A 1,102,500-nucleotide genomic window follows, 5' to 3' on the forward strand; every position below is an offset into this window, starting at 1 on the left:
TGTCCAAAAGTAATTCAGCAACCATAGCATCAGTTTTCAGGCCCTTGTCCTCCTTCAATTGTCGCCATCGTTCAAAAGATGTTTCGATGCAGATTTTTGTCTTTCCTCTCGCTAAATCCAAAGACCTCTTTTTTGCAGATTTTTCTAAAAACGTCTTTCTTTTCTTGCCCTTCTTAGCAGGGCAAGACGTTACCAGTAAACGTGGAATAGGTGCTTTCTCTGCCATTCTGTTGTCTACTTCCGGGCTTCCTCTAACAATGGTGACGCGCTTTTAATGTACGCTCGTGCACGCACGGGGCCGTGAACGAGCAGGAAGACCAGGAGACGTGATTGGTTGAAAAAAAACGAACCGTGAAAATCCCATTGGTCGCAGTTATTGCAGATTTACAGACGCTACAGTTGACAGATTTTCTTCGTTCCTTTTTCAGAATACATAAGATCTTCACATCTGTCCGGACATGATGAACATTTCTACCAAAAACTTGAAAAGTGTATCTGGAGATAGTTACCATCCCTACCTTTAAAGACAGTGGCATTTAAAAAAAAAAAAAATAGCTTGAGACTTTGTAAGTCATCCATTTGTGCTTTGTGCTAGCCTTAGCATCGTAGTTTCTTGGAGCTTGTATTCCTTTGGTATCAAGGCTGATCGAGCGAAAGATTACTTACTACTTACTAAACTTTTATTCAACACAGTGCCGTGACTCCCCCAGGTGGTGATGTAGATGGTAAAAAAGGTGTAGCGTGGAAAAAAGGTCTTCGTTGAAACTGACTTGCAAAATAATACAGTTTATTAAAACAAGCAAAAAAAAAACAGGACAACTGGTGACAGAGGCCCCTGTGAGAGCATCGGGGGTCAAATCATACTCTGAGGAAAAAAAGGAGAGAAGCCCATGTATCTTTCACAGGGTTTTCAGACACCATATGTTAACTGAATTAGCCTTAGCTTGGACTCAAAGAGAGGAAGCAACAAATGTTTATTGTGGTCTAAAAGGTGGTAAAACTCCTATATGTCAAAAAACTGGAGCCGGAGTCTGACTCTTTTATACAGCTGCGGTTGGTGGAAGGACTAGTCTGAGACCAAGGAACTTTCCTGGTTCCCGGGTCATTATAACACTATCAACTGTGCTTCTGTGGTGGCTAGGTTTAATTGTGAAAACATCTGTTCAAGCATGAAAAGTCCAAGACTCAGATTTAGGTGAAAAAGTATTTTGCATAAAATGAATATCATATGAAGCAGTCAATACACCTCAACAGTATTTCCAGGTTTATCTGCGAATAACCTTTTTAAATCTAAAAAAGTTGTTTTTTTGGGTTTTTTTTTAAACTCCTGCTTGAATCAGACAGTAGGTATGTTATCTTTTTTTGTGATCTAATACCAAATAGTTGTTATCTGCTCAAACTCACTGCTCCCATCTCACATCCCACTGTCAGTCATTTATTGTTGATTCGTGTGCTGAACTTATCCTGGCTAGAGCTCGAGAGGAAAAAGGTCAGAATCTATCATTGGAAAAAGAAAGATCTTTCAGCTCGTTTCCAGACACACTGCAAACGTAATCATAATCTCATTTTTGCACGATCAGATTATTAAATCAGTTGTGTAAAGAGGACTATCACATATCCTTCATCAGATAAAGGCAGCAATCTAATTGTAAGGAACCAGATCATCAACATAATGAAATACTGATATCTCTGGGTTCGTACGACCACTGTGGAACTGTTAAGTTTTACTGTGCTTTTATTCATATTTTTTTACACCTGTCAACATTTAAAAAAGACAATGCTTCATAATGAAACATTTACCATGACAATCTGTTTAATTTCCTTTTAAAATACTGCATTAAAGCTGTAGATGGTGAGAAAATTTATAAAATATGTCTTTTTGACTCCTTTTTCCATTCATAGATTTTTATTGAGTGTTTTAAAGCACCAAAACACTTTTGATGATGACATAGTTTAATAGGAGTGCGTCTGCAGCATGCAGCAGGTAAACCAAGCCTGCCGTTTCAATCTGGTTGGGAGCAGGTTTGCAGCACATACTGTGTTTCCATAGCAACTAAGGTGTTTTATCTGGGATGAAACAGCCGTTCCAGTTAGAACTAGAGTTGTCACGATACCAAAATGAATAACACAATACTATACAAGACAAAGTATCACGGTTCCGGGTAATTGAACTGAAGCCTTTTTTGATAATAAATAAATAATTAATAAATAAATAATTCAGTTTCTTTTGCACATCAATTTATTTTAACTAATATAAATAATCAACTTAGGATAACAAATCCACTCTTTTTGAAAAAAAAAAAAAATAAACGATTTGACAATAATGCTTCTTCTCCAACATAATAAACCATAGAGGGTAAAATTCAATAAACAGGAACTGATTCCCTGAGAAAACTATATTTGTATACATTTTCTAGGTGACGTCACTGGTGTTTTATGAGATTGGATTTGATCCCTCCTTTGTATGTATATAATTTGTAAATATTTTTTTACATTGTAAATATACTGTATATCTGTAAATAAATAAATACATTAAGATAAAAAAAGATTGTTCTGAGTCTGTGCGGAAAAAACAAACAAAAAAAGTTTTCCCTCCTTTAGCTCCTATAGCTGGTGACAGCGCCTGCACAGTGGATCTCCACTTGCTTTGCCGTCTCTGCCTCATTTAAAGCCAAATAGTTCCAAATGGGACTTTTGGAGTTTGGTTTTTTGAACAAAATTAGTGATGCCACTGACGACACCGCCGCGGCGGCAGACTCGCCGCTCAGGCCCGGTACTTCTGCCATGTGTTGTCTCGTGTTTGTGACTGTAAATCGTGGACGCGTCCAGGCGAGACAGGACTTTAGCTTGTTGTTTGTTTTGAAGCGAATTTCTATCGAAGCGGAGATGTCTTCAGTTCCTTCATGCCGGCAGAAACAGCCAATCAGCTACAGACGGGCGGAACCAGCGAGCGGAAACAGCCCATCATAGACCTGTAACAGGCAAACACCCAATCATTCAGCAGCTGTGGAGTTCGGTTGCCATGTTGGTTTGTTTTCAAGTAAGTAGCGTGCAGTGAGCTTAGAACTGTGCAGTGAGAAAGCAACCGCTATGTAGCGGAAACTGGCACCGGTAGTATCGTAATCCAGGGTAGTACCGTCGTGTAGAGTTTCTAGTATAGTAGGAACCGTTACAATTTGGCACCGAGGGGTACCGTGGGTATCGTGCAACTATGGTTAGAACCTGGTTTAACTAAGCTTGAATCTCAGGTTTAACCTGGAAAAAATCCTAAGGTGGGCTGGATGAAATCTCCCCCGTTCTCTCTTCCCTTGATTTTCTGGTCATCTTTCACACCCTGTTCAATATGTTCAGTTTATTTTTCACATTTGTCATTTATTGAACATTGTACATTTTTCAAGGGCAAATCAATGACATACCATTAACTACTGGAATCTTGCGCCTTGAAACACGTGATAGCTTCTACTTTGTTAGAATTGCATGTAAATACATCATAGATGATTGATACCAGTTACTATATATATATATATATATATATATATATATATATATATATATATATAATATTAAAATGTGACAAGATATATTGTCGAGGGTACTAAAAGGTTATTTCTGTATTGCTAGGGGTGGGGGTAAGACAAAAAAAAAAAACAGAAATCTTTGTCCTATCATTATCTCAAGCTCGTTTTTGTTTCTCGTATCATCAACTCCATCTCAGCCCTAATGCTGTATTTTCAAGGTTTTATTGGTAAACCTTTGGACAGAAAAACAAAAGACATATTTTTGCTCAGTTTTCAGTCAATTCAAGCCTTTTTTTTTTAATCAACAAGCTTCACTCATTAAACTCAGCTTACTGATGCCTGAGTGGCTTAGCATGCTAAGGCTACTTATTGCTTTCATAGCTGTGGTAGTATTTGCTTTGATGTATTACTATAACTTTGAATAGTACATGTGAGTTTTCTACACATAGGGTTTAAAACTATCTCAAATGGCAGCTGTTAGTCTGAAAACAATTTTGTTGTTTGACATTCTTCCCTATCAGAGGTGAGTCGTAATGGACAAAGGAGTTTTTTTTTTTTTTTCTTACTTAATTAAACCAAGCAAGACAAACTTCCATTTTTTTTTTTTTTTTTTATATTGCACGTTATTGGAAGTACTGCTCTTTCCAGAGCTGAAGCTTGCACTTGTTTAATTTACTATTTGGCATCCTGAACTGCTTGACACTTCTACTTCCCTGCTGCTGATGACATTACCATATTAAGTGAAGAACTTAACATTAGATAATTCTTCAGGCAACTGGCCCAGGATTCTCACATAATTAATAGCAGGCTCATAAAGCAACATCAGGCCCCCTTCCAAAGAACGCCACATGTGTTTTTCATTTTCTCACTTCCTAATCGACATTAATTTGTGATCAAAAGTGCAAGAGTGCGGTTCATTAATGCTGATGTATGGCTTTTTACCAGAAATTTTCTATATTGAATTCAAACTCGTCTGTTTGGTAAAAAGTAACTGAAATGATTCACTGGAGACCAAATAAGTGAACATTAAGTGTGCTGCAGTTTCATGAGACTAGCATCAATGCACACAATTTGATGTTTTTTTTTTTGCTCAAGGGCACTAAGACTAAATTATCTTTGGAACATAACCCCAGACTCCGATCGAATGGGCAGAAAAACCAGCTAAGAAATTATGGTAAGAATGAAGTTAAACCAAACCTTGCCTGCAAGATTGATTCTGGTGTTCACAAACACCAGAATCCATCTTGTGCTGTTCCCGCCTTTGCCTTTCGAACCTGAACCGAAGCGGTTCGAACCAATCATGAGGCAGTGTTGTAGTTTAGGGTGGGATATCCGGGTGTGACGAAGGCAGAAGCGCCGAAGCAAAACTGGCGCATGCGCATTTGCGGGGAGAGAGGAACTAGCTGGGCTACCGCTATTAGCTTAGCTCTGAATCAAAATAGAAAGATGTCGACTCGACGAATGTGTGGAAGCTGCTATAAACTCAGATTTTGAAGAATCCAGCATTCTTTTTTGAAAGAGTAACAGCGAGAGGCGCTTTGTGCATTTTTGGACGGTTGTAGCAGCGTCTCTGCGGCGCATGCCGATGACGACATCATCATTTGGTACCGTGCGATTGGCTAAAACTAATCATGGTGGACAGGCACTTCGCCCAGTCAGCTTCAAGCATTCTGTTCATGTCCCCCCCTTGGTTCCATAGCAACTGCTCCAAAATCTGTTTTCATCCAGATAGTTTTTTTCTTCAGTATTGCGCTCTAAACTTTAGTTTGGTTGATTTTCACATTTGACCAAATGTTCTGGGAAACAAAGCCTAAAGCGCTTTGCAAGCAGAACGTTAGCAAGCAGAACAATAGCAAACAGGAACCGCTTTAGGATTTGCCCAAGGATATCTGATATTAAACTGCTAACCTCTGATTTAAAAGACAACCACCTAAGTATCTGCTTCCTCCATTATAGAAATACAGAAAAAGGTGGTTTCATCTGGATGCTATATATGCTAATTAGGCCTTTCACTTTTGCCAAGCGTTCCTCCATTTTGGCTTTTTCTCTTTCTGAGCTTCTGGAAGAAAAATCCTGCACAATACAGAAATACCTCATGTTGCTGGAAAGGAATTTCACAAAAATGTGTGACGTTTTGCCATCACAGAGCTGAGTTTTTCTTTTAACGTTTTCAGGTGGGACGGCAAAACGTATGAAATACTGCCTACTAGAAATATTAATACCTTTGCAAATCCAACCATTTAGTTACTTACAAATCCAATAAAGAAAAAAGCAAAAAATCTCATTATTCAGAGTCAGTCCTTGAAACTCATTAATATATGCACATAAACGAGAAAACACCCAAACACCTCGCTCCAATTTGATGACGCGTTCCCATTTTGATGACAAATTTGACGCGGCACTGAGCTGGAGAAGCCGCGCCTCCAGGAAGCTCTCTGCTGTGATTGACATGTAAACAGACATGCCCACAAAAGTGTGCAGTTCAGCACCCTTTGCGCAGTGCTATGTATGTATTTCTACAGTCTATGTATGTACCGGTGAACGCCCCACCCCCACGCTCTGTCTCGGGTTTATAAAGCAGCATGAGCTCGGCTGCAGAGTGGGTGAGAGGAGGGCGGGCCGTCCTCTGGCCCTACGTTACCGTGCGGGGAGGAGGAAGTCAGTGTCTCCTCTATAGACACGCCCACTCATGAATATGCATAAGTAGGCCACAAATCAGCCTGTTTGTGTAGAGTTGATCAGAAAGTGACTTTTCAGAAGCTAAAAATCTGAAAAATAAACCTAAAATACTATGTTTTGGGGTTCTAGAACAAATGGAGATGGGTGAAAATAGCTGAAATGGGACCTTTAAGGTGGGTTCTTCTTTTGTTCTGCAATTCTAACTCACAATTTAAAATGGTGACGCAACACTGCGCCCAGCAGTTCATGTATGGTACTGCATATCATGAATTTACAACATTAAATGACTACAACATTAATGTGTTACAATACATTTCTGCATTATTGTATATTATTATTATTATTATTATTATTATATGATTATTATTATTATTATTATTATTATTATTATATATGTTACACACATTTTGGTTGGTGTGAATCTCGAGACGTTCTATATATTCAATTCTATTTTTTTTTTTTTTTAAATTGCCTCCCAGATGGTGCATACCTAAAGTAGAGGAAAGTTCATAATTGAAGTTTCAGTGCCTCAAGATTATGATTAAGGGATCAAGATTAAGGATTGTTCAGAATAAAACATTCTCACTTCATACAGATGCTTAAACAAAATGAAAATAACAAAGGAAGTCTCATGTATACAAACTAGATTCACATGAGTATCACACCAACAGTGGTTACATTATCACTTGTCTTTGAAGAACCCTACTTTTTCTTCTCCAGCTCATTTCAGTTTGTCCTGTTCTGTACTTTTTAGCCTATGAGGAACCGTCTGCAGCACTAGCATAAGAGGTGGCATTTGAAAGAACACAAGCCTGTGATTAGCATCAGATATTCTTTGTGTCTTGGTTGGGTATGCGAGACCAAACAGTCATCTACTACGATATTATACACCTGCCAGACACCCGCGACGATGACTGAGGACAGTGAATCAGAACACAGATTGCAAATATGAGAGCGAGCTAAAAAACTTCTCGTCTAATTCCGTCCTATGAAATTGATTGTTTCCAAGGAGGACCGTTGACTAAAAGCGACAATTTCCTTCCTATTATTTTATCCTTATTTCTGCATCCAATTAGATTAACTAAAGTGGAGTTTGTGAACGAACGCCGGCTAATAATTCTCAGAGACAGAGATACATGTTGGAAAGAAAAAATCTGACATGAAGAAACAAGAGACTCGCGCAAGAAAAGGGAATGCAGACTTTATTCTTAATGTCATTACTGTTTTTCATAGTTTCAGTCTATTGCACAAAATCTGAATTTATCTCACAATTTAGCCTACCATCCTTTCAAAAGTCCTTTATTTCTCTCCCTCCTCTATTGCCTGCACAGTTCTTCCAGCGCTCTTCAAAATACTGTCGATCAAAGTAATAGCATAAAGGATTAAATTACCACGAAGCATGCGCTCTTCAAATGTGACCTGCAGCAACATTGAAAGGTGGAGGTGCAGAAAGAATCTAAGAAAGATTTAATGCCTGAGGCTACAAAAGCGCATGTTCCCCCCCAACGCACGCTGTCAGGGGTGGCAACGTAGGCTCTGAACACCTTGTAGACATTAAATTACTTAGAAGTCAAGTAAGTGATTAGGATTAGAGTCGGATATACATGGACACTGGACAAATCTGACATTTGAAATGCCCTTCTGTGGGTGTGAAAGTTCACGACTAATTCACCATACCTGTCACGTCCTGTTTTAATTGAGCTAATATGCTTTCAGTAAAACTGGAGATTCATATGTAAGTTCATCAGAGCTATATATTAAATAGTGGCCATGTATTCGGCATTGTGCCCATTCTGGTATTTTAAATGACTGTCTATTGGTGCAGTCTCATGGTGGATGCTCAATTGTCCTTTTTTAAAAAAATCTATATTTTTATTTATTTTATCAAATGAATATAATGATAAAATGAATGAGTATGAATAAATAACCATATCTTCATTTATTTTACGGGGAAATAAAGTGAGTGAACCGCTGTAGGGTCTGCGTTGCCAGGTTGGGTTTTAAAGTTTATGAAGGAGGTGGTTTCTGTCTTCTATTTATTTACATTTTTCATTCCACAGAGAAGACAGAAGCTGTTCATTTTGAATTTATTAAATAGTTATTTAAGTTTAGCTCTTTTGGTCAGATTAAAGTGTTTGAAATACTAAAGGAGCCTGTTTTATTAGCTGTGATCTAATAGTAATGTGTGCTAGTGTATGAAAATGTTACTTTAATTGGTTCCCTGCCTTAAATCAGCTGTTAGTTTATTTGTGGTGTTTTAAAACAACTGTTTTAAAAGTGAACAGTATTAAATACTGAAACCAACAGTTTACATTTTGTGGATAAATAGTTTTTAGCAAAGCGGAAATCATTTTCTGTATTTTGTATTTTTTTTTTTTTGTCGAGGCCTAAATATGGTCCTCATTTGTGTGTGTCATGGATATGGCTACCATAGTACTGTGTCCTTCATTACAAATATTAGTTTCTATTATGTGAATACTAGAATCCACTCTTTAGAGTACTCAACTTTATATTTCAACAGCAAAACTTGTAGTACTTCTACTAGTACCTAGTGAAGTAGTTTGAAAACAGAGGTACATGTGGTTCTCTATTCAAGTATATGTTTAATTTAATAAACACATTTTTGTTCTTAAGTATTAAATCAAATTGATATATTTGCCAGTTCAGGCTTGTTGAACACATACCATCCACATTAATGACTAAGAAAATGTAAAAAAAAAAATAATAAAAAAAAAAATTAAAAAAAAGATTGATTACTATTACCATATTGTAATATAATAGATTCAGTTTTTATTTGTCAAGCACTAAAATATGTATCAAAGCTTTTATGGAGTTGCATAATGTTTATCAGGCTCTAATCAAACTGTTTCTTCAACAATAGCCTAAACCAAAATGCTTGTGTAATGCCACAGATGGCCCTTTCCATATTCAAGACTTACTTTGTCCACTTGTACAAAAGATGTACATTCAAAGACTTGATAGACCATTTGTTATAGCCCAACAAGCGCCTGATGTAGAAAGAAGACTCATCATGGCTACAAAGAACTTTGGCCTCCTGTAAATGGACTACGTAGGCAGCAAATTACAGGCCATTCATTACAGGATTACAATCAGCGCTCAGATCGATACTTACAGTGGTGGCTGGCTGTACAGAGATAAGCCAAGAAGGTGGACTAGTGGTAAGAACAATGTTACTCTATTTCAGTCTGAACAAGTGAAAACTATAATTGCTTTCACAAATTGACAGTGTAGATAGTCAAAGAGTACGGCTCGGTGAATGAGAGAGCAGGTATAAGGAAACGCTGCTAGCTGTGACCAGAATGGTTTTCCTACATTTTTTTGGCCTAATAATGTCAGAAATGCAAAAGTTATGTATTATACCGTCAGCAGTTTTCAGAAAAATGTATATCTCAGATGGAATACTATTTCGCTAATGATATGGTTCTACTTTCTATAGTCCCATTGGTGTGTGAATATGAGTGTGAATGGGTGAATGAGCTGATATGGGCTATATGCACGCTTCACTTTCGCGTTTGAGTCAAAACCGTGAAAGAACTTCCGGTTCTTAACCCTACTGTATTATGATAAATGACTATAGTTTTCAAATTAATCTCACGCAACTCAACAACAGCAGGAAATAGCAGCGGACATCTTATACATTTGTATAAGCTACTGGCCTTTCTCTGACAAACTGCTTTTCCCGTTTATTCAGAGTTGCTCCTCTTCTTTTATGTTTAGCTGGGCAGTAATGCTACTTTAATACAGTAGCTACAGCTATGTTTTGATAGCATTTCTTAACTTGTATAAAAACTAATGTCCTCGTCTGAAGCAGCAAACCATTCCAAGCCAAACTTGTTGCTGATGGCCATATTCTCCTTCCGTCTCCGCCCGGACCTTCTCTATAACACTGAGGGCCAAGTCTAATGCACCCGGCGCAGCAGACGAGCAGTAGTCGTGGTCAGGACATGGTACATCCATTTCCTCCACGGGGTCCTCAGAGGGATAATCTAGTCACTCTCTTCGCTCCCAACCCCCGGGACGAGGGACAGAAAGGGAGTCATTATTCCATTCAAAAAGGAACGAGGACAGCTCCACCGACGCCCTTGTGCATTTGATCGCTCCTTCATGTCAGGGTTAGGATTTATCTCTCCGGATGTTGATGATCCACTTTTTTTTGCATCTCATCTTCTTGTGGGAATGTAAAAAACTCAAAGCAGAATTACATCTAGCTGAAGCTGTACACCTCGGAACGCAACAGTGGTATCTTGATGTGCTATCTCCTTGTTTGGAAGGTAAACTTCCTTCTTTTGGATGTCATTGTGTAAAAACACAACCACACAAACTGGCACAATAAAACAAAACTGTAAAAAACAGGTTTCAAAAGTGTGACGGCTCACTTCTCATACGTCAAGTCTCACTGTCCATATAGCCCATTGTGAAGCGCTTTGGAACTACCTCAGTGCTATAAAGTGATATATAAATCAAGTCCATTTATCATTTGCTTTATTAGATTCATCCATACATCTATTTTCAGACCCACTTTGTCCTATTTCAGGATTGCGGGGGTCTGCCAGTGCCTATCTCCTGCGCTAGGTGGGGGTACACCCTGGACAGGGCACCAGTCCAACCCAGGGCAACACACAGACAGACAAACAACCACTCACACTTACAATTACTCCTTTGGGTCATTTAGAGACTCCAGTCAATATAAAAGTCATGTTTTTGGATTATGGGACGAAGTCGGAGAACCCGGAGGAAACCCACGCAGAAAGAACCCGTGTCCACCCCGGGGTTTGAACACAGGAGCTTCTTGCTCTGAGGTAGACATGTTTACCACTAAGCCACCGTTCACCTGACTTTATGAGATATATGAAATATGAAGAAGTACATTCCTATGCAATAAAGGTGATCCAAATGAACTACAGCCAAGTGTCTAGCAGTATTGTCAAGATAAGCTACACAACAATTTCTCTGAATTATTATTGAAGTTATTTTGTTTTAATCAAGTGAACATTTACCTTTTAAAACATACTTGTACTTTCTGTATTACTATAGCCTTCTATAGTGGACATACAGGTAGTGTCTTGCCAAGGCAAGAACATTCAACAGGGATCTTATATTTCTACTTCTTCAAAGTTCTTTTCTTTTGCAAAATCAAACTGTACCGTAGAAACAATTTTGACCCGTCAGTTCAGTTCAGTTTTTTAGCCATTTGCAGCATTTGATTGATACTTGTGAGTTAATTTCATACAAGACTAAAAGTTTGGCTTTCCCAAGTGCGGTTGTTTACCAGGATAACCACCAAGATCTCAAAGACTGCTAATGTAACAATTGTTGACCACATGCTCGTACAATGTTTTCTCAATCTCAGGAGTTTTTTGAGAGACTGGCATTCTCTAGATGCATCACTATGCTGAGTAACCTGAGTTTATACCTTACATCTTTGGTTCAGAACAGCTGCAAGCTCCTTAGAGTTGTGTCTGAGATAAAGCAGGTAAAATCCATGAAACTTCAAACAAGTAGAAGCTGCAGTGATCCAAACATTTGATCAATCAGATATTGACACTTGAGGGATCTACCGAAGGGTGTTATCAGTGCTAAAGAGAAGTTTGCTTACACTCTTGAAATGGTCCTTTTGCCTTTGAGATGAAGTTTGGTCTTTAAAAAAATGGCTTTATCTTTAACTAGCAAACAAACCTCAAAGCCAGCATGGCAGACTAGCCACTGTCTGAGGGGACCCAGCAGGCCTTTTTGATTTATGAAGCTGCATCAAAGCTGTTACACGCTTCCTACATTTCCCACTGCCCTTTCTCATCCTGCTTTTGAATTGTTTTGCAAAACTGTCTGCAGTTCTCTCTGTGGGGTGAATCACTAACACTGAAAGCTAACAGTGGGTGACGGATATGCCCATATGTGCAAATGTCTAGGTTTCCTGTTTTAGGAACAGAAAGGTAATGTGGCGTTACAGGCTTTTTTATCATGTGGTCATCTAGATCATTCATGTGCTCATGAACACACTCGGTAATATCTTATTACACGTTTAACTATTCCGGAATGCTGTGTATGCTCATGTTCATTATCACTGATGCAGACACTAGTTTGGATGGAGCTATTCATGCAGCTCATCTCATTAAACCTGCTCTCTCTCACTTCTTCTGTCTGAGCTGAAGCCAATTTATTAACACATGCTGCACTGCACTGTTACTATAGTAATATCTAACACATATTGAGCCAAAAGCAGCAATTAAAGGGGCATCTCGCATTGTGTTGTTTCGTCATATCTTTCTATCCCTGCCTGTGATGACCTGATAACCTCCAGCAGAGGAAACCAGGATACAGTATAGAAGTTGGCATCATACACAAGGATGAAGTCTTCTAAGTTAGGGAATATAGAAAAAACAGCAAAAAGAGATAGTAACAGTGGTAGGAAAGACTTCAACGAGAAGTTTCAGCAGAGTCATTTCAATCAGAGGCCTGTCCACCATTGATGTAACTTTAAAGAGGAACTGAACTGTGGTATAGGCTGATGTACGTCTATGTCTTGATTATGGGCGGGGCTCTAAGACATTCCTAGTCTACACTATAAAATCTCCAAAGAACAATATATGCCATGCTAATACCTACTCAATACCTCTCTATTCACAGTGGTAGGTTGTGACAAAAGCTGCCTCCTAAACATCATTGCTATTAGCTGAAATGGATGCCAAAGTTTGATCAAAATAGCTGGGTTTCGACCCATAGAGGGCAGTCACTCAAATTGAAATCGTGGACATTTTTGTCAATCAACAACACCATTTTGTACCAAATAAATTTGTTTTTAGCAAAAAAGTGGTTTTTGAGGTTTAGTTACTCTTTTTCGGCAGTATCAGTCATGGGTTATGGACTGACTTTCTAGTATTACCGAACACAATGTGCACAAATTGAGCTCTTAGTCTGATAATAGTAGGTCTTCAGGCATTTCGGTATTCATATTTTTGCATATTCTGCACTCATCTTTTTAGCTTACCACAAGAAATTTGAAAATACACCATTGTCTGAGTTCTTGCCCTTCTTGACTACACCTGTAAATACATTTAGTTGACAAAAATCATCACTTCTTGTTATGTCTTCTAACTGATAGTAATCATCCTGCCACCAGAGGTCTATCTCCCAAAGTCCATGTTTAACTACACACATATTGTTTCTGATTGGTTAGATGAACTACATGCCCCGTCCTTTCAAACTAACCTGCTTGAAAACTAGTACCAGATTGGACAAAATCAACTCATATTTTAGTCATTCAGATCACATTAGATGGTTATTCTATGATATGGTGATGATAAAGTGTTGGTGGTATTAAATCCACAATCAAAATTGATTTTTGCCTGAGCCTGAATGGAGTCTGAGTACAGATAAGATAAGGCCTATTGATTCTGTCTATTGAATCTATCGATCACTGCAGATGGATGCAAAGATACTCCAGGACTGATGAGCTTTCCTCTGATCTGTTGTTTTTTTTTTGGCCTTGTTTCAGATGTTTCACTCTATATTTACTTTGTGTGGAATTTGGTTCTTGAAGCATTATATTACCTCTGCTTACTCATGAAATTACTGATTCCGTTGCACAGACAATAGGAGAAATGTTCTGACCCTTGGTAAATACCCAGCACTGCTGGTCTGTTGCACAAAGACTATGAAACGGTACATCTGAGGAACTCAATTAATAATACAGACACAATTACAGTGACTACATTTCAAAGGAGTCCTTTCAGTAATAGAGTCAGGGTGTTTTGGGAGGTTAATTGAGACCTTGATAGCACTTTGCATGCTTCAGTGCCTGATCTTTCTATGAATCCAAGCTCTTGGGTATGATACAAGGCCATGTGAGTTGAGTATAGATAGAAGCCATGCATATATCAAAGGTGCACCAAAAAGAAGAAGTCGTTCTTCACTTTAAGTTGTAGAGTCTTGTAACTTGTAGGACATAGTTGTTTTTTTTTTGCTCTGCAGCTTTATGGAGGATCACCTGGGTCTCTTAGAGAATGCAGTGAAAGAACCTGCCCAGCTCACAGTATGTGTAAATGTGTTTATATAATGTGAATTATTTCCTCTGTTTTCCCCTCCAGCTTTATTGTCTCTTCCAAGCCTTCTGTTCATTAAACAGAGGCATAAACAAAGGGAAGTTTTTTTTTTTTTTTTTTTTTGTTGGTTTGTTTGTGATTTGCGTCTCGCTGAGCTCATGGAAGCAATCACAAGCTGTTTGTTGCTTAATGCTAGCAGCCCGTACAGCGGGAGGGGTTTTAACTTAGTGCGTAATTGAAAATGTTTGCTGTGGTCCATTTGCTGCGCTTTTTTGTTCTCCCTACATCAGCAGCGCAGAAAGTGCCAGAAGGCTCCTGAGGGATTTGCTTTTGGCTGTGATTTTGTTCCCCTCATCTCTTCTGTCGTTGTCCTTCCCTTCCTTGTTATTTGGATAATTCGCACCATTGTAGAAATCTCTCATAGTTTAATTCTCAGCCAAAAACCACTCTCGAGGGAATCAGATTTAATTTTGACTTCGTGGTAGTCTTTTGACTAAAATGCTATTTACTTTTAGTTGAAATGTTGTCATTTTTTGCAAAATTTGCTAGTTGAAGTCACAGAGAAAGCATTCTGTGTGACATTTTTCATCTCAAATTGCTGCAAGAACTCTACATTTTTCCAAAGTGTGGCAAATTTTCCTCAAATTCTTCCACAAAATTTCCCAATCCCCATCTATCCATTACACAGCATTTATTAACCATTTACAAAGTATTATAAACATCTGTTCCAACTTTACATTAACCATCCAGATAATTAACAGACGGTTCATAAACCAATTATTAACATTTAGTAAAGTATTAATTATCTATCTAAAACATGTTTTTATATGCTTTATAAAGCATTAGTAAGGGATTATAATCTTCAATTCTAACTTTATAATAACCATCCAAATAATGATAGATGATTCATAAAACATTTAAAAACCAATATCTGATCCATATGTCTCTAATGTTCATAGATGTTTCATAAACCATCATCAAGGTTTACTAATCCTTTGTTAATCATTAACAAACACTTCAAACAGTTTATAAAATGTTATAATGTCTGTGTCAATAAACTGTTCATATAACATCAATTATAGCATTACAAATCATTGAAAAACATTAGCTTTGTTAACGGTAAATAACTATTAAATAAAGGTTAATGAACTATATACCAATATTTACCCTTTATAGATGAAGGTTATTAAAAAGTGTTACCTCATTTTTTGACCCGCTTGCTCCTTTTCTCAGTGGCGCGAGGGTCTGCTGCTGCCTATCTCCAGCTCTTGTTGGTTGTTAGGCGGGGGTACACCCTGGACAAGGTGCCAGTCCTAGTGCAAACCAGGGCATGCTAATGTTGAGATAGCTCTTTTTCAAACCTCAAATATGTTGCCCACTTAAAGCCGATATCCGGAGTTTCTGAGAAATCTATGTTTGTGAATGAATCTTTTGAAATGCGAAAAAAAAACCTTTTACTATGGTCTACTGCTGGTGGTCATTCATATACATTAATGTATATAAGTCCCGCCTTTGTCCTTTAGACCCCTATACAAATGGAAACGATCGCCGAGCCAATAGGCTTCGACTTCCTGTTTTTGAGACTGTCAATTAAAGTGAATGCGGAACTGTGCACGGAAAACAAGGCCGCGCATCACAACAGCAAACATAAATATGATTTTGGCTTTTACCTCACCCATAGATCTATATCAATGTGACCTCGTTATGTTCCGTGATGCCCATAAAGAAAAAGTAGAGGCGTGGCTTCTGGTAGATTGGCAGAGGCAGTGGATGAAGTAGAGGCAGTTTAGGGCGGGACATCGCAACGTTTCTCAGAAATTCCGCATAGCAGCTTTAAGGTCAAACTGGTCCGTATTTGGCCCCTGACCTAAAATGAGTTTGACACTTCTGTACTAAACTCATCAGGAGACTAAAATTAAATATTGACCCAAGAGTGAATAAAACCAGATTGTGGTAAAGACGCTAACAGGTAATAGTAGCGTACATCCATCGGTGTCTGCTCTTGAGGTGTCACTGCTGGGAAAACTCACTCTTAATACTGCCTCTCTTATTCTGACAGCTCCAGGTGTTTGTTCACTTCCTGACAATGTCATCCCCCCGCTACCGTTTGACATGTGTCCTTTCTAGAAACTGTCTGTTTTTTTTTTTTTTTTTTTTGCTGGCTGTGTGAACAAAGCTCTTAGCGCGTCCTTCCAGCGCTCCTTTAGTTTTATGCTAATGGTACATTGCATATTTGCAGGATTTCTCTTCCAGCATTGATAAGAGCCTTTGAACCACAGAGTTATCTTATACGCTCTTGATGCATATTTATAGCTTGATGATCAGTCTCTTGCTTCCTTGTTGATTACCCAGTCCTTGCCCTGGATGTCAAATTCTTTCCCAACTCTAGTTCTTGATTTTACTTGGCAATGGGTTCCTCTGCTTCTCACTTGCGCAAGCTGCATTGATTTTAATTAAATGTTGAAATTGAGTCTTCATTCAGCTGACTTTGTTCTTCACCCACACACTTACATTGTTTCTCTTCCACTATTAACACTCCTACGGTTCACTTTGAAACTTCCACTCCTGAATGTATTTCATACCATTCCAAGATCTTGTAAATTGCATGTTTAAACTCGTGAATTACTGCCTGAAATATAGACTTCTATCCACTTGAATGATTTTGCACAAATATCGAATCAGAAAACTAAACAAACGAACATCTCATTTGCAATCAGCAGTTCTAAACTGTATTGATAATTGTCGTGATTTTTATTCAAGGTGTGTGTGCGCAGGGGTTCTCAATGATGGGGTCATGAGATACTGGGAGGGGGGTCGCTAGATGCCTTTAAGAACTTTTTGAGTCAATTTTCCTTTTAATACATGTTTGCTACGTCACTCCCATTTCTGCCACTGCTACATCAAATTCCAATGCATTTTTTCCCACTTTCAAGACATTGAAGGGGCGAAAATGTAGGGTAAAAAGGAAACAAAGTAGTGTTCATTGGGCAAAAGTTAGCTTATTTGGATGAAAAGTGGCCAACGAAATTAAAGAAAAGACAAAAATTGGATAAAAGTGTCAAAAAGAACTCGCAAAAATGGACAAAACATTATTATTTATTAGGGGAAAAAAAATGAAAAACGGTGAAAATGGGCCAAGGAAGTTGCAAATTGGCCAATGTAAATAGGTAAAAAGGGTTTTCTGGGGCAATAATAATTCAAATTAAGACATGGCGAGCCACAAGTTGAGAATCACTGACTTTATAACAGTTTCTATCGTGTGTCGCTGATAATGTAGTGGGCTGGTCTGGATACAAAATGCCAGGGATGAACTTTTGTCCCAGTCCACCCCTGGTAGTGAATATTATTCAGATAAATAAATAAATGAATAAATGTGGTTATCACAGATTCATAGAACAATGGACCATCATTTTGCTGACTTTATGGATGCACCCCAAAAAGCTCTCCTTTTTATTCTCCCTCATAGATGGCTCTGTCTCCACATGACTGTTCTTCAATGTTTATGTCTGTGTTCAACCACCTTCAGCTACAGTGGGGGTCCCTGGTCTCTGGAACCTTTATTTTGGGGATTGAGAACCAATGTGTTAAAGAATACTTGCATTACCTAGTGCTTATTTTGAGGTAGAGATCTGACAACCCTCTCCACCTTTTCTCTTCCAGCTAAGGAGGAGTCCGTGGCCACCTTCAAGGGCAACGAGTTCTTCTGCTACGACCTTTCCCTGACGCCCATCCAGAGCAGCACAGACGAGATCACGCTCTCCTTCCGGACACTGCAGCGGAACGGCCTCATGCTGCACACCGGCAAGTCGGCCGATTACGTCAATCTCTCCCTGAAGAGCGGCGCTGTATGGCTGGTCATCAACCTCGGCTCGGGGGCCTTTGAGGCCCTGGTGGAGCCGGTGAACAGCAAGTTTAATGACAACACCTGGCACGATGTGCGCGTCACCCGCAACCTGCGCCAGGTAAAACACCACTAGGGACAGCACTAAATATTGTTCTTTCTCCAAAGGTAAGGACAACAAGAAATGCCTTTTTGGTCCTTTTTTATTTCCAGGATAAACTCCAAGAGAAGACATTAATTTTAATCTTTCTCTATTTCAGGATTCATCTCATTTTCATACTCTGCTCCTGGCTATTCACATATGAATTTTCAAAACTCATTTTCCCAAAGAGCAAATGTGTTTTCAGGCCTTATGAAGTGTTGGAACATCTCTTTTTTTAAAAGTAGGTTTCTCAATACTTAAGAAAATTGTCAGGAAAATGAAGATCACAAAAAAGACAAAATATGCTAGTAGTTTGCTGGGTCAAATAGTTTACTAGCTTCAAATGTCCAGGTACTTAAAAGTGTTTTGAGTCTAGAAGATAGCATCTAAACTGTATATTGATGAATTAGATATTACTTAAAATGTCCTCGGTGACATCAGTTGGCATGTTTGTGGAGTCTTTGTAGAAATAGTAGGTCAACCTTTAGCATTCTCTGACACTACAACAGCTCTTGCTTCAAACGCTAGCTAGCTAATGATTGCTTAACTTACGATATGATCCTAAATGTTCGAGGCGAAAGCGATGTTCCCATATTATATTTACAAAATGCTTCAAAAAAGTATGGTTATTGTAGCTAGCGATTTACTAAAACATTATGTAGGGATCATGAGATAGTGATAGTGAGGTAGAGATAGGGTGAGAAGCTCAGTCATTCGGGAGGTGCTCAAAGTAGAGTCGCTGCTCCTCCGCATCAAGAAGAGCCAGATGAGGTGGCTCGGGCACCTAATTAGGATGCCCCCTGGACGCCTCCCTAGTGAGGCGTTCAGGGCACGTCCCTCCGGAAGGAGGCCCCAGGGAAGACCCAGGACACGCTGGAGAGACTATGTCTCTCGGCTGGCCTGGGAACGTCTCGGGGTCCCCCTGGAAGAGCTGGAGGAAGTGGCCGGGGAGAGGGAAGTCTGTACACATATTGTTCTTAGCCCCAATTGTGTAAAATACAAATTCCAAAAGAGCTGGAAAAGCTGAATGCTCATTAAATTTGCAATTAATTAGAAATTTCAATTGCTTTTTTGTTCTGTTTAAATTGCATTTATTGTCATTACATAGTAAAAAAAAAAAAATAAATAAATAAAAAATAACAGAAAAATAAATAAATTAAAAAAAAAATATATCTTTTTGTCTGGCAGTTTTCTCTGTAGCGCAATTAAAGTAGATATATAAATAAGAATAGAATACATTACTTGAAAATATATAAATAGCAATACAAAAATATTTTTTTCTACAGTTTGTTTGCATTTGTTGTAATGAAATAATAAGTAAACTTACATGGTACAATAACCAATTCACCGCATTGAAAAATTACATTTTAAAAAACTGGAGGAAAGATGAAATATTTATTGAGTGCAGTATCAATAGCTGAAAAACACAAGAACATATGATGTACCTTACTATACACTACCTATATAAAATACATCTTTACCAACCTTCATTTTGAAAACCAAAGTACACCAGTTGCCTTTCTCTCGCTATCCATTTTAAAGTCGGTGCCTGAGCCTTCCACCATATATAATCAACACTAACCAGACTAAAGATGCTCTGCGTTGTCAACAACCAAGTGCACGTACACGATCAATTCCACTTCCATGTGCCGTGCTTAGCTCCTCACATTTTTAGGGTAAATGTAATTGGAATGAATGGCTTGTCAGAGCCATTTAATGGCCATTGCAAAGAGCCTGAACGCACAGACGCCTAATGTGAATGCATTAACACAAAGATGGTGCATCAGCATCTTTAAGTGACTGCACAAACATTCTCAGTCACTTTAGAGCAAGTGCGCAAATACTATCAGATCTTCGTTACTTGTTGATGACGGAGCACATTTCACCAAAACAAACAAATAGATCCTATAGATGGAATGCATAAATGCTTGGCTAATGCTCCAACTTCTTGTTTTAGTAGCATCTGTTGCCGTGCGTTACGATAGGGACGGACGGTCACACGCACAGCAAAGGATACACACAGAAACACACTTTCAGGTTCAAATATACAGTGTAATGGTGGACAACTAATGTAACCATCATTAGACAAATTTCTAATTTACACGTCTCACACAGGGACATTAGACTAAAGCCCATCACTATAGTTCTGTGTGTTTATTTGCAATCCCACATATTTAACTTTTTTACACATTTTGGTTCCAATACAGTTCTCTGAATATTAGGAATGTAACGATTCACTAAACTCCCAATACGATTCGATTCATGATACTGGGTTCATGATACGATTTTCTCATGATTTATTTTACAAAATGGGAATGTTGACAAACGACTGAAAAATATTCCTGTATTTTTTTGGGGGAAAATACTATACTATTTCCTTTTATTTTTCATTGTTAAAAGAATCCCTTGATGAACTATGCAAATTGATGCAATTTAACTAAAAAGAAATCTTGAATGAAATACATTAAGGAATAATACAAATGAAGAAGAAACCTAATAATTTAAATTCTGGTTCTATAGTAAACAATTCAAAACTGCATAATAGTTCTTTTTCTTTTTAAAAGTGCAACTGAAAATGGATTTTGTGCCTTAACAATTGGACTTCAAAAAAAAAAGTCATTTTACTGTATTTACGTCAGATATTTGTTTAGACCAGCAGAGGGCGCTGGAAACCCAGTGGTCGGTTGGCATGCAGTTATTCCACCAGTGAAGAAGAGAAGCTATGCTAGCAGACAGAGCTAATAGAAAAGCGTGACTTTTACAGATATTCGCGTAATATTACAGATATTCTTTCAGTGCTAAAGGGGTAAGGAATCATTTATGAACATGTTTAACAGTAAATGGCGGCCAGAAAGAAAATAATAGCAGATTCCGCCCGTCACGTCCGCTTCTGGAAGGAATAATATATAGCGCCCTCTGCTGTTTTAAAAAAGTACTGCGATTCAATTTTCAGAGCATCGATGTGAACCGTGGTATCTATGAATCGATTTTTAACTGCCTTACGATTAATCGTTACATCCCTACTGAATATTATATAATTAATGTAGCACTGATGGAAATTAAAACTACTTACAGTTAAACAAGAACATTAATTCTTTACGATTTAATGGGATTTATTAACCCTCTTAATATCCTTGGGGTCAATTTGACCCCATTCAATGTTTGTCATTCAAAAAACAATAGTTAACTTTACATTTTTTTGCTTTGTATTTTATGACTTTCCTAATTTGATGGGTATAACTAATGAAGCATAACGTTATCATGATGATATTTTTGTCAATGTGCTCAACACAAATTGCACACCCAAGCTGTTTTACTACAACCAATAGGGTTCATACTCTTGTGGTCACTCTGGGGCCTAAGGCGTTTGATTTTATCTTTATATTTCATATCAGGAAATCCACAAACCTTGCCTTGTTTGGTCTAATTTTTTTTCAGGAGAACCTCACAAATGTGTCTTTGAAGTATGTTCTTTAATATGGCATACTGTATTAATACAGTGGATCTAAAACCACTATAAAAACTCAAATTCAAGTGGGAAAAAGTTAGACTTTTTGTTTACTATAAAAGTCACAAACATTTTTAACGAATCATTTTTATTGGTTGTATAGCAAATCTAAATTATATATTTCAATATATATATATATATACACAAATGAATGAAAAAACAGTTATCTATAGCTATTTACAGTGAAATCGAAGCAATGTCGATTTTCTAACTATTTACAAAAAAAGTATGAATCACAAATACAGGGGAATTATTTGTGCCTCTTTGTGTTGATATAAAACAAAAAAACAAATATACTAGGCACTACACTATTCTCCCGCGCTACACACTAAACAGTCAAATCACAGTAATAATTGCTATTATCTCAACTCACTCTCACTTTCTCCGTCTCTGTTTGCCTGGCAACAAAATGGTCACTATACTATATGTGAAATTTTGATTGGACGATGGGCTTCTTCTTCTCAACCAATAGGACGAAGCTATAGTGTCACGTTTCAACGTGTTTTTTTTTTTTTTTTCTCCCCACAGCACTTTCGCCTCGTTTTAGAAGCGCTCCTCACCGGCCATCATGCACGGAGCGTGCACTGAATGCGTAAGAAAATGTCACAGAAAAACACGCACATTTTCCCTCGTATGACCCAAGGATGCTGCACTTTGCCGCTATTGGCTCTTTTAAACAATCATGAGATCATGACGTGTCAGTAAATTTGAGATTTTGATAAAAACTATTGGAAATAAATTAAATCTAATTTTAAAGTATGGCCTGACGGTGGCGCTAGAGAAAAGGTCAAGGTTTCATTATCAAAGCATTATTAATGTATTCAACAAATCCACAAAGTCCCTTACACAAATACTTCAATATTTTTTCTGAAAATCCTTTTCTGAAGGCAAATATCCCTAAAGTCAGATTAACCCCAAGTGTAAAATGTGTTAATATTATTAGAGGATAATAGGGTTAAGTGGTTTGGATTAGGCTTTTCAGAGGGAGAACAGAGTCTTGTTTCATTGCCTGTAAACCCTTTAATAACTGTAAAAGTAAGGCTAGAATTAGCATTAACTCTTTGAAGTGATAGGAAAACCGACCCATCATTGAAGCTTTATAATATATTTTATCTGCCAAGGAGGTTATTTCATTTATTTATGCATTTGTCTGTAAACATTATAACAAATAAAATGTGCTACATTAGTTGCAAGTTCCCTTTTGGGAATAAAAAAAAAAAAAAAGCTCATTGTTAGCGGTGAGCATTGCTATTATTACTGAGTATTACATCGAGTCACATGATTATCACCTGTCTAGTATCAGGTGACCACATTGTAGTACAATAACTACTCTTCGTGTGACTGAAACAATAGTTATTGTATTCATTATTATAAGATCTCAAAAAGATCAATAACATTGGCTAAAGACTCCAAACTGCACCTCTGCTCCAAACCGTAACCCAGAAAAACGAATAAATACATTATCATTTATAATTGGGTGAAGATTATAAAATGGTGAATGTATTACACTCTATCTTCTCTTCGGTGCGTATAGGAATTAGGAATTGGTCTGCTCCAAACTAATTTCATTCCATTTTTTTAATACACTCTAAACTATGTACATAAATCAGCATTTCTTAATGGCAGAGCACTTAATATTGACCGCTGCATAATGAATTCTGCAATACATTTCATTTTTGATGAGTTTCATCTCATTTGACCTATTTTCTGCCTATCAAGGGTTTCTCCCTCATTTTTCCACAGAAGAAGACCAGCTTTATCTTTCACTTTTGCATTCTGTGTAATATTAGAGAAAATGGACAAATATCAAAGATTGTTCCCTCTGACCCTACCACCGTCATCACACGGTTAAGGCGCACTCTGTTAGCTCACGTAACAGCTTGAATTCCCACTGGATCTTCATAACTGACTTAACAGGCAGCTCTGGTGTTAAAGACCTCTCTAAGCTTACACTATGGGGAAACACCAGGAGGAAGGTATCAGTGGCATTGACCAACCCCTGACCCTGTGTTAACTGATGGTTAGCAAATCAATGGTGGCTTACCTCTTGTAGAACACCTATTCATTGGCACTATACAGACGTGTAATGGTTCTCTTCTATGTGCAAGAGGTTAAAGCGGAACAAGTCAGAGTGCCAATGTATGCTGTGCAGAGCAGATGAAGTATCTTCAACAAGAAGTGACTCATGAGGGCACGTGTCAAACTCAAGGCCCAAGCGTTGAATTTGGTCTTTCCAAGCTTCCGAGAAAGTAAAAATGACAGAGAAAATCATTAGCTGTGGTTCCATTACAGTTTTTCGCAAAAATAAAACCAACAATTTTTAGAAGTTCAAAGTAAAATTGCGCTTTGAACATGTGTCAACTGAAGGTTATTTTGGTAACTCTCGTGAAATTTTATCCCGCGAAACTTAGCTGCAGGAAGATGGATCTTCCAAACACTCATACTGTTGTCCAAATATAACACTCAGAAATGTCTCGATCTCCTCTTCTTTGCGCCATGTACGTCATGTCATGAAAACGTAAAATATTTTTGGTGATATTTGAATTTTTCAGGCGTTGGCGTTACCAGTTTTTATTGCGCTATTTCAATTTTGTGCATTTTCAAGGGTAATGGAAACGCTAATCTGGCAAAAGCCAGATTAATGTGTAGCCCTCCCTCTAACTCGAGCTCTCTACATCGATCTGGGTCTGTGTCTGGTGAATTCTTTGGGAACCAGGGAGGGACATGAACAGAATGCTTGAAGTTGATTGGGCGAAGTGCCTGTCCACCATGATTTGTTTTAGCCAATCACACGGTAACAAATTATGTCATCATTGGCATGCGCCGCAGAGACGCTGCTACAACAACAACAACAAGAAGGCTCTGCTGGTGAAAACTTTCTTTTGGCATAGTAATGCTGCGGTCATTATGTCGTTGAGTGACTTTTGCCATTTTTGCAACAGGAGTATGCAAATTAAGGGCACTTTAACCAAACTCCTGCGTCGACATCTTTCTATTTTGATATCTTTGAATAGCGGTAGCCCAGCTACCTCCTCTCCCCGCAACTGCTCATGCCCCAGTTTTGCTTCGGCGAATCTGCCTTCATCACACCTGGATATCCCGCCCTAAACCACAACACTGCCTCATGATTGGTTTTAAACAATTTGGTTTGGAAATACAAAAGCGGAAACAGCACAAGATGGATTCTGGTGTTGTGAACACCAGGAGAATCCATCTTGCAGGCAAGATTATGGAAACGCAGCTCAAGAGATAAAGAAAAAAACGGGTTTCCAAACACAAATGCAATCACGGAAAATGGACGGCTCTAGATAGGAAACTGTATATACAGAGCAGCACAGGCAAAAGGAGTTCACGTTTTTGCACTTCTGACCCATTTGAAAAATAATGTCAACCTCATAAGCACAACCTATGCAAAGATGAGTCTTTGAAACTCCATAATCACATCTGATTCAACAACACATTTTAGCCTGTAGTAAATTCTGAACTACACAAATTCAATGAAACTCCTCACTGTTTGCAGGGCTCACGGTTTTCTCATGGTTATATCACGACAGTCATTTTTCTATCTCAAATTGTTGAAATAACTCAATTTCTAGAATTATTGCACAAATGTTCAGCAATCTAAATCAAAATTGGTCCCAAAACTATGAACATTTACAGATGCTGCATGGACTGATATGTCACTTATTGCTTGGATATTTTTGGTGCCATAGTGCTTGTTTTCACTATTAAAAATCAGTGACCCACTTGTGATCAAACTGATTCAAAGTTGGCTTTTTAACTAAAGTGAATTTGACACCCCTTCATTAAGGGAGTCGCCACAACCTATTTGTCTTTTGGAAACTCACTAGATGTTTAGAAGCCTGAAGAAAGGTGACCAATCAAATTTGTTACAACTGAATCAGGTTCATGACAAAATGCAAGAGATTTATTTATTTAATGCAAACCAAACCTATAAAAACACAAGAAAAAGGGAACAAGTGGCTACAGTCTCAAGCCAGGAATGGCAACTAATGAGCTGATGGTCTTCACCAGATTTATAGAGGTAGCTCCGCCCCCTCACACCTGAGAGCAATGCTCAATCAGGCCCTGCAGGGAGAAGACGCACAAGACACCAGAGACAAACACAAACAACCTATTTAAGGTTGTCACAGAAACATATTCATAAACAGGACATGTATTTATTGAAATAAATCACATTTTTGTTCTCATGAATTCAGCAACTGTAATCATGGACACTGTGATCTGATATATATTAGCTTATATTCGAGTTAATAGAAAATGTAATTATTCTGACTCAGTGACAGCTGGCCAATAGAGGGTGCTAGGGCGCCGCCCCACCACTCAGCACGTTATTTTGAGTAAAAGATAATTATTATATATATTTTTTATTAATAATGAATTAAAAACGCTACAAAACATAGTTATATCTGTATTTAAATAATCAGAATAAATATTACATGGATAATGATGATGTGTAAAGTTGTTTCATTTATCTGTGTCTGATTGATGATGTGTTTCCTCCTTGGGGCGCAGTAATCTTTACCGTCAACTCTCATTAAAAGTTGTGCATGCGCAGTAAACTCCTCGTCAATACGAGTCAATGGAGTGGGACATTAGAAGGAGAAGCAAAATAAAGAAAGGTAATTTAAATAGTTCTGTTTTCCCTGCCTACCTGCTGACTCAGCATGGTCAAAAACAGGTAGGACCCATTTAAAGCACTTTTTAGAGAAGGCAAAGAAACATGAACAAACTCGGATGATTCAAAATCTTGAATATGTCTTATTTTGAAAACTTGGTCTTAAATTATATTTTGTCAGGTTTTAAATTATGCATATTTGTTTACCACTTCCTTTGTCACCCTCGTTTGTATTTAATTACTTGTTAAAATAACTAAAACTAAAAGAAAAAGGTAAAATCTGAAAAACAAAATTAAAAAAAAATACAAAACAAAACAAACTAAATTTCAAGAAGTACTGTATAATAACCCTGACACACACTCACTCACTCTATTGTGTATACCAGAATTTCTCAGATTAATAGAAATAAACCTATTCATGAGGCACTAAATACCGTTTCTTTCCACTTATTTACAAAATGAGATTCTGATTAAAATGTGTGTCATCATTCATTCATTCCATCATTATGATCTATAATTGTTTTTTTTTTACAGTATTCTGAGCAAAATATTGTAGTTGGACTTAAGGGGGTACTTAGATTCAGAAATGAGAGAAAAGCCAAAAAAATCGTTGATAACCACTGGTATAAACTACATTTGTTCTTGCTTGTTTATGGGTTTTGTGGAAATAAATGGTGGTTTGTTTGAACGTACTTCTGAAACTGCAATTTTCCTTATTTATTTGTTCAAAGCTACACAAACCCTGTTTTTGGTGTATATCTTTTTTGGAGTTGTAGCCCCCCCCCCCGGAGAAATGTACCAGCCGCCACTGGTCTGTCTATGGGAAAAAAGGAAAACGTAAACACTAAATTGTGATTGTCTCAGATTCAGTCAACATAGAGGTTCTGAACTCATTTGGTAAATAATCATGTCAAGGGACAAGGTTTTGTGGTTTTACATTTCTAATAATTGATAAAAAAAAAATGTATTTTATACTTGAATATACAGTATGAATTATATAGTCTGTAGTTTAAAGCCGCCTAAACACTATTAGACACTAAAACTAAAAGAATAGATTTCCATTTATTCAAAACGTAAAATATCCAATGTGCATTATGAAATTAATTTGTTGCCTTGAGCTCATTAAACCAGACAGGAACACAAACGAAAGAAAATTAAATAAAGAAAATGTATACAGAAAGTTGGCACCATAAAAATCTATTACAGGGAAATGTTTCAGGCAGAATCTATGTATTAATATTTCATAGTTTAAAGGACGGAGGTGATCTTCATTGGTCTTAACGACCAATTATGAAAAAAAATTAAAAAAAAGAAATCCTGAAACTGCAATGCAAAACATTATCCAGAGCTCTGAAGTCCATCCATCCCAGCAGTGTTAGATCACACAGTTAATGTGTACACCCAGTGTCCATCAGTAGAAACCCAATCACAGAAGCTTCTCCAATATCAAAGCCTGTATCTTCAAGTTAAGAGACTACATTACGACACTAAAGCTATACGTACAAACAGCCACGTCACACGTCATTGACTGCAAATCAAGTTATTGTTGTTTTCAGAAGACAAAAGAGAAATTGTTGGCTGCTCCTGAATCACATCTTTAAAGAATTGACGCCACGTCAGCTAGTTTGTGCTACTGCCACCTACTGACACGTCATGTACATTTCAATTAGTCTACATCAGGGGTTCTCAACCTTGGGGTCGTCCGATGCCTTCTAGAAATAGTATTTTCTGAACAATTTGAGGCCATATTTGTTTATTTTTACCCCTTTTCTGCAACTACACTGAACTTGCCATATCTGAACCTGTTTTCATGTTTTTTTCTTGTCATACTTTTGCTCCTTTTAATGCAATTTGGCTTCATTACTCTCATTTCTGCCACTTCTCCATTAAATTTCAATGCCTTTTCAGCACATTTGACCCACTTTCAAAACATTTTCAGCACTTTCCACCACTTTTCCCACCTATGTTGCCATACAGTAAGACATATTGTCAGATTATAACTGACATAAAACAGACACTCTGTGGTTCAAGAAAAAGGGATAGCATTATTTTGGGCTAGTGTTTTGTAGTCAGTGTTAAGCAGCGTAATAGGTTTCCAATTTTCGATTAGTAGTGAATCTTTGCCTGGTTTTGGAATGAAACATGACACCTTGTTTCACGCGAGCAGACAATTCTTCCTTGATTATACAATTGTTGAACAGATTAAATAAGGGCTCTTCCAACCATTTCCCAAAAATGCAGATAGAATTTTGTTGTAAGTCCATCGCAGCCTAGAAACCAGTTTTTTTTTTTTTTGCATAGATTTAATTACCGCTACCATTTCTAATCTTGTAATTACTTTCTCACAGTTTTGTTTGTATTGTTCTGAGATCTTAGTAATAATGCCTTGGATGGAATTAAAAAAAAAAAAAAAAAAGGATTCACAATGAATAGACTTGTTTGTTGATTTCTATATGTAAGAATAAAAATTATAGACATAACTGGAGATATCTTTTTGATTGGAGTTAAGATTGTCCTCAATCTTAAGGGTAGATACATTGTTTGTTTTTTTTGCGCCTATGTTTCTCTAAAGCAAGCTGTAAAAAAAATGCATCCAAAACTGCAATGTAAAAAAAAATCCACGAAACACAGTGGCCGCGAAAGGTGAACCACTGTACTCCCATTTTTGCGTTGCTCCCACACCTCACTGTTGGAAAACAAAAAACCAAAAAAAAAACAAATAAACTGCGGAAATGCACATTATTCAATAAAGAGCAAACATTTTTTTTTAATCTAAGACAGATTAAGCTTTAATATTCAAAGGTAAAGCAAGTAACACACAATATCTACAGTTCTACTTATAGAAGGTAAACAATTGCAACTCTAAAACTTTTGCCAAAATCTGTTACGTTAACTTACTGAAAGAACTAACTTACAAAACTCTAACTTCACTTCAAACTTAAACTATACCAAACCTAAGTAGCTAAAAAAAACAATTAACTATTAAAAAAAAAAACACATTTACTACACACATCACATTTGAAAGTCTTTGGACTCTTGTGGACCTTCAGTTCAGACTTATGTGCATTCTCACATGTGACTGCCAGTAAGCCTCACAGGTAAAACATTTACTACAAACATCACATTGAAATGGTTTCTCTCCTTTGTGCATTCTCACCTGTGACTGCAGGTGAGTATTATGGGTAAACATTTCATACAGACATCACATTGAAATGGTTTCTCTCCTGTGTGGATTCTCATGTGTTTAGTAAGATCAGACTTTTGATTAAAACATTTCATACAAACATCACATTTAAATGGTTTCACTCCTGTGTGACTGCAGGTGAAACTGTCGAGTAAAACATTTACTACAAACATCACATTTAGATGGATTCAGTTTTGAAGCTGCACTGAGTGATACTTTCTCACCACCCACACATTCAGATGTTATTTTTACCTGAACCTTCGTTTTTGAACAAATCTGTTGAAATGAATTAATTCATGTTTTAGAGGCTTTACGTCCCATTTCAGCATTTTTTCTTGAGTCAGACATCTTTCTCTTTTTCCTGGTGGAGTCAAAGTCAGCTTCAGCTACAGTTTCAGACTCTGACAGAGGTTTCTGCCAACAATCTTCATAATCATCATCATCATCCTCGTTATTATCTTCAGTCTGAGACGAGTCTGTTTCCGTTCCATCAGCACTTTGTAGTACTAAACTGCTTGGATCTGGGTTCTGGGCTGCTTCTGGTCCTTTGTTGTTAATTTCCATAGTTTGCTTTTTCATGAATTCATCTGAAGTGCAGGTTGAAGGTTCCTCCTTCATGTTGATTTCTGTTTGTGGTCTCCAGTGTAGCTGGGAGGCCTGAGGCTTCTCCTCTTCATCTTCACATTTAACAGGACAAGCAGCACTGTTTGTCTCCTGCTGCACACAGAGCTGGTTTTCCTCCTGACCTTCACTGATCATCTCTGCATCCTCCTTTATGTGGAGATGCTGCTCCACATTCTTCTTCTCAATGAAAACACATTCCGTGACTGACGGCTGCTGAAGCTGTAATCTGTACAGCTGAACTTTGGGCATAAAGGCAGCCAGCACATGTTTTTCTGTTTCATCTGTATTTGGAACACATTGGGAACCTAATCATCTCCTGGTGTTATGATGGAGACTGTTGTCAGGAAGGATGATTTTCGTTTTGTCATCCACTGGAACTTCTTGCACCCCGTGTTCAGTTTTTTCCTCCTCTGTTGCTCTGCATATTTCTATTGCTCTGTTTAACGTTAGACGTCTTTCCCATATGATTTTTAGTAGGGATGTAACAATTAATCGTAAGGCAGTTAAAAATCGATTCATAGGTATCACGGTTGATCTCGATTTTCGGAAAATTTAATCACAGTACTTTTTTAAACAGCAGAGGGCGCTATATATTTATCCTTCTCTTGTCCAAATGCTGAGGTGGCGGGCGGAATCTGCTACTACTTTCTTTCTGGCCGCCTTCTACTCTTAAAACATGTTCAGAAGTGATTCCTTACCCCTTTAGCACCAAAGGAATATCTGTAATATTACGTGAAATATCTTTAAAAGTCACTTTTTTCTATTAGCTCTGTCGGCTAGCATAGCATCTCTTCTTTACTGCACAGATTAGCTGCATGCCAACCGACCACTGGGTTACCAGCGCCCCCTGCTGGTCCAAACAAATATCTGAAGTAAATACAATGTAGACTGTTTTTTTTTTTTTTTTTCTTTTAAGTCCAATTGTTAAGGCACAAAAACATTTTCAGTTGCACTTTTAAAAAGAAAAATAACTATTATGCAGTTTTGCATTGTTTACTATAGAACCAGAATTTAAATTAATAGGCTTCTTCTTCATTTGTATTATTCCTTTATTTATTTCATTCAAGATGTATTTTTAGTTAAATTTAGTTTATCAAGAGATTCTTTTGAAAATTAAAAATAAAAGGAAAATAGTAAATGGTTTTCATCTTGAGCAACTGACTGCGCATGCGCAAACACATAAAACACGCTATGGGAACAGAGGCAGAGCAGCAATGTGCTTTTGGGAGGGGGTGTGGCCTCCTCCTGCCTTACAGCGGAGTGAGACTGTGCAGCGTCTCTGCCGTACCAGGAAATAGCCGTGTTTAGTTATTTGGGCTATGAAAAGCACAAAATGCTGACACTTTCAAACTTATAGGGACTGTAGGCTATCGGAAATGGAAAAATAAATTATAATTTATTATAATTAAAACAAATAATCATAATATCAATTCACCCTTAGTTAGGCACTGGCGACCTTGCCTACCCTGACTGCACATCACTGTTTGACAAATTGCTTTTTTCACCATATTTCATGCTTATTTTAGCCTATTTGTCACATTCATTATTTGTTCCTACTTTTTAAATTACATTCCCCCAACCACCATTTCTGTCACTTTTAAGTCAATGTTGACCCTTTTATTTTATTTTTACACTTTTTCTGTCTGTTTTTGGCCACTCTAATATGTGACTTTTAACCAATTTCTGTGGTTTTTAAAACCCCATTTCACCACCTTTTCCCATCATTTTTGGTCACTTTAAACCCATTTTATTTCTATTTAAAACAAGGATTTACATATTTTAGATGACTATATACAATGGAGAAAATAATAATACACTTCCTGGATAATGGTGGATATACTGTAGTTCAGATTAAAAAAAAAAAAATGGCTATAGATAGATCTATCATTTTGTTGACTTTATGTATGGACCCCAAAAATCTCTCCCCTTTATTCCCCCTTATAGATGGCCCTGTCTACACATGACTGTTCTTCAATGTTCATGTCTGTGTTCAACCATCTTCAGGTAGAGTGGGGTTCCCCGGTCTCTGGCACCTTTATTTTAGGGGTCGCGTTGAGAACCACTGGTCTACACACCACAACGGAAAAAATCCCAGATTTTTTGGATTTAATAAATGTGTGTGTTGGTTCAAACCTTCTGGGCAAAAAGCACGTAAAAACCATTCCGAAACAAACACTGCCTTTATCAGACTTCCAGTTGGTGTTTGGTGTTGAGCCATGCTAATAAGTACCTTCAGTTTTGAGAGTCTCAATTTCATACAATCTAGACAAAAGACACTAAAATCAGTAAAGCTACCTCAATCTACTCTCCCTCACTCTCTTTCTCTGCATGTTTTCTGTCACTCCACAAAAAAAAAAAAAAAAAAAAAAAAACCTGAGTTTGGCGGCTTTGTGTGGGGATAAAATGAAGCAGACAGAATTAGGTGAATTGACAGAAGCTCTGTCGACTGGATGGAAGAAATGACGCGAGGGGAGGGGGGAATTAAAAAAAAAAGAGGAGATTGATCACAGATGTAGAGCTCCCCTCTGTGGCTGCTAGGAGAACTACCGTGATGGATTAGCAACGCGAGACATGTGTGAGGAGTTGAGGCTAAGCCCCGTGGTGCACATTTGACAGGCAGGAAAACGCACTCGTCTTGACCTTTCATCAAGCGCAACTCCCCCCGACCCATCTATCCTTCACCATTTGTTGAGTGCACTCCTTTGCATCCATCTTGTATTGCTTCTCCCCCCGCCCCCCACCCCCCAAACGACACAATCATCTGCCATCACGGGCATGGTGTAAGGCTTCAGAGCTTGCGATGATTCCGTCCTGTGAGAGTAAACACACTCTCCTCACACACTGCAGAATAAAGAAGGCCAAGGGCTAAGACAAGAAGACTTGTCAAGCTGAAGTGATGGATATACTGTACACCACAGGAAAATAAATATATAGAAATGTAATAACAGCATTAATCTGTTGAAGTCTGTCTTTAAATGTAAAAACAATGTGCTTAGGAAAAGAAAACCACTGCTGTCTAGTGAGCTATGTGTTGAGTCTCTATTGATTTACCATCTATGCTCTCATTTTTTTTTTTTTTTTTAATATATCCTCATGTCACTCAGAAAGTCTTCTGAATTGCTATCATTAAGAACAACCCAGTGTGTTGTTTCCTGCTGTGTCTTTCTTCAAGAGTTCGTTTGATTCATGTTGCAATGGTGGATAAATACAGTAGATGTCAGTTAAACACCAAGACCCTGTACTACGGAACTAGATCATTATATCCTGGATTTATCACCGTTAGCGGGCTTCACCTAACCAAACATTCTCAGATGGACAGAAGCTGTCCTACGAATCTGGATTACAACACGCTAAGTTAAGCGAGTTGATTTCAGCCTGGCTACGTGCGCGCTCTTGTGACAGAGATGGAGAGATTACAGCGTCAGACCAATCACAATCATGGAGAAACTGGAGAGCAACTTACGCCACAATTGAGAAGTAATTCTTTAAAAATATGAAGAATTAAAATCAATAATTCAGACCAAAAACAACAACGCTGCTGCAAAAGGTGGATAATGTTTATATTTTATTTTATCTTACAGGACTGAGGCACTCAGCGTCACCAAAAATACATGAATGAATAAATTAATTATTTAATTTATCGGTCTGAAAGCGTCCGATGCATGCAGGTTTCATCAGCTGACTAATGTAGGTCAGTCCATCAGATAAAAATATATATGGGATGTCATTGGGTAAATGAAAAGATAAATATTCTCTCTCCTGTGAGCGTCACAACAGATTCACACAGAAACGTGTTCACAATGATCCTGCTTCCATAGGACAGGTCGTTTTCTAAGATAATTGATTGGTCAGGAGGCGGGACCTTAATACTCGCTCAGATCCTAGCCAGAACAAAACCTGGTCCCGACCAGGTAAGGCGTTCAGCCCAAGTTACCATGGTGATTTTGAGCTTTGTAGTACACACTGATTAAATCCTGGAAGTGACCCCGAAAAGAGCAAATCCAGCTTCGTAGTACAGGCCCCAAGGGTTTTTCTCCAAGCTTTCTGCCTCATTACTTGTCGTTAGACTAGAAATTTTATCCGATGGCCATGATGATCAATAATGTAGGTCAGACAGGAGCAACTGGTGGACCTTGGTTATTTAAAAAAAAAAAACTGCAGCCACCTACATGAGCGTATAAAATGTTAAATGTATTGTTCAACAGCAATAACACACAAAACAAGAACACACAGGGTGCAAATCTCGACCAAAATAAGCAGAAATAACAGAAAAATTTACAAAATGCACAAAAACAACTACAAAAACCAAATAACTACCAGAAAACATACAAAACAATGACTAAAATAAACAAAAATAACAGGGAAAATATACACAAAGACAAAAGCACACACAAACATATATTAAATGACTAAAAAAAAACACAAAGCAACAGAAATACTGACCAAACTTTTTTGTTCTCTCCTGTATTCATTCTCAGATCGGTTGTTATTCTTGAATTTATTATTATGAATGATGATAATGTGGCCCTCGGGTCAGACAATCACATTTTTGTGGCCCCGTTGTGATAAAAGTTGTCCACCGCTAATGCAGGTGTTCAGGAACATTCCTTGATACAGTGCTAGACTGACATTGGTGCACGTGGCACCACTTTACTGTCAAAGCACCAAGCTATTAATGGGTGCATAGATAACCAGAGGCTAACCACACATTTCCTACCAAAACTCCCCAACTAAACATCTATCTGAATATGTCTATAGCCAGAGAAAGCACCCAATTCTATGCAGAAATGCAGTATTATTGTTATCAATAAACGCAACTGCATCAAAGCACAATTAACCAATCGATTGCTGCTATTGCTAATGATGAAATCATTGTTTAAAGTCAATATTACTAATGTAAGGCAGATGTTTTTAACTCCACCAACAAAAAAAAACAAATAATGTATATGAATGTATGAACATTCATAATTGAATGTTTTAATAGCTTTAAAATGCATGCACTTATAGTAGAAACTTGTGATCAAAATATGAAACAAACAAAAAATGTAAATGAAAAGGTTTAGTAAATTTGACGTGAAGTATTTAACATCTTGATATTAAAAGGTTTATACTCTTGAACTAAGGTTAACAGTTTTTAATACATCACAGCGAAGAGCTTAGGACATAATAAAATACAATAACATTGAAGCTTTGGCCAAATAAAGCAGAAAAGAGACAATGTTACAAACTAATGCATGACATCATAATGTTTAAAGTTCTGCATCAGCCGGACTATTTCACGGATTACATTTTATGCAATATACTTTTTCACCTAAATTTGAGTTGTTGACCTTTTTCATGCTTGAACACATGTTTTCACAACTAAACCTAGCCACCACAGAAGCACAGATGTTGGAGTGTTATATTGACACGTGAGCCTTGAAAGTTCCTTATTCTCAGATTAGTCCTTCCTCCAACCGCAGCTGTATGTCATTAAAGAGTCAGACTCTGGCTCCAGTTCTTTGACATATAGGAGTTTTATCACCTTTAGACCACAATAAACATTTGTTGCTTCCTCTCTTTGTGTCCAAGCTCAGGCTAAATTAGTTAACATATGGTGTCTGAAAACCCTGTGAAAGATATATGCGCTTCTCTCCTGATTTGACCCCCGATGCTCTCACAGGGGCCTCTGTCTCTGGTTGTCATGTTTTTTTTTTTATTCTGCTGGTTTTAATACACTTTGTGTTATTCAAGTCATTTTCAACGAAGACCATTTTTTCCACACTACACCAACTTGGCGTTGGTCGGCAATATTTTGGATCACAACTTGTTGTCAAAGCTGTTGTAGTTGTTGTTTTTCTTCTTCGTTGCTCACCTTCAGCATCATTATCATTGGCTTCCTCTTTGTTTCACTTTTCCCTGATGTTTCTGAAGTCGCTCACACGCAAATATCTCTCAATCCACCGCTCGACTGACACAGCTATAGGATTAATGGACGGATCAAACACACTTTTTCCTCGTTCCTTTTGAGCTGACTGTGCAGTCTTGATGGTTAAGCTCAGATGAAGGTCAGATTTGAGTTCAGCACGGGTTAAGCACAGAATTACAATTCCATCCTGAGGGGACCAAAACCAAACAGAACAGAATCGACTTTACAAAGGTTGGTGTTCGAGGACACCGCATTGATAGCTTCAGAAGGGTTTTTTTTTTTTTTTTTTTTTTTTTTTTAAAGTTGTTTTGTTAGATTCCCATATTCTCCTTTTTATCTCAGTGTGTAATATTTTATGGAGCGAAAAAGTGCTACTTGCAGTTATGCGGCTCACTATGGGAGCCCATTAGAGTAACATTACTGTGCATGGGGAGCATTATCTATGATTATAGGATCAAGCACAGCCTCATTCTCAATGATAAGGACACCAGTTTACAAGCCCACACTCCTTAGCACACACATAAAACGGAACCAAGGCTTCGAACTGACTTATTTTACTCATAATGAACCACATGAAACCTTTATTAGAGTATTTCTTCTTCCTACAAACTAATGAGGAAGTTTTGAGGAAACTATGACGTTTAGGCTGAATATACATATAGATAATACTGTTTTATGCAAATTATAAATACTATCACTGAAATTAAAACATTGCAATAGTATAAATTAATGTTAATGCAATATACAATATAAAATAAAATAAAATGAATAAATAAAATGTTTAACCTGGCCCCACTCATACATTTAATAATATAGACCCTTTGATTGTTTGTAAACATTGTGACATATTTTGTTGGGCGGGGCTTAGCCTGGAGGCTTGTTTTTTTCTGAGCACGAGTGTCCGCTGGAATCCTATAAAACAGAGATTCTCAACTGGTGGGTCGGGACCCAAAAGTGGGTTGCGGACCTGTACTGGGTGGGTCGCCGGACAGCTGGTCAAAGATGAATAAATACCTAATATCTGTCTCTCATGTTGGACTTGCCTTTTATTTTGAAAGAAACTTTTCTTTTGACAGACATGCTGTGAAATACATGTTACACAGGAAATATATATAGATTTATGTTTAAAAAAAAAAGATTATGTATGTGTGTTTTCAACAGCTATTTTTGAAAAACAACATTTGGTTGGTTGAATTAAAGTGGGTCGAGATTTAATGAGATTTAAGCCAATTCTTATCTCAACGTTACAAGTCAACTACTGTCTGCATACACAATCAAAAGACAAGGGAGGCTGGCCTGACTGACTATTTGTTGATTTTTGCGACAGTGCTGCAGTGCTTGTGGCCACTAGGGGCAGTTGATGTGAAAGTTAAAGGTCTAGCGCCCCTAGTGGCCAAAAGTTACACCGTGTGCCTTTAAGTGGTTGTATTTTTTGGTGTATTTTGGAATCGTTTTTTTGTGTTTTTGTTGTTGCTTCATGTATTTTTTGTTGACATTCTTTCTGTTTCTTGAATTACAATTTTTGGTGGGTTTGTCTTGGGGGGCTACACAGAATTAGACCGAGGGTCGCATGTGGCCTCCGGGCCACCAGCTGCCTTACACCATGAAAGACAGATCAAGCCTCACAAATATTTGTATTAGCCACATTTCGATTTAGTCATCTTAAGGGTTATTTACTATTTCATCTATGCTTATTTCATCTTAGGCATCCAGGCGGTAAACTGTACAACCACAAATTATATTTATGTCCACATTGGAAAGACGATTGTTTTCTACATTTGTTCCATGTAAAATGTCATTCCTCGGATCGATATCAGATTGCCTTATAGTCTTTTTGCTTCGACTGTTCAGAGCATTTTTCATCTATTTTTGTGCGACGTGATCAGCTGCATTTACACCCCTCCGTTTCCTCCTCTTCCTCCTCTTCCTCCATGCGTTCCAAGCTTTCAGCAGCCAGTATTCCTAAGAGAGAGCCAATCGTTTCCTCTCACGCACATCTTCTCCTTCTTCTCTTTCATTTTTGCTCCCTCTCGTTCTTTCATTCCAACCAGCAGTTTGTCACTTAGACGATTGTTAGATAAAAATTAGAGCTTTTACAGTATATTTTATAACTATCTACTTGACTTAACATCGGTTTACTATTACAAGTCACTTGTAATTTTAATAATTACTTCCTAGTTTCATTTAGAAAGCTCTAGAACAGTGGTTCCCACCTTTTTTTTTTTTTTTGGATCGTGTCTCCATTTTGATATCAAGAATTTCTGGCATCTCCGAATCGAATTTTTTCTAGATTTAGTTTTTGATCTTGTTTGAGCTCAGATAAAACATTTTTTTACTGCATTTTTGTTGAACTAGATTAACAAAGTTCAAATATTGAAATAACTCCTGGCTTGACCGTGTCATTAACTGATAGCATAGATTTTAATGCATTGTTATTATTTTTGGCACAAGGACAGTTAAAAAAAAATACACTTGTACACTTTGTATATTTTGTAAGATAAGAAATCCAGGCCTTCACTGAAATTTCCCTAAAACTTTATGCTTTATCTCCAGTTGGTAAGGGGGTCATTACACCTAAAACATATTTCCCTTTATTTTGAAGGGAGAGGCTTTGATCTATTAGGTATTATTGAAAAAGTTTTACGATATGTCATGATTACAGTATATGAAAAATATGTGGTTACAATGGGAGTCAGTGGGGCAAATTTGGTCAAGTGTCAGTATGATGCACATCTCATTTTCTATACACTTCCAAAACACAGGACTTTGGAATTGAGCAAATAAAAACGTAAAAACAATAGTGGCAAAATTTCATACAGCTAGCTTTAAAAATGACCGGAATATTGAGAGCGGAACAAATAAAAACATCCAAAATGTCACTTTTGGTCACATAGATGCTCCGAGGGTTAAGTACCGCCTGTAGTGCCAAGGAGTACACGTACCCCCATTTGAGAAACACTGATCTAGAATACTGCTAAAAAAAAATAAAACATTTCAGATTAGCCTTAGCGATTAGACTCACTGTGGAAATGCTATATTAAATAAAGACCAAAAAAATAACATCTTACTGTATGTATTGGATACTCTAGCAGTTTGAAACTACTGTGGCTAATGTAAACTAATGTAAACCCACAGAATGAGCTTTTACATGTCAGCATCTCAATAAGGTTGGCTTAATGTGTTTTAGCATAATGACAGATTGAGGCTCTTCGCGCCAAATCAAGAATGATATTTAGAGAGCTCAGCTGTGCCAACACGATGCTCACACTGTGATTATACGACTTGCCGTTGAGGGAAAGCACAGGATGTGGATTTGTTTGGTGTATAATGACATGCTAACACCCCTGTAATCTTTTCTCCATTTTCTCTCAATGACATTCTAAGTATCCCTAATGCGATCCAGCCATACTCTGACAGACTGGGGGGAACAGTTGTTTCATGTTTGTATAGGAGGATGTGCATTAAGGAACATTTTATACATCTCTAGACTCAAAATGCCACGTTTGTTGTTGTTGTTGTTGTTGTTGTTGTTGTTGTTGTTGTTGTTGTTGTTGTTGTTGTTGTTGTTGTTGTTGTTGTTGTTGTTGTTGTTGTTGTTGTTGTTGTTGTTGTTGTTGTTGTTGTTGTTGTTGTTGTTGTTGTTGTTGTTGTTGTTGTTGTTGTTCCTCTCCCTGAAGGCCCCATTTTTCAAGTGACTACTCCTCCGTTTGTTCTTGTTAGATTGGAATGCAGTTTGGTATACATACTCTATGAATGAGTATTATTAGACACTCACGCTTTTTTTTTTTTTTTTTGTTAAATGGGGCCCGGAGGCCCAACTCCCATTTCAGGTAATTTCCACATTTATGGGAACATTTTTGTGTGATATATTGTTTCAAAGGTAATTCAACGTAGATTACAATTATGCCTTGCACAATTTGATTAGGGGCCCGAGGGGCCCACCCCCCTTTTTTCGGCAATTTCGTTCATTAAAGTTGCTTCATCAATTATTTTTGAGTCAAATATTGTGACAGTTAGTGGTACCGAATCATTGACACATGCCAATATATGAATGGGGGCCATTACTTCGTATGTCTCACCGGTGGGCCAGGGGGTCCCCCAGGGCCCCATTTTTCAAATGACTTCCCCTCTGTTAATGCTTGTTGAATCTGGCTGTAATTCGACATGGATATTCTATGAGCGGATGTCAAGAGCCTCTCGAAGACCCTTTTTTATTCTGTGGAACCGAGTCATTTGACTGAATTCTCGGGAATGTGGGACGTGCTATTCGGCATGGAGACGTTCCACGGACCCAGCCGTAGTTCGTCCGAACTTATTAAATGCTATCATCATTGCCAATCAGAGTTTGGTACCTCAAACACAGCTTTAGAACAATATTCTGTTTATGTTTATCTGGCCTAAAACAACCATTAAATCTAATCAAAACTGATATCAGCTGAAACAGGTCTTTACCCATGTTGGGTTTAGAAGCAGCTAAATTGTGGAAAACTGATAAATTTGGCAACATTCATTTCAGTTTATTTCACTTTCAGTTATTTTTAAACACAATTTAAAAATATATAAAAAGACTGAAACAGGCAGAAGAGAAAATGCTTATGTTCCCAACATAAATAATAACATTCAAGTTACTTTTGTCAATAAATACACACAAAATAAATTATATGTATACATATATACTTTCTTTTATATACAACATTTAACAAAAAAACACTTCATACTCCTACAAACATTTATTCTGCTTCACATAACTCCCTAAAATATATTGTGAAATTTTCATTTTAAAAATAGTGTGTCACTCATTTTTATTTCTTTATCAACATCATTCCACAATTTAACCCCTAAAACAGACAAACATCTTTGTTTGTCTTCTAATCTTTCTTTTGGTAAAATAAACAAATTGATCTCTTAGGCTGTATTTGCTGCTCTGTAGATAGAAGTAGCTTTGAACATTATCTGTGTTCATTTATAATAAATCTCATACGTTTTGACACTAAACATTGAGTTAAATATTGTTAGCATGACTATTAAGAGTATAATTTCTCTTTACCACACACATCGAGCTTTAAATAACAACTCTGTTATTACCAATAAGTGGAAACTGGTGAAAATGTTAATGAGTCAGAAATGGTTAATAACAAATACACATTTGTGGATTTGTTTTGATGACTTGAGTAATGGCAAATCACATGCAACTATATATATATATATATATAATGTTATAGTTGTAATTAATTATCAGATACAAGTATAATTGACCCCAACCCTGGTGAAGAGTAAGGAAAAACATAATATTGCTTGAGTCCTATTTTGTTATTTCATTTCAACATAACATTTTCAATCTAACATGAGATCAAAGTCTAATAGTAGACACAAAATAAAAGAGAAACACTTTTATCCTCAGGCAATTTTCCTCTCTCTCAGTCTCACACAGGTGTACAAAACCCCACACACCCTCGAGTTGTTTGTTTTTCCGACTTCTCTCTATTGTAATTGCAGTGACATTTATATTTGCGCTTGCAGCATGTCTGCCACTTTCTATTACTCGGAGCCAGACTTCGAGAGAAAACTGCACTGAATGCCAGCTGATTGGAATGAACGCCAAAGCAAGTGCACCTAAAACAGCTATTTTGATTGGTTGGCTGGATGCATGCAGTGTGGCAGGGTCACCCACAGTGTTCGAGATAATCACCTGATAATACACATCTATAAACAGCTATCCTACACATTGGTACATGATAATAGGGATAGTCCTTTCCTTTGTCAATTGATCAGTTTTTGAATTTTCCACTCATACACAGCTTTTTCTTCCCCTGACTGTAAAATATGATATTTTTCTCTTTTTATTAAAATGTTGTGAGTGAGAGCCTCAGTCTGTGTGTGTAACCTTGGTATATCAATCTAGACTGAGAAAACTGGCTCCACCACAGTGTCCCATTGATCATTTTTTACAAGTTCGTCATTAAATATTTACTCCGCCTATTCCCCAGTGGCCATACTTCAGTAACGACTGCAGTGATAAAGATGAGCAAACGCAACTAAACATCGTTTTGCTTCACTCTCATCTCTGGCCCATGTCCAACAGAGAAACTGTGGTTAAAGTGATGCTCAAAGCTACCAGAGTTAACATTACTCCTTCCTCTACTTTCATTCTTCAGTTTATGACACATGGGGGGGGTTTAGCGGCCCAGGGGGCCTATTGGGACTGTTGCAGCATGCAGTGTTTTGCCTAAGCCTATGGATGTTTACATGACTAGAAGGTTCACCCCCCCTGTCAGCAAACATCAAGCTTGGTTTTCCCACGTGGGTCAATTACAGAAGCGTCACAGTAGGGGCTGCGCACACAGAAGGTTTGAGTTTGGTATACAGAGAATAGAGTTCACTTCATGAGAATAAGATTTGCATGATTTTTTTCCGTCCGCCACTTTCTCAGCTGAGTTTCATTCTTTCTTCATCCAACTCAAACGTACGATTGACGTACGGACTATTGGTACATTTACCGAACTACACGTACGTGGCGTCTTAGGGTTAGGTTTAGGTTATAACCCAATATCGCAACAATTTTAGGGTTAGGGTGAGGTTTACGGTTAGGTTTAGTCTTAGTCACGTGATGGCCAATGAGGGGCACTGCGTACATATAGAATGTCGGATGACCACCGCCAAATTTTAACGCGTGGTAAAATGAGGAAATTGTGACGGGAACCTTTTAAGCCAACTAGGTGTCAGACCATGATTGTCTGCTGTTGATCGAAGAACAAAAGTTTTATTTTCTGCACGATTGATCTCAACAGAAGAGTTTGGATTCTGCAGTGCTTCAGGTTTTCCAGCCGTGGGTAAAACATCTGAGTCATACAATGCTTTTAACTGGACACACACGCATCAGTTCCAGCTGCTTCACTCTATACTTTTGTTCTTTTTGTTTAAAAGAGTCTCTTATTGACTTAGTCTTCTCCATTATGGCCTTGAAACTTCAATGAGAATCAAAGATACTGATGTAGAGTCCCTGTAAAATGATCCGAAATCGTCTTTAATCAAGTCAAATGTATTTTTGTGACAGTTCTTAAGACTCAGTAAATGAGTTCTAGTCCCTTTTGTAAGGTAAGCTCTTCTTCTGCATATTTTTTTCAAGAAATTCCCATCTTCATTGTGTCAGAAGATGTTTTGCAATGGCTTCTACCAGAATTTGCAGACCCAGAATTGCTCATAAAGTTTTTTTCCTGCATTGTTCTTTGCTAACATGAAGGAGAGTAAATACCTATGCTCTAGTGAATAACAGTATTTCAACAACATCCAACTTTATGCAAACTTTAGCAGCTGAGGATTTTACCGTCACTTTTTTTTTACCTCTACTCTGAGTTTAAGAGTTATGTGCGTTGGCGGAACTGTCTTCTTGCAACTGAGAAAATTACCATTAATTTCTGCAACATTATGTTGTTTTGGCTTTGCAACAAGCTGCTGTTGAGCTGAGTCAACCAAAAAGTGGAAGAGAAATGTCATTGGGTTATTTTATTGGTTTAAAGGTGCAGTCCGTGAATCTCAGATCCCTCTCTCCCCCTCCCTCTCTCTCAATGTGCACACACCTCAGTAAAAGCAGCAACAACACAGTGCAATCACTTACAGCTGCCCAAACGGAGGCTGCTGCGCGCACACGAACAACACATGCACGACAGAGTTCTAGTGTAACAATTACAAATCAAACATAATGTAAATCAAGCAGTAGAAAAGTCACTAATTCCATCGTCTACTCCTCCAGACCATACGCTGTAAAAAAGACGGCACTCCAGCCTGGGAAAGGGGCGGTGCCTGTGAGCAACAACTGTCAGACAGTCCATCAAACACAATCCTGGCTCTGATTGGTTCTTTTTGCTCGGTTGCGGTACATTCTGGCAATCTGCCAAAGGCTGCAGGAGCAGCAGGGAAGACTCAATTTTTTTTTCACACAAACTACTAGTTTGATGTAAAACTGTCCTTACATAGTGACAGCTTTAGCAATTATGACAAAAAGTCTCTTTTATAAGAGTTGCAGACTGCACCTTTAAAGTATGTTGTTATGATAAGAATAAAAACAATGCACTGATCAACCTTTCAGAACAATAATTACCAAGGAAAAATAACCCATTTTACATAAAAAAAACTATTTTAACATTAGCTTGTTTTTGTACGGAGTACATTTCTTAGAAATAAAATGTTTCTCACGTGGTACTTCCCTAACCATTGAAAATAGAATTATATATATTCTTTTTTTTTTTTTAATAGAATTTTATTATCATTCAAAATGTGGATTTCATCCAACAACAATGTTCAATCCAATGACTAAACGTGTTCTACAATTCAAACGTTGAGTCATTTCTTCTGTTGGTGAATTTCCAATCAGTTTGAGGCACCAATCCAGACAAAAACAAAAGCCTGGACCCCAGGTGGGAGGAAAAAAAAAAAAAAACCTAAAAGAAAACCTCAAGCCTTGCCAACCTCAAGAACCTCCGAATTTCAATTTCCACATCAAGGTGCAAGTCGGTCTCTGGATGGCCGATCTTTCCCGAGGGACAAAGGTCAATTTGATCAATAGATTTCAGAGGAAAGTTTGTCGCCCACAACATAAAACATGAATGAGACTTTACTTTAGAAAGTACCAGCCAGGCGTGAAATAACACAAACACAACCAAAAAAAAAAAAAAAAAGAAGAGACACAAACTTTCAGTTTGCTAAAAAATAACTGATTCCAATCATTCACCTCACGTTCTTCCATCTTTCCCTCCTCAGGGGACCTCCTTCCATCTTTCTTTGTCTCCTCTGTGAAAATGACTAAACATTTCTTTTTGTTTACAGGTTCCTGCAGATAAAGACTGTTCTTTTGCACTTCTCCGAGGAGCATGTCGAGTTGATAGTTTTTCCTGAATGCCCTTGACAAAGTCACATGACTATAATAACAGTGAAAAATCACTGCAACTCCTTGTTGTTTCCTCTTGCATGCAAGTGGCTACTAAACAACGGATGCCATCTTCAATTGATTGGCCATAGACAAATATTCTGACACCAACAAGACACCACAGACACCATTATTTCTGCCGTTTTCCCTTCCCCTGAAAACAAGCCCCTCCCTAACAGCTGTCCCACCCCCTTTTATGGACGTTGATTTGCTAACTTTTTGTCTCTTTTACTAACAAGCTTCCAAAGTCTTCCAATTTGATTCTGATCATTGGTGACTTTCCTTTATCCTTGACCTTTTTTATGATTTTTAACAACTAACACTGTGTCATTCACGGAATGTGACCCATCTGTTTTGTTTTTTTTAACTTACTACTACTTGCATACTAACAAATGTACCGTTTATCCCTTTTTACCTTTTATTTTTACTTTTTTTTTTTCTTTATTATTATGAACCTCAAAAGTTGTTTTAAATATTTGCATCTTATTTTAATGCATTACTATTACAAATTAGGAGAATGCAGATCTTTAATTTGATAGTGAAATATTTTAGACAATCTTTTTCACATTTCCCCCCCTTCTTTGGGGCTAAGGTGTGCTTTCTTAAGTTTTTAAGGTTTACCGTTATTATATATTTTTTCTTTCTCCTCCCCCTGTTTCCTCCTGAAGCACGCAGGCATTGGACACGCTATGGTAAACAAACTGCATTATATGGTAGCTATCATTCTAACTGTCTTACACATTGGTTTGCCCTGGGTTTTCCGTTACCTCTTTATATTCAGTTTGCTTTACTTAAAGTACTGTCCTTCATCAATTCCAAGGTAGATGAAAAACTCCACCTTTCTGTTTTTCTTCTGGCCCTCTTTCTGTATATTTATATATGTTACCTCTTTATATCATCATCCAGATTTAATTTACTTAAGACTTTAAATTGACATCCAAAGAGGTCTGCCCCAACAAATAAAACTCTTTATGTATCATTTATTTTCTTTTTTTATACGACCCGTATGAGGAAATAAAAAAAGTATATATTTTTTCAAGCCTTAGAAGTGTTATAATTAATACCCCTCCAATTTCGAATCCTCAGTTTTGTCTGTTTCTCTCTGAATTCAGCACACACAGCAGACTTTCCATTCCAAAAAAGTGGCTTATCCAGTCAATGACAGTCCAATCCATTTGTTAGTTGTATCATTTTTCTCGCTAATGAGACTGATGACCCTAATGAGAATCTGCCGGAGCTGTTCAGCCTGTTAGGGAATGACTTGTTAACATCACGGCTGACCATTCTGTGCTTTATAGAGTCTTTAACAACTCTTGATTTAGTGGTCAAAGCCCTAGCTGTAAAGTAGGGCCTCAATGAGTGCATGATCCCATTAGTGACACAAGGCTTGATTCATGAGCATGATAGGAGAGTTCTTCAATCTGCAAATGAGAGCTGAGAAACAAGTTTCGGAAACAGTTCTGAGATATACTGTTGATGTTTATACAGGAATGTGATGAGAAACCGGATGTTTCTGGCAGTCCTAGCATTTCCTACCAAGTGTCCATCTAGGGCAGCCAGGAGTTAAAGAAACAATGCCATTTTTTGTCAGACATGCTCACTGCCTTGTTGTGGGTCAAAATCAAAGGAAGAGTTGGAACACACTCTGTGACCCGACTAGATGGTGATTCCGGTCGCTTCCGTCAAGCCAGGATCAACTGGCTGATGGCGGCTAACACAAGGTGGCCGAAGCTTAAGAGTAAACGTGGAATTCAGCCATCAGAACAATCAGAAACATCGTGTTAGGTCATAGAATTTGTCAAACTCCCACTACGGTGGTAGTGGGAGTAACACCAGTTACTGAAAAAAAGTAACTAATTACCATTATCTCAGTTACTATTTTGATTACTTACACCAAAAAGTAATACTTTACTGGAAAGAGTAACTTTTAAATTACTTAGAATTAAATAATGTATTATTTTTTTGGTCATTTGTGTCTGTACAACTTCATTTCAGTGCTGTATCAGAAAATTCTCTACTGTTGAGCAACTCTGTGGTGGAGGAATAGTGGTTAAGAAAGCTGGCTTGTAATCAGAGGGTCAGTGGTTTGAATCCCTCCTACCCCTACTGCTCCTGTATTAACATTGCTTTGGCTAAAAGCCTCTGCTAAATGAAATTGTATTGTACCCATTCCTACAGTTTCTAATCATTTACATTCACAGTACTAAACTCTGCTCAGTATTAGTCTTTACAAACACCAATCCAACTGAAAAACAAAGTATTTTTTCAATGCCAGTTTATTTACCTGAAACCGGCAGAAACTGAAAATGTTACATGGAATTCTGAAATAAATAACACATAAAAACCTGAATATTATTCAGAGTCAAAGATAAAAAATTAAAGTGGCTTCAGCATTATAAAAATGGCTGTGTTTAGCCCTTATAATGTTCCCCTATGTACAAAAACAAGCAACAATGTACAACATAAACAAAAAACGCCTTCTAAAATAAATAAATTAAAGCAATCTGAATTAAGTCACATAATGGACAAACGCAATATTTTGTGACGGTAACTGCCTTTATTTCTTATAAAGATATTGCGTTAGAGTACGGTGGCGCGGTAACACGTTATCGCCGAACACATTGGTGGTACCGGGCATTCCGATTACTTTAGTCTGCTTTTACTCTTAAACTTCAGTCGCACTGCATTGCTACGGTCAGCCTTAATCAGCTACTGAAGCTGGCCCTTGATGGTGGCTAAGCGGAAGCGCCCGGAATCACCATGTAGTTGGGTCACGACTTGTGTCACAGCTCCTCCTTTGACTCCCATGTCTGACCAAACGCAGATTTCAATAATCCCTGACGGGACTATCAAAGAAAATTACACAACAAAACCTGTAATCTAGTATGACAAATGATCTTTTATACAGAGCTTGCAATTGAAAATGTACTACAGGTACCTTGTTAAAAGGTTAAAGGTCAATGAAGCCAGTAGTTCTGTCTTGTAATGTACAGCACCAATGCAGATCCTATACAAACACTTCATCTTTGTAGCATTAGTCCAGCCCTGTATGGATAATCGGATGTAGAGCGAGAGGCTTTCACTGGATTGCCAATCAATAATTGATTTTGTCTGCCCATTGATGCAGACTGTGGAAAGAACTGCCATAGAAACCTCACTGTGTGCATTCAGACCCTAATTAACACTAGTTTAAAACTACTTTACTGGCCTCATCTTTTGCATGACTAGTTTCTTGGTGTATTTTTGTTAATCTAAAGGTTGCATTGAGCATATATGCAAATGTATATATCACGGCCAACATATATACATACATATATCAATTACCTTAATATATTCAATGTTTTATATATCTTTTTATTTTATTTCTTTTTTCTAAATTTCCCTCTTTTTAAGTTTTTTTTTTTGTTTGTTTGTTTGTTTGTTTTAATTAACCTACTAAAATAAATAAGGACCTCACAACTTATTCTCATAACACCAAAAAAATATGGGAAAAAAGAAGGGACAGATTTTCATGTTCTGGTGAACAGAGGATTGACAAGTAGCCATTTTACTCAGCTTTGGCTCAAATTCTACTTACATAATAAATTCATTCTTTACAGAAAGTTGAAGAATAACATGAGATATCCATATTATACATACGGTATATAGTGTAGTTTGCTACAACTCAAAGAGTTGAGACTGTTATTCCAGGACATTCTCCTTTTTGAGATCCTATTCGCCAGAATTTTGATGTCTTCTCTCTCTCTTGACTTTCCCCATTCTTTAAAAAAAACCCTCTCATTCCCATCATCTGTGATTGCTGACACAAATATCATCACATTACCAAGTACCAACTTCAAACTGACAGTATCCAGTGATGCATCCTGCATGCATGTTTTTGGCTAGAACGTCCTTCCATCAACTGGTACATGAGGTGGAAATGCTGCTCTAGCCTAGCACGTATTGATCCGTTGCACCTGTGTCTCAAAAGCTTTTTATGTTGCTTTCAAACCCTCAACTTTTAACAGCTTAAGCTTGTGTCTGTCTTACCCATTTGTCTGGTGCTTTGTAATATCTTCCTCATTTTGCCACATCTTACCACATTTCTTTTAATAGCCTATCCATATGTGTTTTGTCTAATGCTGCTTTCCAACTCACTAACGTCCATGGTGTCATTATCTGTTTTCTTAAAAGCATGGCTTGTGTGTCAACCCGTGAGCTTGAATGGATTCATTTTGTTTCTTCTTAACCAAAACAAACCCTTGTCATATGAAATCTCATATTCTGGATCTGGTTTGAGCAATCAAATTCCAGAGGACTTTTAAAGAATCCTCACATTCCTCTTACCATTTTGACTAAATTGACTAAATTGATGTTACTAATCTATTGTTTTAACCAAACCTTTGTTGTAACTGTACTAACAACCATTTTTGTGTCTGACTTCCCCTTACTTACAAAAGTACTAACCGATTCCGTTCACCCTCCAACCCCTGCGACTCTTTTCGGCATACAACTAAAGACTCACTCCCTTCTCTGCTTTTTAACTTTAAAAGCAGCTTACTTTCCAAGAGGCTTGATTTGAGTCTAAAAGGAAATTCATCATCTGGTGCAATTTGTGCACTATTTTGACATGTTGCCAGACACCCACAGAAGTCCAACCAGAAATGTATTCCCCTTCCTTCCTTTTGATTCCTGGTTGTCGAGGGTAGAAAGCCTGGGGTTTCCAACAATTGGTAAGTGGTTCGATTTGGGTCAAAGCTCAAATTATAAAGAGGGGAAATTGAAGATAAAAGAAAAACAGGTATTGGTATCATCGCCCAATCCACATGCATAACATTCAGCTTGTAGTGGAAACACAATGTAGCCAAATTAATCTGTGAATGCATTTATCTGAATATATAAACCATATGATTAGTAAAAAAAAAACAATGATTATTTGAACTAATTACCAATACAACCAAAAATGTTTCCTTTCTAGAACACCACTGTAGAAGTATTTGTATTAATTCTTAAAAGGCAGCATTAGGTTAGCTCTAATAATGGTAAACGTATGCCTCATCAAAAAAAAAAAAAAAAAAAAAAGTAGAAAAATATCACATGCTATGCATATGTTTAACCACATGATTCAGCCCAAATTTTGCTAGTTCCATGTTGTTTCACAACATTGCAAGCTAGTTGTTGGTGGCTAGGCTAACAAGTCCAGATGGAGGTTTGCTACTAGATTTAAAGCAATGAAATATTTTGTTTACTTTACATTCACTTCAACAGTGTTTGTGGGAAATAGAAGTTACGTATAGCAATTTTGGTTCTTAGCAAGAACTTGTACTTGTAATTCATCATACACAGCCAACCTCCATCTTTGTTCTATTTCTATTATTATAATCATTATCAAGCAATCACAGTATCAGTTGGCATTTATTTCACTGACCACAATCGAAGTTCAGCAGACATGCGTTTAACTTGTAGGCTATTATCATCTATGAGCACAGAATAATAATGAAGAAAGCCAAGGCTCTATGTTTAGTTGTTACTTTGGTCTAAGTAAAACTGAAACTTTATTAATCACCAGAGGACAATGTAGTGTTGTCTGACAATCAAGCAATTACAAGTAGCAACAAGTAAACAGTCAAAAGGACACTTTAGACACGTTTTCATTTGAGAAGTAAAGCCTCTGGATTAATAACTAAGATTAAGCACCGTCAACATAAATGCCCAAGACTTTTTTAGTCTCGACCAAAACTCATGACCTTGTAGATATGGGTTTGCAACCCTATAATATATTTTTAGCTACCAAGAAAACTATTGAACCTTTTTCGGAACATATGCAGAGATGTTTCTATTTCAACGCATTTTATTCTAATTGTGCAACTGTGATATTGTCGTAAATAGAAAAGAGGAAAGTATATTAGAATGCAGTATCATTTTATTCCATCTGAAGGTTAAAGTGATAAAACTGCAACATTTTGGTTTAAGTATGGGTAGATGTCTTGGTTTGAAAAATTTGCATTCCTTCTTTCAAGCGATCAAGTAACCTCTGATATCAGCGCTTTCTTTTCTCCGGCCAATGATGCAAGTAATTGTAATTTTCCTATTGCAATGCAGAGTCGTGTGGGTGCTGTTGTGAATAATTATATCAATCAGTGAGCACAGAATTGTTTGTTTTCTTTGTCTCGATTTTGCCCAGTAATTGTTCTTGGTCTTATGTCGACACATTGTCTCGAGGGAATTTTGCTGCTGCTTAGTTCGAACCTTTTGATCCCAGAATAGAAAACTGAGTGAAAAGTATTGTCTGAGGCTTGTTGATTTTTCTTTTTTTCATCACAGCTTGAGTACAAAAAGGCATTTAAGAAGAAGAAATACATGGTCTTTGCTTGGAAATTTATGGGTGTCTGGCAACTGGCCCAATGCTAGTCCCTCAGTACTTCATCAGTACATTAAATTCATAAGATGATCCATCAACAGCCTCACATAAACTGTTCCTAGAAGCTCCCTGTAGTGTACTTTCCCTCCAAACAAACCTGTTTTCTTAAGCAGGGAAGCTTTATCACTGGTGTCTACTCTAAAAAGGTGAGACTACTGGTAGATCCAACCAAGGACATACTAATCCCATGGGTGGGTCCGCTCTGAACAAATGACTATAGCTCCTGCTGAAAGTCCCAACAGACATCTCCAAAGGCATCCCAATACAAACCAGCATAAAAAAAGATCCATCTGGCTCACCAAGCACCAACAGCAGACATAAAAATGAGTTGCCCTTTTGAGAAGGGAAGTACGGTCAAGAATTGATAACAGAAACACTATCCAAAAGGAAGTGAAGATGCAAACTCAGTTTGGGTGATAGATCTGTGGAGTGCAGTTGCTAAAAAGCCTCTTTTTTGTTGACTTCTCATTTAAACTGATTTTTTGATTGAGAATGAATGAGACTTTCACAAGTTCATATGGTTACAAATCAACCAACATGAGTTTTTGATCTGTTATCACAAAGTTAATGGTAGAGTAAGAATACTTCTATTTATTAAATGTCATACATTAACAAAAGTCAAAGCAGTTCCCCAATGAAATCAGAGTATTTGGTAATCAAAAGCATATGCTCTTCAGTAAACCCAGTCACTGTTTCATTGCTGACATATTTTGTATATTTAGCTCACTTTCCTCACATGTTGCTAATTTTTCTTTCATTTGACATAGCAATGTATATAAAAAAACATGTTATATATAATTGTAAAAAAAAAATGTATACACATGAAGAAAAAATCTAAATATAAATGTTCAATTTAAATGTTAATTCTAAACCTAAATGTTGAATCTTAAAATGAATCTTAAATCTAAATGTAAATGTTAACGCTAAATATAAAAGTGGAACCTAAATGTAAATGTTAAATCCAAATGTTAAGTATAAATGAAAATGGTCAATCTAAACCTAAATGTTAAATCAAAATGTAAATGTAAAAAACACTTTATATTTTAAGCTAATGCTTCAATTAATGGTAGTGGTAATATTAAATCTAAATTGAAATGGTAAATCTAAATGTTAAATCTAGATCTAAGTGATGCCAATCCTTGCACTGGGACAAGTTAAATGTAAAGACAAGTGTTTTAGGTCAAGATATTACTGAATTATCTTTTGGTTAGTTATGAATCATTTACTATTATTATTTTTTAGTATTCAAATGTTCTTTGGACTGAAATATTAAAGGATGAATTAGGTTTTATTTTATTTAGCACTGTTTATCTGGCTTCTATAAAAATTCAGAAGCTAATAATTATTACTTACATTAGTTGAAGCATTAGCTTAAATTATACAGTGCCTTTCTAGACACCTTAAGAGATGCTAATAAAAATGTCCATTCATAATGATTGATGTTTACTTAGACAATATAACACAACCTTATTTGTCAATCTGTCTATTTTAAATTTGTTTATCATATAGCTTTCCAATCTATTGTTTTAACTGGGCTAACAAAAACAAAACTAAAACAATTAAAATCCCCACCTGTTAATAGCATAGCGATATATGGCATCCTATCATTATTTTTTAAAGTGGTTACGTTGGTGTTAGCAATAATGCTATTAGCCTAAACAACTTAAATTTTTTGTGTATAGTTAATTACCACGTTCACCAAAGGTTTTGTTTCTACGCATTTATCAAAAATCAAAAACACATCCAAGGCATTTTAGCATCATCTAGGCCATCATACCAATACGTTTCTGTTGTGAGTAAACACTTATCAGGATCCACAAAACAGGTTTTTTTACGAGTAAAGACAAATACTGTATGTTGCTATAAAGCAAATATAATGTAACCATAGAAGCCAATGGTAGTTAATTATCTATCAGTTTCCATTTAGCAACTGCACTCTGGAGTGAATTCCCCAGTCTGACTCGCTTCAAAAGTAACCAACCAAACGATAGCGCTAAAGGAAATCCGCTTGCCCGTCGCTTGTGTTTAATTCTATCTCTTCCCTCTCTTTCCTTCCATTTCATCTAATTTCTCTCCTATCTTATTATCTCTTCCTGTCTGCTCCACTATCCTTCCTTTTCTTTTTATTTTTATATCTTTCACTCTCGGGCCATGCCTGTAACAGGTGACCATCTCAGTTGATGGTATTTTGACCACCACTGGTTACACCCAGGAGGATTACACCATGTTGGGCTCTGATGACTTCTTCTATATTGGAGGGAGCCCGAACACGGCAGACCTGCCTGGATCGCCCGTCAGCAACAACTTTATGGGCTGCCTCAAAGATGTAAGTAAATCCATGTCAGTGGTTCATATAAATATTAAACAGATTTGGTAGGATTTTAGCTTATTATATAGTTGCTCCGTGGTATAATGTTAGCATTCTCTTCTCCCAATGCATAGTATGGATACAAATCCCCACTTTGTCAGGCTGTCAATAGCATATAGTGATATGTTGGCATTCTATGATTTTATGTTGTTGTTAGCAATAATGCAATTAGCTTAAAGCAAGTTTAGCACACACAACAGACATGATAAACATAAATGGTTTTCCTCCACAGTCCAAAATATTACTGTTATGTAAGCATGTATACTAGGGGTGGGGTAAAAAAAAATCGATTCATTTAAGAATCGCAATTCTGAATCGATTCATAAACTTAAAAAATCTTTTATTTTTTTTCAAGAAAAACTCCACTTAGATTCTTTACTCAAGAAACACTGTAGACTGAACATACAAGTGTTCTCATAAATAGAAAATACCATAAAAAAGGGTGCTAGCTTCATGCTAACGTCTATGGGAAAACCCATGTGTATCCTCATGCTAACATTTAGCACAATCGGCGGGGATTTATATAACACTTCGTTTATGCTTAACTTTCACAAACACAGTCTTAGGAGTGCTATCAAACAATGCACTTAAACATACTCACAAGCATGTGTTTTCTCAAGCCGAAAATACAAGAACTTAGTAGAGACTAGTAGGCCATGGGCTTTCAAGATGGCGACTTCCGACTACTACGACAACAGTGTTGGGCCAAAACACACAAACTCACCCATACCTTTACAGTCTATGACACAATCTCACCAGGAAACATCGACCCCAACTTACAATGCATTACATAGACAGCACAAGGAGTCAGTTTATTTAAAATTATCTTATACAAACTATTGATTTGATGCCATGATTTGCCTTAACACAAAATGCATTGTATACATTTTTAAATCGAGAATCGTTTGAATCAAGAATCAGTTTTGAATGGAATTGTGACTCCAAGAATCGAATCGACTCGTGAGACACCGAAACATTCACATCCCTAATGTACACTAGAGGTGTCCCAATCCGATGCAACGGATTTTATCGGACTGCATCTAAAATCACCGATATAAGCTCTCCGATAAAATGTTCCGCTCCAGCACTTCTATCCATAGGTGACTGTGGTTCACACCCCAACAAAGTAACCTACTGTTGCTGACTATTGTTCTGTGTTTGAGTAACATCACTTAATCAAACCTTTTCTTACATTCCACACTACAAAATAAGTAATAAAAGTATGTATGATTTGTGCTGATATTGTATCGGACCAATATCGGTATTGGCCGATACACAAGGCTGCAATATCGGTATCGTATTGGAAGTGAAAAAGTTGTATTGGGACCAGTGTTGGGAACGTTACTTTAAAAAAGTAATTAGTTATAGTTACTCACTACTTGTTCCAAAAAGTAACTGCGTTAGTAACTAAATTACTCTATAATAAAAGTAACTAATTACCAAGGAAAGTAACTATTTGCGTTACTGTTTAAAAAAAAAAAAAAAAAAAAAGTTGCTATATGTCAAATAATTCATTTTTTTTAGATGCCTGTGTCGTGAGGTGCTTCATTAAATTTGAGTTGCTTACAACGGATGTCGACAAAGTCATCACTCCTGGATATAATGTACACTTCACATACACGTTCTTGCCTTTGTGTGTGTGTCGCGTGTGCTGGCACGTCGCCTGAGCCAATCATAATCGCTCACCTTGTTTTTGACCCACCTCCTCACAACAGCTGAGTAAGAAGCCAGGGATGTTTTCGGATAAAAGTTTATTCAGTCAATACATGTAACGCACCGCATTTAACGTTCAGTAACGATAACGGCGTTGTAGCGGCGTAAAAAGTAATTCGTTAGATTACCCCGTTACTGAAAAACAAACGCCGTTACCATACGCCATTATTTTATTCCAAACACTAATCGGGACATCCCTAATGTACACTATGATAGCCTAGCATCATGTTTTTGAACATGAACACAAACCCATGCACACTAATTGAAAATATGCACAAAGAACTACTTGTGGTTGAAAATGGTTGGTTGTTTTTATGTTTGGTGTAGATTTGCAGCCTACTATTTCCAGGATGTTACCCTATTTACCTGTGACCATTATGTTTGACATTAGCTTTTTTCCAATATCCGATATTTTCCTAATTTCAGCAAGTTCATTTTGTCTTCTTTTTGTATCGTGCTACCTATGTCAGATACTGTCCAATGAACAAAATAGTACATAATTTCATGCTTGTGAATTTCTAAATAGGGAACAGTTATTTCCTTGTACTTTTATTTCATTTTGCAAATTTCAAGAAGATATTATTGCTTATAGTGTATGTTATGCACTGAGTTTGAATGTAATTTACAAAAAACATTCTGATTCTGATTACAGTTCAATTTTACCTTTCATTGAAACATTTAGTTATTTTAAAAGCTTTCGATTATACCTTAGTTCATTCCATATGTTTCAACAATTCAATAGCGAGAAAAAACGAGATTTGTTGCTATCAGGTGTTTTTTTTTTTCCAATTTATACATGTTTTGGTTGTGGTTTTTGGCTGATCTCTCTTTTACTACTAAACACAATGGATTTGAACAGGAAATGTGTAAATTCTGTGATTTTCACCATAAAAAATGTTGAAATCATGCAGAAAACTATATTATAAAGCAGTATAGACAGATTCATTTTCTCTTACTCTGACTGCACGTCACTGGTTCATTTGGAGCATTATCCTCACATTTGGCCATTTGTTGACTGCATGTTTCTCTGGGTGAGAAAGCTTCCATATGTGAGCGTGGGAGGTATCAGACAGTTTCCTGAATCCTTTTCAAGTGTTTCCTTCCTCTTTATCTCACAGTTCTGCAGACCAAACATATTCAGCGAGATGTGTGAAGTAACTATTTGGGGTCGGAAGGACTCGTTTATTTACTAATGTAGGAATAACAGTGTATAGTTACAGGACAGTGCGTTCTGCTAACTACTATGGGTGCTGTAATTCATGGCTAAACAAGCTGTCAACAGGACAGACACCTATTAAGTATTACGCTCTTGTAAATGTAATGAATTGTATAGAGGAAAAGCAACATGGTGCCATCGCATATCCTCATAAAATTCGCGTTGAGTGAATAAGCAATTACTTTTACCATCACTTTTAATGGATCACAATGTAATCACACTATATCTGACTTAATTATGCCTGTAGAATTACATTTTCATTATTTGGATTGCTAACGGAAGGATCCCTTGTGTGTCGTTTCTTCACACTTATCAAGACAAGGCTGGATATAGGTAATGTACAGTCAGAGGAGAGAGGGGTGGGAATGATGGGATAACTGTGAGATTCTAGCAGGATCTAACAGCTTTAAATTAGATAGAAGTGAAAAATAGACGAGAACAAAGTAGTTGTAAAATTAGCAGATGGTTTCAAAGTAGATTATGTGCTGGTAAATGAGTGTAGCATTTTCACAAAAGAAATATACAGTATGTTTGGGAAAGTATTGAAATAAAACCAAAATAAATAATCCCCCACATCAAAGACAACATTTGAAGAAAATACATTGTTGCTCTAGGAGTCGCCATTGTGCCTAGCAACGTACAAAGTTAAAATCTGAACTGATTACCAAAATAATCTATTTAATGATCAACATAGACAGACTGGGTTGGAGAAACATGAAAATAAAGAACTTTTTGCATTACAGCACTGCTTTTAGATAGTGGGGGAGGTAATCAGGAAGATAGGACATACCTTTTTTTTTTTTTTTTGTTATTGCAATAAAATACATTGATTTATTTTATTGCTTGATTGTGACCATCACCAGCCCTCCCTAAGGAAGGGTAAGAAATCTTTTATTATAGGGAGGATATAAAAAGGGAGAGCAGTGTTACACCTAAGTGGAGGGGGAGGGGGAAGGGGAGGGGAAAGGGAGCAGGGAGGAGAGACTCAAGGTAGGAAATAGAAAAGGTGGGGAAGAATAGACTGTTTTGCAGTGAGGGTGAGATGTGAGGTTGTAGAGTATATTGTGCTTATTATATTGTGTAATCCAGCCAGTATGGTGACAAGTGTGAAGCTTAGCTATAATGGTGGTGGCTGTGAACAGAGGGAATGAGTGAATGGTAGTACCTAAAGCAGGTATTTGGGATTAACGTGTCTAAGGTTCAGCCCAGTATGAGTTTTATCCCACATCCCAAGGCGTGCCAGTGCATCGTATACCAGTATATGTGCAAAAAAAAAACTGGGCCCGCAGATGCAACCAGACCAGCAGAAAGAGTGGAGGCCAGGGAGCCCCAGGCAACCCCCCCGTGGCCGAGCAACCCCCCAGATGCCCCCAAGATCCCAGGCCGAGAGGCAGCCACCGCCCCCCACACACACATCCGAGGAAGCCCCAAGCAGCCGAGCACCCAATGCATCCCCCCCACCGACCCCAACCCCAAGGCCCCCCGCCCGCATCCAGACTCCCCCACCCACCCACACCCAAGCACCCAACCCCCTGAGGGCAGGGCCCAGAGAGCCCCCCGCCCGAGACCCCAGCAGAGGAGCCAAGGCCCCTGCCCAGCAGATGGCCAGAGCCGCGCGGAACGGGCAGCCGACAACCACGCCCATAGTTGCCGAGGGCACCAAGGGGATGCTGCAAGCCGCCCCGCCGGCCCCCAGGCGCACCAACCAGGCACCCCAGAGCGCGCCAGATCGCCTTTCCTTGATGCCGCCCCGGACCCACACGCCGCGAGATAGGACACACCTGAAAGTAAACAGAAGGGAAAAAAAAGCAATCGACTCAGTCATACAACACAGTGGTAGAGTGAGTTGTCCAATAACCAAAGGGTTGGGGGTTTGAATTCTGCTCTAGCCAAGTCATTGTCGTTGTGTCCTTGGGCAAGGCACTTTACCCACATTGCCTTGTATGAATGTGGCGTATGAGTGAGTGTTGGCTGGAGGGACCGATGGTCCACTATGGCAGCCACGCTTCTGTCAATCTGTCGATCATGAGGCCCCGCCCACACCACTGACTGTGGCTCAGTGAGTGAGGAGATGGGAAGAGACAGCGACCTGCCCACTTCGTATAATTTCGAAATATTTAGCATTACACTTGGTGACCGATTTAACATTTAGATTTAACATTTAGATTCATATTTAACATTTAGATTCATATTTAACATTTACAGTAGATGTCTTTTTCATGCGTACACTTTTTTAACAATGATATAGAACAGTGTTGCCCAACCTTTTCTGTCTCATGTACCCCCCGACTCCTCTTCAGATTAGGAGAACACCCTTCGTCACTCGATTTTATTAACCTTTCTTGTTTTATTTACATGTTAACATGTTGGCCTCTGAAGTCTCCTACAGCTTGAAAATTTCAACCTGTACGTTTAACGCACACTAAATATCAATTTTGTGTATTACAATTATTGATCAGAGAATATATTGACCTCAATTTTAGTAATGTGCATAACATGCTCGGAACAATTTAGTAGGATATTAAGGCCACAATATTGTTTATTCCATTAATGCTGTTTATTGTGAACGGGCGGAAAAGATGCTGGATGAACATGTACAGTGTCTGAAATAGGCTTAAAAATGACTCAGCATGTTGGAAATAAATTCATCAATGTTTTAAAGTACCCCTGCAATGTGTTCAAGTACCCCTAGGGGTACACGTACCCCAGGTTGGGAACCACTGATATGGAACATGCTGTTTTACATGAATTTCTGAAGGAAATTGAGCTAAATGTGAGGAAAGTGACCTAAATGTTTAAAATATGTCGGCTATGAAACAGTGAGAGTTTTTACATTTGGCACCCCATATAACCACACCTTAATTACTCTATTTTTTTGTTTTTTTAGCTGAAGTTAAAATGTTGAAATCTGAAATTGTGTAGTGCAGTTGACTGTAATGATTTAATCTGTTGAAAAGGCAAAAACTTTTCCACACTGAAAGGCATTGAGGGTTCACTGAGCGTATGTGGAAGCAGCATGTAAGCCAGAAGAAGGTGAAAGCCACAAGTAGAGCGAGTGTACTGAGCAGTGTCCTACATCATGTGCTGGTTTCTGTGGCGCTGCGTGGATGATCAACAGTGCTCTGGTCCAATGCCAGGCTTTCATGCCATCACCGTGGTCTAATACACTTTGATTGGCTTGGCCAGCACCCTCCAGGCAGTGGAGATCCAAAGGAAGAGCGTAGCAGAGAAGGAGTAAAGAGGCACCTGAGGAGACACTGAAACTTCATGAACTTTTAATTTACTCGAAGTGTGCGAAGTGTGTTCAAAGCCTCCCACATGCTAAGATCATACCTTGTGTGATGATGTAAGCGTTCTAGGCACCCAGTCAGAGAGCTGGAGTGTGAAATCAGGTTTTTCTCTTCTTCACCATCTGAGTCTCCTTTTCCAGCAATTCCTCTTCAGCGTGTCACCATCTGTCCACTCCGTCACTTCATTTCTCCCCCAGACAGTGACCTTGCAACCATCCATTTCACGCCACCCTCCTCCCACTTTCTCGCTCGTCTTTGTCACCCTCATCTCTCCTCCCCATCTCACTATTTGAGTCTGTCTCTCATCTTCCCTTTCTCACAGGCAGTTTTGTGTAATTAACTTCACTGTAGCGCTGTTGGTGCACCAGCTTTGCCATCCTGACGGCCAAATTAAAAATTGATTTCTTCGACTGATTCCATGCTTTGGATGAATGCCCCTGCCCTCCTTCTTGCCTCTCTTCTTCCCTTCCAACTTTTTATTGATGGTCTGTTGCTTGGGCTGTAGCTTCCCCTTAACTCTAACCGTTGTTGTGCTATAAAATGTGATGTCATGCATTGCTTTGATGAGTATGCTATCAGAGGTGCATGCGTAGGCTGAGTTTGAGATTCTGGCCGGGTATCATGAGCTGAATATCATGGCCAATTTCCTGAATCGATTTGGATCGATTGATCATGATTCGATTTGGATTAAGTATTGAGCTTGGGTTGGCTTTAGGGCTGTACATTGCCATGCATTTAACGATACGATATGTCCCAATATAATATATCACAATATCAATAATTGTGACATTATTTTTTATTTTTTTTTAAACTTGTGAGAACAAGTAAATAGTAACTAAATGTAATTTGAGTATTAATAGTAAAAAAAAGTGGCATGTTTATCAAAGTGTCAAATTAAAAAAGTTCAACTTTTTCTTCTACAAAAGATTCTGATTCTATTATTGTAGAAATTATTTTTTAATAAAAAACTAACCACATACATCTATCAAAGCGTCCAGTATGTTTTATGAAAATAAAGCTAAAGTGCATTGTCGACATGTAGAGACTGGGTGATTACGTACTACGCTAATGTTACCAAAATTTTTTGGATCAATATGATATTCGAGCGGTGAAATATCGCAGTATATCACAATTTTTTTCTTTCACCCCTAGGCAGTGACGTGCCGTGACCACTAGGGTTGGGTAGGCACGTTGCAAATCGAGACCACCAATGACGATTTCATATGTTTCTGCTGGCAAGTGTTAATTCAATTCAAATCAATTTTATTTGTATAAAGCAATTTCTAACAAAGTCACCTCAATGCGCTTATCAAAATATAAAATTCATAATAAGATATATCTCATGACACGGCAGCGCATCCGGAGAAAATACAGAGAAAAAGACAACAACAACAACTAAGAACAGCCTCAGTGAGGAGCATCCACAAAGACGATCCTTCCTTTTGTTCCATTCACTGTGAAAAACATTTTTTGACCTTACCTTTGCTGAAGCTCTGGTAGCTCAGGTGTTGGTCTCCTATCTTTTGAAAGCTGTCGTTTTTCCTCAAAACAAAGTTTCTCTATCATCTCTCGTGCTGTCATCCTGCCTGTAGTGTTATCCCACCCACTAGCTAGAGAACGTAGCAGCAGCGGTCATATGGCATCAATTCATTAATGTACTGTGAACTTAAGTATAGCATTTAGCATAGCGCGGTTACGTCCAAAGGCTGCTCTCTACGCTGCCTTTGGACATAAATGGTTGTCATCTTGGGGTAAAAACACGCTATGGGAACAGAGGCAGAGGAGCAACGTGCCTTTGGGAGGGGGCGCGCCTGCCCCTCAAACTCCGCGTATGGGTGCATGTTAAAACTATATATGGAATATACATTACTGCACTAAGTGGTGACTCGTCTGTTTCTTACCTGTCAACCACTCATTTATCGGTGTTGCATAAAAGCTCATTATTGTAGGTAAGACTTCTTCAAAGTGTTTGTTTGATGCACATCTTGTTAATTTGTGACGTTTAAATTAGAACAGAGAGGATGGAGCTCTTTATTCCAACTCAGATTTGATGGGTTTTTTTTAAAGCTCTTTTTCATTTTTTTTTTTTTTTTTTTTTTTTTTTTTTTTTTTTTTTTTTTTTTTTTTTTTTTTTTTTTTTTTTTGTGACCATCACCAGCCCTCCCTAGGGAAGGGTAAGAAATACTTTATTAAAGGGAGGATGTAAAAAAAGAGAGGGCAGTGTTTACACCAAGGTGAGGGGTTGGAGGGGGGTGGGGAAGTTAACAGGGAAGAGGGATACAAGATAGGATATGGAATGAGTGGGGAATAGTTGTTAGGTTCCAAGTGATGCGATGTGAAATTGTGGTTGTGTATATTGTGCAGTTTGGTGACCAGTGTGCGGTTTAGGAATAATAGTGGTGGCTGTGAACAGAGGAAGAGGTGAGTGGAAATTCCATAAAACAGGTATTTGGGAACAAGGTGTCTAAGGTTGAGCCCAGTATGAGTGTTATCCCACAGCCCAAGGCCAGTGCATACATGACAAATGTATTTCCAAGAACCGCCACTGCAAAACCCACGAGCCGCCCCCGGGCCCGAAGAAGCAGTCAGGCCAGCAGCGAGAGCGGGCAGCCTAAGGGCCCCCGGCGACCACCCCACGGCCAAGCAGCCCCCCGCACGCCCCCAAGGTCCCAAGCCGAGAGGCAGCCATTGCCCCCCCCATACACACCCGAGAAAGCCCCAAGGAGCCAAGGACCCAGCGCACCACGCCACCGATCCCACCCCCAACCCCCAGACCCCCCACCCCCCCCCCCCCCCCCCCCCCCACACACACCCCCGCGCCCAACCCCCCGAGGGGAGGGCCCAGAGAACTCCCTGCCCGAGGCCCCAGCGGAGGAACCGAAGCCCACGCCCAGCAGACGACCAGAGCCGCGCCGAACGGGCAGCCGGCGGGCACCCGCCGGCGAGCCCAGAGCCAGCAGGGGCCCGACCCCAGGCCAGAAGGACCCGGAATGGATGCAGCACCAGGAGCAGCCCGCCCAGGGAGGACGACCACACCCCAAGCCGCATAAGGCACCAGGGGGCCGCTGGGAGTCCCCCCGCCGGCCCCCAGGCACCCCAACCTAGCCCCCCATGGCGCCCCAGATCACCCCCTGCTGATGCCGCCCGCGCCACGAGCTTCAGTTTTTTTAAAGCCAGGGCCCCCCCCAAGGGCCAAGCCAGACCGCCCCGCCGGGATGTGGCCCCCTGTTCGGGCCCCGACACCCTGCCTCACGGGGCACTGCCCAAGCAGGGGCCGTACCAGTAGGTACGCAAGGGCGCGGCACGCGCCACCCGCCCCGAAAGACCCCCGCCACGACCGGCCCGGCCAGCAGGCCAAGCACCCCGGGCCCCAGGAGCACCCCCCGGGACCAGGACCCCCCAAGGGCAAGCCCCCGGGCCAAGCCCCCCGGGACGCGCCCCCCACCCCGGCCCAGGACCCGGCCACAGCCCAGCAGAACCGCACAGCCCCAGACGGCACAAGGCCAGCAGCCCAGGGCCCGCCGTCCCCCGGACGGCGCAAGCCACGGGGCAGCGCCCCCCGCCGGCCCGCGAGCAACCGGCGACCCCCACCGCGGGGACGGAGGCACCCCAACGGCACACATCAAGTAAGGGACAGCAGCCCCCAGCCAAAGATGCCCCGGACCCACCCACCAGTCCGCAGATGGCAGGACGTACCCACCAGGCGGCCGAAAGCAACCTCAACCACCGGAACAGCTAGCGCCGCCCCCCCAGTAAACAGCATCATCCCGAGGCGCCAAACAACCCCGCCCCAACCCCGGTGAGGACACCAGCACCCCCCCAGCACACCCACCCCCCAAACCGGCGAGGCAGGCCGCCCCGGGCCCGCACACCGCGGGGCCCGCCCCCAAGGCCACCAGGAGACGAAACAAGCACCAAGCCACACCCAAGGGGGAGAGGCACCCCCGCGCCCCACCAGGCCGACACCGCCCGGAAAGACCCCGCAAGGAGAGACCCCGGCAAAGCCCCTCCGAGACCCACCGCCACGCCCGACCGCACCATCGTGATGTATTTTTACTCTATGCAGTGGCCCAGCCACCAACAGAGGGGCCAGGCCCCCACCGGAGAGGCCCAAATGTGTGTACCAACCCACCACCCTGTTATGGTGCCTCTCCATTCCCCAATGGAGAGGCACTTCCCGATCCCCTGTGTGAATGTGTGTGTTTGGTGAATGTATGGGGTGTGATTAAAAGAAGGGGGATGGAGGGGAGCGGTGCTCCCCATCCAGCCTCTGTGGATTTATGTGTATGTGGTGTAATAGGCCGGAGGGTGTAAGTGATAATACACCCTCCGGGGGGTGGCATGTTGAGATGTGATTAAAATTGGAGGGATTAGTAGGGCAACTAGGGTGGGAGTGCCGCCCCCACGCCACTACATAGTAACACAGGTGGCGGCCCCCTCCACCCCCAGCCCCACCATCCAGCCCCCCAAGGGTTGGGTATGGGTGTGTGGTGCATTTTGTGAGTGAGCCAGACCAGCTGGGAGTGTGGTGAAGTGAACATGTAGGAGGCCTGTCCGGTGTGAGCCGGGCCCGTCCGCATGGCGGGCCACGCGAGAGGGTAGATGGCGCAGACGGGCAAGTGGCACTGTGGGCCCCGGAGCAGCACAGCCAGAGACCCCCCCCCACGGCACCCCCCAGACCGCGCCGGCCCCGCGGAGCACGGCGACAACCCCCACCCCCGGGCACAGCCAGGCACCAACCCCATCCCCCGGCGCCCCAGGGGGCGACCCCCGCCGCACGCCGGCCCGGAGCAACGCCACCCCGCCGCCAAGGGGAGCGGCCGAGCAGGGGGGAGGCCCGCGCCCGCACCAGGGCCAGCACAGGCCCACCCGGCGCCACGATACAACACTCTCCACCGGGAGGCGGCCCCGGCCCCCCCGACTAGAGAGGACGCCATCCACCGCCAAGCAGGGCCATCCCGCCAGCCACGGACCGGCAAGCCGGAGTACCGAAGCACCCCCAGCCCGGAACCGCCCCCCCACACCAACGGCGCCAATGGGGCCCCCCCCCCCCCCCACGGAGGCGATCCCCGACGACCCACGCACCGGCACGAGACACCCCCCCGACGCCAGCCCACCCCGGACGACAGCGGGCCCGAGGCCACCAGCCCCGCCCCGCCCAAGGCTGCGCAGCGCCGCCACGAGCCGCGGCCGGTCCCCGGGCAGATGGCAGGAGAGCACTCCCCCGGAAACGTAGACCAAGGATCCGCCCCCGGGGCACCCCCGCCCCGGAATCGCGCCCACGGCGCCCGGTGCACCCAGCCAGCAGACCAGCCAATCCCGACAAGGATCCACCAGGCCAAGAACCACGCGCCGCGCCCCCGCACACCCACCCAATACGACCCCCGGGGAGACCCCATAGCACCCCCCACCCCACCCCTCTAGCCGTAACGGCCACACCCCGGCCATTGCGGTCAAACAAAAAGCCCCGGAGGGGGCCCCGCCTGGCTCGCCGCGCAAGCGACATCCCTGGCAAAGGCGCGCCCCAGGGAGCCAAGCCTAGGACCCGCAAGGGCCGACGGAGCAACCCACAGCCACACCCCGCCACCCAGCGACCCAGGAGGCAATCGCCGACCCCGGGCAGCAGCCACCCCCAAAGCCACCCCCACCCCAGATCCCCCCGGACCGGAGCCAAGGACCCCACCACCCCAGGCCCCCCAACGAGACCACCCCCCAGCCAACCCACCCGGCACGGCACCGCCCGTCCCCCAGGCGGGAGCCACAGCCCCCCCACCAGCGCCCCAGGCCAACGGGAGCCCCCCAAACCCAACCCAACAGGATGGCGGGCGCAAGAGCAAAGGAGGAGGGGGGGGGAGGACGAGACAGGGGGACAGGGAGCAAGGGGAAGGAGCGGCAGGGGAGCACGCAGGGCCCCAGCCCCAGAGACCAACCAGATGTGCACGCGAGGGGCAACAGCGCCAAATCAAACAGCCCCGGGACCTCGTGAACACCCAGAAGGAATGCACACCCGTGTCGAGGCAACAAGAGACCCCGGCAACCCACCCCAGCCACCCCGGCCAAGACCACCCCAGAGGCCCAAGGTGGCCCAAGCTTACAGTTGGGCTAGTGCGTTAGTAAAGAGTGGTGCTGGCAGTCGCTTGCAGGCTAGATCATCAGGGTTTTAAAAATTTAGATTTAATGCAATTAAAAAAGGAGTCCAACGCTCCTCAAAGCACGTTATTTTTTTTTGTTTTCTGAGAGCAGACATCTTTTCCATGGAAATAAATTCTGTGAGGAGATTTTGCCATTGGTTTATGTTTAAGGATTTTTTGTCTTTCCAATTTAGTAATATTGTTTTTTTTGCTATGGCTAGTGCCGCAAGGATTGATTGTGATTGGTTTGCTGGAAGTTGAAGCATTGTCAGGTCTCCAATCAAACAAAGATTTGGAGATAAAGGAATCCTGCAGTCCAAAATGGAGGACAGTTTTTCAGTGATTAGAATCCAAAAGTGTTGAACTGGGGAGCAAAGCCATAAGGCATGTAGATAGGAATCCGCTGTATTCTGGGTGCACTGAGAGCAGATGTCTGTTGCTAAGAAGCCCATTTTATGCATTTTCTGTTGGGTAGTGTGGGATCTGTGGAGGACCTTGTATTGAATTAGCTGAAGGTTTGTGTTTTTTGTCATCTTAAAAGTATTACAACAAATTTCTGTCCAGAAATCAGTGCTCGGGGTGATTGAGAGTTCGGCCTCCCACTTCGCGATTGGTAAGTAATTACAGTTAGTGTTCGAGAGCGCTCTGTATATTTTTGAGAGTTTTTTTGATTTTGTTGAGATTTTTTTCATATATATAGCCAGTTCTGGAGGTTGTAAAGTAGTTAAGTCTAGTGGAGTATTTTTCTTTATTGTCTCTGTTACTTGTAAGTACTGTAGAAAGTTACTTTTATTTATATCGAATGCTTGGGTTAGATTGTTATATGGCCTGATCTTGTCATTTTCAAAAAGGTCTTGGAGATGAGTGATTCCACTCTCTTCCCATGTTTTCAGATAGAGTGGTGTTTTTTTATTTTTAAAGTCAGGGTTGTGCCAGATTGGAGACAGTATACTAATTTTTAATTGGACATTTGTGATGTCCAGGGCTTTCCACCATGCAGTCAGTGTGGAGGCAATTAGTGGGTTTTTAAAGCAGTTGTGATGTTTGAGGGTCGCAGTGATAAAAGGGAGATCAGAGAGTTTAATGTGTTTGCAGTCTAACTGTTCTATTTCTAGCCAGGTGTTGTAGTATTCTTTTGGTTTTAGCCACTCTGTTAAATATAATATTTGGTTTGCTAAGTAATAATGCATGAAATTAGGGGCTTCTAAACCACCCTCGTCTTTGTTTTTTTGAAGGGTTGAAAGGCTTATTTTAGGTTTTTTATTTCTAGTATAGAATTTTGTAGTTGCAGAATCTAATCTTTGAAACCATTGTTTTGGTGGTTTCAGTGGTATCATTGAGAACAGGTAGTTTATTTTAGGTAAGATTTTCATTTTAACTGAAGCTATCCTGCCAAGTAGTGAGATGGGGAGATTGTTCCATCTCCGCAGATCTTCTGTGACTTTGTCCAACATCGGATCATGATTTAGTTTAATTAATTCATTTAAGTTTGGTGATATATTTAAGCCTAGATATTTAATTGTATTTGTGGTGGAGGGGTGTTGTGGATTTTGGTTTGCAGGATTCCATGAGTTTTTTGTCAAAGGGAGGATTGATGATTTTGTCCAGTTAATGGAATAGTCTGATAATTTAGAGAAGCTGTTTATTAGATTAAATACTTCCTCTAAAGAGGATTGCGGTTCTTCCAAATAGAGTAAGATGTCATCCGCGTAAAGATTAATTTTGTGTTCTGAGATGGATGAGTGGATTCCTTTAATAACAGAGTTCTGACGTACAGCTGCTGCGAGAGGTTCAACGAATATTGCAAAAAGCAAAGGTGAGAGTGGGCAGCCTTGTCTGGTTCCCCTCTGCAGTGTGAAGCTTTGGGATGTTATTTGGTTTGTGGTTACTGAGGCCTTAGGTTTATTGTACAGGGTGGAGATCCATTGTATGAATGATTCTCCGAAGCCAAATTTGCCAAGGACAGTTAGGAGGAATGACCAGTTTACTCTATCAAATGCTTTTTCTGCATCGAGTGATAAGATTATTTTTTTCTTTTTAGAGTTCTGTGCCATGTTGATCACATTAAACAGTCTTCTCACATTGTCTGTGGAGTGTCTATTTTTAATAAATCCTGTCTGGTCTTGGTGTATAATTGACTGTACTACTTTCTCTAACCTGGATGTGAGTGCTTTGGAAATAATTTTTAAGTCTGTGTTAATAAGTGAGATGGGACGATAGCTTGAGGGTAACATGGGGTTCTTGTCTGGTTTAAGTAACAATTTAATGTTCGCTGTATTCATGTGACCTCCTACATAACCTTTATTTTTAATCTCTGTTACTACTCTGAAAAATAGTGGAGCCAGCATTGACCAGAAATGTTTTAGGAATTCAGCAGGGAACCCATCTGGACCTGGTGCTTTGCCTGTTGACATGCTGTCTAAAGCATTTTGTAATTCTTGTAAGGTTAATGGTGAGTCTAAGGTGGTTTTCTGATCTATAGTGAGCTGTGGTAGGTTTAGTTTATTAAGAAAGGTTTTAATATCTTCAGTGTCAGGGTTTAAATTTGATGAGTATAAGTTTTGATAATAATCACGAAAAATGTTATTAATGTCCTGAGGTAAGTTTAAAGTTTGACCTGAGTTATTAGAAATTGCTGCTATAAAGGAATTTTCTTTATTGTGTTTAAGCTGATTTGCTAAGTATTTGCCTGATTTATTATTGTAATCAAAGTTTTTGTATCGTAATTGTTGCAAAATGAAGTCGGTTTTTTTAGATAAGATGATATCCAGATTAAGTTTTGTATTTTGAAGTTTTTCCCATAAAAGTTCAGATGGGTTAGCTGCGTATTCTTCCGTAAGTTTCTTAATTTTTTCTTCAAGTGTTTTTTCTGCTATCTGTTCCTGTTTTTTCTTAAAAGAAGAGTATGATATAATCTTCCCTCTAATGACAGCCTTGCCAGTTTCCCAGAGTAAGGACGGTGATATTTCCGGGGAGTCGTTTGTCAATAGAAAGTCCTCCCATTCTTTTCTTATTATTTTTTCAAATTCACTGTCATTAAGTAATGAGGTGTTAAAGCGCCATAGAGAGGATACTTTCTGATTAGAGTCACACTGCAGGGTGAGGGATATTGGGGCATGATCGCTAATAATTATAGGATGTATTTTAGAGGACATCTTATGTATGATGGAATTATTTGAAAGAAAAAAGTCGATTCGGGAGAAGGATTTATGCGCGGGGGAGAAGAAGGTATATTCTTTTTTAGTTGGGTTATTCAGTCTCCATACATCTCCTATTCCAAGATCTTCCATGTAATCAATTAATACTTTAGCAGATCGAGATGGTTTTGTATTTGAGCACTTACTAGATCTGTCCAATGATGTGTTGAGCGCCAAATTGAAGTCACCTCCGATGATTAAAGATGAGTCTGCAGAAAGGTCTGAGAGCTCTGAGAAAATTCTATGGAAGAAATCAGGGTCATCATTGTTGGGGGCATAGAGGTTTAGAATTGTGAAACATTTATTATAGATTACTACTTTGATAATAATATATCTACCCTCTGGGTCTATGACGGAGCTGATTATGTTAACAGGTAACCTTTTGTTGAGAAGAACCGAGACTCCTCTTTGTCTGGAATTGAAACATGAGTTATATATTTTATTAAAATTTGAATCTGTCAGGGATTTTTCTTCTGATTTAAGTAAGTGAGTTTCTTGAAAGAAGACAATGTCTGCATTTAATCTTTTTCAAACACTGAACTGAATCAGTGAGCCTCCCTGTGGTGCCTGGTTTGGCACGTTTAAGTGGGCCTGTTAATGGATAGCTCTCCAAGAAAGAGGAAGGGTGTATTTAAGATGAACAAATTAGGTATTTTCAAAGAAAAAAGCTCTAACTAACTCCTGGGAAGTGGGGTAGACATATTGTTTTTAAAAGAAGATACACAATAGAATGGCATAGGATTATAACCTCTGCCAACGAGGTAATATTTTCACAGACAAATATTTATTTTCGTTAGCAGGATTATGACAAAACTACTAGATTCCCATTAAACTTTGGAAGGGTCCTGGATCAATATGTTAATTCTGGATCAGTTTCAAAACTAGAAAGATCTCCATTTCTCATCATTGGTGTCATTTCAAAAATTCACATTTCAGTTCGTAATTGACCGATCTCAGTTATGTCGGGTTGGTTTCTTTATTACAGAAAAGACAATAAAAAAGGAGCACCCTCTAAGTACTGAAGTCCTTATGGTGCCTTGAGACAAAGGTAAACTTCCCGATATATGACGCGCCACTTTTTTTATTCAGGCTATCATGAGGCACAAATACAGGAAGTATACGGGTCATGTAACTTCATAATAAAACATCTTGGGCTACCTTGTAGATCTTTACCATGTAGCAGTACCTTGTAGAAAGATCGATGTAGGTTAAAATTGCTGTTACAATAACAATAGAAGAAAAAAAAAAAATAGAAAATAAGAAAAAAGAAGTATTTCTGCAAGTGCTAGAAGGTACCAGGTCCAGACTACCCAGTGAGATTGTATATATAACAAATCATGGTTTCTTTGTTACCCCACTAAATTGAATCTGGATTAAATCCAGATTGCGCATTGCATCACGATTTTTTGAAAAAAAAAACTGTGGGTGCTCAAACCATCGGACCTATTACTAACAATAATACGAATACATTTTACTTATTTTTTTATTTGAAAAAAACCTCAATGTGATACAGAAGAAAATAAAAAATAAAACTGAAAACAAACAACAAAAAAACAATACATTTGACTTCAAAGACAGTTTTTTTTCATTTCTAAAAATTTTGTATCAATTATTGTCTATTGTATTGTAGTGTGAACTCAGTTTATCGTCCCACCCCTATTTCTATTTAAAACAGTTTTCCACTGATGAAAATCTCTTGTGAATGAGAATATGGAATGGGGGATTCCATGCAGTAAACATGATCTGCTCAATGGGAAAAGTCTCTGTAGACTAGGAGCTGGATGATGACGTGGTGGCCTTGCTGTTTGTGCATGAAAAGCTGTAAATAGAGAAAAACTACGGCTCCGTTGGTGGTTAGTTACTGTGGATGGGACAGGATGTGAGACGAAAGGAAGAGTAACTGTACGCCTGGAAACGTCAAATTTCTAGCTCGTCACTTTTTTTCTTATAATGGCTAGCAATAGTAGCTAGAGGAGGTCATAAATATCTGTTGTGGCAGTTTTGAATGAATGAGACGGAGTGAAGATTTAGGGTTGCTGGCCAGATGCGGACACGGTTTATTTGGTCAAAAGGATTTGGGGAACAGACCTGGTCTGCGATTCGAATGTAAACAGGCTTTCAATGTGTGTGCCTAAGTGAATCAGATGTTGTTCCGTGCCCTCAAGGTAGTGTATGCTGCTGATAGCGGTAGTCATAACAATAGCTGGCAGAAACTTTGGTGAATGCTATCAGTGTATGATGGTATCTGGCCTGCTTAGGGCAGTTTAACCAGAACTGACCAGGAGAGATTCTGTAAACAATTATCAACCCCTCCTTTCTTGAAAACAAGCTATTCTTTTAACACAAATACATATATATATATATATATAAAAATTACAGAATCACCAAAGATGGACACCGAACACCTTGACTTACTGACACAAACCTATTACCAGTATCTATGGTCTGTTCAATTTCCTATTTTATTTTATATTTCTACTACCCTTTATAGTCAAACACTGTCTTCTTGAGACATATGTTAGAAAAACAGTAAAAAACCTACAAAGAACAGCTAAAACTTCCACTGGACACTAAACAAGGGGCCCAAAAGACTTGTAATTGCCAAGCTAAACCAGTACATTACAGGCAATACAAGTTCCAGCTTCCAGTTTCCACCATCATTGTAAAACCTGATAAAACCTATGAAATGATCTTTTCTCCTTCAGACCCAATTCAAAATATTGTGCAGAAACCTTAAATTAAAAGGATTAAGTGATGATTAGTTTTGTTATTAAATTAGTCACCACTCAAATGAAGTTTTCATCAAAATAAGGTCAAAAACCCAAGGGAAACATCTCAAACATGCTACTCTGAACAAATTTCATTGGTTGGTAGGTTGCCATTTCTATTGTTGTGATGTGGTTACAAATTACAAATGTTTGCCAGGCAAAAGCAAACACCTTCTGTACCTGGGTGAGATCCTAGCTTCCAATTTGATTGATGATATCCTGGATTACTAATGATCCTCATGAGAGACTTCAGGATTTAGTGATAACTAAACCTATATCAACGTATTGGCATCCAGTTTTGTTGCTGACGCTGTCTGCTCCGACTGTGCTCCATTATCTCTGGCTAACAAATCTCACAAGAAGCCAGATTTTCCAAGGACGAAGAATAAAACTAATTGGATCCACTCAGCAGAAACAAACTGTTCTGCACATAAACTGGTGCAGCATGTGTCTGGTTTTATTTCCCTGCTTCATCGCTACCCAACGTGTGCGCTTCTTCCTAAAAAGCATAACCCGCGGCTGCTCTTTTCACTGACGGCAGAGCAAACAGGAGTGAAATGAACAAACAAAACCTCTGGAAATAAATAGAACAAGATGGCCCGCCCCTTTTCCCTCTCCATCACGTAACACGTTCTTCTAACACCTTAAGCCAGGCAAGTTCACGCCTCATTAGCTGCCAGTTTTAGCGTTATCATGGCTAATTACCAGGACTAATCTCTGCTAATGACGACATTATGAGGTGTGCGGTACATGCAGCTGCACAGACAACGTCTGAAGATAACCAAAGAAGGCTTAAGTTCAAGAATAACCCAGCGTATCAGGGTTTTTGATGAGCATTCAGCACTTTTACGTTGGCGTTATTTTTAACACCAAGCCAGAGAGAGAGAATGAGAGCAGAGTTAAAGAGAATGTGCCTGATTTGGAGTGGGGGAAAAATGGCCAGATTGTGTGTGTGAAAGATAATTTAGAATGACATCAGCAGTCTGGATGAATTAAGTCATCAACCAATGTAGTGATTCATATGACACACAAGGGATAACTTCAAATTAGCAATAGCCATGAATGGCCAGCAGTTTATTACACAAACCAACATTTTAACCGTAAAACAAATTGTTACGGCCAAAGATTTGACCAATTTGGAGGCTACAAAGGACACTGTACATCCAAAAAATGGATTTTCAAATGTTTTATTTTAGAGAAAAACAACAACAAAGCTATACTAAAATTATAGAAAAAGAAAATGTGAAACTGTGGCCAAACTGAACCAATGTACGCAATAGGCAGAGGTGTAAAGAGTACTGATATAACCTACTCAAGTAGAAGTACTGTTACTTAATTAAAATTGTACAAGTAAGTAAGTCATTCATAAAATACTCAAGTACAAGTATGTTTATTTTTGGCAATAAATGTATAAACTTAAAAAGGAACAGACTAAATCTTGCACAATTTTTTAGACACAAAGGCATCTGTGTAAAATAAGGCAGTGGCTATCTGTACGTTTGTCGTACCAATATACCGACATTTTAACCATACGCAGTGCCCCTATTTGACCAGTTTAGGTCATGTGATAGGTCAGTCATTGGCCAGCTTAGGTCACGTGACTAAAACTAACCCTAAAAATTGTTGCGATATTGGGTTATAACCTAACCCAAAACCAAACCTTAAGACACTACGTTATTGTACTTCGGTAACCGTACAAATAGCACCAGGGGCTGTCCGTACGGCAACTGTACAAATAGACAGTTTCATAAAATCAAAATGTCAAAATGTACAATTATTTTTCAAATAAAACACCAAGAAATTCAATGCTCATGTTTTAAGTGTAGCTAAATGTATGAACTCTAAAACAGTGCCATGCAAAATGTGCCATGCGGGGTGACAAGATAATAGGTAAAAAACGACAACCTGAACCCAAGAAAGTGGCTGGACGTTGATCAGAAATTACACGACTAAGAATAAACGGATTATGTTCAATGTGCTACTTTAAGAGGCCATGAAACAGGAAAAAAAAAAAAAAAAACAAGAGCTAATAATTTGCTCTGTAACTGTTGGGTGTAGACATGTAATTCATGAATTTACTTCTTTTAAGACATTCTTGAGTACAAGTAAAATACTGATTTAGAAATGTACGAGTACCTATGAAAGCAACTAAATGACAGTAACGTTAGTACCGTTAACGTTACTTTCACCTCTGACAATGGGCCTAATGGCAGGCATCCAAACACTAAATTAGATAAAATACAAAAACTCTACATTAATCATAATCCATTAAAACCAGGACTACCAGCAAGTCCTAGCCATAACCAACATAGCAAACTAAATAATGGATTTAATGCACTTCCTCTTCCCTTTCTACCTGATTGCTGATTTGAATCAAGTGTTACCCTGAGGAGGAAGTACCAGCTCTACAACTGATTCCTAAAGCTTTGGTTTAGTTTAATGATTATTTTCACACAAGGTTGATTTTAGTTTTTCCCACAGTTGTTAGTGTGGGAAAATGCCTAAGCAAAAACTACTAATGATTTTTTTTTTTTAGTTTTGAAAGGGAAGTTAATGCATCAGATGTTTCCTCTTCTTACACTTTTAACAATGTGTATTTGTCTTTTTTAGTTTTTACCAACTTTATCACTAATAGTTAATGAATTCACTCTTTATTAGCAATCTTAGTTGAATTCATTTTAAGGTTCTGGATGAAAACTGTTGATAGTTCTTCCTACATAGCAAGCATTGATTCAATTCAACTTTATTTGTATACCACAAATTACAACAAAGTCATCTCATTGGGCATACACTTTAAATAGCTTCCTTGAAGTGACCCTTTGACACAAATCTCAATTCTTTCGCATTGTTTATTGCACTATTTTGGATAAGACATTCTGTGGTTTGACCACCTGGAGTAAAATTAGACACAATGCGTGTTCTCAGAGGAACCCATAGACCTGGAGTCACTTCACCATTAGGCAATCTTGAGACTTAACGGTAAATTACTGTGACATGCACATTTTCGGATGGTGGAAGGAAACCAAAGAAAACCCAGACAAGCAGAAGAATATATAAACAATGTACACATAGCAGATAGCTTAAACCAAAGACCTGTTAACTGTGGGGCAGATGTGCCAAAAGTGTAACATTGTTTGACAAAACCAACATATGGTGTTTTTTTTTTAATGACATGTTAAATATGTCACTTTTTTTATTGATAAAGTCAAATTAGTTTTATTTATTCATTCAATACATCCAATGGGGCATATCACATTTCATGTGTTATTTCCATGGAGATATATATATAATGTGACGAAAAATGTGGTTGAGGGAGGAGGAGATATATATATATATATATATATATATATATATATATATATATATAGTAGCGTTCCACAGAACGCTGGATAGGACGACAACCTTCTTGCTTGTTAGCCGCTTTATTTCCGTACAGAACTGCGGTTACTGTCGGCCGTAACCACACCAAAAACAACAAAAAGGGTCAAAGCTTACCAGGCTCCTCTCATTCATCTACCTCCCAGCTCTCACTCTCACACCCAGGGGCTCACCTCCTCCCTCTGACCCGCCCCCTCGTCCACTCAGCCACTCACATCCCAGCTCCCCCAAAGGTGCATTCAAAGAACAAGCGATAATTGGAACCATCAACATTAACATTAGAACGACAACACTACAACTATAAAACCTGCAGGGATGTTACAATATGTACATATTGATAATATCAGAAATTAAATGTTGGATTTCAGTATCAATGATCAAATGAGAATTCAAATAGTGTCATTTATGAAATATTATATTTTTAGTAGAATCTTTAACTCATTTTAGTTTAGGGGCCAAATATGGAGCAGTTCTTCTTAAGTGGGCTGCAGATTTTATGGGGGAAAATTAGTAATTTAATCATTATTGTGCTCTAGTTTGCAATTCCACTTATAAATAGATTATAAAATATGTACAGCACAAATAATATCAAAGCAATAAGCAATAAGTCCCTGCAGGATCTTCACTTTCAATATTTTTTTGGGAATTTTATGGCCCATTTTTATGCAATTCGGGGAGATTTTTTGGAATAATTTGAGGAAAATTGCATGATTTTGGAAAAATTGAGTTATTTTCACAATACAAGATTAAAAATGTGATATAAGCATATGGAATTGTGAGTCCTGCTAATATTATGGAGTTTCATGAAATTTGTGTATTATTTTGATTCATGATTTCTCTGTGTTTTTGTTTTTTTTTTGCTTTCTCCTGCGGGCCGCATTAATGGGTTAAAAGTCAGGATTTGGGCCCCGGGCCTTGACTTAGACACGTGTGATTTAGATGCTTAGTAAGCGATAATGGACCAAAAATCAGTCTATGCACCCTGTTAACCCATAAACATAGATCTATATTCCTAGAATCAGGGACTGTTACAACTAGCTCAGAGTCACAACACAATTAGTGACCCAAAAAACAGATTGGACACTAATACAAATATTATTTATTAATTGGGAGCAAAACAATAAGTGGAATGTGGCGTTGTGGAGCTGTGACAGCGAGTGAATGGCAGAAAAGGAGCCACCTATATAGGCCCCGCCCACAGGCTCACACAGGCGTGGACAATCAATCAATCAGCACAGAGGTCTGGATAACAGGAGAAGCTGTCAGTGCCCAATCCTTTCACCGGCCTGATCCTTTCAGATCCTTTCAACCCCTGCATGAAACGCGTCCACATCCGGTCGGCCTATTTTACGGCAGTTTGTGTACTATTTAAAAGGTTGAAAACCTGCACTTCTAATGTGCATGTGTTGTAGATGCTTTTCAAAACATAATAAACTCTGTCGTAAAGTTTGCGAGTGAAGGAGGTGACGTAGTCTACTCCGCTCATGCCGAAAGGATCCGGCCAGTGAAAGGATTGGGCACTGACACAGTGGTAGATAACAGACACACTATACATAACAGCAACTTTTGACACATACTGTACATATCTACAATGGCCACATTAACATGGGAGCTTTAATTCCTCTTTAAAGTGGAATAAAAGTTAATTCCTCTTTAACCTGACCTTGTAAACACTAAATTCCTAATGCTAATTTAATTCCGAATTAAACATAAATCCGAATTAAGTGGCTGGTTTATTCCGTTTTTAATTTTGAATTAAATAATTCCTCTTTCTTGTAAACAGTTAACGACACTTAATTCCGCTTTAAGTTCATTCTATTCGTTTTGCGCATGTGCGACTTGCGGCGATGACGCACTGGGTGACGACATGATCCAACATGGCGGCCCGGAATAGAGCCAAAACTATTTAATAAGAGCCTTAAAAGACATGGATATAATGAAAAAAGGGAATAGACGGAGGTATAAACATGCAGACATTAACACGGACACATTAACTTATTAAACACACATAGAGATCAGCAAACGGAACAGGCTTTATCGGACGGGTGAAGCCAGTTAACCTAGAGACGGAGTAAATGCGTCCCCATACTGCTGCACAGGCTGTAATATCACCAAGTTTACCATTGTCACGCTTTTTAGAGCTACTATCTTTACCAGGGAGCAACTGTTTATTCCTGGTTATTGTTTTACGGTGTTTTCCTGGGCTTTATTAAAAGGTGATTAGTTCATACCTCTCTTGCACTACGTGGACCAAAGTGCATTATTGTCGAGCTGCTGCTTCAAAACTACAATCAAAACAAAGGTGAAAACAGTTCTCACGTGTGGTGTTCTGTGTTACAGCCGACAATAAAAGGTTTGTTGTGTGTTTTTACGTGATACGTCATGTTCGCCCCCTGTCCAATCATTCCAACCCCCAGACCTAAAGCGGAATTAACTAAAGCCGAATAAACCGGTTATCCATGTAAACCTCAATTCGGGAATTACTATTACTATGTAAACACAAAGCAGAACACTTTCATTCCAAATGATTTATTTTAATTAAAAAAATTAAAAAAAAATCATGTAACCGTGGCCAATGTGTTAAAAATGCCTAATGTGTGAATGCTTCCTCTGACCAGTGCTAGTTTGTAGTTTAACCTCGGTGCAAACAGGAAAAACTCACTGTAATTCGGACAGTTTAGAAGTAAAATGTAGAATTAAAATGAAATTGGCCATGTAAGTATTTTTAAGTTGAATTTGCTTTAACATTATTTCTAAACTAAACATTTTCAATCTTTTGCCAATGTACACAAACTACCAATTCACTGAGCGTAGTGAGAATCTGGTTCATCCACACCCAAATGTAAAATCAATGAAAGCAAGCCCTTAACAGTCAGGCCTCAAGTGTTTTCCTTTTTCAATTTTTCTGTGTGAAGGATTCCGTTTTGTCAGCAGATCGCAGCTGAAATGCAAATGCAGCTTCTGTTCAGCTAATGATGCCTTTTCATCGCAGTTCAAGGCATGTAATTCAATACTGGTAATGGGATTCTCCCAACAGCTGCTGAACTTATGATTGAAAGTCATTTGAGCAATAAACTTGCATTTAATAAATTACAATGTTGTGGTTTGAATTCTTTGTTGCACTTGCGTAAGCTTTAGGGAACTTCATTTACACTGTTTAGGTTTTAGCATGATATTAGCGATAATACAATACATCTGCCATCCATTGTATTATTGGTGAAACATCCTGTGTACAAACACAATAGAATTTGCATACTAACGTACTACTCATACTAAGGCTGACATCAAAATGAGTATGTAGTGCAAGGGTAGGCAACTGGAGTCCTTGAGGGCCGGATTCCTGAGTCTTTTATGTGTCACTGCTTCAACACACCTGAATCAAATGACTCGTTATCATGCTTCTGCAGAACTTGATGACAATACATTTGTTTCAACCAAGTGTGTTGGAGCAGGGACACCTCTAAAAGTGTCAGGAATCTGGCCCTCGAGGACTGGAGTGGCCTACCCCTGATGTAGTGGGTTCACTTTGGATAGTATGAAAATATTGAGTACCCGGATGTATAGTACACTGGGACATTTTTTAAGTATGCATGGTGGGCACACTATTCATACTCAACCGCCCCATGATGCATTGCGTGCAGATCGTGAAATTGTACTGGGATCAAACTTCCCCTTTTCAAAATAAAAGCATCTCTTTTTGTCTTCCATTACTTTTTAACACTTTTGTAAATAGGGCTCTTGTTTTGACATTAACCAGAAGTTTTGTCAGTAGCACAATGGAGGGTCTCCGAAAATCTCCGAAAATTTGGCATGAAATGAGTTTCTGTGAGTTTCATGGATCAAATGACAGATTGGAGCTTTTTATCATTTAGTGCTTGTTGTATGTCAGAATTTTTATTTCACTTATCAAAAACATCTTCTCGGTCAAAGTAAAAGCTTGATTTTGCTTTGTTTCAACAATTACAGACAATTTCCCTTTTAGTCTGTTATGGACTAAACCGCCCCATGATGCATTGCAAGTGGAATGTAAAATCAGCAATTTTTTTAAAGAAACAGCATCTCTTCTTGTCTTCCAAACACTTTTGTAAATAGGTCTCTTGTTTTGAAGTTAACCGGAAATATTAGTCAGTAGCGCAATTGCTGATCTCCGAAAATCTCTGAAATGTGTTTCCGCTAGTTTTATGGATTAAATGACCACATGTTGATATTCTACTTGGTCACTTTCTCGCTTAAAATGTTTTGAGAACTTTAAAAAGTGGCGAATCAACAGTTATTTAGCCTCAGTGTGCTTCAGGTTTTTGTCATTGTAGGTTTGAAATGCACCTTTGAAAACTTGAAGCTATACTTCAGTGGGAACGCTCACATTATTTTAATAGTATATAGTAGACACTACAGTATATACTCATTGACTTTTTGTGCATAGTACAGAGTATGCCCTTTCGAACACAGCCTTAAATTGGTTAAATAGTTGCAGGTGCCAAACACACAAAAAAATTACTTTTTTCAAATATCAGGGTGCTCAAGCAGGGCCGGCTCTTGGCCTAGGCGAACCAGGCGGTCACCTGGGGCGCCATGTTCTGGAGGGGCCCAAAAATTGAATTCTCAAAAGGAAATTAAAGATGAATAAATAAAAGATACAAATTATCAATTTCAACCCATCCTTCAAATTTACTTGACATATTTTTTTTAAACAAATAATAAAAAGAATAGAAAAGCTCAATATGAAAAATCTATGCGCTGAACCACCAAAGTCTACTCCCGCCTGGAGCACCATATTACCCTGTGCTTCAGTTATCTTTATCTTAACTTAGCATGTTAGCTTCATTGTAACTCCCTGAAATATTTCTGTTTGTGGATTTAGCATTGATATAAGTTTGATATAGAAATTGATATTCCACAATAAGAATGTGTTTGCAAAGTATGAAAAAGTTCAATAAAACCATTGTTTTTCCAGATTTTTCGACTTGTCAATCGCGACCACATCAAACTAATTACTCTTCTCTCTGGTTACCAGGTGGTGTACAAAAACAACGACTTCAAACTGGAGCTGTCTCGGCTAGCCAGTGAGCGTGACTCAAAGATCACCCTGAATGGCGATCTGGTGTTCCGTTGTGAGGACGTAGAAGCTTTTGATCCCGTAACCTTCGATACCCCAGAGTCCTTCATTTCCCTGCCTAAGTGGAACACCAAGAAGACCGGCTCCATCTCCTTTGACTTCCGCACAACCGAGCCAAGCGGCATTCTGCTTTTCAGCCATGGGCGCCCTCAGGGTCCTAAGGAGCAGAAGCCTGTCCGGGAACTGAAGACGGATTACTTTGCCATGGAGCTTTTGGATGGATACTTGTATCTTCTGATTGATATGGGTTCAGGAAAAACAAAGCTTAAGGCTAGCAACAAGAAGGTCAACGATGGGGAATGGTGCCATGTGGACTTCCAGAGGGAAGGGAGGAAAGGTGAGGAAATATTTCCAGTTTTTCCTTTGCACAACACAGCTTAACATATTACTTTTTGGTTTGGATCGAGATTGGTGGGGGTGAGGGGATTCCCAAAGCTCAGATTCGTGACAGTGGAAGATTGTGCTGATTCTATTTTCCTCGCATCCCAACACAAATTTCTCTTGTCATTTTCGTGACAGTTTCCCAATCCCCGTGAGACGGGGCTTCACTCCCAGGCTAATAATTAACTCTAGATTTGATTGGCCTGGGCAATATATCGAGATTCAAGATATATCAAGATTTCTATTTTGGCGATATAGAAAATTACAATGACACCTATATTGATATGTTACTTATTTTGTATTAAAATACTATATTTTATGAATCACTGCTTTCACTACTTCTCCGAACAGTATGGAAAGCTCAGTTAAATGGATCAATGAGTGCATACTAACCCAGGCCTTCCCCTAAACAAGCCAAACTACAGAACTCACTCACACGTGCTGTCCCTTATAGAAAATAAAGCCAAAAGTGGCACATATTATGCAGATGTTTGTTAATAAATGTGTCTGTGTGGCATTTGGATCATCAAATTTAACCCAGAATTTTATTTCTGGTCAGACATAATTTGAATTAAAATGATCGAGCTGTTTTGAGAAAAAAAATCGAGATACGAGTTTTTGTCCATATCGCCCAGCACTATGTCAGATAGGCAACAAATTCCCTTTACCCAGAGTATAGAAGTACTGTTAGATGGGTCTCTGTTGCAAGTGTCGTAAGTCATAGCCAATGACCTCCATATTAGCAGAATCCATTCAGCATTGAAGCAGATTACCCATCCAACATAGCAGATGTTTATTCGTACATATGTACCAGCAACAGTAAACAGATTACTTTGAAAATGAAGCAAACCCAAACCAACAAGATTGTTTCCACATATATTAGGTGGTATTTGTTAATTCAAAGAAGTTATTCCTCACCACTCATGGAACAAAGCAGAGCATCTGTGCACTGATTCTGACGAATGATCAGTAGGTGGGCAATCACCTTGGACACCGTATCTACCCCTAATGGTGTCTTATGATGTGTGTGTGTGTGTGTGTGTGTGTGTGTGTGTGTGTGTGTGTGTGTGTGTGTGAGAGAGTGTGTGAGAGAGAGAGCTTGCTGCCTCTCCTGCTGTAATTGGCTTTTAATAGAAAATTAAGATGGAGTCGTTAATCACCAGAAGAGAGGGGGTCTTTTGTCTCACCCACTCCCTGCTGCATTCTGCTTCCCTTCTCCTCCATTTAGCCTATTATAGACACATTAGACACACACACACATGCTGAGAATCGCACACACTGCAGCCATCCATCCCTCACCCTGTTTCTTCTACATCCTTCTGTCTCACATCCATGTTCGTGAACTTAATGCCTACACATTTCTCCAACTGGATTAGTATTTTGAGTCCATTTAAGCTGTTATCAAGCAAATATGATAGAAACATACACCAAAGGATTTACAAGCTTCAGAATTCAGTGTTTAACTTTGTGCTTTTTGTTCTTCTTCCTGTTCGGTAGGATCCATCTCTGTCAACAGCCGCAGTATGCCCTTCGCCTCCCCAGAGGGCAGTGAAATCCTGGACCTGGAGGGCGACATGTTCCTGGGTGGCCTACCTGAGACCAAGTCCGACCTCATCTTACCCCCCGAGGTCTGGACCGCGCTACTCAACTACGGCTATGTGGGCTGCGTCCGTGACCTCTTCATCGACGGCAAGAGCTGTGACATCCGGCGCCTCGCGGAGATCCAGAGCGCCATGGGCGTCAGCAGCTTCTGCACAAGAGAGCTGCAGAAGCGATGCAGCAGCGCCCCTTGTGGCAATGGAGGACTGTGCAAAGAGGGATGGAACCGCTACATCTGCGACTGCATGGGCACCGGATATCTGGGTACCAATTGTGAGATCGGTAAGGAAGAAGATGGTGACTGGTTAACCCTGTAAAACCTCAATCATTACATAGTAATTGACAGAAAATTCCAATGTTTTGAAACTACAGTTTTTATTCATCCATATGAAATAATATTAAAATAATAATTCCAATATCCAATTTATGAGTTTTAATTTGTATCATATTTGATACATCCGGTCTCAGTGTCAAGTCACTTCATGTACACACGATAAAATTACATTTAAAAATGGGGAAAAATGCAATGCAGTTTATCGGGGTTTGTAGTAGTCTATGGTCTCCTGGGGATACAGTTATGTAAATGTGTGTGTCGTCTGCATATTGTAGTTATAATAGATTATTCCATTATTTTTTTAGTGTCTGAATCAATGGGTACATGTAAATGTTGGAGTATGCAAATGCTCAAACATTGTTTTGTTTTTTTTTTTACCAAAAAAAAAAAACAAAACATAATATAACATTTTTAGTGTGATTTTCATACAGCAATGAGATATCCACCAATTGACCTTGCAAAGTGAAGTCTATAACTTGACATTTCACATATTTTTCCTCATTTTGTGGATCATTTTCTTTAGTAAAAAATTGAATGTTTTTCTTACCTTAATCTTTTCAAAATGGGAAAAGTTCTTCCATAACCATAACCGAATCTTCCCTCATAAATGGCAGTCTTGTTGCAGTGGAAAAGCCTCTGCTGAACTAATTACTGCCTCATGGAGGATTATCCTTGTATTGCATGTATATATTCGTATACAGGAGGTTTTTCAAGAAGAAAAACGTGACACTTACCATGTAGAGAGTTCCAAATCTCATGTATCGTATATGATGCGTTTGGCATTATCGGCGTTTAACAACTGAAAAAAAAAGTTGTTACGTTGTTATTTCTGCACACAAAACATGCATGTCGCCTGCTAGCTGACACAATCAGGCAGATGCTGTGGAATTGAGCTCCGCTGGGAACAACAATGTCACCTGAAGCCCAGTGGATTGTGGAATGAAAAGAGTGGAGCGGGTGGTGAAGGATGGTTGGGTGGCCAGGCCTACAGATGCCATCTGTGCCAGTTACACACAAACACACACAGCGACCTCCCAAACAGCATAACGGCACTTTAATTTGTCCCAATTAGGTTGCAGGAAGCTCAGTGTGAAGCCAAGAGGTACGGCACTAAAGGTGGAAAGGGAAAGATTCAATACTTGTGTCCTAGACTAAGGATCAAATGCTTTGCCTTGCTTTCTCTGAGTAGATAATGTGGTTTCTGTGATGTTTTTCTGCCACCTAGTGAAATCTTTTGGTACTGACTGCTTGTGTAAATTGAGGAAAATGAAGCAAAGAATGTGGAAAATGTGAGCTGTTTCTACCAAATCATTTCTATATATCTTATTTTTTGGCTTTTGGTCTTTAAATCTCAACTTTCTATTCACTGACGACCCAAGTTTAATACTACAGTGACTCATTTTAGCCCATGGTGACAGATATTGACCCACATTGAAAGATTAGAGCTGTTCCCAGGGAAACCATCATGCGTGTCCTATTTGCAGTATATGGCACAATTCAGCATGTAGGAACCACAGACTGAATAGGGACGTTTGGTAATCCATCATTTCTTCAGCTAAAAGATTGTTTGATTCCAGATTTATTGTGGGTCTTTTTTGTAGTTTCCTTTTAGCCAATCCCTTTACACATGCTTCACACATTGTACCACCAAACGCCGAGAGTAATTAAACTGAGAAGCATTTACCAGGACTTGAAATCAGTATTTCAAGTATCCAACAATCTAATTTGCTGCCGAAACGTTGTTTCTAACGGTTGGAAGGCCTTGTTCTTCTTGAAGTAGTTAATGAGGTAACATCACACCTTGTCACACATGTTTACAGAAAATTCAATATCAAAACCGTTTATGTTTATATTCAAAGGTATGCATTATTTTGTCTTAGGCTTTTTTTATCAGATGAAGACATTGTGTAGGCCTCATCGATCAACAACTCAAAGATAATTTCCTTGAATTAAAAAATAAGGTTCAATTCAAAAGTTTAACTCTCTTGTTGACATTTTGGAAACGTTTGGTGTATTGCATTGTGGGATGTGGAGTCCTGTAGACAAATGCATAGAAGTGTTTTTCCTCAATTCCATCCATTATTTTTTGTTTCTTCACTTGACACCATTTTTGTTGTAGTTTGTTCTCAGTACTCCCCATTATATCCAGACATCCCAATTAGGCAAGATCGGGTTCTTTCTGTCTAAGCCCCAAAGTAAACATCTGTTGTTATTTTACAGTAACTTACAGTCTGTGAATAGACCAGAAATGTGTTGGGATGTCACTTTGGCAGAGTTTTTTTTTTGTGGGCAAACACAAGAAATCGCAATTAGAAGAAAACAATAACACCTCTATGCATCCATCCCCACATCCCACAATGCAATGAGCAAAACTTTTCAGAAAATGTCAATAAACAGAGTGATCATAGTGGAGATCAAAACAAATCTCCAATCAGCAATTTCAACCTTTGACATTTTTTTATTTTGAGCAAATGATCTTCAATGTATTGGTTAATAAGGCATAGTCTTTATCTAATGAAAAGTGTTTTGTCCCCAGCAGCTTTAAAGTGCTGTTACATGAGATTTGTATGACAAAAACATTCAGTTGTGCACATAGGCATTATTATTAATGATTAGTCGAAAAATATTAATCAATAATCACAACTTTGAAACACTGTTTTGCAGCATTATAATACACATGTTTAACCCTAACACTTACATGTACTGTTACTTATGGGGGAGGATTTTGTTAACATTTATTATTTTTTGTCTATGTTAGTGGTAAAATTACAAAAACACAACTTATTATGTAAACCACCGTAAAGCTTAGTTTCAGATATCTGTCCCTCCAAATTTGCCAAAATGAATGACACTTGCTCATGTATACGAGGACTTGTGATGTCTCTCTGCTCATAGTTACATGATTGCAGTCGTTTTCAATCGTAAATTTATTGCCAGAACTCTTGTTTTATTTTTAGAACACTAGAATTTCATCCAAATAATTGCTTGTAACAGCTGGCTCAGGTTCATGACAAAATGCAAGAGGGGAATTGTCGGGAAACACCTGGAGACGTCAACGCGCGTGGAGTCGGACAGGCTTATACATGCTTCACTCTTTCAAAATATCCTATTTTTTTATTAGACTTATAAAGTATAATTAACACCTGTGTTAGTCCTTTCTGATTAACCATGGAGGAATGTGTTTCTCCACACCGGTGAAAGTGTGCTGCGGTATCTGCTGCAGATATTCACTTAAAATCTGCAAACAACAGTGTGTAGCATGTTGACAGTAAACGGGAATGAGGGACATTGTTGAAACAAGAAAATGTCTGTCTGTGCAGCGCCTGTTACATATTTCTCCTGAACGCAGTCGTTTCTATGGGTGACGTATAGGGTTTGTGTTTGACCATCTACGGTTGCAGGACCGGTGTTATGTTATAGGTGGGGACCATTTTAACTAGTGACCAACGAGTCTCACAAGAGGTTCATCTAATTGCCTAATCAAACCAACAAATATATACATAGTTTTGTAATTTTCTCCTTTACAGATTTGCAATAATTGTAATTATTATTATTATTATTATTTAACAAATAATCAGATAAATTTTCATCAAATGTGGCCAAACTATCATTGTATTTATTGATTTAACTATTATCCATTTAAATAAAACATCTTTTGCTAAATAATAATAAAGGACAAGTAGTTTGGCATAGGTGAAAACTAACTTTGTTCAGTCACTGTGTGTTATGGCACTTAAAAAGTATGTTTATTATGTACATTATTTCAATTTAATTTGGTAAAACTTTATGACAACTTTTGACCACTTGGGGGGGGGAGGGGGCAATGCTCCCTCCCTTCAAACTCTGCATATGTATCTGATTATAGGTGACTCGTGATTCTGATTATAGGTGACTGGTGATTTACAACTAGATTATTCAGGGTGAATTATAAATATACTTTCCAAAGTCCAAAAGTGTTGAAATTGCTTTTTTACCTCTTGAAATTGTGCTTTTTCTCATCTGGCCAACTTGAGATCAAACATGTCTATAGTATATAGCTAGTGAAGTAAAGATGCTGTTCTCACTCCGTGCTGTTCTCTTTGCAGAGGCCACGGTGCTCAGCTACGACGGCAGCATGTACCTAAAGATCATCATGCCCATGGCTATGCACACGGAGGCCGAGGACGTGGCGTTGCGCTTCATGTCCCAGCGGGCGTACGGCCTGCTCATGGCCACCACCTCCAAGGAGTCGGCGGACACCCTGCGACTGGAGCTGGACGGAGGCCGCGTCAAGCTCACGGTCAACCTGGGTAGGCCAGAGATGAGTGGTGAACGTCCATGCTAATGTCCTCCCCCGACCCCCTGCCTCATGCCCTCATAACCCAACGCTGTACTCCACACTTTGTGTCTCATCTTCCTCTTTCCTACTTTTGGTTTGTCGAGGGAAAGTTTCTGGTTCTACACTCAGTTACAAGTTTCAATTTTGCAATCCAACAAATTTGGTATTAGAGGGATTTTGATCCATTTTTCTCATCTATAGATTTCCAAGGATTACGATAGAACTTTAGACCAAAGACAGAACCTTTTTCTCCGCAAACTCCTCCATCCTGAATGAGAATATTGGCAAAATACTCATTCAGATTGCAGGTGCTAACATTTACCGACTCCTCATCCAGCTACAAGTTATTAACAAAACCCCGCCCAACCCTGTGAATAAACTCTTTTAACCGTCTCTACAACCCCCAAGATGGTTTTACCCAGTCGAGCTTCTTGGTTTGAAGAATATCAGATAAGAATCTTATGTTTAGGATCTCACTTACTAGAAAATATACAGTATATATTAGTGTTGTGTTAGTCGAGACCGGTCTTGGTCTCGAGACCAAATTTTAAAGGTCTCGGTCTCTGAAGCATTTTGACTCGGTTTTGTCTCGGACTCGGGCTGCCCGGACTCGGGATTTTCTCTCAAGACCGTTCGAGACCAGGACTAATTCCTGCTATTTACTAATGTGATAATAATGTGATAATAACACGAAGAAGAACGGGATAAAACAATCCTTTATTCATTATTTAATCCACCCCGTATAATGACCACAACCTTCCTTAATGTGACTGAGTGACTTGTGTGACACATTCGTGTGTGTGTGTGTGTGTGTGTGTGTGTGTGTGTGTGTGTGTGTGTGTGTGTGTGTGTGTGTGTGTGTGTGTGTGTGTGTGTGTGTGTGTGTGTGTGTGTGTGTGTGTGTGTGTGTGTGTGTGTGTGTGTGTGTGTGTGTGTGTGTCTGGCTACGGTTTCAGTTTGGACTGTGGAGCAGAAGGAGATATGAACTATTCACCGGTAAAAATCCCAGTAAAACTTCAGAAAACAATCACCATGAATAAATATTATCTCCCTGGTAAAGACAGTAGCTCTAACAACTGGTAAAATGATAAACTGATGATATTACAGCCTGTGCAGCAGTATGGGGGACGCACTTACTCCGCCTCCGGGTCCTCGCGCCTGCCGACCGGTGAAGCCTGTTCCGTTTACCGAGGTCCGTGTGTGTTTAATAAGTCTGTGTGTGTCCGTGTGAAAGTCTGCATGTTTATGCCTCTGTCCATCCACTCTTTTCATTATATCCATGTCTCTCAAGGCTTTTATTACATAGTATCGGCTATAGTCCGGGCCGCCGCCATCTTGGATTATGTCGTCACCAGCACGTCATCGCCTGGACTCAAATAACTGTAACGAGGTCTTATATTCGTCTATTTTCTTTTTAAAGTGGTTTTTTTGTGGCTTTAGACTCCAATTACATTTATTATGTATATAATATGTTCCCAACAATATAAACAGGTTCACAATACAATTATTTTTTTTTTATAGTTTCTGTTTCCACTGTATCCAGAATAATAATTCTCAACAAGAACTATTGATTAATTTGTCCCACAAATGTTCCAGGGTTTGAGTTTATTTTATTTAGTTTCACATCTACCTGTAGCTCTATGTTTTTTACACTGATGACAACTTGTTTGTAGTTTTATTTCAGAAAGTTTCACTTTTACAGTTACAGTTGGAAACCTTTTTTAATTGAATATCCTAGTTACATTACAGCAACCAAATTAAACTATATCAACTAAGTGAATTCATAAAAATAACCTGTGTAAAGGCTTTTTCAAACTAAAAATTAATCATGTGAAATTTGTGACCTGTTGACCTGTAGAACTCAAAGAATCAGAATCTAGAATCATTATTTCTTGGTAGAAATGCTTTTAAACACTTGCTGTACATTCAGCTGACATAAAAATCTTGTTTTCAATAATGTAGAATAATTGTGAATTTATCAGTAACAGTAGTCGTTTTAATATTTTAGTTAATCTTTTGCAGGCACCTTTTTGTCCGTCAAATGTATTTAAAATAAACTAAAATTAAAGAGAGAATGTTATTTAACTGTCAAACCTTGTCATAATTTTATTTATTTACATATTTTTTTAAAATGGAAAAAAAAAAAAAATGTTTATGGTCTTGGTCTCGGCTTCTCTCGGTCTTGACTCGGTCTCGGGTCCCGAAAGTCTTGGTCTTGTCTTGGTCTCGGTGCATTCTGGTCTCGGGCAAGTCTTGGTCTCGGATAGTGTGGTCTTGAACACAACACTAGTATATATATATCAGTTCTCACAAGTAGACATGTTGGTGTCACTCCAACATTGGAGAGCTGTACTTAAGTGGAAGCAGAGACTGAAAGAAGATTACTGTGTCAAGCTAGAGCTCGAGGTTATTAGCGGGAAGTAAGAGGCCGAGGGGTGTACCAGAGCTGGTTTCTGACCATCCAACCCCCTCCCACCCCACTCTCTTTTGTACATTTGTCATTCCGCTTACTTTCTCCATTACATTTAAGCTCCTCTGCCTGGCTACGGCAAGGTAGATGGATCTTTTCATCCCTTCAATGGCCTGGATGTCTGCGGCCCTTGGATCAAACAGTCAGTGCAACCGGCCCACACATGTAGCCGTCAAGATTAGGATTTACCTTTCACACAAATCAGTCTAATCATACTGCTATATTGTATGTTGCTTGATTTCTTTGCCAAAAACTGTTTTCAATGACTTTGTAGTTGTACAAATACATAGCATAACTTTTACTTAATTCCAATGCTGCCAGTACCTAATGAAGACATAGTGAAAATAATAAATGTAGCAAAGATCTAACAGTTTGAAATTGATTGCTTGAAAGTTGGTTTTGAACTCAATTGTGAACGCCTCGTTTGTTGACATTGTCAGAAAAGTTTTGCGCATAGCATTGTGGGATGTGGAGTCTCGCAGACGGATGCATAGAAGTGTTTTTACTTTATTTTTACTTGTGTTTGCCCCCAAAAAAACTCAGACAAAGTGACTTTGCAACACATTTTTAGTGTTTTCACAAGGTGAAAATTACGGCAATACAATGGCAGATGTTTAGTTTGGGGTTTGCATGGAGAGATCGAAACCTGGCCGAAGTGTGGTGATATCACAAGGAATACAAACGAGAACAATAAATGGTGTCAAGCCAATCCCTGTCCACCTTGTCTGCTGAAGAAACACAAAAAATCACAATAAGAATGAAGTATAAGCACTTGTATGCATCCGTTTACGAGACCACATATACCATGGTAATGTCACGATGCAATGAGTAAAACTTTTCTGACAATGTCAATAAACCAAGTGTTTACAATGGAAATCAAAACAAACTAGCAAACTGCCCTTTCAACCTTTTATATCTTTTTTCTTCAAGCAACAGATCTTTTATTTATTGATATATGAGGCCTACACTGTGTCTTTACGTCTTTATCCGATAAAAAATATAGAAAATATTGTCCTGAGGCAGCTGTAATAGAAGCATAGTCTGAAATATGCCTTAAACTTCTTCATTATAGGATTTGGGATGTAATTCTACATTATATAACCTTAAATATTACCTGTAAATAGTGGTAGAATTCAAATGGTGATAGTTTGCAATTTACGAAAAGGGAAACTGAAACCAAATTCCACCAACAAACCCAATGGAATTGAATACGCTTTAGTCCACCTTATTCATTTTTCTCTATTTCCCCAAACTACAAACCCCCATAGTCTACACTGTAGATGTAAAAACTGTATTATAAACCATTCTCTATAAATGGCGCCGGTTCCTGGCTGTTTGTGTCCACTATTCTGTAGCGGTTGACAGCTCGAGACCACAACCCAGCCACGCTGTTACATGCACGCCGAGATTACATCTCACCAAGGAGCAACACAGGCTTGAATTAACCTTATCAAATGAATACATAATGGAGAACACCATCTTTATTTCCTTCCAAAACAAAAACAGCTTTTTATTCCAACATGTCGATAGTTTTGCAGATAAATAACACACGGTTGGTGCAGCAGGCATGAAGTGGCTGGGATGTGCAGATCACCCTTTCTTGTCATTTACACTGTTGGGTTTTTCACAGTCTGAGTGCTGCAGAAGGCAAGAGTGGAATTTGTTCAAGAAAAAGGGGGCCATCTGCTGTGGTGACAGCAGAACGGATGAGGGAATAAGATTGCACCGTAAGCACGTTTGCACCAACTTGTCTTATCCAGTTGAACTGATTTGAGGTCAGCCGTTTTATTTCATTTTATTTTGTATTTCTCCCTCATTTTAATCTTAATGAAAAAAAAAAAATGTATTCTAAAGGGAATATCTTGCCTTCTGCTGTGCTTTGGGAAGTCTTGGGATGGGTGATAGGATTGATGGAGGAAAAGGGTGATCCTGACTCGGAGCCTGTCCCCGGATGGTGGCCCCAGAGCAATGCTTGGATGTCTGCAGAATGTACCTTGAAGGATGTGACATGTCTTCTTTCTTGCTCTCTTGTCTTTCTTTTCCTCTTTCTTTTCTTTAATTTGATCTCACCATCTCGCTCTTTCTCCCGCCAGATTGTATCAGGATAGACTGTAGCCTCAGTAAGTGGTTCTATCCATTTTTTTTTTCCTAACTCTAATGTATCTGTTGTGTGTCTCTTCCTAATTCTGTGCCATGGTGCTATTTTCCGCTCTCTCTTTCTCTCTCTCTTTCTCTCTCTCTCTCTCTCTCTCTCCCCTCAGCTTCATCAGTTCTTCTTAGCCATACACTCTCACGTCTTATTACTTATTCTCTCACATTTGTCTGCATCTGTGTATTTCTTCTGGGATCAATCAAATCTTAATAATGTCCAAACACATTGATTTCCACACTCCTGTCGCATTCAAACACACTTAAATGTGCATTTTCTTTCTTTGCCTTTCGAACGCGGCTGTAAAACATTGCAATTTCCTTTCTATTTTCCTGTCAGCCAAGAAAAAAAAAAAAAGAAAAAAACAGCCATTTCAATAAAGGTCTGTTGATGCTCGGCTCCGCGCTGCTGCACACACAGGTGTCGCTTATTTTTTTCTGTGGGAGAAAAAAGGCAAGTTTCGGTCCTCGGGACGCTAATTGCTTTTCCACTGAGAGACACCTTGCTGTGTGCTTGTTATTTTTTTGGAGCGAGCAAATGTTATTTGAGCCTCATGCTGAGAGAATAACAGCAAAGTGTTAGTACTATCTTTGTCACAGGTAAGTGCCACCAGCCATGGTGACCTATGTGGAGAAAACCTCATGTTTGTGTGGCCGTGAGAGTTTTTTTTAAGTAGGAAAAAAATGTCCAATAACATAGTTTTTGCCTATTCATACATCAACCCTGCTTTTATCCTCAAATATTACTAACACACCTCATTGGTTGTGGTGATTATATGACTTGCGTATCTTGAAAATCTTTCAGCCAAATCTTTTCTAATTCAGGGTGCACATTCATGACTCACAATGAACCATATTAATTGATGTTGGTCACCCCCCCACCCTTTTCCTTTCATAACCATATCATCTACTTATTTTTATCTCCCTTTTTTGTAACATATTTGGGGTTTTTCACTCTAAAGTCCTTTGTTTTAGACACATTCTCCTTTATGTCACTTTTACTGTGAAAGAGCTGTTCCAAAACCTCATTGACAGACACACATGGCTGAAGTTTTACACAGCTAAAACAGCTTGGGGTCAAACTGACTGCCAGAGGAACACCAATGCGTGCAATATGTGTTCAGCATATTGGGAAAATGTCATTACGATAATTTTATGTTCAACAAAAAATTCAATAAAGTGAACTATTATTTTTTGAACGATAAACATTGAATGGGGTCAAATGGACCTCAGGGATAATAGGAGGGTTAAGTGTGGTTGCAAGCTGTTTTAATCCAAATATAAATATTTAAAAACAATTACTGTATACTGAAAATGCACAATTGCTTCAATCAGTGTAGTTCCATCAATTCTCATCTCAGATAAGGTTCACATATCTTTTCTCACCAAGAGATCCATAAACAAAACCATCAAAAATCATGGAAAGTTTGTGCTACGACACTTTTTTCCCTATTTTTCAAAGAAAGGAGCTGAATGCAAATCTAAAACTAGGTTCCATGATAACTGATAACTTTCCATGATGACTGCAAATCATCTGCTGGATCAGAATAGACACCTGATTGGCCAAAGCCTGCAGCTTTTATCCATGATTTGGTCTCATCAGCTCGCTATTGATAGAGACTCGTCTCTCTGGGTCTATTTTTACTTTTTCTGTTATATTTTAAAAAAAAAAACAAAAACCTTTATTTGAATTCGTCGGAGCGGGTTCCACCTCAGCTGTTCCAAAGGAAGCAACGATAGGTGTTTGATACTAGCTTTTTGCCAATATCTGATATCCTGATATTGTCCGGCACTACATTTCCAATATTACCCAATACCGATATATACATAGACCACTTCTCCCTAATAGCTTAAGCCTATTTTTAATCTGATGCACCACTGAATTGATGTTTACTGTGCAACTGTAACAATACAGAATAAACTAGTCTTTCAATAACGACCAACAAACATTAAACATAACAATTCTTGTTTCCAGTTTGTACATGAGATGCAAGTTGTTAAACATGGATAGTGAGTTAGCATCGTTAGCCTTGAGCTAGTTAAACAAGTAGGAAACAAGGAACAGCGATATACAGTATATTACCGTGTAAAATGACTGAAACACATCATAAACACTGTCTAACAACTGAAAACACTTATAGACATTATTTTTAGCTCAAAGAACGGAGGTCAACGAGACATTTCTAGTAGGTCCTGTCAAAGTATGTTGACCCAGTTCACAGAATAAATGCAATCCTCAAAAAAGGTATAACTATTACAAATATTTGCAGTATTTATAAACTTGGTAATACAAAATATAACAATAGGATGGGTAATAAAGAGAGTTTACTCTAATATTAGATTAAACTCTAAGAAGTGGATGCTTGCAAAGACCCGTCTCAATGAGCAGCCCTTAAGACCAAAAACTAAATAAAACAATGCATGCAGCAGTTTTCAAGTGCAATTAAAACACTAATGAAAGGATTATATTAGAGCCCGATATGTAACAACGACTCGAAATGTAACAATACCCGAATTGTTGTTAAAAAAAAAATGTAATAAAACCTGAAACGTTACACCGGTAACGAGATACTGAGCCCAAAACTTAACTACACTTGACATTGAAACAATAAGCCCTTTAATCCACAAATCATTCAGTGGGTTTCCATTACAATTTCTTGCAAAATAAAAGCAATATGTCTAAATGTCGACAAAGTGCTATTGCGCTATGAATTAGTTTCCTTTAAAGGTTGTTTTGAAGCCTTGTAACTCATGTGAAATCTCATCCAGCGAGACTTCGTTGCAGAAAGATGAAGCTCTAAACCTCCTTATAGCACTCTTTATTCCTTTGTTGACGTATAATGCTAAGAAATGTCCCGGTCTCCTTTTCTGTTTACTGCGCCATGCTTTCTCGGATAATTGGTCATGTGACACACTTCAGTATCGAAATGTCTTAAATTCCTCCTCACGGAAGCGTAAACACTTTTATTGCGATATTTGTTTCCATTAACAGATTTTATTGCACAGTTTAGATTTTGCGCATTTCCAAGGGTAATGGAAACACAGCTATTGACTCACTCTATGATGTAATACAATTATTACACTATTCGGGGAAACATATTTTGCCTGTCCCATAATGTAACAACGAACCCAAAAAGTTTTTACGTTTTTGGTTCAGAATCTTGTTACATGACCAGTTGTAACATTTTGGGCTTAGCACTTTTCTTACATTATTGACCAGCTATTACATTTCAGGTTTTACTACATTTTTTTAAAATTTTTATAACAATTTGGGAATTGTTACATTTTGGGTCGTTGTTGCATATCGGGCTCTGACAGAAAATCAGAGAGCTTCCAGTCCAGTTAGCTGTTATGTAGGTTAAACAGTCGATTTGTGCTACCCTATGTTACAAATATCAATTGATGCTAAAGTAGGCTACTTTATAAAATGCACTTTGAAACAAAAAAAGAGCATATCCTTTGTTTTTCCTTATTTTTTTTTTACCCCGTTAATGCCTGTGAACCATTAATAGACTGTCTGCGACCAATTTTTGAGTCCCGACCCATGCGTTGAGAATCTGTCCTTTAGCCTAACTGGGGTACCTTTGATGTAAAGATGTTAACACAGACTCATACAGTTAGGTTTGAACTCCTTAGGAACAATTCCCCAGAGGTGTAAAGAGTACTGATACATCCTACTCAATCAAAAGTACTGTTACTTGATTGAAATGTAACAAAGTACTTTAGTTTTTTTCCAAAACTTATTTACAAGTAAATGTTAAATTACTGATTTAGAAATATACTCCAAAAAGTACAAATACCCACAAAAGCAAGTCAAATACAGTAAGGTAAGTACTTGTATTCTGTTACTTTTACCTCTGCATTTCCTATAGAATAAGATTTTAACACCAATTGAGGAAAAAAAAGCCAATGAAATAAAAGTTGCTGATCCTCAAAATGGTGAAGTTTTTTCTTTGATCTGGTTGGTTGTATCATATGTAATGTGATGCAGTGCAGCAGATGTAAGTACCAATGTTAAACCACTAGATGTCAGAATAGCACTGGTAGAAAAACAAATAAGGGGAAGCCTCCCCTGCTGCTGGGAGGGTTCACTCAACACACTTTGCTCACGCCAATAGATTTCTGTTTTGATCTGATTGTTCAAGTGAAAATAAACCTAATCCCATCAGGTTTTCGTCCATATTTGACATGTTTTACAGGGACACAGCTGCTGCAGTGGAAACGACGACTTTATATTTAAATATTGATGGGGTGTCTCAGGGACACGGAGCTCCGGTTTTGTGTGGTTTTTGTGTGGAATGTTGTATTTAACCTGGATTTTTGGTTGACTGGGCATCTTGTGTGTTTGTACGAGGACAGAATGTGAGAAAGAGGAAAAAAGAAAGGCAAGAAAAGTCAAGTCAAGTCTTCATTCAGTGCCGTGGCAAGGGGTCGATACTTGCTCTCCAAAAGTAACTAAAGCCTTTTGAGAGAGTTTGAGTTTTGTAACGTAAGTGAATGAATAGAATCCCTGCTGGCTGATCTGTAAACCCACACACTGGCCTCAGGCTGACCATCATCCAACTTATTTGGTTATTTTTTAGTGGCTGAAGGAAACATTTTTACTTGCGCCTTTGATAATCTTACATCATCCTGTAATTTCTCTCAGACGGGCGAGATCAAAGCGTTTCTACCTCCAGACAACACTGATGAAAACATGAAAAATATCTTTTGGAAGCTTTAACTCGAATTAAATAGTTTATTTGCCTGAAAAGCTTCAACGGGATTATTTTTATATATTCTGTTGTAAATATAGTTTTGTCGGGTTGCAAGTGGCTACTTGAAGATTGTGTAGATTCCAATGGTCAACAACAGTCTTTTCAAACCCAATTTGTAAGTATTTCTTTCACATCTGAAGCTCGTTTGATCTTAATTCTTGATCTGTTTTACAATTCAAGCATTTTAGAACATCACCATTAGGTCTTTGTCACACTGACCTTCACAGTCTAACAGGCTAAGGTCTAAACTCTATTTAATTTCCATTGGTAATAGAAAAGACAATTTAAAACCCTCCACCTCCGAGGTTCCCAAAGTGGGGTACGCAAATTATCATGGGGGTACTAGTACTAATGCTTGGCTAAAGTTAAGCTAATTCTATCTAATACTAATATTAGGCTAATGTTAAACTAATGCTAGAAAATACTAATGATAGGCTAATGCTATGTTGATGCTAATGCTTGGTTAATGCTAGAAAATGCTAATGATAGGCTAATGCTATGTTGATGCTAATGCTTGGCTAATGCTAGAAAATGCTAATGATAGGCTAATGCTAGAAAATGCTAATGCTAACAAATGCTAATGCTAATGTTAATGCGAAGCTAATGCTAGTTAATGCCAATGCTAGCTAATGCTAATAGTAATGCTTGGCTAATGCTATGTTGATGCTAATCCTTGGCTAATGCTATGTTAATGTCAATGCTAGCTAATGCAAATCGTAATGCTAATGCTAATGTTAATGCTAAGCTACCAGTTCAATAATATAAGCAGAAGTCCAAAAAAAAAAAAAAAAAAAACATTTACAAATTGAATTAGATGGCACTCATCATGATCATCATATAAAAGCTGCTGAGAATGATAAGTAACTTTTTGTTTTAATTAAAGATAAAGACGTAGCATAGGCCTCACAGAATAATAAAGGTAATTTTCCCCCAAAAACAAGGGTTTAAATTGCCGCTTTCAAGATTGTTTACGACTCAACCGCAAACATGGCTTTTGTTGCAAAATGACCATGTGACTTAAACTACAGAATGGTTTTCCGCATTGCATTGTGGGAATGGGAATTCCGTAGAAGAATGCAAAGATGTTGGAAGCTAGATTTCTGTTATATAGGACAATAATAATATATACCGGTACTGTATAATGTTTAAACTGTGCTTTCTCTGGATTATTAATGGTAGAATAGTCACTTAGATTGCAGCAGTACGAGATAAATTGAGCTAACATCGCTTTTTGTCTTCCCTCTGCCAATCCCAAGTTTCAAAAATTAAGAAAATAAGACTTTTCAATTAGGGAAATTATACATTCTTCTTTTTAAACACGTCAATTTTGAAATATAAAGGGTTGCAAACCAGCTTATATCAGTCCACAGAAAGGTCAGTCATTTTTATCATCACAAAAACACCCTAAACCAGAGAAATGGGCAACTTTTATCACAGCGGGGACCACAAAATTGTGTTTGCCTGATTTGAGGGTCACAATATCAACATTCATGTCAGCATTTAGAATAATGACCTATTGGTTTATAACATAGGAAAGACAGTAATTTGGAGTAATTTTGTGTCCCATTGGTTTGTCAATGTGAGTATGAATGAGCTGATATTGTAAAAAAAAAAGAAAAAAACCCACTATGTGAATTAAATCTATTTACCACTTAGTGTGTTGTCCTATATTTTGTTACCTGTGTTTTTGTTGTAATGTTGTGTTTTCATTTTGTCGTTTTTATGTATCTTGTTGTAATTTGTGTGTGTTTTACTCTATTTTTGTTGTCATTTTTCACATCTTTAATGTTGTAGGTTTATGTGTTTTCGGAGTCATTTTGTACTTTTTTAGTTTCCCACATCTTCCCTAAACACTCAACATACCGAGACTTACAGTTTTTTTTTTTCCAAACTCCAAACGGTTTGTTCTTATAGACCTGGGATTATTTTGTGAGGAGAAGGAGGTGAAGGATCTGTGTGGTGTGACCCAGGTCGCCCAACTTAATGCAAGCAGCTATGATATCAGCCCCCGAAGCTCCTGTTGGGTCATGATGTCAGACTGGTGACATCTGTCTTTTCTATTGTGATCTCAGCCATTGGCAGTGCCTTTTTCTTGAAGCGAGAGGAGATGAGATCCAGCATGACATATGGTTGGCATGTGGTTGCTAATGTCGTATCCTTTGGTCTCCATAGGAGGAGTTTTATAGTGAAACAGCCAGCAATGAAATCACTTCTTTTCAACCCTTTTTTGACAGGGGTGGAGCAGTGATTTTAAAAGTGAGGGTGTTCTAAGGTTGGGCTACTGTGGAATCCCAATTTAGTTTATTAAATTTATGATGAAGCTGTTATTAAGACAGTGACACTCAACATCAAACTTTAAAGTGGCAACTTTTTAACCCCTTTTTACCATTTTCTTTGGCCATTTTGCAACTTTCTTTGTCCCATTTTTGCCCCTTTTCCCAAAAAAATTTTTTTTTTTCTTCCAGATTTTAGCTTTTTTTCAATTTTTCCTCATTTTTGTCCATTTTGCTATGCTATGTTTTTATCTTTCATTAAAAAAAAAAAAAGTTACTTATCATTCCCGGCAGCTTTAAGATAATAATAATAATAATAATAATAATAATAATAATAATAATAATAATAATAATAATAATAATAATAATGCATTAGTTTTATATAGCGCTTTATCATAGACACTCAAAGTCGCTTTACAGAATTAAGGCATTATTCTTTCACTCCACACTTAGTGGTGGTAAGCTACTATTGTAGCCACAGCTGCCCTGGGGCAGACTGACGGAAGCGAGGCTGCCATAGTGCGCCATCGGCCCCTCCGACCACCACCGACACTCACTCACACACTACATTCATACTAGGCAATGTAGGTGAAGTGCCTTGCCCAAGGGCACAATGACAGATACCACTGGGTGACTGCCACCCCACAAGATGATAATCATTATACGAAAGAATATAGTTAGTATAACAAGAAAAAGTGTGCTTAAGAAGGTGCCATCTAATTCAATTTGTAAATTTTTTCACAGATACTTGCTGTTTTAAATCTCTTAAACTCAAACCTGAAAACACCTGTTATACAGTATATCCTCTAATTTTTCTTCAATCTTAAGTTTATCTAACAATCAGTTTGATAGAAATTATAACCATTCATAATTAGGTAGATCAGTGGTTCCCGAACCTTCCACAGTCGCGTACCCCTTCAGACATTTAACCTGAAGCCATGTACCCCCTACTGCTGCACAGTTAAATAAACATAATAATGTGATATCATATACAATGTTGCCCTATAATGAAAATTGGCTCTGAATTTGACCTATCATGTTGAGGAATAATAAATAAATAGAATATTTGCATTTCTTGAAGAAAATGCGAGTGAGGATGCAGGTGCAGATTTTAGCTTCCTTTTCACTTACAGTATTCCTCATTTTTGTGTATTTTTGCAAGTTTTCATCCAAATAAACTTCCTTTTTCCCAATAAATAACACTCATTTCCTTAATTTTTCCCCACATTTTGACTCATTATGTTCCACATTTTTGCTCCTTTTCACTATTGTTTGCCACATTTTGCTCATTTACTTTACCTTTTGCCATTATATACTGTACATACTTTCCTCTTTGTTGTCATATTTTTGCAACTCTTGACTGCTTTTGGCTCATTTTTGTCACCTTTCACTGTTTTCTTGCCACGTTTTTTTGTCACCTTTGGACCATTTTTTGCCACCCGTTACTCATTCTTTAGTCACTAGCTGGGATTCCATTACAGATTTTCGCAAAATAAAAGCGACAAAGTATAAATGCGCTTTGAACGTGTTTCTATTGATTTGTGCAGGAGTCTCGTAACTCCTGTGAAATCTCATCCCGCAATACTTCGCTGCAGAAAGACGGACGCTCAGAACCTTCTTATAACTCTTCGCATTCCTTTGTTGTTTAATGTGGCACTAATCATTTGAAAGTATAACGCTAAGAAATGTCCCGGTGTCCTTTTCTGTTTACATGTACCGCGCCATGTTTTTTCGAAAAGCAGTGGTCATGTGACCAGCTACGTCACTTTCTGTGACGTGTATTTGCGTAATTTATTTGACGTATATTTTGTTCAGCGCTTTGAGATGACTTTGTTGTAAATTCACGCTATATAAATAAAGTTGAATTGAATAAGTGTTTCCATGGTGCTTTTGCAACATATTTCAATGTCAAAACGTCCGAAATTCCTCCTCATGAAAGCGTCAAAGCTTCTTAGCGATATTTGAGTGTTTTTTCGCAATTCAGGTGCCTCCGTTACCAGTTTTTACTGCGCTATTTAGATTTTGCGCATTTCCAAGGGTAATGGAAACGCAGCTGTTAACTCTGTTTACTTTCTCGGAACGTCGGCTTTGTCAAATGTTCTGGCTGTGATTGGCTTGATCACAATGAATCCCTTCTGTAAAAAGTGAGGGGGGAATTTTATTTGATGTCGCGTCCCCCACTGGTGAGACGCGCCTACTTTTTGATAAAATATAATTCAGGTGACATTTCTGTGTGTTTTGTTGCACGTGAACACACACTCTCACACAAATCAAATTAAATCGTATCAATTATATTTACCTCACAGTCTTCGTTGACATTCAGCTTTGGAAGCAGACGTTAATTCAAAAACAGAAGTCACTTGATATGAAAGTTATGTTCCCAGCTCCGGTTGTGCAACAATCCGAGTGTTATGTTAATATTCTCCGCTTAATGGCTCGTTGCATCAGATTTGGCCTGCAGTTTTCATTCTTTTCATTTTTTTTTTTTTTTGTCTTTTCTGGATTAAATGAACATCAAATAACAAAGACACACCCTCCACTGGAGCGGTAAATTGCCTTAAAACTCACATCCTGATCTATGTACGCGTTGAATTGTTTCACGTGCTCAAACTTTGCAAAGTGCGAGTGGCTGTAAGCTAGGCACAATGGAAGGGGCCAAATAGAAATCTGTCTAGTTGGATCCCAGTGGACATGATGGCTCTTAATTTATGCGCAGGACTGGAACCTCGATCAAATTCAATCTTCATGAATCATTGGGAAAGTAATGAAAGCCATCTGCTAGGAGCCAAATCAGAAAGAAAGAGGGAGGCAAATAGGAAGCCAATTCGATGCAAATGAGGGCAAACAAAACAAGCATTTGAGCTTTAAATGGCAGAGACACCTGCTGATTGTACACAGATCTGACCTGCAGGGGAAATGATGGCATGGCTTTGGTTCGCTCTGATACACCCACTCAGAACCCAAGTCCAATTACAGCTGTTAGGTTTCAGGTTGGAGTTATACAATAATAACATATAATCATACTTACATAGAAATTGAAGTTTCTTAACCGGAGAGTTGGCTCATATGTATTTACAGCAGGTAGAGGGGCTAAGAAAAGATACAATAGATTTAAAATGTAAGATATCTCAGACATTTTGTAAGCATAGGTAATAAGAAACTTTAAACCTGAGCATTCAAAGTAATAAAATAGATGAAGTACTTCATGTTCAAAGTTATAGAAAATATTCTACTAACCTAATTGTATTAAGTTCTTTTTTTTGAGGTACTTTAACTAATATATATATATATATATATATATACTTTATTGCATTAATTAAGAAGCAAAATGTCAATTTCACAGACAACTGATATCAAAAGTACACTAACTTTTTTTTTTTGTATATATAACACAAAACAGACAAAAACAGAGAAGCAATAAACAAATAAATAAAAAAGTGCCTTTTTGTCACACATCTTTTAATGAAACTAAGTAATTGTGAAGTCTACTTAGCCTATTTTACTAAATTTTATTCATGTTTTGCAAGTTATCTCTAATTGTTATTGTTATTTTTTTTCATCATCTAAAGTTTTCGTTCTAAACCAAATATTTATTTTGGGTGAGATTTGTTGTTTCCATGTCCTTGTCACCTGCTTCATAACTGCAAAACTTTTATATCTGTGTATATATATATATATTGTATATATACTTTATTGCATTATTAACAAGCAAAATGTCAATTTCACAGACAACCGTCATCAAAAGTACACTGCATTTCTTTTGTTTATAATAATAATAAAAAAAAATAACCTAGGTTGATCTGTATACATGTCTTTTCATTTTTTTTATTGCATGGGAGATATGCCCCCCCCCCCCAAAAAAAGCAACTTTTTACTTTTACTCGAGTAGGTTTTTACACCAGTAACTTGACTTTTACTTTAAGTATTATGTAACCAAAGTACTTTTACTTTTTTCAATAACCGTGTAACAGTTCAAACAACGTCGTTTGTTTGTTTGTTTGTAAGTTTGTTTGTTTGTTTGTTTGTTAGCCAGCTAGCTCACCACCATATTGCCCTGTTTTATAATGTCATTTCAATTCCTCATCTGTTATATTATCCTCAGGGTTCAACAAAGGACAACAGCACACACAGACAGTTAAAATCATCTACCGTTTATTTGTAGAAATATCATCCAGCAGCACTTCCTGGTTTCAGGAAACCAGAGGGACTAAACCAAGTCATATAAATAGGGGTGTTTGGTGGGCTGGTGTTGGAACAAACAATCTGTACAGGGGGGTTTGTATAATTTATGTTTGTTATGGATTTAAAAAAAACATTGGAGGTGAATTGATTTATATTAATTCATTATGAATGCTTGGATATTTCATGTGTTGTTGTTTTGTATGTTGTTTATGGGAATTTATTTGGTTATTGAGTTAATTGATTTTGGATTGTGTTTGGTTTGTCTGAGGGAGGGGCTTCAGGTTCAGGCTACCTATAAAGCAGGCCCAGCCTCAGTCGGAAAGTGTTTGCTCAGTTTTTGGTTTACAGTTTAAGGGATTCACTGTTAATATATTGCACCAACCAAAGAAGAAAACTAAATAGAAAAAAAAGTTTAAATTGGATTCTGCTCTGAAGTCTGGTTATAGTAAAAAAAAAAAAAAAAATGACCATAAAAAGCTTTAAATGGACCGATGTGCAAACGTGGAGCAGTAATGAGGTGAGTTCATGTCGATGGGAACTCACCACGTGAATCTATAATATACCAATATATCTAACTAAAGTACTGAAGTAGAAATACCATTACTTGATTGAGATTGTACTCAAGCACAAGTGAGTCATACATAAAATACTCAAGTACAAGTAAAAAGTAGCTCAATTAAATAGTACTCAAAGTAAAAGTTACCAGTTACTTTCACCCCCCACCTTTATTTTGGCAATAAATATTGCCACGGTTCCCTTGAATACAGTAAACATCTCATGTTTAAATTTCAAAAGTAAGAGACCAAATCTTGCGTAATTGGAACTTAATTTTTTTTCTTCCACAAAGGCATCTTTACAAAATAAAAGGTTTGTCAAAATGTTTTTTTTTTTGTTTTTAATAAAAATACAATAAATTAATTTATGAACTACAAAACAGATGTTCTAGAGTTTTGTCTGTTTTGGCGTGGTGCATTACGTTTAATCGGATTGGTCGGCTATGATGTGATGCATTTGAAATGTCATTTACGTTACGAATCATACCTGTCAAGTTTTGGATTTGAAAATAAGGGAATTTTTCTGGCGTCCACTACCAGCCGTCCCACCCGCCCAACCAAGCTCCAGTATTCCTTATATTATAAGATAGGTGTACAAGAAATCTAAAATAGCAACTTGTCAACCACTTACTAAATACAATTATGTGATTAGAATCTGGTTGGTCGACATTTATTAACAAACAGCTGCACAATATGTTTTCTATATCGCCAAAATAGAAAACTCGATACATCTTGAATCTCGATATATCGCCCAGCCCTAATTCCTAAATTATAAAACAGCCTAAATAGCAAACTAATTGGGTATATGAGGCACATGTGTTCATTCAATATACTTACAGTTCATATACAAGTCAACACATTGTATATTTACTGTTAAATTCACGTTGCTTGTCTTTAAGTTAAAGATTAACATTTTATTTTCATTACATATTTTCATTTAGTTTCTCATGCTCACTCATGTGGTTCTCTGGTATTCACTAATGACTTATTAGACACATTTATTACAGACTTTACATACTTTAACACTTTTTGTAAGCAGTGTATATTTGTGGAGCTTGTGATTGGCTGATTTTTCATGGTGACTTACTTCCTTCCCCCGTGGTAGACGCTAAAAAATCAGTTATTAATTTAACAGAACGTGTAACTGTGTCCCATCCTGCTGCTCTTTCGGAAGATAAACTCTCTGTCACATTTCACAATGTATTTACACGAATTCTTTGTTTTTTTTGCCGGAACGTCTTCATTCATTCATCTCTATTCTGAGTTGTTTCCGGGTTTGTTGCCGCTGTCTGCACTAATCTCGTGAGAACTGCCACTCAGGCCATTTCAGGTGGCAGTTCTCGTGAGGCTATTCTTATTACATTCAAATACGGGATATTTACGGGAAAATAATAATACGGGAAGATGGCGGTAAAGAGGGGTAAAATACGGGAGTTTCCCGGCCAAAACGGGATCCTTGACAGGTGTGTTAATAATCTCTTTAAGCTCCTAAAACTCACAATGAGTATCTTAAGTGGTGTTTAAATTCAACTAGTGCCTCATTTTGAACTTGTTTTTAGGCTACATTGTGCCATTTAGTACTTTTTGATGATGTTGTGCAACGGGATTCCTTTGATGTAAAAAAAAAAAAAAAAAGGTTGAAAAACCCTTGCTGGTCTTGTGAATACTTGATTATTAATTTTTGTTATACCAACCTTTGGTAACTATTTGAAATCTGGGTCTAATATTATTACCTCAGGGCATTTCTTCTTTAAAGATGACGCCTTTCATTTTTAAGTTTTTAATCTCCAAAAAGGAAGTAGCTTTGAAACAAGTAATGGAAATGTTATTGTAATGACACAAAGGTTTGAATCCAAGCATTTCCCTTTCTTGGGACTCTTCTTTCTCGACCTACCTATGCAATTATGTTGGGTTAACGTCTCTTTTCTTTGAAACAAAGAGACTTTAGAAGGCTTGTGTGTACACTGGTGACAGTTTCAAAGAAGTCATTTAAAACATCTCTTCCTTTAATCTGTAAAGCAGCCAAGTATCTCCATGATTTTGGAAACCGTCTTTATTTTATTGGTCACGGAGCTTAATGACTTCAGAGACCTCATAAATGTGAATATTGTAGCCTCTCTGGAGTCTCAACTTTGGCAGTCAAGTGCTTCTGGCCATCTTTACCATTTACTAGTTGTGATTCACATATGCCCAATCCAGCTGTTATCTATTTAGTGGCCTCTTAGTTTTAAATCTCGAGCAGTTTCATGTGATTCGCTCTGGGATAAACCATCAGATTAGCTTTCTCTGCTGCCGCATGTATCGAGCGTGACAGTAGCTAACTCATAGCTTGCCAACATGGCATTATACTCAATAGGGGACTTTTTTTTAAGTGTTATTAAAGCAGGTCAGAAAATAAAGAGTGTAATCTGTACATTAATAGACTTTGAAGGATGAAATGTGAGTTATTTGAAGTTGTTTTCCCTGGCTAGTAGTAGTACAGTAGTACAGTACAAGTGTTCTGAATTACGGAGAAAGGAAAGTTGTTTTTTTTGTTTGTTTTTTTTCATTAGGGATGTCCCGATTTTTTTTGCCTCCGAGTCCTTTGATTTTGAGAATTGGTCGATACCGAGCCCCGACCGATACTTCTACAATCCATTAAAAAGATAAAGAACAGCAAAAAAACAGATCCAGGATGTCCCTTATTTATTTTATTCACCTTATTTTAACATTCAACCCTAAACAGAGCACTTCTGTGACGTGGCTTGATCAATCAAGCAACAAATTAAAAGAAAATTCACATTAGACTTTAGTGCAAGATTAAATAACCTTAAAAATGTCTAATATAAAAATTAATTGTGCTACATCTTAAAATACCCAACAGATTAGTTTCACAGATTAAAATGTAGGTTTTTCTTGATGAAAAGTATGACAATTGAATTTTGTTGGCATTGTAGGTGCAGATCATGTAAAGTATTAGCGTCATTCTTTCAGCACAAACCAGCACTAATGCAGCACGAACGACTGAGATCATTTTTGTTCAATTTGGACGTTGTGGGGGGCTGAGTGATGTCATCACCTTATGATAAACTTGTTATATCTAAAAAATCGAAAGCATATCAAACAATCTTTTCAGCACAAACTAGCACTAACTCAGCACAAACGATTGAGATCATTTTCACAGAGTTTTGCGTGAGGTGGGGGGGCCAGCTCCACCGCGGTAGGATGGTCTATTCTCACACACACGAAAATCGGTCTCGATTTAAGATCACGTAATCGGATCGGCACATCCTTCATTTTTTTTTTACAATATTTTTAGTATCCCTCTAAAGAAAACATATATAGATTAAATGTTTTTGAGTTTAAATCAGACTCAAAGTCCATGAGTGACAGCTTTCAACACTTAAATACCGGAAATCCAATCTTGAGCGCGTAAAATGTTTTACGTGCGCGCTTATGAAGCTGCATGCTCTGCTCGTAAGGAGTTAATCATGTCAGAGGATCTAGTAAAGCTTTATTTCAGCCTTAGGGTTAAGGTTAACAATGACCTTTACTTGCTCGCTTACGCACTACTAGTATCAAGTGCCCGCGTATAACTTTTACGTGAGCGCGCAACGAAAAAAATAAAAAAATACCCTTTAGGGGCTTTAGGGAGACAATTGAAAGACACGAGAAATCTACGAAAAATATTTCAAACCGAGGCTGTGACGTGAAGCTTAGTATGTGATATTGTATGAAACAAATGTGACTGTTGCTTGACCCTTCCAATGCCTCACAAGTCAAGAACATGTTTTGTTTGAGGGACAAAAGAACTATATTTATCTATACCCCCAAGACCTTGAAGAGTCACAAAGTCTGCTAGAGCTTAGTTTTGTCAATAAACTTACGTTTTCTTTCAACAGTCCAAACTTAAGGTCTATTCGCACGGGATTAGTTTTACCTAGGGACCACATCATAAATAAATGACCCCCCCAACTTCTGCTTTTCATGTGGCGCATTCGCACGGGATAACCAACAGCTGAGATTTTGCTGAAATTGACGGACATCTGAAAACGTGAAAACAATGTGAGTTGATGCTAAAACAACTTTGCAGGCCTTTGACCACAACTCGGTGCTGTGTTACTGCTAGCGCTAGCGCACAGTGCAAAGCACGACGTGATCCATCATTTGCGTCTGATATTGCTCCTTCTCTTTTTGTTGCCGTAGGTTACAGACTGATAAGGTTTTGCTGGCCCGGGACCCAAAAGGTTTTCTAAACACTCCAATGCTGCCTCCATTCTTTGCCAAAAGTAAATAAACATGCGTACTGGTGTCACGGTCTGTGCGCTTGCGCATATATGCTCATAATCGATTTCAGTACGAGATAAACTCAAACAAGACACCGGAAACAAAATAATGCATAATCACGCATCAGATCCCGCCCATTTCTGTCCAAATCACAGAGATGCCTATTCGCATTGGATTAGTATTATCACAGGACCTCGGAGTTCAGCAAAATATAGTAGGTCATTTGCGGGGAATGGTCGATTCGCACGGGATTAACATCACAGATATTCTCGGCGTGTGAGAGGAAGAGTGTAAAATACAAGGTGGGATGACATATACAGTATATCTACAAAAAGATGTCACAATATTAAAATGTCACAAGATGTATCGTGAACGGTTCGAGTATTATTGTAAAGGGGAAGAGGGGCAGATTTAAGAATACACACCAAGCGAGTATGCAAGTACTGTAAATCCAGAGTGAAAGTCAAATTAAAGCATGGATATTTTATCTTCTATCGTGTCGTGAACTCAGTGTATCGTCCCACCCCTAGTGATTATTCATTTCTGTGTTGGCCCAGTGATTTTGATTCTGTCTAGAATGGGCCATTTATTGCCTTCCTTTGTGTGGACAGAAAATATATTTTGCTACAACCCTTCTTGTTGAAAGTAACCAAGTACAATGATTTAAGGTATTTCATGGACTCATTTTTCATCCCACAAATAAGTAAAAATACATTCTAATGGTGTCTGAGCTATGGCTGGTTTACAACCTGGACTGGTAACGTTTGTCCAGCCTGCCTTTTTGTCCATCTCTGCTTTGCACTATCAACAGGATGGATGCAGTCTCATTAGGGAACCTATAAGAGGAGAACTGGGAACAGCCTGGAGCTGTTGAAACCCATACTGCCCTGTAGGACTGATGACTGTGCCACGGGGCCATATTCTGCTCCAGTGGCAAGCTGGGAAACTCAGTTAAAGTCATAAATCAGCTTCCATACTCATATCTTTATCTGGAATGTGAGAGTGGGGGATATGTGAGAAGTGGAAGTGATAAAAAAAAATAAAATGAGAAAAACTGATCATGAGAAGGTGGTGGAGGGTGAAAATGAGGAAGAGGATGCGGCAGCCTCACTCGTCTTTGAAGCTCTGGAGAGGACAGATAAAATGCAACATTCATTTCCTGTTTCGAAGAATCAATCCGGTGCGCCCGAACGTCTAACTGACTCAAACGTGCCACCCTGCAGTGACCATGTCCGACTGTGGCAGCTATCGGCAGCGGTTATCTTGTCATGCTAAAAGCACAAGAGACCCCTCCACACTCTTGCACAGTGGATGAAAGGAATGTGTGTGGCCTTAGATAGCAACCGATGAATACAAATAGGGTGTGTGCAGGCGAGCATCACACATACACACACGTGTGTAGACCTCTTATCTCTGTAATAGGCACAGTGGGGTCAGAGCAGCAGGCGTTGATAATCATAGCTGGGGGGTCATCTTCTGTTTACCGCTCCTTTTTTTTTTTCTGTCGTATTCCTCATACGCCGACCGCCCCTCCCTCACGCTCGGCCACCTCCGATGCATCTGTTCTGCCCGTTTGGCATATAGCTCAGGCGTTTTGGATTTGACCAAAGAGCTTTTTAAGCCGAGTCCCACCCTGACTGTTGAAAAACATCCACACTTTTAATGAAAATGGTTTTTCTTCTCAGAGTTTACACAAAAAAGAATGGAGCAGAGGTCTAAAGTAAAGGACTAGACGTTTAAATGTTCACATTAGGAGGATCAGTGCAAATGTATTCAGGCACGACGTGGAAAAACCTAAAGTGGAAAGACAGACAGACGTGCATGGTAATACAGTTGTCTTCCTCTATTACTATCATTGTTATCTTTCATTTCCATCACAACGTCTATGTAGATATCTGCCATTTAGATTGCATCCACCAAGAATCTAGATCATCTTTCTTACTGATAGGCTTGAACTCCTTTGAGTTGGAGATTATATCTCACAATAGGGGCCTAATGGCATTATCTTCAAAAGACTCCTTATCCTGATAACTCTAAAGATTAATCCTAGTCTTATGTAAGACGATTTTCATCACGTTCTTTTCACAGCCGATTGCTTACTTGTCTCCATCAAAGAACCATACACCCTTTTTTAAACTTAAACCCACAATGGCAGACGTTGGTTAACCCTCACATTTTACCCTTGGGGTCAATCTGACCCAAAGTGATATTTGCCTCCAGAAAATTATTTTTAGAAAAAGTTTGTTTATTTGTTAAATACATAAATAACCCCTTGATAATGAAACCATGATTGGTTCTCGAGCCCCACCATCAGGCCAAACTTTTAAATTAGAATTAATTTATCTTGAATAGTTTTAATCCAAATCTTCTCAAACCCGATTGGTTGTGGTGATGATATTACCTTTCCTGCAGCGCCACCACCAGGTCAAACTTTCAGTTTTAGAGTTAGTGGATCATGCAATTTTTCATCCAAATATTTTCTAATTCGGGGTGCACATTCATGACTTTCACAGACTGGAGCATATTGATTGATGTTGGTGACCCCTCCTTTTCTCTAATAAACATTTATTTAATTGTTTTTTATCTCTTTTTTTGTAACATATTTGGTGTTATTCACTACAAAGTCATCTGTCTCGGACACATTCTCCTCTACATCACTTTCACTGTGAAAGAGCTGTTCCAAAACCTCATTAGCTGGGTTTCCATGAAAGATTTTCGCATAATAAAAGCAATTTTTCTAAATGTCGACAAAGTGTAATTGCGCTTTGAACGTGTTTCCATTAAACGTTGTTTTGGGCTGAAACCTCGTAACTCCCGTTAAATCTCATCCCGCGAGACTTTGGCGCAGAAAGACGGACGCGTAGTTCTTTGTTGTTTGCTGTCTAATGTGGCAGTAATATTTTTTTAAGTATAACGCTAAGAAATGTCCCGGTCTTCTCTTCTGTCCACACATACCGCGTCACGTTTACTCAGAGAGAAGTGGTCATGTGATCAGGTACGTCACGTGCTGTGACGTGTATTTACGGAAAAAGTATTTCCATGGTGTTTTTGCGAGAGAGAGTGCAGATTGCAATACACACAGGATGTAAGGTCTCACATGGGTCTCACACAGTTTCACACAGCTTAAACAGTTTGGGGTCAAATTGACCCCAGAGGAACCCCCAATGAAAAAAATATAATGACAATTTTATACTTAATTAATTTTACCCATCAAATTGAATAGGGTCAAATTCACTCCAAGGATAATAGGAGGGTTAAACGATGGTGAGCGAGTGCCTGTATACTGACGTGAACAAAGAGTGAAAGTGATTGGGGGAACTCCAATGAAACCTGTATGCATAGTGTATACTGTATTTGACTAATCGGCCTCCCACTCCAGCTGTCACCAGCTTATTTTTTTTATATATATATACAGTATATATATATATATATAAAAAGAGGACACCTCTACATCTGAAAGTCAATGAAGGGAGAAACGGGGTCTCGAGTCATGAATAATAAAATATCACTCATGGGGCTGTGAGTGAAGTATCATCATCTGCATAGTCTTATCTCTGTAAATCCACTTTTAGCTACGGCTGTGTAAGAGGTCTTCAGAACGGTTGGGAGAATTTTTTACGGTAAAACCTTTTTGATTGATTTGTACTAGGGCATAAAGCATTTTTTATAAAATAAAAAAGAAAAATAATCATAAAAAATCTGAAACGCTTGAGTCAAGTCTGCTTTACATCTGGGTAACTTTATTCTTAAAGATAGACATGTTCAAATAGATAAGGCATAATCCAATTGGGCAACAAAAATATATTAAAATCCATTTATTGAACCAGTCATCATGAGTGTAGACTTTTTTCTCAAGTAGCCCCTTTCTCCTATTTCTGAATCCAAGTACCCCCCTTTGTCCGACTACAACATTTTACTCAGAATACAATGAAAAAACAACTATAGAGCATAATGATGGAATCAATGAGCGAAACCAGACATTTTTAAAGAATCTCATTTAGTAAATGAGTTGTATGAAACAGTATTTAGTGCCTCATGAATAGATTTATTTCTATAGTTTTTATCATTTCCCACCTGATGTGGGACCAAGAATGACCTTTGTATTTTCAGCTTATGTTCTAATCAAGATCATTTCCATCATCATTATTATGATTATCATTTTCAACTAAAAAATACATTCTAAAACCCTATATTTTAATGCTTATATTTGTTAATTTCCCCACTCTCTCTCTCAAGTACCCCCTGTAGTGCCATCACGGACCCCCATTTGAGAAACACTGTTCTAGTAGATTACTGCAGGAAAACCTAAGCCAGTATTATTAGTTACACAGACAATGGTTTACTCTATTGTACTGGTTGTCCTGAAGAGAACATCTGATACATTTTAGCATTGACCAGATCTTAAAACTAAGATATTTTAGATTTACCAAAGATTTTGGTTGAGGGGGTTAGCTGAAGTTAGCGCTATGGTACATTAGCGAGATGTGATACACATACCTGATGTGAACTGATGGAAACTAACCAGTTAGTCCAAAAATGTGTTATTACTACTATCCTTTCTCTGGCACTAGGCAGAAAAATAAACCAGGTTTTTAGTGTAAGTTATTGGTTTTGCTTTTGTGAAGAAAAATTGTAGCTGACCTAGAAGACCTGGTATTCGCTGGACTATCAATACAAACAGCAGCGTTAATGTGAGCACTACATTTTTATGTATTTCCTAGGTCTTTTCCCTTTTGCACACTTGACAATTACTTATCCTGATTTAACTCATGTATTCAATTAGTTAAGTCTCTCACATCCCCTTGATTATCATCATTCGATTAGAACGGAGATGGGAACCTTTCGTCAAACAAAGAGTTTTCTGTGCTTTTCTTCTGTAATGTATGTTTCTCGTAATCATTTTGTGGATTTTCATACTAGTTTTACTATTACAGTAATTGTGCGTGTTTTTGTTGCCTTATGTACTTTGTGTTTTGTGGTTTTGTCTGTTTTCGTTTCCATTTTCTTTTTTTGAAGTCATTTTGTGCATTTTTGATTTGATCTATTTTAAGATATTATTTGTTCATTTACATTGGGTGTTGCACAAAATTGGATCGAGGGCAGCATTTGGCCCCCGGGCGCATGTCTGAATTTTAGCGTATTCACTGTAGTAATTAAAAAAAAAAAAAAAAAATATATATATATATATATATATATATATATATATAGATTATTACCTCTACTTTCTTGATTTTGCAGCTCTAGGCTTTCTTTAAAGGTCCCTTGTGCAAATCTATTGATTTTATTTATTTATTTTTTAATCTAAATTAATTAGAGTTTAAATAATATATAAATATCTTATTAAAGTAGCCATTATTACAGCTGATTTATGATTTGGCGCAATGGTTGGCGATGGGACCGTGTACAGGTGCGCACTCTTTAATCAATCCTCTGTATAACTCACATTAAGGGCTCAGACACAACATTGAAAGTGGTTGTTATTTCCCATGGGGCTTCTTTTTCATTTCTACCAACCCAACACAGCTGTTCACCTCCACAAGTACAATTTGTATTCAGCAAACCCCCGAATTCTGCACAACTAAATACCACAACAAACACCCCGTGACTAAAGATCAGCCTTTTTTGCATTCAGTTTGAATATGCTGCAATAAACTTGTGCAACAGTGAACAAACGCAGATTAAATAGGTTATGTTTATTTTGGAAATAACTTTTTGACTGATGGCTGCCCTTATCCCAGACTATGGTTCCTACCATCATGTCCTCAGTCGTGCATTAGCATTTCTAATGAAAGATGAATGCACATTAAAGTGTGGGGAAGGTGGGGGGGGAGCTTCAGTGTCCTGGAGATGTTCCTTTGCCGTCCAGACATCAGCTGACTTGAGTAATCAAGTGTGAAGGTTGTGAGGAGCATACAGCCATTAACCTCCCAAACACAGGCCATCAACAGCGTCTGCAGAGAATGTGTGCGTGTGCGTGCGTGCGTGTGTGTTTTATTGCAGTCTAATTAATTAAGTCAAATGGAAGTCATTGTGAGTTTTTCTTTTGTGACTGAAACTAAAATGTGAGTGCACATTCGTGTCCTGAACGCTGCTCAGGTGCATTTTCACAGTAATTCATGACATACGTCACACGGCGTCTCATTAACTCTCCTGTAGGATTTCAGAGCGCGTCAATCCAATACGAACGTATCATACTCACCTGTCTGACAAGCTATGCTACAAAAAAGAAGGTTGTGAAAATATGCTAAGTAGTAAGTACCATTGTTTTCGGTGTATAGACTACTATTTTTTTTTTTTTTTTTTCATTTGAAGTAGAGAATTCAGCCAATACAGCAGAATTCACTGTGTGGTTTTTTTTTTTTTCCAGCAAGTCGGCACATTTGTTGAGTGAAAGTAGCGGTCGGGAGACAGAACGGCCCCCTCATCAGCCAATCAAGCGGCCAATACAGCTCTATAGCCTAACGCAGAAAATACGATACCGTGCCACCAACTGTCGCCATATTTAACTCACAAATAAGAGAAAACGACTTTAATGGAAATTGCCTAAAAAAGGGGGGCAAGCCCCAGAGCCCCTATTCAAATTGTACGAGGCATAATCGTAATCTACGATGAATTACCTTTGAAACAATATATCACACGACTATGTTCCCATAAATTTGGAAATTACCGGGAATGGGGGTGGGCCCCAAGGCCTCATTTAAAAAAAAAAAAAAAAAAAGGGCTCTGAGCATCTCATCATATTCATTCATGGAGTATTCATACCAAACTGCATTCTGAACTAATGAAGGAGGAGTCATTTGAAGAATGGGGCCCCCGAGGTCACACTGGCGCTTTCGTGACGCGTATGGGGTAATGGGCCCCATTTATATATTGGTATGGGCCAATGATTCGGTACCACCAACCATCGTAACATTTGACTCGCAAATAAATGAAAAAGCAACTTTTGTTTTCGTTTTTTTTGTTTTCGGGCGCCCCAAATCAAAAATCGGGGTCTGAGCGTCGATGCGTAGACACTCGTAGATTGTACCTGCCAATTTTCAGCCCCAATACATTCAGGAATCACAAAAAAGTAGTAATTTTAACTAGTGTACACAACAACAAGAAGAACAAAGTGAGAGGCGTTTTGAGTCTGGTAGCCCGGCCTAATAAATGAAAAAGTCACATGAAGAGAAATAGTTTTATATCCCAAGAAACAGTCACATACAGTTATGGGCCAATGAAAATAATATAAAAAAATAAAAAAAATATTTTTTCAGATTTCAAGAGACTGTCACCCAAGAACCAATGCATATACATAGTGACTAATTATTAGTGATGTGAACAGTCTATGTATATAGCTGAAAGAGCTGGATTTGGCCCACGCGCCTAGAGTTTAATGGTGTAAATGATGCAGCATTGACTGTTTAAATAATACATTAATTGCAAAACGGCATTTTTTTGATAGGCATTTAATCAAACATTCAACTTTTATACCTGACATGATGAGTTTAACACCAGTGTCATCCAGAGAGAGACCAAACTTTTGTTCTCCTATCGCCATGGAGACATTAACAGAGAGAACCATGGGAGCCTTGAAATGATCTAACCACAGTGTTGTGTTTTGTTGAAAGGGGATGATGGTAAATGGGTTATGTAAACCTTGCTCTTACTTTTAATTTGTTATTAACGTAATTTTTCAGATTATAGCTAAAACAAATATCAATTATTCCTGTTATATACAGCTGTGTTTGTTTGGAATTTGATTAATGGCATTGGAAAACATCTGGCATAGACATAGCTCTTACACCTTTATATAAATTTGTTTTCAAAACCAACAGTTATCACACACATCCACATCTGCAGTCAGAATAGAAACTAATGTAAATATTCAGATTTGGGAACTCAAAGACCAAATCAGGGACTATGAACTTGAAGGGAAAACATGCAAACTCCACATATAGAGTTTAGGACCAGAAGAGCTTGTATTGATCTGTCTTGCAGAAAACAGTAAAGTCTTAAAATTAGCAAATGTTTCAGTCTACAATATTGGAATTTGCATTACTTATTCATAAAACATGAATCCAAAAAGCTCTCCATTCCAATAGTGTCATGGTATTTGATTAATTTGGTTTTACTATCATGAGATAAAAGGTTCTTCACGGTTTTCCTCTCGTGAACGTGTTGTTTTCTGCTTTCTTCTGCTATTAATGGCTGGAGGAGTGTTTTCAGTGGGTGGGATGTGGGTCGTGGGCTTATGCAAGAAAGAAAGAGACAAACATGCCTTTCATAACTGTCAGCATTTAAAACCATGCAACATTATTTAAAACCATGCAACATTATTCTGGCTATAAACAACACTGAGAGCTTCGATCCCATTTTTAGAGCTTGGTATTTTACGGTTTGAATGAGACACACAAGTGATTCAGGCTTTAGATATGATCAGATGTGTGTGGATGTGTTTTATGACTGGCTGGGGTTTAAATGTGAACATATACACCTGTGAGCTCAGCCTGAGTTGTTGGGAATGGTTAGAGAATGTTGTTAATTGCGAGGGAAAGATGCATTCAACTGTTTGTAAAGAAATCAAATAGTAGAGATTCAGAGGAGGAGGAGTTCACGAGGGTGTTTTTAAAAAGCACTTGTACCTGGAGAGAAGTGTGTCTGTGTGGGAAAGTCAACACATCAGATCTGTTGGTGGGTTAAATGGAATATATACAGTGTATATATATATATATATATATATATGAAAAAAGGTGGGAAAATAGTGCTAGTGTGTGTGTTTCAGAAAGAGAAGGTTAGGGGGCGTTCCTCTTCATTACTGTCACTAAAGAGCCGTGCCAGGAGCACAGATGGCAAAGGAGAGAGAGAAGACACACACACACGCGCATACACAGAGCTGTGGTGAGTAACACTGTAACTTCTAGTAACCAAGAGCACTGAGATTGCAAATCTTCACCAAGTGCCAAATATCGTCTTTGCCAGATATAGTCAGTCATCTGGATCCTGGTACCATGATCAATCACACTTTAAGACATTTTTATCCCAATTCATAACAATACAGTAGGTCAAAAATGTATGGTCGGCCATATTTTTAAAGAAAAATCGAGATGAAATGCACAATCTGAATGAAATGCTATAGAATAATTGAGGAACTGACCCAACATAACCGAGTCAAGTTTCATAAAGATCAGTCAATTACAGATATATTAATTTCTGAAATTCCACCGATGAGAAGAGACAGGGATTTTTACATTTTTTAAACCAATCCAGAATCAGTGTATTGGTTCGGATCCCCTTCCAAAATTTTCAGTTTTAGAGTTAGTGTAACTTGAAAATCTTTAATCCAAATCTTTTGTAATACTCATGACTCCCCTTTCCTGCCATAACCATATTTATTTACTTATTTTTATCTCCTTTTTTGTAGGTTATTCAATATAAAGTTCTCTGTCTCAGACACATTCTCCTATACGTCACTTTTACTGTGAAAGAGCTGTTCCAAAACCTCATTAACAGTTAACCTTGTCTGTGGGTATGTAAGGACACACATGGTTCACACACAGGCACATTTTGCACAGCTAAAACTATAATGGAGGCACAGTAGGTAAATACATTCTCTTGTAAACACAACAAAGTGCTATCTATAGATAATGTCTGTTTTCTCTATGCCTGTGTCTTGACCAGGGATGCCAGAGTAATTACTCCACTTTTCTATTATTTTCTGGTCAACGCATGTGTTTGAAGTACTGACAGACAAATATGTAATAAAATAACAAAAAAAACATACACACACTGCCTCCCTTTCATCCTCTTTAACCTCCTCACCTGCGCTAGCTTTCTATCTAAAACAATGTTGTAACAGCAGCTTTTTGGAACACACAGACGTTTTTTTTTCTTTAGATCACAGGATTTCCTTTGACGAATTACCTGAATGTTAAAAATTGGACCACAAAATTACATAAAGCTATGCTGATGGCCCAAAGATAAAATCTGTATGATATCAAACAAATATCGATATTGAGTTTCCTGCATATAATTAACAACTGATAACATAACACCAGGTTATAAAAACCATGGTGTGACCAAGACGTGGTTTGTAAGGTAAAGAATCTGGCATATATCATATAAGTTGATATTAGAATCGGAAATTATGCGTTGGACAGTATCGGCTTATCAGATATCGGCAAAAGTGCTTATAACAGACGTGTCACTTCTGATAAAGTCACTGACATATTCATCATACGACAAAGTTATAAAGTGCATATAGTCAGTTGCAATTTTGTTGTGTTTAAAGTTGTTTGCTTTAGTTTTAAATAGATCAGACTATTTGATGTGGATTTACATTATGTGTTTTCGTATATAGTATGACATTTAGCAGAAATAAATTGTCTTGTTGAGTAAAAAACAAAACATTAACAAGTCAAAAGTGAGTAATTAATATTAGTTAAATTGTGAAACAACATTGTTCTTCTTCAAACGTTGTTTAATGCTGCCTAACCACACAAATTACATTTTTTAAACTGTACCTGTATTTCATCCAAAAGTTGTGCTGATGTCGGTATGAACCCAAAACACTGTCAAAGTGACATTTCTGCTGTGTTCACGAATTTAAACGCTGAAACAATCACGGATGTTGATATTGTGGCTTCCCACAGAAACTCCTGAACATGGCCGAAATCAGTGTGACGTCATATCATTGGGAACAGCAAAACAAAAATAATATGTCAAGTGAGAAAGAAACATTAAAGAAATCATGGTAAGAATGAAGTAAAAACACTTCCTAAAGATCATTGGTGCCGTTTTTGCGTTTTTTTTACAGGAAAAGTTTTCTCAAGTTCAAGTCACAAGATAATTTGCCAACAAACTGTTTATTGATGATAGCATTAGAAACTCACTTTGGAGTGGCAATTTCTACCTTTGACATTTGTTTGCAAGTAAATCCCTATCTATTTATGAGAACAATTTTTGGATGACAGATGTGTTCATTTTTAAAAATGTGAGTTTTGTGATAAAGAATCTTTAAGCTGTAATATTGGTTTTGAAACAGTGTATAGTAACCTAATGCTGCGATCACACCGAATGCGTCTTCTGCCGCACAAAACGTTTCGCAGGAGCAAAAATTTCCCTATTCGCGTTTGAAGTGACACATCCAACTCTGTGAGTTTCACTGCCTGCTGAAGCGAGGAGCTGCGCTCCTTTTTCACCTCTCAAACATAAACCACCAGTGAAAAAAGCCGGTCTGATTGGCGGCTAATGCTATCCTAGCTCAGTGCCGACTTTCAAAGATGAAAACTACAGAGAGAACTTTTACCTGCTACTAACACCTCCTCACTGATTCTCCTCCACTCCAAATCCTTCGTAGTCCAGTTCTGGTTATAAAATCCATGTCATACAGCTCCAGGTGGTCACACACAGCTTTTACTCCATGATTGAATGGGCGAACAGACCGGTGTCCGTGTTGACGGCCTGACGTCATCGTCAACAAAGACTCTGATTGGCTTTCGTCATGGGAAACAGTTGCAAGAGTTCAATATTTTCAACTCTTGCCGGTGTGCGGATATGCGTAAAATCGGGAGCGAGCTTGCACGGCCAACGCTCTTGACCTGCGGATCGGACCGCACTGCAGCACAGGAAAGATTTCGCATCGAGGCCGCGTCTGTCATCCGAGTTTCTATGTAATCTGGACATATGGACATTTTGTGACCTCTAGTTCAGATTAAAAACAAAATACTCTTGTTGCGTCACCAGAAGAGAAGCATGCTTGCAGCAATTTATACATTTGTGCATGGAGATGCCAACGATGATAGCCACTGCTACTGTTTTAAATGGCACCTATAGTGAGTTTTAAGCTCTATGAAAATATCATGCATAACAGTAGAGGTTTAGTCAGGTAATTTTCTGCCACCAGATCGATCAAAACCACCATATTGTTGGGTCACAGAATCTGTCACAACACGTGTCTGTAGAGTTGTGGTGGCTGGTGTTGTGATAATTTGGTTGAACGTTTACTTGCATTAATTGTTGCAATCGCAAGATTGCAAATTTCTGAAGGGATTGTAATGCTCTTTAGAAGAGAATTACCCCATGTCAGTTATCACTTTAGTATAAACACCACCTCACTAGACAAAAGGAGTAGGAGTCACAGCTTTTCAAAACAAACTTCAGACTTCGGTTCTGGGTTTGCCGTTTTTAGAGAAAACCAATGAATGACCAGTTGAGTTTTGGCCTGAGATTTAAAGAGAGAGTAAGTCAGAGTTGCAGAGTAAAGGTGAGTGAATTCATCGGCATCCATAGCTGCTAAGATGGACTGTGAATATGCTGTATAGCAGGTGTATTGGTGCACAAATGTACCAAATGTAATGCAACTCCAACAACCACAAAAACTGGTCTATTCGTCACAGATAAAAAAAAAAAACTTTAAAGTATTTAATTAATGTTTTGGTTCCCTGTCTTAGCTGAACACCTGATTCAGATCAGCAATTAGGTTTAGAGGGTAAAAGAGCAAAAGTCGTGACAAGAGGGGAAATCAGATTACCATAGGAACCATTCTTTGTGGACACCTTGCCCCTGGTATCGAGTCTGATGGCTGGATAGATTAATTGAGAGTCAGTTTATCTGACTTTAAAGTCAAATGATAAGGGCCACCCAACTGAAATACTATGCTCTGTAAGCTTTACAAGTAGGAACGGTTTTATGCTGTAACTGGCATCCAAATGCTTTGCCAGTTGGCTTTCTCAAACTTTTCTTTGTCAGTACGCCAACGATTTTGTCCCCATACAGTTCCTGATCTTATTCGAAATAATGTCATAACATCCAAGGAACTAGATGACATGTCACTAAGCACTAAAACATGATAATGAAATGCTATTTCACCAGAGATTTTCTATGGGGCACAGTAGGCCTGACGTGATGTCAATATCTTATGCAAACGCTGATTGATTGAAATCTCCACATGTAGAGGGATAGTGTGTTTGTTTGAAGACTAAACGTTAATATAAGTGATTAAAATAATATTTCAGACACAAGTTACTAACAACCTTTTATTATCCAGCTTTAGAACTATGATCTCAAGCAGGTACACACAACAATTTTGTTATTCTAAATACTTTTTTATTTGTTACAGACCCCACATGAAGATAAAAATTCAGAGAGATTGTACTGTAAGCCAGAAATCTCGCTTGTTCATACAAGATCTGACAACATGATCTAATGCTGCGTCTCAAGGAACTTGATTTTTCCGACTTTCTACTTGAAAAAGTGGCTTGGAACGCTACTCAAAGTGCTGTTGAACTCGGTTGAACTTGGAGATCGGAATTTTCAACTTGGAAATGCCAAGTTACGAGTTGTCTTGAAGATGAAACTCAGTTAGCTCGCTTCTTGAGAGGCTACATTCCATTCTACGTCACAAATCACAGAGTCATGAGTCACGAGTTACAAAGTTTTGGGTCCGACTATTGAACACATGACATTTGGCCGGTGGTGACACTGGCCAAACGTCCTGTTTGAATCTAAACTGGGCCATCACCATGGGACGTTGAGCAAGTCCCTTAACCAGAACCGTCATGTTGTAAGTCCCTTTGGATAAAAGCATCTGCTAAATGAAATTGTAATTGTAATCCTGTAATATTTACGATTATCAGAACAGATTAGCACACCTCAAACCACAGGATAATCTTATGAAATGTAAAATAATCTGGTGTTTTTTTTACCTTGGTCGAGAAGGACAAAAACAACCTGATTGTCTTAATGCGTGTACTCCACTTCAAGTGCATTTGTGTTGAGTTGTGCATCACTTTAAGCTGGAAATGTCAACTTTTGGGGTGAAATTTATTTTCCGTTTTTCACAGGAATCCTCCTGTTTACTGACGACGATATGCTTTGGCTCAATCATACCTCCTACTGCTTTTCCAAATACTTTTGAGTGACGACATTATGAACATCCGGGGGGAAATCACATGGCAACGGCACATGGGAAAACACCTATTTATTAGCAGTTGTGTTTTCAGATTGACAGAACAAAGTCTGCATCCTCACTGCGATTGCTCAAAGTTGCCTGCTTCGTTCATACCTAAGTGGGAGTGTTGATAGGGCACTAACTCGGCACACAACGGGTTTCCCCAGATGGGTGCACAACAGGAGGGTTTGCCTGAGGTGCATCACCTGCTAGTAAATAAACAAGTCCTATACTTGCTGCATGCACACAAACACATTTGAATATTGCAGCTGTCTGTCATGCTCAGCGGGGGTTGGTATAAGATAAGTACATTTTTTCACAGTTATTTTCCTTTCGTTATAAATCCACACAAGCCAAGTAGTACAATTACCCCTGGTCAGCATTCACTCTCATGGGCAGTGTTTTCTTGCTGCTCGGCTGCACTGCATGAAAAATCCATTTCAGCAATCTGGTCTCCACCATCATCTCTGCATTCTTCTGTGCACTCAGTGTCCTCTATGTTCTCCTCTGAGTGGGGCTGCTGAGCCAAGAAAGAACATGGATTGTTCTCCAGTTTTTTTTTTTTTTTTTTTTTAATTGGACTGCATCCCACCCATGCTTTATCTTTTTCTCCTGTAGCTGAGCACACAGGCATGTAGGACTGGGTAGTTGTGCAGATGCTTGTTATAAACACTGGATTTGTATTATTCCTAGTCACTGAGCTTGTTGCTGCTATTGCTGCTGTTAAAATGCACCAAAAACGAATGGGTCTTTTTCTTTTTGATATGTTCGAAAAACAACAATTATAAGAACGAAAGGATAATTTATGCTCTATTTTAAACAGATATAGATGACTGGGAGGAAGGTAAGCCCCATCTATAGCAAAGCTAAAAGAAGCATAGGTGTCATTTGGTCTAACCACCAGCATTTATGCAAGTATTGACCAATACAGGCAGGGTTTTCTGCCCAACATTGATGAAAGAATAGACAATCAATAATATATATATATATATATGCCATTTTCTTATTGTATATTATCCAACAGTTAATTTTCTATTTTCATATTAACAGATATATTGATAGAGCCCCTCTTCCTACCTAATTTTAGGTCACATTATGTGTGATATATCTCTAAGGAGCTTAAGTCTAATTAATGTGATGCTTCACATAGAACATACAACATTTTTACAAGTGATAATTATTCTATTTTTTTCCCAACAAAGATTTACCAATAGCATTTATTCCAAGAAATGCTGTTGTCGTATGGTCAGCATTTCCTGTTAAACATTTCACATGATTTCCAGAGCGTCAAAACGTAGGACAGTGAAGTTATTGATTTTATTGTCGCACGTTGTATGTAGACGGTCCCTGTCCACTACGCTCTCTAGTATATTCTCTTTTTCAGTTGTGCCTTTCCAAGATTATTGGCTGCATTTGTTATGTGGAATGCAGCCGTACATTGTAGATTTTTATCCGACCAAAACATAGTGTAGCCAAGGTTTCGTGCATTGCATTGTTGGTTTCGGATTCCCATAGACGTCTCATCACTTTCTATTATTACCGTGATTTTTTTTTTGTTTGCCCACCAAAACTAGGCCAAAGTGACTCCCCAACATATTTCTGTACTGAAACTTGCAGCAATACAATGGCGGATGTTTATTTTGTGGCTTACATGGAAAAATACCTTCTCCAGCAGCTTTAAGTTGTAGAACCGGTAAGAAAGCATGTTTTGTTTGGCGGTTGAAACTCGGAGAAATCACACCTCATTGTCATTTTGGGAGAAATCTGATACCATCTACTAAACGATAATCTACTTCACCTCTTTGTGTGATTTTGATCAGGGATTTTGCAGAAAAAACAATCTTATACAGTACACAAACAGTAAAACACTCAACCTGAATCATAACCAATGACATTTATTTGCAGTGGTTAAAGGCACATGCCTGATTGATCTGATAACATAAATCAAGGTCATTTACTCAGAAAACTCAGCACTAAAGCTGATAATCAAACCTTGCACAGCCAACACCTCTTAACTTACATTGACTTTGCTCACAGAGTTAATAATCCTGCCATTCTATCGATTTCTACAACGTTAAAGAAATGTACTTGAGATTTTTCTTGTGTGTCTGTTAAAGACTTCCACTCGGAATAGTCTAAACTTCTGTTTGTGTGATTCTATCTCCTCTTTGGCCGCGTGATCTTGAAGACAAAGTGAGAGGGCCCTCGTGGCAGGATAAGAATTAATTACTTTTTAATCATGGCTGGTTCTTTCATTAGCAAGCCTTCCAATACTTCAATACTCCTTGTTTGTTCTTTGAGAAGTACTTCACATTTTGTGTTTCAGTTTCTTTTCAAACAGTAGACTACAATTTTTGTGTTCAAGCAAACAAACAGAACACCACGATGGGTTTTATTGTCAGACTTGTTTCCTTTTAAATATCTTGGTCAATAGGTTTTAGTAAAGTAAAGCAAGGGCCCGCCTTGCCAGGGGGGTTATGGGTATGTTGAGCAGCCATTAAGGGGACAACTTGATCTATTTTCTTGCAACCTTCAAAGTAAATTAAAATACGACTTGCCAAGTTTACAGGTGGGCCTTGCTTATGAAACCAACCTATATGGTTAGAATTTGCATTTTGACTCCAATTGTATGAATGTTTTACAAACAAGCCCCCAAAAGATGAAAAAAAACTATTGTTATAGGAAAGTAAAATATAGAAAAAAAAATATATAAAAGACCTTGATGCAATGGTTCCCTGTATAACATTTCGGGCTTACACATTGTAGACGTAATGAGCAAAACCAACCTTGCACCAACATTTTAAGGAGCATCTATTTATTATAACTTTGAACTGAGGTTTAAGGTTACACAAACAACAGCCCATAAAATATTAAATATGGGTCTCGTAAAATTTTAAGGCAGAATTCTTAGCCTGCTACATTACTTCAGCGTGAATTACAGGGAATGAAGGCCTTGTAGAAACGAGCCCAAGGGTGGAGGAATGTTGAAAGTTTACAACAAGAACAGTGTATTATTTATTTATCCGTTATCTATATAAGGTGTATATGATGTGTTTAGTATTCTATTTTTTTATCAATGTGTTGTTAGCTGATGGTTAAAACAGTGACAAAAAAGTGTTTTTTTTCCCTTTCTTTCAAACATTATACAACTGGTCCCACGATGACAGTTCTGCCTAAAGCTCTTTGTTTTCAGTAGCCACGTTATTGCCAAATGGGTCTTTCTAAGTGGGCACCAGCGCCCCCTTTGCCCTGGGGCATCCTTCTGAAATTCTAATTACAAGGGATCTATAATAAAATGAAGCCAATTTTTTTTATTTGTGCCACAATGGGATGCTCAAACTTTTACGATCTTATGTTTTCTTGAAAGAGAGCCAGCTATGTTGCAACTATCGTGTACTTGGTTTTATCGGGGGTCCTACGAAATTTGCGTTGGCAAGCACAAAAACAGAAGGATTCCCTTTTTTGTGACCATGACACATTTCCCCCATGAGATTGTATTGGATATACACTTGAAACAAATTTTTCCTATATATTAAAATAGCATTAGGATATTTATCTTGGTTACTGTTGAACAAATATGTCTTTGCACACTACCGTGGGTGACCGTGTCTCAGGTGGTAGAGGGGATCGTCTTCTGATCGAGATGCTGGGCGTTCGATCTCGGTCTATACCAGTCTATGCTTCGAAATGTCCTTGGGCAAGACACTGAACCCTAAGTTGCTCCCAGTGGTTGAACAGCGCCTTGCATGGCAGCTCAGACCCATTGTGTGTGAATCTAACCTGGCAAGAGCCAGATTGATGTGTAGCACCTCTAACTCGAGTTCTCCATATCGATCTTGGTCTGCGTCTGACGAATCCTTTCGGAACCAGGGAGGGACATGAACAGAATGCTTGAAGCTGTTTGGGTGAAGCGCCTGTCCACCATGGTTTGTTTTAGCCAATCACACAAAAAACGCAGAGGCGCCGCTATAAACAACAACAAGACTCCGCTGGTGAAAACATTTTTCTGGGATAGTAATGCTGCGGTCATTATATCGTTGAGTTACTTTCGCCGTTTCTGCAACACGAGTATGCGATTTAAGGGCACGTTAATCATCCTCCTGCGTCGACATCTTTCTATTTTGATTAGGATCTATGCTAATAGCGGTAGCCCAGCTAGTTCTTCTCCCCACTACTGCGAATGCGCAAATTTTGCTTCGGCGCTTCTGCCTACGTCACACCCGGATATCCCGCCCTAAACTACAACACTGCGTCATGATTGGTTCGAACCGCTGCGGTTCTGATTGGAAAGGCAAAGGCGGGAACAGCACAAGATGGATTCTGGTGTTTTTGAACACCAAGAGAATTGCGGGCAACGTTAGTGTGAATGAGTTGATAATGTAAAGTGCTTTGGGACTACTTCAATGTACATAAAGCACTATATAAATCAAATCCATTTACTAATAATACTTCCCTCTTTTGTGTTGTGTTCTCCATAAACTCTTTTTGCCTTTTCATTTCCCTTCACTCAAGTTTTGCACTCCCATCTTTGATTACATATCTTCTCATAAAGTTTATCATATCCTGCATTAGTGAGGTCATGGCCACAGAAAGATAATTTTTAACAGCACGAAAAATCATGTATACAGTATATCTTCTGCACAAGTCACATTATAAGTACTGTCAACCTCAGATGACAAATGGGAAATTTAAAGTTCATTGCAGCATTTTTTTTTTTTTTTGTTGCAACACATTGTTTCAAAATGTGAACATATTTGACAGAAGAAAAGTATTAAAAATAAATAGATAAAAAAAAAAAAAAAACTGTCATACTCAATGCTAAGTAGCTTAAGTAGCTAATTCCCATTTAAATATGTGAATACAAAAAGCAAACAAAATAGGAAAATGTTTTCAGTAGAATTGTAGATTCTTTTTGTCGATATTTTATGTTGTCCTTGATTTAAAAATCAGAATCAACTTTATTGACCAAGTAATGTATTGAATACACTCGAGGAATTTGTCTTGGTGAACTACCAGCTTCATATACTTTTAATGTTGCATAGCCAACCTTACTGATATCAAGCAAAATTACTAAACACTCCAATTACAATCATGCTTCTGGGTTTGTTTTTGTTTTGTTTTTTTAAGTTAGATCCTTGACCATTCCTTTAAAGACTGTAAAGCAAATTCTGAAATTTTCTTCTAAACACATTAAATAGGTCATAAATGTATTCCTTAAAACATGTACAAAGCCATTCGACCATTTATAATTGAATTGTGGAGATAGGTTTCAAAAACTGTTTTCAATTTCCGAGTTCAGGATTTAATGGGTGGGTTAGAAATCATGGCCGTGTCACGTAACGAAGCCATCATTAGAATAAACGCTTCCCTGCTGTTGAAGCACGCCAAACTTCCGTTGCCTCCAACGGGCGCAATTCGGCCCATAGCCAAAAACAAACCACATTTTCAGACTCTGGAATATACGTGTCCGCTGGTGCCACATTTTCTGAGAAATTAGCACTTTTATACATCGCAATTTTATTTTTACCTTTAGCGAGCACAGTTTTGACTCTACCTGTGAGGGATGCACATATATTTGGATTTTTCCTAAGTTTTTTGGTCTTTCACACTTCTCTCTCCCATAGGGTTAGGGTTAATACACGGAGGCGGTGCCTTCTTTCCCACATGTGTGCGTGGTTCTCGTGCCGCTAACTGACACGCCCCCAGCGTTTCAGAGCAGAGTGAAGTTCTTGTTCTTCCATGACTTTGAGACCTAATTTTATATACTTAGCAATTTTTTTCATCTTTCAAATTTGACTCAGTTTTCAATGACATGTTTCTGTGGTGTGACGAATTCATAACATTTATTCGTGCTGTACATGCATTTTAAAGCTTTCGAGTGAATCATTAAACAAAGCGTGGTGCATGAGTCATTGATGGATTTGTGACTCGACGTGCCAATCAAAAACCACTCTATTTTACCAAGCTTTATCAGACAAGACAATAGTATGTTCCAGAGCAATACTGGTTGGATATTAAAAGTGCTGTCAAGTCATGCATTTACTAGCAAGCATGTTTCAAACTGCTATATGCTGCCATTTCAATACTTAAAGATAAGAATACAGAAGGTGCAGAGGAGGAAATAGTAGGGAAGATGAGAGGCTAAGCCCAACATTTTGTGCATTAATGGCATGTGTTAGGACAGTTATCAGTCGACTGAACTGAAACATAAAATGCATTAAAACCTCAACTTATCATACTATTCAATAGGAAGACAAAATGAATCTCGCTGGAACTATTGCATGGAAGTCAAAGTGAAACTTCAAAGGCGATCAGCAGAACTCCTCTGACAAAGAGTGGCAGTTGACAGTCGAAACATGTCGGAAGATAAACATTTCCTGAAAAACCTTGTCTGAATAAATACAACCTCAGCTGAACATGCTATTAAAAAAGAAGACATAATGAATCTCGCAGGAACTATTGCATGGAAGTCAAAGTGAAACTTCAAAGGTACCATCAAAGGCGATCAGCAGAACTCCTCTGACAAAGACTGGCAGTTGACAGTCGAAACATGTCGGAAGATAAACGTTGTCTGAATAAATACAACCTCAGCTGAACATACTATTAAGAAATAAGACTAAATGAATATCACTGGAACTAAGCAGTAAACCTATTTGGCTCAATTCCATTCTCTGATTTCTGAATCAAAGTACCCCCTTTATCCAGATACAACATCTTGCTCAAAATGATATAAACACATTTTAAAGAATACCTCCTGTATAGATTTATTTCTACAGTTTTTAGTTCCGATCATCAAGACTGACCCATTTTCATCACATTATTATGATTATACTTTTTTAGCCAAAAACACATTTTAAAATCCCCACATTTTTAATGCTTTTTATTTGTTAATTTTCCACTCACCCCCTGCTGTGCTAACGCATTCCCCCATTTGAGAAACACTGGACTAAAGTAACTCAGTACAGTAATTCACTTCCTCTTCTAATCTAATTGTTGAGGCAACTCTCTGCTATTGTCTTGATATTTTGCTTAGATTGTATTTTACTGCCCATCAGCTTGGATTTCTGCTCTCTTTTATATCAGCGTGGAAACTAGATGCATGGTGTGTTTTGCAAACATGAAGGTTTTCTCCCTTTACTCTTTGGGGATTTTGTTAATGTGCGGGGGGAGTGGGGGGGTTGCTCACGTTGACTCATTTCAAGTGGTGCTGATTTGAACTCCTCTTGCTGCAGGTAAAGGGCCTGAGACGCTGTTCGCAGGGCAGAAGCTGAACGACAATGAGTGGCACACAGTGAAGGTGGTGCGGAGAGGCAAAAGCCTCCAGCTGTCTGTCGACAATGTCACAGTGGAAGGTGGGTGGTTTCCCCTTTCCTACAGGGAGAAATGTTACTAAGGTGTGGTGTTCACCCAGTCAAAAAGAAGGGAATATGTGCATGAATGATTTAACTTAATTTCAAACATGTAAATAAATAAATACAGACAAATATCAACAAATCAGCCACAAGTTTGAAAAAAGAGCAAGGCAAAATACGCACTTCTTATTAACTCTATCCTTTTTTACCTTCATCACTTTTTATTTCATTGGTAATAATATATACACAAATATCCATATAAATATATGTTTACAATATATGGACATTTATGTACAATGTCTATTAATACAGTACTTAAATGTCCATATAAATATGATTAATTTGTATACTACCAGATAGCCACATTTTCTACATAATGTTAGATTCACTAAACAAATATCCAAAAATATAATGCAACAATTTTCATTCTTAAATCTAAATTCTTTCTCACTTCTCACACTCCCAGTTATTACACTTCCTGTAACATATACCATTTTAGAAATAACTTTTTTGTATTTGTTTTAAACAGATTTATGATTGTTCTTTAAATCTATCCAAAATATTCCATAAACTCATACATATGATAGGGGCCAAACTATCATTTATTATCTTTTGTCAATAATATTATACCTAAAAAAAAAAAAAAAAAAATTAAAACAGCTGTTTAAAATTTAATGAAAAGTGAAAATGATATTAACTACAACTGTGTAAAAAAAATGTGTTTTATTGTAACACATAAAATTGTGTCAATTTAGAGAGATGATAAGACTGCCTCAGAATGTATTAGACGTTCAATAAAAACAACCACATATTATTGAAGATGATTTACTGATAAGATTTGATTTGATTTATTTAATTAATTTCAAACGTGTAGTTGAAAACATACAAAATAATGATACAGATTATACAGAAAAAAGAGAGAGAGAAAAAAAAAAAAGTGTGTTTAAAATGTTTGAAAAGGAGTGGGAAGAGCTAAATACTTAATCCTACCCCTAAATAAGTTTGTAGAATCATCTCAAAAAAAAAAAAAGATAAATAAACTTTAAGCTCAAAATACACATTGAATGTAAAAGCTTGTGTACAATATTGTAAACTGCATTTACAGTACATTTTATTTTATTTTCATTTAGTTTTAATGCTAAATTGCCAAAGTGATGTGAGCAGAAACATAGACACAAATAAAGGCAAAATACTTTCCACAAAGTAATTTACTCCAATGGGCAATTTTAAGGAGGAGGAAGCTGGAGTACCAGGCAAAAGCTAATGTTAGTATGAAAAAGAAACTTGTAAACTTCACACAGAAAGGTCCAAGCAAGACTCCCCGGCCTGGGAATCGAAATGTGTGTTTTCTGAAAACTAAAAACCAGTTTGTTAGATGTTCCAGTCTTGCCACTGTTTTCCATTATTCAGTAAATAGTAACCCAGTGTGTTGACTTACAGCATGAGCTATGACTCATTTATGAAAGGCAGACAAGCTGGCAACCCCAGTGAAATTTAGCGGGCATAGGGAGAGAAATGAAAGGTTAAAACGTGGTCCAAACATAATATAGTATATTTGATTGTTTTTCTTTTTTTGTGGGCTGGAACAGGTTTTTTAAATCCAATGCGAAGGAGAAAAGGTGAAGTCGAGGTGGGGGTTTTGGCACTTGGTATTGTTGCCTTGGCTAAAACCCAAAGGCTGAAGGTCAAAGAGAGACAAAGGTGTGAGTCTGAGACCAGTAGGATGAGATGACCCTGTCATATCTGGATTTATCCCAAAGAAACATTGGGAAAATCCTTGGTAGTTGTTCAGATTATGGTTATTCTTCCACAACTACCTACAGATGATAATGTGCTGTTAAACCTCACTCCACTGCCTCATTCATCCCTTCCAGGCCAGATGACCGGCGCCCACACACGTCTCGAGTTCCACAACATCGAGACTGGCATCATGACAGAGCGCCGCTTCATCTCTGTGGTACCTTCGAACTTCATCGGTCACCTCCAGGGCCTGAGCTTCAACAGCATCCCGTACCTCGACCAGTGCAAAAACGGGGACATCTCCTACTGCGAGCTCAATGCCCGATTCGGCATGCGTCACATCATCGCCGACCCGGTGACATTCAGAATGAAAGGCAGCTACTTGGCGTTGGCTACTTTGCAGGCATACGCCTCCATGCACCTGTTCTTTCAGTTCAAAACCACCACGCCCGATGGCCTCATGCTCTTCAACTCTGGAGACGGGAGCGACTTTATTGTAGTGGAACTGGTGAAGGGGTGAGTTTTGTTTGCCTTCAGTTAGTCTGATAGGACTGTATAACCTATACATCCCCTCAAAATTGATTTGAAGAGTAACTGAACCCCAAAACCATTTGTTTCTGCTGAAAACAAATGTATTTGGATATGAAGTAATACTGTTGATTGTTTCTTGTCCAACTCTTGACATTTCAATCAAAGTCTTTCTAATTTACGATATTTAGTTGTAAAAAAATGTAAGAGTGACTGCCTTCTTGGTTGAGAATGGCGATTGTGACGTTTTGGTGGCTTCTTATGTCATGATTCGAACCAGCACTGTTGGTTCCGTCCCTCCTATAAAAACTAGCGTCTTTGGACTCTGCAATATGTGCTTAGTCAGTAGGTTGGATTGACAGAATTGTGTGGTGTGAATTTATTTTTCCGCACCACACACAATGAACAGTGTGTCCCCTCCGCAAGCAACAGGAAAATCAACACAAGCTCCCATTTACAGCCCCTAAATAGACAATGAACTAACCCATTAGTCCATGGGTGGGTGAGTTCCACATTTAGCCCATTTCAACACCCGCAATAAATATTTACAAATTCAACAAAGCACATTTCCAAAAATAGGTGTTTGTTTATTTATCATTAGTATTTCCAATTATGTATTATTGATACTGTAACATTTTAATTTATGCTTTCTACTCCTGAAACTCCCCTTCCTCTGGGCCACATGGTTCTGTCCGATTGGGCCGATTGTCTGCACCTGGCTTGCACTTCCATGCAAGTGTCAATGGCCTGAAGCAAAAAGAAGTCAAAGTGCACAAATAAAACCTATCAATAAACATATTTCAAACAATTAATAAGATCAAAATATGACAATACCTAATTATATGTATAAATGTAGGTGAGGTGGAGTGCATAAATGTGTACAGTGAGGTATAGCGAGTAATGAGTAGGTAGTTGGCATAGCATTGATTTTTATACTCCAGGAGCCCCTCCCATAATCAAGGCTGTTGTTTTTTTTTATTATTATTTTTTAATTTCCAGCCTACATGTACGTCAGCAAAAACCTTGGGTTTAAGTTACCCTTTTAAAATATTTTAAACATTTGCTATTAGGGATGTAACGATTCACTCAACTCCCGATACGATTCGATTCACGATACTGGATTCACGATACGATTCTCTCACAATTTATTTTACAAGATGAGACTGTAGACAATTTTTTTTTTTTTTGGGAAAAAAACTAGAAAATACTGTACTATTTTCCTTTTATTTTTCATTGTCAAAAGAATTCCTTGATAAACTATTAAAAACAATGCAATTTAACTAAAAATAAATCTTGAATGAAATAAATAAAGGAATAATACAAATGAAAATGAAGCCTATTAATTTAAATTCTGGTTCTATAATAAAAAATGCAAAACTGCATAATAGTTCTTTTTCTTTTAAAAGTGCAACTGTAAATGTATTTTGTGCCTTAACAATTGGACTTTAAAAAAAAAAAAAAAAGGTAATTGCACTGATTTACGTCATATTTGTTTGGACCAGCAGATGGCGCTGGTAACACAGTGGTCGGTTGGCATGCAGATATCTTGCAGTGAAGAAGAGAAGCTATGCTAGCAGACAGAGCTAATAGAAAAACATGACTTTTACAGATATTCAAGTAATATTACAGATATTCTTCCGGCGCTAAAGGGGTAATGAATCATTTATTAACATATTTAAGAGTAGAAGGCGGCCAGAAAGAAAGTATTAGCAGACTCCGCCCGCCGCCTACACTTGTGGATAGCGCCCTCTGCTGGTTAAAAAAAGTACTGCGATTCAATTTTCAGAAAATCGATATCAACCGTGATACCTATGAATCGATTTTTAACTGCCTTACGATTAATCGTTACATCCCTATTTGCTATTCATTCAGTGGTCCCAGACAATTCAAAGAAGAGTCATTGTTTTAATTCCATAAAAATAACTTTATACCACAGAGAATCTCGACATTTGTTGTGAATCACTTGGAACCTCTCAAAAGTCACTAAATATAGTTACAATTACGCTAGGATGCCAACACTGACACTCTAAAACAAGTTGAATAGGGTTAAACAGGATTTTAGATGACTGTGCTACTTTGTTGTTATAAAGTGCTGAGTCGCTCTGAGGCTACAGGAACAAGCTCATCATTCTAACCTGGCCTGCCCTGCCCTTTGGCTCAGTAGAGAAACACCCAGCAACCACCTTTGGCCCCTCTAGGTTTCTTGCCAACGAGCTAACTAATAAACTTCAAACTACGTCAGTTTAGAATGGACTGTAGTCAAAATTCCAAGGCATTTGTGAAGTAATTATTATTTTATTTATTTTAGTTCATTAACACACAAATGGTTTAAGGAAAGTGAATAGCTATTCTGAATTTGGAGAATAGGACAGGAGTTGGAATTTAGCAATAGCTATAGACTCTTTGTACAAAACATTTAAATTATGGCATTATTTCCTAACTAAACCCCAACCCTTACCAAAAGTATGGGTGTGTAGATTTACTGACAGATAGTGGGAAACCTTGAAATGAAACATATTTTAATCATTCTTAACTCTATATGCCATAGAACTGTAACACGATTCCCCAATTTTACGCTTAAATACATTGTAATCCACATTTTTAATAGAATTTCCATGCCAACTACAATTACAGTCAATCATCGGAACAAAATATTTTTTCCAATTACCCCAGCCTTGGTTCCAGGAAACCTGCCCATAATCAAGGCATTTTTTGAATTTTTCAGCCTAGACACATTTTAATTACTCCAAGAAGAATATATAGATAATTGCGATTGCCTCTTGAAGCTTCTACAAAAAGATTGTCTGCTAACTTTTCAAGTGAATCCACCTAATATGGTTATTGCATTCAATTGTACGTGTTAAACCCTAACAAAACCAGCCAAAGCCAAATTTCTATTCCTTTCCAGCTTCGTCTTTGTCAAAGTGCAAGATTACTCAGTTGCACAGTGGGATATGCAGTGTTGAAAATATTGGCTAATTTTTTTCATTATGACTTGAAAAGGCCAGGGCAAACTTTTGAATTGCATCTCCTTGAAAGCTTCACATAATTAGAGTATCAAAAGAAGGCCTTTGCCTTTGTATCTAACGCAGCTATGAGACAAAAGCCAGAAGAAATTGGAATTGAGGTTAAAAAAAAAAAAAGAAAGAAGAAGAAGAAACACACCTCAGATAAATAAGTCACAATAGCTGTACCTCAGAAGAGAAACAGAAAGATTGTTCCACTGTCTGTGCAAATGGGCAAACATGTAGTATTACACGTAAACTGTGTGTACTGTGTGTTAGTCATAACAGTCTCAGCTGTCATTAGAAGGAAACTGAAAGGGCAAAACTCCCGATTGTCCTTTAATAGTTTGTAACAATCCAAAGTAAAGGAATTAAATCAAACATGATTCAATAACTTCATTGTGGCAAATAGAAAAATACGTGGTGTTGGGTGAGACCTCCCATCAGTGTGTGTCTTTGAACAAAAACATGTCGGAATGGAAATTGACACTCCAGATTCTTAGAAAAAATGTGTCAATCTGTCACCGTTTTTTTCAGTGATGACAGCTGCCAAATTAGATGTAATCAGACTCTTTACCCGTGATGTCTGTTTACAGATTCGTCCACTACGTCTTTGATCTTGGCAATGGGCCGTCGCTGATGAAGGGGAACTCAGACAAACCTCTTAATGACAACCAGTGGCACAATGTGGTGGTATCCCGGGACGCTAACAATGTACATACGCTTAAGATCGACTCACGCACCGTGACTCAGCACTCCAATGGAGCACGCAACCTGGATCTCAAAGGTAAAAGACGCCAAGCGAGTTTTCTAGAAACTACAGCATAACAGAAGTATTTATGGCTTGATCGTCAAATGTTTGCAGAGAAGCTGTAAAGGAAATATTTGCAAATGATTGTCTTTGCTAAATTGTCAGCTCCTATGTCTTTTTGTTAGGACAATCAAAGGCTAGGTTTTGTGTTATACGCTGTTCAGAATGCTTTGAAACCTTTGGTATGAAACTAGTTAGTTTGAAATTGCAGCTTGGAACGTTTTATCTTCCACACAAATCTGGGCTTATATATTCAAGAAGTCCGGACTCATGGGAGATCATAAATATGAGTCTATTGTTGTGTGCGTGAAAAGACGATTTTGTCATTTTTTGTGCTGTTCGGAAAGAATTTCAAACTGATGTATTTATATTGGAAGTTATTTCCTTAACCATAACCCTTCCACAACCTCAGTGTTTTTACATTCTGTAAGTTTTACCAACAGTGATTTGTTGAGGATGTCTTTATGTATTTGGGAAAACAGGCCTATCATGAAATTTTTGCAGATTTTAAATCTATTTAAATTATTATTTCCAAATACTTGTAGAATCTTCGATTATTTATCTATGGTCACTTGGTCAATGGTTATAATTTATTCATCCTAAACCTTTATTTTTACCCCTAGCCAACCCTCTTTCCCCTGAATCCCTTTCCCCATTATCAGATATGAACTTACTGTATATCCCAACTTTCAAAGCACATACCATTTAGTGGATAATGCGTTTTTCAAACTTTTAGTTTCTACTAAAGATTCCTGGGGCACATTCAAAATATCAAGTGAAATGGTCATTCAAAGTGAGGGGTCATGTCCTGTTGCTTGTGCTTTTTTATTGAGTAGTCCCTTACACTAACCCTGAACTGTAACCCCTGACCCTAAATCTTTACCATTTCCCCAGTTCTAATCCTAATAAAACCCCTATCATTAGCTGTAACACATCATTTTCTATAACTTGAGTTAGCACAGTTATCAAGGCCCATTCAAAGAGGTTCGATTCCCCGCATGGGTTCTTTTCATCTGAAGGTAATTTTTGTCCCAAGAAGCATGAAAAAAAAAAGTAGGAAATTATGTCGGCACGCATGAAACATTAGATTAATTAAAGTGAGAGTTTCATGACACCCTGTGAGATTGGGTTCGTGCAAGATCTGCAGTAGGAAACATGGAGGTGGTATTAATCCATTGCAGGCACCATACAGCCAACATACAGACACAAAACCACTGACTATTGGCAACTCATTCACCTACTGTATACGTTTAGTATACAAACTTCCATTGATCTAATTTGGATGAATTATTGGTTTCTTAATCAGGGTAAAGTAATACATGTGACCAAACTCTTTTTTATTATCCTTTCTTATTCCATGGTATATCACTCTAACACTAAATATTATCAGATAGTTGCCAAATGACACCATTTATTTATTTGGTGACAAGTAAGATTTTAGGGTATTATTCAAAGGTAGATGCACAATTTTATCAATTGCTTTTTCAGTTGTATTTGGAGTTCCATCTTAGGCTGTGTCAGACTCTTTAGCAACAGGTCTTAGTTCCTGAGATCCAAACAAGATTTCCTACCTATTCTTTACTGAAAAAAAGATAATTCTGCACTGGTTGTTTGCCTTGCTTGGTTTTCAAAGGGAACTGTTTTCCCCACTGTGCACATTTCAGAGAAATCCCTGATGATTGTATTCCCATTGTCCACTGGAAGCTCATCTTCTTTACGTTGATAGAAGACTCTTCTTTTGAGTAGGAGGTGACTTAGCAGGCGAAAGGCACTCAGAGTCCAATATCGCCCGTCTGCATGTCCCAGAATGACCTTATACCAACATCAAAGCTGAATAACAAAACACGGTAAAGGACAAACTTTTGTAAGAGTTTCAGAAATAATGTCCAAGATTGCAAAACACCTGAAGGCAGATCGTCTGAGCAAGTGTTCTACAGTGAATATGTGATATAACCCCAGGCTGAAACCTCCATAACTCCAGGTTTCTAATTGGTTTTCTGAATGTTTTCGAAGGGTTGTTTGAGAAGCAATGACATGACCACACATCTCTCTTGCGATATCTTTGAAGACTGACTGTTGCGGATAGAGAAGGAATAGTCCTTCAGGTGCCTTTGATTACAAATGCTAGGACGCAAAAGAATTGATGAATCACACAGAATTCCTTCCATCATTATTCAAAAGTCAAGACTGTTCTTCAGTGTCTTCATCTTTAAGATATATTAGAAGGTAGGGTCAACCTTTGAGAATCCTTAAAGGAGCATAGGGCAGAAACAAATATTAAAGTCTTTTAATGCTAAGTGGTTTTGAGCGCTTCATCACCAAAGAGAATGAGCCACACACATTCTCCCTATTGCCTTGAACAGATTGTGTGATACATTTTGTCAAATGACGCTGGCCATGACGGTGACGTCAAATGAAGCTGACGGTGATGTCGAATGAAGCTGACGGTGATGTCGAATGAAGTTGACGTCAAATGACGCTGGTGCGTGTTCTCGACAGCTTGGAGCAGAGTCTACTCTGCCGGAAATAAAAAAAAAAAGGCTTGGAGACAAAAAAAAGAAACACGGTGGACAAAACTACTGTTTGGTTCCACAGATCCATGCAAATGCAGGTGCACGTCTTGCAGTAAACAGTCACACGAGCGGCGAGTACCGTGTCACAGTTTGAGTGCGGATCAGGCCGCATTTTGTCACCCGAGTCCGACCCAACAGTAAAAACCTCTTTTTTTTTTCTTAAAGAAATGGCATATTTACGTTTGTTTTAGTCGTAAGCACTGATTTTATTAACAAACAGTTAACGTCAACATCAGATCCACACATAGGTAACAACCGAATGTCAAACAAAAAGGTGCGCAATGCACGCAAAAGACCCAGCGCGTCTATTTACATAATCCATGTATCAAAGATAAGGCTAAGAAGGATAATAAAAAGGAATGTTTCAACGGTGTATTCTTAAATGTCCTACTTTGCTCCATTCTCCCAGCCTCTAAAACACCTGCGTTTCTATTCCTACTCAAACTATGAACTGTTTTAAATTAAGTGAAATGTATTGCTTTTGCTCCACTGGGCATGCATATTTAGGCTGTGGATATTGACTTGTGAAATTACAATAAAGGAAACAACTAAACAGGGTTTCCTCCCACCCACACAGTAATCACGATGAGCTTGTAGGATGTACTCAGTTGCTTATTTCTTAATAATTCACAACAGCCATAGTCATCCAGTGTTCAAATGTCCATGTTAAACATTAGGACAATATTTCTTAACCGATCTGTTCGTCCCTCCTATAAAACAAACCATGACCCAAACTTACAATGATTGTCAAAACAAGGCCAATGGAAGTTTTGAATACTATATAATTGCCAATTACTATCATAATAAGAGGTTTGCATTCCACTGGAAAACATGTTCCTGGCATTTGGATTGCAACCCTTAAGATGAGAACGTATGCACTAGAACACACTGTAAAACTCAATGTAAAAACAAAAAAAACAAAACATAAAACAATTGGCATTGACATGACACAGAAAACAAGACAAAATTATGTTCAGAGGTTTAGTCAAGCTATTTTCTTTAAAAGTCCTTATAGGACAGCCAGGAAGAGAAAAAAACCTTGAATTTTGCTCAGCTCCCTTTGTGAATTGCATAAGCATTTATGTTGTGAAGGAAAGCCGAGATGTCATTAAACTTTACGTTCAGGTTTTTCGTCTTTTTTGAACTACTAGTAGTACTACTAACCTTTGTGATCTGATCATCCGAGCAAGGCGTCGATAGAATCTGATACTTAAGTTCTTGGCGTAGCTGGGCTGCGTAAGTCATTAGGGCAGTATGCTAAATAGGCGGGGCGTGTTTCTAGGGCTCCTCCCACCAGACCCTACTGCGCAGACTCTGGCTCCAAATTACGTGAAATTTGCAAGATGGCAGCGGCCTTAAGCGCTGCATTTTGGCTTCAAGAACATTGAGTGAGAACAGCTACAGTGCACGCCCACTGCTTCAGAGCCACCAAAGCCGGCAGAGGTGGCCAAGACCCGTCACCATTTTGTCGAGTGACATATTTTTTCACACCTGCTACGAATGGTGGCCAATGTTTCTTGCGAACAGTACCCATCAAAGTTGGTTTTCCTTACTTCGATGGGTACCTTTTATTCATCAGTCCTAAAGCATGATGTACCACATGTTGGAAATTGGAAAAGGATAGCGTAGGCACATCCAAGACAAGAAAATATATATTTATAGCAAGCCTTAGGCTATTCTTGATGTACAACTGAAAAATAATAATGCACACAACTCTAACTACTAGATCCTCTCCCTACTGTGATTATTATTTTTTGGTACACAACAGAAATGTGTTTGTGTGCTCTAGATGATTTTTCAATGGACTGCACATTGAAGGAATTATGTATTTTTGTTATCAAGTGCAACAATCCAGTCCAATCCACGCTGAAAAGATAGCTTGGAAGGAGCCCCCCATCTTTTTTTATAATATGTGAGGCACAATATTCAAAACCTAGCCATTTTCAGAGCTGTATTTTCCTTTATCTCAACAACTCGCCTGCAGGGGATGGAGATTGTGGCAGCTCGGTGCTACTGGGAAGAATAATAGTTGTAAATCTTGCTTCAGAAGACTCTCAGAGGGAGAGGTGGATGCCTTTATCCTCAATTCCCTTGTCTAATTGGGCATTCAGAACTTTTCTCTGTGGCTTCTCTGTTACAATTCCCACTGCTTGGATATCAGACGTGCCTCAGACACTGTAAACAAAGGAGCAAAGCATCTTCTCTCAACATGCGTGTAGGTTGAAAACCCTTATTTGTGTGTGCATATAAGCACACACACATAACCATACTTGAGGAAGATAATTTTTTACCTTTTTTCATCCCATTTGTGCAATGTATTTTAAAACTATTCAATGTATAATTTATAGGAGGGGTGGAGCCAACAGTGAAAGATGATGATGCAGCGGAATCTAAGGAATCTGTTTCAGCCAATAGCAAAATTCACTTGTGATAGCTGGCGTTTAACCCTTAGTGGCCAATAACTCTGACATTTTACAACTAAATACGCAAAATTAAATAACTTTTACTAAAATCTTACAAGTTGAACTAGGATCAATCAACAGCACTTCTTAAAGGCACACCGCAGACTTTGTGACCTAAAGAGTTGACCCATATGAATTATTTTAAATGATTCCTCAGGCTAATATACAGCGCTTGACAGTATCAATGTCCGAGCGGGGCTTCCCTTTTGAAATAGCGCCCATGTAATTTTGGAGAGACGGACCGTCTTTGGCCAGGTCATGTGACCTGGAGAATGCTTGGAGAACGTATCACTTTTACGGCAGTCACATGACCACAGGTTCAGATATACTCATTGGGGGCTAAGGCTTTTGTTAGTATTTTTCCACCTGTTCGACTCCTGGTCATGGCCAAGGCAAGCAAAAAGTTTAAAACTGCTTCTGAGGAGGCTTAAAAAGACGCCGCTGTCCACCCCGACTCTAGCCGCCGCGCCGACCCCAGGCGAAGAGGGCCGACGAAGACTGCAAGGCCAGGGAGTGGGGCCAGCCGTTAGAGCCAATCCTTATCCCGAAGTTACAGGTCAATTACTGTCTGCATACATAATCAGAAGACAAGGGAGGCTGGCCCGAATGACAGTTTTTTGCAACAGTGCTACAGCGCTTGTGGCCACTAGGGGCGCTTGACATGAAAGTTACAGGTCTAGCGCTCCTAGTGGCCAAAAGTTACACAGCGTGCCTTTAATACCCAAATACTTATGTATTTAGCAGAAAAAGGTGGGTTTGGGGTTTAGTTACTCTTTTGTGTCATTATATTGCAATTATCTTTGGACTAAATGTACACTAGTACAGAAATATTGGATGTCCCTTTTCTAGTTTTGGATAGTCGTCAACCCTAGTCATCACCTACCTACCCGTCAGTGAGTTAAAATGACTTTATTTAAGGACCCCACCCTCTAAGTTACTCATAGTCGCGAGCTAACATGTAGCATGAGGATATGTGGAACTCAACAGTTGTCAGGTTTTCTGTAAGATGAATTGATTTGCATTGTTCCAACTTTGTTTTTGCGTTATCCTGCAAAAACAAAACCATTTCCTCATGGTAGTAACCAGCAACCTACTGGAAAGCAAATGAGAGCAATGAATTGCAACTGTTTTAATCAAAGCTAGCAGGAGGGAGGACGTATCATTACTAGCAATTAGCTAACAGCTTGGGTGGACCTAAGCTAATTTAGCTTCAGTTTATGCTAATCATTTGAGGTTCATTGGCCATTATTTTGTCATTACTGCACATAGGTTTGTAAACCGAAGATATTTTGGGTTAATTAGCAAATGGAGGTAATTCATATAATTAGGGTTAGGGTTTTAAATAGCATAGACATTAGCAACAAATTAAGAAGCCAGTGAAAGATCAAATCTAGCATTTAAAATGTTTAGTAACTGTAAAATATGTATTTTAATGAGATAAATACACTTTTTATTTAAGAATTCTTCTATTAGCTTGTTCAAATTAATATAATTTTTTATTAAAATACCAAAAAAATCCATTATTTGGGGAAACAATGCTATGGTTTTGTTGTGTCCTTTGCCTTCTTTAAAGCCTAATTTAAAGTAGAGGTCATAGAAATAAAAAAAATAAAATGAAGAATAAATCACACAGCCATTACCCAGAGAGAGAAACAAGACTCTAAGAACAGCCCAATGCTAAAGATATTAATGTCATTATTAAATACAGTAATGGCAAATGAAGAACCTCAGCAGCAGTGAAATGAATCTAATGAAGACATTTTCAGGTCTAAGCCATGCAGGGAGAAAGTCATTTGACATTCCACACTCAGACAGTGCCTGTCCTCCTTTTTCTGAAGATTCCTGCTAATGAGGCGGGCTTGTGTGGAATTGTAAGGAGGTGGCAGTGTTATATTCCACAACAAACGCGGAACCGATTGGAACACAATATAGAGGATACACACACATAATAAATGCTGCTCTTGCCAGCAGGAAAATAGAGATTAGCCATTTAATCATCCCAAAGCTGCTACTGCAGCTCCTGTTTCCTCCTCCTATTTGGTAGTAAAGATACACACGTTAAACAATTTGTTGTTTACTCGATTTCTATGTTGGCCCAACATTGAATTAGTTCTATTTATATCACATTATTATGATAGAATAGACTGTAGTTTTACGTAAATAGTCCTAATATATCCTATTCATGTAGAAGTACTGCCACTTGATTGAAATTGTACTCAAGTATAAGTAAAAGTAAGTCATGCATAAAATACTGACGTACAAGTGAAAACTAGCTCAATCAAATAGTACTCAAATTAAAACATTTATTTTTTGTAATAAATGTTGTCACGGTTCCCTTGCATACAGTAAACATCTCATGAAAAGACCAAATCTTGGACAGTTGGAACTGAGCTGTTTTGGCGCTGTGCATTACGTTTTTTCTGATTGGTCCGCTATGATGTGATGCATTTCATTGTTGTCTGGTCATTTCATTTTTTTTGTTGTTTTACAATGTCCGTTGATGATTTAAAAAAAAAAAAAAAATGCCCCAGTAATGGTTGAGTAGATAAATGTAACTAATCACTTCTTTTAAAACGTACCTAAGTACAAGTGAATCTACTGATTTAGGAATACAGTAGTCCAGGGGTCACCAACCTTTCTGAAACTGTGAGCTACTTCTTAGGTACTGTATAGTCCAAAGGGCTACCAGTTAGAAAAGCATGTCTTTAATACTATATTTTGTCCCTTTATTAGAGGGTAAGATAATAAGGAAGGCCAGCAGTAACTTAAAAATGTAAGAAATCTTAATGTATGCAATCGTTTCATTTTAATGACATTTTGTAGAAAACAAACAACTTTTACCTATTCGTATAACGTAACATTTGTAAAATGTAACAATTGTCATATTTTACGAATATCCACCTTGCATTTTTTTTAAATAATCTTATATATATATCTTATTATATATAACAACACATACACCAAATCTGCAACATGTAAAAGCATTTGTGATGATGTTCCAGTTAAAATAAACATTTAAAGATGGTTTATTTAACACTAAAACTTTATAAATGTTTATTATATTTAGTAGTATTTAACTCTACTTAGTAATAACTACATCTCTTATATGTATTTATCTTTGTGAGTTTGAATCTTGGAAAGTAAATCAGATTTTAGATGGAGCTCATTGGTAACTAGAGCTCTTGAGGGCCCCTCACATGGTCCGTGAGGGCTACCTGGTGCCCGCGGGCACCGTGTTGGTGACCCCTGCAGTAGTCCCTCGTTTATTGCGGGGGTTACGTTCTAAAAATAACCCGCAGTAGGCTAAATCCACAAAGTAGTCATCTTTATTTTTTTACATTTACATTACTGTACATGTTTTAAGGCTGTAAAACCCCTCACCACACACTTATACACTTTTCTCAGACAGGAATTAACATTTATCTCTTGTCTAAACACTCTCAAAGTTCAAACCTTTGTAGATTTTAAAACATAGACCTGTTTTCAAACATACAGGACTTCAGAGTCGCACTGCTAGCAAGAAGCTGTGTGTGACCACATGGAGCTGTATGACATGGCCTTTATGTAGCAGGTAAAAGTTTTCTGTAGCAGTGTGCTAGGATAGCATTAGCCGCTAATCACACCAGCCTTTTTCACTTGTGGTTTATGTTTATGAGAGGAGAAAAAGGAGCACAGCTCCTCGCTTCAGCAGGCAGTGAAACTCACCGACTTTGATGTGTCACTGGTGGGTGAACGCAGCATTAGCCAATCAGGAAGCAGAACACAAAATCCACGAAACACAGAGGCCGCGAAAGGTGGATATATCAAGGGTTACTCTATACTCAATTATAGCAACTCAATTAGATCTATTCTTTATCTTCTCACTAAACAAGGTAGTCCTATGGCTAAAATAGCTTTTTGTATGGTAATCTCTTTTACGCAGAAAACTCAAGTCTTTGGATAATTTTGATAACTTTTTTAGTCATTCCGGTGTCACTTAGGAAAGTGACTTCTGTTTTTCTCTTTTTAAAGTAGGCCTATTCTCATAATATATGTCTGTACCAATTCCTTTTGCTTTATGAAGCTATGAAATTGACCAATCGGTACTAATGTCAGGCAAAGATAATCTACAACATTCATACATATAGATAGATAGTGCATACAATTAGGCTTGTTACGCCCTCAAACTGAAAGAAGCCAAGAAATGTCTTGTTCTTGGCTTTTCTTAGCAACAGTTTAGAAGCCGCTCAAAACTTCCTCTTAAGAAAAGTTGCAATATGTTAAAGTTAATCAGCTGTGGGAGTAATCTCAATAGGACACATGGGTTGTTTGTTGCGTTCTCTTTAAGGCTCATTTTTTGGAGATAGTTTGGTTTTGCATAATGAGAAATGATCCAGCCTTGTAGAAGATCTCACGAGACTTGTTAACGGAAATTGTGGTGAGCTGGAACAATACAAAGAGTGTGACAAGAAGGTTCAGGGATCTGTTGATGCTGGCTAGAGAAACATAGATGGTACATATTGTGTTTTTTTTTTTTTATTCCTGTTATGGCTTTGCCTTTCCTTACATTATTAAGTGGCAAAGAAGTGGAAAACTGACTAAACCTTTTCACAGCACTTCAAAATGTGTTCATTTTTTGCAGAAAAATAAGAAGTATATCTTAATGCACGTTCTTGTGTATATTTTTTTAGACAGTGGCTATCAGTACAGTTGCCGTATCAATATACCGACATTCTATCCGTATGCAGCGCCCCTATTTGGCCAGTTTAGGTCATATGATAAGTCAGTCATTGGCCAGTTTAGGTCACGTGACTAAGATTAAACCTAACCCAAAAAATTGTTGCGATATTAGGTTTTAACCCTAACCCTAAGACACTACTTAGTTGTACTTCGGTAACCGTACCAATTGCACCGTACAAAGACACTTTGTAGTTCTTATTTTATTTATTTTTAAAGCTACTTTTGGTTGTTTGATGACAAAATTGGGTAACACTTTACTTTAGGTTTTATACATAAAGGCTGACAGCTGTCATTATTATGACGCGACACCCGTCATTAGCATGAATAAGGTGTCATGAAGTTACACCTCAAGTTACCCAAACCCCTAACCCTAACCTTAACCCAAACCCAAAAAAAATCATAATAATAATCATAATAATGACAGCGCAATGTCAGCCTTGTGTATAAAACTTCAAATAAAGTATGACCCAAAAAATTGTCATATTTTAATAGTTAGATGAAATTCAAGTTCCATGGCTCAGGACTTTATAGCAACAGCAATTTAATTAAATACATTAAAATACGTCTTTTTATTTATCAACATATATTAGCTATATCTTACCTCATTAAAAGATCAATTTAAAAAAAAAAAAAAAAAACTACCTCTAGTTATTGCAATATTACGATATTAATCAAATAAAATGAACTGATATGTATATACTTTGTGTTTTTTTTTCTTTTAAATGAAAAGGATATGTTTTATATTTTATAAATGCACTTAATTAAGTGAAATATATTATGTTTCATTAAATGACACAATATTGTTCAAAGGTCAAAACAGGCACACAAAGTATATTGTGAAATACAAGAAAATGAGTTTTTTGTTGTGCAGACATTGAATGGAAAAATAGCTCCCCTGCCTCTACACTCGTGTGTTTATTATTCAAGCCTAATAAAGGAAGCTCATTTCACCTGCCAGCTTAACTTAACAGTTTCTTAAAAACACAAAAAAAAATCGATTCCAAACACTGAAAAATATCCTTTTAGTCTATACAACAACAGTTTGGGGTTTGAAGATGAATAGTTCACATGTAGGACTTAATTGAGAATAGCTTTAAAAACCTTAAAACAAAGGGTCTGCACATTGCAGCCTCATTTAAATTACACACGCCTTTAAACTGTCAGCGCTCCTTGTGTTTAATGACTGTAATAATTTCACTGATAGTGGCTATAATTGTGGCATGTTTAGACATAAGTGTGTTGTTGAGATGTTTGGAGTTTGGCGTTTCCTTCACAATAAGTGTAATAAATCCCTGAGGTCTCATTGGCTGGCATGGACCCAGCTGGCAGATAAGGCTGTCCGTGATGAATGCAGTATTGTCATGGGTGGGTTTGTTTTTCCACCCCAACAACAAAAAACGTCTCATTTTGTGACGCTGAAAGACGACAGAAAGATAAGGATTTGTGATTCTGAAATTTGAATTTATTTGGAATCATTTTTGAGGGAGTTTTCTTTTCTTTTTTTTCATGATTAAGAGTGATATGATTAAATACAGGCAATACACTGTTTGGTGCATTTAAGCACAAGCATAGGGTTTATTAGAAAGTATTTAAATATTTATGTAGTTAGCAAATAGGTATTTTTCATAACACATTTATAACAGTTGTTCTTTATTAGAAATTCTATGTGCCCACATATATAGACATTTGTGTTTTTGGTCCTGTTTAAACTTTATTGTAACAACACATTTTAGAAACAGGACAAAGTATTACCAAACTAAAAACAAGGAAAGTTAAATCCTGTGGTGTTTCTTGTTTTATTTAAAAACAATTTTAAAGGTATAAAATAGAATATTGTAATGAGGCTACATTTATTTTGAGTTCCAAGGTCAGTAAATAACAGCTATACTCATGCTTCACAGTATTAAGCATTTGTGTGAGATTTTTTTTTTTTTTTTAACAATTCAAACTAGATAAAAGGCAGGCAGGAGTAACCAAGACTATTTATTAAAACTAAAAATCCAAAAGTGTATTCTAAGAAAAACAAGTCCTGAAACTCAAAACTAGGGGTGTGTATATTTGTATCTCGATACATAGGTTGCGATAAGATACAATATATCCGGCGATTATTGTGATTTTTTTTTTTTTTTTTTTTTTTTGTTAATATGACTTAAGAAACAACTGATCTGTAAATGTGTACACCTTCATGAGAACACTATGTATGAAACATATTTTATTGGTATATTCTACACTCAAAACATTGGCTTTATATATACAGATCTCATTACATTATATACAGGATGATTTGACTGATAAGTGATCCTTCTACAAAGACAAAAGATAGCTTTACTTTCATATATGGCTGCAACAAATAACTAAAAGAACAAAATAATGATGGGATTAAATGGAAAGAAGTGTCTAACAGCTGCTGTTAATCAATCAACGCGTTAATAGGAAAGCATGAGCTTCAACTTTGTTGCTCCTTTGAATACTTGTGTTACATAATGAGGATGTTTCACAAGTTCTCATAGGATTCCTGATAGTAATGGCCTGTTTTCTTTTTCTGCCAGGAGCACCAAAACATCAAAAATGGTGGATATTTTTTTTCACATATATAAATGCAACACTGTCCAATGGGAGCTTTCAGTAGCTCGTGGCAATTTTCTTGCTGACCTTGCATTTTGGACAGCCCGCGTCAACTCATCCTCAATCCAGAACTTTCATACAGATTACCGGTCTGGTCATGCATTTTATTTTATTACGTCTATAATCTCACGTGTTATGTTCACTCATGTCTTATTGAAAGGTAGGAGAGATTAAACAGACAAACATTAACTGTAACAAATCTCTTTAACACTAAAATATAGGGATGTAACGATTAATCGTAAGGCAGTTAAAAATCGATTCATAGGTATCACGGTTGATATCGATTTTAACTATCCACAAGTGTAGGCGGTGGGCGGAGTCTGCTAATAGTTTCTTTCTGGCCGCCTTCTACTCTTAAATATGTTAATAAATGAGTCATTACCCATTTAGCACCGAAAGAATATCTGTAATATTACTTGAATATCTGTAAAAGTCACGTTTTTCTATTAGCTCTGTCTGCTAGCATAGCTTCTCATCTTCACTGCAAGATATCTGCATGCCAACCGACCACTGTGTTACCAGCGCCCTCTGCTGGTCCAAAAAAATGACGTAAATCAGTGCAATCACGTTTTTTTTTTTTTTTTTTTAAAGTCCAATTGTTAAGGCACAAAATACATTTTCAGTTGCACTTTTAAAAAGAAAAAGAACTATTATGCAGTTTTGCATTGTTTATTATAGAACCAGAATTTAAATTAATAGGCTTCATTTTCATTTGTATTATTCCTTTATTTATTTCATTCAAGACTTATTTTTAGTTAAATTGCATTGTTTTGAATAGTTTATCAAGGAATTATTTTGACAATGAAAAATAAAAGGAAAATAGTACCGTATTCTATTTTTTTTCCCCAAAAAAAAATTGTCTACAGTCCCATTTTGTAAAATAAATCGTGAGAGAATCGTATCATGAACCCAGTATCGTGAATCAAATCGTATCGGGAGTTGAGTGAATCGTTACATCCCTCTTAAAATATAATCTTTTCAAGTCTGAATTCCAGCTACAATTTACAGTAGTGGTACCAACCTAGACAACATGGTCGATTAATTCCGCTGTCTAGTGCCAGCTGCTCACATTCATCCAGGGTTACTTTTGACAAATTGATCCCAAGCTAAACCATCACAAAACCAGCCTGAACAACTGACCTATACTGGCTTTTATGCCAGCTTTCATTCAAGCTGGAAAGAGACAGAAAAAGAACATAATGAAAGAGAAGCAGAGGATATTGTGAGCTCAAAAAGCCAGAAAAAAAGAAAAAAAAAAAATGACAGGTCTGGGAGATGAAGACAAATCGGTGAAAAATGGAGTAAAAGATGGTGACCAAGCGGAAAAAGAGAAACTCAAATGTAGACGGCGTGCCCAGACGAGGCGAAGCAAAAGGACACTGAATGCAGAGTGACATTTCTTGGAGGGTGAATAGAAGCATGAAAGTGAATAATAAAGCCCGTCTGTGTCATTGTGGAGTGACAAAGACAGTTTGAAATGATGATTGGTTTTTATATTAGCAAACTTCTGTTATTTGAACTTCTGAAGTGGATTTATTTTATGCCAGAACAGACATGACCATTTATCAACCATCAAACTAACCAGTGTTGACAACTTAGCGACGTTACTGCTACATTTAGTGATTCTTCAGTCTTCATAGTTACTAGTTCAAAAGACCGACATATAGCAACAAATCTAGACTTTTTTTATTGTATAGTTATTCCTCTATACAACCCTCAACCTGTTTCCATTACTCAGTGGTGTGGGTCTCAACCTTTTCCAGGCCGTAACCCCCAAAATAAAGGTGCCAGAGACCGTCGTGAGACAGGTTAGTTTTACCCTACTAATGATGTGTTGTTGCAATAGTAATCTTGCTACACTGTACCTGAAGGTGGCTGAAAATGAACATTATAGAACAGCAGGGGCGGAGCTTTAGGGGGTGCTGGGAGGGCGGCACGCCCCCATGGCCCGGATAGGAGGTAGGACTTAAGGGAGCAGGGCCTCTACCAAGGTTCAGGGGAGCTGGAGAAGGCGGGCTCTCCCATGACTTGTGCCCAGAGGCGCACAGAGTATAGGCAGTCACCCATCATGCAGATTTATACAAAGGTTATATAGACCCATTTCATGTGACGTATGCATACTAAATTAGGTGCATGTGTGCGCAGGCTCGGTGCAAAACAACCGGAGCACTGCTGAGGCGATGGTGCATGGGAGCAGACGGAGCGCTATCTCAGTCTGGATCCAGTAAAAAGTGACCATAAAAAGCTGTAAATGGACTGATATGCAGACGTGGGGCAGTGAGGAGGAGACTTTATGTAGAGATGGAAACTCATCCAGTGAAAATGATCAGAATATGCAGAAAGACACGGAAACCTTCATTAATAGGAGTATAGCAGCCCACCTATCTGCCCGTTTATAAAAAGTATTTATAAGCATCTAGAGACTAAATGCTTTTAGGTTTTTTTTTGTTTATACACTGGGTTTTTCTATCAGATATGTATAAATGTCTGGTCATTGAACATCGGGCCAGGAGAGCACAACGGATGACCACTCCACGAATGCTGCATGTGTCCCACAATTGTTCACCTGTACTTTTGAGTTTCCTTAAAGCGGCCGCGTCCTCAGGTGACAAACTTTCTACATACTACATACTATTTATGAGCCTTAACAGCGGTTCATTCATTACCATTTTTCAAGCGTCACATATGTAAACACATTTTCTGCACACAGAATATGTGTTTACATATGTGACACAGAGTATGCTCAGACACGTCAGTCAAGTGTCCCGCTTATTCTCCATGTTAAAACTCGTTAAAAACCAGTTGAGGAGCACAGTGGGACAGGAGAGACTGAGTAGACTTGCCATGATGTCCATAGAGAATGAGAGAGCAAAGAAAATGGACATTAGGAGCATCGTGGACGAGTTCACAGAGCGCAAGGTTTGTCGTTTGCCCTTCAAACAGGTCTATAGTACTTCATATTGAAATAGTGTTTGTGAACATATGGGCTGTTGTGCCAGTTTTACAAAACTTTATAGCTACTGATACAGGCTCTGAGGTGAAATACTGTAATTAAAGTGGGTGTCAAAATAAAGCGGTCGCTATCCATGATTGTTAAAATCATTTGAATTTGTCCATCCATCCATTTTCAGACCCACTTATTCCTGTTTGTCAGGGTCGTGGGGGTCTGCCAGTGCCCATCTCTGGCTCTCATTGGGCGCTGCGCGGGGGTACACCCTAGACAGGGTGCCAGTCCATCACAGGGCAATACAGACAGACAACCACTCACTTAGAGATTTCAATCAACCTGTTTTTGGATTGTGGGATATCTGGCCCTCCGGAGTACCCGGAGGAAACCCACGCAGCACTGTGAGAACATGCAAACTCCACACAGAAAGGACCCAGGTGTCCACCCTAGTGCTTGAACCCAGAACCTTCTTGCTGTGAGGCGGACGTGCTAACCACTAAGCCACCGTGCGCCCTTGAATTTGTGTTCAAAATGACAGTCACTTTCCGTGGCGTTGAAGCCTGTTAGCTCCGCTGTTGCGGACATGTGTATGTTGGGTTTAAAGGGCCCGGTCATTTGCCATGGCTCCCGGCCCCACGGCTCCCGGCCCGGCTCTTATTTGTTCCGCTAGTGTAGAACAGTGATGTGGAGACAGGGCCATCTAGGAGGGGGAATACAGGAGAGAGCTTTTTGGGGCCCATCCATAAAGTCAGCAAAATGATGGTCCATGGTTCTATGAATCTGTGATAACCACATTTATTTATAATGTAGTATAGTATATAGTCATCAAAAAAATTTAAATCCTTGTTTTAATCAGAAATAAACGGGGTTAAAAGTCACCAAAAATGGTGGAAAACGTGGTGAAAAAGGATTTTAAAAACCACAGAACTTGCAAATTATGGGTCAAAAGACAGAAAAAGTGGTAAAAAGGGTTCAAAGTGTCAATATTGGCTTAAAAGTGCCATACAAAAGTTGGAACAATTAGTTTGAACTGGCAAATAATAGGTGTGACAAATGATGAATGTGGTTAAGTTCGCAAAAATAAGCATAAAATATGGTGAAAAGAGGTTAAAAGTCAAATGAATGGGTCAACATATGCGACATTAGGTGGGAAAAGTGGTGGAAAGGGTTTATACGTGCTGAAAATGTCTTGATAGTGGAAAACAATGTGCAGAAAAGGCATTGGAATTGAATGTACACGTGGCAGAAATGGGAGTAAATGTAGCAAGAATGCATTAAAAGGAGCAAAAAACACCAAAAATGGGCTCAAATCATTCAAAAAAAACATTCCTAGTTTATTGAAGGCATCTGGCGACCCCTTCCCAGTGTCTTGCAACCCCAAATGGGGTCCTGACCCCAAGGTTAATAAACTCTACTCTATACAACTCTCAACAGGTTACCACAACCACTAGCGGCACCATATCTGCCTACTTCTATCTCCGTCAACAACCACCAGCTAGCATTAGCTTCATCTAGTGACTTTCTTCTCCTGCTGAGGAGTTAGCATAACTGCTACAATCCGACAAATATATTTAGATGCGAGTCAGCCAGTTTAATCACTCATTTATTTATTTCATTAGCTTTAATGAATTTAATAAAACCCCTTATAATTCATAGGATTTATCTGCATTCTTTGTGTTCAATCACAAGGACACTGATCGTTATTTAGCATTAGCAGTTAGCTCAATCAGCGTAGCCTCTGCATCAGTCATCTTCGTAGATTGGGGTGTAATTAGCAATCAGCGTTTTTTTTTTTACATTTCATTTTCCTGCCGGCTATTTCTGTCCTCGCAAACCCAACCACACACACGCACTTCCTAAAATATGTTGGTGTGTTTTCCCATTTGCAGAAATGTAATCTTTTGAAAATTAGAGCCAGCTTGGAGGCAGACATTCCCAATATTATCGTCTAATGAGAGGAAACAGTCGTCTTTGTGTATCAAGAAGCTGCTTGTTTATAGTCCCACAGTTATAGCTCACAGCTAACTTGCACACGTAACACTCCAGTCACACAACCATTTGTGTAATACTGGCCCGAGGATGCAAGTAAAGATCAATCTTCCCATAAGTAGGCCATCTTGCCAAGAAAACTGACACAATTCCCCTCAAATTAACCATGTGAAATTTTAACGTAAAAATACTGCATGTTTTGTGTCTTTTTGTAATCAATACAGGCTTTCCAGGTATGATATCCAAACACAACACTTGTCTATGTTTCATAGCTCTTGATATATTGCCTACCAATATCCCAACACATTCTGAAACCAGTGCTTAGTTTGTAAATCATCTTGTTCCAGCAGTAAGAGAGAGACAAAAAAAAAAAAAAAATTCTAATTTTTTTTAAAGCGCCTTTTGCTAACTGAATGGGCCAATAATAAAAAAAAACACAAACAACCAAATAACCTGAATGTTTAACAAAAGGATGATGAATTGACGTTAAAGAAGCACGGACAATTGCTCGTGGAGCGCATCCGTCCCTCACGCTGAGTGACAGCTGTCAAAATCTGCCATGTTTCAGCACCAAGGACAGCGTAAAATCACTGCTAATTTACCCACAAAGGTGACTCTACTTTCAGAATACAAAAACACACAAATACAAAATATTTACAAACTTTTAGCTCCTCTACTGAATCAGCAGCCCTGCAGAGAATGAAAATGTGCGTACCTTTTATTTGTACATATTTCACAGCCGAGGCTTGCCTTAATAATTATAACAATTTTATGTCGCGCTTTTTTGGACACTCAAAGTCGCTTTACAGAATGAAGGGATTATTCTTTCATGCCACACTTAGTGGTGGTAAGCTACTATTGTAGCCACAGCTGCCCTGGGGCAGACTGACAGAAGTGAGGCTGTCTACACTACATTCATACTAGGCAATGTGGGTGAAGTGTCTTGCCCAATGACACAATGACAGGCTACAGGTGCTGCTACTCGCTACGCTAACTGCTGCTGTGCTTAGCTTCACTTATTGGCATTAAAAACTGCCTTTTTCTACCGTTTTCCAAGCTGACAGAGAAACTATTCTTGCACAAAATCACACCTCAGACATAGCGTGGGCGTGGCTTGACTTTCCCCTCTCTTCCTCACTCGCACTGAGTTTTTTCATTTAATTTTGTGTGTACAATGAAATTTCCAGTGATTTTAACTCAATGAAAGACCTAAAAGCAAATGATGTGCTGGAATTATTATTATTCTTTTTTTAATGAGGTGCTGGATCCAATCAAATAAGTGCCAGTCAAAAAGTGGGAGGTGCCGAATCTTGCTTGGGCAGGATTTGGCCTAAATTAAACTCTGTCTGAGACCTAATGTTTGTCAAAGTTCTTCGTCATCCAGGTCATGTTGATTCTGGTTTCTTAGTTGAGGCAATCGAAGTCGAAGTTTTGCTTTCAGGTGTTTCCTTTTTTGGCTTCTTCAGTTTTATAACTGACTAGTCGGTAGGCTGGGATTTATACAGTGGAGCTGATTAGCTTTGATTCATCTATTGTGTGACTAAATACTAAAGGGTTGCTGGTGTTTGTTCCATCAGGGTGACCATACGTCCGGATTTACCCGGACATGTCATTTTTTCACGTCGTGTCCGGGTTTCCTGGGAAACTTGAATGCATCTCTGGGGCCGTTCATTTCAATGATCGTAACTCTGCTAATATTTGCTCGATCGGAGAAATTCCACCAGTTTCTGAAAGCTAAGAAGTTGCTCTTTACAGCGACACAAGGAAAAGAGAAAGTCCAAGATAAAGAGACATTAAAAGAGAGAAAATAGAGGTGGATTGATTTTAATTGATTGACTTCTCTGTAAGCCTTATAGGCAATATTTCTCATATTGTTTTAATGAGAGATTTTAAGAAGGTATATATGAGATTTTTGAAAGACAGATTGTTAAAATGCATAACAAAGGTGATTGATTTGAGTCACCACTGATTGCAGATCTTATTTTTTTTAAGTCCTTGTTATAAAAAGAGAAAGAAATGTTTAAAACTTATGGACATAGACAACTTGTTGATCTGCTATATTGTATTTTGCCATAGCAAGGTAGATTCAAGAACTTGTAGAGTAATTTGAGTATGAAGAGGGTCCTTTTTTGTGGAAATCCAAATATGGTAACCCTAGTTACATTGCTGTCCCAAACTGTCTGACCCCTGTTATTCCTACTGTTACAGTAGTGATAGGTGTGTGTTGTGCGTGTGCCACCTTTTGATGGTGAGATATCATTGAAAGGAAATTAAATCTGTGAAGATCTTCTAACGTAACATAAATTAGAGTTTATTGAACTACTTGTCTTGAAAAATCAGCCATCAAGTCTTTTCATTTTCCATAGAAACCCCCAAAGTAACAAATTAATAAGAAATATTCCTTATATAACACCCTCACAAAGAAAGAAAAAAAAAAAAAAAAACACAACGGCATGGAAGAAACTGTCAGTGACAATAAACCAGCAGCCATTCGGTGTCCAAACCCTCAGCTAAATAGTGAGGGAGGCTTGATTGGGAATGCAGCACACCTGAGTGTCAAACAGGAGGGAGCTAATCACTCAACAGCACAAAAACACACCAAGAGACTAATAGTGGAGACTAGAGTATTCTTTATTCATCCCGCAGTGGGGAAATTTACTGACTCCTAGTGCAGACACAAGCAAAAAAGTGTATATATATATATATATATATATGAGAGAGAGAGAACATCTCAAGTTTAACTTCACAAATAAGGAATCCATTTATTATTACTATTTCTCATTTCTGTAACATAAGTTTTGAAAACTGTATTATGGACCCGTCACATTAATACAAAATGCTTGAAATATTCAGTATCCCCTGTAACTTAAAGACAAAGAGAGTAAAGTTGCTCAAAATAAGCAGTGTTATTTATTATTAAATTAAGTTAAACAACAGGTCGGAGAGAATCAAAGAATCCGTATCGATTAAAAGCATTTAAAAGTCCAACAACATAGATTATGGCATTAAAAGTCTCTAACAGGGTTACTCCGCTGTCCGCATTCGCCGGATGTGCTTCAGCAGCCGTTGGATGCCGATTTTGTCGCGGGGACATTATCACAACACTGCTCGAATCCACCGCTTTATATCGCGCAGGGTTTGCTCGCTCTCTATTCCAGCCCGCTGGTTTTCTCAGTGCTTCACTACAAACAACAGACGAGTGAGTCTACGGAGCAACCGCGGTGTCATCCATGTTGTAAACAAAGCACTCAGCTGCTACGGGAAGCAGGAAGGTGAAATATCATTGGCTGCTGGTCTTTTAAAACTTTTATTACTTGCTTTTATTTTGTGAACCTTTGAATTTTATATTGCTGGTTTTATTATTTCCTAGTCACTATGTTTTATGGCACTTAAAACATTTGTATATTGTGTAAGTTATATTAAAAATTGGGTAAACCTTTGACCACCTGCCCTCCGTAAACTCCACGTATGACAAGAGTTACCAAGACACAAACTAGTAACATAAAGGACACAAATATAAATAAGCAACAACTGACTGAAAAATTTACAATAGAGGGCCCACACAGGGCTTTAAAACAATTAGAGATCCTTCGGAATTTAACCGCTTTCTCTATAAACTGCACTTTTAGATTCTTTTGTTTTTAATTTCGGGATTAAAAAAATTTCCCTTCCAAAAAATGTCATTGTGTTTTGTTGGTCATCATACATTTCCAAATTGTGATTGCACAGTGTAATGAACTTTTGATTTATTTGTATAGCACATTTTACAGTCATGGCTATTCAATGAGCTTTACACGATTAAAAAGTGCAGCAGAAAACATTGAACAGCAACAACAAAAACATTAAAAAAAATTTTAAAAAAAACAACGATAACATTTCAAACAATCAATCAGCATTACATTTATAATAATATCTACCAACACTGTATTTTTGAATTGCAGTTAAAATATATTCTTGAGGTCACATGGCAGAACATGTACAGTATGATTAACATCTGAACTTATTGAAAAACACATAAAAGAAACAACACACACGTTGCTATATCGGTATGTCATAATGTTTTTTGATCACTGGTGCTGTTTCTTAAGTTCACAAAACAACAAAACATGCCACGTTCAGATGCGCTACAACAATGTATAATGAGTTTCATTGTTATTTTGATATTTTTGTGATTTACTTCATTGGTAATTTACGTTCATTTTCATTAAACAACATTTTTTTTAGTTTAGCTACCACATAGCGGTATGAAATTGTGCTAAAGGCCTGTCAATATGTGACACATTTAATTTAATGTCTATTAAAAGACAAAAAAGTAAATTCGGTATTTTTTAGGTTGTAACCTTTAAGTTGATAATTTGTGTAAAAACCCAGTCTTCCACCATACTCTTCCCACTGGATATCGAAAGGTTTAATTCCACTCAAGACAAATGGCCATTACATGGTGTTTAGTTTTAAACCTGGAAAATAAGCTCATAAGTCTGGTTCAAATGTAAAGTCAGTGTGTTTATCCAGCCAGTGCTGTCAGACACTCTCCTGGGCTCCATATCCAAGCCTCCCCCATCTCTCATTGGCCCCTGAGAGGTCATTATAGTCATTGTAGAGATGTGGGGGTGGCATTCTCTGGGGGTGTCCTGGAGGCTGTAATTGGTCGCGTCTTGTGAATCTTTCAAGGCTCTTCAGCAGCAATGGCAGCATTCATCACTGCATGGTACTTATAGACAATATGGTCTTTAAGTGAGGGGGGGGTGGGGGGGGGGGGGGGGGGGGGGGGGGTTCTACTTCATAACAACAGTATCTTTTCATTTATATTTGAAAAAAGTTTGATAGCGTCTTTGTTTATTTAACACCATCGGTTCAAGATTGGACATCATAGATATGTCATGGATAGAGAAACGAGAAAAACAAAATGCAGCAGCACACTCCAATACCATCCAATCAGCAGCAAAAAGGGGCGTTTCGGTTTGTAATCGGGTACACCCCCTGCAAAGGCAGAAACACCCCCTTCTTCGTATTTGCTTCCGGTCTTGAACGGTATTTCAAAATAAGATATATATATATATATATATATATATATATATAAAAGTTCTAATCATACATTTAAGCTTCCTATAAACATATGAACACAATAATAATTATATTAATAAAATGTGTTATTTGTCTTTTTGTTTAAAGTTGCTTATGTTTTTACTGTCTTTTATTTCATCTATTAAACTATTCTATCATTTAATGCCTGTGGTTGATACACGCGTACTTCCCAATGTTGTTCTAACCCTAAGCCTTTAAACCTGCTCTTTTACATAAACATTATTTATAGCTTTTTTTTTCTTTTTTTTTTGATGGCATGGTAAAGCACATAAGCTCTCATTTAAGAGGTATAAAACTCACCGTTTATCTAGCCTAGCATGACTCTGCATGTTCTTCTATATCATGCTACCATGGCAACAGCTATTTATAGTCGTTATTCTTGAAATCATTTTATAAATAATCTGCCTGAACATGTCAGCTTTTAGACAGGGTAAAAACCTTTCATAAACCTTCCCTTTTTAAGTTGTTCATTTTTTTTTTTTTTTAAAAATTCAATAATTCTGAATTAAAGTGTTGTGCTTTGTGTTCAAATGGAAATAATAAATCTGAATTGAGGTTTACATGGAAAACAAGTTTATTCGGCTTTATTGGAATCCGCTTTAGGTCTGGGGTTTGGGAAGGCTCTGATTGGACAGGGGGCGACCGTGACGTATCGCGTCTATCGGGAAAAAAAAAATGCACAACCAACCTTTTATTTTCGGCAACAACACAGAAAAATAAAAGTCCAGTAAATATAATAATAACCATGAATAAATATTTGCTCCCTGGTAAAGATAATAGCTCTAACAACCGGTACAATGATAAACTGGGACACATTTACTCCGTCTCCGGGTCTTGTCCGGCGACCGTGGCTCAGGTGGTAGTGGGTCGTCTTCTGATCGAGAGGTTGGGTGTTCGATCCCAGTACCTGACTATGTGTCGAAGTGTCCTTGGGCAAGACACTGAACCCTAACTTGCTCCCAGTGGTGGACTAGCGCCTTGCATGGCAGTCCTGTCCCACTGGTGTGTGAATGTGAGAGTGATTGGGTGAATGAGCTGATATGTAAAGCGCTTTGAGACTGCTTCAGTGTGGTGATAAAGCGCTATATAAAATCAAGTCCATTTACCATTTGTCCGATCAACCCTGTTCCATTCCCCAATGTCCGTGTGACTGTCCGCACGTGTATGCTTCCGTCCACTCTTTTCATTATATTCATGCCTTCCAAGGCTCTCATTAAATAAACAATATCTGCTTTAGTCCAGGTGGCCAATATATCATCCCCAGCGCGTCATTGCGGCAAGTCGAGCATGCACACAACGACTGAAATTAAGTGGAATTAAGTGTTTACAATATAGAGGAATTATTTCATTCTGAAATAAAGCGGAATTAAAGCTCCCATGTAAACATGGCCATGATATCATTATGCAATGTGAAATATAATCCCCAGTGCTGAATGGAAGTGACTAAACTTTACCTAGAAGAAGAAAAAGGTCCTTACAATGACTACCCAGTTCTCCGAGTGGGTGTGAGAGTTGTGTGCTGCATATTTATCTTCCTTCTGCAGTCTTTTGCTCAACTGAAAGAAAAACAAAACTTGCATGACTAATTCTTACAGTACATCTGGTGCAGCCCGCCCTCGTCTCCCTCCTCTCGCTACGTACCGAGCCTTCAAATCCACGACGAGACAAACAACACGGAGCAGTAGACTCGTGCAGAACTGCACTGTTTGCTCTTTTGAGATGAACTCCACACCAATCATTTCATATTTACTAAATGGTTATCGCTGCCTTGATTTCAGAACATCATTCAGCCGGACATTGAATTAAATCACTGTATTGATTTTGGCTGGGAAGTATGAAGTGTCAAGTACTCATTAATTCCAGGGAGGAGTCAGCAAACATCATTGATTTATTCTATTACAGAAAGTCCACATGTAATTGGCCTTGTGGCTCATTTCTTCCTATTAGAGATTCTGTTTCTGAGCAGTAGAAAAGAGGGGAGTATGTTTATTTAAAAGTTCTTTTTGAGGTTTATTTTATTACTGCAGTGGGATCTCGTGCTGTGCAAAAAGCTTTTGCTTCTTCTTAATTTCTTTGCCAGCTTAAAGACAAAGTAGAGGCTCCGATAAAAGGCCCAAAACGTTGTGTTTATGCATATTGTGCTTACATCAAAGAATTTCTTTGGTGTGGGTTTTTTTTTTTTTTTTTTATTTTTAATAATAATTATTTTACTTGCCATTTTCTTTTAAATTCCACCAACTGCGAAATAATTGGGTTTAAAGCAGATAGATAGTTGCTTTTATGTGCTTACATAAAGACTCTTCAATTGTACTTGCAAACAGTCATTTCCCTTAAACTTGGCTTTATCCGCTTCTCTGCACACAATGGACACACACACACGGGATGAAAACGTCAGACGTCACTTCCCAATACTCCAGCCTCGATTCACCGCAAGCTGTCGGGTTGTAAGCTACAGTACTTTGAATCGTGTAATCACCACAACATGTTCATGCCGCCTCAGTAATGACGAGCTTTTTTTTTTTTTTTTGGTCAGGGGTTGTCTCAGAGGGAAAACGCATCCCAGCTGTAATACTTGCATGGCTTTAAAATGTCAATCCCCTGTCTTGTGGTGACAAATAGTTGCTGTCTGTTATCTACGCTGAGCGAGCGTCTCACCTACATGCTCAAGGCAACAACCCCCATGTTCACAAAGGTCGCTCGTAGCCATAAAAAGATTAACCGACTTATCTCAAAGCGGCAGCGACGAACAGAACGCTTCATATTGAGCAAATTAGTGAACACTGATAGTATTCTGTGCTTTGTGTGTGTGTGTGTGATATCTATGCAATATGTCAATTAAGAGTTCCAGTCTATCCTCTGACCCCTTCACTTTTTTTCTCTATCAGTTGTGTGACGTAAAGGTTGTGTTTTTTTTTTTTTTTTCTTTTTTTGCATGGTAATTAACATTTTGATATGACATTCCTATAAACCAATGTTTTTCAAATAGGGGTATGCGTACCCCTAGGGGTACTTGATGGTACTACAGGGGGTACTTGAGAGAGAGAGAGAGAGAGAGAGAGCGAGTGAAAAATTAACAAATAAAGCGTCAGTCTTGGTCCCACACCAGGCGTGATATGTCCACAAATGAATGAAAAAAAAAAAAAAAAAAAAAAACTATATAAAAAAATCTATTTAGGAGTCCTAAAAAGTGTTTTTCAACCTTGGGGTCGGGACCCCATGTGAGGTCACCTGGTGTTTAAATTGGGTCAGCTAAAATTTCTGAAAAATGTAAATATATTTTTGAAATTTTCAAAATTCTTTAAAAGAATGAAAAAGTAAAACACAATCTTAAAAAAAACTATATTGCTATACTTTCATATAATTCGAGTTCAACTAAAATGCATTAAAACAAAAAAAAAAAAATCATATCTGAACTCACAAACTAATTCTAGAGAAAAAATGTCTTTGGGGTTGCCAAAAATTCTTGATATCAAAATGAGGTCACGATCCAAAAAAAAAGTTACAAACCACTGCACTAAAAAATGTTTGCCATTTTTGCATTGACTTCAATTGTTAAAAGGAGAGCAAAATTCAAAAAGTTGCTCTTGGAGTAATACAACTACAATTACCCCAAAGTTTTTGCATGTTTTTTAATGAGCAGTGAACATGTATTTAGTTAGACTTTGGCTCTAATACACATCATTTCAAACATGTTGATGCACTGTAGGCTCAGTTTTTGATTAATCATACAATCGTGTGGGTTGTTTGTGTAGGACAGTCTGAAGATTCTCTGTAGCAAGTTTGGTGTCAATTGAGCAAAAATAGTGGGAAGAGACAAAAAAAAACAGGGTAATAGACTTAATTTGTAATAGGTTTAAATAATATGCAAAAGCATTTTCAGTTATTGTGGCTAAATTTTGGTTAATGTTGCAAATTTAATGCACATATGGTTGATTTTTTGAAAATTTTCTTAATGTTGACATTCAGAGACTTCCTGTAGTACAACATTTAGGACGATTGGCCTGTTTTTGTAGCTGAGGTAATCTGGCGTGGGACTGGGTCTTTGTGCTAAATTCGTGGATTGTTGTCGCTTGGGAAGTGGGATTTTCTTGGAACGAAAAGAACAATAAATGATACAAATATGCAGGATAACAACAGCAGTTGTCCTACTTGGTCATTGTGTGTGTTAAGTGTTGCAATACTATGATGCAAACACAACCTGTGCCATGAACCCAAAATGATCCCACTTTGCTACATCTTTACACAACAGAAGACTTGAGACAGAATGACCCTAATGCAGATCATAATCCATAATGTGCGGTACTCTTTTGTCTTATGTATACTAGCTTTATCTATACCGACTTGTTGGATAATGAAATATTGAGAAAAATGTTTGTGTTTTCTTAATTTTCTTAAGCACAAGGAAGAGATTGGCAAGGGGTCCGACTTCTTAGAACTTTTAAAATTGCCAACCGTAAATCTGCACAATGTCTAGAACAACTGGCTTTTGTAAGCTGGAATGCTTAATCAAATGTATTTCTGGCAAATAAAGTGTTTCATATCTTTAATTTGTGCTGTTTTCCCTCTACAGGAGAGCTGTACATTGGTGGCGTGGCAAAGAACATGTACAACAATCTGCCCAAACTAATTGCATCCCGGGATGGGTACCAGGGGTGTCTGGCCTCTGTGGACCTGAACGGGAGACTCCCTGACCTGATCGCGGATGCCCTCCACAGGGTGGGCCAGGTGGAAAGAGGCTGCGATGGTGAGTAGGAACAGGAAGAGACGGTCATGACGACAGCATGGAAGCCATTTATTACTTGTCATTCTCTTGAAGAGGGGAAGAATAGGCTCCCTTCCAGAACAAATGTATTTAATATAAAGTAAAGTTATTCCTTTTTTTGTTTGTTTTTCAAAGTCGCTGTCTGACATCCTGAACTAACGTCATTGTAGAGCGTAAAACCTCCGCCAAGCACCGAATATCCTCTGAGCCAGATATCGGCAGTTATCTAGATCAGTGATCTTCACCATAGTACCATGAACATTCACACTTTAAAAGACTTGGAAGAAATTCCCATCCTCGTTAATAACAATACAGTAGGTCCAAATGTATGGACTCAACCATTTTTTTAAGAGACATTATGTTCAAATACACAATCCGGATCCAATCAAGATGAAACTTGGCGGTGTGATTGACGAACCAAGAAATACATTTACGTCTAAATTTAGCCAATGATGAGCGATAGTGACACATTTTTTTTGATTTTTCAAACTGATCCAGAATCAGTAGATTGATCCGGATCCCCCTCCAAAATTCAATGTAATCATCCCGGGCATAAAATCTATCTTAGGTTAGAATGTTGTCAAAATCCATGAGTACGTTTTCCATATTCCTGTTAACAGACAAATAAATAAATAAACACAGGTGAAAGTATGACCTCCGTGGCAGAGGTAATAACCTGTACAACACGATAACTTCACAAAGGTCTTCAACAGCCATCGAGCACTTTTCTTTTCTTTTACTTTTTTGCACTCGCTTTGAATCAAGGCTGAATATCGATGGTAACGTCCAGACTCCACAGCAACTTTTCTTTGATTGCCACAGGAATAAAATCTGTGTCATAAGGGTACCATGAATTACCTTTATGGATTGGAAGATATTGGCTTCCAGACAAGACCAGATCCTACTTAAGATACCTCTGTGAGTGCAACATCAGTAACTGTCCGCTTCTGGCCTTCCTTACATCCGCATTTGGCTTGTAAAGCCTCGCTGAATTATTTTCCTCCAGCCATGTTATTGTTACTGTGGCAAACCACTGCACCTCCCAAATCTATTGTTTCTTTCTCGTCCCTCATTATGCATTTGACACATTTTCACCCGCGTTTAGCCGACAGTTTTGGTGGTGTGGAAGTTAATCCAGAGTTAAACAATGGATTTTGGCAATAGCATTTTTTTTTCATTTCACACACGCTACACCTCTAACACCCCCTTTCCGCCACGTCTCAACAGCACACTGATCGTCAGAGAGCACAGGCTTGATTTCCCAGAGGGCTACACTGGCCCACTCCAAGCAGCACTGATCCAGCTTTTGCTTATTCTCTTTTTTCTATCGTATCGTCGTTATTACCTGCCTCCAGTTATATATGCCACAATGGACTCTACGCACGCAGGAACATGGCGATCACTGAATGCTACTACTGTGCTATATGCTAGCAACCTCACCGCTCGGTATAGTCAATATTTGCCTTTAATTATCACATATTTTAGTTGTTGTTGTATTGTTTTACTATTTGTGTCTCCCCTTACGTGTAATACAACATGTAAGCGAACGAAGCGCTGTCTTCATAGAGGACAGCAGTTCAAGCCGCCATTGCTGTGTGCCGCTCTGCACCTCCTGTTGTGTCCCTCGTAACTTTACATTCAAGCTGAAAATAATATTAAATTCAATTCAACTTTATTTATGTAGCACAAAAGACAACAACATAATCTCAAAGCGCTGAACAAAATATAAAGTCCATAGTAAGAAAGAAAGAACCCAACAAGATCCACATGAGCAAGCATTTAACGACCGTGGTAAGACAAAACTCCCTCTTTCTTATAGGAAGAAATCTCCAGCAGAACCAGGTTCAGAGGTGGCAGCCATCCGCTTTGACTGGTTGGGGTTAGTGGACAGAAGGGCAAGCAGAATAGCATAGAAGAATAGTCCATCCGAGTGTCCCAGAATAGTTGAGCCGCGAACCATCCATCAGGAACCTCCAGCTCCACCATCAAGATACCTGAAACAGAAATATATATATAATACGGAAGTGTATAATGCACCCCATAATCATGTTTAGCCAACTGTTAAATTTACCATTTGGTGTCTTTCAATAGGTTTATATTTTTTAAATTTCCAGGTTTTTTGTGAGCAGCAGAAGTGGGTCACCAGTTGACATTGACGAGGAATAATGCTTCGTTCGGTTAAAATAAATACACATATATATATACACATATCTTGTAGCGTGTGTTTTGATGAATACAATACATACTTGTTCTGTGAATAAACCTGTGATGGGATAGCTGAATTTATAAAGTGTTGGACACTCGTGGAACACATAATAGTAGGTCAATGAAAGTGCGCAGCATAGATTTCTATGTGCAAGACAGGTTCAAGTGTGTTTGCGTCATTTTACTTGTGTAACTTTTTACCACCGACACATTCAAGTCGATGTACAACGAAATCACATCTCATAACTATCTTTGCTTCCTTACGCCAAACGCGGAAATGATGCGTGCATATAGCCCATTGCTACACCAAAACACAGTTTCAAACTACATTACGCTATCATTCTGACTCCTCGAGGCATTTGAAATGGATGCTAATGTTAGTTAATGATTGGATGTGCAAGAGACTTGAACACTCTAATTGACCAGTTTAGAAGGGTTGGACCTGTTGGATGGATATTAGTAAGCCTTGTCCTGCAGCTGTGAAAAAATTGTGAAAATTACCCGCAGATGACATCAAAATCTATTTAGATGAATGCTTTGTTTCAATGTTTATCAAACTCAGAATAACCTACTATCATTACAGAAAAGCTATAAACACAATTTCCTTATACCATTATTGTGTGTGGCTTGAAATTAGGACTACAGTCAAGGTCTAAACTAAAGGTTTTTAGGAAGTTTGTTGCCAAGAAACCTAGAGGGGCCAAAGGTGGTTGCTGGTTGTTTCTCTACTCAGCCAAAGGGCAAGCAAAGGTTACAATGATGAGCAATTGTTCCTGTAGCCCCAGAGCGACTCAGCACTTTACAACAACAAAGAAGCACAAAAGTAGAAATAAACAAAGGGAGTTGAATAAATGGTGAATAGTGTCATCTACAATCCTGTTTATTCCTGTGTTTCCATTAGCCTTGGAAAAGCGCACAATCTAAATAGTGCCATAAAAACTGGTAATGGAAACACCTGAATTCTGAAAAAACATTCAAGCCAAATTTCAACATTATTCTCATATTCCTCATATAACCAATGATATATAAAGGGCATGGTTATATGGTTTGTAAAGCACTGAGAGATATAACCAATGACAGATATCAGTCCCTGCAAGATCTGTAATTGTAATTTTTTTGATTTTGCGACAAATTCTTGGGTAAGTTAGGGCAATTTTAAAGGATTGTTTACATCTCAATCCTTCCAACTGAATTATTTGGTAAATTAAACAACAAGTGTTTACATTTGTGATCTAGGGCATCTCCACTTTTGCCTTAAAAAAATATATATATATATTCCTTGCATTTCAGATTGTTTTTAATGTAAATATGAAATGTGCAATGTATTTTTTTATGGCTAATTTGAGAAAATTTAGCAGTATTGTAAAAAAAAAAAAAAAAGAGAGAATCAAATTATTCAATTAAAGTTTAATGGATTGGGCTGTCTAGACAAGCAGTTTTCCCACTGCTTGTAAATGTCATTGAAATTCGGGAAAATGATAAAGTTCACTTTTAATTTGAAACGCCTTACATGATAAACAATGTAACCGGTTGATTTGATCAGATCATTGATCAGATTATTGCAGTGTGACTGAGAATCGGTCGCATTCTTCTGTCCGAGACACAGTTAAAATCTCTCTGAGGAAAGTAACGTGGCCGCAGAGCGTCCTGCTTTAATACAGAGGGATGTTTGCAGTGAAACACAACTATTGGCTTCCATAATACACAGTTTTAAATATAAATTATTTAAAGCAACCTGAGCCAGGCCTCATTAAAATATGTGTGGGAACAGTTTCTGGTCCATTCTCATCTGCATTTGACAGCTTGTTTCACTCTGTAGTGGATCAAACTGTGACTTTATGTTGGACATAGTATGAAAACAGTTGAATCACTATGACTAACGTGGACAGAAGTCTGCGTCTGTCAGAGTTTTAATAAATCACGCAGCAGCAGCTGAGTGATCACAGTTGCTGCTGCACAACGCACAAGTCCGTGTGGCTTCAAATGTAACTAAGTCCATATTTCTAGTGCAATATAATGTTTCACCTTATCGGGGGGCTGCACTTATTCCAGGGTTAGAAGTGCATAAGAAGAAAAGGACTTACGCACACCGGAGAATGCGCGTAAAGCCAGATTTGAATGGGAACACCCACATTTCAGGGCTGCTCCACCCACAGTGCGTAACTGGGATGAAGGTGCACAGTGACTGACTTAAGTACAGGGGGAGAATAGCACGCAGCCAAAAACAGCGCCGCTGCGCGGCTTTTTGGACTTGTGCGCATGGTAGAATAGAGCCCTAAATGTGTGCGTCTCACTGAGCTCTCAACGCTCTCACAGATGTTCCAGCTGTAACCAAGCTGTCAGTTGAGACAGCAGTGGGAGAACAGAGATGTGTGCTCACGGGTTTTATTCTGGTATCGGGCTCGCTTCCTTTCATCTGACGTTTTGGAGTTTGCGCAACATTCGGGAGCAGATGGAGCGCGCCACGCTCCGAGAAACCCGACGCACTTAATAACAGCTCTGCAGGCACACATGCACAGGTAATATTTCCCAATCAATAGTTTCAAAGAAGACTGAGAAAGTGATTAAAAGACACAGTTATTCATTATGACTGCAACAGTAATGAGCTCCTCAAGGGAGCTTTTTTAATAGTAATTACTGGTGCAATTAGCAAAGGAGCTAACAGACAACGGACAATCTGGGACAGAATGTGGAAAAACAGCTGTCACTTTATGTATTTGTGCTTTAATTAATTTTTGTTTTAAAGATAGTTTCATTACAATTCTGTGTTTCAGTAAGTTGTGTTAACTGTGCAGAAACAAACTACGCTACAGTTGAATCACGATTCTTGAATAAAACATTATCTTGGTTGATTCCAATTTTAATGAGAGCGGCAGCCACCAACACACACATGAACACACACACACACACATATATATATTTTCATAGTGATTTCAATGCATCAGATTCGATCTGCATCCTTATCTTCAATCTCAACATACTGTTTTTTCATAAAACATAAGTTTTTTTTTCTTAAAATGAGCAATATTTATATCAGAAAACCAATTAAGTTTCTCAGTTTTTAATCAGTTGTATTAGCTTCTAATAAAAATATTGGATCAACACTTGTCAATCTCGTCTGTTGCGTAAAAAAATGAATAAATAAATAAATGACTACGGTGATGTTAATTGTAAAATTGATACTACAGCTTCACTAAAAGAGCATGAATTTAAATGTCACCGATACAAACACAGGCATGGTTTTACAGTATTCTCATTTGTAAATCTTCCATCCAGATCTGGGGTAGTCAAACAACTTAAGGCCTGTGGCCCCAAATCTGACCACCAGAGCATCTAGTTTGGCCCACAGGAGATCTTGTTCATAGTAAAAATAAAAATAAAAAAAGAAATGAAAATACAGTGAAAACAAGAATCATGATGTCATTCAACATATCAGTTTTACGTATTTTAATCCCTTAAATTTTACAAATTCAGGAAATTTTAGAGCAAAAAAAAAAATGATGTAAACCTCCTTTGCTGCGTTGAGCAGCAGGATTCTGCAACCAGGATCCTGGTTGCTTTTGTTGTCATGCACAGAGCTCTTCTTCTCTCCTTAATGGCGTCTACGAAACAGCAGAGTGGGAACTGTTGCCCCCTGTGGCCACATATTTTCGGGTCACGGTTTCATTTTATCATCTCTCAGTAAACAAAAGAAGTTTACATTACCTTTTTTTTTCACTTTTCAATTTTACTGATTTTTAGAGTAATCCAAAGCAACACAAGTCCTCATTTAGAAAGAATCCTGAATGCTTCACCTCCTATAGAACCCAATGACGTCATTTCAACATGGCGGCACATAGGGTAAAGTAGTCCCTGTTTTAAAAGTCAATGAAATTAATATGGTGCATAGATCTTCTAATAAGGACATTTCAAAGGTTTTAGGTCACATTTGTCAAAGGCCGTGGCTATTGATACGGAAACGTATAAATAAACTGCGAATCTATTCATACGCGGCACCCGTCATTGACCAGTTGAGGTCACGTTAGGTGCACCACGTGACTTAAAGTTCCGTCAGTTTTATTTTAGGCACACCGCTAACCCTTTTATTTTAACCCTAACCCAGGAAATACCCTAAAATGTTTATTTTTGTATGTGTTTTTAAAGTTGGAATTTGTCGTGTTAAATATGTTAAAATGAAAAAAATGTAGATTACAAAAGCAGGATTCAAACTCACGCCAGCGGAAGGAAGAATTCTTGAGTCAGGCGATACACTTCCGTATCAATAGACGCTTCTTTCTGTAAAAACAGTGGAGGATCCCTTCAAGCTCATATACTTCAGAATAAAAACTATTTCACAACAATATTTCCCATTACAGTACATAACTCTCATGGGCCCAGTAAGAGGGAAATTGAACACAACCCTGATGTTGTTGCTGAAAACCATTCCACTGACACTCGTTTTGTTTCATCTAATTATTTTTTTTTAAATCCGATTTGCTGTTGTTTTCAGGACCAAGTACCACCTGTACGGAGGAGTCCTGCTACCATCAGGGAGTCTGTCTCCAACAGTGGGAGGGCTTCACCTGCGACTGCACCATGACGTCCTATGGTGGCTCGTTTTGCAACGACCGTAAGCGCACTTTTTTTTTTTTACACGTTTCGAGCGAACTTGGTTTGAGTGAATGGTGTAGTGCAGTGTTTTAGCTAATGCTGTTGTGACTCGCTGGGGTCAAGCAGAAGCTCCACAGGCAACTTTGCTATAGCTTGCTGTTGCAGTCTGTCTCTCGGGTTCCGGAAGTTTTTTTTTTTTTTTTTTTTTTTTATTATATTCAGTTTGTAACAGTGGTAAAAACCCTATAAATCTGCTGAAAAATAATTCATTCATTGATATATTACTGTAAAGAATGGCCATAAGTCTAAAGAGTACTTATATATCCTACTCAAGTAGAAGTACTGTTACTTGATTCAAATTGTACTCAAGTACAAGTAAGTCATACATACTGTAAAATATTCAAATGTAAGTAATAAGTGGCTCAATTAAAGTGCTCAAAGTAAAAAAGTTAGTTGTTACTTTCACCCCCCACATTTCTTTTTGGTAATACATCTTGCCATGGTTCCCTTGCATACAGTACAGTAAACATCTCACGCACAATTGGAATTTAATTTATTTTCCACAAAAGCATCTGCACAAAATAAAAGATTTGTCAAAATGTACAGTTTTTTTTAAAATAAAACAACAATAAATTCCATTCAAAATAAATAAATGAAAAACAAAATTCTCAGGCTCCGAGCATAGTTACATGTATGAACTCTAAATAAGTGCCTTGCCAAATATGGCATGTGGGCAACAACATAATAGGTAGAGACCACAACATGAACTGAAGAAATTGGCTGAGGTCAACAGTTTATAAAAAAAAAAAAACATTAAACGGAAGTAAAAAAAAAATAATTAGCACAAAAAATAATTGACTCAGTAACGGTTGGGTGTAGAAATGTAACACATTACTTTACTTCTTTTAAGATGTACTTAAGTACAAGTACAATTACTGATTGAGAAATGTACTTCAATGTAGAATAGTGCAAGTACCCATAAAAGCAACTCAATTACAGTAACATGAGTGCTCGTAATCCATTACTTTCACCTCTGGGAATAGCTCATAGTTATTGCCTAGCCAGAGCCAATGTAAATTACCCTGTACTCTCATTCTTCCTGAAACATTGTATTAGCCACTCATTATTCACGCTAAACTTTGTTTACCCTGAGATTGGTTCCTTGACTCCCGAGACGCTGCTGCCACATGCTGTGAAGAGAAACAGCGATTTAGGGCCTGCGTGCCTGCCATGTGGTCACCCACTGAGTAGCTGGCAGGCACGGCGTGGAAAAAAGAGGCTTTGACGAAAGTGTGGAACACACTTGTCACAAACGTACTGTTTATTTGAGCGTTTCCAATGCTTCCCTTTGAGCCCGACAGTGTGTTGTTATCAAAATATGATTGCGGCTAATTCTTTTACCGAGGGGCCTCTAAGTTAAATTGATATCACAAACATTTGCATAGATATTGCTAAGGTAGCTTCATTGCAATTCATCTTTTTTTTTTTTTTTTTTTCGTAACGTTTAATAAAGATTGGAAACCTGACTTCTTGTTCGTGACGCTGTAAATAATCTTTTAAAAGAGAAGTATTTATTATCGTATGAGGAATTAGACACTAATTTAATTGTATATTTTTAGCTAACAAAAAAAATAAAAAAAATAAACGGAGCTAGCATAAGCTACAATTGTCGATTAGCTCTCTTCTGTCTGTTAGCCCTGCTGACAGGCTAATAATAGCGTTGTTTTATCAGCTTCACCTCCATCTTCACCCCGTTTCATTTACAATAATATTGACTGCCATGTGCTATCGCTGTTGTTTTGTCACCTGCCATGTTTGCTTGACTGAATGTGGCGCTGAGCTAGCTTAGATGATAGCTGCTCAGCGAAAGCGACAGCCACGCCCTGATGAGCAGAGGTAAAAAAATATTGTCTTTTGTTGTTGCCTGTGGGAGAGTTAGTGTGCTTTTTTTTTTTTTTTTTTTTTTTTTTTAGAGCTCTAGAATAGAATCGTGTGGAACCAAGATGTGTTAATGTACTATTAGAGACGTGTGACTGTTTTGCGAGTGTGTAGACCAGAGGGAGGGATTTCACTACCAGCCTGAGCAAATATAATTTACAACTTCCAGCCAAAAAGGAAGCATTCAAGTGGAACAACTATCAGTCTACTCCACACATTTCCCTTTGTTAAACAGTCAGCTCCACAATTCACGCACAAAGCATAACCTCGCACACACACACACACACACACACGGAGACAGTCTTCCTTCTTTTCCATCAAAAAACACTATTGTGTTTTTGTTATGGGTCACTTGGCTGCTGGTTCAATCTCTTTCACTTCCATTTTGAGTTTCATTTGAACTTGTGCAATAAATTTTGTAAGAGGTTGTCATACTACAGTATACACACCGCCGAGAAGAGACCACTGAGCATTTCAAGCATGTGTGCCTCATTTTATTATGTTTTTTTTGTTTTAAAAATCATTATTATTTTTAATTTCAAACAGGGTTGGGTGATTTGGCAATTTTAGATCACATTTTACCCCCTGCAAGTTCTTCTTCCTCTTTCGAGCAAAAATATACTCAATTACCTAGCGTAATTTAGACTCGATTTTGCATTTTCTTATATTTGGCTTTTAAACATTTAAGGTAGTTTAAAACAAAATAATTCCATCTGTCAACTGATTTTTTCATGCAAATATATGAGGTTGATGAAAATACTGCAAAGCTTCACACCATGGTTTTTTTTTTTTTTATTTACCTACATTTTTGATAAAGGTAAGCTACATCCATAGCCATAGAAGCCTGAGGAAGTATGGAGCTGCTGTCATATATTTCATCAACAACCTTCCTCCTGACTAATACTTAATGCATTCAAAGATTAACTGTTTTTATTAATATCTAAATAGGCTAAAGTGGACGCTTTATCTTGCATTAGGACACAATAGCAATGTTTGGGATACAGTGAAGATCAAGCTAGCTGGATAAACAATGGGAAAAAAGGTAAATAATTTGGACTATTCTTTGAAACTCATGAAAGACATGTTTTTGAACAATAAACAATAATGATTTTTCAGCAAGGCCGTACCCCCCCCACCCCGATGACGTCACACCACCCAGAGGGTGTGCCCCCCATTTTTGTAACCACCGCTATTGAGTATAATTTGTAAATTAAACATAAAAGTATATAATGTGATGACTGAGAGTAAATATATATCATTAACTTCAAATCTGAAATGTGATTGTGGTTTTATGGATGAAATCCGACTATTTAAGAAGCTCATGTAAACTTGCATTGTACATTAAGAAATGTCACTAGGGCTGCAGCTATCGATTCTTTTTGGAATTGATTAATCCAGCACTTTATCGATCGATTAATCTGATTTTCTTTTAAAAAATTTTTTTGCATCTTTAAGCAACCAAAACAAATAATGCATAACGATATTGACACGGCTGCGAAATGATCAAACATTTGGTTCCAAAACTAATCTAATTTATTGCAGTCTAACCATGCAGTGTTTATACAGTTAAGTCAATTAACTACTTACAAATAATATATCATTTCTGGGGTGAGCCTATTTGCTATGGTAACCTAGAAACCTATGTGTATGTGTTTGACAAACAATGGAATGATGTTTTTAGCAGCGGAGAAAAATAATTTATCACAGACTTAATAAAGTATTTCTATTCTATCTCAAAATATTGTGCTGCAGACATTATTAGAATTGTCACAGTGATGATCAGAGACAGTGAGCTACAATTTCTCAAATGTAGTGCCCTTTTTCTCAAATTTGATGCTTTAAAGGCCTAAAATGACGATATAAATTTTAATACATTACTTTTTTAAGGATTTGAGATTTTGAGTTAATCGAGTAACTACATGAATTGTTTCAGACCTAAATGTCACAGAGCAGAATATACAAATAGGCTTTTATGAAAGCACTATTTCACATTTAATAATTTCCTACATTTTCCTAACAAAAAGTTATTTGTTATTTGGAAGGCTTAAAACCTTTAATGGCCATATGGTTTTTGGGGTCCTATTATTTAATTAAAACATTAAAGTCATTGATATACAAAAATAAATAGATGGAAACAATCTTCTGGTAGTTATTGCAGAGAAAGATTTGTACAATAGATGGTGAAACACTAAATCAAAAGCACTTTAAAGTCTCCAAACCTGAGGATGTCCACTCTCCCTCCCACTTGTACTTTAACTTATGGACTCAATATTTTTCATCAAATGTAGCTTGAGTGCACTTTATTTGGGATGTTGCTATTGTGGCTAGATTTTCTAAATTAACACAAATCAAGACTGAGAGGCTTTTAAGGTCTTAGCGACGCTGGTCATTCTTGGTTTTTGTTATTCTGCCGATTATCGTCATTAAAATTGGACTTTAGTCTGAATCAGAAATACTGCTCATGCCTATTGCCAGATCACCCACAGATAAATACCTGAATATATCAATTATCCTAACACTTGAGATGTCTTGATGAGTCTATTCCAGATGTGCTGTACAGTGGTATGCCAGCCTCGCTGCTGTGTGTATGTATCTGTCGTGTTCTCTCCTGACAAACAGCTGCACATTCTACGACCTGCCGTTTCGTCAACGTACCTTCCAACTTCGACACGTTGCAATCTCTTGACCTTGAAGTCCCATCAGTCGTCTAACCTTTGGCTTCCTTCTTTGCCTCAGTCGTTCTTTTCTTCTCCTTCGTCACATCCCATTGGCTTGTGTGTCCTTGTGTTGAACCAAGTCTTTCCTAAACATGCAAGTCTTCAGGGACTCTTTTCTCTTGAGCTGCTTCTGAAAACCAAGGTAGGAGTTATCAAATTGTGTTGTGCTATTCGTATTCGAAATGCATTTTGTAATGGTTTCATGTCTATTGACAGGTTTTGTGAGTCTCACCTTATGACCTCGATTTGTTGTCTGCATATCCGAGATTGATTGCATTGTAAAGGTTAAAGTCCTTTGTCGCGTTGTCTGTATTACAGCTTGGATTCTGCTGCTGTCTGCATGATTACAAGAGTGACAGTGGTGGAGGCAGGTAGACAGATTGCGGTGCTTTGTAGCTTTATGAAAGGTAAAGCAGAATAGCATCAAAGGTAGGGCTATATATAGCTCCGATTTTTATGAATCTCAAAGAACCGGCCAAACACCCCGTCACACTGTGAAAAAGACACTGCACAATACTCGGATATTGGCATACTCACAAAAAGATCATAAATCTGTCTTATATTAATTTATAATCTATTAGATAAAGAAAACAAAACAGAAGCTATGCATGTTTCTACCACTTTAGTAGAAACCCCTTCCTGAGAAATGGTATTAAGACTGAGCGACTTTCTTTTGAAACAGTGTGATATAGAAGTTTCATCTCCAAACAAGCTCCAGGTTTGAGTGTCTGATATTTGGCTCCCAGGATGAGAAAAAAAAAGATCCTACAAATGTATGTAATAATGGTACGATGCTAAAGAGTAATTAAATCATGCATGAGGGATATTAAAATGTGTTTGTGGTGTCATTAAAGATCCGGCATTGTCGCACACTAATGTGGTCGTTTTATTGTCATTGTCAGCTTAATAGCCTTTTCATGGCTATTTTCTTGTTTGTAACCTTTTTAATCTTTAATCTTTTTTGTAAGAAAATGCAAAACTTTTATTTGGACTGAACATTTTTTTTTACTTTTCACATCTCTCATTCAACTTTTGCTAAGGTTGATTTTCAGGGTTTGAGCTTTGGTCTTAAAGTTTGAACAATTTTTTTACCCTTTCCTGTTCATTATGTATTTATTATGATTATTATGTTTAGCAGTTGGATCCATACAACCGTGGAAAGTCATAAGCTGGTATTCTCACCTTGATCCAGATAAAAACCTTCAAGATGATAAATTAGCAACAACGCTCCTAGCTACATCCACTTGTTTAAAATCCATGTATGTTCCTTTAGGATGGCAAAAGTAGCCTCATATTTAGAATGTAATTACAAGATTAATCAGTAATTTAATTGATGAATTAAAAAAATACATGCACAAACTGAAAAAGTTATTTGAGTGTGACAAAATTAATGGTGCACATATTCATAACATAGCGTTTTGGTAAGGGAAAGGTACGGTAGAGATGATTACCGAGTGGTTATTAAAGGACATTAATCTTTACAGTCAACAACTGTAAATAATGAGTTTTCAAAGGACTGGAATTGTTTCTACCTCACGCATTTCAGACTGTCAGACACAGCCAATTATTAGCCATGTTGCTGCTAACCGAGCTGTATCACTGAGAAACAACCCACGGACAGTGAAAGAACAGAGACTAACATAGTTACAACTCTAGATGTAAGTGTCAACCAACTTTGGTTGGCATACCTATTTGATAATACTATTCAAAGTTGTTATTGTTATATTTCTACATGCATATTTGCACTTGTATTTAGTCCTTGATTGGCATTACATCCTTATTCTTGATTTGTGTTTATATAATCATTGTCTTAGTCTTAGTGTTTATACTTTACTTGAAGTTTTATGCATAAGGCTGACATTACGCTGACATTATTACGACATGACACTTGTCATTAGCATGGATATGGTGTCATGAAGGCTGCCATTAAGTGTTGTTTGTTACCCTAACCCTACCAAACCCCCCTAGATCTCTCCACCCAACCCAAAAAATGCCAACATAGCTCCAAAGGTGTCATACATTAGCGAATGACACCTTATTCATGCTAATGATAAAAATTACATAAGACTGGCGTTACGCTATCATTCTCTGATTCTACTTTGGTCACAGACCTGAGCGTTGGGTGGCCGCTGTTGATCCCGTGTTTGTAAAGCTGTTAAAATGTTATTGTGACTCATGATATTTACACTTTTCATCATAAACCACATTTACATTTTTATGGAAAAACAAAACATCAAAAACCGGAGCACGAAGAGGACCAAGATATTTGCGTACTGTTACACCCCTTCCTGTCGTACAATCATTTCAATCTTCTTTCCTAATCTAAATGAGACGCATTTTATGGAGTCCTCTGCAGGCTTGTGGGAAAAGTTTCTCTTAATTTTCTCAAACTGCAGCTCCATCGACTTTTAATTTGCTCGAAACGTTTAACTTCAAGAAGCCAATTTCTGCAATTCCAATGCCAGCCTCTTTCTTTCTATTCCGGGTAACAGCCCTAACATCTATGGGATCGAGGTCATGACGATGACAAGCACACAAGAAGGGATTGTTGTCCAAACTGTACAGTGTTTATGCACACTGGCACATTTATAGAGCAGCAGATAGAGAGGAAGCTCTCCTATACACCACACACCAGAGCATTTGTTATTCAGCAGCAACCTGCAGTGATTGACTGGTCTATTTGTCTCTGCGCAGCGTATAAGTGGGCCACTTGGTATTCTGCCTTATTCATCTGGAACCGACTCAGGCAGAGATGCTGTGTGAGTGCGTGTGGTTTGAGGGCTTTGTTTCCTTCGCTCCCTTTCATTCTCTGATTGTTCGAGCCGTGGAGGGAAAGCACGACGGAGGGGTATGGAGAGGGAGGTCCTGGGAGGAAAGGATGTGTCCTTGCAACACTTTGTTGAACTGCACACTCATGCTGGGCATTAGTAACAATGCGTACAGCTGCCAGTACACAGTGCTGCCAGGCATATTAATCCTACGCAGAGTGCCAGTGCATAGCTGGGATTGCTGGTCAACGTCTGGCCCTGTGTCTTGATTTATCCCTTTAATTTCTTATTGACCTCTTCGTCAAGTCAGTTGTGTCAATGTGTATTATGATATTGTTTATGGAAATGTAACTGACCATACAACAGATGCCTAATACCCTACTACTGTTGTTATCCGTAAACTTTATTATGATGGTTATTCAGCTTCTGTCCACCACCTACTAATCCCACAATTTTAAAATGATTTCAACAAGTTTGGTGTCAAAACCTTCAGATCATTTCTGGAAATTTATGCAATGCTTTAACACATTTTGAACTTTTCAAACCATTCAACTTTTTGATTTTTAATTGTCCCATTCATTGTGCTATCAACATCTTAAATTTTCAACTTTGAACTTCAGCTGTTCAGCCATTGTACAACCAATTTCAACCTTTAACATGTTCAGCTCTCTGTTCACTTCAAGTGAACAACATATTTAAACCTCTTGAACCTTATTCAAACTTTTTAAACTCATTTCAACCTTTTCAACATTTTTAGACTTTCTTCAGCATTACTTTCTTCATTAATATTAATGCTAGGTTGATCCTGATGCTAAGTTAATGCTAGGCTAAAGCTAATGCTAGGTCAATGTCTCTAGATTGCCCAGTAGGAGTGAATGGGAGTGAGTGGCGCCCTGTCCAGGGTGGACCCATGTAACCCTGAAAAGGGAAAAGTGGGTTGAAAAATGGAAGGATGGATCTTCTCAATTCCGTCATGCAGCGTACTTCTAGTTATTATAAAATGTAATAAAATAATGGATATGGTTTCTTTCTTGCTGTTTTCAGAAAGTCAGGCAGCTGTTAAATGGATATATATCAATGTCTTCATTCAATCAAAGGCCCTTGAATTAAATCCAATCAAAATTTAACTTTAATGACAAATATTGTGCCGTTGTCCAAAGACTCAATATCATATTGTCAAGAAACTGGTGATGTAAACCCCTTGTCTTGCCAATGTGTAAGTATAGAAATAAAGCACAAGTTGAACTTCTTGTCTTTCCCTCCCTTCCTGTTCTCTCACAGGTGAAGCCTATCTACCAAATTACCCATCACTACCTAAGCAGTGTTGTTTGACGGTACATTGTTTTGAATGCCCTGTCCTTCCAGTCTGCCAGTGTTCTTTTGCTGTTGGATATTTGTCAGTCTTGGAGCTTTTTATGTACTTTACTCATCTTGGGTTTTTCTGTCTTTTAATTCACTAGATGTTTGGTTAAGAGTTTCACCTGATTGGCCACCTTCTTAACTTTGCAATTAGGCCCAAACCTTAACCCACCTGCCATGACACAAGTAGATCTTGTTGAAGACAAAGCACCCAGCCTCCTTGCCAATAGGACTATTAAACAATTGGAATGTATTACATCTGCAGTTAATGATCCATCATCTTGTAATTATTATTAATCACAATTATTTCAATGCAATCTGTCATTTTTGTTACTGGCCTTTTTGACTCATATAAAGTAGATGTTATTTAGCATAATTTCTTAACACTGACACTGTACAATATTGGGAATTTTATGAATCTAGCATTCATTTTAAAACATTATGGCAACTTGTTTTCATGCTGGAAAATGCTTGACAGTTATTTCGAAGAAATATATGTAAGTTAATGCAAAGTGGCAACTTGCATGTGCATTTACTTTAAAGCAGCAAAAATCTTTTTTTTTGAGTGCATTCAGTCATGTTCTTATCATTTATTGAGTGATTTATATCTTGTGCGTTTGATTATATTACAATTCTAAAGGAGCGAGAACATCAGTAATTCGAGTCCCATATGCCTTCCTCTTGCTAGCATGCTGTTAATGCCTGATAGGCTTGATATGTTTTCAGCAGGCACTGGTCATGCAGGGTCCTCCTATCCATTTCTCCTCACTAGACTTTAATGAAACCAGATGACTGAAATGCATTGCTCTAATCAAATCCAATGGCTCTACAGGTGAGCGTGAACATGCCACATTCCTAGCAAAACAGCAATCTAACTCGAGGTCCCCATACAGATTTTTGAAAATTAAAAGCGATATGTATAAATGTCGACAAAGTATATTTGCGCTATGAACGTGTTTCCATTGAACGTTGTTTTGGGCAGGAGTCTCGCAACTCCCATGAAATCTCGTCCCGCGAGACTTCACTGCAGGAAGATGGACACTCACAACCTCCTTATAACTTTCCGTATTCCTTTGTTGTTTCACGTCTAATGTGGCACTAATAATTTTAAAGTACAAGGCTAACAAATGTCCCGGTGTCCTCTTCTGTTTACATGTACCGCGTCATGTTTTCTCTGAGAAATTCAGATGTTCTTATTACCAGTTTTTATTGCGCTATTTAGATTTTCCGCATTTCCAAGGGTAATGGAAATGCAGCTAAAGAGGGCTTCTGGTTTCCAAAGCTAAATAAACCTCTGCCTCTGTGTGTGTTACACAGTTCAGGCTTAACATCTATTGTCAGGCAACTTGTTGAGATGAAGGTCACAACATGATTCTACACAGTGTGCGTCAGAACAGAGTTACAGGCAGTAAAGCAAAGCTGTAACTTTGTGAAGAAGACATATTTCTCGAGTTGGAGAAATCATTTTTGTGCGAGAAGCTGACAAGGCAAGGTGGGTCTCAATCAAATTGTAATCAAAAGAAGGTGAATTAGACTCAGACATGGCCTCCTACCCTGGCATTCTCATTGAAGTTCATTCCTCCCACATAGTATTTAGTGTCCACCTTTTCACAGTTCTGTTTTGCCAGTCTGACCCAGTATGCTGCTGTCCAGACCTAGCAATTAACCGCCACCTCATTAGACTAGAAACACAGTGTGGGTCCTAAATAATGACTTGGTTTGCCTGATGCCAAGCCCAAATATATACTCGCACACATAGAACAAGCTTCCCTCCATTTTTCCTGCATTTCAGTCGTAGGCTGCCCTAGAAATGAGATGGAGATGAGCCAGAAAGGTTGAAGCTATCTCCCTGTTTGCAGACACTAGAACTGGAAGCATGGAAAGCCAAGTGGAAAGTGAGTTATGAAACTGTTTTTTTTTAAGCATGCAAAAGCAATTTTGGCCTCCTCAAAAGGAGGGCATAGCTAAGCCCCTTTGGACTTTAGAAGTCACCGTGTCAAGAGCTTGAAAGGAATTGGTTGAGGGTGGATGGCGACAGTCGGGGGCCCATGGAGGGAGCAGTGGGTGTAAGTAATAGCTTGGCACAACATTCTGTTTAGGTGGAAATAATAGGTTTTCTATAGTCAACTTGCTGTAACACTGGCAGATAAATGAAAAGTCCATTAAATGTGACAAAATTCTGGGCTTCCTGATACCTCCAACTTTGGTAAGTGAAGATGGTTTTTGCCAAAAAAAAAAAATTATAATAATAATTAGGTGAAAATGCAATATAGCATTCAGAATTTTTATTTGTACCGAAGTCGAGCCAATTTTCCCCTGCTTGCTTAGCTTTAATTACCAATTGCACAGACTTTTAAATGACATTGTGCTTCAAAGGACAATTAATTGGGCTTTGTAATTGCATCCAAATGAGCCCAGTCACTTGCACGCCATATCAAAAGCCTTCTGTAGATGGAATAGTTCACTTAGTTTAAAAGCTTGAATGAAAAGTAGACATACATTTAAAGATGTACCACTAAGTGGGGCTAAGAGACATTAATCTAGTCAACTGTCATCCTCACACTTTATTAGTAGCCAGAAACCTATTGTTATGAATGTTCTTTTCTTCATCTTTTTCAGAGGAAATTCTATTTCCCATGTGCAAACAATCATCAAATTTGTCAAAAAGCTCCACTCCCATGCCTGATAGCCTCAGCTGCAGAAACAGGCCCATAGTCCCAATAGTGGTGCTACAACAAGCATCTAAAGTACATTACTCTTTAAAATATCTCCTCACAAGTTTTGCTCAATTGACACCAAACTTGCTACAGTACATGAGACTGTCCTACACAAAACATCCACACAGATTTTTGATTAATTAAAAACTGAGCCTAAAGTGCATAAGAAAAAAGTTTAACTGTAAAAGCTATTATAAACTAATACTTGCGAACAAGTTTTGCCTACAATTGTCTGGCCTAGACCATAGCTTCACAGAAGCTATAATCTAATCAGCTTCTTGTGTTAACATACTCTTCTCAATGATAGTTAAGCTTAAGACAAAAGTTGTTCAACGGACTGGAAAATTGTTGTGTTACAGAATTTTTGGAAATACACAAAGAGCTGAAAGATAAAGAATAAAGGGTTGTCTGGACAGATGCACTCAAAGATATTTCTTGATCAGCTGGTGCAACTGACTGGAAATCGAAAGGTTTCGCCAGTGTCTTGAGGTTTACCCATACGTCTGACTCTGCCAAGCTGTCTTGGAAGTCTATAGGTCTGACAGAAACTGATTTAGTCTGAACAAAGTTTCAGACACTTGTCAAAGTGGCCTTGATTCTCACAGACTAGCAGTATAGCTGCAGGTGTAAAGTCTGGGAATGTGAGTGATCATCTTTGAGAATGGTGTTGTTAGGGACTCCAAAAGTAAGGAGAGCTGAAGAGCTTGTCTTTTTCAAGATTTCGCAGCAGTATGACGCACATGTTTAATTGGAAATTGGATTACTTCCTCAAAAACTACGGTCTGGTTCTTCCTCTATGAAGAAATTGTAGATATGTATTCCTAGCCCAGATGTCAAAATTCTTCTGTTCCATATCTGGCTTAGTGGGCCCACAGCTGGCCTGTTCATCCGGCCCACATGCCACATGGAATGATGGCACTTGGTTGGTCCGCCAAAAAATGGCCAAAACCAAGTCATCGCAATGCCAGATGTCAGGCAAGAACAGACCAAACAAATGTGGTACCTTATACATGGGCCACTTTTTGCTCACATCCAGATTAGTAAATGCTGACTTGCCATAATTTGGCTAAAACTGGCCAGATATGTTTTAAGATAACTAGCCCACATTTGCAGCATCATATGTGGGCCAGTTCTGGCTCAAATCTATTTTGTACGGGCCAGAAGAATGCCAAAAGTGCCAACTCGTTGCAAGATCTGGCTTTCTGGGAGTTGTTATTGTGGTTGATAAAACACATGAAGAGGTTTTCACATGGAGAAATTCAGTAATTCAGAATGACTTCTAGGTTTGGTTCTATTTGTATTGTTACAGTAGATGTACAACTGGAAATGTGGTTTATCTTAACAACAAAGTATGACTATTATTAATGTGAATGACAGGTCCAATTTAAGGAAATGTAAGTTTAGTATTGATTTTGCTGACTACCTGAAATAATAGCAGTGCTGTAGAAATAACTGCACTCTCAGGATATAATAAATATTTAATTATATTGATAAATATAACACCAGGGGATTGAGGAAATGCTGCTAAGTAAGTAAGGCAGTCAGACTCCCACATGGTCGCTGTCTTGTTCTCTTGTGCTTGATTGCCTTTTATCTCTCACACACAAATTTGGACATTGGGCAAAGGATGCAAACACAAAGGAAACCAGGGATGTCAACATTTCCTTAGGGCCTCAGCCCTCAGAGACCTTCACTCAGGTTGACGTGCTGGATCATCAGGGCCGACACACACACAGAGAGGCGTGCGCACACACAAATGCTCAGCTTCTTTGTGTTTAACCCCACAGGGCTTAGGCTGTCAATAAGCTGATCTGACAGGCTCCCTTCTTCACCTTCTGTTTGCACCGCGTCTCAGCCTCTTTCCTAACAACTCCACCCTCCACTCCTAATTTCCTCTCCAACTCACAGTTCTCTTTTTTCCTTTGTTGCTTCCTGTAGGCTGAAAGTGTTTATTGATGTAGTAAGAGTTGTAATTTTGTCTTTAACCTATCTCCCTCTTTCTCATATATATACTGTATATATGGAATTTAGGTAATTTTGTTTTAGAAAATGCATTTATAGTTAGTCTGTATTATGTATCTATTTATTCATATAAGGGTCTATTTTACTGTCTGGACTTAAGCGCTTTTTTGCACGCCTGCAGTTAAGCACTTTTCTCATACACATATTCTCCGGGCCAGGCTCCTAACACGCTCACCGCGCGTAAGTAGAGCAAAACTGCATATGTGTGAATGAAGGTGGGCTGAAGGAAAGGAGGCGGTGATGTCCTTTTTTTAGGGCTGTCTAGAAATCACGGAACCTGGAGTTTTCCCAACGCTTGCGAATGTCAGTGACATCCATGAAAATTATAAAATTCACTTTCAATTTGAAACGCCTTCGTTGACAAACAATGTAACATGTTGATTTTGATCAGATCATTGATCAGATTATTGCGGTGTGACTGAGGATCGGCCGCATTCTTCTGTCCGAGTCTCAGTTAAAATCTCTCTCTATCATCATCATCATCATTGCTGTAAAGCGTGACCGAGTTAGATGCTGGAGATATGAGGAAATGACCAGTCCTGCTTTAATACAGAGGGATGTTTAAAGCAACCTGAGTTGAGTCGCATTAAAAGATGTGTGGGAACAGTTTGTGGTCCATCCTCATCTGCATATGACAGCTTTCACTCTGTAGTGGATCAAACTGTGACTTTACGTTGGACAGTATGAAAACAGTTGAATCACTGTGACCAACGTGGACACAAGTCTGCGTCTGTCAGAGTTTGAATTAACAGCAGCAGCTGAGTGATCACAAGTCCGTGTGGCTTCAAATATTACTGAGTCCATATTTCTAGTGCAATACAATGTTTCACCTTATCGGGGGGGCTGCACTTATTCCAGGGTTAGAAGTGCGTAAGAAGAAAAGGACTGAGAATGCGCGTAAAGCCAGATTTGAATGGGAACACCCACATTTCAGGGCTGCTCCACCCACAGTGCGTAACTGGGAGGAAGGCGCGCAGCGACTGAATTAAGTATAGGCAGAAATAGTGTGTAGCCTAAAACAGCGCCGCTGCGCAGATTTTTGGACACGTGGGAAAATAGAGCCCAAATTATTTGAAAATATGTTTTTTTTCCCAATAATAGTGTACAACAGGGGTGTCAAACTCATTTTAGTTCTGGGGCCAAATACGGACCACTTTAATCTTAAATGGGCCACAGATTATAAGTAGTAAAACGAGCAATTGTTTTATTCTTTTTCCCTAGTTTTCACTTCCACGTATGATAGTATTTAAAAAATGTAACACACCGACAATATCAGAGCAATAATTTCTTAAATTTCCATGTTTGGTGAAAATTTTTTATTTAATTTAATGAGGTTAAAAATGACGTCCGTCATGTGATATAGGCATGGAAAATCTAATCCCTGGATAAAGAATTGCAAAGTTGCATTAAATTTGTGTATTTGGAGGTACTGAGATGTCTACATTTAAATCAGTTGATGATTTACACAATGAGTCATGTTTTTGCAGTCATTTTTACTTTCTCCTGCGGGCCACATTGGGAGCTTTAAAGGGCTGAATTTGGGCCCCCCGGCTTTAAGTTTGACACATGTAGCATACAACTAATACTATTCATTATTCTATTTATTTTATTATTTTTCCTCCATCCCTTTTCTCCAAACACTTACAAAAGCACTTAGTATTGTAATGTGTAGAATTTGTAAACCTCTAAGAACTTGTCACTCTATCGTACTACCTTTTATAATTAAAGGTTTTAAAACTGCAACCGCTACGAAACGATTAAAATTCTCCTTGACAGATGTATCGATCAGTGACTGCCTGGTTTCATAATGTCCTTGAGCCTTAACCCTTCATTTGTAAAAAAAAAAAAAAAAAAAAACCTTTGCAGGTAAAAATTGATTATATGTTAGCAAGATGCTAAATAATGCACCTCTGTCAAAGTCAAGAGTCAGGCCCTCAGAATCTGCTTCCTCCAATAGATCGAGGAAATAATAGTGAATGAGAAATCTATTACAGGGTGCAAAAAATAGTCAAGAAATGTCAAGAAATGTCAAGCAACTGTAGCTACTTGAACAGCTAATCTGTCAAATGTCCAATGTGTAATGCCTAATATTAAAGTAATTTTAAGACTTTTAGTAATGTAAGTTTCCACTTAAAAACAGGGAACTTTAAGGCAGAATAAAAAAATAAAAAATCCATTGACTAAATTACTGCAAGTTTTCCTGCCGAGCTCGTCAAAATTCTTAATGCTTCAGTATACCACGGTATTTTGTAGTGTTATTTTTCCAATTATGTGGGAATAATTTGATATTATTCCAGCATGACTGTGCCCCAGTACACAATATTAACACGTCAAAGTCCAACAATATCACACGAGAGGAACTGCTGTTGTGCTGAAATTTGATCCTTTTGCCCAAATGCGATTTGTATCCAATATGTTAAAAACAGTCTGAACGGCACAATTCCGATTTTTTTTTCCCAATCCGACCCAGGTGACTTTCATGTGTGATTTTTTGCATTGCAACTGCAGTCTAGACGGCCGAGGTGCTTTCAATCTATGTCATTGCATCCAAACACTCCTCTGTAAAGATGTAGCGGCCATCAAACTGCAAACGGCTAGAGCGATAAACCTGGCTCTCTTCTTTTTCACTCCCCTTATAGTTATGAAGTGTTGACTTCTTGTTGGAAAGAACATTTCTCAGCGTGATACACAGTCCTACGCTGGACGCCTCCATTGTTACTTCCGTGAACACCGTACGTGCCTCTTCTGTGCATGTGTCACTTCAGGGTCGTACTCTGTCTAGGGGTTGAACGACTTCATCATTTTTAAGGGCGAATTCATGTGAATAATAGTCAAGTCGACATTGACTAGTTGATGATGTCACCAAGAGCCGAAGCCAAGCCGAGTTGCAGTCGAGTGCCGGTGTTGTGCCATAATCTGTGACCCGAAAAAATCTCTGACCACAGGTGGCGACAGTTTCAATCCCTGCAGCTTCTCGGTGGACATTTACACCCTCTTAAACACGTTTGTAATTCTTCTCCAGTCTGCATTTACTTCACCTACCAGAGCATCATGTTTAAAGGGGTGTAAATAGCTCTTTAATAGCTACGGAGAGGTTTACGCAGTTGACGTAGCACTCTTCTTCTATACCGCCGAGAAGCCGCAGCGGTCACAAATTTTTTTGGGTCACAGACCTGAGCATGTATATTAGCCGTAGTATCTGTCTACCAGCTGCTGTTTGAACACAAACCAGGAAGGAGCGAGAAACACTTGATGTTGTGCTGCCTTGCCGTGCGGGGGTACTAGGACCCTCGTTTGCTGCGTTGCACCGCCATCTTCGGCAAAAGTCAGGTACTGCGACTAGTCGACGTTACGTGGACAGAGTTGGGAAACAACACTAAAGTCGACTAGTCTGTTCAACCCCTAAGTCCATAATCCAAATTAATTGATAACAATCACGCAAGATCTGCAGTGTGAACGTAGTGACAGTGTACTGTGGTATGGAGCCCGGGATGTAACCCTATTTAACGGTATATAAATCAGCTGTACAGCAGAGTAATATGATCCGTAAGAAGTCCCGGTGCTGTTGTTACTCTATATCAGCACTCTTAAAATGTCTGTCATCCAATCAAATCACTTGGTCGGAACTAACTGTTGTATAATGTTGTATAAAGTGCTATATTGCTGAAGTCTATTTGCCATTCGCATGCAACTGTAGGAACACAAACACTCAAATCCGACATATTTTATAATAACATAAACAGGAAGCAGCATTCAGAGAAGCATTAAACTCTACTTAGAAAAACCTAGAAAATAAAAGAATCAAAGCTGTGTTTTTGCACAGACACATCAGCTTTTGAGAATACTTTAGCAAACATTAACACTGTCAAATGTCGTTTTCTACACTTGAAATTATATCAAAAAATGCTTGGCAGTAGGCTTGTTTCAAAATTGAGGATGATTTTAAATTTAAATTGCATATTTTTTGGGGTCCGGTGTGGGCGTGCCACGGTAGGTAAGCCCTCTCATTTTCATGAGGCTATTGAAAGGTTTCTTCAACCTCATTATGTGTGAAGCAAGTGGGGCGTTTAGAAAGGCACATCACAATTGACTGCAGCGGCTTCCATTCGTCACATCATTGACACAATCTGCACTCAAACATTGCCAAGCATGTCGACCTCCACGAGCGTAAGTTTAACGTGCTTTTTATTACATGTGCAGCTTCTAAAGGCACAAAGAACAATTTTAACATCATTGCACCCTAGTTTTCGAATTGGATACTCTAAAGGGGTGGATTTTCTTGATTTTAACACGTTTTTTTTGGGTGTAGAAATGTAATGAATTACTTGACTTGTTTTAAAATGTACTTAAAGCTGAAATTTTCTGAGAAATCTATGTTTATGTATGATTCTTTTAAAATTCATAAAAATACCTAACTAGCCTTTTACTATGGTCTACTGCTGGTGGTCATTCAAGTCCCGCCATCATCCTATCGACCCCTATACAAATGGAAACGATTGCCGAGTGCACCCAGCCAATAGGCTTCAACTTCTTGTTTTTGAGATTGTCAATCAAAGTGAATGCGGAACTGTGCACGGAAACAAGGCCGTGCGTCACAACAGAAAACTATTATTAAAATAGGATTTTGGCTCTCATCTGACCCAAAGACCTATATCAATGTGGCCCAATGCAACCTTGTTAAGTTCCGCGATGCCAGTTAGGAAAAAGTAGAGGCGTGGCTTCTGGTTGATGGCAAAAGCAGGGGGAGGAACTGGAGCTGATGAGGGCTGGACATAGAGACGTCCTCTGAGAAACTCCGGATATCAGCTTTATTTACAAGTAAAACTAATTATAATTGAATTAATAATTTAGAAATATACTCAATTAAGTAAATAATAAGTTATTGTGCTCTTTGTGTGTAGGTGTTGTTTTTAGTGTTTATTGTTTTTTTACTGTCAGTGAAGAAAGGCATTTAAAGGGTGAGCACACCCCTGCCTTCTGCTGAGCTGCCACTAGGAGGGAAGTTAGAAAAAAGCCTTACTTTCAGTCACCGCCCCCTCCCCTCCATTCCCGCACACACAGAATCAAAACACATCACAACTGCTTGCTAATGAGCTAAACATGAGCGAGTTCGACTGTGCGGACACTTTTGCCATTTGAGGTGGAGGACTTTTCGACCCCAGAGTCTCCTCAGGCGGGGCCAACAGTTAAAGTGATGACACAGTTTCAGATCTTCAAGCTCCCTTTTAGGGTTTTCAAGATAATCTTGCATATCATTTATAGCTTGATCTTCACAAATGTTGAATCGCTTGCAAAGGCGTTTCACATGTGACTCACCATGGCATACTGGAGGGGTTGGGGGCCAGTTTTTATTGTCCAGATTGCCTAGATCCTGAAGCATTTCATTTGGCATTGACTGGTTTAAGCTTTCCATTTGCCTCATTGTGAACTGATCCAAAATGGGCTGAAGCTTGTGCCGTCATTGCGTCCACTGACTTCTCTCCTGGGGATTCTTTGAATGAAGTCCATTGTCCGTTTAATGAGGTGTTCTGCACTCATAAGTGTAACTGAATGTGCTTGGAGTTGTTCAGATAAATTGGCAAGTTCAGACAGAACATCATACATTAATACAAGGTCACTGATAAACTATTTCCTTCGTAAGCATATTCCAAGACATCTGTAGGTCTGCCTCTCTTTAGGATTTCTTGTTTGGTCTCCTGCAGCACTTTCAAAATTGTTTGTTGAGGGCCTTATATGATCTCCAGATAGCCTTTACTGAACAAAAACTACTTGCCACCCATCTGGTATTGAAAACTCTTCTTATTTTCTACTTTCTGAGCCGCATCCAAGAGCTCCAATGCATTTTTTGTATAAGTTGTGAATCTTCTCCATAAATTATTTAAAATGATTAACTGACACAATCTCACCAACAGTATCAGACACAGCTAGCTCTAAATGACGATTCATGCAATGCCATGTAAAAAGCTTTCGGTATCTGATAGTCAGGCGAGTCGCTACACCAGAGTTCTTGCCAAGCATTACACTTGCTCTATCAGAAACAAATGCCATCCAGTTGTTTTGAAGCCATTCATCCTTGAACTCTGCATTGTTTAAACGGGTCAATAAAGGATTCTCAATGCTCTCTGCTCCTTGACTCTCCACAAGCTCCAAAAACATGAACTCAGGAGCAGATCCTTTTATATTTACAATAATTGCAGATTTGTGGCTTACTGAAGTTGCCTCATCAATGAGAATGGCCAGTTTGTTTGAAGAGGCAATGATACTTTGGACAATTTTTGTGCAACTGCACCTTGAGTGAAGATTCGTGCACATGTTGACTCTACTTTTTGGCTGAAGATCAATCAATCAAGCCATCATGATCAGTAAATGGTCTGTTCATGTTTTGCAACTAAATATGCTGTTCTAAATGCATAATCGGTTTTAGCAAGATCAGTTTCTGACGCAGTTCTCATCAGGTTAAAACCAATCATATCTCCCCCCCTGGATATCTCATCTCGCCTGATCTTGTTCCTGATGCTGGTCAAGGCAGTTTCCCTGTTTTCATTTGATGATTAGATTTTGAATGAAACCCACTCATTTTTGTGTCAAGACAGCAGTTGCTTTGACGGCCCTGCACACTCCACAACCTGAATGTACATTAAAACATGGTTCAAATTGTATAACATTAGTTTTTTTTAAAGTAAATTCACACTATTTGCACTAGCAAGCAAAGCTACAACTTAAATGCCACATTTTTGGAAGTTATTATTAGACTTTCTCTAAACATCTACATCAATTAATTAACAAACATATGCTACACTTTTATTAACACATCTGACAGGATTCATTGTTTTGCATGTTGACTGGTTTTTACCTAACTTTCTGTCCTTCCATTCTAACCAAGGATGCCTGTTTTTAGATTCCCTTGCCTGACTTGTGGTCCACAGGGCTGGCGTGAAGTTCGCATCTAGAAAGAAATAAATTGTTAAGAATTGTATATATCTACATTCTTACTCTCTGTGTGACAGTGTTGTGTTCATTGAGTATCATTGCGCGTGTTCTCCCCCTTGATGGTGCTCGAGTATTGTATAGTGTTCTACACCTCCGTGAGAGGACGTTGATGATTCGACCTGGTCAAGTATCGTTCATATGCAAGCAGTAAGGACTTATTTATGCTCAAACGCCTTAACAGAAATAATACAGATACTGTAGCAAAAGCATTTCTAATTTTATTATATCCACATGCACAAACGTGGCTTTATTGGCTTCACAGAAATGTAAACATTACACGCAATTCATGAGTTAGCTTGACAGACAGCTTGATGCAAAACCAGCTAGCAATGGAAGGCTACTTACTAGAAATGCAAGCGGCGTCAGCCTCATCTTTTTCGCTAGAAGTTCTAGAATCTTCATCGGTAGCCTCAGAGGCCGACGGGCGCTTTTGAAAACATTCAATATTTCATTTTCTCTGCCGAAAACCAACACTTTTCTTTGCCATGAGGCGTCCTTCGCATCACCTGTAGGCCACTTGTCGCTTGCTTTCTTGTTTCTCCCTCCTCCCACTTTCCAGAATCACCCAATCAAAATACACTAATCTGTGGGAACTCTGGAAGGCTAGGACAACACATACACAAACACACAAGCAGATGCAGTGTGCACATCTATGGCAGTGGTGGCTGGCTGCTGTCCGCTTTTGAAAAAATGGGGGAAATTAGCGAGCGCTCGGTTTATTTACACTGTTGCGTATCACAGGGATATTTGTAGTGAGTATACGGAAATTCTGCGGCTTTCTTAGTGTTTATACAATGTATACCTGTGTATCATGTAGACTACACCACTGAGTGGAAGGTTTGTCTTGATATCCAAAGCCATTAACTCCATCATCTTCCTCGTAGTAGCTGTTTTCTTTTCACTGATAAACACTCTCAGCAGACCTCTAGCTTTTTGCTCCACTAGCTTTAGCTTGATTGCTAGCTTCAAATGCTGCATAGTCAGTGGTGTGGTGGTATCTTAATTAGTGAATGAGGTAACGTTTTGTTTGCAGCTGCACCAAAACTTATTTCCCCATTACAGGAATTACAAATTGCTCTCCTTTTGTGTGTAATATGCTAAGCTAACCGGGTGTTGTTGTTTACTTGCATATGTTCGTGCACGCACACGCATATGACCTAGTGAACGGGTCTTTCAGTCATCTCACAGCAGAAGCGGACAGTGGCTGACTTTATGACCAACTTTAAGACTTTTGTGGAGGTGGAAAAGATCGGCAGAAAAGATCATTTTCAAATGCAAGGATCGGCACTGATCGATCGGTCAGCCGTTCAATCGGTGCATCCATATGACTGACATGAGAGGACATAAATATTACTAGACTACTCCGCGGGATGCTTTGATGCTAATTCTCTGCCTGAAAATACTTATAATTGAATATACAGTAACTTGTGTGGATGAACAAACAATAAAAAATCATAAGGTATGACACGGCTGGGTACGCTGGGATAATGACATTACTTCGGCTTGCTGTGGACACATCTGTACATTTACATTGTATCATATGTTCATATTGCCAGGTTCTTTAGTGCTAGTAAGATTGAACAGAATGAAATCAATACTTCAACGTGAAAAAATTACTTCATTTTTTTTTTTTTTTTTAAAAAGCACTACAGCATGCAAACTTCCACAAAGCATCAAATCTCCTCTTTGCCAGATTATGGCCGATATCTGGATCAGTAATTTTAAGGCTTGGAAGAACTTTGCATCATACTGTATAATAAAAATAAAATGGGTCCAAATTAATTTGCACAACTTTTTTGTTGAAAAAAATCACGATGAAATGGACAATCAAGATTTGATTCGGATGAAACTAGATGGGATAATTGAAGAACCAACTCCACATAACTGAGTAAAAATTCAGAAAGATCAGTCAATTACAAATCGAAATATTAACTTTTGAAATTTGAAATTGGCGTATGGTTCATCTTTGTTAAGTATGTTAATTTGAAAAAATCCAAAGCTACATAGCCCTGTGTGAAAAAGTGTTTGCCCCCCAGCGCCTGTTGATACATAACTGTGGTTGATCACACCTGAGTTCGATTCCTGTAGCCACAGCCAGGCCTGATTACTGCACACCTGTTCTCAATCTCGAAATCACTTAAATAGGACCTACCTGACAAAGTGAAGTAGACCAAAAGATCCTCAAAACACATGCCGAGACAAAATGAGAAAAAAAAGTAATTGAACTCTATCAGTCTGGAAAATGTTATAAAGCCATTTCTAAAGCTTTGGGAGAGCCATTATTCACAAATGTCAAAAACACGGAACTTTGGTGAAGACCCTACAACATCATCTAAAGAACTGCAGGCATCACTTGACTCTCGGCAAAAATATCCTGCATGGCAGAGTTCCAAGACCAAAAGCCACTGCTAAGCAAAAGAACATTAAGGCTCGTCTCATTTTTGCCATAAAACATCTTAATGATTCCCAAGACTTTTGGGAAAATATTCTGTGGACAGACGAGACAAAAGTTGAACTTTTTGGAAGGTCTGTGTCCCATTACATCTGGCGAAAAAGTAACACCGCATTTCAGAAAAAAGAACATCATACCAGAAGTAAAATATGGTGGTGGAAGTGTGATGATCTGAAGTTTTGCTGCTTCAGGACCTGGAAGACTTGCTGTGATAAATGGAAGCATGAATTCTGCCATATACCAAAAAAATCCTGAATGAGAATGTCCGACCATCTGATCGTGTCCTCAAGCTGAAGCAAGGACAATGACTCAAAACACAGCAGTAAGTCCACCTCTGAATGGCTGAAAAAAACAAAATGAAGACTTTGGAGTGGCCTAGTCAAAGTCCTGACCTCAATCCAATTGAGATGCTGTGGCATAACCCTAAAAAGGCGGTTCATGCTCGAAAACCCTCCATTGTTACTGAATTACAACAATTCTCCAAAGATGAGTGGGTCAAAATTCCTCTACAGCGTTGTAAAAGACTCATTGCAAGTTATCGCAAACGCTTGATTGCAGTAGTTGCTGCTCAGTGTGGCCCAACCAGTTATTAGGTTTAGGGGGCAAACACTTTTTCACACAGGGCCGTGTAGCTTTGGATTTTTTTCGTCCTCATTAATAAAACCCTTCATTTAAAAACTGAATTTTGTGTTTACTTGTGTTATCTTGGACTAATGTTTACATTTGTTTGATGATCTGAAACATTTAAGTGTGGAAAACATGCAAAAAAAAAAGTAAGAAATTACACCTCTGTATGTGCTCCATTTGTAACCAAATAATTCCACATAATGCCCTGTAATTTGCCTCATTTATAGCACCAATGGACAATTTGTTGACACCTTTTGTGTTGCTGTTGTTAAGAAGCTTGGAAAGTTCCTACTTCTTTCTTCATTCATCTTACCAATTAAGATGGGGGAAAATAAATCGTGTTTTTGTTTTTCAGTGGACTAAAAACCAACCATTAAAGGATCAGCAGAAAGGGAGAGAAAATGTCATTCACATAAGTCAACTGTTAGATTGCCCTTCACCTTCATGTTTCATCAAGGAGCAGCAGAAGATTGTTAATGATCCACCCACTGAGCGCTGAGGCGTACACATGGATTTCTATGATTAGTGTGTATTTTTAAATCTGACAGCTGGTGAAAGACATCAATGGAGATTCCCTTCTTTCTTTGTTCGGGTACCACCACCGTACATGACCACTACCACTCAGTACTGATGAGAACCTATTAATACAAATACAGCTGCTATGATTCTATAGAAAATAGGCCATTTTGGGTTGTTTTTGGTGATTTATTCTCGATAAACGTCGTTGTCACTGCTATGAAAACACACTCAGATTATTATTAATCTGGCTACACTGTGTTTCCTCAACAACCTGTATGTTACAGATATGGAACATGAGGATATTTGTATGAATGTGGTTTAAGAGTGCGACAGCACTCCTTGGTGTTAGACTCAATATCAATACCTGAATTATTATCCCTAGCGTCCCAAACTGTGACAATATATATATATGTATACATGTATATATAAATGCCTTTATCATTTTGTTCCTATCAAAGCCAACATATTTCAGTGCTTTCCTGGACCAAGATTAACTTGATGTATGAATGGTGAAGCAATACTCTGGTAATCAAGGTCAACTAAATAAAGTCAGTCTATCTAAAAACTAGACTGACTTCTTTTTTTTTTTTCAAAACAACTTCTATATCAAAATCTATATCAAAATACAGTATATTCATATTTCCATTGACTAATAAAAACTAAACTATAATTTTGTCACATGATCATGTGGTCTTACACATTGATTTGCATGTCACAATGTGATGTATCCCAATAGTAAACGACATGATATATCACAATATCAAATATTACAAATTTTACCTTTACCAGTACAAAATATTATAAAATGTAATTTATTTCATTTTCTAAAAAAACTTGCGAGAACAAGTAAATGGTAAACTGTAATTCAAGTAATATCAAAAACAAGTAGTGTTTTTTAAACTGTCAAATTACACTTTTCAATTAAGTTCAACTTTTGATTGTACAACAGATTCGAATTCTATTACATTCTTATATATTGTCAAAAAAAAAAAAAAGTAACCACATATATCTATCCAAGTGCCCAGTATGCATTGAGGAGTGAGGTAGTTTAACAAGGTCTGATGTGGTTCACTGACATCTAGTGACGGGGCGTTTACGTGCTATACATATGTTAGGACAAATACATGTTTTTTTTGTTAAAAAACATAATTAAAAAAATCAATTTGAATGTTTTTTGGATCCATACTATAATTGTGCAATGAAATGTACACCCTTAATATCACAATCAATGCTAATTGAATCTTTAAAAAAAAAAAAAAAATGAAAGAAAATATGCTTTATATTTAAGTGGACTATATCTGGAACACATTTATTCAACAAACATATCGATGTTTAGTTGACTAAAACTAGACTATTACTGAAATAGTCCTGATCACTACATTTTGACTAAATTTAAGTTGCATTTTAGTCAAAAAACTATGATTTGCTGTCAAAAATAACACTGCGTAAACAAATGTATTCTTGTTGAGGATTGACCCCAAGCTGTTTTAGCTGTGTCAAACCTGTCTGTGTGTGTAACCCATGTGTGACCTTACATCCCTGATGGTGGCGCTGCAGTAAAGGTCAAATAATCACCACAACCAATAGGATTTATACTCTTGTGGTCATTAATGTTGTCAGTAAATTTGAAAAGATCTGGCCAAAAACTATTCAAGATAAATTCATTTCAATTTGAAAGTTTGGCTTGATGGTGGCGCTAGAGAACGGGTCATGGTTTTTATTATCAAGCGGTTATTTATGTATTCAACACATAAACAAGGTGCCTGACACAAAAACTTGGTCAAAAGAAAATCATTTTCAGGTTGCAAATATCCCTGGGGTCATATTGACCCCAAGTGCACAATGTGTTAACAATATTTGAGGATAATAGGAGGGTTCAAACAAACCAAGTAATTGATCCAGGAGACAACGTTTTTATTTGGCAAAAAACAAGGAGCGCTACATGTCTCCTTTGCAAAATGTTGTTTAGTCATTCCGGTGGGGGGGGGGATAAACCACAAAATAATCTTGTTACTCAACAAGAAGCATGTGTGTTTTCTTTTCCTAATTTACTGTGAGTATGACTGTCCAATAGAACTGCTTAGAGACGTATAAATTGGCCAATGTTCTCGACTCCCCACAGATGGAGCATGCATGAGTAGTCGGCATGCAGACATTAAGTGTGTTTCGATCTGAAAGCCCATCAGCTTACCCTGCCTTCCCTCAGTGTGGGACCAGCTCACACGCACACACAGCCTAATAAATATTGCCTCCCTATTTTGTGTCATCCCGCTCCCCGGAGAGAGGCTGGTATTGACAGGCTGCACAGCTTTACCTGATCAATAGTCTCTTTCTCTGGTGTTTCTTTCTCCTGCTCCCCCTCACACATTTCTCAGCTCCTTGTTTCAGCTGAATTACTGCATCGCACAGAAACAAAAACAGACAGTCGCATCATCTTCTTTTCTTCGCATTTTTACCCCAAAACTCTGAGAAAACGACTTGGTGTCGTCTCACCCTCAGTTTGCTCAGGTTCTGCTGTGACTGTGTTGCTCGGTGAAGGCTTGCACATAAGTGACTGAAGTTACTGTGCTCTGCAGCTTGGCCTCTTATGAATACTGCATAAAGCTCCGATCCCCTTCAGGCACAGACGCATACACTTGCATGAGCACATAATACATCGGCTTTTTGAAAGATTAGATGCTCAGCTCGCTGTATAAATGTTTAAAAAACAATGTGTTTGTCTAATCTCGTGAGTCATATCATAGCACCCTGGTATTAAACAGCCTTCAAAGGTCTGAGACTCTTATTTTTAACCCTCCTATTATCCTCAAATATCACTAACACATTCTACCCTTGGGGTCAATCTGACACCAGGGATTTTTGCCTCCAGAAAAGGATTTTCAGAAAATTGATGACCAAGTTTTTGTGTCAGGCCCTTTGTTTATTTGTTGAATACATAAATAACCGCTTGACAATAAAAACCATGTTCTCCAGCGCCACCATCAGGCCAAACTTTTAAGTTTTTATGTCAGCCACTCGTCAATGCATAAATAACCCTAACCTTAACCCACTATCAGACAGGGTTGGGGCCATTTATAACTGTAATTACATAATTGATAATTAATTACTAGATTATATAGTAGCAAAAATAATATAACTACAATATTTGCATTTCCTGAAAAAAATGCAATTGAGGATGCAGGTACACTGCAGTAGCTTAGCATTAGCCTATCATTAACATTAACTTAGCATTAACATTAGCCTAGTATTAGTATTAGTCAAGCATTGGTATTAGCCTAAAGTTAGCAATAGCATTAGCCTAGCATTATCAATAACATTAATCTAATGTTAGCATTAGCTTAATGTTTCATTATCCTATCATTAGCAATAGCCTCGCAATAATATTAACCTAACAATGGTTAGCTAATGTTAGCAATAGCATTAGCTTAATGTTAGCAATAGCATTAGCTTAATGTTAGCACTAGCATTAGCCTAGCATTATCAAAAACATTAACCTAACGTACTGTAAACATTAGCTTAATGATTCATTAGCTTATCATTAGCAATTGCCTAGCAATAACATTAGCCTAGCATTAACATTAGCATTAACCTAGCATTAACACTAACCTATCATTAGCTGAACATTAACAATAAGGTTGAAATGGGTTGAAAAAGGTTTAAATGGTTTGAAAAAGTTGAAAAAAAGATTTTGAAATGATGTATGATTATGACATAATTATCTGTATTTGTAAATGGGGACAAAATATTACTGTTGTATTTTTAATGTAATTTTAATTGAGTTTGGGTTATTGACTTTGTAGTGTAATTATCATGGAAATTCTATAAAAAACTACATTCTAATTTAACACACCTGTGGAACCATGATACAGTTCTATGGCTTAGACAATCAACTCTTATTTTTTGAATGATAAACATTGAATGGGGTCAAATTGACCCCAAGGATAATAAGAGGGTTAAACTAAAACTAAATGATTTGTGGTTGGAATTTAATCCTTGTGGATTTCCATCAATTACAGAACCACTGATTAATATGTTTTTGTTATATATATATATGCATTTATTATGACCTGCTAATACAGTTATTACTTTTTATCAATAGTCAAGCCTTGTGCCAATTAATGACATAAACACGCAATGAAATTGTTCATTTTGGCAAAACATTTTTATTTAAATTTAGTCTAAGTCTTTTGACTAAAGTGCAACTCAGTTTTAGTCAAAATATATTCGTTTTTAATTTTAAACTGCATTAGTTAAAGAAAATATCAATATATATTTTTATTTAGTTTTCCCTCATGTCAATTTCATAGTCTCTGTCACTTTTAAAATGTAGTTAATGAAAACTATGACAACAATTCTCAGTCAACATTCAGTTGATTAGTCAGTTGATGCAACTGGAAATGAAAATCGTAATAAAGAAATACAAAAATAAAAAATAAAAAAAATAAAAAATGAAGAAGAGGACATAGAGGTTTGCCTCCTGGGTCGTAGCCACAGGCTGATTTAAACACAAAAGAGCAGTACTGTGAGTCGGAGTGAGGGAAAATGGCTCATTTGAAATGCTAAAACCACTAAAACAGATTCTCCACACATACGTTTTTGGTTTTTCAAGTCCCAGCACATAGTTTGTCTTTGAATTAGAATATGGATAAAGTTCCACGAGCTGACCACAATAACATTTCTGGTATAACTTTTAAAATGAGGGGCTTTGACAGCAAGATATGAACAAAAACACTAAGAAGTTTTTGCTTGTGTTTGCTTTAGGACATACCAGTTGTAAAACAATGTAGCTAAAGCCCAGAGCATATGTAAAAACCTCAGCACATACAGTAGGTGACCATTTCAGGCTAAAACGAGTTATTAGCTATTAGCATATTATCGTAAGTGGCACCTAAATGTTTTTGTACGAATACGGGACGTAGTTAAAACACTTTTACTAGACTAGACTCCTACTCTATGGCAGTGTTACCACTCAATACTCCAGAAGCTAAAGTCTTCTACAGCAGTGTTTTTCAACCACTGTGCCGCGGCACACTAGTGTGCCGCGAGAGATCGTCAGGTGTGCCGTGGGAAATTATCCAATTTCACCTAATTGGTCTAAAAAAAAATTTTGAAAACATATTAATTATTATCTGCAAATAATATACCATTGTCGAGTGTCCGTGCTGCAGTAGTGAATAAAGGTGCGTGCACACCGAACGCGACGGAAGCGATGCCGTTGCCTTAAATCGTCCCTGATCGGTAGTTTGCACATAGTGGTGCTTTTTTGTCAGTCCATCATTTCATCGCTCCAGCGACGCGATCACTAGGGAGCTGTGTGTGTGTGTGTGTGTGTGTGTGTGTGTGTGTGTGTGTGTGTGTGTGTGTGTGTGTGTGTGTGTGTGTGTGTGTGTGTGTGTGTGTGTGTGTGTGTGTGTGTGTGTGTGTGTGTGTGTGTGTGTGTGTGTGGCCCCGGTAACAGGGTAGACACAGAGAGAGAGAGAGTGTTGATGACGTCTTTTTTTATCCTTCTTGCTCCGCTTCTACGGTTAAATGATCAACTTAACGGAGATATTAAAGGATGACTTCACTCAGAATGTGTTTGATCAGTAGTTACTGTGGTTTTAAAGAAATTTACCGCTTCAATTTTGAACCTGATACTTTGAGGAAGTAGAACAGCCTCCGCTGCAGCCGTCAGCACTGAAGCGGGAGCGGGAGGGAGGGGCTGCTGCCTCCGCTCTACAGACAGTGGAGGACGGGAGATATCGCTTCACGTCGCTTAAAAAGTTAAAATTTTTCAACTTTGATCATGCAAGTCGCGTCGCTGAGGGGGGGATAAATTGACGTTGCGTCATTTACATTGATTTTTAATGTAATCGCATCGCTTCAGTCACTTCAGTCGCGTTCGGTGTGAACCCACCTTGAGAGCGTAATCCCAAATATTATTGCTTCTGTCATAATAAGCACGATATTTCTGTGTTCCTGGTAATTAATAATTTTGGACAGAATTAGAGTTTGCAAAACACTTTGACGTTTTCTACTACCTTTAAGACCACATTGTTGTTTCATTTGTTATGTTCAAGCTGTATTTTTGAAGTGGACATGTTAAGTGCACTTTTTATTTGAAAGAAGAAATACAAACTAGATAGCGCAGATGCGTTTCGAGGGCGAAACGCCATTTTTGACCTTTGACCCAAGATGGCTGACTTCCTGTTTGGTTTTGGGCGGGGTCACAATGTAACTTTTTGCTCATTCTGGGACGAAGACTACATGTGGCGATTTTCGTGCAAATCGGTCAGACCTGGCGGTCGTGTGGTTTCATCGTTTGTTTTGGCGGCGAAAACGCACGCATAGCGTGCGTTTTCTGTCCGTTTTTTTTCACGCCACCAAATTATCAAATTTTTCGCCAGGCCTGAGGTGCGTGCAAATTTCGGTGAGTTTTCGGGCATTTTTAGGGGGTCGAATTAGCGATCAAAGGCGGGCGGGGTATAATAATAATAATAATAGGAAATAAAAGCGAAAACAATAGGTTCCTCTGTCCCATTCTGGGACATCGGAACCTAATGATGATAAAGTCCTTTATTCTTTGTGTTTATTTGATTCCTATTCAAGACACTTTGATGAGAATGGCTATATTGTTAATATAGGCTACAGAGTATCATTTTTTAACATGTTGGTGTGCCTCGTGATTTTTTCAATGAAAAAAATGTGCCTTGGCTCAAAAAAGGTTGAAAAACACTGTTCTACAGACAATTAGAATTTTATTAGCATCTAGGTAAGCTCAGTTGTTAGCATATTATCGTAGGATTGCGATTTTTCAAGGGCAGGGTATTTTAATACTTAGTAAAGGTGAATCACTTGTGTCACCTCTTGTTTCAGATTATTTTCAGACTTTGTTATGAATAGAAAAATGAAATTCAAAACCTCGAGGTTAACTTTCTTTTCCGAAATGTCAAGTACTACTTATATATGCCGCCGTCGGGGCGAGTGTCCTTTTTAAAAAAAAAAAAATGTAAATATCATCAAGTGTATTAAAAACTGGGACTAGCGACTGGATGTTCTGTGTTTTTTGTCAAAGATAGATGTGAATTTACCCATGTGTCCTAAATGGACATTGTGAGTGGTGGGTGTCAGTTAGCATTAGCTTGTATGTTAGCCATCTGTGGACAAGTGGCTGCAAACATTCTTTTTATAGCCTCATATTCAATGATACAACTGTACTTTGAAACAAGCCAGCAGTGACAGAAGCATATACATTAATCATTTTAAAATGACTTGGTCACAGCTGCCGTGTTGTGCAGAGGAGATCTCATTGCCAGATAATGCCACCTTTCCGTGAGTAACGTTGCTTTAGTATGTCACCCTCCACCCACTCTCATCGATGTTGGCGTTTACGGCTATCCGAGAGCAAAAGAAGAAGAAAAACACGATTCTAATGCTTTGTGGAGCTGCAGCGATGAAATATTAAAGTGCTTTTGAGCTCACATTGCCGTCCCCATGCCTCATATAGGCTATTCTCCTTCAAATTAAAGGTTGACCCCACCCCGTTGTTGCTACTATACCATAATCTCGCCATTTCTCATCAATTACTCTCCTTCTGCCAGACTTATTTAGCTTGTAATTCGCACGCTTATTTGTACTTTTTGTCATTGTTTGAGTGTCTGAGCATATTTCTGAACACTTCTCTTAGTAGTAACTAGTTGGTATAAGCCTCTTATTGACATTATCGGAAAACTTTCTCATATTTTATTGTGGGATTTGGAGTCTTGTAAATGGATGCATAGAAGTGTTATACTTCATTCTTACTGTGATTTCCTGTGTTTGCCTCCCAAAATTCTGCCAAATTAATTTCCCAACAACTTTCAGTTTTTTTTTTCCCTGGACTGAAAGTTGTGGCAAAACAATGGTGGATGTTTATTTTGGGGCTTACTGGCTGAAATGGAATGTCTGGCTGTGTAAGGTGATATCATGGGAGATACTGGAAAGAAACTGGAACAAAAATGGTGCCACTGTCCTCCTTGTCTTGCCAAGAAACATAAGAAATCACAGTAAGAATAAACTTGTATGCTCTCTCTACTGGACTCCACATCCCACAATGCAATGCATGAGACTCTTCCCGACAATGTCAATCAGAGACTTTTTATAGTGAAGATGAAAACAAAGTTTCAAGCAGCAGTTTCAAAGGATTCGGAGGATTTAGGTATTGTTTACCAGTGGTGTTTTATGGGATACGAGAGGTCAATCAACAATGACTGAACACCTTGTGATGACTCATCTTGCATGTGGCATCTTCATTTAAAATCCATTGTTCTCTCCATGTCTAAATCCATGTTTGAGACAATCCCTCTGACATCAGTCGGTCTGTGACGTTATACTGCAGCAAAACCTTTGTCCCTTTCACTTATTTGAGTCTGCTGTTTAAAATTCCAACTGATGTCGGCACAGAAGAGTTCTCATAGCTCTTCCTCTGTTACCGCTGAACTCTGCACTGTCTGACTGGCAGCAGCTCACACCAAGAATACTGAACCATTGACGGAACTTTACATAAGCGTCTCTATGCCCATGATAACTGATCCCTCTAACTTGATGTTTGACCCTGGTACAATAGCTTTCATGTAAAGGCCAGTTACCATCAAGTAATACACTAGCCACACTAAAAATAATGTAGTTAAAGGGAATTAATTTCAATGTGGAGATCAAGAAGCCAGATCTCTTCATACAGGTCAACACTTTGCAAAAACAAGTCTCTGGCCATACTTTCGGTTCCTACGGGATTTTCTTATTATTTAATGCTTCTTAGATGTTTTTTTTTTATGGTTCATTGAATGAAAATATGCTTCAGACAGAAAAGACTGACAATAAGAATTAAAAGCCTGACGGGCTTGACCACTGTACTCAAGTTAGGGTAAAGGTTCAGGGTTCGGGCTAGGATTAGGGAAATAACTTCAAATTTAAATAAAAATAATAAGGAAAACTTGTTGGCACGCGCAAACAATAGATTCATTTATTGATGTCACAGTTTCACGATGCCCGTGCGACTGGGTTGTGTTGAAACAGAAAGTGCCCGATGTTGAGAAAACTCGTTATTCTAAGATACTGGTTTAATGTCTAGAAAGGATCTTCTGAACAATAGGGAGTTATTTTTAAAGATCCACAGATCTCTGCAAAGATCCCAGGTTTGATTAGCAATGCTGTCTGGATGGAAACAGCCCTGGTGAGTAGATAGAATGGATATGGTTCTTGAGGTTTTGTAAATTAGCGACCTGTTGATCCTTTTGTCTTCCACGATACCAGCTGTAGCTGTGCATGTGTTTCATTGTTATTATTCATTGTCATTCAAGTATTTCTGATTCTGATTGTTATTATTGGTAATGAATGCTGATCAGTCCACACCATTGATCTTTCCACCATCTCGAACGAGTCATATGCAAGAATTTCTTGTCGACGATACATTTTATTATTTGTGCTGGCGTTTATTTGTTTGTTTGCAGGATTACGTCAAAAGTACTTTAATTTAAACCTGACAGACCTTACGCCATGGAAGATTACAGTAAAGTGGAACCGGATCAATATACTTATTTTAAACTTTTTTTAAAAATTTAAATATCCCTCTCTCGCATCATTGGCAAAATTTCAAAAATGCATACATAGGCTTGGCATTGACTGATCTTTATGAAATTTGTCTCAGTTATGTCGAGTTGGTTTGTTATTTACCTCATCGAGTTTCATCCAGACCTCATCCGGATTATACATTTTCTCCCATTTCTCACTCATTTTGGTTCAGGGACCGAATTCGGACAAGTTTGATCTTAAGTGGGACGAAGATTACAGGCGGGAAAAATAGCAATTTCATCAATACTGTTTTTCCCGTTTTCACCTACGTATAAATGATGTGTAAAATATGTAAGGCACTGACAATATCCTTAATAAACTTAAATTCTCCTTTATTTTTTGACAATATTTTTATTTAATTTGGTGATATTTTGTAGATATTTGCAGCATTTTTTTGGGGAAAAAATGGGAGTTCTTTTATCAATTTGAGATTAAAAAAAATGACTGCCATCATGGGATATAATCATGAGAAAACTCTAAGCCCTGAAAATAATGTGAAATTTGGGTGTTTGGAGGAGCAGAGATACCTATAACAGTATTAGTTGGTTATTTACACAATAATTCATTTTTTCTCTGTCATTGTTACTTTTCTTTGTGCGGGCCAAAGTGGATGCTTTAAAGGGCTGGATTTGGCCCCCGGGCCTTGAGTTTGACATTTTTGCTTTAAAGTGTGAATGATAATTGTACCATGATCAGGATCGCTTGATCCAGATAACTGCCAATGTATGGCAAAGAAGAGACGGAGGTTTAAATATTTGTTCTTGTTGTTGATAGGGAATATCAGAATTGGTTGCATTTAGAAGTAAAGGAATAATTCTATGAAGAAAAAAAACTCGATGGGAAATTTTAAGCATTTTTTTCATTTGCAGTCGATTTAACAAGGTTTATTTAAAAACACGAGTTTTAACCCACAGTAGAAGTTTGAAGAAACCCATTACGTCCATGTTATCTAACCGCAATTATTGATATTCTGAAACTCGCTTGTGTTGTCCAAAAGCTATTTAGTTGATCATTTATATTGGCTGATTACCAATTCTATCAAAAGAAGCCAGGCCAGATAAACTCACTGCACTAAGACCACGTTATTAACCTGCTCCTTTTATTTACAGATGCATGCTCCCATGCTTTCAGCCCCTTAATACTTCCAAGTCAACTTTATTTGTGGACAGCAATCAGCCCTTCAGGCATTTAGTGGAAGGGGTGCTGTGCAAACAGGCGGTCAATTATTAATAATGGGCCTAATGAAACTTTTAGCCATTGGCTGAAAGCACTGGTTCGTGTAAGTGTTTGTTTGTGTGCTTTTATGGCGTTGGATAATTTTTTAAAAGGAAAGAAATTGGAGTAACGACAAAAAATGGAAAGAGAAAGGGGATAAGGGAGCATTGTGGGGAGAATTGGCATACAGACTGCCTGTTAGATGAATGAATTGGAGATGAATTGCATAATTAAAAAAGGAGCTAGTGCATATTGATTGCCGCAGATCCTGAGATAGAGTTGTGGAGGAATGGCTTGGGAGCGCAGCTGTCCCCGAGGCTAGCATGCGAGATAGCAAAGGCAAGGGCCAGCGATAATGAGCCTCTATAAAATGGAAAATACTGAGAATTTAGCACAGCCTTATCTTTGTGCGTGTATAGAGGCTCAGGAGCATTAAAGGACACACACTGTATCTATCCACCAATTCAGAGATGCATGCTGGTTCACAAACATCAATGTAAGCTCACACGCAACGACGTATATATATATATATATATGTCCAACTTTGCACAGAATTTCTGACGCTTTGCCTTTTATTATTTTCCACTCCGTCTTTCAATTTTGTAGAGAGAAAAAAAAAAAGAAACCCTACAGGGAAAGCAAAGTCGCTCTAGTGTTCAAATGTTACTCAAGTTCAGAGGAAGAGTTTACTTTTACAAATGTAACAAAGCAATACAAGCTGCAGTCGGGTGTTTAAAGGTTTTCTCTGACTTTTGTTTTGAAGAAAAGGTCAAACTTTAACTCTTAAATGTATGGATTCACTTGCTGTTGGAGTCACTTCATGATCATTAGCTCAGCTCGTGCAGAGCACTAGATTTACCTATACCTTTTTGTCAAACTTGCACAAACTAGAGCACGTGTCAAACTCAAGGCACGGGGGCCAAATACGGCCCTTTAGAGCATCCAATTTGGATCTCCAGAAGAAAACACGAATTATTGTGTAAATGACCAAATAATCCAGTTGTAGGTATCTGAAATTTACCAATTTATTTAAACTACGATGTCTTCCTTTGTTTATATCACATGAATGCAGTCATTTTTAATAGCAAATTGTGGCGAGAGCAGTCAATTTTTCGACCAATCTTGCAATTTCTCCCATACAATTCCACAGAATTCCTCAAAATTCCACAAAAACTTGTTACAAAAATCAGAAATTTCACAATTGATGTGAAAAAATTTTCTTTTTCTTCCTAAATATCTGCAGCCCACTTGAGATCAAAGTGGTCCATATTTGGCCCCTGAACTAAAATGAGTTTGACACCCCTGAACTACAGCATAAAAACTCCAACTAATCCAAGTTCATTTATGGTGTCGTTGGTTTTCACGCCATCACATAAAGGCCCATTTTAACAAAGATTCAATATTTAAAAATATGTTTTTTTTAATAAATTATAATAATTCTAATAATATTTATTTATAATATATTTTTTCATTCAGATGTTGCGCGGTAGTTATATATAGTCCCTGTGTGCTTCTGAAGATGCTATAAATGTATACATTTTAACCTTAATGGCCACAAAGTTGCTAATTGTGACCAGTTTTGATATTTTGATAAATATATTTATAGCCAGTATAAGAATGTGTCCACCATAATCAGCCCACTCTCTTAGGGATGGTGAATCGGTCGCAAAAATGTCGTCATGTGCCGATAATTTTTTGTGCATGGCAACGCGTTCGTTCTCGTGCTGCTCGGAATGAACTGTTTTCGTGCCGAATTTGCTCGGAACACATTTTTTGCATGTCAGTGGAATTTATCACCTTGATTATAAAAGTGAATAAAATGTTGTAATAAGATGTAAATGCACAAAATTGATTAATACCAATCAAAAAAAATAATTGGTGTCCTCACGCATGAAAGGAACTTATTTTGGTGACAATATCACGTTTCCTCAAGCCTTACAAATCATCAGTAGGGTAAAACTAACAGACGCCTTGTTAATTCTGCCTCACTGCCATTATAAAGTGACGTTGCTAAAAAAAAAAATGCTTGGCTGCCAAAAGCCAGTCAGCTCAGAAGTGTTTTTACGACTTTAGCCAGAAAAACTCAAACACGATTAGCTACATATTATCAACTGACAGCCCGTAAGTCACCTATTGCCTGCTAAACTTCCCTCATCTGAATATAATGGGGAAGATTTTTGCCCCCGAACTAAACTGCGCAAAAAAAATACATAAAGCAACAGCAAAGTTACATAAATTTGCTGAAAAAATAACTACAAATATTCAAATTATCACTCAAAATATGCAAAACTACACCAAAACCTCGCAAAATAACTCATAAAACACACACAATTACTGCAAAAACACAAAATGACAACAAAACACACAAAATGTCTCCTGAAACACAGAAAATATGCTGAAATTATATATATTTGTTAAATGACGACAACAAAATGACAGAAAATGACAACAAAAACACAGAAACTAACAGCAAACAAAGTGACTCCAAAATCAGACAAAATTGCAGAAATTGCAAAAAAGCACACACAAAAAAAAAATAAATAAATAAATAATATTATCCAAAAACACACACTAAATACAAGTATACACAAAAATGCTTTAAAAAAACGACATGAAAAATGACAGACATTTGACAAAGGGACAATTCACAAAAAAAAAATATCCTCCAAAAACGCTCAAAAATGACTTTATTAACAAATAAATAACCACTAAAAGTGAAAAATTGCTCAAAATACACAATCACCAAAAAAAAAAAAAAAAAAAAAAGACGGCAAAATCTTCATCATTCTAAATGCTGCCCCGCTATGACAAAAGTCCCCCTTCTTTGATATGTAACTGAAATAAAACAGGAAACCTAAAATAACATTATCCTACCTTACCTACATTGGCTGGCAGCATTGTCACTCGAATAAGGTTAAATGTGGCTCTTTGGCCAAATGTAGTTGAAAACCTCTGTCATACAGGGACAAAAAGAACAAAACTACGTGAGACATCTGTGCAGTTCAGGTTCATAACTTTGGGAATGACTGCAATTCCTCTCCGTATCATGTGGTGGGGACAGAATACTGAACTGGACAACTGTAATGTCAGGGAAGTGATTCTTTTAAAAGATTCATGAAGCATGAAGAAAACGCAATTTTCATCATTAGTAGCAGACGGCCTGAGGTAAACATGGGTAAAATGTAATCACCCAGTCCAGTAGACATCACTTCCCAAGTTTCTCACCATTTTGACAATATTTTCCCACTTCATCAGACACTTTTTTGGAGATTGCATTACCCTAGAGCTACATTTAGCTCAAACTTTCCTACTTAAAACAAATGGTTAGATGTCTCTTCTTTTTGTCAATTTAAATAAAACAAAAATCTACATTAATGCATTTGCGGAGGGCAAGGGGAACATTACATTTTCATTCATCAAAAAAATACAATTCTCAATATAATGTACATAATATACAAATATAAGTGCCATAAAACACAGCGACTGTACAAAATTGTGGTAGTATAAGTTTTCAGTGAATTGGAGACTTTAGGTTGGTTTTTCTTCTGTTGGGGAATTCTTCTTCACAATGTAAATGGTGAGGCAATACTGCGGCCATTTTATTTTGAATTTACTTCCATGTCCTCACACAGAGTCTCAGCCTGTTCTGATTGAGTGATTCAGTGTAATCCTTCCGTCTGCATTTTCTAATGAGAAATGGGAATGCTACGCTATAGAGTGGATAAAAAGAAAGAAGAAGAAAAAAAGATATGCAGCTGAAAAGTATCAGTTAGGAGACCTGACTTTAAAATGCATGGGTGCCCTTGCCAGTTCTGATAAATCTCACAATACAACAGCATCAGATCTCATCAAATAGTCATCAGATGGTGTATAAAAGTCGGAAATCTATTACTGTGATGTCCAGGGAGCTGCGAGTGAGAAACTGTGTGTGTGTGTGTGTGTGTGAGACCTTCCTCAGGATCATCCATGTCCTTGTGTTTGGTGCCGTCACCTTTTGGCCGGCTCGAATTGTGTAAAGCACAAGCGCTGATGGCTAACACACACACCTGACATGCTCGCTCTCATGCTGAATCCCACAAGGTCAATCTGCAACAAGCTGTGTTTCTTTTCCTCTGCTTTGATCACTGCCTCGTGTCATGAAGGGATTTCAAACTACTCCTTTACGCCTCGTTTTAACGCCCGCTGTGGATTTGTGAAATTCAGCCGGGGTCATTACACCAGTGTCTCCCCCACAAGGTCAAACACATTTCAACTGCAGGCGCCCCTCTGTGCTTTTGATTTACCCGACCCTTAGGGATGGTTGCAAATATAAAAAGACAAAGTACTGTATGCATGTCAAAAAGAGACATTTGATATTACCTTAGCTTATTGCCTAAAATCCATTTCTGATTTCCAATATTAACCAATACAAATACCTACATAAACCCCCTCCAACCAATATGACTGTAGGTAGAATATAATAGAATTGTATTTAAAAACGATACAATCACACATAGTTCCAAAACAATGAACGCAGCTAATGTAATGCAATGGTTAAAAGATGTTGCTGATTTCCAGCTAATGTCCCTAGTTTGGCTTTGACATAAAAATCACATTATATATCGCTAAAGCAGGGGTTCTCAACCTTGGGGTCGGGACTTCATTTGGGGTCGCCAGATGCCTTTAAGAAACAGAATATTTTCTGAACAGTTAAAACCCATTTTTGCTTATTTTTTACGCTTTTTCTGCAACTGCACCAAACTTGCCATTTTAACCTATTTTCATCACTTTTTCTTGCCATATTTTTGCTCCTTTTAATGTATTTGTGCTACATTACTCCCATTTCTGCCACTTCTGCATCAAATTTCAATACCTTTTCTGCACATTTTTTTTTTCCACTTTCAAGCCCTTTTCGGCACTTATGAACTCTTTCCACTACCTTTCCCACCTAATGTCACATGTGTTAACCCATTATTGTCAGTTTTAACCTCTTCACCATATTTCATGTTTATTCATGTTTATTTTTGCCAATTTGTTTGTTCCTACTTTTATGCCAAAATTGACATGAACACTTTTTACCACTTTTTCTTTCCGTTTTTGGCCACTCTGCAACTTTCAACCAATTTCTGTGGTTTTTAAAATCCCATTTTGCCACCATTTTTTGTCACTTTTAACCAATTTTATTGGATTTACATCTTTAAGATGACCATAAACTATTAAGCAAATAAAAATAAAGTTCCTGGATAACAGTGGGTATTATTCAGATCAATAAATAAATATGGTTATAACAAATTCATAGAACAATGGACCATCATTTTGCTGATTTTATGGATGTGCCCCAAAAAGCTCTCCCCTTTTTCATGGTCCTATCTCCACATGACTGTTCTTTATTGTGCATGTCTGTGTTCAACCACCTTCAGGCACAGTGGGGGTCCCCAGACTCTGGAACCTTTAGTTTGGAGGTCGTGGGCTGAAAATATTGAGAACCACTGCTCTAAAGCACATTGAATAGCCTTATGTATGAAATATGCTATGCAAATACATTTGCCTTGCCTTGCCTCTATGGGAATTACAGGTTAATCCTTTTTTTAATGCAATATATTCTACAAATAAACATCATCTGTTCAAAATAGGTAAACGTATTCAACTTCCGTATCGCAAAAAGTGCCATATTTGTTTTTAAAATTCTAAACAACAGCTGTGTCGCCCAGACTAAATATCCAAACAGTTGTAAGAACTCCACAACAAATAAAGTTTACTGTGAAACTGTAACGGTACAAAATAAACTAACCTTTCTACTATATATTGGGCAACAAACAATACCCTAGACATGTACGTTTTGGTAATATAGTTTGTACAGGTGCAGATCGATTTAGATAGCTGGGGAGTTAGCGTTAGCTTAGTGGTTAGCCGTAAGCTAGCTAAGCATGTGTGAAACAGGGCACAACAATCTATATTACCATGCAAAATGACTGTACTTTGGTAGACAGTGTTTATGTGTTTCAGACAATGGAGGTTAGCTTTCCGGGACCCATATTTAAAAGTCATGACAGGAAACCCAAATATTATTCTTTTCCACCACTAGATGTCACTGTAATACCATAAACAAAGTATACTCAGTAACAATGCTTGAGGCAGAACAACAGCATATATTGATTTTTCAGTATTTATGAAGAAACCAATACCGATGTTGAGCAATATTACATTTTATGGCAAATATTGGCCGATTACATCACCTATCTCTAATGTCAAACACAGCCATGACAGGTGAATTCAGAATAATTGGTGTGCTTTCTTTACGTCGCCCTGGATATCAACTACAACATACTGTCAGTCATAGTACCCTTTCAAAATAAAAAAAAAGAAATCTGCTTTTTAAAATGAAGTACCAGTTGTAGGGGTTTAGCTTCTGTAATGTGTTTGGTTCAGTAATGTAATCTCAGCGGAGATGAAGTAAATGCCATGTATAGCCTGTAAATAGGAGCCATGGACAAGCGTCGATACATGCCTGGGGTGGCAACAGTCAATCTCTGGCTTTACCATTCATTAAAGATTCCAATAGTTATAGACGCGATTGAGTAAGTGTGTGAGGCCGTAGAGAAATCGACTGAAAATTGTAAATGATGCCTGAAGCTATAAAGACATGAGAAATGGGAGACATTTGAAATCTTGTGTTTTTCTAAGGAAATGCTCTAGATTTAATGAGTGCAGTCTCTGCTCGCATTTATGCAGCTCATGTCCTGCTGTTTTTTTTTTTTTTTTGTTGTTGATACTAATTTATTGGCAACAAAATTGTCATGCAACACTCACAATCCACTAGTAGACCCTTTGCACACGCATTTGTGGGAATATCCTGATGACTGTTTGCCAATTGTTTCTCTTTTATTTTCTAGCCCACAGTGGTTTGATGCCACCAATTGGACGTCGATCGTGCATTGGGTGTTGATCACAACTCCATTTTGTGAAAGTACTGTCTGCAAAAGAGGAGCTTTAAGAGCTAATCCATTCCTGACTGGTGTAAATGGACTTTTGTAACTCCATACATCCTACTGACACGGCTCACTGGCCACGATTACTGTACATGATGTTTTTCAATTCGGAATTTGTTATTCCGTATTAAATCATTCGGAATTAGAGCGTTCTGCTTCGTGTTGACATGGAAATAGTAATTCCCAAATTGAGGTTTACATGGAAAACCTGTTTATTTGGCTTTATTTAATTCCGCTTTAGGTTGGAGGTTGGGAAGGGTTCTGATTGGACAGATGATGTGTCACGTCTATTGGGAAAAACACACAACAAACCATTTATTGTCGGCTGTAACACAAAAGACCAGATGAGAACTATTTTCACCTTTATTTTGATTGTAGTTTTGAAGCAGCAGCTCAACAATAACATACGGTTTCAGTTTGGACCGCGGAGCGGAAGGGAGATAGGAGCTAATCACCGGTAAATAAAGCCCAGTAAAACAATTACTAGGAATAAATAGTTGCTCAAAGATAGCGGCGCTAACAACAGGTAAAACAATAAACTTGGTGATATTACAGCTTGTCCATGCAGTACTGGGCTGCATTTACTCCGTCTCCAAGTGCCAGCCTACCGGTGAAGCCTGTTCCGTTTACCGAGATCCGTGTGTGTTTAATAAGTCTGTGTGTGTGAAAGTCTGCATGTTTATACACTCTTTTCATTATATCCATGTATTCTAAGGCTTTTAGAAATAAAAAGTCTCAGCTCAAGTCCGGACGGCCATCTTGGATTATGTCATCATCACGGTAAATCGCGCAACATGCAGAATGATCCAAATTAACTTAAAGCAGCATTAAGCAAGTTAAGTGTTTACAAGAAAGAGGAACTATCTAATTAAGAATTAAAATCGGAATAAACCAGCCACTTAATCAGAGTTGAGTTTAATTCGGAATTAAATTAGCATTAGGAATAAAGTGTTTACATGGTCAGTTTTAAAGAGGAATTCACTTTTAGTCCACTTTAAAAAGGACTTAAAGCTCCCATGTAAACCTGGCCATTGATAATGCTGACAATCACAATGACCTACAGTATCTCTTGAAAAAGTAGCTTGTGAGCAAAAAAAAAGTGATGACAGGGTTAACTTTTAAAAATCAAAGACTTTATTAACTAAATTTTAATTGTAATGCTACTTCTTATTAAACTCTTCCAAAAATAGTCCACCTCCGTATAAAACAAAATCTCCAGGGTATAATCCAAGTATTAGGTCCGAGTGTCCGAGGAAACAAAAAGATCAGATATTCCTACCGCGATGCAGCGATGGTTGGGTGGTAGCTCGCCATCTAGTGGTTGCGAGTGCTAGGTGATCCATAACTAACAAAAAACCTGACCGATGAGTGGAGAGATGTAGGGGTTATAGGAGAACAAATCAGTCAAGTTATTTTTTTATGGATGGTTTGTTTAACCGATTATTTTTAATCAGAAAGCCAACCATGCCGACACCACAGCGAGAGCAGCCATAGCAGCAGCAGCGAAGCAAAAAAGAGTGAGTGGAAGGAGCAAAGGATCTTAAAGGCGTAGAGTGGGCCCATCACAATAAAACTATGACAGTTACAGTTAGGATGATGACCATTCCCACTGAAGTATACTTCAAAGTTTCCCATGGTGCATTTGAAACCTACGACGACAAAAACCTGAAGCCCACTGAGGCAACATATCGAGAAAGTGAACAAGTAGAAAAATAAAGAAAACAAGTTGAAGCCCAAAATTTGAAAGTCTTGTAATTCAGAGTTGTCACAGACACCTGACACCGAAAAGTATTCACGTCAAAGAAAACAACGTCTTTTCAGAAAGAAGTATGGTTGTAAAAATAACAACATAAACAGGGGAAACTTGACACGGCGAGGCAAAGGTCGGTCACATATCACACCATGTAGAGGCCAGTGCTCGGCTAGTGACATTTTAGCTTGGTAAATAAGAGCAATAATTAGCTGGCTTTCTGTCTGTTGCCCTTTCAATGGCACCCAAGCAGCCATCAAGGCAGAAACGAGTTCAGCTGAGCAAAAAATACCAGCGCAAGAGGTAGAGAAAGAAAGCAGGTTACACTGTGCCTTACCACACGGATGATTGATGTTGGACATTGTTCAGTGGCTTTTAGTCACTGGCTTGTAATTGGTTTTTGATATTGTTACAAATGAGAAATCACTCAGTCTATTACTGACATGGGAGATAAATAATGGGACAAATGGTTCTCAAATTATGGGGTGTACCACCTGGTAATGGTGGTGGGGGGTGACATGGTCTTGCTGTTTTTGTCTTATTTTATTATTGTTACTTTTGTTATAAAATATGTGATTGCACATTTTATGTTGTTTTTATGAGTTTCGAAGAAACCATTTTTTTACTTTTTTCAGTTAAGGTTGCATTTTTGACCCATTTTGTTGGGGTGGGGGTGACATTTTCGGAAACACTTTACTTGAAGTTTTATAAAGAAAGGCTGACATAGCGCTGTCCTTAGTATGACATGACACCTGTCATTAGCATGGGTTAGGTGTCATGAAGGCTGTGATTAGGTGTCGTTCTTCACCCTAACCTGACCTAACCCCACTGGATCTCTCCACCTAACCCAAAAAATGCCAACATAGCTCCAAAAGTGGAATAATTTAGCGAAAATCACTTAAAGCTGCTATCCGGTTTTCTGAGAAACGTTTCGATGCCCCGCCCTGAACAGCTTCACATCCTCCCACTGTCTCTGCAATCTACCAGAGGCCACACCTCTACTTTTCTGCACGCGCATCGCGGAATATAATGAGTTTGCACCGGGTCGCCTTGATATACAGTAGGTCTATAGGTCAGGTAAGAGCCAAAATCATATTTATCTGTTTGCTGTTGTGATGCGCGGCCTTGTTTCTGTGCACAGTTCCACATTCACTTTGACTGGCGATCGTTTCCATTTGTATATTGGTCTATAAGACGAAGGAGGGACTTATATACATTATTGTATATGAATGACCACCGGCACTAGACCATAGTAAAAGACTCCATGTATCAGCTTTAAAGGGGACATATCATGCTAAATCCACTTTTTTAGTCCTTAAATGCATTTTGTTGTATATTTAGAGTGCTTAGAAGTACAGAAAAAATCAAATTAGTCTCTTCAGGTGCTCCGCAGATATCTTTATATTCTGTTTTGCTCATATTTTTCAATCTGTTTCGATTTTTCTATTCTCTATTACGTTTTTTGAACTATTACATCACAGTATTTGCAGCGGAACTGCCAAATTAGTACATCAACTCCAGGTCCAACACTTCGAGCAATCCCCCGTTTTTATTTCTCACTTTTATTTTGTAGTCCAAGCTCAAGGATGCAGAAGTTACGAGAGGATAAGTCAAAATGTTTGGTTGTTGGATGTAGTAACCCACAGGCTTCATTACACCGTCTCCCAGCATCAGAACCTTTTCAAAGTGCCTGGTTGAGTTTTATTTTTCACGGAAATGTACCCACATCTGTAGGTAAGGTCATTTTTGTGTGCGCGCAGCACTTCAAGGATGACTGCTTCTGCAACCTCCACCAGTATAAAGAAGGATTTGCCGAAAGGCTTTGTCTGATTGAGGGTTAAATTCCTTCTATCTTTAGAGACGACGAACAGAGCACTTCGGTAAGCTGTAAATAACGCTAAAAAGTGTGATAAGACGTCCCTGTCATTGTTTTGTTAGCATTAGCAGTTGCACCGTCTTCATATGTTAGCGCTGTGTGCTCGTTTTAGATCCTTGATGATATGGTCTACGTGATTTAATTTAAGTCTAAAGTTTTCATTAGTCATTTCATTTTGCCGTTTTTGTCTTTGAAAAGACTGTATTAAAATGCATTTCGTGACGTTAGCTTGGCGCTAGCGTTAGCTCGGTGCTTGTGTTAGCTCACTTGTTAGGGTTCTGCAGGTTCATCATCTTCATTTTCATCTCGCTCTGCCGGGTCAGACTCTGGCTCTAACATGTAAGGCTGGATGGACAAGTCTTCTGTTGTTGACATTTTGTAAATAACCTCTGAATAAAAAGTTTATGTGCCGCTACATAGCCGTATCTCTTCTATCAAACTACAAAAATGGCCGAGCAGGGTGGAGTTGAACCGAGTGTCACCTGGAGAGGGGGCGGGGTATGAAGTGTCTCATTTGCATTTAAAGAGACCGCACCAAAACGAGTTGCTCTCAGAAGCACATCAGAAAAGGGGTAGAAAAGGGGCCTGTGGAGCTATAATAATGAGGAATTCAGACCCAAGCATTGCAGTTCCACTTTATATAGACCACAACTGTATGATTTATATGTAAAAAGGAAGGATTTAAAACCATGATATGTCTCCTTTAAGAGTTATCAAATTTTCTTATTCAGAAACATAAAAAGTTGGACAACCACTGTGTTCAATGAAGTCTTTAAACTGTAGGAGTGATGGGCCACGTCAGATGATGAATTAAAGAATACATGACCATTATTGGCAAGATTCCTGAAAAAATAAATACATTGAAAATATAATTAGGAACACATTTCTCTATAAACGTGGATACAAGAAGACTCATGATGGCCATTGGGCATCTTTGACTGAGAGCTGGTAAATTAGACCAAGTGACTCCACATGCGTACGGTAATTTCAGCTGCCTTTGCAAACACCCTCAAGGAATTAAATTAATCGCCCCCGTCTCGTCATTTGTCGGACCTTGCACAAGCAATGTTGTGGAACATCACTCACAGCTCCTTCCTGTCCCCTAACAAGACTCCCACCGCCCTCCAATCATTCTCAGAGCCACCGCCAGGAAGCAATGCTAATCACTCATCCCTTATCTATCGGTGCTAAGGGTTTGCCACTCTGATGAGCGACTGATGAAACCGGGGGGTGGATGCGGTCAGGTGATAGGTGTTATATTAGTGCTTGCTTGGCAGCGACGGAGATCCATCAATGTGGGTGCATATACAATCTTAATCCCTGTGAACATAATCATTAATCTTGTTTTTACTAGTCACATGTTATGTCAAACCATTTCATTTAATCACATAATGCAAAATGACAGATAATTTGATGTTGGCATTAGTAATACTATTCCAGTGGGTTTATTTCCAATAAACAAAGCCCTATTTTAAAAATGACCATATATAATTACTGATTTACTAATTAAATGACTATGGTATATAATATTTAAATATTATATACCATAGTGTTAGTCACATTTATTTATTGATCCACTGTTAGGAAGTTTAGTATTATTTGCGCCATAGTATATAGTCAATTTAAGGATGTAGATCCTTGTTTTATTCAGAAAAAAATTGGTTTAAAGTGACCAAAAATGGTGGAAAAGGTGGTGAAATGGAATTTTAAAAACCACAGAAATTGGTTAAAAGTGTCAATTAGAGTGAAAAAAAATGGACATAAAAGGGGGTCAAAGGGTCAATATTGACTTTAAAGTGGCAGAAAAGTATGATAAATGTGTTTAAACTGGCCAATAATGTGCATGACAAATTATGAATGTGGTTAGATTGGCAAAAATAACCATGAAATATGGTGAAAAATGGTTCAAAGTGACAATAATGGGTCAACATATGCAATATCATGTGTCAAAAGTGGTGGAAAGCATTTATAAATGACAAAAATGTCTTGAAAGTGGAATAAAGTGTGCAGAAAGGGCACTGAAATTTGATGAAGTGGCAAAAATGCGAGTAATGTAACAAGAATGTATGTATCAAAAAAAAGCAAAAATTTGGCAAGAAAGAGTGACAAAAATAAGTTCAATATGGCAAGTTTGGTGTAGATGCAGAAAAAGGGTAAGAAGAAGCAAAAATGGGTTCAAAATATAATCTTAGTTTCTTAAAGGCATCTGGCGACCCCTTCCCAGTGCTCGCAACCCCAAGGTTGAGAATTCCTGTTCGAGACCAAGACCTGCCCGAGAAGAAAGCGAGGATCGTAGACCAAGACAAGACCAAGACCATAAAAATCAATGTTAAAAACCTGGATGAGGTTTCTTTTAAATACATTTGACAGACAAAAACAAGATGTCTGCAACTCTTTCATAATACAACATACAAAGATTTCAAATCTTGAGGAACCTGTAGGAAAAAGGAATACAAATAAATATGTAAAAGTAAGAGGTTTATTTGTCATGTAAATGAGGCCTAAAGTAATTGTTCAGAGATATTTCTGAATAGAAATGAGAAAGTTTTTTCCGCTGTCTGACACATGAGACACTGGAAAAGATTTCCAAGGAGGCAGAACAAGCAGTGAGCTAACGCTAAATGTTTGAAGACAACATTCATGCATCAGGAAGAGTTGAAAGCACTTTTACTTATTTTTACATGAATTAAGTTGAAGAATAGCAGATCAGTGCTCATCTTGACTGGTTTTAATGGAAAATCTTGAGTCTGGCCTCTCCAAGACCGAGTAAAAATCTTCTCATGTTCTTGACAAGACCAACACCTTGATAACAAGACCAAGTCCAATCTGGAGTACCTCAATACTAGCTTACACAGACAAACCCTTATGGCCTATCAACATAACATACATATACTTTGGATTGTAAGAAAGAAAGGTCCCAGTAAGGCTTCCCGCTCATGAGTCAAACCAAAGTCTTCTTGCTGTGAGGCAGAAAAAACCAATAACTTTACTACCCTGATTTCCAAATATCCCTTTCACTATTCATGGCTACACTAAATTAGGGATGTCAAACTCATTTTAGTTCAGGGGCCAAATACAGAGCAGTTTAATCTCAAGTGGGCCACAGATTTTATGCCGCAAACGAGTCATTTCAACATTATTTATTGTGTCCTATAGTATACATAAAATACAAAAGAAACAGACCATAACCAAGCAGTCCCAACAGGATCTTCACTTTAAATTTCCTAGATTTTGTGACCAATTTCTCTTTAATTAAAGGAAACATTATGTCATCATTTGAGGAAAATTGAAAGATTTAGTAAGATTTGAGTTTTTTTTCAACTGTTTAACATTAAATATGACCACCGGCAAAAAATGTCAGCCCCTGCAAAAATTGTTAACTTTTATTTACAAATTACAATATTCATGTTTTCTCTGTCATTTTGACTTTCCCCTGCGGCCCCTATTGGATGCTCCAAAGGGCTGGATTTGACCCCTGCACCATGAGTTTTACACATGTGCACTAAATACTCAAATGCTTACTCCAAATCACTTTCCAGACCCAGCCAATAAGTGATGTTTTGTCATTGTCTGTACATATAAGTATGTAAAGTATGTACATGTATGTATGTACATGTATGTATGGGGCTTTACTAACCAACTCCAACAGCCATTTAAGCAAATGAACACTTATGCTTCCCATTAGGTCCATAAATTATTCTTCTTTAAATTTATTTTTACACCATATGTCAGCTAAGCTTCTTTAGAAAATAAACCATTTCTTTCGTCTTAAAACACACCCCCCCCCACCCAAAAAAACCAAATGAACAAGTTGTTTTCTTAATGAGTGTAGCGTAATCATGATAAAAGTCTGAAGGCTTTGTTCCCGGCTGATAATATTGCATTCCAAAATAATTTAATGAGCTTTAACCTATTCCGTGTCGTGCACTCGGCTCATTTCCAGCTCAATTTTTAATTGGCGATGATAATAATTCGTTGTTTTTTGTTTGTTTTTTTTTTTTTTTTTTTTTTTTTTTTTTATATTGTGCCATGTGTTGAAGCCACCAATGTTTGGTTTGCAAGCAGTTTTTCTTCTGCCTGTAATCACAGTCTTGGTTTGTTCAGTGATGGGCTGCTTTGTTTCAAGCAGCTAAAAGATGTGACAAAACTTGTTTACGAGTTTGGTTTGGGGGAGAAAAAAAAATAACAAAGCGGCTCCCAAAGGGGAAGCAAAGATCCCAGCAGAATAACTGCTCGCTATCGTGATGGAGATAAGCATGCGTGCAATGAGTCCCCATATTCCAATGTGTATTACAAGCTTCCCATATGATTCCCACTCTGGCCTGTGTGCATGGAAAACAACTCCCTTAATTGATAGGGACATGCCATGTGACGCTGCCGTGGAAACTGTGTTTTGCTGCCTGAGGGTGTGCCTTTCCACGGAGGCCATCTTGGTTGGCATGTTCAGGGCTAGGCTAGGCATCTGATTGCATGTCAATTAGCTGATCAGAGAGTAAACAGGAACACGTATAGTTACACAAGAGGGATGTGGAAGAAAAAAAGTTAAAAAAGAAAAAAAAAAAACTTAGGAATTATGTAAATAAAGTGATTTAGTGACTGAATTTGTGTCAAAGTTACTTAGATGGTAGTTAAAAAGTAGAGATGTCACTGCCAGGTCAAATAGCCCGGCAAGATAACAAGGCAAAAGTGAATTTTCATGTCTTTGTTGAAGGTACACACCATGTGTTTTGAGTGCATGTGTGTGAGTCATGCATTTTTAACTGGAATGACATCTGAATAGTACGCTTTGTGTACCTAAGCATTGTCAGCTTTGAAGGTTTACCTTTGTTTTGTGTAACAGTAGAAAGTCAAAGGTCAAAAGAGAGAAAAAAGAACAGAAGTCAAATCAACAATGTTTATGAGAACGTATACTCTCGAGGAGCATTTCTCTTTTATACATGGCAACAAATTATGTAACACGAAAACTCAAAGTGAAATAAGTCTGTATTAATTGCAGAGAATGCCAATCATTTGGGTATTTAACGCAGGAAACTGATCAGTGGGAAAATACATGAAGCAAAACTGCTTCAACATTAATATCAAAACATATACCATAGATGTTTACATCTTCTATAAGGAGATTTTCATTCATTCATTGCCTTTTTTATTAATTGTATTTACATTTTTGTTCAACACTTGTTTTTTTTTACCCCTTTAATAAAATAGAAGCATCAATATTATGATGTTTTTGAACAAGAACTAGAATTACCCACAGTATTTATTAGCTAACTGCTAGTTTTTGCTACAATGTATGAAGGTACAACAACTATTTGTATATTGATTAATGACATGTGGGTTAAAAAGATTATCACACATACAGACAATTATGTTACGATGTATCATAAACAGAATTTCTGGACAACAAATCAGCGGGAGCTCACAAAAACTAACTAAACTATAAATCAAAGTGAAACTAGAGAAAAAAAAAAAAAAGAGGAAATAGTAAATGTCCTAAAAAAACAAGCATTTGTCCCCTGTGTCCCTAAGGGTACATTGTTTCAGTCTTGATCCACCTGAGGTCTTTGTGTTTTTATTCTGAAAAGAGCTGCTGAAGTGTGCTGGGAGGGAAGCTGTCCATGGTGCTGAAACCAGCTCCAATAAAAAAAAAAAAAAAACTACGCGCTGCCGTTGCTCACAACAAAAGATTTGGAAGAAAACTGGAAGATGATGTTGGGAGTGAGGATGGCAGCGCTGCATTATTCAGGATAGAAGGGAAGCACAGGGTGTTGTTTAGAGGAAGCATCAGACTGCAAAACTCAAGGGAGTGAAGGAGGAACATGATGAGGGAGCAGGAGACGGGAGGAGTGTGTGTGTTTGTTTGTAGTAACAGTTGAGCCAGCGAGTCTGTGACCTCTGCAACAGTGAAGGCAGCGTCAAGGGACCGCAGCAGATGGAGTGCTAGCTGGTGTCTCAGCTCCTCTCCAGTCAACTCCTGGCATTCTTTGTCCGTTTGTCAGCACTTGGAGTTGGAGGAAGAGCAAGTGGTGGGGGGCAGGTACAGGAAAAGCCACACTATACAGACGAGCAACAGGGTTATAATCACATGCAGAGTAAACTTATTTTCCTCCATTGGTCACCTGGGACGTTCAATCTAATGAACAAGCTATTTGTTTGTTTTTAAATATGATGGAGTGCCAAAATAATCAGGACTTTTAGGTCATTTTCTTCAATAGCTTCAGATAGTATACTACTATAAGTGGTATAAAAGCAATAAGTGCACTAAAATACTTTAGTCAATCACAAGTGTGTCAACAGTGTAACCAAACAGGAAAGCAATCTTGCACTGGTGTCGCCTTGTGTCAACTTGGCAAGCTTCAGGCTTGGCTGACCTTTCCTCACGATATCTAGCTAGCTTCTTGTGAAAATGGCATACAAAGCATTTCTGCGACCAAATTACAGATCAACCGTTCGTACATTCAGGTCTGAGAGTACGACGTGCATTTGACCAAATTCACGCAAGCGTGAAGTGAGCGTACGCTACGATCAGATCTCACGTCAGGTCTGACCTCGTGTACGCAAATCCGAGTGTGCAGATTTGTGGAGCGGCACAGCAAAATCGGACTGAATCTCAAAGTATTAAACAAGCCTCACCATAAGCAGACACATTCAGAACAGATTAGAACGGATTATTAAAATTGCTACTGGGCAGAAGCGCATAGGTTCTACAGCGCGTATTTATCAACACCTGATAATTTGTACGCTAGGATTGGTCCAATACGAATGTGTCATCCCATGTTGGTCCTGTCAACAACCAACCAATGTGCGCTCAAATTTGCACCCGTTTTGACGCAAGGTTGATAAATGAGAGCCTTTGTGTCAAAAAGAAAGCAGCTTCAGCTCTTCACGGAGAGGCCACGAGTCACCAGTGCATATCCAATCAAAAGACGTGAATCAACGTTGTACACAGCACCAGCATTGAAACGGAGTTTGCGGTTTCGCCAACTCGAAATCTGATTGGTTAGCGCGTGTCGTTGCGGTTGAAACTGGTCTTTAGACCACATTTTGGCAGTCTTGGTCTTGTCTCTGTCTCAAATCCCAAAGGTCTTGGTCTTGTCTTGGACTCTGACTGGCCAGACTCTAGATTTTCCATCAAGACCAGTCAAGACTTATCTTGACTCAAGATTTTTGCATGTTGTGCTTTGAAAAAGTTGCCTGTCAAATGTATTTAAAAGACTACTAAACTACTGAAGAGAGATTGTTTTTTAACCGTTAAAATAGATTTTCATGGTCTCGTTTCAGTCTTCACTTGGTTCGGTCTTGGTCTTGTTGCATTCTGGTCTCAGGCTTGGTCTACTGTGGTTTTGAGCACAACACTACGGTTAACGCCATGTTCACGCTTCCATTCACTTAAAGCTATAGACACATTGATGAATTACAATTATGGTGCAATTACAATTATTTTTTTAAAATGTTGCTGTTGTAATCATAATTAAATTGTAATTGAGTTTAGATACTTCACTTTTTAATTGTAATTGCCATGGAAATTCTATAAAAATCGTCAATTATACTTTAATGCAAAACTGGGGAACCATGTTACAGTTCTATGTACAGTTATACACATACTGTATGCAGTCAACAATTATTAAAATATGTTTCATATCAATCTTTCCCACAAATTACCATTTAAAAAAAAAAAAAAAAAAAAAACAATGAAAATCAAGGGGTATACTGACACAAAAAAGGCTCATATGTCCACACCAAATCATTTCAAAATCTATATATTTTCATTGATTAGGAAGCCGAACAAGGTAACCAAAAAATAGGAAAGAAATTAGATTATAAATATTTGTTTTTTGTGCATTTTACAGTTGATTTATGACCAGTTATAAAATATTAAGAGGAAGGTTAACTTTTATTAGGTTATTTATTTTAGGCTTAGTAATCGTGATTAATTGTAATTGAGAATGTAATTGTAATTGACTTTCTGAGGATAAAAATAATAAAAAAAATAGTAATGTAATTGTATTTGGGAAAAAAATGCTGGTCACTGTAATCATAATTGAATTGTAATGTAACATGGATAGTTGAAAACACAATTGCATTATAATGGATCATATAATTGACCCCAACCCTGACAGGCACCACTTTGTTGACTCTAACGGCAGATTTCTTGGACCCTGGCAGCCCGTGACGGCTGAAATATGATTGGATAAAAGCTTCTAACAGAAAGGCCAGCCCCCTAGAAACCCAAGCTGAGGCTGGAAACATTGCAACAAGAAAAGCTATAAAATGAAGAGAATACAACAGGATTAGCACGTATTTATGGAGTTCTGATGATGTTTAGACCATCAGAGAAGGCCTCAGCGTTGTCTCTTAACGACAACTAATGAGTTTGAATATTTGCCTGTTGTAAAGCTTTGCTACCCACTGTGCACTATTACACTCACTAAGTGTACTCCATCTCTGAGCTGCCACACTTCTATATATGGGTGATGACCTTGCACAATGTTTGCTTTGTGCTTGTTTGCACTCAGATGATGCTGTGTGGAGTTTTTACCTTAAAGGTGTGTCTGAAGGACCTCCTCTGAGGATCAACCATAGCTGACCAGTAGAGAGCACTGTGGTGTATTGTAGTCCCAGTCACCCAATATACTGTAAATTACATTTTCTGATGATTTCCATTGTCTTAAAAATCATTCTCCAAAAATCATGTTCATATACAAACTCAATCACTTGGACTTCCATGAACTACAGTGTGGATTATAAGTCAGAAGCACCATTCATCCTCAGGCACACATGGGCAACCCCAAAGTAAATGCACAAAATAATAAAACAATATACTGTATATCCAAAAAAAAGGACAAAAAATGAACACAAGTAACTCCAGAAACCCTAAATACACAAACATAACTCCAAAACTCAAAAGACACATTAGATGACAGATTAATACACAAACGGACATAAAAAAAAAAAAAAAAAAAAAAAAAAAAAATTCAAAAACACATAAAATAACAATAAAAACACATAAAGGGAGAAGAATATATACAAAATAACAAAAACACACAAACCCTTTGTTATTTCCTGTATTAATGCTTGATCGTTATTCTAAATGTTAACATGAATGTTGACAATGTGGCCCTCAGATCAGACAATCATATGTTGTGGCCCCTGATGTGATACAAGTTGCCGTTTTCTGATGTAGAGCTAGCACTTGGCGACACACAACTTTGTTTTTTCTTAGAGAATTAAATGAACTTAATGATCAAACTCAGAAAGCCCATAATAGAAAACTGGGGCCAAGGGAAGTAGCGGTGACGGCAATTGTTTGGGTGTTTAAATTCAACAGTATTACCCTAAATAACACTGTGATATGCTATTGTACTAACAATCTTACCATTTGATTGTTTTTTTTAAGTGTAGTTTCTTTACTTTTAGTTTCTTCCCATACTGAGTATCTCTGCCTTTCTCCCATTTCTATTGTGGATCAATGCTTTCAACCAGTCAAACCCTTCCTATTGATATTTTAGGTTTCTATGAGTAACAACACTTTTGAAGAAAAGCCCCGCCCTCCAATCCGAACGCAGCATATAAATAGAGTTGTCACGCTGACGTGTCATGTGGCTGTTATGGTTACGTTCTCTTGCTTGCACCCTTACATTACTATGATTAGTAAATTGCCTGTCACAGTTACTTGATTTCTTGCAGCTTATTTAAAGATAAGCTGTTTTTTTTCCAGCTCTCCAGGGCTGTTGGGACTAATCAATGTTCAGCATGTTGATTATTTTCAGCTCATTTCAATGGCTTTACATTTTGCACGATCAGCGTTTTATGGCAATGAAGGAGTCGTAGCTCAATTCTTATTACGGGAAACATCAAAGGAAAGTGGCTTTTGAATAAGATTTTCGGTCATTTTGAAGCTTTATTTCTGTTGTTTAAAAGATTAATTTGGCTATTTGTCTTTGGAACTTTGCAGGAAAATAAGATTTCCAACCAACTTGTTTGGGCTTTGGATCTTTTTTCTTGAAACTTCTTCGACAGCAACCCCACGCACACAATTCAACGCACAAACGTATATAAAGTATTTTGACAAGTTTTTTGTGTTTGAGCCTGACGCCGCAGGTGTTGAGTGAGTGAAGGCAGTTGGAGAAAAATGACAGGCTTTGGTGATAAAGGCTCAATAACTGCAGTACACAGGGTGAGGAGACTCTGACAACATGATTGCCACCCACACATTTCAGACCGAGACCAGCAGCCCAGCGCTAATCTGCTGCAAGGCTTGTCCAGCGTTGCCTTCATCTTTATAAGATGAAAATGTCTTAGGGTATAGAGGCTACTTCGATGGGTCAACCTAGAAACAATAAAAAAAATAAAAAAAGTGTTATGATGAAACTTGCATCAGAAAAAAGTTTACTACGAAAGTTGTTTTCTGTTGATCAGGAGCAATGTTTCCTTTTTTTCAGGAAGTTTTCTTTCTGCAGGATTATTTTAGACTCCAGAACTCGATGGTCACTGATTTGGCTTTTGGCTCATGTACAGCCCTTTGTGTCCCTCCAATTATACACTCCAGTGGTAAGCCTCTGCGCTTTATTTTGGATGGTAAAACCAGAGTCCCTTCTTGCCAAAAAGCTACAGTTCTTGCTATTTCCTGAATGACTGGTTATCTTCTGAAAAGCCCCGTAAAATCCAACACGGGACATCAGCATTGAGCTTTATCTACGTGTGTGGATGAACTTGGATATTTCTCTTTTATCGGACTGATCTGATAATACCAATGAAAATGTTTTTTGTGCTCTGATCATGAGGAAGTTGTTTGTCAGACTTGTGTGTGTTACAAGATCGGAAAACCCAAGGTTGACAATGCCGTTTGAGACGTATCCTCCTGTGAATTATTCCTATTATTTGCATTTTGCTTACTCTAAAGCAGTCTCAGGTTTACACAGTAACATATTGCCTGGGAACTCCATTAGACATTCAACAGCCTGTCACAGTCCAACAAGCTTATGGCTTTCTGCCTTACCCTTGTTCCTTTGTCACTGATATGCACAAATACAAATTACTGGGTCTGTGCTACATTCACCGGGGCCCACCTCAATCTGCTTCCTCACGGCTTCATTTAATGACTTCATCCCTCATCTGAAAGACTTTTTTTTTTTTCCCCTTTTCTCAGTCATTTCAAAGGCTTGGGTCTGTGACTGTTCAGACTTGCTTGGGTAAACAGTGAATCATGGAAAGGGTCTTGGGAGGTATCGAGAACCTAAGCTCTAAGTTATCCTCTTTGCTCCAGGAGCAATGTAGGCTGAGCTGGCTGGACTTTAACCCAGATTGTTCCCTTTACATGAAGGACTCACATTCCTTCAGCTGCTAACCCTTTATTAGCAGCCAGGCAGCCTCAGCTATAGTTATCATGCATAGTCTTCTTTCTTTCCTTCCCTTCCTCTTCTTCTTCTGAGTTAGAAAAAACTATCACCAAAATTTGACCAGATTGCCTCTACTGCAAAAACAGACCAATAGACCTACAGCAAACCTCTAAAGTTCAATATTTAAAAAAATTCACAACAAATCAACCGTATGCACTACAGATTTGCAAGATTCACCAAAATGTAGCTCCAACACTGAAGACGCCTTTGTGCATTCAAACATATTGCAAATTATGAAGTCCATTACTTTGTTTTATTTATTTTTTTTATCAAAAAGTGTGAAATGTTAATTGACACCAAACTTGCTACAGCTCACACCGTCATACATAAACCATCCATACAGATTTTTTGATTCATCAAAACTTGAGCCTACAGGGCATCAAAATGTTTGAGTGTAGACATCTTCATGTTGAAAAAAAAAAAAAAAAGACAACACTTTGGAGTCATTGTCGAGGATGTTTGGAAAATAGCAGAAATGTATCTCAAAAACTGAATTCATTTTGAATTTCTCTCTCATGCTAACAATTGGACTTAATGAAAAATTGGCGTTTTTTTAAAAAAAAAAAAAAAACCCATTAGTTTTTCACTTCAGTCGATAAATCCTTGCTGTCTTGATTCACTTTGCGTATTTTTTGAGTTTTGTCTTAAGTTAATTTTTGATATCTGCCTTTAAATGCTGACAGCTGCTGTATTGTTTTACCGGAAATTGCCTGGCCTTGACTATAATTCAAGATGGCTTCCTGGCAGATCATCATCTCTGTCATTGACATGAATCAGTAACTCTCTGATCTTTTGTCTTCTTTACCTTGTAGTGACATTAGGTTTTCAAGAACATCTTCCCAAAGTAAAAGGGGTGAATAGTTAGAAAAATCAAAGAAACCTTTACAGTCATAACTACTTTCTCTAGCAATCAAAAATCGTGCATTTGAATGCTCTACAAATGAAAATCACTCAAATTAGTCACTTTATCTTATCTTTCAAACCCTGGATTTAATGCTTCACAGGCATGCTCTCCGTGTTGAGCGATTTGTCAATAATGTAACTTCCCCCCTACTGCCCAATAAATGACAGCCATTGACTAAGGCTGACCTCTGCAAGGACGAAGGGGATATCGTAAAAGAAGGAGAGGAATTCCAATATAGTTATGGAGAGCTAAGCCATCCTAAATCCTCCTCTGTCTCTAAAAGCTTCCCCTTGAGAAACTTGTCTGAAGTTAACTAGGACACTTGTGGAATTACGTCTATGTAGCTGCGAGGGGATAAAGGGAGTTTGCGACTGTATATACTACCTCCCAGTGGACTTGAAACTAGCAGAGCTTCCTTTTTCTTCGCAGACAGCTTCTGAACGCCATAAATCTTGCATGGAAGCTCAAAAAAAAAACAGAGGCAAAGGAGGTCTGTTTGCTTGAATGATATTTTTGGGGCCCTTGAAAGTCAAAGCTTTTTGGCTCAGCAGACAAAAGTTTACACAGAGAGCGTTTAGGTGCACACCTAAATAAAGAACCTTCTCTTTGCACCGGAGCCATCTTTCCTTTCCCATTGCCTGCCTCATCCCATGCTTTATCTCTCTTTCACGTCGTCTTTGAGATGAGCCAACACATCTTGCAACCTACGTTTTCCGTCTCCTGCCTCAGTTCTAGAGATAGTGAAATATTTCCGTACAGTTGCAGGGAATTTCACAACACAATCGCTGCATTGTCGAGCTGCCAGTTGGATTCAGATTAGTTGGAGTCACTGATGGTATTCCTCTGGATAACAAGTGTTCAGATTTACAGCAGAAACATGCATCATTGAGTGTGCTCTGCATCATGTAACAATTCATCCGAACCTCAAATAACCTCCCAATTTGCTACCAAATAATGAATTTATCTGGTGCTAGTCGCTCTCCTCTCGCTGGCCAGCGACAACACTTTTTACAAGATTGTCTTTAACGTGTTCTTCACTGCAATCTGTGACCTCTCGGAGATAATTGTAAAGCCATTACGAGGAATCATTTTCATTACGCAGGCTGCCATGACATGAGTTTTGTGCATTGTGTGTTTTATTTTTTTTAACATAATAGGCTGGGATCATTGCTTTGGATTACGCGCACTGAAACAATAAACTTAATGGGACACAAACATAATTTAATGGTATTAAAGTAAACCGGAATATACAAAACATGACATCTAGATGCAATTGTTTTCATCACGTTAATGACAATTGTGTTATGATGATGATAATTCCATTTTTAATTGAGGTTATTACAAAGGTGAGAAATGGCCACCACAAATGGCGACCATGTTGAATTAAATTAAATTAGTTTTTTGTTTTTTTTATTGGGACATTGCAAGTTAAATAGTTCCAGAGACTGAGAGAAAGCTTTTGCTAGTTTTCAACTTTTGTCTCTGGAGTTAAAGGAATTTCCTTTAGTTTAGTAGTTGGTTTGTTTTATTGGTTTGCTTCATTGTAGTTGTGATTATTCCACTCTCAGCAGCCCGACACATTTTATATTACAATGCCTAACTATTGTTTTCATTTACACTTAAGTCTAAGGTCAGAAGTAAATGGTAGTGTTAACTTCTCCAACAGAGCAATTAGAACAGGAAAACTAAGGCCATGTTCACAGCAGCTCTTTGGATTTTTTTGGGAAATAAATTAAATTTTTTCATGTGCACAATAAATGTGATTTCTATCATTTCAAACCAGTGGTTCTCAAACTTCTTTTGGCTCAAGTACCCCCTTTTCTTTTACTTTTGAATCCAAGTACCCCCCCTTATCTGTTAACACATCTACAGAATACTTGTCTTTGTTTCTAGCTTTTCATACTTAGCATCAATATATGTTATGTATGTGTGTACATATGTATGTGTTCATGTATATACTGTATGTATATAGAGGTGTTAACTTTGTCTGTCATATTTGTGATGTAGTGTTACACTATGAAATGCACTGTTATATATATGCAGTATGTTTCACCAGTGGTTCTCAAACAGCTCACACAAGGAACCCCCTCTTAAAACGCTTGACCTTTGAAGCACCTTCATGCTGTGCCCAAGATTCAAAATGTAACTTAAAAACTGTATAAAATGTGTCTAAAATTATCTTGTCATTTTTTGTGTTGTTGTTGGTATTATTTATTCTAGTTTTTGGTGTTGTTTGGTTGTTTCTTATGTTGTTTTGTATGTTTCTCTGTTTTTATTGTGTATTTTGTAGTAATCTCGTGTGTTTTTCTCTCATTTAGTGTGTATGTGTTGTCGTTTCTTGTTTTGCTGGTAATAGTAGGTATTTTTCTCTGTGTGTGTGTTTTTAGTGTCATTTTGTGTATTTTGTTGTTGTTCTTTTTGTTATTCAGCATATTTTTCTCTTATTTGGTGTGCTTTTGTTGTTATTTTGTGAGTTGCTGGTAATATTTAGTATGGTTATCATTTTTAGCTAAAAATAAATATCATAAACCCCCATATTTTTATGCTTTAATTTGTTAATCTCCCTCTCTCAAGTACCCTTGTAGTGCCATTGCACACCCCTAGGGGTGTGCAACACTGTTTGCATAATAGTTTTTTTTTTTTTTTAAAAGTGCAACTGAAAATGTATTTTGTGCCTTAACAATTGGACTTTAAAAAAAAAAAAAAAACGTCATTGCACTGATTTACGTCATATTTGTTTGGACCAGCAGAGGGCGCTGGTAACACAGTGGTCGGTTGGCATGCAGATATCTTGCAGTGAAGAAGAGAAGCTATGCTAGCAGACAGAGCTAATAGAAAAACGAGACTTTTACAGATATTCAAGTAATATTACAGATATTCTTTCGGCGCTAAAGGGGTAATGAATCATTTATTAACATATTTAAGAGTAGAAGGGAGCCAGAAAGAAAGTATTAGCAGACTCCGCCCGCCGCCTACACTTGTGGATAGCGCCCTCTGCTGGTTAAAAAAAGTACTGCGATTCAATTTTCAGAAAAATCGATAACCGTGATACTTATGAATCGATTTTTAACTGCCTTACGATTAATCGTTACATCCCTAATAGCAATGCATTTCTTCAGTGAATGCAATACGCTTTCGTAGGATACAAATATTTTATTGTGTTTACACATTTTTTGTGCTTGAAAAATCCCAAAACAGGCAATGTGTGTGCGGAATGAAGGAACACCATGACTTTTTGCATTTACTCATTCATGTTGATTATGAACTGCGAGCTTTTAGCTGTGAATGAGAAGTCGATGAGCTGTTTTCACTGTGGTTTATCACACGAGGTGGGATCATCGCCTACGAGGAAGAGAAATGTCAAAACTAAATCAATGAGTCCTAAAAATAAGCAGCCGCTTGAAAAAACTGTTACAGCTCATTCATGGAGCGATAACAGAGTTAGCATTGGCGGAGCAGATGGCTCAGGAGTCAGTGAAGAGGCTGCATTATGTTTATAGTAGATACATGGGTGGATTTACTGACTCAGCATTCACGTGTAATGAGCAGATCCTGGTTAAACATTCAATAAAATAAAATAAGAGAGACTGTTATGCCTCAGTCCAAAACACAGGGGATGAAAGGAAAACAAACCTTTCATGAGGAAGTAACTTTGGATACAAAATTTTATTTTTAATTGACAGTCAATTCTTTCCAAACAAACAGTTTTTTGGGGGCAAAAAAAAAAGGAGCACATTGGCTTCTGTCTGGCTTTATAGCCTGCCGGGCAATCAGAGCAACTGGTCACAGGTGGAGTCCTCACCTGCGACTCATAATGAAATCAGCACCAAAACAAACAAATGAAACATTGAGCTGATGAACAGAGCCAGTGGCTGCTGATGCATTTTTTTTCTCCGTTTGTGCAGCTTTGAACAAATAAGAAAGGGAAATTGCTTTAAAACTAACCAGATGTATTGCCACAGAACACATAAACAAGCAAGAACAAATGTAGTATATACAATGGAGTGAGTGAGCGTGTGTCAGTTATTGTACTTTTTTTTAAATTAAATTTGTTTTTTCTTATAAGTTTTGTGTGTCAGATTTTTTTTTAGTAAGTAATTAAATAGAAAAAAAGGGGTGAAAAGGGAAGTGGTAAATAAACATACATAATTTAGGACCTGACCAAATATAATTTAGGACCTAGTTCACAAAATTTGGACACATTATCATAAATTTAAGTTTGTTCATGTTGGGGTGTGATCCTGACGTTTGAAAAAGGAAGAAGGGAAAGCAGAATTATTTTTTCAATTTCTCTTTCTACATTTTACTCTTTTTTTCTATCGTCTCCGACACCCACGGCTTCACCTGTCAATCAGTGACTTTATGACAGACGGATGTGACATCAGCCCCTCCCATGACAGTGGGAGGTGTTGTTTAAATGATCTGGCCGCAGGTAAGCTGCGCCCCAAGACAGTCAATTGGCTTACATTGAACAGGAGTTACTGCGCATGTACAACTTTCAACGAGAGTCTATGGTCAAAGATTACTGAATCTGTTTTTTGGTATTTTTATTTCATTATTCATTTTTATTATTTGTCTTAAGCTAACGTGGTGAGTGGTGGGGCGGCGCCCTCGCGCCCTCTATTGGCTTGCCGCCATTGAACAGAACTACCCCCGGTGCCATTGGTACGTTTACCGAAGTACAAGTACGTAGCATTTTAGGGTTAAGGTTAGGTTCACGGTTTGGTTTCGTCTTAGTCACATGACCTGAACAGGCCAATGAGGGGCTCTGCATACGGATAGAATCTTTGTATACTGATACGGCAACCGTACGGATAGCCACTGCCTTTGAAATATCATAAGTCAGTGTTGCATGCGTTGACTGAGTCCATACTTCTAGTTTAATATCATGTTTCACCTTATCGGGGTGCTGCATTTATTCCGAGTTCAGAAGCACATAAAAGAAAAATAACTTTAGCCACCAGGATAATGCGAGTAAAGCCAGATTGGAATGGGAAGGCCCACATTTCAGGGCTGCACCACCCAAAGTGTGTAACTGGGATCAATGCGTGCAGTAACTGACTTAAGGACGGGGATAATAGTGAGTAGCCAAAAACAGTGCCACTGCGCTGCTTTTCTGACTTACAGTACGTGTGTGGGAGAATGGAGGCCTCAACGCTGTTGGTAAAGCAATACTTTCTCTACTCTATACTGTACATCTCCATCGGTGCACAAAGGTCTTTTTCAGGTCTGTGGAGTATCAGCTGATGAAGCAGTTTGTTTTCCAATCTTTAGGTTTATTATTCGATTCCACCCTTCGACCCCGTGTCAGGCTAGCAATGTGGATGCCACTTCTGTCCTCATCGATGTGTGAACATGGGGGATGTGACTAATAGTGTAAAGTGAAGTGAATGAGTGAAGTCTATTAACCACGTGGTTGCCCACATTTATTGCCACAAAGGAGTCATGTCATCTTCTTTTGAAGGACAAGGGTTGATTCTACAGTGTATTCACAAAGTCAACAGTAGGGTTATTACAGCATTGAAATGAATTTGAATTTTTGTATTTAATTTTGTAATTTGGATGAGCTAACAATACTTGTGGGGAGTGTGATTTAAAATAAACTGTGTAATGGGTTCATTTATTGGGTTATAATTTCTGATGGTGCTGTTTTTTTTACATCAGCAGTGTATTCTGGTCACTTTTTAATCATAGATATATTGCACTGATATTATTCTGATATAGATTACAATGATATATTGGTTGTTTTCGTTGAAAATTCACATTGTACAAGCATAAAAAGTGTCTGCTCCTCCGCACTGCTCCACGTTTGCGTACCAGTTGATCTACAGCTATTCATTGAACAACTTTACTTTAGTATTTTGGTTTAAATGGCAACTTTTTTTTTTTTTTTTTTTACCTGGGTTTTTTCACGTCTGCATTTAGCATTATAGGTTAACGCCAAGTGCAATCTTTTCATGACAATGACACACATGTTTTTCAGTGCAAAAACAATAATAGTAACGGAATTATAGTGCATAATTGTGATCATCACCAGCTTTCCCTAATGAAGGGTATACTAGGCTTTATAAGGGAAAACGATGTAAAAAAAAAAAAAAAAAAGAGGGCAGCGATATACCAAGTATGGGGGGAGGGGGGAACACAAAGGTGAAGGAGTTAGGGAGGACCTGGTATAATGTAATGCTACTTTTGATATAGAGGAGTGAAATCTGCTGTGCTAGTGTAGAGACATATTTAAAGAGATTGTCCCACTGCTCAGATACTATAGCGATATGGGTGAACACAAGGAGTAGATGTGCGCTTACAAGTGTGACACAGCCACTAATTCAATGAACAGTTGTTTTTTATCAGAAAAATTAAACATGACTATAAAGACCTATAAAACAAACCCCAGTTGTTTTTAGCTTGCTTTGCAAACAAGCCATTAATGAGTCAAGGTAAATAGTGCAATTACAACTTGACACAATTCAATTTTCCTTGACAGTTACGTTACATTAGAGATGATATATATTTTTGTAGAGGAAGAATGAACCACTGTAAAGTTCTAATCCATCCCCAGCTCGCAGGTAGGTCTTTGCCTTGTCTTCATTCATCACCAGGAAAAAAAGGAAGTAAAGGTGAGAAAAACGTTGACGCTAAATCTTCAAAACGTGGAAAGGTCATAGAGGTGCTGTCAGTGGGCACAAATGTCAGAGGCACAGTTCAGCAGGTGTTACAAGGCAAAGGGTGGATGAATCCATCCTGAGTAGACAGCAGTGTGTTTGTGAGGAATAGACTTCACCCCACCACCCCCACCCCCACCCCCACCCCACCCTTGTCCATTTTGTGAAAACAAAGGCAGGCGTTAGCTGAACTAGCTCGAACTACATCATTTTCTCTGCGCTGTTCTTTGGCATGGGGTTTAATTATACCACTGACATGTTTACGTACCACACAAAAGATTCCAGAGAAATGCGGCTTGTGTGATATATCTGCGTGTTGTTAATTTCACTCACTTTGTCACGCTAGCATCGGCAATTTTCTTCCCAAACAAAACATCCATAGAAAAACTTTAATCTGGCGCGTCATTATTACTGCGTACATTTGTTTTAAAAGACAGGGCTGAGATATGGAATTAAAATCTTTTCATAGTTTTCTTTATTTTTGTACAATACATGGTTCCCATGGTGCTATTGGTTGTTTAAAACACTTTTCTGTATCAGAAACCTTTCACAGTCCCGTACCCCTTCTGACATTTAACCTGAAGTAATGTACCCCTTATAAAACATAATAATGTAATGTCATATGAAATGTAGCCCTTGCCTATTGAGGAATAATATATAATAATAATAATAATAATAATAATAATAATAATAATAATAATAATAATAATAATAACTATAAATTTGCATTTCTTAAAGAAAATGCAAGTGAGGATGCAGGTGCTGGCTCGTGTCGTACCGCATTAGCTTATCATTGGCATTAGCAATAGCATTATCTAGCATTAGCATTAGCCGGGATTTGCAATAACCAAGCATCAGCATTAACCTTGCATTAACATTAACAGTTGCATTGTATTAGAATTAGCTTTAACAAAACATTATCATTAGCCTAGCAATAACATTAGCATTGACCGAGCAATAACCGGGCATTGACATAGCATTAACATTAACATAGCAATATAATTATTCTAGCATTAGCCTAACATTAACATCATTAGCCGAGCAATAGCATTAGCCTAGCAATAGCCTAGCAATAACAATAATTTAGCATTAGCCTAACACTAGTAGCATTAACCTAGCATTAGCCTATCATTAGCATTAGCCTAGCAATAACAATAATTTAGCATTAGTATTAGTTTTAGCCTAGCAATAGCATTAACATTAACTGCTCTATTTATATTGTAGTTTCCAATGTTGTCAGTGTTTTTGATTTTCATTCACGTACGCCCTATTAAAATTCGCGTACCCCTGGGGGTACCCGTACCCCACTTTGGTAACCCAGGGTGTATACAATTAGGATACCGTTGATCATTTATGACTATTATACAGTGTAAAATGCTTGTTCTGTGTCTTATATAAAAATTACAGTGTATATACATTCAACTGGTGTATCGTTCCACCCACTACTGCTTATTAAATGCAAGCCGTGAAATGCAAAATCAATGAAATCTGTTTGTTTCCTTGAACGTTTTAAATGAAAGATAATTGTAGTCTGAAATTAAAAAAAAAAAAAAATTAAAAAAAATTGTCCTTTGAATGTACTATCTTTATATTAAGAGAAAAAACATGCATCTTGTCGACACAATAAAGATAGCAGTTTGATTGCAGTTACTTACAACAAAAGTGAAACAAATGAAATAAAAAGATAAAAATAAACAAAATATTTTGTATTTTTATTACCTATTAAAGGGTCTTTATATTTTTGGCACTTTAGATGATGGAAAAAACACATAAGAACATTTCCCCCCCTTTTAAACAAACACACACACACATATATATATATATATATATATATAAAATATATATTGTTTAGTTTTAGTCATTGTTTTAGTTTTGTTTTTGTCCACTAAATGGCACTAACATTTTAGCCGAATAAATCTATTACAGATATAGTCGATTAAAATATAAAGCAGAGGAGGTTACGCATTTTCTAAAGATTCAATTACCATGTATCAACCTGATATGGGATGGTATTAATGGTTATAAAGATTTGAGGTGATCAATGCGTAAGAGCCAAACAAAATCAGCTTATTTCCTATTGGATCTGTTAATGGCTTGTCCCGCCTTCTACACAACATAAGCAATTTTAATTGGATACCTTCCAAATCTGATTGGGTTTCGTCCCACGTGGACATGACAGTTTCATTTTTATTAGTTAACAAAAATATCTATTTTCATATACAGTAGTTTTTATTTACATTTTTTTTTTTTATTTTTTTTTTATTAGTCAGTCTCAGTTTTGTCGCTCAAAAAAAACAACAATTTTGTTTTCGTCAACAAAACGAACACTGCCTGACGCTCCAGTTGAAAGCCTTTGCTATACAGTAATATATACTACAGTGGTACAGTACTCGGTGTTCCTCGACGACAGAGGTTCCAAACCTTTTTAGGTCCTGACCCCATTTTGATCACAAATCCAATTTTTTTCCCCCTAGAATTCATTTTCGATCATGTTTATTAAAGTGTTTTACAAATATAGAGTAGTAAAGTGACAAGAGACAAGATGCATCACCAGAGTTTAAGTCTAGAAAACAGTCGTTTGATATTTATTGTGTGATGTGTTCATTTGGAAAAATAATAACTCAAAAAAATGTACAAATGTAATTCTAAGCAGTTTTTTTATACCATAGTTTTTTTTTTTTTTTTTTTTTTACCAAATTACTAGGCATTTCAGGCAACCCCACATGTTGTCCACACCCCATGGTTGAAAAACACTCTTCTACTAACTTTTTTTTATTCTATTTATTTATTTATTTTTAAATAAATAACTTTCTTTCAATTCAGTAGGTGTAACAAAAGTGGTCGAAAAAATAAATAAGATAAAAACAATTGTTGCAGTACAACATTGTTGCAAAGATGAGCTATTCCTGTAAAAAAAGAAGAAAAAAATGTGGCTCTAGTTGAATTTAATTGACAATCTACTTTTAATATATTGAACAGTATGCTTTATTTTGTTAATAAAGATAAAATGACTTTTTATCGTATATGAAAACGGAAATAAAACGCTTCCACGCCTCCTCATGTCCTTGTCAAAATATACAATAAAAAAGTGTAAATATTTCAGAACTTTACTGTTTACTGCCACCTACCAGACAGGAGGCTGTTGCAGAAGATCATAAACAAAATAATAACTTGTATAGATATGTACAAACACATTTTTAATCATACTGTTTTATTGGCATAGATAATTCCTTCATATGAAAATTTCAAAATAAAATGAATGCACAACATGTTTTGAAGCCCTGAGAACACTGTTACACTCGCGCCACACCTGTCAGCTGTCATAACCTATATTACATATCATTTAATGACCTTTCTTTATTCGTCTACTTCTTGCTTGTGCTTCTGCCATTCGGATGCTCATCCATCTTGCTTCACGCTGTGATTTCACAAGTACACTGTAATCTGTTTCGAAAAGTGAATTATGACGGAACAAACACGCGCTTGGCACGAGTACAAAAAGGTAGCGCAGAAGGACACGGTGTTTATTTCGCTGACACGAACCTGATTGCTTCTCCGGCGTGTCCTATCTGTCGTTGCGCGGATAGCAGCTGCAGCAGAGAAAGAGGGAGGCGTTTTCACCCCGCGCTGTTCTGTCAATGTCATGCGTGTGTGCGCATGGGGAATGTAACATAAGTTTACACTGTAGAGTCTCTTTAATCAATGTCAGCACTATTTCTGTCATGTGAGAGTGACAATGCAATCACTAGCACAGTGGACACTCTCGCCCCAAGATGGATTACAGGGGACGAGCTGGGATGGTTCTCCGTTAACCTCATATTTTTTTTTAATGAATACGTTATTTATAAATGGGGTTTTTTTTTTTTTTCCAAGTTCCTGATCATATACAGTATTATTTTTCCCATCATGTATTGATATATATGCGCTAATGTCATAGCTACTGTATATTCAGCTTGACAAATATAAACACATTTCATGGTTCAAATTTCAAAATAGTTTCTAGCTTTCATATTTGACAGCAGAGTAAACTAAAATATAGTGTTTGGAAAACAAATTGTCTAAAGTTAGCTTATTTGGATGAAATGGTAAAGTTTAAAAAAAAAAAGTGATTAAACAAAAGGGAAAGAAACAGCTTTTGCTAATGCCATAACGTTCATTTTTACATCAAAGTGATTAATCCACTGAAATCCCTGGTTGAGAATCCATATACTCCTATAACTTATTTAACTCCTAAATGAGGGGAAAAGAACTAAGGATTCTTCTAAAACGTCAAAGTGGCGAGGACATTTTTGCTAAAGCTCATCTGTCTATGAAGATGCAAAGGCGCTACAAAAAAAAAAAAAAAAGGCTCCTCTAAACCAATGTGTTTGTTTTAATCCACCATACATATGTTTAGCTTCGTCACTTCTTTAGTGCTTATCATCTGTCATGTAAAGGAGAAAAATAAAGCAATTGGTCTTTCTTCTTAAAGCTGCAGTATGTACATTTTTTTTTTTTTTTTTTTTTTTGCTTTAATTGCTCAAAAATCCACAATCACCTTTGAGCATCTTGTAATTCATAATGTTCTTAATGGAAACTGGAACTCTTCTCCTTCTCTTGGCTTTGTATTTATGCTTTAGAATATTTCCGCCAATCAGAGATCTTTCTACAAACAGAGTGCTCCACGAGCTGTTTTGGGCGTTACTATTGACTGTTCGACTGAAGTCAGTGAGCGTTCACGTACCATTGATAGTAAAAGCGCAATGGCGGACGCACGCGTTCATGAAGATGTCGGTAAAAAACGATAGGTTTCGAAACAGGAAGGGGAGGGTAGACCGTGGTTGTTTCTATACAAGTCTCACGGTTCTACATACTGCAGCTTTAAGGCTTAAAGATGCTTTAATAATGACGTGTTTGTATGCAGATCTGGTAGTCTATTCCCTAAATGCAATCATGCCAGCAACCTTTTCTAGTTTTTTTCCCCCCTAATCTTTAAAGAAAATTTGATTACTACAGTAGTTTTGAAAAAGAAAAAAAAAAAAAAAAGAGTAATCATGCCTTAAAATAAGCTATTTATCATGAATTGTGTTGATTATTTAATTTATATGCTTCCTTTTTATCTTTGTTCCTGTTATCATTATTTTTCTCATCCTTACTTTGCCTTGTGAACGTGTTAAATCGCCATGGCATCCTGTGTGTGCTGCAAAAAGCAATAGATCACTACGGCACAGTTTAGTTTAGAGGGACAAACCCTCCTGCTAGCAGTAATTCACTGATGGATCTTATATGGGAGTCTGTGTTCGCTCCAGAGACATCTGGTCAGCCTCGGGGTGGCATCAGAAAGAATCTGCTTCACTTTGAGAGAATGGCTAAGTAATAGTTCCAGCTGCTGCTGATTTGCAGTTTCCTACTTGTTGCTTTAGTTTAAGACTTTTTAAACTGGGTGGGGGGGTGGGGGGGACAGGAACCCCCTGGGAATTTGCAGGTTTTACACTGCGTTTTCAACTAGCCATTAAACCTAATTTAAAAATGAAATTAGTGGTTTTATATATTTCAAGCTAAAAAGCAAGCGTAAAATTGACATTTAAATACAAAACCTCTATTTTGGCTGACCTTTTTAAAACACACCCAGTTATGGGATAATTATAGGAGTTAACATCATTACCCCATTTATCATCTCGGTGCTGAGCTATTATGAGGATAAAATATACATGACATTTAATATTTGTTCCATCAACATACATTTTTGCCTAGAACTACAGAAGACAGACACACCTTAACACAAATGGCACCTCAGAATAATTTTGTGCGTCCCCCAAAGTAAACGCACAACACTCACAAAAACACACAAAATGACACTGATCTACTAATAAAAGCAAGAAAGGTCTGTGTGTGCGTGCGTGCGTGCGTGCGAATATCTCCCTGACGCGATGCCTGTTTGACCTGAAACTTTGTCAACGGCTTCCAAATACCCCGAGTTTATGCATCCGTTATTTTTGAGTAATTTGCTAATTTCCAATTGTTTATTTTAGTTAAATTTCGGCTGAACGGCACATTCAAGTTTGCCCAGAAGTGATATACTGGCAAAGCTCTCAAGTCTCACTGATTGGGCCTGATGTGATGTGCGTGCATGTGCGTGGCTGTGAGCCACGGAGTAGCGAGTCATACACACACTAAACAATAAAATTATGAAAAATGACACTAAATACACAAAACTAAATATTTATACAAAAACTACACAAAATGACAACAGAAATGCACAAAACTACACTAAAAGAGATACAAAAATACACAAAATGTCTCCAAAAAACATACATTACAGAAAAGTACACCAAACGACAACAAAAATATGAAAATGACTCAAAATACACAAAGCTAAATATTTATACAAAAAATACACAAAATGACTCCAGAATCACACTACAATGGCAGCAAAAACAATAATTATACAAAAAATGCACAAGACAACTGAAAGATACAAAAATACACATGACGTAAAAAAAAAAAAAAAACTAAACAATATTTATACAAAAAGTACACAAAAGGACAACAGAAATGCACAAAAGTATACAAAAAGGCTCCAAAAATATACAGAATGACTCCAGAATCACACTACAATGGCAGCAAAAAACCCAATAACTATACAAAAAATGCACAAAAAGAAAACATATAAAAATACACATGACTCCAAAAAACATACATTTGAGAAAAATACACTGAACAAAAAAAATATAAAAATGAGTAAAAAAAAAAAAAAATAACTACTAAATTGATAACATTTACAAAAAAAAAAAGAAAAAAAACTAAATGGGAAGAAAAAACACACAAAATGCACAAGATGAAAACAAAAATTCACAAAACAACACCAAAAACACACAAAATGTCAGAAAAAGAGAGAAAATTGCTTTGAACACTCCAGAAGCACACAACGCAACTCTGAAAACACAAAAATGACTCCAAAAAACACAAAACAACAAAAATACAAAATCTCAGAAAATATGCAACTGACCCTTACAAAGAAAACAAGAAGAAAAACACACAAAACAATTTAAATATACAGTATATATATATATATATATATATATATATATATATATATATATATATATATATATGTATGTAATGACAACAAAAAACACACACAAACCTTTGTTCTTTCCTGTGTGTTAATGCTCAGATTGTTCATTATTCTAAATGCTGACATAAATGTTGATAATGTGGCTCTCGGATTAGATACAATTATATTTGTGGCCCTGCGTAGAAGTGATTATAAATGCAAAATATTCCTACAGAGGTGAAAATTATACATGGCAGTGATTATGGCCCAGTTGTTCAAAAGATGTAATCTGGATCCAAATGAACAGTACCAAAATTATGTAATTTATGAGGTAGTTTGAATCGGTTGAAAAAATATAAATGAATTAATGTATATCTACTGCATGCACATATGTTGTTTATTTGAGCTGTTAGAATTCCATCTCATCTCGTTTCTGGAATACACCCTTTATCCACCAATCTACTGGGATCAGAATAATCTTGATTTTTGTTTTATTTCATTTCTTGGGAGGGTTAGATTTATCCCAATACTACTAAAATGTTTTGAACAACACAAACTGAAGGTTTGATCTATCTTAAAACTGAGATTGAATTACATGATTTCATCTGATCTCAGAATACGTTTTTGGTTTTGAACAACCCATTTTTCAAGAATTGATCCAACCCATTATCTAAAATTGGATCAGATTACCTTCCAACAAATTTTCTACTCTGTAAAAGGTTCTTGCCGCAAAAATGTTTAAAAGCAACATTTTACCACAAAGTAGTCCGATTACAATTGAAATCTTTGTATATGCAAAGCTTCCTCAAGGCCATTGCATAGACACTTGTGGTTCTTAAGCAGTTTATTAAAGATTGTGATCAAAGTTGTTATCAAAGTTGTTAAGAACTGCCAACGCACAAAACACAGGTTATGTAATTCAATATACTTTACACCTTTACTCAGAATGAACACTTGATCATTCAGAGCTCCGTACACAGCCTTGGTTATGAGAGAACTGTATTGTATTTTGTCTTTTAATTTGGTTTTTCCTTTAAACACAAAATAACAAGATGTCTTTCACCTTGATTTCACTCATGGTAACTTTACACAACCCTGTAACCATCTCCTTTACTTTTGTGTCCTAGACATTATTCTTGTCTTTCTTCTACCTTCCAATTTCTTTCCACTCTTCTCTCCATCCTTCAACTCTATCCTAAGGGAGTCAGGGCGCTAATGGCTTTGTACTCGGTCCTGGCCATTAATCAAGAGCCCATTAGTCAAGCCCAAACCAAACCATGAACTAATTGATACAGAGAAGCAAATACATGACAAACAGAAGAGAAAGAGTCAGGGTGGCGAACTTAGAGTTGCCTTTACTCTTGTCACCTGGAGGTTCTGTGTTATTGGGATCTTAAATTTTGAATTTTCCACCTATCATGAAAGCACAAGGATTTTACTGAGTAGCCATCAAGAACATCATGGCTCTTTGGGGTAATGATTCTGTGGGCTAGCTTTCTGCTTTGCTGATACTCCCTCTGTTAAAGTATTCAAAGGGTTTTTAACATGACTTAAAGGATAACTAGTGTTAATACTGGACACTTCTAAAAGAAACTGTATCTTCAAGAACATGTTGTTTTCCCCAGATAAATTGTACACCATAATTTGCATTGTCGATTGTGGTTAAACTACAGTACATTAGTTCTTAGATGTAAAGCAATTTAACAACATTACAGTCTTGGTAAGTGTAAAACGGGGCGGAATGTCTGAGAACATTTAATTAGTGCATCTTTATTGTAATGTTCTGTCTGGTTTTGTCTCAGGTGTTTTTTTCTGTGTCTAGATTTTCTGTTGACTTTTAGTCAAGGGCTACTGCAAACCTATTCTAATCCTTTCCTTCTTTGTTTTTTTTCTTCTTTTTCTTCTTCTTTTGTGGAATCTATCCATGAACAATCACCAAATGTTGCCAGTCCCATGTCAGATATCCTCAGCTGCAAAAACAGGCCAATAGTCCTCAAGGTGGCCCTACAGCAAGTCACTAAAATTCAAGATTGTAAAAATGTACAACAAATCAACTTTATGTGCTACAGATTTGCATAATTCAACAAAATGTAGCCCCAATACTGAATAAGCTTTACTTTGTTTTAACCTATTACAAGTTAATAGGTTTATCAAATTTCTTTTCACCTCGAAAACTGATGAAATCTATCTCATCCCACAATTTTTCACTCAATTGACACTAAACTTGTTTAAGCACATCTTCACACTGTCCTACACAAACGGTTCACACATATTTTTGATATATCAAAAATTGAGCATATGGCTCATCAAAATGTTTGACTCAACAGTTTTGTTGAGAAAATATCAGAATTTTATCTCTAAAAACATAATTTTTTAACTTTATTTTGAATTTCACTCTCATGCAAACAATTGGTCTCAATGCAAAAATGGCATTTTTAAACACAGGTTTTCCCACTTATGAAGCAAATACAGTAAATAATTGTTCAAAACATGTTTCCAACATCTCCATGGTGTCAAGATGCAGTATGGGTTTTTTTCAGATTTTTGTCTTAATACTTATAATTTTTGACAGCTGCTTGGAGAGGCTAAAAGCTTTGGTCTTGTTTTGCCTAAAATTGCCTGACCCCGATCATTACTGAGTTGTGTTTTGAATGCTAATCAAATGTGAGAGAGTCATTAAATTACTACACCGTTTTACTGTGCCTTTGAGACTGGGTGCAGGAAACACTGTTTAAAAAAAAAAAAGGGCCACCATCACCTTTACAGCAATATGTCTGAATCTTACCAGTCTCTAATCTGGTGAGGGCACCTCTGTGTTTCCTGAACATTAGTGGAAGTCTGCACGGATCCTTTGATTAGCTCTGGTTCTCTGTGCTGCTGTTTATTTCTCCATGCCTCACACTGCCTCCACATCCATCCGACACAGACACACGTGCACCAGCACACAGCACTCTCCTCATTATAACTCAGAGCAATCCGCTGAGTTGGGAGAATCTAGACAGCAATTATCTGAGCCGAGGAGTCAGCAAGCAGCGCTAGAGAAGAGCGAGGATTGGGACAACATTCAGAGTTAGATAGTTCTCATCAGACTGGCCTGGCTTTGGTTACAGTGCAGGAGAAGAGGGGGAAACACTAACAGGGTGAGTTTAATAAGTTGCAAAACAAGAGTGTTGGTGGAACCGAACGGTATTCTAGGTCACTGGAATGTGATGTGTCATACAGTTAGTAGTTATGACACAGCTGGGTGTTGTAATGAGGGGACTTTTTCTGACCTGTGAAGGTATCAGTGAGGGGAAAATATCCCTACTTTAAATATTAAAGTAACCGGTGACTGGAATCATAAAATAACAAGTGGATGAGTTAATTAGAGGACAAAATAACCCAAGCTTCAACCCCTAACCCTAATGCTGCGTTCACACCGGATGCATCACGAAATGTCCATACGTCCAGATTACATACAAAGTCAATGGATAAATGCGTCCCAGATGCAAAATCTTTCCTGCACAGCGGTGCGGTCTGATCCGCATGTCAAGTGCGTTGGCCGTGCGAGCACGCTCCTTATGTTACGCATATCCGCACATTCGTAAGAGTTGAAAATATTGAACTCCTGCGACTGTTTCGCATGACGAAAGCCAATCAGAGCCTTTGCTGACAATTACGTCAGGCCGTCAACACGGACACCGGTCTGTTCACCCATTCAACCATGGAGTAGAAGCTGTGCGTGACCACCTGGAGCTGTATGACACAGCCTTTATAACCGGGACCGGACTAGGAAGGGTTTAGCGTGGAGGAGAATCAGCGAGGAGGTGGTAGCAGCAGGTAAAAGTTCTCTCTGTAGATTTCATCTTTGAAAGTCGTCATTAAGCTAGGATAGCATTAGCTGCTAATCACCCCGTTTTTTTTCACTGGTGGTTTATGTTTATGAGAGGAGAAAAAGAAGCGCAGCTCCTCGCTTCAGCAGGCAGTGAAACTCACCGAGTTGGATGCGTTGCTGGTGGGTGGTGCTTTGCTTCAGACGTGCGTATTTATTCCAATGTGATTCTCAAGACATCCATTAAATCCAGATCCAAGTTCATTTGTAGGACTTGCCATGCATGATGGTATCTTTGGAATAAGTTGTTTCAAAAGAAGATCAGAAACAGAGTAACTAAACCACAAATGTATTTGGGTATGAAGTAGTGTAGTGCAGGGGTTCCCAAACTTTTCAGACCCCGACCTCCAAACTAAGGGGGGCAGAGACTGCTGACTCCCACTATCCCAGGTGGTGACTGAAAACGAAAGAAGTGTCTAAGCATTTTTACGGAAATTAAACTCTTGTGTGCACGAACCCCTTTGCAGTCCTCTCCTCCACCTTCTCCCCCCACGTCTGAAGTTGAGGGCATCTCACACGGGGCATGGAAGGGAGGGGGATGCGAGTAAAGAAGGACCGGTGCTGGACCTCGGGGAGCAGCGGGGAGGAGTGCCCACAGTCCCGAGGCCAGACAAACCGATGGCTCCTGCTGCATACACGGGGCTAGCGCCGGACGGGGCAACACCGCCATGCCCATTGGCGCGGAGTGCTGTTTTGGTTACTAGCGAGGGAGGGCAATCGAGCTGAAGCCTGGCCAAGGGCGTTGACTGTGCACCCCTATGGATGCCGGTATATCCCCCACTAGCTCGCCCGCGGCAAGTCGGTCATAGCCATCGGAGTGAGCAGCGAGATGCGTCACTTGACTGGGAAGGCTGCGTGACTGTGGGGCACTGAGTGGCCACAGTGGGGGAGCGAAGCAGTCTGCGGGGGAAAGAATGTGAAACCCGGAAGTGCGGAAGGGGTGGGACCAGGGTTGTTTTTTTGCAGCAGTATTTCTCCACTCTTATCTGTTGGCCCTCTCCACTGGCTTTTCTGTTGTATCCTTTGTCGGGACTCGGTATTAACTAATGCTTCATTTTTGCAATTTTTTCCCAAGCTTAATGAAGTGTTTTAATTTGAGCTAACTACTGCCTCACCCACCCGTACGTGTCTGTGGTGCAGTAGAGTGACACGCAAAAGTGAGCGCCGTGAATCTGTCATTATTGCCTCGAGAAGCATTCTTAAAATCGTCCACTCGGCGGCTAGTAACCCCCCAGGGCGTCTGGACCCCTGAATTGGGAACCACTGGTGTAGTGGGTAGGTTAAAACCCGGCTAATACAATTTAATTTTGCTATTGGCTGTAAATATGCAGTCCTTTGTCTTATAGTTCATCCATTTGGTCCAGCGTTTCTATAAAAATGTCTCAACTAAGTTCTTAGGTAATGGGTCCATAATTCCATTGAATATATTTGATCTAATATATGCATCCATTGAGACAGTGTTGGTGGGTCAACTTTCAACCATTTATTTGTAATTCTCTTTTTTTATTTTTATTTTTTGCTGCAATTGTCATTATTTGAAAAAGATAAGCATAAACATTTGGAGATGACATCCACCGGTACAAGACCATGGTAAACAATCATAAGATCTACAGGAATTTTACAACACAGAACATCACAGGTTTGGATTTTTGGACATAACCAGGTGATTAGTGATGATTTAGTGACTTCTTACATCACAAACCACCACTGTTGGCCCCGCCCCTTCTATAAAAACTAGCACCTGTGGACTCTTCAATCTGTGGTGAGTAGGTTGGATTGAGAGAATTGTGAATATAGGTGTAGTGAGTATTGATTAGGTAGTTAGAGGTAATGTAGTATAGATTGGGCTCGTCTTAACTTCTCCAGGAACTAGCATTTTGTGAATTTCCAGCCTCGACACTTGTCAGCTAAAACCTCAGGGTTTGGTCACTTTTTAAACTAAGTTGTTTCAGGGGGAGATCAGAAACATCAGGGTAACCATGATGCGGCGATCCATTGCTTGAGTTTCCTTGGTTGATTCCAATTTATCATGATTGTATTTCATATAATATCAAGAACAAAATCCAATGTCATATTGAACATCACTGTTTTAACTGAAAAGTGCTCACATGGTTCATTGTTTAATGGGATAAATTGGCAGTATTCATGTTTGGACTATGCTGGGCACAAGCATAGACATAAATCAGTTATGACCACAGCATTCAGTAATCGGTCATTTAAATTAATTTTCCAGCACAAAAGCTAAGCTACATTTACCACCTTTGTGATGTGGCACATACTGTAAGTGTGTCTGGGAGGGTGGCAGGACAAAAAGCCCAACCCCATTATTTGAAAGATGGTACCAGTTTCATGTGTTGCTATAAAATGATGACAAGAGTTATCACTTTTAAAATTTAAAATTACAATTAGGGTTATGGTTATGGTTGGTTGGTGGCATTTGATACATTAATTAAAACCTAGGGTTAAGACTTGGTTAGGTACTGTGTTTACATGCTGTTGTTTTTATTTGCAATTTAAGGCCCAGCTGACATCTCACTGACTTACAAAGGCCAACACTAACTTGACTTTCTACTTGAACCGAAGCGTAAGGTGCCTGTTTGCCTGCACCTATAAGTAGTTACGCTCCACTGCTGCAGGCTTTTTTTTTTATGTCTTGCATGACAGAGCCTCTGCCAAAGGTCTGAAATATACATGAGGGAGGGCGCAGGAATGGCACGCCATCTCAGGACCTCCCATTATGACTGCGAATCACAGCATTCTCCATGGTGCTGAATAATTCATGCAGAGAAAGTATCTGCTTAGTCAGATTTCTTCTCTACCTGATGTGGGGAATGGATAAAAGAAGTCAGCACTTGTCTTTGAGTAGCCTGGGAACAAGGTAACCACTGCGATCAAGTTCAAGTCGAGGAACTTGAAAAGGGAAAATACAATCTTTAATCTTTGCAAATAATAGATGTTGAAAAAAACGAAGATTGTCCTTGAAGAAATTCAATTTATCGGAAAGTCGTATTAGGATTCTGGGGCGAGAGTCTTGATTCCTTTGCCAGGTTGCGGTGTTAGAAATGCAACAAGGGGAGAAAGACAGAGGTGAGGATGGAGGGAATTGTTCGGGGGCAGAAACGGTTGTATTGGTCGTCCCCCCTCTTTTTTTATTCATTCCAGGCATTCTCAGTGTCCTATTACTCACACAGCAGGCTAAGAGCTCTTACTCATTGAAACCCTGTTAAAAGTCTCTGTCAGCAGCAGAAACAGACTGAGAGAGGAGGAGGAGGAGAGGGCAACAGACAAAACAGAGGTGAGACAAAACACTCGCGTTGCCTCTCGACCCGCATTTCTCCTCTGTCAGGGGTTGCTATCCAAACCTCCATTAGCTTCCATTAATAATGAAAGGGAACAATGAGTGTGTTAGCATTCAGCTATTTCCCTCTTGCTTTGCTGAGATCTACACTCATGGATAGGGATAGAGAGATGGGAATGCAGATATATGGGATACAGTTCTTTTCCAGGTCTTTTTCAACTTGTTCCAAAAGCAAAAAATTATCAGTTTCACTTCCTGCAGGACAAACACATGACAATCATATCATATATGATGCATGAGTTTTGGAACTCTCTACATGATCAGTGTGATGTTTTACACATGCAATAAAATAGTAATCCACCATGTAGTTAGTTTAGCAGAGGCCTTGTCATTTTATTGCATTTCATGCATTTTACATACAGTATATTCAGGCAAAAAAATAAATAAATAATAATTCAAGTAAACTAAATAAAAATTTGAATCGCATAATTGGGTAGCCAACATGGGAAACTGTTTTCAGGCCAAGGTTTATCGCCATGCAAAATAAAATGTTTGTGAACCACAAAATGAGGAAAAATAAGTGAAATGCTATGTGTTAAAGACTTAACTGTGCCAATTTCATTGGTGGATATGTCATTGTTGCATGAAAATGTCACTAGTGCAATCTAATGTTTCACCTTATTGGGGCGCTGCACTTATTCCAGGGGTAGAAGCGGAAGAGGAAAAGGACTCACGCACACCGGTGCACCAGAATTGAATGGGAACGCCCACATTTCATGGCCGCTCCACCCACAGTGCGTAACTGGGATGAAGGCGCGCAGTGACTGACTTAAGTACAGGGGGAGAATAGCGCACAAACAAAAACAGCACCGCTTCTTGGACTTACGGGCATGGGAGGATAGAGACCTTAGTTTTTTTTAATAGAGATTGTGTTGACTATATGCTCAGGATTATCAACTTTATTGTTTCTAGACTAGGGGTGTCAAATTCACTTTAGTTCAAGGGCCACATACAACCCAGTTTGACCTCAAGTGGGCCGAACCAGAAAAATCCATGTTTTCATGAAGGAAAAAAGCACCATAACATTAAGCAATCGGTGAAAACTAATTTTCTCAAAATTTGCAATGTAATTTGCCAGAATTCTGTGGGATAACTTGCAAGAATTTCCCAGCATTTTAACCACATATATACATATGCACTTAATAATTGAATCTATAATTTATAATGTAATCCAATAGAAATCTCTCATTTTGTTACAGGTCCAAATGCTCTGTGGTACATTTTCCTGAGCGAGATTGTCACAATCTTTCCTTGTTGTTAGGTTTTGACACAGCCTTAATAAGACAGCAACAGCTGGTATCCCCCAAAGCAGAAGGTGATTGAGGCAATGGGAGGAAACAAACACCAATCTAAATGTGAAACGGCTAAAACAAGCAAAGTAGCAAATGCCGAGCTGAGGCTGTAAAAATGTTTATTACAATGCTTGCTCTCACTCCAGTGACGCGAGTTCTCTCCCTCCTGTCTCTCTGATGGGAAGTCAATTACTTTTGACAAGTCAGAGAGTGGCATCACCTGTCAAGGGCCTGCAGGTTTGGAGTTTAAAGCATTGTCATAATCCATCACAAAATACAAATGGAAACTGCCATTTTTGTTTTTATAGATATAGTCTATTAATCAGAGATGTTTAATATTGGCATAATGCCGAAATATAGAACAATACAGAATAAGATAACCTTTCTACAAATTTTACACATATAACATTTGTTATATAATATTAGGGTTGCCACCTTTCAGAAAAGAAAATAAGGGACACCCAAGGGACCGTGAATACAATGCTCAAAAATAGAAACATTTTGACATAGAACAGTGTTTTGCAAAAAAAGTTATTGCCCCATGTACCCCTGAGCTCAGGGATTCTCAACTGTTCTCACCCTGGGACCCACAATCGCGACCCACTTTCTTTTTAGGATTCAATCAACCAAATTCATTTTTTCAAAAATAGCTGTTGTAAACACACATATGTAATCTTTTTTAAACATAAATCTATATATTTTCATGTGCAACATGCATTTCACAGCATGCCTGTTAAAAGAACAAGTCCAACATGAGAGATGTTAAGAATTTATTTATTTTTTACCAGCTGTCCGCGACATACCCAGTACAGGTCCGCGACCCACTTTTGGGTCCCGACCCACCAGTTGAGAATCACTGCCTTAGCTCATGTTATACATGATCTATTTGTGTCTGCAGGGTCGTCTAAACTCTTTCCTGTGTCTCGTCCAACATTACCCTTGAATTTAGGCCTTTTTATTTATTTATTTCTGATTTTTTTTTTTGCTCATTTTAGAATTTGACCTTCATCTTGTGGTGCATTTTAAAGAGTTGTGCCACAAATTATGATTGATGGATCCAAAAAAAAGTCCGTGCGCGTGTAAAAAAAAAAGGAGCCGAAAAAAAGTACCTTCTCGATGAAGATAATTTGTGTATACAATTCTATACGTAGTGATAATTGTCATATAATATTATTAATTATATATATATATATATATATATATATATATATATATATATATATATATATATATACACACATACAGTATATATATACATTTTTTTTTTTTTTTTATTAAGTTGATGTATTTGTCGTGCTACAAAAAAATAACTTGAATTAGATAACACATGATCATGTTGGTCAACACATACTAATTACTTGCAACATATCAAGGATGCTTATTAATCCAGCACGTTGGCAGTTAATTAAATATTTCCCCACATCTTACCAGAGATGGTAAGATGTGGGGTGCAAAGAACATGTATAGTTGATTAAAGCTAGTGCACAATGCGATTCATTTTTAGGTTGACAAATTGTTATATCATGATTTTATTTGGTGTCAATGTCATTTATCATTAATGCCCTCTGTAAGAAATTATTTTAACATTGTCTTATAGCTATAGGGAGCCATTGCAAAAGAGTCAAAGACCCACATGAGGCTCCAGAGCCACAGGTTGCAAACCCCTGTCCTAGGGGTATTCGTACCCCAGTTTGGGAACCACTAGAATATACAGAAATCTCTACAAACATGTTTAACCTAGGGAGTATATATATAATGTAAAATAAAATATTCATGTACTTATTTAATGAATGTTAACCTATCAGTATGATTTTTGTTAAAAGGCCATACCTAATATGCCTATTTATATTGCCTGATACTACTGTAATAAAAAATAAATGATCTTTCATTCGACTTTTCAGCCTCCACATCCTAAACATTAAATCAAATCCCAGTAGTTTATTAAATAAATCCAAGCTTACAAGCTTACAATCCAACCATGATGTGCCTTACTGTATCAGCTTGGAGATGATGGATGTATGAAGAACTTCTCAGATTGTTCATATCTACAGTGTTGTTGTCCTGGGTCTGTTTCATGTCAGACAGACCACCGTGTGACACCGAAAACTCTCTAAAATTGGACATGTTTAGGGTTTAAGCAGCGCAGGTGTGTGTGTTGTCTTTCTCTCTCTCCAACAGTCCGTGAAAGCACCACACTCTCACAGCCTGGTAAACGGGACACACCACACAGAGTGGGGGTCCTAGGCGATCCAAGGAGAACCCCTCCTGCGTTTTATTTGGTGTGTGACGGTCTGACGGACATGTCTAGTGTTCTGGCCATTTATGCAAATACGGGACACACAGCGTTCCGTTTTGGCTCAGTACGGGACGCACCGTTTAATGGCCACATAAGGAACGATTCAGTAATTTAAGGGACGGGTGGCAACCCTATATAGTATGTAAATGTGGTGCAAGTTGGTCAACTAACAAATTAGCGGTTAGCCAGTGAGCCAGTTAAACAAAGAACAAAGATCTATATTACCGTGTAAAATGACTGAAAGACATTATTTACACTGTCTCCCAACTGAAAACACTTAGACTTTGCTTTAGCAAACAATAGGAGGTTACCAAGACATCTCAACTAGGTGCTAGTGCACCGCTGATTTACGTTTTGACAGGAAATGACCCAAAAGTCAAGGCGAAAAACCCAAATGGTATTTTTTTTTTCAATCACTAACTAGCACTAGCAAGTTTTACTTACTTTTTCGGTCATTGCCTTCGGTATTTATAAGCCGAATAGTTTGATGCTCCTTTATGCCAGCAGGTGGTAGTAGGCTGCGTTGCCATTCTTGGTTAGCATTATGCAGAACTTTTGTCATTGCATGTGGTGTAAAGTTGCTCACAAAATGCAGACAACTATTGCATTAGAGGACTTTGAATCCTTTATGTAATGGTTTTAGAGCTTCATCTAAACGTCAAACAAGCAAACTCAAAGGTCTGTAATCTACGAAGTGCGGGAATTGTTAAGAATATCTTATCTGATATTAATGTTATCTCAAAAAGGTGCCAAGTTTTACTGTAGAATAGACAAACAGTCTATCCATCTCTATTTACCATAGGATGACCATAGGTGTGGTTTTACCTGGACATGTCCTCTTTTCACGTCTTTTACATATTAATGAACAACGTATCTCATGTAACACGTTAATATAAAAGACTGTAACTCTGAAAGTTGATCTTTACAGCCAACATGGTGTTGCTATGGTAATTTTACTCGCACATGACACAATCATTAAAGATGCCGCTTTGTTTTGACAAAATCGTCACACACGAGGAAAAGAGACCAAATAACAGTGGATTTAAATGAAAAGGTCATTTATTCGAGCGATTATTTAAGGAATATTTACTGTTCTGTAAGCCTTAAGTTTTTTTAGTTATAGTTTTAATGTCAAGGAGGCAATGTTTCTCATTGTTTCAATGATTGAGAGATTTTAAGGTTTACTGTATATGATATTTTTCAAAGACAGATTGTTAAAATGCATAATAAAGGTGATTGACTAGTCTCCACTGATTTCAGATTTATTTATTTATTTATTTTAAGTTTGTTAGAAAAAAATACATTATTGTTTAAACCTTATTGACAGTAACAACTTATTTATTTACACTATATTGAATTTTGCCATTACAAGGTAGATTTAAGAAAACGTTGAGCACTTTGATTATGTCAAGGTTGACCTACAGTAAGTGTCCTGTCTTTGGAAATCAAAATATTGTTTACCAAATACAGTATCTATGCAATCCATCAGTAAACATCCTCCTTTATCAAATTGTGTGTTATATTCTGATTAGATTTACATTGGGCAGATGTAAATGAGCAGTTTTGCTATAATCTGGCACATTTACACTTTGTGTACAACTTGTATATGATTGTTCATTGGTGTGTGTTTTCCCGGTCAAATAAATAAAGAAATAAGTAGTGCATGGTGGCGGCAAATCACCATGGCAACAATAATCAATCCCAGTCACCTGCAGAGGTCCCTAACTCCCACTTGGTTAGTTCTGGTGCATCTATTTCTAGAATGGGTCGAGATTTTCTTCTTTGCCACCGGCTTTCACTCAGATACAAGGTTGTGTGCCCGTGCCAATTTCCCTGCTACCTCATTCAACTGCAAAACATATAAATCACAGCAACACCTACGCAAGACTAAGGCCGGACTTTTCCCAGCTTTAAGATGGATCATGATGAGAAAATGGTCTGAAGAGCATCAATCTCCTGGATTAACCTAGCTTGATATTCAGGCACCTCAGTGAACCCACTAGCATATTTCACCCAAATTACATTTAGAAACCCAGTTTGTCTTCCCTGCAAACATTTTTTTTTAATTTATTTTCCAAACCAAAAGATCATCCAAAGTCCAAAATACTGCTTGCAATGCCATCTTCCTTCCTTGAATGGTCGGTATGCAGACATTCCTTTTATGACCACTGGGACGCTGAACCAATACAAGCATGAATTGGCAAGAGTGGCAAAATGAGATATTGAAGCTGATGTTGTAAACAACAAATATAGTGAAACGGAAGAGAAAATAATGAAACTTGTATTCTTGCCGTGTGTTACTTTAGCATTAAGTAGTGCAGTATTCTAGCAGATGAAAGAGTAAAGTACATCTAAAATAGGGTTTATCAGGTAGCTTCTCTCACCCCGGCCCTCTCCCTCGGTCTCACCTTGCTCTGTAATTCTCGGTCAAAGTGATGGTTAAAATCCCCGGTTAGATGTCAGGCACAGCACTCAATTGTTCATCCCTCACGTTACCCAGTGTAGAGCTGCACAGATTTCATGCTTGGCCACGCGTGTTCTCTTTTAATCCATCCTCCCACTTTCTTCCTGCCTCCCTTTCCTTCACGCTCTTCCTCACCTATTCATTAAGGTCTCTGGGGAGGACAAATGCAGGTGGTAGATTTTGACTGTTGCTCTGTCTAATGTGTGTTTTTAATTTAATTTCTTTTTTTTTTCCATCTTATTGCTTACTCATAATGCAATTATCGATTTTCCATTCATATTTTGTCAAACCTAGTAAAGCCAAAATGTTAACCACTACACGAACACATTCTAATCCTTGGTAACATGTACAAAACAAACTGTAGGACACACTAGCTGTGTTTCCATTACCTTTGGAAATTACCCATATATTGCTAAAATGTTTTTACGCTTCCACGAGGAGGAATTGCAGACGTTATTGAAATGTGTCGCATAAGTGCTATGGGACCACTTTTTCCGCAAATACACATCACAGAACGTGACGTACCTCGTCACATGACCACTTCTCTCGGTGAAAACATGACACGGTACGTGAAGACAGAAGAGGAGACGGGACATTTCTTAGCATTAAACTTGAAAATTAGAATGTGTCTATTTGTACGATTGCCGTACGGACAACCCCCGGTGCTATTGGTATGGTTACCGAAGTACAAGTCTGTAGGGTCATAGGGTTAGGGTTTGATTATAACCCAATATCGCAACAATTTTTAGGGTTAGGTTTAGGGTAAGATTTAGTCTTAGTCACCCGACCTAAACTGGCCAATGACTGATCTATCACGTGACCTGAACTGGCCAAATAGGGGCGCTGCGTATGGATAGAATGCCGGTTAATTGGTACGGAAAGGAGGGTTGGAGCATCCGTCTTCCTGCGGCAAAGTCTCGCGAAATTAGATTTCACGGGGGTTACAAGACAAACAAAGTTCAATAGAAACATGTTCAAGGCTAAATATACGTAATTTCAAATCCAAACACTCGTTGCCATTGATGTATATGTACGTCAATTGTGTTTTTCAATAGGGGCTTCTCGGAGACAGTGTGATGGAGCTCTTCTATGATGTAGTGACCAACTGGTGCCACATAGGTGGCAGTAGTGCACCTTTGGATGACAGATTAGCCATGATTAACACCATAAGCCATGATTATCACCATCGCTGGGGAGGGAGAAGCCAGGGACGAGGCAGAAAATGGCGCTACAAGGGAAGATTGTGAAGCTCAAAGCAGCTCACACTTGAGCAGAGCATGTGTGGACCTAAGTTGACTATTGAGAGTGTTGCAATCGTGAGAGAAAACAATCAACAAACCAGGGCAAGCGGTGAGAGCATGTCCGGGAGTTTTGTGTATAGAGACGGACAGGGGGGAGAGACTTGGAGGGAGGCCAACGGTAAGGGAACCATACAACTCTGACCCAGATGGCAAAATAATAATAATTTAGCCATCAAAAGCCCAGTCAAAGTTTGTCTTTGTAGTTTTATAGAAGGAAACTAGTGTTGAGGTGTCACAAAAGCAAAAAATAGTCTCAAAGTCACTGACAGGATTTTTCAGTAATAGGCTCTTTTCTCAGCTTTTTGCTCAGAAACTGGCATTTTGTGTAAAACTACCTATATTCAACTGCTGATTATTGTTTCTAGTGAAAGTAGAAAGTCTTTGGTTTTAGATTTTAGATTGCCATAGCACAAAATATTTTGTAGATCTTTAAAAATCAGTCAAAATGTTCTAAAATAGCTTGCAGTGAAGGGGGTAGCCTTTCTGAAAATGGCTGGCAGTGAATGAGTTAAATTGCTCATTAATAATACAAATTATACAAGCTTCTAGTTTGTTGATTTGTTTTTACTTCGGATGCCAAACTGAGGCGAGATGACAAGAAATACAAGACTTTTTAATTGTCCCTTTGAATTTGATTCTTGGAAATATCTTTGTGTGTTTCAATTATTTCTGAACTAAAGATGATTGGTTCGGATGAGAATTTGACATAATTTTACTTTCAACAACAAAAAGCTCTTTGCAGAGTATCCAACACAACAGTTTTTTTTTTTTTTTTTTTCCTGTCTGCCTGCTTTATTACACATATTGTTTACCGGATAAAGAATCTGTCTTTGAAACATTACAATCTTTCCTCCGTTTGTTTTCCCCATGACTCTGTCTCGGTCTGTCCACGGGTCCTCTGCGTTGCTGACTTAGATCTTCAAAGGTAGTGGCAGGCCTTAAAGAACCCCCCTTCGGTTTGATTGCCGAGGGGTCAGTGATGATTGCTACAGGTTTGAGTTCCTCAGAGAGACTGACAGAAGAAAGGCACACCGAGCGTCCTTGTGTGAAAGCTGGGCTTAACAAAAAGTGTGAAGGCGCGTGCATGAGGGAGCGCTGTTGCATGTGCTCTGTAGTAGAAAGAATATTTGGAAAAGGAGGCAGCTGTGATATAACTTGCTCAGAAGTAAAACTAGACTCGTGTTTGCTAAAGTGATGTGAAAGACCCAGAGGAAAAGTTGTAGCAAAGACAAGTTAGAAAAACATTCTGGAACTATACTACTTCAATCTGTGTATCCTTTGTTGTTGGTTATTCCGTTTTAAAACCAAATCAAAATAACAAATAAACAGTGTGGTTATTTTGTTCTACTGACTGAAAACCAAAACAGCAAAACAGAAAAATCAAAAACCAGACTGTTTGTGTGATATTTGGATATTTACGGGAAAACTATGGATGAGAGCTTGATGTTTTAAGCTCACCAAACAGACTTTTACTCTGCTGCGTTTGATTAAATGATCGTGTAGCATGTTGTCCACCTCACACCAATGGTAAAGCGGCGTAATTTGTCTGTCAATGACGTTTTGTTAAAGAGTTTTTGATGCTGGATGTCCGAATCTGTGAATATCTAGCCAACTTTACCAAACAGTGTTACGGTCCAAATAGTATGCAGAAGCTCTAACACAGATGTTAGGACTTCTACGATTTGACACTTTTGCAAAAACTATTTTTTTAAGGGCAGTAAATATATATTTTGCATGTTATAATACCGCTAGCCACCAACAGCAGCCGTCAACACAGACAAAAGTGGATCACAAGAAACGAGGAGCACCAGTAGATTAATTACACCACCTCTGGTTCCTTTAATCACATATCATGTGCATGTTTTACGTAACATCCTTTTAAAAATACAAAGCAAAAGTATTAATAACATTTAAATTCACCAGTTTAAAAGTAATGTGTTTGTGTTTTGGTTTTAAATCAGTAAAACAAAATAACCGCGCTATTATTTTGATTTGGTTTGAAAAGGAATGACCAAAGAACGAAGAGTACACAAATCCGTGTATCATTCGTTCATTTGTTTTTCATTATGTAACAAAAACATGAAAAATTAAAAAAAAAACATATATTTGTTTCCAAAACCAAAATGAAAAAACGTAAAACTCCTTGATTTTCAAATTCAAGCTCTTTAGCTTCGGTACAGAAAACGAAAAACGGAAATCTAACACCTTTATTCGTTTTCTCCATTACCGATTTGCCAAAGTACATAACCCGGAAGTGAAGCGTTACACATTCCGATATATCTTTAGCTGTGCGACACTTAGGAGTCTCTAAATCCTCCGAAATGTCCGTGAGGAGATTCTGTGCCCAACACCAGCTAAAGCGAAAAGGACACGTTTCGGATGCACAGTTGGAAGCGGCGATCTTGTCATGCCGAACTGCCGTTAGCATAGCCGTTAGCGTCGAATGAAAGTACACTTCCGAGTACGTAATGAAGAAAACGAATAAAGGCGTTTGTTTTCTGTATGGAAGCAAAAGAGCTTGAATTTGAAAAACAAGGCATTTTCCGAATGAACGAATGATACACAGATTAACACATATTAAAGAAGTAGTTCCAGCCTTTTTTCTCACTTGTCTTTGCTACCACTCTTCGTCTGGGTCTTTCACAACACTTTAGCAAACACAGATTTTCTTTAATGCCAAAAACTGTTTAAATGAATCAGGAAAGACTTGCTAATATTTATTTTCAGACATCAAACGGCTAAATAGTCATTTTGGTGAAAAAGGTCAAAGGACATTTGAAAATCCTCCCATTAATAAAAAAACCTAGAGCCGTCAACTTAAAGGTTTCATTTACAGCGGTTCTATTCAGTCTCCAGGAGCTTGCAGACGTGGTGAAGTTTTCTCTCGGACAAAGAGGAAAGACAGATTAGAGGTCTCATGAGTGGGCAAATCGATCATTGGAAGAAGTGTTCGTGATTCCTGAGACACATTAGAGATAGTGAAATATCAAGCCCAAAAAGCAAAGTGACAGAGAAAAATTTCTCTCTTTTTTGTCCTTTCTTTGATTATAAAAGCTAATCGGCCTTGTGTCATGGAAGACCCTTGTCGCCAGTGGTTGCCGTACCATTTCAACACCACTAAGCAAGCTTTGCTGACAGGAGTAAAGTGGAAACAAAGAGATTACCTCTTCGTCCTGATGTTTAATCAGTCGTCCTCCTTGCTTTAGATAACTTTTGACCCCTGCTTGATGGGAAATAAAACAATTTTTCTGGTAATAGTGATTTCAAGAAGTAGTTTCCTGAAGGACGTTCCGGTCCTTAATTGCATTCCAAGCAGTTTCCTATTACAGGTTCAGCACCAATGGCCTTGTTTAGTCAAAAAACAGAGGATGAATGATTGAATTACTGGCATCTGGTTGATCTGGTCGCCTCTGATTTCATCATCACCGACAAAGCCACATCATGGGAGAAATGTAGCACTTTTCTGTAACTGTGACTTTTTGGTTTTGTTTTCAACTCATTTTACTGCACTTGTGTAGTGCTTTCAGTAGATGTTGGTTAGATTAGCCGAAAAGATTTCAATATTTTTCTCATACACATCGTCACAGTATGTTTGCAGGAAATCACTGGGGTTGAGAAATGGTCTTCGGTTTAGCTCAGGGGTCTGCAACCTGCGGCTCTGGAGCCACATGTGGCTCTTTGACTTATTTGCAATGGCTCTAGATAGCTTTCAAAAACTTAATAAAATAATTAATTATTATTTCTTACAGAGGGTATTGATGAATAATGACATTAACTTCAAATAAAATTAGGATAAAAACAATTTGTTAACCTAAAAGTAAATCACATTGTGCAATAACTTGCACCTGTGGCTAACCTTAAGTTGTAATGAAATCCCTGGTAAGATAACAAAACTAACAAAAAGACTATTCTGGAAGAAAATAGATTGCTTGATGAAATTAAATTCATTAACTCATAAAATTATTTGATATTATTTCAACTTTATAGAATATTGTTTGCATTGAGAAGGTTTTTTTTTTTTTTTTTGGCTCCAGAAGGACTTTAATCCTGGTGAGATTGGGCAAAATGGCTCCTTTGAGAGTAAAGGTTGCTGACCCCTGGTTTAGCTACACGGGGACATTTATTGATTGGATTGAATTACATGCAAATTAAATGATTAGATAGAAGAGAAGGTTAAAAAGGAAATCTGGTTCATTCACTGGATTAATTCTATAGACATGTTAGCTAGTTCCTAATTTGCAGTAGCTGTACTGAGATAGGTTTTACCCTTTTAAACAAATTTCCAAATATTTCAGAGTTGGTGCATGTTGTTTTCTTGCATTCAGCCATCCTGATTTTCTATTTGAAATGATAATAAAATGAAACAACACTTCAAGATATTAGATAACAATCAAACTAGGATAGTGGGAAAGACACTTATTAGATTGTGCAAATACAGCTCCCACTGAAGTCATTCTAATTTCAACTAGATTGGCTCAATATAATCTTAAAGATGTGGTTTCGTAACGCAGATTTAACCAATTTACAGTTAGAATTGGATATTCAGGGCTTAGTTAACCCAAGCTATGTACGGGCATTGAATTGCTCTACAACACACCTCTCTGGTTAGCATTCAGTCCTTGCCTTTCTTAGTGCCAACGTCTAGACAGTTATTTCATGAATAAATAGAACATATATCCCCTCTATCTATGCATGATTGATCTATAAGCCTTGTATTGATATTATAAATACAATGGTAAAGCGTGCTGCTGTGCATTTATGTGACTTGAGAAGATACATTGCAGGACATGCCTGTGTGTGTGCATCATAACTATGTAACGCAGTGACTGTCGTAAATGAACATTAGCACACAAACTGCTTACATATACACTATTAAAAGTGATGCCGGTAATAAATTCAGGTCATACAAACTCAAAATGAGGCATTGAATATGACTTATAGTAGTCGTGATCCTAGAATGTAAATATGTTGACTCAGCAAGCCTTAACTCCTCCATCCCTAAATTCACCATGACTGACAAGAGATAGTTTTTGTGCGACGGAGTATGATGTTAGAGATCATGCAGAACAAAACAAAAGAACAGATTTCAGCAAATGTCTCATGTAAATGTCAACTTTTACATGTTTATCTGCGTTTTTTGAAAACAGTATGGCATGTGACTGAAGCTCAGGTAAGAGTTCACACAGACAGGTGCTCAGCTCTTATGGCAGAGGCTTGATTAGTTAGTTCAACACACCTGAACCAATCCAAGCTGACAACTTTGTAGCCCTGACCTACCACTGAACATAAATATAAACGCACAAAGTAATGTTCATATATATATAACATGTCTAACAATTTAAACCGGTGGTTCTCAATCTTTTTTGGCTCAAGTACTACAAGATTTTGCTCAAAATACTATGTAAAAAGCACTATAGTGCATAATGATGGAATGAACGAGTGATAACATTTTAAAGAATCTCATTTTGTAAATATGTGGTATTGTTACAGTATATAGGCTTCCTGAATAGATTTATTTCTATAGTTTTTTTTAAATCATTTACGGTCATCTTCTTCCGCATGTGTCATTTTGTGTGTTTTTGATTTATTTTGTTGTTGTTTGTCTGCTCGTTTTATTGTTCAGTATATTTTTTCTCTTATTTTGTGTGTTTTTGTTGTGTCTTTTGTGTGTTGTTGGTATTATTGAAATAATTCTATCTCAGTGTGCATTTTTGGTGACATTTGGTTGTTTCTTATGTCGTTTTGCATGTTTTTCCCTGAGATCGATTATGAGCATTTATGCATATATGCGCATGCAACCCTAACTTAATCCAATAAACTAATAAAACACGTCTGTTCACGTTGAAAACAAAATTAAACAAAACTGAATTATTGTTTTTTTTTTAGCAAAAAATCATTTTCAGGTAGTACGCATGCGCGCGCATGCACACATATCGTCATAATCACTCATATGATTGTATATGAGCGATTATATCGACGATCTCGAAAATGAGATTGAGTTTAGGTAAACTCAGACCGTGACACTGAAAACAAAACAATGCATAATCACGCATCAGGTCCCGCCCATTTCTGTCCAAATCACAGAGATGCTTATTTGCATTGGATTAGTATTATCACAGGACCTTGGAGTTGTGCAAAATATAGTAGGTAATTTGCGGGGGAATTTTTACTTTACAAATTGCTGACATGGCCGATTCGCACGGGATTAACATCACAGACATTTTCCGCAATTATAACAAATCGTATGTGGTCTCTAGGTAAAACTAATCCAGTGCGAATAGGGCTTTAGTTTGTGTGTTTTTGTTGTCGTTTTGTGAGTTGCTGGTTCAATCTGTGCGATTATCATTTTTAACGAAAAATAAACCCCATATATTCATTAAATGAGCAAAGCAAATTATCCAGTGCACCAATAAAACACTATTTTTGAGCATAGTTTACTATAGATCAATTTAACTCAGCATTTTTGGTTTTTGCGTTTTTATTTTTGCATAGGCTACACATTACCAATTGATTCTCTCTCCCTGCAAACCAACACACCACAGTGATCTAAATGAACGTCATTTGAATGCGATCCAATTCTTATCCTGTACTCAGATATTAACATAAATCCCTGCCTAATAAGAAACCAACTAATAACTGTTTTGTATACATTGTAATTGCTGATCAATGTTGTGAAGCATGTATTATACGAGTCATATTACATTTGTAAGATTATAAGTAGCAAAGGTATTTTCCAAACCTGGACTCCAATTTTCAAGAATGCAACCATGTGTTAGACATTTTGCAATTAAAAAGACACTTTTACCCAGTCTGCCATGTTATAGTGTCCTTAAGGCTTTTTGGATTGCCTGAAAATCTATTTGTGTAGTCATTATGACTATAAAATAGAACTGCAGGTTTTCCTACTTTTTTTTTTTTTTGTTAAGGAAATAATGTTCGCAAGAGAAACAAGGCTTTTGACAAATATTAAATAACATTTAAAAGACACCAAGTTGGATGAAACAAATGACTGCAGTAGATAAAGCCAGAGCAATCATTTGATTAGATCAAAGGTGGACAATCTTTTTCAAAGAAAAAAAAAAATGTAATAGTTGTTTCTAAAAGCCACATTATTATTATTCATGTCAGTATTTAGAATAATGACCAATCTATGCATTGATGCAGGAAAGAGCAAATAATTTGTGTACTTTTTCCGTTATTGTTGTACTTTTTTGTTCTGTGAACTTTTGGAGTCCTTTTGTGTAAATGTGGAGTAAATATGTGTGTTTTTCTGTCATTTTCTCTCATTTTGTGTGTTTGAGTCATTTTGTGTGTAGGTTTTTTGTTGTTTTTATACTTTTGGGGTAAATGTGTACATTTTTCATGTCATTTTGTGCGTTTTTAAATTTACGCCACCCATTTACTGGTTGCCATGTCTGCACTGGATAAATGTATGGTATGTGTGCATTTGTGTGCACGTAATCTTAAAAAGACTACATAACACTATGCTAATCCTTGGTGCACACACTATACATTTACATGTTATCCCTCAGCCCTCAAAGGAGTGTTTACATTTTCTTTGCATTAAGTGGCTAGGGGGCGTGTGCTTCAGTAATGTAACCTAATAATCCCTTAAATAATGCTTACGCTCTTAAAAGGTGGTTCATTGATTACATTGCAACAATGACGATGCACTAAGCCACGTAATATCAACAAATACACAAGTACTATTGAAATTAACTGACAACATTTGTAATTTTGATTATTATATATATGTAGGTGGAAAATTAAAGATTTTTTTTTCCAAACCGTAATGAGCAATAGCCATTGCAGTCCTTTTCACATTCAGTCTCGAACATTTATGGCTTAACGTGCCACACACAAAATTCTGTGTTCTCATTGTTACCCTCCCAACTGTATCTTCTGCACATACTAGATCTCCTGTTGTTATATATCACACTGAGACTGGAGGATAGAGAAAACATCATCAGCAAGCTCTGAGGTATGTGAGTATTGCAGTGTGGAAATGGACTGGAAAATTCAGAACCGTCTTGAACTATAATGACCATTTTTTGTAAAACAAGATGCTGTAGAAGCCTCTTAGCATGAGGCAAGGAGAGTAGTTGCGTCTTTAGACTGCAAGGATTAGTTGGACTAATGGCTACAGAGGCAAGAAGCAAAAGCGGGTGAGTGAAAGAACACGGACGGTCAAGACACGGTTCTCCGCGAACATGAAAGATTCATGAGGAGGAAAGTGCAAGTTTCAGTTCATTGTGTTAGCAAACAACAGTTGTCTCTTAAGAAACAATCTCTAAAGGAGATACGTGAGAAGAAAAGGTAACCAAAAGATACATTGTGTGACAAGATATCGCAGTATTAAAACATCACAAGATGTATCGTCAAGAGTCCGACGTATCGTCAAGAGTCCGACGTATCGTCAAGAGTCCGACGAATCGTCAAGAGTCCGACGAATCGTCAAGAGTCCGACCTATCGTCAAGAGTCCGACGTATCGTCAAATGTCCAATGTATCGTCAAGAGTTTGACACACCAGTTTGTTATGGTTTGTCTTTACATTACATAATTCTATTGAGGTGAAAAGGTCATACCCAGAGTAAGTATGTTCAGAGTTAAACAAGCAAAAACATGGCTATTTTTTTAACTGCAAATTTTGTCTTTTTCCCTTTCCAAAAATCTTGTTTCTGCTAGCCCATTATCTCCCATCATATCGTGTTGTAAACTCAGTGTATCGCCCCACCCCTAATGGAAACTGATAGATGACAAAACCAAATATTGTCCTTTTTTTACTCGCAAACATTGCCAAAACTTAAAGTTTTAGGTATTATATCTTCAACACTAGCCGAAGCAAGAATCAAGTCAATAAGTTGGTACTATTTATCTTCAAGTACTTCACTTGTCTTTCTGCATGGTCCTTTCTTATCAGTGAACCCTTTGCCTTAGCATCCTGACATTTAAAAATCTAATGATCTTTTTAAATTCCCATACTTTTGGGATTATTGATCATTTTACAGAGAGTCTAATTATTGTACAAAACAACATTCAGTTATTAAACACCTAGCAACAAGAAGTCAAATTATTTGTATGACTTTAATCAGTGTTGAGTGGATGACCATAGCTACAATTACTTGCCGGCAATTACTTTTGAAAGAAAAAAAGCAAAAAAAAAAAAAAACAGTTTGCTCTCGATTTATATTGTTATACAGATTAATCAGATTGAGAGCTTGCTGTGCTGTGGGTGTGTATGTGTGAATATAAGCACTCACCTAAACTGTCTGGCACATGATAACAAGTCTCAATCAGTGCATCTTGTTCCAGTCAAACCCCTGCAGCTCTCGTGAGCTCATCTGATCGTATGTGAATGCCAATGTAGAATGGCAAGACGCAGACACCATCTGTGGGGCCATGTGTGAAGAGGCCAGAGCCTCAGAGGTGGGTTCCAGACTTAGGGGGTCATAGGAAACGGACCACAAAGAGGACAGCGGGATGGAGAGGTAAATTTCAAACTGATAGGCCTCCACCTGTCTAATATTTATTGCTAATTGGCCATCAGGCTGTTGATGCTGAGCCAAGTCTGTAGCAGCTTGCCAAGCCACCATCTGACTGTCGTATTGTCTCCCTCTGTTTACTTGCTGTGCTTCTATGGACTGTCACAGCTTTACAAAACATAATGCATGAACATAAGTAAAAATCTGGACTGATAACGCTCCTTATATTTCTGGATTCTATCGCGCTTCCAAGGTGTGCATGCTCATTCTTAGTAATACAATTAACATTGTTCGATATTAGTTTTTTGACCGATATCAGATATGTTAATATTGTTTAAAACTGGATTTTAATTTTTTTGTACAACATTAATCGACACTGATTTATACACTGATCCACTCCACATGAATCTAATTTTGGGTCACATAATCAGAGGTATAGAGCGTACTGATATATCCTACTCAAATAGAAGTACTGTTACTTGATTGAGATTGTACTCAAGTACAAGTACAAGTAAATCATACAAACAATACTCAAGAACAAGTAAAAAGTATCTCAATTAAATAGTACTCAAAGTCAGAGTTACTAGCTACTTTAACGTTTGTTTTTGGTAATGCATCTTTCCACGGTTCCCTTGCATACAGGAAACATCTCATGTATAAAGACCAAATATTACACAATTAGAACTTATCTTGTTTTTCACAAAGGCATCTGTATAAAATACAAGGTTTGTGAAAATTTTCAAATAAAATAAGGGAATTAAATTCAAAATAATAAAATGATCAGGCTCTAAGTATAGCTACACATATGAACTCTAATATGTTGTTTCTAAAAACAATATTAATATAGGTGGGCCGATACTATCATCCATGTATTGTCAACATTTACTTTTGCTCCTCTGAATAAATATCTTAAGGCTCATCTTTGTGTTATAATTTACAAGTTACTACCACATTGATTATTATCCTGAAGCTATTAAAAGCTTTACATGATTGGAAATGGTTTGTACAAAGTAATTGGATTATTAGCGTAGGTCAATAAAGTAAGTGCTGTGAAACCACAACCATCTTTGTGGGTTGATGGATAGTATTATTACCTCCACCAAGAATTTGAAAGTTTCGCTGGCGTAAATGTTTTGGGTTGTTTTATTTTAGAAGGATTTTGACAATGACCATACAGGATTACAAAAGATTTTGGAGAGGATCTCGATCAACTGATCCTGCTCATTTAACCCTCTTAACCCCTTTATTTGTTTGCCTCTCAATATTCCGGTCATTTCTAAAGCTAGCTGTATGACATTTTGCCACAATTGTTTCTACAATTTTATTTGCTCAATTCGAAAGTCATTTGTATTGGAAGTGTATGCATCATCCTGACCAAATTTGCCCCATTGACTCCATTTGTGACCACATATTATTCATATACTGTAATCATGCTTTTTCAAATAATACCTAATAGATAAAAGCCTCTACCTTCAAAATAAATGGAAAATACGTTTTAGGTGTAATGACCCCATACCAACCAGAAACCACTGCATAATGTTTTAGGGAAATTTCAGTGAAGGAGTTCTTATCTTGCAAAATATACAAGGTGTACAAGTGTATTTTTACCTTCAAAATTGTCTGCTAAAAATAATTATGCATTCAGTTTGATTTTGCTATCAACTATTGAAATGGTCAAGGCTGTTATATTTTCTTAAGAAATATTTCACTGTTGCCCTCATTTTTGGAAATATTGCATATTTAGTGTTTTTCCTGCAGAAAAAAAAATCAGGTTCTCATGATTAAAAAGTCCATGCAAACATAAAAAAAGGTTTGAAAGTTATAATACATGTTATATCTATGAATTAGGGGTTGAACAACTTCATAAGTTTAAAAGTTGACTTCATGTGCATATTAGTTGAGTCGACGTCGACTAGTCAAAAAATAGCCCAAAGTCCAAACGGCTCTGAGGAAGCCTCGGGGCTTAACAGTTACCATAGACTCACGTTAGGCAACGCAGCAATGGACTTACTGGTTTACTTAGCTTCAATAGCATGTCCAGTGTCCCAGGGGCTGGCGGTCATCCGTCCTGCACTGCTGATGTTTTCCAGATCTGCTAACGTTAGCATGTATATCAGCCGTAGTATCTGCCTACAAGTTGCAGTGTTAGTTTAGGTATAAGAGGCTGACGATCACCACTGTTTGTCAGTGTTGAGCGGTACTTAAACAAGGAATCATTATGGGTTTGTCATTAAGGCCAAGAAAAAGTAATTAAACATTAAGAATAATGCAAATTGCACACCTACCAATTAGAGAATCAAAGATGTGCGCAGGTCCAGTAGAGGGCAACAGGAGTGCACAAGCCAGGTAGTGGGAGGAGCACAAACCAGGAAGGAGCAAGAAACGCTTGATGTTGTGCTAGGACCCTCGTTCGTCATGTTGCTGTGTTGTGCCGCCATCTTGGGCATAAGTCAGGCACTGCGACTCATCGATGTCACGTGGACAAAGTCGCGAGACAACACTAAAGTCAACGAGCCAACTAGTCGACTCGTTTGTTCAACCCCTAGTATGGGTCTGAAGTTGTTGAAAAGATCTGATGAGGTGGAAGTAAAAGATTATAATAATGGAGGACATTTTTACTGCACTTTTATGAGACGGGCCGTTTGTGTACAGAAAGTGAACAAGTGTATGTACATTTAAAGGCGTGCACAAGAGTCAAGTCATGGTATGTCATCGTTTCACTGTGCATGTACCAGGATTCAAATTATTCAAAATCAACCCCAACAATATGCTTATACTTTGTAAGAAGCTCGGATTTGTTGAGGAATTCTTGTAGCCATTGGTTGGAATGCAGCCCCAATTCAAGAAGCTGTTGTTCTTTGCGTATTTTGTTAGTTTCTATCTATATTTTTGTTCTCTCAAGGCAGGAAAAACATTTTTCATGTACTTTACCATCTTAACTTTTGAGTCTTCTGACACATACACCATTGCGATCTTTATAAAAAAGATAATTATATGTGAATCGCAGAGCCTGGGTTTACATACCAGTAGCCTTATAAATATGCAGTTTTGTCACAATAAGAAACCAGCTGGAAGTCTTCATATCAATGTAAGTGACAGCGTTTGTGTTCACTTTGATATCAGGCGATCACTTTGTACATTAAAAGTAGCCCATTAAATGGATTGTTTCCTTGGCAACAGGTGGTTGTGTAACATATAAGAGACCTTACATGTGGCGTTACAAAAGCCTTTCCTGAAAACATGTTAAAGTGGCTCAAATTAGAAACTTGTGCTGCCATTTAAACACCAATTGATGACAAATGGGTTGAGGTAGCCATTAATAGTTATTAGAGTATTCGAGTTATGGGTGAAGTGTCGCTTTTATCATGCTTGCATAGCCCAGCAAAGTGATTTGTCTTCAACAAAGCAGCATGCATTCAGAAGGAAATGAAGGGTAACATTTGCCGACAAGGAGTTGGTGCATTGCGTCAAAAAGCAGTCAAAAGTAGGAAAAGAATAATTACATAGCCGGGCATAGAAGAGTGAATAACTTAAACATACGGACTGTAATCATTGGCCAAAAGATAAAAAGCAAAAGGTGACAGAGAGAGAAAAACTGTGGTAACGCTTTACTTGAAGTTTTATACATAAAGGCTGTCATTATTATAACACAACACCAGTCATTAGTATTAATAAGGAGTCATGAAGGCTGACATTAAGTGTCGTTCATTACCCAATCCCTAACCCTACCTAACACCACTAAATTCCTCCATCTAACCCAAAAAAAGCCAACATAGCTCCAAAGGTGTCATAATTTAGCAAATGACACTCAATGACAGTGTAACGACAGCCTTCATGACACCATATTCATGCTAATGACAGCGTATTGTCAGCCTTATGTATAAAACTTCAAGACATGGTGTTATTTCCACTTATTCAGATTCCCTGGCCACTTTGAAAGGAAGGTCTAAGCCTGTTAGCTTTAACAGAACCTGCTACAAAGCATTAGCAGCTATAGCTTTTGAATGCTGGAACAAGTCATACGTTAGCTAACCTACCATTAGAGGTGAATAATTACAGTAGGAACCACTTGCTTTCCTGATTCAATCTCGACTAAGTTGTTCTGTACACCATTAATCCTTTACATGACTTTTAATAATTCAGCTTCAGCTCTAGTTCCAATCATCTCATATTAAAGATCCTTCATTACATCTCCCATTTCCATAAGCATTCATCCTCTTGTGTTACATGCTAGCAGTGGAGCGTCGAACAATAGGACACCCCGGCTGGTTTTCTATTATTAGTTCGCAAGCCTAATGACTTTATCAGACACTGTCACGTAGTGATTCCTGTAAACCCCTGCAGTGCATAAGCGGGACAAAACACGGGGCCCAGTTGAATAAAGAGTGTACAGGCCTTTAATTAAATCTGTCATCTTGGCATTTGATAAGCACAGCAGGGCATTATGGTTGCCAGCTATAGAGCATGATGGTGAAGAGGGGACTGAAACCAACTGTCCCCGTTTATTTTCCACCACTGCAGAGGAAAGGAAACACGGGCATTTACTGTAATGTGTCGTTTTCTCAATCAACAATTCAAATTTTGATTTGAATAGGTTAGCCTGGGTGTTGCAATTCAAAGGGATTTCTGATCTTTCACAGTTTTATTTAAGTTATGATAACGTGTACTGATATCCGTGAGAACCATTTAGGCTGTATTCACTTCTGCAACGGATTTATATTGTTACACCAACAGATGGAGAATGGGGTAATATGTGTAAAACGCAGTATTCCATATGGTTAACTTCTCTATCCAGTATTGTGAGATTTCCTTTTATAGATATTTATCCATCAAGTATTCAACAATTTTACTTCTGTATAACATTTTGGCATACATTTGTGTCATGCTTTGTCTTAAAATTTGTCGTTTGCTACAACTCAACCCCCCTAAAAAGATGTTTCAGCCTTTTAGATTCCATAAATCTTAATTCAAACTAGATATGTTTTGTCTTAATGTATATGTATATGTTTGTTTATATACCAAAATGTAAAGGTGCATTGCCACCGGCATGGCTCGCCCAGAATAAAAGCTGGATCAGTGAAGGTTGCAGATGGCCCCTTGAAAAGGCTGTGCTCAGAAAGCCAAATAGATAATCATTTCAGAATAAAAGCTGTTTCTGTGAAGTTATTTATTTATTTCCCAAAACAGACAAATTTATTCCCACCAGCAAGACTCGAACTCGCCATCTTTGCACTTTCAGTCAGCATGTTTAATCATCACCTAGAGTGGGTCTGAGATGCAGCGTTCATTGTTTCACAAGTCTTACAACATGCATTTATCATCTCCACACTTTAAATATTTAACCCTGAGAGATAAATACTGTACATGCATGCAGTTGTCCTGTGAATGCATTCTTCTTGTTATAGATGTGAGCGAAAAGAGGGAAATAGGGGTTGAAACATTGTCCAGGTTTTTTCCATTCACTATTTTACTTTCACATTTACCATTTTATTTGATTTCCGATGGTTATGGTCATGACTGACAGATGCTCTAAGTCAAGTCGTCGTTTGTAATTGGGTCAGGCACATAGTTGAGCCTGGATAGTGATGAAGAGCAGAATCGGTCTTGAAAAAGCATCACTTGTGCAACATGGCGGAAACTGGAATGAGACAAATTGTCTTTTGTACAGTGAAGGACAATCAATTAGAGAACCAATGTATGCACTTAAAATCAATGTAGTTATACTTGATTCAGTGTGTTAAGTTAATAGACGTACAGTACGTAGTTTATTGTTGGGATGGTTACTTTTTTAAGCTACATGGAGAACATTTACCATTACTGGATATATGCCAAGAAGCAAATATTGTCAAGTAATGTAATGATAAAAATGTACATAATGGCACAAATGTGGAGGATGAATTGTTGTGGAGAACCCAATTCCTACAAAGTGCAAAACAGCACCAGAAAAGTACTAACACAACAAATCCAACAGAATACAGATTGAAAATAAATAGGAGTTCTGCCTCAATGCAAACTCAAAGATTACCAAATGAAAAGGAGAAACAGCACTTTTTAAGTAGTCGAGGGAGAAAGTCAGGGAATTATGCACAACTGTGTGGAGACAAGAGGGAGAAAAGGGAATCTGCTTGTACACACTGACAACAAAAGTAAAGAGACAATGCAAAATGACTAATTACATACATACTGACAAAAACAAATATGACTAGAATGGGACTAACCCAAGCAAATTAAAGTCCAACAGAAAAATACTCTTATTGGGGTTTGAACTAAAAACCTTTAGAACACAAGCCTCAAAGCTAACATGGTACACTACCAAACAAACTAAACAGAATTAGGTCAAATAAACCCCAAACCCCAAAATCATGACATACATACATGAACAACACACTCATTGTATACAGTATAAAGCCCGCCATTGTGGAAATTTAACCTGCAATCAATTTCTGATTTTACACAAGCAAACTTTTTACTTTTAAATATGTGTTGGAACGGTTAGCACACACACTTCCATTCCACTTACAAATGCATCAGAGACTCTGTTTGAGGTCCTTTGAATTTATTTTGCTAGACTCGAAGATATCTGCTGCCTTTGCAACAAAAAAACCTCAATAACTTCTTTAAAGTTGATCATATTACAGCAAACACGTGAAGAATCCAACTCGGCATTTATCCTGGACTTTTGATCCTGTTTAATAGAGTATAGAGGCCAGAGTGGTGGAGAAGTTAATATTTTTGCCCCTCTTTTTAAGAGGTAACTTTGCCCAATTCTGTAGAAAACAGAAGATAGTTGACTGATGTATGCATCAGTTTAGCATCTATTGTAAAGAAATAGCATCAGAAAATTCTTTGCCCACACCTGACGTGTGAGAGCAAAGATGGATGGCTTCAACTTGCCCAATCTTCAAATATGGATTGCACCTCGAAAGTGCCCACACAGCCCTCTTTTGGTCTAAATTATTGAGTGCATACATGTGATGTTGTTTACTTGGCTTGTGTCCACATGAATAAGTAATGCTGTGTCATACACACAACATGCAAAGAGAAATAAAAGCCAAAGGTTTCTACCCAGCTGTTGGGAGAGAGGGAATGCTTGGAGTCTCAACGCTTGTTGGTTTGCCTCTCGTAATTGGAACAGAAAACGCTCGGAATTCAAGGTTAGCTTTGGCTGGTTATGAGTAGAAATACTACAACTACAGTCTAGAGACTAGCTGCCTTTATTTTTCTTCTCAGGAGTCATGTTTAGCCTGATGGTACATTTTACGTTTCTATGTAACTCAATGCATCCTCCCATAAATGACTGATTGATTTATGAAAAGTGTATTACAAGTTTGTCACGTGATCTCGATGACCCAAGCCTGGCGTTGTGCAAACAGAGTGCGGCGACTCCTAGAGCTTGATTTTAGGTTTAGGTCTTTTTGATACATAAAGGAAGTAAAAATACTAAGCCTAGCCCCTGAGATTCTCCCAAAACCCAGGGTTGTGTCCTTACCCCTTCTTTCCTCGATCAACACCCAATGCCTGGTCAATCGCTGTTGACGAATTGGGTGACCTTAATCTAACTGGACTATTTTTTTTGCTCTACTGGATTATAGGACTTATTGGCAAACATTATTTAGATCCATTGAAAGACAGCCTGAGGTTTTTCACGCCTAAATATGTGTATGTGCAGTTTATGAGGCAATGTGTTCAAGTTTTATCTGTCTATCTATCTATCTATCTATCTATCTATCTATCTATCTATCTATCTATCCTGAGAGTTTATGTATCACAAGACATAATAAAATTTACTATAACAGAGAGAATCATGTAAAGCAGTGGTTCCCAAACTTTTCACAGTCCCGTACCCCTTCAGACATTCAACCTGAAGTAATGTAACCCTTATAAAACATAATAATGTAATGTTATATACATTGTAGCCCCACAGTGAGTTTTACCTAGCCTGTGGAGGAAAAATATATAATAATAATAACTAGAATTTTTGTATTTCCTAAAGAAAATGCAAGTGAGGATGCAGGTGCTGGCTCGTGTCGTACTGCATTAGCTTATCATTGGCATTATGATTATCTAGCATTAGCATTAGCCTAGCAATAGCAATGACCAAGCGTCAGCATTAACCTCGCATCAATATTAACAATAGCATTGTATTAAAATTAGCTTAAACATAGCATTATCATTAGCCTAGCAATAGCATTGACCTAGCATTAGCATTAACATAGCAATATAATTATCATTAGCCTCGCATTGGCCTGGCAATAGCATAACATTAACTGCTCTATTCATATTCTCGTTGTCAGTGTTTTGGATTTTCATTCACGTACCCCTGTGACAATTTGCGTACCCCACTTTGGGAACCAAGGATATAAAGCATTAGTTCGTTTCTAGCTAGGTTTAGGTTAGGCTAGCTTGGTTTGTCCACCTATTAAACCAAAGAAAATAATTATTTTCATATGGTTTCCAAAGATTTTCACCTGTAATGTACTTTCTCAAGTTTTTATTGAACAAATATCTCAGTATTCTCAAATAACACACAACATCTAATAAAATTAACTTGGAATGTATGTATTGTTAACAATAGTATTGTGATGGTTCATCACCTCACACCAGTTGTTGTTTATTAGCTGGTTTAACATCCCCCTTGATATTTTTGCGACTGACCGATTTCCTTGAATGGCTGCTGTCATGTTTTTCTCCTGCACCTGATTTTACATCCCAGTAGACTAAATGTCAAGCTGCTCAGTTTCTTGTAAGTTGCAAACATGCCCGTCAGGATGTTTTTTATTCCCCTTTCTCTTGAGGCTTCCCCTTCACTGTTACAGTCATTTCAATCTCAAGCTTACTGTATTTTTCCTTGTATCTTTAATGTTTAATTCAAAGATGCAACACCACTATGTTGATTCCACTAGTCTCTCGAAACACTTATGTATTCATTGTACTGACCTTGTAATGTACATGCTGGAAATGTGCAAGCTGTTTCTTTACCTCATTTCCTATTAGCTTTACCTTGAGCTCTCTTTTTAACTTAGCTGAAGGCAACATTAGTTATTTATGCTGATGGACCTCAGATTTGTTACCTCTCCAATTAAAGGAGTTCTGATGGAAATTAAATTGTGTGGGAACACATGGAATGCCATGGTGTAGCCGTAGCTAATGATGGCTTTCCATGATGTTTCACCTAGATGCTCCCTCCCCGACGGTGGTTTGAAATGACTTCATTTAAAAACCACCAACACATCCGATGCAAGTCATTAACTCTGCAGGAGAAGAAAGCGAAGGCTAACATCCAATTACCATGTTGGCGATGACATCTCATGCACCTTCACATGCTAGATGTGGTCAAGGAAAGGCTGTAGAAATGCTAGGCACTGCAATGCTGACAGTTAATGTTTAATGACTGTTGAAGGTATTTTCCCAAACACTTCTGGAACGAGATGAAATCTTGAAATATTTGCTTTTCTGTCCTTCCTGATAAGCTTTAGGAGACGATCATTTGACCGTGACCATGAAGGTGAGCATTTCAGAGTCCTTCGTGCGGTGCTATGTATGTATTATCTACAGTCTATGTGTGTACCGGCGAACGCCCCGCCCGCACGCTCTGTCTAGTGTTTATAAAGCAGCATGAGCTCGACTACGGAGTGGGTGGGAGGAGGGCGAGCCGTCCTCTAGTCCTACGTCACCGTGCGGGGAGAGGAAGTCAGTGTTCCCTCTATAGACACGCCCACTCATGAATTTGCATAATTAGACCGCAAATCAGCCTGTTTGTGTAGAGTTGCTCAGAAAGTGACTTTTGAGAGGCTAAAATTCTGGAAAACAAGCGAGTTTGGAAAAATAAACCTCAAATACTATGTTTTTGGGGTTCTTAGAACAAATGTAGATGGGTGAAAAATAGCATGACATGGGACCTTTAAAAAAAAAAAAAAAAAAACTTTCTTTTTAGTATGCGCGACAAAGTCTGCTGTGAAGCTTGGTTTGCTACGTACAAGAGTTTTGAAGGGAGGTTTTTGACACTGTTTTAAGGGATTATATTAATTAGTTTGACTTGGCCCTTCGACAATTTTGTACAGTCTGAGCTTAGGTTAAAATATTAAGGCTGCTGGGTATGATGATTAATCATTTTGAGCTGTACCTGTCTTTCATCCAGAAGTTGTTCTCATCCACTACTGATGCCAGTGTGACCCAAAAAGCACTGTCAAAGTGACATTTTTGATGTTTTCACGGGTTGAAGCTTTGCCAAAAAAAAAAATGGTGGATGTTGCTATTGTGGCGTCTACGTAATTACCTGAATATGGCCAAACTCTAATGTCTGACGGCATGACCTCATATCACACCATAAACAAACCAGAGCAATAATGGATTGAAGCGTGTCAAAATCTTCCTTCTCTGGCAAAGAAACACAAGAAATCACGGTCGGAATTAAGTAAAAGCACTTATTAACGACAATGTTCCCCAATGCAACGCGTGAAACTTTGCCGAAGTTCAAGTCACATGACTATTTGTCAACAAACTCAATATTTGTGATGGAGTAAAAAACAATCTTGCGAGTGTCAAATTTCAACCTTCAACATTTGTTTGCGAGTGAAGTCAACTACTCTATGTGGGTTCTTTAGTGGACTTATTGATCTGGGATTGTAGGCATAGGAAGACTGTAATTTGTGTGTCTTTTCATATATTAGATTAATGTATTTTATGCACACAATACAAAAAAAGAATCCCAATAGTTTTTTTTTAATACCATTACGTTTAACAAAAAACTAGCAAATAACTGTGAATTAAGATTAGTTACGCTAGGATTTCTTTCAATTACGGTACGCTATCTACTATCTTAGAATGCTCCTTAGTTATCCGTTCTTAAATACGATGTTTATAATGCTTACGTGCCTCCCGCCCAAGTCGTCACTGTAAATGAGAGTTGGTTCTCAACTGACCTTTCCTGGTAAAATAAAGGTAAAAAAAAAAGAAAAAGAAAAAAACAAAAACATGTTCCATATCCATGTTTTGTGAATCGTTTGTACCTTTCTCTTTTCTCGCTAGAAATAGAAATAAAACCTTACAGACGAACCAGTTTTTACCTTTGTTTTCTACAATCGGTGTTGTTAGCACCCTGTGAACGTTTTTAAATCTAATTTAAATTCAGTCTATTTCTCGACTGCGTATGATTGACATTTTTAATCATATTATTGTTGATTTAATGTTATTACTTGAGATTTTTATGTTCTTATTGATTTTTAAACTGGTAAATGTTTTATGTTGCAAGTTTGTAATCATATAAAACACATTTACTGTAATTGCCTTGTGTATAAGAATGTGCTATACAAATAAATTCACCTTGCCGTGAGCTGTAAAGTTTGTATATGTTTAACACTGATGCACAGGTTGTAACAGTTCCTGTCCTTGCCTATTTATTTAATTTGATTTATTTATTCAGTTTATTTCCGACATGGTTACATTCACTTTGTTTTTGTTTTTTTACATTTTTTTTTTTTTTTTTTTTTTTTGTTCATGCCGAAAAAGGAGACGAGATAAGCAGTTTGCTTATCTGGGTCCCGTCCCCTGTTTTACCATCGCAAATTTACATGAGTTTACATGTCTTTACATGGGTTTACATGTCTTAATTTCAATTGGATCCGCTTTATTTGCCCTGTTTTGACGACATGTGCATCATAGCTTTTTGGCTTTGGTTTGTAGAGCGTGTAACAGAGGCTGACACATTAAAGAGGCAGTCGTCACCCTGTCCATTAACTCTGAAATCCTGATTTCTGCTGCAGCAGAGGCTTTGCACTCTGCACAAACATGCATGGTTCATGTCAAAAAAAAAAAGGTGAAGACACGAGTAAAACGTGCATAATATACGTGCGTTATAAATACAATTTGACTCTTATTTTTTGAAAAGTGAATGTCAGAACAGTGAAAGGGAATGGAACATTTGTGCACAACAGGAAATTCAGTGTAAAGTGTTGATTTCAAAGGGTGTCCTCCCTCCCCCCTGAGATAAGAGATGACACAAGAGGGAGCAAACAGCAGAAAGGGGGGGATTATGAACAAACTGCCGCCCAAAAGGAAGAAATTGATAAAGACTGGTGTGTAATGGAAGTGTAAGTTGTGAACTGGTGTGTGGGTGTGTGGGTGTGTGTGTGTGTGTGTGTGTGTTGGGGGGATTAAAATGAGCGGGGGGTATTGGGACATCTGCAGGAATGGACACTCAGTGCTAAGAAGCTGTGGTAACTGATACCACTGCACACAGGAAGCTATGATTACTGTCAGTAGTACATTAACGTCGACTCTAATCTTTACTTAAGCCTGATCCCAAAAAAAAACAACTCCTTTAGCAAGCAGCTAAAATGTTATTTCCTAAAAGTTTTTTTTTTTTTTTTTTGTCATAGTTTTCGTGAGCTTATTTTTTTTAAAGTAGTAATAACTAGACTATGACTTATTTTTTTTATAAATACATGTGAAGGAAAACTAAATGAAGACATATTGTAATTTGTGTCGATCAATTAAAACTAAACTATACATTTTCACAGGTGACAAAATCCAATCACCCAATGTTCCTTTTTCGGCAGGTATCCAATCAAAACTACTTTTGTTACGTTGAAGGCGGGGCAAGCCTTAATACCGTCCCATATCAGGTTGATAAATGGTAATGGAATCTTTGAAAAATGCGTAAACTCTTATGTTTTATATTTTAGCTGAAAATATCTGTTACAGATGGGTAGACGAGGAGTGTTAAGAATTATAATATTAATTATTCTTAATATTACAGAAATTTAAGTTTTCTTATGGAGCGCGCAAGCTTAGTTAAAGCTGATATCTGGAGTTTCTGAGTAATATATGATTGTGTGATTCTTTTGAAATGCAAAAAAAAAAAAATGGTCTACTGCTGGTGGTCATTCATATACATTAATGTATATAAGTCCCGCCTTCATCCTATAGACCCCTATACAAATGGAAACGACTGCCTAATGCGTCCAGCCAATAGGCTTTGACTGCCTGTTTTTGAGACTGTCAATCAAAGTGAATGTGGAACTGTGCACGGAAACGAGGCCGTGCGTCACAACAGCAAACAGGTAAATATGATTTTGGCTCTTACCTGACCCAAAGACCTATATCAATGCGACCTGATGCGACCTTGTCATGTTTGCAATGCGTGTGCAGAAAAGTAGAGACGTGGCTTCTGGTAGATTGGCAGAGGCAGTGGGAGGAAGTGAGGCAGTTTAGGGCGGGACATCGAGACGTCCTCTCAGAAACCCCGGATATCAGCTTTAAAGTCTAAAAAAATAAAACACAGTGAGGTTACAAAGAATATAAAAGTACATTGCGACAAGGTGACTCAGCGATCCAAAGATTTGAATTTTGCGCTTGGTCTCATCATGGTGATGACATACTGTATCTGGGTTTAAGCGTTCCTATTGGTCGGTTTTTGCGGAAACCAATCAGCTTGTTTTTGGGTGATGGAAAAAGAAATGTGAAAATAACTCATCATGTATTTCTGGTCATTTGAACACTTAACATGATATACTGCTTGCAATGTTAATGAGAGATATTCATTACAAATATTTTAAACTAGGGATGTAACGATTAATCGTAAGGCAGTTAAAAATCGATTCATAGGTATCACGGTTGATATCGATTTTCTGAAAATTGAATTGCAGTACTTTTTTTAAACAGCGGCATATTTATCCTTCTCTTGTCCAAATGCTGAGGCGGCGGGAGGAATCTGCTACTACTTCTACTCTTAAATATGTTCATAAATGATTCCTTACCCCTTTAGCACCGAAAGAATGTCTGTAATATTACGTGAATATCTGTAAAAGTCACATTTTTCTATTAGCTCTGTCTGCTAGCACATAGCATCTCTTCTTCACTGCACAGAATATCTGCATCCCAACCGACCACTGGGTTACCAGCGCCCTTTGCTGGTCCAAACAAATATCTGACGTAAATACAGGACAATGACTGTTTTTTTTTTTAAAGTCCAATTGTTAAGGAAAAAAAAAATACATTTTCAGTTGCACTGTCAAAAAAAAAAAAAAAAAAAAAAAAAAAAAAAAAGAACTATCATGCAGTTTTGCATTGTTTACTATAGAACCAGAATTTAAATTATTAGGCTTCTTCTTCATTTGTCTTTTATTTATTTCATTCAAGATTTATTTTTAGTTAAATTGCATTGTTTTGAATAATTTATCAAGGGATTCTTATGACAATGAAAAATAAAAGGAAAATAGTACAGTACTTTCTCAAAAAAATAAAGGAATATTTTCCAATCATCATTTGTCTACAGTCCCATTTTGTAAAATAAATCATGAGAGAATCGTATCGTGAACCCAATATCTTGAATTGAATCGTTTCGGGAGTTGAGTGAATCGTTACATCACTATTTTAAACTGTAACTCTACTGTATGTAACCGTATTCTAAGGATTTCCTGTGCAGAAAATTGTTAATGACGGTGTAGAAAAATGCATTTCAAAATTGTATGAAAATTCTGTCAACTTTCAATCATTGCTAATTCTTGGAGAGAAGCAGAATGCCTACGCCTTAGTTCTTGGCACAAAGAGGGGGAAGGCACACAGTCGTAAATTACAGCAGGCCCTTCTGTTCTCAGCGTGTGAGAGAGAGAGGACGGGGGAAGGCAAATGGTTCATTTCACTGTTCCTGTGGTTAAAAAGTGAGCTGTGGTACAGTTTCTGTGATTGGTCACAGGCATGCTCTCCTACAAGTGTAATGTTCGCCCAATTCTTAACACTTCAGCAAAGAAATGAAGCTTAGGAAAGTATATTAGAATCTAGCAGAGTTAATACTTCCTAAAACCCTTAGATTCAAACCATGTCTGAGTGGAGTATACTTCAAATGAACCAGTGCTTGATTGTTTTGTGTCCTACATATGACAGAAGTCCTTCTCATTGGGTCCAGAGATTCAACTCAATTTGTAACTCATGCCATATAAGCACATTGTCATTCAAGCATGATTCATTGTTTTAATTATCAAACTCTGTATTACTTTGGCTGTCAAACCAAAGCATTAAGTGGAACAAACTACATTTTATCATTAGGTCAAACTTATTCCAAGGTAATGTGGGGGAAGCTAATTTTGCCCATGGACACAACTGCAATAACTTTGATGGGACAGGTTTCTAACGACCAACCCATCATACTGTACGTGTCTCTGTTAAGAACTTTTTAACAAAAGACAATATATATTTCAGTTTGAAAAGGTTATACCGTAATTTCAAGTGTGTGTATGTATTATTTTGGTTTGCTTTAGTGGTAGCACCTCTGTCTTTGCTAGACCATTAAAGGATGCCAACTTATTTTTTGTATTGATTTCATGCATACGTATACATCTATTTAAGAAAAAAAAATATATAACAAAACCCTAAAGATATCGGCTGAAGGTTTTGGCTTATGTGCATCTAGGCTGGAAGTTCAAAATACTTGACATGCCGAGTCTATACCATGAAAATCTCCCAAGAAAAATCTATGCTATTCTAATTTTTTATCAGAGGGGCGAGGCCAACAGTGGTGGTTCATGATGTAAAAAGCCACCAAAACGTTAAAAACCACATTCTCAACCAATAAGCGAAATTCAATAATAATAGCCTGGTTTCAACACTTAGAGGACAATGACTCTTACATTTTTACAACAAAATAAGTTGAGAGTTGGACAAGAATCAATCAAAAATTCTACTTCATACATAAATACATTTGGTAGCAGAAAAACAATGGTTTTGGGGTTTAGTTGGGTAAGTTTACGCAGTGTAAGTATGTTTATAAACCATTAGGAAGTATCCTAAACACCCAATGAAACTAAAAGAAGGAAAACTTATGCCAATTTTGTTATTTTTTTTATTTTAATTCCTTTAAAAGATTCCATAAAACAACTCTTGTTTGTCACCATTTTATGTTGATTTATTGGTTTTGGGTACTTCTCTTTGATTCTGTAGAATTCTACAAAAGAACTGCGTGTGTCCTTCTACAGGCATTCAGTAAACACTTTTCCTGGCCTACGTGCGCGTCAACATTAGTGGGGTGCGTTTCAAACGACGCGGGACACAATCGGTAACAGATGAAATGGCAGCTTATAGCCTATCTTTTCTCCCCCTGTAGGATAAAAGCAATAGATTTCCTCCAGTCTGTTCCCTGCAGGATTTACATTGTTGTTGCGTGTTAATCTCAGCGACGACTCGGCGCTTTCCATCTGGAGTTTGAATCGATAGGCACTTCCCTTTATCAAACTTTGACAACAGCGGAGGATCAAACACAGCCTATGTCTTAGATAAGCCTTTGTACAGTGCTCTTTGTTGGTGTCTTTTTTTCACTTTTAACTGTATGCCTTCCTTCATGTAGGCTTTGGATAAAGCAGCTGTAATTCTGCAGGCGTTTGAAACTCAGGGGTGCATTATACCCTTGAGCTGTGCAATCTGGCTCCCCAGCAAGATGATGACACTGTCTTTTACCAACACACCCCTCTCTCTGTAATTTCCCCTCTTCAACAACACTTGGTTGCTCCCACTTCTCCCCTTGCACGCTATTGTTTGCTCTTTATCGTTTATGGAAATGGTGTCTAAAGTCCTTAAATCCCAAATTTCTCCCTGTGTGCAAGAGATTACTGTGAGCCTGTATTATTCCAGAATAGCTGTAGCAGGCACTCTCCCTCCCCAACAACTTTTCAGCCCGTACCCTGACTTTTTCCATCACAATAGGCATGTGAAAAGGTATTATTTAAAGTCATGGAGAAGCTGTAAACCATGACGTGAGTTTTTTTTTTTTTTTTTTTTTTTTTTTTGGCAAGGCTACAAATGTGTTTCAGCTCAGAGTTTTTCCTCAACCCCTTTTGGTGTTCACCTAGATTTCTTTTGTCACTATATTTCTGGGTCAATAAAAGCTGTGGCCCAGTTGTCCTCTGAGTTATGCCCCTATTTGGACATTACAGTGCAGGCAGAGTGAGGTGCCCATCAGCCCATCTGGGCCCAACAGCTGGAGGGACAGTGACAGATGACGCTGACTCATGGATGGATGGATCAGTAATGGAGATGTGACGTGCTTTGATTGACTTATACACGCTTATGCAAATTGGAACCATTAATGTATACAATGTTACATACTTAACATTGGTAATAAATGCGTATATGCCTACATTCAACGTCTGGAAACCCAACTTATATTACTTATTAGGATTGACAGGAACCGTTTGGCTTGACGATACGTCGACTTCACATCTGAAGCCAATGTTGGAGACAAAACACTCAGTGTTGGATCAAAGCTTTGTTTTAAATAGGCTGGAAAAGGATGCATTGATGCCAAATCCAAGTTGGATTAACAATTGTTGAAGGTTATTTTTTTCCTTCTTCTGTTGCGTGTGCATGCTTTTGTGCAGATGTGGGCAACTAGCGACCAAGTGTGGACTACAGTTCATCCATATGTGGACCTCGGTCTAAGTTTGTGTGGCCCCCGAAAAACATCACACAAAATGACTCTATGAACACACAAAATGACAGAGAAATACTCAAAAGGACAACAAATAACCTAAAAAAAACTCTAAATGACTACAAATGTGGACCAAAACCACAATTGTACAATATGACAGAAAACATACTCAGATTGACTCGCAACGCGAGAAAGAACAACAAAAATACACAAAATATATAACAAGGCAATACAATATACAAAATGACTCTAAAAGGCTACAAAAATTACCCCAAAAACACAGAAAATGGCTAAAAAAGTGCCACAGAATAACAGAAAAACACATAAAATGACTCCAAAAAGCAACAAGAAAATCAGTCTAAACCCTTTGTTGATAAGGTTGCCATTGGATTAATCAATCACCTTTGTGTGGCCTCTGCTGTGATGAAAGGTATCCATCTTTGCCTTACTATATGTTACACATTGGACCTATTAAATACCCAAATGCTTTGTCCAAAAATTTACAACATGAAAACAGTGTAAATAAAAATTATAAACACATAATTCCACGCTGTCCATACGAAATTTGTCACCAAAATGCTACGATACACTGTGATACAACAGGCAGAAACCAACATTCATTGCTCCGACACTCCTTAAGAAGTGAGGGTAATCAGGAGGATGGATTTCACCAGTGAGAAAACAGGCAGCACGAGGAGTTCTACATAAATTCTCTTCACCCAAGCTTTTGTTCACATACAGACACAGAGAGAGTGAGAAAACCAAATAAATTAACCATTCAAGAAAAGACAAAATAAACAAAATCAATGCAAGCTGGAACCGCACCAAGGTTTGAACCCATGACTCTTTTTATCAAAAACTGAATGTGTCACACAAGCTCAGCAATGAAAAATGATGTCCATTTTTAACTGGTTAAAAAAAAAAATGGGTATAGTGGTATTTGCTAACATGCCGTACATGGGGCTAATTCAGGTTTCATATCGCTGGATTATGGGGCGGTGATTGTAAAGTTGCACATGCTAAGATAAACAGCAACTTTTTGCAACTTTTAGAAACAAACCACATTTAAAAAAAAACGTGTGTGAATTGTTTGTTGCTTTTGACCAGATTTACAGCAATATTTTTGAATTTTTTGACATTTTTTTCTTGTAAAAAATCTGTAAATTAATCTAAACGTTAAATACAATTTAGCAAAATGAATAATTAGCTAATATGCAAATTCACCAATTTGATTTAGTATTTAACATTTAGAATTGACATTTAGATTTTTGTTCTTGTAAAAAATATTTAAATGAATCTAAATGTTAAATCTAAATGCCAAATGTTAAATCTAAATGTTATATCTAAATCTAAATGCTAAATGTTAAATTTATATGTAAATGTTATATCTAAATCTAAACGTTAAATCTAAACGTTAAATCTAACTGTTAAATCTAAATGTTAAATCTAACTGTTGAATCTAAATGTTAAATAATATTTAGCTAAATAAATAATTAGCTAATATGCAAATTCACCATTTAGACTGAGTATTTAACATTTAGAATTGACATTTATATTTACCATTTAGATTTAACATTTATACTCATCTGTAAATCTGGTCAAAAAGAAAGAAAAAAAAATCACACGTTTTGTAAACGTAGTTTTGCTGCTAAATGTTGCAAAAAGTTGCTGTTTATTTTACAATCAGCGCCCCATACTGCATCACCCACTCTGTAAATCATCATGACAGTGAGGATAAAAAAGAAGCTGACAAAGCTGATGAGATGCTGTTAAAGCACTCGACAGCTGAGCTTTACCTGGAGTGCAAACACTCAGTTAGCTATAAAAGAGCTAGCGTCACATTGGCTAACGAAGGCCTTCCAGACATTTAATTAATATTATTGAAAATAGCATTCGGAAAAAAGGCTTTTTTTTTTTGCAAATAGAGTGGTAATAATTCATTGTTGGTCTCCCCTTTGAGGGATTTCATATCACATGATGAAGGTGTGTTCTCTATCCAGGATAAACAGGATTCCAGCTCTCTTCAGCTATAATTATCTCTCCTGTCATCCACCTAGCTGCTGCGGCTTCCTTTAATCCCTCCCTTCTCATTATCAAACGCAGCCCTCTTGCTTTTTTTTATGTCTCTCTTTCATCCCGACTTCTACATGGAACCCCATCTTCTTCCCTCGCTCTCCTTCTCGTATTGATGACTGTGTGTTAATGCCTTTTCATTATTCCTCCACACTTCCTGTTAGTCTGATACAACACCACTGAGAGCCTTTTAACTACAGATTAGCCGCAATGTCTCAAATGGGTTTCTTTCTCAATTATTCTGCACACTAATGTGTCCATCAACTTTGTATATTGATGGTTTAATATTTTTTGCTTAAATCTTCATGGCACACATTTTTTATTTTTTTTTAATGTGGAGTACTATGAAGGCATTATCGGACAAACACATGCATCTGATTGCCAGCTAGATAATGGATGCTGGGTTGGTGGAAAACCAATAGATTTTAATTAAAAAACCCTCCCTGAGAGCAACATATTAAAGCAAGTGAATAAACAGAGTGAGTCACATTGTAAGCTGCACTCTGGCTGCAGGCCCAAGTTTATTGCTGTTGCTGTTGTTAGGACGGAGGCTGTCAGAGGTGATGGGCCAACCGGAGTGGACGAGGCCAAACACGACTTGGGGGGAGCAACAGAACAGTCTGCAGATTGAATTAAATAAGCTATGAAGTAATGGAAACAAACAGCTCTGTATGTTGTTTAATTGCATGGCGCAGTAGCTGCCTATTGCTCTCAGAATCAAGTAGAAGTGCCTGAAAGACAGAAAACTACAATATCACAACTTATAAAGCATGAATAACATTCAGTTTTTAATGAAATGAATCAAAATATTAGTATTTTTAGTGTGGTTGTTATATTGTAACAGTTCCCACTCCGCGGTTTCGTAGTAAACAATGAAGCAGAGAGGAAGAGCTCTCCCAAAGGGCATTTACTTTGGCACACAAACCCTGAGAATAGAAGTCCTTTTGGGTGGGAATCCTTCAACGGTCCGTGATTTACTCGCTAACTTTAGCCACCAGAGCGTCAGCCGTGCACTGTTTAAGTGGGAGTAAAGGTCTCTTAGGAGAGCTCTTCTTCTCTACTTTGTTGTCTACTTCCAAATCGCAGAGTTGGAACTATCACCCCCTGTGGTCATTGATTATTTTTTTGGGTCACAACTTTTTTTTTCATCCTCTTTTGATAAACAAAAAAAAGAGTTAAATATCTACATAATCAACTTTTCCTGATTATTCTGAGCAACCAAAAGCAGCACAAATTGGCATTTTGACCAAAAAAGCTGCAAAATTATCTAAAAAGCAGGGTGAATTATTAACTCCAATTGAAAACAATGGGATGTGCAAAACAAAAAATATGTATATAGACGGTCCAGAGATTTGCGCCAAAATATAAATATGTGTAACACATACAACAATGCAAAAATGAGTAGTAACGTAATTGATAATGTTGCCATGTCTTACGGAGTCCATATAGTCCATAAAGAGTTGTCTCAAAATCTTCCTAAGACATTGAAAAATCCAATGAATCCCAGCATTTAGTCCAAAACACAGTAAAACTACTGTAAAAAAAAAATGTAACATCCTATCTACAAGAAGAAAGCAGCCCACTGTGATTTCTTCTCAATTTTTTTTACCTCTGTGAGGGTGACTGTGTCATTAAAAATCCTCATTTTTAGAGTCACGTAAATTCATGATGAAATCAGGCCGCTTTCTGCCTCATTTTTTTGCTGCAGTACCGTACATGAACTGCTGGGTGCAGTGTCGCTTCACCATTTACATTGTGAAGAAGAATTGTGCAACAGAAGAAGAACCAAGTCAAGCACCAACATTTTTTTTTTTTTTTAAAAAAAGAACAACAAAATAATTAATAGACATTTTGTACTGTCAATGTATTTTATGGCATTTAGAATATTTGTATATTATGTACACAATATTAAGAATTGTATTTTTTCAAATGAATTTGGAAAAGCTGTACTGAAAACTTCTGACCACTGGGTGGGGGACGGGGGGGGGGGCAATGCCCCCTCCCCGCAAACTTTGTCTATGCAAGGCAGTGGAATAGTTTGAAGAGTAATTGTAAAAAGAGGCACTCACAAAATAATGATAATAACCGCATTTTTGCGTATTGAATTGGACACTGTTTGCATATTTAATCTTGCTTTGCAGACGTGTGTAGTTGTAGATAAAAATGTATTCTCTGGAGAGCAGAAGAACTCTGTGATATGATTATCAAGCATTGCTTTGAATGATTTTAAATTCCATTCAAACATTAGGCTCAAAAAATCAAATCAAATAAGAATGAAATACAATCAAACCCAACCAGTTATTTTTTATTAATGATATTAGAATCAAAACTGCTTCAAAATAAAAAGAGATGTTTCATAAAAAGAAGACTCTTAAGAATTCCTTTTGTGTTTTGGTTAAATAGGATTGTTGAGTAGGATTTCAGGTCCCCACTCATTTGTCTTAGGGGATTGTCAAGCATGTAATCAGAAAATTATGCTCTGCTTCGTCAATTTTGATATACTTTCATGGGTATTATACTTAGTTTGACAACATACTGTATATTTACGCCAAAAGAGGGGAGAAAAAAAAAAAAAAAAAAGTTGCATTTCTTGGAATTGTTATCTGGTGATCAAGGAAGGCTTCTGCACATTAATCTCACATTGTGTTTTCTTTATTGTTATTATCTGGTGCACTAAGTGAAAGCCGCACTGTCAACAAGCTCGTTTCCCTGTCTGAAGCATCCTGCAGCTGGAGGACGTTTCCCAGCAGTGCACTTACATAACCGGCTGTAGCGTTGGGCTTCTTTTGTGCACAGAGAAATCCACTGAGCAGCACTAGCAGAAGATTGGGGTTAAAAATTGATGACTTGCTTTTTGTGTTTAGCTGTTCGCCTTTGCGCACGGAGAGAGATTTATTTTGTCCCATTTTAAAAGCGCCTTTATTTTCTTGCTCTTCTGGTGTCGCCGCTCCCTGCACCGTGAATAGATCAATACTACACCCCAGCATCACCTGCACAACCGCGTCAACCCCTGCCTTTTTATTTATTTATTTATTTTTGTATTTTACTTTTCTCTGAGTGAAATTCCATTTTCCCATCTGCTTGTGTCATCTGCACTTCTTAAGATGAGAGATGTTCGAGGTCTAATTAAGTGGATGTATAATGGGAAGAACGTTTCCTCAGGATTAGAGCAAAGAGGAGAGGCTTTGATCCCACGTCTGTCAGGAAACTAAGCCCACTCCTTCCATCTCTGACCTCACTCTCCCTCAGGGGATTTGGGGGGGTTTGTCGATTCAGTGTGTGTGTGTGTGTGTGTGTGTGTGAGTGCGATTAGCATTCACGCAAGCACTTTCACCTGTGTGTTTGTTTGCTTTTTTTTTTTTTTGTTGTATTTTTTGTGTGCGCCTGAGGGGTGTTGAGCAGCAGGTGTTGGTGGTCCTTGGTGTTTTTCCATCGTAATGAGTTCCCAGTCTACATGCTGTCCTCTGAGGGACATCCCCCAATGATTGGCTGCAAAAAGCCTATTTTCCATACGCTTGTTTACAAGAGTAGACTCATAAATACAGTAGTACATGCTTCACCACAATGATTCAGTCAGTCCAGGGTTCCTACAGCTTCAGTCAATTTAGGTTCAAGACTATTTCACGTCATTTGAAATTCAATTTGAGATATCACAGTAAAAAGAATTGAGGAAAAAAAACCCCATCAATTTCATAGGGTTAGGGTATTTTTATTTTTTTTTTCCAGTGTCTAGTGCAGACGTACATCTGGCGGCCTCCAAAAGAGAAAACACACAAAAATACACAAAATGACTAAAATAATGAAAATCACACAAGACGACTCCAAAAAATAGCCAGACTTCTATGAAACAACAACAAATATCTAAAAATCAAAAGCATAAAGAAAAGCCATTAAGAAAAATCTACGTTGGAAGGCCAATTTTTGTTTAATTTACATTTCCCCACGTTGTTGAAAGAGTCCCTCTGCAACCGCGTCACTGTTTTGCAGTTTGTCCCGCTGTCATGATTGCACGATTCTATGGTAAATTATATACATGTTTTTTCAAACTAATGTTACCATCCCCCGCGACCCTGAAAAACAGGAACAAGCGGGTCTGAAAATGAATAGATGGATGGACGTTACCATTTATTTTGTCATGTGAAACTAATTACAATCATAAAATCATACTTTTGTGTTCAAATTTAAGACTCTGAAAACATTGATTTTAGACATTTTAATGTCAATTAAGGCCTTATTTTTAGATTTGTGAATGTCATGCCTTTAAAGGCTTTTTAAGCATCCGCAGGAACCCTGCAGTCCAAGGAGAGATATGCGTAATATGTAATTGATCTTTTCAGTCTATTATTCTTATTGGTTGAAAAGTCACACTAAACTATTAAACTACTCTGAGCGAATAGGCTTAGACAGTTTTTGAAGGAATGGATTCAGGGAGGGACGATACACTAAGTTCACGATATGATAGACCAGGGGTATCAAACTACTTTTGGTTCAGGGGCCAAATACGGAGCAGTTTGATCTCAAGTGGGCCACAGATTTTATGAGGGAAAACAAGTAATTCCAACATTTTCGTGCCCTAGTAAAGTGATAGTCTCAACAGGATTTTCACTCTAAATTTCCCACATTTTGTGACCAAATTCAATTTAATTAAGGGGAATATTTTTACTTTATTTGAGACTTTATCTCCATATAAACCATACAAACTAAAAAAAAAAACACAATGTAATAATTTTTTCAACAGTTTGACTGTAATCATGCGATATAAGCATCGGGAAAACTGTGCGCACCTGCAAATATTGATATTATATTACACAATGATTCATGTTTTCTCAGTCATTTTTACTTTCGCCTGGGTGCGAATTGGATGCTCCAAAGGGCCAAATTTGCCCCCCCCGAAATATTGGTTTTACGGGCCATGAGTTTGGGAACCCTCGTGGTAGAGTGGGTCGTCCATTAACCGAAGGGTTGGGTGTCCGAATCCCACTCTATTCAAGTCATTGTCGTTGTGTCCTTGAGCAAGGCACTTTACACTTTGCCTTGTATGAATGGGTTTAATTGTGCATAAATGTTGGTGGTGGTCAGAGGGGCCACAGGCGCAAAATGGCAGCTGTGGCTACAATGTAGCTTACCATCACCAGTATGATTGGTGTGCATGAATTATGGTTTCTGTAACGTGCTTTGAGTCTCCTTGAAAAAATAGCTATATGAATCCAATCAATATGAATACTAGTGCAGTGCCTGTAAGAAGTATGTCATACTATAGAGAAGTGGGGGTTAAGTAGCTTTTTCATGGGTGGTTTACATGGGAGGTTTAATTCCTCCTCAATTCAGAATAAAAGTGAAATCATCTTTAAACTGACCTTGTAAACACTCAATTCCTAATGTAAATGTAATTCTGAATTGAACACGCCTTTTTTAATTTTATTATTAATATTATTACTCATCATAGTTACAAACGTTGCTCATTGAGGACACCTGCTGGTCACTATTTTTTTTTTCTAGGATATTAGACACACTGTCGTCATTTTTAAAAGCCCTTTGTGCAGTCACTACTGTAGATTCAACTTATCCTGAGTTACCATGACTACCTGTTAACAGTGAGCTGTTCTGCAGAGTGTGGAGATGCGGCGTTCAAACAAACCTGACGTTGCACACCCTTTAACCATGCAGCAGCCATGTTGAAAGTCTCAGCTCTTTCTGTCCCTGAACGGCAGAGATACTTGAGCCACAGTCACACACATAGACACACAAACGGAGATTCCTTCAATAGAGAGATATTATTATGAATACGTATTTTAGCAGTCTCTTCTTCCGACTCTGGACAGTTCGGACAAGATCCATTGGAATCGTTTGGGATAGTCTACTCATATGGCTTTTGAGGTAGTTTTTCACCACACCAACAGTCAATTGTGGAAGAATTGCGTGGATGTGGGAGTTGAGGAATTCCAGTTGTATTTCTTGACGTTCCTGTAATCCTTCGTTGAGAGTTCAGTTCATTGGTTAAACGTACAAATGTAGTCTTCCATCTCAGTCACCAAGTTGAAATGCCACTATTTTAAAGTCACTGACGGCATCAACAGGATCTGCCAACTCCCCTGGGATGCTCCAACCTGACCGAGGGGCTTAAGTGTGTGTGTGTGTGTGTGTGTGTGTGAGTAATACTTCAGACTCTATTTGCTCTATCAGTGTAGACCTGCGCTGTTTTTTTCTCTGTTTTGGCCATTTTTCTTGCTTCTTGTCTCCAACACTGAGCTCCTGTCCCAACTAGCATCTCTATCAGCTGTGATTTATCTTACACACTTCCTACTTTCATTTCTCTCTTACCTGCTCATCCTCTACTCATGTTTCTCTATCTTATTGTATCTAATATGTTCTTTCCTTCGTAGCCCATACTTTAAAACTCTTTTTTTTTTTTACAATGACCGCACATTTTTTCTAAATATCATATTGAACCAGATGTTCCCAATTCTTTGTGTTCCCACTTTTTTTTTTTTACTTTTTGCAATTAGGAGGGAGGGAAGTACATGTAGTCCAGTTACAAACACAAGATTCGTAGAGGAATAGATTATTTTTTTAAATGTCATCAGTACAAAAGAAACGTAACCAATGTTTTTTTTTTTTTTTGCTACAATTTATTCAAAAATGAGTTTTATTTACTGGGTCTTCTCATCAAAGTAGGAACAGACTAGACCTAAACTAAAGGATTAGCTTTTATAATGGTCTCTGAGTTACATTAAATGTGTTATTTTTTTTTTCAAAAAAATAAACTGCTGTTTTAAAAAAATGGGTGATGATTTATATTTATTCTCGAGATTGATTTTTGTTTTTTTTATTTTGATTCAGGGGTTTGGGTTTGTGTCGGTTGGATTCACACGCTGCTCTTTGCACAGATTTAATTCAAATGTCACACTGTTCTCATTGGGCACTCTTTTATAGAGATATCGGCCGACTCTGTGTGTTAGCCTTGTGATCGACTGGTCTCGTGTATGAGAGAAATAAAAAAAAAAAAAGACATTTTACACAAGAGAATAAAGGGAGAGACATTTGAACTAGTTTGAAATCATTTCAAAGACTAAATGAACAAAATGTTACAAGATGTGGAGAATAGTAATACAGAAGCTAAATTGTAATCCAAGGTCAATAGAATGAAAAAAAAAAGGCATTGAGATTAGATGAGTTGAAGCTTTAAAATGCAATAACTGTATTTGAGCCATTGTTAAAGATTATGGAAGACTGAATTGGGTACATTGAGGTAGTGATGAAGTTGAGACTTAACCACTTTATGGTAATATGAACTGGTATTCTTAGGTCCATGCTGCATTTGGGAACTACTGCTCGATTACAATTCAACCCAAAAATAAGATACATACAGCACAGAATGTTGGAAAATATTAAGGTACTTCTCTTAAAAAGCCTTTGATGAAAGGACACAACCCTCTACGGTGGTTCTAGTCCCAAGAGACATGTCTCGGCTTAAAAAATGCTTTGTTAGATCGAGTTTAAGCCGACAGTTCTACATTTATTTCAAAATGTGAACAAACAAATGAAGCAGCACTATACTGTTCTGTTATAGGAGTAAAGATGTGTTTAAATGTCTTCTGTAATCAGATATTGTTTGTGTACGTGCCTGTGCGAGCGTGTATTAAAGCAATCTGCATGTGTGTGTCCTATTCTTCCTGAAAGCACCTTCGACTCTCCTCCCTCACTCCCCTCCCACTCCTCCTCCTTTCTCTCTCTCTCTCCTCTCTCTCTCTCTCTCTCTCTCTCTCTCTCTCTCTCTCTCTCTCTCTCTCTCTCTCTCTCTCTCTCTCTCTCTCTCTCTCTCTCTCTCTCTCTCTCTCTCTCTCTCTCTCTCTCTCTCTCTCTCTCTCTCTCTCTCTCTCTCTCTCTCTCTCTCTCACAGTCTTCACTCAGCTTCTGTATCAGAGTCCCCGACCGTGCATTCAAAGGATCCTACTGTGTCCACCTTTTCCTCCTTGTCGGTTTTGTTTCTGCCCCGCAAGTCTTTTTCTTTTTCTTTTTCTTTTTGCACTGCCCTGTACGGAGCTGTACGCTGCCTGTAAGGAGGAAGGGTGGGGAGGGGGAGCAACCGGCTGAGTCGATCCAAGGAAAAGAAGAAGAGATGCGCGGGCAGGAAGGATGCGCTCGTTGCTGCAGCTTCTGATTCAATTAGCATGTATTTCACAGCATCGTCAGACTTTCTGAGCGAGCCAGCAGCAGCACCCTGTGTCGGAGAAGCTCCACTCAGAGGAGCACAGGCTGCTCCTCGTTTGGAAAGGAGCGTCTGAAAGAGGGGACGAAGAAGACGGAATTCTATACTCGCAGGGCTTTGGGAACAGTCGCAAGTAGGACAAGGCTTTGGTTACAAGTCCTCGGATTGGGAAGGTGCCTGTGTTGGACTAATCGTCAGCCACCCAATGGTTTAATCCTGTTGGGGTGTCTTCTTGGTGCTGCTCTGCACTGAATGATCCATATTGATCTGTTTTGTCAGAAAAGAGCGCTTTCAGCATTGCTGTACTTGGAAATAACCAAGCGAATGGTCCTGCGTTCACAATATCTGTTTTTGTCCTGTCCTTGATTCTCTTTTTCCTAGCCTTAGTTTTTGCTGTCAGATGCAGATTGCGGCTTCCAGTTGGAATTTGTCGCCCTGAAAACATCACCGTACCTACATTTTTTTTTTTAAACTGAATGTCTGAAGACCTTTTTTTGATGATGGAGGCTTGTATTATGGGTGCAAAACCCCACTAAACAATACTCCCACAGCAGTGCACAATATATATGTCTACAAGCCTGGATGGAGTCTGTAGTTTGCTAAATCTCTGCTGTAATTACTTCTTTTGGCTTTGAAATAAGAGTTGAGGTTGTGCACAAAGTGGGAAAAGGAGCAGTTGTTTTGGTACGCAAGGATCAAGCTTTTGGATTTCAATCAATCAGACTACTGGAAAATCTTCGGTGGGGGGGTCTCTTGATTCTGGAAGGATTTTGTCGATTTTTTCTACAATATTTTTTGTTTTTATTTCTTCTCCTTTTGGGATTTTTGTAATTCAAGGATCTCTTCTGTTCTTGGCTTATATTTTCCTGCTTTTTCTTTTTTTTTTTTTTTTCCTCCCTGGGCTGGAAGGCAAGGGAACATGGGCCCTGGATTCATTTGAGATGTTGGCTTCCTGTTTGTGTCGTGTGAGGAGGAGGGGCCTTTCCTTCTTCTCAGGCCCCGCCTCCATGGAGCACGAAGTGGAAGTGGAGGTGGACGAGGGGTTGCTATTGGAAGCCAGGCCAGCTGTTGCCTCGCCTGTGGTGTGGGCCAGCCCGGCCTTCCTGTTCAGGCTGGTGCTCTCTCTAGCCCTGTTGGTGTTCCCATGTCCAGCCGTGGCCGCCCGCGTCTCCTCTTCCCTCAGTACCACCCACCACGTCCACCACTTCCACAACAAGCATGGCACTGTACCCATTGCTATCAACCGGATGCCCTTTCTTACACGTGGGGGCCATGGTAAGATGTTTTTTTTATTTTCCGCTTTTTAAACTGAAAATAGAGTCTATAGAGTAGAGTTAATTTTCTTGTTTTATTTTGGCAATGGCCGCTAATTTGACTACAAAAATCCTGGCAATTGGCTTGTTTGTGTATTGATCTCTGTTGACTGTGGAAAGCGGACCAGAGCCAGGCCTGGGAGACCAGTCTCATTATCTATACTCTCTAAAGGCCAGTGTCTTGATTTATGTCTCTGCGTTGGCAGATGATGTTTCTGGAAGCTGCTGCCTTCTGGGCCTTTTTGCACCACATCCTCAGCCATCTGTGTTGTTGCTACATGCCTTTCAAGTTGGGCAGCCATCTTGAATCTATTGATGTATTGAACTGTGACCAATTTACATTCATGTAATCACCACCCGAAGTGTAATAGTCGATGCGTGATGGCAGCCCATGAATTCGATTGGCTTTGACTACTTAGAGAGTCTTCCGTGGTGTGTGTCATGGTACATTGTACATCCAGGGAAATCCATTGATAATTGGTTGAGCATGGCTTTGTTGGTCCGACTTTCCACCGAATATATCTTCGACTGAGTGCTTCCTTGGTGCTGCATCCGTTCTTGAACTGTTCTTATCCTAAACTGTCAGGGACAAGCCAAGGATTTCACCCAGATGACTCCTTTGATGTTCCCCAACTCAAGCTTTCTTACTGCTTTTTCTTTTTTTTTTCTCCTTTCCTTTGAAATTCCTTCCCCCCCGTTGCTTTTCAACACCCTGTATATACATTACTTTGATGTGGAATGCTAATAGCATTTATTGATTCCTCTGCATATCCATGCTCCTGTTGTTCTTTATGTAATTGTGCAGCAAATCTTTCGGTTTCTAATGTCTGCCAATATTAAAATGATCAAATGAATTTCATATATAGTGAGACATCAGAGAAATTTCTGGTATCCCTTAGTTGTTTGGTTAAGACTCGGTTCTTTGCACCGCATTGCATTTTCACCAGATAACACACGGCTGCATGCACACATGCCCTCACAGTCGGAGTGTGACTGAGCACACATATGAGGACTGATTTGTGTAATGAAGGTGAGAAAAAAGGAATAGCAAATTAATGAGCTAAAGCTAACAGGCCAGGGTTAGGGCTCAGAGGAGGCTTTATTTAATGTCAATAAGGTCCTGCAAATGGCTCAGAGTAAAGATCTTCTATCAGAAGTGATGTCTGTGTACCAAATTACACAAAAGAAATTATTTTGTTTGTTTTTATTGTGTTTGTTCTTCAGATTAAACATGCCACTGAAAACAAAAAGCATTAATAATGGAAATGCACACATATTAAATGTTAAGATCCATGTGCTAGGGTTAGGCTATGTACCATTAATAACAAATGTACACACAATACGCAATAGCAAGGATCAGGGGTGGACTGGGACAAAACATTTTTTTTTTTTGTCCTTTTTCACTATTGTTTGCCACATTTTGACCATTAAATCTGGCCATTACATTTTACCTAGTTCTTTTTTATTTGCCCATTTTTTGGCCACTCTTGACTCTTGCTTTTGTCCCATTTTAGACACTTTCAACTCTTTTCTTGCCACGTTTTTGTCACTTTTGGATCATTTTTGGCCACCTGTTACCATGGTTAAAAAAAAAAAAAAACAAACAAAAAATCGTAGCGGACCGTACCGGCCCGCTTTGGGTCAGCGGCCCACTGAGATGATTCCAGGTATGCCAGATGGCCAGTCCACCCCTGGCAAAAATGTTAGTGTTTGTACAATAACCACCCTCTTGGAACCACATTTTTCTCTTGAGTTTGACTACTATTTTGCCCTATAATAATAATCATAATAATAATAATAATAATGACTTGTTTTTCAAATGTTTTAAAATGACGTAAAAATCTGAAACCTCGCAAGAAATGTAAATGTTCAACAAAGCTAAGAGAAATTCCCCCAAATACATGGATTATTAATTACACTATTTGGATCAAATAAACAAACATTTTTAATGATTTCCAATTTGGTAGTACATAATTTAGGGCAATGATTGAAAAAAAAAAACCTAAGCCAGTTTGATAACTGTCATTTGGGATGAAGGACATGGAGACATTGTCAACAACAAGCATTATTTTGGTTTCTGCTTTTAAAATCACCATTCCCTTCCAATCATCACCTTTCGATGCGACAAATTTAATTCCTGCTTCATTTGAGGGTACAAAAAACACACATGAAGCACAATCACACTAACACGGAAGCTCCAGCTAGCATTTTGTCTCTATTTTCATCCCTTTCTTTGCCTGTAGCTGGGATAATTGGATTGCACCTCTCACATGTAGAGTTGCTAAGCTATTTAAATGAGCTTAATTAACATAATATTGTCCTCTCTGACTCATTTTCTCTCTCTCTCTCCATGGACTTAAAGCTGTCACAAGACATTGGCCTGTGAGAGTATAGGACTGTTTGCTCTGTAACGGTACAATTCTTAAGCCAACTTCTCCTAATAGTTAAAGCTAGTTGATCTGTTTGACGTTAGCTTTGACGGCAAAAATAAATTTGATAAAACAGTAATTATGAAATAATCAAAGGATAGACCTTTTTGGACAAATACACAATCCCCCACCCAAGTACTTACTTTACTGTAATTGAGTTGCTTTTATAAGAACTTTCTTAGTATATTTCTAAATCAGTAATTTTACTTGGACTTTAAGTACCTGTTAAAATAAGTAAAGTACTTTGTTATATTTCTACACAATGAAATGACCAGACATCAGATTAAACTTGATAAACCACGGCAAAACAGCATTAAATGCTAATTATTATTATTATTATTATTATGAGTGCTTGAATTTAGCTATACTTAAAACCTGAGAGTATTTTTTTTTTTTTATTTGGAATTGAATTTATTGTTTTTTTATTTTATACAGATGCCTTTGTAGAAGTTCCAATTCTGCAAGATCTTGTCTTTTCTTTTTTTTTTTTAAGTTTATACATGAGATGTTTACTGTATGCAAGGGAACCGTGGCAAGATTTGTTACCAAAAATAAACGGTGGGGTTAAAGTACCGAGTGACTTGTACTTCGAGTACTATTTAATTGAGCAACTTTTTATTTGTACATGAGTATTTCATGTGTAACTTACTTGTACGTTCTGACACAACTCTTCTGTGCGATTGAAGTTGAAATATTTATTTTTGTCTGAATTTCCAACTCTCGAGGTATTGTCACCCGAGTGCTAAAGCTTAGCCCTAATACCCCACTCTGTGATAAAAGCCCACTTGCTGCTGAACATTTTCATAAAAAGGTGTCATTGTCAAGCCGCTGTGGAGAAACCTTCTGTTGTTGTTGGTTTTTTTTTACAGTCTCACACTTCTCTATCACCAGACACTTACCAGCAACCTGGTCAGGTCTTGTGTTAGCTACAAAAATCCTCCTGGAGTGCTCCCATTTACCTTCCCAGTGCAAGGCAAGGACTAGAGATTCTAATTCATTAAGCTGTCACAGCGGCTCTGAACCCACCCCTGGGTTTTAGCAAATCAGGTCCATGAGACTTAAGGCTCGGGTCTTATCTGCTGATGTCGTCCCGCATAGTCATTATTATGCTACATCTGTCTGAATGTGCTCCTCTGGGGCCACACTGTGCTCCCTCACTGGCACTCGCCCACTATGTATTACATATACATACATAGCAGAAATGTCATTCAAAAAAATGGAGAAAAGAGGGGAAGCGCGTGAGTTATGCACATCATATGCTCCAATAAAAGCTAACTGTAGTTGCATTTTTCATTAAGTACATTATTTTCTTATTATACTAGGGATGCACAATGATTTTTTCGGTCATATTGACCAAACTCACTTGGTCTATAACGATACAGATATTTCGGTAACACTTTACTTGAGGTTTTATACATAAGGCTAACATTAGCATGAATAAGGTGTCATGAAGGCTGTCATTAAGTGTCGTTCGCTAAATTATGACACCTTCGGAGCTATGTTGGCATTTTTTGGTTTAGGTAGAGGGATATAGTGGGGTTAGGGTTTATTAGAATTGTAATCACGTAATTGATAGTTAATGAAACTGTGACATAATTCTAACAGTGATTGGAAATGTAATTTAATTGTGTTTGGCATGGGAATTCTATAATTCATTCATTTGTAATTTAAACGCCAACCTGTGGAACCATGTTACCGTTCTATACGTACTTAATTATTAAAATGTGTTTTATAAAAATTTTTTTTACACTATTGGGGATCATTTAATTATTTAAAAAAATAATAATAATAAAATAAAGGGATATATTCACAGAAAAAAGGCTCAGACGCCCCCACACCAAAAATATTAATCCTAATATTTTCATAGGTAGGGAAGCCTAACAAGGTAACCATGACAGATAATAATTTAGTGTATTTTACAGCTGAGCTAAGACATTATCATAAGAGATGCTAACAGATAACTCTTATGGGGTTATTTATTTCACGCTCAGTAACTGTGATTTTTTAGTAATTTATAACTAAATTGTAATTGACTTTCAGGGGAAAAATATCAATTGTAATTGGAACAAATGACGGTCGTCGTAATTGTAATTGAGTTGTAATTGAACATGGATAATTAAAGATGTAATTGTAATTCAAAAATGTATTTGCCCCCACCCTGGTTAGGGTTAAGGTTAGTGTTAGGCGAACAAACAAACACTTAATGACAGCCTCCATGACACCATATTCATGCTAATGACAGTTCTCCTGTCATAATAACGACAGCGTAATGTCAGCCTTATCTATAACACCTCAAGTAAAGTGTTTTCTACATTTTTTCCTCTCAATCCTAATTGCAGACATCATCTAGTTCCTGTAGTGGAATTAAACTAGAGAATTTTTCTGCATACTCTTTATCATGCTAGCCCACGGGCAAATGCAGACACGAGACAAAGCTGAAAATAATGTAACATCAGTAATCATTCCTTGTGCAAAATGGGAAACACACTTCAACTTACGTTCTGTAAAACATGAGATATTTAATATATTTATTCCTGACAAGTGTTCAACAAAACAATGAAGATTCTTGCAGCCTGTCCTACTTACAACAATTAATACCTAATTACTTACTTAACCTTCCTATTATCCTCAAATATTGAAAAAATCCAACCGTTTGGAAATCGGTAAATTCAGTGAATAAATGTACTTTGAGATTGTTGAGCGTCTCCAACCATTTTTATACAAGCACTCCTGAAGTCTGCTCCCCACACACAAGATGGGCATATTATGGTCACGCATGTCAACGGGCGATGAGACGTCTACATATATGATGTCTATGTGTTGATCAAAGAAGCAACGAATGTTATTTTATCGGCTAATTATATCGGTAGAATGGCAGATGTCCGATAGTTAATTTTAAAGCCAATATCGGCCGATAATGACCCGACAATATCACTATTTTCAACGCATAATGAAGAACCTTTTGGAAGTTGATCTTTCTTTTACTTGTTGTGTTCTTAGTAAATAAGTCAGCATTATATTATAATGAAAAAAGAGGTATAATATCCAACTATGTAGTTGTTTAATTGTAGGTGGTTGTAGAATTTGCATGTTCACTCACACAAATTAGGTATGAAAGTTTAGTTTCTAAATTGGCGTAGGAGTTAAAGTGTCCTAGATATAGTGAGTATTGAGTTTTCCGATAAACCCCTTTTTTTATTATCCCGATGCCGATACCCAGTAGCATAGTATCTACCGACACTGATACATGCCGATACTGCGACGTTTAAAAAAAGATATGACCTGTTTTTTGCCGAAAATTAGGTCCTCGAAGTTGCCGACATTTTCTCTCGTGCGTAGCTACGTTCATCGTTTTTCGGCCCCGCGATTGGTTCAGAGCGGCAGCTCCGGGCCAATAGCGATAGCTTGCCGCGTCTTTCACTGAACACGTAACCATACGTGTTTCTGTGTTCAGGAGTCAGGGTAGGAGTGAGAGTCAAGATAGAGAAAAACAAACACAAGGCGCTGCGTTTGAAGAAGCGTTTGATGCTGTAAATGGCATTGGCGTGTTAATTGACGGTACTTGCCGATACCGATGCCAGCCTTTTATTGCCGTAATGTGGCTCCTCCCCGTACTAGTATTGGTATCGGCATAACATTAGTAAGTAGCATAGCATAGATTTTATAGCGTAGACTCGACGTGTCTATACTGCTCCAGGAGCCCCGCCCATAATCAAGGCATTTTTGGCGCACGTCAACCAAAACCTGGGATTGAGTTCCTCTTTAAATCTGATATCCGGAGTTTCTGAGAAATCTATGTTTATGTTTGATTATTTTGAAATGCGAAAAAATACCTAACTAGTCTTTTACTACGGTCTACTCCCGGTGGTCATTTATATACATAAGTCCCTCCTACGTCCTATAGACCCCTATACAAATGGAAACGATTGCCGAGTGCGCCCAGCCAATAGGCTTTAACTTCCTGTTTTTGAGATTGTCAATCAAAGTGAATGCGGAACTGTGCACGGAAACAAAGCCGCGCGTCACAACAGCAAACAGGTAAATATGATTTTGGCTCTTATCTGACCCATAGACCTATATCAGTGCAATCTTGTTCTGTTCCGTGATGCACATGCAGAAAAGTAGAGGCGTGGCTTCTTGTAGATTGCAGAGGCAGGGGGAAGAAGAGAGGAGCTTTTTAGGGTGGGACATCGAAACGTCCTCTCAGAAAATCCGGATAGCAGCTTTAAGGAATGCAGCCGTATCAAACACAACAAAGTCTATGAGACAATGTTTTGAGAACCACGCTTTTAGTGCCTGTGATTAGAATAATGTAGAAACTACTAGAAAATCTGCCTCTTCCACAGGGGATAAGCTCAATCTTGTGCACACACTTGCTTCATTATCACTGGGCTTTGAACTCATTAGCAATCAAAATCTCCGCTCAGACAGATGGAAGATTCCATTGTCAATGAAAGTCTGCATTGATATCATCATCTACCGAGATGAATGAGGAAATGTGTGATTTACAAAGCTCTTCCTGTCCGTCCAAAGCAGCACCCGAGTGTAACTTTCTATATGCGTAACTATTTATTCACGTGCCGCAATAAGGCTGATCCACATAGCTGTGATTACAGCTAATTGAAGAGCCTTGACTACTGAACTATAACAATTTTACAGGCCTGTCTGCCTGATAAGTGACCTCTTACACACTGAGACGGGACTACTTCTCACTGTATGTTCTCCTCTCTCGCTGTAAGTCACTGCTCATGTAATTGTTTGTTTTTGCGATATGCAATTTGCAGCACTTTGTAAACTTCATAAATGCGTTACTTTTTAGCGTGCGTACCTTCAATGATAATTTCTTTTTCAGTTCATGTGTGATTACTGTAGTTCAGAGGAGAGCAACCTTTACCACAGCAGGGCCACAAAAATGTTGTTTGGTCATTAATTGTTTTGTTTTTTGTGGTCTTTTTGTGTATTTCTTTTCTCATTTTGCACTTTTTATTGCTGTTTTATGTGTTATGAGTCAATTTGTGTATTTTTGTAGACATTTTGTGTATTCATTTCCTAGGTTTTTGTTGTTTATAATCTTTCCATAATTTTGTTTTGTGGCCATTTTGTGTGTTTTTGAAGTCATTTTGTGTATTTTCCTCTCGTTTTTAAAAACATTTTTGTCGTTTAGTGTGTTATGAGTCAATTTGTGTATTTTTGTTGTCCTCTTGTAGACATTTTTTGTCTGTTTTTGTTGTCCTCTTGTAGACATTTTTTGTGTATTCATTTTCTACGTTTTTGTTGTCATTTTGTAATCTTTCTATAATTTTGTGTTTATTGTTTTGTTTTGTTTTTTTGTTTTTTGTTGCCGCTTTGTGAGTTTCTGGAGTCATTTTGGGTGTTGATGTTGTCTGGTGTATATTTCTAAAATGTTCTATGTTTTTGAAGTCATTTAGTGCGTTTACTTTATCGGGGCAGCTCAAAATTAGAGCGAGGGTCGCATGTGGCCCCCTGGCCACCAGTTGCCCATGTCTGCTGTAGTTGGACTTAATCAATGCACAATTTACAATTATTTATTCTGATATAAACCAACATCAAACAACATCAGTTTCCAAGCCCTGGTTTTATATATAAACTATCATTACTTGGAAAAGAACAGAGTCAATTTGTGCTTAAATGCTCCAATTTGTTGTTCCAAAAGGATTGAAAAGCTAATCAGGATTTCTTGATTCAGGCTGTAGTTTGATGGAAAAGGTTGCAGAGATTTTAACAAGAAGTAGATTTGCTTTGTCCTCAGCAGTGGGTTGGAATTATTCAGTAGGTGGTGGGTTCATGGTATACTCTATGTGCAGAACCTACAGAAAAAGGCTTGCTTAAAAAATATAGTGGTTAAAGGTCAAACTCATAAATGTTTTAACGACAATTTGCTAATGATAATGATGCTCGTCACCTTGGAAACCACGGTCAAATCTAGCACAGGACTTGTTCATGGAAAATAAAACACCATTTTATGGGCTAGTTTTATGAATTTCACCTTTGTTGCGGTTTCTTCCACAAAGTGAGGAGATTGTTGAGCGTCGGTGAAGATGTTTTTTTTACATGGTTAGCTCACAGAGCCGGTGATGACAAAGATGGTACTGTATAGATCAGAGATGGATAACTTTATCACACTGAGGGCCATAAAAATGTGATTGTCTGATCCGAGGGCCACATTATCGACATCATTTTAGAATAATGACCAAACTGAACCATAATAAAAAATAAATAAAATAAAAAAACGGGTTTTTTGTAGTCATTATGCTTTTTTTTTACTCTTTCATTTTTGTATTTTCTTGTTTTGTGTGATTTTAGTCATTGTGTGTATTTTTATTCATAGTTTTGTGTTTTATTGGAAGTCATTTTGCACGGTGGCTTAGTGGTTAGCACGTCCGCCTCACAGCAAGAAGGTCCTGGGTTCAAGCCGCAAAAAGTTAGATCGAGGGCCGCATGTGGCCCCCGGGCTGCCATTTACCCATGTCTGTGGTAGATGATGATAAATGTACTGGATTAAAATTGTGATTTAATTCCAATTAGAGCAATTTAGTGTCGTGTCTTCTCCAAAGACTCTTGAGGTTCAGTGTCTTGCTCAAGGACATGTAGGCACCTGGGACTGAACTTTCGACCTTTGGTTTAGGGCAAGCCAATTGACTCTACCACTGGAGCCACTGCCTCTCCCATTAACAGTGGCTAATATCTACAAAATGTAATAGGGATGATGATGATGATGGGTATTAGCCTCTGTACTATACATTTTCAGAAATATTTAATCATATATATGGCAGTATGAGTGTCAGATTAAAAAAGTTTAGAAAACACTGACACTGAATAAAAAAAAAAACACAGTATGTCAGATAAACTTCTGCATTATGACTCCGTTCTCTCAGTCAAAACCAGAAAGTTTAGGCTAGTTAACATATGTTAGTGTGTGTATGGTTCCATGTGTGTGAGCTAGTTTGTGACCTGTATTGTATAATATCTGGTCATATTGTTTGGTCTAGAACAGGGATGTCAAACTCATTTTAGTTCAAGGGCCAAATATGAACCAGTTCGTTTTGAAAGTGGGAAAACAATTTCAACTTTCTTGTGCCCCAGTTTGCACTTCTACGTATGAATGATATGTAAATTATATAATGAGGAAAATGGTAGGATGTTGGAAAGATTGAGAACAATTTCAAATTTAAAAAAATGACTGATATTCAATGTAAGCACTGGGAAATAAATTCATTAGTTGTAAATTACACAATGATTCATGTTTTCTCATTTCTCAGATTTTCTAAAGTGTCAGATTTGGCCCCCAGGCCTTGAGTTTGACACGTGGTCTAGGACAGTGGTTGAGCCTGTGACCCCCAAAATAAAGGTTCCAGAGACCGGGGACCCCCACTGTACCTGAAGGTGGTTGAACATTGAACAACAGTCATGTGGAGACAGGGCCATCTATAAGGAGAGAATAAAGGGGGGAACTTTGTGGGGGGCATCCAGAAAGTCAACAAAATGATGGTCCATTGTTCTATGAATCTGTTATGATTTATTTATTCATCTGAATAATATCCACTACCGGGAAGTTTATTATTAGCGCCATAGTATATAGTCATCTTAAAGATATAAATATAATAATGGGTCAACATATGCAACATTAGGTGGGAAAGTGGTGGAAAGGGTTTATATGTGCCAAAATGTGCAGAAGAAACTTGGAGAAATGACATTAATTGGAGTAATGTAACAAAAATGCATTAAAAGACGCAAAAATATGGCAAGAAAAAGTGATGAAAACTGGGTTTAAAATATCAAGTTTTGTGCAGTTGTCATAAATTTGGTTAAAATAAGCAAAAATGGGCTCAAGTGGTAAAAAAAAAAGAAAATTCTTAGTTTCTTAAGGGTATCTGGCAACCACTTCCTAGTGTCTTGCGACCCCAAGGTGTAGAACCCCTGGTCTAGAGAACGGATGAATGTATGGTTCATCATTGTCCCTGAAGGAAAGTCTTGTAAACAAATACCAATTTTTTACAGTTTGTATAAACTGAATCCAAATAATGACCTATGCAAACCAGCAGCCCAGTAGCTAAATTTAACAGCTAATAATAGATTAGAATGATATTTTCAGTCATTTTATATAATATCCTTATTTAGCTGTTTTTAATTGCAAGGTTGCTGTTAAATGCACCATTGAGTTTCTTCTGGTCCTTGGTAATAATGGAAACCCACCTAGCAGTGCCCTTGAAGTGATTTCTGAGCTCCTCTGGACTCCCGCAGTTAAACCCAGCTATGAATTCCATTTCCCATTGTCAGCTTGGAGAGATTTCTTTAATACCACAACCGTTGTTGTGGTATTAAACTATTCTTGGATTTTTTTTTTGGTGCGGTAATACCTTTTCTTTCAAAATGGAAATTTCTACACCCCAAGCTTCCTCTTGGGAACAGTCCCTGTTTGTAGTCCTCTATGTGATGTTTGTTTGTCTTTGACCGTACATTGCATATCGATGAGGTCAGCTGCTGCCTTCACCAACTCATCCGCTTCCTCCTGGCATGAGGTCCCTGCACCACCTCTGCCGGATGCTGCCCGTTGTGGCCCTCTCCACTCAAGCCCCGTCCTTGTCTTTCACAGATGACCTATATCACTGATTATCGTGCTAATGACAAGCTATGTTTGATAATCACCTCTTTATCTCTGGGCTGCAAGGGGAGGTCAGGTGCGTTGCGCTAGTGTGTGTGTGTGTGTGCACACGCTCATCTGGGTGTGTGGCTATGTCGAATGCTGGGGAGTTGTCGAGCGCTCTCCTTTGAGAGTCAAGTCACAACCCTTCTCTTTCAGAGAACACCATTAGTATTCATGATTCTCCCTCCACGCCAAATCCTAGGCGCGCAACCACATGCACGGGCACACGCATCGTGATGAGAAACAGAAAGGACGCCTCAGGTGTTCTGGCCAGTTAGATAAGCGTGCTGGTTTTTACATTTTCTCCTCTGGTCCAACTCATCTATCCATCCATCCACTCGTTTTCCTACGCCTGAGCATTTGCACCACCATCAACTGAAACACCTACTGTATATCGCCCAATTGGCCAAGGTTCTGCTTTTCCAAAAAGCTGCTAAAAATGTACATTACTTTAATGTAAACTGCAGCACAGCGTGAGTTGCTTTAATAGGTTCTCTGGCAATTACCTCCACAGTTTTTCACTTTGTTTTTCACTCTTGACACTTAATGTCATGCATTGCTGAGCTGACAGGCAGATGCTTCAAACCGTTTGAATCTGCGCTGCAGTTGTCTTTACAATGTTACACTTAGTTATCCTCCCATTGGATGATGTAGGTAGGTCGCCTGCAGCAATACAGATTTCAGGTGGCCTACTCCACATGAGTATTGTAATTGTCTGACAGCTCGAGACGTAAGCGGTCTCCCTTTTATTATACAAAGGAATTACGTGTATATTTGTGAAATATGTGAGGAGCATACCACAGGAAGCACAACAAGGGAGGCAAAGGAGACAGAGTAGACTTTTTTTTTTCAATTTTTCTACCTTGTTTCCTGAGAATTTGCTGCCTTGGTAAAGGTCTAGCTTTTAAACACTAAAAGTACAATCCACTGTTCTGTCTGAAATCAAAATATACGTGTCAATGCCACCACCAAACAGAAGATGGGATCAACCCAGGAAGTTGTGAGATGAAATCTCAATGTTTGGTGGCAACCACCACTTTTTTGGCCCTTAATTTTTGGAACTCTCGTGCATAAAATGTTCCAACTAAATACTTCCTTTGATCGAGAAAATTAGTTTGGAGTAAATCTCTTGTTTCTCTTTTTTGATTTGTGAGATCTAATGAAGTACATTTGTGAGGTCTAATAAACTACATTTAAAGCTTTTTAAAGATTCAGCTTGGCAATTGGTTTGGAATTGCTCAAGTTTAATATAAATCAATGACTTTCTTGATTAGTTTCGGCCTAAATGCTATAAAGAGTGTTTTTTTTTTTTTTTTCAGTTGCGTGGGTTGTTGTTTATTTGCTAGGGTAATGGCAGGGATGTGAAGCAGTAAGCAGGAGTTACGTTGATAATACTCAACAGTTTTATTCTTGAATACAAAGTCACAAATAAAGAGCAAGAGCACTCCGAGAGCACAAACCTCCGCCAAGTGCCAAATATCCTCCTTGCCAAATATGCAGTATTTATCTGGATCAGTGATCTTCCTCATGGTATAATTATTCACACTTTTTGGCTGAGAGAGTCATGAAACCCAAATATTTAAAAATGTTTTTCCATGAGAGCCATATCATAATAATAACGTCGTTATACTGAAGTGAGCCAATAATAAACCAAAAATAATTCTTACCTTTAATGAGACTTCTGGTGCTGCATGGTTTTGCTGATGGCTTTGGAGATAATAATGGATTTTCAAACTGGTCCAGAAAATGATCTGGATAACCTCCAAAATGTAATGGAGTCTTTCATGGAAGAAGACTGTCTATCTTTAGTTAAAACCTTTTCAAAATTGGTTTAAGTTCTTTGACACATCTTGTTAACAGACCAAAAAACAAGAAACACCAATAAAAGTTATACCTCCTTGGAGGAGGCAATAACGCCAATGATAGAAAACCTAACATAAAGAACTGAAGAAGGGAAAGAGGCTGTGTCTCAACATTCAGCTAAATAGAGAGGGAGACCAATCAGGAAATGCAGCACACCTGGGTGCCAAACAGGAGGAAACCTAAACACCTAATGGCACAAACAACCTGACGAGACTGGAGTGAAGACACTGGCAGGGAATTCCTATGATCACAAAAGATACAAGAGTTATTAACAACCAACACAAGACTTAAAACCTCTAAGGGCTTATGTTACAAAGCAAGATTACCTCCTATACATGCTAACTTCCATGATTTAATCATTGTGTGCTGGACTACGAAGCTCGCTAACTTCTTACGGAGCTAAAACACCATGGTAACTTAGGCTGAACGACTCAGCCTGGTCGGGTAGCAGGTTTTTGCGCTGGCTAGGATCTGAGCGAGTGCGAAAGTCCCGTCTCCTGACCAATCGTTTTCTTAGAAAGCGAGCTGTCCAATAAAAAGTGATGTGTGAACACGTCACTGTGAGGATCTGATCTGACTACAGAATATTTTAGACATTGATGCAATCCTTTCATTTACCGATGACATCTTAGGAAAGATATAGATTAATTAGCTAGCTAATGAAGACTGTGTCTTTGTATGCGCGGACGGGTTGAAGTCAATAATGAAATAATTTATACATACGCTATTGAGGCTGACCCGCATCAGCAGGGAATACTATAGACTGTGATAAATAGGTTATTTGAATAGAAAATAATAAAGCAAAATTGAGCGCTGTCCGTTTATCATCCCATTCAATGGATTAATATCATAAATAATCTCACGCTTTTACGCATTAACAGTATCAGCAGCTTCCTGCCTGGGTTCTTTCATTCCTGCCTTTTCTGTAATAAGTTGTTTTTTATCTGAATAATGGATATTAATTATCATAATTTTAAACCTTAAGCAACATCTAACCTGATCAAGACCGAGTTACGAAGTGGATCAGAGCTGAGCGAGTATATAAGCTCCGCCCTCCTGGTGCGCTGCACTAACACTCTTACTCTTCTCTGTCATCATGGATTTTAATTCATTAGAGTTGTTTAAGATCATAAGCTGTACTCCATTGTAAAGACGGTCGCTCTGCCATGTTTTCCATTGATTGGTCGGACGCTGCTGCAATCTCCACCCCTTTTTATGTGAATTGAAAATAAAGTTGTATTGCCACATGGATTCTGAACAAACTATAAACCAGCATATGCGTCCCTTATGCCCAGATCATGATGCCCCATTGGGTGCTTGAATGTTTGAAGAGTAACTAAACCCCTGCTTTCTGCTGACCTGCCACTAGGAGGGAAATTCATAAAACTGCCTTGATTATGAGCGTTACTCCTGACACGGCAAGCCACGCCCACTCAGTGCACCAGTAACATCTGTGATCAATACTACAATCACACACACAGACATCACTGGCGTTCCAGCCCTGTTCATGGCTGGAACGCTGCTTACACACACACAGGAAGACGCACACGGAGAGACAGACGGGAATACACACATGATGTGTCTGTAAATACACAGACAGCTTGATGAACCCTCTGATTAGTGCAGAAGTTGAAGCACAGAGTGAAAACTTCACCGCTGAAAAGAGCAGTTCTTCATTAGAACTGTCAATCAATGCTCACTGTGGGCTGTGATTTGGAGGAATCTTCCCTCTTTCCTCCTCAGTTTATAAGAGGGGCCGGGGCCAACAGTAAAATAGTTTGTTGGATGCAGGGTAATCTAATAGAATCGTTTCAGTCAATAGCAAAATTAAACTTGGGAATAGCCGGGTGTTCAACCCTTAGAGGCCATTAACTCTGACATTTTACAACTAAATATGCAAAATTTAAATAATAAGAGAGGGACGACAATTATTAAACAGCACTACTTAAGACTCAAATACATATGTATTCAGCAGAAAAAAATACATTTAATCAGTAAATTCAAGATTTAGTTAAAAAATACAACCATGAACACCAAGACAAATATGGGTGCATAAGCTGAACCCTTAATGATTGTGGTTGAATGATTTTTCTAGTTGTTGTTGTTTTTTGTTTGGTTTTTTTTTGCATTAAAAACATGTCCCAAATGTTATACATTTGGTCTTCTCCTGGTTCACAGCCATATGTACTGTCACGTTAGATCGAGATAGGGAACTGCTTCTATTGTCTGCAAGCGTCCAGAAAGCCCAACTGTCAGTAAAAATGATTTGCCCTGCCTTGCTGTGCAATGTTTGGGCATCAACACAAAATAAGGTGTCACACGCGCCTGTGGGAAGCAGATGAATGCATTGGGCTTGACACAGCTATTCATACCTTTTCTATTAAAATGGAAGAAGTGTGTGGTGAGAAGATAGCACTTAGTGTGGATGGGGTCCTCTTCTTTTCTTTCATTGGGTTTGATTAATGCCCCCAAAAGCAAAAGAAGCCATTCATGTGTCACATTGAAAAAAATTGTATTGTTCATATTTGTGTAGTTTTAGCCATAAACACAAGCCTGGAGCTCCTATTGATGATCTGCGTAAAAAATGCTTCCTCATGAAAACGTAATTGGTTTTCATGAATATTGCTGTCTCTTCTTCTATTTTCTCCCTTAACTTCGTTAATGTGCAACAGAAGCCGATGCAGCCATGTTTTGCGCTCCCAAGGGTTTAAAAAAACCTAAATAAGTTTCCTTCTTGTGATGCTCGTCTTCAAATAATTTCCCAAAATTGGTCTTTGAGCTTAGGATTAGCGACATTATTACTCTGTAGAGCATCACAGGAACTCCCACTTACATTTCACATGAAAGTAAGACGCGTATATCGGTGTTGGTCTTCAAAGGGTTTTGGCAATGCCTTTGTAGACAACACAGACATGGATGGAGGCCATGTCTCCAGGAGGAAAGCTCACCATCAATAAACAACGTGGCTTGTATTATGCATGACGGATGCTTTGAAAAACCGCCATTTCTTTCACTCTTCCCGACCCCAAGGATTTTTGGGTAGCCAAGGAAAACCCTTTCATGAGCTTTGCAATTATACAAATGCAGTGCTTCCCTCCTCCGAACATTCTCTACCTCCCATCAAGTTTTTCAAGCCATCTTGGAACTACGTTTGCACAAAAACAATGTGTCTACGTTATGTGCGGTTCACAAAACATGATGTAAGTTTGGGCGTTGAGTTTCATGCTTGCCTTAAATCACGAGGTGTGATTTTCCATTCATCCTTTTTCAACTGGTGGCCCAGGGGCCACATGCAGCCAACCAAAGTAAAACATGACTTACAGGAAAATACATTAGACAAAAAAACACAGAATGGTACCAAAAAACACAGAATGGTACCAAAAAACACAAAATTAGGCCAATATACAAGATGACAGAAATGTACGAAATGACAACAAAAATACACACAAATTTGTAGAAAAAAAGAAAAGAAAAAAAACATACACAAAAGTGACTCCAAAAACACAAAATGACTAACATCACACGAAACGACGACAAAAAATACGCAAATTTGCCACAAAAAACAACTCTAAAACCATTTTTTGCTGCTGAAATCAAATGTATTTAAATATGAAGTATTGATGTCTCAACTCTTGACATTTTAGTAAAAGTATTTCCAGGTGTAAAGAGTACTGATTTATCCTACTCAAGCAGTTTTTGACGTTTGCTAGCCTGGCCACATACTTGTTTATTATCCCCCGCCACAAAATGTGGAAGGAAGATATTGGTTTGAGCTCCGTCCGTCCGTCCAAGTTAAAAGGGACAACTTTTCTCAGAAACCATTTCAGATAGGATAACAAAATTCGTTGTGTGGCTTCAGGGTATCAATACCTTGATTGCGTTCGAAAATGAGAAGTGCGCAATTATTTTTTTCGGAGTTACTGCCCTTGTTTTGTTTTTTTTATTCTGTTTGAGGTATCTTCAAAGGAAACAGCTTTTCTCAGAAACTGTTTTAAATAGGATAACCAAATCCGGTGTGTGGCTTCAGGGTATCAATACCTTGATGGAGTTTGAAAATGAGAAGTGCACAATAATTCTGACATTTCAGGACATTTAGGAAAAGGTTAGGAGTTACAATGAGAACCAATCTGGCAGGGGGATGTTGATGACTGTCTTCTTGTTCTATAATGGAATTCCATAACTGCATCAATGGAATTTCCATTGATGCAGTTTATCTTCAAAGAGTGAAAAAGTTGCATTTTGGACACGTACAGTGTCTGAAATAATCTCATAAAGTAACTCATTATCGTGGAAATAAATCCACAAATGTTTCCCAGTGCCCCTGGTTGGGAACACTGCTCCTAGAGGGCTTTGGTTGACTTTGAGTAACTTCACTACAGCTAAAGTGAACATGGTAGAGGTCATGTATAATGTATCTACTGAGCTAGTCGCAGTCATTGCTGCCTCATTTCCTCCTGCATATCATTGTGCTATAAATTGCTATTGTTGCTTTGCCTTCAAATATTTAAATAGACTCGGTGAGAGTGCTCGAAGCGAACAGGATGAGCCTCTTTTCTTTTTTTTTTTGCTTCCCATCTGCTTGACAGAGGAAGCATCCCAGAGGAATGGCCAGTATACCGTCCTCAATTATTTTATTCATGATAACACACTTTCATTGGAAAAACCAATTCCGTCTTTGATTGTTTGTTTGTATGTTGTTTATGTCAATTTAAAATGTCAGAGGTGAGCGTTTTCACTGCTTCGCCTTCAAAAAACAGGCTTATGATAATAACTTGACATGGAGAAACGACCTGCTGCTTGTCTTCATATACAATCTTTTTGCCCAACTCCACACGAGAACTTCTACACAAATAATTCTCTAGAAAGTTTCTTTGTCAAAGGAACTTTGAAGATGCCAGTCTCGCACATCTACATATATCAAGGCCATGATGAGTGACAGACGCAACATCCATCACACTCACAGCCTACTTTCATTATTATTAATATGCCTACGAGTCAACTTGCCATGTAACTTCCATATCCATGGAGAAGGAGGAAGATGGGGTATCTGGAGGAAACCAAGCAGAATGCTGGGAGGGAGTTGAGATTAATAGAGGAAGGAAAAGAAGATGAGCTTGCGCGGTTGGGGAAGCAGGAGAGAGGGAGCTACGGTAGGATAGAGTCTTGGTATGGTTTCTTTGAAGCCCTAACTCATCCTCTCAGACACAGATCCTTGACACACTTAAGTCTTCTCCCTAGGGTTCTTGCAGAGATGAACCTAGACACCACTGGAGCTGAAACCCAGACAGGCAAAGTCCCACTACTTTCCTTATCCAAGCCGATTCCAAGTCATTTTATTGAGGAAATGTGTTCACTGCTAAGTGAGTGCAGGTGGTTGACCTTTGCGGAGAAAACCAAGGACAAACTGAGCTGGACTGTTCAGTCCCAATGGGCTATAATGCTGAGCTCCACTCAGTCCAGAGTATGCTTGGTAAAATCAGATGTGACCGACCAGTTATGGATTCAACGATGTGAAACTACACAAAATGTGACCCCAAAAACAGAAAATGGCAACAAAAACACAGAAAATGACTCCAAAAACATGCGGAATGACTACAAAATTACACAAACTGACAGATTTTTTTTTTTTAAATGACAGAAAGATAAACAAAACGGCAGAAAGACAAATTAAGAGAAAAAATACATAAAATGACAATGAAAATGCACAAGATCACTTCCAAAAAAAGTGGCAACAAAAGCAAACAGTGACTCCAAAACCAAACAAAATGACTCCTAAAATACACAAAATGGCAACAAAAACACACAAAATGACAAAACACATACAAAGTGACAATAAAAAAGTATCCAAAATGACAATAGAAATCACTAAATGTCTTTCAAAATGACCAAAAAACACACCAAATAGCAACAGAATCATAAAAAAGACCTAAAAAACACAGAAAATTGTGATAAAAGTACACAAAAGCAAGCAAAAGGGCAACTAAAATGTGCAAAATGAAATACTGTATAAAAAAAGTAGCTGCAAAACACAAAATGACAGAAAAATACACAAAATGGCCATATAAATGCACCAAAAGACTTCCAAAAACACACAAAATAGCAAAAAAAAATACTACAATAACATACAAAATTGAAGTAAAATTATACAAAATCACCCCAAATACACATACAATGACTCCAATGACACACAAAACTAAAATAGAAAATACACAAAATGACCACAAACCACACAAAAGCCTTTCCTGTATTAATGCTTTATTAATGCTCAGATAGGTCATTAATCTAAATGCTGACATGAATGTTGATAATGTGGCCCTCAGATCACATTAATGTGGCCCCTATTGTGACAAATGTTGCCATTTTCTGTTATAGAGCAATTAATTAAAAAGCTAGTCTTGGTACCCAACACTGGTTTGCGTGGCATTAGGGTAAATGTATCAAAGGCAGTGGCTATCCGTATTGTTGCCGTATCAATATGTCGACATTCTATCCGTACGCAGCATCCCTATTTGGCCAGTTTAGGTCACGTGATAGGTCAGTCATTGGCCAGTTTAGGTCACATGACTAAGACTAAACCTAACCCTGACCCAAAAAATTGATGCGATATTGGGTGATATTGCGTTATAACTTAACCCTAACCTTAAACCTAAACCTAACCCTAAGACGCTACGTACGTGTACTTCGTTAAAAGTACCGATACCACCAGGAGTTGTCCGTATGAATAGACATGTTCTTTATTAAAAGCAAGAGAAAACCATGAAAAATATATCCATTACATGAAATGATAGGTTTGCACATATCTGATGGGAAGTTATAGCACAGAGATCAGGTGGGTGATTCTAGCCTCCTGGGATGGAGTAACAGTGGAGGTCAATATCTACTCAGAGAGAGTCAAGTGAAAGCAGTAACTCCAATTGGCTGTAAATCTGATTTATTGCAGTGGAGAACAGTGCAAGTGGAGCCTTATAATGGTAGCGTAGTATGGGCCTATTTAACACCATCCTGTACTAAGAGAGAAAGAAGAGTCTATAATCTGTCTGTGATGATAACTGTAATGTGGTGCCTTTATCTGCCAAGGGGAAACCAGGAGGCTTATCTCATGGTCTGGATGTACAGCAAATCACTCAGTCGTCCTTCTTCGACAAGCGTCACCCTATCCGCCTCCCTTCCTCTTCATCTACTTCTCCTTCGTCTACTTCCCAGCTCATGTTTCCTCATTGGACAGATTATTGACCACCAGTGGCAGGACACGTGGGTGGCCTGAGAGGCTCGGTCTATGGCAGCAAATAGGGAAATGTATCGCTGCTTTTTGTTCTGTGTATCCACCAAAAGCTGCACCAGCAATGAAGTACAACCTTTAGTCTGCTTGTCAGCTGATCACTCCTACTTTAAATAAAGAAACAATAGCACACAATGCTTCACCTGAGTATTGAGAATTCATACTTTGATATTTTCAATTAATAACTATCATCAATAGGTGTTTCATTTATCACATGTTGGACCCCAACTGCATCAATCTTCATTTTGTCGAAAATTTGGCATCGTTTTCGTCGACTACATTTTCTTAAAGTGACAGTAACTAGACCATGACTAATTAACAAAAACAATATTAGAATATATTTATATTTCCGTGGACTGATGAATACTAAGCTATAATTTTGTCAATCAGAACTCATCAAACATGTCTGTGTGTATTTACAAACCCGAATACCATCATTTGCATTTTATTATGTTTGTTACAGATTTGGTCGACTAAAATCTTAATGTCATTTAGTTGACTAAAACCAGACTATAACTGAATAAGTCATGATGACAAATGTATGACTAAAACTACATTGTATTTCAGTTAAAACTATGAAATAAATCAAAATTTAGATTGAATCTGTCTACTTTTTATTATATTATTTGATTATTCATATATATATTATGTGTTACGTTTATTTCTAGATATAAGTCATCTATTAATCCCCCCCCCCCCCCCCTTTATGTCTGCATATGTTGCCATGTATGCAATCTCTTTCCGACACCTTTGCATGTTTTATTTTAGCAAAAAAAAAGGAGCGAATACATGCTGCGTTCAATGTGACTCAGAACTCTTGTTTAATCGACCAGGGAGCACCACCTGGAGTTGGAGCTCCTACAGAGAGTCACACTTTCTCTAAACTCATTTTTTTGACATCCCACAACAACGACGGCACCCGTGCAGAACCACATGTCGGCGGTAAAACAGTGATTTTTTTTTTCATTTAAAATGCTTCTTTACTTGAGCTCTGTGTCATGTTATTAAAGCCTTATGTGAATCAGTAATATTGTCTTGCTTTGTTGGGCCAGTAAAAAATGCCATTCAGAATAATCAGAGCTTTAAAAAAAATTTCTGAAATTTCAACTGAGAAACCCATAGTTTATAATGTCAGTGTCACAGAAAAGCACTAGAATGGAGATGAAGGAAAACTAGTTTTTATTTATTCATTTATTTTGTAATATTAACTATTAATAACTGGCCCATCTAGTTTTTTGGGGGGCCCACCCACAACTAAAACCCTAGCGGGTGAGCTAAACTTTATTAGAGTTGAGTGCAGTGTCACACCCAAGTGAAGGGGGATAAAAACAAGGGATAGGGAGTTAGGGTGTCACGCCTTGGAGATGTGGTGGTGGAGGATCTAAAAGCAGGAAGAGATTGAGGCAGCAGGCAGGCATAGCATTTGTAAAACGTAACATAAAAATTAAAAAATTCCATATTTAATGCAGAAACGAACAAAAACCAAATCCAAACAGGCCCACAGAAAACCCACCTGGGTGCCAAACAGGAGGGAGCTTTTTTTTTGACATCACTGGGAGGTGGAGACACAAGCATGAATACCTGGGAAGCACAAAAGGACAAGAGTTAAGAAAACCTGAAACTACACGAAACAATAGACCCTGAATTAAAGCAGACCACAAGGGCTAAACACAAACAAAACTTAACAGGAAAGATGAGAGCGAAGCTACTGGTTGTGCTTTATATCTATACTATAAAAGCAAAGAAGGTCTGCGTGCGTGCATGCATGGAGCGAATATCTCCCTGACGCGGTGCCCATTCGACCTGAAACTTTGTCAACAGCTTCCAAATACCCAGACTTTGTGCGTCTGTTATTTTGGAGAAATTTGGTCATTTCCAAATATTTATTTAATTTTATTTCACCGAGACGGCACATTCAAGTTTGCCCAGAAGTGAAACCTATTCAGCTTTTGACCTCAGTGTGTGAGGGGGCGCTAGTGCAAGCTCCTCACAGTGGCGAGCTAGAGTCACGTGTGCGGCCAGAGCCAATCGATGTGCACTTGGCCAAGCAGACATGGACTGCAGGCACACGAGTAAGAGAGAGGAAGATGTTTCAAAACATTTATTTTTCTTGTTTGTTTGACCGTTCGTTTTTTAGACCGGATGGACGGGACCCGGAAGTTATTGACGGGCAATGGCCACAGCTGTGTTGAAAGCTTACAGCAAAAAAAAGCTAATTTCTCCATGGATACGCCACTATAAACGCTGATATTTTCACTTTGCGCTATATAACCAAATGTGCACCTTGAATGTGCATGCTGAACGCACACAGAGCCATTTCAGAGTATGTGCATGTGCGTCTGATGCCATGTGCGTGTGTGAGTGAGAACTAACGGAGGAGATAGAGTCCCACACGGCAACCAGGTAGAGAGAGAGACACACACACACACGGTATTTATAATAAAAATATACTAAATGAGTAAAATAAAATAAAAACTAAACGACAACAGAAATGCACAAAAAAAAAATACAAAACGACTCAAAAAAAACATATATTACAAAAAATACACCAAACGATAAAATGATGACTCAAAATACAGAAAACTAAATATTTATACAAAAACATACACAAAATGACAACAGAAATGCACAAAACTACCCCAAAAAAGATACAAAAATACACAAAATGAGTCCAGAATCACACTACAATGGCAACAAAAAACAAAAATTAAACAAAAAGAAAACGAAAAGATACAAAAATACACATAATGACTCCAAAAAACATACATTACAGAAAAATACACCAAAAGAAAAAAAATATTTATAAAAATGAGTAAAAAAAACAACAAACACATTTATCATGCGCATGTCTCATAGAATTAGACCAGGGAAATTGCACACGCTATTTTACTTTGCACCCGCAAATATACCTTTTATTAACAGTACAGAGTATGTACACCTCTTTGTACATCCAACCTTCGAACCCATAATAATTTGGCCATAACTGACAACTCTACTTAAGCTCCTCCCACTATATAAATACATACTTCAAACGGGCACTGTACTAGTGTTTATAATGTGATGTTACTATTGTGCCAGTCTCATGACAAAATAAATTTTGTGTGTCTTAATTATGTAATTGGCATTGGCTCTGACATGTTTAAATTCATATTGAAGCGTGTCAAATTTCAATATAGATTGTTGTCTTTATTTTGTGGTATTTCACGTTGTTTCCTTTCCAATGGGCAGCCTGTGATAGAATCACGTCAAAGATGACAGCTTTATATGCTGTACCACCTTTACTTAGTTAACGATGTCAGTGACTTTAAAAGATCAAATATAATTCACACCATATTCTGTCAACTGGATGTTACTCATTCCATCTGTGCAAGTGTAAACCGAGCAAACCAGACACTCCAACGTGCACGCGCATCAAGCACTTTGGTAACCAATCTTACAAAGAGCTTTGGAAATACATTTTAATTACAGGCCTTTCCGTGTAAATGTTAAATGTTTTTAATTGTTTAGTTTTTTTTTTGTTGTTGTTCTTTTAACCGACGTGTTGCTTAAACGGATTCTCACTAATCAAATTAATTATGTGTTGTTCTCATAAACTGCAAAAATCCATTTGCTCCTCAGAGTCAAAGCTCAAGAGCAATTACAGCCCAACTACAGCATTCATGTGGACTCCCACACATTTCTATTTGCTTTCATATAGTAATCATGGAGGACGCCATCTGAATCCTGACCATGAGAGTCCATTTGTGGTAAAAAAAAAAAGAAAGAAAAAAAAAGCAAAGACAGCGATGAGAGCACACTGCAGCTGCGTGTGTGTGTGTGTGAGGCTGGACTGATGGAGCGACGGGAGCACAGAGGGGATTGATGGATGCAGGCACAGTGGGCGATATGGTGGAAGACTGAGGGTGATATTTTTCTCTCTTTTCTTTTCTCTCTGCTTTGAGAGGTGACCTCTACATGTGCCATATAAAGAAACAGCCTTTTTTTTAAAAAAAGGGTACCTGTTGTGAAAATGTATTTAACAAAAATTGTGTGTAATGTGTTCCAAAAAAACTAAATATGTGCACTTTTTTATGAGAAAAGAAAAAAAAAAAAAAAATGCATAAAAGGACTTTTTAGAACAATTGTATATATCTGGGGAACTATGGAGTGTTACTATTTTGGTCAGGATATGATGCACATTCGTTGATTCCCCTAGCTGTTGCTAGGCATTTGTGTTCCATTGGTCTACAGTTTCTTGTACAATGGCGAAGAGTAAAGCTAATGGTTGCTATAACAACAAGAGAAAAACCCCACAAAAACATTTATTTTGCGACTCACCAAATAATGAAACTAAGTCAGAGCTAGCCAGACTTTGCATGGCTCCATAATATTGGTCTGGGATACACACGTAAAACATTTCCGTTGGGATGAAATTCGGTGATATGAGAGGACCGCTTCAAGCCGAGCTGCTATGAGAGGGATCTGCGGGCTAAGCTAATGGGCTAAGCTAATGGGCACAAAGCCAAAGTTACGTCTGAAATCGAACTCGGTCGCGACAGAAATTCTTCACAGAAAGTCTCTAGCACTGCTAGGTTTGTGGTTACAGCTGTTATGGCACTAACCGCACCCCCACCAGATTGTTCCCTCTTATTTCCGTGTGGCTAAATGATGAGTGGTCAGAAGAACTAACCTGTTTGTTAGGTTGCCGTCAGGGGCTGATCCCCTGAGGTAGTGGCGCATCATCCCGTCAATGAACAGATGTCCTTTCATTTGCATTTCCAACACCAAATTACACAGCCATGGCCCGTTTCTGCTGCTAACAACAGCTCTGTCCTTTTGGCTAATTCTGCATGCTAAGTCGGCGCAGGAAGGCAAAGAAGCCGGTAGTCCTGAGAATTATGATAATAAGAAAACTACACTTCCCACAAGTAAACAGGCCTGTTACGCTCTCTCTACCTCCCACAATGCACCATGCCGATCAACGAAAGTGGGATAAAGGTATAAAGGTTAGATTTTTTGTTTATTGTTTATTTGTTTTTATACTTTTTCACTACAGGTACCCTTTAACTTAAGTGAAATTAGCATTTTTTATTAATTTTTTTGCAAACTACAAAAATGAATTCATTTACAGAAGGACAGCTGTGAAGATAAGGTTTCTTTCTTCGTGTCTCTCCTCTGATGTGTCGCATATCCTAATCAGAGCTTTTACGCCATCACAGCCTCCAGGGATTCCTCCCTCAGGATACCATAGGGAACCTTTCTCTTTGGTTCAGTGACCTCTTTGTGAAGCGAGAGCTGTTTCGTTTCCCAAATGTGCTGAGTATTCTTTAGACAATGTAAAACCACGGCTCCTTTTCACACTGCAGAGGTCAAGCGCTAGCAGACACAACCTGAATACCAAATACCAGAACTGATGTGTTTCAAAGGCACGGATAGAACACTGACATCAATATATATTTTTAAAAAAACTTTATTATGGGCGGGGCTTCTGGTGCAGTTAAGACACATGCAGTACATACTATAACACATCCAAATAATATCTATGTTATGCTAACTAGCTACTAGGATGAGCGAGTACAGCATTATCTGTATCTGTATCTATTAACCATATTAATTAATTTGTATCTGTATTTGTACTCGGAAGTGGGCGGGGCCTAACCTGGAAGTGGGTGGGATTAAACCCCAAGTGAGTCTTGTTGTCTTGAAATGGGTGGGGCTTTAACCGGTATGTTATTTTCAGCTTGCAATTGATATGGGTTGATCAAAAATTGTTATATTTATTGCTGATTAGAGAACTAGTGGTGATTAATTTGTCTTATTATTTATACCACTACTACCTTTATTTTTTTTATGAAATACAGCAAGAAAGTGTCAGACACTCAGTGCATGAAGTCAAAAAAAGAAGAAACTGAAGTAAAAAACAAACTGAAGCTGAAGAAACCCTAAACGTTAACGGAAAAGACCCGCAAACCTGAGTGAGTGAACAAAATTAATTTATATTTTAGTGTACCATGTGTGCTTGTCATCTATAGGCTTGTTGTGATATGTGTGTGTGTGTGTGTGTGTGTGTGTGTGTGTTTCAGCCGAGTATCCGGCTCAACCCTACTAGCTACTCAGTACTCACTATACCCCTCTATTCACAATTTTTTTTTTCAATTCTCCAACTAACATGTGCTTTTTATAGGAGGGGCAGGGCCAACAGTGGTGTTTGGTGATATAGCACCATTCTCAACCAATAGCAAAATGTGATTGTAATAGCTGGGTTTCAACCCATAAAGGGCAGTCATTATTACATTTTTTCAAAAAAATACACCAAATTGAAATATTTTAACTAAAATGTCAAAAGTTGACTAGGATCAATCACCAATGCTACTTTACACCAAATAAAAAAAGTTTGTGGTTTTGTAGTTCAGTTACTCTTTAAAAAGTTTAGTAATACATTTGTTTAAAAATCTACTAGATGATTGAAATCTCAAAAGGACCCAGAAGTATGCTTTTTGAAACAACGTAGCACATGTTAACCCCTGGAGGTCATACATCAGATGCAAACAAGAAATAGGCATAGCAATATTAAAATTAATCATCAACAATGGCCCGATTTGTTATTAGGACAAACTAATGCAAATAGAAAATTTTAATCAATATTTAAACGCATTTTAAACAATAGAATTTCTAAATAAAATGCACTGCATTGAGTGCCTATTATTGAGACCTCAATACCCATCATGTGTTTCTGTGAAGTAAAATCAGATGATCAATTTATAGCTGAATATTTTATATATATATTCTTTGGTAGTTTTTAAATAAGTATCTATTTCCTTAAATCCCTTGTTCTAAAGGCATTACTGCATTGCAGTGGTTCGGAGACAATGTAGAAAGGTCATTGAAACTCCCATTTGAATAAGTCTTGTGTTTATTGGTAGCAATACCAACATTTCCAAGAAAAAAATGCCAATATGCTTAAACTTGTATAACTGAAGGGTTATTCCAAGCCTGCAACACTAGCTTGAAGATGATACCACATGATTTACTACAAATGATAAATGGATTTCTAGTGACACATTACTGTTTGTTTATTCAAGAAAAAAAAAAAAAAAAAAATAGTCGTTGGCTTTTCACACTGTTTAATGCTTCTCTTCTAATGTAAAGTCCCTTTGGCAGTGAGTGTAAGAACCAGGTGTTGGAGCTTTTTCTGCCTGCCTGTAAATTAAGGTTGAAAGGCATGTACTGAACTATAGATTGCGCTCTACACAAGGTGTATTTTTATACTTTCGATGAAGACAAAAGTTGCGTATATATATGTCAAGCAATAGAAGATAAATAAATAACAAAAAAAAAAAAAATCCCCTGGCCATTGTAGATACAATATATATTATGTTTGTGTTTTAAAGTATTTAACCAAGGCTTTTCAATAACATTTGATGAGCAGAAAACTGACAAGAAGGTTGCCGACTGGAGAGTTGGGCTCGTACATGTACTTATGTATAATGCATGTGGTGGTTGTGTACGTGTGTGGGCTGTACGTGTGTGGGTAGCTGGATATCTGACATCTTACTATCTGGGGGATGGGGGGTTCATTGTAAACAAACAGTTGGAGTTGATTGGCAGGCAGAAAATTCCTTCCACTCTGCTTTTTGTTGCTATTTCTTGGGGAATTGAAATCTGTTTGTGAGATTCACCAAGTTACAGGTGTTACAAATAATTTAGTTTTCTATTCTGAATTTAAGAATAAATTATGATATTAATAATAAGAAGAATAATAACTGGCACCCTGTCCAGGGTGTACCCCGCCTAATGGCCAATGAGAGATGAAGTTAGGCACCAGCCGACCGCCGTGACCCTGAAAAAATGAGCAAGCGGGTTAGAAAATGGTCGGATGGATGGATGATAATAATAATACTAATAATACTAATAATAATAATAATAATAATAATAATAATAATAATAATAAGGTTTATTTAGAATTTGTCTCCAGGTTGAGTTAATTTCCCTGATTGTCTTTCCTCGCTATTTAAAGAGTTACTAAACTTGAGTTTTTGGCTAGGACTCCTGGAGCATCTATGCTATGCTAACTACCTACTCAATACTCACTATAGCTCTTTCATTGTGTTGCTGGGTAACTACATTCCCTGTGCTATATGGTCGGTATCTTTTCGTTCTTTTGGTTTGATGAACCTTTCTTTATTTCTGTACTTTGTTTTGAATTTCAAGGTGGTTTGAATTGACTTGAAGTACACTATTCTTGCCTCCTCATCCCTTTGTAATTCAGTCCCCAACCACTACACCGACAGGATTGTTTTTTCAAGAATAAATCTAAATGTGGACACTGTTGAACGTTTACACACAGCGATATGCCTGCATGGCAGTATGTCCCCGTGGTATGACACAGGGCATTTTTCATCCTACTGCCAACCACGACTGACTGCCAGTGTGAGGGAATTTAAGGCAGTTGTCATTCACACGCTGGACACGGTTGTCAGAGTGCACCAGAAAACAGCCTATGTAAGCATGAAGAAGAAAAGATTGTTACACTATGTTTCCCCTACCCTTAAGTCATATGTGGATCACATAATGAGAGCAAATAGTGTCAAAAGCAAAGTGTTTTTCATTAGTTTGTATTGCAGCGTCAGAAGATTCTTTGCAGAGGTTGTTTCAGGCAAACACTTCAGGGATGGGAAGGCATTTGTTTTCTTTCTTTAATCTTTCCTTAAATAGAGTAAAAGGAAAACCTAAAATGTGCGTAATCACCTCACAACCAACCCTGCTGGTGATGTGCATCATCAGTGTTATTTCGGCAGCCCCAATTAAAACGCTGCCTTGTTTCAGACACACTATTGAGCTCACCATACATCAAAACACACCAGTGCTTACTCATACTTTCCTAGCTTCAGAGCTTAAACCATATCATGTATTAGTTGGCCCTCTGAGACAAGCAGAGGAATACAATGTTATTGTCACGTAGATTATGTTTTTACAAGGGTTTCAAGGACACAATCAAGAGACATAAATTGCATCAAAATGCATGAAGGGACAGAACAATATCGATGAAGAGTAGATTTTATTGGCATTGTTTTGGAAGACTTGCCTTCAAAGTCCATTTTCTTTTTTAGTCATTTAAAGACAAGCAGGTAGAAAGATAAACTACCCAAAGAGTTTTCCTTCAACCGTCATAAAGGTGTAACATCTTTCCCAACCTGCCCTATAATAAAGCATTCTTTTCCAACACTGCAATCTCCTGATGCTTTCTGGCTGGCTGCTGTCCCTATTGATCCAGTTCTCCTGCATTTCCCCATCAGTGATGAGAAGCTGGGAGGCTTCAGGGCCACGGTCAGAGCAGCTGTCAGCAGTACCTTGGACCCTCTTAATTGGCTCCCTTGGGGCAATCATCTTTCTGGAGCAGAGCAGGGCACTAACAGTGGAGACGTAGCCGGAAAGAGGCAAAGTCTAGCAGGCCAGGTCGAAAATGCCATCTAACAGTCTGTAAGTTGCTCAATCGATTTAAAAAAAAAAAAACATACATCCTTTAAAATCAATATCAGTGGAATAACTGATACTGATGTATACCATGCTTACTTTTTAAAGCAAATATCGGCCAATAATATCACACATCCCTGATATTCAGACATCTGGCTAGCATGATGGGGTAATGGTTAGCATTTATCCCTCACATGATTAGGAAAGTGCTGTTCCTCCCCAACCTTGCATTGCTTTTCTCTAGGTCAACAAATCCCTTCCGCAGCAGACCCATATCCATTGGAAATTGGGGGTAAATGTGGGTTAGATGTAGGCACCAGCAGACCCCTATGACCCTATGTACACAAAGAAGGTATAGATAATGGATGGACCAATTTCTAAATTAGAGCAATTCCTTAAGATAGGTCATTGTAGTTTGAAATAAGAAGGGGACCCACTTTGGACTTATTCAACCTGCCATTCAAAGGGGTTTTCATTCTAAATTTCATGTTCACTTTCACAAATCCTTTTGGGTTCACATATCTAAATGATGACACACTGTTCTTGTCAATATCATAAATTAAAATGCCTCAATCAGATTCTTGCTCTGCATTTTCACTGCTCGGCGCCAGAACAGAAGGATGAGTCGCTAATACCACCTACTACTTCACCTTCATCCCACGCCCTCATCTTTATTCGTCTGCTGTGCCACCCGGTCTGCCCCCACCTTCACCACATGTCCCTGACGGACTCAAAGCCCCACCCCTAAAACCGACTCATCTCCCTTGCTTGTCTCTGCTTCCAACTCTTACCTTAGCATCCTTTCACAGATTTATTTCTCTTTTATCTTCTGATACTGGTCTCATTACAGCTATGTTATTGCACCACTTGTTTTTCCTCTCTGCTTCTCATCCCCTGCAGTCGCGCCTAGACTAATTCGGCAGATTTTATGTAGAGCACTAGAACAAACAGAATTGTGATTCACCCTCTCCTGTGAATAATTGAGGTGTGGGTTGAGAGAGAATTAGTTAGAAAGGGATCTCTTTACAATCACAGAGCAATACCCTATTACCAGATAACTTCCTGGTTTGTTTAAGAATCCGATGGTGAATTGGCAGTTTGGGCTCTTCAAGCAGCTGTAGAATGTCCGCTTTATTGACCTCTCTGTGTTTTTTGTCTGAGTGGCTTGTTGTGATATCTAGACTTGGAAGGATACTCATAAACTATCCCAGTTCCAAACAACAAAGTAAAGGTCTATTAGCCCATGATTACCATCGTTCACTGGTCTATTAAGTGAAAACCAATTAGAACTGATAAACACTGGAGAAACGACTTTGCTGACATATTTTGGTGGCCTCCTGTTCCATGGCATTTGCAACTGATTTGTAATTAAATGAGGTGGGGTGGGCAGACATGTGTTTGACCCTTTTAGCTCATTTGTTTCCAGGCTGCTGCTTCCTTTGGGGGTATAGTTCTCTGTTTTAGTCACATATGAGCTAGCCTTTGAATAAGTCTGTACTATTGGTGGCCTTTCAGCTTGCCCTTCCTCTATCACATTTTTAAATAAGTTATTATTGTGTGGCATCCTTATATGTTGTGGCCACTCAAGCCTTTGACAAATTCCTAAAGGGGGAAGTAACATATTTTGGGGCTTGTCCGGGATTGTCCTGTAACAGCAGGATGGCCTTGTCAGTGGTAACAGTTAGGTAGCCTACAGACTGAAGGATGTAGTTGTTGGGCATGGTGGTTGAACTGAACTCTACACAAAATGAACACACACACACGTTTAGGCCACAAAAATTCATTATTCAGTTATTGTTTGGAAATACTCTTGATCCTGCTGCATAAGACGTGACAGGTAGCAGTGGAATACAACACATGCAGAACACTGTATGCATATATATGAGTTGGAGCTAAAGGTCCAACGGTGACATTTTCAGAAAGAAATATGCTCTTTTGAATTCCTGCAGTCAATAGCAATAACTGCTAGACTGAATGAAACATGATTTTTCTCTGTTGAGACAGTGATGTATTTAACTTACCACCTTTGACTTCCTCTTCTTGATACTTTTATTTATAGTGGCGCCATTATATAAAAAATATTATTTTTTTTTTAATATTACATACCGTATTTGGTGTCATTTATTGCTCTATTACTGCTACTGCGGGCTAGGTAAAGGGGAAACACAATCTGCCGGCATTCATTATTTGTGTAGATTTTCCTAAAACTCCCAGTTACAGTTTTAGTTATTATTATTGTTCATTGAGATAAGTGCAGTAATGTCAATAATTTCATTTCAATATCTAATTTTGGGAATAGACTAGCAGCATGTTGGATCATGCATGTGGTGCAGTATAACAAACATAGACATTCATTTTTACCCACATAGTTACTTGACAAATTTAATGTGTTGATTACTTTAAAGTAGATGTAAAGAGTACTGATATCTCCGACTCAAGTAGAAGTGGTGTTACTTGATTGAAATTGTACTCAAGTACAATTACTGTAGTAAGTCATACACAAAATACTTAAGTACAAGTAGAAGGTAGCTAAATTAAACAGTACTCAAAGTAAAAGTTACTTGTTACATTCACCCCCACATGTTTATTTTGGTAATTAATCTTGCCACGTTTCCCTTGCATACAGTAAACTTCTCATGTATAAACCCAAAAAGGAAGAGACCAAATCTTGCACAATTGGAAGTTGATTTATTTTCCACAAAGGAATCTGTATAAAATAAAAGGTTTGTCAAAATGTACAATTATTTATTTATTTTTTTAAAATAAAAAACCACCAATAAATTCAATTCAAAATAAAATAATAAAAAAATAAAAATCTCAGGCTCTTAGTATGGCTACATTATGAGCTCTAAAACAAATGTGCCATGTGGGTAACAACATAATAGGTAGAAACCTCAACCTGAACTGAATAAAGTGACGTTGATCAGAAATGGCACAACTGCGTGCATATATAGATTACGCTCAATGTACCATGAAACGTAAATAAAAAAGAAAAATCATCACAAAAAAATAATAATTTACTCGGTAAAAGTTGTGTGTAGAAATGCAACTGTAAAAAAATAAAATAAATAAATACTCATAAAAGCAACTGAAATACAGTAACGTGAGTACCTGTAATCCATTACTTTCACCTCTGGAATTAGCACAACACAATTTAGAGCAGCTGTAGCATCAGCTCACTGCATTAGCAATAACTGCATTTTTGCCAGTGAAGTTAACCCTGGAATTGTAAAGCCAGCAGCAAAAAAAGGGAATTCTACCTCAGAGCAGACAACTTGCAGACAACAGACAGTCTAAGGAATACAATTGAAAGTAACAATACTGAGCAGAAACAAGTGTAACACGAGTTCTGGTACAAAAATCACTTTGTTAGTTTGCTAAGACCCCTCTCACGGTGCTGCTTCAGACTGAAATGATAAGTGATGGTGGGCAGAGAATGACGAAACGGTAACCACTGAGATTGATTAAAGATGCCATAGGAGACGGATTGGGCTCTGATGGGAAGGGACACGTCAGAGGGAATGGTGGGGAAAAAAAGGTCAAAGTTTTAGGGGCAACATAAAAGAGAATTCCTACTCTGTACGTTGTGGTCAGAGAAATGAAAGGAGCTTTGAAGTGGTGCCTTATGGGTGAGGAAGGCTTTTTACTGTGACAATAGCATGTATAGGTAGACCCAGAAAGCTTTTAGCAATGCCTTTCAATTGCATAGGAATAGATTTCAATATATAGATGGAGACTCCCAAAAGTAAGATTTTTTTTCACACAATCTCTCATGTCTTGGAATCATCCAAATGCTGCATTTGGTTTTAATCCACGAGTTACCATGACACTAAAAACCAGCACTTTTCCATTCCGACTCATACATCACAACCAATTGGACGTTTATGAGGAAAAAATATATATATAAAATAATCGTCAGTGAAACCACCCAAATGAGTGTGCTGTGTTGTCTTAAAAATCTCTGCAATGGGATCATTGTGATTTAAATGAGCCTTTAAATCTTTGATGTACAACCATTAAAAATTCATCAATAAAACTGTAATTGCATGCCGAGCTCATTTCCTTCCTATATATATGGTCCATGCCTCTACACTCATACACACATTACGCATTTAAAACAAGGGGCAACCCATGGCATCCATTTTTCTAAATGTGGCCTCATAAATAAACTGCATCATTGGAAAGAAGGAACTATATGTCCCCAGTCATTAAAAAGATATGAGAAAGAAAGAGAATGAGTGCATTGTCCATCTGCCTGTTACAAGTGGCAAATAAGAGCATATATAATATTCGGCAGCATTTTCTACCACAATGGCAATAGGGGGTTGAAAGAAGCCTTTGCAATAAGCAGATAATCTCACCAAAGGGAAAACCAAGATATTGATACAAAGTCACTAACACGTCTTTGTAGCAAAGAAAGCTGTAAGATTGAGGTAAAAAATGTGATTACATGCTATTACAATACATCTAAATGTTGTGGTGGGAAACTGTTCTCCAGATTTATTCATACAACTTCTGGGTGCAATCCTTTGTAGTTGTTGGAAATGTAACCAAGGAAACCCAAAACCAACAAAGTACAAAATACCGATAAAAGTACAAAAAAACCTACCTAACTAATCAAATGACTGTTCTATGGACTGTCACCAGGATGTAGATTGACCAGGTAAGGAAAAACATTCCAGTCACAATGCAACCGCACTTACTCAATGTTCAAACACTTCAGTAGTGAGGTAATCAAGGAATTAAGCACACCTAGTGAAAACAGTAGGTGAAAGAGGGCTACTCCATCTTTTAACACATATACATATATATATATATATATATATATATATATATATATATATATATATATATATATATATATATATATATATATATATATATATATATATATATATATATAACAGACATCCTAAACTCAAAGAAAGAAACAGGTGACTTAAACCAGATATTATTACTTGTGAACTAAACTGGGAACTAAAACAAAGGACCTCAAACCAAAACCAAACTGAAATAGAGCCAAATGTGGACTTAAAGCTATACCTATCAGAAAAAAACATAACTATGGACTAACAAGCCCTGTTTATAGTACAGTCACTGTTATAAAACTATGTCCAGCATCTGACCAAATTTGAATTTGTCAATTTAGCCATAGTCGGCCAATTTTCTTTTCTTTTTTTTGTTTTTTTAGTGAACAAACAGTGAAAGCTAAAATTCTAACCATAAAAACTGTCCAGACTTGTGCAAATGGTCAATGAGGACCTTTTTTTTGTCCTGGCTAGAATTCAGGATCCTAAGCAGACAAAAGTTTTTGGGAATTTATCAAACTCAGTACAACAGTTTTAACAATAACCAATAAAAAATTAAAAATAAATAAATTTAAAACTAGTGATTCTTAAACATTTTGTCAACAGTTGTTAGTTTCATTAACATTAAAAAGAACTTTTTTTGCAATAGATTCAATTGCCAAGTGTTTTGTATAATCCATCATTTATATCGAAAGAGCGGAATTGCTCCCAACGTTCTTTCACGTTCTTTCACATCCCATCAATACAAATTGAGCTCCGAATGACATTATCTAATATTTACATGGAAATTCTAGCATGGTTTTGTCGTTGCACATATGTTCAGTCACCTGAAGCACATGAGTGCCCCTGAGAGAAAGATGGATCATCTCTGTCGAGACCTAAGACGTTTTATTCATGCCACCCCTCCGTATGAGAGCTAATGGCTTCTCCCTGCAGCACATCTTCATTGTCTAATGCACAATGATGTCGGGTTCTTTATGAGCTCGACCTAGCAAACAGACAGAGAAGAAAGTAATGCCAAAGCTGATCGATGGCTAGGTAGTTGATGGATATAACCATATGGAAGAGGAAGGTTGATGGAGGAAATGGAGAAAACAGAGCGATGGTGCAGAAAGCTACATTAGATGCCTAATGCTGTTCTGCAGGGGGACATTTGGGTGTAATGTATTGTATAAGAATTCTTGAATCTGGCCCGTGTTGAATTTTAAATATGGATTGTGGGATTGGCTAGAATACATTTATAGATCTGAACAGAAAAGGCATGGGAGATGGTGGCAAAATCAGCTTCGGAAGCAGAGCATGCTTCTTTATTGTCTTTGTTGCTGTTTTAATCAAAATCTTGCATTGTTTTCTCCATCCAAATATGATATATACAGTACAGTAGTTCCTCGCTATATCGCGGTTCAACTTTCGCGGCCTCTGTGCTTCGCGGATTTTCTTTACAGTGCAATTTTGGATGCAATTTTTTTTTACAACGCATGAACGTGCATTGTGTTCTGCGTCCTGATTGGCTAATGTTGTGTTCACCCACACATCCAACTCGGTGAGTTTCACTGCCTGCTGAAGCGAGGAGCTGCGCTCCTTTTTCTCCTCTCATAAACATAAACCACCAGTGAAAAAAGCCGGTGTGATTAGCGGCTAATGCTATCCTAGCTCAGTGCTACAGAGAGAACTTTTACTTGCTACTACCACCTCCTCTCTGATTCTCCTCCACGCCAAATCCATCCCGGTTATAAAGCAGGCTGTGTCATACAGCTCCAGGTGGTCACACAGCTTCTACTCCATGGTTGAATGGGTGAACAGACCGGTGTCCGTGTTGACGGCCTGACGTCATCGTCGACACAGATTCTGATTGCGTTCGGCATCAACATCTGATCGCTAGCAGTGCTGTGTGCTTGAAAACAGGTTTACGTTTTAAAATCTACGAAGGTTTGAACAATCTGAGAAAAGTGTATAAAGTGCCTGGTGAGGGGTTTTACAGCCTTAAAACATGTATAATAATTGTAAAAAAAAAGGTGACTACTTCACAGATTTTGCCTATGGTGGGTTATTTTTAGAACGTAACCCCCGCGATACACGAGGGACTACTGTATTCAAGTCCTAGCTGCTTAATCTTTTATCAAACATACCCTTACTGCACGAGGTAATTGTTGTTTTTCTGACACCTGAGCAAGCATCTTCCCACAAAGAACTGAAAGTAATGATAGCTTCTCATATCATTCAACTGAAAAGTGCAACTTTAGTACGACCTGAAAAATTCATTGTATGCAGTCATTTTTTCTTTTTTTTTTTTTTTTATAGCAGGAGAGCTTTGAGAAAAAGTTTAGCAAGAAGGGATGGCTCAGCGTTTCCATTGGAGTGAATCTGTACCTGTCTCTTTTATGCCTGTAATGCTTGGCTGCACTAAGCAGCCATCTGTATATGAGGTGGACAACCTGCACAAAGCATAAAGTACATGGTCACACTCAAATGCCACATGTAACGGGTACAAGTCATGCAAAAAGCACCCAAAATAGACTCTCACTTTGTTATTATATTCCTAGAAACTATTGTTTTTTTTCCCACCTCAGCATCAAATACCAGGGAGACACATTCACATCTCTGCTTTTTCCCTTTCTATCATACTTTTGTGAAGCTGACAAAGGTGTAAAGCGTACAGTTATATCCTTCTGAAGTAGAAGTACTGTTGCTTGATTGAAATTGTACTCAAGTACAAGTAAGTCATACATAAAATACTCAAGTAGAAGTAAAAAGTAGCTCAATTAAACAGTACTCAAAGTAAAAGTTACTAGTTACTTTCACCCCCCGTGTTTGTTTTTGGTAATAAATCTTGCCATGGTTCCCTTGCACACAGTAAACGTCTCATGTATAAACTTAAGAAGGAAGTGAACTTAATTTTATTTTCCACAAAGGCATCTGTACAAAATAAAAGGTTTGTAAAAATGTGTTTTTTGAAATAAAATAACACCAATAAATTCAATAAATAAAAAATTTCAAGCTTTAATTACTACATTTATGAACTGAAAAACTGATGCTGTTTAATCTGATTGGTCAGCTATGATGTGATGCATTTGATTATTGTCTGTTTTATTTTGTAGGTTCACAATGTCCGTTGATCATTTCAAAACAAAAAAAAAAATCATTTACTCAGTAACGGTTGGGTGTGGAAATGTAATAAATCACTTTACTTTTTTAAAACGTACTTAAGTACAAGTAAAATTACTGATTAAGATACATACTCAAAAAAGTACCCATTAAAGCATCTCAAATACAGTAATGTGGAAAATAACATGTAAGAAATACCCATAAAAGGATTATTTGTGTATAGAAAATAATCAGGAATACAATCGACTAACAACTGTAGGATGTCACCATTGTTACCAAAGAAGCACAATATGATTTGATTTGTCAAAGCCAAAGCTGAGCGATGTCTAGGGATATTGTAAATCTCAATTTCATACATTTTGTATCAAACGTTTCAACAGAATGACACGATGTAATAATTTGGTTTAAAAGCCAACCACAAGTTTGTTGTTTTTTTTAATACAAAATGCACAAATTATTTATATGAATATATGGCATTGAGAATGTTGACTACAATTTCCACACAATTTACAATTTCACATGTTATAACATCATAAAGTGAAAATGTATTACCTGATATTGAATTATTACAAATGTAGGATTTAGTACATAATGGCTGGATGTATTGTTTACAAAAACTTAAATTTAAATTTGTTTGGAAATTTGACAAATAAGCATAGATATTATTTTTTTTTTTTTAAACGTAATAGATTACACAAATACTGTATTTGCAGAAAACGATCCAATAACCAAGCATTCTTGGTGGCATTATGTTGGTAAATGTGACCATACCATCAAAAAATAAAAGAAATTAATATCCGAACAGATTGATGATTGCTTTCCCCCTTCTCATCCATACATGGGTTCTCTTGTTCATTGACGTCGCCAAAGATTAAATATTTTCTGGTGAAAAAACGTGATGCCAAGAGAACATTTCGTTACCGCCAAGATCATTCTTTCCCTACAGATAACAGCAACGCATGTTGGTAAGATTAGACCTAATGGCATCTGTGCCTTTTTTAATGAACTATGTTCGACTTAAAAAGACAACCTCATTTTCCCCCCATTTCCATATTTTCGCTTTACAGTCCGACATTGGTGAAAATGGATGTGGCTACGTTGTCAGAAACGGTGAGATTTAAAGGTGATTCACACATCATTGCTTTGCTATGCCAGAGGACAGAATAAAGAAAAAGGCCCCTGATGAGAACACAGCAAGCTGTTGTAAAAAAGACAGAAAGCAATATCCTTAGACTAGGGATAGATCAAGGTAAGGACATTGCCTGTGGATACAGTGAGTTTTACTCAGCATGCTTCCTAGCTGATGTCTCTACTGCTGAGTTGGATAGAAGGCTTTACACAATCATTAAACCTCGTCCAGGTGCTTCCCATAGCTACCTAGTTCTACTGACTTGGTCCACTTGAAGACTTCATCTTAGTGTTTCCAGCTTTCAAACGCCTTGGTCTTCAGTTGGCCAATCCTCTTAGCTCTCAGAAGAAGAGCTCCCTCTGACATTACGCTGACGTTCGCAGCATGAGACCTGTCAGATGTGTGCGAGGTGACTATGAAGCTCAGTTCCTTTTTTATACATAAAAGAATGAGTTTCAAAGAGAAGGTGATAGTTTATCTTGAACAGTCGGTAACACTTTGGTGTAATTGGATTTCTAGTATTTTGGCTTATGCTCCTATTTTGATTGGATTTCCTGGGGAAAGAGGGGAGGGGGCAATGGAAATACATATTACTAAACATGAAATATGGGTTATGGCTTTCCATAACCATGAATGAACCTTGTCTATCCTGGCTGGAGGTAAAACACTTCATATTTAAGATACCTATGACTGGTGTAGAGTCCATCATAAGTTTAAAAGTTGATGAAAAGGCTGTTTAGTTACAACTGGTAACATGTTTTATGATGTTAAACAGTGAGTTAATAAAGGTTTTTGCTGTAGGTAGGGAATACTTGCTGTATAGGATTTTTTATATCACTGCAAAAATGGAAATCTTAATGATATAAAATATCTGCCTGATAAGAGATTTCTTCATCAGGTTTTGTGTGAGAGTATTTTGCTTTCATCAAGAACCTTTTACTTGTCTTAAAACATCTTGGGAAGCCAAATATTCATGTTTTCTTGGAAGAGAATTTTGCATATTTGAAGTAACATCCCTGATGTTAACTAAAATAAGCAACATCATTGGCCAACAGAGCACGAAGATTTGGCTTATACTGACATTTTCTTTTTAAAGAACCAGTAAAAAGATATTGAAGTAAGTAAAATACTCTCACAAAAACTAACCAATAAGAAGAAATATCTTGACTTATTAGGCAATGAAAAGCGTATATTGCCTTACAGCTGCTGGACACAAACTTTTTTTTCATGGAATAGGCCTCATTTTGCAATAAATCAAAGAACATTTACTTGGAAAAAAAGAATTTGGTGCTCAAAAGTTTGGTTTCATCACCACCAGTTTCATCTAAGTAAAAACGCTTCAATACATATGTTTACGGGACTCCACATCCCACAATGCAATGCGCAAAACTGCTGAAAATATCAATATGTGAGTGTTTACAGTAGCGATTGCAATTCCGACCTTTTTTTTTCCTCGTATATAATGTTCTATTTATGAATATATGAGATATAAACTATGATTGTATTTTTGTTGTATAGTAAGTAATTTAATATATTTCATCTCATTAAGGCCTTTTTGCAGTAGTGGTCCTTTCCAAAAACATTGGGGTCAAGTAAAACAGTCCCCAAAGATTCACGTGTTTGTGCTTAAATAGTGACAATGTTGCTTTGATGGTGTTGAATTTAGATCCTGAACAATAGAATTTATTCAGAACAAGATCATTTAATCTCAGATTTATCTTCTGATGTGATTTGCAACGTAAAACCTAATACGGTAATTTCAACTTGCTTTGGAAGAAACATTTTATATTGTTGCTTCGTGCTCTGACCCAATTGTTGAGGTAGCAATACATAGAATCAACAATATACACATTCTAAACAGAAACTGTAGTGATGTGATTAAATGTTTGGTAGAAAAATAAATACAATCTGTACCAGTCATATCTAACACAACAGTCCTATTAGATTTGCTGATTCAGTCAAAGATTGACCAAAAATGAGCTGTTTGCAGACCTCATAATCCCACCCCAACATTTTGCCATCACTTTGGTGACATTGTTAACACTGATAACCTCAAGTGAGAAGGGTTTATTTTCATTTACGCCCTTGACGGTCACAAATCAACAAATACACTTCAACTTCAAAATTGGCAAAATGCTCATTTTCACTGCACGAGATGCCCTAAAAAAAGGATAATCTGTTTGTGGGTGTATCTTTATCTGAACACATTTGATGGATTTAAGTGCCAGCTCTTATGATTTAATACCAGCAATTATTACTTTGAATGGAGGGAGAGGGGAATGGGCCGTTTATCAGTTTCAGGATAGCTTGAACAGAGCGCTCTGTGTTTGTGTTACCGCTATCTCTTCGCCACACGCATGACGTATTTTAGGGGGATTGTCACGGGTGGTTCCGGTGAGGAAGCGAGGTGTGCGTGTGTATGACAAGAAGATGGTTTGCTGTACACCTCAGATGCTTATTTTGGGCTCATTTGTTTCAGCGGATTGTTTTATAAGCTGTTGAGAATGAAGGGGAAAATAGGTAGAAAGAAGATATGCAAAGGTTAGAAAACAGTGAGAAATGAATCAAATGCAGCTTTGAGGAGTAAGTGGAGGTTGTAGCAAGGAAATTAAGTGAGAGTGGGTATAGAAAGGAGTATAGAAATCAAATTTCCTTTAATAAATGAAAGAAAAATGGTCTCGGCTTGGCAGCATGGGTTTAGAAAGACTGAACACAGAGGAGGCAAGGAAGAAATCTTCATTTACATTGTTTTGAAAAATGTGGATCATTTACAGGCTTAAGTCAGAATTTTAAAGTATGTTAGTCAGAATTAACCTGCTTGAAAAGTTCTATTTTTTTTTTTTTTTTTTACATTTAAAGCTACATAACCTGGATTTGCACCATTTATTTCTCAATGGAAAACAAATAAATGAACTCCTAATGACATGCATTGTTATTGTACAGTACATAATCAAACATTGGAAAAAAATTAATAATATGTTATTATAATGTATATAATAGTTTAAATCAGGGTTGATGTAAATACTTAAAGGTATAGAGGAGGATTTTCCCGAAGTTTAGAAAAAAAAAACGCCCACTCCACTTTTTGAAAAAAGGCACAAGCGCAACACCTTTTAAACGTGTGCGAGAGAGCGTACACGAGCCCAGTTTTCCTCGTGCACAGCTCTGTTTACAAGATGGTGTCGGCATTGCTCATACAAGCTTACGTTCCAAAAGAAAATTTGCACTTTTCCCACTATGTCAGACTTGCCACCGGCAAATGAAAAGTGCGCATGCGCAACAAGCAAAAACTAGCGAGGGACGAGCACGTACAACGGCCTTACGTAACATATCACCAAAATGATTGACACTGAGGAGGACCAACAGTCTTGATGATCCACCTGGAATTTCAAGCCAAAATAACATCCTCCACAATACCTTTAAGTACAACAGACATTTTACGACTTGCAAATAAAGGGTTGGTACAGCTTTGAGTTTAAATATGCAACTGTGTCCATACTCTGCGTTCATGCTGTGAAGTGAAATAGATTTTACATGCTATTAATTATTCTCATTTGTCTGTGTCTAGCAAAGCAGGCTTTCTTTGTTTCCCAGTCTCAATTAGTTCTTTAGCGGGTGTCTTTTGATCATCACGGAAATTTAAATGATGCCATATTCTCCTTTCAGTCGCTGTTGGACTTGTCAATGCAATTAAAATGGATATGCACTGTGATGTCTGGCACCTGAAATTTAGCAGATTTTTTTTCCATTTGAATAATAATAAGAATAACAATGTATTAGCATTTTAACATCCATTATGGCTCCATATTTATGGTAGTCATGATCTGTTTTTAGATTCCTATTCTCAGTCATTTATGTGATGGTGTTTTAGGATATTGAATCCAATAGAGTTTAACCCTTGACAATGGTTATGAGTCTAGCAGAAATAGGTAAGGTTTGGAAGGGGTCTGCTCCATTCCGGTCATTGGCATTGTGCAATACATTTTACCCAAGTTGCTCTTGTGTGTTAGGTAGTTGTAGTGGTGGAGGGTCTTAATACAGAAAGATGAGTATATTGCGTAAAAAATGGTGTTCAAAGCCTATTAAAGGAAAAAAACAATTAATCAATTAAACTATGTTCCAAACAAGTACATGTACAAATTTACAAAACAAATCTATAAAAACACTTACTTGGAATAGAAAGAAGAACCAGAAGAATTGAAAAAAACTAACCGCAAGGCAACAGTTGACTTCAAACACTCTTTACATAGTAATGCTGCGTTCACACCGAATGCGTCTTCTGCAGCACCGTTCTGCATGTGTCTGAAGCGATGGGAAGCACCGCCCACCAGCGACACATCCAACTAGTTGAGTTTCACTGCCTGCTGAAACGAGGAGCTGCGCTCCTTTTTCTCTTCTCATAAACATAAACCACCAGTGAAAAAAGCCGGTGTGATTAGCGGCTAATGCTATCCTAGCTCAGTACTGACTTTCATAGATGAAAACTACAAAGATAACTTTTATCTGCTGCTACCACCTCCTCGCTGATTCTCCTCCACGCCAAATAATTCCTAGTCTGGTCCCGGTTATAAAGGTTGTGTCATACAGCTCCAGGTGGTCACACACTGCTTCTACTCCATGGTTGAATGGGTGAACAGACCAGTGTCCGTGTTGATAGCCTGATGTTATCGTCAACAAAGACTCCGATTGGCTTTCGTCATGCGAAACAGTCGCGCGAGTTCAATATTTTCAACTCTTGCGGATGTGAGGATATGCGTAAAAATGGAAGCGCGCGCACACGGTTAATGCTCTTGATGTGCGGAACGGACCGTACCGCCGCACAGGAAAGATTTCGCATCTGGGCCGCGTCTATCTATTGACTTTGTATGTAATCTGGACGCACAAACATTTCGTGACACATCCGGTGTGAACGCAGCATGAGGGTAATCAGGGAGATGGGCGTCACCTGTGAGAGAACAGAGGTAGATCTATTATGCTCTCTGTACTTACACATAGACAATACAGGGTGGGGGGGGGGGGAGCAATGCACAAGAATAAACAACAACAAATTAGGAACCAGAAGAAAAAATGATCAGAAACAAAACAAAACAGAACCTCAATGGTCAAAAGAGCCCCACTGGGACTTGAACCAACAACCATCAGTTTAATTAGTGTCTTTGTTTTATTCATTTGTCAGCTTTGGGTGTAAATCAATATGCATTTCTCTAATGATTGCTATTTCTCTTAAACCTATCATTTTCTCTGGTGGTGCGAATGGACCAGCTTGGTTTTCTTCAGATGTTGGTGAACCTGAGCATCCATCTTTTATTCTTCTTTGCGTAGTTTGTGCGTAGTGTCGTTTAGTCTCTTAGAAGTCTGTGGATTTCTCCTGAACTGTATGAATGAATCCGTTTGGGTTTTGTCCAGTCATTCTGTCCTGAGGGGTTTTCTGTCTCAGTGTGTTAAAAGCTCAGACGTACACAAAAGTTTAAAAGTTTCTATAAATGCTCTGAGCTCTTTCGGGATACCTGCAATATGTTAAATCTGAATTTCATATCAACCTCCATTTTAAAAAAAGACTTTTTGTGAGTTTCCTATTTTAAAACATGCACTCCGTCTCGCCAACACATTGATACATTTACACCCACCCTCGTTTCAATCTAACATTCACACCATTGATAACAGCCATCCAACCCCCCTGAGCCACACGAGTGCATATAGTGTGGAGGGGGCCGCTGCATTGCTCAGGGGCCATTAATTTCCAAGCTGTGCTTAATGCTCTTGGTGCTCCTCCAGGAAAATGGCATGTATATGTAACAGCTCTTCGGTCGCCAGGAACGACGCTAGTATAGAGAAATGGAAGCATATACAGTAACTAAAAAAAAAAAAAAAGGTGAAAGAAGGGGGAGGGAGCAGAGAAGCCGAGGTTCCTCCAGAAGGTCTTGTGTCGAAATGGAAAATAATATTAGGAATGAGCGGCAATTTAGAAGCATGGCTCAGAAAGGGAAAGTTGATTTCAAGGTCACATACGAATGCAACATGCACTGAGAATTTTAAGTCAGTTCAACTTCAACAAATGCAAATTTTGATACGCGCAATGTGGAATGGCAGCTCTGAAGTGTGAATGTGATGACTTCAAATCCTCCGTCTTTGCTGTTAACCCTCATTCAGCCTCTTTATTGATGACACAACCTGACATATTTTACTCGTAAGTACTCAACTATAGATTTTTTTTTTCGGTTCAAGACCATTTGAACAACGACATAATTACTACACACAAAACTACTTTGAAATAACTAATTGACTACTCACAAACTTAAGTTCGTATTAAGGTCGGAGGCAAAGTGTGACTTTATTTCACTGAGAAACCATCACCAGAATAGCATGAGCACACAGAAACATCTTTAATAACATTAGCGTGAGCTTCTTTTTTTTTTTTTTCAGGCCGAGGTTAGACCTTTCTTTTTATGTCCTATTTCAAAGCGTTTTTTGCAACATAATAGCCAGTCGCCACATATGCACCACAAGGCCGATGAGTTGAATAGATAGAAATATTTCTGCATTATCGAGCCCCCCCTGGACGACTCTCTTAGTGTTATTTATGTTGTGAGTCGAATTTTCCGCACTCTCAGTTTGTAAGCAAAATCAAATAAACACATATTTGCCAGAATTCACAGTAAAGTTTTACTTGTTGTTTGCGTTATGAAGCTAATTAAAGATCTGGCAACATGAATTCACAGAATCAGTAAAAATCACAACAATGTGCTTGACTTAATACACTGCCAAATTATTTGCACACGATCCTATTTCTTCAATAGGAGAAATTGTCTTCCAAAGAAAGAAGTGTAGATGGATATTACTTTTGAATAAAATAGTTCATTATAAAGAAGTTGCATTCTCAAACACTTTGGGTTGGTACTATACATAATACTAAAGGTTATTTTCTTAAAAATCGTTGTAGAGCAGCCAGTTGAAGGCAAACCAGATCGTTATGCCCCGAGCTGTACACCTGTGTTGTGACAAAATACGTGACCCGACAAAATGGTGACTGGTTGTTGAAATCCACGCATATTTGTGGATAATGGCCGACGCAGTCTCTCACGGATGGCCTGGTTTTAATCTTCCTGGCTGCTCTAGAAGTAAGAAAATGATCAACTGAGGCCTTGTTTACACAAGAACGTTTTCACGTGAAAACACTAACGTTTTGTTGCGTTTGGTGAACCTCTCGTAATGTCGTATTATGTATGGTCTTTTGATAGAGCTCGCAAGTAAAATTAACTGCAGGTACCATTTAAGATGAGATGTTCAGTTATATAAGCCTTGAAGGGGCACTGTGTAACCTTTGGCCATAAGGGACGCTAGACCGATAACTTTAACGCAACCGCCCCAAGTGGTTTTAAGGCCGCAGCACTGTGACAAAAATCAACTAACAGTCGGGTCAGCCTCCCTTGTTTTTTGATTGACAAGGCAGACAGCAGTTGACACGTAACTGCGAGATAAGGATAGGTTCTAAGGGCTGGGTTGGTCGGGCTGGGGTGCGAACGGCCTGACGTTATTGTCAACAAAGACTCTGATTGGCTTTCGTCATGTGAAACAGTCGCAGGAGTTCAGTATTTTTAACTTTTGCGAATGTGCAGATATGCGTAAAATTGGGAGCGCGCTCGCATGACCAACGCACTTGATGTGCGGATTGCACCGCATTGCCGCACAGGAAAGATTTCGCATCTGGGCCACGTCTATCTATTGACTTTGTATGTAATCTGGACGCACGGACATTTCATGACGCAGCTGGTGTGAACGCAGCATAACAACAATAAGTTAGAAACCCAAGCCCTTCTTGACAAGCTGCCCTTGAAAGTTTTTCCAGAGGTCAAAGATTGAGCGTTTATTTTACGGTTTCAAATACAGTTTAGTTTATTTCAATAGGGAACAGTGCAATTTAATAAAACACGTGATTAAACATGAGTAAAAAAGTCAGAAATAGCCAAATAGGCTATTTTTCATCTATAGTTCCTTGGCCATGATGTTAAAAAAGCAAATTAAATACATTAACATGACAAACATATATGACAACAGTAACAAGAAGTTGACACATTAAGAAAAAACAAAAAAAAAAACACGATTTACAGGATAAACAAAGCATACAAACATGACGACTCATCGTTAATGACGGTAATTTGTTGTTTATCGGGAGGTTGAATAGTCTGGTTTTTTTGCAGCTTCACCTGAGTATACCTTTACCACAGAGACGGACAGAAAAAAAAAAAAAAAAATTGTAAATCCACACATATCAGTCCTAAAAAGTGTCGGGAGGCCTGCTGAGCCGTCTGTAGCTCTACTTTGTGATTCTCGCTCTCATCTCATCTTCAAACCTAATCAGAATCCTCAGTGGATGTTAAATAGGAGGCAGAACTGAGAGTAAAAAACATCTAAAGTTATCCAAACTTGGATTCTCTCACATGTATTCCAGTATTTTGCAAAGTTACCTTTCGGCACCCGTCTGCCTCTCTTCTCGCTGCCATAGCTGCACAATGGGCTCCCTTTTTTTTTATCATCATCATCATCATCATCATCATCATCATCAAAGTATCTGAAACCAGGCTGGGGTCAATCCGTGCTCCATTCTAAGGCTGTTACTGTTCATCCTACACATTGGCACGGGTCGTTCCACGCGAGAAACACAACTTTTTTAAAGAATGATCCAAATGAACTGTGACAAGGATCAAATAAAGCTACTTTATCGTTTTACAGCTTTGCTCGATTATCCAAATCTTTGTGTAATGCAGTAAATTTATCTTTTTGTTTTTTATTTCACGCCCTGATTGTCAGTCATTATTCTTATAATAAGCTAGTATAATTCAGGGCACTCAACAAAGCTCATTTTATGAATATTACAATGAAATAATTTAAAAATTTGCATGCACCAAATTCATGCAGACCCCCAAAGGACATTGGGATTTCAAGCAGAAATGGTTTGGTTCTGTTTGGAATAAAACATTGTAATGTGATTCAGAAACTCAACATTTTACAAACCACTTTACAATGCTATACTTTACTGTAAATGTTTGTGCAAGTGCATTTTCTTTTTAGCTTAACGTAATTTGACTAATGAATGCGCGGGCTAAACGTTTTGTAAGTAGTAAAGTAAGATTCCTTCATCACAGCTAGTAACTTTATATTTATACCCATTAATTACCTTATTAATCTTACTTAAATTATTATTAGTTTGTTGACTAGAGGGCCTCGTCATTCTTTTAGATTCATTTTTCCTGCAAAGAGTTTCTAATTTGGCATTTTGAAATTGTTTTGCTAATTTGATAAAAGTTGATGAACAATCAAAACGTTATGATATTAAAGAAAGTTTTACGGTATATTTAAATATCTTTAAGATTGTTCCTCGTATTTAATTTTCCATGTTTTTTTGCGAAGAAAATAAAAGAATCAATGTCATTTAATGTATTAATAATAAACAAAAATTAAAAAAAAAAAAAAAAAACAACAACACTAGGCTTAATTTTGTCCATTTGCCACTTTGTCATATATCAAAAACGACCACCTCCACATTCATTTAACAGTTCGACATCCAACTTTTTGACTTTATTCACATTTTTTTTCAGAATACCCCATACAGTTCTATTTTAAAAAGTATACATTTACTCTACTCTTCAGCAGAGCCGTAGTTCTCACTGCTAAGAACTACCGTCTACCATCATGTAGTACCAACAAGGCCTTGGGGTGATTGCATCATCTAGCAACTTTCAGGAGATCCAATAGCAACATTTGCCACTGGGGAGTTGGCAACATTGGTTCGTTGCCCTGTTGGCCTGTACACTGGTGTTAGAAAGCAGGATAACTAATGGTGGTGGTCTTCATACACCAGACCAGAAAGTGCTTTCTGGGGACAAAGATACTCCCACAGATGCTGTTTCTGGCCCATTAGCTACCCAATCACCACAAATCTAGCAGGACTTCTGCATGGTTACATCGATGTAATGTGAAAATGAACAACCCTGTGTGTGTGCAAAGGAAGGTGTTTAACCTTTAAATTTTTTATATATATATATATATATATATATATATATATATATTTTGTCGCATTTAATCAATCCCATGCTTTCCCATATTTTAATTGCATTTTCCTACAGTGTTTATGGACCAGTTTACTCTTGTGCAAATCTAGCTGTTGCATCCAGACTTTGAGCATAATTTATGACCCTTCCATCACAATTTTTCAATGTAAAATGTTTGTGTTAAGAAAAAATGCATTTAATTTATCCAGGCAAATATTTGGATGAGTCCTCAATTGAAATTAGCTCCTAAATGGAATAAACAAACAAAGATACCAACTGTTTATCATCCAGACTTATAAGCATAAAATTACAAATATAGTTGCATCAGATTAGCAATTAGTATTTTACCTCCCATGTCGCACAGCAGATCCTCATCAGCATATTTTTAATTAAAGCATGCCGACGATAGCTGATGATATCCATACATACACACACACTGGATGACGTTAAAATGTAGATCAAATAGACGGCTGCAGAGACATCTAAAAGGTGAGCAAATTAAGCTTTAACATGTGCTTCTTCATATGCCTCAGGGTATTACTCATAGTCACCATAGTGCAACCATGTTCTTTAAAAACATAATAAAATGACCAGTGACTTCATTATTTTTTGCCTTGGAAGCAAGCGATTGGAAAAAAAAAACATGTTTTTTTTTTTTTTTTTTTGTGTGTTTTTTTTTCTTAGTCATGTTTTGTATACAAAAAAATATAAATACTGCAATGCATTTTTTATTTTTTTTGAGTGGATAGTAAGAAGTTAAAAGAAGCTATATTTAATGTTATCAAGTGATTTAGTAACCGTGTGCAAGGTGCTATTATTTGACCATTATGTTAATAACGATTATCGATGACATGCCATTTTAATACATTAACACAGACATAGGCAACCTGGCAAGGGCCAAATGTGACCCTTGGTCTAATCCCAAAAAAATGAAATATTTAGCCCAACATAATACACAAAGTATGAATTTTATTTTTTGATGAGCGCATTGAGATGGCTTTGTTGTAAATTGTGCTATACAAATAAAGTTCAATTGAATTGAAAATAGCTCGCAAAACACACAAACCGACAGCAAATTTACAGAAAATGACAACAAAGACATGCACAACATCCACTTAAACAAACAAAACGACTACAAAAACACACAAAACAACAACACGCTACAAAATAGCTCTCAGGACACGCAATCTGTCAACAAAATTGCACAAAATGACAGGAAAGTACAGAAATCGACAACAAAAATGCAGAAAATGACAGAAAACTACACATAATTACACAATAACACAAACAATAACAAAGACCAGACCAAAACAAAACCCTTTTCCCCCTGTATTAATGCTCAGATCAATCGTTATTCTAATGCTGACATGAATGTTGATCATGTGGCCCTCGGATCAGATACAATCACAATTTTTGTGGCCCCTACTGTAATAGAGTTACCCATCCCTGCGTTAACAGAATACATCTCTGGTGAGATTACTTCTGTTGCCCATTTAAACATTGAAAATGATTTCATGATCAGCGAGAAAAGCGGCGACATACTGAGGTGTTTCAGGAATTCACGAGTCATGCGAGCTGTGCTTAATTAGCTAAGAGCTAGCTCAGACGAATGTGGTTAGCGCCCACCATCGAGCCAAAAGTCGCTGCTCATTACACAGTGTGTGCAATGTGACTTCAGAAATATGTGAAATCATTCATTTGTGATAAAGTAAACTTTTCTCTTCCTCCCGATGTACAGCGTTTTATATAGGCTACCACCAGCCTGTAGGCGCTAAGCTACATTCAGTCAGCTTTGACATTTTAGCTATTATAAGTCTGTGCTTAGAGACTTGATATTTATGGCATTTATATCCTATTACACCTTTTACTTCATTTAGTATTCTCCCCATTGACTATAAAATATAATTAATGATGAGACAAATGTAGGTGATGAAACGCAGGTCAAGTATACAAGGATAACCGACATAACAATAGATTAAGTTATTACCATGCATTCATTAACATAACACAACAAAAGGACTCAGAAATTGAGTCGTAAAACACAATAATTAATGTATTAGGAGAAATGAAGATGGTGTAATGGAGTTTGTTTTTAGCAAGTGGTAAGATGCGAGCCTAAATTGTGGATTCATGCAACGTGAGGCTGTTTTCTTTCCAGGTAATTCGGTTTTCTGCTGCTTGTCCGAGAACAAATATGCTCGGCGGGTTAATTGGATTCTCTTTTTTGAACACGGAAGTCTGGAGAAAATAATAGCAATGACCGCTAAGCTAATGGACTGATTGCTCTCACATATTAGCATGTACGGTACTCTCTAGCTCATTTTATGGCTGTTATCGGCTTCCTTAAAACAGTTAACCATCAGTGGCTTGAAGTAAATGCACAATCATTCGCCTTCAGGCCAGAAAGAAACTACTTTTCTTACTTTAAATACTTAGCATTTTCAGTAGCAAAACCGCCCATATTTCATCAAAGCCAACTTTTCTTGTTTATTTTAATACATGTTCTTCATCAGGCATGCCAAAATATGATGCAATGTTGGGAAACGCTCCTCTTTTTCTTCATTTCTGACTCATACATAGCGGTAGATGCTAATCTGTGTCCCTTCGCAGCTCATAAAGCATTAGCCTACTTTTGGAATATTTGTTTTAATTGAATTCACATTTGATTATTTACTTTACAGCCAAGGTAGAACATCTATCAAACAGATAGAAAGTGATATTTTAGCCATTAATGCTGTTATTTTGTGTAGTTACCCAGATGCACACTGGTAGGGACAGTTAGATACATACATACAGTATGAGCAAGGGTTAAAGCTACTGTTGATTTACAAAAATATGTGCTTTTATTCCACCTACATTCGAGTCAATTTCCTTCATAAGGGATAGGAAATGAGCTATGGTTTGAAAGGAGGTAATGATAGCATTAGCTCTGTTTCCCAAACCCACTTGTTTTTGTAGTGATTCAGTGATGACAGTGGTTATTTCACTCCCCAGGCACAGGTGCTCTGCTAAAGGCAACTGAATAACACAGTGTGCGGAGGTATGTAAGTACAAATGGATTCCCTTTTTTTTTTTTTAGCTTTGCATTTAAATAGCCCAGAATATTTGGAAAGATACACTTTTTTCTCTTTGACTCTGCTTTTTCTATTCTATTTGCAGTAATGCACATAAGTATAGGTTAGTGCTTCCAATGCTTTTGGGAAAAATAGCAGTGTGTGTGAATGTGTGTACGAGTCATATTTCAAACACAGTCCCCGGCCTCTGCCAGATGCCAGCCAGCTCCAGTTCATCTCGCATCAGCAGTTCTCGCTTGTCAAATGTTTTTCTTTTGTTAAAAAAAGAAAAAAAAGTTTGTTTTAGGTGAAAAAAAGTTCAGCTAAAACAAAAGCAGTGAAATGAAGAAATTGTCTCTCGCTGTGTTGAGCACAATTCTAGCTGTCAGTACTTTTTCTTTGCCTATTGTATTTTCTCTAAGAGCTCTCACCTGCCATTCAACAGTTTTACAAGGCTAAAAAATGTCTCTATCGGGGTCAATATTATAATTATTAAACTTGTGTTATTTTCTCAAAATAACAAGACTTGCTGAAGGCTTTTGTCATAATATTTGAGTCTCTAATGATACATTTTCATCAAACAAACAAGATGTTAGACGTCCATGTTGAATTGATTGACATGGCAAACTCAAAGGCTGCCTTGTGTAGTCTGAATACGATTGATCTGATTATTGACTCAAACTCCTAAAGGATGCTTGTTCTGATAGCAATGTGTCAATATATAACTACTTTCAATTGACAAAACACATGTAGAAATTTAAAAAGAAGTTTGTTAAATTGTTAACCTTACTGGTTAGGGACCCTAACACTATTATTGCTATTCAAGGCAGAAAACTTGCTCAGACAAGCTAACAACTGTTGCATCTTGTGGTGCGAATGGTGATGACAAAAAAGGTGGTGTAGAAGAAATCTTCGGGACAACTGACTTGCAAATATTATGACATTTATTGTACAATCAGAGTCCAAAAACAGGGTGTCAAAACCTGCTGAGAGCTGCTGGCCAGATCATTGCAAACACGGCAATCTCTGCAAACTCTGAAACATTTTCCAGCAAGCTTGTGCCTATATAGACAAGAGAAAGGTCATCCAACAGGGTCATATCTCTAACCTTAGCCCATCACCATATATGGAATTGCATTGCTCTAGAAATAGTTGGAGAAGAAGACAACCTATAAATCAGTGAAACAGGGAGCTTGTTGTTTGACCCCCAAGTTTAAACATATCTGAATGGTACACTGACTCAAAAAATGGAGGCCTCTAAGCTCTTTGCTATGATGTATTGAAAACAGTTAATCTTAGCTGAAAAGAGTATAAACCCTATGATATCAAGATGTTAAATACTTTGATACACTAAACAGCAATAAAGGTTGTTTGCTAATGTTGAGTTTTGCTAGGCTGTTGAGTTATCGTAAATGCTCTAATTCTAGGTAATAACTTGGTTATTTGAGAAAATGTTTCAAGAAAAGTAAAGTTAAGACTTTTTTTTTTTTTTATCAACACCCAGCTATTATAGTAGTCATAAAAGTTATTGGCATACCTGTAATTAGTTTGATAATTACTCTTAGGTACAGCCAGTTTGTATTCACAGTTACAGAATTGGAAGAGTGCATAAGTAAACACTTTTAGATACATTTTAGAATCTTACACTTCCATAATTTAAGATTCATACTGTATGTTCTGAAAAACAATATATGCAATTTGGTTTAAGTATGGAAACTCAGTTCTTTGACATTTAACGTAGCATTACCGCTGAATGGAAAGGCCAGAGAGGTTTTTAGCCTTTTAATGTCTTCTGCTAATATACTCTTACAACCCCTATGCTTCTCTATGTTTTATTCAGTCTTCAGTCTTCTTGTCTCCCCTGAGGGTTTGCATTCCCTTGTGGCCACCATACAATCAATACAAAAGAACCAAGTTTCGATTGCTTTACCTCCTCTTCTATTCCGGTTTCCATCAAAGACAATTGTTGCACATACTTTCCCAATGCTGCACCCTTTTTTCTCTCCACTTTGTTTCATTTAACACCCTCCCTCTCTTGTTCACACGCTCACCCCAAGGTTTGCTGTCAAACCTCTGCAAGCCGGCGAAGCACAAAGACTAATGTTTCCCATCGAAATGAGAATTGATTTTCCCAGAGGCCCCTGTAATCAGTGGTTCGTACATTTTCATTTCGATAAAAAAGGTGAGGGGCAATCTAGCAGTCATGGCAGTGTCTGTGGGGAGCTACAGTCCACCTAGGGAAATGAATCTTTGTTGAAACTATTGTTGGTGCTATTCTAATGCCGCAGATTGTCCAAAAACATGTAAGGAACAAAAGAAACTAGTTTCCGAAACCGTCATGAGGCGCAAGCTGGAAATAGTAAGATAAGGTGGTAAGTGAGTGACGGTTTTAGTAGTAGATGGAGCAAAGTTGATCTTGAGGGCACAAATTGGAGCCAAATTTAATGGCCTGTGCCGTGACAAGAAGCGAGCTACTGTAAATCGAGCTGTAAATCCATGTGCTGATGTGCCAGGCCAAGAGTTGTTGGAACATTCACCAGCAAGTACTTTCTATCTCTGGCTTTTAGAATTCCCAAACTCACCTCTGTACCATCCTCAACGTAGAGTCAGTTGGCCGACTTTCCATTAGTTTGGCAATCTCTGGTTGTGTATTTTGTTTTAATATTAATAAAACAAAATGAAAAAAAAAAAAAAAAACATAATTTTATTCATTTATAAGAAATTGCCTTATTACCCCCGTCTTGGCTTCTGCATATTTACTCCCTCCAGTCAAAGAGGAAAAACAAAAACATCCTTTAAACTTTATGCATGCAATATCATTACATGTACATCATAAATCAAGCACACCGGACAGTTTTATGACACCACAATGCAGCTAATTTACTTTAAAGTGCCATCTATATGCTTGTGGCAAACCTACATCTCTTACACACAACCCTTAGTTTCCTCAAGGGTGGAGAGCAGTCACCGTAGATTTTGTTGAAATGTCATCACTTTGGGTGGAAACAGACTGATGCCAGGCCATGTAGCGCCTGGGCCAACACTTTTTTCTTTGTGTTCATTCAAAAGGCATTTTTGTTTTTTATCTTGGTTTCAGGGTTTGTTATGAGATGCTACAGTTCTTCCCCTCGAATGAGATGATTGAGAAATTTATAGAAAGCTTTATTAGCACCTTGCCCTAAGATACAATAGCCATATTCAAGAACCTCAGACAAGGGATTCTGTATGATTTCTAAGTGGACTTGTACTCTTCGACAAAATCTAGCCTTGGTTTGCTACCCTGTCTTTGATTACGGGTGAGGATGGATGGATCAACTCCTAAAGTAAAAGTATATTTCTTCTAAGCGTTAACCGTGATTTTTCCCAAATTCCCTCCACTGCCAAGAAATTTCAGCTTGAACTTTAGTTTCTCTGATGAGAAACTGGAGTGACAGTGATGATATTTGTGCTTGAACAACTTGGAAATGTGCTGGTAATAAACAAACTTCTCCTGGTATGCTGTCAGGATGCTGCACCCACGTGCCATTGTGCTGCAGTGGCAGTGATTTGCGGCACATCTTCTTCCTAAGACTTGTCTGAGTATCACAGTGGGACTTTGGGAACACGGTGTGACCCTGAAGGAGGAAAATATGGCGTAAACCAATGAACACTTTTGACCTACCGTTTCTTTCAGCCTCACTGGGTCGGTTCTTAGTTGTTGTTTTTTCTTTTCATCTCTTCCTCGGGTCACAAACAACACGAACTGTCACGGAAATGTTTGATTTGACTTGCAATGTGTGCAGCGTAGCGTTAAAGTGAATGTTCAACATGGACTTAAAATCCGATCAAGTTCCTTTTGCCAACATCATCACTAATCTACATTATTCTATATAGTCAGCTTTTAGGAATGCAGTAGTTTTTAAGAAATCGCTTTATAATCCTCCATTCAAAGCAAATAAATAAACAGTAAATTCAAGAACTGACAACTAGGGACTTCTGTAATGAAACTGATGAAAAAAAGCTAAATTCTTGTTGTTCTCTCTCTTTATTTAAAATCAAGCCCTCATATGACCGGGTAACGTCTTAAATCCACGTTTTTTGGGACAATATCACACATTTATTCCTGGAAAACAGGTGACTGAATGGCTGGCAAGTGTAATAAAAATAGACTTGCACTACGTAATCACAAAGCTGTGCTAGATTTTGCCCAAAATTAAATGGAAATAGCTATAGGATGCAGACTAAAACCTCACTTACATGTTTTGAGACCTAAAAACTCATTTTCATGGTATTTTTTTCCATAAAACGTGCAGCCGGATGTCTAGCAAATGGACGTCAAATTTCTCGAGTGTTTTCAGCGCAACCCTCTGCACTTCCGTAAGTCATCTGAAGCATTTACATTTAAAAGTAATACATTTAAAAGTAATAACAGTAGTTGACACAATTAAGCCTATTTAGTATGACTTTGGGAAGTTTAATCGCCAGTAAAGTCTTTTAAACTGAAAAAAAACTATAAAATAAAACACAACGGAAATGACATCGGTAAACTCTGACCCTACACAGGTGTGGAATGTTCTCTCTTAGCCTGAAGTATTTCCCCTGCTACTTGTATTTCTCATTTTGTTTTTGCCTTCAATTAAATCTACCCAAAAGAAAGAATGATTTTGTTGAATTATTTTTTGCAAGATTACAAAGTTCTTTGAGAAACATCCCTGTAGGCTCACTCGTGCAGTTTACTAGGCTTCTTGGACCAAGTGAACCACCCGCATGGTTTTTGGATAACAAGCTATTCCCAACAACATGGGACGAATAATGCTATTGCTTTTGAAAATAAGAAACGGAACATTTTCAGTAAATGCATTTGTATCACTGGGGAGCTAATGGAGAGGAATCTATTTTACAAAGAGAAAAAAGTAACTTATGTATATATCTAATTCTTCCACAAAGGGGATTTCAATTAAATTAGCAAGAGTACAATATGTTTTGCCAAAAAGGTAATACATTCCAGATTCAGCACCTTCCTTTTAAATATATTTGTTATTTACATTTTATCTAACAAAGCAGTTTCTCGTTTTACAACACAGACATCACTAAACAACCAGTGTCATGTACTGAGTTTACCTCCGTACTGAGATTATAACCCTAATCCTAACCCCGTCCAATAAACAAATAAAACATGTGTCAGTTCACTTTGAAAACAAAAATAAACAAAAATGAATTCTTGTTTTTTTTTTAGCAAAAATTAATTTTCCGGTAGTGCGCAAATACAATCTTGGTACAATGCGAACTCAGTACATGACATCGGAATCACCACCCGTACCCAATGGTGATAACGTTTATTGGATCGGTGTTTGTTTTGTTTTTTAAAAAACAACATTCTATCGCTTTAAACACCTAGCAACCTGTTGTTTTGATAAATATTGCATTTTCGGCATAAAGTTGACAATTTCCAAGTGCTGTTCTACTTCAACCTGTGGAAAACTTGTAGTCTCTGTACTTTAACCAACACTATAATAGCAAACCCTTTTCTAAACATTCAAGTTTTGTTTGGCTTCAATATTTGTCCGTTTGAAGTATGTTTCCTGGTTGCTAAGTGCCACTTCACAGATTATTGCGGTAAAGCACTGAAGAAGAAAAAAAACCATGAAAACACAATATTTACCTTTGTCAAATGACTGTATCCTCTCTCCAGCTTGCCACTGAGTCGTGTTGTTGTAAATAGCCTGTCAGTGAAAGACTGAAAGCTGTCATTCATATTTGACTGAAGCTGACATTTTGTTAGCGTTCCACTTGCTGTTTTCTTTTGATACATTGAATTAGCTGGGCAGACAGTTTCCATTAGCAGGGGCGGTTGGGTGTATTGGAATGACTCCCTGATGGAATATGGTGTTGTGAGGCTGACAGTCTGAAATGGCAGCTGTCATAGTGACTCGTCGATTTCCTTTCCTTCACATTCATCATTCCCATGCTGATTAAAAGCCTTGATTTATGTCCACGCAGCACGAGTTCATCTTAGAGTAATCACCTGAAACCTGAAGCACACTGAGGGCTGTGTATCTGTGTATTTACTGATTGTGTGTCAAATTGCATGTACGTAGGTGTTTGAGTCTGTATTGGTATTCGCTTTATCTTTCCAGCTGTCACACAGAGTCAGAAGATCAAGATGCAGATAACTTGGCAGCGTAAGACTAAGGAAGTATGGAATCTTGCGCCAATAATGAACTGTTGACATGTACAAAGAAAATGTATTTTATACTGATATGCAGTAGCAACTAATTAATCACATTGCTGGATGATAAGGCTAACAATATCCTGAGCCATACTGTGCTGCGTACTGCCACCTACTGCCGTGGAGGACTGTGGGTAATTTGTGGGTGTTTATTTTAAAGGTTATGTTGCCGTGCATTCAGTATTGCTCTACTATTGGAATGCAGAATTTAATGAAAATGAAATAGTGGGAATCTTATTGTTGAAGTTTTGTTTCAGCTCCTGATTTAATTTGGGAGAAAAACAATGCATAGTGTCTCTTGTGATTGGCACCCCTTACACCAGAGATGGGCTACTTTTATCACTGTGGGGGCCACAAAAATTGTATTGTTTTACCTGAGGGCCATGTTATCAACATTCATGCGAGTATTCAGACTATATGGGTGTCAAAGTCATTTCAGTTCAGGGGCCAAATATGGAGCAGCTTGATCTTAAGTGGGCCACAGATTTTTTGTGGGGAAATGAGTAGTTTCAACAATATTGTGCCGCAGTTTGCACTTCTATACATAAAATACTAAATATGTAAGAAACCAACAATATCCAAGCAATAAGTGATAGATACCAGTCCCAACAGCTTAATTTTAAATTTTCTAGATTTTGTGACCAATTTCTATTTAATTAAAGGAAATATTATGTCATACTTTGAGGAAAATTTCATAATTTTGTAAGAATTTTGAGTTTTTTTTTTTTTTTTGTTTTTTCAGCAGTTTCACGTTAAAAATGACTGCAGTCATGTTATATAAGCACCAGAAAAGCTGTGAGCCCATGTAAATATTGTTTCATTCACATGTTTTGTCTATCATTTTTACTTCCTCCTGTGGTCCAAATTGGATGCCTCAAAGGGCCGGATTTGGCCTCCTGGCCATGAGTTTGAAACATAATTTAGGCAAAGGGTTTTGTCTGTATTTCTGTTGTTTTGTGTGTTTTTGGAGTAGTTTTGCAAACTTTTTGCTCATTTTATGTGTTTTTTGTTGTTGCTTTGTATATTTTGCAGTACCTTTAGTCATTTTTGCTAGTTAGTAGTATTTTTTTTCTCTACTTCATTTTTGTAGTCGCTTTGTGTATTTTTTCTAGCCTCTGATGTGTTTTTTTTAATGAAATTGTGTTTGTCAGGTAGTCATTTCAGCCTATTTCTGTTGTCATTTTGTATATACTGTTTTTGTCATTTTGTGTGTTTTCGGCGTGATTATGTGTGGATTACCCTCGTATTATCACCACACAGGTGAAGCTCATTATCCTGATTGCCTTCACTCACTGATTAAAGAGTGTTTGCTGGTGGTTTGTCATTAATGTCTACACTGCTCCTTGTCTTTCCAGATTGTTTACTTTTGCATTTTTCTATTGCATTGAAAATGTTGCTTTTTGCATTTGATTATTTTGCACCTCCACTGCTCCTCTCTTACACTAATCTGACAGGAAGAGTATTTAATCAAGCAGTCAAAGTACTAATGACAAAAAGTTGCAAAAATAAATGCGTGACCAGTGATAGTAACTGTGTATTAGAGTTTGAAATTAATGTGTTGTTGTTTGACTTGGTTTTCTTAAAGTTCAAACCATTTTGATATCTTTGTCAAAAACAGCATTTTGTATTTTTGGGAAAATGTGGTAGATATCTGTCTGACAGCTCTTGAAGAGAATATATCTCTCTATGTTTATGCACATTTGTATCGCCGACACTTTCATCACAGCCCGTCATGGACTTTCACACGTCCCAAAATGATATATGTCATAATTTCCCTTTTATATTTAACTCACTGTCGGAAGCCGACAGCGTTGGCAGCGAGGCGCTACATCTACAGCAGTAACCGAGTCACTGAGGTGTGACGTGTTGATGTCTATCACAGTTGGTATTTGGTCCAGCCGACTGTTCACTGCAGTTTTGCAGGAATCTGATATACATTTTCTTACAGAGCCCACCTCATGTTGAGTTGTATCTGATACAAGACAAGAACATGTTTGCATCAAGTTTGCATGTTGATGCAAAAGATATTGCTGAGGTTCACGAGTTCAACGGTAAAAAAAGAAAAAAGATTGTCATCTTGAATCTTATGGCTTGTATTTTCCAGTCAGTTTGCATACACGGCATTAATGGGTTGTCAGAGGTGAACAAATGAAAAAAGAAAAAAAAAAACTGAAGAACAAATGCATAAAAATGACCCGAACTGTTTGAGCATGGAAATAAATTCATTTTTAAGCAATTCAGTTTGAGTGACAGGCCTTTCAAGAGGCCTTGATTTCCCCACAGCTATGTCACTCTGTCTTTAAGATAGCCTCATGCATAAACGGTCACCAATTAGGAGTTAGTCAGGGCTGCTCACCGTGTTGGATTATGATTCCATTACTGAGCGTGCTGGAGGTCACTGCTTTTACTCTGTCTTCAGAAGGGGGATTTTATTTGGAAATAGCCTTGCCAACAGAAGGTGATGGCTTGCTAATAGCTGCCACCTCCCAGCAAAATTGCCTGTCAATGAAGGTAATTGGGCACATAAGCCATTTTTTTTGTACTGTCACTTTATCCACGTTTGCACTCCGAGGCAAAGCGACAAGTAGGAAAAATCTCTGATATATCATCGGGCAGCTGAAGCACAGATGACACTGGTTGATTCAACAATTCAAACTCTTATTTAAGCTGTTTTATATATTTCTCTCTACATCTGTATTAGTATCAAACTATTTATCAGGTAACCACATCATGCACAGAGCTCTTCTGGTTTAGTCAGGTAGAACTAGCGGATATCTTTTCTTGGAAGGACTGGGTTTGATTCCAACTATTTCCATCACAGGATAACACATGCCTTATCCAGGTATGTATTTAGAGCTCAAAAAGAGCCCCCAGCTGTTGTGGCGGTTAGAATGAATGAGACGGAGTCTAGCTTTAGGGTTGTTGCTTCAGATGTGGACACAGGGTTTATTTGGTCAAAGGGTTTTGGAAAACAAACCGGTCTGGGATTCGAAGGAAAACAAGATTTCAGCGTGTTCACGTGCTGTTGTTCAGTGCTCTCAGGGTTATGTATGTTGCTGATAGCGGTAGTCATAACATAGCAGAGCATCCTCAGGCAGAGAACTTGGTGAGTGTTATCGGTGCACGATGTGAAAGTATTATTTATCCAATGCTACCCTCTCATTCCACCCTTTTCTACTTAACGCTCAAGGCCCAATATTTGTAACTTGCCTATAGGAAGACCTGGAGGCTGCTAGCCTGGAGAAGCCGCACCCTCTTACGTTTTGTAAGAAAGTGGGTCTGGTAATACCGCCGTTTCTGCTCACTTCCTCAATCCAGAGTACATCGAGCCAATAAGAGCCGAACAGGAAAAAACGTCATATCCCTTTGCGCCAAGCAGTATCAAAACAAACATGGCGGCCGGCAGAGAGAAGATGTTAGAAACTGCGCTCTGCTCTGTTTTAAAAGGCCTGGATATATTGTTGAAACCACAACAAGAAGAGGCTTTAAAACCGTAAGTCTGTACCGTACTACACGCTCCGTTTAGGGAAAAAAGAACTACGCTTGTTGCGCTATTGTCAGGTCCGCTCATTGTCCACTCAAACGCCTGGTGAGCACTTCCAGACTAATCGCCTTAATGAATATTACGAGGAGATTAGGATGGATTCCAGACTAGGAGGCTGCTGTTTGAGAGTAGCAAAGATAACCTCATCATCTGCAAAAAGTAGATACAAGATCTTCTCCCTTCACTCGTTTCTCACAAGATAATATCTCCATATAAAGAGCAACCTAAACTCACATTTTGTGGATGCTATTTGGAACCAATTTATGCCTTGAAAAAAACAAATACAGGAATCAAAACTTTACTTCTCATGTGAAAGACGGAGCCCTTGACCACAACAATAACAAGCATCATAGAGAACAATGTGGTACAGCAAATTATAATGGTTTGGTATGGATTAGAACTAGGGGTAAGGGTTCAGTTTTAGACTTATGGTGAGAGACATAACTTTCATTTTAAATATGTCTGTTTGAAATTATTTATTAGCAGCACAAAAAACACATCTTGCCATTATAACTTACCCAATAATTGAAAGGTGTATCGTTTCTGTTTATTTTAGTTCTTTATGCATGCTTTTAATCACATTATAAGTCTGTTCCAGAGCCCTTATGATTGTAGTTAACCTGTCATGCCATTTGGGTTAGATCTGGTAATCACAGCGCAAGCTTTTTGAATGGAATAGATAAATCAATATGCAGGCATTGTATAGGTAATGCAATTAAACTTTGCTAATTACCAACCTTAGCATTGCAGTTGCAGCAGACATAGCTCGGTGATTAGTACTAAAGTGCAGCTCTGCTGTGATGAAGTTTGAAGTCAAGGCAGAATCAGTTTAATTATCATGTATTTACATTCCTACTGGATGAGAGGGACAGTTACTCACATGATAATATCCATTTATGGAGAATGCTGTTGTCATCCCTTAATGTCCACCAGCTCAAAGTGTATTTACCTCATCGTCCTCTCTTCCTGCTCTTATAATCCTCAATAATACTTCCTCGTCCATGTTGGCTATTTACAAGGTATCAGTTATTGCCATACTGCAACCCTGTTGAATGTTACCACCTAAATAAAGCTATCAATTATTTAGCTAAATGCAACAAAGTTTAATCCAGTCTTTCCTTTATATCCTGCCACTGACTCAACACTGAGGCTGGTGCTGAATAATTCACAAGTCCACCTCCAACCCCCCTTTGGCTACAGATCCACAGAGCTGCTCCCTGTTCGGACTTGATTAGTTTTTCAGTCTTGGGTGGCAAATAAAGCTGCGAGCTAATGCATGCACCATTGCGAGTTCATTCTGGTTTAATTCCCAGTTGGGATTTATGGTGCTGTCATTAGCCAGACCAAGCTAGGATGAAGGATAATCGTATAGCTTTAAAATGATTTACACTGGGGTGCAAGGAAGGAGAATTAAGCGCAGTTACCAGGCGGTCATATGTTAGAACTAGAAAGCCTGCTCAGTCGATGGAAAAGCAAAACTAACTTTATAACATCCAGTATATGATGTGAGGCAACATGATATTAATAGGGAAGAGGGTAAAGGGCAAACATCAAATGATGTTTAATAGAAGTATTGAGGCCTAAGAATGGAATAACCTTTGGGGTTGAATTATCTTGGCTGGCGATAAAATGATTTGCAACCCTTCAAACTTCATACAGCTGTCGGTTTTGTATTTCAATGTGAAGTTACCTACTGTAATTTCATCTGTTCTCATCTCAGCAAAGCAAATACTTCATGCTCTCAAATGTTTACTGTAGCTAAACAGCAATATTGGTTGTAGACTTCTGTTCCATCCAAGCCAGTGAGGTTTACTGTAAATCTGTGTCGGATAAAAGATGTACATGAAAAAGTTCAACTCATCATCAAGCTTTGCAGAAGCCTGATAACGATTCTGGCCATTTCAATCAGGTGTGTTGGAAGAGGGAAACATCTAAAACATGCTAGATAGGGGCCCTTGGACACCCCTGGTATAGATCAATGAGAACACTTTTTAAGCAATTGTGTTTATCCCAGGAAATGGCATCTGGGAAATTGCAAGCACCAGTGTTTTGTCACAGGTCTTTCTTTCATACTTGCAAAACACATCTTACCATCGTTAAATCTGGTAAAGATATCTATGTATGGGTGAGCAATGAAGGTTGTGGTAACGTACAACAAAGGCTAGAAATCATCTAAGTAGACTGATAAACAATTTATATGACGTTTCTAATTGATTCGATTCTCTTTGATTTCAAGGATTTCATGGCAGTCTCAACCAGGCTATGTTCATCACTAGTATTGACCAGGTTATGAGCTCTCCCTGACTGAAGCCATGGCAGGGTAAATTATTATTGGATTGCTTGATTAGCATGTTGGTTGTATTGACATTCTATCGCAGCAAAAATGAAGGGTGGGGAGTTCAGAAATGCATTGATGAGCTGAAACACAAAAGGCTAGCATACGTATTTTGTGCTGGACCAGGCATAGGTTTGTCCCAAAGGCATTGTTGTTTTGGGCTCTACTTGGATCTTATGTCCACACCCTATGGAAAGACAAAAGGCATCATCCAACAAAATAACAGCCCTTCAGTGATTTTTGAGGTCCAAGCAAGGAATGACAAATACACATTTGCAATCACCTCTACTACTTGATCTTTCAAAACCAGCCAAACTAATGTAGCTTTCCCGTTAAACTGGTACTCCAAGGGCGAGAACAAAAACAAGACAGATTCCCTCAAACAGAGTTTTAGATACATTATTGAGGTGAATGCGTAACCTGATAGTTGCCGGAATGAAAAATAAGGTCTCCCTGGTCCTTCCAACAGTGTAACATCTGAGAAAATTCTGACTTTCCTTGTCCTTAAAGACAAGTTGTGTATCAAAACGTATGCCTCTAAATGAATTTACTGTGACGTATTTGGTCATAAAAAGCACATATTTAGCTCTCCATCCTTGTTTTTTTCCTCCTTTAAAGACTGTCTCCCCTTTAGTTACAAGGACGCCCTGGTTCCCCCCAGGCATGAACCTCCATGTCTGTCAGTGCGTTAAATGGGAGAAGAGACAAAGCGTCAGTACTTTGAGATAAGGTTAAGGACATTCTACTGTTGTGTACAGTGCCAGGTACTTAGCAGATGGCCTCGGTCCTCAGGTGAAATTAGTAAAGTACTTGTCCTTGGTGGCCCGAGCTGTCTTTGACTTAATCAGGTGTTTGTTTTTAACATATTGTTAGATGGTAGATAGGAGACGGATGGTTAGCTGGACCTTTTTAAATATGAACAGATATTCAATTTAATAGCCTTTTTATTATCCAAGTGCTTTCTCTTTATTTATTTTCTTTTTTTTAATAGTGCTTTCTCTTTAGAATATTGAAAGTGTTGCACTGTATTTGTGTCTTTAAAAAGCTTGTAGAAAAGTCTATGCGCTTGATTGGCATCCATCCATTTTCAGAGAACCGGGCATCTGCTTGTGCCTATCTCTGGCTTTTTCCAGTTGTTAGGTGGCGGTACACCCTGGACAGGGCACCAGTTTTTCTCAGGTTTAATTGGCAATTAGTAATAAATGTAACCTGTATTTTTTTTTTTTTTTTTTCTAATTACTAACTAAATAACTAAAGCAGCTATTGTTAGGACAACAACAGCATTACAGTCCTTGGTAATGCACCTTGATAATTGTCTTGAGTCTCCAAACCACCGAACGTGTTCAGGTATTAGTCTGTGGACAATTTGGTACAGAGCCACTTGTTCCGGTCATTTATACTTGACTGCGTTGGATTAAATGTTGCCTCATTGCGTTCTTACCTCACACCTCAATGAGAGTCACGCACCAACTACTTTGCGCCAGTCTGCATTAGGAGTCTGCATTAGTTGGGGGATTTGTTCAGTCAATGACGGATATAACCAAGTAGGACAATGAAAAATCCAATTTGCCCAATTGAAATGAAAGATAAATCTCAAAATCTCGTATTTATAAACCTGTTGAGATCCTTAAGTGTATGCAACATAATCACGTTTCCTTGTTTTATCGTTGACCATAAAAAACAAATAATTTTGCTTCTTACATCAAGGGTTAATGTGCAACATTCCACAGGCTCTAATTGGAGTTGCATTGCTATAGTAATTACAGTAGCAAAGTATGTGGCTACAAGAAAACTAATTTGCTACTAAATTATTCATGGGAAAATTGCTCTTGCTGTAAACAGTTCTTTGTTTTATCCTGTTGGAGCATTTGCGCTAACTTCCCCTTTAAGTGGTTGAATGGCATCATGACAGAAGCGTTGTACTTTTGGTTATAAGAAATGCCAGCCATTATCCAACCTCTCTGGAGGTCATTTGAAGAGAAAGTGATTGGAAATACACAACCATATTTGAAGGGATTAACAGCCACACACCTTTTATGCGACAAAAGAAAACAAACACTTTAAAGTGTGATTATAGCTCACTTATCTAGCTCGAAAACAAAACATATTTTATCATATTTGTGATGGCCTTGCATATTCGCTGCAACCTCACCCTACGGTTTTCCGAGGCTCTCTGCCCACTCCATATCCTCCACTGTGTCCTTCAGGCAAGGCAGAGGCATTGAAAGCAGAAATAGCCTCTCTTGCATCACTATGGTCACTAAGCTTTGTTTGTTATGCCATTCTTCCCATTTGGTATTTTAAACAAAGGGCTGGAGAGTTAGAGGTTAGATTACCACTCACCCACCACTACCACCTGTTAGTACATGCTATTTACGCTTAATGCCAAAATGTTTTAAAAGCAGGTGTACTAAATCCAGGGAAATGACAAGATGAATTCTCTCTGAATTCTTGGATTTCCTTTTGCCTCCTTGCTTTTGCTTGTGGTTATGTGGCCAGTCTTCTACTCATTGGTTTGCACATGTTCTTTGTCCATCAAAGTTTTAATTGTACTTTCCACAATATTTTTTGATCTGTTCCAAAGCCTTTGCTTGACTAGTTTTGTAGTTAATGCTATTGCTTCATGGCCTAGCCAACCTACACAGATTATGGCCGTAGTTATAGTTGTACCTGGTTACCATTGATTGTGGAAACTTGTGCTTTTAAATTATTCTTAAAAACAGCTTTACCTAATGAGATATCTCACGACTGAACATCTTCCATCACTTCTGTACAAATAATGTCTTACTTGTCCTTTTGGCTGTTGCATAGAAACAGTTTGTACATCCATTCTTCTATCCATCCATCCATTTTTGATGCCTAAATCTTCCTGTGCCCAGGTTTCACAGCGCTCAGGTTTTATGTTAAGATTAATCAAAGTCATTGTTTGCAGATTGGGGTTTGCGGCCAAAAAAACCCCGATGCAAACTCAACACAAAAAGGACCCAAGTCTACACCAATGACCATGATCACTTTGTAAACCTTGCTATTGCAAAACCATTAACCTTTAGTTTATCAAGGCCTTGGTTGTAATCCAACTATGTTTTTTTGGCGATAACTGTATCCGTCCTTTTAAAGCGTATCTTCAAAAAGTAAAAGCATGAATAAAGTTTTCATGCCAAATGAATAAGTGTGTGATACATCCTTGACTTTTTTTCAGTCACAGTTTATTAGTCACTGCTTGCCCTGTGCTCCTGCTGTCACGCTCACTTCTCTCCATTGGTAATTACAGTGCACGTGGTTGTGGGAGAAGGAGACTTACCATTAAAAGTAATTTTGTATGAAGACAAATGTCACAACAAATCCTTGATGTGCATTATGTTCTTTGATTTGCTTAGTGGAAAAAGACACATATTAGTCTAAAGCCAGCTTTTGTTTTCTAGTGGGATAATTAGAAGTCTGGTGCTGTGTTGCACTTCATGGTGACGGGAAAAGTTAACAAGTGAATAAAAAAAACCCCAACAATTCTGAGGATGCTTTAAAATCTGGATGTTTTTTTTATGTTATCCAATTACACAAAGAACACCACTGACGGTAAAAACTCATGCCTATGTGACTAGTGTTGTTTTACAATTTAAAGGATTGCATTTTCACTGTCACAGTTTATGTGATACACACACTCGTCCCCAATCATTATTTTGTATTGTTGACTTTATACTGTATCGGAACAGTGTGAACAATGCACTTTTACAGTTTTGTTTTACAAAACTATCACTGTAACTAAATAACCTCACTTGAATATTTCTAAATATCAGTGTTGTCGTACTCAAGACCGGTCTTCATTAATGTGATAATAAGGAGAAGCACTCAGAACTGCTATGATTAATTCAATGTTGTAATTTGACTTCAAACATTTAGCGTTAGTTCACTGACTGTTCTGCCTCTTTGGTAATCTTTTCCAGTGTCTTATGTGTCAGACATCAGTCCATCTTATTTCCAGTCTTAAACACCTCTGAATGACGAAAATGCTCTTTAACTCATTCAGTGCCAGCCATTTTCAGATTTTCTACCCCCCTCAGTGCAGCCGTTTTTGAGCATTTTTACTGATTTTAAAGACCCACAGAATATTTTCTACTATGACTATCTGAAATCTGACACCAGATTCTGAAAGATTGAAGCCTCTACTTTCATCAAAAAAAAAAAAAAACATTTGTTTCTGGCTCGTTTAATTCTTTTATAATCGGCCGTTGAATAGAGCAAGTTTTACACAGTTTCAGAGCAAAAAGCTGAGAAAAAAAGTGACTTTGAAGCTATTTTTTTTTTTTTGGTTTAGTGACAACTCTAACATCTGAACATTGTTTCTTTATATATATATATATTAAAAAAAATTAAAAAAAAACAGACAGGGTTTTTGATGGCAAAATTATTAATATTTTGCTATCTGTCAGAGTTGAATAGATTTCTTACTGTATTTTGGCATTCCTCCAACTTTCTCTCCCATCAGTCTGCACACACGCAACTTCCTCTTCCTCCCGGACATACAGAGTGTCACTACGTTCCCCGTTTTTTTTTAATTGTTTTATCTCACCATCACCACATTATCCATGACTTCCACACATGCTCTAGTCCAGTGTGCGCTGCTGGGAACGTCAACCCTGTACGTAGTGCCATTTTCTGTCTCATAAACTCCTCTCCCTCTAGGCTCTGCTGAGCATGGATGATCTCATCCAAAGGTGCGCTGCTACCTCCTTCATGTCACCTATTATTTTGCTATCTGGCTCACAGACTGGTGGTATTTTGTACCCCCCCTCCTCCCGACACGCAGGGATGACCCGTTTGGCCCGGTTAGTTGATGGTTTTATCTCACGATCAAAACATTATCTATAATCCACTCAGGTCCACACATGTTCTGTGTTAGTATGTGGAGCTGTGAGCTGCTGGATACGTCACAATATCACTCTGTAGCGCCATAATCTCCCTTTTTCCTGCTTCTTCCTGCTTTGCTGGGTAGCATCAGTGGCTAATCTCTCATCTAAAGGTGTACTGCTGCCATCTTCAGGGCTCAGTTGTTCACTACAACACCCCACAGCTTAGATATTGATGAGGGATCTCCGCCAGGGTGTTTTCTAGTAATCCCCGTGAAAAAACGCAAATGACGAGTTATCTCGTCAATGGCACTGAGCGTTTGGATTTGAAATGATGAGTTATCTCATCAATGGCACAGAGTGAGTTAACTATTCAACCTTATAGAGTCTAAAACTGATTTTTATGGTCTTAGTCTTGTCTTGGTCTCGGTACATTCTGGTCCTGGGCAAGTCTTGGTTTTGAATAGTGTCGTCTTGAGTACAACATTACTAAATATTACAGCCAGTGTTCCAGTTTTCTATTAGAAAGGCAGCAAAGAGTTGTGCTATGAGGCGACATTAGGAGCCAACAGTGAAATATCAAAAAGCTGTAAACGCGTGGCTGCAACACAAGTTCCCTCCTACTGGGGGAGATATTAAAACCTGAAAACATCCAGAAACATTTCAGAGACTTAGGCGACAGGAGACAGAGTAAATTATTCCCCGTACTGCATGCACATGCTGTAATATCAAGAAGTATATCATTGTACCGGTTGTGAGAGCTACTATCTTTACCAGGGAGCAAATATGTATTCCTGGTTATTGTTTTCCGGAGTTTAATAGGGTTTTATTTACCGGCGAGGAGTTCCTACTGCATATTTGCAAGTTTAAACATTTAATTTTAATATTGTGCAATGTTCCAGTTATGAACATATACGAAGGCCACATCTGAATAAGTTAACCTTTTAAATAATAATAAATGAATAATAAAAAATACAACTGGGTTCCAAGTGTTTCAAAGCAATAGGAACTACTTGCCGGTAAATAAAGCCCCAAAAAACTGTAAAACAATAACCAAAAAAAAGTAGAAAATGTCTATTGGTACGGTTGCCGTACAGACAACCCCCAGTGCTATTGGTACGTTTACCAAAGTACACGTACGTAGAGTTTTAGGGTTAGGGCTAGGTTATAACCATACCTGTATATCGCAACAATTTTTAGGGTTAGGGTTAGGTTTACGGTTTGGTTTAGTTGTAGTCACGTGATCTAAACTGGCCAATGAGGGGCACTGCGTACGGATAGAATGTCGGTATATTTATACGGCAACTGCACGGATAGCCACTGCCTAATAAATATTTGCTTCCTGTTAAAGATAGTAGCTCTAACAACTCATACAGTGATAAACTTAGTGATATTATAGCCTGTGCATGCAATACGGTACAGAATTGACTGTCTCCGGTATGTCTCTGAAATGTTTCCGGGGTTTTAGTATCTCCTTCCTACTGGCCTCTGTGCTGTGCTGTGTCTTTACAAGCAACTGTAGAGTTCCTGCCATTGAGATTGATCAGGTGCTGCATCGTAGCCAACAGGACTCTGATTAAAGACCGTAATGATCACGTGCGTCAGGAGTGCCGTGAAGATTCCCATTTACATTCCTATTAATGGGTTAGAGTCAAAAATAAAAAAAAAGGTGACTTTACTTCTCGTCACACGGCTTGGGAGTGTTAACATCAGAAACACACTTCCAGTTCTCAAAGAGGAATCTCACACACACTCCTCTGGCGGATTAAAGGCTGTGTGTGCAGTGAGTGTGGGAAGGATGAAGACTGAGTGCGAGATTTAAATGACCCATGAATAAAATATTGGGATGGTAGTGAAATGGCTCCCCCTCTGTTCTTTTCTTTGAGGTCTCATCCCACAAGCTGGAAATGTGCCTACATTGAGCGATGAGGATCTTATACCAATACAGTTTGAAAGTTTATTGTTATTTTTTTGCCTTTCGAAGTTACAAATCATTGTAATGTCAGAATGTGGAAACTGGATGCAATTTGCAATCAAACTGTAATATACTTGTAACCACAGGAGTACAAAGACTGGAAAGCAGGTAAATGACTATTTGTGATGAAAGTGAATGTTTTGAAAATTTTAAATACACTTATTTATAGCAACTCCTAAACAAATTAAACGAGTGCTTTCATATTTTCTTCACAGTTTAGCTGCTTTAACAGAAACTAAACATGGCATCGTTTGTCTTAATATAATGACTCAGAATGAGAGTTGGACGATATTATGTGCCGATATTGGATATAAAATGTTGGCATCAGTATTCCGGGTTTTTTCACCAATATTAAAAACCGATATGTGCTGTCATTTGAGTCAACATATTCAAAAACAATACGGCACCTTTTTCAATAACTAAAGTGCATGTGGGCATCACACTAAAAGCAGCTTGATTCTGTTACTTCCATGGAGATTTCCATCAAGTGACATTAGTTTGGTTGGTGGGGACGGATCTATGTATACATATATCGGTACCGGTTAATATCTGAGTTTGGAAATGTAGTGTTTGACTTCGCAAAATTAGATTTTGGCATAAAAGCAACTACTCAGTATACTGCCAGTTTACACAAGCACAGCTAAGTTCCACTCACACTAGCAAAATAATTTGGACTTTAGGTGACAAATGTGCTTGGCTAGCTTCCATTGTGTAAATAGGCTATTAAGCCCAAATTCCACATACGCTACGCTAAGCTATTCTAAGATATGCTAAGTTCCACTATACTTCCATTTTAATCGGCAGCGGCTATCGGTGCCCATTAGATATGTTTGATAAATAGTAAGAAACACCAAACCAATGCATTCATGTTTCGTAACTCCCTTGCACTGATTAATGTAGTGGTTCTCAAATTGGGGGGGCATGCCCCCTCGGGGGTTTGTGTCAGCTTTGCTTCACTTTGAGCATGACAAATACATTTAAAAAAATGGTTTTCTCTCAAATAACTTTATAACTACTGTTCGAAAATGTGTGATTGCACATTTTATTTTATTTTATTTTTATGAGTTTTGAAAAACAAGTCAGAATTTTTACCTGAAATGATGGTTACATTTCTTACCATTTTTCAAAGGGGGGGATGCAACTGAAAAAGTTTGGAAACCACTGCAACAATCTCTCCTGCTTTATGATCTTTTTACAGTTAGACCCACAATTAGAGAATGCAGCAGTCAGCCAAGCAAATATCCGACTATCACTTGTAAGCTTGAGAAACGTACAAGTTTTACTGATTTTCCCTTTTTTTTATTTTACAGCTCACCCTTGTTTAACAGAAGGGCCGTACGGACTGCTTGCTCAGCGATAACGATATACTTTGTAATCTCTGGGTGTTATGACATGCTATCCTTAAACATCTTTTTATTGCTGCTATATTTTTTCTGACTGTGCTTTGGCTTATGTGTTGTGCATGGATAGTCTCCAAGTCCAGTCCCAGAAGCAGCCACAATAACAACCCAGTTTTAATAATGATTCCTAATAGGGAGCAGTAATTGGAAATAGCAACTTCATTAGTGAGTGACAGCAGCAGGTGATAAGGCAGGGGAATACGGTGTAGTCAGTGATGCTAGAAACTCATTATCTGCAATGCATGCTCCTATTCTTAATTATTTGAGAGGTTCCTCCCTGCTCTCTCGTTGGCTTTGGATTTTTAAGTAGTTTCTCCAAAAGAGATATTTTGGGTGCCACCGTTATCAGCGTTTGCGAGGTGGATGGCCTTGGGATGAAAGTGATGAAACGGAAGAGGGGCTGTAATGAGAATCTCGGCTCTTTGGCCTTTGATGCAAAGCAGATGCGGCTACATTTCATTTTTCCTTCTTCTTCTTTTTTTTTTTTTTTTTTTTTTTTTTGTATTTTGTGGGTTACAACAGACGGCTGCAGTTGTTTGATTTTTAATATACCCAACATTACTTCCAAACTGTTTTCATCAGCAACTTATTATCGCTGCCCAAATACAGTGAGTCACCAGCATTGCACAAGTTTGGCTTCAGTACACAGCCATAAGTGTTTACTCATATTCCCCCTGAAAGCGTTGGTCAGGAAAATAAGTAGTGTTTGTGGAGCCACAGAGCTAACACCAAGGCGTCGATGATTTATAATGTACACAAGTTTAAAACAGCGTCCCAGACAGTGCAAAGGGTGAAGATATTTTGTCTATGTTTTACATTTTCCCTGTAATTGCTCATTAGTTATTTCTTTTTTTTTTTTTTACCAAGTGTTTTTCTAGCTTTTGTGAACCACAGTACAAAAAAAGAGTCTTGTTTATTGCCTTGTTGTGAAACAGTTAAAGTGGTAATGTGTTATTCATTCTGCATGAAAATAACAACATTTATCCCTTAATCCACAAATTGATTATTTGAATATTGTTATTTAATTAAAAAAAAACAAAAAAAACAAAAAACAGTTAATTAGGAGGTTTTCACTTTAGGGCCACCGTGGCTCAGGTGGTAGAGGGTTGTCTTCTGATCGAGAGGTTGGGGGTTTGATCACAGTCTATACCTGTCTATGTGTCGAAGTGTCCTTGGGCAAGACACTGAACCTTAAGTTGCTCCCAGTGTTTGACTAGCACCTTGCATGGCAGCTCAGACCCATTGGTGTGTGAATGGGTGAATGAGCTGATAATGTGAAGTGCTTTGAGACTACTTCAGTGTGGGGATAAAACACTATATAAATCGAGTCCATTTACCTTAAATGTAGATTTCTATTTCAAATACATATATATATATTTTTTTTTTTTTTTTTTTTTTTTTAATTGTTTTTGTACCCTTGTCTTTAAAAAAAAAAAAAGCTACTAAAATAGTTACCAAAATCTAACTTGATGTTTGGTTGTATGCTCATTGGACTAGCATTAGCAATATTATCAGCATGCCGATGTTTGGTAGGTCAACATCGGTATGGGTCTTTCCCCCAAAAACTATATGAGCTGTTTAAGAGAAAACCTAGAACTCCATATCCATTACTTAAGTTCAAGTTTATTTGCTTACATTGCCCCGACTACCAGTCGGGCATCACAATAAATGTAGGCCCAAACAGTTTTTTTTTTTTTTATTGGTACATATATGATATGATATTAAATTAGGTAGAGATTGTCTGTTTTTTTTTACCAGTATCGGTTATTGTTGGAAATATAGTGTTGAACATCATCGGCATATCGGCTAGCCTATCGTCCAAAAGCTAATCTTGAACATCTCTCATTACTGAATTCTGAACCAATCTTGGACACTATAACACTATAGAATTTGGACTCCAATGATCAAAAAGTTGTTTGTATGAATGAGAGTAAATGCATTAGTAATTTTCTGACTACGACAGTGTCAGCTCTTTTGCTGTGAAAGATAGAAGTGGATTATTGCTGCATTTCCATGCCTTATGTATAATTTGCAGTGACACAAAATGTTGCTCATTAGTTTGTATTTTTTGTCCAGTTTAGACACGGACAAACAGTGAGTTCATTTGTGTTGTGTTTGTGTTGTAGCTTTGCCTATTTGAGAGTCAGATTACCAAAGAAGAGTTGGGCTCTCGTCCTCCATCAGCCACCAGTGGGAGGATCAAAGTGAGACAGAGGAGTTGGCAAAGTGTTAGAAACAGAGAGGGTCCTTGAACCCTTGAGTGGCGTTGTTGATGCTAATGTGGCGCTCAGAGAAAAGGAAAATTGAAATAGTAAAAGTGATTGGATGAAACAAAAGAATCTGGCAGCATAATGGCATGGAATAGAGCACATCACAGTGATGGAGAGAAAAGATAAGATTATCTCTTCCTTCTTATCATCAGTGCTTGCAATGACATGAAAGGGACAAAACAATGGAGAAGCTCACTTGTCGAAGGACTAGTGAGCACAAGGAAAAGACTCCTCGACATACAATCTTTGACTAAACATGATGCAATAATACAATGGGTCACATCGGTTTGACTATTAGGTCAAACATGTTAAATCTGCTTCAAAGAGCACATGCAATTGGACATATTTGACCAAGACATAGTATAGGCCTCTTAGAACAATAAGTTGGAGATAATTTGGACAAAAACAACTCGAAATTTGTTTTGACCTCCTCTGTCAGCATTCGTGGACAAGGTTCGTGCATTGCATTTTGGGATGTGGAGTCCCATTCACGGATGTGTAGAAGTCCTTTTACAATTCCTAGGCCTCATTTATAAAGCTTGCTTACGCAAAAGTGGCGTCCACAGAATCGCATTGGTGCAGCTCGTTTAGATTCAAAAACCACTCATGAGCTCCTTTGCATTGACCATTTATGGTTTAATGTGGGCGTGTCTAGGGCGGGATATGAAGTGAAGTCACTTCTAAGGAACTTCTAGCTGGTCTGTGATTTATGAAGGGAAAAGTGCCTGCTGGTGAGCTACGCACGGCTTTCATAAATCTGAATGTTTTTGGGCCGAGTGTATTTTCAGATTTTTGACATACATTGACTTTGTCTGTAACTTTTACAATTTTTGATAAATGAGCCCCCTGATGTTTTATTGACTAAAGGTTGCGACAAAACAATGGCGGATCTTTATTTTGGGGTTTACACAAATTGATCCGTATTCAAAATGAGACGATTATACGGCGAATACACGGAAAAAACTACAACAAAACTGGAGTCAAGCCAATCACTGTCCTTCCTATCTGGTGAAGAAACACAAGAACTCATGATAAGAATGAAGAATGAAAGAAAGAACTCCACATCCCACAATGCAATGCATGGAACTTTTCCAAGAATGTCAACAAACTGACAATCAATCCTATTTCCTTTCCTGTCCACTTTTCCTTGAACCCCGTGGATGACGTCACAGGGTTAAGGAAAGGTGCTAGGAGACTTCCTAATAGAGTTAGGGAAAGGCCATCACGTTGTTTGGACAGAAGCACTTTCACTAGGTGACATGATAATCTGACGGCGGTGAAAGTTAGTGACGTCTGCCGAGTTGAAAAAACAAATAATTTTATAGCGTATTTATAGCACTTTTCCCTAAACGCTGATATAATCTCAAATTTCACATGGTTTGAATGTAAATCAAAGGAAAATAAGCTACCAGGCAATGAGGAACAAAAGTCAAACTAAAAGATTGTCACATTGAGAATGGTTGCTCACACTCACCTTCCACTCAGAAATCAACATTTATCCAAATAAGTATGATTTTATGAAACTGTTTCATTTATGCAAGATATAGGTCTACATGACATTGTCGGAATACAAATGGACAACTGCACAAAGCATTCCTAGGTGAATGAAATAAGTTCAATAAAACATAATGTGGCTAAAAATGACTCTGATCCCTTTTTGTTGATTGACATAGTGATCTGTTTTCAGTCATTGTGAGTTTCCGTGAACGCTCGGATAAGCGGACCCCTTTAAATGTTGTCGCCGCAAGGATTGTTTAGTAGCATTATCTGGTCTCTTTTGGTAAAGGATGCATCAGTTTTTCCTTGGCTAAAGGAGGCTATAAAGGAAGCATTGAGCTTCCTTTCCTTAGCCTGCAGACAATTGGAATGCTCCTTATCATGGCCGCCAGAGATAAGAGGGACTATTTGGACGGACCCTGAGTGTTTACGATTTTTAATGAGTTTGTGTTTGCTTTGTGGCATATTTATCCAACATGCCTGCAGGGTGTCCAGGGGTTCTAAAGTCAGCTAATGAGCAATCTGTAGATAACCCAGTTGATTTAGCCACATTGTTTCAAGATTATTGACTTACTTTCGAGAAGAAACAGCTAAAAGAAATCATCTACACGGTGGTATTGAATAGCCCAGCACGACAGAATTCCCATAGTGATCAGAAGGCGTTTTCAGAAGGAGGTTCCAGCATCTTGTGGCCATCTGCTGTCGTGAAAAGACTGACAATGGCGTGTTTACTGCCTATGGGACAAGCCCAAACATCAGCGCTGCTGCAGCAGCCACAGATCTGTCGCAGCGCCCCTGATTGGAATTCAAATGGATCGCTCTCTCTCCCTCTATGGGATCAATACTGCATTATAATGATGGTGACATTTGGAGGGGGAAATTGTGCGTGTTTGCAAACATACACTCTACGTCCTAGTTCTCGTCATGTTCTTGTTGCTTTAACTCGTGTTTACCTACTTATTTTGATTAAATCACCCAAATTGGCCTTTTGCATCTGCTTTTCTGAAAACACTGATGAGTTAAACTTTTCTGTTGTTTGCCATGAGGGGAAAACAGGAAACTGTACAAACTTAAAGCACAATCCGCAGCTGCTCATTCCACCAAGAACAAGATGTTCTCCCCATTTCGTCTCATTCATGAAAGAACACAGTGAAAATCTAATCATGCCATGGCATTGGGTTTTAGATGGAGGAAGTCAGTATATCATCATTTTTGTTGTTTCTGGGAAAAGCAGTGATATCGCTGTAATACATTCCTATATCATTTTTCTCAGCTCTGTATTGGCTGTGGGGCTCCAAGACAAAACAAAAGGCTGCTGTGTCCTTGAAAAGCTTTCCATTATGAAGCTAAAATGGCTTTGCTTTCAGTTCTCCAACATTGTCTTTGATCAAGAGAGTCCGACAGTAGCTATTCAGCCAGTTTGGAAATACAATCCTTTTGTTTTGTTTTTTTTACATGCCCCTGGGATGTAATTATGTGATATTTTAAGTCAATACGTGATACAATGGTGCAAGAACGTTGCTTAAGGTTACATCATGTCACTAACATGGATTATAGATTTAAATCTGGAGTTAGTCTTTGGATGGATTCACTATAGAAGAGATTGGCAACAGAGTTCGATATTTAACTCGATTTAATGTTTTACAAATGTTTCACTTTTATTTATTTAAGGGACATTGAATTGGTTCATGTATGAAATGCACCATACAAATAAATTAGCATTGCCTTGCCTAGCGCTGATCAATTTTAAAATTGGTATAATATGAGGTGACTTATGAAGATTTTTGTAATTGGTCTTCCTAATTGATGTTTTTCCTCTTATTTTGGTTTGTTTTAATATATATATATATATATATATATATTTTTTTTTTTTTTTTATTATTATTATTATTATTATTATTTTTTTTTTCCATTAACTTTCATAACTGAGTTAAACAAGTTGTGTGCTTATAATTGTTTTTTTTTTTTTTTTTTACTTAATAAGTACATAAAATAAGCACAGCAGATTGCTTTTCGTAGGTACAGTTTTGCTAAGTAACCATTTGATAAAATATATTCACTTAAAATTCAATTCAGCTTCATTTATATAGTGCTAAATACAACAAAAGTCATCTTAAAGCGCTATCAAAATATAAAACGTGTAATAAAAAGGAAAAAAATACAAAAAAAAGCAAAATATTGACTTTCAGAATTAATACAGATTTTCTTAAATTATTGTGAAACTATAGACGAACTGCACTTTCTAAGGAAAATGCAAATGTAATGCATAAGCTGAACCCCTCAGAGTCAGTATAACCCTGACTAACAGCAGGGGCCCTGTGGGGCTGATATAAACTGTAATATTAATGAATAATGAATTTAATCTAATTTAGCAAATTAATCAATGTCAACATTTGGTGAATTTGGGGGAAGGGTTAGTGGAGAAAAACCTGCTCTATAATAAAGTACACAGAAAACAATAGTGAGGATGCTATACATCACATGTGTCAAACTCCAAGGCCCGGGGGCCAAATCCGGCCCTTTAGATTATTCAATCTGGCCTGCAAGAGAAAGTAAAAATCATAGAGAAAACATGAATGATTGTGTAAATGACCAAATAATCCAGTTGTAGATATTAGGGATGTAACGATTCACTCAACTCCAGATACGATTCGATTCACGATACTGGGTTCACGATACGATTCTCTCACAATTTATGTTACAAAATGAGACTGTAGACAAATGACTGAAAAATATATATATATAAAAAAAAAAATAGAAATACTATACAATTTTCTTTTATCTTTCATTGTCAAAAGATTCCCTTGCTAAACTAAGCAAAACAATGCAATTTAATTAAAAATAAATCCCGAGTTAAATAAATAGAGAAATAGTACAAATGAAGAAGAAGCTTATTCATTTAAATATGGCTCTACAGTAAACTATGCAAAACTGCATAATAGTTCCTTGTCTTTTTAAAAGTGCAACTGAAAATGTATTTTGTGCTTTAACAATTGGACTTTAAAACAAATCTCATATCAAAGAAATAATATAAATAAACAAACTATGGCTTTAATTTTCTCTCTCTTGTTTCTCTTTTTGCCTCTTACCTTGGATTTCACATGTTCTTTCTTTCTCACTTCTTTCGTTTTGTCTTGGGGAAGCCAAAATGCTTCCACACTTCTGATTTAAAACACGGTGGTGCGATCTGAATTTCAAATTCTAAATTAATAGTGCCCTTTGCTGTTAAGAAAAATGAAAAATAAACAAAATAAAGTACTGCTATTCAATTTCAGAGTATCAATCCCTAGTAGATATCCTAAAGTCACCAAGATTTTTTCCTTTGTTGATACATGAATGCAGTCATTTTTTTCACAAATTGTGGAAATAACTCAATTTTGACACAAATCTTGCAATTTCTCACTAACAATTTCACAAACTCACTCTAAATCACACAAAAACTGTCAACAAAATCGAGACTTTTTGAACTGAATTGAACATGATTTTGAAAACTAAGGCATAATGATGTTAAAATTGTTCCTTTTTTCCCCCACCTAAAATCTGCTGCTTACTTGAGATCAAACTGGTCCATAATTGGCCCCTGAACTAAAATCAGTTTGACACCCCTGCTATACATCCTCACTAATGATGTAAAACGATTCTGTTAATGCTAAAATATAAAAAACACAGATTTGTTTCACATTTATTTTGCTGTGCACCATATGCAAACACAAAATGTGTCCCACTCTGAACTTATTTTGACCATGAAATTGCTGTTTTTTTTTTTTCCATAGAGGGAGTCTGGTTTGTGCTGTTGGCTTTATGAGCAGCATCTGCAATCTATCAAAGAAGTTGAGGACAGCCTTTAGTGGCATTGATCCCTCCTCTCTGCAGAATGTGCATATATCCCCTCTATACATCACTGGATGATGCTTTATCAAGAGATGGATGAAACACAGAGGGAGGCTTGGTGGGCATTAGAGAGACTAAATATTTCGGAGGGTGCTTGCCCTGCTGATGAATGGCTTCATAAAATGTCCGCAGATACCCCTCATCTGTGTGCACCTTTTCAGTCATAGGAGCAATATGGATCCTCTTCCAGCTTTGAAGTAGTTGAACCTGACAAGGATTTTTGTACGTTCTATGCAGTACATCGAAAATTACCATCTGCATAGTTTCCTGTCTTTATTGGTCATTATCATAGTAAATTATTTTTGTTCATTCTTTGTCATCCCTTGCTCAGTGATCCAGTGTTTGCAGCACATTCTGTCTGCCAAGATCCTTTGACAATGTAGCGATGTGAAACACTGTGAATCACCTCGTCAGCCCTCAACATTTGGTAGTGACGAGTTTTAGGCTCGCCATAGGCTCTATGACGAAGTGAGCAGGCATTGATGCTAAATGACAAAGTTAGACAAACTTGACTTTCCCGGTCAATGGTACATTCATACAAGCAGAATGTGTTTGTTTAAAAGAATGTTTAGACATTCTATTGTGTCATGAATGAATGGAAGTTCATTTCTGAGATGCATTGCAGGTCATGCAAATCAAAAGTTTGAAAACAGTGTAGCATGTAGGCTATCGTACATTTATCTACGGTTTTGCTACAAACAGCGATACAATTATTATTATTTGGGCTGGACTCAGAAGACTAGATTTAACTCAAGGAGTGGAGAGTAAGACACTGAACACTGTTCTGATTTTTGATAATGTGATAATGAAATTAAAACCAACCAACATTTAGACATTTACAACAATAGACATGATACAAATGGCCATGGGCATTCAATGAGTCCATAAATGCCCAACCAGAGTTCTAGGTTTCCTGTAATGGCACGGCCCTATCCACAATTTAACGGCCCAACCATTGACTGTCCATAGAAGGAGGGGAATGTATGTGATAAGTGTGTGGGCCGTTATTGGGTTGAGAAGAGGGGAAAAAAACAAGAAAAAGAGCAGCTTTACAGAGGAACCTTATACCAGCCCGACCAGAGACGTCGAGGGTCAGTTTGTTCGGTCCAGGCAGAATATTCAGCTTTGTGCCCAGACTAGGCCCTAGCTCACCATCAACTGTCCAATTCTATGGTTCAGTCAGCAAATGGTTCTTTTTTCCGACAACCAATGGCTCCCGTATTTGGCTCCTGCCGCAAACATCTCCGTCGCTTGACCCTCACACTCAGCATTCAGCCACAGCTGTGTTTACAATACAGTGATTTGGACGCGCTCTCACATGACGGTGCAACGTGACGGCGTGACGTAACGCCGTAACGTGATGACGTAACACATATATATGCAGCATTTTATATACAGCACATACAAAATGAGTATGAAGAAGCTTGATTATCTGCTGATTATCAGTTTACAGTTCACATAAAAAAAAAATTATATAGTTGTACATGAAAAACAAAAAACAATATGTGTACATCCCCATTAATTGTCAACACCCTTCTTCCTCCCCGTACTGAGTGTAAAACTTTAAAACCGACTTGTGCTTGGATTGTTGCTGTGTCAAAAACTACAACAAAGTGCCAGATGAAAAGAACTACCAAATGACACATGAAGACACATACAGTATGTATGTATTTTTATAGATCGAGATCTGAAGGGAGTAGAAGATGCGTTAGTTGTCTTTTTTTTTTATTTTGTTTTTATTCAATATTAATTTAATTTTTTTATGTTATATGAACAACATTACAACAAAACAAAATATAGGGGTGGGGTGCTCCTTGTAGATATTAAGTCCTTTATCTTATAGTCCATGCATTTGGTCCAGTGTTTGTCTCAACTGGGTTCTCAGCTGAGTTGGGAGGGTTACTTTAAAAAAAAAAAAAAAAAAAAAAAAAAAAAAAGTAATCCGGTACAATTCCAAGTTACCTGGTATATAATGGAATCAGTAACTTACTATCACTATATTAAAGTAATGTACCAGATTACTTTTGGTTACTTTTGTATTACTTCAATACCAAACATGCAAATAAAGACACAAAAGGATAGAATGTGTGTAACCTGCTCACCGTATTATTTTAGACAAACATAAAATCACCTTTTACAGTCACACTAAATTCACACTACATTAAAAAAGTAAATTGAAAAAGTTTCCAAAAAAGCACCAACTGAAAGTAAAATGTCAGATTTTAACAAGTTATATAGTTATAGCTACAAATGTTACAGACACAACATAGAAACAATCATCATTTATATCAGAAAAAGTGCCACCTGAAGTAGTTGTTTCAGGTATTAACATACTCCAAATGTTCACTATAAGTAATTCCCCTACATTGGTGATAGCATTGTGTTTCATGTGTCATGTAATGTACAGGTGCTGACTTTAATTCAATACGTGCCAAATACTATTTGCTAAAAAACGATTTCCTGTACTAACAAATGCAGATAACCTGCTGCCTTCCGGCACAAATATTTATATTTTAATAAAACGTGATTTATTTTGTTAAACATCCTTAAGAAGAGCTTTTAAAAGACTGGATGGTTATAACTTACAGCACAGTGTAGATCAAATAATTTACAGCAAAAACATAGAAGCCGTTATGTTACTGCACACTTTATTCAGAGTTAGCTGTTTCCATAATACAGTAGGTTTATATTGTATCAGTTTGTTGTAGATGTTCCTCATTCCTACAGTTTTGGCAGTCAGTGAAGGCAACAGAAGGGTGCAGGGGACTGAGAGGAGGGGCGGAGGTGTGTGTGTTAGAGCTCAGAAGTTAACTTTAGATTCATCCTCGTTATTCCACCATCTGTGTATTATTTGACGTGATCACGGCCGACAGTGACCAGATGATAACTGCGCGAGCTTGTGTTTATGAATCGGTCCAGTTTTTTTTTTTTTACAAAGTTCGTACAGATGTTACGATATAAATTGGGGTGATTATGTTTTTTTGTGGACTCCAGCACAGAGAGTCCATTCATTCCTGATACTAGTTAGGTCGTACTGTTTTAAGCAGTAAGTAGAAGTGGAATCCATAGATGATGACAACATTTTCATAGTACTGAGATTTTTTTTCTGATTTCAACGGAAAAGGACGCAGGAGGTTTTCATACAGTAAAAGCTCCAGGTTCAAGATGATAAACAGGCAGCACGTTGGTTTCACGTGTTCATTTGTTGTGGTGAAGTGACGTGAATTGTTGCGGTTCGGCATATACTGTATTCCGCTTACTTTTAAAATGTAATCCCACTAAGTAATCCCCATTTTGATAAACAAAATACCAGTAATCTGATTACATGTTTTTAAATATATAATTTTTGTATCCAGATTACGTAACGCCATTACTTGTAATCCATTACTCTCCATGCCTGGTTCTCAGGTAATGGGTACATTTTTATATTAAATATATTTCCTTCAATATGTTCATCCATTGAGACACACATGGTGGGTCAACTTTCAACCACTCATTTTTAATGCTCTTTTTTTGCTGCGATTGTCATTATTTTAAAAAAAGGTAAACATCACTTTTGGAGACGACATCCATAGGTACAAGACCACATTAAACAATCATATGATCTACAGGAATTTTATAGCACAGAACATCTTCGATGACCTCCCTTCAAAAGGATTGGATTTTTGGACATAGCCAGAAGATGTTGTTTTTTTTATGATCAGTGGTGTTGTGAAGAAACAAATCGGGTTCTTCCATCCAAATCCCCGTGTTAGTTGTCTTTTAGGATATTTGTTTGCAGTCTGTTGGCAGTATCTTCATTCTCCAAATCAAAATTCAACAAAATGTAAAGATTTTTTTTTTTTTCTCCCCCAAAACTTCAACCAGATGAATTAGAAAGTATTAATGAGAATTCACATGTACTAGTCATCACAGTCAGTTCAGACACCAGCACTAGTTCCAGTCACTCACTGGAATAAAAGGAGAGAAGGGTAATCAGCCACCTTACTACACCTGCAACTAATTACCCATGTGAGATACATTACCTAATCAGCCCTCCCCTGTCCATCTCTTTATCAAAGCTAACCCACACCCCAAAGTGCTTTACATTTAGCACTATCACTATCTCATACTGGAGAAAACATTTTTATATCTTAAGTAATCTGATTACTCACATTTCCTCATTTGTGGTTTGATGGAGATAAAAAAAAAAAAAAAAAACATTGAATGGTAGATGTTTAGCACTAAAAAGAATATACAACATTTATGACATTTTAACCTTTGCTGCATTGGTATTTCCTGCACTATTCTGTGATTTCTAGTCTGATGTTGGCTTTCAGATTCATTGCACTTTTAGTGCTTTGTTGTTTGTGTCAAACCTGAGTTGCAATGTGTGCTGAGAGCCTAAAAATGACTCGTAACATAACTGAACTTAGCTGTACTGCTTTCTCAGAGCGAGATGGAGATCTGCTGCTGTTTACTTTTGACACCCCGCTACCTCACCTAATGGAAAAGCTGTGTTGTCTTACAGCTGGCTACATTCACACATAAAGGACTTAGTAAGAATGTGTCTCAGCCCAACACTCGTGGAGGTGGACGAGCCTGTGTAGTGTTGCATATACCAGCCGAGACTTGTGTTTGCCCTGGCGAGTGTGAACAAGCATGAGAGCTGTCCTTGGTGCTGAAACAAAAGATTTCATCCGTCTACTGTCTCGCAGGCAGACATATATTTTCCATCAGCTTTGACAAAGACACAAAAGTGGCACAAAACATATGTATACTCTTATAGACTCCAAACGCTATCAAATTACTGAAAATACTTTATTTTTTCTAATTACCTCAACCGAACAGACAGTAATTTTTTCAATGTAGTCTTCATTTATTAAAAGTTTTCATGCATGATTGACATGTCCTCTTAACATTTTACATGATTTATGATTTCCAACATCCTACAGACCAGTAATATTATTGATTTTTATTGTTGAAATGTCCTTTCGGTGTTGCGCTTTTTAGACGGTCCCTTCCTACTTGTCAACGAGCTGTGGATCAAGAGCTGTCAACGTAACTTTCAACAGCTCCATGGTTTGTTCTTTCTTTTTACACAGAGTACAGAGAGGTGTAAATTGTGCTTCTACCACCTTTTGATAGTAAGAAGGTAGATAGAAGAAGGAAGAAGAAGATAGTAAAAAGGAAGACAAAGCACAGCCCACATTGTTTTTGGTTCTCTAGCGACTCCAGAACTAGACGTTTACAAGAGATGGCCAAAGAATGATAAAAATTTATTAGAGGAAGCATTTAACTTTAAAGACTCTGTGTTCAGGGCCAAACATACTCTTCTACTCATCTACTGTACTTCTTGAGGTGGCATCTCAGGTGTCCAATCAGGTTCCAGAGTGGTCTAGTGTTACACTGGCTATAACCACCAGGGTTAGCTTTGAAAGGAAAGAGGTGTGATTGAATTATGAAGAAACTGATATATAAAGTTAGAGTAAGAAGAAGATCAAGGTTCAGCTTGGTGTTCAAAATGTGAAATCATGTTGGAAAAAATAATAAGGTGAAATTTGCTCAAATTCAAGGGAAATATAAAGTTTATGCTGGGATTCATATGCAGAGTTTACAGGGGGAGCATCCACCACAACAACTTTAGGTTGGTTTTTCTTGTGTTGCCCAATTCATCTTCACAATGTAAATGGTGAAACGACACTGCACCCGGCAGTTCATGTATGGTACTGCAGCAAAAAGGAAGCATAAAGCTGCCGCCGGCCTGATTTTATCAGTAATTTACAACTTTAAACAATGTGTCAACGCTAATTTTTGTGGTCACTATTATTAATTAGGTTACTAATCATTTTTGCATTATTGTACCTGTATATGTTACACATATGTGGTTGAAGTGAATCTTGAGACAGTCTATATATTTAATTACATTTTTTTTTTTGCCCCCCAATGGCAAGAATCTCAAATTCCACCTATACTGGGATTACAAATAAATAGTGAATAAATAAATAAATAGTGAAAAGTCTAGGTTAAGTTTGTGTTTAAAAAAAAGCCAATGATAACTCAAAAATGAAAGCCAAGGTGAAGATTGTAATAGAAGGTTCAGGCTAGGTCACGATCTAAATGTAGAAGAAAGACTTCCTCTTTAGTGAACCTTGATGGTCATGGATGTTCTGGAGTCGGGACGTTGTATCACAATTTTCCTGAAGCTCTTGTGATTTCCTGTGATTGTCATGTTAGAGCAGCCTGAGCCTTTACGGTGGTTAAAGGAGTGAACTCGTAAGGATCTGTTAAGCTCAATCCTGCAATGAAGAGAGTGTGATGTATCTGTGGTACCTCTATCCTGGGGAAAGTGCTGAGAAGTGTGAAAGAAATGAAGAAAAGACAGAAGGAAAGAGTGAACAGAGCCCTGGGAAATCTCTCCTCCCCATCTCAGTGGCGCTTCTGCTTCCCTGTTCCTCTCACTCACCTCACTGATTTTTAATCGCTGGAGCCAATTTACTGGGAGAGAAACCTCACGCTGGCAAGAAATGAAACTACCTCAACTCTTTGACGCACACCTAGCCCACAGCAGCATCCCTCTCCACCTCCCTGTCATCCCCTCATCTATTCTCCAGTCTTCGGTCTCCCAACACATCAAAGGCCTGGAAGAGAAACATGAAGACTGGCTTGGTCGCCTCTATAACTCCTCTCCCTTCATTTTGTGCCGAGGCATCTCTTCTCCATGTTCATTACTCAGTTTCTATCTTGTATCATTTCCAAGAGAGTCAGTGAATAGAAGAAAAATAATGTAGGAAAAAATGTTCACACCAACACAAATGCAAATCATCATCATCGTCATAGTAGTTGGGGAGAAAAGATAGACTTAGTTTATGATACGTTACAATGGACGATAATGGGCTTGATTTGATACTTTTGGAAAAGAAAAAAAAACTAAAAAGGGTTGCACTTGGATAAATAGCCATGCTTTTATTTGAGTTTAAAGCATAACTAAACCCCAAAATCACTATTTCTGGGGGGTTTGTTGATTGATTTTTTTATATTTTAGTCAAAGCATTTCAATTTGGCGTAATTTGTTGTAGAAATGTAAGAATGACTGCCCTCTACAGGATGATAACCAGCTATTGCAATCAAATTTTGCTGTTGGCTGAGAATTGTGGTTTGTGACGTTTTAGTAGTGAGTTTGGATTGAGAGAATGAATCAAAAAAATACAATCCTTAATATAATGTAAATGATATACAATTTAAGTGCCATAAATCACAGTTGTTAGTTGTACTTGAGGTATGTAGTATAAGTTTTCAGTGAAAAGGTCCATAAACTTTTGAGACTTTAGGTTGGTTCTTTTTCTGTCGTGCAATTCTTCTTCACAATGTAAATGGTGAAGCGACAGCAGTTCATGCATGGTACTGCAGCAAAAAATGAAGCAGAAAACTGTCCAATCAGGTTCCAGAGGGGTCTAGTATTACACTGGCTAACCACCAGGGTTAGGCTTTAGTTACACTACCACTCTGTAGATAATGAAAGAAAAGAGGTGTGACTGAGTCATGAAAAAAACTGATGCATGAAGTTAGAGTAAGAAGAAGTTAGAAAAGGTACGAAGGTCAAATTTGCTCAAATTGAGGGAGAAAAGATAGAGTTTAAGCTGGGATTCATACAACAGTTTGCAGGGGGGGCATCACCCATCAACGACTTTAGGTTGTTTTTTTTTCTTCCGTTGTGCAATATTTTTATTCATTATAGGGCCAGCGCCTATTAATATACATTTCTGTAAAATATGTCAAAATTAGTCTAAGGGCTATTTTTCATCCGTCGTCCTGAATTCTTCTTCGCAATCTAAATGGTGAAGCGACACTTCCCTTTCTCTCATACTCATGCTTTTACCTTAATCTCCCTTTAACTCTCAGTTTCTGTGATCGGTTTAATTGTTACTTTCACCCAACTGACACAGATGGAAAAAAATACAGCTTTCTAACCATTTGGGATAAAATAGCGTTCACTAAAATGAAGCCAACACATTCTGAAGTGTCTTTCCGAAACATTTGTGTCAGTATTTTGGAATGTCCGCCATATCGAGGGGAAGGGAAAAGCAACCCAAGCAAGACGAGGGTAAAAATGACATGAGGGTTGTTTGCCTGGGGCTCTCCACACCGCAGTAGTGACAGTGTCAGAGCTTTAAGACTGTGAAAAATTCAGCATCTCACTGCACACACACACACACACACACACACACTACACACTTAAGCTTTCTACCTTGTAGTTGTACACACATTTATCTCCAACCACTATGTCTCTCTCTCCCTCTCACACGCCCCAACAATGGCCATTTTGGTGTCATCACTACACGAGTGCCGGCCACATTACTTTTTCATTCCTTTTGTTTGTATAGTTTGGGGTTGACATGAGACGGAGGAGAAAGGTATGATGGAGGCCAAAGTTGACTCCGGGGTCAAGAACTTTCGGGAACACTTTACTCGAAGTGACATTACGCTGTCATTATTATGGATAAGGTGTCATTAAGGCTGTCATTAAGTGTTGTTCCTTACCCTAACCCCTAACCCCTACTGATACACCTTCACAAACTCTTTGATGAATGGTGTATGGTACAAAGACACCTGCCTTTGACTCGCTATTCCAAACTCAACGGTCCAGAACCATTCAGGGGGTGTCATTGAGAAAAAAATAATCAATGCACCGAACCCCTAACCCTAAACTTGACCACTAACCCTAACCCTACGTAACCCCACTAGATCCCCCCACCTAACCCAAAAATTTCCAATATAGATCTAAAGTGTCATAATTTAGCAAAAGGTGTCATAATATAGAGAACAAAACTTAATGACAGCCTTATTGACACCATTTGCATGCTAATGACAGATAATGACAGCGTAATGTCAGCCTTACCAAACTTTCTCACACGTTTTTTTGAATACATGAATGAAAAGGCCACTCAAGGCTCATCCAATCAAAGCTACCCCTGAACAAAGCTTCACAATAGCACCTGATTATCTCTGTTTGTCATTATCGGCCCAGAGTTTCATTGCCTTTTTTAAATACCCAGAGGGAGTAGCGTGTGTTGTTTTTACTGCTGTATTGTCATGGCTATATACTTTTCAGTTATTGGCATGAAAACATCATTACTCCCCGGAAGGCGCCTCCTGACATTTAGCGCGGAACTCAGCGAGTGTGTGTTAGAGAGGTGAGTGAAAATGAATGGAGACGTTTAGGGATAGGGGTAATGGAAGCTGTAAAACGGGGATATTCATGGATCAGCATGCAAAATGTCAGACTTGAGCTGTAAAGCGTGCTAAGAAGTGAATGTCATATGGGTGGGGGGGGAGATGGATGGACAGCTGCCGGCCAGTTCACCGGTCATTAGTGAGATACCAGTAATTCAGGGACACACGGGTGACACCAGTTGTCTCACAGAGAGCAATAGCCATGGGCTAATGAAAAGTACTGTTGATAAACACACAAACACACCGCTAACATGCACATGCTAACCAGGGTGTCGATTAGAAAAGCGCTAGCATCATGTCTTCATGCTACGCTTGTTGTGGCTTGGAAATGTCACAGAAATGGCAAGTGCTTGAAAGCTCGCCTGAAACACTAAGATGAACGCTGATGCATTAAAGGTCGAGTATTAAAGAGTAGAAGGTTTTAATCATCCCTCCTGTTGAGACATGGCATATCCATTGCTCATAATTGTAGCATATTTGGGAACATTGTATTTTAAGTTTGAAACGTAAGGCAGACATTACGCTGTCATTATTATGACATGACACCTGTCATGAGCATGGATAAGATGTCATGAAGGCTGTCATTAAGTGTCATGTGTTACCCTAACCCAAAAAATGCCAACATAGCTCCAAAGGTGTCATAATTTAGAGAATGACACTTAATTACAGCCTTCAAGGTTAAATACATTTTTATTTGACACTGCTTTTAATGAAACAGTCACAGGATTTAATTTGATATTGTCCTGATTTATTGAATAATATTGTTTTGGATTTTTCCTAAATTTTAAATGTAATTTTATGGTGTGCTCGCGCTATATCAGCCTTATGTACCCCTTCAAATTTAGTGTGACCAAATATTTGAAGTTTTAGGTGTAGATTCGTCCTCCTAGGAACGCCCTCGCCTCCTGGAAACGCCTCTGGCCTTTCGTCACCGCCCACCGCTCCACAGCAGAGCGCCCCTCCTCCGCGTCTCGAGCAGGCAGCAGCACAGCGTTTTATTGCAAAAACATACCTTCATAATGATGTATGCAGTTTCATAGCAACATGTAGCTTCATAATGTAACATAACTGTCCTTAGCCAAACATCCGGCTCCAAAAACTATTTATGTTGCGTTTAACATAAAAATAAATGATTAATCAAAGGTTTAGCTGTTGCCTTTCATGATAAAACAGGTTGTGCATTGTATGTTATATTTATGATTTCATTGCAACAGTTTCATTATATATTACTGAATTGCAAAATGTAGCTTCAAAATTATTTATATTTATTTATTTATGACAAGAAGGTTGGATATGACCAAGCAGACATGTCTTGTAAGAGCCTCTGAACTCTCTCAGGTTCGTCTTCAAAGTCACTTTCCGGGTCAGACGCAGGATCGAATTCGCACGGAGGCACAATATCCTGCGTGGCCATTGTTCACAAAGTGTAGCTCCTTTCCAACAGTCAAATTAAAATGCACCGAAGATTGATAGTAGTTTCAATGCGTGTGGAGGAGATGCAGTAGTGCTGTGATGACGCCACAGACAGCGTGCTGAAGTGGCGTGTCGGAATGGGTAGGAGCTTCTTAAAGAGACAGAGGCCTATTTCAAGGCGTTTGATACAGCCATGATGCGAGAGCAAATTCATTCAAGGTAGTTATTTTGTTTACTGTGTTTACAGACCATCATAAGGTTGCTTCATCATTGTAGTGTGTTATAGAATGCTACTATGTGATTGAAAAAAGCACAATTACTCCTACCTCATTGGCAGAGGTAGTTAATGATCTTTCTTTTATAGCAACAGGCAACTTTGCTGCAGTTTTAGTTGCTGTATCTGCTCTATGGTTCATAATGAAATAAGGCCAGTCCCTTTGGTGTGTGCTTCCACACATCTACCTTTTCATTTAGTTAGTTAGATAGTATCCAGTAGGTTTATTATGGGATCCTTATGATTGATTGGTGTCTCTGTGGAGGTGATCATACCTCGATTTTTTTTTTTTCCACTGCAGAGCAAAAATATGAACTTTTGAAAATGCATGTTGGCTGTCGGTGTAAATGTTAACAACCTTACCTTTTGCTAATTTACAAGCTTCAGTTAAAGCTGAAAATTTAGCAGCCTAATAATGTTTTAGACGTGGTTTTGTCAATACTGTTACCTTTTTGGCACAATTTCAGTTCTTCTTTGATGAAAAACTCAAATGAAGGAATAAATGAGTTTATTGTGAATGAAAAAATGAAGTGAAAACATCAAACTAAATGTAGAAATAAACAGACATCGAACCACAATGCAAGCTTGTTTAGTTTCACTATCATAAATGTGACTTTTTGTGTCTCATTCATTCCAATATTATCAAATTATTGGATATATTATTAACTTTTTAAGTTGAGGAATTCATTATTTAGTATTTAGAATAAATGTACCTATATTTTGAGGAAATTGGGTATATGTTTAGTGCATTTCAAAATAAAATATTATATGAATATGTATTTTTATTGTCAATAACAGATTTTAGAGCATCCAATGTGGCCCACATGTAGGCGAAAGTAACAATTAGAGAAACTGTTTAAATTACCAAATAATTCAGTTATAGAATATAACTGAATTATTATTTTATAATATAGATCTCAGTCCCTTTAAATACACAAATTTAATAAAACTCCACAATATTTGCAGCTCTCGGTTTTCTTGTGCTTTTATTACATGACATTTTTTTTTGGAAATTGTGGAAATAACTACAATATTTTTTTATTCTATCCTGCAATTAATCAAATAATCACACAGAATTCCTTTGAATTACTCAAAAATTGGTCACAACATCAGATAATTTAGAAGTTATGATCCTTCAGGGACTGATACCTGTCATTTATTGCTTAGATATTGTCGGTGCCTGTAATTTACATATAGATCATTTACATGACGAAGTGCAAACTAGGGCACAGTAATGTCAAAATGACTTCTTTCCCCTATACCTGAATTTTCCGGCCCACTCGAGATCAAACTGCTCCATATTTGGCTTAAAAAGTGACACTATTTCATTTCTCATGCATGAGTAAGAAGATCAGCAGCCAACACAGCATCAACGAACACTCGGGTACTAATAATTTACATTCAGGCAGAGGTTTACAGACTTTTCTCTTCCCCTTTGATTCTATTCAAAATGGCTGTAAACAGTCTCTGCCGCTCTCCCAACGTCCATTATTGTGTCGTATTCCCTCCTGGCGAGACACAGATGGAGAGAGCCGTGGCCCCTACTGGTACCACTTTGTTTGCTGGGGTTTCTCGCTGTGATTTCTGAAGCCCGTGGGTGCTGGCGTGGCCACAGAGGGCTCGCTCTCTCTCTCTGATTCATATCATCTCTGCAGAATGACATTGGCAAAAGGAAGGGAACATCAAGCCAGGAGAGAAGTGGTTTTTTTTCCTCTTTTTTTTTTCTGTAGAGTGTTGATGTGCATTATAATGTCAATATTGGATAGAATTATCCAGGCGAACAGACCATGTCACATGGTTCACTATCTCCCACCTTAATGGCTTTTTGTGGCCCATCCATAAAGTAAGCAAAACATTGTTCTATGAATCAGTGATAGCCACATTTATTTCTTTATTTATCTGAATAATATCCACTATTATTCTTTGCTCCATAGTGCATAGTCGTCTTAAAGATGTAAATACTTGTTTTAATCAGAAATAAAAATGGGTTAAAAGTGACCAAAATTGGTGGCAAAAGTGGTGAATTGGGATTTTAACCCTTTAACACCTGTAATATTAACATCTCTTATGACACTTTAGACTTCTAATATTTTTGCTGGGTTATTTTTTAAATTTATTTATTTGTTTATTTATCACATTTCCCACCTCTGCATCTGTAATATCAGTTTAAAATGAAGAAAAACACAAATACAAAATATATTTATTGAGATGTATTAGGTAGAAAACAATGAAAGCTCACACGAATGACAGATTTTTAAACAAATACATCAAATTTAGAATGTATTAAACTATTTCCAATAAAAAAAAAGTTAAAAAAGCTGAAGCGAGGCTTTCTACAAAAGAGGGAACGTAATTACCATAATGTTTGTAGGTTGTCAGGAAAGCGCAACATCTTAGCGTTCAGAAACAGTTGGAGTAGTGCCAATAGAGCGAGTTTTAACAGAGTTATGGTCATTTTAATGTGCGCATACCAGGATGTGTCGCCGGCAACGCGGTAGATGTTAAATGGTTAAAAGAAAACCACCAAAAGTTGTTCAAAGTTGCAAATTAGAGTGACTAAAAACAGAGATAAAAAGTGGTAAAAAGGATTTAAAGTGTCAACGTTGGCTTAAAAGTGGCAGAAAAAAAAAAGTAGGAACTATTATTTTAAACTGGCAAATAATGGGCATGACAAATTGTGAATGTGGTTAAATTGGCAAAAATAAGCATGAAATATGGTGAGAAATGACAATAATGGGTCAACATTTGCAATATTAAGTAGGAAAAATGGTGGAAAGGGTTTATTTGTGCTGAAAATGTCTTGAAAGTAGAAAAAAAATGTGCAGAAAAGGCATTGAAATTTGATGGAGAAGTGGCAGAAATTGGAGCAATGGAGCAAAAAGGCATTAAAAGGAGATTAAAAAAAATATGGCAAGAAAAGTGATGAAATTAGGTAAAAATATGGCAAGTTTGCTGTAGTTGCGGAAAAAGGGCAATTCAACTTTATTTATATAATGAAATTACAACAAAGTCATCTCAAAGTGCTTAACAGAATATTCACAGTAAGAAGAAAAGAACCCAACAAGATCCACATGAACAAGCATTTAGCGACAGTGGGAAGAAAAAACTCCCTCTTTTTTTATAGAAAGAAATCTCCAAAAATAAGCAAAAAAAAAATGTCTCAAATTGTTCAAAAATGATTCTTAGATTATTAACTGTCCATAAACGTATGGTCTGGTCACAGTACAGTGACCACAGCAACTAATATACTGATTACATCTATGGCTGTTACCTTTAAACAAGTCTTTCTTCGTCCCACTCTCTTTTGAGCAGACATATCATTACAATTATAAGGGTACTTGGATACTACGATTATATTTTTTTGAACATCTCTGTTTTTTTTTTCTCTGTTAAATAGACAAAATTAATAAAATAACCTGGCGACCCCCTCCCAGTGTCTCGCGACCCCAAGGTTGAAAACCCCTGAGCTAAGGGAAGGGCTTATCTGCTGGTCCTGCATACTGAAGAGGACACACTCCATCTCATCTTCCTCCCAGCTTTACGCCAGTGTGTTACTAATCAGGGCTCACCGAGCCAGACGGTTTGTTTGCAATCCGATAAGAAGGACGGACGTTGGAAGCGATGGAGGATGGTAGGAAGTGGCTGAATAAAGATTGTGGAAATCTCACAGCAAATTGGATTAAGCAGAAGAAAATAGATATTTGATAGCACACTGAGCTGGTTCTATGAATGCAGGTGTGTGTGTGTGTGTGTGTGCGTGCGCGCGGTGGCGTGTATAATTAAGGGGGCGTAAAAGAGTTGTTCCACATTACTCCGTCACTGTGGCTGCCTAGCAACACCTCAGCATCCCCTTGTTTGCCTTATCGTCCTCGCATTTCCAGGCTTCGGCCACAATGCCACACGTTTAAACGTGTAAGACTTTCTTGTCTCTGGAATATGCCAACGTACATCCGTGCACTTAATTTCACACCTTTCTTTTCCCAGCCTCCCCATTTCCATCTCCTACCTTCCTTTCAATAGCTTCCACTAAACTGACCTAGATAGGAAAAAGACGAGATAGAAAAATCTGACTTAAGTAGAATCAAAATACTTTACAGCAGCCTCGCAGACCAACCCTTTGTTGTGCAGTCGAACAGGCCCATGCACATTCTTCCTCTCCCAGATGGCCGTATTTAGAGTGGAGATATCTGCACCTGTGAACAGGTCTCTTCTTCACATTTTGTACCTGATTTGTATTTTTATTTCGGATTCTTGTCAACTCTGCACAAACCTGGCACTCCCTGACTTCCATTTGTGCTTAGGAAATAGGCAACTGCCACACGATTCACTATTCTCTTATCCTTCATTGTCGATGTCATTCCAAAACCTTTGTGCACCAATGCCGCCGCTCAGCTCTACATCAACACATAGAGGCTACAACTATTAATAGAACATGAAGAGAGGAAGTAGTGTGAAGCCTATGACGTTAAAGTCATGCCAAAAACCTCACCAAAACACTAAACATGTTTTACTCACGTCCCCTACGATTCACAAACACACATAAGAAGCATACCAATCAGACAAATGCAGCATCTTTTGCACATACATAGAAACAAAATATAACTACAAAATATACTTTAAGTACATCACTAAAATTATTCAACTACAATCTGCAAGATGGAAAATTATTCCCAAAAGCCACGTGGCAGTTTTTTGTATTAGTGGAATTCGTTTTTTTTTTTTTTTTCACTTAAAGGACATTTATTGTACTTCTTTGTATGTTTAAAACATGCTGTATTTGTCTGATAGGTGTGTTTCTTATTTGTAAAACTAAATGCATACGTTGGTGAACAATATTTTTGTATTTTCAAACCACACATAGTTTGTGAATCATTGGGCGCTGATTATACACTACACTACTGTTATGTTTTAAAATTTGATGCGTTTCGAGGCCATGACTTTAGCTTATTGATTTAAAAACAAACAGAAAAACCACAACCTGAACTTGAATCGCACCTAAAAGTTTGGATCTTCAAGTTGCTCCAACATAAATTACAAAAAGTCTTGAGAAAGAGTTGGATTTCACAGTTTTTGTCTAAAAAGCTCATTGGAGGTTAATGCAGAGATGGAACTTGCAGATGATATGTTTCTGACAGCCTGGGCTGTATTAATAAGTTGAAAAGTCAAATATATCATCACCTTTGTGTTCTACATAGTTTTGTGACTTCAACATGCATTAAAATATGTCGATTAGATATTTAGGAGGCTTTATTTAGGTCAGACCTTGTGTTTAGGGTTTGTTTAGTAAATAGGTTTGGACCAGCTTTCAGACCCTCCAACAACAGCAACTATTAATGCAAATTCAGTCATTCCCCGCAATTTCTCCGCGGCCCAGCAATTCTGTCCAATAACCTCAAATTTCCGCAATTTTAACAGATGTGACTAAAGATTCTGATCGATTCGGCGGCACAACGTGGCTGAAGTCCACCCGCCTTGTGTAAGCCACGTCAACTTTCAATGCCGGCAGACACCATCAGCCACCTTTAGTCCCCCGGTGCGACCGGCATCACCATTTAGCCTGGTTACAGACTTTATCACAACAGCCAAACTGACTCTTTTGAGCAAAATAGCAGCAAACGTGTCTCATGAACACAAGTGTTTAATGATCTCCTGCTGCTCTAGAAGGACTTCTTTAGAAATGAACCTGATTAAACCTCTACTATTACACAATATTTAGTAGAGCTTCATTGCAGGAAGTGTCAAAAATGGCAGCAGTGGCAATCATCATTAGTGCTTGCGCCCCCCGTTGGTATCTCCACGTACAAATTTACTAATTGCTGAACACAAGAGACTCTTCTGCAACAGAAGTGTTTGTTGAAAAAAATTGTGAGTGCATTGATGAGATTCTAAAAAAAAAAACAAAAAAAAAAAAAAACATTTATTATTTATTTATTGATTCTCTGTTTTATAATCTCTGCACTGGAAACCTTTAACATGTGATGGAAATAATCTAACCTGGCAAGAGCCAGATTGATGTCTAGCCCCTCCCTCTAACTCCAATTCAATCTGGGTCTGTGTCTGGCGAATCCTTTCGTAACCAGGGAGGGACATGAACAAAGTGCTTGAAGCTGATTGGGCAAAGCACCTGTTTAGTGTCCATCGTGATTTGTTTTAGCCAATCACACGGTAACAAATGATGATGTCGTCATCGGCATGCGCCGCAGAGACGCTGCTACAACAACAACAACAACAACAACAACAACAACAAGGCTCTGCTTTGCCGTCTTTACCGTTCAAAAATGCACAAAGAGCCTCTCGCTGTTGCTCTCTCAAAAAGAAAATGCTAGATTCTTCTAAAACTGAGTTTATAGCAGCTCCCACACGTTCATCCTCCTGCGTCGACATCTTTCTGTTTTGATTCGGAGTTATGCTAATAGCGGGAGCCCAGCTACTTCCTCTCCCCGGAACTGCGCATGAGCCAGTTTTGCTTCGGAGCTTCTGGCTTTGTCACAACCAAATATCCTGCCCTAAACCACAACACTGCCTCATGATTGGCTCAAATCGGTTTGGTTCGGTTTCGAAAGGGAACAGCACAAGATGGACTCTGCTGTTTGTGAACACTAGGAGAATTCATCTTGCAGGCAAGGTTAGAAATAATCCATATCTTGTTAAATTATTGTGAATCTGAGCTCTTTTCTGTATTTCTATGAAATAATTCGAAGGCAGTAGTTGTTTATTTTTTTTTTGGCAAATTGACCAGTTTAGGGAAAGTTATGGAAAATAATAAATCCTCAAAATGCTGCAACTTTTGCCGCAGGTTTTATTAAAAAAGCTGTCGCAAAAATCAGGCATTTTAGACCACAGAAATTGGCCGCGAAATCCTGGAGGGACTGAGCTTTGAAACAGTAAAAAAAAAAGGTGACTACTAGCAACTTGTTATTTAACATTAGCATCATTATGTGGTCTTGAGGGGCAAATAAATATAGAAAGTGTCTCTTTCTATTGTTGCCGTACGGACAAGCCTTGGTGCTATTGGTACGATTACCGAAGTACAAGTACGTAGAGTGTTAGGGCTGGGTTTAGGATAAGGTTTGGGGTTAGGCTTAGGTTATAACCCAATATCACAACAATTTTTAGGGTATGGTTTAGTCTTAGTCACACAACCTAAACTGGTCAATGACTGACCTATCACTGGTCAATGACTGACCTATCACTGGCCAATGACTGACCTATCACTGGTCAATGACTGACCTATCACTGGTCAATGACTGACCTATCACTGGCCAATCACGTGACCTAAACTGGCCAAATAGGGGTGCTGCATATGAATAGATTGTTGGTATATTGATATGGTAACCGTATGGATAGCCACTGCCTTAAATATAATAAGGTTTCTTCCTTTATCTATTTTTTTATTTTTATTTTTTTGTCTGAACAGGCTTGTATTTAGCTTTTTCTTTAAAAAACAAAGATAAAATGGGAATCTTTCACCTTACCTGCTACTTCTTGAGTCTCAGATTCTTCCTCTGGACTCAGTCGACCATTCTTGATCTTTGCCTCCACTCTCCCCTTTTGTCCTGGATGAACGACTTTGTACAAAGGACGACATTTATTACATCCTCTAAAGAAACGCAGCGCCTAAGTATGATAAATGAGTGATGAATTTATCAGCGTGTGATTAATGTACAAACTCGTGATGGTACATTTTAACTAACCAGTGCCTTTGTCTCTTTCTCTCTCTCCTTTTTTTTTTTTGTTCCTTTCTGCCTCCTGCTCTCTGCTGGTGATTTTAAAAACAACCAAACAGGTAAGTGGCACAGTCGCTCTCTTTTTTTTTTTGCACATTAACACGTCAGACTGAGTCATTTTATTCATTTTCATTTTGCTATAGAAGTCAGAGTACAGCACGAATGTAGAATGGACACATAAAGGATTCCTCTGTAGTGAGGTATCGCTTCTATCTGATGCTGTTAAATGGGATTTTGTGCTTTTGAATGAGAACAAAAATGGTTTGGCTGCTCTATCAGGGCACCTGTAAAGGTCTGAAAAAAAAAAAAAGAAAAAGAAAAGAAGAACAAGCATCGCAGCTTGGTTCTTCAGTAATACAACATTTTGCAGTTGATTTTTGTGGTTTTGATCAGACTCAAATCAGCCTTTTAGTCCTCGGAATGTGTGGAAATTATTATAGGTTTGATTGAAATTCAGTCTTTTGCACTATCTATAGATCAGTGGTTCTCAAACTATGTTGGCTATAGTACCCCCTTTTTCTTACTTTTGAATCCAAGTACCCCCTTTGTCTGACTACAACAATTTGCACAGAAAACTATGAAACAACAATAAAGCATAATGATGAAATGGATGCGTTATCACACACATTTTAAAGAATCTTATTTTGTAAATAAGTGGAATTAAACAGTATTTAGGCTTCCTGAATAAACTATCATTTCCAGTCATCTCCCTCTTGACCTTTGTATTTTAAGTATCTAAAATAACATCATTTTGTGTGTTTTTTTTTGTGTCATTTTGTGTATTTTCTTGTTGTCTGTTCTTTTTCAGTATATTTTTCTTTGGTGTGTTTTTGTTGTCGTTTTTGTGTTTTGTTGGTATTATTGAAATGATTCTGTCTCTGCATGTGTGTTTTTGATGCCATTTAGTTGTTTCTCTGTTATTTTTGTGTATTTTGTCATGATCTTATGTGTTTTTCTCTCATTTAGTGTGTCTGTGTTGTCTTTTTTTGGGTTGCTGTTAATATACAGTAGTAAGTATTTCTCTGTCTGTGTGTGTGTGTTTTCAGTGTCATTTTGTGTCATTTGTTGTTGTTTGGTCGTTCTTTTTTTATCTTTCACTATATTTTTGTCTTATTTTGTGTGAGTTGCTGGTAATATTTAGTATGAATATCGTTTTTAGGGAAGATATAAAAAGTGCAAAACAATGGACGAGAGGGCCTTTGAAGGCGCTGTTCCCACGCTCTGTGGAACACCCTCCCAGACCACCTCAGGGCCCTGCAAACGGTGGACATTTTTAAGAAAAGACTTAAAACTCACCTTTTTACTCAAGCTAATATTAACTGTTAATGCCTCTTTTTAGTCCTGTCTTTTTTAACAGCAAAATGCTTGTTTTTAGTCCTGTCTTTTAATATATGTTGCGTTGTATTGTTTTAATCCTGTAGCACTTTGAGATTTGGTATCAAATGTAACGTGCATTACAAATAAAATGTATTTTTATTATTATTATTATTATTATTATTATTATTATTATTATTATTATTATTATTATTATTATTATTATTATTATTAAAAACCCCATATTTTTTTATCAAATCAAATGTATTCCTCCATGTAATCCTGTTCACAATATTAGCATTATAATTCACAGTCAGTACTTTTCACAAGTCAGAATACATTATAACAGGTACAACGTTATTAAATTAATTACGTTTGTTACAAAAAAAACAATTTTGTTTGTTACAGATGTCAATAATTTAACATTTGTCTGTAGTTTTCAACCAACAACATTTTATATCTACGTTTAATTTGAACAATAGTATGACATGTTTTTAAATTGTCATCCAATGAGTTCCACAACCTGATCCCAGCGACAACAAAACCTCTCAGTTTGAGTTAAATGCTTTAATTTTTTTTAATTTCCCCCTCTTTGTCTCTCTCAAGTACCCCCTGTAGTGCAATTGTGTACCCCTAGGGGTACACGTACCTTTATTTGAGAAAAAAACAAAAAAATTTCCATGGATTGTAACAGTTTGAAGGTCATAAAAAAGGGAGAAAAAGGCCAATATTTTCCTGGAACATTAGCTCAGAAGTGTTGGACGTGAGGGCAGCTTAAGTTGCCGCCTCAGTGCTGTTGATGGGCCGATTTACACCAAACCAAACCCTGCACTGGTTGCTTTTTAACAATGTATCATCGGGGTTGCTCATTAGAGCTCCGAGCATCAAATACGACTTCATCCTTCATTGATTTGCCGGCAGCTCTTCCTTATGTGCTTCTTGCCACCTCATTTCTTTCTTCTTGTTTTCCTCCACCAGCTTTCTGGAAAGTTACTTGTCTGTTTTGTTTTTTTCTTCTTCTTCCATTCATTTGTTTATTGTTGTCTTTTCATTATCCCTCCTCATTCCCTTGTCCTTTTATAGAAATGAAACCATCGCCTCTGTCGTCCGCCACATAGGGTGCCTATTACGGCAGTCACGTCTTGTGCTGTTTTTCCGCTCACTGCTCATAAAGTCGCGGGGGGAAAAAAGGGGGCGCCGAGATGGCGTCCTCGTCCCCCTTAACGGAGCTTTTGTGCTTCAATTTAATTTTCTCATTTTGCTCTTGTTAAATGAATGTCTTTGGAATACATGAGCCTGTTTAAATTCATGAGGTCAGGCCGAGTGCTCCTGGTAATTGGAGTCATTTACACACATTCTTCAGGATGGCACCATAGCACGGCGGTGATAAGGGTGTGTGACCTGTGTGCACGGGTGAGGATGCACGCAGAGATCATTGTCAGACTCCATTTTTTCTTAATGAATCAATTATTAGTTTCAATTAGTTAAAAATTTGAAGGGGAATCATAGCGTTTTTACATTTATTTGTAGCGTTTAAAGGGAGATTTCAAAGGTAATAAGAAAAAAACACTTCACTTGAAGTTTTATACATAAGGCTGACATTACGTTGTCATCATCTGGAATAAAGTGTCATTAAGTGTTGTCCACTATATTATGACACCTTTGGAGCTATGTTGGCATTTTTTGGGTTGGGTAGGGGGCAGTTGTTCTCAAACTTTTCAGACCTTTAGCCTCGTACCCCAAACTCCTGCAAACTTAAAAAAAAAAAAAAAAAAAAAAAATCTAATGCAGCGTTTTTCAACCTTGGGGTAGCCTGGAATTCAAATGAGGTCCTCTGAAATGTCTAGTCATTTATAATAATGAAAAAAAAAAAAAATACTGATCAAAAATGTGTTTTTTAAAACGTTTTATTTATTATTATTTTTCAAATTATAACACCACACACAAGGCAATCTTAAAAAAAAACTGTATTCTATACTTGCACTTTCCTAAATATAAATCTAGTTCAAATAAAATGCATCTTGTCACGTTGTGCACTAATCCTGGCAACAGCAAACATTATCAAAAGCTAAAAGTCTCTGGAGACGCCAAACATTTGTGATATCAAAATTGGGTCACGACCCAAAAAAAGGTTGGGAAGCACTGATGCAATGCCACACACAATGTAGCCCTACAGTTAAATGTGTATCCTGTTGAGGAATAAAGTATAATAATACAAAAAAAAAAGAATAATAATCTGTAAGGAATTTAAATCGATAAAGCAATGTAGCTCTCGTCATATTTGCGCTTTTTTGATGAGATTGTTTTTCAGTAACCATGGGTAGTCTTACATCGGCTTATGTGTAATTTGTGGCAATGAATGGAGGCTCCTGACTGCTGTTCGATTAATATTCTAGTTTCATATTTTTATTTCTTATTCATGTACCCCCTATGACAATTTGCGTAGCCCACTTTTTGAACCTAGGGGTTAGGGTAACAAACAACACTTAATGACAGCCTTCATGACACCTTTTTCATGCTAATGGCAGGTGTCATTTGCTTTTGACAATGATTTATTGGCTTCATAAGTGAAAAACAAATATTAAAAAAAACGTCAGTATCGGGGTTACATTTGCACTTTTGGCTGATTTGTTCTGAATTTTCAGATGTTTGAGCTTTACAGGTTTAATGTTGCACCACACCTTTAGCACAATTGGTCTGTTTTTGCAATCTGGCATAGGGCTGGACCATTTTTGACACATAGGAAGTCATATTTCCTTGAAAGAAGTAGAAAAAGAATAACACGTAGGATAACAAATTAAAACCAAACAAGTCTACAGTGCATGTTCTCTAGATGTTCATAGAAAGTTATTTTCTGGCTTTATCAGGTTTAAAGTTACATGCATTCATAAACGCTATTGTACTTGGAGCCAAAAGCAATCGTTTTTTTTAAACTTTGCTTAAAGGGGAAAAGATGATGAATATATTACCTTGATTTATCTTGCTTTCTGGGGAATTGAACCCTGCTGCTGTTAAATCCAGCAAAGAATGTGCCCTTCGTTTATCGATAATGATCACTGTTTTACAAGTTATACTGTATGCATTAATATACTACAAAGTTTCATAATCAACATTTCAGTTTAGTTCGCTCCAGTTGGCCTCAGTTAGCTCAATTCATGCGTCTGCGGCTGCAGGAGTGGTGGCCAGTTTGCTTGTTGTTTGATTCCTAGAAGATATAAAACAGGCTGCCAGCCATTTTCAGAACAGACACCCCCCTCACTGCCAGCCGTTTTAGAGCATTTTGACTCATCTTTTAAGACCCATGGAATATTTTGTATTATGACCATGTAAAATCTGAAACCAGATTCTGAAAGAATAGACTTTGTACTTTCATTAGCAGTTGAATATAGGTAGGTTTCACACAAAACGTCAGTTTCTGACCAAAAATCTGAGAAAACAGGCTTTTTGTGAAGAAATAAATAAAAACCTGTCAAGCAGAACATTGACTTTGAGGCTAATATTTTTTTTTTTTTTTTTTGCTTTAGTGACACCTCAAACTTCTTAACATTGGTTTCCTTCTATAATGAAACAAAAACAACACTTTTGATGGCAAAATCAATATTATTTTACACATACATAACAATGTACAATTCAAATTTTTACATTTGACAAAAATATATGAACTTATTTACAGGTATGTACAGTATGTGTATCGTGTGTGTGTATCGTGTGTGTGTTTGCCCCTGCACTGGATGGTTTAGCTTGCTGTGGTGTGCTGTAGAGCCCTCTCCTGTGTGCGGGGGGGCAAGTCCCTGGGGACTTGCGGCATCGTGGGGCACGCCGGGTCTCGCCACTTGGCCCGGGTCGCTGATCTTCCTCTCTCACAATCGCGACGCTCTCGGTGGTCGAATTGGGTCGACACGTGCTTTGCTCGGGTGTGAGCTCCCTGGGCTTCACCATCCTCTCTCGCTGCACCACTTCCCTCATCAACTGCTCCTGTTCTTTTCAGCTACATTTGCCCATCGTGGCTAATCTCTCATCCAAAGCTGCAGTGCTGCCAACTACAGGGCACCAGTTGGTCACTACATCACAGTACGTCTGGTATCCATGTACGTCAATGGCAGTCAATGAGTTAATCACAATGAACTACAGCTTCGATTAATCACCAGGAATCCCTCCGTGAATCACCTCTGCCCCCCTGACCCTCTCTGTTTGCTACCCATGCACTTATCACATGTCTAAATACCATTTGCATTGAAGTAGAATCAAGATTGTTTTAAATTGTATATGTCAAAAATCTTACAACTTCAATATGAAAAATATAAATAATGAAGTAAAAGATATAGGTCATCATCGTTATTTAAAATGTGCATGCCACACTAGCATTTGCATGTTCCACTTTCCCATTGGAAAGACCCATTTGATTAGTTAAAGTGTCTGTAGGAGTATATTTGAGTGTGGCTGTTATTGTCCGTGACAACAGCAGATTGAATCAGAAGCATGGCATGATGATAATGCAGTTAGAGACACTAATAGTAAAATGTAATTAGCATACAGATGTCAGGCAACTGCAGAGACATTCAACTTTTTACTTTGACACATTGCTTAAAAGGTGGAAAAGTCTCAGCAATGTATTTTTTTATTTATTTTTTTTTGTACCATGAACGCAACTTTAAAGTGTGAAGGCAATTGAGGCGTGTACTCTTAGAAAAAAGCCCGTGTTTTAGAAAAGGTGTTAAGTGTTTTGGTGAAGTAAAAAAGTGTTGTTTTCGTCTAAAATCACATACCTTTGAACATTTCATCCAAGGACCTTTAACCCTGTGCTTTCAAAATAATGGTATAAGTGTGGTTGAGAATAGCTAGCAAGAACAAGGCTTGATGAGGGGAAAATTACTGGAATACGAGCTGCTGCATTGTGTTGACTGGTTGAGCAAAGTACAGCAAAACAAAACATATAAAACAGCTCTTACGCCCATCAGGGCACGCTACAAAAACACAAAATATTCTTATTATTCCTTGATTCTTGTATCACCTTGATCATGTTGAAAAAAATAGAGTAATAATAATAGTAATAAGGTGTTCTTACACCTGCTGAATGAATGAAAAAAAAATCCTGCAACATTATTGTTGATAAAGCAACTGTTAATATTAAAGCAATCAATACATATTGAAACCTTTGACATAAGCATTTAAAATGTAAAAACGCCTTAAAAATGTATAATTAATGCACAAAAAAGTCTGTTTTTGGAGGAAAAAATAAAAAAGGTAATTATTATTGTCTCCTACTGTCAGAAGTGGGACTAAATGACCACATTTTGGGTCCCTACTCATTACTTGAAAACCTCTGGTCACGAGGAGTTATAGCTATAAGAGGTGGAGCCATTCCTTTATTTTTTTGTATAACTGACATTTTGGGATCTTTAGAGAATCAGAGAAACATTTATTGTTAGGTTGTGTAAAAACTGGTGAGAAGTTAGTCTAAAAAGGAACAAAGAACATAACATAGGCATATACTGGCCTACACTAAATTCAGTGTGTACTCATTTGTTGGGTATTGGCATTCAGGTTCAGTTCATTTTACTGCTTTGGGCTTTTAGTCTTATTCTGCATATTCCTACAAAATTAACCTTGGTTATATTTGGTTTGGCTGTAATTTCTTGTGTTTCTCTGCCCGAAACCATTATTGTTCTCGTCTGTTTTGAGTATTCTTCGTGATATCACCTCACTCTGTGGTACATTCAGTTTTAGTTGGATTCTGACCTTTCCGTGTCAGCCCCAAAACAAACTTCCGCTATTGTTTTGCTGCAACTTTCAGTCTGTGAAATCACCAGAAATGTGTTTTTGGTGGCTAACACAAGAAATCATGGTTAAAAAAAAAAAAAAAAAAAAAAACACTTCTACGCATCCGTCTAGACCATATCCCACAATGCAATACGTGAAACGTAACTTCTAGCATGTCAACAAATCAAGTGTTTACAATGGAGATGTGAGTAATGTGAGTAATTTATTTCTCTATGAGGTCTACTCTACGTCTTTATTTGTTTAAAAAAAAAAAAAAAAAAATCACCTCCAGCAGCGTTAGGGAGATTGTAGCAAATACTGAAAACCAGAATTACTCTTTGCCAGATTTGACTTGTCAGCGTGACTAAACATTGAAAAGAACATTCAGGAGGGCTTCTGCTGTGTCCAGCCTGACAGTGTTGATACACTAGATATGTAATAAACTCCATGATAAAGCCCCTGCTGCTAGGGCAGCGTTACGAAAAACATTAATTTCATTTTTTTTTTTTACCATATCCGCTCCCATCATCCTATTTCAGCAGACTTATGGCTACGCTTGTGTGTGTTTCTTTCTTTCAATAACATGTTTCTAGCAGCCCTCCAGACTCCCACGAAATGATCCCTACTGCTGGTTTTCTGATGTTATTGAAATCACTCAGGAGTTCATACGAAACTCTCCTCTGCTATGAAAATACATGTCTTTGCAGCAAAGTCAAAACAATTTATAAGCCTTGCTGATTTTCTAAAGATTCAAACTGAAAAAGCAGCTGTTGGTGGGGTGGTGGACAGAAAAACAGCCATGTCATGTTCTTTAACGGCTCATGTTTGAGAGCAAAATTAATTCTGTGAAGATGCATTGACTACAATGTAAGTTTTTTTTTTTTTTTTTTTTTTTTTATTTAAGCATGTTTAGAAAATGTGTTGAGTGAATGAAGGGAGAATAAGAGGAAGCAGGCAGCTGTAAACGGAGGTTTGTGATGATACTGTGGACCGACGATGTAAAGCACTGGTTTCAGTGGTTCTTTAATTGACTTTGCTATCTCCTTTGCATTAAACATCCTGCACCACACTAAGCCCAAAGCCTCACCCTCTGCAATCCGCTTACCCTCACATAGCTCTAAAATAGCAGCCGTTTTTTTTTCACTTTTGCTACTGTAAGGCCAGAGGCAAGGCTAGTGTTTTTATTTAATTCAACATAAAGGCTTCATACTGCCCGCAGAGAACGTGGTTTTTAATGAGTTTTACCTTTAGGGTGGTCCTTACTACGAAACATCTGATTAGATCGGACAGTTTGAGAAGACTGTGCCGGTGGGTCACCCAAAGATCTCTGCTAATGCTGTGAGGACCTCACCATCAGAGGAATCCCTTAATGTGACATTGAGAACAAACATATGTTAATATATGATGGGAATCAAAGCTAAAATTAGCACCAGAGGCTAATTTGATTTTTGTATTTAACATGTAGTTATGACTCCTGAGAATATGTGTCAAACTCAAGGCCCGGGGGCCGAATCTGGCCCTTTAGAGCATTGGTTCCCAACCTTTCTTGTCTTGTGCACCCCTTGAGCCTTTTTGTCATACCATGAGTACCCCCGCACTCATACGTGTTCATGATTCTCCAAAAGTAGCACAACTGAATATTCAACGCAAGTCATTTTATTTCATCTTCTTAAATTGAACAATTAATATTCAGGCTTTATCTTCTTATTTAACTCAAATTAAACATACAATTATGTTGCCTTCAAGGCAAAAGAAATGATAAATATAAGAATGAAATTATAGTTTGTATTATTAATACATTATGATCTTATTGTTATTAAAGAAAAAATAAAAAGAATAAATAAAAAAGATAATATAAATGAATAAATACAAAACAAATAATTAACCTGCCTGCGTTATGTATAAAGGAGCTTCTTTGAAAATTTCCCTTTTAAATAGGCATTTAAATTTTAAAAACAAGTCATAGCGCACACGTACCATTTTATTGACAGACTTGTGAAATGACAGAACATTTTTTATTATCTTGGAAATAAATTCGTAATTTTTCCAAGTACCCCCTGCAATGTGCTCACGTACCCCTAGGGGTACGCGTACCCCTGGTTGGGAATCACTGCTTTAGAGCATCCAATCTGGCAGAGAAAACATGAATTATTGTGTAAATTACCAAATAATCCAATTGTAGATATCGCAATTTCACCAAAACCACATTATTTTTAGGGGCATTTTTCTTTGTTTATATCACATGAATGTAGTCAGTTTTAATTGCAAATTGTGCAAACCAATATTAAAAACTAGGGCACAATAATGCTAAAGATGTTCTTTTTTCCCCCACCTAATATCTACGACCCATTGAGGCCAAACTGGTCCATATTTGGCCCCTGAACTAAAATGAGTTTGACACCCCTCGCCTGAGAGGAACAATCCTTCTTTGTGTTGTCTTATTTATCATTGCAGACATCCGTCCACATAATAGTTGGATGAATCCAATAATATTAGTTTACGTTCAAAACACTTTCTATGCTTCAGAAGTGTAGGATGAATCTAGAATCAAACTTGGCAATTTTCTGCATTCGGAACCCAAGCAGTCACGCAATATTTCATAGCGCGAGTTATTGCAGCGTCTTTTTATCTATTCCAAACACTTGTTAATAAGTTTAATAAGGAATTATGTTGAAAACCTATGATATCCTCCTAGCCCATATAGCCGTTTCAATCTCGAGAAGTTATTTTTTGCGATTTCCATTCACAAAATCCAAAGCACAAAATCATCCAGATTGTAAACTATATATGAATATAGCCTTTTGTAACCTGTTCCAGTGCCAAAAGTACAAAAAAAGGCATTCACACAGCTTGAATATTGAACTAAATATTATCATTGTTTAATTTAAATGCATAAGCAGAAGCCACTCCACCTCAGGAGACTTGGGGCTAGGCAGCATGGTTTCTAGACTTTCCAATTGATTACGTAAAAAATATACACGTGCTTCTATAATCTGAACTCTATTGTTTCATTATTATTATACGTTTTTTGGCAAGAGGAACAAGACATACCCAAGATGCAATGTGACAAAATGCTAATCTGTTGGATTCGTCAAAAATCAAGTCGGAAAACAAACTCGCTACTGTAGGATTTTAATCATCTGCGTGTTCAGTTCAAATCAAAGCGCTGATGTTTTGTGTCTCGTGTTTTTCTGACATTCAATGACCCTCAGCGCATATTGGTCATCTGGGTACACAATAGCTCAGCCAGACAAGTGGACAAATGAACATCTGAATGCTGATGAGTTTCAGTGCAATGGTACATTAAGTCTTCCATCTGCTGGGATTACAATTGCAGGTATTTAACCTGACAGCGAGTCATTAGTGCTTCATTATAGTGTGTGACACCGTCAAGCCTCTTCCTTCAATGACAATGACCTGCATGAGGAAAGATTAGATGAGAGTGCTGATTGGAAGAATGACGAAGCAAAACTATAACTGCACTGAATGGATGAAAAACCTCAAGAAAGTTATTAATCAAGCATTAAAAAAAAAATGACAATAGACTCTGATAAAGAAGAGTCCAAGAAGGATTTCAAAGTACAAATATGTCATCCAATCATCAAGAAGTACGAGATCCCCCTGGAGAGGCCTTCATTTGAATTTAATTGCCCATTAATATCCTTAATAATTAAGAAAATGCTCCAAAAGGAGCAGTAAAAGGGATAAACTGCTCCTTAAGAGCACTAAACAAGTCCTTTACCCAAAGACACACCATTAGATCCTCAGCTTCATGTCCCATTGGTGTACTTCAAAGAAGGAAGGCATTGGAATTCAAGTGTGTCAATAATTTAGATCACTTTGATTTTCATTTTCCATCTGGTTTCAACAGGTCGCCTCTTTCCCCGTGCCTGTTTAAAATTTGATGTATCCCTCCAAAAATGTGAGCAATCAGCAAAGTCAAAGAGCCGTTAATGTATATTACCATTTACTGTTGATGTCCCCTGTGGGTATCTATACATAAATCTACTGCTACCCAGCAGGAGAAGATGTTGAATCTTCTTCTCCTCCCCCCAATGAGGCACATGACTGTCATTTGAAATTCCCTATTATGTTAGTTTTGACATGTTATGTTTTATTGCTATCCTATTGCACAAAAAATTGGCAAATATCTGGTACAATGGGTGGTTTTCCAGCAATTGACAATTGCACTTCCAATCCTCAGATGGCCTAAAAGGTGGGAGATTTGTCAAATGTTGTGTTATGATGGACATAATAATGAAAAATACTTGGCAGAAGTATTTTCATTTATAAACATGTAAAAGCTTTACATACCTGGGGACTTTAAACGTGGCGGAGTTTTGATGCAGGTTGATGATTCCAAGTGTCATTTGAAATATCAGCAATAGTATGCGGGAATAATGGTATCAGTTACCAGTAGCTAGCATAGCATAGCTATGCTAAAAGCAAACAATTACACCTGATTTTTTTTTTTTTTTTTTTTTTTTCCAGCTATGTTGTTCTTTTAAAGTCCAACCACTTGCTGGTAAAACAAAGTTTTTGTTAGTGTTTAGTCTAAAAAAACAGCAATACATACATTTGACAACCACTGGGTTAAAGAGGGATAAAGTGCCATTTGTGAAAATGTGATGTTTGACTTCAACCTGATAAATATGAGATAAAAGTAGCGAGCATTTAGCTGAACAAAGCTTAGCATGTCTCTGAGTGACAGTCATTGGATTTGTGATTGGTGTGTTACAATCTCCTCAGACGTTGCTTGAAAGCACTTCTGTGACTGCTGCAGTAACAGAATTGAGAGTGAGGAAGAGTTGACCGAGGTCAAGGCGTTGATTACAGCCTGCAGTATCTACAGTAAATGGATTGTTATCTGTCCACTGGACTTTGGGAAGATTTACAACCAGCTAGCTTTAGCAGAAGCAGAGAACATAAGAACACCTGCTGTTTAACATGCCGCTGGAAGCCCGATTTAGCAACAAACTTGCGTCAACGTGGAAAAAGTGATCTAACAGCGATGGCATCTGACAGCTGTGATTTAACAGCTCAGCCGGCACCACACCTTGTATATGATCCTGCATCTTCCATCTATGACTGCTTTGTTAGCTTTCAGCACAGACGGCGCTACGTCAGATGTTGAGCGCTTATAGAGCCGATTCAAAGTGACAGTTTTTGAAATGGAGTTGTTGTTTGATCTGCACACGCTGGTTGCTCTTTTTCCCAGGCAGTGTTCCTGTGTTTCTTTCACGTGGTGCGATAAGGTAGACAGTTGTCGGCTGCAGTTTCCTGCAATGTCGATTTCATCAACAGTGTCTCATTCAGTCGTGTGTGCACTGTTGTTTTCCCACAATTCAATGCAATTCAACTTTATTTTTGTAGCATAAATTACAACAAAGTAATCTCAAAGCGCTATCAAAACAGAAAAATCATAATAAGAACATTTAGCGACAGTGGGAAGAAACAACTCCATTTTAACAGGAAGAAATCTCCAGCAGAACCAGGTTCAGAGGTGGCAGCCATCTGCTTTGACTAGTTGGGGTTAGTGGACAGAAGTAGGAACAGAACAGGATAGAGATGGAACATCAGAGTGTTGAATGTAGTGTTGGTGTTCCACTATATAACCTTTTTAGTTCCTATTTTTAGGTTTTGGGCTTTGTTCCTATTGGTTAGGTTAACACCATTATACGGTATATGCTTTAGCAAATAAGTAGGTTTTGAGTTTATTTTTAAAGGTGGAGAGAGTAGCAGCCTCTGGGCGACCGTGGCTCAGGTGGTAGAGGGTCGTCTTCTGATCGAGAGGTTGGTGGTTCGATCCCAGTACCTGACTATGTGTCGAACTGTCCTTGGGCAAGACACTGAACCCTAAGTTGCTCCCAGTGGTCGACTAGCGCCTTGCATGGCAGTCCTGTCCCACTGGTGTGTGAATGTGAGAGTGAATGGGTGAATGAGCTGATATGTAAAAGCGCTTTGAGACTGCTTCAGTGTGGTGATAAAGCGCTATATAAAAATCAAGTCCAAGTCCAAGCCTTCTGTACTAAGCCTGGGAGCTGGTTCCAAAGGCAAGGAGCCTGATAGCTAAACGCTCTGCCTCCTGTTCTACTTCTAGACACTTTAGGAAGTTCCAGAAAATCAGTAAACTAAGAGCAGATTATTCTGCCCGGACAATAGGGCACTAACAGTTCTTCAAGATATACAGGAGCTTGATCATGTAGAGCTTTATAGGCTAACAAGAGGATTTTAAACTCTAGTCTAGAGTTTACAGGAAGCCAATGAAGGGAAGCCAATACTGGATAAATATGCTCTCTACTGTTAGTACCTGTTAGTATTCTGGCTGCAGCATTCTGAATTAACTGGAGACTTTTTAGTGAGTTACTGGGACATCCTGGCAGTAAAAAGTTACAATAATCTAGTCTAGATGTAACAAATGCATAGTTTAGTTTTTCAGCATCACTCTGGGCCAAGATATTCCTGATTTTAGGGATATTACGGAGGTGGAAGAAGGCTGTCCTTGTGATTTGTTTAATATGAGAGTTAAAAGATAAGTCCGTATCAAAGATAATGCTTAAGTTCTTTTACTACGGTGGTGGGTGACAGAGTAGTGCCATCCAGAGGAGAAAGTTACAACTAATCCAGGATGTGATGTCTTTAAGACAAGCCTGGAGTTTTAATAACTGATTAGTTTCGTCAGATTTCATTGAGAGATAAAGCTGTGTATCATCTGCATAGCACTGGAAATTCTATTATGATCTCTGATAATGTTACTTGGTGGAAGCATGTATAATGTAAAGAGTATTGGTCCCAAAACTGAACCTTGTGGAACTCCATGATTAACTCTGGCGTGCGCTGAGGAGAAATTATGATATATCTGTCTGATAGGTAGGATTTAATCCAACCCAGCGCTGTATCTTTGATCCCAAAAACACTTTCCAGTCTCTGCAGCAATAGATGATGATCCAATGTATCGAAGGCTCTCTGTGCTGTGATGGACTCTAAGCCAGACTGAAAGCTCTCGTATAAATTGTTCCTATGTAGGTGATCACGTAGTTGACCTACAATGTCGTTTTCAAGAATTTTAGAAACAAAAGAGAGATTGGATATTGGTCTATGAGTCACTTGGATCAAGGGTAGGTTTTTTAAGGAGAGGTTTGATTACAGTGGTTTTAAAGGCCTGTGGTACATAAATACTAGAGATGTATTAATCCAGTTCACCATATCAGTGCTGATTAGTGGAAAAACAACTTTAGATAGTGGAGTTGGGATTGGATCTAAAAGACAGGTTGTTGGTTTAGAAGCACTGACTATTGTGGTCAGTTCAGATAGACCAATTGGAGTGAAACTCAAAGATGCATGTTGGGGATATTTCATTGTTTAAGAATTATTGAGCACTCCTGCAGGGGGGACATTTTCTTTGTTTCTAATTGTTAGAATTTTATCAGTAAAGTAGTTGACATGAATAGAGGGTTTAACAGAGCGGTGGCTTTTGTTGAGCCTGGCTATGGTGTTGAATAGACACAGGATTGTTCTTGTTTTCCTCTAATTAAGTTGAGTATTATGAAGTTTTTGCTTAAAATGTTAGCGTTAGACTAGCTTTGCAATGGTGATTTTGGCCTGACTTTAGCTCAAGCAGGCTTTTTAATCAGGAGTTGGTCTTTGTTGAATACCAAAGGAATAAATTGGCCCGGGAAGGACGAAGTGAACAATGAAATGAACTGTCGTCAAAGCCAGTGCTCTGCTGAGCAGACAACTGCAAGAGGGAGATGATTTATGGTCGCACCAGGAACAGGGGCTCTGTTTTGTGTACTTATTGCGCATGTTTGAAACTAATTTTAGCCCCATCTCACACAAATAGGATGCATTTTTCCTTTTTTTTTACTCAACTCGTCATTTGACTGAATTCTCAGGAACGTGGTAAGCGCTATTCTGTGCGGAGACGATCCGCGGGCTCGGCCATTGTTCATCCAACCTTGTTATGTAATTGGAGGTAATTTTATAGAATCATTTGAAGAAAATTGCAGTATTTTGGAAAAATGTAAATTTTTTTAATAATTTGAAATGAAAATAACTGCCAATTTGTGATATCAGTATGGGGAAAATGTGAGCCTTGTTAATATTATGGATATTAATTCAATGTGCATATTAATTTGGAGATATCTATAACTGAATTAGTAGGTAAATTTACACAATGATTCATTACTTCTCTGTCTTTTTTGCTTAGCTACCCTAGCTTCTTAGCCACATGCTACATTCGAGTCATTCACATACATCATGCCAATTCAGCAAAACATGTCTAGCAGTAGAACACAACCTGGTTTCTTGCCGGTGATTTTGTTCAATATTTTATGCTAAGAGCTTTAGCATAGCGGTTTAGTTTCATGTAGCAGAGGTCATTATGCTAACAAGGTTCAGGGCAAGGTCAACCAAGAATTAACTCATCACACAATGATTTAATCATGGAGGCTCCCTTATTTCAATTTCAGCTTTAACATTTGTGTGAATTATCCTCTAGTAATAAATAAATAGTAATGATTTAATGTTGAATCATTATATATGACCTTTGTATTTTCTTTTGTCATTGATGCTACAACAGAGAAGCAGCCTAATGGGCGGCTTATACCCCCAAGGTTGGTATTATTAGACTTACGCTAAGTGAGTTAGCTCTTCGTGATACTTTGTTCATTACTTTGACCTTAGTAATAAATAGACTTTAGCAATGACTTCACTATGTCTTGACATATTTTTTTTTCATCGAGATCTTGCAGTGACAAGTTTATGCAGACTGTCCTTCAAAGAAGAGATATATTTTCTCATTGGCAAGTGCTAATTTTTTGTAAAGGTCAGATGAAGTTCTTGGAGCCTTTTTAAAGTAGATGACTCCAACTTCCAACATTTCTCTTCCCCGTCTCTGCTTACGGCACAGTGTGGATGCACCAAAAACCCTGGTGTCCTGCTATTAAAGCCAATTTCCATCACTCTGTCTTCCTTTCTGTCACCAATGCGCTTACACAGGGGAAAGCATGAGTTTTAATGGACGGCGGTTGATCAGCACGACTCTAATGATGAGTGGAGCGGTGACACAAGTTGTGGAATCAAGCTGATATATATAGGCAGGAGCACAGAAACAAGAGTAGGGATATCGGAAGAGTTTGTGACTGAGTGATCTTATTTGACAGCTGAGGTTTCACTTCCATCACTCACATGTTCTTTATATAGATCCAGCTAATGTACAATCATGAGGTTCTTTACAGTTAGCCCCTATTTGTTCGAACAATCTTTTCAGAAATGAAACTTATGATGGTAAACATGTGATTTTCTGGCAAAAAGATAGATGAAGAGATTAAATGTCTTCAAAGCAGTGATTTTTAATTTAGAAAAGACAAAGGTTCAGCCAAGGGTGTTACTTGATCAAAATTGTACTCAAGCACAAGTACAAGTAAGTCACTGATGAAATATTCAAGTACAAATAACAAATATCTCAAATAGTAATCAAAGAAAAAGTTATTAGTTACTTTCACCCCTCGCTTTTATTTTTGCTAATAAATCCTGCCATGGTTCCCTTGCATACAGTAAACATCCCATGTATAAACCTAAAAAGGAAGAGACCAAATCTTGCACAATTGGAACTTAATTTAGTTTCCACAAAGGCATCTGTATAAAATGTTATGTTTGTCAAAATGTGCAATTCTTTTTTTAAATAAAATAGAAAGTGTCTATTTGTACGGTTGCCGTACGAGCAACCCCTGGTGCTATTGGTACGGATACCAAAGTACACGTACAAAGCATGTTAGGGTTAGGGTTAGGTTATAGCCCAATATTGCAACAATTTTTAGGGTTAGTGTTAGGTTTAGTCTTAGTCACGTGACCTACACTGACCAATGACTGACCCATCAAGTGACCTAAACTGGCCACATAGGGGCGCTGTGTATGGATAGATGGCAACCGTACAGATAGCCACTGCCAATAAAATAACACCAACGAATTAAATTAAAAAAAAATAAAAGAAATGGTCAGGCTCTAAGTATGATTACATTTATGAACTCTACAACAGTGTCAAGCCATATGTGCCATGTTGGTAACATAATAGGTAGAAATCCCAACCTGAACCATAGAAAGTGGCTGGACTTTGATCAGAAATGACACAAATAAGAACATATTGATTGTGTTCAATGTGCCTTCATAAACTGCTTAAATCAGTTAAATCTGAAATCTTACTACAACTCACTGATGTACTTTCACAATGTCTGTTGATCATTTTAAAAAAACAAATCAGAATCTACTCAGTAACAGATGGGTGTAGAAATGTAACTAATTTTTTTCAAACATACTTAAGTACAAGTCGAATTACTGATTTAGAAATATACCCATAAAAGCATCTCAATTACAGTAAAGTCAGTACTTGTATTCCATTACGTTCACCTCTGGCATTAAGTCCAGTAAGTGGATGAGTTTAGATATTAGATTATTTTTCATGGGATGAAGGTGGAAACATCAAGCTCATATTTAAAAAAATAAATAAATAACTCACTGTATATACATTTATACAAAAACTGCATTTTAGAAAAAACTCCTGCACTTACAGTACCATTTAAGTATTTGCTAGCATACAGTTTACATTATTGTATACCAACATTAGTTCTACTTTTCAGTAAAGAGCTGTTCTGCTAAGCTGTCTGTGCTAGAACGACGGAACAATTAGCAATTTGTTGCGTTAGTGTTCTTTTTGGGAAATACCCATGGGAAGCACCCAGGCTACACCTAATAATCCTTAGATTGCCTTTCTTTTCATCCATATTGAAAATTACCTTGATCATATTTAGTATATTTTATAATATGTACTATGATAAATGACTCAGAGGAAGAACTGCTCGCTGCTGAACAAGCTAATTAGGTTCCAAAATCAATAATTCCAAAGAATCCCAGCAGCTATTTTACCTATGATATCTTATATAATAGGAGTCTGGTCACAAATCGACCAGCTTCTGGCTGTTTCAACAACCTAATGGAAATGAGAGACTGAGCTGTGATACATTTATTAAAGATGTGTCTCATTCCCAATCTGAGGTAGGTCACTGTGAATCTCTGCACCACTGCAAATCCCTCCGCCTGATTTCTCCATTATAACTCTTCCACATCACAAACTGACATCCACACCAAGCTAACAAAATATTCCCTTCACGTCTGGTGTCGGACAAGTCAAGGGCAAAGATCTATGATTGCATTACCAGGCAAGATTTATCACAAGAAACTGAAAGTGAGAATAGAATAGAGGTTTGGTGCAACAAAAAAAAAAGAGCCACAAATCAATTTGTATGTGTCCATGTAACAGCTGGTTTTGTTTCGTTACTGTTTCTGCCTTAGGAAGCCTTTGCACTCTAACTCCCCCTGTGGCCAACTTGTGTAAGAACATCATAAGAAAGTTTGGTTTTGTGTGTCTCTCCCTCAGGCAGAGATGTTAAAGAGATGGATCAGCCACCACGGCATGTGCTGGGAGTACAACTTTTGAAGGCTCCAGATGCACCATGAGCTAATAAAGGGGACTTTCAAACCTACATTTGCCTGCCAGCCACAACATCACTTTAGCAGTGATCCCACTGGGCTGCGCAGCAGTTGTCCAAATCTTACCGAGTTAAAAAAAAAAGGAAGTGATTTCATTGCAAACACAAATTATAAATCTACTGATTTGATAATCTAAAAAAATCTCATGGGACTTTTCCAAGCTTTCTGCAATGGTTTTGACCATTTAAAAGGGTTTTTTTCCCACCTGGGGATGGTTGTACACTCTTACGCTAACTTTTAATTGCTATGCTACAACATTTTGCTTTACTGTTGTTAAGGGACACAGTCCATAGACCAAAGTTTCAAAGTGTCTGCGTCATGGGGGGGAATTCACGGGCCGTGCCCCCCACCCCCCACCCCACTCTTCCCATGCTACAGTGGGAGCATTTTATTAGTCAAAGTCAAGAGATCTGATTGGCTATCGCAGGTGACTACACACACTGAGAGCGCGGGCGGAACCTGCTCTGTTGATTCACGTGACGTCACTCACATTGCTGCATCGCGAGAGCCAGAGTCAGGTGCTAGTCATTGCAGAGCGTTCTTGTGCCCCCCGCACTTAATGCCCCCTCCATTTAATGCTGGCTGGCGCCAACTTTGTTTCACCATAAAATAAAAGAAGGGGAAACTACTCGTTTGTTAGATTAGTATGTCGGCCATTGTGCAAAATACATAATCACCTTTGCTAAGGAGGATTTCACTGGTGTTGACTTTTGACGTAATCCTGCTGACAGACGAACAAATATATAAACTAAATTGTAACGAAAAACACACTTTGCGGAATTGAAGAATACATTTAAATTACATTTTGGAGGGGAACTGGATCAATATACTGATTCTGGATCAGTTTCAAAACTGTTTCTCTTACATTATTGGCGATATTTCAAAAAAAAAAAAAAAACATCTGGGTTTGTTACTGACAAAAATTTGACTAGGCTATGTTTGGTTGGTTCCTCAATTATCCAACCAAGTTTCATCCGGATTGTGCATTTCATCACAAGTTTTTAAAAAAACTTGTGGTAAGGTGGTAAAAGGGTCGTCTTTTAATCAGAGGTTGGGGGTTCGATCTCAGTGCTGTACGTGTCCTTGGGCAAGACACTGAACCCTAAATTACTCCAAATGGTTGACTAGCCCCTTGCATGGCAACTACTTTGGTAGAAATAATGCGCTATATAAATAAAGTCCATTTACCATTTAAAAGGGGGTTGCCCATATATTTTGACCTACTGGATGGTTATTAATGAGGATAGACATTCCTGCCAAGCCTTTAAAGTGTGAATGATCATAGTACCACGATCACTGATTCTACACTTTGTATAACAATGCTCTTGATGTATAAATACAACAGGCGAACTCCCTAAATGTTTAACTTGACTTGTACATTATGACACAGATTCCTGGTTTATAGAGGTTTTACAGGAGCTACAAAGCTGTTATTAAATTTCAAAGAAATACATTCTTCAGGTATTTGTCCAGAAGCTAGAATTATTGCTGTAATATGAATCATCCGCTATTTCACAGACTAAGTATTTGGTTTAAGAGTTTAGTTTTCTTAGCGCAATTACTTATTGCCCTACAGTCATACTGCGTACTTGAGAACCCTCCCAGAGCTGGTACACATTTTTAGATCTTTAAGGAGAAATATGACATGATTTTGCATTTACGTGGCACACCTTGGGACTAAAGTGAGTTCTGTTTCTTCTTTTGTTCCTTATTTCATTAAGAGAATAAAATGTGTTTTAGCCTTACCAAGATTATATTAAAACATCCTATTCTCCACAGGCCTCATCCTCTCTCACATTCTTGTCTTTTCCATCATTCAGTTCCTCCATCCTTCCCTTTTATACCTCTGGCTGATTCTGTATTGCTGTTCCAGAAGGCAAGGGGAATTGCAAATCAAATGTCACAGTGGATGTCTCATTAGTAACAGCAAGGCCTTTTCCACATACCTGCCAGATGAGCTAGTGCCATTGCTAAAAGACAGCAAGAAAAACCAGGCCAGGGACTAAAAGCTATTGAAGGTAGACACACTAAGGTGAGAATCTCAGCAGTAGTTCAAAGGTTGGGGAATAGAACTAACAGGAATAGGTAAAAGGGACGTTTTCTACCTTATATTCCGTTCTACAGCCACTTATCTGTGATTCCTTCCTTGAACACATTCGTGTCATTCTGCCTGCTTGTGGGAACTGGATAGGATGGTGAGTAAGATATCACCTTAAAGAGAAACTAGACTCCAAAGTCATTTATTTCTACTGGAAAGACATGTATTTGGGTATGAAGTAGTGCTGTTGATTGACTAAATGTCAAGATTTGGACAAGGATCAACGTATTTCAATTTGGCATATTTGGTGTAAAAATGTTAGTGACTGCCCTCTCTGGGTTTAAACCCAGCGACTACAATTGTATTCTGGCAATTGGCTGAGATTCTTAGACTGAGCCTCAAAATAGAACAGTATTTTTCCTAATACTAAAGATCCACTCAATGATACACAAAAATGCAGATCAGACGCAGGACAAAGACTAAGTTTACTGACATCAATGTGATGGATTTGTCAAACCTACATCTAACTACGCTATGAGTTTGAAATACAGATTTTACATCTGTTAGTATTCTGTCTCAAATAACTGGAGACTTTCTAAAGAGTTAATATGCTTGCAGTTTCTGGAGATGAATGTGTTAGAACTACATGCATCAGTAAGTAAACTAAATTAGTTTTGTCAAGAATACTTTATGCACTCTGTAATTACCTGGGAGATGTTTCAATGATATTTGACCACTCCAGGGCAAATGGGATTGAGGATATAACACTTGTAGAATCAGAATTAAACTTATAATTCATATTGGGGAGCATTGCTCATATCCATAGTTTTCACAGAAACTGCATTTTCAAGCATATCTGAGGCCTTAATGTAGTTAGTGAATGCTTTTTAAATTGCATTCAATGTGGTTAGTTGTTACAGCAAGGTTAACAAACATCTGTGTCTTATGATCAAATGCAAGCGAGAGGCATCCCACTAAATGTCTTGCTTTATGGCATTTAGGGGTTAAAAAAGAGGAATGACACATGAGGAGGAGTTCGATCATTGTATAAGAGGCTAAAGCATCTTGACAGTCCGTGAAACGCCTTTTTAATCTGCTGGCTGAAAGATGGTGATAGGGAGGGAGAGGAAATCTAGGACGGGAGTGTTCAGTTCCAGAGTGAAAATTACTCTACTCACACGTTTTTAACCAAGTTTTGTTTTATAATGTAAAGCTATCGCTTCATTTTGTGCAAAACTCTTTCATAGTATAGAACTTAGTTCAGTTATCTTAAACCTACAAGTCAAGATATTCTAGAAATCTGTCATCAGAATAATTACAGGAAAAATGACCAATTATACGAAGTATAGATTAGTCATTTTCTGTGTTTATTTACTGCAGCTACAGTAAAACGTGACCTAAGTTTATTGCAGACCTACCGCTCCTTGAGACACATAACACCACACTTCTTCCAGTTTTTTACTGAAAATTATTCCGTTTATTGCGTCATTGCACTCTGAAATGAAAGCATAGAACAAATAAGCAGTTTGAGTTGAAAAAGAAATGATGGAATGTTTGAACAATACTGTTCAGCTGATGCTCATGAGGATCTGGTACCATAGTGTGTTCCAACACTGCTTTTTTGCCAACAAAGGGGGGTTGGAAGTCACCAAGAAAAGTTGGAACACCTGTAGTAATTAGTAGCACCAGCTTTCAAGGCTGATTCAACGTGCATTGCTGCAGAACAGCTTTAAATTGTTAACGCATATTTGTATAATTCTAAAATGTACATTATTTTTCAGTTTTGGGTAACCAAACCTGTTTTTTTTAACCTCTTGCTGTTCAGTACTTACCTTTGTACCATTTCAAGATATTCATTGGACTTGCACAACTAGAATTGCAATGAATAACCGGAAAAATTAGGGTGTTCTAAAACTTTCAACCGGTAGTGTATGTGGTTATAATTTTGGTTTTAAAAAGTAAGAAACTCCACTAATGAACTAAGTATATCGAGAAAATATCGAGGGAGAGATTATCACACTAAATATTAGCCAGAATGACAACGCCTGTTATGCCAAGACATACATGGGCAACTGGTGGCCCGGGGGCTACAGCCGCCCTTGGTCTTGTTTTGTGTAACCCCTCTGAAGAAATCCCTCTAACACTAAAAAGTCATATGGAACCCAAAACAAAAAAAACAATAAAAATTTACAAAAAAGCTACAAAAACATACAAAAATTTTCCATATTATTCCATAAAATATGATAATAAATACAGAGAATCAAAAATACAATGAAATTACAGAAATAATACATAAATAAAATTAGAAAAGCACCAAAAAACACACAAAACAACAACAAAAATAGACACAAGCCCCCTTTCATTATTCTAACCACTGACATGAATGTTTATAATGTGGCCCTTGGATCAGAGAAACACAGCTTTGTGTCTAGCAGTAGAAGTTATTCTCTTATGTTTCCTCAGTGATCGGTGTTGACTCCAATTCATGCTGAACTGTGGTGATTTGTCTAATTCCACTCATTAGCAATCCCTAATATGCTAAGCATGAGCTCAGTAAATGAGTTTGGGTCGTCCGGGGTTCTTCAAAGTTATCGTGCTGGCAGTTATGGCGTTGGAGTGTGCGGACACTGGAATGGCTGCCTGGTTGCATCAAATCACATTTTTTTCTTTGTGTTTGGGGCAAGTGCGCCCTTATCTGCTCGCCGTTGTTAATAAGACGAGATGAAATAAGAGTCTGGCTTTATTTGCCTTGCGGTATTTCTTTCAGCCATCTTGGCTCCAATTTATTCCTGTAACGTGTCATTGTTCACTTGGAGAAAACTGACTTTTCTTTGTTACTTTAAAAACCTTGAAAGATTACTTGTATATTGTTCCCCTTTCCACAAATCTCTCCAATATGTCATTTTTAAAACAGTAAATTACTTTATAGCAGCCTCACACAGCCACATATTGTCCAAACGTTATATCAACAAGCTTTAAAATAGCCTGGAGTCAAACATTTTCTTGTTTTTTTTCACCAAATGTTCCCATCATGAAAATAAAGCGTCTTTGTGTTTATGGGCACTATTTAGGTTCCAACATGCCTCGGGGTAGCACACAAAAGAAATTACATGTGAACGTTGCAATTTGAAGGTTGGATTGCCTCAAGCATGTTAAGAGAATTCTGCAGGAATCCATTAAAAACAAAACAGTTTATCCCTGTGGACAAATATAGAAGAACAACAGGCATGCTATTGTTTTTAGACAAGCCGACTCCAACAGAAATGAACTGTTGATTAAAAATAAGACTAAATCACGTGTGGCCATCTCAAGAACTGTTTTATAACCTTTGGTGCTGTTTTCATTTGCCAAATCCATATTTGCTTTGTCAATGTCTGTCTCTGTGTAGAAGAAGTCAAAACCTACAGCGATTTGTTCCCCCTCTCTTTCCCAAAAGTTGGCAAATTGTTTCAAATTGAAGAAATAGTTATCATCAACTTGGCATTAAAGTTTGTGGATGTGTTTTCTGTTTGATTTCCATGTCAGTATTTGTGTGATTCTGTAGCGTAAATAGGTTAGACTTCAGTATAATCTTATGAAGGTTGTGGGTTCCAGCCCTGGTGAGAGCTCCGATTTGTGAAACATGATTTATTCTAGTTCCTCTGTTGGCGTTTCTCCTTTTCTTTGGCTATGTTAGAAATCGCAAACTAAAGTACTACTCATACTAAGTCGGACGTCAAAATGAGTATGCAGTGCGATCACATTACATAGCATGAAAAGATTGAGTACGTGAGAAATACCAGGATACTATATCGAGACATTTTTCAGGTGTGCACGGTGGGAACACTAGTCATACTCAACCGCCCCATGATGCATTGCGAGCGGAACGTAAAATCGTCCTGGGACCAACTTCGAGCTAAAAATCAAACAACCCCTTTTCAAAACAAAAGCATCTCTTCTTGTCTTCCATTAGTTTTCAAACACTTTTGTCATTAACACAATGGAGGATCTCCGAAAATCTCCAAAATGTGGGCAAGAAATGTGTTTCCCGCGAGTTGCATGGATCAAATGACCACATGTTGATATTTTTTTCTCACTGTCTCAAAGGTGGAGAGTTAACGGAGATATTTAGCCTCGGTGTGCTTCTGGTTTTTGTCGTTGTAGGTTCGAAATGCATCTTGGGAAACTTGGAAGTATAGTATACACGGAATGTGCCATTTCGAACACAACCTTTGTGTCTCTTTCTCCCTTTGTTTTCACACAGGTGAAGGCCATCTTTCCGATTATCCCCTCACTGTTTAAGGTGTGCCTGAGCACTGAGTGGCCTTAATTTGTCACATCTTGTGTTACTAAGTATTTTCTAAACCACGATCTAGTCAACTTTACAACATTTACAACTTTTGGGTTTTTCTTCAACCCATTTTTCTTTCCAAACTGATTCTGTCCTCAACATTTTACGAAGGATTTATAAGTCACATGAATAGGCGACCTCCCTCTCACTAACCTTGAAGGGTCATTTTAATACACAAAATGATTTAGTCTAATACTAGACTTTAGCTAAAGCCGATATTTTGTGGACAGCACTGAACCAGAGGAATAATTTCCATCGAACAGCAACAAAAGACACATTAGAAATTGTAGATGTTAAGAATTGAACATATAGAAGTAGCCCAAATAACTGATTTAGCTAGAAAATTAGCTTTGCAGTGCTGCTTATTTATGTTTCCCAGGTTTAGAGGATTAAGGGACCAACTGTTGTCCCATTCTGTTTGTCTAGTAAAGTGAAAAAAAAAAAAAAAAAAGGGTAAAAGTGTTCAAGTAAAAACAAATGTGTGTTCTCATTAACAAGAAGAATAGATTTTCTAACCTCACCACAGGGAGTCCCTGCAAAGCCAAGATCTGCTGTGTCACTTACATTAGTCAAGTTTACAAAGAGGATGAATATCGTTTTGGTCGTAAAGCTTTTGTAATCCGAGCATTAAAAATAAACCTAGTTTGGCTTGATTGTGAGATTAAACCAAAGATCAGTGTTTCTTCTTGTAACTTCGATTCAAACATCACTCGCATTTTTAGCATTTGTCAGTGGGTTTATTTACAACGTGACATTTATTTTCTTGTTATGAATGTCAGGGACTTTAGCAGAACGTTAATTCCGGCAGATTGCAGAGGAGTCCGTTTGGCTTTTCAGGTCATGTGACTCACCAGCGAAGACGAGCACAAGACGTTGACTGGCGACCCTGATATTTGTTTTCCATCTGGTTACAGTCTGTGTTTGTTTGTTTTGTTTGAGTACGCCAGCATCTGTGAATTCCTATTTCCCTTCCTTGTTAGGGCGCCTTATTTGCTGCTCAGGCTCTGGCCACCAAGCAAGTCCCTCAGCACCAGCCAACAAATGGATTGTTATGTAACGGCCACAGTCTGTGATTTGTGATTGCCAAAATAAAAGTGATGTAGAGGCAGGGACAAAAGACGGTTCAAGATGAAAAAAGAGGAAGAGTAAGTTGTATATCTTTGGCCAAATGTGGTATCAGGCAAGGCCATGCTAATCCTCTTCCCCTAGTTCTCCCTCTGTTATGTTTTGGCAAACTATAGCTCACAGCACCAAGAGCCTCTGATTTTGTGGTTAAAAATTTCAAAAATTCCGTTTAAGTGTTTACCTATTTGCACGTTACTTTACACTTTTCCGTTTCCTTTCTGTGTCATCATCTTTCCCTATTTAGATGTATTTACTGGCTATTAATGATTAAATGAGTCCACTACTGTTATTAGTTTTACATTTAATAGAATTTCTGAAAACCGGATGGTTCCGCTGAAATCACGCAAGACATTAACCACTCTGCTAGTCCCTTAGCCACCCGTTTAATCTGGAAAAAAATACCATGCAAATGTGTCAATTTGTCCCAAAACCTTTAATTACCACCAATCTGCAAATCATCTTCACGTTTTGCATGAAACCCTGTACCCTTTTACTGTGAAATATCACCAGGCAAAATGATAACCAGTTCAACTAATACACCATCTTTTCAGATTTGAATGCAGTCATAATAAAAAACAGTCTGAAATGCTTGTTCATCACAACATCAGAGGAAGCCTAGCATTTGTTTTAAATCACAGTATTCAACGTATTCCTCCATTTGTCACCTTTTCTAGACATCCAATCACCTGTTTTACAGTAAAATAAATGCGTAATAATGTCCCAAAACATGCATGTGATGCAATTCCGTGTCACGTTGGGGCTTGATTTTAAATAGAGGGGGAGAGAGAGACAAAAACCAGGTCAAATAGATGGAATTCACATTCTGAAATGGAAAAACATCCATTTTTCACCATCATGGAAAAATGGAGGCCCGGAGCACCTCACACCCTCATATTCCACTACACGTAATACTATGTACTGTCATCTGTGACACATAAATGGTCACCCCAATCCAACAACCTTGCTTCTCTTTGTCTTTTAAGTGATACAATTTTCAGTTATACTCATACTTACAGGGAAATTCAGCATCATTTGTTTTAGAAAAAGAAAAAGCAATAACAAAAAAAAAAAAGAAAGAAAAAAACAAAAAATACAAAAAGACACACAGGGCCTTTCAAAAACAAAGCTTCTCTTAGAATTTAGGATGTAGACGTAACTACATATTGAACATAACTGTAAGAGATCCAAAAACTAGTTAAACAGTCAGAAACATTGAAGTTCTTAATAAAGTCAATAAAGGTAAGCTAGACAAGATTTGCTTTATCCATTGGGGATGCACTCAGTCCTTTCATATTTTTTTTGCTATCAATGAAGTTTATGCTTTAATAAATTTATGTTAATCTGGATAAAGAGTCATTAGGAATAATTTGGCATTCAACGTAATATGTTTTAGAATATTATTTTCAATTCCGTGTCTACAATCTACCCAAAACGTTTTCATTTGACTGCATTCCCACATACAACGTATTAACGTACAATTTAAGCCACATTTCATACATACGTCTGGTGTGTTTCTATTGCACTTAGTCAAATTACCTGGTGTTGTATACTGTACATACGCATTAGCCATTTGTATTGTAATATTCTTAGGCGACTCCTGTTAACTGATATTGGCAGATAGATCTTTGTTCCAAATTATTACTTTCTTTGTTGAATTTTCTGATGTATTACATAGCAGCAAATTAAAAGTCTGAAATAATTTTACCCCTCAAAGTGTTCTTTACAAACTGTTTTTCAGTTGTGTATAGGGAATCTTGTTGAGGCCACCTCATTTATCTTTTTAGTTCAAAACTTGCCAAAAAAGCATGTGGCCCCTTTCAGTCTTCAAAGTACAACTTAAATGTCTCCTATTTTTCTCCTCTGAGGCTAATCTTTATGGGTGCAAGCTCACAATGGCAGAGTGAATAGATATTACAGTTTCAGTGTGGGCAGAAATGGATACGCAGTCATGCGGCGTTGTGTCCCACTCAGCAGCTTTCATGTGTCAACAACACTGAAAGCTTCCCCAGATGGCCGAACCCTGTGTGGACTGACCCGCCGCAGCTCGTCAGAGACGCATGTTAGAACGCGTTCAGCGCACACGCGGGCAATATTTAATGCATGCACCTCACACATCGACTACAGACTATGTCGTTCTTTCATCTCCTCTCTTCATCCGCCTCCGCCTTTGATGTGGGATACCCTGGAGTCTAAGGAAGACAGTCCCAGGGAATGAAACAGAGTAGATCAGTGCTCTCGCTCCCAGGAAACTGCTTCCTATTGATCCCCTATTTTCTAAATCTCCCTGCTGCTCTCCTTCAGCATTCTCATTTTATTGCTTTTCCACAGCTCTCCAACATCTCCCACTTCCAGGATGATGATTATTATTCCATTAGCCTACACACATCCTTCTTTCATCCAGTGCTTTATCCATAGTGCAGCAATAACAAGCTATCCAAGCGCACTTAGCTCATTTCATTAAAGAACCATTTAGAATGTTGCTCCAACCTCTGGTCAAGTGTTCAGTTTCATGGAAGGCTCTGACTTATTGAAGTGGGAGATACTGTTTTGGTTCGGACCAATGGTGCAACGGCGTTGACTTGCTCACTCGATTTCTGACAAGTAGTGTTTCAGAGGGTTCATTATGTGCATGCAACAAGCTGAGAGGTGAGGCTAGTTTTACTAAGACTAGTGCAGTGCCCGTGGGAAGTATGTATTGCTATAGAAAAGTGGTGGAGGTTAAGTAGCTTTTTCATGGATGTGAAAATGAGGTTGTGTTTGAAGGTGGGACGTTCATTTTGCTTTTTTAGCCCTTGGGAAAAAGCAAAAACAGAAATGCAACAGCATGATATTTGAAAGTGTTTTGAAGGCTAAATCTGATTAGATTTCTGTTATGAGGATAATTAAAGCGTATTTATGGTCGAATATTGTAATAAGTATTAATTTGTTATCCATCATGATTATGCTGTTGCATTGGTGTTAAACACAAACTCTTAGTGTGTTTAAACAAACATGTTAAGTTATTAATAATTTGTTTTAAGACACAGATTGGTAGATAGAGCATAGTGATGATTTTATTAGAATGATAAATTGTTCAGTAATGGTGAGGGTTTGTGTTCGTGAGGGTCATTTAAAGGGCGGTGTTTCCTCCGGGCTGCAGCCTCATGCTTATTCCTTTGCCTGCCCATGAGGCCGTACACCCGCCCCGCCGCCCCCTACGGTGGCGCAGAGAGAGACCCCGTGCCGCACGGTGAGACCGAGAAGGCCCGTCTGACCCAGTCGTCCTCTGCACGGGCCCTGTGGGTCTGCCTCAACCCTCCTCTAGCTCCACGCCATTGGGCGGCCGTGAAGCACCATTTCTCGAGCCCCCTTGTCTCAGCTCTGCACCTACACTCGCTTGACGCGCACACACAAACACACACAGCGGAGCAAAGTGAAACAGTGTGCTATTGTCGAGCAAGCAGTAGCTCTCTCCCCTGCTTCGCTCAAAACCAGGAGGTGGGTGTGGGCTCTCCAGTGATTGGCTCTGGCGCGCACGCAACTCTAGTGGCTCCGCTCCGGTGGTGTTGGACAATTTTATGAAGTAGTTCTTTAACGGTGTCATTACAGTCCAAACAAATCCGACGTAGCACACCATTGGACCAAGCTGCAACCATGTTGAAACTCTCAGGTCAGTCTGATACAGATCTGCAGAGATATTTGAGGAACACACACAGACAGACAGAGATACCTTGCTTTTATAGATAGATATGCACTTCACTTGGTTTACAATGGGGATGGGCGACTATCACAGCGGGGGCCACAAAAATGTGATTGTATCTGATCTGGGGGCCACATGATCAACATTCATGTCAGCATTTAGAATAATGACCAATCTAAGCATTAATACAGGGGGACTTTTTTTTATTATTTTTTTTTGTCTTCGTGGTTTTGATGTTTTCATTTTGTGTGTTTTTGAAGTCATGTGTTTTTGTTTTTTGTTTTATTTTTCTGTCATTTTCATTATTGATTTGTGCATTTTTGGGGTCACTTTTTGTATTTTGTTGTTTTTTCCTGGCATTCTGTGTGACTTTGTTAATGGTTTGTGTGCCTTTGGAACTATTCTGTAATGTGTTGTTGTTTTGTGTGTGTTTGTAGTCATTTTGTTTGCTTAAATGGTTGTTGTGTCTGTCTATGTTTCATATTCCTTCCAACTTCTTGAATTACAAGGGAATTTGTTTTGGGGGGCCACAAAATATGGACTTAGGGCCATATGTCGCCCCCGGGCCGCCAGTTGCCCATGTCTGGTTTACGATATTGCTTCAGTGTAGGAAGCTTGTGAGTTTGTGGCCTAGTTTTTATCTGTGGAGTTTGCATGTTTTTACTTACCGTATAAGCTTTTCTTCATCTAGTATAGTTAATAAGTTTAAACTTTCAACACAAACTACACAAAAGATAACCCCTTACTCATAAGTTCTCAAGACAAAACACACCACACAGGCCCAATAATCTCCCCTTTGTACACCCAGTCACTTCATCTGTAACCTACTCCAACTACTAGTGCTATAGCTCTTAGCCACAAGTGCAATTCCCCTACCATTTTCCTTTTAAAGGTTTTGTTTAAAGTTCCTGTCATTTATTCATGGGGGTTTAGCCCAGGCTATTAAGTTTTTATCTATAAATTAGGCAATTTAGTGATGAAAAAGGAATGCCACCAGTTTTGCAATGACGTTCTGATTATTCAGAATTTCTAACTTTTTTTTTTTTCTTTGTAAAGTATATAAATCTGATTATTATCATTAAATATGTTTATTATCCAGAGGAAACCAGGGCAACCCTCAGCCTTATTTTGTGCGGTCCCCAAAGTTAATGCATAAAATGATTCCAAAAAACACAAAAAAACCACAGAAAAATACACAAGAATTTCTCCAAAAACACACAAAATGACTTAAAACGCACAAAAAAACAAAAATATACAGTATTATAGAATAATGTAGAAAACGACAACAAAAATTGACCACAAAAACAACAACAACACACAAACCCTTTGTTGTTTCCAGTATTAATTCTAATGTTCGCCATTATTCCAAATGCTGACATTGATTGTTGATATTGTGACTCACAGATAAAAAAAAAATAAATAAAATTTTTGTGGCCCCCGCTGTGATAAAAGTTGTCCATTTTTGATCTAGAGAGTCATAGCAGCTGTTTTGGCATCAATAGGTACTTGTATGAGTACTTGGCATCTCTGTATACTCAAATCTCAGTATTTTATCAGGACTTACCTCATTATTATTGTCACAACATGACTCAGAGGAAGGACAAACAATGGGGACCATGCTCGACTCTTTAAAGTACAGTAATTTATTGAAGAAATTAATGTAAATATGCAATAATTTCATCAGTAGTGTGTGTGTAGTGTGTGGATAGGTGTCCATGTAGGTATGTACAACAAATAAGCTAACAAAACCTAAGCAAACCAGACAACCAAAGGAACAGAGAAAATGATTGAGCACCCATATTTATAGGTGAGCAGTGACTCCAGGTGTCAAGGATCAAGTCTAACGAGCCACTTTCTGAATCCTAGCAAACAAAACAAACAGGAAACGGCTCCTGAGTCCTAGGAGCAGTCACATTATAAAAAAAATACTGCATTTATTTGGATTAAGTGTAACTTAACTAAGAAGTTTTGGCTGATGTGCACAAGGCTGGAAATTCATAAATGATTATGGGCGTTGGTTCCGGAGCAGTTAAGACACGCCCAGTCACTCTCTAACAGGAGCCCCCGATGTAATCAACAAACAGGACACAGATGCGCTCAGCTAGGTTGTGCACAAGTGCTTGCACACACAGAGACAGACAGGGAAACACACACAATGTGGCTGTACACACACACGCGCACGCACATAACTTGATTAAGTCTCTGATTAGACCAGAATCTGCTCTTTATAGAATCACAGAGCAACAACACATCACAACAGCTGAACGCAGTCCACGATGAAGCTGATCAATCAATGCTCATTGACAGGTGAGATTAAGTCCCTCCTACCAGTATTTTATTGTGGTGTGGGGCCAACAGTGCTGGTTTGTAACACAAAGCAAAATTAAAGGAGCCAGGTTTCACCCTGTAGAGGGCAGTCACTCTCACCCCCAATTTCCACTGGATACGGGTCCACTGCCGTACGTCTCTGCCACGCCAGCGGAGCTGATAGGTTTCACTTCAGTCTGTGTGTTTGTTGGTTTTTGCCTTTTTTTTTTACCTCTTCTTTTTACCCATTGTTTCATATTTCTCATCTATGAATTGGAGCGCTGCTCCCCAGTACTCCCGTACCTGTCCCCCATGAGATTTGTTATTGTCTTTTTCTTGGTCGGAATGTAACTGAAACTGAATTGCCCCTCGAGGACAAATAAAGTTTTCTGAATCTGGGGCAACTTTGAAAATATCAGGCATTGAGTACATACAAAATTCGGTCAAAGGAGGAGATAAATTGAAATTACTCTTACAAAGAGAGTCTTTCTGGACATATACATTGAAAGCGACACAATTTCCATGTCTGAATAGGGAACTGGACTTCTCTTCTTTTTTGTAGCTTTATTAAGGTTTAATTTAATACTTGTCTAGAAGTCAATCCAGTGTAAAGTCATTTTTCATGTATTTAAACATCATTGAATGGACTGTTCTACAGTTTAATTATGTAACCTTCGCTTTATCATGTGACTACTAATCATGTGACCTTTAAAGGAAGCAGCTTGGCAGCCATTTTGTTACTGCCCTGATGAAGGCCTGTTTGACTGATTATGATTCTGTAGCCCTCGTGGAATAAACCCGCGAAACATCCGATGTCCACAGACCTCCAGATCACGTCCATATCGCGTTGGTTGGTCCGGACCACATCTGTACCTGTATACGACGTCCGAAATAGGTTGGCTTTTGAACGTCACGACCGCGACCTTGATATGATGTTCAACATTTGAAGCAATTTCTGCTCATTAGTCACATTAAATTTAAACAGCCTTGCAAACCCGTACGCAGACACATAGCATGTGTGCGATGTGCTTCTGTTTATTACAAATCATTATTCAGTGTTATCTACATTCACTAAGCATATATCCAGTTGTATTTCAGTAGCATTTATATTTTATGCTTTTCGATCTTTTTAAGAAATAATGTAAATGTCGAGCCTTAATTCCCACTGAGCAGCCGACGTTGAAACAACGTTGAGAAGACATCTTTCTCAGACGTCGTCTGGTCAGGTTAATTCAATGAACGAACGCACACACCACAACAAGAATGTATAATTGCATACACACATTACAATACTCCCAAAATGTATGGTAATGTACGTTCTCACAGTGGAAAACAGTATTTTGTCATAGTATTTCAGACAATTAATTGCAACGGGTAAGGAAGCGCGCTTGAAAGCATAGGGTCAGGGGTTTGATTCCGACTTGGGTCATCTTTCTTATGCCGTCTTCTTGGGATATCTAGAAGACGTCCAAAAACGACATTATAAAAACTTTCACTCTGCACCTGCAAGAGACGCCTTCTCAACTTTGGGCCATCACATAATTTTAACGTTGTTTCAAAGTGGCTTTGCTCAGTGGGAAGGCTTTTAATCAACAGTCCTCCTGAGTGCCTTAGATCTTCTCAAAACACTTGGGCGGACACTTAGGTCCTTTCTGTGTGGAGTCTGCATGTTCTCCCTGTGCCGCTTGGGTTATCTCCGGGTATTCCGGTTTCTTCCCACAATCCAAAAACATGACTGTTAAGTTGATTGGATTCTCTAGATTGGCAGTGAATGTGTGACTGGTTGTGTGTCTGTCTGTTGCCCATTGAGAGGTGTAGATAAAACTGGCTGACCCCCGTGACCTTGAAAACAGGATGGTGTTTTTGACATGTCGCTATAAATCCCAAGCCTTTTTCATGTCACACTCTTTCTACCATCCTTAGGTTTCCCCAGGTCACCACTCCATAGATGAAACGATTAGCAGCAGCTTCAGTCTGTGCTTGTTTACGCACTGTGAAGGCCGCTCCTGCCTAATTAGAAGGATGTTTACACTAATTGGGCTCGCAGCTATTAAACATTATCAAGAAAGTGAGCACGGTTGCTTGCACATTTTCACCTCCACCTTCACATGAAGCCACAAAAACACACACCTTGAATGCTAACAAGCAAGCAACACGAGACGTTGACCTTTTCAGAGCGTGACAACTTCATTATGGAAGTAAAGATGCACGCTTTATGGGAGTGTTTGACAGTGTCAGTATTTCTGTTCATTTCACAGTTTTATTTTACTAGATTTGGTATATTTTTTTGTGCTACATTTTCCTCAAATCTTGTTGTTTTCTCTGTGCTTCTGCATCTGTTTTCAAAATACTTTTACACCATTGGTGTCTGGGGTTATTTGTGGGTTAGGGCTAGGGTTGGGGTCAGTCTACCCTCCAAACATGGTTAATAATTGAGCAATGGAGTCCCAGTGCTAATCTCTGATGCATTCCCACATTTCTGCCTTCATAGGGTTAAACATGCATCTGTGCTGTGAGTTAGTGATGTGTAAGCTGTTCATTTGTGAGTGTGACAAGCTGATATAAAGGTGTCAGAGTAACGAACACAATCACGAGGATTCATCCAACCAGAATAATTGGCACATCAATACGCCTTGTGTGTGTTCAGTCCTTAGAGAATAAACACCATCATATTGCCCTCAAAACTGGCTTCAGGCTTGATGTATAATGTTTTTTTTTTTTTTGTTGTTGTTGTTTTTTTTATCTTTTACTTTGGGGGCCAATTATACTACAATACTTAAGCGATACACATTGTGAATACAGATTTTATGAAATATGAGCTTGAAAGTTTTCTGTTTTTCTCTCAGTATATAGATATCAGAAACATTGTATTCCGCTAATGACTGTTTACTGAAGGAAAAACGGCACAATTAGCACCAAACAAAATGACTTTCTGTTGCTCCGCCTCTGCATGTCTTCTTGGCAACATTAAACTAGACATCCCAGTTACACTACAGCACAGTAATTGACATATGTAACTTGTTTGGTCCCAAAACATGAGCCTGGAAAAGTTAAATTACGCACTTTAATTTAGTAGGAAACAAAGCTATGACTTAAGTTATATCTTAAACTGCCTTGTTCCCCTGGTTAAAAACCCAATCTGGCATTCTGGTGGCAAGATCTAATTTTAGCTGAAGTACTGTCATGTTGCAAATTTTTTCCTAGTTTGTCATTTACCAACTTTACCTACCAGTGGCTATACGGACTTGAAGTAACCATGTCAAACTCACTTAAAGCTGCTGGGGACGATAACTAACTTTACATTTTGAAACTGAACCTGTATTTCATACAAAAGTTATTCTCATCAACTAATCATGCCAGTGTGACCCCTGAAAACACTGTTGAATTGACATTTCTGGTGTTTTCACTGATTGAGGCCCAAATGCGATCGAAAGCGTAGTGACATCACTAACATAAATAAAGCAAAACAAAAATGGTGTCAAGCGAATCACTTTCTTCCTTGTGTGGCAAAAAAAACCCACACACACAAAAAAATAAATAAATGAGGGTTTAATTTGAAAAAACTTTTTAAATAAACTTTTCTCTTGATGCCATCTTTGGCATTTTACCTGAACTTTTCTAAGGTTCAAGTCACATGACCATTTGACGATACTAGCGTATTTTCACACTGAATATTTGCAAACCAAACAAGTCAAAAAAGAAAGATTTCCCACCACCAATACATTGTCCAAGTAAAATCAAGATACTCTACGAAGAAAAACCTTGTGAATCCAATGTTAGATGTTAGATTTAGAGGATTAGTAATTATGGTATGGGTTAAGGTTACTAAATATTGTCATATAATTTAATGGTAGGCAATTGTCCTTTTTTCAAATTTTGGGGTTGGACAGTTCGGTGGAATTTTGTAGGGTGGGATCCCAACAATCCCATTTAACAACAAACCTGTTCTTATTGGTGGAGACAAAAAACAAAGTGGCAATTTCAACCTTTGTGAGTAAATTCTCCCACTTTTCGGAAGAAATACCTTAGATTTATTGTCTAAAGTTAGTTCCCAGCAGCTTTGAATACTGTGTATTTTCTTGCAAAAGCTGATACATTAGAACTGATGTTGTACCTTAGAGGACAAGGCATTTGCTTGTGTCTTTATATCTGCTTTTTAAACATTACCCCCCTACTGCCTCTCTGCCTACTCCCCCTGGTGCCCTTCTTTGCAAGATGTTTGAGTTTGCGCCTGTGTTGAAATGGTGGAATGCTGTAAAAAAAAAATCTCTCTCTGATAGTAGCATCCCCTTCGTGAAGATAACAACCGTTTTGAAACATTTCAAACAACCTTTGCAAGTGTGTTGTCGGTGCTGAAAACGAATAAGGAGAAACAAAGGAAGTTGTAAAAGGTTTAGCTGTGTATCAAGTCCCCACTGGCGGCAATTACGGTATGGAGCAATCATCAGATGTCTTGAGCTGTCAGAGAGGATTCCTGAACAGTTTCAAGTGCCTGTGAAGTAGATATGAGCTGCTAATGGTGCAGCTGATGCTACAATGTCAATTTCTTTACTTTTTAAAAAACTTTAAAAAACCTCACAAACCTTTCATTTTTAATTATCTTCCCTAGTGCTTTGATCTTCAGGTAAGGCAAAGGAAAATGTGATTTTCATCAAGCACATTCAGCCACGTAACAATCTGCCACGAAAATCAGCTCTTATTTGTCAGTAACCTATCATTTGTTTCAGAGGAACAGGGCTGTGCTGTTATTCCTCTGTTAACAGTGTCATCTTAAAACGACTGCCTTCGATCGAGTTGTACAACTCATTCTCAGGATAGTACAGAGCTAGGGCACATTTAGATGACATAAATTAAGGATCGATATTAGAAAAATGTATGTGGTTACGGTGGTTTAAATGTCTAAACACTCACATCAAGTGTTCTGTAATAAGCAGTGTTGGGAACGTTACTTTAAAAAAGTAATTAGTTATAGTTACTCAGTACTTGTTCAAAAAAGTAACTGCGTTAGTAACTAAATTACTCTATAATAAAAGTAACTCATTACCAAGGAAAGTATCTATTTGCGCTACTATTTAAAAAAAAAAAAAAAAAAAAAATCCCTCACCACACACTTTTCTCAGACAGGAATTAACATTTGTTGTTTAAACACTCAAAGTTCAAACTATTGTAGATTTTAAAACATAAACCCTTTTTCAAACATACAGCGCTTTCAGAGTCACACTGCTTGTGATCAGACATTGATGCCGAATGCATTCAGAGTCTTTGACAATGACATCAGGCTGTCAACACGGACATCGTTTTTTTTCACCCATTCAACCATGGAGTAGAAGCTGTGTGTGACCACCAAGAGCTGTATGACACGGACTTTATAACCGGGACCGGACTAGGAAGGATTTGGCGTGGAGGAGAATCAGCGAGGTAGCGGCAGGTAAAAGTTCGGCACTGAGCTAGCATAGCATTGGCCGCTAATCACACCGGCTTTTTTCACTGGTGGTTTATGTTTGTGAGAGGAGAAAAAGGAGCGCAGCTCCTCGCTTCAGCAGGCAGTGTAACTCACTGGTGGGTGAATGCAGCATTAGCCAATCAGGACGCAGAACACAATGCGCGTTCATACGCTGTAAAAAAAAAAAAAAATTCATCCAGAATTGCACTGTAAAACAAATTTGCAAAATAGCAAGGAACTACTGTACTCAGCTTTAGTCATCAACATCAAAATATCTGAAACACTTCCACTTTTGCTCATAGTTTCCATTTTCTTTGGAGAATTGTCTTTAGAGCCATAGAAAGTTTGCTAATGTTTGAGCATGGAAGTGACTGTAAAATAGAACTTGCTAGATTTATATGGAGTATGAAATAACCCACACAGGAAAGACCAACGTGTTCTTCCCAGAACTTGAACCTAATACCTTTTTGCTATGAGACATGCTAACCACTACACCACTGTGCTGCATCTTAGGCCAGTTGCAAATCACTTTTTTAAAAAAAGAGTTGCTAGAGGGTATGAAAAGTCGCTAAATTATTAGCAATGCAAAGTAAGAACTGTATGCAGCAAATCACCACCAAGTGGCAGAAGAAAATACACATGACAACCTTTGTATTGTGACATCAACAAAATGTTGAGTGGCAACTGTTCCATTCCATCTCAATATACCACTCAGACTACAAAACAAAACAGCAAAGTTTCTTTAATAAACAGCAAAGTTTCTACAAAGTATCACCCTCATATCCACAAAAACGAGTCACATTTACTACATTCGCATTTAGCTTTCAGTACTCTGGGCTGTGCCCATGGCTAAGTCCTGAATATCAAAGACTACATTATATTTCAAGGTTGGGAAAACATGGCAGAAAGATGTAGTCACTCAGTGCCCAAAGCCGTTTTCTGCAGACTGTCTGTTTATGGGCCCTGGATGGTTTTAATATAAGGAAAATATCTAATACGTTTTTAAAGTTCATCTCTGGACTAAAAACATTGATCGGGGTTTGGTTAAATCTCTTGCGCTGCTTGTCCACGCGTCCTTGGGCTTTGCCTGGGAGAATTGAACTAACAGTGGGAAGAACTTTGAGACTACTCCTGTGGTGGTAAAGCATTATGTAAGCGAATATCCTTTACTTTTTAGCACATAAGTTACAATGCAAATGAAAACAAAATAGTGGCCCTTTTTTTTCCTGCAAGGTAAAAAAAAAAAAAAACTGTAATTGAATTCCTTCAGTATAATTAGAGTTTTGTCAGGTGTAATGGTGCAGGTTGTTACTGAGCAGCTGTGTCCTGAAATAGCTTTTAAATAGGTTATGTCTATAGAGTATCTCATTAGTTCTTTTGCCTTAATCCTTTTGTAGAGTTTTTGAGAAATCCATGCATCTGGGGAAAAAAAAAACTGTTAATATTGCATGACTTCTACTTGTCTGAAAACTTTAAGATTGCTGCCATCAGGTCTTTCACCTTGTGTAACAAAAAGGTTCCTTTCATACTTTGAAGCAATCTTGCAGAAAATGGAGATAGAGCAAGAATGTTATCACATAAGAGCCGAATGTCTATCTCCTCTCTAGATGTAGCCAATCTCTTGGATGTTATTTCTACATTTCGCACACCATCTCAGGGAAATAGCCATCCGACCAAGGGTGCCAATGTTGACAAGGATGATAGGATTATAAAAAAAAATAAAAAGAAGTGTTTGACTCTGCCTGTGCATGCCAACACATAAGAAGGAAGAAAAGATGGTAAAAACTTTTAATATCTAAAAAGTGTCTTCCCAGGCAAGCCAACACCATGTATATGTGCTTGTAACCAAGCCCTAAAAGATCAACATGTCTTAAGCTGTCTAAAAACTCTTAGTGAATGTCTTTTTTTTCTGCTTTTTTCCTCCAGTCTGCATATATCTTTGGTAATTGTTTTAGAAATATACGCTGTGTCCAAAAAAAAAAAAAAAAGGAGCAAAAGTTGGTTCAAGCTTCTCATTTAAAAGGAATCGATGGTTCAGTCTCGCTCCCTAACAGCTTCAAAGTATCAGTCTGGACTGATGCAATAATGTACAAACTTTGGAGGAACCAACTATGTGCTATTGAGCTGTTGTTTGAGAGTCTGTCTGGAAGGTTAAAATGGGAAATATGTATGAATTTACATTAGAGAAGATTGCTAGTGTGCTTTGAAGTTGAGTCAAGTATTGACTTCACCGTCAGTTGTTTTTCATCCTGGTGGAAGTTTCATTTAAATGTTGGCCTATCATGCTGCTACGCTGTCAGATCAAATCTAAGCCCCCCCCGAGGATTCACACCTGCTGTTGGACATTGACCAGGGGCTCGGATGAAAAATTACATCCGCTGCTTTAGCTGAGGAGAATTTGCTATCGCAAATCAATGACCTCTTACAAAGAAAGCATCCTGAATGATAAACTCAGTTCTGAATTCGCTTGATGAGACGGAAAGGGTAAGGCGAGAAAAAGAGAAGCGTTGAAAAAAAATCGGAATCGATAGATTTTTCATTACAACTTTGATTCATGACTCTTTTGTGATTATTTTTTTCCCCCAGTGTTTGTTGACTTCCATAAACCACATTACCAGCCAAGCACCAAAGAATAGAAATAACAATAAAGAGACATTCAATGACGGTTTGATTCTTCTTTTTTTGTTTCCGTTCCCCTTCATAGCAGCAGGTGGGAATGATTGGTTTGATCGATTGGGGGACTATGCTAATTCAACTAAAGTAATGCATATTTAGCCTCAATTTCTGGTCATGTTAATATTTGGGGGTTAATCGGGAAAGTGTAATAGAGCATTACCGTCGTCATTGTTATTCTATTTGAAGCAGGCGAGCAGATTGTTTGATTAAATTGTATTTGAACCGGAGGTCAGAGGAATCCATACCCAGCCAGGTTTTTGTTTGTTGACAACTCCCAAAGCAGCGCGACTTTTATTTCAGTTTGTTTTGTAGAATGCTAATAGTCGTCGTTACAGCAAAAGTTCAGATTCTCTCATTAAAAGTGTCAGACCAACACTCAGAAAAACATGCGTGTACAATTGTACATATTTTAATCTCGTATACGATCACAAAGTGAACAGAACTCTCTAGCTCTCGCTATAGCGTTAGCTTAATATTAGCTAGGATTAGCATTAGGAATTAAACAAAACAAGTGTTTTCTTTTGAAAACAAAACAGAGGAAACACTACAGAACAGAAATATTACTTCTACACAGATGAGCCATAACATTACAACCGCCTTTCAAAAGTTCTGCACGGGTCTCCAATTGTGTTACTAAAAAAAACCAGGCCTGTGTGGAAGTAAGGCACAAAAGTTGAACAGAATTTATTTGATTTTAAGTTTAAAGGAGAAAGATTCAATTACTCATTTCATGGCACACATTATGAATAGTCTAAAACGTTTTAATGAAAAAAATCCAAGCGTTTCCAAATGAGCAAGAGTACATTTTTCAGTTAGAATTACATTTTCAATTACCCATATTTGATTACAATTCAATTATGATTACAGTGACCAGCATTTTTTTTTTTCAATTGTGATTAAATACAATGTTTTTTCATCCTCAAAGTCAATTGCATTTACATTCTCAATTATTGCATTTACATTCTCAATTACTAAAGTTCAATTACAATTAATCACAATTACTGAGCCTGTAACAAATAACCTAATAGAAGTTAACCTTCCTCTTGTGTTGGCTTTCTGTTCTCAATTAACTGTAAAATACACTAAAAACAAATATCATTTAATTTCTCTCCTATCTTTTAATTACCTTGTTAGGCTTCCTAATCAATAAAAATATAGGTTTTAATATTTTTGATGAGGGCGTGTGAGCTTTTTTGTGTCAGTATAGTTTTTTTTTAATAATAAAATGTGGGAAAGCTTGATATGAAACATATTTTAATAACTGTTAACTACATATGTGTAGAACTGAACATAGAACTATAACTCGGTTCCCCAGTTTTGCGTTCAATTATAATTGGCAATTTTTTACAAACTTTTTATGGCAATTACAATTACAAAGTCAATTATCTAAACTCACTTACAATTTAATTATGACAGCAACAGATTTTTTTTAAAATTACAATTATAATTACGCCATAACTGTAATGAATTATCAATTAGGCGATTACAATCATAATTGAGCCCAGCCCTGGTGTCAGCGACGATGGAGAGAGAAAAACTCAATTTGAGCAGGAAACTAAATTAAACTTCACAGAAATTATCTGACCAGAAATTGAACTCTCAACCTATAACATTCCTTCTGCCCCAGACTGTGGTTGCCTAAACAATTAATCCAAAATTATGACATGTATATGTGAGGACGACTAAATTAATTCATATTTACAGCTTTTAGCAAAAGCTACTGGTGTGAAAATCAGGGTTGGGGTCACTTATAATTGTCATCGCGTAGTTGATAATTAATTATAATTATGGCGTAACTATAATTATAATTGTAATTTTAAAAATCTGTTGCCGTCGTAATTTTAATTAAGTTGTAATCGAGTTCAGATAATTGACTTTGACCATTTTTATATAATTTTCATGGCAATTACAATTATAGTATTATATACTAGTGCGCATGTGCCACCGTGCATGCTGCCTGTTGTAGCCGCTTCTTTTTTTCTTTTTAACTTATTTTAAGTCATTTTTCTTCAGTTACTTTCTTATTTTGACTTGTTTACCTACCTTTTCTGATAGTTTTGGTTGAATATTATTATTATTTTTTTTTAGCCTCTGTGACGCAGATAAATTCCCCCTCGGGATAAATAAAGTAATTCTGATTCTGAATTGTAATTTCAGGCAAAACTGAGGAGCCATGTTACAATTTTTAAAATATGTTTCAACGTAATTGTAATGACTTTCTGAGGCTAAAAAAAGATAACTGTAATTTCATTGTAATTTGAAAAATTGCTGATCACTGTAATTGTCATTGAACATGGATAATTGAAAATGTAATTGACCCCGACCCTGGTGAAAACACCTTCAAAATAAAATATAACATCAAATTGGTGATGCTTGGGCCAGCATTTTAATACTTGCAGGGTTAAATCTACCATCTCACCCCCCCCCAGCCAATATAATATATATATATGTATATATATATATATTTTTTTTTAATTTCCTCTTGTCTCTACTGCCTGTGCATTACGTGTGTTTCACACTGCAGCATTCAGCTGGATTCCATCTCCTCCACAGCAGCAGGTGTTTGCTGGAAGAAGCGGTGACACACGGATGCACCCAGTCAGACTACTCATTAGAGTCTGTGTGCTTCCTTTGTTTCCTCATTGAGTGCATATACCCACAGACGTACACAAAGGCAAAGGCAGCAGCATGCGGCTTCCATTAGCAGGGCAAATCAGAGCAGGCAGTCAACAGCCGCCTGGATTATGGAGGGCAAGAAAGCAAGCATTTCCAAGCACCACTTAAGTTTAGATGCTACTGTGTATTCTTTTTCACTGTGTGCGAGGGAATTGAAAATGACGATATTTGACGCACGGTTAAAAAAAAGAAAAAGAAAAAAAGTGATCAGAGCGATGTCAGGTGTGGGAAACACACCGGGGAGGTGGAAGCATATGGCTCACGTTTCGTCTGAGATGGGTGCTAATTGATAAGAATTGCTTCACTAAGTACTTCGTAAGATATGCTGCGATGACTGCAACAGCGTTTTCTAATTTGAGCTGCACTCTACATGAGATGTCGCCTAATAACCAATTCACGTGTAAGTATGTTACAGCAATGTTGCTGGCCCTCGCATCTGAGTAATTACTTCATCTGGCATCCACATTTTATCTTAGCCAGAGCTTCTCAAATTGAAGTTTGTGGATCACAAGCATTTACCTGCCATTATTATTTGTTTTTATTTCAATGTGTTGTGTTTTTTTATAGCAAAATATTCACACTTAATTAAAAAAAAAAAAAGGAACAAATGTTTAGTACATTTAAATCACAAATGTCAAACTCAAGGCCCGGGGGCCAAATCCGGTGTCATGGTCTGAGTTTACTTCCGTTCTGAGATTGTATATGCACATGTGCACTACCGAAAAATGAAAAAAAATAATTCATTTTTGTTTATTTTAGTTTTCAAAGTGAACGGACATGTTTCATTTGTTTATTGGATTATGTGAGGGTTAGGGTTATAATCTCAGTACAGAAGTAAACTCAGACCGTGACAACGGCCCTTTAGAGCAGTTTCTCAAATGGGGGTACGCGATGGCACTACAAAGGGTACTTGAGAGAGGAAAATGAAGAATTGAAAGCATTGAAAACATGAAGGTTTTATTATGTTTATTTTTAGTTAAAAATCATACAAAATATTACCAGCAACTCACAAAACGACAATAAAAAACACTCAAAATAAGAGAAAAATATATAGAATAATAAAAAGGACAGACAAACCACAACAAAATGAGGGGTGTCACTTTATAGCATTAATTGCAATTAATTAATTTCAAAAAAACTTTATTTTTTTGCACCAAAAACAGCGCAGAGCCTTTCTCATTGCACGCGTTCCCGGTATACCAATGAACACTGATGTACTGGCTACAACGGTAGAAGCTGAGGAGTCTTTGAGCGTTAATTTTAGTTTAAAAAAAACAGAAAAAACACACCGGATGGAAAACTAAAGCCCAGTTGTGTGCAAATTGTGCACACAATGCTAACTATGTAGCAGCTAGCACGTACAGCGGTCCTTCAGACGGTACTCTAGATGGAGTAATTAGGACACACTAGAAATGAACAAAGTGAGTGAATAAAGTTATTACTTGATGTTATTACAATACTTTTGAGATGAACAATGTTATTTTTAATGTGCTAATTTACAGCACTGTGATTAATAGGTCTGTTTTTTTTATTTTATAGTATCTGAAGAAGAGAAAAAGCAACAAGTTTGGTGTTCAATAATTGTATTGATCATAAAATGGCCTATAGCACTACATATGAACCTGATGTTTTATTTCATTTCTGTTTCATATTATTGGGAGATTGACAGAAGTACACATCAATATTCCCATGATGGTCTAAACTACAGGTGTCAGCAGCCCTTTAAAGTTTCACATACAGAGGAATGGAAAGGATTCAAGTCTGTTAAAAACAATAAAGGACTTTATAAAGTCGCTTCGTTATATATTAATGTTTTGATCTGCCACAATAATTTAATTTATATGAAATAAAGTTGAGGGCATTTCTCAGCAATTTTTAGGTGAGATTAAAAAAGAGATTAATTAAATTAATTAATCAGAGCACAATTAATTAATCAAACATAATTTTTAATCTGTTGACAGCACTAAACAAAATTGATTAGAACATGAACTGAAAATGCAATGGTATACATACAGTACATTCCACACCAGGAGGGAAATGATAAAAAATGATAGTATTTTATGCCTTCTGAATAGATTTAGTTTTGTTTCATTCTACTTATTTACAAAATTAGATTCTCTAAAATGTGTGTTATCACTCATTCATTCCATCAATATGCTCTATAGATGTTGTTTTTTCACAGTCTGCTGAGCAAAATGTGGTAGCTGGACAAAGGGAGTACTTGCATTCGAAAGTAAGAGAAAGGAGGTACTTGAGCCAAAAAAAAGTTTAAGAACCACTGCTTTAGAGGATCTAACTTTGCCCGCAGAAAAAAGTACAAATTAAAGAGAAAACATGACCCAGTGTGTAAATTACCAGTTAATACAGTTATAGATATCTCAGCCTGTGCAATTGCACACATTCAGCGATACTCAACAATATTTGAAGAGATCACAGTTTTCCCACACACATATCACATGATGGCAGTCATTTTTAATCTCACATTTTTGAAAGAAATTTAAATTTTTCTAAATTCCTCTTCTGTTACTTGGTCGCATTTTTGTCTGCTCCCACTCTCCACCCGATCTGCCCTCGCTGCTTTTTTTTGTCTTCTGTGTTGTGGATCTAATAGGAGACACTCTCTGCATTCATCCAAAAACCGAAATTATGGAATTAGTCAGCTGGTCTCTTAATGCTATCAACCACATTTATTCAATGAGAGGACCTAGGCAGGGGTGAGCCTGAGTGTCCGGACGGGACGTTTGCAGCCGGATACATGATGGATTCTTGGAACAAATGGAACGTCATGTGTCTGTCTTTACTTTCTGTGGAGGACGTCGAGGATATATACTGTACATGGTTGGAATCATGGTAGCAGGGATGCTGTTGATTGGAGCTGGCAGCTTTACTTTGATTTCCGGACATGTTTTGACTGCTAACTGTCAGTCTTCCTCAGAGGCATTTCCTGATCGCTTTTGTGAGTTTTTTCTGGGCGTGGCCAAATTCAGGGTTCTCTCAGGCTGGCCTGAGAGGACATTGCGTTGTATCGCAACATATTGCGTCATTGCGTTGCCCCATGATTGAAACGATGCAATTTTTATACAACCCTCTCAGGTGTTGTATAAAAAGTTGTCTGGGGTTTTTTTCTCATCCATTTCCATTTAGCTGTAGCTCACTGTTGCTAACTTCATCTGTTATCTTTCTCTGTTTTTGCATCTCTTCCACCACAACATGGCTCCCCTCCTTCTCAGTGTGGCGGCCATCTTAAAAGAAGCCTTTTCCTGTTTTCCCTCTTGATTCTAAGCCGCCATGCTGCACTATTAATAAATACTGGAAAGAAAAGGAGGGGGGGGATATGCCAACTTTGTCACACTGCCATCCTCAATTTGCACTCTCCCATCCTTTTTCCCCTCTTGCTTCCATAACTCTGTGGCCTCACTACATCCTCACCCTTGATTTTTTTTTTTTTTTTTTTTTTCTACCCCTTCCTCAGGCACACTACCTCTTTATAGCCCTCCTTGCTATGCTGTGATAATTAGTCTAAAATAATACAGCCTCAAGAAAACCAGAGCTGAGCAAAGGGCTTAGCTCTGCTGGGAGGGAGGATAGGGGAAAAGAGGGATGAGTTGTGTGTGTGTGTGTGTCAACCAAATTCAAACAGCTACCAGCCGACTGTGAGATAATGAAAGTGTCAGGTAGCTGTGTGTGGGTGCATGTGTGAGAGAATCCCTCCTATCTTTGTTGTTTTTTATATAAGGCAGACTTTCTTATTCCTATTTAGGACTACGACTTTGCTCTTCTCAGGCTGTGGTTTCACAATGCCGCATCCTAATTCTTCTGACCTAAACACAATGTTAATGAGTACAAAAAATGCAAACTGTCTATATGTAAGCTATGATGCATTTTAGAATTGTTCTACAAAGAGAGTTGTTCTGGTACAGTATGTACAAAATCATTAGGTTTGAATAGAGTCGTGGCTTCATAAGTGCTATAATTAAATATTTAGCAATATTGAAACGTGCCAAAATCTAATGTCAGTGGTGCGAGTGTTATTTTTATATCTCTTGAACTGCAACAGACAGTCATTGTCCAAAGGTTTCAGTTGTTGCCTGAAAATATAGACATGCTAATATTGTTGAAAATTAACATGTACATATCTTAAATCTGGCCTGGGTTCTAGTTTAATGTAAAAAAATATATATATACTTGTTATGCAAAACTCCTGCACAGATTGAATATTTTTGAAGATTGTCAAGATGATAGGGATTTAATCTTAAACTGGCATGAATTGGTAGTCTCTGTTTTTGTGCTCTATTTACTGTTTTGTGTTATTGTTTATTTTATTTATATTCCTATTGAGTTGAAAAGGTCATACCCACAGTAAGTATGTCCAGAGCTGAAGTCAAATAGATGGCTATTTTTCTCCAACTACGCCACCCTAACTAGCTACACAATACTCACTATAGCGCTCTTATCTAATTTCACTCAATCAACCTACTCACTACAGATTGTAGAGTCCACAGGTGTTAGTATTTATAGGAGGGGCGGAGCCAACAGTGGTGGTTTGGGATGTAAGAAGCCACCAAAATGTCACCAATAGCAACATTTGATTGTTAAAGCTGGCTTTCAACCCATACATGAGTCACAAAATACACCAAATTCAAATACATTGACTGAAATGTCAACTGTTGGACAACAATCAATGAAGAACACAACTTAACACCCATTAGAGTTGCACTCTGTTCGCCTTTGATATTTATCAGGATCTGGAAACCTAGTTTTTCACAGATTTGACGATATTAGAATACCCGAAGACAAACACAATGCAGGAATAATCAGACCAAGATAACCTGAGAAGTAGGGGCCTAAATGGAGAATAACTTAAGCAAGAACTTCAAACACTCCTTGTCAAGGCCCGTGTAGTCCAGGGCTTGTCTTCTGATTGAGAGGTTGGGGGTTCAAGTCCATGTGTTGAGGAAGGCTAGACATTAAACCCTAAGTTGCTCCCTATTGTAGATGATTGCCTTGCATGATAGCTCTGTCACCTTGAGTGGGTGAAAGGGTTTACATTTGGAACTATGCATCAAGTCCATTTGCAGTATCTCCCTATACATGTTTGAGTTTCTGACTAAGCGATAGTAGTCGAATGGAATATAATCCATCAAGTCAACACTTTATATCCAGTGCAAGGCTGTGCTAAATGAACTAGACTACATTTAAGGGGATTAGTGTTTTGGTGCCACATTTTTGCGCTGTCATCTGTGAAAGCTTACACTCCCAACGGTTGAAGATCAGGCATGATTGAGCACATGTATATCAACTTCAATGGTTAAACAAACCACAGAAAATCTGGTTATTTGTTGGATTCTGTTTGTGTACTTGATATTAAGTCAAACATGAAATTCATTCTGGAAGTGTAAATAATTCCTTTGTGTTTGTGATGAAAATGTTTTGTTTATAATGTGACAGGTATGTGGTCCATTTACAGACAAAGATCTATACTGAGACCACCAGATTGTGTGGATTTAAGATCAATGGAGGACAGAGTCCATGGGTTAACAACAGTTTACCGTCTCTTCACTTTATTTATTTACAACGGCCGACATCGGAGCCACACCAAATCGTTACTCGTCTGTAGCGCTACAAACCTGAAATCACTCAGTTTAAAGGCGGGTAGAGTTTTTTTCTTCAGGCTTAAACCCAAAGTAGTAATGCAACAAAGTTTGTTTGACATAAAGATATGAGGAATTCTGTTGATCTTGAGAGGTGGCAGTTGCACTGACAGCAAAGCCAACACAAACTTTGTCAGTTCGCCCTAGTTTTAACACGACGCAACTGCAGGCAACTAAAAGCTCTCGTCAAATTACCATTTCAAGGGAAAGCAAGTGTGAAAATGATATTGTGGCAGTAGTCATCGTGCAAGCATGAGTATATGACCAAGTTTTGCCCTTTCCGCACCAAACATTGAGTTTGTAAATCAGTACAAGAGTTTTCTTTTATCCTCCAATAATTGATTATAATCCAGGAAAATCAAGCTAAGGTTTGACGGCTTTATCTTAAGTATATAGATAATCCCATGTAGCTTACCTGCCTTGTAATTAAATATGTGCATCCGATATAAACGTTTCTTCACTTTTTTTGTGCAGCTGGGACAACTTACATCTTCGGGAAAGGCGGAGCCCTCATCACATATACCTGGCCACCCAATGACCGGCCGAGCACACGGGCAGACCGGCTGGCAGTGGGCTTCAGCACGCAGCTGAAGGAAGCCATTCTGGTCAGGGTGGAGAGCGCGAAGGGACTTGGTGACTACCTGGAGCTGCACATAGTAAGATACACTTGTTTTTTTTTTGTTTTGTCTTGTTTTTTTTAATGGTGCCAGATGAGAAAAATAGAAGTGAAAAAAAAAGTGCTTTTGAATCAATGATTCACTGAAAGGAAGACAAACGATGGCAGGGGGTTGCTAGATGATGCGCAGATTAGGAGTCACTGATGCAGTTTTGATGAAGTCTAAATGATTTTGTGTTCATTTGTGGAGAAACTAGGATGTTGAAACGGAAGATCAATGATTTCGGATGCAACCATTGAAGAATTAGTGTTGGGAATTGCCCTATTAAATGCCATTGCGATGGTGTGTTTCTTAAGGGTCGCTGAGAAGATTACTAGCCTCATTTTTGCTTTAATTACTGTAAAATGTTAAGCTTTAAGGTCATCCAAAGCAATCTTGAAGGATGAATTCAAAAGGCGATAAAAGAACAGCAGGCGTTTGGAAACACATTTATACGGGCTGTAATTGTATAGTTCACCCTTGTTTCTCCTACTGAGTATCACATAGTCATGTTAATGGTTGGGTTTGTGTTAATTACCAAGCACGACAAATAAAACTAAGTGTTATGTTGGCGGTGTAGTTCTTTTCTTTTTTTTTTAACTGTACCACAGAGACTTCCTGGAGTTCCTGTGCACTCACTTAATGTACCCAGTGATAAGACACTATCACAGATATCTCCACTTATCTACTCTTAGCCATCTGCGCTTTTGTGTGTGTGTGCGGATGTGAGATCACACCGTTCCAACATCCCCGTGACCCCAATTTGTTTGGGCCACCCATGCCTGAAAGCGACAGGCGCATAGTTGACCCTTGGGTCGCTTCTCATTCAGTGCTGCGTAAACCGGCAGCGACAGAGAGCGGGAGGCGTGATGAGGAAGACGAGAGGAGGCGGGCAGGTGGATGGATCAGAAGGGTCAAGGTCAATATAAAGGCTACCAACATCAACGATAAATAATGGGAGGACTGTTATGACACATTTGGGTATGAATAAAGTGAGTACTTTTGCTACCACAGTTAAGTTTAATATTCACAATAACAAAAACAGCAAGCCTCACAACGAAGTTAAGTGATGTTTGTTGATTAAAATGAAAACTTTTCCTTACAAACCAATTATACAGACATCTAGTTTGGAGAGATCTGAGGCACTCAGAGTGACTGATATAAAAAAATGTTTATTTCACGAGGGCTATAAAATCATAAAAACGTGCGGTAAAGCTATACTTGAAGTTTTATACATAAAGGCTGACATTACGGTTTCATTATTATGACATGAGACCTGTCATTAGCATGAATAAAGTGTCATTTATGACCTTAACTCCTAACCGTACCTAATGCTGTGTTCACACTGGATGCATCACGAAATGATCATGCAACCAGATTACATACAAAGTCAATGGATAGATGCGTCCCAGATGCAAAATTTTTCCTGTGTTGCGATGCGATCCGATCCGTGCGTCAAGAGCGTTGGCCGTGCGAGCGCACTACCGATTTTTTGTGATGTTCGCACATTCGAAAGAGTTGAAAATATTGAACTCGTGCGACTGTTTTGCATGACGAAAGCCAATCAGAGTCTTTGTTGATGATGAGGTCAGGCCGTCAACATGAACACCGATCAACCATGGAGTAGAAGCTGTGTGTGACACAAATTTTATAACCGGGACCGGACTCGGAAGGATTTGGTGTGGAGGAGAATCAGCGAGGAGGTGGTAGTAGCAGATAAAAGTTATCTCTGTAGTTTTCATCTTTGAAAGTCGGCACTGAGCTAGGATAGCATTAGTCGCTAATCACACCGGCTTTTTTCACTGGTGGTTTATGTTTATGAGAGGAGAAAAAGGAGCGCAGCTCCTCGCTTCAGCAGGCAGTGAAACTCACCGAGTTGGATGTGTCGCTGGTGGGCGGTGCTTCGCTTCAAACGCGCATATGAAGCTAATGGGGACATTTTCTGATCCTGCAAAACCTGTGGAACGTTTCGTGCGGCAGATGAGTCCGGTGCCGTAGAAGACGCATTCGGTGTGAACGCAGCACAACACCACTAAATTCTTCCACCTGACCCTAAAAATGCCAACATAGCTCCAAAGGTGTCAAAATTTAGCAAACAACACTTAATGACAGCCTTCATGACACCATATTTATGCTAATGACAGCATAATGTCAGCCTTATGTGTAAAACTTAAAGTGTTTCCGAACGTACCAACATGTTTCAGCCTTACAGGTTTTCATTAGGGCAAAAATGGCTTTCTTTAAATGTTCTCAACATGTCACATGATTGCTAGTAGTCACACGATAAAGTCAAAGGGTGAACAATAAAATATATAAAGCAGTCCGTTAAATGATATCTATGTACCTTAAACATCTTTAACACATAGAAATGTTAATTCTAGCAGGTAATAGATTAAATAAGAGCCAGAGAGCCCCCCCCCCCCCCCCCCCTCATTACATTTGTGTCACAAGCATTGTTGATGATCATTTATTTTTCAAAACCAACAAAGTACAAGCTGAAGATGATAACAAGCACAAACCAAAAAGGACTGAGTTCTCGACAAGGAAAAAAAGCAGAACACTGACAGAGACTGACGGTGAAGACAATGCAACAGTGCTCACTTAGGGTTCAAAAAGTCCCCAAGTAGTAGAAAGAGTCAATCCAGGGAATAAGGAGCACCTGAGTGGAGAGAAGACAACACTAACATTTCCTGACCAGGCAGAGTGTGTCGAAACAACCACTTATCCACAATCCACTACAGGCAGCGACAGTAAATGAACTGAACAAAGCAACAAACCCAATATAATAACCAATGACTATTGAAAAAAAACAAATCATCCAACTCAACATCAGCGTAAAAACTAACGTAAAAACAACCACAGATCGTGACAATCAGCAACTGTTGGTGGTTAGGGACCCTGCCTGAAGACAATTGTGGGAAAACGATTCATTGCTATTTATTTGTGATACAGTTTTTTTTTTTGTTTTTTTTTTACCCTCAAGAAATGGTCTCAAACTCACCAGGGATGAAAAACAGTGAGGAAAGCAAAGCTGCAAGCAAGCTAGAGAGATTTTTTTCTATACAGAATAATTATGTCTAATATAATGTATCGTAACAGCTGAGCAATGCAAATATGTGCTCTGTCCTGGATAACGTGTTTAATTTATAAGAAACTTTATAAAAAATATTCATCCCCGACTGCGACATTGAACTTTTTAAGCTTACTTTTCCTAAGAAATTTCGTTTGCAATGTAAATGAATGAAAATTAACAATTTATTTATTTGTTAATCTTCAAATGAGGTGGAATTGGAAAAGATGCTATTTTTACTTTTTATCATCACCAATGGGAGTAAGAAATTGAGTTTTTTACTTTCTCTTCATTTCAGTTCTTCAGTTCTTTTTAGAAGTTGTATTAATCCAACCTTAAGGAGAGGCTCCTCTCTGTTTATCGCAGCCCTGTCACTCATGATCCCTCATCAGTCATTCTCTCACTTCATCTTCTCTCTGGTGCACATTCCTAAACTTCAGTGTCTTTCATTTACTTGCTTATTCCCTCCTGCCCAAACCGTAACTTCATTCTTTCCACGCACACATCAGTGCCTCCGACACACCAGCTTGGATCCTCGTCTTCCATTGCAATCACATTTCATTTCCCGACGTTCCTCCTGAGTCACCCCCCTAAATGTCTCCGTTCAGCCCCGTGGTGGGAGTTTAAGTCCTGTTAATTTTATCGGTCTCTCTTTTAGAGTGGAGCGGTACGTGCAAATTAGAGTTGAGAACCTGTAAGCTATGGCCTCGTACCATCTCACCTGATGGCAACTTCTCATATACAATAACATTCAAATGCAGATGGCAGCAATAATATCTATTACTTTGGTATTTTTGTTAACATTAGCCTAGGCTTGTAGTCGGGCATGGTTAACCCCCAATTTCCACTGGATGCGGCTGCGTTACATCTCCGCCGCGCCACCGGAGCTGATAGGTTTCCATTTTAGTCTATGTGTTAATTTCCACCGGGTCCACTGCGGTGCGTGTCTGCTCCTTCCCAGATGCGGTAGTCCGGTGCCCTCCGCCAGATTTACGCAGGGCTTCTATTTCTGGTGGACACCGGTGCACTACGCATCAATCAGCACAGAGCAAATGAAGCTAAACAGGAAATTAAGCACGTACTCCGCAATAAAATATCCGGTTACTTTTCAAAATAAAACACTTCAGATTATATTTCAAGTCAATACATCACCAAAACGTCATAATGTGTAAAAACAAAATCACATTCACTATACTATATTGATTCCTCTCATACTGTAACTGCACTGTAAACTGCAGCAATTTTGATTTAGTTCATGTTTTACTGGTGCAGTTTAATCTCTTCTCTGTTGGCTGTTGATAAAAAATGTGGCTATGACAAAACCAGAGTCCAACCTTCTTGTACTCCTTCGTTAGGAACACTGACCTGTTTATCTGTTTATTGTTGCGTTTATAACACACACATTTAACTGTGTTCTCGCGCAATTACATAAATATCGTGAGAACTCCTCTGTCTTGTGATGTCACAGTCGTCCGGAGTGCACCGTGGCGCACTCAAAACGCAACAGATGGGGATTACCGGAAGGCGGACAGCGGAGCAAAACCGGATCGGTGCCGTGGCGCAGCGGAGACGTATCCAGTGGAAACCCCCAGTACCTGTTTTTTTGGCGCTATAGTGAGGTGCAGACCCTAAGTGGCAAAGTCTTCTAAAACTGCATTATGTTGTTGCATTTGCAACGATTTGACGTTTTGCGAGTAAGAATCGATCATTACCTCAATGGCCAATTAAATAGCAGTAATGTATTTTCAGGGTCTTTTCCGAGCCCATCAAACTAGTGGCCTAAAGTCTCATCTCAAGTCTTGTCATAGCAGGAAATGACATTACCGGGATTGATGCCGTCTCTGCCTGTCTCACTAGAAACAGCAGCTTTGGTGGGCAGGGCTGATAACAGCATGTCATCAGAACATGATAGAACATTATTCCTTATCTCACGCCAACTACCCACCACTTTATGGAGCCTTTATCCCTGAGCAGGCTAAACTCACTTTCACGCCATTGCTTGTTTCCTTTTCTGTCCATTACCCTGGCAGAGGACTGGACATCACTCACAGCATCTGACATGTTGTCATCGCGACCTATCAGGGCCGAGGACAGCATGTGTAAAGAAAATAAATTCTCACTTGGGCAAACTCTGTCCTCGCCAGACTTGTTTTATACACATTGCTAATTAATTACAATGGATGTGTCCATGAGTGTCAAACTTTCTGCTTGACATTTTGAGAGTATTTGGAAATCCATTGGGTGGAAAATGCCATACAAATTTCAAATTTGGCTGGAAAATTGTGATAGGGGATATGACTGTTGTGAAGGAAATCGGGTCATGAAAACTCAATCACAAAATGGTTAATAACAAAAAAAAAACAGTATTCATCACAAATTTAAACCAAAAAATGTCTGAGAAACAAACTGTCATGAGCAAGATCACAAGGAGCAGAAACAACACTCAGGTGTTTAAGGTCACTGTAAAAATTACAGTAACTAAACCCTAAAACCACTTTTTTTTTTACTGAAACCAAAGTCGTGTTCAGTGAGAGTATTTCAATCTGAAGTGTTTTGTTGTAAAATTGTAGTAGTTACTACCCTTTATGGGTTGAAACCCAGGTATTACAATCCAATTTTGCTATTGGCTCAGATGGATGCCAATAACATTTTGGAGACCGCTTTCTACACAAACCACCACTATTTTCCCCACCCCTTTGCTAAAAACTAGCAGCTGTAGACTCTGCAAGCTGTGGCGAGTAGGTTTGATTGAGAGAATTGTGAATAGAGAGGCATAGTGAGTAGTTAGCTCATAGGTTCACTCGTAGTGAGTTACTGGGCGTGTCTTAAGTGCTTCAGGAGCCTCGCCCATCATCAATGCATTTTTTTCTCAGCTTTTACACACATTAGCCAAGTCCTTAAAGTTTAGTTACTCTTTAAATAGTGCAGAGAAGGTAATCTGGAAGCTATGTACAACTGATTGGACACAGGAAGGCGGAGTCAACACTCCATCTCTCTCTTTCACACACATATACACACCATAGACTGTCATAAGAATGGATGGGACAAGCGCCCTGGTGGAGTGAAGCTTTTGTTTTAAGAGCTCCCCCTGCTGACTGGTTGCAGTATAGGTCACAAACCCCACCTCCTCAATGATAACAGAAGGGATGTTGGTCAAACTGTAAAGTTAAAATACTCGACACATATTTTTTTGACTGCTGTGATAATTCGTTATCACCCTACATTATGTTCAAGTGCTCACTTTTATGTGAAGTTTGTTTTAAATAACCCGCCGTTACAACCTTACAAGCAGTGGACAGAAATGCTTGTGTTAATGCTATAGAAGCATTAATGCTTACTTAAGCCACACCTCTTTCCTTTTTAAGACCTAATAGGCACTAATTAGTGCTGTGCTGTTATAAAATACAGTACAGGCTCAAGTTACTCTTCTGTTTTAAGACTATAAAAATGTGCTGTCTTTAATATTTACATTTATACAGACCAGCAAAGTGGGGTTCCTTGTTCAAGAGCCATTAATGAGGAAAGGAGCAAACATCGAAGACACTGTTTTTCATGAGCTACCCATAAACTTTCTAAATGGGCCAACAGATGGTAAAGTAGTAGCATATCACATGCCTCTTCCAAACTAGTCTTTTTGCACTGTTTTATTCTTTTGTTTTCTGCTAGCATTTATCACCATTCTAATAGCACAGCCATTACGTTTACAGCCACAGTAGTTGCACTAACTGCTGAGATAGAAGTGTCCAGTCTGCAGTTACAGACCAGTGGACAGCACAATGCGGGCCTTCCATCACTGGTTGTCTTGTCTTAGATCAGTGGTAAATAAGAAGCTGACGCTGATTACCAAGGAAGCCATTTCTCATCAAGAGTGTCCGCTTTGAGCATGGGTAGAATATACTGTACACAGAAGTCTATCGAACATTGTTTTCTAATCGGACCTTATCATTATTAATTTTATTTAGATTTAAATGTAGTCACCAGGACTATTTCAGTTATAGTTTATTTTAGTCAACTAAATGACATTAGGTAACAGATAATTGACTAAAATATATAGCTTAATGCTGCTTTCACACCGGATGCGTCACGAAATGTCCGTACTTCCAGAGCACATACAAAGTCAATGGATAGATGCATCCCAGATGCAAAATCTTTCCTGTGTGGTAGTATGGTCCGATCCGCACGTCAAGAGTGTTGGCCATGCGAGCGCCCTCCCGATTTTACACATATCCGCACATTCGCAACAGTTGTAAATATTGAACTCTTGCGACTGTTTCGCATGACGAAAGCCAATCAGAGTCTTTGTTGACAATGACGTCAGGCCGTCAGCACGGACACCGGTCTGTTCGCCCATTCAGTCATGGAGTAGATGCTGTGTGTGACCACCTGGAGCTGTATGACACGGCCTTTAAAACCAGGACCGGACTAGGAAGGATTTGGCGTGAAGGAGAATCAGCGAGGAGGTGGTAGTAGCAGGTAAAAGTTCTCTCTGTAGTTTTCATCTTTGAAAGTCGGCACTGAGCTAGGATGGGTTAAGCCGCTAATCACACCGGCTTTTTTCACAGGTGGTTTATGTTTATGAGAGGAGAAAAAGAAGTGCAGCTCCTCGCTTCAGCAGGCAGTGAAACTGAGTTTGATGTGTCAAGGGTGCGCGATGCTTCGCTTCAAACGCGCATATGAAGCGAATGGGAACATTTTTTGATCCTGTGAAACCTGCGGTACGTTTCGTGCTGCAGAAGACGCATTCGGTGTGAACGCAGCAAAAGAGCTCATTTTCAGATTCAGTTGCTATTGTCAATATGACTTCTGAATATTTTATTTTTAATTCGTTGACACAAATATCAATACATTTTGATATAGCTTTCGTTCACATGGATATTTTTTCAACAAAACTACCCACCATATCTGCAGGTAAAAAGGAATGTAGCGAAAGTATTTCTGTCCTATTTTCAGTCTGATAAGAGCAAAACTATGTTCTAGGGATAACATTTTTTAATTATCAGTTGAAAATTGCAATCTCACAGCAGACAGCAGCCTGGGATATGATGAGTAGCGAGGAGAATGTTGTGGATGGAAGTCGCATGGGGAGTTGAGAGATGCTGGCGTCAGATAAAGGCAGATGGTGAAGCAGATAAAACTGTCAAGAAGAGGCAGATGCTTTTATCCTCTGCACCACACCCAGTAGCACACACATTTACATACATACAGGCCCACAATGCAAGCAACCATTTACTAGTTTGGTATGTGACAAGTTCAGTCACTTATCAGGTTTCTGAAAACAACATTTGCAAAGACACCTTGAGGTTGACCTACTAAACACGTGTGATGACGCTTAGAACGAATGTCTACACACCCCCAAAGCCCCGTGTGTTGTAATTTCTTTATTTATAACTCCCAAGCCTCCCCCATCTCTCCCTTTCTTAAATGCAGAAATGAAGCGTGGAGAACAGTTGCATCACGAAAGCGTTGATGAATGTAGCTGCCTCACAAAGGGGAGCGTGGGCCGCGGTCAGTAATGAGATCGAGTCCTGGTGGGTTTGGCAGGGTCTCTGCTGTCAGTTGGCGGGAACCTGACAGCCTATCGATTAATCCTTCCCTTTCCCATCACTAATTAATAGTTTCTGTAGTGGAAAGAGGGAGAGTCCCTACAAAAGTCTGTTATGGGGGGGCTACATTAGGATTTGCACAAAGATGTTGGGTTCCGCCACTCAGAATAGTTCCATTGGACAGGGACTCACTTTTTGGTGTCACTTGTCAAAACAGCAAATAAATAGAGGTGCTGATGAATCATCGTCTCGCTTATTCCACTTCCTGCTTTGGGCTTATGTTATTGTATTATTTCCTTCCACTTTTATTTGGAGCATCACCAAATATGGTCACTATTTAAGTATTTCCTGCATATATGCAGTTATAAGCCAAACTTTCTCTTTGATAGCATATGTAGTCGTTAGCAATGCAAAGTGTTTGTTAGCTAACTTCTGGTGTTTCTATGATATCCATTAATTTAAGCAAGGCCTCTAACAAACACTGGACTAAAAATGGACTCTCAAGGCCTATACTAAGAAGCTAGAAGGTTAGTCGTTCAGCATAAGTTACCATGGTGATTTAGCTCTGTAAGACGTTAGCCAGCTTCATAGGACAGCACACACTGATTAAATCCCGGAAGCTAACGCGATAAGAGGAAATCTAGAACTCTGTCCGAATAGTCTCTCCTATCTCCTTTACTATCCACTGTTCCTTCACCCACGGAAGTGTTTAAGTGGTGGCCATGATAAAGAGCGTCCGAGTTTCCTTTAAGCTCAGGAAAAGAGGCTCAATGTTTTCTTTTTGACCTCCTTTAGCCTAGGAAACACTGATGCATCCTTTACCAAAGGAGACGAGATAATGTTGACCCACAATTCCTTGCGGCGACAACATTTAAAGGGACACGCACACCCGAGCGCTTAAGTAACAGAGATCATGTAAGTTACCAATGCAATAATATGCCTTGAACAACTTTAGATAAATAATCAAAAACACATATATGTAAGACATATTATCAGATTATAACTGACATAAAACAGACACTCAGTGGTGCAAGAAAAAGGGATCAGACACGTTTTTAGCCACATTTATTCAACATAATTCATATTTCTGAGTGTAAGGTGAGTGTGAGTAACCATTCTCAATGTGACGTTCTTTTAGTTTCACTTTTGTCCCTCGTAGCCGCTTTTCCTTTGATATACATTTAAACCTTGTGATATTTGAGATTATATCAGTGGAAAGTGTTATAGATGTACTTTTAGTCCATTTTCGGAAATGTGTAGTTTTTCACCGCGGCAGACATCACAAACCTTTGTGGCCGTCAGATTATTACGTCACCAAGTTAAAGTGCGTCTGATTGTTAAAACAACCGAGATGGCCTTTTCCTTACTCTTCTCCCAACATCTTTTCTTAACCCTGTGATGCCATCCATGGGGTTGTGAAAAAGTGGATAGGAAAGGAGGTAGGAGGGACTATTCGGACGCATCCTAGCTTTGTAGTATAGGCCCTTATTGTTACTGAATTTTATCCAAAGTGGCTTTACTGATGACATATGAAGAACAAACACCTATGCTGACAACACAGACTGATGGATGGCTGCAGGTGTAATGGTGATGGATGACAACTATTTATTCACATGCGGACAAGTATACAATTTTTGCTTTCAGCTCCTGCTAATGCATCTTATTAGGATGATGTAAACCTTAGTGTGCAAAAAATGGAGCTCATCCTCTATACAGGAATGAGCAACTTTGTAATTGTGTCTGTTTTTTGACACTTTCTCTGTATTTAGGCTGTTTTGTGAGTTTTTGGAGTCGTTTTGTAAATTTACTGTGTGGGCCACACAAAATTAAACCACGGTCTGCATGTGGCCCCCGGACCATCTATTGCTCATGTCCGATCTATACCCATGTAATCCTGTCATAGTTAAGGTCAACTTATTCAGAATACAAGGTGGGGTCTACCTTGGATGAAATTCACAAAGCTTGCACAATCTAACCTCAAAAGTCCAAGCAAAGTGGCAGAACTGCTACCAATTACCCATTTGAAGGCATAACACAAGAAATGTTCATGCCTTGTCCAGGGTCTAGGGATTGTTCAAAACTCATGAATACTGTAATAAGACCGACTTTTTCAGGGAAGCATGAAGCAAGGCAGCTTATCCTTCAGTGAGTGGGTGATTAGGGTTCAAATCCCTGTTGCAGCAGTAGTAGTAGATTTTGTTGTGTTAGGTTTTGTGTTAGGGTTTGTAACCCTGAATAATGTAACCCATAGTCTCCTCTTATGGTAATCAAAATATTTTCAGCAATGTCTATGAATCTTACATTTCTAAACTTTGTCCATTCAAATGTAAAGTTTTAATAAAAGTAGCTCAATCAGCCATCTGGTGTCTTTACTACCTACAGGTCTTTTGCACTTTAGTAGTTTATACAAGCTGTGGATCCAGTGATAAAAACCAAGTGAAAGGTTTTTCAGGATCAATAGGCTATTATAGTGCAAGAGCAGGTTGGTCCCTATGGTTTGAACCTGTAAACCACACCGTTTCTATCTGGCACTAGCTTTCACTCCCAAGACTATTATTGGCTGGTGAAGAGACATGCACAGTGAGGCACTCCCATTCATCCTGAGGAGTGCTGCTTATCACACAGCATGAGAAAAGTGTTCATTCTAATGTGATGCATGTGTTCCGATTTTCATAATTTTCTTTCCCAAATGATGCCATCAGCAAGATGTATTAGGTCGGCATAGTTATTGTTTTCAGTTTTATTGTGCCAAATTTAAATTTTGAAAATTAGTATTCAAGTCGTGTCGTGATGGTTTAGACTTGGCTCACATGGATCAAGTAAAAATTGAAAAGGATCACAGGTGCTGTTCATTGGGTTTGGGTTTACTAAGGAAGGTAGAGGGAGAAAGAGGGATGACAAACAAGAAGAGAACGGGGGAAAAAAGGAAGTGCACTTATCTACTCTACTTTGTTTTTTAGTAAGGTGGCCTGAGGAGAGCAGTGATGCTCATGCTCTGCAAATGTCACTAGATCCCTTAGTTCCCTCGACATGCACTGAGCCAGACAAGCTGGCCTATTTTTATACAATCTAAAAGTCAACAATCTGCATCAGAAAATGATAAGTTGCATCTAGAAATTCATTTCTGGTTTAACCTTTTTTTTTTGTCAACTGACTCAAAACTCAAAGAGAGAACTTTCAACAATTTTATATTTACATCTGGTTGCATTGCATTTACCCAATCAGACATTGTGAATTTTCTTACCAAAATGTGACATGCAATAGAGTTCGCTGGCAACAATGACGACATTAAGACAATAGCAGACTGTTGAGTTTTTATTGATGAAGGAAAAAAAAGTTGTTGCTTTTTGCAGGACAGTGTTGCCTTGAGAAAAAAAAAGAACCAAATATTTATTCTGATTCAGTCAGTCATTATTTTAATGCACTGCTTAATGTCAAAGCTTAACACTTCCATGTAACCACAGTTTCAACACATCTCTTTAGTTTCCTCTCGTGTCCAGAAGTCTAAACCACTTTTCCTTCCAAATACCATCTCCGCTATACTCAACATTCTAAGAGTTACCGAACAAAGAATCATCTTCGCCAAAAAAAAAAAAAAGTCTCCATTGAATTCTCTCCATCATTTGTGAATGTTTCTCACACTTATCTGAGTGCTTGTCGTCCACCTAGGGGATGTTTTTTACCTTCACTTCATGGAAGAAAGCTGCACAGGAGAGAATGAATTGTAAAGAGTGAAATGGGTTTGCTGGCTGAGGGAAAGGAAAGAAAAACTGAAATTTACCGAGGTAGAGCTCAGAGGCTGTTTACATCGGCTCATCCATGCAAAGAACATCTGTCTGCGTTTGCAAGCCCTCAGTGATGTACTCAAGGCACAAATGAATGTGATGAATGTGTCTTTATTCCATTGCCTCTCTTAGATTGGCGAGGCCCTTGCTTATTTTGTTATTGACAGAGCAGGAAGGGAACACTTTATTTATTATTGCTCTGTTGTTCTGAAAATTAGCCTTAATAAGAATAAATGTTACACGTACGTCAGCGTAAATTTAGTAAAAATGAAGGGGAAGGCTTTTTAAAAAAATAATGGTGCGGAGCAAAGATAAGAAGCAGATTTTCTCTAAATGTGATTCCTTTTTTTAGGAATAAGAGTGTATTTAATAAAGCTGATGTTCTGCAGTGATTCAAACTGCACACAGTATCCCCTTTGAGGAGGAAAACAAGCTGCAAACATGACAGTGAGTGCTATAAAGCTACACCTTCAGGTCACCGGGGTTAATATCTTTGTAAACCTAACAAGCGCAGGCAACCGGGGTTTGAATGGCAGGTGAGCTTACAGGTAGATGAACTTAAGTAATTCAGTTTCCAAGAGAGGGATGACTGAGGTGAAATAGAGAGAGAAGAAAAATCAGGCCAAATACTTTGTTGCAGGCAGGGAAGATCATAATCCGGCTTCGTCAACGTGGCACAATGTCTGTTGACGTTTACGGCTTTCTTAAGTCTTCGGTCTGGTTGCATTTGGACCAGGCTCCAAAGACTTTAATCTGATTTTACTTTAACAGTATGAACTGGGCATGTCTTAACTCATTGAGTGCAATTCACGTCTATAGACGAGAATTGGTTTAGTAACGTGGAGTGCCATTCCCATCTATAGACGTGAATTGTGTTTTTCAGCTGGGGTTGCTAGGAGACAGTGTGACAAAGCTCTTCTGTGAATATCTAACTTGTACAATGATGTCGTGACCAACTGGTGACCTGTAGGTGGCAGCAGCGCACCTTTGGATGAGAGATCACCCGTGATGAGCAGAGCTCAGAGGGAGAGGAAAGGAGTTTACAAGACAGAAAATGGCGCAACGAGAGTTGATGCTGAAGTTCCTAGCAGCTCACACTACTGTAAGTGGACTATTGAGAGCGTTGCGATGAAAACGATCAAAAAAACAGGGGCAAGCGCTGACACTCGGCATGTTCGAGAGTAGGAGGAAGTTGCATGTGTGGAGAATGACGGGGGGAGAGACTTGGAGGACGGCCAAAATACAGTAACCAAACCATTCAACTCTGACATAGATAACACAATAATATAATGTCCAGTCCAGTCTCAGTGTAGTTTTTTTGTAGTTTTATAGAAGGAAACCAATGTTGAGGTGTCCCTAAAGCAAAAAAATAAATAAATACTTCAAAGTCACGAATAGGTTTTTTCAGAAAAAGCCGTTTTTCTCAGTTTTTTGTCACAAACTGGCGATTTGTGTGAAACTTGCCTCTGGAAGAATGGAGGAACGAAACAAGCAAGAAACAAAATAATTTTTTTCCTGACGAAAGTAGAGAGTCTAATCTTTCAGGTGTCAGATTGTCATAGTACAAAATATTCTGTGGTTCGTTAAAAATTTGTCAAAATGCTCTAAAACGGCTGCCACTGAGTGGGTAGAAATTTTGAAAATGACTGGAACTGAATGAGTTAACAGCTCCATGAGCCCAGCCCATAACCAAGGCTTTTTTTTTTAATTCCCAGTTTAGATGCTCATCAAACAAAGCCTCGAAGTGTGGTTACTCTTTGAAGGCTTAAACATACTCCGCACACAGTGGACTCAGAACTCGCATACTCGGGCGCACCACCACGTAGTAGTTTCCATTAAAATTCTACATGTCCCACAACTCTTAGTGCTTCTCTGTAGTCCTCATTCTCTTGCTGGGATGTGTTTTAAAGGTGTCGGTACTTTCGTAGCTCGTCTACCAGTCTCTCCTCTATGCTCGTCTCCTGCTCTGTTTCACCGGGCAGTGAAATGTAGGTCGGTGTTACATTTAATGTGGGTTGATACAATGCCAAGTAGTGTTTTGTGTGAAACCAAGTACACGGACAACTCCACACAGTAGTAAAACCTGAGCTTCGCAGTTAATTGGCCTGGCAGACTCCACTTTGCAGATGTACGCTTGAGTATGTTTGACCCTAAAAGTTAATAGAAGTTGTATCATTAGCAGAAGAACAACATCGGATTAATCTGTAAGTGTACACTGATTTATCCATAATCTCAGAATCAAAGAAAAAGTGTTATGTCTGACTATCATAAAAGCGCTGTCACGATACAGAGATGTGGTGGTGGAGGACCCAAGTGCAGGAAGAGCATGTTCATAATAATTGTCCATGTCTAATGATCAAAAATCCAAAAAGGCACAAGAAAAACAGGGAGTAGGGGACAACACACCACAGCAAACAAGGAGGGTAACATTGACAATGATCCAGCCACCATTCAGTGTCCAAACACTCTGGGAGGTAGAGACATGAGCAGGAATACCTGAAAAGCACAAAAACAGGAGTTAATACATGAAACTAGAATAAACAGAGACTTAGAAAAAGGACCACAAGGGCCAAAGAACCCGACAAGGACCATTTGGGTACAGATGATGAATGGGTGAGATTCTTGAGGACTCTACATGTGCCATTCTCTCCTCGACTCTAGGTAACTCCTTTCATTTTTTTTATTTATTTTTTGTCAAACTGGTGAATTGAGCTTCTGATTTCGGTGTCATCTTCAATAGTTTACCTCACAGATCGATTTAGGAAAACCAAGGAATTTGCTTTAGAGAGTAACATAACAAGCTCCTATCTCATCACCTTCTTCCTCTTCATTTTCTTTCTCTGCATGGTCCATAGAGTAGATCCCCAGTAATCCATCCTCACTTAGATGTCTATCTGAGGTCTTACCTCACTGAGCTGCGAGAACCAGCCTGTCTTCTCCCTCGCGCTTTCTTCTAAGAGATGAAGTCCTGTTGTCAGCCCTACGATAAGTGAAGCATGATGGACCCCGAGGTCTGTGCAAACCTGTCGCAGAGACCGTTGACCGACTGCTGAATTTTTCATATGCTATCACTCGCCTGATAAGGTGCAAATAAGATTTGCTCTCTGCAGCTGCTCTATTGCTTTGGTAAATCTCCCACGAAGCGTGCCCGTGCTTTGATTTGAATGAAAAGGTTTGGTTGTGTAGGAGACCCATTTTAAAGAGGGAACAAAGAGTGAATAGCTGTTTGAAATAAAATAAGTAATGCGTAGAGGTCTTTTTTGTTGGCCGGTACTTCAGATCAGTAATACATAGATAAAAGAGAACGCTTTTTTTTTGTCCCTGTACAATGTAATGTACAGAGACTGTAGAGCAGCTTGAATAAACACATCTATCCTTCATTCAGCTTGAAAGCATCAGCTTGAAATCCACATGTTGCACATATAAGGTCAAAATACACTGAATAAACATTCTTTACACACATTAGGCATAGTAAAAAGGTCGGTTGTAGGAATTGTGAGCTGAGTATTGTTACGTATGTGAGAAAGGAGACTCATTTTTGTGTCTTTGTTTGTCAGAGACAAAGTGAGTTTCTTGAAATGACAAAAGCAATTCATCCACTCTATCGAAAAACATCTAAATAAGAATCCCATCTTCATTCAAATGTGTGCCACAATTATTAGCCTTAGTTTCCATGACGTAAAAAAACAAGTCTCCCAAACATTAACGATACAAGAACTGCATGCCCCCCAAAAAATAATGTAAAAAATAATTATACACAAACAAACCAGAAAACATCTGCCCCCTTGACAGAAGCAGTCTTCTACTAACGGCACAAGTAATTTAAAATCTTGTCTGTCATGGAATGACGGAAGACTTGCCACTTTAACAATGCATCAAAGGTAATGTTATACCCGACATTATTCTGCAGGGCCAGACTAAGACGTCTGAATGGGCAGGTGCTCAATGTCAGCTTATGCTGTTTTGTTGCTGTTATCATTATAAATGTAGCTACACCAGTATTATTTTACCTGTCTTGGTAAAACTCATTTTCCAAGACTGAAAATGTTTTAAACATGTGGTTTGAGTACTTGTGTTTTATTGTCCAACAACTTTTACCTTTATTGACTAACTGATGTTGGGGTCTAGAGTTGTCTGGGTGGGTTTTGTGCATTCGCAAAACGCTCTATAGGTTAGGAAATGTTCCATGTACATGTTAACTAAACAAATAGAAATTAATCTGTGTTCACACATTATAGCTTCCAGGTAAAGGTGGCTAATATGAAATGTGTGTTTCAAATCCGGACAAGTCATGATTGTTAGAAAGAATTTCAGTTTTCTGTATTAATATTTCTATTATTTAAAAGTATTTGTACCATATACTGTATTGCCACTTGCTAAACATTTGTCAGGTCTCCCAATAGCGATCTGTCTGCCTGTCTGTTTGACAGACGGTATGCATTTAATGACAATATTCTCTTTTGTGTTGGAGTGAAACTTGGCACAGGAATTGATCAGGAATGGAAGGAAACTGCACAAAAGGAACATACATTGCTTTTTCAATCCAATTGCAAATTATTTCAAAAATACACATTTTCTGTTCTTCATGCTTGCGTTTGAAAAACATTGATAGAGATGTAAAGAGAGGGAGATTGATTCTCTGTCTGATGTGGACCAGAAAAAAAAAAAAGAAAAAAAAAAAACTGGAGGCCATATTTGCTCACTGCAAAGAAGCCAAAGCCTCTTGCATTATTTTGTTTGTCTATAATGTTTCATCAATAACCACATTGGAGGATTAATATTGATAGTGATGGAATCTCTGTAGTGAATCGGGACTCACAAATCCCTTTTCTCTCTAAAAAAAAAAAAAAGTTATAAAAAGAACAAATGTTATCTGCATCAAATGACTGATCAATTAACTTAAAGTGTTCTGTCTATCTTAAAATACCAGTATTGTACTCATAAAGTAGAACATCTTAAGTAACAGAAACTTTTAAACAGCCATACATTTATCATGCTCTGATTGTATTTTGCCTTTGTGTGTAGATTTTATGTTTTGAGTTGATTTTTCTATTTAGCTATGTTCAGTTTATCATGTGTTACGACAATTTTGTGTTTAGTCTTGGTATGTTAAAGATCTTTGGTTCAAACCCCACCTGGGTTCCATTTCTAGTTGTTTTCAGCTGTAAGAGAGTGATTTGGCACCCTCCTGTTTTCACTCAGGTGTTCCTCGTCTCCTGATTTCACTTCCTTACTATTAAAGAAGTGCTGACACTGCCTTCTCTCGTCAACTCCTCCTGGTCCCGTCGATGTTCTGCTAGTTTTTGCCAGTTAGTCAGTGCGCTAGTTTTTGGTCCAAATTTGTATCTTCCTTAACCTGTACTTTGTTGTCCGAAATTGATCTTTGTGTTGATTTGGTTTTCACCATGTTTGCCTTTTTTAGTTCTCGTTTTTCATCATGGTTTTCTTTGCAATTTTGGATCGTGGACTATTTTTATATTAAATTGACTTTGTCAGGTTAGAGGAGAAGCACTCAGACAAAGTGTGATACGTTTGTAATTGGTGTTTGAGTTATTCCATTGTGTTCCCTACTTTTCAAACCCTCTTGTAATCTAACAGTCATTACATGCTTGATTTGATTATGGGCACAACTTCCTGTGCAATAGAAGTGGTAGTAGCTAGCAAGGCGGCAATCAATAATGACAGCAGGTCTATCCATTCGGTTTGTGATTACACTCACCTTGTTACAAGTAATTTTCATAACAGTAAACAACAGTGACATCAATGTAATCACATTAAGCTGAGAGAAGGAAATCATCAAAAAGAAGAAAATAGAATAAGAAGATTGAATGAAATAGAATAATGAAGGGAAAAAAAGATCTACCTTGATATTAAAATAAGGGAGATTGCTGTTTGTTGATTTTTTTTTTTTTTTATTCTTTTTTTAGTTTGGTTTTCCCTTGTTTTCTTCTCAAACTGGGAAACGGTAAATATGAAAAGTCTCAGAGGTGTGTTATGAAAAGAGATGAGAATGAGTTTAAACCAGGGTTATGTCATTAATATCAGGGAGGTTATGCGTTGGAGTGCATGGATCATTGTCGCACCTTAAGTCAAAGTACTCACAAAAAAAAGGAAAAAAAAAAACTAAAGTACACCAAGACACACTCCTTCAGAAAATGTGACGGCAGACTCAAGGAGAAAACTGGGAAAGCGAGGACTGATGATCTAAGACAATATGCCAGTAAACACATAAAAGTTCAAGCACTCCTTAGATAGTGAGAGTAAGATGGGGTTCACCTGTGCGAAAACAGGCACAGACGAGACAGGGGGTGCTAAACACAAGAAGGGACTAGAACCCATAAACATGAAAATAACACCAAAAACTATTCATAGACCTTGATCGTGGCAATTCAGATTACATTATGTCATAGACTGCACTTTAAAAGCCATATTTGGTGGAAATAAGAATAAAAGGTCCAAAAAGATGTTTTAAGGGAGAAAAAAAAAAGAACTTCATGTACTGGTGAGCATTCTTTTTTTACCTTCATAAAAAAAAAAAAAAAAAAAAAAAGTTCACCAGCTTTGAGGATTATTCTTTGCACTCTGATAGTCCTAATCTCTCCCTTCCCACTAATGCTGGAGTATCAGCCATCAAGCTGCTCATCTTGGAGGCAAGTCGGAGAGAAAAAAAGAATGCTCAGTAGTTGGATGTCTTCCCAGAGCAATTAGCTGAACCCGCAGGCCTGTTTGATTAATACACAGAAGAAAATTAGCTTCTCCCAGCCATTTCTGCAGAGCCGAGAGCCTTCCTCTGTCACCACATTGGAAGTCTACTCGGGTCTTTTGCTACTGTTGACTAATATGCAGACTTTGCACAAGGTATAACCCTTGGAAATAGACACTTAAAATTTGTATTACTGCTTGTGCATGATGAACGGACACAGAGGCAGACTCTAGTCATTTCTGTTGACAAATGAAGCTTCTCCTTGCCGCTCAAGTTTACACTGCAATGCAATCTTCACTCAGTCAAGTAGGTCACAATCTATATACATGTGACGAATGGGGTCGGGTTAGCAAAGCTGGCAGTCATAATAATTAGAAAAAAGGCAATAGTCAAGGCCGAGGAGGCCATTTTCATGATGGATTAACAGCAATTGGTTACAGTTAAGTCCCTGAGCTGTTTACGCTGGTCATCATAAAGCAGACGTATTGAGCATCAATAATGCCCCTCTCTACAACCACTTCATCAAAAGCAATTGGTTTGCTGCTTAACACATGTAACGGTATAGAGCGGTCGGCTTTCAAAAGCAACACATTCCATGAAGTTTTATACATAAGGCTGACATTACGCTGCCATTAGCATGAATAAGGTGTCATGATGGCAGTCATTGAAGCTGCTATCCGCAGTTTCTGAGAGAACGTCTCGATGTCCCGCCCTCAACAGCTCGACCTCCTCCCCTGCCTCGGCCAATCTACCAGTTTACCAGAAGCTACGCAAAACATAACAAAAACTACACATTTATTGTTAGAGAGCCATAACTTTTGATTAAAACATGTTTATTGCCTGTTCATGAGAAATGTCGCCAAACCCCGGTCCGTTCGGAATCCTTTTAAAAGACAACTAGTTCGTCTTCCTTTGAAAAGCAGCTCTGAGATAAATCCTGTTGCGGTCACAAAGACGTGTTTCCACAAGCTTTGTACCCAGACTTTTCTTTTCTTTTTTAGTAGAAGCTTTATACATTGGCAATCGTAGGATTGTTAACTGGAGCTGCTCATACCTGGTTGCTGTTGTGACGGTGCATGCGCATTCACTTTGATTGACAGAGGCCCGCTCCAGGAAGTCAAAGCCTATTGGCTAGGCAAAGTCGGCACTATCTTGCATTTGTATAGGGGTCTACAGGACAAAGGCGGGACTTATATACATTAATGTATATGAATGACCACCGGCAGTAGACCGTAGTAAAAGACTGGTTAGGTATTGTTTCGCATTTCAAAAGAATGATACATGAACATAGATTTCTCAGAAACTCCCATGATAAGCTTTAAGTGTTGTTTGCGAAATTATGACACCTTTCACTAAATTATGACACCTTTGGAGCTATGTCGGCATTTTTTGAGTTAGGTGGGGGGGATCTAGCAGGGTTAGGTGCGGTTAGGGTAATGAAGGGTTAGGATAAAGAACAACACTTGATGACAGCCTTCATGACACTTTTTTTCATGCTAATGACAGTTGTCATGTCATAATAATCTCACCCTTTATGTATAAAACTTTATGGAAAGTGTTACCGAAAACTCTCAGAATGCATTATGACAACTCGAGTTTGCTTCATTAACATGGACCAGATCTTTGCACAAACAAATCCAGGAAGATGACCCAACCGTGCACTGAAAAGTGATTAAAATCCATACACTTCACACTGGGATCAATGTTGACAGAGGCTTCCCCGAAGTTTGAATAATTTTAGGAGAGACATGAAGTAAAAGTTTTTACACCCAAAGTGCCATGATCACACACAAACATGCACTCAGACACATGCTTCATAATTCTCCCCATGCTGGAGGCTGTCATGGTTCGGCGTTGGGATGCCACGCTTGCCTCGACAATTAGTTGCACATCTGGCCTGATGATTGAGAGAGTTGACGAGACAGCTGGTACAGCACAGCCAGGGTTTAATGTGTAAATCTGGAGGGTCCGTCAGCCTCAGTGCAGTCAGAAAGGGCTGCAAGGTAGACACCACATCTGATCACACATGAAAAGTGTTAACTTTCCTGTGCGTGTTGATGACGCAGGCTTTCTTTCCTCTAAAAGTCAGTTTCTTGGCAGCACCATAAGGAATGGAAGGCCCAACAAAAGTGATATCAGGGAGCAAAGAAGAATACATCTGAAGGATACAACCTTCCCTATCATTTGACAATGAAAATGTGTCACTTTTTAAGGCACCAGATCATAGAAAAACCTACCACCTCACATAGCTTTAGATGGTTTATAAAATAAATAAATAAATTTAAAAAAAACTTGAAATATCTCACTACTAAATGAGTTATATCATATACGAACATACATAGTTTTAACTCGGAAGATGTCTGGAGTTGTCAAAATACATAATTAATGAAAAAAATCATGGGCATACTAATATACAATAAATTGGCTTTAAAACCTGAAAAAATTGTAATTGTCACATTCTTTTTAAAGGGGACATATCATGCTAAATCCACTTTTTTAGCCCTTAAATGCATTTTGTTGTATATTTAGATTGTTTAGAAGTACAGAAAAGTTCAAATTAATCTCTTCAGGTGCTCCGTTGATATTTTTATATTCTGTTTTGGTCATATTTTTTAATCTGTTTCGATTTTTCTCTTCTCTATTTTTATTATGTTATATTATATATATTATTATTTTTGAACAACAACGTCACAGTATTTGCAGCGGAACTGCCAAATTAGTACATCGACTCCAGGCCCAACACTTCGAGCGATCTGCCATTTTTATTTCTCGCTTTTATTTTGTAGTCCAAGCTCAAGGATGCCGAAGTTACGAGAGGATAAGTCAAAATGTTGGGTTGCTGGATGTAGTAACCCACACGCTTCATTACACCGTCTCCCAGCATCAGAACCTTTTCAAAGTGCCTGGTTGAGTTTTATTTTTCGCGGAAACGTACCCACATCTGTGGGTAAGGTCATTTTTGTGTGCACGAAGCACTTCAAGGATGACTGCTTCTGCAACCTCCGCCAGTATAAAGAAGGATTTGCCGAAAGGGTTCAATTCCTTCTATCTTTGGAGATGACGAACAGAGCACTTCGGTAAGCTGTAAATAACGCTAAAAAGTGTGATGATGAGACGTCCCTGTCATTGTTTTGTTAGCATTAGCAGTTGCACCGTCTTCATATGTGTGCTAGCTTCATTTTCATCTCGCTCCGCCGGGTCAGACTCTGGCTCGAACATGTAAGGCTAGATGGACAAGTCTTCTGTTGTTGACATTTTGTAAATAACATGTGAATAAACATTTTCTGCTACATAATCTTATCTCTTCTATCAAACTACAAAAATGGCCGAACAGGGTGGAGTTGAACCGAGTGTCACCTCTGCAACCTGGAGAGGGGGCGGGATGAAGTGTCTCATTTGCATTTAAAGAGACCGCACCAAAACGAGTTGCTCTCAGAAGCACATTAGAAAAGAGGTAGAAAAGGGGCCTGTGGAGCTATAATAATGAGGAATTCAGACCCAAGCATTGCAGTTCCGCTTTATATAGACCACAACTGTATGATTTACTGTATATGTACAAAGGAAGGATTTAAAACCATGATATGTCTCCTTTAAAAAACTTCATTTTTTGAGGAAAATACAATTTTTTGAGAAACATTACAATGTTTTATTGACTAAGCAGCATTCTTATGGTTCATAACTTCAGAAACACACCTTTAGCTGACAAAACCACATTAGCATGCATCTCCCTAGCAGGAATGCTTGTTTTGCTAATGCTGCTTCAGCTACAATTACAGAACTTAATTCACTTTGTCTAAAGAGGCTACATCTGATTTGCTCATTTAGCAACATTTTCTTTCTTTTATAAAACTTTTCCCAACCTGTAAACCAACAAAATGTAGTTATTTTTAAATACATCTTTGAAAAATTGTCTCAATTTTAACATTTATCATAATATATTGTACAGTATATGTCTGGATCCTTATCCAACAGAGCCCCGTAGTGTACTCCTAAAGGCTTAGATGGGTCCTTTTTTTTTCTGAGTCTCCAAACTAAGACTGCTAATGTGCAACAGGAAGAAGAGTTTGTAGTTTGACATATCTACAGTATCATCAGTACCAGAAAAGTCATAGCCCTCAAAAGTGGTGATGATATGGTGCTGTGTTCTTTGCAATCGGACCATTTTGCCAAATACAGTTAGACTGCTGAGCTATCCGGGGTTTGCCCGTCTTAAAGGCCTAAAGACACCAGAACAAAGCTAAGATAATTGGAAATGAATAGGAATGATTCTGTACCAGTTATTGTCTAATGTCAACACATGAGTTTCAATTATAAGTGCAAAGGACATTCAAACAATAATCAGAATCAGAAGTACTTTATTTATTTCAAGGGGAAATTACTTGCGTTACAAGAAGGTTAAGAGGGTGAAAATTCCTAAAATGTTGATAAGGTTAGGGTTAGACATAGTGTACCAGAGACCACACTATCCAAGACCAAGACTTACCCGCAACCAGAATGCACCAAGACAAAAACAAGAAATTTGGGTGTCAGGACTGAGACAAGACCATGAAAATAAATTTTAAAAACCATGACATGGTTGAACAATTATTGAACAACTAAAAATTAATTATATTCCGACCTTCAAATTAGGGTTTCGAGACAAGATTGGTTGAATGCTACAACACAAATAATAAACACAAAAAAAAATTATGAAATGGCAAAATGAAGAAAATCATAGGAACCATTAATGTGATAGGTAAAAAGCACAAAACGTGCAAAAAAAAAAATGTAATCTGAAGATATATTTATAATTTTTCTTTACCGTCCTTACCCAAAACATCCCTGTGTCTTCAGTTTTTATAGCTATGCTAAACAACAACAAAAATTAGCAAAGAATAAGAGATGTTTTCTTCATGTACTCCTCTTGCCTCAGTGAGGTTGTAGTTACTTGGTATTCAGAGCGCATCTAGCTTCTTCATCATTTTGACAGGTTGTATAATACGCACATCAACCCAACGGAATGCAGTGCAGTCTTGCCAGTGTTTTTAAATGTATGAAATGTGAAATATGCACACATTTTACAAAGAAAAAGCAAAGTCATTGAACAAGGTTTGTAGGTTGCCAATCAGTGGTTAAAATATGTCAGCTCTATTTGTCCGATCTATGGTGTGAATGTCCCGTTTGACTGCATCCCAAAATTACTACAGGAATGGGATTTGGTGACCGTGGAGGCCATGGGAATACAGCCAAAGAAAATATTACCCACCGTGACACCACCAGGCACAACATGAATCATTAATACAAGGCAGGATGGTGGATGGGTGCTTTCATTATATTTACATCAAATTCAGAGACTGCCAGCAGATATACGGCCTTGGGCCAGGCAACATTTCTTCACTTTTTGATGGTTCAGTTTTGTTGAGCCTCAATTTGTGGTTCTGAGCTTACAGGGGAGTCAGTGGGTGTGGTTTTCTGCAGTGTTACACAAACAGAGATATGCATAACTTGATAGCCTAGATTCATAGAGGGCTCTCATCAGACTTACTGACCAGCCTTTTTTTTCCAGTTTAGCCATCCTTACCAAACCTGTACCATTGTCCTAAAGACATGATAAAGGGAGAATAGCAGAAAAAAATATCCTTATGGTCTCCATTGCTCAACAACCTAAATGTCAGTTTGACACTGTTTTCAATGCTGACAGAACTGTAGCACCCACGACTCACCCTTCCACTGCTGACCCTGTCTCACCCAGAACTCCCAATTATCTTCTTGAATGATGAAAATCAAAGAGAAATAGTAAAGATGGAGCCACAGGCGTGACGACTGCTGGCTCAGTTAGCAAAGCGTTCAAAAAATGAGATTCCCTTTTACTCGGTCAGGAGCATTATTAAAAAATCTAATCTCTATCAGCAGAGACAAAGCGAGGTAAGGTCAACCCTAATCTATGGTGATATCCACAAAGGGAAGGGCATGGTCGCACAAGTAGCAACACTTTAACCAGTCATGTCCTTCCGTTGTCAATCATATTTTTTTTTTTTTCTATGAAAGTCTTTACAATTCTCCTCCATATAAGTTTGCTTTTTTCCTTTACATTTTGATCTACGTTATTTTCAATTAATTGTGAAATGAGGACTGCAGTTCAAAGCTAGTGAGATTCTCTAGGGATTTACAAAGCTCATACTACTTTGTGGGTCTACTTCCCAAACATTGAAATGCAGGTGACCGACACAACACTGTCTAACAATGACATTACCATAAAGGGCAAACTTACTTTAAAGTAAGACAATATCACATTGTTTTACAAATTATTTGATAGCGTCGCGTTTAGGCTGCCATTTTCAGAAAATTGTTGGATTTAAAAATAAATAAATCGCAAATTTTCAATAAAATTGGGGAACTTTGTTCAGTTGATTAGAATATGTTCCTTCAATAAATGCAAATCAATGAAAGAAATGTCAAATAGGGATATCTGATAATATTGGCCATCAACATTATAACCTAATATTAGAAAAACAATGCAATTTGCCGATAATGAAGAAGTAATAAAGTTATGTCTGCATTAGCGATAGGTGATGTGACCTAAAATGAGTTTGGGTATAACACCTACGTGTGTCGGTTGATACCGGAATCTGAATTTAAGGTGGACTAGCATAATATAAACTAGCAAAACCTCTTCCAAGCTCCACCTACTCCTGGATGCCCTGGTTGGGGCTCTGTCTAAAGCCACGCCCCCACAAGCTTGATGACACTCATCTGATATAACAAATAAAATAACAAATCCCTAATGGACAAGATGAAACCACAAAGTCCAGCATACATTTTATAAAAAGAAAATACTTGAAGGATTTCTGTTTAAAATAAAAAAGAGAGAATAGCAATGAGTGTGTATTTTATCCTAACCAGTTACTACATGTTTATTTCTCCCCTCACAATCATCTAAATGTGTTTGTCAAAGCATGCAAATGGCAATACTCTGACCTTTATATTTCAAGAAATAGAAGAAAAAAAAAATATTCCTAATTGAAATGCTTGCATGCAAAATCTTCAATAACTTACTTGCGAATGTGAGGAAATTGCCAACCAGTCTCAGGCCTTGAGATGCCAACGTATATCATTAGTCATCAATGACACTGAAAATGTCTGGAGAGCCAGACTTTATAGACACACACAGAAGGTCATTTTTAAATGAACATCGCTCAGCAAGTGTTTTTCTGAAAAGCAGCAGCTGCAGAATCCAAATACTTCATTATAGTACCCTCAAGATGCATTCACAAGCGCTTCTAGCAATAAATGTATGCACCTTTAATGCTCTTTACTGCTGCTTTTATTCTACAAGGAAATCACCAGCATATGCCAGACCCTATTCTCTGAAATCCAGAGATTTTCTTCATCTCCCTGTTGGCTATTAAAAAGCACAAAACCTCTCATTAATTACAAAAGTTAAACAAGCTTTATTGCATGTAAACTTCGTCCATGTGTCCTACAGCACTGCTAATCTGTTACTACTAGCTTCGACGTGTAATATATACTGCAATGGCCTTTTTTGCGATCTCTAGTGTCACCTTATTCTCACATTTGTTCTTTGGAGCCAAAATAAGGACAGTGATTACATGAGAACTGATTATAAGCCTGATGGGAATCTTCTAATGTCATCACTGATGTGCGCAGTGGCATCTGATAAGGCATTGGCTTTTGCATGAATTCTCCACTGAGTGCTAAAGGCTGCCATGTGCCACTCTTAAGCGTAAGTGTAAACCAAAAGCCCATATGTAAGTTGACACAGATTTGGGGTTTTGTCTGTTTTTCTCATGCTCGCTTCCTAACACGAGTAGACTGCACTGTCAAAGTGAAGACATTACCTGTGTTTGAATGTGGTTTTGATGTGAATAGCATTTGAATGCTGAAATATGGCACGTTTAAAAAAACAGGCAGACAAACTGGTAGATCCCACCGATTAGCCGATGTTGACCTCGGTGTCACCCTGGCAAGTCGCACGGCATGACGTGGCGTCGCCTCAAGCCAGACATTCTTCTCACCCTGTTGGTGTCACTCCACGTGGGTTACTGTCATCTGAGTTTAAGGTGTCGTGCAACCACTCGCCCAATATCAAAGTCAAAATAGACACAACAGTTTAAAGTTCCCCCAACATTCTATCACTTACTGTTGTAATTTGTAATGTACCATATACAGAGCAAAAGTGCCATCTGTCCTCTTTGCCACATATTGTCAGTTATCTGATCATGGTACCATGATCATTCACACTTTAAAGACTTGGAAGAATTGTCTATCCTCATTATTAACTTACAGTCGGTCCAAAACTCTTTAAAAAAAGGGTTATTGAGGAACCAACTCGACATCATTAAAAAATTGGTCAAATAAGAAGTGAGGTATAAATTTTTATAGTTTTGCTAATGATGAGAGAGAGGGATTTTTCAACTAATCTGGAATCAGTATATTGATCCAGATCGCCTCCAGAATTTAATGGATTTCCATGGCATAAGGTCTATCTTTGGTTAAATTGATGGCGGTAATAACTTCTAACGTCCATCAAAATATGAAGTCCTACATTCACCACATTGACAGAAGATGACAAACTTGTAATCATGACCTATGAGTCAAGGGCAGAACGTCGTATTGTTGCATCTTAGAGGGTAGGGAACAAAATCACAAGTTTACCATGCATACATACTTTAATAATTCAGTTTCACTGTAATTATGTTTGACCCAATGATATTGCGCAAAAATGATGAGGCTAGTGATGATGAGGTTTAATGACAGACCCAACATTTTTGGCAGAGAAGTTTGGCTTAAGGCATTCATTGAGGAACTTCAGTTAGAAGGACCTCAAAGGACTAAGGCAACTCTTATATTTGATCTCCTGTTTAACGTACCAGAGTTAAACTACTGTATGAATTTCTCAGTGGGTTCACTGCTTTGGCTATGACGCAAACAATGGCTTTTAAATAACTACAAGAACAAAAATATGGGACGTTTCTGCATCTAAAATGGGCCATTTGAATCTTGCAGTGTATCACACACTTGCTAATTTGGATGATATTTAGGAAAACATCAAAGAGTTTGTTTCCAATTCAGTTTAGAAATTCAAATAATTCTGTTCCATTTCTTGGTTTCGGTTAGTAGCAAATCTTGGATTCACAAAGCTTAGACTCTTGTGAACTCTTGCTTTGGATGAACTTTTAATAATAATCTGTATGTTGAAGCTGAGGCCAAAATACAAGCTCTTGAAGCGGCAAAGTGATGGATTTGCTGTAGAGGAAAGCCCCCTTTATCAAAGTGAATAAATGGATAAAGTCATGACACTAAGAAGTAAAAGTATAAAAGGAAAGATTTGATCAAGACTCATAAACAAGCACTTATCTTTGATAATGGAAGCCATGTAACTGTCACTCTGTAACTACAGCAAGTGTGTTTTCGCCTGCTTAGGTTCTCAAAGAGGGTAGAATAGAGGAAAATATTCTATTCTATAGAAAGCCTGGGCATTAACATATAAAGTATACATGAATAGCATTGTTTGACCGTCATCCAAGGACAGAAGGTATGCTGCAGTTTTGTTGCAAAGCTTGCCGATGTTAAAGAGGGACAGGCACTCCTCAATAATATGTACACAGAAAAAGGAGATTCATAATCCTTTAGGAGCTCCTTTTCATTTTAGAGAAGAAAGGATCACAAAGGTGCAAAACGATTCATTTCAAATCTTGTCCTTTGTGGATCTTCTTGTAGCATCTGAACGTTCTTCATTCCTGCCGTCTCCCCAGCTGGATTTACTCCATTCTTTCTGTTTATTTTCTATTCTACTCCTCTGAAAATAGTGTACCTAATTCATGCTCAGAAAGTTACAGCTCTGCCACGTATTTGTTCCAGTTAGACAGGGTTTAGCCAACTCTGTAATTGGCCGCCGGTTAATCTCTGCTTTTCTTTTTAGCTACTTTCAATGGAGAGCAATTGACTTCTTGTTCTGCCTGTGGCAAATGTTTGTGCGTGTTTTGGCTCTCCAGCGGCGCTAGTGTGAGAATAGGGGGCAAGGTTTTATAAGAGTCAATGTTAATTTGTTAAGATCTTAATTGAAAGATATTTGACGCATTTAAACTGTAGTCCTAAATTCGTCATTGTTTTTTTCTAGTTCTCTACACTAAATTTAAAATGATCCCCAAATATTTAGTGAATTAAAATATGAAGGTTGAAGATCTTTGCTTTTTGGTATACGGTTTTACAGACATTACACACAATGTTCCAGTGACTAAATGGTACATTTTATTTGCTTCAAAAACACACCTAAAGCTTATGAAACAACATTAATATAAGCATGTTTTTGCTAGCACAAAGATCAGAATACCCTTTTTGCTATTGCAGCTCAAGTTAAATTCTCTCTGTAAGTACAGAACTTAATTCAATGTGTTAATATCTTAATAGATTTCTTCTGAAGTATTTCAAGTTCAATCCACATACTTGAATATTTTGTAAACATGAAAGAAGATCAACTATTCACTTTGTCAAAGGAGGCTACATCTGATTAGCTCATTTAGAGACATGTGCCTCCTTAGATGCTTAGAAGCTTTCTTCTGAAGTATTTCGAGTTCAATCCACATACTTGAATATTTTGTAAACATGAAAGCAGATCAAATATCCCCTATGTTGAAGGAGGCTGCATGCTTTGATGCTAACTTGCCCATACCTGTAAACAGACAAAAACAGATATTTTTCAGCAAATGTATCTCCATTTTAACAATGTTTTTCATAATATAGCGTACTACACTTTTGGTGATAGTCAAAATCTGGTTTCCATCAAGTACAAAAGTGTTGTTGACAAAAATGACAACGGAATTATAGTTCAACAACTCAACGGTGGTCAAAGGTAAAGTATGAGAAATAATAGCTGTGTTAGAAATACCTGATGGATTACCTGTGTCATCTTTAACAGCTGGAGGAAGATTGTGGAACTCAAACACAATTAGCAGGCTTGAGCTTTAAATGTAGTGGATGGTGTGTCTGGATGAGAGGACCAGAATGGATCTCTTGGCAGATACCTGCAGATAGTCCGATTAATAGTGAAGGGGAGATGAGGTGCCACAAAGAATTCATTGTTCCACTCTTAAATAAATGAGCCCGGGGCCGTGACTTTCCTGCTGCCATCTTAGATATAACACTCTTTAATAAGAGCTGTCGAGGTTCTGCGCCTCCAGCTCAAACACAGTCCCCCACTGACATGTTCTCTTGTGTGCACATCTGTCTGTTGTTTTTGTGTATCTGTGTACAACATTCATCAAGGAAAGGAATGCGCAAGGGTACTGATGGAAGGTGTAAGTTTAAATCTAATCTGGACTTTAAATACTCTGACTCTTGGAGACGTTGAATGGTCAATCGCTTCCAAGAAAGCTTACAGTGCACATCTCAACGCTGGCCTGCTGGGAAATGCCAGTTATGGACTTCTCATTGCGTTTCCCAAACGTTCACTCTATGGATTAAGCAATCACTGTGTGATCTACTGTAGGCCCTGTCTGCATGCATCCCCGCCACAATATTTTTTGTTTTACTATCCATGCTATGATACGCTTTTAAACCGCATTACATGGGAAATGGCAGATTTACAGTTCAGCACAGCACAGTTAAATTGTCTTTTATCCTGTTGGCTAAGACTTATGTTAGCGCTACGTGTTTGCCAAAGAGATAAAATATCCAATGTCTGGCTCACGAAGCATGTGACAGAAGTAAGGATAGAGGAAGTTTGGTCCCCCGAAAGGCAACTTAAAAGCTCGAGTGACGGTCTTCTTTACTTTTAATTAAAAAAAAAAAAATTAAAATGTCAAGTCACATTTTTTTTATTCTTTAGTTATTCAGTTTTTTATATATTTTTCTGCCATTTAGTGTGTTTATGTTGTCATTTTATATTTTTGTTGTTGTTTTGGAGTCATTTTCTGTATTTTTCTGTCATTTGGTACATTTTTGTGTATGTTTTTATTGTTTTTTAATTCTCCTTATGTGCATTATTTTGTCAATACAAGTGTTTTGAAGTCATTTTTGAGTATTTATGTTAATGTTTTCAGATTTTGGAGTCATTTTGTGTATAAATACTGTCTTTTTTGTAAAATGTCCGTCTTTTTGTGCATTTATTTAGTCTTTTTGCTGCATTTCCATTATATTGGAGTCATTTTTGTGTATTTCTTTGTCTTTTTCTGTATTTTCCTGAGTGTATATAGAGTCATTTTGAGCATTTACTTTTGGGGGCTGCACAAAATTAGACTTAGGGCCCGCATGTTGCCCCTTGGTTGCCAGTTGCCCATGTCTGAACTAAATAGTAACATTACTGACTGATTTTATCCTAACATACAGAGAATAACATTTTATAGCAAGGACAACATAAAAATGAAGCAAATTGATAATTAAATAACAAAAAATAGATAAAACACAAGAATCCTATATATCAATGATTCATTACTAGGCCTCAAAATACTGCCTATAGATCAATTATGTTATCTTTCTTCATCTTTGATTTATTTAATAACCAAGGTATAATATTCAATGTATTCAGATTCAAAGGCATTTGATGGATCCAAGGTATCTTCTACTAAGCAACCTCAGGGCATGATGGAACCGCCTCCTTGTTTTACAGTTACTCATCTTTTCTTTTAAATGTTTTTTTTTTTCTTTTTTTTTTGATATCCTGAACAAACAGAAGAGTTTAGTTTGAGCTTTTGTTTTCACAATAAACACTAGACTTAAAATTTACCTCTGCTTATCCCAACTACAAATATACAAAATCTAAGCATGACTTTGCCATATAAATTCATACAGCATGGCAATCATTGTTAATAGACTTTTTTCAGGAGCCTACACATTGTTGAATGTTGTCAACATTCTTAGCAAAGGCCTCGTAGCTCTCAAACATAGTTGTATGTAGATTATCTTTTATGTCAGCTCATTAACTGATATGTCATTGTTAATGTATTTCCTGAGTTTATTCCACTCTGAGGTATTAAGTGAACTCAAAGCCTGGCTATAGATTGGTCAAACAAAGCAATGCAGCAGTGGTCGTACACACGCCCACAAAGGAAAGAGATGTACAAAAGCACATAACGCAGCAAGTTCAAGATGATAAGTGACAAATTGTTTAGCAATATTAACTCCTAGATGAAGTTGATGTCACTTTGTGTAAAATTACTTTAGACGTTGTTTTATTGTAACTGTATTTTTAACCCAGTGAGTCAAGTTCCATTACATGATGCTCCGCTCCATTCGCTGCTCTTTGCTTCTTGCCCAGCCTTTATCTGCGCGTTCCAAATCTGTCAAGTCCATTCTGGTGATTGTGTGGTCTGTCACTGCGGCTGCATCGTCTGCTAAACACGGACTCGGGTTCCCACTCCACCCTCTCCCTGGCTCCTGTTTTCTCTGTGTGCTGCTTGGCGCCGTCTGCCGTGCTTTTGTCCCTTCCTGTGCTGGGAGCCAAACTGGAAGCATCTGGCTCCAGTGTATTCAGCACAGGCTGGAGGATGGTTATATTTACCTGAGCTGTAATTGGGGTTGCGAAACCTTGTTGTGTGCACAGCTACTGTGTGTTTAAAGGATGAGCTGATGACTTTTCCAGCTGTAACAAGTTGTTAAAAATAACATTGCATACGTATTCAACAATTCCTGTATTACACACTTCAGTTTCTATTGTCTGGTAGCATGGGTGGAGTTTGAGATTCTTGCCAGGGGAGTTGAAAGTCAAGTTACAAATAAATAAATAAACCGTCTCGAGATTCGCACCAACCACAATGTGCCTGACTTATGCAATAATGCAAAAATGATTAGTAACATAATTGATCATGTTGACTACAAAAATTTGTGTCAACGCTTTGTTTAATGTTGTGAATACATGATACAACACTGAGGCCGTTGGTCGCTTTCTGCGATTTTTTTTTGCTGCAGTACCATATATGAACTGCTGCCCGCAGTGTCGTTTCACCATTTCCATTGTGAAGAAGAAATGAGCAACAAAAGAAGAACCAACCTAAAGTCTGAAAAGTTTGGGACCATTTCACTGAAAACCTACAACATCTAAGGTAGAACTAACATCTGTGACATTAAACTAACAGTAATATGTTAGAATCAAAGCAGCAGAAATCATTTTTTTATCTCAACGTAGCCTTGAATGGAAGATGGTCACATGACCCGAGCGCCAAAAAATAACTTGATGAAGTCAAATATATGTTGTACAGTCACTGGATTTTATGACACTTTAACAGGATCAAGCGGGTCTGAAAATGGATGGATGGAATAGATTTGTATATAATGTGCTTTTATTAAGAATTGTATTGTAATAATACTGAATTGTTCTGAAAAGTAATTACTGATTTCTATGTGTGTGAAACTATTGGAAAGCTTAGTACCCACACTTTCAGAATCTGTAAACACCTCAAAAAGCCCCCAAGTTCAGGGCCCACATTTTGCCACAGTCATTCAATTGCAACCCAATTTTTAGAGTTCAACCATCAAAATTTAGTTTTTAAAAAAATGCTGTCAAACACAATATAATTTTTTTAAAACATCTATATATTTTCCTGTACAACATGCATTTCACAACATGCCAGTCAAAATAAAAGTTTCTTTCAAAATAAAAGACAAGTCCAACATGAGAGACAATAAGTGTTCATTTATTTTTGACCAACTGCTGCGACCCACCCAGTAACAGGTCTGCGACCAACCTTTGGGTCCCGACCCACCAGTTGAGAATCGCTGCCCTAGTTGACGCTTTCCTGCTTTTGTCATGACTCCCTTGTGAAGAGTATTCTTCCTTGGGTCCCAACAAAATTCCCAAGAAAATGAACAAAAATCACATAACAATTGAGATTATGACGCTGGGCTTAGGACGCTGGGCTTGTAATCGGAGGGTTGCCGGTTCAAGCCTCTGTGGGTCATCACTGTGGGATGTTGAGCAAGTCCCTTAACCCCGAACTGCTCCCCAGGTGCCGCAAAAAAAATGGCTGCCCACTGCTCCTCAGGGATGGGTTAAATGCAGAGGACAAATTCCATTAATGTAATAACATTACATGGCCAATTAAAGGCGAAAGCCCCGATTTAATGCTTAATGTTAATGTTAAAATGACTACAAAAATGCACAAAAACGAAAACAAATAGACGCAAATGACGATGAAATCACCAAAATGACAATAAGTATATGCAACGACTCCAAAAATACAAAATTATAACAGAAATACACAAAACAACAAAAAACAAACAAATTGAAAACACACAACATGAATAAAAGACACAGGAAACAACAAAAAACACAACATTTGAGAAAAATCTACACAATAATGATTCCAACAAATACAAACGGCAACAAAATAACAGCAAAAATGAACCTTGTTGCCCTTTGTTATTTCCTGAGTTAGCTCAGATTTGCCATGGATATTGAATATCCAGCATTCGCATTTATTTTGGCTCCTGCTTTGATAAAAGATCTCATCTCTGCCCTCGACTGATGAAAATCATAGTTACTTAAAGATATGCTTCATGCACAATCAATTAAAAGTGAGTAGAAACACATTCAAAAGTATGTGCTTTTACATTGACGTTTAAACCAGATTTACTATAAATTAGATTATTCCCGTTGCATGTAATGTCCACTAATAAACTGTTCTGTATTCAATTTGAATGTAAGACATCTAATAGGAATTATTCATACACTATATCAGAAATTCACACCAGTTAAAGAGATGCCTCTTTGGGTTTCAGTCATTCCTCCAACCCAATGTTTCTTCCTGTAAGTGGTTCTGTCAGGTGAGACAACCTGATGCCTTAAACCAATAATCCAGGTTGTAAGACTACAATTACAAAGAGCTACACCATTTCATCATCATCATTTAGTTGAATTTAAAACGCCCGCAGTGCATTTCGGTGAGTGATTATGGTTCTTTTAAACTCAAATAGCCTGTCGGCTTCACGGAAAACATCTGGATCGGCAGAAGTTGACAATAAAAGGTGGCCGCTATTAATTAGCTGTATTCCAGCCCACTGGCATTTCAGGAATGTCTTCTTAACTACTTTTATAGAGAGAGATAAAATCACATCAACAGGTCAGGAGGAAAGCTCGTTTGTAGCTGCGTGGGTTCTTCTGTTGTGAATGGGTAACATTTCCATCTTGGTGCGTTAATGTAAACATCGCTCTCAGGGTGGTTATCATTAAGTATCTCAATGCCATTTGGATCCACTCAGAAAATAAATTATTCCCTGCTGAGTGTATATTCAAGTCATTTCCCCATCTCCAATAAATGTTACTAGAGTTTCTGGTCAGGGCAGATAAATATGGAATGATTATGACAATTGGAAACTGCAAAGGCTCACAAAATATTGACTTACCACCGGTCTGAGGCTGAGTCGTGCAATTTCTGTCTGCGTACAAAACCTGGAGTCTGTCATTTTCCTTAGATGTGAGGATCCTAATTTGGAAAGAAATCACTTTGCTGGAGACAGTTCTGACTTCGACTTATGATGTAGATTAGCTTTATCGTCAGGTCGGCATGTCACCTATGGTCGTAGCATGGTGCTCACTTCATTAAAAACATATTTTCTGTAAAACATCTGAAAGAAAGAACAGAATGTAGGGAAACGTCTGTTCAGAAAATAGTATTTAAAAAAAAAAAAAGAGTGGTTATTTGATTTTTGTTTAAAAAAAAAAAAAAAGAAGAGTTTAAATCAAGGTTTTTTTTCTTAATAAGGGTAAAGAAGGCATAGACGCAACTTTAAAAACCGGGAAATGTACATTTTCTGTTTCTAAAAGCAAAAATAAAATGTTAAAAAACAGAAACGACAACTGAAAAACGCCCGTTTTCACCAAAGTTGCTGTTTTTTAAAACATGAGTTTAAGGAATCATTGTTGTTTTTTTTTTTTTTTTTTTTCTATATCATCTTCTGAATGGAAAATCCAATCACCAAAACATACACCGACCTTAATTGTACAAATATCTGATCATCAAACACTGAAAAAACCTAATTAAATGAGAGCTTTTTAAGCGCTCAAAACAGTTAATTTATTCCAAAGCACGCAAAGTTCTGTTATCTGTTAAACTATGTTAAAAAAAATGCTATTTTAGTATATTTACATCAAGTATTTATTGTTTAATTCTTATACTTAACATGAAAGTGCTATAATACGCATCATTTATGTTCAACAACTGTTTTTTTTTTTTTTTTTGTAGCTTTAAATGCATATTTTGCTGTGTTGCTTTAACCCTCGTATAAGGTGGTCCAATGTCTACAGGTGTGTTTTACTTGATATTTAAATACACACTTGTTTATTAAAGGGTTTTGAATGTCATTTGATCTGGACTTATTGGAAAAACAATGGGATGGACTGTAGGAGATGTGTTTTGGATTGTGGACACAACTGGTATGCTTTGGCATTAGTTGAAGCACTTTAAACCGATTTGTTTAAGGTCGGAGGCGTATTTGCTTTTTGGCTACTCTGACTCGCACCATACAGGGAAACACATATCTTTGTCATCACCCATACAGGCATAGTGGAACCATTCCTGCGCATGGCAGACAGCAAACTACAAACCATAAGTATCACAGGTAAAAGCACTCCAACTCAAATATTGGATTTCTTTCTTTGAATAGAGTCCAAAGGTGCATTATTGATTTGGATGGTGTTTTACCACACTCAGATGCACACTCAGATTGCTCCATCAGCCAAATGCGGCGGTGTTTTTCTTTCTCTGTTGTCTAAATCGTTACAGGAACTAATGAAAATGTTTTTTTTTTTTTGTTTTTTTTTTTTTTTAGAGACATTTTGTTCTTCACTTTGCCACATTCTTCACTTCCATGCAAAAACGAAACATACAGAACATATAAGGCTATATCTATTTGGTGGAAAGTGATGTCACAGGGTTTCAAGCTATGAATGTATGCATGTATCATCGTTTTATGGAAATCACTTTTTCCTATTAATTTCACCCAAACAAAGCTTACTTTACAGGTACTACAGTGCATCACATTAGCATAACATTTCTGCAGAGATGAGGTTGAAAATAAACTTACCGGCTTTCAAAGCAGAGCCAAATAACTTTTTCACCCTAATAAATCCTTCTCATAGTCCCTCTAATGGTAATATAAGTGTTTATGGGGTTGTTTTTTTTACATATGTTTTATTCCATAAATAAAACAAACCACTATTTCGGACATCTATAAATAATAAAGCTAGGCACAGATGTTATTAATATTAACTTTGAGTTGTTTAAGTTGCACATGCAAGCTCCTCCCCCCGCCCCGCCCCTTTCAAAGCCAAAGCTAGCCTGCTGGCCAACACGAGGAAAGTTGTTGCTAGTGGTCTTGAAAGAGAATTCGCAGCAAAAACGCTTGGTAAACAAACAAGGTAAGTCAAATTCTGTTATATAGGAACACTTTGGATTTGATGACGAAGACCTAGAGCAAAGACACATCACGTGCAAGAAGTGTTGTGTTTTGTGCAAAAGTGAAAATACTTGATTTTAGTGTTTGAAGGATTTCATTTATGTTTAAAGAACGTGTTTTATGTTTTTTTTTTTGTTTTTGTACAAAAAATAAATGACCTTTTTGGTTGACAAATAATCAGGGACAATCGGGATTTCAATTATGACTAAAACTAATGCTAGATTATGACCACACGGTTGTCTACTAATTCACTTTTCTCAAACTTGTATCACGGCAAAGCCAGCAAAAAAAGGAGGAAAAGACCTTTGTCCGAGGAACGGAGCAACTCCATGCAGTGACGGCTCAGCAGCAACACACAGCAATCACACACACTGTCGTTACAGCAACAGGCATGCGCACACACTCACAACCCAGCGCTCCATCAGGCAGCACACACACAAATATCTATCCATCTATCCATCCATCCATTTTCAGAGCTGCTTTGTCAGCACACAAACAAACTCATCGCACACATTTCCACACTCCCTCCCGTATTACTCCCACATCATTCATTTATTTTACTTGCCTCTCTTCCTCATACTGTTCACATGGTCACATGGGACTATATGTGTGAAAGCACCTTTAGTGTCACTGTTGTATTAGGATTTTTCAGTGAACGGTTGATAACGTCTTGGGAGAGCAACATAACCAAAAGGGACCTTTAGTGGGAGCGCTAAGCGCAAGTTACTTAGTTCTGCTTTAATTCTGTATTTTTGCTATCGCAATTATAGCAGTTAGTAATGTACTTTATTATACTTGAAGCAGCTCGATTTATAAATCAGTTTGTTTCTAAAATGTTGTTTGATGATAATAAGGATCAGCATCAAGATAATTTTACACTAGTATCATCTTCTAGGTTTGACCTGTTTGTACTAAGCTCATCTAAATCTAAAGGTAAAATTCTCTTATTAGAATAAAAACATACCAAAAAAAGAAACCGCACAAAAAAAAACCTCCAACAAAAGCATGAATTGAAAAACAAACAAAGTAGATACTGACTGAATTCACTGGCCTAAGTCTGCGCACTCCTTAGAGGAGTTAGGGAAGACAATCAAGAGATGGGGCACACCTGAGTAGAAACAGGAAGGACAAGGAAGTGTTGGATCGAACATGAATCCATGACAGCAAGTTTGATTTGGTTTTAGTCAGTCTTTTGACTAAAATGGAACTAAGTTTTAGTCCGAATTTAGTCATCGTACTATTTTAGCTGTAGTCTAGTTTTAGTCAACTAAATAATTTTGTATTATTATTTTACTCGACTATATCTGTAACAGATTTAGTCGAAATAACTTGCACGACTAAACGGCTTACGAATAATTTAAAGATTCAATTAGTATGTATTAACCTTATATGGGATGGTAGTAATGTTTGCAATTACATTCAGACACATTTGATGTGATCAACGCGTAAGACCCAATGAGCCGTCGTGTGTCCGCGTTTACACAATTAACTGACTTCCTAATCGATCGCTTCCCACCTTGTGCCGCCTTCCACACAACTCGAGTTGTTTTCACTGGATAACTTCTGACAAAGCAACTTCCTTCAACTTCATTCATCGTTGGCATGCATTTTCATAAATTTGTCATAGTCTCGTTTAGGAGTGCGATGATATCTCGATACAGTGATTAGAAGATATCGCAATATTATTTTTTTTTCGCACTATCAATTATCGATTTCTGCTTTTTCACTAAAATGTGCAGGTAGGTCTTCACAGAAATTTTGTCACTGTTTGTTGAAGGAACCAATATATTGTTTACTGGAATATTGCACTATAATGGAGTCACTGGTAAAAAAAAAAGACCCTATTTTTTGTTTACAGTAAGAACTATTGGAGATACTTATGTGTATGTTGACACTTATTTACACTAAAATAGTGTCACTGTTCATAAGGCATTTTTTCAATTCATTGTCTCTCAGAGATAGAAAATAAAAAATTGTATTTTTTTAGTTAATCTTTTTTTTCTTATGTCATAGATTATCGTAGATTGAGTTCTGACCAATATATTGATAATCGCAGTATTGTCATATCGTGAGATAATTGTTATCGTGAGCTTTGTATCATGTATTGTATCGCATTCTCACTCCTCGTCTCGTTATTGTCACTTAGAAAATGTAGTTCATGAAAACCATGACGAATATGTTTTGTCAACAAAATTCACGCTCACGAAACTGCACAGTCGTGACAAAAACAAATGACGTGGCCCAATTCCGTTTCTTTTAAAATTCACTTTTAAATTCTCTAATTGCACTTTTTCAGATGTTTCCCATTTGCATTTTTCTCCTCTCGCTGCCATCATCTCTAGACGCCAGGCCCGTGCACCCCTTCTGTGAAGAGCAGTTTAGTTGATTTGAGTCGTAATAATAACCTCAAGTGGCTTTGCAACCTGCTGAGAATGTGCTCTAGGCTCAGATTTGCCCTCCTCTTCTATCCCCAAGGGCAGGTATCCTTGTGTAGATTTTATTTTTTGTTTTTTTCTTATTTAAGAAGTGGAGGCAATTAATGGCGGAGTGGGAAGCCTTTTAGTCCAATCACAAAGCACTTGACACAGGTTGAAATATTACAAGTTAAAACGGTTAGAATTTCCGAGTAGGGTGTCGTAATTTTTCTGTCAGTGGGACTGGGAAACCATTTTCTTGACAAATCACACTATGTGCCCCTTTAAATGAAGCGCCTTATTCTTTTGTGGCATACTAAACCAAGCTACAACTTTAAAGACATTTTTGTTAGTGGAGAATTGTAGCTTGTCTATTCATTTTGTACTTAATCAACCTAGATGCACATTTAGTCAAAAGTTTTCTGCAAAAGCTTTGGAACGTCAGTTTCACATTCCTTATGAAGGTTTACGTCATTTCCAGGAAGCACCGCGCTGGCAAGTTTTACCTCCATTTTTATAACATCAGAGACCAGTCATTAATCTGACCTCGTGCTAATGACACCAATATTTGTCATGAGTTTTATGTTACTTGGCGGGCTGAAGAAAATAGCCATAATTAATCCAGCTTGTAATACTTTACCGGAGATCTTATTGTCGCTACTTGCCATAGTTACATCATGTCAAACAGGGATGTGAAATTCATTTTTGTTCTGGGACCAAAACTACTTTTATCTCAAGTGGGCGACAGGTTTTAAGCATGAAAATTTGTCATTACTTTACTCTAGTTTGCACTTCCACAAAATCTAATATATAAAGTACAAAAGACACCGACAGTAGCCTAGCGTTAAGTGAATTTGTGACAATTTTTTTCTATTTAAATCTTGTGGAATTATTTAAGAAAAATGGCTGTATTTTGGAAAAATTTAGAGGAGTTCTCTAATTTGTGATTAAAGATGATGTGATGAAAGCACGCAAAAAAAATGCTAGCGCCTGCAAACATGTTGGAGTTTCATTGAATTTGTGAATTTGGGACGACTCAGATATCCAAAACTAAATTATTTGGTAATTTACACAGAGATTTATGTTTTCCGTGTCATTTTTACTTTCTCTTGAGAATCAAATTGTATGCATGGAAAGGCCGGATTTGGCCCTCGGGCCCAGATTTGGACATGTCATGTAGAATGTGGAAAATCTTTGTCATTGTATGCGCACGACAAATTTTAAGTGCACACCTTCAAATGAAAAAGACTAATGAAAATCAAAGAATCAAAAATCAAAGAAATAAAATAATCTTCAGCTCAGGATTTGGCATAAGGCAATAAACCCTGTCAATGACACTAGTTTCTCACAGGGGAACACACAAAACAAAAAAAACAATTCTTAGGATAAATTAGACTCCAACGGGCATTTGTTTGGTATGTGCGTGGAAGACAGAGTAGTTTACTTGGAGAAAACCCGTACAAACACAGAAAAACCTGCAAACTCCACACGAAACGCCACACAAGGCGCTTTGGTTGGCCTTTTGCTAACCAAAGCGCTAATCGCTACTCCACCGTACCGCCCCTCATAGAGAAACAGGACTCAATCATTTTGGTGCGCACCAACGACTCGTTCTGCATCATATGATTAAACATTATTACTGTTGTCACTTGGATGAAGGCAGTTATTGACTTATAACCACTAAATGTGTTTTTAAAGTAATTTGCCCAAGCTTTACAAAAAAAAAAAACTAATTAGTTCTCTTGTGAACAAAAATCTCTCACTCTTTGCTTTTATTAACCGACCAACTTGTGGTTTATCCAACATCATCAGCTTGACCATCTTTTTCTTTCGGCATCACCGTCATCAGCCAAGCAAAAAAAAAAAGATTGTTGTAATCTAGGGCACAAGCTGCATTCCATTAGCTAGGCCTGCCAACCCTTATCCAATGATCTGCCTGGATTTAGGAGAGTTTCTAGCGATATATATATATATTCGAGGAGTTGTGCAGAGTGTGACTAGCGCCTCGCTGATCTGATCGGATAAAAACAAAGATGAAAGAGCCGCATTTAGGCACAGGCTGGAGACAATAAGCAGAGATGAGCAGGGAGGATTGAGATGGAGATAAAGGGATGAAGAGAGGGATGTAGGGAAACGTGAGAGAGCGAGAAGTTTGCCCTCTTACACCAGTGTTGGTCACAGGGGTCAAGGTGAACCATCTCGAATGGAATACATTTTACCGAACAAGTAGCTAGCCAACTTTAGCTGCTACATATTTATAGAGTAACTAAACCCCGAGGTTTTGGTTGATGTGTGTCTATGCTGGAAACTCCAAAAAAATACCTTGATTATGGGCGGGGCTCTTGGGGCAGTTAAGACACGCCCAGTTTATACTATAAAATTTCCAAAGAACAATATATGCTATGCTAACTAGCTACTCAATACTCACAACGCCTCTCTATTCACAATTGTCTCAACCAACTTTGCAGAGTCTACAGACGCTAGTTTTTGTAGGAGGGGCGGGGCCAACAGTTGTGGTTTGTGATGTAATAGGAAACCACCAAAACTCCATAAACCACAATTCTCAGCCAATAGGAGAACTCAATTGTAATAGCTGGGTTTCAACCCATAGAGGGCAGCCATTTTTTGCATTTTCACAATAAAATTGAAACCAAATTGAAATACATTATCTGAACCTCCTGTGAGCAAACAGATGCTGATGGGTTTTTTGGTCAGTACGTATTCTTAATTTTACATTTTTGAAGATGGAACCAGACCAAAATCTGCTTTTCGTTTAATCCCGTTATCTGACGTTCTTGAACTAATCTGTAAATGATTTAGTCTTTTTACATTTTCTAACCAAGATCATCCTCTTGCTAAGAATGTGTTGTTTACAATATTACTACAATTATGTTCCATCTGAGTATTTGACATTTGAAAACAGAAAGATAAAATATTAGTTGATGTCAGTAAGTAAAATTACTCTGGGGTTTTGTATTGTTTTGTTTTTTGTGTGTGTTTTTTGGTGCATTGCAGGCATTTTTAAATAGAGAAAAACACTGGTTTGGACTAAATGAAATAAAAAAAATTAAAGGAACTAGAAAAATGAAAGAGGATATTAAAAAGAACAAAAGTGTGAGGTTGTGTAAATTAATATTGGGTTCAGGATAAATTGAAAATATTTGAAATTAGTAGTTAATTTGATAAATAAATGCTTAGAGGCAAATGGTTTTCCTCTCTCCTTTCATATAATTTCTCCTCAGCTGCAGTTTAACTTGACCTGGAAAAGCTTATTTACCCAACACTTCCTTAATTAAAAACTGTCGCACTGCTCCTCTTGGCTCGGCAGCCAATCCCAGCCCTCTAGTCCTCTCTGACACCCATTCAGAGCAGAAAATCTGTGCTCTGCATCGCCCTGCTAGCGGGCTAATCTCTGCCTCTCACACCCTGTTTCTGAATTAACTGTCCTCATTATCACATCCTCCCAGAACCTCTTCCGCACTCCTTTTTCTATCATCCTCCTCTCTTTTCTCAAATAGCTCGTCTTCCTCTCTTGCTTTCCGGCTCAGCATCGAAAAGTAGGACGACAGGAGAGAGAAAGAGAAGCTTTATTTATTTATTTTTTTCTTTCTCGCCTGAAGTTGAGAAAATCTAAAAATGAATTGCGAGTGAATGGCCACGGGCAGGAAAACGTATTTTGGTGTCAGCCAAATGATAATTGCATTTCAACTATGGTGGCATTGGAGGTGGTGGCAGAGGAGGATGTGGGAGGCGGAGTCAGGGACGTTACATAAGCAAAACATGGGCGCTCGCCGTACTTCGGGGATGAGGCTGTCACTAAATGGAGAAATGTTGAGACGGACTGTGAAATAATAACACACTTACTGACCTCTGATAGTCCACAGCTGTACAACTAAATCCAACATTTTAACAGGTTAAAAATACTATTTAACTTCCATGTTTGCAGATGATTTTGGTAAATTTTAAGGTTTATCTTTTTACGAGAGGTAGTTTAACTCAGAGATGGGCAACTTTTATCACAGCGGGGGCCACAAAAATGTGATTATCTCATTTAAGGGCCACATTATTAACATTCACGTCAGCTTTGAGAAAAATTACCAATCTGACCAATAATGGAGAGAAAAACGGATGGATTGTGGGTTTTTTATTGCTTTTCTTTGTGTTATGTCAGTTTACTTTTTGTTATTTATGTATTTTTCTTATTTTATGTGTTTCTCTATTATTTTTGTAGTCATCTTGTGTGTACGGAGTTGTGTATGTATTTTTTTGTTTCTCAAGTCACTCCATGTATTTTTGCTGTTGATTTGTGTGGTAAAAGTCAATTTGTATTTATTTTTGTCAATTTGTGTGTATGGTTTTTTTTGCATATTTTGTTGTAATTTGTCCTGTTTTTGAAGTAATTGTGTGGATTTTTGCTTGTCATTTTGTGAATTTTTTGAGTCTTTGTGTACTTTTACTTTGGTGGCCTCATTATTAGCTCAAGAGTCACATGTGGCCCCGGAGCTGCCGGTTACCCAAGTTTTCTTTAACTAGTGTATAATATAGAATATGACTTTGTCTTTGGCTAGATTGTTGCATTCAACCATGTCAAACCAAGCTCTTTTAGTTTGGTTGTTATGGTTTTTCTTCAAGTTTTTCTAAAGCCAGGACCTACGCTATCAATGTGACGCAGAGGTTGGCCAACTGAAGTTCTGCGTTAAGGGAACGCATCGCTATGCGATTGGCCGCCGTTCCGCTAGGGGGTTGTGGCTGTGTGTTGTTTCAAATGAGCTTTAAAAAGCCCTTGTTTATCTTCCGGTCACAGAAAACTGGAACACACGTTTTCTCTTTTTTAAGCATCTTAAAATGTGTTTATTTCTGGATTTAGTACTGTACCTAACCATATGTGTTTTGTTGGACACAAACATTAAAACAACGGTTTCAAAACGTGCGCTTTATTTTTCAATATAAACATATGCAACACGTAAACAAAGCGGTCGACCACACTGTCGACCGCTCCAGTCTCTTCTGCTTCTCGACAAGGGTGGTCGCATTTACTCTGATCCCTCTCTCCCACCTCTCTTTGCATCTCTATCCAAATCTGGAATAATGGAATTGATCAGTTGGTCTCTCAATGCAATCGACCAAATTTTTTCAACAAAAAGAACGGGCAGTGGTGAGCCCGCCTGTCCGAGCGGTTCGTTTGCGGCTGGATATGCGCTTGACCCTTGGAACAAGTGGCGAGTTGTGTGTCAGTCAATTCTTTCCTTGGAAGACGTGGAAGATATCTACATGATTACAATTATGGTAGCAGACATGCTGCTGATTGGAGCTGGCAGCTTTCTGACCTATCGCAAAGTCGGCTGTTTTGGGAAGGCTGCCAGTCATTTTTGAAGTAGTACTCCGCCTCATGTGATGAATGATCTCAAAAGCAAGCAGGAGGCTGCTTTGGAACATTTAAACAAAATTTAATCGACCTTGGAGAAGTTGAATGCTCGGCTCGCTAGTTAAAAGGCCACCTTATTGAATCACTGCTGGCTCCCAAAGCCAGCCATCAAGGCAGTCTCATCAATCACCAGGATGTTCCTTGTCCTCCCATGTACTCCCATGTTATGTGTCTTTCATGTTTTTTTTGCCCCTCAGCGATAAATAAAGTTTCTGAATCTAAAAAAAGTCACGCCGGGGGCGAGGGAGCCACAACCCCGCCGTAGAGCAAAGAGAGAGCAGCAAGGAAACCGGGTCCACGGGCCTTGGAAGCGGGGAGTAGGGAGCGGGGCAGCGCTGTAAAACTCACTTTAAACATAACGACATGTCTGCTCCTCTGGCAGCCTCCACAGCATGTTGGTCATTGTTTAATTAAACACACACATACTCTGGGTACACAGACGAGGCAGATTAGTGATAATAACAGTAAACACACACCTTTTGTCTGTGATTGACTCCCTTTGGCGGTGGTTCACGTGCTGCAGCCATAAAAGGAAATAATAAAACTTGTCCGTCTTGGTTCTCTCTTTGACTCAATCCACTGAAGAAACAACTCTTGTATTGCTCGATGTTGACTGGAAAACGCAGTGACCGGGGCTGAGGTTTGGAGCGCTTATGTTCCACGTCGCCTCGACGCACAGTCAGGATTTTTGGGAGACGCACGTCAGGTTACGGGGAGGGGGTCTACATCTACGTAGAGCGCTACGTGTGTCTACGAAATTGATTTTACGTGGAACCACCTGCTTCCTCGTCCCCTGTGGCATCCTATATAATGGTACCTTAGGAACATGCTCCTGATCCAGTACATAACCCATCTATCTAAGCGTTTGATCTTGGCCCTCACGATCTTGCATTTGGTCTTATTGCACAGCTCTATCGCAGTATTTCGGGTTTTAAGACGAGGCTCAGCTTCTTTGAATTAAATGTCGATAATAATATCCATTAGATTTGATGTGTGCGGGACTCACAGTTTAGTTTGCTAAGCATTCCAATCCTTTGCTCCAATTTTGTTTCTTGAAATTAGAAATAAATAATAATAAAATAATAAATAATTGATAAGGAATGATATGCATGCTTTTCCCTTGATAGATTATATTAAGAATACTTTTCAGTGTTTTTCTTTTTCTTCATCTTCTGCTTTTTGGTTGGTTTCTGATCAGGAAGGCGTAAATCATGCTTATTTAAGTTCAGTTTTGCTTTACGTATGGTATCTTTTTTGTTCTAAGTTAGAATTATGTTAAATTGATTATTGTATTCATATGTTGACCTTATCTTGTGCGGACAATATCATTTCTCCCACATTGTAAAGCTACAACAATAGAATTAGGATTAGAGGTTTTCTCAAATAACGCAGTATCATCTCTATCATTTCAAATAGTAGTAGCTCAACAGTGTTTGCCATGTAATTCCTCACTAGGTCTTCAGTTTTGTATTTCTAATCATAATCCATGATTTGCAAACCCATTAGCAACATTCAAACGAAACAATCATTTATGCAGGAATGAATTCTATTAATCACTGATGACAACTAAATCAAGTAAACAAAGCATTTATTATTGCAACATATAATTATTTATTATTGCAGTTTGTTTTGTATTGATACATAAAAAAATAAAAATAAAAAACAGATTCCAGGATTGTAATCATCAACACAGCTGTGTTTTGACCTAAAATCATGATATCACTCTGTGTGGTTTAGATGGAGCCTGTAATGGTGCTTGAATGTAACTTAGCATGCCAGGGGATTGATCTTTTACCAATTTTAGACCGTCTCTTTCAGCGTGTGTGCCACAGAGGCACTAAGCAGATATTTGCTGAGGTGACGCTTGTTGTCAACATTGCATAATGGATAGGCAAATTAATTTGGGATTGTTTGTTGTGTGCAGCAAGACTTGTGTTATTGAAATGTCCAGAAAGGCTAGGGAATATTTACGCATTTCTATCAGTTTTTACAATATGTGAATGAGCGTTTTTCCGTTTGTCCCCCACGCACACAGGTTGTGTTGGAGGCTGTAAATGAGGACAGTGTGAGTGAAGTTCAACATTGTCCGTGACGTTTCTCGGTCGTCCAGGCCAGCTTGAGTCTGGTAGTTTCTGAGATTTATACTGTGGATCTGATTAGCCTTGATTGACCTATTGAGTGGCTAATAAAAGATCCCTGGTACCCGATGAGTCGTCTGGGAAGTAAAAAGATGATTGGATTATACCAGTGGTTCCCAAACATTTTTATGCCCAAGGCACGCCAAAGGACAAGTAAAAATCTGAAGGCTCACCTATTGTGCAAAATAGCCTTCATAACACGTGTTATCGCAGATATCATGTACAATATCTGTAAATGTGCACAATTATTTACTAATGCCAAATAAAATGTAACAAAGACAACTATATTACTATATTTATTAATGATATATATATATATAAAAAATTAGGTATAAAGTTTGCCTCTGTATTATGAAATGAGTGCATACAAAGTAGTAAAATAAAAAATAATTATTTTTGTGTAGTTGTACATTGCAATAAAATAATGTATGGTTGTCACAAAATCCCACGGCACACTCGGACTTGCCTCACGGCACACCGTTTGGGAACCACTGGAATAGAGTAGTCCCTTGTTCATCGTGGGGGTCACGTTCTAAAAATAACCCGCAATAGGCAAAATCCGCAAAGTAGACAGCTTTATTTTTTACAATTATTATCCATGTTTTAAGGCTGTAAAACCCCTCACCACACACTTTATACACTTTTCTCAGACAGGAATGAACATTTCTCTCTTGTTTAAACACTCAAAGTTCTAACCTTTGTAGATTTTAAAACATAAACCTTTTTTCAAACATACAGCACATCAGAGTCACACTGCTAGCGATCAGACATTGATGCCGAACGCAATCAGAGTCTTTGTTGACGATGACGTCAGGCCAACACGGACACCGTTCTGTTCACCCATTCAACCATGGAGTAGAAGCTGTGTGTGACCACCTAGAGCTGTATGACACGGCCTTTATAACCGGGACCGGACTAGGAAGGATTTGGCGTGGAGGAAAATCAGCGAGGAGGTGGTAGTAGCACTGAGCTAGGATAGCATCTTGTTTTACAAAAATGGCTAATTGCTTGTGCTAAGACATTAGCACACCTATTGCTATACCTATATGAATTTCTCTCCTGGGTATTTTATTCCGAAAACTGTTCAAGGTGAAAGTTTTGTCAGGTTTGGAGAACACCACCTTCAACACAACGTTCTCTTAATAAACGATGTTTCTTTTACATACTAGCTATGTTTTGGTAACAAGAGTACCAGCTAACTTCTCACATATTCATTGAGGGGCGGATTCACTAAAATCTGAAATAAATGGTCGTAAACCAGCTGCATCTCTAAATCCTTTGGTGAAGCAGTTTCCTCACCTGCTGCGAGGAATTCACTAAGATTGCAGCAATAATTAGTGCATGTGCAGAAGTGGAGGAGACCGCCCTATTTTCAAGAACGTTTTGCTTGTTGAATGTGGAGACGTGAGTGCACAGAAGCACACAATGACATTTGAAGAAGGTAAATTGGAGAAAGGTGAACTTCTGTCTGCTCCACAAACATTAAATAATGTAGGAAACTAAATAAACAAATAAAAATGTAAAAAAAATAAATAAATAAAAAAAAACTTTAAAACCTAGTAATATTTTTTTCCCCCAATTTTCAGGTTCTGTGACTTTGCTCTGATCAGTCCATGAAAATTAGGCAGATTTGGACAGAAATTGTCCTATTGATCTGTTGACGCCATTGATCTGAGTTAATACAGTAACACAATGTGTCAATCATTCTGCACCATTTGAAAATGATCTACTGATCATCATCTAGCAGGTCTGAGCTCCTGTGTCATCACTGCATAAATTACGCATCTGATCAGCTGATTTTGGCCTGATGGTCCTTCCATCAACGTGACAGAGTTTGAAGGTCAAAACATAATTTTTGTGTAAACATTTACTACAGCGGATCTTTGCGTGTGTTTGCACCTCTTTGTCAGTCACTATTTTCCGGTGCTAAAACAATCACTGCAAACAGTTCTAGATTTGATTTACTGCATTGCGCCCACTGCATTAATTTATGTGCACGTCCTCCTCCCATTTTTTGCGCCCCTTAAGAGATCTGCCTACTTTACATATTAATCAGAGGGAAATGCGTTAAACAGATTGAGGGCGCATTGTGACGCGCAGTCCTGATTCCCTGGGGTTTGTACTCCTCATTAGCGCGTGGACTGACATTTGCACACTTTTTAATACCCCTGAATCTTTAGTGAATCCACCCCTGAGTAGGCAATGTGTGTTTTCTCTTGCCTTTCATCTACAGTAGATTAGTAGATTCTGACGTGTCCCCTGCCTCGCAATTGTGTTGGATCCAGCACCTACTGTACATACAGGAAGGCCAAACATTGAGCATTCTTACAAAAGAGTGTTTTGCCAACCATTGATACAATTAGCTGACAGCTTGTGTGTATGAATCAAGGACACAACTCCATTGCTGACTCATACCTGTTGATATACAACTTGATGGTCAAATACTACGACGTGTACAAAAAGAATGGCAAGCAAAACGCACTTCCCCATATCAGCACAGAATTAAGTATTTCCCCAAATAAATGTAAAGTTGATCAACTCTAATAAACTCCAAGAAAATAAACTATCTCACCAGGGTCAATCACTATTTGCTTTGGTAATGGTTCTTTGCCGAATAGCAAAACAGGTTTTTTTTTTTTTTTTTTTTACTACAATACTCTCTGTGTCTTCCACCTGTAATTTACCTGCCATGAGGTCCTTAAACTTCTGCAATGGCGTCTCAACGTTCCAATGAATGTCTTTCATTTTTTCGTCTTCCACGTCTTGTTCAGCTGCAAAGTCTTCTGAGCTCTTATGATATTTTTGTTCGGCAAGTGATCATTGCTCTGTTGCTACGTGATGTACAGTTTTTTTTTTTTTCCTTTGACATTCATGTATTTTTTTTATGGTGTTTGACGATCAAATAAACCCAAGGAAGAGAAGAAAAAAAAGACAATTTTCGCTGTTTGTTTTGAACCACATTTCAAGCTGCATTACTATCCATACAATCTCATATTTTGAGCAAGCATTCTTGTTATACTGTAGGTGAAAATAGGCTGCAGAGCTGATGCCTCAATGACACATCCGGCTTTGTGAAAGGCAACATTTATGACAGATTGCGCTTTTCTTTGTCCAGAAGACTTGCGAGGGATCAAGGGAACTGATAGTGAGACACTGCATGTCAGTCAGTCAATATTACAAATAAAAGCAAAAATATGCAAAAATGAGGCACTTGCAATGCTTTCATTACAGGCTGTCGGATAGAGACAGGTCTGAAGACTATGGGTCAGGACTCCAATCTCAAAAGAGAGAGAGAGGCTGGAGAGAGGGAAAAGAATGATAATAAATGTGCACTGACGTCTATAGGTATTGGGAAGAATTCCATCCGTGGAAAGCAAGTAAACAGACAACTCTAGATGGAATGGTGATGCCTAGAATCAGTGAATGTACTCAATCAGTATACCTGCATCCCGCGGGGAAAAACCAACGCGCGCACTCACAAACACACGGTGAGGACAGGGCTCTCACTCAAAAAACAAATGGAGTGCCTTTTATTTCATTCTGATGGGCACATCATTGCATTCCTCTCAGGACTACTGCAGCCTCTCTTTCATCTCTCAGCTAATGATCCACCCCTGCTCCATTCACCAAGGTCTGTTTAATGAGACGAGGGGGGTGACAAGAGGGAGGGGGAAAGTTGACCTGCCCTTTTATTGAGAATAATGGTAGCAAAAAGGCTCCCATCGGCTCCAATATTTCCCAGGTGGGTGTTCATTTATCACCAGACCCGCACTCCCCGAGAGAATCATAACACAGAGCAAAATAAACATTCAGCTTCTCATTAATGGCAACTCAGCCGCAGCAGAAACGTCTCCGATGGAAGACCAGCATCAGAAATGTTCTTTCATCATCAACATCAATGTTTTGGAGGAAACCCAACCTTGTTTAGAAATTAGGTGCAAGGTTCACTCAGAAAGACCACACGATTGTAGCTTTAGCCTTGAGTGGCTTCTACTAATTTTTAAAGATAATTTTTATTTAGTTTTAGTCATAGATTTTGGACTGAAATTCAACTTAGTTTTAGTTCAAATGTAGTCATCGGGATTATTTCAGTTATAGTCGAGTTTTCATTTACTAAATAATATTGAGATTGTACTCGAATACATCTTACAGATATAGTCGACTAAAATATAAAGCATAAGAGTGTATGCACTTTTTAAAATCAATATATTTTCGTTCACATGTATTTTAAGTTGTTATTTTGTTATTGTCAAAATGTAGTTTATAAAAAAATGTTTTTTAGTTAGATCACCAATCATACTTCCTGATTATTGGCAATGATGCCAACTCCTCAAAAGAATAAGTCACCATTGGCTGTTCAATCGCTAAAAGTCGCTAAATGAAGTTATGGCCTAGCTGCTAGTTTGTGACAGGGGGTGGGTCCTGCTTGGTGATGCGGTCGACATAAAGAGTGGCATCATGGGGTTTTAGAGAATTATGGCTCTGATGGTGGTTAATTACGGTGACTGAAAAGTAACTATACACCAGAGAGATTCACTAGATATGTCGCTCGTCGCTTTATTGAAAGATTGTTGGGGGCGTCGGAAAAGTCAAGAAGTTGCTAAGTTGGCAACACTGATTACTGTGTTTAACTATATATAAAGCTCAACATCAACGTTGACAACATGATGGCATTGTTTTTCGGCAAAACCATTGATATGGGCTGAGATTTGTGCCACTTGGAACTAAATTGGAATAGTTGGTCATTTGAAAGTAACAACTTGAAAATGAATTTAGTGTTTTGAAACTGAATTAGTAACTTGAAATTGCATAATTCCTGTTGAGAAAAATTCAACTTGGTACATTCCAAAAATTGCTATTCGCACGAGCTGTAAAGGAGTTTTTGTAGACGTGAACAGGAGTTCCATGAATCAGTGATGGATTGCTCAACCTCGCGGACCGGAAGTGCGTCTCCGTGTAGTGTAATTGAATTGCTGCACTGAATCTGAATTTGAAAGGCAGAAATGTATTGAATTTTTGGAATGTGGATTGTTTTTCAACAGGAAAAAAAAAAAAACGTTATTCATTCAGTTTCAAAACAGTAAATTCGAATTCAAGTTGTTACTTTCAAATGACCAACTATTCAAGTTCAGTTTTAAGGGGCACAAATCTTAGCCCATACTGCTAACTACAACCTCTTTATCACACAAGAAGCTGTGCCCCTGTCTAAACATAGCTTTGAGGAATATGGTGGATGCTCTTGGGTTCCTGAAATATAAATAAATGAAACAAAAAGCAGGAATTAGGTTTTTTTCTCATATTTTTATGTTAACAACAGTTGTAGATTTATGAAAGAGGTTTTACTGCCTAAGAGCACTAATCATAAATATTGGCGGTTTTCTCTAGAGACATTGAATAAAATATAAACACACAGGATGGACTACTTTCAACATTTTATTTTTTACCTTCTCATAATAGCCCAGCTCCATAATTAGCCAGTCGAGCAGATTCAGACATTTGCTTACGTGTTTTCCATTTCTGTACTTGTGTGATATAATTATATGATTTTGCTCTGATGTAAAAGGGGAATGTGTGCTACCTAGGCCATGACACACTGCAACAGGTGTATGCAGCTAACCAACGCTTTATAGCGGCACTAAAAAATTCCCAGTGATTTCATCCCAGACAGCCGCCGTCGACGGTGAGAAGATTTATCTTTTTTGTCAGCCTCCACTTACATCCAACAAAACATCTCTTCCTCTAGGGGAATTAAACCCCCTCATCCCCTCCTCTCTTATCCAGGTTCCTTTTTTAAAACTGCGTTTCAATGCAGCACATTTGCTGTGCTCAAAGCTTTTGTTTCTTGATGAATCAGCTTCAGCTGCTATAAAATAGGGCCATGCTGAAGGTGTGCACACTACCTTTTACTGCCTTTCTTCCACAGGCATTGGGTGCCCTTGGATAGGCTGAAAGGTTCTATTAAGGCTGAGGAAGAACCCTATGAACTGCAATAATGTTGGGATCACTGCTTAGCCCAAACTGAATGAAACACCTTTTAGCACATCAGCCTCCCTCTGCTATGGAATAACCACTCAGCAGCTTTCCACATCCAGGGCAATGAAAACATATTAATATTTTATATTTGACCAAAATATTTGTGGTTAGTTCAGAAAAGTAATCCTAAGAAGTAGTTTTAGCATTGTCACTTTTAGTATTTAGTCTTTAAAAGTTTCTTGGTAATTTCTCTTCATTAAGTGTTAAACTGGTTCCAGACTCTTTTGTGTACTCCAACCAAGCTTGGCATGTTTCCTCCAGCACAAGCTAAGTTACATCTTAAAATACCATAAAAATAATATTTTGGCAAAGGTGAATCATGCAACTCATTGGATAATATCAGTGTTAGTTTTGTTGACTAAAAGGTTATATATATATATATATATATATATATATATATATATATATATATATATATATATATATATATATATATATATATATATATATAGTTTTTGTCAATAACTAGACTATGGCTGTTGACAAAAAATATATAATTACACATTTATAATTTTGTCAACAAAACTATAATTTCATCACATGGGGCGTAACCCAATTAGAATTAATTTGGTCATATGCATCTTACAAACATTTATGCCATCCCATATCAGGTTGATCAATGGTAATTGAATCCATCCATCCATCCATCCATCTTCTTCCGCTTAGCTGTTTCCGGGTCGCGGGGGCAGCATCCTCAGTAGGGAGGCCCAGACTTCCCTCTCCCCGGCCACTTCCTCCAGCTCTTCCGGGGGGACCCCGAGACGTTCCCAGGCCAGCCGAGAGACATAGACTCTCCAGCGTGTCCTGGGTCTTCCCCGGGGCCTCCTTCCGGAGGGACGTGCCCTGAACACCTCACTAGGGAGGCGTTCAGGGGGCATCCTAATTAGGTGCCCGAGCCACCTCATCTGGCTCTTCTCGATGCGGAGGAGCAGCGACTCTACTTTGAGCCCCTCCCGAATAACTGAGCTTCTCACCCTATCTCTAAGGGAGAGCCCAGCCACCCTACAGAGGAAACTCATTTCGGCCGCTTGTACCCGTGATCTTGTTCTTTCGGTCATGACCCAAAGCTCATGACCATAGGTGAGGGTTGGAACGTAGACTGACCTGTAAATCGAGAGCTTCGCTTTTTGGCTCAGCTCCCTTTTTACAATGACGGACCGGTGCAGACTCCGCATCACTGCAGACGCCGCACCAATCCGCCTGTCGATCTCTCGCTCCATCCTTCCCTCACTCGTGAACAAGACCCCGAGGTACTCGAACTCCTCCATCTGGAGTAATTGAATCTTTAAAATAATCAATAAACTCTTATTCTTTATATTTAGTTGACTAAATTTTAACAGGTTTAGTAGACCATATGATAATACATTATTGACAGTAAAAGTGACTTTGTTGTAATTTACGCTATATAAATAAAGTTGCAACTTTATCACAGTGAGAGCCACAAACATGATTGTATCTAATCTTGAGGGTCACATCATCAACATTAATGTTAGCATTTTGAATTTTGACCAGTCAGAGCATTAATACGGGGGGTAAAGGGGTTTTGTCTTTTTGTTTTGTTGTTTGTCATTATATATATTTTTACTATTTTTTGTGTTATTATATCTTTGTGTATTTTTCTGCTTTTATGTTGTCGATTTGTGCATTTTTGGGGTCGCTTTCTGTATTTTTGTTGTTGTTTTTTTGGTATTTTCCTGTCATTTTTGCGTAATTCTGCTGACAGGTCTTTGGAGTTGTTCTGTAATTTTTTGTCTACTGGATTTTGCTGTAAATTTGTGTATTTTGGGAGTTATTTTGTGTATTATGTTGAATTTTATATTCCTTCCAACTTCTTCCAATGTGTGCCAGTTTCCCATGTCTGCTAGGGTTGAATTAAATCGTGTTCCATGCCTTGTATACTTGAGAAATATTCATGAGTTTGGTCATATTCCTGGTTTTCTTACCAGCTGATATGATGCAAACATTCTGGCTACCTCAGACTGTTACAGCACAGCCGGTCTTACCTTATTGATCATGCACTCCTGCGTGTGTGGATCCCTTTAGTTTTGCTGGAAAAAAGTATTTGTTTATTAGCAAATAATGTCGACGACAACGTGGTTGAAAAGCATAATTTTAGCAGCTTCAAATCAGCCAGCTATTCACGGCACATTACCTTTGCTAAATTGCTTTTTGTTGTTTGAGATGAGAAGGTTTTTATTAGGAGCTCAGGGCTGGCGTCCAGCGATTGTTGATAGCGTTTGATATGTGGAATCAGAACCCCCAGGCTTAGCTTATGTACTCTAATCTTCACAGTGAGATAAGGCCAGGAGGCCTTTTATGTGACACACACTCACACTGAGAAGCATCTGCACACATCACAACAGAGGCACACACACACTGCACAGATGCATTCAAATCCATACAGACCTGGAACACTGCTTAGGTAACACAGCACTAGCAAAGGTGTCTGATCTGAGACTGGGTTATCAGGAAACAACAACACACCTTTCAAATGCTTGTCGTCGCCTGAGAAATCAGAATGTGTGCATTTACACATAGAAATGTCCTTGATGACCAGCCTTCTTTGGTGCCCTAGGCGAAATTAGTTATAAATACTTATCTGGTACATCAAAACAGTATAATACGAAAAAAAATATTTCAAGAAAAAAAATATTTCAAGTAATAAATGGTTAACTGGAACATCTTAACAACAGGGGTCGGCTTTAGGTCATAAATAAATGGGGAGGTGCAATTTGGCGCCCCTCCAACAGATGGTGCCCAAGGAGGCCACCTGTGTTGCCTGCTGGGAAGGCCGGCCCTGCTGCTGACTGTTGCACGTTACGGTGTGTGTGTGCTGTGTTATAACTGTTTACCACAGATGGGAACATTTCATATTAATAGTAGTGTTTATCTCAGGCATATCTTGATATAAATCAAGCTTTTGATCAAATACACACACAAGAACTTACTGAAACCAAAATTTTTTTGTGTTAATGGATGCCTTAAGTAGTACGAAGGGCAATCAGGAGATGAGGCACACCTCAGTGGAGACAGAAATTGCTCCCTATTGATTAGAGTGCAGATTGGGCCACATTTTTCTTTTCAAGCCCGGCTCGCATCCAACAGAGCAGTTAAAGAACCCAAGCCAGACGCAGTCAAAATAAATATAAATGAAAAAAAAAAAAAAAGCTACCATAATAACGACACATTCCTACTGGGATGGCATTTGGAAATTCCTTGAAATGTCAACAGATGAACGCATATGCAGACACGGGGCGTGGGTCTATCATAATTACAATCTCAATTGCTAAAGTTAAATTAAAAATATTTACAGTTACACAGTTTGGGCTCAAGCTTTCCCATGTATAACCGATAGCCTTCCTCTTCGTTTATACTATTTCTTTATTTATTTCATTCAGGATTTATTTTTAGATAAATTGCATTGTTTTGAATAGTTTATCAAGAGATTATTTTGACAATGAAAGATAAAGGAAAATAGTACAGTATTTTCTAGTTTTGTAAAATAAATCGTGAGAGAATCGTATCGGGAGTTGAGTGAATCGTTACATCCCTAAGACTCACAGAATAAAAGAAGAAAGCGACTGATGGATACACCCACAGTTGTTGGGGCCATGCAAGATAAATGCTAACGCAACTGCTTTACAAAATTACCTGAATATAAACATGAGAAAAAACCACAAGTACTCAGTACATGGCAATAAATTTGTATATTTTCCAGGGGGGTTCATGTGCCGTAGATGAACATTTTAAAAAAAACGCACCAAAAAAAAGAAACAAACTGAATAATCATGGCCAGATTGAAAGAATGGTGGATCTAACTTCTTGGGTCTGATTTATTTTATTTTTTCACTGCTTTGTATGATATGCTCAAACCTTAGAATAGAATAGAGTATTATAATTGTTTTCTCATTGCACAAAGTTCAACAAAATTGACAATATTATCTTCTTAAAAAAGTTGAATTAATACAAATACACACAATTAGCAACTTAGTTTGGGACTTTCCAAAGACGTTGGTAAGTGCCTACATTAAACAGGTCCAGGTGCTATGAGAATAGGAACCCAAGACAGACACAGTAGAGAGGCAAGAAGAAAGAGTGGGTGCAGGCTCATTAGGCAAAAATGGGGCAGAAGAAGTTTGTTGTTTTTTCTTTTCTGTAATTAAGAATCAGATTAATGAGACACAGTCTACCAATGCCACAGCAATTACCAAGCTGGAGAAAGTTTTCATCTGGCTGTTGGAGAAGATGCAGAGTGCGGCCATCATTCATATCTCTTCTCTTTTATTTTCTCTTTCTTCTTTCTTTTTTTTAACCTGTGATCGTGTTTTTTTTTCATTGTCCAAATTGTCAAAGTTCCCTTGTTCCACGCTTTTAAAAAAAAATATATATATATATATATATATATATTCCTATTGAGCTGAGGTCATGCCCAGCGTATGTACTTGAGTATGTCCAGAGTTATAGTCAAATTGCAATTTTTGGGGGTATTTGTTTGACTCCTAAAGATATTGTATCGTTATCGCGAGCCCATTATCGTCTATCGGATCATATTGTGAACTCAGTGTATCAACCCTCCGCTAATGGAATGTTACTGGTTTGTGGGGTTGAATCTGTAGATCGAGCTTTCACACCCATTAGGAATTCATTATTTTAATCGACCAATGACTTCACTGGCAGTGACATATTTATTTTCCTCTGGAGCAGTGGTTCTCATACCTTTTTGGCTCAAGTATCTGATTCCACGTATCCCCCTTTGGTCCGACTACAACATTTTGCTCCGAATACTATGAAAAAAAGACTATAAAGCATAATGATGCTGAATGAGTGATGAAACACATTTTAAAGAATCTAATTTTGTAAATAAGTGGAAAGAAACAGTCCACTTCTTTATTTTTATAGTTGCTATCATTTCCTGTCATCTCTCGCCTGGTGTGAGACTAAGATGGATTTTAAGTTCATGTTCTAATCAAGATAATTTTAATTATCATTTTTAACTAAAAAAACAAAAAAACAATATAAATCCCCATGTTTTTAAGCCTTAATTTGTGAATTTTACACTATCTCTCTTTCTTTCAAGTACCCCCTGTAGTGCTGTCGAATACCCCCATTTGAGAAACACTGCTCTATAGTGTAGACCATTGTTAAAAAGTATTGCTGTCTTTGGGAGATTAGAGATAGAGCTAAGCTCTTGATACTCTAAAAGAGCAGAGCTGTTACATATTTGTCAAACACTGACCTATAAAGTTAAGCTTGTTAAGACAGTCTATAGAAGTCTTTAACCACCACATCTGCTTGTTCACATTTACTGCGACTAAGTGTGTTTGTGTGCGTGCCTGCGTGTGTGTGTGTAGTCATTTTGATCATCACAGTGTGTAGGTGAGCTGCAGCAGGTGGTGCGTGTCATGGTTGGCTGGTGTAGTTGCGGAGGATGAGGTGTGGGTAAAGGTTGCTAGGGGCAGGTGTCAGGTGCAGTTAGGCTAGGAGGAGAGCAAGAGGCTGCGATGCGTCTGTTTCCGGCAGGCGATGATACGTTTTGGAGGAGTACCTTACTGTAGTGCAGGGGTTCTCAATCATGGGTTCACTGGGAGAGAGTCGCCGGATGCCTTAAAAAACTATGAATATTTTCTGGCCAATTTGAGCCCATTTCTCTTATTTTTTTCTTATTTTTAGCTTTTTACTGCAACTAATAATAACATTAATGATAATAATAATGTAACTGCACCAAACTTGCCATATTTTCATCACTTTTTCTTGCCATATTTTTGCTCCTTTTAATGCGTTTCTGCCACTTTTTCCACTTTCTAGACATTTTCAGCACTTATAAACCCTTTCCACCAGCTGATGTCACATATTTTGACCCATTATTACGTCTTTTCACCATATGTCGTCCTTATTTATTTATTTATTTTTGCCAATTTAAACACATTCATGATTTGTCATGCCCATTATTTGCTATTTTAAAGTAATTATTCCAATATTGACACTTTGAACCCTTTTTACCACTTCTTCTGTCCATTTTTCTAAATTTGCAACTTTCCATCAATTTCTGTGGTTTTTAAAATTCATGTCTGTGTTCAACCACTTTCAGGTACCATGGGGGTCCCCGGTCTCTGGCACCATTATTTTGGGGGTCGCGGCCTGAAAAGGTTGAGAACTACTGCTGTAGTGCATACATAGTCTGAGGGGGGCAGGGGGTGCATTGCCCTGCCTCTAGTGGTCAAATGTTTTCATTACAGTTTCCCCAAGTTCATTCAAAAGAAAGCAATTATCAATATAAAGTGCATAACATAAACACATTTAAGTGCCATAAAACACAGTGACTGTACAAAACATACTGTATCTATGAATCAATTTGTTCTTTTAAATATAGAAGTTATTTTTTGGTCGGTCTAGTCATGTGACTTGGTTCTTCTTCTGTTGTGCCATTCTTCTTCACAATGTAAATGGTGAAGTGACACTGCACCCAGCAGTTCATGTATGGTACTGCAGCCAAAATGAAGCAGAAAGCGGCTGCCAGCCTGATTTTTATCATGAATTTACAACATTAAACGACGCGTCAATGCAAATTTTTGTAGTCAACATTATCAATTATGTTTCTTATCAAATCTTGAGATGATCTATATATATAATTCTATTTTTCTCTTTTGCCCCCCCTGGCAAGAATCTCAAACTCCGACTATGCTGTTGTCTTTTACACGTTGCACACTGATTTATACACGAGTTTGAGTCCAGGAATGGACCTTTCTTCAGCCTAAAAATTTACCTATGCACTGGCGGAACAAATCAGAGCTGGGGCGGGGCAAATGACTGGGCCCTTTAAACCCAAATAATAAATCCCATGATAACATAATTTTACAACATACACATGCCCACAACAGTGGGACTTACAAGCTTCAGCACCACGGAGAGCGACTGTAATTTTGAAGTCCATCAAACGGACATGAAGTATAACAAAACAAGAGAACAACAAAAACATTAGGATGGTCACTAATATTAAAACAACACAAAGTCAAAGCCTCTCAGCACCACGGATAGCGACCACGTCATTTTGACACCCACTTTAACCATTTCAACTCAGAGCCTGTATCAGTAGCTATAAAGTTTAGTAAATCTGACACAGTGGCCCATGTGTTCACAAACACTATTTCAATATGAAGTACTATATTAGGCCTACTCACCATTACTTGAAGGACATACGACGAGCCTTGCGCTCCGCAAACTCGTCCACGATGCTGTGTTTGTCCATTTTCTTTGCTCTCATTCTCTATGGACATCATGGCAAGTCTATTCAGTCTCTCCTGTCCCACTGTGCTCCTCAACTGGTTTTTAATGAGTTTTAACTTGGAGAATGAGTGGAGCATCTTATAGACCCATTTCATTGTGGACAAACATGACATGTGACTGACGTGTGCGCGCATACTCGGTGCAGAAACCAGGTTGTTTACATATGCGATGATTGAAAAATGGCAATGAATGAACCGCTGTTAAGGCTCATAAATAGTTGGTAGTATGTAGAAAGTTTGTCACCTGAGGACGCAGTCGCTTATTTAAGGAAACTCACTTTAAGTACAGGTGAGCGATTGCGGGACTATGCAGCATTCCTGAAAACAAGTGGTTATCCGTTGTGCGCTTCTGGCCTGATGTTCAATGACCAGACATTTATACATATCTGATAGAAAAACCCAGTGTATAAACAAAAAAAAACCTAAAAGCATAAAGTCTCTAGATGCTTCGAACAACTTGTTATGAACGGGCAGGTAGGATGGCTGCTGTACTCCTGTTAACAAAGGTTTCCGTGTATTTCCGCTTATTCTGATCAGTTTCAATGGATGAGTTTCCATCTCTACATAAAGTCTCCTCCTCACTGTCCCACGTCTGCATATCAGTCCATTTACAGCTTTTTATGGTCATTTACTGGATCCAGACTGAGATAGTGCTCCGTCTGCTCCCATGCACCATCGCCTCAGCAGTGCTCCGGTTGTTTTGCACCAAGTCTGCGCGCTCATGCACCTAATTTAGTATGCATATGTCACACAAGAATGGTCTATGTAACCCTTGTATAAATCTGCATGATGGGTGACTGCCTATACTCTGTGCGCCTCTGGGCACAAGTCATGGGAGAGCCCGCCCTCTCTAGCTCCCCTGAGCCGTGGTAGAGGCGCGGCTCCCTTAAGTCCTACCCAGGCCGCCATCTCAGCCCCCTCGAAGCCCCATCCCTGGGTCTATGACATTAAGTTAGCACATTTCAGACTGTAGCATCTAGCTTGGCATCCTTTTCCAAGTATGCACATACTCTTCTTGATCAAAGGCTTTCTTTGTTTTGACTCAGTTAACACTGAATTCTCCAGGTTGAAATGTTCACAATGTTATTGTTTAGAGTATTTAATAGTTTCTAATGGGTGTCAGGAGCAAGCCTGCACAAAGTCCCGTCATCAACCCAAGCATGACACACCATGTCCCTGTTTACATGTTTGGATTTCCACGCTGTCAGATTGCCTGATCCTCACTGGTTCACAATCAGCTATGACCTGACTGTCATCACGTCTGTGTTTGGTGTGAGCAAATGAGCCTTCGTGCAAATCTGTGGAAATGTTCCGCATGAGCGACTGCATGTTTAACAGCATCTCAATCAACAGGGAGTCAGGGACATCCAGGCTTTTTTTTTTAATTTATTTTTATCTGCTTGTCTCTGGTTTTGGAAGGCGTGCTGCATCGTGCACAAAAGCAATAGATTGGACAGGAGTTGAGTGAGTCCCCCGAGAGCAAATTTACATAGTGCAATAATGTAATAATGTTTGAAAATACTCCATTATTCATTCTTCGTTCAGGTGAATTTAGGAATACTAAAAAAAACCAAACTATTGTTATTATTGTCTTTTTTTTTACCTTTTTATCTGCATATCCAAATGCTACCTCTGTCCTATCATGAGTTGTAACATTTTTCACGTCATAAACAACATAACAATAAGAAATCTGGAAATCTGGATTTGACAGCAAAAACCAATAGTTTTCGTCATAGTCTTTTGACTAAAATAGAATGTAGTTTTAGTCAAAATTTAGTCATCAGGATTGTTTCAGTTAAAGTGCAGTTTTGCTCAACTAAATGAAGTTAAGATTTTAGTTGACTAAATCTGTAAAGATAAAGAGTTTATGCATTTTCTAAAGATTCAATTCCCAGTATCACATGAGTTCCAAGTGGATTTAGGGCCATGTGACAAAATCAGAATTTAGTTTGTATGAGTTCATGAAAATATCATTACATTAAATTTTCATTTTTTTTTTTCACGTGTATTTAAAAAAGAAAATCATAGTCACTTAAAAAAAAAAAAAAAAAAAATGTAATTGACAAAAACTATGAAGGAAATTTTCAGTAGATTTAAAACTTCCATAAATGTTGAAAAATGGACGTGAAAAAAAAAAAAAAATATGATAATATAATAAAATGACATTTTCCATTAAGTTATACAAACTAAATTCTCATTTTGAATGCATAAACTCTTTAAAGCAAGTCATACATGAAATACTCAAGTACAAGTAAAAAGTAGCTTAATTAAATAGTACTCATATTAAAAGTTACTTGTCACTTTCTACCACCGTGTTTATTTTTGGAAATAGATCTTGTCACGGTTCTCTTGCATACAGTAAACATCTCATACATAAATTTAACTTAAAATGGAAGAAACCAAATCTTGCACAATTGGAACTTCATTTATTAACACCAATGAATTCAATTCAAAATAAAAGTATCTAAGTTTAGCTAAATTTATGAACTCAAAAACAGTGCCTTGCCAAATGAACCATGTGGATAACAACATAATTCGTAGAAATCCCATGCAACCTGAAACAAATAAAGTGGTAAAATAACCAGCAATCAATGCAGTTTTGGCGCCTTGCATTACGTTTAATCTGGTTGGTCTGCTATGATGTGATGCATTTGGTTGTTGTCTGGTCATTTCATTTATTTATTTATTTTTTTGTAGTTTCACAATGTCCATTGATCATTTTAAAACAAAAAAGTGTAATTTACTCGGTAATGGTTGGGTGTAGAAATGTAACAAAATACTTTACTTCTTTTAAAACATACTTAAGTACAAGTAAAATGACTGATTTACAAATATACTTATAAAAGCAACTCAATTACAGTAACGTCAGTACTTATAATCAGTTACTTTCACCTCTGTAGTCTTTGGATTAAAATGGAGCTTAGTTTTAGTCAATATAGCCAAAAATGGATTTCAGCTATAATCTGGCTTTAGTCAACTAAATGCCATCAAAATTTAGTTTATGCATTTTCTTAAAAAAATCTTTATATTTTCATATATATATATTTTGTTTTAAAGTACTCATGGCCTCATTATTTTTACGCAAAAAAAATTGATGGAAACGAAACAAAATTATGACTGGTTTGAGTTCCATGTGTGGGAGACTTTGCCCTGCATTAGCCCAAAGGAAACTGGGATAAGAAGAGATAGAAACCACCTTCTTGCCAACCTAGTTCGACCTAAAGTGTTTACAGTATATTCACTGTGCAGCTTGGCTCCAGTGAAAACACCTGATAGGAATCTAAAAAAAGAAAAAAAAATGGAGAATGCTCAACACAAAGCTACAAAGAGGCTTTTTTCACGCAGCCTTATATTTTAGAGTTGAGGTGAAAGGTGTGAAAGTTAACGCAAAGAGGCTCTTATTTATTCACCAAGCAGGTATTTTAGCTTTCAGCTCGATCACATTTTAGCCTCAGTCAAGGCCGGAAACATGGATGTCTTTCATTCGCTTCAACAAGGCTTTTCTTTTCATTAGGTGTGGTAGCAAAACAGGCCCCGAAAAAGACTGCGTGGTAAATTTACGAGTGAATAAAAAAAAAAAAAAAAAAAAAAAAGTTCACACTCAGTATCTCTGCTCTTATCATCCACTCCTGGCTGATTTGTTCATTCATCCCTCTCCTCTCCATCCGTCTGCCGCCCTTTTTGCCCCGCTGAATACGTGCGTTATGGGCGAGTGGAGGGGGGTGTAGTCTGGGGAGAGGGTTGTCTGCTTGATTGGCTGATAAGATGTCTGCTTAGGTCTTTTTACACAAAGGAGAACAAAGTGATCGGGGGTGAAGAGCGTCTGACTATCAAGTGAGGAGGCTCTCGTATGCACTCCCACGCTCCTCGAAAGCCGTAATGAGAGAGGTTGAATCCCCACGATTCATATTTGATGTGCGATCTTTGTTTTGGTGGTGTGGTTATAGGTAATGCCTTGGAGATGTGTGGCAAAAGCTGGTAAAACACACACACACACACTCAAGGAGTGAGAGTAAATAGGGACTCGTGTTAAATCATCTTGGATTTATGAGAAGGTGTGTTGGGGGTGACACACTAACACACACACACACACACACATGCAGACCCTGTACAGTAAGTGGATATGTCCCAGCAGTGCTAAACAAGGCCAACAGTCTGCCGTTATAGACAGTAAATAGAACACAGCATTACCTGTAAATAACTCGCAACACTGGCCCATAAATCCACATCTTGTGCATGTGTGGTGTGCGCGCATGTGTGCGTGTGTAAAGGAATGAGAGAGCCAAACCCTTACCCACACCACCAAAAATTCAGGATCCTGTGTCGTCAAAGTGTACATATCCTCGCAATATTTTTAATTTGAAAGTGTTACAGTGAATGTGACCTACAACTTTTAAATTTTGTTGACTAAAATGTTTCGGCGTAGGCTACATTTTTTTAAAGTGAGAATGACTAGACCAGACAGGCAACTGGCAGCCCATGGACCACATGTGGCCCTCGGTCTAATTTTGTGTGGCCCCCAAAAACTAATTTGTAATTCATGAAGTTGGAAGTTATACGAAGAACAACATGATACACAAAACTCCAGAAACACAGGAAAACAACAGCAAAATGCGCAAAATGTCAAGAAAGGTGTAAAAAAAATAACAACGGAAACACAAAAAGATACAAGAAACAATTAATAAAACACACAACTTGACACACTAAACAACCACTTAAACACAAACTGACTACAATAGGACTTCTGAGACACACAAAATGACAGAAAAGTACAAACAAAAGTACAGAAACAAATGTGACAAAAACACGCAATGACTTGGTAAAACACGCAAAAACCACAACAAAAATGTGTCATATTGATGAGAAAATCTACAAAATCAATCTAAAAACACTTGATGTGTGTTTTCAAGCTTGTATTAATGCTCAGATTGGTCATTCTTCGAAATGCTGACATGAATGTTGATAATGTGGCCCTCGGATCAGACAATCACATTTTTGTGGCCCCCGCTGTGATAGAAGTTGCCCATCTCTGAACTAGATTTTGACAAATTTAAAAAAAAAAAATACATGTGAACCAAAACTGTCAAAACATAGAAGTTAAATCTAAAATTGGTTTGCATCATGGATACTAAAAAAATCTATAGATTTACATATTGATCAAGTGTTTAACAAGACTCTTAGATACACTCATCTAAATTTCAGAAGTACTCGAATACGCTCAAATGTTCAATTGTATAGTTGATTTGGAAATTCAAGTAACATTATTAGATGTTGTTGTTGTGAAATGAAATTTACTGGCAGGAAGAACATGCCACACATAGCCATCCATGACGATGCCAAAATCTAGACGTTGATGTTATTTTATTTACAATGAGCCGAGACTACAGCAGGAACAGACCTTGGTAGTTGACCGTTCTCTGACATTTGGGACATCACCTTCTGCTAACTTCCTCATCCTCACCACCTCCGGGTCATTCAGCCATATGTTCACACAGTTACCACTGGCGTTCTTCCCAGTGACCTATACAAGAAGGTCCACTGACACAGAAATCAGACACTGGCCACAACCACTTGGTGTGCTGGCATCAAAATATTTTTTGCATTAGCGTCTAAATTATCTCAAAGGTCCAAAAAATACAAGATCTTGTCAAAGTAAAACTTCTTCAACTTATGGTGGAGTCTGGGTTATGAAAGGACATTTTCAAAGTGAAAAAGATTTGGAGCTCAGATGGAATTATTAGCCAGGCTTGGCCCTAGTGCGAAAAAGCAAGTGATGTTCAGTGCGTGTGTGTGTATGTGTCTCTGTGTGAAGACGACACCAGGAGAGAATTGTAGCTGGTACCTGACAGCCCAATCATGATGATGTCTACACTGACTGCACCTACATAATTCTTCTCTGGATGGCATCCAGTGCTCGTAGGCGGAGAGTGAACACATCTGTAAGACGTTATCGTCAACACTTCGTGAGTGCAGGTCAAGACGGTAGAAAAAGAGGGAAAGACCACACGTCGAGTATTTGTCTTATAGCCTTTTACTTATCATGCATGATGACTGCTGTGGGCACTTTATACACATTCACGACGAGGTTGCTATAGTTACAACTTGAGAGGTGGAAAGAGCACCTATGTCTACAGCGACGGCAGTAGTTATCACCTGCTGAGGGTGAAGAGCTGCACCTGGAGAACTGAGCAGCCAGTACCCCAGAAAAAAAACGTACCCAACTGGCAATTAAAAGGACTCTGTGGTCTATGAAATACAAGGTGGTGAAAGGGGGTGGGGAATAAGTCAACGGGATAGTTAGAGTTATTGTTGGGAAAGATGTATTTTGATAATTTCTTGACATTTGACTTAAACTTACAGATGAAGCTACAAGTGGAATCCCAGATACCACAAAGGTATAAGTAGACAGTGAGGAATTGAAGATCAATTGAATGTTGAGTAAATGGTTTGTGTACTAAAGAATTTCAATTAAAAAGGATATGAGGACACGGTACAATTGTTTGGATAACATATTTGTGTCAAAAAAAAATGTTACGTCTAAAGAAAAGGAAGCAAAAGAAGGTGTTTCTTTTACATGAATGCCTAGCTAGAACCTAGCTAAGAGCTGACACATGTTTTGTTTCGTAACCACTAAAATGTGGCCAAAGAAGTTTTTTTTTTTTTTTTTTCTAAAACCAATTTTATATTCAACATGTGGGAATTTAATCTACACAGTATGAAGTGATTATTCAATCAATTGAAGTTATTTAATGCTTTGATTAGCATGCTAACTGCTAATGATAATGGCTGTGATTTTTATAGCGCTTTTTTCGAGGAGACTCAAAGTGCGTACAGAAACCATTATTTATTCACACCAGTCACTCACATCAGTCATACCAGTGGTGGTAAGCTACATTGTAGCCACAGTTAAGAATTTTATAACCACAACCAACATTCATACAAAATTCATACCTATTCATACGAGGCAATATGGATAAAGCTGCGTTCACAACGGATTCATCACGAACTGCCCGTGCGTCCAGATTACATAAGTCAATGGATGGATGCGTCCCAGATGTGAAATTTTTCCTGCGCGGCGGTGCGGTCCGATCTGCCCATCAAGAACATTGGCCGTGCTCGTTCCCAATTTTTCGTCATATACTCAAATACCCATAGTCGCTAGAGTTGAAAATATTGAACTTCTGCGACTGCTTCGCATGACGAAAGCCAATCAGAGTCTTTGTTGACGATGTCGGGCCGTCAACACGAACGCCGGTCTGTTCACCCATTCAACCATGGAGTAGAAGGTGTGTGTGACCACCTGGAGCTGTATGACACGGCCTTTATAACCGGGACCGGAATTAGAAGGATCTGGCGTGGAGGAGAATCAGCGAGGAGGTGGTAGTAGCAGGTAAAAGTTGTCTCTCTAGTTTTCATCTTTGAAAGTCGGCATTGAGCTAGGATAACATTAGCCGGTAATCACACCGGCTTTTTTTCACTGGTGGTTTATGTTTTTGAGAGGAGGAAAAGGAGCGCAGCTCCTCGCTTCAGCAGGCAGCGAAAATCACCGAGTTGGATGTGTTGCTGGTGGGCGGGGCTTCGCTTCAGATGAGCACAAGCGAATGAAGCGAATGGCGACATTTTTTGATCCTGCAAAACCTGCGGAACGTTTTGTGCGGCAAATGCATCCGGTGCTGCAGAAGACGCATTCGGTGTGAACGCAGCATAAAAGTGCCTTGCACAAGGACACAACGACTTGAATAGAACGGGATTCCAACCCCCAGCCCTTCTGTGATTGGACTACCCACTCTACCACTGAGCTCTAGCTGCCTTTGCTGCTGCTTTTACTATTCCCCAAAAACTCTCATTTCTTCAGTAAATGGGTCAATACCTATTTCTAAGATATTACAGATTTTTTTTTTAGAAGATATATGTAAAGTAGTGTCATGCTACTATTATACACTAGCTACTATTCAAATAATCCAATCATACATTTGAACTTTTGAGCTTGCAATTATTAGAAAGCATGAAAGCATATTTGTCCAGGGGGAAAAGTGAAAGCGCATTGTTTCAGAGGTGGTTTAAAATAGAAAAGTTCAGTGACAGATGTTTTATGGAGCTTGGAGTGTTTCCCAGGTGACAGTTGTTGAGGATCCAGTCCCAGCTCAGACAGACAGCTAGTGCATCACAGAGCTAATACGCCGAGACAACTGTCCACACCTTCAACCACCAACCTGTGACACGTGTGACGCGACAGAGCTGATCCCACAACTGTCTGCAGCAAGAAAGGTTTCTCTAAGTCTTTGCGTCAAAGATGTAACCAATCGTGGATAGATACAACATACAATGGCATGAAACATTAAAACACATTTGGAATACTACATACTTTGTTGTGATACTTTAGTTCTTGCCACTTTGCGTATCTGCTTGTCCTTGTTACAGGCCCTTTGACATCTTCTTCTCCAGTTGTCAGAAAGAGATAGCACACAACGTTTTCCTTTATTTTTATTAGTTTGCCTCGCTCAGTGGCGTCATTGCTAGAGACGGCTGCGCTTCACGAGCAACATTCCCTTTGCCTCTTGTAAAGTGCGTGCAATCACACAGCGCTGAAAAAAGACACGACAACTTTCCCAAACAGAGCCTTAATGACAACATTGGTTCAAACGATGATGTCAGTAGCCTGTGTTGACATGAATATTAATCCTCCTACATTGGTTTCATGTGTTTGATTGTATCAACATTCACCCTTGCTCAAGGCTAACTAAAGTTAGGAGTTTGATTTATACGTTTAATTATACAATTTGTTACTGCTCATTTTAAAAAAAAAAAAAGATTGATTGATAAGCTTGTGTGGTTAGTTACTTTGCTTTGTTTTAGTTTTTTAGCTGAAAACCATAGACCCTTCCTTAGGGAGGGCTGGTGATGGTCACAATTAAGCAATAAAATAAATCAATGTATTTTATTGCAATAACAAAATATGCATTGCTGTCTCATAATGATTGCACTTCCTGTGGTGTTGACCTTTGACAGCATGTGCAGACAAGAAGAAGAAGAAAAAAAAAAGAAAACCAGAGACTAAATGCGGTCGTGACTCAAAGTTTTCTTGTTATTCAGGCTGATACGCAACTGCAGCATACATATTAGAATTTCTAATAACGCGTTTTATTTATCGTATGGTTCTGTAGATTTGAACAAGTAATTTGTTTTGATCCATAAGCTGGAATATAAACGGGGCCATAATAATTGGTAATTATTCATAACTTCAGTTAGTGTAAACCAATGTTTGGTAAAAAGATGCATCTTTAGTATTGTTGTCTGATTGGGTTTGCTCCCTAAGCTGCATTATTAACAGTCTAAGCCACTGGCTTTATTATAAAGCACTTACAGTCCTCATTTCACAGAAATATGGTTTATTTTTATTGTAGTCCTATAGCTTCCAACTAGCGTAGCCTCTTGCTTTTTTTTTTTTTTTTTTAACCGAACCCTGTTTTGATTAATTGAACTATATATATTCAAATGATATGAACAATCATTAATATCTAAGTAATCCAACAATGACAATAACATTCGATTTTTCATGAATACCAAAGTTTTATTTACCAAAAGAAAATACATGTGTCATCATTACACATTTGTTTGTGTGCGTTCGCAGCAGAGCAAGGGAAAATCAGCCTTAAAACATGGCTCACACTGTCATGACTCTAGTAATATATTGGATCCAATTTAAGAATAATCAGCATACGCAAATGTCCAGATTCATTGTAGAAGGACGGTCTTCTCCACGTTTCGCTAAAACTGACCTTGTCTAACTGGGCCAGGCTCGAACTCGACACAGTTTTGCTCCAACAAGCGTAACAGACTCTAGAGCCATTTGTTTGCAGTCTAAAAACAAATGCTCCTGCGTTGGAACAAAATGAACATTGTAAGCAAGACACAGCCCACGGCACTGTGGGTACAAAAATGATCTGCCAATGTGTGAAATAAAAATAAAAAAAACCACCTAAACGATCTGTGTTTCCCAAGGAAAATGCAAGTGAGATAAATGCATGAGCTGAACACCTCGGAGTCAGTCTAACCCCTCTGAGTTTAGTCACTGTTCTAATAGGTTTGAATGGATTTCAATTGAATTTGGCCAAATAATCAATACTCGTTAAATTTATGAAAACGGCAGAAGAGAGGAGTATTTCCTAGTATTCTGTACGCTGGGGTAACCTGATCAGTTTAATCAGACTATATTTGGGAGACGAGTTATCGGACAAAAATCTATTGTATAATAACAAAGTATACTGTAATTATCCTCAATAATAACATAGATATACTGTATGGTCTGACGATCATGTATCCCAGGTGATTGTGGAAGCGTTGTTACATTCTCGATTGTCATAAAAGAGTGAGCAGAATGGGATGGATTTCCCATTTTCTTTGTCAGTTCTGGCCAATCGATAATGCTCTTCTTCTCTGTTTAATCCTCCCTGAGAAGTTCTCTACTTGAGTAACAGCGCCCCCAATACCCCATGGGAACAATGTGAACGCAAACCGAGCCAAGTCAAGGTGTTATGATTATAAACTTGATTCCAGCCCAGTTGGATAAAGTCCCAGACTATCCTGGTGTGATCTTTAGTTATGGGTCTGCCGCACTGTGATTAAAGAAAGTGCTTTTTGGGCTTGGGTTTGGGTTGCACGTGTAACTAATGAGAGCAGCACATCGACACAGGTGAGTCACCGTGAACAGATTTGGTCATCACGCTGCTGATTACCCTGAAAACAAACATGTGCACGGCGCACCCATTCATTAACCAGCAGTCAACAGCAGTGCCACAAAGACGGGGAGGGAAGGAAAGGACAACAAGGCCGACAGCTGGGCACAGAGACAGTTTGTGTTTCTTTTATCCGTGTTTGTTCAGTTTAGCCAAGGGCAAATATTAGCCTGTGTACGCCACAGCCGCTCCTCCCCACCGTGCTTCAACTGCACACCCTGCCCACGATGAGGGAACGCTCACAGGGCGGTGGAGGATTGGGAGAGGGGCAGTTGGAGATCTATCAGTGTAGCAGATAGAGAGAGGGGTAAGACAGTTAAGAAAAATTGAATGGAGACCAAAAGATGGCAGAAAATAAAGAGGAAGTAGGTGATCTGAGCAATCAGTTGGCAGTTTGTGGCCTAAATAAAATGAAACCATATTTTCTCATCAAAGCACGCTCAGGTATACAGGCGCTCTTAAACCGATGACATATACTGCTTTTCACGCTGCTGCATTTTATGGTGCGCGTCTACATTGGGGCTTTTGTTGGAGGCACTGTGTGACTCTATTTTCTAGCACTTACCATGGGAAAGACTGTTGTTTCTGTGCCAAAAAAAAAAAAAAAAGGAGTGCTGATTAAGTGAAGTGGAAAAAAAAGAGGCATAAAAGTGGTATTTTGACAGAGTTTTTTTTTTCAGGATGCAGGTTTGTTGTGGACTTTAAAGGAGAAGAAGAGAAATAGCTGGATGGGGAGGACCAGGCTGCAAAGGCAAACAATAGGGACTAAAATCACTTTACTCTTGATTTTGTTCGAAGGTCAAAGTCATTCCCTTTAATTTCTCCTCACCTCTGCGGCACAAGCACATCCAAACAGACATTAATGCTCATGTTTTCCCCATAGAACACACAGATACTGAAACGCTACTCAAAGTACTCTGGAGTTTCATATTGTTTATCTCTCTTGTGGATTTTTCTGAAAAAAATAAATATAAAATTACCAATGACCGCACAACCCACGGACACAAATTTAGTTTGATTCTGGGTCTGATAGTTTGCATGTTTCATTTTATGCCACGTGAAAATGGTAAAGGTTGGTGTTTCACGATAGTAAAACTTTTTATGGAACTTTCATTTGTGTTAAAGAATATCTGAGATGTATCACTTTTTTGTGACAATGTCAAAAATCGCTATTTAAGATATGTTTTTTTTTTTTTTTTTGCCATGTCTTTATATGATGTCATAGGCTAACACGACATGTAGTGTTGTGGACTTTCATTTCCAGTGTAATCAATCGAATCACATTGTTATGGCTTATAGATCAATGACGTAAACGTCATTTACTCCAAAAAGAAAAGAAAAAGGGTTGAAATAGACACTCAAAAGTTTGTTTTCATCTCTATCGTAAAGCAGTCTTATCAACATTTTTGGAATTATTATTGATATTCCCGTGATATGACAATGAATTAAAACAATTCTTTGCACCCGTGCCCGTGACTCCACATCCCACAATGCAATGCAATGTCAACAATGTCTAATTTTTCTTGAGGAAATGATCTTAGATTTATTGATCTATGAGACTTCACTATGTCTTTACCTGAAAAAATGTACTTTACTAAACTAAAATCTCAATATAAATCGAATCGTCACCCAAGTATTGTGACTAAAATCGAATTGGGACAAAGACATATCGTCCAATCCCCAGTTATGATTGTGTCTCTAAAAATATGCAAAGTATTTAATATTATCTTTTATTAAAAACTTAACTTATTTCTGTTGTAGAAATTAGCCGTATTCATTTATACAATGTCCCAACGGATTCTCATTTTCAGTCCCTAACCAAAAACCAGATTGTGCACAATATTCAAGGACTCAGCTGTATTGTTTCATAGTTCTCTAGATGAATTTACGCTGCCAAGGCAGAGTGATATGCTTTGAGTTGAAGCGCTTTTAAGAGCTTCAAATTCTTTCTCTCAGATCCCTTGAAAAAGTGTGCGGATCAATTGGATTGTACCGCAGTTGCTCTGAGAACCCGAGTCAACACGGTGATGTTCCTCTGGGGAGTGATAGAAGTGGTGATGAGTGGCCGACATATAAGAGAATTGTGGGAAAAAAAGTAAGAAAGGTAAAAGCCAAAGTGAAAGACATTATAATTGAGGACATCTGAAGGTGATGCAATAACTGGTTCTTGTTGAAGAGAGTGAGAAAGATTTGGAGGCTTTTATTGTTCTAATCGAAAGGTCTAATGACTGAATGGACTCAAATATCATTTTGATGAGATTTTATTCTGGTCTGTTTGAACTGCTGGCTTAAAGTACTAGACATGGAATCTTTACGGAAAGTCAGAGAATGGAGAAAAACTACACTCACCAGTGGAATTTTAGAAAGTCTTCAGTACTTTGTTAAAGCTGACATAGTGTTGTTATTGGCTATCCTTGTCCTTCCAGTGAAAGTCCCTCTATTGAAGTTTGAAAGCAGATATCAGGATTAATAGCATATCTCAAGGTTTAGTGTATTGGTGGGGGATTATGGGGACTGGTAAAGACACAGAATAATTGGATATTACAAAAGAAAGTGAAGTACATGGGAGAACTTTATTTGGCTTTTGAGCTGCTTTGTCACATGTGAAGTCATCCAAATGTCAAACACTATCTTTGCACATGAGGGGGCGCGCTCGATAAGAATCCTATTCCTCTTCTTTTGTCACATTTTTTTTTTTGCCACCACTGTATCACAAGTCTTTCTTCACCCCTGTGGATTTTGCTCATCCTGCACATCCGGCCGCTGCTGACCTTATCCCCTACAAACCACGATTCGTCTCAAGCTAGCAAATTGACACAAAACATCTCTGCTCTTTGGCAGATTCAGGTTTTACTCATGTATCTTGATACATTTAATCTATTTGAGCACATCCTTTAGCAGCAGTTGAGTCTGAGTTATGAATGATGATTCTATTTTACCACTCGAGGTGTCATATTCCTTTAAGCTATCTGCTGATTGAGTCATTTCTCTTGTGATGTAGCTGTCGGAGGCAGACTAGTATCTTGATGGATGCTGTAGCTTGATTTAAAAACCAGCCCAAATGGCCCCACTTGATCGGCCTAGAAGACTTGATTGACCCTGTGGAAGTCATATCTTATTACTGGTACAATCAGATTTATTTGATAACCATAATACAAATGTTGTAGTCCTTGCAGATTGCATCTAATTTTACTGGAGGTCACTGGTTTACACCGTGCTCAATCAATTTGGCATTCGTTACAGCTGCTGAAATCAATACGTTGTTATAGAAAATGGACTCACTGGATTATATCTAGAAAAAAGGTGTCCACTGTGGGAGCAAAACAATTGAGAATAATCACCCGAGCGTCTTTCTTTGATTCCCCTATTATTATGTATCTCGATATCATATCATACCAGCATTATATTAATCAGTTTTCCCTGCATACGCCCTTGGTCTTTCACAAGGATGAATATTTGTACAAGTTTTGAATACCACAGGCAGCACCCAATGCAAAATTTCAGGGTATTTTCATCATAGTTTTTGTCTACTACATTTTTTAAGGGACAATAACTGGACTATGGCTGTTTTTTTTTTTTGTTTTTTTTTTGTTGACAAATGAAAAAACTACAATTTTGTCACATGTGCCAAAATCCAATCTGAAGTCATGTGACCATGTGGCTTCAACAGTAACTTTAGATTTAAGGCAATTAATCATTAAAACCCAATTTTATGTCATTAATAGATTCTGGACGTCATCTTGTATTGCATCTTCAAAGAGTTGTGCCAAAAGTTTTGGTTGTACAGCATTGTTACATTCATGGACAAATAAGCAAAAGATATGAGTCAAGGAAATTCAGATTTAAGTGTGATTCATTGTTAAAGCAGCACCACTCGTCGCTTGGAAACAGCCATTGTTGAAGAGTTGGTATTATATAAAAAAAGAAAGGTATTGACTCCCATAAAGTTTAGATGACTTAAGGAGAACGTTACCCACAATCTTGCGCTTGCCAAGGATTTATGCTTTTAGGCTGTGGATGAGTAAAATTTCATTTAAATCATAATTTGGCATTGGTTAAGTTAGTTATTGAGAAATTTATCCAAACCTCAGCCCGAAACTGTTCCATTACAAAAAAGCTGTTCGCTGCCTCCGTTATTCTCTTCCACAGAGCATTTAAAATTAGCTCCTTAAATTCCAGTTTTCACACTACCAAAAATAACATCTTTGTTTCCTTCATCTCAGCTGTGAGGATGCGGATTATCAGCTTGTAAACATGTATTTCCTTGCCAGTGTTTTGTTTTTAGGGCAAGGCCTCCGAACCAGGAACATGACGATCAAACTCAGCCGCCGCATTTATCAGCACCCGATCAATTGTACGCCGGGATTGGTCAAATACAAATGTTTCATGAATTGGTCCTGTCGTACGACCAAATGTGCAGTCAGATTTGCACCCGTTTTCATGCATGGTTGATAAATGAGGGCCAAGGTCTCTGCAGAAAGACTTTAGCATGTTTTGACTACTGCTATCAGCTACACTTAAACAGGGAGAGAGTGAAAGGTAGCAGTTTTGGAGAGTCACACATTTCTATCCGGTTAACTTGCAAAACTCCTGGCCGATCTGGTACTGCAACTGTTGACTCCATCTGTGCTTATTCATCTAAAGCCACCACAATACTAACCATCTTTGAGCATTCCAAGATGGCCGCATCTACAGATGGCAAAGACGCTGCTCCTCACATTTGGTCAGAGAAAGTCATTTAACTACTAAACGCCAACAAAGAAATTACCAAACTATGGGAAGAGATTTGCTGCCTTTCTAATGAGCTAAAAAAGAAAGATGAACTACTCACCAAATATATGGACATGATCGTACAACAGTCAATAGCGCTGTCCTCCTTCCTCCATAGTACTCTATGTGACAACGATACAGTTCCCTGGGAGAATCCAGGTTCAAGACTGTCTTGTTCCACACCACCCCTGCCATCGTGGGCTGAGGTTGTCAATCAGTTACTATCCATAATCGCTTTGAAGCCCTCTTGTACAAAAATGGAGGCAAACCCAGTATAATTAAGCCAACTGAAACCATTGCCAGGAAAACGCCTCCACCACCGCTTGGATTAAATTCCCACTAATCACAATCCTCCTCTGTAGCCCGTCGAAAACTCCTCAAAGCAGCAGTCCAGAGGCACTCTAGCTCCATGCGCACAGCCATTGACAAACACCACTCTAATCCGCCTGCTGCTGAACCACTTCAATGTCAGCCCGTGACGGAGGATCCACAGACATCAGTGACCCCCTCACCGTTAGACGCAGAGCCGCTTCAACGCCAACTGAAGCCAAAAACATAGACTTCCCCACAGTCAATTTATAATTTAAGTTTGTGCTCAATTTTATGAAAATGGTGTCCAATATTAATCTGTCGCTGCAAGGAGACGATAATACTCACATAATCATGAGTACAAGCGTATGGAATCCTAAGCTTCTCAACATCACATGATGTGCCCCATGTACTTGTGCATCCACAGATGAATTAATTGCTTTTCATATAGGGCAAATCAGCAAAAAAAAATAGCATTTATCATTCTTTTCACCATCTACGCCGCTCCACTTGCTGATTCATAAGCTAATAAACACTAAAGCTGTGCCAACTTGTGTGCAAGCACGTCAAGTTAAGCTCAAGTAGACACAGGCTGTGATAGATCATTATTGGGGGGAATGAGAAAGAAGCTGATGAACAGTTTTGCAATCTCACCACCCACGGGGCTATTAAAATGAAATCTGTCAAGCCAAATCATTAGCATCAGCAGATTCCTCAACTGGTCAGCTGCAGGTTTTTTTTTTTTTTCTCACAATGCTTCTGAGAGGCAAAGTTGATACAGCAAAATGCAAAACACCGCGGGTGATTTAAAGAACCGTCTCTGCTCGAGTCGTGCTGAATCTATGTTTCGCTTCTTCCAAATGCTGCATCCTCTTGTTTTCTCTCTCGGATATATCTGGTACGTGTGCATTGGCTCTGAAATGCAAAAATAGCTATGAAAAGTACATACTGTAGGTGGAGGTAATGCATAACTGTCATGGATTTCGAGACACAGATAAATCTTTTAAAACATGTTTGCTCGCTTTTGTTCTGTTTTTTTCTCTGTAATTGTCTACTAGCGAGTGTTCTCCAGAAAGAACAAGATCTTGACTTGTTCAAAAGGAGCTTTGATCTCAGCACACCTTGCAGTCTTAAAGGATCATCAGTGGTTTTTTTTTTTTTTTTTTTGTCGCGTACTCACTGTTTTTCCTCTCTGCAAGCCCCTCCTTGTTCTCTTCCTGCTCTTGCATCTTCTCTTCGGTCTGATTCGTCGAGCGCTCTCTCAGGCTTGTCGATAACCCTGATACACCCCGACTGCAGCTTCCACCTCATTCTCATTCTACTATCGACAGTGCCGTTTACCTCCATGCGTTCTCGCAAGCTGCAAGGTCATGTTGAAATATTTCAAAAAAACTCATATTCCAACACTGCTTTGTTTGTGCTGGAGCCGCAGCCAATTTCCCCCCGTTTGTTAAAGATAAAGAAAAAGACTCTAATGGGAGGATAACAATGGCTATTCTTTATATTTTTTTCTTGGTTTGTTTAACAAAATCAATACACTTTAAAGCAGGTAAACAGTTTTCTCACTTCTTTGTGCTTTAACTTTTGGCAAGGAAAGCAAGTTTGTGCCAAAATAATTTAATCATGCACTTCAGGTCCCTGTCTTCATAAGTTTCAGATAAAAGCTGTTTTAGTGTAGTAAATAAGATTTGACTAAAATGTAGTTTTCGCCCAACTGTGCAGTGATTGCCTTTCATGTCTTTTGCACTTTTGCTACTATTCTTACTGTCTTTCGTCTTTGTTTCTTTCTTTCTTAATGTGCAAACAATCAACTTTTGCACAAAGGTCAAAGGTCCAGATTGCCTCAGGTGCAAAAACAGACCAATCATCCTAATGGTGGCGCTATAGCAAGCCTCTAATTATTAACATTTTGAAAATTCTCAACAAATCAACCATATGTGCAACAGATTTCACCAAAATCAAGCCCCGACACTGTTGAAACTTTTGTGCTTTTAAGCCTGTTACAAATTATGAAGTCCATCATTCTGTTTTAATCAAAAACTGTAAAACGTAATAAACCTATCACCTCCCACAGACTTGCTACAGCACATCTTTAAACTGTCCAACAGAAATTATTTATTTTTTAACAATTGAGTTTACAGTGCATCAACATGTTTACCTATAAACTGTAATGTAAACAACAACTAGAACATTCTTCATTTTCAATGTTTGTTAATTCCAAATGCAATTGGTGTATTTTTTTATTCTTAGCATATATTTTGACAGCCATTTTGAAATCTACCTTGAAACGTCAACAGCTGCTGTCTTGCACACAGGTGACTGGCTTAGTCAGTTTGTGAAGCTACAGGTGATATTTCCATGTGCTAATTAGCTCATTGACAAAGATGTTAAAATTAGTTGTGAATTAATTATGCGTTTGACATGATTTATTTACAATCCAGAAATTGTAAATTGAAGCCTCAACTGACATATTATTCTTATTAGAATGCCACTTTTTTTTCATCTTCCTACACTCTACGGCTTATAGCTCTGAATTGCATAAAATTGCATTTTCCTTGGTATTACTATAATTTCCTTTATTTATGATGCGTTGAGCTGCTGTAACACCTGAGTTTCCCCCCTGGGGTTTATAAAGAATGTTTATTGTGTATTCATGTTTTACTTATTATGTATTGACCCACAGAAAAACAGTAAGATGAATTAACCAAAGGAAAGGAAAGGAAGGGACAGTAATGGTCTTATTTCTGATATTAGCCTGCAGCTGCAGCAGATTAAGGATTGCTAAGCAGTATTCGAGTATCAGTGGTGTTTGAAGAGCAGCCAGGGCTTATTGTAAGTTACCTACATCTCCCTTCATTTCAATGTTGCAGGCTTGACTACTCCTCGCCATTCAGATGTCTATTTTTCTTTTTCCCAACCTTCTGTTTCAATAGATATCTTTGCTTAAGGGAAATAGCCATTATAATGTCATTACAGCTACGCTAAAACCATTTTTTAAAAATCACTGGTTCCCACCGGCGTCCCACCATAATTGGCTCACTACATTCCCCCAGTACGAAGAAGGACATTAATGTTCCTGAACACTGAACACAAACGCTAATATCTTTGTAAATACCATTCAAATTCACTCACCCCTCCGCTTTCAACTCATAATAGCTTATATTCATCCAGCTACTCCGTAGGGAATTGAATTAGTTCTCAGAGAAAAGGTGCTATGATCAGTGGAGATCCTCCCCATGCCTCGATCCTCAAATGTACAGTACAGCACCTGTATATCAAAGGACTTGATTGACCCATTTCAATCAACACACACATCATATAGAATTACTGCAACTTTTTTCATCTAAATCAACTTACTGGATTGTGCCCTAACCCATTAATCCAATTTCCATCCATGTGAGCTCCGCTAATCGCTTCCCGATATTATCCATTGTCATGTCTTTCGGCCCATGACAAGTCCAAGCTGAGAGACTGCAAGGGTCAGTTCCTTCGCCATTTGAGACGTCTAAGCCACTTTCTAGGATCATATGCTGTCAAGTCCATCAAGCTCATCCAGGTTCAGGATTACTACTCATTTTACGGTTTTCCTCTTGCCTCGCCTGGTTTGTTCCCATCACCAGACCGTATGTTCATCCCCGTTCTTTGCTAATGACAAACTCTGGCATGTCCACTTGCGCTGCTTTTTTGAGCGTGCCCAATTAATACCTTAATCATGGCCATCAATAGTGCATGGCTGTAGTGTTGCCTTGGCAGATCTGGGGAAGTAGTAAGATTTGGCTGTGATTTTACTGATCATTAAGTTTCTATGCAAACCTTGCACGTATTTACTCAATTAAAAGGCTATTTTAAGTCCAGTTAACCAGTGGATATTGGGGTTTTCTTTTGTAAAATACTTAATCAACTATGAATAATGGAATAAGGCTCTTAGCATAAGTCAAACATTTCACCTCTAAATATCTATGGAAAGCAGATGATAAAATGCACATAACTAATGAGCGAGCTGAGACAGGGAGGCAGTAGGTGAATGGCGGGTAATCCCTTTCTGCAAAAATAAGCTTGACCTATAGTGACACTCGGGAAGTCCTTTGCAGAGGAAGACTATATTGGAGAATCTGTTTGTGATGGCTCTCTCTGGCATGTTTCGGTTTCCTCTACCTGTTTGGCGGTGCCTCTTTGGCAGACTGTAACTGTGTAAATGACTTTGACCTTTCCAGAGAATGAGGACGGAAACCACAGAGAGAGGAGAGAGAGGCTCGCAGAGGAGAGTTGAGTAGGCGGTTGGCTGTAATAAACTCAAAGCAGTGGGCGGCTGTCAACACTAATAGATGATGGAGCATGGGGTAGGAGAGGGGGGGGTCCTCCTCCAGTTGATGAATACTAAAGATAGCTGAGCACTCAACCAGTTAAGTGTTCTTTACTAGGCTGAAGGGTGAGTGATGCAGTGATGTACGGTAATCATGTCATTGGGTGTTGGCCCTGTCCTGTAATGGAATACTTTTGCCTCAGTATTTGACATTAAGTAACTATTAAGAATTAAGATTTGAGTTTTGAGCTATGAAATTTGTGGTTAAATCAAAGATAGTGTACTCCAAAAAGAAAGTAAAAAGGTTGAAATTGCCGCCTAAAAATTATCTTCGATTTATTGATCCATGAGGCCTATATTATGCATGTATCTAATTAAAAGATTTGTGTTTAGCAGTTTTAATAAAAAGAACAACACTTGAAAGTTCCTGTTCTTGTTCTGCGCTCAACTAATAGTCTTCTTTATTTTCTTCTTTCAGGAACGGGGAAAGATCGGCGTGATCTTCAACGTGGGAACGGACGACATTACCATCGAGGAGAGCGCGGTGATGGTGAGCGACGGCAAATACCATGTGGTGCGATTCACACGCAGTGGCGGAAATGCCACTCTGCAGGTGGACAATCAGCCCGTCATTGAGCGTTTCCCCTCAGGTAGGAACAGACACTTATGTCTCCCGCATTGGGTTTGAGCTAGAATTGCATTAAGTTATTATATCTGCGAGGTAATGCAGTGGAGAGAGAAACGTGAAGCTTTTGGAAAGAAATAAGTCTCCCAGGAGCGACTGAACGACTTTACACTTATATTTAGATGTTTGCATTATTCCAAGCAATTAAGTCAGGTTATGATTGACAGGATAGGAAATGTCAAACAGGGTTCCTAAGGCAGGTGTTTCCACCTTTAGGCGGTTTGTCTGCCATTGTGGCATCTGACATAATTGAGCCAGCATGGCCCAAATGTTAATCCACTAACCAGAGCTGGTAAATGACCAGATTTTTAATGCAGATAGAAGACAATTCCCATCAGGGGAGTTTGGCAGACATGTTTCTAAGCAAGCCTCAGATCTAAGATAACCACAGGGACACCATGATTATACATACAGACTGTAAATGAGGGCAAACAGCCAATGAGTCACTGCTGGGACCATGCTAATTCCCTCTTCTTGGTGTTTAACTGTAATCCATTTTGCCCTGAACGATGAAGCTATTTTGGTCGTTTAGAAGCCGCTGCTTAATTTCTCTCTCCACTGTACCTCCCTCTTTGTTGGTTGTTTTCAAAGGAAGACATTTTCTGTTCCCATCTTGCACTTTGTAAAAACTGGCATATCATGAACCATAACCAGAACAGTGAAACAGGATGTTTCTTTTTTATTGAAACTTCTAAATCAAACCACAATAGCCCAATTGTTTTGCAGCAGTAAATGCAACAACTTCCAGCAGGGAGAGCAGTGATAAGGTGGTGGAGATATTTTGTCTAGTTGACATATAGAGCAAGGGACTGGAAAATTAAGTGTGATAGTGGTTATCTTGTGGTTCAGAGCTTTGTTATGGTGTTGAGAAGTGTATTTTCAATAAGTGGGACAAGATCTTGCAATATGAAGACGTCATGAGATGCCTCATTGGTTCATCAGCTTCCAAGATGATGACTGTCTCTACCCTTCATCGTTGTTGTTCTCGTAGACTAGATGCAGCTGAGGGATGTTGTGTGTGCACCATAAAAAAGACAAAAACCTCTTTCCTGTGCCTTAATAATCCTCAAGCCTTAATCCACAAACTCAAAATAAGTGTATTTTTAAAAGAAACGTACAACAATTGCAACTTTGATATGATAACTTCAATAGTAAACTGTCTCCTTTGTAAAATAGTGCTCATTCTTTTCTCCGAAGAACACAAACCTGGCTGAATGGCCTCTGCAGCATAATTTTATCCTGGAGATCAAGAAAATACTATTTTATTGAGACATAGTATTGCTAGTTTTTTGTAAATATGCAGCAAAAACAAGACCCTAAAAAGAAACTAGAAATGTTTTCCTAATATTTTGTAATTAATTGTGAACTATTTCCAAGTACAAGCATTTTTTTGTAGTTTTTTTTTTTTTTTTTGAAAGGATGATCATTACAATGATGATAAATTTGCTGTGTGGTTCTGTTTTCAGACTGAAATGTCAGTGTGGTTCTGGCACTTAGAGTTTTTGTAGAGTTTTCTAACAGAACTCAGTTGAATAAATGTCAATTTGATAAATATGATAACGATGTAATAGAAATAGGTAAATAAAATAACCCCCCCCCCCCACCCCTCCATTTAAAAATAAAAATCTTATCAATCTGACAAACCCAATCTTGCTCATCCATCAGCCACACTGAGACCCATCTCAGCCAGCAGAGGAAGCGCCATGTGACAGTTCCCTCTTTTCAGATGGTATTATGATGGAATACAGGCCTTTTTGTTTCAGCACACACTCCCATAAGAGGAGCCTTCATCTAACAATAGAAAAAAAAAAAAAACGTTTAGAAAACAACAGCAGAGCATCCCGTTAACATTGGCAGGCAGATGTCATCATCCAAATCTATTTTGTTTCATCTGGAAACATTAATGCAGAGCCCATATTGTATTCCTTTTCTTCCCCTCTCTTTCCGCTCTCCTTCCCGCTGTTGTTCTCATCAAACATTCCTTTGCTTTTCCTCCGCTGATCAACAATTGAAGAGATATTTTGTTGTTGTTTGGGAGCTTATTTGATGAATCTTGTGTTTGTCTGCCACAGGGAAAGGGAGGGGTGAAGCTCTTCAGATGTTTTGTGAGGTTATAATGACTAATGGAAGGAAATAGCTGAAGATGGTAAAGGGTTGAAGAAGTGGGGTGTTGAGGCGGAGAAAGTGGCCAGACTGCTGACACAGGAAGTGGAATCAGGATACATTTATAAGAAAAGAAAAACTTGTCTTCACAAGTTCCTGTGACCCAGATTGGAGCACATTGTGATTCTATAAATGGGACAAAATAGTCTAAGCTTATATTTTTAGAACATACACAGACCTACTTTACTTTCTTTATTTCACACCGTGCTGTGTCTCGTTTTCCTAGCAGAACTTCTGAGAACGTTCTAAGGTTCCCTTTAGAGGAAAACATTACAAGCACCTATTTTGTCAAGACTTTAAAGGTGCAGTTTGCAACTCTCAGATCCCTCTCTCCCCCTCCCTCCCCGCTGCTCTCTTGCCCTGCCTCCAAAATTTCCAAAGTCCCTCCCTCAGAGGAGCTAACAAGCTAACGTTAGTCTGACAGCAACATCACAGTAATATAACATGCACAGTTAAAAGCATATTACTGCAACACCTCTCTCTCAATGTGCACACACATCAGCAGCAGCAGCAACAACACAGTGTCACTTACAGCAGCCAAAACGGAGACTGCTGTGCACACACAAACAACACATGCACCACAGAGTTTTAGTGTAACAATTACAAATCAAACTTAATGTACATCAAGCAGCAGTAATTAGCTTTCAAGCAGAAAAATCACCAATTCCATCTTCTACTCCTCCAGAGTAGAAGATGGAACTGTAACAAAGACGGTGCTCCAGCCCGGAAAAGGGTTGAGCCTGTGAGCAACAGCTGTCAGACAGTCCGTCAAACACAATCCTGGCTCTGATTGGTTCTTGTTGCGCGCTTGCGGTGGATTCTGGCAATCTGCCAAAGGCAGCAGGAAGGACTCAATAAGTCTGTTTTTTTTTTTTTCATGTAAAGCTGTCATTACATAGTGACAGCTTTAGCAAATATGACAAAAAGTCACTTTTATAAAAGTTGCAGACTGCACCTTTAAATACAAGCCAAACATTAAATCCACCCCACGACAGAAAGTGATGTCAAATTAGCAACTTTGTTTTTTTTTGTTTTCAAAAAAGCAACTCGCAACAAAATTTTGGGACTTTATCTCTTCAACGTTTAAATGTATAAAAAATATATGTTTTTTGAGTCAATACTAATGTTCTTGAGATAAAGGAAAATATGACATCTGAGTGACCACCTTATTAACAATCAGGGAAAGGGGCTGAATAATAGAGACCATTTTTAAGGCCTTTTAAAGTATCTACCTCCAACGTAACGCCTTTAATAATGGATTCATTGCATTTCCCATCCTTTGGCATTCGTTCCCTGCCAATAAAAGCTCCGAGCTAATCCAACAAGTTTTAGGCAAACCCAATGAATGTGAGTCAATGTTTGTTCACAGTGAACATCGAGTGGCTGGTAAAGGTGGGATGATACATGGTGCGGCAAGAAGGAAAGATAAAAATAAATCCACACGTTCGACTGCACACCAGATTTCTTGTTCTTTTGAGGAAATTCTACTTCAAATTAACAATCACCAAATTTAACACAAAGGTCCAGTCCCATGCCAGATTGCCTATCTGCAAAATGTAGATTATGTAAGGATGTCCAGAGTTTAAGTCAAATAATAGAGTGGAAGACACTCAAGAAATGGAATGAACATTGAGCGTAGAATGGGAAAGTAATGAAATAAAACATGTACAGTATTTGGCTCCATGAACCTGTTCAAGTAGGTTGCAACACGCCAATAAAGAAAGAAGAAAAAGTCAAATAAAAGCATAGTTATTTTTTCAACTATAGTTATTTTGGTCTTTTTTCTTTTCCATAAATATTGTACTGTTGTCACAAGCCCATTATCATCTATCGTATTGTATCATGAACTCAGAGTTCCGTACCACCCCAGTGTCTGTGTGGACAGAGAGGTCAACACAGCCAAGCTTGTGTGGGGTTATAAACTACATGATCTCTTAAATGTATGATGTTACTGAACATGGAAAGAATACACCTAAATCAAGTTATCGGTACATTGTATTGGAGGAATGATCTGCTGTGGCAACCCTAAAATAGGAAAAAAGAAGACAAAAGTGTGAAATATGTCAAGATATCACAAGTAATAACCACTTTCTAAAGACTTGTTTTATTAGATCATATAGTACCATATAGCATCTGCTTTCAACTAAACCTAGCCTCCTAACATTTAATTAGTATGCTGATGCAGTCGGTGTTACTCAATGGTTTCTAACTAGCCTAGCATGACAATAAGTAGGAACGTGTTGTCAAGGCAAAGGGCAAATAGAGTAGAAAGGTGAGTGGAACTTTTATTCCTTTTAAAGTTGGTTGTAATAGAAAAATATTAAAATATAGCACGTAGCTCTTGTCTTAAATCACTCCAGAATTGGCAAAATTGGCTGCCAACTGCATTGAGCAGCAGTGTATTAGGCATAAAGCATGTTGTCCAATAACCAGCTGCATATTGGTGCCACATTTCCATCAGACTGCCCTCGGGCAGCTGTGGCTGCAATTAACTGCTATTAGCTACCATTATTAAAAGGTTGTTTAATGACACCACTCTGCCTCGTGCCTGAGGATAGCAAACTGTGTCTGCAATATGGCCTTTTGTTAGGAGAATGAATTCACAAACTTTAAATCTGCCTGTTCTTGAAAGTTTTGCCTTGTCACTGTTCATTGAAACACGCCCGCATAGTAGACTTGATCAACGAGCTTCAATGTGAATTAAAAAAAAACCCAAAATGTACTTTTTGAGACGAAAGAAGACCAAACCGGAGAGAAAGAAGTCAACTTTCAAAAGGTTCCTGTGTGGTGTCGTTGAGATTCGATTTTGAGCTGAAAGTTCCCAAAGGATGATGAAACCCAGAGTAAAAACAACATAACGTAGATCGGTAACCCCTTCCTAGAAGGACAGTGACAGGTTATCTTGCTCTGACAGGCACGCCTGTTTATGCACACTGTATGCAATGGCCCTGTCCAAAGTGTTTGGATTGCTTCCCTGACAGAGCTTTCACTTAAATCCTGGGCTTGCCAGCAGCGGGGCCTATAAACAGAGGGCCACTGCGAGGTGATGATTCCAAGAGACAAGATGTTGACAGCTAAGATGGTCGTCACGGGTCAGACAAATCTGACTGTGAAGCAACACATCCCTTGATGTCCCTCAAAGTGATGTTTGCAGTCCTCGGGGAGTTTGTGTCTGTGGGCAATGCGGTTCGTGTCTGATCGCATGTGCGACAGTAAATGTGTGTGTGTGTGTGTGTGTTTTTGATGGACAAAGAGCAGACAAAAAGTGTCAGAGGAGCACCCGCCCGACTAATCCAATGTGTCGACCATTTCCTACAGCAACGGTTAATGGCCACGCCTACCTTGTTCCCAAAATTGGAGATTGACTCAATGAATACACCCATGTCAACTCCTCAACATGTCAAGAATAGCTCTGCTGATGCCATTAGGACTGATTTTCTAGCATTTCATACTCTCATCTATAGGTTTTGGCTAATGTGAGGCTTGGCTGGAAGCTCAAAAAATGGCCTAAATTATGAGAGTGGCTCCTGGAGCAGTAAAGACACTCCCAGTCTATACTATAAAATATATAAACAAGCTATGTTATGCTAGCTACCTACTCAAAACTCACGATACCTCTTTTGTTCACAATTCTGGAAATTCAACCTACTCGCCACAGGTGCTAGTTTTTATAGGAGGGGCGGGGCCAACAGTGGTGGTTTGTGACATAAGACACCACCAAAACAATCCAAATTGTGCTATTCTCAGCCAATAGCACAATTTGATTGTAATAGCCAGAGTCCAACCCATGGAAGGCAATCACTCTTACATTTTTACAACAAAACGCACCAAATTGAAATATTTTTGCTAAAATTTCCATTTTGACAGCAATTGTTGATTTACTAGTCTTTTGACTAAAATGCAACTTGGTTTAAGTCAAAATTTAGTCATCAGGACTATTTTACTTACATTTTGTAGTTTGAGTTAACTAAATGACATTAAGATTTTAGTCGTTTACATAGTAGACTACAATATAGACTAATAGCATTTTTTTTTAAAGATTTAATAACCACTGATCAACATGACATGTGATTGTATCGGCTGGTTTGTAAATACAGACATTTGATTTAACCAATGTGTAAGACCTCATGAGCCATCTTAACAGTTAGCGAACCGTACTTTTCGGACTATAAGGTGCACTTAAAATTCTTTAATTTTCTCAAAAATTGACAGTGCGCCTTATCAGGTGCGCCTAATGTATGAAATGAATATGTCAAAATGTTTTAGTACAACTTTGGTAAACTATGAAGCTGCACCTCTTGATGGATTTTTGGCGCTTCAGGGCTACCGTAGTCAGGCGCCTCGTGGAGTGATATGTACCAGTACTGTGCGTCAACATACTGAACTGAAAAAGTGAGTGTGTATTGTTCTGTATTTTATGTGTTAAACCTGAACAATGTTGAGAGTTATTGTTAATGAGTTGAATAAAGTTTGACTTATCTGACTATTTTGTTTCGCTTAATGAGCCTTAATAATAACAACAAACCAGTCCGCCTTATAGTCCAGTGTGCCTTATATATGAAAATAGACCCAGTCAGACCCATTCATTGATCGTGCAGCTTATAATCCGGTGCGCCTTATACGGTACTTCCTATTGGATCACTTACCGACTTGTCCCACCTTCCACACGGCAAAAACAGTTTTGATTGGATACTTTCCAAAAGGCAACTAGTTAACTAACTAACTGATTGGATTTAGTCCCATCTGAACATTATAGTTGAGTTTTTATTAGTTTATGAAAATATCAAGATATTTTAATAGTTTTTTTTTTTTTTTTAATTGGTCATGGTCTAGTCAGTGTCACTTAAAAAAAACGCAGTCAACAAAAATTCTGTCGAAAACTTTTTGTCAAAAAAACGAACTCTACTTCATACCCAAATACATTTCTTTAAAGCAGAGCAAAAAATGGTTTGGGGGTTTATTTACTCTTTAAGGAAGAAGGCAGCAATGATGATTGTATTTGTCATATTTTATATGGGCCTGTGTGCATCAGATAAACAGTGGAATTTCTGCTGTGGAAGAACTGTTATAAGCACTGAAGCGATGCCAGACAATGCAAAGAATCTTGTCTGCTTTAGATTCCTAACATCCCTTAGGGAAATGTGCTTGTATCACATAGTCGCTGACTGCTGCACGCTGGAAACACGCCACGCAAGAACATCTGCTTTAGAGATGCCGAGAAGATGTCTTTGTGCCCTTGTCAATCTCACTATTCGTTAACAAGCCAAATTTATACAACTATCATTGGAAGTGGGGTGTTAGAACCAAAGATCGATATTTGTCAAGCACGTCAGTGCAAAATATACTCTTTGTTTTGCTTTCTGGTGAACCGCAACATTTTCGCTCACCTTGTTGCTGATGTTGGCTTTCAGATACTCAGAGAGAAGGTCAGATTCTGAAACGGAGTGGGGTGTGTTGGAGGTGTTACAGCATTAACCCCCTTTTACAAGGAGCCAGACGCCATTTTAGCTGCTGTAACAACCCCAAGGAAGAGAGGAGGCTTCATGGGACAAACTACATTTAATAGGGATAGGGAGTGTGTGTGTGTGTGTGTGTGTGTGAGAGAGAGAGAGAGAAAGGGAGTGCATATATATGTGTTTGTCTTAGTTTTACTCTTAATGGATACAAACCTGATCAACCATGATGACCAACAACCTGATATTGTGGTCTTGTTTTTCTCCTAAAAAAAGCCTCTGAAGCACTTTATTACCTTTGCTAAAGAGGTCATATTTCTATTCAGTTCATTTTATTTGTTTGTTAGATAGATCTCACACCATGGAAGATTCTATTTAATTATGGAGGGGATTTAGATCAATATATTGATCTCATCATTGGCAAAATTTCAAAAATCCATATCTCGGTTAAACATTGACCGATCTTTATGAAATTTGACTCCGTCATGTTCAGGATCTTCAAGTTTTATCAAAATCGGATCTGGAATACACATATTGTCATGACTTTTCAAAAACAAAATGGGGGTGCTCATACATTTTGACCTACCGTATGGTTATTAGTGGGAATTCTCCTCAACCTTTAGAGTGTAAATGATCATAGTACCATGATCAGGGTCACTGATCCAGATAACTGCCAATATCTTGCAAAAAGGAGATTTGGCATTTGGCGGAGGTTTGTGCTCTCTAATTGCTCTTGTTTGAATTTTCGTTTTCTATTTGTCAATCACACTGGAAGTTGCACCCATAATCCAGAAATAATAAGGTGTGTTTATATGGTGTAATGCAGGTGAAAGTGGTCATATAATGCACGATTGGTTAGGATTTGAGTTGGTGTTTGATGGACTGTCTGTCCATGTGTTTATTGGTCTTTATTGACGTCATCTGAATGAACAAAATAAGAGAGCTCATGAAAACCGTGTCCTTTGACTCATGTCTTTATGCCATTATTGCCACTCGGGTTTCACTGCAGCCTGAATGGAACATTAGCTATTCATCACTCATTTTACTGCTGTGGTGTAACCAGTAATTTGTGTCTCAAAACAGTGCCACTAATGGCCACGATGCGATGGTCTGTTACCTGAACTTGTGTTTTCTTACACTTGCCAGTTTTTGTCAGTTTCAAAGTCTCCTTAAACTGTCATCGTGGTTTTGTGATTGGGCTGAGGCGAGTAGTGGCAGTAACAAATTAATAGCAAACCTTTCTTTGGTGCGGGGAAGGGTGAAAAAAAAGCTATATTTACGTGAAAAAACACCAAAAGGAGAGAGAAATGAAGCTATTTATTGTAGTAAAAGTAAAGTCCAGATTCAGTATGCATGTCGGATACAAGAAAGTGCTGTCACTGCTGTGATGGATGAGCCATTGAGTGTCACTGAATAATAGGTGCTTTACTAACTGGATTGCATCATGGCAGGGGAGATTACATACAGTTGGTGGAGAATGATAAATGCACAACAGTCTCATGCAACCGTGGCTTTGTATCGCACCTAAGAAAAATGTCTCAACGCACAAATTACTCGCTGCTTGAAATGCACCCGGATGCAGCCACGTTCATTTACAGTCGAGCAACACAACACTTAATGCAGAGCATAAATCAATACAGAGGACTGAAGGGAGATAGACGGAGTACAAAGACGAGGCTATTGTCATCCTGTTTTCATTCTGTACGGCGTAAAGAGGATCGTTCAGCGTGAGCTTGTTCATTAAAAGAAAGAAATGCCGAGAGGACTGATTTTACCGCTGAAGTTATAGGCCTGGATCACGTTTCTACTTAGCCAATAAATACTCAACAAGAAGAAAATGGGTTAATTCATGTGCAACGTTTATGGAAGACAGGGGCATTGCCCCCCCTCTTCGTGGTCAAAGGTTTTTATTACAATACAAGTGCCATAAAATACAGTGACTGTACAAAATCTATATGTATTAATTTGTTGTTCTTTTAAAAACGCAAGTCATTTTTTTGTGCTCAAGTCATGTGACTTGACAAATTCTTCTTCGCAATGTAAATGGTGTGATTTTATGATAAATTTACATTATTAATCAAAAAATATGGATTTTTAATGACACGGTCAGCCTCACAGTACTAAAAAAGAAAGAAGAAATCAGGGCGGAGCTGCTTTCTTTTTGTGAATAGGATGTTTACAGCAGTTTTACTGTGTTTTGGACTAAATGCTGCAATTCATTGGATTTTTGAATGTCTTAGGAAGATTTTGAGACCAATTTTGATGGAATATATGGATTCGGTAAGGTGAGGAATGCTAAGTTTAACAAAGTGATTGACTGTGTTTGCTGTGTTTGATTGTGTCTTAGAACAGTTTATATGGTTAAAAACGGAAGATTCTAAGCTTTCCAATGATACTTGTGCTATGCTGCTGTATTTGAGAATCTCTTTAGAACACGCATTTTGACCCGTATTTGGGACAGTAGATGTTAAGGGGTTTTAAATGACGCGTCAACGGAAATTTTTGTCGTCAACACTATCAATTATGTTACTCATCATTTTTGCATCACAATGTGGTTGGCTTGAATCCGGCAAGAATCTTAAATTCTGCCTATGGATTAATTTATCCTCTCCTGTTTCAAAGTCTTTCATTATGTTTGCAACCTGCACTATCCCAGAGACAGAAAACCCACTGTGAGTAAATGAGCAGGATGAAGAGGCAGCGTGGAAAGCACACACAGAAGATGTTCCTTCTCTCCCCACAGGTAGAAGCAATACGAGAGGGGCACTCTAAAAGTGTATATTTGAGTAAAGGGAAACCACAGGATTCGGACGAGAGCAGGGTGCACTCTGTGTAAGATAACGCAGTCGGACAAATGGCTGGAGGCACAAGAACTGAGACCAGACTTCATTTCACATTCCTTCCAGACCAGGAGTAGGAAATGACAAATGGATGCGGACCTGGCAGGGAAGCGGTTCTGCCATGGAGCTGTCATGGAACAGCACTCCAACCCTAAGTACTGCAAATGAGAGCAGCTCATTTCTGAGCTTTTTCGCCCTTGAACGTTGAAGTAGGTACAGCGTTCAGAGTTGCAGCAGCCCCCGGGCACTGTAAGAAATAACAAATCAATTTGCGTTATGCTCATAGCAGGAAGGCATGGAGAGTCACAGGGTGCGGTGACGACCTCTGGTCAACTTCCCTGGCGACCCCGACACTGTGATCAGGAACAAAGGACGTTGTGTGAGAAGCACATACTGTAAGGGGGTATTGGAAATGGAGGTGCTTTGGCACAGGTCAAACAAGGAAACCTTGACCTCAGGCATCAAGTTCTGTACTTTAACAACTCTCTTAAACTGTTTCGTCCTTTAACTAGGGATGTTCTATATTAGCTTAGTGCCAATATGCAAGATATTGTCCAACACTAAATTTCTGATTTCCAAAAATACCCGATAACGACATATTTTTACAGCCCCTCCACCCAACCTAAATTTACTTAACAAAAAATATATATATATATATATATATATATACATATATAAACCAATACCAATGTACTATAGACCAGTAATACATTTTATAGCTAATAACGGTGGGGTGATATTAGCACCCATCTCTACTTTTAACCCTTTAAAGGCCAGTTTTAATTATGTATCTCATTGCACATATACACACAAACAAATACACAACAATGGTAAAATTAGAATAGCAAGCGTTGTAAGCTGGAAAATTATTATTTATTATTATGACCAAAATATTTGACTAAAAATGAATTGTGTGTTTTTTGGGGTACATCAATGTCCAATTTACAAGTGTCGTCTTTTACCCCTTTCAATTTTTCTGTAAAATTAAGGTTTACTTTTTAAAAAATACAATCCCCCTACACTTTCCACAAATGAAATAAGAAAAAAAAAAGTACTGCAATACTATTTTACTGAATAGCACAAAAAAAAACAATGTTGATGAATGAATGAACTGATAATGCTTTAATTTCTGTATTTTGGCTAATTATGACAATAAATAATTCAGGCTTTTTACACTGATACAGCCAAAATGAGGATTAGTGTACATTAAACAATTGCTCAAAATATAAGAAATACCACAATGACTCTTAGTTTTGAAACCACTCTTCCAATAAAGCGCATAATGACTTGCTGTTGTCATCTGCATTGAGCTCTCATGGGGCACATTAGCTGTGTAAATGCCACTACTAATATCTTACTTTGTTTTCTTCTATCTGAGTGAGTCTGTCATTTTAAACTAATGATGATGATACTCCTTAGCCATAATTGTAGTATAAAGCTCGCCTCAGATCAGGTTCAGAAAATTATTAATTATATCCATGAGTAAATTTATAAAAATGCCTGAAAACAGCCACAAACAGTTAATTGGCGTCAGTCCGCTCAGTTCTTCATTGATGTTGGTGAGTTTTTCGGTTCTTACTGGGCCGATGGTGCCCCGCAACTCCCCTTGATTGGATCTTGCACAGTTGGAAGGAATTTGCAATTATTGGCCTGTGGATATGCATTAGTAGAGACAGATCGAAAGAACAGAGAAATAGTCACGGAAGTAATGATGAGGAGAATGAGAGAAGTAGCAGAGAGACGGCTAAGCAGTGCAGATCAGGAGAAGGAAAAGATTGCTTTGGGTAATTAGAGAAGTGACAACTTTGATTTTCACTCTGGGGCTGCTGCTGCTGCTGCCACTGATGCTAGTGACAGCGTTGGAGTAGGGTTGGGGATTTCCGGCTCACTCCACCTTCACACAAATCCACTGTGGCAAAGATGAAAGGTGGTGAAGTTGCATAAGTGGAGAGAGGAGGAAAATGTGAGAACAAGCTATTGGATTGATGAGAGATCAGCTTGTAGTTAAAACAGGAGGATATCCTGAGCCCTAAACGCAGGAGGAAATGAGTGGTGGATGTTGTGTTTACAGTGAACAAAAAGGGTGGTGGGTAGGAAACACTGCACCTGTGCAACTGTTCGTGTCGAAAAGACTTAATATTACAAAAACGCCAGCAAATCAACAAAACCCAATCTTCATTAGTCTATGCTCTGCTTTAGTTTCTTTATTTACTGTAGCTCAGGCCAGGCTTTCTTCTTAGATAAACACATAAAGGTCTCATGTCATGCTATTATTTTTTACCCATCTCCATTTGTTCCAAGAACCCCAAAACCATAGTATTTGAGGTTTATTTTCCCAATCTCACCTGTTTCCAGAATGTTTTCCTCTGAAACGTCACTTTCTGAGCAACTCAACACAAACGGGCTGATTTGCGGCCTACCTATGCATATTCATGAGTGGGCGTGTCTATAGATGGGACAATGACTTCCTCCTCCCTGCACGGTAACGTAGGGCCAGAGGACGGCCCGCCCTCCTCCCACCCACTCCGTAGCCGAGCTCATGCTGCTTTATAAACACGAGACAGAGCGTGGGAGGTGGGGCGTTCACCGGTACATACATAGACTGCAGAAAATACGTACATAGCACTGCGCGAAGGGTGCTGAAATGCTCGCCTTCGCGGGTGTGTCTGTCAACCACGGCAGAGAACTTCTTGGAGGCGCGGCTTCTCCAGCTCAGTGCCGCGTGAAATTCGTCATCAAAGTGGGAACGCGTCATCGAACTGGAGCGAGGTGTTTGGGCTCACCCTGTAGTAAGAAAGGAGCAAATCACCCTCTAACTAACGATTGAGGGAATCAATGAAAAAAACATTTTGGGCATGTGTATGAAGCCCTAATAGCACTTTTGTCATGTTTAAAGCACAAAAAAGTTGATTTAGCTTAACATGGGCATGAGATTCAATGAGTCACTGCTTGTGTATGCTGAGTGCAAAGTCTGCTACTCACAGAGGTGGCCAAATGTATGTAATTTAAATTAAATTATCGTCTAAGTAATTACCTAATTGCCAAAATAATGAATTACAGGTTAACACTTGTAAAACCAAGAATCAATAACCAAAATGTATTTCAGGCTGAATTATTTTAATGTTATAAATCTTGTTTTCCTTGTGTTTTAACATCTTAAATATATATTCAAGGGGAATACAAGCACTAACCTTTGTCATCCAGCTGGTTCATATGTAGATAATAACATAGCTACCACCTGTCTTCTAAGCAAGAGATTGGGGCTTCAATCCCAGTCCATACTGGTCTATGTATTGAAGTGTCCTTGGGCAAGACACTGAACCCAGAATTGCTTCCAGTGGTTGACCAGCGCCTTGCATGGCAGCTCAGTCCCAGTGGTGTGTGAATGGGTGAATGAGCTGATTATTTATATAGCTCTTTATCCCCCCTTGCCAGGTCTTGGCCAATAGGAGCAGGTATTGCAGTCGAGAGTGGTGCTCACCAGGCAGTCATTTTGGACTGACCAGCCGTAACTGGAAGTTAGCAGACATATTAGGATGACCTCAGCTATCAGTGTTGTGGTCTTTTACATCTAATGTGTTACTAAGGCCTCGATACAGGCGCAACATGGAGATAGAGTCAAATATCTGACAACAAACATTGTAACCAGCATAATCAGTGTGGCTTTTTAATAATTTTGCAATAATACAAATTATCTCAATAGGCACCGGCAGATCCAAGCAACCCTGAAAAACAGTAACAAGTGGGTCGGAAAATGGATGGATGGTTGGAAAATACCTGATTTCTGAATGCAGAATTTTCACATTTACAATAAACTCTATTGACACGAAGGAAATAACATTTTGAAGCAATAATAGTACACTAAAGAACAGAAAGATGTTTTTTTTTTATGTTTTTTGTCATTTCTATCTGCTGTACATTCACAATTGGCTTATCTGCCAAAAATGACTACATGTCTAAATTGTGTCAGTTCTCATTATTTTTCACATTAAAAAGATTAAACAGGACAATAGAGTGAAAATCATCCTTTTTCGGAACAAAGAAGTGGTATGTAGTACAAATAGAGGGCAGTTGGTCCATCTATCCATCAACTCTGGAAAAAAAAAACTGGATATGAGAGCAATCCATCTAGACTTACCCTCTGAAAAACAGAATGAGGCCTGCTTGACAGAGAGGTTTCTCAAAGTGGGAGGGGGGCAGCATGGCCGCCGGCCAATCGTCTCCAATGTAATCTCCATTCTTGTGGATGGATTTCCGATGTGGGTGTCCTGTACAAGGGCATCTGGCAGCCTGCAGAGCTACATGATATACAGTCGACTCCTTGGAGATTCTCCACATCCACTCAGAAATAGTCCAACAGACACAGACACGTGCACAAATATCGCAGCATCATCGGCACACCTGAATCCAACTTTCCCAGTCAGACACAGCTTATAGATACCTCGTGTTCGTCCTTCACCAAGCCCTGCACCTCCCTGCGGGGCCAGTCGATTAGCGTGCCCTTACTCTGCCCCTTGCACCCACCCACAACTGGTTCCATCCCGACTGATAATCCAGCCAATGCTCGAGGCGGCAAACATGCGGTGTGACAGGAGGACGGACAGGTTTCTGGCTTCCAATGTGAAAATTGAACTGAAGAGTCACAGAGGATGGCCTGTGCCTGAGGGGGAGGGGGAGAGGGGGCCAAGCCACAGGCAAGATGGCAAAAGCTCCCTCTTTTTTGAGATACAAGGAAAACAACAACTTAGCGTTCACATTGTTTGAAATGTTATTTTTATCAAAAACAGAAGATACAAACAATATACTTCTATTGATATTAAAGATTCGATCTACACTCTTTTGTAAAACATTTTTTTTGTTATTATTGAATTGAACAATAGGATTCTATAGGGAAAGTTCCAAAAAGGTATTGTATTTATTTTCTAAAATGTCAATCAATTGTTTTCAGGCCAATAGACCTCAAGATGAGGCTCTCAGATGTATGTACTATTTGTCAATGAAGGCCTATGCAGTGTCATGTAGTTTGCACAGGCCCACATTCCTTTTTAAAAAGAATCAAAAACCTATTGAGAAAAAAAAAATCAAGTGATCCAGACTTTATTGAAATCCCAGTATCAACATCATCAGAACTCAATTGGGAATATCATATTAATGTTCTGCAGTTTCTTTGGAGTATCTATGTTATTATTAGAGCTGGTCAGCTGATGGTAAATCCAGATTAAAGACTTGAATCTTTGTACTGAATCAGTACCCACAAATCTCTTGTTTTGATTGTACTGGATCCAGATCCTTACCATAAACACGGCAGGCTCAAAGACTCATTGAATTGCCGAAAACCCATTAACCACTTCAAACTTTTGGGACTCCAGGACAACAATACTGTTAAAGTATATGGGTAGCGGACTCCCCACATACAGAATTGATCAACTGTATCCACTCAGGGCTTAAAAGACCCAGTTATACTCCATAGAAAGAGAGATGGTTCCATGAAATGAATGGAATACAGTAGTCCCTCGCGAGGGTTACATTCTAAAAATAACCCGCAGTATGCGGAATCCGCGAAGTAGTCAGCTTTATTTTTTACAATTTTATGTATATATATATATATATATATATATATATATATATATATATACATACACTTTTCTCAGACAGGAATTAACATTTCTCTCTTGTTTAAACACTCTCAAAGTTCAAACCTTCGTAGATTCTAAAACATAAACCTGTTTTCAAACATACAGCACTTCAGAGTCACACTGCTAGCAATCAGACATTGATGCCGAATGCATTCAGAGTCTTTGTTGCTGATGATGTCAGGCCGTCAACACGGACACCGGTCTGTTCACCCATTCAACCATGGAGTAGAAGCTGTGTGTGACCACCTGGAGCTGTATGACAAGGCCTTTATAACCGGGACAGGACTAGGAAGGATTTGGCGTGGAGGAGAATCAGCGAGGAGGTGGTAGTAGCAGGTAAAAGTTATCTCTGTAGCACTGAGCTAGGATAGCATTAGCCGCGAATCTCACCGGCTTTTTTTACTGGTGGTTTATGTTTGTGAGAGGAGAAAAAAGAGCGCAGCTCCTCGCTTCAGCAGGCAGTGAAACTCACATGGTTGGATGTGTCGCTGGTGGGTGAACGCGGCATTAGCCGATCAAGACGCAGAACACAATGCGGGTTCATACGCTGTAAAAAATTGCATGCAAAATTGAATTGTAAAAAAATTTGTGAAACTCCCAGGCCGCGAAAGGTGAAACGTGATATAGTGAGGGACAACTGTATATCGGTGCTAGTTATTAAAGATTACACAATATATTGTGCAACACAATATTTCGATATTAAACCGCCACAATGTATCGTCATGGGCACGAGTATTATTGCGGAGGTTGGGGTTGTACTCAGATAAAGTAAAATCCACATGATCTGCTACACAAAGGATTGTGAGGGTGGGGGGGTTTCATTCCTATTGAGTTGAAAAAGCCAAACTCAGAGTAAGAATGTCCAGAGTTAAATTTAAATAACGTAGTGTCAAAATTTTGTCTGCAAATTTTGATTCAATTTTAGTCTTAGTATTTTGACTAAAATGCAACTTAGTCTCAGTCAAAATGTAGTCTTCAGGAGCATTTCAGTTATTGTCTGGTTTTTGTCAACTAAATGATAATATGATTTAAGTCGACTAAATCTGTTACAGAATGTAGTCGACTAAAATACACAGGGAGTATGTTATATACTTATATGTTTATATACAGGGATACAATAATTTATCCATTTTTAAATAACCAATTGCCATTGATCAATCTGATAGTGGATGATATTAATGTTTGTAAATACACACAGACAGATTTGATGTGATCAATGTGTAAGACCTCATGATCGCGACTTCTTATTAAATTTTGTCCAATGTGAAGAAATTGTGTTAATGGACGAAAATATCAATATACTCTTTCGTTCACATGTATTTTGTTTAAATTAATCATAGTCGAGCTATTGTCACTTTAAAGAATGTAATTGACGATAACTTTCTAATAATATTTGCACTGTATGAAAGCCAAATATATAATGTGAAAATATTGTATTGTTATCGCGAGCCCACTTCTACTTGTTCTTATTAGTTTGCTTTAAAGTGCTATTTTTGCTGTGATGTGGCTTGTCTATAGTGATGGGAATCGAAAACCGTTTTTTTTTCTTCTGAGAACCGGTTCCCAGTAATCCAATTCCTAGGAATCGTTTATTTACTTGCCTGTCAAGTCCGCTTATGGGTTCCTCTTACGTCACAAATAAGTAACGATGAACTCCTCCAGGTTCTGTATATTGTGTTTATGCTAGCACCAAGTGAAGCTCCTTCCACCATATAGTTGTTTGCTGTCCACCGCGGAGAATCCACCTCCTCCACCCACAGCTGTGCTGTCCTCCGTGCTGTGTTTGTAGCGTCTCTGTTGCGACGCTACTCACTTCCGGGTTCTGTACACTTGTGCAAAAATTGCTTCTTGCACTGACTTTTCTTCCAAAAAACAAACTTCCGCAAGAACACAAACCTTGTCGCCAGTTTATGTCCTCATAACAAGTAATCAGACTGATACTGATCATTGTCTTTAGTTTGCTTTTTCACACGTGCACACACACACACACACACATGATGACGTCACATGTAACAACGGGGACGGCGTCTCTGAAGGTCCATTTATAGAGCTATAAACAAAGGCTAAACAAAAGCTTTACCGTTTAAATACAGGCGTAAGAATGATGATGAGGGACAGCAGAAGGGCCCAGATGTTTCAATTCTCATGCAGAGGAGGTTTCTGTTCAAATTTCTTTCTTTCTTTCTTTCTTTCTTTCTTTCTTTCTTTCTTTTTTTCTTTCTTTCTTTCTTTCTTTCTTTCTTTCTTTCTTTCTTTCTTTCTTTTCTCTAAAGATTTGGCTACAAGCACAAACAAACATGGAAGAATTTAGATTTTGTCTTCTTGCCCTGTCACAGACACAAAGTCTTGCCCTAGCTGACGACCACGTTGGCCTTACATTTGTCCTCTTGAACACGTTGTGCTTCCCACTTGTCATTTTTTCAGATACATACATGAAAACATTGTTTTGTTTGACAATGAGGAGATTGTCACTTATTTATTTGGCAGGGGGAATGCTCGGAATAGATTCACATCCCATACAACCACTCCTGATGACAGTGCCTGTGTTGCTGTGTCGTACAGTTAATCTTGTAACAATCGTTACCCGCGTCTGCGTAAATGGATGAAAGCAAAGAAAGCTGAAAAAAGAATTAGAAAAGACAAGAAGAGATTGAAGTGAGGGGAAGAGGGATGTGGTAGCAAAGAAAGGAACTGCATCAGAGATGAGATGGTGAAAAGAAACATATTTTTTGCTATGGGAAGCTGCAGGTGTGAGGGGAAAAAAAAGGGAAATCAGAAATGATTTAGAAAGGAGGATGAGAGAGAGGACAAAAATGTGTGAATTAAGTGTTGAGAACAAAGAAATTGGAAGGCAGAGGAAAATGTTCTACATAGAAGTGTGAATAAATGAGAAAGACAAGGAATGGAGATGACACAAATGGATTTCAGCCATGGCATCACAGTCCTGTAAAGTAAGCACTAAAGTATTTACAAAGCACGACATCACAGCCTTATTATATCACGATATGGAGAAGAAAAACATAATTGAATGAATTTAATGTACCTGATCAGTTGTGCATAACATGACTGATGCTCTCATTTGGCAAAACCCCAAACCTAGACATAAGCTCTAGAAATTAGGGTAACATTTTAGAGATGTAGTTGCTCATGTCTTCCTCTAGGGGTAAAAGAGTGCATGTGACTCTTGTTTTAAAAAAAAATAATAATAATAATAATAATAATAATAATAATAAAAACAAATATAAAAATGGCATCCTTATTGCGGGATGTTTAGACCTCGCTGTGTGATGTAACATCAGCAAAAATAAGAAAAATACTTCAACTTACGTTATGTAAAACATGTCATATTTCTTAATGAAAATTGTCAAAACAATAAAGATATTGTATTTGCAGCCTAACCTCCTTAAAACAGTTACTAAAACATTTAAAACGTTTCACAAGTTTCAAGCCATGTGTTCATTTTGTCGACTAAAAAATTCCGTCATAGTTTTCGTTGACCATTTCTTTTAAAGTGATAATGAAAATTCTATCAAAATATATTTGTATTTTTGTTGACTAATAAAAACAAAACTATAATTTTATGACATGTGGCAAAATCCAATCAGAACTCATGTGATCATGTGGTCTTACGCATTTAGTCGACTAAAACTAGACTATAACTGCAATATTCCTGATGACTACATTTTGAGTAAAACTAGGTTGTTTATTAGTCAAAAGACTATGACTAAAACTAAATCAAAATTAACTCTTCCCTAAGCATTCTGTGTCACAGGTATATATGAGGGAAAATATTAAACCCTTTGGAAATGGGGAAATACAGTGACTATTAGTCTTAGTCCCGCCTCTCCACTGGCGTTGAAGCGTCCACGTATAATAATGTCTATAGGTTGATCAAAGAAGTGAAGTTTAGTTATCTATCCGTTAATTGTATCCACGGAATGCAGAATGCTCCACTCAATGTGGCGCCCTCGGCGAGATTTCCTTTGGCGCCCCCTCATCGGCTATTTGCTGAACAAAAGAAATTGAATCAAATTGTTTTTACCACTGGAAAAAATGAAATTGCCACAAAGAACAATATCTGTGCCAAAAACTGTAACGTGATACTTAACCTTTGTGTTTATTTTATTTTTTGTATTTATTTCTGTGCCTTTTTGTACAACCCAGTCCCCTATTTATTTAATATTTTTTTGCATATTACAAAATAAAAATAAAAAAGAATTGTTTTTACCAATGTCTTTAATGTCACAAAATAAAAATGAAAATGAAAAATAAAAAAATATGAAAAATAAGATCAATATCAAAATAATAATCCTGTAAATAAATAATAAAAGCAATAAAATATTATACATACAACAATTAACGTCAAATTTAAATTAACCGCACTGTTTGCAACCAATAAAATCTATACATAAGCTACATTTACAACACGCACTCACTATACAACTATTAGCAAACTATGTACAAAAAAGGCCTTTTTACAGGCTGAGACATCTAGTGGTGCTTTTTATTACTGCATCCACCAGTGTAATAAACTAACTTTGCCACTATGTACTCAACCTCACCCCTCCTACTACTGCTGTACTTTCCTAGATTTTCTCCCAACAAAGTCATCATCACATGACAATTACTGGAGACCGCGTGATTATAGCCTATTATTGAAAGTCCACAGAGACGAGTTTGCGTCATGGCAGATCTCAGGTAAGTTTTAATGAGCTTAAGCTCAGAAAAAAAACTTCTTTCAGCAGCAGCCACTGTGACAGGGAGAGTTGCGAATATTCTCAGAGCAACCCACGTGTTGGGATACATTTCTGTCAGTTTCCTCTCGCGCAGGAAAGTCAACAGATCCATGCTGGTCATGCGTTTTGATGGCAGGGGTGGAAAATTGTCCATTTCCATTGCAAGTTCAGTGCCATCACTGGGCTCCTCTGGGGTGGAGGGGGCGGAAGGAGTGCTGTAGCATCTGTTAATGGTCCAACTTTTGACGGGGCTGGAGATAAATATCTCAAAAGTGCATCTGAAGAGAGAACAAAGGTGTTACAGCTATTATCTAAAAAAGACAATTTCTAGAAAAAAAATTCATGTTTTCTACTTTGAATGTATTATATATAAAAAAGTTTTTGATATATACGTATCAGATAAGGTACAAGTTTATTGTCATTGCAGTAAAATGTTGATTAACAGTTCCAAAGAAGCAGTAAATTGCAGTTTAATATGGCACGTGTGGATGATATTAATAATATCAATAATGTGTACTTCAACGCAGTAATACATTTTAAAACAATTAACAAGCTTTAGACAATTTGAACTGTAACACGATGAATAGGACCTAAAAATCTGACATGTAAAGTGGTTGAAAGGGAATAATAGCATTTTGATTGAATATTAAATGCAGGAAAAAATGTGAGCTCGTCAGAAGTAAATAAAACAAATGATAAAACTGTTTGTCTGTGTATTTTTAATATCCAGAAATGATCTATAACAGTTTGGACTCTCTAGACTACAGCTGCAGAAATGTAAAACTGTTATTTAATGATTATCAGACCATGTTAAAGCTAGTTCTCCACCTAACAGAACACTGAGCTAAATAACTGATACAGTACAACCAAGGCTTCATTTCATTACTCTTTATTTACACTACCTCTTTCTTTAACCCGGTTTTCCTCCTCTTTTTTTCTTTTTTTTCTTTCTTCTGCTTTGGGCAGTTTTGGTCGTTTCGACACGTTGTCAATAAATCTTCCCTTCCGCTTCCCCCCACAGGGATGAGCAGGTACCATCAGTCGGAGGAGAGAGGGAAGGGAGGGGTTGAGGGGTTGTATTATTATTTATTAATAATATATTATTATAGGGGTATAGTATTATTGGGGTTTGTATTATTATTTATTAATTGGGCATTGCTTTATATTTGAATATGTGTTTGCTCGATAGTAATAACTAGTTTTAATATGATTATATTTAAGGGGAAATTATTAAAAATTTTCTGGCGCCCTCTCTCATGCTGCGTTCACACCGGATGCGTCAAGAAATGTCTGTGCGACCAGATTATATACGAAGTCAACGATAGATGTGTCCCAGATGCGAAGTCTTTCCTGTGCGGCGGTGCGGTCTGATCTACACGTCAAGAGCGTTGGCCGTGCGAGCGCACTCCCGATTTTTTTGTCATATTCGCACATTCGCAAGAGTTGAAATTATTGAACTCCTGCGACTGTTTCGCATTACGAAGGCCAATCAGAGTCTTTGTTGACGATGACGTCAGGCCGTCAACACGGACACGAGTTTGTTCACCCATTCAACCATGGAGTAGAAGCTGTGTGTGACCACCAGGAGCTGTATGACACGGCCTTTATAACCAGGACCGGAATAGGAAGGATTAGGCGTGGAGGAGAATCAGCGAGGAGGTGGTAGTAGCAGGTAAAAGTTCTCTCCATAGTTTTCATCTTTGAAAGTCGGCACTGAGCAACAATAGCATTACTGTAGCTGCTAATCACACCAGCATTTTTCACTGGTGGTTTATGTTTATGAGAGGAGAAAAAGCAGCGCAGCTCCTCGCTTCAGCAGGCAGTAAAACTCACCCGAGTTGGATGTGTCGCTGGTGGGCGGGGCTACGCTTCAAACATGCGTATGAAGCGAATGGGGACATTTTTTTGATCCTCTGAAACCTGCTGAACATTTGTGCGGCAGACGAGTCCGGTGCCGCAGAACACGCATTCAGTGTGAACGCAGCATTAGGCTACGGCGTCCTTAGCATTTGCCTATACTGCCTAATGAGAGAGCCAGCTCTGACGGAATGGCCGATATCCGATACCTACTTTCAAAGCCAATGTCGTCTGATTCCGATAACTGTCCGATAATATCATGCATCACCATATAACCTGCAGGATTGTGCCCACTTTTCCGCATCTTTCCTTTCTTCACACTCTCCCATCTATCTCCCGTACAGCATAGTGCTGTTGTCATTACTAAAACATAATCAAAGGTCATTGAAGTAGGCAAGTCAGTGTGTAGCTGCTGTTAAAGAGTAACTAAACCTCTGCTTTCTCCTGACCCTCAACTAGAAGGGAAATTCAAAATATGCCTTGGTTATGGGCGGGGCTCCTGGAGCATTTAAGACACGGCTAGTCTATAATATAAAATCTCCAATGAACAATATATGCAATGCTAACTAGCTACTCATTACTCAATATACCTCTCTTTTTACTCTTCTCTCAATCCAACCTACTCACCACATATTGTAGTGCCCATAGGTGCTAGTTTTTTTTTTTTTTTTTTTTTGTTTTTTTTTTTTATATAAAAGGGTGGTGCAAACAGTGTTTGTTTGTGACGCAAGATGGTCCCAAAAGGTCACATGATCTTGTTCTCAGCCAATAGCAAAAATCAATAGTAATAGCTGGGTTTCAACCCATAGAGGGAAGTAACTCTGACAGTTTCCAACAAAATATGCCAAATTTAAAATACTTTGACTAAAATGTTGAGAGTTGGACCAGGATCAATCAACAACACTCCTTCATGCTATTTGTATTCAGCAGGATTGGGGATTAGTTACTCTTTAAGTAGTACAATGTAAGAACAGACATGCAATTGGTGTACAGTCGTCGTTGTTTCTCCATCCAAATATATGAATATATCTTGAACACAAGTTTGTAATAGATTCAACCCGCCCCCCTGCGGGTAAACCTGACACATTATTGCTGATGAAAAGATTAATCTATGCCAATTAAATTCTACAGACAAATCAAAACATCCACCGAGAGCGTCTCTTTCTGTCTCTGCACCTGTGATGGATACAGGTGCAGCGGCTCTGAATCATGAGCTACACAACAGCAGACGATTCAAACACGTCGAGAAAGATGCATTCTCTTCCATCCATTCCGCCAGCTGTCACTCACTCCAACCTTCCTCTTCCTCCTCCTCCACCTTCTCCTCCTCCTCCTGCATCAGCCGTCATTATATTCTTCGCCAGCAGCTGTGTGCGTTCACGTGCAAGCGCGCACGCGTGCAAACACCTCCTCTGTGTTGTGTGTGTGTGTGTGTGTGTGTGTGTGTGTGTGTGTGTGTGTGTGTGTGTGTGTGTGTGTGTGTGTGTTTATGCGCAGGCAGGCGTGGGTAGAGAGACCCCTGGAGAGTGGAAGTAGGTACGGCAGAGCTGAGAGGTGGTCTATTTTAGATCACTGCAGCAGCACAGAGGGGTGGGGGTGGAGGTGGGGAGGAGAATCAAAGTATACCAGCAAGGGCGCAGAATGTACTGCTGTTCTCTCTGCACATAATGATTACTGATTCTGTCCTACAGCCCCTGAACTGGACGCAAAACATTGCTTTAAAACCATAATAAATGATATCATAGAATGTATTTCACCACTTCTGCTGTACATTTTCCTTTAAATGTCAAGTACATTATTAAGTTAATAAATAACTCAGAATGATCTGTTTGTTATTGACATTTTTAACCTCAAAATATTGCTGTTAAGGTTAGATTTCTTTCAAAATGTATGTTTTCATGACCGAATGCAGGGGTGTCAACCTCATTTTAGTTCAGTGGCCACGGATTTTATTTGTGAAAACAAGTAATTTCAACATTATTGTGCCCTAGTTTGCACTTCTACGTACACATAAAATACAAAATATGTAATAATAACCAATTATATCCCAGCAATAAGTTGATGGAGATCAATTCCAACAGGATTTTCACTTTAAATTTCCTTGATTTTGTGGCCAATTTCTATTTAATAGAGGGAAATATCATGTCTAATTTGTGGAAAATTTAAAGTGTTTAACATTAAAAATTATTACAATCATGCAATATCATTACCGGGACAACTGTGAGCCCCTGCAAATATTGTTGAGTTTCAATTACACAATGATTCATGTTTTTCCTGTCATTCGTACTTTCACCTGTGGGCCAAATTGGATGCTACAAAGGACCGGATTTGTCCCCTGGGCCTAGAGTTTGACACATGTGACCTAATGCAAAATATTGGCACCCTTTATGAAAGAGTTGTATGATAACAAACTTTTATAATGCCTTTGGGACAAAAAATAAACTGGCTTGATTGTAGCTTTTCGCTAGCTCAAAATACATTATATTCATTTTTTAATTTAAACAAAAGGTTTAACCGTAAAGTAATGATGTGAGAAAAGGATGAAGCTTAGGGATGTAACGATTCACTCAACTCCCGATACGATTCGATTCACGATGCTGGGTTCACGATACGATTCTCTCACGATTTTTTCATTTACAAAATGGGACTGTAGACAATTTTTTTTTTTGGGAAAAAAACTACAAAATACTGTAGTATTTATTTTCCTTTTATTTTTCATTGTCAAAAGAATTCCTTGATAAACTATTCAAAACAATGCAATTTAACTAAAAATAAATCTTGAATGAAATAAATAAAGGAATAATACAAATGAAAATAGGCCTATTAATTTAAATTCTGGTTCTATGATAAACAATGCAAAACTGCATAACAGTTCTTTTTTCTTTTAAAAGTGCAACTGAAAATGTATTTTGTGCCAATTGGACTTTAAAAAAAAAAAAACATCATTGCACTGATTTACGTCATATTTGTTTGGACCAGCAGAGGGCGCTGGTAACCCAGTGGTTGGTTGGCATGCAGATATCTTGCAGTGAAGAAGAGAAGCTATGCTAGCAGACAGAGCTAATAGAAAAACGTGACTTTTACAGATATTCAAGTAATATTACAGATATTCTTTCGGTGCTAAAGGGGTAATGAATCATTTATTAACATATTTAAGAGTTGAAGGCAGCCAGAAAGAAAGTATTAGCAGACTCCGCCCGCCGCCAACACTTCAGGTTAAAAAAAGTACTGCGATTCAATTGTCACAAAATCGATATAAACCGTGATACCTATGAATCGATTTTTAACTGCCTTACGATTAATCGTTACATCCCTAATGAAGCTTGAAGGCAATATATTGTACTTTTAAGTAACGAAAGACATTCAACGGGTTTCTACTCTTGTGAGACAAGTGCATAATCATGGTGACTATTGGACTATTAGGCAGATGAGGGTTAGGATTAATGTTTTTAAGCATCCAATGCAATATATTGGGTATGAATTTACCATAACAATTGCATTTTGATATTCTCCTTTTTCCACAATTGGCAGAAAACATGCTTCACCAGTTCAGCTTGCGTCTATTTATATATAAATCCACTCAGATTTTGTCAGAAGTCATTGTGTTTTTCCATGATAATCATCATTAGCATTGACAATAATCCTCATTAGTCACCTCACATTGACACGTTTTAACTTTGCAGTTCCAGGCTTGTTCACGGAGCTGAGGGAGTATGTTATGTTGTGTGTTTTGGTGAATTTGTGCAACTTTTACAAGTTAGAGAAGATTTGCTAGTGGCTAATGGCTACCAATGAGTGGCTATTGAATGCATCTGGTTGAAAGAACTGGAAAAAAACGTGTGCTAACTTCCCTTGTTGTATCCGTAGTGGAGTAGCCAGATTTGATGCTACATGTGGTTTATGCCAACCTGTTGTCACATTTTCTACGTGTCTTCATGTGTGCAATGGGAACTGTGTAATGTCTTCCTTGAAACAACCATGAAAAGTGTATAAGCTCTGTGTGATTTATTGTTAAAATTGTTTTCCTTCTTTAACCTTTTCCAGTGAATTCATGCTGTTATTCTGATAACATGATGTGCTACATTTTTACTGATGCTTTTCTAAAAATGTGTTGCGGATAACTTTTTACTATATCTAAATCTTTCATAAATCTGTTTAACTTGTTCGTTCTTTAAAAAAAAACATTTAAACTCAATTTTGTTAACTTTTTTTAACCGAATAAACCAGCCCAAAAACATATCCGCAAGTTCTTCCTGTCCTAACTAAAGCTGATTTAAACACCTAACTTGCTAAACATTTGCCATGTTGCCCTTCTAACCTCTAACCTTTTCAGATTCTCTTGTAACCTCTTTTAATTTGTCTTCTCCAAATTTCTTAAAGGGAACTTTGATAATGAGCGCCTGGCTATTGCTAGACAAAGAATCCCATACCGTCTTGGTCGGGTAGTTGACGAGTGGCTACTCGACAAAGGTAATAAAATCCCTTTAACTCCACTAATGATCTAAACGTCTAACTTTTCGTAAACCACCACTCTGGAGGAGGTGCAGTGCCACGCTACGGGGTGACTGTGAGAATTTGACTCGTAGATTTAGATTAAGCAAGACCAAACATTCACTGGTTGATGAATCATCGACCAAAAGAAATGTTTGCTAGAAGAATAAATCTAAACTGGACAAAATCAATCCTTCACCCATTACACCTTAACTTGGGGCTGCATCTCTTCAGAGGATAATCCCAAATAACCCAACATAACCTTTAATAACCTGAACACATGTAAACAACCCACTGACTCGTTTGCTTCTGTCCTGTGTCTTCTGTTGGCTGAATGTGAAGCTGAATTGACTGTTTCCTCATGAAAACAACTAAAAAAAAAAAAAACAATTCAAAAAAAAAAAAGACAATCATCTCTAGATCCTCCAGAGATTGACTCCTTCCCTTCCCCATGAAAGCCACTAAAAGTTAAAGGGACTGTTGCAGTGCATTTATTGAGTGGGCGACTTTTTAATCGCCCAACATTAGGCTCGACGAGCACTAGCTGTTTGGGATGTGACCATCTTTAACCCTTTGAGTGCAGAATGTCCAAACCTCTAGGTCTCATGCTGTGTGTTTGTGCTGCTGAAGGTGGTTGATTCTTCCAAACAAAAGGGGAAAAGACCAGATAAATAAAAAGCAGAAATAATAAATTCAATTTGCCAACATAAGTCTTGCATGTTGCTGCATTTACTGTACAGAAAATCAGCATAGAGACAAACGTATTCTATTTTAGATCAGAATGCCAGAATGGTAAAAGCTACACGATTTTACAGTAATGTTGGTATTAGCTTCTTTATTTGCATAATATGTATTGAGATAATCACAAATTACAAATGCAAGCAGATTAGCCTCAGGGTTCCTTTGATACAGCATTATGACTGATAGCACGCACAGGAATGATTTTAGATAATGAGAAAAAAAAATGTCGCTCAAAGCACTATGAAGAATTTATGCAAGAGACAAAAGTTTTTGAAAAATGGAGCAAACAATTATTTCATGTAGACAAAGCAATGGTTGTGTTTACCTCCAGCTCTTGCTATCTGCTCCAGACTGAAATAAAGTTATAGCCTAGTTTTAGTTAAATAAACAACATTATAATTTTAGTCAACATAATCTACTAAAGATATAGTCATCTAAAATATGAAGTGTAAGAGTTTATGCATTAAAAAAGATGAAATTTCCAGTTATAAACCTGATATTTTTAATGTTTGTCAATACACATAGACAGATTTGATTGGATCATTGCGTCATACATGATCACATAAGATCTGATTGGATTTCATCCCATGTGATAAAATTATAGTTTAGTTTTTATTAGTAGACGAAACTATAAATGTTTTTTGACAGAGTTTTCATGTATCTTTTTTAATAAGTCAGAGCTTTTCAAAAATGTAGTGGACAAAAAAAAAAATGACAAAAATGTATAATCACCAAAATTAAGGCTGGTCATTTCTCTGATGGGCGGGAGAAATGCACTTTTGATTAGATGATCTGTTTACTTTATGAGCCTATATGGGATGAGCCAGACACTAAATCTAACATTCTCTTTCTTCTACAGTTTGATAGAAAGTGTTAATAAGGTTTGGAGAGAATAACCCAAGCAAAATTGTCAGCCTAATCACCTCATTTTCAGGTTATTTGTTAATTCAGTTAAATCTTCTAATCATCGTCAGACACACATCATGACTAAAGAGGCAGAAACGGACTTGATATTAGAAATTCTAAAGCTCTAGGTAACGATGGGTATTCTCAGACTCAAAGGGTTAAAGCTGTTTGTTGCATTGATGAGGACGTGGATAGAAGTTAAAGCCTAGAAGCTTCTAAGTAGAATCTAACCACCTAACAGCAAATCAAACTCCACCCACACTAACCACTGAGGGCTTCTCTCATCAATCTACGCCTACCACGGCTCCCCGATTGACTCCTTTTGATTGGCTTTTCCCAGCTCTGCCCCGCTGGTGACAAATTTAGAGAGCCCTCAGTTATAACCCTGTTATAAACCATATTTTAACATTGGACCTAGACGTCGATGTTTGGAAGAACTTTGCTCGTTCGACAAAAGAAGAAAAAAAAGATGCTAAACGAAGCTAAAACTGTTCTAACTCTTCTTAATAGACATCTCCACACCTTGAAAACACAAATCTCAGAGGGTTAAATATTGAAGATAAAAATGTAACAGTTTCCCAGACTAATGAAGGTCCCTTTAACATTTATTGTTTTCACCAGCAAAGAAATGAATGCAGATGTGTTATTTGAGTGTGTTTTTTTCTATGTAAGATGAAATTCAATGTAATGTGTGGGAAACAGGCTGGATCATTCTGTTGGAGAGGTGAATGGTCCAGGCTGCTGGGGCTTTGGGTAATTTTACATCATAATTGTTGTTGACATGTATCTGACCAATTCCACCTTTTCCTTATCAACAAAATAATAACAGCTGGGTTTTGCCTTTTATTCAAACTGTGAGAGGTTCACTTACTATATAATCTATTGTACTTTAAACTAAATGAAGTTGCTTGAAAAGGTTTAGCCTATCACCTTTCCTTAGGAATAAATCCCACATCTTTGCTTGGTTTCATATAGCTCATGTTATTCACGACACCAAATGAAACCTCAATTACTTGTGGAGTTCCGCAGGGTTCCGTTGTTGGACCTTTTTGTTTTCACTTCAAAGACATATTATAATTTAAATGTTTGATGCTATGACAACAGGTAATGTACCTTGATTGTATAACATTTAAAGCTGCGACCAACAATAATATTTATGATGTCATAGTGAAAAGAAAGAAAAAAATGCTTAAATTGCAGCTCAAAAGTTTGTATTTGTCTCCACTGTAAACAGGAAAGTTTTATGTGTTACATTGTGAGATGTGAAGTCCTGTAAATGGATGCATAGAAGTATTTGCTTCAATCTTACCATGATTTATTGTGTTTGTCCCTAAAAACTCTGCCAAAGTAACTTCCCAAAACATTTCTGGTGTTTTCAATGACTGAAAGTTGTGGAAAAACAATTGTGAATGTTTATTTTGGGGCTTACACGTAAACATCCAAATTCGCCAAAAAAGAATATCTTGCAGAATGAGGGGATATACTGGAGAATATAAATATTTTGTCAAGCAAATCAGAGTCCTTGTCTGGTGGAAAAACACAAGAAAACATGGTAAGATTGAAGTAAAAACACATTAAAAATAAATAAATTAGTCTGTGTACAGTACTACACAATCCCACAATGAAATAGACAAAACTGAAAAACGAGAAAATGTTATTGAAAGCGTTTACAATGGAGATCAAAACGAACTTTTGAGTAGCAGTTTTAATGATGTATGATTCATTGATCTATGAGGCAATGGCATACACTATGATTGTATCTAATAAAAAAAATATATATCGTGGGTGGCAGCTTTAAAGTAATTACTAAGACTCATTATGTCAGTCAAAATACACAATCTCCAAAGATAGCAGTGCTAATTATTTACATTAAACCAAATTAATTATGTACGTATTAGTCACATTGGAATAATATGGAAGTCCATGGAGCTGGCAGCATTCTGCACAATCTTCCTAGATTTCTTTCTGGAAGAATCTCCCCCCCAACCCAACCCATCCCGTCTCCTCTTCTAAGTGTGAGGCAGATCAGACCGAGCATTTCTGGCTAAGCCTGGGACCGCTGACTAAATACAAAAGGGCAGCCATTAGTGGAAGCTGATGGAGGGGAAAATTCTTGATTCCTAAAAGTTTGCAGCAGCTCTATCAGAGTCTAAACTTAATCAAATTCATCCATTCTTGTCATCCCTTTGACAGAAATGTCAGCCCAAGTTTTCCACTCTCTATCCAGTTCTTTTCTTTATTTTTTCCACTTGCCACTCACCCGCTGCTCTCACCCCACAAAAAACACACCCAACAGGCATCATTTTACATCAGTGTAGCTTTTTTATTAAGCCAAACAATAGAATTAGTGTGTAACTATTCCTAATCTCATCAGGGAGCTTCACTAGAAAGTCTAGGTTACAAATATCGTGCAAGAATATGTTTCCCCAAAGGTTTTTGCTTGAACAGATACACAAGGAAGAAAAAAAATAATAAACTCCCAGCGAAATTTGAGCTTTACATCTTCTTTTGGGGAGAAGTTTATCCCTCTAGAGTTTTTTGACTGATTAAGGTTTGGCTATACAAGTCCAGGGACCAGACGAGGGGAGAAATAATAGAACAAGGAGTCTCGGCCTAAAGAGATGTCGGTTATATGAATAGGTTTAATGTTCAGTTTTTAATGGTGTGTTGTAAGTTCTCCCAAATCCACGTCCATTTCTCACTCCCTAATCGAAAGCAATCAACTCTTTCCTCTCGGTGTGTGGCCAGAGCCCAAAATCAAATCTCTAGACCAGGCACCAGTCCAGATCTGCTACTCATGATCCCAGCTTTATTTGCAGTGATTCTCTCACATCTGGCCACAGTCAACAGAGAAAAATCCAACCGACTCCATCTTTTAGCAGCTTTGTAATGAGCTTTGCATCTAGCTGAGTTACTATTTTGTTTTCCCTTTTATTTCTATGCCCCATTACAGCCACATTTGAAAGAAATAGTGGGCAGAAACTGAGTTTTTGTCAGCGTTCTCACCCAAGACGAGAAATACCACCAGAAAGGAAAAAGCTTTGCTGGAAAAAAGGGACTCACAACTGTTATTTCATGGTACAGGACCATGAAATGTCCCCAAAATAGCACAGTTACAGCTGGAGAAAGTGAACAGAGAACAGATAACACCCTGCTAAACACCACGCTATCTTTCTTTGTGTCTCCCTCAACGGTATCACTTGTTAAAGATGTACATACAGATATAAGTTCAGATATTGAGCTACAACTGATTAAATCCAATTTTCTGTCTCCGAAGTCCTGCTCATTTGCCGGCGCCCTCAGCTTCTTTTAAGGACCTGAGGGCTCGTGGCTGCCTCTCAAGTCTTTTCGTCTATCTTCATGCTGCATTTGCCTTTGCATTTCCATTGTCAAACATAATTAGCTCATACTGTTCAACCCAGACCCGCCCCAACTTCTTAGCAGCAAAAAAGTAAAATGGTTTTAATTACCAAAGAGAGTGTTGCGCCACAGAGATAAGTCTTGAACACTTTATAATCGACTTTGTCAGCGTACCACCCCCGCCCTTGCAACATTCTCCAGCTTCAACTTTCTGTCCTGTTCTTTTCTCCTTGCTAGCACAAGAACATTTAAATGAGGGGTGACTTTTTGTGTGTTGTATGGAAGCTAAAAATCCCTCTGGCACACCAAGGATATATGAAAAGACTAAGTGCACAAACGGTCCAACGTTGAGTACCTCCCAACAGAAAGTGCTGTATTGACTCAGGTGAATTCTAGGCCATTCCTTCCCCTTAATAACCACACTAAGAAAACCTGTTTGAAATAGAAGCAACTTGCAACGACATGGAATCCCTTCATTGTGTGAAATAACCAAACTAGAAAGCAGATGATAGTGGCACAAAGATGACATAGGAGTAGAAAGACACAATGTCTTTGCACTTTCCATCTAACAATCACCTTCCTCTAGGTCATTCAGAGGAGTAGCTGAGCATGACCAGAGCACAACATAACCCTGCCATTACCTCTCCTCCGCTTCCACCTTCATTTTGGGCTGTAGAAATCCTCCAAACCATTATTTCATAGCCTCAAACAAGCAATCTGTGCGTTAGCAAGCCGAGCGTAGCCAGAACACTGCCTACACTCCAGTTTGGCTCGGCTTCGCTCGTAATTACTGACCGCAGCTCATCTGAGACGAGCTATTTGACTCACTGTTAACAACAAGAACCTTGAAAGGGATAGGGGCATCAATGCAAAGCTGTAGCTACAAATTTACTGCAGTTCTTGTTGTGGTAGAACTGTTTATCACAGTTGAATGTAGGCAGAACTATCAACTTCCAACTTTGCTGTTTTATGGTGACGGTGAAAATGAGCTTTTGAATGTTCAGTCTGGCTCTATTTTGCATTTTAATAACTCTCACCGAAGACAAATGCCTTTTATTTCCCACTTTAACACACGCAGCTACCATAACAGGCTGCGAACAAGCCCAGAACCAAGACAGTTACCATTTTTAGAAGCAATTGCGAGGTGGACCGTCCTGAACTGTAAAATATGATCACCTCTTACCTTAACACCCATATCCAACTATCTAATTACACTCTACACACATTTTACAGTTTCTATTACTAAGTGTCTCCTTCGCAGACAGCTCTTCACTTGATGAGCACTCTGATGGCGGAGCTATTAAAAAAAAAAAAAGTTTGATTCATTATTTATGATTCAAACTTTTTGAACAAATTCACAGGAAAAGTTGTGGAATACCCAATGGTGGATGTGGTTTTGGGTTAAGACAAACCATTCAATCCACCTGTATAGCCAGATCAGTGCTACAGGGTGCAGATTGCGGTTGGTTAATAATCGTTTAAATGTATAACCCAGAAGTTAACAAAATCTGATGCACACTTTAATTCACTCCCATAGTTGATATGAAACATACATGTTTTTTGACTATTTGGGGAAATAGAAAACCCTCCAAGAATAACTCACACCATCTCCAATGTAATATAAAAACACTGAGATTGAAGGTTTAAAGCTTAATGACATTGTAGAACCTCTGACCGAGCCAAGGACAGACTTATTAGCTTTAAACACCCAACTATAAACAAGCTTTTTTTTTAATCTGCTCCAATATGGAGCAGATTAAAAAAAAAAATCATGTTCAATTTGTTGCAGTAAGTCACTATATTGTTACTTCACCGTGTCTGTTAGCAAGATTACATCAATACTTTTAAAGAAATACAACCAAAAAAATCCAGACCTCAATGAATTAAAGAACCCATTACATTTTGGAGCATATCTGGATCAAAATACTGATTCTGGATCAGTTTAAAAAAATCACTAAATCTCTGTATTTCATCATTGGCAAAATATTAAAAATGAATATCTAGGTTCGTAATTGACTAATCTTTATGAAATTGGATTCAGTCATGTTGGGTTGGGTCCTCAATTAACCAACCCAGCTTTGAATATGTGTGTGCATGCATTTGGATCTACTGTATCAGTATTAGAGGGTAAAGACATTTTTCATAATCTTTAAAAGCGTGAATGATCACGTTGACATGATCGGGATCACTGATCCAGATAACTGCAAAAATCTCGCAGAGGATCGTTAGCGCTTGGCGGAGGTTTGCGCTCTTTGAGTGCTTTTGTTTTATTTTCAAAGTGCTCCAAAGCCTTTTATCCACTTTACAATATAAGACAGGGCTCACACTATACCAGTCACGGTTCTATGCGAAAACACAAAGTGCAACATGGAAGTGGAATCTAATTCGTTAGGTAAAAGACTGCTTCGGCGTATAGTCTTTTTTATTCTCCATTGTTGCTTTAATCATTCAACCTTCTGAATATTTACATAAAGCATGTTTCATTCGTACACAAATTGTGTATGTGTATGTTTACTGTGTGTCTTCATAGTCCTCAAAAGTTATATTCAACCATATTATTACAGCAATTATCCTACCCAAAACAATCTGTTCACTCTCCTGTAAAACTATGACAGACATTAACGTTGTAGGTATATCTTGTTCCACGACAGTATTAGTGACAGCAGGTCTACTCGGAACATGATATTTTTATATTCCTCCCACCTCTAAATAAATGTACGAGCCTCGTCGCTGGTCAAACAGCATGCAGAGGGGAGCTCTGGCCTCACACTGAGGCACACTGGTACTTATAAAACCCTGTCATTACAGCACGGCTAACCATGTGATTAGCAGGGTGCCTAAAATGAACAATAACAAAAGGATGGGAACCACGAGGTGACTCACAGAGCTTTCACTCCCTGTATTTCCTCTCCTCTACAGGCACATTGTTTAACTTCTTCCTCTGGATCTGTCTGACATCCTGTCCTCACGTCTCTCCTTTCTCTCTCCAGCTTCCTCGTCGTCTGCCGTCTTCCCTCGCTCCTGTCATCTCCTGTTCTCTCCGTCCCTGTCCAACCTCTCCCGTCTCATGACTCTGATAGTTAAATCAAGACTTTCCCTGTGTCCAAAAGATTTTTTTTAAAAAAAAGAACATGTGCCCTATACATGACCTGTGTCAGTCCAGATTTGGAAAGACTCACAATCAAACAACAGTCTAGTGTGTCATTGATTAAATTTGCCTGCAGTGTATTGATTGAAAATTTAGTTTTAGTTTTGGTCATAGTGTTTAGCCCAGGCATAGGCAACTGGTGGCCCAGGGGCCACATGCGGCCCTTGGTCTAATTTAGAGCGGCCCCCAAAACAAAATTGTAATTCATGAAGTTGGAAGTTACATGAAGAGCAACATAATACACAAAACTCCAGAAACACAGAAAATGAAAGCAAAATGCACAAAATGTCAAGAGAAAGTACAAAAAGTAAAGTTTAAAAAAAAAAACTATTGAACAAAATTTCATAAAACACACAAAATGGCATCAAAAACATACTAAACAACCACTTAAGGACAAAAAATGATGACAAAAACAACAACGTATACAAAAGGACTTCAAAGACACACAAAATGACAACAAGAACAGAAAAAAATACAACAAAAACACACGTAATGACAAGAAAAATGTGCCATATTGATGAGAAATCCGATCAAAATGAATTTAGAATCACACCAAATGTGTGTTTTCAAGCTTGTATTAATGCTCCGATTAGTCATTCTTCTAAATCCTGACATGAATGTTGATAATGTGGCCCTTGGATCAGAGGATCACATTTTTGTGGCCCCTGTTGTGATAGCAGTTGCCCATCATTGTTAACTCTATTTCATTTTAAATAAGATTTAGATTTTAGTCAAATGAATCTGTAAACACATCATCTTACTTCCAATTGGATCACGTACCAGCTTGTCCCGCCTTCTACACAACATAGTAACTATTTTTGATTAAATGTCATCCCATGTGTACATTATAGTTTAGTTTCAATCAGTTCATAAAAATGGTAATATATTTTGACATTGTTTTCGTTCACGTGTATATTTTTTTTTTATTTGTCATAGTCTCGTTATTGTCATTTAAAGAAATTAGTACATGAAAACTATGATGAGAATTTTAATCCACAAAATTAAAATGTAAATTGCCAGCATAGGAAGGCAGTGTGCTGCGCACTGTCTTCCTATAAATGTAAAAATAGACGCTACCCCCCCCCAACCCCAGCTGTACAGGACACTGTGACATGTAGGGGTCAATGCTGCAATGATTTGCTGAAAGAAAAATCAAAGTCATCTTCCACAAAGCCTGCTGGGCCATCGCTAAGCTCCTCCCACCTAGTTCTTCCCAAGTGATTCCACTGTATGTTGATGAGGACTACTGCCTCGGCTTTAGCAGCACTATGTTACAAGCAGGGCGCAAGTAGTCATTGCTACACAAGCTGCAGCATCACTTCTGGCCACATAATAAAAAAAAAAAAAAAAAAACAGTCAGAAAAACTCTTCAAACCGTCTTCAGCCTCTGCGTGTAGCACAGCCTTGGGAATCACATATGATTATATGTGTGATGGCTTCTCTTAGGCCGCTCTGAAGCAACTTCCTATACCAGTCTTTACATCTCCCGCAGCTATTTTTTACTCCACTTTGTTGTGACAAATTTGAGGGCCACCATGTGATGCTCGAAACGTTCCACGTTCCCCTATGGATTGGATAGGAGCGCACCCCATGAAGTCCAAAGCAATTGAGAATGACAGCCAGTGAAAGGGAGACAAAAACACAGAGAGAAGGAGAATTCCTCCTCTCTCAGACAAATAGTTTTTTTTTTCTTTGATAGTTACTTTGACAATGAATAGGTTTCCCTGGTATATAGTATGCAGATGTGTCTCTATTGCATGTGCATGCTAGTTACCTACCAGTGTATGTCACACCCAGTGCTTAATTTGTAAATCATCAGGTCCCGGAACACCAGCTGTTGTTGTTACGACAGTGAGAGAGACAAAAATGTCACAGAATAAAACATTTTTTAAAGTCCCTTTTGCTAACTAAATGGGCTGATAATATCATGTGAACACAAACAATTAGTTGATCTAAATGTTGAATGAAACAATGATGAATCAGCGTTAAAGATACACGGACAATCGCCCGTTACGAAGCATCTGTCTCTCACTCTGAGTGACAACTGTCAAATCTGCCATGTTTCACCACCAAGGACAGCGCAAAAAACCACAGCTAATTTAGCCAGAATGTGTGCTTACCTATTATTTGTCCATAACGGCCAAAAAAAAAAGCAGTGGCTATCCGTACGGTAACCGCATCAATATACCAACAGTCTATCCGTACGCAGCGCCCCTATCTGACCAGTTTAGGTCATGTGATAGGTCAGTGATTGGCCAGTTTAGGTTGCGTGACTAAGACTAAACCTAACTCTAACCCTAAAATTGTTGCGATATTGAGTTATAACCAAACCATAACCCAAAGATGCTACGTACTTCTACTCAATACACTTAAGAAAAGAAAGAAAAAAAAACAGCCATGGAGAACTTCATATCCTTGCAACTTTTTTCCATATTTCACAGCCGAGGCCTGCCTTGTCTTTCATAAGCCAAGAGTGGCAGCTCATCTTGGCTTTGAACTGAGATAGTTCTGGTTAGTTCTCCTCCAGTGTCCAGTCTGTTGGAGGCAGGTTCTCCGGCAAGATCCAGCCCAAATTAAGCTCTGGTCACACCCAAGCACAGCAATCAACATCCTGAAAAAGAATAGAAAAACAAAAGCCTCGGTCAAGTAAGGCAAGGCAAGGCAAATGTATTTGTATAGCGCATTTCATACACAAGGCAACTCAATGTGCTTTACATGATTTTAAGCTGTTGAAAAGATTCAACAGCTTAAAATCAATAAGAACATTTAAAATCATCAGTAAAATCATTTAAAATCATCTTCATTAAAATCATTTAAAATCATTTAAAATCAACAGCATGACCAAAAACCCGCAGTAGAGAAAAAGAGTGCCTTTAACTTTAATTTAAAAATGTTCACATTGGATGCTGACTTCAGCTCTGCTGATAGTTTGTTCCACTTCTTTGCAGCATAACAACTACAGAGAGGATAATAAGTATCCTCTTTGCCAGATAATGGCAGTTATCTGGACCAGTTACCTAAACCAGTGGTACCAAATCATTCACACTTTAAAAGCTTAGGAGAAAGTTTTTTTTCCCCCTTTTTATACAGGATGTTCAAATGTATGAACACCCCAATTTTTTCAAAAAACATCACAATGAAATGTGCAACGATCTGGATGAAACTCGTTTGGGGTAATTGAAAAAAACCAACCCAACATCATAAAGATCGGTCAATTACAAACCATGATGAATGAATTTTGGAAATGTTGCCAATGATGATAGACAATGATTTTTCAATTTTTTAGTAGATTGATCCGTTTCCCCTCCTAAATTTAAGGGAACGTACGGTCTATCTTTGGTTAAAATGTTGTAAAAATCTGTTTGGTACTTTTGACGTCATCCTGCTAACAGACAAAGAAAAAAACAAAAACATGTCCTTGATAATATGACCTCCTTGGTGGAAGGTAACAAGACACAAGCCTCGTGGATAGATGGTTGGATTGATTGATGGATGGATGGTCTAATGGTTGGATGGACTATCTGCGGTGCTTTACACTCCAGTTAATTACGGCTTTGCATCCTTGTGAATGCTCTTGTAATCAGACTCTGGCTCTCCTGTGCGCCCCCCACCACACACACACACACACACACACACACACACACACACACACACACACACACACACACACACACACACACACACACACACACACACACACACACACACACACACACACAACACCCTCTGCCCATTAACTGTCATTCACCTCCTGGGCCTCAGGGAGAGAGGAACCAGCAACCCAAACCCAAGGAAAAAATCCAATAGACCCTCATCAGTTTCTTTTCACACAAATGAGGCTGCGTGTGTAAATAAACTCACACACAGCAACTTACAAAGGCCAGCTATCACACACATAAAGGTCATTTCACTCATACATTTCATAAGTTATTATACATACAGCCCCTCTCCTCTTCCTCCTCAGCAGCAGCAGCAGCAGCAGCAGCAGCGGCGCCTCATTCGGGTCTGTCATATTAAGCACTGTGATTGCTTGTCATGCAGAGGCTTCTTTTTTCTTCCCTTCCAACGCGAGAGGCTCAGGCCTGCCGCTAAAATTGTCTCTAAAGCTGCGTGTCACTTTTGATTTGACCCTGCAGACCCTGAAACAATAACTTCATCAGGCCCAGTTAGAGTCTTATCCTGAGCAGACAGCAACAAAAACAAACACTGATTTCCCTTCATCTCATCTGGAGGGCACCTTTTCTCCTACCTCCCTCTCTCTCTTTCTCTCCAAATGGCTACCCTGCCACTGGATGCTCCTCCTTTTCATAATCTCATTTCTCAATGCTACTAAAGATAAGGCTTTAAATAGATCACCAAACAGATTCTGGCACACTTTAGTGACTGTTACTATAGCATTTTTTCAAAAGGGATAATTCAAAGTACCATCATCACACGCTGTTTATCAATGCAGTTTTAGATTCCTGACACTTTGTGGAGTAAACGCTCCATCTGAACAAATCATCGTCATGTGTGCTGTAGCTGTTTGCACACAACAGATAAGATTGGGTACACACATATAGACAATCGAGCGGTTTTTGTCCTGATTTTCCTCCTTCCACACCAAGGATGGCAAACTCCATATTATCTTATGATTTATAACATTATCCTGTGGTTAAGAGTGACTTTGTCTTGATAAGATAATCGGCTATGAAACGGGACCGTGCCGATGATTTGGGACGTCGAATGGAATGTAGCCAATCAAGAAGCGAGCTGACTGAGAAACACGTAATGGTGTGGTCAAAGCAAGTCCTAAATACTTACCAAATAGGAGCTCCGACTTCTGGTGGTGTTCAAACTCACTTTTTCAAGTAGGATTTTGGAAAAACCAAAGGTTCTGAGTTGCTTGGAATGCAGCATTAGATCACATTGTTAGATCACATACACACAGTACATTCAAAACATTTTATCTTTATCGTCATTTGTGTCTGCAACAGATAAAACATCTTTTCAGATTAATGCTGCGTTCACATCGAATGCGTCTACTGCAGCACCGGACGCATATGCCGCACGAAACGCACTGCTGGGTCCACAGAATCAAAAAATACCTCCACTTTGCTTCATATGGGCGTCTGAAGCGATGCTTCTCTCATAAACATAAATTACCAGTGAAAAAAGCAGGTGTGATTAGCGGCTAATGCTATCCGAGCTCAGTGCTAACTTTCAAAGATGAAAACTACAGAGTGAACTTTTACCTGCTGCTACCACCTCCTCACTGATTCTCCTCCACGGCAAATCCTTCCTAGTCCAGTACCGGTTAAAAAGAGGCCGTGTCATTCAGCTCCAGGTGGTCACACAGCTTCTGCCTGACGTCATCGTCAACAAAGACTCTGATTGGCTTTTGTCATGCAAAACAGTCGCAGGAGTTCAGTATTTTCAACTCTTGCGAATATGCGTAAAATTGGGAGCGCGCTCACACGGCCAATGCTCTTGACGTGCGGATTGGACCGCACTGCAGCACAGGAAAGATTTTGCATCTGGGAAGCATCTATCTATTGACTTTGTATGTAATCTGGTAGCACAAACATTTTGTGACGTATCCGGTGTGAACGCAGCATTAGAACACCTTTATGTGCATACCCTGCTTTATGCAAGGGAAGTACAGGTTTTAATAAAGTAACAACTGTCTATGGGGAAACCCTAATCCATACTTGTCAAGTTTTGGATTTGGAAAAAAGGGAAATTTTCAGGCACCCGCTATGATCTGTCCCACTACCCCAACCAAGCTCCAGTATCCCTCATATTTTAAGACATGTCTACAAGAAATCTAAAATAGTTGTCAACCACTTACTAAATTGTGTGATTAGAATCTGGTAGGTCGACCTTTATAAATGTTGAAATGCTGTGAACATTCCTACCAGGGCTGGATGATATGGACCAAAACTAATATCTCAATATATTTTCTCAAAATAGTGATATATGATATGAATCTAAAAATTTTTATTTCAAATGAAGTCTGACCAGAAAGACAATTATGGGTTAAATTTGCTGATGCTCATTTATTAACAAACAGTATTAATATTGTAATTTTCAATATTGCCAAAGTAGAAAACTCAATACATCCTGAATCTCTCCTAAATAAAAACATAAATGTGTATATGAAGCACATGTGTTTATTTAATATACTTACAGTTCATATACAAGTCAACACGTTGCATATTTACTGTTAATTTCACGTTGCTTGTCTTTAAGTTAGACATTTACATTTTATTTTATTACATATTTTATTTTAATGTCTCATGCTCACTCATGTGGTTCTCTGGTATTTACTAATGACTTATTAGACACTTTTGTTACATCATTTAACACTTTTTAAAGCAGTGTATATTTGTGGCGCTTGTGATTGGCTCATTTTTCATGGTGACTTACTTCCTTCCGCTGTGGTAGACGGCAAAATCTCAGTTATTAATTTAACAGAACGTGTAACTGTGTCCCATCCTGATGCTTTTTAGGAAGATAAACTCTGTCAAATTTTACAACGTATTTACACCAGTTCTTAGTTTTTTTTGCCGGAACGTCTTCATTTATCATCTCTCTTCTGAGTTGTTTTCGGGTTTGTTGTCGCTGTCGGCACTAATCTCGCGAGAACTGTCACTCAGGCCATTTTCGCGAGGCTCGTGATGGCGTTCAGTTTAGTAAGGCATTTTTTAATTATTACTACATTAAAATACGGGATATTTACAGGAAAATGCTAATACGGGATGATGGCGGGAAAGAGGGGTAAACTATGGGAATTTCCTGGCCAAATACTTGACAGGTATGGACTAATCCTAACCCATGTGGGGGTTGATTCAGTGAGACTTTCCAATCCCACTCTCCACAGTAAACATAGGAGTCTACATGGTTCTCCTTCAATGTTTTCCTTAGTGATGTTCACATTCTAGCAGCCCTTCTTGCAGGTTAGCCCACAGCAAACATGTTCAACACCAACATAATAGAAAGATAGTTGAGCAATTTTGTCAACAGCAAAAATGCCAGACAGTAAATCTCCACATTAGAGGGTTAAGAGGACGAAGCTGGGCCCCTGGCGTACCTAATGATCCAATAATAAGATGACGTGTAATGGCCCGTCCCAATGGACTTCATTTATCTCTGGGGTAGAATTCTCACCGATACACATACAGAAGACTTTTAGTTCTTGTGCTTGCTAAGAAAAGTATCAGCAGGCTTTATTCCTTTATTTGTTGGTAGTCTCCCCCATCTGGATGATGTGCATGTCAACAAAGAAGAGCCGCCATCATGATGAGGGTAAATAATGATGATGATCCTAATGAAGCACCATCTCAGCTCTATAATTTAGACCAATGAAACCAACCAAAGCAATGCAAACAGGAAATTGTCTGTGGATGAACCGAGTGAAACTGTAAATCAATCCCTCCAAGTATTGTTTTTTTTTTTTTTTTTTTAATTCCTGTGCAAAACTCATACCACTGTTTTGCATCTAAGTGGGTTCGTTATGTAGTATGCTAGCATGGTTATAGAATAGATCACACATGGGCAACTGGAGGCCCCCGGGGCCACACATGGCCGTCGTTATATTTTTTTGTGCAGGCTCAAAAGTAAACGCACAAAATGACAATATGATTACACTAGACAACAAAAATACCCAAAATGACTCCAAAAAACACTAAAACATGACAAAAACTTGCAAACAGAAATATGTACCCAAAATACCCAAATTGACTTTCAAAAAACTCGAAACAACAATAATACACAAGACAACAACAATAATACACAAAACAACAACATAAAGACAAAAAATGTTCATCATAACAAATCTGTTGTTCTTTACTGTATTAATGTTCAGATCTAAATACTGACATGATAGATGATGATGTAGACTTTGGATTAGAATTCTAAACATTTTAGTGTATTCACCTACAGATGCATAAAAACATACCTACCTCAAGATTGAAAATGACGGCCAAGCTGCTTTGATAGCGGAAGTAGCGGATTGATTTTAGCAATTAGCATTTAATTTAATTAAAATGTGAAGTTATGGTGTGATTTTTTTTTTTAGCGCATATTTTGTTTTCTGATGGCTTCAAAATGATGCTTACCAGTAGTGGCTGCTTCACTGGCTACACAGTCAAAATGGCTTGCAGTATTCACACAAGGAGTCTTAGGTGGTGGGAATTATGTAGCTAGGTGTGTAAGGTTTTAGTAGTACACTATTTGATAGAAAGGTTTAGTCATTTGAGCATTTGTTTGCTTTTTAAAATTGCCATTTTGGTATTCACTGGAGCGAACAAATGCTGGATACAAACATGACTCCTGTGGTAAAAAAAGGGAATTAGTATGGTGCCAAAAATTATTTATTTTCCATACATCTTTTAGCACGCCTTAAGCATACCCCAAGCTAACATGGAAAATTCCACATGTCTAAATTCCGCGACTCCTTTTTGCGCTTTCAAAACTTAAAAGCTTTCTCTTCAAGTTCTATTATACAGGAAAGAAAAGGAAGCGCCGACTTTTTGTTCCATCTTGGATTTTGTACGATTATTTACATCATAACTCAAACTTGCAACCCCATTTACACCACACTCATAAACGCACTCCCTTGAATTTACAGGCCTGTCTCATTTCAAATGTTCATAGCCCACAATCTCTTCCAGTCGATACTTTGCTCTCAAATGTCCACATTAGTGTAGTATCCCTTCCACAAACAACACCCTCCTTCTTTTCTTACAGGAATTGATTAATCCATAAAAAGGCTCTTTGGCCAAACCCCACCCCACCCCCCTCCCCCATACATCTCAACTGAGTAATTACCTCATGAGTTCTACTGTTAATCCACCTCCTGTCATTGGTCCATCAACTTGTCAACTTCATATGCTGGTAATAGGGGGGAAGTTTGCTTCAATCCAGGTGTAAGAAAATGCATAAATACTGTAAATGTGCTGAGGATGATATGGGTAGAAACCCCCTCTCTGTTCACCTTCTCCCTACAAGTCCTGGTAACACATTAGTATTTGACTCTGGTTAAACGGTTGAACCTATCCTCCTTGTATTCATCCAGATGAATGATAATGACCACAGAGAGGAGAAGCCCATGCTGAATTAAACATTTTTCTTCCAATGAAGATCTCATTTTCCCTCTTTTCAATGGCGACGCTGTTTTTTGCCCCTGTCAGCAGAGGTACTTTATCATTGTGCTGCTCAGGTGTATTGGAGGTCATTGATACAAACCCTGCATTCTTTTAATATATTCCATCTCAGGGCAAAAGAGATGCATTTTACTGTGAACCTTCAGACTCAGGGTCAATCCACAACTGCCCATGCAATCTATTTGACCGCCAAGATTCAGGCTGGGAATGGGTTGCTTGCCATGCTCTATAATGGTTCCGATTGCTCCACGCCAGAGTCCAATGTCCCTAAAGTGTTACCAAGGAAATCCCACTTGATTGAAAATGTTCCTTTTTCTCCCGTGTGGCTCACTTTGAATATATATACTTATGTGTTTGATGTTCACGCTTGCTCAGAGGCCACATGCTGACTTGTATTCTCTGCCCTCTTTATCCTTTTCCTCTTCCTCTCTTTGGTTTTTTCGTCCTATTCCTCCGCTTCCACCTCTCAGGTCGACAGCTGACCATCTTCAACAGCCAGGCGTTCATCAAAATTGGTGGTGCAGAGAAGGGTCGCCACTTTCAGGGCCAGATCTCAGGCCTGTACTACAACGGCCTGCAGGTGCTCAAACTGGCGGCCGAGGGCGACCCCAACGTTCAGACAAGGGGCAATCTGCGGCTGGTGGGCGACGTACCATCAGTGCTCACCACTGACACAACCTCCACCACCCCATTGGCTGACATGTCTACCACTATCATGGAGACAACCACCACTATGGCCACAACCACAACCCGCAAACAGCGCTCGCCCACCATGAGGGACAGTGTCACACAGGTGAGAGGTTTAAGCTAACTTGGCTATCACTTCTTGGAATGACCACATTGTCTTCCAAATGGTTAATGTACGTCCAATTGTTTTGTACATTTTAACATTTCGCAACATTATTAATGTTTCTTAGTGTTTTTGGTAAACATGAGTTAGCTTATTCTCGTTTAGTGCACCTACAATGAAGTAGGAAGAAACATACTTACTATAATAGATACTAAAGATACTAAATATCCATTGTCAAAGCTAACTTTTTAAAATAGTTTTTTGTTACTATTCCACGTCTTTTTGTTACCTTAATGGGCTTTTATGTCCTATCAGTTCTTCAAAGTGATGTTTTTATCTTGCTAACTCTTTTAGAATAGAATTATCTTGACTGTCAGTGTATGCAAGATGCAACAAGAGTGTAACTAAACCCCAAGGTTTTTGCTGACAGGCGTCTAGGCTGGAAATAAAAAAAAATGCCTTGACTATGGGCGGGGCTCCGAAATCTGTTAAGACACACCCAGTCTCCAAGACAGTGTGACAGTAGATGCTAGAATGGGGAAATTAGGAAATAGTGGTTGAAAGCTGCCTCTAAAATGTCATCGGCACGCATCTTAGCCAATAGCAATATTGTCAAAGCCAAGTTTCAACCCATAGAGGGCAGTCACGCTTACATTTTTACAACAAAATACGCCAAATTGACAGTGAAATGTCAAGAGTTGTACAAGAATGAATCAACAACAATGCTTCATACCTAATACATTTGTTTTCAATTGAAAAAAAGGGTTTTTTTGTGTTTGCAATGCAAGGTCAGCATCCAGGCCAAAAGCAACACTGTTGCAGCAGCAAAAGCCAGGAAGTACAGAATGCTGCCATAAAACTACCAACTCTGTTAATGCGTAAATATGTGATATTATACAATAATAATTACTCACACACTGATGAATCAGTTTCACTTTATTACAGCACAGACGTTGTTTCTATTCACCACTTTGATTAGGAAACATTTAATCCAGGAGCAAGTGAGTGAGGCGAACCTAGTTGTGTCCATTTCCTGATTAGCTATTTTTAGCATTAGCACTAGCCTCTGTGAGACTCATGCAAGTTGTTGACATTCTATTGTTTCCTTGTACCTCAAAAGACCAACAGCCACTTTTTTGTCATTCATTAGCAGATTTGCAGAAATGCCATGTACAGTATATCATTGGTATTGGTGTAGTACAATTGAGGAGTAAAGCTAATAGTAATAACACTCTCCTAAATGTAGTATTCGTTTTGTAAGTATTATAAGAAAATATTTAGAGGATAAGGCCATTTTTACTATCTATAGTATGTAGTCTTAATATGCTTTAAGAAGGTATGGCTAACATTTTAGCAGGAAAGTAGGCTAAAGTGTTGGAGTGGTGGCCTAGTGGTGAAGGAAGCAGGCTTGTAATCAAAGCGTAATCAGCCATCACTGTGGAATGTTGAGCAAGTCCCTTAAAGGTGCAGTCTGCAACTCTTATAAAAGTTACTTTTTGTCATATTTGCTAAAGATGTCACTATGTAAGAACAGTTTTACATCAAACTAGTAGTTTGTGTGAAAAAAAAGCACAGCAGCCTCCGAGAGAGAGAAGCGCTGCAGTAATAAGCTTTTAACAGAGCATGTTATATTACTGCGATGTTGCTGTCGGACTAACGTTCGCTTGTTAGCTTCTCTGAGGGAGGGACTTTGGAAAGTTTGGAGGCAGGTCAAGAGAGCAGCGGGGAGGGAGGGGGAGAGAGGGATCTGCACCTTTAACCCCATTCCAACTGCTCTCCGGGTGCCTGCAACTGGCCACCGACTGCTACCCCTCGGGGAAAATGGGAAAAATGCAGAGAAGAATGTCACTGCGATGATGAAAAAAGGTTACATGACATTATTATTAAAGTGGAAATCCTTTTTACCTTATTTTTGATTCAGAGGCTGAGATTAATGGGCCGATGATTAGCCACATGTGCTAACGGGTCATAATTGCCGTCCCTGAAAGCAATAATTAGCAAACAGTAGGAGAGTCTTTTTCCCACATGCACAAAGATAAAAAGGCGGGTCATCCACACCCACCAGTTATATAAAGGACTAATGTCAGGTTTTAGTGGTTTCAGCAGGGAACACCCTCTAGTTCCTGCTCAGTATCATTAACTGCAAGCTGTGTGCCACTCTGAAACACTTCATCACAAAGCATTTTAGCAGAGGAACCAACAAAGGCTTATACCAGCGATCAAATGAGAAACCAAATTAGACCAGAAAGAATGTTTCACCTGCTGTTTCGTTGATCATAACTTACATAAACAGTGGTAGTTGACATTAGCAGGCATAAAGTAAGCTTTTGAAACATTCAGTTGTTCTACGTCACGTGTTCTCCATGGTTTGCAGGACAGCAGTTATCATGTTTCAACTGTAAATAACAACTTTTAAAGTTTTAAAATAAATTTAAGCAAATCAATTTTCCTCTTAGCTATTTTAGGTAAGTGTTATCCAAACTGAAATCTCAGAGTCTGACAGGCGTTCTCTGCGGGTATCTGCTGGACGTGTTCCAACGTAAGCTATTTCTGGTACAGTACAGACACAAGATGGTGTCAACTTGACAGTTGTTATCTTTGAACGTGACTGTTCCAAGTTTTACCATTTAACTATGATGCCAGCTAGGTGCCAGTTATGCATCCATCTCATTCAGATGTGGCAATTGGTGCATGTGCATAGCAGTATTTCATATCTAAGGATCAGTGAGAAAACCACCATCATAGATAACCAAAATAAGCAGAGATATTATTAGACCCTAATGTCTTTGTTGTCCATCTTATCCTCCGTTCTTATTTGAAATTATCGTAAAAAATAAAAGTTAGGTTAGTACGATTATATTGTTGTCGTTCCAACATCCTGCCAGGGTTTGACATATCCATGGTTTTTAATGCAGAGCATACTGTATATCTAGTTTTGACAAAACTACAGAATAAACTTGAAGTCTCTCGAAATCTTTATATTTTAGATTTAGATTTGTCTGAGAGAGCAACTTGGAGGTCATTATTTCACAGGTGTTTATTTGTTTGTCCGTTAACAGGAATACATTAACAGTGCAAAACAGATTTTGACAAAATTTTAACTAAAGATAGACCTTGAAGGGGAAAAGAATCCAAATCGAAAAATGCCTTTTCCTTATCATTAACAAAATTTCCAAAATACAAATCTGGGTTTAGAATTGACCAATCTCAGTTTTGTCGAGTTTCTATATATCTATACATTTATACCTACTGTATGGTTATTAATGGGGATATAAATGTCTTACAAGCTTTTAAAGTGTGAATGATCATGGAACCATGATCAGGATCACTGATCCAGATAACTGCCAATATCTGGCAAAGAGGATATTTGGCACTAGGCAGAGATTTCCAATCCTATCCACTTTATTTATATAGCACATTGAAACAACAAAACATTTCCAAAGTGCTGCACATGAGATCATAAAAAACAATGAAACCAAAACAATGCGAATTAGCTCCACCACTAAATGAGTATAAAACAATACATAGAAATAAAAACACATTTAAAACAATAAATAAATAATGGAAAAAAAAAAAAAACATGTGCTCTTGTTTTCAATTAAATACAGGAAAACTGAACAGTTTTTGAAGGTACACTTACATTTTTTTACATGCTGGATTTTTTTACTATAACTTCTACATTTGGGAAATTACGGCTCACAGACACCTATGGTTCCCTAGACTCCAGGTTAAGAAAGCCTGGCATTATCTTCAATTTGAAAACCACCTCACCGATAAGGTGGTGGTGCTGTGTCATGTTTATGGAGGCACTTGCCTCGAGTGCAGGTTGAAGCGGCCACATAATCAGAACAAAGTGTTGGAAGCTGCACTCCAGTTCAGCTCCTTCACACCAATCACCGTCTCGAGTGTGCCCAGTTGGCATGTTTTTCTCAGAAAAGGCATGTGTGATTTTTGTGTCAACTCTCCCAACATAAGATGAGTGGAACCTAAATGTGAGATGGCACACACAGCCCTCCTCTCACTTCAATGGCGTATCTCTACTCTGCAGACCCGTCGGCGCTGGCCGTATAACCTGCTTTTATAGCTGCGGCTTGCGACGTGAGTTTTGAAATCGCAGACAGCCCGTTTTGATGAATTATCTGGAACCTTTTTTAGGTTGGCAAAAGACTTCCAATGTTGTCTTTCTGTTACCAGCTGTGATACACCATGCGTTTGCTGAATGACATTTATATTTTTTCCTCCACCTTTGGAATCATTGTATTGCTACAAAACCTCTTTTCAGACAGTGCACACGCATTATTACAGTTATTTTTCCTTTACCATCATCAAGGACTTCACTGAATATTCTGTATAGTGGTAATAACATCTAAACCGCATTAAGGATATGTGCCTGAGAAAGAAAACATATTACTAATGAGTATTTTAATGATCGAGCAGGTGCAGGGAAATATAAAAACATCATCGGCGTATATTGTTGTCTAACGCTAATTCATCCAGATGGTCCCCATGTGAAGGGATATATTTTGAAAGGCGGTACAGAGAAAAAAAGAAATACATTAATTGAGATAAAAAAAAAACAGGAATTTGTTGCAGCTGTTAATAAACTAAGCAAAAAGGTGTAACATTGTCATTGGTTTGAATGAAAAACAAATACTGCTCTGGTATAAAAGCCAGTGGTGCAGCAGCAAGCCAGATATAAGGGGCCAAAAACAAGCATTTACTATAATTGTTGGAAGTGTCTACATCTCTAATTAAATCATTGTTATCACCCAAGGTTTTGGCTAGATGCATGGGCGGGGCAACTAGAGCAGTTAAGACACGCCCAGTCTATACTATTAAATCTCCAAAGAATTTTTTAATGCTATGCTAACTAGCTACTCAATAGTTACCATACCTTATTATACACACTACTCTCAATCCAACAGTCCACAGGTGTTAGTTTTATAAGAGGGGTGTGGCCAACAGTGGTGGCCCGTGACCACCATTCTCAGCCAATAGCAAAATTCAATTGTAATAGCCGGGATTCAACCCATAGAGGGCAGTCACTTTTACAAAATGTGTCAAATTAAAAATATTTTGAATCAAATGTCAAGGGTTGGACAATAATCTATCAATAACACTACTGCTCAGTTACTCTTTAAAACTGGACCATTCTACTATTGATGCCAGTGTGACCGAAACTGCCGAAGTCACGTCCCAACACATTTCTGGTGGTTTCACAGATTTAAAGTTGTGCCAAAACAATGGTGGATGTTGATTTTGTGGCTTCCTCCCAAAACATGTCTTGCGGAGTGACTTCATGTTACAGGTAAAACCATAAACAAACCAGAACAAAAATGGTGTCAAGCTAATCACCATCTTCTTTGTCTGGCAAAGAAACACTAGAAAGTATGGTCTCTTAAATTTAGTGTAGTGACTTGAGGCATTTCATATAAGTTGTGGCTAAAACAAGAAACAGGATGATGCTCTTTTAAACTATCCCTACTCTCTTTCTTACCAAATCTATCATGAAACCTTTCCAAAGTTCAAGTCACATGATTATTTGTCAACAAACCCAATGTTTGTGATGGAGATCAAAACAATCTTGCGAGCGGTTATTTCAGCCTTCATCATTTGTTTTCAATTAAATCCTCCCCTTTTTCGGAAGAAATATCTTTGATATATTGATCTAGTATAGAGGTTAGATCGGGCCCAAGAAATCCAGCCCAAACCGATCTGGGCCCGCCGTCATGAAGCCCGACCCGAGCCCGACCAATTAACTTCAATTGTAGGCCCGTGGGGTGCGCACACGCACCGCAGCTCTGCCCAAAATATATTGTCGAGCCATTATCACAGTTTAACAGGCTTTAATGGAGGTCGTAGTAACACGCCAAAGATAAACAATCAAACACACAAAGAAGCGTCATGCACTCACACTACCGTGGGAACAAAACTATTCACTCTTTTCACATGTAAACAAAGACGCACATTGGCAGATAACGCCGCACGTAACCGCGATGCCTTCATGGCCATCGGAGATCTCAGCATCAGTTAACTACTGAATACACACAAGTGGAACATAACCAGAACATAGAACCCAGTCCATTACAGCACTGCAGACCAGACCGGGCAGCCCGTGCGTGGAGCGCAGACCTGACTGACCTGACCTGGTTCCCTGCGCTCCAGCAACAAGTGAGGAATGAGCAAAATCAACAAATAATATTCAGTGAATGTGAGCGCTGAACAACTAAACGCAACACAACGCCGGCGAAATCCCGTCCCACTACTAGCAGAAATCACTTTAGAAATGATACCACAACGATATAGAAGTATTTTTGTGTTAATATTGATGTAATAGAGATTTTTAAAAAAAAGTGAAAAATGAAGCCCGAGCCCGGTGTCACAGTCTGAGTTTACCTCCGCGCTGAGATTATAATCCTAACCCTAACATAATCTAATAAACATATAAAACACGTGTTCGTTCACTTTGAAAACAAAAATAAACAAATCTCAAATCCTTTAAATCAAAACCCTCCCCCGTCACTACAGGTGTGCCCCAGGGCTCAGTCCTGGGGCCCCTTCTCTTCATTATTTACCTCCTCCCCCTTGGCAATATCTTCCCTAAATTTAGCATTCATTTTCCCTGTTACGTGGATGACACCCAGCTCTACCTAAGTGGGTCGCAAGTTAATAACTGTGGCAAAATGTGGGTCCCAGGGTGAGACCAGTTGAGAACCCCTGATCTACTATATGTCAAAAGACGTTATAGGGATAATTACCGGCAGCTTTAATGACATTTCACTTTTCATCCTCATCATTGGTTTCTGTAACTGACTCATTTGGAGTACAGGTATTATTGCGGGGGAGTTAATGTTTACATCACATCCACAGAAATAAGCAGCTCTTTGCTCAGAAACATAAATATATAAAAACTTATTTCTAACTACTTATGAATGTGAAGAAAAAAAAAACATTTTCCAATTAAGGCGGTATAAACAGTGTCACAGTCAGAGGCATTTATTTATCTCACAGTAGCATAAAAAGCTGTACCAGTCAACCTGCTTTATAAACCAAGCTGCAGTTGAGCGAAAAAAATAAAATAAATAAATAAAAAAAACACTCAGAGATTAGGCCTCAAACCGTGTTACATATGCTTGTAACCGTGGATACAGATTAGGACATCATTCATCACATTTTATGAGTTTATTTATGAAAAACAGAGCCATGTCTTTTTCATATTCATAGCATTTGTATCCAATCCATGGGTGTACACTTATACTCATATCTGTGTACTTCCAGTTATTATGATGAATTATCAGCATTAAAACACAACAAAGGCAAACATCGACAACACTTCCAGCACCTTTATTAGCCTGCTGTTCTCATTATTTTCCAGGCTTAGCTGCTGCTACATATTTTCAGCTTGTACTAGAACATTCGGTGGGGAAATGGGAATATCTATCAATTGATAAGCCCAAGAAATGTAGTTACTCATTAAAAAATAAATAATACATTTGATTTGGAGCATATTTATTTGTCGGTAAAGTACAGTTTAACAAACAAAACTGAAAATATGTACAAAGTGACTCAAAAGAAAAGACAAGAAGACTACAAATATACACAAAAATACCAGAAAAATAAACAAAATGACAACATGAATGACTCCAAATACACAAAATGGCTCGTAACAGACAAAAAACTACAAAAAAAGACAGAATGACAAAAAAACATATATTTATGTACAGAGACAACTAAATTACACAAAATGGTTTCAAGAACACACAAAATGACCAGAAACATGAACATAATAACGCACATATTTACTCAATAACACACAAAATGTGAAAAGACATAGGACAATCACACTTTTTTTTAAAAAAAATGCTCATCTCTGGTTTAGATCATTTTGTGGACTTGAACAAGTTATGAGATTAGTTTTGTTGAAGATTTGTAGAGATTATTGTATCCCTGCAAAGTTTTCAGGGACGGGTGTCTCTACATGCTCTTGTTTTGAAAGTCCAAGCGACCCTCCAATAACTTTCTGGAGCTTTATACAATTTCAGATTTTATTTTCAAACATATACCCAGATTTAGGAGATTGATTTAATTGATTTAATATAGGAAATGAAAAGGTGGAAAAGTGGATTTTTGGCACTTGGCAGAGGCTTGCGCTTGTTCTTTAATAAAAGCCTATGAAATACTTTCATGAACAGCAAGTTAATTAATGTTTAGAGATTTGATTAGCATTGGGAGTGTAAGACAATTATCCAGTATCTTCTGTCGAGATCAGGGGTTCTTAACCTTGGGGTCAGGACCCCATTTGGGGTTGCGAGACACTGAAAGGGGGTTGTCAGATGCCTTCAAGAAACTTTGGGCAATTTGAGCCCATTTTTGCTTATTTTTACCATTTATTTGAAACTACACCAAGCTTGCCATATCTTGCTATGTTTTTGCTCCTTTTAATGCATTTTTGCTACATTACTCTCATTTCTGCCATTTCTCCACCAAATTGTTTTTGTTTTTTCTGCACATTTTTTTCAATTTCAAGAAATTTTTGGCACTTATAAACCCTTTCCACCACTTTTCCCACCTAATGTCACACATGTTGACCCATTATTGTCACTTTTAACCTCTTTTCCCCATAATTCATGCTTATTTTTGCCAATTTAACCACATTCACAATTTGGCATGCCCATTATTTACTAGTTTAATATTGGCACTTTTTCTGTCTGGTTTTGGCCACTGTAATTTCTAACTTTTAACCAATTTCTGTGGTTTTTAAAAAACCCATTTCACCACCTTTTCCTCCATTTTTGGTCAGTTTCAACCCTTTTCATTTCTGATTAAAACAAGGATTTACCAATTTAAGCTGACTATATACTATAACGCAAATAATAATAAGCTTCCTGGATAACAGTGAATATTATTCAGACAATTAAATAAATGTGGTTATCACAGATTCATAGAACAATGGACCATCATTTTGCTGACTTTCTGGATGGGCCCCAAAACGCTCTCCCCTTTATTCCCCCTCATAGATGGCTCTGTCTCCACATGACTGTTCTTCAATGTACATGCATGTCTTCAACCACTGTCAGGTACTGCGGTGGTCCCTGGTCTCTGGAACCATTATTTTAGGGGGTGCATACTGAAATGGTTGAGAACCACTGATCTAGATTGTGGAATCTCAGCAAAAGCTTGAATTAAGATTTTACGTCTCCTTAGTGTCGACACTGTTCGATATTTCTCATCAGGATGGAATAGACAAACATGACGGCACCAGTGATTCCTAAAATTTAAATGTTTTACCCTTGAGTTACTCTGAAGACCAAATTTAAACTAATCTCTTTAGTGAGACAACCTTAAAAACAGCCTGAAAATTGAGAATTCAATAATGGTTATTTGAACAGTGTATTATCCTCTCTCACTAAGACTGTTCAAGCATTTAGATGTTTTGAACCCTTTCTAAGAAACACAGTGGGACTTTGGGGAAATGTCGTTGAAGGAGAAAATAGAAGTTTAATTTGTAGTTGCAGCTCCCACCTAAACACAGTTTTATAACAACCATCGATCTTTATGCTGCATCTCTTCTATTAGTCACAGGTGTATGCTTGGATGAATAGGCAGGATGATTTACTGCCAGAGTAATCTGAATAGAATGAAAAATTATCCAAAGAAAAAAACAACACTAGGCAAAGTTATCGGCGCTCGAATAAATCTGCTGCACTTTTCGCTCCACAGCCTCAGCCTCGCTCCTCAGCAACTTGTTCTGCTTCAAAATGAAAGATCCACCTTTTCATGTTTGTGGGTTTAGAGGTTGATTTTTTTTTTTTTGTTTTGTTTTTTTTTGTCACACTATCTTTTTTTTATATGCAGTTGCTTGCAAAGTCATGACTTTTCTAGTTCTGACCCAAATCCGGTATTTCCTATCCTCGCTTGTGGGTGAACATCCAACGTCTGGCTGCTTTTTTTGATTTGTCACCCATGGAGGCGAGGACGGTTCAAAGTTGCATTTTTGTGGCTTTTCACTGGAAGATTGATGAAAAGAAGTTTAGATCGGGTCAAACCGAAGTTACCTTCCTCATTTATTCTTCAGCATCTATCAGCACTCTGGGTTAGACAGAGCCAGTGACAAACTACCAGGCTATAAATTAGAGCCAGCGTTGCTATTGTGTGTGGCGTCGGATGTGAGGTTTTCGAGTGTGTCACAGATGTTGCACTAAATCACAGTTTTGACCCTAGAACACCAGCACTAAAATTAGTAACACCGTAACTACGGCTGGGTGATTCTTACCCGATATGATACATCGATTAAAAAGGACTTGTCATCAAAGCACATCAGATAAATGAACGTCTGCGAATATACAGTATTAGAGGTAACAAAATATGACAATATATAAGAATTGGAGTAGTACCCAATTAACATACCCAATAAAAAGTACTGCATGTTGATGGCAAGGTAAGGTAAGGTGAGCCAAATTGAAATACTTTGATTCAAATTTCAAGAGTTGGACCAGAAACAATCACAATTGGTTTTGGGGTTTAATTACTCTTTAAATACGTTTTCATTGGTGAAAATTACCTTGCGACAGTGTTCTAGGATTAAGTTAACAAACTTAGATGCTGGATGATAGACTCCTGTTTATTAGGGAAGTTGTTTAATACAAAAGTTTAATACATATTCTGGTAACACTTTATATTAGGGAACACCTATTAACCATTAATTAGTTACTTATTAGCATTAAATTAATAACATATTGACTCTTAATTAGTCATTATTAAGTACTTATTAATGTCTTGTTCTGCATGTCCTTATTATACAACCAGTAAGCCATTAATTAAGAGTTTTCCCTCAATAACCTCAGAATTAATACTCATTAGTAGTAAGTTAGGATGTTTTTGTATAAGAATTGCAATCTCAAAATGCTAGGGTTAGAGTTAACGTTAACCCTAATCCTAACCCTAACCCTGTTTGGACTGTGAGACTGCCTTTAAGTGTATAATAAGGTTTTAATAAGAATAAGGCATTAATACGTACTTAATAAGGCACTAATAAGTGCTTCATGATGACTAGTTAAGAGCCAATACGTTACCAATGCTAATAAACAACTAATTCATGGTTAGTTGGTGTTCCCTGAACTCATGTGTCATCCCAATTCTTAATATTTTGCCATTTATTTTGCACAGATATCATTTCAGACACTGAAACTAATATGTTCAGTGAAGAAGCTTCAAATCTGGCAAACACTACATTGCCGTCCGTCCCATACCATGGCTTTGTGAAACAAGTCTTGTGCTTCTATCATATATTAGTTGAAAAGTATAATAAAAACTGCTAAAAAAAATTGATATAGTAGTTTTTTTATTACTCAAGCTGGACAAGAAAATAGCAACTTTGTTTACGAACTTAATTTTTTTTTTGGCATAAAGTAGCAACGTCGTCCTTGATTAAAGCAAATGCTGGATCATCCGTCCACATTAAGTACTCATTTTTTCCCTCTCTGTGGGACTCCCAGTCCTCACACATCTTGTTTTCCTTCTTCTTTTTGTGCAGGCTTGGAATATTTATGACAGCAATTTAGTTATTTATGACATGTCAGCGTGGAAGCATACATTCTTAGAAACAGTGCTGTGTGGACAGGAATATTCCTCCAATATACTGATAAAGTTTAGGTACAATGTCATCATAAAACCTAAATGTAATAAATGACAAAACAATGACAGCAAATGACATTCATGACATTTCTTTGTAAACTCAGCTTGTGATCAGAAAGCTCTTCATTTTCATATCCTTTGCTTCACGCTCTGCTTCTCTGCGGTCTTTTCCTTTGGATCAGTATCCTTCAGCCATGTTTTCATTCCAATACTCCATATTGTTTGCAGTCTTTTTGTTGTTCCTCAAGCCAAACGCAATATTCACAGTGAGTGAACAAATTAAGCATCACTGCAACCAAAGCCACTTTGGACTTCTGAGAACTTCATTAACTTCTACTAAAATGCCCAAATCAACTCTAGTTTTGTCCACATAAGCATGCATTTGAGACATAGAGGAAAGCCACCACCCTAGCAAACATTTCCTCTGACAGGAAGTCCAGAGTCAATAAAATTTGGGGGTTTTTTTACGACGAAGGCAGGGAGACAGTCCTGAGCTGAGGTGCATTCTCATTTTTTTTTTGAGCTGTCAGGACACTATTGTTGTCTACTTTGGAGGAGAGTAATAGTGAGTACAGATTTAGTAAAAGGCAGAAACAGCAATTTGGCCTTTAGTCAGTGACACACTGAGTTGCAAAAAAGAAAAAAAAAACCAGCTCCCTTTAGCAAGAGCCTCTAGTGTACTATTGTGAGCCAAAAAGATACATTAAGCAGAGTCACACTTGAATAAATGGCAATGGTGTTGTTCACAGGCTTTCAACACAAGTGTAGCTGATTGAACATTACAACTCTGGTTCACAAAGTGTGGGCAGAGGCCCCAGGGGTGGAGCTTTCACAATAGAGGGCAGCACTTGTCAGGGGTTGGTGGGAGTGCAGGCAGGAGTAATGAAGAAAACAAAAGATCCAGAAAACCAACAAGGTATAAATCAGAACAACTATAAAAACTGTCCCTCGAACAAAAGTATTCACAGAAGAATAAACCAAAGACTCAAAACTCGACTACTGTATACCAACACTCCTTAAATAGTGAGAAAAGGAAATCATGAGATGAGCCGCACCTGAGTTAAGACAGAAAGGAGCCAAATCAGGCAAATGTCAAACAAAGACGGAAGAAGAGAGTGTCAAGAAAATGAATCTGGAACAAAGCAAAACCTTAACTAAACCAAAAAAAACCACTGGGCTTTGAACTCATGACCATTGAACTACCATGTGTGATCTGACTCCCCAACTAAACAGAAAGACAAAATAACACCAACTAACCCAGTTTGAGAGATTACTTCTATACATTCCTCTGTCATGGTTTTATGTAACTTTTTATTTCTTGGTTTAAACCCAAGATTTACCCCAAAAAAATCTTTGGGAACATGTTAGTGGAGTAATGTGTTCTCTTGCGTTTGTTTACTTGATTTATGGGTCATTTTTTAACAACATAAAGTTAAATAGTAACTTAACCTCAAAACTTACTACAGTACTATTACGGTAGGACTGTTGATTGATTCTGGTTGAACTCTTGACATTTTAGTCACAGTATTTCAATTTGGCGTATTTTGTTTTAAAATGTAAGAGTGACTGCCCTCTATGGGTTAAAACCTGACTATATTAATTGAGTTAAGCTATTTTGTGATAATTGTGAACAGAGAGCTATAGTGAGTATTGAGTAGGTAATTAGCGTAGCTTAGATTGTTGTTTGGTGATTTTCTAGTACAGACTGGGCATATTTTAAGTGCTCCAGAAGCCCCGCCCATAATTGAGGCATTTTTTTTTTCCGAATTCACAGCACCGACGCGTCAGCAAAAACCTCTGGGTTTAGTTCCTCTTTAACGGATACATTTTCCCCTTTGCTCAGTGTTTTGATGGACTAATGGAGCTGCCATTCATGTTAATAGCAGACATTAAGCGTGGTTTATTACACAAAGGATGATTATCAGCATCAGGTTTACTGCTTGCACGGACTGAACTGAGTGTTTGATAGAGATGTTGCCGGGAAACAAAAGCCCTGCTCAGCCAGTTTCAGACCATTTGACAGAACCAGGTGACGTGAAAACACTCAAGCTGACACATCGTGATAAATAAATGATAGCACCACAATCTGGGATTAATAACTGAGAAAACAGTGAAGCAGTGTGGCGCGGGAATCAATTAAGCTGATAAAAGGCCTCCTTTTTCCTTTCAGCTGACCTTATCTGAAAACAAGAGGAGGTAAGGACTGTTTTGGTGTCTAGACTCACTGGAGGAGGGACACGTGTTGGGTTCTAAATTAGAGCCACCTTGTCAGATGTAATTTGTTTTCATGTGCGGACCCCCACTGCGGTACCTGTTGTACTTATTCACCTCGCACTGCAGCTGCTGTCGTCTCGCCTCTTCTTTATCAAATACTTTAGACGTGAGATCGAGGTCAGACACACTCTTGAGGTGCTTTTTCTTCCCCACCACTAACAAACAATAAGTAATGATGTCGGAGCCAGAAGTTTAAATTACAATTTCTCAGAAAGTTGGACTGTGGCATTGTTTGTGAGAGTAGGCGGCAAAGACCTTCACCGTGTTCGCCCCAGACTCTTAATCCTCTTTCGGTTTGTGTTGTGTATGCTTGTGTGTGTGTGTGTCTCCTCGACACAACTAAAATGCGTCCTGACTCTTTCTCCTCTCTGTTCTCGCAGAATGCAGACGACCTTTTGGTAGCGTCAGCTGAATGTCCCAGCGATGACGAAGATTTGGAGGAGTGTGAGCCAGGAAACGGTGAGTCAACTCAGGGAGTTCTGTTTCGTTGTGTTTTTGAATGCGACAGCAAAGTGACATCAGATGCAAATGTATTCCTAACTGCACTTCAAGGAAAAAACAGAAATACACCAGACCCTCATATGCAGCTCTGATTGGCCAGATGCGTCCCCACAGAGACATTTTTCAATGCGGCAACAGCATTGTGGCTCATCAGCTGCTCCGTCGAGTGGTAATACCTGGCATTTTCCCAGCTGTAACGCAGATCTCCTTCTCTGACTCTAACAAGGCTCGACAGCCTCAACGTTGAAACGCAGCTTGTTCTGTGCAGCGCACAGCTGCAGCCTGCCAGGCCCGGTGGCCGGCGCGCCGTTAGTCCGAACAGCAGGTCAGGCAAAGTTTTGACACCGTGACAGGAGGTGCAAGTTTTACTCCCCGCCACCTTCATTTCCAGCTCCATTAGGCTGTCCCCGAAAACTGCCAAGAACCATGTTGGTACAGTAAAGCAGTGTGACTAAAAAAATCATGCTGCTATAGTAAGTTCGGCAAAGTTCACTTTAATTACCATAAAAGGTCAAAGATGTGCATTCAACTAAATATAACATCACCCATTACAAGATGCATAAAAACTGGTAAACTGGCAAAAATAACCTTGTTAGATATGCTGTTATTGTATTAATTACCAGTGTTGTAGCCAAGGCTTGCCCAAGACCAGAATGCACAGACAGAAACATGACCAAGACCATAAAAAATCCATTTTAAAAACCATGACAAGATGGAACAGTTACAAAAATGATCTCTGAATGTGGCTTAAAGTACTTGTTCAGAGCTTTTGCTGACTAGAAATGAGATGAACTGATGTCTGAGTTTTTGCAGCTGTCTGAAACATAAGGCACTGGAAAAGATTTCCAAGGAGGCAGAACAATCAGTGAGCTAATGCTAGATGTTTGACGTCAAATTACAACATGAATTAATACGGAAGCAAGTGCTTACTCATTTCCATCACATTAATGAAGTTGGAGAATCCGTGTTGGTCTTGACTGGTCGTGCAAGACAATCCCAAGTCTGGTCAGTTTGAGACCGAGACAAAACCAAGACCTTCAAAACGTGGTCTCAAGAGCAAAAACCGGTCTCGACTACTACAACAATTACCAATTACTTCAAATTACATTCAATAGCAACCTCATTTAGATTGTGTCACCCTTAAGGTACTACAAGCTAGTAATGACTTTTCTATTATGGTCCATTGCTTTAGTGTAATAACTAACACTAATCCTGTGCAATCACTTTTTAGACATCATTGGCACTTTAACTTTATCACTGTTTTAAATGTGTGTTTTTATACCTTTATACTGTGTGTTTTTATGCTTTTATTGTTCTAAAGCCTAAGTTGAGACTTGTGCGTAGAAAATGTGTTCTTGTATGCGCCTATGGTGTGTATGCATGAATGACAATAAACTATCTATCTATCTATCTATCTATCTATCTATCTATCTATCTATCTATCTATCTATCTATCTATCTATCTAAAATCTATCTATCTATCTATCTATCTATCTATCTAAAATCTATCTATCTATCTATCTATCTATCTATCTATCTATCTATCTATCTATCTATCTATCTATCTATCGCCAATAAGGCTGGTGTGAAATTGTCCCCTTCCTGTAATTGGTGTTTTAGGAAATGTTTGTATTGGAGAAATGCTTCAAATGAAATTAAATAAATTAATAATGATATATATTTTAAATAAAGCTATCTTCAAAATAAATCAATAAATACCAAAATCTGTAATTAGAAACTAATTTAGTAAGTAAGTAAGCAAGTAGTTTATTTAAAAAAGCGCTTTTTGCAGATAAAATCACAAAGTGCTGTACAGAGTTGTGGTAAAAGTACAAGTGCAACACAATAGAATAATAAAACAAGAGTGCATAAACATCATAAGAACAGCAACATTAAAGGACAAATAGAAATTAAAATCCAGTTAACTAAAAGCTTTACTGTAAAGTGTAGTCTTCAGCAGTTTTTTAAAAGTGTCCACACAGTTGAGCTCCCTGAGAGACTGGTGCAGGTTATTCCAGAGTCTGGGAGCTACAGCCTGGAACGCCAGGTCTCCTCTGCTCTTAAATTTAGGAGACCCTGACCTGAAGACCGAAGGCATCGCCCTGATGAGTAGGGGCACAGCAAGTCCGAGATATATTTAGGGGCCTGACCATGTAATGTTCGAAACGTGAGAACTAATTTTTTATATTCTATGCGAAACTTAACTGGAAGCCAGTGCAGAGTAGCAAGAATGGGGGTAATATGGGATGTTCTAGAAGCACCAGTTAAAAGTCTGGCAGCAGCGTTCTGAACAATCTGGAGTCTGTTTCATGATTACACAAGTTTAAAAAAAAAAACCTGTGAGCCTATACAAACACTTTGCTCAAAAAAAGATAAAAGGCAAACCTTTATATCGTAAAGACTTTAAACATATATTGTCTGATAGCAGATTGAAGTAGAAAAATCAGTAAACCAAAGAGAAAAAAAAGGGAAGAGAATCTAAATAGTGTCTATGGATGGAGAGGACTTTCTCAGGCCTGCTCACAGGAATGGGGATTAGCGGTGTCGGCCTGTAAATGGCAGGAGATTATGGCGTCTATCAGGATGTTTGTGTGGAGCAGAAAGTGATCCGAACCGGTGTGTGTGGTACTCTCCTGTGGTTTCCTCTGTAGGAGGTTGGGACCGAAATAGAGACTCAATTCCCGTCTTATCGAAAGAAAAAGAAATGAGGGTTTTCCAGTGGATGCAATGCACAGGCTTAATCTCCCATGAGGAAATGTATCTCTGCACACACACTCACACACACACACTCACACACAAGCAGACATGCTCACCTTTCCAGGCAGACCCTTGTCTCCTTCAATCTGTGGGTGTAAAGTTTTCTCACTGAGAAACAACAAACATGTGAGCCAGTGGGGGTCGGATGAGCACGTATGAGAACAGAAAAATAATCAACACCGTCCACCCAACATGTCCTCTCTCCATCAGCACTCCACCAACACAGACCTGTAGTCGCTGCATGATCACAGCCTTACATTTTAAAATGAAGTGCCTTGCTATTGGAAAGAAAAGAATAATAAATAAATAAAACATACGCACAGTTGTGGATTTTCCATCAAGGCTCAAAAGAGACTACTGTGCATTGACGGGGATCGATGCAAGCTACCTCCCTTTATTCAGAGCTACATCTGCCTTACAGATGTGTCCACCTGCAGCTGTACAACCACAGCACAAATTAAAGAGCCCCAGCTTGGTTTCAGTCCAGAAGAAGCGTTCGACGCCGAGCTAACACAGTCGTTGAAGGGCCAACCGCCGTAGGCAGAAGCGATGCAAAATGGAAAAGCTTACAGCTGCACTGTGAAGGACTGACTCTCATTGACATGTGCGTCACGTCCCTTTGTGCTCAGCATTGAGGTGCAGCAAGGATGGAAAACGGAGAGTGCGTATGCAGGATTTCTGCCTTGCCAGCAAAGTAATTTTAAGGACATGACAGTAGTTTACATCCAAAAGCTTTAAAAATAACGCACACAGAAATCAGGAAAAACAAATCAATAACTGGTGTTCTGATTGCTTAATTCGTAGCTAAATGGAAATTGGCCACTTTTTTGGTCCAGACACTTGAACTGAAATCCTCACATAAAGTAGTGGTAGATGGTATTTACGTGCTTTTAATAATCTTAAACTATCAATGCAGAATAACACTAAGATCATCATCCTTCCATAATTTGCACATGGCTGTAGGATGATGTGGACTATGACAACCTACAGGGGGCGCAAAGCAACCTGAAAAACTCTTATATACACCCACAAACAAATTTAATCCCATTTATCTTTGACCCAACATGCTGCAATGCGCAAAACCTTTCCGACAATGTCACTGAGAGAGACTTTCCAGTGGTAATTTTAACCTTTTACATTTTTTTTCTCAAGCAAATTATCTCCTGATTCTTAATCTATGAGGCCTGCGCGACGTCTTCATCTGACAAAAAATGATCATCTCCAGTAGCTTTAAACACAAACACAAGCTGTGTTGGAAATCGCATACTAACGTACAACTCACACTAAGTCTGTCGCCAAAATTAGTACGTAGTGCATTACAATGAGATAGTATGGAAAGACTGAGTACGCGAGAAATACCCGGATGTATACTATCTAGGGATATTTTTCACACTAGTCATACTGAACCGCCCCATGATGCATTGCGAGCGGAATGTGAAATCGTCCTGGGACCGACTTCACGCTAAAAACCAAATGGTCTTCTTTTCAAAACAAAAGCATCTCTTCTTGTCTTCCATTGGTTTTTTACGCTTTTGTGAATAGGGCTCTTGTTTTGAAATCAACAGGAACTTTAGTCAGTAACACAATGGCGGGTCTCTGAAGATCTCTAAAATGTCAGCATGAAATGTGTTTACCGCAAGTTTAATGGATCAAATGACCACATGTCAATATTCTACTTGGTCACTTTTTCCACTTAAAATGATTTCAGAACTTTCAAAGATGGCGCATCAGTGGAGATATTTAGCCTCAGTGTACATCAGCTTTTTGTCGTTGTAGGTTCGAAATGCAACTTAAGAAATCCGAATGGTCATCATCCTAATTATACTTTTAGTATATAGTCGACAGTATATACTCATTGAGTGTATAGTGTGTAATAAGTTAGTATGCAATTTAGAATACAGCCACTGCTCCCATCCTTATATGTTCACCTGTAGAGCTTTTTCAAGAGTGATACTGCCCCCTATTGGACTGGAGGTTTAACTGCATATCAACAGAAGAAACAACGTGGAAGACAATACAAACATGCGTCAATTTTAATGACTTCTATTTACAGTAGGTTTATGTATGGACTACTCTTTTAAAGTATGGAATGCACTCGTTCAGGGGTCTGCAACCTTTACTCTACAAGGAACCATTTAACCTCATCTCACCTGGAATAAAGTCCTCCTGGAGCCAAAAAAATACCTTCTCAAGGAAGACAATATAGTGTATTCAATTCTATACAGTTAAAATTGTATAGAATAATGTTTGATTTAATTTGACTTGAATTATATTGATCACGTAAATGGCAACATAAAAACAGTTTAAAATAAAATAAAATAAAGTGACATCAAGAAATAAAACAATATCTTGCATCTTCAAATTCTTACACATCTCAGTTTACATGAACACAATGTTATATAAAGAAGATTTTTTTTTTAGTTAATGTATTTGAAAGGCTACAAAAAGTAACTTGAATTTGATAACACATGATCATGTGATCAACATGCTAATTACTCATTTCTTGCCACACATAAAGCATGTATATGTAACCGGCACATTGGTGGTTAAATTAATCTGTTCCCACACAATTAAAATCACTATTTTCTTACAGAATAGTGTTTTTGTTGGTTTTGTTTTCTTACCAGGGATTTAAAACTTAAGGTTAGTCACAGGTGCAGGAAAGTTGAGGGTCTGCAAATGTTGCAGGAGGTGAAGTTGGAGGGTCATTGCACAAGGTGATTTATTTTAGGTTAAAAAATTGTTATATCTTGGTTTCATTTGTCATTAATCATTAATAGCCTCTGTGAAAGAAAAAAAAAAAAAACTTTATTTCAATAGTTTTTTTTTTTTTTTTTTTTTTTTTAAAGCTATAGGGAGCCATTGCATAAAAGTCAAAGAGCCACATTAGGCCCCAGAGCCGCAGGTTGCAGACCCGTAGTTCAAAAACTAGAGCAGATATTACATAGATGATGTTGCATGTTCAGTTTTTGTTTTTTTCTTAATAGCTCGATTGGAGTATTTATTTGTATAGTCCATTTTGTTGATTTTATTGGATTTCACATTTGGTAATAGTAAAGAATGGAGGTAGGACTCGACAAGGCTTCCTTCCTCGTCGAACGAGTCAAATCTGTGTTATATAGAAATTGACTTTTTTTTTATTTCATAGTGACTTCTGTTCAAATTTGTTCATTCATTGTCATCATTTTATTATTTGTTCATTTGAAATAAATAATAAATAAATACATGAATTACTCTGTAATCAACTCTCTTCATCTGTTAATCTACCTTGACATGACCTCTGATCCCTTTCTCTCACTGCTCATCAGTCCCCAGGATGTAATAGGCACAATATCGGTTTTACTCCAACTTGATCAGACCTCTGTGAAGCTCCTCAATAATTCATCAGACGACACGCTATAGAGACAACCTGTGAATACTCTGCTGAGGTGGAGCAGTGAAAGTAAGAGAGGAATGACCAGCAGAGCCGAGCCGCCCTCGGTCGCCATGACTCACAGCCTCGTCGATAGGTCTGAGTGTCAGTTATTTGTCAGCCTGATGTGTTATCGACCTCCCCCGGTATGTCATCCTCCACAAGTAAACAGCTCCAGGATTACCAAACCAGTGTGTGGAGGCTCAAATTAACATCTCCTGATGCTATGTAAACAGTGCATCATCCTTTTAAAAGTTTAGAAGAGCTAAATGTCAGCGCCACTGGCCGTTGTGTTCTGCTGATGACGATGAGGATGAAGGTCAGGGCTTGGACCTTTCACAATGATTTCAACATTTACCATGGAAACAATATAAAAGAGAGGAGATAAATATAAACCTCAAAACAGCAACAACCAAAAACAACACAAAGCGTTCAAAATAAGAGAACAATACTGAATAGGACAACAAGAATGACTCCAAAACAACACAAAATAACAGCTGCATACAATAACAACAAAAACACACAAATTGACAGAAAAATGCACAAAAGTATTCCAAAATACAGCAAAAAACACCAAATGAGAGAAAACTACATAATGGGACTACAAGAATGACTCCAATACAACACAAAATGACATAATTGCATAAAAAGACAACAAAATACACAAAAAGCACTGTACACAAGTACCTAATAATGTAAATACAGATGTTTTAATTAACTAAATAAAAAAAAAATGTTCATTATTTTTACTTCACTTCAAACTTCAAATTATTTCCTCACTGTCGACATTGTTCTTCCGCAACTACACTGCCAGATTAATAAATCTGGCTACCAGGCTATGTTTACCACTAACTGTATTAACATATCCCTTATTCCGTCCACTGGAATTTTGTCAAATGAGTCTCTTTAGCTGCTCTCTCACCTTATTTCTGGTTAAATTGCATTGTTGGGAAAATCTGTTATTAGCGTGTTTTTTTGGTCTTTTATTTCAGTGTTGGTCTCGTGTTACTCGTCGCTCAGCAGGGAGTCTTCTGACTCACACTAGCTGTATCATGTTTTTTTCTCCCCTCGAGCAGTAGAATGCAACTGTCTTGTTTCCTTTTAATTACACTCCATTCTATGTCTTTCAAACCAGTCAGTGAGCACTGCAGTCCTTTTGTGTTAAAGAGGACCTTTTTATTGAATAAATATGCTCGAGGGAGACCAAGTGGTGTACTCTGCTGTTATATGGTAATAAAAAGGAAGTACAAGTTTCTCAAGAAGGTGAGAACAGAGTGTAGTGAAATCTATTGTCTGCGAGGGATTCAGTTACTCAGTCGAGAGGGAGGTGAAGAGTAGATGGTTCATAATCCAGACAGAATCAGTGTTTTTTTGTTTAAAAAAAGAAAAAGTCACTCATCCACGGAACATTAGCAGCAAATACAGGGTTTGTAAAGTGTTTCTGAAAGCCGTCTGACTGCACAGATTGTAACACCATAATTACATATTGTTGCAGGATCGTAACGCAGGCAAAGACCAATTGATTTTTCCATCTGCAACCTTAATCAAAGCTGAATTACAAAATGCTTCAACTCCAAACAGCATTTTTGCACAAAATATTTCATATGAATGTGAGCGGGAAGACGTGATCGGCGATGTAACAATGTTTTGTCAGAGGAGCGACGTCGACGCATCAGTATCCATCTGCCATGGTCTCATTTTAAGTAAATAGAGGGGGATGACTCACGCTGGCACGGCGTTATCATGTAGACTAAACAGGGCTCTGCTGCTTCAGCTGCTGAAATCAGTGAAGTCACAGTCAATCAGTCAGGCCCAATGTGGCTGAGTCGCTTTAGCTTTAACGCTCAGATGACAGTGGCACAATGTCAGAGAAATCCCCTCCCTTAAAAACAGACACACACGTACCCAGGGCATGTCTCTATGTGTATAATATAGTATTATTCAACCATTATCTGATAGTAGTGCAATATAAAGCAGTGATTAGGCAGGCAGATTCAGTTAAGATCAATAAAATCCTCCAAACCAAAACTCAAACTCAGCAGTATTTGACTATGAATAAAAAAAAGTGAACAAATACTATACCAAATATATTTTCAGTGGCCATAATTTGGTCACATGGGACGAAATCCAATCAGAACTCACGTGATCATGTGGTTTTCCGCACTGATCACATCAAATTTGGTCTGTGTGTATTTGCATTCATTAATACCATCCCATATCAGGTTGATCAATGGTAATTTAATCTTTAAAAAAATGCATTAACTCTATTTGCCGTATATTTTAGACGACTGTATCCATGACAGATTGTCAACTAAAATCCTAATGTCATTTAGTTTACTAAAAATTTACTTTAACTGAAATAGTCCTAATGACTACATTTTGAACTAAACTAAACTAAAACTACATTGTATTTTAATCAAAACACTATGACAAAAATGCAGTGAAGTTTTACCATTAAAACACACTTTTATTATAATGACCATTCATTGGGTAGCATTACTACCCCTCCCTGTCTGCAAGATACAAATGTTTTTCAACTTTTTGTTAAAAAATTATTCCATTAGTGAAGGAAACTAAATAAATGATCTATAACAGTGGGTGATAACCCAACTTAGGCATCAGAAGCTCTTATTATGAGCTACATTTATTCAAGGGTGCTTTCACAGCAGTCCTGAGCAGACGGGAACCAAATGGGTGAAAAACATCTGATAATTTGATCACCTTTGGTTCAGTTTGTGTTCGCAGCACACTTTTTTGATCCGCACCAAACAGCCTCTGATGCAGTTGCATGGGCTTTTTGCTAGAAGTCACAGTTACTGGAGTAGAGAATTGTCTGGGCAAACAAACAGAAATGAGAAGAAGGTCATATATTGGTCAAAGCGAGCGCGTAAGCACGCAGAAAACATTCAAAAATTGAGCAGCAACAATTTCATGTTTGGTTTCGCACCATAGCCGGTTCTCCTACTCACCCTCAATACCGTGCACTCTGCATCATTGACACGTTCATTGTTTGGTCAGAGCCGAGAGTGTTTGTATTCAGAGTGCACCTGAATTTTTCAAGATTTCGCAAATATTGCGTGTTTACACCGGCCCAAATGCAATGGAGTTCCTAACCAAAATAAATCCAAGAATGGTTCAGATTGGCTGGTATGAATGCATGCCTTACTCAAGCACGGCACAGTTCTGCTCACACAAGCCAAACAATTGGAACATTAGATGACAAAACGTTCCTGGGCAAGGCATGGGAAACTCCAAAACAAGTGATGAGATTGAACAATCAATGTCCAACTGGTTCAATTTGTCGACCAAAGAAGGTCTGACATATTTTGTTGGAGGGGTGACCATCACAAAGATCTATGCGTTTCCCAGCACCATATAAGTGACTATGGGGATTCTTTCTTTGAGAAAGAGTGTCTCGTTTGTGTCATCGTGGTTCTTGGCAGCTTTCCATAGGATAAGACATTATTGGTTACCTTTAACCGGATTCCATTGACTGAACACTCAGAGCTACATATGGGGGTCACAGGTTGCAGTATTTTAGAATGCTAAATGAGTTTTCAAATGGTTGAAACCTGTTAGATCTGGCTCATTCTCTGTCAGAGGGCTGGGCTTCTTTCCTTGTGAGCAGCCGCCGCCTGCGGATTCATGAAATAGTGCCATGAAATCCTCAGGCTTTGGTTGGACTAAAGAGCAAAGCAGAGTGATGTCGTGAATTCATTCTTTAAACAAACAATTCTTCTAAAATATCATCACAAGCCCTTCTATTAAAGATCAGGGTTGTGTTATAATCTACAAAAAAGCATAATATACATTACATGGCCAATAAAGTTGATTCTATTCTATAACGTTTTTCAGTGTAGTGACATCATCAAGAATTCCTATCATCACATGGTCAAACTTTTGCGATCAGTCAATCAGCCAAATACAGATGGTACTTACACACTCTGCCGTCCTCAAGCTTTCAAGGTGGAACCCAACCCTCAAATGCAGACCAAAAAGAATGTGACGTTTAAAGTGAAACCTAACCATAACCATAATGAACACTTGCACAAGACGTTTCAAAGTTTAAAGAATGACTAGGTTCTTTGTTCTTCACAGCTTTTACTTTCATTGTTTTATTTTAAGGCCTGTTTTAAAAATGTGTTGATATTGTGTGGTTGTTTAACTGAAAATGGGGGTGTTGTTGATGCTTGACTGAACCCAAGAATCTTTATCCCAAAGTCTCCCCTTTATGATATCGCCCATTGAACACCCACCCTGTCAGTCACCCTAATTCACCTCAAGTCATGATTTTATGCTCATGTTAGTATTTTTCAAGTGATGTTTGTGTTTACGCCCTGTTTTTCTACCCACCACCTCAATTCTGGAACAGTCTAATTCCCTGTGTTTTTGTTCAAATGTTTTTGACATTGACTTTATTAACAACTAAGGAGAAACTTTAAATAGCATGATGTTAATATTCTGCTCTTTTCCTTATTGTTTCACCATTTTAAAACCAGCTGAAATTGCTTCAGTTTTGGGGGAAATTGTAATAGGCTTGGAATATTGTCATAGAATGTGGAAATATGATTGGGGAGGGGAGTGATTTTTTCATGTCCTCAGTGCACTGCACTGGGAATTAAGAATGAGATGCATAATTTTACTGCAGCTGCCCCTTGGGTGAGCATTCAAAATGAGCTAAATAGGGATAAGGGAAATAAACTATTAAGTCAAAGGGGTGGTGGGTCAACGGGATTGGGAGTAAATACCTGAATATGTTGGTTACGCCCATAAATACTGAAAAGAAAAGATATCAAGTCGGGATTGGGGAGGTTGTTGATCACTATCCAAGAACAATCTTACACAGCTTTCTTTTTGTAATTTTTTTTTTCATGCAAAAATCATGCGGCCAATTTGTTGATGTAAGTGACCTGAACCTCGTGGTTTGCTATCTTATTTAACCAATTCACAGCAGAGACACCTTAGTGGTAGCGTAGCCAGCAAAGGTTAGACTAGAATGTAGTCTAGGTTGTGTAGTTTATTAGTTGTTAAGTTGTTCAGTGTATTCTATCATCTTGCTTATGATCCTGTGCTAGAACATGTGCAGTATAGGTCAGACTAAGGATAGAATTGAGTAGTTTCTTACTTATTGTATTGCATTTTAGAGTTAGCTAACATATTAACATTTTAAGTAGCATAGACTAAACTTGTGTAACTAACCTCATTTTAAGCTGTAGTTCTGTTCTAATACTCTAATATTACTGGTGTTTCTGTATCATTGATGTGTTTTCTTCTGTGATCTGTAGGTTGTATCTTTCTTTGCTGCTACCTAACACTCTCTTCTTCCACTGTCTCTTTCTTGTCCTAGGAGGTGAATTAGTGTTGCCGATAATAACGGTGGACTCCCTAGATCCCCCTTCTATCGCCACTCGCTACCCAGTAATGCCCCCGCCTCCTACCACCTATCGGCCATTCCTTACGCTACTCGAAACTACCAAAGAGTCTCTCCCCTTGCCCAATGGCCGACCCCCCTGCCCCCTGGATCAGGAAGATTGCGAAGATCCCATCGAGGTGTCTGCATTAGGCTCAGGGGAGATGACAGATGATGAGGATTATTATAAAAACTCCCCCCTGGTCACTGACAGGACTGTCCTACCCCCTCCCCCAGCAGTAGAAGGGGGTGCCCAGAACCCCCGTGACCGCCACTTCTCCCGCTTTCCCAATTCCCATCGCCCACCCCTTTCCTCCACCCCAACAGCTAACCCTGATCAGCTCAACCCACGCCTGAAGCCAGCCACTGGTGGTGGCGGCAGCAGTAGCAGTAGTAGCAGCAACAATATTCCTGCCGGAAAAATGAATACCCGGGACCAGGTTCTGCTTCCGCCAGCCCACCCCTCATCCGACCCAGGCAATCGAAAAGTACAAGGAATAACTTATCCCCCCAATTTCCCCCATGTTCCCACTCCAGACCCCACGTCTCCGGAGAGAGGGCTTCCTGGCGCCGTCGAAGTGCAGCAGTCCAGCAGCACCACAGGAATGGTGGTTGGCATTGTGGCAGCTGCAGCCCTCTGCATCCTCATCCTACTCTACGCTATGTACAAATATCGCAACCGTGACGAAGGATCCTACCAGGTGGACCAGAGCCGCAATTATATAAGCAACTCAGCCACACAAAGCAATGGAGCCCTGGTAAAGGAAAAACAGCCCAGCACTGCCAAAACAGTCACCAAGAACAAGAAGAACAAAGATAAAGAGTACTACGTGTGAGGGACAGACAGAGAGAAGACACACTCAGATCTGGAAAGAGATGAAAGAGAGGGAGAGGAGGTAGTTTCTGCAACAAAACAAACCATCATGGAAATTATTTTAACCTCAGTATTGTCATATTCTCAAATGCTTCTGCTAAAATCAGGTGGAGGCAGCAAAACCTTCGAGTTAGCTTAACACCTTGGCAATGCTTTAATGGAATTCGATAAAGAACAAATTTCTTACGATTGTTAACTAGGGTGTGGAGTATAGATGAGACAAGCCAACCACAGACTATAATTATGTTGTGCCAACAACAGTATGCCTAAAACAGTGAGCGACAGGTTTTTAGTAAACCTCAACTATCATAGATGATCATCAGTATTTGTTTCAATGAATATTCTCCACTCAGAGGCCAGCTTGTGGTGCAAATGTTGAATCAGTTCTATATATATATATATATATATATATATATATATATATATATATATATATATATATATATACATATACATATATATATATATATATATATATATATATATTAAATTAGGTTTGAGTAAGCAAATAGAAATTGTCTAAAGTTGCTCACCCGCCACTTTGCAGAAACACTGCGTCAAGCTCAGCTCTTCAAATTGTTGAGAGTTAAAATCTCTATTTGGATCTCTCTCGCTCTCTCTTCCTACTGTGCACCGTGTGTCTTTCCTTGTCTCCGGTCCCGAGCAGTCGATGCAACATTCAACTCTGCCGTGTTTCAAGCATGTAGTATTCATTTACGATAATGAGATATTAAAAACTGATTTTCTTTTTGTGGAGCATAAAAAACTAAATGAAGACTGATGACTATACCAACGTTAAACGTAGCAACTATGTGAGATACCAGTGCTCCAATCTAAAGGATGGTAACTAATACTTTTGGCAAATGAAGGAATTCTGCAACGCCAAACAAAAGGCCTTTGGTTGAACTTTTGTTTCAACAAATTTGTGTCATACAGTTTGTTGAGGGGGCCCTCAGGTGACCCCTTCTGGGCTAGTGGAGGGACTGTCATGTCTTTACAGGTAATGATCACCAAAAGAACAGAAAGAGCAATGGATGGACTATTTATGAAGATATGTATAGACGTTGCAGAAACCTATGGACCTACATTGTAAGCAAGTCCAAACAAGAGTTCTCCGACATGGCAAATATGGACTTTAGGCCTTTTGGAACGTCTGACTGGTTTCATCACCCGAGTCCCCTGTTCTCCAGAGCCCCATCCCCCTATCATGAACAAGTATGGCTGCAGGAATGCCGCACTGCAAGACTCAGTCACGTTAGTTTTCCCTTTTTTTAATTTCTTTTCTCCCAAGAAACGGGAGACATTTTAGGTCATTTCTGAAGTCATACTTCACTAGAGTTCCACCAAGGAGAGAGATACCTTATAGCTGAAAGAGAGACTTTGTCTTTCAACCCCCCTCCAACCTCTCTCTAGCCTGATGGACTGACAACAGCCACTGGGCAAAGCAAACTCTATGGAAAGAGTAAACAAACAAAGAGGCGGATGGCAGTTCACCGGAAGATGTACAACAGAACTCTAGTATTCCAATTTTCTCAACTGAAATAAAAAAAAGAAAACTGTACCATGAAAAGAAATGAGAAAACTGAAAAAAGTTTGTGAAATGTCTAAATATTTGACTTTCATCCCATTACTAAAAGAAATGTGTTTTCCATACTATCATTCCTGTTTGGATAAAAAATGACTGGTTCTGGGAAACCCAAATTTCTTTGTTACTTTTTTTTTGTAATCAAGCAAATGTGATTTGGGTTTTGAACACGTCACCCCATGTTCTGCTTTGTCTGAGTAGGGTATATCCGCTCATTCCATCCCTCATCTGACATATTTTGTCTTCTATTGGTTCTTTTCTGTATGTACTGCCAATTGTTTATTCCCCTTTTTTGTGTGCCGAAAAGCAGGTTCTGTCCACCTACTATGTTTTTATATCTGTTTCTGTCCATACTGTGAGAGACAGGATGGGAGCCGCATCAAATGATGGACAAATTCCTTTGATAAACTCACCATCATATTTGCCTGGTTTCTCTATCTCCATTTCAGACATACTCCTCCCAGTATCTTCCTGTTCTTTCTAAATGTTATTGTAAAGTGTTCCAGTGAGATGACTCTAAATATGTGTACATTAACAGAGGGAATACACTTGGTTATATACTTCTTACTAATTGCCTCATGTGGTCTTTTCATTATATCTTTGACATAAATTAGAGGCTTTGATTCCTAGGATGTCAAATATTAATTTTTGTTTTATTATTCAATATGACAAAAGGGTCTAACACTTACTTTCCAATTCCGATATCAACCTCAAAACATCATTTTCAATCAGTTTTTCATTATTTGCAAAAAAATACTACATCATTAATAGAAATGGGACAATAGACAGAGTTCAAAGGAGAAAAAAACCAGAAGAAAGCCATGCCCATTCACAATATCACAATACCACTTATACCATCAACAATAAATTTTGTTATTTTTAATCCATTCCAATTTTATTTATAAAGCACTTTGAAAAAATATTGTTGGGACAAAGTGCTGGACATGGTGACATCACATACAAATATATATATATAAAGTGCATTCAAAACACATAAAACACTGTAAGGCCCAAATATTAAAAACAATAAAACACACACACACACAAACAAAAAAGCAATCATACCCCCAGTCTACATCAAGTCAAGCTTTGAATGCCATCGGCCAAGGAGAAAAGACATGTTTTTTGAAAGAGTCTTATAAACAGGCAGCAATGAAGCCACCTTGATGTAAAGTGGCAGTGCATTCCACAGCCAAAATGTGTTAAAAGTATTTTCTTATTATTAAAATGTAAATAATTTCTGGACGTCCAGTCCCTTATGTCCTCAAGGTAGTCTGTTAAGACTGAGAGTTCTTCTTAACAGACTCTGCAAGTCATCTGCATAACAATGAAAAGGAATGTCATGTTTCCTGAATATAGAGCCGATGGGCACAAGGTAAAGGGAAAATAGGAGGAGGCCGAGAACTGAACCCTGGGGGACCCCATATGATATAATGGCAGTGAAGGACACACAATCACCGAGGCTAACACAAAAGTTTCTGTTTGTCAGGTATGATCGGAACCACTGGAGAGCTATTCCTTTAAACCCAGCCCATCGCGCTAAGCATGAGATCAGAATGTCATGGTCTACAGTGTCAAAAGCTGCAGTTAAATCTAAAAGCACAAGAACAATACAGTCACTGGATTCAAGAATATTTTTGATAGGCGTAATAACATTTCCAAGACACTCACAGTTGCGCAGTGAACCTCAATTTAGCCTACTGATTCATTATTTGATTGCACTCTTGAAAATTTGAAGGTCAAAAGCCATTAACTTGCTATGTATATCGTGATGAAGGATCCTGATGCCCAACTGGGTAATCAACGATGGAAACCATACATAATTTTTTAGGCCAAACAAATTCATTGTTGAATCTAGACAGTCGTATTTATATCAGGTGTAATGGTCACATTTTATGGCTGGTCAGTAAGCAACAATGACATAAATGGCTCCATACAAGTTTGATGAGACATAATAGCCTAATTTCATTGGCACAGAAATTCAGACTACTGCTGTTATTCTAACATTGTGAAGCATTATTCTTAAGGTATCAGAAATAGTATTTCAGACATTGTTACTGAATTTGAGGTGAATTTACAAGAAAACAAGATTTTATGCATTGCTTCCTGACAAGATGATTTCACTTTGCATGAGAGGATTATTGGATCAGTGTCTACAAGGTGTTTTAGACGAAGCTCATTCTAAAAATGTCAAAAAATTGACCAAATTACACTGAGCCATGATTTGAGTCGTGACAGCATTTAGAGAATGATTGCAGCTCTTTGCTCTAACAGCTTAAACATTTCGTTGAGTAGTGTACTCAGGCTACCCAGAGTTAGTTTACCAAACTTAACCACACACCCAAATGTAAAGAGGAAATGTTTGGCCTCACATTCATTCACATTGTGCTGCTACTGCAAGGTTCCTCTTGTTCCCTTTAGGCTGAAGGATCCTCTTAACTTTAATAATCTGCTAGGGCACAGCTTGACTTGGTTGGAGCTTTCCAAGAACATTTTCAACTTCTCTTCAAAGACGTGACAAATTTGGGATCTAATGCTGCATTCACACGAATGCGTCTCCTGCGGCACCGGACGCATCTGCCGCACAAAACATTCCTTTTCGCTTCATATGCGCATTTGAAGCAAAGCACCGCCCACCAGCGACACATCCAACTCTGTGAGTTTCACTGCCTGCTGAAGTAAGAAGCCGTGCTCCTTTTTCTCCTCTCATAAACATAAACCACCGGCAAAAAAAGCCGGTGTGATTAGTGGCTATTGCTATCGTAGCTCACTGCCGACTTTCAAAGATTGAAACTACAGAGAGAACTTTTACCTGCTACTGATTCTCCTCCACGCCAAATCCTTCCTGGTACGCTTTCTGTTATAAAGGCCGTGTCATACAGCTCCAGGTGGTCACACACAACTACTCCATAGTTGAATGGGTGAACAGACCAGTGCCCATGTTGACGGACTGACGTCATCATCAACAAAGACTCTGATTGGCTTTCATCATGCAAAACAGTCACAGGAGTTCAATATATTCAACTCTTGCAAATGTGCGAATATGACAAAAAATTGTGAGCGCACTTGAATGGCCAACGCTCTTGATGGGCGGATCGGACCGCACCGCCGCACAGGAAAGATTTCGCATCTATCCATTGTCTTTGTATGTAATCTGGTAGCACGAAAATTTTGTGACGCATTCGGTGTGAACGCAGCATTACAGTACAGTGGTGTATTGTTTGACCTAATGATGAGATCACCATCAGTCCAACTCCAGGAAGGACGTGAGTTGTGTTCTCCCAGTGCTGTTATTGTTACTCTGCTACTTTGGCTTCCTTATGTCGGGTAAAGAAAATGCAATAATAATGCATAGAAATGTAAAGGTTTATCTTTTAGATCCTACATTTCCAAACCTTCAAGCGTGAGCTTTTGTGTAAGAATTAGAAGTCCTGCTTTTGTGCCGAAACTCCATAACCGTTTAGTTCAATATGAGAAAAGGACAAAACAAGCAAACTTACAAAATTTTTGTTTGGGCACCTGTGAATTAAGTGTCGGGAAGTTTGTAAATTTTTCTAACAACCTTTTCCGTGTCTTCTCGACTGCTATTTACAAAGACCAACATAAGATATCTTGAGTTGGTCAAGACGAGCCACTGACAACTTTAACTTTGACCTATTACGGACAAGAGACGGACAGGCGATGGAACAAGAAGTTTGCGTCTTTGTATTAGGGTGAGGAACAAAAGGGCAACAACAAAAAAGTACATTTTAAGTGAACAAGTTTTTCAGTGTCATTCCCCAAACACATGTCCTGCTTTGCCTAATTTGCATCTGTGTTTCTATACTAATGAAGCCTATGAAGGGACAAATCCAGCACACACCTTGGATTGATCACAAATTCCCCATACCTGCTCATGGAAATCCCACACTCCTACCTAGTCTTTTGTCTTCTTGTTGGAAGTGTATGTCCTCAATCTCATTTTCCCACTATGCCTAGTGCTATTGCAGATGCAATCACTTTCGTTATAGTCAGAGGTGTTGATGAACAGCAGGTTTTCACTTCCAAAAATGCAAATTATTCACTGTCATCCAACAGGTGTTGCTTGACTGTGATTCTACGGTGCCTCTGCCTTGTTTCTTATTAGACATATTCTGCTATGTTTACAATCAAACAGATGTTAGCGTTGAAAATGCATCCTGTATTAAACTTACATCTAGGCTATATTGCTTACTGGTTAGCTAGTAATTATCAACAAGGTAAATTACCACCAGCCATCCTCGCACCATTGAGCATTAATCCTTTCAAAGTCGGTGTGTTATCACAAGTAGCTAAGGATATTTGAAAGCCTGTTAATGTTTAAAAACCGTTCAGTCATCGGGTTTTTCAATCGAACATGCAGCAATGTTAAGTGCTCTAATGGTGTAATGGTCCACTGGCTTTACACTTTCTGCTCTTCATTAAAAACTCATTATTCTCAATATATCTTCACTTTGTGTGTAGGATTTCTTTTCAATCAATGGCTTGGATTAACTGAGCTAACTGGGACTCCTTCAAAACATGAGGAAACACTAAGCACAAGATGTCCAGATATGGAAATGTGATTACTTGTGGTACATCTTCATAGTCTGACCAGCAAACAACACCAATTCATGAGCAATTATAATTATCCACTCCTCAAGGTGGATTTCACTTTTAATCTCTTAATCATACTGGTCAATTTTTTAGAACTTAAGCATTTTTTTATTTTACATTCCAACTCACATACTCACAACCCTCTAATCTGTGACCAATGGAATGCGAGAATGGTCAAGGATCATACCATTATGTGAAATCCAGAAGGGGGTAGATAGGCAAGGCAAGGCAAATTTATTGTATAGCGCATTTCATACATATGGCAACTCAATGTGCTTTACTTGATCAAAAAGTGCAACAGAAAACATTCAACAGCTTAAAATCAATAAGAACATTTTAAAACATCAGCAAAATCATTTAAAAATCATCAACAAACACATTACATCAACAACATGACCAAAAATCTCTCTCTCAATCATACGCAGTAGAGGAAAAAAGTGCCTTTAACTTTGATTTAAAAATGTTCACGTGTGATGCTGACTTCAGCTCTGCTGGCAGTTTGTTCCACTTCTTTGCAGCATAACAACTAAACACAGCATCACCATGTTTACTGTGAGCTCTGGGCACCCCTATCTCACCTGTGTCCATAGATCTGAGAGACCTGCTGGGTTCATACCTGACTAACATGTCACTGATGTATTCTGGACCAAACCCATTCACAGATTTATACACCAGCAGCGGAACTTTAAAGTCTATTCTGAGCTCTCGTTTTCGATTGGAAACAATCACTCTCGACTTGGTTTTCCTAATCTGCTCGAGACTTCAATTGCACTTGCCCAAACAAGAAGGACTTTCTGGGAAAACAAATCCTAGAGTGCTTAAAGTATTCCAAGGATTAACCGGTATGAACACAACCTTAGACATACTAGTCAGTGTAAATCACCGACATAATGGTCTTCTTTGTCTTCTTGATTGAGCTCCTCACAGGGATCCTGGCATCTTTTAGCCTAATTCCTACACCAGGTTGGCCATAACACAGCAAACTAACTATAACAAAGTGATCCATCCTTTGGTGCAATCTTGTACAGCCGGCACTCGACACACCACCAAAGCAGTCCATTACAAAGCCGACATCCATGGAGGGTTAATGGTGCATGCAGAGTAATTAATCCCCTCCCTCAGTCATCTCCATAACACCTGACTTCACCAACAGAGCCATTAACCAGTTGTTCTGACACCATGATCTGTAGCACACCACCTGTCTGCATCTCCCTCCCTCATACATATAGAACTACTGAAGCATCACAATCAAGAGGCAGAAGAAAAGCGCCAAAGCACTTTGAGGGAGGCAGAATTGTTAGAGAATGAAGTGACCTTTAATAATGCAGCAAAACAAACTGATTATTTTTTAGATTATCAATATAAACAACCAACACTCAACAAACTAAACTCGAGATGATGTACGTGTCGGAGGGAACCGTGTTGAGACGCCACAGCAAGGTATGGAGCAGCTTCTCCGAGTAGGAGTGCATCTCAAAAAGCTTAGTCTTCAGTGAGCACAAACGTGCAAGGCCATGGAGTGACGTTGGCAGTCTTGTGAAACTTTGATTTATTTGAGAAAGCAAGAAATTAGGAAACAGTTTTGGTCTTGAATCCTCACTGGATTCCATTCAACAGTCTAAAAGTAGCTGAAAAATGCAGCACATTTGCATCAATCTCAGTGATGAAACAGGCGTTTACAGTTGGAAATAGTTAACTGAAATTGGCATTTCCCGACAGGAAGAAAAGTCCCTAAGTGTTGAAAAATGGTTGTTTGTCAGAGACAGTGTGATACTAGAGGCGATTACAGTTTAGTCCATTTCTTCTGCTCCCAGAGGATAAAAGAGATCCCTTCACAGTCAAGGCAGACACTGTAACTCAAGTCTGAGCAGTGCCACCTCCACAGAGATTGAACCAACACGGGATCAAATCAAAGGCAAGGTCTGAGAATATGGAACCGAGGTTAGGGAAGGTAAAGAAGAAAGAACGACTGCACTACTCTGGATTGTAAGGTGTTTTCTTCAAGTTTCATCATTCCATCTACTATCCAACTGAGAGCTGTACCCCGAGGTAGCTTTTTCTGTCTTCACATCGATCTATAAAGAATGTTGCATGGATACGATAACACATCAATAGTCCAGGGCTGAATCCGATGACCTACATGATATCAATGCTCATCCTCGCAGGAGTGAATTTCCTTTTCTTTTTTTTCCCCCATATTCATTCAATCCAAGCCATGCCAAAGAAACCCTATACATCCAAAAACAAAGTGTGCGTATCACTTTGCCACAGGCAAACAGCTTAGCTTACACAGGAACTGTCCCATCACTCGTAAACTCCATGATCCGCAGCAACGTCCTCTCATCAGCATCTGTGTGCACGTTAAGGGTGCATGTGAGTCCGCCCCAGACACAATAAGGATTATTTTTGCCTCTCACTGAGCAAAATCTCAAGCTATGAACTATACTAAGTTATTACCATTGAAGTACTGAGCTTCAACTGCAGCTTCACCACTGTTGTTTGAAGACACGCCAGTATCTTTGGGCCAGATTTTAAAATGATCAGCTTTAATGTCCAATGCACAAAGAACCACATACATGCAATCTGTTCAAAACTTCAATTAACAATGTTTAGATCTTTTACATGGCCAAAACATTATTTAAGTTAAAGGGTACCTGTTCTAATCGTGTATAAAGAAATGTGTTTAATGTTACCAAATCATGTGCATATTTATCTTTTAAAAAAAACTTACTTAAAGAACTTTTATTGCATGATTTCATACTTTAAACTACAAATCCAAATGGACCATGTTCAGCTGGATGTGCAGTCTTTACATTACACCTGATTTCTTTCCTTTTCCTCCTTATTCAGGTTTTTGTAGAACTTTTTTCCACAATTTCTTGAATGAATATGAATATGGACAGCACACACATGTGTTGGAGCTACTTTTGATGGGTCTGGAGTTGTTGCTAGTTCTCTGACTAAATTCATCAGAGATCGCTCTGCAACATGGGGTGAGAGAGAAAGTGGACTTATAGGAAACATTGAAGTGATTTAGGAGTGAAATTTATGTGAAAAGTACCCATCAGCAAAGCCACTGCCAGCACTAACGCAACTGCCCAAGGTCATTACAACTTAAGCATTTGAAGTGAGCAAAATGGCGGCGACTATCTCTGCTGGTCAACCAGGTTTTTCGTTATCCTGGCTGCTCTAGAAGCACTTTTAAAGAAACACACTTGACTAAACTTATAGTATTATAAATGCTCTGTTGATGGAGCTTACAGTTACATTTCTACATCATTTTTTTTTTACCAACTATTTGCAGGATTGATTGCAGTTGCATTGGTTCATTACAACACTGCTTATCCAATGAACACAAGTGAAGCATAGCCCAGTGGTATGAAAATTAAAATAAAAAAACTGGTTCAGGCAGCTAATATAACAGAGTAAGGCCAACCTCAGAAGCAAACAAAAGCCACATCACTACAGCAAGCGGTAAAGTCGACAAGGCCACTGTGCTACAAAACACTGCCATCACTTACACAGAATTTACTTTATTAAGTAGTGAATGTTACATGAAATCAATGCTGGTTTTTACATGCTAAATGGATGTGATTCATTCATTATTTCTCCGTGGTAGTTCTTCAGGTTTTGTAATATACTGCTGGTCACAAGTTATGGGGAGGGGGTGTTCTCCTCTTTTTGCGAACCATAAGAAAACCTACTGTTTACACAAGTGAGAAGACAAAAGAAGCTAATGGACCTAAAACTGATAAATGTATTGTTATTTCACTACTTCCAACTGAAATGCGCCAACTTTGACTTCCGTAAGTGAAAGTTTATTATATTATTTTTCATGTTTTAGTCAGCTGTTCATGTTCCAATACATTTATTGTGACAGACACAGATTAATAAAGAGAACCTGCTTGTAATGAGCTTATAAATAATGTTGGCTTTAGGGTACGGAAGAGGGATAAAGTCTTCTCTTTGAAAAGTACATGGAGAACTGAAGCTGGGAAAAACCATCTCTGCTCCCCGGACCATCAGCACTGGTTCTCCTCAGGGCTGTGTTCTTTCTCCTCTGCTCTTCTCCCTGTACACCAACAGCTGCACCTCCTCTCACCAGTCGGTCAAACTCCTGAAGTTTGCAGACGACACGACCATCATCGGTCTCACTCTGATGGAGACGAGTCGGACTACAGGTGGGAGACAGACCGGCTGGTGTCCTGGTGCAGCCAGAACAATCTGGAGCTCAACGCTTTAAAGACAGTGGAGATGATAGCAGACTTCAGGTAAAACCCAGCCCCCCTGGGAGACTCTACAGTGAGCTCTGTGGAGTACTTCTGCTTCCTGGGGACCATCATCACCCAGGACCTCAAGTGGGAGCTGAACATCAGCTCCCTTATCAAAAAAGCTCAGCAGAGGATGTACTTCCTGCAGCAGCTGAAGAAGTTCAGTTTGCCAACAAAGATGATGGTGAACTTCTACAGCTCCATCATCCAGTCCATCCTCTGCTCCTCCATCGCCATCTGGTACGCTGCAGCTACGGCCAAGGACAAGGCCAGACTGCAGCGTATCAGCCACTCAGCAGAGAATTGTGGCTGACTCCTCCCACCCCGGTCATAAACTGTTTCAATCTCTCCCCTCTGGAAGGAGGTTTCGGTCCATCAGGACCAGAACCTCCAGACACAAAAACAGCTTCTTTCCCTCTGCCACCATCCACATGAACACACCTCCAGTCACCCACTGAACCCCCCCCACCACCACCCGATCACCACCTCCATGATGACATTATCTGCTGCACTGTATATATATATATATTTATATTTATCCTATTTATCCTTTATTCTCTATCCTTTATTTATCCCTCATCCTTTATATTTATCATTATTATCATTATTATTGTTGCTGGGTTGTTCTTTGTTCTTTGTTTTTTGTTTTTGTTTTGTACAGTCCTAAAAACTGTACTTGGCCATTAAAACATTTCTGATTCTGATTCTGATTCTTTTACTGGCCTCTGGTACATAAAGCAGCATGTCTACCTGTTTAATAAAGGAATCCAACAAGATATTGTGAGGTTTTTCTCTCTACCTTCTTCTCGGATCTTTTCATTGAACAGCTTCAAGGAAAGATGACGAGAGTAATTCTATTTCTCAACGCAGTTTATTCCTGCAAACAGCTCACACGAGTGAATATCAGAAGCAAGAGTGTGTCTAGAGAATTGGGAGTAAACATTTTATCTTCTTGGGCTGGGTGTACCCCGTACAATAGTTTGTTTGGTGCAAGATGTTTGGGGCAGTTATCAGTCACACCACAGTCCAACTGCTGCAAATGTGATTTCTATGCTTTATGTGATATCAACAACATGTGGGTGTTGAGTCATAGTGACATGCAGCTAAAATGGAACAATGCAATGTTGCCATGTTGGCTATATTAACCCTTCCTATACAACTGAGGGAGCAATGTCAATTGCCAATTAATTGCTGTGTTCCTGAATAGTTATTGACCACAAGAATTTGATTGTTACTATCCTGCAATGGATTCACAATGGCTGCTACAATCGAGAAGAGAACCGGCCTGATTTGGACTTTTACTCTGCAGACGACCAAGTGACATGCATGCCATGGCTTAGACATACAGTATCATCATTATAAAAGTCATACAACTTTAAATGACCAAACAAGCACAACTCCACAGGGCTTTATCTACTTATTTTCGATCAGATTGGGGTAGGATGTGTGGTTTTGTTTATTAAGTGGCATAAAGTGTCCGTCCGATGCAGTGGATCAGAGTTTATGTCCCTTGGCACGTCACATACTACATTTCTTAAAAATTACATGCTGTAATTGCTCAAGGATAATGTGTTTCTATGTCAAGTAAAGAATGGCCAAAAGGTTATTCTACTTCTAGAGCTCTAGAGTAAGTGACGGAAAGCACCTACGAGTGTTTGATCAAGTGCAGCCTTTACAAACCTTAAATGATGCTCAGATTGATGTTATATTTCTCCTTCCATTATGGCCCTACACCTCTATTAGTGTGATTCTATCAGTAGTGTCATTTGAAGCCTATTTCACATCAGGATCCACGTTAGGACCGAGTTGGTCTCAAGTGGGGAAAAACTATGAAATACTGTCATTTTAATCACCTGCATGTTGCCATGATTGTTGTAATGTATACAACTTCATCACTTAGAATGTGCAATGCTTTCATTTACATATATATCTGAACAGAGCTACAAGGTAATGTAATAATAACTAATGCATCAATCTTGAGGCCCTGGCTGCTTTGCTTTCAAGCAGTCATTTTGATCTTATTAATGATAAAGTAGGCCACAATATTGGAGAAAAAAAAATCCCTTGAATATAAACTTAATCAAATTATGCTGAAGGAGGGCAATTACCTAAAGTGATTCTGACAGCTCTGGACTAATGTTAAAGGTAATTTCCAATGTGAGAAGAATTATTCTTGTAACTTCCCGCACTGTTTGTCCGTCCGTGAGTTTTAAAAAGATTTGTTGTGTTTTTCAGATTTTTTTTCTTACGGTGTAATTGTTACAAAAACCAGACCCGTTTCACTTTCAAAAATGATAATTCTGGTTCGGTTTCGAAAGGCAAAGGCGGGAACAGCACAAGATGGATTCTGTTGTTTTTGAACACCAGGAGAATCCATCTTGCAGGCAAGGTTAGCTGCTGAGAGGGGAGCAGCTGTTAAAAGAGGAGGAACGAAGTAAAGATTCTATGCAAAGTAATTTCTATACTCTCAAGGAGTTATTTTGTTTTCCAACCTGTCCTTGCTGGCTGAAGTTGAACACATTGCCAAACGGGACTTGGCCATTAATGGTTGGGATCAAGAATCCAGAGCTAACATTTGAAACTATTACTACAATAACCTAGGTTGACAATAATATCCTTTAAATCCGAATAATAGGTTTAAAAAGGAAAAGGGATTGAGAAACCAAATCATTTAAAAGAAAACTGCAAAAATATTTCATTTTCTTGAAGTGATATCGGAAAACTGTTAATTGTCTTGTGAACTGTTTTTTTTCTGTCTTCAGTGTAAAATAATAAGTCAGCAATTTAAACTTATTCCATGGTTTGTGGTCATTAATATACTCTACGCCTATCACTGCTCCAGTAGTCAAACCTAGCACTGACCGTAGTACACTGTTACTACTCCAGAGGTGTTACAGGATTTGTTATAAAATTCCAAATTTGAAGGATTTACTTTGCATTGTTCTTTATTACGAACCACAAAAGTTCAAAATGATTGCTTATAATAGGAGTGGGTGATGGTATCCATGTCACTAACTCCCATTTTTGCACACAGTTATGTTTGACTTACAAAGGACAGAATCTAACAGGACGATCTGAGTCCTTCCTCAATGGCCACGGTTCCGTGTTATTATTTTATAATTCGTAATTAAATAATATGAATTAAATCGTTCGGAATTAAAGTGTTCTGGTTTGTGTTTACATGGAAATAGTAATTCTGAATTAGGTTTAGATGGAAAATAGGTTTATTTGGCTTCATTCAATTCTGCTTTAGGTCTGGGGGTTGAGAAGGCTCTCATTGGACCGGGGACGAACGTAACATATTCACGTCTATCGGGAAAAACACACAAACCTTTTATTTTTGGCTACAACATAAGAGACCACACATGAGAACTGTTTTCACCTTTATTTTGATTGTAGTTTTGAGGCAGCAGCTCGATGATAACACACGGTTTCACTTTGGTCCACTGAGCAGGAGAAGGAGATAGGAACTAATAACCGGTAAGTAAATCCCAGTAAAACTCCAGAAAACAGTAACCAGGAATAAATAGTTGCTCCCTGGTAAAGATAGTAGCACTAACAACTGGTACAATGATGATATTACAACCTGTGCATACAGTACGGGGCCACATTTACTCCGTCTCCGGGTCTTAGTACCACCCGTCCGATGAAGCCTGTTCCGTTTGTTGATGTCTGTGTGTGTAATAAGTCAATATGTCCGTGTGAAATTCCGCATGTTTATGCTTCCGCCCATCCACTCTTCATTATATCCATGTCTTTGCAGGCTCTTATTGAATAAATAGTCTCGGCTTTAGACCGGACGGCCATCTTGGATTATGTTGTCACCAGTGTGTCATTGTGACTGGCTGAGCATGCGCAGAACCATCGGAATTAACTTAAAGCAGAATTAAACGTTTACAAGATATAGGAATTCTTTAATTTGGAATTAAAATTGGAATAAACAGGCTACCTATATTGGATTTAAGTTTAATTCGGAACTACAGTTGCATTAGGAAATAAATGTTTACAAGGTCAGTTTAAAGAGGAAATAACTTTTATTCTGAATTAAAGAGGAATTAAGGCTCCCATGTATACGTGGCCATTGTCATTGAGTCATGTTCCTCCTGCTGGGTACGTTTGTTCACGGTCATTACACAGTCTTTCAAATAGAACAGAGTCAAACCATCCCCTGTCTTTTCTTTTCTCTTCTGTTGTCTTTTAAACGACTGCTGTGTAAAAGTAATTTTACCAACACTCCATGCAGGTTTCTCACTGCTCTCTCCTGCTAATCAGACCTGAAAGGTTTGTAAATCAAGTATTAATTATTCTAAAGGTCAGATTCTCCATCGTCTCTATACCTTCACTTGCTTGTCTGTACTTTTTTACTTTTTTATTTCTTGCTTTCTGTTCCGGGAATTACAAGAACTATCGTATTGCTTGAAGTCAAATACGGATTATTAAAACACGATTTTGATGCCTTTAAAATTACCCAATTATACTCAATGACCTTGGTTAGATCATAATTAAAATTTAATTAAAGTACTCACTGCTTCCTGCCATTGAATATAATCCTTTTGTCTAATTTGTTAACAGTTAAACAAGAAGAAGAAGTCGCACGGTAGTTATTCGCTGAATATCATCCCATAAATCATTGAACCTAAAATAAGCATAAAAAAAATATTCTCAAAGTAATTTTAATAAAACAAAGCTACCTTTTGAATTACATTTTGAATACAGCAAATTGCGATTAACGCACGTTAAAATTATTAAATTATTATCTGTGTTAATAAGATAAAAATGTATTATCTTTGACAACTATATTATATTGAATATTGAATAATTACATTATTAATCAAATCAAATTATTGAGAATCAATAAATCGCCAAGAGCTTTTGATGGTAGAAGGAGATTGCATATGCCCCCCCACCAAAAAAAGTGAGCACCCCTGCCTTAAGTATTTCGGGTAATCAGGGAGATGGGCTGCACCTGTGAGAAAACAAAGGAAAAAAGAGAGAGAGAGAGAGAGAGTTACACATTATCTCTGCTTTTAAAAACCTACAACGCAAGGTGCACAATACCCAATAAAGGGCTGTGACTTACATACAGACATGCTAATAACAAAATAACTCAGGAACTACAATAATACTATCTATTACTAAACATAAACAGATACTATATATCCACAGACTGGGTCATGACATTATGCAGCAGTTATTTTTTATCCCGTAACTAAAATGAATGAAAAATAATAATAAAACAATGAATTGATTGATTACAAAAAAAAAAAAAGCCTGTTGACACAGCTTAATTTCCAACCAATCTGTAGCAGCATTTGGCCTGCAAGTGTTGTGACCAAAATATTTAATCCCCTTTGCAAATGAACATGTTGGATTCAAGTGTGGGCAGTCAGCATGTGGACGAATGACGCTCTGCATTAGCATTTGTTTGACAATTTTAGCCTTGAATGTGTTTTCATGCTGCAAAACCAGGCAAGAGAGCATTTGGTCTTGACCTCACACTCCTCCTCCTTTGTATCCTCTCTCGGTCTCTTTTCACATATAAGGCGTCACAGTGTTTAGACTAATCGACAGCACCTCTTGGGCTCCACACAAATAGAGCCTCAATTTACAAGTCAAAGGCAAATGAAGAGTTGTGTGTGAATGGAACAGAGCTGGAAGATGGTGAGAGAGGCTGGTGATGATTGGAGTGGACACCATAAACAGTGCAGACATAGGTGGACTTTAACATTATTGCCGGGTGGCCAATTAGATATTGGACCGTCTCAAGATTCGTGCCAACCACGTGTGTAACATATATAATAATTGCTGCACTACCATACATGAACTGCTGGGTGCAGTGTCACTTCACCATTTACATTGTGAAGAAGAATTGCGCAACAGAAAAAGAACCAAGTTACTTGACTCGAGCACCAAAAAATAACTTGTATTTTTAAAAGTGTGTATATTTTGTGCAGTCACTGTGTTTTATGGCACCTAAAATATTTGCCTATTATGTACATTATATTAAGAATTGTATTTGTATTTCAATTTATGAAAACTAATGAAAAGTTTTGACCACGCGTGGGACAATGCCTACTCTGCCCCCCATAACCTCTTTTTTCTATTCTACTGCTTCATGTAGGCGAACACATGGTGTTGAAGCATGCATTCAAACTGTGCTGGCACGATACTGCGCAGTGGCTCCGCTAGGATTCAATTTCATAGTACGCACAGATCCCAAACCCCACTGCCTCCACCAGATGTGTGACCCGCCAGTCCCTGAGCAGCGCGGCTATGAACAAGAAACGATTCTAATCAATTCCATAATTCAAAGTAGATTTTTACTCAACGAAAAAATGAAGATACGTTACGGTGACGGCGCACCAGGTAGAAACACATAAAAACAAATACACACTGTATAATAACAATAGCGTTCCGGAGGTATGTTTTCGAATGTAAGCGACGTACAGGCGGGCAGACTGTGGATTTTTTTCAGTCGTTGTACTCAGCTCCAGCTCGAACTGTGCGACTCAATCGCAGAGCCCGAATGTGCGCAGCTCATGAATCACGTTCTCACACTATACGGACCAACACTCTGACACGACCTGACTGCTCAAACGGTACGTCCATACCAGTGGGCGTGCACTGTAGCTGTTCCTACTCAACGTTCTTGAGGGACACTTCCATCTTGCAAATTTGGCGTCATTTAGAGCCAGAATCTGTGCAGTAGCGTCCGGCAAGAGGAGCCTCGCCCATTTAGCGTACTGCCCGGATGACTTACGCTGCCCAGCTACACCAAGAACTTAAGTTCCTTTCCCAATGGAAATTCTACCAACATCTTGTTCAGATGATCAGATCATAGAGGTTTGTACTAGTAGCTCAAAAAAGACGAGTGCTGAGTATTTTAACTTTACAGTTTGACCGACATCCCATCCATTATCATTGAGGAGGCGGGGATTATGACCTATACTGCAGCCAGTCAGCAGGGGGAGCTCTAAAAATAAAAGCTTCACTTGTCCCATCCATCTTTTTTACAGTCTATGGTCCATACACGACACGTCGGGGTCTTGTTTGCGAAAATGCAACAAACAGATTAGAAGAACTCTGAAGCGTCCCCATTAAAACAGAAGAGGAAGAAGAACCCCGAAGTGGAGAGACACTCGCAAATCTCAGCTTTAAAAAGGAAAAGGCGGCGATGTTATAGACCAGAAACTAGTTGGACAGACATGGGCAGTACAGTCCATCAATTTTACAGTGGTCCTACGGTGTTTGCGCACGCGCAGTGTTAGAGTTTGAGGCAAACCGGTTCGTGACACTGCTTCAACAGCGCGATACCCTTTACGAGGAGCGACTAGATTCCAAACATGTTTGATTTTCTTATGACCATACGATTGCTGATCTGGAGCTGGTCATGAGGTGTTAATGGCTTCTCGTGACCCCATGTATACTACACAATGCACGCGATTTAGCAGAAACTTAGCCCGATCTTAAAAATTGACTCACGAGTCAAAGTTCAGCTCAAATGGGCCAAAAATCACACAGTGTATGACTGCCTTTAACAGCTGAATAAACGCTCAGCACTGGGAGTGGACACTGGCATTGTTAGGAGAACCTTCACAACAGTATGAATGTTGGGATAAAAGTCGTACGCACAGTGCGTACAGGATTCCAGCTGGCGGCGCCACTGGATGTGAATGTGTGTATGTGTGTGTGTGTGCGTCAGAAAGTGGTTGTCACTGCAGAGTAAAATCCATAGTGCGGGGCACGGCGGTGGATGATGGATGAACAGGTAGCTGCCTTCAAACCTCCTCTGTTGGAATGAAGCCATCCAACGACGCACTAACCTATCAATCAGGCTGTCAGCAGATTACGAAGACACACACACACACACACACGCACACACACAGACGCACACACGCACACAGACACACGCACGCACACACACAAACGTTGACAAAGTGTGCGTGTGAGGGGGAGAAAAGAAGAGTGCTCTGGGATGGCAGAGACCACTTAGCCTCTGAGGGGGTTTATGTGTTGACGCTATCCCTCCCTAACTATTTTTGCTCGGTTACCACAGCAACCGTTATTCTTCTGCTTGGGTGTGATGAAGGAATATAAAGTAAGCTTCACCCTGGTGTGGGGAAAGTTTTTTCCGCACCAACCTGGAGTTACACTCACAGGTTTATGTATGTCCCTCCTCCACACACAGCCACAGAGTCAGTCACAGTTTGAGAGGATTTACTGCCTTGGTAATGTGGAACAAACATCCAGTGACTAGGTGCTCATTAAGGACTATTTCTGATCGAGTTGCTCTGTTATTAAAAGCACTAATTAAATGGCTGGGGCATTGATGCAGCATCCTGCTGACCTGAAGACACTTCAGCTCCCTCAACCAACCGTGATGCACTCATTATTACCAAGCACTTGATATCGTAAAGCTAAAAAGGGTTTCAAAATATCCCAAATGCTGCCTCTTCTGCCTATTCTGTTTTGTTTACCTTTGATCATCTTTCACTGTTTAGATGACTTTATAGGAAATCAATGCCAAACATGTTTAATATGGATAATAGCATGGCGGCTGGTGCATTTTTCTCCAGGGGGGGCTTTTAGAGTTTTAGTTAGTTTAACATGTAATGAAATAAAAAATGGGGGTGACAAAGGTAGTGGTAAATGAATAAACATAATGTAAGACCTGACAAAATATAATTTAAGATCTAGTTTACAAAATCTGGACAGAGATTTGAAATCATCAAATCTAGTTTGTTGCCAGTTTGTTCATGTTTCTTTGCCTTTTCTAAAAAGTCAGTCCCTCCCCTGGCGGGAGGTGGTGTTGTGTAAATGATCCGACTGCATTGAACTCTACGCAGCTGCAGACTGTCTCTGGGCGCGGGTCCATTGACTCGTACTGAACAGGAGTTATGTACAACATTTAACGAGAGTAAACGGCAAAGATTACTACGCCCCTAGGAGGAAACACGTCACCAATCAGACACAGATAAACTAAACGAAACTTTACACATAATCATTATCTATATCATATTTATTCTGATTATCTAAATACAGATATACATTTGTTTCCTATTATTTTTAATTCATTATTAATTTTTTTCATGTCTTAAACAACATGGTGAGTGGTGGGGCGGCGCCCTCGCACCCTCTATTGGCCAGCTGCCATTGGTTAATAGATCAACGACTGTAATTACTTTACATTTCATGTGTCACATGATTTTGGAAAATGGGATGGTTAGGCAAAAAATTATGCAAGATTATGTCACAAGAGCATCTTTAGCCACAATGCTTGTCGCACAGTACATTCGTTTAACAGGAAAAACACCATGCAAATCTGTGAGATGTTTCCCTTAGATATCCAAATATCACAGAACAGAACAATATTTAATTTTAAAACAGAAAAAATGCTGCTTGTTTGTTTTTTTTTATTTTTATTTATTTTTTCTGTAATTCTTTTAAGGTTTTAAGTCAGTAAGTCAGTTTATTTGTTATTTTGGTTTTTGGTTATTTGGTTTTAAAACGGAATAACCAAAGAACGAGGGGTACACAGATTTCTAATAGACATGTTTTTGGTTTGTGGGTGGATGCGCTAACCACTACGGATCGGATCCAAATCATGCATTACATTGCAATTTTTTTGGAGAAAAAGAGATGTTTTTCATTATTTAAAGGGGAGTGCAACAGAAAACGGCAGGACTGCTATAGTGTATCCACCTTTTGTGGCTGATTTAGTAATGTGGGATGATAAAACCCAGGAATTTGATTCAACTCTCTCAGTGTAGCAGCAACGAATAAACATACAAATAAACAATCATAAAACAAGCCCAAAAGAGCCAATAAATACTTTATTCACACGTTCTACTTCAACCAGTGACTATGACACCTCCTTCTGTTGTCTCTAATTCCAATTTGACTGCAAGTGAAAACTCTGTAAATGCTTTTTGGTTTGTTTTTCAAAATAAAGGGTCAAACTGTATTGATCTCTATGGGAGCTCAGACGCTTCATATCTATTCTGAAAACATCAGGAAACCAAACAAGAACTTCATTTCACTGCTATTAATGAGGCTGTCACTGCTGTTGGCACTGAACTAATGGATGAAGTCAAACAGCTGCAAACAGCAGTCGTAGTGTGATTGGGAGCAATGTGAGGAGCCGCTCCAAACAATCACACAAGGACAAAATACAAAAGTGCTGCTACTTCTCAGTTTTGAAAAATAATGATTCATCTTTGCTTGCCAATAAAAGCAGAAACACACAACCACACGGAACCGTTCCACGTGGTGCTCAGTTTGTTATTCCACTTTTCCTGCTTCCCCAGACTTTTTCTGTAAATAGTTATTATGTCAACTTTGTGATTATTAATATGTTTCTAAATGTACAGGAAAAAAAAAAAAGCATCTATTTATTTTAGGATTTTTTTTGTTTTTGTTTCAAAAACCGATTCTCTGTAATATTCTCTGCACTGGAAACCTTTCAAATGTGATGGAAATAATCTGTATCTTGTTAAATTATTGTGAATCTGAGCTCTTTTCTGTATTGTTATGAAATAATTCAAAGGCAATCAGGTTTTTTTGGCAAATTGACCAGTTTAGGCAAAGTTATAGTAAATAATAAAGCCTCAAAATGCCGCAACTTTTGTTGCAAAATCAGGCATTTTAGGCCGTAACAATCAGAAATTGGCCGTGAAATCGTGGAGGGACTGAGTAACTAAACTGAGGTTTTGGCTGATGTGCTTCTTGGCTAGAATTTCAAAAAAATGCCTTGCTTCTGGATTGAGCTCTTAAGACACTCCCAGTGTATCAAATACCTTCCTTCACTGATAAAATACTACATACTCAATACTCATTCTACCGCTCTATTCGCATTTCTCTCCATCCAAACTACTTGCCACAAACTGCAGAGTCCACAGGTGCTATTAGTATGAATATTGGCTAATTAAGCAAGTATCTGTTTATTTATCCATCTGTGATGTACACATATGTAACAGCTGTGTTAAAAATCCAGTTGTAATGATAAGTATTGTAATTGCGCAAAATTTGTAGGGGTGTCTCCTCTTTCTGTTGTACTCTATGGAAATATAAGTGTCTCTTACTTTGATTTAAGTGTTTTAGCGATCTTCTGATATTAATACATTCATTTTTCAGCCTGTACTTATTGTATAGTATCCTAACATATTCCTGTGTTGCTTATTTTGTATACAGGCTTCAGTAATAAGGAGAATTTTGAATTTACACATTGCAGCCTCCAAATATATCTATCATCTTCATCACAACACAAGACACTTGAGTCACCAGTTGCACATAAATATAGTCGCGACCTGTGATTTCTATTTCTAAATAGGTGACGACAGGTCATTGTTGGTGTTATTTTTTTGTGTAGCTGTGCTAAATGTAGTCATAATATTTAGTTTGACACCAAATGTGGAGAAAAACTGAACGTCAAGATGTGAACGTTGACGTATTTATGAGTCATATTTTCCATTTTATACATAATAAAATCTAAAGTTTTGAATAAAGATGATGCCATAATAATGACTGACATAAATATTGGACATTTCTCAAGAAAATTAATCTCTTGTATGTCATCTCAGGGTAATGCACTGCTGGCATCTTCTTGTAACATGATCAATTATAATGGTGGTCATCTAAATATCACTGACAGATACACCCCCACAGTTCATTCATTATACAGCTGTCACTTCGGTATGGAAATGAGCTTCAACACACCAGTCAGTGTTGGTCTCTAAGGAACTCATTTGTTGTACATTTGATCATCAGCTTCAGATGTAAAGCCGCCCATGCTCACATGGCACGCAACGTAAAGGAGAGAACGGCGCTTCATTAAAAGCTCACAGTATTTTATCATTAGTGAAGCTAAATGTGACTTAATGTAATACTGGATGTTATACTGGAGAATGGTGACTATTCTCTCCTCCACTATTGGCACTATTTATAGAATTAATTGAAGAAAAAAAATCTGTCTGGATCTAAAGTGCTTCCCTTTTCAGATACATAGCAACAGTTAAAATTACTACCTACTCTCAATGATTCCTTTCAAATCCACTGCTAAATGGATTAAAATACTAGATCGGTGATTACAAAATTCTATGCTAAAAACAATTAAATAAAATCAGTTTGTTTAATCTCCAGAAGAATAAAAGTGAAGGAGGAATACCTGTACCAGCATGTGTGGGAATGTGAGCACTCATCCAGTTTGGTGTTCCCTATACTTGTCAGGTAAAATGAAAAGAAAACTTTTGCACACTTTACCCTTTCCACTTTACTCTCAAATGTTCCCTTTTTTAATGTACAGTATGCCATTCATCTATGCCTATCTCCAGCTCTCATTGGGTGTTAGACGGGGGTACACCATGGACAGGAGATCCCCACGATCCTGAAAAAAAGGAAAAAGTCTGTCAGAAAACAGATGAATGGATGGAAAAAGTCTAGGACATTCCAGGTATCTATGGTACTTATTGCCACGCTACTGAACACTGTTACAGCTATTGGGACCCCCTACAGGCTACTAAGTCCCTGCAATATCATGTTGCTGGGCTTTGTTCTGCAGGCTATCCTACAGGGCTGGGACCTCTGCACGCACTGGTCTTGTTCATCCTGGAGACTGAGTCTTGGTGGAAGGAAGGCAGCTCTTGCATGAAGATACACCTGCATGTTCTGTCAAACAAACATGCCTTGTCAAGAGTCATAATAGAAATGTGACAATACTTGGCAAATGGGGAGGGTTTGGTCTTGAACTCTCTTAACAATTTGCAATATTTCTTACTAATCTAATCATGACATTGTCTTATTAGCATCCTCTCATACTTTGAAACAACTTCGCAGCTTAATAAATACGAATCTATGGCCACTTAAAGAGTAGCTAAACCCGTGTGTCTAGATTGGAAATTCAAAAAGTGTCTTGATTATGGTTGGGCTCCTGAAGCAGTTAAGACACGCCCAGTCTTTACTAAAAAAAATGACAAAAATGTCAAGAACTGGACAAGATTCAATCAACAACACAATTTCATATTCAAACGCATTTGTTTTCATTTAGTTACTCTTCAGTGGCTTTCCCTTTTAATCCCCACAACTCTATAGTATGATTAGATATTTTTATATTGAGGGTTTTCATGGCGCGTCATCAACCACATCATCAGCCCGGAATCCGCCATTTTGGAGATAAAGCAGCAGGTCTACAATCAGCACGCAGACAAGAAAATCCCGAATTTCGAGACGAAATGGTGCACAGTAGCCATGTTTTTGGCTGTACCAATCGGTCAAACAGTGAGACACATTTGGAATTTTACAGATTGCCAAAAATAATTACAAATCAGGGAGAACAGTCTCACAAGTTATCAGAGGAAAGGAGGCGCCAGCAAAGCTAAACCAGGATTTATGAGGCAAGGATCTGGACCATTATGTATCCTGATATCATTAACAATCTGGATTTCACCAAGCCCATACACAGCGGAAGACCTTAAATCTTATAGAAGTTTGGAGGTCGGCTGCGGCTGCAGATGCTCGCGTTAGCAACAGATATATTAATAATTAATCATTTCACAGTGAACCTGCAGCATACTTACTCTAAAACAGTATACGACCACCAGGCAATCCTAGATTCAGGCAAATAAAATAGTTATATTCCGTTAAATGTGACTACTCTGGACCTCGATCCTTGGATTGCTACGGCTACATCCAGCGACTTGTGGAGCTTTGTGTCAACGGAGACGTAAGCGATGTGATCAGAAGCAGGAGCATCCTTCCATCCTGCGTTCTAATGTACGCTCCCTGGAAAACAAATTGGACTACCTACAACTGGATTTAAATGCAAGACAGGAGATGAGGGCGGCGATGTTTGCATATACACCAATAACGACTGCTGCAACAATGGTGAGCTAGTCTCATGTCACTGCTCTCCTGATGCAGAACTACTGACTATAAAATGCAGACATTCTTCTTCCCTGATCTGTTATAACTTTTGACAATCTATAAAACTCCACATGTTTTTCACGGTCTGACCGATTAGTACAGCCAAAAACACGGCAATAGTTCATCATTTCCTCTCAAAATTCGGGATTTGCTCGTTTGTGTGCTGTTTGTAAACTGGCTGCTTACCTCCAAAATGGTGACTTTCGGGTTGATGATGCGCCGTGAAAACCCTCTATTAACCGGAAGAGCCGGGGAGGGTTTCATCCAGTGATACAGGCATATTGGTGTTTATGTTCAAAAAATTTAAATGTATACATATTTTTATTTTTTTTTTAATGTTTGATAACTGGCAAATAATAAGGAAAATGCAGACAAAAAGGAGGAGGAAAAACATTTATCATTGTAATCATCTAAACATCACTGACAGAAACGCCACCACAGTTCATTCATTGTGCAGCTGGCACTCCTGTATGGAAATGAGCTTAAACACACCAGTCAGTGTCTGTCTCTATGGAACTTGTGTGTTGTACATTTGATCATCAGCTTCAGATGTAAGCCACCCATGCTCACATGACACACAACGTAAAGGATCATACCTGTCATGTTTTGGATTTGAAAATAAGGGAAATTTTCTGGCGCCCACTACGAGCCGTCCCACCCGCCCAACCAAGCTCCAGTATCCCTTATATTTTAAGATAGGTGTACAAGAAATCTAAAATACCCACTTGTCAATCACTGACTAAATACAATTATGTGATTATAATCTGGTAGGTCGGCCTTGATTAACATTGAAATTCTGTGAACATTCCTACTAGGGCTGGGCGATATGGACCAAAACTCATATCTCAATATATTTTCTCAAAATGGTGATATACGATATAAATCTAGATAATTTTATAAAATAAAGTCTGACCAGAAAGACAATCCTGGGTTAAATTTGCTGATGCAAAACGCCACATTTATTAACAAACAGAAATGAAATAAGGGATATATATATATATTTATATAGATATATGAAATATTGTAGTTTTCTATATCGCCAAAATAGAAAACTCGATACATCTTGAATCTCGATATATTGCCCAGCCCTAATTCCTAAATTATAAAACAGCCTAAATAAAAACATAAATGTGTATATGAAGCACATGTGTTTATTTAATATAGTTACAGTTTACATACAAGTCAACACATTGAATATTTACTGTTTATTTCACCTTGCTTGTCTTTAGGTTAGACATTCACATTTTATTTCATTATATCTTTTATTATAATTTCTCATGCTCACTCATGTGGTTCTCTGGTATTCACTAATGACTTATTAGACACATTTATTACAGACTTTACATCATTTAACACTTTTTAAAGCAGTGTATGTTTGTGGAGCTTGTGATTGGCTGATTTTTCATGGTGACTTACGTGGTTCCTTCTGCTGTGGTAGACGTTATAATCTCAGTTACTAATCTTACAGAACGTGTAACTGTGTCCCATCCTGATGCTTTTTAGGAAGGTAAACTCTGTCACATTTTACAACATATTTACACCAGTTCTTTGTTTATTTCACCGGAACGTCTTCATTCATTCATCCATCTCTTTTTCTGAGTTGTTTCCGGGTTTGTTGCCGCTGTCGGCACTAATCTCGCGAGAGCTGCCACTCAGGTCATTTCAGGTGGCAGTTCTCGTGAGGCTAGTGACGCCGTTCAGTTCAGTAAGGCATATTTACATTAAAATACGGGATATTTACGGGAAAATAATAATACGGGAAGATGGCGGGAAAGAGGGGTAAAATACGGGAGTTTCCCGGCCAAAATGGGATACTTGACAGGTGTGTAAAGTAGAGAACGGCGCTTCACTAAAACCTCACAGTATTTTATCATTAGTGATGCTAAATGTGACTTAATGTAATACTGGAGGTTTCATTGTCAGCCTCTACCACCTGCTGCAAATAATTATTATAGTTAATAACAGCAAAAAGATCATTAAACTCAGGATTTGGTGACAAGACTGAATAATGCACCATAGATCTTTGCATTAGCAGTAATTAGGAATAATTAACTCATCATTGAAAAACCAAACAGATGTTTATTCACTTCCACATTACTGTCATTTAAACAGCCTACTATGACAGAACTCCACACCACAGGGGGGCAGACTGTTGGAATCGCTAAGCCAGGCCAAATGAAAAGTTAGATGTTTGCAAAGGATTCTCATCACAAGAAATGTAAGAAAAAATAACAATTGTGTTGTTTGAAACTACTATAAGGCAACAAAGCCTTATAGTAGTAGAAAGAAGTGAAACAATCAGGAGGACGAGTCAAAATGAGTCGTTATCGTTCTTTAAAATCTATCTTTGGCTTTGTTTGTAGTTAGTAAAACGTCTTCCAGTAGTTCTAACTGTGAGCTGCACAACATAATACAATTCCGTATAATTAATGATTAAGGCAAAGCAGGGATTGTTATTCATCTTACATAAAGAAAGCTCATAATTGTGGAAGCTGATAAAGTCTTTAACCTTCACCACCATGACTAGATAGCGGTGCTTGAAACAAGAAAATCATGACAATGGGTCTATTAGGAATGGCTGTGTGTGTTTGTTTTGAGGCCTATACAAGGCCTAGAAAGTTCTCTAAGGGAGAACATTCAATCTTTAAAGGCACATCTCGGACTTTTTGACCTAAAGAGTTGAACCTTATGAGTTATTTTAAATGATTCCTCAGGCCAATATACAGTGCTTGACAGTGTCAATGCTCCGACAGGGGCTTCCCTCGTGAAATACCGACTATGTAAGTTTGGAGAGACGAACCGTCTTTGGCCTGGTCATGTGACCTGGAGAATGCCTGGAGAACATTTCACTTTACGGCAGTCACGTGACCACAGGCTCGGATATACATAGTTCCCACGTGACGTCACAACATACGGGCATTTCCCGACCCGGCGCCATTGCTGTGGGCAGCTGAAACAAGTTAGCCTCTGTTTACAGCCAAATGAGCGCAATATGGTAGTTTCTTGTTGTGTTAATGGTGCACTAATCGCCATTGATAGTTCAGTTAAACGTGGATTCTTTAGTAAGGGAAGTCGGCAAGTCAGATCCGTAACTTTGGGATAAGGATTGGCTCTAAGGGCTGGGTCGGTCGGGCTGGGGTGCAAAGCGGGGCTGGGCTCGCCCTGCAGCGACAGTCTATGGGCCAGAGTATGGGCTGGAGGAGCAGCCGCCACCACCGCACTCTTCTCCCGGCCGTCGGAGACCCGGTACTCGGCCCGCCTCACCGCTGTCATTGGTTCTTCCCCCAACTTCCTGGCCTCGGCAAAGGGGGCCGACAACGGCGGTGAGGCCAGGGAGTAGCGGGGGAGCGCCACCAACGTGCCGAGGAGGGCAGAGCGCCAGGCCTCCAACGGCGGGGAGAGGAGGGCGGCGGCAGCAGCGGCTGCTCCTCACCCTAGCCTGACCAACCCAGCCCTTAGAGCCAACCCTTATCCCGAAGTTACAGGTATACTACTGTCTGCACACACAATCAAAAGACAAGGGAGGCTGGCTTGACTGACTGTTTGTTGATTTTTGTAACAGTGCTGCGGCGCTTATGGCCACTAGGGACGCTTGCGTAAAAATTACCGGTCTAGCGCCCCTAGAGGCTAAAAGTTACTGTGTGCTTTTAAAATAAACCTGGGCATAGGTGCATTAAATCTCGAGCCTTGATTCTTGGGGCTAGTGTGGGTAACTGCATTAGCATTTGGCTATGTGTCTAATTCAACATATATCTCATAGAGGACTTGATACGTCGCAGCGCGCTGTAGCAGCCCGCTGAGCGGCCCTCTTGGTCGGGGCAATGTTCCCATTAAAGGCAATGCATGTACATTGAAAACAAATCATAACTTACTCATTTCTCAACCGATTTCCATGTGGTTTAGTTTATTGTCAGAGTCCAAATATGTGCTATAGAACATTTGATTAAAATGAGATATAAAAAAATATACATTTATGTAAGGGTATTAACAGTTTCCTTGTTTCAACTGTACGTCTTACTGTACAACCATATGCAACACGATGTAAAGGCATCCTTGAATTGTTAGTTTGCGTGCCATTTAAAACAATAGAAAGCCCTGTCATTTTGACCCGACTAGCTTATCCTCGCCATAGGCACGCAGCTCAAAGGGGCGTGTTGCATCTACATTTCTATTATATCTACGTCTAATTCATTCATTCAGTACTTAGAATATTAGTTTATAACATTTGGCACAACAAATATTAATGCATCCCATTGTCAAATCTTTATATGTGTTTACAGTTCATATCTATCTATATACAGCTTTTTAGAATTGAAATGTCCGAATAAAGTTGTTTTTTTTTTTTTGTTTATTAGATAGATAGATAGATAATAGATAGATAGATAGATAGATAATAGATAGATAGATAGATAGATAGATAGATAGATAGATAGATAATAGATAGATAGATAGATAGATAGATAGATAGATAGATAGATAGATAGATAGATAGATAGATAGATAGATAGATAGATAGATAATAGATAGATAGATAGATAGATAGATAGATAGATAGATAGATAGATAGTCAAATTTTGATTGTCACCATCTAACTTGCCATCTTACTGTAACAGTAAACTTCAGGAATGCAGAGTGCGGAACTAAAAATGTCCTGCGAGTTTGAAAAGTCCAACACTTAAAATTCTTCACAACACTCTTGAAATCACAGGCTCAGCTACTTGAACATTATAGAAACGGTTCCATTTGCATCCACATGAATAACAGTGAAGTCTTACTCCTTCCTCACAGACACAATGTTTCTCCCCCAGCTTCTGAATCCCAATCTCCGATGGATGTTTTGTGTATTCTTGCCACACACGTTTGCAGGTGGAACATCGTGCCTGAGTCGATGCTCCCATTTTTCATCAAAGTCGTACTTTGAAAGAGTTTTTCAATGTAGATTTTTCCTGGAATGTTCTGTAACCAGAGCCCAGAGCCAACGTGTAAGTTTGAGTTTCAGCTACGTGCATTATTTACAGCCTCATTTTTCATTCCCTATCTTTCAGATTGATGAAATCAAATCTGTGTTATTGTTCCATAATAGATCCCGGCAGGGGAGGTTTCCCAGCTACGGCGGATCCCCTCCAGCTGTGATGGGTGTTTGGTTGTGCGAAACACCTAACTTTTACCTCTTTATGCTATTTTTTTCACCTCATTCAGACCCCACAGTGGAGACCTTCAAATTAAACACATGCAGAGTTTAAGTGCTACTATTTTTGCAAGGACTTGCAACTCTCCCAAATGTAAAATGGGATATAATCCAGCCTGAAATAGCAACAGCAAACAAAAAAGAAAAAAAGAAGCAAAAATCATATGAATCAATGTTCATTTTGGCAGTATTTAAATGTAGTCGTAGTCTTTTGACTAAAATGCAACCTAGCTTTAGTCGAAATTTAGTTATCAGGACTATTTCAGTCTAAGTCAACTACATTACATTTTAGTCGACTAAATCTGTTACAGCTATAGTTGACTAAAATATAAAGCATTAAATGTTTATGAGATTCAATTAATTGAATCACAATATTCAATTACCATTCATCAACCTGATATGGGATGTATTAATGTTTGTTAATACATACACAATCAGTTTACTTCCTATTGGATCACTGACAGGCTTGTCCCGCCTTCCAAGCAACAAAAGTAGCTCTGATATGATACCTTCCCAAAAAAGAAACTAAGTCATGATTGAATGTTGACCAATGAGAACATTATAGTTTTGTTTTTTTATTTGTTAACGGAAACATCAATATACCATAGTCTCGTTATTGTCAATTTAAAAATGCACTGTAGCTGATGAAAACTAGGACTTAAATATTTAATCAACAAAATTACCACCAAATGACTTTGATCAAATTGCTAAGGCAAGGCAAGGCAAAGTTATTTGTATAGCGTATTTCATACACAAGGCAACTCAATGTGCTTTACATGATAATAAATTAAAGAAATGAACGCGTCTGTCATTAAATGGATGGACTACCAGAAGAAGGTAGAGGAGGCAGCTGCTGGCTGTCAGCAGTGAAGGGTCTGCTCCTGAGGTCTACATCAGCCAACAACTCAACCAATTTATTATCTCCCAAGGGGAATGAATGGACTTCCTGGATTTCATTTGGATAAGCAATGAGGCACGGCAAAGAAAACCCATCCGTCATCATTTCGGTGTGCTCCGGACAGGCTATGAATGGCTCTTAAGAAAACCATTTATTAAGGCTTACGCTCCACTGTATACCCCTGGTTCCTCTTAAAAAATGTTCAATTGCAACGCTGCTGGTCATGAATCACGATATGGACTCTCAAATCCCCCGGGACAGAGTCTCCCAGAGAAAAAATTAACTGCACCATCAGCCTTCTGCACGGCGACGGCACACGGCTGCTGATGATACCATCACAGTCTTCCATTTTTAGAGCCGCTCTCCTTTATTGTTGGAGAAACTCCAACTTTTTTTTTATTTCCCTTGACTTTCACTTAATTCATCTTCTGTTTTTTTTTATTTAGTTCATAATTCAGAGCTAAACTTGGGCTGATCAATAGCTCTATACAGGGAATTTTCATCCTAAAGCCATAACATAGACCTTAAAAAAAGGGCTTTTTAAACTATTAGTTTAACTTTTTTATTGGTTTTCAGTGTTGGGCGGTAACACGTTGCTTGTTATGCGTTACCGCCCCAACGTTACTTTTGACAGTAACTAGTCCTGTAACGCAATATTTTTTAAAAAAATAACGCCATTACCGTTGCAATATGGTGAGTTTGTCCATTACTTTGCTAGCTGCAGTGTACCTCCTGTTTACAGTGGAGCTTCATATTTTTGCGGGATTCCGTGCCAACCACGGTAAAACAGAAGAACAAGAAGAAGAATTGTCAGCGTGTTTCTGTTTACATCACGTGCACTAATCATGGCGAGTCAAAGCGAGAGCAGGAGAAGCTCCTCAGAGTGGAAATATGCGTATTATTTTACCAATCTGTCTCCAAAAGATGCATGCATCAGTGAAGCTAAGCTAACGCTGCGATGGTGGACTTGATGGAAGCCTCTGCACCGAAATAACATCGTATTATTGCACGGTATATTGCTGTAAATAAGAAGTCTGTCGCTACTGCTGAGTCACAACTACCAGCAGCTCATTTATTTTTAAGCATTTTCAACAGCAGAATGTGCACCTGGAATATACGCACAGCTTACTTTACATTACTGTGCTAAGGCTGAAAAATTACTGTTTTAATTTTGGAGCAGCTGTTTTGTGCTTTATATGCACATTATTTATGGTTGTTTTATAACAGTTTTTTGTAAAGCAGAGTTGGTCAAAATTTATTCCTAATGTTATTCAGATTGCTTTCATTTATGTATTTTAGAAGGTTTTTTGTGTTTATGTTGAACATTATTGCCAGTTTTTGTACTTAAGCTGTAAGGGAACATTCTAAGGCTAAACACAACCGTTTTATGATGCTGAAGCCACTTTAACTTTTGATCTTTGATTTTGAATAATATTCAGGTTGTTTTGTGTTATTTATTTCACAATGACTTGTAACATTTTCAGTTTCTGCTGTTCTCAGGTAAATAAACTGGTATTGAAAGAATACTTAGTGTTTCAGTCAGACTGATATTTGTAAAGATTAATACTGAGCAGAGTTTAGTACTTTGAATGCAAATGATTAGAAACTGTAGGGTTGTATACAATAACATTTCATTTATCAGAGGCTTTTATCCAAAACAATGTTAATACAGGGGCACAGTTGATCAACAGTGGATTATTATATTATTACAGCACTGATATGAAGCTGTACGGACACAAATGACCCAAAAAATTAATACATTCTTTAATTCTAAGTTACTCAAAAGTTTTTTTTTTCCAGTAACGCATTACTTTTTGGTTTAAGTAATCAAAATAGTAACTTAGTTACTTTGTGAATGAAGTAACTAGTAACGGTAACTAGTTACTTTTTTTCAGTAACTAGCACAACACTGTTGGTTATATATTAATTTCTGTGAATTACACATGTTACACTCTCAAAAATAAGGCTTTGGTCACACTCTCAAGCCATATTTCACACTTCGTCTTACACCAGAGTTAGGCTGTTAATTGAACCTCATGATAAACATCAAGTGTGTGTGCGTGTGTGTGTGTGTACTGTTGTGTCTGAACTTTTTTATGTACTGTATGTATGTATGTATGGATGGATGAACTACTTCCTGCAATTGAAACATTAATATGAAAGAAGTACATGAACATTAACTGTCACACAGGCATCTCCATTTGGTTGTCAGACTATCACTATAACAAACAACATTGTCATGATTACAAACAGGATGCCATGACGTGATGATTATTGAGTATCATTATCAGCAATCTATTGTCCAAAATCATCTTATTAACCATTTAGGTTCGGAGTAGAGATCGGTTATATTACTGGCCTACCCATATTTGCCATAAAATGTTTTGGCGGTAAGGAGAGAAGACAGAAGTTTTAAAAGTATTCTTCACCTTAACCCTCTCTAGCTCACCCAGAGAGTAGGGGGCGCAGCAATGATAATTGAGAACACACCCGTGCACTAGAGGAGAGGAAAAAATCAGGAAGACAGCATGGAAAACAAGCAAAGTGTGTTCGAAATCGCATACTAACGTACTACACACTACACACTCAATGAGTATATACTGTCGACTATATATTATTTGTATGGTTAAGATGGTTAGAATTGTGACTGTTCCCAAGATGCGTTTCAAACCTACAGCGACAAAAAGTGGAAGCACACGGAGGCTAACAATCTCCATTAATGGGCCTCCTCTGAAAGTTCTGAAAGCAAGTAGTGACCAAGTAGAATATCAACATCTGGTGGAAACACATTTCATACTTACATTTTGAAGACTTTTGGAGACCTGCCATTGTGCTGCTGACAAAACTTCCCGTTACCTTCAAAACAAGAGCAAGAAAACATGCTTTTGATTTGAAAGGAGGATGTTTGATTTTTCGCTTGAAGCCAGTCCCAGGATAACTTTACGTTCCACTCGCAATGTATCATGGGGCGGTTAAGTATGACTAGTGTGCCCACTGTACTCAAGCTTAATTTCTAATTGGAAAGCACTGCATACTCATTTTGACATCAGACTTAATATGAGTAGTATGTTAGTATGACACTTCGAACACAGCCTGACAAAGAAAGCTACCTCCAGGTTCGGGACCAACAAAAGCATTTAACGGAAACAAAGATTGCAACTCAGTCCTGAAGGGGGGGTGAATAATATAAAATAGGGATGTAACGATTAATCGTAAGGCAGTTAAAAATCGATTCATAGGTATCACGGTTGATATCGATTTTTTGAAAATTTAATCGCAGTACTTTTTTTAACCACTATCCACCGCTATCCACAAGTGTAGGCGGCAGGCGGAGTCTGCTAATACTTTCTTTCTGGCCGCCTTCTACTCTTAAATATGTTAATAAATGATTCATTACCCCTTTAGCACCGAAAGAATATCTGTAATATTACTTGAATATCTGTAAAAGTCACGTTTTTCTATTAGCTCTGTCTGCTAGCATAGCTTCTCTTCTTCACTGCAAGATATCTGCATGCCAACCGACCACTGTGTTACCAGCGCCCTCTGCTGGTCCAAACAAATATGATGTAAATCAGTGTAATCACGGGATGTTTTTTTTTAAAGTCCAATTGTTAAGGCACAAAATACATTTTCAGTTGCACTTTTAAAAGAAAAAGAACTATTATGCAGTTTTACATTGTTTATTATAGAATCAGAATTTAAATTAATAGGCTTCATTTTCATTTCTATTATTCCTTTATTTATTTCATTCCAGATTCATTTTTAGTTAAATTACATTGTTTTGAATAGTTTATCAAGGGATTCTTTTGACAATGAAATATAAAAGGAAAATAATACAGTATTTTCTAGTTTTTTTCCCAAAAAAAAAAATTGTCTACAGTCCCATTTTGTAAAATAAATCGTGAAAGAATCGTATCGTGAACCCAGTATCGTGAATCGAATCGAATCGGGAGTTGAGTGAATCGTTACATCCCTAATATAAAATCAACTTTTTCAAGTTTTATATAATGTTACTATGTCATTCCCTCATTAAAAACATGCCTGGAGTGTTGCCTTGGCACATTTATGTATGTTTGAGTAATCTTTAAAAACTCTGACGGCAGCCATTTTAGGTGTAGCTACGCTGAGTCCTCCTAGGAACACCCCCACCTCCACACCGTGTGTGTGTGTGACCAATCAGAAGCGAGGATTTGGAGATGATTTTCTTCACTGTAAAGGCGGGATGCTGAAATTTTGCTACAGACGTCTCGCAAAATGTTGTTGCAAAACTCCAGCAGCGCAGATTCACACGAGAAAAGTAGTTTGTGTTTCTGTAGCAGCAGATTCGAGAAGTTGTAACCGGAGAGTTGTCGTTGTAAACAATCATTTATGCAAGTAATAAAAACATGTGAATGAATGTTGGATTACAAGTTTGCAGCTGTAATTTTACGTGTAAATATTAGTCTATAAATGTTTTCCTATCATTTGTGACATTACATTTATTTCACGTGTGTGGATTTTTTATACACAAGCTCACATCACATTCTACAAGCTCTCCTATTTTGCAACATATCTACCTTCAAAATATGGGTGATATTCTGTTAAAACCAGAAGTCTTGCTACGTATTCCAGCAGCACAGTCATAGCTACTAGAAATGGCTTGTAACCTCCATTCTGTTTACTAAAGCAATGTCACGAAGTGTTTTCTGATTTTCTAGAAAGTGTTTATGATGTGTTTCAGTCATTTTACACAGTAATATATATTGTTTTTCCCTGTTTTGTACTCGGTCGTGGAATAACCGCTAGCTAAAACTAACCCACTAGTTATTTGAATCAATTTGCACCACACGTACAAACTATATCACAGTGTTATTTGTGATATGGTTGTTGCACACTTTGGAAAGGTTTTTTGTTCTGTATTGTTACAGTTTGTTGTGGAGTTCTGTTTATCTGCCTAAATAATTCATCTGGACGACAACTGAGGCCAACACAGCTGTGGTTTGAGAGAACATATTAAAAACCAATATGGAACTATTTACCTCCGTAGTGCCTCCGATTTTCCATGATTGTGGGATATGGACAAAACACAATTCACATTCTGAAACAGAAAAAGCAATCTCACAGTTTTTTTTGGTTTTTTATCTCTCTCTCTTTTTCTAAAATCGGGCCCCAACGTGACACGGAAACGTCTAACATGCATTTTATTTGTAAGACAATATTACACATTTACATGCTATTTTTCCACTGTAAACAAGACTAAATAAGGTATATGTCCAATTCCGTGCAATTCGTTTGTTACGTGTTTGACTGCATTTCCATCTGAGACAGTACTGGTACGAAGACAGGTTTAGCTGATGTTGTACTAGGTAAAACTGGTGATCTTTTTACGTGATGACGTGCGTTACAACAACAACATTTACAATCACACGGCTGCTTGGAATTTGGTGCAGTGAATTTAGGAGGGTGAGTTGTCAATTGTTGGTAATTAAAAGTTTCACAATAAAGTGTTTTGAGACCATATAACACATTTCCAAGGCATTTTTCTGAGGGTTTAAGCAGTGTGACTAACATAGCTCTTGCGTTGTAAACTTGCTATTCTACTCTATTAACCCTATTTAGTATATTTAGTATGATTTTGGGAAGTTTAGTAGCCAGTATAGTCATCAGAACTGGGAAAAATGAAACAGAAAAGTGTATACAGTGACTTGAACATGCTGCGGAAATAGGTAAACCATGGGAGCTTTTAAAAAAATGTAGTGTTGAACAATATCTGACATATCAGACATCAGCAAAAAGCTAATAGTATTGAGCATCTCTAGTTTGGAGTTAGCTACCTTAACCATGCTAACATGCGACCAGCTATTTGTATGCTAACCTAAGCACGTTTGTGCTAATGAACGCCTTTTCAAAAATTACCTCTGAAAATGGTAACGTCATGTAGAAGTTATGTGAAGGATGGGTTTCAATGCGCTGCTCTTACATGTCCTATTTTAGACTTTCACTTTTGGATCTCTGTGTTTCACAGCCTGCAGGAAAGTAGAACTGCTGACATATAGTATCCATTTTAAGCCACCCCCACCCCCACCCCCCTCCAACTGTAGGGCTTCTCCTTTTAAATAAGCAGCAAATAACTGCTGTCTCAGTCTGTGTTCTCCTCAACAATCAAGCATGTAATTGTTCAGTACACACGTGCAAAGGCCAACTGCAACATTTACTCTGTCAACACTCAAGGCTTACATGCATGTAGGGCAGCTGTTACAATCTATTGTTTTTTTTTTTTAGATCAAAACTGTGATTTTTTTTTTTGTATCTATATAACAAAGGAATATGTGTGTGTGTGTGTGTGTGTGTGTGTGTGTGTGTGTGTGTGTGTGTGTGTGTGTGTGTGTGTGTGTGTGTGTGTGTGTGTGTGTGTGTGTGTGTGTGTGTGTGTGCGTGCGTGCAGTCCATGTTGCCACAGGGATTCGATTTATGAGGACATTCTTATTCCTGCTGCCTCTCCTCTGCACACCAAAAACTGAAGAGTGTGTAATATTTTAATGCTGCATACATTTCCATAAAGACCTTTAGTGTGTAATTTCCACGATCTCAATCTGTCAATCAGACACCTTGGTTCGCTCGTGGCTCTCTGTGGTGGGAGGGCCCACGCTCCCTGAAAACATCATTAGTTAGCTGCAAAGTGCTAACTTATGCCTGACGGCAGGTTGCCAAAGTGGGCGAAAGAGGAGGAAACGCGCTCTCGACCTTTGACTGCTGAGGTGAATTTCCTGAGCTCTGTTTAAGTGGGAAATGGTAGAATACAGTGACAACAAATAGATGAGGAACCACAGTTTGGCAGTAAGTATACTGACGCATTGCCCTCTGGTGGTCACAGCTGCACAATGACTGTGTGGGGAAATGCAGCCTTGCTGATGGTTTCTCTGAGGATTAAAACTAGAAGAGATTCATTTGTGAAAGACTTTCAAATAGAACTGGGATCTCACGTGGTTAAATGTTGTTATCTTTGGCTCTGATCATCTTGATTATTCCATGTGCACTGAGCTATTGAGGTCTGTTTTACTTGCTGGAGCCTGGTTTATCAGGACTGATACCTTCCAAAGGCTTTGTGTTATTAGGCAGCACTATGAACACACATCCCATGGCTGAATAGTAGATTCATATGTATGTCGATTCATATATAGTAAGGTACCCTTTTTTATGCCTTACCTCCAATGTAAGGTGTTTGAAATTTTTTCCCCATTTTTTGTCTGACGATCAAGGTATGGCTATGATAAGGCAAAAAATTGGGAAAAAAAATTTTAAACACCCTACATTGGAGGTAAGGTCGGTCAATTCCAAACCTCCGGCTTCCACATTTGCCTTGCTTTGCTCTCCATTATCTTATGGCTTCTTCTTGTTCTCAGGTGTTTGAATTTTTTTTTTGCCAAATTTTTTGCCTTTCCTCCGTTATGAGGTGTTTAGAAGTTTTTTGCCAAAAAATTTCCAAAAATAATAATTGAGTTGAGACCTTCATTAGAACCTAAAAACTACTGCAAATATAATGAGCATACTCAAACAGGGCTAAGAACACAGTAAGGCACAAAAAAATGAAAAAAAAAAAAATTAAAAAATTAAAAAATCACCCAAACTCAAAAATAAGGCAAGGCCTATTTTTCAAAAATATCAAAAAATTCTAAATGAGTTAAGACCATGATTAGACCCTAAAAACTACTGCAAATATAATGCACATACTTAAACAGGGCTAAGAAAGCAGTACGACACAAAAAATGACAAAAAACAAAAATCACCCAAATTTCAGAGGTAAGGGTAAAGCAAGGCACATTTTCAAAAATTTCAAAAAATAAAAAATTGAGTTAAGACTTTCATTAGACCCTAAAAACTACTGCAAATATAATGCACATACTTAAACAGGGCTAAGAAAGCAGTAAGGCACAAAAAATGACAAAAAATTGTTCTGTCAAACTGCCTGTGAGCTGCCTCTCACCCTCCTGCTAAGCAGGGGAGGGGCCAGGTGGAAGCCCCTCCCATTTGTAAGTGTGCACACCTGATTCTGTTAATCACACAAACCAGCCACTGTGGGGGAACTGAGGCAATGCATGCTCAGAAGAAAGATTTGTTCTGTACCCTCAGCTGGGACTGAACTTTGTGTGCAAAGACTATTTTCATCATAGGATGAACAGCTGGTAAGCACCTCTAAATAACCACAGGCTCATAATAATAAAAATAAAAAATAAAAACTTGGACAATTCATTCAAAAGCAATCAGTAGACTTGGTTTAGTTTAAAGGTTTGTTATGCTTATATCCAGTGCCATGTTAACTGCATAGTTAAAACTAGATTAATGGTTGATGTGAAACACAAATAAGCTAAGATAAAATGGTTAATTAAGGAGTTTAAAAATGATTTACATTGTTTAAAAATGCTGTTGTTTAAAACTGTTTAAAAATACGTGAGTTAAAGAATTAAATTAACTTACTTTAACAATCTGATTTTGTTAAAAGACGTAGTTAAAAGGAAGGATGATTATAAATATCTGATTTGTTTCTTTGTTAAAACTGGGCAAATAAATACCAGACAGAGATGTTAAATTCTTTTGAAATTTGGTCGTTAAAACACAAATAATTAATTATCATTGATTAAGATTAAAGTAGAAAACCTTGTTTAAAAAATGGTACTGATTTAAAACTCTAACAATTAAATGAAGTACTTGGGAAAAGTTAAAAAGTAATATTTGATTTCATGAATGAATGGTTGTCTAATTTGTTGTACTGTGTATTTTCCAATTGAGGTTTTTCACCTAAGCTGATGCACCAACCTACAAACAATACTTTAAATTAAAAGAAAGTAACTGAAGGTCTGGTTCTTTGAGTGAAGTCCAGGAAATAAATCTGGAAAAGAGGAGTTCTCTCAAGTAATGAACAGCAAAAAATTAAGATTGCCATTTAAAAAATAAAAAAAATTGAGTGAGGACCATCATTAGACCCTAAAAACTACTGCAAATATAATGCACATACTGAAACAGGACTAAGTAAGGCGCAAAAAATTTACCCAAAATCAAAAGTAAGGCTATAGCAAGGCATATTTTTTCAAAAAATTAAAAAAAAAAAAAAAATTGACTTACCACCACAATTACACTCTAGAAACTACTGTAAACATAATGCACATATTTAAACAGGGCTAAGAGAGCAGTAAGGCACAAAAATTGACAAAAAGTGAAATTTACCCAAAATCAAAAGTAAAGCTATAGCAAGGCATTTTTAAAAAAAAAATCAAAAAAAAAAAAATTTGAGTTAGGACCATCATTAGACCATAAAAACTACTGCAAATATAATGCACATACTAAAAAAGCAGTAAGGCACAAAAAAAGACAAAAATCACCCAAAATCAAAAGTAAGGCTTAAGCAAGGCATATTTTTGGAAAAAAATAAAAAAAAATAAAAAATTGAGTTAGGACCATCATTACACTTGAAAAACTACTGCAAATATAATGCACATACATAAACAAGGCTAAAAAATCAGAAATACACCAAAAAATGACAAAAAATAAAAATCACCAAATATTAAAAGTAAGGCTATATTAAGGCATATTTTTTAAAAATTTCAAAAACAAAAAATTTATTTAGGACCATCATTAGACCTTAAAAACTACTGCAAATTTAATGCTAATACTTAAACAGGGCTATGAAAGCATTAAGGCACAAAAAATGACAAAAAACCAACGTCACCCAAAATCAAAAGTAAGGCTATAGCAAGGTTTTTTTTTTTTTTTTTTAATTTTTGAAAAAATTGCTTTACTTTTGATATAGGTTTTTTGTCTTTTTTTGTGCCTTACTGCTTTCTTAGCCCTGCTTAAATATGTGCATTAAATTTGCTGTAGTTTTTAGAGTCTAATTATGGTCCGAACTTTTTTTTTTTTTTTGAAGGTTTTGAAAAAAAATACTTTGCTCTACCAAGGCTATAGCAAGGCATATTTTTTCAAAAAAATAAAAAAAAATACAAAATTGAGTTAGGACCATCATTACACCCTTAAACTACTACAAATATAATGCACATAATTAAACAGGGCTAAGACAGCAGTAAGACTCAAAAAATGACAAAAAAAAAATAATCTCCCAAAATCAAAAGCAAGGCATATTTTTTCAAAAATTAAAAAAAAAAAAAAATTAAGTTAGGACCATCATTGCACCCTAAAATTACTGCGAATATAATGCACATACTTAAACAAGGCTAAAAAATCAGAAATCCATCAAAAAATGACAAAAATTAAAAATCACCCAAGATAAAAAGTAAGGCTATATTAAGGCATATTTTTCAAAACTTTCAAAAGCAAAAAAAATCAGTTAGGACCATCATGAGACCCTAAAAACTACTGCAAATTCAATGCAAATACTTAAACAGGGCTAAGAAAGCAGTAAGGCACAAAAAAGACAAGAAACTAAAAATACCCAAAATAAAAAGTCAGGCTATAGCAAGTCATTTTTTTTAAAAAATTAAAAAAAAAAAAAAAAAAATTGAGTTAGGACCATCATTAGAACGTAAAAACTACTGCAAATATAATGCACATATTTAAGCAGGGCTAAGAAAGCAGTAAGGAACAAAAAATGACAAAAAACAAAAATCACCCCAAATCAAAAGTAAAGCTATAGCAAGGCTTTTTTTTCCAAAAATTTAAAATGAAAAAAAATTGAGTTAGGACCATTATTAGACCCTAAAAACTACTGCAAATATAATGCACATACTTAAACATGTCTAAGACAGCAGAAAGGCACAAAAAATGAAGAAAAAATAAAAAATAAAAAAAAATAAACAAAAATCACCCAAAATTAAAAGTAAGGCTATAGCAAGGCATTTTTTTCAAAAATTTAAAAAAATTAAAATTGAGGTATGTCCATTATTAGAACCTAAAAACTACTGCAAATATAAAGGACCTACTCAAACAGGGCTAAGAAAGCAGAAAGGCACAAAAAATGACAAAAAACAAAAATCACCCCAAATCAAAAGTAATGCTATTAGCAAGGCTTTTTTTTCCAAAAATAAAAAAAAAAAAAATTGATTTAGGACCATTATTAGACCCTAAAAACTACTGCAAAAATAAGGCACATACTTAAACAGGACTAAGAAATTAAGAAAGAAGTAAGGCACAAGAAATGACAAAAAACAAAATTTACCCAAAATCAAAAGAAGGATATAGCAAGGCATTTTTTTTAAGAAAATTCAAAAAAACATTTGAGTTAGGACCATCATTACACTCGAAAAACTACTGCGGCTAATGCACTTACATAAACTAGGCAAAAAAATCAGAAATACACCAAAAAATGGCAAACACCCAATATCAAAAGTAAGAAATATTTTTCAAAAATTTAAAAAACAAAAAATTGAGTTAGGACCATCATTAGACCTTAAAAACTACTGCAAATTTAATGCACATACCTAAACAGGGATAAGAAAGCAGTATGGTACCAAAAAATGACGAGAAAAAAAAAAAAAAAAACAGAAATCACCGTGAATCAATAGTATGGTTATAGAATGGAATATTTTTCCAAAATTTCAATGAAGAAAAAAAATTGAGTCATGACTTTTAGACCAGAAAAACTATTAGAAATATAATGCACATACTTAAACAGGGAAAAAAAAGCAGTAAGGCACAAAAAATGACAAAAAACCAAAATCACCCAAAATCAAAATTAAGGCTATAGCAAGGTTTTTTTTTTTTTTTAATTTTTGAAAAAATTACTTTACCTTTTGATTTGGGGTGATTTTTGTTTTTTGTCATTTTTTGTGCCTTACTGCTTTCTTAGCCCTGTTTAAGTATGTGCATTATATTTGCAGTAGTTTTTAGGGTCTAATAATGGTCCTAACTCAATTTTTTTTTTTTAGAAATTTTTGAAAAAAAAAGCCTTGCTATAGCCTTACTTTTGATTTGGGGTGATTTTTTTTTGTTTTGTCATTTTTTGTGCCTTACTGCTGTCTTAGCCCTGTTTAAGTATGTGCATTATATTTGCAGTAGTTTTTAGGGTCTAATAATGGTCCTAACTAAAAAAAAATTTATTTTTAATTTTTGGAAAAAAAAGCCTTGCTATAGCCTTACTTTTGATTTGGGGTGATTTTTGTTTTTTGTCATTTTTTGTGAATTTCTGCTTTCTTAGCCCTGTTTAAGTATGTGCATTATATTTGCAGTAGTTTTTAGGGTCTAATAATGGTCCTAACTCAATTTTTTTTTTTTTTTAATTTTTGGAAAAAAAATGCCTTGCTATAGCCTTACTTTTGATTTGGGGTGATTTTTGTTTTTTGTCATTTTTTGTGCCTTTCTGCTTTCTTAGCCCTGTTTAAGTATGTGCATTATATTTGCAGTAGTTTTTAGGATCTAATAATGGTCCTAACTCAACTTTTTTTTTTTTTAGAAATTTTTGAAAAAAAAGCCTTGCTATAGCCTTACTTTTGATTTGGGGTGATTTTTGTTTTATGTCATTTTTTGTGCCTTTCTGCTTTCTTAGCCCTGTTTAAGTATGTGCATTATATTTGCAGTAGTTTTTAGGGTCTAATGATGGTCCTAACTCAATTTTTTTTTATTTTTAATTTTTGGGAAAAAAAGCCTTGCTATATATAGCCTTACTTTTGATTTGGGGTGATTTTTGTTTTTTGTCATTTTTTGTGCCTTTCTGCTTTCTTAGCCCTGTTTAAGTATGTGCATTATATTTGCAGTAGTTTTTAGGCTCTAATAATGGTCCTAACTCAATTTTTTTTTTTATGTTAATTTTTGGGAAAAAAAGCCTTGTTTTTTGTCATTTTTTGTGAATTTCTGCTTTCTTAGCCCTGTTTAAGTATGTGCATCATATTTGCAGTAGTTTTTAGGGTCTAATAATGGTCCTAACTCAATTTTTCTTTTTTTAGAAATTTTTGGAAAAAAAAAAGCCTTGCTATAGCCTAACTTTTGATTTGGGGTGATTGTTGTTTTTTGTCATTTTTGTGCCTTACTGCTTTCTTAGCCCTGTTTAAGTATGTGCATTATATTTGCAGTAGTTTTTAGGGTCTAATAATGGTCCTAACTCAATTTTTTTTTTTTTAGAAATTTTTGAAAAAAAAGCCTTGCTATAGCCTTACTTTTGATTTTGGGTGATTTTTGTTTTTTGTCATTTTTTGTGCCTTTCTGCTTTTTTAGCCCTGTTTAAGTATGTGCATTATATTTGCAGTAGTTTTTAGGGTCTAAATAATGGTCCTAACTCAATTTTTTTTTATTTTTAATTTTTGGAAAAAAAAGCCTTGCTATAGCCTTACTTTTGATTTGGTGTGATTTTTGTTTTTTGTCATTTTTTGTGCCTTTCTGCTTTCTTAGCCCTGTTTAAGTATGTGCATTATATTTGCAGTAGTTTTTAGGCTCTAATAATGGTCCTAATTCAATTTTTTTTTTATTTTAATTTTTGGGAAAAAAAGCCTTGCATTAGCCTTACTTTTGATTTGGGGTGATTTTTGTTTTTTGTCATTTTTTGTGAATTTCTGCTTTCTTAGCCCTGTTTAAGTATGTGCATTATATTTGCAGTAGTTTTTAGGCTCTAATAATGGTCCTAACTCAATTTTTTTTTTATTTTAATTTTTGGGAAAAAAAGCCTTGCTATAGCCTTACTTTTGATTTGGGGTGATTTTGGTTTTTTGTCATTTTTTGTGAATTTCTGCTTTCTTAGCCCTGTTTAAGTATGTGCATCATATTTGCAGTAGTTTTTAGGGTCTAATAATGGTCCTAACTCAATTTTTCTTTTTTTAGAAATTTTTGAAAAAAAAGCCTTGCTATAGCCTTACTTTTGATTTTGGGTGATTTTTGTTTTTTGTCATTTTTTGTGCCTTTCTGCTTTTTTAGCCCTGTTTAAGTATGTGCATTATATTTGCAGTAGTTTTTAGGGTCTAAATAATGTTCCTAACTCAATTTTTTTTTATTTTTAATTTTTGGAAAAAAAGCCTTGCTATAGCCTTACTTTTGATTTGGGGTGATTTTTGTTTTTTGTCATTTTTTGTGCCTTTCTGCTTTCTTAGCCCTGTTTAAGTATGTGCATTATATTTGCAGTAGTTTTTAGGGTCTAATAATGGTCCTAACTCAATTTTTTTTTTTTAGAAATTTTTGAAAAAAAAGCCTTGCTATAGCCTTACTTTCAATTTGGGGTGATTTTTGTTTTTTGTCATTTTTTTGTGAATTTCTGCTTTCTTAGCCCTGTTTAAGTATGTGCATTATATTTGCAGTAGTTTTTAGGGTCTAATAATGGTCCTAACTCAATTTTTTTTTTTTAGAAATTTTTGAAAAAAAAGCCTTGCTTTTGATTTGGGGTGATTTTTGTTTTTTTTCATTTTTTGTGCCTTACTGCTGTCTTAGCCATGTTTAAGTATGTGCATTATACAGGTAAAAGCCAGTAAATTAGAATATTTAGAAAAACTTGATTTATTTCAGTAATTGCATTCAAAAGGTGTAACTTGTACATTATATTTATTCATTGCACACAGACTGATGCATTCAAATGTTTATTTCATTTAATTTTGATGATTTGAAGTGGCAACAAATGAAAATCCAAAATTCCGTGTGTCACAAAATTAGAATATTGTGTTAGGGTTAAATTTTGAAGATACCTGGTGCCACAAACTAATCAGCTGATTAACTCAAAACACCTGCAAAGGGCTTTAAATGGTCTCAGTCCAGTTCTGAAGCCTACACAAACATGGGGAAGACTTCAGATTTGACAGCTGTCCAAAAGGCGACCATCGACACATTGCACAAGGAGGGAAAGACACAAAAGGTTATTGCTGAAGAGGCTGGCTGTTCTCAGAGCTCTGTGTCCAAACACATTAATGGAGAGGCAAAGGGAAGGAACAACTGTGGTCAGAAAAAGTGTACAAGCAATAGGGATCACCGCGCCCTGGTCAGGATTGTGAAAAAAAACCCATTCAAGAATGTGGGGGAGATTCACAAGGAGTGGACAGCTGCTGGAGTCAGTGCTTCAAGATCCACCACCAAGAGACGTTTGAAAGACATGGGTTTCAACTGCCGCATACCTCGTGTCAAGCCACTGTTGACCAAGAAACAGCGCGAAAAGCGTCTCACCTGGGCTAAGGAAAAAAAGAGCTGGACTGCTGCTGAGTGGTCCAAAGTCATGTTTTCTGACGAAAGCAAATTTTGCATTTCCTTTGGAAATCGAGGTCCCAGAGTCTGGAGGAGGACAGGAGAGGCACAGGAGCCACATTGCCTGAAGTCTAGTGTAAAGTTTCCACCATCAGTGATGGTTTGGGGTGCCATGTCATCTGCTGGTGTCGGTCCACTCTGTTTCCTGAGATCCAGGGTCAACGCAGCCGTATACCAGCAAGTTTTAGAGCACTTCATGCTTCCTGCTGCTGACCTGCTCTATGGAGATGGAGATTTCAAGTTCCAACAGGACTTGGCGCCTGCACACAGCGCAAAATCTACCCGTGCCTGGTTTACGGACCATGGTATTTCTGTTCTAAATTGGCCAGCCAACTCCCCTGACCTTAGCCCCATAGAAAATCTGTGGGGTATTGTGAAAAGGAAGATGCAGAATGCCAGACCCAAAAACGCAGAAGAGTTGAAGGCCACTATCAGGGCAACCTGGGCTCTCATAACACCCGAGCAGTGCCAGAAACTCATGGACTCCATGCCACGCCGCATTAACGCAGTAATTGAGGCAAAAGGAGCTCCAACCAAGTATTGAGTATTGTACATGCTCATATTTTTCATTTTCATACTTTTCAGTTGGCCAACATTTCTAAAACTCCCTTTTTTGTATCAGCCTTAAGTAATATTCTAATTTTGTGACACACGGAATTTTGGATTTTCATTTGTTGCCACTTCAAATCATCAAAATTAAATGAAATAAACATTTGAATGCATCAGTCTGTGTGCAATGAATAAATATAATGTACAAGTTACACCTTTTGAATGCAATTACTGAAATAAATCAAGTTTTTCTAAATATTCTAATTTACTGGCTTTTACCTGTATTTGCAGTAGTTTTTAGGGTCTAATAATGGTCCTAACTCATTTTTTTTTTTTTTTTTTAATTTTTGGGGAAAAAAGCCTTGCTATAGCCTTACTTTTTATTTTGGGTGATTTTTGTTTTTTGTCATTTTTTGTGCCTTACTGCTTTCTTAGCCCTGTTTAAGTATGTGCATTATATTTGCAGTAGTTTTTAGGGTCTAATAATGGTCCTAACTCAATTTTTTTTTTTTAGAAATTTTTGGAAAAAAAAGCCTTACAATAGCCTTACTTTTGATTTGGGGTGATTTTTTGTTTTTTGTCATTTTTTGTGCCTTTCTGCTTTCTTAGCCATGTTTAAGTATGTGCATTATATTTGCAGTAGTTTTTAGGGTCTAATGATGGTCCTAATTCAATTTTTTTTTATTTTTAATTTTTGGAAAAAAAAAGCCTTGCTATAGCCTTACTTTTGATTTGGGGTGATTTTTGTTTTTTGTCATTTTTTGCGCCTTACTGCTTTCTTAGCCCTGTTTAAGTATGTGCATTATATTTGCAGTAGTTTTTAGGGTCTAATAATGGTCCTAACTCAATTTTTTTTTTATTTTAATTTTTGGGAAAAAAAACCTTGCTATAGCCTTACTTTTGATTTGGGGTGATTTTTGTTTTTTGTCATTTTTTGTGCCTTTCTGCTTTCTTAGCCATGTTTAAGTATGTGCATTATATTTGCAGTAGTTTTTAGGGTCTAATGATGGTCCTAACTCAATTTTATTTTTTTTTTAAATTTAAAAAAAAATATGCCTTGTTATAGCCTTACTTTTTATTTTGGGTGATTTTAGTTTTTTGTCATTTTTGTGCCTTACTGCTGTCTTAAGGCTCTAATAATGGTCCTAACTCAATTTTTTTTTTTAGATATTTTTGGAAAAAAAAGCCTTGCTATAGCCTTACTTTTGATTTGGGGTGATTTTTGTTTTTTGTCATTTTTTGTGCCTTACTGCTGTCTTTGCCCTGTTTAAGTATGTGCATTATATTTGCAGTAGTTTTTAGGGTCAAATAATGGTCCTAACTTTTTTTTTTTTTTTTTTTTTTTTTTGGAAAAAAAAGCCTTGCTATAGCCTTACTTTGATTTGGGGTGATTTTTGTTTTTTGTCATTTTTTGTGCATTTCTGCTTTTTTAGCCCTGTTTAAGTATGTGCATTATATTTGCAGTAGTTTTTAGGGTCTAATGATGGTCCTAACTCAATTCTTTTTTTTTTTTTTAATTTTTGGAAAAAAAAGCCTTGCTATAGCCTTACTTTTGATTTGGGGTGATTTTTTGTTTTTTGTCATTTTTTGTGCCTTTCTGCTTTCTTAGCCCTGTTTAAGTATGTGCATTATATTTGCAGTAGTTTTTAGGGTCTAATAATGGTCCTAACTCAACTTTTTTTTTTTTAGAAATTTTTGAAAAAAAAAAAGCCTTGCTATAGCCTAACTTTTGATTTGGGGTGATTTTTGTTTTATGTCATTTTTTGTGCCTTTCTGCTTTTTTAGCCCTGTTTAAGTATGTGCATTATATTTGCAGTAGTTTTTAGGCTCTAATAATGGTCCTAACTCAATTTTTTTTTTATTTTAATTTTTGGGAAAAAAAGCCTTACAATAGCCTTACTTTTGATTTGGGGTGATTTTTTGTTTTTTGTCATTTTTTGTGCCTTACAGCTTTCTTAGCCATGTTTAAGTATGTGCATTATATTTGCAGTAGTTTTTAGATGGTCCTAACTCAATTTTTTTTTATTTTTAATTTTTGGAAAAAAAAACCTTGCTATAGCCTTACTTTTTATTTTGGGTGATTTTTGTTTTTTGTCATTTTTTGTGCCTTTCTGCTTTCTTAGCCCTGTTTAAGTATGTGCATTATATTTGCAGTAGTTTTTAGGGTCTAATAATGGTCCTAACTCGATTTTTTTTTATTTTTAATTTTTGGAAAAAAAAGCCTTGCTATAGCCTTACTTTTGATTTGGGGTGATTTTTTGTTTTTTGTCATTTTTTGTGCCTTACTGCTTTCTTAGCCCTGTTTAAGTATGTGCATTATATTTGCAGTAGTTTTTAGGGTCAAATAATGGTCCTAACTCGATTTTTTTTTATTTTTAATTTTTGGAAAAAAAAGCCTTGCTATAGCCTTACTTTTGATTTGGGGTGATTTTTTGTTTTTTGTCATTTTTTGTGCCTTACTGCTTTCTTAGCCCTGTTTAAGTATGTGCATTATATTTGCAGTAGTTTTTAGGGTCAAATAATGGTCCTAACTTTTTTTTTTTTTTTTTTTTTTTTTTTTTTGGAAAAAAAAGCCTTGCTATAACCTTACTTTTGATTTGGGGTGATTTTTGTTTTTTGTCATTTTTTGTGCCTTTCTGCTTTTTTAGCCCTGTTTAAGTATGTGCATTATATTTGCAGTAGTTTTTAGGGTCTAATGATGGTCCTAACTCAATTCTTTTTTTTTTTTTTTAATTTTTGGAAAAAAAAGCCTTGCTATAGCCTTACTTTTGATTTGGGGTGATTTTTGTTTTTTGTCATTTTTTGTGAATTTCTGCTTTCTTATCCCTGTTTAAGTATGTGCATTATATTTGCAGTAGTTTTTAGGGTCTAATGATGGTCCTAACTCAATTTTATTTTTTTTTTAAATTTAAAAAAAAATATGCCTTGTTATAGCCTTACTTTTTATTTTGGGTGATTTTAGTTTTTTGTCATTTTTGTGCCTTACTGCTGTCTTAAGGCTCTAATAATGGTCCTAACTCAATTTTTTTTTTTTAGATATTTTTGGAAAAAAAAAGCCTTGCTATAGCCTTACTTTTGATTTGGGGTGATTTTTGTTTTTTGTCATTTTTTGTGCCTTACTGCTTTCTTAGCCATGTTTAAGTATGTGCATTATATTTGCAGTAGTTTTTAGGGTCTAATAATGGTCCTAACTCAATTTTTTTTTTTTTTAATTTTTGGAAAAAAAAGCCTTGCTATAGCCTTACTTTTGATTTGGGGTGATTTTTGTTTTTTGTCATTTTTTGTGCCTTACTGCTGTTTTTGCCCTGTTTAAGTATGTGCATTATATTTGCAGTAGTTTTTAGGGTCAAATAATGGTCCTAACTTTTTTTTTTTTTTTTTTTTTTTTTTTTGGAAAAAAAAGCCTTGCTATAGCCTTACTTTTGATTTGGGGTGATTTTTGTTTTTTGTCATTTTTTGTGCCTTTCTGCTTTTTTAGCCCTGTTTAAGTATGTGCATTATATCTGCAGTAGTTTTTAGGCTCTAATAATGGTCCTAACTCAATTTTTTTTTTATTTTAATTTTTGGGAAAAAAAGCCTTACAATAGCCTTACTTTTGATTTGGGGTGATTTTTTGTTTTTTGTCATTTTTTGTGCCTTACAGCTTTCTTAGCCATGTTTAAGTATGTGCATTATATTTGCAGTAGTTTTTAGATGGTCCTAACTCAATTTTTTTTTATTTTTAATTTTTGGAAAAAAAAACCTTGCTATAGCCTTACTTTTTATTTTGGGTGATTTTTGTTTTTTGTCATTTTTTGTGCCTTACTGCTTTCTTAGCCCTGTTTAAGTATGTGCATTATATTTGCAGTAGTTTTTAGGGTCTAATAATGGTCCTAACTCAATTTTTTTTTTTTAGAAATTTTTGAAAAAAAAGCCTTGCTATAGCCTTACTTTTGATTTTGGGTGATTTTTGTTTTTTGTCATTTTTTGTGCCTTACTGCTTTCTTAGCCCTGTTTAAGTGTGTGCATTATATTTGCAGTAGTTTTTAGGCTCTAATAATGGTCCTAACTCGATTTTTTTTTATTTTTTATTTTTGGAAAAAAAAGCCTTGCTATAGCCTTACTTTTGATTTGGGGTGATTTTTTGTTTTTTGTCATTTTTTGTGCCTTACTGCTTTCTTAGCCCTGTTTAAGTATGTGCATTATATTTGCAGTAGTTTTTAGGGTCAAATAATGGTCCTAACTTTTTTTTTTTTTTTTTTTTTTTTTTTTTTTGGAAAAAAAAGCCTTGCTATAACCTTACTTTTGATTTGGGGTGATTTTTGTTTTTTGTCATTTTTTGTGCCTTTCTGCTTTTTTAGCCCTGTTTAAGTATGTGCATTATATTTGCAGTAGTTTTTAGGGTCTAATGATGGTCCTAACTCAATTCTTTTTTTTTTTTTTAATTTTTGGAAAAAAAAGCCTTGCTATAGCCTTACTTTTGATTTGGGGTGATTTTTTGTTTTTTGTCATTTTTTGTGCCTTTCTGCTTTCTTAGCCCTGTTTAAGTATGTGCATTATATTTGCAGTAGTTTTTAGGGTCTAATAATGGTCCTAACTCAATTTTTTTTTTATTTTAATTTTTGGGAAAAAAAAGCCTTGCTATAGCCTTACTTTTGATTTGGGGTGATTTTTGTTTTTTGTCATTTTTTGTGAATTTCTGCTTTCTTATCCCTGTTTAAGTATGTGCATTATATTTGCAGTAGTTTTTAGGGTCTAATGATGGTCCTAACTCAATTTTATTTTTTTTTTAAATTTAAAAAAAATATGCCTTGTTATAGCCTTACTTTTTATTTTGGGTGATTTTAGTTTTTTGTCATTTTTGTGCCTTACTGCTGTCTTAAGGCTCTAATAATGGTCCTAACTCAATTTTTTTTTTTTAGATATTTTTGGAAAAAAAAGCCTTGCTATAGCCTTACTTTTGATTTGGGGTGATTTTTGTTTTTTGTCATTTTTTGTGCCTTACTGCTTTCTTAGCCATGTTTAAGTATGTGCATTATATTTGCAGTAGTTTTTAGGGTCTAATAATGGTCCTAACTCAATTTTTTTTTTTTTTTAATTTTTGGAAAAAAAAGCCTTGCTATAGCCTTACTTTTGATTTGGGGTGATTTTTGTTTTTTGTCATTTTTTGTGCCTTACTGCTGTCTTTGCCCTGTTTAAGTATGTGCATTATATTTGCAGTAGTTTTTAGGGTCAAATAATGGTCCTAACTTTTTTTTTTTTTTTTTTTTTTTTTTTTGGAAAAAAAAAGCCTTGCTATAGCCTTACTTTTGATTTGGGGTGATTTTTGTTTTTTGTCATTTTTTGTGCCTTTCTGCTTTCTTAGCCCTGTTTAAGTATGTGCATTATATTTGCAGTAGTTTTTAGGGTCTAATAATGGTCCTAACTCAACTTTTTTTTTTTTTAGAAATTTTTGAAAAAAAAAAGCCTTGCTATAGCCTAACTTTTGATTTGGGGTGATTGTTGTTTTTTGTCATTTTTGTGCCTTACTGCTTTCTTAGCCCTGTTTAAGTATGTGCATTATATTTGCAGTAGTTTTTAGGGTCTAATAATGGTCCTAACTCAATTTTTTTTATTTTAGAAATTTTTGGAAAAAAAGCCTTGCTATAGCCTTACTTTTGATTTTGGGTGATTTTTGTTTTTTGTCATTTTTTGTGCCTTTCTGCTTTTTTAGCCCTGTTTAAGTATGTGCATTATATTTGCAGTAGTTTTTAGGGTCTAAATAATGGTCCTAACTCAATTTTTTTTTATTTTTAATTTTTGGAAAAAAAAGCCTTGCTATAGCCTTACTTTTGATTTGGGGTGATTTTTGTTTTTTGTCATTTTTTGTGCCTTACTGCTTTCTTAGCCCTGTTTAAGTATGTGCATTATATTTGCAGTAGTTTTTAGGGTCTAATAATGGTCCTAACTCAATTTTTTTTTTTTAGAAATTTTTGAAAAAAAAGCCTTGCTATAGCCTTACTTTTGATTTTGGGTGATTTTTGTTTTTTGTCATTTTTTGTGCCTTACTGCTTTCTTAGCCCTGTTTAAAGGTGTGCATTATATTTGCAGTAGTTTTTAGGCTCTAATAATGGTCCTAACTCGATTTTTTTTTATTTTTAATTTTTGGAAAAAAAAGCCTTGCTATAGCCTTACTTTTGATTTGGGGTGATTTTTGTTTTTTGTCATTTTTTTTGAATTTCTGCTTTCTTAGCAATGTTTAAGTATGTGCATTATATTTGCAGTAGTTTTTAGGGTCTAATAATGGTCCTAACTCAATTTTTTTTTTTTTTTAATTTTTGGGAAAAAAAGCCTTGCTATAGCCTTAATTTTGATTTGGGGTGATTTTTGTTTTTTGTCATTTTTTTGCCTAACTGCTGTCTTAACCCTGTTTAAGTATGTGCATTATATTTGCAGTAGTTTTTAGGGTCTAATAATGGTCCTAACTCATATTTTTTTTTTTTTTTAGAAATTTTTGGAAAAAAAAGCCTTACAATAGCCTTACTTTTGATTTGGGGTGATTTTTTGTTTTTTGTCATTTTTTGTGCCTTTCTGCTTTCTTAGCCATGTTTAAGTATGTGCATTATATTTGCAGTAGTTTTTAGGGTCTAATGATGGTCCTAATTCAAATTTTTTTTTTTTTTAATTCTTGGGAAAAAAAGCCTTGATATAGCCTTACATTTGATTTGGGGTGATTTTTGTTTTTTGTCATATTTTGTGAATTTCTGCTTTCTTAGCGATGTTTAAGTATGTGCATTATATTTGCAGTAGTTTTTAGGGTCTAATAATGGTCCTAACTCAATTTTTTTTTTTTTAGAAATTTTTGGAAAAAAAAGCCTTGCTATTGCCTTACTTTTTATTTTGGGTGATTTTTGTTTTTTGTCATTTTTTGTGCCTTACTGCTTTCTTAGCCCTGTTTAAGTATGTGCATTATATTTGCAGTAGTTTTTAGGGTCTAATAATGGTCCTAACTCAATTTTTTTTTTTAGAAATTTTTGGGAAAAAAAGCCTTACTTTTGATTTGGGGTGATTTTTTGTTTTTTGTCATTTTTTGTGCCTTTCTGCTTTCTTAGCCATGTTTAAGTATGTGCATTATATTTGCAGTAGTTTTTAGGGTCTAATGATGGTCCTAATTCAAATTTTTTTTATTTTTAATTTTTGGAAAAAAAAACCTTGCTATAGCCTTACATTTGATTTGGGGTGATTTTTGTTTTTTGTCATATTTTGTGAATTTCTGCTTTCTTAGCCATGTTTAAGTATGTGCATTATATTTGCAGTAGTTTTTAGGGTCTAATAATGGTCCTAACTCAATTTTTTTTTTTTTAGAAATTTTTGGAAAAAAAAGCCTTACAATAGCCTTACTTTTGATTTGGGGTGATTTTTTGTTTTTTGTCATTTTTTGTGCCTTTCTGCTGTCTTAGCCCTGTTTAAGTATGTGCATTATATTTGCAGTATTTTTTAGGCTCTAATAATGGTCCTAACTCAATTTTCTTTTTTTAGAAATTTTTGAAAAAAAAAGCCTTGCTATAGCCTTACTTTTTATTTTGGGTGATTTTTGTTTTTTGTCATTTTTTGTGCCTTACTGCTTTCTTAGCCCTGTTTAAGTATGTGCATTATATTTGCAGTAGTTTTTAGGGTCTAATAATGGTCCTAACTCAATTTTTTTTTTTTAGAAATTTTTGAAAAAAAAGCCTTGCTATAGCCTTACTTTTGATTTGGGGTGATTTTTGTTTTTTGTCATTTTTTGTGCCTTTCTGCTTTCTTAGCCATGTTTAAGTATGTGCATTATATTTGCAGTAGTTTTTAGGGTCTAATGATGGTCCTAATTCAATTTTTTTTTATTTTTAATTTTTGGAAAAAAAAACCTTGCTATAGCCTTACATTTGATTTGGGGTGATTTTTGTTTTTTGTCATATTTTGTGAATTTCTGCTTTCTTAGCGATGTTTAAGTATGTGCATTATATTTGCAGTAGTTTTTAGGGTCTAATGATGGTCCTAACTCAATTTTTTTTTTTTTTTAATTTTTGGGAAAAAAAAGCCTTGCTATAGCCTTACTTTTTATTTTGGGTGATTTTTGTTTTTTGTCATTTTTTGTGCCTTACTGCTTTCTTAGCCCTGTTTAAGTATGTGCATTATATTTGCAGTAGTTTTTAGGCTCTAATAATGGTCCTAACTTGATTTTTTTTTATTTTTAATTTTTGGAAAAAAAAGCCTTGATATAGCCTTACTTTTGATTTGGGGTGATTTTTGTTTTTTGTCATTTTTTGTGAATTTCTGCTTTCTTAGCGATGTTTAAGTATGTGCATTATATTTGCAGTAGTTTTTAGGGTCTAATAATGGTCCTAACTCAATTTTTCTTTTTTTAGAAATTTTTGGGAAAAAAAAAGCCTTGCTATAGCCTTACTTTTGATTTGGGGTGATTTTTGTTTTTTGTCATTTTTTGTGCCTTACTGCTGTCTTAGGCCTGTTTAAGTATGTGCATTATATTTGCAGTAGTTTTTAGGGTCTAATGATGGTCCTAACTCAATTTTTTTTTTTTTTTAATTTAAAAAAAAAAGCCTTGCTATAGCCTTACTTTTGATTTGGGGTGTTTGTTGTTTTTTGTCATTTTTGTGCCTTACTGCTTTCTTAGCCCTGTTTAAGTATGTGCATCATATTTGCAGTAGTTTTTAGGGTCTAATAATGGTCCTAACTCAATTTTTCTTTTTTTAGAAAGTTTTGAAAAAAAAAAAGCCTTGCTATAGCCTTACTTTTGATTTGGGGAGATTTTTGTTTTTTGTCATTTTTTGTGCCTTTCTACTTTCTTAGCCCTGTTTAAGTATGTGCATTATATTTGCAGTAGTTTTTAGGGTCTAATAATGGTCCTAACTCAATTTTTTTTTTATTTTTAATTTTTGGGAAAAAAAGCCTTGCTATAGCCTTACTTTTTATTTTAGGTGATTTTTGTTTTTTGTCATTTTTTTGTGAATTTCTGCTTTCTTAGCCCTGTTTAAGTATGTGCATTATATTTGCAGTAGTTTTTAGGGTCTAATAATGGTCCTAACTCAATTTTTTTTTTTTAGAAATTTTTGAAAAAAAAGCCTTGCTATAGCCTTACTTTCAATTTGGGGTGATTTTTGTTTTTTGTCATTTTTTTTGTGAATTTCTGCTTTCTTAGCCCTGTTTAAGTATGTGCATTATATTTGCAGTAGTTTTTAGGGTCTAATAATGGTCCTAACTCAATTTTTTTTTTTAGAAATTTTTGAAAAAAAAGCCTTGCTATAGCCTTACTTTTGATTTGGGGTGATTTTTGTTTTTTGTCATTTTTTGTGCCTTTCTGCTTTCTTAGCCCTGTTTAAGTATGTGCATTATATTTGCAGTAGTTTTTAGGGTCTAAATAATGGTCCTAACTCAACTTTTTTTTTTTTTTAGAAATTTTTGAAAAAAAAGCCTTGCTATAGCCTTACTTTTGATTGGGGGTGATTTTTGTTTTTTGTCATTTTTTGTGCATTACTGCTTTCTTAGCCCTGTTTAAGTATGTGCATTATATTTGCAGTAGTTTTTAGGGTCTAATGATGGTCCTAACTCAATTTTTTTTTTTTAGAAATTTTTGAAAAAAAAGCCTTGCTATAGCCTTATTTTTGATTTGGGGTGATTTTTGTTTTTTGTTATTTTTTGTGCCTTACTGCTTTCTTAGCCCTGTTTAAGTATGTGCATTATATTTGCAGTAGTTTTTAGGGTCTAATGATGGTCCTAACTCAATTTTTTTTTATTTTAATTTTTGGAAAAAAAAGCCTTGCTATAGCCTTACTTTTTATTTTGGGTGATTTTAGTTTTTTGTCATTTTTGTGCCTTACTGCTTTCTTAGCCCTGTTTAAGTATGTGCATTATATTTGCAGTAGTTTTTAGGGTCTAATAATGGTCCTAACTCAATTTTTTTTTTTTTTTAATTTTTGGAAAAAAAAGCCTTGCTATAGCCTTACTTTTGATTTGGGGTGATTTTTGTTTTTTGTCATTTTTTGTGCCTTACTGCTTTCTTAGCCCTGCTTAAGTATGTGCATTATATTTGCAGTAGTTTTAAGGGTCCAATAATGGTCCTAACTCAATTTTTCTTTTTTTAGAAATTTTTGAGAAAAAAAAAAAGCCTTGCTATAGCCTTACTTTTGATTTGGGGTGATTTTTTTTTTTTGTCATTTTTTGTGCCTTACTGCTGTCTTTGCCCTGTTTAAGTATGTGCATTATATTTGCAGTAGTTTTTAGGGTCTATTGATGGTCCTAACTCAATTTTTTTTTTTTTAGAAATTTTTGGGAAAAAAAGCCTTGCTATATAGCCTTACTTTTGATTTCGGGTGATTTTTGTTTTTTGGCGTTTTTTGTGCCTTACTGCTGTCTTAGCCCTGTTTAAGTATGTGCATTATATTTGCAGTAGTTTTTAGGGTCTAATGATGGTCCTAACTCAATTTTTTTTTTTTAGAAATTTTTAAAAAAAAAGCCTTGCTATAGCCTTACTTTTGATTTCGGGTGATTTTTGTTTTTTGGCGTTTTTTGTGCCTTACTGCTGTCTTAGCCCTGTTTAAGTATGTGCATTATATTTGCAGTAGTTTTTAGGCTCTAATAATGGTCCTAACTCAATTTTTTTTATTTTTAATTTTTGGGGAAAAAAAGCCTTGCTATAGCCTTACTTTTTATTTCGGGTGATTTTTGTTTTTTGGCGTTTTTTGTGCCTTACTGCTGTCTTTGCCCTGTTTAAGTATGTGCATTATATTTGCAGTAGTTTTTAGGGTTTAATAATGGTCCTAACTCAATTTTTTTTTTATTTTAATTTTTGGGAAAAAAAGCCTTGCTATAGCCTTACTTTTGATTTGGGGTGATTTTTGTTTTTTGTCATTTTTTGTGCCTAACTGCTGTCTTAGCCCTGTTTAAGTATGTGCATTATATTTGCAGTAGTTTTTAGGGTCTAATAATGGTCCTAACTCAATTTTTTTTTTTTAGAAATTTTTGAAAAAAAAGCCTTGCTATAGCCTTACTTTCAATTTGGGGTGATTTTTGTTTTTTGTCATTTTTTTGTTAATTTCTGCTTTCTTAGCCCTGTTTAAATATGTGCATTATATTTGCAGTTGTTTTTAGGGTCTAATAATGGTCCTAATTCAATTTTTTTTTATTTTTAATTTTTGGAAAAAAAAACCTTGCTATAGCCTTACATTTGATTTGGGGTGATTTTTGTTTTTTGTCATATTTTGTGAATTTCTGCTTTCTTAGCGATGTTTAAGTATGTGCATTATATTTGCAGTAGTTTTTAGGGTCTAATAATGGTCCTAACTCAATTTTTTTTTATTTTTAATTTTTGGGAAAAAGAGCCTTGCTATAGCCTTAATTTTGATTTGGGGTGATTTTTGTTTTTTGTCATTTTTTGTGCCTTACTGCTTTCTTAGCCCTGTTTAAGTATGTGCATTATATTTGCAGTAGTTTTTAGGGTCTAATGATGGTCCTAACTCAATTTTTTTTTTTTTAGAAATTTTTGAAAAAAAAAGCCTTGCTATAGCCTTACTTTTGATTTCGGGTGATTTTTGTTTTTTGGCGTTTTTTGTGCCTTACTGCTGTCTTAGCCCTTTTTAAGTATGTGCATTATATTTGCAGTAGTTTTTAGGGTCTAATGATGGTCCTAACTCAATTTTTTTTTTTAGAAATTTTTGGGAAAAAAAGCCTTACTTTTGATTGGGGGTGGATTTTTTTTTTGTTTTGTCATTTTTTGTGCCTTACTGCTGTCTTAGTATGTGCATTATATTTGCAGTAGTTTTTAGGGTCTAATGATGGTCCTAACTCAATTTTTTTTTTTAGAAATTTTTGGGAAAAAAAGCCTTACTTTTGATTGGGGGTGGATTTTTTTTTTGTTTTGTCATTTTTTGTGCCTTACTGCTGTCTTAGTATGTGCATTATATTTGCAGTAGTTTTTAGGGTCTAATGATGGTCCTAACTCAATTTTTTTTTTTTTAGAAATTTTTTTAAAAAAAAGCCTTGCTATAGCCTTACTTTTGATTTGGGGTGATTTTTGTTTTTTGTCATTTTTTGTGCCTTACTGCTTTCTTAGCCCTGTTTAAGTATGTGCATTATATTTGCAGTAGTTTTTAGGGTCTAATAATGGTCCTAACTCAATTTTTTTTTTTTTAGAAATTTTTGAAAAAAAGCCTTGCTATAGCCTTACTTTTGATTTCGGGTGATTTTTGTTTTTTGTCAATTTTTGTGCCTTACTGCTTTCTTAGCCCTGTTTAAATATGAGCATTATATTTGCAGTAGTTTTTAGGGTCTAATAATGGTCCTAACTCAATTTTTTTTTTTTTTTAATTTTTGGGAAAAAAAAGCCTTGCTATAGCCTTACTTTTGATTGGGGGTGGATTTTTTTTTTGTTTTGTCATTTTTTGTGCCTTACTACTGTCTTAGCCCTGTTTAAGTATGTGCATTATATTTGCAGTAGATTTTAGGGTCTAATTATGGTCCTAACTCAATTTTTATTTTTTTGAAATTTTTAAAAAAAATGCCTTATTATAGCCTTACTTTTGATTTGGGGTGATTTTTGTTTTTTGTCATTTTTTGTGCCTTTCTGCTGTCTTAGCCCTGTTTAAGTATGTGCATTATATTTGCAGTAGTTTTTAGGGTCTAATAATGGTCCTAACTCAATTTTTTTTTTTATTTTAATTTTTGGGAAAAAAAGCCTTGCTATAGCCTTACTTTTGATTTGGGGTGATTTTTGTTTTTTGTCATTTTTTGTGCCTAACTGCTGTCTTAGCCCTGTTTAAGTATGTGCATTATATTTGCAGTAGTTTTTAGGGTCTAATAGTGGTCCTAACTCAATTTTTTTTTTTAGAAATTTTTGAAAAAAAAGCCTTGCTATAGCCTTACTTTCAATTTGGGGTGATTTTTGTTTTTTGTCATTTTTTTGTGAATTTCTGCTTTCTTAGCCCTGTTTAAATATGTGCATTATATTTGCAGTTGTTTTTAGGATCTAATCATGGTCCTAATTCAATTTTTTTTTATTTTTAATTTTTGGAAAAAAAACCTTGCTATAGCCTTACATTTGATTTGGGGTGATTTTTGTTTTTTGTCATATTTTGTGAATTTCTGCTTTCTTAGCGATGTTTAAGTATGTGCATTATATTTGCAGTAGTTTTTAGGGTCTAATGATGGTCCTAACTCAATTTTCTTTTTTTAGAAATTTTTGGAAAAAAAAGCTTTGCTATAGCCTTACTTTTGATTTGGGGTGATTTTTGTTTTTTGTCATTTTTTGTGAATTTCTGCTTTCTTAGCGATGTTTAAGTATGTGCATTATATTTGCAGTAGTTTTTAGGGTCTAATAATGGTCCTAACTCAATTTTTTTTTTTTTAGAAATTTTTGGGAAAAAAAGCCTTGCTATAGCCTTACTTTTGATTTGGGGTGATTTTTGTTTTTTGTCATTTTTTGTGCCTTACTGCTTTTTTAGCCCTGTTTAAGTATGTGCATTATATTTGCAGTAGTTTTTAGGGTCTAATAATGGTCCTAACTCAATTTTTTTTTTTAGAAATTTTTGAAAAAAAAAGCCTTGCTATAGCCTTACTTTTGATTTGGGGTGATTTTTTTTTTTTGTCATTTTTTGTGCCTTTCTGCTTTCTTAGCCCTGTTTAAGTATGTGCATTATATTTGCAGTAGTTTTTAGGGTCTAATGATGGTCCTAACTCAATTTTATTTTTTTTTTAAATTTAAAAAAAAATATGCCTTGTTATAGCCTTACTTTTGATTTGGGGTGATTTTTGTTTTATGTCATTTTTTGTGCCTTTCTGCTTTCTTAGCCCTGTTTAAGTATGTGCATTATATTTGCAGTAGTTTTTAGGGTCTAATGATGGTCCTAACTCAATTTTTTTTTTATTTTAATTTTTGGGAAAAAAAAGCCTTGCTATAGCCTTACTTTTGATTTGGGGTGATTTTTGTTTTTTGGCGTTTTTTGTGCCTTACTGCTGTCTTAGCCCTGTTTAAGTATGTGCATCATATTTGCAGTAGTTTTTAGGGTCTAATAATGGTCCTAACTCAATTTTTTTTATTTTTAATTTTTGGAAAAAAAAGCCTTGCTATAGCCTTACTTTTGATTTGGGGTGATTTTTGTTTTTTGTCATTTTTTGTGCCTTACTGCTTTCTTAGCCCTGTTTAAGTATGTGCATTATATTTGCAGTAGTTTTTAGGCTCTAATAATGGTCCTAACTCAATTTTTTTTTATTTTTAATTTTTGGAAAAAAAAGCCTTGCTATAGCCTTACTTTTGATTTGGGGTGATTTTTGTTTTTTGTCATTTTTTGTGCCTAACTGCTGTCTTTGCCCTGTTTAAGTATGTGCATTATATTTGCAGTAGTTTTTAGGGTCTAATAATGGTCCTAACTCAATTTTTTTTTTTTAGAAATTTTTGAAAAAATATGCCTTGCTTTTGATTTGGGGGGATTTTTGTTTTTTGTCATTTTTTGTGCCTTACTGCTTTCTTAGCCATGTTTAAGTATATGCATTATATTTGCAGTAGTTTTTAGGATCTAATCATGGTCCTAATTCAATTTTTTTTTATTTTTAATTTTTGGAAAAAAAACCTTGCTATAGCCTTACATTTGATTTGGGGTGATTTTTGTTTTTTGTCATATTTTGTGAATTTCTGCTTTCTTAGCGATGTTTAAGTATGTGCATTATATTTGCAGTAGTTTTTAGGGTCTAATAATGGTCCTAACTCAATTTTCTTTTTTTAGAAATTTTTGAAAAAAAAAGCCTTGCTATAGCCTTAATTTTGATTTGGGGTGATTTTTGTTTTTTGTCATTTTTTGTGCCTTACTGCTTTCTTAGCCCTGTTTAAGTATGTGCATCATATTTGCAGTAGTTTTTAGGGTCTAATGATGGTCCTAACTCAATTTTTTTTTATTTTTAATTTTTGGAAAAAAAAGCCTTGCTATAGCCTTACTTTTGATTTGGGGTGATTTTTATTTTTTGTGCCTTACTGCTGTCTTAGCCCTGTATGCAATCTCAGAGTTTTGAGATACTGTAGAGGTTTTTTTTTTGCTGAATCAATGCAATCAGTTTATTAGAGATGAACAGAAAATGAACCAACACTCATCTAACGCACAGCTGTGGACGTCAGGGTCGTCTCAGTCCCTGGGCCTCGGACGTAGTGTTCTCAGCATTTTTATTTCATGTAAGATATTTGTGATTGTCAGGGTCAAATATCAGCTCACACAAATTACATAGGTCAAATGATTTATTTCAAAAGTTTAAATGTATTAATTTAATTAGAAGGTGCTTTACAGTTAGAAATTAAACGATCTGTTATAATGAAATACAAATTATGTTCAAGATTATTAGGAGTCTGTCATCTGTTTATTTTATATTAAGTCTCATATTTAAAATAGAATCATTCTTATTTGTTAATGATTAAGATTTTGTGCATTTTGGTCTTTTTTTTAGTGTTAATCTGAGTGTCCCAGTTATTTATATCTGATTTGTCTCATCATAACTTGCTTGTGTTATTGTTATATTTAGATTAAGATGAAATCAAGATGTTATGAAACTGTTTGTTCCAACAAATACTCTTGGCGAAAGTTGACCAGATTATATTTTATTATGGTTAAATAAGAGCTATTGGACATTTAATCATAGTTTGTTTAAAAAAAACCATGAACATTTGACAAGTTTGTATTCAAAATGATGACACTAATGTTAATTTGCTTATTCTCCGTGCAGACACGTTGGCATCTGGAGACAGAAGACAATTTCTGGGCCTAATTAAAAGCTTCTTTCTATAGATTTATACATAACACCAGCTCCTTCACTTCATTAACTCCATCTGCTTCTGTGACCTGAACAGATTTACCTTCCACAGCCGTCTGAGAAGTCGTTACTAAATGTAACGGTAATTAACAACAAAATGACAACAACACAAATAAAAAAATACGCAAGGACAATGAACAAATGACTCATAAATCCCAAAATTACAACAAAACATGCAAAGAAAAGACTCCAAAAATAAACATGACAGAAAAAAATTAATAAAAAGCCCAAAACAACAACATAAGACAAATATACATAAATGACTATATAAAGAAAATTAATTAAAGGACAACAAAAATTATGCCAAAAACCTAAAATGACCACACACAAAAAAAGGTTTCAGAAATCCACAAAATCCAAAAAGACCAACAAAAATTCACTAAAATGACAAAATGACAATACATACAGAGTATTTTCTGAGGTCTTTGGTCACAGACAAATCATTGAAATAACAGTTTTTGTACCCTGTAAAATACTTATATTTAAAAGATAAAGTCCAATGATCTTCAAATGTATTACTTATAGCAGAATGAGATTTAAAACTAATGAAGGAAGCCATTTGTAGGGGGTCCATTTAAAAAAACATTTTTGTGTATTTTTTTTTTTACACATATTGTAATGACATCCAACAAGTTGAATAGATTTGTAAGTGTATTGTTACGACTGTTGTCGTATGTCATATTTTTGTTTGTGTTCTACCTGTGTTTCAGTGTTGTACGCATTCAGCTTTACCTGGATGCGTGGTCTGTGGAAGTAACGGGTTCACTTCAAATTGGCTGAGCTTCGGTGGAGGCCGGCTCGAAAAAGAGCTAAGGTGACGTCGGATGGGGCCAGAGAGGGTTCAGAATGCGGGTTATCCTACCCACGCTCCAACCAGCACACAGCACGTCCTTCCGTCCTTTGACAGCTGATAGCGAGACTGATGTTTGAGTGGTTCTGTTAGTTAAGTTTTATCAACTGAGCCAAACTAGAAAAACGTCTATGTTCTTTTCCTTTGGGTTCTGCGTAACAGTATAAAACATGAATAAAAAAGTACATTAAATACAGAATTAAAGCCTGAAAAGCAGACACTGAAAAGCAGCTTTTTTCAGCGGTGAGTTTAGTTGTGTCCATATTCCTTCCCCTGTTCAACAACGACTTAGTGTTGAACAGGGGAGTGTTGACTTAGGTTTATTGTGTCTGTGGTGAATCTGTGAGTGGTTCTGGGTAAAGGTTCTCTCTGTACCACACGGTACCATGAGTTGTTCTCCAGCACTAATGCTCCGACACCTCGACTGATCTTCACATGTGTAGTTCTTTTCGTAAACAATGCAAAGAGCGACACTTTGATACCTAAATGTCACTTCAGTGATTGGATGACCCACATCAATTACCTACTTTCATAAAAGCCGATAACCTAAAGGTTAACACACAGCTTTAATCACGTCTTTAATCTACACTAAATGCATGAGAACACAATAAAATGGCTTTTACTCATTTATTCTGAATAGAATAGGAAAGGTCAGGGGCCATAATTAGACAGATTAAAGAATTTTAAAGCCATATCATGCACGGCTATGACTAAATTAATTTACGACTAGTAGAGGAATTTAGCAAACATTGGGCTTCATCTCCCAGGATTAGTCTGTGACCAATCATAGACAAGAAAAAGAGATGAAAATGGAGAGAGAACACATGAAATGTTTGACTTTCCATTTCTTATGAGAGGCTTTGAAAGTTCTGACCAAAGAGCAACAACCGTCAACTGGGAATTTAGGTTTAAATCCCTGTGTGTGTCTGCTGGGAGCTGATCAGGCCAAGTTGTCAGTAAACACCTCAATCTTTCGTCAGGCCAGATAACTTCAAATTAGACGCTGTCGTACCCTGAGGGAAGTGATTTTTAACCTCAGTGCGGTTAGACTTACAGATCAGAAGAACCACTAAATGTAACTGTCAAATGGTCCGACTGTAATGTGCCATCAGGGTATTGAGCATAAATATGCAGAATGCGTAAATAAACAGAACTGTCCAACGTGTCAGTAGTGAGCCCAATTTAGCTTCTATACGGTGGTGTAGTCTTGATTGTTCTCGTGGGTATACTGTGTTTTACTCCTGCACTGGGGCATGCACATGGGTGCACCTGCGTATCACGTACACTACGCCACTGCTTTTATGTGATTTAGATTGACCGCTATCAATAAAATGTTTAATTTTCATAATATCAAAATAAAAGGCTGTTGTTGAAAAAGCTTTGTTTGTCTTGCTTCATGCTACACGACAAGGATAGGTGACCACTTTAGTTCCCGATTTATTTTGTTACTGTGTGTGGGTTTTAGCCCCTTCTTGTGTATTATATTGATTTCCTTCAATATTCAAGGAGTATTTGCTGGTCTTGAATGTTCTACCTTCTTCCTTATTGTTGGATTTGTACGTATGTATTTTAGCAGAACATTGTTTACGGAAGCTCTGACCCCCCCCCCCACACACACACACACCGCCATCTGAAGCTGCAGAGCTGCGATACATCATGGACCTCTACTTGGTTAAAACCAGACAACCATCCAACAAAGGGAACCGATTCAAGTTCCACAAACACGGGGACAGAGATGAACTTGTAGCACCGATTATGAACTGGAAACTCAACTAAAGCTAACTATGCTAAGCTAACACACACTTGTATGGAAGAATAAAAGCTAAACATGTCACACGTTGTGTGAAATAAATGTTAGCATAAATAATGTCACGATTCATCCATCGCAATTTGTGAAACGCAATATTTCCAACTTGCAAACCTGTCACATGTTTTCAGAGTAAACGCAAGTGGCTTCAAGTTCGATTGGAAAATGTATGGTTTGTAGAATATATGGATTAAAACTGAAAGTGAATCTTAATTTGCATCCAAGAGACATCTTTACTGTTGATGAATTTGAATCAACAAATATAAATAACCTAATCATTTAAAATCATTTAAAACTGAACAATTGAATTTCTATTGAGAAACAGGCAAATGTACTTATTACTTTCTTACAAATGTCAGTTAAAAGGTGGTTTTTGACTCCATCACAAATAATGGGTTTGATGACAAATGGTCATGTGACTTGAACATCGTGTCACGGCAAATTTGCGGTTGACCTCATTTGGAGACATGATTTATTGCTCTGTTGAGTGATGGAGTCCAGGCGAGGCATTGATGATTTTATAAAAAAGGTTTATTATAAAACTAAGTAAAAAAGAGTACAAAGATGGACAAAATTAGTGACCGCCCGGCCAGGCGATCCGAAGACCGAGACCCGCTCTAACTAACAGTTTCACAGCTTAAGCTTTTATACAGATAACACAAGTTCCACCCTGAGGTAAGGAGAAGGGCGCCACTCTTATCTATCCTTGATAGTGTGTGCGTTCGTGTATATCTGCATGTGAGTTTGAGTTTTGGCCTTCAGCAGAGACTCTGTGTTGCACTGAGTACAATACGATCTGTACTGTTTAATCTAACATGATTCAGCTGTTCAAAAGTGCAAAGAGTAATGGAGTCATCATGTATTAAAACATGACAAATTGTACACATGAACATACATTTGACGATATGATGATGAATATAAAAATTGCCATAACATTCCCCACTTTTGGTCACCATCAACGACCAAATCAGGAAACAAAATTATTATATTCCACCTTTGCTGTCTGTCATTAGCATCGTTATTGTCATACATTGGATATATTCTTCTTTTGTGAGGCACAGATATATCAAGAAAAATGTGGAAATAAAGCTTAAAAAACTTCATTATTATCCATTGATAATCAAAAATCAATGGAGTGCATCAAGGACATCACTCGTCTTTATTGACTGAGTGCAGTGGTAACTGGGGTCACCAATAGCTAGATGAATAGTGGAATATAGGAATCACCGCACTTGATTGGCAGCGTCATGAGTGAAGAACCTTGAGTGTTTTCCTCAATCGCAGCAGAAGGGTTTATGACTGTATTCCTGCAGCTAGGTTTGAGGTTGTCCACCCTCCACCTAGCTATAAGCCTTTGGTGTGGCTTATAAACAAAGCAAAGGAAGAACAAAATCCCACGTCGGCGGGGTCCTCAGGGCTTGGTCTAGGCTCTTGTTCTGGAGTGGTTTTTTTTTTTCAACAGAGTGTGTGTCTCGTGAAAAAGAAAACCAGCTCCTGTGATCCCACAAGGCAAAGGAACGCTTCTTTCTGCACCGCACCTGAGAAGTCAGCTTAGACGGTGTAGTTGTTATTTCGCTGCCTCACTCAGTGGCCTTGTCGGTTCCCCCTTCGTTGTTCGGTCAGCCTCCGTCTCAGCATCAGCTCCGCGACCTTCACTGCCGTGTGGGTCGTCAGCTGAATTCGGAAAGTGTCGGTCCACCTTCGGTCGTTCATTTCCGGTCGGCGTTGTAGATGATCGCCACACCTGGCAACCTCTCTTGGGATCGGTTGGTACCTGAAAAGAAGAAAAGAGGGGGGGAAAAAAACAAAACAAAATAAAATAAAATAAAATAATCAATAGTTAGTGTTAGTGTTAGTGTGGCTCTGGTGCTCGGTTATAGCTTCCAGGAAGGCAGAGACAGGTCAGAGGTCAGGATCTGAGAGCTTTTCAGATCCTAAAAGGTGCTGCTGCACAATCACACAATGGTTAGGTGTGGGTTAGTGAGCTTTTAGCCATGCTAGCTCGATGTTATCTGTAGCCCATTCACACGTGAGTGGGAAAATATGAGGCTGAAAGAAACGCAGGAAGTATTAATTCGATTCTCCATTCCTGGAGCAAGGAGAAGCATAGCTGGAGTTGCAGTGATTCTCAAACTGTGGTACGTCTACTACTAGTGGTACGCTGATACCTGGTGAGAAGCAACAATTTGAGAACCACTGTTTACAAGGACATGCCATTCAGACGGAGAAGGACATGCAAGTCGGACGGAGAAGTGTCCGTAACATGTCTTCTCAAGATGAATACATACAAAAAAGCTAAATAAGTTTAACCAAATAAATAAATAATGTTATTTATTTATTTAAATTGTTTTGTTTTTCTTTGCTGTCTCTTATTTGTGAAGGAGAAATCTGAATATGTTAACACTCCACACCTAATTACATAGCCTAATTCTTTTATAGAGCTGAATCTGTCAGTTCATTTATTTCATTATTTTCCCTCATAATTATTATTTGAGATGTAATTTACTTAATTTTGAAGGTCAATTGGTGGCAAAAGTGTCTCCTATTCTGTGTCTGAACCAGAGTTAAGCAAGATTATTGGCCCTTTAAGGTTAGACAGAATTAAAGTTAAGTTGAGTCGAACAATCATATTGTCTTTTGCTCTCTGTGTTTATCCCATTCGTAGGAGTGACGAGCCCTAGCACGGTTTGGAGAGCTTCCTTAAATGCTTGGAAGTTACTTAACTTTAAACAATCTCTTATATCAATCAATTATCAAGAATTTCAGGAGGACCCTTTTTAAATCTCAGGCGACCAAGATTGGGCCACCAACCCAATGTTGAGGACACTTAATTTTACTCTTAAAAGTGTCTAAACCCAGTGAAGGTGTTTTATGGTCTTGCACGCTAAGTGCTGGTGGAACAAGAAGAAAATGGTTGGAGGGTTTTGAGGTATATTTTCCTATGATAAAATATAAATCAAAAATCAGAGGGACGTTGGCCCTCTCCCTTCCCCTTTTTTTTTTTTTTACATAAGAATACAAGCCATATGATAAATATCATTGGAAAATCACTTATCTGATCATTTTGGATGTGTCTCCGTTTTCCTCTCTCTTGTGTCCGCCTGCCTTTGTGCCCTCCAGCCTCCTCGACCTCCTCCTCCTTAGCCATAAAGGTCAAAGCCAGGGTCAACTGTACGCTCCCTTTGGAAATTTGAAGATCTGTCCCCACTTTCGCAGTTGGATTGGAAGTCTCTGTAGTCTCTGGAATAGATATTATGTTAGAACATCCACAATATGTCATATTGTCACGTGTCTATTTCAATCTATTTCCCCTTTGCTTCCCAGTTATGGACAATACTTCCCTTTAATTCTCATCCTTCATCATAAGAAGCAGTGACCAGGCATGGCGGCTGAAGGAGGCAGGATCGGAGTCGAAAAGGCGGTGGCATTTTCTGTTAGGAAACACTCAGAAACAGAAAGAGAGGAAAACATTAAGACCTAAATGAATAATTTAAAATATCCCTTTTCTTTAGCTGGATTTGATTCGTCTCCTTTGAGTATACAGCCAGCGACCTGTATATTGGAAGAAAAAAAACAACACAATAACAACAACTAAGACAAAGACATAGACAAGTGTACACACAACGAGTATACACATACAACAACAAAAACATGGACACTGAACATGAACAGTAAGGTCAATCAAGGTCAAAGCCAGTCATTCCACTGAAAGTGGCATTATATATTAAAAATGTTGTCTGGTGTTTTTAAACATCCAGAAAAATAACCTTTAAAACTTGGTAAACTTTTTTAGAAGGCCCAAGGCCTAAAACCATAATTCTATTAACAAGCAGCAGTGAGATCTGAACACCCCACTACATGATTGGCAAAAACAGGGAGAAGATCTAGTGCATCAAAACCCAGGAGGAAAGGAAGGTGAAACAGAGGAACATGTGTAGTCAAACAGCCATTCATCGGTCAATCACTCAATGACACGTCCACGGCACATTCGCACTCACAACGCAGTTCTCTCAGGCATACATAATCATTCAGTCATTCATGCACCGCACGCGTTCATGCCTCAATTTTCACGTCCATGCATTCACAAGGTTTTGCTGCATAGTGTCTAAGTAGAATATAGGCCTCATCTAACCCACCAGCGTCGCTAGCCAGTCCACCTCCTCTCTCGGGGTCAATGAGCTCTTATTGCCCCCCATGCTTGGCAACCTTTTAGTGTTGATTAATTGCTTTTTCACTGGTATCATCTCCTCCTTTTTACTTCCGCCATGGTGGAGTCTACACTTAGATTATTGCCCGTAGTACTGACAGTCTGCTCATCTGCTGATCAGGCAGGAATGGCACGGCCGTGCACTTAATAACCAAAATCAACTCGCTCCCTCAACTCTCAACCTCCGACTTTGTAAATATAAAGCTGGGGGGAATTATGAGGGGGGAAACTCTCAACCTCCGACTTTGTAAATATAAAGCTGGTGAGAATTATTGGGGGGGGGGGACCTCTCAACCTCTGCCCTTATGAAAATATAAAGCTGGGGAGAATTACAAACTCGACAACTCGTTACTCCGGGGATATAAAAACCCTCCGAATTAGCAGGAGAATTATAAACAACACCAACGCAGAACTGTCAAGACTTATGGGCACCCCTAATATTATTCAACATTGAATGGAGCACGCAACCTCTAATAACCCTCACTCTAAGGAACGTAGAAAGTTGTTCAGAACGGTATTCGGTTACCAAGCATGTATCAAATCAGGTGGACCACTATCCCCCAAAGAGCGCTTTCCCTAGCAAGGTTTATCCTTTTTCAGCACATTAAACCAGGACTTCTTGTTTGAAGAGTAATTGTCTATGTACTCATAGCAACTAATGGGACAGTTTTCTCAGGAAAAATTTGGTACCCCCCCTGCTGTCGAGTGGCTTTGGGCCGGCAAGACAGTCCGACACGGTAAGGGGGAGGCGCGCAAAATGAAAACGATGAATGTTGAACTAGGCTGTCTGTCGCAAGCAGCTTCAAAAAGGGTAAGGTACAGATTGTTTACGAGGGTATCGGTCAAAAATGTCAAAATGTAAACTTGGTTGAGGCTGCAGTCCTCAATCTCTGTCTCAATTTTCCTGAAATTGAGTAAAAACAAAAGAGTAAAAGAAGAATTGTTCAGAAATAACAAAGGAGGGAAAAAAAACGTGAGCTCAAAAAAAATCACGGCCAATAAAAGAATAAAAAATTAAAACTTCAGCTCCAAAAACTGAGGCAACAGAGGGCTCTTTCTTCAACGGATGTAACCATATCTTGCATTGTGGGGGGGGCCTCCCCTCAACAAGAAAATAAAATGAAAGAAAAGCAAACAAAAACAAACCTATCAGTAACACTATTTTCTTCCCTTTTGTTTGTTCTTTTCTCATAAAGGCAAAAGCAGTGTAAATAAATGAGCAACATAATGAATAAAAGCAAAGGTAAATGATGGGCACACATGGTCTCATGTGGCTAACAGAAGGGTTCTGTGTCAAGTTATGGTGGTCCTGTGTTTCAGCTCATAGTTATGAATGTGTGTGTGTGACTGTATGTCTGGTCTGTCTGCGTGTGAGAGAATAAATGAAAACAAAATAATCTAGCGTACAGTCAGAAAAAAGAGGGGTTAGTATTAGTCCTATCGAAGGAGAAGCTTGTTGGCTATTTGCTAGTTGTCCCCCCCCCCATGCCAAAGTTCAAGGCTAAAGTGAACTTTGTGGTGGACTTCTTATGGCTTGGGATCCTCGTGGCTTTTGAAACAGTGTCTTTTTTGGTGAAGATGTTCCAGCAGAAGTGTGATCAGTCTGCAGTTGCTGCCCATCATTCAGGCAGTAATTGTGGCATTTAACCCGCAACTCATTGGTGGGGAAGTGTCCAACCAACTCCGACGCCCACAGGTTCTCAGTCTTTGATGATGGGGCAGGATGTGTTAATCCCAGCATTGGCATGCGGCCCATTCCATAGACGATGAAGAGTTTACTTGGTGATTTCGTTGCAGCATTGCTTTGCTGAATGGGAGAGTTGAGTCCTTTGATAGTCGATTTCCTTCTGAAGCTTGGTCCTTTGTATGATGTTGACATTTCATTAGCATAAGAGTTGGAGGTGATTTCATTCATTAAGAGCTATCATTGAAGATGTCATTTCTTCAGGGACAACCGCAAAGCCAACAGAAACTAACAATAAAATAATAAAAAATGATAATGATGATAACAGTAATATTAAAATAAAATAAAATGAAATACTTTAATCATCTAAATCTCAAATAAAAATAGTGTCTGTTGTAATGGCTTAGCACTATTCTGTAGGCCAATGGGGGTGCTACCTCTCTCTCCCTCTCTCTGTGTGTGGGTGTAGCTCTCTCTCTCTCTCTCTGTGTGTGTGTGTGTGTGTGTGTGTGTGTGTGTGTGTGTGTGTGTGTGTGTGTGTGTGTGTGTGTGTGTGTGTGTGTGTGTGTGTGTGTGTGTGTGTGTGTGTGTGTGTGTGTGTGTGTGTGTGTGTGTGTGTGTCCCGAGAGAAAGAAAAACAAAAAAAAAAAAAAAACGCACAGAAACATAGCAGCTGACTCTTGTCCAAAATGAAAGCATTAAAGCCAAACAACCAAAGGGAGAAATTTGATTCCATTCACACATTTAAACAAAATAAAAACAAAGATAAAAAAAGGAAGTAAAACTCATTGAAAGCATGATCTGAGTTCACATCATACCAAGATTGTATATGCATATGCATATATTATTTGTTTATTGGATTCTTCATCCCATTATCAGTGTTTTACTCCCTGTAGTCTTTACTACAGTTTAGGTTAGGGTTGGGGTTTTAATCTTTTTTGATATCGGTACAGAGGTGAACTCAGTACATGGTACCGTGGTGTTTTGGAAACGTTGGTTGCCTGTCTATCCTATGGTCAGGACCTCACAGGCTGTCCATGGAGGTGCCTGAACAAAACCAAAGTAAATAATGACCAGTCGTATTTGATGCCTAAACAAAAATATCCGAGCCCGAAGAAAAATAGAGGGAACTTATAATATTAAAAAGCAAAGAACTTCAACCATTTGACCCTTTCTCATGGCAGTCTATTCACTGCGTCAAAAAAACAGCAGCTGAAGGAGGAGAGAACCTCCAGAATGATGAAAATCAATACAGTGCTCGACTGGTTGCCTTTCTATCAACACAGAGCGAATATATATATGTAAATGAAAATTTATATATATATGTATAAAGGCAGCTTCAACTTAATAGTCCGAATTGGTGTTTGAGGTTCAACCGATGGTTCGTGGTCCAGTCTCTGTCCGAGGGGCAGACCACCGTGGGGCAGCCTTGGGGTTTTAAGTGCGTCCACTCTCCCGTGCTGGTCCACGGCAGGAGCCCCCCCGAGTAGAAGATGGATCTTGTTCGTGATCGCCAATTTGTCACGGCAAATTTGCGGTTGACCTCATTTGGAGACATGATTTATTGCTCTGGTTGAGTGATGGAGTCCAGGCGAGGCATTGATGATTTTATAAAAAAGGTTTATTATAAAACTAAGTAAAAAAGAGTACAAAGATGGACAAAATTAGTGACCGCCCGGCCAGGCGATCCGAAGACCGAGACTCGCTCTAACTAACAGTTTCACAGCTTAAGCTCTTATACAGATAACAGAAAAGTTCCACCCTGAGGTAAGGAGAAGGGGGGAGTCAGATGCACAGAGGTGGAAACATGTGAGGATGATGAAGACATGTACGTTATGAGGAAGACTGGGCGCCAGTCTTATCTATCCTTGATAGTGTGTGCGTTCGTGTATATCTGCATGTGAGTTTGAGTTTTGGCCTTCAGTACAATACGATCTGTACTGTTTAATCTAACATGATTCAGCTGTTCAAAAGTGCAAAGAGTAATGGAGTCATCATGTATTAAAACATGACAAATTGTACACATGAACATACATTTGACGATATGATGATGAATATAAAAATTGCCATAACAATCGGAAAAGTTTTGCACATTGCATTGTTGGATTGGGAATCTCCATTGAAGAATACATAAAAACCGCTGAAGCAAAAACGTTTCTTTAAGAAGCGTTTTCTTATGCTTTTTTTTTTTTTTTTTTTTCCGCCAGACAAGTACGCCATTTTTGTCCTGGTTTATTTATGGCGTCACAAGCCACAATATCACAATATCAACATACGCCATTGTTTTGGCACAACTTCAAATGCGGTGCATTTAACGTGTGATATTAAAGGTTTAGAGTCCTTTTCAATAAAGAATTGATCCCAGAAAAGATGCATATGTGAAACTAGTGGTTAAACAGAGGCCATAAACTTCTTTGAGGAATTTCACAGGAATCTGGGGGTGTTAAGCTTAAAAACAGGCCTGCAGACATCGTGTCTGAAAGGACCCACAAAGTGATAAATCGAGGAGCACCTATTTTGACAATTGAGGGGAGTTGTAGGGTGTGAGCCAATGAGCTCGGTGACACCGGTGTTGGTTGTTATCAGAAATTTAGGAACCGATTATCTGTTCCAGATGTAAGACATGATTTACCAAATCTGCGATACTGCGTTCTTTTCTTATGTCTCCACATGATGATAAACTGTTTCTCTGTCTTTACACAAACTTGAACTGGGCTGTCTCCCCCTTTATTGTTAAAGGGGGAGGACTTATTTTGAACCATATATGCGAATTCAGTCTGTGTGCAGCTCAGAGTTTTGCATCAATTGGCCAGCAGCTCTCAGCAGGTCTTCTTTTTGTAACCTGTTAGGACTTTTGATTGTATTAATAAACTGCATATTATTTACAAGTCACTGGTCCCGAAGACCCTTTCCACACCACCTTTTTGTCATCACTTCTACACCAGTGAAATGTTTTTTTGGGGTCACACTTGCATCAGTAGTGGATGAAAACCAATTCTAGATGAAATACATGGTACAGTTAAAAAAAATATTACACAGCTGGAAATATTGATGATTACATTATTAAAGTCAATTGAAGAAGAGGAATTGCTGAATCTTCCACAGCTGGAGAGGATGAAAAGGGTGAGTGAGAGTTAAACAGATGTGACTGTTACACACGTGTTCCGATGCCTTTTAACGGCTATTGAATGTTGAAAGAAGAAAAACGTGAGGAAAATGTATTACATTTATTTACTTTACAGGCTGCAGGTTTATCTCTGAAGATCTCCACTGTTCGGTTTTGCAGACTCCCAGTGTCCATGGTAACAACTGCCTTGCAGACACTTGTAGAAGACAGAGGGCCATTGTGGAGAGTTTCTCCATCACATCCTGGCTATTGCTGGTGATTTTCTATTCTCTGTGTAATCCAGCACTGATTACAATATATATATATATGTGTGTGTGATGTGAAATGCACAGGACCACCTCATCTCTCTCATTCAAACCTTCTAACACACACACACATTTTGTGATTGGTGACATCTGGTGTTTGATGATGCTGCTTATTTTAAAGCCCAAATTAGCCGTAGCCTGAACAAAACTCAGGTTGTATTGTCTCACATAGAGACAGAAAAACCTGTGAGGCAACACATTGAAGAGAACAGCCCGTCGTCATCTGACAACAGTAAAGCACCTGGCCTTAGCTACAACACACGCACACACACACGTGTACGCACACAAACGATCGTTTTCATTCAACTGTGACGGTCCTTATTCTCCTTTATGGTCCGTGAATGATGTGAAAATATTCAGTAATGTGGCAATAAAAGAATATTCCCTTCTGCTTCTGTGGTGGGAATGACATCACATTACATTCAATATTATAAGGAAGTGTTGGCTGGAGAATGATGGGACCATCTGTCTACAATATATGATATATATGCAGTGCATTACATTATGATGTGTACGTGCACTAGCAGAGGAACTAAAAAACGGGCAAGTGGAATTCAGTGTTTGGAATATCAGCGTTTAAAATTAGGTATTGCTGTTTTTTTTTCAGTAACAGGGTAATCTAATTACTTTTTACACCGTTAACGTTACTTGAACGTTAAATGCGGTGCGTTAAATGCATTGATTGAATAAACTGTTATCTGAAAGCACCCCTGGCTTCATATGCAGGTGTGTTAAAAACAAGGTGAGTGATTATGATTGGCTAAGGCAGCGTCATGTTTCATGGTAGCCAATCAGAGCCTGTGTTTATACACGTGCGCCACACACACACACAACCACTACAGATTGGATGAAGCAGTCAGATGAAAAGTTGCCATTTTTAAGGTGACGATACAAACACTACTTTAAATTAATTGTGGTCAAAGGCAAGAACGTGTATGTGAAGTGTTCATTATATCCAGGAGTGAAGACTTTGTCCACATCCGTTGTAAGCAACTTGAAAAAGCCTCACAACAACACACGCATCTAAAAAAAATGAATTATTTGATTTATAGCAACTTTTTTTTTTTTTTATTTTTTTAACAGTAACGCAAATAGTTACTTTCCTTGGTAAAGAGTTACTTTTATTATAGAGTAATTCAGTTACTAACTCAGTTAATTTTTAGATTAAGTAGTGAGTAACTATAATTAATTACTTTTTTAAAGTAAGGTTCCCAACACTGGTGGAATTTAAATAAAAAAATTTGGTTATCAAAATACTTTGAGGACTTGGAGATGTTAAGGGACTCAACATTTCCCAAATTCTGTTACAGGGTTTATAGATTTCTTTTTATCACCTTTTCCAGTTTAGATGCCATACCAATCATGCTAAAAAGGGTTAATAGAGCTACTACTGTTAATAATTGTACATTTTACATGCTGAAGATGATTACGCTAATATTACACCGCAAGAGTACCGTGAGCCATAATGCTAGACACTCACTCGTTTAACAGATAAAATACAATGGCATGTGCGACGTGATCCCAAAACATTATTTGTGAATCCTTAAATTACCACCGATCGGCAAATCAGCAGCCAAGTGATTGTATGCTTCTGCTTTGACGTGTAACTAAGTATAACAACCAACATTTTAGCTAGTACACCATCAGATAAAACTGTCTTTGCATTCAAATCTGAAAAGTCACTGGTACAGTAAAAAAAAAAAAAACACTTCAGACGAAGCTCTGCGTTCATTTTCAGTCACAGGATAACATCATCATTTCTTTTTTTCCCCTTGTCTGCACATGCTATCAAAGGTCAACACAACGAGAAGTGCAATCATTATGAGACAGCAATGCATGTTTTGTTATTGCAATAAAATAATTTACTTTATTTTGTGACCATCACCAGCCCTCCCTAAGAAAGGGTAAGAAACACTTTATTATAAGGAGGATATAAAAAAGGGAGAGCAGTGTTACACTTAGGTGGAGGGGAAGGAGCAGGGGCAGGGGCAGGAGCAGGGAGGAGAGACTCAAAGCAGGAAATAGAAAGGGTGGGGAAGAAGTTTTTTTTTTTTTATACAGCTGTAGTAGAACATATTGTGATTATTATGTTGCGTAATCAAGCCAGTCTGGTGACAAGTGTGACGCTTAGCTATAATGGTGGTGGCTGTGGACAGAGGGAAGGAGTGAGTGGTATTTGGAAAAGTGTGCCAGTGCATTGTCGACCAGTGTATGTGCAAAAACTGCTACTGCAAACCCAATAACATGAACACCGTAACATGTAGCGAGACTATCGGTTGATTTGAGTGTGTGTAAATGTGATATTGTTCGAAATAAGAGAGTGAAAAAAAGAAATGAATCAATTTTTTTTTCTTCACCTTTTCAATTTTAGAACGTGAATTACGTTATTATAGGAAGAGCCTATACAAATGGTCACTGGTTTATAATGGTGAAACCAATAGTAGGCCTTGTAGTTTGACTTTTTCTTCTAAAAGCATGCATCGACTACATATATGGAGACAAACTGCATTACAATAAAAAAAGTAGAAAATACCTGTAGCCTACAGACCAAATTGTTTCCAATTGGTGTCTTTCCATTTCTTCTGCAAATTAAACACCACAAACAAGCGTAGAGTGTTACATTTTATTTGGTCTCTCTATTAACATTTTTCTTTGTTTTTTTTTTTTCTTTTTTCTTCCACAGGTTAAAACCCATTGTAATAAGTAAAGAGAAATAAAAACATTGTCACATATGTATATAGAAATAATCCTTTCCACACACAGTAAAAACAGATAATTAGGCCCAGCCCAGTGCAAGATTTTACAGAAATGCAACAAGGGTTTGTTTTTCTTTTTTGTTGTTTTTTTCATAGGCAGATGATTGTAATCGTTGGAATGACATTGCCTTGAAATGCAATAAAAGACAAAAGAAAAAAATCAATAGAAATAGATACAAAGACAAATAAGAGGTGTTTGTTTGTCTGCTACTTAAACACGCACCTCATTTCCATCTAGCAGTTTTATGCACATAAAATAAATCTGTATGGGTGCCCCAAATGGACATTAAGCTTCAATTGAGATTGAATGAGCTAAATGACACTTCTCTGCTGTAGCTCTAACTCAAAAGAATTGTTTCCACGTTGGTTGGTTTGAATCAGAGGAGGAGGAATGTCAAGGTACTTTGCCTCAGGAGTGGCACCCATATATAAATTTTAAATACTCCAGTGAAAACCTCAAAAAATATTTTCATATGAAGCAAACCGATGCATCATCCTAATGTGGACTGTGTCCTTGGCCATCTTGGTAACGTAAAAGCTTTGAATCCAGTGTGTAAAAAGATGGCTATAAATATCATTTCCCCACCTTCCCACCCCAATAGAAATCTTATGAATGTCCGCAGCAAGCTGGCAGGAGGCTGAGAGAAGCAAAGAGACTTTTTTCTTTTTCTTTTACAGTACTTTGATACTGAGAGAGGAAGAGATTTGACCAATGAGACACGAGGATTTGTACAAACCAAACCGTTTCAATATGCCCTAGTGGATTGTTGAACGTTCAACCATTTAAGCTTAGCACTAGCACCTGAAAAAGACCCCCTACAGTTAAAGAGCCTCAAGCCTCGGGCAGAAAAGTTTCCCTTGAATTTGTCTGAATTAGAAAGTGCTTAATAAGGTTCAGTGTCAGCAGCTGTGCCCCCTCGATTTTCATGAAACTTGTTAGAAGATTATAGAAAAAGGAGTGTAAGAGCCACTTTTCAGTGTTTCTACAACGCTTTCAGGTTTTAGGAATTTTGAGGCAGAAATCGACCAAGCGCAACAACCAACAAGGACTTATCCTTTAGCAAGAAGCTAATCCTTAAAGTAGCCTTTTACCATTTCATTTATATGTTTGCAAATGCTGACTGGATTCCAATTCAAACGCATATTTTCAGGTTATTGACCATTTTTATTTGTTCTACAACATTGGTAAATAAATGTCAAAGAAAATTTTAAATAGAGAATCATATCTGTAGCATTTAGCTCAGCTGCAAACTATTTTCAACGCAGGGGCTATTAAAATGGAAATCTTCGGGTATTGATTTTTGATTTTTCAGGCTCGCCAGCATTTTAGCTCATTAGTTTGGTTTCCAGCAAGAATGTTGCACAGGTTTTGTTTCATAAGTCCACCGTTTTTAATCCCAGCTGCGTATTCTCATATTAAGAAAACTAGCTACACAAAGGTCAAAGAGTTGTGGCTTATTATTAAGAGTTATGACTTTTCAGATTATGGACAAATGACAGAGGACCTTTAAGCCACAGCTATAGCCAAAGTAAGGTATGTGCAGCATTAGAAAAACACCCCCCCATGAAAAAACCCCCACAAGTTTTCTACTTAACAAGCAACTAAGCTGACTTTTGCTTCTTTAAATACATTTAAAACAAGAGCAGGATCAACTACCAACAGAACAAGAAGGATCACCGAGAAATTGAGTGTCAACATTTCTGATGGGGCGATAATTTCAAACATGAAGCCTCATGAATGTAAAGAGTGGAAGGGAGGAGATGAGTATATTGCACAAGGCCTGATAAGAAAGATAGAATAATTTATCATATTTTAAAATTCATTTTATCGGAACCAGTTTTAACAAAATTAAATTTTTCTCTTCATTGGAAAAAAAACAGAAAAAACAACAGATGGTAACCTCTGATGCACAGACTGAAATAGATTGGGAATGATAGCCACAGTTTAAAAGAGCGTGCACTGGCTGACACACCTGCCAGGTGCGTAAGCCAATGGCTTTTGTCCACATCCCCATTGGGATGAGCAGTCCCAGTACGGGCGATTAAAATTTATACTTAATTATTTGGTCTCAGGCTATTAGGTCCAAACAAAGGCTTGGGCAGGTGTTTCAGCTTAATGTGAGTCCCAACAAACAAACAATAATGCATTTTGGCACTAAAAACTAGCGAGCAACTAAGACGAGACTGAAAAACCAAGAGCATTAGAAACATCCTCTTTTTAGAGATCAGCAAGCCAAGACCGCAAAGGTAAAGGCAAAGTTTGTTTGATAATTTACTTGATACCGATCTGCAGAGGTAAAATAATCAAAGGGGGAAACGTTGGACTTCGTAGTCCTAAAGCAGTTGAAACTAAAATAAATAAATAAAAAGCAGGAAAGCTGCTATATTGAGAGACTTGATTGTCAACTGTTGAGTTGTTAAAATACGATTAATTAAACACACAGACAACGTTGGTTTTTTTTTTCTCTCTCCTACATTCAGATGCTGGGATTTTCTTTTGCTGATGTATACAAACTTTAAAGCTAATCTACAGCTATAGGCTTTAGTAAGATAAAGATAACCTTTAGTTTAATAAGGAAGCTACAAGTCATCTTATTGCTTCAACTTAGCATTCTTATCAATCACTCTTTTTAACAATTAAGCTAATTAGCAAGCCAAATATGCATTCATATACACGAACTAAAAAAAGTCTACAAATAATAGGTTTAAAAATAATCAAATTAGTGTTTTTTTTTTTTTTTTTTTTTAAATCAAAATCGCTGGAATTTGTTGTTTCTATGACAGTCTTCTCATCTTTGATGCCTCCATGTGTTGTAACCCGTTTATACCATTGTGTCAAAATCAACCCAATTTGGTTGCGCCAGGAACAACATGATTACAAATACAGTTCAATCAATGGCCAATTAAAAGATCACTCCGGAAAAAAAATATGCAACTAAATGTATTCAGAAACGTTAAAGTCTAGTCTGGGTATCACAAAGCCAAGGGACAAACCAGGACAACATTTTTATTTGATATGTTCTTGTCATCAGAATAATGGCTCAAAGTTAAGATCTTTAGCATCAGACCTTTATTATTGACCATTTCACTGTTCATTAATTAGAAAGTACAGGTTTTAGGCTGAACTTCGATTAAGATGCTGAACGCTAGCCTGCTGGACAGTAGGCAAGATGTCTCTGGCCAGATTTGTGTCTTGCCAGTGACAAATTTTGGTTCTATCCAGCCTGGCAGTTTGTGTTCAAGACAATGATTTGCAGTGACGGATGGAGCAATGCCTGGAAGAGCAATGTCACAAACAACTCATCGGAACTGTTCTTATTGGAGAGTTGGCTGTCAGCTTTCAGCAGAGAAATGGCAGCTATGGGGAGTAAATCTGACAACCAAAACTAAGAACCGGATGTCCTGGCTGGCAAAGTGCTTCTCAAAATGTGTCCTGTTTACTCCCTTCGGTCACAAATGTTACATTTGTCAGCTCCGGATCACACTTTAGAAACTGCAGTAACGGTATTTCCTGTGGAGAGTGACCGTGTGATTGAGTATTGCATCCTATTTTTTAACACAGGTGATTTTTGTCAGAGAAAACCATCTAAAAGAAATTAGTTCCAGGAATGATTGTTGTGGTAGGACACATTTGGGAGTGATGGCCAATTGTAAATAAACAATAATTCCTGTAATCTGTTATTCAATCGATTGCTAAATGTGGAGATGGTGACAAAGAGAAAAGCAAGACTAGTCCACTTCACATCTGAGAGAAAATTAAAGTCAGGCTCTTGAGCTGAGACGACAGCCAGACAAAAAGTGAGTGGCAGGTTGAAATGGATACTTAACAGACTGAGCACTTGTGACAAAAATAATCTGCCAGACACTATATCAACTACCACACTAATCATCTCCATTCCTTTCATGCCTCATCTTTTATATACCAGACGCTTTCGGCTCTCAATGACTATCAGTACACAAGAAGACATTATAATAAGCCAATCGCTTTTTGTGGTTTGTGTCAACTTTAAATCCATTCTAAATTGTCTTGTGTTGCAACCTTGCGTTAGTTATCAATTGTATTTTGAAAGACGACGAGAAGTAACACCTGAAATATGGTTTAGATGTTCAAAAATGTTCACTAAGGTAGTGGAGAAGACTGATTTAAGACTACAAGCTTAAATTGTTGACTCTTACAGTAAAAAACTGTCAGAGTCAACTGTCAGAGTCAAGGTGATAGATTATATGACGATGCAGTCAAGCACTACTAATGATAAAGTACTACTAACCCAACTGTGTCAATATCTAGAAATCTTTAAAGTAAATTGATCAAGTGCATGTCTTCTTCTCAAATGTCATTGAAAATGGTGGAAAGACAATTTGCTAGGTTGAATGCAATAAATAATCTGCAGATGACACATTCGTATTGTGATGCAAACTCAAAGGGTGGGAAAGGCTGAGAGGATAAAAACACAATTACCACACACAACCTTTACTATTTACTGGCTCGTACGTTCTGGTAATGGTTCTAAAGTTGTCCGATACTGCCTGCTTGAAGACTGCTGTTGACTAAGAACAAAATTACCCCTAGGATAACTTTTTAAATGGTTAGAAAAAAGACTGAGTGTTAATATTGGCAAAGACACTATCTTAACTAGAACCTAGAGGAAAAGGATACAGAAAATCTTCACAATGAAGATGAAGAAAGTCCGGTCAATGCTGAAGCCAGTAGCAACAAATAAACCAAAGATGTCTCATTCATTATGTTGAACTCTCTGCATTTGAAACGGGCTTAAACTTTGACATAAGAGAATGCAGATTGAATATCGATGCCAAGCTCTCTGTGTGCTGGACTCTTTTGCACCGTCGGGGTGAATTAATTAACCAAATATCTGAGCAGCTTCTTAATGCTCTCTGCTCTGATCAAGAGGCTAATTATTACTATCAGCGCTCTCCGTTTTTCAGCCGGCTTATTAACCTAATCACACTGCTTTCAACTATTTGGAAACAAGGTTTGCACTCTTGTCAGAACAAAGCTGCTTCTTGTCCTCCAATGACATGGTGTCATTAATTTAGCCAAGAACGACTTGAGATCCTATTGTGCTTAGTGACATTTGAGCAAAGCTGCGGTTATTGGAAGAGACTGGAGTCTATTTCAGTTGCTTATATCTTTGACCTCTACTGTTTATTACAATGCATCACATTCTTTAAACATGCTTATTATTACAAGCAAGAGTAAAACTGTCTCTAACAAACCTCATTCTTCAGATTATTCCGCATGTAGAGGGATCAATAGCAGTCATTTTGAAGCATACTGCCAATGGTCTGTGGGGTATTTCTGAAATAGTTTCTGGGTTTTTTCTATTTAGTAGGAAATAAAATGCCATTTTTGTTAACCATAACAGCTAGAGCTTCTAACAGAAACACTAAACAAAATGTGTATTGAACTAAGAATATATTCAATAAGCAGAAGTGACAGGCGAAGGTTAGGGAACCAAACTCATCTCTTGGCACCCTGTTTACATTCCTTCCATATAGTGAAATGCCATGGTCACATGATGTTTTTTTTTTTTTAATTCGGAATCAATTATTCCGTATTAAATTAATCGAAATTAAACTTCTGCTTTGTGTTCACATGGAAATGGTAATTCCGAATTGAGGTTTATATGGAAAACAGGTTTATTCAGCTTTACTCCATTCCCCTTTAGGTCTGGGGGTTGGACAGGGGTTGAACGTGACATATCACATCTATTGCGAAAAAACACAGCAAACCTTTTATTTTCGGCTACGACACAGAATACCACACTTTTACTTGATTGTAGTTTTGAAGCACCATTTTCATTGTTATTCAGGGTTTACAAGGTTAGTTTAAAGAAGAATTAACTTTGATTCTGAATTAAAGCTCTCATGTAAACGTGGCCAATATGAAGCCGTTTTCAATATTTAAAGTGCCTAAAGTCAATAAGCTAGGCCTACATTTTGCAATTAAGGACTGCTCAAACAGCACTTTTTGAAATGCCATGTATGATACGTGATCCACCATTTGTATTGTATACTTTCTCTACTGACAGACCGGAACCTGAAAAATGTAAAATGAGGATAATATCATATCGATGGATATGATGTTATACTCAACTCCAACTTGAGAACGGTTTACTAGGTTGGTTTCCGATGTACATTCAAGATCTATCAGAATTCTTAGGTAGACATGTTCTTCACTAAATCTAGTAGCACACAAATAGGCTCTGTCACTTTCCCCACCCATTCCAAAGGGGATCGGTCAGTTACAGGCTGTCTAATAAAGCAAGATGTTAAGTTCTTGGTTATCAGCTAACATCTGCATGCTTTGAAGTAACAATTGGCCCCTTTTGGTTACAGGCTGCATACTAAAGTGCTACAAGTTCATCCTTTACAGAAACTATCAATAGTCATTGTTAACAAGTTACTTTTAACTGCTGCACTTTCCAGCTCTTTAAATTGCTTTTTATTGTGCGATCCCACAATGCAGCATGTGGTTGTGATGTCAATTTTGTGAATGTATAAAGTAGTTAGCATAGCTTTGCTCACAAATTTGTTAGCATCGTTAGAGCTGTCCCAAATCAGTTAGATAAAGCCTCAAATGCTTGTCGAACCATCTTAAATTTGAAGGCTATTCTCCAGGCATGGATATAAAACGTATAACCAAATATGTTCACGTCAAAAGGTTAAAAAGAAAGGTTTGTAGCGATGCTATCATTAGCAGAATTGTCACAACTTTGCGATGTAATCTGCTTCTTCAAAAAACAGTAGAGCCAACTATCTCATGATCCAAAATGCTACCCTTTTCTGGTTATCACAACCACTGCCACCCGATTTATGGACACTGAAAGTTGGATAGAATAATTTATTAAATCAAGTCCATTTCACCATTAAATTTTTTTTAGCAATCCTAGCATTAGCACGATACAAGCATCCAGCTTAAAATATTTGCTCTCGATGTAACTAAATGTTGTCAAGAGAGGTATTATAGTTGCTTTGACACTTTGTAGCATAAGATAGATTTACTGAAGGTTTTCTTTTTCAAGTTTTTGCGGGCATTTTTCTTGATTGGGTAAAACAAACCTAATGGATACATTTCACAGTATAAGCTATGCTACGGAATGTGGGATAAATAGCTTACCATCGCAATACATTTGAAAGCTCGTTTGGACAAAAACAAGATTGGATTGTAAAATCTAAGATACTTGTTTCAAGACCCAAGAGGATAGATATTTTGGATGAGGCAATTAGCATCAGCGTGTTGATGCTAAATTGACAAATTGTGGGTAACATCTAAAAAACGAAATAATCTAAGTCATAAGCATTAATGTTTGTATCTCATTGGCCAATTTCCTCTGCGTAGGACCCCCCACAGCTATTTTCTAGCATTATATGGGGGTAAAAAAACAAAAAAACTAGATACAGCTTTCATCCTAGCTTTTGCACAGTCAAGGGGAATTTCTTTGGCATACAAAGAGAATGCTTCTTGTTTCCTGAGCCAAGTTGCCTGCCAGCCCAATGATTCTGTCCAATCCCTGGCATTTCCTGGGGAATGTGACTGGAATGCTATCTGGTTCCAACTGCAATGCCTGGGTCATGGTTTTGTCTTCATGAACAGCCTAGAAAATCACTGAGTGTGTTCTCCCATAATGCAACAGGCAGGGGCAGTTTATGAAAAATAAAATCAGAAATATACACAACGCAGACGTACAGAACATTTTCTTACATGGCGTTTGAATGCTGATTTGCAAATTTAAACCAAGTTATTTACTTCTTCTATATGGACCAGATTAACTGTTCAATAAACTTTATAGAAATATATATTGAGAACACTTCACTCAGTAATGCACTCCAATTTGTCCTGAATGCTTTCATTCTGCACAGAGGTAGAGGCAAATTAAGCTGTGCAAGACTCCTCATCCCCCTCTGCAATGTCATGACGCTTGAAAGGTAGAAAGGGAGATGAAAGCAGGTGGTACAGGCAGTCTGATAGTAATGGGAGATGGAACTTTTGATCTGTATTCTACTTCTTCAAACAGATAGAGCACCAACTATCCCATGATTGAAAACGCCATCTTTGTTCAGCTTCCAAGGCAGCAGGTTATTGTCGTGGTGGGACCTGAAAGGATTGGTACTCCCATGAGGAAAATTCTCCTGAGAGCTGAGCATTTCTTTAAACAACTCCAATTCCAGGGAAAAAAGTTCAAATAGCCTGCATTCCGGCATCAAAAACTCCAGTTATTTTAATCCAACAGCTGCTAGAATCAGAAGCAGTCATCTCTGAGTTGGGTTGGGGACTTAAATGGCTTGAGTCCCAGTATCTTGCGTGGGTGGACCCTCTCTTTGGTGCCTTCCATGGGCTTGCTGCAGGTTGCCCAGCCAAGGTCAATGAGAGGCGAGTCCGCTGGGTTAAGGGGTGCTATGCGGAAAGTGGGGAGTGTTGGGGAGCCGTTGGCAGAGCAGGGGGCGGAGCGGGAAGTGGGAAAAGGTGCGGAGAATGGGTCAAAAGGTGACGGTGAGTCAAAGGCACTGGAAGGATAAGCCTTCAGTGTGAAAGGGTCGCAATCTGGTGAGGGGAAGGGGTCACAATTGGTAAAGGGGTTGGTGGGGGAAGGCTGGTAACTCAGCAGGTTGCTTTCTGAGCGGTGAGGACTACGGCCAGTGACTGACCTTACGCCACCGGCTGATATAAAGCTCCAGGGGTCGATGCGGGGGCGGATCGGAGACGGGCGCGGTCGTGGAATAACACTAACTTCCAGTCTGCGAGTTTTGGGGCTGCAAAGGGCAGGGACCGGATGCAAGGAGTAAGAAGCTGACTTGTCGTCAGAGTCCTGTGTGTCTTGACACAAAGGCAGGTCCAGAACTGGAAAGATAGAAAGAAAGAAAGACTTCAGAATGGCACCAAACACAATTCTGGTTACAATTACATCAACAGGGTATTTACATTGCACCTCCTGTTGTTTTAAACAACTGCAAAATTAATCAACAGATGCAAAATGGAGACTTGTGGTCTTACTCTGACATTAAATTTATCAAGCCTTTTCCTTACAATCATTAAATATTGATCAGGAATCTTTGCTCTCCAGGTGCAAAAATTAGCCACGACAAGGCAATATATCAATGTTTCTAATTTAGGTGATGAGAAAATTTCAATAGGCAACATTATATATTTTTTTTTATTATCAATTTTATCTGGGTTTTTAAAAAACAAAATCAAGCAAAAACTGTAATATGACAGGGAATATACTCTGACAAATATATCAAGTCAGTCAAACTTCTTGCGCAAAATGTGTTGCGATAAGATGCACTTTACCTACTGAAATGGAAACAGCTATATGACATGGATTAAACCCTTACTGAGATGTTTGGGGAAAACATCACACATTTTTACAATATTTTATTTACCAAAAAACAGGTTGTCTGAAGTCTAGTTTCAGCAGGTGTAGCTAACGGCTGGACGTTTCATCTTGTTTTGGCAAATCTGCTGTGTATAAATAGGAAGTTATTGACAATAATTATATCTATTACCTGTATGTTCGGCAATATTTTGGGAAGTATAAAAGCTCATAATGAAATCTGATTAGGAAAAGCCGATGAAATGGAAACTAAATTGGATAAATTGATGCGAAAAAATGATACAGAAATGTGTAAACTAGGAGGTTCTAAATTTACTGACACATGCTGCAAGAGAGAAAAAGCCAAAAGTTACACAACATTTTCATACTGTGCAGCTGTCATGAGTTATATTGTGTTTTCATTTCGGTCCACATCACCTCTCGCCCTGAGCAGTAAACAGACTTCTTGTTTTCTTTCCTTGGAAGATTTCTGATATACTCTGACTATTGCAGATTGGAAAAACTCAAGAGCTGAAGCTTTTTAAGTGCTTTGACCCGGTCCATATCATGCCAATAACTAACACTTGCCCATTTTACACATCTTATTAATACTTTATATTTTGAGATGGCTAATTGTGTGGTTTGGCGCTATACAAGTAAAGTTGAACTGAATTATCTTTGAGCATAATAAACCCCAATGAGGCATGAGATATTGTGTGTTGATGTGTTACTCTAATTTGATGTCTGAGGTTTGCTTTACTAGAGAAAAATCTAGAGCTATGGTACTTGAATCATGCTTAAAAGAAATAACTAATGCTGCAACACAAATATTTAGACATTAAAACCTTAGAATCTCTGTCTAACTGTTTCATTTCCAGTCATTTAAAGCACATTGAGTTAAAATGTGTATGAAACGCTCTACAAATATTATTTTGTCTTGCCTTTACCTAAGGCACACATTCATGATATTAGGAAGTTTTCTCATCATTAGTTGAGCTACATGTTGAAATATTTTATTGTTGATTTACATTACTGTAATATTTGTTCCTTAATTTTACTTGACACACCAAATAGGCCTGCATGACAGATCTTACCCAGAAAGAAAAATCAAGTCCTGGCTGCAATACTGTAGCAAGAATGTCAATGCAATTATTCTAAATATAGTTAAACAAACCTCTGTGCAACTAGCAAACAGAAAGCGCAAATTAGAACCGACAAGAATATTAAAACCCAAATGAATCGGCTTGAAAGAACATTTGCCGTTTCCAACTCTGATGTGTCTGCCAAATGGCATTATTTACATCAACAGCAACTCTCAAAGGCTGCTGAGCTATTCAAGCAGACAAGAACGAGCAAACAGGATTCACACGAGAGCAGACAAAAACTGCCAGTGTAGGAATCCTCGAGAATTCATCTTTCCCTTCAGGGAGCACATTCACCTCCAGCATCTGAGCCTGAGTCATCACACTCAATAGACATATTAAGATGTTTAGCTGAAACACTCGTTCACTGCGGTTCGTTGAGATTATGGCGGTGGCAGGCGAAGCACGTCCGCTCGCCACCTAGGGGCACAGCTGTAAGACTCTCTCTGTGGAAAATCCCAGGCTTTGTGAGTCAATCGAGCCTGTACGGAGTGTGAAATGTCACCGTGAGGCTCTCCTAAAGCTCTTCTGCTGCCCACTCATTCACTAAAACAACCTTACGCCTATGTAACTACACTTCAAACTGTGCCAATGCTTCCCAAGACTTCTATTCTATGGAGGAGAAAACATCAAATTACTGTATAATTACTGGTGGCATGGTATATGCTAATTCTACTTGAATGTAATCTTTTATCATTGTCGTTGGCATCGCTCTGCTCAATCAAGCTTGGAATACACTGTAAACTTCCAGGAAACCAAGGCTAAAAGCCTGTGAGAGCTTTCGACCTCATTCATCATTACATTGAGTGACACAGACATCAACCACTAAGGTTTTTATGAGCAGTGACAGTTCAGTCCCTTTATAGCAAACACTCATGAGCAACCTCAACTCCTGGCAGGAGCTTTCTTTAGAGTTCAAAGTACGGCTGGTTGATACGGAGCAAAACTCATATCTCAATATTTTTTCTCCAAATGGTGATAGACCATATAAATCTTGATCATTTCAATGCAAATAAAGTCAGACCAAAAAGACAATTAAGGGTTAATTAAATTTGCTGATGCAAAATGCCACACAGGCACATATATTAACAAACAGTTGCACAAAATTTTTCTACTATAAAGGACAGCATGTGTGAGTGAGTTCTTTAGTGTGGCTTGTTTAGGGGAAGGTACGGGCTAGGATGAACTCAAAATTCCAATTAACTGTTCTTTTAATGCTGTTCTGAGAAGTAGTGAAAGCAGCGACTTCTAAAACAAGTATTTTAAAACAAAATAAGTTCTAAAAAATATATATATCGATATAAGCAATATTTTAATTTTCTATATCCCAATATAGAAAACTCGATATATCTTGAATCTCGATATGTTGCTTAGCCCAAGTTCAAAGTTTGCCAATACAAGTTTGCAGCTAATGCAATATCATTTTTATGAAGGATAAGATGCCCAGTTTGTTCCCGTTTCATCAACTTTCCCTAATCAAATGTCATAACTGGCTTTTAAACTACCCGAAATCCTGTCAAACGTGCTTAATACAGGTAATTGAGTAAACTATTGTTAAAATTTTCATATTACACAACTACAATCACGTGAAATTTTTCACGAGATTTGACGTCCGTCCATGTGCTATAGTTGCTACACATTAGGCCACCTGTTTGAAAAATGCTATCTAGTCCCAAGATATGTTGGTGAGGGTTTAGTCCATGTCACGTAGCTGATTCCATTTAAGATGATGAACTCCATTATATTACATCAGATCTTGCGCAAGAATGGACATTTCCATCTCTTTGCCCACCTGTTTACAGTGAAAAAGTGAGTGTAAATGCATGATATTGTCTTGAAAAACAAAATTATAATAATTTTTTTTTTTTTTTTACTTGTCTGCACATGCTGTCAAAGGTCAACACCACAGGAAGTGCAATCATTATGAGACAGCAATGCATATTTTGTTATTGCAATAAAATACATTGATTTATTTTATTGCTTAATTGTGACCATCACCAGCCCTCCCTAAGGAAGGGTAAGAAATCTTTTATTATAGGGAGGATATAAAAAGGGAGAGCAGTGTTACACCTAAGTGGAGGGGGAGGGGGAAGGGGAGGGGAAAGGGAGCAGGGAGGAGAAATTATAATAATTTAAAAACAATAATATCGATATTGCCATTTCTATTTCAGGAAGGTAATTCTGTTTTTTCAGTCGGTTTTCTGTGATCACAGAAAATCACAGCACCTAGGAATGTAATTAAATAAATAGAAACAACACAAAATCTGGTCTTATTTTGATTGGAATTTGATTTGTCTTAACTTCAGTTCACTATTAAAAAAAGAAATTAGCTTAAGTAAACTTTTACTATTGTAAATATTTTTCCTTTTAACATAGTTTTCATCAACTCCTATTTCATACATACTTGTCCGCAAATAATGCTTTAACTGTCATGGTTTTCATTCGTTAATGTGAAAACTTGTTGAAATAAAATCAATGCGCCCATAGCAGCCTTTTTTTTTTTAAATTGAGCACGGGTGGTATGAAAGCCCTATGAGTAGCTAACAGCTAGCATAGTGCACAAAAGCTAGCTTGTGGTTTTTAAGTCTTTAAAAACATTAAAGGTAAATAGACCATCTTTTTGGAATCAATCTCTATTAATAAAAACTCACTTTACATGTTACACGTGGATTAATAACTCATGAATGGTTGACTTTATGCATCAGCAGATAATGACATGGCAGTTTAGTGACATTATGATAAAGATCACACACTTTAGCCTGATGTCAGTTTTATCAGATACAGAGTTGTTAAAGAACTGTGTGCAGTATTTTGGTTGTATTATTTAATTATGGCTATGTTGCGCAACACAATGAAAACATGCTAGGAACAATGGCTATAGTTAGCCAAAAGTGGAAACATACACTCTGACCTTGTCATTTGACTGTTTTAAATATAAAGACATTAAATTCATCATAAAACATTGTACAGGTGGTTTGTATGTTTACTGAAGGCCAATTATGAACCAAACTACAGCTCACTGTAGGTGCCTTGAAAGCATGACTCAGCAGTTTGCAATTCTTACAGTTAGCAATTTGGAATCTTGCTACATTGTATTAATGAATTCTTGCCAGAATTCATTTTTTTTTCTTTCATTTACTTTTCAACATAAATAAAAACTCATTTGAAAAGAAACAGTAGGAGAAAAACAACAGTACTGAATGCTAGCTTTGCCGAGCACGTATTAGCAGGGAAATGTGGAGGGCCAGCTGTTACCTGAAGATATGCAAATAGCTCAAGGAAAGCTTTGATGTAAATGAAAGGCTAGAGCAGCATTTAAAGCTTCCCTTGTGTCTGGAAAGATCTCTCTATAAAAGGCAGAGTAATAATTCTGGGAGAACTGTGTGGGGCACTGTCATGCTGAGTAGGTGCATTATTCAAGGTAATGCTAGATTCACATTTTAGCGCAGGGCCAACTGAGATATGCCAGTGCTCCCGAAGAAAGAGTGTGGGGCCCAAATTTAAAAAAAAAAAAACCTTTGATTTGATCTACTTTATTAAAGATCACAGAACATTCATCTGATAGATGTTTTTTCTTCTTTAGAGGCCGGAAAGTGAGTGAACATCAGGTCGAACACTGATTTTGACAGAAGGTGCATCACATTTGGCAGTGAAAGGGTTAATCCACACCAAAATAGGAAACTGATCTAGATCATATGCCTGCTTAGTCAAAATGAATAGTGCACCAGAATAAAGGTGTAAAAAAGGTTTTTCTTCTTCTTTGACAACAATTTTTTTCAGCAAAATTGGTCTCAAATTTGTCAGGTGATAAACTACCATAGACGTCACCAGTGACCTTACTTAAGTAATGGTTTCCCTATATTAAACACTTTAATTGGTAATCTTTTGGTCAATAAAAAAGGAGCGCAACTAAAGTGTCCAATGTGGTTCTAGAATTGGCCAATGCACCTCCCTCTAGCTCCAAACCTATGGTTTTATTTTCATTTTTATTAAATCCAACACATGCCAATGACGCCCCAATGGATTGGTCTGTCAATCTGTATTATGTATTTTATTTACTGATGACTGAGTAATTCTAATTTCCTAATGTCCTAATTGCAAGAAGAAACATTGTGGTAAAAATTTGGAACTATGTGCCGAAATTGCCCTAAAAGTTGCTGGCTATCTTAACTTCTAGAAGTTCTATGGTCCTAGCCTTCAAAGCTCAGCTCACCGTAACTGCTAAAACTAGCAGTCTCCATCATCTAGAACCTTGTATGCCCCCTTGTGTCTCTATCTTAACTTTAGCTTATACACACAGTTATTGTAATGACCTTCGTACAGGGTTACATGTCATAGAAAAAAAAAAACAGCTCTTTCTTACCTAGCTGAGAAGCATGTAGGCCTTGGCTGGACCTCCTCCGTCTCTCAGTTCTAGGTTCCCAGGCCTCAAAGCTTTGCTCACCATTACTGGAACTAAAACTAGCAGTCCACTCTCCTGGGTCTTGCTTTAAAGAGGTCCTGGGACTCTGCGGACTGTGTGGTGTTTCCTGCGTCCGACGTCCACTCCTTTCTCGGGGCTTTGGTGGAGGAGGGGTCAAGGGCAAGGGCTTGAGGTCTTGATATTGCAGAGCTAAATCTAGGACTGGTCTGGGGAGCGGCTCAGATGTGGAGAATGTTATGAGGTCATCTACTACAGGGGGGTCTGTATTGAGGGGCTTGGGGAGAGACATTTCAAGTTCAGAAAGTGTACGATCGTCTAACGAAGAGGGGTTAGTTCGTGGGGGCACCCTGGGGGGAATATCCAAGCAGCGGCCGAGTCCTACAGAGGCCAGCAGGGAGCCGCTGCCCAGCAGGGCTCGGTGGGTGCTCTTTATCAGACCCGTCATAGCGCCTCTTTCTGGCCTGGGGGAGCCTGCTGGGGATGACCCCCCCTCCTCACTGCCTGAGTCTCCCTGAGGGGGAGGAAGCCGCAGGCTGTCCTTCACCGTGGAGCCTGCAGAGACGCAGAAAGTTTAAAGTCAACGAAGGAGACAGAAAATGAACACTTAAGATATTTATTATTCATTTTCCTTCAATTTATAATTCACACTCATGCCAGAGTGAATTATGACAGAGGCTAATGGATGATAAAGCAGCTGGTAGCGAGGATGATAATGGAGGCCGTCAAATACCGTTCTGAGCAGGGGGAGGGGTGGGGGTGCAAGGTCGGTACTCCTCGAAATCATCCTTGGACACTCCGTTCACGTTACTGTCCGACTCGAGCAGCTTAGCTCTCATGGACAGACTGAAAGCAGAAAGTATTTTAATTCAGGCGTCCAAGTTCATTAGGAAGAGTATTATCTGGAATTAGAAAAGGGGACATTGCTGCTCTTACGTGCTCTCCTGTGGACTGAGCCGCAGGACTTTGGGGCTTTTGGGACTTTTAGGGCTATGAGGTCTCCAGTGAGGGCTCAACCTTAGCTCTCCATTGCCCTGTTTATGGGAAGGAGCGTCCAGGGGCCACATGGAACTTAGACCAAAAGTCCTGCTACTGTCACTGGGACTCACTGCGGAGAAGAGGAAAAAAACAATACAAAATAAACCCAAAACCTATTAACCAAGTTGTGCTTTAAAAAAACTGAAGATTTAACAACAAAGCAGCACAACGCTGCTCTGCATTCTAAAGCGTTGACCTTTAAATGACTCTTGCTAGAAATACGAATGACTAAACATCAATGTGCTAATAATTCTGCAGATATTCATGGTGCAGACGCCACTAAATGATGCTCACTGAGGCGGAAAGTGTCAGTAGAGGGTGCTCGAGTCACCTGTTAACAGATGACAGAAGCATCGCACCTGCCAGCCTTTGGCAAAACACTCTTCATCACATATAAGCCAACACAAAGTGTGTGAATAGAGTGTAAACGTTATGTTACACAGGGCAGTATTCCTGAAACAACTTCCAACAACACTGGATAAATTTAGACTGTTAATACCCGACAAGGCAATTCTGAGAAGAGACAAATGCTGTATATAGACCACACTATCAGGGACCAAGACTTGAATGCACCGAGATCAAGACCTTTGGGTGTCACGACCGAGACAAAATCAAGTCCATAAAAATCTGTTTTCAAAACATTGACAAGAACAATTCTCTCTTTACTTGTAGTTTGCAGACAAAAACAAAAATTTCAAATCTTAACAAATCTGTTGAACTAAATTCTTGCAAAAGATAAACAACTGTATCTAAAAGCCATTGAGGAGTCCAGAATTATTTAAAATGATCTGAGTTTTGTGTTCAGAGGTATTTCTGAAAAGATTGAAAGAATTATTACATTAGTTAACAAATAATAGTTCCAAGTGCTTTTCCTCATTATCACATTAAGATGACATCAGCATTCCTAGATATTAATTAAAAAAAAAATCTGAAATTTGATTCCACCTAGTCAAAATAAACCTCATCATTCTTCCTTTACAAAATTGGCATTTGAGACATCCAATGCACCATTCTGACTCAGCAAAATTATGTCACTTTTCCAATGTGTACGGGCGTACATCAATTCAGATAACTCAGAAGTCAGTTTCAAAAGGGAGAATAAAAGTTGGAAGATATCCATAACTCTTGAGATAAAGTTAAATATATCTTGAACTTAAGTAAAATTATAATATAGATATCTATAATCTCAATTTTTGTCTCGGCAGAATGATGTTATAAATATCTACAATTAAAATTCTGTCTAGCCAGAATGAAGTTTGCGATATCTGCCTTGTTCATTTTGACAAGGCGGAATTTAATTGCAGATATCTCCACCCTAGATCCAGGATAGCTATTTAATGTTAAAACAGCTTCTCATATACACCATAAAAACATTCCAGCTTCTCAACTCTCATACTACTACAGTTTTCTCTGAATGTTTATGAGTTTTTCCATGAAGGCTCTCTCAGTGTGAAAGACGGTTCTTATTTCACATCACATCGTGGACCTTATAAAGCATCTGCGATGAATGTCTCATATGAAGTCTCACCTGGAGCTGTGTTTCCATTACCCTTGGAAATGCACAAAAATCTAAATAGCGCAATAAAAACTGGTAATGGAAAGATCTAAATTTTGAAATATCGCAAAAAACTTTTCACGCTTTCATGAGGAGGAATTTCAGACGTTTCGAAATTGAAATGTGTCGCAAAAGCGCAATGGAAACACTTTTTCCGCAAATACACGTCACAGAACGTGACGTAACTGGTCACATGACCACTTCTCTCCGAGAAAACATGGCACGGTATGTGTAAACAGAAGAGGAGACTGAGACATTTCTTAGCATTATACTTTAAAATTATTAGTGTTCTGAGCACCCGTCTTTCTGCAGCGAAGTCTTGTGGGACGAGATTTCCCAGGAGTTACGAGGCGCCTGCCCAAAACAACGTTAAATGGAAACGCGTTCAAAGCGCAATTATACTTAGTCGACATTTAGGAACATCGATTTAATTTTGCAAAAATCTGTAATGGAAACTCGGCTTGTGTCTGCTGTAAAAAGTTTACAGTTTGCCACAAATATCCACTTTATTTCGGTAGATTTCTTGACATCTGACTCTACAGCTACATTTCTAAATCATACATATACTGTATATATATAGTGACAGCTGATTAGCTGTAGTAACTGGTCAGTGTCAGTTTCTTTTCTCCTGTCATCATATATTTGGGTCTTTCTTGTTGATTTCCCCTGTTATCTTCTTCTGTTCGCCCACTGGCTCCAACTGGCCAAATATTAGATAATTGTTATCATATTATTTAAAATTTACAGACAACAAATTCATTCATTTAAAATCTGACATTACAAAAGAGCAAAATCCAACAGAGTAGCTAAAGATGCTAATCGCCTAACAGCAAGCATTCGTCTGATCTTCTTGTTCTTGGTTCTACACTATAAAACCCAGCTACAGTATGTGGACTAATGCAAATCAAAGTGGCAGTGCTCGGGACACTGAGGAGGGCCCCAGTGATAAATCCGTTTTTCACTGGGAGAACAAACAAATATGCACTAAACACATTTTAATGACAGCCACAGTCATTGCTTTGTGGGTGTCATTAGGAAAAGTCATTAGAAAACCAAAGTAACAAACGCAGGCCGTGATTTAATGAGTAAATGGGGCTGACAGATGTTTTCAGATTTTACAGATTAATGTGTCGCCACTGCCACAAGTGTTCTTAAAGGCAACCTGTGACCTGCTAGGAAGGGATTTTCCTCTAAAAAAAAAATAAAAAAAGACTAAACACCTCATTTTTCTCATGGAAGGCAGGACTGTAAATCTGAAGCTGCTGCTGCTACTACAGGCACAATTAATTCCTAACAACATATTTAAAACTCAGCATACCGCACTGTAACCACTATGGCTTTTAAAAACTATATAGACATCATGTGACATGCATGGAAATGCATGGCTGAATGGCTCCCCTCGCTGGAGGGCTGAGGTAAAAACAGGCCAGACAAAAGGACAGCAGATGGAGGGAAAGTCAGATAATATTTAGACTGGAACGGACCATTGAAAAGGGTGTGTGTCTGTGTGTGTGTGTGTGTGTGTGTGTGTGTGTGTGAGAGAAAGAGAGCAGAGGCCCGCAGGGAAACTGTATAAGACAAAAAGATGAGTGGGTGGTTGGGAGCACATGAAAAGGGAGAATTTGGAAAGCACAGGAATGGGCTGTTGCAACAGTATCTGTGTGTGTATTCATATAGTGGGCGCTCAAGTAGAGTTGTCAGTTATGGCCAAATGAGTATGTGTTTGAAGGTTGGATGTATAAAGAGGTATACATACTCTGTACTCTGTGGTGTCAATAAAAGGTATATTTGTGGGTGCAAAGTAAAATAGCGTGTGCAATTTCCCTGGTTTAATTCTATGGGATATGCACATGATAAATGTGTTTGTTGTTTTATTTTACTCATTTTTTGGAGTCATTATGTGTTTTTTTTTAATCTTTTTGTACTATTGGTTTTTGTTGCCATTGCAGTGTGATTCTGGAGTCATTTTGTGCATTTTTGTATCTTTTTTCGTGTAGTTTTGTGCATTTATATTGTCAATTTGTGTATTTTTTTAGATAAATATTAAGCTTTTGTGTATTTTGAGTAAATTTCATATTTTTGTTGTCGTTTGGTGTATTTTTCTGTAATGTATTTTTTTTTGGAGTAATTTTGTGTAGTTTTGGAGCCTTTTTGGATATTTTTGTGCATTTCTGTTGTCGTTTTACATACTTTTTGTATAAATATTGTTTTGTTTTTTGTTTTATTTTACTCATTTAGTATATACCTTATGTGTGGAGAGGGCGTGTTTTGAGGTGTGTGTGTCCTTACATTGAATGGCTCGAAATCGAGGACCAAAGGACGGCGAGGAGCCTGAACCTAAATCCGGAGAGTTCCGTCTCTTCTCTAGGCCGGGTGAGGCCTGCACAGTGATTTTATGGATGAAATCTGTAACACAAACACATAAACACAACAAGTTAGAAACCAGTCGGAGAGGTCGGCTGGTTTCCTTTTACCTCAGCATGGCGAGGGAGGGACTAATGATTTACAATGACCACAGCAAAACACAGTAGGTTTCAGGAGGAACAATAACATGACTCTTCAAATCATTGTCATTTTTTTTTTTACTAACCAGGAAAAAAAAACAAACAATCAAATTAATGTTAAAAATTAGACCGAGTCTATAGAAAATGTGTGTCTTCCAATTGATCATAATGTTCTTGAAGCAGAACTATCGGTAAATAAAAAATGACTCCAGGGTGCTAATATTAAATTACTATTAGGTCTTCAATTACGATTATAGTAATCAGCATTCTTTTTGGAATTACAATTCAAATTACAATTATTATTTTTTGCCTGAATGTCAATTACAATTAAATTCTAAATGACTAAAGTTCAATTATAATTCATCATAATTACAGAGCCTTTAATAACAGATCAGTTTTGACCCATGTCAAATAATTTTAGTGTAAAATACACTAAAAAATATCATCTATAATGTAATGTTTTTTTCATCTGTTTGTTACCTTGTTAGGCTTCCTAATCAATGAGAATATTGGTATTAATATTTTTGGTGTAGGGTCAGGGCCTTTTTACTGTCAGTATACCCCTAGATTTAATGATTAAATGATCCTGATGATTCACTGAGAGGTAAACTTGATATCAAACATTTTAATAATTATATAATTACATATAGTGTGAGCCACAGAACGGTAACATGGTTCCACAAATTTTCGTTTAATTAAATTGTAATTGGCAATTTTTTGTAGAATTTGGAAACCAATTACGAAGTCACTTATCTAAATTTCAAGAAGCAGGTCAGAGACTTTTTTTTTTCCTTCTAAAATTAGTTTTTTTGCTCATGTTTGTTATACTGTGTTACAAATGCAGAGTCGTAAGGATTAGTGCACAAAGTAACAATATGCACGAGCTCAGATATTTTTATACTGCATTTTATTAGAACTACATTTATATTGGAGAAAAGAAAGGTATATAATAAATTTGTTTGAGATTGCGTGTGATGTTTTAATTTGGGGAAAAAAAATTAAAAGATTCTTCCTGCAATGCACAGTATGTCTACTTCTGTGATATTATGTATTGGTTTATTTAATCATAATAGATAAAAAATAAATAAATAAACATTTTGAAAAAAAGATAACATGCTTTTATTATCAATTTATTTCAAATTTTTAAAAAAATGTTTAAAACAGTATTTGTACATTTTTATTTTCTTTTTTAAACAGTTTTTATTTCATTTTAATATTACTAGACATTTCAAGAAACCCCATTTTATTTCCAGGTGACCCCACATGGGGTCACAACCCCAAGGTTGAAAAACCCTGCGTTGTTTCATTTATTAAGAACTTTTTTTCAGGAAATTTACTTTGATCTCCTGCTATGTTTTGAACGCCTGCTGCCAGTCTTCTTCAGAGGCATCTGCTGATCGCTTTGATGTTTTCTTGATTTCCGAGGAATAATTCCAGTAAGTTTATTTTGTCTTCTTTTTTTTTTTTTTAAATAACTTATTAGACTAAATGAAATTGCAGGAATTATGGGTCCATAGCAGTGGTTCCCAAACTGGGGTACAGGTGTACATTGGAGGAGGTACTCGGAAAGATTTAACATTTAATTTAAAAATAATTAGTTCTTTTTTAGGTTATCTTTTGGACAAATTCACCACATTTTTTTGAAAAAGGATTATTTTATGATGGAGATTACATTTTATCACACTTCTGACAATACGAGACAATAATTAGCTACATTTTACATAGGAGACCATATTAAGTTACTATTAAAGTAATCACATAAAAGTTGCATTGGTATTTTTTAAAAAATAAAATTCCACTCATTGTTTTGAATTTGTAGATTATTAAGCCTGAGGGAATCAACGTTTGAGACACAGTTCGAGGTTTAGGAAAGAACGCTGTTCCACAAACGAAAAAGCATATTAAATTATGGAGTGGAAACCACTGGTCCGTAGAAAATGTATCCACAACCATACAGGTGATCAAATTGATAACAACTAGTGCAGTGCCCGTAGGAAGTAAGTAGCTTTTTCATGGACGTTTACATGGGTGCTTTAATTCCTCTTTAATTCAGAATAAAAGCAAAACCCTCTTGAAACTGACCTTGTAAACACTCAATTCCTAATGCAAATTTAATTCTGAATCGCACACACATACACACATTTTTTTTAATTTATTATCATTACGACTCACCTTAGTTACACATGTTGCTCACTGAGGACACCTGTTGGTCAATATTAACGGGGTGTTTTTTTTTTTTTGAAGGATATTAGACCTACTTTAGTTGTTTTTAAAAGCCCTTTGTGCAGTCACTCCTGTAGATTCTACACAGCTTTCTACTTATCCTGAGTAACCCTGACTACCTATCAACATTGAGCTGTCATTTAGGACAATTTTATGAAATAACTCATGAACGATATCATTGCAGTCCAAACAAATCCTACGTTGCACACCCTTGAACGAAGCAGCAGCCATGTTGAAAGTCTCAGGTCAATCTGAGCCGGATTCACAAAAATATTTGAGGAACGTGCACACGCACACACACCTTGCTTTTTAGATAGATGTTCTTGAAGAAATTGGTCATAATTTCATGGCTGATCATTGTCAATGCAAAAGTTAAGATTATTATGGGAACAGGTGATTAGCTCTAGCAACTGGTCAGTGTGGGTCGTCTTCAGGGTTGGGATCATTTATACTCGTAACCACGTAATTAATAACTACAATCTTGGCGTAATTATATATGTAACTGTCATTTTTAAAATGTTGCTGTCGTAAATGTAATTAAATTGTAATTGAGTTTAGATGACTGACTTTGTAATTGTAATTGGCATGACAATCCTATAAAAATTGTCAATTATCATTTAACTCAAAACCGTGTTACAGTTTTATGTACAGTTCTACACATATGTAGTTAATTATTCAAATGTGTTTCATATCAAATTTTTCACATTCTACCATTTTAAAAAAATGGAAATCTAGGGGTATACTGACACAAATAGGGCTCAGATGTCCACACCAAAAATATTAAAACCTATATTTTCATTGATTAGGAAGAATAACAAGGAAAGCAATAGATCGGAAAGTATTTTACAGCTGATTTAGGAACTGTTATCATTAGAGATGCTAACAGAAAAGCTGACACAAAGTTAACTTTTATTAAGTTATTAATTAATTTCAGCCTCAGTAAATGTGAATAATTGTAACTGAACTTTAGTAATTGAGCATGTGATTGTAAATGACTTTCTGGGGATAAAAAAAACATTGTAATTTAATTGTAATTAGAAAAAATGCTGGTCACTGTAATCGTAATGGAATTGTAATTGAACCTAGGTAACTGAAAACGTAATTGTAACTGAAAAATGGAATTAACCCCAACCCTGGTCATCTTTAACCTCTGTATAAGACGTCCGTTCAGTCTTTCATAACTCGACTCTTATCTTGAATAATTTCAATCTGTTTATATACGTCATGTCATTTGTGGTGGATGTTTTTCAAAAGGAGAAAGGGACCAAGAAGCAGGAGAAGAAGCGAGGTCAGCTAGCAGAGCGTCCGTGGACAGGAAGCTTTGAGGCGTGGCTGGCTGGCTCTCCCCTCTCATCAACCCCCCGCCACCACATCGCCGCCCTGCAGCTGCCGGGGAAAGGCCTGACCACAACACACCAGCACACACTGCATTTACGCATGCTCGGCCCGAAATACACACACGTGTGTGAAAGCACTGCTGCAGAGTATATGCACCAGTCAGCCAAATCATTAGGACCACCTGCGTGATAGGTTGTTGGTTCTTTTAGCCACTTAAACAGCATTGACCTGTTAAAGGCCTTCGCTGCAATGCAAAGTAGGACTCAGTTAAGTTAAATGAAAATATGGCGCAGTTAGTTTTGATACATTTAATAATATATTCCTGTTTTTTCCTGTCATTTTAGAGCTCAGGGTTACAATTCCAAGAGGAATGGTTTATCTTTTCAAAGAGTAAATATTGAAGAAAACAAACATGAAAAGTACCGCCCCCAACTGCTCGAGGTCGGAAAGCTGTTCCTGGTATTCCCCGTGACATCACCTGACTCTGCGTAATATTCAACTTTAGCCGGAATTCTAATCTTTCTGTTTAAGGCCCAAAGTAAACATCTGCCATTGTTTTGCCTCAACTTTCAATCCGTGACAACAGAAATGTGTTGGGAAGTGACTTTGGCAGAGTTTTTGGGGGTAAACACAAGAAATCACAAGAAGTAATAACACTTCTATGCATCCGTCTACAGCACTTCACATCCCACAATGCAATGCGTGAAACTTTCAAGCAACAATTTAAACCTTGAACATCTTTTTCCAAGCAAATAATCTTCGATTTATTGATGTAAAAGGCCTACAATATGGATTTATCTGATTAAAAACTATCGTCTCCAGCAGATTTAATCACAAAATCATAACCAAAAAGAAAAGAAAACTAGTGGATTGAACTTAAAACAAATCAGCACTCCACTTTCGGGGCTTTGCAATAAAACATGTCACACTTCAGCACTTTAAAACATCTAGAAGCAACCTGTGGAATAATTGTAATTAAATGTTAACTACAGAGGTCAATAAGTCAATGATTGATTTTACAAAAACGCTTAGATTTTTCGTCCCGTTAGGGCCCTTTTTAAATCAAAGTGGTCTGATCGTGGCCCAGGATGTGGAATGACTGACGCCCATGGAGTACACTAAAGTTTTGAAAGTGTGCCATGGTATCGACAGTAGGGATGTAACGATTCACTCAAATCCCGATACGATTCGATTCACGATACTGGGTTCACGATACGATTCTCTCACGATTTATTTTACAAAATGGGACTGTAGACAAATTTTTTTTTTTGGGAAAAAAACTAGAAAATACTGTACTAATTTCCTTTTATTTTTCATTGTCAAAAGAATTCCTTGATAAACTATTCAAAACAATGCAATTTAACTAAAAATAAATCTTGAATGAAATAAATAAAGGAATAATACAAATGAAAATGAAGCCTATTAATTTAAATTCTGGTTCTATAATAAACAATGCAAAACTGCATAATAGTTATTTTTCTTTTAAAAGTGCAACTGAAAATGTATTTTGTGCCTTAACAATTGGACTTAAAAAAAAAAACCGTGATTGCACTGATTTACGTCATATTTGTTTGGACCAGCAGAGGGCGCTGGTAACACAGTGGTCGGTTGGCATGCAGATATCTTGCAGTGAAGAAGAGAAGCCATGCTAGCAGACAGAGCTAATAGAAAAACGTGACTTTTACAGATATTCAAGTAATATTACAGATATTCTTTCGGTGTTAAAGGGGTAATGAATCATTTATTAGCATATTTAAGAGTAGAAGGCGGCCAGAAAGAAAGTATTAGCAGACTCTGCCCGCCGCCTACACTTGTGGATCTGCTGGTTAAAAAAAGTACTGCGATTCAATTTTCAGAAAATCGATATCAGCCGTGATACCTATGAATCGATTTTTAACTGCCTTACGATTAATCGTTACATCTCTAATCGACAGTCTTGACTCACCCAATTTATAATGTAGAGGGCGTCATTGGGTGAGTGTTCCAGAAGTACACATAGATTAGTGTCAGGTGTGTTAATGCAGTGACATCTAAAAGCATTGGTACAGCAGCTCACCTAGAAGATGAATAAAATACAGTGACTGAGAGAATATGTTTTTGTTCTGTGAGGGTAAACAAAGTGAAGTGACAGCAGTAAACAGCAGCCATCAGCAGGCTTCATTAAAAAAAAAGAAATAAAAAAAAAAAGAGAGAGGTCCCCCACCCTCTCTCCAATCTCTGGTTTTTGGGCTCCATCATAAGCTTTTGGAGCTGTTGTTATTACTGCTGAGTCTGTAATGATGCTTGAAATGGGATTTCACTTCAAAAGAAGAAAAGCAGGCTAAGTGATAGCTGAGGTTTTGACAACTATCAAAAATCAGTTAGAAGCAAAAACAAAAGCACAGCAGGAGGCAGGAATAAGACGACGAGCTCACACCGCGGAGCTTAGAAATGTATGACTCGAGCCGACGAGGAAGAGTCGATTCTCTTTGATCCAGTAGTACAACAGGTCTCTGTGTGGTTTGCATGTTCTCCCCCCATATGAATGAGAATTATTTGTTCTCCACCTGGATTTAACTAAGAAAACAGGGATTGGTTAATTACTGCATGACTGATTATATTTCACCTGGCAACAAGTTATTCAACCCAAACTAATATGATGGAGTGGTCGTGGACAAGATGTTCCAAATGTCCAATGCGTTATCAAAAAGTAGAAGGTATGTCGAAAACAATCGTAAATGCTTGTGACACGTCATCACTTAAATGGAACGACAAATTTTAACATGTTATTGTCCTATAATCAATGTTCCTAACAACTTTATAAAAATGTGTTAAAATATCTCAATGGCCACAATTACATGATGTTTAATTTGGAATTGGTTATTCCGAATTAACTCATTCGGAATATAAGTCTTCTGCTTTTTGTTTACATGAAAATAGTAATTCCCAAACTGAGGTTTACATGGAAAACCGGTTTATTCCGCTTTAGTTAATTTCACTTTAGGTCTGGGGGTTGGAAAGGCTCTGATTGGACAGGAGGCGAACATGACGTATCACGTAAAAACACACAACAAACCTTTTATTGTCGGCTGTAACACAGAACACCACACGTGAGAACTGTTTTCACCTTTATTTTGATTGTAGTTTTGAAGCAGCAGCTCGATAATAACGCACTTTGGCCCACAGAATCCCAGTAAAACACCGGAAAACAATAACCAGGAATAAATAGCTCTCTACGCTGCCTTTGGACGTAACCGCGCTATGCTAAATGCTATACGTATGTTCAGAGTGCATTAGTGAATTGATATCATGTGACCGCTGCTGCTACGTTATCTAGCTAGAAGTGGGATAACACTACAGTCAGGATGACGGCACTAGAGACAATAAAGAAACTTTTTTTTGAGGATGGGAGACCAACACCTGAGTTACCAGACCTTCAGCAAAGGTAAAGTCAGAACATTGTTCATATTTTCTACACTGAATGGTACAAAAGGAAGGATTGGCTTTGTAGATGATCCTCACAGGCTGTTCCGAGTTGTTGTTGTTGTCATTTTCTCCGTGTTTCTGTGTTTCCAACACAAACAACGGATGCGCTGCCATGTCATGAGATATATCTTGTTGGGAAAGTATGGAGGCTATATTGAATAATTGTTTATGTTTCTTTAATAGTGTTTTATGATGTTGATTTTATTAGATTAACACTTGCCAGCCGAAACATGGTTTCGATTTGCAACGCCCTTCCTTCCCAACCCTAGTGCTCACTGCACGTCACTGCCTCCATTAGTACCAATGTTTTGGTGTGAGAATGGTTGGTGGGTATTGCATTAAAAGACCTACACCACTCTACACACACAGACAGACAGAAGGACGGATGAGAAATTGAAGGGTACTTCAGCCGAGGGTAAACATGAAAATACACCCAATATTTTTAAACATTTAATCATGCATGTCATATATCAAAATGATCGTTGGGTACTATGTTTATGATACATTTTTAAAAGAAAGTGTCTTATGAAGTTGGCCTCATTGGAGCGTCTAACATTTTGGTGCCAGCGACAGCGAGTGGTTTCTAGCGGTTTTGCACGAGTTTCAAAGTTTCAAAATGTTACAGATCTCGCTCACCAAAAGTGTTCTAAAAGTCACATGTCAAGAGATGGCCAATAGGGTGACCCGGTTTGATTACACACACAAATTGTTTTGCGTGTGTGTTACAATAATGTATGGTACAATATGGTAAAAAAAAAAAAAATACACGTATGAACAGATTCTCTGGGTACCTTGAGGCATGCTGATCTTCTCGCCGTTCTTGCTCTTCAGCTTGTGCTTCTTGAAGGTCCCCTTTCTTTTTTTCACGTTGGGCTTCTCCAGGTTCTGGTTGAGGTGGAGGATGAGGAGGCTGAGCTCGCGTTCGAACACCTCCTGCTCCCACTGAGCCAACTGCTGCTCACGCTGACGCAGGAACTCTTCATGGGACTTCTGCTCCAGGGCCGCTCGCTTCAGCTCCTCCTCGCGGCACCTTAGCTCCTATAAAGCGCACGCATAAATTACCATTACTCCACACCTCCGGTAATTGCTTTACGCTTCCTCGTCCATGTTAAAAATACACTATAGCTTTTCTGCTGCAATATTTTTGTCCTCATGAATAATCAAGTGGCAGTGAAGTCTACCTGCCCTGAATGCAAGATCACCACAAATGTAATAGGAAACACTTGATAAAGGTCACCACGGGAGTAAGTCATCATTTCTAAGATCTGGCCTTTTCACCTTCAACAACCAATCACAGCTAAAGCAGAGGAAACTCTCATCGGAACACTGAGCATGAGCTCATTTCTGCACATAGTGGGAGATATATCCATCCCATCGTAAATGAAGACACAGATCATAAACAAGGACAGCCGCCACGCCGCGCACCAAACATCTGGAGTCAGCACAGATTCCTACAGGGGGGATGAGACACATTGTAGTGCAGAGATGGGAAACTTTTATCACAGCAGGGGCCACACAAGAGTGATAGTCTGATCACAGGGCCACATTATCAACAATGTATTAAAAAATAAATGTTAATCAAAAATACAGGAAAGAACAGAGTATTTTCTGTGTTTTTAAAACCAGAAGAAGAAGAAGACTTCCATTTAGACCATTATCATAGTTATAACACATAGTTATAGTTAGTTTGTTAGAACATCATTTAAATTTTCTATTGTTCAATCAATCCAATTTTATAAACAAACCTGTAACTTTGTGTGCTTTCAATGTTAAACCATGGTTAATTTTTGGGAAAACATCATCATATTGAAAACACATCTAAACATTTTACTGTTGATATTATTATTAATGTTGTTATAATTATAAGAGATTACACTTGAATTGACCACAAAACAAAATCTAAATAATAATAATTTAGAAGATGATCATTTTATTAACATACAAGACATTTTGAAGTTACTATTTCATTAGTTTAACATTTCATTGTGTGATCGACACTTTCTGTTATTAATCGCACACTTCAGAGGCCTGAAGACTATTTACATACTGCATTTTAATGTTGCTTTTCCAATGCGATATTGTGTTGCAGCAGCCGGTAACCATTAGAAGACTTTGGTGAATAGAGTTTCCTAATTTACACTAAGACAACATTATGTCAGGCACACAATTCATCACAATACCAACTAACAACAGTCATAGCCTAGAATAGAATAGAGTTAAATGCCATGTGTACAAGTTAAAAACAAAAGGTACAATGGAATTCTTGTGCATGTCCTCGAGTCAAATTGGAAGAAAAAAAAAAACAATTACAAACAACAACAAAAACAGCCAAGACAGTATAAGTAGAGGTGCAAAACAAGGAAAGAACAGAAGAAAGAATAGACGGGTGTTATTGCAAATTCTGCGGCCCCACAAAGTGATGGTTCCCGTGGCCTATTTCTGCATTTACAGCCACTGGTAACTAGGGGTGTGAAAAATAATCGATTTCACGATATATCGCAATTTTTTGGGGGCCGATTTTAAATAGATTTTTTTATTTTTTAATATATTTTTTTTATTTTGATATTTCATCAATATTTTTGTGTATTTGTGCAATATTTCAGTGGTGGTTACAATGCTTTCAATGTGTTTTTGCTGTGTGATTTTATGATGGCAGTGTGTAATGTCTGCAATATTTATGTATACACAGACATTTTATTTTCATATAAATCTGTTCAGATCAGTGTTTAAACTGACACAATAGGAGAAATTATTTTTTTCTTATTTTTGTGCATTATCAGTACCTCAGGGTGATTTATCCTTAATGTTCTCACTTACAGTTGTTACAATGCCGTCATTATGTTGTCATGGTTACTTTGAGACTTCTACACAGTAGTTTCAGTGAAAAGAAACTTGATGCACTTTATTTTATGATGGCAGTGCACACGAATAAATAACAATAATAATAATAATAAATAAGATGTTTTGAAGCAAATAGTTTTGACTCAATTTGTCCTCTGAATGATCAATATCTTCTGAACATATACAGCAACTTGATTTTTCATCTCTACATTTAATTTTGATATTAACTGAGTAATATATCGCGATATCAAATTGTGACCCAAGTATTGTGATACGTATCGAATTGCAACATCCTTGCCAATACTCACCCCTACTGGTGACTGAAGCCTTTAAACAATCACACATTATTGGATTAACTCATCGATTAACTGTATTTAAAGCATCAATTGATGGAATACAACAAAGTCACTTCTACTTTATTATATTTTTCAATCACTTTCCAATAGGGGTGTGATAAGATCCTGTGCCACGAGATCTTGCAAGATTAAAAAACACAAAATGTAATTTTTTTAAATTTATTTATCCATTTTAAAAAAAATTGTGAGCTATCCAAACTTCTATTTGTGACCTGTGGAGGCAGTTATGCACCTTTGCTACATCTAGCCTGCCAGAACCTAAAGCAGGAGAAGAAAAAGAAGAGGAGGAGGAGGAGGAGGAGGAGGAGGAGGAGGAGGAGGAGGAGGAGGAGTGAATTTTATTTCTAGTTTCAATTTGTGGAATTAGAAGTTTATTACAGTTAAAAGAACATGCAGCATGTTGTTAATGACATGCTTGGTCAGGCTCTGTTTGCACTATGTATTGACACAGTAGAACTTTGATTTGGTTTTGCACATAATGCTGTTTGCACTTGAAAAAAAAGTTTTATTTTAACTTTTACACATTTTAGTTTTAGTTTCAATTTGTGGTTTATTAAAAGCTCATGCTTACATCATGCATGTAAAGAGTTCTAATAAAACATTTCAAAATGCATGTGCAACTCGGTTAAATAAAAGTCTGTTGGTCCAGTCGTACATTTTGTCTTTGTAGTTTTCTGAACACCTCGTCTCGTCTTGTTTTTGTGAATCCAATATCGTGTCTCGTCTCGTCAAACAACAGGCTCTAAATCACTACCTTAAAGATGATGCCAAACCAACCGGTTCTTTACACGTATGCCATTCCTCACCTTCTCTTTAGCCCGTAGCTCATCGAACATGTCCTGGATCTCCAGTTTCCAGTCCTCCTGCAGGGAGTGGAAGGATTCCTGAGGCATCGCCTCCTTCACCTGCTGCTCCAGGGCCGTCAGCTGGGCCAGGATGGAGCTGAAATTGGGTCTGCGGTGAGGGTCCTGATCCCAGCACTCTACCATCAACACACACACACATCTTGGCATTAAAATCATTCAGATGTATAGACAACGAAAATGAGACTCATCTTGTAGAAAGACCTTTTAATACGACCTGCTGGGATTGGTTTTCATTTACTGGGATCAAACATCCTGGAATGCTGCTAATGTTTTGTATGCATATGAGCAGCGTGCGGAGTCAAGCTATTCTCTTATTTAAAGTGTGAGGCTTTGTCAAAGTGCTGCACGGATTTTTTGCATAATTCACTCCAGAATTTAAATAATCAGAGGCAGAACCGAACCTGATCCAAGGATGAATTAACTCTGTGCTGCGTTTTCTGCCACTAAAGGTAATAAATATACAATTCATTTCATTGCTGGTCCTGGAGAGCCACTGTCCTGCATGTGTTAGGCAACAACTGCTTCGACACGACTACCAACTCTAATACATGTGTATGTCTTTAACTGAGTAACAATGTCAGATTCAGGTTTGTTGAAGCAGGCCCCCAAAGTGGCCAAATGGATCCAAAAACACACAAAACAACAACAAAATGCGAGAAAAATATGCAAAATGACAAGGAAATTGACAAAACAACCAAAACACATTTATAAAAATGAATCAAAAAATACACAAAATTACTTATGACACACAAAACAAAATGACTTCAAAATTGCAGAAAACAAAAAAAAAACCGAATGAGAGATAAACTAACAAAACGACCACAAAATGAGCCCAAAAAAACACACAAACCAAAACTAAAATAAAAACAATTAGTGTAGATTTATACAAAATCCCATCAAAAACAAAAAAAAAAAAAACTACACCAAAAATACAGAAAAACCTTTCTTGAACGTTGATAATGTGGCCCCCAGACAATCACATCTTTGGCTCCCGCTGTTTATAAGTTTGAGGTAAAAAAATAAATAAAATAAAGAACAATATTACTTTGGAATGACTAAAATGTCAAGTATGTATGATAAAATATATATTTAATCAGTAAATTATACGTCAAATATTGCTGTACGTATTGGTATCGCCACTTCCTAGTTCGAGGAAGCATTTCTGTTGCGTTTCATCACATACAAACATGTTGCACAACGTATCCCCTGCACACACTTCCCTCTCTACGCCGATGGTATGAGCAGCATACAGGAATTGGTTTTCTCAATATCAACACAGTGTTTTAGGGAAATGGAAAAAGCGTGTGGCAGGAAGGCCAGTTTCAACCCCATCTCACGCGATTGCACTAAAAACTGTCCACTCGCAAAACTGTGTTGCGTGTCTCACCTGACATGAGTTGTGCGAAGGGCACGGGGCACGTGGAAGGGATGGGCAGAGTCAGCTTATTGACGGCGACGCCGTAGGCGACAGCGAGGCCGTCGATGCCTCTGTAGGGAGCTTCTCCCGTTAGCAGCTCCCACAGTAGGACCCCATAACTGGAGAGCAGAGACAGAAAAGGAGAAAAGGAACACATCAGATATTCTGGAGTGGGTTTCACATGGGAAAGTAGGGATGTAACGATTAATCGTAATAGAATACAGAATATTTGTAAAAGTCACATTTTTCTATTAGCTCTGTCTGCTAAGCGCATAGCATCTCTTCTTCACTGCAAGAATATCTGCATGCCAAACGACCACTGGGTTACCACCGCCCTCTGCTGGTCCAAACATGTCTTATGTAAATACAGTGCAATTATTTTTTTTTTAAGTCCAATTGCTAAGGCACAAAAACATTTTGAGTTGCACTTTTAAAAAGAAAAATAACTATTATGCAAGTTTTGCATTGTTTACTATAGAACCAGACTTTGACTAGAACTAATAGGCTTCTTGATTTGTATTATTCCTTTATTTCATTCAAGATTTATTTTTAGTTAAATTGCATTGTTTATAATAGTTTATCAATGGATTCTTTTGACAATGAAAAATAAAAGAAAAACAGTACAGTATTTTCTAGTTTTTTCCCGAAAAAAATAAAGGAATATTTTATAATATATCATCATTTGTCTACAGTCCCATTTTGTAAAATAAATCGTATCCTGAACCCAGTATCCTGAATCGAATCGTATCGGGAGTTGAGTGAATCGTTACATCCCTATGGGAAAGTATCAAGCTCACTCAGTATAGTTGATTGTTTAAGGGTTTTGATACAAATTACAATCAAAGGATACCAAAACAGTTTACACACAATAAAATGATTAAAATAAAGTTTTGCAGGGTTTCTGATGAAGTCTGCAATAACGTCATTAAAAATGTCACCGTCTTTTTTAGTCTGTAGATGGGCAATGATAGGCTGTGTTCGAAATCACATACTCTAAACTACAAACTCAATGATTATATAATGTCTACTATCTACTAAGTATGCTTAGGATGGACCGTTCAAGTAGAATATCAACATGTGGTCATTTCATTCATAAAACTCGTAGAAACACATTGAATTCTGAGATTTCTGAGATTTTCAGACCCCGCCATTAGTGTTGGGTAAGTTACTCTAAAATTGTAATATATTTATATTACTAGTTACTTGGATAAAAATGTAATATATTTGTATTACAATACTACTGTTTTTTTAAAATGTAACTGAGTTACACTACTTTGAGTTCTTTTGGTGCAGAACACTAAATAAATCACACTGAAAGTGTTTGAATAGCTTCAGTCTAAGTTTTGTTTCAAATACTTCTGCTTTTTTGTTCCCCATAAGTTATATTTAACTATAATGATCGTCTTTTTTTCAGTGAAAAAGCAAAGCAAATAAGCACTTAAATTAAATATGCATGTAACTTGAGTAACTTTATTTGTAACTAGTAATATATTACCACTTTTCACTTTTGTAATGAGTTACACTACTGAGTTACTTCAAAAAGGAATATATTACTGTAATATATTACAAAAATAACTAGTTACTCCCAACACTGCCCGCCATTGTGCTGCTGACTAAACTTCCGGTTAACTTCAAAACAAGAGTCCTATTAACGAAAGTGTTCAAAACTAATGAAAGACCAGAAGAGATGCTTTTGTTTTGAAAAGGGGACGTTTGATTTTTAGCTTGAAGCAGGTCTCGAGATGATTTTACATGCCACTCGCAATGCATCATGGGCGGTTGAGTATGAGTAGTGTGCCCACTGTGCATACTTAGGAAATGCCCTGATATAGTATACATGATTAGGGTACTTCTGGCAAACTCAATCTTTTCATACTATCTGATGTGATCGCACTACATACTCATTTTGACGTCAGACTTGTATAAGTAGTATGCGATTTTTAGTTTACTGATTTTACTTTGTTTATGGAATTATAGCGCTACCTAGTGGTGGAAAAGAACAGTGTTGTTTAGACACAGGCAGACTAGGTTCTCGTTTTAATTATTTACAAATATGAATCGATTCTTAAATTATCTAAAGAACGATTGTTCACGTTTTTTCAAATTGTAATACAAACCAGGCGAGTCCCAAACAATGGATCTCCCCCTTCTCTTAACCTAGCCTCCACTACGCCACCACTAATCCTAACCCTCGACGAACTGCCAACAGAAAATGCAAGTGATGCATAAACTGAGCCCCTCGGAGTCAGTACAACCATCAATTTAACCCCTCAGAATACCTATAATCAGTATAACGACACAACTGTGTGGATACGGGTGCTTCATAATAATTCATTTATGTATAACACCAAAAAATACATATTGCTTAGGTTTACGAAGAGGTGAAAAATTCACGTGAACTTAAGTGTGGGAATTTTTGGGAGTATTCAAAAATAGAAACTTTTCATGGGAACAATTTTTGGAAATTAATTAGCAATTAGGCATAATTTCTATCATATTGAAACATATTAGCTATCAATGCTATATTTAAATAATTAAAAAACAACATTTCAACAGTTTTTTTGTAAGTACAACTTTACAATGACATGTTTTGTAGGCATCTTGTTTTTTTTTTGTTTTTTTTTGGAACTTGCAGAAAGTACTGGTGAAATAATCTTAATCGTCAACGCAATACCTTGGTGGTAAAAACAGCAGCACATAATAATAATAATTCATATAATTCATGTCAAGCACAAACAATACAGCATTTTTTTTAAATTACTAAATTACATTATTTGATTTAACAATCCTTTTTTCCCCCATAAAACATCAATGTTGAGTAAAATATGAATCAATACACATCTGCCTCATTGCCAAAATATGTTTTCCTAACTATATTTAACATCCCTGTTAAGGGCCAACCAACCTTGCATTTTCTAAATTCCATGTGTATTCCCACTAATTACCATGAATTCCCATTCCAAAATTCCCATGGGAAGTTTTCAACTTGTAATATTCCCAACCCCAATACTGGTAACTGGTGCATCTATTTAGAGATGTAGCGCAAAAAATGCTGTGCATAGCGAAAACTCATTTCCACATTTCCGCTTCCCTGAATAAGCTTAACACTTATTAATGACACATAACTTTACTTATACTGCCCAAATGTGTAATTTAAGAAAAGATTTCATTTGCACCGTAGTGACCTCAGAAATAAGGTTTATATTTATGAGCGCTGAAACAGAAATGCTAAATATTAATGCATGAACTCTCACCAGGACCTGACTGAACATGCTGTGGAGTCTACAGCTCTTTTCTTTATTCATAACTTTAATTATAACTCACACATACACTGACTGGGTGGAAAAACAACGCTCGTCCACTCGCTGCAAGGCCATTTCCCCTGCGCTCATGGTGGAAGCCGAGCGGTTGTGGACGAGATGAGAGAAAATACGAGAACAAAGATGATCCTTTATTTTCAGAGCACGGCTCATCCGCCCGTCTCTGCACACAGAGGGGTGATTGCTGTGGGAATAAGCAAGCGTGGGGTTGGGCCAGTTTGTGAGACACAGAGAGACAGCAATGAACTAAACAAGGCGGTGAAACAGTCCTACTCTACATAATTCTCCATTAATAGCAAAATACGTTTTTGATGTTATCACTGGTGCATGTAGAGGGAAAAAAATAAAGATCAATTAAAACATAGGGTCGGGCAGTGAAGCATTATTCTGGCTTTAGCTTTAAATGTCATTCAGCAATCAGGCATACAGGTATGTGTATATATTGTATTGTTGGGTGATATCAACCCACAATTTTTCATTTGTTTCAAGTGAATAGTGTGGCAAGAACAAAACAAAAGTATAGGCCAGTGGTTCTCAACTGTTCTCACCCTGGGACCCACATTTTGCCACGGACATTAAATTGCGACCCACTTTTTTTTCTTTTTTTTTTTTAGAATTCAACCAACAAAATTTTGTTTTTCAAAAATAGTTTTTGAAAACACACATATATAATATTTTTTCAAACATAAATCTATATATTTTCCTGTCTAACATGCATTTCACAGCATGCCTGTCAAAAGAACAGTTTCTTTCAAAATAAAATACAACATGAGAGACGATAAGCATTTATTTAATTTTGACCAGCTGTCCGCGACCCACCCAGTACAGGTCCGCGACCCACCAATTGAGAATCACTGGTATAGGCTACACAATAATAATCACATACACTGACGCTTGAAATGGAGTGGGGAGAAGAAAAATTTAACAAATAATTAATATAAACAAAATGGCTGCTTCTTATTCAATTTTCTCCAAAAAAAAAAAAACTCTTTAAGAAACCCTCTATTATCATTGCATATGTGCAAAACCACACATACATACTGACCACCTGTCAAGTATCCCTTTTTGGCCGGGAAACTCCCGTATTTTACCCCTCTTTCCCGCCATCGTCTCACATTAGTGTTTTCCCATAAATATCCCGTATTTTAATGTAGTAATAACTAAAAGATGCCTTACTAAACTGAACGCTGTCACTAGCCTCGTGAGATGGCCTGAGTGGCAGTTCTCGCGAGATTAGTGCTGACAGCGGCAAACAAACCCAGAAACAACTCAGAAGAGAGATGATGAATGAAGAAAACAAAATGTGACAGAGTTTATTTTCCTAAAGACCATCAGGATGGGACACAGTTACACGCTCTGTTAGATTAATAACTGAGATTTTAACATCTACCACAGCGGAAGGAACCACGTAAGCCGCCATGAAAAATCAGCCAATCACCAGCCCCACAAATATACTGTACACTGCTTTTAAAAAAGTGTTAAAGGATGTAAAGTCTGAAATAAATGTGTCTAATAAGTCATTAGTTAATACCAGAGAACGCCACATGAGTGAGCATGAGACATTAAAATAAAATATGTAATAAAACATGTAAATGTCAAACTTAAAGACAAGCAACGTGAAATTAACAGTAAATATGCAACGTGTTGACTTGTATGTAAACTGTAAGTATATTAAATAAACAAATGTGCTTCATATACACATTTATGTTTTTATTTAGACTGTTTTATAATTTAGGAATTAGGGCTGGGCGATACATCGAGATTCAAGATGTATCGAGTTTTCTCTTTTGGCGATATAGTAAACTATAATATTTCATATATCAATATATGTATCTATATTATAAATATATATATATAGAGTGGCTGCTTTTACTTCTCAGAACAGAAAGTAAAGCTCAGTTAAATGGATTCCTGAGTGCGCCCTAACCCTGAACTTCCCCATACCAAGCTACACTACAGAACTCACTCACACATGCTGTCCCTTACAGGAGAAAAAGCCAAAAGTGCCATATATTATGCAGCTGTTTGTTAATAAATGAGCCCGTGTGGCATTTTACATCAGCAAATTTAACCCAGAATTGTCTTTCTGGTCAGACTTCATTTGAAATAAAATGATCATGATTTACATCATATATCACCATTTTGAGAAAATATATTGAGGTATCACATAATTGTATTTAGTAAGTGGTTGACAAGTGGGTATTTTAGATTTCTTGTACACGTGTCTTAAGGGGATACTGGAGCTTGGTTGGGCGGGTTATTTTCAAATACCAACAATGGTAATGGCAATACCACAAGGGTTAGTTACACCTAATCCAACTGTTCACACAACATGAATATAATCAAACCTTATCATCTTTGTATTGTGAACAGACATTTGAAACTTTCCACCACACACAGACATACTGTAGAAAGACTTGTAGATCCCGTCATCGGAACCACAAAGTTCCCAAATCCTCTAAAACCGTACGACTGATATTCATGAGAAAACGTATTTTAATATGAACAGGTTATAAATAATAAGTAATTTTACAATATCATACATTTTTAATCATTTTAATTTGTGAAAAAGAGGATGTGTGTGTTCAAGATACGTAATGTATTACATTTTTGTAATTCTTGCCCCATGCTACGACACAGTAGTTTAGGTATGGCAATCTTTTCTCAATAAAGTTTTACCAAGAAGATTATTCGGAGTCAAAGTCACTGATACAAATAACACACAGGCACAATATCAACATGCAGGGTTCTTGCCAGCGCTGTTGAGCATAGGGGACCCCTACAGTGGGATTTTGATTCCCTACAGTGTGATGTCTCCCCCGACGGTGCATTTCAACCAGCGTAGGGGGCTTTTCTGTCATTTATTCCTTTTCTAATCGGTGCCGTTGTAACAGTTGTTGCACACTTGGACACAAAAGGGACTTCCAGGAGTGAATGGGTTGTTCTAAACTCAGTTTCTAATCTTCATAACCAAGTAACATTTGCTCGGATGCTCCCGTCTTCACCCGAGGACCCCTGCAGGCACTTAGCTGCCCCCGATGATGCCTGTGTGCATCCTCAGCTTTGTAACCGTAATAACCGGACATAGCGTCTAGCGACACATGAAATTGCTTGTCATGTGTATAACTCGCAACGGCACATCCATAACAGTCCCAATACTACTGCGTCTCCCGCATATGTGATACTTCATTTGTCTGAGAGTATTATTAGTGGAGGACCTATACAGAGTAACTAACTACATACATCATGAACCTTCACCAATTCCACAAATAACTTTTGGCTTTAATGTAAGGCAGTGAGAAAGATTTAAAAAAAATAAAAATAAAAAAAACAACTTTACTTCACAAAATTTGACCCTCGGAGAACTATACATTTAATAATGTTCCCCCATGGACCCCCATAAAACACTTGTGCCGGCCAAGCTCGCTCGCGCTATGCGCTCCCCCTACACTGTGAAAAGTTCCAGGTGAGAACCCTGAATTGTCTAGTTTTTATGGTCCTATTTTTTCATTTTTTGTAAACTGAAATAAATAAAAAAAAATCCAATCAATCATTCTGAAACATGGTTTCAATGTTCTTAAAGATATTTTCTCTTCAGATCCCTGTTATATAAATGCTAATTTAAATGCAACACTGCATGAAAGCACTAATGAAGTCCATTTTTATAGCATTCGCAAGGAAGTTTTAACAAACAAACATAATCAAAGGACTTTTTTCTGTGGAGATGTGGCCCACACACACACACACACACACACACGCACACGCGCACACAGACGCACAAGCTGTGGTTGGGTCGGCTATGTAGCCTCCTCCTCCGCCTCTCCTGCAGACAATGGGGCAGTGTGCGGTATACATGTCCCACAACAAAGCACAGAGCAGTTCTTTGAAGCCACGCCATCACATGGTCCCTGTGGCCTTTGCTGTAATCCATCACTGTGGAGCTATGGCTCTTCATCAGTTTCTCTGCTTTGCACCCTCACCTCATGTTTTTTACTGATTCCCATTCCATGTTGGACGTATCCGGTTTCAGACGCTCTCTACAATCTGCACAGTATGACCACTGAGCAAAGGCTACGGATTAAAATGCATAGTACACGACATATCAGATATTACCCACCGATATTTGCCATAAATGCAATATCTGTTGCTATTGGTAGCGGTTTTTCAACTAATATTAAAAAATCAATACTCCATACTATACATTACAAACTCAATGAGTATATACTGTCTAGTAGGGGTGGGCAATATGGGAGAAAAAAAAAATCACGTTTAGGTATTTACTAATAAAACAAACCAATTCACCTACTAAAAATAATTGCCCTAAATAGAAAAAAGGAATAAAAGATATTTTTAGACAAGGTAATTTTCAAATATTTTTTAAAATGTATGTAAGCAATTCATCAAACTGGTTCCAAGTACAATTAACATCAAACAAAAAAGCTGAGGAGTTATTTCAGTCACACAGTCTTTTAATTTAACTAAAGTGGTGTAGCATTAGCATTAGCAACACTTGCTACATAACAAGGCAGCATATCAGTCTCGTGATTTCTATTTGTTTTTGAGGTAATACATTCATATCAATAAAATCCTACTTTAAGCAGTGTTTCAACGCCTCATTTTACACAGTTTAGACAATCATATCCGGATGCCGAAGTTACGAGAGGATAAGTCAAAATGTTGGGTTGTTGGATGTAGTAACCCACACGCTTCATTACACCGTCTCCCAGCATCATAACCTTTTCGAAGTGCCTGGTTGAGTTTTATTTTTCACGGAAATGTACCCACATCTGTGGGTAAGGTCATTTTTGTGTGCGTGAAACACTTCAAGGATGACTGCTTCAGCAACCTCCACCAGTATAAAGAAGGATTTGCCGAAAGACTTTGTCTGATTGAGGGTTCAATTCCTTCAATCTTTGGAGACGATGAACAGAGCACTTTGGTAAGCTGTAAATAACACTAAAAAGTGTGATGATAAGACGTCCCTGTCATTGTTTTGTTAGCATTAGCAGTTGCACCGTCTTCAGACTTCATATGTTAGCGCTGTGTGCTCGTTTTAGATCCTTGATGATATGGCCTACGTGATTTAATTTAAGTCTAAAGTTTTCATTAGTCATTTCATTTTGCCGTTTTTGTCTTTGAAAAGACTGTATTAAAATGTATTTTGTGACGTTAGCTTGTCGCTAGCGTTAGCGCGGTGCTTGTGTTAGCTCATTTGTTAGGGTTCTGCAGGTTCATCATCTTCATTTTCATCTCGCTCCGCTGGGTCAGACTCTGGCTCAAACATGTAAGGCTGGATGGACAAGTCTTCTGTTGTTGACATTTTGTAAATAACGTGTGAATAAACATTTTCTGCTGCTAGATAATCGTATCTCATCTATCAAACTACAAAAATGGCCGAACAGGGTGGAGTTGAACCGAGTGCCACCTCTGCAACCTGAAGAGGGGGCGGGGTATGAAGTGTCTCATTTGCATTTAAAGAGACCGCACCAAAACGAGTTGCTCTTAGAAGCACATTAGAAAAGGGGTAGAATAGGGGCCTGTGGAGCTATAATAATGAGGAATTCAGACCCAAGCATTGCAGTTCCGCTTTATATAGACCACAACTGTATGATTTACATGTTAAAAGGAAGGATTTAAAAGCATGACATGTCAAATTACAACAAAGTCATCTTAATGCGCTTATCAAAATATAAAATTCATAATAATAAAAAAAAAAAAACAACAAGATCCACATGAACAAGCAAAATGAAATCTTTTACGTTTTATTTGGCAAGCAAAGTTCAGTTTGCTAACTTTAAGTCTAATTGTGTCTGACTGATGAGCATAATTCTCCTCTGCACATCAGCGACATCTGGTGGCGCCATGCCCCCCTGGTCCCTAATGCAAAAACGCCACCGTTACCTGGGGTTTCCACTGAATAAGTCACCGCTGCCATCCGGCAATCCCCACCGGTTGCGTTTTGAGTGTGCCACGGTGCAGTGCGGTTGACGTCACGAGACCAAGGAGTTCTCGCGATATTTACATAATCGCACGAGAATGCAGTTAAAGAAAGTATGATACACTTGTTTATTTTTTTTAATAGTGAATTATAATGACATATGTAATAATAAAGTGCAGCAATGTTCACAAACACGTACAGATAGACGGGCATTTATGTGGTAATAGAGCCAGGGAAATAGATTGAATGACATAAAAAAAATGAAAAGAGAAACATTTTTAAATCAATAAATAATGATAAAGGGGTGACAGGGAAACACATTAACACTTTTCAGACATATCAATTACATTTAGTTTCACAGCTTTTTTGTTTGTTACATGTTTTGAGGTATTAGAATATAAAGTTTGTGGAAGAGAATGGTGTTTTTTGGATGTAAACGGACCAGGGGTGGTGAAAAAAATAGACAATTGATTAATTGCGATTTAATTATGAACACATGAATCAATTCTTCAATTTGCAAAAAACGATTTACGCTTTTTGCAAATTGTGATACAAACCAGGCGAGTCTTCTTGTTTGGGATACTTCAGTTACACTGAATGATGGTAAATGGTTGATCAATAATTAGCAAAAACATAAAATCAATTGTTAATAATCAACAATCTGTTTGTAATCGAATGAAGACTTCAATAATCGGAATTGAATCGGGAAATTGGGCTGATGAAACATTCTCACCACATTGCCATCACACTGCTTAAAGCAGTGATTCCAAAACTTTATCTGCTGCGCCCCACTTTGAAGAACAAAATAGTGAGACAATTAAAAAATAAATAAAGAAAATCTTGACTATTCTTCTTCAAATTAATAAATTTTCTATTTCTCATGCTCAAGGTTCAGTAAGGCCATTTGGATTCTGCCCACATTCTTGTGTACATCTCTGAACTCTGGTATGGTTGATACACAATGGGTCCACTGGAGGGCAGCTATGAGTCAGTGGTTTGCTACAACAATGCCAGTATGTGTGTCTGCCATGCAGGGATCAGAGGAGGCAGCAAAAAACCTGCTCCCAATGTATTTATTTAAGGACAAGATAAGGATGTTTCATGCTCCAGGGTAAAGAGAAAGGTAAAAGATATATGTTGTAAACTGAGGCTTTGCAGAAAACGTACCTAAAGATTCTTACTCTGAAAAATAACCTCCCACCAGGGGGTGTCGGAGCAACCCAGGGGCAACGAGGGGCTTGCCCCTTTAAAATGCAATAAAATTGTCAAACCAATAGTTGAGTGTCACTTGATGTATTGGGATGGCTTGAAGCGGAATCTGCATAAATCCTCAATAAAAATAGTTGAAAATTGCAGAAAATATGAAATAATCAAAAAGTACAAAACTAAACAACACTTTGACACTATAATTGCTAAAATTATGTATTATTAATTATATATTACCTGTAACTATATACATATAATTATGTTATTTATTATTAATATATTATTTAATTATAACATTATCAATTGTTTATAGTTTAGTATCATTTGTTTATGATTAAAATTATTTAGAGGAAGGGGTATGACATCATGATGTTAAATTAGCTAATCATGGGGGACATACCAATACTGGTTAAATAATATCATTAAAACTTTAGTCTCGTAAAACAAGACTAAAATCCAAAATAATTCGGATCACTACAATTAGACTCAAACTAAAAAACATATTTGTCTACTAGAACTAAGACTAACTGATGTTAAATAGTTGATCCAGTTATCCAAAGGAATCGAGAACAGGGAACACTCACCTCCAGACGTCACTCCCCTTGGAGAAGGTGGAGGATTTGATGACCTCGGGGGCCATCCAAGCGTAGGTCCCGGCGGTGCTCATCTTTGTGGTTTTGTGCCATTCTCTTGCCAAACCGAAGTCAGTAATCTTCAATGTCAATCCTTCCATACATTCATTCTCTATGGGCTGAGCCAGAAGAACTGCAGGAAGGAACAGATGAAAGCTATTAATCCAATGACTGCAGTCTGCACACTGCCCTGAATTTAAATGATTTTGCAGCATTTTGTTCTGTGTATTTAGTATTTCAGTATCGCTATTTCCCTCATTTCCTTCTTCTGTTTTCATGATACTGCAATCTAAACAATCAGTGGGGAAATGCATTTCCTGCATCAATCTGTTTCCATTTGACGGACCAAAATAAAGATGCTGAACCAGTCTGCTCTGATGCATCAAGTGTGGCATACCAGTATAAAGTAAAGGTTTGTGTGGTGGTACATGACAGTCGGGCATGTCAATGTATCAGAAAACTCGCTCATCAAGGTCTTCACTGGGTGGAAATATTGGGGACCTTAAAAGGAAAGTTGAGCAGCTCCTGTGTCAGTATTAAAGCAAACAAAAAAAAGTTTGGAAAGTACTGGAAATGCAACGTAGATATTGAGACATTAGAACATAAAAATTACTTAATTTCTTGAATACTTCAGAATTACAGTTATGTTAAACGATGCAGTTGTTTTTTTTATAAATAAAGAGGAGTTGAAATGATGGTTGAATCACAGATTTATGACATTCTTATCAAAGGTGCAATTAAATATATATATATATATATATATATATATATATATAAATATATATATAAATATATATATATCTGAACTCAAACATGATCAGTGGGAACCACTGCACTAAATACCATTTCTTTCCACTGATTTAAAAAATTAGATTCTTTAAAATGTCTGTTATCACTTCTTCATTCCATCATTATGCTCTATGGTTGTTTTTTCCACAGTATTCTGTACAAATTTTGTAGTCAGACAAAAGAGGGTACATGAACTCAGATATAAGAGAAAGGAGGTACTTGAGCCAAAAAAGTTTAAAAACCACTGCTCTAGAGAATGTATTGAATGGATGTCCAACAATGTGTTTTGTGCATGTTCCCTCTGTGGCTCAAGGACATATCAGCTTTAGGGATGCACCAAAATGAAAATTTGAAGCGACGCCGAATAAAATATAAACGCTTGGCCGAATACCGAACATCAAATGCGATTAAGTTTTTCAATATTTTTTTAAATAGTGCATAAATAGCCTTGAAAACATTTCCTCCCTCCCTTGTTATTCCACATTTTGTAAAAAGTCAGCTTTAAACAGGACAGTTGGATTTTGCCCACGTTGGTACGTGTCACCTAACACGCCTCCTAGAATGTGAGCTCCTCCCTCTCCAACTATCTTACAGCTAAAACAACACTGTGGTTTAATATAGAATATATATTATACTTTATTGCCATATATGTACATGCAAACTGCACTACTGGACTCCCAAACTGCATTACTTTTTATGCTGCCGATCGTGTTGGGAGCCACGGGCCCATTGTTTACACACATCAGCTGTTAGCGCACTGTGCTAATGCTACACCAGCCTGTGCAGCGAGACCCGGTGTAGTGTAAGGAGGAAACAATGGGGGTGTTTACAGATTCGTGGCTCACAGCGCTGACAACGGACTCTGTTGTGGAATTGGACGGTTTACGCAGTGACGGACGACGGAGAGCGGTAAAGACAGAGTCTGGCTGTGTTTGTGTGTGAAAAGGAGGAGCTGTTACTATATATTATATTTATTATATATATATTCGGTGGCCGAATATTCGGTGCATCCCAAATCGGCATTATTGATGTTCACACTAACAGGTGTTCTTTGGGTAGTAGTCATAATGCTATGGCTGGTTAGTGTGGGTCAATTTAAGCACATTGTGTTGCCTTGTTTTTTTCTCTAAAAAAAATTGCTTGATTCCCATTAACATACAAAATAAACAACAGACTTTGGTATATTGGTAACTGTGGTGTGACTCCTTATCACATGCCTGCATATGATCGGCAGGCCGTGCTTCTCTTCCCCTTCCTTTGCCGAGCACATGGCAGTGAAACTCAGAGCCCAGAAGCAGCAAGACTTTTATAGGGAAGTAAGGCTCTGGCTATTTACAGGCACTTTCCGACTTTCTTGGTCCAATGCTTTTTAAAACACACTGTCTTTCTATTCATCAATCTCTCTGTCAAACCGACACATACAAGTTTAACACCCAATACCCGCCCGTCCTCCCCTGCTGGCTTAGCCTTGGTCCGGCTTACACCAACATCCCGTTGGGAGCCACAGAGCCCTGAGGCGGATAGTTTGACGTCACAAGTATGCACAATAAGAGGTTGTGTTGTCTGTTGCGTGTGAGATACAATGTTGAAGAATTATGAGTCTCTTTTTATAAGTTCAAATCCTCCTTTAGCTCTACAGAGTGCCTTAGTAACATCCACCACAGGTGAAAAAATACATGCTAGCAGCAATTTGAATAAAGATGTCAAAAAATGCTTTATTCTGCAACATTTATTCTTACAAAATGCCACTGATTTAAAAATGATAAGTATGTAGAATAATAAAAGAAAAAAATGCTCGGATTTGCCATCGTTTACCTAATTCCCTTCACTGGCTAATGCTCCAATGCTAACAATATGACTAAGCGTTAGCATATCGCTACAGGTAAGAGAGTTTGAATTCTGCTGTGCTGAATGGAAAGTTTTAATTAAAAAAAAAAAAGACATTTGAGGTTAAATAACACTAGAGCTCAAAAAAGGTTTTAATTTAATCGTCACATTGTGAATAATGAATCGGACGTTTTAAATTCCACCATTTTTGGAAATGAAATCATTTAAGTGAGATTAAACAATATTGAAGGCAGTTCTGTGTGATATGTAAAGGCATATATTAATTTATCAACCAATGATGAGTGCAGGTATTCCAGAACATGCCTACTTTTTTTTTGCCCCAAACCCTGGCTAAAGTATTAATTTAAGATCAAATGTAGTTTTAATGAAGCAAACCTTTTGTCAGAGAATAACATTCACTAAATGACCTACTATAACCTGTTTTTAAAAAACTAAACAATCATAAATGTTCACAGCTTTTTCCTTTATTTATTCAACAGTAGGTGTGTCCAGATCCGATAACGGTCCAATATCAACCAGAAAACGAACATCGAATTTTATCAGACTGCATTTAAAATCTCCGATATAAAATATATTTATTCAATTGTAGAATACCGTAGATATTATGCTGAAGGTTTAAATGTATGTAAGCAATTGGTTAATAATAAATCGGTCAGTTTTTCTCATACCTACTGTTGCTGACTATTGTTCTCTGTTTGAGTAACATCACTTGATCAAGTCTTTTCTAACATTACCCACTACAATATTAAATAAGTAATAAAAGTATGTATGATTTGTGCTGATACTAGGGGTGGGAACCTCTGGGTACCTCATGATACGATACGCGATACAAAGCTCACGATAACGATTATCTCACGATATGGCGATACTGCGATTATTGATATATTGGTCAGAAATCAATCTACGATAATCTATGACATAACAGGAAAAAAAAGATTAGAGGGGACATATCACGGTTTTAAATCCTTCCTTTTTACATATAAATCATACAGTTGTGGTCTATATAAAGCGGAACTGCACTGCTTGGGTCTGAATTCCTCATTATTATAGCTCCACAGGCCCCTTTTCTGATGTGCTTCTGAGAGCAACTCATTTTGGTGCGGTCTCTTTAAATGCAAATGAGACACTTCATACCCCGCTAAAAAAGTGGATTTAGCATGATATGTCCCCTTTAAGTGAAAAAATACAATTTTTATTTGTTATCTCTGAAAGACAATAAATTGAAAAAGTGTCCTATGAACAGTGACACTATTTTAGTGCAACATTTCTGTAAATAAGTGTCAACATACCAATGTAAACAAATAAGTATCTCCAATAAAAAAAAAAACGATACTTAGTGCAAGCATATCGATAATCGTTCATGTGAAAAAATGTCGTGATATATCACCATATCGAGTTATCACAACAATCGTAGCTGTAATCGTATCGGATTGATATCGGTACTGGCCAATACGCAAGGCTGCAATATCGGCATCGTATCGGAAGTGAAAAAGTTTGGGACATCCCTATTCAACAGTAACTACTATGGGTTAGCTGTATTAATTTCATTTAGATTGTAATTTTGAATAAAGGGGTACGAACACGGCATAAAATAACTGTTGAAGAAATGGTGTTAATTAATCTGCCTCATGACAAACTTGGTGAAAATTAAAAAGACAAAATAAATAAACAAGCGGCGCGTTGACTTTTGTGTGTGTTTGTTTCTCAACGCTGTGCAGCTGGGGTGTCAGCAGCAGGTGGATCTGTATTGTTTCTGCCCAACCTTGATCTCTGATTCAGACATTTAACGTCGTCCTGCTGCTCAGCGTCCGCTAAAAACAAGCCTGGTCACTGACCCTTATGTCCCAACCAGGACAACAGCTCACAGAACACGACCCTGCTTCCGGGATGTGACGTCAGGCGCTGGCCAATGAGCCTCTAGGAGAAACGCTCCTGGCTTTTACCGAACAACAGAAAAAAAACATTTGCGAGGCGGCAGCAGAATACACACAATAAGTCAACACTATAATAGGAAATAGAGGTCACAGACAGAGGCAGAGCGGAAGGAAGTCGAGCGAGCAGAGGTAACGGGGAAAAAAGGGAGAGAAACGCCAAGTCATTGTTGTGCTATACATCCATTTTATTTCTAAAGGAGCTACAAAAGACATCGTCGTTAACAAATCCCCCTATGTGATAACAAAGGTGACAGTTAGCAAGTATAGCATAATGACAACAGATGTCCTGATACTGCTTCATCCAAAACGAGTAGGAGTATTCAGATTTGTGTACTTACTGAGTACATATACTGAGTACTGATACAAGTACCTATTGATACAAATATATGTTTTTGTTTGATCCACATTATCAACATTCATGTCAGTATTTAAAATAATAACCAGTATCATTAAAATGCGAAAAAACATTTTTTTTTTCTGTTTTTGTTGTAATTTTGTTCGTTTTCCTGTCATTTTTGTTGTCGTTTTGTGTGTTTTTGTATGCATTTGTGTCATACTTTGTATTTTGGTTGTAATTTTGTACATTTTGCTGTTATTGTTGTGTATTTTATAATCATTTCATGTTTCAAGAGTAATTCTGTGTATTTTTGGGGGAGATTTTGTGTGTTTTTGAAATCACTTTCTGGGTTTACTTTGTTCTGTTATTTTTTTGTGTATTTTTCACAAAAATACACAAAAATTAGAATGAGGGCCGCTATTTGCCCATGTCTGCTTTAGGCAATAAACCATTTGGGTTGGGGTTATTTTCTTCTTCAATAAGAACATTAATAAAAACATTTTGGAGTACACAGCTAAGTGTTGGACTTGATGCTGATACCGGTACCATAATGTGGTACTGGTATAGAAATGCCATCAAAGGCTAAAGTCAGATTAAGGAGAATGAGTATAAAGAGTAAAACAGAGTCCATTGTCATCAGGATGTTTTTGGTGGTTTAATATTAAATCAGCGACAATGCTAATATTAGTCAAAATGCTAACAGTAATAGCACAGTAACTTTAATTGAACTATGTTATCTTTTCCATTTTTTTTAGTGTCTTGCTGACAGGTTGTTGGTTTTTAGTTATCAGAGTTATGGTAGTAATCGGGTTAACACTAATTTAGCAAATGCTAAAGGCCCGCAAGCCTAGATTTTTCCCTGCAAATAACCACAGGAAAAACATTAATTCCTGGAATGTTTGCATTTCGTGAAGAAAATGCAAGTGAGGATGCAGGTGCTGGCCAGCGTCGTTGAACACGGCATTAGCATTAACCTAGCATTAACATTAACCTAGCATTAAACTACAATTATCATTAGCTAGCATTAGCATAAGCTAGCCTTAACACTAGCTAGCATTAACACTAGCGAGCATGAGCTCAGATTAACATTAGCCGAACATTAACATTTTCTAGCATTAAGCTAGCATTAGTCTAATATTTGCATCATCCAAGCATTAACCTAATATTAGCATTAGCTAGCATTAACATAATTAATCTAGCGTCAACATTACCCTCATATTAACATAGCAATACCATTAGCTGACATTAGCCTAATAGTAACATTTGCCTAGCATGAGTATCTGCCTCGCATTAGCATTAACCATGGAACAGCTGAATATTTTAAAAGTGAAATGGTTTAAATATGTTCAAAATTGAAAACATTAAATCTTCAAATGCTGAAGGAGTTGAAATGCGGCAAAATTCTGCATCCTCTATAATTAGATTTAACTACAGCTTTATTACAGATATTTGATACGGGGTGCTTAGTAAGTCACCTATGTAATGTAACTTGTAAATTACAAAAATGAGTGATAAATTAGTTCACAAAATTGTCAAAAAAAAGACACTTATTTTTAGTGATGCATCGGAAATTTGGCCACCAAAGATTTTCATCCGGAAATCGCACAAAAATGCATTTTCGGTTTTTGGCCGAGAGACTTAATGCTGAAACAGGATGTTGTGTTGATGCAAGCAAAAACCGCGGGCAGCACGCTCTATTTTGGATGCCGGCCAACGTGTCTTGTCCTCTGTACTTCATTACAACTGTGCTGACAGTAAGAGACTGTTCAATGCTGCAGCTCATGTTCTCAATGAGTAGAGTAAGGCTATGTTCACACTGCAAGCCTTAATGCGCAATTCCAATTTTTTGCCCAGATCCAAGTTTTTGTTTGTCCATTCACATTACCATTTATAATGTGACGTGATTAATGGTAAATGGGCTTGATTTATATAGCGCTTTTATGCCTACACTAAAGTAGTCCCAAAGCGCTTTACAATATCAACTCATTCACCTCATTCACACACCAATGGGACTGACACGTATGTGTCCCATTGTGTCAGTCCCAATGTGAGCGGTTTGCGGCTCCAAACTGACCCGCATGCGCATTGTCGCGTTAGTCTCACACGTTTTGTGCATCGGAGCTGGAGAATGACCTTCCCCTAAACATCCACACTAAAGAACCCACTCACACATGCTGTTCTTTATAGGAAAAAAAGCAAAAAGTGGCACATGTTTTGCAACTGTTTGTTAACAATGTGCCTGCATAGTATTTTGAATCAGCCAATTTAACCCGAATTGTCTTTCTGGTCAGACTACATTTGAATTAAAATTATTGATATTTATATCATATATCATCATTTTGAGAAAAATAAATATCGAGATATGAGTTTTGGTCCATATTAATGCACACGAGTGGGGTCAAGTAAACCATTTATTTACACTACTCCTAATATAAAGATGCCAGAGACCAGGGACCCCCACTGTACCTGAAAATGGTTGAACACAGACATGAACACTGAACAACAGTCATGTGGAGACAGGGTCATCTATAAGGGAAAATAAAGGGGAGAGCTTTTTGGGGCCCACCCATAAAGTCAGCAAAATGATAATCCATTGTGCTATAAATCTGTGACAACCACATTTATTTATTTATCTGAATAATATCCACTGTTATCCAGGAAGTTTATTATTTGTGCCACAGTATATAATCATCTTAAAGGTGTAAATCCTTGTTTTAATCAGAAATAAAATGGGTTAAAAGTGACCAAAAAAGGTGGAAAAGGTGGTGAAATGGGATTTTAAAAAACCACAAACATAAGTTAAAAGTTGCAAATTAGAGTGGCCAAAAACAGACAGAAAAAGTGGTAAAAAGGATTCAAAGGAGAGCTGGACAATATATATATCGAGATTCAGATTATATCGAGATTTCTATTTTGAGGCTATAAAAAATTACAATATCGTCTATATATTTTTCATAGTTTATTTTGTTCTAACATACTTGTTTTAGGAGTCGCTGCTTTCGCTACTTCTCAGAACAGCATAAAAAGCACAGTTTGATGGATTTCTGAGTGCGTCCTAACCCAGACCTTCCCCTAAACAAGCCACGCTACACAACTCACTCACACATGCTGTCCCTTAGAGGGAAAAAAAGACTGAAATGGCACATATTGTGCAGCTGTTTGCTAATAAATGTGCCTGTGTTGCATTTGATGAACAATTTTAACCCTAGAATTGTCTTTCTGGTCAGACATTATTTGATTTTTACCAAAATTTCTATCATGTATCGCTATTTTGTAAAAGAATGTCGAGATATGAGTTTTGGACCATATCGCCCAGCCCTAGATCAAAGTGTCAATATTGGCTTAAAAGTGGCAGAAAAAAGTAGGATTGATTAGTTTAAACTGGCAAAAAATGAGCATGAAAAACATGCATGTGGTTAAATTGGCAAAAATAAACATGAAATATGGTGCAAAGAGGTTAAGTGACAATAATGGGTCACCATAATCACAATAGGTGGGATAAGTGGTGGAAAGGGTTTATAAGTGCTGAAAATGTCTTGAAAGTGAAAAAAAATTAGCAAAAAATGAATTGAAACTTGATGGCGAAGTGGCAGAACTTGGAGTAATGTAGCAATAAATGCATTAAATGGAGCAAAAATATGGCAAGAAAAAGTGAGCAGAAATGGGCTGAAATTGTTCCGAAAATATTCTTAGTTTCTTGAAGGCATCTGGTGACCACCTCCCAGTGTCTCGCGATCCCAAGATTGAGAACCCCTGACAAAGGCGAATGGCACATTAGTCAGCCGCTTACCGGCGGGCTGTATCTAAATCAGCTGCTGACCCACATACCTACAAGGCTGTTACGAGAAACGCAGAAAGGTTTTGATCAATGTCCAGAACTGAACGCTTAACTGAGATGTGATAAATGTAGCATAGACGAGAGAAAGGAAAAAAAAATATGGCTACTCCTAACTCATTCATTGCCAGCCATTTTCAGAGCAGCCAACCCCATATTGCCAAGTGTTTGATGATTTTCACAGATTTTTCAAGACCCACAGAATATTTTGTACTATGACAATCTGAAATCTCTTTCAGATTCTGAAAGATTAGACTCTCTACTTTCATCAGAAAAAATCATTTTGTTTCTAGTTTGTTTTGTTCTTCTGTAATCAGCAGTTGAATAGAGGCAAGTTTCACACAAATCACCAGTTTGTGACAAAAAGCTGAAGAAAACATCTTTTTCTGAAAAAAAAAAACTATTAGTGACTTCGAAGCCATTTTTTTTTTGCTTTAGGGACACCTCAACATTGATTTCCTTCTTTAAAACTACAAAAACAACACTGAGACCGGGCTTTTGATGGCAAAATTATTATTATTTTGCTATCTGGGTCAGAATTGAATGATTTGCTTACTGTATTTTGGCGCTCCTCCAAGTCTCTCCCCCGTCATTCTCCCCACACGCAACTTCCTCCTCATCCCGGACATGCCGAGTGTCACCACTTGCCCCGTTTTTTTTATTGTTTTCTCTCACCATCGCGACACTCTCAATAGTCCACTTAGTTCCACACATGCTCTGGTCGAGTGTGCGCTGCTGTGAGCTTCAGCATCAACTCTCGTAGCGCCATTTTCTGTCTTGCAAACTCCTTTCCTCTCCCTCTGAGCTCTGCCCATCACAGGTGATCTCTCATCCAAAGGTGCTCTGCTGCCACCTACATGTCACCAGTTCGTCACTACATTATTGTACAAGTTTGATATTCACACGAGACTTTCGTCACACTGTCTCCTAGCAACCCCAGCCGAAAAACACAATTGACGTCTATAGACATCTTTGGCAGTCAACATTACTAAACCAAAACAGTAGAGCAGTGAATAAGTTAATGGCCTCCATGCTGCTTTGATAAGCACAGAAAAGTCCCAGTGAATACGTAATAAGAGGCTTCACAAGAATGAGCGCTAAGCCAAGTGGTACTGGGCTCATAAATGAAAGATCTGGGAGCTGTTATTTCTTTTATTATCTTCATCCTCTTATCTTCTCTATGGTATCACATTTTGTGGAGGTGGTGAACACGGCATGAAACCCAGCTCTCCTTCAAAGAACACCGGTATGGTATCGTGACTCCATCAGTCTTGCCCAGACAGAACATTTACCAATTTCAGAGGCCAAGCCAACAATGTCCCCACAAAAACACATGGACAGGTTCCCATGGCAACAGGACTCTGTTTAGTATTGTTTGTTGTTGGGAAACAACAGCGTGTCAGTTGGCGATGTGACTCCAACTGATTGCAGCTTTAAGTCCAGACCAGATTCCCAGAGTCATGGTATTTCTCCTCTGATTTTACAGCTGATAACTTGAGTTTTCAACAAAGATGAAGGCCTTGTAAATATAGATCATTTACATGCTCAATGTAAACATTTAAACACAAGCCTGGGTTAAGGTCTGAGTGTAAAGGGTACAAGTAAAGTAAGTTAAAGAAAGTTTGTCGACTAAACCTCTGGTTTTATTTTATTTATCCATTTTTTAGAACTTGAGTTAAAAATCACCACAGGAACTCTTTAAATAGGTTAAAAAGGGAATTCTCACCTGCATTATTACTACTTTTACAGTGACTATACATTTCTGTGAATCCAAAGATGGAAATGATAGAATGAATTACAATACAAATTAAGATTTTCTTAGTATTTATTGATATAGGATGAACCCAGATACCATCAGATGATATGTTTGGGCTCATGTTAGCTTACATGCTACATTTCAATGCAAGAACAGTTCCATATCTTCTCAGTTTTATAAAGCTGCATAAACAAAAAAAAAATACTATGTAATAATACATTGAAGAGCTGAATTATTTTGCTTTTACATCATCTATTGCCATTAAACTTACATTGTCACTACTTTTACAGTGATTATGCATTTCTTGGATACAAGGAGTGAAAATGATGATCTACAATACAAAATTCAGTTTTAATGATCATGTAATTGAATAAATGTAATGTATAGGTTCACGTTAATGTCTTTACATACCCAATGTTACACTGCTGTACTCTAGTGGTTAGCATTTTGGCTAATATAGTAGAATTGTTTGAAAAACACATTATTTACTTCATAAAATAGGCAACTCTTTTTGTAATATAAATTGTGATTTATTTCAGATGTTCTTGATAAAAGATGCACCTAGATACCATACATTAGGATGCAAACATTTTTCTGTTTATTTTCAGTTTGCCAATTTTCTTAATTTTTTTTATAATAAAACTGCATAAATAGTAAAAAAAAAAAAATGCATAACTTAAATAATATATAGTAGAACTACATTTTTATTTATTTATTCCCTTTATTTGATATGGACTTCACAATTACATTGGTAACCCAGATGTTTTGTTTGAGTGTGTTAGCACATGTGCTAATTTACAACACTTGTCCACAGCATGCTTTTAAAAAGGTTAAAGTAATTTTTTTTTTAAAAAGTAAGGAGGAAATTTACACTGTTCAAAACACTTCTATTTCTACAAAATTGTCTTATTTATATAAATTGTAAATACTAGGAAAACATGGTGCAGCATGAATCTAACCCAGTGCTATTCAATCTTACTGTCCTGTAACTAGTTATTGTAATGATTTATTGTGACTGATGAATTCAAACCAATACTGGCAACCTTAAGCACAGACTATTATATTAGAGCACTTTTCATAACAGTCAGTGAGCAATGGATCTGAGACTTCAAACTGTAATTCTCCACATACAATGAGTACAACTTGTAAAGGTTCACCTTCTGCTCAAGCACATTTACCAGAAAGTGTACGAGTGTGTGCAGAGCAAGAGGCCATAACCTTTCAGCTGCAAGATTCAACCCTGTCATAAAAACGAGCCAGATGTAAAAACCAGCCTTTCACCTTTTCACTCACCACCTCACGTAATTATCTGCTCTTTATTGTGACATCTTTCCACACATTGTGATCGCTATGCTATTTTAACTCATCGCCTCCCATTTCTGCTGAAGTTTGAATCTGTGAGTCCCACAGGTACGTAAACCTAATGGCTTCATCAAGTGCACAGTGTTAAATATTATTGGAATGACTGGATAATAAATAGTCCACGGCCAAAAATATATGTTCAAGCTTCTAAATGCAGACGAATCTCCACTACCTTCCTCCCTCCCTTTCTGGGTCCCACACCCGTAGGCTAGAGGAGAATTCCGACTGGGTGGGGGCTTTCCCCAGGAAGAACGGGAGCTTTGTCCCCTGAGGGATGAGGATATAAGCTGACAGGCAGTCTGGCAACCTCTGACCAGGCAACCAGAGAGAGAGAGAGAGAGAGAGAGAGAGAGAGAGAGAGAGAGAGAGAGAGAGAGAGAGAGAGAGAGAGAGAGAGAGAGAGCATAATCCTAGTGCAAAACATGTCAACTCACGGTGAAACTAGTGCTCGCTTGGCTGGAGTTTCAACCTAATTAAGCTGCAACCAAGTTCACAAGGCATATCCTAGCTAACTAATACCTCCCTAATACGCAGAGCCAGCCAGAGGTCCAACTCCTTAACATTTGATTTGGGTAACAAAAGAACTGGAAGTTCCCATTAAGTAGAAACTAGATGGATAATCTTCAAATATTCATTGCAAATTTCGATACTGATTTATTTATCCTCAAGTGGGCCACGTAAGAAAAAAAATAATAGCAGGGTGATTTACTTGATGATTAGTCATAGCAAAATTATTTGGAAAAGCAGGTTGGAAGATCTAACGGCACTGATTCAACACCTGTGCTTTAAATAACTTAAATACTTTGTGGTCTTTTACCATTGTGTAGCTCTATTGAGCAATTTAAACTTGTTTTTTCCAAGTCTATGCTAGTTACTGGTTTTGCTAAATTATTACGCCATAAATGGAGGTGATTGTCTTTGGTAACAAGGAAAAGAGGACTGCTATCAGCAAGTATCTTGAGTCTTGATCTTTAAAAGCTAAAGACCAAGTCAAACACCTTGATGTTGGGTGTAATAATCAAAATCGTAATCAAATTTCTATTAATTGAGCAGCCCTAAAAAGTAATGCAATAGTTTAAGTCCTACTTAGAGGAGTGAAGTTATTTTGTAAGCATTGGAAACTTTGAATCTGACAGATTACCAATGTCCTGTGGGGTTCCTCGGGGCTCTGTTCTTAGACCCCATCAGTTTAGCCTTTATATGCTTCCTTTAGGACAAATTTTACAGAACTGTAAGGTTGATTATCAGAGCTACGCAGATGACACAATTATATCTACCACTGATCCCAGTTAACCCTTGTCCCATTGAAGTGTTGTATGACTCAGAAAGATCAGGAGAAACTGGTCCATGCTTTTATCTCTAGCAGACTGGTCTATTGTAATGGAATCCCTCAAAAGAGCATCAAACAACTACAGCTGGTTCAGAACGCTGCAGCTCGGGTCTTAACCAGAATAAAGAGGTCAGAACACATTAGTCCAGTTTTAAAGTCTTTACATTGGCTCCCAGTCAGCCTCAGAATAGACTTTAAAGTTCTGCTGCTGGTGTATAAATCTGTGAATGGGTTTGGTCCAGAATACATCAGTGACAAGTTAGTCAGGAATGAACCCAGCAGGTCTCTCAGATCTATGGACACAGGTCAAATAGTGGTGCCCAGAGCTCACAGTAAACATGGTGATGCTGCTTTTAGTTGTTGTGCTGCAAAGAAGTGGAACAAACTGCCAGCAGAGCTGAAGTCAGCATCACATGTGAACATTTTTAAATCAAAGATAAAGGCACTTTCTTTCTCTACTGCGTATGATTGAGAGGGAGATTTTTGGTCATTTTGTTCATGTAATGTGTTTGTTGATGATCTTAAATTATTTTACTGATGATTTAAAAAAAAAAAAATTGTTGACTATTGTTCTTATAGATTTTAAGCTGTTGAATGTTTTCTGTTGCACTTTTTGATCATTTAAGCACATTGAGTTGCCTTGTGTATGAAATGCGCAATACAAATACATTTGCCTTGCCTTTCCATACAAATGAAGTTCGAGGACTGTGGAAGACAATCAAATCACGACACAAGCAAACAGATGAGAAGACCTAATATTGGACAAACATTTGTTAATTTCTCCAACCCAAGTAGTTTCATAACTAATTAGCCAGATTATTAAATGAAAACTGGTCATCCCAATATAACCGGCTAATGGAGATATGATCAAATTCCACCATTGATCAACAAACGGTTGTAAACTTGAGTTATGACTAGGGCTGGGACGATACCCTTTTGTCTCGATTCGATTTTAACACTGATTCTTGGGTGCTGATTAGGGCTGAACAATTAATTGCATTTGCGATATTATCGCGATAACATAAAACGCAATTTTTTAATCGCAAAGGCTGCAATTTTATTTTATTTTTTCTTGTCCTGTCTTGTACTGTCCTGTTAAGTTCAGAGAGCATTGAAGAAGTGCAGTCCACATGTTTACATGTTTCATGAAACGTGAAGTTAGATACAGTTTGTTGAAGAGGTAAAGCAAGAGATTTGTTTGCTTTATTGTTGTAATCTGTGCTTTAAAATTTGTTTTATATTTACTGTATTTATTAAAAGTTATTCTATTTAAAGTTTAAATAAATGTGAAATTGTTTATTCTGGAACAGATTATTGTATTGCTTGTGTTCATTGAAAAATACATGACGAGGCCCTTGAAAAAATAATCGCATCTTAAATCGCAATCGCAATATTGAGGGGAAAAAAATCATGATTAGATTATTTTTCAAAACCGTTCAGCCCTAGTGCCGATTCGATTTAAATTGCAATTCTGATTTTACAAGTATTGCGATTCTTTAGTGTGGATTATCACAATATTTTCCTTATCCAAACACATAAGTTGAATCCTAAACTTCTAGAAATATGTCACAGTTCCAAAAATTAATGCACATCACATCACATTCAGTCATTCACTGATTTATTATGATATATTTAGTGATTTACTATTATTCATACTGAATAAAAAGAAAAAAAACATCCTTCAGAAAGGAGATAAACAACATGTACAAAAAAACGAATCGCCCAGCCCTACCGGATCGTGACGGACAAGATGAGCAGTCATGTTCATTGTGTTACCACAATACGCTACTTGAGCAGAATCGATTATTAAAATCGGCACCCAAACAAATCGCGACAAATCCTGTCATAACTAATCCTTAGTTATGACAAAATATTTGTTAGGAAGTTTTTAGTAAGTTATAAATGTACATGTTGGTACTGATTTGGTAATCATGTCCCTAAGACTGTTTTTTTAGGATCTTGTCTATTCTCTGGGCCCCCCTTTGTTTTAAGAGGCTTGGTGGAGGCAGGGGCAATAAGACCAGGCTCTGTTTTGAACAAGCTACAGTTCGGTACCTTGGATGGTCCACTTCATTTGACCAGGTCTGAATATGCTCTTGGATTCTAGTGTGACTGGAGACAGGGATCTCAGATCGCTTGCAAAAGTACCCTGGAACAGTTCATGTCCAGTCTGAAGGCAAACACCAGTTAGTACACACAACACAAAAGCTCACAACACAACACGAAAGCAGTCTGGTAAAAATCCACAAAAAAGAGTGATGGAAAGGATCAGGCCCGTGAATGGATCGGGCACGAACACCAACGTTAACGTCACTCTTCTTCTTGGATTTTTACCGGCCTGCTTTCGTGTTGTGTTGCGAGCTATCGTGTTGTGGGGTTTGTATTTGTGCGCACTTTCCTTTTGTGTTGCGTTGTGGCGTTCGTCATTCGGAGTTGTGTTGGGAGCTCTCAGGGTGTTCAATGTTGTGAAGTTCTTCATTTTGAGTTGTGTTGCGAACTTTTACAGCCACTGTAATTAATATCATTTGATCACAAAAAGTATGTATGATTAATAGAAGTATGTATAATTCATGCTGATATTGGATTGGATCAATATCGGTATCCGCCAATATTGTATCAGATCACCCCTACCAGCCTGCCACTATCATAAATTTGAAATAAAGCAAATGGGACTTTTAGCACAATGGATTAACCCGTTGCTTGGAACGGAGCTGCTCAAATATATAAGACTGTGACTCACTGAGGGGAGGTGAGGGATTACATCTTTTGTTACAACTTTCTCTTTCTTTTTTGGCTAAAAAATATCTTCATATTAACACTGTGTGCCAGAGTTTATAAGGGTACATTTAGGAAATGAGCCACATCACCTAATCTTTATAGCAAGTGTCTTTTTTAATGTTCTTCTGTAATTGTTTTCTTATTCAGGTGCGTTTTAAACTTTTGTGGGTCGGATGCTGCTTTAAGGGCCTCAGGGTCATGGGGAATGACGGAATCTTTTTTTCAGTGTTTTTTCTATAGTAAGCACTTTGGGTTCTATAACATGCGTAGAAAGTGCTAGACAAATAGAGTATTCATTTGTTTTGACTGGAATGCAAATACCTTCCCTATAAAATGGGTGGTTGAATGTGTAGCAAGTGTTTTGATGTGATTGACAGATCAATTCTTGTGAATCCACCTTTACTGTCACTTATGGGTTTCTACACTGCGTGACGAGTCAGCTTCACAAGATTTTGTTGCGCAAGATTTTTGTGATGGTGTAAAATGGATGAAAAAATCCAAATTGACTTCTTGAAACAGAAATGGCAATATTATTTTTTAGTTTTTGAATTATTTTTAATTAAAAAAGTCAAGTGAGTATTGCAATATGACAATGAATATACCTTCACGTGCATGTTTTGCAACTATATTACGCATTTCGGTAAATATCATTTCGAGCACAAATTATGACGTAATATGACGAGTGTCAAAAAACTCGATACTGAATAAAGTATCCATACAAAAAAGTTAGTATCGGATACAGTACTCACTTGCAAAAGTATCGACACTAACAGCGCTGACTGATGCATCCTTGTGTCAATTTATTTTTGTTTAATCATTATGGTCTGAAATTATGTCATCAAGATCATTTAAATTAAGTTTTGATAAACTTAATTTATATGAACCTAAACAATAACCCTGATCAGATTCAGTAAAGAGGGGAAATTGGGTGACTGTGACATTAATGCTGTTCTCGTACATTTTTATGACATACATAATTAAAAAGGAGCCGTCAGAATAATCAATGTCACTACAACTTAAATCTACCTTTTAATTGTATCTTACTTCATTTTTGACATACATTTTTGTGTAATTATGTTTTTTTTTATTTATTATTATTTATTTTGTATTATATTTTTTTTCTGAAAAAAATATTTCTAAAAAAAAAAACAGAATTTTAAAAAATTAAAGTGGAAAACATGGAACTTGGAAAAAAGTAAAACAGAATTAAAAAAAAAACGTATTACATAGGGCCCTCATCATAACACTGAGTTAGCTGATGTCGGCACGGCTGCAGCTTGGCTCGTGCTGCTGCTGGGGGGCCTACGCAACTAGTTTTAGTCAAAAATGAGAAGGGAAAATTTGCAAAATTTTGTTATACTTTCTCAAAAAAGTTTGTTAATAGCTTTTACTGTTTACAGGTGCTGCAAAATTTTGTTATACTTTCTCAAAAAAGTGTAACAGTTTTTGTTGTTTACAAGTGTTGTACTACATTTCACTTAATTTAAAAATACTTTGTATACTGTTCATAGTTTGGATTCTCTTTTTTTTTTTTCTCTTGTCTGCACATGCTGTCAAAGGTCAACATGACAAGAAGTGCAATCATTGGGACAGCAATGCATGTTTTGTTATTGCAATAAAATAAATTGATTTATTTTATTGCTTATTGTGACCTTCACCAGCCCTCCCTAAGGAAGGGTAAGAAATCTTTTATTAGAGGGAGGATATAAAAAGGGGGAGCAGTGTTACACCTAAGTGGAGAGGGAGGGGGAGGGGAAAGAGAGCAGGGAGGAGAGACTCAATGTAGGAAATAGAAAGGGTGGGGAGAATAGATTGTTTTACAGTGAGGGTGAAATGTGAAGTTGTAGAATATATTGTGCTTATTATGTTGTGTAATCAAGCCAGTATAGTGACAAGTGTGAAGCTTAGCTATAATGGTGGTGGCTGTGAACAGGGGGAATCAGTGAATGCTAGTACCTAAAGGAGGTGTTTGGGATTAACGTGTCTAAAGTTAGGCCCAGAATGAGTTTTATCCCACATCCCAAGGCGTGCCAGTGCATCGTAGACCAGTATATGTGCAAAAAACCGCTACCGCAAACCCAGGAACTGCCCCGGACCACAGATGCAGCCAGGCCAGCAGAAAGAGTGGGGGCCAGGGAGCCCCAGGCCACCCCCTTACGGCCGAGCAACCCCCCAGTCGCCCCCAAGATCCCAGGCTGAGAGGCAGCCACCGCCCCCCACACATACACCCGAGGAAGCCCCAAGCAGCCGAGCACCCAGCGCATACCGCCACCGACCCCAACCCCAAGGAGCCCCGCCAGCATCCCGCCCCCAACACACCCAAGCACCCACACCCAAGCAGAGGGCCCAGAGAGCCCCCCGCCCGAGACCCCAGCAGCGGAGCCAAGGCCCACGCCCAGCAAACGGCCAGAGCCGCACCGAACGGGCAGGCAGCGGGCACTCGCCGGCGGGCCCAGAGCCAGCAGGGATCAGACCCCTGGCCAGAAGGACCCGGAACGGAAGCAGCACCAAGAGCAGCGCCCCCAGGGACACTGCAAGTTGCCTCGCCTTTCCTTGATGTTGCCCGCGCGATGAGCCCTAGAAAGCAGCCACATCCCCCAGCAGCCCAGGAGGCGACCCCCGCCACCAGCCGGCCTAGAGCGGCCCGCCCCGCCAAAGCAGGTGGCGGCCGAGGAGGAGAGAGGCCAGCCCCCACACCAGGGCCAGCGTAGGCCCGCACGACACCACGACATAGCACCCTTCACAGGTGGGCGGCCCTGACCCCCCCCAACGAGAGAGGACGCCACCAACCACCCAGGCAGGGCCACCCCGCCAGCCACGGACCGACAGGCAGGCGAACCCATGTACCCCCAGCCAGGCACCGCAACCCCACACCAATGTCGCCAGCAGAGCACCCTCCTCCCACGGAGGCCACCCTCAGCGAAGGCGCGCCCCAGGGAACCAGGCCAATGGGCCCAGACCGGCCAGCGGAGCAACCCACTGCAACACCCCGCCACCCATCAACCCAGGACGCAATCGCCGCCCCCAAGAGCAGCCACCCCCTGCACCACCCCTACCCCGGACCCCCCCGTCCCGAAGCCAATGAACTCCACCACCCCAGGCCCCCAGACGAGCCAACCCCAAGCTACCCACCCGGCGCAGCCGCACCCGCACCCCAAGCGAAGGCCACAGCCCCCCACCAGCATCCTGGGCCGACAGGAGCCCCCCACGCCAAACCCAACGGGAGAGCAGGCGCAGAGTGAAGGCGGAGGAGGGGGGGGAGGACGAGTTTGTATTCTCAACTTTATTAAAGGAAATTATGCTTCTAAAATTTTGTCTTTTTTTGTTTTTGCCCCATGGTATCGGAAATGGTATCGAGTATCTATTTCCCCCCCCCTTCTTTTTCCTGAGTATCGATATCGAGTTTGAAATTCTCGTATCGTGACAACCCCAAATATGACACAATATGGCAGACTTCACCTGCTGAAGTGGAAATCGCTATATATATATATATATATATATATATATATATATATATATATATATATATATACTTCAGCATCATCAAATATCATGCAAAATTGTGCATAATTTCAGTACGTGCATTCGGTGTGAAGAAATATTAAATTAATAAAAATAATTAACTTCACATTATTAACTATGTTTAACATGATTTCAGGAAGTTTAAGAGCAAGTAATGACATCTAATTAGGGAAAGCTGATGAAACAGACACAAAACCAAAAAAGGGTAATTGGGTAGAAACTGTAACAGAATTTGGTTAATTTTAAAATGGAAAATCTGAGCCTCTAGACATCTGTCTGTTCATCTAATCGAAACAAATACATTTGAAAGGCCTGATGTTCGCCCACATGTAGGTGAGGGTGTATTTTGTGTAATATAGCCTTGTCTGTTTGATTAATTCCTCCGTATCCTTAGTAAAATGTGGTGATATACAATCTTTGAGTTAACTAACAAAAGAAAAATGGAACCTGGTGACCAGACAAATATGTTTCTATCAGCGACATGTGCGTGTCATCTGACAAAAACTGTCCAAACCATCGTCCAAAACACACAGCTAGCTGAATTCTGTTACTTCACAATAGCGCTGTCAGTGGGGGTTATAAATGATTCCCTGTGTAAAGTATTCAGCGCCAGGTGCAACACTGTGAGCCTCTGTAAACTGTCACTCATTAACAAACCTCCAGAGCTTGTGAGTTGAAATTTAACCTTATTTCTAAAGGACGGCAGACAAGGATCATTACAGGTTGACCCAAAGGGGTTCGGGGTCAAGGCAGCTGAGAGTAGAGACAAGTACAGCCATAAAACCCAGATCTGTGGATTCTACAGTACGTTGAAGTCTATATACAAACACACCAAACAACAATGAAACCTCTGTAGAGAAGTTTTGTTGAATTAGTTTGTCTGAAATTATAGATTTTCCGAAGAACAGTGTTTCAGTACATACACTTTTACAAGAATAATTTCCAGTTCAGATCCTTTGGTCAATTATTTTATAACTTATGGCACCAATATCTCCGAATAGCAGTTGCTAGTATTAGTAATGGACAGGCCAAAGAGTATCCTTTCTTATGCCGTGAGTAAGATAGTATATGGCGCACCAGAACTACAAGATACTTGCTTGTTATCAACTAACTCGCTTCATGTCTTACATTATTTAATGTGACTGATTTGATGGTTTTTCTAATTAATCATTCTTATTATTTATTATATGCACAGAAGCTGGTTGAAATGCGTAGCTTATGCGACATTGGTCGAAGTAATGCTGTTCTTGCGGGGGTCAAATCCATTCTCCCATCTAAGAATCTGAAAAACAATTCTAATCATGAGAGACTGAATTCAGCAAAACGCAAAGTCATCAAAGCTATGGCAGAGACCATAAATGCTCCAGAATCAAGCATAAAACAAATGCACACTGATTTGCAATGCTGCTAAATTGAGCTAATTATCTTCCAGTGATAAAAACACCTGCAAACAATGTTTTCCACAACCCTTCAGTTATTAAACAAATAAGAACCCAACTTCAAAAAACTACACTGATAGCACAATATCAACATATTTGCACTAATAGAGGGCGCAAAGCAAAATACCATTGGAAAATGAATACTTGTCTTGTTCATGCTTATTTTTTTTAATTCATAATGTTTTCCCAACATCATGTAGCAATTGCAAAATGACACTGATTATACCCTCACATGTAGACAGTCAGTACGCGTCCTGCGTCTCTTACGCATAAAAATCTGAAAGGATGCAGTAAATCCACTATCCATGCGTCCCAGGGACCCATTGAATTTCCCATGGACCCACTCAAATCACCACCTGTGGGTCCCGGGACTCACGACATTGAAAACCTATCAACATCACTGCATAGTGCAATTTTTTTTTTTTTTTTCTTTTACCACAAAACAAGTTTAATGTTTAGCCACTTCAGCAAATGAACAGACGTTGAATCTTGTGAGATTTTAGCGTGTATATTGTGCAAACACAGCAGAGAAATATGAAATTAATAACAATAGTCAACTCAAAAACCTGTATTTAGCATGTTTGGCATGGTTTTGCCAAGTTAAAAGCCCGTATAGACCAGCGATGAAACAGAAACAAAATGGAAATGGGTAAACTAATGTAAAAAATGATAAACTCTGAAATGGATATGGGGAGATTTTGAAAGGGAAAATGGGAGGCTCTAATCTTGCCACAAATGCTAATCTCTAGAACACAGTAACTGCAGTGTTAAACTGCTGCATGTTCTTTATACGTTTAATTCACAAACTACAGGCGAAAAGCATCATCTTTCTATAATACTAAAAATCCCATCCGTATCCGATTTAACCCTAAATAAAATCTATATACAGTAAATCTATGTCAGTTTGCCACTGTAACATGACACACTTTGTGACTGAGTTTACGATCTAATCTGTGTTACTGTGATGACTGATTACAGTGTCTGGAAAACAATGGAAACCAGCCTAAGCCAATTGTTCAACTCCCACAACCACACACCATAACACACATGCCATCCATGACTGAGAGTGGGTGTGCACCCTGCAACCATCAAAACAAGAGAAGTACTAAATACATGAGTCAACAGAAACAGGCAATGGTTCAATGAAAGTCACATAGGTGCCAATGACCCATAAATGTGTCTAATGATACAGGGTCAATAACAGGTGAAGAGTGATTGGGTTTTTGGAGTCATGTTTGAGTATTTATGTTGTCCTTTTGTGTATTCTTCTGCCATTTTGTGTTAGTCATTTTAGTGTATTTTTGTTGTTTTGGGTTTTTAGAGACCGTTAGACCAGGGGCCACATGGCTCCCAGTTGCCCACGTCTGACCTACAACATTAGCAATAGGATGACTCTCTTTAGTTTTCCTGAAGAGATGAAACTAGAAATTATCTCTAGCTACTTTCAAAGACAATTGTAGTTTACTCAAGTGTCCACTAGTGTAATTCAATTCAATTTTAACTTAGATGCAAGAAGATAATATTTCTATAACCAAAAACATCTTTTTGTTTGACATTTTTGTGATACAGCAACAACATAAATACCTCTACAGTAATGATGATGAAAATGCCTCTTGCAGCTTAGAAAAATCAACCCCTCTATACGTTACATCAGTCACAACATGAAAAAGATGAAAATCTGGCATTTGGCCACCCTATACTATAGCAAGGGAGAAAAACTTGAAAAGGCTATTGAGATGAACCCTTTGCCTTGATATTTACATAATATATACTCTTTTTTTAATTATTCAACTATGAATGATAGCAAACAATTTTGTGTTCATGACAAGAGCAAACAGTTAGCAGCAATTTATAGATTGTTATTTAATGCAAACGAGTTCAGGGCTGCATCATAGAAACTTTTCTTTGTCTGTTATGCTAGGCTAAGATATGGCAAGCTAAGCTATGCTAGTCTCAACATCTCAGCTAAATCCACAGCTGATAAGCTGTGTTTTATTCATTGGAACAAAACGGCATTGCTTTAAGTTAGAGCTGGGCGGCGACATGACCAAAAATGTCCATCACGGGATTTTTCAAAACGGTTTCATGGTATATATTTTTTTTAATGCATAATCAGGTGTTCACAGCATTTTCTACTGGTTGAGAGATGAATTACTGCAGTAGATTGACTTAGGATGGTCTATTTTACTGTCATGATGTGGGAATATCGTAGAATAATTCCACACAAGTAGTAATACATGTTTGCAACAGCAGCCCAAAGGCTCTTTACTGCGCTAGCTTAGCTTTAGCATTAGCTTGATTTCTAGCTTTAAATGCTGCATACTCAGTTTATGTGGTGGTTTCTTATAGTGAATAAGGTAGAGTTTTGTTTGCAGCTCCACCAGGACTTATTTTTGCATTATAGGAATTACAAATTGCAATCCTTTGCCCTCTTAATTTTTTTGTGAATTACTACCGAACTGCTAAGCTAACCGTGCCTCCGTGTCCGTGAGTGTTGTTGTTCTCCTGTAGCAGAGGCATGCGCATGCAGGCACATGCAGCTTCAGAGCTTTCAATTGTGTCTTTCTTATCCATTCACATGTATTATTTACACCTCAACTAACACCAGAGCGCAACGGTTTACCTTCCTATTTAGAAGTGCAACGTAGAAAAGGGTCCGGTCTGAAACGCGGCGCAACGTAGCGTTCCGAAAGTTGTGTAATCAAATACACCGGTAAGGCAGTATATAAAAAAATCATATAACAAATATATATACCGGTATTCGGTATGAACCGGTATACCGCCCAGCCCTACTTTAAGTTAATAAATGAATCAATGTGACACAAATATAACCACTTTAATCAACTCTGCTGTCCTCCATAGCTTCTAGGCTGATAGCCATGAGGCCACTGGTGAAGCTCCAGTCTGTCTTTGAGCCAGCTGCAGGACAGCTGAGCCTTCACCCCAGGTGACTTCAACCCACCATCAACCCTCTACTTCCTACCAGGGCGCCCCAGGCACACATTGGAAATCCCAATCAGCCAGTTGGCACTTTGCGCACCACCATGTTTATGGATGAGTAGCACGTCATGCCCTCTGCTCAATACAAATACTTGGCATTGCATAGATATGCTCTCCTTCTGTAGGACGGGGACAAAGAGGAGTTCAAGTCGGCCAAGCCATTAGAGACTTTTGGTAGAGGGTTAGGACGCTTTGTACAACACAACTTTTGCTATCATTTACATGTTCCTCATTTGGTCTTTTCCATTTATTTTGTCATTTTGTTCCTCATGTTTGTGTCAAGTTCACAGTTGTTTCGCATCCATTTATTCATGTCTATTTATGTAAAACGCCTGCTCTTTTTTGGTGAGTGATGCATTTGACTCCACATTTAGTAGTGTGTTGAAAACAAAAAGCAAAGTCCAAGTCTCGGACTACAACACAGTATTTTACAGTAAGGCGGACAGTCTGCTGCCCTCCTGTGATAAGCATATTTTATGGTCATTTAGCTTCTGTTGGTTGAACTTTGAACGAGTGAAGCAGTTATAAACATGTCGGTTGTCTTCCTTTGTGTACGTTCATTTATTCTGAATACTTTGTGGGGAACTGAAATGTTCAAAATTAGAAGCAATGAATAACTAGCTAGCTTGTTTTAAATTAAACCAAGTCCAACCCTATCGTTAGATGAAAAAAAAAAACAAATCTTCAAAGAGCAAGTAAGACTTTTCCACCTGCAAAAATGCAGTCTTAATATTTATTACAATTACTTTTAAGAACTTCTGTTCATTAAAATACAAACTTAAACCCCAAAATGAAGGTGTTTGCCTTGATAACTGGCTTTAGAAAAAATGTTTGCATATAATCTATGAGAGTCACGCATGCCTCATTATTTTATAGGTCACTGGTTAACCAGATGAAGGTGTAAAAGAAAATTTAAAACTAATGAGATTTAAAGCTGCATGACATGAAACATTTCCATAAGACTAATCCATAGTGTGGGCCTCATTGATCAATAAATCGAACATCATTTGCTCAAAAAAACCAGAAAAAAAAATATGTAAACTGTTGAAGATGCTTTCTGGCAGCCTTCTACTCTTACATGTTAATGTTACATGTTAATAAATGATTCCTTACCCCTTTAGCACCGAAAGAATATTTGTAATATTACGTGAATATCTGTAAAAGTCACATTTTTTTCTATTAGCTCTGTCTGCTAGCATAGCATCTCTTCTTCACTGCTAGATTAGCTGCATGCCACTGGGTTACCAGCGCCCTCTGTTGGTCCAAACAAATATGTGACGTTAATACAGTGCAATGACGGGGTTTTTTTTTTTTTTAAAGTCCAATTGTTAAGGCACAAAATACATTTTCAGTTGCACTTGTAAAAAGAAAAAGAACTATTATGCAGTTTTGCATTGTTTACTATAGAACCAGAATTTAAATTAATAACCTTCTTCATTTGTATTATTCCTTTATTTATTTCATTCAAGATTTATTTTTAGTTAAATTGCATTGTTTTGAATAGTTTATCAAGAGATTCTTTTGACAATTAAAAATAAAAGAAAAATAATACAGTATTTTCTGTTTTTTTTCCCAAAAAAATAAAGGAATATTTTTCAGTCATCATTTGTCTACAGTCCCATTTTGTAAAATAAATCGTGAGAGAATAGTATCGTGAACCCAGTATCGTGAATCGAATCGTATAGGGAGTTGAGTGAATCGTTACATCCCTATTAGATAGTATGAAAAGATTGAGTGAAATACCCATATGTATACTATAAAGACATTTTTGAGGGAGCATGGCGGGCACACTAGTCATACTCAACATCCCCTTTTCAAAATAAAATAATCTCTTCTCGTCTTCCATTAGTTTTTTTTAACCGCTTTTGTAAAATAGGGCTCTTGTTTGGAAGTTAACCAGAAGTTTGGTCAGTAGCAAAAAATGGCGGGCAAAATGGAATCCCCGAAACGTTGGAATGAAATGTGTTATACTGTATATGCAAGTTTTAAGGATCAAATGACCACATGTTGATACTGTATTCTACTTTGGTCACTTTCTTGCTTAAAATCCTGATAGAACTTCCAAAGGCGGCAAATCAACAGAGATATTTCGCCTCAGTGCGTTTCACATTTTTGTCGTAGGTTTGGAATGAATCTTGGGAAACTTGGAAGTATACTTCAGTGAGAACAGACATTCTCGGAATCATACTTATAGTATGCAGTAGATAGTATACAGGTATACACATTGAGCTTGTAGCATATAGTAAGATTTTATCTAATGAAGAAAATTATCATTTCTTCCAGGCTTGCTTTGGTACATGCAGGAAATGACTAAAGCTAACTAGCCTAAAGAAGAGGGCTGCAATTATCTTCTTTTGCTCCATCTGGCCAGGTCAGTGAGTCCATGTAACATCCACTTGCTGTCTCAACAAACACTTCACATGGGTCTAAAAACCACAGCTAAATGTTGACAAGGAACACTGCGTGGCTGCATTTAGCTTGCCACTTGACAAAAAAAGGTACAGTAAAATATGATCTTTGTTAGGTATGACTGGTTGTCTGCGAACAAAAGGTTACACCGAGAACAGTCATTGAGTCAACAGTCAATGCATTTTAAACCAATCCACTGTTTTAGACAAAGTATAATGCTAAATTCCTAATGTTCCAGTCATTAGGTCACATGAAAAAAGTTTTTCTTTAAAAATCTTTTCCTCCAGCACAAATCCCTTTCCTGCTACGCTAGTTTGTGTTGACTCAGACTCTTAGAATTGATATATTAAAAGACGGTTAGTGCTTATCAAAACTGCCAAGGTCTGTTTGCTTTGACTGACAGCACCGTCAGCCTTTCCCAATCAGGTCTGTGCAGTTAGGAAAGTAAATTTGCCTAGCTTCCTTTGTTGGATTTTATCCAGAAGAAATCACCTGAGAGACTGTGGACAAGGGGAATTAAGGGACAGGCCTGGCCTAGAGATTTAACCAGTGTTTTATAGCAGAAAAACCAACATGTAAAGAAAGAAAATTAATCATCCAACATTCATAACTCATCCCAATGTATGCAATCACATTAAATATATTTGTTTTTTAACTCAATTCTAGTATGTGGCAAATCATTAAAATCATGCCATCATTGTTTAAAAGGTACCTGTAATGAATTTTTGTTTGCAAACTATCAAAAATCTTATGTAATCTGGAGCAGGGCAACTCAAAGTCAAAGGTCCATTCATACAGTATACAAAATATGTATGTAATAATTAATTTTATTGGGTCAAACCGCAAGGCAAAACAATTAATATATATTCTTTTTATTCAAAAATTAACTAAATTAAATTCCATAACATTTTGATCTATGTTTAAAGAATTACTAATTTATCTGTGCAAAACTAGTGTTCAAAAAAGGAGTTAAGGAACCTTTTAAAAAATAGTTAATAAGGTCCACAGGAAAAGAGGGAAAATGCATTGCTGTTCCCATGAATTAAAAAATAACGCTAAAATAAAAACAAACAGTTTAACAAAAAAATCTTTTGATAAAAACAAACAAAGATTTCAAGCAGCCATAGTAAAACTGTTTAAATAAACTACACTGCTGTTTAATGAGCGAAATGGCATCTTGTGTTTGTTGCCAATTCTTTAAACTTTGGCACACATTGTGTGATGCTCGGGCAGAGACACTGATGCAGGCGCACATTCGTGAGTCGACTGGAGGCTCAAGCATACGAGGGCGGACCCCGCGCACAACGGCCTTGGCGCGGACTGTCCTGTCCGCACTCCACAGAGCTTACATATATGGGCGCACCGCCGCGAAGTAGTTTCCATTAAAATCCTACACGTCCCATGATTCTTTGCGCTTCTTTGTAGTCCTTGTGCTCCTCGCATGTTTGAGCCTTGTGGTTGTTCATTTAATCTGGACTCCGACTTGTGGAAAAGTACCAATTAACGAACCGCTTCAGCCATGCACTGTTTAAGGGGAACACAAAGGCCGCCTTAGGAGTAAACGCAGAATCTTTCACTTAAAACTTTGATCCATCATTGTAATTTTTAGGTAGGGACAGGACCCAATAAAAGAAAAAAAACAAGAGGTAAAAAGGTTGCTGCAAAAAGAGTTCTAGTAAGGCCTCCATTTTTTCGTGATCAGGAAAATGGACAGAAATTAAGGAATTTGCTGTATAACATGCAATATCATGATATGATGGAGTTCATCTCTTGATAAGTAAATAGCTACAGATCACGGACTAAGCCCCGACATGTTTTTGGAAACAGGTTTTCATAAAACAGGTGGCTGTCTGGCAATTGTAGAAGAAAATGGACGAATGTCAAATTTTGAGCAAAACCTAGCATGCTATTGGCCCACTGCTTCAGTATGGGATTATGAACTAACAATAATAGTTAACTCAATCATATACAGCATGTTTGGAAAGATTTCAGGAAGTTCAATAGCAAGTAATGACATCTGATTAGGGAAAAGCCGATGAAATGGAAACTAAATAGAAATGCGTACACTTTTCCAATTCCCACCAAAATACTCTAGAACATTTTAGTCGGGGCCGAACGCTATTTGCCCTGTGGCCCGTTGAAGTCTGCTTTTCTCCACAAGAATAACGAGCCCGACTTCATCCCCTTCTGAAATAGCCATGAAGGCTGAGTGCTTCTTCCAATCAGACATCGGTTCTGTAAACCCCAGTACCCCACCAACCCAAAGTCTCCCGTCTTTTCAAAAGTACTACTACCTGATCAAGGACGATCCTTGGCCCTGGTAAACTGATACAGGACAACATTTATAGAGATTTTTTTACAAAATGATCATCCCTAGTTTCGTACATAAAAGAAAGGAAACATTTCAGCCCTGAAATTTACCATCACCCATAATCATGGGGTCAAAAAAGCAATAGAAACTAATATAACCAATGTGTTGGTGTTGAGGTCGTGTAAAACAAATAATTTCTGTCACTGCTTTAGGACAGACGATAAAGTTTACCTATGTATCAATCTATCTACAGTATCTATCCTTGAACTATGACATTCAAAGTAGAGCCCGACCAATATGGGATTTTTAGTAGTGATAGATCAATACATCGACCGATTTTTACGTTTTTTACGTGTATCTCATCGGCCGATGCGGGCTGCTGCGTTCGCCGATCCACATTATTTACAGAGAGCAGAAATATTTTTTTACTTGTTCCTGTTCTACATCACCTGTTTTTAATGTGTTAAATATTTTTTACTTGTTGTCGTTCTACCTCACCTTTGTTAATTTCAATAAATGTTCCTTTTTTTAAAAAAATTGAGACTCGTACCGTTTGTTATCATCATTGTGTAATTTTTTAGACGTAAATTGAGGGAGCAAATGTAGTATCGGCTCCAAATATCAGCTCAAGAAAATCGGTAGTCCGTATCGGTCAACGGCGAAGGCTGACGGAAAATTAATTGGTATCGGCATCGACCCTCAAAAAACCATATCGGTCGATCCCTAATTTTTAGGGCCGACGACGATACCGATATTGGGGGTTCTAAAAAGCCTATAACCGATATATAACAAAGTACAATGATGTACTGTACATTAACAGTATATACACTGTACATGAACACTCTTATCATACCCAAAGCATGATTCAAGTCAAAGAAGCAAAAAACTACTACATTAAAATAAGGAACTTTAATTAGCGCCACTAAAACTACAAACAGAAGGACTGTAAAGACACTGATATTAGGCCGTTGACCAATGTCGATTAATCAATGATCGGCCGCACCAATTGTCAGTTTGTCTTTTCTCCAAAGTAATAAGAAAAATATCTTCTCAGTGTTTCATTGCCATCCTCACCAACATTGTTTGATTTTGATGTGTGGACTAGATGTAATCATGTTCTCCTCCTGTCCTTAGCACTACACCTACATGTATTCTGTGATAACACACATATGTGTTTGGACAATAACAGGTTTCAGAACGAAAATGGCTAGCCTGCATGGCTAGACTGCTGCTAAGCAAAGGGATAGATATGTATAAGCACAGCAGTGCCTGGAGTGGGGTTTAGCAAAGCACACACACACACACACACACACACATCCACACGGGATGTTTGGAGTGCATTGCAGTGTGGGGCACCAGGGGCCCTGAATGAAAACATGCTGGTAGTGAGATGTATCAGATGTTTGTCCACTAGTAGAAAAAAAAAAAGAGAGAAAGGGAGATGTGTTGATCTAAGATCTAACTGTGGCTTCTTCCTGAAAAAGGCCCTGTGAGTTCCAGCCCAGCGATTGCTTAACTTGGCACCATCTACACCAGCTCCAACTACAGCCTCCACTCACTTTATGATGAGTGACCAGCCCTATGGCTGCTTCCACATCCACACAGTCTGTCAAGATATTGAATTATCTACGGAAACGTGTTGTATAGATTAGGAGTGTGACGATATCTCGATATGGCGATAAATCGCAATATTTTTCCGCACGATCAATTATCGATAGGGATGTAAAGATTAATCGGCAGTGAAAAATCGATTCATAGGTACCACGGTTCACATCGATGCTCTGAAAATTTAATCGCAGTACTTTTTTTAAACAGCAGAGGGCGCTATATATTAATCCTTCCAGAAGTGGACGTGACGGGCGGAATCTGCTAGTATTTTCTTTCTGGCCGCCATTTACTGTTAAACATGCTCATAAATGATTCTTTACTCCTTTAGCACCGAAAGAATATCTGTAATATTACGTGAATATCTGTAAAAGTCACGTTTTTCTATTAGCTCTGTCTGCTAGCATAGCTTCTCTTCTTCACTGGTGGAATAACTGCATGCCAACAGACCACTGGGTTACCAGCGCCCTCTGCTGGTCTAAACAAATACCTGATGTAAATACAGTAAAATGACTGTTTTTTTTTTTTTAAAGTCCAATTGTTAAGGCACAAAATACATTTTCAGTTGCACTTTTAAAAAGAAAAAGAACTATTATGCAGTTTTGAATTGTTTACTATAGAACCAGAATTTAAATTAATAGGTTTCTTCTTCACTTGTATTATTCCTTTATTTATTTCATTTAAGATTTATTTTTAGTTAAATTGCATTGTTTTGAATAGTTTATCAAGGAATTCTTTTGACAATTAAAAATAAAAGGAAAAATAGTACAGTATTTTCCCCAAAAAAACAAAGGAATATTTTTCAGTCATTTATATACAGTCCCATTTTGTAAAATAAATCGTGAGAAAATCGTATCGTGAACCCAGTATCGTGAATCGAATCGTATCGGGAGTTGAGTGAATCGTTACATCCCTAATAATCGATATGTTCGCGCCAAGTATCAATTTTTTTTTTTTTTCCAAAACAAAGCTTTTTTTTTACTAAAATGTGCAGGTACGTCTTCACAGAAATTTTGTCACTGTGTTGCAGGAACCAATATTTTGTTTACTGGAATATTGCACTATAATGGTGTCACTGGTAAGAAATACCCTAGTTTACAGAAAGCACTATTGGAGATACTTATTGTGTATGTTGACACTTATTTACAGAAATGTTGCACTAAAATAGTGTCACTATTCATAGACACTTTTTCAATTTATTGTCTTTCAGAGATATAAAATAAAAATTGTATTTTTTCCACTTAAGCTTTTTTTTTCTTGTTATGTCATAGATTATCGTAGATTGATTTCTGACCAATATAACGATCATCGCAATATTGTCATATCGTGAGATAATTGTTATCGTGAGCTCTGTATCACGTATCGTGAGATACCCAGAGGTTTCTCACCCCTATAGATGTGATGCTGTACAAGGAAAAGTTGAATGGCAAAGACTAAACTAGACATATGGAATAAAGAAGGTTACATAACGTTAAAACAGAGAAACTGACCCTTTTTTTTTTTTTTTTTTTTTAAACAAAAAGGAACTATGCTCGTTTTTACAAAAGCATGAGTGAATTAGGACAAGTAGTGGCAGACTAAAATGGTACAGTTGAAACAAAATAATGATGTATGCGAGTTTTAATACAAGCAACCAAGTCATGTTAGCGCGATTGTGTGACCTCGCAACTTCAAGTTGACTTTTAAAAACTAGCTCTAGCTTCTTTCTGATGATCCTGCATAAGCGTGTTGATCCATTGATTGCATTTTTTGGGGTGAAGCCTACATCAATAGAGCTTACAAAATGCCAGCACAATATGGTATTGCACACCACACTACAAGCACAGAGATTGATTCTCCTTCACTGGAAGAGCAAAACTCCTCCGACACACCTGGCATGACTGATGAAACTTTGACAAGTGGAGAAAAATAGCATTTCTATTGAGAGAAAAGGTAAACATTTTCTATTTAATGTGGCAACCTTTTATAGACTACTTTAATAACATTAACTAGCCCGTAAAACAAAGATATTGAACAGTGTTATTTACACCCCCCCTTTTTTTCTTCTGTATGCCTTTTATGTATGTATGTATATACAGTATGTATGTGTATATTTATGTTTACATGTGCATGTATTAGAGGTGTCCCAATCCGATATCAGCATGAAAACAAATGTCGATAGTGGATTCAAAGTTCCAATTTTTCATCAATTGTAGAATACTGTAGATATTATGTTGAAGGTTAAAATGTATGTAACCAATTATTTAATAATAAATGGGTTAGTTTTTCTCATACCTACTGTTGATGACTATTGTTCTCTGTTTGAGTAACATCACTTGATCAAGCCTTTTCTAACAATCCACACTACAAAATGAGTAATTATTATTGTTTTATTTAAGAAAAAAAAAAGTAATAATAGTATGTATGATTCATGCTGATATCGGATCAATATCGGTATTATCCAATACTCAAGGCTGCAATATCGGCATCATATCGGAAATGAAAAAGTGGTATCGGGACATCCCTAGTGTGGATCGTTTTTGTTTTATTTTATTTTTGTTTTTTTTACTAGTTTTTGTATCTGGGTTCTATGAGTACAACGCTAACATTTGAATGCATGATAATCACACCATTAAGCTGTACTTGTGTACCTGTATGTTTCTAAAAGTTAAAAAAAAAAGAGGAAAAAAAAAAAAGCTGTCTTCTTCCATCTTACATTTCAACCTAGCAATTGCAAGCTATTGCTGAATGTTAGCGGGCCGGGTAAATTTTTTTTCGATTAAAGATTTATATCATAGTTTTGTCAACAAAATGTATTTAAGTGACAATAACGAGACTTTGACTAATTCCAAAAAAAAAAAAAAAAACATGTTAACGAAAACAATATAAAAATATATTTTGTTTTTATTATTCAACAAAAACATAAACTACAATTTTGTCACACTGGACATTGATTACATCAATGTTAATCATATTTTAGTTGACTATACATACACTATAACTGAAATAGTCCTAATGACTACATTTTGCCAAATACTAAATGGCAACAAAATTGCATTATGGATTAACCTAAATCAAAGTTGGTTGTGAAAATTAACACCGTTAGTGAGCATGTTGGTAATTAGCATGCCAGAGTTAAAAATTACAGCTAACACTTAATTTATGGTCATATTTTCATTCCAAACACACCAAATGAGGTTGGTTAGCGGGCAGTAGCATGTAAACATAAGTTTGATAGCCTCAGACTATAAAGTTTGACTAACCGCACGGTGTATAATCAATGTGCTTATTTTATATATGTTCATTTCGAATAAATAGTTTCTGTAAAACTCTGCTTAAAGACAGGGTAGGTAATTTTCGAAAGCTAGCATGATTTTGAAAGTAGCATCCTCCGAGGGCTCAAGCTTTACCACCCACCTCCTCTATGTGCTCCCTCTAAGTCTCGCACCTCACTCACATGCACGAGCGCCGGTACTCCAGAAGCGGACCTAAACTCATCGCTTGTAATGTGTAGAAACTACGTCATCTCATGTCGCATTCAGCGGTAAGTAAACACTAAACTTATCATTATATATGTAAAAAAAAACATGACAAAACTCTGTTTTAACTCCGTCACCAGTGACGCGCTTTGAGTGTGGACTCATGCACGCAAGGGGTTGAGAACGAGCAGGGAGACGTGATTGGTTAAAAATTGGTTGAAGTTTTTACAGGCCTACAGCTTCTACAGATTACGGATTTTCTTCGTTCCTTTTTCAGAGCACATAAGAACTTGATTTCTGTCCAGACATCAAGAAAATTTCAACCAAAAATTTAAAAGTGTATCTGGAGAAAATTACCTACCCTACCTTTAATATAAATACAAGATGTAAGTGAGAAATGCGACCACTTCGAGGTGTAGAAAATACAGCAAATCATTGCACTAGTTAGAATGTAAGAAGGCATATTAGGAAGCACGTCAACATGTGAAAAATGGGAAACTTCAAACAGAAATGTTGATGCAGGCAAAACGTCTCAGGAAAGGTTTGAGGGAAAAATTTGGATTCTTCACTTTTCTAAATCCCAATCCAATCAAACACCAATGGGAAATGCTGAATAAGAAAGGAGTCCAAAAATCACATCTTGAGGACTAAATCCCTTTTCTGCTCATGGCTTGGTGCCTGATACCACAGCACATATCTCTAGTGTATGCATACTTCTAAAGCAGCATATGTGGACAAATATCATTTTAGAAACAAGCATCTAAATTTAACCAGCCAGGAAACTAGCATGGTTTTTTTTTACAATATTCTTTTGGGAACAGAATATATCAACTTTGTAAAACCGTAGCTATGGATTACTTCAACTAATAAGCAATAAATGACTCAAAATATGCTCTTTTGAATACGTTTTCCCATTTGCAAAAATAAATATGAAAACATACAAGATATGTGAATTGTTTAGGACTTTTAATAAACCTTTTTACCCAAAACCAAAAATATCTGATGCTGCAATCGCTTTTCAACACTAGAACAAGATACTATTAAGCTAACAAAGCTTTTAAGCTAACATCACAACATCATGTTTTTTTTTCTAAATCAACAAACTAAAGATTAATACAGATGCACTTATGAGACCCTGAGAGATTACACTTGATTGACGTGTGAGCTTTGAGAAACACAAGCTTTGACTTTAGTTTAATCACCTTGTTGTTGAGCTACTTGGTGAGATAATGAATATTTGGATGTCACGGTACACCTTCCTCTTCTAAGTATTTGTTTGTTGGCTAACTGGGCGTCAGAATCTTTGTTAAATGAATACTAAAATAACGTATTGGGAAAAGTTCCCTGGTGGCCAATTTCTTCACCTGCCATTTGAGTTAAAGTTTCCCTTTCCTGAATACTACCGGATGGAAAAAAAAGGCTTCTCTGCAACACTCGGACACTCCCTGCACAAGAGCGGGTCGGCCTCTGCGTCAAGAAAGAAGAACTTGCTTCATAATTCTGAGGAAGTTGTGCTATAAACTGCAACTTATGCTTGAAAATGTGATGTTCTGGCTTGATTATGTGGGCATTCTTGCATTGACAATGAGATGCTCTTGCACCTGCAACCTCGTTCATTTGAACTTAGCACATTACTGTCAAACCGGTTGACCCCTTCTTCTACTTCGTTGGCCCTCCCTACCGCGACAGGATATTGCTCAGTGGCAAAGCAGGGTAATGGGTGTACGGAGACGTGTGGAGGCAGGTTGGTGGACAAAGGCTCAGAAAAGAATTGGAAAACAAGAGGAGGGAGGAGGCAGTGGAGGAGAGATACTATCTCTCAAGAGCACAGAGACGGATTGTGTTGCTTTTGGCCTGCCTTGTATACCAAACACTATATTAAAAGAAATCCTCTTGTTTGGCCACTCCAGAAGAGGTGTTTTTATTTGGGCGCACAAAGAAGAAGAGAAAGACTCAGGCAGTTCTGAGAGGAAGGTGGTCAGAAATTTAAAAAAAAAAAAAAAAAAGTTGAAAAGGTGGAACTACAGTGGAGTCAGAGGGAAAGTTTCCAAAGCTATTACACCTTCCGCTATAAACAAACCTAGGAATTCTACACTACAAGTACTAAAGCTGAGGCCATATTCTCAGAGATCTACAGCAAACCAATGTTTTTCTATTTTGGTAAGCAGGATGTGCAGCGAGCAACAGGGACGAGCAGTGGGAAAGGCTTTTCCAGGCCGCAGTGCTGACAGGGATTATATGCTGCATCACAGGAATGATAATAACAGAGAGGAGGCTGCTGGGGAACTCAGGTGGCTCTGCATTGAAAGCTAAATGACCCAAGCTTCTAAAAGTGAGAGCAGAACCAAAAGCTTTATCTGCAATCTCAAGATCCGACGTGTTTGGTGCCAGGTCCCTGAAACCCTGACGCATGCCCTGCAGCTCCTGGGCGCCATAACGGCCCAGAGTCAGTATATGATGTTATAGAGTTCAGACTAAATACTACTTGCTAGGTTTCTGACCTCGACGAACTGAGCTTGACTTTTTAGCCCTTTAGCGCTGTCTGCTAAGCTTCTCTATATAGTCTTGGTACGGATGTGTCATAAATCACAGCATAGCCATCATTCCAAAGACCAATGAAGGTTTGCTAGCTGGCAATAAGCAGTGATCTTCAAGGTTTAAAGACAGAGGTTCTTTGTTCTAGACCCTCTGACGACTGCTTTCAAGGCTTTATGTGTCCGTCTTAGTTTTGTTGACAAAATGTTCATAGACTAAATTAATTTTAAGTGACAATAACAACACGTGGACAGAAATGAATTGATATTTCCGTCAGCTAATAAAAACGAAACTATAATGTTCACCTGAGCTGAAATCCAATCAGAACTAAGTTTGGGTTTTTTTTGGAAGGTGTTCAATCAAAACTACTTTTGTTGCATGGAAAGGGGGACAGGAAGTAAGCTGGATGTGTTTGTGGACTTAAAACAGCTCATGTGTTTTTATGCATTGTTGATCACATCAAATGTGACTTTTTGAATTTACAAATATACCATCCCATGTCAAGTACATCAATGATAGTTGAATCTTTAGTTGGTGTTAACGTCATTTACTTGACTGAAAGTACTCTATAACTGAATTAGTCCTAATGACTCAATTTGGACTCAAACTAAGTTGTGCTTAAGTCAAAAGACCATGACTATAATTAAATCAAAATTTCAACAATTAAACTTGAATGTATGCCAGATGTGCTAAAGTTTCAGCCACTCACTGTTGTTGGACTTGAGGTCTCGATGGATGACTGGGACGATGGCCTCGTTGTGCAGGTACAACATCCCCCAGGCTATCTGCACGGCCCAGTTGACCAGCACGTGCGGTGGAATCCGGCGGCCGGCCAGAGCCCGACTCAGGGGCCCACCTGAGGCGTATTCCATGATCAGGCACAGGTTGGGCTCCTGCAGGCAGACGCCCTTCAAGGTGATGATATTGGGGTGGGTCAGCATGGCGAACAGACGCGCCTCCTGCCTCACGTTCTGCGCCGTCACGCTGATGTCCTCATCCGGGTCCTGGCGGGCGGCTTTCACTGCCACCAGCCCGCCCCTCCACGTACCACGATACACCTTCCCAAAACCGCCCACCCCGATCACCTCCTCCAGGCTCAGCTCCCTGAAATCCACCTGCTCGGGTTCAAAGTCGCCTACTACCGCCGGGCTCAGCTCGTCAACCACGCTGTTGCCTTGAAGCTTTCCATATCCGCTCGGCTTGAAGGAGCCATAGTTGGATGGGAAGATGCCAACCTTGTTGTTGACCTTTCCTGCCCACCAGCCCTCATCCCCTGATATCTCAGAGTCCAGAGAGAGGACCTCCACCAGGTCACCTTTACGCAAGGTGAGCTCATCTTTACACGAAGCCTCGTAGTCAAAGAGGGCCGTCCACACAGGGTTGGTGAAGTTCCCTTTCTGCGATTGCTCCAAGTTTTTCCAGTTGGACAGCGTGCCACGACTGAAAATGTTCTTCAGCGGTTCCATGGAGCCTGAACCTGGTGTTTGCAGTGGATCAGACTCTGCACCTCAAAGGGTTGAAAATAAAGTACAAAGCAGTACTTTATTGCACCTCGCTCCCTTTTCGGCCTTTCCTGCTGGTTCATCGGGGACCAATGAAACGTTTTCAAAAACTGGAACGAGATTCAGAGAGATCCGACAGGTCGGTGTCTCTCAAATGTTTAAAGTTTGATCTCAAAAAGCTCCTTTGGAAGGAACATTCTTAGATTGGAGTTTTAACAGACAGCAGTGAAGTGTTCAAGTGATGTGGTGTGTGGTTTCCAAACACATACTTAAAGCTCTCTATTATCTCCACAGCCTGTATTTAGGATGATCTCTAATCACATCTTTCCATGAGAGGATTAGATCTGCTGAGAAAAGTGGGATATAAGACACATCTAAATCAGATTTCTGTATTTTTAGCCTGTAAGTGCAGTGGCCAGCACAAGCAGGAAGCACACAAACGCAGAGAAGAATAGCAGGAAAGGACCGTTCAGTACAGCCAGGGTTTTTACGAGCAGCTCCAGATCTGACCACTATGCGTGGTCTGGATCAAAAACCCAAAGACTGGCGTGTGACCGCGACCACGCGGCGCTACGGCGGAGGAAAACCTGCATTTCACCCGCTGCTCAGAGTCCCGGAGGCTGGGAGTCCCTCTGCAGACCCCCAATGATCAGCTGTAGGAACAGGAAGAGCACCGCGAACTTGTTCGGACAAACTTTCCAGGCGGGGGAAAAGTCCAAAGAGTGTCCCTGTAACGTCCGGGTCCTGGGGGGAAATCACAGCTTGGCCTGCTCCGGTTCCGTGTCCGAAAGGTTCACCATAGTTACTCCACAGTCCGCTCCGCTCCGCTTCCTCGGTCACAGTCCCGGATCCACTCAGCCGTCTGTGTGTGTCCGTGTGTGTGCGAGAGGGTCTGAGTGGAGGGTGGGTCCAAACTTTACTCACCCCACAGGAAGAGTCAGATGACAAAGTTAACACAAGTCAAGCTAGACGGAACGAGGCAGGAAACGGCCACCAAAATAAAAGCGCAATATTGACCCGAATACAGTTACTCTTTGAGTAATGGAAGAAAAATAAAAGTACTCAAGTAAAAGTATAGATACTTAAATAAAAAAATGACTGGTAAAAGGACTGGTAAAAGTAAACGTTGCTCCCTTAGTTGAGTAAAAGTTTCAAAGTACATGCTACGATATATACTTAAGCAAAACAAATAAGACAGGGATTTTAAACCAGAAAATTCCATTATTTTTTTTTAAAAGAACTTGTAGAATACTGGTACATGGAAACAAATGAAATCTGTTTCCCTTTATGAACAACTGGATAATTTAGCACTCATAATAAATACAATTTGTAAATAAAATGTGTCAGGGAAAAAAAAAAAAAGAAAAAAAAGTGCAAATGCTCAATTAACATTTTTAATAACTTGAAAATATTAACCATAAAACTAAGGGACCTGCCTAACAGAATAATGCTCAAACATACCAACATTTTGTGTTTTTTGTACGTCGAAGGTCTTAAAAGTAACAAGCTCATTTTCAAAATGTAAGCAGTAGAAAGTAGAGATATTTGTTTTAAAAAGTAAGGAGTAAAAGTCAAATTGGAGTGATGTAGGGGTTCTCCTAATCAGAAGAGAGGCCTCGTGGGGAACATGAGACAAAAACGGTTGGGAAACACTGCTCTAGAGTCTACGATGAAGCGCAAACTACGGCAGAATAATGTTGAAATTGCTCGTTGTCCCGCCTGTAATCTGCAGCTCACTTGAGATCAAGCTGCTCTGTCTTTGGCCCCTGAACTAAAATGAGTGATTTTTTTTTTAAATGCAAAAGAATCTAAAAGCCAGGATGGAGAATGTGGGGATGACCTTTGACCTCTCCTGTCTGTTGTGTGGAAACCGTGTGCTTCCACCTCTTGGTCTTTTCTTTGATAACTTCCTTTCCCCCCATCGTCTCTGCCCCATGGCTGGTGTTTGTTTAAACGGCGACCTCCTAAAGTCAATCACTTCTCCACCCCCATCAACACAGAAAAACTCCTGAGTCAACGCTTGTGCAGGAAGGATGCAGTTGTTTTTGCGACTCTGTGTTGCTTGGTTGGTGGGGAGGAAGGGCGCTGCGTTAACGCCACAAAACGGCCTGTTTGAAAAAATAAAAATAAATAAAAAAAAGGAAAGAGGAAGAGGAAAGGGCTGGACTTTCATGTGAGTAGATTGTGTGTGTGTGTGTGTGTGAGGGCCTTCACACAAAGCTGTGTAGATATTATCCAGTCAGAAACAGCCAAGCAATTCTACTTAATAATTCCAGCAAGTTCATTTTATCTACTTTTTTAATAATATGTTAAGGTTTCATTTATTCAGACAACTTTTTTTCAGAAAATTTACTTTGATCTCCTGACATGTTGGGACTGTCAACTGCCAGTCTTCTTCAAAGGCGTCTGCTGATCACTTTGATGTTTTCTTGAGTTCTGTGTAATAATTCCAGCAAGTTGATTTTGTCAAAAGTGGTCTGAATAAATGAAACCTTAACATATTATTCAAAAAGAAAACATAATTAACTTGCTGGGATTACTTCGCGGACGTCAAGAAAACATCAAAGCAATCAGCAGACACCTTTGAAGAAGACGAAGCATGTCAGGAGATCAAAGTGAATTTCCTGTGGGAAAATTGTGTTAATAATTTAAACTTTAGGTGGGAAAAATGGCCAAAAATGTTGGAAAAGGTGGTGAAATGGGATTTTAAAAACCACAGAAATTGCTTAAAAGTTGCAAATTACAGTGGCCAAAAAGGGACAGAAAAAGCGGCAAAACAGGTTTCCAAGTGTTACTATTTCCTTAACAGTGGCAGAAATGGGGGGAAAAGTAGTAACAATGAGTTTAAACTGGCAAATAATGAGCATGATAAATTGTGAATGTGGTTAAATTGGGCAAAAATAAACATATAATATGGTGAAAAGAGGCTATAATTCACAATAATGGGTCAACATATGCAAAATTCTGTGGAAAAAGTGGTGGCAAGGGTTTTTAAGTGTCGAAAGTGACTTAATGTGCAGAAAACGCATTCAAATGTGATGGAGAAGTGGCAGAAATGGGAGTAATGTGGCAAAAATTCATGAAAAAGTGATGAAAATAAGAACATATTACAAGTTAGTAGTAGTGGCAAAAAAAATGGTAAAAACAAGAAAAAATTGACTCAAATTGTTCCAAAAATATTCTTAGTTTTTTTGCAGGCATCTGGCGACCCCTTCTCAGTGTCTCACGACCCCAAATAAGGTACCGATCCCAAGGTTGAGCAGCACTGGATTATACAACACACACACACGACTCAAATGCTGAGTAATTTAAAGCTGCACTAATTTTTTTTGTTAGACATAATGCAGGACTCATAGATCAATAAATCAAAGATCATTTAATTGCCACTCGTAAGTTGGTTTTGATCTCCACTGTAAACACTGTTTGACATTGTCAGAAAAGTTTTATGCATTGCATTGTGGGATGTGGAGTCCTAGAGAACAGCGGTTTCCAGTCTTTTAAACATTAAACAGTTGAAAGAACTCAAAATTCTTACAAAATCCTTGAGATTTCCTCAAATTATGACATATTTTCCTTGATGAAATAGAAATTTGTCCAAAAAAATCTAGGAAATTTAAAGTCAAGATCATGTTGCGACTGATTTCTATCACTTATTGCTTGGTTTCTCACATATTATGAAATTTATTCTATATCTAGAAGTGTAAACTAGGGCACAGTATTATAATGATGACATCATTGGTTTTCTGTGGCCCACATGAGATCAAACTGCTGTGTATTTGAACTAGAGTTTGACAACCATGGGGGGTACACGTAGTGTTGATTGGGGAAACACAGCTGTAGACGGATGCATAGCAGTTTTTCCTTAATTAAAAAAAACTTACATTTTTTGATCTATGAGGCTTACGCCAAGTCTTTATCTGATAATAATTTTTCAGCTTTAACATGAAGAAAACGAGCAGGTAAATGTAGAAAATGTTTATAGGATGGATTATCATCGATTCATCTTCAAAAAAATCAACAGTCCCATGTTGTCACTTTTTCTATTTAAATTGAAATATGAATTTTATTTCAGCCATACAAAATAAAAAGGTTAAAAGTTAACAATACAGTGTCATCCGTCTGTTTACAACCATTTCACACCGAGACTGACACACGAATGGAAGCCCCGTCTCCACTTTGCTTATGAACACATTTAAAAGAAGTTAAAAGAGGAGAGAAGAGTGGAGGTGAAGGACTGAGGAGGCCAGAAACAGAAAGAAAGGGAGAAAGCCACGTGATGAGTGACTCAGGAGAAGGTCATTGTTGTGCAAAAGAACCCATGGAGGAGCTCCAGCTGTGAATGATGACCCTGTCGATAAAAACGGCTTTAAAATAGGAAACCAGCTCGGAAAGAAATAGAGAAACACACCAGCGTCCTTTGTTTACTTTACAGCCTGACAAAACTAGGAAGAGGAGCTTGCGTTGTTGTTGTTGTTGTAGATATTGTCGCTCTACCTCTTACAAAAATAAAAGCAGAAAAAAAACCGCGTGTGCCGACTTGATGTTCTGACTGACGACGGCAGATATGTTCACTTCATCTGGTCCACTCTAACGACTCTGAGGAGAAACAGAAATGCAAAGCCAACACTATCCTACTGTGACTGCGGGGCTCAAACAGTGATCACTGATGCTTTGCTATTGAAAATTGACGCGTTTAAAAAACATCCGCACAGGATTCTTGTCCTATAATAAAATAAAAACCTATTTTTTGTTATTTAAAAAAAAAAGAAAATTAAAACACAGAATATACAACACGGTGGAGAAGGGGGAGGAGGAGGAGTCTCCTCTGCTGATGCTGCCAGCAGAGCAACTAAAACATTTCCAAAGAATTCTGTATGAAGTGTGTATGTGTATGTGTGTGTGTGTGTGTGTGTGTGTGTGTGTGTGTGTGTGTGTGTGTGTGTGTGTGTGTGTAGAAAAAAGGGAGAACAGAAATGGGGGGTGGGTAGCTAAGAATCGTAGTCTTCATCGTCGTCGTCACCCTCGTGGTTGTGCGATGCGGGGACCGGGGGAGGGGCTGAGCTCATCATGGAGGGGAACGGGGCGAAGGCCATGGCCCCCGACGGCTGAGCTGGAGCCATCGACACCATGTTGCTCATGTGCATATACTGTGCTGTGGTAGAGCTGTGGGAAGGAAGGAAGGCAGAAGTATTGGTATTTTCAAACGAAAAGGTGCATTGTAGAATATTGCCTAGAACGACAATAACTCGTGGTGCCTCCTTTTTGTAGAGCATTCTGGGAAACACAGTACTTACTGTGTTTCGGATCATTATGTCATTTCAACAAATTTTCAGGACATTCCATGCACTTTGGTCTCAAGAAATTCAGAATTTTTTACCAATTGTTCTGTGGCTATTGAATAGGCCAGCCCTTCTCAAATAGTAGGGCGCGCCCTTGATGCTAGTGGGGGGGCGTGTGATGCGATGATTTTTTTTTTTTTCTTGCTGTATCAGAGTGAAGTGTTATTGCACATCCACTACTGTAGGGGGCAGTGGCACTCATGTGTGAGTGTGCACTCTATTAAAGACCATATAGTATTAGCTCTATGGTTTTGGCACTGAACATGTGCACACAGCACAGAGCAGGAGATAAATAGCAGTAAACAAACCCTCAAGAGACACCATGGAGAAATATTTACCAGGGATGAAAAGAAAGGCGGAGAGAGACAGAGATAATGAGCTAAGACAAGGAAATATGACGTACCGTATGTATAGGGCCCTGTTTTTATTTTTTCCCAAATTCCATGTTTTCCACATTCATTTTTTTTTTTAGAAATATCAATCAATTTTTTTTGAAAATATTAGTTTTTATCTCCTGTGAGGAAACAAAACAAATACGAATAAATAAAAAACCCAAAATTAAATAACAATGTAAGTCAAAAATAAAAAAGGAAGATATAGGTTGTAGTGACATGGATTATTCTGACTTCTCCTTGTTAATAATGTCACATAACGATGTATGAGAACAGCATTAATGTCACTCAATTCCCCCTCAGGGATCAATGATTTACTAAATCTGATCAGGTTTATTGATTAAATTTTGATCAACTTAATGTAAATTCACCTAATTTAAATTGTCCTGATGACATCATTCCAGACCGTAATGATTACACAAAAATAAATGGACACAAGGAAGCATCAGTTATTTCACCACTAGGAACCAGAATATTTTACAGTATCAGAAGTTATCATTAACCTACGATGTTTCAGACTCTACAATCCCTGGTATCGAGGGTCTCGTCCACAACAACAGAACTACTTTCCTCACAGATCTTCTGTAGCTCTGATGAGCTGCTGATCAAACACTCTGAGCAGGTGAAGCCGATTACAGCTAATCGTGTTTTCATGGAGGGTCGCTGCGGAGTCGTTGGGGGGGGGAAGAATAATTAGGAAGCACTGGAATAGGTGCACTGTAGATTTTAGTTTGATCAGATGAAACCTTTTTGTTATGTCGATTTTCATGCGTCTTTATTTTTCTTACATTTTCAGCTTGTGCAATGACAATTAAGTATGTGTTTTCATTTATAATATAAAGGTTACTCTTTCTTGGGATATAAAGCAATTTTTCTTTAATTTTGGACCCCAACGTTGGGTTATTTCACTATTTGCGAATATTACAAATCCTTTACATGAGGCCATTGTAGCTTGCCTTTGTGTCTTATAATAATTTATTGTTTATCAGTAGTAGTGACATAAAAAATATATCACCATTTTTTCTTTTTTTGGGGGGTGTTTTTCATACCCCCCTCACTAAATTGGCCATATATCAAAAAGTATTCATCTGAACTAAAAATGTACAGTGAGCCTAATGATGAATCATGGAACAACTTGTAAAAAAAATCAGAAATATTTTAGACCTAAGTACGTGGGCCACTTGTGGAATGACCCTTTCCTGTGAGTGCATTTACTGCCAGTATTGACAGATAAGTGTGTATTTAAGAAGCCCCATGTGACAAAAAGCATTGGTTTAAATGGGACATCCACCTGATTAAGGCTGCACAATTAATCACATTTGAATCGTGATCACGACTTTGGCCTCTACGATTAAATTAACCTGATCTATACATTTAAAATGTGGCTCTGCTGCATTTCAAACCAGGCACTCTCTCAATCCCAGTAGTCAGCCAACCACCAGGGGGCAAACACATAATTAAGGCTTCATTAGGCTTCCTTAATAACAAGCAAGCAACGCTTCAGCGGCTCTGCAGCTTCCGATCACTCTGTAAACTAGACTGATGAGAGAGAGTGATGTCGAGTGACCAACCTGCAGCGCTGCTTTCTTACTGGTTGTTATTCAGAAAAAGCAAAATGTTGACATGCTGGTCTGTTAACCATAAGCCCTCTCTGCTGTGGGCTGGAATAAAACATGGATCCATCATCCAGATATCAGTCTATACCTCTCCCTCCTTTTTTTCCTCTGAGACTCTCTCACACAGGATGACCTGAGCCCGACCCGTTTGGTTCCCTCGTTTGGACGCGCATGTAAGTCACGTCAGCTGCGTGCACTTGTTGCCCCGTGAGTGTGACTTAGCAACAAGACGACACGATAATACTCCGCTAACTTAATTTGGAAGTGAGTGGGAGTCAAGGAAACTGGAGCGTTTTAGGGGGTTTTTTTTTTAGGTGGAGAGGGCGTTTGTGTTGCATGTGTCAACACGCCCCATGGGTTGGTAGACATACGTACATAATTAGACAGTATTAATTAATTAATCCAGCTAACACTCAAGACAGAACATGTCGACAGGCTACTGTTTCTGGCTGAAAACCTGTAGCTTAAACCTAATATTCTTAACTTTTCTTTATACGCTGTAATTGTTTTCAAAGAGTCTCACTCTCTAACAGTGTATTTATCGTTAACCCATGGTACATTTAAAACGTTTGGGTACATTTTATAGTATTTATCGTTATTCTTTTTTAAAGCTTTCCCTTTGCACTCTAAACTGTTCACATATTGTTTGTTAAAAGGTAGTTAAATAAAAATACAGATGTTTTTCCTAACATGATAAATAATCTTAATATATTTTTTGATCCAAATAATCATGATGATCATTTTGGCCATACTTATTTAGCCCTACGCCTGATTCTGATCTTCTTACCTGTGGAACGTGGATGCGGGCTGGATGTTTGTGCTGGACTGAGAGTGGTCCTCCTCATCGCCGTCTGTCTCGCTGTCCTCAGAGTCGTCCTGTCCGCATCACAGGAAATCATTGTCAATGTCCACTCAAACTCACAGAGATCTGAATGCAGCAGACACATTTGTTTAGTGACACCAGGTGATGTAAACACATGCGCGCTCACCTCTTGTTCCGATTCGGTTCCCGACAGCTTCTTGTCCTTTCCTTTGGAACCGGCGCCTCCGTTCTTGCGACCAGACCCTGGTTTTCGACCCCTAAATTAAAACAACATATCAATACATAATATTTACTGTTTTTTTTTTTGTTTTTTTTAACGCAAACACAAATTCTAAACCACCTCTGAACCAAATTTCTCATTCTGTGAACAACAAACTGTCCCATGTGAAGATATTCTGGATTAAATGCCACTGATCAAACTCAATGACTGCTTAAAAATGTGTTTACAGTCATTCTTATTTCCATCTGGAAGCAATTTAAATATTTGTTGGGAGGGAAACGACAACATTAGAATTAGAAAAAGCTTTCAAGGCTTCAAAGCTACAGAAAGTAAAATTAACTCAACTTTTATTTATAATTAACAGTCGGGCCACGGATTTTATGCTATCAAAGAAAACAGGTGGAAATGATAAAATTCATCTCCTGAAACTAAATAATAGCTACATGACACAGATGATAACCTCACATACATGTTTTGGGGAATAAAATTAAAAATGTTTCCCCATTAAGTGTTTGGATGAGAATAACAGGCAGGTGTGTCAAATTTCACGCGACAAAATCAGGCGATCGAGGAAGATTTGAGTGTGCAGGTGGGTCTGCACTTTTGAAGCATGGAAAAACTAAACTATTAACAAGCGTTAACTCAATAAATCCCTATTTATCATTTTGAGCCGTGGAGAATTTTAAACAGAAAATTGGAGGCCCTTTATCCTTTTTTTTAATTTATTTATTTGGACAATGCACATTATAAATGTGCCAGATTGTAGCCACAGGCTCGTTTCCATCTGGTGGAAATAATAATTGTAATTTTACTTATAAAGGGAAAAAATTACCGTCATTGTAATTAGGGATGTAACGATTAATCGTAAGGCAGTTAAAAATCGATTCATAGGTATCACGGTTCACATCGATACTGTGAAAATTCAATCGCAGTACTTTTATTAAACATCCTATATATAACATCCTATATATATAAACATTATATATCCTTCTCTTGTCCAGAAGTGTTAGTGGCGGGCGGAATTTAGTACAATTTTCTTTCTGGCCGCCTTCTACTCTTAAACATGTTCAGAAATGATTCTTTACCCCTTTAGCACTGAAAGAATATCTGTAATATTACGTGAATATCTGTAAGAGTCACGTTTTTCTATTAACTCTGTCTGCTAGTGCATAGCATCTTCTTCTTCACTGCAAGAATTTCTGCATGCCAACCGACTAGTGGGCTACCAATGCCCTCTGCTGGTCCAAACAAATATCTGACGAAAATACAGTGAAATTACTGTTTTGTTTTTTTAAAAGTCCAATTGTTAAGGCACAAAATACATTTTCAGTTGCACTTATAAAAAGAAAAAGAACTATTATGTAGTTTTGCAGTGTTTACTATAGAACCAGAATTTAAATTAATAGGCTTCTTCTTCATTTGTATTATTCCTTTATTTCATTCAAGATTTATTTTTAGTTAAATTGCATTGTTTTGAATAGTTTATCAAGGGATTCTTTTGACAATGAAACATAAAAGGAAAATAGTACAGTATTTTCCCCAAAAAAATAAAGGAATATTTTTCAGTCATCATTTGTCTACAGCCCCATTTTGTAAAATAAATCATGAGAGAATCGTATCGTGAACCCAGTATCGTGAATCGAATCATATCGGGAGTTGAGTGAATCGTTACATCCCTAATTGTCATGGTAATTTAGTTGTAATTGAACATAATTGACGACGTAATTGTAATTGACTCCAACCTTGGTATTTTTAATGAAAGACGAATGTTAACAACATATTCCCTGCTAATAAAATGCATCGGCCTCTGTTGTTTTTCAATATTACTGAAGTCAAATGCAGACAGATGAATACATGCTGAGACGTACCTGCGTGGGACTCGCTCCGCCCCCCCCTCAGCATGGTTCTCGTCCCCCTCCCCCTGCATGTCCGGCACCGCTGCCACCAAGTCTTTTAAGAAATCAAACTGCTGCTCCAGCTCAATGCATTGCTTTCTGAAAGGACATGTGCAGAGTTTGTGATGACTGTGTTCTTTATCACATCCATACAATCACTTGTTGGGTTCTTTCTTTCTTACTATGAACTTTATATTTTGTTAAGCGCATTGAGATGACTTTGTTGTAATTTGCGCTATATAAATAAAGTTGAATTTAATTTAACTGAATAACTCTGGTGGTTTTCTTTATTCATCCGTGTGTATATTTCTATAATATGTATTCGGGGTGTCAAACTCGTTTAAGATCTGATGCTGATGTCTGTGAGGAAACTCACAGGTGTGACGTCGTCATTGTCTTTGCATTCCTAGATTGGGTGACTTGACACGCCTTTGTAAGCAATGACTCCAAAAACAGCTCCAGGGCTCTCGCTGCGGTGTCTGTCAAGAAAATCTACATAGCAGTTGGATTTAACAAAAAAAGGAAAAGAAAGTTGTTCACACCGGTGAAGCCTAAAGTGATCTAGGCTTTGTTTCCACAGAAAGTTGATTCAAAACATTGATCTGGGCATGAATTCACACCTCTGACAAAGAGCTGACTGACAGACAATAGCACTACAGCTCAAGGAAAATTAAAAACACACACCAAGAAACATTAAACAAGTTAAAATGCAGAAAAAAACATGTTTTCACATGTTTAGAACAACAGCTGGGAGAACAAACACACACACGTTTAATTTTGTGCGGCCACCGAAATTGCTCCGAAAACACATAATAATACCAAAGAGGAAAACATAGATACACAAAATGACTTCAAAAACACGCAAAAATCATAAAAATATGAATAAAAACACAAAAAAACACTCATTACAGATAAAAAAAAAAAACACATACACAAAATGAATCCAAAATGACAACAAAAAATGAATAACATGATTCCAATAACACAAAACCCCAAAAATGAGAAACAAATACACAAAAATCTCTAACAAAAACAAACAAAACAAAGAAACACACTCCCAGTCAAAACAGTAACAAAAATGACTCAACATTTGAAAAAATGACAACAAAAAACAGACAAAAGTACACACAAAAAGACTACAAGAACACAAAAAAAAAATGATAGAAATATGAATGAAAATACAAAAAATAAAGATTCATAACACACAAAACAACACCACAAATTGAATCCAGAAACACAAAATGAGGGACAAATAAAAGTGACAATAAAAAACCTAAAAACTCTGATAAAACACAAAACAAGGAGGACAAAAACACTCAGTCAAAACATTAACAATCATTTGACATATAAAAAATGACAACAAAAACACACAAAATAACAGAAATAGACAAAAGTAAACACAAAAAGATAAGAACACACACAAACACAAAAAAGAAATATGAATGAAAATCCAAACAACACACAAAAATAATTAAAAAACACAAGAAAAAATAAACAATATGATTCCAATAACACACAACAACAACAAAACTCAGAAAATGAGGGAAATGTAGTGACAAAAAAAACATAAAAACTCTGATAAAACACACAAAACAACAAAAACAGCCTCAGAAAAATAAAGAAAAATGACAACATATACACAATGACAACAAAAACCTTTGTTCCTTCCTGTATTAAAACGCAGATTGATTACTGTTCTAACATTCATTTTGATGATATATCCCGTGGACGGAAAATCACATTTTTGTGAGTCCTATTTCTAAATAACTAATGTCACTTAAAATGCATGCTGCTGATATTAAAGGTAAAAGGATACAAATAATAACAGGTACTGCAGCAGCCACTTTTCCTATTTCTTCATCTGTCTGCATAATCTTCTTGATCCTTGCCTGAAACGAAAAGAACAACAAGGATTTGTGATCTTGTATTAATCATGTCTCTCCCTCACAAAAGATCAAAAATGTAAACATACACATGATGCACGATATTTACGTCGGACTTTAATGAGCCAATCATGGGTAAAGAATTAACTCGGGAGCCTTGGCTATTTCTACTGTTTTGTTTGAGACACACTTAAATCAGGAATATAGGCAAGGAAGACATCGTTGTTGCAAAACAGCAAAGTAAAAGCTTCTTCTACTCCCAGTTATGAGTTAGTTGAACCACAACATTCATATTAGCATGAAATGCTAAAAACAACAGTAACAATCGAGTTTGGTGGCTAACTCACCTCTGAAATACACTTCACTTTGCAATTATTGTCTTAAAAATAACAAAGTCGTCAAAAATAAGGATAAACACAACGATAACAGGTTTTCCAGCTCCACAAACACGCTAAAGGCAGGGTTTATTACATCTGCAGAAGTTAGCATCTTCCAATTACATGCTAACTAAAACGCCGGGTTAGCTCAGTTCAAACTTACCGGTGGGAATCTTGCATTATATTTCTTCTTTTTGCTCGGCATAATTACACTGCCAGTGAAGACAAAGTAAAATAAAATACAATAAATCCTTGTTTACTTTCCTATCTCATGTATATTCCACCTCCACAGCAGATACAGCATTTAGCTGTAGTTAGTGAGCTAACTCGTTAGCACTGTGGTTAGCACTGTGGTTAGCACCCAGTCGTCAATCTCCTTCCTGTCGGCGACGGTCCGTTTGTCTCCGCTGGGTCCTAGCGCTGATCCTGTAATAAGGTTAATAAATGTGCTAAAAAGACACAGAAAAGCGGCATTTTTACTGTTTATTGGTGGACAAAAAATTAACTATTAAAGAACTATTCTACTCCAAAGTTAATTAAAGTGATTTAAACTAACATTTAAACTTTGAACAGCTTCATAGTATTAATTTTTACATGACCAATAATAATAGTGTCTTCAGAGAAATTCAGAAATGAACCTTTCTTAATTGTTTTTTTTTTTTGGTGCTTTTTAAAGCACCCAGTTCGTGTGTTAGCAGGTAGATTAAAAGTATTCATGGATAAAATGTGACAATATTTCTAAATTGAATGGTTCCGCTCTTAGGACAGGAACAACTGTGGGAACACAGTGCGCATGCGCAGAGACTAAACAGGAACCAAACTTGGATCGTCGCGAATTAACTTCTAAGGTTTGCGATAACGTTATGTTTCCCTCACTATTAAATGCTTGTTTTATAACATGACTTTAGTTCAGATGCTGTTTGTTAAGATTTAATTTATTTATTTTTGGTTATAATTTTATTTTTAGTGCGCGCTAGCTCGGCTAGTCGGTTAGCAACAGCCAGTCTGAAGCTTTCAGCATTAAGAATGTTAAATATGGCAGTTTCCTCTTCCAAAGCTAGTTTTATTTTAACTGTTTTTGACAAAACGTTATCTGTATGATTGATATATTTAAACAACACAGGTGGATTACGTTGTCAGACAGTAGCAAGATAATGTGGGGGTCCTCAACCGGAAGTTCGAGGACCAGAAGAGGGTCGCCAACTTGTTAGTTGATACTAAAATAAAATGAAAAAAAAAACGTCCCTTTTTGATCAATGATTTAATTAAAATTACAAAATATTAAAATGCACATATTCTAAATGCCCCCTTTCATGGTCTGCTTTAAAATCGGAGATATTCTTGTTTCAACGATACCGAGATAAAATAGTAATTAGCTTAAATTTATATTTTTAAATAAAAAGACACCCCTTGTACTATGTTTTTGCTATTTTATCTCTTGTATATTCCTTTTTGTGTGCGTTTTTTTCTTGTCATTTTGGTTGTTGAACTGTATTTGGTAGTGTATGTATTAGGGGTGTGCATTGCCTTAAAAAAATCGATTTGGACATTTTTTTTTGTTTTGATACAATAGCTCTTTGAAATACCGCGATATGTCGCTGAATGAAAATTTTCTTAGTATTTAGTTCATGTTTGTAGATGTTGTGCATTGATGTATAACTGAGGAAGATGTTGCAAGTCATCTTGTTATTTAGCTGATATGTATTGACTGTGTTCTATTTGGCTCTGCAGGGCTCGTGCAGCGGTTCTGACTCGGTCACCATGGAGGAAGAGGAAGCTCCAGTGGATGCTGATGTGATGACAAAGTCCGAAACGTACGCGGCAGAGTCTATGGCTGCAGACATGGACCCCTGGATCGAGTTCGACTCTAGGAAAACCCCAAGATCGGAGTTTGAAGGCTGGCTGGAAACCAACAGACCCTCCCAGGTGTGCAGATTCGGCGACGAGGAAAACGGCGTGAGCCCCGTAGGGTGGATCGCGGTCCGAAGCCCAAACGACTCCCCCAGCAACGGGGACGTTGCGGGCCTGCAGGACAGCTGGGAGAAACTCCTCTCCAGCTGCCGGCAAGTTAGCTTCCAGACCATCAAAGAACTGGCCCTGAACCACGGTGTGCTCAACGGGAAGTGGCTCATGCACCTGGACTCTGGCTTTAAGGTGGATCACGCGTGGGAGTGCGTGGCCAGGGCGGTCGTGGACGGAAAAATCTCCTCGGCCAAAGTGAGCCCGTTTAACCCAAAGTCTGACTCCAAGCACGTTATCTGCATGTATAATGAAAACTTCACGGATGAGAGCCAAGTGGTGCAGCTGGATTCAGTGATCAGGGCCACGGGGGTGAAGTGTCCACTCTCCTATAAGCCAGATGTGTACACGTACCTGGGGATCTACAGGAACAACCGCTGGAAGCTCTGCCCCACTATCTACGAAAGCAAATTCGACTTGGAGTGCGTACCCAGGCGCTCACACATCATCAACAAAGTCACAAACCTTCCAGTCATATGAATTAGGGAGAAAATAAGGACGAATCAGCGTTGTTTGAGTTAACGCGTTCACAGAAAGACTTTGAGTGGTTGGTCACATTCTACTTATGCGTTCTTCCTTTTTGATAGAAAGAAGAAAAAAAAAAGGCACCAACTCATGTAATGTGTGCCTGTGTTTAATATTTCCAAAGTTACTTAAACACTAACAATGCTTTATTTTCTTATTGAGATGCTTTTGTAAGTGAAAAAAAAAAGACGCAGTTTGACATTAGGAACCACCGCGTTCTAAGGCACTTTGACACGTTCTTTGTTCATATTTTTCTGTCTTGTTTTGAGCCACAGTGATGTTTGTTGCCAAATAAAAGAAACATTTGAATGCCATGTTTGTGTTTTTATTGCCATGGAAACTGTTGTAGTTGTGTTACAGGGCTGGAGTCAATTACATTTCTTAATTACAGTTATCCATATTCAATTACAATTACTGAAGAGCATTTTTTCCAATTAAAATGACAATGATTATTTTTACCCTGACAATTACATTCTTAATTACTAAGGTTAAATTACAATTAATCACAGTTACTGAGCTTTTAATATTTTTTTAAAAAAAACCATAAAACATAACCTTCCTCTTGTGTTAGCTTTCTGTTAGCATCACTTATAACTCGTCTGTGGTAAAACACATTAAAAAATATTATCTATCATCCAATTTGTTTTGCATCTTTGTTCCCTTGTTGAGCCTCTTTATACATGAAAGTATTGTATTAATATTTTGTGGCGTGAGCGTCCGAGACTTTTTTCTGTCAATATATGAAACATTTTCATAACTACGTATGTGTAAGCCATAGAACTATTAACATGGTTCCACAATTCTACGTTTAATTAAATTGTAATCGTCAGTTTTTATAGATTTTTAATGCCAATTACAACAAGAAAATGAATTATTTTAACTTACCAACTCAATTATGATTACAACAGCAACATATTTTTCAACTATAACTATAACTCGAATATTTGCATTTCCTGAAGAAAAACTAAGTGAGAATGCAGGTGCTGGCCCGCGTTGCATGTCATTAGTTTAGCATTAGCATTAACATTAACCTAGCAATATTATTAGCCTGGCAAAAGCATTAACCTAGCAATAATATTAGCCTGGCAATAGCATTAACATTAGCCTAGCACTATTATTAGCCTGGCAATAGCATTAACATTAGCCTAGCACTATTATTAGCCTGGCAATAGCATTAACATTAGCCTAGCACTATTACTAGCCTAGCAATAACATTATACGAGCTTTAGCATTAGCCTAACATTAACAAATACTTAGTTTACTTTTATTTCAAACACGTAAAAATAAAGAAAAAAGAGAGAAGAAAGCAAAACGTAAATAATAGTACGGACAAACAATGAATGACATCATGCAAACAAGTTCTCAAATACTTTCTATATAAATGTAACGTACATGTCCGAAAAGGAGCCTAGCGTTAGCATGAGCACTAATTTAGCATTAGCCTGACATAAACATTAACCTAGCATTAGCATTGAAATTGGTGCTTCCTGCACCCTCACTAATTACATTATATTTGTAATTACCAATTACATGTTTACAATTACAATTGACCCCAACCCTGTGTGTCATTCATAACAGCCTTTTATTGCAGCCATAAAAAATAATAATCAAATAATCAGATCTTAAAGTATCTTTTCATCCATGTGTGCAGTGAGTAGACAAGGCATAATAATCCTTTGTGTTATTAATTAAAATACTTAAAACACTGCGTGACAATCACAACTGATGGAGGTGTTTATTTGGTTAAACTTGGAGATTTTTGGTACATTTAAACGTAGACCTTTATTTCAGAGCACATCTGGACAGATGCTGACACTTTACAGGTCAAGGTACAAAATCTACATTAAAAAAAACAATCCTTCCAACGGCATGTTTCATTGATTAGTGGGATTTACAATGTGACATGGAAAAAGTAATCAGTTGTTTTTTGTTTTTCTCTATTTAAAATCAGGCCTCAAATGACACGGAAACGCCTCACATGCATGTTTTGGGACAATATCCTGCATTTATACGCCATTTGTCATGAAAAAAAACAGGTCATTGAACTAGAAAGTGTGACAAATAGACAAACATTTATTTCCACCAAAAATTCTCAAAAAAAAAAATCTTGCGCTATGTGTTCAGGGGTTCTCAGCCTTGGTTCCAGGACCCCATTTGGGGTCGCAAGACACTGAGAGGGGGTCGTCAGATCCCTTTAAAAAAACTAAAACATGGGCTCGAATTGTTCAGAAAATATTCTGTTTATTTTTACCCTTTTTCTGCAACTACACCAAACTTGCCAATATTTTTGGCTCCTTTAAATGCTCCATTTTTGCCACCCCATTAAAACCCTTTCCACCACTTTTCCCACTAAATGTCACATATGTTGACCCATTATCGTCACTTTTAACCTTTTTTCACCATAATTCATCCACATTTTTGACAATTTAACCACATTCACAATTTTCATACACATTATTTGCCAGTTTAAACTGTGTTCCTACTTTTTAAACTACATTACCCCAACCCCCCTTTTTCCTCATTTCTGCCATTTTTAAGCCAATATTGTGCAACTTTTGACAAATATTTGTGGTTTTTAAAATCTCATTTCACCACCTTTTCCATCATTTTTTAAACCATTTAATTTATGATTAAAACAAAGATTTACATAGTTAAGATGACTATGAACTATGGCGCAAATAATAAACTTTCTGGAAAACAGATGATATTATTCACATAAAAGGTTCTTTCCTTTATAGATGTCAATGTTCATGTCTGTGTTCAACCACCTTCAGCTACAATGGGGGTCCCTGGACTCCGGGACTTTTATTTTGGCGGGAGTCGAGGGCAGGAAAGTGAAAATGAATGCAGAGCTTCATCGGAAGTGTTGTTTGATTTATTGTGATTAACAAGTGGTTCAGTATATTATGACTGCATTGAAATCTGAAAAGGCTCATTGTCAGCATATAAATGTAAAACTAATAATAATAATAATTGAGTCTAATAATCCTTTTTAGCATGTTTGATACCATTTTTTGGAGGTTTAATAGGCAGTGAAGTCATCTTAACAGGGAAAGATGATTCATTTTTTTGTTTATTTCATATGTAAATATCCATGTCTATCCCACCTCTTACTTTTTATTTCATATTAGCACTATTTATATATACACTATATAGTATAGTATATATATTACATTTTCTTTTATATTATTGCCTACATCTTTTGCACTATTTTTCTACATTATGAGAGCTTTTCTTGTACATTAACAAATAACAGGATTCCCATTCTAAAACAATAAGTGTAAAGTGACGCAGAAATGGGTGAACCCTCAAACGGAATTTGTGAACTTTTGAAAAGGAAAATCGGAGTTACCAACAATCAGCTTTCATCCTGATTGACGTGACAACAGGCGTCTCTTACACATGTTTTGGTGACTTAAAAAGCATAATTTGACTAAACTAGACTTGGAATAATTTTTTTTTCTTTCCCTTGTTGCATGTTTTCTCCCTGACCATCAATAAATGATTAGTAGTGATACAGATATCACCTGTATGCAGGGTTGGGGTCAAATTCATTTTTAAATTCTTCATCTTCAATTATTCATGTTCAATTACAACTCAATTACGATTATGTTACTGACAATTCCAATTCTTTCCCCCTAAAAGTTAATTTCAATTATTTAAGTTCAATTACAATTAATCATAATTACTAAGCCTTTAATAAATAAGCTCATAAAACATAACTTTCTTCTTATGATAACAGGTCAGTTTGCACCATGTCTTAAATCAGCTATAAAATGCATTAATATTAATATATTTGTTTCTCATCTCATGATTACCTTGTTAGGCTTCTTTATCCATGAAATTATTAGCCTTAATTTTAATTTTTAATGTTATTATGATCTTGAAGAGCACTGACAAGTAAATTTGATATTAAACATGTAAGCCATAGAACTATAACGTGGTTCCCCAGTTTTGCATTTAATTCAATTATAAATGACAGTTTTTATACAATTTACACGCCAATTACAAAGTCAATTATCTGAAGTCAATTACATTTCAATTCTGATTACAACAGCAACAGTTTTTTTTCCCAGTTACAAATATGTTATAACTGTAATTGTGTACTTGATAATTACAATTACAATTGACCCCAACCCTGCCTGTATGCAGTGCTTGTCCAGGTTCACTTCAGATTATATGACAACGTGGTGAATATTTGCGCAATTGGTTTTTAACTGGTATATAAGGCACTTTTATCATAAAAAGAGCAGATTTATGAACATTTCTGTGATGACAGTTACTGAAACTGTCCAAATGACAGTAAAAAAAATAATAATTAAAAAACATCCTCCACAGATGCCATCAGTACAGCATCTGCTCAGCGTTCTAAACATAAACATTGTCCATGTATTAAAGGCAACACCAGTATGTTTCGCTGTAGGCCTTTCCACAGTGAGATGTTTTGCTACATTCTCCACAGGGTTTCTCTGACTAAGGTCCGGACACAAACCTGGCCTGGTTCCCGCTGCTGAAAATGGAAATGAGGCGGTCCTCGTCGGCGGACATCAGCTCGTCGAACTCGTCAAGCACCACGGGCTGGTGGTTTCCTGGTGCCATCTCGGGCCCGCCCTCGTTCTGCTGAAGCAGGTTGATGATGCTGTTGGGGTAATTTATCCAAGGGCTCCCGGGGTTGCTGCTGGGGTCCGAACAGTTTGGGAACGCGGCGCTGCTCTGTGCTGAGGTGGAGGTGGAGGAGGCGGAGGGCTGGTGGCACGAGGCGACGTGTCCCGCTGGGTTCAGCAGGTCCTCCAGGTCATCCATGTTAAGGCTGTCCAGGTTACCGGGAACCTGAGCTTCAGAGAAGCTGGGGAACTCTGGGATATCTTCATCCACCAGTGCCGTATATGATCTGAAGTGAGAACCTGGAAGGGTGAAGGTGCTTCCGGTCTGGGAGGATGAGGGCACTGCACCCTGAGGAGCAGCAGACTCCTGATGGAAGAAGTCATGAAGGTCAGACAGGTTGACGGTGGGGTAGTCCTGGTGAGCGGTGGAAGTGGAGGAGGAGGAGGATGAAGGGGGAGGTGCTGCTGAGCTCATGGAGAAGGGCACTGGAGAGGCTTTGGGCTGGGGGCCCAGCTTCAGGTTCTCCATGATCTTCCACGTCTGGTTGGTGGTCGTTGCAGAGATGGAGGAAGACTGCTCCACCTTGGGCTGGACGGAGAACAGCTGAGCTGATTGGCTGTAGGAGTAAGAGGGCTGGGCTTTCACACCCACGACACCAGGGGGTGCAACAGCTGCTGCAATTACACGCACATGGGAGACATATGTTTAAAAAATATAGAATTAGAATAAAGTCATTGTTGGAAAGAAATTAACAGATGTCACTTTATATGACAAGGAGTGAAATGTGTTTATGGTTTAAAAACAAAACAAAAAAACACCTAAAGTAGGGTGACCACAAGTCCAGATTTACACGGACACGTCCTATTTTCACGTCTTGTCCGAACCGTCCGGCCGGATTTTACAAACCCATCAAAAATGTCCAGGTTTCCCCAGGACCTTGAACGCATCTAGGGAAACACGTTAATTTAAATCAGTGGTTTTCAAACTTTTTTGGCTCAAGAACCCCCTTTTTGTTATTTCTGAATCCAAGTCCCCCCTGCTTAGAATACCATATTTTTCGGACTATAAGGCGCACTTAAAATCCTTTAATTTTCTCAAAAATCGACAGTGCGCCTTAAAATCAGGTGTGCCTTATGTATGAAATTAACTACTGTGCTTCAACATACTGAACTGAAAAAGTGAGTGTATTGTTCTGTATTTTATGTGTTAAACCTGAACAATGTTGAATTATTGTTAATGAGTTGAATAAAGTTAGACTTATCTGACTATTTTATTTTGCTTAATGCGTCTTAATAATAATAATATTATTAATAACAAACCGGTGCGCCTTATAATCCGGTGCGCCTTAGAGTCCGAAAAATACGCTACTATGAAACAACAACTATAGAGCATAATGATGGAATGAATGAGTGATAACACATTTTAAAGAATTTTATTTTGTAAATAAGTGGAAAGAAACAGTATTTAGGCTTCCTGAATAGATTTATTTCTATAGTTTTGATAATTTCTGGTCATCTCTTTCCTGATGTGGGACTAACTCTTGCATTTTCCAATTAAAATCATTTCAATCATCATTTCGTGTTATTTTTGTGTAATTTAGTGTATTTTGTTGTAGTTTGTTCTTTTTATTTTTTAGTATACAGTATTTTTCTAATATTTTGTGTGTTGTTGGTATTATTTAAATCATTCTCTCAGTGTGTGTGTGTGTTTTTGGAGTCGTCTGGTTGTTTCTCAGTTATTTTGTGTATAATGTAGTGATCCAGTGTGTCTTTGTTATCGTTTTGTGTGTTGCTGCTAATATTTAACTAAAAATAAACATTATATAACCCCATATTTTTCATGCTTTCATTTGTTAACGTTCTCCTTTCTGTCTCTCTCTCAAGTACCCCCTGTAGTGCCATCTTCTATCCCGTACCCCCATTTGAGACACACTGATTTATATAACCGTAACTCCGCTAATATTTGCTCTATCGGAGCATTTCCACCAGTTTTTGAAAGCTAAGGAGTTGCTCTTTAAAAGCCTTTTAAAAGTATCAAGTCAATACAGGAATTTTACTCACAGAAGCCGCTTTATTTTGACAAAATAGTCACACAAAGAAAAAAGAAGAGAGACTTAAGTTCAAGATGGATTGAAAGAAACCAAATACTGGTGGATTTAATCAAAAACATCAAAAGGAAGACTGTCTCCTCAGAGCTTACATACTCGGGCCTACTGCCGCGTAGTAGTTTCCATTAAAATCCTACATGTCCCATGATTGTTAGCGCTTCTCTGTAGTCCTTGTTTTAAAGGTGTCGCTACTGTCGTAGATCGTCTGCCAGTCTCTTCTCTAAGCTCATGTTCATCTCTCCTCTGTTTCACCAGGCGGTGAAATGCAGGTCAGAGTTACATTTCATGTGAGTCGATACATTGCTGAGCAGTGTTTTGTGTGACACCAACTACGCGGAGGAGTCAGCGCTGTCGTAAAACCTGAGCTTTGCATTTAATTGGCTTGGTGGACTCCACGTCCATAACAGTCCCAATATTACTGCAGGCATAATATATATACTGTATATATAATAAAATGTTATTTCTTGTCTATACAGTGTCTCCAAGTATTTATTAGTGGAGGACCTATACCAGGCACGAGTAACTAACTACATTCATCATGACCCTTCACCAATTAATTTAATTTGATTTAATTTGATTTAGAACACAAACACAACAGTAGTATATTTACCACAATGAAAATAATTAGAATTTTAAGTGAGAATAAATGGTTATAAAATCCTGCACGTGAAGCATATACATGTTCGAAAAGGAGTAGGAAGAAGTCTAAACCTATATGATCCTACCTCTTGAAATAATAAATAACTTTTGGCTTTAAAATAAAGCAGTAACAAAGCTTTACGTCGCAGTTGTTTTTTTACCTTCTGTTTTGATGATTAGCTATGGACCATTTGTGAATATGTTGTTTGTTCAGTGATATATGCGTAGTTAAGTGTATTATTAGTTACACTCAGTGACGTGCCGTCAGGGTAGGCAAGGTAGGCAGTGCCTACTCAAGGGTGAATTGATATTTTGATTATTTGTTTTAATTATAATATAATTATAAATGATTTATTTTTCCATTTCCAATAGCCTACAGTACCTATAAGTTTGAAAGTGTCCGCATTTTGTGCGTTTCATAGCCGTAATTACTAAACACGTTGCTCCTCTGCCTCCGTTCCCATAGTGTGTTTTTACGTGTTTGCGCATGCGCAGTCAGGTCCCCAAGATGAAAACCATTTACGTCCAAAGGCAGCGTAGAGAGCTGCCTTTGGACGTAACCGCACTATGCTAAATGCTATACGTAAGTTCACAGTACATTAATGAATTGATGCCATATGACCGCTGCTGCTACGTTCTCTAGCTAGTGGGCGGGATAACACTACAGGTAGGATGACAGCGCCAGAGATGATACAGAAATTTTTCTTTGAGAAAAAACAACAGCTTTTAAAAGATGGGAGACCAACACCTGAGTTACCAGAGCTTCAGCAAAGGTAAGGTCAAAAAATGTTTCATACATTTCACAGTGAATGGAACAAAAGGAAGGATTGGCTTTGTGGATGCTCCTCACTGAGGCTGTTCTGTTGTTGTTGTCATTTTCTCCGTGTTTCTGTGTTTCCAACACAAACAACAGATATGCTGCCGTGTCATGAGATATATCTTGTTGAGAGAGTATGGAGGCTATATTAAATAATTGTTTATGTTTCTTTAATGGTGTTTATGATGTTGATTTTGTTAGATGGCTAAATGCTTGTTCATGTGAATCTTGTTGGGTTTTTTTCTTTCTTATTATGAATTTTATATTTTGATAAGCGCATTGAGGTGACTTTGTTGGAAATTGCTTTAAACAAATAAAATTGATTTGAATTTAATTAACACTTGCCAGCAAAAACATAAGAAATTGTCATTAGTGGTCTCGATTTGCAACGTGCCTACCCAGCCCTAGTGGTCACGGCACGTCACTGGTTGTACTTAAAAAAAGCAAAACTGGTAGTGATTCGAAAGAGGTAGGATTAAATAAATTCACACTTCTTCCTACTCCTTTTGGCACATGTAAATTGGGAAGTTTAAGTGCTGTCAGATCAAATGAATGGTGTATTTCTGATGTTGCAATTAATAATTTTTTGTATTTTAACTATTGTTCTTTTATTATATAACATGTTCAACATCAATCAAAGAAGCTCTTTGCACTTGTTAATGGTTGGACTTACCGGCCTGTACGCTCATCGCTGAGGGCTTGGCTGTGACTGTTCGCCGCGCTGAGCTTATGGGACGTCGGTCTTGTGGAATTGATACTGGAATTGAAAAGGTAGATACTTAGTTTATAACACAGCTGGAACAGAACCAGCAGCACTCCAACAGTTTTTTTTAGTAAAGGTTATCCATAGCCTGTTTTACATAGGGTAGACTCCAAAAACACACAAAATTACAGAAAAATACACAAAATTTACTGTAAAAACACACAAGACGACAATAAAATACACAAAATAAACTAGAAAAACACAAGATGACAAAAAATACACAATATTTACTAAAAAAACACACAAGACGACTAAAAAATACACAACCTTTACTGTGAAAACACAAGATGACAAAAATACATAAAATTTACTGTAAAAAACAGAAGACGACTATAAAAATACATAAAAATTACTGTAAAAAAGAGAACAAAAAATACACAAAATTTACTATAAAAACATGAGACTAAAAATACACAAAATATACTAGAGAAACACAAAAATTACTGTAGAAATACAAGACTAAAAAATACACAAAATTTACTCAAAAAACACACAAGACGACTAAAAAACATATTTATTGTAAAAGCACAAGACAACTAAAAAATACATAAAATTTACTGTAGAAATACAAGACGACAAAAAATATACAACATATCTTAGAAAAACACACAAGATGACAAAAAACTTACAATATTTACTATGAAAACACAAGACAACTAAAAAAAATGCTGTAAAAACACAAGACGACGAAAAAATACACAATCTTTACTGTGAAAGCACACAAGATGACGAAAAAATACACAATCTTTACTGTGAAAGCACACAAGACTACTAAAAAATACATACATTTTACTGTAAAAACACACAAGACAACTAAAATTACACAAAATATACTAGAAAAACAAAAGACAACTAAAAAACAATATTCACTGGATAAACACAGAAAAACGAAAAAAATACACAATATTTACTGTGAAAACACACAAGACGACTACAAAAATACTTAAAATTTACTGTAAAAAGACAGAAGACAAAGATTAGACAAAATTTACTGTAAAAACACATGACAACTAAAAATACACAAAATATACTAGAAAAATACACAAGACGACTACAAAATACACAAAATTTACTGTGCAAACACAAAAGATGACAAAAAAGTACAGAAAAACATACAAAATGTCTTTGAATTAAAATACTACAATTTTACTCTTAAATCACAAAAAGACAACACAATTTAAGTAAAAAATACACAAAATAACAAAAACTAATTTAAAGAAAAAAATACACAAAATAACAAAAACTAATTTAAAGAAAAAAATACAAAATAACAAAAACTAATTTAAAGAAAAAAATACAAAATAAAAATGCACAGAAAGACAACAAAAGACAATAACAAAAATTCACAAATTGACTACAAAATAACACAAAACAACAGAAACACAAATGAGTAGCAAAAGAAATAAAGTATGACAGCAGAAATTACTAAAACAAACACACACAAGATGACAGAAAATACACAAAAGTCACTCTAAAAACACACAAGATGACTACAAAAACACAAAACGACACGAAAAAGAATTTCTCCTAAAGCAAAAAAAAAACAGAAAAAAGACAACACAAATTACAGAAAAATATTTTAAAATATACACACGATAACCCCAGAAACACAAAATCACAACAACAATGCACAAAAACACAAAATAGCAAAAAAAAAACAACAAATAACAGAGAAACAACTACAAAACTACAGCGAAAATGCCAAAAATAACTAAAAACACATGACTACATGATGACAAATAAATACAAAAAAAACTACAAGGAAAAATATCCAAAACTAGAACAAAAACACACAAATGAACGCTCAGATTGGTCATTATTCTAAACCCTAACCTGAATGTCGATAATGTGGCCCTTGCAGCAGACTATCACATTTATTGTCCCTTGCTGTCATTAAAACTGCCCATTTCTGCTCTGGGTCCATTTCAACACATTTTACTATCATTCAGTGAAATCCTGCATCATGTGTTTACATCATAAAACTACATTTACAGAGCAAAAAAGCTAAAATCAAAAACATAGAAAGAAGTCATACTGTATATCCTGTATGACAGTGATAACACTTGATGGAAGACTGGTTTTCTACGTACCACTGGACAGCATGGGCGTCAGCTTCAGGCTCTGCATCATGTAATCTGTGCGTTTTCTCTTCTCACTCAGTCGGTATTCATCTGCACAGAAGGAATTTGAAAAATCAACATAAAATGCAACATTATCTGGTTTGTCGGTGGAGATGTGGGACCTTGGAAACATACCTGGGTCAGTGGGCAGGTACTGGAAGTCCATGGGCTCACTGACCTCTCGGTCTGATGGCCGCCGCAGCTGCATCTTTACTCTGATTGGCTCGCTCAGGTTTGTGTCGCGGTAAGGCGGCGTGCGGAACACGATGGCCACCTGTCTGTGGACATCGGCCTGAGAGAACGTGCCCTTACCCTCCCACGAATCCTGGAAGAAACGCACCTCGATGTCCTCTGCATGAAACAAAGGGCGAGGTAAATGTAGCAAGGCAGGGAAACAACAAAGAGAGTCCAACATCTGGATAAACCACTGCTTAAAATGAAGTTGCATGTATCACATTAACTTACTTTTAACCTGAGATGAAGGGGTGGGACCTCCGGCCTAGCTTACATTAGCCCAGTCTAGCCTGGATTAGCACATCCTAGCCTAGATTAGCTGCTCATACATTTCTTTTCGGGGGCAAAATCTGTTTTGTGTATGTATGTGCACGAAGTGTTTCTGCGCAGAGTGTTTGTGCGTGTGCGCGGAGTGTTTGTGTGCGAGCGCACCACAAGTGTTTGTGTAAGCGCGCAGGAGTGTTTATGTGTGTGCGCAGAGTATATGTGTATTTGCGTGTATTTGCGAGTGTTTGTGTACAGTGGGGCAAAAAAGTATTTAGTCATCCACTAATTGTGCAAGTACTCCCACTTAAAAAGATGAGAGGCCTGTAATATCCATCATATGTATGTGCCCAATCCTGGTCCTCAAGGGCCACTATCCAGCATGTTTTAGATGTTTCCGTCTTCCAACACACCTGATTCAAATCATCAACTCATCAACAAGCTCTGCAGAAGCCTGATAACGATTCTGATCATTTGAATCAGGTGTGTTGGAAGAGGGAAACATCTAAAACATGCTGGAAAGTGGCCCTCGAGGACCAGGATTGGGCAACCCTGGCCAAGAACAAAGAACTGTCAAAGGACACCAGAAACTAAATTGTAGACCTGCACCAGGCTGGGAAGACTGGATCTGCAATAGGAAAGCAGCATGGTGTGAAGAAATCAACTGTGGGAGCAATTATTAAAAAATGGAAAGCATACAAGACCACTGATAATCTCCCTCGATCTGGGGCTCCACACAAGATCACACCCCATGGGGTCAAAATGATCACAAGAACGGTGAGCAAAAATACGGTGAGTGGTAACATCATGCTTTGGGGCTGTTTCTCTGCAAAGGGACCAGGACGACTGATCCGTGTAAAGGAAAGAATGAGTGGGGCCATGTATCGTGAGATTTTAAGTGAACACCTCCTTCCATCAGCAAGGGCATTGAAGATGAAACGTGGCTGGGTCTTTCAGCACGACAATGATCCCAAACACACCGCCCGGGCAACAAAGGAGTGGCTTCATAAAAAGCATTTCAAGGTCCTGGAGTGGCCAAGCCAGTCTCCAGATCTCAACCCCACAGAAAATAATTGGAGGGAGTTGAAAGTCTGTATTGCCCAGCAACATCCGCAAAACATCACTGCTCTCGAAGAGATCTGCATGGAGGAATGGGCCAAGGCTTAGAGAAAACATTTGACCTCTGTCATTGCCAACAAATGGTACATTACAAAGTATTGAGATGAACTTTTGTTATTGACCAAATACTTATTTTCCACATTAATTTGCAAATAAATTCATTAAAAATTCTACAATGTGACTTTCTGGATTTGGTCTCTCATAGTTGAGGTATACTTACTATGAAAATTACAGGCCTCTCATCTTTTTAAGTTGGAGAACTTGCACAATTGGTGGCTAAATACTTTTTTGTAAGCACGTACGGGTGTCTGTGTATGACTTACGTGCGTGAGCGTTTGTGCGTGAGCGTCACTTTTATTTCAGTTTAATCAGCTTTAGCAGGGTTTAAATGTGCTTTATAGATAAACTGTGTTTCTAAAACAAAAAATCTGATTCATCGATTAACCAATTAATTTATTGACTGATTAATCGATTATGAAAATAATCGTTAGTTGCAGCTGGACAAAAGCATAAAATCCCAGCCCTATGAGGTATTAGGTTGTTTTTTGTGTTTTTTTTTTACATAGCTTTGGTATTAAAAAAAAATTTTTTTTTACTGCTTCCAAAACAACCAAATTTCCCCATTGTGTGGCCAATAAAGCAGCCTTCACTAATGCAGCATGTATAGATAAGTGAAAATGAGAAAAGAAAATGGAAAGTAAAAAATTTTAGATGAGCTTAGCCTTTTGTAAAACTTCAAAAGGATGTCCCACAGTGAATTAGGATGCTTCTCTGAGCTCACACGCTAAAAGATAAGTGTGATCAGCTCATTTGATCTTCAGTCAGAGTAATGCATTGCAAAGTCACTTCTATTCGTGGATCATTCAAAGTGAAAGTTTCCGCCTGGTACTGCTATCCGTCTCATGGTCTTACCTTTTTGCACTTTGTCACACAGCAGAAATATCTCATCTCCTCCTTTGCAGCTTCCGGAGTTGCAGTTGACTCTGCAGATCTTGAGCTCGGCTGTGTTTGGGGCCCCTAAAAAAAACACATAGGTCAGCAAAAAAAAAAAAAAAACTACGCAATTTTAGGGACTAAAACTGTTCCCAACGTACAGGCAAGCGACTGTACATCATGCAGGCCATCACTCGTTTATAGGGAGGATAGCTTAATGGTTCATGAAAATATGGTGACATTTCATTCATACTTAATCATTGTTAGTAAATTTAGTCCTAAAGTCCAACTAATGGCCGGGGGCCAGATCTGGCCCTTTGGAGCATCCAATCCGGCCCGCAGAAGAAAGTATGGTCCCCCATGGTTTCACACATGCACAGAGCTGGTAGGAACGGCCCTGGTTGCCAGTGTGAGTACACCCTAAAGCTTCTAAATATTCCACAAAGAGCCACGTTGCCATCAGTTTTACAAACTCACTGTTGTCAAAGATGGGCTGTGACACCACAGGCTCCAGAGGAAAGAGTTCCCCTGACGGCAGAGTGATGGAGGCCTGGAAACACAGCCGCACTGAATTCAGGTCAAATTCTTCTTCCCACACTTTGGGCTCGGGTACTAGAGTCAAGACACAGAACAGAAAGTGTGAAGTCAGGCTTCCTGTCTGAGTAGTTTCACAGGAAACTACTTTACAACATGTCTGCGTGTTCAGACCAAAAACTACATGCCGCTCACACTGAAAACATGACATAGTAAAAATAGAAAAAGAAATGACAGTGCTCAAAATCTGGTTTGATATGAACAAATGATCACAACATTGAAAAAAAAATGAAATTTATGATTTTCAGAACCAAAAATGAGGTATTTGACAAAATAAAACTTGAAATAAATGGAGATAAAATTGCGTGTCTTTGATACCAAGTTCTTGGGAGTCATAATTGACCATAAATTATCTTGGAGGCAACACATTATTTTTTTTATATAAAGACAAAAATCTCAAAAACACTTGGCGTATTATATAAAAAAAAATTACAATTCCTTGTTTACATTTTATTAAACATTTGATACTGCCATACATGATGTACAGTGTAGAACTCTGGGGAACCACTTTTAAAACCATACTCAATAATATTGTTTAATTGCAAAATAAAAAAAAAAGGCTGTACTATTGATGAACAAAGCAGGATATTATGACCACACACGTCCATTATTTGTTAAATAAAAACTTAGGAAATTTAAAGATATTGTTTATTATAAAATAACAAAGACAGTGTTCAAAGCAAACATAAATACTTTTATTTTGCCAGAAGGCATTCAAAAATACTCCTCACTTAACAGCTTAAAAAAAGAAATCAATTTTTGTTTATTTTACCAAAAGCAAGATTAGAAGTTAAACAAAGATGTCTGTCTGTTCTGGGGGTTAAATTGTGGAATAATGTTGATAAAGAAATAAAAATAAGTGTCACATTATTGAATTTAAAGAGCAAAATGTAATATATTTTAGAGTTATGTGAAGCAGTAAAAATAAGTAGTTTTTTGTTAAATTTTGTATAAAAAAGAAAGTACATGTGTACTTTATATATATATATATATATATATATTACTATTTTTTTTTATTTATTTATTTTTGCTTCTGCCAGTTTGTCTTGTTATATATTTTTAAATTGTGATTTATGTTGGAATATTTTTTTGTTAGACCGAAACCAACAAACTGAAACTGAAACAGATTAAACAACACAACTTTGTTGCTACCATTCCCTTCTGAAGCCACAGTCGCTAATGCTAACTCTGCTAACTATACTTACTACATCAGATGCAAAAGCAGAACTTAAATTCAGATAGAATTGAACATAGAATTTAGAATTATTAATATGTCCTTTTATAACCATTGATCGTCTATTTTCAAGCTAGTTTGTTAGCTTGCAAAGGCTCTCAGAAAAGTAAAAACCAGTGTATAACAGGGCTGTAGTAAATTAGTAAGCAACTTTGCTTAAATAAACAACCACATTGTGTCACTAAACTAAAGTTAAGCAATAAACAATGTAATGTGTTATGGGCATGTCCAAACAAAACAAAAAATGAAAAACAAATAAAGTTTCCTATAAACACTATGCAAAACAGCAGAACATTATCTTGCAAGTAATATTGCTATTAGTGTTTATTTTATTTATGCAATTAAGTTTCTGTTTTCATGTTCACATTTTTATTATTTATATATCAACATATATGTATATAACAGATTGTTTTAAAAGGGTACATGTGATACAGCATCTATTTATAGCTCGCTTTGTTTTTCATGAGCAACTAAATTGACAAACTTAAGGTTTTCGACACATAAACAGCTATGTATCTGCCTTAATATAGAATAAAACCGTTATGCAAACAAAAAGATAAACCTGACCTGTTATTAACCTTTTATAACATTACTGCTATAAATAGATCCTCCTGCGTAGCTGCTGCTGCACAAATTGCTGCTATGAAATGCTCAAACCCCATTACAGTAAACGCACCGCACACTGCCATCTTTATTTTCACTGTGTATTAATGATCAGACACTTAATCGCTGTCCTTTTATTTTCGGTAAACTTTGTTTTTCAACGCTTTTTACCTATAACCATGGCAACAGTCCTATAGTTTTACAAGCTCCGGTAACAAGAATTAAAACAAGGCATGGACTCGAAAAATTTGCTTTACTCGCATATAATAGCCTTAACTAGCTTACTTTGTTTAATATCTACAAGTTGGTAGTAATGTTAGCACAAACACAAGCTAAAGAAGATAAAAATAAGGAATAATGTTCATTTTTATTTGATTTTAGTTGTAATCTTTTGACTAAAATGCAACTTAGTTTTAGTCTAAATATAGTCACCAGGACCATGAGTAGCAGTGTTTCTATGACCCTTGGCAAAGTGCAAAATCTAAATGGCGCAATAAAAACTGGTAATGGAAACACTTAAATTTAAAACACTCAAATATCGTTAAAAAGTTTTTACGCTTTCATGAGAGGGTTTTCAAGATGTTTTGAGATTGATATTTATCGCAAAAGCGCTATGGAAACACTTTTTCCCCAATTCCACGTCACATTACGAGACGTTCCTGGTCACGTTATCAACCATGGCGTAGCACGTATAGACAGAAGAAACCAAGACAGTTCTTAACATTAAACTTAAAAATGATTACTGCCACATTAGACAGCAAACTTTAGAAATATTGCTTTTATTTTGCAAACAACTGTAATGGAAACAGTGTTATAGTCTATAAAAGACATTAAGATTTTAGTCGACTAAAATATAAATCAGAGGAGTTTATGCATGTTTTAACCATTTATCAGCCTTATATGACATGGTATTAGTGTTTGTAAATACAAACAGACAAATGTAATGTAATTATTGCGTACGATCACATAAGTTCTGATTGGATCATTGTTGTAATTAGCACTATATTAATAAAGTTGAATTGAAATTTCATTTTGTCCCTTATGGCCAAATCATAACTTCGTTTTTATTAGTCGACAAAAATTTGTCAGTGTTATTGTGATTAAATGAAATGCAGGTGACAAAAATGTACACAAATTTTTTTAGTCAACAAAATTAACACTGGTATGGAAAAACAATCTACATTAGAAAAGAACAGGCTCTTAAGGTTCTGTATTTGACAGCTAGCTTTCTTTATCATTAATTTCACAACATAAGAGAATGATTAAACATTAATAAAGTTAGATAGTGAGAAAAAATTGGAAAAAAATAATCAAAAATTGTAAACAATGCACAAAGTTTGTGAAAAAGCATGGGTTTACTTTCAACAGTATTTTTGTTTTCTTTTAACCTCATAATGACTTTCTCCCTGAATGACAGAGTTAGTCAAATAGCATCAAAGCTAAGCACTCTGCAAAGAGCCGCCATGACTTACTGTTGTAGGGGTTGTTGTTGGTTTGCAGTCTGCAGGTGATGGCCTCACTCACGTCCTTCTTCTTCACACACTGGATCCCCAAGTTCTGAAAACTGAAATCAAAGCACGAGCACAAACCACTGAGGACTCTAGACTTCTACCACGTGACGTAACTATTTAGCAACTCTGTCAACAACAATTGTAGACAATGTGTCACCACTTCCTGAAGAACGTGCTGACCTCAGATCATGAACAGTAAATGCTTTATATTGGCTGCATTTCATCGAGCTGTGCCAGCTCAAGGAAGTAAGGTTAACCCCAGCTTTGGTATTTATACAAGCACAAAACAACAATGTTCCAGTTCATTTCAAAATTCAAAGTGTTTATCATCATGTTCACGGTAAGGGAACATGTTTCCCTGTACAATGACATTCCTACTTTGCTGTCCACACTGGATGTCACAAAGAAAAAACAAATTTGAAACAAAAAAACAAAAAAGTATCATAACAATAAAGGGTACCTGTTATGGAAATGTATATAACAAAAATGTGTTTCATGTATTACCAATAAACAAAATTTGTGCATCGCTTTATAAAAAAAACACAGCCGTTGTCACCAGCAGAAACGAGCCATGGCTGAATAGTAAAGATATGGTTAGCAACTGCAATGAAAGATGCGTGAAAGGATATCTGTGCATTGACGGGATGATGCGCCACGACCTCCGAGGAAAAGCACCTAACGTAGGTAGGTAGGTAGGTTCTCCTAACAGAGTTCATCATTTAGCCACAAGGAAATAAGAGGGAACTATCTGGTGGGGGTGCGGTAAATGCCATGACAGCCGTCCATAGTATTCCACTTTTAGCAGAAACGTAGCAGAGCTCTGAACAAGTACATTTACAAGCTATATTGGCCAAGTTTACATGGGAGTTTTAAATCCTCTTTAAAGCAGAATAAAACTAAATTCTGCTTTAACCTTGTAAACACTTAATTCCTAAGGCTAATTTAATTTCGAATTAAACTTAAATCCGAATTAGGTGGCTGGTTTATTCCGTTTTTAATTCCGAATCAAATAATTCCTCTTTCTTGTAAACACCTAACAAAACTTAAAGCCGCTTTAACATGTGCAACTGCGCCTATGGTGACGTGACGACATAATCCAACATGGCCGCCCGGAGTAGATCCGACATTATAATAATAATAATAATAATAATAATAATAAGAGCCTCAAAAGTCATAGATCTATGAAAAGAGTGGATGAACAGAGGCATAAACATGCACAAATGAACACGGACACATGTACTTATCACCAGTGTTTGGAATAACGGCGTTTAAAATAACGGCGTTATGGAACAGCGTTTTTTTTTCAGTAACGGGGTAATCTAACGAATTACTTTTTACGCCGTTACAACGCCGTTATCGTTACTGAATGTTACATGCATTGATTGAATAAACTGTTATCTGAAAGCATCCCCGGCTTCTTACTCAGCTGGAGTGAGGAGGTGTGTTAAAAACAAGGTGAGCGATGACGATTGGCTAAGGCGGCGTCATGTTTCATGGTAGCCAATCAGAGCCAGTGTTTTTACACATGTGCCAGCACACGCTCCACACACTCAACCACTAATCTGAAGCAGCAGAGATGGCGAGCGTGGAGCAGTCTGATGAAAAGTTGGCATTTTTAAGGTGACGATACAAACACTACTTTATATTAATGGTGGTCAAAGTCAAGAACGTGTATGTGAAGTTACATTATATCCATGAGTGAAGACTTTATCCGTTGTAAGCAACTCAAATTTAATGAAGCACCTCACAACAACACACGCATCTAAAAAAAAAAAAAAAAGGAATTATTTGACATAGAGCAACTTTTTTTTTTTTTTTTTAACAGTAACGCAAATAGTTACTTTCCTTGGTAATGAGCTACTTTTATTATAGAGTAATTCAGTTGCTAACTCAGTTACTTTTTGGAACAAGTAGTGAGTAACTATAACTAATTACTTTTTTAAAGTAATGTTCCCAACACTGGTTATCAAACACACAGAGCTGGGTTCACCGGTAGGGTGATACTAAAACCTGGAGACGGAGGAAATGCGTCCCCGTACTGCTGCACAGGCTGTAATATCACCAAGTTTATCATTGTAATGGTTGTGAAAGCTACTTTCTTTACCAGGGAGCAACTAATTATTCCTGGCTATTGTTTTCCAGAGTTTCACTGGGCTTTATTTACCGGCGATTAGTTCCCATCTCTTCTGCTCCGTGGACCAAAGTGTGTTATTGTTTAGCTGCTGCTTGTGTTTTTCCCGACAGAAGTGATATGTCATGTTCACTCCCTGTCCAATCAGAGCCTTCCCAACACCCAGACCTAAAGCGGAATTAACTAAAGCCAAATAAACCGGTTTTTCATGTAAACCTCAGTTCGGGAATTACTATTTCCATGTAAACACAAAGCAGAACACTTTAATTCCGAATGATTTCATTCTGAAAAACTAATTCTGAATTAAAAAACATCATGTAACCGTGGCCATTGAGACTTTCTGTGAAGGAATTCTGTCAGGACTGCGTCTGGTTTCAGACATAACTTTGGCTTTGTGCCATTAGCTTAGCCCGCAGATCCCTCTCATTGCAGCTCGGCTTGAAACGGTCTTCGCTTACCACAAAAATTTGTCCGAACAGAAACGTTAAGTGTGTATCCTGTACCAAAATTATGGAGCCAAAGTCTTAGTGTCTTTATTTCGCTTAGACATACAAATATAAATGTTTCTGCAGGGGTTTTCTCTTGTTGTTATAGCAACTATTGGCTTTACATTCTGCCATTGTTCAGAAACTGTAGACCAACGGAACACTGTTTCCTAGCAACAGCTAACAGGAATCAACAAACGTACGTCATATCCTGTGCAAAATGGCGACTCTGTTTAATTTATGCCCCAAAGTTTAAAATCATTATAAAAAGTCATTGTCAAGTCCCTTGTCAAGCTTTTACTGTAACATAAAACACTTTTGAACAGGAAATACAATTTACATAAAACAAAGATTGTAGACATAAAATCTAAGAGAAAAGATACAGAGATGAAACCAGGCATTCCCCTTGTGCTAGTAATGGATAATCTATTGTGTTGATTTCATATCTAATGAAAATCATCCAGAGGGAAACGCAAATTTCATATAAATAACATAGATGAACTCGGGCCCTATAAAATCTGCGTTAACGGAATTGCGGACAGAATTACGGAATCGACCAATAAAAACAGTTAAACACGAAAATGGACAGAATCGGCATGAAACGCCGTCACCGTGGGCAAGGAACGTTTTTTTATGGGCAAATGTTTCCGGGGGCCGCTTATTAGGAGCTTCGCCCTCCTCCCTCCTCCTGTCCTGGCTGCATTAAACTCTGCCTAAACCACCACAAACACTGTCTAAAAACAACGCAAATCATCACTGACATCTAAATACAGAGCCACCAGTGCCCGTTTAACTTTGCTGTGCCTGTAAAGCTCCGTCCGTTTTTCGTGTAGCACAGTGGTGCTCCGTGAAAATGTGATCAGTTTTAATCATCTTCCCCTGCTCAGTGTTTAAACTGTTGTGTCTGACTAAGAATAGCTCAGTCCGTGTTGTCCTTTAGTTCTTTTTATTCCAGCCTTTTGTCCGTGCCTTGTAGGTTCATATTCACAGTCAGCAAGCCACCTCAAGTACAACCGTTTCAGTGGCAACTTCCGGTTTACAAAAATAAAAGTACGTTTGAGCAATGTGATTAGAATGTTACATTCTAACATCTCATCCAAGCTACAGAAGATCGGATAATTTAAATTAGGTTAATTTCAACTATGTTGATCAAACCGTAATCATTAAACCTGATCAGATTCAATAAACCATTGATCCCTGAGAGGAAATTGGGTGACATCAATGCTGCTCTCATACATCTTTATATGACATAAATAATTAAAAAGGAGCAGTCAGAATAATCCATGTCACTACAACTTATATCTACCTTTTATTTGTATCTTACTTTATTTTTTACATACATTTTTGTTTAATTATGAGTATTTATTTTGTTTATTATAAAAGTATTCATTATTTCTATAAAAAAAAAAAAAAACGGAATTTAAAAAATTGAAGTGGAAAACACGGAATGAGGGAAAAAATTAAACGGAATTTGGAGAAAAATAAAACAGATTTTATAAAGTCCTAATAAACATACGGCTACATTTACAAAGTTTTTTTCAAATGTGGAATGATAAAAAAAAAGGTCTTCAAAGGCTAAAGCAGCACAATAGTAAATTCCCTGTTAATATGTAACTCAAACTATGTGACCGACTGTACCTGTGTATCCGTCGCTCCTGCAGGTCGGCCTCGTAGTAGCCGTGTTTGCAGTCCTTCCCGACCAGCTCGTGGGGGTGGGGCTTGTAAGGCTGGTTCTTGGTCACCAGGGAGATGCGGACATGCAGGGGGCCGCTGTAGTTGTGCACCTGAAATAAGAACAAACCCACAACTCAAAAAGGGATGAAGGTACTTTAAAATCTGATGGTGATCTCAGTCAACACACGGATGCTCTTTAGAGAATTATTCTCTAATTTACATGCAGCTGCCTCACACTACGCAGCGTGTGTAGAAAGCACATTTCACAGCTAAATAAGAACATTACATACAGTATGTGGGTAAAAAGAACTAAGCTTGATTCCTGTGTGCTTTGGTGGAGACGTCTTTTTGAGGAGCTCAAAATAGAATTCCTTGGCAGTTTGAACTCCAGTAGCTCGTCAAAGCTTGTTGAAATGGGAAACGTTAGCTTTGACCACACTAAGCTTGTTTTTTTTCTTTTCATTAACACCGCATACAACTAGGCCTCAAACAATTTGTTTATTAAACCAACTAAACCGATTAATAAAATGACTCGATGCAAATGTTTTGAGTCAATGCATCGTTTTTTGGAATAGTGGAACTGCCTCGTCTCATTTTCGCTCTCTGTTCAACCATTAAAAGCAGCGGACACAGGTCAGGTTTATTTTCTCTGCGAAACACTTTTTACTTTAAATCAAGGCAGAGGTCTACGTGTATTTATGTGTCGAAAAGAACAATGCACTTAACGTAGGTTTGTCAATTTAACTGCATATAAGACACAAGCAACCGCCTCAACCTCTGCTTAGAAGACGCTTTAGTGCTCAGATGTATTGAAATACAGCCGCTCCACGTGTCAGCAGAAAAGTTGGTCTGTTTCCAGACAAGTGTGCGCTGACAGCAGTGTTTGCTCGCGTCTTTACAACATCCTGTTTCGGTCGGGTTGCTTTGGTGAGAAAAGTGTCCTGTCTGAAAAACCAAAACGCACTTTAGGGAGAATTTTCATGGAGAAAATAATTTTGGGCAAACCAAGAATAAAGTCGAAATGTTAAGATTACAGTGAAAAAGAAGGGGGCTGACGACGGCCAATTCACCATATGTCAACAAACAGCAGATCATGGCCTTCAACAAAATCTCGTGTATCGAAAAAACTATACTTCAAAATTGGCTTGATAACAAAGAGATTACTTTTCTTTTAGCTCAAAAACCCTGTGTTGTAATCTCTTTAAGGACTTTAAGGAGATATTGCCAAAAACTGTTCTTGTTCTGAAGGAAAAACCAGCAAAGTTTGGAAGCCGTGGCCGCATTCAGTCCGTCTGTGGCTATTGAGGAGCTACGGAAACAGATAAGGGCCAGTTTTGATGGAGACTTTTGTCGTATATGGTGAATTAGCCGTAGTCAGCTTCCATAGATTGAATTTATTATAGAACCTTCGACTTTTATCACAATATTGTATTTTGAGTTTATTTTTCGGAATTTACAATTAAATCTCGTCTTTTCACCATTAATCTCGACATCATGTTTCAACTTCATTCTCAAAATTTCAACTTTATTCTTGACATTTCGACCTAATCTTGATTTGCTCAACAAAAAAAATATTCCCGTCAAAATTGGCCCAAATCCGCTTCCGTAGAAAAGACACTGGCACAAAGAAAGGTCTTGTCTGATGGTGTATTGGCTATACTGGTGATCATTTTACCCGATGACACGTCACGGTAGAAGCCATCTCCAATCACACGGCTGCAAAAGATGAGCGTGATTTGCCGGTTGGCAGGAATTAAAGGTTTTATAAATAATGTTTTGGGACCATATCCCACATTTCCATGTGATTTTTCAAGGTAAACGGAAGGCTGATATTTGAAAGTGTAGTGAATGCGACCTCACAGTTTCTGTAAGTCATCCGAAGCATATAAAATGTCAAAATAACATACTAAATATTTATTTAGCATGTTTGATGCCATTTCAGGAAGGTTATTTGCCAGCAAAGACATCTAAACAGGGAAAGATGATAAAACAAAAAAGTGTAAAAGTTCCAGTGAAATTCATTTTGTCTTCTTTTAGAATAGTATGTTAAGTTGAGGTTTTGTTTATTCAGACAAGGTTTTTCAGGAAACATTTATCTCCCGACATGTTTCGACTGTCAACTGCCAATCACAGCCCAGCCACAGGAAAAGTGTAAAGTAACATTGATGAACCCTAACACAGAATTGGGGAAATGTTAAAACGGAAAATTGGAGGCCCTAGTACAGTTCATTGGTTAAGTTAGTAAATTAGGATTAAAAAATATAATCTGCAACATAAGGTGAATTAGGTATGGTAAGCAAAGCAAATAAAATATAAATGAATAAGTTAAGTGGTGACAGAGAGGAGGAGCCTGTCCAAGGTTAAAGCCATCTTGGTGAATGAGTCCCACCCACTCCATGATGTGCTGGTCAGTCACAGAAGCACCTTCAGCACCAGGCTGATCCAACCACGGTGCTCCACAGAACGCCACAGGAAATCATTCCTGCTTGTGGCAATCAAACTGTATAATGCATCACTGTAACCTCACAGCTTGATTGTTGTAAATATCTGTATCATATTTGTATATTTGTATTATTATTATTAGTATCATCTATCCTACTTTATTTTTTACTACTGTAATGTGTGTGCGCATGCATCCGATCCTTATTTTTAACAGTCTGTTACTTCATTATACACTTATTTAACGTTATTCTTTCTTTCATTTTTGTTAAACGTTTTATTCTTTTATTTGTGATTTTAGTTTTCATAAAGTGGCTGTAACAAAAGCAATTTCCCCCTGGGATAAAAAAAAAAAAAAGAATTCTGATCTGATCTGTGCTGGTAATTAACCTCCTGTTTTCTCATTTGTTGTCTTCATACAGTGAAACATCTTCTACCGATGAAACAACTAAGGCTGTCACTTTAATGAGTTAATTGTGATTAATTAGTGACAGGTAAAAATTACGTGCTAAAAAAAAATTAATTCCAATAATCACTTTTCTTTTTTTTGCAAGCGTTCTCACTGCACGAGTTCCCGGTATACCCATAAAACTGATGGACCGGCTACAAAAGCAGAACCTGAGGAGAAGTCTTTGTGCTTTGTGCACATTCATTTTTTATTAAAATTTTTTTTAAAAAAACACACCGGATGAAAAACAAAAGCCTAGTTGTGTGCAAATTGTGCAAGAAAGAGTTTTTGGATCAGTGGACCTTTTCCACCTCAACGCTAAACATGTAGCAGCTAGCATCTCAATGCTAAACATGCACGAACAGCGGTCCTTCAGACGCTGCACAGAGTGCCCCATACAAGATGACAGGGTTTAGAGCCAGAATGAACAAATCCATCAGTTGACCACTATCGGTGGTAAAGGATGTGGTCGGGGCTACTACCACTACTAGTAGTGAATGCTTGATGCTATTTCAGCACTTTATTTTGTGATGAACAATGTTGTTTTTGATGTGCTAATTTACAGCACTGTGATTGATGGGTCTGTTTTATTTATTTTTATATTGTCTGAAGGAGAGAAAAAACAATTAGTTCTGTGTTCATTAATTGTATTGATCATAAAAGTGTTCTTACTGTTTATGATGTGCTAACTCATAGCACTACATATGAAACGGATGTTTTATTTCATTTCCATTCTCTATTATTAGGAGATTAACTAAAGTACACAGCAATAATTCCCCTGATGGTCTAAACTAAAGACTAGTCTTAAATACAGAGGAAGGTAAATGGCTACACCTGCATCTGTTCAAGTCCGTTATAAACAAAAAATGACTTTATAAAGCCACATTGTTATATATCAAACTTTTGATCTGCCACAATAATCTAATTTAAATAAAAATACCTCAAATTGAGGGCGTTTCTCAGCAATTTTTAGGTGAAATTAAAAAAGATTGATTAAATTATTTAATTACAGAGCATAATTAATTAATCGCAGAAGTCTTTATTTCTTTAATGACAGCACTATAAACACCACTGTAGAACAAAGGTCAGAACTTGATCTGCGTGCCCTGAGAACTCACTTTAATGGCTGGGTGTGTCTTGGTGGTATCGTTACTCTTCTCTCCAGGGATGCTTCCGGCAGATCGGCCTTCACACTTATACCTGAATCTCATGCCTCTCTGCTTGGGCTGCTCGATGATCTCGATGAATGGGTTGGCCGTGTGGACTGGAGAGAAAGAAAGAAAAAAAATAAATAACTGAAAGCTGAGCTCATGGTTTGCAAAACAATGCTTTACTTTTTTTTTTTTTTTTTAATCAGCATGTCAACAGAAGCAGCTAGCATCTGCATCACTGGTGTTGACTTAATAACTCCCCTTTGTAAAGCTCCAGCCCTGATTTATACACACACCACTGATAGTTGACATATTTACCTGGGTTCAGGTGGGCCATGTTCCATCCGTACGCACCTGTTTGGGACGCAGCACAGAAACGACAAACTTGTTAGACACAGACACTCGAATCCATTGTTGGTTTACAATCTGTGTTCCACAAACTGCGACAAAAACAGCTCCAGCGCATATTTGTGGCTCAGTAAGAGTTTGTCATTTGTGGTGCGGTTCAAAGTGGAAATCTACCAGACACGGCACGAGGAGCTTTCCAAGCTCCATATAACAAAGCTTGGTCGTCAAAGAAGACAAAACGGCAAACAATGACGGGCGGCGTGTTTAAAATCAGGTGTCTGATTACACGCCCCGCTGCGAGAAGTCCTCGTTGTGGGTGCAGAGAATTGAGTGCTCTAGTTTCAGGGGCTCGCGAGAAAGAAAAAAAAAGTGAAATCAACTCTAATATTTCCCTTAAATCGGAACACGCCTGCATCAAAGCCACAACACATGGATAGTATATATATCTATATATAAAGATTGACATGTGTTTCTTTGTCAGTCTGAAAGAAAACACAGTCAGCAAAAACACATGACTACTACATGATTAAAACAACAACAAATATGCACAATTATGAATTCGAATTCCCCCCAAAAATTGTTCTATCATTTAAAATCCAGTGTTCATTTTGACAGCAAATTTTGATTTTGTTTTTTTCCCTGATCTTGTTGTTTCTTTGTTGTTGCGTTTTGTTTGTTTGTTTGGTTTTTTTGTACGTAATTGCTTTACCAAATGCAGAAAACTTTGTTAATTGAGTGCCAAAAATGTCTAATAAAAAGAGTTTTGTCACAGTCAGTCTTCTTACAAAAATGCAACTTAATTTTAGCTAAAGTTTACTCATCAGGACTGTTTCAGTTATAGTCAACTAAATTACATACAGATTTTAGTCGACTAAAATATACCTTACAGCAAAAGAGATTAAGCATTTAAAAAAAAACAATCAATTACCATTTATTAGGGGCGAGAACCTCTGGGTACCTCACGATACGATACAAAGCTCACGATAACGATTATCTCACGATATGACGATACTGCCATTATCAACATATTAGTCAGAAGTCAATCTACGATAATCCATGACATAAAATAAAAAACGTATTTTTTCACTTAATCTTTTTTTTCTTATCTCTGAAAGACAATAAATTGAAAAAAGTGTCCAATGAACAGAGACACTATTTTAGTGCAACATTTCTGTAAATAAGTGTCAACATGCACAATAAGTATCTCCAATAGTGCTTTCTGTAAACAATAAATAGGGTCTTTCCTACCAGTGACACCATTATAGTGCAATATTCCAGTAAACTAAATATTGGTTCCTTCAACAAACAGTGACAAAGTATCTGGGAAGACATACCTGCACATTTTAGATAAAAAGCAGAAACAGTTTTGAAAATAATAAAATAAATATTAAATCCCCCCCCCCCCCCCCCCATGGGATGAAATTATAGTTTTGGTTCACGTGTTTATTTATTTGATTACTAAAATTGTCACTTAAAAAAATAAAAAAATGTAGTCAACAAAAACTGTGACGAAACTTGAGTCAGCAAAAAAGAACCCTGCTAAAGTCACTGCTATTTCACAGCAGTCATTCACTACAAACTGAATGGTTTAAGTTAACAAGAACAATAACTGAGTCATGACAAATTGCTTGCGTCACCTTCTGAGAAACAAAACATGTTGGACCACTTCAAACTTTTTACTTTTTTTTTTTTATATATACCTTAATAATATTTTTATGTTAATCAGGTTACAACAGATACTCATGTAGGATGCAAACGTTGCAACTTAATACATCAAAACGTTCTGCATGCACCAGTCTTTTCCAAAATTTAGATTTGCTTAATAAAAATTCGATTTAGGTTAAAGGTTCAATTTAAAATAACATAAGTTCAGAAATGAATCCCACTGCCTTTTAATTAAAGAGGAACTGCATAAATAACTTTAGGGGGGCATTGACTGTGTTTAAATGTGAGTCATAATGCAGAACTTCTCAAAAGAACACAACAACACTAAATTACACCATTTGTAAACGAGGTCTGGAACGTCAAACGCAAAAGAGAAATCCATGAAGTAGACAAGCCCAGCAGGCCTCCTTAGAGACGCCACTGTAGGGCTGACTAAAGTGACCATAGCAGCTAATTCAGCAGAACCCAAAACTAATAAAGTCTACCATGTCTGAATGACTTGAACGCGTCGTAATCTATTACTTTGTGGGGAATTTAAGCATCGTTAGCGACTCTATTCAGCGCCCACGTCTGTGTGCTGATAGCGGGGCTTTCCCCTGAGCACAAAACAACAACCAGCAGCTCAATTTCACGTCTACGGTCAGTCTACAATGGGACACCAGGAGGATGAACCACCCCCTCTGCTCACCAGCCATGGCTGTGTTCGAGTCGCCTCACGCTTCCCCGTCCCCTCCGCTGTGTTCCCGCTGCTCCACGTCGTGTTTTAATCAAAGTAAACGGCTCCTCAAGCAGCGCCGTGGGAACAACCAAACTTCTGACAGCGCGGTGCCGTCGCCGCTTGGCCACGCCCACCGCAGCCCAGGGCGGGGTGAAGCGGCGGCCCGCGTGGCCCTGCACACTCACCACTTCCGGTCAAAAAACAAGAGCTGTGCTAAGAGCCTTGTGGGGGCGTGTTTACGGAATTTTAATTTTTCATTCACAAATGTAGATATTTTAAAAAGGAAGCTTTGTTTTCCACATTTCATACACTAGTTGAATCTTTTGAATAATTGTAATTTTTCTAATCTGAATTGTTGTGGTTTTAGTTTTTATTTTCTGTCTTGTTCTTGATTGTCAATGTATTGACAGTAGCTGTTTTGTTTTTGTGCTTCAGTATTTATTATTTTTGCTTTGACTGTGAATCACTTTATGCACGTCGAAAAACATGTAACTAAATTATTCTCGAAAAAAAGGTTAATGCTATTGCCCAGTTATTAGTATGAGATAATAGCAGAAACCATATATAATGTAAACATCCAAAGAGTCCTTCAAAACAGCAGCAGAAGCGTAATAAACGATTTTCTTTTTTGTATTTTATTTTGAAAGGAGAAGAGGAAGTGAGTGACACCTCCGCATCTTTTGCCTTTCCTATGTCACCTAATCTGCCTCCGCCCATTGAAAATAGTGCGGAAATACCCCGATGACGCACTTCAGATGCTCACCAAAAAAAAAGTGAGTCGTGAGAACTGCAAAAAAATAACTTAATAATAAGAGAGAGACTAGCTTTGTCACTTCATAAGATTCATAATTTCAAAGTGAGATTTATATTTAAAATCTTTTTTGCTCTGTTCATTTCTTGTAGCTGTTTTTGCTGCAAATATTAATAAAGACAGATATAGATCAGACATTGGAAACTGCACATCCGGCCCTCGGTCTAAATCTGTGCAGCTCGCAAAGTAAATACACAAAAATACTCCAATAACACCCAAAATGAGAAAAATATATAATAAAATACAAAATCAGGGGAAAATATGCTAAATGACACAAAACGACAACAAAAACATACAAAAATGAGTCAAATTACACAATAGCGACAAAAACACACAAGGGGCCTGTACTACAAAGCTGCATTTTCTCTAATTGCGCTAACTTCTGGGTTTTATTCGGTGTGTGCTGTACTACGACGCTGGTTAACTTCTTAGCTGGGTAAATTACCATGGTAACTTAGGCTGAAAGGATAAACTGGTCAGGACCAGGTTAAGATGTGGATAAGATCTGAGCGAGCATAAAAGCCCCGCCTCCTGACCAATCAGGTCTCTTGGAAATTGACCTGCCCATTCTTAGAAAATCCTGGTTGATGTGTTGGTAGATCCAATCCTTTCATTTACCGATGACATTCTGTAAGAAAGATTTTCATCTGATGGACTAAACAAGATTTCCCAGCTGATTGAGGCTGCTTAGTCAGAGCTCCAGACATTGTGAGCTGCCGTGTAAACACAGAGTGCTTATACACTGGATGATTTTAAATCTTACAAATCCCTGGAAGGTTGAATATGTATATGCATAATGCATGTTGTAGTTTAGTGTTTTTATGACAATTTGTAGAACATTATAACTTACCTGTGTGTAGCTCATCTCTGTGACATTTAACAAATTAGCCAAATGTACAGGATACATTTAATGCTGTACCTGGTACACATTCATGCTAATTTTATAATGGTAGTGAGTTAAACAATGAAATAATTTCTTTGAATGTACATTTTGTCTTGTCATAAACTGTAATACATACAATATGTTTCCAGTGTAGAAATGAAAGTCACAATTTATCATCTGAATTACTGGTTACTTTAATGGAAATTAATGTATTAACCTTATTCTGCTGACCATATTCTTCTAATCCAATAACCACTGTCTGTTTATTAAAGATGTACATATACACTCTGTTGGTATATTTACTAAAAGAGCTGCTGAACTATTTATTGTTGTTTGTAACAATAACAATAAAGATTAATTCTATAAAAAGACAGTAACACTACACAGGCCAGCACATGCTCTTACCTTGGAGCATGTGCTGGGAGCTACATGATATCCGCAAATGTTTGGGCTAGTATTCGTCATATAGATATAGTTTAGATTTAATCAAATTAGGATTTTCTAGGATATGTGATGCTTCTCATTAACATAATAGTAGCTACTTAAATGTCTTTTAAATATGAATATCCTCTTTATTCTTGATAAGTTGTGTTTTTGTAATGTATTCTCTTTTTTAACTCACATTAAACAGCAAGCTCTTGTGGACATTAATTACCTGTTGTTTTTTTTTTAGTGTGGGCATGTTTTCGTTCAATTTAAAATGTTTTTCAGTAAAATGTTCTTGTGGGTCTCGACTAATTTCTCAGGAAAAATGTGGGCCATGACGTTGTAACTATGATATGGCATGAGTATGGTGTAGGGCCACCCTACTTGTACTTGAAAACAGTACAGATTTAATGAAGATGAATAGATTGCGTTTGTTGCATATTTTTTTTTTCGCCTGGTTTATGTTTGTTTTTATGACACAATCATTTGCCCATTATATTACTGATTATTGTAATGCAGCTTTTTGTCACCTTGTTATCTGGGAACTCCTCAAAACCTCAACAAATTGTCAATCCTTACATGTTACACCAGGTGTCTGGCATTTTTAAGGAGGACTGATACCAGCGCATTTATTACAGGCAAGAGTGACTGGCAACATGTACATCTGCACACAGTGGAGCATGAAAAGAGCACTGCACACCAGACCTGTGCTGAAGCTTTTTTCTTAAGGTGCTCAAAAAGCTGCATCAGCAGCTTGTTCGCTGGCAGTCAGATGTCAGCTCATAGGGAACAAGTGAAGAAGAGACAGCACGTTTTGGAGCGAGTAGTGGATGTGGTCAAAGTACTTGGGAAGAAGGGGCTGAGATATAGGCAAGTGGAGAATGAGGCAGCATACACTTTGGATGATAACACCATCGATCATGGTAACTTTTTGGAACTGATCGTGTTATTAGGCAAGTACTGTATGATGTCTGCCATAGAGAACATTTGAATGTCTGTCGAGAAAAGCAGGAAGTTGCATCAGTCCAGTGGATCAAGAGATAGAGGGTCTACTCTAATCTCCAAAACAACCGTTAACTCGGTGATTGATGCACTTGGACACCTCATTCACGTCAGCATCGCCAGTGACGTCAAGAAAGATGGAATGTTTTCTGTTCAGCGAGACACGACTCAGGACATAACAGGTTATGATCAATCCTTAGGTATGTTAGTGAGGCTGTGCAGGAGAGGCTTGTTGCCATTGTGAGGTGTGGAGCGTCCACAGGGCAGTAGTTTGTGGACTTGCTCTCAGGAGTTTTAGACTTTCTGAATCTGGACAAGGCCATGTGCATAAGGAATGCAACAGATGGGGCATCAAATATGCAGGGCCAGTGCAAAGGCTTTTCAGCACTGATGAGCTCTCAGTCTTCAACTCATGTGCATGTGTGGTGCTATGCACATGTACTTAATCATGTGCTTGCAAACGCAACACAAACTGTCAATAGAGTGGATCACTCTTCAGTCTACATAATGACATAGTTGTGTTCATCAAGGAGTCCTATCAGAGAGTCAATCTGTGGGAAAAACAAATCCAAGAAGAGACAAGACACAGACACCTCAGTCCAACTGGTGAGACTCGGTGGTGGGCCAAGCATGATGCTCTCCAAAAAATATTTGGACATTTTGGAAAACCAGAGAATGGCCTTTTAATTGATGCAGTTCCTGCACTGGAAGCCATCGAAAAGCGGGAAAACAGAAAAGCCAGCTATTCGTGCCAAAGCCCGAGGCTTTAAAGAGTGTCTCTTGAAACACAAAACTGTGTTAACAGCACAGATTTTCCTTAGAGTGTTCGAGCAAACAACTTACCTTCAGTCAAAGGAGATGGACATCCTCTCTGCCCATCGTATGGTGACTGCCACACAGGAAACCCTGAAAGCATCGCCAGGGACTTCCCAACTGTGAAGGTAGCTGCAGACACATTTGTGAAATGAACAAATAAGAAACTTGGATCACTGTTGGATCACCTGTCAAATCTGGGATTTGTGGTGAATACGAAAAAGAGCGTGTTGTGCCCTGCACAGGAAATCATTTTCCTAGGTCTGTCGTGGCACTCAGTGCCTTTCACCGCACCTCTTTCGCCAAAGTGTGTGAAGACGTTCGTGGCGTGTCTCAAGTTGTTTCAAAAGGGCGATTTTGTTGTTTCTGCAGGACACGATTGACAAAAACAAAGCTTTTTCCACTGTTTAGGTGTATTTGGCAGTGATCGCCGTCTGTCATGTTGGCTTTTGGGACAAATCGGCGAGTCAGCACCCACTGATCTGCCGGTTTATGAATGGAGCATGCAGGCTCCTCCTCGTGTCCAGACCACTGGTACCACCGCGTGATTAGCGGCTAATGCTATCCTAGCTCAGTGCCGACTTTCAAAGATGAAAACTACAGAGAATTTTTTCTTGGTACTACCACCTCCTCACTGATTCTCCTCCACGCCAAATCCTTCCTGGTACAGTCCTGGTTATAAAGGCAGTGTCATACAGCTCCTACTCCATAAAAAATAAAATAAAAAAGCTTCTACTCCATGGTTGAATGGGTGAACAGACCGGTGTCCGTATTGACGGCCTGACGTCATCGTCAACAAAGACTCTGATTGGTTTGTAGCGGTGGCGGACACGTCACACCTCTCCAACAAGCAGTACTGCACAATCAGTTTTTCAAGTTTGTGTGATGACGATACTTGCTGGGAAAAGCAGGAAGGATGGGTGTGAAGGGAACGCCAAAGAGTGGGGGGAAAGAAATGATTGTTTCAAGTCCATCCATCACAAGAAAACAAAAACAAAGATTTATCTTCACTGAGGATTGATTCGAGTCTGCCACTCGGGCGTTATTGTTCAAACAGCTGCACTGCAGAAGCACCTGCTTGGCCAAACAGGGGCAGAAACGTTCAGAGTCATTTGTCTCTTAAAATTTATTCCTTGTTTCAAACTTTATGCCTTGTCAGACTCCTCCTCAGGTTCGCAGAGCCAGGTGAAGAAAGCCGTGACCGACCTCACCGCGTCACCTTTTCCTGTTTCCTGCAGGACCTTTATTTGTCTCCCACATGTAGAAGGCCTTCTCTTTAATAACGTCGCCATCCTACAAGGTGTCGAAGAACATACACAGCAGATCTGCAGAAACAAGATGCAAAGGTCAGTTGTTAGGAGCAGAACTGTGGATTTCTGTCAGTAAGTTGACTTTGTACCCAGTTCCAATAAAGTCCTTTGACATCTACAGACATTTTAAATGTAAATTAACAGACGTTATAACGTAAGGGTGGATATGTACGACAGCGTATTAGGGCCACATTTAAATAAAGTAAAAATCTGGGCACTACAGATTGTTGTAATTTTATGAGCAAAGTCGTATTTTAATAAAATCATATTTTTTTTAATATACAGCTTTATTCTCGTAAAATTATGACTATACTCAAAATATTGAGACTTTATTCTAATGAAATGACGACAATTCTCATAAAATTACGTTATTCTCAAAATATTACAACTTTATTCTTGTAGTGCTCAGATTTTTTATTTAAATGTGGCCCCAATACGCCGTCGTACACATGACGTAGCCCAAAATGTATTTTTCCTCCTGGTAAATAATAAGACAACACCTACTAGCAGGTTGCTCCATGTGTACCATCAGGGTCTGCAGGGCATTCAGATCCTGCTGAGTTTTTTCCCACGAAGGAGCTGCTTCTTCACCGCTTTCTTTGGCCTTAAATCCTCTCCTTTGGTGAACTCCACTTTCTGAAAGTTACAAGTCCACATGTAAACCACGGCTCAACGGTGCAAACCATTCACTTGCCCCTAAAAAAACATCCACGCGAACCACAAAAAGAATTCTGGCACATTGTGTGAGTAAAGGTAAAGAGCCAACATGTACCCCATAAACCCTTACACAGTTCACTCAGTGTGGGGATGGAACTGAGGGTCAAGAGTAAAGAGCAAAGTTCTCCCATATACTTTGTTTAATATTGGACATTTCTGTCCATGTAGGAGGTTGGTGGACATAGAGTGTATGTCACTGTGCACCTGTGAGAAAGGACAAGAGTGGGTTTTGCAACAGCTCCGGTCGTGATGAGAATGCGCATGTGCATCTGTCAACATTTTTTGGGGTTAAACGTACAGCATTTCCCAAAATATTTGCATTTGACTGCTCATTAATAACCTCTATGGTTCAATAACGTTTTGAATACCTGATCAGTGACAAACTTCTTCACATCTTCATCCTTGGGGCAGGAAGTCATTCCAATTCAGGCCAGCTTCAATCCACATAGCTCCAACTTTCTGGGGAGTCTAATAAATGAGTAAATAAACAAGGAACCTTTGTGTACATACCATTACTTTGCACAGCAGTTGGAGGATCTGTGCCAGCAGCACGCCAGCCTTTCCCAGAGGCACGAGAGGCTTTGAGATCTCCCTGGGACCAAGAAAACATTTTTGTTAAGAAAGGGACTTTTTTTTTACTGCTTCAATACATTTGGAATAAATTAAGTATCAATTTGTATTGATTATAATAAAACAGTTGGATTGTAAATGTTTTTCATCTTTTCTCACCTGAAGAGCTGTCCCATAGGGATGCCTCCTTCATGAAGCATAGGGGTGATGAGTTGAGTCAGGTACAGCCACATGTAAGGTATATCAATGGCCAAGTCTTCTGCTACCTCCAAGATCTCCTTTAGCCTATGACAGCACAATAAACACTCGTGTCAGCCGCTGAGCATCTTTAGTGTGACCCAGGCTTTAAATACATTGTTCTTTGACAGATGCTCACCCTTTGTAGTATTGTTCAGTGGGTAACGTCCCAACTTTCACAAGTTGATGCAACAACAAGCCCAAGTGCTCCCTCACAGTTGTGCTGCGTTCAAGTGTGGAATCCAGGCCATGCCGCACAAACACAAAGCATTGAGGCACTATTGAACTCTGCCACGCACTGCAGCGCCTCCTACAGGACCAGGAGAAGACCAACGTTAGTCATGGTCACACTAAATGTGCACACATTTAGGTAAATGTCCTGCTGTTGTATGTTGGTAAAATTATTTGAACCTTCAAGTCATGAATGTGGAGGTATTCATCAATGATGGCTTTAGACTTCTTCTCCATCTCCTCTTCGCAAAGGGAAGGTTTGGGAGGAGATGGAGGGGGAGTGGGAGCGGTCTCACGCTTAGCTGCAGGAGATAAAATTACACACATTAAAGCTTATACTCCCCGCGACCCTGTTAAACGGGAATAAGCGGGTAAGAAAATGGATGGATGGATGGATGGAAAGCTTATACTCTTTCAACCGTAATAATTCCTACAGGAACTTTGGGTCACATACCTGGGAGCTCTTTAACAGGAGTTCTGTCCCTACATCCTCGGTCTCCGCTGCCTCTGTCCCGGTTGTTTGTCATGCTGGGGACACAACACACAGGTTCATTTGAGGCTCGGTTGTCCCCACTTCTGCCGCCACGCTCCCAAAAAACAGCCTAAAACTTTTAGTTGCCTAGAATAATTATGACCAGTTTATCTAATTATTTTATTTTTACAGTTGCTTGCAAGTATTTAGTACCTATTCTTTATATATATATATATATATATATATATATATAACTTCAGAATGCTACTAAAATTAAGCAATATCACACAAGAGGGAGTGCTTTTGTGCTGAAATTTCAGCACTGGTGTGATTCAGTCGTAGTGCCATATATAATCAGACCAGTGCTGATAATCAACAAAACAGCAAGATCTCGAGTGTGATATTGCTTTAATACAACAGTTCTACAAGCGCATTTTAAACAGTATGACATAAGTTCATTTAATAATTTATTTTGCACCAAAACAAATAGGTCCACAACTAGATGGGAGACGAGGCTGTCGCCAGGCAACTCATAAATATTTCCGAGCTGAAAGTTAACCAACAGCAATTAGAATGGTTGAACAGCAAAGTGATAATGTCTGTAAAAGGTCCCAGTGCTGTTGTAACTCTATATCAGCACTCATAGAATGAGTGATTCTCCAATCAAATTACTTGGTCGGAACTAACTGTTGTATAATAAATGTTAGAACACAGTTTGTGTCAGTGATGGATGAATTTAACGCTTAAAAAAAAAAAAAAAAATCGCAATTAAGGCTTTTGATACTTTCAAGGCCTGCTTTAAAAAGGGAGTAAAATCAGGACCTGCATTCATCAGTCTTGCTGGGTCAGCAGGTCTTTGAAGGGTCTTGTTTGGCTAAGGATGAAAACAAGTCATATTTGATCAGACACACCTCAAAGTGGATTCTCAGGAAATCCACCTTAATCTTCTGACATGTTCCTTTGAAGTTTAACACCGCGGCAGCAGCGCGTACTGCTCGAGTCATCATTTCAGGTGGTGAAACATGAAACTACTAATGTAAACAGCTACTTTAAAGCGGCTCAACGCGTTCGGCTGCCTACATACCCCAGAATGCTTTGCGGCTCTGGGTCAGGGGTTGTTTACGGTTTTTTTTTTAATGCAGTTCAGTAAAATTATCGAACCTATTATCGCACATATTTTCTGTTGATATTGATTACATCTCTATCGCGATATATATCTATCGTTTAATCGCCCAAGCCTACAAAGACTGGCAGTTGATGGCTGAAACATGTCAGGAAATCAAGGTGGATTTCCTTAGTAACAGTTGTCTGGAAAAAGGAAACCTTAACATACTACTCAAAAATAAGACAAATGAAATCTTGCTGGGACTAAAACTTCAATCAATTGCATGAATTTAGTACTTCATTAATTTAGTATTTTGTACCTTGCATAGTGGGTTCCTCTGGGCAGCCAACAGCAGCGGGAGGGACTTCCTCACTTTTCTTTGACTCTTTTTCTTTCCTCGGCTGTTGCTCCTGGTCGGCTAGTGGTGCCGTTTTAGCCATACTTGAGGGTTTCTGAGTTTGTGAAATGTTGGGCTTGTTGTGGGATTTAGTGTCCGTGAGCTTTATATCTTCAGAAAAGTCTTCAGACTCCTGAGGAAAGCCATTAGACAGAGCAGGCTCTGCATGTTTAACTGGTGAGATTGGATCAGACTCTTGAAGCTGTGGAGCATCAGGTTCCAGCAATGAGGAGGGAAGTGTAGAGGATTCAGTCTTGGTTTCAATCTCTTCTTCTCCCACATTCACAGGTGCAACTGTCAAATCAACTTCGGCTACAGGCTCCACACAAGTTTCATTCTTCTGCTCCTGTTTTTTGAAAGTCTTCAGCTCTTCTGTTATCACGTCATCTTTTTTTACCTTCTCAACCAAAGCGGCCACCACCTCCTCGTCCTGCATAGCAATCTCCTGGGTTTATAATGACTCTGATGGTCTTACAATGGCAACCACAGTGTCACACACAGAAGCACCTACTGGTACTTCATTCAAAGCTTCCACAGGAGCACTACTAGAGACTTCTCCTGGAGGGGGGGAAGGCGTTTGTGGGTCTTCTAGCAATGGCGCTGGTTCCTCAATAGAAGCAATGGGGAGTTGTGTAGTAAAATCAGCTGGCATTTCTATCTGGTCATCCATATCTTGTTTAGCCTCCTTCATCAGCACTGGCTCCGCTGTAGCAGGTGGTGTGGGAGGGGTTTCACAACTAGTAGGGAATTCTGCATTTTCATCTAGAGAAAAAAGCCAACATGCAAAGCATTTAAAAAAGAAATGAAGGTGGATTTATTGAGTAACAGTTGTCTGAAAAAATTTAAACTTAAACTATTCATAAAGAAGACAAAGTGAATCTTGCTGAAACTAAAACTGAAATCAATTGCATGAATTTAGTACTTCATTAATTTAGTATTTTGTACCTTGCATAGTGGGTTCCTCTGGGCAGCCAACAGCAGTGGGAGGGACTTCCTCACTTTTCTTTGACTCTTTTTCTTTCCTCGGCTGTTGCTCCTCCTGGTCGGCTAGTGGTGCCGTTTTTGCCATAGTTGAGGGTTCCTGAGTTTGTGAATTGTCGGGCTTGTTGTGGGATTTAGTGTCCGTGAGCTTCATATCTTCAGAAAAGTCTTCAGACTCCTGAGGAAAGCCATTAGACAGAGCAGGCTCTGCATGTTTAACTGGTGAGATTGGATCAGACTCTTGAAGCTGTGGAGCATCAGGTTCCAGCAATGAGGAGGGAGGTGTAGAGGCTTCAGTCTTGGTTTCAATCTCTTCTTCTCCCACATTCACAGGTGCAACTGTCAAATCAACTTCGGCTACAGGCTCCACACAAGTTTCATTCTTCAGCTCTTCTGTTATCAAGTCGTCTTTTTTTACCTTCTCAACCGAAGCGGCCACCACCTCCTCGTCCTGCATAGCGGTCTCCTGGGTTGATAATGACTCAAATGGTCTTACAAGGGCAACCACAGTGTCACACACAGAAGCACTTACTGGTACTTCACTCAATGCCTCCACAGGAGCACTACTAGAGACTTCTCCTGGAGGGGGGGAAGGCATTTGTGGGTCTTCTAGCAATGGCGCTGGTTCCTCAATAGAAGCAATGGGGAGTTGTGTGGTAAAATCAGCTGGCATTTCTATCTGGTCATTCATATCTTGTTTAGCCTCCTTCATCAGCACTGGCTCCGCTGTAGCAGGTGGTGGAGGAGGGGTTTCACAACTAGTTGGGAATTCTGCATTTTCATCTAGAGAAAAAAGCCAACATGCAAAGCATTTAAAAAATAATCATTCATCAATGTAAACTCTAAAGTGAAAGACAATCCCAACAAACCTTTGCTCGTCAAAGCAGTGACTTGTGGCAAAACTTCTCCATTGGTCTGTGGAGGACTGATGTCTCCCAGGGAAGTCTGCAATCAAATTGAAATTAGTAATACAAATACAGTACATCTGCAACAAAAGAAGCCCAAACTATTTAATATCGTCAGAAAGTACTGATCACTGCAGAATACCATTGTGATGGGATGCGTCAGACAAAATAAAATAGGAATTTGATAATTCACTGTACATTGAATACAGCCACACAAGTTTCACCCTTGTCAGATATAGTATTTGCTTTTTTTCACCCTTTGTTAGAGAACCAGTACTCCCAAAAAGAGGTACTGGTTTGAATCTAGTACCTGTCGGGGAGCGGGCGTTGGGGTGTACCATTTACCAGACATGATCTCCTCTGTGATGTCAAGCCCACCCTGGTTAGGGTCTCGAATTGTTATCTATCAGACAAAAAATGGATGTGTTACAATTACAGGTAGTTAAATGGTAAATGGTAAATGGACTTGATTTTATATAGCGCTTTATCATCACACTGAAGCAGTCTCAAAGCACTTTACATATCAGCTCATTCACCCAATCACTCTCACATTCACACACCAGTGGGACAGGACTGCCATGCAAGGCTCTCGTCGACCACTGGGAGCAACTTAGGGTTCAGTGTCTTGCCCAAGGACACTTCGACACATAGTCAGGTACTGGGATCGAACCCCCAACCTCTCGATCAGAAGACGACCCACTACCACCTGAGCCACGGTCACCTAGTTCAGTTTTTACTACTTACACTACAATATGCATCCCTACATATCTAATGCTGCCTCGTATTATTATGACCAATATTATTGTCATTTTGAGGTGAAAGAGGAAAGTTCCACATTTCATTAATACATTCCACCCCATTCAGTGTTTGACCTCCTACAAGGGCTGTACTGCCCTGTTGTTAGGACACATTACCCGTTTGCGTTCTCGCTTTGGTGGTCCTTGTGGCTGTGCGGGGGGTTGCTGTGGAGGCGGGGCCTGTGGCTGTTGCTGGGCGGGATTAATCATGACAGGTGTTGGTTGATCATATCGGGGGTACTGTGGCTGTTCCGGATAGTAGGCTCCTGCTGGAAAGGCAGAATTGATCAGAAAGAAACAATAAACACTTACTCTCTTGCACAGTGTCACATAAGAATTAAAGATTACAGACGAATCAAGATAGTTTGATATGATAATAGATTTTCATATTTACATTATTTACAATATGAAGGGTTTCATGGCAGTCAGGAGGACGCCTTCACATTAAGATAAAAACCTAAATAACTTTAATCACCTTTTGTAAACCTCAATGTATTTGAAAGACTGATTTGTGGATAAAATTTATTTTAAGAAATGCAGTTAAAAAGACTGCAATAGTTTAGGATTTTAAACTTTCATGCTCACAGATTTGAATAAAACATATTTCCTACATATATTTAATATATCTGTTAGCACAATCAGACATGTAGATTAGGTTGAAGCCTTGGAGGCAGCAAAAGCATCTTTCAAACTGCAAACCAGAAGTTTTATTGGACCTAAAGTAATCAGCATTAGATGTAAAACTATGGTTTGGCAGATATTTCATGGAGCCTGGGGGGCAGAGGAGAAATAACTTAAGCAAAAGCAGATCTTAAGCCAGACAACAATTAATGGGCAGATCAATACACACAGCAGAGACATCACAGCAAAGCACGCGGGTAAAACCAATGTTAAACCAACAATCCACTGGCCTCGATTCTCTTCACAAATGTAGCTAAATTATTTTCTCACATGGCAAAATTGATTCCCATTGCATAAAGTTAACTTTTTAATAATTCCCCGTCACTGAGCAACTAAATGGCAGTTGTGTTCAGTTAGTGTTGGTCACAAATACCACCCTTACCGTAACCAGGGTATTCGGCGGGGATGGTTCCTGGGTAGAATCCTGCAGAACCAGTGGTCACAGGGTATTGCTGGATTGGAGGCATGTAAGGGTCCCAGTACTGCAGAGGTAAAATTGAGATCCCAGTTACACCTTATAATGCTAGAGCTTTAGTATAATCTGTCAGATTCTATAAACCACCTACACAAGTTATTAAAACAAAGCATTATGGACAGTTATTTTTTCATTTTGTGTCATTGTCTCAAAGTATTTAATAGACAATCTTTATAAATCCTAAAAAGACTGTGATCACATTGGATCAAGCCCTTTAAGAACCAACCTGTCCAGGAGGAATAAAATAACCCTGAGGATAGCCGGCAAAAGGCAGCTGCTGTTGGGAAATCATCCTCATTGGTGAGCTGGTGGGGTAGAAGTCAGTGGGCTCGACAAGTGGAGGGCCACTGCTCACCTGCACCCTTGGATCATTGGCAGCCATGGTGGGTTCGTTCTGATCGTAGGTCTGCAAAAACAAAGGATTGAGAAGGCCATTGAAGTTAGGACTACAAATACAGTACATCTGCAACTAATGAAGCCCAAACTATTTCACGTGGTCAGAAAGTACTGATCACTGCAGAATACCATTGTGATGGGATGCGTCAGACAGAATAAATTAGGGATTTGATAACCGACTGTACATTTACAGCCACACAAGTTTCACACTTGTCAGATATAGTATTTTCTCATATTTCACCCTTTGTTAGAGAACCAGTACTCCCAAAAAGTGGTACTGGTTTGAATCTAGTACCTGTGGGGGAGTCGGCGTTGAGGTGGACCATCTACCAGACATGATCTCCTCTGTGATGTCACGCCCACCCTGGTTAGGGTCTCGTATTGTTATCTATCAGACAAAGAATGGATGTGTTACAATTACAGGTAGTTCAGTTTTTACTACTTACACTACAATATGCATCCCTACATATCTAATGCTGCCTCGTATTATTATGACCAATATTATTGTCATTTTGAGGTGAAAGAGGAAAGTTCCACATTTCATTAATACATTCCACCCCATTCAGTTTTTGACCTCCTACAAGGGCTGTACTGCCCTGTTGTTAGGACACATTACCCGTTTGCGTTCTCGCTTTGGTGGTCCTTGTGGCTGTGTGGGGGGTTGCTGTGGAGGCGGGGCCTGTGGCTGTTGCTGGGCGGGATTAATCATGACAGGTGTTGGTTGAACATATTGGGGGTACTGTGGCTGTTCCGGATAGTAGGCTCCTGGTGGAAAGGCAGAATTGATCAGAAAGAAACAATAAACACTTACTCTCTTGCACAGTGTCACATAAGAATTAAAGATTACAGACGAATCAAGATAGTTTGATATGATAATAGATTTTCATATTTACATTATGAAGGGTTTCATGGCAGTCAGGAGGACGCCTTCACATTAAGATAAAAACCTAAATAACTTTAATCACCTTTTGTAAACCTCAGAATGTATTTGAAAGACTGATTTGTGGATAAAATTTATTTTAAGAAATGCAGTTAAAAAGACTGCAATAGTTTAGGATTTTAAACTTTCATGCTCACAGATTTGAATAAAACATATTTACTACATATATTTAATATATCTGTTAGCACAATCAGACATGTAGATTAGGTTGAAGCCTTGGAGGCAGCAAAAGCATCTTTCAAACTGCAAACCAGAAGTTTTATTGGACCTAAAGTAATCAGCATTAGATGTAAAACTATGGTTTGGCAGATATTTCATGGAGCCTGGGGGGCAGAGGAGAAATAACTTAAGCAAAATCAGATCTTAAGCCAGACAACAATTAATGGGCAGATCAATACACACAGCAGAGACATCACAGCAAAGCACGCGGGTAAAACCAATGATAAACCAACAATCCATTGGCCTCGATTCTCTTCACAAATGTAGCTAAATTATTTTCTCACATGGCAAAATTGATTCCCATTGCATAAAGTTAACTTTTTAATAATTCCCCGTCACTGAGCAACTAAATGGCGGTTGTGTTCAGTTAGTGTTGGTCACAAATACCACCCTTACCGTAACCAGGGTATTCGGCGGGGATGGTTCCTGGGTAGAATCCTGCAGAACCAGTGGTCACAGGGTATTGCTGGATTGGAGGCATGTAAGGGTCCCAGTACTGCAGAGGTAAAATTGAGATCCCAGTTACACCTTATAATGCTAGAGCTTTAGTATAATCTGTCAGATTCTATAAACCACCTACACAAGTTATTAAAAAAAAGCATTATGGACAGTTATTTTTTAATTTTGTGTCATTGTCTCAAAGAATTTAATAGACAATCTTTATAAATCCTAAAAAGACTGTGATCACATTGGATCAAGCCCTTTAAGAACCAACCTGTTCAGGAGGAATAAAGTAACCCTGAGGATAGCCGGCAAAAGGCAGCTGCTGTTGGGAAATCATCCTCATTGGTGAGCTGGTGGGGTAGAAGTCAGTGGGCTCGACAACTGGAGGGCCACTGCTCACCTGCACCCTTGGATCATTGGCAGCCATGGTGGGTTCGTTCTGATCGTAGGTCTGCAAAAACAAAGGATTGAGAAGGCCATTGAAGTTAGGACTACAAATACAGTACATCTGCAACTAATGAAGCCCAAACTATTTCAAGTGGTCAGAAAGTACTGATCACTGCAGAATACCATTGTGATGGGATGCGTCAGACAGAATAAATTAGGGATTTGATAACTGACTGTACATTTACAGTCACACAAGTTTCACACTTGTCAGATATAGTATTTTCTCATATTTCACCCTTTGTTAGAGAACCAGTACTCCCAAAAAGTGGTACTGGTTTGAATCTAGTACCTGTGGGGGAGTCGGCGTTGGGGTGGACCATCTACCAGACATGATCTCCTCTGTGATGTCACGCCCACCCTGGTTAGGGTCTCGTATTGTTATCTATCAGACAAAGAATGGATGTGTTACAATTACAGGTAGTTCAGTTTTTACTACTTACACTACAATATGCATCCCTACATATCTAATGCTGCCTCGTATTATTATGACCAATATTATTGTCATTTTGAGGTGAAAGAGGAAAGTTCCACATTTCATTAATACATTCCACCCCATTCAGTGTTTGACCTCCTACAAGGGCTGTACTGCCCTGTTGTTAGGACACATTACCCGTTTGCGTTCTCGCTTTGGTGGTCCTCGTGGCTGTGTGGGGGGTAGCTGTGGAGGCGGGGCCTGTGGCTGTTGCTGGGCGGGATTAATCATGACAGGTGTTGGTTGATCATATTTGGGGTACTGTGGCTGTTCCGGATAGTAGGCTCCTGCTGGAAAGGCAGAATTGATCAGAAAGAAACATTAAACACTTACTCTCTTGCACAGTGTCACATAAGAATTAAAGATTACAGACGAATCAAGATAGTTTGATATGATAATAGATTTTCATATTTACATTATTTACATTATGAAGGGTTTCATGGCAGTCAGGAGGACGCCTTCACATTAAGATAAAAACCTAAATAACTTTAATCACCTTTTGTAAACCTCAATGTATTTGAAAGACTGATTTGTGGATAAAATTTATTTTAAGAACTGCAGTTAAAAAGACTGCAATAGTTTAGGATTTTAAACTTTCATGCTCACAGATTTGAATAAAACATATTTCCTACATATATTTAATATATCTGTTAGCACAATCAGACATGTAGATTAGGTTGAAGCCTTGGAGGCAGCAAAAGCATCTTTCAAACTGCAAACCAGAAGTTTTATTGGACCTAAAGTAATCAGCATTAGATGTAAAACTATGGTTTGGCACATATTTCATGGAGCCTGGGGGGCAGAGGAGAAAGAACTTAAGCAAAATCAGATCTTAAGCCAGACAACAATTAATGGGCAAATCAATACACACAGCAGAGACATCACAGCAAAGCACGCGGGTAAAACCAATGTTAAACCAACAATCCACTGGCCTCGATTCTCTTCACAAATGTAGCTAAATTATTTTCTCACATGGCAAAATTGATTCCCATTGCATAAAAAGTTAACTTTTTAATAATTCCCCGTCACTGAGCAACTAAATGGCAGTTGTGTTCAGTTAGTGTTGGTCACAAATACCACCCTTACCGTAACCAGGGTATTCGGCGGGGATGGTTCCTGGGTAGAATCCTGCAGAACCAGTGGTCACAGGGTATTGCTGGATTGGAGGCATGTAAGGGTCCCAGTACTGCAGAGGTAAAATTGAGATCCCAGTTACACCTTATAATGCTAGAGCTTTAGTATAATCTGTCAGATTCTATAAACCACCTATACAAGTTATTAAAAAAAAGCATTATGGACAGTTATTTTTTAATTTTGTGTCATTGTCTCAAAGTATTTAATAGACAATCTTTATAAATCCTAAAAAGACTGTGATCACATTGGATCAAGCCCTTTAAGAACCAACCTGTCCAGGAGGAATAAAGTAACCCTGAGGATAGCCGGCAAAAGGCACCTGCTGTTGGGAAATCATCCTCATTGGTGAGCTGGTGGGGTAGAAGTCAGTGGGCTCGACAACTGGAGGGCCACTGCTCACCTGCACCCTTGGATCATTGGCAGCCATGGTGGGTTTGTTCTGATCGTAGGTCTGCAAAAACAAAGGATTGAGAAGGCCATTGAAGTTAGGACTACAAATACAGTACATCTGCAACTAATGAAGCCCAAACTATTTCACGTGGTCAGAAAGTACTGATCACTGCAGAATACCATTGTGATGGGATGCGTCAGACAGAATAAATTAGGGATTTGATAACCGACTGTACATTTACAGCCACACAAGTTTCACACTTGTCAGATATAGTATTTTCTCATATTTCCCCCTATGTTAGAGAACCAGTTCTCCCAAAAAGTGGTACTGGTTTGAATCTAGTACCTGTGGGGGAGTCGGCGTTGGGTTGTAGCATCTACCAGACATGATCTCCTCTGTGATGTCACGCCCACCCTGGTTAGGGTCTCGTATTGTTATCTATCAGACAAAGAATGGATGTGTTACAATTACAGGTAGTTCAGTTTTTACTACTTACACTACAATATGCATCCCTACATATCTAATGCTGCCTCGTATTATTATGACCAATATTATTGTCATTTTGAGGTGAAAGAGGAAAGTTCCACATTTCATTAATACATTCCACCCCATTCAGTTTTTGACCTCCTACAAGGGCTGTACTGCCCTGTTGTTAGGACACATTACCCGTTTGCGTTCTCGCTTTGGTGGTCCTCGTGGCTGTGTGGGGGGTAGCTGTGGAGGCGGGGCCTGTGGCTGTTGCTGGGCGGGATTAATCATGACAGGTGTTGGTTGATCATATTGGGGGTACTGTGGCTGTTCCGGATAGTAGGCTCCTGCTGGAAAGGCAGAATTGATCAGAAAGAAACAATAAACACTTACTCTCTTGCACAGTGTCACATAAGAATTAAAGATTACAGACGAATCAAGATAGTTTGATATAATAGATTTTCATATTTACATTATTTACATTATGAAGGGTTTCATGGCAGTCAGGAGGACGCCTTCACATTAAGATAAAAACCTAAATAACTTTAATCACCTTTTGTAAACCTCAATGTATTTGAAAGACTGATTTGTGGATAAAATTTATTTTAAGAAATGCAGTTAAAAAGACTGCAATAGTTTAGGATTTTAAACTTTCATGCTCACAGATTTGAATAAAACATATTTACTACATATATTTAATATATCTGTTAGCACAATCAGACATGTAGATTAGGTTGAAGCCTTGGAGGCAGCAAAAGCATCTTTCAAACTGCAAACCAGAAGTTTTATTGGACCTAAAGTAATCAGCATTAGATGTAAAACTATGGTTTGGCAGATATTTCATGGAGCCTGGAGGGCAGAGAAGAAATAACTTAAGCAAAATCAGATCTTAAGCCAGACAACAATTAATGGGCAGATCAATACACACAGCAGAGACATCACAGCAAAGCACGCGGGTAAAACCAATGATAAACCAACAATCCATTGGCCTCGATTCTCTTCACAAATGTAGCTAAATTATTTTCTCACATGGCAAAATTGATTCCCATTGCATAAAAAGTTAACTTTTTAATAATTCCCCGTCACTGAGCAACTAAATGGCAGTTGTGTTCAGTTAGTGTTGGTCACAAATACCACCCTTACCGTAACCAGGGTATTCGGCGGGGATGGTTCCTGGGTAGAATCCTGTAGAACCAGTGGTCACAGGGTATTGCTGGATTGGAGGCATGTAAGGGTCCCAGTACTGCAGAGGTAAAATTGAGATCCCAGTTACACCTTATAATGCTAGAGCTTTAGTATAATCTGTCAGATTCTATAAACCACCTATACAAGTTATTAAAACAAAGCATTATGGACAGTTATTTTTTCATTTTGTGTCATTGTCTCAAAGTATTTAATAGACAATCTTTATAAATCCTAAAAAGACTGTGATCACATTGGATCAAGCCCTTTAAGAACCAACCTGTTCAGGAGGAATAAAGTAACCCTGAGGATAGCCGGCAAAAGGCAGCTGCTGTTGGGAAATCATCTTCATTGGTGAGCTGGTGGGGTAGAAGTCAGTGGGCTCGACAACTGGAGGGCCACTGCTCACCTGCACCCTTGGATCATTGGCAGCCATGGTGGGTTTGTTCTGATCGTAGGTCTGCAAAAACAAAGGATTGAGAAGGCCATTGAAGTTAGGACTACAAATACAGTACATCTGCAACTAATGAAGCCCAAACTATTTCACGTGGTCAGAAAGTACTGATCACTGCAGAATACCATTGTGATGGGATGCGTCAGACAGAATAAATTAGGGATTTGATAACCGACTGTACATTTACAGCCACACAAGTTTCACACTTGTCAGATATAGTATTTTCTCATATTTCACCCTTTGTTAGAGAACCAGTACTCCCAAAAAGTGGTACTGGTTTGAATCTAGTACCTGTGGGGGAGTCGGCGTTGGGGTGGACCATCTACCAGACATGATCTCCTCTGTGATGTCACGCCCACCCTGGTTAGGGTCTCGTATTGTTATCTATCAGACAAAGAATGGATGTGTTACAATTACAGGTAGTTCAGTTTTTACTACTTACACTACAATATGCATCCCTACATATCTAATGCTGCCTCATATTATTATGACCAATATTATTGTCATTTTGAGGTGAAAGAGGAAAGTTCCACATTTCATTAATACATTCCACCCCATTCAGTTTTTGACCTCCTACAAGGGCTGTACTGCCCTGTTGTTAGGACACATTACCCGTTTGCGTTCTCGCTTTGGTGGTCCTTGTGGCTGTGTGGGGGGTTGCTGTGGAGGCGGGGCCTGTGGCTGTTGCTGGGCGGGATTAATCATAACTGGTGTTGGTTGAATAGATTAGGGGTACTGTGGCTGTTCTGGATAGTTGGCTCCTGCTGGAAAGGCAGAATTGATCAGAAAGAAACATTAAACACTTACTCTCTTGCACAGTATCACATAAGAATTGAAGATTACAGATGAATCAAGATAGTTTGATATGAAAATAGATTTTCATATTTTCACTCACAACTTTGTATATGGCCCTAAGGCCACCTATTACATTATGAATGGTTTCATGGCAGTCAAGAGGACACCTTCACGTTAAGATAAAAACCTAATTGACTTTAATTACCTTTTGTACAAAAAGAGAGAAATATATGTTTTACACAGTAAACACTGCTTTCACTTCAATAATGTATTTTGAGTGTAAACTCACATCAACTACTGCACAAGACAAGAAACACTTAAATGATGCTACACAAACGGTAAAAACTCACTGTCACACAACGCTCACTAGGGACATCTGCTGGTCAAAACGTACAGTGACCTTTAGAGACTTCCTTTAGGGGAGATCCTGTAGTTCCTCAGCAGACCTTCATGTGGTCACACGTCACTTGCGTTTTTTAAGATGTTACGTCATAACGTGCGTTATGCTGCGTTCCATGAACCTCGGTAACTGTCATGTCTGATCCAGGTGCAGCACTTCCAAATAAATTAAAAATATGTCATACCTGGACAGTATTTACCACAAAGGAAAACATGTGATTAAAAGTATGATTTTTACAGTATAGTAATTATATTGGTGCAATAAAACAACTAAACATGTAGCGACTTTCAGCAACAATGCATTAAAAATGTTTCACATTGTAATTATTAAAGCATGACAAAGGGCACAAAATAAATTAATAAAATAAAAATAAAAGAATGGAATTCAAATAAATGTATTTTAAAAATACAAAAACATCTAACTCAACTCCAATTCAAGTAATTACCTTACCTCATTACAATCATAGGGACTGCAATTATGAATTGATGCATCTCGATGTACTTTTCCACTATGGCACGCTGTTTTAACATTTAATCAGCATTACTGAGTAGTTACAATTTTAATTTTTACTTGTGGGAATTACATTTCAACATGTCAAGATTTATTTTGTATTGTCCAAATGTTAATTTTAGATATCTGGAATACATTTGCCATTTTCACACGTAGCACTTACATTGATGACGAGTTAAAACCAATTTACATATATCAGTAATTCCTCTTTTACCATGTCGATATATTTGTGGTCTCAACACCTCTGCGTCCCACAATGAAACTTCTCCCACATGTCAACAGCAAAGTGTTTTAAGTAGAAATCACAACGAACTTACCTGCAAATCACATTTGATTGATTGATCTATGAGGCTTACACTGTTTTTATCTGATAAAAAAAAACCTTCATCAAACTTTGATGAAATGAGGGGGAAACATTTTCAAAAATCATCTTTATTGATTGCGTTCAGCAGTATTTTCTCCCAACAAGGCCGTCCATAGACACAAACATGTGACCCTGTATCAAAGCAGCATCTACACTCAACACGATCACGCAGCCACTCACATGAAGTTCACACAGACCAAGCATGTTTACGGGGAGGTGAGGAATGCCTGAGGAACAAGTGAAGCCCAACGTGAAAGCAAACTAGAACAGAACAGGACATACAGAAGATGGTCAGAAATTGCACATTTCCATCAATTATTTATTGTATTTGTCATTGTTAAGGATATTTAAATCAACACATGGTTCGATGCAGAGCTTTAGTAGAATCAGTACGTTTTGACTTCAATTACAAGCCTGTTGGAGGAAATATAAGCATCTGTTGAAAGTGAATAGTGAATTAACCTTCTAGAGAAGGATCTCTATGGTCACCACCAGAGGGCGATGATGATATAGAGCTGTCAGTTTCAGAGCTTTGTATATTTCTGCCATTTATATCTCATCATTTTATTGAAGCCTGAACAGTTGTGATCATGAAGTGCTTTTCCTTTCTCTACTCTTCTTATTCAAGGAGATCATTTCTCAACTTCTCACTGAGTCAAGTCTTAATTTTACCACGAGATAACCAACGGTAATTTACAATCAGGTTCTTCCAGGATTAATTTTCCGACATCTTCCGGATCATGTAGTTGAGGATTCCTCCATGGTGGAAGTACGCCAGCTCCACATCGGTGTCAAATCTCATCCGCACTTGAAAAGTTTTGCCCGAGTCGAGCTGTGAAAGCAGAAAAAGTAGACTTTGGACTTTCAGCTCAGCCGTTCAATGATCAGGGGTCTCATTTATAAAACTGTGCGTAGGTAAGATCACTTATGGCGTACGCTAAAATTCAAGAAGTGCATATGCAAAAAAAACCTTTAAGATGTATAACTTTTACTTTTTTCTTTACTGTTTATAATACTAAACATGAACAAAGTAAAACACCTTTGGTACTATACATAATTCACAATATTTGATTTCAAGTAAAGCCATATTTTTTCATCAGTCCCAGGGTGTTTACCAGGATTGGGGTCAATTATAATTGTAATCACAAAATTGATTAGTAATTACAATTATGGCATATTCATAATTGTAATGGAGTTCAGATAATTTACTTTGTAACTGTAATTGCCATGAAAACGCTGTTTAAAAACCAGAAACATGTTACAGTTCTTCAGTTTCATCAGTACAAAGGGCCCAAGGCATGGGGGGCCCTCAGAAGTCTGTTTTATATTTTATATATGAACGAAAATGCATTTTAAACATTTTTAGATTAATCATTTTGGAATTGAAATCGCCCTGTGTGAAAATAAGCTGTTATTAAGCACAGTTTTGCACTAAATCAATTTCATGCTGCATCAGGCCTTAGCTACCACCCCCTTTAAAACAGTGCAAATGGTACGACCCACATGTGCTTCTGCTGTGCTGTGGATGTAACAAGGAGGCCAGATACACAGCAGCCACATGCTTTTCCTCAAAGGAAAAAATACATTTAGGCAATATATTATTTTGTTTGAAATAAACTACGTGCACTCTTGCTTATTTAAATGCTGGAACATTTCTTTTGCACGTCAAATATTAATTGGAAATGAAATTATTAAAATTAAAAAAAATATTATGAAGACTACATTTTGCTGTCACCGACTCTTAAAAAGGTGGCCAGAGTGTCCCCATGATTCTAATCATTCTATCTTTACCTTTTATTAACCCTTGTTTTGTGTGTGTTAGTTATACCACCCCCCCCCCCCAAAAAGCAAAATTCAATAAAAAATTACCAGCCGCCCCTAAATTGTAGCAAAAATGTCACAAACACAATATTCAACAAATAACTAAAATATTGTAGAACAGATTTAAAAAATACAAGCAATGGATATGGAGTCAATAGATTACAGTTTTTTTCAACTTTAGGGTCAGGATCCCATGTGGGGTCACCTATAATGTTTAGTAATTGTAAAAAAAAAAAAAAAAAAAAAAAAACGGAGGTAAAAAATAATTTAAATTGTCATTTTTACTTATTTTTTATTATTATTTTTCAAATACGCATCACACACAATACATATCAAATAACTGTATCCTATATTTAAACTTTCGCAAATATAAATCCAGTTCAAATAAAATATCTAAGTTGGCACACATGTCACTTTGTAACTAATCATGGCTACTTTGTATTTGTAACACACTTTAATTAACATGATCAAAAACTAATTCGAGAAAAAAAAAAATGTCTCTGGGGTCGCTGAACATCTGTGATATTAAAATGGGGTCAAGACCCAAAAAAAGTTGGGAACTTCTGGGTTAATGTGAAAAAAAAGAAAGTGTACATAACTACAATAATTACTATTACTAGGTTTACTATTGCAACAACACATCATCAGTAGGGTAAAACTAACCTGTCTCATGACGGTCTAAACCCAACTCACGTTCCCTATTAGTGGAAAGTGTACATAACTTACAGTAGGGGCCAATAAGTTTGTATCCAGGGTCCAAAATGTGATGCTCCGCCACTGACTATACTGACACAAAATGGGCTCAGACGCCCACACTAAAAATATTAAAACCTATATTGTCATTGATTAGAAAGCCTAACAAGGTAACTAAAATATAGGAAAGAAATTACATGTTTGTTTTTAGTGTATTTTACAGCTGATTTATGACCTGTTATCAGAAAGCTAACACAAGAGGACGTCAGTATAATTTTTTCCTCCTTCATTTTTACCAACATATCCTTCATATATGATATGTGTTGTGAAATGTGCAATGTTCGATTATTTCACACAAATTTATCAGATTCACAGAGCTGTCTTTAATTTCATCCTTCTCCTGTTGGGGGCGGAGTTTCCCATTTCTCCTGATTTTGTGCGTACGGTAGGGTCAGAGCTGCTGTGGAAATAAGTTTTTTTTTTTTTTTAATCCCAAACGTTGCTTATAAGTGGCGTACACTTTCTTTTCTACATACGCAGCATTTATAAATGAGGCCCCTGATGTGGACTGGTGTTTGCGTACCTTCACGTCCACCATCATCCTGGGCGTGAGCGGCTCTGGGATGATGATGGTGTAGCGCTCCTTCCCAGTGAGCGCTAAACTGTCAGCAGTGTCTCCTGGGAGATACTCGAGTGGGATCACTCCCATTCCCACCAGGTTACTGCGGTGGATCCGCTCGTAGCTCTCTGCCAGGACCGCTTTGATGCCCTAAACCACAACCAAACACTGTCATTTACACAATTACGACCAACTTTAGGTTGTTTTTGGAATAACGGGTGTAAGAAGAGGCTCACAAGAAGGAATGGACCCTTAGCTGCCCAGTCTCGGGAGCTTCCTGATCCATACTCCTTCCCAGCCAGGACCACCAGTGGGACACCCGACTGCTGATACCTTTGGGCGGCGTCGAACACGTCCATCTGTGAGGAAATGTCATTGTAGTGTAACTCAAATCGAGGGCATCGAGACTTTAGCTCAGACAGACTCCATCTTATTTCTGACTACTATGGCTGCCAACTTTGGTCGTTTAGTCGACTAATTGGTCGATGCCGTCGTGGTGGCCCAAGATTTTCATTGGTCGACCAGCAACGGTATCGGTTTCAATACCGTTTAAAAAAAAAAAAATGCAATGCACTTAATATCAAATATGATTTATTTAATGCCTAAACATTATTCTACGTCCAGCAACAGCTGTGTCAGTGAGTGCTGACAGTGCACTGTCCTCAAAGCAGATCAGAGCAGAGAGGGAACAATTAAGACAGGCTTGAAGCACAAGCATCCACTGTTAAATCAATCCATTTTCTGCACAAGAACATGGACAATCTTTGTATTTGATACGTGGATTATGTAAATAGATCCACTGCTGTCTCTGGGTTCTGGTCAAAGTTTGAATAAGGTTCCTATCATCAATGGTCTGTGTTTAAAAGCACAAAAAGCCAGTTTTGTCCTCCTCTGCACCAGCTTATTCATTCTCGGTTTTCTTTTTTTGGTTGACTAATCGCTACGTGTGCCATAGTCCATATATAATAATATAATACAGTATCGTGATAAAAGTCCATGGTTTACTTTTAAGTCTAATCTGTGGAGGCTGACGAGGGCCAATTCACCATACTCGTCAACAAACAGATCACGACCATCTACAAAATGCAGTGTATTGATGAATGCGTTAAACTATACTTCATAGTCGAGTTTAATAAAGATATTCTTTCTCTTTTAGCTCATAAATGTGGTGTTGTAATCTCTTTAAAGGTGCAGTCTGTAAATCTTATAAAAGTCATATTTGCTAAAGCTGTCACTACGTAATGACAGCTTTACATCAAACTAGTAGTTTGTGTTAGTCAAAGATAAACTCCAACTTAGGTTTTTGTTTTTCAAAAAAAAAAAAAAAAATCCGTAGCCACCACGTCCAGACACAAGTTAGAACTGAACACTCCCAGTCAACACGGATGTGTACGACGTGCCCAGTAAATGGAGCGCTAGAGCCCCCTAGCTGTAAGGCATGGAAGGTGAACATAACACCAAGAGCTAACAAACTCACTCTTTATTCATCCATCCATCTTCTTCCGCTTTATCCGGGGCCGGGTCGCGGAGGCAGCAGTCTCAGCAGAGATGCCCAGACCTCCTGATCCATGCACACCTCCTCCAGCCATTCTGGGGGACCCCGAGGCGACACCAGCCCAGCTCAGAGACATAGTTCCACCAGCGTGTCCTGGGCCTTCCACGAAGCCTCTTCCCAATAGGACATGCCTGAAACACCTCCCGAGGGAGGCGACCAGGAGGCATCCGAAACAGATGCCCGAGCCACCTCAGCTTCCTCCTTTCGACGTGAAGGAGCAGCGACTTTAGTCCGAGCTCCTCCCGAGTGACTGAGCTTCTCACCCTATCTCGAAGGGTGCCCCCAGCCACACTGCGAAGGAAACTAATTTCGGCCGCCTGTATCCGCGATCTTGACCTTTTGGTCATTACCCAAATCTTATGACCATAGGTGAGGGTAGGAACGTGGATCGATTGGTAAATTGAGAGCTTTGCCCCCCGACTCCCTCTTCACCACAACAGTCCGATACAGCAACCGCATCACTGCTGACGCTGCACTGATCCGTCTATCGATCTCACGCTCCATCCGACCCTCAATCGTGAACAAAACCCTGAGATACTTCACCTCCTCCATTTGAGACAAGGACTCTTTACCGACCCAGAGAGGGGAAGCCACCCCAGGGCATGCTGAAGGTCCTGATTTGATGAAGCCAACAGAACAACATCATCTGCAAACAGCAGAGATGAGATCCTGAGGTTCCCAAATCGGACTCCCTCCGGTCCCTGGCTACACCTAGAAATTCTGTCTATAAAAGTAATGAACAGAACCAGTGACAAAGGGCAGCCCTGGCAGAGACCAATATGCACTGGGAACAGGTCTGACTTATTGCCCGCAATGCAAACCAGGCTCCTGCTGCGTTCATATAGGTAACGGACAGCCCTTAGCAAAGGGCCCCGAACCCCATACTCCCGGAGCACCCCCCACAGGGCACCACGAGGGACACGGAGGAACGCCTTCTCCAGATCCACAAAGCACATGTGGACTGGTTGGGCGAACTCCCACGAACCCTCGAGCACCCGATGAAGGGCATAGAGCTGGTTCAGTGTGCCGCGACCAGGACGAAAACCGCATTGTTCCTCCTGAATCTGAGGTTCACTCACTCTTTATATATAAAAAAAAAAATTGTCATTTTTTTTTTACCCTAACAAAATGGGCATATGAACTATAACATTAATGAACAGAAATATTTGTCAAAAGAGCACATTCAAGTGTTCACTCAACAGCCCACGTCCTTCATGGAGCGGCTTAAGGAGCATTGAGTTTACACACAACTCTGTTTTCTTCATTAACGGTCTGTACTGTAGCCTGTTTGAGATTTGATGCTAAGTTACTGGCATCAAACATGGCATCAAGTCTGCTTTGTCTGGAAACCCACAAAAGTTGCCCTATCTTGGACCTGAGCAGACCTCTCTCTGTCTCAGTGAGGGGCGAGCTTGGCTCTGCGGTCCGTGAAGGATCAAGAGGTATGGGCTGTAAATGCTGAATGTATGTCTCGGTGAATCTTTTTTTTTCTGAAGTAACAAAATCAACACCTACATATTAAAAGCTATCCTGAGCTTCACGACCTACTTGAATTTGGATCTGAGGTGAGGCATGACATTTAGAGTAAACATTTGTGTACCCGCCAAATTAAATCGTCAACATGACAGGCTAGTATACCAGTTACACACTTTTCATCATCTAACCAGTAGAAAACTGCAGGGTCAACTTTAGATATGACAGCCCCTGCTTCAATCATTATGCTTTTCACTCTGTTATACCAATACAATGAAGCATCAGCTAAACCGTACACATTTTTTCAGTTTCCAAAGCATCACTGTGCTATTGGCCTCAGGAGGAGGTTTGATGAAAATGTCTCTAGACAGTTCTAATTCTTGTAATAAAAGCCAATTTGATGTCCATTGAATGAAGTTGCCATTGTTTCTGACAACTTACTGCCACAAGGAACCTCAGAGACTCTGAGGCACAGGTTGGAGAGTCTTTTTGTAGTTCAGAAACTTGTAGCTCCTCAAATCCACGTGCAACAAGCCTGGCTTTTGGTACTAATCTGTTGTCTGTCTCTTTCAGAGTGCACATCCATCGAGTGGAGATGCCTATGTCCTCAACCTCCTCGAACACATTTTGTATCCAGCTTTTCAGTTCACCAATTTTGAATACCAATTATTGTATTTTCCTTTTGCTTTGCCGGCACGTCCTAACACTTTTTTTTGTGAGGCACCACTCTGACCATTTCTGAACGTCACAATTTGACCAGTCTGCACATTTACATTTCCAGCATCGTCTTTAAGCCCTCACATTCTCAGGAGCATTCAGTGGGTCACTGTCAATGTTTTCTGCATTTGTCTCTTCTGCATATTCATTTATGTCACGTGTGTTGTGTTGTTCATCACTATTTTCTTTCTCAGAGATAATTCCACATGGTCTTGAGTGACCTTCCTCAGCCTGAGTTGGTGAACTCTGACAGATACCTCCGTGTTGAACAAAAATAACAGTGCCGTCCCGCCCAATGACCACTCCTGGTCCTTTAAAGTTTATATTAATATTAAAGTTTTGAGCCATGTCTCTCAACTCTTCATTTTTAAACTCACCTCCATTGTCACTGAACAAATTTTGTGGTGGGCCATGAACATTTATCCAATCGTTGATATAATGTTTGACTATTTCAGAAGACCTCTTGGTAGTCCTGCATTAAATCAAGTTTACTGGTCAATAACATATAGGTACCACAACCCTGGCTCATGCAGATGCAGATCTACAGCTACAGTCTCATATGTTGAAACCAGTGGTAAGCCAACAGCAGGTTTGGGTTTGGTCTTACAGTATTTTCGACACGCTTCATACTGACCTATGACTTTTTGTTGTGAGCTAATGCACTCTGTCTTTGTTGCCAGAACTACTCAAAAGTCTTTGTAACTTGTCAGCAGAAGCATGTCCAAACTATGTAGTTTCTCTCAAACTTTCATCTTTTCGTTTGTGTTCATTTTGTTTGTGTTTGTAAGCACTTCTTCTTCTTCTTCTTCTTCTTCTTCTTCTTCTTCAGTAGTTGCTAATATTTGATCAGCACTTGTAGGACATTTGTTATCATTACCCATTATGCTCACACAGTAATGTCCTGAGCTTGTAAAGTCCAGTTTGACAGCTTGATTAAACATCACTGTCATTTTCCACGTCCAGAACGGTTCCAGCCATTTTTAAAGACATCTTATTCAAAAGCAGGGGGATAATAACTGGGAGCACTTCTGTTTCAATATTGCACTTGGTGTTGCCAATCTTGCCTGGTATTTTAATATTTTTAACAGAGTACACCACATTTCCATCCCCAAACTTGAAGGGCCTGTGACTTTGCATCTCTGTTGCTCTCATTGACTTTTCGTTTTTCTTTGCGGACACACTAACGTAGTTGTCTCGCCACTCTTGTCCACATACTATTTTTGTACATGCAGTGTCTATTATAGCTGAGCCAAAGCATTCCGTCATGAATATTTCTCCATCTGTTGGTGATTCTTTAGCTTAAAGCGTAACGATACACTCTTCTGTCTTATCTTCAGTTACATTAACACTCGCACATTTGTGTGGACAATCTTTGGCCCAATGAAACGTGCTCTGACACACTGCACACTTTGATTGCCGTTCGAATTTGTGCGGCGGGTTTGTACCGGGCTGTGGAGTTTTAGGTCTGCTGCGTTGTTGCCAGGTTTTGCATTTTTTCCGCCGCTGCTCCGTCACAAACACAGATTCTTGACTGATTCCCTTTGTAGCATTCACTTTCCCACCAATTCCATTCCCGTGTCTTTATTTAAATCGTCTACCGGTACTCCATGTTAGGTTTTTATTTTTCAAAAAAAAAAAAATCCGTAATTACCACGTCCAGATACAAGTTACAACTGAACCACTCGCAGTCAACATGGATGTGTACAACATGTGCCCAGTAAATGGAGCGCTAGAGCCCCCTAGCTGTAGGGCATGGAAGGTGAACATAAAACCAAGAGCTAACAGTTTGTGTGAAGAAAACAGGCTCATTGAGTCCCCCCTGCTGCTCCTGCAGCCTTTGGCAGATTGCCAGAATGCACTGCGACCGAGCAAAAAGAACCAATCAGAGCCAGGATTGTGTTTGATGGGCTGTCTGACAGCTGTTGCTCACAGGCCCCGCTCCTTTCCCGGGGCTATTGCGCTGAGACTGTTGCTGTAGACTTGACTTCATTAGCACGCCTTCGACTTTTATCACAATATTGTATCTTGAGTTTATTTTCGAAATTCAGACTTGAATCTCATCATTATATTTCAACTTTATTCTGAACATTTTGACTTTATTGATGATTTGCCCAAAATAATTTTCTCTATCAAAATTGGTCCTAATCCACTTCCACATAAAACAGACCTTATTTGAGAGAATTTTCTATTTTGACATGTAAACTTTACATACAGTGTTTTTTTTTTAAAAAAAAAAAAAAAAAAAATCTATCCAAAAACCTATCCACTTTATATGCTTTAAGAAAAGTAGAAGAGGGTGTCACATTTTAACAAGATCAGGGCCTGCTATTTTTATATGATCGTGGAAAATGCACGGAAAATTTTTCTGAAATGCCTCCGTAATCCACCGATAGATCGCGATCGACGTGTTGTGCACCCCTGTTTTACACTAATCATCATGGTTTACTGATTAAGTGATTGGACTTAAGTAGTCTCATCATTTCTTTCTTACAGGTGATTTTGCAAATACTGTTTACGTGTCCCGTCAGTGACCCACATGTGACGATTCACAGATTCTTACTGTTTCTCCAGTTGGCAGATAGATGGTCTGTGGCGCCTGCTTATTGAGAAACTTGTTGAACAGGCGGATATTAGCGAACGTGCCCCTCGCCATGATGGCGTCGTTACCTCGACGGGAGCCGTATGAGTTGTAGTCCCGAGGGGTCAAACTGCAAAGACAGAGCGGAGGGTTTTACAGGCTGTTGGAGGAAAAGAGCCCACTCACTCGTCACTCACCCTTTGTCAGTGAGAAAACGTGCTGCGGGGCTGTTGCGGGCGATGTTTCCTGCAGGGGAGATGTGGTCTGTTGTGACAGAGTCTCCCAGATTCAGTAGCACGTAGGCACCCGTTATAGACTTGGGAGGCTGCAGAGTCATCGTCTAAGGGTCAACAGTTACATTACCATCAAATAGAATACTACAAAGTATCTAAATATAGAAGAGCAGCTACATGATCAAAAGGTATATTTTTGGGTTTTCTGTTCCGCTATGTTATCCAACTTCCTGCTCAAGGCTTTTTAAATAGAAACTCACTTTGAAAGTGTTATATAAAAATTAGGCCTGAAATAGAAATCAGTTCTGGGTGAATTGCACAACATGCTCTGTGTTTCACTCCAATGATGCAGAACCTTTTACAGTCATTGGAGGGCGATATGTGCGAGTCATAACACGGGCTTAATGACCCATCCTTGATCTAAATAAAATATTGCTGTCCCCTGATATAACCTTTTCACTTCTGATACAATACCAATATTGGCAAATGGATCAGATGTGATATCGGCACAAATTATACATACTTTTTTTTTTAGATTTAAAATGCAATTTTTTTAAAGTCCTCTTCTCATGGGTTTTTCAACAAACACAAGCAGTAAATAAATAAATCTGTATCATAAACCATATGAGTTATACATAAATTGTTCCTTCCTACAGTTTAGGCTTATGTTAATATAAAAGCAAATAAATATGAAATACGGTTGTACTCGTGGAAAATGGATGAAAGAATGTTTCATTTATTTATTCTGACAGGTAATTACTAATGGAATGTGAGGAAAGCAGAGAAAACAAAGAAAATGACGCATTGCATTGTGGGATGTGGAGTTCCATAAACACTGTATATGCATTGAAGTGTTTTTACTTCATTCTTTCCCTGATTTCTCCACATCCCACAATTCAATACACGGAAATGTCAAAACTGAGTGTTTAGGGTAGAGATGAAAACAAACTTTGAAACTGCAATTTTAAACTTTTCCCTTTATTTTTGGGGTAAATCATGTTCAATTCATTGATTATGAGGCACCCACTATGATTTTATCTAAAAAAAAAAAATTATAGGGGTTGCACTTCTAAAATGAAGAATGTTATACAACTGAATAAAAAAAAAAGAAGAATTAGAAGACCCTAAAAAATTACCTCAAGAAATCCAATAAAAACAATATATATTATATCAGAGACTTGATTTATGATAAGACCCTAAATTAATCCTCAAAATTGGATCAGATGTTTAATTTCCTGTGACACAGCTCAATCATTTTCCTCCTACATCAAAGTAGTAGAAGTGTGCCAATACATCGATTATTAGATTAACAGCAATTCGATAACGATTCATAAATGTTTTAAGTCGAGCCAGTTACTGAGCGGGAGATTCACTCATACGGATTAAAAGATAGCAGATAGCGGCACAGACTGTCCTCAGTGTTCCCCGATTGCGTCGCCCCGCCCCTTGTTAGCCTCCCACCTGACCCGTCTTGAAACACTTAATTTGGAACATGTTGACCAGCTCCTTTTCGTACACAATAGCTTGAAAGTACAAGTGTTCTTAGAGCTGATGTTGTAGCTTTCATGTTTTTAAAGCTGCTTTGGTTCTACATAGTAAAATGCTTCGTTTCTTGTGGGATTTATACTGCTCTTTGACAGTTCTGTTTGGAAGTCTTCATTTTTACTGATTAAGATAGGTTTTATGTTGGTTCAGATTGAATTAACCAAATAAGTAAATATTTTAGTTATTTTTATATTGTTATATTTATTTATTTTGTAATATGATTACTGTTGGATTTGGTGATTTGACATAAATAAAATATAATGGAGATACATTTATTTGGATACCTTAATCAATGGATACCAAAACAAAATCCTTGTTTAAAAGTATGAAGTAGTATTTTTTTTCAAAAATTGAAAATCGTGATAATCCTTAATATCGTGGTAATCGTTGATTAATCAAATCGTTGCTCCCTGAATCATAATCGAATCGAACCGTGAGGTTCCTTAGATGGCACACTCCTACAAAGTATTAAACAGCTTCTGAGTAATTTCCAGTGCAACACAGATTGTATGTGAAAGAGTTCCCCAATCAGGTAACAAGACTCCATCTACAATTTAAGCAACCTACAACCTAAGTTGAGTAGTGTATTTACCAAGCCATCAAAGAAAGGTGGTGACTTGATGTAGGTAGAGGTGGTGTCCCAGGTGTAGAGCTTGTCAGAAGGAGCCACCAAAGAGTTCCAGCGCTTATTCACTTTCTGCAGCAAGAACACAATTCTTACAGTGGCACATCATCAGCATAGAAAAATTATGTGGAAGCTCGTTCTTCCTAATCCATGGAAACACTACCTCAATCTTCTCGTAGACCTCCAGAAACATGGAAGGAATGACAAAGGTTCTCTCGACAGCTTGGATCTCCTCACGTGTTGGCCAAATGTCTCTGAGGAAGATCTCTTTGCCCTCAGAATTAATGCCTGCGAGTGTCAGAAAAGCAGAGACTCAATCTGATTGTTCTCTTTCATCCCCATTTTCTTTTGTATCCCAAGCCACGGAGACGCTTACCAATCGGCTCTTTCTCAAAGTCTATCCTCACAGTACCGGCGATGGCATAGGCGATAACAAGCGGTGGAGAGGCCAGGTAGTTGGCTCTGGTGTTGGGGTGGACGCGTCCTTCAAAGTTTCTATTTCCTGACAACACTCCAGCAGCAACCAGATCCCCCTGTAACCACAAGAATCAATGTGAATACCCAGGATTATCAAACATGGACCCATAATAATACTACTGGCAGTTTGAAGCAGTACAAAGCAAAAGCTGAGAATGAGGGCAAGAAAGTGTGGTTCTCTCTCTGTAGTCTGTGCTTTCTCTTTTTTTCTATCCTTTTTTCTCTGGGTTCCTCATCTATGCTTCCCAGTATAACCAGGCAATGTTCTTTCTCTCTATCCTGTTCTGTTCTCCACTTCACTACACTTGTCCACTAACCCTAACCAGCCCAGTCAAATCCTGCCATCTGTGAGCCTGGTGCTGGTGGAGATTTCTTCCTGTTAAAAGCTGACGCTGCTCATGTGGAAACACGTTTTATTATTAAACATAACTTTTAAATTTGTTGCGATGACTCAGTTTTATTAAGTTGAAACTGTTCTGTGAACTTGGGGTACTCTCATATTACTTCCTAAAGTCAAAACATTTAAATCAGAATAATAATACTACATTTTTCAATAAACTCAAAAACAGATTATTTAAAACACAATGAAACTGATTAAAAGAAAAAAAAGAAGTCAGTGTAAGTATTAAAGTACCTATTAGTTATAAAAGACTCTTTTATATGAACAGGTTAACAGTTGCATATGTAAAATCAGAATTAAGTAACATTGAAGCTTCACTAAACATCAGTTCAACAGAAAAACTTGACAAATGGATGCTAACATTATTGTTAGCGTGCATTTCTGTGTATGTATGCTCACATTAATGTCCAATCCATGTCGCTGCCGTCTACCTGTTGGCTGTTGATTATAGCTCATTAGAAGCAATTTCTTAATGTTAATACTCAGTTCTATTTCATAATATTTCATGAGATGTCTCACTAATGGATGCAACCCGTCTGCATTCCTCAGAAGCATTATTTTCAATCTGCCAATCCCGATTGGCCGGTGAAGCGCGTCCGTCCTCTAGGGGGAGACCCACCTTCTATAAAAGGAAGACGCAGACAGGCGCACACCTCTTCTCTCAGCTATCTCGCGTTTTTCTTTGCCAGGTTAACTGTCCACAGGCGAATTTTCTTTACCCCAGTGACCGGACGCCAGTAGAACTAGCGCCTGCTTTGGACCACAGCTGGTTGTCAAGCGGGTAGAATACAGCTCTCACCTTGCTTTGCTTGGTAGGTGCTGTCCTTCACTGCCAAAAGGTAGTCAACCTCTTAGCCTCGGCCCTGGCTGACGGCTCCTTCCAACGCTGTTGCTCCGGCACAGGTTGGTCCCCAGCGGCTCTTTCACTCCGGTATTAGCCCCGCTGCACGCTCCTTGTGTGTAGCCCAGCTCCAGCACCTGGTGCTGCGGTACCTGAGCTTCGGACTACAGCAAAAACTGCCGTCTCGAAACAGAACAACGCTGTCCTCGACGTCTCAGGTGATCCAGCACACGTTGCCCTGCTTCCCTGATAGCACTTGTGCTAGCTGCCTCGTGGTAGCGCGAGCTAAACCACCTGCTCTCCTTCTTGACTGCACCACACAGTGATGGAGACTACAGCCTCGGGCTTCTTCGCATGCTGCCGGTTGGCCCCTCGTTGCAGCTCACCTGCTCCCTCGACAGCTCGCTGTGTCCCCTCGGGGGCCCGTGTTAACGTCCAGAGCAAACCGTCCCCAGTCAGACCTGTCCGGAAGGACATATGCTGCAACTGCTCTCTCAGTCAGGACGCTGAATGTTCTCTCTCTCCTCACTGCCCATCAAACCGAACTCTCAGGATTTTTCTCTGTCTCAGGACCCAGCGACAATGGAAGAGATTTCCACGGTTGCCGATGTGTGCCTCCGCACACAGCGCTGCTCTGCGCAGGCCATGGGGAAGGTGATGGGTAACATAGTTATCCAGGAGCGGGCCTGCTGGTTCGACCTGGCCAAACTGTATCATCCTGGATGCCCCTGTTGTTCCACAAGAGATTTTCGGCTCCGCTTTATCGTCGATGCAGCGGCGCTGCGAGGAGAAAAAGAGAGACGATGAGGCTCTCCACCTCTGCCCCCCCAAGAAACCCCCTCTCACGTCTCCACCGGTGCGACGAAGGGCCTTCCCTCAGGCTGCTCCCCAGGGTCAGCGGGTTAAAGCAACGAGACCTTCCATTGCCCGGCCGGCTTCGTCACAGCCTTCTCGAGGCCTGTCCACCTGGCCCGGGAACCTTGCAGCTCCGACGGCTGCGCCGACACAATAAACTTAGCGCACGTAGTCAAGGAGGAAGAAAAAGACTGTTTGACCACTCTCTTCTCCTCTAATGACGAAGCTAATGTTCCCTCGTTTTCTGGCTTCGTCTCCTTCGCTTTCCCGGGCTGTTCTCGCCCCGTCCTCTTCCCTGCCAAAGCTCGGCCCTCTGCTGTTCGTGAGAGACAGACTGGTTCCGCAGGACGTTTGGCTGTTGCCCCCCCCGCATGTCCACAAGCACGCACCCACGTTCAAAACAGAGTGATGTGTTCAACGCTCACGCCCCTAGGCTGAAGGGGGTGTTAATACCCAAGGCGGAGCTGTGAGCGCTCTCCATCCCTCTAGCCTCATGGAGAGAGATGTCAAGTGCTCTGGTGTACCCACTGAGAGAGGAGCCATACACGGAGCAATGGCGCCCTCTCCCGGAGGCAGACCTTAAACAACCAGAGAGCCCAAAAATGGCGCAACGGTGCCCCGTCGGAGGCCGCACGCGCAGGCCGAGGCAGCTTAACTGGACAACGATGGAGCCCCCTTGTGGTAAAGGGCCGCGTGCCACCAGGGGGTCCGACTGCAGCCCGGTGGAGCCCCCTGCCGGCGACCACCCGACCAACAACAGACGGGCCTCCTGCGCAGCGGAGGCAGTCTGTGCCCCTACACAGGAAATCATTTTCCTGTGTCTGTCCCTGCGCTCGGTAACTTTCACTAGAGTGGGTGAAGACGTTCGGGGCGTGTCTTGGGTTGTTTCAGGCGGGCACGTCTGTTCGGTTCAGACTGTGTCTTTGTTCACTCGGGTTGATGGCTTTGGCCATCCTCGTGATCTGCCTCGGTCGCCTTCACATGAGGGATTTCCAACTGTGGGTGGCCTCACATGGGCTCGATCCTGTGCGTCATGGTGCACGGAGAGTTTTGGTCACGCCGGAATGCTGCCCAGCTCTGTGCCACTGGCGTGCCCTGGGCATTTCCTTCCATCTCTCAGGGGACATCATGTCCTGGTAAGGACGGACAATATCACAGCGGTGGCGTACATCAACCATCAGGGCGGGATGCGCTCTCGTCGGTTGCTGTCACTGGCACGCAGATCCTGTGGAGTGTTGGGCGTCTGCTCTCACAGAGAACAACGCACAATCGGGGGTCATGAATGTGGGCGCCGACCTGTTGTCCAGGGGGGCGCCGCTCTACGGGAGTGGATGCTGCACCAAGAGGTGGTGCGGCAGCTGTGGGCCTGTTACGGTCGGGCCGAGGTGGACCTGTTCGCAGGGGAAGAGAACGCGCAGTGCACAATGTTCTTCTCCCTGGACAGCACGGAGGCTCCCCAAGGTGTCGACGCACTAGCACACGTTTGGCCGCGCATGCTTCTTTATGCTTTCCCCCCGGTGGCTCCGATTCCCTCCACCCTGTCCAGAGTGAGGGAATGCGGACACACTCTGATCCTGGTGGCTCCACTGTGGCCGGCCATGCATTGGCTGGCGGATATTTACCGGCTGCTTTGTGCACATCCCTGGCAGCTCCCCCTGTTGTCACAGAGGAGGGGCACAGTTTTCCACTCGCGTCCAGACCGTCTTGCGCTGTGGGCTTGGCCCCTGAGTGGTTCAATCTGTCAGCCGTGGGATTGTTGCAGAGTGTGATTTCCACCATACAGAGTGCCCGGGCCCCCTCCACTCGGTCTCTTTATCATTCTAGGTGGAGGCTGTTTGAGGAGTGGTGCCTCTAGAGGAACCACACCCCTTTTCAGTGCCCAGTGTGAGTGATTTTGTCATTTCTACAAGACCTGATTGACAAAAGCCTTTTTCACTATGAAACTGTATTTGGCGGCGATTGCCACATGTCACGTTGGCTTTGGGGATAAATCAGCTAGTGAGCACCCGTTGATCTGCCGGTTTTCTGCCTCACAAGGTGAGCAAAGGCTGGATGTGTTATGTCCAGTTCGTGCGATCCGCACTTATATGGATAAGATGAGTGGCCTCAGGAGGAGCGATCAGCTGTTCCTCTCCTGGGCCAATCCCCGTAAGGGGATGCCTGTTACTAAGCAACGCCTGTCACACTCTGTGGTGGAGGCTATTGCTTTGGCTTACTCGTGTCAGGGACTGCAGCCACCTATGGGTCTGCGTGCACACTCGACTCGGGGTCTTGCCACATCCTGGGCTTTGTTCATGGGAGTGTCTGTTCAGGACACCTGTGCGGCGGCGAGTTGAACGTCGCCCCTCACGTTTGTCCGCTTTTACATGCTGGACGTTTTTACTGTCCTGATGTGATCAGACTTCTGCCCTGGGGCTGGTACCGCTCGATGACCATGTCTGCACTACGGGAGTTTCCATATCACATAGTGAGACATCTCATGAAATATTATGAAATAGAACGTTGGGTTATGTATATAACCCCAGTTCTATGAGTAACATAAGCGAGATGTCTCACCAGACTACCCTTCTTGCGCGAACGAGGAGAAGAGATGCATATTTTGAATGGTGCGCACCTGTCCGCGTCCTCCTTTTATAGGAGGTGGGTCTCCCCCTCGCGGACGGACGCGCTTCACCGGCCAATCAGGATTGGCAGATATAAATAAATAAATAGAAATAAATGTTTCTGAGGAATGCAGACAGCGGTTGCATCCCATAGTGAGACATCTCACTCATATTACTCATAAAACTGGGGTTATATACATAACCTGAAGTTATTAATTATTGCCATGACTGATATTAAAAAGCTTCTTACAGATGACCTGATTAAATGTTCTTTGAGATTTCTTGATCTATTTCTGTGATATTATGTATTGGGGTTTATTTTTAATCGTGCAAAATAAATAAATAAATAAAATAAATCTAAGCTGAGCTATGTTAGCTTAATAAAACCTTCATAAAGCTGTTGTCAATGCTGTGAGAAAGAAGTACAAAGGAAGTGAAACTCGGCAAAGAGGGAGCCTGCCTGTAATACACACCTGAGTTATGGCCTTCACCACTGGGTCGGGCAGCGGCCCACTGTTGCCTATACACGTCATGCAACCATATCCAACAACCTCAAAGCTAAGAGAAAAACACAATAATGGTTTGACAGTGTTGGCTAAAAAAAAAAAAACACCTATTGCTAAACCACAATCATTTCAAGGGCAGACGATAACATTATGACAGCACAGGTAAAAAGTACAACAGATTCGATGGTTGACAATTAAAGCTACATGACACAGCAACCAGAAAATAAAGGATTTTTTTTTAATGTTTTAAATTGAAGCCTCTGTTTGTAGATTATTGTAGATTAGATGAACTGCATGACCAATAGACATGATGCAACAAATACATGGCAGCATTTTTAACTGCCCGTCAGGCTGCTGTAAACAAAAAACAAAAACACCAACAAACTTAAAGTTTGACATAATCCGCAGGTAAAAACTAGTCGCATGTATCGAGTAGGGCTGGGCGATATGGACCAAAACTCATATCTTGATATTTTTTCTAAAAATGGCGATATACGGTATAAATCTGGATCATCTTAATTCAATTAAAGTTTTGCAAGAAATACAATTCAGTGTTAAATTTGTTGATACAAAATGCCACACTGGCCAAAATATCACAGTGTTTTAAAATTGGTAATAAAAAGCAACTTGTGTAAACATGAGAAACTAGGGGCCGCAAAAAGTAAATGCACAAAACAGCAAAGAAAATACACATTATGAAAAAAACAAAAATTAACAGAAAAATACACAAACAAACAACACAAATACTTAGGTCAACAAAATAAACAGGAGAAAAAAAATGCACAATGTGACAACAAAAATACACAAAGAAAACCCTACAAAAATATGTAAAAGAACAGCAAAAATAGACAAAAGGACACAAAAAGAGAAAAAAAATGCACAATAGGACATAGGAATGTGCGCTATTTTATCATTTATGATTAATCGTCAAAAACATTCTCACCGGTAAGAATATGTCATCCCACGATATAAACGATAAATTCCCATGTCAGAAATTAGCGAGGGCCACGGGCCATTTGTCCCTCAATTTAGCCAAGAATGCCCATAAAATCCTTGTTCTACGGGCCAAAACTGCCATTGTATATTGTCAACTTATTATTCTCTGGAGCACAACGCTGTTTACGGTAGCTCCGCAGCGAAACCTCTGCTACCACGGTGTACACCACCGCTCCCGCCCCCAGCCCTCCCCGCGCGCACACACACACGCACGCACGCACGTACGTCACGGCTACCTGAAGTTGCGATACATCATAGACCGCTACTTGGTTAAGACCAGATAACCATCCAACAAAGTGAACCAATCCAAGTTCCTCCGTCAAATCCAACCAAAGTTCCACAAACACGGGGACAGAGATGAACCTGTAGCAATGATTATGAACTGGAAACTCAACTAAACTATGTAAAGCTAACTCACCGACACACAGACTGGGCTAAGAGCTAATGCTAACCACTCCATATATGCAATAGGCAAAAAAAAGAACATGTCTTACTGTTATAAAGCCACAGAGAGCCATCGATTTGTTTATGGTCAGATTTAACACTTGTATGGAAGGATAAAAGCTAAACATGTCACACGTTGTGTGAAATAAATGTTAGCATAATATTAAAGTCACCATGCATCCGTCAAAACTTTTTTTATTATATTTCACGTGTTCATAGACAAAGCTGGTCCCATTAGACAAATGTAACTATTGAGATTATTACACCAAAATAAACTGAATGATTAAATCCTCAGCTTGATAGTTTAATTATAGGAAATCAGAGTTATTTATCAATCATAACTATGTAACTCTATCAGATAAATGAAACAAGATTCAGCAACAGTAAAAACACTAATGGAGTAGTGTGGTTTTCATGTGCTTTTTATTTTTTAGAAAATAATTTCATTTTAAGTGAGGAAATAAATGAATTACATACAATAACACTAATAGTTATCCACATGTACAAATATATTCCATAAAATATCAGGTCATGAACTCTGAGTCAGCAGTTATTGTAGCCTTTTTTAATGTGTCTGTTGATGTATTCAGATTTATTTGTGTTTGTAAAGAACCTGTTTACACTAAGTTGGGAATTGTTTTATTTATTTATTGTTTTTTATTTATCGTGATAAATACCAAAAATTATCGGAATATTTTTTTTTAGTCCATATCGCCCATCCCTAATAGGACCACAGAAACACAAAAGAACAAAAATAGACAAAATGACAACAAAAGACACAAAAAGAGAAAAAAATGCACAATGGGACAACAAAATCCAAGAACATACATACATACACAAAACGACTCAGAAAGACGTTCAAAATTTCCAAAAAACACACAAAAGAACAACAGAAAAACACAAAAGGAGAAAAAATATACACAGTGAGACATTTATTAACTAAAAACTGCACAATATGGGCCACTTTAGCCTTTTTCTCTTCTAAGGGACAGAACGTGTGAGTGAGTTGTGTAGTGTGGTGTTTAGATGAAGATCTGGGTTAGGATGCACTCAGTGATCATCTAACTGTTCTTTACATGTTCTGAGAAGTAGAGAAAGAAACCAATATCTAATACAAAATAAGCTATAAATAACACTGTATATATATATATACACACACTGTATATTGATAAAGTTATTTTCTATAAAATAGAACGTTCTGAAACGGAAAAAGCAACATCATCCATTTATTTTTCTCTTTTCTCTCTCTATTTAAAATAAAGGCCCCAACATGCCTCATATCCATGTTTTGGGACGAGATAACAAGTTTACACGCTACGTTTCACGGGAAAACATAAAATTGAGTGATATTAAATTTAAGACCAACTTCACAGTAAACACAAATGAGTCGGAAAAAAAATCCACATCAATTAGTGTTTTCCACTGACTAGTGCAACTGGCTGCCCCCAAAGCAAACACACAAAAATACACAAAATGACAGCAAAACACACACAAAAACAGACTATAAAAATCAAAATCACTCCAAAAAACTTACATGATGACTACAAAAATAGTCAGAAATCTATAAAACAAAAAAAATACAAAAAATAATAACCATTAAGAAAAAGGCAATTTTCATTTTATTGAAAGTTGCTACAAGAACCGCTGCAACCACGTCACTTTTTTGTAGTTTCTTCCGCTGTTGTGATTGCACAATGTTACGGCAAATTATACATTTTGTTAAAAACTTTTGAAACACATTTTAAAATGTGAGACTAATTACAATCATAAATTCATACAATGTGCTTTTGCGGGAACCCTGTATAAAGTGTAAAATTAATAACAGTTTTTCACTGTAATAACCTGTAATTTATTATGTTTGGTATGATTTTGGGAAATTTAATAGCAAGTAAATTCAACTAAATGAGGTAAAGACAATGAAACAAAAACAAAATGAAAAAGTATAACATGACAAAAAAAATGGGTAAATCCTGAAATGGAATTTGGGAAATTTTCAAAAGAAAAATGTGAGGTCCTATAGAAGGATCATTGAGAGATTGGGGGTTTGATTCCAAGGCTGAACCAGTCTGTGTCTATGTGTCCCTGGACAAACACTAGTAAACCCGTGATTGCTCTCAATGGTAGATTAAGTGGTTTAGCTCCTATCCTGGCACCATATTGGTACGTTCACACCAAACGCGTTTCGGGCGTCAAAATCGTGCCTCACGCCTGTAGTTGGATGGTTGTGCTCACTGAATCAGACACTTGTCACCAGCATCCAAACAAGTTCAGCACGTTTAGGGGAGGGGCTTCACTGTTGCCGGTGGTGTTCATATACTGGATGATATTGTGGCGATCAATTACGTTCATAATTCACCCAGTGACCGTGAAGTGGTGGGGAACATTATTATGTTGAGAAGGCGGTGTTTCCGGTCGGATGTATTTTGGTGTGACTCAGTGTGTGCACTGTGATGTTAGAGGGCTATAGAGAAGTGTGGTTGAATGGACCTGCTGACCCGCATTGACGCTCATATCACCTACCAGGACACCAGCTACAGGCGCTCTATTCCAGCAGAAGAGCGCCTGTCCATCTGTCTCCGGTTAGTGTTTTTTTTCTTCATTATTTTGAATACGTCACGATTGGGGAAAGCTCCTGATTGGTTCAACAATCCCAACACTAGCGTCGGTCGCGTTGGAAGCGCCGGACGAACCGCAAAAGCTTGAAATCTCAAAAAAAAAGCTTCAAAACGCTCCCTAGAAGCGCGTCCACCATATATTGTCTATGTAAACCTGACGCTGTTGACTCTTTGGACATGTTTAGTGTCAACGTGCAATTAGTCTGTGACTGAGTGAGTATGGATGTGGTCGATATTGTGAACCGTTTTGGGACGACTTTAGTGCCATTTAAACGCTTTATAAACAAGTCCATTTACCACCACTTACCACAAATCAATGATGGGTCAGGAGGAGGAACACAAATACAAATCTCCCAGTTCTGATCCAATTAAACGTTTGTAATGCGTGCTTTCAGTACAAGTCGAGATTAGGAAACAACATTTGGCATAATACATAAAAATGAATGATAGTGGGTGAAGTAAAAATGATGATTACAGACTTAATCTTACGGCTCTTGTTGTCTCAAAAACTTCTAATAAAGGAATCAGAATCATGTATTAATTCTGATTCTATACAACAGGAAGCAGTCATACATTAATTTAGAGCTTCTCACCCAAGCTGAGACAGGAAGTCCATCACCCCACTCTCTTTCAGGTAGTAGGTCACCACTCCGCTGCCCGGTGACAGGCTGGTCTTTATGTATGGCTTCACACTCAAACCACACTCGATGGCTTTCTTAGCCAGGAGTCCTGAACACAGGTGATCACAGGTCTTTTATTTTCTTAACACCAACCACAGAACTACCACTCGAACATTAACCATCACAGTGCCCCCACCTGCTCCCAGCATGACTGACGGATTGCTGGTGTTGGTGCAGCTGGTTATGGCAGCAATAACCACTGAGCCGTGCTCCAATGCATACTCTTTCTCTGCAAACTGGAAGGGTACCACAGTTTTGTGGCGTCCTGGGTCCACCTGGAAACCCTTGAATCCTTGCTGAAAAACATTGAATTAATTCTAATTAACTCCAGGCTACACTGCTACACCCACACTGCATCAACCTGCTTCTGAAAGCGTGGACTAAATGGAGCATACCTTTGCTCCCAGGCAGGATTCAAAGTCGTTTTTCATGTCCGATATGGAAATCCTGTCCTGAGGTCTTTTGGGACCGCTGCAGCATGGGACCACTGAGCTGAGATCCAGCTCCACAACCTGAGAGAGGACACCCAGCTGCTGTAATTTCCAGTTGATACTGAATCTTTAGTAGGGACTACGATTTTCTGTGATTGTGGAAAACAGGCTGAAAAAATTTTTTTCAAATTCTGAAACAAAAAACGCAATCCGACCCTGGTTTTTTTCCGCTCTGTTTAATTAAAATCAGGCCCCAACATGACACGGAAACGCCTCACATGCTTGTTTGGGGACAATATCACACATTTACACACTATTTCTTACTGGAAAACGAGTGATTGGATGTCGAGAAAGTGTGACAAACGGAAAGATTTGTCCAATTCCGCCCATAATCCCATTAAATCTGTTGTCCTACCCCAACTCCCCCGCCCCTGTTCCCTCCCCCCTCACTAAGGCGTAACACCGCCCTCTCTTTTTATATTCTCCCTTTTTTCTTACCCTTCCTTAGTGAGGGCTGGTGATGGTCACAATTATGCAATAAAATAAATGTATTTATTGAATTGTAATAATAAAACATGCATCGTTGTCATGCAAAGATTGTACTACAAAAACAGGTTTAGCTGTTAGTGTATTAGCTGAAATGATGATCATTTTACCTCTACGGGACATTTCCATGGGATGGTTCCTGTTAAACAGGTGACTGAGGGTCTAGCAGTGTGACTAACAGACATGTTAAACTCTCTCAGGATTTCAAGGTAACACAATTAGAACCCGTAAACCAGTGCTTCTCAAAGTGTGTGGCACGCCCCCTGGTGGGTAATAGAGGTGTGACAGGTGGGGCGCAACAAACATTTCACTTTCATGCCAAATGCTTTTCTGAGATCAATAACACCAAACAAAATGCCGACACACAAGGAAAGTAATGACAAGAAGCCTAAAAATGTGGCAAAAATTAAAAGAGCACTACATTATTAGACCACATTAGAAACGCGAACAAAATGTAACATGGAACCAAAGTGCAAAAATATACTGGAAAAAAAAGCTTTTTGCTTTCCTTAAAGGAGGCGTATCATGTAAAAATCACTTTTTCAAGCTTTGTATCACGGTAGTGTGTCATTACCTCCTGAAAAACATACCTCAAGTGTTACTCAGAGCGATTCACGTATTTTGAGTAATCTTTAAATCTCCTGCAAGTAGCCATTTTCCTACTGTTTTGCTCGAGTGGAGGAGGCTCCGCCTAGGGGACGTGACCCCTCCCCCTCCTATGCTCTTTTCTTTAGTTCAGCCCACAGCACCCACGTTTGCAGATTTAGCTTTTAATTTACTTATTTTAAATACTTCTGTAAGAAACCCCTGGCTTATGTTGTCTGTACTAATTTATGTACGCATTAATAATAATAAAAGTTTTTTTTCTTTAAAAAACTCGCTCTCCTCCTTGTTACTGTCTGTAAAGCTGAGGCAGCAGCCACTCCCACTACAGAGCTACAGAGGGACGACTGCAGTGGTTGACACTTTCTACCCGGGCCAAAATAAAGCGGTTAATTTATTGAATAAGCCTACATTCTGGGTGAACTCATACTTTAGTAACCCCGTAAATTGATCAGTTAAACCGTGAAAGCTGCACTGTGCTGCGGCCAGTGGAGAAGGTCTCTCTCTCTCTCCCCCCTCAGCTGCACATACACACACACTGTTCACTGATCACTCACTGGAGCAATGAAGTGGGAGTTCAAGCATTGTGTTGAATGGGACAGTGAAAGCTCGCTACAATACATTAGAATGGTTATCAAAGTGATTAATGCTGACACAATATTCCGTGTTTGAAGTGTTCATGGGTGTTTCTTAAAGAGACGGGCGAAATTAAAGTGTCATGAAAAGTGATGCTAAAGAGGGAAATTTCTTTCAGTTATTTTTGATAATGGCTGCATTTTCCAAACAATTTTTTTTTTTTACTAATTAACTATTAGTCATTAACTAACTTTTACATTTTATTTTCATGCAGGTGATTAGATTAGTTTAATTTAGTTTTGTCATGTCACTAGTCCCCTGTTTATTTCATACGTGCAATGACATTCCATTTTGTTTCCTTAAGCTTTTTGGCACAGATTGTGGACAAGGTTTCTTTATTTCCTGTATTTTTGACTGCTGCACTTTTACATTTGTCTTTAATAGTTAGGTAATTAGTTTAATTTAGTTTTTGATTTATTATGAAATATGTTACTTGTTCCGTTAGTTCAATAAATTTGAAAATGTGTTATTTGTCAGGATTATTTGGGGGCAATGGGCGCAGGTGGAGCTTGAAAGTTCACCTTAACTTAAAGTGGGGAACACCCAAAAAAGTTTGAGAACCAGTGCCGTAAACCCATCTGAAGCATGTAGAATTATCAAATAGTAGTTGAATCTATTAATCATATTTGAAAAAAGAAATGGAGAAAATATGAAACGAAAAATCAGAGGCCCTACTTTAGTATAACTGAAGAATCAGTGAAAGATTTCCCAAAGGCGTTGGACTGACCCGTGTGTATTCAGGATCCTGTGAGACATCATTGTAGTCTCTGAACATGGACACTGCTTTCAGGTACTTTGCAATGTAAGCCAGCTTCTCAGGTTCTCGTCCTACAGGCATAAAAACAGAACATCATGGACAGTCAGGCTTCCTTAGGACTGCATGGATTGGCTTTAATCTCCCACTGCTCGACGCTCACCGGTCTGCTTCAGATACTGAATGCTGACTTCATCTACAGGAAAGAACGCTGCAGTGGCGCCGTACTCTGGACACATGTTCGCGATGGTGGCCCTGTCAGCGATGGACAGCTGAGCCACGCCTGGCCCAAAGAACTCCACAAATTTCCCCACGACCCCCACCTGACGCAGGTCCTAAAGAAGGAAGATGCTAAAGCTGAGCTCAGGCTCCAGCCATTGTTTAGCAGTGATGTCTTGTTACCTTGGTGACCGTGAGAACGATGTCAGTGGACGTGATGAGCTTTTCGGGAGTCCCGTGCAACTTGTATCCCACAACCTCAGGCAGCACCATGCTGATTGGCTGACCCAGCATCACAGCTTCGGCTTCAATCCCGCCCACACCTGGAAAGTGTGAGGAGTTGGTTACTTTAGTTTTCATACATCACAGGGACTGACAAACAGACCTCAGGTTTAATTTCAGGGTCTGTTAAAACTGTGTGTATGAGTCAATGTGGTGGCAGCAGAACATTGCTCAACACAACAAAATGTAAAATGGACTTGATTTATATAGTGTTTTATCCCCACACTGAAGTATTCTCATGCGCTTCACAATATCTGCTCATTCACTGGGAATGTAACGCTTAATCGTAAGGCAGTTAAAAATCGATTCATAAGTATCACGGTTCATATCGATTTTCTGAAAATTGAATCGCAGTACTTTTATCTATATCTATATATATATATTTATCCCTCTCTTGTCCAAATGCTGAGGCGGCAGGCGGAATGTGCTACTAATTTCTTTCTGGCCGCCATCTACTCTTAAACATGTTCATAAATGATTCCTTACCACTTTAGCACCGAAACAATATCTGTAATATTAGGTGAATATCTGTAAAAGTCATGTTCTTCTATTAGCTTTATCTGCTAGCATAGCATCTCTTCTTCACTGCACAGAATATTTGCATCCCAACCGACCACTGGGTTACCATCGCCCTCTATTGGTCCAAATAAATCTCACGTAAATACAGTGCAGACTGTTTTTTTTTTTAACTCCAATTGTTAAGGCATTGTTTACTATAGAACCAGAATTTAAATTAATAGGCTTCTTCTTTATTTGTATTATTCCTTTATTTATTTCAGTCAAGATTTATTTTTAGTTAAATTGTATTGTTTTGAATAGTTTATCAAGGGATTTTTTTGACAATGAAAAATAAAAGTAAAATAGTACAGTATTTTCTATTTTTCAATCATCATTTGCAAAAATAAATCATGAAAGAATCGTATTGTGAATTGAATCGTATCGGGAGTTGAGTGAATCGTTTCATCCCTATCATTCACCCATTCACACACCAATGAGACTGAGCCGCCATGCAAGGCGCTAGTTGATCACTGGGCGCAACTTAGGGTTCACTGTCTTGCCAAAGAACACTTCGACAGGTATAGACTTGAATCGAACTCCCACCCTCTCGATCAGAGGACGACCACCTGAGCCACAGACATATTAACAGGAAACATGCAGCAGTGTACAGTGTGTTTAAGAATGACAAAGAACAACAAACTCTGGCCTCTCATTCTCCCATCTGCTTAAGTTCAAGAAGGTGAAACATTGTATTGCACTAGAAGTTTGGACTTAGTTACAATTTAAGCCACATGGACTCATAATATTGCAGAAGAGTCTCCCAGAAAGAATCTATTCAAAGTGACACCGACCCGCTGTCACAGGGGTGGAGGGAGTCACACAAGTACGCCAAAGGATTGACCATCAGCATTACTAATATAATCACATTTACCAGTTCTAGACGTCGTCCACTATTTTTTCAGGGAGGGGGTGAGAGCAGCGTTGCAGAGCTGCAGGTCAGCTGTTGTAGCTCGTTACAATGAAACTTTGACAGACGTCAGACTGATGCTAAACTATTTTAACACTGTAAAACGTAAAGCCACAATTTGATCTACTACAAGAGTAAATAACAAGTAAAACAATGCATTAATCTGATCAATTATCTGGTCAAATCAACTTGTAAGATTGTTTATCAATGAAGGCGTTTCAAATTAACAGTGAACTTTATCATTTTCATGGATGTCAATGACATTTACAAGCGTTGGGAAAACTCCACGTTCCGTGATTTCTAGACAGCCCAAAAATAATGACATCATGGCTTCAGACCACCTTCATTCGTGCTTTTGGTTGATTTACGCTCGGTGGGCGTGTCAGGAGCCTGGACCGGACAATACGCACAAAAGAGAGGTGTGTAAAAAAATGTTTAAGTTGTAGGAGGTCATGTCTATGACAGACACCAAGGCACACTTTTTGACCACTTTTGGTCAGAAACAGTTTCCTCCTCCTTCCTTTCAAAAAGAGACAAAGAAGCTTAGAACAGGAATTCATGACAGGAGAATAGGGTCCTATATAAAAACACTGTTAGAGTGCAACTCCATACACAGGGCTCTACACTAACTTTTCCAGTGGTGGCACTGGTGCGACTAACTTTCTCAGTTGGTCGCACCAGTACAGAATTTGGTCGCACCTTTTCCTTTTCTAGCAGGGGTGAGGAGAGTGTACAGCATAGCCATGCATTCTGATGAATAGTTGACTTAACTGGCGTACCGGAGTTTTGTATGAAGTAAAGATTGACAACGACTCGAGATATATTTGCTAAATGTTTTAATGTTTTAGAGACAATATTGAGTTTTTCTCCAACAAGTAGTGGCTGAAATAACAGGTCATTAATTTCATACAGTTTTAAAAGACGTAACTTTTTTTTAATAACAGCAAAGCATAACAACAGGTTACATGTAATCTGTTTTTATTTTGCAGAAAGGCCGTACGTGAATTGAGTTAACAGTAGCATAACCATTGCTTCAAGTTCACTCTATGTAATTAAATTCAGAGGGTCCATCTCTTATAGTGGGGTCTCCTAACCCTCTTCCCCTGGTCAGGGGTCTGCAACCTACTCTACAAGGCACCATTTAACCTCATCTCACCTAGATTAAAGTCCTCCTGGAGCCAATAAAACCTTCTCAATGATGACAATATAGTGTATTAAATTATATACAGTTAAAATTATACAGAATAATGTTTGATTTGATTTATATTTGTCAGGGCAAAAATTGTTAGTTATGTTTATTAACATATTTACTCATAGACCTTATTCTTTTTAAGGCTTTAAGTTGAGACTTTTCATTTCTGCTGTCTCATGTTTTCTGCTCTCTTCTCGAGGTCAGCTTCCCAAAACACATCTTATCCCTCAGACACAGAGGCGTCACACACTCACATAGTCACACATACACACCCAATACACATCCATTCATACACACAAACACCATACACGCACACACCGCCAACACTCACGACAATCAGGAGATACCAGAGAACTGGTTGTTTTGACCTAAAGAAGAAACTGTCTCTTTTCACCCTCTTCTTTCACCTCCTCTGTCCTCTTTATCTCCTGGGGGGAGGAGGGAGGGGGACTGAGGGGGAATATACGTGATGAGTTAGAACTGTGGGCCACTCGATCATCGGACGTCCGCCCGGGGCGGTCACTAATTTTGTCCATCTTTGTACTCTTTTTTATTTATTTTTATAATAAACCTTTTTTATAAAATCATCAATGCCTCGCCTGGACTCCATCACTCAACCAGAGCAATAAATCATGTCTCCAAATGAGGTCAACCGAAAATTTGCCGTGACAAATTGATCATGTAAATAGAACTTAAAACCAGTTTAAAATAAAATAAATTGACATCAACAAATAAAACAGTATCTTGCAGCTTCAAATTCTTACACATCTCAGTTTACATGAACACAATGTTATTATTTTAGTTAATGTATTTGAAAGGCTACAAAAAAGTAACTTGAATTTGATAACACATGATCATGTGATCAACACATGCTAATTACTCATTTCTTGTCACACATAAAGCATGTATATGTAACCGGCACATTAGTGGTTAAATTAATCTGTCCCCACACAATTAAAATCACTATTTTCTTACAGAATAGTGTTTTTGTTGGTTTAATTATTTTACCAGGGATTTAAAACTTAAGGATAGTCACAGGTGCAGGAAAGTTGATGGTCTGTAGATGTTGCAGGAGGTGAAGCAGGAAGGTGCTGAGTCACTGCACAACATGATTCTTTTTTAGGTTAACAAATTGTTATATTTTGATTTTATTTGTCATTAATCCTTAGTAACTTCTGTAAAAAATATAACTATTTCAAATTTTTTTTTTAAAGCTAAAGGGAGCCATTGTACAAGAGTCAAAGGGCCACATTAGGCCCCAGAGTCGCAGGTTGCAGATCCTGGCCTGGGAGAACCACAGCTGAACATCTGGCCTGGCATCATAGTCCATCAGTTCTGGTCCCTCCATGCTGATTCTGATGAGTGTGTACGCTCAATCGCTGAGCTCGGCACGTTCTTCCTTTTTATTGCTGCTCTCAATGTGAGTGCACACTCAGTGAAGGGCTCGTTATGACTGGCTCTGTTCACGGACCGCGTGCACTCCAAAAGAACGCATTGGTGTTTATACTCGGCCTATTCACCGTCGCATTACCCACAACCAAGTAGTGTGAGCGCCCACCGTCTCCTCACCCGCAGCGCGGAGAGAGAAAGAGAGAGAGACAGAGAAGTGCACTCTGTGGGACGTGACGAGACGCTCAGCCACTCTGTCCAAAATAAGGTCACCCATACGCCCTCGCACGGATGCAACCAGATAAAATGTTCACTTGCACACACTGAAAAAATACTGGCAGTCTCGAGCCCTGATATAGCAGTGTTTTTCAACCTTGGGGTCAGGACTCCATGTGGGGTTGCCTGGAAGTGGAATGTCTATTACTTGGTAAAAAAAAAAAAAAAAAAAAATACAAAAAAAAAAACTTATATTTTACATTTTTTTTAATTATTATTTTTTTAAATACACAAATATCAAATACCTGTGTCCTATACTTAAAACTTTCTCAAATATAAATCTATTTCAAATAAAATACGTGTATACTCGAATTACACATCATCAGTATGGTAACACTAACCTGTCTCACAGAGGTCTAAACCCAGCTCACGTTCCCTATTAGTGGGTGAACAATCCATCCATTTTGCTTCATCCTGCCCCTCCTCAAACAGAAGGATACATATGTACAATATGTAAAATCTATTTGTTGTTTGTTTTCCATTGTATAGTAATTAGAACATACTGTATGTATTTATTGTTTTGTTTTTATTGTTTTGATGTTGATTCTGTTGAAGTTTGAGACAAAAAAGAAAGAAACACACTTAACACATTTTAACATACATGATAAAAAAAAAAACTGTTGCTGGGGTCACTGGACATTTGTGATATCAAAATGTGGTCAAGACCAAAAAGGTTGGAAACCTCTGCTTTACAGTGTATAATGAAAAGTTAAAAATCGAAGACCATCAGGTAAGTTTAATCATGGAGGCCAAAATCATAATCATGATTAAAATTAAATTAATTGTGCAGCCTTAACACAATGCTTTCAAAATAAAACTCTTACCCCAGCCCAACACGCCCAAACCATCGATCATGGTGGTGTGGGAGTCAGTGCCCACCAGGCTGTCAGGGTAGAAGAAGCCCTCGTGTTTAAACACCACCCGTGCCAGGTACTCCAGGTTGACCTGGTGAACGATGCCTGAGCCGGGAGGAATGATACGCATATTCCTGAAGGCTTTGGATCCCCACTGAAAAAAACAAACAAAAAAAAACACACTTAGGCACTACGTGACAACAACTGACCAGAAAAAACTTTTATAAAAATTCAACCTTTAAAAACTGAAACCTCTCTTTATTACGATCAAACTCCAGGTCCTGGTTTTTCTGCAGACTGTCAGACCTGCAGAGCCCAAAGCAAACAAACACGATGATCAGCCTTGGATTAAAAAAAAAAAAAAAAAAAAAACATCTCTGATCTGTTGATCTTGCAGTACACTCACTTTCTGTTAAAGTCCACTTGGATGGAGTGATCAATGACGAGGTCGGCGGGACACACAGGGTTGATCTTCTCGGGGTCGCCTCCGAGCGCCTTCACTGCGTCACGCATGGCGGCAAAGTCCACCACGGCAGGGACGCCACTGGGAAAGACAACCAGTCACTCCATATTTACCATTACATGAGCCGATTGAAACAACTGTCAGCTATCATCACAACAGGAGAGAATTAATTAGCCTGAAATTATTAAACTTGTATCATATCCTACTTCCCCACACAGATGACTTCTGATTGGCTCATTTAGGGGCTTTGTTGTTATTAGGGCAGAACGATATTGGAAAATAATCTAATTGTGATTTTTTTTTCCCCTCAATATTGCGATTTAATATACGATTATTTATTCAAGGGCATCTTGTCATGTATTTTTCAAAGAACAAGCAATAAATCAATTTGTTTCATAATAAATAATTTCAAATTTATTTAAACATAAAATATATATATATATATATATATATATATATATAATTTTTTTAAGCACAGATTACAACAATAAAGCAAACAAACCTGTGGCTTTACTTCTTCACCATATTTACATAACTTCACGTTTCATGAAACATGATAAATAAATATATAAATAAAAAAATTGCAGCCTTTGCGCATAGAAAATCACGTTTTATGATATCGCAATAATATATCGCAAAGGCAATTAATCATTCAGCCCTAGCTGTTAACTCATAATTTCAATTTTTTATTCATTCTTTTTTTTTTTTTTTTTTTTAAATAAAATTGGGCAAAAATTACAATATGAATGTAATGGGATGGGAATCCCCTCACATGCATAATAATATCACGCATATTTTATAGTATACTTTTATTTCACTCACACTGGTTACATTATTATTTTGGCTAAAAAAGTTAATGAATCGATTTGAAGTCGCTGAATCGTTTCGAATCAAATCGTTCTAACTGAACCAATATCATCCTCGCATCAAATCGGCTACAACGAACCTTAATTTGAATCGTAATTATTAACCCTCAGCACTTTAAGTGACCTACATAAAGATAAAAGTAAGCCTTAAAAAAATCCACAAAGTTGCTAAAAAAAAAAAAAAAGAAAATCTCCAAGATTAAAAATATGATTTTCTTCCCTTGGAAACGTACCGAGGATAAAGTCACACATATTCCCATACGGAGACTTAGTAGAGACCTACGTGAAGTCCTGGAGGATGACGCGGGCCGGCCTGAACGGGACCTCTACCGTCTGAGTTTGGGTCAGCTTCCAGTTCAGAATGCTCTCCACATCAGAGCTCTTCACCAAGAACTCATCACAGTTCCTGACGGCCGACTCCAGGAGGACCCGGATGGAGAAAGGAAGCCGATCTAAGCAGACAATACACACACACTTCATTCACACAAACACACACCAGATAAAAAATGCATTTCAATCCCTACACATGCTGTACCATATCTGGGGTCTCTGAGCTTGGAGAGATTGTAGAACTGTTGTGTAGAATCTTTGGGATCTAAAGGCTCCACTAGGTGTTGGAAGGGATTTTTAACAGTTGCAGGCATCCTCTTTAGGTTGTCGGTGCAAATCTGAAAGAAAATGCAAAGAAACGTTTTGTGAACAAACCTGATGGATTATCAACATTAGATAAACACCAGTGTTTCCTCTATAGCACGGGGTTCACAAACTTTACCCCTTCCGACATTTAACCTAAAGCCATGTACCCCCTACTCCTACCTGCCCACTTAAATAAACATGTTATACAATGTTGCCCTATTATGAAAATTGAGGTATCATATATAGAATATTTGCATTTCCTGAAAAAAATGTAAGTGAGGATGGAGATTAGCCTATAATTAGCATTAATCTATAATTAGCATTAGCTAGTATTAATTAATATTAACATTAACCTAACATTATCATTTGCTAGCCTTAACATTATCATTTGCTAGCCTTAACATTATCATTTGCTAGCCTTAACATTATCATTAGCTAGCATTAGCTAGCATGAGCATTAACCTAACATTAGCACAACATTATCATTAGCATAACAGTAACATTATATTAGCTAGCATGAGCATTAGCTAGCATTAGCATAGCATTAACACAATCACTTGCTAGCATTAGCATTAACCTAGCATTAGTATAGCATTAACCTAACATTAACTTACAGTTGGCATTGGCTTAGCATTAACTAGCATTAGCTTAACATTAACTAAGCATTAGTACTAGTACCCCCAAAGGCAATTTGTGCACCCCACTTTGGGAACCTAGGCCCTATAATTTATTTGGTAGGGTGCCCCTCCCCCCCAACGCCCACCCCCACCCAGAAATTAAATTTGTAGATTTCAAAAAATGTATACAGTATTATTACATTTTTATTTTATCGAAAAGGGCCTATAACAGTCCTTTAATCAAATAAAAAGCTAATTCTAATTAGCTTAGAGTGCAATGCATTGCTATTGTTTAATTGCATGTATTAAAATACATAATTTTCATGTTAACGGAATTGATCAATTAAAACTGAATCCACTGTTACATGTGGAAATTGACAGAATGTCAATGAAACGCCGTCATCGTGAGGCAAAGAACGTTTCTCTGGGGGAATATTTCCGGGGACCACTCATTCGGTGCACTGGGCGCACCCCCTCCTAGTCCCGAGCTCAAAAAGATGTTGAAGGAGCCACTCGAAACAACGTTAAATTGGTTTAATTTAAATGAAGTTGATCAAAACTTGATCAATAAACCTGCTCAGATTCAGCAAACTATTGATCCCTGTGGGAAACCCGGAGTTTCCACTGGATATGTTTACGCTGCGCCACGGCACCGATCCGGGTTTTCACCGCTGTCCGCAGTCCGGTAATTCACACCGGTTGCGTTTTGAGTGCGCCCGGTTGAACGACTGTGACGTCACGAGACAGAGCAGTTCTCATGATATTTATATAATCGCGCGAGAACGCAGTTAAATGTATGTGTCATAAACGCAACAATAAACAGGTCAGTGTTCCTAACAAAAGAGTACAAGAAGGTTGGACTCTCTGGTTTTGTCATAGCCACATTTTTTTTATCAACAGCCAACAGAGAAGAGATTAAACTGCACCAGTAAAACATGAACTAAATCAAAGTTGCTGCAGTTTACAGTGCAGTTACAGTATGAGAGGAATCAATATAGTGGATGTGAATTTGTTTTTACACATTATGACGTTTTGGTGACGTATTGACTTGAAATATAATCTGAAGTGTTTTATTTTGAAAAGTAACCCGATATTTTATTGCGGAGTACGTGCTTAATTTCCTGTTTAGCTTCATTTGCTCTGTGCTGATTGATGCGTCATGCTCCGGTGTCCACCAGAAATAGAAGCCCTGCGTATATCTGGCGGAGGGCACCGAGCTACCGCATCTGGGAAGGAGCAGACACGCACCGCAGCGGACCCGGTGGAAATTAACACATAGAATAAAGTGGAAACCTATCAGCTCCGGTGACGCGGCGTAAACGCAGTGGAGCCGCATCCAGTGGAAATTGGGGGTAAAAATGCTGTTCCCATTCATCTTCATAAGACATAAATAATTAGAAAGGATCAGTCAGAATAATCCATGTCAGTACAACTTTCAGCGACGTTTTCATTGTAGCTAAGCTTACACATGGTTTTAATTTTTTTTTGGACATACATTTTTTGTTTAATTTTAGTAAATTTCTGTTATTTATTTTGTGTCCTCAGAGGATTAAAAAAAAAAAAAATGTATATAATCAGAAAAAAATGATCAAATATTTATCTTTTTTTTAAAAAAAAAAAAAAAAAAAAAAAAACTAATGTGGAAAACACAGAATTTAGAAAAAAAATTGAATGGATTTTATTGGGGCCCTACTCAAGCTCTATTTTTTAAGCTTGGAACAAGCTCATTTTGCCCCCTTCCAAACTAATTGTGTTCATGGGTTGATGTTGAATGGTGAAGTTGCATAATCTAGCTCTAGGGTTTAACACATGTTCCTAAGGCTTTTAGCAATGAGGGAACACAGGGAACCAGTCACTGACCTCACACCATAAACTAAGTGGACACTGCCTTACTGCATGGACACGTCCTATAGAGGCGGGACTGTGTGAAAGGTAACTGATAACAGGAGCACTTAAATGGGCCTGAACTTCCAGAAAGTCCACATAACAGAGCTGAGGGCGAGCGGCAGAGTGCAAAGTCTGTTAGCATTAGCATGCAATGTTTCAGAACAAGCACAAATGTTAGGGCAGGTGACAGCAATAACTGTGATGAATTGCAAATAAACTTCAATAAATGACAAGGTAATTGTAAATGACTTTCAGGGGGAAATAATTCAAATTTTTGTTGTAATTTGAAAAAAAAAAAAAATGCCGGTCACCATAAACGTAATTTAATTAGAACTAAAAATGGGTAATTAAAGACGCAATTGTAATTAAAAAATTTAATTGACCCCAACCTTGGATACAGCACACGTTCAGAGGTCTATTCATGCCTTGTTGTGTCAGTGGTCGTAATGTTATGGCTGTTTGGCCTCTGGTCTGTTGTCACTAACAGCATTAGCGCCACAAACTTCTACTTTTATAAACAACACAACCACAAAAATCACGACACGAACACCGTGGTGTCGCCGTCATATCATGGAGTTGTTGTGATGATAATTATTGTGCAGTAAAGTTAGCTGACAGCTCCACGGACTCCCCATAAACCGCGCAGAGAAACAGCTAACACGGTGTAAATTCGGCGGTGTCGTCGGTCGGTTGTTAAAGTGTGGACGGGTGTGTTGTGTTGCTGTTACCTGAGTGTAGAATAGAGGATGCTAAACCGAGCCGAGTCGAGGAGCACCGCGCTATCTTCAGCCTGTCACCCTGTTGCTTAATCACTTCCGCCAACACCGGAACTCCTGCGCTCAGAGGAGCTGCCTTTACAATAAAAGCATCCACCAGTCATTGAGAAATATTACAAATTAAAAGAATAAACACTAAACAAAGAATGACAAAAGAAAACGTACATAATTAAGTAAAAATACTGTTAATTAAAGGATTCAATACAAGTGCACACAATACAATAGGAAATAAGATTAAAAATAATAATAAATATAATAATAATAATACTATCAATAATATACAAATGTAAAAATATAATACAGATATAGCCTATATAAGATTTAAGAAACTATCAGTTTAAATTTGTCATTATAGAAGCAAATTATTCTCCTAAATGTTTATCACGTAGAAGCCAAATTGCATTAAAAAAATATATAGGTAACTAAATTATTCACACCTTGCAAAAAAAAAAAAAAAAAAAAAAACTGACTGAAATGTAACAAAAGATGTTTTTGAAAGTTTTTGGTTGCACATATCTTTATGGTACATTTTATTTTTGGTCAATCTAAGCTTTTATTGTTGGATGAGTATATTAATTATTTGACACTCACTGAGGTATTCAAATACCCTTTACAATACTTGTTTCTGATATTATTTTAATCTTGTTGTATGTACTTAATCATAGGATATCTTTCGATATATATATATATATATATATATATATATATATAATTAACTATTTATTTATTTATTTATTTATTTTTGAGTTCTGTTGTTTTTGTCCGTTCTTGATTACTATTTAGGTAAAGGCTTCAAATAAGCTCTTCGAGCTTTCTACCATTTCCTGTATTGTTTATCCATCTCTTATGTGACAATGTGCATTATTTTGTAACATGCAAAATAAATAAATAAAAAATATGCCCTAATAAAATAACATGTTTCTTTGATTGTGCTTGAAAATGTCTGTTTTTCTTTTTTCTTATTTTTAATGCTTGTTGTCCCAAATATCTCTCTCCCATAAGAGATTTTTTTTTTAGATAAACTAGTGCAGTAACCGTAGGACGTCATTACTGCTATAGAAAAGTGGGAGGTTAAGTAGCTTTTTCATGGATGGCTTCTACTCAGTTGGCCAAGGAGATGGTTTATTTACAACAGGCAATAAAACCCATTGGTTTTATAAAAGCAGGACAGGAAATTGTAACATTTTCCAAGCAGTGCCCATACCTGCTGTTCAGTGTAAAAATTACTACTTTCTGACACTCACTCACTTTCCAGGCCAAAACACGCCCCGAATGCTGCATAGAAAGTGAATGAGGTGTCAACAGTCACAGCTCAGAAGGGTTTGGTGAATTGGAAATGAGAAAGCCACAGAAGGCCTTACAGTTTTGATTATGTCTATTATTCATGTCATCGTCATAGTCAGCGCATAAAAATTTCCAATGAACAAAGCCAACATCTCAAATGGGATAAAATCTGGAAGTATAAACAGAATTAACTTGTAGCTAGTTGACTAAATGAACTGTGCAGAGCATAATATTTAGCACTGTAATATAGGCTAGCATATATATAGTGAAAGCTTTTTTATTTTATTATTTATTATTATTATCATTAGTCACTTTAGTTACAAACGTTGCTCACTGAGAACACCTGCTAGTCAATTTTTACGTTTTTTTTTTGCAATGTTGGACCCACTTTAGTCGTTTTTTAAAAAAAACCTTTGTGCAGTCACTCCTGTAGATTCAATGCAGCTTTCAACTTCACCTGAGTTAACATAACTACCTGTCAACATTGAGCTGTTCTGCAAAGCTGCATTTAAGACAATGTCATGAATTATTTCATTAACGGTATCATAGCAGTCCAAACAAATCCGACGTTGCACACCATTGAACCAAGCAGCAGCCATGTTGAAAGTCTCAGGTAAATCTGAGCCTGATTCGCAAAGATATTTGAGGTACACACAGAGATTCCTTGCTTTATAGATAGGTTGTGTATATTACCAATAAAGCAAAAAAAACAAACAAATAAAAACACATGTAGGACTGCTGTTGAGTTTTGGAGAGCTGTAGCACAAACAAGTGTTGTGGAACTTGTCCAGAGAGAAGAAAAGAATGCAGATTTAGACAGATTTGAGCAAAGGGTGTCGGGAAAAACACAGGGATAAAAGCAGGTCTATACATTCATAACACGCAGTCATAACAAGGGCAGGACTGCTGACAACTAAACAAATGCCAGGTACATATTGTATCAGGATTAGTTTGTTAATGAGTGATGGTGTGTGGGTTAATTATAGTTTTATGAGGTCCTGAGATAAGATAACAACAGCATCTGTTCTGGAGGTGGTTTACTTCGTTTAGACTTTTGTGATGTCATTTCAATTCAGTCAGTGATAAGATTTCAAAATAAGATTTTACAAAAATGTGTACTCGCCTATTTAACATTTGACTGATTTCACATTATTTCTTTATTGGTCCACCGATATAATTGGCCAATATTTGCCATTAACAGTAAATTGGGTTGACATCTGTATCAGTTTCTATACCGATATTGAAAAACTAAGATTTGTGTAAACATTTGTATTGGTTAATATGTGAAATTTAATATTGAACAATATCAACATATTAGATATCGACTAAAAACGAATATCGAACATCCATATTTATTACCCCTTTGTAGTCTATGTTTATTATTTATCATTATAGTTTATTATCATTATGAGTGCGGGTATTAGTACCTTTCAAATGTACATTCTTCTTCTTTCCGTACTGAATAAGAGCAGCTATTAAAACTAAACATCAGAGGGAGATGGTAGTTCATTAATGTGCATGTTGCATGTGCATTCAGTTGACGAGACAATGAGTTGGAGAGAGCATGACATCACTCTGAACAGTTATCTAATGTGCAGGCAGACGTGCACACGCCTCACATGACAATCTATTTTCTTTTTTCAAACAGTTTCCATTGGGATGGCGGTTAATGTTTATTTTTACCTCAGTCTGATAAAAAAAAATTCAAATGAGAAAGCATGCATACTCCTCACAAAAAGGGGCGTGGGAAGGTGTTATTGCTATGGCAACATTTATTTGAATATGTCCCACATATGCAGAATGCAAATGTTTTTTAACATGTGGTAATTTGAATTGTAGGTATCTATAATTGTTAGTCTTACATGTGAAAGAGGATTTACTGATACAGTATCTGTAAATATATTTGTAAAATGTCAAAACTGTATTCCCGATATCTTAAATTGACATTTTGACATAATTAGTAATTAGTAAACTCTGGTTAAATATTAAAATACCATAAACCTCCACTAAGTGTAGAGGTGCAAAGTCACCAGCAGATGGTGCTGTAGAGCCAACCAAACATTCACATTATGCTCCAAAACTTGTTCTGGATACTGTATCCACAATAGTTTAGAACTTTTTGAGATATCCTGCTCACAAACATCCATATTAACAGATAGATGGACGAACGAACAGACAAACGCTGGTAAAACACTTCTATGTATCGTCTACGGGCCCCCCACATCCCACAATGCAATGCGTAAAACTTTTCTGACAATGACAATAAGTGGAGATTAAAAAAAAACTTCCGAGCGCAATTCCAACCTATATTCATGCGAGTATATTATCTTAGAGTTTTTGATTGATGAGGCCTACACTATATTTATCTGATGTTTCCAGCAGCTTTTTTATTTTGCTCATGATAAAAACCCTTTGTTGTTGTCTCATGCCCACATTTAACTAGGGCTATATATTTTCCCTATCAGAACTGTTCCCTAAACCGCCCTCCCCTGCCTCTCTCTTTCCAGCTGAGTCAAACCACTGACTGAAAGGTTCTGTTTTTCTTTTGGCAAAGTGTTTTAAATTTGCAAAAGCTGCAAAGTGTAATGCATTGTGGTACTTTGGCCACAGATACTCTAAATAATTAAAATCTAACATGAGATAATGTAGCTCCAAAACAATACACACTTTCATCCATCAGAACTGGTTCTTTTGGCTCTTTGCTGTTGAACAGTCGTGGGATGAGATGAAACATAGGCTGCATTAACCACCACAGCTTCATTTGATTTTTCTATTGGTGTATTTATAGACCTACGAAAAGCATTTGATACTATTAATCACTCGTTACTATTACAGAAATGTGAGAGATATGGCATAAGCGGGTGAGCACAAAGATGGCTATCTAGCTATTTAAACAATAGATTCCAGTATGTAGAAATGAACGGTATAAAATCACAACAAAAAATATTATCTTGTGGAACTCCACAAGGCTCAGTTTTGGGGCCTAAGCTGTTTATAATATATTTAAATGATATTTGCTATGTGTCCAAATTTTTTAAAATTAATTATGTTTGCTGATGACACAAGACTTTGTCCTGGACAAGATATTAATAATTGAACTTCAAAAGTAGAAAATTAGAAAAAATGGTTTAAGAGAAACAAACTTTCCTTATGATGAAAAGAAAACAAAATGGTTGTGTTTTTTTAACATGTAGGACAGATTATACATTGAAATTGGGTCTGAATGGAACAAAAATGAATCATGTCTATGAGACCAAGTTCTTGGGCATCATCATAGAACATGAACCTTTTCTAAATTATTGGCATTCTACATAGAACAACAAGTATATTAAATAGAGAGATATTGCCTTACCTGGCCTATTGTTCAGAAAACTGGGGTAATACATGTAAAACATCAATAAATCCAGTAACCAAATTACAAAAGAGAGCATTAAGAATATTACATAGTGTGGAATTCCGGACTCCTACTAACAAACTGTTTAAAAAATCTAGAGTAATAAAACTTATGGATGTAGTAAGGTTAAAAGTGTTAGAGATTGTGTTCCGAGTAAGAAATGAAAGCCTTCCTTTGTGTATTACATCACTTTTTAAACAAAGAGAAGGAAAAGTATAATTTAAGAGGGGCTTATTTTTTTGAACAAAGTACATTTATGTTAAATGTTAAAAGAAGATGCATTTGTATCTATGGTGTTAAAGTTTGTAATGATCTACTGTATGTTCAGAAATTCTTTTAAAAACTGTTTATACATTTTTGAAGCTAACTCATAAATATGAGCAGAGACTTTGTAGGATTCTTCAGAGGGTGAGGAGCTATAAACAGCTCAAAGACACTCTTCTAAATCTTAATCTGATCTGCAACACAGCTTTGGAAACACAACGGAAAGAAGAGAGAGTTTGATTGTGGTCACTGGACTGAGCCTTTCCTCTCTGCTTGTTTGAGCCACGAGAGGGCGAACACACTTTTCTGATCTTTTAACTTTGTTATTTCAGTCAATTTCACATTTGGTTGATTGTTCTGTAATTTTTTTTATGTATCTCATGTCAATGACATATTTCACAGAAGCTTCACCCATTCTCCACCCTCTGCTTAATGGCCACTGCACTCATATGTTCACTTGTTCTGTGGTGGTGAAGGGAGACAAGAGGTTGCGAAACTGAGAGCGTTAATACGGAAACCAAATACATGACACAGTTAATGCACGGAGAAGATACTTTCACCACATTGAGTCATCTAACCCAATCTTCTCCTTAGACACCCGTTAGGCCACAAGTTTGAGATTCTGGCCAGGGGGTGCAAAAGTAAATAGAATTAAATATATAGATCGTCTGGGGATTTGCGCCAACCACAATGTGTGTAACAGATACAAGAACGCAAAAGAGATTAGTAAAACAATTGATAATCTTGACTCCAAAAATTTCATTTAATGGTGTAAATTCATGATAAAATCAGAATTGAAGAAGAACCAACCTAAAGTCTCAAAAGTTTGGAACCATTTCACTGAAAACTTACACTACACATCTGAGGCACAACTAGTATCTGTGACATGAAACTAACAGTAATATGTTAGAATCAAAGCAGCAGAGAACTATATTATTAAAAAAAAGAAATTTTTGAATGAATTTGGGAAAACTTTTGACCACTCGGGAGGGGAATGCTCCCCCCACAAACTCCGTGTATGAATTGGCCACACCTTCTTTTGCATCGATGCCAAACACTTATTATTGATAATTTATGTTGCACTTGGACTGGATAAGCTATGGAAGCAGTGGATTCCAACTTTTTTGTCCCATGTACCCCCTTTGCATTTTTGTCAAACCATTTGTACCCCCTCTTCATATCAGTACCCGCTCCATTATTTTATATGCTTTGTCAGTTGTGGAACAGCTCCTAAACCCCTACTGCGTCTCGAACATGGGTTCCCGAAGGCTAAATCTACAAATTCAAAACAATGAGTGTAATTTAAAATGGAAAAACTAAAAACAAAAACACCATTGCAACTTTAATGTGATTACTTCAATAGTAAATACAGTCTCCTTTGTAATATGTTGCTAATTATTGCATAGAATAATCCTGTTTCAATTAATTACAAAAAAATATAATATTTTATTGAGCAATAGTACTGTTGATAATTCCACATTATTATGCGGAGTCCAAGCATTAGACACGTCAAAATGATCAGCAGACGCCTCTTAGGAAGAATGGCAGTTGACAGTCGTAACATGTCAGGAGGTCAAAGTAAATTTCCTGAAAAAAGTTGTCTGAATAAATGAAACCCTAACATATTATTAGAACTAGAATACTTTAAAAAAAAAAAAAAGCCTAAAAAGGAACTCGGAAAATATCTCGATTGTTTTGAAATTAATTGTTAAATCTTTCCGAGTACCCCCTGCAATGTGCTCCTGTACCCCTGTTTGGGAACCGCTGCATTGAAGTATCAAGCTCGAGGGCTGGGGTCAATTTTGGTATGATTTGGGCCTACGGAAAGATTGTGTCAAGGAAAAGCTTCAAGATATGAACTCATAAGTTCAGTAGAAAAAAGGACAAAAAATGTTCGAACAAAAATGCAATAACTGTGTTGTGCTCCAAATTGGGTAATCACTGGAGTGGCCAATTGTGAGTTATTAAAATCAGGTTACTGGAAGTTATTTTGGGATACCCACAATGACTTTCAAAATAATGTTTAGTTTTTATTCATGACGACAGTCAATAGGGTTTTGATTGATTTCATTTCAGAACCTTAATTATTACTGAATAGAAAATTGAATTCAGGGTTAGGGATACGGTTAAGGAAGTAACTTCCAATTGAAATATTTCATTTTGAGATTCATTCCAAGCAACACAAAAAATATGAATAAATCGTGTTGGCATGCACAAAACAGTAGATAAATGAATGTAGGGTTTTGTTTTAGGGTTATGTTGCTTGCTTAGGCCCCAGCTTCACACCCAACAAGTGTCAAGGTTGCCAAAATTGTTGATGGTCTTTTCCAGTCCGGCACACTAAGGAACAAACTCAGCCCACATAGCCCTGGACTAAAATCATTTCATTTTCCTGCATAAAAATGTCTTTCACTCTTAATGCAGCATCACTCTGGGACTTCAGCTGCTTTAGAAAGAATGATGACGTGTAGCTGCCAACCCTCATGCATTCGCCATGACAGTCCAGCAAATGACCATTCGCAAAAGCCCCGCCCCCCTTATTTACTTTTGGGATGTACGCCATGTTGCTGAGTTGGTCTCGTCTGTAATAGCTGGGTGAAATCTAGCCGCGCGTGTTAGTGACTCTTTTTGGCGCAATACCTGCACAATATCCTCTAGATCCAGCCAAAAGGGGTTACAATACACTGTGGAGGGATGTACTCAACAAAATAAAATAAACAACGAAGGGGACATTACAACTATCGAAGCTAAAACATACCGGAATAGTCATGTTCCTGCGCTGCTGGGTAAGTTTTATTATATTGTTCATATCCTCCTTAAGTTATAAGAGCGTTACCACAGCTAATTGGGACCTTAATAAAACAAACTCTTACATTATCTAGCTCAACATACAGGTGACCCAAGGCTAATAGGATAGCTATTAACGCTGTGAAGTGGTAACAAAGCCTCTTAATATAGACTGGAAGACTTGTCCGCTTCAGGAGGATGTCGACTGAAATATTGATAGTAATATAGTATTATGATAGTTGCTAATAACTGTATACTCCAGTCATCGCCGTCATCGCAATGATGATTGATGCCAGTAAGAAAATGAAGAAGTCTTGCATTTCTCATGCAGCGCTCCAATTACATCGGTAGTCGGAGCTGGGAATGACTGTCAGTGTCCAATCCTTTCATGGGCCTGATCGTTTCGTATCCTATTAACGCATACGCGAAACGCGTCTACACCCGGGTCTGATCGCTTCGGATCCTTTCAATGCATGCACATAGACTACGTCACTTCTGTCACTCGCAATTTTTATGACAGAGCTCCTGGGAGGAGATATTTGAATGTAAACCGATCATACGAAGTTTGTTAAATATTTTAATAGTACACATGTAAATATGTGTCTGATTTTTTTTGTGTTTTTAATTGTTAATTTAAAAAAAAAAGAAGAAAAAAAATGGATAAAAACACAATACACAGCATTGACAATCAAAAACCGAACAGAAAATAAAAAAAACCACAAAATAAATCAGAATTTACTCAAAACATACATTTCTAATTATTTTTATTATTCTTTTAAATAGTACACGAACTGCTGTAACTTTGTCATTGCACATGTTACAGAGCAACAAAATTACATTTCAGTTTCATCTTGTCCAAGAAACATGAAAAGACAATCACATATAACATAGGATGACAGGAGCGAGACAACTGTGAGTCACCACAAGAGCGGCGCCCCGTATGTCTTAGATGAGAAGTGGAAAACAGGAGGTAAGAAGAGGGGGGGAAAAGGCAGGTCCAAAACTATGCTCCTTTAGTGAGGGGCACAGTGTGGGATTAGGAAAAAAAAAAACTCTTCAGCACACAGAAGTGCCAAAAATAAAACAACGCAATTATGACTGGATGTAGATGCATTTCGTAAGCCCGTGAAAGGATATGGCACAGCAACATTACAGCCCAGTTATCAGCGTTCAAGGTCCAAAGTCATAAAACAAAATGGCAACTTCTACATAAGCTATTCTCAGGCTTGCCTTGCATATTTTTTTGGCGCATGTTATTTTTTACAAAGTGTCACATTTCAGTCCGTCTATAGAGAACTAAAGAGCAAGGGCTTACAGTATAACAACTGTACGCTAATCTGTCAATGTAAAATCTGCAGTTATCTGTAAAATGTGCATGAATAACGTGTGTGTGGTTATTTTTCTTCTGTTTTATCATATTTGTTGATTGATAAGTACCAGTTATCATGTCTGCAATAGCCTAAAGATTGATTGATTGATTGATTTCAATTTGTAAAAATTTCCAAAATGCAACAAAGAAAAATTCACTCTACTAATAAAAACATTGGTGAAGACTGTAAAGTCAGAATGGCTTTGAACAAATTTATTTTTGTTATTGATGATCTGAATGAACCAAAGTGTAGAGTCACTATTTGACTGTTTCACAAACATCTCTTATATGTCTGCATTTGACGCATACTGCCCAGTGTTCACTGTCACAGATCCATTGATATCAAATGGGCAAGTTTCTCTGGCTGCTTGTTTGTGTTTCGGGCGTCACGGTAAGAAGAGACGGAGGGATGGAAAAAGCCAGAGGTTGGGGAGGAGGAGGAGTGAAGCATGTGCATGCATGACCCTGCCGTGCACCCGCAGCGCTCACTATCACAGGAAAGAAGTGCTGGTAAGACTGGAAAGCTCATTTGAATTATTCAAAAAGGTTTAAAAGGAATAAACAAATTTACTCCGAGCAGGGTGGAGGTTGTGTGGAGGTTCTCATGACACACAAACAAATCCTTTAAAAAGATCAACGTGATGATCTAACAATGCAACAAAATCCTCCATAGAGAACACCTCACACACACAAAAAGACAAAACATATTTTACTCACACTCAGTGATTCACAAACAAACTCAGTGATTCACAAACAAACTCAGTGTGGTTTGCAGCAACTTTTTTTAAAATTTTTTTTAAATTACTTTATTAATCCTTGAAGGGAAATTACATTGCACTCTGTTATTTTTAGGGACATGCTTCTCACACACAAAGGCCCAAATCACACACATGCACAAACAGGACCTGTGGACATGCATTAATGGAGAGATGTCAGAGTGGGGCTGCTTTTACAATAAAGGGAGCGCACCAGAGCAGTGTTGGGGTTTGGTGCCTTGCTCAACGGCACCTCGACAGAACAACATCCGTATTTTGGTCCGCATTGGGACTTGAACCGGCCACCCTCCGGTTTCCAACCCATGTCTCCACAGACTGAGATACTGCCGCCCATTCACAAACTAATGCATTTTCTTCAGCAAATAAGAAACATACCAATCAAATACACATTGTTCCACACGTGCAAAGAAACATCTTCAATTACAAAAAAACGTCTTTGAAGACTAAATTTGTTTGAAGGTCCACAAGGCAGAAAATCATGTGACTTTTTGAACTGTTTTTGTAACTGAAGACGTGTCTTTATAAAACTTTGTGTAAAACATGCTGCATTTGTCTGATAGGTACGTTTTTTTTAATTCTACAACAAGTGCATCCATTTGTGTGTTTGTGAGGTTTCGCAATGATTTTAGCTCCATTCTTATAATTCTATTAACCTGAGGTAATAGATGCACAGTGAACTGAAAACAGGCCTTGGCATAGAAATTAGCATCAATAGAACAATAAATAAATACCGGTAAATAAACGTAGATAAAAGCTTCACCAAATAGATTTTGTTCTTACAGAAAGATGTATTTCACTTTGAAAGTTGCAGATTTAAATGGTTTGCGTTGCTTAGGTGAGGGACTAAAAATGTGGCTTTCTACCTAAAAACAACCTCATTACTAGGCTTTACACCAATCTGATCGGTTATATCGGATTGGCCGATATTTAGCATTTTATGCAATTAATGTGATCGGCTGTAATGTCTTAATTCGCCGATCCAATCAATGACGTCATTGTCGTGATGAAACATTCTGTAGATGCTGCCATTGCATTGTTTTATCCATCTCGTTTACACCGAAGAGATGTGACACGGCTTTATTTCACTCACGCATTTGTGCACAAAGGTGAAAACCTATGAGCGAACGGCAAAAATGTCTCTCGGTTGGAGTGAAGTGGCTGAGCGCCGGACTTCTTCCCCAGTTTACCGGCTCTGAAAGCCGGGGCAGCGTCTGCACGCTTGTTTTGTTTAATCAGCCCAAGCATGTTAAAAAAGCGGAGCGACGCGCTTTCATACCAGAGACTTCTGATGATGGACACAGAAGTGTGCGCGTGCGCCACCTCCGCTGTGCACCTGTGAATACGGACTAAAAGCAACAGCGGGTTTTGCGATGCCACAGTTAGTAAATACTGTATGTGTTTGTTCCTAAGGCTAATGCTAATGCTAATGGGAGGCTTCATGTAGTTCCAGAGTGGTCTACCTCCACAGCCTCATCTCCAACTCTCTTGTAGTTGTTTCACAGCAGTCATTGACTATAGCATGGGACTCTGGTTTAATTCAACAGCTGCAACGTTCATTTTGCCAATCACGCCGCACACGGCATACAGCTTATAATGGATCTGTTCTGGTCACGTGCTCCCTCACTCCGAACCAGTGCATTTATTCGCAGTTAACTCATTCACTGCCAGGCGTTTTAGATGATTTGCACTGATTTTTCAAGACCCACAGAATATTTTGTCCTATGACATCTGAAATATGAAACCAGCTTCTGAAAGATCATACTCTCTACTTTCATCAGAAAAAAAAACCTTGTTTCTAGCGTGTTTCGTTCTTCCGTAATCCACAGTTGAATAGAGGCAAGTTTCTCACAAATTGCCAGTTTGTGACAAAAAGCTGAGAAAAACTGCTTTTTCTGAAAAAACCTATTAGTGACTTTGAAGCAATTTTTTTTTTTTTTTGCTGTAGTGACACCTCAACATTGGTTTCCTTCTATAAAACTACAAAAACAACACTGAGACCGGGCTTTTGATGGCAAAATTATTATTTTACTATCTGGGTCAGAATTGATTGTTTCCTTACTGTATTTTGGCCGTCCTCCAAGCCTCTCCCCCCGTCATTCTCTACTCACACAAGTTCCTCCTCCTCCCGGGCATGCCGAGTGTCAGCGCTTGCCCCATTTTTTGATCGTTTTCTCTCACAATCGCAACACTCTCAATAGTCCACTTAGTTCCACACATGCTCTGGTCGAGTGTGCGCTGTTGTGAACTGCTGGGAGCTTCAGCATCAACTCTTGTAGCACCACTTTCTGTCTTGTAAACTCTTTCCCTCTGCTCCGCTGCTGCCACCTACATGTCATCTACATCGTGGTACAAGTTAGACATTCACAGGAGAGCTTCGTCACGCTGTCTCCTAGCAACCCCAGCCAAAAAACACAATTCACGTCTATAGACGTGAATGGCACTCCATGTTACAAAACCAAATAATGTCTATAGACGTGAATGACACAACAAATGTTATGTTCAGGTCCTGCACGGACATTTTTGAACTCTTCCACTCCCTCACACTCACAAGGCTACGTTTAGGTCCCGAAACATGGTACTGTTTGATTTTCCGTGAATGTGTATCAGGTAGTAGCAAAGGTATTCGATCGGTACCAAAAAAAAACCCCAACCTGAATTCATATAATCAGATCAGTGATCGTTTTTTTTGTTTTTTTTTTTAAACTCTGATTGGTGATCGGCCATCGGCCCAAAAATCCTGATTGTATATTACAACATATCATATTGAATCATGAGCTTAGTGTATTGCCCAGCCCTAATAAAGACCTTTAGGATAGATCAAGGATTTGTTTGTGTGTGAAAGAAGTATGACAGAGGCATCAGTTAGTTCAGTTGTGCGCTGTTTAATAAATTAGATTTAAATGATCTGTATCATCAGTGCTATCAAATCAAACAGACTACAGTTACATCATCATCATCATCCTCCTCTTCAGTCTAACATTCACATATTGACACAGCAATGCCTCCCAGTGCAGACGCTCACATCCTTCCAACCACAATCCAAGGTAGTAACATCAGTTAATCGTCCTAATCAGGTGAATCATCTCCAACTTCCAGAACCCGATTCATGGTAAAAAAACACAGTCCCAGGCTGATTCTGAGGAGGAATATTCCGAAGGAATAGGATAGAATTAGGATTGCAATAGGATTACTATTGCAACAACACATCATCAGTGCAGCGTAACAGCATGTGGTCTGCTTCAGTCTAATGTGCAAATCATTGTGCGGATACTGAAGGACTCCATTAAACAATAAAAGTCAGTTAATAATCAATAAAGCAGGAAGATTGTGATCATGTGTATGGAAAACCACTAGAGAATAAGTTTGATATCAGTAGAAATCAACCATAGTAAAGCTCTACTAGTGCTCAAATATGGTTTACTAGAGTGAGATACACATTACTAGTGAAGCAAAATGTGCCACTAGTACGACTAGTAAATATTACCAGTATATACTAAAAAAATAAAATTTTTAATGGAGGGTGAAAAAGTTAATTCTGGCTTCCTATTAGCTTTCAAAAATATTCCAACCAATCAGGGAGCTGGATTTGCTTATAATCCCTCCTACTTCACTTACGTACTAGTACTACTGGAGAATCTCTTGGCTTTACTAGTACTACTAGTAGACTAAAAACTGTGTTTTAGTACTACTACATATTTGGAGTCTACTAGTAGAACTAGTAAACAAAAAATGTGTTACTATGCCATACTAGAAAAGACAAACTGTCTACTCGTAGACAGTTTTGTGTTCGTACTAGTGGTACTTGTAAAGCTTTGAGTTTTTACAAGGAACAATTTGAAGTCTACTAGTCTTACGACTTAATGCAGTGGTGCTCAACCTTTTGACATCACAAATGTCCGACGACCCAAGGGACTCTTTCTTCTTCTAGAATTAGCTTTTGGTCACGTTTATTAAATAAATGTGCTACAAATACAGAGTAGCCGGGGTTAGTGCACAAAGTAACAAGTGTGCCCCCTCAGATAATTTTATACTGCATTTTATTTCAAATAGATTTATATTTGAGAAAGTGCAAGTATAGGATACAGTTATTTGATATTTATTGTGTGAAATAAGTATTTGAAAAATAATAATTCAAAATTATTATTTTTTTATTATTTTAATCAGTTTTTACCTATTTTTCTTGGTGTGTGTTTTTTTTTTTTTTTTTTTTTTTACCAATTAGTAGATATTTCAGGCGACCCTACATGGGGTCCTGACCGCAAGGTTGAAAACACTGGACTAAATGCAAATAAAGTAGGAGGGATTATAACCATTTGAAGCACCCTGATTGGTTGTAACATTATCAAAAGTCAATGGCAAGCCTGAATTTGCTTTCCCTGCCCCTTTATTAGCATATAAAACTTACTAGTATCATAAGTAAACATCTTCGGTCTACTAGTAATATTAATAATTATTTAGCTTCACTAGTAAAGTGTAACTGTGCTGTAGTAAACCAAATTGGAGTATGTTTCACTTCTAATGCGGTTCATTCCAGTTTGTAGTTGATCTTGTCATAAGTATGTTTATGTCATATATTGTTTTGGGTGAATCTAATGGATGTGTGTGTGCATGTATACACACATGCACACACGCACACACACTCATTCTGTCACGTTTGACTTGCACGTGAAACCATTACTAAAACGAGCTCATCCAAACAAGTTTGTGCGTGATTTCGAACATGTTCATGTCTATAAGTTTCACTTCCCTTTTCAACCACACGCTGACAGTCACATGTGCGAATGACCTCAGAGATTAGGCCCATCGAAGCACAAGACCTCACAGGAAACCCCCACAGCTATAAAATAAGTACATCAGACAGGAAATAACACACATTTCCACACCTGGGAATTGTGCACATGATCTAATGCAAAGCTTTGCGTACATACTGTAGCACAGACAGACATGAACATGACTGAAATGCTTGGTTTGACCATTTCCTGGCCTTTGCAGGCTTTTAAACACATTGCCTTGATCAATTTCCTTTGAAGCTCTTATTGCCAGCGCTGCTACTCTCGGATTATTTGTGTAACTTCACGTGGGGCCTATTGATAGAATTCAGAAAAGAAAGGCATCGTTAGGTTCTACAAAGGACATTTCTGTGTATCATCAGCAATGTCTCCTTATAGCCTTTCACAATAAAAGCACATATTGCCAGAGGTGGGCAACAGTTATCACATTTGAGCATCAATACAGGCAGGAAACATGTACTGGTATGTAACCCATTGGTAATTAATTAAGTGAGTCAGTTTTTCTCACACCTGCTGTTGATGACTATTGTTCTCAAGCCTTTCCTAACACTCCACACAATAGTGATACAATTCTTGCTGATATCATACTGGCCGATACTCAAGGTTACAATATTGGTATTGTATCTGAAGTTAAAAAGTTGTATCGGGACACCCTAAGACAAAATTAATAATTATGTATTTAATTAGGGTGAGAAGCTCAGTCATTCGGGAGGGGCTCAAAGTACAGTCGCTGCTCCTCCGCATCGAGAAGAGCCAGATGAGGTGGCTTGGGCACCTATTTAGGATGCCCCCTGAACGCCTCCCTAGTGAGGCGTTCAGGGCACGTCCCTCCGGAAGGAGGCCCCGGGGAAGACCCAGGACACGCTGGAGAGACTATGTCTCTCGGCTGGCCTGGGAACGTCTCGGGGTCCCCCCGGAAGAGCTGGAGGAAGTGGCTTGGGAGAGGGAAGTCTGGGCCTCCCTACTGAGGATGCTGCCCCCGCGACCCGGAAACGGCTAAGCGGGAGAAGATGGATGGATGGATGTATTTAATTAATCAGTTTCGTAGATTTGGAAAAAACTGTAAAACTGTGTCATCAAAACACAGGAAATCTCCGTATGCTTGAAATGGAATATGTATTTACTCTCTGATTTTCTTCATAACACTTAATTTTTAAGGTGACTTTAAAATGTCTCATGGATGAAACAGTGTTCAAACACCGAAAGTCAACAGAAGGATTTCAAAGATGTGATAGAAGTAGTTCCTGGTCATTGTAGTTGCCATGTCCAAGGCCGCCTCCAACTTCCTTTCCATTGGGTCTCGTTCAAAGATAGGAAATGACATTGTGTGAGTGAGTAACAATGTGTTGAGCTGATGCCACAGGTTGAGATATGCAGACGGTATTGTTAAAGGTCACTATAGGAGGAAGTGCAACAGAGAAAAAGAGATCCAACAGCAGACGATTCATCAGAAAAAAGGATTTCTAAGTGTTCAAAACAAAAAAGAGTTCTTGAAGGTAGTAACGCCTTTCCTCAAGTTTAAACCACATGGAGGTAGTTATCACTCTCACATTCCGAACATCCTTTGAAAACATGCCGGAACAACTCGGAAAAGAACTGGCAACGTCCAACAACACAGGTTATAATTCTTTAATCACGCCAACTCTGATTTCTGATTTTGAAATGATGGGTTTGAGACATATCCACGTCTTTGCATTTTCTTCTTAGAATGGCTCTCAGGTTCATGTGCAAAACTTGATTTCAGTCAAAAAAAAAAAAAGTCTAGCTGAAGAACATCGGAGGGGTCAGGGATACTTCAGGTTGTTTTAGGGTGCGCTTTCTTCAGCTGGTCCGTCTGCGGTCCATGGATATGGTTAGCTTGCCAGGAGAACCACATGATGATGGACACGATGGTGGTTTGAAGCAGGAGCATGACTCCATAGGTGGCGGCAATGGTCGGTGCGGGTAAGGCGGAAGGGGGCGTGGCGGGGGGCAGCAGCAGGGTCGGGCTGAGGAGGATGGCTTGGACTTCGGCCTTGATCATGTGAAGCTCGTCGAGGATGGACAGAAACGTGCAGCAGTGGAACCATTGGTGGCTGTGGCCCCAGATGTCGAAGCGACCCGGTGCCAGCCGCTCTGGGAACTTGCTGATGTTAAAGATGGCCGACACCACCAGCCACAGGCAGTGACGGTAGAAGTAGACGGGCATGGAGCTGGACGCGGTGAAAGAGGAGGACGTGTTGGAGTACGGCGATCTACTGAGGAGGCGGTGGAAGATTGGCGTGGAGGAGACAAGGAACGGGAGGAGGAACACGAGTGTGCGGATAATGTATCGGTGACGCCTCCATCGCTGACGAGTGTTACAACATGATAAGACACAGATGATTGCTACTACACATGCACAGGGGATGTAGAAGCTCTCAAAGAACACAATGAAATCTGGGATAGCATAGGATGGGGTCTGTAACCCTGCGTGGTCATGGGTCACACCCATTACGGAGCTGTTCAATGTGCCTGTATCCACAATCCCTGCTCGGGGATGGATGTAGTAGTAGTAGGCCAGGGACGAACCCACCGTATACGAGCTGATTGTTCCGTAATCCACAAAGAAGCAAACTTCTCTCACGACCAGAGACATTGAATTGAGCAGGTGGGCCAGGCTGCTGGCCATCAGCAGGCAGAACACTCCCAGAAAGTAGTTCCATAGAGGGTAGAAGAACGGGGCCTCACCACTGGGCGCACCTTCCCAGCTGAACACCTCCACGAAATGGTAAAAGAAAATAAAGACGGGCAGGAAGTGGCTCCAGAAGTTACCTGTTTCATTGGTGGGTCTGAAGGCCGACATCAGGCACTCCTTCAGGCTATAGTTGGGGAAGCGGTATCCGGTCAAGATGAAGTTTTCTATGACCCTTGGGGGCACATCGCTGTGCCTCAGGAGAGGCAATGGCTGACCACACTTTAGACGCATCATGCAGGCAGAGTTAGGACAGGAGTTATGGCTTTAAGTTATTGCTCATATTATCCCAGTCGAGGTTGGTTCCAAAATACTGACATAAAATCCTGGGTTGGTCCTGAAGGCTTTGTGACCCAGTGGCAAAATCCAAAGATCTAGTACTGCATTGAGCTCCTTTAGCCTCAGGTTAATGTTTGACCAGCAGAGAAGAGGAGATTGTGTTATAATCCCAGCAGCAGCTATTCTTCTTCTTCTTCTCTAATGTCAGTGTGTGCATAGTTGAGGAGCAGCATAGTAAAGCTGAAGGTCACTTTAGTGTGTTACAAAGCTGAAGCAGAGACGCGTTCACGGACCTCTGCAGTATGTAGGTCACCGGCCGTTCGGATTATAACGGGCTGCCGCGGGGGTCTCAACTCATTCAGCCGCTCCGTTCCATCCGCAGAAAGTCCTCCAACGCAAGGTCACGCACGGCCGCGTCACGCACACACCGGGAGACGTTAAAGCTGCGTGTAGCGGGAAAAGCAAAGGCACCGAGAGAGCGCGAGGAGCGGACAGCCTGAGACAGCCGGTATTTCAGCACTGACAAGCGTAGTTTGACAGGTACAGCGTCAAGGCACACCGAGCGTCATACCCACTATCCGGCCACGCTTTTCAAAATAAAGCTAACAGTTACAGCAGAGGTTTTTTTTTTTTCGGAAATGTTTTATCTCCTGAAATGTTTTGACTGTCAACTGCCAGTGTTCCTCAGAGGTGACTGACGTAACGCTCCAAAATCTCTCATAAGAAAAGCTTCAAAGCATATTCTAAAGGGTTTTAAGTGTCCCTACGAGGTGTTCCTGCCCTGAGAAATAACTATTGTTTTGTACGTACATCATCATCATTGTATGTTTGTATTATTTTGTATATATTCTATAATTGTTTTTATATTTTAAATTTTTCATACTATTATAATTTCACTCTATTTATTATTGAAGGGCTATTGTCTTTTTAAATTGCCCAATAATAAATAAACACATTTAAAATGAAAAATAAAAATATAAAACAGTTTTAATCAGTCAGTTTTGAAAAAATGTTCTTATTACTCGACATTTCAGGCGACCCCACATGGGGCCACAACCCCAAGGTTGAAAAACTATGGCCTAAACAATAATAATAATAATAATAATAATAATAATAATAATAATAATAATAATAATAATAATAATAATAATAATAATAATAATAGGCATGAGGTGTAATTTAAAAAAAAAAAAAGTTTTTTCCTTTGCTTATCTCCGTTATTTTGTGAATAATGTAGCTAAACGTGCAGGTATGAAGTTATTTAAAGATAAATAAACTGTGGTTTAGCCAAAATCAATGGCGTAATATCACAATATGCAAATTGGATTAATACACAATCTTCTGATTTATATATATTTTTTGTTTTCATCACTGCATTTGCTGTTGATATTTTAATCTACACGTCTTTGGGTTTCTAGAAAAGCTCTTTGAAATAAAATGTATTATAATTATTATTATTATTATTAATCATCATCATCATCATAAACATCAAATAAAAAAATGAAATTACGTTATACATGTTAGATGAGAAAACTTGTTTTAAAACTTTTGGACCTAAGGAATAATTTTCACGTTAAACATTACGAATTTACACTTTTAAAATGATCAAACTCAGGAACTAATGCATGTTGAATCTGTGCTGACCCTGTCTGTTATCCTTATTGTTATATCCTTGTTTGTTGTTTGTTTTGTGTAAAAATGTCTAATAAAAACAAATATATATATATATATTAAACGTTACGAATTTAGAACTACACTATGAAACCACGGTCCAAGCATTATTTTGAAGGCGCATTGAAGAGTTTCCGGTCTGGTGCCGGCTCGGCTCTCTGCGTGTTTAGTGCAGATTAAACAATCTCAGAGATTATATCTGGCATCCCTTTCCTTCCTTCCTCCTTTAAACTGTTATGAACAGAACGGACGCAGACATGCAGAACAAAACAAAACAAACGTGATCAAACGCTCAATGTTGACCCTCGTGCCGAGCCGTGATGCGTTCACGTCCCGTTATCTGCTGTACACACAACCACTGCCTGTGTGCGTCAGCTTTAGGAAGGTACGCACGTTTAAAGCTTCTATTTATTTATTACTGTGAATATCTTTAAATTATTAACAAACATAAGGCAGCAGGTAACATAGTTAAATCAACTTCCAAACAAAGAATCATGTCTTTAAAATTCTAGTTTATTGAAATGCCTTATTTCAATTATTATTATTATTATTATTATTATTATTATTATTATTATTATTATTATTATTATTAATTAATTTTTTTTTTAATTTTTTTTTTAGAACTATTGGAATGTCATTTTATTTAGTCATAACTGAAAAAATAACAATATTTAAGGTGTAAAATAATGAAAATCGTAATTTAACCTTTAACTTTACATTACATTAGTTCCCGACCTTTTTTGGGTCGTGACCACATTTTGAAATCATAAATGTCTGGTGACCCCAACATTTTTTTAATTTTTATTATTATAATCAGTTTTTCCATCATAATTGTTAAAGTGTGTTAGAGGAGCCAGGATTAGTGCACAATGTGACGTGCACCACCTCAGATAATTTTACACTGCATTTTATTTGACCTTGATTTCTATTTGAGAAAAATTAAACATAGGATACATTTATTTGATATTTACTGTGTGTGATGTGTATTTGTAATAATAAATCAAAACATTTCTATAAAAATAGAATTTGAATCAGTTTTTACTTAAGTTATTATTATTATTTTTTTTTTATTTTTTATACCAATTACTAGACATTTAAGGCGGCCCCATCTTAATTCACATGGGGTCCCGACCCCAAGGTTGCCAAAAAACTCCATACAACAACATAAAGCACCCATGTGTGCACAACAGTGTTGTGTTTATAGTCCTGTCAGGATTTATGGCAATCTTCACGAAAGGTTTTTTTTTTTTTTTTTCCTCTTATTTTTTGATTGGCTAATCCTGGGTTAAATAAAACTGGAACTCCAGTTAAAAATCACTGGAAAACTAAATCTCATCTCATAGTTCTACGTCAGACATGAGCAGCTTTTATCACAGTGAGGGACATAAAAACGTGATTGATCTGAGCGCCACATTATGAACATTTATATCAATATTTAAAATAATGACCAATGTGAGCATTATTACAGGAAAGAAGAAATGATTGTGTATGTTTTTCCTGTTGGTTTGTGTGTTTCTGATATGTTTTACATATGTTTGCTGTTTTGCATATACTATTCTGTACTATTGAGTCTTTTTGTGTGCATTTCTGCTGCGTTTCTTGTTCTTTTGTCACTTTGTGTGTTTTTGAGTCCTCTTCTATTCTGCCTGATCGAGTCCACACAGGTTTCTTTGCTAAAAGCATGCACATGGTTCTGTCCATACAAATCAGATGTTGCGTTTAATGACTCCAACCAGCTGTGACACATGAAAGAGCATCACAGAGCAAAAAAAAAAAAAAAAAAAAAAAAACTAAACCCAAGAGGCATTATAAAGGAATCACATAAAACTCAGCTCAACACATTCCTGCACAGTCAGAACATGTCCCCAAATTAAAAATGATGCTACGGCTACTTATGTCCGATAGCATAATAGATCTATTGTTGAGTGCCTTTTTTACTACTGTACTGTGATTGAACTTATTTGGTAACAATACTGCCTGTCAGAGACACTGACAGATGTGGGAAAAAAAAAAAACCTTGATTACAAGTAGCAGAAGTAAGACACCCAAAGCAGAAACAGAAGAAGGAAATGAGATACGCTCACATTAAAGTAGAGAAAGCAAAGAAGCTATTACAATCCCGACGCGGCAAGGTTCAAGGCCTTCTCTTCTGCTTCTCGTGAAGGCGGTCACATTTTTCTTCTCCCGCTCTCCTCCCTATCTGACCTTGCTGCCTGCTTGTTATGTCTGCTGTCTGTGCTATTAGGAGACTCTCTACGTATTCATCCAAAACCGAAACTATGGAATTGGTCACTTAGTGCCATTTATCAATTTTTTTCATTGAAAAGACCAGGCCGAGGTGAGCCTGCGTGCCCTGATGGAACGTTTCCAGCTGGAGACGTGATGGATTCCCAGGACCAGTAGAAGGTCATGTGCTTGGCTTTACTCTCTGTTGAGGACGTCAAGGATATCTACATGATTGTAATCATGGTAGCAAGGATGCTGCTAATTGGAGCTGGCGGCTATCTGATCTATCGTAAAATCAGTATTACATTGGTAGCTGTTTTGGGAAGACTGCCGCTTATCACTGAAGGTTTGGACAGGGCACTGAACTCTCAGACTAACATGAATGGAGAGGATGTCTCGGCCAATTGATGTTTGATCCCACAATATTGGATTACTGTCACCAGGACTCCAAGGCTACAAGAAAAAATGTTAGCCTCATTCTCACCAAATGGCCTCCCCCAACACACCAGCTCAAGGTTGTATCTGATCTCACCAGGATGTTTACAGATCTGACTCTCTGTCCCCACCCTCCCCCATTCCTATCCCCAACTGCCAGCTGAACTCTTGGCCCTGAACCATAAGATCTGACTTTATCGAGCCCACGCCTTCTCTGCTTTAGTTTTCACTGGCCCTCTACCTGCCCCCCTCCCTTCCAGCTCATAGAAGTGTGGAGCAGCACCCACTGGCTGCACACTGCACCCCCCAGCGTCTGGATATCATTTCCCCCTCTTTGCTCGTCCCCGTCCCGTTTTTGTAAAGCACTTTGTGGTTTTTACCTGTGAAAAGCGCTCAATAAATAAAGATTACTTACTTACTTACTATTATCATTAACAATGTGCATAAGTGGTGAACATTTTAATACAAATTTTGACTTTTGTCCTTTCTGAAAAGGTTTGCAAACTCCAAGTGATTTGGAAACATGTGACAGATTCTGACCTAAATGTAATGTTGAAACAAAAAATGTGTGCAATATTTTTTGAACAAATGGATCAAAGTCTAGGATAAGATGAATAATTAACGATTTAAGTGATTTTAACTGAATTGTAGAATCTTTAAAGATTTTTTTTGTAGAGTAGGATGGTGATACCCCATGACCCTAAAGGTGGGTCAGAAATGGATGGATGGATGAATGGATGGGATGGTGATAGACAGAGGAGGGCGGTTTTGGGAGTGATTCAGATGTGGGTAATTAGTCACATTGTACCAAGGTGGCTAATTACCCTTCTGCCCTTTTATTGTAGTTATAGGTTTGAATCAGGGTTGGTGGCTTCATCTGAATGGAGGCGACGCTCACTGAATGGACAAAGCAGATGTTTCAACAGAAAAACACAAGAAACATTGTTATAGTTACTTAGTATAATTTACTTTAAAGTAAACTAAAGAAACTGATAGGTGCTCAGTATTAGCTGGGTTTCCATTACCCTTGGAAATGCGCAAAATGATCTCATCGCAATAAATACTGGTAACGGAAACACCTGAATTTTGAAAAAGCACTCAAATATAGCTAAACAGTTTTGACGCTTTCGTGAGGAGGTATTTCAAACATTTCAATATTGAAATGTATTGCAAAAGCGCCATGGAAACACTTTTTCCGCAAATACACATTACAGAGCGTGATGTAGCTGGTCACATGATGTGAGATACCTGGTCACATGACCACTGCTTTCCGAAAAAACATGAACAGAAGAGGAGATCAGGACATTTCTTAGAATTATACTTTAAAATCATTACTGCTCGACGTGAAACAACAAAGGAAATCGGAACATTATAAGGAGGTTTGGAGCGTCCGTCTTCCTGCAACGAAGTCTTGCGGGATGAGATTTCACGGGAGTTACAAGGCTCCTGCCTAAAACAAAGTTCAATGGAAACACGTTCAAAGTGCAATTATACTTTGTCGACATTTAGAAATATCGCTTTTATTTTGCGAAAATCTGTAATGGAAACCATAGCTAGTATTTGTGCGGGGTTAGCGTCAAAGCTTAGAAAAAGTAAAAGTGAAAAGAAAAGGGCCAAGTTGCAAAGTCATCTTCATGACAAAGCTAGTTGAATCGCTCTTCCCAGTTAAGAAATCACCTTTAGGCAGTTTTGGCAACTTGGCAGACTCATTAAAGCAGACCTACAACAGGCCTTTACATGCTGCTGGTTGACAGACACGCTAAAATATGCCAAATTTTAACATCAATAAAAACAAGAGCAAGCGTTTACAATATCTGTTTCCCTTTATACACCTCCACGGGGGTTGCAAGGATTACATGATTAACATGATAAATGAATGAAATACAATATAAATAAAGCAATTGCTTTGAAGCGTGGCCTGTAGATTTGCCACCAGGGGGAGACAGTGCCTTATAGATGGATTGATATTTTGCTTGATTCAAATGTGGACACTATGTAATAATTTAATTCATATTTTGTTAATGTGAAAGCTGGCAACAGTGCCAAAGAGTTTGTTTTTGTTTGATTTACAAGCGGAAACTCTGCAACAGTTTTACAGAATAGTTTTAAATTTCTTTTGTCAGTTCTAAAGTCATTTTTTTTCATTTTCTATTGAGGTGCAGTGCATTATAAACCAGCAGCTCTTATACTGAAGGGGTTTTCTTACCAGTTTGTAGCTTCGAAATGCACAGTCTGACTACAAACCATGACAAATCAAAGCAGGTTAGCATTAAGGCATATAACGTATACCCAAAAGCGACTTATATCGAGGAAAATTGTATATTTTGTTGAAAGCGACTGATATTCTGGCATGTATTTATAACCTGGGAAATATGTGATCTCCAGGAATAATGTAAACTACTTTATGATTTATCTTCTTTGACAAATTTATGACATTGTCTGATGGTGCAGATTGCAGTTTTTGCATTTAAAAGTTGGATGTGGATTAAAGAGACAAAAGTAATGCAGCTGGTAAAACAACACAAACACATTAGGCGGGTGTGTACAGGTGGTAAATGAAGCAATTGTAAATAGATACACCTGCTGCTCCTTTGTACAGTGGAAAGTTGATCCAGGTGAATGTGAAAACCTTTCATTGTTGTCAGTTATGATGTAATGTGATCTCCACTTTAAAGGTATTACATTCGTCACGCCTCCTTGATCACAGAAAAAGGACGGGAGACAGTCAGCTGCAAATTACTCACAATTAATAAATAATATTATCCATACAGTAATTAAACACAGGGGAAGGATGTGCCCAGAAGTGGAGTATATTGCAGACAGGTGTCTGTTTATATACATTTTCGTTTATGTAAACATCAATGTGAATGAATATTGATTTACATAATGACATAACCTCCACATACCCAAATGTATTACTCAGCATTGGTGGGTGCTGTTTAGCTGCCTGGTGGCTGAAAAAGCTCAAAATGAAATGTACTGAACAAAAATTAAAGCATGGATAAGCAACAGCACAATATACTGAAGAATAAGCTACAAATATTACAAATATACTGTAGAAATCAATCCAAAACTTTCTTGACCTATGGTGCAGTTACTAATATCTTGGTTGAAAATTGGTTGAAGAGAAAAAAAGGAAGATTTTACTGTCCTGGCCCTAGGACTTGATCCTTCATGTGCAGGATCTGGCTTTATCTGATATCACAGATAATATAGCTCTAAAATAATTAGCAGGAAAGTCAGTCTGTTTTTGTGTGTGTGCTGCCTAAATGAGTGCAACACTACCCACTTGTGGCTATAGTGAATTCAAACTGTCAATTGCATCAGACTTTAGATTCAATCCATGGGTTTGTCTTCTGTGCACACATATCCCAGCACAGAATCTGAAAGTCTTTAACCCATTCTATGGCTGGGACATCTATGTGATGTTTTTTTTTTTTGTCCTTTCTCCTTTGGCCTTGAAAGTGTACACGAGGATTCTGAACTTGATTCTGAACTTCATGGGCAGTGGAGCTGCTGAAGGACAGGGGAGATGTGGTCAGAGGAGGGGGTTTCCGGTGATGATATGGGCTGCAGAGTTCTGGACCAGTTGGAGCTTATGGAGGGATTTGTGAGGGACACCAAAAAGGAGTGAGTTGCAAAAATCGATCCAGGAAGTGACAAGGCTGTGAACCAGGATGGCAGTGGAGTGAGGGGTGAGAGAGGGGCGGAGACAGTTGATGTTGCGTAGATGGAAGTATGCAGACTGGGTTTGGTCATTGATGTGGGAGTGAAATGATAGGGAACTGTCGAGGATGACACCCAGACTCTTGACCTGAGGGGGGACACGGTGGAGCTGTCAATGGTGAGGGAGAAAGAGTTAGCTTTGGAAAGGATGTATTTAAAGCCAATGATGAGAAGTTCTGTTTTATTGCAATTAAGTTTGAGGAAGATGGAGGTGAACTAGTCTTTAATTTCGGTAAGGCAGTGAGTAAGGGAGGAGGGGAGAGAGTAGAGTCTAGTTTAGAGCTGGGTGTCATCCGCAAAGCAATGAAAATGACTGCCGAATTTTCTGAAGATATTGCAGAGTGGAAGGAGATAAATGATAAAGGGAAAGCGGACCCAAGACAGAGCCCTGCGGAACACCAGAAGTGACGGGGGAGGGCTGAGAAGTGAAGGTTTTGAGTTGGATGAACTTCCCATCGGACCTTTGAAAGTGTGCCATGCAGGCATGGAGAGACAGGTAGAAATACATACTCTCTCACATCCACATGGGAAAGAATAGAAACCTCATGGTTTTTACATCTACAGTGGTATGAAAAAGTTTGGGCACCCTTGTAAATGTTCATGATTTTCCTTAATAAATAATTGGTTGTTTGGATAACAAATTCCAGTTAAATTTATCATATAGGAAACAAACACAGTGATATTTGAGAAGTGAAATAAAGTTTATTCGATTTACAGAAAGTGTGCTAGAATTATTTAAACAAAATTAGGTATGTGCATAAATGTAGGCACCCTTGCATCTTATTGATTTTAATACTCTTAGCACTAATTATTGGAACTCAAAATTGTTTTGGTAACCTCAGTGATCCTTGATCTCCATACACAGGTGAATCCAATCATGAGTCAGGGTATTTAAGTAGGAAAATTCTAGGTGTTTCCTCTTTGCATCTTCTCTGATTAGTGGCAACATGGGAGCCTCAAAACACCTCTCAAATGACCTGAAAACAAAGATTATTCAACATCATGGTTTAGGGGAGGGATACAAAAAGCTATCCCAGCGATTTAAGCTTTCAGTTTCAACTGTGAGGAACATTGTGAGGAATTGGAAGACCACAGGCACAGTTCTAGTTAAGGCCCGAAGTGGAAGACCAAGAAAGATCTCCGAAAGGCAGCGGCGCAGGATGGTGAGAACAGTCACAGTCAACCCGCAGACCAGCTCCAAAGACCTACAACATCAGCTTGCTGCAGATGGTGTCACTGTGCATCGTTCCACTATTCAGCGCACTTTACACAAGGAGATGCTGTATGGAAGAGTAATGCGGAAAAAGCCTTTTCTCTGCACACGCCACAAACGGGGTCGCTTGAGGTATGCTAAAGCACATTTGGACAAGCCAGCTTCATTTTGGAACAAGGTGCTGTGGACTGATGAAACTAAAATAGAGTTATTTGGGCATAACCAGGGGCGTTATGCATGGCGGAAAAAGAACACAGCATTCCAAGAAAAGCACTTGCTACCTACAGTAAAGTTTGGTGGTGGTTCCATCATGCTGTGGGGCTGTGTGTCCAGTGCAGGCACTGGGAATCTTGTTAAAGTTGAGGGGCGCATGGATTCCTCTCAATATCAGCAGATTCTGGAGAACAATGTCCAGGAATCAGTGACAAAGTTGAAGTTGCGCCGGGGCTGGATCTTTCAACAAGACAATGATCCTAAACACTGCTCAAAATCTACTAAGGCATTCATGCAGAGGAACAAGTACAACATCCTGGAATGGCCGTCTCAGTCCCCAGACCTGAATATTATTGAAAATGTATGGTGTGCTTTAAAACGGGCGGTCCATGCTCGGAAACCATCAAACCTGACTGAACTAGAGATGATCTGCAGAGAAGAATGGTCCAAAACACCTCCCACCAGAATCCAGACCCTAATTGGAAGCTATAGGAAGCGTTTGGAGGCTGTTATTTCAGAAAAAGGAGGATCTACAAAATATTAAGTATTTTTTTTCTTTTGTGGTGCCTAAACTTATGCACATGCCTAATTCTGTTTAAATAATTCTAGCACACTTTCTGTAAATCGAATAAACTTTATTTCACTTCTCAAATATCACTGTGTTTGTCTCCTATATGATAAATTTAACTGGAATTTGTTATCCAAACAACCAATGATTTATAAAGGAAAATCATGAACATTTACAAGGGTGCCCAAACTTTTTCATACCACTGTATTGAAGGAGGCGGAGAAGGAAGACAGAACATACAGGTGTGAGATCATTAAATTACTGTAAGGTCAGGTAAAATTAGATTCTAATTAAGGCCAGGGATGCTGTTTCTATTGTTGGGTGTACAATTACCAATGAGGTAGCAGCAAGTTGTTCATACCTAAACACTAATATGTGATCAGGTGAGAGCTGTCCAGCAGAATATCATTCAACTTACTTCAACTCAGGGATTCATAACAGGGGGCGTGAGAAAATTGAGCATGAAATAAAAAAATCTTGGCACTCAAATAACTATTATTACTATTCTAAATTATATGATTGCACATTTTGTTTCAATGAGTTTTGAAGAAGAATTCTCACAATTGTTTTTATCTACAACAGAACTTTATAATTTGTCGGACAAAATTCAGGAATGTGAGCTGTTTTAAGGAAACACTAAATTACATTACTGGGCTGGGCTACAGATAGTCCCACAAAGTTTATGACAATCACACAATTAGTGAAATCAAAAAGGGGTCATGATCCAAAAAAGGTTGGAAACCACTGCCCTAACACAAACCTTGAATGAAGTGTTGTAATAAGATTGTACAAAAATGACATTGTTTGAAAGGCGTGTAACGCAGCATCAAAAACATGTGGAAGTTGTGGTGGCACGCACAAAAACTATTATTTTTGTGACTATAGCTGCATTTCCATTACCTTTCAAAATGCGCAAAATCTAAATAGTACAATAAAAACTGGTGATGGAAAAACCTGAAATTAAAAAAAGCACTCAAATATCGCTAAAAGGTTTCAACGCTTTCATGAGGAAGTATATCAGACATTTCGATATTGAAATGTGTCGCAAAAGCGCCATGGAAACATTTTTTCCGCAATTACACATCACAGAACATGACATACTTGGTCACATGACCATGCGCTTCTCTCCAAGAAAACATGGCGCGGTATGTGTAAACAGAAGAGGAAACCCAGATATTTCTTAGCATTATACTTGAAAATTATGACTACCACAGTAGACGTTAAACAACAAAAGAATGCAGAGTGTTATAAGGAAGTTTGTAGCGTCCATCTTCCTGTGGAAAAGTGTTGCGGGATGAGATTTCACGGGAGTTACGAGGCTACTGCCCTAAACAGCCTTTAATGGAAGCACGTTCAAAGCGCAATTACACTTCGCTTTAATTTTTTACGAAAATCTGTCATGAAAACACAGCTAGTGTCACATTTCCTCGTGTGATGGTGTTTTTTTTGGGGGGGTATGAGACATATTCTTTGTGCGGCTAATGACATGAAGACGATTGGACATCACGTGTAAAGCACACATACAAAGTTATTGTAGTGATTTATTTCAGGATGCCGTTGGAATGCACCACCCTTCCTGAGGACACACAACTGTTTTAATTGCAAAAATCAAAAGATCAACCCGAGCAGCAGAAGGAAAAGTGAAAAAAAGAACAAAACAGCGTGTGGTGAAAGATACACGGTCGGTGCCATCATCGGTGAAAACTCCACAACTAGTACATCAGAATATCATAATCCTCATGTTCCCCTCGTTTTTTGTTGGAGGGGGAGTGGTACAATGACAACACAGCACTAGAAAACTAAGAACAAGCAGAATATGTACAAAAATACGACATGAAGTGTAAAGTGATCCGCTGTATAGAACACAAGCACAGGATGATGTTGGTGAGAACGGTATAGCATCAATAAACAGCCGAGGCCTTTCGTTCAAAGTCCTGATTTCAGTCTGTAGACAATGCTCTGCTGTTGCTCGGCAACAGTTTACGTCATTTAGTGCAATCTAACAAACAAAACGACCTCAGCAAGGCAACAAAATCACTGTATGAATGAAACTGACAAAGTGTATCAAAAATATCATCACTGTGGAACCGCATCTTTCTAAGACAATATAATCATCTCAGGTTTAATATGATGGTGAGTTAATAAGAAGGAAAATGTAGACGTGAAGCAGGCAGAGGGGATAAAACCAAAGTGTATTTTAGTAGAAGTGTAAAACACTCACACACCAGTCAAAAGGAGTATTTACATAGTGAAGATCAATGTCCATATTTACACATCTATATACAGCACAGCAAACCTTGAAAGGAGACGTGAATACAACATGGGCTAGGCCTAATATAGGCTGATACCGTAAAATACACTAAACTACACATGCCTCCAGGACGGCTACCTTTGCCTCCAGCGGACCGAGTCGGAGAAAGTGTGAGGCGGTTACAGAGGTGGAGGTAAGGGGGGGGGGCACAACTCAAGATCCACAGCTTGAGACACAAAAGAACGGACTGACATGGATTTAGCTCGAAGAATCACAAACTAAGGACGTGACACAAATACCTGCCTGTGAGAAATGTAAGAAAGTGCATCCATTCCTTTTAGTGTTTGCATTTCTGCAAAGTCACAAGAGTCTGTCATGTCTAGCATACGACTGTGAGATCATTATTGCCTTCGTTAGCAGAGAGGTACAGTGGGAGAACAGGGATGGAGACAAAAGAGGTGGAAAAGAAAAGACACAAATCTGTGTGTAATTGCTAAACTGAGGTTGTTCACTTGGTGGTCCGTTGATAAAGAACCGGTAGTTGCATTCTGAAATGTAACTAAATCCCAAAACCACTCTTTTACTGCTGAAACCAAATTTCTTGCGTATGAAGTAGTGTTGATTAATTCTTGTCCAACTCTTGAAATTTCAGTCAAATTCTTTTTGCCAGTGCATTCACACCAACAGACTCCCAAGCGGTTAAAACTCTCTAGGATTCGTTTCCTTGGATAGTCCGCCTCATTTAGGTGACGTGAACATGCAAACAAAGTCTAGAGCGGATCACAGGTGCTAGTTTTTATGGAAGGGGCGAAGCCAACTTTGGTGGTTCATGCTGAAAGCTGCTCTAAAATAGCCTGGTGATAAGCCATACCCACTTCCTTACTTTTTGTAAGAAAGTGGGTATGGTAATGCCATTTTTGCACACTCCCTCATTTTGAAAGAAACAGAGCCAATCAGAGCTGTGCAGAAAGAACGTCGTATCTCTTGCGTCAACAAGCAGTGTCAATACAAACATGGCGCCGGCCATGGAGAAGACGTTTGGAGATGCTGCTCTGCTCTGCTTTAAAATACCTGGATATATCATTGAAACCACAACAAGAAGAGGCTTTAAAACCATACCATATTACACACCATTTTCCTCTGCCGACACCTTTTAGGGAAAAAGGTCTATACTTGCCTCGCTATTGTAATCACGTCCGCTCTTCATTTGATTGGTTAATCTGCATGTGTTTGTCCCGCCCTGCTCAGCCCCCCAGAACTCAAATGCCTTGTGAGAGCTTCTAGACTAATCACCCGTATTAAACATTGAATAATACAAGGAGATTAGGATGGACTCTAGGCTAGCTCTAAAACATCATCGGCCTCCATCGTAATCAATTGCTAAATTCAGTTGTAATAGCCGAGTTTCAACCCATAGAGAGCAGTCACTCTTACGTGAAACACAAAATATGCCAAATTGAATTACGTTGACTACATTTTTCAAGAGTTGGACAAGAATCAATCAATAACACTACTCATTTGGACAAACTCACAGATTAGATACTTTTCCTTTGTGTGAATTTATTTTAATTTGAACTCAAATGAGCCATTAAGGCTGATGTTTCGAACTTATCTTATTCCATATAACTCCAATTATAGGCCAAATAATTGGAGGCCAAATTATGAAATCGTAATAAGAGTTATACTCTACATGTGTTTAAAAATCACATTATTAGGGTGCATTGGATTCAGTAACAAATATTAGGGCATTTTACTTCAAGATCAAGGTTTTCCTTGTAATTTTTGCTCAAACTCCTCTTGCTTTCTGGGCAAAGTTTGAGTTTGGTATGTGCATTTCATTTTAAAATCTGAATCTGTGGTGAGTCCTCAAAGCAGGTGAGAAGAATGAAGTAAAATAGTTTAAAATGAAATATAATGCAAAAGTGTCTTCTATTTCAGTGAAAAGAGGCTTCCCTTTGCCAGGCTTAGCCTCGCCCCCTGGTGTCAGAAGGCTTGGGAGGCCGTGGCGTGGAGGTGAAATGTCCACGGAGGCAGAGACAGAGACGGAGGAAAAAAGAGAAGGAAGGCAGAGTGGAGTCCCTGTGCTCGTTAGCCTGCTCGGCCCAGACTGGGCTCGCTAATCAGCGTTAGCATGGCGCTATCAACTGGTTAGGTAACTATGCAGTTCTCTGGAGTTGACGCTCAGGACCACACCTGAATGGTTGCCTAGAAACAAGAAAAGTAGAAGAAACAGTTAAAAAAAAAAGTACGAAATCATGATTCATTGAGTCATAGTTAGAAAACTCATTTTTGTCTTTCATTTCTATCTACACAATACATACAGTGAAAAGCTCCTCATGAAATCAATATTTATGCAGTACAATACTTTCCTTAAAAGCTGGTAATCTAAGAGTGGATTTTTTTTCAACTATTTTTACAATATAGTCATGCAAACAAGTGGTAATTTAACATTAACCCTCAAAAAAGAGTATTAACAGTGAACGCCATTCATTGCCGGGGATACGTTGGGGGTGGATGGTTACTGTAAAAGATGTAAAAGAAAAGTTAAAAAAGGGGAAAATGTTGAAGCACCTAAAGACGATCATTTTTTTGATCAGATAAAGACAGTGTGGGCCTCACAGATCAATAAATCAAAGATATTTTAGTCACAAATGTAGAAGTTCTGCATGTAAACAAACTGTTAACATTGTCGGAAGACAATTATGGACTGCAGGTTGTCGAGTCTCGTAGACAGATGTATAGAAGTGTTCTTACTTTATACTTACTGTGATTAGTTGTGTTTCATCGTCAAGGAGCACAGCGAATGGCTTGACACCATTTTTGTTCCAGTTTGTTCCCAGTATTTCCCATGAAATTACCTAATTGCCATGAGGCTAGAATCGCATATTTCGGAGTAAACCCCAAAATAAAAACTTGCCATTGTTTTGCCACGACTCTCAGTCCGTGCAAACTCCAGAAATGTGTTAGCAAGTCACTTTGGCTGAAATCAAAATAAGAATGAAGTAAAAAAAACTTCTATGCATTCCTCTCCAGGACTCCACATCCCACAATGCAATGCGTGAAACATTAAATGTTAAAACAAACTTTTGAGTGACAATTCAAAAATTTTACATTAGTTTTTTAGTAAATTATATTTAATTAATTGAGCTATGAGGGCCTACACTCATAGACAGTTTGAAATTTTTGCCCGGGGGCAAAAGAAAAAATAGAATTCAATATATAGACCCGCTTGAGATTTGCACCAAACACAAAGCTGTTTAACATTTTAAATTCATGATAAAAATCAGGCCCGCAGCCGCTTTCTGCTTCATTTTTGCTGCAGTACTATACATGAATTGCTGGGCGCAGTGTCGCTTCACCATTTACATTGTGAAGAACTGTACAACAGAAAAAGAACCAACCTAAAACCTCAAAAGTTTGGGACCATTTCACCGAAAAAGTATACTACACACCTGAAGTACAACTAATATCTGTGACATGAACCTAACAATAATATGTTGAAATCAAAGCAGCAGAAAACTATTTTATGAAAAAAAAATTCCACATATGCCCATTGTGTCTTTATCTGATAAAAAACTTATCATCTACAACAGCTTTAAGATTTTTGACTAAAGTAAAGAAGATTCATCAATTACATTGACAACAATGAAAAGGAGAAGTTCCTTCAGTACCTTGGTGAGTGTAAGCAGCTGGTGTTAGTGGCTTGGGTTTTAGTAGCAGTGGTTAGTGGTAGTCCTTATAAGGGAACGGAAGGCGGGGCTTCCTCCCGTGTTACCTAGAATCTGTGAATCCAGGTCATCGTCAATGAACTCCTCCCCTTGAATGATGTGCTGGGTGTCCTCGCTGTGATTGACAGGGCTGGTCATCTCCTGCTCCTTCTCGTTGTGCATCTGGGCGTAGACGTTGCGATTTGGAAGCTTTCTGAAAAACAGCGGGGGATAGGCATCCTCAGTCCTAAGCCAAGGACTGTGGGATTTGTTGTTTTGGTGAGATGTTGTTCTGCTCTGCATTTTTAAATCAGGTGACTTTGAGTGCATATTTGTGTTTCACACGCAAGCAGGTGCTGTTGTTGTGCTATTTGTGTGTAAAGTACACATGCAGGTGACACACAACATTACACAAAGAGTCTAACCTGAGGTTTTATGTTACTCAATACAAAAAATCAGCCATGAAACTCTTTTGTTGACAACATTTGGACCCTGTTTGAACCAACCGAGCCCCATTTCCAAGGCTTTGAACCAGTTTGTAATGGACTGCAGAAAGGTTTCTCACCAGGCTTTAATTTTGAAACTAGAGGTAATTTCTAAAGCAAATGATTATTTGTTTTAGTCATTGGATAAACATGCATTTTAAATGATCTCACATATTAGAATTACGTATACAGTATATATATTACTTTTAGTCAACCAATTTGAGCTAATAAAGGCTTTAGGATCCCCCATTACTCTGTACAGGATAAGCAAGTGTAAAGGAAGAATGATTAAACTCTGCCTTTAATCTTAATATGAACAGCTTTATCTTAAGCTTTAAAGTGTGACTTAAAAGGAAAATAAAATAATCTTTCGATTGGTGTTTGGTCACTGGTCACTCTGTGTGGCTCTTGAATCTGACAGATTGCCAATGTCTTATGGGGTTCCTCAGGGCTCTGTTCTTAGACCCCTTCTGTTTAACCTTTATATGCTTCCTTTAGGACAAATTCTACAGAACTGTAAGGTTGATTATCAGAGCTCTGCAGACGACACACGACTATATTTGTCACTGAACTCAGATGACTATGGTTCCATAGAGGTGTCTCGGGTCATAACCAGAACAAAGAGGTTACACTGGCTCCTAGTCAGCCTCAGAAGAGACTTTAAAGTTCTGCTGCTGGTGTATAAATCTGTGAATGGGTTTGATCCAGAATCCATCAGTGAGATGTTAGTCAGGTATGAACCTAGCAAGTCTGTCGATAGTGGAGCCCAGAGTTCACAGCAAACATGGTGAAATCATCATCACCAGAGAGACATGTAAACCCATGTAAATCTGCGATGGTAAAACAGGGGACGGGACCCGGATAAGCAAACTGCTTCTCTCGTCTCCTTTTTCGGCATGTACAAAAAATGTAAAAAAAAAAAAAAAAAAAAAAGTGAATGTAACCATGTCGGAAATAAACTGAATAAATAAAAATAAAAAATAAATAAATCATCCAATGAGAACATTTTTAAATACCAGGTAAAGGCATTCTTTTTCTCTACTGTGTATGACTGAGAGGGAGATTTTTAATCATGTTATTGCTGATTTAATGTTTTTACTGCTGATTTTAATGTTCTCGTTGATTATTTAACTGTTAAGTGTTTTCCGTTGCACTTTTTAATCATGCAATGCACAATGAATTGCCTTGTGTATTAAATGCGCTACACAAATTTTTTATTCTCAACACTTTTAGTCTCAATAATTTTAAAGTTCTAATAATGATTTTTTTTCAGTAATTAATCATCTAACAGTCTCATTGCAGGTGTGCATAAATTCGAACTTTAGAAAATTAGATAATGAAAAAGCTATTTTCCACTCAGATGATTAGCAAAAATTCATTACTTACTAAATTTGGGAGGAAGATAATACCAACGTGTACAAAATGCATGCAAGTTTGAAAAAGTAAGATAGCTGTGAGTAATTGGTAAGATCAAAAACAGATATAATGTTAAATATACCCTTAAATAGAACTTTTAATAAAGCAATTCTAAAAAAAAAACCATTGAGATAATATAGTAGTGAATTTAGCTGGTCGAAGCTTAATCTGGGCTGTCAGACGCACAACATGTCCAACATGGCTCACCTTTTGAACTTGTAGAGAATGAAGGATCCTGTGGCAATGATGCTGATGAGGAGAATTACTGCTAAAGCCCAAATGCCTGGACTTCCTGTCATTCCAAGATACCCTTCAAAGAAAATACACAGTTTAGTCAACATTTTCCTTAATCTAAGATAAATCCCCATTTATCTAAAGATGTCTATAGCCAAAAGAAACAAAGAAATGAAGAATCTTAATTTACAAAGAGGGAAGAGGGCATCAGATTGTATAATAATTGTTAAAAAGATCAAGCTCCACATAAGGCACAAACGTAATTTTTTTTACCCGTAGAGAGTCTGAGTTTAAAGAAAGTCTTAACTCAAACTAGGAAACCCACTAGAGACTGTATGAAGGCTAAAAAGCTGCAAGAAAGTCCTTCATGGGTTAACGCACCATTGTTTGCTGCTGTTGTTGCTGTTGAGTCATTAGCAATTAGACGTAAGCCTTGGAAATAAACCAAGTATGATTAGAGACGTAATGAACAGCTGTGTGTACAACACTGAGGGAGTCCTGGTAGTAACCCATACCTGCGTTAGGATCAGCCAGCATCACCAGCACTTGGAGACCTCCTCGTACTACGAAGCTGACATTGTTGTCATTTAAGGCTTGCACGATAGCAGATATACGCTAAAAATAAAGGTAAAGAAAAGAGCAATACTTAGCAAAAGCTTTCATCAACAATACAGAAGATCAATGCTGGATTTACTCTATGTGCTTCTGCACCTTATCTACAAACAAGCTCTTCTTGGCTGGTTTGGTGTCCAGTGGAAGGATGAAGAGATCAGCAGTGGTTGGCAGGCCAGGTGTCACCACGGTAACCAAGGACTCTTCAGGTACTCCCGTAATCTGACGCCAAACAGAAACGTATACTTAATAAACCCTCCTATTGTCCTCAAATATTACTAACACATTTTACCCTTGGGGTTAATCTGACCCCATGGATATTTGCCTCCAGAAAATCTTCTCAAATTTACTGACAACATTAATGATTACAAGAGTATGAACCCCATTGGTTGTGGTGATGATATGACCTTTTCCTGCAGTGCTACCATCAGGTGAAACTTTCAGTTTTAGAGTTAGTGTATCTAAAAAATCTTTCAGCCTTATCTTTTATAACTTGGGGTGCACGTTCATGACTCTCACTGAATTGATTGATGTTGGTGACGCCCCCCCTCCCCTTTCCTCTCATAATCATATTTATTTACTTATTTAATCTCCTTTTTGTAACACTGTGTCTCAGACACATTTTCCTCTACGTTACTTTCACTGTGAAAGAGCTGTTCCAAAACCTCATTGACAGTAAACCGTTTCCTCGAGGACATTTTCTAAAGAGAGAGAGTGTGTAGATTGCAATACACACAGAGCACAACAGACAGATACGTTTTAAACAGCTTGGGGTCAAATTGACCCCAGAGAAACACCAATGTGTGCAATATGTGTTCAACACATTGAAAAAATATCATCATGATAATTTTATGCTGAATCAATTGTACCCATCAAATTAAGAAAAGTAATGAAATATGAAAAAAGTCAACTATAATCTTTTGAATGATAAACAATGAATTGGGTCAAATTGACCCCAAAGATAATAGGAAGGTTTACTCAGATATACCAATTCTATACAGGCTGGGGTTTAGTGAAGCCTAGCTTAGCCTGGATAACACATGATCTAAAAACACTTTATCTAAAACATGTATTGTTATTATTATTCTTACATATTACATTTTAGCACATAGACAGATCAAAAATAGATTGAGTTGAGCTTTTGGCAAAACAAAACTCTGCTGAGTAAGGAATATTAAATAAATGAACCAAAAATGTGCCATTTGCTATTTCGCGACCATGCAATCATAATACAGGAAACCCTCAACAGATTCAACTTTTGCACCCCTGCATAAACCCAGATTGTACTCTTGTAATTAAGTCATGTACAGTAATACATCACTCAGAAAGCTGAAGTTTCTGATTGTTCTAAAGCCACTAACACCCAAAAATGACACAAGACATTTGTTGGAAGAGGAATAAACTAACAGTGTGTTGAAGTACCTTAGCAAGTATCTTGGTGACCACCTGTCCGATATCATCCCTCCACTCAGGGATGTTTGGGTTGAAGTGATCCAAGTTTTTGCTGAAGCTCAGAGGAAGGACATGGAAGTTATCTGGAGGTAGAGCCAATAGTAATATTAGTCATGGTACATTAAAACCAAACGCTTAAAAAAAGTGGTTCACCACTATTCAACGTACACACACAGCTACACCCATTTGACAACTCAGATTATAATCTCCCTATCAGGGAATCGTAAACAACTGGGTTATTTGTCAGCAGGTTAGAACCGTGGGATGTTAAAGAATCTCAAAGACAAACATCATCTCCCCAGAAGGAGCCAAAATAAAATGATCTCTTAGAATATCTTATCTTATACGAACTTATTTTATGTCAACTTATCTTATTTCATCTTAATTTATCTATTCTTATTGTATTTTAATTTAACTTAACTTATTCAATCTCTTCGTATCTTACTTTTTTTTAACTTCACTTACCTTAGCTCATCCTATCTTATCTTATTTTAACTTGTCCAATCTCACTTATTTTAACTCATCTTATTTTACAGTATGTTATAGTATATTATTTTAACTTAACTTATTTTGTCTCATCTCATCTAATCTTATTTCAACTTGTCTTATTTGATCTTATTTTAACTTAACTTATCTCATACTATCTTATACTATTTTAACTCATCGTATCTCAGCTTATCCTATTTAAACGTATTCAGGGTTGCTACAGCTTTTATCAAATTAAATTCAAAACTTTTTAAGACATTTTTATTGCCATTTGAAATTAAATTTAAAACCAACTCCACAGTAAACATAATTGGGGGAAAAAAACCCACCACATCAATTATCGCACATAGGGTCAGGGTAGTTTTTTTTCTAGGGTCTAGTGCAGATGTGCAACTGGCGGCCCCCAAAGTAAACACACAAAAATAAACAAAATGACAGTAAAATACACAAAAAAGGCTAAAATAATCAAAATCACTCCAAAAACACAAGATGACTACAAAAATAGCCAGAAATCTATAAAACAACAAAAATACAAAAAATAAAAACCATTAAGAGAAGCCAATAAGAAAAATCTGTCAATTTTCATTAAATATACATTTTCCCATGTTGTTTATACAATTAAAAATAAAAATGTGAGAATAATTAGAATCAAACTTTTGTGTTAAAATTTGAGAATTTTTAAACATTCATTTAAGTCATTTTAATGACAATTAAGGCCATATTTTTAGATTCATGAATTTAATGCCTTTTGAGGCTTTTTAAGGATATGCGGGAACCCTGTTATTTTATCTTATCTTATTTTAACTAATTTTATGCTGTCTTATCTTTAATTTATCTTATCTCATCTTACCTTATTTTAACATATGTTCATGAGTTAAAAGAACTGAAGGTTTTCTTGTATGTTACCGTAGACGCGGACATTCCGGCTGTCCTGCACCATGGAGCGTCCGTTGGAAGCCTGCACAGTAACAGAGACGTCTCCCGTCTCAGGGAAACGAGTCAGGAGGCTGTTCTGCAGAGTCAGTGTAGGCTGTGAGGAAAGAAGAGGCTTTAAAATGTTTCATTCAAACTAAAAAAAACCCCAAAAACTATTAGAGTATGTAACCATCACTGAACATTGGTTCTTTACCTGCAGACTGTCTCCAATCCACCAGTAAAACACTGTCAGGTTGGCCTCAGCTGGAAGTACCACCGCTGTCAGATTCACTTCCTGGTTTCTTCCAGCGATGGGAACGACTTCCATGTGCACTTCCTGTAGAGGAGCTGATAGATAAAAAAAAAAAAAAAAATGGAATGTAAAAAAATGAAATACATTTGTGGATCTGTAAAAAAGTCCCTATATAGTTCCTATTTTGTGCTGCAGCCCACTGATAATTAATTACAATAATGGCGTAATAATAACTGTCATTGAAAAAAATATGTTCCCATTATAACTGTAATTTAATTGTAATTGAGTTCAGATCATTGACTTTGTAATTGGCATGGAAATTCTAATAAAATTCTCATTTAAGATTTAATGAAACACAAAACTAGGTAACCAAATGTGATTGGGTATGGAGTATTGTTGATTGATACTAGCCCAAATCTTAACATTTTAGCAATTAACAATTTGGTGTATTTAGCTGTAAAAATGTAAGAGTGACTGCCAGGGCTTTAAATTAACTTTTTAGATCACCAGCCAGCATGACTCGTAGATTCTTAAAGTTACCAGCCAACTAGATTTTCCACCAGTTAAATTTTTTTCCAGCAAAAATAAACTACATTATGAGTGCTACGGAACAGATTTCAGCGTTCATGTTTCTTTAAATATTTTTTTTTATATTTTAGTTGATTGCAGAAATACATTAAAAGGGTAAAAATATAAACATTTCATTTAAAAGCAATGTTGTAACAATGCCTAAAGGTGTAATATAGAACTTTGGATGTGTCGGAGAAGTGAACCTTTTATAAAGTATATTCTCATAACTTAATAAACATAATTAACTCAGATGAAAATTAGACCCATGGAACACTATTTGAAGTTAGAAAGAACAGAAGTAATCACTAATCAGTACTAAGAATTACATGTACCGTAGAGAAAAAAATGTTTTACTAGAATGCATGCTTAATGTAAACAAATCCCACTCCCCACAAACTGTATAGTGCACATTTTAAGGGTGCACAAATGGTCGAATACCAGCCACTCACGACCCGACATCCATTTAGTAATAAAACTCCTCAATTTCTTCTTCTTTTCAGATCCTCTTTCATCTTCATATTCCCCTGTGTCGCCAGCCGCCTTCCTTTTAACAGTTCAGGCTTTTCAACACCCGATACATATCCCCACATGTTTGTTTGTTTATCCCAACTCATTTTACAACTTCATTTCAGATCCTATTGTTTGTTTTGCACCATTCTGTTTGTCTTCTCTGTAAGCACAGCGCCAATTGTTGAATGACATGTCACGACATAGAGTTCACGGGAAATGTAGGATTAGTACAACAAGCAGTGTTGTCAGATACACATTACGTTTTAAAGTCTCAACACAAACCCTCAAATTTCTTGATGGAAAACAGCCCAATCTAGCAACAACGACCTGCCGATTCAAACAGACGCAACAGTGGGGTTTCATTCTTCACCAGCCAAAATGGCGAGGAACGCTACAATGTTACCCGTCAAAGTTCATTTTTACCCGCAATTGGCGGGATGGTGGGTGTTAATTTAAAGCCCTAGTGACTGCCCTCTATGAGTTAAAACCCGGCAATTAAATTTGAATTTTGCTATTGGCTGAGAATGTGACGTTTTGGTGGCTTCTTATGTCACAAACCCATCACTGTTGGCCTCGCCCCTCCTATAACAACTTGTGGACTCTGTGGTTAGTTGGTTGGATTAATAGAAATGTGAATAGAGGGGTATAGTGACTATTAAGTCGCTAGTTAGCATAGCATAGATCAATGGTTCTCAAATTTTTTTGGCTCAAGTACCCCCTTTCTCTTACTTTTGAATCCAAGTACCCCATTTTGTCCGACTACAACATTTTGCTCAGAATTCTATGAAAAAAAAAAAAAAAACTATAGATCTAAGTGATTTAATGAACGAGTGAAAACACACATTTTGTAAATGTGTGTTAGTGCCTCCTGAATAGACTTATTTCTATAGTTTTTATCATTTGCGGTCGTCACCCTCCTGATGTGGGACCAAGACTGACTCTTGTATTTTCAGTTCATCTTTTAACCAAGATCATTTTTATCATTGTTTTGTGTGTGTGTTTTTTTTTTTGTGTCATTTTGTCGTTGTCTCTTCTTTTTATTATTCAGTATATTTTTCTCTTATTTTGTGTTTTTGGTGTCGTTTGGTCGTTTCTCATGTCGTTTTGTATTTTTCTCTCATCTCGTGTGTCTTTGTCGTCACTTTGTGTGTTGCTGGTCATGGTAAGTTTTTGGTGTCATTTTGTGTATTTTGTTGTTTGTCTGTTTTTTTTTTTTTTTTAAATATTTAGTATATTTTTCTCTTTGTATGTTTTTGCTGTCATTTTGTGAGTTGCTGGTAAAATGTAATATTATTATTATCATTTTTAACTAAAAAAAAACATAAAACCCCATATTTTTAATGCTTTCGTTTAAAAAAAAATGTCCCCTCTCTCTCTCTTTCTCAAGTACCCTCAGTAGTGCCATTGCGTACCCCTAGGGGTATATACGTATATTTTAAGAACATGCACTCCTGCTCATTCTCCAACGTCGTATCGTTTCTGGATTCACCAGAGCTGCGCTCGGATGATGACCTTCTGACCCGCATTAGCGCTCGCATCTCCTACCATTAGGCAAGGGTTTGTACTTGAATTGGGCCCCCAAGAGCCCACCCCCTAATTTTAGTTGTTTGCAATATGGCCATAAAAATTAAAAATATAACATTATTCAAAAACACCATTCCTCATATGTCATCAAACTGGCAGCAACTTTAAATGTGTTGGTTGGGTTGGAGACAATTAAATATTGCCAAACATATTAGCATACTAAATTTTGCTTGACCTCTAAAATGCCAAATACTTCATGATCATACCCAAGTGGGAGTGCCCTTTCACAAACAAAGGTTTGCCATGAGCCCCCCTCCATAAATGCTAAGTCCGCCACTGGCGATCCTCACCTGTAACCTGGATGTACATGATGGCCTCATCATGTCCTGCCATGTTCTCAGCTTTCACCGTGACTTTATAAACCCCTGCCTTTTCATAGCGGTGCTGGATTGGCTCATCCGTCACCGTCAAGTTCTGGTAAATGGCCCGAACGCCGTCACCCAGATCCACCTGGTACTTGGTGCTACTCGTGTCCCCCTGATTACAGAAATGACATTTAGGACAAAAGAACTCGTGCGCGTGAGTGAAAGTTCGACTCACCTTCTCTTGGTGAACAATGAATGTGATGTCATCGCCCGGAGCTACTGCCAGCATTTGTCCTTTAATGGCAACCTGCAGTCCTTCAGGGGGCAGCAGAGGGCAGCTGTGCTGTTTGTCGCTCTGCTGCTTGCTGAGCCCGCCTTCACACGTGTTTGATATCAGCTTCCTGTAGCTGAAATGTAGCAGCGCAAACAGTTTTCTACACTACACTTTTATGCATTTAGCTGTATGAAAAGTGCTCTATAATTAATGATTGATTGATCAGTTGTTCAATATTCTCAAACTATAACTATTATTTAGTGTACAGACCCAGTGCTGGATTGGTAGTTTTGACCCAGATGGCAGTCCTCAGGGGGAGAGTCCGGGTCGTGCCAAAAGTCAGCGAAGCAGAGGCCGCTGTCAGACCTTTCAAAGCCGTAATCACTACGCACATACACACGCACACAAATTTTTGGATTTTCACACATAAATTAAGCAATCTTGAACACTCTGAAGAGTACAATAAGGTAAAATACACTATTTTCTTCACGCAAAAAAAAAAAAAAAAGTTGTGATTTGTGAAAAACAATATATGAAGAGTTGCGATGTTAAAGTAAAAGTACTTGTCCAGTTATTCGCTTCGTTACTTAACACCACTGCTGCTGAGCTACTGGTTTTATAGTTCGTTTAACAGTTTTCATTATGTGCTTTGTTTCTTTCCTCTTTTGGTCTGGAAAAAGCCTCTCAAGCTTTCTTTGTTGAACCATGAGCCGTTTACCAGCCAACTTTGTTCTCAGCTGCACTGCACTTTCATTGTAGGGTGAAATAACTGGCAAACATTAACAGGACTTACATAGGGCACGATAAAATACCTTTTTTTTTTTTTTTTTCCTTAAAATTCCATTAATTTTTTTCAAATTCTGTTTTCCACATTGTTATTTATTTTTAAATATTTTATCAATTCTTTTCAGATAATATTGCTTTTCAACTTTTGTGAGTAAACAAAATGTAATAATAATAATATTAATAAAAAAAAAGAAAATTGATGAAACAGAAATGTATGTCAAAACAGAAGTGTAATTTAATACCATGTGTAAACTCCAGTTGAAAAGTAGCTATAGATTGTGCAGACATGGATTATTCTTACTGCTCCTTTTTAATTATTTATAATCATATGTCACATAAAGACGTATGAATGAGAGCAGCATTAATGTCACCCAATTTCTCCTCAGGGATCAATGGTTTACTGAAAAGTTTTTATCAACTTAATTTTAAAATAACCTAATTTAAATGATCCTGATGATATTATTCCAGATGATTAGACAAATCTAGACACAAGATGCATCAGTTATTTCACCACTAGGGGCCAGAATATTAGAAGCTATCAAGTTATCATGAACCTACGATGTTTTAGAGTCCACCAAGCAGGTCCGTACGGAGCGCGAGCGCTGTATTAGGTAGATAGATATGTGTGGATTGTGAAATAAATCGAGCCTCCAGCGTGCAAGGAGTGGCAAACAGTCTATGACAATGACAAAAATGTCTCTAATTTAAATTAAAATTGCTTGCCATTATGTGATCCAAGCATTGAAAAAAATGTGAACCCTGCAAATATTGTGGAATTTCATTGAATTTGTGTATTTGGAGGTGCTGAGATATCTACATCTAAATTAGTTGGTAATTTACACAATGATTCATGTTATACTTGGACTGAATTGTCAAGAGCTTATACTCAAATACATTTATTTTCAGCATAAAAAAGTGTTTTTTGGGGTTTAGTTTCTCTGAGCGAAGGGTCAGCTCACCAGTTGAAGTCCTTTTCCGTGCACTGACATGATTTGTTGGTGAGAGTTGAAGTGTAGCTTTTCCCTTTGATACAGAATGACGTGTCCTTTCTCTTCCTGAAGGTGCGCTCCTGTCCCATAATGCACTTTTCTCCCTGAAGGTATTGCACGAATAAACAGTTTCCTACAAAGTCCACTTACATCATCCCATCGTAGACACTTGAATGCACTCATAGAAAAAAAAAAATAACTAAATGTACATGCATGAATGTATCGTGGAGTGATTGTTTATCACCTGTAAGTCTGTGAGCAGCCATGACTCATAGTCCGACTCAGTGCACTGACGGGGGAAGGACTGCCTGAAGTCCACTTTGACCAGTTCCCAGTCTGACCTGTAGCTGATGTGGCCGAAGACACTGAAAACACACGTAAAGAGGAATAAATAAAGGAACACTGCTATGCTTTATGTGGCTCAACTTCATCCTTTTAATGAAATGAAGAATGGAAAAATAGAATGTGCAGACAAAGGTATCAGCTAAATAGAATAAACCCACGTGTAAACATTTAATGTGATAGGTTTACCTCAAATCTGATGAGTTGCACTGAGAAAAAGCAAACGTTCATTTTCGACTTGTTCTTTGCTATGTATAAGACAACTTTTATCACAGTGGGGATAGCATGAGGATTTAGAATAATAACCGATCTGAGCATTAACAGTACAGAACAAAGAGGTTGTGTTTTTGTTGTTGTTTTGTACATTATTTTGTTATGTTTGTGTATTTATTCATCTTGTGTTTATAGTATCTCTGAATATTACAGTTGTATGTTTTTATCAAGTCATTTTGTGCGTTCTTTTTGGCAGGGCCTGCACAAAATTTACATTGTTTCGTGTATTTTTGTATATATTTTTCTCTAATTTTGGGTGTTTTGTGTGTCATTTTATGTGCTTTTTGGGCTTGGACTACAAAGCTGGATTTCCGGGCTAAATCACCATGGTAACTTAGGCTAAACACCCAACATGGTCGGGTACAGGTTAAAAAGCGAATAAGATCTGAGCGAGTGCAAAAGTCCCGCCTCCTGACCAATCAGTTCACTTGGAAAACGACATGCCCATTGTTAGAAGATCCTGGTTGGTGCTGATCTGATGTTCATTCATTCATACACTAGTGACGCAGACAGTCTCAGCAAGAACACGCCACAGTGAAACAATACGCTCTCATCCCAGTGTGTGTGTGATAAATTGAGGAATGCCTGAATAGAAACACGTGTGATGTAATAAAGTGAAACTGATCAGAGCGCTGTCCGTTTATCATCCCATGGATTCATATTTTATAATCTCACTCTTTTACGCATCAACAATGTCAGCAGCTTCCTGCCAGCATTCATTCCTTCCTGCTTTTTTCTGCAGCAACAGTGTGGTTTTTGGTCTGAATTATGGATTTTAATTCTTCATATTTTTAAAGAATTATTCCTCAATTGTGACTTAAATTGCTCTACACAGTTTGTCAGCATTTGTGATTGGTCTGACGCTGCAATCTCCACCTCTGTCACAGGAGAGGAAGCCTGAAATCACCTGGCTTAAGTGAACGTATTCATATCTATTTTTCTGTAATGTATGTTTTTGAGAGTCATGTGTTTTGTACAATTATTGTTTTTTGTTGCCATTGTAGTGTGATTCTGGAGTCATTTTGTTTATTTTTGTATCTTTTTTGGTGTAGTTTTGTGCATTTCTGTTGTGATTTTGTGTACTTTTTTTTATATAAATATTTAGTTTTGTGTATTTTGAGTCATTTTCATATTTCTGTAGTTTCAGGTCAAACAGACACCGTGTCGGGAAGATATTCACTCCACACGCGCACACACACACACACACACACACACACACACACACACACACACACACACACACACACACACACACACACACACACACACACACACACACACACACACACACAGAGAAAATTATTGCTTTTATTGTTAGATATTGAACTTTAAGATATTAATTGTGATATTAACTGTAATATCAACCTGTCTTTGCTATGTTTGTTTTACCTGTGAGGTAGTTTGAGAGGGAGGAGCTCACATTTTTATGTAGGGTGGGAGGAGCCAGGATTGTCAGGAGGAGGAGTTTCCGTGTTATGACGTCATAATGTAAGAAAAATCCAACTCGCCCGTTTGGAGCTGACTTTTTACAAAATGTGGAATAGCAAGGGAAGGAAGAAATATAATTTTTTCAACTTTGGCCCTCTGAATGAGGCTAAAGGAATGTATATCACTGTGGCAAAACCATTATAAAGTGAATTTCTCACAATACTGCCCCTTTAAGTAATAAACACATCATAATAACTCCTCTCACAAAATGCAAGAATGAATATCTATTTCTCAGACTTTCCCACTGAGCTGCAGTTATTGTTTCTCTCCAGTAGGTGGAGATGTTCACCAACAGATTTGGATCCTTTCACTACCTCTTCTGTTTGTCTCTAGTGTGTCAGTGGCAGTGATCTGTCAAACAGACAGATGTGATGTGATGCTACCCCCGTCACTGACTCCAACATGTTCTGCTGTGTCGCCAAGAATGCGAGGCAGGCGTAACTAATGTTGGCTTCACCTGCTGCTCTGTAGAGAACAGACGGATGACTCTGCTGTGAACTCACATATGCTGTTGGTGAACATTGTCTCAGTCTTTTGTTTTTGTAGAGGTGGGATGTGATGAGTGGGAAGCAGTTTGGTTTGAACTTCCTAAAGGATACATGTAGTGGAAATTTATAGAACTTGAAATGTGTTTAATGTGGTACCAATAAACAAAATATTATTTGAAGTAATTTTTTGAATGATTTTATAGATTCAATTGAGAGGTGGGACTAATTAATTACAGACTTTGTAATTATTTAATCTCAATTTATCGAAATGAACCGCCTAACAATATTTGACACGTTTTTCAATTGAAATGTATATGACTGAATAAATAAAAACAATAAATGAGCTTGAACAGCAAAATTCTGTCCATTACTTCCATCACATAATGTGCACATGAATGTAATTTAAAAAGTAGGAACAATTCATTTAAACTGGGAAATAATGGGCATGACAAATCGTGAATGTGGTTAAACTGGCGAACAATAAGCATGAAATATGGTGAAAAGAGTTTAAAAGTGACAATAATGGGTCAACATGTGTGACATTAGGTGAGAAAAGTAGTGGAAAGGGTTTATAAGTGCTGAAAAGTCTTGAAAGTGGAAAGAATGTGCAGAAAAGACATTGAATTTTGATGGAGATGTGGCAGAAATGGGAGTAACGCAGCAAAAATGCATTGACAGGAGCGAAATTATGGCAAGAAAAAGTGATTTAAAAAATAGGTTAAAATATGGCATGTTTGGTGTGCGTAGTTGCAGAAAAAAGTAAAAAAAAAAAAAAAGTAAAAATTGGCTCAAATTCTTCAGAAAATATTCTTCCCACGACCAAAAATTGGGTCCTAACCCCAAGGTTGAGAACCCCTGCTTTAGTGTATTCAATGAAAATGTTGAAGCAAGTCCAAGAGGTGGAACAATGGCTCCTGATAATCTACAGTACATACAGTCCAACAAAAGAAGAATCATCTGATCCTTACACTTGTAAATTTGTTTTGCAGTTTAACAATCACATCAGAAACCTGGCGAGTGGAACCATTTTGCGGTCCCGAAAAAAGCTACACGCAGCAGACTCTCTGTTCAGAATAGACGTCTATTCTGTTGTCTCTATTTACTTGAGCGGAGATATGCGATGAGTCCAGTGGTGGAGGCCTGGGCTCGTCTGCCTGTCCTTGGTATACTAAGTCAATGCTCAAAGCCTTTATTAGCGGACAGAAGGAGGCGGCAGCACAAATTAAACTTCTGTGGTAAAGTAATAGACTCTGGCTAATCCATCAGACATGAACTATCCCTAGTACCGATCTGTGGCTGCTTTACCCTATCTCACCAGAGCCAGATGGGCAACATGTATTACCTTATATATCAGTGTGTGTGTGTGTGTGTGTGATCATCTGCTTTGCCCTTCTCAGTGGATTACAGCTGGAAGCCTCCTTATCTGTGCACTGGGGCCGGTGTGAGATGATGTGACAAGTCTCTCTCCAGCTGACTTACTGATGGTGTGATAGCAGAAATGAGGATGGACAGACTTCCTAAGCCCAACCTTCGCTCTCTCTCTCTTTCTTTTTAATGCCAGTCTGTAATATTAGCGCTTTGTCCAGATCAAGATTGTGTCAGCAGATTGTTGTCGTCAGAAATGACGACAACAAGAAAACAAGAAGACATAGTCATCAACATCCCCCGCCAGAGTGGTTCTCATTACAACTCACAACCTTTTCCTAAATGTCCTGAATCTTATTTAGATGTATATATAAGAAAATATCACATCAGATTATAAAATTACTAACTGTCCTAAACGTTTTCTAAGAAAAGCTGTCCCCTTTGAAGATATCTCGAACAGAGTAAAAAAAAAAAAATCCACACAAGGGCAATAACTCCGGAAAAAAAATTGCGCACTTTTCATTTTCGAACTTCATCAAGGTATTGATACCCTGAAGCCACACACCGAATTTGGTTATCCTATCTTAATTGGTTTCTAAGAAAAGCCGTCCCCTTCGAAGATACCTCAAACAGAGTAAAAAAAACGGAATAAGGGCAATAACTCCGGAAAAAAATAATTGCACGCTTCTCATTTTCGAACTCCATCAATGTATCGATACCCTAAAGCCACATTTGGCGGGAGATAAAAATTACTGAGTAAAAATTTCATTTTTATGTTGAGTAATTTGAATCTAACAGCATCATTATACCAACGGAATCCATGTAATCTTAGAATTATATAAATAATAAACATAATAAATTAACATTCTGGTTATTTTGTTACTGACTTAAAACCAGAAATACAGAAAAATCAACAACCAGGCAAGCAGTGTGTATCTGTTTTAAAATTAAATGTTCAGTTTGTGAGATATTTGGATATTTACAGGGAAACTATGGGTGAAAGCTTCATGTTTAAATCTCACCACACAGAGAGGATGCACAGACTTTTACTCCTGGACGTCACGTTACAGATGAACTAGTGAATTGAAATGATATTGATACATAAATAATAATTAAAAAAATGGATGTCACGTAAAACATGCACATAAGTGATTAAAGGAACCAGAGGTGGTGTAATGAATCTACTTGTGCTTCTCGTTTCCTGTGATCAACTTCCGTGTGTGTTGACGGCCGCTGTTAGTGGTATTTATAACGTGCAAAATTAAGATTTTACTGCCCTCAAAAAAGCTGTAATTATTTTTGCATTATTCTTCCTCACACCAGCCTCCGAGTTGATAGTCAGTCACCAGTTTATTTGGATACAATTTGGACCGTGTATGACAAAACACAAGTAGATTTTGATGTAAAGTTCGGTCTGATGTATTAAATGCTTACACGTTGAATGCTTTTAGGTCACAAACTAATTAGTTTAGTTTACGATGCTGCAATGAGAACAGTCCTTTAAAATGTCTTCATATAATTTGAATACTTTAATTGCTAATCAAACAACCACTAGGTTAGGAAGCATTTCCATTTGATACTGCAATTGAATTTGGAGTCAACATTGTTGATAAAGGATCAAATTAAATCAGTAAAACCATTTTTAAATATCAGTCCTGAATAGTAAAACTCCAAACATGCAATATCCAAACATGCAGGGGAGAAGTTTACAGTAACTGCCATAATAAACAAGTAAAGTCATTATTTCTATTAAATCTTTTAGTCAACAATATGGAATACGCCTGGAAACTGAAGTGTCCGGCAAACAGCCCAGTAAGAATAAAAAAATGTAGCCTCGAACAAAAAGGTCAGATAAGAAAATGGGCGGACAGTAAAGCAGGCTAGGGGTTCATGGCCGGCCACCGCTGCATCTTCGTCTGCTATAAGGAGAGCTGATGGTGAGGGGAGAGGGCAGCTAAGCAGGACATCAGGGAGAGAAACCAACATTTGTTTCTCTTTAACTGATGAAAATAAATTGCTGTGATAAGAGGAGAAACACAAAGTCTCCGATGTCGCGCTCAACCTGGCACAGCTTCATTAGCTTTAGGCCCCGAGGCACGACTCTGTCAGAGAGATTGTGTTTCTCACAAGTTAGCAATCTCAATATGTCGGCAATGCCAACAGGAATCTACAAATATAAACCAATATTGATAAGTGGTGCTAAAAGTTAGCCGTGTGTTTTTCTCACGTCATGACGAGAGTCTCATCTCCCGGTTCGCTCAGAAGTCCATCCACAAATACTGAGGTGGTGGTGAAGTTGTGTACACTCCATGTCCGGCCTTCATCGATACTGAACCTAGAAAAAAAAATAAAACACAAATAAATAATGCTCATTGTCTCATAGAGTGATTTTACTGTATATAGTAAAATTGTGCTTTTGTTACACCTTAATGGAATTTCCAGAATTTAAGATTCGGTACTACCTCAGTAGCACATTCCAGAGACGAAAATGGAAATGAAAGAGCACACAGTCCAAAAAATTATCTGGTTTAACCACTTTGAATAATTTGGGAGCCCAAAACACATGTAAGTATTGTTCACTCCAATAACCATTAAACTTCTGATCGGCTATATTGGATTGGTCAATATTTTGCACTTTATTCTTCATTCGTCGATCTCATCAATGACGTCATTGTTATGTTGAAGCTTTTTGCAGATGCTCCAAATGCATTGTATTATTTCTCATTAACTCCGAAGACGTAAAAATTCTATCAGATAATTTTTAACCCCTTCGCGGTCAAAATGTCTGGTGAAAGTGTTCACCCTCAGCACAATTCTAATATCATTAAAACAGTCAATTTCCACGTAATTTTATATTTAAAAAAAAAAAAACTGATGGCACGAGAGTGCAATGAGACGCATCGCTCTAATGACAGCGCCAATGAGGTGTATTGACTGCTTCATATGCAGTGTTGGGAACGTTACTTTAAAAAGGTAATTAGTTATAGTTACTCACTACTTGTTCAAAAAAGGAACTGCGTTAGTAACTGAATTACTCTATAATAAAAGTAACTCATTACCAAGGAAAGTAACTATTTGCGTTACTGTTAAAAAAAAAAAAGTTGCTCTATGTCAAAGAATTCAGGTTTTTTAGATGTGTGTGTCGTTGTGAGGTGCTTCATTAAATTTGAGTTGCTTACAACGGATGTGGACAAAGTCTTCACTCCTGGATATAATGAACACTTCACATACACGTTCTTGCCTTTGACCACAATTAATTTAAAGTAGTGTTTGTATCGTCACCTTAAAAATGCCAACTTTTCATCAGACTGCTCCACGCACACCATCTCTGTTGCTTCATCCAATCTGCTGTGTGTGTGTGTGTGTGTGTGTGTGTGTGTGTGTGTGTGTGTCGCGTGTGCTGGCACGTCGCCTTAACCAATCGTAATCGCTCACCTTGTTTTTAACCCGCCTCCTCTTGCTGGCACATGTGTAAAAACACTGGCTCTGATTGGCTACAATGAAACATGACACCGCCTAAGCCAATCATAATCGCTCACCTTGTTTTTAACCCACCTCCTCACTACAGCTGAGTAAGAAGCCAGGGTTGCTTTCGGATAACAGTTTATTCAATCAATGCATGTAACAACGCACCGCATTTAACGTTTTAACGGCGTTGTAACAGCGTAAAAAGTAATTAGTTAGAGTACCCCGTTACTGAAAAACGCCGTTATTCCAAACACTGTTCATATGATATTCATTTGATGCAATATACATTATATCTAGATTTGAGTGTTGTCCTTTTGCATGTTTGGACACGTTTTCAAAATCAAACCCAGCAAGCACTGCTGTTGGATTGTTATATTGACTTGTGAACCTTGAAAGTTCCCTGTCCACAGGCTAGTTCTTCCCCAATCACAGCTGTATGCCATAAACAAGTCTATCTCCGGCCTTTGTTCGTTGATATATGGGAGTTTTACCACCGTAATAAACATTTGTTGTTTTTTTTCTTTGTCCCTTAGCTAAAGCCTTAGACACCACATGTCGGTTTCAGGTTTCTCGTCAGTTCATATATGTGTTTGCTTGGCTTTTTTTTCCTTCAGAGTAGTGTTTGGCTTTGCTGCTCTCAGACCTACAATGGAGGGTCTAATTCGGACACTCATCTTCACTTTGTTTTAATAAAATGTTATGTTTATATCAAGAAGGTGTCCGCGGAGAGTTCTTCAGATCATCACGTCAACATTTCAATAAAGGGGAACCCACCACACCAACAGTAAAAGACAGTGAGATGTGTCCTGAGTCGGACTCTATGAAAACTAGGGATGCAACAGGATGCGATGATGTGAGCAAACGTGTCGGCGCTGTGGACGTACCTAAACACATCTAAAGCATTTTCTAAGCAGAGGTGTGAAAACAATGACAAGTTCACTCTCAAGTCAGGTTTATGTTTCTTTGTCAACACTGAGCCCCACACTGTGGCCTGATACTGTATGCACGGAGTGCTCCCCGAAAAAGCCTAATTTATGCTTTTGATGAGTAGAGTTTGTCAGCAAGTTTGTTAGCAGTTTCACCAAGATCTCCTCTCATCCTCTCCACTTCATTGCGACTATACTTGATCCATGTTACAAACATCATTACTTGGATGTGGGAGTAAAGCTGTGTGCACAAGAAATGATGCACGCCATGCTGGGAAGCCGTTGGAGAGTGTCGGAGATGTGCACAGAGCAGGGGAAGGTTTCCCTCTGCAGTACCGGATCAAAACAGGGCAGGGAAGTTGCCTGAGGGGGGGAGTTACGGAGAGACACTTGAGACTTTTGATTTTAACTCAGTTCCCGCAAAGGTTACTGCAGCAAAAATGTTCTCAACCACTAACGTGTAGAGATTTCTAGATTTATTTAATGTCTATAATTTTTAGCCAGGCGTGTCAAACTCATTTTAGTTCAGGGGCCAAATATGGAGCAGTTTGATCTTAAGCGGGCCACAGATTTTATGTGGGAAAACAAGTGATTTCATCATTATTGTGCCCGAGTTTGCACTTCTACGTATAACTAAAATATTAATAACTAAAATATTAAATATGTATGAAACCAACAATATCCAAGCAATCAGTTTCAACAGGATCTTCACTTTCAATTTCCTAGATTTTGTGACCTATTTCTATTTAATTAAGATAAATATTATTTAATAGGAAAATTGACACTAAAATTGATTGCAATCATGAAATATAAGCGCCAGGAATGTTGAGTTTCATTTACACAATGATTCATGTTTTCTCTGTAATTTTTACTTTCTCCTGTGGGCCAAATTGGATGCTCCAAAGGGCAAGATTTGGCCCCTGGGCCATGAGTTAGACACGTGTTTTAAGCCAACACATTCAGATACAATTTGACTGAAATTTCAAACATTTGTCATACTGCATATTAGACATATTGCTCATTCATGCAATTGAATCATGGTGGTTTCTTTAAGTAACCTATAAAAAATAAAACACACATAAAACTGGGATGACGATTAAAAAAACATTGCATTGGGGAAACTTTTAAGACTGCTTGTGGAAGTCGAGTTAAAAATACACGGGAATTTGTCCTTCAGATGAAAGCACGCTCCTTTCTGTCTTCCTTGACCCCACATCCCTTCCACCACACTTGGAAGCACAGACTTCAAACAATCTCTTCAAATCCCTCAAAGAAAGGCACATTATCTGTGTGTGCATCAAAGAGATGACAATCAAGTGTCTTTGGTGCGTATGCTGTACACACGCTAAAATAAATTCACTATATCCAACAGCTTTCGTTGGCTTTTTCACACCTAATGATTAACGCGCGGCATGGTGGCACTTAATTATGAGAGGCTAGCAGGGTGAGAAATGAGATGCCACCCAAACATGACGCCTCAACGAGGCTGTCTTATGTACATTTGTGATTTATGATTGGTTTGGGAGAAATATAGTGAAGGCTCATGTATGGCTTGAAGTATAATAATGAGTTTGGTTACTAATCTGATTGATTGCTGGGTTATCTCAGTGGCTATTTCTATTAACTTGAGTGTTAGCGGTAAAATAATTAAGAATTGGACAACCATGGACACGTTTATGTAATGTCTGCCCATTCTGGTATGTCAGCGTGTAGTATGGCAATCCAAATGCTGAGTCAATATCTGTTCTGATCCACAAGATTATCTATCATGTTGCGTAGGTGGCAGTAAGCTAGCGTCTAACCAAAAATTGTGGTGTTCCGTGAATAAATGACATTATTATCCCACTTAATTGTAACAGAGATTTTCACACATTTGTTTTCTTTTAAAATTACTGTATGTATGTAACATTGCTTACTGATTGCTATTACTGTTGTAACTCATGACAACAGAATGAAAATGAACCTAATCATGGGTATTAGCAGCCCAGGCTCACAGAGTTCATGAAAATGTCGTGAAAATTTTGTGCGTGGCAAGATGACTATATCATATTTTTCGTCGAATTGATGGGAACGAATTGTAAACCAATGAATGTCAGTGGGATTTGTCATCTTAACCAGGAGCCACATTGTGAATGAAATGTTGCACGAGATAACTTTCAATCAAAACACAGGAGTTTGAAAGTTGTGTCCCACGGCACAAAAGGAATGCGGAAATCGTGCTGGCACGTAACAGTGTTATAATGTTCTGTGAGATTGTGTTGGCATTAGCTATAATGTAAATACTGGAAGGCTGATTTGGGGTGAATTATTTATCTTTTCATATAGCTGTAGCATTTCTAGAGACATATGGCAGACAGTGCTAATAGGTCACTGAAGTCTGAACCGCCCCCTCCAGGAAGTGCCAGCTGCCGATGCCACGCCTCCACAGTGAACATACATGCCCATTCTCGCTGCGCTAAAGGCATGCGAGTGGCACTCAAACAGGGAGAAGCGGTGTGTATAAACTTCCGGGTTGAAAAAAAAAAAAAGAGTCATATTTCTTAATAAATTTGTATTTTATTTTGCCAAATGTTAAAAATTACCCATATGTGGCTGTAGTTGACTTTGGAAGGTCTAAAAATAGCATGATATAGACCCTTTAAAATTTGATCGAGCTGCTGGGACACAAGCAGAAAGACATTTAAAAGCAGTTACTTAAAGCAGAACTAAGTAAGTTTTTCACCTTAATAAATCCTTCTTGTAGTCCCTGTGAGGGTAATACAAGTGTTTATGTAGTGATTGAGGGGGTCTTTCATCTCCCCCTGGTGTCTCTGGCCAGAAAACAGCACTTGCAACTTTCCCTGCCTCTGGCCCTGTGGCAAGACGGCAACAGGAACGCACACACACTCACAACCCAGCACTCCATCAGGCAGCACACACACAAATATCTATCTATCTATCTATCTATCCATCCATCCATTTTCAGAGCCGCTTTGTCAGCACACAAATAAACATCACACACATTTCCACACTCCCTTCTGTATTACTCCCACATCATTCATTTATTTACTTGTCCTGTCTTCCTCATACTGTTCACATGGTCACATGGGACTATAGGTGTGAAAGCACCCTCAGTGTCACTGTTGTATTAGGATTTTTCAGTGATCGGTTGTTACCGTCTTGGGAGAGCATGTAACTGTGGGGTGGGGCAGGCGCCGGGGGGTGCAGAGTTTTTACGACAGTGACATAACCAAAAGGGACCTTTAGGGGGAGCGCTAAGTGCAAGTTACTTAGTTCTGCTTTAAATGGCTTTGTGACTTTGCAGGTAGCAAAGCATGGGTAATTGTACAGCACAGAAACTATTGATTTCAGTATATACAGTGGGAACAGAGCAGTTCTCCTTGTTTTACCAATGCACCAAAGTCTGGAGTTAGTTTACTTGTGGCAGTTCTCAGAATAGATCTGTGTTGCTCATTTAACTTGGCTGCCCATATAATGTATGTAGATTAGTCTAAAAATGTGCTTCAACAGGTGTCCCTCAATGAATGTTCGATGAGTACATTAATGACTAAAGTAAGTTCTTGATGTTTGATTTTGCAGCCTTGACATTAGCCGTTACAATTTTGGATTGCCATCCTTTTTTCATTGGAAATTGTAGCTCAGTGGGTTGAACCAGCTCCAAGAGAAGCTTGTATTATATTCTCCATCAGTTGATAAAAATGTATTTTATTTCAGATTTAAGTGCTTGACTAATGTCCAAGGATTTTCAACATTTTGCTGTTACTTGTGTGTGTTTGTGTGTAACAGTGTCCTTCAGTGGCTTAGTGCATATATTCTTCTTTCCACCCACTGTGAACGTTTACCTGCTGATTACTGGATTGTACTGCTTGTTAGAACATCATTAAAGACACGCGGCCTGCCGTGCGGTCTACATGCTGCTCGATTCCACATTGATCCCACTCTAATGCGCAGTCACACTTAGTTCTCCCAGCACTGCTGCCACTGTTGACTGTAGCACGTGTCGACTCAGAGAATGGAGCAGTACAGATGACTTTGATTAACAGTCAAAATAATGCTGATTTAGCAGATATTTAATGAACCATGTTGGAAATTAAAATATATGTTGCCCATAGTATTTTATACTTTTTACTTTTGAAAAAAATACTTTTTTTTCACCTGCATTTGCTGTGAGATTTCTGGCGTTAAGCACACATTTTTATAACAACATATTTAACCCATTGGTACTCAATGAGACGACAAGTACAGATCATTTTAACAGCATGAATGTAATGTATACCGGCCGCGTGTTGTTCCGGCAGTGACAGAGAGACAAACATGTCACAGAATAAAACATTTTTTAAAGCGCCTTTCGCGAACTAAATAGGCCGATAATATCACAAGAACACAAACAACCAATTAATATAATTGTTCAATAAAAAAAATGATGAATCAGCATTAAAGAAGCCTGGACAGTCGGCCATTACAGAGCACATCCGTCTCTCACTCTGCGTGACAGCTCTCAAATCTGCCATGTTTCAGCACCAAGGACAGCGCAAAATCATCACAAAGGTCATTAAACGTTCAGAAGACAAAAAACCTACAAATTCAAAATGTTTCTAAACGTTTACGGCCATAAACTCTTCTACTGAATCAGCAGCACAGCAGAAAATTGAATTAAAACATGCGCTTAGTTACCTTTTATTTTTCCTTAATAGCAAAAAAAATAAATAAAAAAACAACCATGGAGAACTTTGTATCCTCGCAACTTTTTTTTACATATTTCACAGCCGAGCCGAGCCGAGCCTTGTCTTTCAAATAAGCTAAGAGTAGCAGCTCATCTTGGCTTTGAACTGAGCCTCTGTCTCAATGTCCATAGCAGAACTTTCCCCAGTCGTCTCCTTCATCTTCTCTCTGTATGTCTCCTGGATAGTTATCCTGTGTCCTGTCTGTTGGAGGCAGGTTCTCCTGAATTAGCATTGTTGCTACAAGTGCTGCCACTTGGTAAGCTAACTGTTGCTGTGCTGCTGCTGCTCTTTTCCGTGATTTTCACAGAAACTACCTTGGACTTCTTTACCTCTTTAAGTCAATAGCTTCACTTATTGGCTTAAAAAACTCTTTAAATCTTCCATTTTCCAAGCTGACAAGACACCATTTTTGCAGAAAATCACATTTTAGATGTAGTGTGGGCATGGCCAGACTTTTCCATCTCTTCCTCACTCGCATTCAGTTTTTACTTTCAGTTTTGTGTGTACAATGACATTTCCAGTGATTTCAACTCAATAAAAGATGCAGCTGTCCAAATATAATACGTCAAAATTTTATCAAAACATCTAAAAGCAAATGAGATGCTGGAAAAAAATAAAAAATAAAATAAAATAAAATGAGCTTCTGGATTTAATTAAATAAGTGCCGGTAAAAATCTGGGAGATGCCGGATCTTGCTCTGGAAATAAAAGGGCATTGGTTTTTGTAAGTTGGAGCATTTTGAGATATTTACGAATCGGATAAAGTACCGTTTATACACTGGAACAATTTAACACATCTTGAGTCAAACTCACGTATCTTTTGAAGCAGTCAGACATGTCAGTTTCTTTTCTGAAGGGCAAAAGAAATGGCTCTCTTTAACCACTGCCACCATAAACTACAGGCCCAACATAGAAGGTTTACACTTTAAAGCTTAGGCTGGAGGTACTAAAGTATAAAATACAGGACATCCAAGCTAAGGAACTCCTTGTGCCACACCAAAAACCAGCTGAACAACTTAGAAGGTATGGTAGTGGCGTGTTTACATATAATACAAGTACAAAAGATTATTTCTTTTATATTGTTGTGGAAAGAAAAACAACTTTTTCATTAGTTGGTAGCACGGAGTCTGCAATTAGAAGTGACGACTTATAATTGCGAACAGTTTAGAGATACAAATAGCCTTTTAGAAATGTTTAGATAAACTGTACAGATTGTTAAAGTCTTAGGATTTGCAGAACCCTTCACAAATGGTTCTGCTAATTCACGTTCTAAGGTTATTCTTAGAATGTAAGTAACTTTTTTTCTATCTCAGGAAAACTACAAACCAGAGAATGAGAAACACAGTAACCCCACCGTAACAGAGTGTAACTATTCCATTTGGTCCATATCAGTAATTCTGGTGCAGAACGCTCCGTGTGTATCTGTATTGAAGGGACACATCTGGCACACATCCTTGCTAAATGACTTAAAGGCACACTGTGTAACTTTTGGCCACTAGGGGCGCTAGACTTGTAACTTTCACATCAAGCGCCCCTAGTGGCCACAAGCGCCGCAGCACTGTCGCAAAAATCAATTGGGCGACCTGGCGTGTGCGGGGTGGTGTCCGGCGTCGTGCGAAAGGCGGGTTGGCGAAGGAGGCCGGCCCTCTGCGGCGTCTTTTTAGCCTCCTCAGAAGCAGTTTTAAACTTTTTGCTTGTCTCAGCCATGACCAGAAGTCGAACAGGCGGAAAAATACTTAATACTTAAAGCCTTAGCCCAATGAGTATATCCAAGCCTTTGGTCACATGACTGATTCTGATTCAAGTGATACGTTCTCCAGGCATTCTCCAGGTCATATGACCTAGCCAAAGACGGTCCATCTCTCCAAACTTACATGGGCAGTATCTCAAGAGGGAAGTATATATATATATATATATATATATATATATATATATATATACACATATATATGTGTGTATATTGGCCTGAGGAATCATTTAAAATAACTCATATGTGTCAACTCTTTGTGCCTTTAAGGACTTAAAGGTGTCTGGTGTCTACTATAGAGAGTTTAGGATAGCTTCAATATAATACAAACCCTTACAAATGTTAGAGACTAGTTGTAACATAGTTCTGACAACTTAATTGTGCACAGTCCAACTTTCTTGGGAAAGTTGCACTTTATAAACTCTAGAGGGCTAGCTTAATTAGAGCGGCCATCCAACAAAGACATATAGAAGATGAAAAAAATTGGTGGGCACAGTCTATTCTGTGATTAGGGGCTTTTGGCCTGAGAACAATGCTTTGTAGCTGTCACTGCTGAATTGTGTGACTCTCACATTACTCTCTCTAAAAGATTGGGGCCACGAACGCTTGAGTCAAAGAGACGTTTTTGGATGAGACACAATAGTGAGTTATCGCGAGCCAGGGAATTCAGATCATATTTTGGTCGTTTTGTGTAATAGTGCGGTATAAAATAAAACCAATTCAGCTTTTTAAGAAGTGGTTTGATTTATTGTGAATGCCTTTTGTCGCAACATTCCCAAGCTGGTTTTCCCCATCCTATGATAATTAAGTTTATTGATTTAGCCAAGACCATAGAGGAGACGCCAAAGAGCTCTTTGCCCTCTAAAAGGTCACCTTAATAAGTTCCATTATCCATTTAGAGCGCTTCCTTATCTGTGATTTCTCCTTATATATTTACTGTGGTTGATGAGATAAAATCTTGTAAGGCTTGAAATGATTTGTGGGGGAAGGGAGGTTTCTAAATGATTTTGAATGATTAATGGGAAACAACCAAATATCCTCTTTACCAGATATTGGCACTTATCTGGATCAGTGATCCAATGACACTTTAAAATGGGAAATTTCTATCCCCATGAATAACCAAACAGTAGGTCCAAATGTATGGGCATCCCCTATTTCTATCCCAAAAAAAATCACAATCAAACGCGCAATCCAGTTCTGATCCAGATTAAATTTGGTGCGGTAATTGCCAGAATCAACCTGGCAATAATAAGTCAAATTCCATAAAGATCGGTCAATTACAAACTAAGATGTGAATTTTTGAAATGTTGCCAATGCTGAGAGACAGGAATTTTCTGATTTTTCAAACTGACCCCAAATCAGTATACTGATCTCCAAAATGCATTTGAATCTTCCATGGCGTAAAGTACTTTTGACATAATCCTAATAACAGACAAACAAAAAAATGCCGAGGTAATAACGTTCAAATTGCATCCCTTGATAAAGTTGATGGATTTATACATCCATCCAAGGTGGTAGTTAAATAATTAGCAGCAGCAACACCATTCCAATCAAAATGTGTAACCTTGGACAAGGATGATGCCTTATTACCAAAGCTGCTACTGTTTCCACATGTTTTGGGCTTTTAACCTTCCTATTATCCTTGGGCTCAATTTGACCCCATTCATTGTTTATCATTCAAAAAACAACAGTTGACTTTTTATATTTTCCTAATTTGATGGGTACAATTGATCAAGCATGAAATCATAATGATGATATTTTTCAATGTGCTGAATGCGTATTGCATGTATTGGTGTTCCTCTGGGGTCAATTTGACCGTAGATCCCCTCACCAGCAGGTGCATAGTCGATACTTTCGAGTTGACACATGACATCAATCAATATGGTTCATTCTGCGAGTCATAAATGTACACCCCAAATCAGAAAATATTTGGATGAAAGATTTTCAACATACACTAACTCTAAAACTGAAAGATTGACCTGATGGTGGCACTGCAGGAAGTGTCACATCATCACCACAACCAATAGGGTTCATACTCTAGTTGTCATTAATGTTGTCAGTAAATTTGAGAAGATATGAATGAAAACAATTCAAGTTAGGCCTGATGGTGACGCTAGAGAACAGGTCATGGTTTAGTTATCAAGGGGTTATTCATGTATTCAACAAATAAAAAAGTGCCTTGACACAAAAACTTGGTCAACAATTTACTGAAAATCATTTTTTGGAGGCAAATATCCCTAAGGTCAGATGGACCCCAAGGGTTAAATATGTTAATATTATTTGAGGATAATAGGAGGGTCAATTTGTTTAATGTAATCATAATTTCTTTCTGACATTAAATGTATCACTCGTGTACCCCCAGGGGTCATTGGACCACAGTTTGAGAGAAGATCAATATCTTAAAAAAACCACAAAATCATTGATTGTAAAACTTTGTCTGACAGTCAAAGTGAAAAGTAAGACTAAAATAAATCTTACTTGAGTATCTTGAGAGGAATCGAGGTGTCCTTGATGGCAACAATGACCCCTCCATGGTCCAGATACAGGATGTGATGCTCCTCTTCAAAAACCTACCAGAAACAACAACAGCATTGTAAGGGTCGAACATATAAATGTTCAGATTCAGCTGAAGGATAATTGTATGGATGCTAAGGCCTTGTCAACACGTAGCTGGGTATTTTTTTTACAAACGTATATCCTCCCTCCTCCATTTAACAAAAAAAGTTACGTCCACACATCGTTTTTTAAAAAAATTCCTTCCACACAAAACTGCATAAATGTGCTATCCAAAAGTGAATGGATGTCACTCTCTGCTGTTGGCAGCTTTATGTATTATGGTACCAAGTGCACCATTACATCTTTGCAATGCACACCTGCCTAACAATGTTTGAGACCCGGTCCATGTCGGAGGCTTGTCTGGTGTGAGCCCGGCCCATCCATACAGCAGGCCACAGGAGAGGGTAGATGTTACAGATGGTACACGGCACTGCAGGGGCCCCAGGGACGCGACGAGCAGCACGGCCGGAAACCCACACAGCGGCACCCCCGAACCATACCAGCCCCACGGAGCACGGCGGCACACTGCACTCCCCAGGGGGCGACCTCCGCCACATGCCGGCCCCGAGCGGCCTGCCCTGCCGCAACAGGGGGCGATCGTGACAAGAGAACACCATCAATCACCCAAGCAGGGAAACCCCGCCAGCCACAGAGCGACAAGCAGACTTACCCAAGGACCCCCAACCGGACACCGCTACACCAATGCACCAGCACAGTCCCCGTGACGTTTGGAAACTTAAAAATCCGGTTATCTATGTCCACACTCAAATGCTGTTTTCCCAAATCTTCACTTTGGTTGGAGTTTTCCAAACGCCTTGTTTTTAATGACCTTATCCCGCATTTTTGTGTGGATGACAGACCAAACTGTAGAAAAATATATTTGTTTTAGCAGATACCCGGCTACGTGTGGACAAGGCCATAGTTGGACTTTACAGACTATCACCGAGCAGAAACAAAGAACAGTGAGGTGATTTTTAAACAACCAGCTGGGTTGTGTACCTGTCTCCATGTCCTTCCACAGTCTGAAGTGATGTACATCTCTTCTTTATACTCCACCAGCTTGGAGCCAAGGTTACCTGGAGGGTAGATAAAGAATGCAGACTCTTATCAGGTAGGATGTCTCCTGAGGAGGGCAACAATAAAAAAAAAAAGGTTTTAAAGGGAAAGATACAGAGGATATATTCTGGCAAAATCAGCCAGTAAACAACTAAACAGTTATGAAGACAAATCAGTCCATTTAACTTGCAATTCTGGCATCTCAAAGACGTGAAATATTATACAGTTCAATAACACTTGGTGAAAGCGAGAGACACTAAGGACAACAAACTGTAACTACAACAAAGAAACCCTCAATCAAGATCAAGAATAACAATAAATAAATCAATTAATAACAGGGAAAAACCTTCAAAGGAGGAGGCAGCAGAAAGTGGATAAAGGGCAAACAGACATTTTCTCATTTTAGATGAAAGTAAATCAAAACCATCTGATTTACTTCTCAAATACTTTAATGGCAAAAATATCATGAACAAATACCCACAGCAGAATGTTCAATAAATAAAATTGCTCACAGTTGAGTAAATTCCTCTGTGTCTTGAAGAGATCAGGCAGGAAGTGTGGTTTTGTGCTCCAGCACCCCGCTCACAATACGGGGGTCATCAAAGCTGTTCACACGCTAATGAAGGATTGTCTCTGGAGGACTGGTGGCTTTTTATTTCAGACGCTTACACAGTTTGCATTTAATCAACTGCAGCTTTATTGTGGTATGGTACCAAAAGAGGAGATGCCTGTTGTTATAAATGTTTACCTTGATCCACATTTGTGTTATAGGCCTACTAGTATACTCCCAAATAGTGGTAAGCCAGTTGATGGAGGAACTAGGGTTGCAAAATATCAGGAATTTTCCAAGTTGGAAACTTTCCATATGAATTAATAGGACATTTACCAAACTAAAGGTTGGCCCTATACAAAGATGTTAACTAAAGTTGGGAGAATATACTGTATCTTAGCACCATCTTGGCATAAACAACTGGATTTCATGCAAGTATACTTGAGAAAATGAAAAGACCATTGCTTGAAAGGGTTTTAAATTTGTTGTTTTTTAAGGGGAGTTGTATAATTTTATTTAATTTTAAAATAAGGGGACAGGCAGATGAGTAATATTTCACTAAATGACAACATGTTTTTTTTTTTGTGAAGAAATTGATTGTTCAATCAAATAATTTAACAAACACTGCACTGTTTGTGCTTGTGGTTGAAGAGCAGTTATTGGTCACAGTGCCACTGAGATTTTCAGTTTTAAAGGTATTGAGCTGAAATCCCATTTTTTGAAGATAATATCACTTTCTGCTAGACTTAGAACACAAACATGAAGTACTAGTACAAGACAATCTGTTGAAATTTGTTTTTTTTATTGTATTATTTTATTGCATCATTTTATTTTACAAACTAGTTCAGTGCCCGTCGGAATTATGTATTCATATAGTGGGAGCTTAAGTAGAGTTGTCAATTATGGCCAAATGAGTATGTGTTTGAAGGTTGGATGTACAAAAAGGTGTACATACACTGTACTCTGTAGTGTTATTAAGGGGTTTATTGCGGGTGCAAAGTAAAATAGCGTGTGCAATTTATCTGGTTTAATTCTATGGGACATGTGCATGATAAATTGATAAACGTTTGCACCAATGCGGCGGTTTAGGTAGAATCTGATAAAAGACATACATTCTTACAAATAAAACTATTTATTTAGCATTTTACATTTCTTAGTGAAGGGGTGATTATCATCCAAGGTTAGTAATTAATATACAAAAAAAAGTAATTAATACACAAATAGATGTAAGTTAGCGAGCAGACTGAGAATAACTTCATCTATAAATCATGTATGTGGCTCACACTTCCAGAGGAAACATGGTGTGTGCATGTGTCTGTGTGTGTGTGTGTGTATGTGTGTGTGTCTGTTTGTGTGTGATATTATGGTTAGTGCTGTTTATTGTAGGCGTTAAGGTGCTGTTAAAACATTTTCTCTTCGTGGTTGTGGTACCGTGTATAAAAAACAGGCAGCACTCACACACACGCACATCAGCCGCGCGCATACACCCACGTGTGTGTGTGTATGTCTCGCTACCTGTCCATCTCTCCTCCGTGGGCTCACTCTTACACAAGCAACCGCATCAGCCGCACGCAGGCACGCACTCAGTGACTCACATCAGGTTGAAATGCATGTGTTTCATTCCCAATGTGTGAGACTTGAGAGCTTTGCTAGTATATCAGTGTGAGTGCGGTTGCCCCTCCACTCTCTCCGGTCTAACCCTCTGTCTGGTGTAACCCGCGTTGATTCCGCAGTGATATAAAAAAAAGAAGAAGAAAAGAAACGTTTTGAAACACTAAATAAGTCCAAAATAATGGATGAACAAACTAGTGCTATGCGCACGCTGGTATTCGCTCCGCAAACACACACGCACACACACACGCAGATGGTCCTGTAATTAATAGATATAGATGGTGCGCTGAGCGCTCCCTCACAATGAGGTCAAAAGCTGAATAGGTTTCATTCCTGTAAACTGTCCAGGCTAATCTGCGTTTAAAATAAAATGAAAATAAACGTTTTGCAAAACCAAATAAGTCCAAAATAACGGATGCACACAATCGGCGTATGTGGAAGCTGCTAAAAAAGTTTCAGGTCGAACAGACACCACGTCAGGGAGAAATTTGCTCCACATGCGCACACACACACAGAACTTCCTTGATTTATTAGAGAAATGTTTTTGTTGTGAATTTCAAACTGTTGAATGTTGTTGTGTTTTTATTGTTGTTTTGTGTTTTCTTTTGCACCTTTTAATCATGCAAAGCGTATTGAATTGCCTTGTATACGAAATGCACTTTTCAATTTTTTTTTTAATTGCCTTGCCTTTTGAATATTCCCAAATGCTTAAGTTCCTGTGGAAATTTACTGGAAGTTTTCCATCCCTTTGCAACCGTTGGAGAAACTGCCCAAATTACACAATAACAAAGTATACTGAGTAGGCTTTAAGTATGCGATGGCATTGTTTCTGGACTAGATTAATTCAATTAAGAAGTCAAATAACAATAACAAATCTTAAACTATCTCGGTATAGCTATAGGGTGAAGGTAGCCACATAAAAATTGCACCTACCTGCACCCATGATGAGACCTGGAGCAGAGTCTTTAGTGTGAACAGTCCCAGACACGTAGGGGTTGTCTGCCCATCGCAGGTGGAGATGAAGGTGACACTCAGGCTACAAGAAAGATTCATTTAATTAGTGTTACTTCATCTTTAACTCTACAACAGAGTTCATAAAGAGAACGTGACTGGGACTATGTAGGTCAGCCATGTTTAACAACCATGCAGTGCTAGACAATCTAATGTTAATGAGCAGTTAATGAAATGTAATGTTATTAGAGATATTTGATGGAAACTAATTCAAGTCACAGGGGCAAAGAGGAAAATACAAGAGGCATAGCATTACTAGCTTGTTACTTTACACAGACCGGAATAAACTGCATTCAAACTAACTTCCTCTCATATGAATATGAATGGTAATAAATTAACAAAACAGATCTTTAAAGAGCAAACACTTTATGTCTTGACTCATTTATCAATGTCTGCCTGCAGGTCATTGTTGTTGATGTTGTAGTTCGATATTTTATCTGGCCCATTCGTGCCAATAGGATGCCTTAAGATGTTTTTCTGTTTTTCTCTCCAAACACCAGTGAATACACTCTCCCCACAGCAACAGTCAGCAACTGTATGAGCCATTAGTGTAAATCCATTTTTGTAGCGGTGTTATTTTTCTGAGTTTGCTTTTCCGACGAGATGTTAATTGAGACAAATTGTCAGCTTTATTTGGTATTTTACGAATCCTTGTGAATAATACGAAAAGTACAAAGTACCTGTTTTGCCAGATGAATAATCCTAATCTGTGTCCCTCGGCAAGGCACTAAATTCCATTTCTAATCTGCATGGACAGCCTGCATGGTGTGTAAGTGGTGAAAAATATTTTACTCTGACATTATTCAAAAGGTGATAAAGTGTTGTATGTTATAGAAGGTGAAGCATTGGGGTTTTACCATTTAGCAAAGATAATGTTGGATATTTATCAATAATACAATAAGCATACACATTGTACAGTTGTGTGGCAAAAGGAGCCCATGATAAATGATGTTGTCTGGTTTCATTAGTTTTAACCTTATTACACTGGGGATGTCAACAGAAGAAACAAATGGTATGGTAATGTATTTAGGGGATTAAACAGAAGGTTTTAGATACTAGCCTGCTCAAACACACCTGGTTGTAGAGAACAGCGAGTTTGAAGGGTTCCTGCAGAGCTCGGTGTCATAGCTCATGGGGTATTAGTGAGCACATCTGCCTCAAAGCTGAAATCAACATACTACACTCTGGTTGTTTCTCAATTTTATGTATGCGTACTCCGTACTTGAGAACTCCTGGGTACAAAGTCGTGGGAGCAAACTTGGAGAACGGACTCGCGGAGCGCGCTTTAGGACAAAGCAAATTTCCTGACATTGTTGTGAGCAACAGTGTGGAGTATGTGCGCTCCACTGTCAACATCAAAGAAAATAATGTGTATGATTGAGTAGATGTCATTGTTGTAAGTAGTAATGATTTTGTAAAGCAATAAAACATTTGGTAATAAATTAAAAAAATCAATTAAAAAGATCTTATGAACATTTTGTGTATAACGACAATGATAAAATATTTATTTGATATCAAAAAATTCTTACTTAATAATTAGATTTTTTAGGTATTGAATTCATAATAATTGTTAAAATAATAATAATAATAATAATAATAATAATAATAATAATAATAATAATAATAATAATAATAATAATAAGCTAAAAACTAATACATAAATAATTCAGGATAGATTTTGGAAATACTTTAGGCTCACAAACAACAAGAACAATAATAATAATAATAATAATAATAATAATAATAATAATAATAATAATAATAATAATGATAAAAAATATAAAAGTAATTGTCCTTTTGGAATAAGGTTTTTTAATTCTCAATAGTTACATGTGTTATGTAATACATTTTTAAAGAAAAACAAAATTCTGTCCTGAAAATATTTTCTTTAGGACAAAACAGAATCTGCACCACTTTAAGTATAAAATTAAACTCCTAATGTAATGCAATATTATTATTATTATCATCAACATTATCATTATTATTATCATTATTATTATTGTTATTATTATGATTATGTTCAATAGGCTTTTTTTGTAACTTACACACGTGCGGCTTATCCTCCTCCGTCGTCATCATCTTTGAAATCATGCACTTGTTCGAAGTGCATGCTGGGAAATATAGCTGATGCATGCTCGGTAAAACGGGCGGGGCAAGTTCTCATCTGGGGATTTACAGTGGACTTTCTGAGAAGCGGACTTTGAATTGGAACAGGACTTGGCCCGCGCGTAATGACATTTTTTTTCAGTAACGGGGTAATCTAACTATTTACTTTTTACGCCGTTACAAAGCCGTTAACATTACTTGAACGTTAAATGCGGTGCGTTACATGCATTGATTGAATAAACTGTTATCTGAAAGCACCCCTGGCTTCATACGCAGCTATCGTGAGGAGGTGGGTTAAAAACAAGGTGAGCGATTTTGATTGGCTAAGGCGGCGTCATGTGTCATGGTAGCCAATCAGAGCCAGTGTTTTTACACATGTGCCAGCACACGCACCACACACACAACCACTACAGATTTGATGAAGCAGCAAAGATGGCGAGCGATAAAAAGTTGTCATTTTTAAGGTGACGATACAAACACTACGTTAAATTAATTGTGGTCAAAGGCAAGAACGTGTATGTGAAGTGTTCATTATATCCAGGAGTGAAGACTTTGTCCACATCTGTTGTAAGCAACTCAAATTTAATGAAGTGCCTCACAACGACACACGCATCTAAAAAAATCTGAATTCTTTGACATAGAGCAACTTTTTTTTAACAGTAACACAAATAGTTAACTAATTACTTTTTAAAGTAACGTTTCCAACACTGAAGAGCACACAAGTCCGCACAAGTACACAGATTGAGAAACAGCCTCCGTGTAGAGTTGGCATGTTGTAGTCGTGCTTGCTTGGGTTATCTCCGGGTATTACCATTTCCTCCCACCATCCCAAAAAACCTGATTGGTTGATTGAAGTCTATAGATTGTCCATAGGAGTGAGTGGTTGTCCGTTTGTGTGTATGTTAGCCCAGCGATGGACTGGCGCCCTGTCTAGGGTGTACCCTGACACCAGCAGACCCTTCAGGGTCGCCAATAGATGAAGTTGGGGCAGGATGACGGATGCCTGCCTGTCTACAATGTATGTACGCTTCTTTCCCCCGAGGGCTCTGGGATAAACTCTCGTATGATAAATGAATGGTACAAAGTTCTCTCATAGATGGTTTTGAGAAAATAACCAAAATGTACCTCTTGTCAGGGTGAAATCTGAACTTTAGAGTCAGGAAAAGCAAAAGTATCAACAGTTACAAAGCAAACCAAATCAAACATATAATTTAAGAAATGAGAGAAAACTCAAAGTAAGATTGGCTGAACATAAATACGCCATTAAAACAGGAAACCCACAATATCCTATGGCTGTATATTGAAAAGAGGCGAATCATGGTAGCAGCTGCAACTCTCTGAAAATATCAGGCATTGAGCAAATACAAAACTCAATCAGAGGAGGAGATGGATTAAAATCGTTCCCCCAACGACAGTCTTTCCGGATACATTTATTTTCTGTTTTTTGCGTATGTGTCAGTATAATTATTATTATCAGTGTTGTTTTCACTGATTATTATCATCGTTTCTTTTAATTTTCCTTTTATATGCCGCTCTTTGCCTTTCTAATTACCCCTCGGGGATAAATAAAGTTTTTTCTGATTCTGATATACAATAAGCGACACTTTTTCCAGGTCTAAATGGAGAACTGGACTTCTCTCCTTTTTTGTAGCTTTCCTTTTGCAGCTTTTCTGGGCCCTAATTATACAAAAAATGCACAAAAAGACAACAGAAATATACAAAAATACACGACTCCAAAAAATATACAATACAGAAAATTACACAAAACGAAAAAAAAATATAAAAATAAAACAACAAACACATTTATCATGCTCATGTCCCATAGAATTAAACCAGGGAAATCGCACGCACTATTTTGATTTGCACCCGCAAATATACTTTTTATGTATGTACGCCTCTTTGTACATCCAACCTTCAAACACATACTCATTTGGCCATAATTGACAACTGTACTGAAGCCCCCACTATATAAATACATACTTCCAACGGACACTATACTAGTAAATAAATGCTCAGAAAATCTCTGTGTATTAATCCCGTATAATGTTATTTTTCATGTTCTAAACATCATTGAATGGACTGCTCTACAGTTTCTAATTGTGTAACCTTTTACTTGGTCATGTGACCTGTTGAAAATCTTTAAAAGAAGCAGCTTGGCAGCCATTTTGTTACTGCCCTGATAAGGCCTGTTGGGCTGAAACATGTTGGCATGTTTTTTATGATTATACAGTAGTCCCTCGTTTATTGTGGGGGTTACGTTCTAAAAATAACCCGCAATAAGTAGTCAGCTTTATTTTTTACAATTATTATACATGTTCTAAGGCTGTAAAATCCCTCACCACAAACTTTATACACTTTTCTCAGACAGGAATTAACATGTCTCTCTTGTTTAAACACTCTCAAAGTTCAAACCTTCATAGATTTTAAAACATAAACCTAAACATACAGCACTTCACAGTCACACTGCTAGTGATCCGACATTGATGCCGAAAGCATTCAGAGTCTTTGATGATGCCACATCAACACGGACACCGTTCTGTTCACCCATTCAACCATTGAGTAGAAGCTGTGTGTGACCACCTGGAGCTGTATGACACGGCCTTTATAATCAGGACCGGACTAGGAAGGATTTGGCGTGGAGGAGAATCAGCGAGGAGGTGGTAGTAGCAGGTAAAAGTTCTCTCTGTAGCACTGAGCTAGGATAGCATTAGCCGCTAATCACACCAGCTTTTTTCACTGGTGGTTTATGTTTATGAGAGGAGAAAAAGGAGCGCAGCTCCTCGCTTCAGCAGGCAGTGAAACTCACCGAGTTGGATGTGTCGCTGGTGGGTGAACGCAGCATTAGCCGATCAGGAAGCAGACGTAAAAATGCATGCAAAATCACACTAAAAAAAATCCGCAAAACACCAAGGCCGCGAAAGGTGAACCACGTCATAGCGAGGGATTACTGTATAGCCCTAATGGAACTAAGGCTTTTTATAACAACAGTTCCTCTGAGTGCCTCAGATCTTTTCAAAAGGTTAAGTTGGAGCTCCAAACTGAAGAGCACCAGAGAGAACATTTTTTCAAGCAACTTTCAGCTACAAGAAACCCATGCAGCACTCTATGCAACAGTTTTTGACTGATATTGGTAACAGTGGCTAAGATTAGGTTAAAAAACCCAGGACTATACATTATCGACTGACTTGTACTGTACATTCTTCCTGGAGGACTTTTTGATAAACCTTTCCAATGCATGGAGAGGCGATTGCTTACTATCAATGGCCCTTGAAATGGTTGCACCTTACAGTGTTTCTTATTCACTGACACATCAGGTAACCCAGGCTTTGTCAGTCTTGCTGACTTGTGATACCACTAAGGTGATTTGTTTGACATCTGTATCTTTGTGACTGATGGATGTGACACCCTAGATCCAGAAGCGTTGACGCCTTTTTGCGAGGTAATTCTGATGAGGTATGGAAGAGACTGAAGGGAAGATGAGGTCAATATCAATATCAAAGCAAGCAGTCAGGTGTGCACACCTCAGTAGACTGTAAACAGGTCTCAAGTGGATATTCGCGTCTAATTTCAAATCCGTCAGCCAACTCGAGCGATGGCTTAAATAAAAGACCAAACTTGCCTCCCCTTGTCTCTCCACGATGCGTGATCTATGGAAATCAGACTTCCAGTGTCTCATCACTCTTTACTATGTAGCCTCTCAAACGGCAACATTGACAAGATGAATGGCACTGCTGTGTGGGTGTCTCATACACATTCTTCAAAGCAGAACACTCATCCCTTCTTCTCTTATTTTTTGTTTACACTCTGAACAACCTGGTCGACAGGTCTGTGACTGATCGCTGTTTATGAGGAATTGTAATAGCGTCGATGTGAGGACATTACATTTACAAAGTCATAAAAAGTTTAAGAGGTTTATAAAGAATAATGTACAGAAAAGCCGAAACAACTTGCATGGGTAAAACAAGCTGCAACCATCAATGTCGTTAAACATTGTACTATACCCAGTAAAGTACAATGTTTAACGACAGAGGGGTTAAGTCTGGACCTTGAGAGCCGCTACCCTGCATAGTTTGGATGCCTCTCTGCTCAAACACATCTACATACTGTATAATGACTGTCTTCATGCAGCTCTACAGAGCCTGGTGTGTTGGACTAGGGTAGAACCTCAATAGGGGTTGTCCATGGCTAGATTTGGGCACCAAAGTTGTCAACTATGAAAACTTAAGCGGTGCTTATCTGTCCCGATGTTAGCATCAGATCTTCACGATTTGGAAGTTGTGGGGTGTGGCCTCCATTGTCCAGCAGATCCCACGTAATTTTGATTCTAATGAAATCTTGAGCTACAGATTTGAAGATGCTCTGACCCAGTCTTCTAGCCATCACTCTGTCCCTGTCAAAGCAACTGTCTTTTCACATTTTGAGCCAGTTTTGCTGCTTGTAACTTATTCACTATAGATGGTTTTCACATGCCGTCATAGCCGATTTGCATAACAATTGCCATCCAGAATTGGCCAAGTTCGAGGAAGACCCCAAACTGACGTGGAGCGTCAAGCTTGTGTGGTTCAGTTGTTACCAGAGTCGACACCAGGCAGTATTAAATGGGGGGGGGGGCATTAAGAAAACTGCGGGGGGCACAAAAACACTCTGTTCTGAGTAGTACACAAACCAACCCAATGCCTGAAATGAGCATTTAATGATTATATAAACACAGCCACAAAAAAAAGGTTAGTTCACTAACATACCTCTGATGAGGTGGACACTACAGACATGGGCATCAGTAGACTCTGCTCCTCTCGACCGCAGACGTAGGTTTAAAATCTTTTTTACGGTGTTATTCTGTGAGCTTTTTACATTTCTCACCTTTGTGAACAACAATCTTCGGTACTCTATAAAATGTCTTTACCTTTTCTTGGTTAGAACGATTGGAGCAGCCATAAACTACGCAAAGCATGGGCATTTTGATGATTTCAGATGGCAGATTCTCAAGCTACTTCACTTCTTGCCCTCCGGGGAGGGGGGCGGCACAGCCCGCCAATGACCCCCCATGATGCCAACACTTGTTATGTTTTGTTTTTTAGCAAAATGCCCACCCTTTGTGCTGTTGTTGGTTGCAGACATAATTCTATTCGACACAAAGGGGTTTATAAACTACCAGCATTTATAAAAAACCAAGGAAAAAAAACAATAGAATTGTCAGAGCACCGACGACGTCTATGGCTGTCAAATGTAAACAGAGCGGGCTTGGACGAAGAAAAAACTAAATATACACAGATTTGCAGTGACCATTTTATCAGTGGTAAGTACTTTCATCAGTAAACTTGACATTTGCAAAACACTAAGCCTTTGTTCCAATTATCATTTCCAAGGAAACCTGCTGTATGATGAATGCTCGCCAGACTGGGCTCCAACTCAAACCCTTGACCATGACAAAGTAAAGGAAAGCTCAAAGTCACTTGATCGAAGTTATAGACATGTCGAGAGAGAGAATAAAAGACGAAAACTTGCTGCAGAGGAGTCAAAAACACGACAACCTTCAACATCCCACAGTGTGGTGCGATTGGGCTGTCATACTTATTTTTTTACTTGATCATTACATTGAAAATAAAAGTTATTAAAATTGTGGCTTTTCTTGTTTTTATTTATTATTATTATTATTTATGTTTTTGCAATTGTGGGGTGAGGAGGCAGAACCATGAAAATGTCATGTAAATGATCTCGTAATATAACTGGTTACTGTAACAAATATTTTCATTGCTTTTTTATGTTTGCAGCCAGTGATATAGTGTGGGAAACAGTAATAAATAAAGAAGAAGAGAAAAGAGAAATTGCAAGTGTGTGTTGTGCATTAAGAAATCTTTCAGACTCTATTGTACCTTTTGATTAGGCTAGAAAATTTGCTTTCTATACATTTTTATTTTCCTGTTTTGCAAGTTGTTGAACAAGGAATAAAAAAACTGTACACAAAATAATTTGTGAAGTTATTTGAGCTGTTCTGCATAAGGAGACATGCATATATTTATCGTAGGTATCCTATTCCTTAACGTGGGCCATTAAAGGTGTTAGCTACTTCCTCCGTCAGTAGAAGTAAGGGACATACAGTACATTTGCAAGAAAAAGTATGAGAACCCTTTTAGACGAGACTAAAAAATGTGTTCGATCTTCATCTAAGTCACAACAATAGACAAATACAGTCTGTTTAAATTAATGCAGCAACACAAATGATATGTTTTCATGTTTTCACTGAGCTTAACATGTAAACATTCACAGCGTAGAAGGAAAAATGTATGTAAACCTTTGGATTTAAAAACTAGTTGACCCTCCTTTGGCAGCAATAACCTCAACCAAACATTTTATTACATATGCAGATCAGACCAGCAAAATGGTTGGTATACATTTTGGACCATTGTTCTTTACAAAAGTAAAAAGGAATGGTCAGTACAGCAATATTCATGGGACGTCTGGCGTGAGTCGCTCTCTTGAGGTCATGCCACAGCATCTCACTGGGATCAGGTCAGAATTGGATCACTCTAGAACTCATCACTGCTTTTTTAACTCTAGCATTTGGACATACCAAGAAAATAAAAACCTGATCTACTTACTGCTTTGCAAGTGATTGGCTTCCCATTCATGTCAGTTGTAGGTGGGGTTAAGGGTTCCCAGTCACGCCCCTTGTTGTAGGTGATCAGAGTTGTGACTTTTCCATCAATCTTCTGATTGGCGAGAAAGACACCTTTAACACCACGCACCTGAGAAACATATGAAGGAGTGTTTTTTCATGTGGTGTGGTCAAGACGAACAAACCATTACTAACTGACTTCTATTTACACTTATGAGCTATGAGTCTACTACAGTTGGGAATGTATATTTAACGTTATACAAGCCAATACCACACTTTAAAAAAAACATATCTGTTGACGTATAACAAAGTCATAATTACTCTATTGTAGACCCTGTAATCAATGTTCCTGTGGTACACAAGTCTACCCTGAGGGGGTCAACAGGAAACAACATCAACTAAGACCAACAATCATTCATTGATAAAAGGCGCTCTAGGTATTAGTCCAAGACACAATGAACAATTGTGTCCAAACCATCCAAAAACAAAGTGACTGGCAGAGTGAATAAATGCTCCCAAATGCCAATTGGTAAAACAATAGGAATATCTATTGGCACTAAGGGGCTACAATCATATCCACAAATCTATGTGAGTATTACCTGTGGCATGGTGTCAAAACTGGGTATCCTAACATCTACATGTTGTTTTTTCATTGTGACATTTGCTTTACCAACAACAACCATGATACAGCTACTACCAAACAACTGCATCTTACATAAAACTAACTAAAATACCTGATGCGTAACTTACAATGGGAAGATGTTTTGAAAAAAGGGGGACTATTGTGTTAGTCATGCCTTAATCTGCACGCAACCTCTACTAATTGGCCTATCCATTACATACCATTACAGATATTAACATTTGAATCATTCCACAGGCCAGATAAATGTTACATCAACACTGAAAGGGGGTGACTGTCGTGATCCATGTACGAGTCTGCTTGAATTGTTTTTAGATTTCTTGGAAACTTCTTGTCGTTTCTCTCTGGCAGAGAAACAGAGTTCTACAGTAAAAGACCTTCCCTCTCTCGTCCGCTGTTTATGTCTTCTTCTCTACCACTTCTGGTGGTTTTACACTCCTTGGGTCTTTATTTATCTTCCCGTCACACACAACACTTAACATACTTTTGCATGTTTTTGCAAACTTGTAGAGAAATAAAGAAAGCCAAGTTCTTGGATTAGGCTGCCCCATTAGTACACTTCAGAGTTAGATAGTACTCAAGCAAGACATCTTACCATTAAAGAAAATAGGAAAAATTACATTTTTAATACTGGTTCAGTGAGTGATAAACTGATGGTTTAGATATTCCCACAAATGTATCTCAAGGAAACTCTCCTTTTTTAAACTCAATGGTAGTGAAGTTTCCATCTGTACAAAATATTGATATTATTGTACTTTTACAAGTAGGGATAAAAATGCATTATCAAATGGACTAAAGCACATAAAGAAACTCTGTCCGCTCGGATGGAAGACTGGTCACTGTTGTACTTATTCTGTTCTTTTTAATGGGGTAACAGATTAGGGAAACTATAATAACCAAAGCAAAAAGCTAAAAACTTGGGCTCAAGAACAGCAAAATGTAGTTCATGTAACTCACATACAAACGATTAAGAACATAGATTCATAGTCGTTGGAGTGGGACTTCATTGGCACTGAAAGAAGCAGCTCTGGATTTTTTGTTTTCAATCATTAAACATTTACAACATACTGTAAATGACTACCCAGATAGCACACACACATCTTGCCGACAGTGGCACGATGAATGAAGCTGCATCGGCGAGACGTATTATGGAAAGCGTTTGCTCATTGGGCAGATGTCACAGAGACATCGGTGTTTGGTCGATGTTTGGACGATGGATTAAAGATGCTCAGCATGCTCCCTCTACAGCTTATATTAACCTTTATGCAGCTTGGATCATTCAATTAGTATAAATATCTCCATAGCCATAGTCGAGTATTTACTTAAATCTGATAGGAATATGGCAATATCACAACAACAACAACAACAACAACAACAAAAACAATATACTACCACTAAATAGCTGAGTATGTGTGGACAAAATAAAGAGAGACACAGTTCATGATCATCAATGTATTTTCAGCAGCAGAGACGAAAGAGCTCCAGCACAAAAACAGCTTCATGGAAGTGACACTTTACAGTTCTACAATTTTACAAGTGGTCTACTCCTACAAGTGGTAGGAGTAGAATGCCGACACACAATCTGAGGCCGACATCGGCGAGACTTATGCGTGCAATCTGGGCAGAGTATAGCCTTTCCTTTGAACTTGGTGTATTCTCCTTTAGTGCTTCAAGGATTTCCTTCAATTTGCCCTCACTTGCATGTTGAGTGTTTTTATCTAGTTAAATTCCTATGTTAGCAATCAAAATGCCATCGTATCTTACCTTATCACACTTAGATTACGTATAATCAGCTATTTTAACTGTATGCTACTACTTCACATTAATTTACTCATATTTCAAGATTATCCACGAATGCAATCTTCAAAGGCCATTTTGGTGTGTTAGCAAAAAGAAGATACAAAAACGATTTTTTTTTTCTAAAAAACCTTGCTATTAACCAGTGCCCGTATTCACGAAGCTTCTCAGAGTCCTCTCAGAGAGGTCTTAACTTAGCCTAAAAATTCCTAGCAAGGAATCTTAGCTTAAAAGTGATTCAGGAAGTTTCTGAGAGCGACTCTGAGCAAGGAGTTGACAGAATTTATCTGAGTGAGGAGGTGTGGTTGACCCCGTTGCTGGGAATGATGCAGTCTGATAAAATCTGTGATTGGTTGTAAGAGAAAGGGGGTGGGGAGCGTTCTGTGCTCCTAGTAATGAATGGAGAATAAAATCAACAGATCACACTTGGACTGCATTAAGACGTGTAATCATAAAAATAATTCAATTCAGCAAAATTAAATTAATGTACACAGCTTAAAATGTTTGAGCCTCATTCACATAACGATTATTATATTTATGTACTTATTGTAGTTATTGTAATTTTTACCGCTTTATGTATTTGATATTAATGGTGGAGCAGACACAGCTGTCAGTGATCACTGTGAGTGCTGGCCCTGCTAATCAATGCATCGTTCTTTCTCCTGTGTGGCACAAGAGACGAGTGTGAAGCACTGTTACCTGCTGCAATCAAAGCACGGACAGAGATTACAGCAGGCAAGCAAGGGAGTGAGCATATCACGCAGCAATACAAGGCTGCTGTTACGTTACGCTGTGTGAGAAAAGTCAGAATCAGAATAGTTTTATCGCTAGTTAGAGTTTAAAACAGTACAACTAAAACAAACCAGAAACACTGTAATAACATAAAAATTATAATAACAATAGAATATCTCACTGTTCTCTCTGTTTCTGTCTGTTTAAGACACTTTTAGGCTTCTTAAAAGTCCTCCTCACTACTACTAACAGTTTTTCACCTTCGGAGCTCTCTTAGGGCCTAAGATGCTTTGTGCATCACTTTTATCCTAACAAGGAAAAATTCTAAGAAAAATCTTAAAATTCAAGGAACTTTTAGCCTTAGGATGCTTTGTGCACAGATTCCTAATCCACATTTGGCTTCTGATGTGAAATGTTGGCACAGTAACTGAAGTTTTTAATTAAAATCCCTTTTTCTATTCTGCAAACATTGTTATCGGTCTTCAAGTGGCATGCAGGTAGTGTGTCTGCAGCTCCTGGATGTAAAACAAGGTCACATTTCATGGCATTTGAAAGAAAATGTAGGATTTAATTTGTAACATTTTGGTTTTAAAAGCTCTACAATGATTCTTAATCATTTTCTGCCGTTACAGCACCTATTGACAGATTCAGTAAATTATCTTTCTAAATGCAATGCTTTCACAAGATAATGGCTTACAACTGATTCTGCTCCAAGCTGCGTTTGGCTGTGGCGATTACTTATTGATAATTCATTATGAATCTTAAAAGTAATTAAGTTTCGAGGCTTTTAACGTGCTACATTCTCACCTCTAGGATATCGATGAGGACATTCTCCTCAGGCTGCTTAGTGCTGCGAACGTTTTCCAGCACGATGGAGTAGTAGACGCCCTGAGGGTCCGACTGGTACAGATTGTACGTATCTGACTGGTACCACTCCTGCAGGGCGAGGAATACCTGCTTCTCGTCTGTGCTCACGATCTGAACATCCTGGAGGGGAAAGATCAAAAAAAATGATGATTACAAAAAAAAGCAGATTTGTAGGAGGAAAAAAAGAGAGACGCGAGAATGACAAGATAAACTGAACATGAAAGTATGAATTGATTCCCTGAGGTTTGATGCTTCAAGCAAGAGATTCTAATCACACAAATCCAAAGGTACAGAACCAATTGGAAGAAAAATCAAGGATCACCCCCAATCACAACACTTGTCAAAAGCTCATCATTCACAGAAGCTTTTACTGATGAAAAAACGAGCTACTCAGCACTTTCTTTCTGTTAGTGATGACATTACCATCTCATGTAAAGACAATGCCATCGGAGCATGGAAGAGTTTGCCCTGGAAGGTATCACAATGATGAAAAATGACTAGAAATCAGTTATCCTTGACTTTTAACGATGGTACCTCAGAGTAATAACAATATTCAAATATGTGCAATGATCCTGCCATTCATTAACGTCCAGTGAAGCAGCTGATGATCAAGCTTTGTGTAAGTTGTTAAGAGACGAACGATCGTAAAATAGACCAAAATCAAAGACCTGGAAAAAGCTTGTCGATTTACCGGATGAAAACCTAGAAGATGTAACTATAATAATATACGTAAAATTATTACCAGTGACACATTATAGTCCAATTCTGCATTGCAATATAAAAAAGCTCAAGGATGAAAGAAGTGTTGGTAAGGATAGCATTAGGCAAGTCTTCTAGATCATTCACTTTCTATTATAATTCTGTTATTAGAGTTTGAACATATTTAAGTAGTATTCTATTTAAAATAGAAAGTGTTCCAGATATATGCAATAGCCAATACATTTACCACTTATTAAAGCTCAAAATTATTTTGAAACGTAGCAATTTTCCGAATTCCTTTTCAGTTTACTCATTTCCGCATCAATTTATCCTTTTCCGATTTGTTTCTGTTTCATCGGCTTTCCCGAATCAAATGTCATTACTCGCATCTAAACTTCCCGAAATTGTGCCAAACATGCAAAATACGGTTAATTGACCTTGCTATTGTTATTGTGATTTCATATTTCTCCACTGTACTTCATCAAATGCACACGATGATGTCAAGATTTTACACAGGATTTGACGTCTGTTCATTTGCTAAAGTTGCTTCACCATAGGCTACTTGTATTCCGGTGAGACATTCCCTCATAGTGGATCATAATACGTCATATTTTGCACAAGAATTGACATGCATGTGAGAGTATGATTTGTATCATACTGCCAATTCCAATTGATTTTCCTAAAAAAAAAAAAAAAAGTATTACTTCTAATATTGCTATTTCTGTTTCAGGAAGAGAATTCAGTTTTTGCATCTGATTTCTGCTTTTACGGAAAATCTGAGGCCGTATTATTGCTTGACGAAGATCTTCATGACTGTGTATGACTGGATGCTGTCAGGATCGGGGTCTGTGGGTTTTTTTTTAGTGTTTTACCTTCATGTTTACGTTCACTTGTCCTGTGGTGCTCTTGAGTTTAGTTCCAAGTGATTAGCTGAATGTCAAGGTAAGGCTCTTTTTCTGCGAGAATGTAGTTTTTTCTTCAGTTCATGTTACATTTAGTTCCTGACTTCTTGGGTTGTTAACCTGTTTGGTATTCTCGCTGTGTCTGTGTTTGGGTTATAGCATTTTCATGTGTATTGCACCCCTGTCTTGTCAGTGCAGATAGCATGGCCGAACTCATCTTTCCCCCTTCTATTTAGAAACACTTGTTATTCTTTGTGAAATGGTCCTTCCATCCTGAACGTAGTCAATATAATACGTATTCAGAAAAAAGAACAAAAAGAATCTGACCTTGGTAGCAGCTGGAATCCTGTCATAATTCTAACCAATTCCTGCCATTCGATCTAAATACAAATAACCAATCCGATGCCTTAATGTCTCGTCCTGCAAACTTTGCCTTTGGTCCCTTCCTTAGAGGAAATCTTGCTAGCTAAAATCATGCCAGCTTTGAACATTGCGGACTGCACCTTTAAGGAGTGCCTGAGTTGTAATTGTTTGCTAGATGATGACCTTGGTCTCTCACTCCTCTTGGTCCAGAAATACGTCTTGCGTTCCCAGGGTCTCACAGTTTTACTTGTAATTTTTTGTGGTTCTTTTGGTTTTACAAACCTTGTTTATTTTGTACTTTGTTAGTTTTTGACTTTTATTTTAAAAGGACCTGCTTCTGAACTTCTCTGTGTTGGGTCCTTGACAGTTTTCAATTCTGGCCGATGTCTTCTGAGAGTTTAACTGTAGTAGCTTAGCTCCCCGTTTCGATACAAAGAGTCTGACTTTGGCTAAAATTAAATATAAAGTTCATAGTATGAGTATAGAGACCATAAAGCAATTGGCAGAAATTGTATGGCTTTACGTGTGAAACATGGTTATTGTATTTGTATGTTTTAAATATTGAGAGGGAACAACAATACATGTTGATGGGAATGGTACTCTTAGATTGTTCATTGATCTGCTGTCTGTGTCACAAATTCACCACAAAGGATGAATATATCTGTATGTGTTCACTTCTCAATCTGCATTTTAATCACTTCACACAGAATGGAAGGTATATGATTCAAAGGCAATGCAAAATACATAGCTTTACTTAGTTGTACATACACATTTACAAAAGCATAATGTGGCGTGTGTAAGATAAAGGACAACTTAATTGCTAAGCATTCACAGGTAAACAAAGAAACTCATGTGCAGGCATCATGATGACAGCAGTCCTGTTTGGGCATAAGCACAAGCTTGCATCTTTACCCCGCACAGTCTCATTCTCCACCCACACCATCCATCTCCTCAGATGTTGTTTCACCATTAAGCTGCAGCCTGACAACTCCAAGAGGTGAGAAAACTTCTGCTGAAGTTGCCTTTTAACATTTGGAGTCAGTCAGCCACCCACCACTCTGGCTAAAAACATATGCTAACGAAAGAAGCAGCAAAGTCAACAAATGCAGAGAACAAAGTGCAGGAAAATGAGGCGCAAAGGTAACACTAATACAGAGTTTGAATGGAAAATGAGACAAACTATTGAAGATTTCAGCTTCTTAATATGGCATAATTAAAACCATATCTAACTTTAGGCACTCGATTATAAAATGGACTCTAAAATGGAATATAAAATGGACGGACTCTCCATAAAATGAAGAGTCCGTCCTTAAGACTGCTCTACTGTAAAGTGTCTTGAGATACCATTGGTTATGATTTGGCGCTATACAAATAAAAGTTTGATTGATTGATTGATTGATTGATTACACACCAGAAGGGTATTACCATCAATGTGTTGTTAATAGAGCCAGGCATACGGTTTAAACCTAGTTTAGCTAAGCCGTTCATGACCATGTTGGCTTTTCCCATTCCACCAAACTCTTCTCAGCTTGGAGCTCCCCAGCTGAGCCAAGCCAACTGACAGTGTTTAGCTTAAGTGCACGTCTTCATTAGACCCATGAGATCGAACGCACATTTAATGATTAGAGACGTGAGGGCGCATGCGCTTCAGCATTTACAGATTGAACAGCCAACAGAAACCAATGCCGACACCAACGGGACGTGACATCATCTGTTACTCAGCAGTGAGAATAAAGTTGGAGAACCTTCCGTGGTTTGAACATTTGAAATGTAGTAAAGGGTTAAAGACGGTGTTATTTAGTCAGTTTATCAATGAGAACAACTGAAGCATGTGATCACACACACTGATCATGTGAGTTTGATACGTTTTTAACACCTGTCACATTAAAGTGATATTTAAAAGCATAACAGACATATTTTTGACTGCTTGTTCCTTTTGTAGAGTGTTTTAAAACTACACTAAATGACTTATTTGAAAGTGATGATGTGGTTTTATGAGAGTGCGTCTGCAGCTTAAGCCAAGCCTGTTGCTTAAGCCTGGTCGGCAGCAGGTTTGCGCCACGGACTGTGTTACTATGGTAGCCAAGGTGTTTCCTTGTTGATGAAACCGCTGTTCCAGTTAGAACCTGGCTTCACGGAGCCGGACTCTCAGGTTAAACCTGGACCTAACCCTGAGCTGGGTTTGATGAAAAACCCCTCTGGAGTGCTTAATTAAAAAAGCAAATTCATTTCATGTCAGAGTTTTTGCCATGCGCACAGAAAGCCAAAAAGCAAACATGCCTATAGCACCGATGTGGATAGTGAATGAAAAATAAGGTTTGTTTAGGAAACACTAGTTTGACAACAACGTTTACAACAAAAATACTAAGGTCAATACAAGAACATGCATCACAGAGAAATTAGAAGAAAAAAAAAAACTATATCAAAGCCTTCCCAATCTCAACTCTTCCAGTTTGTACATATTTTTCAAAAAGAACAAAATTCAAGGCTTTTTTTTTTTTTTTTAATCAGTAAACACCGAAAAATACTAGCTCTGCGTAGCTGTGCGTGATAAATGAAAGAATGTCTTCAACTCGGCAACTTTACAAGATTACTTTGTATTAAGCAATACCATGAACTTTTTTTTAATTTTATTTACTAAGCTGAAGTCACAACAACTACGACGACCGCTGTCTCTCACAAACACGTGGGTGTATTTTTCTCCCGCCTGCTCTACAGGTCTTTTAACGAGAATAACCTGACTGAACCTTAAGTATGATCTATGATAGAGCTTGCAAATAAAATTCACTACAGGTATACTTTAAACATCATGGAGGGAAGTGTCTTCTCTGTTTCTGCTCCTTTTTCCAAACTACTGCTGCTGTCCTTGAAATACTTCTATGAATGTACAAGTAAGTGCACACCTCTATGTTAGGTCTGATACAATAGAACATTACATCATGATGTATGTCTTTATTATCACATTTTGCCACACATTTTAGTTACATAAGGCCAGAGTAAATATAAGTCAGTTCTAGTTGAGCAAAGTATGACATTGCATTTTTTTACCAATTTTATTGACATTGGCAACATACAGTAGGTGTGCCTGACTGACGCTATTTATTGGAGGCTCCAATAAACAGACCAATTGGCATATTAATGTAGAGAAATACCCATATGTATAGGGATATTTCCTAAATATGCATGGTGGGCACACTGCACGTACTCAACCGCCCCATGATGCATTGCAAGCAGAACGTAACATGGACCCGGGAGCAGCTTCAAGCTAAAAAACTACCTAAAAACATCTCCTTTTCAATACAAAAGCATCTCTTATTGTCTACCATTATTATTATTTTTTTTTTTTTAAATCCTTTTGTAAAATAGGGCTTTTGTTTTGAAGTTAATCGGAAGTTTTGTCAGTAGCACAATGGCGGGTGTTCGAAAATCTCAAAAATGTTGGCGTGTAACGTGTTTTCCGTGAGTTTTATGTTGATATTTTACTTTCTCGCTTAAAATGTTTCCAGAACTTTCAAATGTGGTGAATAAACAAAGATATTTAAACTCGGTGTGCTTCAGCTTTTTGTCGTAGGTTTGAAATGCATACAAGAAGTGTAATCTTTTTATATACAGCAATGCATGTTTTGTTATTGCAATTAAATAAATGAATTTATTTTATTGCATTATTGTGACCATCACCAGCCCTCCAAAAGAAAGGTTAAGAAACACTTTCTTAAAGGGAAGATATAAAAAGATAGGGCAGTGATACACTTTGGAAACACTGAAACATGCTTCAACCTGATAGTTGCATCCTTGATTCACACTAGTTGTCCAGCAGACTTTGTGCCATCAGTAATCAAATCTGTGCTAATTAGTGCTGTAATAGATGAAAAAATGTTGTGCAAAAAATTAATTACGCTCTGTGATTAATTCATCTAATTAATCTCTTTTTTAATCTCACCTAAAAATTGCTGAGAAACGCCCTCAACTTGAGGTATTTTCATTTAAATTACATTATTGGGGTAGATCAAAACATTGATATATAACAAAGTGGCTTTATAAAGTCATTTATTGATTTTAACAGACTTGGGCTGCTGATACCTTGAGCTTAGACCATCAGGGGAAATATTGATATGTACTTTAATCAATCTATAAAACTAGAAAATAGAAATGAAATAAAACATCAGGTCCATACAGTATGTAGTGCTATACGTTAGAACATCATAAACAGTGAGAACACTTTCATGATCAATACAATTATTGAACACCAAACTTGTTGAGATAATATATATTAAATAAAACGGTTACATTAACCATTAATTAGTTGCTTATTAGCATTAGTAGCATAATGGCTCGTAATTAGTCATCATTAAGTACTTATTAATGCCTTATTATACACTTAATGGCAGTCTCACAGTCCAAACGGGGTTAGGGTTAAGGCAGAGCTGCCAAGCTTCACGCTTTGAGTGTGACAGTGACGCAATTTGATGCCTTCTCACGTCACACGCCACACTTGGCATTTCTCACGCTTATATTTCCCCATTCAGTACTCTTTTTATTTTTTTCATGATAATAAACTTTGTTCCTCGCGGCTTGCCGTAGCTCGAGTAACTCTGATTGACTGACCGAGATAACCGAAAAATATAGAGATATGAATATTGGTCTATATAACCAGGCCTAATGTAACCAAAACAGTAATGTTTTATCTTGTAAAAGATATTATTGCCCAAACTTTATGAAATGAGGCGTTCAAACACTGCTTAAAGTAGGATTTTATTGATATGAGTGTATTACCTATTATTCTATAATAACAAATAGAAATCACAAGAATGATATACTGCCTTGTTATGTAGCAAGTGATGCTTTAGTTAAACAAAGTAAAAAGACTATAAGAACATGTCAGCTCTTTTGTTTGATGTTAACTGTACTTGGAACCAGTTTCATAAATTGCTTACATACATTTTTAAAAATATTTGAAACTGACCTTGTCTTAAATGATCTTTTATTCCTTTTTTCTATTTAGGGCAATGATTTTAATTGAGTAAATTGGTTTGTTTTATTGATAAATAACTTTAAAATAGCCTAAATGACTTGAATGAAAAAAAAAATCGTATTGTGATAGTGATTTTACAAAGAAAAAAATCGTGATTTTTTTTCCCCATCTCGCCCGCTCCTACGTGTGTGTGTGTGTGTGTGTCTGTGCTAGACATTAACTTAAATCAATTAAAACTCTTGCTCAGCTACTTGCAGTGTTATGAACACTGGTAGCAGCTGAATTGCACTTGTAGGTTATATCAGCATAAATACATTGTAAATGAAACAAATGCCTTAATGTTCATTTGAACTGTTCTTATTTGATTATTTTTGCATGTGATACTGTATTTTATTAATGTGTTTTACATGTTCATCTTTTTAATGACCTCCTTTTTGTTGCAGACTAGGAGAGCTGAGGTAAAGGTAGCACTGCCTTCAGCCACAGTGTTTTAAGTGGGACCCCCCTGCCTCTGTCAACAGGCATCACCTACAACATGAGACATGACCCCAGCTAAATGATGGAGAGTTGGTTGAAATGAAATATTGCCAAATAAATGTATTTTGTCAAAACTTTTGTTCGTTTTCATTTCTAATTTCTGGTTGATTAAAACTAGCAATAGGAGGCCACAGTGCAGGAAGAGCCGCTGGCATGGAGGTGAGGATGTCAGTCTTAAGGTATAAATCAACGTTAAAACAGGCCAAAGCCATTTTAAAAAAAAAGTACACTTTTTTTTTCAACGTTAACCCTAACATGTTGAGATTGTAATTCATATGCAAAAACTTACTTACTTACTACTAATGAGGAATAATTCTGAGGTTATTGACGGAAAACTCTTAGTTAATGGCTTACTGGTTGTACAATAAGGCCATGCAGAATAAGGCATTAATAAGTACTTAATAATGACTAATTAAGAACAGTATGTGTTCCCTAAACTACAGTGTTACCAATAAAACAGATCCATCAATCACAGTGCTGTTAGCACATCAAAAATAACATTATTCATCACAAAATAAAGTACTGTAATACCTTCTAGTAGTAGTAGTAGTAGTAGCCCCGCCCACATCCTCTACCACCGATGGTGGTCGACTGTCCACTACAATCATTTATCCACTGACTTGTTCATTTGTCACTCATTGACTTGTTTATTTTGGCTCCGAACCCTGTCACCTTGTTCAGTGTGGAATGTATGGGCCACAAGGTCAAGTGTAGTGTCCGTAGGACAGCTGTCCGTGCTAGCTGCTACATAGTTAGCATTGAGGTGCGAGCTGCTACATAGTTAGCAGTGAGGTGGGAGAGCTCCGCTGGAGGCTAGAAGACCTCCGCTGATCCATGAACTCTTTCTTGCACAATTTGCGCACAACTGGGCTTTCGTTTTCCATCTGGTGCGTTTTTATTTATTTTTTACTAAAAGTAACGCGCTCAAAGACTCCTCCTCAGGTTCTACCGTTGTTGCCGGTGCATCAGTATTATGGGTATACGTTGAACGCGCACAATGAGAAAGGTTATCGCGATTAATTTTTTAGCCCGTTATTTTAGCGCGTGACAGCCCGAGCGCTAATATCTGCCAAAGGTCTAAATAATGCCCAAATTTTTACATTTAGAAATGTATAGTTTTACAAAGTTTAAAGAGTACTTGTACGAGTAATGTCGACTACATCAAATGTGTTTTATTTATTACAATGAACAAAAAATGTCGTCCATGAGGAGCTGTCGTTTTGGTCTTGATGCGAGTACAATCTTTGATTCCGGTGCAGTTTATAGATTAGCTCCCAGCCTACCACCCTCTTTCTTTTGTAACGCTTTTCTCTGTAATTTCTTCAAAAGTGTTATTTCAATTACTGCAGTCCACATCAGGAGGTGTGTTAGAGATGAACACACTCCCTGTATTTATCCTTTTTTGCTTGCTTTGCATTGAACTGACTTGTTCTGCGTACGTTTACTTCTCTGTTTTAAAATGGTATGAAGACCTTTTCTCCTGAGTGTACATGAATGCTGTAATTTTAGCAGTAAACATATCCGCCTGTGCTCGTTTTAATGCAAAACTGATGGATAAACAGACTTTTAAGGCTTTTAAAATGACACTAAAGCGCACATCTCCAGCAAGAACTTATTTAGTCTACTTGGGATTGCTTCACACTTGGGTTATTTAAGCTTAAATTGTATTCTTTTTAAATGCAATTTTATCCATAGGTGCAAAACGCAAAAGGTAGATGGAAAAGAGGGCCAAAGGGAACAATAATTCCCTTTGATTTTACAGCTCAGCAACCAGAATGTCCATGACCGCATGTGTGAATGTGTGTGTAGTTAATCCATAACGTGGGTCCGGTCTCGAAGGACACAACCACAAACGTCTCTCTCTGATGCCCTCTGCATTTTTCATCCTGCAGCCGCTCAATTATTCACAGTGGAAAACATGAAAACACACACTCCTTACCCCCCTTCCCAAACACACACACACGCTCTCTCTCTTCCCTCCACTCTCTACCCGACTTTTCCTTCTCTGTCTCTCTCCCTCGACGACCTGAGATCTAAAAGCTTCTCTGAGTGTGACCTATCTGCTCACCCAAGTAAGAGGACACATGTAGGGCGAATGGAGACAGAAAAGAGGAAAGATCTGGGATGTACGAACACAGACGCACACTGTTACTCATCGTTGAACTTGTATTCACAGTCTCTATCAAGAGAACACGATCATCTCTGCATATTAGCAGGAGACCATGTAGACAATCAATGTCAGAAGTCCTCAACTAATGGGTTGGGAACCATAGGTGGAGTTTGAGATTCTTGCCACGGGCCGGGGGGGCAAAAGAAAAAAACACAATTGAATATATAGACCGTCTCGAGATTTGCGCCAACCACAATGTGTGATGACGCCAATCGGCCCTTTCAGTCCATTGAGTTCTATAGCAGTGAAGCATTCAGGGTCATTTAGCAGCTTTCAATGATGTCATTTCAACATGACGGCGCACAGGCTCTCAAACGGTAAACGAGTCCCATTTTTAAAAATTAATAAAAACAATATTGTGCAAAATGATGCGTTAGATCTTCTAATAAGGACATTTCAAAGGTTTTTGTCCACATTTGTAAAAACAGTGGAGGATCCCTTTAAGGCCTTGGTTCCCAAAGTGGGGTACGGATATCCCCAGGGGTACGCGAATTGTCATTGGGGCTACGTGAAAGAAAATTAAAAACACTGACAATATTGGATACTAGAATATAAATAGAGCAGTTAATGTTAATGCAAGGTTATTGCTAATGCTAATGCTAGGCTAATGCTAATTCTCAGTTATTGTTATTGCTAGGCTAATGCTAGGTTAATGCTAATGCTAAACTAATCCTAGGTTAAAGTTATTGCTAGGTTAAAGCTCATGCTAGGTCAATGTTAATGCTAGGCTAATGCTAATGATAATGTTAGGTTAATGCTAATCCTAGGCTAATGATATTGCTAGGCTAATTATAATGCTATGTTAAAGCTAATACTAGGTCAATATTATTGCTAAGCTAATGCTAGTGCTATGTTAATGTTAATGCAAGATTAATGCTATTGCTTGGTTATTGTTATCACTAGGCTAATGCTAAGGCTAGATGATGCTAATGCCAATGTTAAGCTAATGCAGTATGACGCAGGGCCTGTACCAGCATCCTCAAATGCAAATATTCTAGTTATTATTAGTACATATTATTACACAACAAGATAGGTAAAATTCAACATAGGCAGGACTACATTGTATATTACATTACATTATAATGTTTTTAAGTGTGCAGAAGTAGGGGGTACATGGCTTCAGGTTAAAGGTCTGAAGGGGTACATGACTGTGAATAGTTTGGGAACCACTGCTTTAAGGGAATAAATGCTTCTCAAGCATATCAAAAGTATCATATACCTTATTAAACCATACAAACCAATGTAAGACACAACCATCACAGCAAATCAATTATTTTGTCAAACTTGGAAAAAAAAATGGCGACATAAACAAGCCAGCACTCCCTCTTACTGAATCCATATTTTTCCTCAAAAGTTGTCTCAAAATCTTCCTGAGACATTCATAAATCCAATGAATCCCAGCATTGAGTACAAAAAAAAATCAAATTTAACGTCCCATTTACAAGAAGAAAGCAGCTCCGCCCTGATTTCTTCTGACTTTTAGCTCTGTGAGGCCGACCATGTCATTAAAAATCCTCATTCTTCGATTAATGTTGTAAATTCATGAGAAAATCAGGCCGGCGGCTGCATGCTTCATTTTTACTGCAATACCATACATGAACTGCTGGGTGCAGTGTGGCTTCACTATTTAGATTGTGAAGAAGAATTGCGCAACAGAAGAAGAACCAAGTCGCATGAATCAAGTGCCAAAAATGACTTGTATTTTTAAAAGAACAACAGATGAAGTCATATATTTTTTGCACAATCACTGTGTTTTATGGCACTTTATTTGTATATTATGTACATTATATCAAGAATTGTATTTTTTCAAATGAATTTGGGATAACTGTAATGAAAAGTTTTGACCAGTAGGGGGGCAATGTCACCCTGCCCCGCAAACTCTGCATAAATTGGGAACCAAAATCCAGGAATTCTGTTAAATATTCTCTTTTTTTTCGTGGATTAAGTTTGGAAAACCCATGAGCCAACTACAGCATCGCAGTCAATCAATGCAGTTCAATAGCACTTTGGCTAGTGTCGCACTAAAACGGCCCCCTGTGCCGCTAATGCTGACAGGCAAGGTCCCCGCCGGCCTCGTGTTGGCGTGAAGCTCATCTATCGTCTTTGCCTACACTGGTGACACGTAATACGACTGGATCGATGCTGGGCTGTGAATGTTTTAGAGGTGCTATCGTGTATCAGGCCAGTTTCAGGGACTAACATGTGACACCAACATACAACAGGAAAGGCTGTTAGGTTCCAGGTTTGAATCCCTTGAGAGGACAACTTAATGAGAAATAATCAAATACTTTAAGGGTCTCGGTGTCAGAACATGTGGCTACAGCTCAAGGTAATCTGAGATATTTTCTTTAAAGCCCGTGAGTCAAAAGGACATCTGAAAAATACAAATTTCCATTAAATTTTCCAGTATTTTCTTAAAGAGTAAAATGTTTAGCTTAGTCTAGCCTAGTCTGGCTACATCAGAGAGAATCAACATCTTCTGTTGGCTTGTTTTTCTTCCTGTTTTGACTCAAGTGTTGAAGAAAGACTGGTCATTGGCTCTCCAACAAACCGCCGTACACGGAATACATTTGAATTTATATATTGTTTAATCGCTAGATTTAACCGAATTAAATAGGACAAGATGTTTCTACCTTTCTTCACTTACATGCTCCAATGAGCCTCAGATGGTTCACTGCTTTCCATTGTTAATTAATAGACAGTGACCAGGGAATATTGGTAGAGCCTGCGTTTCTCTGTTTCAAATTGTTTCCAATTCAGTTTCATTGCTTACCCATTCACGTTTTCGTTTCCAGTGTTCTAACTTGCTATCAAGCAATGAAACCAAGCAAGAAATCGTCCCAAACATGCTTAATAAGATTAATTTCCCAACATCCCTGCTATCTATTCAGCACTTCGATAACTTATACACATTTGGAATAAATCTCCATATTCTGCACGGTTTAAATTCAACCTTTTTTTACTCATGCATTATCCGTTCGACTGTAATAATCAAGGTATGAAAACGTTAAAATAATTAGTGACATTTTCTTTTTCCAATAACCCTTACAGTTTTAAAAATGAATACATTTTTTGTGCTACTGTTAGTACTTTTAGGGTCAGCTGACCCAATAGGGGCGGGATAGTCGCATGAGCAGTTTTCTATGTTTAGCACAGCGGCATCATTTGCTTGACCACACGGTCATTTGGTTATTATTGGTCGACTCAATTGTAATAGGCAATGTTTGGCATTTTGTGTTCTGTTAAACTGTTTTAATTCCGTTTTATTCGGTCATTATTCTGTGGGACCCGCAGTAATGTTGAGACTTTTATGGACACGCAACCCCCTCCCCCCACCCCCCCCCCTCCCAACTCATTCATTTTGAGATAATAAAGCACACCGTTTATATTGGCCGGTGATTATGGGTTACAATGCGGAGGATCCACACAGTAGATCGGGCCTTAAAAGAAGACCGGCCCCGGCCTGAGCCTGACAGAACACGCCCCGAACCTGACCGACCCCAATGAAGTCGATGTCTCTTTAAGCCCGAACCCATTTCAACCCAACACTATTCACATCCATGCGTGCACATGTAGAACGATCCGTTGCGAGTTATAAACATGATGAGCAGCTTCCAGTTGAAGCTACACTGTTTATATTGGACAGTGATTATGGTTACAAAGAGGAGGATGCACACAGGCAGCTTCGGGGGCAGCTAAGTGGCTGTAGGGGTCCTCAGGGTCCTCAGGTGAAGACAGAAGCATCCAAGCTAATCGCCTGTATTAAATAGATGGTGCTGTTGATGTGTGTCATTCTCAGTTATGCAAATTAAAAAGAAAGTTAAAACAACAAGGGCAGGCCTGGAAGTCAACAATTATTACGACAATACCGTAATAAGCATCCGGAATGATGCTTTCACACGTTATAATTTTCAGTCGCAAAAAGCAGGAAACACCCGCGGGCACACCAGCTGGGAACGCTTTCGCCTCCACAACACGTTATAAACCTTGTTGTTCCACTGGACTTTTTCAATCATATAGAAATATGTTCCTCCTCACTGCCTTGAGTCTACAATGATCAGTTTTTAACTTTTATGGTCATTTCTTAACTCTAACTGCTGTAGCGCCGGACTCTGACTCAAGTTTTACTCTTCACCATCGTTCCTAGAAGATAGCTTTAAAGTTACTGAGTGGAATGTGCTGCTGTATATTTAAAATACGAGGTGGCACGGTGCATGGCAGCATAGAATCATCCCTGCTAGATCGTGCAGGAAGGGTTGCCATAACAGAAAAAAACAAGAATATATGTGTAGGGAGGATGTGCCTTGCCTTTTAATATGCATAGGCTTGGATTGGATCCATGTGACACTTGTGAATATTGATGGCCGATTAAGGAGTGTGATGTAGAAGGGAAAAACAGTTATTTATTAGGCTTTAGGACAGATAAATGAATAAATGAACAAACAGATGACTATACCATTAAATATATTAAAATGTGTAAATAAAAATACCATCAAATATATCAAAATAAATACACGAATAAACCATCAAATATAATAACAAATAAACCAATAAATACAATATAAATAAATAAATGAACTTTTGATTTTTTTTAAATAAATAAATGAACTGTGAACTAAAATAAAATACATTAATAAATGAACCATCACATTTATTATAATAAAATGAATAAATAAATGTACATGGTCCCAACACTGATCCATGAGGAACACACAATGGAAGGTTGGGGATGGACAAAACACATTGAGTTGAGAAACCTGCATGATGACTTAGAGATCAGTGGTCATTGAACTTTACCTTTGGCAAGGCGTACTTAGGAAACCTCATCTGGACAAACTCATTGCGTCGATAGGAGACATAATGCTTTGTACGATTTCCCGTGGTGACCTGAAAAAGAAAGTGCTTTTTAGGGGTTTGAGCATAAACATATATTTGCATGTGATAGCTTGTGTCTGACTCACACATTAAACACAAGAAAAGCAAACTAAAATACCCAAACTATTCAGAATAAAAATTGGCCCAACAGTGCAAGACTAAATATAAAACAATGCATGAGATATTTGTCACTTGACGTCATGAAACGACTTTTAAAATAATTCCAAGTCGAGAAAAAATATGCATTTTTCTGATGAGCTGCTGCCTGCTGCTAAAAGTGCAGAGATCACCATCTGTTGTTGGTGACTCACCCTTTTCTGAAAAGAAATGCACAGACGCTCCCCCACATGCACAGACCTCAGCATTCACCTCTCCAACGACTAAAAGCCTGAGTCATGGCTCCTCTCCCCAAACAGCTGAGAATCAGCAGAAGAAGACTGACAGCGTCTTAAACGGGAAGCCAACGTGTCACATCCCAGGTGATGTGCTCGGTTGTTGATGTTACGCACACTTTCTCGAGCACTTCTTTTCTGTTTAGTGCTCAAACTTTTACGCCTTTCAATCCCTGATAGAGAACTTTGTACACAGGGCTTCTATTTCGAGCACTGCGGTGATGTCTGTACTTGGATATCTGAGGGTTTCGTTGTAGAAGTTCACAGGAAGCCGTGATTACATCCTTAGGGTGAGACGAGGATTGCTTTAGATGCTGAAGTGGAAGGGAAATGTGATTAAATAAAACAAAACCAAATAAAAAAACATCTCCCTGAAGGAAACACAGCCCACTGTCAGAAGTTATAAATACTGCAATACCTAAGTATGATTCTTTTTTTATTGATCTGTACTTTACTTGAGTTCTTTTGTTAATCAGGACTTTCACTTAAAAGATTAAAAATACACTTTTATTTCATTTCTCCAACACTGCGCACCTCGTTACTCGTCACGATTTTAAATAAAACAAATAATTTCAACATCCAACAATTATCTGGAATGGAAAGAGATGGAACTTTGCGCCTTATCTTGCTATTAAGTTGAGTTACATTTCGTTAAAATCGACTCTTATTTAACCCTCCTATTATCCTCAAATATTGTTAATTTTCAGAAAATTGTTGACCACGTTTTTGTGTCAGGCACTTTGTTTATTTGTTCAATATATAAATAACTCCTTGATAATGAAACCTTGACCTGTTCTCTAGCGCCACCATCAGGCCAAATTTTACGATTAACGATGGCTGAGTGGTAGAGTGGGTCGTCCAGTAACCGAAGAGTTGGGTGTTCGAATCCCGCTCTATCCGACTCGTTGGCGTTGTGTCCTTGGGCAAGGCATGATTGGACATGAGCTGTGCACGAATGTTGGTTGATGGTGTGAGGGGGTGTGGGCACGAAATGGCAACCATGCCTCCGTCAGTATGCCCCAGGGCAGCTGTGGCTACATTGTAGCTTACCACCACCGGCATGACTGTGTGAATGAATAATGGTTTTTGTAACGCGCTTTGAGTCTTCTCAAAAACAGCGCTATATAAATCCAAGCCATTATTCTTATTATTACACACACACATGCTTAATCAATTGTACACTTCAAATTAGGAAAAGTCATGAAATATGGTCTATTAAATATCTTTTAAATTGACCCCAAGGATAATAAGAGGGTTAAACACAAAACTATAACCATCACTAAATCAACTGATATTGGAACACACTGTGTCCCATATTTCTCTGAAAAACAAATTAAACTGTTCAAAATCACCCGAAAAGATTTGTCAATCAATGAAAATGTCAGATTTTCCAACCTCCATGTCAACGCTGCACTTTAAATTACATAAATCACTATTAGAATAAATCCAAGAATTTACCTTGGACTTGATATAAAGCCAATATGGTAATTTCACTCACACGGTGGAGAAAACCTTTAAAACCACTGCTTTTGTGTGGAGTTTTCAGTCTTTAAAGAGGATCGCTACTAACTCCCCCACTATAATGGAGATTTATACGACAACAGATATTCTCAACTTGTGGGCCGGGGCCCATGATTGGGACGCTGATCTGTTCTCAGTGGGTCGCAGGCCAAAAGCAACCAAATACTATTGCTCTTATTCTGACTTATGACAGTAAAAGGTCAGTTTTACAAACTCATAATAAGAAAGTTTGATTTTACATACTTCCGATATCATTTATTCATTTTAAATTGCACTTTTTGATTAATTGATTTGGAATTTGAGAAAAACAACACCCTATCTTTAGTTTATCAGACTTTTTTTTGTTATAAAATGAGTAAAAATATACTCTGACACACAGATGGACTTTTACTCTGCTGCGTTTGATAAAAAATGATCTTGTATCATGTTGTCCACCTCACACCGATGGCAGAGGTGTAATTTGTGTCTCGATGATGTTTCGTTAAAGAGTTATTGATGTTGGAAGTCCAAATTTGTGAACAGTGTTACTGTTGTTACGGTGAAATTTACGGTTACCTCGTCTTTGACTTGAAAACACACTCTGTGGTGATAAATGATGAAGACCAGACAGGAGAGATGATGAAGTAATAAAAAATGATTTATTCTAAACTAAATAAAAAGGTACAAAGCGAGATAGACAAAGAAGTGGTCTCCTCTGGCCAGAGGAGAGACGCGAAGAAGAAGGGACCAAAAGTTCCTTTCACACACATTTATACCCCACTGTCCCACCTCCCCCCTTCCACAGACAACAAAGAAGAGACCGGGGGGGAAGGTCAGTCTGCCGGAGGTGACACCTCCGATGTCGGGGTGGGTTTGGACGTGCTCTGGCCTTGGAGATTAAACTGAGGCCAACTGACATTCCTTTAGAGAAGCTGTATCATGGGAGTATGGGTCCACTGACTTTGCAGGAAGAGGAAAAGACATCAGACAGGAGTGGAAAGTTACAAATTGGGGTATTAAGTTGAATGAGATCAAAAAGCAAATATATGAGTATACATAATTAATCAATTTTGCCACCACACAGTCCAAATAGCATCCAGATAATCTGGTGATTGGGCAGAGTTTTGCTCCCGATCCGGACATAAAAAGAAGCAACGCATAAGTCACATTACTGGTGCATTGAAAAGTCATTAATACATAATTAAATCAAAACTAAAAAAAGGATGTTACGTAAAATGATATGTGGAACCAGAGGTGGTGTAATGAATCTACTGGTGCTCCTCGTTTCTTGTTATCAACTTACAGTACGTGTGCGTCGATGGCTGCTGTTAGTGTCTAGCGGCATTAAAAACGTGCACAACAAACATTTTCACTGCCCTGAAAAAACCTGTAATTTTTTTTTGCAAAAGTGTCAAATGGTAGAAGTTCTAACATCTATTGTTCCTCACACCAGCCTCACAGTTGATAACCACACTGTTTATTTGTTATTTGGCATTGGTTTTAAAATGGAATAACCAAAGAACGAAGGGTACGTGGACTCAAAAACAACAACAAAACATACATGTTGTCATCTTTGGACAAATCAAGAGATGAGCATTAAATTCTCCTTAATTATTGCTCCCACATCTTTACCAAATTTCAACTTTGGCGGTCGAACTACGTCCGCATTTGTCCAATTGTCCCATTCATCTTTACTGGACAATGAGCCGTTGTTCTCTTTCACCATATTTGTCCATTATTTTGACAATAGTGGGTTTGGAATACTGGCATAACTGAGAGGATAATCCTGGAAGGATAATGGAACTGTCTATTGTAGCCTAATGAGATTTTAAGTCCTATTAAAACACTCATGCATGCATACACTCATTTAGACACACACTCACATGCAATAAACAATATATCTCCATTAAGAACCCAGCTATAGGTATTCTCCTCTGCTGTACCGCCTCATGTATATCATCACATGCAAATGTTATTCAGTCATTGGCCTCAGCAAAACCTGTTCAAGCAAGATTAACGCTGCACACTGTCCTGAATAAAAACCTCTCTTTTATTACAGATGGACAGTACTGAGGGTTAATCTCAACCTGCTGACAGTGAAATTTGGCTTTAATAAATCACTAATAAGACATGACAGTTTTAATGACTCAGCAGCACACACAATAAAAAACGCAGCGATGTCACGTTCATGTTTGATCTGTGATTCCTTGTAAAAACTCCATTAAATTAAAACTTTAACTTGATTTCAACCAGTTAAGTTCAAACTAGCACTGAAACTTCCAGTACATGTGCTACAGTGTGCAAGTAGACTTTACTAACGAAGCAAAAAGTGTTACTTGTAGGGGTGTGCCTTACCATGACTCTGACAATATGATTCACAATGTAACATATATAACATATTCGATACTAAACAATACGATATACATTGCGATACCAATAATTACAAATGTATTTCATTGTTTAAAACTTACAAGAACAAGTAAATGGTGACTGTAATTCAACTACCATTATCAAAAACAAGTGGTTTATCAAAGTGTCCAATTAGATTTTTTAAAAAAAGTTTAACTTTGGCTTCTACAACACATTCTGATTCTGTTAAGTTCTTAAATTCTTAATAACAATTAACCTCTAACATCTATTAAAGTGCCCAGTATGTTTTATGAAAGCTAAAATGTAATGAGGAGTGAGGTCGTTTAACAAGGTCTGATGTGGTTCACTGACACCTAGTGACCGGGCGTTTACATGCTATGCATATGTTAGCGCAAGTAAATGTTTTTTTTTTGTTAGAGAAAATGATTAAAAAAATGAATTTAGACCATCTTTGGATCAATAGGATAATCATACGGTGAAATATTGCGATATATCGCTGAATGTTTTTTTTTCTTACACCCTTAGTCACTAGTACTAAAGAGTCAAGTACTAGTGATTTTTTGTGTTCACTAGTACTATGCGTGAATATAAACGTTTCCAGTAAAGCTAAATCAACTACTAACAATATTGTGCTACTAGTACTAGTAGACTTTTATCATTTTTGTTTACTGGAACTTCAAGTTCACTCATCATTTCATTATTAGTACTAGTAGACTGTTTTTTAGTTTGCTAGTAAAGCCAAAAGCTTCACAAGTAGTGCTAGTAGTCCTAATGAAAATGAAGTAGGAGGAGGTGATCCAAATCCAGCTCCCTGATTGGTGGTAACGTTTTCCAAAGCTAATGGCAAGCCTGAATTAACTTTTTCCTGCCCCCTTATTAGCATTTAAGGCTTAGTAGTAATACTAGTGACTGTTTTTTGCATCACTAGCAAAGCGTACTTGCACTCTAGTAAACCTAAAAGAAAGTGTCTATTTGTACGGTAGCCGTACGGACAACCCCCGGTGCTATTCATACATTTACCGAAGTACACGTACTTAGCGTCTTCGGGTTAGGTTATGACCCTAAATCGCAACAATTTTTAGGGTTAGGTTTACGGTTAGGTTTAGTCTTTGTCACGTGACCTAGAAACTGGCCAATGAGGGGCGCTGCGGATAAAATATTGATATACTGATACGACAACCTAAATTGAGTACATGTACTCTAAATTTGAGCGGTAGTAGAGTTTAACTATAGTTGATATCACTAATCAGACCCTCCAGGAATTTGCGATGTTGCAATTGCAACTATTAATGCAAATTCCGCCAATCCCCACAAATTCTGCGCGGCCCTGCATTCTGTCCAATCACCGCAAATTTCCGCAATTTTAACCAATCTGACAAAAGATACCGGTCGACACAACGTGGCTGAAGTCCCTCCGCTTTGTGTGTGCCTTGTGTAAGCCACCATCAGCCGCCGGGAAACCCTCGGTACGACCAGGAATCACCATTTAGTCTGGTTACAGACTGTGTCACAACAGCCAAACTGACTCTTTCGAGCCAAATGGCGGCAAACGTGTCTCACGAACGCAAGTGTTTAATGATCTCCTGCTGCTCTAGAAGGACTTTTTCAAGAAATGAACTCTACTCTACTATGATATATGATCTTTGATAGAGCTTCATTACAGGTACTGTCTTTAACAGTAGCAGTGGCCACTATCATTGGCACACCTGTCAAGTATCCCATTTTGGCCGGGAAACGCCCGTATTTTACCCCTCTTTCCCACTATCTTCCCGTATTAGTATTTTCTCGTCAATATCCCGTATTTTAATGTAATAATTAAAAGATGCTGAACGGCGTCACTAGCCTCGCGAGAACTACCACCTGAAATTGCCTGGCTTGGTGGCAGCTCTCGCGAGATTAGTGCCAACAGCGGGAACAAACCCAGAAACAACTCAGATCAGAGATGATGAATGAAAACGTCCCAGCGAAAAAAACAAAGAACTGGTGTAAATACGTAATAAAATGTGACAGAGAGTTTATCTTCCTAAATAGCAGCAGGATAGGACACAGTTACACGTTCTGTTAGATTAATAACTGAGATTATAACGTCTACCACAGCAGAAAGAACCACGTAAGTCACCATGAAAAATCAGCCAATCACAAGCTCCACAAACATACACTGCTTTAAAAAGTGTTAAAGGATGTAAAGTCTGTAATAAATGTGTCTAATAAGTCATTAGTGAATACCAGAGAACCACATGAGGGAGCATGAGAAATTAAAAGAAAATATATAATGAAAATAAAATGTTAATATCTAACTTAAAGACAAGCAAAGTGAAATTAACAGTAAATATGTAATGTATATCGAGATTCGAGTTGCATCAAGTTTCCTATTTTGGCGATATCGAAAACTGTAATATTTCATATATCAATATACATATATATTCCTTATTTTCACTATATATATATATATATATATTATAGCTTATTATGTATGAAAATACTAGTTTTAGGAGTACATCTGTTTGTTAATAAATGTGTCTGTGTGGCGTTTTGCATCAGCAAATTTAACCCAGAATTGTTTTTCTGGTCAGACTTTATTTGAAATAAAATTATCTAGATTTATATTGTATATCAACATTTTGAGAAAATATATTGAGATCTGAGTTTTGGTCCATATCGCCCAGCCCTAGTAGGAATGTTTACAGCATTTCAATGTTAATCAAGGTCAACCTACCAGATTCTAATCACATAATTGTATTTAGTCAGTGGTTGATAAGTGGGTATTTCAGATTTCTTGTACACTTGTCTTAAAATATAAGGGATACTGGAGCTTGGTTGGGCGGGTGGGACGGCTGGTAGTGGGCGACAGAAAATTTCTCTTATTTTCAAATCCAAAACTTGACAGGTATGATCATTGGTGCTTGCGTCCCCCGTTGGTATCTCCCAGTCCACGCACAAATTTACTAATTGCTGAATGCATGAGACTCATCTGCAGCCAAAGTGTTTGTAGCAAAATTCATGAGTGCATTGATGAGAATCTCAGGAAAGGAGCCATTTTTTATTTTTGAATCTGAGCTCTTTTCTGTATTGTTATGAAATAATTCAAAGGCAATCGGGTTTTTTTGGCAAATTGAATTGACCAGTTTAGGCAAAGTTATAGAAAATAATAAAGCCTCAAAATGCCACAACTTTTGCTGCAAAATCAGGCATTTTAGGCTGCAACAATCACAGAAACTGGCCTGGAGGGACTGGTTAATATCAAAATGTATGCTCAAAAGGATTTATTCACACGTTTTGTTTCTTCAATATATTTTTTATTCAAAATGCCTAAAGATTCAACTCCCTGACAAGAATATTGAATAAAAAATCTCCTTTTATTCATCCTGTTGGTGTTAACTCTACAATAAATCTTATGAATCAAACTATTTTTTCTCACGTTTAAAGACTAAGACTAATTTAAAATAACACGCATACATTTTAACCTTGTCAAATAAACATCAAACATTAACTCTCCAACTCTTTGTTTTCAACTATATATAACTATTATTCATGTTATTTCAGGTTGTCTAAATAGCCATCACACTTCGAGCCGTGTTAATTCGTACCTGAACAAAGATGTAGTCGTCCTGCACCAGCAGTGAGTTTTGATCAATCTTGCCGAGGAATTGAGCCGTCACCATTTTGTCGGAGCAGTTCTGGATGAGGCATGTGACATAAAGATAACCTGTGGACATGCAGAGAAAATGAAAACATTAAAGTCAGTCTATACACTAAAAAAAAACTGACCGGTGTTCTTTGCAACTACTTGGACTTTGAGCGTTACTCTCTCGCTTGAGTCAGTGTGAGATTATCCTCTCAGGAGACAGACTGGCAATGAAATAAATCCCCCCCACCCCACACACACACAGAGACGTTCACGCTCCCTCACCTGCAGTAAATCACGTCAGTCGTAAATCAATTCAAATGAATTCCCTTAAACAATCATGGCTGTATGCCTGTTTTTGCCTTCAATACTCTATTTAATAAACACAACTTTCCTATTAAAGCCTGTCAGACATTATGGATGTGTAGTTAGAAGGATACACACAGTGGGAATGACAGAAAAAAACATTAGACCACGGGGTTTCTAATAGCTTTTGGTGAAATGTATGGAAATCTTCAAATAATTCTTCGTGCAAAAATTACAATATGGCCTGAAAAAAGACCATAAAAAAACTTTCTAAGGTAAAATAGCCTACAATAAGCTGTGTTTTTTAATACATACATTATATAAGGGGGACTATATCTTGTATTCCAAAAAAGAAGCCTCTTGGCCCGACATCAGCATACTTAAAGGGCCCATGATGCAACTTTTCTGTGCTTTTAACATGATAAAAGTGCGATTAGGGCTTCATACACATGCCCGAAGTGTGTTTTTCATTGATTCTCTCAATCATTAGTTAGAGGGTGATTTGCTCCTTTCTTACTACAGGGCGAGCCCAAACACCTCGCTCCAATTTGATGACGCGTTCCCACTTTGATGACGAATTTGACGCGACACTGAGCTGGAGAAGCCGCGCTTCCAGGAAGCTCTCTGCCACGATTGACATGTAAACAGACACGCCCACCAAGGTCAGCATTTCAGCGTCCTTCGTGCAGCGCAATGTATGTATTATCTACAGTCTATGCATGTACCAGTGAACGCCCCGCCCCCACGCTCTGTCTCGTGTTTATAAAGCAGCATGAGCTCGGCTTCGGAGTGGGTGAGAGGAGGACGGGCCGTCCTCTGGTCCTACGTCACCGTGCGGGGAGGAGGAACTCAGTGTCCCGTCTATAGAAACGCCCACTCATGAATATGCATAAGTCGGTAGCAAATCGGCCTGTTTGTGTAGAGTTGCTCAGAAAGTGACTTTTCAGAGGCTAAAACTCTGGAAAACAGGCGAGTTTGGGAAAATGAACCGCAAATACTATGTTTTTAGAGCTCTTAGAACAAACGGAAATGGGTGAAAAATAGCATGACATGGGACCTTTAAAGAGTAACTAAACCGCTGCTTTCTGCTGACCTGCCACGAGAGGGAAATTTGAAAAAAATGCCTTGATTATGGGCGGGGCTCCTGGAGCAGATAAGACACGGCCATTCTATACTACAAAATCTCCAATGAACAATTTAACTATGCTATGCTAACTAGCGACTCATTACTCAATAAGCCTTTTCACACTCTGGAAGTGCGCATGCGCGACCACCGTGGGTCTACGCGCTGAGATTTTCAGTTGACTTTTTTAAAATAACGGTAGATCTAATTTATCTGATATTCCAATATATTGCAAGTGCAACACTCAGACTGCAGTCACTCACTTATACCGGCTTTCAGCAAACAAGTTTCATTAAATATTTGTGCTTTTTTTTATCCTGGGCTACCGAACTCAAACGCCACTCACTTTGTTTTTGTACTTGTTACGTACACTGGTTTAAATTTTTTCTCCTCTGTCATTCGTTGACGTTTCGGGCTGAAATTTGTTGGTATAATCCATGGATGTGTACGCATCGACAATCGCCCAATTTTCGATTTGTTTTTAATGGACGAGGAGTTGCAAAAAATAATCTTCCTGGCATAATCTATGGTTAGCTGAATATGAGAATAACATTGATGAATATAAATTATATAGTATAAAGGTTACTATTATAAATTATAAATAAACATAAATTAATGGTAGTGGTATTGTGGGATGGTGAAAATACACAGAAGAACAGAATACTGTATCGCCTATTTCTAATCACTTGAATCTAACCATTATTTTGGCCTGTTATCATGTTAAGTACTGTATATCATATTAGCGCAATATACCTAGAAAACTTTATGAATCACAAGCAGTGTAGCCAGGACCCATACATTTGCCAAAACAACCTCCATTTTACTTATTTTGACAAATAAAATCGATTAATTTGTGTACTCTGTAAACTTCATGGGATTTGATCATTGGTTCTTTATCAGACTCGCTTCCTAAACCGTCAGCCATGGCGAGTTTATCCCTCTTGACCTTTTACCTAATGTGGAAAAACTGAACCAGAGCTAAAGTGTGAAAAGGCTTATACCTCTTTCTTCTTGCTTCTCTCGACGAGGTCAGTCGCATTCTCTGTTTCTCCCTCCCTTCCGTCTTATCTCTCTCCTAGCTGCTGCTTTGTCAGGTCTTGTGAAACTAACAAGAGCCTCTCTCTGCAACTCATCCAAAACCGGAATAATGGAACTAATTAGTTGGTCTCTCAGTGCTATCGATCAGATTTTTTCGACGCAAAGAACCAGGGGTGGTGACCCCGCATGTCCAAGCGGGACGTTTGCGGCTGGATACACACTTGACCCTTGGAACAAGTGGCGAGTTGTGTGTCTGTCCATCCTTTCCGTGGAAGACGTGGAGGACATCTACATGATTGGAATAATGATAGTAGGCATGCTGCTGATCGGAACTGGTGGCTTCCTAATCTATCGAAAAGTCCGTACTACGCTGGCGACTGTTTTGGAAAAGCTGCCAGTGATTTCTGAAGGATGTAGCAGGGCTCTGAACACTCAGACTCATGTGTTGATCGATATCAAAAGCAAGCAGGAGCTGCTTTTGGATCGTCTACGCGTTATGGATAACAACTGGGAGAAGTTCGAGACCCGGCTTGGAAGTGGAAACTAGGCCACTCATTGGATTACAGCAGAGAGACCCAGGACAGAAGGCTATTGGAAATTAACATAGCCTGTATCAAATCACATTGCTTATCTCCCTTTCGGCTCCCCAGCTGCCAAGGCTAAAGCCAAGGTTGTCTCAACTCTTATCACCAGGAAGTTTCTGCAGACGGCGGCTCTTACCCCCCACTCCCTCCCCCCGCTCCTTCCCTACATTCCTCCTGGAACTGTTGATGCTGAACTTTTCCACACGTCATCTGGTTATCAGTAACGCAGCTACAGGTCTTCAACTTCAAATGCCTCGTCGGCCATCTTTCCCCACCTCCCCAACCGCAGCTGCATGGAGGCGTGGTTGCAGCGCCGACTGGCAGCACGCCCATGTCCCCAAACGGCTGGACTCCTGTTGTTCTTCCCACCTGACCCCCTCCCCCAGCCAACCTCCCACCCAACCCTTCCTACATGCCTTGTCTCGAGTTGTTTGACTGTGTCATGCTTACATTTATGTTTGCAGAGGCGGTTTTTTTCCTGGTTTCACACTGCTTTCTCTGTTTAGGGAAATCAGTTTCAAACTGGCAGTTTTTTTTCCCCTCACCCCTCCTCTCCTCCTGTTATTGATCCCTTTTTTCACCTAAATATGTGGGCGCCGCAAATGGCTGCTCCGGTGTGTTGATGTGTCTCCTCTCACTGCAACTACCTAGTCAAATTCCTCGTATTGTTCTAAACTGTACCTGGTCAATAAAGCTGATTCTGATTCTGATTCTGATTCTCTCTATTTACTCTTCTCTCTATCCAACCTACTCACCACAGATTGTAGAGCCCACAGGTGTTAGTTTTTATAAAAGGGGCGGGGCTAACAGGGCTTGTTTTTGATGCAAGATGGTCCCAAAATGTCACATGATCTTGTTCTCAACCAATAGCAAAAATAAATTGTAACAGCAGGGTTTCAACCCATAGAGAGCAGTCACTAACATTTTACGACAAAATATGCCAAATTAAAATATATTCAGCAGAAAAAAGTGTTTTTGGGGTTTAGTTACTCTTTAAGTAGTCGCAGTACACCTCGTAATCCAGGGATTCTCCACCAACATCACATTATAATAACAAGCCATGACCCAAAGTGAGAAAAAACTTTAAAAGAAAATATGAGGCAGCTTGTAACTGAGATAATAGAGAAAATCACAGCATGGCAATAAAGAATAAAGAATAATCTACTTCCATTTCTTGAAATTATGATTTAAAAAAGCCCCAAACTATTTTTGTTGTCATTTTTTCATTTCTCAAACCACGGCTAATGGATCTGAGACCTACATTTTAGGCACTAACCTAGAGGTTGAGAACCTCTGCTGTCATAGAAATAAACACTATAGTAGATAGGAAAAACAAAAACCTTTTACTAAATCTCTGGTTGTAAAGTGCAACATCTTAGCTTTCAGAAACAGTATCTTGTTCTCCAATACTGGCAAATATTGACATATCTATGGTAAGTGTGGCATATTGGTGGTAGGGGTTGATTGACTACGTAATTTTAAAAGTTGACTCTGTGCATACTAGTCGAGTCGACGTCGACTAGTCTATGACATCACCAAGAGCCAAATCCGAGCAGCAGCCGAATGCCGGTGTTGTACCAAAATCTGTGATCCGAAAAAATCTGTGATCACAGGTGGCGACAGTTCCAACCCATGCGGCTTCTCGGCAGCCCCTGGGACACGGGACATGCTATTGAAGCCAAGTAAACCCAGAAACACTGCTGCTTCGCCTGCCGTGAGTCTACGGTAACTGTTAAGCCCCGAGGCTTCCTAAGAGCTGGGCGTTTAGACTTTGTTTGGGCTGTTTTTACGATAGCTTCGGCTTCCTTCACCGAAGCCGGTGTTGTGCTATAATCTGTGACCCGAAAAAATCTGTGACCGCTGCGGCTTCTCGGCGGTAGAGAAGAAGAGTGCTAAACCTCTTCATAGCTATTCAAGAGCTATTAACTCCCCCTTAAACATGACTCTCCGGTGGGTGAAGTAAATGCAGACTGGAGAAGAATTACAAACATGTTTAAGGGGGAGTAAATGTCCGCAGAGAAGCCGCGGGGGTTGGAACTGTCACCACCTCCGATCACAGATTTTTTCGGGTCACAGATTTTGGCACCGGTATTCCCCCCAATGGAGCCTCTGTCTGCATTGCTGATGTTTTCCAGATCTGCTTAATACACAGACATTTTACCACTACAGCTAACGTCAGCATGTATATTAGCTGTAGCATCTGCCTACCAGCTGCAGTTTGAGGAGAAACGCTTGATGTTGTGCTGCCTTGCCTGCAGGGGTACCAGGACCCTCGTTTGCTGTGTTGGGCAAAAGTCAGGTACTGCGATTAGTCGACGTCACGTAGACAGACTTGCGAGACAACACTAAAGTCGACTCGTCGACTCGTCTGTTCAACCCCTAATTGGTTGTACCGAATTATTGACACATACCAATATATGAATGGAGCCCATTGTTCCGTATGTGCCACAGGGGCCCCATTTTTCAAATGACTACTTCTCCGGTAATGCTCGTTGAATCGGGCTGTAATTTGACATGGATATTCAATGAGCAGATGTCAAGAGCCTCTCGGAGACCTCTTTGTACTCGGTGGAACCGAGTCATTTGACTGAATTCTTGGGAACGTGGGACGTTCCGCGGGCCCAGCCATAGTTCATCGGAACTTGTTATCACATCATCAACCAAAAACCAATCCAGATTTAGCCTCAAATGCCTTTTTTAAGGCATACGACCTGATATCAATGCAGTGTTGTTAAAGCTGCTTTAATGCACACACCTGTGCCATGTTACGTGTGTACATCCTTCACATTACTATAGCTGTACTTCTGACCCAACCACCTAAATCTAGTGAACTGATTTCTCAAAAGGAAATTTGAAACTGCACCAACATTACTGTTATATCTGTGAGACGTTCGTAGAACAAAAGCAGTAGTGAATAAATCCAATTTGTCCATCTTAGTAGTGCCGCTGCATCCCATTTACAGGTTGATTGTCTGCGTTGGTGGAGGACTTACAATACTCCGCTTTCTCCTTTCTCAAGACGTATCCTCTCTGACAAATGGACTTTCTAATTTATTGAAAGGGTTGGGTGTTTATTCAAAGAAGCATAGGAGGGAAAAATACTGAGACAATATTGAATTCAACTAATTGCTCATTTCCGCCTGTGGCTCATACATTCTGTCTTCACCCGTGTATATTTGCATGCACCTGTTCAGCAAGTGACGACGAATGATTTAAGACATTAGGAGGACCGCACAGAGCCCATCATTTGAATATGGAGTCTTAACCTTAGGGACACAGAAAGCGGTGTGCATGCAGTACAGTCCACATCTGTATGACCAAGAATGTACTGTCACACCACCCTGCATATCAATCTGCTACATCCCACACTCCACACATAGGGGACCAAATTTCACATTTTAATATTTCCCCAATTCGGCTTCACGTCAGTGTCAATTTTACACTTTTCCATTTCATTTCCGTTTCCTTGTCTTTCTCTGTTACGATCATGACTTTACTGGCTATGAAACTTGATGAAATCATACCAAACACGCTAAACAGGGTTACTGTTATTAATTTTACATTTAAATGTTTCAGATGATTTACAGAAATGGAATGGTTACGCTGAAATCACGCGCGATTACATCGCAAGAACTTTAATTCTCCACAATGTTAGACCATAAAGCACCCTTTTAACAGGAAAAATCCCATAGAAATGTGTGATATGGTCCCAAAAGATTATTTGTGAAACCTTAAATTATAGCCAACCAGTAAATCCCTCCAGCGCAGTGTGATCAGAGGCATAACGTGTCACCGTGACTTGCCACCAGGTAAAATGAACAGCAGTTCAGCTAATACACCATCAGATAAACCTGACTTTGTACCAATTTGAATGCAGTGAAAAATAATCTGAACCGCTTGTTCATCACAACGCGTTAAAAACACGCTTGAGATGAAGCTCTGCATTCATTTTTTTAGTCACAGGAAAACATAATTACTAAATAGCACGAGATTGTGAACGAGATAATAAATAAAATTAGACATATTAGTCACAGGTGGAGTTTGACATTCTTGCCAGGGGGGCAAAAAATAAAAATAAAAATGTAATTAAATATGTAGAACGTCTCGAGGTTCTCGCCAACCACAATGTGTGTAACATAAACAATAATGTAAAAATGACAAATAACATAATTGATAATGTTGACTATAAAAAATAGCGTCGACGAATCCTTTAATGTCTTAAATTCATGATATAATAATATATCAATAATAATAATAATAATAACAATAACAATAACAATAATAATAATAATAATAATAATAATAATAATAATAATAATAATAATAATAATAATAATAACAGCTGCAATCTAAAATACAGCTTGAAATGTTCAGCGCCCTCTTGTAACTTACAGAATGAGAGAGTAAAGTTGCTCAAATTAAGCAGTGTTATTATTTATGATGTTCTACATGATATATCATACAACACTATACATGTGGAGTTTGACATTCTTGCCAGGGGGGCAAAAAATAAAAATAAAAATGTAATTAAATATGTAGAACGTCTCGAGGTTCTCGCCAACCACAATGTGTGTAACATAAACAATAATGTAAAAATGACAAATAACATAATTGATAATGTTGACTATAAAAAATAGCGTCGACGAATCCTTTAATGTCTTAAATTCATGATATAATAATATATCAATAATAATAATAATAATAACAATAACAATAACAATAATAATAATAATAATAATAATAATAATAATAATAATAATAATAATAATAATAATAATAACAGCTGCAATCTAAAATACAGCTTGAAATGTTCAGCGCCCTCTTGTAACTTACAGAATGAGAGAGTAAAGTTGCTCAAATTAAGCAGTGTTATTATTTATGATGTTCTACATGATATATCATACAACACTATACATGTGCTTTAAGTTGGGAGACACACATGGAGGGATAGACTTGGTGGCAGTTGTAAATCACAACGTTAGACACAGATAGGTTAGAATAAAAGGATCCATATGGATTAAAAGCATTTAAAAGTCCAACAACGTAGATTATGGCATTAATGGTTTCTAACAACGTTACTATGCCTTTGCTGAACGCTGAATGCATGCACACTGGCAGTGCCGTGGTGGCCAGTGGACGCCCATTTTATCCAGACATGCACGCACTGAGCGCAGGGTTTACTCGTTCTCCGCTCCAGCCCGCTTGTTTTCTCGGTGCATCGACAAACAACAGACTAGTGAGTCTATGGAGCGCCCGCGGTGTCCTCCATGTTGTAAACAAAGCGCTGAGCTGCTACGAGAAGCAGGAGGGTCAAATGTCATCGGCTGCTGGTCCTTAAAAACCTTTTTCCTTGTTTTTAGTTTATGAACCTTTGAATTTTATATCGCTGTCTTTTCATATTTTTCAGACATTGTGGTTTTTGGCACTTAAAATATTTGTATATTATCTAAAGTATATAAAAAATTGGGGGTGAGCATGCAAAAAGGCATAAAAATAGAAAAGAAAATCTAACAAAAACCCCAAATTAAAGGTAAGGCAAATAATACAAATTTTAAATATTTGAAATGTTCTTTGTTTTATGATTAGACCCTAAAAACTATTGCAATGATGAACACACTTTAATGGGGGTGAGACTGCAAAAAGATTTATTAAAAATTATGAAAATCCAGCAAACATCCAGTCTCCCCCCTCGCAAACTATATATGATGTTCAAAACAACAATAAAAACACAAAGTCTCCTGTAGTAATGCTCAGATTGGTCATTATTCTAAATGCTGACATGAATGTTCACATTGTGGCCCTCAGATCACATTTTGTGGCCCCAAATGAACAAATGATATTAATCCATTTGTCACCACATGTTAGACATTAAGTTATATCCATTTAGTTCCTGTTTTCTCTGAATCGTGTTCTGAGAACACAACTACCTATCAGAAACTTAAAAAAAAAAAGTTACTATAGGTAGGAAGGGAACAGATTGGTATCGAGTATCCCTCAGTCTCAGGAAAGTAGTGGACAGATTGTACAGGTGGGAAAAGGTCCGACCATGTGTGATGCCTTGCCTCAAAGGCAGTGGATCTCCACTTCTGTGCTGTGGCACATTAGGTGTTTCAAGCTCTCCAACGCTCTCAGTTGAAATAATGACTCCCTCATGTCAGTAGGTGGCAGTAGGTAGTACAATCAGGCTGCAACACAGTTAATGGTTTGTTGTGTAGCAAGACCTTCTCTTCTGAATGATCGAAAGCAGTTATGGGCAACCTTTATCACGGATGGGGCCACAAAATGTAATCTGAGGGCCACAATATGCACATTCATGTCAGCATTTAGAATAATGAGCAATGAATAATAAGTTTGTGTTTTTATTGTTGTTTTGAACATTATTTAGCATTTTGTGTTTGTTGTTTTTATGTGTGTGTGTGTGTCGTTCGAGTCATATTGTGCATGATGTTATGCATTATTTATTATTTTTGTATTTCTGTTCTCGTGTTGCATATCTTGGTTATTATCATTATTGTTTAGTTATTTTACATTTCTTTGTCCCCGCAACCCAAAAATAAGTCAAAGCGGGTGAGAAAATGAATGGATATATTTATCTGTTTTCTTCTTTTGTGTATTTTTCAGTAATTTTGTATGTTTTATCATCATCATTTAGTGTGTTTTTGACTATGAATTTGTGCATTCACTTTGGGAGGTGTACAAAATTAATCCGAGGGCTACATGTGGCTCACTAAAACCAGATGGATTCATAATTAAAGCCATTTATTATTTATTTCTGACTTTTTTTTTGGACTTGGTTTTGTTTTGAGCTTTTATTGCATTTTCAGAGTAGTACCAACATTTTTGCCAGGAGATAATTTGGTTTTGTCCACACCTAGCTTGTTGAAAATAACTTTTAAAATAAGTGGGAATGTTTTTTTTTTTTTTATAAAGTGTGTAGAGATACGTTAAATGCAGCACTCAAGGATTCTTCCTTCCGCTAACGTGGGTTCGAATCCCACTTTTGACATATACATTTTTTCATTTTAACATATTTAACACGGCAAATTCCACCTTTAAAAATACGTATCTGACAAAAATAAACATTTTAGGGTATTTCCTGGGTTAGGGATAGGGCTAAAAAAAAAAAAAAAAAAAAAAAGGTTTAGCGGGGTAGCTATAAATAAATATGAGCTAAAATACAGCTGACAGAACTTTAAGTCACGTAGTGCACCTATCACGTGACCTAGACTTGCCAATGAGGGCCGCTGCATATGCATAAAGAGGCAGTCTATGCATAAGTTTAACGTATCCATAGCCGCGGCCTATTTTTTAAATTATTCTTAATTAACTTGTATTTATCCACCCCATGCAATGTGCTCCTGTGTCGCTGTTTGGGATCTCTGCTGTGTGACGTGCCGCTGCTCACACTGCTGTGTCTCCACTTACAGCCTTTAAACCAAACAAACTCGGCCTTGTTTGAAAGAAAATGTGCCGTTCAACTGCCATCACCTGCCTTATGTGTAAAAACCTCCTTTGGATTTCCAACTCGGTATAAAAAACACAGTTTTTGCCAGCACAGGTTTTTTTTGGACAGACCCAGGGGAGGCCCTGATGTAGAAAAGGACTGTGAACACACACATTGTCAAATACACACTTCTATTACCCTCCTGGCCCTCCCTGAAGACGTAAGCACCAAATAGTGTGTCTGTCACTCTGCTGATATGATAGTCCAGATGTGTTATGTTTGGCCCTAAGGGAAATGTTCAGAGGAACGCTTCCCCAGCATCTAGAGCAAGGTTACATGTTCCCCATACTGTGTTCCTACTGCAGGCTTCGTTACAAGCTCATAGGGGAGCATCATATTAATATTGCCCCCTGCAGCAAGTGGTACAGTGAATATCGACTTCTTTCTAATGTGATGCCAGTCTGAAAAGGCCAAAATTAATGTGAAACAGACCAACACCTCATGCAGGTTAAAAATCCACGCAATACAATTTTCTAATTGCATGGTTTTCAGTTTGAATGGCGCAATTTATCAAGTTTCTGTGAATCGCAGCATGAGCACAGAGATGGGCAACTTTCACAACAGCAGGGTCCACAAAAATATGCATGACAGCATTGGAAATAATAACCACTCTACCACACTCAAGGGTTTGAGTGTGTTTTTGTTGTCGTTTTGTGTATTTTTCTTTTCTTTTACACGTTTTTGAAATTCATTTTGTGTATTTTTGTTGTGGTTTTCTGTGTTTTTAGAATCTTTCTGTGTGTTTTTGCTTTTTCCAAGTGTGTTAGAGCCATGTTTTGTGCGTTTGTGTGCATATTTTTGTGTATTTCATTGTCATTTTGTATGTATTTGAAATAGTTTTGTAAAGTTTTTGTATAAAATAGGTCTACTTTTGTTGTCATTTTCTATATTTTCTGTTATTTATGTGTATTTTTGTTCCCATTTTGTGTGTTTTATTGTAATTTTGTATGTATTTGAAGTAATTTTGTTCAATCTAATAAAATTCATTTTGTGTGTTTACTTTGGGGGCCGCACAAAATGAGTCCACCAAATGCCCATGTCTGATTGAGTAGGTAGTAACCAAAGAAATAGATTGTTTTTTTTGGAAAATTTTGTAGTATAGATTGGGCGTGTCTTAACTGCAACAGGAGACCCGCCCATAAGTAAGGTATTTATTTGAAATTCCAGCCAAAACTTTACAGTTTAATTACTTTTTGATTTCAGAAACACAAATCCAATGAAGAGCTTGTTGTTTACTTTATGTTGTCATCCTGTGCTTTACATTTACTGCATCTTTGCCTGCTCCGACACACCTGATCGCAGCAAGTGGCTCGTGTCCAGGCCTTCTGCTGAGCAGGATGACATGTCATTAGCTTTGGCCACCGTCGGATATACTGTATATTTAACCCAGTGATAGGAAGCGATAGCTCAGTTTAGACCGTAATAAATATTCCTAGTTAGTGTCTCATTGCGTGATGACTAATGCACGTCAGCTGTAGTGTTAGCATGCAGGTGCTGTGGTGATGACATTCTAAGGAATGGATTCTGCTTTACCTCCACTGGCATCCTGCATTTCCATGTGAACAAGATCGGGATCCACATCCACACCAGACACAGACCTGTATCACAGAAAAACATGACGTTAAGGGATTTCATTCAGTAAAAGATATTTTAGTGAGAAATATGACAATATTCGAGATTACATAAGTCACACACAATGACACACTGATGTGATATTCACCAATCTAACATTGAAATATTTACAAACAATAGAAAAAAAACCTTCTATTGTTCATTGTTACTACAGCGATTCCCAAGCTTTTGTGTCTCATAAATCTCTTAAGCCTCGTTTCCAATTGTGAGTATCCGCTCATCAATACATGACCTTTTGTTTTATTAACATGTAACATTTACATGATGGCACGCTCCTCTTAACTATTTTCTGCAGCTAAAACAACACAGAAGCTCATACATCATACATGTTGGTTTACTCTGATTTAGGATAAATTCTTATCATTTCCAGTGAGTACGAGCATACTGGTAAATTACTACCATGGTCCACCCTTTTTATGTGTTTTATTTTGTTACCTCTGCCAAGAAGGTAAGATTCTCACAGGCATTTATTTATTTGTGTGTTTGTCTGTTAGCCCGATTAGGTCAAAAACACAAAATATAAACTCACTCAGTGCCATTGACGAGATAACTCATCATTTCAAATCCAAACGCTCAGTGCCATTGACGAGATAACTCGTCATTTGCGTTTTTTCACGGGGATTACTCGAAAACACCCTGGCGGAGGTCCCTCATCAATATCTAAGCTGTGGGGTGTTGTAGTGACCAACTGTGCCCTGAAGATGGCAGCAGTGCACCTTTAGATGAGAGATTAGCCACTGATGCTACCCAGCAAAGCAGGAAGAAGCTGGAATGAGTGAGATTATGGCGCTACAGAGTGATATTGTGAAAAATCCAGCAGCTCACAGCTCCACATACTAACACAGAACATGTATGGACATGAGTAGATTACTGATAATGTTGCGATGGTGAGATAAAACCATCAACTTCAACTAACCGAGCCAAACGGGTTATCGCTGCGTGTCGGGAGGAGGAGGGGGAGGGGGTACAAAATACACCCAGCCTGTGAGCCAGATAGCAAAATAATAGGTGACATGTAGGAGGTAGCAGCGCCTTTGGATGAGAGATCATCAATGCTAGGCAGAGCCTAGAGGGAGAGGAGTAAAGGCGTTTACGAGACAGAAAATGGCGCTACGTACGGGAGTTGACGTTCCCAGCAGCGCACACTCGACCAGCACATGTGTGGAACTCATGGATAGTGGGGCGATGATGAGATAAAGAGGAATTTGCGTGTGTGCAGACTGATGGGAGAGAAACTTGGAGGAACGCCAAAACACAGTAAGAAACCCATTCAACTCTGACCTAGATAGCAAAATAATACAAATTTTGCCATCAAAAGCCCAGTCTCTGTTTTTTTGTTTTTTTATATATATATATATAAAAGGAAACAATGTTCGGATGCTAGACTTGTCACTAAAGCAAAAAAAAAACAAAAAATAGCTTTAAAGTCACTGACAGGGTTTTTTTTTTTAGAAAAAGGCTGTTTTCTCAGCTTTTTGCTCTGAAACTGAAGATTTGTGTAAAACTTGCTCTATTCAACGGCTGATTACAAAAGAATGAAACGAGCCAGAAACAAATTCTTTTTTTATGAAAGCAGAGGCTTCAATCTTTCAGAATCTGGTGTCAGATTTCAGATAGTTATAATAGAAAATATTCTGTGGGTCTTTAAAATCAGTCAAAATGCTCAAAAACGGCTGGCACTGAGGGGGGTAGAAAATATGAATGTATGTCAGATTGGTTACTCAATTACCAGAACGAGTTTCATCGTTATTGGATCCGGATTCCACATTTCATCGCAATTTTTGGAAATAAAATTGAGGGTGAACATACATTTGGACCTACATTATGGTTATTAATGGGGATATACATTTCTTTTAAACCTTTAAAGTGATCCAGATAACTGCCAATATCTGGCAGACAATTTAGAAAACAAAATAAAACAAAGCATTAACTATTTTCCGGTATCAACAATGTCGGTCTTTCATTGGTCTGTAGAATGCTGAGGTGGAAATGGGACTCTTTCATTGGTTGAGACGAAACTGCTGACAAAATATGGTGAACAAAGCTGGACAGATTTGGAGCATTTCCTGACATTTTACAGCCAAATATTAATCATATTTAGGTCAATACAGCTAGTTTTTACGAGCAAAACTAAGGAATGAACTCATTTCAAGCGTGCGTTTCATCGCGTACCGGTATATCAGTGAATATATTTGCCTAAATATTTGGTGATGATGATGACTTCCAACACGTCTTTGAATAGTGACAGTTAAAACCTAATTTTTTCCAAATACAAATGACAAAACAACGTTTGTTTTAGTGGTAAGCATTGCTTTTATGAACAGACAACTGTTCATGTCACGGGGAAACACGTCAAACACACAAGTATGCAGTGTGCGCAAGAGACAGTGGATGTATTTACATAATTCAGGTATAAAATATAAGGATGTCCTTGTGCAACATATCAAACGCGCATTAAATCTGCCTTGACTGTTCACACTGCAGTCGCATGGCAAAAGATCGGATACGTATCGGATTTAGGGCTTACATATCCAAGTGACCTGGGTCGTATTTGAAAAAATCAGATTTGGGTCGTTCAGGCTGCCATAAAAAAAAATCAGACAGGTCGCATTGGGGCAAAAAATTCGGATTTGAGCATTAAGTCCTGCAGTGTGAAAGTAGTCTTTTAGGGACAGGTATATTAGTTTATTTATGTTCTTAATTCATAACTCACCAGGTAAGAAACGTCAATATGTTTAATGTGCTATAATTATTTAATAGAACTGCTGATGTTGCAAAGTTCCTTTCATGTCAAAGAGTCTGATTGACGTACACTGTAAAAAAAAGTCCGTAAAATTTACTGGTAAAAAATTGTGAAACCATGACAGTAAAAATCAGTAAACAAAAATAGCAGTTTTATAATAATAATAATAATAATAATAATAACTGTTTATATAACATTAAAATCATAGAAAATGTATTAATCATGAAAAAACTGTAATCTTTACATTTTATCTCTTTGAAATTTACATTCCTCCTCTCGAGCACTGTTTTTTAACACAAAAATGATGTATAACATATCACAGTTGAGTACTGTGATTTTTGCCAATATTATTTTTTAAAACAATGCAGCTAAAAGTCAAGGGGAAAGTGCAACAAGACACAAGAGGATACAAATATGTATATATATTGTATATATATATATCTATTATTAAATCCAATTTAGTGATTTAAAAGAATTTCAACACATCTGAATGCTTTAGAAGGGTCTTAAAACATGATTTTAAAAAGCATCTCAAATGTAAGAATAATGTTAGAAGCATAATAATTAAGAGAGGTTTCCACTCTTCCACACTGGCCAATCAGTGCATTGCTTCCATTTCCAGTTCGTCAACCAACACAGCCTACCACAGACACGCTGATTATTACAGAGAGTGAGTCTGGCCTCACAGACACAGTGCTGATCATGTGGTTGTTACCAGAGAAGCTCCATCAGCCGTCTTTATTTTATGACATCGCTTCAACCACAAACTTCATTATCTTGGTAAGTGACCTTTACCTTGTAACTCAACACAGAGGCTACGCTTCAGTCCGTAAACGTTTTGTAATGTTCATTTAGCTGTATGTTTACGTGTATGGAACGTTTATAACAGCCAGGAAAAGCCATTAATTCATGTTGGCATGTGTTCAGGAGACACATTGTGTTGTTGGAAAACATTTTGGTTCCACTACTCTCGGTTTATGTGGTGTAGGTTTACCCGCCCATCGTCGAGCTCAAGCGAGGCCCGTGTATGTGCTGAAGCTAGCCCCGTTGCTCGTGTCGGAACGTCGCGTTATAGGTTGACGAAGATGTATCCTTGTAACATATGTGGAGAAAGCATTCAGTCTGTAAAAGCATGTGCGCTACACTGTAGATTGCACCGCAATGAACTAGAGATGGGAACCTCTGGGTACCTCACGATACGATACGCTATACAAAGCTCACGATAACGATTATCTCACGATATGATGCTACTATGTTTATCGATATATGTCAGAAATCAATCTATGATAATCTATGGCACAACAAGAAAAAAAAAAGAAAAAATACAATTTTTATTTTATATCTCTGAAAGACAATAAATTGAAAAAGTGTCCTATGAACAGTGACACTATTTTAGTGCAACATTTCTGTAAATAAGTGTCAACATACCAATGTAAACCAATAAGTATCTCCAACAGTGCTTTTTGTAAACAAAAAAATAGGGTCTTTCTCACCAGTGACACCATTATAGTGCAATATTCTAGTAAACAATATATTGGTTCCTTCAACAAACAGTGACAAAATTTCTGTGAAGACGTACCTGCACATTTTAGTAAAAAGGCAGAAAAGGTTTTGAAAAATAAAAATAAAAATAAATAAATAAATAAATCGATACTTAGCAGGAGCCTATCGATAATCGATTGTGCGGAAAATATCGCGATATATCGCCATATCGAGATATCGTCACACTCCGACAATGAACCCCGACTTATTTCCAAATGTGTTGGGACGAGTTGTAAGCAGGCGTTTTCTGGATATACAGTTTTAAAGTCACATTTCTATCGTCACCATAACAGCACACATTATTGTCTGTGGTAGGTTACGCCAACAAACCTACTCATTGTGTTTGTAGTGCATAGTGTCTCAGTATGTGATTTCGGACACAGGCTAAATGACTCCTTGACATATCCCACCCTAAATCATTAATTTTTTTATTCTTAGCTTTGCTGCTGAAACGTTTATGTTGAGCATAGACCCAGAGATTGTCAATAACTACAACACTTCCTTCACATATGACATTTGGAAGTTACTACTGCTTCAACATACAATACCCAGTGGAACTACGGTCGACACTGGAGTTCCCCAATGGTAAAATATATTTTTGTTATAATCCTATATGTAAGTAAAACAAAATGTTTGTTTAAAATTTTTCTATGAACCAGTCATTTAACTTCAATCCCATTATGGACATGGTCTGTGTGAGCCGATCCCAGTGGACTCCGAGTGTAAAAGTATGTCTGAGTTCACTCTGGACAGGAAATCACAGATATACAAGTGTTCACTTTTACTCTGACTGTAAAGTTGGATACTATTTTAAAATGAAACATGCAGTTTGGTTAAGTCCAGTCATCAGTGAGCAAGAAAAATGATTAACCCCTTTAACCTGCCATTACCTCTATCTTCTCCAAGCATGGACGGGTGTTGCCAAATAAATGAGGGCTCTCAAAATCAAAATTTTCACAAATAATTCAGTTGTAGATGTCTCCGATCCTCCAATATATGCAAATCCAACAAAACTGAAACAATATAGCAAAGGGCTTACATCACAAGATTTTTTATCTGAAATTGTTTAAAGAATTCGTATTATTCCACGAAATTGTCCTAAATTAAATAAAAATTGGACATATTCAGTGCATTTACATATCATTCATATATGGAACAGAAAACTGTTATGCAGTATGATGCATAACCCATCATACTGCTCACCCTGCTTCACACCATTTGCACTGACGTCCACCCCATAAATCATTACGTGCGATCAGTACAAGACGAAACCTTGTCTGCAGTGGTAGCATTTCCGAGCATCGGAATGAGTGTACCATATTTTTCCTGCAGTCTGTGCCTTCTCCTCACCCTCCGCTCTCTTTTCAGTTTCAGGTGTCTTGATGCTGGAGCTGGTAGTTCCTGATCGATGGCTCGCGGCTCAACCAGTCTGTAACCCTCGGATGGACTGATCAATGGTTCGGGGCTCAACTTGTCTGGGTGGACTATCCATCTATTCTATTCGCCCTTCTGTTCACTAACCCTAAACTCTGCTGGAGACAATTTTTCCCATTGTCGCTAAATGCTTGTTCATGTGGATCTTATTGGGTTCTTTTTTTCCTACTATGGACTCTATATTTTGTTAAGAGCTTTGAGATGACTTTGTTGTAATTTGCGCTATATAAATAAAGTTCAATTGAATTGAAAACTAAGGCAGACTATTGTTGAAATGTCTTACTGGCTCCTGAACTAAAATGAGTTTGACACTTCTGCTCTATTGTATGGAAATGACTGATTGATGTAGACTACATGATGAAAAGCATTTGGACGAATGGCAGTTGCACCATCAAATAAACGGTTTAAACCCTTTCAAGTCCAAATACTTTGATCTGGAGTTTGTCCTATTGCAGCTTCAACGGCTGGTTTTGTAAGGCTTTCTATGTGATGTTGGAGTGTTTCTGTAGGAATTTGTGCTCATTCTTTTTGTAGGAAATGTATAGGGTCAAGGGCTGATGTTGGACAAGAAAGCCTAGCCCATGAGCTCCTTTCCAGTTCATCTTGAATGTAATGGGTTAGTGACTTTTTAATTGTACAAGGGTTTTAGAAACCAATGTCGGAGCATTTTGCACAGATTTGACCTGTTCTTCATGCTACTATTTAATGACTGGTCTGTTTGAAACAGTGTAGATCACAGCACATCAGTTTGTTGGAGACATTTAGTTCCACTGCTGCGAGGTGCACTTATGAACTCAGCCTTGCAGAACGCACTTTGAAGACTTCAATTTTATACCTTCATTCCTTTTTTAGAAACTCGCTGATATATACACTACAGTGCTTTCACTCTGTGTGCCCTTCAGTGAGCAGTAAACCAAGCCCATCCAGATAGAGCTCAGATTTAAAACCTTGTTACTTTCCCTATAAAGAGACTTTATGAGCAATTAGCAGCACTTTAGAGGGACTGTGGGGGTCAGAAAAGGAATGGGTATATGACAGATGAAGAGCTCACAAATGACAGATTAAACACTGAATGGTTAGTGGTTATTGTAGTAATCGGTTAAAGGGCAAGATTATAACACGTTGAACGCATAGCTAACACAATAAAAAATATCAATCTCTTTTGAATAAGCATTTTATAGCACGGACCTCCAGAAATGTAAATCTAGTTCGACACATTTTGGCCCCAAAATTACAACTACTGGTGCTAATTTACTGACAACGTGAAAAGGTCAAAAACACATATCCATTAACAAGTTTTTCGTTTACTTTATGTTGTTACTCTACGGCAAGGGTCACCAACCTTTCTGAAACTGTGAGCTACTTCAAAGCTAGTGAATAGTTTTTTTTCTGCTCGTTTTCAAAAAACATATATTTGTCACAATGTTCCAATGAAAATAAATGTATAACTTATAAAGTGCAGCAGTATGAAACTCTACTAACTCACTGACTACAGTACATCATTGCATTGATCTGTGTGGGTTTGAAGCCTTGCAAGTAAATCACATTTTAGATGGAACTCATTGGTGACAAGAGTTCCAGAACAGTCCTGAGGGCACCTCACATGGTCTATGTGGGGTATCTGGTGTCCGCGGGCACCATGTTAAGGACCCCAGCTCTATGGTTTTACTTTTTTTTAACGTTCACCTTTTCTAATGTCATTTACCTCAATGCAACCGGACTATGGTGCTGTATAAAACTGCTGAATACAATCATTTTTTATAGTGTAGTCCTCATAGATCAATAGATCGATGCCCTTTTAATCTTAAAAGGGTGTGAATTACCGCTGGAAAGTTTGTTTTAAAATATACTGTAAAAAGTTTCGCACTTTGCTTTGTGGGATATGGAGTCACATAGACGGATGCACATTTTTATCGTTATTTAGATTAGATTATTAGATAAGATTATCCTTTATTTTATCCCACAGTGGAGAAATTCATGTTTTCCCCAAAACTCTGTGAAAAGTTTTCTTCAAACTGTTGATGCAATTTTAAACTTTTACCTTTTTTTTGCACAAATGATCTTTGATTTATTGATCTATGAAGCCTGAACTATGTCTTTATTTGTTATAAAATATTGTGTCCAGCAGATTCAAGAAAAGCGAACTCTGGTTCTGAATGCTAACTCCACCAGACTTTCCGGCATGGTAATAAAACAAACTCTAAAGTAGGGATGTAACGATTAATCATAAGGCAGTTAAAAATCGATTCATAGGTATCACGGTTGATATCAATTTTCTGAAAATTGAATTGCAGTGCTTTTTTTTAAACAGCGGAGGGCGCTATCCAGAAGTGTAGGTGGCGGGCGGAATCTGCTACTACTTTCTTTCTGGCCGCCTTCTTCTCTTAAACATGTTCATAAATGATTCCTTACCCCTTTAGCACCGAGAGAATATCAGTAATATTACGTGAATATCTGTAAAAGTCACGTTTTTCTATTAGCTCTGTCTGCTAGCATAGCATCTCTTCTTCACTGCACAGATTACCTGCATGCCAACCGACCACTGGGTTACCAGCGCCCTCTGCTGGTCCAAACAAATATCTGACGTAAATACAGTGCACACTGGTTTTTTTTTTTAAAGTTCAATTGTTAAGGCACAAAATACATTTTCAGTTGCACTTTTAAAAAGAAAAAGAACTATTATGCAGTTTTGCATTGTTTACTATAGAACCATAATTTAAATTAATAGGCTTCTTCTTCATTTGTATTATTCCTTTATTTATTTAATTCAAGTATTATTTTTAGTTAAATTGCATTGTTCTGAATAGTTTATCAAGGGATTCTTTTGACAATAAAAATAAAATAATACAGTATTTTCTAGTTTTTTTTCCCCCAAAAAAATAAAGAAATATTTTTCAATCATTATCTGTCTACAGTCCCATTCTGTAAAATAAATCGTCAGAGAATCGTATCGTGAATCCAGTATCGTGAATCGAATCGTATCGGGAGTAGAGTGAATCGTTACATCCCTACTCAAAAGTGATTTATTTGTGGGCTAGGTACAAACGCTTTGAGCTTGGAACCAAATGTGGCCTAGAGCAGGGGTTCTCAACTGGTCTCACCCTGGGACCCACATTTTTCCACGGCCATTAAATCGCGACCCACATTTTTCAAAACTAGCTGTTGAAAACACACATTCTCTTTTTTTTTTTTTTTTTAAACATAAATCTTTATATTTTTTGCAACATGCACTTCACGCCATGTCTGTCAAAAGAAGAGTTTCTTTCAAAATAAAAGACACGTCCAACATGAGAGACTATTATTTTTGATCAGCTGTTCGCGACCCACTCAATACAGGTTCACGACCCACTTTTGGGTCCCGACCCACCAGTTGAGAATCACTGGCCAGGAGAACCGCCCATAGCGCAAAACAAGAAAAGACTAACATCGAAGCTTTGGGAATGCCATGTGGACGAACATGAAACAAGAAGGTTCCATTGGAACCAAACCATGGTTCCTGTTGTGAAAGAAGAAGCCAAGAACATGTCTGTCAATTGCTTTAACAATAAACAACCCCAAAAATGGTCTATTCTTCTACCCATCCATCTATGGTCCTTTAGTTTGAATCCAGTTGTCCAGCTCCTCTTGTTTGCAAACACAACAGCTACACCTTCAGAAATCAAATAACCTCTTTTCCACAACCAACACCTGGCAGAGAAAACTCACGTCTCGATGTCTGCAGTTTGTTTCTGTCGAGAATGTGGACAAAACTGTTTCACAGATGAAGCGCGAGTTGTCGTTTTTAGTGTTGAAAACAACTTAAAACTGTCACAGTGGACGCTGTTTACTTTTAACAGAGAAAAAATAATTAGGTGTGCTAGACGTGTTTTCAAAGACAAGTTTAGAAAAGACCGTCAAATGAGTATTTAACTGTAACTGCCTCATGATATTTCTGAAGGTTCTGGCAGCTGTGATGTGAACGCGTCAGAGCATTAAAGTCAATTTTCTCCTTTGTAAAAATGATGCAATCGCATCTTTTAAGAGATAAAACCAATTTAGAAGATTATTTGCTGAAAGTAAAATGACATTTTTAGATTTTTGGACGTATGACGGAATTAAAATAAGATAATAATCTTGAACCATCGTGTGTTTTCTGACTATAACTTACAACTTATTTATATCGGTATTTACTTCAATCACTGCCAATATCAGTCTATAGGACCTTTACATTTGAATTGACTTGAAGTAATGCATCCACGAGGAGCTGCTCTGAGTTTCAGACTATGGGGAATTATAAAACATGGTGACTTTTTACGAATAATGAACATTTTGATCAAGACATACAAACATGTTGAAAGATTTTCACCAGCTCTCACAAACAGTCTTTAGGAAATCAGGATTTATTCGTATGTTTTATTTTTAGGCCGATCCACCGCACTCAAAACACCACATTTGGGGGCCAAAAGAAACCAAAAAAAAAAAGAAAATCGATTTCTCATTTATTTGCGAGTCAAATATTACGACGGTTGGTGGTACCGAATAATTGGCACATACCAATATATAAATGGGGCCTATTATACCGTACGAGTCATTTTTTTCAAATGACTACTCCTCCGTTTGTTCTTGTCAGATCGGGGGCTGTTTTTTTTTTATTTTATTTTTATTTATTTTTTTTTTTTTAAAATGGGGCACGGGGGCCTACCCCCCATTTCCGGTAATTTTCAAATTAATGGGAACATAGTCGTGTGATATATTGTTTCAAAGGTAATTCAATGTAGATTACGATTATGCCTCACATATTTTGAGGAGGGGCCCGGGGTCCCACCCCTTTTTCCGGTAATTTCTAAATTTATCGTGTGATGCATTGTTTCAAAGGCAGTTCAACGCAGATTAAGATTTTACGCTGCACAATTTGATTTGTTTTACTCTGTGGAACCGAGTCATTCGAATGAATTCTCGGGAATGTGGTACGTGCTATTCGACGCAGAGATGTTCCGCCGCCCCAGCCGTAGTTCATCAGAACTTGTTATGGAACTGCTCCAATTTTATTATTCAATTATGGAATTCTTCACTCTGAAATAGAGCTTCATCTAAAGGTCAACATATAAACACATAAGTACTGTAAATTACAAGTTTCTCATAAGTCCCTTGTTTGGTATAAGGAGATGCCCAAAGCGAGAAAAGTAAAAAAAAATAAACAGAATGACTGACACTGATGTTGAGATTTAGAACTGGGACTCCCATTCATCCCAACTCTCCTTTCACTTACATTATTTTCAGTATTTGAATTTTATCACCAAATCTTGCGTGGCTTTTTTATATTCATTGTTTGTTTTCGTTGTCGATTTGAGCGATGCAAACTTCGTTTTTTTCTTAACCACAAAAGTTAATGATGCTTTTCATGCAGATCGACAATTGGAAGAGACCATTAGCTATAAATTGTTTGGCCTCAACCGAACACATTCATGTAAACCGTGTGTATGTGGTTTGTGTGTAATGGCTGCCATTTTTCTGCTGTTTTGCTGCTTTAATGAGTGCAAGGGCAGAGATAAGGTATAGGTCAGAGAACAGAGAGCAACAGTTCTATCCGCTCTGACTCACATGTAGAGTTACTCGTCTTTACGAGGTGAGGTCGAAGCCTTCACATTTGTGCAGGTCTGACACCCTGCAGGCATTTCTAAAATCCATCCATTTTCTGAGCTGCTTTTTCAGGGTTGCGGGGGACTGCCGGTGCCTATCTCCGGAGTTAGGCGGGGGTCCACCCTATACAGAGTGCCAGTCCATTGCATGGCAACACACAGAGGGAAACACTCACATTCACTCCTACGGACAACTAGGAGACTCCAATTATTTCTAAAATAAAATACTGAAATTATACTTAATAAACCAGCATAGTTTAAATAAATGACTCATTATTTTTTTTTCTAAATATCTATTAACAGATTAGCCAATACCGCGAGTCTATTATTATCAACTTAATAACTATGAACCAATAATATGCAGTTTATATTTTAGACATTGCTTTCTGTAGTCTTCTTTCAAGTCTAACAATGCTTTAACAGACAAAGGTAAGTAAAATAGTTTCATAAAACATGACAATTAACAGCAAAACTAAAATAAAGCACATTTTTCTGAAAAAAAAAATAAAAAATTGAGTTTGTTTTTTACGTACCAGTTTTTTTTATTTCAAAGATGAGTTATCAAATAAGCCTTGCAAAACGGGAACTGCTAAAAGTGTGGCTACTTGGGCAAACCTCGTTACACTCAATTCACTTGATATTTTTTTAAAACTAAATTGTAACGGCAAAATACAATATAGTAGATAAATAAGTGGTTTTTGTTCATAAGGTTTAAAATTTATTTTCTCTCTTTTTAAAAAACAAGTCAATCACCTTTATTATGCATATTAACAATCTGTCCTTGAAATATGTCATGTATACCAGCGTTGAAAGGATCTGAAAGTATTCGGTCCGTGAAAATGTTAGCTACATGTTAGCTACATGTTAGCTAGTTGCTCTGTACAGGATAATAAAGTGTGACTATGTTAGTTAGCTACATGTTAGCTAGTTGCTCTGTACAGGATAATAAAGTGTGACTATGATAGTTAGCTACATGTTAGCTAGTTGCTCTGTACAGGATAATAAAGTGTGAATATGTTAGTTAGCTACATGTTAGCTAGTTGCTCTGTACAGGATAATAAAATGTGACTATGATAGTTAGCTACATGTTAGCTAGTTGCTCTTTACAGGATGCTAAAGCGTGACTATGATAGTTAGCTACTTGTTAGCTAGTTGCTCTTTACAGGATGTTTAAGCATGGCTATGATAGTTAGCTACATGTTAGTTAGTTGCCCTTTACAGGATGCTAAAGCATGGCTATGATAGTTAGCTACATGTTAGCTAATTGCTCTTTACAGGATGGTAAAGCGTGGTTGTGATAGTTAGCTACATGTCCGCTAGTTGCTCTTTACAAGACGCTAAAGCGTGGCTATGATAGTTAGCTACATGTTAGTTAGTTGCTCTTTACAGGATGCTAAAGCATGCTTATGATAGTTAGCTACATGTTAGCTAGTTGCTCTTTACAGGATGTTTAAGCATGGCTATGATAGTTAGCTACATGTTAGTTAGTTGTCCTTTACAGGATGCTAAAGCATGGCTATGATAGTTAGCTACATGTTAGCTAGTTGCTCTTTACAGGATGTTTAAGCATGGCTATGATAGTTAGCTACATGTTAGCTAGTTGCTCTTTACAAGACGCTAAAGCATGGCTATGATAGTTAGCTACATGTTAGCGAGTTGCTCTTTACAGGACGCTAAAACGTGGCTATGATAGTTAGCTACATGTTAGCTAGTTGCTCTTTATAGGATGCTAAAGTGTGGCTATGATAGTTAGCTACATATTAGCTAGTTGCTCTTTACAGGAAGCTAAAGCGTGGCTATGATAGTTTGCTACATGTTAGCTAGTTGCTCTTTAAAGGATGCTAAAGTGTGGCTATGACAGTTAGTTACATGTTAGCTAGTTGCTCTTTACATGATGCTAAAGCGTGGCTATGATAGTTAGCTACATGTTAGCTAGTTGCTACTTACAGGATGCTAAAGCATGGCTATGCTAGTTACAGTAGCTACATGTTAGCTATTTGCTCTTTACAGGATGCTAAAGCATTGCTATGATAGTTTGCTACATGTTAGCTAGTTGCTCTTTAAAGGATGCTAAATGATAGTTAGCGACTTGTTAGAAGGTGCTTGCTAGTTTTGATGTTCACAAGCTGCTAAAAATATGTCTTTACTACTTAGCTATTTATTAGCTAATGACAGATAATGACAACATAATGTCAGCCTTATGTATAAAACCTCAAGTAAGTGTTTGCGAAACCTGAAGCTGTTTTTGTTGAGACAGAGCGTTTCTGGGAAATTAGAAATTAAAATAGCAATATAACAAGTATAAGGTGAAGGACCTGAAAATATACAGTAACTGTTAAATCTGTATGACGTGTTTGAAAGTGTTAAACATCTCTCTGCTGTACGTGCCATCGCTGCTCTAGGAGCACCGGAACCATCAAACAACTCGTCTGTGAAAAAGGCTCTGCTTCACTACGACCACGTCATCGATAGAAATCACTATTTTCAGTAAAATCGTAGCGCATTAAATTGATTTAATAGCACACGATACAGCTGTAGGTTGTAATGTTTCAGCAATATTGTGTAATTGATAGTTTGTTTCACGCTGTGGTTTGGGGTTTGAATAAAAAAAAAGTAAATCTAAATGTTTTTATAATGCTTCAAACACCCATGAAATTGGATAAGTCATTATCTTTGATGAAAGACTGATACATTTTTGCAGATTTTATAGCTAATATACTATTTTAAAATATTGTTGCTCGCTTTAATGCTTTGAATTGGTGATAAAAAAAAATAGTTGGATTTCACTTGACAAAACTGGCAAAACCAGCAGACCGTCATCCCTTTTTCTTCTGCTATAATTTTACATACAATGAGTAATGTGTCAGAAGTTTATTCAGTGTCACATATCTTCTCTATTTGGAAACTATTGCCAAAAGAAAAAAAAATATGACAAAAAAAATATGGCCATTTATTATTAAACCAATGGGTTACATTTTGTCCTAAACATAAGAATATTCAACAATAGAGAAAAAAATGCATAATAAAGTAATTAGGAAGACCATGAAAAATAACCCCCAATAAATCCAATGAAATCAACATGAACTTTTTAGACGTATCCAATACTCTTTTTTTGTGATATCAGACCAATAACTGATATCAATAATAATAATAATAATAATAATAATAATAATAATAATATAATAATAATAATACACTTGAATCAGCTTGTCAGTCAAAAAAATGTAAGTTGATTAGTGTTATTAGTCTCGTATTCTTCGTTTTTTACTGCTTTGGAGTAAAACAGGTCTACATGTACTTTTACATCATTTTACATTCTTCACCTTTAATGCTTTGTGCTAATTCTAGGCCGTAAAAATGACCCGTTTTTAACTCATATCATCGTCTGCTTGTGTGTTCCATGTGGGGAGTGCAAGTCATTTGATGTGCGACAGCATCGGAGAAAGTTTAACTGACCAGAAGACTTTGTCCTTTGTCACTCTCTCCTGAAGCAGTGTCCACTTGAAGCCCAGATCTGTCGACGCGAAACAACTGCACAAAGAAAAAAAAAAAAAAAAAACAGGAGAAACAGCACTAATTAGGAATAAACACAAATGGTAAAACATGTAAGGTTCCAAATATCATTATGTGGTGGTGGTTCCTTTACAGCAGTGGTTCTAAACCTTTTGAGAGAATCTGTCAAATTTAATCAAGGTAACAAATGGTTCAAGTTCGAAAAAAACACCATTCAGTAATTGTTTAAGGTATAGTCAGCGTGTGATAATAACTCCCAATAGGAGTGCAATATGATAAGTGTCTATGTGTAGGTATGTATTGAATAGTAGTATTGAATCCAACTTTCTTCTATGCTTAAACGAACCTTGGAGGCGAAATAAAGAATTTCACTCAAAGTTCTTAAGCTTTGGAAAAAAGGAAAACGTTCGGAATGTGATTGTCAAACACCTTATTTTTTATTTATTTTTAAAGTTGCTTAATTTCCCTAAATACTACATTCATGCTTTCAGCTATTTTTACTTCCCTGCAATGAAGTAATACAATAATTTAGCACTTTACAGTACCGTTTTAAGCTAAATCTAGAGAGCTTTATATCACACATGTCAAAGTCAAGGCCTGGGGGCCAAATCCGGTCCTTTAGAGCATCCAATTCAGCCCGCAGGATACAGTTAAAAATGAATTATTGTGTAAATGACCAAATAATTCAGTTGTTGATATCTGAAATTCACCAAGTTACTAAAACTCTACAATATTTTTAGGGGCTTGCAGTTTTCCTTTGTTTATATCACACGAATGCAGTCATTTTTAATTGCGAATTGTGGAAACAACACTGCATTTTCCCCACCAATCTTGCACGCGCAATTTCCTCTAAATAACACAAAAATTGGATACCAAAATCAAATCATTTTGAAATAAAAATCCAACAGGGACTGATATTGAAAATTATTGCGCAATTGATGTGCAATAGCCTGTGGAACACCCTCCCAGACCGCCTCTGGGCCCCGCCAAACGGTGAACGCTTTTAAGAAAAGACTTAAAAACTCATCTTTTTACACAAGATTATTTTCGCAGGTTAAATGCTTGTTTCGTCCTGTCTTTTCATACATGTTGTGTTGTATTTTTTAATCTTGTCGCACTTTGAGATTTGGTATCAAATGTAAAGTGCACTAAAAATAAATGTATTATTATTATGTTAACATTTTTCTTTTTACCCACCTAAAATCTTGCAGCCCACTTGAGTTCAAACTTGTCCATATTTGGCCCCTGAACTATCTCTGCCTTACACAAATCACACATTTTGGTGGGAAAGTGCTATATATCTCTGCCAATCTCGATTGTTTTAGGCAAAACTGTTTCATGATTGTGCCTTAGATTTCACTTTAATCATAATCAAATCAAGAAACACCTGGTTTAAGGCGTGAATTAGCTAGGGCACCTTGATAGTTTGGTGTGTGGTGAAGTATCAAAAAACCTGTGAATAGGAAAGCCTTGGCAGGGGCTTCTTCAATTAGCAGGTGCAGCACTGTGGGGCTACACTATGTTAAACAATAATACATTATGTATTAATGTCAACTGACTAAATTAATGTTGCAGAGAAGATGAGAAGTTTGACCCACACTGGCTTTCTCGTGCAGCTCTTCTTAAATGGAGTCTTCTATCAACTGCATAATCGTTTGCCTTTTTTTTTTTTTTTGGCAGACATTAGATTGTGACTCAGTGCAAAACCCATTACAAAGGCTCAAGTTTGACTGACATCCTAAAACTCTGGAAGTAATTACCGGAACTGTAACTTCTGGGCTGGATGGAAGTCCAAGCACTGACTGACCAGTCAAAGAACTAAATAAAAGAAATTGTGCACAGCTCACCAGTAGTTCTTTTCATGGGAACTCTTAATGAGGCTTTATTCTACGTAATACGCACGTGGAGTCACCAACGGCACTGTGACGTGATTATTCAGAACACTGTGACAAAAATAATGAAATGAAAACATTGTTGCCCTTGTTAGAAAGTGACAATGCTTTAGAATTGCATGAAAATTGGATGAAGGAACTGAGGTCCAGATACTCCACAGATCAGATTTAATCCTTGTAGCAAACAATTCTGTAAAATCTCAATGAAGTTAAAATTAAGCTTGTTTTTTTTACCTGTGCCAAAGAGGTCATATTTTCAGAACTACATCAAATAACTAAATGGATTTGACAACCTTTTAAACCAATGCCATTAGAAGATTCCATTACATTTTGAAGGGGATCTGGATCAATAATTGATTCTGGATTAATGTAGTTCATCATAAAACCCCTTCTCTCATAAAAATAAAATTCAGATCTCGGTAAGTTAATTGACCAATTTTGTTGAAAATTTGACTCAGTTATGCCGTGTCGGTTCCTCGGGTTACCCCACCCAGTTTCAGCTGGATCGGATCAGAATTGTGCATTTAATGCCCATACATTTGGACACATTTGGAAACCTCTTGCAAAGTGTGAATGACCATTGTGCATGATCAGGATCAGTTGATTCAGATAACTGTCGATATCTGGGCAAAGAGGAGATTGGCTCTTGCCGAAGGTTTCTCACTGAGTGCAGTGTTCTCGTGCTCTCATGAGTTTAGTGGTATTTTTGCAACATTTACATCACACCATATCTTTTGAATTCAAGCTTGAATGCTGGAGTGTTAATGCTTAAAATAGTGAGATTCTAAACAGAGAATAACAAACACTTTTACCTTTGTCTGTGGCTCGGATGCTATGTTCTTACAGCGCAGCCTATATAATAAGGTGGACAGTATTTGTATTTTGTATTATCTTACAGGACTGAGGCTTCTCTGCGTCACCACAGAATACATTAATTAATTAATTAATTAATCGGTCTGAAATAGGATGTAACGATTAATCGTATAAGGCAGTTAAAAATCGATTCATAGGTATCACGGTTGATATCGATTTTCTGAAAATTGAATCGCCGTACTTTTTTTAACCACAAGTGTAGGCGGCGGGCGGAGAGTCTGCTAATACTTCTTTCTGGCCGCCTTCGACTCTTAAATATGTTAATAAATGATTCATTACCCCTTTAGCACCGAAAGAATATCTGTAATTACTTGAATATCTGTAAAGTCACGTTTTTCTATTAGCTCTGTCTGCTAGCATAGCTTCTCTTCTTCACTGCAAGAATTTCTGCATGCCAATCCGACCACTGTGTTACCAGCGCCCTCTGCTGGTCCAAACAAATATGACGTAAATCAGTGTAATCACGGTTTTTTTTTTTGTTTAAGTCCAATTGTTAGGCACAAAATACATTTTCAGTGCACTTTTAAAAGAAAAGAACTATTATGCAGTTTTGCATGTTTTATTATAGAACCAGAATTTAATTAATAGGCTTCATTTTCATTCTATTATTCCTTTATTTATTTCATTCAAAGATTTATTTTTAGTTAAATTGCATTGTTTTTGAATAGTTATCAAGGGATTCTTTTGACAATGAAATATAAAAGGAAAATAGTACAGTATTTTCTAGTTTTTTTCCCAAAAAAAAATTCTTGTCTACAGTCCCATTTTGTAAAATAAATCGTGAGAGAATCGTATCGTGAACCCAGTATCGTGATTGAAATCGTATCGGGAGTTGAGTGAATCGTTACATCCCTAGTCTGAAAGCATCCGACGCGCGCAGGTTTTATAGCTGACTAATGTAGTTCAGTTGCATCAGAAAAAAATCACATCAGATCTACCCACGACGACGTGTTCACAGAGTGATTCCTCCCTCTTGGTCCGCAAAGATTTCCTCTTATTGCGCTAACTTACGGGATTTGATCGGCGTGTGCTGTCCTACGAAGCTCCATGGTGACTTAGGGCTGAACACCTAAACTGGTCGGGACCAGGTTTTGTCCTGGATAAGACCTGAGCGAGCATTGAAAGCCCCGCCTCCTGACCAATCAGATCTCTTGGAAAACGACCTGGCCAATAAAAGGAGGATCATTGTGAACACAGATCCCAGTGTGGCTCTGATCTGACGCTGACAGGAGAGAGAAAATATTTATCCTTTCAGTTGACCGATGACATCCTATAGCAAGCATATAGAATTTCATCTGATGAACTGACCTTCATTAGTCAGCTTATAAAGCCAGCGTGCCATCAGGCGCTTTCAGACCGATACATAATTAATGAATTCTTACATCGATGTAACGTATTCTGTGGTGATGCAAAGAGCCTCAGTCCTGTAAGATAATGTAAAATACAAATATGTCCACCTTATGATGTAGGCTGATCTTTAGGAACGCATCAGAGCCACAGACAAGGTAAAGTGAAAGTGAAACTGTCAGAGTGTCTGTATATAATCGCACTCATTTAAGCATTAACACTCTTGCATTCATTCCTTCCTGCTTTTACTGCAGCAACAGTGTTGTTTTTGGTGTTAAAGGTGCAGTCTGCAAACTCTTATAAAAGTGACTTTTGTCATCTTTGCTAAAGCTGTCACTATGTAAGGACAGCTTTACATGAAACTAGTAGTTTGTGTGAAAAAACAGGACTCTTGGTCCCCCCTGCTGCTCCTGCAGCCCTTGCAGATTGCCACGAAGCAACCACGACCGAGCAAGAAAGAAACCAATCAGAGCCAGGATTGTGTTTGATGGGCGTGTTGCTCACAGTCCCCGCCCCTTTCCCTGGGCTGGAGCTCCGTCATTTTTACAGTGTATGGTCTGGAGGGGTAGAGATGGAATTGGTGACTTTCTGCCTTGAAAGGTAATTACTGCTGCTTGATTTACATTATGTTTGATTTGATCACTTAGCGAGTTGTAATCAAGATTCGTAGGACCAGCTTCTCTCTGACAGGTGAAGCCTGCTAGCGGAGATAATCCCAGGATATAATATCTAGCTTCATAGTGCATTTTTTTTTTTGGTGTCATTAAGTGTATTTTGTTGTTTTGTTCTTTTTATTATTCAGTTCTTATTATTCTTACTTTGTGCATTGTTGTTGTCGTTTTGGGAGTTGCTGGTAATATTTAGTATGACTATAATTTTTTTAACTAAAAATAAACATTATAAAACCCCATATTTTTAATGCTTTCATTTGTTAATTTTCCTCTATCTCTCAACTAACCCCTGTAGTGCCATTGCGTACCCCCATTTGAGAAACACTGTCATAGGGGATATGATATTGGGGCCATCTCTTGATGGGGAAGGAATTTTAAGAACCCTGAGATAAGTAACCCATGCCAGCACAAAGAGAACATGCAAAGCCCACATGGAAAGTTTCCAGGGTGTGACCTATATATCAAAGTCAGCGCCTTCTTGCTGTGAGGCCAAAGTTATCCCTACGAAGCCACTGAGCTGCCACTGACACACACTCCTAAAGTGTGTTTGCATGTTCAGACTTCAAAGAGTTTCCCGCTGAAGGCTAAGTCAAATGCTACATGTTTGGAATATGGGAGGTAAGCGTCTGAATTTAGGGCTGCGGGGTATATTCCAGTGCAGCTCTGCAGCTGTGTTCTTGCGTGGTTAATCCAGTTTCCTCTGAGCTTTGCTGGCATGTGTGCTATAGGAAATGGAATGCATTGCTGCCCTGGCACCAGGAGCGCTTCACTCCTGCTACACGAGTGACACTGCTGTGGCATCCAATTCAAATCGGCTCTAAAGTCTGTAGTAATGCGTACCTGGCCGTCCTTGCAGTACGCCAGCAGCTTGTCTTCCTCTTTGGGATGAAAGACCACCGTTTCTGGAGGGAAAGCGATGGATTGTCGCTGGAAGGAGGAGCCCTCATCTGTGCTGATGAACAGCATCTGATCGCGTTCATTAATGGACGAGCCGACCAGCACCACCTGAGAAGGACAAAAGATGAATAGTCGTCATGAATAATTTTTCTGCTTGGTCAGCAGTCCTATCCACGAAACCTATTGATATCATATGCATATTCATATCTCTTGCTTGCAGTGGGAAAAAAAAACACTAATGCATTTAGAGCCACATGGCCACAGTTATTGAAATCCTCTCAGTCAGACTGTAAGAACGTTCCATAAACCGTCTGTGCTTCTTCGACCTTAGCCACACCGCATTGATTATCTATTCAGAGTTTAGAGTTCAAAAAGTGAAGCTATTACCCGGGGGGGGGGGGGGGGGGGGGGCTCACAAGGACCTGTCAGCACACCAGTCACGATCGTCTCCCAGGCACTCAGGAGTCAGTCTACCAATAAGAGAGATCAATACGATCTAATGAACCAATCAAGCTTAACTGAAGTTGGAAAGTAGTCAGGACAATGCTAGTGCAGTATTATTAGTGTTGTTTACAGCTGGCCCTGACAGCCTGTTGTCTCCACTAAGGAATAAATCACTTGCTAAAAGCTACATTCTGTATCCGTTTCATTCTGTTTGGAAGGGTTTAGATCTATAGAACACAATGTAGAGGAACAGATACGTATTGACGAGTCAGATAATCGAGAATGTGTCACCATGCTTCTTTTATGTCTTCTTAGTGCTGAAGCCTTCGTATTGTTTCTTTACAAACACAACCAACACAACGTTAAGTTTATTTCCCACAATCTACTGTATATGCCAGCGTGAGACTGGGAATTTGTCAATTATTCTAAAAAGCGGTTGGTATTTGGACTAAAAAATGCAGTTTCTTAATTAAAACTTTTGATAGCAGTAATTAGTCTTTTGTTTTTTTTTAAGAAATACACTAGCTTGATCTTAAAAAATGCCTACATTAACCTCACACTTTGACTACCATATGTGATATCACAAAATTATTTTCTGAAGAAATGTTGTTAAATGAAATGACATTATTTGTACTGCAGAAGGAAATATGGTCATAAAGAAAGTAAGCAAGATGCTAGACAGATTAACAATTGCTAACAGTACAGTCCTAAACATGGCAAAAAAACTTCCACCAATAAATCCTTTCTTTGAAAAAAAAATATATTTTTTTTCAATTTTAGGGCAATTTTTTGGCAACATTTCCCACGTTATTAACTGCAAAGGTAAAGCTATCTTTTCCTCACTGGCAAATAAATCCTTGACAGAAGTTCGTATAGCAAAAGTGAACTTTGAAAAAAAAAAGAGTAAACTATGTTTTTCACCTTAAAATGAACTTTTATTAGAAGGTATTGACAAAGTCTGTCTCTGAGAGCTCCCAGTAGGGGTTTCAAAGGGTGTCCAGAAACAAGATGTGTTTTAGTGCTCTGCTCAAGGACAAGCTCAAATGTATATAGTAGATCTAGATGCTAGAGCTGTAACACAACACTTCTAATCCCATCTGAGAAAACTGAGGGTTTTTTTTCTAACTGAATACATAACCACAGCATTGCATATACATAAATTGTTGCACAGCCTCAGATGATGTATAAACTGTAAACAAATACAGTTTAAGGACTATGCCTAATGTTTTTCAATTTATTATAAGGGAATCATGACCACTTTTAGAACCCCTGCTAAATACATTATAAGTTTCTTAAAGTGAGACTCGGTTATATAGCCCATTTCCAATTCCAACCTTCAACGAAAACAAATCTGTGTCTTTTCTTCCAGCAACTCTAGCTTTTTTCTTTTCAGGCAACACTTCAGAGGCTAAACTTCCTAAACATCCTTTCACCCAGGGGTGTCAAACTCATTTTAGTTCCGGTGTGGCATACAACCTTGTCTGATCTCAAGTGGGCTGCACCAGAAAAATCCACTTATAACCTCTAAATAACACCGGACCCACAGGACAGCTGGATGGTTTGTGTTGTACATTGAAAAAAGATGGTGTGATTAGGTTTTAGGACATGGTTTTCTGACTTTGACTTTTTGCAATAAAAATGGTTTTGCTATAAAGGACGTATGCTGTGAATCAACGTACCCCTTTAAAGGCACACTAGTGCAACTTCTGTGGTAACTTCCACACAAGTGCCCCTAGTGGCCAAAAGCATCGCAGCACTGTCGCAAAGATTAACAAACATTCAGTCGGGCCAGCCTCCCTTTGTTTTTTGATTGTGTATGCAGACAGTAGTTGACCTGTAACTTCGGGATAAGGATTGGCGAAAGGGGCCGACAACGGCGGCGAGGCCAGGGAGTAGGGGGAAGCGTCATTGGTGGTGAAGAAGGCCGAGTGCCGGGACTCCAGCGGCGGGGAAAAGAGTGCAGCGGTGGCGGCTGCTCCTCCAGCCCATAGACTGTAGCCGCGGCGCGAGCCCAGCCCTGAAAGCCAATCCTGAACCTGAAGTTACAGATATGGCTAGCCGACTTCCCTTACTAAAGAATCCACGTTTAACTGAACGATCGCCGTGATTAGTGCACCATTAACACAACATGAAACTTCCATATTGCGCTCTGTTGGCTGTAAACAGAGGCTAACTTGTTTCAGCTGCCCACAGCAATGGCGCCGGTCGGGAAATGCCAGTATGTAGTGACGTCACATGGGAACTATATATATCCGAGCCTGTGTCACGTACTGCCGTATAAGTTAAATGTTCTCCAGGCATTATTCAGGTCACATGACCTGGTGAAGACAGTCTGTCTCCTCCAACTTACATAGTTGGTATTCCCCGCTTGTAGCATTGATACTGTCAAGGAATCATTTAGAATGACTCATATGGGTCAACTCTTTAGGTCAAAAAGTCCACGGTGTGCCTTTAAATTAATTTAGCGATGTCTGAGGAATGACCATCAAATACCTGGAACAGGATAATAGGATGTTTTACTTGACCGTGGCTCAGGTGGTAGAGGGTCGTCTTCTGATCGAGAGGTTGGGGGTTCGATCCCAGTACCTGACTATGTGTCGAAGTGTCCTTGGGCAAGACACTGAACCCTAAGTTGCCTCCCAGTGGTCGACTAGCGCCTTGCCACGGCAAGTCCTGTCCCACTGGTGTGAATGTGAGAGTGATAGGGTGAATGAGCTGATGTGTAAAGCGCTTTGAGACTGCTTCAGTGTGGGGATAAAGCGCTATATAAATCAAGTCCATTTACCATTTTACCATTTTGCTGATTAATGTTTTCTTGTAATATTTATTATGAGCAAAACTGGCGCAAGTGTTTGAACTCATGTGGTGCTTTATCTTAGGTCTTGACTTTAAACTGGTGTCCTCAGCAACAGCCAGGGCAGTTGAACCGACGTAGGATCAGTTCAAGAACCTTCTCAAAAACTATCTGCACTTCTTATACCTTTCAGACAATCATTTGTTCTATTGAATGAACAGAGAATAACTGGCAAGAGTTTCCAGATCTTCTGCCGCAGTAACAGAGCTTACCAACATGTGGCACTCTTGTCAAATTCCACAAAACAGACACAATTGTTTAGCTTTGAGACAATTACTCAAGGTGTATAAGACTTACAACATTTTCTGCTTGAGTATCGGGTGGAATTGGGGTGAAGGTAGACAGACACTGCCTTTTCTTTCTCACAGGACAACTTATCATCCTCCACAATCAAAAGACTTTAATACGTCTGCCTTCTTAACTGTTTCCTCTAAGTAATAACTTCTGCTCTGCTGCTGTACACGGCATAAAAAAAAAAACACATGCTCTACACTTCCTGCATCTGCTGTGAGGACAATCATCGTGTGATGCATTTATTGGACTTATGGAAACACAATCGGCTACTTTTAATCTACAGAAAGGCTTTAAACACCACTGTGGCTGTGTGGATCTCACACACACACACACACACACACACACACACACACACACACACACACACACACACACACGCACACACACACAACCAGACGATGTTCGATAATCCTTCATTCACAGTCGGTCTGACGGGGGGGGAAGTGATTGCTTGAGTCCTGTTGTGTTGACACACATCAGAAGGTCTCAGTCCTATAATCTTTATTTTAAAAACAACGCGATCTACTTAGCAGCTTAAAAAAGCTCACGGGCGAGAGTTGGCACGCAGTCAGAGCGTAAACACAGTGAAGGCCAACAGACTGGGGGGAGTGGAGGAAGGATCTTTATCTCCATATTGCATGACGATTCTCTGAACAGCTGCTATTGATGGAGAAAACTTGTAGATATCTCACACACTCACTCACCTCTACCATCTTGGCAACACCTGGGAGGATTAAAGTATCTGCGTACTATCCACTTGCACGTTTGGGTAATTTAAGAGCCAAAAGGCCATCAGATAAATTGATCACGCTTCAAAACCATGAAATAAACACTTTCTCTAATCCAGCTTCAAAGGGCACTGGAGTACATCCCAGTCCACACAGGGGAAGCTATGTTTCTCATTGGACAGGGGCTAGGCTATCAGACATCCATGCATATTTTAGAGTCACTCGCTAACCGGACATAAATCAGGGAAGGCTTGGCGGGAGCAGCTGCTAACCTTGCCAAAGCAACATGCTGCAATGAGCTTGGAATTTGAATTTTCAAACGTTGCTCATCCAACCCATTTGATGCTTTTTTTCCCCCCCATCTCTGCTGTAATCACGAGTTATTGGATTTCAATTCTGCAATGATCAGTGGAACAATGGTTATTGTTAGACAGCCTTTCTGTCTTTCTGTGTTGGCTGATCTTTGTGTCTGGCCAGAAGAATCATGGGAAAACGATACCAGACAACTGTACAACAGAGACCCACAACTATTTTGGCCAAAAGTGTTCATTGTGTGGGAGATTCTCACATAAGAACACATTTCTGCTGTTTTCAAAGATTGAAAGTTGTGCCAAAACCATTACAGATGTTGATCTTGTGGCTTTTCACAGAAACACCAGAAAACGGCCGAAATGTATTGTCTCGCGGAGTGACGTCATATCACAGGGAACACCATAAACGAACCACAATACAAATGGCATCAAGGGAATCACTGTCTTCCTTGTCTGACAAAGAAAAACTCAAATTCATGGTAAGAATGAAGCAAAAACAGTTCCTAAAGACACTTTTCCACTTCTTTGCATTCTTCTACGGGTTTTCTAATCCAAAATGCAAATCTTATGCTAAATTCAAGTCACATGACCATTTGAACAAAGTGTGTAAAGTACTGCAATATTGCTTCATAGCATGACATTCCATAACAACATGTTAATACTTTAGTTAAGCTGATATAAGATTTCTTTTGTGTTTATGTTCATGGTAAGTGATATTTTTGTGCTTTTAAAATTACATGCATGCATGAATAATAGATGCACACCAGGCTAGGGGATTCTGTTGTTCCTCCTTTGTATTTACTGACAGTTGAACTACTTCGCACAACGAATAGCTTGTTGGTTTATTGTAGTAATAAAAAAAAGAGAAGAAACTTAAATAGTAAATAAACCCCAAAACGATTTTTTTCCCCCCATGCTGAAAACAAATGTATTTGGATATGAAGTAGTGCTGTTGATTGATTCTTGTCCAACTCTTGACATTTTAGTCACTGCCCTTTATGGGTTGAAATCCTGCTATTACAATCAAATGTTGCTATTGGCTGGAAATGGTGGTATGTAGCATTTTGGTGGCTTCTTACATCACAAACCACCACTGTTAGCCCCACCCCTCCTATGAAAACCAGCATCTGTCGACTCTGCAATCTGTGGCGAGTAGGTTGGATTGAGAGAATTGTGAATAAAGAGGTATAGTGAGTATTGAGTTGCTAGTTAGCATAGCATAGATTGTTCTTTGGAGATTTTATAGCATAGTAGTATAATCAAGTGTAATCAAGGCGTTTTTTTTTTGATTTTCCAGCCTTGACACACATCAGCCAAAATCTTAGGGTTTAGCTAATTAATTAAGATGATTCATGAGGAGAGATGATGTTTTAAAATGTAAAAGTTCGGGATAGAATGTCTTTAAAAAAACATCGTCTTTAAAGGTATCAGGATATCTATCTCTATAAAAGCAAGGAAGTTCTGCATGCGTGTGTGTGTGTGTATCAAATTTTTACATTTTTAAACGCTTCCAAATAGCTCGAGCGTGTGCATTCGTTATTTTGGACTTATTTGGTGTTGCAAAACGTTTATTTTAATTTCATTTCGCCCAGACGGCACATTCCTGTTTAACCAGAAGTGAAACCTATTCAGCATTTGACCTCAGTGTGAGGGGGCGCTAGCACACCAATCTCTTCATTTACAATTTCTAATAATTAGTAGAAGAAGGCCCTCCTCCAGTCCACAAAAGAAGGTCAATATTACAGTGTCTGTTCCACTTGAAACTTTTTCAACAGCTTCCACATGGCCCCATGGTGTGCAACCATTATTTTTGACTTATATGGTGCTGCAAAACTTTTATTTTTTCGTGGTACCACCAGGTCCGGAAGTCTGAGGCAAATGACTCCAAAAAACATACATTACAGAAAAATACACCAAACGACAACAAAAATCTGAAAATAATGCAAATTACACAAAACTAAATATTTATACAAAAAATACACAAAATGACAACAGAAATGCACAAACTACACCGAAAAAAGATTTAAAAAAAAATACACAAAATGACTCCAGAATCACACTACAATGGCAACAAAAAACAATAATTATACAAAAAATGCTCAAAGACAACAAAAACACACAAAAATACACATAATGACTCCAAAAAACATACGTTTTAGAAAAATACACCAAACAAAAAAGTATAAAAACACATTTATCTTGCGCATGTCCCATAGAATTAAACCAGGAAAATTACACATGCTATTTTACTTTGCACCTGCACATATACCCCTTTTTAACACTACAGAGTACAGAGTATGTACACCTCTTTGTACATCCAACCTTCAAACACATACTCATATGGCCATAATTGACAACTCTGCTCCTCCCACTATATGAATACATACTTCCGACGGGCACTGTAATAGTTAGTTAAAATAAAAACTCCATTAGAATCGCACACATCTAAATTTAAATACACATATATAACAACATGCAGCTTTTGGCACAATGACTTTCCCACTCATTACAGACGTAAATAGCTTGTGTTGTGAATCCCAATGAGAGGAAGCTCCCTTATGATACGAGTACACTTAGCCATGCTCCGCTGGGAGTTCAGATCTTGAAGAACCAGCGTAGCAGAAAGAGATCATCCAACACATATGCAGAAGGTGCTTAGTGTTATCTTTATTGTATTTATCACCACTGTAGGCGCATGAGAAACCCAACCATGGAACTTTCATAACTAAGATTCTTGTTCAATTCATGTTTTGTTGTCACACAGGCATAGATTTTTCACTAATAAAAAGCCTAAAATGTGAACATTTTTCCCCAGTCTTTATTATTATATAATGCACTAGCCTCTTTGATGCAGATTAACAAGGCTCTTCTCCAGGCGGCCTTATCGCACGATGATTTTCTTCTGATTTGAACTGTGTTTAATTTACAGAAAAAAAAAAAAGAAAAAAAAAAACACAGCTCTTGTAATCATTAGTGCAAAGCATGTGATTGAGTTCACTTTAAGTTGCCATGCAACGGTAGTTTCCCTCGCTAGATCTCAGCAGCTTAAAGAAACAACGGGCGCTGACTAAAGGGCGTCCGATTCAGACAAAGAAAGCAGAAGTCTACCATAGACGGGCATTTAGGTAATACATTGTTTGTGTAGCATGCGTCTAAAAAGCATGGAGGGAATAAACATTAGCATTTAGACGCTGTCTCCTTGTATTGATCTTCTATGTGTGGATTAGATGCAGACTCACAGTGCTGCGGTAATTACTTTTTGAACAGTGAAAGTAATCAGGTGTAAAGGGCAAGTAAAGCTTCACACTTCAAAAGTATGAAAAGAAAATCTGCTATTCCTCTATTTCCAGTTATTTTGTGAACAAATAAAGTTTTTTTACTCATTCAAAATTAAAAACTCTTTTGATTTATAAAAAAAGAAAAAAAAAAAATTGAGAGTTGGACAATCATGAGTGAGTCGGATGTAAAAATGTTTCTAGTCCCCGACGCCTGTTTCATTAAAAGCAAACATACACAAACATAAAGCCGTTCACACACACGTTCACTCCTGCAGCCAATTTACATTTGTGTGTGTGTGTGTGTGTGTGTGTGTTTGTGCAGGTCAAAAAGAAAAGATCACAAAGGTTTGATTAATTAGTTTTACCATTTGCTAAAAGGTCAATTCACTTTACTAATAAGTACAACTATTTTGACTTGTTTTTTTTAAATTTTTTTATTAAATCAGTACAGTGCCCGTTGGAAGTATGTATTCATATAGTGGGAGGGGCTTAAGTAGAGTTGTCAATTATGGTCAAATAAGTATGTGTTTAAAGGATGGATATATAAAGAGGTGTACATACTGTGTACTCTGTAGCGTTATAAAGGGGTATATGTGCAGGTGCAAAGTTAAATAGTGTGTGAGATTTCCCTGGTTTAATTCTATGGGACATGGGTATGAAAAATGTGTTTGTTGTTTTTACTTATTTTTATATTTTTTTTCGTTTGGTGCATTTTTCTGTAATGTATGTTTTTTGGAGTCATTATGTGTATTTTGGTATCTTTCTGTTGTGTTTTTGTGCATTTTTTTTACAATTATTTTTTTATGTTGTGACTAGCGTCGTAGTTTTGTGCATTACTTTTGTCGTTTTGTGTATTTTTTGTATAAATATTTAGTTTTGTGTATTTTGTGTCATTTTTTGGAATCATTTTGTGTGTTTTTTGGAGCCTTTTTGTATATTTTTGTGCATTTCCGTTGTCGTTTTGTGTACTTTTTGTATAAATATTGCTTAGTTTTTTGTTTTATTTTACTGATTTAGCATGTTTTTATTATAAATATCCAATGTGTAGTGAGGGCATGTTTTGAGAGTGTGTGTGACTTGCTACCTGTCACCGGGGGTTCTCTCACACGCGCATCAGCCGTGCCCGTGCACATAATTCGTCACAGGTTGTTGGGCAAAAAAAAAAAAAAAAACAAAAAACGGATCTTTAAATGGCTCTGTGTACGTTCAGCATGTAAAAATGGACTAAGAGCGCCATTATAACACTTTCCGCTGATATAATCTAAAATATCACAAGGTTTAAATGTAAATCAAAGGAAACTAAAAGAACATCACATTGAGAATGATTACTCACACTCACTATAACACTCAGAAATATGAATATGTTGAATAAATGTGGCTAAAAATGTCTCTGATCTCTTGTTCTTGCACCACTGAGTGTCTGTTTTATATCAGTTATAATCTGATAATATGTCTTACATATAAAAAGATATAGGTTTTAGATTATTTATCTAAAGTTGTTTAAGGCATATTATTGCTTTGGTTGTGAGTTTCTGTGAGCGCTCGGGTGTGCGTGTCCCTTTAAATGTCGTCGCCGCAAGGAATTGTGGGTCAGCATTATCTCGTCTCCTTTGCTAAAGGAGGTAAAAAAGGAAGCATTGAGCCACTTTTCCTGAGCTTAAAGAGAACTCGGACGCTCTTTATCATGGCCACAACTTAAACATTTCCGGGGGTGAAGGAACAGTGGATAGGAAAGGAGATAGGAGGGACTATTCGGACGCAGCCCGAGTGTGCACACTCACAAGTGGGAGGGGCTTCCATCTGGTACTTCTCTGTTTAGCAGGAGGGTGGGAGGCAGCTCACAGGTAGTTTGGCAGAACAATTGCTACATTTTTTTTGCGTTTTCCATTCAGAAACTGTTTAGCATTGCATCCTAAAGCCACAGTGAAAAGGCATTAAATGAGGCTTGTGCTCGTGAGCTCCAGAGATTTGTCCTGATACTGTACAACCTCAGCGTAAGTGACAGCGAGCTATTATAGTAGCGTGTGCCTAATCAAGTGCAGCCGATATTACTGATATTTTTGAAAGATCAGCGCATGGACTCAAATTTGATAAAGTGAGTAAAAATAAAAGTAGGACCATAAATGTTTTACTTTTTTTTTTTTTAAATCGTACTAGTATTCAAAAGGGGAATATTGCTCTATAATGTACAGTAGCTCAAAAACCATTGGCGACATAGCAAACTCCCACCGCACCAAATTCCAACCCCTTATAAGTAAAAGAAATTAGGCTAAATTCATGTAAATATAGAATAACCTTGTATTTTTAAAACGATCATTTTACAATTAGAATTATAGGGTTAGGTCGGGAACTTTATCTTAGAACACACTGGAAGCAGGACATCATTCCGACCCATTTAAACAAAATAAGATCAAATGTAAAATATATAAAGATAAAATAGTTTGAAAAAATTACGACTCTTAACTTTTAGGAGCTCCTTATGCTTTTATTTTGTTGGGTCTGGGGCACAACCTCATCAACAAGCAACAATATAAATTTACTTTTATGTTTTAAAATGTACCATGAATTCAAAATGATTCAAAAACATCATTTAAACTAATAATATTTTATTTATTTATTTATTTATTTTTGCAATATTAAAAAAATCCATTGTGCGAGGTGGGTGGGTTAGATTTGGGCAAATGGGGAATTGTGAGGTGTATAAAAATACAACACAATACATTATAAATAATATAAAATTACCTTAAATTCATCAAGCAAGTTCTCAAAAAATGAAATCAGTGGTCCCCAGACTGCTCCAGAAGGAATAAGATCACAATAAAATATATCACAAATAGGTGTATTATTACAAAAAAAAGTATTATTCCTAATAAAGAGTCAGGATAATTTAAAAATAAGAATCCATCCATTTTCCTGTTTGGTCCTTTTCAGGGTCACATGGGGTCTACTGGTTCCCATCTCCAGCTCTCTTCAGGAGCAAAACTGGGGTACATCCTGGACACGGTGCCAATCCATCACAGTAAAAATAAGAATAAGAGTTTAAATATATATATATATATATATATATATATATATATATATATATATATATATATATACACACAAAACGTGTATAGGGTTAGCATTATGTAGGGGCAACTTATCTAACAAGTGGTTGGGATGTAGTCATAGATTTCCAGCCAACACCCACAGTGTCTAACAGGTTTAAAGTAAATCTGCCCAAACCATTAAATATCCTCTTTTTCTGCTGGTGAATTAAATGGAAAAAGCCTGATTTTGTCACACTAACATGGCCCAACCAGTCAGCCCTCAATACTAAATCCACACCAGTGGTTTTCCGCTTCTTTTTCATCGTCCTTGGACAGGTACTCGTAAAAACATTACGAGGGTTGGTGAACGTTGAGGAAAAACTGTGTAGAAACTTTCAGAAAGCCATTCTATTACCTTTTGAATCTCAGCATTGTATGAAACCAAGTGCTTTACATTGCTTGTTCCTTGACAATGACTCATGTCAGCTGCAAACAGTTTTCTTTATAAATGAAAAAAGGTTCGTCAAATATCAGTAACTAACAGGGTTGGGGGTCAATTATAATTGTAATCGTGTATTCGATGATTAATTACAATTATGACGTAATTACATTTGTAATAGTAATATTAAAAAAAAAGATCTGTTGCTGTCATCGTTTGTTTTTTTTTTTAATTGGTGTATTTGAAAGGGGACAGTGCAATTTCATATAACCCATGAACAAACATGGTTAAAAAAAAGCCAGAATTAGCCAGAAGGCTATTTTTCATCTGTAGTCCCCTGGCCAAGATGTAAAAAGGCATTAAAATACAAGCATGACAATACATGTATAAGTCAATAACAACAATAACATTACCTGTTACAATATTAAAACACACAAAAAACCTGTTACAATATTAAAACACACAAAAAAACACATATTCAAAAGGCTGCGTCATCTAATACAATACAATGCAGCGCAACATGCTTGACTTTTAATGTTGGCATGTTAATAAGACAAATTTTAAATTTTTTTTGTAAAGGCCTTGTAAGTGGTTAGCTGTTTAACCTCCTCAGGTATTGAGTTCCACTCAGCAGCGCCCCTAACTGACCGGGCCGAGCGACTGAAAGCACTCCTGCGCAGAGGGATGACACAATCGCTTCTTACAGATATATTGTGATAGTCAAATTGTAATTGAGTTCAGATAATTGACTTTTTTGACTTTATAAAAACTGTGAATTACAATTTATTTAAATGCAAACCAGTGGAACCATGTTACAGGATCATTTTATCATTAAAAATGATATAAATCAAGGGGTCTACTGACAGAAAAAAGGGGCAGACGCCCACACCAAAACTTTTACCACCAATATTTTAATTGATTAAAGAAGCCAAACAAACTAACTAATTAGATGATAGATAATATTTTTTAGTGTATTTTACACATGATTTAAAACATGGTTTAAACTGACCCGTTATCATAAGAGATGCTATCAGAAAGCAAACACAAGAAGAAGGTTACGTTTTATGGGCTTATTTATTAAAGGCTCGGTAATTGTGATTAATTGTAATTTCACTTCAGTAATTGAGAATGTCATTTTAATTGACTTTCAAGGGGAAATAATAATAGTTATTTCCTTTTGAAAAAAATACTGGCCACTGTAGTCATAATTGAGTTTGAATTGAACATGGATAATTGAAGACGTACTGTAATTGTAATTGGAAAATGTAATTGACCCCAACCCTCACATTTGTGCTTTTCCTAACATGTATCTTCAATGAAGTAACTCTGTCGCAACAGAGGCTGCTGGGTCACCTCACCGTCACCCCTCCCTGAACAGGAGGTGAGAAACGATGCTACGAGAACTGAAGAAGCTAAATGTGAGCCAAATGTTGTCCGGTGAGGTGTGGGATACAGAGAGGTGAGAGGTCTGTTTTCATCCCCACCTTGGCAACAGCACAAATGCATTAGCTGGAGGTGATCATGTGCATTATGCATACGGCCACTGCCAGCATTTGTATTACTGAAGAGGTGACTGAAGAACATCCCACAACTTCAGAGAAAACACTGATGCATACATAGAGCTAGAGGAGGTCGATTCCAAGTCAAAAGCTAATCGGAATATTTAACAGCAGTCGCATTACTTTTCTCACACACACACACACACACACACAGACACACACACCTTAGGGCACGCACATGAGGTTATCCCTCAAAGACTAAAGACTAAAGTACATAAGTGGAGTTTGAGATTCTTGCCAGGTTGGGCTAAATAAAAAATACAATTAAATACATTAAATGTATAGATCATCTCGAGATTCGGACAACCACAATGTGTGTAACAAACAATAATGCAGAAATGATTAGTAACATAATTGATAATGTTGGCTTCAAAAATTTGCGTCGACGTGTCCTTTTAACGTCTAAAGACGTGAATTGTGTTTTTCGGCTGTGGTTGCTAGGAGACAGTGTGACGAAGCCCTCCCGTGAATATCTAACTTGTACAATGATGTAGTGACCAACTGGTGACATGTAGGTGGCAGCAGCGCACCTTTGGATGAGAGATCACCCGTGATGAGCAGAGCTCAGAGGGAGAGGAAAGGAGTTTATGAGACAGAAAATGGCGCAACGAGAGTTGATGCTGAAGCTCACACTCAACCTGAGCATGTGTAGAACTAAGTGAACGATTGAGTGTCGCGATTGTGAGAGAACATGATCAAAAGCGGGGCAAGTTGTGACACTCGGCATGTCCGGGAGTAGGAGGAAGTTGCGTGTGTGGAGAAAGACGGGGGGAGAGACTTGGAGGACGGCCAAAATACAGTAAGCAAACCATTCAATTCTGACCCAGATATCAAAATAATAATGATTTTGCCATCAAGAGCCCGGCCTCAGTGTTGTTTTTGTAGTTTTATAGAAGGAAACCAATGTTGAGCTGTTCCTAAAGCAAAAAAATATTGCTTCAAAGTCACAAATAGGTTTTTTCAGAAAAAGCCTTTTTGTCACAAACTGGCGATTTGTGTGAAACTTGGTTCAATTCAGATATCAAATTGTCAAAGGACAAAATATTCTGTGGGTCTTGAAAAATCAGTGAAAATCATCTAAAATGCCTGGCAATGAGGGGTTGGCTGCTCTGAAAATAGCTGGCAGTGAATGAGTTAATGTTGTAAATTCATGATAAAATCAGGCCGCTTTCTGCTTCATTTCACTTTCACTTACTGCGACAAAAAATAATTTAGGGTTGTATATATATATATATATATACAGATATAGATAGATAGATATATCTTCTTTAGCTTTATTTCAAACTCGTAGTGTTCACACGGGCAGTCAAACATTTCACTGGCACTCGTCTTTCTAGGCATTTTTAACAGTATATTCCTTACAGTCACTGTGTTTTATGGCACTTAAAATACTTGTATATTATGTACATTATATTAAAAATTTTAATTTTTCAACATAAATTGTGAAAACTAATGAAAACTTTTGACCACTAGGTTGACCGTCAAACTCGTATGACTAAAGTAAAGGCTGAAACTAATGACAATTGTTTAACACCAACAATTCAATCAAAATCCACATTAAGGTAAAATATACATCAAGAATTGCAACCACGTTGCAACTTGTGGCGTGTTATTGGTGCCATTTCACATTTGTTTAGACCAACGGTTATGATCATGAAGGATTTTTGTCATAACAGAAGCTATTAGACATAATTGATGAGCCAGGTAAATTCGTTTTTCTATCCAGAGCAATTTCGAGATGGAAAAGATCCACTTTCATTCCAGTTTTACACCCAACGTTTCTTTCTCCATCTTTCTTTCTCACTGGGGAATCTCGATCTAAATCGTCACTTTGCTCACTGTTAGCAGTGATGATGGACAGCAGGTGTGAGGAGCGAGACAGAGCTCACACCTCGGGAAAAGACCCTCCTATTTTTTAATCATATTTCTGTGTCAAGTAAAAAGGAAAGAAGAGAGTGGAAGGGAGGAGAAGAATGAGAGGAACCCCCAAGCAATTATTGGAGTCTGAATTACATCAAGCACAAAAAAACTCGGACGTCATCGCCTGAGGCAATGTGAGAAGTAGAGCTCAATTACTGCTCTGCACACCTGACTTTTTTAATGAACGTCATTCACATATCTATCAAATAGCTACTGGGCTCATTTATCTAAACAGCTACCTTCATACTAATGAAAAATATATATTAGGACAACCAGTAAAACAAAGGTAATGTGGATGGAAAATCTGATTTTATATAATTTTTAAATAGTCAAAATGATCTCTAGGGCAAGCAGGTCAAAATTCAAACACTATTTCAAATCAAGAAGAAGGTAAATGCAAATTACATTCTATGTGATGTAATAATCCTATAATTTTATGTAAGATCTTTAATAAATGAAATAAAAACATCAAATATCCAGTAATGACTGAGGTGTTAATGTAGCATTTACTATTTCACTCAAGACCACACGATACAAAAACAAGTCTTGCATCAGGCCTAGACCGAGACAAAGCCAAGACTGTTGGGAGTCTAGACCGAGACAAGACCAAGACTGTTGGGAGTCTAGACCGAGACAAGACCAAGACTGTTGGGAGTCTAGACCGAGACAAAGCCAAGACTGTTGGGAGTCTAGACCGAGTCAAGACCAAGACTGTTGGGAGTCTAGACCGAGACAAGACCAAGACTGTTGGGAGTCTAGACCGAGACAAGACCAAGACTGTTGGGAGTCTAGACCGAGACAAGACCAAGACTGTTGGGAGTCTAGACCGAGACAAGATCAAGACTGTTGGGAGTCTAGACCGAGACAAGACCAAGACTGTTCAGAGTCTAGACCGAGACAAGACCAAGACTGTTGAGAGTCGAGACCAAGATAAAACCAAGACCATAAAAAATCAATTTTAAAACAATGACAAGGTTGAACAGTTAAAGAGCATTCTCTCTTTAATTTTAGTTTTCTTTTAAATTCATTTCCCAGACAAAAACAAGGTCTTTCAAAGCACAACATGCAAGTTCAGATAAAAGACAATCCTCACAATTAACTACACACCGAATTGTTATGTTTGTTGTTGTCTTTCTTTATATTTCTTTTGAAGTTCTAAAGGTCATATCCTACGCATCTCCAGAGATAAAGTCAAATAAAGCAAGTTTTTGTAATTTTTCCTTCCTCAAAATGTCTTAACAAATCATTAACACAAGCCTTTTAATGTCTATCGTATTGTATTGTAAACTCCGTGTATCATCCCAACCCTAGATACTAACACAGTAGTGACAGAAAGAAAGACGCGCCATAACTTCCACTTATGACCATCTTAACTAAATTCACTGTAGAGTGAAACTTAACTCGTTCTGCTACATAATAACACAACATCCCATAGAACCAGATCACAACATTGATTAACCGTGCATCTCTTGGATCTCTGAGTGGTACACAATTTATAAAACAGTTACAACCAAATCTTTACGCATGCCGAAAGCTGTTTATTCAACATACCAAAAGTACTTGGTTAGAAAAGAAAGAAACACACCAGTTTCTAGAGATACGTACTGGATTCAGTACTTTTATACGTACTGACCGCATTCCTTTGGTACAACCAGATACTAATTCACCTAAACGTATCCTTGTGACTGTGAGGGAGAGGAAAAGTAAACCCAGCATTACACGTACAAGAACGTAATGCCGTCAGTCAAGTATAACTTTTTAAAAATGTGATGCAGATTTCGGTCATTGCAAAATTTGTGATGTGAAGTACAACGCCAGCGGCGGGAATATTTCTAATCTGAGGAAGCACTGAGTTAAAACAAGCCTCAGCCATGCCTTCAGATGGAGTTTTCTCCACAGCGGGGACACAGTCACTCAGTAAGTCAGTCAGTCCGTCAGTGTAGAGCGGGCATGGCTCTTGCCCAACAAAGTTGACATGTTAGTGTTCATGAGAAGAACTGCACAAGGACCAAAGATAAACAGTAATACTACTTTATTGCACTATTATTTTTAGTTTGTAATACTTCAGTTTGTAAAATAATATAGGAAAGGAATAGGAGTATGTAGAATTAGGTTATAATCTGTGCATTTTTGCGTAAATGTAGGTAAGGGTTTTCATGTTGAAGAAACTTGTGAAACAGATGCAATGTTACAATAAAAACACTTGGATATTGTTTTGTCATATTTGTCAAAGTTTATATATCTATATAATACAAAAAACGTTTTTCATTATCAAAAAATTAACATTGATTACCACATAAACACACACAAAATTACCCATACCAATTCTCATGTACCGGGTATCGGTACTTTATCGGTTCAAATTTGAAAGATCCCCTAACCCTACTGATTCCATTTGGAGATTATATGTGTCGTACAATAAATATGTTTCAGTAATATTCTACATTTCAGGATTAGAAGAAACATGTGGATTACAGGTAGAGTCGGGCCAGGCCTAAAAACCTGAAGTACGGAAAAAGACAAGAGCTCAGTCATGAAAAGATCCCCCTCCACCTCCTGAGATTGACGTTCTAAAGGGTACAGCATTGAGTGAGGATCCAACTATCATGGCATCTTCAAATAAGCAATATCTAACTGGGTTAGTAAATCTTGGGCCTGTTTCTGAATCCTTTCTCACAGGTCGGCCATGGACCTGACAGTGAGAGAAAGCAGAGCGCCAGCTCAGTATGTGGACTGAATTTGTTCCATATGAGCACATGACATTAAGAAGAATACCAAATAAAGACGGGCTTACAGTCTTTAATGTTGTGCCAGCAAACATTCCCATCACACAGTAGATGAAGAGACACAGTCGATTTGTCTCGCATGTTGTCAGGAACAGCCCGAGAAGAAAAAAAAAAAAAAAAAAAAAAAAAAAAAAAAAAAAAAAAAAAAAGGAACAGCCCGAGAATGGTATCTCTATTAATTTTTTTTAACCTTCTCATATTTTCTCTTTTTTGGCAATTTATTTGAATGACCTCATTTATCCCTGCAGTTTAACAAGGCTCAAGGATCACCCCACATTTTTAAAAAGAGACAATTGCCTACAGGTAAAATAAACTAAATTATTTGCTCATCCCCTAATCCTAACTTCTAACCTGGAACATCAGGTTTTACTTTGTACAAATATATTGGTGGTGACAAAATGGCCCTTTTTTCAATAAAAAAGGTTTTGCTTGAGTAAAAGTCTAGTACCTTTTAAACCATCACAGACCATTAGCCCTCGTGACATGATGATGTCATTTAGCTAAACATGCTTCAAAGGGTTCATTTATTTAATTATTTAATTCCTGAATATGTAAGGTTTATATATTTATTTTTTCAGTTTTGTGTGCCCTCCCTGTACAATGAATATCCTTGCCTGTAATATAAGCATACCAGATAATTCTTGACTTGTTCCTCTACTTTTTGCCTGTACTACAAAACTCTAATTTTCCCCAGCACCACAGTTAAGATTGATGGTTGGAAATATAATGTGAGATGAGCTTTATTCTTGCAGGCTGTAAGTCATTTGTTCAACTATACAGAAAATAAACAACAACTTGAGAAGAACATGAGTTTATTTTTTTTCATTAAACAAGAGTAAAATGGCACATTCTGAGTTTAAATGACTAAACAAACATTTAAAGGTATGCTTACAATGGAGTTCTACCACCTTGACAAACTTGAATTTGCAAAATCTATTACAGTAAAACAAAACGGTCAAAACATTTAAAAGGGCAGTATTATGAAACCTTAACTTTTTGATATACAGTACATCCCTTTAGCGTCATTCAGAGGGCCAAAGTTGAAAAAGTTCTGTTTCCTCCCTCAATTGCTGTTCCACAGTTTTTAAAAAGTCAGCTCCAAACGGGCGAGTTGGATTTTTCTGGCGTTATGACGTCACAAAGCGAAAACTCCTCCTCCTGACAATCCTGGCTCCTCCTACCTTATAAGAATGTAAGCTCCTCCCTCTCAAACTACCTCACAGGTAAAACAAACATAGCGAAAGCAGGTTGACATTACAGTCAGGGCCGTAGCCAGAGTTCTAGAAATACTGAGGTCCACCACCCATGATCCTCCTAATATCTGTGGCCCACTTATGATCAAACTACTTTGTATTTGGCTCCTTAAACTCAATTGGTTTGACACCCCTGCTTTAGATATTCTGAACAACAGTTTCCCAAGGAGCAGATGTCATCATCCAGTTTCCACGAATTCCTTTTAAGCTGTTAAATCCTTTTATTCTGATGAAGGGCTTCCCCATTGCTCAAGTTTGTATGAATTTCTCCTTTACTTCATCCCTCAAGGCTAGAATGTCCACTTCACCACTGCCTTTACCCAGAATAAGCTTCAAATCAATAAAGATTTTGGTTTTGAAGTGAAAAAGTGTAAGAATGTGAGAGAGCAGAGGTCAGAGAAAGCATTGTGTCTACAGTAAACTAAAACTCATATCTCAATATTTTTTTCCAAAATGGCAATATACAATATAAATCTTGATATTTTTAACTTAAAGTCTTACCAGAATGATAATTCTGGGTTAAATTAATTTCAATACAAAGCTATAAAAATACATATCTTAGAAATATGTTAAAATTGTAAAAAAAAAAAAAACACTGTTGACTGCACTCATAGTAATAATAATAATGCTTGGATGATGTGATTTGTACTGTGATTGTATGAATAAAAACAAGTTAGAAAAACATAGATATTCGCAAATTTGTCATTTTCTATCAATATTTCAATATATCTTGAATCATGATATAATGCCCAGCTCTATATAAAGGTATACAGTGGTTCCATTTGGAGATGAATTCCATTAAGAAATAAATACATTTTATTATGATAAGGTTAATCATAAAAGAAAGATTATTCTTCTTATTCTTATTTACTGCTTTCAAACAGAACAAGTCAAACAGAACAAATATACAAATGAAAATTCACCAAAAAGTACAGGGAGCAGTGGGATTCGAACCCACGCCCCCGAAGAGGCTGGAACCTTACACCAGCACCGTATATACAGTATGTAAATATGTATTCCTGGTTATTGTTTTCTGAAGTCTTATTGGGCTTTAGCTGCAATTAGAAAATCATTTTTCCGCACGGTAAAAATCCAGGAAATACTAAAACCCGGAAACATCTCCTCCACCACCTCTCTGCCTTTTCATCGCTCTCTCCCTCCCAAAGCTCAGCTTTGATTGGCACAGACTTGAATAAGCAAAGGCTCTAATGTCAATTTATTAAAGCTACAATGAGGAGTATGATTTAATTTCACAGTGCAATATTTTCAGCTAGTTACCTCTAATATATTTCATCTCCCACTGCGCTCTTCTTTGCAGACATTCAGTTGCAGCGCCTCCCACTGTAACCTGCTGGAACTACTCAGATAAACCGCATTGTTTTATTTTATTATTTTGTGTTTTTTTTACATACACCTAAACGTCCTCAACGGTAGCTACGGCACTGATTACAGTTAAAAGCTTTACGTTCAGTATATAGATAGATAAACCGAAGAGCGCTAACAAACTGTTTCACTTTTAGTAGCCGTTACGCCACCTTGTATTTCCTTTATGGGATGATCTGACGTGTTTGTGACCCAATGCGACGCAGCTGTAGGACAAAACAATGGACTATCGTAATAAATTGACTATTTCTGTGACCAGAAGAGGTGAGAAGGACAAGAAAGCAGCAAAGTAGCTCATGTGAGGGTTTGAAACAGCTGACTCAGCTGATGGTTGTGTTTACTTTATTTGAATTAAGGTTGCACACAAGTGCCATCCCCTCTCAATATGATCCAAAACTCCTCCACAATCAGATCCAGGTTCTTGCAAATCAGTTTTCAAACAAATAATACAGGGCAGAGGCAGGGGTGAAATCAGGTCAGGAAAACGGGAGATTTACAGACTTCAAAGCGACGGCTACAGCCCACCATCAAACACACACACAGCCACTAGTCTGCCAGCCCTGCCCCGACAGACCCGCCTGGCTAAATTCAATTACCTTTTATCACCAGTGACAGAGAGCATCACTTGAACTGGCATACATTCCCCTGCTGCTGGGCACACACACATGCACACACATTTGGTACACTTACATGTCTCAGTGTGATAACAGTCACAAAGTGCTACAAAAAAAAACAATAAAAAATACTTCTGTCATTTTCACCTACCCCAACAACAATAATCTACCACCGGGCCTTGCATATTTATTGTAATATTTTAGCTGATGTTAAACACGTATTTACATTTCTAATGAATAAAATGGTTTAAAAGTATGAGAAAAACATTGAAAATACATTACATTCAGAGCCGGATTATATAAATGGACTTCTCTAGGCAGAATGTATTTTTTGGCCCCTCCTCCATTGATGTTATTTATGAATTGAAATCTGAAACTTACCAAAGTTAGTATAGTAACTTATTATAATAAGAAGTTAATTCACATTTTACATAGCGTAGTCTTGTTAGATCTTTGTATACTGAAATAAATTGTGTCGGACATTTTTTTTAATTATTATTATTTAGACGTTATTACCCAGCTCTATTAAATGTTATTAAAATATCCTTATCTTATCCATTGTGAGTGTCATTTTTAAGGCAGTAGTAGCAGTAAATCACCAATAGGTATCAGCATTGCTATGTAAACAGAGCAAATGAGATAATTGTCGTAAGCTATTGCATTTTGCAGAAAATCTTAATTAAATGTGTAGATTAAATTGAATAGTTAAATAAATAGTCAAATATACTTGATTTATTTATTTATTTAAATGTAGTTTTACAACAAAAACAATAATTGATCAAAGTCAGTAGAAATGCCACAAAGACCCTTTTATTAATCACTAGCAGCTCAATATCAACATTTTGTGCCACTTTTGACTTTTCCCTTCATTAAGGCTGAAATGTGTGACTAAATTTTGTAGTACTTTTAAACCACATTAAGCACGCTGTCCCTTTAAGAAAGTCAGCTGAGCTGCTTGGTCCCTCTGTCTGGCCCCCCTGCCAATCGGGCCCCAGGCACGTGCCTAGTTTGCCTTTGCGTTAATCCGGCTCTGATTACATTGCTTGATTTCCGACAAATGACACCATCAATAAGTGTTTATTTTGATCGCATTTTTTGATTTAGTTTTATTCATAGTCTTTTGACTAAATTACATTTCAGTTTTAGTCAAAAAATGACTTTTAGTTCTATGTTCTTGTTTAAGTCAATTAAATGACAAACGTTTAAGTGGACTAAATTAAGACTGACATTTTAGTAGTGTCATCTAAAATAAAAAGCATAAGATTGTATGCATTTTTAAAGATTTAATCATCATTGATCAATGCAAAGAGCACGTTTTACGTCCTTAAACACACTCAGTAGCTTAATTCCTATTGGATCCCAAACATAGTTCTGATTGGAGAGCTTTCCATGTAAATAATATATGTTCTGTTTTTATTAGTGCGGAAAATATCAACATATTTTGATAAAGATTTCATTAATTAATCAATCTAGTTATTGTAGCTAAAAAAAAACGATGACGAACAAAATGAACACTGCTGTCAAAGAGTAAATATATTAAAAGTGTGAACATTAATTAATATCCTTTATTTAAAAGGACAAAATCAAATTGTGATCATAATCTCTCATTCTGAAATGTCTTCACAAAGACGGCCCCTTTAATACAAAAAAAAATAAAAAAATGAAATACACCAATTCATACAAGAAATAGGAGAACAGGTGAAATTACAAACCCAGACAAATAAATACAATCACATTATAAAGGTATACCATGTGCATTGCTCTCATATCCTATATTATAAAATATATAATAATAATAATAAATGAGGCAGCTAAAAGCATGATATGCAACCATTTTTATGTGAATGCCATGAGATGACGACGAGATGATTCACATCACCTGAGATAGCTTCTAATTCAATCAGGGCCGAACCTGCAATTCCGCAAATGGAAGCTGAAATTTGCCGTAACAGAAACTCGAGGGTGGATAATCATCTTAATGGCAGCAAGGAGGCTTTATTGTGCATGTGTGGGAACAAAAACCATCAGCTCAATTATTTCACAGCTCTTACGTGTTCGGGATAATTGATCTGATGACAATAAAGACCATAATTTGCGAGCTGTCAATGCTGAGAGAAATGTTGAGGGAAATGTGGGATTGTGGGGGAGAAACCTAAGAATAAAGAGTCTGTATAATACACTGTTGGTTTTTTTTTTCTGAGCTGAAATACACACTAATCATCTCTCAGGTTGGTAGCACAGATGAGATACAATCCTTATTCTATTAGCACGTGTTTTGGACAGTGTCACAGCTGGCTAGTGAGCTCGCTCATTCCTGCTAACGTAGCTAATGCTTCAGACAAGTTTAGGAGCTAGCATGCTTTAAGATAATCCTAAACGTAGGCACAATGTAGAGGTTCTAAATGACTAAATGACACATGCACCTTTCTTTCTGTTTCTTTCTTTTATCAAAAATAAACTCAGCACAAAAAGTAAGCAGCTTGTGTTTGGGAGCTTATTCTATTTTTATTGAAACAAATCTTATACCGTTGGAAAGCCTGTTTATTTCTCTTTTTCTTTTTTTTTTTTAAATTGTGCCACATCTGTAGGGAACATGCATTTGTTTAACCTGTCCTTGTAAACACTTCATTCCTAATGCTAATTTAATTCCAAATTATACTTAAATCCGAATTAGGTGGCTGGTTTATTCCATTTTTAATTCCGAATTAAATAATTCCTCTTTCTTATAACCAGTTAACAACGCTTAATTACACTTTAAGTTAATTCCAGTTGTTCTGCACATGGGTGACGACTAGGGATGTAACGATTCACTCAACTCCCGATACGATTCAATTCACGATACTGGGTTCACGATACGATTCTCTCACAATTTATTTTACAAAATGAGACTGTAGACAAATACTGTATTATTTTCCTTTTATATTTCATTGTCAAAAAAATCCCTTGATAAACTATTCAAAACAATGTAATTTAACTAAAAATAAATCTTGAATGAAATAAATAAAGAAATAATACAAATGAAAATGAAGCCTATTAATTTAAATTCTGGTTCTATAATAAACAATGCAAAACTGCATAATAGTTCTTTTTCTTTTTAAAAGTGCAACTGAAAATGTATTTTGTGCCTTAACAATTGGACTTTAAAAAAAAAAAAAACCGTGATTACACTGATTTACGCCATATTTGTTTGGACCAGCAGAGGGCGCTGGTAACCCAGTGGTCAGTTGGCATGCAGAAATTCTTGCAGTGAAGAAGAGAAGCTATGCTAGCAGACAGAGCTAATAGAAAAACGTGACTTTTACAGATATTCAAGTAATATTACAGATATTCTTTCGGTGCTAAAGGGGTAATGAATCATTTATTAACATATTTAAGAGTAGAAGGCGACCAGAAAGAAAGTATTAGCAGACTCCGCCCGCCGCCTACACTTGTTGATAAAAAAAGTACTGCGATTCAATTTTCAGAAAATCGATATCAACCGTGATACCTATGAATCGATTTTTAACTGCCTTACGATTAATCGTTACATCCCTAGTGACGACATAATCCAACATGGCGGCCCGGAATAGAGCCGACACTATTTAATAGGAGCCGTAAAAGACATGGATGTAATGAATAAAGGGGATGGACGGAGGCTTAAACATTTATTTGTCAAAAAAACAAGATTTGGCTTCAAAACTATGCCCATTTATTGTAATTTAACCATGTAGTGTTAATAAGTGCCAGTGCCAACAACTAACTAACTACTAACAAATAATACATAATTTCTGGGGTGAGCCTATTTGCTATGGTAACCTAGAAACCTGTGTGTGTATGTGTTTGACAAACACTGGAATGATGTTTTTAGCAGCTGAGAAAATTAATTTATCCCAGGCTTAATAAAGCATTTCTATTCTACATCAAAATATTGTGCTGCTGACATTATTAGAATTGTCACAGCGATGATCAGAGACAGTGTTTAAAATCCTCAGAGCAAAGGCACTGAGACGTACCACAATATTTAATGATACAATTTCTCAAATTGAATGCCCTTTTTTTTCAAATGCAAACTTTTAAAGCCTTAAATTTGGCTTAATCAAATGTAATACCTTATCTTGTTAAGGATTTAAAGACCGTCTACCCTGGTTTGTGTGTACACGCATGCCCTGCGTGCCTCCGAACACACCGCTTACGTCTCCTCCGCTGGCGGACACTGCTGGTACGAGGCTCAGCTGCAACACAGGCCGCTGGGTGTAGCCGCTGTAGCAATCCGAAGCTAGAGTTGCCGCATCTACCGGACTATAACTGTTTGATTTACCTAAATCTTAGATTGCCTGGCGGTGGTATACTATTTTAGAGTAATTACGCTGCAGGTTCAATGAGAAATTATTAGAACTGACTGAGTAATCTGCTGTTTTATATCCGTTGCTAATGCTAACCTCTGCGGCGACAGACGCGCAGCCAAATACACATGCATATGTCAATATATCGAGGCTGGAAAACTTCCGCGTTCATTTTCATTTATCGTCCGATTAATTAATTTATTTATTGATTATCGGCCCAGGGCTAAATTAGCGCTACATGACTTTGTTTCAACGACACTTGTTGAAACATCACGTGGATGCTTTCGGTTCAGATGCTGCATCATTGAAGTCGTACTGCTGTGGTATGCCAGGTATTGTTTACAGTAAACACATGATTGCACCTTGTTTTCTTCATTTTTGAGGATGTAATGATCCCAGACTTTAGACGTTCCCTGTCGCTTGCTCTCCGCCATGGCATCGACTAAATGGAAATAGTTTGTCGCGCATCGATGACGCGCTAGTGGTGTGCAGTCCCTGCACGTATAGTGCGCGTCATAGGAATGTAACGATGCGTCAAGACACAATTTTTGCCTCTTGGAATTTTTGTAACTCAGTTAATCGAGTAACTCGATGAATCGTTTCAGCCCTAATACAAGCCTCGTCATAATGAGCACTGCAGATATCTCGGCAAAACTTACATTTCATGTACGGTATATGGGTTAAGTTACTGTAGATACCCAAATGTTATTGGGACTACGCAGAATGAAAGTTAAAGATATCTGAAGTGTTATTTATCTTATTCAAAACATATGCTAATGTAAGCCAGGACTATAGCATGAAACACAAATACATTTTTGAGTGAGGTCTGAAAATTGTTTGATGTTTAGTTGAGTCCATGGTTATCGTCAACACAACTTGGCTCAACTTTTCCAATGCAAAAGTTTCTTTTCAAGAGGCACATTTGACTAAAATTAGGAATGCCCTGTGTGCAATGTCAGCCTCACTTCACTTTTACAGTTTCTGGTAAACGTTACATATAACTCTTACCTCACCCTGAAAAGCTATTTCCAATATACTGTACTGGTTCGATGGAATGAGGGGAAAAAGTGTGTCTGGTGTACAGTAGAGGGATTTAGCAGGTGGAGAGGAAGCGCACATTTAAAGTCGGGTGATTTATTGAAACTTCTTTCAAATGTCACAGTGGAAATCTGGCCAACCTTCAGCATGACCAGACTTTGGAGAAGTATGGACGACTCTGGAACGAGTGCAGCACAGAGATAGCAAGTGACTGACTCATGCCGACAAAGCAACCAGGTAGCCCAGTAAATTTAGAGAACAACCTTGAAAAATAAACTCATTTCATCAGACCAAACTCTAATGTATAGACAAGATGTGGGCAATGGGCGGCGCAGGGGCCAAATCCAGCCATCGGACTAATTTTGTGTGGTCCCCAAAATAAGATGCAAAATCAAAAGACATCAAAAAGCAAACAATATGATAAAAAAAAAAAAAAAAGTTGACTCGATTAAAAAAAAAAATGCACAAATGACACCATGAACACAAAAAATGACAACAAGAGAAAGACAAAATGAACAGAAAATACACAAAATTCAAGAAATATATATATATATATATAAATTACCAATAAAAACACACAAAATAACAATATACACAAAAGTAACTCCCAAAACGATAACAAACTGAGACAACAAAATGAGAGAAAAATAACACAAAGCCAAAAACACATGAAACTACAACAGGTAAAGCACAAAATGAAAAAAAAATAAATAAACTGACAGACAAAACCACAATTAATGTTAAATCTCCCCCAAATACACTAAACAACAACAAAAAATGCATAAATTGAGAGATTTTTGTTTTTAAATTACACCAAAAACACACAAAACAACAACAAAAAGAGACAAAATGATGACAAAAACACGCAAAGTCCTTTGTTCTTTCCTGTATTAATACTCTGATTGTTCATTTTTCTAAATACTGATATAAATGTTATTAATGTGGTCTTTGGGTCAGACAATCACATTTCTTTTGGCCCCAACTGCCATAACTCTTGGCCACCAGACAAAAAATATTGACAGAATTACCCAATGCTGGAGGTTGATCCACCCATATTTCTGCTGATTTAAATCTTTTGCAGATACAAACACAAAAATATAGAAACCCTCGCTAACCTTACACATGCAAAGGTTTGTGCAGTTGGTAGGGCTCACAGATTTCTCTGAGAAAAGCATTATTTCCCTCGTTTTTGTTTTTACAAGGTTAGTTTGTTTCCCACTTGTTAAAGTGAGCATTTTTAATGCTCTCAGGAGAGCATTAATGTGCAACTACGATCTTGACATTTCACTGTGGATGAAAAAACAAAACAAAACTGGTATATTGGGAATTGTTATGAATAAGAGCTTGGTTAGGGTTGCAGCTGTGAGGCCAGTCCGTATTGCTCCAGGCATGTGGTGGTGAATGAATGTCTTATGTCAGTAAAAGAGAGCATTTCTTTGGGAAACCATGACTAATCGCAGACCTGGATACTTCATAATAGTTGCTGTTTATGTTTATATGAGCCGTACAGGAGAGGAAGCAAATGTCTCATATGATTAGTGTCCCTGCTGTACTTTCACATTAACCCCTGCAGTCTATTTGTAAGTCAGCTGCAACCGAAACCTTCAAATATCCAGAAGAGTGACGATGGAATACTGAGCTCTACAAATACAAACACTGCCATTCAGAGGAAAACACCTGCTTTCCCTGTCACATGTTTTCCTGATTACATATATATTTCTCATTAAACATTGGCATTATGTAACGGGTCAGAAAAACACTCAGTATTGCCCTTGGTAAGGACTAACCAAGAAATACCAGACACATCACCAACCCGATCCACAGCAAAGTAATGTTGTAGTACTCAAGACCGGTCTTGGTCTCTAGACCACATTGTGAAGGTCTTGGTCTTGTCTCGAACTTGGACTGGCTGGACTTAACATTTTCCATCAAGACCAGTGAAGACCAGCACTGAACTGCTTTCTACTTCTTTAATATATATGTATACCATAATTTCCGGACCCTAAGCAGCTACTTTTTTCTCACGCTTTCAACCCTGCGGCTTAAAAAAATTGTGGATGTTTCCCGGTTTTATAAGCTTCATGCCACCACAAAATTGAGCTCCGTCACATTAGACCAGGTGGAACAATGAAATTGTGAAAATAAATAGTTCTTGCTCGCACTGAATCATTCTGATCACTAATTTTGCTTCATCATAGCAGCAACATGGAGAAATCATTTCAGAGAGAGAGTGTCCGCTGCAGCAGCAGTGTGGATGCAGTCAGCCAGTTTGTAATAAAAGGATAATCAGCATAAAGTTGTTAAATCACAGCGTTAGGTTTGTTCAGGATTGATCGGTGCTCAGAACTCTGTGGCTGATGGAGACACTTCGTAAGGAGAACGGACAGAACAGGTTGTTCTGATCTCTGTGTATTAGCAACATTCCACAGGCCACACTTAATAACCTGATCAATTCTATGGCAAGGAGATGTGTTGCTCTGTGTGAGGCAAATGGTGGTCACACCAGATACTGACTGGTTTTTGGATATTTTTGTTCAGTGTACATACAAGGATTCATTTTTTGTACGGATTTGGTGAAATTTCTCAAGATTTAGGATTTTTGCATGTTGTGCTTTGAAAGAGTTGCAGAGACTTGTTTTTGTTCATCAAATGTATTTAAAAGAAAAGTGAAATTGAAGAGAGAAAGCTCTTTAACTATTCTACCTTTTCATGTTTTTCAAAATTCATTTCTATGGTCTTGGTCATGACTTGGTCTTAATTCCCAAAAGTCTTGGTCTTGTCTTGGTGCATTCTGGTATTGGGCAAGTCTTGGTCCGACATAGTCTGGTCTTGAGTACAACACTTCAAAGAAAAATGTTTGTGACACTAAATTGTTGGTTACCTCAACAAAACACAAACGAACTAAAGTTTGATGGCAATGAGAGAGACTGAAGATGCATGCAAAACAAGAGTTTAATATATGGCAACCACTTTGGTTGTCCTCTGCTTAACAGGCACCTTCACGCCTGGCAACTTCTTTTTTCTTTTTTTACAGCGTGTGTGTCTTTCCAACCCCACGACTCAGTCTTACACACATTCTACCGCTCACTCCTTTATTCCTTAGTGCTGCGGAACTGCGTGCCAAACAGTACAGAGGTGTTTTTGCACCTCCATTTAAGTGAGGAACGTCTGTAATTTACATTCTGTGAAATGTCTCTTCTTGTCTTACACATGATAGGGTAAGTGAGACGAGACTTTTGAGGATACTGAAACTTTACTGCTTTCCATTTCTAACTATTTCCACTAAAATTCTCTCGTAGATGACAAGAAAACTCAAGCTTTGTTAATGCTGCTAAAATCATAACGTAGGCTTCACAGATGGATCATTTAGTCCAAAATTGGCACTCAAAAGTTTGTTTTGACCTCCACTGTAAACAGTCATTGACATTTTCCGATAAGTTCCGCGCATTGCATTGTGGGATGCAGTCCCATAGAAGGATGCATAGAAGTTGTTTTACGACATTCTTATTGCGATTTCTTTGGGTTCTCCCAAAAGTACTCCCAAAGTGACTTTCCAATGCATTTCTGGCATTTTCCCGGACTTAAAGTTGTGTCAAAACAATGGCAGATGTTTATTTTGGGGATTTCAAAGGAAATCAAATGTCTCGTGAGTTGATATCACAGGGAATGGAACTAAAACAAAAGAGTGTAACGTGAATCATTGTCCTCCTTGTATGGAGTACAAAAACACAAAATCATGTTAAGAATCTCCACATCCCACAATGCAATGCACAGTGGTTCCCCAAAAATAGTAGAGTGTTTACAGTGGAGATAAAAAAAAAAAAACTTTCGAGCAGCAATTTCTAGCTTTTTAGTAAATGATGTTTGTAAATGTGAAAGATGATTTTAGCATTTATGCTCATCGAAACAGCTGTTCCTATCATGCAACAAATGGTTGCAGCAGGTTTCTGCTGGTACAGTATGTAATGTATCTGTTTTGTAAACATGGGTCGTACAAGGTGAGCATCTTTCAGGGTGGACAGGAATGGAAAATCCAGCCTGGATGGGAGGTGCGAGTGACCTCGTCACTCTTTGAAATGGAATCTGCTATTGTTTATGGAGAACTAGCCCTTCGTGGTGGCTTTCTCAGCGCAATCCGTCTTTATTGACCCCCCATCCTTGAGTTTGATAACATGGTCCTATATCTCCTTTGTAGCAACACTTTCAATTTCTCTATACACTGCCTGACAAACAAAATAATGAGGCAGCAGCAGCAGCTTGCTGGTTTCCGACCGCGAGCAAATGGTGAAAAATCTTGTTGTGACACTAATTTTATTCCTCCACGAGCTTCCCCGTGGGACCAAGCATATCTGTCTTATGTCGAACTTCAGCTGCTGCCTTAATAATCAGTTTTAGCCTCACAATGACATGAAAGCTTAAAATGAATGGGTGTGGGCTAAAAGGAGAATCCGTTTCCAATATAAATGTATTGCTTATTCAACTTCATGTACTTCAAACTAAAACATTTGTATTTGTCTGCACAGGATACCATCAAATGACTGCGTGAAAGTGTTAAATGTCCCTCAACCTTTTCTGCTTGCTCTGCATAAGCTCTCCGACTATATTTACGGTGCCTTTGAAGGTCTAAGATATCATTTGCATGCATCCAGCCATGGTTTTACACCTCAGAACTTGGCCAAAGTATGTCACCTTGTAACGTACTGAATGGCTGCTAATGATGTCGTTTAATGAGACAAAAACTAAAGACAGACTTTGTGCCCATGAAAACTTCCTTCTCGCTGAGATGAATCATTTCTTGCTCCTTGCCTGCATCAGTCAATCCAACAGTAATGAAACGGTGTGATCAAGCCCATAGTTTAGATCACCTCGTTAATGCCCCTCTCTGGACTGTTTTTATATCATTAGCCAGTTTGCCACAATCTGAACACAGGTCGTTGATTAGCACACATTTACTTAGTTCGAGTATTCTAACAATAATGTCACCATAAGATACCTGTTAAATATCAAATGGACACTTGCACTGAAAATGTATTGAACATAAGAATGTATTACTAATAAAGGTGAGACCATATATCACGGGACAAAATATCGTAATATCAAAAAGTCATGAGATCTTTTGTTGGTGATTCGAGTAATATATCAATAATGATGGATTGGTGTGGATGGTACCTAACCCGAACCACTATCAACAGAAAATATACTCTTTGTTGCCACTTTCAGAACGTTTAGAGCATTTTCATAATGTATGTTTGAGTTCTAACACTTGTACTTGATGATATAAGTTCCGAGAAAAATGCTCACCTCACTAAAAGTACCGGAACGTGCAGTGTTGTGGATACTATATGGTATTTTTATTTATTCAGTTCATTTCCGACATGGTTGCATTCACAGAAATTCAAAATCCTTTTGCATGCCGGAAAGGGCGACGGAAAAAAGCATTATGCTTATCCAGATCCGTCCCCTATGAACATTGCATCTCTTCCAATGACCTCATGTCTTCTGAAGCCTACTGTCCTCCATTCTGTTGGCACAACAGTTCTTGGACCACACTTACAATCAAAGAGTGACAAAGTGCTGCTCTGGCTGTTTCCTGTATTAGCACTAAGATAGATGGTTCTGTGTGCAGGGCTTCTCTTCAAGGCCCAGGCAGACATTATCTAAAACCCACAGTGCAGTGTCACAGTAAACAGTTGTTAGCAGATTACTGGGAATCAATGACAGGTGGATACATAACCTAGCTTGGAGCCTTGCAATGCACCCCCTGGTATAGACATGGTAATCGAAATCGACACATTGCCAGTGGGAGTGAAGGGGAGGATGAGTGGTTGTCCTGTTGTTGACTAGCACCCTGTCCAAGGTGTACCTTGTCTAGCACCTTTTGAAATTCAGACTTTAATATTTTTTTACCAGTTCAGGGAAAATGGACAATTTCTATGAAGGTAGATATGTTGCAAAATGTGAGAGCTTGTAGAATGCGATGTGAAGTTATAGAATGTGATGTGAGCTTGTGTATAAAAAATCTGCACACATGAAATCATTTTAATGTCACAAATGAAAAAAATGTATAGGCTGATATTTACACATAAAGTTACAGCTGCAAACTTGTCATCCAACATTTATTCACACGTTTTTTAATTACTTGCGTAAATAATCGTTTACAACCACAACTTCTCCAATCTACCGCTACAGATGCACAAACTACTTTTCTCGTGTGAATCTGCACTGCTTGAGTTTTGCAACACATTTTGCGAGACGTCTGTAGCAAAACTGATTCATGCTCGTAGAAATGGCCCCTCCCTACCCCGCTCCCCCATGTGTGGGATTGACTAATCAGAAGTGAGGAATTGGAGACAGTGGCTGTGCCTTTTTAACGCAGCAGCCGGTGATATGACCGAAACAGTCATTTTTCTTCACTGTAAAGGCAGGATGCTGAAATTTGCCTCCACAGATTGTTTGAAAAAGGTTCTTAGAGTCATTTATGAACAAAAATAGTCCCGGAGAGTGATTCTCCTTGTTTATATTTAGGTTAACGCTATGTGGAGAGGAGGATCGAGAGCTGACAGCTGATGCAGTGGTCAAGCGGTTAATGTATTTTACAAAATCTTCCTTTTTATGAGAGTTCACATACATGTTCATTGTTTTATTGCTTCGTCACATTATACAGATGCAGCCCTATTGTGCTTATAACGTAGTCAAAATGTGAAAAAAGCTTCATTAGGCCTTACTTTAGAGCTGCACTACCTGCATCTGTGGCTGCATTTCCATTACCCTTGGAAATGCACAAAATCTAAATAGCGCAATAAAAACTGGTAATGGAAACACCTGAAATTCAAATAAACACAAATATCGCTAAAATGTTTTTACGCTTTCATGAGGAGGTATTTCAGGCTTTTCGATATTTAAATGTGTCACAAAAGCACTATGGAAACACTTTTTTCGCAAATAAACGTCACAGGACGTGGTCATATGATCACTGCTCTCCGAATAAACATGATGCGGTACATGCAAACAGAAGTGGAGACCGGGACATTTCTTAGCATTATACTTATTAATGCCACATTAGACGTGAAACAACAAAGGAATACGGAGTTTTATAAGGAGGTTTGGGGCGTCCATCTTTCTGTAGCGAAGTCTCGCGGGATGAGATTTCACAGGAGTTATGAGGCTCCTGCTCAAAACAACCTTCAATGCAAACACGTTCAAAGAGCAATTGTACTTTGTCGACATTTAGAAAATGCAAAAACCTGTAATGGAAACCCAGCTAGTGATTGGAATTTTAGTTTTGTATTAAGAGCTGGCTCTTCAGCTCCTGGGGAAAAAAAAACAAACATGAAATTCAAATTCAACAGAGTGCTACAAAAATAAATAATTAAATACAAAAGGTCCAGTTGGTGTCACTGAGTTCTACCTTTTGTGAATTTTAACCGCAAGCTATATATCTCTGTCAAAAAAGGTTTATTCAAGTAACTTTCTTTACGTCCTTGTAAAACAGCCTGGAGGAGAAAAAAACTTGCTCAACTGTGAGACACGGTCACTGCCCTTTTGCTCACCTCAGACCCTTGTACTGACCTAAGTAGATTCCGGTAAGTCCACTCTGTCTCCTACTTTCTTGTGTCATGTAGCATCTCCATCACGGTAATCAGTGCAGCAAACTGCTGGCTCTGTCTGCTCAGATGTACAACAAAAGCTCACAATAACAGCTCTGAAGTAACGCATCCTTGTGTTGTCCGTAGTATTAACTCATTCACTGCCAGCCCAATGCCATACAATGACAATCTGAAAACCTTCAGTTTCTGAAAGATTAGACCCTCTAGGTTCATCAAAAAAAAATAAGTTTGTTTCTAGCTTGTTTCGTTCTTCCGTAATCAGCAGTTGAATAGAGGCAAGTTTAACACAAATTTCCAGTTTGTGACAAAAAGCTCAAGAAAGTCTTGTTCGGAAAAAAAACCTATTCGTGACTTTGAAGCAATTTTTTTTGCTTTAGTAACACCAACATTGGTTTCCTTCTTATAAAACTATAAAAATAACACTGAGACCGGGCTTTTGATGCCAAAATTATTATTATTCTGCTTTTTAGGTCAGAGTTGAATGGATTTCTTATTGTATTTTGACATTCCTCCAAGTCTCTCCCCCCGTCAGTCTGCACAGACACAACTTCCAAGTGTCACCACTTGCCCCATTTTTTGATTGTTTTCCCTCACCATTATGACACCCTCAATAGTCCACTTAGTTCCACACATGCTCTGGTCGAGTGTGCGCTGCTGGGAGCTTCAGCATCAACTCTCGTAGCGCCATTTTCTGTCTTGCAAACTCCTTTCCTCTCCCTCTGAGCTCTGCCCATCACGGGGTGATCTTTCATCCAACGGTGCTCTGCTGCCACCTTCATGTCACCAGTTGGTCACTACATCATGGTACAAGCTCAATATTCACAGCAGAGCTGTGTCACACTGTCTCCTAGCAACCCGAGCCGAAAAACGCAATTAACGTCTTTAGACGTCTTTGGCAGTCAACGAGTTAAATTAAACGATAGTAAAGACTATGTGGAGAAAAGCACAACAAAACCTAAATAAAGAGGAAAATCAAAGAAATCGGATAGGAATCAACCACGTGAGGTCATATCCAGTCCCAACATGGCGACTCCCCACGTTCTTATTTTTTTTTTTTTTTTTAAGTACTTTAATGTGTTTTTTAAACAAATATGCACATCTTTTGCTTATTGATATTACATTTAACAATGTATGACTAGTACAGGTACCCCTGAAAATGAGAACTTTACTTTCATTGTGTAGTACTTCTCTTATGTCTCTCTCTCTTCTGGTGTGCAGCGCACCAATGTGCTATTCAACAGCAAAATCCACTGCTTTCCCAATAGTTTAGCACTGGCAGTAGTTATTAGCACTAGCATCTGTGGTAACTACCACATCATCATTAGCACTATTAGCAGCAGGCCATAAACTTAGAGGTTAAGTGGGTGTTTTTCACACATGTGTGAATATACAGTGTGATGTTTTTATTGCTACAGGGGGGATTTTTCTTGTTTACCCTCTGAGTCACATCAGAGACCGGAGCAGAACAGTAAATGAGGTGAGAGATGAGTGTGAGCACTGAGCAGTTGAAAAAGCTTTTCATTTAATCAGACTAATTATCATGATCAGCCTGGTTGCTCCAGTGACCCCCATGTGAACCTGCTTTTTTTAATGTAATTTTTTTTTTTTTTTAACCTCGTACTTCAATTGGCTTTTTCTGCAAAAGTTGTGTTCATTTATATGCAATATTTTTAAACTTTTCTATCTCATTCTCTTGTTTTACAATATTCAGATGTCCTTGTCCTTCTTTTAACCCTAAACTCTCATATTACGACCAACTCGGTAAGACTTTACAAGTTTGTTCGTTTCTGCTCTAATTAATAGCATTTTATTGTTCCTGATACACACAGGAAAATATCTCCCTCGCACATGTGCCAACATAATTATTTATTTGTTTTTCTTCCTTCTGCTCATCTATTTTCCCAAACTAACTTTTGCCTCCAGTCCCCTCTTTATACACATTCCTATTACTACAAAGGCAACCTATGCTATTGTCACAATGGGAATCATAACGGTGATGAAGATGTGTAATCAACCTAATGTTAATTAAGCAGACCTATCATCAAATAATCATTATGGCAAATTTGCATCCATGTCCTCACGGAAAATGGCATCTGACTGACTCCAACCGTCTGTTGGTGAATTAAACATGACAATGTGAATGACACTAAAAATGAAGGTAAAAGGTATTTCAGAATCCAGCTGTTGTGATTTTACAAGGAAAGGACTGATAAAGAAAAACACTAGAATTGAAGATCAACTCGAGCTGATACAATAGAACAAATAAACCCAATAAAGCATGGATGGAGACTAATGGCAGTGATGTGCAGTCAGGGTAGGCAAGGTAGGTAATGCCTACCCAAGGGTGAATTGATATTTTGATTAGTTGTTTCAATTATAATATAATTATAAATGATTTATTTTTAAATTTCTGATAGCCTACGGTACCTATAAGTTTGAAAGTGTCAGCGTTTTGTGCTTTTCATTGCCCAAATCGCTAAACATCACTATTTCCTAACCGCTGTAAGGCAGGAGGAGGCCACACCCCTTCTCAAAGACACGTTGCTGCTCCGTCCCTGTTCCCATAGCGTGTTTTTTTGCGTTTGCGCACTCAGTTCCCCAAGCTGAAAACCGTTTTGTTACTATTATGACACTACAAGGGAAATTTAAAAGAAAAAAAACAGCAGAGATTTTTATTTGTTTTTTGAGTGTAAGATAAAACAAGATAAAGCAAGATTTTGCTTTACACTGTACTTTATAGCTGCATATTTATGTAATTTAAATGTGGATCTGTGGCTCCTACTGTGTATATTATTTGTCCATATTTTTTATTTAGTAGGACACAAAGAAAACACAAATTTGTGTATAGAATTTTGCAAATGTACCATTGTTAACGTAAAAATAAAGTTCTTATTGCCATACATTTGTGTGCTCCTTTAAAAATACAAGTACTTTGTAATCAGTTGTTAGATTACATTTGAAATAAAGTAACTAAAGTAATAATCTGATTACTTTTTGAAAGAGTAATCAGTAATCTGTAATCTGATTACTTTTCCAGAGTAACTTGACCATCACTGGTTATAAGACATAGGCTGTACTACTCGCATTAGATAGTATGGAAAGATTGAGTACGCGAGAAATACCTGGTTGTATACTATATCGAGACATTTCCTAAGTATGCACGGTGGGCACACTAGTCATACTTAACTGCCCCATGATGCATTGCGAGCGGAACGTAAAATTGTCCAAGGACCGGCTTCAAGCTAAAAGTCAAACATCCCCCTTTTGAAAACAAAAGCATCTCTTCATGTCTTCCATAGTTGTTTTTTTTTTTCCCACAAATGTGTTTAATGAAATTTTCAATTTAAGGACAAAACACATAAAACACAAAAACACCAAAATAAAATAAAATCCCTCCATCACCCCAAAACCCACCCTTGACTCAATTACAACAAAGTTATTTTCTCCAAATCAAAGTCTTTTTCAAGGCGTGAAAAGGGCAACCAAATGTCTTTAAAGTCTTTGAGTTTTCCTTTGGCCATATACTGTATGTCAGTTTCTCCAGCGCCAAGTTACTGGACATTAGTTTAATCCACTGTTTCACCCCAGGTCTTTTTGTGTCCATCCATTTCAAAGCAATAACATACTCCACCTTTACCAGGCAAAAATTGACAAGTTTCCTGTTCTTTGGATTGCATTTGAAGCTATTTGGAAAAATGTGGAGTACACAGAGTTCATCATCAATGGGCATTTTACATTCAATCAAATCAATCCGAAATGACCGCACAAATTTGCTTCCTCACACTGTCACATACAATGATAAAGTGTCTCCTTTTATTTACCATATTTGAAACAATCATCAGAAATATTAGGGTTAAAACAATGGTGTGATATAGGTTCTAAACAGTCACTTGTCCTGTACAAATTGGAATCTTGTGTTGATAGTTTGTTTCCGTTACTCCACTCCTCTTCTGAAATGTCTGTTTCCAGATCAAATCTCCAGGATTGTAAATATGACAGACTACTTTCTTTTGAGGCTGCAATTAAATTATTATAAAATTTGGAACGCAAGCCCCTACTTTGATGATGGTTAACAGCCATATTCTCTATAGTGGACAATGGGGGCTGCGCAGTCGACTTCAATAAATTAGTAACAAAACTCCTGACCTGAAGAATAATTAAAAAAAATGTTTCTTGGACAATTGTTGACATTTGTTTGTCAACTATTCAAAAGACATTTGAACTCCATTATTGTACAAATCCCCTATTTTACGCACTCCTTTATCCATCAACATTTTAAAGCCCATATCAGTGCGTGCAGGTTTAAATGTGCCATTTCCCCAAATGAGTGACAGAATTGAAAGCTTAGACTCCTCATTCAAAGCAACACGTGCCTGGTGCCAGATCGAAACAGTATTTCTGACAATTGGGTTTTTGTATTTTTTTAGCAGTTGTTTAGTTTCATCTGAGTAATTATAGAATTTTAATGGCAATTCTATTGTGTTGTTTTCAACTAGCAAGAAGGAATATCCTTAGGTGAAAAATAAGAAGTAGTGGCACATAATTGAGCTGCCCAGTAGTACAGCTTCATGTAAGGCAGTCTAAGCCCCTCTCGGTGGAAAGGTAAATACAGCAGAGAAAGGCGTAACCTGGCTCGTTTATTATTCCATATAAATTTGGTAAAGTTTTTATTTAACGATGAAAACAAAGAGGCAGGGATACATAGGGGAATAAATTGAAAAAGATAGAGAAACTTTAGAAGAATTGACATTTATTATAATATCAATGCGACCTATCATAGAGATTGGCATCACATCTCATCTTTCTAATGATTCTAAAACCTTTTGTACTAGCGGGTCATAATTGACAGAAACTATTTTCTTTATGTCAGGGTTAACCTAGATTCCCAAATAAGTAAAACCTTTGTAGGTGCAGGTAAATTGTGTTTAGATAGGAGGGTTGTTTTTGTTCAGAAATTACAGAGAGCTTTTTTTCTGGTTAACTTTGTATCCAGAGAAATGACCAAAACTCTGCAAAATATTTCCCACTGCATGAACTGACTTCCCCAAGTTAGTTAGAAATAACAATATCATCCGCAAAAAGGAATAACCGATGTTTAGTTTGTCCTATTTTTATCAGCTCGGGGGAGTTGCGTATAGCCATAGCAAGTGGCTCAATGGCAAAAAGAATTAACAGCGGGCTAAGATGACAGCCCTGTCAGGTGGATCTACGAAGTTTTATAGGCGTCGACAACTGACTGTTGCATTTTTAGCAATTGATTCCATGTATAATAATCAGGCCCATTTCAAATATTTTTCTCCCAGACCAAATCTTTTGAAGGTCTCAAAAAGGTATCTCCATTCTATTCTGTCAAACGCCTTTTCGGCATCTAATGACAAAAAGGCATGGGCGGTGGCAGATTGTTTTTCATACAATATAATCAAAAGTCGACAAATATTCTGAAAGGCTTGGTGGCCCAGAATATATCCATTTTGATCATAAGAAATTTGTTTTCAAGTGTGTGATTCACTCCTATGAGCCAAGGCCTTCCACAAGATTTTCGTGTCACAGGGCATTAGTGATATGGGGCGATATGAACCCATTTCTGTTGGAGTTTTACCTGGTTTTTGAATGACAGAAATGGATGCCACTCTCAAAGACGGTGGTAGGATGCCTCTTTCATAGGACCCATTAAAGATTTCAAGCAGGTGAGGTAATCATTTGTCAGAGAATCTCTTATAAATTTCAATCGGGAGTCCATCAGGGCCTGGGGCCTTGCCACTGTTCATATGAGGAAGTGCCTCTCTAAGTTCTTTTACACTCAGCCTTGCATCAAGGTTATTTTTAGTCTCTTCAGGTAGGATTGGAAATTGCAGCTGGTCTAAAAATTGATTCTGTGTCAATGGCTCTATCTGATTTTATTATTTTTTGGAGCCTTCCCTGCCTTCTCACCCTGATCATAGTAGGACTGTTTCAACCACAATAGGTTTGTAGAAATACCATCCCATAGTGGATATTCACAGCGCACAGCTTTGCTTTCACTCAATCGAAGCGCCGCTGTAAGTGACGGGTCTCTGGCAACAGGTCAGGGCGCAGGCTAAGCCAATGGCCCTCGTAGAAAATCTCCTTCATTCTTCTGGTAGCGGTCATGGCGGTCTGTAGATAAGTTGTTAAGGGACTTCATGATCACTCCACTTGGTGTTGTAGCTTTAGGGCTAAGCGGCCCAATCCTGTGCACTCTCTTGATGATAGAAGGCAAAGTAAAACAACTACTGTGAGCCATTTCTCCAGAAATCCACACGTCTTGAGCTTCAGATTTTTCGGGTAGTCCCACCAATCAGAGGTTAGAGCGTCTGTTTCCATCTTCATAACTTGTAATCTTGCTGGATAAGTTCGTAACCGTTTGCTCAAGTTGTTGAACTTTCCCTTTGAGAGAGGTTACGTCATCTTCAGTTTGTGATATTTGCTCGTCCGCCTCATCTAGTCTTTGTGAATGTGCCTGAACATCTCCTTTCACACTTCTAATGGCTTCCAGTGTGTCAACAGAATGCTTCTCCATGTCGGCTTGCAATTGGCAAATAGCATTCGCTGTTGGTAGTTGTCTCTCAAGCAGCATCTTCAAGGTGAGTCAGATGCGGCGGCTGACTTACTTTGTTGACATTAGCTGTAGCAGCATTAACTCCGTTGTTCGTTCTTGTTGTTTTTGTAGTTTTCTGGCCTGGTGTGGCACTTTAAGGTGGTGGAATGATGAACAAAAGAATAATGAAGTAGAAAATGCGTCAAAGATGATAGTTGGTCAAAAGTTTAGGATACATTTGAAGGATTTAGTAGCAAGCCACTCATACGTGCGACCTCTCACCAAGAAGCCATAACCCAGAAGTCGTCTTCCATAGTTTTTAACGCTATTGTAAATAGGGCTCTTGTTTTAAAATTCACCGGACGTTTTGTCAGTAGCACAATGGCAGGTCTCTGAAAAGCTCTGAAATGTTGGCATGAACTGTCAAAATGCATCTTGGGAAACATGGAAGTATACTTCAGTCGGAACGGTCATCATCCTATCATCCTCATTATACTCATAGTATATAGTAAACAGTATATACTAATTGAGTTTGCAGTGCATAGTACGGAGTGTGCACTCTCAAACACAGCCATAAATTAGCAGTGTTCTGCAATCCGTGTATCATTTGTTTTTTATTATGTAACATAAACATGAAAAACAAAAAAACTAAAACAAAAAACGAACACCTTCATCCGTTTTCTCCATTACCAGTTGGCCAAAGTACGTGACCCGGAAGTGTACTCTCATCCGACGCTAACAGCTATGCAAACAGCAGTGCGGCATGACAAGATCGCTGCTTCCAACTGCGCATCCGAAATTTGTCCTTTTTGCTTTAGCTGATGTTGGGCACAAAACCTCCTCACGGACATTTCGGAGGATTTAGAGACTCCTGAGTGTTGCAGAGCTAAAGATATCTCGGAATGTGTAACACTTCACTTTCGGGTCACGTACTTTGGCCAATCGGTAATGGAGAAAACGAATAAAGGTGTTGGTTTTCCGTTTTTCGGTTTCTGTTCCGAAGCAAAAGAGCTTGAATTTGTCTTCGTTTTCCGTTTTTTTCATTTTGGTTTTGGAAACAAATATCAAATAATGAGTGTTTTTTTTTCTTGTGTGTTTTTGTTACAGAATGAAAAACGAATGAACGAATGATACACGGATTGTTCCGCAGTCATGCTAATGGCAAAAAAAGTTAAGACACCATTTTCTTCTTCTTATCAAGATTCTTTCTCTGCCTTGATACAGTAAGTTCTTGCCATTGTGAAATTAAGTTTTCTGTTTTAGACAAACAACAAATATTAGTTACCGGTAAGTTAAACATTAATAAAGGCAACCGCTGGAGAATTTGGGGGAAAAAAAACTACTATAGTTTCTGTATGTGACTGAAGTGTGTAGACAAAAGCATGTCTTTTTTATTCTCTGGCAATAAAATACAGTATTAAACACCTTTAAACTTATTTGTCTATTTAAATGTGATTGTTAAGTTGATATTTAGTATTTCACTAAACTTCTACTATGTCATTTTATTTTAAAGACTTCACTTAGCCACGTTGTATAGAGCAGTTTTGGTGAGTAATGTGGTGTATTTACTTGCTAACAGGGCTTTAGGCATTGCCGATTAATTCATTCAATGCTATTTATTAACTAAACACACCATGTTCACATCTAGGCATTTTAAAACCTCTTTAATATCATTTATGTTTGCATGAAAACACTTTTCTATTACCAGAGTGATAAATGATCCATGTGGCCTTGAGACCTCGGTTTAGTTCCTCAGCCAAACGTGCATCGAGCGAAATATCAAGCTAATTACACCAGAATTAATCAGTGCATTCCCGTGAATTCAATTAGCTGAAAGAATAACGGTTGCGAGTTGCAGAGAAAGTTGAATCGATTAATGTTTTTGAATAAATCGGAGACTAAACAGTGGCAGTGAGGTGATGAATTTCCTTGCATGAAATATGACATCTTGTGCGTGATGCAAAAGGAAACAAAGATTGCGAGGAATAAAAACAGCAGATGTGTTTCTCGCTAAATGAATATAGACTAGTGCACAGATTTAATTGCATTTGCATATAGTATTACATCAGTCTAAGAATTATGGTCTATATATTCCTCATCCAGCATCTATAATTTACCTTCCTTTCTTAAGCTTCATTCTATCATTAACTCAACCTCTCTTTTCCTTCCCATTAACTGCACCGGTTTTATTTCTCCAGCACTGCGTCCGTCATCCTCTCCATCCTCTTTTCAGTGGTATTGTGGGTGTGGATTAACAGACACTCCGTTTAATAAAGTCTGCCATGACCTGCTGCCAACCTCGTGCGTCAGTACCTTGAGGCTTATTAAAAGGAAGCGAGATGGGAGGTGAGGCGGGTTTTGAAAATGGATTGGAGGAGAACGAGGAAAGCAGTTTTATCAATGTGAAGAAATCTCAAAGCTGCATAATGCTCTCATTACAGAGCTGACCACAAGTTGGTACAATGTGACCGCGTGTGTATATGTGTGAATCAAATGAGTTTCCACATAATAACAACATCACAGGAGCGCATAAAACACACACACACACACACACACGCCTTTAATCGACCCATGAAATCAAACCTCTGAAGTCTACAATCTTAAATGTAATTAACAGACAGATAATGATCAAAAAAGTGATATCATTACATGCTCTAATCTTGCTTTATTTATTTTTTAATAAGATAACTTAAAGTTGTTGGAGACAATCATTATTTTATCAATAAAGACAATGAAGGCCTCATACATGAATAAATTGACAATTATATGCTGGAAAAAAGATGTAAACGCTCCGTTTATTGATATTTTCCAAACAAATTTTGCGTATTGCATTGTGGGATGTAGAGTCCCATAGTGCACGTGACAAACTCATGGCCCGGGGGCCAAATCCGGCCTTTCAGAGCATTCGATTTGGGTCGCAGGAGGAAGTGAAAATAACAGAGAAAACATGAATCACTGTGTAAATTACCAAATAATTCAGTTTTACATTGTTTTTGAAAGAACTCATAGTGTTTCCAAAATTCTGCAATTTTTCTCAAACTATTCCACAAAATCCCCCCAAATTAAATAAAAATTGATCAAAAATCGAATGAAATCCAAGGACATTTAAGTATCTGTCACTTATTCTTAGACATCATTGATATCATCAATACTATGTCTTATTTTGAACTGGAAGTGCCAAATGGGAACATTAATAATGAAATTGTCCACTTGTGATTGAAATGGTCCTTAAAATTAGTTTGACACCCCTGCCATAGAGATGTATAGAAGTTTTTTTTTTAAATTTTTAGTGTGATTTATTGCTAAACAAGGAGGACAGTGATTATTTGGACACCATGTTGGTTCTAATTTGTTCCTGGTATATCTGTTGAAACCCCAAATTAACATCCACCATTGATTTGCCACAACTTTCAGCCTATGAAAACACCAGGAACGTGTTAAGAAGTAACTTTTGCTGAGTTTTGGCAGCAAAACCAAAAAATAACTGTAAAAAATAAGTAAAAATAATGCAATGTGCAAAACTTTTTTTTAGGCAAATTATCCTTAATTTATCTCTCCATGAGGTCTACACTATGGCTTATTCAGTTAATAAAGTTTCTGTCTACAGCAGGTCTAAAAACTGTAATGCTATAACCACAATGTAAAATGAACAATCCCACAATTTCAAAAGCATGAAAGAGTATTTAACCCTCAGCTAAAGGTTTCCTGTTGGTCCAAAGCATCACAAAATCCAACCATTGACGCAATAACATTGATTCTTGATTCTGTTCCAGGCATCACAGTTTGCGTGTAATGATTCTCTGATCAGTGATCCACCCACAGTGGGCCATGATGGCACTCTTAGAAATACTGTTGGATAAAAATCTGAGAGAGTCCAGCATCATTTTCATCAATCAAAAGCCACAATCTCTCCAGAGAAGAAAATTGACCTTAAATGAACCTTTAGTAGAATGTGACAGGGAGTGTCAAAAAGACATCAATAAGCGATGACATCTACTTGCACCATATTCTACAATGCTTAAAGACTTTTCACCTCACACCAAGGAAAAGAGTCACTCAGCTAAGAGACACATTTCAGAGAGTTGTAGCAATACTTTCATTCATTGGATAAGGTCATGAGCAGAGTTTTTTAATTGATTAAGATGCAAATTGGGATTAAACTTCCTTGACAACAATTACTAACAAAAAAAGTGCCAATCTGCCTGTTGTTAGACATAAATAAAACTATGGGTCAAATATCTGTAATTATTTTATCTAATAACAGAAAATTATTTTTGTTTGAATGATGTTTATCTCTTTGACATTTTCTGTTTAACTCATGCTGCGTTCACACCAAACGCGTCTCGGGCGTCAAAATTGTGCCTCACACCCGTAGTGGGACGCTTGTATTCATTGAATCAGTACACTTGTCACCAGCGTTGAAGATGCTCGGGACACACGTCCAAACAAGTTGGGAAGGGAGCGTGTCGAGGGGAGGGGCTTCTCTGTTGCCGGTGGTGTTCATGCAATGAATGATATTGTGGCGATCAGTTCCGTTCATAAGTGGTCGGGAACATTATTGTGTTGAGAAGGCGGTGTTTCTGGTCGGATGTATTTTGGTGTGACTCAGAGTGTGCACTGTGATGTTAGAGGGCTATAGAGAAGTTTGGTTGAACGAAGAATAAAGTTTGGAGTTCCTTGCTGAACACGCTGCCTCCGACTCCCGTTCATCGGCTCTACATTTCTGAGTTTCTGGATTCACAAGAGCTGCGCATGGACGAGAGTCGCTTTCAGCGCTACTTCCGTCTCTCCCGTTCCCAGTGTGACGACCTGCTGACCCGCATCGGCGCTCGCATCTCCTACCAGGACACCAACTACAGGCACTCTATTCCAGCAGAAGAGTGCCTGTCCATCTGTCTCTGCCGCCGGTTAGTGTTTTTTCTCTCTCTCATTATTCTGAATACATCACGGTTGGGGAACGCTCCTGATACGTCGACGCGCCGTGATATGCCCTAAAAGTTCAACAATCCCAACTCTAGCGTCGGCCACGTTGGAGGCGCCGGACGCATGTCAAAAGCTTGAAATCTCAAAACACGCAGTCTCCGCTGCACGAAAAGCTTCAAAACTCGCCACACAGGAGGCGCAGGACGCGCAGCGGGACCTCTGACTATATTGTCTATGTAAACCTGATGCGTTTGGTGTGAACGCGCCATTAGGGTGACCATATTTTGATATCAAAACTATAACAAAAACTCTTGGCTCACAGAACAGTAAATAATCAATAAATATACACTTCTACATTTGGTCTCTTCATCTCTCTCTCTCTTTTGCTTGGACTTTGGTCCTCTTTCTCTTTTCGTCATAGGTGACAATTTTGTCGAAACAAAGCTCTGATAATATTCCCGTAATGAACCATATTGGCTTCAAAGAGTAACTCCTTTGCTTTCAGAAAGTGGCGGAATTTCTCGTAGCAAATATTATCAGTTACAGTCTTAAAATAACTCATTGGCTACCAGCCATTTTCAGAACAGCTACCCCCCTCGCTGCTAGCCATTTCACAGCATTTTGACTGATTTTTAAAGACCCACAGATTATTTTGTAGTATGATATTTTGAAAGCTGAAACCAGATTCTGAAAGATTTTTTCAATTTTTTTCCCTAATCAGCAGTTGAATAGAGGTAATTTTCACACAAATTGACAGTTTCTGACAAAAAGCTGAGAAAACATCTGAAAAATCCTGTCAGTGACTTTGAAGCTATTTTTTTTGCTTTAGTGACACCTCAACATTGGTGTCCTTCTATAAAAAAAACTAAAACAAAACAGAGACCAGGCTTTTGATGGCAACATTATTATTAGTCAGAGTTGTATAGTCTTCTTACTGTTTTGTGGCCATCCTCCAAGTCTCTCCCCCCTCCGCTCCCACACATGCCACGTCCTCCTCCACCTGGACATGCAGAGTTGATCCGCTTTCCCCGGTTTGTCTCACGATCGCAACATTCTCAATAGTCCAGTTAGTTCCACACATACTCTGGTCGAGTGTGCGCTGCTGTCAGTTTCACCGTTTTCCCTCGTAGCGCTATTTTCTGTCTCTTCCCTGGTTTGTCCTTCCCCATTGATGGTGTTAATCATGGCTAATCTCTCATCCAAAGATGCGCTGCTGCCACCTGTTTTTTTTGTGACATTTTCTCGAGCTGTCAGTGCAGGCTCCGTGCAGAAAGACGCTGCAGAGCGCGTCTAAAACGAAAGCGAAATTGTTGTGCAGCAAGTTCCAACAACACCGAAACATCACATTATAGCTGTTTCCTATTGGTTGAATTTTGTTTTCAAGCGTCAGGTAAACAGAGACAAAGAAAGAGAGGGTGAGTTGAGAGATTTGAGATAATAGTGATTACTACTGTGATGTTACTGTTTAGTTAGTGAGATTGGAGTGTAGTCTAGTGTCTATTATATTTGTTTATTGTTTTATATCAACACAATGAGGCACAAATAATTTGCATTTCCCCGTATTTGTGATTCATACTTTTTTGTAAATAGTTGTACAAAATCACCTTGACATTGCTTCCATTTCACTGTAAATAGCTATATATAACTGTGTTTTTTGATTCATCTGTCGATACGTTTTTGAAAAATATAGTTTAGATTTGCTATACAAGTAATGAAAATGATTCATTAAAAATGTTTGTGACTTTTATAGTAAAAAAAAACTAACTTTTTCCCACTCAAATTTTAGTTTTTATAGTAGTTTTAGATATACTGTGTTAATACAGTATGCCATATTAAAGAAAATACTTCACAATCATATTTGGGCGGTTCTCCTGAAAAAAATTATACCAAACATGCATGGTTTATAGATTTCCTAATCTGATATATAAAGGTAAAATCAAACAATGAAAAAACAGCAAAAACGCCTTAGGCCCCAGAGGGTTAAAGTAATTGAAATGAACTTTAGGAAAGCAGCAACTTATTGGGGTTCTATTGGCTGTACTCATTGAAGCAGAGCACTTTGGGAGAGATGAGGGAAAAATGAAATATCCACTGTGGGATGTTTCCTGGGCTAATAATCGATCATCTTAACAATCCTTTCTTCTTCTTAACTGTCAGCAGCAGGTTCTCTTTGAGCTGTTATCTACAAACCGTCTAAAAAATATTTAAGTATAAGCACTCTTTAAGTTCTAATTATTTAAAACGCCACATAAGATATTGGCTCTATCCTTAATCTGGATGGGGGGGGGGGGGGGGGGGGGGGGGGGGGGCTTAGCTGACTGACTACTGACTAATGTAAAGATGTCAGAATATCTGTATGGATTAAAACAGCGATGCATTACATGTGAAAAAAACTGAAACCAAATCCATAGCAAAATACAAGATTAGTTTCTTCCCCTAGACAGCACTGAACAGACAGCAGGCTAGCAACCAGGAGGCTATTGGCTGAATAAAACCTGACAGATGGAGGAAGGACAACGTAAATGCCCAGAATTAGCTTAACTAGCATGAAACAATGTAGCCTAGCAGCTGGCACAGTTGGAGCATGGTGGGGAAAGGCTTATAACAACTTCCTACTAATTAGTCACAATCAAAGGTTCATAATGCTGTGAAACATATGTCAAATAATGTATAACGCCTATGGAACTATGGAAAGTTGCCTGAGTATACATTTGATATCAGTGATATCAATCAGAGTTAAAATTCCTATATCATGCAAATCAACTTGTTTGAGTTTTGAACCTTGTTACAATGTTAATTCCTTATCAAAGACACCCCTAAAGTATTATCTGGATTCCTTCCTGAGAAATCCTTAATAATCCTGCAATCTGAGCAGCTTCTCTGCCCTCTTCTGTAAAACGAGTAATTCTAGTGACATCACTAGCATTTGAACCGCCCCCTCCAGGAAGTGCCCGCTGTTGGTGCCGCGCCTCCACAGTGAACATACACGCCCATTCTCTCTGGTGCAAGAGGCATGCGAACGGCCAAAAAGCATCTGTTTGGATGGTCATTGTCCTTTCTAATCCAGTCTGCACAGGGGAAAGAAATTGACTTTGTTTTTTTTACCAAACGATAATGTCTGGTCACCAAAAATCTGTTGTAAAAGTCCACCACCACCCGATCACCACCTCCATGATGACATTATCTGCTGCACTTTATATACAAATATATATATTTATATTTATCCTATTTATCCTTATTCTCTATCTATCCTTTATTTATCCCTCATCCTATATATTTATCACTATTGTTGTTTCTTTGTTCTTGTTTTCTTTGTTTTTTTTTGTTTCGTGCACCATCTACCAAGACAAATTCCTTGTACTGTCCTTAAAACTGTACTTGGCCATTAAACATTTCTGACAATGAAAATTTCTGAAAATTTGTTCAAACTTCCTAAAGAAGAGTCTACTCGCCAGAAGTGGTTGGAAATGATCCCTCGGAGCGCGCAACACACCACCCATACGTCTGTGACCGTCACGTTAAAGAAGACTGCTTGGTGAACCTTGGCCAGTTCCAAAGTGGATTGTCCTGTTGAAATACATTCTCTGGAACTGTTTACAAAGTTTGGTGGGCGTGCCTGTTGCCCATGCTGCCGGGGTTCTTGGGCTACATCATGAAACATACGGAGAGGCGGCGCTCCGAGAAACTGCGTCTCAACTTCCGGGTTGAAAGAAAATAAGTCATATTTCTTAATGAATTTGCATTTTTTTTGCTAAATGTAAATAATTACCCATATGTGGCTGTAGTTGATTTTGGAAGGTCTTAATATAGCATGATACAGGACCTTTAAAGTCTACTAGTGCTCAAATTTGAAGTCTCAGTCTACTACTACTTGTAGACTCAAAGCAGTCTACTAGTACTCATAACAAGTTTTTCAATGTACTTGTATAGTATTAATGTTGATGTGAAATATTATTCATTCATTGTTTTCTTTCTGACATACTAAAATTATATATCCCTATACTAAATATCCTTATATTAATTATCCATATACCAAATATATGCTTACATATAGTAGTTCAAACTGGTCAAGTCACTTTTTCAAGGCCGATTTTCTGGAACAAGGACAAAAAGTTTCAATACATCTCATTTCAACTAAATCCAACCAACAAAACAAGCTTAATGTAAGCGACGAGAGAAGTCATATACGCCCCAGGGACACGGACTTTATCAATACCAAATTACAAACAAAATGTAAAAAGTAAAGTAAAAACCTTCTGATTAAAGACAATGTTCGATATAAGCTTTTGAATTTCTTCTTGGCTCAAATAATATGTTTGTTTGTCTCTATCTCTTTTTGTGCGACAGCTATTGTTTTGACTGACAATCAAGAAATGTCTTACATAACCGAACAAAAGAAGATGCGTGGCCAAAGCCACGCTCAATGCCAAATGGAGGAGGAACCAGACAAAGACTGGGTAAAATGCTGAAAAAAAAATACATTCCGCGCTAGAATCAACTGAGTTGGGCCTGTTGGTTCAGACAATGTCTTTGCGCATTTAGAACAGGTGTCTACTTCAGAACACAGCTGTGTTAGATGAGTCCTTGTTTTCCTGTTGACTTGAAATTCTTGTCGATTCATGTTCTGTTTATTTAAAAATCTGTTCATAAACGACTGATTGATTCAAGCAAAGCACAACCTCTGACTCTGTCTCTCTGATACTTCTCAGGTTGGAACAACTACAGAGTAATTTCACTCTACTCCCACATCAGCAGACACAAATGTTCTTTTACTCGTAAAGGTTTTTTGTGCACGAGTACACAAGTCAACCACACAGTAATTGTCTACGAGTTGAATTTGAAATTCTACGAGTAAAAATTCAAAGCTCTACTAGCTTTGCTAGGAGTCAGTTTTTGGTGCACGAGTAAAGCAACATTTTTGTTTACTAATGTTAGAATAGCGTACGACTAGTACACTGAAGATGCTACCAGTACTACTAGGAGAGGGATTTAGTCTACTAGTAGTTCTGATGAAGGCAAAATATTCACTTGTAGTACTAGTAGTCCTAATGCAAATGAAGTAGGAGGGATTATAACTACAATCAAGCTCCCTGATTGGTTGTAATATTTTCAAAAACCAATGACAAGCCTGAATTGCTTTTCCACACCTCCTTATTAGCATGGCTTAGTACGAGTGACAACTTCATTTCTTTACTCGCAAAGTATACTGGCGCACTGGTAAACCAAATTTCATTACTAGTATAGAGCTTAACTATGGTTGACATCACTGATATCAAATTTACGCTCAAACGGATTTCCATACACGAATTCTAAATAATGCTTGTTGGGTTATAATCTTTACATGTGCTCCGGTCCGTTTCTCAGAGGATCTACATGCACTCATGGTCTGGTCACTGGAAACTACACAGCCCTACGGAGCTGAAAACGCGCCTGGTTCTTTAGTGCTGGAGGGGGACACACATTTATAATCATACACTTATAATGAAGATCAAGTCAAGGAATTGATTTGACACCATTTGTTACAGATACGATTTACGAGTGAGTGAGAAACTATTCGGCGCCGGCTCTGACTTCCTTCACCATGTGGGATCCAGAAGAAAAGAGCGAGCGTTGGCTTTTCTCCCCCGGCTTTATCTCCTTCGCACCTCCTCTTATGTCTCCCCACCCACGTAACCTCAATCCCTCATGCTCAAACAGGAGTAAGAATCCAGCTGAAGGACAAACACATGTGACAGCCCAACAAAGAAGAATAGACTGTGCGATTTTGTTGAATCTTGTACTCAGCTCCAGCTCAAAATGTGCGACTCACGTGCAGCTCACAACACGTCGGGGTCTTGTTTCCGGAAATACAACGTACATATTAGAAGAAGAAGAAGAACTCTGAAGCGTCGCCATTAAAACAGACGAAGAAGAAGAACCCGGAGGTGGAGAGACGTTCACAAATCTCGGCAAAAAGAGCTTTAAAAAAGAAAAAAAGGCCATGTGATGGACCAGGAATTGGCTGGACAGACGTGGACAGTACAGTCCGTCAATTTTACAGCGGTCTTACGGTGATCGCGCATGCGCAGTGTGAGAGTTTGAGGTAAGCCTGTCTGTGGCACTGCTTCAACAGTGCAATACCCTCACAAGGAGTAACTAGAATTGATTTCTTCACAACCATACGATTGCTGATCGGGAGCTGGTCGCGAGGTGTTAATTGCTTCTCGTGACCCCATGCATACTACACGATGCACGACACACGATCTTGCAGAGACTCGCACGATCCCAAAAATAGACGCACAAGTCGTAAATCGGCTCAAAATAGGCCAAAAATGGCACAGTGTACGTCTGCCTTCAGGGTAACTCCTGCATTTGGGTTGTTGTCCAGTGATAACAGCCAGCACAGAGCTTCATACGCACTCATACTGTACATGCCCACACTGCACACTGGGGAGGATAATAGTGATCAAAGCAGGCTCCCTGTGGAGACTTTCCCAAAACCGGCACTGGAATGGCAGCTTGCTCCTCCCGCCTCTGCTTGCTGAGAATTCCCACCCCCCACCCCCCAGTCATCTGTTAAAATGTCTTCCAGCCCAGGATAGCCCACCCCTCTTAACCTCAGCATATTAAAAATTTAAACTTGTGTAAAAAAAAAACCCACTATAACCAGGGTGCTGGCGAGGGGGCTTTTAAGGGTCACCCAGGGCAACTGGGAAGCAAACCTTCCCGTGGGGTTAGATTTTATTTGGGTACTGCTGCTTTGAATAATGCATGTAATGTGTGGGCGAGATTGGGAAGGACGCATCTTCAGCAGAAGAGATCTCCTGAGGCTTGGGGTGGTGGAGGGATATGCAAGCACTGAGGTGGGGGGAAGGACAGACAGCGAAGAAAAAAGGAATATTCAAAGGATTGAATCCCATTTGTATGCTACAGTAGAGAGAATACTTTTAAACTTTGATTTCAGATGTAATTCATTGTAGTTTTACCGTTTTTGGGGCCTTCATAAGGGACAACATTTTGGAAAGAAGCCCTACATTTCACAATAAATTAAATATCTTTGCCATCATCTGTAGTCCTTGAAACCGAACCAAAACCTAAAGCTGAGACATAGGCAACTGCGAAGTAAATAAACGCCCAAAATTACTCCAAAATACAGCATACAACAAGCTAAATACACAGAAATACTCAAAAAACACATATTATGGTAAATGGACTTGATTTTATATAGCGCTTTATCACCACACTGAAGCAGTCTCAAAGCACTTTACATAACATCTCATTCACCCAATCACTCTCACATTCACACACCAATGGGACAGGACTGCCATGCAAGGCGCTAGTCGACCATTGGGAGCAACTTAGGGTTCAGTGTCTTGCCCAAGGACACTTCGACACATAGTCAGGTACTGGGATCGAACCCCCAACCTCTCGATCAGAAGACGACCCTCAACCACCTGAGCCACAACAAAACTACAGAAAATTAAAAAAACTATATATAATGACAAAAAAAATGACACCAAATAACAAAGTATGACAACAAAAATGCACAAAATTAGTCCCAAAACACAGAAGACGACTACCCATACAGACAAAATGACAATCAAAATACACAGAATTTCTCCAAAAACACAAATTATGACAACAGAAATTAACTAAATGATAGAAAAATATACTAAATGACAATGAAAAGATACAAAAATGACTAAAAAACACAATATGACAACATAAATGCACAAAATGACTCCCAAAACTCACAAGATGACTACAAATAAACACACAATGACAAAAATACATACAAAACGACAACCAAAGTATGTAAATGATTTTCAGGAAAATGCAAAATGACAACAGAAATGCATAAAATGTATTTTAACAACAAAAACACACAAAACTGACTCCAACAACCCAATATTACAACCAAAATACACAAAATGTCTCACAAAAAAATGCAAGACGACTACAAATATGCACTAAAATGACAGAAGACGTTTACAAAATCACAACAAAATATGCAAAATCGCTCAAATCTTGCACAAAATAACAAAAAAAAACACAAAAACACAAAACAAGTGTACACAAATGTACAGAAAAATACACAAAAGAACCATAAAAACACACACAAACCCTTTGTACTTTCCTGTATCTGTGATGAACCTGCCTATTTTCAGCAGCTTGGCGGTGGAAATGAACCTATTAGCATTCACAGAAACTCACGTATCCTTGATTTTGTCACAATGTCCCTCAAGTTTGAAAAGTGTGAGGAAACTGTTAATTTTGACATCTAATTTGATTTAGTTTCACTGTCTTTTGACTAAAATGTAACTTAGTTTTAGTCAACATTTTGTCATCAGGACAATTTCAGTTATAGTCTATAGGTTTAGTCGACTAAATGACATTATTATTTTACTGACTAAATCTGTTACAGACATATAGCCGACAAAAACCTAAACCAATAGTGATTTTTAAGGATTTAATTAGCGTTGATCAACCTGATATGAGATTTATTAATGTTTGTATATACACACAGACACATGCGTACGATCACAATCATACGAGTTCTGATTGGATTTCATCCCATTTGATGCAATTATAGTTGTGTTTTTATTAGTTGACAAAAATATCAATATATATGGATATAGTTTTCGTTCACATGTATTTTTTTTTAAAGATTAGTCACAGTCTCGTTATTGTCACTTAAAAGAATTTAGTCGACAAAAACTATGATGAAAATGAGCACTGTGAGCAACACAATTTTCTCCAACATATTTGATAAAACAACAGGTGCTGCACAAATAATATGAAACTGGAATCAGGGCTGGCACTTTAATCATGTTTGTGTATTCATGGCTCAGGGATCTGTATGCACGAGTGCAGCTGGGCAGGTGCGGCTGCGATTGTATTGCTGTGATTCCCATTGCGCTATGCTAATTAGAATCAGCATATTGCCACACATAAGCTGTATAATTTTTCTCACTTCTGCAAATGCATGAAATGTGAATTGCATAAACATGCAGTTTTTTTTTTTTGTTTTTTTTTACAGGCTGGTGTTTACCTTAATCTGCGCAGATCTCTTTAGAAGAAGAAATGCATGATTTTTCCTGCATGTCAGAGGAAGAAATAGGTTTTCTATTCACCCTTTTGTCACTATTTAAATAAATGTGTCTTCCCTGCTCACCTTAACCATGTGGCCCAGGGGCCACATGCGGACCCGCGGTCTATGTTTGAGCGGCCAACAAAAATAAACGCACAAAATGACTTAAAAACACACGCAAAATGATAAATAAAGAACCAATATTAAGCCAAAAAAACTCAAGAGAATGACTACAAATGTACAGAAAAATAATTAAAAAAGTATAGAAATAAAAATACAAAAAAATGACTCCTACAACACAAACTGACTCCAAAACCACACAAAATGAGATAAAAGCTCACAAAACGACAACAAAATAAATAAAATGACTCCAAAAACATACACAAATGACAACAAAAATACACAAATTGATTGTCAAAACACACAACGCAACAACAAAAACCCAAACAAATAGCCAGGAAATACAAAACGACTCCAAAAACACACAAGATAACAAAAAAGAAAAACAGAAAAAAACAGCAATAAAATAAATACACAAAATGAGAAAAAAAAGCATACACAACAACAAAAGTACATTGAATGACAAAAAACTATACAAAACCATAGAGAAAATAACTCCACAATCACAAAAAAAACCAAAATGTACAAATTTACTCCCAAAACACACAGCAACAAAAACACAAACAAATAACAAGGAAATACAAAATGACAACAAAAATACACAAAACAGAATTCATAAACACACAAGATAACAAAAAAGCAGAAAAACAACAAAGAAAAAAATACACAAAATGAGAGAAAAGCATACAGAATGACAAAAAATTATACAAAACAACAACAAAATACATAAAATGACTAGAAAAACATACAAAATGGACTTTCAAAACACACAACAAAAACCCAAACAAATAACAAGGAAATGCAAAACGGACTCCAAAAACACACAATATAACAAAAATGCAAAAAAAAAAAAATAATAAAATACACAAAATGAGAGAAAAGCATACAAAACGACAACAAAAGTACACTGAATGACAGAAAACTATTAAAAAAAAAAAAAAAAAAAAAAAAAAAACACAACAAAATACATAAAATGGCTCCAAAATCACAAATGACAACAAAAATACACACATTGACTCCCAAAACACACTGCAACAAAAACACAAACAAATAACAAGGAAACACTAAATTACACAATTTTGTAAAAACATGTCAAATGATTACCTTGAATTAATGTTCGAAACGTCATTATTATAAATGCTGACATGAATGTTCACAACTTGGCCCTCGGATCTGACAGTCATATTTTTGCGGGCCCCTCTGTGATAAAACTTGCCAATATTTGTCCGAGGCACTTAAACACGGCAACAGTTTGCAGAAACAGATTGCCAGAGATCGGATGTAAAAAAAAAAAAAAACAAAGCAAAACAAGCACTGATTGTGGGATGAATGTCAGCGAGTCAGTGAGACGCAGCTATTTGATGTAAGCAATGCCTATTGGAACATGACATACTGTACCAAATACTTTAATCACACAAGCAAAACTAGTTTAGAATGAACACTTAATCTAGAGTTTTCTGTTGTTGGCAATGTTTGAGACCCGGTCCATGTAGGAAGCCTGTCTGGTGTGACCCCAGTCCGTCCATATAGCGGGCCACAGGAGAGGGTAGATGGCGCAGACGGCGCGCGGCTGCTCGGGGACGGCATGCGGTTGGGGTAGCTCCCTGGACCGCTGAGGGGTGTGGCTGGTGCACCGCTGTGAATGTGGAATAGGGGGTGCCGCCGTGCTCCGTAGTGCCTGTATGGTTCTGGGGGTGCCGCTGGGTGAGTTTCCGGCAGTGCTGCTTGGCGCGTGCCGTCTGCGCCATCTACCCTCTCCTGTGGCCCGATGCATGGACGGGCCGGGTTCATACCAGAGAGGCCTCCTCCATGCCCCGGGTCTCAAACATTGTTAGGCAGGTGTGCAAAGCTATAACAGTGCACTTGGGACCCTAATACATAAAGCTGTCAAAAACAGAGAGTGACGTCCATTCCTGGGGCCCGCAGTGCCCGCCCCGCCACAACAGGAAATGACCGCGCAGCAGAGAAACCCGCGCCCGCACCAGGACCAGCACAGGCCGCACGATAAAACACGATAAAAAACAGGAGGTGGCCCCCTGCGTTTTCATGTGGATGGCAGGCTAAAATATAGAAAAAATATATTCGTTTTAGCAGATACCTGTGTGGACAGGGTCCAAGCCAGTCCCCTGTGTGCAAGACAGCAGCTGGTAGCGTTTTAAAGGCAGATTTTAAACGGCTGTCAAAAATTCAATTATTAAGACAAGCATCAAATTCCAGACCCGCTTTGTCCTATTTCAGGGTTGCGGGAGTCTCCCAGTGCCTATTTTTTGCATTGACTTTCATAGTTCACATGTGAGTGAAATTCAAAATGCTTTAAAAAAAATTACTTTTTTGAGATACAATTTTCACTTATTGGTCTACTTATTTCTACGTATTGGTCTTAACTTTGGTTAAAGTAGCAAATCTGTTGCACACATGATTGAATTGTTATGACTTTTCAAAGTTTGGAAATTTTGAGCCTTGCTGGAGCGCCACCTTTAGGATGATTGGCCTGTTTTTGCAGCTGAGGAAATCTGGCATTGGACTGGACTTTTGTGTCAATTGTGGTGGTTATTGGGAACTATGATGAAGAAAGAGAGAAGCTTTGAATCACAAAAGCAGCAAATGTTGCAAAAGGATATTTACATGTAGTATATCATTGTGGCCTCAGTAAAGTGTTAGCGATAAGCTTTAACAACTTCCTGTGTGTTTTAATTTGACCATATTTATCCTAAATGACCATTTTAGCGTTGTGTAGAAGTAATGTAGCCAGACTGAGTTAATCCCAGAGTGTGAACTGTACTGTGGGAGAGTTTAAGGAAATATGTGGTCTGGAAATCCATGGAATGACGCTAGCCATCCATAGTGTGACCACTTTGTAAAAACCATCAGTTGTGTGAAGCTGAGAAAGGGATTTAAAAGCTGGATAAATTAGAGAAAAGCACCACTTCATGGAAGAAAGAAAGTGCTCACTCGGTGTGTAAGAACAGAGGCTACCACTTGCTCTCACGTTGGCCTTCCTTTCTCCATTCTCCTCTAGAGTGTAGTCAAGTGTTCAAAGGTGGTGATTGTTGATTCACTTCCCTGAGAGGCACTGGTTGTGTGGAGTAAAGGGAAAAGTAGAAATAAGATGTGAACAGTCATGGGGTGGAGGTATTTTCCTTGACTGAACTTATTCAGACGGGCTAAAGCAGGAACTCATCCAATTTAATGCTTCAGGAGTTAGCATCCCATGCTATTGCTGACAATTTTTTTTAAAAAAAACAGGAAAAATAACCATGCTTTACATGGCTTATTCAAAGTTTTCTGCTTTTAGGAGTACAGTTACGAACCCCCACACGACCAACCAAACGTATACAGTACTTTTATGCTGTACGGACAACACCCGGCGCTATTGGTACGTTTACCGAAGTATACGTACGTAGCGTCTTGCGGCGCGTTCACATCAAACGCGTCGAAAGCCTCAACAGCGTCAGGTATACATAGACAATATATGGTGGACACGCTTCTAGGGAGCGTCAGAGGTGCCGCTGCGCGTCCCACGCCTCCTGTGCGGCACATTTTGAAGCTCTTTGCACGGCACATGCTGTGCGTTTTGAGATTTCAAGCTTTTGACGTGCGTCCGGCACCCCTGACACGGTCGATGCTGGAGTTGGGATTGTTGAACTTTTGGGGCATATCGTGACGGGTCGACCAATCAGGAGCGTTCCCCCCACAGTGACGTATTAAGAATAATGAAGGATAAAAAAAAACACTAACCGGAGGCGGAGACAGATGGACAGACAGAAGTAGCGCTGAAAGCGACTCTCGTCCGAGCACAGCTCTGGTGAATCCAGACACTCGATAATGTAGAGCCGATGAACGGGAGTCGGAGGGGGCGTGTTCAGCAAGGAACTCCAAACTTTATTCTTAATTCAACCACACGTCTCTATAGCCCTCTAACATCACAGTGCACACACTGAGTCACACCAAAACACATGCGACCGGAAACGCCGCCTTCTCAACACAATAATGTTCCCCACCACTTCACAGTCACTGGGTGATTTATGAACGTAACTGATCGCCACAATATCATCCATTGTATGAACACCACAGGCAACAGAGGAGCCCCTCCCCTCAATGCGCTCCCTTCCCAACTTGTTCGACGCTGGTGACAAGCGTACCGATTAAATGTGCACAAGCGTCCAATTACGAGCGTGAGGTACAAATTCCACGCCCGGAATGCGTTTGGTGTGAACGCAGCATTAGGTTTAGGGTTAGGGTTAGATTATAACCCTGTATCACAACAATTTTTGTTGGTCACGTGACCTAAACTGGCCAATGAGGGGTGTTGTGTCCGGATAACATATCGATATATTGATATGGCAACCGTACGGATAGCCACTGCCTACTATCACCACATAAACTTTAGTTTGCTTTTACTTGGGTTAACAGAGTACTGAAAATCATTATCATGTCTGAAAAAACATAATTGTAGGACAAATCTGACTAGTAGGGGTGGGACGATTCAATATACGATGCAATAGACAATAATAAGTTCAAGATAACAATACGATATGGTATTTTGGAAAAGGGAAGAAAGATGAAAAATTGCAGTTGGAAAAAAAAAAAAAATGCTTTTATTTGACTATAACTCTGGACATACTTACTCTGGTTATGACCTTTCCAACTGAACAGCATAAAAAGCAGTAATAAGATAAATAAGACTAATGTTTCCTAATTAGGGTTCCAAACCATGTCATCGTCATGACAATTTTTGAAAAAACTGAACTTTTACATAAGTTTTTTTTTATTCTTTATTTTTGAACATCAAACTAGAACCAGATTTACCATATGGACATGTTCTTTTTCAATAATATCTTTGTGATATCATGATACCACTCGTACAATCGACAATAGATCTTACATAGACGTTTTAACATTGTAATATATCATCAAACAAGCTATCATTACTGATTAATACACATATTTCTGTGATTCAGGTATTAATAATTCATGGAGCTTTTTGGGTGATTATATGATTAATAACAGAATTGTGTATTTCTGTGAGTCACAGCTGTTTTTATGATTTAGCATTTATTCAATAAAATACAGTGATTGCAATGACATCATTGCCTTGGTTTTTAGTGCTTTCTACTGCTTTGGATAAAACACAGGTACTGTTTAGACATTATAATTGCTGTTTTAATTTTGCCATATTACCTGGCAGCACAATTGTATTCTCTAAAATGAGTTATTTGTACTGTCAATATTGTTGGAAATGAAATTGGTTTTGCCAGTTGTATCAATGGAAAGAATTTCATTGGAAAAGTTATCATTAAAGTGCTGCATTACCAAACATACAGTATAACAGACTCCAGGACTTATATCACCCTTAAAGTTTACATGAAGGTTGCAAAAAAAAAACAAAAAACTATTGAACATTGCTGTTTGCATCCTGCCATGTTAAAAGAAAAAGAAAAGTGCATATAAATATACAGGAGAATAGACATAACCCCAGTGAGATGGGCAGCTCTTATCACAGTGGGAGCCACAAAAATGTAATTGTCTGATCTGAGGGTCAGCATTTAGAATAATGATGTGAACAGAACAAAGGGTTGCCATGTGTTTTTGTTGTTGTAATGCGTGTTTTTTTGTTGTATTCTGTATGTTTTTATTCTTGTTTTGTGCTTTTAGGGTCAATTTGTGTATTTTTGTTGTTTGTATGGTATATACTTTTCTCTCATTCTGTGTATTTTTTGTGTGTTATTTTGTGCATTTACCTTGGTGGCTGAACAAAATCATTACCAATGCATATAGTAAACCATTGCCAGATGGCAGTTAGCCTTTTACTTAACGTAACTGATTAACTAGTGGCTACTGTAACTGTAAAGTAGTTACAAGTGTGTTTTCATAGGTTCAAATGTGCTCAAAGCATTTCAGATGGTCAGAAGGAACTGGAACATACCACTGTGATAGATCTAAACCCTGAGGTATTGGCTGATGTCCGTCAAGTTTGGAAATTTAAAAGAAAATGTCTTGATGATAGATGGGGCTCTTGTTACAGTTAAGACACGCCCACTCTATACTAGAACATTTCCAAAGAACAATCTATGCTATAATAACTACTTACTAAATACCCACTATACGTCTACATTCACCATTCTCTCAATCCAACCTGCTCACCACAGATTACAGAGTCAGCATGTGCTAGTTTTTATAGGAGGGGCGGGGCCAACAATTGTGGTTCATGATGTAAGGAACTATCATTCTAAGCCAATAGCAAAATTTGATTGTAATCGCCATTTTTACAACAAAATATGCAAAATTTAACTACTTGAAATAAAATGTCAAGAGTTGGACAATAATCAATCAACAGTACTACTTCATACCTAAATACAGTTGTTTTCAGAAACAAAATATTTGTTTTTAAAGTATAACTAAACCCCAAAAACATGTGTGGTCCTGAAAAGTAGTACATGTACAATCATTGTCACCACATTTCTTGTTTCTCCTAAAATAATGAGAGCGGTACTGTTGGGGGCTCAGTGATGTTTTAGTCAAAATTAAACACTTATTTTAATGTAAGATGTTTACTTTTAATTGAAACAGCAAAACTATTGAAAAATAACCACGGAGTGGGTGAGACGTTGTAAACACGTCTAATTGCCTTGGTGAGTTACAAAATGAGCAAATGGAAAATTGTGGAATTGAACACAGTCTTTGTGAGAAACTGAACAGATCATCTACACACTTGGACCAGAATCTGCTTCACCTTTAGGTATCCCAAAATCATTTTTGTGATTCTGCTTTGTGAATCAGAGTCAATTTACTCCATTCAGTTTCAATACATAGTTTTTCATTGATGATTGTAATATTGCTCAGTATGTCTCAAAAGCAGGATGCACTGAAATCCAAAGATTGGTTGTATCGTCGAAATTGGCTTCTGCTTCTTAGATTGAACTGTAATTTGAAGTCTTTCAGCTGTAATGTAATTTCACACATGGGATTATTTTAACAAAGGTCTTAAAAAGACATCTTTTATTAACCTCCTGAGACTCAAGCTTATATTTGGAATGCATTTTTTGAATTGCTTATCAGCAAGAAAAAGATTACAGTTCAAGGGTGACGAGAACCCAATTCACCAATCAGGATTCTAGGTCACAACGTGTGAATCTGAGTAATCTTCTCAGTGCACAGAGGGCAGATTCACAAAGATCTGAAATAAAAGGTGGTAATCCAGTTGCTTCCTTAAATCCTTTAGTGACGCGGTTTTCTAACCTGCTTGTGAGGAATTCACTAAGATTGCAGCAATCATTAGTGCACGAGCAGAACTGGTGCAGACCGCCCTATTCAAATGTGTGTTTTGCTCGTTTATTGTGGAGACGTCAGTGCGCACAAGCACACTGACATTTGAGGAAGCTAAATTTGAGGCAGATGGACTTCTCTGTCTGCTGCACAAACATTTAATAATGTAGAAAATTAAATAAACAAATAAAGGTTTTTTTTTGTTTGTTTGTTTTTAAAAACAACTTTAAAACCAAATGATATTTTTTCTCCCTCATTTAATGTGGGCTCTCCATCCGGTCCTGTAACTTTGCCCTGATCAGTGCATGCAAAATAGGCAGATTAGGACAGAAACCGTCGAACTGATCTGAGTTAATACAGCTACACAGTCTATAAATCAATCTGCATTCTTTGAAGATGAACTACTGACCATCATCCCACGCAGGTCTGACCAGCGCTGTGTCACGCGCACTCTCATGTCACCGTTGTGCCATCAGTGATTATGCGTAAATTACGCATCTGATTCTCTGATTCTGGCCATACATCAATACGACACGAGACTTTGACGGTCAAAACATGGAGAGACAGGAGCTCAATGGAGCAGTGAGTCTGAAGCAATATCAATCCATGGTCATATTCATATATCCATCTCTGCGCACAGCAAACCTCTTGGAACTGGAGCCTTTTGTTAAATACTGCTGTGTTTTCTGTCCACATTTACTGCAGCGATGATCTCTGCGTGTGTGTTTGCACCTCTTTCTCAGTTGTACAAAATTTCCGTACTAAAACAATCACCGCAAACAGTTCCAGATTTCATGAATGGCATTGCTCCCTCTGCATAACTTCATTTGCATTTCCCCCTCCTATATTTTTGCTCCCCCTGGGAGATCTGCCAATTATGCATAGTCATTAAAGGGTAATGCGTTAAATGAACTGAGGGTGCAATGGGAAGCACAGCTCACGCGCACACTCCTGATTTCCTGCCCTTTGTACTCCTTATTAGCGCGTGGAGTGACATTTGCACACATTTGAATACCCCTAAACCTCAAGTGAATCCGCCCCAGAGAGTAAAGCATTTAGTGATAGACCATCATTTTAACTATAAAATAAAATTAAACCTGCAAGCAGTGATGACAAGCCCTCGCACCTGACGCGCTCGTCGAGGCACAAGGCGACTCGTTCCTGCCGGCCGCGTTCAAAGTCAAACTTCATTCCATACGGCACAAGGTCTGTTGCGGAGTGGGGCATCCGTATCATGTGAACGTCTGTGTGGTGCGGGTGAAAATTAATGGTTTATAAAATGTCCTTAAGCTGTACAACAGGGGTTTTCAAAGTGCGGGGCTTTCCTCCATTGGGGGGTGCTAGAGTTTTTCAGGGGAGGTGCAGTGTGCAAGATAAAACATAAACAAGCAGAAATTGTGGTAATTATCACAAAAAGTGGTAAAGTTGATGAAAACTTAACACTCCCTATAGGTCAGACAATGTGGAAAAAACCGACCGTTTTCAGGAACAACGGGTCTCCAACTTGTCAAGAACATAAATGGAAATTATGAACACACTAGGAGGAGCTTTTAAAGACTATACAAATTTAGAAAAAGTGCTAAATTTGACCCCCTAAATTCCAAGTTGAAGACTTATTAAATTTAGATTATAGGTCCAAATTACATTTTTGCGAGTCACAGTCCACTGCATATACCTACTGAATGCCATTTAGCTAGTTCAAACCAGTGAAAAGTTACAAACTCTTGGTGGCGCTAACGAGTCCTGAAATTGCATCAAAAAACTACACATTAAATCTTTTACCAAACTATACCGTCCTGCCAAATTTCATGAAAACAGTCCTGATCGGATGCCATAGGACTTGTTACCCTACTTCTAGGCTTGTATTCTCAACAGCAGTGCAACATTTGAAGAAAAAAGAGCAGTTGTGGATGGATGAACAGTACGGTTGATAGACTGAGGGAAGGAAGGATGAAGGATTACCAGTTAAGCGTTCAATAACCTGCTGGGACTGTAATTGGCAGGGAGGGAGAAAAAAAAAGCACTTTTCTTGCTGCAAGTCTGTCCAGATTCACTGCTTTTCCATTTCTGTGTGCGCTCATCACCACATCCTCTGACAAGCGTGTATATGTTTCCTGATGTAGGTCAGACCAAAAACTGGGGCGCAGTCACAGGTTTACTTGAAAAAGATTTCTAGCTTTCATTGGATGGACACGTACTGTACGCTACAGTGAATTCTTTACTTTGGACGACGATGCTTTGATCTACTAAAACAGGAGCAAAACTCACTCTCACATCTTTTTTCTTTGCACAGAAAGATCTGTTTGAGTTACAATATTTCTACAGTTGGTACAAAGCCCCACCTGAAGTGTTATGTTCCAGTGGAAATCATCAGTCAGTGTCAAGTCTGCTTAGTCAAGAACAGGTGATGTTTTTCTTCATACTTAATCAAACCATTGAGTGCAGGTTATTCTACAACACGAGAAAAGCTGAAAGAAAGCAAGGAAACGGTTAAAAAAGTTATTTTCTTCACAGACTGAAGCAAAAATTAGATGTATTAAACGCAAATTGATGCTTAATTACTCCTATAATAGAGCATTAATAGCCTATAGTAACATCATTCACTTAGTCACCAGCTTCTACCTTCATCTGTATTAGTAAGTTTTTTTTTTATGGTGTGTTTTGGTACAGTTAAAAAAAGAGAATATTTGTCACAGTAAAAGAACATAAATGCTAATGTTCGAATGGAAATAAGAATTAACATGGTGAAAGGTTAGTATAAACTGTTCTCTGGGGCTTTTCAAGTTCGACAAGCTGACTAATAATCTATTTTCTAAAAGACGAGACTGAAAAAAATGAAATACCAAAATAAAGTTGTTTATGAGAAATGTTGAATGTAGACATTTCTTATGCGTTGGATAAACTCCATGAGACAAGAGGAAGAGAAAGTGCTGAATCCGCCATTCGGGAAGAAGCCACATGGTGCGTGGAGACCAAACTGAGTACGTTTAGAAAATTAATATATGTTGAAGTTCATTTAGTGGTAAGTGAGGCACAACAATTTGTGTATGTGTAATATTAATCTCCGATAGAATGTACAATAGTCTGGGTCAGGGTCAGAGAATTCTGGGGTGTGTCCGAATTGTCCCCTTTCCTACCCACTTTTCCTTAACCCCGTGGATGACGTCACGGGGTTACCTATAGGTGTCAGTTGAGGAGTTAGGAAAAGGCGATCACGTCTGATTTAACAATCGGACGCACTTCCACTAGGTGACATAATAATCCGACGGCCGTGTAGGTTAGTGACGTCTGCCGTGGTGAAAAAAACATTACTTTTCATAACTTGGATTTGTTCAGTGATCTCAAATCAAAAGCACTAAAACAATCATGCACATACATACCCAGGTTTACCCAAGGTAAATAAAGACAGCTTTTGCAATGTCCTGTGGTGCACATTAGTATTCTCTGTGGTGCACAGCAAACAGAACAGATGATCTGACAAATCCCCCTGCACAGCCTCTTCCTGTGGGCGGGGGCTGCTCTCTGAATAAACATTATAACAGTCTCAATGGGGATTAGCCTAATGTGCCACGGTGTAGCAACTGTGATATGTCGCCTAAATTGTTCCCTAAAACAAACATGCAGCAGTTTATCTGAAAATCGACTAAATCTCGTAAGCCGTCTTGGATCAACGTTGCATTTTCTCAATCGATGACAAAAAGCCCTTATACACAAGCAATATTTTTTTTGCTAATTTCCATTCTCCTCATAACTCGAAGAAGACAAAGTGTATCTCATCGCGAGTTTGCACATATGTGACATTTTTCATCCGCTGAGGTAATTTACTGCCCAATTAGGACCAATGAAAGCATGCAGCTCTGGAGTTGGTGATTAGCACCTCTGGATGATGATCATTTTCATCATTCTCTCAGAGACAACACGTTTCCCTCCCACATCAGCCACAGAGGAAGTGCTCTAGGCTGGAACACAGAAGCTCAGGAGAAAACAACAACCAATAACTAATTTTCTTTTACCTTGAAGACGCTGTAAATATCCAATTTTCTTCACCTCCGAGAGTTTCTCTCTTTATCCAGGGTCACGTAGCAAGACACAAAACAGGGCAAGTCCTCATTCAGGCAGACACATTATCAGAGATATTCATAACTTCAGCTGTGGGTTGGATTCAAGACCAGAATCCTAATTTCAATAAACACCAGAACATATGTGAGATCGAAGAACAAATCCTTGACCGTGTAAAAATGAACTGACTAAAGAAAACAGAGGTTTTATATAAACCATTGGTTAATTGTGACACACACTATTAACCTACCAGAAATAATGCACAAAAACATGAGGAGGGGACATGCAAACTACAAAGAAAGGTCCTGGGACAGCTCCCCACTCAGGAACTGAACCCAGACCTTCATGCGGCAGAAGAGCTAACCAATAATGCTGCGTTCACACCGAATGTGTCTTCTGCGGCAGTTGCATCCGGTGCCTGCAGGGTCCGCAGGAAAAAAAAAAAGTCCCCATTTGCTTCATACACACGTCTGAAGCGAAGCCCCGCCCACCAGCAACACATCAAACTCGATGAGTTTCACTGCCTGCTGAAGCGAGGAGCTGCGCTCCTTTTTCTCCTCTCACAAACATAAACCACCAGTAAAAAAAGCCGGTGAGATTAGCGGCTAATGCTATCCTAGCTCAGTGCTACAGAGAGAACTTTTACCTGCTACTACCACCTCCTCGCTGATTCTCCTCCACGCCAAATCCTTCCAAGTCCGGTCCCGGTTATAAAGGCCGTGTCATACAACTCCAGGTGGTCACACACAGCTTCTACTCCATGGTTGAATGGGTGAACAGACCAGTGTTCATGTTGACAGCCTGATGTCATCGTCAACAAAGACTCTGATTGGCTTTCGTCATGCAAAATGGTCGCAGGAGTTCAATATTTACAAGTCTTGCAAATGTGCGGATATGCGTAAAATCGGGAGCGTGCTCGCACGGCCAACGCACTTGACATGCCAATCGGACCTGGAAAGATTTTGCATCTGGGACGCATCTATCCATTGACTTTGTATGTAATCTGGACATACGGACATTTTGTGACGCATCAGGTGTGAACGCAGCATTACCTGCCACATAATGTCATGAGTATTTACCCGAATAAGAAAAAAAAGATCTTTTGATCAGTGACATGCAGTCAGGGGAGGCAATGGCAGAGCCTCACCTGCCACCGTTGATTTGACATAAAACCGCACTATAAAAAGCATGAGGTGAGGCCTTCAGTTGAGGCACCTCTGCCTCAACTGAAGGGGGAGTGCGTCACGGAGCTTGAGGCGAATAATGCTAAGAGTTCATGATGAAGAAGGAGAAGGAGGAGGAGAAGGAGAAGGAGAAGGAGAAGGAGAAGGAGAAGGAGAAGGAGAAGGAGAAGGAGAAGAAGAAGGAGAAGAAGAAGAAGAAGAAGAAGAAGAAGAAGAAGAAGAAGAAGAAGAAGAAGAAGAACAAGAAGAAGTCCAAGTTTGTTTTTCAATTTTTCCTGCAATTGCAAAAAAATGAAGATTTTATATCCCTGACAAAAATCTCTATTGAGATGGGGAGACTTTTAAAACTAAAAGAACACAAGGAGGACTTTTACAACAAAGTCACAAAGATTTTTGTCCAGAAGGACAGGCGAAAGAAAAGGTAAGACCATGAATAAACTGCAGTTTTATTTTTATTGACTATAAATTGTGGAATTGCAATGGGAAATTAAGAAAACATGGCCAAATATGTCAGTAGTCAATGTGCAAGCTGCCAATCGTATGGTGAATTTAAGCTACTCTATAAATGGGTTCATATATTTGTAAATATGACTCTGAAAAAGTCAATGCCTATCCAGCCACGAACCTCACCGCACGTCACTGCTTTTGATTTTATGCGTAAGGAGCTTCATCAATGGTGTTCCTTTTACCAGCAGTTTCAAGTCTGTCCTTTTTTATGATGCTTTTTGATTGATATATAGATTTATCTGCATAGTCTGGATCAAAAATCTCCTTTTTCTACTTACTTTAGTTTCCACAGACCACCACTTCTATTGCCCTTCTTGCACATGACATGGTGTGTTAGCTTTAGAACACTATTGAGTCATTTAGAAAAAATATACAACCTTAACTTTTCTTGGTTTGGGTCATGGCCTGATATAAAGGGATAGAGGTGGATTCAAGGACCAGATCAATGGATACCCACTGGTTTTGAGATGCAACACTTTGCACGATGACACTTTCGATAGACAATTAAATGGTCCATTGTCCAGCTAACCTCCCTGTAACTAGGGAACCAACACGCATAGCAAACAGTTGGTTTGGATTATTGGGTATTGGTATGGATGCTTGTGCTGTGGAGCAGCAGGATGTGGATGCAGTGGAATACAGCCCATTCTTTTACCAATCATCTATTGGTGATTTCATGGATGTTGGATAAGCAAACTGACCTGTTGTCCAGCACTTGCCAAATTTGGACAACCGTGATCAAATCCTTTGGCAAGCATGTCTTGATAATGGAGCACCAAGACAAAACCCACACAAACATAAAACCTACTAAATCTTCACTGGATGGTAATCACGGCAACAACAAGACTGCCAAATGTACACCAAATCTCATACATCTCCTCTGCTACCAGTTTGAATTGATTATCCATCAAATAATGAGGTACCAGAAAATCAATAGAAATTCATTTGTAAACAGTAGAACAACATTCAGTTTTCAAGCCAGTGTAATGCATGCATTTTGGGTTTAGAATAATATCTAATACCTCCCAACTTCCGACCGACATTTTCTCTTAAAGCAAATGGTGTCAACATAGGGTCAGAAGACTACACAGAAACGTTCACTCAAATAAAACTCCAAGAAAGCCAAACATCTCCTTGCTGGGCTTCCGGAGAGACTCTAAAAGCTGGTTAGAATTGGAAGTAAGAAATACAATCTATAATAGACATGAGCAACTGGTGGTCCCCAAAGTAAACACAGAAAATGACCCCAAAAGCACACAAAAAAAATAGATAGATAATTTTGAAAAAAATTGACAAAAGGACAACAGTAATACACAAATTTACTCCAACAAAACCTAAGACAACTGCAAATATAGGCAAAAAATTACAGAATAATAAATCAAAATTTAAAAAAATGACAAAAAAACACAAAATGACTCATTAAAGTACAAAAACAATAAAAAAAAAATATACAAAGTAACAACAAAATACACAACGTGACTACTGAAACACAAAAATAACCCAAAAACAATGCACAAAATGACTCAAAAAACAAAAAATGAGACAAAAACATACATGACAAAAAAAAAAAAAATATACAGACTGACAACATAAACAGACTTTTACCTGTATTAATGTTACTATTCTTAATGCCGAGACAATATTCCGATATTATGGTCCTCAGATAGTACAATCATCTTCAAAGTGCTGCTTCCTAATGTTCCACTTTCATGCATTTCATTGTCTAATATACTGTATAACTAACATTAAAGGGTACCTGTATATAACAAAACATATCCTGACCAAAATGGTGACTCTCCATAGTTTATGCTCGAAGGTATACAATTGTTCTAAAAAGTCATTTGGTGCACATATTTTGTTTATTGATAATACATTAAACATGTTTTATGTTATATACATTTTCACTACAGGTACCCTTTGAACATTACAGCTAAACACCCACATTTTCCCAAAAATAAAAGGTAATCTCAGAAAAGCATGCAGTAGCGCTACAGAACAACCTAAAACATGGAATTATCCCAAAACAAGCCATCATTGCATGTTAAGGAACATCTGTGCTCTTACCTGAAGAGTCAAGGACGATCAGAAACGAACCACACATGTAAGAAAGCAGAGAGAAGGAGACAACATTATTAGTTGAAGGTCGAGCTGAGTATAAAGTCAACCAATGAGATGAAATCTTCCATATGGAGGCGTTCTGTAGAGCTATCAAAGCACTTGTCACCTAAAGAGGAATGAATAGCATTTAGTAGGAATGCTGAAGAGCTTCGCTGGAGCCCAATGAGCCTTGCACCTTCACTTTCCCACCCCAGTCATTAGCCATTACGCTCATTTGCGAAAGGTCAATGAAACAGCACCCCCAGTACATCACAAATGTAATATGCCCCTCACAGGCCACCATACTTGACAAGGCCTCTGATTTCACTGTGTTTTTAAGCTAATAGCAGATGAGATTGTATGAGTGCCATGCAATGATTATTCCCACTGCATCTTCTGAAGCAGGTGTGTATGCCACAATGAGGAACATTACGTTCATTCATCCCACAGAGTACCAAACACACGTGTGGCGAGATGAAAGTGGATGAATGAGTCTACGCATCGCTTTGCAAATCAGTTTAGATTCTCCCTTTTTCTTCTCGATGGCTTTGCTTTCAGTGAGCGGATAACATGCCTCGGCAGGATTGAGGGGAATAAATTCCTAAAGAGGAATGTGTCACAAAAAGAGACGGCGGGATGACAGATCTGCCGACAGGTGGATATAATTCAATAAAAATAAAAAAAAAGACAGGTCGGTATTGACTTTTGGCACCCTGGATATCAGGAAGAGTGAAATTAAACCGAAAATCCTAATGTTGACTATACACGCTGGATTTCTACATTGTTTTACCTCGAATCTCTTATAAAAGACATCGCTATAAACCGAACATCAATATTGATATGTTGAAATTGTTGTAAACAGCCAGGAGGATTTGAGAGTTGCAAAATGCAATAAAAGTGTGACAAAGCTGAGAAATCGTTGCTCCCCGGGCGTACGTGCAGTCTCCCTTTACTGATATTATTTCAAGTGGCAGAGATGAAAAGAAAAAAGACGAGAAGTACCACAGAGCAAGGACTCATCTTGATTCAGGATTTGTATTTTAGTTCAGGGAGCACAGGAAGGAAGAAAGGCAAACGTGTTCCATCTGTCACCTGTCACAAAACACACATGAACTCCAGGCCGTTTCTGTGGGGGTGTGTTTAAGCGGCTTTTCCTGCGTCGTGCTGTCAGTGATAAGTGCGTGCTTGCTGCTGGTGAGGATTGATGCAGAGTGTTGGACGCAGGTGCAGAGGTGTAAGGGTAGGCACGAGTCAACCATCAACTCATTTTAATACAGAAATCCTAAAAAAAAAAAAAAGAAGTTAAAACTAAAAGCTGAAGTCGACATAAAAACTCATCATAACATCAGCAAGCATTCAGTGTTCAAGCTGACTTTAAAGAACCAAAGGTTTTGGCTAACATGGGTCAAAGCATTAGATTAAAACAATCCCTAGTCTATACTAGAAAAAGAAAAATCTATGCTATGCTAAATACTCGCCACAGTCGGTAGAGTCGATAAGTGCTAGTTTTTATCAAAGGCGCGGGACCAACAGTGGTGACTCGTGACATGAGAAGCCACCAAAACACCACAAACAACCATTCTCAACCAACAGCAAAATTTGATTGTAATAGCCACGTTTCAACCCATAGAGGACAGTCACTCATTAATATTTCCAACAAAATGTGTCAAATTAACACACACTGACTAAAATGTCAAGAGTTGGGTCCAAGAATCAGTCAACAACACGACTATATACCAAACATTAGAGGAGTCCCGAACCGAAATTGATATTGGATATTGGTCCAATATCAGCCAAAAAATGAATATCAGATTTTATCGGACTGCATCTAAAATCACCGATATAAGCTCTCCGATAAAATGTTCCACTCCATCTATTCTATCCACTTCTATCCATAGATGACTGTGGTTCACACTCCAACAAAGTAACCTACTGTTGCTGATTGTTGTTCTCTGTTTGAGTAACATCACTTGATCAAGCCTTTTCTAACGTTCCACACTACAAAATAAGTAATAAGAGTATGTACTGTATGATTCGTGCTGATATCGTATCGGATCAATATCGGTGTCGGCCGATACACAAGGCTGCAATATCGGTCATCATATCGGAAGTGAAAAAGTTGTATCGGGACATCCCCACCAAATACATTTGTTTTCAGCAGAAAAAGAAGTGGTTTTGTGGTTTAGTTACTCTTTAAATAGTGCAGGAAGGTAATCAGGAAGAGTAGGCACACCTCAGTGGAAACAGGAAGGAAGAGGGATACCTATTGACCAACCTGACTCTCACATACAGACATAACTGGGAGTGTAGGGACACATACAGGAGTCCTAACCCACAAACAGAGACAAGTAACATACCATACTTCATAACAACTAAATTACAACAAAGTCCATTAAAAGGAATATACTCATAAGAGAAAAATAAAAAGGAAGATGGCACTTTATTTGGAGTTTTGTGCATAAGGCTGATATAATGCTGTCAGAATAATCTGTGTAACCTTTGTTCTTTGGTTAATTCATTTCAAAACCAAATTAAAAAATAGAAAAATTGGGTTGGTTTTTTGGTTTTATTAATTGAAAACCAGAAACAGAAAAATTAAAAAACCAAATACAAGCAGAGTTTTTCTGTTTTAAAATTAAATCTGGTTCTGTTTGTGTGATACTTGGATATTTATGGGAAACGAGGACGAGAGCTTCATATTTTAATTATGAGCATTAGTCACATTACTGGCGAACTGGTGAATGGAAACCAAAAAATGGATGTTACGTAAATCATGCACATATGTGAAACCAGAGGTGATGTAATGAATCTACCGGTGTTCCTTGTTTCTTCTGATCAACTTCCGTGTGTGTTGACGACTGCTCTTAGCGGTATTTACAAATATATAACGTGCAAAATAAACATTTTTACTGCCCTCAAAAAAGCTGCAATTGTTTTTACAAAAGTGTCAAATGATAGAAGCTCTAACATCTGTTGTTTCTCACAGTTGCACAGTCACCAGATTATTTGGATACTATTTGAATCGTAACACCGCAAAACGTGAGCAGCTTTTTACGAGCTAAAACGTCCACAGACTGAATGGAAACAGGAGCAGGACCAGAAAACTGCTGAAATAAATCCTTAACAGTCCCAGTGTGTGAGGAGACCTGGTCCAGGACCTGGGCAAGGAAACCAGGTATAGTGGACTTCTCGCTAACTATCACACAAACAGAACAAGTTTAAAAAAACAAAAAAAAAAAAAAACGCTGCTTATCTGGTTTTTGGTTTTTCTGTTTTTGTTTTAAATCAGTAAAACCAAATAACCAGACTGTTTATTTGTTATTTTGATTTGCTTTTGAAACAGAATAACCAAAGAACGGATTAATATATGTCATTAGCATGAATAAGGTGTCATGACGGCTGTCAATAAGTGTTGTTTGCTAAATTATAACACCCTTGGAGCTATGCTGGCCTTTTTGGGTTAGTGGGGTTAGGCAGGGTTAGGGATCAGGGTAACGGACGACACTCAATGACAGTCTTCATGACAACTTATTCATGATAATGACAGGTGTCATGTCATAATAATGATAGCGTAACGTCAGCTTTTATGTATAAAACATTAAAAAAAACAACCCCAAGCTGGGTTTAATCTCTTTTGGCTGTGATGTAAACACATTTAAATACAAACCTACAAATACAAACTCCCATAAGCCTAATCAAGAGCCTTTTAACAAGACCAATAACCAATTACTAACACAAACTGTTCGGCTCAATAACCATTCATTCAAGTCAAATAACTAATTACAAAACCAACTCTTAAATGAAGCAACTTAAACTGCTCCGAAAAAAAAAATTCTACAACGCCCACATCTACAGATCTTTGTAGTAATCTTGTTATTAAGATAAAAACATTCTCCAGTTTGGGAGAGTTTAAAGATCTTAATTTACACTAAGATGAATACATTGTCCTAAAAAAATGTACAGTTTCTTGGCTTTTATCACCACAGACACCAACATTTTTTTTTAAAAAACATATATATTTTTTACATAATAAAATGTTTTTGTCATACTGTAATCTTCCACTAATAAACAACCATCAAAAACGAGTAATATTCTTGCCTCAAGCGAGATTTATGAACGGCAACCATCTTGTCTGTGACGTCACAGTGAGAGTACAAAACACAGTATTAAAATACAGCCATGAACGCACAGCAAAGCCAACAAAGATAAATATTTTCTGTTTGTAGGGGTGGGCAATATAAAAAAAACATTTAATAAACTATTTTTTTTTTATTTGCAAAAACACCATCATGAATTTATCACAATGTTTAAACTTTGTACCGATATGTCTTCTTTCTTTTAGTAACACGTTTCGCTACAGTGATATACATTATTTTAGCCTCATTCCGAGGGCCAAAATTGAAAAAGTTCTGTTTCCTCCCTTGTTATTCTACATTTTGTAAAAAGTCTGCTCCAAACAGGTGAGTTGGATTTTTCCCCCAATATTACATCATAAGGGGGAAACTCCTCCTCCTGTCAATCCTGGCTCCTCCTACTCTATAGGATTGTGAGCTCCTCCCTACCTCAAAGTTAAAACAAACACTGCGGTTTAATATATACAGTAATATATGTTATACTTTATTGTCATATGTAATGCTACATACACAAACTGTGTTCTCTGCATTTAACCAGTCCCTGAGCAGTTAGGGTTAATATAAGGGACTGATCAACATCCCACAGTGATGGTACATTAGAACCAGTAAGTCTATGATTACAAGCCCGCTCCCTTAACCACTAGTCCCTTTATCCACAGATAATATATTTACGTTCAGTATGTAGATAATCCGAAGCGCAGTGTGAGCTCTCACAATCAGTTCCATTTTTAGTAGCCGTTATATCGCCTTCTATTGCCCTTGACATGATTTGACGTGTTTGTGACCCAATGTGACCCAGCGGTCGGACAAAACAACTGATTATCACCTTAAATGGACTATTCCTGTGGTTAGAGGCGAGGAGGAGAAGAAAATGACATAGCAGCTACGCTGAGTGTTTGAAACAGCTGACAGGCTCCACTGCTGCTCCTGCACACACACCATGAAGCAGCGTTTTTGTTGGACTCACAATCACAATTGCCTCTTAAATAGCCATGTGTTTTAGTGTAATGTGCAGTTTTTTGGCTGAAAACAATTACAACAGTGTGAAGATAGCAAAAGACAATCGCTATTGTGGTCACTGATCTCGCTCTATAAGAGAGAGGCATGAAGTCACCTTCAATAGACACGCCTACTCATGCATATGCATGAAGGCCCCAAAACAGCCTGTTTTTAGAAACGTCATGAAAGTCACTTTTCAGAGGCTAAAACTCCAGAAAACAGGCATGTTTGGGAAAATAAACCTAAAATACTATGTTGGGGTTCTTAGATAAATGGAGATGGGTGAAAAATGGCATGATACTGGACCTTTAAGCATTTTAAACCCTTTAATTTCAATAATTTGGATTTCAGTCATATTATTTGAAGCATAAAGGTTACTGCTTCAGTTACATTTTCCATTGATTACTTTATTTTAATCACATGGATGGAGTGTCCTTATCAACTATCTGTGTCACAGTTGTTTGTTGTGCCAGTGTGGATGGCGGCGTTGCTGCCGCTCTCCTCGCTGTCTGACTTTCGGACAGGGTCGCATTTTTCTGTTCGACACAGACATATGGCACAGACACAGAACTGCGAGGGATAGAATGTGCACTATAGACGCTTTCTATGATCTCAGCGCTCCTTTGGCAGATTGTGTGCATGTGTGCACAGTTCTGAGACGAGTCCTGATAGTGTTTTCATGACAAGTGAGAGTAGTTTGGCGAAATAGTGATGCAAGTAGAAAAAGAGAACTTTGTTTCCACAATGCAACGCTTTAAAAGAATAGTTTTTAATGCAACCAGGCGGATTAATGACTCGTCTTTGTCCAACTTTTATTCGCTCACAAGTTCATAAGAAGTTCACCATTGTCTTCCTTTGCTTCCGCTACTGCTTCACCTCCCCCTCACATAACTCTCTCACACAGCTGTGTCGGTCATGAATTATTTAGGTAAACACAGCCACCACTTGTGTGCGAAAAATCAGAAAGTTACTGATTTGATTTATTGTACATGTTGTAGAGTCAATCTGTTCCCTGAGGCTGTGAAGGGCAGAAACTACTGAACATGGCTTCAGGGCAGTGAACGATCCAGCAGTTCAGAGCCTCATTTAAAGTGGGATTCAACTCAGTGAATCAACATTTTACACACTGACTTTCAGCCTTTTCTGGATCGATACCAGAATTCCCTACTCGTACGTAACCCAAACATACAAACTAACAAGTTGGGACACAGCAAATTAAAAGCAGACTGTGTTTGCACGTTCTTCATTCATCAGACAGATCATGAAAGCATATGCGGAATTTGAGATTCTTGTCATGGGAAGCAAAAAAAAAAAAAAAAAAAAATTAAATACTCTATATAGAACGCCTCGAGTTTTGCTTCACAAATAAGGGATGACAACAAATGTGTTTTTATTATTATTATTTATAATTTATTTCTGTAACATACATTTTGAAAGCTGTATTACGGAGGTGCCAAAATGAATAAAAAAATGCAGCTTGAAATATTCAGCACCCACTGTAATTTAAAGTTTTAATACGCTAAAACTTAAATGCTTTAACATGGAGGGACACACTTGCTGGCAGTTGTAAATCACTAAGTTAAACACAGGTATGATAGAAAAAAAGGATAAATAAGGATGAAAAGCATTTAAAAGTCCAACAACGTAGATTATGGCATTTAAAAGTCTCTAACAACGCAACTCCACCTTTGCTGAATGTCTACGTGCACATGTACGTGAATTTTGTATCACCTTTTAAATTATTTTGTTGTCACTGTGTTTTTGACACTTCAAAAAAATTGGTATGTTATGCACATTATATTAAGAATTGTATTTTTTTCAAATGAAATTGGGAAAACTGTTAGAAAACTTTTTATTACTGGTGCAAACTCTGCGTATGCATGAAAGTAAGAGATAGACAGTGAGAGAAAATCCAAACGGTGAAGCTCCAATATTGCACAGGTGTGATAGACATTCCAGCTTTGAAGCAGTGAAAAGAGCCTAATAATTAGAAGCATGTGGTCAGCTAACAAACAGCTCATTAATCTCGACTGGCCGCCCACCAACGTCGATAAATTGCTCACATATGGACAAAAGTTCTGCCTGTCAACACGTCAACAGTAATGGCTGGCTTTTTTTTCTTCCTTTTTCTTTTTGTGCCTATTTGTCAGACATGCATGACGGCAAATGTTTGTTAGTTACAAAAAAAACTTTCTTCTCTTGATCTCAGTTTTCTTCTGGTTCCAAAGGAAAGCTGAGTGATCTTCTCAAACTGAGGTACAATGCTCCCTTTAGGTCCACAAGACCGATCTCATCCATAGACATCAGAGGTGTAAAGAGTAATGATATATTCTAATCAAGTAGAAGTACTGTTACTTGATTGAAATTGTACTCAAGTAAGTCATACATAAAATACTCAAGTACAAGTAAAAAGTAGCTCAGTTAAATAGTACTCAAAGTAAAAGTTACGAGTTACTCCCCCCATATTTTTTGTTAATAAATCTTGCCAAACTTAAAAAGTCAGATTAAGGCAAAATGTACAAATCTTAAAAAATTTAAATAAAATAACCCTAAGGAATTCAATTACTTATTTTTTTTTTTTTAAATGTAGTCTCTTAGTATAGCTAAATTTATGAACTCAAACAGTGCATTACCAAATCTGCCATGTGGGTAACAGCATAATAGGTAGAAATCCTAACCTGAACCCAAGAAAATGGTAAAATAATCGGCATTCAATGCTGTTTTGACGCCGTGCATCAAGTTTAATCTGGTCGGTTGTCTATGATGTGATATATTTGATTGTTGTCTAGTCATTTCACTTTTTGTAATTTCACAATGTCCATTGATAATTTTAAAACAAAAAATTATAATTTACTCGGTTGGGTGTAGAAGAGTAACTAATTGATTTACTTATTTTAAAATGTACTTAAGTACAAGTAAAACTAGAACTGCAAGCAGTTATGAAAGGGGGCCAAGCCTTCCTGCCCGACTCGGCCCCCAGGTTTTGCGGAGCCCATGAAGTACAGTACGTCACAAAGAATGACGGGCTTGAGGCGCTCAAAAGAGTCTGAAGTTTTGTATGTGCAAAGTCTGGTGCAGATAGAGCTTAAACACCAAGAGGAGTTTGAAAAAGTATGTTTTTGATGTATAGTGACATACAAAGAGAAATATGCCGTGGGAGTGGGCGTGGACTATGTCAGAAGATGCGACTCTTTTTAGGGAACATGTAGATATAAAGTTTATGAAGATGTGATTTAAAATGTGAACGTTACAGCCCAAAAGGTGTTTGCAGCCATTTTAGCGCCGCCTAGTGGCGCACTTTTTTTTTTTTTTTTTTTTTTTTTTTTAAAGGATTTTTTTTGGCTCTAGTGGCCTTTATATGACAGTTGCTTGACAGGAAAGGGGGTCAGAGAGAGCAGGGAATGACACGCAGGAAAGGGTCCCAGGCCGGGAATCGAACCTGGACCCGCTGCAGGTGAGGAACTATAGCCTCTGTACATGGGGCGGGCGCTCTACCCACTGAGCTAAACACCACCCCAGTGGCGCACTTTTTGGTATGGGTGGTCTGTGTGCTCTTCCATATATACCACTTTGACCAATCGCGATTAACTTCAAGATATGGCCTGAGCAGAGACCGAAGGTCATACCATGAACTTTAGATCAGGTCTAACGGAAGACTATGTGCAAAGTTTCACGCTGATTGGACAAAACCCCAAGCAGGAGTTTGAAAAAGGAGGTTTTCGGGTTTTCGCGATTTTGTGCCAAGAAAATTCCAGGCGGAAATGGGCGGGGCTTAACCCAGGTGATTCAGTGCTATTCAGGGAATCAGTGGATATGACGTTTTTGAATGTGCAACATACGGTGTGGGAGTTAAAGGCCAAAATGCTGGCGGACATATGTGAATTTTTGTGTCCAAGGTCCACGGAGGTGTCTGAACCAACTCTCCAAAGGGCACCACCCTCCCTTGCACGGTTTAGCCTGCAGAACCACTTTAACGGGGTAAAAATAATAAAAGCGATTACAATAGGGTTCCTAGAACCGCTGGTCCTAGGAACCGCGTGTCCCCAGGCCCCATGCGGGCTTGGCCCCCTAATTACTGATTGAGAAATATACTCAAGTAATCACAGAAGCAACTCAATTACAGTAACGTCAGTACTTGCAATCCGTTACTTGCAACCAACCAACACACTCAGCCATGCTGCTTATCCCACAAAAGCAAGTTCCTCACAAATGTGGCACCACTTTAAAGGGAAATAAACTTTTCAACAAGCATTGTCACAGCAAAAATAAAAGAAATCTCCTAAACACAAATTTCCTTATTTTTTGTGCTCCGCTTCGTTTCCAAAAAGGCTGTCACGCTAACGTTAGCTTGCTGAGCTGCACTGCTCTTCCTAATGTCAGGTGAAGCACGCAGTCTGTTTAATGAGGTTCAGCATTCACCCGCTTGAATCATTGTATGAAAGTTTTGCATTGAGCAGTTTGCATGAAATGTTGCTTCTTTTGAGCAGACAGTTTTTCCACACATCACTAATTTTGTTTCTATCTGTCATCGTCTCACTCACTGGTAGCAGGTAGCATTCAAATGAGCCCATAATCTACATGTTATATATACAATATATGTCATGTAGGAAATCATGCAGACATTTTATTGACTCATGAGTAGGTGGTGAGATATGACATGTTTTTGATATGTCATGGATGTAAATCTCTTTTATGTTCACAGAAGTTTGATATGGCCACCAGATCATTATATTGCTTGTTAAAACAACGTCAATACCGTATGTGCCAACAAGTTGTCAGACTTTTATTTCTCAAGGTTTGTGTCTGCTTTACAGAAGCTAAAGGCTATTTGATGTCAGATAGAATAACAACAGAGCAGGTTTAATAGTCCTGTGCAGCTTGAGAATTAAAAACATCCTTAAACAACTATCTTTCTTTAACAGTTACCAGTAAATCCATCTTTAATACCAATAAAATTTTACTAAAGCAGGGATATTATCAACAGTGGAGATGTTTGAACTATGCATTAATACATTTCTAGAGCTGAGAGTAACCAAAGCTTTCCCCATGACATCAAAGAGTTAAGAGAAAAACCTCAAAATTTGAAAGAAAAAGTGAATCCTGCTGTATCAGCACTGGACTACGAACAGAAATATCCAATGCTCTATTTTTATTTTTTTTATTATTTTCCCCCCCTCCCATTGGATCAGGCCTCAGAACCTTGCTTACTATCTCATCATGACAAGCAAGCATTTTTTTTTCAGCAGGATAAGACAAGCGGTTTGATCCAATGAATACATTTTATGCTTCAGACACGCTGAAACAACAGTAAGGACGGGACACTGGGATTTAAAATAACGGGCTTAAGTCAGCAATTTGAGCAGTTATACATTTGAAGTTTTATAGCATCAGAGCAAATGATTCATAGGTCTTTGAAGCTTTCCAGCAGATAACGGGATATAAAAACTGTCGAGGATGATTTCCTGGGTTATGGTACTGCAGATAAAATCATTGTATCTTTAAAGATTTAGTAAAACAAAGCAAAAACAAAAAAACAAGCTAATCTTATACCATTACAAAAACTGTAATTTTGAATAAGAAAATAGCAAAAGTGTCCATTGAACTCTTCATACTGTAGTTAATGAAGATAAGTTCATTTGATGACACATACTTTGACTCTTTAGTCTTGAGCTGACACTTGCATATTAAGTGGCACCTGAGCCTTATTAATGGCTAATAATTATCGCTTGGGTTTATGTGTTATGGCTTAATTTCTTAGAGCTACTAACTCATTCATTGCAGCAAAGCAAAAGCTGATGCAACTTTCTGCGATAATTTTGGACCATTGATATTATTGGGTGATATTTGCTAAGATGGGTCGACATCGGTATCAGTTTTTCCACCGCTATTTGAAAAATGACATATGCAGTTGTTCTTCTTATGGTGTAACAGTGGGAACTAACGGTGGAAAGGAATATTGATCGGGTTTTCAAGCCCGACTTTTCGAAACGGGTCATTTCCTGTCAAACCCAGAAGTCCCAGAATGTATTCCTGCTACGCGGCTGTACTATAAATGGCTTGTTAACCTCCATGCTATGTGCTAGAACAATATCTGTAAGTCTTTTCAGTTGTTAACCAAATATTTTCTGTCGATGACTAGTGTTTTAAAACAGTGATGGAAAAATCTGATGGCCATCAACGAATTGCGATTCATCACAATTAATGCGTTAAAGTGACAGCCCTAATGAATACCATCGTAAATAGGTGTTTTGACGAAACGTGGCCGACAAAATGATGGCTCCCTAAAAATGTATTACTGCTACACGGCTGGACTATAAATGGGTTGTTAACTTCCATGCTATGTGCATGGATGTGTTAGCAGGGGTCGCCGTTAACCAAATCTTTTCTGTCGATGACGAGTGTTTTAAAACAGTGACGGAAAAATCTGATGGCCATCAACGAATTGCGATTCACACCCCTGACCACATTGGGAGCAAGTACACATAATAAAGTCACATTTTTCAATACATTCCGTCTATCTTAACAATAAATTTGGCATTTCAAGGTTACGTTGTTAGTCTGCATTTAGGCTTCCTTTAGCAAAGTGCTGATAGCTCTCAATGACAAAGCCAACTGAGTTAGATATCTTCATGACTACTATCATTACACAAAATACTCTCAGAGATGCCTCTATAATGCATACCAGCTAACTGTAAGAAGACTTCAGCGAATGGAGTTTTCATAGTTCTCATTTTTAGGGAGCCATCATTTTGTCGGCCACGTTTTGTCAAAACACCTATTTACGATGGTATTCATTAGGGCTGTCACTTTAACGCATTAATTGCGATGAATCAATTACAGGAAAAAATAATGTGCTAAAAAAAAATAACGCCGTTAAATGCTCTTTTTTTGTAGCACTCCAAACAGCTCGGAACTTTTCTTTTTTCAAGAGTTCTCAGTATACCCCGAACACTGATGCACAGGCTACAATACAAGACCGGAGACTACCCTGGGACTACCGAGCTTCTCAACTTTGTTTGCGTTAATTTTGACTTATAAAAACACCGGATGGAAAACAGAAGCCCAGTTGTGTGCACATTGAGCAAGAAAGAGTTTGCCCAACACCAAAGCTTTGCAGCCTCTGCTACAACCTCAGTGCTAAACATGTAGCAGCTTGTAAGGACAGCGGATGCAGACACTCGGACAGTATTAACTGCAACAGGCTCCGACCACGCTGTGTTGCCAAAACTGGACAAGATGACAGGGTTCGGAGTCAAAACGATGAAGTCCTGATGTTTTATTTCATTAGTATTTTCTATTATTTGGAGATTGACTAAAGTACACATCAAAATGTCAGGCATTCCTTAGGACTAGTAAATAAAGCGGAATGTAAAAGACTGCTCCTGCATCTGTTCAAGTCAAAAAATGTCTTTACCAATCTTCTGATCTACCACATTAAGGTGATTTAAAGAAAAACACCTGAAGTTGAAGACGTTTGTCCGCCTTTTTAGGTGCGATTCAAATATAGATTAATTAGATTAATTAATTACAGAGAATAATTAATTAATCACATTATTTTTTAAATCTCTTGACAGCATTAGTATTCATGGATAGGTGTGACGATTGCTGTGGCTCAAAAAAATAACGGTGCTGGGATTTCCAGATGCTGGGTGGAGTGAAAGTTACAATATTGAATTAAAATATACAGACAGAATAAGATGGTGTTAAACACACAGGACGTCAAATGGTGATTCCGGATATGAATCACTGCAACTCATCGAGTCTGGACGACTTCTGATTACATCACTTGGAGAAATGTTCCATGATTTAAAACTTTAACTGAAGTGGAGTGTGTAATTCTAGTCTCCAGTATGGCAGCAGAGCACAGATTCAGCCTCCAGAACAACAAATAAAACAGCATAAATCCCACTTCAGACATCCGATTACACACATGGAATCTCTGTTCAGCTTGTTCGGAATGTAACTTGTTTGGTCAAAATGCCAGACAACGAAAAAGTGTCACAAAACCACTAGTTGGTAAATAATATAGATATGTGTTTGAGTCATTTAACGCGGCTGTTGTTAGATGTTTCAAGCATATCAACTAGCTCACTGCTAGCCGCTAAGGAAAAGCTAACGTGCTAGCTAATGCGCTAGCTATGTTAATAAACTTCCACCACATGTACAAGCTATATTTTTTGCTACCTCTTTGCGTCCTGGCTGCTGTAACATGCAAACTTCTCCACTGTGGGATAAAATAAAAGAAATCCAATTGCACAATAGCCTATTTAGGGTTATTTCAGTTACAGTTGTTAGTTTCACAGTAAACATCATCTAAGACTCCTTGTTTGTTGTTGTTTGTTGAAGTTTTTACAACTTTTCAAGTGCTTGGATAATTAGTCGAAGTTTTGTCATATAATGTAGAAAAAATATGTTAATAAATATGTACTTTTGTTGCTTATTGTTTACTCATTCTTTAAAATACCTTTTTGAGTTTTATCATTTACAAACGCTTTGACTACTAAAGACACCTTAATAGTGTCAAAATGTGAATTTGTGAGGCTATAGTCCCTGAGGCTTCATGTTTACAGTAAATAGAATAAAAATGGATTACACAATGACAAATATTTGCTCTAGTCGTCCCTGAACAAGTCTCTTTAGGTAAATCAATGGCTACGCACCTTGTGAAAGGACCTGATACGTTGTTACAGCAAGCCATGTTTTAAGTCCACACTTCAAATGGATCTGTTCTCTCCCCCCAGTAAATATACAGTATATCTCTATTGTCTCCCTGGCACAAAAGACAAACAGTCTCTGTGTTGGCAGAGGTTGCATTGAGGCGGAATTTGTCTCCCTCATTGCTGAAAAGTAATGACAAACACTAACAACAGTGTGTCCGGAGGGAGAAAAATGTGAAAATGATCAAACACACACTATTATCGCCTGTTCAGAGTCTGCTCTTCTTTTTCTCTTCATAGCCGAATGAGGTACTACGAGCTAGCAAAGGTGCTAAAGAGCTAACAAAGACAAAGCTCGCCTTCGACCTTCGTATGATGAGGTTCCTCTGGTCACAAAGAGAAAAACCGCGGGATTGAAACAGTGTGTAGCTTTACGTTCTGCTTAATGTGTCATCATTCCTCTGAAAGGAAAACGAATAAATGAGAAGAAAGTCTGTTGAAGAGAGCAGAGTAGCCTTAAAGGCACACCGTGGACTTTGTGACCTAAAGAGTTGACCCATACGAGTTATTTTAAATGATTCCTCCAGCCAACATACAGTACTTGACAGTATCAATGCCCGAGCGGGGTTTCCCTCTTGAAATACCAACTATGTAAGTTTGGAGAGACGGACCGTCTTTGGCTGACGCATGTGACCTGGAGAATGCCTGGAGAATGTTTCACTTTACAGCAGTCACGTAACCACAGGCTCAGATATAATCATTGGGCTAGTATTTTTCTGCCTGTTCGACTCCTGGTCATGGCCGTGGCAAACAAAGTTTAAAACTGCTTCTGAGGAGGCTTAAAAAGACGCCGCCGAGACCTTGCCTCCCTCAGCTGACCGCCTTCCGCCCGGCGCCGGACGCAGCGGAGGGCACGCAGGGTCACCCGCCCCCCGGTCCGCGCCCGCCCCTGGCGAAGGGGGCTGACGACGGTGGCAAGGCCAGGGAGTAGGGGGAGAGCGCCACTTACGCGGCAAAGAGGGCTGAGTGCCGGACCTCCGGCGGCGGGGAGAGGAGGGGAGCGGTGGTGGCTGCTGCTGCTCCAGCCGCGGCGCGAGCCCAACAGACCCAGCCCTTAGAGCCAATCCTTATCCCGAAGTTACAGGTCAACTACTGTCTGCATACACAATCAAAAGACAAAGGAGGCTGGCCCGACTGACTGACTGGACTGTTGATATTTGCGACAATGCTGCGGTGCTTGTGGCCACTAGGGGCACTTGATGTGAAAAAAACAGGTTTAGTGCCCTGAGTGGCCAAAAGTTGCACAGTGTGCCTATAAATTCAATATGGAAATGAGATTCATGAACTTTCAGTATATGATTGATAAATAAACACAGATTTAAAACATATATTTTATTGTGTTATTGTGATGGTGTTTCCAGCTGACTAATGCCATAAGGTGTGGTACACCCTGGGCAGCTCTCCAGTCCATCACAAGTCAGATAATCACAGCAACAAACAAATCTAGTGCTATGATAATATGAGAACACAATCATCCTCACTGTGCCACAAACATTTTGTGTGCTCTACATTGAAAGCGTTTGCATGATTGTAAACAAACTTTTTTGTGTACTGTGGTTCATAATTGCATTATTTCTAATAAGTTCTAATACATCCGATCGGCATTTAGAGTACTTTTAAATAGAGATTGTAAATTTCAATGATTTTAAAAGTAAATCAAAACGAGAACATGTTCAGAAGGAAATTAAGAACAATGTTTAGGCTTTAAAGCAAGGGTGTAGAACTCATTTTAGCTCATACTTTGGAGTTTCATTAAATTTGTGGATTTGGAAGAACTGAGATATCTACAACAGAATGTTTTGGTAACAGACATGATAATTGATGTTTTCTTTTTATATATATATAGATATATATCTTTGGATTTCATCCTTGGGTGCTCTAAAGCAGTGATAGTGTACCCCAGAGGCAGAGGAATACATTGCAGTTGGTACTGAAAAACGTCAATTATTTAAAAAAAAAAAAAAAAAATAGGCTTTTAATCACAGTTCTGACATTAATTAGTGAGCTATATTTTACAAAGAAGACAGTGTTAACTTACTAATGAAGCCAATGCGCTTAGTATTTTGAATTTGTGGATCAAGCCTTAGGGAACCATGTTTGAGAGACAGGAAGTAGTTCAGGAGAACTCGCTGATACACAAATGAAATACTGCAGCAGGGCTACTTATTGTAAGAAGAGGGGGTACACCCAATTTGACAAAATTGCAAAAGGGGGTACACAGGAGAAAAAAGTTGGGAACCACTGCTCTAAAGAGCCTGAGTTGGACACGTGCTTTAAATGTTTAAGAAAAAGATTAAAGACCCAATGGATTAATTGAGCCTGTCGAATAATTTAGCAAAATACAAATAATAGGAAACTTTAGGTGTTACAGAAAATATAATACAAGTTCTCTGCACTCAAACAGTAGGTTTGATTGGATAATTATACAGGAAACATTATGATCGGGTATTTATAGTTTTGTCCATTTAAAGCTGCTATCCGTAATTTCTGAGAGAACGTCTTGATGTCCCGCCCTCAACAGCTCTACTTCCTCTCCTGCCTCTGCCAATCTACCAGAAGCTACGCTTCTACGTTTGTGCACGCACATTGCAAAACATAAAGTTTAATAATTACAAAAACTACATATTTATTGTTAGAGTAGCAGAAGCAGCTCCGGGATCCTGTTGCAGTCACGAAGACGTCTATCCACAAGCTTTGTACTCAGACTTTTCTTTTGTCTTTTAGTAGAAGTTTTGTACATTTGGCAATCGTGGAATGGGTAACTGGAGTTTCGGAGAGCTCCTCCATGACGCTATGCTGCTCGGAGTGATACTTGTTTGAGACGAGCGGTCTCGTTTCCGTGCACAGTTTACGCAGCACGCGCATTCACTTTGACAGTCCTCACTCCAGGAAGTCAAAGCCTATTGGTTGGGCATGATTGTTTCAATTTATATAGGGGTCTATTGGATGAAGGAGGGACTCATATACATTAATGTATATGAATGACCACCGGCAGTAGACCAATATTTAAGACTATTTCGGTATTTTTTCGCATTTCAAAAGAATCATACATAAACATAGATTTCTCAGAAACTCCGGATATCAGCTTTAAGATCACACTTGGCAAAATGCGAAAATTGAACTAAAGTTAACTTTACATCCTTGCATTAAAGGCTCCACTTCAATGTTAAAGACGAGAACCCAAATTACCTAGAGAAAACCCTTCCACAGCCAAGGACAACATGGAAAATGTTTTCAGCTCCATTAACCCCCCCCGACCTTCTAATCAAGATTAAGTCTGACTGAACCCTGTCATACCAAACAGCTTTGGACAAAAACCTCACTTTACAATCTAAAATCTCGTTCACCCTTTGTGAAGTTTATCTGATGAAAAACAGCAGTGGAATCCTAAACCACAGTCCACTAACAAAACACCATGGGGAGGTCATTTTATTGCATGAGTCACGATGTGCAAACGATATGAAAGAAGTTATGATGCCTGATCATTCAGCACCACTGGGCGATAAAGGCACTGCTTTGAGATGAGACAGACAGACAGGAATGTTCATTAAATGTGCTTTAGAGAGAAAATGGAGCTGTAAAATTATATTTACGCAGCCTGTTTACTGCCATGAGTTATTCTGATAAAAAGGTTGTCGTGATAGATAGATATATCATCACCTAAACATTTCATTTTTCATGTCACAGTAGAATGACACATTAACATGAAAGCTACACTGCCTCTAAGTCCTTACTAGTACTGAAAACCAAGACTGGCCTGAGACCAGAATGCACCAAGACCAAGACAAGGCCAAGACTTTTGGGAATCAAGACCAAATCTCAAATCTTTTTGTTTTGTTCAACTACATTTTTGCAAAAAAAAAAATCCAATGTTACTTCCAGAATAATTTAAATACATGTAAACAAGATGTTTATTTGTCAGATGAAGGAGGCCTAAAAGTATGCGGTAAAAGGTATATTACAAAGGAGATGACCTGATGTCTTAGTTTTTGCATGTGTCTGACACATAAGGAACTGGAAAAGATTGAAGTAAAATCACAACCATAATGAATCAGGAACAGTTTAATGTGGTTCTTTTTATTATCGCATTAATGAAGTTAAAAAATAGCAAATCATTGCTGGTCTCGACTGCTCTTGATGGAGAATCCAGAGTCCGGCCATTCTGAGACAAGATTGGGTAAAAATGCTCTTGAGTCCGAGACCAAGACCAGTCGAGTGATACAGCACTACTGTTTACGTGAATGTGAATGTTACCGTGAGCTTTCTAAAATGCCTAAGCATAGAGGGTTTTCACCTATGTCACGTTCTGGGCAGTAACCCAGATGTGCGGCCATATTGGAGGTAAACACTGCGATGTATAAATGCCCAAAACCACAGAAAAGCTCCTCAAGATGCATTATAGATCCAAAGGCATACAAGAAAGGACTTGGTCGCCAGAAATTGCATGATATTTGGAAAAGTTACGGTTTATCGGTGGTGCAGTTGGTGCAAGTTGGCTCCCTTGTCTTGGATCAATGACGACCCGGAAAGTCTTCCATCGTTTGCATATCCTGATATCATCAACTACCTGGTTTTAATCCTAACCCAATCTGGGTCATCCTTTTGATAAAGTTCAGACCTTTTACCTGGAATACAATGAGAAATACAGCACATTTTATGAACTGTGTTGCTACTGTAGCAGGCTATTGAATGTGATTATATTAAGTCAATAATAAACATGCAGTAGCTTGATATGAATTATATTAACATCACACTAGAAAATTAGTAAAAGAGAAACCCCAAATCGAGTTTTTTCTGCTGAACACATATGTAGTTGGGTATTAAGTAGTGCTGTTGATTGATCCTAGTCCCACTCTTCACATTTTAGTAAAAGTATTTTAATTTTGCGCATTTAGCTGTAAAATGTCCGTCATACTGGCCATTAAGGGTTGAACGCCGACTATGACAATTTAATTTTGATATTGGCTGAAAGGGATTCTTCCAATTTCCCCTGCTTCATCACTTTTACTGTTGGCCCTGCCTCTCCTATAAAACCTGAAAGGAAGGAGAGGGTTTACTCCAATCACAGCCCTCAGTGAGCCTTGATTGACAGGCAATGAGGAAGTCCACTGTGTTCCATGTGCGGTGATGTTTGACTCTGTGCTTCTATAAAGAGCAAATTCCACGTTAATCAGGGGGTTCACCAAGCTATGTGTGTATTTACAGACACATCATGCTATGAGTGTATTCTCTTCTGTCTTGCGCATGTGCGGATGTGTGTGTTCGTCTTATCGCTATGTGCCCGAGAGCAGGGTTGTTTGCCCCTGAGTGATGTCTGTAAGGCTGTGTGTGAGGTTCACGTTGTGATTATGTGTGCCTGTGGTAGTCTTGACATATTTCAGCTTATGAACTCGCTGTGTGTGTACAGACACATCATTGTGTGTATTACCGTCTGTCTCTGCAAACAGCAATATGGGCTGACAGAGTGGGCGTGTCTTACTCCTACAGCAGTAACGCCCATAATCAAGGCATTTTTTGAATTCCCCTCCTAGTGGTATGTCAGCAGAAAGCAGGGGTTTAGTTACTCTTTAAAGGTCCCATGTCATGCTATTTTTCACCCATTTTCATTTGTTCTAAGACCCCAAAAACATAGTATTTGAGGTTTATTTTTTTCCCAAACTCGCATTTTTTCCAGAGTTTTAGCCTCTGAAAAGTCACTTTCTGAGCAACTCCACACAAATGGGCTGATTTGCGTCCCACTTGTGCATATTCATGAGTAGGCGTGTCTATAGACGGGACACTGACTTCCTCCTCCCTGCACGGTGACGTAGCTGAGCTCACGCTGCTTTATAAACACGAGACAGAGCGTGGGGGCGGGGCGTTCACCGGTACATACATAAACTGTAGAAAATACATACATAGCACTGCGCGAAGGACCCTGAAATGCTCACCTTTGTGGGCGTGTCTGTTTACATGTCAATCACGGCAGAGAGCTTCCTGGAGGCGCGGCTTCTCCAGCTCAGTGCCGCATCAAATTAGTCATCAAAGTGGGGACGCGTCATCAAATTGGAGCGAGGTGTTTGTGCTCGCCCTGCAGTAAGAAAGGAGCAAATCACCCTCTAACTAACGATTGAGGAATCAATGAAAACAAACACTTTGGGCATGTGTATGAAGCCCACATAGCACTTTTATGATGATTAAAGCACAAAAAAGTTGATTTAGTGTAACATGGGCCCTTTTAGAGAAATGGGCCAAACAAATTCGGATGTTGTCCAGATTTTTGCCTCGTAGATCCTGATTTAGCTTTGCTAACCACAAGCGTCTCCTCTGATAACTTTGGACAATGTTCTTCATGATGTGTTCTAAATTTTGGCAGTCTATAAACCCGATAGGTACAGCCAAAGCACGACAATAATTCACCATTTCCTTTCGTTCGACGTTCGGGATCTGCTCGATGTTTACTTTCTGAGTACCTCCAATATAGTGACTTCCGGTTTGATGACGCATCGTGAAAACCGTCTATACAGTGGAGACTAATAGATAGAATACTCCCTCAATAAGACACAAATGCACAGCCTTACAGGTAGTGTAACAGTCCACTGAGTTATTGTGAAATATTCTAACTGTGCGGTTAACTCTTTCTGCTACGCCTCACCAAGATAGTGACTGCAGCTCCACAGCATGTATGAGTCAATGACGTTATCAATCAGTCGCTTCTCTGACTCATTCCACAGCAGCTTTCCACTTTCTTTCACTCCAACCCCCTCATGTTAAACATAGACTGGTGCCGTCAACTGGAAGACGCACTGGTTTGTGAATTCTTTCTCGGCCAAATTAAAGTGCCACCAGGAGCAACATGACTGCCAAGTATATGCTAGAATCTCCAACAAGTCTGATAGCGTCAGTGTCCACTCGTCAATCAGGCCAAGCCGTAGGAGCTCAACAGCTCGTCAATCAAGTCATCAGTCAGGATAAATCAGAAGGCACTTTAGATGCTTCTTTCAATAGTAGGGGTGGGACGATACATTGAGCTCACGATACAATACAATAGGCTTGAAATAATGATATAATATTCCTTTAAAGGAAAAAAAGACAAAAAATAATGCATTTGGAAAAATAATTGGATGTTTCTATCTGACTCGAGGTTTGTATATACTTACTCTCGGTATGATTTTTCAACTCAATAGGAATATACTTTTAAAAAAAAACCAAACTACAACAATCTGGTTTGTAGTAGATCATGTTGATTTTCTTTTATGTTGTGGCATTTTAATACCGCGATATCTTGCCGCATTTATCTCCTATATAGACATTTTTTTCTTTACAATCTGATTAAAGACAAGCCAAAGAACCTATTGTTGGGCCGAAATCTAGCTGCTTTTTTTATGCATTCCAGCATGTGAAAACCGACGACTCATTAGCTATATTTTACCTCATTGCTAACATACTAACAACAGTCTACCAGAATTCTATTATTGTGACATCTAAGTACAAGCAGAAGCATTTACTGTACCTTTTACATTGCAATCCCGGTACTGAGGAGAATGATGACGAAGCGTGTGTTAAGTGTTGTTAAAGTTGACATTTGAATTATAACAGTGGTCCTAAAAATTGTGAATTTGAACCTTGAGAAAGAGTTAAATTGTTCCAATAAATAGACTGAAATCATGACTTTATAATGAGGTGACATTGAAAAACGTACTTACAAAACAACTGTATTAATATGAATGCAGCAGTGTGCTTGCTGTAGGTGCGCAGAACTGTAGCCTTTGATTTAATATTTTCCACCCTCAAAAAAAAAAAAAAAGAAAAAAAAAAAAAAATTTCCACCCTCCCAATTACATTAACCAAAACAAAAACACATTCACTAATCGAAAACCGGGATAATCTAAAAACCTTTGCCCACATCAGCCGGCCCTTCTTATACAACCCAGCATCCACACGGTCATTTACATTCCACGCATTAGTCAACCTCATTAATCCCACAGATCCCTAAACTGCTGCATTTTAATTATTTCAAAATTGACGAGGAGGAATAAATTGCATTGTCAACCTTAAAAAATAATTTTACTGTGCCATTATTTTATCAATGAAATGAAAAATAAATCAAATAAAACCATCCGCCTCTGGCTGCAGACATGAGCAGATGTCAGCATTATAAGTATAAAATCTCCCCATTTATGATAAAAGGATAAACTAAGCGAGTTTTCAGCTCTTGTTTTTCTCTCTTATCTTTAAGTTGGCGCTCTCTCTTCCAGATAAATGCTTAACAACAATCCAAAACAAATGCTAATCAACCACAATTAATTTTGTGGTAACTTTCGATGAGATTCATGAAAGCAAACCAAATCCTTTTGTGTCATCGGCAGCAGTATTACAATAGGAAATGATGCAATTCTAGAGGAGATGTACAAAAATCAATGCATAATATTTGCAGTGTTAGACCATAGCACTGGAGTTTTTATCATTGGATGTTATTTGCTCTGAGTGTACTGCTGGGTTATTAACTGTCAGTCACAGCAAGTCTGCTACAAATGATAGTACGCCCTCATATAGCAACAAAACAAGACTGATTATTCTTCATTTCCATTAGTGAGTGACCTCTTGTTGAAAGTCAGGTACTGTCCAAAACTACTACTACCTCTGGGTACCTCACCATACGATACGCGATACAAAGCTCAAAATAACAATTCTCTCACAATATGACAATACTGCGATTATCGATATATTAGTCAGAAAACAATCTACGATAATCTATGACAGAATCTATGTGAAAAAATAAAATTTTTATTTCATATCTTTGAAAGACAATGAATTGAAAAAGTGTCCTATGAACAGTGAGACTATTTTAGTGCAACATTTCTGTAAATAAGTGTCAACATACCGATGTAAACGAATAATTATCTCCAATAGTGCTTTATGTAAACAAAAAATAGGGTCTTTCTTACTTGCAGTAAAGGTTTTGAAAATAATAAAATAAATCTTAAAAAAAAAAAAATATATATATATATATATATATATATATATATATATATATAGCGCGAGCATATCAATAATCAATTGTGCAAAAAATATTGCGATATATCGCCGTATCAAGATATTGTCACACTCCTTACTACTACTACTACTACCTGGAATCTGCACTTTAACAAAAAAATATTTTATTTCATGGGGAATACCTTAAAAAAATGTCATCAAGCAAGTTACTCTCTTCCTTTTTTGGTTACTTGGATGATGTTCCTTTGCATTGTCTTACAGGATTCCCATATCCCGCAATGCAATTGGCAAAACTTTTCTAAAGTTCAAGTCACATGATATTTTGTCAACAAACGCATTGTTAGTGATGGATTGCAAAACAACCTGTTAAATGGGGCAATTTCTAAATTTGTGAGTAAATTATCTTTGATTTACTGATTTGTGAGGCCTACGACCTGTGCTTATTAACCCTAGAACACTATCGTTAAAATAAGTAACACCATCACCATTGCCGGGTGTATTATACCCAATACAAAGTAATCATAATGAAAATATATTAAAATATAACAATACATGACAAATTAGAGTTGTGTTCTTTTATTTTCAACTATGTCATGGCAAACAAAATTTTAAAAAAAATAAAATAAAATCTACCATGGGTGGACTGTAAAAATATTATCCAAAATTACTGAAAAATGAGGAATTTGAGAACAAAAAAAATCTTAGAAAAAAAATATGAAATGAAACTGGAAACTTGGTCTTTGGTCTACCCATTTCTGGGCTTTAGGCTTCCCTGGTGAAGACATAGTCACCTTGTTAAAAAAACAGCTGCAGGGGAGTGGAACAAAAAAATGGCATTTTTCGATTGGGTAAAAATGATCACCTGACTAAAATATTTTCATCATCATATGAATTTCCTTGGGAATCACCACTTTGGGATATTTATTTACAACTACTGGATCACTTTTACTCACTATAGATGCAGTCAGTACATACAGTGTAGAAATAATGACACTATCACTATTATTGGGGGAAAATCACCCAAATGTGTGCCTGTAGAAAAAAGTGGGGCTTTGGAGAAGGGGAACATCCACACCTCAGAGAAGATGCTGAAGCTACCCCTGGAACCCAAGACTCTCTGACAAAAACAACTTCATGAAATGAATGTAAATACGTTTGCTCCGGTGAAAATCTAGAGTTAACCAATCCCTTGTAGACCCAATGGAGCCTATCCATCATTGCCCATAAAACCATCCTAACTGCCCGTAGACCCACCTCATGCTGATGGACTGATCTTGGTGATAATAAAACTGACCAAAGAAAACCCACACATGTATTAAAAAAAAAAAAACAGATTTTCAAAGCAAAATAATGTGAGTTAGCATAAAGTCAGCATTGGCAATACATTGGTCTGACACCAACAACTTTCCTGCAGGAAAGTCGATAAAATGTCAGTTCTACTTGAAAGAAAGTGAAATCTCCAAAGTACCTGTACAGTGTTTTACAAGTGATCTATAATTATCAGCTTAGCTTGGCAGGTAATAGAGTGTGCAATGAAACAGACAGATCCCTGGCACGGCCGCCATCACCTCACATTGATCAAAGATGGCAATAACAATAAAGTCACAGACTCACAACGAAGACAAACTATCTGGGTGAAGCAATAGGGCAACAGTGAGTCAGGAGAAGGCAATCACCTTTCAAATAATTAGAGAAATGTGGAATATTTTTGGTTATTTCAGGTAAAAAGTTTGACGACACAGAAAATCTATTTGCTTAAGAAAACGCTTTTGTCAATAGATTATTTCTCTTATCGTGCAAAGTTGAGTTCTTCAGAATTGAAAATGTGTGGCCCACTGAAGAAGTGTTTAACGTGCTAAAATGACCTCATTCACAGGAATCAACTTTAATCATATAACACAGGAGAAGACAAATGTAGTTGGGTTTAAACTACACCCCAATGGTCAAGTTAGAATTTTCAGAAAAGGTGACAAGAGGGGCCACAAAGTACCCTAGGTGGGGATACACAATACAAATAACCAAAACCAGGAACTAAGGGAACCCAGCCTTTGACATTTGTCACAGGACATTAAAGCTGTCAGTTAATCTGTGGTTAAAGCCTAGTATTCAGTGACATTCACTTATACAGTAAGGCCCTATTCTCCTGTTTGCGTTTTTTTACCCACATGGAGTTACGCACGCCAACCGCACGTAAATAAACCCAACGTGCATAAGGCTGTGAAAGAAGGCGGTCTGATGTGATTCTTTTAAAAGGAGGTGGACTTTGCCACGCTGCCATTTTTTTAGCTTTCTCAAAAATCATAGAACATGGAGTTGAGCTAACACATGTAAATACTGTATTTGGCTACAATGCAGACTGTTGCATAGCCTTCTGCCTGTGCTTTTGTGTGTGTGTGTTGTTTTGGAGATGTGAGTGTGTATATGCACATTACAGCCACAGCGTCAAAAGAGAAGTGATACAGTATATAATATAATGCAATATAATGTTTCACCTTCTGGGGGCACTGCACTAATTGCAAGTTCAGAAGCGCGTTGGAGGAAAAAGCACCACGGGACAATATGCGTAAGGACGCGTAAAGCCAGATTTGACTGGGAATGCCCACATTTCAGGGTGGCTCCGACCAGAACCCGTATCTGGGATCAAGGCATGCAGCGACAGACTCTGAACAACAGCGAACACACACAAAAATGTGGCGTAGAGCACGTGGCATTGTGGGTAACAGTTGAGAAGCACCCACCACAGTGCAAAACTAGTGCAAAACTAGTTGAGAAGTGTTGAGTGGAAACAAACAAAGAGATGCAGACACTTGTACAGGGTTCTCGTCACCGCTGTTGACCGTAGGGGGACCCCTACGTTGTGATTTTGCTCCCCTACGGCGTGATGTCACCCTCTATGATGTGCTTCAACCAGTGTAGGGAGACTTTTCTGTTGGTTTTTCCTTTTTTAATCAGTACTATCAAAATAATTGTTACTCACATGGACACAAAAGGGACTTCCAGGCGTGCCCGTGTTGTTTAAACTCTCTTTTTAATCTGCATAACCGAGAAGCAAATACATCAGCCACACCGCCTATTTTATATAGGTGAAACACTACTCTCCCTTTTTTATTCTCCCTATAATAAAATATTTCTCACCCTTCCTTAGGGAGGGTTGGTGATAGTCACAATTAAGCAATAAAATTAATTAATTAATGAGTTTCTGTCTCAAAATGACTGCCCTTCTTGTAGTGTTGACCTTTGACAGCATGTGCAGACAAGTGGAAAAAAACAAAAAACTATATATATATATATATATGCAATTTGCTCAGACACTCCAGTCTTCGAGAAGTCAAGAGCGCATTTGCACGGCCAACGCTCTTGACGTGCGGATTGCACCACACCGCCGCACAGGAAAGATTTTGCATCTGGGACGCATCTATCAATTGACTTTGTATGAAATCTGGACGTGCGGACATTTCGTGACGCATCCGGTCTGAACGCAGCATAAATGAGCAGCTCATACAACTGCATCAATGCAAACTAACTGAATGCAAACTAAGCTAAATCAGGTGTTTTGAGTCCCAGAAATAGTGATCAAACTAAAGTGAAAAAAGGTCATTTTCCAATCAGGTCAACTCCGTGTTTAATGTCTTCCTTAAACAGTAATTAGAGCATTCAATGACTTTACTGTGTGATGTAAGGCTTGTCTTTGTTTCAGCAAAGCATCCTTTCTTCATTACAAGTCTAATCCTCATCCACTGATCTGAGTTGTTTTTCTTTTCTCCGCTGGCTGTATTTGCTGACATTGGCTTTGTTAGATTATAAAGAACTCACTCAAATTCCCACGAACATAAAGGGAAGATTGCACTCCCCTCACTGTCTGCTCTTTGGGTTTTTATAGCGCCACATGCCTCGAGGCGGGTGGCTGTGCGTCTGGAGATTGGGTTTAATTGGGAAGCGGCAACCTTTTACTCACACACACTGTAAAAACAGGCACATTGGGAGTTAGAGGAGAGCTCTCTGGAGATGGGACAGGTTCTGACTCACAGCATTGGGAATTACCAGGGACATGAATTAATTAAGGCAACAGATACTGCTGTGTGGCTAATTTATGACTCTTGTTAATATACTTGAAGCCAAATCCAAGCTCAGATCTATTTAACTTCAGTGTTTGTGATTCAGGATCTCAACTTTCTTGCATCGTCTACTGTTTCCCACTTTCATTTCTGGTATGACTAGGATCTATACTTGTAAAGTTTTACATTTCCTTCTTTTAAAAAACGAGATTTTTATTATTTAAAATGTTTCACCCAAAGATCTATATACTCTATTGGCTAAATAATTTGTGCAAAAATACTTTCTAGTTTCAACTTGACTTTATCTACACTTCTTTTATAGCTTTTGATGTTAGAATTGAGAAGGTTATTATTTTCAAAAATATATGGAAATATATTAAAAACTTTAATGCAAGAAACTCCTTTACTATTGATGCCCGGCCCCCATCCCTGTGTAAAAGATTTATTAGACCAGGCAATGTCGTTCGATTGCTGTATGGTTCAGTTACCTATACAGCTCAAGGGTGCAGTTAGTTTGCAAGACTAATACCTTCTATTTCTATTAGCATTAATGTCTCTGTGATAGAGAGCAACAGTACAGTGAATAATCAAACACACTTTATGGATCCACTTTACAAAAACAAGGTTGCCAGGTCTTTCTTTGGACAACTTTAGATTGATAGCATGTCCACAACAGGTCGCAATGAACTACAAATTTGACTTAAACCCCCTAAATTTGCCCATTTTTAAGGAACCCGGAGCAATTGTAACAGCTTGGTCATCAAACCTTCTCAATAACATGTCATTACCTCCGTTTATTTATTTGTTTGTTTGTCTGTTAGCAGAATTACATCAAAAGTCATTCATTGACTTTGATAAAACCTTTAACCAAAGATAAACTTTCCTCCATGGAATATTCCACAAAATGTTAGAGAGGATTTGGGTAAATATACTGATTTTGGATCAGCTTCAAAAATTAAAAAAATCCCTACCTCTCATCATAGGAAAAATTTCAAAAACATCTTTCTTTTTCAAAACATAGGGGTGTCCATTTGGACCTACTGTATGGTTTTTAATGGGGATAGAAATGTCTTCCAAGCCTTTAAAGTGCAAATGATCATGGTACCATGATCAGGATCACTGATCCAAATAACTGCCAATATCTGGCAAAGAGGATATTTGGTGCTTGGCGGAGATTTGTGCTCTCCTTTTGTCCTACTTTTCATGCATACGTTTTCCACAAAATCCTTTTCCTTCAGAAATGAATGAAATCCAATGGTTCATTGTTATGCTCTATCAATAATACATGTAATAGAGTCAAAACTGTTTTTTATGATTTGAATTTTTATATCATCAACATTTCAAGGGGCAACCGTGCCTCAGTGGTAGAGTGGGTCAATAATATAACCTAAGGGTTGGGGGTTTGAATCCCACTCTATCCAAGTCATTGCTTTTGTGTGCTTGGGCAAGGCACTTTACCCACATTGCCTGGTATGAATGCGGTTTGTGAGTGAGTGTTGGTGGTGGTCGGAGGGACCGATGGCGCACTATGGCAGCCTCGCTTCTGTCAGTCTGCCCCAGGGCATTGCACATCAATGTAAAGCGCTTTGAGTGTCTTTGAAAAAGTGCCATATAAAATCCAATGCATTATCATTATTAAAGATGTCCCAATGCGATCAAGTGATCGGAAATTGGGCTTCAAACTCGATCAGAATCGGACGTTATCGCCCGATCAGGACTCGGATATATATGTATATTTATTATCATTATAGGGGCGGGCGGTATACCGGTTCATAGCAAATACCGGTATATATTTTCGTTATGATATACATTTTTAATATACCGCCGTACCGTTATATTGATTACACAGCGTTCAGAACGCTACGCTGCGCCGCGTCAGACCGGAGCCTTTTCAATAATGCACTGCGAAGGTAAACACTCTCGTTACGGTGTAAATAGATATAAAAAAAAAAGCTCTGAAGCTGCAGAACTAGTAGAACATGATGACACAGAAGAACTTGTGTCAAAAAGAGGAGCCCTGTCTGTTGTTTGGTCTGCAGAACAAGTTGGATGCAGAGCGGAAGTGCAGAGTTAGACCCAAGTTCTCAGACGTTTGTGAATAAAAGAGTTCAACAGCAGGTAAATCCCTACAACATTTGTTTGGAAGAGACCAAACGTATCGGTGGCCTCTCTGGTAACGAGCCTGATGCTAGTGTGTGTGCGCACAGATGTTCGAGGGCATTTGTCTGCTCCGCACAGGTGTTTGTTTGCGCGCGCTCACGCCAGTGTTTGTGTGATTTGCGTGTGCGCGTGTATGTTTGTGTGTGAGAATAGACCATCCTATCTTGGTGAAGCTGGCACCCCACCACATGCAAAACTCTGTGAAAATGGTCTCAATCTTTTGTGCTGCGTCAGTGCTGGTTTGTGCTGAAAGAATGACGCTAATACTTTACATGCTGTGCACCTGCAATGCCAACCAAATGAAGTTGTCATACTTTTCATCAAGAAAAACATACATTTTAATCTGTGAAACTAAATGAGGAGAGTCAGCATTAAGAGTGTAGTTCCTACAAGCACATTACTGGCGTTACTTTACAGCACTGTGGCACTTTTATTTTCTTATTTGCTAACATGCCTGTTGGGTATTTTAAGATGAGGCACTATTCATTTTTATATTAGAATTTTTCATTTAATATTATTTAATCTTGCACTAAAGTCTAACGTACATTTTTTTTTTTAATTTATTGGTTGATTGATCAAGCTACATCACAAAAGTGCTCTGTTTCAGGTTGAATGTTAAAATAAGGTGAATAAAATAAATAAGGGACATCCTGGATCTGTTTTTTTGCCTGTTCTTTATCTTTTTAATTTATTATAGAAGCATCGGATCGGGACTCGGTATCGGCCAATTCTCAAAATCAAAGGACTCGGAGACAAAAAAACCTGATCGGGACATCCCTAATTATTATTATTATTATTATTATTATTATTATTATTATTAGTTCCCGACAAAAGTCCATTGGCATGCTCATGAATAATGTGATTCTTAATATCTCAACATTTCATGCCAACCTGGTCCAATCCGTTGAAACTTTCAGTAGCTAATGCTGTCATCACTGTAGTCAGATTAAAGTTCAGCCATCATCCTAATGAGCTTGGGTTGTATGACATATTGCTGCACATATACTTCAGCACTGATGTATACAGAGCAGTCTCTCTACATTGTCTTTGAGCTTTCGCCATAGTCTTTACAAACCATAAGTAAAACTCATTTACACTCACACTCAGCGCCATTCATGCACATTTACATATTCATAATGGGAATGCAAAGCTTTGTAATCATGCATTGTTTGCCTACGATGTTTACACCAGTGCAGGCAGTCAGACATCATTATGGTCTAAACACTGTGAATTGGATTAGGCAGAATGACTGGCAAAGAATGAGCTGCAGCTCATTTGAGTCTATAGAAAGACTTTCAATACCGACACTGAACACATGTTCATTAAACGCTTCACTCTTTTTTTAAGGAGGTAGAAGGACTTTAATTCAATACGACCAATAGACTGAGGCAGAGATGCTCAGCATTATCACACTATCGATCCACCTACAATGGAAGGGGGAAACATGATGACACTATAATACAAAATACAACTTTTGGATAACTTCAAAATGTAATTATAACCAAGGTGGTGATCTGTGTTGAGATAAAAGGTGAAGAAAAAGTCATTACTAAATTAATTTGTTTTTGTTTGACTGATGATGACAACATTCGACTGTATAGTCACTACATATTTAATTTTAAATTGAGTAAGTTACTCATTGTCCAGAGCGACAAATCTGTGGATTTAACAGGTGGAAGCACAATTTAATGAGCATGTAACTAGGAACCCTAGTAAAATCCTAGTTACATACCATTTCCCATAATGCATTTTGAAAATACATCACGTCTAATATGCGTAGAAACTAAGGTTGTGAACAATAAACCGATGCGACCGGATATCTGGTTCAACAAGTGATATCCGGTCGCAACCTCCTCAATCGATAGGAATTAGCCATAAATACCAAGATGAATCGGTTGCAGAGGCATGGATTAGGTATCGCGAGACTTGGAATCGGTTGGTGGTATCTCACACACGCCTGCGTCTGAAGCTGCCGGCGACCCAAGGTTGCGTCCGAATTGTCCCTCCTATCTCCTTTCCGATCCACTGTCCCTTCACCCTCAAAAGTGTTTAAGTGATGTCTAAAAAGAAATACATTAACATGTGATTTTGTTCTGTTTTTGTTTTGCCAGTGCCATAAAGCAACAATGCTTGGGGATATGTGGTCTTTTCAGAATTGGCTTATTCATTGCATAAAATATCTACAACAAATATGTACCGTATTTGTACGATACAAGGTGTATCGTTCCTATATTGTGTCGAATCAAATCGTATCAAATTGGTCTGTAAAAAAAACAAAAACAAAAAAAAGGATATCGTTTTTTAATCGAATCGTAACCTGTGTATATAGATGCATATCATATAGAAATCAAAGGAGTTTTTAAAGAGTAACTAAATTCTGAGGTTTTGGCTAATGTGAGTCTCGGGTGGAAACTAAAAAAACAAAACGCCTTGATTATGGGCAGGGCTCCTGGATTTGTTAAGACACGCCCAGTCTATACTATAAAATCTCAAAAGAACAATCTATGCTACACTAACTAGCTACTCAATACTCACTTTACATCTCTATTCTCAATTCTCTCAATACAACCTACTTGCCACAGATTGAAAAGTCCATAGGTACTAGTTTTTATCAATGGGGCGGGGCCAACAGCAGTGGTTTGTGATGTAAGAAGCCACCAAAACCATTACTTTGTTTGTTCAGGTCTGATTGTGCAACCAGAAAAGGCAAATTTGTGTTTCTATTCAGTAAAGTATAGCATAAAGTCAGCTAGCAACAGCCTGATTAAAGTGAGAATGATCAGGACAAGCTGTAAATGGACTGATATGCAGACATGGAGCAGGGAGGAGGAGCAAATTCTAAGGGATAATGAGGATTTCAAGATGTTTAACAAGTGGAAGGCAGTAGTTGATCTAGCAGAGAAAATAAATCGAATCTATACCTGGTTCTGTTATAAAATAATATATGAGCTTTATTTTGAAACATCTAAAGGAAGTAAGATGTACAAAGTTGGCCAATGTTGCCATTTTAACAAGCATCAAAATAATTATCCGAGCCTTTCCATGCAAAACCACAAAAATATGTGAAAAAAGTAAGACCAGTTCCTAAAACTTCAACTTTTAATTTACTCTATCAAGAAATCTATTTTTGTTTCCAGTGTTAACTTTCTTTAACATAGATGAAACGTTATCCATCTTATATTTAACCCCAGCCTGCAGTGGAGGTGGATGAGATAGCCTCATCCTATTCGTCAAACTTTCTTTCTGAACTGCCTGAACAGCCAACAAAAAAAAAAAAAAAAAAAAAAAAACCAATCAGTTGAAACTCCTAAACTCAACTTGATAAAAATGTTTTTCTACATTGATATGCAAATATAGCCCAGCTTTATATGGCGCAACCTTTTCTTCCTCTCTTTGGCTCATCTACATCATCCTCGAGCTCACTTGAAGGATTTAAATGACTTCGCTGCATGTCAATCACCCACAGAATAAACCTTTTTTTTTTTTTTGTGTGTGAGTGATAGAAAAAAGAGAAGGTAAAGTTTGCCTGGAGGAGCAGATTTCTCTTCTGTCCTGATTCCCCTGAGTCTCAGCAGGAAATGATGAGCAGCGCAGTCACCGTGGCCAGAGGTTAAAGCACCAATTAGCTGTTGATAATGAAGCCTCATTAGCCTCAGCTAAGTGGCTCTTTTTCACTCACTTCACTTACTTTAATCACAAGTATTCTCTGGAAAAACTTTCAATCTCATAAACTTCTGGTGCCCAACAGTATTTCTGTATTCAAGTATTTACATTCCATTAATGGTGATGACAGTTAGCGTTAGCACCTTGACTCTTCTATTGACTAATGGATTCACACTATGACGCTAAGATAGCATCAGAAAAATACTGCTATCAACCTTTTTGTCATTAATGGTACTTTGATGGTTATTAATGTGTTTGAGTCACTTGCCAATGCCAGTAAGGGTGTAAGAAAAAAAACGATATGCTGTATGTATATCGCGATATTTCACCGCACGATTATCGTATCGATTAAAATAATGTCCAAAAACGATTTTTTTAATCATGTTTTTTTATTAAAAAAAAAAAAAAAAACATTAAATGTCGCAAACATCTGCATAGCACATAAACGCATACCTGTCAAGTATCCCGTTTTGGCCGGGAAACTCCCGTATTTTACCCCTCTTTCCCGCCATCTTCCCGTATTAGTATTTTCCCGTAAATATCCGGTATTTTACTGTAGTAATAATTAAAAGACGCCTTACTGAACTGAACGCCATCACTAGCCTCGTGAGAACTGCCATCTGAAATGGCCTGGCTTGGTGGCAGTTCTCGCAAGATTAGTGCCGACAGCAAAACCAGTAAAACATACTGGTCACTTTGATGGATTTACGTGGTTACTTTTTTTTTTTACTTAACAATCAGAATCCGTTCAACTTTTTTTGAAAAATTTAATTTGACAGTTTGATAAACATACCACTTGTTATTTTATATTGGTACAGTTATTTGTCATTTACTTGTTCTCAAGTTTAAAAAAAATTCAATATCTTGTATTTCATACCATTTTGTACTTCGTAATTATTTACATTGCAATATATCACAATACATTGTATCGTGCTAATGCTAAGTAGGAGTAAGCCTAAAACATGCTGAAGTCATTCAAATCAATACATATCAGATGAGGGATGTTGCTATATCTTAGAATCAATGTAAAAACTGGAAAACATAGATAAGTCATACAAAAGTGAATCGTGTAGTAAATTATGCTAAGTTAAGAAAAAACATTGAACGCCAACATCTCATCAAAAAAAAAAAAAAAGACTAGACTCAGGCCATAAATGAAAATAAGAGTCTGCTATCTTCATTATCACATATTTCATGATGTAAAGCTATATTCAAAGTTAGTCTCGACCATAGATAACATGTGTCAAACTCATGGCCCGGGGGCCAAATCTGGCCCTTTGGAGCATCCATTTCAGCCAGCAGGAGAAGGTGAAAAAATAAGAGAAGACATGAATCATTGTGTAAATTAAATTCAACAATATTTGCACAGGTTTTCAATTCATTTGTAATGTCAAACAGTTGAAAAAATGCAAAATTCTTACTAAATCCTTAAAGGGGGGGGGGGGGTAATCATGTTTTTTTCAGGCACATAGTACCATCCTGTAGCATACTAAAATAACTATGCTACCCAAAAATGTTTGAAAAATGCAGCAAATACCAAAAATAACTTAAAAGAAATTTCCCTATTTATCATCACTGTTCATGTCGCTTCGATTTCGCCTCTGTCTCTTTAAGAAACTCCTTGCCTGTCTGACACGCCCATGAACACTCCCCCTTCAGTACGTCATCCCGACACGCATGGCATGAGTTTTTTTCTTTTCTTTTTAATGCATACATAAATGAGTACAGACAACATAAGCCAGGGGTTTCTTACAAAAGTATTTAGAATAAGTAAATTACAGGCTAAATATGCAGAGGCGGGTCCGGTGGGCTGAATTGAGGAAGAGAACATAGGAGGGGAGCAGGGGCTTGTCCCCAAGGCGGAGCCTCGTCCCCTCGAGCAAAACAGCATGAAAATGGCTGCTGGCAGGAGATTTAAAGATTACTCAAAAATACGTGAATCACTCTGAGCAACACTGGAGGTATGTTTATCAGAAGGCAATGACACACAAAGTGATTTTTACATAATACCCCCCACCCTTTAAAATTTCCTCAAATTATAACATAATATTTCCTTTAATTAAATAGAAAACTGTCACAAAATATAGGAAATTTAAAGAAAAGACACTGTTGGGACTAATATCCATCACATTTTTGTGTTTTATGTATACATAGAAGTGCAAACTATGGCACAATAACGTTGAAATTACTTATTTTCCCGCATAAAGTCTGTGGCCCACTTGAGATCAAACTGCTCCGTATTTGGCCGTCGAACTAAAATGAATTTGACATCCCTGTCTTAGATAAACAGCTGAGAGTGACAAGACAATAAAAATGCTGATTTGGTTGAGGGGCAGCTTTAAAAAAAAAAAAAAAAAAAAAAAGTATTATATCTAAAAATAAGATTCCAACAGGGACTTCATAGGTCACGCTGATTGAAAAGTCGAGCACATTTGATGTAACATGAGCTCATTAATGTCACAGTGTGTTTAACTGGTAGAACAGATCAACCACCCTGTACGGTGGCTCCACAGGGACACACAGGGCGAGCTGAGCCTCAGGGTGGAATAAAGAGATGCACTACACCCTAACATCTGCAGCAACATCTAACAAACACACATAACTATGAACTCACATTATTCAACATCATTAAATAGACCCCCTGCTACTGTCTTGGAAACAGAGGAAGGTCCAAAGCGGCGCACGCATCAATAATGAAGGAGACTGTATGAAGGATGAGGCGAGGGACAGAAAGACATAACTCACATCAAAGGGCAGGAGAGTCGTGACCTGTGAGTCAGACAGACAGTCAGGCCTGTGCGGGACATCAGAGCAGGATCTAATGAGGAATCCTTAGCGTTAGTTAACTCAGGCTGTTTTCTGTTACGCGGTACGAGCCCACATCGCACAGCAGAGGAGTAAATGAGAGAGTTTGTCTTTCTTTGCCGCCGACATTTATGACATAGTCCAAACTAACCAAGATCTCACCAACAATTGTAAAAGAAAGGGAAATTACATAATACTATATGCAGAGTTTGCAGGGGGGCGGGGGCGGGGGGGCATTGACCCACCCAAGTGATCAAAAGTTTTCATTTGTTTTCCCAAATTCATTTTAAAAAATAAAATTCTTAATACATATGCTAAGTGCCAAAAACACAGTGACTAGGAAATGATGAAATTGCCAATATACAACTCAGAGGTTCACAAAATAAAACCAAGTAAAAAAGCTTTAAAGACATAAAAACTCGAGACGTTCTATATATTTAATTTTTATTATTTTTTGCTGCCCCACAGGCAAGAATCTCAGACTCCGCCTATGCATAATACTGAGGACAATTATTCTATGTTCTGGCATTTTTTTAAGTTTAACAGCTATTGATTGATTAGCAAAATGAAAATAAAACTTACCCATTCAAACCTATTCAAATAGTGACATCATACTGATTCTGAGGGGTATACTGAGAGTTATACTTACTCCGAGGGGTTATACTGACACAGAGGATTTATATTAAGGGTTTTACTGACTCCACGGATATACCGTATACCAGGGTTGGGGTGAATTATAATTGTAGTTGTGTAATTGATAATTAATTACAATTATGGCATAATTGTAATTTAAAAATAAACTGTTGCTCTCATAATTGTAATCAAATTGTAAATTTAATTATTTGTGATTAATTGTAATTGAACTTTAGTAATTGAGAATGTAATTGTAATTGACTTTCTAAGGAAAAAAACATATTGTAATTCAATTGTAATTGAAAAAAAAAATGCCGGTCACTGGAATCATAATTAAATCGTAATTGAACATGGGTAATTGAAAACGTAATTCCAACTGAAAAATGTAATTGACCCCAACCCTGATTTATACTGACTCCGAGCGGTAATGATTTTCTTTCACCTTATCTGCACACGCGGTCGAGGTGAACACTACACATAGTGCAATCTTTTCACAAAAGCTTTGCATGTTTTATTATAACAATTAAATAAATATATTTATTTTATTGCATAATTGTGACCATCACCATCCCTCCCTAATGAATGAGAAAATCGTTATTAAAGGGAAATTATAAAAAAAAAAAGAGGGCAGTGTTACACCTAAGTGAGGGGGAAGGGAACCGGGAAGAGGGAGTCAGGATAGGACAATGGAAGGGTTGGGAAAGAGTTGACAATTTTAAGTTGAGAGTGCAATGTGATGTTATAGTTGCGCACATTGTGTTGTGTCATCAGTTAAGTCAGTCTGGTGACAAGTGTGGAGAAATTCGAAGTGGGTGACACAGCACCCGGCTTCAGAATGATGATGATGGCCGTGAACCAAAGGGTAATTCTGACTTTGAGGGGTTATACTGTTAAGTTGTGTATAAATGCATGGTTAATAGGCTTTTATTTTGACAATTTCCCAATGTTTTTATAAAAAATATAGAATCTTTCTCTCAAGCTAACTAGAATGATGCACCATGTATCTGCTGGGAGAATGAGTCAACCAGCAAACTAACAAAACTTAGAGATGTGTCCAAAAAAACTTGACAGTGTTGAGATGCAGGTAGGAGTTGTTGCAACTGTGTACATTTATTACAAAGGTTGGCCTCAGGTTTGCACCATACAATCTTTTTTCCTCCGAGTGTTACACTTCAGGTGTTTCAAGATTGATGCACGTCATCAGATCTATAATAGAAGTACCATGAGGAACTACAGCAATGGCAAGAAGACAGCTAGAAATCAACCAAAGTCAACAACCTGGCGTGCTAAAACCGTTCACCTTCTGCAACTAATAAATGTCAAGAGCAAAAATAGCACAATCAGGTGTCAAACCTGTGTATATATACAATATATCGTGGAACAAAATCTTACAATATATCAACGTGCGTACGAGTAGTATCTTGGGGGAAGGAAAGACAATCTACTACACACAAGATATTTATGGGTTGTTTTCTTTTTTTTTTTTTTATTCCTATTGAGTTGAAAAGGTACACAGAGTAAAGTACGAAATATGTCCAGAGTTGAATTCAAATAAAATGTATTTTGGTCGTTTTTTTGCTCCAAAAACATCGTATCGTATTGTTATTGCGAGCCAATTATAGTCACTTGTATCATGAACTGTATCATCCCACCGCTATATTTCACCAGGGCTAGAGGAATCCAGTATCAGTCAATAGAAACAGTCACCCCCAGAAGGATCTATCACTTTGAGGTAATAAATAACAAAATGCATCCTTTTATCATTTCCTGAATGCCTTAGGGACATACAGTACATTGCCATTTGTTCACCAAAATCACCTAAAACTTTTGAGTTTTCGGGCAGTTTTAATAAAAAAAAAATTGATTTGCCCTGTGGCTCATTGAAGTTGCTGCAGTGGAAATGTGTCTTTTGTCATAGAACCTAATGTTTCTGGACACCTTGAGGGCTGCATAGAAAGGACTGATAACACAGATGTGTTTTGTTAGCCATCAGTTGGACACCACAGCCTGTGCATAGTGTCCTGCTGCATCACACGTGCAAAGTGAACTAAAACACTTGGTGTATTACTAATGTAAGGCTGGACAATACAAACAGAAAAGCTGTAAAGGTGACAGTTGAACCAAGTAGCAAAATGGAAAATACATGTGATATGCAGACTAATCATTTTTTTTTTTTTTTTCTAACTCAGTTTACAAAACAGTTTCTAATGGCTGAGAGTGTTTCAGATTTTTCTGCTAAAATGTGGTGTTTTACAGAAGTGCAGACAAGGTATTTGGAAGTGAGTTGGCTTCAGACTTCAGAAACACAGACAAACTAAACTAAACCCTAAACCTCCTGATCTCACAGCGGAATTGTAAATAAATTAGTTTGGTTCTGCTTAACAAATACTCTGGATTGAAAACCACTACTTCACATAAAGGGATTGCAACAGTTCTACAAAGACGGTGTCACAGTTCAATTGGTGAAGTTTTTAATTTGGTGATGGGACATTAGACAGTACATTCCACAGTAAATCTGAGCCGTTTCCATGGCTTGACCACATTTAATGCAGAAGATTAGTAAAAAAAAAATTTCACTGTGGCGGCCATTTTTCAAGATGGCCACCATTGCTATTCAATGGTTATTATATAACCAAAAAAAATGAACGAATCGGGCCAAACGAGGTGTCAGCGGAAAGGTCTGGTACGCCCAAGTCCGAATATATGCATCCCCCCCGGGGAGAGTCAGGACTGTACCCGCTAAAGGTTAAACACTCGATCGCCTCATAAAACTTGGGAAAAATCCAAAAATGCTCAGACCTGGTCATACGAGGTTTCAGGTTGGGGGTTGGGGGTCGGTGGGGGGATGCGCTGGGTGCTCGGCTGCTTGGGGCTTCCTCGGATGTGTGTGTGGGGGGCGGTGGCTGCCTCTCGGCCTGGGATCTTGGGGGCATCTGGGGGGTTGCTCGGCCGTGGGGGGGTTGCCTGGGGCTCCCTGGCCTCCGCTCTTTCTGCTGGCCTGGCTGCATCTGCGGGCCCAGGGCAGTTCCTGGGTTTGCAGTAGCGTTTTTTTTTTTTTTTTGCACATATACTGGTATACGATGCACTGGCACGCCTTGGGATGTGGGATAAAACTCATACTGGGCTTAACCTTAGACACGTTAATCCCAAATACCTGCTTTAGGTACTACCATTCACTCATTCCCCCTGTTCACAGCCACCACCATTATAGCTAAGCTTCACACTTGTCACCATACTGGCTGGATTACACAACATAATAAGCACAATATACTCTACAACCTCACAACTCACCCTCACTACAAAACAGTCTATTCTTCCCCACCTTTTCTAATTCCTGCCTTGAGTCTCTCCTCCCTGCTCCCTTTCCCCTCCCCTTCCCCCTCCCCCTCCACTTAGGTGTAACACTGCTCTCCCTTTTTATATCAGCATGTGCAGACAAGTAAAAAAAATAGTAAAAAAAAAAAAAAAAAAAGAAAAATTTTTTTTTTGCGCGATTTAGTATTTCGCCTATAGTGGGTGCCATATTTAATTTTTGAGTGGCTCTTTTCCAGAATAATGGCCCTTAGAGAGTATCTGTGCCAAATTTCATGCTTTTATACCAAAATGAACGATTCTCTCAAAATTTGCAATTAATCTGCTGCACTAATTGGCAAAGAAAACTACAAATGTTTCACTTTTTGTCTTTTATTTAATTTATTTAGTTATCAAGAATGAACCAGCTGAGCAATATGGGAGTTTTGGTCATTAGATAGCACGAGTTGAGGAAGGCAGTTACGTTTTCTTGCTCCAGTAGGTGCATGTGGTGGGCAAGGAGCTCCATTTGAACTATTTCAGGCTCTTGTGCGGTCAATTTAACAACCATGTGCTGGAACAAGCCATTATTTCGGTGGACACCCACACACTCAGCATGATCATTTCTAACGAGGAACAGTGCACTCGACACAAACCTCACCTTGTTATGAAAACTTTGCATAAAACCTAAATAAGTATAGAGTCATTCCATGTCGTTTCAACACATTTTCAGGACATCCCACGCACTTTGGTCTAAAATTTGTTTTTACCAATTGTTCCTTAAAGAGTAACTAAACCCCAAACCCACTTTTTTCTACTGAATACATACTGTATTTATTTAGGTATTAAGTAGCGCTATTGATTGATTTTAGTCCAACTTTTAACATTTTAGTAAAAATATTTTAATTTTGCGTATACAGTTGCCTGCTACTACAACTGAATCTTGCTATTGGATGAGACAGATTATCATGACCATTGCGCGTCATCAACTGTCACTGTTGGCCCCACCCCTCCTATAAATGCTGGAAGGAGGGACTAGTTTTCCTCCAATCACAGCCCTTAGTGAGCATTGATTAACAGCCCAAATGCTTGCATTCCTGCAAAATGTTTTTAACTCTGCTTCTAGAAAGAGCAGATTCTGGTCTAATCAGAGGGTTCATCAAGCTATCTGTGTATGTACAGGCACATTGTGTGTGTATCCCCGTCTGTCTCTGCGTGTGCGCGGACGTGCATGTTCTTATCGCTGCGGTGTGAGTCTTTATGTGTGTGTGTGAGGCTGCAGTAGAGCAGGGACTGATTCTGAGTAATAAAGTGTCTGTGGGACTGTGTGTGCTGTGCGTTTATGCTTGTGAGCTGTGTGTTGTATGTAGTAGTTGAGAAGACAGCGCTCTGTTACTGCAGCACTGCCTGAGTGGGCGTGTCCTACTGCGCCAGCAGTAACACCCTATAACGCTCAACTGAGCAGAAATCAGGGGTTTAGTTACTCTTTAGTAATTCAATTGGCATATTGTAAATTTTAAGTTTGATCCATTTTCAGCTTCCGATATCTCAAAAACGTCATTTTGTGATGCAGTTCCGGAGATATTGGAAGCTGAAAATGGAAGTAAAATAAGGACGAGCGAAAATCGACACATACCTCCCTCACTCAATTGGCCATATCTCAAAAAGTAATGATCTGATCAAGCTAAACATTTACAGTGTGCCAATTGAATTGGTAAAAAATATTCTGAATTTTTTTTTAAACCAAAGAGCATGGGCCATTTGTGAAATGACATGGGGGTGTGCATTCGCGGGCCATGCCCCCCCGCTGACCTACTGTGCCCCCCCCCCACGCTACAGGGGGAACTTGTTATTCCTCAAAGTCAAGAGATCTGATTGGCTATCGCAACTGACTACAATGGGGGCGCGGACGGCGCCTGCTCTGTTGATTCACGTGACGTCACTCACATTGCTGCATCGCGAGAGCCAGAGCCATATAGAGATATAGATATAGAGCCCTAAATTCAAGATGGAGGACAGGAAGTGAAGTCGCTTGAGAATCTGCCATCTGAAATGATCAAAATAACCATGCTTTGTGTAGCTTACAGCTGCTCCAATCGTTCTAATCGAGAAAAAAAAAAGAGATTTTATAAAGTACCGAACATTGGCGTTCACAAAGGTGAAAAATGTAAAAAGCTCACAGAACAATGCCGTAAAAAGTGGATTTTCTAGTCAGTGCAGATCGTTCTTGTGCCCCCCGCAGTTTTCTTAATGCCCCCCATTTAATACTGACATAAAAGCCCATGAAATAAAGCCCAGAAAATTTGCTAAAAATTGTAAAAAAAAAAAAAAAAAATTGTGATTTTGAAAATGTACCGAGATTCTCTCCATTGGTATTCTGACAAGTTCTTTCAAATTGCCTGGTCACATGTACGCTTCTTACAGTTGTTGGGGAAAATGTCAAAATCAACAATGCAGACCAATTATATGGAAAAAGGTGATTGGTGAGTCTGTTAGGATGCTCAGATCAGAGTTAACCTTGTTGTTAGCACTGCCAGTCATCCTTACGGTTCACAGTCATCTATATTCAACACGCTGTCACCGTCCTACCCGCTGCTCACGTAGCTTATCCCTGAGCTCGTTTGCCCCATCGCCACACACACACACACATGCACACAAACAAGAAACACAAGGACTGTGTGCAGCCAAGCATTAAAAGCACCTCGGTTTTGTTTCATTATTAATTTGCTTATTTATTCATAGCATCAGTAAAACATCGGGATGGGGCTGCAGACTGGCAGAGCGATACGGAATCAAATGAGGATCAACAAACTGGGCCTGAAAGAGATCAGACTGCACACACATATGGTATGGCTTTTGTCGTTTTTCTGCCTGGCTTGTCATGGTGGGACATCGTCACAGAGGGAAAGCAGAAACGTTTGATAACTGTTGGATGGATAGTGTTGTATCAGTGGCTCCAACAGGCTTTTGTCACGAGATTAGGATATCTGAACTGCACCGAGACATTTATTGATCTATTGGATTTTGCTCCAACATTTGTGCATCATGTACTGGATTTCAAACGTAGCAGCTGATTCCTTTATCAACTGTTGCCAACTTATGATAAATACAGCAACTTGGTTGAGTATTTATCAGCCCATCTCAAAACTCCCACAGAAAGCCCAATCATTGGCAGCTGAAAGTGCCAGATTTTGAAATGGGCTTTGGTGAGACGTTCAAGGTGACTGCAATGACCTCGTAAACAAGCAAATTTACCCCCTGACTATCTGGAATGCCTACAAAAAAAATAAATAAATATATATATATATATATATATATATATATATGCACTTTTGCTGAAACCTGGGTTAAAACTTGAAATTCTTGAATGACAAAGCCTCATTTACTTTTTATTTTGGGATTGTTCTATACATTTTCACTCTTGAGGACAATCACAGCAATACAGTTGCACTTTTGACAATATATCTGATGTCTGTAGTCCTTTTAAAGTGCATTAAAAAAAATTGCCCAGCCTTAAACCCAATTGCTTTTTTTTTTTTTTTGCTCTCCAAACAGTGCAGACCCATAATATACACAAATAATACTGAGGCACAGTCTACAATACCAGACGGGAAACTGCTGAGCTTCGTTGGCGTTTATTTTAGTTGAAATAAAAACACCAAAGCCCAGTTTTGTGCAAATTGTGCAAGAGTTTGCCTTATCGCCGGAGCTTTGCAGCCCCCGCTACCACCTCAGTGCTAAACATGTAGCAGCTAGCACGGACAGCTAGCGCGGACACTCGGACAGTGCTAGCTGCTACATGCTGCGAGCACGCCGTATTGCCATTCTACACTCAAGATGACAGTGTTCAGAGCCAAAATGAACAAGTCCATCACTGACAAATGAACACATTTAGTGGTTAAGTCTTATTATATGAAGGAGAGAAAAAGCAACAAGTTCGTGGCTCCATGATTGTATTGCTCAGAAAAGTGTTCTTATTGTTTTTGATGTGCTAACTTTGAGCACTACATTTGCATTTTCTATTATTTGGAGACTGACAGAAGTACACAGCAATATTCCCCCTGATTGTCGAAACTAAAGGTGGCAGCAGCCCTCGGGTTTAGTCTATAATACAGCGGAATGTAAATGTCTACACCTGCATCTGTTCTGTCTGTTAAAAACAATAAATAACTTTATAAAGCCACTTTGCTACTGCATATATCAATCTTTTGATCTGCAATAGCAATGGTGAAAATACCTCAAGTTGAGGGCTTTTCCCAGCAATTTTTAGGTGAGACAAAAAAATAGATCCAGTATTATTGTGTCATTTATTAATAATCACCCCGTTATGTTATTTACCTCTCGGTTTATGGGAAAGCAGCGAAATAGGTCAAGATCATGTTTTTTTCCAGATATGTCGAGGCCACGTTGTGTTCTGCATCACGGGGCCTCATTATCAGAGTTAAAGCTGATTCTGCTGACGGAGTCATTTCGGGGGGGGAAAAAATTAGTTGAACCAAATTGCATAAACCCAGACTTAATTTCCTCTAGGGTAATTGGACGTTTTGTAGCTGACCTCACTGTAACTTAACAGCCTCTTTCTCATAGCCTGGGAATCAAAATGAGAAACAATTAGGTTTGCTGTGTAAAACCGTCCGATAACAATACTACTGTCATTATTTAGCTATGTATGGGAATCCACGCTTCCAGCTCTTTGTCTGTTCTTATTGCAGTTGGGATGTATTATCGTGTTTGCAGACGATTGAGTGAAAAGGCGCAGAATATTTACAACCTAGAGAAGTCAGGTTAGTCATGTGGATGGGATCCTTCCTATGGTGAGACGGTGAGAAGGATAACTGAATGCAACAGGTTTAAAAAACGCATTCAAATCCAATCCAATTAAAACATGATTAAAGATAAAGTTATATGTATTGGGACTGAATTTAAGTATAGCAATTACAATCAT

General features: G+C 38.1%; 9 protein-coding genes and 1 long non-coding RNA gene across 24 annotated transcripts in view; 3 read left to right on the top strand and 7 right to left on the bottom strand.

Annotated features, from left to right (window-relative positions):
• Positions 1-17,925: 17,925 nt before the first annotated feature.
• On the top strand, positions 17,926-595,499 carry LOC114480087 (neurexin-1-like). Of its 4 annotated transcripts, none has more exons than XM_028473908.1 (17): positions 17,926-18,219; positions 53,591-53,752; positions 80,502-80,940; positions 82,482-82,865; positions 87,003-87,206; positions 91,799-91,825; positions 129,048-129,167; positions 131,042-131,423; positions 135,037-135,227; positions 162,222-162,395; positions 169,108-169,227; positions 441,236-441,417; positions 522,798-522,969; positions 550,070-550,159; positions 567,952-568,274; positions 582,560-582,638; positions 594,797-595,499. In XM_028473908.1, the coding sequence occupies exons 1-17, from the start codon at positions 18,046-18,048 to the stop codon at positions 595,093-595,095; spliced, it is 3,522 nt and encodes a 1,173-aa protein (XP_028329709.1). In that variant the 5' UTR covers positions 17,926-18,045; the 3' UTR covers positions 595,096-595,499. The 4 variants fall into 4 exon arrangements, with proteins under 4 accessions (XP_028329709.1, XP_028329707.1, XP_028329708.1 ...); XM_028473906.1 differs by having other exon boundaries at positions 17,928-18,219; positions 594,197-595,499; XM_028473907.1 differs by lacking the exon at positions 550,070-550,159 and adding an exon at positions 45,695-45,718 and having other exon boundaries at positions 18,129-18,219; positions 594,197-595,499.
• Positions 595,500-674,547: 79,048 nt separating this feature from the next.
• Positions 674,548-754,106, bottom strand: LOC114480303 (mitogen-activated protein kinase kinase kinase 11). Its single transcript, XM_028474316.1, has 10 exons — positions 752,381-754,106; positions 715,376-715,556; positions 704,298-704,446; positions 702,851-703,026; positions 699,639-699,885; positions 691,607-691,723; positions 687,661-687,832; positions 687,458-687,570; positions 686,668-687,279; positions 674,548-680,690 (listed from the first exon to the last, which is right to left on the bottom strand). The coding sequence occupies exons 1-10, from the start codon at positions 753,135-753,137 to the stop codon at positions 680,092-680,094; spliced, it is 3,123 nt and encodes a 1,040-aa protein (XP_028330117.1). The 5' UTR covers positions 753,138-754,106; the 3' UTR covers positions 674,548-680,091.
• Positions 754,107-757,208: 3,102 nt separating this feature from the next.
• drap1 (DR1-associated protein 1 (negative cofactor 2 alpha)) lies at positions 757,209-766,103 on the bottom strand. Its single transcript, XM_028474641.1, has 7 exons — positions 765,882-766,103; positions 765,275-765,347; positions 763,835-763,928; positions 763,432-763,557; positions 761,510-761,600; positions 761,308-761,396; positions 757,209-758,336 (listed from the first exon to the last, which is right to left on the bottom strand). The coding sequence occupies exons 1-7, from the start codon at positions 765,921-765,923 to the stop codon at positions 758,162-758,164; spliced, it is 690 nt and encodes a 229-aa protein (XP_028330442.1). The 5' UTR covers positions 765,924-766,103; the 3' UTR covers positions 757,209-758,161.
• A 358-nt stretch (positions 766,104-766,461) lies between these two features.
• c18h11orf68 (chromosome 18 C11orf68 homolog) lies at positions 766,462-768,576 on the top strand. The gene is made up of 2 exons (XM_028474883.1): positions 766,462-766,566; positions 767,450-768,576. Exon 2 carries the CDS (start codon positions 767,480-767,482, stop codon positions 768,215-768,217), a length of 738 nt encoding a protein of 245 aa, XP_028330684.1. The 5' UTR covers positions 766,462-766,566; positions 767,450-767,479; the 3' UTR covers positions 768,218-768,576.
• Positions 768,577-770,826: 2,250 nt separating this feature from the next.
• On the bottom strand, positions 770,827-801,463 carry rela (v-rel avian reticuloendotheliosis viral oncogene homolog A). 3 transcript variants are annotated; one of them, XM_028474098.1, is made up of 11 exons: positions 800,830-801,463; positions 794,452-794,487; positions 794,101-794,246; positions 790,060-790,205; positions 785,767-785,858; positions 782,341-782,475; positions 781,843-781,947; positions 779,449-779,664; positions 779,284-779,364; positions 777,104-777,187; positions 770,827-773,538 (listed from the first exon to the last, which is right to left on the bottom strand). In XM_028474098.1, the coding sequence occupies exons 1-11, from the start codon at positions 800,900-800,902 to the stop codon at positions 772,736-772,738; spliced, it is 1,917 nt and encodes a 638-aa protein (XP_028329899.1). In that variant the 5' UTR covers positions 800,903-801,463; the 3' UTR covers positions 770,827-772,735. The 3 variants fall into 3 exon arrangements, with proteins under 3 accessions (XP_028329899.1, XP_028329898.1, XP_028329900.1); XM_028474097.1 differs by having other exon boundaries at positions 770,827-773,541; positions 800,830-801,462; XM_028474099.1 differs by lacking the exon at positions 800,830-801,463 and adding an exon at positions 796,835-797,009 and having other exon boundaries at positions 770,827-773,541.
• Positions 801,464-801,492: 29 nt separating this feature from the next.
• On the bottom strand, positions 801,493-817,491 carry LOC114480196 (proline-rich protein 36-like). Of its 10 annotated transcripts, XM_028474103.1 has the most exons (31): positions 817,370-817,491; positions 816,837-816,988; positions 816,516-816,608; positions 816,051-816,230; positions 815,732-815,831; positions 814,787-814,938; positions 814,466-814,558; positions 814,001-814,180; positions 813,682-813,781; positions 812,734-812,885; positions 812,413-812,505; positions 811,948-812,127; positions 811,629-811,728; positions 810,690-810,838; positions 810,369-810,461; positions 809,904-810,083; positions 809,585-809,684; positions 808,639-808,790; positions 808,035-808,127; positions 807,689-807,764; positions 806,784-807,602; positions 805,761-806,600; positions 805,159-805,210; positions 804,319-804,392; positions 804,045-804,166; positions 803,773-803,943; positions 803,556-803,681; positions 803,337-803,418; positions 803,195-803,227; positions 802,614-802,745; positions 801,494-802,124 (listed from the first exon to the last, which is right to left on the bottom strand). In XM_028474103.1, the coding sequence occupies exons 2-22, from the start codon at positions 816,927-816,929 to the stop codon at positions 806,290-806,292; spliced, it is 3,489 nt and encodes a 1,162-aa protein (XP_028329904.1). In that variant the 5' UTR covers positions 816,930-816,988; positions 817,370-817,491; the 3' UTR covers positions 801,494-802,124; positions 802,614-802,745; positions 803,195-803,227; positions 803,337-803,418; positions 803,556-803,681; positions 803,773-803,943; positions 804,045-804,166; positions 804,319-804,392; positions 805,159-805,210; positions 805,761-806,289. The 10 variants fall into 10 exon arrangements, with proteins under 10 accessions (XP_028329906.1, XP_028329911.1, XP_028329910.1 ...); XM_028474105.1 differs by having other exon boundaries at positions 801,493-802,124; positions 803,195-803,418; positions 814,787-814,935; XM_028474110.1 differs by having other exon boundaries at positions 801,493-802,124; positions 803,195-803,418; positions 812,734-812,882; positions 814,049-814,180.
• An 854-nt stretch (positions 817,492-818,345) lies between these two features.
• Positions 818,346-854,534, bottom strand: aco1 (aconitase 1, soluble). Its single transcript, XM_028474581.1, has 21 exons — positions 854,414-854,534; positions 851,081-851,213; positions 850,829-850,997; positions 849,623-849,760; positions 849,453-849,522; positions 849,187-849,370; positions 843,942-844,081; positions 843,703-843,874; positions 843,513-843,613; positions 840,965-841,081; positions 840,706-840,865; positions 840,483-840,618; positions 835,802-835,886; positions 830,529-830,685; positions 830,316-830,440; positions 830,120-830,224; positions 827,947-828,089; positions 827,732-827,879; positions 821,663-821,785; positions 821,391-821,576; positions 818,346-819,125 (listed from the first exon to the last, which is right to left on the bottom strand). The coding sequence occupies exons 2-21, from the start codon at positions 851,187-851,189 to the stop codon at positions 819,009-819,011; spliced, it is 2,685 nt and encodes an 894-aa protein (XP_028330382.1). The 5' UTR covers positions 851,190-851,213; positions 854,414-854,534; the 3' UTR covers positions 818,346-819,008.
• A 15,496-nt stretch (positions 854,535-870,030) lies between these two features.
• Positions 870,031-872,687, bottom strand: paqr9 (progestin and adipoQ receptor family member 9). The gene has a single exon (XM_028474619.1). The coding sequence runs from the start codon at positions 872,073-872,075 to the stop codon at positions 870,921-870,923; it is 1,155 nt and encodes a 384-aa protein (XP_028330420.1). The 5' UTR covers positions 872,076-872,687; the 3' UTR covers positions 870,031-870,920.
• Positions 872,688-877,744: 5,057 nt separating this feature from the next.
• On the top strand, positions 877,745-877,978 carry LOC114480739 (uncharacterized). The gene is made up of 2 exons (XR_003676160.1): positions 877,745-877,792; positions 877,873-877,978. It is a non-coding gene; the product is annotated as an uncharacterized LOC114480739 (long non-coding RNA).
• Positions 877,979-883,708: 5,730 nt separating this feature from the next.
• The window catches only part of sorcs2 (sortilin-related VPS10 domain containing receptor 2), a 462,702-nt gene continuing 243,910 nt past the window's right edge, over positions 883,709-1,102,500 (bottom strand). Inside the window, exons 4-27 of the mRNA XM_028475153.1 lie at positions 988,428-988,590; positions 982,746-982,821; positions 967,854-967,918; positions 955,728-955,846; positions 947,801-947,890; positions 933,301-933,480; positions 929,308-929,454; positions 920,525-920,627; positions 917,374-917,450; positions 916,297-916,388; positions 905,182-905,289; positions 899,243-899,363; positions 898,969-899,102; positions 897,494-897,607; positions 897,185-897,356; positions 896,935-897,121; positions 893,942-894,075; positions 893,719-893,842; positions 892,297-892,409; positions 890,974-891,096; positions 890,778-890,877; positions 890,236-890,338; positions 888,196-888,341; positions 883,709-886,625 (exon numbers count right to left, since the gene is read on the bottom strand). Coding sequence (XP_028330954.1) covers positions 886,561-886,625; positions 888,196-888,341; positions 890,236-890,338; positions 890,778-890,877; positions 890,974-891,096; positions 892,297-892,409; positions 893,719-893,842; positions 893,942-894,075; positions 896,935-897,121; positions 897,185-897,356; positions 897,494-897,607; positions 898,969-899,102; positions 899,243-899,363; positions 905,182-905,289; positions 916,297-916,388; positions 917,374-917,450; positions 920,525-920,627; positions 929,308-929,454; positions 933,301-933,480; positions 947,801-947,890; positions 955,728-955,846; positions 967,854-967,918; positions 982,746-982,821; positions 988,428-988,590 — 2,856 coding nt within the window. The 3' untranslated portion in view covers positions 883,709-886,560. The remainder of the gene's footprint in view (positions 886,626-888,195; positions 888,342-890,235; positions 890,339-890,777; positions 890,878-890,973; positions 891,097-892,296; positions 892,410-893,718; positions 893,843-893,941; positions 894,076-896,934; positions 897,122-897,184; positions 897,357-897,493; positions 897,608-898,968; positions 899,103-899,242; positions 899,364-905,181; positions 905,290-916,296; positions 916,389-917,373; positions 917,451-920,524; positions 920,628-929,307; positions 929,455-933,300; positions 933,481-947,800; positions 947,891-955,727; positions 955,847-967,853; positions 967,919-982,745; positions 982,822-988,427; positions 988,591-1,102,500) is intronic.

This window comes from Gouania willdenowi, chromosome 18 (genome assembly GCF_900634775.1).
Source record: "Gouania willdenowi chromosome 18, fGouWil2.1, whole genome shotgun sequence".
Taxonomy (NCBI): Eukaryota; Metazoa; Chordata; class Actinopteri; order Blenniiformes; family Gobiesocidae; genus Gouania; species Gouania willdenowi.

Excerpts from the sequence above, each read along its gene's own strand:
- LOC114480087 (XM_028473906.1), top strand. The coding sequence starts at position 18,046 with ATGCTGCACACCGGCAAGTCGGCCGATTACGTCAATCTCTCCCTGAAG. Across the intron at positions 18,220-53,590 it reads TCACCCGCAACCTGCGCCAG|GTGACCATCTCAGTTGATGG; the intron begins GTAAAACACCAC and ends TGCCTGTAACAG. Across the intron at positions 135,228-162,221 it reads ACGCAACCTGGATCTCAAAG|GAGAGCTGTACATTGGTGGC; the intron begins GTAAAAGACGCC and ends TTCCCTCTACAG.
- LOC114480303 (XM_028474316.1), bottom strand. The coding sequence starts at position 753,137 with ATGGAACCGCTGAAGAACATTTTCAGTCGTGGCACGCTGTCCAACTGG. Across the intron at positions 715,557-752,380 it reads AGACCTCAAGTCCAACAACA|TTCTTCTGGCTCAGCCCATA; the intron begins GTGAGTGGCTGA and ends TCCTTCCTGCAG. Across the intron at positions 687,280-687,457 it reads CCCTCCCCCTGCTCAGAACG|GCTCCACGGTGAAGGACAGC; the intron begins GTATTTGACGGC and ends GCGTCTCTGCAG.
- drap1 (XM_028474641.1), bottom strand. The coding sequence starts at position 765,923 with ATGCCGAGCAAAAAGAAGAAATATAATGCAAGATTCCCACCG. Across the intron at positions 763,558-763,834 it reads ACAATGACGACGTCACACCT|AAAGCAATGCATTGAGCTGG; the intron begins GTGAGTTTCCTC and ends ATGTCCTTTCAG. Across the intron at positions 761,397-761,509 it reads GAACCGAATCGGAACAAGAG|GACGACTCTGAGGACAGCGA; the intron begins GTGAGCGCGCAT and ends TGATGCGGACAG.
- c18h11orf68 (XM_028474883.1), top strand. The coding sequence starts at position 767,480 with ATGGAGGAAGAGGAAGCTCCAGTGGATGCTGATGTGATGACAAAGTCC.
- rela (XM_028474097.1), bottom strand. The coding sequence starts at position 800,902 with ATGCTTTCAGGGTTTCCTGTGTGGCAGTCACCATACGATGGGCAGAGA. Across the intron at positions 782,476-785,766 it reads CAACAACAACCCCTACAACA|TACCCGAGCCCAAAGTGTGG; the intron begins GTAAGTCATGGC and ends TCTTGACTCTAG. Across the intron at positions 777,188-779,283 it reads GACGCCCATGCTGTCCAGTG|TATCAATTCCACAAGACCGA; the intron begins GTACGTAGAAAA and ends TTTCAATTCCAG.
- LOC114480196 (XM_028474104.1), bottom strand. The coding sequence starts at position 816,929 with ATGATTAATCCCGCCCAGCAACAGCCACAGGCCCCGCCTCCACAGCAA. Across the intron at positions 816,609-816,836 it reads CAAAGCGAGAACGCAAACGG|ATAACAATACGAGACCCTAA; the intron begins GTAATGTGTCCT and ends TTTGTCTGATAG. Across the intron at positions 816,231-816,515 it reads CAACGCCGACTCCCCCACAG|ACCTACGATCAGAACAAACC; the intron begins GTACTAGATTCA and ends TTGTTTTTGCAG.
- aco1 (XM_028474581.1), bottom strand. The coding sequence starts at position 851,189 with ATGCCTGCAACTGTTAAAAATCCCTTCCAACACCTAGTGGAGCCTTTA. Across the intron at positions 850,998-851,080 it reads GCTCAGAGACCCCAGATATG|ATCGGCTTCCTTTCTCCATC; the intron begins GTACAGCATGTG and ends TTGTCTGCTTAG. Across the intron at positions 828,090-830,119 it reads CACCTTTCTTTGATGGCTTG|ACGATGACTCTGCAGCCTCC; the intron begins GTAAATACACTA and ends GTTGACCCTTAG.
- paqr9 (XM_028474619.1), bottom strand. The coding sequence starts at position 872,075 with ATGATGCGTCTAAAGTGTGGTCAGCCATTGCCTCTCCTGAGGCACAGC.